The 1,153,433-nt window shown below is 42.4% G+C and overlaps 2 protein-coding genes, 2 non-coding genes and 1 pseudogene across 6 annotated transcripts; 2 read left to right on the forward strand and 3 right to left on the reverse strand.

The window, feature by feature from the left end:
- The first annotated feature begins 261,067 nt into the window (after positions 1–261,067).
- Positions 261,068–261,958, forward strand: TAS2R1 (taste 2 receptor member 1). The gene has a single exon (NM_001046636.1). It carries the CDS (start codon positions 261,068–261,070, stop codon positions 261,956–261,958), a length of 891 nt encoding a protein of 296 aa, NP_001040101.1.
- A 92,352-nt stretch (positions 261,959–354,310) lies between these two features.
- Positions 354,311–354,380, reverse strand: LOC112443040 (small nucleolar RNA SNORD123). The gene has a single exon (XR_003031323.1). It is a non-coding gene; the product is annotated as a small nucleolar RNA SNORD123 (small nucleolar RNA).
- Positions 354,381–357,842: 3,462 nt separating this feature from the next.
- SEMA5A (semaphorin 5A) lies at positions 357,843–926,272 on the forward strand. Of its 3 annotated transcripts, XM_010816848.4 has the most exons (24): positions 357,843–358,357; positions 494,268–494,360; positions 550,670–550,744; positions 559,838–560,032; positions 615,452–615,551; positions 633,395–633,440; positions 718,360–718,422; positions 728,553–728,651; positions 730,583–730,796; positions 752,566–752,851; positions 758,712–758,847; positions 767,800–768,004; positions 806,230–806,437; positions 827,012–827,129; positions 837,259–837,440; positions 845,083–845,226; positions 855,100–855,247; positions 896,945–897,170; positions 900,306–900,524; positions 904,513–904,683; positions 906,701–906,856; positions 909,535–909,582; positions 916,766–916,977; positions 919,528–926,272. In XM_010816848.4, exons 4-24 carry the CDS (start codon positions 559,912–559,914, stop codon positions 919,645–919,647), a joined length of 3,222 nt encoding a protein of 1,073 aa, XP_010815150.2. In that variant the 5' UTR covers positions 357,843–358,357; positions 494,268–494,360; positions 550,670–550,744; positions 559,838–559,911; the 3' UTR covers positions 919,648–926,272. The 3 variants fall into 3 exon arrangements, 2 of the variants coding, with proteins under 2 accessions (XP_010815150.2, XP_002696487.2); XR_009491999.1 differs by lacking the exons at positions 550,670–550,744; positions 919,528–926,272 and adding an exon at positions 910,528–910,674 and having other exon boundaries at positions 916,766–916,911; XM_002696441.7 differs by lacking the exon at positions 550,670–550,744.
- Positions 926,273–1,054,182: 127,910 nt separating this feature from the next.
- Positions 1,054,183–1,054,331, reverse strand: LOC112443048 (uncharacterized; annotated as a pseudogene).
- A 38,056-nt stretch (positions 1,054,332–1,092,387) lies between these two features.
- Positions 1,092,388–1,092,492, reverse strand: LOC112443075 (U6 spliceosomal RNA). The gene has a single exon (XR_003031347.1). It is a non-coding gene; the product is annotated as a U6 spliceosomal RNA (small nuclear RNA).
- Between the last annotated feature and the right edge of the window lie 60,941 nt (positions 1,092,493–1,153,433).

The following is a 1,153,433-nucleotide window of genomic DNA, read 5'->3' on the forward strand; positions in this document are numbered from 1 at the left end:
GTCAGTAGGATATCCCCTTTTCGAGTCACCACGTCTTCACTGCTCCTCATTGGCTTCTGCCCCTGCCTCTTGATTTGACCTGCCTGACTCCTAAAGTCATCTGAATTTTGTAATCAAATGGAGAAGGGAAAGGGTGCCTCAGTTCAGTTCAGTTCAGTCGCTCAGTCGTGTCCAATTCTTTGCGACCCCATGAATTGCAGCATGCCAGGACTCCCTGTCCATCACCAACTCCCAGAGTTCACTCAGACTCACGTCCATGAAGTCGGTGATGCCATCCACCCATCTCATCCTCTGTCGTCCCCTTCTCCTCCTGCCCCCAATCCCTCCCAGCATCAGAGTCTTCCAATGAGTCAACTCTTCGCATGAGGTGGCCAAAGTACTGGAGTTTCAGCTTTAGCATCATTCCTTCCAAAGAACACCCAAGTCTGATCTCCTTTAGAATGGACTGGTTGGATCTCCTTGCAGTCAGAGGGACTCTCAAGAGTCTTCTTCAACACCACAGTTCAAAAGCATCAATTCTTCGACGCTCAGCTTTCTCCACAGTCCAACTCTCACATCCATACATGACCACTGGAAAAACTATAGCCTTGACTAGATGGACCTTTGTTGGCAAAGTAATGTCTCTGTTTTGCTGCTGCCTAAATTTCAAAATGTGTCCCCCTCCATGAAACCTGTGAAAGCATTGCTGCACATAGTAGGTCTCCTTGCCTTTTGGACCTCACAGCATCAGAGAAGAGCCACTTTCCCCATAATAGTGCTTCCCTTAGCATGGGAGGAGATGTTTCGCAATCATTACTGTACAAATGACAATAAACTCAGGTCTGAAGAACAAGGTTCTTCTGCCTTGAATTTGACTGATTTGTCTTGAAGATGGGAAGTTGATGAAATCACGTCAAATGTAAGATCAATGCATCACCTTTAGAAATCCTACCCTTGACTTGTGCTTAGCTGTTCAGTCATGTCTGACTCTTTGTGACCCCATGGATTGTAGCCCACCAAGCTCATCTGTCCATGGGGATTCTCCAGGCAAGAATACTGGAGTGGGTAGTCTCTCCCTTCTCCAGGGGATCATCCCAACCCAGGAATTGAATGCGGGTCTTCTGCATTGCAGGCAGATTCTTTACCACCTGAGCTTACAGAGACTTAGAAATGGAAGAAAAGAAGTTGAGGGAGAGTGGAGATGGCATCTATGCCCAGGTCTTGACTCCAAGTCTGGGACTTTCACTTCTGTATCAAGAAAGTCCTCTAGTGATGTTGAGCTATGTGCCATGGCTTTCCACGTACTATGGCTTTTCATGTGCCATGTTGCTCCTTTGTATGGCATTTTTGGAAAAATTTCCATTGGGTCTTCTGCCCATTTTTTAATTGGATTGTTTGTTTTTTGATGTTGAACTGTAGGGAGTGTTTATGTATTTTGACTATTAAACCCTTATTGGTCATATTTGCAAATGCTTTCTCCCATTCTGTAGGCTGTTTTTCATTTTGATGATGGTTCCATTTATTCATTTTTGCTTTTATTTCTTTTGCCTTAAGAGATTAAAAAATATTGCTATGATGAGATATTGCCTCACATTTGTCAAAATGGCTAGCATCAAAAAGACCACAAGTGACAAATGTTGCCAAGGACGCGAAGGAATGTTGGTGGAAATGAAGTTTTGTGTACAACCTATGTGGAGACAGAATGGAGATTCCTCAAAAACTAAAAGTAGAGCTAACATATGACCCAGTAATTTCACTCATGGGTGCATATCTGAAGAAAACAAAAACACTGATTAGAAAAGATACATGCACTCCAGTGTTCACAGCAATGTTATTTACAACTGCCAAGGTATGGAAGCAACTCATGTTCATTAACAGGTGAATGGATATATATACATCTCTACATACACATGCATTGGAATATTACTCAGTCATAAACAAGAAAACAAATTCTTCAATTTGCAAAGACCTAGAAAATATTGTGCTAGTGAAATAAGTCAGGGAAAAACAAATACTCTATGCTATCACTTATGTGCGGAACCTAAAAAAATTTTAAAAATGAATGTATATAACAATACAAAAACAGACTCACAGATAAAGAGAACAGCCTAAGGAGGTGCAAGATAGGAGTATGGGATTAAGAAATACAAACTACTGTGTACAAAATAGATAAGTTCAACAATATATTGTGAAGTGAAGTGAAAGTTGCTCAGTCAAGTCCGACTCTTCATGACCCCATGGACCACAGCCCACCAGGTTCCTCTGTCCATGGAATTCTCCAGCCAAGAATAGTGGACTGGGTTGCCATTTCTCCAGGGAATCTTTCTAATCCAGGGATCGGACCCAGGTCACCCGCATTGCAGGTATTCTTTACCATCTGAGCCACTAGGAATATTGTACAGCGCAGCAAACTATAGCTGCTTTTTGGTAATAAAGCCCACTTTTGGGGCTTCCCTTGTGGCTCAGCTGCTAAAGAATCTGCCTGCAATGTGGGAGACCCTAGATCAATTCCTGGGTCAGGAAGATCCCCTGGAGAAGGGAAAGGCTACCCATTCCAGTATTATGGCCTAGAGAATTCCATGGACTGTATAGTCCATGGGGTCGCAAAGAGTGGGACACAACTGAGCGACTTTCACTTTCACTTTTGGTAATAACTTTAAATGGTGCATAATCTATAAAATTATTGAATCATTATGTTGTAAACCTGAAAGTAATATAATATTGTAAATCAAAACATATACTTCAATTAAACAAAGAGAATTTTCTAGTGTGAGTTCTTGGAAAAATCCAGCTTAACTTTGACCAAGAAGGAAAGTAATTTAAAAAAAGAAAAGAAAAAATAAAATTGTACTGTTATTATGTCTTGCAGCTTGAAGAAGGTAGCAGAAATGAGATCTCAGTAGGACTTTGAGATTCCACTCTGACCTTGAGGTTCTGACCCAGAGCCTGAAATGGGACCCCAGAGTCTCCCCATGAGAGATGGAGGCTAGGGAGTCAGCAAAGAGAAATAAGTCTAGATTTTTTAGACTTTTATCTAGACTTCTAGATCTTGCAAATTTGTTTAAAGACAACCCCAATGATAGTTTTTCCTGATCAGCCTTATGTTGCCAACATCTTACTTTGCCATATAAAATATTGAAAGCAAAATAAAATAAAACCAGTACCTACTATCTACTAGTTAGTGATAGTATCTAAATGCAAGCTAATACTACTGTCTACTCTCTCTATAATGTTATAAATTAAAGGCCACTTTTTAAGCCAAAAGAAGTAGAATGGGCATAATCTCAAAGTGGGAGCAGTTCCTCTAAAGAAAAATAGTTGACAAATTGATGTTAACAAGATAAGAAAAATGAAGGATATTGTTTAAAATGCTAAATGCAGAGAAACTTTATACAACTTTATGTGGTATATTTTGCCTTTACAACAATTTTTTCAGTTTAGGAAGATATATTTGATGCTGTGAAATAAAGTGACCTTTAACTATCCACCATGTCCCATATGATGCTTTCTGTTTATCACAGTTGATGTTGAAAATTGGATTGGGATGGGGTTTTGATAACATTTCACATATTTGGAATATTTTGTACAATCTGAGAGGAAGATAAAAACAGTCTCTTTTTCCAGTGGCTTATTTCACTATCCCTGTGCAGTGCAGGTAGGAAGCAGGTCAGATGTAAGGTTTGTGTGGGCTCTAAGGAGGTTTTTTGGATTGCCAGTCTGCGGTCCCCTGGGTCCATCACAAAGAATATACCAGAGAAGAACAAGACCTAGATTCCTCCACAGCCAGTCCCTACCATCAGGAAGCTTCTACAAGCCTCTTATCCTTACCCATCAGAGGGCAGACAGAATGAAAACCACAATCACAGAAAACTAACCAAACTGATCACATGGACCACAACCTTGTATAACAATGAAGCTATGAGCCATGCTGTGTAGGGCCACCTAAGACGGAAGGTCATAGTGGACAGTTCAGACAAAACATGATCCACTGGAGAAGGGAATGGCAGACCACTTCAGTATTCTTGTCTTGAGAACCCCATGAACAGTATGAAAATGCAAAAGATGTAACACTGAAAGATGAATTGCTCAAGTCAGTAGGTGCCCAATATGCTACTGGAGAAGAGTGGAGAAATAACTCCAGAAAGAATGGAGAGGCTGAGCCAAAGTGAAAACAACGCCCAGTTGTGGATGTGACTGCTGATGGAAGTAAAGTACAATTCTGTAAAGAACAGTATTGTAAAGGAACCTGGAATGTTAGGTCCATGAATCAAGGTAAACTGGAAATGGTCAAACAGGAGATGGCAAGAGTGAATGTCAACATTTTAGGAATCAGTAAACTAAAACGGACTGGAATGGGTGAATTTAACTCAGATGACCATTATGTCTACTACTGTGGGTCAAGAATCCCTTAGAAGAAATGGAGTAGCCATCATAGTCAACAAAAGAGTCTGAAATGCAGTGCTTGGGTGAAATCTCAAAAATGGCGGAATGGTCTCTGTTAATTTTCAAGGCAAACCATTCAATATCACAGTAATCCAAGTCTGTGCCCCGACCAGTAATGCTGAAGAAGCTGAAGTTGACCTTCTAGAACGAACACCACAAAAAGATGTGCTTTTCATCATAGGTGACTGGAATGCAAAAGTAGAAAATCAAGAGATACCTGAAATAACAGGCAAATTTGGCCTTGGAATACAAAATGAAGCAGGGCAAAGGCTAACAGAGCTTTGCCAAGAGAATGCACTGGTCATAGCAACACCCTCTTCCAACAACACAAGAGATGACTCTACACATAGATTTCACAAGACGGTCAATACCAAAATCCGATTATATTTTTTGCAGCTAAAAATGGAGAAGCTCTATACAGTCAGCAAAAAAAAAAAAAAAAAAGACTGGGAGCTGACTGTGGCTCAGATCATGAACTCCTTATTGCAAAATTCAGGCTTAAATTGAAGAAAGTAAGGAAAGCCACTAGACCACTCAGGTGTGACCTAAATCAAATCCCTTATGATTACAGAGTGAAAATGACAAATAAATTCAAGGGATTAGATGTGATAGACAGAGTGACTGAAGAGCTATGGATGGAGCTTCATGACAATGTACAGCAGGCAGTGATCAAAACCATCCTCCCAAAAAGAAATGCAAAAAGGCAAAATGGTTGTCTAAGGACGTCTTACAAATAGCTGAGCAAGAGGAGCAAGAAGCAAAGGTAAAAGAGGAGAGGAAAGATATACCCATTTGAATTCAGAGTTCCAAAGAATAGCAAGGAGAGATAAGAAAGACTTCCTAAGTGATCAGTGCAAAGAATGGAGAAAAACAATAGAATGGGAAAGACTAGAGATCTGTTCAAGAAAATTAGAGATATCAAGTGAACATTTCACGCAAAGATGGGCTCAATAAAGGACAGAAATGGTATGGACCTAACAGAAGCAGAAAATATTAAGAAGAGGTGGCAAGAATACACAGAAGAACTGTACAAAAAAGATCTTCACGACCCAGATAATCACGATGGTGTGATCATTCACCTAGAGCCAGACATCCTGGAATGCGAAGTCAAGTGGGCCTTAGGAAGAATCACTACAAACAAAGCTCGTGGAGGTGATGGAATTCCAGTTGAGCTATTTCAAATCCTGAAAGATGAGGCTGTGAAAGTGCTGCACTCAATATACCAGCAAATTTGGAAAACCCAGCAGTGGCCACAGAACTGGACAAGGTCAGTTTTCAACCAATCTCAAAGAAAGGCAATATCAAAGAATGTTCAAACTACCACACAATTGCACTCATCTCACATTCTAGCAATGTAATACTCAAAATTCTTCAGCTAGGCTTCAACAGTATGTGAACCGAGAACTTCCAGATACAGCTTGAAGCTGGTTTTACAAAAGGCAGAGGAACCAGAGGTCAAGTTTCCAACATCAGTTGGAGTATAAAAAAGGCAAGAGAATGCCAGAAAATCATCTACTTCTGCTTCATTGACTACACTAAAGCATTTGTGTGACTCACAACCAACTGTAGAAAATTCTTAAAGAAATGGGAATACCAGACCACTTGACCTGCCTCCTGAGAAATCTGTATGCAGGTCAAGAAGCAACAGTTAAACCTGAACATGTAACAGTGGACTGGTTCAAAATCAGGAAAGGTGTACATCAAGGCTGTATATCGTCACCCTGCTATTTAACTTAAATACAGAGTACATCATGTGAAATACCAGGCTGGATGAAGGACAAGCTGGAATCAAGATTGCCAGGAGACATATCAATAACCTCAGATATGCAGATGACACCACCCTTATGGCAGAAAGTGAGGAGAAACTGAAGAGCCTCTTGATGAAAGTGAAAGAAGAGAGTGAAAAAGCTGGCTTAAAATTCAACATTCAGGAAACAAAGGTCATGGCACCGGTTCCATCACATCATGGCAAATAGATGGGGAAACAGTGAAAACAGTGAGAGACTTTATTATTTGGGACTCCAAATCACTGCAGATGGTGACTGCAGTGACAAAATTAAAAGATGCTTGCTCCTTAGAAGAAATGTATGATAAACCTCAGTTCAGTTCAGTCACTCAGTTGTGTCTGACTCTTTGCGACCCCATGAATCGCAGCACGCCAGGCCTCCCTGTCCATCACCAACTCCCGGAGTTCACCCAGACTCATGTCCATCGAGTCAGTGATGCCATCCAGCCATCTCATCCTCTGTCGTCCCCTTCTCCTCTTGCCCCCAATCCCTCCCAGCATCACAGTCTTTTCCAATGAGTCAACCCTTTGCATGAGGTGGCCAAAGTACTGGAGTTTCAGCTTTAGCATCATTCCCTCCAAAGAAATCCCAGGGCTGATTTCCTTCAGAATGGACTGGTTGGATCTCCTTGCAGTCCAAGGGACTCTCAAGAGTCTTCTCCAACACCACAGTTCAAAATCCTCAATTCTTCAATGCTCAGCCTTCTTCACAGTCCAACTCTCACATCCATACATGACCACAGGAAAAACCATAGCCTTGACTAGATGGACCTAGGTTGGCAAAGTAATGTCTCTGCCTTTGAATATGCTATCTAGGTTGGTCATAACTTTCCTTTCAAGGAATAAGCGTCTTTTAATTTCACGGCTGCAGTCACCATCTGCAGTGATTTTGGAGCCCCAAAAAATAAAGTCTGACACTGTTTCCACTGTTTCCCCATCTGTTTCCCATGAAGTGATGGGACCAGATGCCATGATCTTCATTTTCTGAATGTTGAGCTTTAAGCCAACTTTTCCACTCTCCACTTTCACTTTCATCAAGAGGCTTTGAGTTCCTCTTCACTTTCTGCCATAAGTGTGGTGTCATCTGCATATGTGAGGTTATTGATATTTCTCCCGGCCATCTTGATTCCAGCTTGTGTTTCTTCCAGCCCAGTGTTTCTCATGATGTACTCTGCATATAAGTTAAATAAGCAGGGTGATAATATACAGTCTTGACATACTCCTTTTCCTATTTGGAACCAGTCTGTTGTTCCATGTCCAGGTCTAACTGTTGCTTCCTGACCTGCATACAGATTTCTCAAGAGGCAGATCAGGTGGTCTGGTATTCCCATCTCTTTCAGAATTTTCCACAGTTGATTGTGATCCACACAGTCAAAGCCTTTGGCACAGTCAATAAAGCAGAAATAGATGTTTTTCTGGAACTCTCTTGCTTTTTCCATGATCCAGCAGATGTTGGCAATTTGATCTCTGATTCCTCTGCCTTTTCTGAAACCAGCTTGAACATCAGGAAGTTCACGGTTCACGTATTGCTGAAGCGTGGCTTGGAGAATTTTGAGCATTACTTTACTAGCATGTGAGATGAGTGCATTTTTGTGGTAGTTTGAGCATTCTTTGGCATTGCCTTTCTTTGGGATTGGAATGAAAACTGACTTTTCCAGTCCTGTGGCCACTGCTGAGTTTTCCAAATTTGCTGGTATATTGAGTGCAGCACTTTCACAGCATCATCTTTCAGGATTTGAAATAGCTCAACTAGAATTCCATCACCTCCACTAGCTTTGTTCGTAGTGATGCTTTCTAAGGCCCACTTGACTTCACATTCATGATAAACCTAGGCAACGTATTAAAAAGCATAGATATTACTTTGCTGACAGCATTCTGTTTAGTCAAAGCTATGGTTTTCCCGTTAATCATGTATGGATGTGGGAGCTGGACCATAAAAAAGGCTGAGTCCTGAAGAATTGATGCTTTTAAACTGTGGTGTTGGATAAGACTCTTGAGAGTCCCTTGGATTACAAGGAGATCCAACCAGTCAATCCTAAAGGAAATCAGTCCTGAGTATTCAATGGAAGGACTGATGCTGAAGCTGAAGTTCCAGTACTTTGGCCTCCTAATGCAAAGAACTGACTCATTAGAAAAGACTCTATTGCTGGGAAAGATTGAAGACAGGAGGAGAAAGACATGACAGAGGATGAGGTGTTTGGATGGCATCACCAACTCGAAGGAAATGAGTTTGAGCAAGCTCTAGGAGTTGGTGATGGACAGGGAAGCCTGGCGTGCTGCAGTCCACAGGGTCACAAAGAGTTGGACATGACTGTGTGACTGAACTGAACTGATAGATACACATATATATATATAGAAAACTTTATTTGGCTTCCTTGGTTGCACTAGATATAAAGAACCCACCTTCCAACACAGGAGACATAAGTGACATGGATTTGATCTCTGGGTTGGGATGATCCCCTGGATGAGGGCATGGCAACCTACTCCAGTATTCTTGCCTGGAGAATCCCAAGGACAGAGGAGCCTGGTAGGTACAGTCCATGGGATCACAAACAGTCAGACACAGCTGAAGGGACTTAGGATGCATGCACATATAACTTGATTATATAATAAAATCTACACTTTTGAAGTCAGCAATGAGTTGAGATTATTTGCAATAACTTTATTCTTATTGATTTTCTATTTCTGCCCTGAGCATCTATCCATATTAGAGATTTACTTTTTGATCATTGCGTTTGTCTAACAGTAGACAAATTACAAGGCTTCACTTGAATTTCCCATTTCCCAGGATGTATTTATTCTATAGTGGGCAGAGAGCATGTCTTGTGTATGTTAAAAAGCTTAGTGGTAACTCGTGCAGCCACTTATCAATAGAAAATGCTTGACAGTTTTCAAACTGAACAATGGTTATCCTTGGACCGTCCTCCTTTGGGTACGTTTTGAGGCAGAGGAAGAATTTCAGGGGGTACCTTTTCACATGAACAGAGGAAAGTCTGGGGGCAAAACTCCTCCTGTGGACACTATGGGTCTCAGTGAACACGGTTCCCAAGGCATGTCTGAGCAGGTGAAGGAGGACTTGTCTGTAATCGCTCTGGTGAGCTGGGCTGGAGTCTTGTGTCAGTGTGCAGGGATGCAATTGCACCAGGCAGAGTGGATACCATGGCATGATTTGAGAGGTGCCAGAAAGTCATTCTCCACACAAACCTGTGACATTGATGATAGGAAGACTTGAGGTTGATATGAGTGTGGTCAGCTTCTGAAATGGCAGTGGTTCACAATTGTATTGACCACCTAGGAAAGGACATGGTCAACAGATGCTGCCAGAGTGCCTCTCCTCCATCCCCCACTGTGATCATTAAGAATTAATCTGGGGAGGAGCTTTTGCCCTATTGACATCTTTAATTGCTTTCCTGATCGTAATTACCTCCTTTTTAACATTTCTTCTGATCATGCTTTTTCCTCTTATTCCCCTGACGTCTCCTGAAACTTGAATCTGGCTCATGTCACTTGCTCTCATGAAAGGAAGGCCACCTACCAGCATCTCTCCTGAAAGCTAAGAGTAACAGACTTGTCCAGAGCTTTCATCATTCAAACCCATTATCATTCAGCAAAGCTCTAGGAATGCTAGTTATTTTATTTCATTAGATTCTCCTGGTAGTTAGGTTTTTGAATGAACTTATTTAAAGAAAATTAATGCCCTGCATTTTAATTCAGCTTAGTTCCCCTGACATTTTATGTTGTGGTTTTCCACAGGCATAGTGACTTTGACACATCTCTCTCTCCCTGCAGGGTGCATTTAATTTTTGCATCCATTCTGTCTTTATGGAGAACACCCCCCGAGCTTTCAAAATGCAGTTTAAGCATCCTCTCCTCCATTTTCTTGGAGATCTGATCACTTCCCCTTTTGAGGGCTCATCCTATGTCTTGATTTTGGTCTGTGTTCACATTTATCATTCTTTATGGTACTTATTTATTTCTTTGTCTGCCATTCTTTACTACTTTACTAGCCTGTAAAGCCCTTGAAGATTAGTTCCATGTGTCAACTATCTTCACATCCCTAGTGTCTAGCAGAGTGTATATAGTAGATGCTCAATAAAGACTTGCTGTCTGAATCCAGAAATTGCAAGGATTGTGGGCAGAGAGGAGAAACACTATTTGAAGTAAGGATTAAAAAGATTGAGGGTGTGAACCTGTTCATGGGAGGCAGGGAAAAAGTGAAAAGTGTAGGTGAAGAGGAGGTGCTGTGAGGCAAAGCATTTGGTTTGTTTTTATTAGGAAATGTTGGAATCACCCAGCATTTGTGATAACTCTGATTTATCTGAGAGATAAGTAGGCTATTTAACACCCAGTTTTAGAGCCTAAAAGGAAGATCAAAGACAAAGTTATAAATGTGTGAGGCCTCTGTACATAGGAGGTATTTGAAGCTGTAGGTATGGATTAGAGTGTCCAGCTAGAGAAGATATCTTGAGAAGAGAAGAGGGCCCAGGAATCTAAAGGCATGTGCTTGCAAGATTGTCAAAGGAAAAGAGTAAGAAGTAAGCCCAGTGACAAATGAGCAATAAAATACAAGGTGCAGTCATGTTTCCAGAAAGACAGATGGTCAATAGTGTTAGTGCTACTGAACTATCAAATGAGAACCCAAGAAATATCTGGTAGAACAACGAATAAATGGCAGGTTGGGTAAAATAAAGAGTACCTCAAGCTTAATCTATCTGAATCTGGATGATTTTTGTTTCTAACTCAATTGGTCTGTGAAGAGGTCTGAGACAAATGTCAGGGTTTGATGATTCCCTAGAAGGATGTAGGCACATAGTCATACTCATGGTTATGATTAATCGTGGAGAAAAAGGATCCTGGCTACAAGTAGAAAAGGAAAAGGCAAATGTGGTGAAATCTGAAGGAAATTAGGTGCAAGCTTTCACGAGTCTTCTCCCTATGTTCTCCTCTAAGAGTTTTATAGTTTCTGGTCTTATGTTTAGATCTTTAACCCATTTTGAGTTTATTTTTGTGTATGGTGTTAGAAAGTGTTCTAGTTTCATTCTTTTACAAGTGGTTGACCAGTTTTTCCAGCACTACTTGTTAAAGAGATTGTCTTTTCTCCATTGTATATTCTTGCCTCCTTTGTCAAAGATAAGGTGTCCATAGATGCGTGGGTTTATCTCTGGGCTTTCTATTTTGTTCCATTGGTCTATATTTCTGTCTTTGTGCCAGTACCATACTGTCTTGATCACTGTGGCATTGTAGTAGAGCCTGAAGTCAGGCAGGTTTATTCCTCCAGTTCCATTCTTCTTTCTCAAGATTGCTTTGTCTATTCAAGGTTTTTTGTATTTTTATACAAAGTGTGAAATTATTTGTTCTAGCTCTGTGAAAAATACCATTGGTAGCTTGATAGGGATTGCATTGAATCTGTAGATTGCTTTGAGTAGTATACTCATTTTCACTATATTGATTCTTCTGATCCATGAACACAGTATATTTCTCCATCTATTAGTGTCTTCTTTGATTTCTTTCACCAGTGTTTTATAGTTTTCTATATATAGGTCTTTTGTTTCTTTAGGTAGATACATTCCTAAATATTTTATTTTTTTTCATTGCAATGGTGAATAGGATTGTTTCCTTAATTTCTCTTTCTTTTTTCTCATTATTAGTGTATAGGAATGCAAGGGATTTCTGTGTGTTGATTTTATATCCTTCAACTTTACTATATTCATTGATTAGCTCTAGTAATTTTCTGGTGGAGTCTTTAGAGGAGAACATAGGCAAAACACTCTCCGACATAAATCACAGCAGGATCCTCTATGACCCACCTCCCAGAATATTGGAAATAAAAGCACAAATAAACAAATGGGATCTAATTAAAATTAAAAGCTTCTGCACAACAAAGGAAACTCTAAGCAAGGTGAAAAGACAGCTTTCAGAATAGGAGAAAATAATAGCAAATGAAGCAACTGACAAACAATTAATCTCAAAAATATACAAGCAACTCCTACAGCTCAATTCCAGAAAAATAAACGACCCAATCAAAAAATGGGCCAAAAAACTAAATAGACATTTCTCCAAAGAAGACATACAGGTGGCTAACAAACACATGAAAAGATGCTCAACATCACTCATTATCAGAGAAATGCAAATCAAAACCACAATGAGGTACCATTTCATGCCAGTCAGAATGGCTGCGATCCAAAAGTCTACAAGCAATAAATGCTGGAGAAGGTGTGGAGAAAAGGGAACCCTCTTACACTGTTGGTGGGAATGCAAACTAGTACAGCCACTATGGAGAACAGTGTGGAGATTCCTTAAAAACTGGAAATAGAACTGCCATATGACCCAGCAATCCCACTGCTGGGCATACACACCGAGGAAACCAGAATTGAAAGAGACACATGTACCCCAGTGTTCATTGCAGCACTGTTTATAATAGCCAGGACATGGAAGCAACCTAGATGTCCATCAGCAGATGAATGGATAAGAAAGCTGTGGTACATATACACAATGGAGTATTACTCAGAATATATTTGAATCAGTTCTAATGAGGTGGATGAAACTGGAGCCTATTATACAGAGTGAAGTAAGCCAGAAAGAAAAACACTAATACAGTATACTAATGCATATATATGGAATTTAGAAAGATGGTAACGATAACCCTGTATGCGAGACAGCAAAAGAGACACAGATGTATAGAACAGTCTTTTGGACTCTGTGGTGGGTGGGATGATTTGGGAGAATGGCATTGAAACATGTATAATATCATATAAGAAATGAATCGCCAGTCCAGGTTTGATGCAGGATACAGGATGCTTGGGGCTGGTGCACTGGGATGACCCAGAGGGATGGTATGGGGAGGAAGGTGGGAGGGGGGTTCAGGATTGGGAACACGTGTACACCCATGGTAGATTCATGTTGATGTATGGCAAAACCAATACAATATTGTAAAGTAATTAACCTCTAATTAAAATAAATAAATTTAAGTAAAAAAACTAAAATTGGAAAATAACTACAGAAATAAATGACATTTATAAATCAATGAAAATAATAAGAAAAATATGTTAAGAAATTCAAAACAATAAATGAAATGAAGAAATTCTCAGAAACATGTACCATTTCAGATCTGGTTCAAGAAATAGACACCCTGGATATTCAAATAAGTTTTAAAGAAATTGAAATAGTTAAAGACCTTCTCTTTCTATATTCATTAACCCCAGTGGGTTTATAAGTGAATGCTCATAAATTTTTGAAGAACAGTTGATGAATACTTTATATATAATCTTCAAAATATAAATAAATAACAGAAAAATAGTTGAAATCTACCATGCTCGTTTCATTATGTTAATGTAATCTTGATTCTAAAAGCAGGTCAGAATGTTTATAATTATGGACTCACTTTACCTATTTACGTAGATTTGAAAATCCAGTATATGATATTACCAAGTCAAATGAAATAGTGTAATAAAAATCATATAGTATGAAAAAAAATTAAAAATGAGAAAAAAACAGTTTAAATGGTAAATTTTATGTTATGTTTAAAAAAAAAAAAAGAGTCCTCTCCCAATGTATTCACACAAGATGCACTTAATCCCCGCTAGAAACAGGTTATGGCAACACATGTGAAATGTTGGGAACCAAGGAAGCTCTGGTTTATTAATACCCTGGATTTTTGTTTGGGGCTGATCACATTGGTATCCCCTGTCTGACCCATACTCAAATTCCAGACTCCCAGAAAGAAAGCAGATGTTCAGCATAAACCAATAGTTATTACAAAATGTTTAGACACAGTGAGACATTCTTATCAGTTAATGGAAAGAACCCTCCAGAAATCAAGTTCTCAGACTCCAGCCAAGGGCTAACCTTGAATAACTGTCAGACCTCCTATGTTAACTATTTTCCACACAGAGTCCTTGTCTAGAATCCCTTGTCTTGGCGAATTACATTATCACCAATTCTCTTTAGTAAGTCAGAAACGTAAGCATTTCCCAAGCCACTTTCTGAGAGATAAGTAGGCTATTCAACATCAACAGCTTTTGACTGACCGTGTGGTTTTGGATACATGGGGAATAGTGAGAAAAGCTGTTACACATGTGTGTACACATATACAAATATATGTTTGAAGGCTTCAAAGAACTACAAAGACCGTAAGAATTTCTGGGTCTAAGATATAGAAAAAATAAGAAATAAAGAGAGGTGTCTGGCATCTAAGGTTGCTTTTGCTCACAAAGCAAATGCAAAATCAGAAAACAAGTGTGGCATCTGAGAAATTAAGATTCTGAGCAAAGCTTTTGGTAGTGTCATCAGGCTGAAAAGTCAAAAATTATAGTGAAGGATCTTTTAAGAAGAAGCTTTATAATTGCTCCAGGTTTTTGGTTATTATACTAAAGGCCTACACCCTCAGAGTAAGGTGAAAGTGAAAACATCCTATTTTCACAAAGACTGAAAACCAAATCCCAACAAGCTCAATCTTAGACAAGAATAAGATGAAATGCCAGGGGAAACATTCAGTACACTTGGGAGGTGATAACCTTATTCAAATCTTTCAGTTGTCTGTACAATTTTTCATACAGAGTATTTGGTACCCAAATTTTTAAAAAGCCAGGTATACACAAAAGGAAAGACTTGACCCCAAACTAGAGGAAAAAACAGGTAATTTAAGCATACTTATCGGAGAAGGCAATGGCACCCCACTCCAGTACTCTTGCCTGGAAAATCCCATAGATGGAGGAGCCTAGTGGGCTGCAGTCCATGGGGTTGCTAAGAGTCAGACACGACTGAGCGACTTCATTTTCACTTCTCACTTTCATGCACTGGAGAAGGAAATGGCAACCCACTCCAGTGTTCTTGCCTGGAGAATCCCAGGGATGGGGGAGCCTGGCGGGCTACCATCTATGGGGTTGCACAGAGTCGGACACGACTGAAGTGACTTAGCAGCAGCAGCAGCAGCATAAGCAACAAGAAATTGGAGTTATTGTACATGAACACTAAATGTCTATAATTAATATTTCAGTAGAGAATTAGAAGCCATAAGATTTAAATTGAAGTCTTGTAATGGAAAAATAAAAATAAATAAAATCGAAATCTCAATTGAGGAGCATACATCAAGTTTGAGTGAACTGTAAATTATCTGTAGAAAATATCCAGACTAAAGCACAGAAGAAGGAAAGATGATAAAGAAGAGACATATGAGACACAATGAAAAATAAATGTAGTTCCAGAAAAAGAGAAGAAAGAAAATGGACAGAAGCAATATTTGAAGAAATAGTGGTCAAGAATTTTTCAAACTTTGGAAGGACAACACTTCAAAATCTGGGTCTATGAGCCCCAGTGGAATTAATGCAAAGAAAACCAAGCTTTAGACACATCCCTGCACTTTCTGGATACTGAAGACAAAGAGAAATCTTAAAAGCATTCAGAGGTGTTGAAAGGCAGAGGACTTTGAGAAAGCAAAACCGACTACTGACTTCTGAAGGGAAACAATAAGAGTCACAAGACAATTGAGCAATTTCCCCAAAGTGATGAAAGAAAATAACCTGGTGAACCTAGAATTCTTTACTCAGCAAAATATCCTTTAAGAAATTAAGGTGCAATAAAAACACTTTCAAAGAAGCAAAAATTAAGAATACATTCCAGAAACACATGAAAGGAGTTCTTCAGTCAGGAGGAAAATGATCCCCGATGCAGACACAAAATACTGAAAGGAAGCCTATCAGAAAATGGAAATGGAGTTGACTATAAAAGCAACAAAAGTAATATATCAAGGTGTTTAATGATATGTGTTAATTACAACCAGGAGAAGAAAAGCACAAGTTCTGGGAGCTGAGTAAATGGAGTTGAAGGGCAGTCATACACAGGTGGAAGCAGTGATAGATTTCTTCTTCCTGGGCTCAGAAATCATTGTGGTTGGTGACTGAAACCATGAAATAAGAGAATGATTGCTTCTTGCCAGGAAAGCTATGACAAACCTAGACAGTGTTTTAACAAGCAAAGACTTCACTTTGCTGACAAAGGCCCATACAGTCAGGGCTATGGTCTTTCTGGTAGTCATGTACAAATGTGAGAGCTGGACAATAAAGAAGGCGGAGCACTGAAGAACTGATGCTTTTGAACTGTGGTCCTAGAGAAGACTCCCGAAAGTCCCTTGCACAGAAGATCAAACTAGTCCATCTTAAAGGAAATCAACCTTGAATACTCTTTGGAAGGACTGATGCTAAAGCTGAAGCTCCAATACTTTGGCCACCTGACGTGAACAGCTGACTCATTGGAAAAAACCCTGTTGCTGGGAAAGATTGAGGGCAGGAGGAGAAGGGATGACGGAGGATGAGACGGTTGGATGGCATCACTGACTCAATGGACATGAGCTTGAGCAAACTCTGGGAAATGGTGAAGGACAGGGAAGCCTGTCGTACTGCAGTCCATGGGGTCCAAAGAGTCAGACATGACTTGGTGACTGAACAGCAACTCTGCTGACGTGTCACAGCACGTCCCTGGCTGGTGCCCTTGTGGTCACAGCCCAAACTGGCTCCTTGGTAACAGGCAGTTTGTCATCCTTCTCTTCGTACGTAGCAGGGCCCTCCTGGGGGCCTGAGACCGAAGGTTCCTTCTTCTATCTGTGCCCTGTCACTTCCCATCTTTCTTGAATTGCTCGGTTTCTGGTTCAACAAGGAATGCCTTTCTTATTTACCATTATGTTAGTGGGTTAAATCTTTTAAATGTACTGTAAGTAGGTGATGATGTGAAGGCTATAAGGTAAGCATCTTAACCTTCCATAAAGGGAAAGGGAATTTCTGCTGAAGATTTTCATGAGGTGGGGAAAATAAGCTCCATACTGTTTTCCACAGTGGCCACACCAACTTACATTCTCACCAACAGTATGTGAGGGTTCCTTTTCTTGACACTTTTTATTTTTTTGTCTTTTTGGTCATAGCCATTCTAACAGGTGTGAGGTGATACTGTGTTTTTGATTTTCATTGAGCATATTTTCTAGTACCTATTGGCCATCTGCATGTCATCTTTAGAAAAATGTCTACTCAAATCCTCTGCCAAATTTTTAATTGGATTTTGCTGTCATTGAGTTGGATGAGTTCTTTACAAATTTTGGATATTTACCCGTTGTTGAATATAGGGTTTGCAAATATTTTCTCCCATTCAGTAGGTTTCTTTTGAGATCTTTTTATAGTTTTTATTTATTTATACAATTTTTATTTTCTCTAGTTGCGGGGAGCAGAGGCTACTCTCTAGGTGCAGTGTGTGGGCTTTTTATTGCAGTATCTTGGCTTCTCTTGTTGCAGAGCACAGGCTCTTAGAGTGTGTAGGTTGAGTAGTTGTGGCATGTGGGTTGAGTAGTTGTGGCTCTTGGGTTCTAGAGCACAGGCTCAGTAGTTGCAGCACACAGGCTTAGTTGCTCCAAGGCATGTGGAATCTTCCTAGATCAGGGATTAAACTCATGTTTCCTGCATTAGTAGGCAGATTCTTTACCACTGAGCCACCAGGGAAGCCCTCTTTTTTTTGAGATCTTGATTTCAATTAATTTGCATCAATGTTCAGCAGTGGATTGCTGGATTATTTATTTGGTAGTCCTACTTTTAATTTTTAGAGGAACCTCAGTACTGTTTTCCATAGCGGCTGCCCAATTTTGCTTTTAGTGCAATTTTTATAAGCCTCCTTATCCCTTGGAACAGGGAGTTCAGTGACAAAATATACGCAAAGAACTTTTCAGTCTGACACCTTGAAGTGCTCTGTAAGAGTTAACTCTCTTCTTCCCTGTTTTTCTACAGATAAGCTGACAGAGCAAGTTGCCCACAGACTGAAGGTTCTAGCTCTCTGCTTGTGTCAGGCCCGGATCCAACTTAGAGTTTTAATAGCAGCAAAGTTTGGTCTCAACATGCAAACTTTCTCTACTCTTTTAGCTGGGGATGAATGCAGCAAATATAAGACAGTGAGAAATGAGATGAAAAATGGACTCATTTTTTAAACTTAACGTTACTTGTTTTTAGCAAGTAAAATGGACTTGAAGGAGGCCTATTTGCTCCTAATGGATTTGCCAGTCCCTCCTGGTAATCAGATTGCACGCCGCCTGCTCTCCTTTATCATCTGGTAGTCATTTTCGGAGCTAGTGAGACACCACGGGGGACTTGCCTCTGGCAGGCAGTTCTCTGTTTGATTTGCACCATTTGTCCATGTGCATTTTTATGTATTTGAGGAATGCATGTCACATCATCACTGAGCTTGATTCTTTCCATTATGCCTAAGTGTGTGCTAGCTCTGGGGTGAGGACCCCTCATGCCTGGCTGCCCTGGAACGTGGCCCAGCAAGGATGTTGTAGCAAAGCTTCAGACTGCACGAGGGCCAGTGAAGGAGCTGAGATAAGCAGTATTTCCCTGTGCAAGCCCACTGCCTCCCTTTAAGTTCAAGAGGGGAAGAAGGAACCCCTACGTGAGAGTGCAAGATGTGCAATGGTAGCCTGTCTCTTGCCAGATGCACAGTCTTTCTGCTCTGTTCTGAAGCTACACTGGTCCCATCCATTACTGAGAACAAAAGCTTCCTACTGCTACATCTGCAGTCTCATTTTCTTTGTTTGGTGCCAATTGCTTCTGTCTGAGTTGAACTAGGTTAGCCCCAGGCAAAACTTTGGAACAAGTTCATATTCTTCACCACCACAAACCCAAATCATATCTTCCAGCCCTCTGTGAGGATAGCACACCACTTCAGTGGCCAAATACTTCTTTAGCATCTACTCTGTGCCTGTGTTCCAGACCATTGATTGATGTCAGTGATCCAAAGGGAAAAAATCACTACCCTCAGAGAGCTTGGGCTTCCCTGGTGGCTCAGATGGTAAAGTATCTGCCTACAATACAGGAGACCCAGGTTCAGTCACTAGATCGGGAAGATCCCCTGGAGGAAGAAATGGCAACCCACTCTAGTATTCTTGCCTGGAGAATTCCATGGACAGAGGAGCCTGGTGGGCTACAGTTCCTGGGGTGGCAAAGACTCAGACATGACTAACACTTTTCAGAGAGTTTATATCCTGACAGTGACCAGGCCCAAATGGAGGCAAACCAAAAGTTCAAATGAGCAGAGTGGGCGGTCAGGGGAGTACAGGTGGTGTGGGCTGGTGAAGTCTAAAGGGAGAGTGGGATGCGGCTACTTGGAGAAGAACAAACTCCTGCTTTTCTGCCAACATGCAGGAATGTAAACCCTTTGCATCTCAAGAAAAGCTGTAAATCAGAACTTTTAACATGTAAAATCTCTGGTTTCTTAAATATCTGGTTTCTTAAATATTGGTAACTAGCTCAAAATTTTTCAAAATATTATTCTAAATCCCAAACCAGGCAAACAACAAAAAATTCTCAAACAACCAGATTCTATTGATCACAGTCAGTTTGTGACTTCTGCACAAAAGGTTAAGCAATTAAAATGGGCTTCCCTTGTGGCTCAGCTGGTAAAGAATCTGCCTGCAATGTGGGAGACCTGGGTTCGATCCCTGGGTTGGAAAGATCCCCTAGAGAAGGATAAGGCTACCCACTGCACTATTCTGGCCTGGAGAATTCCATAGACTATACAGTCCATGGGGTTGCAAAGAGTCAGACATGAGTGAACGACTTTCACTTCACTTCGCTTCACTTTTAATTTCATGTGACCAACAGATAAGGGAACATAGTGTTAAGAAGCAGCTGCACAGGTCTCCCTCCTGCTGTAGGAGACATAAGTGACCAATGGCCTGCTTCGTTCACTCCCCTTATTATTCACTCATCATTATACCAAGGCCATCGTTTCTGCAGGTTGCAGCCAGCAGATGACTGGGCACGGCTGGACACCAAAGCACAAGGCAGACTCCTCCAATGGGCAACTTTGGCTCAGGGTTGCCCATGGACTTGGCCAAACTGTTCTTCCTGCAGCTGAGGTTCATGCTCCCCAGTCTTTTTTCCTTCCCTCTCTCATCCCAGAGTAGCAGACCTGCATTGTGATCTCAATTTCTCACTGCCTTCTCCTGCTCCCTCTCCCAATACATCCTTTGCACACCGACCCTTCAGCAGACCCAAAGTAACACAGGGACCAGAAGTTCTGATTGAATAGGAGTATCCTTCCTAATCCTGGTTTCTTAGCTTGTTATTTCCTATTGATGTTTTCCTGGCTTGTCATTCGATGTCTCAAAGGTGCCAAGAGCCCGAGAAGATCAACTTGAGGACAAGGGGATCAGCTGGAATTCCAGTAGGCGGGGAGGAGAGTGGACACACAATGATAAGGTTCTGATGGTGGAGGCAACACAGGCTAAGAGGTTAGCGGAGGCAGGTCTGGACAGCGGGCTGCGGTGATGGGTGGTGTCTTTCCTAGCAGAGGGTGGTGAAAGCCTTTCACAGTAACCATCTTTGGAGCTGGATTTCTCAAAAATTCAACTGAGTGTTCGCTTATTTAGTTAAAGAGCAGATAGTTGCGGCATGTGGGATCTAGTTCCTAAACCAGGAATAAAACCCCAGCCCCTACACCGCCAGCCAGATTTAAAAAAAGCACTTAAACCATGGTTTCTTCTTTTTGCATTTCTTCCTTGGATTTCTTTCCTGTCTGGGGGTGTTACACAATGGGATTGCTGAATTAATATTTTATAACAATGCACATGGTACTTTTAGCTCCTTTATATTGACGTTTTCAATCCATTTCTATTTGTTCTGTTTTTCACTGAATCCTGTGAGAGGTAAGTATCATTGTCCTTGCAGAATCATGACTCAGACTTGGATCCATTCACTCTGGTACTCAAGGGCCGTTGTCCAGACGGTGCAAAGACTGTTGTCGATGCATGTTTGCTGACAGTGACTGGAGTAATGTATATTCAATTCTGTGGGAGAAATAACCAGCTACTGAAGTTTCCAATAGGCAGCTTTCATCCAGTTCCTCAGCACTGCTTTGCCTGTAAGTATGTGACTCAGGACAGAATTGTTTTGAAACCAAAACAATGGGCTCTCCCTAGTCAGTTAGTTTCTAACAGATCTGTGACTTGCAGGGAGCAGAATGAAGTAATCAATGGGACACTCTGAGCAAAACCATCTGGGGTCTTATATCAATTTGAAAAAAATGTGCCTTAGAAAGAGTGCTGAATTTTCAGTTCTTAAATGAGGATGAACCCATTCTAAAAGAAAGAAAATGCGATTTGTAAATGAAATACATCCACTGGCGGGCAGAAAGTTCTTGTGGCCTTTTAATCGTGGGGTCGCAAAGAGTCAGACACGACTGAGCGACTGAACTGAACTGAACTTTACTGAAGCTTTTTCTTTCTACAGACTAACATCTCCCACCATTCTGTATCTTTGCTTTTATTTGATCTCTGTCACAGCTTTCTTTCTCGTCTACCTTGTCTAGGTGGTGAATCTGGCTCAGGTTAGAGAGGATTGGAGGTATGTTTTGGGGGCCAAAAGTGGCTTGCCTAAGATTCAGGGTGCTGCTAAGTGGGAGTTTAATAGTCCCTGACAGACAGGAAAAGACCATTATAATGAAAAGGTTCTTGAACTGGTAGGGAATAAGTAAAAAAAAACAAACAAATCATTTAAGAAAAGACTGCTATTGTTCTTGCATCTGACACTTTAAATGCAGCTATTAAACTTGCCTCCTTCTTGGTGACTGGGCCAGGAAAACTAGCAGCTGACACCACTCTGTAAACCCAACTGTGCGAGATATTCTATGGCTTGCGGGCTACCTACTGATTCTTGCTTTCGTTTTTGAAGTCTGAGACTTCCTAGAGACATTTTCTTTCCTCAGTTATGTTTCTTTGTTTTATTGTGAAATACAACACCTACAGAAAGTGCTTTCAATTTATATGAACTGCTGTTTGACGAACGCTTATAAAGCTAATAACCCTATAACGGCTACCTTGTCGAAGACATAAAGACATACCAGGCTCTAAATTTCCTTTCTCAAATCTATTGCTCTCCCAGAGGCTAAACTTTGTCCTGGTAATTTTGATAATAATATCCTTGCTTTTTAAAAGTATTTTTGTCTCTTATAAATGCATCGCTAAACAATAATTATATGCACTATTTTATCCAGAATTTTTAGTTGCTTTCATCTGAAGGTTTATTTCTAATAAACCACGTTGGAAATGAAAGTCATTGCTTTCTTTGTTAAGAATAAGATACAGGGACATCCCTGGTGGTCCGTTGGTTAAGCATCTGCCTGCCAAGGCAGGGGACACACGTTTGATCCCTGATCCAAGAAGATCCCACATGTTGCTCAGCAACTAAGCCTGCAAGCTACAACTCCTGAGCCTTAGTGCAGCAGCTCCTGAAGCCCTGACTCCTAGAGCCTGTGCTCAGCGACAAGAGAAGCCACTGCAATGAGAAGCCCGCACACCGCAGTGAAGAGTAGCCCCCACTCACCGCAACCAGAGAAAGCCTGAGCACACCAAGAAGTCAGAGCGGCCCAAAATATAAAATAAATAAAAATTTAAAAACATATAAACCCAACTCTTTCTATTAAAATAAGCACACAGAAAACCAGAAAACAGGTATTTTTTAAAAAAGGAAAAGTTGCCTTGATACTAGTTAGAATACAGGTCTATTAATATCCTTCAGTACTTCTTAGCCAGGGTTCTGGTAGTCAGGCCCTAACATCTGAAAGCATCCTTTGGATGGAATGTAATAACTTCTGTCTCATGCATCCCATGGGGTACAGCCAGACTCATTATGAAGAGACAATGTGTGAGGATTTGAAAACAAGCCTCTCAACTCCTTTTATATGGGACTGTCACCCCCGGTTGAGTTGGGCTGGATATTTTTCCATAAAGGCGTGAATAGCTCTTTGGAGTAACAAAATCTTACTAAAACTTCAGTTTTGATCATTGAAATTGAACCTCATTTATTTACCTTTCCCTGCTTTTTGTATTTTTATGTTGAATCTAATTTCACAACTTTCCCTATTTGTATCTTAAACTTTGATACTTCCTTTTGGTCCTTTTAATTTGGCAATTAATCAGACTTTCTTTTTTATTTTTTAGATAACTGGTTTCTGATTTTCTTTTTATGTCTGCAGTTCAAGTATGCCCCTAATTCTGTGTCCCTACCTCAAACAGCCTCTATCCCTTATCATAATTCTGGTTGGTGAGCCCCTGATCTCTCTTCTTGAAGAGGAGGATACAGACTGTAATCGGAATGTTGTTTAGTGGGTGTTATAAGTCGGATAGTGCCCTCATCACATTTATATGTTGAAGGCGTCCCTCCCAGTATCTCAGAAGGTGACCTTATTTGGAAACAGGGTTGTTGCAGATGTAACTACTTAAGATGAGATCATACTGAAGCAGGGTGGGTCACTAAGCCAAAATGAGTGCTATCCTTACTGAAAGGGGGCAATTTATGTGCAAAGATGGGCATAAGTGAAGAATGACACATGAACATGAAGACAGAGATCAGGGTGATGTTTCTTTGGCCAAAGACCCCAGAGATTCCAGCCAGTAGATTTCCAAAAGCCATAAGACTGGCACAGTCAGAAGGAGCCAACCCCTCTGACCCCTTGATCGTCAACTTCTAGCCTCCAGAGCTGTGAGACAACAAAGTTCTGTTGTTTAAGTCATTCCAATCTATGTTACTTGGTTACAGCAGCTGTAGGAGACTAAAATGGGAGGTTATGAGTTAGATCAAAGTGAAGGATGATTAAAAATAGGGAGCATCCTTTTAATTTAGATCGATAGGAATCATGCCCTGCCCTCCTCCAGGAGATTGCCCCAACCCAAGGATTGAACCCAGGTCTCCTGTATTGCAGGCAGATTCTTTTTCCAGCTGAGCCAGCAGGGAAGCCCTTAGGAATCAACAGGACCTGGATTTGAAGTTGTTAGAACCTTAGACCTTGTCATCACTCTCATACATGCTTTTTCCTATTGAGACCCTCCATCCTGGTTCACTCTGCCTCAATTCTTCTGCCTCAGATACTCTTACATGCCCTTTCCCACTTTGCCAGGAACCACTGTTATCCAAACAAAGTTGCATTCCTACAGAGGGACCTCTAGTTAGAGGACCTAGGAATCGTCAATGATTTCATGTGTATCTAGGGATAAAACCAATTTTCCATTCTGGGATACCAAAGAACACATGAAATGGGAGAGGCAAAGACAGAACTACTTTGTCCTAACTGCCCTACCATCCCAGGTGCAAAGTGAAAGGATGATTTTTATCCCATATGTTCCAATATCCAAACATTTCTACATTAACTAGCTCAGCTAAAAAAAACTTTGAGACGGTTACCTGGGAGAAGTGTCACGCTCATTCATTGACTGGGAATGATGCCAAGGGGATGAATGAGATATTTCTTTTTCCCATAAGAGGGAAGCCAGAGATAGAAGTGACCAGTTCAAGTCAAGCGAAAGCTGAAAATCGGCATCATTTGTCACCATCGGAGGCTGTACAGGGTTATCAGTGTTGTGGATGGACCTACCAGTCCTCATGGGTTATTTCCTAGCTGTCTCATTTTAAAGAGGATTTATATTTTGGAGTCTTGCTATAGATTACTTCTGAGACAGATGAAAGGAAACAATTTATAATTGTTTAACATGTGTGCACAGGTCAACTTATCCCACCTCCAAATTATCTGCCTTCTTAGGAATCACAGTTCTTTGGAGATTTATAGAAGGCACTGGGTTTCAATCACAGTATTAAATTCAGTGACCTTCAAGGGAAACAGGGAGCAAATTACAGCTTCCTCAACTTGTACATGCCAGGAGTTGGCCATTCATCCTGCCACCAGACAAATGAACATTGTGCTGCCAGAGAGAGTAGAGAATGGAAAAAAAAAAAAAAAGATGGTGGGCAGAGAAGACGAGTTTGGACACACTTATGATTTACAATTAAGTCATCCAGAGATGCTAAAGTCAAACTCCCGGACTAATTCCATCTGAGAAACCTGTGGGTTCTGAATACTTTTGAAGCTTTTGAAATGCAAGTAAGTAAAATTAGTGGTTAATTTCTTCAAGGCTTGTAAACTCTTCCAGAGTCCAGGACTGGACTCAGTATTAAAAATGAACTTGCTTTTTCCTTGCAGAAAAATATTTCGAGCACAACGGTGGTGTGTAGTAGAGATCTATGCTTCCCTCCATTGTTTAACAAACACAGCATTCCAAGCTGTCACAGCGATACAACCCTTCCACACCAGGTATTTAAACTTCTCACTCGTATTCTTTTTCAATGTCTCTGAGCCATGTTCACGATGGATGCTTAATCCCTAGTCAAGTCTCTGTCCGGAGCTGTCTGGAAACAAGGAATGACTTAAAAGGCAGACAGTAGGTAGACCAGAGGAATTTTATCTACAGAGAAGCACCTGACACCCCTAGTGTGACCAGCAAAGCTTGGGATCTTTAAGGCTCCCAGCTTCCACATGTCACAGCACTGAACCAACATTTATAGCCCATTTCTGAGACTGGGCATTGCCCAGGACTTGGACAGCATCAGGGTCCAGCAACCGGGTCACCTGCTGGCTGTTGAACAGTTTTGCCAGATGATCTGCTGTCCATTATGTGACTTCCCCATGCTTCTCTAGCTGTTTGGCACATTTTGCCAATGACTGACTGTGAAGTTCAAGCTGCGCTTCTTGTATCCAAATGAGTCATGGGTACATTAGAGTTTGGAAAGTAAGAGCAAAACCACAAATCCCGGTGGAAGAAATTACTTGTGGAGATCAGAATTAAAGTGCTTCAGAGTTGCATGTAGTGTTATTTGTCAGTTGCAGGCTTTTAAAATGGTAATGTATGCCAAAGGCCACACTGGCTGCTCCCGCCACTGACTGTGTTGTCTAGCCAGCTCAGGCCATCAGACAATTAAGATAAGCCCTGAGTCAATACAGGTTTTCAGCCCGGGTTGGGACATAATTGCCACTAGGTTATCAATAAGGTGGGCATTGAGTGTTTTATTCTTCGCTTGGAACCTATGCTGTTGGAACATGGCTTACAGATGTTGGCTCTGATGGGAGGGGTTTAAGCTTTTATTCACCCTTGTGTGTGGAAGCACAGCAAGCCCCAGAGGGGTGTCTGTCATACTGCTGCCTTGCTGGAAGCCCTAGAAGATTGCTCATGGATTTAGCTGCTGCCTAAAACATGTCTTGAATCTGAACTCCACCTGGAACAAGTGACTCTCTCCCTCCCTGTGGGAGTCAGAAGGAAGTCAGTCAAAGGGAGACAGAATGTTTTCTTTCATCTCTTTCTCACCCTCACTTCCTCCTCCAGGTCTGGGCCCCTTGAATTAATGGTTTCTCAAATTAGAATATGAGGGTAATTCCTTTGCAACATCTCAGGCAACCCAGCAATGGGCGTTCGCTGTTTGGATGGGGTGACACTGCGCAGGAGAGACAAATATTGTATCGGGAGCTCCAAGCCGATGTGCACGCTTGTTTTCCCACACACTTATGTTTGTGCCCATCTGTTTGGGAGGCAGGCCTGCGAGGGTGGCACAAGCCAGTTCCAAGAAGGCTCATTTGCCAATGGAGGAGCTGGTTCAGGCGCGCAGCCGGCAGAACGCAGTGTGCACCAACACTTCTGCCAAGAGTACCTTCTGTTTGGCAACACCGCCCGAACAGGGCAGTGTGCTGCTCTGCAATGGGCAACATCTGCCGACGGGAAGCTGGGGGGCGGGGGTGTGCCCCGAATGATCGACCCCGCTGCAGCCTGGCACTCGGCCCCCTCCAGAACAAGCTCACAGCAAAAACCTCATGCAAGCAAGCCAGGTCGAACATCACTTATTCATTGCGGAAATAGGTATTAAATTCCTGGCGGTGGCTCAGTTGTGTCCGACTTGTGTGACCATGTGGACTGTAGCCCGAGAGGCTACTCTGTCCATGGGATTCTCCAGGCAAGAGTACTGCAGTGGGTTGCCACTTCCTTCTCCAATTAAATGCCTACTGTTTGCAAGTCACTGTGCTAGGCGCTCATGGGTCACATAGATGAATTTGACATGGACCCCAGTTTTCAGAGGCAGACACACATGTCAAGAGCTGGTTGACTTAAGAGGAATGCTATAAACACAGAGACATGTGTACCAAAACCACAGAGATCCACCACTAGAGTCCAGAGAGGGGAAGAGGATGCTTAGCTGTGGGGCTGGGACACTGGTGTGTGGACTGGGACATGCGGTGGGGGAGGATTTGCACCTGTGGTTGGAGTGGGAAGGACTTCTTGAGGAGGAGGGAACTCTAAGTTCAGGCAGGAATGAGGGAGTGTAGCGCCCAGCTGGAGTGTGGAGTGAAAAGAGGAGACATGAAAGAGGAGGTGGAAAGATACTCTGAGGACAAGACACGGGAGACCAAGACACCAGCTTGAGAGTCTGGCCTTGAAAAGCTGGTCAAGACAGACTATACTGCCTGTGGGTGCAGAGAGAGGGGTCAGGGGAGGTGGGAGCTTGGTTAACTAAGAGACCACAGCAAATACGACTCAGGGAGCTCAAACTGGGGCTCTGTGACAACCTTAAGGGGTAGGAATGAGGTGGGAGGTGGGAGGGGGGTTCAAGAGGGAGGGAACATATGTATACCAATGGCTGATTCATGCTGATATATGGCAGAAACCAACACAACACTGTAAAGCAATTATTCTTCAATTAAAAATAAATAAGAAAAAGAGAGACCACAGCAAGAGTGCTGATCCTCAGTCCCTCAGTGATGAGAGCTATGGTAGGGCTTCATCATTTATCACTTAGCCAGCACTTCTTGGACTTCTTGCTACAAGCTCCTTATGTGGACCATGTCATTTTTGGCCTCTCCACATAGGTGGGGAGATAAATCAAGAGACACTTGAAACGAAATTCAATGAAATAAGGGCAAAGCTACAGGAATTCATGTGAAAATCTGGGAATCCAGAGATGGGGGACACAGAAGCAGCCACATGCCTAAAATGTCACCCGTGAAGCAGGAGACAGCATGACCTTCATGGTGTCTCACGTGTGTCCCAGCAGTGTGACTTCAAATTGCATCACTCTTTTGCCTCTGCTTTTTCATTTGTTGTTGTTGTTCAGTCACTCAGTCCTGTCTGACTCCTTGGGACCCCATGGACTGCAGCACGCCAGGATCCTCTGTCCTTCACTATCTCAAGGACAGAGTTTGTTCAAACTCATAATCTGCCTGCAGTGCAGGAGACTTGGGTTCAATTCCTGGGTCAGGAAGATCCCCTGGGGAAGGAAATGGCAACCCACTGTAGTATTCTTGCCTGGAGAATTCCATGGACAGAGGAGTTTGGCAGGTTACAGTCCATTGGGTCGCAAGAGTCAGACACGACTTAGTGACTAAACCACCACCACTATATTCAATGAGTAGGTGATGCCATCCAACCATCTCATCCTCTGTCATCCCTTTCAGTCCTTTTTCCCTCACTATTTCTCAGCATCACAGTCTTCTCCACTGAGTCGGCTCTTCGCATCAGGTGGCCAAAGGATTGGAGCTTCAGCTTCAGCACCAGCTTCAGCCTTTCCAATGAATACTCAGATTGATTTCCCTTAGGATTGACTGGGTTGATCTCCTTGCAGTCCAAGGGACTCTCATGAGTCTTCTTCAACACCACAATTCAAAAGTATCAATCCTTTGGAACTCAGCCTTCTTTATGGTCCAACTCTCACATCCATACATGACTACTGCAAAGACTATAGCTTTCACTGCATGAAATTTTGTCAGCCATGTGATGTCTCTGCTTGTTAATACATTGTCTAGGTTTCTCATAGCTTTTCTTCTAAGGAGGAAGGATCTTAATGTAATAGGTGCCATCACCATTTGCTGTGATTTTGAAGCCCAAGAATCCTCATTTGTAAAATAGCTCCTCTTTTGTATGGTTGTTGTAAAAAATAATTGAGCTAGAGTATGTATAGGGCATAGAAATGTGATTGTCCTCCAGGTTCTGATGAGTAAGTGGTTGTTGTCATTGTGTTATTGTCATTGTGTTGTTGTGGTGGTGGTTGGGGTAGTGATGCAACACACAAACAGGATGGTGTTTCAGTAAGTACTCATTTCTTTCTCTTGGGTCTGAGGGCTGGGGGTGGTTCTGCTGGGATTGACTTGCTTGACTCCGGCTGAGGGTCTGGTTTAAGTCTGATGCCTGCATTTCTGAGGTCCAGACCCCAGGAACACCTCTCATCTGAGACATTACTGCAGAGAGCAGGAACCCTGAGGGCCAGGCCAACCAATGTACGTCACACCCCCTCACATTCCACAACCAAGAGTAACCTCAGTGGGGGAGGGAAAGGCATTCTTTCCATGGAGGTGAAGAGGTGTGTGCATATCTGTGTGTGCATCCTCTGTCGCTCAGTTGTGTACACCTCTGCACCCTCGTGGACTATAGCATACAAGGCTCCTCTGTCCATGGAATTCTTCAGGCAAGAATACTGAAATGGGTAGTGATTTTCTTCTCCAGGGGATCTTCCTGACCCAGGGATCAAAACTGGGTCTACTGCATTGCATATTCTTTACTTCTGAGATATCACTTGAAGGAATAGAAGATGTCTAGTTTGGAGGAAATAACTTATTATGTTGAGTATGTCAAGGCTGTATATTGTCACCGTGCTTATTTAACTTCTATGCAGAGTACATCATGTGAAATGCCGGACTGGATGAAGCACAAGCTAGAATCAAGATTGCCAGGAGAAATATCAATAATTTCAGATATTCAGAGGACATCACCCTTATGCAGAAAGTGAAGAGGATCTAAAGAGCCTCTTGATGAAGGTGAAATAGGAGAGTGAAAAAGCTGGCTTAAAACTCAACACTCAAAAAACTAAAATCATGGCATCTGGTCCTCATCACTTCGTGGCAAAATGATGGGGAAACAATGGAAACAGTGAAAGACTTTATTTCCTTGGGCTCCAAAATCAGTGTAGATGGTGACTGCAGCCATGAAATTAAAAGATGTTTGCTCCTTGGAAGAAAAGCTACGACAAACCTAAACAGTATATTAAAAAGCAGAGGCATTACTTTGCTGGCAAAGATCTGACTAGTCAAAGCTATTGTTTTTCCAGTAGTCATGTGTGGATGTGGAAGTTGGACCATAAAGAAGGCTGAATGCCAAAAAACTATGCTTTTTAGCTGTGGTGTGGAGAAGACTCTTGAGAGTCCCTTGGACGGTAAGGAGATCAAACCAGTCAATCCTAAAGGAAATCAGTCTTGAATATTCATTGAAAGCACTGATGCTGAAGCTGAAACACCAATACTTTGGTCAACTGATGTGAAGAACTGACTCTTTGGAAAAGATCCTGATGCTGGGAAAAATTGAAGGCAGGAGGAGAAGGAGACAACAGAGGATGAAATGATTGGATGGCATCACTGACTCAATGGACATGAGTTTGAGCAAGCTCCGGGGAGTTGGTGAAGAACAGGGAAGCCTGGCATGCTGCAGTCCACAGGGTCACAGTGTCAGACATGACTGAGCGACTGTACAACAACAACAAATATATTGCTAACTTTGGGAGTTCATTTTTGACTAAGAGTTACTATAATCTTTTAATTAGTGGAGGAATATTCATATAGAGGGTTTCCCAGGTGGCTCAGTGGTAGAGTCTGCCTGCAAATGCAAGAGATACAAATTTGATCCCTGGGCTGGGCAGATCCTCTGGAGAAGGTAATGGCTACTCCAGCATTCTTGCCTGGAGAATCCCATGGATGGAGGAGGTTGGCCAGCTACAGTCCATGGGGTTGCAAAGAGTCAGACATGACTTAGCGACTGAGCATGCACACATTCATAAGGGACTTAGAAGTGTTCATAAGCTCTTCGTTGAATTATGCAAAATTTATTGTGTTCCAGAATCACCTGGAGGGCTGGTTAAAACGGATTGTTTTGTCCTGCCCCAGAGCTTCTGATTCTGTAGGTCTTGAGTTGGTGCTCAGGGAAGTGGCACATCAAACAGGTTCCTGGGTGATGCTGCTGTTTCTGGCCCAGGAGCCACACACGGAGAACCACTGGTGTGGAGGATGCTGCTGGTGCCCTGCCCAGATGCCCTCCACCCATCCCCATGTGCTCTGAGCAGAATCACACCACATGGCTGTCTCATCTCTAGGGAGCTCCCCTTGGCTAACTGAGCCCTCTGGGAGGTAAAGCACCCCACCCAACAGGAACCCTGACCACCAAAGCCTTACAGATGGCTGATCCTCCTGTCTCAAGATGGAGCCAACTCTTTCTTGTCACTGATTCTCCAAAAACTTCCCTGTGACATTGACTCAAGCTCACTTCTGACTGACAGCACATAATTGTTAGCATTTTTCCCTTGTTGTCCCCTTTTGTCCCCACTCCCTTTCAGGTGATCTCCCTGAAATCACCCCTTTGGTCAATCACAGGGTCAAGAACTTGTATCTCAGTTCTGCTTCTAGTGAAACTGACGTAAGTCCGATGGTCCAGAGCTGGAGGGCCCCATATAAGGAAATCTGTTTGTATCTTGTTCAGGGATTTAGACATTAGGGGTTGAGGACACAGTTTTATGGAAAAGGAAGTAGACAATCTAAAGAATTTTTGTTGAAAAAGAAGAGCTAACATAGATCTACTTGCCATGTGTAACATTTTATATAAGGTTACACGTGGGGCACAGGAGATATACAGGAGCTTCAGTGGTGGGTCAGGACTAAAGAATCCTACTTACAACTCATGAGACATGGGTTCGCTCCTTAGGTCAGGAAGATCCCCTAGAGGAGGAAATGTCAACCCATTCCAGTATTCTTGCCTGGGAAATCCCATGGACAGAGGATCCTGGTGGGCTACAACCCAAGGGGTTGCAAAAGAGCTGGACACGACTTAATGACTAAAACTACAAAGGAGATGTACAGATGTTTCCTGACAGTTGAAATCAAAAGTCTGAATATGACAAAGTTCCTGGTAATAATGGACAATTTGAGAAGATTGCTGTGAGATAAGATCAACTTGGATTTCAGGTTGAGATTTCTGTGTGTTCTGGGGATGTCTGTTAAGGATTTCCTGTAGATATCTGCAGGAAAGAGGGTGAGCTCTCAGCCTAGGCTACAGCTCTGGGAAACATTTTCATACTTTGTAGTAGATCATGGGAGTTAATGAGGTCACTGAGACTTTGAGTAGCAAAGAACAGATGGCCTGGGGCAGAAATTTCGAGGCTGCCTATGGTTATACCCAAGGGAAAAGCGGACTTCAAAGAAAGTGCAGAGAGAGAATCTTAATGGAATTATAGAAAGGATCAGTGGGGCTGGAAAATGGGAGCTCAATTTTGTTTTCAATGTTAACTTTATTTGACATATGTTGTAATATTGATATGAATTTCTGAGCCCTAGTGTTCATTTCTGTCTTTGTGTGTGTGTGTGTGTGTATGTGTGTGTTTAGTGATTGGTTTGTGTGTGAGCTAAGTCACTTCAATCGTGTATGACCCTTTGTGACCCTCTGGATTGTAGCCCACCAGGCTCCTCTGTCCATGGGATTCTCCAGGCAAGAATAGTGGAGTGGGTTGCCATGTCCTCCTCCAGGGGATCGTTCCAACCTGTGTCTGAATTGGTTGGGATCGAACCTGCGTTTCCTACATTGGCATGTGGGTTCTTTACTACTAGCGCCACCTGGGAAGCCCCAGTGATTGGTTTAGACAAGAGCAAGCATTTTCACCCCCATGCGGCTTCTCACAATGCTAAATAAATATATTCAGAGAAGGTGAGCATTGGACATTTGAGAGAAGATAGGCATGCAGTGATGGGCAGCTGGGGGAAGATTATTTCAAGTGGTATTTATTCTGGCCATTTTATCTTATTCCAAGAGTGGGGAGTGGTGTGTGCCAAAGGCAAATCCATAGAAGCAATCCACTGACACTCCAGTGTCAGAGAGGCACCACGACTCTCTGGTGCCTGACTCTGTGACTCAGCAACATGACTCAAGTTTATCTGACATGCATTGTGTGTGCCTTCCAGACTTGTTTGCTTGTCCCCAAGAGACAGGGTCCTATTGATGGAAATAATGTACAGGTATTGATCAATAGGTGCTCAAAGTTTCAGAACCTTGTGAACTTTTGCATACTGTTACTTTCCCCTAGAAGTTTCCATTTTCTTCATTCAAAGCCCTTTTTTGTTCTCTTCACTGGAAGTCTTCGTGGTTCATATAAATTTCATTTAATTGTATTTATATCTCTCCTCCTTTTTTTTTTTTTTTTTTTGCTCTTTTAAAGTATAGTTGATTGCTCCCATTTTCTAGCTCCTTCCTTGCAGTAATTGGTCCCAGAGTGAAACATTACCTTTAAGCTCATGCTAATATATGAATAACATTTTTTCACTTCTTCTTTCAGATTTTATTTAGCATTTGACATTGCCTCTCTTGTTTTTGTTTGGGTTATTTTTGTTTTTGTTCTTGTTTTTGACTGTTTCCCCAGATTATGCCTCTTTTGTTTCTAGGTTATTTATGACTATGTTATCAACAGTCATTAACTCTGTCAGTAAACCAAATTAAAAAACATTAGAGATTACTGTGTATTTTGGGGATGTCTGTGAAGGCATTACCATAATAACCCATAGCTTTTGGAGGGCATTTTACAAGTGTCTTCTCATTTCATCACTTACTTTTGTCTTTAGTTTAAGCTGCTTTTGCAAACAGCCTTATTTTGCCTGGGCTTCCCAGATGGCGCTAGTGGTAAAGAATCTACCTGCCAATGTAGGAGACACAAGAGACCTGGGGTCTGATTCTTGGGTCAGGAAGACCCCTTAGAGAAGGAAATGGCACCGAACTCCAGTATCCTTGCCTGGGAAATTCCATGGACAGAGGAGCCTGGCGGGCTATTCCATGGGCTTGCAAGAGTCAGACATGACTGAGCACATGCATCTCATCTCTCAATTTTACTTTGGTTTCAGCTTCTATGCTCCCCTTTCTTCTTTTACTCTCCTTATATAATGCTTCACTCTTGTCTGTCACATTTCTGAAGTACTTAAGGCTCAATTTAATTTGAATTAATGCACCATACTTGGTGCCTTACATCTTTTTTGAACTTGACAACTGAGCCACGCTATCTTATCCCTGGAGAGCACTAACATTTCTTCTGCCTTCAGTTAGGAGCTTATGCAGAAACTGATTGCACTTGCAACTCATTTATTCAACAAATATTATTAAATCTTTACTACATACAAAGCACAAGGCCAGGTTCTATGGGGGAGATAAAGCAGAATGAACTGAGATTTTTATTTATTAGCACGTATGAATCTGTCAACAAACCTAGTCGCATAATATCCAGTACAAGCCAAATATGGGATCAAGACTTTATGAAGGGTACAAACTCAATGACAATGGAGTGCTGATAAGAAAAAATTGATGAAATTCATTGAAGGTAATTACTTTTTAGCAATTGATGGAGGAGAAATTTATTCTGTTGATCACTCAAGTCAGCTGAGCCAGATGCACTTACATTTCAACACTGACAGTGATAAGCTGGTAAATGTCCATCAGTGAGTTCTCTGGGGTGGGGGTGGGGGGTAAGTAATTTGTGCCTGTTGTGTGTATACATGGTGTAAATACTTCCAATACAGCTGATTTTAAGCTATCAACCTGATGTTACTGGATGTGAAACTGGAAAAGCATGCACAGAATTGACTCTCCTGAGGCAGTATGAACTGGTTCTATTGCACCAGAATGTAGCCTGGAAATAATTATTAATAGAATATTTTGAGTTGTCTTAAAACTTTCCAATAAGAGTTGACTTATTGGAAAAGATCCTGATGCTGGGAAAGATTGAAGACAAAAGGAGAAGAGGGCAGCAGAGGATGAGATGGTTGGATGGCATCACTGACTCAATGGACATGAGTTTGAGCAAACTCTTGGGGACAGTGATAAACAGGGAAACCTGGTGTGCTCTGGTTCATGGGGTCCCAAAGAGTCAGACATGACTTAAGGACTGGACAATGACAACAAAAACTTTCTAAATTCACCATTGGTTCCCTGTAAGGAACATTAGTAAATAGTTGAAAAAAGAAAAAGAATTGCATGTTTTTATGAATTAGAGTCATGAAGAAAGACATATTTCTACTATATTTGATTTATCACTTTACATCCTCAGAAATATGTGTGCTTAGTTGCTCAGTTGTGTCCGACTCTTTGCAATCCCATGAACTGTAGCCTGTCAGGCTCCTCTGTTCATGGGATTCTCCAGATTAGAGTACTAGAGTGGGTAGCCATTCCCTTCTCCAGGGGGTCTTCCAGACCCAGGGGTCAAACCAGGATGTCCTGCATTGCAGATGGATTCTTTACCATCTAAGCCACCAGTGAAGTATACTGGGCGGAAATAGGGAAAAGAATGAGGCCAGTGGACTTACTATAGGGGCCTTGGGCTTCCAGAAAAATTGATTCAATACTATAATTGCTGATGGCAGGAGTGGGCATTAGGGTTAATTGTTCCCTGCGTATCATTAGATAGTGGTGGTTTAATTGCTAAGTCATGTCTGACTCTTGCAACCCCATGGACTGTAACCCACCAGGCTCCTCTGTTCATGGGATTTGCCAGACAAGAATACTGGACTGGGTGGCCATTTCCTTCTCCAGGGGATCTTCCTGACCCAGGGATCAAACCTGGGTCCTCTGCACTGCAGGCAGATTCTTTACCAACTGAACTATGATTGGCCAATAAAAATGAGTATAATTTATTATTGTGAATTCTAAACATTTTACTATATGTTTAACAGTGGAAACAAGCCAGGGTTTCATGTAAAATGTAAAAGCTGTACTATGAATATCTAATGGCAGTTTATTTTGACTTTTATTTCTGTATCATATACTTTAATGTGATGGCATTCATGGAGAATATAATATTTATGTGCTCATATTTTTTCAGTTGCTGTTACTTCACTTTTACATTTCCAAGCATCCTCACATACTTCAGTTTTTAAGGATTGATGTATATCTGTATGAGTTTAATAATGATAAAGAATCTCAGACATAGAGACAAGCTGACAATGAAGTCCAGTTTGTGTGTGAGGAACAACAAAAAGCCCAGGAAAGCCTGGGATTTAGAGGCACATGTGTTAGCCAGCTGGGGCTGCTATAACAAGATATCATAGGTTGGGTATTTTTGAACAGCAGAAATGTGTTTCTTGCACTTCTGGACACTGGGAAGGCCAAGGTCAAGGTGCCAGCAGATTCAGGTCCTGGTGAGGGCCCTCTTCCTTGTTTGCAGACAGCCACCTCCTTACTGAGTCCCCACAAGGCCTTTCTTTGGTGCATGGATGTGCACAGAGAGACAGATCTCCCTTCATCTTCTTACAAGGGCATTGTATAGTTCTATCATGGGAGCCTGAGCCTTATGACTTAATTTAAAATTAATTGCCTTGAGGTAGAAGATAGAATCCTAGGGACCAGGGAGCCTGGTGGGCTGCTGTCTATGGGGTCGCACAGAGTCAGACATGACTGAAGCGACATAACAGCAGCAGCAGCAGATAGAATGGTAGAAATAAATGAATCAGAGAGGAAAAAAGAAAAACGAATTAAAATAAATAAGGACAATCTCAGAGACCTCTGGGACAATGTTAAATGCCCAATGTTCAAATCATAGGAGTCCCAGAAGAAGAAGACAAAAAGAAAGACCATGAGAAAATACTTGAGGAGATAATAGTTAAAAACTTCCTAAAATGGGGAAGGAAATAATCACCCAAGTCCAAGAAACCCAGAGAGTCCCAAATAGGATAAACCTAAGGCAAAACACCCCAAGACACATATTAATCAAATTAACAAAGATCAAACACAAAGAACAAATATTAAAAGCAGCAAGGGAAAAACAGCGAATAACACATAAGGGAATTCCCATAAGGATAACAGCTGATCTTTCAATAGAAACTCTTCAGGCCAGGAGGGAATGGCAAGACATACTTAAAGTGATGAAAGAAAATAACCTACATCCCAGATTACTGTACCCAGCAAGGATCTCATTTAAATATGAAGGAGAAATCAAAAGCTTTACAGATAAGCAAAAGCCGAGACAATTCAGCACCACCAAACCAGCTCTCCAACAAATGCTAAAGGATATTCTCTAGACAGGAAACAAAAAAAGGGTGTATAAACTCGAACCCAAAACAATAAAGTAAATGGCGATGGGATCATACTTATCAATAATTACCTTAAATGTAAATGGGTTGAATGCCCCAACCAAAAGACAAAGACTGGCTGAATGGATACAAAAACAAGACCCCTATATATGTTGTCTACAAGAGACCCACCTCAAAAAAGGGGACACATACAGACTGAAAGTGACGGGCTGGAAAAAGATATTCCATGCAAATAGAGACCAAAAGAAAGCAGGAGTAGCAATACTCGTATCAGATAAAATAGACTTCAAAACAAAGACTGTGAAAAGAAACAAAGAACACTACATAATGATCAAAGGATCAATCCAAGAAGATATAACAATTATAAATATATATGCACCCAACATAGAAGCACTACAATATGTAAGACAAATGCTAACAAGTATGAAAGGGGAAATTAACAATAACACAATAATAGTGGGAGACTTTAATACCCCACTCACACCTATGGATAGATCAACTAAACAGAAAATTAACAAGGAAACACAAACTTTAAATGATACAACAGACCAGTTAGACCTAATTGATATCTATAGGACATTTCACCCCAAAACAATGAATTTCACCTTTTTTCTCAAGTGCACACGGAACCTTCTTCAGGATAGATCACATCCTGGGCCATAAATCTAGACTTGGTAAATTCAAAAAAATTGAGATCATTCCAAGCATCTTTTCTGACCACAATGCAGTAAGATTAGATCTCAATTACAGGAGAAAAACTATTAAAAATTCCAACATATGGAGGCTGAACAACACACTGCTGAATAACCAACAAATCACAGAAGAAATCAAAAAAGAAATCAAAATATGATAGAAACGAATGAAAATGAAAACACAACAACTCAAAACCTGTGGGACACTGTAAAAGCAGTGCTAAGGGGAAAGTTCATAGCAATACAGGCATACCTCAAGAAACAAGAAAAAAGTCAAATAAATAACCTAACTCTACACCTAAAGCAACTAGAAAAGGAAGAAATGAAGAACCCCAGGGTTAGTAGAAGGAAAGAAATCTCAAAAATTAGGGCAGAAATAAATGCAAAAGAAACAAAAGAGACCATAGCAAAAATCAACAAAGCCAAAAGTTGGTTTTTTGAAAGGATAAATAAAATTGACAAACCATTAGCCAGACTCAACAAGAAACAAAGGGGGAAAAATCAAATCAATAAAATTAGACATGAAAATGGAGAGATCACAACAGACAACACAGAAATACAAAGAATCATAAGAGACTATTATCAACAATTATATGCCAATAAAATGGACAACGTGGAAGAAATGGACAAATTCTTAGAAAAGTACAACTTTCCAAAACTGAACCAGGAAGAAATAGAAAATGTTAACAGACCCATCACAAGCATGGAAATTGAAACTCTAATCAGAAATCTTCCAGCAAACAAAAGCCCAGGTCCAGACGGCTTCACAGCTGAATTCTAGCAAAAATTTAGAGAAGAGCTAACACCTACCCTACTCAAACTTCCAGAAAATTGCAGAGGAAGGTAAACTTCCAAACTCATTCTATGAGGCCACCATCACCCTAATACCAAAACCTGACAAAGATGCCACAAAAAAAGAAAACTACAGGCCAATATCACTGATGAACATAGATGCAAAAATCCTTAACAAAATTCTAGCAATCAGAATCCAACAACACATTAAAAAGATCAAACATTGTGACCAAGTGGGCTTTATTCCAGGGATGCAAGGATTCTTCAATATCTGCAAGTCAATCAACGTAATACACCACATTAACAAATTGAAAAATAAAAGCCATATGATTATCTCAATAGATGCAGAGAAAGCCTTTGACAAAATTCAACATCCATTTATGATAAAAACTCTCCAGAAAGCAGGAATAGAAGGAACATACTTCAACATAATAAAAGCTATATATGATAAACCCACAGCAAACATTATCCTCAATGGTGAGAAATTGAAAGCATTCCCCCTAAAGTCAGGAACAAGACAAGGGTGCCCACTTTCACCACTACTATTCAACATAGTTTTGGAAGTTTTGGTCATGGCAATCAGAGCAGAAAAAGAAATGAAAGGAATCCAAACTGGAAAAGAAGAAGTAAAACTCTCACTGTTTGCAGTTGACATGGTCCTCTACATAGAAAACCCTAAAGACTCTACCAAAAAATTACTAGAGCTAATCAATGAATATAGTAAAGTTGCAGGATATAAAATCAACACACAGAAATCCCTTGCATTCCTATACACTAATTATTAGAAAATAGAAAGAGAAATTAAGGAGACAATTCCATTCACCATTGCAATGAAAAGAATAAAATACTTAGGAATATATATAAAGAAACAAAAGACCTATATATAGAAAACTATACAACACTGGTGAAAGAAATAAAAGAGGACACTAATAGGTGGAGAAATATACCGTGTTCATGGATCGGAAGAATCAATATAGTGAAAATGAGTATACTACCCAAAGCAATTTATAGATTCAATGCAATCCCTATCAAGCTACCAACGGTATTCTTCACAGAGCTAGAACAAATAATTTCACAATTTGTATGGAAATACAAAAAAAAAACTTGAATAGCCAAAGCAATCTTGAGAAGGAAGAATGGAACTGGAGGAATCAACTTGCCTGACTTCAGGCTCTACTACAATGCCACAGTCATCAAGACAGTATGGTATTGGCACAAAGACAGAAATACCAGAAATATAGATCAATGGAACAAAATAGAAAGCCCAGAGATAAACCCATGCACCTATGGACACCTTATCTTTGACAAAGGAGGTAAGAATATACAATGGAGAAAAGACAATCTCTTTAACAAGTGGTGCTGGGAAAACTGGTCAACCACTTGTAAAAGAATGGAACTAGAACACTTTCTAATACTGTACACAAAAATAAACTCAAAATGGATTAACAATCTAAACATAAGACTAGAAACTATAAAACTCCTAGAGGAGACAAGGCAAAACACTCTCCGACATAAATCACAGCAGGATCCTCTATGACCCACCTCCCAGGATATTGGAAATAAAAACAAAAATTAAAAAATGGGACCTAATTAAACTTAAAAGCTTCTGCACAACAAAGGAAACTCTAAGCAAGGTGAAAAGACAGCCTTCAGAATGTGAGAAAATAATAGCAAATGAAGCAACTGACAAAGAACTAATCTCAAAAATATACAAGCAACTCCTGCAGCTCAATTCCAGAAAAATGAACGACCCAATCAAAAAATGGACCAAAGAACTAAACAGACATTTCTCCAAAGAAGATATACAGATGGCTAACAAACACATGAAAAGATGCTCAACATCACTCATTATCAGAAAAATGCAAATCAAAACCACAATGAGGTACCATTTCATGCCAGTCAGAATGGCTGCGATCCAAAAGTCTACAAGCAATAAATGCTGGAGAAGGTGTGGAGAAAAGGGAACCCTCTTACACTGTTGGTGGAAATGCAAACTAGTACAGCCACTATGGAGAACAGTGTGGAGATTCCTTAAAAACTGGAAATAGAACTGCCATATGACCCAGCAATCCCTCTGCTGCGCATACACACTGAGGAAACCAGAATTAAAAGAGACATGTGTACCGTAATGTTCATCGCAGCACTGTTTATAATAGCCAGGACATGGAAGCAACCTAGATGTCCATCAGCAGATGAATGGATAAGAAAGCTGTGGTACATATACATAATGGAGTATTACTCAGCCATAAAAAAGAATACATCTGAATCAGTTCTAATGAGGTGGATGAAACTGGAGCCTACTATACAGAGTGAAGTAAGCCAGAAAGAAAAATACCAATACAGTATACTAAAGCATATACATGGAATTTAGAAACATGGTAACAATAACCCTGTATGCGAGACAGCAAAAGAGACACAGATGTATAGAACAGTCTTTTGGACTCTGTGGGAGATGGTGAGGGTGGGATGATTTGGGAGAATGGCATTGAAACATGTATAATATCACATGTGAAACGAATTGCCAGTCCAGGTTTGATGCAGGATACAGGATGCTTGGGGCTGGTGCACTGGGATGACCCAGAGGGATGGTATGGGGAGGGAGGAGGGAGGGGGATTCAGGATTGGGAACCCGTGTACACCCATGGTGGATTCATGTTGATGTATGGTAAAACCAATACAATATTGTAAAGTAATTAGCCTCCAATTAAAATAAATAAATTTATATTAAAAAATAAAATTAATTGCCTTCCAAAGACCCCACTTCCAAATGCTATCACATTGGAAAATTATGGCTTCAATATATGAATTATTGGGATTGGAAAGGGAAAGAAAGTGAAAATGTTAGTCACTCAGTGGTGTCCAACTCTTTGTGACCCTATGGACTGCAGCATACCAGGCTTCTCTGTCCTTCACCATCTCCCTGAGTTTTTTTTTTTAACTCATGTCCATTGAGTCAGTGGTGCTATCCAACCATCTTATCCTCTGTCACCCCTTTCTCCTCCTGCTTTCAATCTTGCTCAGCATCAGGATCTTTTCCAGTGAATCAGCTCTTTGGCATCAGTGGCCAAAGTATGGCCTTCAGCTTCAGCATCAGTCCTTCCAATGAATATTCAGGGTTGAATTTCTTTAAGATTGACTGGTTTGATCTCCTTGCAGTCCAAGGGACTCTCAAGAGTCTTCTCCAACACCACAGTTCAAAGCATCAATTCTTTAGCACTCAGCCTTCTTTATGGTCCAACTCTCACATCTGTACATGACTGCTGGAAAAAACATAGCTTTTGACTACATGGACCTTTGTCAGCAAAGTGATGTCTCTGCTTTTTAGTAAGCTGTCTAGGTTGGTCATAGCTTTTCTTCCAAGGAGCAAATGTCTTTTAATTTCATGGCTGCAGTCATAGACTGCAATTATTTTGGAGCCCAAGAAAATTAAATATGCCACTGTTTCCATTTTCCCCCATCTATTTGCCATGATATGATGGGACCAGATGCTGTGATCTTAGTTTTCTGAATGCTGAGTTTTAAGCCAGCTTTTTCACTCTCCTATTTCACCTTCATCAAGAGGCTCTTTAGTTCCTCTTTGCTTTCTGCCATTAGGGTGGTATCATCTGTATATCTGAAGTTGATATGTCTCCTGGCAATCTGCTTAGTCATCTCATTTGCTGGTAATCACCATTCATCCACAGTCATCACCCTAAGCGATTGGATTTAGAACCCTTCTTGGAAGATAGAAGCTTTGAAATGGTGAGAAGAATTGCTTCTGGTATGATAAGGAGGTGAAAGTTCCTTTTCCCCTAGAAATGTTGTAACCATTAGTACATCTTACTAAAAATCTATATTAAAATAGCCAGTAATTAAGTACTTAATTGTTAAATATTAGAAAGCAAGACTAATGTTTATAATTTTAGGTTTATAATTCCTGTAACAGACTTTTTTTTTTTTTAACATAAATGTGTTTGTCTTTACAACCTCTGATGAAACTGTCCATTAAACCATCTGCTTTTGAATCTTGTGAAACTCTCAATACCTCTGGTGTGAAGCTTGTGAAGAATTTTGTTCATTCATTCTTTATTGACAGTGCAATTGAGCTTTGAGTCAGTTTGCACTTACGGGGTTCTTCAAACACAATTTCTCATGTTTCAGTATAGAAAAACATCTTCCCCATGTTGAAACTGTCCAGGGTGTTCTGATTACAATTTCAAGGAGCTTCATCATTTCACTGAAAGCTTCTCTTCTTTGTCTCCAGGAAACAAAAACAGAAACAGACTGGATTTTTATTCATTTATGAGATATGCTTGCTTTTATAAAAGACTAAGGTTTGTCTTTAGTGTGCTTCATTGTTTTATAAAACAGGATTTGTTTTATAGCTGATACTATGTATGAATTATTACCTCTTGCTTTTCACCAGGCAGATTGAGTGTCAGAAATCTGGGGAGCTCAGCCTAAATTACTTTCCTTTTTGCCTGTGAGCACTGAGTTCCCACCATCCTTTCTCACCTCAATTCCCTCCCCCTCTGCTGCTGTAGCAAGACCTTATTACCTGGCGTGTCTGTCTCCTTTGATTTCCATAGGCAAGCACAGTGCCCTGGTTCCCCTGGTGCCTATACAACTCAGATGTCATCACAGCAATGATGACACAGGCCTGTCTGATGCTGACTACATCATGGTCCTGAGTTAAGAATTTGAATTTTAAAGCATTATGTCTGCCAACAACAAATTGTCACTTGCCATCTACTGCTGCAAGAATTAAATCATGGGTTGCTGTAGTTTCAACACCTCCTGAAAAGAGTTCAGGGTAGAGATCAGGAAGGGGCACTCTGTGCTTGGCAGGAAAAACTGGCAGGACAGGACTTCAGACAGTTAGATATTTTCAGGAAAAGATTGTATGAGCCCAATTCTTGAATCTCCTTGTATCTAGAAAGCACTAAAAATTTTCATGGTGACATCTGTTCTTTGTGACTAGCAGTAACCCTCATGAGACTAGCAGCAGCCTTCTGCAAAAAAGATGTGCCTGATTGCATGTACTCCCCCTTCACCAAAGTCACATATATACTGACCATCCCCTCCCCTCCCCGCCCCCCGCCCCCTGACCTCTTTGGAGCAGTTTCTCAGAGCTATCTAAGATGCTGTCTCCCAGACTAAAGTCCTCATTTTGCCCATAAATAAAACTTAACTCATGACTCTCATATTATCTATTTCTTTTTCATAGGCTTCTGTAATAAGCACTCCAACCTTAATGTACATATCCAGTTAATCTGAAACCCAAGTCTTCCAACCTTCCCACTCTCATGGCATTTCAGATTGCTGGTTTAGCCCACTGTTGCTGTTTAAATACCTAGCAAAGAAGACACTGAAGGTCAGTTTTCTCAACACGGATCATTTCCAGCTCTGAAGATGACCTTAAGGGACTGAGCTTCCTTCACAATGAGATCATCGCACCTTACTCCCTTCCTAAAACATTCATATCAGAGAATTCTTTTCCCTGGACTTGCTCTGGGTCACCCCAGAGCTGAAAGAGCTGCTCTTTCAGAATGAACTTGTTGTTCAGTATTTAATGCTTTCAGAACTTCTGATTGATTTCATCTTGAGAACTGGGGACATTAAAATCAGAGGCAAATGTCAGTGATGACCCCAAGTTGCTAAGAACAGAAATCTCTGCTTCTCGAGGTGTCACTTCACATTATTTATGCATAACTGGCATACCACAAGTTCTGTTTGCAGCTTTTTCTTTGCATACTTGGGGCTAAAAAATATGGCTGGGAGATGCCTCAGCTGTCATGATGGGTGAGTATCTTTCACTCACCTATAAATACAGTGTTTAGATGAAGCATCTGCATTCAAAAGGACTATTCCAGTCCCCTCTCTAATCTCCCATGCCCTCACATTCTTGTTCCTACACTGGGGATGCTTGTTCCTACTCTGAGTTCTCAGAGTTTGGTTTCTGGGGAAGAAGCAGGAGCCCACCAACATTTCTGAAGAAAGACAAAGATGGAGCAGGGATGCACAATGTGAGTGGGACCAAACAGGGTACCCCAAACTGTCTGGACACTTTTACAGATTCCCAGCCCCCAGCCCCACACTAGAGAACCAGAATTTTTTACACTGTGCCCAAGTGTCTGTGCTCTTTGAAAGCTCCCTAAACTGATTCTTATCCTCATCCTGATTTTATGCTCCTTTCCTAGGACAAATGTCCTGCATGTCACTGATGGACTTGATGGAGATGCTCTCTGATGTAATCAGAAGGAGGAAGCAAGCCTGAGACTTGAAGATATTAGAGAAAAGCAGAAACCATTAGAGAGACAAACACTGTTTTGCTCAACAGTAAGCAGATGGTCTTGTCCTTCTTTCAATACCTATTTATTGTGCACCTACTTTGTGTCGGGTACTTTTCTTGATGCTGGGGACATTGCAATGAAGAGACAAAATCCCTTCTCTTAAGGAGCTTACAAGCAGCCAATCAACTAATCAACCAACCAACCAAGTAGATTGTTAGTGCCACTTTTATCACATAGAATAACAAATCTAGAAACATTCATCCATACATTCTGATTGATAAATTAGGACCAACTCAGCATTGAACTTTATGCTGCATAGTCTAACACCATTAGAATCCATTGTCATGTACATTCCCCAGGTTTCTGCCAATATAAAAGGGCAACATTTGAAATTCTTCATGAGTACAAGTCATTTTCCTCCTGGTCAGACTTTATACCTTTGGAGCATGCTGTGGTCTAACTCCAGCTATGGGTCCAAGGGCACAAGGGGTATCTGGTAAATTTATTTTATGGAAAGGTTATCACTGACTATCAAGAAAAGACAATTTCCTGATTCGACTACTGACTGTTATCTACGTATGTTCAATATGCAGCCAAAGGGCAGCAAAGAATAATTTTTGCAGTTAGAGGCCCTAGCATTGATGATGATATACAAAGGATTCTCAACTGGGAGTAATTTTGTCCCTTCCCCCCACTGGGGGAGGTGGACATAGGGCGATGCCTGGAGATTTTTCTGGTTGTTTCAGCTGAGTGGGGACATGCTATTGGTGTCTAGTGGATAGAAGCCAGGGATGCTGGTCAACACTCTACAATGCATACAACCACCCTTCACAATACAGAATTACCCAGGTCAAGCCAGTCAATCCTAAAGGAATTCAACCCTGAATATTTATTGGAAGGACTGATGCTGTAGTTGAAGCTCCAATACTTTGTCTACCTGATGCAAGGAGCTGACTCATTGGAAAAGCCCTCGATGCTGGGAAAGATTGAGGGCAAGAGGAGAAGGGGACAATAGAGGATGAGATGGTTAGATAGCATCAGTGACTCAATGGATAGGAATTTGAGCAAACTCCAGGAGATAGTGAAGGACAGGGAAGCCTGGTGTGCTGCAGTCCATGGGGTCGCAAAGAGTTGGACACAACTTAGTGACTGAATAACAACAAGTTATCCTGAGATCATGACAAAATTTATTGGAAGGACTGATGGTGAAGCTGAATCTCTAATACTTTTGCCAACTGGTACAAAGAGTCGACTCATTGGGAAAGACCCTGATGCTAGGAAATATTGAAGGCAAAAGAATGCAGTGGCAGAGGATGAGATGGTTAGATAGCATCACCAACTCAATGGACATGAATTTGAGCAAACCTTGGGAGATAACGAAGGACAGGGGAGCCTGGAAGGCTGCAGTCCATGGGATCACAAAGAGTCGGACAGGACTTATCGACTGAACAACAACAACAACAACAAATGGCAATAGTGCTAAGGTTGGGAAACTCAAATATAAAGGGATTGAAAGATGATAGAATTTATTTAATGATGAAACTTCAAACAACATGCAAAAACCTGATTTCACTGGGGCTCTGATGATGAATTTATTACAGATTCAGTGTCAACTAACATTTATTGGGTTTCTCCTGGATGACTTCCTGTACAATTATCCCAGATGCCTTGGGCTCTAGGCATCACAAGCCTTTTTTTTTTTTTAAATAAAGAGGGAACAGGCTCTGAGAGGTTCTTGCCTGATGTCAGAGCATCCCTGAGTGGCAGAGCGGACATTTGAACTCCAGATCTGTGCTTCAGAGGACTGACTCAGCAGGAAACGGCTGTCCTGGTGGCATCATGGGGTCTTTACTTGGCAGGGCTCCTCTTTCATACAGCCCATTGGTCACTTGAGGTCTGGCTGGGTGATGTCATTCATGGCATCAATAGCCTGCTGACAAGTGGCACTGAATTGTTTCCTTTCAAAACTGGTTCTGTTGGTGAATGAATGGGTGACAGCAAGCAATTATTCCTTTCTGTCTTTTGCTTGTGTTCTCTGGTCTTACTCAGAGACACAAAAGAACAGGGTTTCTATAAGCATAAGTGCCAGCGGATGGCTGTGAATGGGTTTGAGCCATGTGACTCGGAGCAAATGCTGAGCAGACCACGTCCAGGTGTTTCTCACAAGAAGCTATGCCTGCTTGTTTCAATTTATGAATGTGGTGACCACGGGGCTCCTCCTGGCCACAGTGGAACAAGGTTCTGGGAGACCATGGGCTTGGGGTGCAGTCTTGGGGCCCCAAACATCACGAATTCCTTCTGCACACGCTTCCCCTTCACTGGCCTGAATACTGCCCACTGCGGCCGTGTACTGGTTCCTCGAAACCTGCAACTGCCCAGGAAAAGGAAACTTTTCATTTCCTTTGCCATTTAAGAGCCTTGCAAAGCTGGGGTAGGTGTTTCCCTGAGCCGCGGGAGCGTCCCTGGAGCAGGCAGGCAATCCATTTCCAACCTATTGCAGGGCAGCTCAGGCATCATAAGAGAGACTTAATCTCTACCGATTAAACATTAAGTGCTTTCTAACATTTAAATGTTAGGCTCGTTTTATGATTGTGAAAGCAGCAGTAAAGCAAGAGGGAGAGAAGTTTACTGCATCTTAACGTGTGTGGCAAATTGAATTTCTATCGACAAGAAGAGCTTCTACCCCAGAAGAGCCCTCCAAGTGCCTGGATGGAGAAAGATGGCCAGAGGTTTGTGAGTTAAAAAAAAAAAAAATCCAGCAATAACATTTATAGAGATGAGGCTGTCAACACTGCCCTTAATACTGCAGGTTAATTTTGACTGCCATCTTTAGGGTACAGAGGGGAGGGATCACCTTCATCCCTGGGGAGTGTCCAAACAGATGAAACTAGACCAATGTCAATATTTGCAGTGGTTGTATTCACTGTGTTTGGTGTTTTTTTTTGTTTTTTGTTTTCCCCTTCACACTATGAGTACTCTTGCCTGGAAAATCCCATGGGTGGAGGAGCCTGGTGGGCTGCAGTCCATGGGGTCGCTAGGAGTCAGACACGACTGAGCAACTTCCCTTTCACTTTTCACTTTCATGCATTGGAGAAGGAAATGGCAACCCACTCCAGTGTTCTTGCCTGGAGAATCCCAGGGATGGGGGAGCCTGGTGGGCTGATGTCTATGGGGTCGCACAGAGTTGGACACGACTGAAGTGACTTAGCAGTAGCAGCATGAATTTTTTAATCCATAAGTGTTAATTAGCATAAAGGACTAGCATATTCTTTAGCATAAAGAATTCTGTACTCTGGGAATGTTTTTGTATCTTTTTGTGTGTATGTGCAGATTTCTTTTCTGGAATTGCACCTGTCTGCCCAAATATGGGGCTTCCCTGGTGGCTCAGTGGTAACGAATCCGCCTGCCAAAGCAGGAGACATGAGTTCAATCCCTGGGTTGGGAAGTTCCCCTGGAGAAGGGCATAGCAACCAACTCCAGTAGTCTTGCCTGGGAAATCCCATGGACAGGGGAGCCTGGCGGGCTACAGTCCATGGGGTTGCAAAGAGTCAGACACAACTGAGTGACTGAGCATATACACACACCAAAAGATGGGACTCACAACATTAGCTGATATTTACTGAAGTTTCTTCGTGGGCAGGGCACTTCTGTTCTGATCACTGTACTCGTGCTAACTCAGGGCTCTCATTCCTCCAAGATGGGTGTTCTGTGCCTCTGTTTTCCAGGAAGAAGGTGGAAAAAAGGGTGTTGAGGATGTGCTGCAAAGCTGGGACTTGATTCAGGAGAGTCTGACTCCCGAGTCTACACTCTGAGCACCTGAAACGAGGTCATAAGCTGCTTGATTCTCTTGATTCTTTTCACACATGTGAAGGGACATTGGGTTGCTATGTAATTTGTGAGCTACAGAGCATGGGACCCAAAAAGTGAAAATGGAGATTAGGGTAGAGGTGGGGTAGCCAACTAATCTCCATACTAAGCCAAGGACTCACTAACCAGTGTCCTGCTCCCAGCATCACTCACTTTAAGATGTTCTCCTCTCCTGATTTACTTGTTTGGGGAGTAAAGGTCTTGCCTGATGCCTCAAAGTCTTCTTTAAGAGGAGTCTAGAGCTTTAAGAACAGGATTGGCTTGAAGGAGCTCAATTACCACTCTCAACGGAAGTGTATGCATCTTATATATTAATTCATTTGCTTAAGCCATTTCAAGCTGTGTATTAAACTTTTCCTCACCTGTCAAAACAGCAATTTCATATGAAGCAACCCTATAGATGGGGCTTCCCAGGTGGCACTAGTGGTAACCCGCCTGCCAAACCAGGAGATATGAGAGACAAGGGTTCAGTCCCTGAGTTGGGAAGATCCCTTGGAAGAAGGCATGGCAACCCACTCCAGTGTTCTTGTTTGGAGAATCCCCATGGATGAAGGAGCCTGGTAGGCTACAGTCCATGGTGTTACACACAGGTAGACACGACTGAAGTGACTTAGCACAGCACATCACAGCAAACCTATGTATGCTTATCTTTGTATTTATAAATTTGTGTGTGCAAATGCAAAGAAAACATCCTTTAATCACATTTGGTGATGTAGTACAATGATTTTTCTTTTGTGACATCCAGATATTTTTCTTCTTTTATAGATGTTTATTCTCAGTCCTCTTCCCCTCTTTTAGGATAGTGATATTCCTTTTTAGCTGATGTTCACTGTCATCCAGGTCTTTTGTAGGTGTACTTATCCATAGACTTTGGTCATCCTTCTATTTTTAATCCTTCTTTGTCATTTTACCTTAAGTTAGCCTTTCTCACAACTTACCAAGAATAGTCTTTTATAGTAGATAATACTCTTAGCAATAGTGTTGAAAATTCTAAAAGAAGTTACATAACATAGGAAAATATTTTTAGAGCCCTTCAATTATTATATTATCAACATTTTGGTTTATATATATTTTCGTTTGTTTTTGAAAGGTTGTTGTTGAATCACGCGAATACACTGGGATTCTTGGCCCCCGGAGGAGAAGAATTCAATCCAGGGCCAGAGACGAGGCTTGATCGCTCAGAGCTTTTGTGTAATAAAGTTTTATTAAAGTATAAAGGAGATAGAGAAAGCTTCTGACATAGGCATCAGAAGGGGGTAGAAAGAGTACCCGCTTGCTAGTGTTAACAATGAAGTTATATAATCCAAAGAATATCTGGAGGTTGTAAAGACCTCATCAGACCTACTCCCATAATTTACATTTTAAGATAACACTGTCCTCAGGCAAGATACATCCTTGTAAAGACCAGGTCTACTCCCATAATTAACATTTTAAGATAACAGAAGGTTGAATCCAAAGACTGTCCTTAGGCAGGATACATTATTGGTACATAATCCTAAGGAATGTGGAGAAAGAAAAAAAGTTTGTCCTTTTTCCTCCTTGAGAATTCCAGACCCTTCTCTCCTTGGGGACCCCTAGACTCCCTATCAACCTGCCTAGGAAATGACTCTCTCATTCCCCCCTTTTCTTTTAGGAGAATTATGTTGCCTAGGGAAAAGGGGCGTTGTTCTCGTTCCATAACTGCTTCGGAGCTGACAAGGGGCGTTGTCCCTAAATTGGTGAGGCAACATATTCTCTTAATCCTCATATTGAGGATATCTGATCCAGGAGCTCCAAATAGTAGTTGGAGGAAGCTACAGCAGTAGCAGGAGTTTGAGCAACCATTTGTAACTTAAAAGCTTTCATGCGGCTAGAAACAATTCCAGTTATACAATTACAGATGCAGGGAGCAAACAGCAAGAACAAAACAACCAGAATTATTGTATCCAAGACTAGTTAACGTCTCCCAAAGTGAGGCAATTGAGGCTTCAGCAGTATCCATGGCCCTAATCATCTTGTTCATGTGGTTAGTAAAATGAGTAACATTCGTGCTCATATCAGGTATATATGTACAGCATTGGGTATGAATAATGGCACAAGTTCCTCCTTGTGCAGCTGTCAGAATATCTAGAGCCAATCTGTTTTGTAAAACCACCTTTCTAATTTGTGCTTGTTCAGCATTAAGAGCTGAAATAGCCTTTTGAGAATCTTGTAATGCCTGTTGAGTAAAACTAATCAAAGCATCCACTCATAACATAACATCTGTAGTTCCCAAAGAAGGAACAAACTCTGCAGCCAAATAATCATACCAATGAAATACAGACCTTGCCCACCGAGTTTTAAGGTGGGGTAAATTAGCAGGCTTTTCTGGAAGCTCTGAAAATATAAAGCCGTGAGTAAAAGCTAGACCCAGGATGCATCTCCCTATCCAACCAGGGGGAAGCCATGCCCATAGGTAAGAGCCACATATCCAATAAGTCCCATTTGGAGCAAGCCAGCACGACTGAGATATCCAGTCCCAATTTGTGCCTGGCCAGACAAAGGGAGAACCTGAACTGGGATTGGAAAACAGGGGAATGATTACATTGCATGTTTCCTGAGACAAAAATCCCAATTGTTTCCAATCATTGTAATTAAGTTGTTGGCTAACTTTTGGGGATGGCTCTGTTTGTTCCCAGCATATAGAGGCAGTAGATATTAAACGTCCTTTTTCAGGAGTTAGCCATATAACCTCGTCCCATATTTGATAAACGTCAGGTAAAAAACCATTAGATCTAGACCTATTTGCCTTATATGTAGCAAAATAGTCATTAAACCGAGACAATGTATAATCAAAATTAAAAGTCACATTATGTCCATAGTTAAAGTACAAAGTGTTGCACCAGTCCATTTTAGGGTTGGTAAATGTCATCAGATGAAGAAGAGGCATCGCATGTGATTGTTGTCGAAGGTATTCACAGACTTGGAGAAAGTCTTTTCCTTGAAGTGGGGATGTCCACCACAAGAAGCCTTCCACTGATGAAGAGGGGAGTGCTCCGCAGACCCAGCAGTTAGACCGATTGTGGAATGTAGCATAGGAGTGAGCCCAGGACAGGAAGACATTGTCTTGAGGATCCAACGGCAGACTCAGAATTTTTGGAGTCAGCAGAAATAGACTCACGTAGATTATCAGACCCATCCGCTGCCCTTTGCTTAACTCTAGAGCTTGGGTCAGAGCCACAAGCTCCGCTAACTGAGCACTGGTTCCCTGGGGGAGAGATTTTGCTTCCAAAACCTATTCAGCAGTCACCACGGCGTAACCTGCTTTACGCTTTCCGTCCCAAACAAAAGAACTGCCATCTGTAAATATTTCCATGTCAGGATTGTCTAATGGGGTATCCTTTAGATCCTCCAGAGCTGCATAGTTTAAAGTTAGGAATTGAGAACAATCGTGATCAGGTGTTTCATTTTCCTTCTCAGGAGGGAAAGTGGCAGGATTTAAATTTCCACAAACTTTAAGCTTAGTTACTGGTTCTTCTAACAACAATGACTGATACTTAAGAAGCCTACTGTCTGTCATCCAAATATTAACCTTAGAATTTAATATTCCACTCACATCATGAGAAGTCAGTACAGTAAGGTTTCATCCATTAATTATTTTTAAAGCTTCAGGTGCTAATAAAGCCACTGCCCCAATTACTCTTAGGCAGTGGGGCCACCCACGTGAAACTACATCTAATTCTCTGCTTAGATAAGCAATAGGTTGCTGGTGAGGCCCTCGGGGTTGTGTCAAAACTCCCAATGCCACACCTTTTCTTTTAGTGACAAACAAATTAAATTCTGGCCCTGTGGGCAAGCTCAGAGCTGGAGCTTAAAAGCCTTTTGAGTTTCTGGAGACCAAACCAGTTTGTCAGTTTGGGCCTGCTGAGTTTCAGCTATAAGTTTATATAAGGGCCGGGCAAGTTCCCCGTAACCCGGAATCCAAATGTGACAGTATCCTGTGATTCCCAAAAATCCTCTCAGTTGTCTTAAAGTCATAGGTAGGGGATGATTTAGTATAGGTTTAATTCTCTCAGGGCCTATGGCCCTAGTCCCTTCTGATATTCTTAGGCCCAGATATCTAACCGATTGTTGACAAAGCTGAGCCTTTTCTCTTGATGCCTTGTAACCACAGCCTGCCAGAAAGTTTAAGAAATCTTCTGAGGCTCACAAACAAGCTTCCTCTGTCTCATCACAGAGCAAAATATCATCTACATGTTGTAACACCACTGCTTCAGAGCTGTTAAAATTTTGTAGATCCCATGACAAACTTTGTCCAAATAAGTGAGGACTGTCATGAAATCCCTGGGGCAAAACTGTCCAGGTTAACTGAGAAGCTGGCTGTGTAGGGTCTTCAAAGGCAAATAGAAATTGACTTTCTTCCACCAAAGGCACTGAATAGAAGGCATCCTTTAAATCAATTACTGAGAAATATTTGGCCCATTCAGGAATTTCAAACAATAGAGTATAAGGATTAGGCACCACGGGGTGTAAAGGAACTACAGCCTCATTTATTATTTGTAAATCTTGAACTAGTCTCCATTTACCATTCGATTTCTTTATACCCAAAATAGGAGTGTTGCAAGGACTGTTACAGGGAATTAATAATCCCTGCTCCTTTAAATTTTCCATGATGGGTTTTAACCCTTCCTTAACTTCAGGTTTCAGTGGATACTGCTTCTTATGTGGATACACATGTGGGTCTTTGAGCTTAACAACTACAGGAATAGCATTTTGTGCTCCACCCAGATTTTCCATCAGCCCATACTCTAGGATTTACATTTTGTTCAACTAAAGGGAGAGAAAGGAAGGGCTCCATATTCATGAAAACAGAGGCATGGACCTTGCTCAGTATATCCCTTCCCAAAAGGGGTGAGGGAGATTCTGGCACGATCAGAAACTCGTGTGAAAACAGCACAGAATCCCAGTTGCAAGATAAAGAATAACTGAAATAATACCTTTGGCTCGTCCAGACAGTCCCATTATGGAAACGGATCGGGAAGAAAGTGGGCCAGGAGCTTCAGTAAGCACAGAGTAAGTTGCCCCAGTATCTAAAAGGAAATCGACGGATTGGACCCCCACAGTTATTAATACCCGGGGTTCCTCAGGTGTAATTAGGACGGGAGCTTGTGTGGGAACCCCCGGGCACCTTCAGTCCTGATTGTCTTGAGAGTCTGACCCCGGAGACCTACGCCTCTGGGGGCAGTCTCTCTTCCAGTGTGGTCCTGGGGGGTGGGGGGCAGCTTAGATGCCTGAGGGCAATCCCGCTTGAGGTGCCCCTCCTTTCCACAGTAATAGCAAGCCCATCCCTTTTCACCTGGGTCCCTCTGGGCATTTTTCTCAGGCTGTTTAAGAATGTTTTTCATAGCCATGGCGAAGGCTTCCTCCTTTTCCTTTGTCTTTTTTTGCCTTTCTTTCTTGTCCTCATATTCCCTACCATAATAGACTGTCTGAGCCAGTTGTAACAGAGTATCTAAAGACTGATTTGGTCCATTCGCCTGTTTTAATAGCTTACAGCGCATATCTGGAGCCGACTGAGTGAGAAATCTATCCTTTAAGATCACTTTTCCCTCTTCACTTTCAGGATCAATCTCAGTGAATCTGCGAAGGGCTTCTCTCAGTCTATCTAGGAATTTACCAGGAGCTTCCTTCTCCTGTTCTATGTCTGCCAATTTGCCATAGTTTAAAGGCTTAGAACGCGCCTGCCTAAGTCCTTCAAGAATACATCTAACAAAATGACTCTGATCCCATCTTCCTTTAGTTGTGTTGTAGTCCCAATCTGGTTCTATAGTTGGGGCCGCCTGATTCCCAGTGGGGAGGGCCACTATCTCGTTCTCCCTCTTCCCTACTGATTCATTACCAAGCCATTCATCTCCATAAGCAACCGCTTTTCCCCAAACTCAAGTCTTTGACTCGGGAGTCAGCGTTTGTCCCAAGATATACATCACATCCTTCCAAGTGAGGTCATAAAGCAGAATAACACCTTTAAAAGCTCTAATATATTTTTCTGGGTCCTCTAAATAGTCTCCCAGATCCTCCTTGATTCTTTGTATTTCTTGATAAGAAAAAGGCTTATTAACTCTCACAGACTGATTATTTCTCCTGGTGGGTGTTTCATAAAGAGGCGACAGCTTGTGTGGCTGTTCCTCAGTCTCTTTGGCTGCTCTATGCATATGATCCCAGGGATAGATTGGAGAAACCTGTTTTTCCTCTTCTCTTTGTCTCCTGTCCTCCATCTCATCTCTTACTTTGATGGTCTGAGTTTCTACTGAAACCAGAGTAGTCTGAAGTCGTACTGAGACAGGAGTTGTTTGGACCTCCATGTGGGCAGTTTGAATCCCAGTTTGGAGTCCCAGGTACGGGGGAGCTGAAGGTTTCATGCCCAAATCTATACCCTTAGGACATAAGTCTGGCATATTTTGCAGAGATAAAAAGGGCAACACATATGCTACTTCTACCCATTTTCCTTGTTCCTTACAGAACTGGTCTAATTGTAGAACAGTATTATACTTAAGAGACCCTCCAACTGGCCACCATTCGCCGTCCTCCAATGGATACCGTGGCCATGCAGTATCACATAGGAAGACCAGGTGTGTCTTCTTTAAGCCCTGGGGATCAAATCTATCCCAGTTTTTCAGGATACAGTTCAAAGGAGTTAGGCTGGAATTGTTAGCTCCCATCTGTAAGAGAGAAAAAAAGCGATCAGTGCCATTTTTCTACCGGAGGCATCCCTCCCTGCTCTAGATGGGGGTATAAACAGACGTTATACCAAAAGCTTTTCCTTCCTGGTCGGACTTAGTCTGTCCCTTACCGACGCAGGTGCAGTCCACGTCCCTCCCGGTTCCACCACTGAGATGGGGTGGGGATGTACCAGGGGTAGACTTGATAGCATCCCTACTTGACGTCCAGCTCTTCACCTTTAACCTTGCTTGCCTCTGATGTCACCCGGGGTGAATCAGAGTAACCTTCCGGAATGCCTCCCAAGCTAAGACTACTGGGGGAAACATTGAGTCACCTGAGTGCCTGTGCATGACCCTGAGTATTTCCTGACCACAATAAGACCGACACGAACATAAAACTGAGATGTTCTTTCCAAGCATCACCACACCAGTATAACAGCCTCCTCTGATCCACTAAGAGCCGGCATTACCAAAGGAAAAAAAAAAAAAAAAAACCCATCGCAGTCCCAATCTGAGTAACCTTTAACCTCAGAGATGTTCTGGGAGCTAGAGCTCCATCTAGCTTCCGAACTTTCGATTCCTAGCGAGGCTAGGTGCTTTCTTGACTACCAATCCAAGTTTGGGACCTAAGCCACAGTACACAGTAACGGTATAGATCACAAGTCCCTTGAAAGTCTATGATCTGATAGATTAGGTTAGTAATTCTAATTCCCAAGGAGTTATGAAATGGTCAAAGAGACCGAAAAGTTTGACTGAGAAAGGAGAGTTCGGTCCACATGCTTTGCCCATTTCTGGTCTGTTCCCAAAGGAGACATTGGGTGCCTCTTGGCATTGGCAGGTCGGTGTAACGCCCTGACAGGTTTCTGCCATAAGCCATATGAGATCACCGTGGAACCACAGAGCAGGGCTCCTTACTTGCTTCACACAGGGCATGCCATTCATTCACACAAGCACATGGTAGAGTTAGTAAAGCACAGCAGAAAACGTATTCGCTAAGAGAACAAAGAACTAAAGCTCTAAGCATCCTTACCTTGTCCTGAAGGATCCCGGACGAGCCCCCAAGATGAAAGGTTGTTGTTGAGTCACGCGAATACACCGGGATTCTTGGCCCCCGGAGGAGAAGAATTCAATCCAGGGCCAGAGACGAGGCTTGATCGCTCAGAGCTTTTGTGTAATAAAGTTTTATTAAAGTATAAAGGAGATAGAGAAAGCTTCTGACATAGGCATCAGAAGGGGGTAGAAAGAGTACCCGCTTGCTAGTGTTAACAATGAGGTTATATAATCCAAAGAATATCTGGAGGTTGTAAAGACCTCATCAGACCTATTCCCATAATTTACATTTTAAGATAACACTGTCCTCAGGCAAGATACATCCTTGTAAAGACCAGGTCTACTCCCATAATTAACATTTTAAGATAACAGAAGGTTGAATCCAAAGACTGTCCTTAGGCAGGATACATTATTGGTATATAATCCTAAGGAATGTGGAGAAAGAAAAAAAGTTTGTCCTTTCTTCCTCCTTGAGAATTCCAGACCCCTCTCTCCTTGGGGACCCCTAGACTCCCTATCAACCTGCCTAGGAAATGACTCTCTCATTTTCAGTTCAGTTCAGTTGCTCAGTCAAGTCCGACTCTTTGTGACCCCATGGACTGTAGCACGCCAGGCCTCCCTGTCCATCACCAGCTCCCAGAGTTTACTGAAACTCATGTCTGCCGAGGACCAGCCCCGGCTGATCCAGGGTATTCGAAGGGGAGACGGCGTCGGCGACCTATTCAAATGGTAATTAGAGATATAAAGAGTAATAGAATGAGGATAGCTCAGTAGGAAAATTCAGTGGAGAAAAGAGGCTGAGTAGCTTGGTTTACGCGGAAAATCAATATAACCCGTGACACCAGGTTAGCTCTGACCACGGAGGCCGCAGGCACCCTCTCGAATAGCGGAAGGTGCCCCACCTTAGACACCTTCTCGAGTGGGTCTTAGAAGCCCAGGCAAATAAGTGGTCACAGAGGATATCCACGCTCCAGATGGAGACTTCAGCCGGAAGTTAAAGGAAAGAATGACATGGGGAGACCAAGCATTGGTGAGCAAGGCCCGTAGCTTTATTTTTAACAGGGGTTTATATACCCTAAGTTACACATAGAGGATAATAGGGGATGCAAAGTCAGCAGTTTTTGATCCTTATCAAAAATCAGGGTTTCTTTCCTGCAAATTTATCGTATACAAATGGTTTAGGTGATTTACATCATCTTCTGGCCAGAAGGCCTACTAACATTTTATGACTCTTGACAAGGACTTATCAACAAAGACTTATTTTCTCTAAGAGTAATTATTTTAAGGTTTGGCGCCATCTTCCAAAGATAAAATTGCATTCCTATAGGGTGGATGTGTAATGGGTTTACAACAAAGGAAAGAATTTATTACCTTAAGGGTCTAAAGTTACTAACACCAAGGCCACTACTTATTTTTTCTACATACCAACTATATTAATTAATACACATTCAAGGATACAATTCAGGGGATGTGGAAACTTGGCAACAAACATTGACTCATCAATGAAATCCTTTACTAGTTTTATTCTGACAGTTTCTAATTCTCTGAGAGGCTCTAAGCTATTTGAATATCTTAAGCTTCCCGTGCCTCTTGAGGCTGGGAGACTGTAAACAATTGTATGCATAGCTGTAGGAGTCCGGGTAAACTTGTCAGGCGAGTTAGAGAGCCATCTGAGGGGTTTGGATTTAAACACTCCTAATTGCCCAGGAACTTTATTAATTGGAGCTGTAAGTTAACTCTTTGACAGAGAGAGCGAGATGGTGGTAGGGGACAGCCCCCAGTAAAGTCAGAGGTGAGAGCACAAAGCAATAAAGTAGGTAGACTCTGGTTTTTTGGGGGGAAAATACTCGAGAATATCCGGGCGGACTCCTGAGGCTTGATCCCGCCTTTGCATATGCTGAGCCTCCTTCCTCATGACCTTCGTCACGAGCGGAATGCCTCACCGGCTCCCTGCACATGTCCATCGAGTCAGTGATGCCATTCAACTATCTCATCCTCTGTCATCCCCTTCTTCTCATGCCTTCAATCTTTCCCAGCATCAGGGTCTTTTCTAATGAGTCAGTTCTTCACATCAGGTGGCCAAAGGGTTGGAGCTTTGCATCAGTCCTTCCAATGAATATTCAGGACTGATTTTCTTTAGGATGGACTGGTTGGATCTCCTTGCAGTCCAAGGGACTCGCAAGAGTCTTCTCCAACACCACAGTTCAAAAGCATCAGTTCTTTGGCACTCAACTTTATTTATACTCCAACTCTCACATCCATACATGACTACTGGAAAAACCATAGCTTTGACTAGTCAGACCTTTGTTGGCAAATATCTCTGCTTTTTAATATGCTGTCTAGGTTGGTCATAGCTTTTCTTCCAAGGAGCAAGCAACTCAGTTTTAATTTCATGGCTGCAGTCACCATCTGCACTGATTTTGGAGCCCCCAAAATAAAGTCAGCCACTGTTTACCCTGTTTCCCCATCTATTTCCCATGAAGTGATGGGACCAGATGCCATGATCTTCGTTTTCTGAATGTTGAGCTTTAAGCCAACTTTTTCACTATCCACTTTCACTTTCATCAAGAGGCTCTTTAGTTCCTCTTCACTTTCTGCCATAAGTGTGGTGTCATCTGCATATCTGAGGTTATTGGTATTTCTCTTGGCAATCTTGATTCCAGCTTGTGCTTCTTCCAGCCCAGCGTTTCTCATGATGTACTCTGCATAGAAGTTAAATAAACAGGGTGACAATATACAGCCTTGAAGTACTCCTTTCCCAATTTGGAACCAGTCTGTTGTTCCATGTCCAGTTCTAACTGTTGCTTCATGACCTGCATACAGATTTCTCAAGAGGCAGGTCAGGTGGTTTGGCATTCCCACCTCTTTAAGAATTTTCCACAGTTTGTTGTGATCCACACAGCCAAAGGATTTGGCATAGTCAATAAAGCAGAAATAGATATTTTTCTGGAACTCTCTTGCTTTTTCAGTGATCCAGCGGATACTGGCAATTTGATCTCTGGTTCCTCTGCGTTTTCTAAATCCAGGTTGAACATCTGGAAGTTCACGGTTCATGTACTGTTGAAGTCTGGCTTGGAGAATTTTGAGCATCACTTTACTAGAGTGTGAGATGACTGCAATTGTGTGGTAGTTTGAGCATTCTTTGGCATTCCCTTTCTTTGGGATTGGTTGAAAACTGACCTTTTCCAGTCCTGTGGCCACTGCTGAGTTTTCCAAATTTGCTGGCATATTGAGTGCAGCACACTCACAGCATACTCTTTTAGGATTTGAAATAGCTCAACTGGAATTCCATCACCTCTACTAGCTTTGTTTGTAGTGATGGTTCCTATGGTCCACTACACTTTGCATTCAGGATGTCTGGCTCTAGGTGAGTGATCATACCATCGTGATTATCTGGGTCTTGAAGATCTCTTGTATGGTTCTTCTGTGTATTCTTGCCACCTCTTCTTAATATCTTCTGCTTCTGTTAGGTCCATACCATTTCTGTCCTTTATCAAGCCCATCTTTGCATGAAATGTTCCCTTGGTATGTCTAATTTTCTTGAAGAGATCTCTAGTCTTTCCCATTCTGTTGTTTTCCTCTATTTCTTTGCTTTGATCGATGAGGAAGGCTTTCTTATCTGTCCTTGCTATTCTTTGGAGCTCTGCATTCAAATGGGTATTTCTTTCCTTCTCTCCTTTGCCTTTCACTTCTCACCTTTTCATAGCTATTTGTAAGGTCTCCTCAGACAACCATTTTGCATTTTTGCATTTCTTTTTCTTGGGGATGGTCTTGATCCTGGCCTCCTGCACAATGTCACGAACCTCCGTCCAAAGTTCTTCAGGCACTGTGTCTATCGGATCTGATCCCTTTAATCTGTTTCTCACTTCCACTGTATAATCAAAAGGGATTTGATTTAGGTCATACCTGAATGGTCTAGTGGTTTTCCATACTTTCTTCAATTTAAGTCTGAATTTGGAAATAAGGAGTTCATGATCTGAACCACAGTCAGCTCCCGGTTTGTTTTAGCTGACTGTATAGAGCTTCTCTATCTTTGGCTGCAAAGAATATAATCAATCTGATTTTGGTATTGACCATCTGGTGATGTCCATGTGTAGAGTCTTCTCTTGTGTTGTTGGAAGAGGGTGTTTGCTATGACCAGTGCATTCTCTTGGAAAAACTTTATTAGCCTTTGCCCTGCTTCATTCTGTACTCCAAGGCCAAATTTGCCTGTTACTCCAGGTGTTTCTTGACTTCCTACTTTTGCATTCCAGTCCCTTAGAATGAAAAGGACACCTTTTTTGGGTGTTAGTTCTAGAAGGTCTTGTAGATCTGCCTAGAACCATTCAACTTCAGCTTCTTCAGCATTACTGGTCAGGGCATAGACTTGGATTACTGCAATATTGAATGGTTTTCCTTGGAAACAAACAGATCATTCTGTCGTTTTTGAGATTGCTTCCAAGTACTGCATTTTGGACTCTTCTGTTGACTATGATGGCTACTCCATATCTTCTAAGGGATTCTTGCCCACAGTGGTAGACATAATGGTCATGTGAATTAAATTCACCCATTTCAGTCCATCTTAGTTCGCTGATTCCTAAAATGTTGATGTTCACTCTTGCCATCTCCTGTTTGACCACTTTCAGTTTGCCTTGGTTCATGGACCTAACATTCCAGGTTCCTATGCAATACTGCTCTTTACAGCATCGGACCTTGCTTCTATCACCAGTTACATCCACAACTGAGTGTTGTTTTTGCTTTGGCTCCATCCCTTCATTCTTTTTGGAGTTATTTCTCCACTGACCTCCAGTAGCATATTGGGCACCTACCGACCTGGGGAGTTCCTCTTTCAGTGTCCTATCTTTTTGCCTTTTCATACTGTTCATGGGGTTCTCAAGGCAAGAATACAGAAGTGGTTTGCCTTTCCCCTCTCCAGTGGACCATGGTTTGTCAGAACTCTCCACCATGACTTGTTGATCTTGGGTGGCCCTACTCGGCCTGGTTCATAGTTTCATTGAGTTAGACAAGGCTGTGGTCCATGTGATCAGATTGGTTCAGTTCAGTTCAGTTCAGTTCAGTTTCTCAGTTGTGTCCGACTCTTTGCGACCCCATGAATTGCAGCACGCCAGGCCTCCCTGTCCATCACCAACTCCCGGAGTTCACTCAGACTCACGTCCATCGAGTCAGTGATGCCATCCAGCCATCTCATCCTCTGTCGTCCCCTTCTCCTCCTGCCCCCAATCCCTCCCAGCATCAGAGTCTTTTCCAGGGAGTCAACTCTTTGCATGAGGTGGCCAAAGTACTGGAGTTTCAGCTTTAGCATCATTCCTTCCAAAGAACACTCAGGGCTGATCTCCTTCAGAATGGGCTGGTTGGATCTCCTTGTAGTCCAAGGGACTTTCAAGAGTCTTCTCCAACACCACAGTTCAAAAGCATCAATTCTTCGGTGCTCAGCCTTCTTCACAGTCCAACTCTCACATCCATACATGACTATTGGAAAAACCATAGCCTTGACTAGACGGACCTTTGTTGGCAAAGTCATGTCTCTGCTTTTGAATATGCTATCTAGGTTGGTCATAACTTTCCTTCCAAGGAATAAGCGTCTTTTAATTTCATGGCTGCAGTCACCATCTGCAGTGATTTTGGAGCCCAGAAAAATACAGTCTGACACTGTTTCCACTGTTTTCCCATCTATTTCCCATGAAGTGATGGGACCAGATGCCATGATCTTCGTTTTCTGAATGTTGAGCTTTAAGCCAACTTTTTCACTCTCCACTTTCACTTTCATCAAGAGGCTTTTTAGGTCCTCTTCACATTCTGCCATAAGTGTGGTGTCATCTGCATATCTGAGGTTATTGATATTTCTCCTGGCAATCTTGATTCCAGCTTGTGCTTCTTCCAGCCCAGCGTTTCTCATGATGTACTCTGCATAGAAGTTAAATAAACAGGGTGACAATATACAGCCTTGATGTACTCCTTTTCCTATTTGGAACCAGTCTGTTGTTCCATGTCCACTTCTAACTGTTGCTTCCTGACCTGCATACAAATTTCTCAAGAGGCAGGTCAGGTGGTCTGGTATTCCAATCTCTTCCAGAATTTTCCACAGTTTGTTGTGATCCACACAGTCAAAGGTGTTGGCATAGTCAATAAAGCAGAAATAGATGTTTTTCAGGAACTCTCTTGCTTTTTCTATGATCCAGTGGATGTTGGCAATTTGATCTCTGGTTCCTCTGCCTTTTCTAAAACCAGCTTGAACATCAGGAAGTTCACAGTTCACGTATTGCTGAAGCCTGGCTTGGAGAATTTTGAGCATTACTTTACTAGCGTGTGAGATCAGTGCAATTGTATGGTAGTTTGAGCATTCTTTGGCATTGCCTTTCTTTGGGATTGGAATGAAAACTAAACTTTTCCAGTCCTGTGGCCACTGCTGAGTTTTCCAAATTTGCTTGCATATTGAGTGCAGCACATTCACAGCATCATCTTTCAGGATTTCAAATAGCTCAACTGGAATTCCATCACCTCCACTAGCTTTGTTCGTAGTGAAGCTTTCTAAGGCCCACTTGACTTCACATTCCAGGATGTCTGGCTCTAGGTGAGTGATCATACCATCGTGATTTTCTTGGTCATGAAGATATTTTTTGTACAGTTCTTCTGTGTATTCTTGCCACCTCTTCTTAATATCTTCTGCTTCTGTTAGGTCCATACCATTTCTGTCCTTTATTGAGCCCATATTTGCATGAAATGTTCCCTTGATATCTCTAATTTTCTTGAAGAGATCTCGAGTCTTTCCCATTCTGTTGTTTTCCTCTATTTCTTTGCATTGATCGCTGAGGAAGGCTTTCTTATCTCTTCTTGCTATTCTTTGTAACTCTGCATTCAGATGCTTATATCTTTCCTTTTCTCTTTTGCTTTTCACTTCTCTTCTTTTCACAGCTATTTGTAAGGCCTCCCCAGACAGCCATTTTGCTTTTTTGCATTTCTTTTCCATGGGGATGGTCTTGATCCCTGTCTCCTGTACAATGTCACGAACCTCATTCCATGGTTCATCAGGCACTCTATCTATCAGATCTAATCCCTTAAATCTATTTCTCACTTCCACTGTATAATCATAAGGGATTTGATTTAGGTCATACCTGAATGGTCTAGTGGTTTTCCCTATTTTCTTCAATTTAAGTCTGAATTTGGCAATAAGGAGCTCACGATCAATGCAACAGTCAACTCCCAGTCTTGTTTTTCTGACTGTATAGAGCTTCTCCATCTTTGGCTGCTAAGAATTTTATCAGTCTGATTTCGGTGTTGACCATCTGGTGATGTCCATGTGTAGAGTTTTTTGTGTTGTTGGAAGAGGGTGTTTGCTATGACCAGTGCATTTTCTTGGGGAAATTCTATTAGTCTTTGCCGTGCTTTATTCTGTATTCCAAGGCCAAATTTGCCTGTTACTCCAGGTGTTTCTTGACTTCTTACTTTTGCATTCCAGTCCCCTATAATGAAAAGGACATCTTTTTTGGGTGTTAGTTCTAAAAGGTCTTGTAGGTCTTCATAGAACCGTTCAACTTCAGCTTCTTCAGTGTTACTGGTTGGGGCATAGACTTGGATTACTGTGATATTGAATGGTTTGCCTTGGAAGTGAACAGAGATCATTCTGTCGTTTTTGAGATTGCATCCTAGTACTGCATTTTGGACTCTTTTGTTGACCATGATGGCTACTCCATTTCTTTTAAGGGATTCCTGCCCACAGTAGTAGATATAATGGTCATCTGAGTTAAATTCACCCATTTCAGTCCATTTCAGTTCGCTGATTCCTAGAATGTCGACGTTCACTCTTGCCATCTCCTGTTTGACCACTTCCAATTTGCCTTGATTTATGGACCTCACATTCCAGGTTCCTATGCTATATTGCTCTTTACAGCATCGGACCTTGCTTCTATTACCAGTCACATCCACAACTGGGTATTGTTTTTGCTTTGGCTCCATCCCTTCATTCTTTTTGGAGTTATTTCTCCACTGACCTCCAGTAGCAAATTGGGCACCTACTGACCTGGGGAGTTCCTCTTTCAGTATCCTATCATTTTGCCTATTCATACTGTTCATGGGGTTCTCAAGGCAAGAATACTGAAGTGGTTTGCCATTCCCTTCTCCAGTGGACCATATTCTGTCAGACATCCCCACCATGACCCGCCCATCTTGGGTGGCCCCACAGGACATGGCCTAGTTTCATTGAGTTAGACAAGGCTGTGGTCCTGGTGTGATTAGATTGACCAGTTTCCTGTGATTATGGTTTCAGTGTGTTTGCGCTCTGATGCCCTCTTGCAACACCTACCGTCTTACTTGGGTTTCTCTTACCTTGCAGCCGCTACTCCTTACCTTGGACGAGGGGTATCTCCTCACCGCCACCCCTCCTGACCTTGAATGTGGAGTAGCTCCTCTAGGCCCTCCTGTGCCTGCGCAGCCATGGCTTCTTGGGCGTGGAGTTGCTCCTCTCGGCCGCCGCCCCTGATCTCGGACACAGGGTAGCTCCTCTTGGCCGCCGCCCCTCGGGCATGGGGTCCTCCTGGCTTCTGCCCCTGACCTCAGACGTGGGGTAGCTCCTCTCAGCTGCGCTTGTGTGCCGTCGCACCTGCCCGCGCTTGTGCGTCGTCACAGTTAGTTTTCTGTGATTGTGGTTTTCAGTCTGTTTTCCCTTTGATGGAGAAGGATGAGAGGCTTATGGAAGCTTCCGGATAGGAGAGACTGACTGAGGGGGAAACTGGTCTTGTTCTGATGGGCAGGGCCATGCTCAGTAAATCTTTAATCCAATTTTCTGTTGATGGGTGGAGCTGTGTTCTCTCCCTGTTATTTACCTGGGACCAAACTACGGTGGAGGTAATGGCGACCTCCTTCGAAAGGTCCCAGGCATGCACTGCCACACTCAATGCCCCTGACCCTGCAGCAGGCCACTGCCGGCCCACGCCTCTGCCAGAGACTCCTGGACACTCACGGGCAAGTCTGGGTCAGTCTCTTGTGAGGTCACTGCTCCTTTCTCCTGGGTCCTGGTGTGCATAAAGTTCTGTTTGTGCCCTCCAAGAGTCTATTTCCCAGTCGTGTGTAAGTTTTGGCAGCTCTATGGTGGGATTAATGGCGACCTCCTCCAAGAGGGCTTATACCACACCCAAGTCTGCTGCGCCCAGAGTCCCTGCCCCTGTGGCAGTCCACTGCTGACTGTACCTCCATAAGAGACACTCAAGCACGTTCTGTCTCAGTCTCTGTGGAGTTTCTGGGTCCTGGTGCATACAAGGTTTGTTGGAGTCCACTGAGCGTCTCTGGCAGGCATGAGGTTTGATTCTAAAGGTGATTTCACCCCTCCTACCATTTTTCTAGGGCTTCTCCTTTGTCCTTGGATGTGGGGTATCTCCTCAAGTCACTCCAGGTTATTTTAATTCATCTTATTTCAAATTTGCCAGCTTGCATAGAGTCACTTGCTTTGTTGACATGTGATGATCTTGTTGGCTCACTTTACTCTGTTCTCATGTAAGTGATGTGTCCCAGAGCGAAAACCTTTGGATTTCGATGATTAACTTTCTCTTCTGCTTCAAGGAATGCATAATCATCATACATACTAGGGTGAGAGAAAAACTACTCTTCCAGAGTGAAACAGCTGTAGGGACAACCTTGGTCAGGAGCAGATGTTGGCAGAATGGTCAGCCTACTGCTTCCTCAAAAGTCTTGGGTTTTGCTTTAATTAAATCCCTTTTAATAAAGTTTCCAAACATTAGTCTATACCTATTTTCAATCATGAGTCTTAGATTATATTTCAGGACAAGCACAGTTGTCTTTTAAAAATGAGTCACCTCCTAGATTGGGCTCAAACTCATCTCTACTCCTTTCCAGTATGTGCATAAGTACAACATGAGAAAGTCTGGAAGTAAAGGAAGGAAAATGATTTCCATTTATCTTACAGAGAACTGGTACAATGCAAAGAGGTCGATATATGCATAGTTTGGGGCTTCCCTGATGACTCAGTTGCTAAAGAATCTGCCTGCAATGCAGGAGTTGCAAGTTTGATTTCTGGGTTGGGAAGATCCACTGGAGAAGGGAAAGGCTACCCACTCCAGTATTCTGGCCTGGATAGGCCATGGGGTCACAAAGAGTCTGACTGAGTGATTTTCACTTTCATTTATCCTTATGTTTAACCAACAACAGGGCTATGAGAATGAGACCCAGAGTAGGGGATCAGGGGATGAGAACCCAGCTTGAAGATGAACTAGACTTGCTAACAGGTCGAGCTATTATTATCATGTACATAAAAGAATAAATGAAAAAGCTGGTCATGGTGCTGATTGGCTATGTGAAACCATGAAGGGCATGTCAGTTCTCTCAGTCTTATTTTCCATTAAAAATGCATCAGAGTTAAACTAAAATAACTCTAACAGTCTCTTAACAACTTAGTGATCCTATGAGCTCTCTAATATGTCAGAATTTTCTTTGGAAAGTTCTTGAAGAAGGACCTTGAGACCTTTTAAGGAAAGAGTAACAAGTATAATTAAAGAGTTGGTAGGTAAGAGCTGTGAATAAAATGTTTAAAAGGTAAAAATTATTTTGTCTTGGCAGAGAGAAGACAAGAGGTTGATAATTTTAAGATAACACAGTAATCTTAGAAAAAAGAAGACTGGCTTGTTTTTCAACCTAGTATGTTATGATTTGAAAAAAATGCAATGTGCTCATTAGAGAGAATTATAAACTCACCAAAGAAGTCACATACACAAAAGCAAAAACATAATTGCATTCTTCAAACTCACCTTTAATCTTTCATTGGATTTTCTTTTAGCATTTTCCTCTGGTTAAAAACATCTAAATAATGTTGCATGTATTCAATTCAGTATCTTGTTATTTTATATTTATATTAAAATGACCTTTTCTAAACATTATTTTTTGTAAACATTTGCATGGCTTCATATTATTCTTTTGTGAGATTATGATACTATTTTTATAGTCATATGATTTTTTTGCTTCTTGTGATAACCCTGTAGGAAACATCTTGCTTAACGTTTAATTCTAGGTTCTCAGTATTTCTCCATAACAAGATATACTCCTGAGCTTCCTGGATCAATGGAAAAGAACAAGTTTGATGTTGTGGAGAATATTGTTAAACTGCCTTTCAGAAAACTTCTATCAAGTTGCATTCCCCAAACCTGTGGGTTTTCCATCTCACCAATGTACTCTCCAGCAGTTATAGTTATGTAATTTTATATCATATTTTAATTATATAATTATGTTATAATTAGAGGCTAATTTGATAGAGAAAACTATTACTTGCTTCAATTTTCTCTCTCTTTCTCTCTCCCATGCACATACATACACACATGAATACTTTTCCATATACTTATTAACAAGGTTTGTTTCTTCTTTTTGTAAATGTCTCTTTATGACCTCTGTCCATTTATTTGTTGATGTCTTAGTGCTTTGGACCAATCACCAGAAACTTAGATTTTCCCAGGGACATGCAAGCATGAGATGATTTTTAAACATCCACCCACGTGCATGGGAATTTATGGAGAAGACTAAAACCTCTGAGTGAATGCAGCCTCAGGAAAAATGCTGCAGCTTAAGCAAGTCACTTGGCTTCTCTATTATCTGTATTCAACTCTGTAAAAGAGGCACCAAATGAGATCATCTCAGTGACCACTAAAATATACTCTTGGGGTAGATGGAGTGAAGAGACCTCGGAGTTGGTGCCTTATTGGTTGGAAATATCAGTGCAAGGTCTCTTTAGCATCACATAGACAGCTCAAGGTCCATTCCAACAAGATTCCAGCAAAGGAATCTTTCAAGAAAGATTCAATAATTTGATACCCAGATGTCTGTTTTTAATCTATCTACCTATCCATCATCTATCCATCTTTTTGCCTACCTTTTCTCTCTCTTTATTCAGGACTCTTTGAGCAAGCCTCATCCTCTTAACACCCACTGCTCCCCCCGGCACAGACAAAGCTGTAGGTGTTCTACACCAGCCCTCGTGGCCTCAGCATTTCTGTCACCATCTCTTCTGAAGCTCCTGCTTCTGCTGGTGTACTGCCACTGGTTTCAACTTAGACTTCAACTATACCTCTCTGTCATGATCTCTGAAAGGTCTTCTGATCTGGGTCTTTCTGGAGGGAAGAGATAGTTCCTGCCACTCCAGCATCTGGTGCCTTGGCTAGGGGTTAGCAGCTCAGGTTTCTGCCTTGCCAACAGGGAGCCTAGGCAGAAATTAGTGGGAGGGGTCACTGTTCTTTCTTGCAACTGAAAGCAGAAAAGGAGATATACCTGGATTCTAATTTCAACAATTACAGTTAATTGGTCACCAAGAGGAGATTTTTATTTTGAATTGCATAAATGATTTTGGAGGATGAGAAACATTTCTGTCTACAACTGTAGAGATAAGATAAAGCCTCAATATCCTGAGACATTCTCAGAAGAATGACTTGGTTGTGTCTGGATCCCTCCATTCTTGTCTTTTTATGTTACCCACTTGCAATGGCATGGCATTTTTTTGTTTGTTTTTAGTAAGAATTATCAGACTTCTAGTTTAATACAGTGACAGCCATTAATGTCTTTGATTATTCAACATTTTTATTTAAGAGCTTTTGCAGAAATTTTAGCCTCGAATTAAACAGTCATTGCTTTGCAGTAATTTTATTTCCCTAGCAGTATGAAACTTTACATTTGCTAGCTTCTCTTTTGACATAAATCCATGTATTTCAAGTTCTCAACACACTTGAGGTTCTTTCTCAATGACTAATTATCACTCCCACTATGCAGAAACACATTTCCTCTGTTTTCGTGACATAGCACTTCTATAATCTTAGCCTCACAGTGAATGTTCCCACAGAGAAGGGTCCATATACAAAATAGATGTAATAAAACTATGCTCTACTAACCTGAAATAATACTAGAGGCTATGTCTTATTTTTGGAGTGTTGTTATTAAGTGTGATGTTTCAAGGTTAATATATCATCTTTCTGATTTACAGCGGTTTGGGAATATGAATATATGATAAAGCATAATTTACTGCATTTAATTAAGAATGGACAGCTGTTTACAATGGTCTGGAATCCAACTGTTATCATTTAGAATGACTTATCTCCCAACCATCTCTACATGACTCTACAAGTTAGACACAGGCTTTTTTTTTTAGCTTCAAGCATAGAATAATGAGGATATGAATCAAATCAGAAAGTTCCAAAGAACACTAACATTTAAGGGATAATGAGAAGAGGAGACTTCAAAGGCCTTGAGAACTTGGTGGCAGGAAAATCAAGGGGTGTGTTCCATGGAAATGAAAAGGAGAATGTGTCCAAAGGAGGCTGAAGCCAAATGCTGCCTAGAGAACAAGCAAGGTTAAGGCTGAAATGTGTTTCTTAATTAAAAAAAGAGTCAAACTGAGTTTTAAGGTCAAAAGTACATGATCACTGAAAAAATATACAAAATGACGTGTAGCTATAAAAAAATCTTGTGCAGGTTTTTAAAAGATGCTAACTTATGTGTTATACATATTAAATGAAAGCTCTGCTAATTAGTAAAGTTAATTTCACAAGGGTAAGAGATAGTCTTACTTCTTATGTTGTTGTTTAATCACTCAGTAGTGTCCAACTCCTTGCGACCTCATGGACTACAGCACAACAGGCTTCTCTGTCCTTCACCATCTCCCAGAGAGGTATTTATGTACACATTTGTAAAAACAGTGGAAGAATAAACAAGAAACCGATGAAATAGTTACCTGTTGAGACATTTCAGTGTCTTCCTTCTTGTATTAACTTTTGAATCATACAAGTATTAGTAATTTTTAAAGCAAATTGAAATAGATATACTTGTATATCAAGTTGGTAACATAACAGAAATAATTTATTTTAATGACAATATATGGTACTAAATGTAAAATTTTAATATCATGAATCTAAAGATAAAAGAGTTATAAAAATTGTAAACTTCATTTCAGTGGTTATATTGAAAGTAAAAGTGAAAGTTGCTCAGTTGTGTCTGACTTTTTGTGACCCTGTAGTCCATGGAATTCTCCAGGCCAGCATACTGAAGTGGGTAGCCTTTCCCATCTCCAGGGGATCTTCCCAACCAGGGATCAAACCGAGGTCTCCCACATCATAGGTGGATATTTTACTGTCTGAGCCACCAGGGAAGCCCAAGAATACTGGAGTGGGTAGCCTATCCCTTCTCCAGCACATCTTCCCTATCCAGGAATCGAATTGGGATCTCCTGCATTGTAGGCAGATTCTTTACCAGCTGAGCTACCAGTAATAATATTAGTATCATCATTTAAAAATTGTCTTGTAACATAAACAGAATTACAGATGTAGAAAACAATCTTATGATTACCAGGGGTAGTGGGGGGGGGGAGGGATAAATTGGGATTGGGATTGCGATTCACACACTATTATATATAAAATAAATAACTAATAAGAACCTACTGTGCAGCACAGGAAACTCTGTTCAATACTCCTTAATGATCTATATGGGAAAAGAGTCTAAACAAGAGTGGCTGTATGTATATGTATAACTGATTTACTGTGCTGTACAGCAGAAGGTAACGCAGCTTTGTAAATCAACTATACTCCAATAAAATTTTTTACAATAAAATTTATTTTATATATGTTATAAGATAAAGCTGAGAACACAGTAATGGTAAAATTAAATTGAAAATATGTTATTTATTCATAAATTTAAAATTACTTTTTCTATTTCTGACCACAGATATGACCTAGAAACAATATCACCTCATTTGTAAGGAGCATCGCTAAAATCAGATCTTGGCCTTTAATACTATTTGCCCCAGAGGGAATCATGGTGTCTTAGATAAATGACTTATTTCAGGCTGGGAAAGGTACCTATTAAGACTGAAACAGCTTTTTATGCCAGAAGTCAAGGAAGATTTTTCAGATTAATTGACAAAAAGACATAGGATTAAGTTAGGAAGTGCTCCCATTGACCAGGCATAACAATTTGAACATGAAAGTGATTTTGGTTGATTTCCATAGTTTGTATGTGAAACTGTGTGGGTTTACAATAATAATTTTTTGGAAAGGGTGGAAAAAATTTGCTTCTTCTATGTAAAGAGCACAGTTACACATATAGAGTACATAAACAGATATTCAGAAAACTTACAGTGCTCAGATTTCAGGGTGGGGGCAACTTGGGGAAATTTCTAATATGTCTAAAGAGAGAATGATGATGATAAATGAAAAAAAGTTGGAAGCACTGTGATATACTTCCAAAGTGCCTCCTCTCAAGAAATGTCAAAGTGTTTTATATTTCTACCAACAGAGGGAGACTTGTTTCCTTTCTATTTTTAAGTCCTCTAATTAAAAAAAAAAAAGAAAAGAAAACAAGCCAAAAACAAAGAAAAACCCCCAAAACCAAAAACTGGAAATCCATCTTTGTTCAAGTCTTTTCTCTTTTTGTAGTGATGCTTTGCAGTTATTTTTTGAAAAATATAAGTTCCATATCTTTCTTGTTCTATTTTTCCAAGTTCAGATATGTTTCGGGGGTGGTAAAGATGCTTTCATTTTGAGAGAGAAGTCCAGTTTTAGCCTACTCATCTCTGTCTATTTCCTACAGCAGCAAAAGCGTTTATCCCTCCTTGCAATTGTAATGTTGTCATGGTACCTTTTTTTTTTTTTTGTCTGTTGTGGTATCTTGAATCTCTTTGCAACCCTACTCAACCATCTCCCATGTATTATCATGCTCTCGTTTTTTCATCCCAGTTCATTTTTGCCTTATGGATATTCTATGTTGCTGCTGCTGCTAAGTCACATCAGTTGTGTCTGACTCTGTGCGACCCCATAGACGGCAGCCCACTAGGCTCCGCTGTCCCTGGGATACTCCAGGCAAGAACACTGGAGTGGGTTGCCATTTCCTTCTCCAATGCATGAAAGTGAAAAGTGAAAGGGAAGTCGCTCAGTCGTGTTTGACTCTTAGCGAGCCCATGGACTGCAGCCCACCAGGCTCCTCCGCCCATGGGATTTTCCAGGCAAGAGTACTGGAGTGGGGTGCCATTGCCTTCTCTGATAGATATTCTATAGATGTTTCCAAATAGCTCGACCTTTCATTCCTTTAAAGTTGTCAAGTCATGGCTGCAAAATTTATCTGTCCAATGCAAAAGGTTCATCTGAGATCTGTGCCTCCATTGATCTTTCAGGTTGAAGTAGTGTTTCCATCGACACTCATCATCACACAACAAAACATCTGTTCCAATAGAGTGCTTGTGAAGAAAGAAGGCAAGTGAGGGTGTTCTTGAATCTTCTCTCTGCCCACTTGTCTGATGAATGGATCGCTCCTTGAATCTACTGTTGGAAGGGGCTGGGGGTGCTGTTGATGTGCAGAGTTCCTGATTGGATTCCCAGTCTCTAAGTCTTTCCCCATGTGTATCTGTTCTCCCTAGAGAGACCCTATCTATGTCGTTTCTTATATTCAGAGTCAGTGAAGTATACAGAAAGCTATAATTCTTGACTTGCACTGCTATGAAGACTCTCTCTACATCTGCCCTCATCTGTAAAGCTTTACCCTTGAGATATCACCAACCAGAAAGCACCAAGATTCTGCTAGCATCTTCCTCCTTACTTCCTGCCAAGTTGTTCCCTGGGATTTGTATTTATGTGTAGATATAGGTTCACAGTGGCAGGAGAGCACAGGAATGTTTATGGGAAGTAAAGCCCACTGACTTGCTAGTGTTTCAAGCTTTTCCTGGGATTATGGGCTAAATCATCAGTGTCTTATTTTTGCATTTTACTTATTTTTTTAATTTGTAATTTGTATTGGCATATAGCCAATTACCAGTGTTGTGATAGTTTCAGGTGAACAGTGAAGGGATTCAGCCGTACATATACATGTATCCATTCTTTCTCAAACTTCCTTCTAATCCAGGCTGCCACATAACATTGAGCAGAGTTCCTGTGCTATACAGTAGGTCCTTGCTGGTTATTCATTTTAAATACAACAGTGTATACATGTCTATCCAAACTTCCTAACTATCCCTTCCCCCCATTCTTTCCCCCAGAAACCATAAGTTCATTCTCACAGATTTAGGGAACAGATATTGGTGTCTTGAACACTGTTTATGGGATGAAAAATGTCTTCTTTTAGTCCTCTTATTTTCAGTTTTAGGATGAATTTGTTTTACAAAGTAGAACTTGAGGTTGCCATGAACTGAAATTATCTGAATCAAATTCTTTGTGCTACCTCTGGTTATTTCCTTGTTTTCAGGGCTGTGAGTTTTTGTGCTTCAAGTATATCTAAGAGAGGAGCTGGAATAAGGCAGACACTGTTTCAAGCTGCAAATGATATGTGATCTTGGTAACCACCATATCTGGTGGTTCCTTATTACTTTATTAAACTGGTGCACTATAGTTGACTGAACGATTTCCTGCTGCTGACCATGTAACATCTTTGCCAATATCTGCTATCATTATGAACAGTCCTACAACGAGTACCTTTGTTCACAAAACTTTTGATAGGCTGTGAACATAGATAGATGTTTCTGATATAGCAGGGATTTCTTCTTGTCCTGTGGTTTCAGTTTCTCCATCTTCTATGGATTTCAGCTCCCATCTTTCAGTGTAGAATAGAGATTCTATCTTCCAGTCTTCCTTTCTAGTGATTTCCTTGCCATGCAATTAAGTCTTAATGCATGGGATATGAGTGGAAGTGAAATGTGCAAACTCCAAAAAGTTTCTTTAAAGGAAAGAGTTATCTGTTTCTTCTTCCTCCTACTTACAAGTGTTCTCTCTGAGATGTGATGACTAGACACCCAATTCCACCCTACACCATGAATTGTATAATGGCAACATGGTATGATGGGAAAAGTGGGGTCATGTCAGTTCTGGGCTCCTTACTGACAACAAATACATTTCTATCTTAAGTATTTTTGGGATGAAATTTTATATCTTATAGTTATATGGAATCCTATAGTATACCTGGGATAACATGAAGGTACTAGGTTTTAAAGAGTGATCAGTAGATATTAGGAGAAAATAGAAATCCTGGAAAGTAAGGTAGGAATATGTCCAATATCAGCTTTATATTAGAGGCTTTTCCCTCAATGATTAGCCTGACTTATAAGATCTGCTTAAATGCACCTCTGGTCAGCATGCCTCATACATCCATGCCTACTGGTTCATTCATTGAAACATGATGGGGCAGATACAACTAGTCCTATTTCTTATAAGACAAAACTAAACTTGTCTACACTGGTACACTTGCTCAGATTGCAGGTTTTTGTACTAAACCCAAAACTTTGAGGGTCAGAATGCCTGAGAATAGAGACCAAGAATCAGTAAACTTTTAATAAATTTACTGATCAATTCTGATGTGCTTTTGCTCAGTTCTTATTTATTTAGAGATTATTGCTGTTTTCCAGTTAATTGTTCTCATCCTATAAAATTAAGCCACATGATATGGATCTAGAAAAACTCATGACTTGATAGTCCCATCTTCGAGGGATGGTGAATTGAAGCATATAAATAGTCCTTTGTTTTAAATACCAAAATCTCAGCACCTTTCCTGACTCAGACTCACTGAGATGTCTTCAAGTCTCCTCGGGCCATCCTTCGACTTCCTTCAGCAGTCCTCATCTAAGGTTACATAAAGGCTGTAATCTTCTTTCCTGTTCCATCACACTGCCTTTTATCTACCTAGAATCACATCTGAGGAACTCTAAAGAAAAGGGGAGGAAACAGTGATGAGGGCTGCAGATGCATTTCAATTAATTTGGGGATGTTTTCCCTAAGTGAGAACTCTCTCTCTCTTTGAATAATACATAACTTTGAAGTCATTAAATCATCGTGTTCCTCCAGGAAGAATAGGCTTGTGAATTGAGAGTCCTTGAACATTTATTTCCTTGTGTTTATAATTTTGGGGTCTCCTGTTAGGGCCGAGTGGTGGGTAAAATCAGCTACAATTATTCTCTTCCCTGTACTCGTGTGTACTTAGTCATATGTGACTCTTTGCGACCCCATGGACTGTAGTCTGCCAGGCTCCTCTGTCCATAGGATTCTCCAGGCAATACTGGAGTGGGTCGCCATATTCTCCTGCAGGGAATCTTCCCAACCAAGGGATCGAACCTGCATCTCTTGCACTGCAGGCAGATTCTTTACCTGCTGAGCCGTCGGAAAAGCCCTTTCTCCTCCCAGTAGTCCACGCCTTACAAGATGACTCCACGGTTCCTCCCATTGAGAGGTGGAGACTATTTTTCCACTGCTGAGCTCTGGGCTGGGCTCGTGATTCATTGATTATAAGAATGTGGACGAAGTAGCCTCTGCTTGTTCAGAGGCTCAGCTCAAGAGGCCTTGTAAGCTTTGCTTGTTCACTTGGAAGCCTGTGTAAACACCCCAAGGCTAGCATGCCAGATGAAGAGGGAGATGTAGACGTCATTCCAATACCTCAGCTCACAGGCAGCCAAACTACCTGACCTGTGGCTGAACGTGGGGCAGAGTGAGACCCACTGATCCTCAGCCCAAATGACTAACCTGCAAGAATCATGAGCTACATAAATGGCTGTCGTTTCAAGCCACTGAATTTGGAGATGGTTAATTTTTCAGCAAAAGCCAGCTGATAGAGGCATCAACATAGGGACAGAATGTGATAAAAGGCTCAGGGTGACTACACTAAAGGCACTTCACTGACAGTCTCTTCTTGACATAGCCAGGGTATCTACCTGTACAGTGCAATTTGATTTTAAAAAGTTCTTTGGTGTGGGTAAGAAGGTTGTGGGTAAGATGGTTGTAGAATTCTACAGCCTCTGCTGGTCGTCTTGAGTAACCTGTGTCTATTTCTCACCATCTACTTTTTTTGGCTGGAAGGAGACACAGTGATTATTGGGGAATGTTCCCAAGTAATTCAATCTCCTCCCCTTCCCCTCCCCTCTTTCTCCTCCTCCTTCTTCCTCTTCTTTTCCTTCTTTTTCTCTTCCTCCTCCTTTTTCAGATGCAATTCACATACAATAAAGTTCATTATTTTACATTGCAATGTTCTGTAGTATATTCACAAGGCTGTGTGCTGTATGTGTTCAGTTGCTAAGTTGTGTCTGACTCTTTGTGACCCCATGGACTGCAGCACACCAGGTTTCCCTGTCCTTCACTATACCCCGGAGCTTGCTCAAACTCATGTCCATCGAGTCGGTGATGCCATCCAACCATCTCATCCTCTGTCATCCCCTTCTCCTCCTGCCCTCAATCTTTCCCAGCATCAGGGTCTTTTCCAACGAGTCAGTTCTTCACATCAGGTGGCCAAAGTATTGGAGCTTCAGCTTTAGCATCAGTCCTTCCAGTGAATATTCAGGGTTGATTTCCTTTAGGATGGACTGGTTTGATCTCCTGCTGTCCAAGGGACTCTCAAGAGTCTCAAGTCCAGCACCACAGTTCAAAAGCACCAATTCTTTGATGCCAGCCTTCTTTATCCATATCAGCCTATCTCACATCCACACATGAACGCTTGCAAAACCATAGCTTTGACTACATGGATCTTTGTCAGCAAAGTGATGTCTTTACTTTTTTAATACTCTGTCTGGGTTTGTCACAAGGTTGTACAGCTATCTAATTCTATAGCATGTCCATGATTTTCAAAAGAAACCCCATGCTCATTACTTCAGTGACTTCTTAAACTTTTCAGTTTGCAGAATTTCCAAGATTATTTTTTTTCTACATTTATTCCTATTGTGCAATCAGGAAATATGTATGTTTGTGAGTCATATAGGGCTTTCAAAAACAGTCAAACTTTTTCAAGAAAAATAGCTGTTTTTTTTTTTCAAATAGAAGAAATGTAAAAATAAAAGCAACACAAAAATTCAAAATAGGCAAATGTGAAATAGAACGTAAAATCTACTCTCACTCCCATCTCCGTGGAGACAACTACTGTTTTCAGTTTAAGGTTTAGGTTTCCAGGAGAAGAGGATGTTTTTATAGATATTAATGTTCATCCACACATTCCTTCAACTTGTGATACATGAATTTGAAAGTAATTTTCATCATATTCAGCTTAGTTTTGTAGACCTCAGAATCTTATTAAAGACTTTGACTCATATAAAGTGCCATATATAGGGAGATATTTTGTAAGTAATGACATTATTAGTAGCTTTGGAAAAATTAAATATAATATTGAAATGTTTTATTATAAAATATTAACTGTACTTTGCAGAAAATTTAGAGACTACAGTAAATAAAATAAATGACTTTTAATCAGTTTCACCCTAAATTGCATGCGTGCTCAGTCATTTCAGTTGTGTCCAACTCTTTGCAACCCCATGAACTGCAGCCTGCCAGACTCCTCTGTCCATAGGATTCTCCAGGCAAGAATACTGGAGTGGGTGGCCATGCCCTTCTCCAGGGGATCTTCCTGACTCAGGGAGGGATCCTGCATCTCCTGTGTTGCAGGCAATTTCTTTACTGCTGAGCCACCAGGGAAACCCTTCATCAACTTGGAGTATTTCATTTAAACATTTATTTTGCACATTTTAATTTCAACTGTAAGAATTGTGATAAGCTTGGTAGAAAGCTATATTTAAAATATATAAATTATCAACTATATTATTATTAAAGTCAGGAACTGCTTTGATGTTTCATGGTTCTCATGTTATGTGTGCATGTACCTCTTACCAAAAGCTTGAACAGGCTGAGAGAACTTGATGATTAGAATGCCTCTATAATAATATTGCTTTTTATCACACCTAATAATGGAATGTTTCTCCCTGAGGTAAATTATTTCTGATAAGTATCTCTGATGAATGGTAGCATAGCAGTACCCAGAAGAATGTCTACAGAAAAAAAGCAATAGATTTTTCAATTTATGCTCATCCATGATTCAAAGGCTGCTGTTATTACAGGGATTTTATATTATGCTTTAATTTTGCTTCATTTCTGATCATTGTTTCATATTTATTCCAGTTTTTAAAACCATATTTTAACCAAAGAATGTTTCACATCTTCATTGTCTTTGTTTGAAAGACGAATCAAAAAATCAATTGTAATTGATTATCCAGCATAGTAGTATGTTATTTTATAGGCAGATTCACATTGAATATTATTTAAAAAAAGAATGTTCCAGATGGAGTCAGTCTTAATAACATAGCCATAATTGATCATGTTGAAAAGGGGAAATAATCAAAACAGAGTGTCTGTGACTGCTGATAAATGATAGATCACAAAGTAATCACTCTTTAATGTAAACTCATAATTTTGTCTTACAATAAAGACATAATCCTTGAGAGAGGAAACTTACATCTTGATAAATTTATCTGTTTTGGCACATAACAGTTAATTCCACAATCACTTCAAAGTGGGTTCCTCTATGTGTTCAGGCTGTTGATAAGCTGAAGCATGCACATATATTTTAAAAAGGATTAAAATGCCCATTTCTGTGATGGTTACATTTCAGGAAAATTAATGGCCTTGAAGAGGGTGACCACTTCTCATATGTGTAATTTCAAAGGAAGAAGAATTACGGAGCCTTGAGGGGAAAAAAAAAAAAATATATAGCTTTGCTTCAGCTTGAGTTTCCTGAAGGGTGAACAATTTTGCAACAAATATAAACCACATTCATTTTGTAGAGTTTACTAGCTAGTTTGCAAATGTAACCTGAAGAGAAGCTAAAAATATATGTGGGCTGTTGAGTATATGTATACTTATACTCGTTTTTGCTAAAGTTCTGTTTTTGACAGGGACCAGAATTCAATCAGTGAACAGCATGGACCCCTCGAGTAGTATTTTTGGTAGCTTGCATATGTACAAAAGGAAATCTCTCTCTAAGGATCTGCAGATCTGTAGAGCTTTCTTTCTCCTTTTTGTGAGACATCTTGGCTTTTCACCATTAATAAAAAATATAGGTTGCATATATATATTTAATTGTACATGGATAAGAAAGAGAGATTGGAGGAGGGTGTGGCAACCCACTCCAGTATTCTTGCCTGGAGAATCCCATGGACAGAGGTGCCTGGCAGGTTACAGTCCACAGGGTCGCACAAAGTCAGACAGGACTGAAGCAACTTAATACACACACAAGAAAGAGAGAAGAGAGAAGGAAAAAGATGAAGAGAAAGAGAAGAGAGAGAGTTCACATACATCAGTTATCAATTTGAGCTCCAGATTTCAGACATGGAGATATTTCTCCCTGCTGACATGTTTCTGATCCATACTCTTCTGGTACATGTGTGCTAAGAAGCTTCAGTTGTGTCTGACTCTTTGCAACCCCGTGGACTGTAGCCCACCAGGCTCCTGTGTTCAGGAGATTCTCCTAGCAAGAATACTTGAGTGGGTTGCCATGCCCTCCTCCAAGGGATCTTTTTGACCTAGGGATCTAACCCGCAGCTCTTATAGCTCCTGCATTGGCAGGCAGATTCTTTACCCACTGCGAACCTGGGAACTTCTGATACTTCCCCTATGTCCCGTAAAGTCTTTGGGTTACACTGTGCAGATTCTCTGGTTGTTACCCCAATCTGCCTTTCGTCTCTCATGTCAAGGAATCTGATGCATGACTTTGATCAGTTATGACCTTCTTTTCCATTCCTTCTTTAAGGGAAGTTTATTTGGAAGGCTTTTAGGAGGCTTAATTACACTTCCTTTTATCCATCTCAAGATAAATAGCATTTCATTTACATCGCCCATGTGTTCACCATTCTGCCGACACGCCAAGCGAGAGGGAGGAGAAACAACTGCATTAAACTGTATATTTCATGCAAAAATTTCAAAACGTCTTGACAGATTGCAGAAATAAATGCTAAACAATAACAGTGTTTACACTCAGTAATGAGATAATTTATTAGTAAATTAGTGGAACTTTGCTTTCTCTGTTTTGCAAATGAGGAAGCAAAGTCATAGAAAGGGTATTTTCTTTTCCCAAGGTCACACAGTGAGGGCCAAGGAAAGAATTTTTCCATATTTTATCTTCTGCTTAGGGCATGGAGCCACTGAAATTTTGTAAGCAACAATGGATCATAGAGAAGGTAAGTGACATCACTGTTGGATAATTCAAGTATATCCATGTTGCCCTTCATTCTAGAATAAAAATGAGTGTAGGACTGAGTCATTAGTTTCCATTTGTAGACAAATGCTTCAGTGATTTTTAATTTTTTCTGGAATATAAAATGGATTTCTTATTTGAACTGTCAGCTTCAAATTGGCACTTGCCATCTTACTTCTACAAGGATTAAATCACATGCTGTTGTAGCTGCTGATTTTCAACAGCCCCTAAAAGGAATACAGGATTGGGAGCAGAAATGAGGCGCTCTGTGCTCTGGGAAAAACCGGCAGGACCGTAGCTAGGTATTTTCAGAGGCCAATTTTATGGCCCCAATACTTGTATCTCGTCATATCTAGAAAAGCGCTAAAGTCCTTTATGGTCCTTAATCTGCTCCTTGTGACTAGCAGAAAGCTTCATGAGACTGCAGGAAACCTCTGGAAAAATCTGTGCTTGATTGCATATAGTCCTTCACCAAAATCACACATATACTGATCTTCCCCTGCCTCTCTGGAGCTGTTTCTCAGCTGTTTCTGTTTCTTGGAGCTATCTGAGGTGCTGTTTCCTGGGCTGCAGTCCTCATTTTGCCCCAAATAAAACCTAACTCACAGCTCTCCTGTCGTGAAATTTTTTCCAAAGTCGACCGAACTTTAATAGGATGTCTACATGAAAAAAAGTCTCAGGAACAATGGAATGCACCGTAGGGAAAACTCTGAAACAACCAGTGTTTGATGTTCAAAATTTTTACTCCAGATATTCCAGCTTAGATAAAAGAACATTCTTGCTATGGAGTTTCCTTAAAGTAAGACAAAGTTGAATTAGCGTCTTGTGCTAGTTTTTTTTTTTTTTTTCTGGCCTTTTCTCTTTTACATCTATTGATTAAGAACAATCAGGCATCTAGGTATCAATTAACATCAAATCTGCATTTTAATGTCGACATTTTCAAAAGGCCAAAAGTGTCCAGCCAAATCCCATTGTCACTGGATTCTATTTTGAGAAGTCCCTTTAATTTCAAAAGGGATTTTACTTCAAAGCAAAATAGGAGAGAAAGGGTGGGTGACTATTTTGGGAAAGTGCTGTACCTGTAATGATGATGGCTGAGTCACATTCGACTGTACCTGGGTTGAAAAGAAAAGAAGCAGCACACAGTGGCAAGCTTGTCTCCCAGAAAGCGCTTTGTACTTGAAAATCAGATCAGAGTGAAGTAAAGGGAATATTGTGGTTGAGGATATAAAAAGAAAAAATCTTGGGAGACATGTTTTGAGTGAATTGCAAATGGAAAGAGAAGAGAGGTTGGCAATGAAAACCAAGTTTGTTGAAGACATCAATGAGATCGGAAGTTTAGGAGGCAAGGATGATAAGTCGTGTCCGACTCTTGCGATCCCATGGATTACAGCCTGCCAGGCTCCTCTGTCCATGGGACTCCCCAGGCAAGAATACTGGAGTGGGTTGCCATTTCCTTCTCCAGGGGATCTTCCCAACCCAGGAATCGAACCTGGGTCTCCTGCATTTCAGGTAGATGATATACCAACTGAGCTATGAGGGAAGACCAAGGATGATATGATGTATGTTAAATTCTATAAATACAAAGGATACTGTATAACAATGATGAGATGCCAAGTGTAATTCGTTGGAAGTCACATGTGAATCCGTTTACAGCTAGCCATGGCCCAAATGCAAGATGTATCCCTTAGCATATAGGTTAAGGCGCTGTAACCAACGTTGTGTGTGAAGGCATTACCTTTGCAGTCTCTGTGTGTGCTCAGCTGCTTCAGTCATGTCCAACTCTGTGAGACCCTACGGCCTGTTGCCTGGCAGGCTCCTCTTTCCATGGGATTCTCCAGGCAAGAATACTGGAGTGGATTGCCATGCCTTTCTCGAGGGAACCTTCCCAACCCAGAGATCTATCCTGTGTCTCCTGCGTCTCTTGCATTTGGCAGGTGAGTTCCTTACCACTAGAGCCACCTGGGAAGTCCTATCTTTCCCCTAAGTTGCTAAATCTCGTCTGCAGTTTTGCACTGGCCAATGTGTATTCAAAAAAAATTTTTTTTAAATAACAAAATAATTCTTTAAAAAAAGTTTCCGCCAAAATACTGTGTGAGTTTGTACTACCCTCAAAATGCCATTAAGAGGAAAATGCACTTGAGAACAAACATCTGTTAGCACATTTGAAGCTGTGACAGCTCTCAGGATTTAGTACTCACTCTTTGGCAAGAACAAGTCTTCAGTTTCTTTAAAGTTGAGCACAAAATGCAGCGAGATGTTTCTCTCTTTCTTTCTCCTCTTCGTTTTTGACTTAAATGCTTAATTGGGAGAATTATGCCCCTTAACTTAGTAATGCATTGACAGAGTTGCAAATTATTTCAGGAGATTTGTAAAGTTAACATGGTGTAAGAAGACACAGCTGGATTGTTCTAGTAAAAGAAATAATTAGTTTTTTCTGGACTGCCGTACATCTCTCCTTATTGATCTCATTGAAGCAAGGTGCTCTGTGGTGTCAGCCACCAGCTGGTATAAAGAGTGGACCCTCTGTCTGATGATGCCTTCAGTTTTGGCTTTCTTAGCAAATCTTTCTGATTCCATGAATGACTGGCTGGGTCTCCTCTACTTGCTAAGTGAACTCTCCTTGGAAAATTATCATATCAGATGACTGGACAGAAGTGGTTATCATCTCTATGTATGACATGAATGGGAGTCCAGGAAGGGAAGCGACTGCATTTTGGAAAATTGAGTTACAGTGGTCTCCCATTTTTTTTTAAAGATCTGGAAAAAATATGAGGTAAGACCAATGGTTTTCCGCCTTTATAGCAAGAAGGTGTTTTTCTGTTTTTGCAAAATTCACCATTACATAACTTTCTAGCCTACTTATACTTAGGGGCCAGGAAAATAAAATTGGGTTTCCCAATATGTCTCATGAAGGGACTTCATCTTTGGCATTTAAAATTATTTCATTTTTTAATTTCAATTTGATTTTATACTGGAGTATAGTTAATTTACAATGTTGAGTTAGTTCAGGTATATAGAAAAGTGATTCAGTTATACATGTACATTCTCCCCACCTTTCCCCTCTGGTAACAATAAGTTTGGTTTTTGTTGTTGTTGTTTTAATTTTTTTACATTTTAAAGATGCATATTGAAAAGTAATCAGAGTACAGTCTCTAACGGGGATGAAATATATGATGAAAGGGCAGTGCAAAAGCAGCTTAGTATGAGAGGCCCTCTTCACATGATTTTGTTGCATAAGTCATCATGGGTAAGCCATCATCTGAGCGGTTCTCAGCAGGAATGGTGTTTTGGTGGGTTTGGAAAGACAAAAGGGAGTGGAAAGCTAATTCTAGAGAGTCTATTAGGGAATCAAAGAGATCTGGAGATGTGGAGTTGGCTAGACCTGCCGCTGCCCTGGGTTCTGTGGTTTTAGCCAGTTGTTTGACTTTTGCATGCTCAGTTTTCTCATTTGTGAAATGGGAGATGTCCTGTCAGATCCTTGAGATCCTGGCATAGCACCTGTGCCCAGCCAGTCCCTGTGTCAGATCACAAGGGCTGTTGTCTTAAGTCACCTCTGTGCCCTGGAGAGCTCTCAGTTGCAACTTAGATGCAGTGGTTTATTTGCAAACATTTACATGAGGGTTTTTCTATTTGACTGAAAGAGAAGGAGGGTAGTTGGGGCCATTAGTGTATGGAGGGGTGGGAGGGATGGAGATTAGGATGGAAATTGGAACAGCCAGGAAGCATCTGGGTCCTACTCAGCCAACATTGTGTTGGTCAGAGAGGAAGATGTGGGCAGAGGGCAGGAGCAGCCCTTCCTGAGAGTCCAGGAGATCCTGAGCAGGGAGGATCCGATGCCCCGTGGGCATAGCACAGAAATGTGCAGGGTTGCCTCTGACCCATACAGTGTTTTTGTTCAACTTAGGTGCCTTGATTCTGATTAGGAGAAGGTGCTCCTCCCCTGAGTAGCTATCATTCTACATGGGGCACTGAGCTTAGCATGCAGAGAAGGAATAGGTTTTTACTTCCTATTATCCCTGACCCCTTGTGCAGTCAACAACCTGTGCAACTGCACATGGAGTTTCTAACATCCTAGGCCACTTGGTGGGGCTACAGTTCTACCTGAGGATTCTCCCCAGTAGGTGGGGTGGACTTTCCTAGTTCTTCACTGAGTATATGGGCACAGGACAATGGTGAGGAGCTTGCAGTCCCTGACCCTTTGAAGAGGCGAGAGCTACCCCAAGGGTAATCTGGCTTGCTCACCTTCATCTGTTATCCCCCAGGCAGGGGGCACCTGGTGAAGGTGAGGCAGCTGTTTTGCCTCAGGCAATGAGGTCTGAGTTGGTGCTGTATGCCCCAGGCTGTTGTCCAAAGTGGGTGACGTGGCAACATGGCCCAACTTGGGAGAGGAAGAGGAACCCCCTTGGGTATGAGTGTACCTGCCTAAGAAGACCCCACACTGGCCCTTGGGTTCAACAGCAGACATCCTCATCTGTGAGCTTCCTTGGTGGCTCAGATGGTAAAGAATCTACCTGAAATACAGGAGACTTGAATTCAATCCCTGGGTTGGGAAGATCCCCTGGAGGAGGAAATGGCAACCCACTCCAGCGTTCTTGCCTGGGAAATCCCATGGACAGAGGAGCTTGATGGGCTACAGTCCATGGGGTCACAAAGAGTTGGTCAGGACTGAGCGAATGACACTCACTTTTTCATCTTCATCTGTGGGACACTAGTGAGAAGGAGGGTCTCTCCTGACTGCTAACAGGGTGAGACTGGAGGAGAGGTTCCCTCAGCCATTCATGTGGTCCTGGGCTTGACTTATATCTGCACAGTCCCCTACTGTATAATCTGAAGTGGGCTTCAAACGTGAGTTGATTATTATGAAGTAAGGACCTAGGCTCTTGAGCTGTAGTGGCTGCTCTTCCTGTTGAAATGTGAGTCATTGGTTAACTAGATCTTAACAGCATAAGAGACAGTCAGTACCTCACAGGCTACTGCCCACTTTACAGTTTGGGAACCTGAGTCCCAGAGCAAATCAGTGCCTTGCTTTCAGTAATGCAGCTAATTGTTGCTAGAATCAAGACTAGGACATAGATGTCTTGCCCACCCCCACCCCCCAATTGTGTTCCTTCTATAACTTCTTTACAAACATTAGAAAAGAAAAATCCTTCCAAGTCTGGTAGAATTTTTTGTAAGAGCCTTATTGAGGTAGCTTCTTCCTTGGTGACTCAGACAGTAAAGAATTTGTCTGCAATGTGGGAGACCTGGGTTCAGTCCCTGGGTCAGGAAGATCTCCTGGAGAAGGGAATGGAAACCCACTCCAGTATTCTTGCTTGGAGAATCCCATGGACAGAGGAGGCCGACAGGCTGCAGTCTGTGGGGTTGCAAAGAGTTGGACACAACTAAGGAACTTTCACTTTATTGAGGTATCATTTATGCACCATAAAATGCACCTGCTTTAAGTGTGCAATTTTGATTTTTAGTAAATTTACAGACTTGCACAATTGTCCCCACATCATTTGCCAGTTGACGGACATTTGAATTGCTTTCAGTTTTGCCTATTATTAATGCTGCTGCTATGAACATCCATACACAACTCTTTGTGTGGACATATCAATACAATCTTAAAGTGAATTTGCAGTGTTTCAAAGAGAGTTCATTTTAATTAATTCTGAAAACAGCAGCCTAACAGCATCTCTCCCCTCCCACTCCTGCTCCTAGTCACAGGGTATTAACACAACTGTAACAGGGAGAAGAGCCAGAAACCCATCCGTGACATCACCAACATCATTAGATCATTGCCAACAACCTTTAATAGGCTCTAATTCTTCCTAATACTTGGGATGGGTAGGAGATACATTTTTTTTTTTCTATAAAGTAGAATTTTTGCTATTAATTCATACTTTCTTTTTTTTCCACTCTAAAATGTTTCCCTCCTTCTCAGGAACAGTGAGAATCTTCATCAGAGAAGGCAATCAGTGTGCAAGCTTTGGGCTGTGTTCTCTTCAAAATCCCCTAAGTGTCACAGGACTAGCATCTGAGACGTACACCCTTCCTTTACCCTCGGTGCTACTGACATTGAATTCTTTGTGGTGAGGGGGTGTCCTGGGTCTTGTTGGGTGTGTTAGCAGTATTGCAGCCCATTACTCATTGCATGCCAGAAGTAAACCTCCCAGGGGTGACAGCAAAGACTCCAACATCCGCTGGGGGGTGGGGTATAATGATTCCACTGGAAGGGGAGGTTAGGGGAGAGCTCGAGACCACCTCCTTCTCTTTCCCTGGAAGGGCTGAGGGTGGGTAAGCCAGCCAAGCCTCTCCCAGCCCCTGGAGGACCCTGGGGGGCGCTGATGGCTCCAAGACAAGGCAGTCTGTAACTGGATCCATGTCACCCCAGAACTTTCGGGACAACACTAGCTTCATTGTGAAGGGAAGCGGTTTGGGCTGGGAGGAGGATGTTGTGGGAAGCAAGTAGATGACAGCATGACAGTCTGGAGGGGAAACAGCGTTTCCTTTGACTCTGATGTGAAGTCAAGTGCTGCTTGAGTCAAAACGGCTGCCCACCAGATGGCCACGTCTGTCACTTAGCAAGGAACTTGTGTTCCGTGTCCCTGCAGAAAGGGCAGAGGGACACTTTGATCTTTTGCAGGAAAAAAAAAAAAGAGCAGTTTTCCACATGAAAGGTTTGCCTTTGCACCTTCAAATGATCCTGCCGACTATGAGGTTAGCTTTTAGGACTTCCCTGATAGCTCAGTTGGTAAAGAATCTGCCCACCATGGGGGAGACCCTGGTTCAGTTCCTGGGTTGGAAAGATTCACTGGAGAAGGGATAGGCTACCCACTCCTGTACTCTTGGGCTTCCCTTATGGCTCAGCTGGTAAAGAATCTGCCCGCAATGCGGGAGACCTGGGTTTGATCCCTGGGTCAGGAAGACCCCCTGGCGAAGGGAAAGGCTACCCACTCCAGTATTCTGGCCTGGAGAATTCCCTGGACTGTATAGTTCATGGGGTCCCAAAGAGTGGGACACGAGTGAGTGACTTTCACTTTCAAATGAGACTTTTAAAAGACTTCCGGGCCACTCCCTTGTTTTGGCTTAGAATGGAGCTGTGAATACTTCCTTAGAAGAGGGGGATTTAGTGTTTTTATTTGTAGGACAAGCTATCATCCCAATTTTCAGGGACTGAGAGGTTTCCCAGGGCGCAGGACTTTCAGGATTGACGCCAGGACAGTTGGTCACCTTGCTTGGAAGAGGGGGAAGACCCTGGCTGGCCCTGTCACCTTAAAGAGCCCTCCCCACGCTGAAGCTGCAGATTCTTCTCATGGAGTATGGGTGTGATTCTTGTGTTCCTGCTGGAGCCCCAGGCAGATGAGTAATGGCTCCGAGCAATGAGTCAGTGTGAAGGGTTTCATCCAGAGTGGAGGGTGATGGACGGCTAGCATCCAGGCGCCTACTGCCTGGTCTTGTCCAAGTCAAGTATTATCTTGTATGCTCAGTCCCTTAGTTATGTGTGACTCTGTGTGCCAGGCTCCTCTGTCCAGGGGATTCTCTAGGCAAGACTACTGGAGTGGGTTGCCATGCCTTGTTCCAGGGGGATCCTCCCAACCCCGGGATTAGCCTGTGCCTCTTGCGTCTCCTGCATTGGTAGGCAGATTCTTTACAAATTATCCTACTGTGTTTGGATACTTAACCCATCCTCTTAAACCATCTTCGATGTCTCCATCAGACACACCCCTCGGTTGACTCTCTTGCTGTCAAGTTGATGCTGAGTCTTGAAGAGCAATCTTGAGGTCCTTGGAAGCCCCTGACATCTCTTTTGGGGCTGATATATCCACCTGCCTGCAGAGCCAGCTCACTGGGGTCCCACGAGATGGACGGAGGGCAAGGTGTTTGGCAGCGGGTGGAGCTGGGACGTGTCTGGAGTGGTGACCTTCACCTTTCTGACTGGGGGGCCCTTAGAGAGCAGGATGGAAGCTATGGATCCTCTCCGTGTAAGTATTCACATATACATACCGTGGAGAAGGGGATGGTGATCCGCTCCAGTATTCTTGCCTGGAGAATTCCATGGACGGAGAAACTGGTGGGCTGTGGTCTATGGAGTTGCAAAGAGTCAGACAGGACTAGGCAACTAACACACACACACACCACAGGTTCAAGGACTCTCCCGACAGCCAGCCATAGCCCCTTGGGTTCAAGGGTCAGGATAAGGAGACCCTGACCCAGAGCTTGGGTTCTGTGAGCTGGGAAGGGTCCCCACGTGAGGGGGGAAGGGTCCCCACATGAGGGAACCCCCAAGAGCATGGGGAAAACCAGAAGGGGAGAAACTTGAAGAGATGCCCTGTTCTGCAAGAAAGTGCTTCTGCGTGGCCCAATGTGCATCCTCTGTGGGGTCGGGGTGACTGGTTAAGCATGAAGGCCTGAAGTGCATATCTACTGAGTCCTGGAGACACTTGCTGAAACACTGTAAGGGATAAGGCAACGAAAGCTTGATGTCAGGGAGCTGAGAATAGGGGGACCCCAGCGTGCTGAGCAGCTGCTCCCTGCCAGATGAGGTGCTGAGCCCTTTCAGTGTTAAAGTGCTTTTATTTTTTGAAGCCATCACTTTTCTTTCCAGCCCTAAGGGGGACAAAATAGTTTTAGCTGTAAAGTTCGAGGACACTTGACAATGATGCTGGTATGGAGTGTATGTGCCTCCAGTTCTCAAGCGGACATAAATAAGAGCCAGATTATACATTACTTCTGGTTGCTGTGTAGAAAACACTGACTGAACAGACAGTGGGCATGCTTTGAGAACCAAAATGCTAGAAATATCATTATTACATTATTATTGAGTGGAAGGTGAAAGGTGGCAACGTAGATACTACTAAGAAATATCATCTTCAATACAGTAGGGGCTTTAACATTTGCTGAATGTTAGGATCACTCTTCAAATGACTATTTAAAAAAAACCAAAACAACTCTACTGATATTTCAAAGCACACTGTGACCCAATTCTGACTCTATTTGAGGTATACAGTAGTTTAGATTTTTTTAAAGGGCATTTTTGTAACCATTTTATCTCAGAAAAAACTACTTAGAATAACTTTGCTTAAATCAGTGCTCATTTTTAAAGTTGAAAATTAATTTTTTCTCAAGCTCCTATGTTAAAATGATAACTTTTTAAACTAATAAATTTAATAATTTTGGTATCAAATAAAGATGACTGCTCATGCTTATGAAGATTTGTTTAAACAAACGGGATTAAACAAATAGGATTCACCTAAACAACCAATCAAACTTAGAAACTTAATTAAGTTTCCTTAAATATTTTAAAACTCTGCTCTTGAAATTTAATATATCTGAAATATTTCATATATTCCACAGGACAGACTTACAACCCAACAAGTAAATTCCTTCTAAGCACTTATCTCATGTTAATATAACAAGTGAATAAATCAAGTTCTATTAAACTATCAAACACTCTTAACAAACATAATCAAATTCTCTTCCTTTCACACTAAAACCACAATTCTATAATCAACTGAAAATTTCAAATCAACCCTCTGGGCCAATATGTCATATGCTGTAATATGCTGAACTCTCATAGATTTTTTTCAACTGATTTAAATGACATGCATTTTTCAAAAATGATGGTAACATAATTCATTCCTAAATTCAATATGCATTCATGCTTGCCTGCTAAGTCGCTTCAGTCGTATCCAACTCTTTGTGACCCTATGGACTATAACCCATCAGGCTCCTCAGTCCATGGGATTCTCCAGGCAAGAATACTTGAGTGGGTTGCCATTTCCTTCTCCAGTGGGTCTTCCCAAGCCAAGGATCGAATCCACGTTTCTTATGTCTTCTGTATTAGCAGGTGGGTTCTTTACCATATATGTGGGTTAGATTAACCTCACGATCTTTTAATTTTTTTTCTTCACCTTTCTGTTTACAAAGTTGCTTAACTGTCCCAAGGGAGCTTACCTATCACTAAGGCTCAGTTCTGGAAAGTGGTTCGGGATCCAGGTTATGTTTGTGGAGTCTGGAGCCAGACGGAGGCTCTGGCACTGTGGCCAGAACCATGGGCTCGTAGGTGATAGGAATTCTCAGAGCATCACTTTTCCTGCCTCATGAGATGGTTCATGCTGTCTCTCTCCCGACTTTTGAAAACTTAGCAACCTAATAATTCACAACTCACAATGCCTTGAGTTAAATGGATAAGACTCTGCACCCTTTAAGGGTTGCATCTGATTTCTTTCTTTCTTTTTTTTTTTAATAATATACTTAATTCCCCCCCGCCCCCCATTAGTTTATTTATTTTTGACTGCACTGGATCTTTGTTGCTGTGCAGGCTTTCTTCAGTTGCAGCGAGCAGGGCTGCTCTCTAGCTGTGGCGTGCAGGGGCTCACTGCAGCAGCTTCTCTTGTTGCAGAGCACTCACGCCAGGGCGAGTGGTCTTCAGTTGCTGCACACAGCCGTAAGCTTCCCCCGGCAGGTGGAATCTTCCTGGACCAGGGGTTGAACCTGTGTCCCCTGCATTGATAGGCAGATTCCCAACCGTCAGAGAAGTCCTGCATCCGGTTTCTCTTCTGTTTGGACCACATTCTGCATCCAAAGCCAAAGGGTTCATCACCTCCAGACTGAGGGCTTGGTGCTGTTCTTAACACAGAGCTGCAGCTAATGCCTACCCCATGGAGGCAGGTAGGGTCCTGGGGCTCATTTTATTGTGTCTCCCAAGGGCTGCTTTCTTCTTACGCCCTCTCAAGATAGCACTCCCCTTTTCCATCTGTCCGTAAGGTTTCCCTCTTTGTGGTATTTGGTTTCCTTTGAAGTGATCAAAGCGTAGTTTTCTCTTTGTTACTTGAGTTGAAAGAACTACCTCTTTACTGATTATCCCTTAACACCATGGGTAGCATGGAGTTGTTTTGAAAACAAAAATTTCCCAACATGAGTGTTTTATCCCCTTTTATCTTCACTTACTTTATGTAACTCTTAATTTCTAGAATATACCTCAACACATACCCTATTTCCCTTGATCCCCTACCATGCCTCCATAAAACCTACAAAGGAAAAAAAAAAAGTGCCTCCATTATTCTGATTAGTGCTTCTTTTTGGGACTTGAGTTGGTTGAATGTGGTCCTTTGCAGCCTCTTAGTTGCCTTCATCCTCAATTTGTAGATGAGCCCAAGGACATTCTCTTTCATGTGTTCTCTTTTATGTTATGTTATCCCTACCAGCATAGAGAAGAGATCTGAGCTTCTTGCTCTTAAATATTTTTTTTTTCTTAACAATTAGACTTTGGATTTTATTTATTTTTGGCTGTGCCACACAGCATCTGAGATCTTAGTTCCCTGACCAGGAACCGGAAGATCCATGGACTCTCTGCCCATGCACTGGGAGCATGGTGTCTTAACTACTGGACAGCCATGAAACTCCCTGGGCTTCTTGCTTTTAACTTTGAGATTGTCTTCATCTTCAAGAGCATGCACTTGGATTTGAGGAAAAATGAACATTTCGATCAGAATTTCACCAATTTAAAGATGAAAAGTGGAAAGGATTACATAGGGGCCTTCATCTTCTTCCTCCCAATGAGACCTATTTTTATCTCCCCAAGTAAAGGTTTGTATATAGATCTTTTTCTTATTACACACACTGCTTTCCCCACGAGATTAATGATCACTGCCACATTTCCTCCTAAGTTGTCAAGAGGGAGTAGTCATTTGGGAGCTTTCCAAAGATGTAGTATTGACACCTGAGCAGAGAATTATGGGATTTCCAACATTCATACTTACTTCTGAATTTTTTATCCTTTTGGAATAAAAAGTCTGTTGTCAGAAGCTTAGGTGCAAATAATTTTTCCTCTTCAAAAGTCTGCTTGGTTGTTGGGAACATTTGTAACCCAACTAAAGATGGTTAGACATTTCAAAGTTAGGATATATGAAGAAAGTCTTCTTGTTCCAGTAATAATGTCATCCACCCAGGTCTTTATATTTAGAGGCTACCAGCTGGAACAGCAAAGAAGGCAAAGAGTACTACTCCAGTACTCTTGCCAGGAAAATCCCATGGATGGAGGAGCCTGGTAGGCTGCAGTCCATGGGGTAGCAAAGAGTCGGACACGACTGAGCAACTTCCCTTTCACTTTTCATTTTCATGCATTGGAGAAGGAAATGGCAACCCACTCCAGTGTTCTTGCCTGGAGAATCCCAGGGATAGGGGAGCCTGGTGGGCTGCCCTCTATGGGGTCGCACAGAGTCGGACACGACTGAAGCGACTTAGCAGCAGCAGCAGCAGCAGCTGGAAAGGATGAGTTCATTATGTATCTATGACCTTGACAACCTAAGAGATTTTAAAATATTGGAAGTTCCCCTCTTCCAATATTGAAGAAATATTGAAGTTCATCTCTTCAAAATTATGGTAATATGAATGTCCATGAAGGTATATACGTATATATGTGCATACATATACATGTACGAGCTTTTCTTACATTACACTGCTTTAATCACATGTGAAAGCAAATACTATCAATTTAATATGTATGCACTCACACATATAGTAAAAAAACAAGCTTAGATTAACTCAGAAAATATCATAATAACACCAAAATAGTTAAATGCTATTCCAAATATTCTTCCCATTAGTGTTTATTTTCTGATGTAATTTTAGATTTCCTTTACACAGAACCAAATGATGCCATCATAATATGGAAACATAATTTGGGAGTAGAAGAAGAAAAACTAAATTCAGACAAAATGTCCTCTCACAAATGTAAAGTGTGGAGATGAAAATCACCAAAAAGTCCTAGTTGTACTTGAAACCAAATCCCAGTGCCTCAAGGAAGTCAGTTTGATTTTAGGTTGTTTACACGACTGAGCGACTTCACTTCACTTCACTTCACCCTCATTCAAATGATGCAAGGCAGGAGGCAATCTCTCTTAACTGTAAATAATCAATAACTCTTTAGAGAGGTAAAATACTCCAAGAATAAGTCTTAAAATGTATACAAAAATAACACACTTTTGTTTCTGTGAAAGTGTTAGTTGCTCAGTCATGTCTGACTCTTTGAGACCCCATGGACTGTAGCCCACCAGCCTCCTCTGTCCATAGGATTCTCTGGCCAAGAATACTAGAGTGGGTTGCCATTCTCTTCTCCAGGGGATCTTCCCGACCAAGGAATCAAACCTGGGTCTCCTGAATTGCAGACAAATTCTTTACTATCTGAGCCACCAGGGAAGCAGCACCTTAATAAGTTTCATCCCATAAAGAGCATCTTTGTAAACTCAGAACCCCAGGAAATGTGGACAGAGGCTGGCAAGTGGCAGTTATCATTTTTAAGCCCATTTAACAGCAGAACAGAGGCTCCAGGAGTCAGCAAATCAAACCTAGGGTGCTTGGTGTGCTACTCAGATCCTAACTCCTGTTGGCTCTCAGCACTATACAACATCTTTCTCTTTCCTGCCCCCTAAATTAGAACATATTTATGCAGCGGACCTGAGAGTGATGGTGAGGATTCCTGTGCTCACAGGAGAGCTAGATGGCTCTGCTCATAGTTCACAAACATCTCCCTACAAAAGTAGACCTTCCATTCCCCACTGCATCAGAAACCCCCACCCTTAGTCACCTAGGAGGTATTTAAAAACTCGGATGCCCCAAACCAAGTGAACCTCTGAGGGTGGAGGCTAGGCATTAGTATTTTTTTTTTTTTAAAAAACATCTCTAGGTGATGTTAATGTGCAGCCGGGGTTGAGATGGGGTTGAGATACCCAATCTGCCCTTGTTATCACACTTCCTCTGATGAATGGAATAACCCTGGGATGTTTCTTCCTCTTATCCCATGTATTGGGGCCCCAGGATGCAGAGAGGAATGGGGAGGGCAGTCCTACTGACCCCATGATCCATGCACATGTGTGTGTGCATGTTCACTCTAGCATAACACACTTCACAACTATGAGGCCACTGCCACTTATAATGTTACTAGTCACACTTTGTTGAGCACAGGATCACCTGCAGATCCTGTTAATGTTCTGAGGCAGTGGGTCTAGGTTGGGATCCAGCAGTTTTGCATTTCTAGTAACAACCAGCTCCCAGGGGACATCCATTGCTCTTCCCCACAGCTGTACTTTGAGGAGCAAGGCTGCAGAGTATTTAAAGACTGATCAGCAAATCTTATTTTACACACACACACAAATACTATATTTCATCTATCATGAGATTTCAATTTTTCCCACAGTTCAATAAAGGTGCAACAGAAATGAATCTTCCAAACGATGATGTCTTGTGCTTGCTGTGGACCAGGAAACCACAGCTGACATTGCCCGGTGTGGGTCCTGGCTTGGTTCTGGTTGTCACGCTGATGATGCTTCAGGGAGTCAGGAGTGTGGCTAATAACTACATAGTTGAGTTTATCTGATGATTAAAATATCTCTGAAAATTACCTATTATTTGATATTCAAAGGAAAATGTATCAAAGACATAAAAAGGCATGAAAATAGAGTAGCAGAGTATAAATATGTTAGCAGAGCAAATATGGCTTTATAGTAGAATGGCCAGTCTCTTATCTCTTGCAAAGTGACTGCCAAAAGCTTAAGGGCAGATTATAATATTGGGTCAAGATAGTCAGTGCCCCTCATGTGTCCCTCCTTCCTGCATCTGCTGGTGGGAGGAGCTGACTTCATACCCAGTCATGTCACACTTGACTATCTGACTACTTTTAGTCAGTGGCATGTGAGCAGGCTCATGGGTGTATTTCTGAACAGAAGACTCAGGAGCCATAACACCATTCTTCTGCTCCTCTTTCGCTCTGGCATGAGAATGGCATGTCCCTGGGAGGGCCATTCCCTCAGCCTGAGAACCTGTGGAGGTAAGCCACAGCCAACCTGAAAGCATGCTGCACCTAGTGAGAACTGAACTTGTGTTGTTGTAAGCCCCTGGGATTTTGGTGGTGGTTGTTACCACAACATTACTTATCCAAAGCTGAATAATAGACAGGGTTAAGAAAAGAAGTTGTTGTTATTCAGTTGCTAAGTCATGTCCAGCTCTTTGTGACCCCATGGACTGCAGCACACCAGGCTCACCTGTGCTCCACTATCTCCTGGATTTTGTTATTCATGTCCATTGAGTTGGTGATGCTATCTAACCAACTCATCCTCTGCTGCCCGCTTCCCCTTTTGCCTTCAATCTTTCCCAGCATCAGGGTCTTTTCCAGTGAGTCAGGTCTTCACTTTAGATGGCCAAAGTACTGGAGCTTCATCTTCAGCATCAGTCCTTCCAAAGAATATTCAGGGTTGATTTTATTTAGACTTGATTGGTTTGATCTCCTTGCTGTCCAAGGGACTCTCAAGAGTCTTCTCCAGCACCACAATTTGAAAGCATCAATTCTAGAAGTAGGTGAAAATCAATTATTACTAAATCTAGACTTTATTTTTTTGGACTCCCAAATCACTGCAGATGGTGATTGCAGCCATGAAATTAAAAGACACTTACTCCTTGGAAGGAAAGTTATGACCAACCTAGATGGCATATTGAAAAGCAGAGACATTACTTTGCCAACAAAGGTCTGTCTAGTCAAGGCTATGGTTTTTCCAGTAGTCATGTATGGATGTGAGAGTTGGACTGTGAAGAAAGCTGAACATTTAAGAATTGATGATTTGAACTGTGGTGTTGGAGAAGACTCTTGAGAGTCTGCAAGGAGATCCAACCAGTCCATTCTGAAGGAGATCAGCCCTGGGATTTCTTTGGAAGGAATGATGCTAAGGCTGAAACTCCAGTACTTTGGCCACCTCATGCAAAGAGTTGACTCATTGGAAAAGACTGTGATGCTGGGAGGGATTGGGGGCAGGAGGAGAAGGGGACGACAGAGGATGAGATGGCTGGATGGCATCACCAACTCGATGGACATGAGTTTGAGTGAATTCCAGGAGTTGGTGATGGACAGGGAGGTCTGGTGTGCTGCAATTCATGGGGTCGCAAAGAGTCGGACATGACTGAGCAACTGAAATGAACTGATGCAGAAGGATTGCATCATGCAGGGCAACCAAAGCAACTGAATGCAGGAGAACTCACCAGATCCCCAAGAATGGAACAAAGGCATTCCAGGTAAGGAGAGAATGGTGTGATCAATTCATGCATCTTATTCACAGAATGTCATTTAGGCATCCTTCTGTAGCTTAATGTACAATTTACTTTTCTCACCTCATTTCAAAATTAAAAGTGTCTTACAATCATGCTGGGGTGCCATGTTTTGTTTGGAAATCTCATCCCATTCGCATGCCGAATCACTTGTGCCCATTTCTCAAGCATTTTGAATTGAAAATCTGTGAAAGGATTTGTTCATATCAAGGCAGTTTAAAGAAGAAAAGGACTATGTGTGTGTATATCCCTCGAATAAGAAATGCCTGGTGCCATTTTTTTAAAAGCAAATGTCAAACTGTCCCTAGAGGGAAGACCTAAGGCCTCTCCTGGTTGTCTTGCTTTTGAAGTCAGTACTTTGTATCCAATGCCCTAGAGGAAGCCCTCCCCACTCACCACATGGTTGATACTCTTTTCTTATTTAGATGAAAGTTCTTCTAAAACAATGGATAAGTTGTCTAGGGGTAAGGGAGGAATCTGGCAAGAGGGTACTGCCTACCAGCTCATTTTCATTGCATTTGCTTCTGAACAGGAAGGGACATTTATCATTATGCAATCATGATACACATAAGAAAACAGATACTCAGGATACACAGGTGCCTGCATCAGTATAAGCTCATGAGTTGTTCGTGCATAGCCCTTACTTATGAGTTGGGGGGAAATAATTAATCTGAGAGCACACTTCTATTTTTTTCTCTTAATTTTGTCTCTATATTTTGAAGAAAATCTATTTCTTGTTTTGAAACACAAAACATTTTTACTTTTCACTCACAATCTCCACTCTGTATTCTTTTCCAAAATACCCTAATAGCTTCTAATGAGTTAAATTGTGGTTCAGCTGAAATCAACCCACAGGCTACATAAGACCACATTTCTCTTTGAGATAAACAAAAGGTGAGGGGAACTATAATTATATTTCCTTTTGGCTTCCTATCTCTTCCTTTATTCCTTTTTTTTTTTTTTTTAAAGAGACAAACATCTTAATAGAAGTGCTTCTACTATCATCTACCTGTTGGAAACTCTTTAAATTCCAAGAAATAACTTTTGAGGATTTTCAGGTCAGAGATAAGGGTCAGCCACTCTTGGTGACTGAGAGCAAAGTAACTGGATGCCGGCGGGGATTAGTTGAGCCGTATTAGGGACGCACAGCGCAAGTGATGGGATATAGTCCATTTGTATAGCCCCAACTGGACTTGCCCAAGGTGATACAGTCCGTCATCCTTAAGCTGCCTACAGGGTGAGGAGCCAGTTGAAGCTCTGAAAACCCGCTGCTGCATTTGGACGTTGCAAACAGACAATCAGAGCATTCAGGCAGAGAACTCCGGCTTAAGCCTGCAAATTTGGATGGGGCACATGTATACCTACTTATCTGTGTGATCCTTCAGCAAGAAACCAGAAAGTCTCTAGTCTCTGCCAGTTCATCAGCAATATGAAGGGGCTGATAGAGATGATCTCTTGACCCCCAGTGAATGCTGACCACCCCATGGTTCTGCTCCATCCTCACCCTGTGAGGCTGTTGACAGCTCTTAGCAAGCTCGCCTTGTGCCCAGCTCTGCAGAATAGCCTGGAGCCTGCCATGGTAAGCTTGATATGCCTAAAGCATCCACTAGCCAAGTGCTGCTGGTCCAATTGCTGTGATTCTGCAAAGTCTGATCCAGAGTGCCTCACGACTGCGAGAAACCCTGGGCAAGAACTTCATCTTTAACAGCACGCGCTGCACTTGGCAGGAGATGTTTGCCCTTGCTTCAGCTCCAGCAGCCTTTGCTCAAGTGCACACAATCTCCAGGGACCTCTCTTTCAGACTTGATGGCTGGTAAGAATTTCTGACAGTGTTTCTTGCGAAGTTGCTGGAAAGGAATAGCCCCGGGGTTGCTTAGCACACAGGAGATGTTCGGTTCTTAATTGTCTGGGAAGATAGTCAAGGAATAAATTACCTGGTTCTGATACTTCTGAAGTGTCACTGCCATTGGGCTACTTCGCTTGGGACAGATGATTGGCAGGTCAGCAAATGTTTGCAGCCGTGTTTCAGGGCATTGCAGTCTCCCCAAGGGAAGGCCTTTCATCTGCAGAACCACTTGTAGAAATTGAGTATCTTATATTTCCATCAGGCTGGAAAAAATATCCTGGCTACTAGGATGCTTTTATGTCTCTTGACTTTTTAAAATTTCAGTTTTATTGATGTATAATTGACATATAAAATTGTATTTAAGTATTTAGCTTGTACATCATGATTTGATACACACACATATATATATATATATATATATATATATGTGTGTGTGTAGTGAAAAGATTCTGCCCTATAATGTTACTTGGCTTTTTATAATAACGAAAAGAGGGAAATGAAGACTCATTTATAAACACCATATAAAATATAAAACACAACTAATTCTTCTATATTACCCTCCTTTTGCATAATGTTCTTTTTTAAGCTTTTGGGTGTGAACATCTACAAAGCAAATTTTCTCTTAAATGTGTATTACCTGTCAAGACTATACATTTCCCAGTATTATACTTGATAGGTACCGGATACATGCTTCCTAATACCCTCCTATTTCCTGACTTCATCTCATAATCATTCCTTGTTGGGCCATTTACTGGCCTAGGTGATGGGAACCTAGGGGAGAATCTCTGCTTTTAGGATGTTCTTGGGTGTCAGGGGCAGAACCTGCATGAAAACAGATCATTAATGCAACACAGTGCGTTCACACCTTGGGGAACCATAGGGAAGTTACACTGATATAGACCAGGGGTTGAATTGTCAGCATTGATTTAAGGAAAGATTCCTGGAACACTGTGAACACTTGTGAAGCACAGAGGAGAGAAATGATGTGGTTTATGTGGAGAAAGTTCAGCTGCAGCAAGAAAGTGTAGGAAGTAATCGGTGAGGCTAAAGAGCAAAGTGTGGGTCAGATCATAGAAGGCTGCATTGGCACGTGAAGGAGGTTATTTCTCATTCTTCATGTTATCTTATTTCACAAACAGCCCTTCTAGTTTTTTAGCAGTTTTAATCCTTTCCATTTCTTAAACTAAAGATTTAATCCCTTAATCTTCTAGGGAGGCAGGTGTCAACTTCTGCTGCACATTAGAGTCACTTGAAGAGCCTTTCTAGAAACTCAGTGCTTAACTTCTTCCAATACCAATTAAGCGGGATGCAGGCATCAGTACTTTTAAAGCCTTATAGGTGGTTACAGTGTTCAGCCTGAGTTGAGAACCACATTACTATCATCTGTTCAAGGAAGGTCAGAAAGGCAGATTCTAAGCAACACTTACTCACCTTTGAAATTCACATCCCTTCCTAATAGCAATGGTATTTCATCATTTTGTGCTTCAAGGTTTACAGCATCTGTCAAAGTCACAGATAATCTTACAGGTAATTAAAGGAATGGAAATTTCAATAGCATCTTCATCAAAAGCTCTCAAATATCTTCTTAGGAAATATACTCCCAGAAATGGCAGACATACACAGCAACTTTAGATCTGGTAAAGTTTCACAGGTCACCACTCTACTCCCCCAATTCAGTGCCTGAAACCCCAGGTTTCTGCCTCTTGTACCACTTTCTAATGACCTACTGGCCCATGGTGCATGAGCTAATGTTTCTGTTCTGCCTTTGAAACTAGACCCTCGAAGTGTAAACACATCTGGCTCCAAAGTCAAGTCATTGATTTTAAATAAGCAAAGGAGAAATGAAACGGTTCTCTGCAGAGCAGCTGTGTCTCAGATTCCCCAAAATTTCAAAACCTTTTGGCCTGCTTTGTTTCTTTGTATACTTTCAGTGGTCACAAAACTTTGGAGGGAGGGTTTGGGAACAACCAAATCTAGATTTTTCTGAGCAAATGAGATCTTCCTGACTCAGAGATCGAACCTGAGTATTCTGCATTGCAGGCAGATTATTTACCATCTGAGCTACCAGGGAAGCCCAAGAATTAGAGAAGGTACATCAAATTTTCTATTTTTTACATAAACAAGACCCTCTCCCGAAGATGCAAATTTACATCATGAGTACCTGTCTTTAAAGGTATGAGCAGAAACCTAGGGGTAAATAGAGGCATATGGAAAGATCCAGGTGTCAACATAGCTCTCCTGGTAGGGGAGTGGGGTGATCGGGGGGAGCTGGGAGGAGAGGGTGGCAGTGGTAAGATCTCATTCAGGTATTGGTATGCGAGCATGGCTTCAAAATGGGATGCATCCATTTTTGTTTCTGTTGAAAAAGATGTAGGTTCTTTAATATGGGAGACTGTTATGGGCTGAACTGTGTCTCCCAGAAAAAAAAAAGATATGCATCAGATTATGACCTTATTTGGAAACAGGGTCATTGCAGATATAATCGATTAAATTGAGATGATGTCATCTGAAGTAGAGAGCCTCCCAGGTGGTACTGGTGGTAAAAAAACCCACTTGTCAATGCAGGAGACGTTAAGAGACATGGGCTTGATCCCTGGGTCGGGAAGATCTGGTGGAGGGCATGGCAACTGACTCTAGTATTCTTGCCTGGAGAATCCCATGGATGGAGGAGCTTGGTGGACTATAGTCCATGGGGTCACAAAGAGTTGGACATGACTGAAGTGACTACGTATGCACACCCATGCATGAACACATCTGGTGTAGAAAGTGAAAGTGTAGTCGCTCAGTCGTGTCCGACTCTTTGCGACCCCATGGACTGTATCCCACCAGGCTCCTCCATCCATGGGATTTTCCAGGCAAGAGTACTGGAGTGGGTTGCCATTTCCTTCTCCAGGAGATCTTCCCAACCCAGGGATCAAACCTGGGTCTACCGCATTGTAGGCAGACGCTTTACCATCTGAGCCACCAGGGAAGTCTGGTGTAGAGTGGGTCCCTAATCCAGTGCGTCCTTATCTGAGGATGGCCATGTGAAGGCAGACCCACAGAGGGAGCACCACATGAATGATGCTGGCAGGACAAAAGAACACTGAGGACCAGCAACCGTCAGAAGCTGGAGGAGGTGAGGAAGGGTTCCCCCCCATCTTGTTAGGGACTTCGGAGGGTGAACAGCTCTGCCCACACCTTGATTTTGGACTTCTGCCCTCCAGAACTGTGAGAGAATAGATTTCTCTTGTTTATAGTCACAGAGTTTGTGGCACTTTGTTAGAGCAACCCTGGAAAATTCATAGAGACACCATTCTTGATTCTGTTTTATAACCTGACCTTTTTCATTTAACAGAATACGGTGAACATCTTTCCGTGTCATTAAAGTTTCTGCTACAATGTCCAAGATGAAATTTTATTTCTAGTCTGGAGGTATGGCCGAATTTTGTGTCCTGTGAATTGACCTCATAAAGTGAACTGTGGGCCTTTCTACTCCAGTTGAACCTACTCTCAAGGGCAGGTTGGGGTTGGGGGAGGGGGTCTTTTCACCGATGCTTACATAGCAGCCGGGCACCCTGCCTTATTCCAACTGCCTGACTGTTGTCATTTCTTCTTTGCCTGTGCTCTGCGCAGGGCACACTCTAGGCCTTGTACCCGGTGCTGGGAATACCTGCACGTGAGGTGTGTCCTGACTTGTGGACTCTTGGGAGACCTGGGCAGAGTGCCAAGGTCCAGGCCTGGCTCAGGAATGCCAGACCTGCTGGAGACCGCAGGGCCTGGCAGGGGTCTGTGTGCACAGACCTGGGGCTACTCATATCCCCTGGCTCGGGATCTCTCTCTTTCCCAGAGGAACCCCTGAACACCAGAAGTAAGTTTCCTGCTGGTCTGGTTAGATAGATGTTCAGAGTCAAAATTATGTTTATTTATAGAAAATTAGGGCTTCCCAGGTGGCTTGGTGGTAAAGAATCTGCCTTGCCAATGCAGGAGACGCAGGAGATGAAGGTTTGATCCCTGGGTCGGGAAGACCCCCTGGAGGAGGAAATGGCAATGCACTGTTGTATTCTTGCCTGAGAATCCCATGGACAGAGGAGCCTGGGAGGTTACAGTCCATGGGGTTGCAAAGAGTTGGACATGACTAAGCACACACGCATACATAGAGAATTAAGAGTGAATGATGGTAGTAGGCTTCTCTATGGTACGAAATGTTGCGTGTTATTGTTCAGTTGCTCAGTTGTGTCCTGTTCTTTGTGACCCCATGGACTGCAGCACTGCAGGACTGCAGCCAGGCTTCCCTGTCCTTCACTGTCTCCTGGAATCTGCTCAAACTCATGTCCATTGAGTTGGTAATGCCGTTTCACCATCTGCTCAAACTCATGTCCATTGAGTTGGTAGTGCCGTTTCGCCGTCTCATCTTCAGTTGCCCTCTTCTCTTGTCCTCAACCTTTCCCAGCATCAAGGTCTTTTCCAATGAGTTGGCTCTTTGCACCAGGTGGCCAAAGGACTGGAGCTTCAGCTTCAGCATCAGTCCTTCCAATGAATATTCAGGGTTGATTTCCTTTAGGATCAACTATTCTGGTCTCCTTGCTGCCTGAGGGACTCTCAAGTGTCTTCTCCAGCACCACAGTTTGAAAGCATCAGTTCTTGGGCACTCAGCCTTTTTTATGGTTCAATTCTCACATCTGTACATGACTACTAGAAAAACCATAGCTTTGACTACAAAGCTTCCCTGGTGGCTCAAACAGTAAAGAGTCTGCCTGCAGTGCAGGAGACCTGGGTTCGATCCCTGAGTTGGGAAGATCCCCTGGAGGAGGAAATGGCAACCCACTCCAGTATCCTTGCGTGGAGAATTCCATGGACAGAGGAGCCTGGTAGGCTCCAGTCCATGGGATTGCAAAGAGTTGGACACAACTGAGCAACTACCACTTCACTTCACTTTGACTGCAGAATGTTCAGTATCATCGTTTATGCTTATTAACTTATTTAAACCTCACCACCTCCTAATGCCCTTGATACTGTCGTTATTCTCATTTTACTGATGTAAAACTGAAGCACAGAGAGGTAAGGCCACCAGCCTGAGGTCACAGAGCTAACAAGAGGAGAAGCTGGGATTTGAAGGCAGACGGCTTGGCTCCCAGAGACTGGACTGTGACCACCAGATGATACACCCAAAGACCCCCGGAACCTTGGGTGCTCAGCAGGTGCCCTTTCTAAACGTGTCATGTTCGTCAACTCCTTAACTGCTCACGATTGCTTCTGACATATGAGCTTGCGAACTGAGACGCATCTTGGCTACTGTATATTTCAAAACATTCTGGCCTTTCTCAGAAGATAATATATCGTTTTGGTGTCCATATTTTAAAGCTCTACAAATAGCCAAGAGGGGGAGAAAAAAAAATGAAATAGAACAGTCTTATTTCTTTAAAAATGTATAAAAGACTTTTATTCTGGAGGGAATCAGACCCAGAAAATTATTCAGGAGTTTGAAGTGTGGTCACTCAAATAGGAGGATTGAGAGGTTCAGGTCAGACACGAGGAAGGATTTCCCATGTGGCAGGGCAAGCCCAAAGGTGATTAAGTAGCACCCAACCCCCAGCCCCAGTGGAGTTCAGGTGGACACAGTCTCAGGCCATCTGGCTCCCCAAGGATGGCTCTCGCTGGGGCGTTCCCCAGGACAGGCAGGCCTTGGCATCAGCTAAGCTCACCACATGCTCTAGGAGTAGCTTCTGTTTCCAGGGTCAGTTGAGCCTGCTGATGTTATTTCCTTTCTTAACAGCTAAGGAGTTACAGGCTTTGCTGGTGTCTTAGTGGTAAAGAATCTGCCTGCAATGCAGGAGACTCAGGTTCCATCCCTCGGTTGGAAAGATCCCCTAGAGAAGGGAATGGCAACCCACTCCAGTATTCTTGCCTGGAGAGTTCCTTGGACAGAGGAGCCTGGTGGGCTACAGCCTGGCACTGGGTCACAAAGAGTTGAACACGACTGAGGGACTAACACACAAAAGGAGCTAAAGCAGAATCATTGAGATGATCTTTCCAGTTGCCTGGATGAGACGATTCAAGTGTGAGAGGAGAGACACAGGTCGTAATCACTAGATTCTTTTAGGTGAAGGGGAGCCAGTCTAGGCAGGCCTTTACAGGCCAGATTTGAAAGTTAATGGAGTTCTCAGAAGCCAGTTGAGGGAGGAGAGGGGAAGGCAGTGGGGCTGCAGCGATCTGATGGAGGCGGGAGGCAAGTCCCCTTGCCACAGGAGCTGAAGGCAAACCATGTAAGCACCGGCTGTTTGTCAGCTCCAGCCACACCCACCCAAGAGCCATGATTCTCTCCTCTTGTTCAGAAGTGTCTCTCCTTCCCAGGTGTCCTCACTCAGAGGAGTTCTCCTGGTTCTGATCGCAGTCTGTCAAATGTTACCAAGGTGGCGCTAGTGGCAAAGAACCTGCCTGCCAGTGCAGGAGACAGAAGAGACGCGGATTCCATCCCTGGGTTGGGAAAATCCCCTGGAGAAGAAAATGGCAACCCACTCCAATATTCTTGCCTAGAGAATCCCACGGACAGAGAAGCGTGGTGGGCTGCAGTCTGTAGGGTCTCAAAGAGTCGGACGTGACTGAAGCGACATAACACATTGTTAAATGTTTGCCCTTTTGCCCCATCTGTTTCCAGAGAACCACCACCCTCCCTTCCCCCAAAAGATGTTTTTTATAAGTAGGAATCCTTTTCCTTGACAATGCAACATTTAGTGCCAGCATTAGAAAGCAAAGGAAATGCTATTGCCTTTAAAAGTGTTTTGAAGTCACTGGCGAGACAGATGCAAATTCTAACACACACACCTTTTAGTCTCTGGTTAACATGCTCATGAGTGATGGAAGATAGGTCCCCGATGGCTGGAGGGGGAGCAGCTGGTAGACTTGGGACTCTAAAGGGATGCCTGGCTGGGTTTGGGAAGCCTCTGTTTGACCTGCTCTGAGTCTCAAATTTTCAGATCAGTTTCAGCAAGATCAGGACTTACTGTGCGGGTGAGACCTCCCCCTCAAGATGTCAACCTGGGAGAAATCAGCTTAATATGAACATCTGTTCATTTTTTTTTCTTAATTGAAGTATAGTTGCTTTACAATGTTGTATTAGTTTCTGCTGTACAATGGACTGAATCAGTTGTACATGTACATTTATCCCCTCTGTTTTGGATTTCCTTCCCATTTAGGTTACCACAGAGCACTGAGAAGACTTCCCTGGGCTGCACAATAGGTTCTCATCAGTTATCTATTTTATACATCTATTTTATACATAGTAGTGTATACATGTCAACCCCAATCTTCCAATTCATCCCACCCTCCTTCCTCCCTTGGTAACTGCAAAGTTTGCTCTTTCACATCTGTGCTTCTATTTCTGCTTTGCAAATAAGTTCCTCTGTACAGATGGGTCAGTAGGTAAAGAATCCACCTGCCAATGCAGGAGCCACAGGACACGCAGGTTTGATCCCTGGGTTGGGAAGATCCCCTGGAGGAGGGCATAGAAACCCACTCCAGTATTCTTGCCATGGACAGAGGAGCCTGGTGGGCCATAGTCCATGGAGTTGCAAAGAGTTGGACATGACTGAACATGCTGCAGTGTGCAATATACGATGTTGAACATCTGGTTCTGAAGGGGAGAGAGCAGAGTGGGGGCACCTGGAAATAGTACTGTGTTGTAAAAGCAGTGCTCATTTCCAGACCTTCCAGAAACAAGCAAAGTCAGGCCCGCTGCACCTGGGCAAGAAGATAATGAGTTTGTGCCCCTCACAGGAACTGGCCTCCCTTTCATCTCTGAAGACCCTCATTAGACGGAGGAGCTCTGCTGTGGTCTGATTGTCTCCCCCTCAAATTCATACATTGAAATCCTACCCCCCAAGTGGTGCTATTAGGAGATGGGCACTTTGGGAGGTGCTCAAGTCATGAGACTGGAGCCTACAGGAATGGAATTAATGCTGTCTAAAAGTGGGGCACCCTTTCCGCCACATGAAGACACAAGGAAAAGTCTTCAACCCGAAAGAGGACCACCCCCCCTCCCACCCAACCACACTGGTGCCCTCATCTCAGACATCCAACCTCCAGAACTGTGAGAAGTAGATTTTGTGACTTATAGTTTTTGTTGTTTGTTGTTCAGTCTCTCAATCGTCTACAACTCTTTGCGACCCTATGGACTGCAGAGCATCAGTCTTCCCTATCCTTCACTATCTTCTGGAGTTTTCTCAAATTCATGTCCATTGAGTCAGTGATGCTATCCAACCATCTCATCCTCTGTCACCCCTTCTCCTCCTGTTTATAGTATGGTTGGTAGTGTATTTTGCTTTACCATCCTCAAGGACTAAGACAAGCTCCCAGCGCCCTGCTAAAAACCCATGTCTACCCTGTTCTGGGGACTGTTTAAGGTGCTTGAATGAGAGGTAAGTCCTGGTCCTCACAGAGCTTTTACTCTAATGCAGGAGAGAGATGAGGCCTGATCACACTAAGATATATTCACAAAATGGCTAGTTCCTTCTGCACATGCTGGGCTTCCTGTGTGCATGTGGGAGGCTTTGTGCAAGGAATAGAAAGGCTACATTCTAGGGGAAAGCTAGACCATACAGGTGAAGCGTAAGCCAGACATAGTGAGGAGGCTGTGAACCCAAGGTAGCATCAAAGCAGGATGAGGACAGTCGGAGCCCTGGGGTGGACAGGTGTGCAGGTGGGAACAATGGGCTCAGGAGGCCATGATGAAAATTGAGATGCAAGTAAAGACTTGAAGGAGGTGGGAGTGAGCATGTGGGTATCTGAGGAAGAGAATCCCAAGCAGAGAGAATGTTCTGGAGTCCAGGTCCTGGTATATGCCTGCTATATTTAAGGGCTTTCCTAATAGCTCTTTCCTAATAGCTTTTCCATGGGCTTTCTAGTCCATGGGGTCACAAAGAGACAGACACAACTGAACGACTTTCACTTTCAGGGGCTGTGTGGTCAGAATGGCCCACACAAAGGGCAGAGCAAAGGGTCTGGTCAGTGAGTGAAAGGGGCAGATCCTGTAGGGCTGGTGGACCATGGTGAGAACTTGGCTTTTGTTCTGAGAGCAAGGTGGAGGTGCAGCGTGGTCCAGAGCAAAGAAAATGCAGTGTTCCAGGTTACACAGGAAGAGGCTCACTCGGGTTGCTGTTGAGATTAGGGAACAAGGGCAGAAGCATTTCAGAGGTGATAACAGCATCCAGATCAAAGGTGACAGCGCTGGGGGCCACGGTGGTCACAGACAAGGCTGTAAGAAAGGGAGAGCCAACAAGGTTCGTTTGGCTTGAGGGGTGTGAACGGGAGGATGACTCAGCGGTTTAAGAATGGTGGGCTGGTAAGATGAAGTTACTACCAACTGAAATGGAGAATTTGGCATTAATGCTCGACTTTGAAGACTGTGTTGGGTCTCCAAGTGGAGATATTGAGCCAGCAAACAGATACACAAGTCTGGGGTTTAGAAAATGGCCTGGCCTAAAAATATGGATTTGGGGTATCATGGCACATGGACGGTTAGTTCTATGTATTCACATGGTTAAGCTATAGTACCCTGTTTTTTAATCAAACACTAATGTAGGTATAACTATGGAGGTATAGACGAGGTTAGATGTAGATTTGGTCAAATCTATTAACCTTATGGAGATTATGCTCAATAGTGCTAAAGGACTTAAGAGCAAAAACTGAAGTTTGCTACAGAAAAAGATATTCTGCCTCAAAACTGCAGCATCAGCTTCTGTACGAGGGTCAAGTAATTTATTTATTTAGTTTTTTGGTAAGATGAGATGATTGATAGCAGGTTTCTATGGTGATGGGGATGACCTCATAGAAAGAAGGGGAGATTGATAATACAGGAGAGCAGGGGGCCTTGCTAGAGCAATGCCTTTATGTAGGACAGAGGGAATGGGATACACAAGGGGTTGAGCCTGGTTGGAATCATGGGTTTCTCTTGAGCAGTGTTTGTCAAACTTGCACCCACAGTGGAATTCCTCAAGGGCTGGTTCAGACGCAGAGTTCTGTGATGTGGCTTGTGAATCTGCATTTCTCACAAGTTCCCAGAGCCCCCGATGCTGCTGGTCCGGGACAATGCTCTGAGAATCACGGACTTCGGTGAGCAGATGCAGGCAGAATATGTGAACACAGATGCTTAGAAGAAGAGAAACTGGTGGAGAGGATCTGAACATCCTCCTAGGATTTCTTTCAATTTCCTAGTGAAGTAGAAGGCCAAGATACTAGCTGAAAGTGAGGGGTAGAGAGAAGGTTTGCAGAAAAACTGGTGAAATGGTCATTCAGGAGAAAAGGGAAAGTGAGTAAAGCAGGGTTGATAGATCATATGCTTGACGTCACTAAGGGTCCACCTTAGTTACTTCATCATGAATTTCAAGTGAGATCGGTCAGCATGTGCTTTTTTCCAGCTACATCCAATTAATAGAAATGGATTTCAGGGTAGTGGTTTTGCCAAGCAATAATGAAAATGCATGAGAGCGAGACAGTCGAAGATGTTGGCAAAGAAAAACTGCAATGATCCAAGGAATGGGAGCCAAGACAGGAGGGGAAGGAAGGAGGAAAAGTGGAGGGGCTGAGGCCACATGGAGAAGAAGAATTCAAGGAACTAAACAAGAGTCCAAAGGCTGGAAGTGTTATCTATGTTGTTCAGTTGCTCAGTTGTGTCCGACTCTTTGTGACCCCATGGGCTGGAGCATGCCAGGCTTCCCTGTCCTTCACTATCTCCCAGAGCTTGCTCAAATTCATGTCTATTGAGCCAGTGATGCCATCCAACTATCTCATCCTGTATTGAAATTTCCAAGAATAAAACAGAAGTGAAGTTGGAAGAGTGACATTGACTTAGGAAATCATATCTGCTAGAAATGAGAGGCCGAGTTGGTAGCCTCATCAGGAGGTCATATAATCTGGGGACATGAGATTCAAAGCTGGGAGCTTTCGGGAAGAGAGAGAAGGATGGTGAGGGTGAGTGCCATGAATACAACACAGCATAGCAATGGCATGGCGGGGAGTGGCCAGGACTAAAGCAGAATAGGACAGTCAAGGCAGGTCCCTCTGAGCAGGGGACATCTGGGCTGGGTCTTGTAGAAGCCAGCCCTGTGGGCTGCAGGTAGACCATTCCAGACAGAGAGAGAGCACAGGCTCCTAGTAAGAATGTAATCAGAGTGTGCAGGAAACACAAGGATGAATAGATGGCATGTTAGATGGGACTGAGCCAGGAGCGTCCTGGTCTGGCAGCAGATGCAGTCAGAGGTGGTGCAGGAGAGAGACCATGCTTGTGGGCCCCGGGAAAGAATGTGGACTTGATTCTAATAAAATGTGGAAACCAGTGCAGGGTGATGTGGGAGCAGGGGAGGGATGCAATCTGTTTATCTCCTGGCTGCTGCCAAGGAAATGGACTGTGAGAGGATGAGAATGGAAGGAGAGAGACCAGTCAGGAGGCCTGGTGAAGACCAGGACTCTGGACGATGGTGCTTCTACGTGTCCCTCAATAATCCCTGGAGGTGGGAAATATTACTTCTCCCATTTTACAACTATGGAATTGGAGGCACAGACTTAACCCAGCTAATGAGGGGCAGAGGAAGGATTCCAACCCTGGTAGTCTGGGTTACCTGAGATTCAGAGGCAGTGTAATGCTACATCTCTTGAGCAAGAGATTTATGGCTCAGACGTAAGATGAAGTAGGAGAGTTCGTGAGAATAGGCAAGGTCAGGATATATTTTTGAGATGGAACAGGCAGGTATGGATTATACTTGAACTTCAGGGTAAACAGAGACATGCAGAATGGCTCTGGATTGAGGTCCAGGCGACTGTGTAGGTAAGTGCTTCCACTGGCCCAGATGGGAAGACATATGAATGGAACAAGTTTGGATCAGATAACAAGTTTTGAATATGATAAGGGATGGGTGCCTTATATAAATTTTTATGGATCTATGGAGTAGGGAGGTGGATACACTCACTGAAGCTGTGGAGAGGTTGGGGCCAGAGAGATGGGTTTGGGTGTCACACATGTGTGGGTGGTGTTGAGATCCACGGAAAGGAAGAAACTGTGGGTAGAAGAGAAGGAAGGTGAGGATTGAGTTTGAGGCTCACCAACCTTAGTGTCAATGGAGGATCACAACAAACTGTGTGTGTGGATCACCACAAATTGTAGAAAATTCTTCGAGAGATGGGAATACCAGACCACCTTACCTGACTCCTGAGAAATCTGTACACAGGTCAAGAAGCACCAATTTGAACAGGACGTGGAACAACAGACTGGTTCCAAATTGGTAAAAGAGTACCTCAAGGTTGTATATTGTCACCCTGTCTATTTGATTCCTATGCAGAGTACATCATGCGAAATGCCAGGCTGGATGAAGCACAAGCTGGAATCAAGATTGCAGGAGAAATGCCAATAAACTCAGATATGCAGATGACACCACCCTTATGGCAGAAAGCAAAGAACTAGAGGGCTTCCTAATGAAAGTGAAAGAGGAGAGTGAAAAAGTTGGCTTAAAACATTCAGAAAACTAAGATCAAGGCATCTGGTCTCATCACTTCATAGCAAATATATGGGGAAATAATGAAAACAGTGAGACTTTATTTTTTTGAGCTCCAACATCACTACAAATGGTGACTGCAGTCACGAAATTAAAAGAAGCTTGCTGCCTGGAAGAAAAGCTATGACCAACCTAGACAGCATATTAAAAAGCAGAGACGTTACTTTGCCAACAAAGGTCCGTCTAGTCAAAGCTATGGTTTTTCTAGTAGTCATGTATGAATGTGATAGTTGGACTGTAAAGAAAGCTGAGTGCTGAAGACTTGATGCTTTTGAAATCTGGTGTTGGAGAAGACTCTTGAAAGTCCCTTGGACAGCAAGGAGATCCAACCAGTCCATCCTAAAGGAAATCAGTCCTGAATATTCAATGGAAGGACTGATGCTGAAGTTGAAACTCCAATACTTTGGCCACCTGATTCAAAGAACTGACTCATTGGAAAAGACCCTGATGCTGGGAGGGATTGGGGACAGGAGGAGAAGGGGATGACAGAGGATGAGATGGTTGGATGGCATCACTGACTCAATGGACATGAGTTTGAGTAAACTCCGGGAGTTGGTGATGGACAGGGAAGCCTGCAATCCATGGGGTTGCAAAGAGTCAGACACGACTGAGCGGCTGAACTGAACTGAACCTTAGTATCAGTGGAGGAGATTTTAGTAAGAGACTAGGGACCAGCAGCCAGGGAGGTGGGAGGAAACCAAGTGAGGATTCTATGGGCTCCTGGCTCTGACCACATGGTAAGTAATCACCCCACCCAGGGACTTGCTAACCTTCCCCCCAACCTCCACCCCCTCCTCCCCCATGCACTTTAACCTCTGCTGGTATTGCATGCTTGTTCAGCTCAGCTCAACTGGTGCTCCGGCTATTGCCTGAATTTGGGAACAGACAAGGAGAGACCCTTGATCTGAATCAGCCCTCCAGGATAGGATTTTCTGGGACAGAAGAGAAACCCAGGCTTGCCCTACCTTGGGAACACCAGTCTGATTTTGTGTTGGGTTGATGGTCGTGTATGGGGCCATGACAGGCTGAAGGATGGATTTGGATCTGTGATCACAGTCTTATCAGGGGTTATGAGACCCATCCAACCAAGGTGGTTCCCAGGATCCTTTAGGGGATTCAGAACCAGCCCGGGTAGGTGTGCAATGTGGGAAATCCTACATCATGGACTGTTTCCTGTTCATTGTTTCACCCCCTGGTGGAAGTTGCTCAGTTGTGTCCGACTCTTTGATACCCCATGGACTGTAGCCCACTTGGGTCCTCTGTCCATGGGATTTTCCAGGCAAGAATACTGGAGTGGGCTGTCATTCCCTTCTCCAGGGAATCTTCCTAACCCAGGGATCAAATCCATGTCTCCTGCATTGCAGGCAGATTCTTTACCATCTGAGCCACCAGGGAAGCCCAATGATCAATAGATGGAGAAAAATGTTCTGACAAAATTCAGTACCCACTTATGATTAAAAAACAAAAACTCTTCAAAAAGTGGATATAGAAGGAACATACCTCAACGTAATAATGGCCATATTCGACAAACCTTCAGCTAACATTATACTCGATGGTGAAATGCTGAAAGCATTTTATCTAAGGCCAGAATGAGACAAGGGTGTCCACTCTCGCCACTTTTATTCAACATAGTTTTGAAAGTCCTAGCTACAGAAATCAGAGAAGAAAAAGAAATAAGAGGAATCCAAATTGGAAAAGAAGTTAAACTGTCACTGCTTGCAGATGACATGATCCCATACATAGAAAATCCTAAAGACACTACCAGAAAACTACTAGAACTCATCAATGAATCTGGTAAAGTTGCAGGTTTCAAAATTAATACACAGAAATCTTTTGCATTTCTATACACTAACACCATAATATTAGTAAGAGATTCAAGAAACAGTTCCACTTAACACTGCATCAAAAAGAATAAAATATCTTAGGAATAAACCTACCTAAGGAAAAAAAGACCTGTACTTTGAAAACTATAAGATGCTGATGAAAGAAGTCAAAGATGTTCCTCCAGCATCTCTGTTTTGTTTCCTAAGGGAATCCTTAAGAAGGAGGCCTGAAGTCTGTCTTAGTCTTGATCATCAGCCAGCTTCAAATGTAAAATAAAAATGGTAAAATTAAAGAGTAGAACATTTTTGATGACTCTTCTACAGTTTACACAGAAACTGATTTTAAATCTAAAGTAAGCATGCATAAACATTTATTTAACATTGCCTGGTGGATCAAATGGTAAAGAATCTGCCTGCAATGCAGGAAACCCCAGTTCAGTCCCTGGGTTGGGAGGATCCCCTGGAGAAGGGAATAGCAATTCACTTCAGTATTCTTGTCTGAAGAATTCCATGGACAGAGGAGCCTGGTGAGATACAGTCCATGGGGTCACAAAGAGTCAGACACAGCTGAGCAACTAACACTTATATTAAAAATATCAAACGCCTACATAGTCAGGATTATGTACGTTTGTTGAAGGTTTTCCACCAGCAAAATAGAAATATTCCATTAGGTTGCTTTTCTAGATGGATGATAAGGATTTGCTCTAAGAAATGCATTACAAGGTCTGTGACTGTTGCTCTATTCCTTTATAAAGCTTGACTATGTTATTTGGAGATGATGAAGAATAAATCTGAAAGGCCAAGTAGCACTCTGGCTACGAATAACTCAGCCATGTGTGATCACAGAGCACCAGACAACAGGAAATGCAGCTCAGATAAAATACTTACAGAATGAAATGGAAAGGTGCTTCTCGTTGTCTTAGGTCACCTTTCTGGTGCATGTGACGCGTTGATGCTTTTGTCTTAGGGTAATCTAGTCTCTGTCCTTCTGGGACTTGAAAATACAGTTTTAATGATGTGCTCTCAATGTATTCCGGGGGCACTTTGTGAGAACTTGCTGTAGAATCAGGTACTGGCTCGTTTGCTCTTGTATTAGGTGTTCCGTTCTTTTCATCTCCGTATGTCTGGCTGTCGGGTTTCTTGCCGTCATATGAAGGGGCTCTTCAAAGCTTTCCAGACCATTTGGCATCCAGTGAAGGAAGGGTTGTTTCCTACCAGGCTCGCTGTCCATGGGATTCTCCAGGGAAGAATACTGGAGTGGGCCACCATTTCCTTCTCCAGGGGATCTTCCTGGCCCAGGAATCGAACCCCAGTACCCTGTATCTGCTGCACTGCAGGTGGATTCTTTACTACTAAGCCCCCAGGGAAGCCCTCTACATTTGGAAGCATCTCCCAAATGGTTGTTGTTCAGTGGCTAAGTCGTGTCTGACTTTGCAACTCCATGGACTGCAGCACGCCAGGCTCCCTGTCCTTAACTATCTCCTGGAGTTTGCTCAAATTCATGCCCATTTAGTCAGTGATGCCATCAGCCCTAAAAATCAACAATGTGGGTGTGATATTCCCATGCTTGTGGAGAAGTAGCAATTGAAATACTGATCTGGAATGGCCTCTTTTTTTTTGATATTTCACTGACTATCTGTATTGTATTTGTGAAGGTTTGACTGGCATTTATTCATACTTGGTACTAGAGTTGTACCTGGCTCTTAACATATATTGTTTTAGTTTAAGTATTCCAGTCAACTCCATCTCAACTTGGGGACATATATAATTATCTGAGATTCATAAAAAAAAAAATAAATTTGTCTGTGTTAATATAAGAATAAGAGATAGTCAAAGTTCAATGCTATTTTAAACCTCGCAATCAGTACTTAATATATTTTTATTTCAATTAATAACTAATAACTTTTTATTAGTATAAATCTACATATGCTTACTATTCCCAATTAGTGCTAGTGGTAAAGAACCTGCCTGTTGATGAAGGAGACGCAAGAATGTGGGTTCAATCCCTGGATTAGGAAGATGCCCAGGAGTAGGAAATGGCAACCCAGTCTAGTATTCTTGCCTGGAAAATTCCACGGGCAGAGGAGCCTGGTGGGCTACAGTTCACGGGGCCACAAAGAGTCAGACACAACTGAACACATGCTCATTATAGAGAAAATTTAGTGGTATGAATGACAAAATTAATATAATTTTCTGCCACCCAGAAACAACAACTCCATTTACATGTTAACTTTTAGGTTTTTTTCTAGATGTATATTTGTGTATGTGTGTTATTTTAACGTATATGTCTTCATACTGTAAATAAAGGTCTTTACATCTACTTTTCATCACTTGATCTTATATTGTGAGCATGTTCCCTATTATTATTTTTTCTCCAGACATGGTTTTTATAAGTAATCTCATGGCTATATCATGATTCATTTATTCTTTCCCTTGCTAGTGGCTGTTCAGGGGGTTGCCCATTTCTTAACTGGATTTTTAAAAGGTGCCATAAACAATTTTATTCATAAATCTTGGTTGAAATCTCTTTTTTTTAAGGTTGGCTTCTAAAACTGAGATCACTGGGTCCTGTGCCATCTGCTCTTGTTTGATACATTGGGAGAAACTGTTTCCCAACAGACCCTTCTCTGAGTTAGGAGGAAGAGGGTGTGAATGACCTGGGGGAAAAAAGTGAAAGCGAAAGTTGCTCTCAGTCGTGTCCAACTCTCTGTGACCCGATGGACAGTCCATGGAATTCTCCAGGCCAGAATACTGGAGTGAGTAGCGTTTCGCTTCTCCAGAGGATCTTCCCAACCTAGGTCTCCTGCACTGCAGGCGGATTCTTTACCAACTGAGCCACAAGGGAAGCCCAACAATACTGGAGTGGGTCACCCATCCCTTCTCCAGTGGATCTTCCAAACCCAGGACTTGAACTGGGGTCTCCTGCATTGCAAGCGGATTCTTTGCTGACTGAGCCACCAAGGAAGTCTAATTCTTCTTAAATTTGCCTTTTCCCTATAAAAAAATTCTTCCTGGTCCCAATTGATAAGCTAATTGACTCTGAGTCTTAGTTTTGTTGAAGGTGTGAATTTTGTCTCTATAGGTAATATATATTTTATTAATATATCTGTATCTAATACCCATATTTAAATAAGATGTTGGGAGCAGCTCAGTAAGCCTAGTCAGAAATTATTTTAATCTTAAAAACCCCAATCCTACCAGGACCCTTTAATCTGAAGGATATTTTCCAAAGTGAGTTTTGATATTTCTATAGAACTAAATGTTTTCCTAAAAAGCAACAAAGAATGTGGGGCAAATATGAGAAGTTCTACCAGGGGAGGAAAAGTAATTGCCATACTTTTAGGAAGATTTCAGATGCATAAATGATTTATAAGCCTTTTCAGAATTAAAGTAAAAAAAATGATGAATTTTGCATTGAAGTTTTCAAAACCTAGCCTTGTCTCTCACAGACTGTCCATCACCCCTTTGCTCCCAGGGCCCCTTCTTATCCTTCTGCATTCTGACTGTTAAAGACATGACCTTTTAATTTATTTTTGAGTAGCATCCCTGTGGAAATCTAGGGAGGATAAAGGCTAGGAGGTCATTTCGATTTTCCTTCCCATCTTTTGTATCTTCTCTTTTATCCTCCCTAAATTGTCAAGTAATTAGATTCTTGCATTATTTTCCTTTTTGAACTTTCTATGAACATTCACTTTTATTTTCCATATTGTTTTACTAGCTAAACAATGCGCCTCTGGATTGGTGAGCAGCACACAACAGTTCATTTGAAATCGTCTGTTTTGTGTTTATTTCCTACTCCTTTGTTCCTGGCGGAGTCCAGTGCGCCATCACTGTGGTTCTGATGGCTCTAATTCTTTGTTGTACCCGGGGCTCCTGGTACTATCCCTCTTCCTGTGATTCCCTTTGTTCTCTGGATTCTCTTTCCTCCCCGCTCTGCCCCCTGGCAGAGCAGGGTTTCAGATGTTGTTGCACAGCTGGTGCGTTTATAGACAATCCTTTCTGATTGTTTCCTTTTCTAGATTTTCAGTGGGATTCATGGAGTCATAGAATGAATGCTGGCATTGCTGTTTTCTCTCAACATAATATTTCTAACACCCCTTTTTTGGTAACTTTCTCAATTCTGCTTCTTCAGTTTATTTCAAATCATACAAAACTAATTCTCCAAAAGGTTCAGCTTAAACAAGGTTTTGATATGGGCCTTTTTGAGGAAGAGCAAAAGTGAATTTATATTTGTGCCTCAGCAGCTACCTTCTATTATCACAAATCCACAGATATTTTTCTCTGGAGTGGCCATGTATAAAGAGGCTTTCTGGAATATTATCTTTTGTTATCTTGGCGTGTGTTTGTAGAAGAGAATTCCACTGAGAAATGGCAATGGACATGTTTTTTCTTTCTTTTTGAGAGGAATTCCCCGAAGAGAATTCTTTCTGTTTCCAATTTAGGTGAAGCTTCTCATCGCAGAGGAAATATTTCCGGCATAAGGTTAGAGACAAGAACTCTTACAAATTGCAAATCATTCCCCATTGCCAGGAGGGTGTTTTGGAAAGAAATACTCTCCCCAAGTGATGCGAAGTTTGTCACCCTTTCCTTTCTGAACTCTAGCAAGTAGGTGTCAAGTCTAAATTTGCTAGCAGCTTTTGTGCTATCTGTTAAAAATGGGGAATGAAAGGGAAAGATTCAGATCATTGCAAACTTTCACATAGAAACCTAATTTGGAAAAGGGAAAGTTCTCTGGACAATGTACCAGCTCTTTGTGGTGACATACTTACATACTTATGAGTATATTAACACAAATAGGCTTTGTTGTGGGTAGGGAAAGATGCATCCCTAATTAAATAATTTAGTTTGAAATGCCATGAAACTTAATGTATTTTTTTTATCCTCTGTGAAACTGATGATACAAACTAGGTTTTAGTTATCATGATAATCCAAGATTGGGGTCCTTTGGCCTTCCAGATATCTCGTCTTGTGGCTTTATGTGTAGAAATTCCTTTGAATAGATGTTTTCCTTTTTAGGGTTCCTTTATCTTGTGGGCTGTGTAGGTGGGTGTGGGAGCAGTGAGAGTGCTGTATAGGCTGGAGACCCAACCTTGGCTGCTTCAGCTTGCTCAGTAAGGATGTGTTGACTGAAAAAAATACACGCAACCTAAAAGTTGAGAGTTATGCTTTATTTGGCAGAAACTTTTAGGACTTCAAGCTAGGCAGGCAGCATCTCAAGTAATCCTAAGAGAACTGTTTTCACTCATACATAAAATAGTCTCCTTCAGACTCTGAGGAGATGAGGGGGAGGAGACAAGTTAAACAAAAAGATTTGCAACAAAGGGCAGGTAGTCCAAACATCAAAAGATCATCGTTAATTAAAGAAAACTTGGTATTTCAAGTTAAGGAGTTTGTGCTTTTCTGTGTATGGAAAGATGCATGAGTCCGGGCTTGCTGAAATATTCTTTTGATATGCACCTCAGCGGTCCTGGACCAGTATCCTGATTTCTCCTCCTGAGTTTCCTCAGGGCAGCTGGTTGTGGTCGATGGCTGCTGCTGCTGCTGCTGCTGCTGCTGCTAAGTCACTTCAGTCGTGTCCGACTCTGTGCGACCCCGATGGCTGCTAGGTGGTAGGTATTCTATCCTTTCTTGAGTTTCCTCAGGGCTCACTGGCTTATGCTGGAGAGCTGTAATCATCGATGAGTATGACATTCTTGTTCACTGATGTGGTGGGAAATATTCCATTTCTCAGGTGGCAGGAATTTAGACAGGCTATTCTACAATTAGCAAGGTGAGGTTTAAGAAAGGGTACCCACATTTTCATCATGGAAGAGGAGGGTGTGGTGCTTTGGAGAAGCCCTCTGGCTCTTCGAGGGCTCTGAGCATTCAGGAAAATGATCATGGATTGTGCAAGGCTCATGAAGACCTATATGCACCAAAGACAGTGCCCCTTAAAGTTCTCCAGGCTCCTACCGCTCCTTCTAGCTCCTCCTCTCCAGGGCAGGTAGCTTCAGGATTTGGAAATTTTGTTAGATTTCAGGATTCTGGAAAACCGTTCAGTGGAGCTCCATAAAAAGCTGGGTAAAGTAGGCTTCATGAACAAAAACTATCTGGAGCCAAACTAAATGTCCAGATGTGATCTGAACATTTATGCCTCATTTTATTGCAGTGATTACTGAACTGTTTAGTAACAGGGTAATAATTACTATTACAGTTCTCGTGTTTGATGACACACGTGCACCATCAGAGAGCAGGCGCAGAGACTCATAACTCACTGAATAACTGAGCCAAGGCGCTAAACATCTATACAAAAGTATTTCAAAAGGCAGATGGAAATTAGAGAAAATCATACGTAGCTCTTGTTTAAACTGAATGCATAAGAAAGAAGAAAACTATCAAAATTATTTTGCAAAGGTATTAGCACAATTGCCTCTATCCTTCTGAACCTTTGAAGTAGCATAAAGATTAAATCTTCCATTTTATCATTTGTATAAAGGAAGGATAAATCCCCATTTTCCTTCATTAAGCCATAGAGTTGTTTTTTTTTTTTCTTTCTGTTACTAAATTATAGCCGTCAAGACCATCTTCTTGATTTAGGTCACTTTCTAGTTAATACCTGACTCTTAACTAGAATCCTTACTCTCATCAAACTCCAAGGAAAATTTGAAATGAATATAAAGTAGTTTTAAAAAAGCTCCAGAAGCTATTCTGTAGATTCTATGGAATCTTTTGCATAGACAATCATGTTATCTACAAATAAAGGTTTTCTTTTTCTTCTTCTTTTCCAACCTGTATAACGTTTATTTATTTTTCTTATTGCACTAGTTAGAATTTCTAGTATGGTGTCTAACAGGACTGGTAAAAGAAGATATCTTTCCCCAGCTTATGAGGAAAGCATCTAACTAAAACCCTTCAAGGTCAACAGAGGCAGAACACTCTTAGACATAAACTGCAGCAAGATTCCGGAGAAGGCGATGGCACCCAACTCCAGTACTCTTGCCTGGAAAATCCCATGGACGGAGGAGCCTGGTAGGCTGCAGTCCATGGGCTCTCGAAGAGTCGGACACGACTGAGCCACTTCACTTTCACTTTTCACTTTCATGCATTGGAGGAGGAAATAGCAACCCACTCCAGTGTTCTTGCCTGGAGAATCCCAGGGATGGAGGAGCCTGGTGGGCTGCCGTCTATGGGGTCGCACAGAGTCGGACACGACTGAAGTGACTTAGCAGCAGCAGCAGCAGCAGCAGCAAGATTCTTTTTGACCCACATCCCAGAGTAATGAAAATAAAAACAGAAATAAATAAATGAGTGCTTCCCTCGTGGCTTAGTGGTAAAGAATCTACCTGCCAATGCAGGAGATGAGAGTTTGATCCTTGGGCTGGGAAGATCCCCCAGAGAAGGAAGTGGTAACCCACTTCAGTATTCTTGCCTGGAGAATCCCATGGACAGAGGAGCCTGGGGTTGCAAAGAGTCAGACACAACTTAGTGACTAAACAACATTTTATATTTATAGAAAGAAACTTTCAACGTTTTGTTAATGCTTATATACTATTATTCCTCATCAAAATCTTCATAATATATAAAAGGTGGGGGTTAAAGTAGTTAATTTTCTTCTTGAATATTCTAAAATGTGCCAATTTAGATTAGCCTTCAGATTTTAAGGGCTTGTAGAATATGCACAAAGTGCATACATGCATGCATGCGTGCTAAGCTGTGTCCAACTTTTTGCAACCCTGTGGACTGTAGCCCACCAGGCTCCTCTGTCCATGGGGATTCTCCAGGCAAGAATACTTGAGTGGGTTGCCATGCCCTCCTCCAGGATCTTCCCAACCCAGGGATTTAATCCACATCTCTTATGTCTCTTGCGTTGGCAGATAGGTTCTTTATCACTAGTGCTGCCTGGGAAGCCAATACAAAATGTACTCAAGAATATTTCAATATATTTATAATCAGTTTGTTTACATTATGACAGCAATACTTTGGACTTGCAGATATTGAAAAAATTATTCTAAGTACACAGAAAAGGCATTTTAGACCAAATTGCTGCTGCTGCTGCTAAGTTGCTTCAGTCGTGTTCGACTCTGTGCATCCCCATAGATAGCAGCCCACCAGGCTCCCCCGTCCCACTGGAGAGGGTTGCCATTTCCTTCTCCAATGCATGAAAGTGAAAAGTGAAAGCGAAGTTGCTGTCATGTCCGACTCTTAGCCACCCCATGGTCTGCAGCCTACCAGGCTTCTCCGTCCATGGGATTCTCCAGGCAAGAGTACTGGAGTGGGTTGCCATTGCCTTATCCTTAGACCAAGTTACTTATTAGTAAAAACAGCACATCAGAAGATTATTAGTTGTGCAAGCACCCCAGGTGAATACAATGCAGTACCCTGCTGACCGTTTACTGAGAACACTACCATTGGCTTTGTATTGGAAAGGCCTTCAGAGGGCATTCATCTTGACCTTTCACTTAATGAATGAGATCCTGGACCTCTAGAGGGGGCAGTGCAGTTAGTCATGGTTTGTGCTGGAAATGGCCCATGATTTCAGCTTCCTTGTATTATACAATGATGTGCTACTCAGGACACTGGTGATCAATGTCCAGCTTGATTATCCAACTAAACTTTGAATGTATTTTAACAATCATAAGTAATGAATAGAAATATACTTACTTTAGAAATTACAAAGAGCATGAAACAGATGTGTTTCATCCACAAGATTAGAAAGTATCACCACTGTCTGCTTTGATGTCAACAAGGTCAGCACCTACTTGGGAAAGCAGTGCAAAATGATGTGGTCCACCAAACCAGCTGAATATTCTAGACACAGATGCTTACATATCAGACTTCACTCATTAATTGAAATTCAGAGCAGTCGCTCAGTCCTGTCTGACTCTGCGACCCCATGGATTGCAGCATGCCAGGCTTCCCTGTCCCTCACCAACTCCCGGAGTTTGCTCAAATTCATGTCCATCCAGGCAGTGATGCCATCCAACCATCTCATCCTCTGTCATCCCCTTCTCCTCCTCCCTTCAATCTTTCTGAGCTTCAGGGTCTTTTCCAGTCAGTTCTTGGCATCAGGTGGACAAACTATTGGAGCTTCAGCTTCAGCATCAGTCCTTGCAATGAATATTCAGGGTTAATTTCGTTTAGAATGGACTGGTTGGATCTCCTTGCAGTCTAAGGGACTCTCAAGGGTCTTCTCCAACACCATAGTTCAACAGCATCAATTCTTTGGCACTCAGCTTTCTTTATGGCCCAACTCTTACATCCATACATGACTACTGGAAAAACCATAGCTTTGACTAAATGGACCTTTGTTGGCAAAGTACTGTCTCTGCTTTTTGATATGCTGTCCTAGGTTGGTCATAGCTTTTCTTCCAAGGAGCAAGCTTCTTTTAATTTCATGGCTGCAGTCACCATCTGCAGTGATTTTAGAGCCCAAGAAAAAAATCTCTCACTGTTTCCCCATCTATTTGCCTTGAAGTAATGGGACCGGATGCCATGATCTTCAGTTTTTTGAATACTGAGTTTTAAGCCAACTTTTCCACTCTCCTCTTTTACTTTCATCAAGAGGCTCTTCAGTTCCTCTTCATTTTCTGCCTTCACAGTGCTGTCATCTTCATACCTGAGGTTATTGATACTTCTCCTGGCAATCTTGATTCCAGCTTGTGCTTCATCCAACCTGACATTTCACATGATGTACTCTGCATAGGAATTAAATAAGCAGGGTGACAAAATACAGCCTTGACGTACTCCTTTCCCAATTTGGAACCAGTTCCTTGTTTCATGTCCGATTCTAACTGTTGCTTCTTGACCTACATGTGGATTTCTCATGAGGCAGGTAAGGTTGTCTGGTATTCCCATCTCTTTAAGAATTTTCTATAGTCTGTTGTGATCCACACGGTCAAAGACTTTGGCATAGTTAATAGAGGAAAATACAGTCTTTCACATGTGCTTATGTTTTTAGGAGAGTTGTGGTTTTATACTTGAAAACTATTATTTACTGACTTGGAGTTCCTGCTGAGATGTTGGGACTCATCTGACAGGTTGTCTTGCTGGAGCAGCTCACCTCTTGGGCTCAGCCTGTGTGTTTTTTGTTTTTCTTGGTTTCCAGTCTGAGTTCCAAATGACTGTGGAACTTTAATATTGTTGATGCTCTATTTTATTTTCTTCTTTTCCCCTGATTTTGTGTTTTGTCTTTGTTTCTGGTTCACACAGGTGGTTCACATAGAACCCAATTTACTTCTCACTGGGGTCAGCAATGATTGAAATCTTGGTTCTATCCCCGATGGCTTATTAATTCCTGTAGATGGAAGATAGTGATCTGCTCTCTCTTGGATGACAGACAATGGAGAATTCATATTCTCAGTCCTTTTTGTTTGTCTATTTTGAACTCTAATCAATTCAGAATTTCTGGGACAGGCAAAAGCTCTTTGAGATGTAGGCCACAGAGTTTTTGTGGGTCTGTGTTTACTTTTGACCTGAGGCTGATATTGTAGAACTGAAGCTGTAGGTTCTCTACATGTCTTCATGAGTATGTGTCTGTGTGTGTGATTGAGAAAGGCATTTCTCAGGAATTTCCCCTATCACCAGAGGATATTAATGAATTAAGTTGTTATGTCACTTAGAGAAGCTCTCTTTTGATTGTTTATAGAGGTAAATATACACTTATATAAATAAAATATTCCTAATGTTTCCCCAGAGTAATGAAATTGAATTTCTAATAATTAACAGAGTTGCCCTTAAAAATATGTTGCTAGATCAGAAACATTTTAAGGATTCGAGATTGCATAATTATGATAGAATTTTGGCAAATTGGACTAGAGTAATTATTACAGTTTTCAAAAGAAATCTATGTTTTTGTCTGATTTATCAGTATTAACTATATATAAGCATGCATGTTATTTTTTAGTTGATTGATTCATGAAGAGAATAGACTGAATTTCCTAAAATTATTCCAGTCTCACGATCAAGTAAGCTAATAATATTCCCACACAAAGTTAAAGATTATGAAAAGTAATTTGCACTCAACTAAATTGAATCATTATTCCAGCAAACTTTTTATATCAGTAGTAATTATGTTTTGTAGTGTGTCAGCTTAAATATAATTTCTAAACTCTTTAGGTAATTTAAAACCTTAAACTAATATTAAATTCAGCTAATTAATGTATAATTCTTGGATGGCTAGATATTTTCTAAGTGATATGGAATCCTGAGATACTAATGTCCAAGTATAATTTGATGCTTCATATTCCTATGCCCTATATCTTTGGGTCATGTTACTGAATGTGTTTGTTTTTGCTACTTAAGGCACAAAAGCAATGAGTGTGACTGTAGAAAGCTGTCTTAAGTATATTCACAAGCTATGTCATTCTGCTAAAAAGCTGCAGAATGACAGACTGTTTTCAATAATATACTCTCTAGTTTTCTCTGTGAAATAGAAAATTTTCACCTTGGTCAGAATTTATAATTAACATTCGTGGTTGAGACTATGCTACAAGCAATGAGAATGGAGAAATGCAAATAAGTGTGTGCCTTTATTTTCTGAGGAAAAAGGTAGTTTTGTTCTCATATGAGTAAGTTCCTTCCAGAATATGAAAGAGCTTGAAAAAGACAATACCGAAAAATAAATTTTATTAGATTTGGTTTATCATAACTGAATCTGAAAAGAAGGCATAAGTTAAAATTTTAGCTAAGTTGGCTCATTTTTGATGGGTTGGTTGGTTTCATTGGTTCACTGACTAATGCCTTTGTTTACAAGATGAAAGAATATTTTTCTAGCTTTTGCAAAATCTGTCTACATAGCAGAGAACCTGTGTCTGCCAGAACAATTTTTTTTTTCTGTGCTTCATGTTAACTTTACTATGTCCTTGATTGTTAAAAAGAAAAACCCCAAAGAACAAAGTTTTCTCACTTGTGCAAGAGTTCATGTTCTTTACGAGTTTATTACCCTTTATGTGTAATTCAAAACACTTTGTTGTCAATTTGATTAAATAGGTCACCATGCAGTTGGTTCTCAGGCACCAATATGCAGTCAAGATCAAGTGCCCAAAATCTCCTCTGACAGCTGGTTTGATTTTTACCTTACCAAGATCGGATCCTCTATTTAGAAAAAACAAAATAAAAACTTTAGGATATCTTTAATACCTAAAAGGATGTTTGAGATTTCACAAAGGCCCCAGAGCAATCTCCAAGATTTATTTTTTACCTTGTAAAATGAGAAACACTAGAAATAATTAAGTTAGTTTAACGTGCTATATATCTCTTAAATTAGCTCAGTGCTATCGCAAGAGCTACATGGGAAAAGTCATCAAATTAGATGAGACATTTAGCCTTCTCTTGAGTTTGTTGAGGACAAATCTATTAATATAAATATTCCAGACAGTATGTGCCTTCTGAGAAGACTCTGGAGGTTTGTCTTACTCTCAGGGACACGTTGATACAATCCTTATGAAACATTTAGGTATTATCCTCTAGTAGGGAGTTTATCCTCTTGCATAATGATTTTATTGATGATAGTAATTGGGGCTTCCCAGGTGGTGCCCTGGCAAAGAATCCATCTGCCAATGCAGGAGACACAAGGGACCCAGGTTTGATTCCTGGATCAGGAATATCCCCAGGAGGAGGAAATGACAACCCACTCCAGTATTCTTGCCTGGAGAATCCCATGGACAATCTATGGGGTCGTAAATAGTCAGACGTGAATGAATGACTGAGCACGATGACAGTAATCACTAAGTGTTTGTCTTCTAAGGTAATCATTGTCTTATTCTGAGGCTGAAGGCTCTACTATAAGGTACAAGTAGTCATTTTTGCCTTCAGACTTAAATCCTGATGGAAAGAATGATAGCAGCTACTTTGATCTATTGACTCTTTCAAGTCAAGGCTCTTGGGTACAGGCTTCTGAACTGACATCACTTAAAGGCTGTCAAATTTTACCACTGGCCTGAGATAGGAGCCCAGGACTCTTAGTCTGAAAGCAGATGACTTCACGGAACAGGTTGACAACCCACGGTTCAGCAGAAGAGACCAAATAAACAGAGGACAGAGATTCTGTTGTGATTAGTTCCTTGGAATTTTTAAAATATGTGGTTCATGTTCTATTTTTTCATGTTTATGTTTAGAAGTCCTTTTTATTTCTGAGTCATCACTAACTGTTCGGTAAACTCTGCTTTCGTAAAGTGAAATAAAATATTTTGAAAAGATATCTGGTTCTCACTCATCCCTCAGAAGTCCCCAATTCTTAATGAGTCTTTTCATGGCATTACAGTTATTTATGTAGATTTTGTGCAAGCCTGGGGCTTCCCTGGTAGCTCAGGTGGTAAAGAATCTGCCTGCAACGCTGGAGACTAGGGTTTGATCCCTGGGTCAGGAAGATCTCCTGGAGAAGGGAATGGCAACCCACTCCAGTACTCTTGCCTGGAAAATCCAATGGACAGAGGAGCCTGCTAGGCTACAGTCTATAGGATTGAAAAGAGATGGATGTGACTAAGCGACTAAGCACTGTACCATAGACTTTGGAATTAACCCACCTGACCAATCCTGTGTCTCATCAACAAAAATTCAAAACCTAAAGTGGAAATTATAGGAAGACAGCACTGGACAAGAATTTAACACTGACATCCTAGCTAAGAATCCCTAAATGAAAGTTGTGTCTTCAAGCACTAAAACAGTGTGTGTTAAATGGGAGGCTAGGGGGCTTCCCTTGTGGCTCAGCTGGTAAAGAATCCGCTTGCAATGCAGGAGACCTGGGTTCAATCCCTGGGTTGGGAAGATCCCCTGGAGAAGTGAAAGGCTACCCACTCCAGTATTCTGGCCTGGAGAATCCCACGGTCAGTCCATGGGGTTGCAAATAGTCGGAAACGACTGAACGACTTTCACTTCACAGAGGCTGTAATACTGAGGACAGAGGCCCTTCGACTGTTTCTTGCCATTGCCAAAAGTTAACCTTGGCTGTCATGACACTAAATATCAAGACACAAGCTCACCTGTCCTAGTGAGACATAGTTCCTCTTTCATGACTGAAGATGTATTCAGCTCCATCCTAAATACACTCTGAAAATGCCAAGATGGAAAGTGTTCCTAACTGAATGCAAAGTGTTGTTTTTTTAAAAAAAGATTGCCAGTCTTTGCTGTATGCCTGTGGGTACTGATCATGCTTTTGAGCCATATTAAGTCTTTTCTGGTTTCATTCGTTTCCTTGGGAAACTACCAACCATAATACTCTGATATCCTAGAATTTCCCAGATTGGTTTCTATGTGCAAATTAAAGTTCGGAGAAATGAAGACTTTGTAAGATTACCTGTAATGTACTGCCAAGTGTTTAATGCACAATTAGTCAAGGACCCAATTAGAATGCAAGTAAAACTGAACCTATGGTTAATTAAAGCAACTGGACAGTGAAGCTGAGAGCTGGTGGTTTAGGTACCTTAGGACATTAGGTTAGAAAACTTGGTCCATTAAGAATGGCTCATAATCATTTTAAAGTTTGTTCTTTGGGTAAGAGTTTGTGCAGAACACTTCAGTTCAGTTCAGTTGCTCAGTCATGTCCGACTCTTTACGACCCCATGGACTGCAGCACGCCAGGCCTCCCTGTCCATCAGCCAACTCCCAGAGTTTACTCAAACTCATGTCCATTGAATTGGTAATGCCATCCAACCATCTCATCCTCTGCTGTCCCCTTCTCCTCCCACCTTCAATCTTTCCCAGTATCAGGGTCTTTTCTAATGAGTCAGTTCTTAGAATCAGGTGGCCAAAGTATTGGAGTTTCAGCTTCAGCATCAGTCCTTCCAATGAATATTCAGGACTGATCTCCTTTAGGATGGGCTGGTTAGATCTCCTGGCAGTCCAAGGGACTCTCAAGGGTCTTCTCCAACACCACAGTTCAAAAGCATCAATTCTTCGGTGCTCAGTTTTCTTTATAGTCCAACTCTCATGTCCATACAAGACTACTAGAAAAACCATAGCTTTGACTAGACGGACCTTTGTTGGCAAAGTAATGTATAAGCTTTTTAATATGCTGTTTAGATTGGTCATAGCTTTTCTTCCAAGGAGCAAACATCTTTTAATTTTGTGGCTTCAGTCACCATCTGCAGTGATTTTGGAGCCCCCCAAAATAAAGTCTGTCACTGTTTTCATTGTTTCTCCACCTATTTGTCATGAAGTGATGGGACTGGATGCCATGATCTTAGTTTTTTGAATGTTGAGTTTTAAGCCAGCTTTTTCACTCTCTTCTTTCACCTTCATCAAGAAGCTCTTAAGTTCTTCTTCCCTTTTTGCCATAAGGGTGTTGTCATCTGCATATCTGAGGTTACTGATATTTCTCCTGGCAGTCTTGATTCCAGCTTGTGCTTCATCCAGCCTGGCATTTCACATGATATACTCTGCATATAAGTTAAATAAGCAGGGTGACAATGTAGCCTTGATCCCCAATTTGTAACCAGTCTACTGTTCCATGTCCAGTTCTAAGTGTTGCTTCTTGAACTGCATACAGATTTCTCAGGAGGCAAGTAAGGTGGTCTGGTATTCACATCTCTTTCAGAATTTTCTACAGTTTGTTGTGAAAGGCTTTAATGTAGTCAGTGAAGCTGAAGTAGATGTTTTTCTGGAATTCTTTTACTTTTTCTGTGCTCCAACAGATGTTGGCAATTTGATCTCTAGTTCCTCTGCCTTTTCTAAATTCAACTTGAACATCTGGAAGTTCTTTGTTCATGTACTATTGAAGCCTGGCTTGGAGAATTTTGAGTATTACTTTGCTAGTGTGTGAGATGAGTGCAATTGTGCAGCAGTGTAAACATTCTTTGGTATTGCCCTTCTTTGGGATTGGAACAAAAGTTAACCTTTTCCAGTCCTAAAGCCACTGCTGAGTTTTCCAACTTTGCTGGCATACTGAGTGCAGCACTTTCACAGCATCATCTTTTAGAATCTGAAATAGCTCAACTGAAATTCCATCACCTCCACTACCTTTGTTAGTAGTGATGCTTCCTAAGGCCCACTTGACTTCACATTCCAGGATGTCTGGCTCTAGGTGAGTGATCACACCATTATGGTTGTCTGGGTCATTAAGATCTTTTTTGTATAGTTCTTTTCTGTGTTCTTGCCATCTTTTCTTAATTCCTTCTGCTTTTGTTAGGTCCATACTGTTCCTGTCCTTTATTGTGTCCATTTTTGCATGAACTGTGGTGTTGGAGGAGACTCTTGAGAGGAGTCAAACCAGTCAATCCTAAAGGAAATCAGTCCTGAATATTCACTGGAAGGACTGATGCTGAAGCTGAAACTCCAATACTTTGGCCACCTGATGCCAAGAACTGATTCCTTGGAAAAGACCCTGATGCTGGGAAAGATTGAAGGCAGGAGGAGAAGGGGACGACAGAAGATGAGATGGTTGGAAGGCATCACCAACTCAATGCACATGAGTTTGAGCAAGCTCCTGGAGTTGATGATGGACGGGGAAGCCTGGTGTGCTGCAGTCCATGGGATTGCAAATAGCTGGACACGACTGAGTGACTGAACTGACTGAACTGACTTGCATGAAGTGTTCCCTTGGTATCTCTAATTTTCTTGAGGAGATCTCTACTCTTTCCATTCTATTGTTTTCCTCTTTTTCTTTGCATTGATCACTTAGGAAGGCTTTCTTATCTCTCCTTGCTATTGTTTGGAACTGGTCCTAAACTTTTTCTTGAGGGGAGAGGGTAAAGGACATTTTGTTGTCTTATGGAACCTGTGAATCCATTCTATAAAAGTAAAATCACACCTCAAATATATTCCAAAATCTGCACAGTTTTAGGAGCTCTCATGATATATCCATCTGCATGCATGCATGTTAAGTTGCTTCAGTTGTGTCCAACTCTTTGTGACCCTGTGGACTGTAGCCCACTGGGCTCCTCTGTCCATGGGATTCTCTAAGCCAGAATACTGCTGTGGGTTGCCATGTCCTTCTCCAGGGGATCTTCCCAACCCAGGGATCGAATCCGAGTCTTTTATGCCTCTTGCATTGGCAGGTGGGTTCTTTAAGAGTAGCACTATCTAGGAAGCCCAATATATCCATCTACCCCAAGTTAAAAGGCTCTTGATGTAGTTGTCTCCATTTACATATAAGAAACCAGACCAGAAGTGCTTAAGGACATCCAACCAGTTACTGGGAGAGCAGGATCTGGGGGCCCCTGACTTACACTTCTCTTGTCATCCTGCATGCCGTGGGCACATCTGTTCAGGACTGGGTACTATGCTTACCTCTGTCTAATAGTGTTAATCAATCAGCAGGCAAAGGATTTCAAATATAGCATTGTATTTCTGCACCTTCTATGGCAGCTGTATAATAGATCTTTTGAAAGCTACTCCACAACATTTTGTATCTGAGGGCACATCCAGTTGATCCTGCAAAAGTCCTGTAATTTGCCTTGCTTGTTCTAAAGAGCTAATGGTTAATCTTCTCTAACCTGGGAGGACACAGCTATCTCCATTTGATTGCCAACTGGGGTTAATTTGGTGATTTGTATTTGATCACTGCTTTTGAAAGTGCTCCAACTGTCTGCAATCACACACAAAAGGAGTTATGATGACATATGTGCTGTTTCTAATGCTCAAAGTGGCAAAGTGACCATTTTCCCTCTAATTATCAGATAAATCATGTTGAATCGATTGCTGGGCCTCTGTGATAGAGACTTCTGGTCTTTACGAAAATTGGGTTCTCCTTTCTCTGGAGTAATTGAGGAGTTAGACTTATAGTTAAGCAAGGATATAACTAATTCTGGTCAATGATTTCAAGTGGACGTGATGTGGGCCATTTTCAGACCAAACCATGCAAAATCTGAGTAATTGAAGAAAGTTTACTAAAGGAGTGAGTTGGATTTCTCAAGTTTATATAAATGTTTTCAAAGGGGGTGGGCTAGGCTTTAAGAAAACAGCAAGGAATTGTGGTACAGTCTGGTCTAGTAACAGTAAGGTGGCATTACCTGGGTTTGGAAAGAGAAGAGGACAGCTATCAGAATGCAGAGAGACAGAGAGAGAGAGAAAAGTCCTCAGGAGAGAGATGCAGCGAGGCCAGCATGATCCCACAGACTGTGAGTGGAGGAATAACACCTGGAACTCACTTAGCTTCTGCTTCTGTGGTCCACCCCATTGTTCAAATGCAATGAGAACCAGAGGGCAAGATCACACAGATCAGACTCTTGTGATTGAATAGCTGGAGAATGCTGGCGAGGGTTTCTGGATGGGCAAAGGGAGCTGTCCAGCACAGAACTGCTCATTCACTCCCATCCCTGCAGTGGACACAATGGAGGAGACACAGTTTCATAGCAGCCTGAAAGGCTAAGCCCTGTACATGGAGGACAGCAGTCCCGGAGGTTTGCTGGCTCCATCAGTAGCTTTGCATGAGCCAGAAATGATCTTGTGTTAAGCCACTGAGATTTCTTTGTTGTACTTGATGAAGACAACTGCTCTGAATAGGCCCTATGCAGGGGAGGAGATTGGATTTTCTTCTCATTCATGTGCAAAGATAATAATACCTTCAAAGCCTGGATGGAGGAGTGAAATGCATCTCCTTGTTTCCTTGTGGACTCACTAAGCTTCCTTATCCTATTCAAGATACCAGAAGGGGATTTTGTTACCAGCTCAATCTAACCTCAAGTCTCCCATGAGTCATGTGGTTTAACATTCCTGGTCATTACTTTTGGTCATTTCAGTATCTGGAATATTATGCTTAAAATATGTACATGTCATACATGATCAGTAATTCAAATTTTTTCCAGGGTCAGCCACAGCACTGTGCCAGGGTCAGTTTTTCAGAGTTATCAGTCACCCTTTTGTCCACTTAAACCTTGTAATTTTTTTGAAAACAGACTTCAGTGCTTGGGTCTATACTCCCAGGTGATGGTCAGGCAGAATCATTCCTCAGTGTTGACACTACATTCTACAAAAGCCTCTCTTGTTGTATTGAGATGGCTGTCTCAACTTAATAATGTGTGAACTCATTCTCCTGTTGCTTTTTAAAAAGTATTGTCATCCCAGTCTTCCAAGAAAAATGCCAGAGATTAGACTGTGGAAATCTTTAAGGGCCATTTGTTGTTGTTCAGTTGCTCAGTCCTGACTGACTCTTTGCAATCCCATGGACTTCAGCATGCGGGGCTTTCCTGTCCTTCACTATCTCCTGGAGTTTGCTCAAACTCATGGCCATTGAGTTGGTGATGACATCCAACCATCTCATCCTCTGTCGTCCACTTCTCCTCCTGCCTTCTATCTTTCCCAGCATCAGGATCTATTATAATGAGTTGGCTCTTCGCATCAGGTGGCCAAAGTATTGGAGCTTCAGTTTCAGCATCAGTCTTTTCAATGAATGTCAGGGTTGATTTGCTTTAGGATAGACTGGTTTGATCTCCTTGCAATCCAAGGGACTCTCAAGAGTCTTCTCCAAAACCACAGTTCAAAAGCATCAGTTCTTCAGTGCTCAGTCTTCTCTATGGTCCAACTCTCACATTCATACATGACTACTGGAAAAACCATAGCTTTGACTAGAGGAACCTTTGTTGGTAAAGTAATGTCTCCATTTTTGAATATGCTGTCTGGGTTTGTCATAGCTTTTCTTCCAAGGAGCAAGCATCTTTTAATTTCATGGCTGCAGTCACCACCTGCAGTGATTTTGGAGCCCAAGAAAATAACGTCTGCCATCGTTTCCATTGTTTCCCCATCTATTTGCCTTGAAGTGATGGGACCAGAAGCCATGATCTTGGTTTTTTGAATGTTGAGTTTTAAGCCAGCTTTTTCACTCTCCTCTTTCACCTTCATCAAGAGGCTATTCAGTCCCTCTTTGCTTTCTGCCATAAGGGTGGTCATCTGAATATCTGAGGCTATTGATATTTCTCCCAGCAATCTCAGTTCCAGCTTGTGCTTCATCCAGCCTGGTGTTTTGCATAATGTACTCTGCAAGGGCCATTATTCTGCCTGCAAGTGTCAAAGTGTTAGTATCTCAGTCATGTCCAGCTCTTTGCTATTCCATGAACTGGGCCCACCAGGCTTTTCTGTCCATGGGGTTCTCCAAGCAAGAATACTGGAGTGGGTTGCCATCCCCCTCTCCAGGAGATCTTCTGGACCCAGGGATCCAACCTGGGTCTCCTGCATCATAGACAGGCTATTTACCATCTGAGCCACCAGGAAAGTGCATTATTCTGCCTCCCATAGACAAAACTTTCTTTCCTCATGGAGCTCATAACCCAGTGACACCATAAGAGACTCAGCAATTTCTTCATATACATTCACACTTGTAATAAGTAATCCTGATTAAGAAGGTTCATTAGCAAGGTTTAATGAACACACTACATTTTGTTTATGAATTTATGGTTCCCAAAGTTGTGCTCTCATTCAACTAAAAAGAGTAGTCAGGCTTCCTCTCTTGTTTCCCATTCCCATCTCATTTTCTATAGAAACTAAATAGTATGCCTTTTAAATTTCATACCTTCTACATATTTAGGGAATGTTGATGACTTCTGAGCCCAGTATAGGACACTGAGAAGGGAGGACTCTGCAAAAGTATGGAAATTCCAAAGATGTAATTAACACAAACTAAAACAGTTTGACAGTCATATCTTACAGAATCTAAGAAAAGTCAAAGGATGTACTTTCAAGGATCCAGGCTTAATAAGTTCAAAGATGGGAAAAAGAAAGCATGTCATGAGCTGGTCTTGGGCAGAGGGGATGGGAAGAAGGCGTAGGAATTTACAGGCAATTTGGATGAAAATGGTCTGGTCTAACATTTTTGTCAAAATATCCAAACAAGAATGATCCAGAATAGTAGGTGATACCAAATTAGATGCATCTGGCTTTAAACTCTGTTATTTAAAAATTGTTTGGGGAAATTATATTCCATTTAGAAAAATATAAAAATGAAAGCACATGTCCTAAACATAAAAATGTGCTAACAAGTTTATGTATTTTTAGATCAGTTCCAAACAGAATATTTTCCCCTCCTCTCCTCCTCATCTCTTGCCCTCAGGAATAATTCACCTGGAAACATCTTTCTAAAGTTCTGTCATGAGAGGGTTTACTTGGTCTAGGGGAGAGAACTTAAGATCCTCTGGAAGCAATGCCAGTTGCATGTCGTGTACAATTTGTGACTGCCTGGGTTCTGTAAGAGATTCATATTATGCAATTTTGTGTTGTATAACCCACATTCATTTATATTTCCACGACTTACTGGTAATGGCACTAATTATGCAGTTGGCAGACAGGAGTGAAGTGACAGTTATGACGATTTTGTCAACAGTAGGGTGTTTGATTGTAAACTGTTTCCATCGAGAAATCCTCCAACTTAATTTATTTTTTCCATATTGCCAGCAGAAAAGAGTAGCACTGCTTGACTCAGACTGTGAAACTTAGAACTCTTCCGACTTTATTAGCATCCAGAAGGGAGTCCTGGGAGAGAGAAGAGCCAAAGGGAGTTGCTTCTGGCACTACTTAACAGTAAAGACAAACGTCATAGTTAGTAAAGATAATCTGGAACTTTTCGCAAGTACAGTCTCCTTTATGAGCTGTCTGGTTGGAGCAAATGGAAAAGAAATGAGCACTGGCATTCTCTGCATCACTTATTGCTTTCCACATGTCAGCAAATTCGAGTTTGCCCTTCTGAATTGTTCCAGACTGAATCATTTTTGTTGTTGTCTAGTCACTAAGTCATATATGTCTCTTGCTGACCCCATGGACTGACACATAAAAGGCTTCCCTTCACCTTTCCTTTCCCTTCACCCAGAGTTTGTTCAGGTTCATGTCCGTTGAGTTGGTGATGCTATCTACCCATCTCATCCTCTGTCATGCCCTTCTTCTTCTGCCCTCAGTCTTTCCCCGCAGCAGGGTCTTTTCCAGATGAGTCAGCTCTTCACATCAGGTGGCCAAAGTATTGGAGCTTCAGCATGAGTCCTTCCAATGAATGTTCAGGGTTGATTTCCTTTAGGAGTGGCTGGTTTAATCTGCTTGCTGTCCAAGGGACTCTCAAGAGTCTTCTCCAGCACCACAGTTTGTAAGCATCAATTCTTGTTAATGCTCATAATGTTGCCTAGTCACTCCTCAAATTTGAATTTACCACTCTCTGCTCTGGCCGTTTATGTCACCAACTTCTCCTTTTCAATCTAATCTAGACATGCATCTCATATTATCTTTTGGGTTTTCTCTTCCCTTGCTAAATAGGGCTTCAGGCTGGTAAAGATTTTCGGCCTTTCTTGTGAATGACGCTAAATTAGGTTCAGCTGAGCCTCACCAAACTGATAACACTACCCAACTCAAATCTTCTCAGCACATGAGGTTGCTAATGCTGTGCATGATGACAGCAGGAAATGGAGTTAAAGTAAGTTTCAGGTATGGAAAAAAAGGGTCCCTGTAGTCAAAGCTATGGTTTTTCCAGTAGTCATGTATGGATGTAAGAGTTGGACCATAAAGAAGTCTGAGTGCCTAAGAATTGATGCTTTCAAACTGTGGTGCTGGAGGAGACTCTTGAGAGACCCTTGGACTGCAAGGAGATCAAACCAGTCAATCCTAAAGGAAATCAACCCTGAATATTCATTGAAAGGACTGATGCTGAAGCTGAAGCCCTAATACTTTGGCCACCTGATGAGAAGAGCCAACTCATTGGAAAAGCCCCTGATGCCAGGAAAGACTGAGGGCAGGAGGAGAAGGGGGCACCAGAGGTGAAGACAGTTGGATGGCATCACTGACTCAATGGACATGGGTTTGAGCAAACCCTGGGAGATAGGGAAGGACAGGGAAGCCTGGCATGCTGCAGTCCATGGGGTTGCAAAGAGTCAGACATGACTTAGCAGCTGAGAAACAAATGGGAAAAAAGAACCAAGAATTTTCTTTTGTTAAGAAAACCAGTAGTAAACCTTGCCTTGTTTTTCACAGATCTTAGCTGTAGAAGTGAGGAGAACTAACAAGTTAGGGACAAATTCAAAGATATTTTTTTCCCATCTGAAATATTTGCCCCTCTAAACTTGGATTTTCCTGTAATTGCATGTAGAAAATATTATGTTAGAGGGATAAAATGACTAAATACTTTGTGGGGAGTCCAGTTGTTTTGCTAAAAACTCAGTATGGGTTTTGCATGATGCTTCGGGAGCAGGTATGCAGACGGAAGTTTACCTCTATGGCAGCCAGCTAATGTTTTCAGGAGGGTGACACCCAGCAAATGAGGGAGACATGTGGATGCTCTGTTTCTATGCCTATTCCTTGGAGCTCATGTGTTAACAAACACTGCGAGATTAACAGCTCTCTTATTTGAAATCTTGTTTGTGCTGTTGTCTGTTACATGACAGGAGAGTGAAAGCCTCATTAACAGTGACATTTCCAGTGTAGAGCAGCCTCACCCACAGGAAGGAAGACATCTGAAAAAAAGAGGAGCTCCTGGAGCCAGAAGCTGCCTTCAAGGGTCAGCTGGCTCGTTTCCCTCCCTCCCGCAGTGTGTTCAAGTCCAGTTCGGGCCAGCCTGTTGCCTGGATGTGGGGCAGAGACCTGCCAGATCCAACGTTTCCTGGATATCTTTGAGCTGGTTAAGAACAGATGAGACACAGCAGGTCCCCCGTCTGCTACACCTGCCAATCGACTCGCAGTTCTGCTTTCCAATATACACAAAATAAAGTCCCTCTTTCTTTATGTAAATCTTTTCTTTGGTAATTTTAACGCATTTCATGTCAACGTCCAACATGAATAACACCCGTCATTCTGGGGAGAATGTGGTGTTTTGCTACAGATCAGGAACTTAGTGGGAATCTGCTGGTGACTTTCAGGCACTGGCCTCCATGGGATGCTTTGGAGAGTTATGGACTGGAAATTCACTGGGACAGGAGATAGGGGATGGGTCACATTTGCCGGCTTCCCATGGGCCTTTGGGAAATCTCAGTTTACCTGGATCTCTATCTCTGGTGGGTCAAATGAGGGGTGTAAGGTAGAGTGAAAGTGAAAGTGTTGAGTCACTCAGTTGTATCCGACTCTTTGTGACCATATGGACTGCAGCCTGCCAGGTCCCTCTGTCCATGGGATTCTCCAGGCAAGAATACTGGAGTGGGTTGCCATTCCCTTCTCCAAGGGACCTTCCCAACCCAGGAATCAAACCTAGGTCTCCTGCATTGCAGGCAGAGTCTTTACCATCTGAGCCACTGGGGAAGCCCTGTGTAAGGTAGACGATCTCTGTAACTCCCTTCTGATGGCAAAGTTGTTTGCATCTGTGGATGCTGAGGGACAGGATGATTGTATTCTCCGCGTCCTCTGGGACACCATGTTAGCAGTGGTTTGTAGAATTTTAGTGGAGGGAAAGATAAAATGATCCTACTCAAGTGGCGGAGGCTGGTTGATGAAGAATGGCATGGAAGAGGAAAAATACCTAATTTCCGTTCAGGATTTAATGAGAGGTTGCTCTGGGGCTAAGCTCTGTTTATAAAAAGGCCCACCTGAGACAGATCGTATTGTTAATAAACGTCTTTGAGTTTCTCGGCTGCCACCAGGAAGCATCAAAAGAACTAATTACTCAGATACTTGTTCAATGGTGCTTATCTAAATAACTTAGGAGCTTTTGAGTGAAAACAATAAAAATGCAAATGATTATGGCGCAGTGTAGCATAATAAAGATATTTTTATAATCAGAAACAAAGGAGTCACAAAGCCAAGAGTGTGGACCCGCTAGTGAGGGTTACCTGCTCGAGTTCTGTCAGATTCAAGGCTTGGGGACCTGTAGTAATGGAGGTATCTTTACTTGTTTCTTAGCTTCCGTCTCTTAATCTGTGTGTGTGTGTGTGTGTGTGCGCGCTCAGTCTCCAAGTCATGTCCAACGCTTTGTGACCCCATAAACTATAGTCCATCAGGCTCCTCTGTCCACAGAATTTTCCAGGCAAGAATATTGGAGTGGGTTGCCATTTCCTTCTCCAGGGGATCTTCCTGACCCAGGGATCAGACCTGTGTCTTCTGCATTAGCAGGTGGATTCTTTACCACTGAGCCACCTGAGAAGCCCATGGCTCTTAACCTGTACCTGCTGTGAAATAATACTCCAAAAGCTGCCCTTGGGTCTTGGAAGGCAACTGCATGACAAATTCCGATGGACATCACAGTGTGCTAAGAAATTCCACAACTGAGGTGGCTGTCATTCTCCAGTGTAAATTTGTCTAACTATATCCCATTAACTTAATAGTTTTGAAATTCTTAGGGTAGTACTTTAGACAGGAAATAATTGTATCATGGGGCTTCCCTGGTGGCTAAATGCTAAAGAATCCATCTGCCAAGGCAGGAGACCTGGGTTCGATCTCTCGGTTGGGAAGATCCCCTGGAGAAGAAAATGGCAACTCACTCCAGTCTTCTTGCCTGGAGAATCCCATGGACAGAGGAGTCTGGTGGGCTACAGTCCATGGGGTTGCAAAGATTTGGACACAACTTAGCAACTAAACAACTGTACCATGGTGCCTCACTAGATTCGCTGAAAAATGATGCATAAAACAGTGCTGTGTAGTAAAGCCCTGAAACTAGAATTGGAAGCTCCAGACTATTTCTGCCTCTGTTACTTATTGACTGGGTCTTTAGCACAAACTGTATAATCTCTTGGGGCTTCATTTTCCCAGCATTTCTATTCACCTACAAATCAGTCCTAAGAAAAAAGTTTGTTGTTGTTGTTCAGTTGCTAAGTTGTGTCCGACCCCTTGTGACCCCAGGGACTGCAGCACTCCGGGCTTCCTGTCCTTCACTGTCTCCCACAGTTTGCTCAAACTCATGTCCATTGAGTCAGTGATGCCATCCAACCATCTCATCCTCTGTCGTCCCCTTCTCCTCCTGCCTTCAATCTTTCCCAGCATCAGGGTCTTTTCCAATGAGTCAGCTCTTCACATCAGGAGCTTCAGCTTCAGCATCAGTGCTTCCAATGAATATTCAGGGTTGATTTCCTTTAGGATGGACTGGCTTGATCTCCTTGCTGTAAAGGGACTTTCAAACTCATTAGATAAGTGAGGAAAATCTTGCATACTAGAACACTCATAATTTATATTAGTGTACTAAAGAACCTGAGTAAATTTGACACAACATTTCCTGAACTTGCTAAACAACGGAACATTTTTGGGTTAAAGTCTATCACTAACGAATGTCCCTGAGGAACATGGGACCAGATGACCTCTGTAATCCTTCCCCACTCCATGAGGAGGTATGTAAGTTGCAATTTCTGCAAATTTGATAAAAGTTACTGAGATATGAATTAAATCCAATAACAAAGTTAACCTGCTTTAAAAAAGACCTTGAATTCTAGAAGGACTCATTTAGTTGCTGTATTTCATGGAAACTAAAATGCCACTGGTTATAAAATGCACCATTATTTTATGTACTTCTAAGGAAAAAAATGCTGCTAGTTAAACTATGACATGGCTTCAGTTATAAGACTCATCCTGATTTAGAGATATCTTAAATTCCCTAAATTCAAGTAGTACTCGTGTATTTAGAATTAGGAGTGCTTTGGCTACTAGGCCTTGAAAGGAGGAGAATGAGAAGGGCATTAGAAAGAGATTTGAAGCATTAAAAGATCTTTATGCTTGAATCTCTCAAATATAATTTTTGCATGAATTACTTTTACCGTAACTCTAAGGAATTGTTGGGAAGCATACTTGCCTTTTACGGACTTAAAACAGCTAAGATGTAACAAGACTGGATGTCACCAAGGATGAGAGTGTGAATCCCAGCACTTTTTTCTGGATGCTATTAATAGTATGGGTTTACTTGACTCACCTTTTTATTGTGACTACTTCAAGAATATCATTATTTATTAATCCTTAGTTTTACTAATTCCATTTTCAAGTGAGTGAATCTGGAATCTAGTTTGGGTTTCCCCTGCCCAATAAACAGACCCTCCTGTGGTTGGTGAGGCAAAGTCTCTCCCCTTCTGAGGACTGTGGACACACCCGACCTGCAGGGGGCAGAGGAGACCTTGAGGAGTGAACTGGACCAGGGGATAGGTCTGACCTCTGTTCACTCTGAGAGCATCCACTTCACCAGACAAAGTGACAGAGGGGAAGGACAACTGGATTTGAATGCCTGGGAGTCAGGGGCTTGTGTTGTGTGTCTGTCTGTGTGAGAGAGAGTGTGTGTGTGTGTGTGTGTGTGCTCAGTCATGTCCAGCTCTTTACGACCTCATGGTCTGTAGCCTGCCAGGCTCCTCTGCACATGGAATTTTCCAGGCAAGAACACTGGACTGGGTTGCTATTTCCTCCTCCAGGGGATCTTCCTGACCCAGGGATTGAACCCACATCTCCTGCCTGTGTCTCCTGCATTGGCATGTGGATTCTTCACCACTTGAGCCACCTGCTCTATAAATAAGCAAACACTGACTAGTGTCTTGGAAGAGGAAGTGCATGGAAGCAAAGGGACCAGGTTCCATTACTGAGAAAAGTAAAGGCGGTCTTCTGTGTTTCTAATTTCCAGTGAACTTTTTCTGGAACCAGGCAGGCACTGAAGAAAATTTGGGGTTTCTTTCAAAACTGAGTTAAAGCAGAAAAATATGAAGATGTGAGACTGGCTTTTCCAGCAGCTTGTCATGGGAATTACTGGCAGGGCTTATCTCTCTAGTGTAAAAAGAAAAAAATTAAACTCAAACCTTAGCATATGTGCACCCAGGGAGAGAGACACCCAGTGGAATATTTGAGGGCTGTCTGAAGGCCCATCTGCACTGAAGCTCATCCTCTGAGCTTCTCCTGCAGCTGACATTTGGTTTATTAGTCATTACCTCGAGTCTGGAAGAGGGCACGGCAACCCACTCCAGTATTTTTGCCTGGAGAATCCCATGGACAGAGGATCCTGGCAGACTATAGTCTATAGGGTCACGAAGAGTTGGACACAGCTGGGTATGAGCACACACGCACTTTGACACAAGACATAAGACAGTAAACATTAGATTTCAAGGCAAAGTATCAGAAAAGGTATGACTATTATTCCCTGTCACCCCCTTAGCATAAATTGGCTCATCTACCAGGGGGTTGGTCATCCCTTGGGTGCATACCTGCTAAGTTGCTTCAGTCATGCCTTACTCTTTATGACCCCACAGACTGTAGCCCACCAGGCTCCTCTGTCCTTGGGATTCTCCAGGCAAGAATACTGGAGTGGGTTGCCATGCCCTCCTCCGGGGAATCTTCCTGATACAGGGATCGAACCTGTATCTCTTATGTCTTGCCTTCTTCATTGGCAGGCAAGTTCTTTACCACTAATGCCATCTGGGAAGCCCTGGTCATCCATTAGTGCCTTGCAGAAACAGAAATTGAGTCAGTTTAAATAACATAACAATCATTGCAGGATTGGCTAGTGACAGAAACCGTCCATGACTTAGACTAAATAAAAGTGATGCTGTTAGAATAACACTGGTTGGCATTTGGGGACCCAAAGTAAGGAATGTGCTTGGGCCTCAAAAAAGTTTAGAGTCAGGAACTTGAACCCTAGGAGACACCTTCTTCTCTGGTCTCCTCTCTCCCTGTCTGCTTGCCCCACTTCCCTGGTTCATTTATTAGAAAACAGGACCACTACCCGGGTGTCACCTCCCCCAGCCCAGGGTTCCCAGAGACTGGCTTCTTATTTCCAACAGGAGCTCCAGCTCTGGTTGGATCATGTCTCAGCCATGGGCTTAGTAATTCTGAGAATGGAATGGTAATAACTCCCTCCAAAATAGTAAGTTTCTATAAAGTAAAATAATATACTACTAAGTCAGACTCTAAAGAGGAAAAAAAAAATCCAATCTTGCCCAGAAGGCAGGGGAGAGACAGAGAGAGGGAGAGAGAGAAGGCAGAATATTGAAATGACTTATCTTCCTTTAATAAGCATGAGGGCAGCTGGAGGGTTGTGGGTCTTCCACCAGGTGAGAAAATCTGGATGAGGTAGACGGCCATATGCATGTTCTTGTGTGGGTCGTCCCAGGCATGCAAACATCAGGACAAAACAGCTAAGGACTCAGTCATGAGGAGGCAGCCCCAGTGCAGAGGGTCTTCTCCACCTTGGAGATGGTCTGAGAGGGGATTGGGAGACTTTGGCTCATAAAGAATGAAGTCAGGAAGGGGAGCAATTGGACTCAAGCAGAGAAAGGCTAATTGAGCCTCTGTCCTTCATAGTTTGGTGTTGCTGTGCTGTGCTCAGCTGTGTCTGACTCCTTGCTAACTTACCCCAGCTAAGTCAACATGGATAACTGATCATTCAGCTGCATGTCCAGTGTCCTGCCTGTTCAGTTTGTCCATAGTGCCATCTGGATGGAACCAGGAAAGGGAATGGCTGCACCTCAACTTCCTGTGCCTATCGTCTCGGGCTGACGACCGGCTCTCTCTCCTACCCTCACCATCACCTCCAGAGGCTGGGTTGCCTGGGGTAAACCAGGGCCTCTGCTTGCTCTCAAGATCATAGGGATAGTGGCTTCTCCAGTTCAACCATTTGCCTATTTGTCAACCATTTGTACGACCCAATCAAAACTTTAGGTCAAAGAAAAAGGTAGAGTTGATGAAACCAACCAAGGTCTGAAAACATATAATGCAAAGAGAGTTCCCCTTCCAACCAGGCCCTCTTGGGACAAGACTTGACAGGAAATAACTCAAGGCTGAAATAAGAGACTGTTCAAGAGAAGTGTACTGTGGGTTTAGTTACGGATCAGGCTGACTTGGTTTGGGTTCCCAGGAGATCTGAGACAAGGGTTTCCACACAAGTACTTTGACAGCTACTCCAAGTAACGGCATGAAGTGGATTTTGCTAGGCACACATGGGAGAAAGGCTGCATCTCCAAGCAAGTTCCCTCTGTGGCCACGTGGAGACAAGCCCACTGGGGGACGGTTTAGAGGGTGCACCTTAAAGTTTCCCACAAGAGGACCAAGGGTACTGGGGTGTTTACCCACCACTCCCAATCCAAGGGACACAAATCCTGGATACTCTGGGTCTGCCCCACAAGACAGCAGATGGGGCTTCTGGTTGACCCTGGAGCAAGATGTGAGCACAGGGGGTATTGACATGGTATTGACATGGGTATTGACGCATGTGCAATTGTGTCTTTCTGTGGCTTCACCCAGGGATGCTACAGGCAAGTCTTTCCAAGATTTGATTCCACTCATACGAGGTACCAAGAGTCAAATTTGTACAGTCAGAAGGTAGGCTGGAGTTGCCAGGGGTAGGGGAGTGGGGAGTGGAGATGGGGTATAGAGAGTTAGCACTCAATGAGGACAGAGTTTCAGCTTAAGAAGGTGAAAAGTTTGGGAGGTGGATGATGGTGAGAGTTGCATGACAATGTGAATGTACTTAGTGCCTCTGGACTGAACAGTTAAATATGGTGAAAATAGGATGTTTTTATATTATGTGACCTTTACCACAATAAAGACATTAGAAATTAATAAAATAAAGTAAACTTAAATTAAAAAGAAGATTGAGGCCTCTCAAGGATGAATTCCAACTTTGCTGTGAGGTGAGGACGAGAAAGAGGGGTGGTAGACAAGGGCACCCCATCAACAGCATCCTATGACTCCTTGGGACAAGGGGTGGGCCATTCGGTGATGCTTTAATATGGACTGTGCATTGAGAACAAGGTGAAGCTAGTTAAGATGCAAACATAAAGCGTTATGAAATAACAGAATTAATTTCTCGCTGGCCTAAATAAAAATCTCCAGCCACAGTACTTAGTTTCTGCAAAAATCCCCTGATCATTAAGGAGTTAAGTTAGGGAAACACTTCCTCAGTGGTTGGGGTGTGGGTTGTGGAAGAGGAGGGTCAGGCTTTCAGCTCAGGTTAGTGTCTCATCTATAAACACCAGATAAAGATATGTCATAAAGATATGTGTATCTTAATGACATGTACATCTCCCAGGATTGCTATAGGAATTACAGGGGATTTTACATGCAAAATACACAGTATGGGACTAGGTAAAGAGTACCATGTGTTATCCCTACAGTAAATGATAGATAATAATTAATTGTATTAATGATTATGATTAATGATAGATAATCATTAATTTCTTTTGTTCAAGCATCGTGGGATTTTTTGTCTTTTGTAAAAATTAACTTTATTGTATCATGTGTCTATATTGCTATGTATTTTTCTCACACCTTGACAATAAAAAAATCTAAAAATTTTCTGCCCAGTTAATAATCTCAGCAAGCATTATTTTGGTTCAGACACAGGGTAATGAATCGAGATAATAGAATCAGTTTGTTTCAGCAAAATTTATTCCAAAAAAAGCAATGAAGGGTGGTGGGTGGGGGGGAGCTTCCACTGCTAACATAAAATATCATAAGATATCAAGTGGTAGACGAAACTTTTGAATAATTTTGTGAGAAAATGATTTCATTAAAATTTAAAATGTCATAATATGCTTTTAACAGGAAAAAAAAAAGCATTACAAGTTTTTGTAGGTTATTTTTTCCCCTTTGCAAGGTGATGATAAGCTGCTTAAACTTTAGATGAAAACCTGAGCTAATTGCTACTTGCAAAATCAAGCAAGCTGGCCTGGGTTTGCCCTGCAGGTGCTATTTCCTGAGTGTAATTCCCTCCTGGTCAGCCTTCCATCCACAAGCCCCAAGTCTCCAATTTTGAGTGGTGAGGTAAGAGCTGCCCTCTGCCAGATTACGAGCTGCGGTGAAATTAAAGGAAAATACTATGGGTTTCTTTCTCCAAAGTCATGTTTGACTATTCTTTAAAGACTTCCCCAGGCCTTCTGTGGGTTCAGATCTGACGACTTAACTGAATCCTGAGTCTTTTCCATTGAGCAGAACCATTGCCTTGCTTGAGTAACTTCACAAATGTTTTCTCTAAAGGGCCAGATAGTAAATGTTTTTGCTCTCTGGGTCATTTGGTCTCTGTCACAAATAGTCAACTCTGCAGTAGTCACACAAAAGCAGCCGAAGACAAAGCCCAAATGAATGGGTGTGATCGAGTTCCAAAAAGCGTTACTCAACCACAGTGGAGATGGGCAGGATTTGGTCTCCTGACTGTAGTGTGCTGACCTTTGAATTATACCATTCGTGAATTCTAGATGCTTCTATCAAGCCATTATTTGGATCTGCGATGGTTATTTCTATCAACCTGGCTGGGCTAGAGCACCCAGTTATTTAATCACACATTAATCTAAGTGCTGCTGTGAAAGGTATTTGGTATGTTTGATATGACATGGCATCTATAGTCCACTGACTGTAAGGAAAGGAGATTATCTCAGTAATGTGGGTGGGCTTCATCCCATCCATTGAAAGCTTTAAAAGGGAAAAACAAAACAAATTATAACCCTGAGCGCTCCTCTAGGAGAAAAAATTTTACCTCAATACTGTGATACCAATCTCTGCCTAAATTTCTAAGCGTTTTTTTTTTTTTTTTCACCCTGAAGATTCATTCTCCTTTACTGTATTATTTTCTTTACCTATTTATTGGTTTACTCAACTATCTACCCATCCATCCACCTAGCTATTCATCCAGCCATTCACCTATCCCTTCTTCCAACAATCTTGTCCATCTCAGTAAGCCAGTCCACGGTTATTAAAACCAGAATCCTTGAAGGCAGGCCAGCCTCCTGTTTTTGCCTCTGAAACATATTTCCTTCCCATCGTTCACCTTATTTCCAGGCTCCATCCTGCTCCGAGCCCCTCTGTGGTCGGCACCTCATCAGCTTACCTGCACAGGTGCAGCACACCTGTGGGTGAAGCACATTAGCTAGCACACCTTTATTGATTTTATGAACCTTATTTACTTTTTTGAATTGAACTGCAGTTGATTTACAGTTTTGTGACGATCTCTGCCGTTCAGCACCTTATTTACTTTGTTTACTTTAGTTCCAAAAGATAATCTCGTGAAGATGAGACATTGCCTCAATTCCCTCTTATACACAGCCAAGATACACATTTCTTCCCTCAGCCTCCCTGCCAGACTCACTGTGAGACTCAAAGAGAAAGCAGTGGTGGAGAACCCAACTTTGTATGAAACAGCCCAAAGTATAATTTTTCTCTTGGGTCTGTCTGAACCTGCTTTTCATGTCACAGTGAGATTTGGAATCCATGTGACCCCAAATCATATTTTTGTCTTTTGAAAAAGTTCATATCTAAAGATAAAGAAGAATAGCAATCACTACCACTATATCCTATAATTTTTATATTCATATATTATGCAGAACACCTTTAAAAAATAAAGATGAGCTGGTATTTATATGTTTGTGTGTGTGTGTGTGTATGTGTGTGTGTGTGCGTGTGTGTGTGTGTGTGTGTGTGTGCTTAGTTGCTCAGTCATGTCTGACTTTTTGCAACCCTTTGGACTGTAGATTGCCAGCTCTTATGTTCATGGGATTCTCCAGGCAAGAATACCGGAGCAGGTTGCCATTTCCTTTTCCAGAGGGTCTTCCTGACCCAAGGATCAAACCTACATCTCCTGCATTGGCAGACCGATTTTTTACCCACTGATCCATCAGGGAAGCCCATTTATGTTTATGAACTCTTAAATTTCCTCTCCTAGAATTTCCTCTTCTGAATTCTTGCCTCCTTTATCTACGTGTCCACCATTGATATATATTCAGCACGGTTTCGTTGCTCAAAATTGAAGGAAAATGTCCATGGGTATCACCATGAAAAGTGAGAAAAAGAAAAAAAAAACATTATCCCCCTCCTCTTTCAGCAGAGGGGTCACGGATCAGCTCACGTATTGGCAGATAACCTTGTTCTTTCAAGTGACTGGTGGAAGATGGTAGTGTTGTCGTTCCTCAGGATAATAAGGAACTGATCATTAATCACTAACCTTTTAAAATAATTTCTTTAAAAGAACTTTTAATGGTAGATTTTAAAACAACATTCCAAGAAATATGTGTACCTACTCGCTTAATACTCTCGTTAAACTCACTCACTCAACTCTAGTTGTCATCAATCTGGTTCAGAAAGGGCCTTTCATGGGCTTTTGGTTTCTTGAAGCTTCTTCATAACTTCCCAGACATTCTCGACAGGGAGAGAAGGGTGATGGTACATCAGTAGGGAATGTTCCTGAGAGTAAGAGATGCCCTAGTTAGGAGCAAAGTGACAACCCAGCTGATCAAGAAGGTGAAAATCAAGACCACTGGAGCATCACCTTCTCCAGGCCGTGGCAGGACCAGGAGGCCAGGCCATTGGGACAGACCCTTACTCTTCAACCACCACCTTGTGATGTCAGAGATGGGGACCTCTTCCTGAGAGCTCTGCCCCTTGAGGACAGAGGGTGAGTCCTTCTTTATTAGACCTCCTTTCCTGCAGTCTGACAGCCACCCACCAAACACACACACACACCCCTGGCAAGTCAGGCCTGTGGGTCCCTCAGACCTACCCTCCGCTCCCCCCAGCTTTATCCCGGAGTGTGGGTTATTGAGGGATTCCTTGGTGGATAAGTGGGTAGAGAATCTGACTCCCAAGAAGGAGACCTGGGTTCAATCTCTGGAAGATCCCCTGGAGAGGAAAATGACAACCTGCTTCAGTATTCCTGCCTGGGAAATCCCAATGGACAGAGGAGCCTGGTGGGCTACAGTCCATGGAGTTGCAAAGGACACCGCTTAGCCATATAAGGCAGGGTGTGAAGGCCAAGCCTGGGGGATAAGGGAGGTGGTAGTGCCTGTGTGGCACAGTGATGCTCAGCTATCCTTCTCCCTGAACCAAGGGGAGCCTGGCCTGGTCTGTGCCCTGCCTTCTGCTTGGATGAAGGGTCCTCTCCTTGTCCTTAACACCAGGTTACAAACCCCCACTGGGCCTCAATTTCTCTTCAGGAACCTTCCTTTTCATTGTCTCAGGAAGCTTCTGGTTTCCTTCAAGAAGCAAGAGTGTTGAGTCTTTCAAACTCCTAGCCCCCAGATCTTGCCACTCAGGCCCGGGAAAGGATGGAAGTTGGCATAAGCTTTACCTTCAGATGTGCCAGCTCCCCTCCGCTTCCAGCCTTCTGGCCGGGGGTCACCTGGGAATGGCCTTCTCTGTTCCTTAGGCTCCTGGGTCCTGGCAGCTCCCAGTTTGTGTTCACTACTTACCTCCACACAGAAAAGGCCACGCTAGCAGGGCAAGCTACCAAAATTTGGAGTAAATTGGTTTTGCGCAAAACAGACTCCTTAGTTGCTATTGTTCAGTTGCTAAGCTGTATCCAACTCTTTGCGACCCCATGGACAGCAGCACACCAGTTTTCCCTGTCTTTCAGCATCTCCCCAAGTTTGCTCAAACTCACGTCCATTGAGTTGGTGATGCCATCCAACCATCCCATCCTGTGTCACCCTCTTCTCCTCTTGCCTTCAATCTTTCCCAGAATCAGGGTCTTTCCTTCACAAGACTCCTTAGAGTCCTGCTCTACTTTCTCCCTTGAATATTTGGAAACACAGCACTCAATGGCATTTTTCAGCAGTAACAGTGTCGGGAAAGATGGCCTATTTTGTTTACAAGAACTTGGATTTCAGGTAGTGAAAATTCCATGTAAACAGAATGTTGTATTGGAATTTTGTTCATTTTCTACATAAAAAATAATTGAATTTTTATTAGAGTACAGTTTTTTTATATTCTTTGCAGCCAAAGATGGAGAAGCTCTATACAGTCAGCAAAAACAAGACCGGAAGCTGACTGTGGCTCAGACCATGAACTCCTTATTGCCAAATTCAGACTTAAATTGAAGAAAGTAGGGAAAACCACTAGACCATTAAGGTATGACCTAAAGCAAATCCCTTATGATTATACAGTGAAAGTGAGAAATAGATTTAAGGTACTAGATCTGATAGATAGAATGCCTGATTAACTATGGATGGAGGTTCATGACATTGCACAGGAGACAGGGATCAAGATCATCCCCATGGAAAAGAAATGCAAAAAAGCAAAATGGCTGTCTGGGGAGGCCTTACAAATAGCTGTGAATAGAAGAGAAGTGAAAAGCAAAGGAGAAAAGGAAAGATGTAAGCATCTGAATGCAGAGTTCCAAAGCATAGCAAGGAGAGATAAGAAAGCCTTCCTCAGCAATCAATGCAAAGAAATAGAGGAAAACAACAGAATGGGAAAGACTAGAGATCTCTTCAAGAAAATTAGAGATACCAAGGGAACATTTCATGCAAAGATGGGCTCGATAAAGGACAGAAATGGTATGGACCTAACAGAAGCAGAAGATACTAAGAAGAGATGGCAAGAATACACAGAAGACCTGTACAAAAAAGATCTTCACGACCCAGATAATCACGATGGTGTGATCACTCACCTAGAGCCAGACGTCCTGGAATGTGAAGTCAAGTGGGCCTTAGAAAGCATCACTATGAACAAAGCTAGTGGAGGTGATGGAATTCCAGTTGAGTTATTTCAAATCATGAAAGATGATGCTATGAAAGTGTTGCACTCAATATGCCAGCAAATTTGGAAAACTCAGCAGTGGCCCCAGGACTGGAAAAGGTCAGTTTTCATTCCAATCCCAAAGAAAGGCAATGCCAAAGAATGCGCAAACTACTGCACAACTGTACTCATCTCACACACTAGCAAAGTAATGCTCAAAATTCTCCAAGCCAGGCTTCAGCAATATGTGAACCGTGAACTTCCTGATGTTCAAGTTGGTTTTAGAAAAGGCAGAGGAACCAGAGATCAAATTGCCAACATCCTCTGGATCATCAAAAAAGCAAGAGAGTTCCAGAAAAACATCTATTTCTGCTTTATTGACTATGCCAAAGCCTTTGACTGTGTGGATCACAATAAACTGCGGGAAATTCTGAAAGAGATGGGAATACCAGACCACCTGACCTGTCTTTTGAGAACCTATATGCAGTTCAGGAAGCAACAGTGAGAACTGGACATGGAACAACAGACTGGTTCCAAATAGGAAATGGAGTACGTCAAGGCTGTATATTGTCACCCTGCTTATTTAACTTCTATGCAGAGTGCATCATGAGAAACACTGGACTGGAAGAAGCACAAGCTGGAATCAAGATGGCCGGGAGAAATATAAATAACCTCAGATATGCAGATGACACCACCCTTATGGCAGAAAGTGAAGAGGAGCTAAAAAGCCTCTTGATGAAAGTGAAAGAGGAGAGTGAAAAAGTTGGCTTAAAGCTCAACATTCAGAAAACTAAGATCATGGCATCTAGTCCCATCACTTCATGGGAAATAGATGGGAAAACAGTGGAAGCAGTGACAGACTTTATTTTTTTGGGCTCCAAAATCACTGCAGATGGTGACTGCAGCCATGAAATTAAAAGATGCTTATTCCTTGGAAGGAAAGTTATGACCAACCTAGATAGCATATTCAAAAGCAGAGACATTACTTTGCCAACAAAGGTCCATCTGGTCAAGGCTATGGTTTTTCCAATAGTCATGTATGGATGTGAGAGTTGGACTGTGAAGAAAGCTGAGTGCTGAGGAATTGATGCTTTTGAACTGTGGTGTTGGAGAAGACTCTTGCGAGTCCCTTGGACTGCAAGGAGATCCAACCAGTCCATTCTAAAGGAGATCAGTCCTGGGTGCTCATTGGAAGTACTGATGGTAAAACTGAAACTCCAATACTTTGGACACCTCATGCGAAGAGTTGACTCATTGGAAAAGACTCTGTTGCTGAGAGGCATTGGGGGCAGGAGGAGAAGTGGACGACAGAGGATGAGATGACTGGATGGCATCACTGACTCGATGGACGTGAGTTTGAGTGAACTCTGGGAGTGGGTGATGGACAGGGAGGCCTGGCATGCTGGGATTCATGGGGTCGCAAAGAGTCGGACATGACTGAGTGACTGAACTGAACTGAACTGATAGTTTCTTTACAATGTTGTTAGTTTCTGCTGTGCAGTAAATTGAATCAGCCGTACGTACAAACATACCCCCTCTTCCTTGGATTTCCTTCCCATTCAGGTCACACAGGGCATTGAGTAGAGTTCCCTGTGCTATACAGTAGGTTCTTATTAGTTATCTGTTTATATATAACAGTGTATATATGTCAATCCCAATATCCCAATTCTTCCCACCCCTCCCTTTCCCTCTTAGTATCCAATATGTTTGTTCTATGCAAATCAATCAATGTGATACACCATTTTAATAAATTGAAGAATAAAAACCATATGATCATCTCAATAGATGCATAAAAAGCTTTTGACAAAATTCAACATATATTTATGATTAAGAACTCTCCAGAAAGTGGGCATAGAGGGAATCTTCCTTATTTTTTAGATGTTTCATTTATGATATCAAGGAAAGCTGTGCCAAAATCAGATCTGATGTAACTTCATGTGTATATTTCAGGTGACACAGCTGTTCATAGCATGGGGGTAGATTTCAATCTGCACTGTCCTGGTGTGCAAAGATGATATTTTTTGTTTTTCTGTAATTTAACATTTGTGACTCCATTGCACTGGGGTGGTGAAAATGTTTGCCAGCTTGGCTTATCTCAACATGTCTGGGGTTGTATTTAAATTCTAGGAGGATTGTAAGAGGAGATAAGAGAGAGCTTATAACACCCAACACTTGAACGTCTAGAGTCCTCAGCATCTCCTCTAATATCTCTGCATCATCCCCCATCTCTGTACTTCTGGTGACCATGTTACATCTGGACCCAGGATTCGTTCAGCCTCTTCCACGCACCCTGGACCAGAGCGACCCCGTGAGGCTGGGTGGGTGACTTCCAGCATCTGCTGTCCTGCATCTCACTGGGGTCTTACAGCAAGGCACCCTCTACGGGGACTTCTACTCTGGGTCCTTGTCGCTGTTGCTATTTAGTCATTCAGTCCTGTCTGACTCTTTGCCTCTCCATAGACTGTGGCTCGCCAGGCTCCTCTGTCCATGGGGTTTCCCAGGCAAGAATGCTGGAGTGAGTTGCTGTTTCCTTCTCCAGGGGATCTTCCTGACCCAGGGAGCGAATCTGTATCGAACCTGGGTCTCCTGCCTTGGCAGGCAGAGTCGTTACCATTGAAACACTGGGCTGCTTGCTTATCCTCTACATGGAGCCAGAAGCAAACCCTCAGCCACTCTGGAATCCTTGTCCTCATGCCTGAGGCTTGGACCACGGGACGAAGAGGTGCCCTGCTTTGCTCAGAGCCTTCCCAGCATCTTGGCTCTCGTTGCTTTTATGATGATTGTTCTCGCTCCAGTCTGGGGATGTTTATTGTTCCCAGGCAGCAAGTTTGGACAAGCTTTTTAACTTGGAACCTAGGTTTGTAAATCCCAAAGCCTTTAGAGGATTTCTGCTATGACCTTACTTCCCTGAGCTCCTGAATTCTGCTCTTTTTGCTTTCCCTAAGAGAGTGAAAGGGTAAAAAGTCCAAGCAAATACAGTAGAGTCATGTCAGTTAATACTGAAATGTTTTATCTGAGACCAAGACTTTCTCTTTTTCATCAGCTCTATTTATTAAATGACCATTTATCGAATGTCTGCTTTCTGATAGAAATGTACTTAGGTCTTATGAGGCATAAGAGTACCTATCTCTTTAAGGTCTAATGATTCAGGAAGGTGATGAAAAAAATGAGCTGCCTCAGGGTGAAAAGCTTGATAACAGGGTGTAGATAAAGCACTTTGATAGCGCTGGTGAGGTCACCAGAGGCTACTGGAGCACCTGCGCTGTTTCTCGGGTATCATTTGGAGCTCAGGAATCGCTGTGTCCAGAATGTGAAATGACTGCTTCGCCACTGATGTGAAGCAATTGGGTCATCCTTTCCGAAATGATGGAGCAAGACGATTTGTAGATCCTATTTTAAACATTGAAAATGTGTCCCTCAGCTGCTCACCATTGACAAGAAAAGCTTCATCCATCGTTGGTACACGAGTGTGGAGACAGGTCTTCTATGGGGAATGGATCACACTGATGAACACTCTCTTACCAAAAGAAAAATTGCTAAATTTTTTTGCTGACCAATTAAGTAAGATACCTTACTGCTTAGCCCCTCTGTTTAGAAGTTCCACTTTTAGATTTGGAAAATCTACAAGAGAGGTCTTACCCAGTGGGCTCTAGGATTCTTTTAACAGGTTGACCCCCTTCTCTGGAGTCCCCCCTCCATCCCTATGAACACCACACTATCAGGTGACTCAGCGACCCAGGAGCCCATGTGGTCCTGGATTGGGTAAAATTAATACTATTAGGATGTCTGTACTACACAAAGTCATCAACAGATTCAATGCAATTCCTATCAAAATTCCAGTGGCACTTTTCACAGAAATACAGTCCTAAATTTTATCAATACTAAATCACACCAGCATATCCAAAATGGATTACCCCCACACAATGCCTCCCTGACTCCAGGGCTTAAGGCGTATCTTCTGGGGATTCTGTAAGTCTGAATTTATTGATCTTATCACTGTTCTGGAAGAATTACATTTCAAACAGTAATTTTCTCCCTAAATTTTTAAGTCTTCCGAGAGAAGTTTCTCCAAACCATATACAATTCTTTGCCCAGCGACTAGCCAGGTGGCTGTGCGTGGTACGCACTGAGGATATGGTGGCCCCAAAGCCATCAGAGAACAAGTGCCTGTAAAACTCCCTCAAGAAAGTGTTGGAGAAATGTGGTCATTCTCATACTCCGCCTGGCTTCATGGTATCAGGAACTTGCCAGGTACTACCTGTGTTCTACACAAAGATATAATTTGTATGTATGGTTTACCAGAACTTGCTGAGTCTTGTCAGGAGAGCTGTTTAAGAACAACACAGAGACTACATTTATAGTCCATCCATGATGTGGCAGAATTTAAATATATATATTTTTTCCTTTAGAAATAAATTTGGGAAAAAATTTCTTTTTGCATATAATTTATTTATATTCTATTTTTTTGGCAAGGAAGATAGAAAATGGCTTAAGAAGATACAATATTTCAACATAAAAAAATTTAGAAATATCTAAGAGAAGCATTTTTCAAAAGCCAAATAAAGGAGAAGGTTCTGAAGCTAAAACAGAGCCAGAAGGAGGGTCTCCTAGCAGGTCAGACAGCCTTAGCCGTAGTAGGGAGTGAGCTGCAGGTTTAGTTCTGGCCCCGATGGGGCTAAAAAGAAGACACAAATGAAATCAGACTCAGAGCTGAATTTCAAAGAGGCATAGACTGGTCAAGAAAGTATCTGCTCTCCTGACACTGAGGGAAGAGCTATTTCTCCCTGAAGTCTTCACAGAGAAGGCTTTCTGCAAAAGGAGGAATGTGATTCTCAGTCACAGGCCTGCCAGAGACAGTCTGAGATGTGCCCCAAGTCCACAGGTCAGAGGTCATGAGGTCATCCCAAAGGGACGAAGGAAAACAGAGGTGGATGCTCTGCCCTATTTCAGTGGCACTCTTCTCAGGGTTACTCTCTTGGGTCACTACGCTTTCTTTCTTTATCTCTGAATCCAATATAGAATCTTTTCAGAGCCTTACTTTTCCCCCCAAATGTGTTTTATTTTTCAAATACAATTGCAAGTGATAACGTTTGCATATAAGCAGGGACTGGGGAATTCCGTCTTTCTCATATGTTCTGTTAAAAAGAGTCACGTGGTCGACGTGCACTTGTTGATGTCCAATGGCTAAGTGGTGTACGACTCTTTGCGACCCCATGGACTGCAGCACTCCAGGCTTCCCTGTCCACTATCTCCCAGAGTTTGCTCAAATTCATGTCCAGTGAGTCGGTGATTTCATCCAATCATCTCATCCTCTGTCGCTCCTTCTCCTCCTGCCCTCAATCTTTCTCTGCATCAGGGTCTTTTCCAATGATTTGGATCTTTGCATTAGATGGCCAAAGTATTGGAGCTTCAAGTTCAAGACCAACGAATATTCAGGTCGATTTCCTTTAGGATTGAATGGTTTGATCTCCATGCTGTCCAAGAGACTCTCAAGAGTCTTCTCCAGCACCACAGTTCGAAAGCATCAATTCTTTGGCACTCAGCCTTCTTTACGGTCCAACTATGTGCACTGCATGTATGTAAAGTAGATAGCTAGTGGGAAGCCGCTGTGTAACACAGGGAGCTCAGCTCAGGGCTCTGTGATGATCTGGGTGGGATGGGGGTTGGGAGGGAGGTACAGGAGAGAGGGGATATATGAACACTTACAGCCAATTCACTTTGCTGTGTAGCAGACACGAACATTGTAAAGCAACTATGTATGCACGCTAAGTTGATTCAGTTGTGTCTGACTCTTGGTGATCCTATGGCTCCTCTGTCCGTGGGATTCTCCAGGCAGGAAAACTGGAATGGGTTGCCATGCCCTCCTCCAGGGGATCTTCCCAACCCAGGGATCAAACCCACATCTCATTATGCTTCCTACACCTCCTCCCAAAAAAGTCAGGTGAAGTGAGGACCCCAGGGCACTGACTTGTAGATGTCTCCATGGAGCTCTAGCCCTGACCTATCTGAGGCCAAGGTGCCTACAGAAGATGAAGAAGGTGGCCGATTTTTGACCCCTGGTCTTCTTCAGTTGTCCTGAAGCCACCTGACACTGATCATACTGAAGGCTGGAATCAGCATGTGTTCCCTGCGGGTGGTCAGGGCATCCCACGCACACATGGATGTCTCTTCACCCTGAGACAGGGAGGGAGAATCTCTGTCCTGCAGATGCCTGCATTTCTTTTCTTTATAAATTGTCTTTCTTTTTAATGACATAAACCCCAAGGATTTTCCTGGGTGTGGCCCTGCTGGAGAACCCTGGGCAGGTTGGTTGGGCTCCACCCCTGGGAGCCCATCAGGTATGATGGATGGGGTCATCCCTGACAAGCGGGGTCATCCCTGACTTGGGGACCAACAGCTGTGAGAGCAGGCAGAGGTCTCCCCAATGTTCTTAGTGAGGCAGCAGAACTTGTTGGGGCACCCCTAGGGGTTGAGAAACCTAGGCCAGGAGAAGGCAAGGGGATGAGGCAGCAGAACTTGGTGGGGCATCCCTAGGGGTCGAGAAACCTAGGCCAGGAGAAAGCAAGGGGCTGAGACAACAGCACATGCTCTGGGACAAAGCCCAGCTCTAAAACAGTGCTTCCCAACTGGGGGTAATCTTGCTGCCCAAGGGACTTTTGTCAGCAGAGAATTTTTGTGGCCGTGACCTCGGGCATCCTACCGGCTTGTACTGGCCAGGGGTGTTGCTCATCATCCTACAAAGCACAGGGCAGCCCCACAAATAAGAATTATCCAGCCCAGAATGTTGGCAGCACAGGGTCAGAAACTCTGCTCCAGAAGGAAGCACAGAGGAAACTGGGCCAGCAAGTGGGGGGCACTTACAGCAGAGACATGCAAAGGACAAAGAGCAAGCCGCAGTGGCAGGAGGGGCCCCAAATATCCAAGTTCTTTTTAAAAAATCTTTTTGTTTTGTATTGGGATATAGCCAATTAACAAACAATGTTGTGACAGTTTCAGGTGAACAGCGAAGGGATCAGCCATCAGAGAAACTGGTACCACACACATATGAACCAATGGTGAGTGAGACTGTTAGTCACTCAGTCCTGTCCAACTCTTTGTGACCCCATGGATTGTAGCCCTCCAGGCTCCTCTGTCCATGGGATTCTCCAGGCAAGAGTACTGGAGTGGGTTGCCACGCTCTCCTCCAGGGGATCTTCCTGATCCAGGCATCAAACCTGCATCTCTTATGTCTCCTGCATTGGCAAACAAGTTCTTTACTAGTGGTGCCACCTACTGATATATAATTTTTTGGGCATATATATATATATATATATATGGAACAATGGTTTCTACCTCTTTGTACAACTTCCATAGTCACTTATGTATAATATCTGTGATGCCTGGCATTTTTATGTCAAAACTAGTTACAATGTTCCAATTGAAATGTACAATTTATAGCATGTCTATTTTTTCTATCATTTCAATACAGTCAGTAAATCTTTCATGTGTAGTAATGGAGTTGGTTTTAACATAATTACATCTTCTCCTGTGCCATACTTATTTACCATGAGCTACTTCTCTCATACAGTCAAAACAAGGAGAAGTATTTGATTTGTATATTTTTGACTGTATTTCACACCTGATTTCTTAGGACCCTTATATATCTCTTTTGAATTGTATTAAACATATAGGAACAGATCAGTTTTTATCCAAAAAAGAGGAGATATATGTATACCTTTAGCTATTCACTTTGCTGTACAGATAAAAACTAACACAACATTGTAGAGCAGCTATACTCCAATAAAAATTTAAAAATAAAAAATATTCAAACTCAGCAGATCCCCAGTGATAGGAGAAAGTGACAAAATCAGAGACTTGACAATGGCAGACTCTCTTGCAAGTGATTTCAGATGCTGCCATTTCCTATCAGAAGTAAGTTGCCTCTTAGAAGATCACATGGAATTACTCAAAGTTCAAAGCCTAGAATGTTTCTCAATTTAGTCTCAATGTTTCTCAGTTTGAAATCACACATTATTTATAATGTCTGTATAGTTTGCAATGATATGTAAGCATTAAACTTTATCTGAAAGTGAAAGTTGCTCAGTCATGTCTGACTCTTTGTGAACTCATGTACCGTACAGTTCATGGAATTCTCTAAGCCAGAATACTAGATTGGGTAGCCTTTCCCTTCTCCAGAGGGTCTTCCCAACCCAGGGATCAAATCCAGGTCTCCTGCAGAGCAGGTAGATTCTTTACCAGCTGAGCCACAAGGGAAGCCATTTATCTAATGACTTCTATTGGGATAGACACAGATTTAGTTCAGACCCACTCTATCTTCCCTGTCTGCATCCTTCCAGTAGAGCTTTGCTACTCACTGTAGTGAATAGTGGGTGATCGTGCTTTACACTGAAGACACAAGTGTGGTAAAGATGCAATCTCTCCTTCGTGAAGTTTAATCACAGTTGGAGGAGACGTGTGGAAATCAGCAATTACCTTACCACAGGATAACTTCTGAGAGAGAGTTGTTCACAGAGCATGGACAAGATTCTTCCAAAAATGCTTCAGTTCAGTTCAGTTTAGTCACTCAGTTGTGCCTGACTCTTTGCAACCCCATGAATCGCAGCACGCCAGGCCTCCCTGTCCATCACCAACTCCCAGAGTTCACTCAGACTTATGTCCATCGAGTCAGTGATGCCATCCAGCCATCTCATCCTCTGTCGTCCCCTTCTCCTCCTGCCCCCAATCCCTCCCAGCATCTGAGTCTTTTCCAATGAGTCAACTCTTCGCATGAGGTGGCCAAAGTACTGGAGTTTCAGCTTTAGCATCATTCCTTCCAAAGAACACCCGGGGCTGATCCTTTAGAATGGACTGGCTGGATCTCCTTGCAGTCCAAGGGACTCTCAAGAGTCTTCTCCAACACCACAGTTCAAAGGCATTAATTCTTCGGCACTCAGCTTTCTTCACACTCCAACTCTCACATCCATACGTGACCACTGGAAAAACCATAGACTTGACTAGATGGAACTTTGTTGGCAAAGTAATGTCTCTGCTTTTGAATATGCTATCTAGGTTGGTCATAACTTTCCTTCCAAGGGGTAAGCGTATTTTAATTTCATGGCTGCAATCACCATCTGGGTTTTAAAGAATGAGCAGAGTTTGCCAAAAAATCAAAAGTGGTGTGTGGTGAGTGAAAGGATAGAGATATTAGATTTTAAGCAGGAAATGTGCAAGAGTTTTAATGCTAGAGAGAGAACAAGTCATTCAAAGATCCCACTGAGAAGGGATTAAGTACAACAATCCATGTACAATACTTACACAGTACTTTGGTCACCTGATGCAAAGAGACAACTCGTTAGAAAAGGCCCTGGTGCTGGGAAATATTGAAGGCAGGAGAAGAAGAGAAGACAGAGGATGAGGTGGTTGGATGGCATCACCGACTGGATGGACATGAGTTTGAACAAGCTCTGGGAGCTGGTGATGGACAGGGAAGCCTGGCGTGCTGCAATCCATGGGGTTGCAAAAAGTTGGACACGACTAATCGACTGAACAACAACACTTAGACACTAAGCACAGTACCTGACAAATAAGACACCTGATAAATGTGGGGTGATGGTTTGGTGTTTATTTGGGATGATGATAATTTTGTTGTTGCTGGTGGTTGTTGTTGGTGGGGATGTTGGTGTCAATTTTGTTGTGATCAGTGGATGCCATGGTGGTCTTGTTGCTGAGAGATATTGTGGGGGTGGTTTTGCTAATTTTGGTGGTGGAGGTGGTCAGGATAGCTTTGTCATTGTTGATTTTGTTGTTGGTGGTGCTTGCGTAGCTTTTGGTGCTGCTGCTGCTGATTTTGTTGTTGCTGATTGTGGTGTTGGTGGTGGCTGTGATGGTGAGTTTAAGGAATTGTCCATGGCAGGAGTGATAATAAGAATGATTAGAGTGGCTAGAGTTGAAGTCAGGCTCACCTCTTTAATTTGACTGTCTTCTGTTCATAAAAAGTGTTTTGTTGGGGCTCTGTAACACAAGGGAAAGATGTGTAATGCAGTTTTGTCCCTCAGAGTCCACAATGACAGCAATGCTCCCCTTGGGAAAAGACCACAATCCCGTAATAATTAGATGCTAAAATACTGGCGCCTTGGAGCTATCGATCTCAGCATCTTTTGACAGAGAAGAGGCACGATCTTCATGGCAACAACAGAGAATCACTGCAACTATCCCCCAAATTTAAAGCTGTCACTCCATCTGCAAGCTGAACTGGCAAACGTGGAACCCCAGGACGGCAGATGGTGGCAAGCTCCCAAATGCCAGTTTGACCCCTGAAATATCTCTGTGCACGCTCTGATTTCCATCCTGCTCTCCCTCACCTCCATCTGCTTGGGAGGCCTGTTGCCCATCTGAGAACTGGGAACATCTTTATTGTGCAGCAGAGGCTCACCGTGGTGGGGGGCTGTGTGGGGCCATCTCACAGCCTGAGTGACCATCTCTGAGCCAGCGGTGTAGGCATGGCTGAGCCAATGGAAATCGGCTAGGGGTCTCATCTGGAATGATAAGGGCAGCCATACTCCAAGCATCCATTCTGCAGCCTTGACATCACTGTGGGCTGTGAATATGCTTGCTCACTCACAATGTGTTTTTGATATCGGAGTGCTAGGTGGTATCTCTCTGTAGTAAGCTTAGGCAGTTGTGTGAGGGATTCAGTTCAGCAGAAGATAGCATAGGCAATATGAAGAAAGAAGACAGGACCATAGGTACTGGGTACCCGGGGAAAGAAGGTCAGAACTTAAAGGCTTGCTTTGCAAATCTGAGGCCAACCCATGACGATGAGTCTTCAGAGTTTTAGTTTTTTCAGTAGAATCCTGCACAACAGCCACAGCTTAAAAGGCAAGTGCGGTGTGTTGGCAAGAAAACCACCCAATGGGTTTCTCTGTGAAAGTGAAAAGCTCTCAGTTGTGTCCAACTCTTTGCGACCCCATGGACTATACAGTCCGTGGCATTCTTCAGGCCAGAATACTGGGCTGGGTAGCCTTTCCCTTCTGCAGGGGATCTTCCCAACCCAGGGATCGAACCCAGGTCTCCTGCTGAGAGCTGCAATTTCAATCTTTGTGCCTCTTGGAGATTAAACCCAAACTTTCTTATAGCGTTTGGTACAATGAAGATATATCAGTTAGCAATTTGTTGCAGAAAAAAATTACACTGGGACTCCCCTGGTGGTCCAGTGGTTAAGAATCTGCCTGCCAATACACGGGATGTGGGTTCAATCCCTGGTTGGGGAACCAAGATCCTACAAGCTGGGGGGCAACCTAGACCACACTCTGCAACTACTGCCCTTGTGCTCTCTAGAGCCTACAGCTCACAACTAGAGGAGCCCTAGAGAAGCCTCGCTCCACATCCAAAGATTCCTGAATGCCTCAACTAGGACCTGATGCAACCACATAAACAACATAGGTAAGACACAGAGATGTGGTGTATACGTAAAAAACGTGTGCTGAATCTACTCCTTGACTGTGGCTTTGGGGGCCTTGGTTCCTTGCTGGTGGTTGGTTAAAGGTCATCATCATTTCCTTGGCCCTTCGGCTCACAAAAGGGCAGCTGTTTCAGCAGAGCAAACAAACCAGAAGAGCCAGAGAGAGAGAAAGGGAAAACAGGGGGGAAATTGGTTTTGTACAGCCAGTCTCAGGAATGCCATTTCACCATCCTTGCTAGACGCTGCTCATTAGAAGCAAGTGATGTCCAGCCCACACACAAGGGGAGGAGACTACACAAAGAGGCTAAAAGCTGTCAAAATTGAGGAACACATCTGTAGTAAATGAGGAAAAAAGAGGGAAAAAAACCCAGTAACACCCAGACTATGATGATAATACTTTTTGTGGAACATTTTTTTTTAAGGTGTTACTTATTCAGTGCCTACTGTGGGTTAGTTAGGACACTATGGGCTTTTAATAGAGTCCTTCATTTCATTCTTACAGAACTCTGTGAGTTTAGGATTGGCTGTATTTTATGGATGAAGAAGTATAGTCTTGAGGCAGTAAGATGACAAAGCTAATTAGCAGGACCAAGGTTGTAACCCAGCCTAACTCCAGAGCCTCTGGCTTTAGCCCCTAGGCTCCACAGCTTCTCCATACTTCTGGTTTTAGGACATACTCCGATAGGCAATTTTCTTCTGGATCATTTTAAAAAATGCATTTGAAAATGTATGTAGCCTTTGTATCAAACATACCATTCTCAGGAGGACCCTCAGGGAGCCACATGGGATTCCACGTTTTGGAAAGCTCCCTTGTTCTTTGCTGGTATATATTGCTCCTTGGTTGTCAGAGAATTTTTGCCAAAGCTTGTTTTATTACTATCGATGTGAGCAAGTTACACATTGGTAGGGAAAACCTCACACTCCGGGTTCTTGCCTAGGACCTCCAGGCAATCAGGGGCAGGGGGAGCAGGGGGAACGGGGAAAAAGGTGGTGGGGGGCAACATACAGAGGTCCCAGTGGAGCCACCCCATCAGGTGTAGGGTCCAGGGCTGCACATACCCAAGGGCACTGGAAATGACAGCAGCAGGAGAAGGGGGGACAGCAGCCCCTCAAGTGCAGTGTGACCAGCCCCTGCAGCTCCCCAGAAATGCAAAAATCTTAGAGAATAGAAGATCTGGCTTTCCATCCCAAAGAAAGAAGGCTTTTTTAAAAAACCCCACATTGGATTTCCTTGGTGCCCCAGTGGTTAAGTATCTGCCTGCCAATGCAGGGACCCAGGTTCAATCTCTAGTCAGGGAAGATTCCACACGCCACGGGTCAGCTTAAGCCTGAGCACCACAACTGTAGAGCCTGTGATCTACAAGAGAAGCCATAGCAATGAGAAGCCCGAGCATTTGCAGCTAGAGAGCAGCCCCTGCTCACTGCAACTAGAGAAAGCCTGCATGCAGCAACCAAATTCCAGTCTAGCCAAAAAAAACCCCAAACCATCCACATAATGGACATTTCAGGTGGACCATTTCTGCCTGCCCACTCCTGACACCTGTACTTACCTATGTCCCCACCAAGAACACTGGTCAGTCCTCTGTGGCCCCTCCCTGGGATACCTGTATGTTTCTGTTGCCATGGTTTCAGTTGCAGCAACCCTCACCAAGAGCCAGTTGAGACAAATGGCTTCATCCTTTTACTTCCAGAGACTTCCAGGTGCCCCCTTCCCTGCGGCCATGCTGCCACTAGTGAGCTCTGGCTGTTCTTAATTCTAAAGGCAGAGCATCCTTCTCAGCCCCTTGACTGAGTTTGGCGCTGTGGTTTTCTTTAGCAAATGGGATATGAGTAGCTAGGACAGTGAGCTGGTTTGGGGCCCAGGGCTGCAGAGACATGACGTATATCTATTTGCTTCCTTGCTTCCTGCCATTGATGTAAGAGCGTGATGTAAGAGCCAACCCATGGCTCCATGGAGGATGAGAAGTATGTGGAGCAGAGGCAGATTAGCCTGCAGCTTAGAGCATAGTCTAAGGGCCTAGATCTGATAGATAGAGTGCCTGATTAACTATGGAATGAGGTTTGTGACATTGTACAGGAGACAGGGATCAAGACCATCCCCATGGAAAAGAAATGCAAAAAAGCAAAATGGCTGTCTGGGGAGGCCTTACAATAGCTGTGAAAAGAAGAGAAGTGAAAAGGAAAGGAGAAAAGGAAAGATATAAACATCTGAATGCAGAGTTCCAAAGAAGAGCAAGAAGAGATAAGAAAGCCTTCTTCAGTGATCAATGCAAAGAAATAGAGGAAAACAACAGAATGGGAAAGACTAGGGATCTCTTCAAGAAAATCAGAGATACCAAAGGAACATTTCATGCAAAGATGGGCTCAATAAAGGACAGAAATGGTATGGACCTAACAGAAGCAGAAGATATTGAGAAGAGATGGCAAGAATACACAGAAGACCTGTACAAAAAAGATCATGACCCAGATAATCAGGATGGTGTGATCACTGACCTAGAGCCAGACATCCTGGAACGTGAAGTCAAGTGGGCCTTAGAAAGCATCATTCAGAACAAAGCTAGTGGAGGTGATGGAATTCCAGTTGAGTTATTTCAAATGGTGAAAGATGATGCTGTGAAAGTGCTGCATTCAATATGCCAGCAAATTTGGAAAACTCAGCAGTGGCCCCAGGACTGGAAAAGGTCAGTTTTCATTCCAATCCCAAAGAAAGGCAATGCCAAAGAATGCTCAAACGACCGCACAATTGCACTCATCTTACATGCTAGGAAAGTAATGCTCAAAATTCTCCAAGCCAGGCTTCAGCAATATGTGAACCGTGAACTTCCTGATGTTCAAGCTGGTTTTAGAAAAGGCAGAGGAACCAGAGATCAAGTTGCCAACATCCGCTGGATCATGGAAAAAGCAAGAGAGTTCCAGTAAAACATCTATTTCTGCTTTATTGACTATGCCAAAGCCTTTGACTGTGTAGATCACAATAAACTGTGGAAAATTCTGAAAGAGATGGGAATACCAAACCACCTGACCTGCCTCTTGAGAAATTTGTATACAGGTCAGGCAGCAACAGTTAGAACTGGACATGGAACAACAGACTGGTTCCAAATAGGAAAAGGAGTTCGTCAAGGCTGTATATTGTCACCCTGTTTATTTAACTTATATGCAGAGTACATCATGAGAAATGCTGGACTGGAAGAAGCACAGACTGGAATCAAGATTGCTGGGAGAGATATCAATAACCTCAGATATGCAGATGACACCACACTTATGGCAGAAAGTGAAGAGGAACTCAAAAGCCTCTTGATGAAAGTGAAAGTGGATAGTGAAAAAGTTGGCTTAAAGCTCAACATTCAGAAAACGAAGATCATGGCATCTGGTCCCATCACTTCATGGGAAATAGATGGGGAAAGAGTGGAAACAGTGTCAGACTTTATTTTTCTGGGCTCCAAAATCACTGCAGATGGTGACTGCAGCCATGAAATTAAAAGACGCTTATTCCTTGAAAGGAAAGTTATGACCAACCTAGACAGCATATTCAAAAGCAGAGATATTACTTTGCCAACAAAGGTTCGTCTAGTCAAGGCTATGGTTTTTCCAGTAGTCATGTATGGATGTGAGAGTTGGACTGTGAAGAAGGCTGAGCACCTAAGAATTGATGCTTTTGAACTGTGGTGTTGGAGAAGACTCTTGAGAGTCCCTTGGACTGCAAGGAGATCCAGCCAGTCCATTCTGAAGGAGATAAGCCCTGGGTGTTCTTTGGAAGCAATGATGCTAAGGCTGAAACTCCAGTACTTTGGCCACCTCATGCCAAGAGTTGACTCATTGGAAAAGACTCTGATGCTGGGAGGGATTGGGGGCAGGAGGAGAAGGGGACGACAGAGGATGAGATGGCTGGATGGCATCACTGATTCAATGGACGTGAGTTTGAGTGAACTCTGGGAGTTGGTGATGAACAGGGAGGCCTGGCGTGCTGCGATTCATGGGGTTGCAAAGAGTCGGACACGACTGAGTGACTGATCTGATCTGATCTGATCTGATCGAGAGCATAGTCAGAAAACCTCCAGCAAGACTTGAGATGCTGCCTCTCAGGCTTGAAGTCCTAAAATTTCATGTTGAATAAGGAGACTCAACAACAAAAAAGAAAGAAGATCTCCACCAAGATCAGCCAAACCCTGCCAACTCTCAGACCTATCATAAGAGTAAATACTTTTTGTTGAATGCTACAGTTGGACTATAAAGAAGGCTGAGGGCCAAAGAACTTATGCTTCTTTTGAACTGTTGTGCTGGAGAAGACTCTTGAGAGTCCCTTGGACAGCAAGGAGATCAAACCAGTCAATCCTAAAGGAAATCAACGCTGAATATTCATTGGGAGGAGGACTGATGCTGAAGTTCTGATACTTTGGCCACCAGATGCAAAGAGCCAACTCATTGAAAAAGACCTGGATGCTGAGAAATCTTGAGGGCGAGAGGAGAAGCAGGCAACAGAGGATGAGATGGCTGGATGGCATCACCGTCTCAATGGATGAGTTTGACCAAACTCTGGGAGAGGGTAAAGGACAGGGAAGCCTGGTGTGCTGCCGTCTATGGGTTCCAAAGAGTTGGACACAACTAAGCGCCTGAACAACAGTGATCGTGTAGTTGTTTGTTACACAGCAAGAGTTAAATGATACAGTAGGTTAACCAGCTTTGAATGATCAGCCATTTTCTGATTATCCAGTTTGTGGTGTTTGGAACCATGAAAATGAAAGCAGAGAGAACATGCTGAGTTAAAAGAGATCCAAACAAAGAATCTTGGGAAACTCTCACATTTAAGAGCTGAGGGGGAAAAGGAAAGAAAATAAGGCTGGAGTGGGGTGATCATAAAGGTGAGAGGGAATAAATAGAGGGAGGTCATGGAAGTAGTGATTTTTAGGAAGTAAGTAAGGGGCTGAAGGAGCCTAATGCTACCCCTAACCCCAGCAAGATAAGGAATTGAAGAGGACTCCCCTTGGATCCCCTGCTCAGGAATACATGGAGGCCTTTACCAGGAGCAGGTGTCAGAGGAGGAGATGGGAGCGAGGCTCAGGAGTAGTGATTCAAGGGGCAGATGAACAGTGAGGGAGTGGAGATGCAGAAGCATGAGACCATCATTGCTTCTGAAGTTTTCTTTGCAAATAATTTCAAATTTATAAAAGTTGCAGGATTACAGTGGAAATGGGTTGTATGATACAGGGGGCTCAAACCCAGTGTTCTGTGACAACCTAGAGGGGTGGGAAAGAGTGGGAGGTGGAAGAGAGATTCAAGAGGGTGTGGATATACATTTACCTATGGCTGATTCACGGAGAAGGCAATGGCACCCCACTCCAGTGTTCTTGCCTGGAGAATCCCAGGGACAGGGGAGCCTGGTTGGCTGCCATCTATGGGGTTGCACAGAGTCGGACACGACTGAAGTGACTTAGCAGCAGCAGCAGCAGCATGGCTGATTCATGTTGATATCTGGCTGAAACCGACACAGTATTGTAAAGCAATTATCCTCCAATTAAAAATAAATAAATTTTTTAAAGGTTGCAAAAATATGAATAGTACAAAGCATCCTTATATCCTTAACCCAAATTCATTTTATTTTACCCATTTGCTTTATCACTTTCTGCATGTGTGTATGTATACACACACACACACACACACACACATGCATGCATAATTTTTTTCTGAACCATTGGAGAAGAAGTTACATATAACCTGGTCCTCTGCTACTAATAAACACTTCAGTGCACATTTTCTAAGAAGAGAGAGATTTCTTTTATCCCTACATAAAACTACTGATTTTACATTATCAATTTACATTTACGTTGATGTCAAACTTATTAACTAATCTAACGTCCGTATTCTAATTTTGTCGGTTACCCAGGTAATAATGTCTTTTGTGATGTTTTCTTCCCCAGTACAGGGTCAAAGGTATTGCCCTCCGTTGTCATGCCTCTTTAACGTTCTTCAGTCTGGAACAGTTCCAAAGCTTTTCTTTATCTTTTACGGCACTGAAGTGTTTGAAGAATACAGCACCCCCTCCACTTTTAAATATTAACAGAACGCTCCTGTTTCTAGGCCGTCTCCCTGTGATTAGGCTGAGGTTCCTTCTCAGCCAGGTTGTTATGGGTGACATGTCCTTCTCAGGTGTCACATCTCAAGGCGCATGGTCTATCTACCTGTTCCACGTGGATAATATTAACTCTGACCACCTGGTCAAGGTGTTGTCTAATTTTTCCACAGACAATTTGCAATTTTCTTTCTTGTAAGAAAGAATCAGTCTGCAGGAGATACTTTAAGACTATCTGGAAAGCCTGCTCCTCAGTGAAATTTTTCTGTTGGTGATGAGGCCACCCATTGGTAGATACTGTCAGACTGTATCGTAACCATGTGGTTGCAAAATGATTTTCCTACTCTACCATCGCTTTATAAGTCAGTCTTCAGCATCCTGCTGTGAATAAGACTTCCCCTCTCCCTCATTCTTTTCTTTTTTTCTTCCTTTCTTTCTTCCTCTCTCTTTCTGTGCTTCAGATATTCAGTTCAGTTGCTCAGTTGTGTCCTACTCTTTGTGACCCCATGGGCTGCTCAAACTCATGTCCATCAAGTTGGTGATGCCATCCAACCATCTCATCCTCTGTCGTCCCCTTCTTCTCCTGCCTTCGATCTTTCCCAGCATCAGGGTCTTTTCTAATGAGTCAGTTCTTTGTATCAGTTTGCAAAAGTACTGAAGCTTCAGCTTCAGAATCAGTCCTCCCAATGAGTATTCAGAACTGATTTCTTTCACAATGGACTGGTTGGATCTCCTTGCAGTCCAAGGGACTCTCAAGAGTCTTCTCCAATACCACAGTTCGAAAGCATCAATTCTTCGGCCTTCAGCTTTCTTTATGGTCCAACTCTCACATCCATAATGACTACTGGAAAAACCATAGCTTTGACTATGTGAACCTTTGCCAGTAATGTCTCTGCTTTTTAATATGCTGTCTAGGTATGTCATAGCTTTTCTTCCAAGGAGCAGGCAGTCTTTAATACCTTCAAGTATTATGCTCATGATTTTCTGTTTTTTTTTTTTTTTTCAAAATAGGTTATAACTCATTACTGTACTTAATTACTTTGGTACTCTATATGAATCTGCCTGAAGTGCAGGAGATGTAGGAGATGCAGGTTTGATCCTGGGTTGGAGAGATTCCCTGGCAACCCACACCAGTATTCCTGCCTGGAAAGTCCCATGGACAAGGGAGTCTGGTGTGTTACAGTCCAAACAGTCATAAAGAGTTGGACAAGACTGATCAACTCAGCACATACACATGGTCCATATTAGGACAATTAGAGCTCCTTCAATTGAGCCCTGTGTCGTAGGACAGACTCCAACTTTTTTTAAACGTGTGTGCTTTCTAGAGAAACAAAACAAAATGTTTCAAGTTCATTTTGTACCTACACTGCCACAGACCTGAAACTACCCTTTTCTGTAAGGAGACCTGGTTGCTGGTAGTGGAAAACAGTGTTAGAGACAAAGATCTGAGCATTAGGTGTGCTCTTTGATACTAGGGTGTCTTTACTTCTTGACTTTTTCAGAGGACAAAACCAATACATAAATGTACATATTTATGTATACATATAAATTCGCATATACACATACACATACATTCATATATTTATGTGCACATAAGCATGCATATACACATACGCAAACACATTTTTGAAAACATGAGTTCACAGTCACACTAATACTTTTAACTCCAGTCCATTCCCATAAGGTTCTTTCTTGACTTCTTGTTTCCCCTATATACATGTCCTTTCTTCCATAGTAAGAACCCTGGCTTCCAAAAATATTAACATATCACTAAATTGCTCAATCCTATAACACATCTAAAATAGTGTCAGAATTGCTTTGTCCATATCACTATGGTAAATAAACCTAATGTTCTATATTTGACTTATTTCACTTTCATGTTGTCTATATTTATTCCTGTTGTCACAAATGATAGAATGTCCTTCCTTTTTTAAGGCTGAATAATATAAATATAGAATACATTTCCTTTATTCATCTATCAGTGAACATGTCAGCTGCGTCCATGTGTTGACTGTTGTGGATAATACTGCGATGAATACGGGCACGGGGTGGTGGTGGTGCGGATGTCTCTTAGAGATCCTGATTGCCTTGGATATACACCCAGAAATGGGATTGCAGCATCATATTTAAGTTCTAGTTTTAGTATTCTGAGAAAATTCCACCTTGTTTTCTATGTGCTCTGCTGTGCTCAGTCGCTCAGTCACGTCCAACTCTTTGTGACCCCATGGACTGTAGCCTGCCAGGCTCCTCTGTCCATGGGACTCTCCAGGCAAGAATACTGGAGTGGGTTGCCATTTCCTCCTCCAGGGGATCTTCCCAACCAAGGAAATGAACCCAGGTTTCCCACATTGCAGGGGAATTCTTTACCAGCTGAGCCACCAGGGAAGCCCTGCTTTCCACAGTACTGCACAAGTTTCAACAGTATCCAAGGGTTCCCTTTTCTCCACATTCTTGCCAATAGTTGTTTTCTTTTGTCTTTCTGATATTCACCATTCTAACAGTTGTTACTTGATACCTTACTGTGGTTTTTATTCTCATTTCTCTGATAATTAGTGATGCCGAGCCCTTTTTTGTATACCTGTTGGCCATTTGTACGTCTTTTTTGGAGAATTATATTTAATTTCTTTACCTGTTTTTTAAATGAGTTATGGGGGGGTTGTGTATTTTTGTTTTGTTTTGTTGCTATTGAGTCATAGGAGCTTTTTATATATTTTGGATATTAAAATTTTGCTAGATATAAGAATTTGCCTGCCAGTGCAAGAGGCACAAGAGATGCAGGTTTGATCCCTGAGTCTGAAGATTCCCTGGAGTACAAAATGGCAAGCCACTCCAGTATTCTTGCCTGGAAAATTCCATGGACAGAAGAGCCTGACGGGCTACAGTCATCGGGGTTGCAAAGAGTCAGACATGACTGAGCGCACACACAGAAGACTTTTACTATACTCAGGTTAGAGGAGAATTTACCTCTGTTTTCTTCTAGTATGTATACAGGTTTATTTTTTTTTAGCACTTAGATACCGTATCTACTGGGAATTAATTTTTATGTATGGTTTGAGGAATAGATCTAATTTTATTTTTTTCCAAATGACTCATCAATTCTCTCAACATCATTTGTTAAAGAGATTATTGTTATACCTGTGATCTGAGATACCTGTTTGCATGTTTTTCTTAACTATGTATGCCGTTCCAGTATTTTTTCTATTCTTGAGCCTTACCACACTATTTTAATTGTGTAGGAATTGTGTTACATTTCAATATCTGATAGGTTTATTCCTCCCCTAGCCTCCTCCAGCCGCTCAGTTCTTCCTTGTTGGTGTTTTCCTAGCTATTCTTTCCTGTTTATTTTCCTAACTCATCTAGCTCCATTAAGAAGCTGCTTAGGATTTTATTGGGATTGCATTACACTTATAAACTGACTTAGGGAGAACTGACATCTGGATAACATTGAGACATCTGAACTGAGAACAAGGGACGTTGTTCTTTCTGTTCAGTTATTTGCAGGACGCATTGCTCCCTGTTATTTCCTTCTTTTCCTTCACAGACTCATCTCTCAGAGGTACTATGCCTTTCTACATAGCAGTGTCTCTCCCACAAATAATGCTTCTTTGAGGCTGTCCTTTCTGGTCCCACCCACTTCCAAGCTCCTTTTCCATAGCAGTGCTATGACTCTCCATCTCCTGACTGGTGTTGAGTAATTTTGTACTTATAATTTCACCTCTTCTTTCTGAAGACCATTTCGTCTATACTTCTTGTAAGCCTTCTATCCCTCCTGCTCTTTTTCACACCTCTTTCCAGTCTCCCTTCTCCATCCACAAGCTCTTAGAAACACAGTGTGAGCAGAGGAGCCCCGGTGGAATTTATTTATTTGGCTGTGCTGGGTGGTAACACGAGTGTTCTGCATGGCGGTGTGCGGGCTTCTGTAGTTGTGGCCCAACCGATTAGTTGTCCCGTAGCACGTGTGATCTTAGTTCCCTGACCAGGGATGGAACTTGTGTTCCTTACACTGGAAGGTGGATTCTTCACCACTGGACCACCAGGCAAGTCATCACTGGAACTTGGGCTTTTTTTTTTGGAAAACTATGGTTTTTCCAGTGGTCATGTATGGATGTGAGAGTTGGACTGTGAAGAAGGCTGAGTGCCGAAGAATTGATGCTTTTGAACTGTGGTGTTGGAGAAGACTCTTGAGAGTCCCTTGGACTGCAAGGAGATGCAACCAGTCCATTCTGAAGGAGATCAGCCCTGGGATTTCTTTGGAAGGAATGATGCTAAAGCTGAAACTCCAGTACTTTGGCCACCTTATGCGAAGAGTTTACTCACTGGAAAAGACTCTGATGCTGGGAGGGATTAGGGGCAGGAGGAGAAGGGGATGACAGAGGATGAGATGGCTGGATGGCATCACCGACTTGATGCATGTGAGTTTGAGTGAACTCCGGGAGTTAGTGATGGACAGGGAGGCCTGGCGTGCTGCCATTCATGGGGTCACAAAGAGTCGGACACGACTGAGCGACTGAACTGAACTGAACTGAACTGAATAATAACATGATAGTATGGTTCACTGTGACCTCTAAACTCTGAGATACACACACAGGGAACAACCTCATTGTTTTCATATAGTTTTCTTGATGCTTTGGTTCATTTTTAGAGAAGATTCACTGTTAGGTGATTACGGATCTAGGTAGATGAAAAGCTTTATTCTTACCTTCACTGCAAAGCTCCTCCCCACTCCCAGCTCAGGGTCCTGCAGTGGGAAAGGGAGACATAGTCTGCTCCATCCCTCCTCTCCTGCCCCTTCCTTATACTCCTCTCTCCAGGACAGTGGAAGGGGAAAACTGAATGGAAGAAAGTGCCTGATGCTGTAATCCAACTGCCCCCTCTCTGTGATTGGTTCCCCAGAGCTGGGACTTCTTTGAGAGATGGCTCAGTGGTCATCTGAAGCCCCATAGAGGTCTCTGCAAAAATATGAGTGAGTTCTATGGGAGACCTTTTGAAATTCTTTGACTTTTGTTCTGATGTTATTCCCACAGCCTCCTGGTGATGACTCAGTAGGCTGCCCAATGGGGTGGTGCTTCCAAAATGCTTGGCTTGGCCAGCATGGGTAGTATCCTTGTCATTCAGGGTGGTCATGAATGATGGTGGTCACACAGGGCCCCAAGAGGGCCCTCTGTCCCTAGCTCTTATACTGCACTGCTTCAGCCAGTCTCTCATCTTCCAAGTTCTCTGGGAGAGAAACAGGAGACGTGTCTGTTGTTGCCTATGACTTCCTACACGAACCCACCCAATTCTAAGAAACACACACCCAGCCCTCCCAGGAGCCACCCTTCTTGTTTCACTCAGCATGCAGGGCATTGGGTCTGATGGGTAGTAAGATGTTGGTCTCTCCCTCCTAAAATATGTATAGTTTCTTCTGATACCTCTTCCTGGGGCTTCCTTTTCCACTCTTTCAAGAGTGCTTCCCTCTCTCCTAGAAGAACAATCCACAGCAATCTCCTCCCTGGTTGGCAAATCTTGTTTGGCTCATCCCATTCAATGAACTCATTTATTCACATATATGTATGTGTGTATGCAGATATTCTTTGAACGTATGTATGGTGTATAGACATATGACATATATATATATATAAGTTGCATACTACACACAGAGTGCATATATCATGCTAGACAGTCAGTTTCATCCCTAGACTGGCTCTTCAGTCTTTTAATAAATCCAGAAGGAATGTGTTAAGCACTTGACTTTGGAACACAAGGGGCTTTCTCACTCTTTGTTTGAAGCTTCAGCCAGAATCCTGAACCAAAGGGAATGGTGTCAACCATATTCTGTTACAAACACTTTCTACCATTTTTGATCAACTGTTGCATGCCAGTCCCTATTCCAAAGATTGAACTAATTTTCATATTGTTCCTGTAAGGTGGTTTTTATTTACCTCCTTTTAGAGTAGGGTACTGGGATTCAGAGAAGCCAAACATCTTGCCCAGGATCACGCATCTGGTGAGGCCAAACCTGGAGCTCCATCTGATTACAGAGCCTGGGTCCTGTTCTTCATCACAGCATCAGATGGTTTGATAGCATCAAATGGGTCTGCTAAACGGAAACAGACTTCATTCTCCTGAAAGTGCTGATTAAAAAGTTCAGTTGGGACATTATGTTTGTTATCATGAACGCTGGTGTGGATAACACCAGGTTCCCTGGAAACCGTGAAGATATTATCTACATCCCATTTACAGACGAAATACCAAGTCAAGGCTGCAGACGACTACCCCTCAGGGAGGAAAGTCAGCCAACCCATCATTAGGGACCAGTTCAAATTTCTGGCTTCTCAGTGAATGCTGATTTTTGACAGAAAGCCACTTGTGCATATGGCATGTTCTGTGTGCAAGGCTCTGTGAGAAAAAGTGAATGTGTGTGCCATTCAAAGAGCAGAGCCAGCCTCACCATTGCTTCTATATGCTGACATGAAGATACTACTCTACTGGCCTTAAGTGAAATCATTTTTAAACAAACAGTTATACTTACAGTAGGGGAGCAAAAGGAATTCTGACTCTGAATTTGTTAATTGTTCTACCCTTTTGTGGACATAAGCCAATGTTTGGTCTTTTGCCGAAATAGATATTTAGCTAAAAAGCATTGGTCAGAAAGATCCATTTCCCCTGTTATTTTAACTCCCTCTCTCCTAACTGTACCTCCCCTCACTGACCTCCCAGCACATTCCCAGCTTTCATGAGCTTTGTACTTCAGTTATTAAATTACAAAAGAAATGGAGCAAAAGGACTGAAATATATTTCTCAGAAATATAGCTGTGCTCGCAATGGGCGTCGCGTGTGAAGTATGTCTCTGAACCCCCTTCTCCTCATCACATTTCAGCAAATAAATCTGACTCTCTGTGGAACAATTTTGGTGTTAGCACAAAGTAATTCAAAACAGTGGGGGGCAGGGGTGACGCATAATTATGACCAGCAGAAGACGCATTTGCAAAAGCTGTGCGTGAAATGATTTAGTTAGGAAAAAAGGCTCTGCCTGAAGCCCAGAAAATCCTTCTGTTTGCTCCTAAATTGTGAAGCTTCGCTCTATTCTATACTGATTTACATGTTAATTCCATAAAACTACTTTTGTCTAAAATCATTCTCTGTTTGTCCTCTTTGGTGATCATGTGTTAGGATTCATCCATTTATATCTTCATTCTCTGGACAGAATAAGAGCCTGTTCCTGGTCTAGTGGCCATGTACAGGAGGTCATTAGAGTCCGATTTGACGTGTGGAGGGAGGGGGTACTGCAAAGTGAGTGTCATCAGCAAGGACCACATGTCCCAGGTGGCTTGGCCATGGGAAGCTTCCTGGGCAAGGTTATGGCTGAGCTGAGCCTTAGAGGAGGAGATGGTGATGGCGGGGCCAGGGAGAGGGTGTCCTGGGTGGAAGCGGTGCTGGGACCAAGGATGTGAAAGGCAGAATCAAGAAGGATGAGGAAGGAATGTGTCTTCCTCAGCTCAGGCTGTCATAATAAAACACCACATACTAGGTGGCTTAAACAACAGAAATGTATTTGTCCACAGTGGTGGACGCTGGGTATTGATGGCCAAGGTGCCATCAGGGTTGGTATCTGATGAGGGCTCTCAGCTTGTGTGGCAGACAGTTGCCTTCTTACTGCCCCTCACAAGGACCCTCCTCTGTGTTCCTGTGGAGGGACAGAGGGAAGAAGGGACAGAGAGACAGAGGCAGAAGTGACTCTTCCTCCTCTTATAAGGACACTCATCCCTTCATGAGGGTCTCACCCTTATGACCTCATGTCATTCTAATTACATCACGAAAGCTCCATCTCAAAAGCCATCACACTAAGGGTTAGTGCTTCAACAGTATGAATTTTGGGAGACACGAATCAGCCAAAAGTGGTGTGTGTATTAGTTAAATATTCCCGAGAAGCAGAACTATATATGTATGAAAGGGAAGAAATAGGATTGGCTCACAGTGTCATGGGGGTTGGCAAGTCCAAATATCTGTTGGACAACCCAGCAGGCAGGAAATTCAGATAAGGTTTGATGTTACAGTCTTGAGTCTGAATTCCACACGGCAGGCCAGGTAGGCTGGATACCTGGGCAGGGTTTCTATATTGTTGTCTTGAGGCCAAATTCCTTCTCATTCCAATTTCCTTCTTTCTGAAAGCATCAGTCTCTGCCCTTAAGTTGTATAAAGCCCAAACACATTATGGAGAACAGTCTTCATTACTCAAAGTCCACCAATGGAAATGTTAAGAACATCTAAAAAAACCTCCATGGCAACATTTAGACTAGTGTTTGACCAAACAAGTGGGTCCCACGGCCTAGCCAAGTTGACACATAAAGCCTCACGGTGGGTGATGCTTCAAGGAGAAGTGAATGTGATGAACCAGTGGTCTTGGGCTGGATTCCAATGAAGCTGGACTGTGCTAATGAACTACCACTGCCCTGCAGACCTGGGCTCATAAACACAGATGTCTAAGGGGACCAGGCAGGGGAGACGTACAAGTGACTTGAGACCTACTTGTATTCTTACACTTCATTTATATATTAAACACATGGGAACATTCTTTTATATGAAGGTGTTCTTCCAGCTGCTTTTTCCACAGAGCCCTTTTGATCTATTTTTCCCCCATTTTGGATAGGACATGGATACACAAGAGTACGTCTCCACCATGCTCCAAATAATGGTACAAGCAGGGATTGTGTGTGTGTACTAAGCTGTTTCAGTTGTGTCCGACTCTGTGCAACCCCATGGACCATAGTCCCCCAGGTTCCTCTGTCCATGGGGTTCTCCAGGCAAGAATACTGGAGTGGGTTGCTATGCACTCCTCCAGGGGATCTTCCCGACCCAGGGATCGAATCCACATCACTTATGTCTCTTGCGTTGTCAGGCGGGTTCTTTACCACTAGTGCCACCTGGGAAGCCCACAAGCAGGGATTTAAAAAAATGGCAACGTCCCTGCCACTGTTGAAGTAGTGATAGTGGAGAACACTCAGTTAATTGGAACTGAATTGAATTTTCAAAGGAAACAGCTGATCCACTGGCTCACCTCCCGGTACTCTATGGACATGTGGCTCTAGTGTGGCCAGATGTTCTACTGTTTTGACATCTCCCAGTTTGAAATATCAGTTCCAAATCTTTAAATCTGTGAATCCAAATTCATCTGCTGGCAAGACTAAGTCATCTGCTCTGAGGCATGGGGACTACTTACAGGTTTTAGACAGGACAATTTCCCCTTAAGTCAATTCATTACCTATCATGGCACAACAAACAGTTCCTCAAATTAGTGGCTCAAAACAGCAAGTGTTTATCGTCTCACAGTCTCTATGGGTCAGGAATAAGGGAACAGCTTACTTGGATGCTCCTGGCTCAGGGCTTGTCATGAGTTGTTAGTCAAGATGTCAGCTAAGGGCTCAACCGAGGATGGAATCCACTTCCAAACCCACCATGAGCTGTTGGCAGGAAGCCTCAGTCCTCACTGTGTGGACCGCTCCATAGAGCTGCTGCGTATCACCAGGACACGGCTCTTGCCCTTCCCAGAGCAAAGGATGAGAGAACTGAAGATGAAGTCACAGCACCTTTTGTAATCTGGCCTCAGAAGTGAAATGCCATCAAGTCTGCCATCTTCTATTGGCCACCCAGACCACCCCTGGAGCAGTGTGGGAGAGACTTCACAGGGTGTGAGTAACAGGATGTGTGAGTCACTGGTGGCCATCTTTAAGTACAGCTACCACATTAAATACTGGGCTAGCATCTATGTAGGAGATAGATTTGAGGTGGGGACCTTTTAGGAGAATACTGAATCAGTAGAATGCTGATGAGGGGAGGGGATATTAGAAATTAGAAAAAAGAAAGAGAAAATCATTGAAACCCTGTGACCAATTAGTCAATAATTCATTTCTAATCAAAAAGGAAGTCTGATGATGGGAACTTCTGGGGAAATTTTTCTGTCCTGATGAAAAAATTGAAGAATGAAAATGCTCCTATTTCTCTGGCTTCTCCATGAATTCTTGTGCCTTTGAATATAACTGTGGAATATGACGCATGGAACTGTTGCAGCCGTTTCGTGACAGTGAGGGGACAAGCGTCATGTTTGAGGTGGTTGAGTGGGAATATGGACAGATTCTGAGTGATATTGCTGAGTCATTAGTCAGTCATAGATCTTGTTATGTTAACAGTAAATGTCTTACGAATTTAAGCCACCATGAGTTTGCCATTCTGTTATGTGCTGCTGAAAGCATTCCCGACATACAAGAGGAGAGAAAAAGGCATTTCCAGCCTTTTTGGTTTAATTACTTGATTGGTTTAAGGCTAGATGAAATAAAAGCTATGCAAAGCTTTGCTTCATAAATAGTGTAGATGATGGTGATGCTAGATAAAATGAAAAAGATGAGAGGGAGCAGGGTCCAGTCTATTGAAATTGACCTGCTTGTGGGACATGCACAGGAGAAAGACCAGCGGGCGATGGTTAAAGGAGAGGCCTGTCTTCATATTCCCGTGTCCATCATGATGCTTACCACATTCTGAGGAAGTCAACAAACAAAAGAAGGGAAGGATGCTGAAAGCTTAAAACTGAGTAGCAGACATGGGACTAAATAACAAAGATCGCTTTGCGACAAAACTTCAGTGTAGATGGTTTGTGACAGGTTCTAGTGAAGCTTTTAATCAATGTGTGTGAAAGTTAGACTGTACAAAAATAGAGACATCACTGTGTATTAAAATGCATTGTTTTAGGAGGATCTGCATTTTCTGTTCCCTCTTTATGTGTATTTCTTTGAATGGTAAGTCTTCTTTGAAGAAAGCAGCGTCTTCATTTTTTTTTTTTTTTTTTGCAGAAGAAAACTATGTCAGAGAGATGAAAATTAAGTGAACAAAATTGAATCTGCCATGTGGCACAGCATCTCAAGGATTCTTATTTGAGAACCGAAAGGAAGTGACAGTCTGCACCCAGGCAGGGTCCGTCATCCGTATTACACGCTTGCTCTCATTTGAGTTGAGTAGCCTGAAAGCCTCAAAGGGCCTGTTGGTCAGTTAATTTCATTTGAAGAATATTCTATGGGATCGTCTTTTTCCCTCTTTGGGCTTTGAAGTTTATTTCCATTTTCTAGGCTACCTTCAACTGATGACATATCCTAGTAGGAGCTTGCACTATAAAGACAGAATATTTACGGCTGAGTCCTTTCTGTTCACTCACTTTCCGTAGACACTAGAGATAGAGTGTCAGATGGAGCCCATCTGACTGAGCTCAGCCAGCAGCTCTGGGTGGAAGCAGCCCCAGGCAGAGAGTCACGTATCTGCAATGAGAAGGAGGGAGTAAATAGTGAGGTTTGGGCCAGTGAGTGTCACAGGGAATCTCAGTGAGGTCTTCACAGCTCTGGTACAATAGCTAATCTGAGTTATTTTGTATCACTGCCCCCCAACAATCAGTGCCCTGGTTCTAGAACATTGCACAGTGCCAAAACCCAGGGAGAGCTGGGCTGAGAGTTCCATGGTGGCTGTTGGAGCATCGCTTAGCCCTTGTAAGTGGTCACTTCGGGTGGTGGGCTCTCTGGTCTTCTAAGCCTGAGGGAGGAGGACCAGACATGCCCCACCCTAGCATCCTCTGGGGGTTCTGGTAGCTCAACCTGGGATTCGGGGTGCAATTAGGAGCTCTAGCTCTTCTCAAACTTCTTCTTCCTCCTCTCCCCAACTCTACCACCAGGTGGGGGGTTCCTTCCCTAGTCTTTTTTCTTTTAACATTTATTTCTTTGGCTCCATCGGGTCTTAGTTGCAGCACATGGACTCTCTCTAGTTGTGGCAGGCAGCCTTAGTTGCGCTATGTCAAGTGGAATCTTAGTTCCCCAACCACGGAGCGAGCCCGAGTCTCCTGAATTAGAAGGTGGATTCTTAACCAGCCTGAGGCAGGAGATAGATGGGCCCTGGGCTGAACAGTTTCCTGCTGAGGAGAGAAACTCCATAAGCAGGATGATGGTAGAAGCTAGGCCCTGTCCAGATAAGAGATAAAAGATCACATATTCCTCATTCTCAAAGTTAAAGAGACCTCCCTGACTACACATGTGCAGAAAGGCTCTTTGGAGCTCAAAAAGGGAAGAGGCGTGACTCCATAGTAAGTGATGTCAACTACCCATAAGCCTCTTTGCTAGAATCCATCTTGGCTAAGAAAGGAGAACACACACATGGGAGGATTCTGAAATAAACCAAATACGGACTCAGAATCAGGCAAATCAAAATGATTGGTCAAAGGACTCCTGGAAGAAATGCCCCATAAAAGTAATTCAAACTGCCACATAGGTGCGACTCAACAACTCTGAGTCTGCCTGTGTGTCTATCCCACATACTGGACTCTTTTCTCTCCTAATAAACACTTGACTTGTTTTACTACTTTCCATCTTTGTGGGAATTCTTTTCTGCAAAACCAAGAAGCCAGAGCCTCGTCACTGACCACTGGTCTAGTGACTAGGATCGGGTGTCCTCACTGCTGGGACTCGACCTCGGTCTCTGGCCAGGAACTGAAGCCCTGCTTCAAGTCTCTGCAGGCCGAGGCCACCTGAGATCAACCGGACCACCAAGGAAGTGTCCCCTTCCCTAGTCTTGAGGAAACCCTTCTCTCAAGGATTTGAATATTTTGTCTCTCTTGGAGACAGGCAAGGAGAATTCTTTGGAATTCTCTCTCAGTTTCAGAGCAGCTGTAAAGGTCTTGGCATCCTTCTGTCCTTTACCCTGTCACACTCCACCCCAGAGGCAATAAATCAGCCAAGTAACTCATAAGGACCTTGCATGGGAAGACTTGGGGAAAGAGAGAAATTAAAGTGAAGGAAAATACCCACACAAGAGAAAAACAGCATCATTTATTGTCTCAAAATATCCCTTTAATATCAGGGTCTGCCTTCACCAGTCCTGCTCAAGGAAGGTTCAAAATTTCACTGCCTTATTCATAAACCAGGCCTTGCCAAACCTGAAGCCTCCTCCCCACCAGAAGCCAGCATGTGGGACTAGCCTTGATGCTCCCTGCTGACTTCATCAGCAGCATGGTGAGTTTTGAGCACACAAATATCCTCTGAGCTCTATTTTTCTGCCTGCCCTCCTCAGCTACTCAAAGATCCTTGAGTCTGCAGGGCTGTACAACCCAACTTCTGTTTTGGTGTCCAGAAGGGGCACCAGTGGTAAAGAACCAACTTGCCAATGCAGGAGACATAAGAGACGTGGGTTCAAGCCCTGGGTTGGGAAGATCCCTTGGAGAAGGACATGGCAACCCAGTTCAATATTCTTGCCTGGAGAATCCCATGGACAGAAGAGCCTGGCGGGCTACAGTCCACAGGGTCGCAAGGAGTCAGACGTGCTAGGGCAGTTGGTCACCCAAGAGCCCTAGGCTCTCCTGGACTCAGGACTAGGTTGACCAAAATGATGATTATGATTTGGCTTATATATGTTTAGATAAAATCAGTAGGAACAGAATTTCAACTTTAGTTTACTTCTCTGAAGAAGAATGCCTTCTTTTCACTAAATAGTAATTAGAAAAGCAATGTGAGCATACTCACAGGAAATAATTCAAACTAAGCAAAAGAGCACAGTGTGAAAACCAGAAGTCATTCTCCATTCCCATCCCCCATCCTTTTGATCTTCTGGCCGTTAGCCCCCAGGGTGCTCTTAAGTTTCTTGATGTTAGTCTATTAACATTCAGTGCATGTAAAAACCTCTTTATACACAGGTATACATGCATTACAAACAATTTCCTCATGATTTCCTTGGGTAGCTCTATTTTTTTTTTTAGTTTTAATTTAATTTTATTTTAAAATTTTACAATATTGTATTAGTTTTGCCAAATATCGAAATGAATCCGCCACAGGTATACATGTGTTCCCCATCCTGGTAACTCTATTTTGAAGTTCCATCCTGAAGGACACTTACGTCTGTGCCTGCCTGCTCTGTCACTAAGTCGTCTCACTCTTTGTGACCCCATGGACTGTAACCCTCAAGTCCTCTGTCCATGGGATTCTTCAGGCAAGAATACTGGGGCAGACTGCCATTTCCTCCTCCAGAGGATCTCCTGTCTCCTTCATTGGCAGATGGATTCTTTACGACTAAGCAGCCCAAGAACACATACACATTTCTTTAAATTAAGGAAAAAAACTATAGTTTTCTTCCCATCAAAAAGCAACATCAAACTGGCCACTTGTAGATATTTAGCCTGTGCTTTGTCTTCTGCTACTATGAACAACCTGTAACGAATACATTTGTAAGCAAATTTGTGCACATGGATCTCTGGGATAAATTGCTGGAAGACAATTGGCAATACCAGCAGATACGTCCGTTGTACATTCTGAGTTTAGAAGCCTGCACAGATACACTGCACCAATTTACTTTTCTGTTAACAATGCATGAGAATGTCTGTTCAAACTCTCTTATCATCTTTGGGTATTATCAAACTTCTTCATCTCCGGCAGTCTGATAGAGGAAAATAATCTATAATTATACTTGCATTATATTAGTCATAAATTAGGCTGAATATCGGTTCACATGTTGGCCTGAATAAACTGATCATGAACTAGCCACTTGCCTGATTTGTGTATGGGGGGCTTTCCAGATGACACTAGTGGTAAAGAACCTGCCTGCCAATGCAGGAGACATAAGAGACACGGGTTCGACCCCTCAGATGGGAAAATCCCCTAGAGAAGGTCATGGCAACCCACTCCATTATTCTTGCCTGGAGAATCCCCATGCACAGAGGAGCCTGGAGGGCAACAGTCCATAGGGTCACAAAGAATTGGACACAACTGAAGCGACTTAGCATGCACATATGTGTTTGTGTGGGTTAATTTTTCATATCCATTTCCTCCCTCATCTATACGTTTCTGCCTCTTAAAAAGATCTATAGTTTTAGGATGATTTTATTGGATTTCTTCAACATGAATTGCCTTTTGCTGTTCTTTGAGGGTATTAACTATTTACATTTGAATACTTAAATCTCACTGTAGCTCATGAACAGTCAGCCTGCAGCTCGTGGGATCTATTTCACTTACCAAATTAGATTTATAATATCTGAGTTTTGTTCTCAGTGGAACTGTTGCTGCAGGAAGTAAATAAAGAACACGGATCAATAAAAAAAAAAGATACTCTAGGGAGGGGTAGCTTTTTGAGGGAAGAAATGGTGATACAGAAAATTGAGATGAACATAACATAAAACAAAAAGCCAAGGAATTCTTAAGCTCATGGGGTCCAACATGAGGATGCGAATCCAAATTTCATCCTAAGCTTTCTAGTTGTAGGAAGACTGCTACACCTGTTTTTGTCCCATAATTTCTTCATCTGTCCATTAGAGTGTCAATTAATATTTCCTGCTTAACTGAAATATAATGTGCATGCTAAGTCACTTCAGTCATGTCTGACTCTTTGCGACCCCATGGACTATAGCCCCCAGGCTCTTCTGTCCGTGGGATTCTCCAGACAAGAATACTGAAGTGGGTTGCTGTTTCCTTCTCCAGGTGATCTTCCCTGACCCAGGGATCAAACCCATATCTCTTATGTCTCCTGCATTGGCTGGTGGGTTCTTTACCACTAGCACCACCTGTGAAGCCCTAAATAGAATGTAGTACACTCAAAAAATTTCTAGACTAGGAATTCAGGGTAAATGACAATTTATATGTTTTTACCACAAACCAGCTTTACAACTTTGACCACTCTAAAACCAGTTTCCATTATTGTCAAGTTGAATCTCTCAGCCCTAAAATCTGGGATCATGTTCTTAGAGCATGAATTTGATCTAGTGGCTAAGACATTCACCTTATAAGAATATGAACACATTTTCTTTCTAATAGTCAGTCATGCCTCATCACCTGCTCGATTGAGCAGCTGTGGGCACAGATGCTGTGTCAGCCAGGCTCTGAGTCCTTACCTAGAAAATGATGGAATTTCCGAGTTTCCCAAAATCTTTTGGCTTTCATGTTCTAAGGACAGTTACATGATTTCTTGGTGGCCACTTGGGCCACAGAAGTGACTTTCTTTGGGGCTTCTCAGGTGGCACTAACGGTAAGGAACCCACCTGCCAATGCAGGAGAACTAAGTGTCTTGGGTTTGATCCTTGGGTTGGGAAGATTCCCGGGAGGAGGGCATGGCAACTTACTTCAGTATTCTTGCCTGGAAAATTCCATGGAGAGGGGAGCCTGGCGAGCTACAGTCCTTGAAGTCACAAAGAGTGGGACACAGCTAAAGCAACTTAGCATTTAGGTTCACCCAGTGACTGGCCATCCTAGCTCACCAAGGACCGATCCACCTCATTCCTCACAGATGCTTCTACCGTGTAGGACGAACTTTTGTGTATTTACCGTTGGATCCCTTCTGCCTGGGTGTCCACCCTCTTGTCTCCATGTTATCCTTATTGCTTCCCGCAAATGGATGCTCTCATACCTGCTCTACAATGTGAGGGCTGCCTGGAGTGACTGCCCTTCTATTGGATGCCCAGGTGGACCAGTCTGATGAGCTCCATGTCACCGCTCTAGACTTATTTATTCATTTTTTCCCCCAGTCATCTCTTTGGAGGATGTTGGTCTGAAAATTGTTAGAGTCTATAACCCTAACTCCAGTACTTTAGCCACCTCATGTGAAGAGTTGAATCACTGGAAAAGACTCTGATGCTGGGAGGGATTGGGGGCAGGAGGAGAAGGGGATGACAGAGGATGAGATGGCTGGATGGCATCACCCACTCAATGGATGTGAGTTTGAGTGAACTCCAGGAGATGGTGATGGACAGGGAGGCCTGGCATGCTGCGATTCATGGGGTCACAAAGAGTCAGACACGACTGAGCGACTGAAATGAACTGAACTGAACTGAATGCCTCTACTGAACATTGTCACATGTAAAGCACCCCAGCCACAGAGCAGACATGGCCCCTGATGGAAAGCCAATGTCTCCTCCCCTCCCCCTCTTTTCCCACCTCCCCTCCCCTCTGCCTCCTCCCCTCCCCTCTGCCTCCTCCCCTCCCCTCTCCCTCCTCCCCTCCCCTCTTTTCCCTCCTCCCCTTCCCCTCTTTTCCCTCCTCCCCTCCCCTCTTTTCCCTCCTCCCCTTCCCCTCTTTTCCCTCCTCCCCTTCCCCTCTTTTCCCTCCTCCCCTCCCCTCTTTTCCCTCCTCCCCTTCCCCTCTTTTCCCTCCTCCCCTTCCCCTCTTTTCCCTCCTCCCCTTCCCCTCTCTCTCCTCCCCTCCCCTCTCCCTCCTCCCTTCTTTTCCCCCTCCTCCTTCTCCTCCCCTCCCTCTTTTCTCCCTCCTCCCCTCCTCCCTCCCTCCCTCCTCCCCCTCCTCCTCTCCTCCTCCTCCTCTTCTTGACATTTTCTCCACCCAATAAAAACTGTCTTCTACCTGCTGACAGAGAGGGGGTACCCTTAATTCTAGTTTTATGAGTATTCTGGCATTAGAGAATCTCTATTTAACTTTCTTCTAAAGAGACCAATCCAGCCTCCAAGCCTATTGTGTATATAAGGCTAGAGACCATCTAGTGGGGTTTAGCTTTGTTTTTATTTTAAGGCAATGATATTAAAGAAGATATTGCTTAACTGGCCCTTTTCGGGGCTTCTCTTACTGTCCCCTCCTTTTCATCTGATTTTATTTTCCCCTCCTTTCTTGAAACTTTCCTTTCTGTTTCCTTTTTTATGTCACTCTTGGCTCCTCAGCTTTTCTCTCTTGTTTATTTCTCCTCTCTCTGACGCCTCCCTCACTTTTGTTGTCTCTCTTCCTCATTCCACCATCCCTTAAAAATCTGCCTTTCTCCAGTACTTCATCCTTCTCTCATCTCTTCTAGCTTGACAGGATCATTCTGGGTGCTCTCATCTAGGTCAAGTTTTTAAATGACCAGTTGAGGTCAATTCTCTATTTCCATGTAACAAATCACTCCCAAACATAGTGGCTTGAAGCAATAATTATTTATTTCATAGTTCTTCTGATTGGCAATTTAAGCTGGGCTCAGCTGGGTGAGCTTCTGTGTGCTTAACAGTTTCTATTTCATGAGTTTTTGTTTCCAAGAACCTACCACATGGCTTTTACCCTAGGCCTATTGGCATTTGGCCAGACGACTCTTTGTTCTGCATTGTAGGATGTGTAGTAGCATCTCTGTTCTCTACCTGTTCGATGCTGGGGGCAGGCCCCCTCTTCAGTGTGACAACCCCTAATCTCTCCAGACGTTGCAAATGTTCCTTGGGGTTAGGATGGGGGAATTGCCCTTGGTTGAGAAGCACTAACCTATTATAGTACCTAGAAGAGTGAGAGCAAGAAATATACACCAAGAAATTGGTGTATATTTAATAAGGAAATGCAGCTTTTTATTTCCACAGACAGAAAGCTGCCAGAAGTATTTGCAAAGACTTTTGATAGGTCCTTACCAGGAGGAGTATGTCAACATTTAAAGGAAAGAGAAAGGAAACAGTCTTGCAGCTAGCTGGCTGACTTGGAGAAAGTTTTCTTGAGATGGGACACCTAAATTTCATTTTGTTCTACATAAATTGACCTTTAAGCAAGTTTTGTCCCCGGCAAGTCATATTCATTTCATTCTAACAGAGACTTTAGTTATATTAAATTTTAAATCAGTCTGCTCTTAAAAAGACTCTCTTTAATTTTTTAGAAATATTTTATCCTGAATGGTAGCAATGTGACTGCAAGAAAGAAGAGCTATTTGTGTAAATTTGATTTGGGAAATGTTTAATAATCTTTCAAGACATTTGGAACATGTGAAAGCCTGTTGTAATAAGAGTTGGAAAAAATTTTTTCCAATATATGAAGAAACAACTTTACAAAAGTATTTGGAGTTAATCCACATACAGGTACACTCCAAAATTAGTATTTGTCAAATTGTTGTTGGTTCTAATTTTCAGCCTTTAAATTTCCTTCAGTTTATGTCAGTCTACTGATCACTGGTTTCTTGCTTCTCAGAGAAACAGCATCGTTTCCTTTTGTCATTGTGCCAGGTCCTAATCATATGCAATATGAATAAGATATTGAGGAGGACTTCTGAAACACCTAATGTCACCCCATCACATTTATTTTTCTTGTCAGAAAAGTAGTTTGCTCTATGCAATAACTCAAAGTTATTCAACCTTATCCTAGAAAAGTTGCTGTTCATCTTGCCAGACATACAAAGAGAAGGAATTTCAGTGAAAGAAGAAATCAGGGGAAAAAAGAGATGAATATCGTTACAAGACTATCTAGGTGATACACATTGCAAATGAAGGAGTGACCTCTTTCAACAAGAATTGCATATGCAGAAATATCATTTGTTTTTACCACTTCTACTTCTGAGAAATTTGTTGGCCAGTGTTGTTCTCCTGTATCAGAAATGCTGAATGGTCCCATAATTCCTTTGAGAAATGTGTTGTAATGCTGGTGTTTTATGTATGGTATGGACTGAATTATGTCCCCTCGTTCACCCAGAATCCACGTGTTGACGTCCTAATCGCCAGTGTTGCAGAATGTGACTATATTTGGAAATAGGGTCTTTAAAGAGATAATTAAGTTAAAATGAGGTGACAGGGGTGTGCCCTAATCCAACAGACCGGTGTCCTTACAAGAAGAAGAAATTAGGATATAGACATGCACAGAGGGATAGCCATGTGAAAACTTAAGGAGAAGACAGCTGTCTACAAGCCAAGGAGGAGGCCCCAGGAGAAACCAACCCAGCTGACATCTTCATCCTAAACTTCTAGCCTCCAGAATTGTGAAAATATAAATTTATGTTGGTGAAGATACTCAGTCTGTTGTACTCTGTTATGGTAGCCTTAGAAAACTCATACACTATATTCTAAGCCTCTTGTTCAGTTGTGTAGTATAGATTCCTTATATTCCTTAGAATGACTCCCCCCACAAACCCAGTCCGTCTTTTTCACTGCTTCCTGATCAACCATTATCGTTTAAATAAGGGCAAAGATTAAGAAGATCATCTCCATGGAAGTGTGTGTGTGTGTGTGTATATATATATATATATATATCTCCTTACATCTACAGCTAATTTGTAACTGAATTCTGCATAGCCTAAGATCACAATTGTCATTATCTGTTACACTGGCCCTAGACATAGACACATATAATGAGTTTCTCGTCTGGAAACCTCATTTTTTCAAAAATTGTGAACTTGATGAATGATTTAATTTCAATGTTAGGAGACATAATCTGGATTCTGAATCAGAGTCATTTTTAAAATCCACTCACTCAGAATCTTGATGAGAAGACAGCAATGAAAAAGATGGGGGGAAATATCTCACTGAGTTGAGAATTTTATGAATTAGTTTCACTTCCCTGGTGGCTCAGACAGTAAAGAATCTACCTGCAATCCAGGAGATCCAGATTCAGTCCATGGGTCAGGAAGATCCCTTGGAGAAGGAAATGGCAAACTACTCCAGTATTCTTGCCTGGAGAATTCCATGGACAGAGGAGCCTGACAGACTACAGTCTGAAGGGTCACAAAGAGTCGGACACCACTGAGAGACTAACACTTCAACTTTCTTTGTTTAAGCAGAGCAAAGCTCTGCTTTTCACACATTGGATTAGATTAAACTCCAGAATTTCTTTGTGGTTTAAAAGATGCTAAAATAATTTATCAGAGAAATGATAGGCTATCTTTCTTGGAAGAATGTTGAAGAAATAGGCTCAATTATTTTCCATCAAAGATGTGTAGTTGCAGTTCTCCCTTGGGTTGATGATGGCACAGAGACCCTGCTAACTTTATGCTGATAAAAGAAAAAAGTGAATTATTAGTTCAAAGATATTATAGGTCTTTTACAAACTCTTTGTAGAGGGCAAAGAAGTAAAGAATTGGAAACAGCATGTCACAATTAAAAGGATAGAGGCTTGTAGAGAGAAGACAGGGGAGGTGGCTAAGGAGCATCAGGGTTCCATCACGTTGCCCACAAGTACGGCCTAACATCAGAGCTCTTGGTTTTCCCATGAGTCATATAGGTCCACAGAGGTAGTATGTTTAGCGACAGACTTGTAGATGCTAGAAAAGACAGTCCCAGAATCCCTGAGATGATGTGAGCTTTGATGATATTTAGAATCTGTGGCTTTTGATGTGAATCTCTGTTATGATATTTGGTAGTGGCTCAAGGCATTTGGTATAAGTAACGAAACAGGATTGTATCGTTTCAACTCATATAAATCTTCCCCAGAGGAATAAACCATCCTTAGAAGTTGGAAAGCTGCATGAGGTACATACTAATAGGAGCATGAAAGCTTTGGAGGGAACCGATCTGTTTCATGGATATTCAGCTTCATCACTTTGACTTTGGTTCACGGAGTTAATTACACCTCTGATTGGATTTACATCGCAGATCATTTAGTATGTTTATACGAACTAGCTGCTTCTAATCATTATGTTTATTCTATAGTTAGAGGCTGACTGTGAGAACAAGTTTATTTTTATGCGTCTTGGTCTATTCTCACTGACTTCATGGTTTGCCTATATCATTTTCTTTTAAATAGCTTGTTGAGATATAGCTGATATACAAAAGCTGCATATATTTAATGTATACAATTTGATGAGTTTAGACATATGCATATAGCCATGACACCATCACCACAATCAAGGTAATAAACATATCCATCACCTCCAAGAATTTCCTCTTCCCTATTTTTTTTTATAGCACTTCCCTGGTGGTTCATAAAGAATCTGCCTGCAATGCAGGAGACCCGGGTTTAATCCCTGGGTCAGGAAGATCCCCTGGAGAAGGAAATGGCAGCCCACTCCAGTATTCTTGACCACCTTGAATCCCATGGACAGAGGAGCCTGACAGGCTACAGTCCATGGGATGGCAAAGGGTTGGACATGACTGAACAACTAACCCTACAACTGTTACTATTTTTTTTTTTTTGGTGATAAGAATACTTAACATTAAATTACTCTCTTAACAAACTTTTAAAGTCTAAAATACAGTATTGTTAACTGTAGGCACTGTTATACCTTAAGGCTGTAGAAATTACTCATCTTGCATACCTGAAAGTTTATACCCAGGAGCAAAAACTTCCTGTTTTCCTCTCCCCCGAGTCCCTGGCAGTCACCATTTTACTTGCTGCTGCTCTGAACTGAATTATTTTAGTTACTACCTATTAGTGATTTCATGCAGGAGTTTTCTTTCTGTGTCTGAATCATTTCACTTAGCACAACATCCTCTGGGTTTATCCATGTTGTCTACTATGACGGGGTTCCCTTATATTTAGATACAGAATAATATGCCAGTGTAAGCATATGTTCTCCATCCATTCTCTTTATCTATGCATTCCTGATGGACACTTGGGTTGTTTCTATATCTTGGCTGTTGTGAATAATGCTGCCTGAGCACAATTTATTCTTTTGTATTCTACCACCTGACATTCCTCTTGAAATCCATCCAGTTGGGTGTTTCACACATGAGGTAAGCTTAGTTTTTAAATAGGAAAGTCTCCCTTATTATAGAACTTGTTTCTTGTAAAAAGAATAACAGGATGTCATTCTATTTTTCACTTTATCTTCTAAAATATGGGCAGCTTCCCAGGTGGTTCAATGGTAAAGAATCCACTTGCCAATGCAAGAGACATAGGAGAGCCAGGTTCCATCCTTGGGTCTGGAAGATGACCTGGAATAGGAAGTGGCAACCCACTCCAGTATTCTTGCCTGGAAAATTCTATGAACATAGGAGCCTGGCAGGCTACAGTCAGTGAGGTTGTAAAGAGTCAGACATGACTGAGCACACACACACACAAACACTCACAATAATATATGGAGGGATAGGACAAACAATCTTCAACGCAAACACCGAGAAAGGACATATACAAAGTCATTTTCTTTGAAAACTTAAAAAAAAAATTACATGCTTTCAAGAAATCTATGATGTCTGGCTGTATTTGCATGGGTTTAGTCACTTAACTTTGGTGTTCACAAGAATTATACTAACTACAGAAGATGGAGTTTCCAGAATATTCTGTGCCTTCATAGGTGTAATTACTAAAAATTGGTTGTAGTTAAAATAAAGTCAGCTGATTTTATTCTCAGGTGTGTTTGTGTTTGTGAGAATATCTACCTCCTTCCTTTTATGCTTTCCTGCACATTTTTAAACTTTGAAAGTCAATGGAAAAACTTGTCTAATGTTTACTAAAAACAAATCAAAATACTACAACTTTAGAGAAAAGGAAACAATTTTTATACCACAAACTAAATAGATTAATCAGGACTTTAGGATTTCAATTTTGATGTCATACTGACAACATTTAAGGGTGGTATACATCTTATTTTATAATATTTCTGTAGCAATCAAAATAAATATTAATTACTCATTTTAAAACTATTGGCACAGACTATCTAAGCTATTTGTATAATCTTAAAATTCTTTCAAGATATTTTGAATCATGTTTTTCAAGTTTCCAAAAAAATTCTACTGGGATTTTGTTTAGAATTCCATTGGACCCACTCACTAAGGAAAATGGATATATTAAAATATTTATCATGCTTTTATCTGATAACGTGTTGCTCCTTTAGCTTTTTTAAAAATTTTATAAAGTATCATTATCTTTCCTTATGAGGTTATTTCTTGATGCTTTATGTTGGAATACGCTAAGAACAAGCTGTCAGAATACTAAGACATATTTCTGGGGCAAAGGCTAAGACTAATTTTTGCCGTCTTTACTGAGTTTTTCCTAATTCTCAGAGGTTTTTAAATTTCTTTTTCTTAGACTTTTAAATCTCCTTTTTTGCGCTTGATAATTGTTGTTGTTGTTTTTCTGTCATTAAGTCATGTCTGACTCTTTGCAACCCCATGAACTGCGGCAGGCTTTCTTGTCCTTCACTATCACCCTGAGTTTGCTGAAACTCATGTGCACTGAGTCAGTGATGCCATCCAGCACTTGATAACATGTGCCATGCTTAGTTGCTCAGTTGTGGCGGACTCTTTGTGACCCACTTGATGATGACTTTGCCTTATTCTTCCTCAGTGAGTTCAGTTCAGTTTAGTCACTCAGTCATGTCTGACTCTTTGTGACCCTATGGATTGCAGCATGCCAGGCTTCCCTGTCCATCACCAATTCCTGGAGCTTGCTCAAACTCAGGCCCATTGAGTTGGTGATGTCATCCAACCATTTCATCCTCTGTCATCCCCTTCTCCTCCTGCCTTCAATCTTTCCCAGCATCAGGATCTTTTCTAATGAGACAGTTCTTTGCATCAGGTGGCCAAAGTATTGGAGTTTCAGCTTCAGCATCAGTCCTGCCAATGAATAGTCAGGATTAATTTCCCTTAAGAATGACTGGTTTGATCTCCTTGGTCCAAGGGACTCTCCAGAGTCTTCTCCAACACCACAGTTCAGAAACATCAATTCTTCTGCACTCAGCTTTCTTTATAGTCCAACTCTCACATCCATACATGACCACTGGAAAAACCATAGCTTTGACTAGATGGACCTTTGTTGGCAAAGTAATGTCTCTGCTTTGCAATATGCTGTCTAGATTGGTCATAAATTTTCTTCCAAGGAGCAAGTGTCTTAATTTCATGACTGCAGTTACCATCTGCAGTGATTTTGGAGCCCAGAAAACAAAGTCTGTTACTGTTCCCATAGTTTCCCCATCTATTTGTCTCGAAGTGATGGGAGCCGATGCCATGATCTTAGTTTTTTGAATGTTGAGTTTTAAGCCAAGTTTTTCTCTTTCTTCTTTCACTTTCATCAAGAGTCTCTTTAGTTCTTCTTCACTTTCTGCCTTAAGGGTGGTGTCATCTGCATATTTGAGGTTATTGATATTTCTCCCGGCAATCTTGATTCCAGCTTGTGCTTCATCCAGTCTGGCATTTTGCATGATAAATTCAAGGGATTAGATCTGATAGACACAGTGCTTGAAGAACTATGGACAGAGGTACATGACATTGTACAGGAGGCAGTGATCAAGACCATCCCCAAGAAAAAAAATGCAGAAAGTCAAAATGGTTGTCTGAGGAGGTCTTACAAAAAGCTGAGAAAAGAAGAGAAGCCAAAGGCAAAGAAGAAAAAGAAAGATACACCTATTTGAATGCAGCGTTCCAAAGAATAGCAAGGAGAGATAAGAAAGCCTTCCTCAGTGATCAATACAAAGAAATAGAGGAAAACAATAGAATGGGAAAGACTAGAGATTTCTTCAAGAAAATTAGAGATATCAATGGGCTCAATAAAGGATAGAAGTGGTATGGACCTAACAGAAGCAGAAGATATTAAGAGATGGCAAGATAACACAGAAGAACTGTACAAAAAAGATGTTCATGACGCAGACAACCATGATGGTGTGATCACTCACCCAGAGTCAGACATCCTGGAAGGCAAAGTCAAATGGGTCTTAGGAAGCATCACTAAAACAAAGCTAGTGCAGGTGATGGAATTCAAGTTGAGCTATTTCAAATCCTTATTCTTCCTAATGGTTATATTTTAATGTTTGTTCCATATCTTATTGCATAAATAAGGCTTTCAGAATTATATAGAATAATAACAGCAATGATTATCTTATTCTTGATTTTAACCAGAATGTGTTAAGTTTTTTAATATTAAATGTAGAAGTTGTTCTGGTTTTCCCTGGTGGCTTGAATGGTAAAGAATTTGCCTGCAATCCAGGAGACCTGGGTTTGATTCCTGGGTCGGGAAGATTCCCTGGAGAAGGAAACATCTACCCACTCCAGTATTCTTGCCTGGAGAATTCCATGGACTGAGGAGCCTTGTGGGTTTAGTTCATGGGATTGCAAAGAGCCAGACATGACTGAACGACTAACATGGTGATTAGCTGCTTTGAGACTTGTCATATTATGACAGTATTATTTGTAGTTACCTGAGCTTTTCTTTTTAAATAGCTGATAGATTTAAAATTCCACGAACTCTTTTTCTTATTGGCAAAAGCAGGATTCTTTATTTTTCATATTGGTTCTCAATGTATAAAATCATATTAACAGATTTCCTAATATTAAACCAGTTTGTGTTAGTGATATCAACTTTCTTTTCTGTGGTGGATACTTTTTTTTTTTAACATATAATTGAATTGTATTTAGCATCCGTATTTCCAAATGGAATTAGATTTGAATTTTCATTTATTTTGTGGTATATTTGTTACACATAGTCTCATAATCTTCTCCTAGCTTAATAAAACGAACTGAATAGCTTTGTTTATTTTTCTATTCTCTAAATAATTTGCATATTACATGGACTACTTTTTTATTTGAAATTTTGAAGCACTCAAGTATAAAATAGATCTAATGATTTTATGGTAGTGTTTTGTTTTATAGAATACATGTGCATGTATTCTATACACATATACACAATATTTTCTTGGAAATAATCTATTTATTACAAAGCAATCAAACTCCGTTGAAGGATTTTATCTGCGGTATTCTTTGTCCAGCTTTATTGAGATGTAATTGACATATGACATGGTATAAATCATGTTGGTTTGATACATTTATATGATTAGCAACATTATCATCAATTGCCAACGTATAATAATCATCATGTCACATAAATATTATTTTATTTTGTGGTGATAGCATGTAAAACCTATTCTCTTAGCAGCTTTCAAGCATATGATACAGTGTTGTTAACTCTAACCATCATGCTGTGTTTTAGATGCCTAGAACTTATTACCCTTGTAACTGGCAGTTTATACCCTTGAGGGAAATCTCCCCATTTATCCCACCCCCATTCTATGGAACCAACATTCTACCTTCTGTTTTTGTGAGCTTGTCTTTTTTAGATTCCACATGTAAGTGATTCATATGGCATGCTGTCTTTCTCTGTCTGTTTAGTTCAATGCCCTCAAGATCCATTCATGGTATCAGAAACGACAGGATTTCTGTTTTTCTTAAGTTTTACTACCTATGGTAGTAGATATAATGATCATCCAAATTAAAATCGCCCATTCTGATCCATTTTAGTTCACTGATTCCTAAGATGTTGATATTCAATCTTGCCATCTCCTGCTTGACCACATCCAACTCGCCTTGATTCATAGACTTAACATTGCAGGTTCCTATGCAATATTGTTCTTTACAGCATCAGACTACTTTCACCACCAGACACATCCACAACTGAACCTCATTTCTGCTTTGGCCCAGCCACGTCGTTCTTGCTGGAGCTATTGCCCTCTGCTCTTCCCCAGTAGCATACTGGACAGTATCCAACCTGGGGGGCTCATCTTCAGGTGTCACTTCTCTTTGCCTTTTCGTACTGTCCATGGGGTTCTCAAAGCAGGAATACTGAAGTGATTTGCCATTTCCTTCTCCAGTGGACCACATTTGGTCAGAACTCTCCACAACAACTCGTCCGTCTTGGGTGGCCCTACACGGCATGGCTCATAGTTTCATTGAGTTAGGCAAGCCCCTTCACCAAGACAAGGCTGTGATTCATGAAGGGGAAAGCAGTAGTTACATAGGCTATTTTAAAATTTTGGTGTGTTTCCAAAGTTGTTTAACCTCCTATTTTCAAAGGTAAGACTAAAATCTCTCCTTTACCTTGACTTTGCCGGGTAATAGAAAAAAATTGCAAAAGTTCTACTCTTCCCTTGCCTTTAGTAATATATCCTGAGGCTTTTAGAATAAATTAGTCATTAAATTATTATTTTTGATCTTGCATTTGCTTTCTTCTGCACTGTCAGCAGCCCACTTGAATCCATCCATTATATAATTACTTTCCTTTCTACCCCATTATTATGGCTCATGACTTATCTTTAGTGTATATTTTATTTAGTCCACTTAAAAGCTTTTCAGGTAATCTCTTCTTACTTCATCCAGTGTATTTTTCACCAAAGCTTTTCTCTTTGTTATTCCCTCCTTGCTGTCTCTCAGAGGCAATGTCTCCTGGCTTTCTACCTGCTTGGTCTCCTCATGCTCTATTTCCTGAAAGTTTTAGTCACTCAGTCATGTCCGACTCTCAGCAATCCTATGGACTGACTGCAGCCCACCAGGCTCCTCTGTCCATGGAATTCTCCAGGGAAGAATACTGGAATGGGTTGCCATTCCCTTCTCCAGGGGGATCTTCCTAACCCAGTGCTTGAACCTGTGTCTCCTGCATTGCAGGCAGATTCTTTACCATCTGAGCCACTTGGGAAGCCCCCATTTCCTGAATCAGGCTCCAGCTGCTATGGTAAATATTTGACTGAGCCAGGGTCCCTGCTGCATCTTCAAGATGGTGTTCCCCCCCTCATCCTGAAGGGCTTTCTCGCAGGTGCTGTTTGGGTATGAGAATCCTGTGGTCATCGTCAGGTGCAGCCATGGAGACCCACAATTGCTCTAAGCTTAGTCTCTGGTTTCCACATGGCCTTATTCTCCATTCCAGCACCCTCACAGCTTTTTATGTAGTAGGAGGGTTCTGCCAATCTTTACAGCTTCACTATCTAGCGTATAGGCTGATCTTGCTCCACCCTTCTTAGATCATTCTGCAGGGAATATGAGAGACCATCCAAACTTTCCCTTGGCCCGGATTTATCTCAAACCAGTTCCATATGCCTTAAGGTTGATGCAAACTTTTTCCAAATGCTGGAAAGAGGCGAGTCACTGTGAGACAGAGGATAATTGATGCACTTTCAAGTTCCCCTGTATCTTCAAAGGTGTTTTATCGAGAAAGGAACTTAGGCTTTCTCAGGGCTACTGTGAGATGGCAAACTGACACAACAATGACGATGTCATTACCAGTTACAGTAACAGCAGCAGTGACAGAATTGACTTTGTTAAGAGCTTGCTTAAGCAGCAACATGAATTGCTCAGTTGCTTTGTTTAATACACACTGTGTAATAGGGCTTCCCAGGTTGCACTAATGGTAAAGAACCCTCCTGCCAATGCAGGAAATGTAAGAGATGTGGGTTTGATCCCTGGGTCGGGAAGATCCCCTGGAGGAGGGCATGACAACCCACTCCAGTATTCTTGCCTGGAGAATCCCATGGACAGAGGAGCCTGGAGGGCTACAGTCCATAGCATCCCAAGGAGTTAGGCAGGACTGAAGGGACTTAGCACTCACGCAGCCTGTGTACTAGATAATACTATCCCCTCTTCTTTACAGATGAGGAAAGGGTCACAGGGAGATGAATCAACCCTCCCCCTCAAGCCACATAGCAGGCAAAAAGTGAAGTAAGCAGGTAATCACATCCAGACAAATTAACTCTAAAATCAACCCTACTGACCATGTATTGGAACTAGAAAAGATCTTATTACTTAGTGTATCCATAGAGCACAAGATTAAAACTCTACAATGTCATGAAATTGAGAAAAGTCCTTTAATTGTGAACTAATGAAGTAATGATAGAAAACTGAAAATTCAGTGAATTCTGGAGAGAGACACTAAAAGGCAAATTTCTGAAAAGACTCCCATAAGGTATTAATGATCAAAATTAACTTAACTAATCAATATGTGAGAAAGAGTTAAAGAGCAATTGTTTTACTGATTTTCAAGTTTTTACACACCAACCTCTCCAGTGCTTATGCTGAAACTAACATAACTTTCTACCAAAACATCATCACTTAAAAAACTGGATTTAAAATTAGGTAATAGAAAAAGATGTAAAATTAAGATCAGGCAACGTAAACTCATTAGGAAGAAACTGGCTATTTTAATATTTTCCTTTTATAGATTTACAGGTGGCAAGAAAAGCTGATATACTTCAAACACTAAATGACACTTATAAAAATGTTGAAAGACAAAATTAATAAAATTTTTATTTTATAAGTAGGTAACACAATCCCCTCTTCTTATTCTTTTTACCTTTATTTTGGAAGAAAATATTAGTTTCAAGGTCTCAGTTTAGTGGCCCTGAAACTAAAGAAGTCACTTTGAGTTCATGTCTTGTTTGATTTGCAACTACTTAGATTTCCTTTGATCTCAACTTAATTTCTTCCATATTCTTGTGAATTGAAACTTGTTTGATTTTGTTTGTTCCACTTGTTACAGATTGTCATCTGCTTTCTTGTTGTCAACAGCTGCAAACATCTTAGACGCTACACTTAAAAGGGTTGATTTTATGATTCATTTGTGTCTTAATTTTGGCAAAGGGGACCCAATTAGTTGTAAATCTTCCCTTGTGAATTATGATGAAGCCATTTCCCTTTGTGGTAAAACTAGGACTGGAATAGCTTTGTTAAAGAGGATACCTCACAGGAGAAAACATTAAAAGCTAGTAATTTCTTTGATGGTAGACTAGGGAATCTTGGAGGTGAGGGTTATTGAGTTATCAGAGCTGGTTTAATTCTATCAAAATGTATTACATTTTAAATTGTTCTAGAACATAAGAACAGGCCATGTTATTTAAACTGCTGTGTGACAGCTAACACTATACACACAGAAAATCCAAATGGACCCAAGTGTTGGTTAACTCCTTTTGGAGAAAAAAAAAAAAAAATTAAAGGCAGTGTAGTAGGCAAACTCAGTTTGGGAACAAAAAGCATTAGAACAGAGATCGTGCTATAACTGAGCAAGGAATACAGGTAAGATAAAATTTAAGAAAAGTATTTGTCTCCTTTATTGTGTTTCTCTATTGAAAAATATTTGAGGAAGCTTTGTAAAATGCCTAAAAAACCAAGTGTTCTAAATAGTCACTGTGCAGTGTATCTATCTGTATTTCTCTGTGTGTGTGTGTGTGTATATATATATACATATATATATATATGTATATATTTAATTTTTATTTTGTGGACTCAAGGCAGACAGCCATCTCCAATTTATCACCAACTTATGAGTGTTTTGTTCAAACCCAGGGGCTTGTCCACTGATGGGGAGCAGCCTTTAAAAGCTTTTCTTCTGGAAATAGTTGGGTGGGGAGTGTTGGCATAGGGAGAAAAATTGCTTTTGAATTCAAGTCCCTATGGACAAGAGAAATGATTTACTCTTCCTTTAACATAGGTTTCACACATCCTCAGTGAATATTACCTTTCTTGATAATTAGTTTTAAAAACAAGTGAGAAAATTAGAGTGAAGGAAAAAAAAAAAAAATGTGGTCACAATGAGGCTTATGGACAAAAAGGAGAGCTACAAAGCCAGCTCTGCATCACACAGAGCAGAACACACTTTGTCATAGAATTCTTGGTGCCATACGATATAAACGCTTGTTCACAAGGGAGACACTCAGCTTTTTTCAGTCCTCTCATAGTTTCGTGGAGACGATGCCCTGTGATGTCATAAGCTACGGGTCCACTTATAGGTGGGCCACAAATTAGACAAAAATGCACTTTGGTTCAGTATCCCTTACAGGAGGCAGATGGCAGCAAATCCAGCTGCTGTTCAGTGTGAGGGTCTGAATCAGTCACCATATGTGACCAGGTTCTTTGATAGTCTGGGTCAATTCAAGAATAAAAGCTTAATATTTAGACTCATTGAGTTTTACATGCACTACGTAGCCCCCATAATTGAGTGTGTGGCTAACAAAAGTCCTGAACTTCAGCAGGTCTGACCCAGTGTCCTCCCCCTACCCGCCCGCCCCTGCTCCTTTTTAAGAACCACCAATCAGGAGGAAGGGTAGTCTGTGCCTCTCATGCAGTCTTATGTTTATTTTTCCTCTGACTTGAGGTGTACTGGTAACCCTTGGATGGAGGCAGGGTCCAAGTATGCTCTGGCTGGTGCCTAGAATACAAGTGTCCTTGACACCAACCAAAGAAGAAACCCAAGCTCTGAGAATTACTGGAGCTGGGCTCAGTGTGACATGGAAGAATCAAGACAAAAGCCCAGGCTCAAGGCCACTGCTCCTCTTCTTGAGGCTGAGAGAATAGCTGAGGACAAAGCCCAGACTGCTTTTTTTTTTTTAATTGAAGTATTAGTTGATTTACAATGCCGTATTAATTATCGCTGTACAGCAAAGTGATTCAGTTGTACACACACACATATATATAATCCATTCTTTATTATATTCTTTTCTGTTCTAGTTTATCGTCAGCAAGGATGGGCGTGCAGTGCTTTCCGGGTACAATTTGGTGGAACACGTGATGTGAAATCTTTAATTAGCACTGAAAAGTGAAAGTGAAGTCGCTCAGTCATGTCTGACTCTTTGCAACCTGGTAGACTGTAGCCTACCAAGCTCCTCCATCCATGGGATTCTCCAGGCAAGAATACTGGAGTGGGTTGCCATTTCCTTCTCCAGGGGATCTTCCTGACTCAGGGATCAAACCCGGGTCTCCCACACTTCAGGCAGACTCCTTACCCTCTGATCCACCAGGGAAGCCCTAATTAGCAGTAATGAGTCTCATTCCTTTCAGACAGGGAGCATCCACCAGGTGGCTGAGGGACCGGTCTTTTGGGAGGGGGCCCTTGAGGAACACCAGTGGCTCTGGTCAGGTGTAGGATGAACAGAAAATAGACACTTGCAGGAACTTTGCTCAGGGTTGGTGGCTGGTGGTTTCAGTTGCTAAGTCGTGTCTGACTCTTGTGACCCCATGGACTGCAGCCCAAAGGCTCCTCTGTCCATGGGATTCTCCAGGCAAGAATACTGGAGTGGGTTTCCATTCCCTTCTCCAGAGGATTTTCCCGACCCAGGAATCAAACCCTGGTCTCTTGCCTTGTAGGCAGATTCTTTGCTGACTGAGCTACAGTTTATCATAGGATACTGAATATAGTTGTCTGTGCTATACAGCAGGGCCTGGGTTTTTGTCCATTCTACACATACTAGTTTGCATCTGCTCACCCCAAACTCCCACTCCACTCCTCTCCAACGCCCTCCCACTGGCAACCACCAGTGTGTTCTCTGAGTCCAAGATTCTGGTCCTGTTTCTTAGATAGGCTCATTTGTGCCTGCTCCAAACCGCAGAGGAAGAATGGCCCATAGGCATCGTCTCTGGCTGTTGTACTGAGGCATTCAAGCTCCAGGTGAAGGGACCATGCGGGCTGCTCTTCACTCCTGTTTAATTCTCCTGGAATGTATCATCTGATCTCTCCATACCTGACTCTCAGCTTAGTTTTTTGGTAGAGACAACTGTGTAGACATTTTTTTTTTTTAATCTATAAATTGAATAAGTCCTATTAGGAGAAACAGAGACTAAGAAAAGACCTTAAATAGAGCACTGAAAGAGAAAGTGAAAGTCGCTCAGTCGTGTCTGACTCTTTGTGACCCCATGGATATATACTGTGTGGAATTCTCCAGGCCAGAATACTGGAGTGGGTAGCCTTTCCCTTCTCCAGGGGATCTTCCCAACCCAGGGATCGAACCCAGGTCCCCCACATTGCAGGCGGATTCTTTACCAGCTGAGCCACAAGGGAAGCCCCAAATAGAGCACTAGAGATCCCATTTTGTTTCACCAAGTAATCATCACCAAAGGGCTCCATCTGTCCATCCTGTTCCCTGATTGGAACATTGTCCCACACCTGCTGACTCTAGAATGTGCTTTTGCTTACCTCTTCCATAGTCATGCCAGCATTACTTTCCATTCCCTTTCTGTAATTACCTGTAAAACATACCAAAGGCACCTTGTTCATCCTTCTGGAATCTTCACAGAAGCTTGGAGGCAGCAAGCTCTGCACACAGAGAAGCATTGACAAGCCTCATTCAATTAAAATGTGTGTGTATTCGTTTCCCAAGGCTGTTGGAACAAAGCTACAACAACTGGGGTTCTTACAGCCACTGTGAGGAAATTATTCTCTCACAGTTCTAGAAACCTAGAGTGAGAAATCAAGACTCAGCAAGATCCCACTCCCCCTGAAGGCTCTAGGAGAGAATCCTTCCTGCCTCTTCCAGGTCCTGGTGGCTCCAGGTGTTCCTTGGCTTGTGGCTGCATCACTCCTGTCTGTGCCTCCACCAACATCAGGTGGCATCTCCTCTGCTTCCTGTGTGTCTGTCTCCTTCTACTTGTCTCTTCCAAAGACATGTGAGAATCTAGGGGCCACCAGCATCTTCCAGGATGAACTCATCTTGAGATCTATAACATAATTACAAATAAGGTCCTGTTCCGGGGCTCCAGAGTTTGGGAAGTGGGCATATCTCTTTAGGGGCCACCATTCAACCCACTGCCATGCACATCACCCTCCCCTCCACAGGACTGGACTATCTCCTGGGTTACACACATTCCTGGGAAGGATGAAGCCTGGTATTACAGGGAGGGGCTTTGGCCTGGTTTTAAAGGATATGAGTTCAGCTATATGGTAGAATGGGTAATGATAAGAATATTGCTTGTTCGTATTTTCATGACTTCCCTTTCATTCCTTGAGTATTGGCACAGAATGGCTTTCTCATGGGGAAAAATCCAATGATGAGGAGGCAAAGGTGTTGGAACTGAAGGCAGTTGCCTCTTCTTTCATGCACTCAGCAACTTCAGCAGGCAGCTCTGCCTTATTCATCTCTTTCTCCACCTTCACTTTAGAATTCAGAAGTAAGACAGTTGGTCAAGGGAGGCATCAACACTTTTAATTGAAAATGAAGTCAGACTTGCTTTTTCTCTCTGATAGAAATTAAGGTTGACTTGATTGGGTTGACAATGACTCATCTGACTAATTAGATAACATGAAGGCTATTTTCCACAGAGTTATGTCCTTAATTTTAACGAGAAGAGATTTAAAGCATCTGATAAGATAAAAGCACTGGAGGGCCACCACTTTGTGTCCATCCAGGGCAGCTCCTTGTGCTAGAGTTTTTGCAAGTATCATCCTTTAAGCTGGATGGCGCAGAAGCTACATGGTCAGACCCCCAGACCTGGACGTTGTATTTTAAACTTATTCTGCAATGATGTAGTTCGCAGAATCTTATTTTCCCAAATGTTTATGAATATATCAACTTAAAGCACTTCTTCAGGAAAGTTATTTGATAACTATTGGCAGAATTTTGGGAGAACATGTATTCTAGAAATTATAAAAACAGTATTAACAGAATAGCAAACTCTTTGACCAGTTAGAAGGGCTCTAATTCTTTACTTTCAACATGAAAAATGTCCTGGTCCTATTATTAAAGATAATTTTTGATGACATATTCATATATAGTTCAGATCCCATAATTTAGACAAATTTCAATGAATTGAGTGAAAATGTTTTAACAAAACTTTTCTATTCCTGTCTACTTACAAACATAGTTTTCAATGTTTGACGTTAAATAAGACTACAATTTATGAGGACTCCTGACTCATTCTCTATGTGAGAATTTAAAAAGACCCCACCCACCACTTTAGGAGATGAATTTGTAAAAATACTGTTTCTTGTGAAAAACATCAAAGTTGATATAATGTAGTTTTAATCAATTATTTAGTGTAATATGAAATGATAATAACAAAAGAATTTTTAATATTTGGAAACTCTACACTGAGGAAATTTTAAATGATAATTTATATATATATATATATATATATATATATATATTTCTATCTATCTATTTTTGTTCCAGAGAAGTATGATAGAGTAACTTATAAAAGACTCTCTAGCCTAAAAAATGTGTTAAACTACAATATAAATCTATGGGGAAAGAGCCCAAGGAGCAAAAAGAATGAAAGAAATTTTCCAACTGTTAAAAAAGAGCTTATTACTATATAGATATATTTAAATGGATGATGGTAGGTGTTAACTCCCTATGGCAATAATTTTCAAACTTGAAAACGCATCAGAATCACCTGGATGGTTTATTAAACACTCCTAGAGTTTCAAACTCAGTAGGTCTGGGATGGAACTTACAAAATTGCATTTCTAACATGTTCCTAGGTAATTCTGATACTGCTGGTCCAAGCATACACTTTGAGAAGGATCTCCCCTATCTCAGGGCTTCCCTGGTGGTTCAGACAGTAAAGAATCTACCTGGAATGTGGGAGACCCAGGTTTGATCCCTGGGTCAGAAAGCTTCCCTGGAGAAAGAAATGGCTACCCACTCCAGTATTCTTGCCTGGAGAATCCCATGGACAGAGGAGCCTGCTGGGCTACAGTCCATAGGTTTGCAAAGAGTCAGACAGGGACTAAGTGACTAACACTTTCACTTTAAGTGTCTGGAGTCCATCAGCTAATTGGATATTTTCACAGGAGAATTTAATTGAGTAAATGGGCAAAAGTATTAAAGGTCACAGGATAGATAGATAGACAAATGATAGACAGGGCCCTAGCCAGGCCAGAGCAGAGCAATGGAGTAGATAAAAGTAAGTAAATGGGCAGAAATCAGTCTTCTGTTGAGAATGGTCTGGGAGCAGCTTGCATGCACCTTAGTTTATTCAAGCTTTTACAGACCCTGTATTCGCAGATGCTGGTGGTGCCCATGTAATGATCGTCAGAGCCATCTTTGCTGAGCACTTTCTCCCAGCACCCAGTCCTAAATGATTGGTGATCAGTACCGAAGCAGCCAGTCCCCAAGCATGAAGCTTATAACATGGGAGAAGCCCTTAACTTCTCTATTTTTTGCCCCGATTTGCCTTCCTGAAGCCACAGTTTTTACGAAGTGGTTACACAGTGGACTTCTGGAACTGGGGGCAATGATAACCTGTGGAACATCTGCTGGGCAAGGGTCTTCACATTCTCAGCATTTCATGGCGGTTGACGTGATTCCCATCATAAAGATTCAGATAATGTGCCTTCCAGAACCCGGGGGACTCACCCCTGGTCCCCAAAGTGTGGGGAGCGGGGCGCCTACCTGACACCAGAGTCTGCCTTCTCTCTCTTCTATCTGCACTGTTCAGCATATATCAGAAATACCTGCATCCACGTGTAAGCGACACCATATGACGTGTAATCTTTAAAAATGGTCCTAATGAACTTATTTGCAAAACAGAATCACAGATATAGAAAACAATGAATTTATTACTACCGAGGAGGAAAGGGGGAAAGGAATAAATTGGGAGATTAGGATTGACACACACACATTACGATACATAAAACAGATAATCAGTAAGAACCTACTGTTTGGCACAGGGAACGGGGCTCAATTCTCTGCAGTGACCTATATGGGAAAAGAAACTAAAAACAAGTGGATACATGTGTGCGTACAGCTAATTCACTTTGCTGTGCAGCAGTAACTAGCCCAGCATTGTAAAACAACTCTACTCCTATAGAAATCAATTTAAAAATCAATACCTGCATTTGGCACACCTACACCCCAGGCTCGTCTCATATTTATTTAGTCAGAATCTCTGAGGGATATTTGAGAATCTCTATTTTTAAACACAATCCTATTCTTTATAATGTAGACTTCCAGAATTCCTCTATTTCTGAAAAAGACACATTTTCATGTAACCACATAAGACTTCATTTAACCTGCCCAAGTGATAAATCAACCCTCCGTCCATGGAAGAATATTGAAGCTTTCTAAAGGTCACTCCATTAATGGTTTAAAGGGGTCCCAGATTTCTATTGATAGCTAATTAATATCACTTAGCATAGTTATCCAAGCATAGGATGAAAAATTATGTCTTTGTTCTGAGGTTTCGGTTACTCAAATCTCGCAGGCATGGGGCAATGCTTAATATGCTGCTGTATTTTGAAATAAGTCTTTGGTTATTTTTTTCTCTGTGCAGGAGTCTGTTCTCCTGTGGCAGTGACTCCGTGAATTTCTTCCAGGGCCTCTTTTGATAGGACCTTGGTATATCCAGCGTCAAGCTACCCATGAAGTTTCCTGTCGATTCTCATTGATGGATGGGCTCATCATTCTGTTCATCAATGCTTCATTCAATTAGAATAAACAGAGCAAATGCTTATTGAAGAAGTACTGCAGGTAAGCCATCTCTGCAGGCACTTCAGAGAGCCATAAAGGAAGATGAGACACCATCTCTGCCTCTTGAAGCTTTAGAGAAAGTGCATGGATGGAGCTGGCAACATGGCAATTTATTGTCATTGGACAACAATTTCTGCCCTGCTCTGTACCTGGCCCTTGGAGATGCTGAGGAGTACGCTGTGGGCGCAGATGACTCTTTGTCAGCTAAAGGGGGTAGACAATGCAGAGTAGAAAAAGAAGCTCCATGTTGGGGTCTTTCGATCTTTAACTGAGCCCAGAGCATGCTTTGCCTGGCACTTCTATTCCCCACCACAGCCCGTCAGTTTCATCAAGCAATTCTCACGGGATTCTCACTGGCAGGAGGATCATAAGATAGAACTGCATACAGTCCTGGGCATATACCCAGAGGAAACCATAATTCAAAAGGATACACTCACCTCAGTGTTCATAACAGCATTATTTATAATAGCCAGTATATAAAAACAACATAAATGTCCATCAATAGATGAATGAATAAAGATGTGTTACATATATATGATACAATAGAATATTACTCAGCCATAAATAGGAACAAAATTGGGTCATTTGTGGAGATGTGGATGGACCTAGAGTCTGTCTTACAGAGTGAAGTGAGTCAGAAAGAGAAAAACAAATATCATATATTAACACATATACAAGGAAATTAGAAAAAGGGTATAGATGATCTAATCTGCAAAGTAGAAATAAAGAAACAGACGTAGAAAACAAATGTATGGATACCAAGGGGGAAACAGAGCGAAGGAAATTGGGAAATTGGGCTTGAGGTGTATACACGATTGCTATGAAGTATAAGCTAATGAAAACTTACTGTAGAGTACAGAGAACTCTACTAAATGGACGGTGGTGAACTGAATGGGAAGGAAGTCAAAAAGGGAGAGGGTATATGTATGTGTATTGTATATGTATGTGTATTGTGTATGTATGACTGGTTCTGGGAAAGATGAAAGGCTAAGGGAGAAGGGGATGGCAGCAGATGAAGTGGTAAGAGACCATCACAGACGCAGTGGACGTGAATCTGAGCAAACTGCGGGAGACAGTGAAGGACAGGGAAGCCTGGCGTGCTGCAGCCCATGAGGTTACAGAGAGTGGAATACAACTTAGCAACTACACAGCAACAACAGGGTTGATTCATTTTGCTGTTTAGAGGAAGCAAAATCAACTTTGTAAAACAACTATACTTTAATAAAAATTTATTTTAAAGAAAGAACTGCATCCAGATGCCATTGTCACCTAAAAGTCAAATCTATCCCAAGTAGGTGAAAACTTCCATGTTTCCCCTTTCACTGGTGGCTCATATTACGTCTGGCAATAGTTTAGTATAAGCAACAAAACCGTGGGTAGAATTCTCTGGGGCCTCTGAATATTTATGCTTTTAAGACTCATTTCCAGTGATGTACTGTAATGTCATAACACACTAACTTCCAATAGATCATTAGATACGCTGGGCTCTGTAAACAGACACACCAAAGCAAGTTCCCTTTTTTCTGTGCTTTTTATTTAAAAGAGATCTTAAGTTAATGACTCCTAATAGAGTCCATCATATATTAGTACATATATTTGGATTATATATTAATAACTCAAGTTATCTTTCTGTTGTCTATCCAGGAAACATTACAATTTGAAAATTTTGTTGAATATTTTGCACATTTAAAACAGGCAAAAGGTAACTAGATACTTTTAAAAACATACCATTTGTCACTTTATTTTTTTAAAGTATGTTAGTCGAAAGAGTAATACAGAATATTATCAAACACAGAAAAACACATGGAAGAAAATAAAAATAATCCAATAAACCACTACCAAGATATAATTACTATTAATATGTAGTTTCATGTTCATAGTAATACATATTTTTTAATGAAATTGGAATTTTATGGTATTGTGCTACTTTAAATTCTGCTTTTAAAAATGTAACATTTTGTTAGAAGTATTTCTCGATAAAAAGCAAATTTTCCCAGGCCTACAGTTTCTAGTGCATGGATGCAATGCTATTTGTCTATTTCACCATATGCTGGACCTCTGGGTAATTCCTTCCCTCCTGTTTTCTCCCTGCCTCCCTTGCTCCCTCCTCCCTCCATCCTTCCCTTCGTCCCGCCTCCCCTCCTTTCTTCTTTCCTTCCTCCCTCCCTCCCTCCCCTCCTTCTCTCTTCTTTCCTCCTACTCTTCTAAATAAAATTACATTGAACATCACCCTGCAGGTCTTGTGCATAATTAATTACATGACGAAGCAAAGTCCCAAGGAATTTCTCAGGATGAATGGCCCCCAGGAGAGAGTTCCCCATCTGGTGATCTAGTCCCTGGGAAATGCCTAGAGACAACAGTCAGGACTGCTGGATCAACATTTTCTTTCCAAGAGTAAGTTTTCTTTTCTTTTTTATTTTTTTTTAAGATTTTTCCCAGTGGCAACAGCTTTGTCTTCCTGATGACACTCTGGCATTCAGGACAGTTATCTGTTTTTGAGGTGCTGATAAATAAAATCTGGGGATTGAAGATTTTAATGAAGAGAAGCATCCCATTACAGTTTAAAAGATATAACCAAAATGGCATTATCTGTGTAAAGTTTGCCACATTACTTCACAATATTTAATTCTGTCTCTAGTACAACACACTATGCTTTTCTTTAAAAATAATTTGTAGAAATAATTAGTCTTCTTCCTTGGCACCATGTAGTGGGAAGTATACTGGAATCTGTCATTTATTGACAGGCATCAGCTCCGCCTACTGGAATGTGTCATTTATTGACAGCTGTCAGCTCCGCCTACTGGTATGCGTCATTTATTGACAGCTGTCAGCTCTGCCTACTGGAATATGTCATTTATTGACAGCTGTCAGCTCCGCCTACTGGAATATGTCATTTATTGACAGCCGTCAGCTCCGCTTACTGGAATCTGTCATTTATTGAGAGCCATCAGCTCTGGCTGGGTGGTTTGCATGGACACTGTACACAGTCCTGCAAAATCTGATGCTAATGCATAACAACATCTCTAATACGCCCAGACTGCAGCCCAGTTGTTAACTATAGAACTAGTCCCAGTGGGCTTGTGTATCCAGTGTGCTTGATTTCCAAGGGATATTTTGTCCAGTTTCATTTTTATAAGTATATTTATGGTATAACATAATACAATCAACTGAGCTATGAGAGAAGTTTCCCTGGTGGCTCAGACGGTAAAGCGTCTGCCTACAATGCGGGAGACATGGGTTCGATCCCTGGGTTGGGAAGATCCCCTGGAGAAAGAAATGGCAACTCACTCCAGTACCCTTACCTGGAAAATCCCATGGACAGAGGAGCCTGTTGGGCTCCATGGAGTCGCAAAGAGTTGGACACGACTGAGCAACTTCACTTTCACTTTCATAATACAACACTGTATAATGTGATACTATAGTAGAAATGACCATAAATACATAAAAGTACCATAAAAATCATATACAATTATTAATTATTATATATTAGCACTTCAAAAGTGTTTTTGCTTGACATATTTTAGTTGAGGTGCTTTCTATGCTTCTATAAAATTGTCTTGTGTGGTCAATTAATCCATTTCAAAGAGCTGAAGTCCACTTTTTTCTTATAATCTCCCCTCTGATTGCTTAAATGGACAAGTGCCCTCTAGGGCTTTCATCAGGAGAGAATAAATATTACCAGCTTGTGTTATCAGCCCCTCTCCCTGTAGATCTGCCTGTGAATTTGACCTTGAGGTCTCTCATACCCTGCTGCAGATCCAGCATGCCTTTGCTGTCCAGACACATGCAAAGGCCTCGTGGACGTGCCCCGAGAATTCACCCTCCACTCAGCAAGTACAACCTGAGCATGTCTGAGCTGCAGAGCCAATTCTGAACCCTCCAAAGTCTCTGTCGTCCGGGGTCTGGATTTTAGCAGAGGAAGGTGGCGGGGGATGTCCTACCAAAACCTCAGACTCCCTCAGTTCAAACTGAATTTGTTTGGGGCTTTTCCCAGACCTGCTCTTCTCTCCTAGTCCCTGTTTCAGTTTAGGGAACCACCCATCACCTCTTCTTATAATCTTGTAACAAAAATGTGCCACACACTTGGCTGGAAGCTGCCAACCTGACAGTAAAGCATATAGACCTTGAGTTGACATTCTGAAAAGATCACAGCAACAGTGGAGGCTGCTGAGGCACGTACATGCAGATCTGTGTTTAGCGGGGAGAAGGGATGAGACAGGAAGCTCCCAGCTCTGCAGTATCAGAGAGCTTTCATTTTACATGTAATCTCCAATCAATTAATCGTGACTGCCTTGAGCTCTGGGTTGAGAAGACTCCATCTAGGTTGAAGCAAAAGACTGCTGTGATCAATTAGTAATGTCTGCCAGGAGCAGCAGCTGGTGGTGCATGGCCATGAATTCTAAGCATTTGCATCCTATATTTCTAACATCAGTTTCTTTCCGCAAGAACCACAGGAAACCACCCCTGGATGTTTGCCTGAGCATCAGAATGGTTTGTTGAGTTGTGTTTAAAGCCCCTTGTGCCTCAGGAGGACTCGGCTCTCCCAGGGAGATTATATCAGTACCAAACCTTCCAAAAATTGTGACTGTCAAACTGCACTGTGTATTTTTAAATGTACATGACTAGTGAGTATCATTGTTTTAATTTTTTTTTTAGGATACCATACACATGGGTCTTAAATCATTGTGTAAAAGGCTTTCCAAAAAGGCTTGGAGGCTTACCGACTATGGTATTCTGCCTGATTAAGGATGATCATAATATGATATTATAATGTTGCATTTTTATAACCCATATTATGGGCTTCCCTAGTGGCTCAGATAGTAAAGAATCCACTTGCAATGCAGGAGACCTGGGTTCAATCCCTGGGTCAGGAAGATCCCCTGGAGAAGGGAATGGCTACCCATTCCAGTAATCTCACCTGGAGAACTCCATGGACAAAGGAGCCTGGTGGTCTATATAGTCCACAGGGTCACAAAGAGTCAGATACAACATATATACCATAATACATATTACCCAAAGAGTTTAGGGGAAAACTCAAATTTTGTGAGTTTATGGTGTAAAAGGCAATGAATAAATATTTCAAATGACACAGCTATGAGCCTTGTTGTTTTGTAGTAGACTACATTCATTGCAGCCATGAAATTAAAAGACGCTTACTCCTTGGAAGGAAATTTATGACCAACCTAGATAGCATATTCAAAAGCAGAGACATTACTTTGCCAACAAAGGTCCATCTAGTCAAGGCTATGGTTTTTCCAGTAGTCATGTATCGATGTGAGAGTTGGACTGTGAAGAAAGCTGAGCCCTGAAGAATTGATGCTTTTGAACTGTGGTGTTGAAGACTCTTGAGAGTCCCTTGGACTGCAAGGAGATCCAACCAGTCCATTCTGAAGCAGATCAGCCCTGGGATTTCTTTGGAAGGAATGATGCTAAAGCTGAAACTCCAGTACTTTGGCCACCTCATGCAAAGAGCTGACTCATTGGAAAAGACTCTGATGTTGGGAGGGGTTGGGGGCAGGAGGAGAAGGGGACAACAGAGTATGAGATGGCTGGATGGCATCACCGACTCGATGCACGTGAGTTTGAGTGAACTCTGGGAATTGGTGATGGACAGGGAGTCCTGGCGTGCTGCAATTCATGGGGTCGCAAAGAGTCGGACACGACTGAGCGACTGAACTGAAGTGAACTGATATTCATGGATCTTTGAACATTCCTGGTCTTCTCAAAACTCAGTTTATTATTGTTGGTTGGTTAGAGCACATCCTTATTTTGAATGGATTAAAGATGCCATTTTATGTCATATTAGGTAATTTTCTGGTCAATAGATGCTGGAAGGTAGCCCCTGGAAGAGTGGAACACAATGGCAGTTCCCAGACCCTTCAGTCTGATGTGGCCAGTGGGGGCTTGACCCTGAACCAGGCCTTTCAGAGTACCCTTGGCTCATCTGGAGACTAGAGGAGACAGTTCAGGTCTAGTCAGGTTTACAGCAGAACTGGCCTGAGGTTTCATCCTAAAGGAGGCAAGATTCCACCAAGTCAAGCCCTTCAGACCTCTGAGTGTCAGCTGGATGATCTTTGCCCTGAGATATTCTTTCAATAATATTCTTCATCTTTTTTATAATTTTATTTATTTTTGGCTGTGCTGGGTACTCAATACTGCAGGGGGTTCTCTCTAGTTGCAGGGAGTGTGGGCTACTCCCTGGTTGTGGGGCATGAGTTTCTCATTGCGGGGGCTTCTCTTGTTGCAGAGCATGGGCTCTAGGCCTGCCGGCTCCATAGTTGCAGCTCCTGGGCTCTAGAGCACAGGCTCATAGCTGTAGCACTCAGGCTCCATTGCTTCATGGCATATGGGATCTTCCTGGACCAGGAATCAAACCTGTGTCTCCTGCATTCTTTACCACTGAGCGAGCAGAGAAGCCCCGCCCTGAGATAATAGCTCATGCATTATATTTCCATTTCCTCTCCCTTAATCCCTGTTTATTCCTTTTTCCCTCTGAATTTTCCACTGTGGGTAGCAGTGTTCACTTCATCAGCATAACCTACTAATTATCCTCTATAAGAGGGAGGGAGCGGTTTTGCTGAGAATTAAAGAGAAGATCCTGAACAAGAAACTCTTGTTTCTGCTCTTTGGACTCTGCCTGGAGAGAAAGCAACACAGATCTGTGCCTCCATGCCTTATGTCTTATAAGAGCAGATCCTCATTCCCCACGGGGAAGCTAGGATAAGCTTTATGTCTGCTTAATTCTGGGTAAGGCATAAAGAAGCTGCCCAGCTGTGGAGCAAAGCCATGATCTCCCAAATCAGCTTCATCAGCAAAAGTAAACTTGATGCTTTGTACATCATCTGCCTGACCCTTTGCCTGTCTGTCAGTTGTTTCTAAATTTTGGCAAGGATAAATGGAGTGTTAGGTATTAACCTATAAAACTTCTATAACTTTCCAATATAGCCTCTCATTTAATGTGTCCTTGAACCAGTCATTAATTTGGTTCTGAATGTCTCAGATACAGTGATAATATGGGAGATAAAGAAAAAAAAACAACTGAAACATGACCCCTGTCCTCAATGAGTTCATAACTTGGCAAAGATACAGACAGTTTAAAAAATTCAGAGAACCACATGCAAAGAGCTTGGGGAGAACTAAATTCTGGACGCTCAAAGCACTTCCAAATATAATATGGCTACAAATCATCTGGAGATCTTGTTAAAATGTAGATTCTGATTTTGTAGGCACAGGATGAGGTGAGATTCTGCATTTTCAATGAGTTCTCATGTGATGCCTATGCTGTTGATCCGTGGACCACACTGAGTTCAGTTCAGTTCAGTCACTCAGTCGTGTCTGACTCTTTGCCACCCCATGGACTGCAGCACCCCAGGCTTCCCTGTCCTTCACCAACTCCTGGAGCTTGCTCAAACTCATGTCCATCAAGTCAGTGATGCCACCCAACCATCTCATCCTCTGTAATCCCCTTCTCCTTCTGCCTCCAATCTTTCCCAGCATCAAGGTCTTTTCTAATGAGTTAGTTCTTCGCATCAGGTGACCAAAGTTGGTCCATGAACCACACTGAGTAGCGAATAGCAAGCTGATAGAATTTATTGCACTCCTTCGGAGCCAAATGGCACAGACAAAGTGCATCCAATCAATTCATTTTGGGAAGGCCAGGGAAGACTTCTCTGGGGAGGGTACAACTACACTGAATCATCAAAGATGAACCATTTGTTAGGAAAAATCTGGGGTAATGGATGCTTTGTTGTCATTCTTTGATGGATAAGTCGTGTCTGACTCTTTGCAACCCAATGGACTGTTGCTCTCCAGGCTCTTCTGTCCGTGGGGTTTTCCAGGCAAGAATACTAGAGTGAGTTGCCATTTCCATCTCCAGGGGATTTTCCCAGCCCAGGGGTTGAACCCACGTCTCCTGCATTGGTAGGTGAATTCTTTACCATTGAGCCACCTGTAAAGGCCAATGGATGCATGGTATCTTTCCAAAGACATGGAATTGTGGAAAGGAGTGACAGTTTTTTGTTGCTATTGTTTTGAGAAGCCATGAGAAGCTCCCACAAGTGTGAATTGGAGTGTGAGTTGGAAAGGGGAAAAAGTAAGGCTTGGAATTCACTGCTAAGGCTGGAATTTGGATTTAATCCTGCAAGTATAATTAGGGATATCAAAGAACCTAAATGGAATTTTCATGATCTAATTAAAATTTTAATATACTTTTTTAGAACAATTTTAGATTTACAGAAATACTGAGAACATATTACAGAAGATTATCATAGATTTCATTCTCAACCTTTCCCTATTATTAACCTCTCACATTAGTACATTGTTTACAATTAATTAACCAACATTATTGGTTGGTATTGCATTATTATTTATTAAAATTCACACTTTATTCACATTTCCTTCATTTGCTCCTAATGTTTTGGTGGTGTTGTTCCAAGATCCTATCCAGGATATCACATCAGATTTAGCTGGCGTGTCTTCTTGGATTTCTCTTGGCTCTGGCTGTTGCTGTGTGTGTGTGTGCATGCTTACTCAGTCGTGGATGGTAGCCCCACCAGGCCCCTCTGTGCATGGAATTTTCAAAGCAAGAATACTAGAATGGGTTGCTGTTTCCAACTCCAAGGGATCTTCCCAACCCAGAGATCGAACCCACATCTTCTGCACTGGCAGGCAGGTTCTTCACCACTGCGCCACCTTTCCTGATGACTTTGCCAGTTTTGAGGAGTACTGGTCAGATATTTTGTAGGGTGTCTCCATATTGGGACTTATTTACAATTTTATGCTGATAAAACTGGGATTCTGGGAGAAAGACCACACGGGGAAAGTGCCATTTTCACCCCATGATATGCAGGGTAGATACCGGGAACATGACTGAGAACTGTTGCTGTTGACCTTGGTCCTCTGGCTGAGGGGTATTTGCCAAGTTTCTCTGCGGGAATGTCACTCTTCCCCCACCGAGCTTTCCATACTGTGCTTTTTGGAAGGTAGTTGCTATCACTATTCACGTGTAAGAATATGAGTTATGCTCCTCCTCCTTGGGAACATAGTATCCACATAGCTACTTGGAAATACTCTGCATGAAAGATTGGTCTTTTCTTCCCGCTTACAAATTTATTCCATCATTTATATCAGTGTGGACTCATGATATTTATTTTATGCTTTGGATTATGTCTGATGCTATCTTATTACTTTGTTGTTCACATTGTCCAGCTTTGTTTATTGGGAGCTCTTCAAGAGGCACCTGTCATATTGACATAACCCATCACATGGGGTTTTCATTTTGGCACCTTCTTATTATCTGGGACTAAAAGATGCTTCAGGCCTATGTGTATTTTCCCTGCCCCACTTCTAGAACCATTTTTCCAAGGATCCCCGATTCCACTTCTAGAACCATTTTTCCAAGGATCCCCGATTCCTTCTGTTGGAAGAATGATATCAGATACCAAGCTGCTAGGGCTATCATTGCTCCTGCGGTGGTGTTTCTTTCTGGCTCTCTCAGCTGATGCAACAAGGAAATAAATGGGTAGATACTAATCTTCAAGTATACTTACATTTATAAATACTCCTGTATGTAACAATTGACATCTGTGTTTGGCTAAACATAAGTTCATACTCGTGTCTCCATCTCTAACACAGTACTACATACATCATTCTAGTCTCCTCCTTGGCTTGCCTATAAATTCTCAGTGGGTTTCCATGCCCTCCTCCAGGGGAGAAGCCTGGTAACTACAGTCCATAGGTTCACAAAGAGTCAGACACAACTGAAGTGACTTAGCATGCAAGCATGCACAGTGAGAAGCCTGCCTTCCACCACTTGCCATTCATTTATTTATTTTTTCAATTCCAGTAATATCAACATTGTTAGCCCACATCCCATGGGAAATAACTTTATCCACTAGAGTACAATGTCTGTGGGCAGTTTCTTTGGCCTTTAGTTTTAGAGGCTCTGCTCATTTCCAGAGTCACTTAGGTCAGCAGCTTTTCCCCTCACCCCTTTTAATGAGGTTATTGGATATCTGAATATTCCAAATGATGTTTTTAATACTCATACACTAAAGTTCGGAGAAGGCAATGGCACCCCACTCCAGTACTCTTGCCTGAAAAATCCCATGGATGGAGGAGCCTGGTAGGCTGCAGTCCATGCTGTCGCAAACAGTCGGACACAACTGTGCGACTTCACTTTCACTTTTCACTTTCCTGCATTGGAGAAGGAAATGGCAACCCACTCCAGTGTTCTTGCCTGGAGAATCCCAGGGACGGGGGAGCCTGGTGGGCTGCCCTCTATGGGGTCGCACAGAGTCGGACATGACTGATGCGACTTAGCAGTAGCAGCAGCAGCACACTAAAGTTCATCGTTTGTAAAATTCTATGGATTTTGAGAAAGGTATAACATCATATGTTCACCATTATATTATCATAAAGAATAGTTTTGTTGTCCTAAAAACCTGCTATATTTCATCCACTTATTTACTTCTCTCCCTTTCTCTGAGCTCCTGGCAACCATTGTTTATTTTATAGTCTTTAGAATTATGCATTTGCCAGAATGTCATAGTTGAAATAATACAATATGATCCTTTTTCAGAGTGGCTTCTTTCATTTATTAACATGCATTTTAAATCGCTGCTTGTTCTTTCTTGGTTTGACAGCACCTTTGCTTTTACTGCTGAATAACACTTCCCTGTATGGACGTACCACAGTTGTCCATTCACCTATTGAAGGAATCTCGGTTGCTTCCAACCTTTGGTGATTATCAGTAAAGTTGCTCTAAATATTCACATACAGGTTTTCGTGTGGGCATAAGTTTTCAAGTCAGTTGGGTAAGTGCCTCAGAGCACAGTTGCTGGATCATATGGCAAGATGATGATTAGCATTTAACTTTGTGAGAAACTGCCAATCTCGTTTCCAAAGTGGCAATATTACTTTGCATTCCCATCAGAGATAAAGGAGAGTTCCTACTGTTCTGCACACTTGCCAGAACTCAGTAGTGTTAGTTTTTGGATTTTGGCTGTTATGATAAACGTGTAGTGATATCTGCCTGGTTTAATTTACACTCCCCTAATGAGAAATGATATTGAGCATCTTTAAAAAGCTTATTTTCCATCCATATATCATCTTTGATGAGGTGTCTGTTCATATCTTTATCCATTTTTTAATTGGTTGTTCCTTCTGTTATAGTTGAGTTTTAAGAGTTCTTTATATATTTCAGATAACAGTTCTTTATCAAATATGTCTTTTGTAAATATTTCCTTCCAATCTGTGACTTGTCTGTTAATGCTCTTAACCATGTCCTTCATAAACCCCAAATTTTAATTATGATAAAGTCTGATTTATCCATTTTTCTCTCATATATTATACTGTTGACATTATATCTGAAACTCCCCTGCTACGCTCAGCATTTTATCCTGTGTTTTCTTTTAGTACGCCCAATTGTACTGGCATCCTGTGTGGAAAACACTATTCTTTCCCTGATAAGTTGCCTTTGCTCCTTTGTAAAAACCCAGTTAATGATATTTGTATGGTCCTATTTCTGGGTCCTCCTTACTGTTCTGTGGTCTGTGTATCCATTCTTTCACTGCTCTACCTTGATTCCTATAGCTTTAGAGTAAGTACTGAAATCAGGTAGGGTCAGCTCTCCAACTTTTTTCTTCTTCAGTATTGTTCTGGACTTTAGCCTTTTCTATGAACTTTGAAATCAATTGGTTTATATCCACTAAACTGGACTGGAAAAGATCAGTTTTCATTCCAATCCCAAAGAAAGGCAATGCCAAAGAATGCTCAAACTACCGCACAATTGCACTCATCTCACACGCTAGTAAAGTAATGCTCAAAGTTCTCCAAGCCAGGCTTCAGCAATATGTGAACCATGAACCTCCTGATGTTCAAGCTGGTTTTAGAAAACGCAGAGGAACCAGAGATCAAATTGCCAACATCTGCTGGATCATGGGAAAAGCAAGAGAGTTCCAGAAAAACATCTATTTCTGCTTTGTTGACTATGCCAAAGCCTTTGACTGTGTGGATCACAATAAACTGTGGAAAATTCTGGAAGAGATGGGAATACCAGACCACCTGACCTGCCTCTTGAGAAACCTATATGCAGGTCAGGAAGCAACAGTTAGAACTGGACATGGAACAACAGACTGGTTCCAAATAGGAAAGGGAGTATGTCAAGGTTGTATATTGTCACCCTGCTTATTTAACTTCTATGCAGAGTACATCATGAGAAACGCTGGACTGGAAGAAGCACAAGCTGGAATTAAGATTGCCAGGAGAAATATCAATAACCTCAGATATGCAGATGACACCACCTTTATGGCAGAAAGTGAAGAGGAACTAAAAAGCCTCTTGATGAGAATGAAAGAGAGTGAAAAAGTTGGCTTAAAGCTCAACATTCAGAAAACGAAGATCATGGCATCTGGTTCCATCACTTCATGGGGAATAGATGGGGAAACAGTGGAAACAGTGTCAGACTTTATTTTTTGGGGCTCCAAAATCACTGCAGATGGTGACTGCAGCCATGAAATTAAAAGATGCTTACTCCTTGGAAGGAAAGTTATGACCAACCTATATAGCATATTCAGAAGCAGAGACATTACTTTGCCAACAAAGTTTCGTCTAGTCAAGGCTATGGTTTTTCCTGTGGTCATGTATGGATGAGAAAGTTGGACTGTGAAGAAGGCTGAGCACCGAAGAATTGATGCTTTTGAACTGTGGTGTTGGAGAAGACTCTTGAGAGTCCCATGGACTGCAAGGAGATCCAACCAGTCCATTCTGAGGAGATCAGCCCTGGGATTTTTTTGGAAGGAATGATGCTAAAGCTGACACTCCAGTACTTTGGCCAGCTCATGCAAAGAGTTGACCCATTGGAAAAGATTCTGATGTTGGGAGGGATTGGGGGCAGGAGGAGAAGGGGATGACAGAGGATGTGATGGCTGGATGGCATCACTGACTCGATGGACGTGAGTCTGAGTGAACTCTGGGAGTTGGTGATGGACAGGGAGTTCTGGCATGCTGCGATTCATGGGGTCGCAAAGAGTCAGACACGACTGAGCGACTGAACTGAACTAAAATAGCTTTCTGGGATTTTGACTGGGAATGTGCTGGGCAGAGAGGCTGGAGGCAAGGGCAAGCCATGAGCAGTTGCTGGGAGCACAAGTTTCAAATGATGATTTTACACTTCCTGTTAGTGTAGACAAATTATAAATTAGATAAAAGCATAAACAAACACATAAGTAAAAAAAGAAAACATAATGCCTACACACTTAAAATTTTCTGTATCTCCTTCCAATCTCTTTTTCCTACATATGTATTTAAATTATTAGTACATTAATTTACTTTTATTAAGCTTAAACTTTTAAAGCAGAGACTATACTCACATCAGTTAAAATGTGGGTTTCCAATTTCTAACATAATGCCAGGTACATGATAGACATGCATTAAATATATATATAGAAAAAAATTGGTTCTAGAAATCAACATTAATGTTTCATGTCTCACAGATTTTTATTTTGGAACATATCAATTAACTACATATAATGACCAATTTTAATCATTTTTTTAAAAAAGTTTGCCTTGAAATTGATGTTTTAATTATTGATAATAGTTATTCTCACTTTGCTTAATTTCATTTGCCTTAAATATTTTCCCATCATTTAATTTTTTAAGCCAAATATTATTTAAGGGCATCTCTTTTTGAATAGCATTTAGTAGAATTTGCTTTGTGATTTTGTGAATCTTTTGTTTTATAACTCACATTTTTATAACAACACATTTATCAACTCACATTTATTATTGTAACTGATATGTTAGTTTTTAGCTTCTGCTTTCTGTGTTTTTGCTTCCTGCTCGTTTTTGTTGTTGTTCTCTCTCATCTGCTGATCTAGATATTGCTTACATTTTTTCACTCTTTAGTGAGTTGAAGATATCAGTACATTTTTATTCTACTATTATTTAGTGTTAAGATTTTACCAATATATTTATACTGTAAATATGTCAACATGCAAATATAATATATAATTTCACTAGGAAAACTCTGCTTTTTTTCCTAAGCATCAGTGCCAAGAAAAGAATAGTTTTTTTTTTTTTCTCTCAATCATCTGAAAAATATCACGTGCTGTTTCACTGATGAAGAATCTTATCCCTGTCAGATATCATCAGTATTAACACGGATATTTTGTTCGACATTAAGAGCAGTTTCCAGAGCTGTGGTCAGCCAGGGACATGGCATTTTAGGGCAGATGCAAGCTTTGTAGATACCTTCATATTATACATCACAGCTGACCATGGAGGACATCTGACGCAATGGCAGCTGAAGAAGTGAAAGTCTAGTCACTAGATTGTGTTCAACTCTTTGCGACCCCGTGGACTGTAGCACCCCAGGCTCCTTTGTCCATGGAATTTTCCAGGCAAGAATACTGGAGTGGGTCACCATTCCCTTTTCCAGGGGATCTTCCTGACCCAGGAATCGAATCTGAGTCTCCTGCATTGCACCCAGATTCTTTACTGTCTGAACTACCAGGGAAGCTGCAGTGTCAGCTATATCACCATAGTTATAACAAGGGTCTTTCAATCACAGGGATTCGTTATGTTGTGATTTTGCTTTCAATCAGAACAGCTGTTTCAATAAACAAAACTCTCTCCAAATCCTTCTTAAAATGAAACTTTTTTAAGAACAGAAAAATATCTTTTTGCAATTATTTTCCTACTTAATAACCTGCCTGGAAATAAGCAACATAAAAAAAAAAAAGTCATGATGTCCCATTTGTATAATTTTCCTGAATCCATTTCAACTCCTCAATTGATTAGTGAGCATCTAATGCATACAAATCATATTCTCTACCCCAAAAGTAGGTTTTGGTACAGATACAGCTTACAGTGTTAGCTGAAAACTAGGGCAGGATTAGATTCACAAGCACTTCAACTTTTAAACAAGTTGTAAACTCTCATGGTGTAATAAAATAAGAAAAATTACTTCTCAACTGCTGTCCTCTTTTGCCTCTTTCTCTCTTGTACATTATGATCATTTCTTTTTATTTATTTAAAATCACTTCTATCATGATTGCCATATGCCAGACAATGTTCTCAGCTTTTACCAATATTAAGTCACTTAATTCTCACAACTCTAGAGGTGGATATTGATATTGCACCCATTCTACAGATGAGGGGACTGAGGATTTGACTTCAGACAGGGCTGCCTACGGTCTGTGATTTTAGACATGACACTCTACCATCTCACCAGCATCCTCAGATTTTACTATTTGTACTTCCACAGCTCAGGTTTAGGTTATGGTGAGATTAAGAAGGAAGAAGGATATAAGTCAAAAAGAATAAAAACAGATTTGGGTTTACAGCCCTGGTCCGTTCCTTACAACCTGTGAAAAATATGGATAGGCAGAATTTTGGACCTATAAACATTCCAGTTCTAATCCCCAGGACAGAAAATGATGAGATACCACAACCTTGGGTATGTTACCATACACAGCAAGAGGACTTTGAAATGTAATTAAGGTTACTTATCAGTTGATCTTAAAATAGATTTTCCTGGATTATCTAGGAGGGTCCAGTGTAATTTCAGGAGGCCTTAAAAGCAGAGGCAGGAGGGGAAACTGAAGTGATGCAAAGTATGAAGTATTCAAAGTATTCAATGTACTGCTGCTGGCATGAAGATGGAGGAGGCTGGGGTCAAGGGAAGGGGGATCTCAGTCCCACAACGACAAGGAACTGACTTCCGCCAACAATGAACATAAGCTTGGAAGCAGATTCTTCCAAAGAGCCTCCAGAAAGAAACACAGCCAACACCTTGACTTTAACCTTGTAGGATTCTGAACAGAGTAACCAGCCCTGCTGGACTTCTGACCAAAGAGCAGTGGAAAAATAAATCAGTGTTTCAGGCTACTTAGTTTGTGGAACTTTGTTAGACAGCAGTAGCATACTGATACAATGAACTCAGACAAGTTCCTGAATCCTGATGAGTTTGTTTCCTCATCCATAAAGAGGGGCTCTTGGTAGCTGTGTTTTTTGAAGAATAAATGAAATCACTTCATGACCATCTGGCATAGCACTTGATATTTAGTAAGATGTCAATAAATATGACTACATTCACAGGTATTAAAACAAAATTGTAAGAGTGAAGGGTGAAACAGAGAAACTGAATGAAAAAAGTGGCACTTTAATCGAACTTTGAGAAATAGGCTGAGTTTTGATAGTTAATTCAGATTGAAATTAAACCAGTGAAGAACTGAGAGGAGAAAACTCTACAGCTTACCCAAGTCTATCGCTCGTTGTGCAGAAGTATGAATTTGCATTTTAATAGAGAGAAGAAAATTAACTGAACTCAGACCGTGGCATCTTTTGAAGGGAACTTTCAATCCTGGAGAGTTAAAATAGAAACAAAACAAATGGGAATTCGTATAGAATATATATGGTGGTTTATAGCCCATATGTTCATACAGCCGACTGTCAGGGGAAGGACCGAAACTGGGCTCATTTTTATTTCAACTCTGTACCATTTGCTCTGTATGTGCAAACAAAGCAAAAATGTTTCCGTGCAAAGCACAGGATGCGTGTTCACATCTGTGATTGACACCTGGTGTATGGGGTGTGACAACAGACGCTTTTCTACGGAACCTGAAGGAAGTCTTGTGAAGTGAAGTCACTGAGATTTTAAACAGTGGTAATTCAGAGATTATGGTTCTGCTGCCTTGTTGGAAAATGCCAAAAAAATTAAAAAAAAAAAAAAGATGCAGGAGAGAAGGAAATCCTGAGTGACATGGAGGGCCTTACTAGGTGCCCAGGATTGCCACAGCAAACCATGTAAACGGGGTGGCTTCCAACCCTGGAGATTTCCTCTCCCGTGGTTCTGAAGGTGAGCTGTCTGAAGTCAGAGTGTTGGCAATATTGGTCTCCTGGTGGCTCCAACGGAGAGTATTTCCTCACCCTTCTCCTGGCTTCTGGTGCAGCCAGCAATCCTTGTAGATACATCACCTCAATCTCTGCTTCCAGCTTTACCTGGCCTCTCCTCTTCCCTTCTGTCTCTTATCATATGCTAGTTGTCGGACTTGGGACCCAGCTGAGCAATGCAGAAGAGATCTCATCTCAGAATCCTCAACTTAATTACACTTGCAAAGACTCTTGATCCAAATACTCAGATTCACAAATCCCAGGGGGTAGGACTTGGAAATATTTTTCTGGAGGGTTGGACATTCAAATGATTGAGTTCAGTTCAGTTCAGTCTCTCAGTCATGTCCAACTCTTTGTGACCCCATGAATTGCAGCACGCCAGGCCTCCCTGTCCATCACTAATCCCCCGGAGTTCACTCAGACTCATGTCCATCAAGTCGGTGATGCCATCCAGCCATCTCATCCTATGTCGTCCCCTTCTCCTCCTGCCCCCAGTCCCTCCCAGCATCAGAGTCTTTTCCAATGAGTCAACTCTTCGCATGAGGTGGCCAAAGTACTGGAGTTTCAGCTTTAGCATCATTCCTTCCAAAGAAATCCCAGGGCTGATCTGCTTCAGAATGGACTGGTTGGATCTCCTTGCAGTCCAAGGGACTCTCAAGAGTCTTCTCCAACACCACAGTTCAAAAGCATCAATTCTTTGGTGCTCAGCTTTCTTCACAGTCCAACTCTCACATCCATACATGACCACAGGAAAAACCATAGCCTTGACTAGACGGACCTTTGTTGGCAAAGTAATGTCTCTGCTTTTCAATATGCTATCTAGGTTGGTCATAACTTTCCTTCCAAGGAGTAAGCGTCTTTTAATTTCATGGCTGCAGTCACCATCTGCAGTGATTTTGGAGCCCCAAAAAATAAAGTCTGACACTGCTTTCACTGTTTCCTCATCTATTCCCCACGAAGTGATGGAACCAGATGCCATGATCTTCGTTTTCTGAATGTTGAGCTTTAAGCCAACTTTTTCACTCTCCTCTTTCACTTTCATCAAGAGGCTTTTGAGTTCCTCTTCACTTTCTGCCATAAGGGTGGTGTCATCTGCATATCTGAGGTTATTGATATTTCTCCCAGCAATCTTGATTCCAGCTTGTGCTTCTTCCAGCCCAGGGTTTCTCATGATGTACTCTGCATAGAAGTTAAATAAGCAGGGTGACAATATACAACCTTGACGTACTCCTTTTCCTATTTGGAACCAGTCTGTTGTTCCATGTCCAGTTCTAACTGTTGCTTCCTGACCTGCATACAGATTTCTCAAGAGGCAGGTCAGGTGGTCCAGTATTCCCATCTCTTCCAGAATTTTCCACAGTTTATTGTGATCCACACAGTCAAAGGCTTTGGCATAGTCAATAAAGCAGAAATAAATGTTTTTCTGGAACTCTTGCTTTTTTGATGATCCAGTGGATGTTGGCAATTTGATCTCTGGTTCCTCTGCCTTTTCTAAAACCAGCTTGAACATCTGGAAAGTCACGGTTCACGTACTGCTGAAGCCTAAGGGGACTATTAGCTAGAGAGTCTATGAGGGGCTTCCCTCGTAACTTAGTCACTGAAGAATCTGCCTGCAAAGCAGAAGACCCAGGTTCAATTCCTGGGTTGGGAAGATCCCCTGGAGAAGGAAATAGCAACCCACTTGCCTGGAGAGTTCCATGAACAGAGAAGTATGCCGAGCTACAATCCATGGGGTCACAAGAGTCAGACAGGACTAGTGACTAACCCACCATTAGGTAAAACATGCTGAGAAATAGCATTTGTTGCTGTTGTTCAGTTGCTAAGCCATGTTTGACTCTTTGCAATCCCCTGGACAGAAGTACTCCAGGCTTCTCTTTCCTTCACCATCTCCTGAAGTTTGCTCAAACTCATGTTCATTGAGTCAGTGACAACAGCCAACCTTCTCATCCTCTGTCATCCCCTTTTCCTCCTGCCTTCAATCTTTCCCAGCATCAGGGTCTTTTCAGATGAGTCAGTTCTTCGCATCAGGTGACCAAAGTATTAGAGTTTCAACTTTAGCATCAGTCCTTCCAGTGGATAATTCAGGACTGATTTCCTTTAGGATTGACTAGCTTGATCTCCTTGCTGTCCAAGGGACTCTCAAGAGTCTTCTCATTTGAAAGCATCAATTCTTCGGCATTCAGCTTTCTTCATACATGCATGCATGCTAAGTTGCTTCAATCATGTCAGACTCTTCACAAACCCATGGACCATAGCCCTCCAGGCTCCTCTGTCCATGGGATTCTCCAGGCAAGAATACTGGAGTGGGTTGCCATACCCTCCTCCAGGGGATCTTCCTGACCCACGGATTGAACCTCCATCTATGTCTCCTGCATTGGCAGGTAGGTTCCTAATGACACATCTTTATGCAAACACCTTCTTAAATAAATGTGGAATTATATGAGAAAAAAAGAAAGCAAGACCCATGTGGCTAATTTATGTCCAATTTAAGTTAAAAAAATCTCTAATTTGGATTTTAGGTAAATATTAGTATAAGTATTGGAGTTTCAGCTTTAGCATCAGTACTTCCAAAGAACACTTAGGACTGATCTCCTTTAGGATGGACTGGTTGGATCTCCTTGCAATCCAAGGGACTCTCAAGAGTCTTCTCCAACACCACAGTTCAAAAGCATCAATTCTTCGGTGCTCAGCTTTCTTCACAGTCCAGTTCTTGCATCCATACATGACCACAGGAAAAACCATAGCCTTGACTAGACGGACCTTTTTTGGTAAAGTAATGTCTCTGCTTTTGAATATGCTATCTAGGTTGGTCATAACTTTCCTTCCAAGGAGTAAGCGTCTTTTAATTTCATGGCTGCAGTCACCATCTGCAGTGATTTTGGAGCCCCCCAAAATAAAGTCTGACACTGTTTCCAGTATAGGCAACCAAAATTCATAAACCTCTCCTCCTACTTCATTACAGACTTGTAAATATTCCAACGTGAAAAATAATTTTAAAATTATTAAGAAAAAATAAAATTAGAAAAATATAAATTATTTTCTATCTTTGTTTCAATGTTTTAAAATAATAACCATTACCTGGGTCTAACAATTCCAACTGGTATCGTGGTGATTCAATATTATTTGTTTTGCCTTTTGTTAATAGCACATATGTTGTTTGTAGAATCATCTTTATTTAGCAAAGTTTGCATGAGAGCACCTAATAGCTTTGTTATGATTTAATATTTGCCATAATGCTTTGTAATGTAGAATTGTATGCAAACATGAATAGTGGAATTTCACTAGCCAAATCAAGTCACATGACAAGATTTAACTTTATGTGGATGATGGACTGACCAGCCCTCAGAAGGAGAAAGAGCCTGAACACCTGTGAACACCTGAATGATCACAGCCTGGAATCCCAACCTTTATGTCCAAAGATATTACAAAATGGCAAAACATCTTTTTAGTCAGATTGGGGAGAAAATCCTTCCAAGTCTGATCAAAGGCAGTTGGGTCTTAACAAGTTAATTCCTTTTACATCATTATTTCTGGAAGAAACAAGAGAGAATTAGTTTTCCTATCAAAATTTCTTACAAAAATGACAAAAATACTACCAATTGTGTTGTTTTTCTTTCTTAACTGATATATAGTTACAGGGTATAATTTCCAGAACACTGAGAGAATTCTGGGTACTTCCAAGTATTTGAGATATGTGTGTGGAACTAAGAGATTGATGGGGTGTGTGTGTGTGTGTGCGCGTGCACGCATATATGTTGTGATGCTTAGTCGCATATACGTTTGCTCATATTTGAGCTCTCCTCTTTTAGGTGCATGATGAAGACTTTGCCTCCCACTCCTCTAAGGTCAGGTGAGACCTTATCACTTACTTTGGACAGTGACTGGTTGAGTGATTCCTGTCAGTCTTGGACAGAAGCATCTCATTTCCTACAAGACTCTTCACTGCTATCTTTCCCTTGGCAAGGAAAACCAACCCAGCGGACTCTGGGTGGAGGAAGAAATCCATCATCTCACATTTCCTCATGAGGAATAATGTGGAGAAGAACCCTATGCAGACCACAACGGACATGCAGCATTAGCGAAAATAAACCTTTCAGGTTCGAGGGTAATGATAGATTATGAAAATAGCCATAAATTCCTCCATCGTGTTTGCAGTGGAATTATTGCCCTTCTCACGAGGGGTACATTTTCTTTCTCTACCCCCCAAAAGACTGGGCTGAGCGTGTGACTTGCTTTGATCAACAGACTGAGAAGTGACCTTGAAAGAATTGCCAGCAAAGGCCTCTTGAGGCCTCGTAACTTCTGCTCAAACTCCCTGCTGCCTTCAGACCACCCCGTGTAGCCAGCGTCCATAGGGAGGGACCGTATTCAGAGAGAGACGTGGCAGATGGCCAGCATCCGCCTCCAGGCATGAGAATGGGCTTGTCCTGGACCATTCAGCCCTGGATGGGCCGCAGAAGACAACCATGAACTACACGGGGGACCCCAGGCAAAACTCACAGGAGAACTGCCTACTGAGCCCAGTCCAAAGCACTGGCCCACAGGACTGCAAGCGAATACAGCTTTGTTGTCTTGGGTCACTAAGTCTGTGTGCCTTGTATGTAGCGACGGATAGCTGATGCAGCTTGAACTAGCTTATCCTGATTAATGTGTGTGTGTGCATGTAGCTATGTACGTGGTGGTCGATGCATGTGTGCTTGGCCCTTGCAGCCCCATGGACTGAAGCCCAATAGGGTCCTCTGTCCATGTACTACTCCAGGCAAGAATACTAGAGTAGGTTGCCTTTTTCTCCTTCAGGGGATCTTCCTGACCCAGAGATCAAACTCATGTCTTCTGTGTCTCCGCATTGGCAGGCAGATTCTTTACCACTGAGCCACCTGGGGAAATAGGTAGTTACGTATATGTATGTAATATAACTGTGTGTATATCATATACACATATAGTATCAATGCATGTATATAGCTGTGTGTGTGTAGTATAAATCTGTGTATACATTTCATATATACACATGTACTGATGTGTATATGTCAAAACAATTTTTAGCAGCAGACTGGGTTAAGAAGGTGATTCAGTTTTTATTTTATTAACTAAGAAATTCGTATGTTCATTGAAATTTCCCTTATTCCTATAAAGATAATCTCAACAGATGGCTAGATTAGAGGGGTCTTAAAATTTGGACTTGAAGAAATTATCCTCTAATAGTGGATTCTTCCGCGGACAAATGATATTAAAACCAGATTGTGAGGTCAGAAGATCTGTGTCTTTGCTTTTCCCTCTTCATGCTGATGCATTCCAGAATACACTATGCAGTCATTGCCAGACGTGATTGAGACCACCTTCAGGGTCAGGAAAGATAGCATCCATTCTCCTTTTGGAGTTCAGTATTACATCAGTCCTAACTGACACTGCTGTGATTAGTCAAGCCATTTGGGCCAAAACGCAGCATGGAAATCCACTGATGCTTTTAATATAAAAAATTAGTAGAAAAATTATAAAGACCTTTCTAAATTATCTCATCTCAGGAAGAGGGTTGCTTTATGAGACTGAACCAGCGTTCATCCTGCTTAGAGTCTTCAGCTGGAAGAAATACGACTGGTTAAAGTGGAAAGGTTTTAACTAAGAAGGAAACTGACGTGAAAACTATGTATTCCTTTTCTATTGCCACCATAACTATTAATGATGGACAGAAACAACACATATTAAAATTACACACATCTATGATCTTCCAGTTCTGGAGGTCAGAAGGCCAATGTGGGTCTCTCGGGGCCACAGTCCAGGAGTTAACTGGTTGAGCCCCACTCTGGAGGCTCTAGGGAAGAACCGTTCCCTTGCTCGTTCAGGTGTTGGCATGCCTCATTTCCTAGAGGTTGTAGGACGAAAGTCCCATTTCCTTCCTGGCTGTCAGCGGGGGCCACCCTTACGTCCTAGAGGCTTCTCTCAGATCTTTGCACACTGCCCGTACCTCTGGATCCTTCTCAAGCTCCCATCTCTCTGATTCACACCCCTCCTGTCCTCTTCTACTTTCAGGAACTCAGGTAATTAGATGAAACTCACTCAGATAATCAGGGTGATTTTCCCACCTCCAGGTATGCCCCGTAACCAAATCCGTAAAGTCTGTTTTGCCGTGTAAGGAGACATATTCAGGGGTTCCAGGGATTAGGATGTGGACATTGTTGCCAAGGGTGGGATATTACACTGCCCTCCACAGCCTACAGAGAGTCATAGAGGTATTAGAGGTGTGGGTTTAAAGGACCTCATGACCATTGGGTCTCACTTCCCAGGCTGGGCAGTTGGGGAATGCATTAGGGGATCTGGGGACCTCAGTGAACGCCAGGGTGTGCTCTGTGCAAGGAAGAATGAAGTCATACGGAGGCCTTGGTTTTTGTCCATTTGTTTAGAAGTATTTCTGACTTTTCCTCAAGTGCCTTTTATCTATTATTAAAAAGCATGTTTAACTACCTCATGGCTCAGACAGTAAAGAATCTGCCTACAATGCAAGATACCTGGGTTCGATCCCTGTATCAGGAGGATCTCCTGGAGAAGGAAATGGCAACCCACTCCAGTATTCCTGCCTGGAGAATCCCACGGACAGAGAAGCCTGGCGGGTTATAATCCATGGGGTCGCAAAGAGTCGGACACGACTGAGTGACTAACACTCTCACTTTTCTCTTCAGGAATTCCTTCATAGATGAACGCTTACTGTTTTCAGTCCCCAGTCTTGAGAGACTTGCTGATGAGCTTGGGGGCTCAGGGTGCATCTGAGTCTTCATTGCGGAGTGAAACCAACCAAACAACTTCGGGCAACCTCCTTTCCTGATGCTGTGGGAACTGATTCTGACTCAGTAAGCACAGGTGATTGGAGAGCGTGAACCAGTTCATTTGGAGCCCGTTGTTTGAATTTTGTTCCCAGGCAGGGTGATACAGAAGGGAATCCAGTAGTAAAATGAAAATATTTTATTGGGCCTAATCCCTTATAAAAACGGTCATGTCGTGTGTCTTCTCATCCAGTAGCTTTGGATGGCTGTGCCATGGAGCCATCGCTAGGTATGTGCCCACGCACCCAGTTCTTAGAGGTCAGATAGGCCTGATGGGGTGGGGGGCGGGTCAAACGATGTCCTGTGGTTCCGTCCACTGGCCACCAGCCTGGTAGCTCTCCAGGGAGAAATGGAAGACCTGGGGCAGGAGGAAAGCAGTGGCAAGCTGCTGGCTGATTGTTCTAAGCAGCGGAAGGTTAAGCCTGTGATTGTTATTCAAAGCAGTATGATTGTCCAGTCTCAGAGGGCAGCTGGTCTAGGTCTTGAGTATTAGACGCAATTGTAGAAGTCCAGCTGGGTCCTGGGCAGCCAATCGCACCCACTGCACTCCCCGTGTCTATAGTGAGAGGGATGCTCTGTTTCCTCCAGGGTGGGTTCAGGGACATCCCTCTGTCCCCCTGAGGTGACCACTGGCCTGGATTCACCTGTCCAGTTGGAGAGTCCAGGGACTGGTTTTTTCGGTTTTCATGGAGATCATCAAACTTGGGCGCTTTGAGCCATGCAGGAAAATTAATACCAAGCAGATTTATTAAATCTGAATTTGCCACAGGGGACAGACTTTGCAGGCGTGAGGATGTAGCCAAGGTAACCTGTTCCGGAAAAACAGATGTAGACAGAGAGCAGAGAGAGCATAAGGGCTTGTGGGACGCTGTCTGTAGCCATAGAGTGTCTTCTGTGACTTCTGAAAATGAGGCTCTAGTGACCAGAAGACTGTGTGGTGCTGTTATGGCGGTTTTACCGCAAATGATACCCCCTTGGTTTCGCATCGCTGTAGGCCCCCAGCAGGCTTGTCAGGGCTTATCGCCTCATTACTTGCCACCACGAAGTGGAAAAAGTAAGTTTTAAAATTGGATTATCAACCAACTTCGCTACCAATTCCTGCTACATCAATAGGAAGTCACTTGGGGTAAATTAATTTGATCCATGGGTAACTCATCCATTATTGACTGTTTACTAGATTTAATTCCAGAACGTAGCTGGTACACTTTGTTGCAACCCTTCCTGTCTGCAGAGCTGAGCAGCGTGTTGGTCTTAGACCAGCAGCACTGGCGCCGCTGGGGAGCTTGAAGGACATGTGCGTTCAGATCAGATCAGATCAGATCAGTCGCTCAGTCGTGTCCGACTCTTTGCGACCCCATGAATCGTAGCACGCCAGGCCTCCCTGTCCATCACCAACTCCCGGAGTTCACTCAGACTCATGTCCATCTAGTCAGTGATGCCATCCAGTCATCTCATCCTCTGTTGTCCCCTTCTCCTCCTGCCCCCAATCCCTCCCAGCATCAGAGTCTTTCCCAAAGAGTCAACTCTTTGCATGAGGTGGCCAAAGTACTGGAGTTTCAGCTTTAGCATCATTCCTTCCAAAGAAATCCCAGGGCTGATCTGCTTCAGAATGGACTGGTTGGATCTCCTTGCACTCCAAGGGACTCTCAAGAGTCTTCTCCAACACCACAGTTCAAAAGCATCAATTCTTCGGCGCTCAGCCTTCTTCACAGTCCAACTCTCACATCCATACATGACCACAGGAAAAACCATAACCTTGACTAGACGAACCTTTGTTGGCAAAGTAATGTCTCTGCTTTTGAATATGCTGTCTAGGTTGGTCATAACTTTCCTTCCAAGGTGTAAGCATCTTTTAATTTCATGCGCGTTACACCACCTACTAAATCTGGCTAAGGACGGAGTCCAGGAAATGATTTTCATGAACCTTTCAAATCATTCTTCTTTGCATTAAATGGCTAAGAGGATGGATTCTAGGGCCAGACTGACTGGGTTTATATTTTGCCATTCTTCTGCAGGCTGGTATCCTTGGCAAATTAACCTCTCTGTGACTCAGGTTTCTCATCTGTGAAATGGGCTCACTCAATGTTCTTACCTCCCAGGGTTGCAGTGGGGGTTAACTGAGTCAGCATAGGTAGAGCACATTCTGAACAGCACCTGGTAAATAAGAAGCACATATTAAGTGTTTGCTATTACTATTGCTTTCCTTCCCAGCAGAATGGGCTTCCCAGATGGTGCTAGTGGTAAAGACCCTACCTGACAAGGCAGGAGACATCAGAGACTCCGGTTCAATCCCTGGATCAGGAAGATCCCCTGGAGGAGGGCATGGCAACCCACCCCAGTATTCTTGCCTGGAGAATCGCCATGGACAGAGAAGCCTGCTGAGCTAAGGTCCACAGGGCCGCAAAGAGTGGGACATGACTGAAGTGACTTAGCATGCAGGCACCGGGTGGATAGAAGAAGCACGTGTCTCACTGGCTCCCATTCTCTGAGAGCTCAGAATCTGATTGGTGGTGAATGAAGGCCAGGTGCCCAGATACATACCAGGAAGAATGTTCTGGCATCACCAAGGCTTGGACCACATCATTTAATGTATCTGACCCTGGTTTCCTCACCACCCCAGGCCTGTTGGTTTTTAAGGTCCACTTTTGTCTTTGAAATTTCATTCTTAAACATCTTCCCAGTCTCTTTTCCTTCTGGGGCCATATCAGACACAGTGTAGGCATGTGTTCAAAGTGATCAGAGCAGAGATGTTTGCAGTAGAAGAAATGAAACTTTTAAGAAGAGCGTGGGTCTCAGTCATCTGCTTTTGATTTCAATCCTGAGAGGCTGAACTTCAAGGTGAAGCCCATCTCTGTAAAGATAACAGAGCTTCCAAAACAAATGGTTAATGTTTTCATTCCTTAAAACTACAGAAATAATGTTAGTTGAAATAAAAATTAGAAACCAAATATGAAAAAGGAAAAAATTCACCCATGATTCCATTGTCTGTAGAAAATAACAATTAATTTTTTAGATGCACAGTTCTGCAGGTTTGTCTGTATATATATTTTAAATTGAAATTAGATTATAATTCTCTTTTTAACTGGCTTTTAAAACTTAACATACTGTGAATGAGTTTTTAACATTAATAATTGTAGGTTATCATATAAGCACTGTTAATTATGAATAATATTTTATTATAACTCACAGCTTATTTAATTACTCCCTTTAGGTGTTTAAATTTTTTCATATTATTACCAATAAGCAATGAAATCTCATGTCCCAATATTCATGGAAATTATCTGATAATTTCCTTAGAACACATTTTTAAATGCTGAATTCCTAGATTCAGCCTTTAACATGCAAAGCATTTTAAGGGCTTATATTAAATGTTGGCAAATTACCTTTCTCCCACAAAATTACACCTGTTTATGCTTTCATCGGTAGTGGGTAAAGTGCCATAATTTAAAATTTTGCCAACATTATTTTGCTTCGTTTTAACCCTTCCCAATTTAAAAAGACACTCACACTCAATGAAGCATTCAAGAAATGTTGATTAAAAACCAGTATGTCCCAGACACTCAGGCTCTAGTATTGTCCTTATAGAACTTATTATCATGACGATTGTCATAAGAAAGATGCACAGCGAGTACGGTGGGGTGAATACTCTGCAAGGGGGCATGTATGGTCCAGTGTTGCAGAGCGGGGCCTTCATCAGAACTGGGAGTCAGGAGCAACTGTCAAAGAAGTGACATCTGAACTGAAGCCTTGAGGACTCATAGGAGTCATACAGGAGGTGCAGGAGATAGGAGTTTGATCCCTGGGTCAGGAAGATCCCCGGAAGAAGGAAATGGCAACCCACTCCAGTATTCTAGCCTGGAGAATTCCATAGACAGAGGAGCCTGGTGGGCTACAGTCCAAAGGGTTGCAAAGAGTCAGACACCACTGAGCGACTGAGCACGCAGACATTGAATTGGGAAATGTTAGTCCTGGAGAAATAATGGAAGCCCAGTGGCAGGAAGAAGCTGGGAAAAGTCAGGGCAAGGCACGCATTTTCTTGATTTATAGACAGGTCAAACATTTTAATACTTATTGGTTATATATGTGTAGCTTTCTCGTGAACTATTTATCATATCTTTTGCTTAAATATCCAAGTTTTGGGTGAATTTTGTTTCTCTAAGAACCTTTACAGAAGCACTTTAACTTTTGGACAATTAAACATTTAAGGTAGTAAATATACTATTACTTCTTTAATAAATTGGCTATAATTTTTATTCATCATTCAGTAAGTTTGTGTATGTGTGTGTGTGTGTGTCTAGCTTTAAGATTCCCTTCTAAAATAAATTATTGGTTCAATCTCATATACATAATGATTTTTTTTTCTGATTGTTACATACCTGACCTGCTTCTTGAGAAATCTGTATGCAGGTCAGGAAGCAAGTTAGAACTGGACATGGAATAACATACTGGTTCCAAATAGGAAAAGGAGTACATCAAGGCTGTGTATTGTCATCCGCTTATTTAACTTACATGCAGAGTACATCATGAGAAATGCTGGGCTGGATGAAGCACAAGTTGGAATCAAGATTGCTGGGAGAAATATTAACAACCTCAGATATGCAGATGACACCACCCTTATGGCAGAAAATGAAGAAGAACTAAAGAGCTCTTGATAAAAGTGAAAGAGGACAGTGAAAAAGTTGGCTTAAAGCTCAACGTTCAGAAAACTAAGATCATGGCATCCAATCCCATCACTTCATCGCAAATGGATGGGGAAACAGTGGAAACAATGGCAGACTTTATTTTTTTGGGCTCCAAAATCACTGCAAATGGTGACTGCGGCCATGAAATTAAAAGATGCTTACTCTTTGGAAGGAAAGTTATGACCAAACTAGACAGCATATTCAAAAGCAGAGACGTTACTTTGCCAACAAAGGTCCATCTAGTCAAGGTTATGGTTTTCCCAGTGGTCATGTATGGATGTAAGAGTTGGATTATAAAGAAAATTGAGTGCAGAAGAATTGATGCTTTTGAACTGTGGTGTTGGAGAAGACTCTTGAGAGTCCCTTGGACTGCAAGGAGATCCAATCAGTCCATCCTAAAGGAAATCAGTCCTGAATATTCATTGGAAGGACTGATGTTGAAGCTGAAACTCCAATACTTTGGCCCACCTGATGTGAAGAGCTGACTCATTTGTAAAGGCCCTGATCCTGGGAAAGATTGAAGGCAGGAGAAGGGAACAACAGAGGATGAGATGGTTGGACGGCATCACCAACTCAATGGATATGAGTCTGAGTAAACTCCGGGAGTTGTGATGGATAGGGAAGCCTGGCGTGCTGCAGTCCATGGGGTCGCAAAGAGTTGGACACGACTGAGCGACTGAACTGAACTGAACTGAACATCTTTTAATACTATGTGTACTTTTTGATTCTGCTGCTGCTGCTGCTAAGTCGCTTCAGTCGTGTCCGATTCTGTGCGACCCTGTAGACGGCAGCCCACCAGGCTCCCCCATCCCTGGGATTCGCCAGGCAAGAACACTGGAGTGGGTTGCCATTTCCTTCTCCAATGCATGAAAGTGAAAAGTGAAAGTGAAGTTGCTCAGTTGTGTCCGACTCTAGTGACCCCACAGACTGCAGCCCACCAGGCTCCTCCGTCCATGGGATTTTCTAGGCAAAAGTACTGGAGTGGGGTGCCGTCGCCTTCTCTGGCTTTTTGATTCTACAGAAGTTTAAATTAAGCAGTTGTATTTGTCAACCTCTCCTTTCAATATTAACCCCTTCTCTACTTAATAATTGTATTAAGAGATAATTGTCATATGATGAAGTTTGCAGTTTGATGAGTTTTGACAAATCGATGTAGCACATAACCACCACTATGGTATGGATGTGGAATATTTTTTGTATTCCAGAAAGTGCCTTCCTGTTCTGTACTAATCATTTTCTCCATGCACCTCGCCCTGACCTCAGACCACCACAGCTCTGGTTTGTAGCACCAGAGCTCATTTTGCTTATTCTAGAACTCAAGTAAATACACTCACAGTGTGCACTCTTTCCACCCAACGTGATGTTTGTGATACTCATCCGTGTGATTGCACGGGCAGGAATTTGCTCCTTTTAATTCTAAACAGTAATCATCGCATGACTGCTTATTTCTATGTGTCTCACTGTCGGTTTTCACTTATCCAAATCTCTCTTGGTGGACATCAATTTCTTTCATGTTTTCAGCTGCTATGAAAAAGCTGCGATGGACAGTCTTTGTACAAGTCTTTCTGGGGTATATGCTCTGTTTCTTTTGGTACTTAAAGAGATAGGAGTGAAATTGCTGGATCACTGACAATGTGCCTAACTTTATAATAAGCTGACAGACTGTCTTCCAGGGTAGTCGTATCATTTTCACGCCCACCAACAAGATACGTTGTTCCACATTTTCACCATTTGTTTCATGTTTAATGAATTTCAATTTCTATGAAAATTCTGAGACAACAGGAATCTAACTTTGTGTCTCCCAGGGGCTTAGCCACTTATCTCAGCAACACTCATCAAATAATCCATAATCTCTCCATTGCTTTAAATACCAAAATGGTTTTATATACATGTTTCTTTTTCTGGACTACCTACTTATTCTCTGGTTTTCTGAAGCCAGTGTTGCCTCATTATCATCACTGTCACTTTGTAACAGGTTTTAATATCTGATAGTGAAAGTCACTCATCTTTGGTCTTCTCTATCCTCATTGTTCCAAAGGGTTTCTTGCTTATATATATATATATATATACACATATACATTTAAGCTTCCTTGAAGTTTTGAACTATTTCCCTAAAAGTTGGAGTTTTGTAAGTCAAGGAGTAATGGAGAGATAGTAAAATTAGGAGATTGTTCCAGTCTTCTGTAATTTTTGCCCAAGGGAATAACTCAAAATATTATTATGACTTTAGCACTCAATTTTTTTTAATGCTCAGTCTCACTAGCAGTCATCTAAATGCAAAATAAAGCCATCATTTTCATCTGTCAGACTGAGGTTAAATCAAAAGAAAAAAGATAATATTTGTCCAGTAGAAGTGAGGATGAATGGAAATAAATATTTTTACACATTGGTGTTTGGAATGTAAGTAAAGTAAGCATTTTGGGAGAATACTTTGGCAACAACAATAAAATTGTTTAAAGTTCATACGTTTTTTGCTGGTAATTCCATTTCTCAAGATTCCCCCTGTGTACCTCTGACTTCTAGCACCTGGTATTATTGGTGCCAGTCTAGTTTTCATCAGTCCCTTCACCTAACTTTGGAATTCTCTTGGAGTTTCTATTTATCCGGTTCCAAATTTCATGGTGATGCGTCACATTGCAGGGCCTTTTCCCATTCATCCCATTTACGATGCAACAGGCCATTTCAGTTTTGGCCATTTTTACAATGGGAAACTTTCTGTAATTTCCCTGATAATTGCCTTTGCTTTGGTTTTCCTATTCTTCTTTCTGGAACTCCTGTAAGATAGAGGTTGGCCACCTTTTCTTTTAATTTTCATTTAATGTTGGAATATAGTTGATGTACAATGTGGCATTAGTTTCAGGTATACAGCGAAGTGGTTTACTTATACATATACATACACATATATCTGGGTTTCCCGGGTGGCTCAGACGGTAAAGAATATGCCTGCAATGCGGGAGACCTGGGTTCGATTCCTGGGTTGGAAAGATTCCCCTGGAGGAGGGCATGGCAACCCCCTCCAGTATTCTTGCCTGGAGAATTCCGTGGACAGAGGAGCCTGGCAGGCTGCAGTCCGTGGGGTCACAAAGAGTCAGACACAACTGAGTGACTTTTACTTCACTAAACATATATCTATCCTTTTTCAGATTCTTTTCCCTTGTAAGCTATTACAGAGTACTGAGTAGAATTCCCTGTGTTCTACAGTAGGTTCCTGTTGATTATCTGTTGTGTATAGCACTGTGTATATGGGTATGATAAAATACTATTTTTAAAAGAAGCTTTAGGTGTTGTTTCTACACAACAAATGTAGGAAGGATTTTTGGTTTTGTTTTGAATTTCACACCAAATTGAACTTCAGGAGCCCTTTTAACTAGAACTTTGGGCACTATGGAAATTCCTATGGAAAGTAATTTTAAAAGTTCTCAATTTCCTGGAATCTATTTTTGGAGGGGAATTTACATTTCTTGTTAATTTGCTTCAGATAAAGGCAAAGACAGTGAAGCCTGGCTGCAGTCCATAGGGCTGCACAAAGTCAGACACGGCCTCGTGACTGAACAACAACGACAAGGTTACAATACTCTCGCACAAACAGAACCGCCAGCTGAGCTGTCAGGCCCACACCTCACTGAGCGTCGCCCACCGATGAAGCAAGTTGTTATCTGGAGGTCCCTGAGTAACCACAAAGCTAACTGCAACCTGACTTCATGCTCAGAAGTCACCATGCAACCTTGAAGCTTGGTTTGGGGTGAAAGAGTGGTTGTGTTTCACATCAAGGAAAGAACAGTGGACTTTGAATATTTAGGAATACTTTTAACTGGGGGACTGATTTCCACAGATAATGAATAAAATTTCAGACAGTAATTGATGCAGTCATATGTTGTTTCTTTTCTTCATATGCGGTGGATATTAAGATCCTAGGAAATCCAAATAGAAAAAAAGAGTTAGTGAGGATGCAGAGAAATCAAAACCCTTGTGCTGGGGGGAATTGGGTGCAGCTGCCATGGAGAACAGTCTGGCAATTCTTCAAAAACTGAAAAATAGAACCAACCATATGATCCAGCAATTCCATTTCTGGGTATATATACCCCCAAAGAATGGAAAGTGAGGACAAGGAAAGATATCTGTACACTCAGGTGTACAGCAGTATTATTCACAATGGCTAAATGGTGGAAGCAACAGAGGAAGAGATAAACAAAATGTGGTCTGTACACACAACAGCCTTAAACAGGAAGACAACTCTGACACATGTTACAATAAGCCTGGAAGAAGACATTCTGCTTTGTGAAATATGCTACTTAAAGAAGACAAATACTACATGATTCCACTCAGATGAAGAACATAGAGACAGAAAGTGGTTGCTAGGGCTGAACCAGGGATGGGAAGTTTAGTGGGTGCAAAGTTTCCGTTTTGCAAGACGAAAAGAGTTGTGACGATGGATGGTGGTGATGGTTGCACAAAAATATGAACATCCTTAGGACCACCAAACTATACACTTAAAAAAGGTTAAGATGATAACTTGTATATTATCTATATTTTAGCACACTTTAAATAAATCCTTTTTTTAGAAGTCAGTAAAACATAAAAAGATCCTAGGAATTCCAGATTCTAAAAAACCTTTCAGGGTCATTGTATTAGTTATGTTAACTGGAAAACAGACAGTCCCCCACATTTGGATGGCTCAATGCAACAAAGGCTTATTCATTACTCATATTTCCACCCATTGTGGGTCTGAAGGGGGCAGACAGCAGTGGGGGTAATCGCCCCATGCAGTCATTCAGGGAACCCCATCTTGGCTTCATGTTACCCCACCTTCCTTTGGCTTTTTGGAGTTCTCTGTATTCAGCCAGGGAAAGAGGGTGAGGATAGCCTTGGGCAGTTTTTACAGGCCAGACCTCAGAGGGCCCCACATCCATCCTGGTCATATTCCACTGGCCTGAACTCCTTCACAGGGAGACCCCTCACCTGAGGGACACTGGGAAATGTAGTCCAGTTGTCTGTCAGAGGAAGCGGGCGAAGGGGAGCAGGAAGGGGTCTCAGACATTCATGGGAACTGCAGGTCTCTGCTACAGACATTGTGCAGGACATAGCAATATGATAAGAAGATCAGGAACAAGCCTAGCTGTCAGAATTTTGTAGGAAAGATATTTCTTATGGGGAACAGAGAGATACTCTGTCTACATGATCTGCCCCACCTCACTGCCTTAGCATGATAATGCAGTCATGTGACTGTACAGATAGTTATTTCAATTAAGCCACATTTTGATATGAAGATCAGTTGCTTCTGCTGACCTTAAAACTTTCTCCTGACAGTCAAGTGGAGTGACTATTCTGCTAGTCACTACTAGGATCAGGGCAGGTTCATAGAAAGGATGGTCCAGAAACTTGATCGGCACCACAGGTACAGATGGGAATATGGAAACTCAGTAACTAGAGAACCCCACTGCTGTGTTCTAGACAAATTTCCCATCTGTAGTGTAAGCTCTGATTGTGATCCATTCCATTTTTGTAATACAAGTGCCTGACTTAAGCAACCCCTTCAAAGAAGGCTGATCGGAATAAACACAATCACAGCCATAGGACTAGATGTAAATCAGATGTAAATCCTCATTCTGAGGCTCCTTTGTTTTAGAGAGACAGGTTGATCTAGATAACTGGTTATTGGGGCTACTTCCCCCACCCCTTTCTGTTCTTTAAATTCCCTCCCTTATCTTTTAAATTCCCCAAAAATAATGAGCCCATGAAACCCTAGACCCCTACCCTCAACCCCAATAAAAGCAGAACCTCAAGCTCATGTGCTTTGTCTCTGTCTCCTTTGACCCTATTATGTGGTCCCAGGTGTATTGTGTGATTTCCAGGTCTTGTAAGTAATTTGTTGTCGTTGTCCAGTCACCAAGTTGTGTCTGACTCTTTGCAACCCCAGGGACTGCAGCATGCCAGGCCTCCCTATCCATCACCATCTCCCAGCGTTTGCCCAAGTTCATGTCCATCGAATGGGTGATGCCATCCAACCATCTCATCCTCTGTCACCCTCTTCTCCTTCTGCCTTCAGTCTTTCCCAACATCAGGGTCTTTTCCAGTGAGTGAGCTGTCTGCATTAGGTGGCCAAAGGATTAGAGCTTCAGCTTGTAAGTAACAAAGCCTCTATTTTTTCAAAGTACCCTGATGGTTGTTGCTGAAGGATGTCTTGCAGTCATAAGAACCACAAGGGCAGATCTTACCCAACGTTGGTCATCAGTCAGCTGAGGCTAGCTTCGTCACCACCCTAGATGGAGCTGAGATGGAGGGGAGTGGATGAGGGCTGAGGGAGGTTGCCGAGCCCCAGCCAGAGCTTCAGTGGAGCCTAAGTTGACTCCTGGCCTCTGGAGTGTTCTTAATTCCCAAACCCTCACCAGGGCTGCTTAAGAAAGACCTGTGTTTGACAATGAGGTACCATCTCACATCAGTCAGAATGGCTGCTATCCAAAAGTCTACAAACAATAAATGCTGGAGAGGGTGAGGAGAAAAGGGAACCCTCTTACACTGTTGGAGGGAATGCAAACTAGTACAGCCACTATGGAGAACAGTGTGGAGATTCCTTAAAAAACTGGACATAGAACTGCCATACGACCCAGCAATCCCACTGCTGGGCATACACACTGAGGAAACCAGAATTAAAAGAGACACATGTACCCCAGTGTTCATCGCAGCACTGTTTACAATAGCCAGGACATGGAATCAACCTAGATGTCCATCGGCAGACAAATGGATAAGAAAGCTATGGTACATATACACAGTGGAGTATTACTCAGCCATTAAAAAGAATACATTTGAATCAGTTCTAATGAGGTGGATGAAACTGGAGCCTATTATACAGCGTGAAGTAACTCAGAAAGATAAACACCAATACAGTATACTAATACATATATATGGAATTTAGAAAGATGGTAACAATGACCCTATACACAAGATAGCAAAAGAGACACAGATGTAAAGAACAGTCTTTTGGACTCTGTGGGAGAAGGAGAGGGTGGGATGATTTGCGAGGGTAGCACTGAAATGTGTATATTATCATATGTGAAGTGGATCGCCAGTCCAGGTTCGATGCATGAGACAGGGTGCTCAGGCCTGGTGCACTGGGATGACCCTGAGGGATGGGAGGGGAGGGAGGTGGGAGGGAGGTTCTGGATGGGGAACACATGTACACCCATGTCGGATTCATGTCAATGTATGGCAAAAACCACTACAATATTGTAAAGTAATTAGCCTCCAATTAAAATAAATAACTAATTTAAAAAAAAGAAAGAAAGACCTGTGTTTGAGGCAGGAGGTAGATACCGCCCCCTCCCAAGAGTAAAGCAATTGGAGATTCATTCTCTATCAATGGAAACTTCAAGAAGAGAATAGCAGAGCAATTAAGGGAGGAGACTGGGCCCTGCCCAGACCTCCTATTTCTCGTTCCCAAAGTCAGAAAACTTCCCTACCACACATGCATAGAAAAGCTCCTTCTAAATCCAAGGGTAGCGATGTCAAGGAATGCTCTACCCATGTGCCTCTTTGGTAGAATCCATCTTGGCTCAGAGATGCCAGTGCACACATGAGGATCCTGAGATATACCTAATGTGGACTGTGAATCAGGCAAATTGAAGTGATTGGCCAAAGGATACCCAGAAGAAATGCCCAATAAAAATAATTCAACCTGACTTGCAGGCACAGCTCGGGGCCTGGCCCTCTGAATCTGCCTGGGAGCCTATCACACGTACTGTAGTATTTTTCCTCTTAATAAATACTTTACTGGCTTCACTACTTTCCGTCTTCATGGAAAATCTTTTCTGCAAAGCCTGAAGGCCAGGACCCTTGTCACTGTCCGCTGGTCTAGAGGCTTGGATCTGGTGCTTCCATGGCCTCGGCGGGTCTCTGGCTGGGAACCCAAGTCCTGGTCTAAGCGATTGCAGGCTGAAGCCACCCGAAGTCATGTCTACACAGAGTTGAGCTATACTCACTCAGATGGAAGGAGCTGTAAATTCACCTGTACTTATACATATATTCACAGAATTTTGGGTTTGTGTCATAAACTTTAAAAACTGGAAATCTTTAATACCTGTAACAGATTTCTCCATTAAGATGAAAAGTCTTCACAAATGTGAATCACTTTCCAGTTTATCTTGTTTATCAGGTCAGAATTTAGCATGTTGGGGGATTTTGAGCAACATGTTATGGAATCACTTCCCATTTTTTTTTCTGGAAATTTTCACTTCCTGTTTCAGAATTGGCTTTCTTTCTCCAAACCAAGACCTTATTCTCTTTCATACCAGTACCTGTATGAATAATTATTTAAAACAGAAGACTCTGCACAGATTTCTGTTAATTAAATTAAATAGCTATGTTGAGGATCAATTCAGAGATGTATGTATGAAACTCAACAAAAACCCATGCAAAACCAGAAGCATAAAGTTGCCATATCCCCAACAAGGTTAATCTGGAGCTTCACAGAGGAACCAGGCAATGCTGTAGAAATGCCTGGATCCATCCACTCTACACAGCCAAGAGTACAGGGGAAACGCACTGCACGCATGCCATTGTCATTTTGCTTTTTCCCGCATTTCATGTCCAGTGTTTCCAGGAGCATACACTGTTGTTGATTTTTTTTCCTTTAAATCCAATTTCTTTCACTTGAAAAAATGGTTCCTATGATGAGGCAGTCATAAATACAGTCCAGCATGTACATAATAAGATGATAATTCTTTAGCTGTGTTATGGCAGGTTTTTTTTTTTTTTTTTCTATCAACTTAGAAAATACAAAATTACTTACAGATGTAACCTTTATTTGTAGGTCTTGGGTAAGGATTGCCTCTGTCTAAAACTCCTTCTTGGAAATCGCTAAATGTCTTTTATACCTCTATCACTAATTTTATTTTTAATATGAAAATTTTCAGCGCCAATCTCAGACTGTACAACTCTTGTCCATTTGGGCTGTAAACTTCTTATAATTAAGTTTGCTTTTTAGTTGCGTATTTATATGTAGACTCTTATACCTGGTTTAAAACAGGCATATTTGTTAAGTATTCTCAGTTTTAGGTAGAAAAAAATGATGCTGATTTTTTTTTAAATGCAGACTTTTCTCCACTCCAGTATTCTTGCCTGGAGAAGTCCATGGACAAGCCCAGTGGGCTACAGTCCGTGGGGTCACAAAGAGCTGGACACGACTAAGTGACTTTCACTTTTTTTCCAAAATGAGGGATGTTGGCTGTTCTGTTGGTCATGAATCTAACTTTAATGAAATTTTCCTTTGCTTGAAGATATTGACACGAGTGGATGCAGTTTGCATATTTTGACCTCTTCAATCACAAAAACAAAACAGATGTAAATGTGGCCCCACTTTTAACACACTTTTGCATAATGCAGAATAGCTCGCTTGAACATGCGTGTGCATGTTTGTGTTTCATTAAAACTCTGTATTTGAGAGAGAACTTGCCTTAGGACATGTGACCACTGACTTTTGATTGAATTATAGGAAACTGGGGAACTGGCAGTTGGAAAATTTACATTCCAGAGAGGTATCAGCCAAGAGCATTTTGGAAAGATACCATGTAGCTTGATTTTCCTTGAGATGCCACAACCTTGGAGTCAGTGAGCTTGTGCACAGAGGTTTTGCAAATACCCCCAACTCTTGTTATCTGTTATACTTCTCTGCTTAACATTTGTTGTTGATGTTGGCCTCCAAAAGAAAATATTGGCAAGTAACTTATTTCAAATGCGTTGTGAACAGTTTTTGTTCATTTGTTTCTTTTAAATTCATTTTATTGAATTATGGATTCATAATGTGTTAATTTCTGCTATACAGCAGAGTGATGCAGTTATATGCATATATATTCTTTTTCATATTCTTTTCCATTATGGTTTATCACAGAATATTGAATATGATTCCCTGGACTAATCAGTCGGACTTTGTTGTTTATACATCCTAGAGGTAACAGTGAATATTCATTACAAGGACTGATGCTGAAGCTGAAGCTGAAGCTCCAATACTTTGGCCCCCTGATGCGAAGAGCTGACTCATTGGGAAAGACGCTGATGCTGGGAAAGACTGACGGCAGGAGGCAACAGAGGCGGAGATGGTTGGATGGCATTATCGACTCAATGGACTTGAGTTTGAGCAAACTCTGGGAGATGGTGAAGGACAGGGAATCCTGGTGTGCATGGGGTCACAAAGAGTCAGATAGGAATTAGTGACTGAACAACAACAATAGGTAACAGTTTATCCATTCTATAGGTAACAGTTTGCATCTGTTAATCCCACATTCCCTGTCTATCCCTCCCCTACCCACCCCCGCCTTGACAACTACAAGGCTGTTCTCTGTCTATGAGTCTGTTTCTACGAACAGTTTTTTGAGTAGATATATTAACTGTTGTTCCAGACATTGCTAATGATGTACATGAATAAATGCATCACACAGTAGGGGCCCAAGAAGTACTTGTTCAATGGACAAATCAATAAGTGCAATGTCAAAGATCTGAGTGTGCAAGATGCTTGGTTGTGCTTTGTAGTTCAGTTGCTAAATCATTTCCTAGGCTTTTCGACCTTGCAGACTGCAACATGCCACGCTCCTCTGTTCTACACTGTCTCCTGGAATTTGCTCAAATTCATGTTCATTGAGTCGGTGATGCTTTCCAACCATCTCATCCTCTGCACCCAACTTCTTTTGCTTTCAATCTTTCCCAGTATCAGGGTATTTTCAAATGAGTCAGTTCTTTTCATCAGGTGGCCAAAGTATTGGAGCTTCAGCTTCAGCATCATCCTTCCAATGAATATTCAAGGTTGATTTCCTTTAGAATTGACAATTTGATCTTGTAATCCAAGGGACTCTCAAGAGTCTTCTTCAGCATCACAATTCAAAAGCATCAATTCTTTTGAATTCATCAAGCCTTCATCATGGGTCAACTCTCACATCCATACATGGCTACTGGAAAAACCACAGCTTTGACTATATGGACCTTTGTTGACAAAGTGATATCTCTGCTTTTCACTATGCTATCTAGCTTTGTCATAGCTTTTCTTCCAAGGGCCAAGGATCTTTTAAATTTCATGGCTACAGTCACCATCTGAAGTGATTCTGGAGCCCAAGAGAATAAAATCTGTCACTGTGATTGGTACATCTGTTAAATGATGCTGCAGACTTAAGTAAGCTTTCAGTTGACACTGCTTTGGTCAAGTCCATTTTTGATGATGACCCTCAGAATTAAAGAGGTGATCGTAGCTCTCTTTTAGCAATGAGAAATTGTGGACCTCACAACAAGCTCAGTATCTGAACCACAAGATAAAAATGTTTTAAGTCAGAGTCTGGAGTGAGCAGTTGGAGAAGGGGTTCCCAGAGGAGAAAAGATGGAGAGGAGGGCCTTCAAGAATGGATTATTGCTGATGCTGCTCCCTCCCTCTACGTGAGTGGATGGCCTTGCTAGGACTGAATTGGTTTTGAGGTCCGAATGTCCGCATAGATGTCACTGGGCACAGATCGTTAGTACAGATTCTTCCTACACGATGCTGCCAGTCTCTAGCAAAAAAAAAAAAAAAAAAAAGGGCAGAGAGATCAAAAGAAATTGAGGTCTTCATTTTAGCAGGACCCTACTCTGCACAGAAGGTGTCATTCCTCACTTCTGGGTCCTCAGTAGTAGTGATTATGGAGACCTAGCGAAGGTAGGTGGCCTCTCTTTCTCACTGGGACCTCCATATAACCTTATAGATTATGTAGTTCTGGCCTCTTCCCATCACACTTGAACCCCCTTGAAATGGTGAGGAATAAAGCAGGTCGTCTCTAGTAGATCTGATAGATTATTTGGGTTGGGGAGGCCACAAAATAAGCTTCATAAATCAGTTTTAAAAGTGGTTGGAAGCTAAAATGTGCTCCTCTGGTAGCTCATCTGGTAAAGAATCCACCTGCAATGCAGGAGACCCCACTTCAATTCCTGGGTCAGGAAGATCCCCCTGGAGAAGGGATAGGCTACCTACTCCAGGATTCTTGGGTTTCCCTGATGTCTCAGACAGTAAAGAATCCACCTGCAATGTGGAAGACCTGGGTTTGATCCCTGAATTGGGAAGATTCCCTGGAGGAGGGCATGGCAACCCACTCCAGTATTCTTGCCTGGAGAATAGCCATGGACAGAGGAGACTGGCAGGCTCCATAGGGTCACAGAGTCTGGCAAGACTGAGTGACTAAGCACAACACAGCACAGAAACTAAAGTGAGGTCTGAATATCTGTTCCTGGCAAACTGGGTCAACAAATGAGATTTGACCTGCGTAAATTAACCGCTCATATAATTAAGATCATGTTTTTCTCTCATGTGTTGTGTTATTCTCTGCTCCTCCCCTGTGCCTTGACACTGTGTATCCATGATCATATTTACGCTCTCTTTCTCCATTTAAGAGCAAAGCATGATGCATTGTGAATATCTCTGAGGACAATTACTTCTGGAGTATGTTTGATCCTTATCCCATTTTTTATAACCAAAATTGCTTTACTCATTATTGCATGAATTCTTAGGAGGAAGTAAATCTTGTAAATCACTGTGTTGTCATAACTAGAGAAAAAAAAAAGGGACACCTAAACCTAACAAAAACCCGACTCCCAATTGCATAATTGTGAGCATTACCCAAATCTCCTCTAACAGTAGAATCTATGATTATCTAAAATGTGTTTCATGTCAGGCAGGAAGAGGAAATTTTAAAAATTGGTATTATCAATTTAACTTTAATAAGACAACATTCAGACTAGTGGGTAATTGAAGAAGGATAGTATTTCATAAAATGAAAATTCTCTATCCACATTTATTATGTATGTAGGGAGTCTCAAATGTACACGGATAAATATTAATGACTACAGAAAATTATAATGAAATGTTGGCTTTGGGTTTCCATTTCTAATGCATTATCTTTGCAATTTATATTGGACCAATTGTACTCCATGAATGGCTGAGGAGCCCTGAGTACCATTGTTGAATGTTCTTTTTTTTTTTTTTTTTCACATTTTGAGAAAAGATTGCAAATCCCTGTGTCTATACTTTGCAGCTCATGTTAGTGGGCTACAGGTACATATATGTGGGGTTTCCACATCTCTCCCTAGAAACATGGTCCGTAGGCATGCCTTGGGAGATCATAGGTACCGTGTCTTATGCGCCAATGTTCCACCCATCAATGGTGGTGGTGGTTTAGTCGCTAAGTCATGTCCGACTCTTGTGACCCCATGGACTATAGCCCGATAGGCTCTTCTCTCCAGGCAAGAATACTGGAGTGGGTTGCCACTTCCTTCTCCAAGGGATCTTCCCGATCCAGGAATCGAACCTGGGTCTCCTGCATTGCAGGTAGATTCTTTACTGACTGACCCATGAAGGAAGCCCTACCAGTGTCCCACCATTATCTATCCCATGAAGGTTTCATCAGCCATAACTAGGTAAAATACACCCACAGCATCCACTCTTCTAGAATACATCTGACTATTTCCCTGAACAAGTTACGGATAATTGCACTTCTTTTCTGGGATTCTACTTTCTCTTTCTTGATAAAATTCTTTTCTGGGATTCTGCTTTCTCCTTCTTGATAAAATAAGAAGTTGGTGAAAAATAGCACTAATATCTTTTGCAGATCTGATGTGACGTGGTTCTGTTTTAATTTTATTGTATTGAATCCAGACAGTCAAGTTAATGTTTTTCTCACTTCCACCATGTCACAGATCTCATCCTTCATCCCTCATTTGTACCACAAATATTCACAAAAGATGGATGCTGGTCAATGGTAGGTAGAAGGAATAACACTCTCTGCCAGAGGAAAAACGTTACAAGGATGACATAATACTAAAGTTTGGCCAGCAATTCTTTTCTATGTAATACACCACATTAACAAATTGAAAAATAAAACCCATATGATTATCTCAATAGATGCAGAGAAAGCCTTTGACAAAATTCAACATCCATTTATGATAAAAGCTCTCCAGAAAGCAGGAATAGAAGGAACATACCTCAACATAATAAAGGCTATATATGACAAATTCACAGCAAACATTATCCTCAATGGTGAAAAATTGAAAGCATTTCCCCTAAAGTCAGGAACAAGACAAGGGTGCCCACTTTCACCACTACTATTCAACATAGTTTTGGAAGTTTTGGCCACAGCAATAAGAGCAGAAAAAGAAATAAAAGGAATCCAGATTGGAAAAGAAAAAGTAAAACTCTCACTGTTTGCAGATGACATGATCCTCTACATAGAAAACCCTAAAGACTCCACCAGAAAATTACTAGAGCTAATCAATGAATATAGTAAAGTTGCAGGATATAAAATAAATGTACAGAAATCCCTTGCATTCCTATACACTAATAATGAGAAAATAGAAAGAGAAATTAAGGAAACAATCCCGTTCACCACCATTGCAACGAAAAGAATAAAATATTTAGGAATATATCTACCTAAAGAAATTAAAGACCTATATATAGAAAACTAAACAACACTGGTGAAAGAAATAAAAGAGGACACTAATAGATGGAGAAATATACCATGTTCATGGATCAGAAGAATCAATATAGTGAAAATGAGTATACTACCCAAAGCAATCTATAGATTCAGTGCAATCCCTATCAAGCTATCAACGGTATTTTTCACAGAGCTAGAACAAATAATTTCACAATTTGTATGGAAATACAAAAAACCTTGAATAGCCAAAGCAATCTTGAGAAAGAAGAATGGAACTGGAGGAATCAACCTGACTGACTTCAGGCTCTACTACAAAGTCACAGTCATCAAGATAGTATGGTACTGGCACAAAGACAGAAATATAGATCAATGGAACAAAATAGAAAGCCCAGGGGTAAACCCATGCACCTATGGACACCTTATCTTTGACAAAGGAGGCAAGAATATACAATGGATTAAAGACAATCTCTTTAACAAGTGGTGCTGGGAAAACACACAAAAATAAACTCAAAATGGATTAAAGATCTAAATATAAGACCAGAAACTATAAAACTCTTAGAGGAGAAACACTCTCCGACATAAATCACAGCAGGATCCTCTATGACCCACCTCCCAGAATATTGGAAATAAAAGCAAAAATAAACAAATGGGATCTAATTAAAATTAAAAGCTTCTGCACAACAAAAGAAACTATAAGAAAGGTGAAAAGACAGCCTTAAGAATGGGAGAAAATAATAGCAAATGAAGCAACTGACAAACAACTAATCTCAAAAATATACAAGCAACTCCTGCAGCTCAATTCCAGAAAAATAAACGACCCAATCAAAAAATGGGCCAAAGAACTAAATAGACATTTCTCCAAAGAAGACATACAGATGGATAACAAGCACATGAAAAGATGCTCAACATCACTCATTATCAGAGAAATGCAAATCAAAACCACAATGAGGTACCATTTCACGCCAGTCAGAATGGCTGCGATCCAAAAGTCTACAAACAATAAATGCTGGAGAGGGTATGGAGAAAAGGGAACCCTCTTACACTGTTGGTGGGAATGCAAACGAGTACAGCCACTGTGGAGAACAGTGTGGAGTTTCCTTAAAAAACTGGAAATAGACCTGCCTTATGATCCAGCAATCCCACTGCTGGGCATACACACTGAGGAAACCAGAATTGAAAGAGACACATGTATCCCAATGTTCACCACAGCACTCTTTATAATAGCCAGGACATGGAAGCAACCTAGATGTCCATCAGCAGATGAATGGATAAGAAAGCTGTGGTACATTTACACAATGGAGTATTACTCAGCCATTAAAAAGAATACATTTGAATCAGTTCTAATGAGGTGGATGAAACTGGAGCCTATTATACAGAGTGAAGTAAGCCAGAAAAAAAAAAAAAACACCAATACAGTATACTAACACATATATATAGAATTTAGAAAGATGGTAATGATATACAGTATACTAACACATATATATAGAATTTAGAAAGATGGTAACGATAACCCTGTATGTGAGACAGCAAAAAAAGACACAGATGTATAGAACAGTCTTTTGGACTCTGTGGGAGAGGGAGAGGGTGTTATGACTTGGGAGAATGGCATTGAAACATGTATAATATCATATAAGAAATGAATCTCCAGTTCAAGTTCGATGCAGGATACAGGATGCTTGGGGCTGGTGCACTAGGATGACCCAGAGTGATGGTATGGGGAGGGAGGTGGGAGGAGGGTTCAGGATTGGGAACGTGTGTTCACCCATGGCAGATTCATGTTGGTGTATGGCAAAACCAATACAATATTGTAAAGTAAAAAAAATAAATAAATAAAGCTGAGACGGTTCATTTTTTTCCCTCATTGTTCTCTCGGCAGATGTTTTTAGAGTATCACTGCATATATCCACACATATATGTCTCTTTTTGGATGCTGGGGGTTGGATAAGAGTCCCCAAACCACATGAGGTGGGAGACCAGGAAACCTGCTCCCAGTTACCAGGGAAAAAAAGCAAGAAACAACCATCTTGGTCTTCTGTAAGTTGACAAAATTATATCTGCAGAATCCTGTTTGGAGGGGGAGAAGGAGAAACAAGCTTTCATGCATGAAAACCCGGAATGCCCTTTCCTACCATCTCATTGTAATTCCTAAGTAAAATCCTTTCTTTGTGGGGCAGGAAAAAGAGTCCCAGGTACGAGGTTAAAAGGGAACCATTCAAGATGGTACCAGGGCAGAAATGATGCTATGGGTTTCGAGACCACACATCCACTATCTTCATCCTTGTGTCCAGTCTGATGAATGCAACCAACATATATATCAAAGCATATTATAAAGTCCACTGAACATCCTTTAGACAAACTATAGCCATTTGGCATACAGTGCCACTGGCAGTCTATACAGCATGGAGTGAATAAAACTTCTAATGTCCATATGCTAACCTCAAGCTTTGCAAACTCTTCCTATATGTGTTTTGTGTGTGTGTACTCAGTAGTATCTGACTCTTTGTGACCCCATGGACTGTAGCCCGCCAGGCTCCTCTGTCTGTGGGATTTCCCAGGCAAGAATACTGGGGTGGGTTGCCATTTCCTACTTCAGAGGATTTTCCTGACCCAGGGATCAAACCTGTGTCTCCTGCATTGGCAGGTAGATTCTTTACCACCGAACCACTAGAAACTCTTCCTATAATACAGAAAAATTCTGAGCTTGTGAGTTTGTGATGAGAAAGAAAGCATTAAATGTATAGAGAAACCCCAGAAAAGAATACCATAACTTTTCTAAACAAATTTCCTATGAACATATTTGAAGAAACTGTGAATCTAGTTGAATACAGCACTCAACTCTAATTTAGAGATCACAGGTTTGGGGTCTAGGAGTATCACTGAATGACTAGCTATAGGAAAGTCACTTCTCTGGCTCCAATTCCTAAATGTAAAAAATGAAAAGCACATTTCTTCTTTTCTATATAGCCTGCAGCTATTATATTATAGTACACCCAGTGTGCGAAAAAACCTAGCTCAAGCTTGCTTCAGCAAAATCTGGAAATGTAAAGGTTCATTTAAATATCAAAGCCAATGGTATATAAGGGCTGACTCTGGGTGCTGACAAGTTCTGAGCACTGGTCTTGCTCTCTCTTCTCTGAGCACTGATGTTGTTGCATAGAATCCATTCTCAGGCAGGTTCAGGTCCCCCCTCATGGTGGCAAGATGGCTGCCAGCAGCTTCTGACAAGCATCCCATCACTGATGGAAAAGCTCATTTTCCCCAGCCAGCTATACAAAAAATTCTGGGATTATTTCTGACTTGGTGAATTTGGACCTTATACTCATCCCTGAACAGATCTCCACTGTTCAGATGTGTGGTTACGTTAACTGTTACACTTAGTCAAGTGTTTCTTCCTCAGTTCAGAAATGAGGACAACCCCAAACAAGAGACACAAACAAGGATGGAGTGTGTGTGTCTGTGGGGCGGCGGGAGTAGGGGGGGGGCAGGGGTTAGTGATTCTTCCAAAGAAAGTCAGGGTAAAGAGGAGGGAATGAATACCAGAAAGGCCAGAAATGGCAGTTGTTCAACCTTCAAGCCTAAACCACTGAAAGACATTTTCACTGTGACAAGCTTTAACATGGGAGGTAGTGATGGTGAATGTTTAAAGACAGACACAGGTAGCAGTTAATATCAGATCTTGGTCCATATTTGGAAATCCTACTTTTAAACGACATGTCTCTGGGCAATTTCCAATCCTCTGTGTACGTCAATTTAATACTCTGTAAAGTGGAGATAATATTGATTTCACACAGTTGTCAAGAAGGCAAATTGATACCATGTCTGTCAATTGTTAAGCATTTTAAGTGCTAAATAACTGGTAAGGATTGTGCCCTTTCCCAAAAGCCTCTGGCCTCAAATTCTTTCATTGTGAATGCTTTCCATTCCCCAAGAAACACATAACTCCCATGCAATTTAAAGCACTCTGGTGCATAGAAAATAAGAGAAGCCTAACAACTTTTTGATAAATCTAGCATAACATGGATAATCAAATTGATCAAATATAGCACTAGAAAAATCTCCAGACCAATCTTCTTTGTGAATAAAAGAGTGATACTTCTAAATTAAACAACACATAGAATCAGCCCTATATAATGAGATTAGGCTCTCCCATGACCGACAGGGTCAATTTCAAAGATGCAAGTGTTAACTCATGTACTTTGTTCCTATCATGCTTATTTCCCCAGAGAGATGGCATTGGAAAGGACAGTTGGGATGATGTGAGTGCTCAAAATAGTTTCTTATCTACAGTGCTCAGACACTCCACTTGCCAACCTCTTTACTACATAATCTTGTCCAACCTCATGGACACTCAAGTAAATTCCAAGTGCATATTTCTAGCCCTTGTGGTTCCCCTCAAACCCCAAATTTATCAGTAACTGTTTAGTAACATTTCTTCCTGGAGCAGGCACCTCTGACCAAAAATAGAGCTCTTTTAACTTTCCTCGAATCTTTTCTTGAAAAATGGCACCATCGCTCACCAGTGGGGTGTGTCAACCACTCTGAAAGTGTTCTTAATTTCTCTCTTTCCCTCACTCCCCCTGCCAAAGCCATCTGAAATTCCTGCTGAGGTTTCAAATCACCAAAGTAATGTCAACAGACATTTCTTTCCACCTTCTTCCACCAAGCTGATTTGGGGAACAGCATCCCTTGCCTAGGGCTTCCCAGATGGTGTTAGTGGTGAAGAACCTGCCTGCCAATGCAGGAGATGTAAGAGACAAAGGTTTGATCGATCCCTGGATCAGGAAGATCCCCTGGAGGAGGGCATGGCAATCTACATGGTGATACATGGCAACTCCAGCATTCTTGTCTGGAGAATCCCACAGACAGAGAATGTTGCAGTCCATAGGGTTGCAAAGAGTCAGACATGACTGAAGTGACTTAGCACTCACACATGCATCCCTTTTCTAATGGACCTCAACAGCCTTCAGACTGGTCTTTCTGCTCCTACTCTAGCTCTTTCCTGACCCACAAGGCTCTCTTCCAGAGTAAAATCTTTTCTTTTCTTTTTTTTCAAGCAGTCAGCATAAATATTTTCGAACGTAGATCTCATTATGAGAAAACCCTTCCCTCCCTGCCAGAACACATTTTGTTGTTGTTGTTCAGTTGCTCAGTCATGTCTGACTCTTTGTGACCCCATGGACTGACTGCAGCATGCCAGGCTTCCCTGTCCTTCTCTGTCTTGCAGAGTTTGCTCAAACTTGGTCATGCTATCTAACCATCTCATCTTCTGCCTACTGCTTCTCCTTTTGCCTTCAGTTTCTGCCTGCATCAGAATCCTTTCCAATGAGTACGCTCTTCACATCAGGTGGCCAAAGTACTGGAGCTTGCTGTCCAAGGGACTCTCAAGAATCTTCTCCAGAACCAGAATTCAAAAGCATCAATTCTCCTCTGACCATGGGATTTCCCAGGAAAGAATACGGAGTGGGTTGCCATTTCCTTCTCCAGGGGGATCTTTCCAACTCAGGGATCAAACCTACATCTCCTGCATTGGCAGGCAGATTCTTTACCACTGAGCCCCCAGGGAAACGCCCACAAACACATAAACTCACATAAACTTTGAACTGGTTTCCCATCACAGTGAGGATGTAACCTAGGCCTTACCATGACCTGAAGCTCTCTCTGACTGGGCCATGCCTGCTCCTCTGTTCTCTCCTTGGGCCCTTTGCTTTGCTCATGTTGTTCCAGGCATGGCAAAGTTTAGATCTTTGTTTTTCCTGAAATACTTCAAGCTCTTTCTTTGATTCAAGGAGGCACTGCTTTCTCCTGCCCTCTCCCCTGGGATGTTCATCTCCTCAGTGTCCATAGATTCCATCTCCTTCAGTTCTCTTTGCAGTTATCACCTCCTCCTGGAGGAGTCTACCTTTCCTGACCACTCTCCCTAAAAGTGCACCTATGTTAACAGAAAGTACTTATTTCTTTAATTGCTCAATTCTCATCTTCCCCACTAAAATGTAATGTCCAAGATGGCAGAGACTTTGTCTGTCTTGCTCATTGCAACACACTTCATGCTTAGACTAGTACTTAGTTCATGATACACAATACGTGTGGAGACACATAGAGAGAAAGGAGGAGAGAGGAAGGGAGAAGGGGGGTGAGAGGCAAGAAAGGATTTGAAATTCCCCAGCTCGATTCAGAGCTGAAGACAAAACTGTGAGAACCAACTCAAGTGATGTAAGTGCCTCCCCTTTCTCATTGTAACTAACAAGGGATACTTGCTTGTAAAGCACTTTGAGTTCTTACATGTAAGACTTAAATTCAATGCATTACATGACTCCATTATTCTATTTGGTACAATGAGAGTAAATTTCACAACACTGAGAAGAGTGAGGAAAAGCACAGAAATATATTACCAGGATAAATAGAACAAAGAAGGGACAAGCATTGGGGAGTGACCTGAATATTAAAGATGAAAATTTTTAGTTGAAAAGATCAACTGTAAATTCAAGTAGAAAGAAGCAAATGAATGGACTGAAAGAATTATTAGTCTGAAAGGGTCTGGAGGTTTTCAACCAAAATGTGAATTTTAGATTGAATAAATTCCACTTGGGCTTGGAATAAATTCCAAGGGCTGAATTATTCTACAGGGAAGATTCAGAAAGGATACCTGCCTTGGTTTTCACAGAGTCTGTATTTTTCTTATTTGAACAATCTTATTAAATATACAATAATGTTGCTACAGATGCACCTTCCTTAAAGCAGGGATTTGTCCCCAGGAATTGTTCGCTTGGTAATGAAGTGGGAAGATCCACTTGGGAAAGGTATTAAAACTATGGCTCACTTTCACGATGGCGCTAATCCCAAAATAAATGTCCTTGGTCTGTTGAAAAGCAGAAAGATGATCATCACAGCCTCCTACCTGGTGAGAAGCTTGCCAATGTCAATCTAACAGAATGTGAAAAAAAAAAATCACACTTTGTTTGGAGGGACTGAGTGATTTGAATATAAATAAGCAACCCTTTCCGCCTGTCAGTTACCTCAAGAATATTTAGTATTGTCTCTTTTAATGACTGCTCATTACCAATGAGTGCCAGTGAGCAGATTTAATCAGGGTAATGTGGGGTAATCATTATGTGAATTTCTCCATATCAGGATTTGTTCTATCTGTTCCGAGCCATTTGTCCATGTAAAACTGTCACCATTCTGAGCTGATGACTGACAGGTGAGGCCAGGCTTGTTCGTTTGTCATCTCAGAGTCAGAAATTCTCCGATGTGTCCTTCTCACTAAAACAAATGGCTTCAAAGACACAAAGCAGTTCTATATTCAGAACCGTTTTCCTCTATTTGGCTTGTTGCGTGGCTCATTAAAATACTTAGCTCACCCTCACTTAACATAAGAGCGCGATCAACATCCATGGTTATCTTGATGGATGTGGTGGAGTCTAAGGTGGGGGGAGATGCTGGACCAGGCAACCCTGGAGGTCTTCCCATCAGTACTGAGATGCAGTCACCTCCAGGGCTGAATGAGTATCAGTTTCTCCACAGCCACAGGAAGGCTGGGTGCCCAGGGCAGACGTCTCTTATTCTGCCATCCTTCGATGGAATCCAGTTCACGTCCCAAGCGAGTTGATGTGCCTTCAACAGTTTTGTGTTTGTTCACTGAAGAGACTGGTGGTGGCAATCATTGAATGAAAAAATAATGTAGCTTAAGCCTCATGAATTTTTATTCTTTACTCCATGGGATTCCAGCACCAGAAGACCTGTTCTACATGAAATAAAGTTTTCTATGAAGAATTACTGCTGCTCCCCAAGCTAGTTCTCACAAAAGTCATCATAGAATATTTGAGACCCAAATACCTCCTCCAGATGCTTGAATTCAAAAGACAAACAAGCATGTTAATAAGTAGAATAGGGCAAAGTTATTTCCTTAAAGGCTTTGGTGTTCCAGGCATTATCTCTGCTAGTTCAAGTGCCATGTAGGAAAAACTATATTGTGATTCTAGACTCAGAACAGAATTTTTTTCTCTCTTTAATGTTACCATGACTTTTTTGTGATACTGAAGTGTGCAGACCATGCTGAAAGGCTCAGGAGGTCAATGTCATGGCTAAACTGGGGCGACAAGGAAGAGGCATGAGCTGGCTTTTCCTCTGACCTGATGCCTTTAGGAACAGAGAGCTGGAAAACAAAAGCTCTCTTTCTGTGACTTTGTAATATTTTTTCCACTTTCCTTTGCTATGAAAACCCTCTGTAATGGAGTTTTGTTCTTGATGCGAGGAGTAGACTCATTGGAGAAAGCCCTGATACTGTGAAGATTGCAAGCAAGAGCAGAAGGGCTCAGCAGAGGATGGGATGGTTGGATAACATCACTGAGTCAATGGACATGAGTTTGAGCAAATTTCGGGAGATAATGAAGGACAGGGAAGCCTGGCATGCTACAGTCCATGGGGTTGCAGAGAGTCGGACACAACTTAGTGACTGAAAGACAACTATCTAAAAAGATTTTACTTTGGTGTTTGCATGCTCAGTCGTATCTGACTCTTTGCAACCCCATGGACTGTAGCCCACCAGACTCCACTGTCCATGGGATTTACCAGGCAAAAATACTGGAGTGGGTAGCCATTTCCTCCTCCAGGGGAAAGTACCATCTGCCAAACAGGGAAAAGGCAAATGCATTCTGGGGATGAGAAGAAAATCCAGACATGCCCTCCCTAGAGCAGAGTCTGCAGGATCCAGGCAAGGACCCAATATTTGCAGGCAGTGACAGGCACAATGATGGAGGTTTGATAGAGAAACCATGGCAGCCGTAGTCTCTTGTTTCACAGGTGGATGCCCTCCCGTTTTCACTTTTCCAGCCTGCAGAATGTGAAATCAGAAAGTTTTTTCTTTTTTTCTCTTTCCACATAGGAGAGAAGAAGGCTTACTCTCATCGTCATGCTTGAATCTGGATCAGTTTTGATAGGGCCCACTCGTGAACTTCCGTGGTGGCTCAGATGATAATGAATCTGCCTGAAGTACAGGAGACGCAGATTTGAGTCCTCAGTGGGGAAGATCATCTGGAGAAGGGAATGGCTACCCATTCCAATATTCTTGCCTGGAGAATTCCATGGACAGAGGAGTCTGGTGGGCTACAGTCCTAGGGTTGCAAAGAGTCAGACATGACTGAGTGACTTTCACTTTCTTTCACTTCAGTCATGAACTGCCTCCCTCGACACCTCATTGAAGATGCTCCTGGCTGTTTCCTACATTGCACTGAAGTTGTGACACAAAGAACAAAGTAGAGATACTGTGTGTCTACATGACGCAGTTCAGTTCAGTTGCTCAGTCTTCCATGGCTTCCCTGTCCATCACCAACTCCCAGAGTTTACTCAAACTCATGTCCACTGAGTCAGTGATGCCATCCCACCATCTCATCCTCTGTCATCCCCTTCTCCTTTTGTCTTCAATCTTTCCAAGCATCAGGGGTTTTCCAATGAGTTAGTTCTTCACATCAGGTGGCCAAAGTATTGGAGCTTCAGTTTCAGCATCAGTCCTTCCAATGAATATTCAGCACTGTTTCCTTTAGGATGGACTGGTTGGTTCTCCTTGCAGTCCAAGGGACTCTCAAGGGTCTTATCCAACACCAAAGTTCAAAAGCATCAGTTCTTCGGCACTCAGCTTTCTTTATAGTCCAACTCTCACATCCATACATGACCACTGGAAAAACTATAGCCTTGACTAGACGGACCTTTGTTGACAAAGTAATGTCTCTGCTTTTTAATATGCTGTGTAGGTTGGTCAGAACTTTCCTTCCAAGCAGTAAGCATCTTTTAATTTCATGGGTGCAATCACCATCTGCAGTCATTTTTGAGCCCAAGAAAATAAAGTCTCTCCTGGTTTCCATTGTTTCCCCATCTATTTGCCATGAAGTGATGGGACCAGATGCCATGATCTTAGTTTTCTGAATGTTGAGTTTTAAGCCAACTTTTTTAAAAAATATAAATTTATTTATTTTAATTGGAGGCAAATTACATTACAATATTGTATTGGTTTTGCCATACATCAACATGAATCCACCACAGGTATACAAGTGTTCCCCCTCCTGAACCATCCTCCCTCCTCCCTCCCCATACCATCCCTCTGGGTTATCCCAGTGCACCAGCCCCAAGCATCCAGTATCATGCATCAAACCTGGACTGGCGATTCATGTCACATATGTTATTATACATGTTTCAATGCCATTCTCCCAAATCATCCCACCCTCGCCCTCTCCCACAGAGTCCAAAAGACTGTTCTATACATCTGTGTCTCTTTTGCTGTCTCGCATACAGGGTTATCGTTACCATCTTTCTAAATTCTATATATATGCGTTAGTATACTGTATTGGTATTTTTCTTTCTGGCTTACTTCACTCTGTATAATAGACTCCAGTTTCATCCACCTCATTAGAACTGATTCAAATGTATTCTTTTTAATGGCTGAGTAATACTCCATTGTGTAAATGTACCACAGCTTTCTTATCCATTCATCTGCTGATGGACATCTAGGTTGCTTCCATGTCCTGGCTATTATAAACAGTGCTGTGATGAACATTGGGGTACACATGTCTCTTTCAATTCTGGTTTCCTCGGTGTGTATTGCTGTGGGATTGCTGTGTCACAAGGCAGTTCTATTTCCAGTTTTTTAAGGAATCTCCACACTGTTCTCCATAGTGGCTGTACTTGTTTGCATTCCCACCAACAGTGTGAGAGGGTTCCCTTTTCTCCACACCCTCTCCAGCATTTGTTGCTTGTAGACTTTTGGATAGCAGGCATTCTGACCGGTGTGAAATGGTACCTCATTGTGGTTTTGATTTGCATTTCTCTGATAATGAGTGATGTTGAGCATCTTTTCATATGTTTGTTAGCCATCTGTATGTCTTCTTTGAAGAAATGTCTATTTAATTCTTTGGCCCATTTTTTGATTGGGTCATTTATTTTTCTGGAATTGAGCTGCAGGAGTTGCTTACATATTTTTGAGATTAGTTGTTTGTCAGTTGCTTCAATTGCTATTATTTTCTCTACATAGAAAACCCTAAAGACTCCACCAGAAAAGTACTAGAGCTAATCAATGAGTATAGTAAAGTTGCAGGATATAAAATCAACACACAGAAATCCCTTGCATTCCTATACACTAATAATGAGAAAATAGAAAGAGAAATTAAGGAAACAATTCCATTCACCATTGCAATGAGAAGAATAAAATATTTAGGAATATATCTACTTAAAGAAACTAAAGACCTATATATATAAAATTATACAACACTGGTGAAAAAAATCAAAGAGGACACTAATAGATGGAGAAATTTACCATGTTCATGGATTGGAAAAATCAATATAGTGAAAATGAGTATACTAGCCAAAGCAAACTATAGATTCAGTACAATCCCTATCAAGCTACCAATGGTATTTTTCACAGAGCTAGAACAAATAATTTCACAGTTTGTATGGAAATACAAAAAACCTTGAATAGCCAAAGCAATCTTGAGAAAGAAGAATGGAAATGGAGGAATCAACCTGCCTGACTTCAGGCTCTACTTCAAAGCCACAGTCATCAAGACAGTATGGTACTGGCACAAAGACAGAAATATAGATCAATGGAACAAAATAGAAAGCCCAGAGATAAATCCATGCACCTATGGACACCTTATCTTTGACAAAGGAGGCAAGAATATACAATGGATTAAAAACAATCTCTTTAACAAGTGGTGCTGGGAAAACTGGTCAACCACTTGTAAAAGAATGAAACTAGAACACTTTCTAACACCATACACAAAAATAAACTCAAAATGGAATAAAGATCTAAATGTAAGACCAGAAACTATAAAACTCCTAGAGGAGACATAGGCAAAACACTCTCCGACATAAATCATAGCAGGATCCTCTATAACCCACCTCCCAGAATACTGGAAATAAAAGCAAAAATACACAAATGGGACCTAATTAAAATTAAAAGCTTCTGCACAACAAAGGAAACTATGAGCAAGGTGAAGACAACCTTCGGAATGGGAGAAAATAATAGCAAATTAAGCCAACTTTTTCACTCTCCTCTTTCACTTTCATCAAGAGGCTCTTTAGTTCTTCTTCACTTTCTGCCATAAGGGTGGTGTCATCTGCATATCTAAGGTTATTGATATTTCTCCCGGCAATCTTGATTCCAGCTTGTGCTTCATCCAGGCCAGCGTTTCTCATAATATACTCTGCGTATAAGTTAAATAAGCAGGGTCACAATATACAGCCTTGACGTACTCCTTTCCTGATTTGGAACCAGTCTCCTGTTCTATGTCCAGTTCTAAGTGTTGCTTCTTGACCTGCATACAGATTTCTCAAAAGGCAGATCAGGTGGTCCAGTATTCCCATCTCTTTCAGAATTTTCCACAGTTTGTTGTGATCCACACAGTCAAAGGCTTTGGCATAGTCAATAAAGCAGAAGTAGATGTTTTTCTGGAACTCTCTTGTTTTTTTGATGATTCAGTAGATGTTGGCAATTTGATCTCTGGTTCTTCTGCCTTTTCTAAATCCAGCTTGAAGTTCATGGTTCACATACTGTTGAAGCCTTATTTGGAGAATTTTGAGCATTACTTTGCTAGTGTGTGAGATGAGTGCAATTGTGCAGTAGTTTGAACATTCTTTGGCATTGCCTTTCTTTGGGATTCGAATGAAAACTGACCTTTTCCAGTCCTGTGGCCACTGCTGAGTTTTCCAAATTTGGAAACAGATACTGCATATTCAGAGAAGAATCATAAGATAACCTAAGTCCCTACTTTCAACATGAAGGATTTCATATGGATTGCCTTCCACCTTTCTAAATTGTGAGCTTCACCCTAAGAGCCTTTTAGGACACCTTCAGGCAAAGTACAACCCATGTCCATAGGGACACATGCTTCAGGGGAGGCTCTGCTGGGTCCACTGTGATTAACTGCTAGGTTGGAAAAGCTTCATTCCACAAAGGCTTAATAGACCACTCTCCACTTTGTGCTCTGGTGATTAATTGCCCAAATAATGAATTTAGTTTTATGTCACATTCTACAAGGTGGCTTGCTCTGCCTTTAGTTTTCAAGTGCCTTGAGGACAGAAACTATTGTATCCACCTTTGTCCCCACAGGAGTAAGACAGTGATGTTCAGTGGAGGGGTGATTTTGGCTCTCAGGGAACACTCAGCAAAGTCCAGAATCATTTTTTGTTGTAGCAGCTTGGGCAGGGGGTGCCCTGCTGGCATCTGATGCTTAGAAGCTGAGAGACTTGCTACACTACCCAGGATGGCACTACCACACCCATCAAATATCCAGCCCTGAATGTCAACAGTATCAAGGTTGAGTGCAACCGCTCACGCAGAATACATTTTAATAATTGCTCATTTACTTTTGCCAAAAATAATCCATTAGAGAGTTAAAACAACAAATCAAATCATGTGCTCTTTTATCATTACATTTCCCCTGGAACAATCAGCTCATGTCATAAAATTCTCACAGTCTTGGAAAACTAATGGAAAAAATTTTGAACCCTTTATTATACTGAAGATGTTTGGTGACTGATGAGAATGGTGCTGAAGGGTTCTCTATTACCTTCCTTTCAGCTTTTGACCTATTGTGTACACGGATGTGTAAGCCTACTTACCTTGCCGTTATAGTTTGTCATGCTCTGTGTTTTATAACATATGATTTATCTCATTACTGTTTTATATTTTAGGTGGCATTAAGTTGTTCAGTAACTGCATAATGAAGAACTGCTACTTAGGAGTCTCACGTTGCTGATTGTACTATGTCATTATACCACAAATGATTTTTTTGTTTGTTTTTAAAAAGAGTTTTCTGTAAAGAATGCCTTGCAAGTATTAAATAGAATCACACCTATAGGCATAACTAAATAATTCATGGTAGAGATGAGGATTGAGAAGCTTCCACTGCTCAGGTACTGGAGAAGACCTTCTCCAGCCCTGGAGGTGTCTGGTTCCACCATTTGCTTATGATGAAGCTGAAAGCCAAATAGACCAGGGAAATGCAAATGCCATCATTAAGAGGCAAATCATTGCTCAAGTATCTCTTTCTTATTTGACTGCCTTGGGACTAAATTGAGGAAACAGTGATAGAAAAAAGTGTCCGCCACATTCCTACCTCATTTTTTTTGTTGTTAAGAGCTGTGTTCTCTAAAGGAATTTTTGTTGAAGGATAAAGAAAACTCAAATAATCCAAACTGTTTGAACATCCATAGCTACATCATTTTTTAAAGTAAGTGATTCTTTTTTTCTTCTCAGAATGCTGGAGTCTCACCTTGTTAGCCACCTTGTTTTGGCAGTGGTACACCTTCTCTTGGGGATTTTAGTAAATGGCATCATTGTGATTGTGAACGGTACTGACTTCATCAAGCAGAGAAAGTTGATCCCGCTGGATCTCCTTGTTTCCTGCTTGGCGATTTCCAGGATGGGAATTCAGCTGGCCTTCTTCTACACTAACCTGGCTCTTCTTTCCTTGATCAAATTCCCTCAATTTACTGAGACGCTTGTAGTTTTCACATTTGTAAATGATTTGGGACTTTGGTTTGCCACCTGGCTCAGTGTCTACTACTGCACCAAGATTGCTACCATCGCTCACCCGCTCTCGTTCTGGTTGAAGATGAAGATCTCCAAGTTGGTTCCTTGGCTGATTCTTGTGTCCCTGCTGTATGCATGTAGTACTTCTGCTATGCATGTCAAATATAAGTGGGTATTTTATGGAGAAGACTTCCTGGGCCTTTTCTTCCCAAATGTAACAACTCACATCAAAGTAACCCCTACCTTACAGTTTGCCTTTCTGTTTGCTGAGTTTGCATTGCCATTGTTCATCTTCCTGATTTCTTCTCTGCCCTTGATATTTTCCTTGGGAAGACATGCCTGGCAGGTGAGAAACACATGGACAGGCCCCAGAAACCCTCACACACGTGCGTACATCAGGGCCTTTCTCTCCATCCTGTCCTTCTTGGCCCTCTATCTCTGCCACTACCTGATCATTGCTTTGATCTTTTTTCAAATTTTTAACCTCAGAAGCTTTCTATTTCTGTTCTGCACCTTCGTGGTTGGTTCATACCACTCCGTCCACTCTATTACTTTAATTTTAGGAAACCCGAAAATGAAACAAAATGCAAAGGCATTGCTCCTCCTCAGAAAGTGAGGTCAGTGAGAGATAACTTTGATGCAGTCAAAGAATCGGCAGTTCGGTGAATTAACAGAAGCTGCTCAGCCTCCCTCAGCCAGACAAAGTTTATTCACAAATTTACGAAGCATCATCTAAAGACTATTTGTTCAACCTGAGATATTTTTGTGGATGCTTTCCTTTTTCAAAGGGTTACACTGATTTTCAAAGCGAAAAATGTATTGCTGGATTACGTCAATGTCAGTATCCCTGCCAGGTGTTACCTCATTGGAGAAGCCTGGGTATGTGGTACAGAGATTTTTCTGTATTATTTCTTACACGCATGCATGCTAAGTCGTTTAAGTCATGTCCAACTCTTTGCAACCCTATGGACTATAGCCCACCAGGCTCCAATGTCCATGGGATTCTCCAGGCAAGAATACTAGAATGGGTTGCCATGCCCTCCTCCAGGGGATCTTCCCTACCCAGAAATCGAATTCACATCTCTTATGTCTCCTATATTGGCAGGCGGGTTCTTTACTGCTAGTGCCATCTGGGAGACGCTTTTAATATTTCTTATGAGTGCTTACAAATCTGCAGTTATCTCAAAATAAAAAGCTTAAAGAAAAAGGGAAGCACCTGCTGGAACTTGTGATGGCAGAAGGGTGCATGAATGTCCTGAGGACCCTGTGTGTCTAATGCTGGTTTTAGATGATTTATCCTGACTGAAAGCATTGATTGCTCGTTCCTTATCTATCTGGATATTATTTCTGCACTTTTTTTTAGAGTCACAGACAACAACCATTTTTTTCTCATCAGATCAGAGAGTAAGCCAAGGACAGGCTGGATTTCTCTGGCCCTGTAAGTAGGTTCACCTACTCCATGCTGCCAAGAACCTAGGTGCCATGGTGACATGATAAAAAGGCAGACAGGTGCAAGAGGAAGAGGAAACAAGGGCTGAACTCTCACTTTCCATTTCACCTAATTGGACACACTGAACAGACAATAGCTTGCAAAGATATTTCATTTTGCACTTGTGTGCTCAGCTTTGGGGCCCTTTCACCTGATGGTGGCAATGTGGAACTCCTACCACACTGAATGTCTTCCCAATGAGGCAGCATCAGTAGGTGGGTGGGCTGGGGCCTTCTCCATCTGCTTGAAGTCACAGATGCGGTTTTGAACTAGCTGATGATGTCAGATGCTAAGATATATGTATATATTCCTAAAACACCTTCAGAACCCTTTTTTTCCCCCCAGTGGAAGCAAAAGATGTTCCTTATTTTGGCCAGCTTTCAGCTTACTTGTAATGATAAAAAATGTGTTAGGTTTGGATTTGCCAGTCATCAACAACATGGATTCAAATGTTGATTTATAAACCTAAGATATATAGATCTCTTTGTACTAAACTGAGGTCTTTGCTTCAGAAGATCCTTGGATGTCGGAAAGCTCTGAGGTTACTCTTGCCTACGGAGGAAGGAGCAAAGCAACAAACTTTGTCTTCTTGGAATTTCCTTCCCCCATGTCCCAGTGGGTGGGAAGGTTTATAGCTAACTGTGTATTCAGGTGGCCAGCTCTGGAAAGAGCTGTTGTGCCCTGGAGATGACAATCACTCCTTCCTTTGGAGGGGACAGTGAGGAATCACATTTTCTGGACATGTCAAGTTCAGATGCCTTCTCCTGGAAATATGGCGAGAAAAGCAGAAGAGATTTCAAATATTTGGGGGGATGGGAAATCTGTAAGTATACAAGTCTCGTGTGATTGTTTTACTCATTCAATTTCATGCAAATCTTGCTTTAATAATGCTGGTTAATGAGATGAATATGAAGGTATGATTGTATGCTTAAAAGTTACCAAGAGTTATAAAAAAAAAAAAAAAACAGATAATGCATGCTAATGTAAACTCTTCCAGAAACAGGTTCTCAGTCTACTTTCCTAGAAATGTTGCCTAGCTCTCACGTTGATGGAGATTGTGAAGGACACTAATTGCCCCATCACCGGTTGAAGCAAAACAGACTCAGTCTTTTGGTTGTTTGGAGCTGCCTTTACGTGGACAAAGTGTTCTAGTCCTGCTCACATCGCATGGGATTAGCCTCTGTCATGGTACGGCATCGTCCTCTACCCAATCCCTGAGATGGGGCTGGACATGGTCACCCCAAGAGCCTTGCTGTGGGAGCACATGCCCATGGGTCAGGCCAGAGGACTGCTGACCACACAGGACAAGGTGCTGTCCACTCTTCCTCCACGTCCTGTGTTTCACCTGCTCAGTCAGTAGCAGAGGAGATGGGCAGCAAGACAGACTCTTACAATGGGGCCAGGGGCAGCAAGAGCATTCCATTCCATCTCAGAGAGAGGTCGGATTAGCACTCCCAAACCAGGAGACACATGTCACCACATTGCCACCCATTCTCCATTCAGAGGTTGACCAGTTCGGTGCCCAAGCTTCAGGGATTCTCCATGGTTTCAGTGACCAGAAGACAGTGACTCCAACCAAGAAGACTAAATCTGTGTGCTTATATCAACAGTTTTCTCAAAATACAAATGTTTTAACAATTTGGATATGAGGAAATAAACGCAACAGTTCTAAAGCTCTCCCAAAGTAAGAATATCTTTTAAATCCTCAGTCACTAATTCAAATGTAGTAACTGCATGTAGTTAGAATAATCCAGACCCAGAAGTGGAAGGAAGACATTAAATTTAATGTGTACTCATCTTCATTAGGGCTTCCCAGGTGGCACCAGTTGTAAAGAATCTGCCTGTTAATAAGGAGATGTAAGAGATGCGGGTTTGATCCCTGGGTTGGGAAGACCCCCTGATGAAGGAAATAGATGGCAACCCACTCCAACATTCTTACCTGGAAAATTTCGTGAACAGAGGAATCTGGCAGGCTACAGTCCGCAGGGTGTCAAAGAGTCAGACACAGGTGACAGATTGACACACACATTTCTTTAGGCTAAGGACCACCCATTCTGCACGCTTTAGACAGTTTCAACATTATGCCCCATTGCATGCTTAAGTACAGCCATTCATGTCAAACTGTGCTGTGATTTTAGGCTTGGGAAACAGGATTTCCGTAGCTTTAGGGCATGTAGACCTACATCTCTTGGGGCAAGAGGAGGGATAGGTAGACATATCCGAGAAAGAAAGAAACTAAACAGATTATCCAAACCAGCATTGGCAATCAGTGGGATAGCAGATGCTGCAGACAGATGGAGCCCATATTGGAGAAAAATCCAAATGGCGGGGGCAGGAGACCCACCTGTTTCAACAGGGTCTTGCTACGGTATGAATTTGGAATCAAGTTAGTGACTGTGTTAGTACCAACGATATCAGCAGTGCATGCGCTTAGTTGCTCAGTCACGTCCGACTCTTTGTGACCCTTTGTACTGTAATCTGCCAGGCTCCTCTGTCCATGGGATTTTTCAAGCAAGAATACTGGAATGGGCAGCCATACCCTTCCCAGGGGATCTTCCCAACCCAGAGAGTGAATTCGCATCTCCTGTGTCTCCTGCATTGCAGGTGGATTCCTTATCCTCTGAGCCACTGGGGAAGCCCCAATGTCCACGGTATATTCCTTTTAAAAGAATTATTCTTTTGCCACCTATTGATTGTCAACTGTCATCTGAAACCTTTATGCCAGGAAAAAGGTAGAGGCTGAGAAAATCGGTCCCAAAGAACTCAGAAGATTAAGCTTTAGGGGAAGAGTCAACATAAATGCAGATCTCACGCTGGCCTTTGCTTCACTGCCCTCTTACATAAGCGAGCATGTTTCTCTGTCTCCTTGTAATTAGACCACTCGATGCAACACTCCATACCTTTGTGAGAAGAAATAGCGATTGCCTTTGACATTTGGCTTCACATTTGTGACATCTGGATCTACTTAATCGTTCTGCTTGGGGGTCAGGTTGGTGATTTTATCCTGTAGTTTAAAACATTCAGATCAACACATCGTGGGTTTCCGTTTTTCTCTCTGGTGCTCTATTTATTTCTATTTTAAATGTTTGTCCACAAGATCATCTGTGTAACTCAGTTTAGAATAAAATTATCTACTGAAACTTCTGAAAACATGTCGGCTTTAAAAGTGAAGACTTAGGGGTGGAAGAAACTGGAAGGTTAGGACTGACATGTATACACCATTGATACTATGTATGAAATTGGTAACTGTTGAGAACTTACTGCTCGCACAGAGAACTCTACTTACTGCACTCTGGTGACCTGGATGGGAAGGAAGTCCAAAAGGGAGGGCATATGTGTATACACTGGGGATTCCCTGGTGGCTTAGAGGCTAAAGCGTCTGCCTGCAGTGCAGGAGACCTGGCTTCCATCCGAGACCCAGGTTTGACCCCTGCGTCAGGAAGATCCCCTGGAGAAGGAAATGGCAACCCACTCCAGTACTCTTGCCTGGAAAGTCCATGGACGGAGGAGCCTGGTGGGCTACAGTCCATGGAGTCACTAACTGAGCAACTGAGTGGACACGACTGAGCGACTTCACTTATGGCTGATTCATCCTGTTGTACAGTAGAAACTAATACAATATTGTAAAGCAATGATAGACCAATAAAAATTGCTGTAAAAAAGAAATAAAAAATAAAAATTATGCCTGAGGATTCATTTTATTTCAATCTCAACATTCCTGAGGAAAACAACACATTTCAACTCTTTCTCAATTGTTGAGGTTGGTGTGAATGTTCTTAAGTGTAATCTTGAGTTTTTGTTAAACAAACTCTCTCCTTTCTACAGATGTGTTTAAGTAATATAATATAAACACAGGCTAATGTGTAACTGGGCACAATTTGAATTTAGAGTATCAAAGTCCCGGTAGCTATACTGGGCTCAGCACTTGGAAAACATCTCTGAATGACCTAGATTCCAGAACCAGTGGGAACACTTCAGATTCTTCTGAAGATAAGCAGATGGAAAAGGATGGGATACAAAGTAAGTGAGCTAAGATACTGTATTACTAAATAGATGGAAGGTCCTCTGGCCATGAGTTCACTCATTTGGACAGCAAATGCTGTGCTTGTGACTGAAGATTGTGAACTTTACTTCACTTGAGGTGGAGTTAGTGGTAAAGAACCCGCCTGCCAGTGCAGGAGACATAAGAGACACAGGTTCGATCCCTGGGTCTGGAAGATCTCCTGGAGAATCCTAGGGACTGTGAAGTCTAGTAGGCTACAGTACATGGTGTCACAAAGAGTTGGACATGACTGAAGCAACAGCATGCACTTCACTTGAAACCCAGGAAACTGGCTTCCAGAAAGCTCTACCAGATATAGTCAAAAAGCTTGGTTTCATGATAAATATTCTCTAGCATACGCATCACTGCACGTCTGCTGTAATACTTGAAATTCTTGAGACAAGGACTTGTGCCTTTGATCACGGAGGCATGATGTCCTTCATAACTGTGGTTGGAGATGGATGTGGTGAATCAGCTCTGTGGGAGGAGAGAGGAAGTCTTGAGCATAATATTCTAGACAGGGAGGCTCAACAGATTTGTGTCATACCTTGTAGAGATCAGAAGCCAGTCCATACGCTGTCCTCCAAAGCCAGTCTCCTGATCTCAGTTCTTGCTAGGACTCTACCTGCTTACCTGAGTCTTTTAAGCCACATCTGTGCAATGCTGTAAGCACAGTACTGAGCTGAGACTCTATTCCTTGATCTATAAAATGGGGATGATAATGATAGATGACATGTACTTAACAGAGTTCCAGGTACATAACTGTAAGCACTAATGAAAGCAACTCCCAAGTAAAGGAAGTGAAAATTGCTCAGTGGTATCTGGCTCTTTGCAAACCCCAGGGACTGTACAGTCCAGGCCAGAATACTGGCGTGGGTAGCTGTTTCCTTCTCCAGGGGACCTTCCCAACCCAGGGATTGAACCAAGGTCTCCCACATTGCAGGTGGATTCTTTACAAGCTGAGCCACCAGGGAAGCCCAAGAATACTGAAGTGGGTAGCTGATCCATTCTCCAGCGGATCTTCCCGACCCAGGAATCAAACCAGGGTCTCTTGTATTGGAGGTGGATTCTTTACCAGCTGAGCTACCACAGAACCCTCACCCCCCCCCCCAAGTAAAGGGGCTGATATAAATATGGTTACCAGAAGTCTCCAACAGCACTGTGGGGGCAAGGGCATTGGTAAGGATCATCCTGAATAACAGAGGGTCATATTACAGGCTGATTTGGATTCTATGAGCTAGGTAAGTTAATGAGCCTGAATCTCACATTTCCCCATCTTTGAAATGGGCACATGGTTCATTCCAGGTCTAATGAGCTATGTTGATGAGCCAGTGGAATCCACACCAGGCTGCTGCCAGTGTTGTTTTTCTGTTGTTGTTAAATCATATGAAACTCCTTAAATGGAATCATTTTTGACCTGCCAAGATGTCAGTTTGGTAAGCTTAGTCCCCAATAACAAACCAAACAATCATAGAGTTTGTAGGAGGACACATTCCAGACAAAGTAAACAGTGTGTGTAGAGGGATCTGGCAGAGAAAAGAAATAAAGACACAGAAAAGTAAAAGAGTTAAAGGAGGAATGAAGGGTGTATCAGACTGCTTTGCTACGGTATCATGGTGGTGGTTTAATTGCTAAGTCGTGTCCAACCCTTTGCTACCCCATGCACTGTAGTCCACCAGGCTCCTCTGTCCATGGAACTTTCCAGGCAAGAATACTAGGGTGAGTTGCCATTTCCTTCTCCAAGGGATCTTTCTGATCCAGAGATCCAAACTGCAACTCCTGTATTTTAGGCAGTCTCCTTCATTGCAGGCGGATTCTTTCACTGCAGAATCACTAGGGATTCCCACTGGGGCCAACAACTCAGTCCTTGAGTCATGAGTTCATTCTCACACACGTTGCCTGACACCTGTGAATTTACAAGAGTCTTGTTGCTACTCCAAATCCCGAAGGAGCAGCACCTATTTGGTTTGGTAAATTTTATGTTATGTATGTGTTACTGCAATAATCAGATTCTACCAGAAAAGGAAAGAGGCAGGGGCTGGGGGGGTGGGGATGGTTTTTTAATTTAATTTTTATTTCATATTGGAATATAGCTGATTTACAATGTTGCATTACTTTCAAGTGTGAAACTGAAAGTCACTCAGTTCAGTTCAGTTCAGTCACTCAGTTGTGGCCAACTTCACGACCCCATGAATCACAGCACCCCAGGCCTCCCTGTCCATCACCAACTCCCAGAGTTCACTCAGACTCATGTCCATCGAGCCAGTGATAATATCCAGCCATCTCATCCTCTGTCGTCCCCTTTTCCTCCTGCCCCCAATCCCTCCTAGCATCAGAGTCTTTTCCAATGAGTCAACTCTTCGCATGAGGTGGCCAAAGTACTGGAGTTTCAGCTTTAGCATCATTCCCTCCAAAGAAATCCCAGGGCTTATCTCCTTCAGAATGGACTGGTTGGATCTCCTTGCAGTCCATGGGACTCTCAAGAGTCTTCTCCAACACCACAGTTCAAAAGCATCAATTCTTTGGTGCTCAGCCTTCTTCACAGTCCAACTCTCACATCCATACATGACCACAGGAAAAACCATAGCCTTGACTAGACAGACCTTTGTTGGCAAAGTAATGTCTCTGTTTTTGAATATGCTGTCTGGTTTGGTCATAACTTTCTTTCCAAGGAGTAAGCGTCTTTTAATTTCATGGCTGCAGTCACCATCTGCAGTGATTTTGGAGCCCAGAAAAATAAAGTCTGACACTGTTTCCACTGTTTCCCCATCTATTTCCCATGAGGTGATCGGACCGGATGTCATAATCTTCATTTTCTGAATGTTGAGCTTTAAGTCAACTTTTTCACTCTCCACTTTCACTTTCATCAAGAGGCTTTTGAGTTCCTCTTCACTTTCTGCCATAAGGGTGGTGTCATCTGCATATCTGAGGTTATTGAGATTTCTGCCGGCAATCTTGATTTCAGCTTGTGTTTCTTCCAGTCCAGAGTTTCTCATGATAAGTTAAATAAGCAGGGTGATAATATACAGCCTTGACGTACTCCTTTTCCTATTTGGAACCAGTCTGTTGTTCCATGTCCAGTTCTAACTGTTGCTTCCTGATCTGTATACAGATTTCTCAAGAGGCAGGTCAGGTGGTCTGGTATTCCCATCTCTTCCAGAATTTTCCACAGTTTATTGTGATCCACACAGTCAAAGGCTTTGGCATAGTCAACAAAGCAGAAATAGATGTTTTTCTGGAACTCTCTTGCTTTTTCCGTGATCCAGTGGATGTTGGCAATTTGATCTCTGGTTCCTCTGCCTTTTCTAAAACCAGCTTGAACATCAGGAAGTTCATGGTTCACGTATTGCTGAAGCCTGGCTTGGAGAATTTTGAGCATTACTTTACTAGCATGTGAGATGAGTGCAATTGTTGTGTCCAACTGTTTGCGACCTCATGGGCTATACAGTTCATGGAATTCTCCAGGCTAGAATACTGGAGTGGGCAGCCTTTCCCTTCTCCAGGGGAATCTTACCAACCCAGGGACCAAACCCAGCTCTCCCACTTTGCAGGTGGATTCTTTACAAGCTGAGCCACAAGGGAAGCCCAAGAATACTGGAGTGGGTAGCCTATCCCTTCTCCAGTGGATCTTCCCAACCCAGGAATTGAACCAAGGTCTCCTGCATTGCAGGTGGATTCTTTACCAACTGAGCTCTGAGGGAAGCCTTTCAAGTGTACAGCAAAGTAATTAAATTATATGTATATCCATCTTTTTCATTTTCTTTTCCCCTATAGGTTATTACAGAACATTGAGTAGAGCTCCCTGTGCTATACAGTAGGTCCTTACTGATTATTTTATATTACAGTAGTGTATATATGGGAGAAGGCAATGGCACCCCACTCCAGTACTCTTGCCTGGAAAATCCCATGGATGGAGGAGCCTGGTAGGCTGCAGTCCATGGGGTCTCTAAGAGTCAGACACGACTTCACTTTCACTTTCACTTTTCACTTTCATGCATTGGAAAAGGAAATGGCAACCCACTTCAGTATTCTTGCCTGGAGAATCCCAGGGACGCTGGAGCCTGGTGGGCTGCCGTCTATGGGGTCACACAGAGTCGGACACAACTGAAGCGACGCAGCAGCAGCAGCAGCAGTGTATATATGTATATCCTGAACTCCCAATGTGTTGTTGTATATGGTTCATGGGCAAAACAAGTCACAGGTAATATTCCATGGTGAATTAATTCACCTGTTGTTCTTGTTCAGTAGCTAAGTCGTGTCCAGCTCTTTGTGACCCCGTGGACTGCAGTATGCCAGGGCACTCTGTCTTCCACTATCTCCTAGAATTTGCTCAAATTCATGTCCATTGAGTAGGTGATGAGTTGGTGAATTAACTCACTGTTAAATCCTAAATCAGCCTTCCCCATTAGAATCAGCTTGCGTTTCAGTGAACAGATAAATATTGCAAACCCAGATACTTTTAGAATCTTAATAGATAATTACCATTCAAACACAAGCTTCTGCTCCTCCAAGTACACAGGCTTTTGCACGCCATTGACCCTAAGAATGTGCAGTGGCTGTTTAGAATAAAGAGAGAAGAATCGAGTCTTCTGATATCATCTTTAAAAAGCTCATCTCGAGGATCAAACCCAAATAAACCTTGTAAAATACTTTCTGTTTTTCCTTTCTTTCTTTCTTTTAATGGGCAGAAAATGCTTGGGGCCAATTGTCAGGGGATGGAAATTCTTACCCCTCAGGATACTGAGGTTGTATTTGACTGTCTGGAGTAGAGAATTTTAAAGGCTACTTCAGTCACTGGTAGCTAATTCGGAGGGAACAAACTGATTGTTCTCTCTGAACAGACATACAGATGACACGCTTCCAGAACCTTCAAAATAAAAACACTTCCCCGGAGAGAACCAGTGTCGATCAACGTGAGCCCTGAAGGGAGTAAGCTGAGAGTGCGTCTTGGGGATCGTTGACCTTGTCCAGTTGTGAGTGTGACCAGAGTTTAGTTCAGCCAGCTCAGCTGGCTGATTCCAGTTTGAAAATGTAGTCCTTGTCTTTCTTTCCCTCCTTTGTGCTCTGTAGCCCTCCAGCTTGCTGCCCCTGCAGATCGCAGCTGCTTCATCATCCCTTCCACCCAGATCTGCTGGAATGTGCTTATCAGTTACAGGCAGAGTGCCACTCCTAAAGCATTCCCCAAGGGATCCCAAGTATGAATAGCTCTCGGTCTCCCTGTTTTTACAGGAAGAGAATGAACGGACCTCTTGTGAAATAACTCTCCAATGTGTTCTCTTCGAGGCTTTAAATCATGCTGGAGAGAACAAAAATAAAATAAAGCAAAGCAGGGAAGACAAGCTGGCTTAGACTAACTGAGAAAGGAGCCTTGGGCCCAGGGACTGAGACTTTTGTTGTTGTTCAGACACTGAGTTGTGTCTGACTCTGCTACCCCATGGACTGTAGCACACCAGCTCCTCTGTCCTCCACTGTCTCCCAGAATTTGGGAGATATTCATGTCCATTAAGTCGGTGATGCTATCTAACCATCTGATCCTCTCCTGCTCCCGTCTTATTTTGCCTTCAACCTTCCCCAGCATCAGGGGCTTTTCCCGTAAGTCGGCTATTCACAACAGATGGTCAAAGTATTGGAGCTTCAGCTTCAGCATCATTCCTTCCAATGAATATATAGGGTTGATTTCCTTTAGGATGGACTGGTCTGGTCTCCTTGCAGTCCAAGAGACTCTCAAGAGTCCTCCAGCATGACAATTCAAAGGCGTCAATTCTTTGGTGGTCAGCCTTCTCTACGGTCCAACTCACACGTCCATACATGATTATTGGAAATAATGTAATAACGACTTACAAATAATAAAGAAGAAAATCATCCTGAATTTGCATCCTAATAAACCAGCCATTTGGATCTGTCCATGTTCCCATTAAATTCTGGGAATCTTATCATCATCATCATGGCAAAGATATATTTTTATAAATTTCATTTCCCTTATTAAGTATTTTCTTGCTGATCACTTTAATGATGACAGAATATCCCCTTGGCTGGCATATAACACAGTGCCTGGAAATGGAGGTAATCAATACATATTTGTTGAAAAGATGAATGAACGTATTTAACTTATGTACATCAAAGGTCCATCTAGTCAAAGCTATGGTTTTTCCCATATGTATGGATGTGGGAGTTGGACTATAAAGAAAGCTGAGTGCCGAAGAATTGCTGCTTTTGAACTGTAGTGTGGGAGAAGACTCTTGAGAGTCCCTTGGACTACAAGGAGATCCAACCAGTCCATCCTAAAGGAAATCAGTCCTCAGCATTCATTGGAAGGACTGATATTGAAGCTGAAACTCCAATATTTTGGCCACCTGATATGAAGAACTGACTCATTGGGAAAGACCCTGATGCTGGGAAAGATTGAGGGAAAGATTGAAGAGGATGACATGGTTGACTGGCATCACCAACTTAATGGATGTGAGTTTGAGTAAACTCCGGGAGTTGGTGTAGGACAGGGAGACCTGGAGTGCCATCCACGAGGTCGCAAAGAGTTGGACACGACTGAGAGACTGAACTGAACATCCTTATTTGGACGCATTGAGTGTACTTCCATTTTTATGACAATAAATAATGTCTAATGGCCCTTATTTTTCCTATTTTTTGTGCAATTTTGTCAGGAAAGGTTCTTAGAAATAGGGTTCCTATGTCAGTGATTATTAAAAACACCAACAAATTCCTTTTTAAGGAGATTGTGGAGATTCACTGGATTGTCAACCATCAATGCACAAAATTGCTAAGTTGTTTATCATTTTCTAATTTCCTAGGTGCAGAGAGAGATTTCCATTGGCAAATCTCTCTTTTTTAAAATAATTACTGAACAGCTTTTGGGCTTCATCTTCATTTTAGAAGCCTTGTCTTATGGTCTGACACAAAACCTGATCAACTTTGAAGGTTTCTCAAGAAACCTTGTTTCCAGTGAGCTGGAGATGTTCAAAGTGAATGCCCAGCACCAGATCTATCCAGCAAAGAGGACAGGTTTGAGTCACTGGATGGTCTCTAACCACCCCCAGCACAGAGCCTGGCCCGTGGTAGCTGTCACTGTGTTCTGTGCTGTCACTTAACTCTTCCAAGGCTGAGGCCAAAGGCTCCGGGCGGCTCCCGGCTGGCAGGGAACGCTTTCAGGCAGGCTGTGTATGGAAGACTGAGGTCCTTACTGACAGTCCTCCCCAAAGCCCTCCTGGGGTTGGAACCACCTAGGGCTTCCCATGAGCTGGTCTGTCTCTACATGGTCACAAAAGTTATGGTGCTAGTGGTTAAGAATTCACCTGCCAAATGCAGGAGATGCTGGAGATGTGAGTTCGAACCCTGGGTTGAAAAGATCCCCTGGAGAAGGAAATGGCAACCCACTCCAGTATTCTTGCCCAGAAAATTCCATGAACATTGGAGCCTGGGGATCCACAGTCCTTGGCCTCACAAAGATTCGGACACGACTGAGTGAGCGACACTACTACACTACACCACGATGTGGACGGTGGTTTCACTTTCACCCTCACTTTCCACATTCAGGAACAGGGCCCTCAGGAATGTTGTTTTCCCAGGATGCTTCAGCCATGAGGACCCAGACTGGGGTGATCTGACTCCACAGCCCCGGCTCAGAGGGCCTGCCCTGCCTTGGGACACCTTGGGCTGGGTGTGAATCCTTCAAAGTCTCACCAGGAATTAAGTTTACCCAGAAGGAAGGTCAAAAGTGTGTTAAATGATTATACTTTTTCTTCTTTAATCTTTTAGAAATTAATATTGAAAAAATAATATTGAATCAATCAAATTAATGAGTCAAATCAATAATTAAAATTGAATCAATAATTATAATCAATAATAATAATCACTTTCAACATGAAAATGACAACGATGGTAATAATGATGGGCACTAATGGTCCTGATTTAGTATTTTAAAAACCTGTTATTGACCTCACTACAAATGAAGGGACTGAGCCTTGGAGATGGAGTGGCTGGTGCAGCCAGGACTGCCATAGTTGTAGTAGTAATAGTGTTAGTTGCTCAGTTGTGTCCAACTCTTTGCAACTCCACAGACTGTGGCCCACCAGGCTCCTCTGTCCATAGGATTCTCCAAGCAAGAAGACTGGAGTAGATTGCCATTCCCTTCTCCAGGGGATCTTCCCAACCTAAGGATCGAACCCAGGTCTCCTGCATTACAGGCAGATTCTTTACCGTCTGAGCTACAGGGAAGGACTCTCATGATGTCTCCTGACTCACCTGCCCGAGAGACAGGACAGTAACTTTGGCCCTAGAGGGGAGCTGAGGGCGGGATGCTCGGCAGTGGGTGTGGTGCACACAGCTATGGACGCTGGAGGAGACGGATGGAGGAGACGGCAAGCAGAAGCCACGTGCACAAGATGGCACAGAGGTCAGCAGAGAGGCTGGTACCTGGGCTCAGGGGAAACCTTGCTTCACAGGAGATGGGGGGCAGGGGAAGGGGCGGTGGGCCATATGTCAATGAACATTTTTATAATTGAAAAGTAATGCATGACTATGTTGCTACTTATGCAATTAAATAATAGAGCTCAGTGCTCTATTAACATCAACTTCCAGAGAAAACTCGGAACTGTGTCCTTTGAACCAGATTCAAATTCTGTCTGTTTTTGTCTTTGTTTCCCCTGGACAGAGTCTCCCTTGTTTCCGGTTTCAAACCACGATTTATGGCCTCTGAGAAACAGCTGTTGTGGCCCAGAGTGAGGACATCGCCGTGGTGTAGGTAGGGGCTTCATCAATTAATGGGTGCAGAATTCAGTGACATTGGGACAGAAGTCTCAAGAGCAAAGTTCTATATGAATTCAGACATCTACACGTCAATAGCCTCTCCTTCTGTTTGTAGTTCCTCTTAAGGAGGACGCTGTCCGTAAAGTTCATGTAAGATCGTCTGATGCTCTGCGTGGGTTTTAGGGAGCAGAGTCCAAATAGGGGTGACAAGGCCAGATGCCCCTCTTACACAGCATCGGCTGCCTGCTTCCGGTCACTGGGGGTGCAGACAAGCCTCTGCAGAGAGTTCAAGGGTGTCTGCACCGTCATTCATTGCTTCTTTAGATGCCTGGAGGGAGAGGTCAAGTTAAGCAGGCAGGCTGTCCAGCCAGCAGTGTTAATGCTCTTCACCTCCTTCCTGAGAAGCCATGTGTGGTCACTCTCAGAGATGGGGACAGCCTTGCTCCCCCAGGAGGGACAATGCCTTATCAGATGGGAGCTCGTGGAGACCTCCCTGCAAACAGTGACCCGGTGATTGCTCTCTGTAGACTCAGGCAAGAGGGAGGGAACATTCACAAGGAATGTTAGTATAACAGCATGGAGCCGCAGTGTAACAGGGTGGCTTTGTTTCATTTTTTTGTTTTTCTCACCAGAATGCTAGTGGGACCAAGACAGACAGCTGGGTTAACATCTGAATATAAGTCTTTACCAACAGACAGAGAAATTGCATTCTGATAGAACTGGGGGTGGGAGAGGTCTTTTAGAGCAGAAACTTAAAGGCAAAAAAAATCACAAATCTGATGACAGAAACGTTTCAAATAACTGTACAGAAAAAAAAAAAAAAACCTCAAAGATAATTACGAGAACATTGAGAAACCATCACAGCTTATACAACAGAATTAATATAAACACAGCAAGAATTCTCAAAAGCAACAAAAAAAGATTAAGTGTGCCCAACAGAATCAGCAAAAGATAAGAAGTGGGTGATTCAACAAAGGTTGGAAAGTACAGGAGAAATTTGCAACCAATATGCAAACTGGACCATCAACTAGATAGAACCACAGTATAGCTGGCAGGTGGACAAAGATGGAAAAGAATGCAGTGGCCAGAGCTGGTGATCCTGGGTGTGGAGGGTGTGGTGTGCAGGCAGGTTTGGAATCAGCATAGAGGTTTTTGAGAGCCATTGGTCAATGTGCCTTGATACTGGAAACTTTGAATACTGTGACCTGGCAATTCCACATCTAGATACTTAGTATCAAGAAACAATAAATACTCCAAACAAAAATTTAGAAAGCTTCATGACATGGTTTTCTATGAAGGCAAATATGTGGAAAACTCTAAATGACCAGAAGAGAATTTAAATAAACCCCAGCTGAGCTCTACAATGAAATATTCTTGGATCTATTACGAATACTTATGTTGACCTACACTTATAGACATGAGGAGGTTTATAAAACAGTAAATGCAAAAAAATTGATTATAAGACAATGTATATGATTTTATGTGAAATATGTTAAGTATGCTTATACAAACTTATACATAAATATATAGAAATATTAGAATGATATAAATCAAAACATTATTCAATATTATTCTCCTTGGACAACAAGGAGATCAAACCAATCAATCTCAAAGGAAATTAACCCTGAATATTCATTGAAAGGACTGATGCTGAAGCTGAAGCTCCAATACTTCGGCCACCTGATGCAAAGAGTTGACTCATTGGAAAAGACTCTGATGCTGGAAAATTTGAGGGCAATAATGGAAGATGAGATGGTTGGATGGCATCACCGATTCAACGTACATGAGCAAACTGTGGAAGATGGTGAAGGACAGGGAAGCCAGGCATGCTGCAGTCCATGGGGTTGCAAAGTCAGATAAGACTTAGTGACTGAACAACAATAATTATTCAGTAGCTATCTCTAAATTTGTGCTTCCCTAATAGCTCAGTTGGTAAAGAATTCACCTGCAATGCAGGAGACCCTGGTTCAATTCCTGGGTTGGGAAGATTAGCTGGGGAAGGGATAGGCTACCCACTCCAGTATTCTTAGACTTGCCTTGTGGCTCAACTGGTAAAGAATCTGCCTGCAATGTGGGAGACCTGGGTTTGATCCCTGGGTTGGGAAGATCCCTGGAGAAGGGAAAGCCTACCCAATCCCATATTCTAGCCTGGAGAATCCCATGGACTGTAAAGTCCATGGGGTCGCAAAGAGTCGACTGAGTGACTTTTACTCACTCATCTCTAGATTTACACATTAGAATGATTTTATTCCTTCTTCTCTTGTCTGTAGCTCCTAAGATTTTCACAAGTAGCATGTAATGTTTATATAACCAACTAATAATAAAAACAAAATAACAAAAATGAAAAGAGGCCCTCTGACAATTGAGCAGCCTTTTCGCTACCTGTTCTGATTCTTGGCACTTGTCCCAGGTGGATATTTCTTCCTGACTTCTCACTCTCTGCCTTGCATCAAAGCTGAGCCTTGGTCTGAATCCCCCAGACTCCCCTGCAACTCTTTCTCTGTCATTTTTATCAGGCCTGTTTACTCCTGCCCAGCTGTTACCCACGGGATCCAGCTCCTTCAGGCTTTTGGTATCACACCAGGAACAAGTTCCCAGAAGCAGAATTGAAAGCAAAGGAGGTCTGTGGACACCTGTGGCTGCTTTAAAATGTGTAAATCTGGTTTATCGGTCTGCTACTCAAAACCCTCTATTGTCTCACCTTCATGTTCAGAATTAAAACCATACTTTCCCTCTCATTTATTTATAAGAGCACATGAACTCTGAGCCCTAGCTTCTCACTGATTTTTCCCTCTCTCTTTACTTTACCTGGTCTGCATGGGACCCAGTGGCCTCTATGCCATTCTAGTTAATGAGTCAAGTCCGTTTCCACCCCAGGGTCTTTGCACTTCCTTCACTCAGCCCAGAAAAATGCACAGTCTGTGCCTCTCTTCCTCACTTATTCAGGTCTCTACTAGAGTGTCACCTTCGTGAAGAAGGCTTTCCTGGCCGTCTAACTGTGAAATGAAAATATCTCCTGCCATATCAATAAACAAGGAAGGTCACAGCCATCAGCGATTTCTGGCCTCCAGATGTGAATGAGGGCTTCCAAAAGTGCCATGCTGCCAGCCCCTACAGACATTGCTGAGGAGCTGGGGGAATGCAAGAAGCAGCCATCTGCCACCCCTTAAGGTGAGCAAGGAAACAGGATTTGACCCCAGATAGCTGAGATGCATATAAAAGGAATGAATTCAGTGAGCCCAGAGGCTTGCATCTTCCCATACATAGAATGCTAAGTTCCTTAACTTGATTCCTGATCTTTGATGTTCACACTGCCTTCTCCCTTTGTTACATTGCATACAGCCTGACTCCCCCTGCTGCCTCCTTGAAGCAGTCTCTCAGAACCGAGGTGCCCTCTCTCAGGCCACAGTCCTCATTTTGCTCCAAATAAAACTTCACTCACAACTCTCAAGTTGTGCATGCTCTTTAGTGAACATAATCTCACACAGAACCTTCTCCATCGTCTTGTTTCCCTGACTTATCTTTATTTTTCCTCAAAGCGCCTCAGACACCCTCTGATGACAAAATATGCCTGAAGTTGTCCCTTGTTTGTTTATTCCTCTTCTGCCTACAACAAAAGCTGCAGGATGGGGACATTTTGGCTTGTTCTTTGCTGTATCAAAAATTTCTAAAAAAAAAAAATTACTAGTTCATATTTATCAGTGGAAAGAAAGAGAGGGAACAATGGTAGAAATTAATGAGCTAGAAGACAAAGAAACAAAATCAGAAAAGCAAAAGCTGTTTTTAGAAAATAGAAAATAAACTACTGACAAAGCAGATTAAACTTCCAGAAAGAGGAAGACACAAAGAAATTATATTAGTGATGACAAAGGAAGCAAAACAGATGAAAAGTTTTAAAAATTGTGAGAGACTCCCCTGGTGGACTTCATGACAATAAATGGAAAAGTGCACTGAAGTGGGGGTGCTGCTTCTTGAAGCCCCTTGAAGGCCACCTGTACACAGTGGGGACAGGACCAGCCCAGGTGCTGTGGGGGTTGAAGCTTACATAGCATATGATGATGACGCTTGAGAAAAATCACACAAATTCATATACTAAAAAGCAAATAGCACAAGCATCGTAACATCCAGAAAAATCATATGACATCGTTATTATTAGTCCTTGCAGTAACGGACTTTCTGCCACACGTCTGCAAGGCTCACTTCTCTGGTTTTTCCCTGCACACTTTTATTGCCTCCTCCTAGGACAATAATTTAGCAATATCATTTTCTGTAGAGAGAACAGAAAGCTAATTCCATTTTTCCTCCAGCAAGGCTTACAGAAATTTGTTTTTTATTATTGATAGTTTGGAAAAGCCTCTCTATGTGCCACGTCTCATAATTGGCAATGTCACAATGGTGACTGTCTGTGCAGTCTCTTGCTCAGCGGGTCCTCCCAGCGGAAATAGGGAGGGATGCAGAGTCAAAGGAAGCTTTGAGGGACCTTGGGTCTTTCCTGGAGGTGGGGGTGTTGTAGCCACACATTCTGGGAAACAAACTCACTCAGAAGGACAATGCAGATAGTGGAGTGCAGTTTATTACACTGGTGGGCCCAAGGCAGAGTCTCCTTTTAGCCAAGGATCCTGACTAGTTTTTGTGAAAACCTTATATACCCTAAGTGTACGTGCCCAAACCCACCTCACTGAATTCCCTGAAACTAGTCTGAACAGAGGAAAGTAAAGATACAATCAAAGTTAACCCACGATTCATATGCCTTAAACCTAGGTAGTTGAGAGTGGACAATTATCAATAGACCGGTCATCATACCCCAATAAGCATAATAGAATGTATGATTCTATTTGGTTACATGGATAATTAGGGTACTTTTTTAGGCAATGGAGAGTCTAGGTACAAGCCCTGGGGCTCTTCCATCTGGAGGGCCTGGTTTTCCAGTTGGTATGCTGTTTCCATAAATACTGGGCATACAGCTCAAAGTCCACAGTCCAGCCCAAGATGGAGTCCTGCTTTCAGGATGGAGCCTGTTCTGTCTGTTTCCCCCTTTAGGGGTGGATGCGGGATCAGGTCAGGGCCTCAGAGTCCACAGCCTTCATCTGCCAGGCTCTCTGGATCAGGACTCCTGCAGTTCCTGCCTCAGTGGCAGGTCTAGCCTCCCAAGCCCTGGTCTGTTTCCCTTCTGAGTCTCCAGGCTACAGCAGGGCTGGTCCACTGCAAGCAGAGGACAGAGCAGCACCTTCAGTTCCCTCTCCTTGAGGTCAAGGGTAGGGCCAGGATGCTCCATGAACCCACAAAGGACTGGGACCACAGGATAGAACACAGTGGCAATTTTTTGTCCTTTCCTATAGCCTCAATGAGTACAGCACAAAGGTGACCCTAGCCTGGGGCAGTGCTCCATGCATCTGGCCAGCAGCTGCTGAGCCTGCACCTCTGGAGGACAGCAAGCTAGTGTAAGCTTCACTCTTTCCATGGCAAGCCCGCTGCTGAGCAGGAGCCAACCTGGGAGAAGGTGGGAATATCTCGAAAGCCTGCAGAGGGGCAGAGGGACTGCTGGGGGGAGGGGGGAGGACTTACTGCCATGATGATGCTTCCCAGCATTCTCCTACTTTATCTCAAGTTCCTGTCCTGGTCCTTCCTCATTTCTGCCAAGTCCTCATACTGGCCATCAATTCCTTCCCACTCCTTGTATCCTAGACAAGAATTCTCACCTTGCTTTTATACCTGACATTTCATTATTTGTTTTCTATATGTTTTATGTCTTTTTTATTCCTCTGTTTCTCTATTACTTCTGTTTTTTTTTTTTTTTCTTATGTCAGATACATATATTCCAGTGTACCATTACAATTCTCTTTTCATTTCTTTAACTATATATATTTGGAGTTATTTTCATGGTAGTTGCCCTGGGGATGATAATTAATGTCTTATTGTGTAATAATCTACATCAGATTATATCAGTTTAATTTCAGTATTCTGCAAAGACTTTGTCCTTATATGACTCCATTTCCTCCCACTCTGGTGCTTTTTTATTGTCACAAATTACATCTTTGTACACTGTATGCCCATCAACACAGATTTATAATTACTTCCTGAAGCTGTTGTCTTTTAAATTAGAAAGGAGGAAAAAAGTTACAAAACAAACACTTGTTTATACTGTCTTTTATACTGACCTATGTTCTTATCTTTATTGATGCTTTTGATTTCTTTATGTGGATTCAAGTTACTGTCCAGTGTCCCTTCATTTCAGCCTGAAAGATTCCCTTTGCTATTTCTTGTAGGGTAGTTCTGTTAAGAGACAAATTATCTCAATTTTTTTAAAATGTGGGATGCTATTTATTTATCCTTTATTTCTGAAGGATAGTTTTGCAGATACAGAATTTATGGTTGATAGTTTTTTCTTTCAGTGCTTTGAATATGTCATGCCCTAGATATACGGTCTCCATGGTTTCTGACGAGTCAGCCATTGTACAAAAGCTGTCCCTTCTCTCTTGCTGCTTTCAAGATTCTCCCTGAGTCTGTGGCTTTTGACAGTTTGATGATGATGTGTATGTGTGGATCTCTTGAGTTTATTTATTCGGAATTCATTGAGCTAATTGGAGGAAGAGATTGTTTTTCATCAAACTTGAGAGGTTTTCAGCCATTATTTATTCAAATATTCTTTCTGTCTCTTCCTTTCTCTCCACTACTTCTGAGACTCCCATTATTCATATGTTGAGACTTTTGCTTGTGCTCTACAGGTCTCTGAGGCTGTGTTCATTTTTCTTTCTGTTTCTCAGAATTGATCATCTCAATGAACTGTTTTCAAGTTCATTTAGTGTTTCTTCTGCCTTTTCGAGTCTACCATTGAGACTGGCCGTGGATTTTTCATATTAGTTATTGTACTTTTCAACTGCAGGGTTTCCATATGATTTTTAATTATTTCCATTTCTTTATAGGTATTCTTTATTTGATGAGATCTCTTATTTTTCTTTTGTTCTTTAGACACATTGGTTTTTTGTTTTTTTTTTTTTTACCACTTTGGTTATATTTGAATACCTTATTTAAAGTTTTTGTCCAGTAAATCAAATGTTTGATCTTCCTCAGAGACAGTCTCTATTGATTGCTTACACATTGTCCACTTGCTATATAGAGACCATGCTTTCCTGTTTATTTGAATGTCCCATAATTTTCTGTAGGAAATCAGAATTTTAAAATAATATAATATAGTAATTCTGAGGGCCTCCAGGGTAGCTCAGTTGATAAAGAATCTGCCTGCAATGCAGGACACCCTGGTTCAATTTCTGGGTCAGGAAGTTCTCCTGGAGAAGGGATAGGCTACCCACTCCAGGATTCTCAGGCTTCCCTGGTGGCTCAGATGGTAAAAATAAAAAAATCCACCCACAATGTGGGAGACTTGGGTTCGATCCCTGAGTTGGGACGATCCCCTGGAGGAGGACATGGCTACCCTCTCCAGTATTCTTGACTGGAGAATCCCCATGGACAGAGGAACTTGGAGGGCTACAGTTCATGGGGTCACAAAGAGTTGGACATGACTGAGCGACTAAGCATGGCACAGCACAGCACAGTAATTCTAAACCTCTCCCCACCTCTGTTCCACCCTGGATTATTGTTATCATTGCTGTTCATCTGGTGACTTTTCTGAACTAATTCTACAAAGTCTGTATCTTCTTCTTATGTGGCCACTGCACTCTCTATTCAGTTAGCTTGGTGGTCTGCTAGTGATTAGACAGAGGTTTCCTTAAAGGCCTGGGCATCAGTACCTCCCAGTTTTTGCAAAGGGGCTGCATATGTGTGTTAAGGAGCTCCTTCAACTCAATGTTGCCTTTGCCTTCCTTTCCTGCTTGCACAGAGCTTCAAGGTCAGCTAAAGCTGAGAGCTTAGAACCTTCACAAAGCTTTCCTGAGTAAGCTCACAGCCCAGGATATATGCACAGTCTTCCTAGATTCCCAGGAATATGTCAGAGCTTTTCTAATCCCCTTCAGATTTCTCTTTCTCCAGCTTTTCCTTTTAAGCTTGTTGCTTAGCCTGGTGTTTGTCAAAACTGTTATCCATCACCTCGGGCAGCTACAAAGTTAAACATGTCTCTATAATTGTTTTCAACAAGCACCCCTTGGGGAGAAGTCTTTTTGCACTGCACAAGCTCTAATTCAAGTCAAATGCAGATAACCCTGCAAGTGAGATCATCCAGGGAACCCTGAGATAGTTTAAACAGTGACAGTTATCTGGGATTGGGTCTTTGCAAAGAGTTCCAGCTCCATTCTGTTACCTCTAGTGGCTGCCAGGTTGCAACAGAAAAACAGGCTTTCATTTTACAAGGTTCTTATAGATCTGGAGACCAGGGAGTGGGACTAGGGCAAGTTGAATGCCAGGACTTCACTGGTAGTCCAGTGGTTAGGACTCCATGTTTTAACTGTGGGGGTGCAGGTTCCATCACTGGTCAGGGAACTAAGATTCCACATGCCCTGTGGTGTGGCAACCCCCTTCCCCCAACAAATGCAATGAAGCTCGTTGGTCTTACTGAGATTTAGCTAGTTGTTCTCTAACAAATGCCCCTCTGATTACACCATGCCTTTGGTTAATTTTCCAGAGTTCTGAAAATATCAAGTCTGACAACATTTACCAGTTGTCTCATTGCTCTTATGGAGAATTTTTGGTTTGGAAAAAAAGAATTTTCTGCCTTTTTCACTGATGTCATTCAACTTTATTTTGATGAATGAAATATCTTAATCATGCTGTTTTTGTATAACCCCAGTCTGACCTGACAGATCTGTTCATGAAGGAATTTGACTGATTCTTGGTACTTATTTGTCCCTCTAGGACCACGTTTCACTGTCCTATAACATGGGTTTAGTTCAGTTCATAACATGGGTGCCCCCTTAAAATGTATATTTATTGATGATTCAAACTAGTGTGTCTAATAGCACCCTTAATATTTGTATAAGGAGGTTTCATAGTGAAATATTATTTCAATATTATGACTTCAAATAAGGTCACAACCAGTTAAGTGAACATCACCTGTGAGCTGGTTCGATGCAAATTCTCAGGCCCTAATCTGATCTATTAAATCATAAACTGGGGGTGGAGCCCAGGTAACTTTTAACAAATAGTGTTTTACTGTTTATTAAAGTTTAAGAAGCGCTGAAAAAGAGAAAAGCTAGATATTTTATACCAATTAAATATTCTAATCACCTGAGTAGTCGTTTATTCCCCTATCTTCACTAAACTGAGTTATGTTAGATGAGTTACTTATTCTCATCTATAGGTTTTAGATCCAAACCTATAAAATGATGGAGTTAATATATAAACAAAGCGATGAGGAGTTCATTTTGTTTTGGTTTTTATATGTTATCTGAATCCCCACTCTTGCTTAGAAGTACGTTCTCTTCTTAATAATTATTTTTTTAAACAGCATAACTTCTATATTGTATTATATCATTAAATGGACTGTACCTTTATTCAATCTAGAAATAATTTTTAAATTTTGTATAGATGCATATATAATTTTTTTCTTTTATAAAATATAAGCTATTTGTTCTCACATCATTTATCATATATTAAAAACCCAAGTGCTTCCAGTTTGGTTTCTGGAGTGTGTTCTGTTTTGCTCATCAATCTGTCTATTCCTGTGCCGGTATTCCCAAACTATATTGTTTTGATTAGGGCAGTTTTAACATATGTTCAAATATCTGGAAAATAGTCCGTTATAATTTCTTTTCTGAACTATTCTCAGAAATGATCAAGTTTATTATTTATATGAAATGGATAGTCAATTTGTCTAATTTAAGAAGCTGGATCAGAATACAAAATCAACTATTAGGATGCCGATCGGAGTTGTATTAATTTCACACACTGATTGGAAACACGCTCACAGCATTCCCATTTGGGGATATGTCATGTCTTCATTTACTGAAGCTTCCTTTTGTGCCCTCTGTAAAATATTAATACTAAAATACATATTCTAAATCTTATAACTGCCTTGAAAATTTACTTCAGTCGTTTTGAAGTGTTTGTAGTTGTCGTGAATGGAATCTTTTCCCATTTCAATTTCTGAATGGTTATTACTAGTACAGAGAAAGACTGTTAGGTTTTTCAAATATTTATGTCCCATATGGTGATATCTTCATATGTTGGTGTTTTAAAAAATTGGCTCTAAGACATCTTCTCTTAGTTAAGACTCCTGAATTTTCTGGATATAGATTCACATTAGCTGCAAAAAGTGATGCTGTTTTCACCTCTTCCCTAATATTTACACCAGTACTTGGTTCTGTCTTATTGCATTAGCAACTGCTGCTGCTGCTTAATCACTTCAGTCGTGTCCGACTGTGTGTGACCCTATGGACTGCAGCCTGCCAGATTCCTCTGTCCATGGGATTTTCCAGGTTGGGTTGCCATGCCCTCCTCCAGAGGATCATCTCCACCCACGGATCAAACCCAGGTCTTCCGCATTGCAGGCAGATTCTTTACGGCTGAGCCACCAGGGAGGCCCATTACATTAACTAATTCTCTTAAATGAGTCTGAATTTTAGTGGGCGATTCTCTGACTGTTCTGTTTCCAAGTGCAGTAGGAGAAAGCATGTAGGATTTTACTATTTAATATTAATGCTTGATAATAATTTCTAGTATCATTTTAAAAATCTTTTTAAAAAGTTTTTGTTATATCTGAGGAACTGTTGTTTTATTTAAAGTATTTAATCACAAAATTTTCTTTTTGATTATATTTTTCTCAGGATATGATGATATAAATTTTTACTCAAATTTGTATTAATATAATTAATAATATTTATAGCTTCCTTAAAGTTGAACCATTTCAGTGAGTCTGGAATAAAACTTTTGTAAAATGGGTATAGAAGAAGATGCCATAAATAAAATTAAAGATGAGTGGGAGGCTTAGAGAAATTATTTTCAATTCAATGCATACAAATTGCATATTATATAACATAAATGTTATGTATTTACAATACATAGATAACATATACGTTGTATATTTTATATATTTAGAATACATAATCTGATGTTATCTCTATTAATAGAAAACAGACAAAGGGTATAAATAGACAAAACAAAGATTAAACAATACAAAGACCAGTAAATATATGAAAATATACTTAATCTCACTAATGATTTTTAAAATGTATATTATAATGAGATGCAGTTTTGCCTTTCAAAATGGCATCATTTAAAAACATTTAAAAAGACTAACAGCATCAAGTGTTAGACCAAAGGTAGGAAAGAGATTTCTTCATGCATCTGTAGTGGGAGTACAAATTAGCATAGTCTTTGAAAATATAATTCATATATTAAATATTTTAATATGTATCTATGATAATTCAGCAATCTTACTGCTAGGAATCTATGCAAAAACTCTACTGGGTGAGTTGGTAAACATAACTATTTCTGTTTTCACTGCTATATTGTATATAACAATTAAAAATAGGAAAATCTCTCCAACTTAAATTGATAGGAAACTCGATAAGCAAATTATGGTGTAGGAGCCAGTACCAGGGAACATGATGGCTGTTGGCAAGAAAGGAGGGGTCTAAGCTAACTGGGATCGTACAATGAGTGTGTACCTTGTTGTTCAGTCATGTCTGACTCTTTGTGACCACGTGTACTGAAGCCCACCAGTCTTCTCTGTCAATGGGATTTCCCAGGCAAGAATCCTGGAGTGGGTTGCCATTTCCTATTCCAGAGAATGAGAATGAGTCCACATCTCCTGCATCTCCACGTTGGCAGGTGCCACCTGAGAAGCCCAGTGTGTACAGTAGACTTCCACTTTCCAATGAAAGTACACTGTTGCTTACATATATATAGATTCTGGGGACATGTTTTTACAGGGCAAGGACAGCCAGGATCAGACGTTAGCAGTTACCAGTAACAATAACTAACTATGGTGGATTCAGCAGAAAAGAGTGGACCAAGGAGCAGGTGATATTCTCGAGACATCTGAGAAATAAGCTCCCCACTTCCAGGAACTGGGTCCCAAACCACGGACATGACAGTGACCGTGGGACCTCTGCTGTCACTAAGCCTGGGATGCTGTGGTGTGCACTGCCTCCTGGCTTGACCAAAGAGGCTGCTGCCCCATGTCCCAGGGCCCTTGTGCTCCAGGCACCAGGTAGGCAAGTGCACAGTCCTGCAGGAGCCAAATGCCTCCACCAAAAGTGGATTCCACTGAAGCCTCTTTTCTCAGGCTGCTCCTTCCCAGAGCAGGGCTTGTATGTGAGAATCAGGATGGTGGGACTTGGAAACATGTGGGGCCCAGTTTCTAAGAGCTGGGACCCCAAGTCCTCTGGGTTCTTCCTTAGGTACGTGAGACTCAAACAGCTAGAATTTCCCAGACATCCCAAGAGTGTTCAAATCTGCTGTGAAGCCAGAAAATGCAACATGTTCAAAAGAGAAAGGATCCTAATTAATCTAGACAGTGGTCATCTCTGGAGGGTAGAATCAGAGGAGCGGCTGAAGCTAGAACTCTGTGACAGAATTCCAGGGATGTCAGTCACATTGGGCTGGAACTTCAACATGGAAACACTTCTTCTGGGTGGAAGGATGTGTGTGTGTGTGAGTGTGTATGTGAGTGTGTGTGTGTGTGAAATATATATATATGCAATGGAGTTATTTTAAATTATTTGTGCCTTTCATTATTTTTCATATTCAAAGCTAAAAATATATTAAATAAGCTATTTGAGATCAGACCTGTCAATCCTAAAAGAAACCAACCCTGAATATTCATTGGAAGGACAGATGCTGAGGCTGACAATACTTTGGCCACCTAATATGAGGAGCCCACCCATTGGAAAAGACCCTGGTGCTGGGAAAAATGGAATGCAAAAGAAGAAAGGGTGGTGAGGATAATATGGTTAGGTAGCATTACCAACTCAATGAATGGGAATTTGAGCAAACTCCCAGAGATAGTGGAGGGCAGAAAAGCCTGGTGTGCTGCAATCCATGATGTCAAGAGTTGGACATGACTTAGGAAGTGAACGACAACAACAAAGGGCCCTTTGAATACTATAACTTTTTGATACTAAAATAAAAATCATGCTTAAAGCATGATAAAATTGAGGATTAAAGCTTTTAATATCTCTATATTTCAGATCACTGTGAGCAAAAAATAACTGGGAGTCTTCAAGTTCAGCAACAGTCTTTGCAAAACACCAGGTCCTGGATGGATTTAAATGGCTTGCATTGGCCAATGAGCGGACATGTGACAGAATCCATTCTGAGATTTCATGCTCTTTCTATTTCTTTTTCTATTTTCTATTTCTTTCTGTTCCAGTGTACTATGGTGATGGCCTGTGAGAACAATGGTGGGACTACATCTTTTCTTAATTCTTTCTAATTATGAAAATCCCCGGTGGCTTCTTACCCCACAAAAGATGGAATTCTGATTCCTTAAAGAGCCCCACACACCTGGCCACAGACTGAGTCTGTCACTTCCCTTGTTATTTCCCTAGCCCCACGGACCTCTTATTTCTGGAGCTTGCCAACTGCATTGTCACCAGAGGTTCTTTGCACAGTCTCTTTTCCTGGAATGTTCCCTCCTCCCCTGACCCCAGGATCTCCACAGTGACCCACTTCTTCATTCCATTCCACTATTGTTGAAAGACCTCCTGCTCAGGGAGGCTTATATAACACTGGATAGAAAGCCCTATTCCCAACCCCATTCTCCAGCCCTCACTTGTATTACAGCAGGGTCACCTAATTCTCTGCTGGAACGTTAGCTCCATGAGGGAGGAGATGGCTATGGTCTGAGTTTTGAGTCTCCATCAAACTCGTCATATTGAAATCCTAACCCTCTGAGATGATGGTAGGAGGTGGGGCCTTTGGGAGGTGCTTAGGTCATGAGGGTGAAGTCCTCAGGAATGGGATTAGTGCCCTTATAAAAGAACCTCCATAGGGATCCCCAGCCCCATTGATTAATACTGTGTGAGGACAGTATTATACAGAAGTATATACAAGAAGTAAATACAGACAGTATATACAAGAAGGAGCCAGCTGTGAACCAGGAGGAGGGCTCTCATCAGAACTTGTTCACGCTGGTGCTTTGATCGTGGACACCCCGGCCTCTGGAACTGTGAGAAATAATCTTTTTTTGTTTATAAGGCACCCAGTCTGTGGTGTTTTCTTACGGCAGCCTGGAGAATGCCCAGTTCACTCCCAGTATCGACCAAGTCGCTACACATCACAGAGCATCAGTAAACAGTGACTGAAGGGCTGACCCGTGGCATTGGTTAAGGTGACCAGCAGCTGGTTTGAAGTATTGAATAGACTTTCTTCCTTTGTAGTTCTTTTGCAGGCTTCTTTCTCCTGAAATCCATTTCCTGTTGAACTACTGTCAACCAAAAACACAGAGGGCTGATTTCAGTACCAGTGAATGACAAACTCTCTTATTCACACCCACCTCTTTCATTGAGCTCCCAGTCCCCATGTCCTCACCCCATTCATGAATTCGCTGAGGACAACCAGCCACGCACCTCATCCTACATGCTCTGAGCATCTTCGCACAGAATTGCTGGTGGCTCCAAATCTTTTTATCAGCCTACTTGGGATCAGCTTGTCCACTGACATTGTGCCAATAGCCCTTAATAGTTCCCAATGATCCTGCTGTTTGGCCTACACTTTTCATTGCAATTCATTTCTGAATGCACCAGTCTTCAGATCAGCAACAAAGAAAGATCCAGACTTCATCTGTTTTATTTTCTCCCAACTGAATCCTTTTTATGAATGTCCATTCAATTTATATGCATTTCAGTATCTGAAAACCATTAATAAATTCAACAGAAAGTGTAATCATAGTTTTCTTACAGAGAAATTGCTCATGGGCTCACAGACCTCTTCCTGACCACACCAAGACTTCTGGCTAAGAAAACACCCTAAACTTTTCCAGCTTTGATTGCAACAAAAATCCCCAAATATTTGTGTTTCTTTGTCTGTGTCCCATGTAACAGAAAATGGTAGGCTGCTCAAAAAAACATATCCTGAGTCACTGTTGGATTATACCACTGTGTCAATATTAGCCCACAGGCTGGCATTCCATCTTGTTTAAAGTGACCTCTTTGATTACAAAATCGAATGTCTTATTGTACCTTCACCTTTTGATGCCATCTGCTACAAGCCTCTGCAGTTCCATCAAGCATGAAAAATAAAGGTGAACTTTGTTTCCATTACTCATACCGCACTAGACACAGGGTGGAACACTGCAGGAGAAATGAGAAACAAGAATCTATGCCACAAAGAATCTGTGGTCAGGGGGATCATGAGTAGAGGTGGATGACACGGTTTATACCAGAGCATCAAGGGGAAGCATTTCTGCAGGACAGAACTTTAAAAAAGAAAGAGAAGGACAGTGCTCGGTTTTCCCTGCCAGTGACAGGAGCACTGAGGTGGAAAATAGGAAACCAGGGAAAACCCATCCATTTGTTGTGGAGTGAATAGTAGGATGAGAAGATGAAGGGACAAAGAAAATGGGATATCTTGTAAGTGGATGGGTTCTACTCTGACAAGCATCTAGGTAAAGGGGAAGGAAAAGACAACCTACCTCTCCATTCTCCTTTAGGAATTCAACAGCTTTTCTAGGGCATACATTGGGCAAAGGGGTGCATGAAACCGATGTCAACCCAGAGGGGGGCAGTAGCCCATCAGGACAAAGCAAGGCAGATTCAGGTGTTGTTCGGCCTTATCATTGGGTGCTATTTGTTTTTATTGTTGTTATTGTTCAGTCTCCAAGTCATGTCCAACTCTTTGCAACCCCATGGACTGCCACATACCAGGTTCCTCTGTCCTTCGCTATCTCCCAGAGTTCACTCAAACTCATGTCCATTGAGTCGGTGATGCTATCTAAGCACTTCCTTCTCTGTTTCCCCCATCTCCTTTTCCCTTCAATCTTCCCCAGCATCAGGGTCTTTTCCAATGAGTCAGCTCTTCATATCAGATGGACAAAGTATTGGAGCTTCAGCTTCAGCATCAGTCATCCAATAAATATTCAGGGTTGATTTTCTTTAGGACTTCCTGCCTTGATCTTGCAGTCCAAGGGACTCTCAGGAGTCTTCTCCAGCACCACAGTTCAAAAGAATCAATCCTTTGATACACAACCTTCTTTATGGTCCAACTCTAACATCTATACACGACTACTGGAAAAACCATAGCTTTAACTATACGGATCTTTGTTGGCAAAATGATGTCTGCTTTTTAATATGCTGTCTAGGTTTGTCATAACTTTCCTTCTAAGGAGCAAGTGTCTTTTAATTTCATAGCTGCAGTCATCATTCACAGTGATTTTGGAACCCAAGAAAATAAAATCTGTCACCACTTTCCCTTTTCTCCCTTCTATTTGCATGAAGTGATGGGACTGGATGCCGTGATCTTAGTTTTTTGAACGTTGAGTTTTAAGCCAGCTTTTTCACTCACCTCTTCCACCCTCATTAAGAGGCTCTTTGGCTCCTCTTTGCTTTCTGCCATAAAAGTGGTATCATCTGCCTATCTGAGGTTGTTATTTTTCCCGGCAATCTTGATTCCAGCTTGTGATTCATCCAGCCCAGCATTTCACATGATGTACTCTGCATAGAAGTTTAAAAAGCATGATGACAATATACACCCTTGATGTACTCCTTTCCCAATTTTGAACAACAGTTCCGTGTCTGGTTATAACTGTTGCTTCCTGACCTTCACATAGGTTTCTCAGGAGACAGGTAAGGTGGTCTGGTATTCCCATCTCTTTAAGAATTTTTCACAGTTTGTTGTTGTTAAGGCAAGGATACTCTGCCTAGGAAAATACTTCAAACACCAACTCTAGTCTGCAACAGTTAGAAGTTCCTGGTGGTGATAATTTTGAGTTCAGAGCTCAGAGTAGTTAACAGCTATTCTTTTGGGACTCTCCTGCATCTGCCCTCTCTTCTTATGCCTAGACCTTACCTGCTGTGGTGGATGCTATTTTTGGTGGTTGATTTGGAAGTCCATCCAGGGCCAGCACTCCCAGCTCCTGGGAGCTTTTGCTGCTAAAGATTCACTGATTTTCCCACTTTTCAGAGCTTCCATACCTGGACTCTGTATTGGTTCTTAGAGAAGCCACAGCAGAGTATCAGAGACTGGGTGACTTAAACAATAGAGATTTATTTCTCATGTTTCTTGTTAAGGCTATAAATCCAAAGTGAAGGTACTGGCAGCATTGGTTTCTTCTGAGGCCTCTCCCCACGACTTGCAGATGGCCACCTTCTTTCTGTGTCCTCACATGGTTTTTCCCATGTCCTAATCTCTCCTTCTTATAGGGACACCAGTAATATTGAATTAAGACTGGTGTGTGTGAGCTCATTTGACCTTAATTACCTCTTCAAAGGCCCCATCTCCAAAAGCAGTCATGTTCTGAGGTCCTAGGAATTAGGATTTTAACACATGAATTTGTAGGAAACACAATTCAGCCCCTGGAAGTCTTTCCTTTCTTTCTGTCTTTCCCCCCTTTTTTCTTTCTCTTTTCTTTCTGTGTTTCTTCCTTTCTTTCAAGAAAATTCTATTTAAAGCTATTTGGGGTCTTGTCATTAACAGCCTCTGAATATTTGACCTCCCTAGAGAGATTCCTGGCTCTTATACCTGCAGCTGGAAGAACTGTTCTAATAATACTCTGACCATTTTCCCCAGAAAGGAGCATCCTTCTCAAAGTCCACTTAAGATGTGGCCAAGGAGGAATGTGACACAGACACTGAAGGGCCCCCCACCCCACCCTAAGAGCAGAGCAGAAGTCAGGGAGGAGAGGATGAGGGAGCCCCTCGAGGTTGCAGAACCAGCAAGTCCAAGAGCTCATTCCATCCCCCTGTTCTCATCCTGTGAAGGGTGATGACACATGCCACCAAGAAGGGACCACCTGTGTTATTACTACTCACTCCTTTCCTGAATGAGAGCCACTGTTGTTCAGTCTCTAAGTTGTGTCCAATTCTTTGTGACCCTTTATATTGCAGCACACCAGGCTTCCCTGTCCTTCACTATCTCCTGGAGTTTGCTCAAACTCATGTCCATTGAGTTAGTGATGTCATCCAACTATCTCATCCTCTGTCATCCCCTTCTCCTGTCTTCAACCTTTCCCAGCAGCAAGGTCTTTTCCAATGAGTTGGCTCTTCACATCAGGTGGCTAATGTATTGGAGCTTCAGCATCAGTCCTTGCAGTGAATAAGTGCTGTAGATGAGTAAAAAGTAGAGACCCAGGACAAACCCATCTCCTGTAGTCTTCCATGGCAGTTCAGCAATTTCTTACATGTTGAAGATAGCATCACAGACTCATTAGGCTGAATATGACCCTCAAAGATGCCGTGTCCTAACTTCTGGTGGAGAAGGCAATGGCACCCCACTCCAATACTCTTGCCTGGAAAATCCCATGGACAGAGGAGCCTGGTAGGCTGCAGTCCATGAGGTCGATAGGAGTCAGACATGACTGAGCGACTTCACTTTCACTTTTCACTTTCATGCATTGGAGAAGGAAATGGCAACCCACTCCAGTGTTCTTGCCTGGAGAATCCCAGGGACGGGGGAGCCTGGTGGGCTGCCGTCTCTGGGGTTGCACAGAGTCGGACACGACTGAAGCGACTTAGCAGCAGCAGCAGCAACTTCTGGTATCTGTGATTATGTTACTTCACCTGACAAAAAGGACTTTGCTGATGTGGTTAAGTTAAGGATTTTACTGGGGAGATTATCTTGGACTATCTAGTGGGCCCAATGTAATCATAGGATTCTTACAAGGGGGATATCGGGATGAGGAGAGTCAAGGAAGACGTGACAATAGAAGCAGAGATCAGAGAGCAGGGACGATGCTGTCCTGCTGGCTTTGAAGACAGAAGAAGGGGCCACAAGCCAAGGACTGCAGGGGTCTCTAGAAGGAAAGGGGCCAAGTCTCCTGTCTGAGCCCCTGATGAAACACAGCTCTACCAAACCCTTGATTTTAGCCCAGTGAGTCTGATTCAGGGCTTCTTAGCTCACAGTGTGAGATAATCCACTTACGTGGCTTTAAGTCATGCTTGTGGTCATTTGTTACAGCAGCCGTGAGAAGCTCATGCAATATGTAAAGGACTGATGCATGTTACAGTGCTTCACTCCAGGAAACTCACGTGAGTTTCTGTCATCCTAGAAATATAGAATCGCACCTCATATTTAAATCTAGAACTGAACTGGCTAGAACTGGGATGATAGGGAAAGGTATCCATCCATCTCAGGATCTTACCAGTACCCTTGAGGATGTAAGTGATGCAGAAAACTTATAAGGGATCTCCTGATGTCAGGCTCTGACAAGAACAGCTGCGATGGTCATCGTTTAAACCCACATTCCAAGCTAACAGTTCAGGGATCATCATGTTATTTGGTAAAGAGCCAGATATTGAATACTCCAGACTTTGTGGTCTCTGACACAACTACTCAACTCTGCTCTGGTAGTGTGAAAGCTGCCGTACATCGAACAGAAGCAAAAGGGACACGGTCACACACCAGCAAAACCCTGTTTACAGAAACAGGCTGCAGCCTGGATATAGTCACAGTCTGCAGACTTTTCCTTGGGATGCTCAAAGGTTGGCAAACTTCCACTCCCTTGTGACAAATCTGGTGACTTGGATCTTCCATGCAAACTCAAAGGGCACAGCTCTTAGGGGTCAGTCTCCAACCCATCAGGTTTTCCAGGGGGCTCAATCATAAAGAATCCACCTGCCAATGCAGGAGATGCGTGTTCAATCCCTGGGAAGATCCCCTGGAGGAGGAAATAGCAACCCACTCCAGTATTCTTGTCTGGAAAATCCCATGGCCTGGTGGGTTAGTCTAAGGTGTTACAAAAGAGTCAGACATGACTTAGCTACTAAATAACAGCAGCAATTTCAAGCCATCACAAAATACCTGAATAGGAGTCCTTCAGCTGAGATGATCCCTTGAGGCCAGGTGTCCCCAGCAGAACTTCTGATCAATACCCTGAGCCCCAGTGATTCCTGCTGTGAGGGTTGGTCCAGTCTCCTGTCCCTGTGCTTTTCCACGTCTCTTCTGCAAGGATCCATCTCTTTTCCTCCCAGACCCCCTTTTTTCATTTGAGAACAGAAACGGAAAGAAGATTCTTTTCCTTCCACAACCACAGGAAAAATATTAACGCTCTGCATCGAGTTGTCCTGCACTTCATATTGTTTATAGCCCGTTGGATGTATGTGCAGACTTCAGCGGATGGCTCAGTAGACCCTAGGTTGTTTTGTTCTATGTGAACATCATTATTCATCCGTCCTTCTGCGCCTTAAAAAGTCACAGATAGCACTGCAGATAAACATCTAGACATCATGCAATGTTATTGAAAACAGTCCAGGTTCTAACGGCCAGCCATGGGAGGCTGGGCGACCAGCTTTCCTTATATAACAGCCCATTAACTAGGTTTATTCCCATCTGGGTGTCCCATTCAGGCTGTCCCTGACCTTTCTGTAGCTGTCTGCTCTCCTCCACAGGTCCTGTGTCTGGTTTAGGACTCCCCTCGGTTCCTGGTCCAGGAATGATTGCATTTGTGGACTTGAACAAAGCTGAAGTGAATAGGCTTATCCTGAGGAGACAAAGTGAGTGTCCTGGGTTTCGGCCACCTGCCTTTCCTTCCGTCAAGTCAAAACAAAACAAGCTCTTCAGGGCTTAGTAAATACACATCTATTCTTTGGCTTCTCAGCTCTCACTAAGCTGATATCACTTTCAGCACTTGGACAAATGTTTCCGATTGCTGAGTGTCGAACTTAATTATATGAAAGAAAATGTTTAATGGGTTCATCTTGAACAAAGTGGTGCACTTAATGGCAATTTTAAGAATATTTTTATTCAACAAAGCTTCTTATGTGAAAGAAGTGAATTTATAGCCTCAGAAGAAAAATTTTAGCAAAGATTATAGAAATGGCAAAGTATGCTATTTTCTTCCCGTTTTGTTCTCTTGCTGTTCAACCTTCCTTCACCCACCCACACTTACTGGAGAAGAGTCTTTTGCCTACTGACAGGCTAGCTTACCTCCCCTGGCAAGAGCTTAGGAATCAACAGGAGGGGAACAAAGTCATCTGGAAATCACAGGTAGGCTAATCATCAAATCGTATTTCTTGACTTTGCATCCAGAAGCAGGGGAAGCACTGTGCCAAGGCAGTATAAGCTGAATGGATGGGAAAACTGCAGAGACCCACAGTGGAGGCAAATTAATCCACTGACTAAGAAAACAAGCCAGCAATTGCTTCTTCTACATGTTGCAAAATGAAAGAGTTCAAAGGGATATGATGTGAGCAGGAGAAGATTTTCTTACATAATATGAGACACTCTGTTTCATTTAACATATCTGGAGAATTTGAAGACTCAGGTGTTTGAAACTGGGAAGGATGAACCATCTTGTTTTCTTTCCCAGTCCTCCAATTTTATATCATTTTTGAAAATGAAATCAGAACAGAGCAGTGTGATGTGTTATGATGACATTGCTGATTAACTTTTGTCAGTTATTCCTTTAACCTAAGAAGACAGATATATGAGAAATAAGTATTGACTGTCCTACAGAAAATACTAGAAGTAACTCTCATGCTTATTTTCATTAAGAAATAGCCCATAGGCTTCACTTCTTCCAGGAATTTAGGAATTGCACTCTGCTGAAGGCATGGATACTCATCAATTTAACATATGTCATCCCAACATTAACTGGACGCTGTAAACAGGAAGGGACACTAGGGATAATGACACTCATTCCTTATAAGGCATCCACCTCGTCCCCTAATAAGGTGACACATCACCTAAGGCGTCCCAATTTAAATAGCACCATTAATCTTTAACTCCAAAGCATCCTTTTTTTCCTGTAAGAATGTGCTCTGTTTTCTTCATAATGTGGGCATCATGGGCAATAAGATACCTTATTTCCATCATATGGGAAGCAGGCAACTTTCTGGAACACTGCTGTACTTGCCTTCATGGAAACAGCCTTTTTTTCTTTTTTTGCCAAAGACAAGTGCAAAATAGTTTGCTCTTTGTTGCAATGTGTGTGCGTGCTCAGTTGCTAAGTCTTGTCCAAACTCTTTACAACCCCATGGACTGTGTAGCGCACCCAGCTTCTCTGTCCATGGGATTCTCCAGGCCAGAATACTGGAGTGGGTAGCCTTTCCCTTCTCCAGGGGATCTTCCTGACCTAGGGATCGAACCCAGGTCTCTTGCATTGCAGGTGGATTCTTCACCATCTGAACCATGAGGGAAGCCCCTTGTTGCAATGTAGATGTCTACAAAGTGTTCCTGAAAAAAAAGTAAAGAATTGTGAGACAAATTTAATAAATCCGAATGCCAATTTAAAATACAGCTTAGTTCCAAGTATGTACTGAAAAGGGAGAAGATGGACAGGAGAGAGGAAGCAAAATGGAAAAATGAGAGAAAGAGAAAGAGAAATCCACGAAATGAAAAGTGGGAATTAAATAGAAGGAGAGAAGCAGGTGTCAGGCCACTCAAACTGCAACAAAAATCCTTTAACAACACAGTTCTGGAGGCTAAGAAGTCCATCCTCCAGGCCCTGGCAGATCTGGTGTCTGGTGAGGTTCTGAGTTCTGAGGCTTCATAGCCAGCCAACTTCTCGCTGCATCCTCACATGAGAGGGAGTTCTGGGTCCTCTTTTATCAGGGCACTAACTCTTTTCATCAGGGCCCCACTGTTATGACCTAATCACTTCCTAAAGACTCCACACCCAAATATCATCACACTGAGAACGAACTTTCAATGTACAAACTCTGGAGAGACACGAGCCTTCGGTCTAGAGCAAGACACAAAGGCAGTGGTGGGAAGTAGGCAAGGCAAGCAGAGAAGAAATGGAGAGAAGCCAGAGCAGGGAGGGAGGAGGAGAGCCGGGGAGCACAGGGAAGGAGTGTAAGGAGAGACAGGGAGAAGGCAGTGGGGCTGTCCTGCCAGGTGCCCTGCTTGCCCTGCCCCCTCCCCCACCCCAGCAGTCATCTTTGGAGTAAGTTACACCAGGCTGTCACAAGGCACCACAACACTGATTTCCACAGAGAGTTTTTATCCAGCGAATATTCACGGTGAATCTTCCTGGGCAGGCTGTGTTCTAGGAGCTGGAATACATCAGTGAGGTTTATATATTTGTGAGGTTCAGTTCAGTTTGATTCAGTCACTCAGTCGTGACTCTTCGTGACCCTGTGGACTGCAGCACGCCAGGCCTCCCTGTACATCACCAACTCCTGGAGTTTACCCCAACTCATGTCCATTGAATTGGTGATGCCATCCAACCATCTCATCCTCTGTCCTTTGTGAGGTTACCCTACTGAAAAGCACGCTTTGTTTTCATTATAAAATTCTAGAGTTTATGTTTTAAAGAAGGATTATTTTACCCCAGATTACTTGAGCCTTTGCATTCATAGGAATGATTAAGGGTTTAAAGCTGTAGTTTAGAACTTTTGAAAAGTCTGCATTTTTGGTATGAATTAAAAGCCTGTTTCATATTTGAAAGCAGCCAGATGTGTTTAGGATTTGATGAGGAGTTTGCATGGGTAGGGGTGGGTAGAGGGAGCTGAGGAATAGGATGAAATTATTTCATGAACCTAAAGGTTACCTTTGAGAAGGCGCTCATTTCATTGTCTTGGCTCTTTTTTTGCCTCTGAAATCAAATCCACATGTCTCCTTTGTCCAATCGAGTCTCAGAAAGCTGAGTTCTTGGCACTGTTATGCAGGAAATTAAGATAACTTTCAGGTTAAATAAAGGAATGAAGTTCAGTTCTTACTTTTGTAACTGCTCTTATCAAAATGTCAAGCTTCTCAATTCTGAAAGGCATCATCCTTGGCATACCCCCCTACTTGTGACGGATGAGATTGCAAGCGAGTTGTTACACAAGGAGCCGTTGCACAGTACATCAACGTAGACACTTTCTCTGATTTAACTGTGTCTGTGGCAGGTCACTCTGAGGCCGTCCCTCTGGGGCTGGTGTAGGGCCAGGGTAACGGTTCTATGGGGAGGATGGAGTCATCCCAGAGACCCCTAGATGGAGCAGAACTTGGGAGAGTGGGACTTCCAAAGGAAAAGCCCTTATGACTACCTGTCTTCATGTTCAAGAAATTATTTTGGTAAAAAGTACTGTTTGATAAAATCATTTGGCAACAGATATTCATTTTCCGTGGGAAGGGAGATTGCTTTGAACTATTAGGCATATTTAATTTTAGTGAGTGGAATTCTGGAACTGGATCGAGGTGATGGTTGGTACAACATTGTGGATGATCTCAATACCACTGAACTGTAGACTTAAAATGGCCAATTCTATGGGATTGACATATACACACTTATTGTTCAGTCATTAAGTCATGTCCTACTCTTTATGACCCCATGGACTGCAGCATGCCAGGCTTCCCTGTCCTTCAATATCTCCCAGAGTTTGCTCAAACTCATGTCCATTGAATCGGTGATGCCATCCAACCATCTCATTCTCTGTTACACCCTTCTCCTTCTGCCCTCAATCTTTCCCAGCATCGGGGTCTTTTCAATACATATGCTACTATATATAAAATAGATAATGAATAAGGACCTACTATATAGCACAGGGAACTCTGTAATGGTCTTTATGGGAAAAGAGTGGATATATGTATATGAATAACTGATCCACTTTGCTGTACACTTGAAACTGACATAGCATTGTAAATCAATTATATGCCAATAAAATAAGTTAAGTAAATAAAATTGTCAATTCTGTGCTGTTGCTGTTGTTAAGTCACTAAGTCGAGTCCATCTCTTTCGTGACCCCATGAACTATATGTAGCCCACCAAGTTCCTCTGTCCATGGGATTTCCCAGACAAGAATACTGGAGTGGGCTGCCATTTCCTTCTCCACAATTCTATGTTACCTATATCTTATCACAGTAAAAAATTAGTTGGTTGAGTTTACTATAAAACAAGTTTCAAGGAATAATTAGGCATCAATATAATAAATCAATGGGAGGAATGAAATGACATTCACTAAATTTGAAACAATGTTCTTACAGGCTCATAATTTAGTATGATTTGATAATAAAGAAAGTTCATAGTGGACATAAATTCTTCTATCCATAGCTTCCGAGTTTGTCTTCAGATGTGGGAATATTAAAACAAAGAAACAAAAGTGACCAAAAAATCCAGAGCTACTCATTTTATCAGGAACTAAGAAGCAAGAAACCAGGCTCCTATGAGATAAATCACACCACTGGGCATATAATCACTTTGTTTAGGAAATACTACATTCAGAGGGAATGATATCTGGTAAGAAAAGCATCTTTTTAATCTTATCAGAAACAGCTCTGCACCTGGCGTTTGGAGCCAGCGTCCTCTCCCTTTATTAGAGGCTGAGCTTCAAAGCCTGAAAGGACTCCGTGTGAGGAGAAGCGAAGCTGTTTACCATCATTTTTCTCCCTTTTCAAGCTGAGCTGTGTGAGTATTGAAAAGTAGCTCTATCAGATCCCCAGGCAGAAAGAGGGTTTCTAGAAAGTGCAAAAACTTACCTTTATGGCAAAATAATTCACCCGATAAAATTAACAACTTATACCGAGCCCCTATCTTTCTGCAGTATACAATTCATTTTTATTTCGTTTTCTTTTAAACTTTATGGAACTGCAGAGACCATGCATATGCTCAGCCAACTTCTCCAGTAAAGAAGAGGTTGACTTATTATTTAAGGATCAAAACCTTAGTACATTTCTAAATTTGATCTCGGGGAAGGGGTGGATCCAGAATTTAAATCAATGGTACTTGTACTTACAGGATCCGAACACCTCACAACCTCCTTAGACACTGAAATGTAGAGTCAGCCCCTTCTAATGTTTAATCTAAGGTGACTCTGCTATTAAATAAACAATTTCTTTTTGTCTCCTCTCTAGGAAGAATGAGGAAATCTATTTACATATTATCAGTCCCTCTACTTAGGGTCTGATGACTATGTCCTTCTGTTCCTTATCAGTAAACTAATAAATATAGAACCTTTCAGATCCCCATAAAGAGATTATCTCTCAACATTTTGATGACATGATCTTTTCTATTTAGGTGTTCTTTAGGGTAATCCATTGAGCAAACAGAACAAAATGTCACTAACATTGCTGATCATGCAGGAGCCCCACTGATCAAGCAGAGTTAATACACATACCATTGTCTGGATGGAATGTTAGTCAATATGACTACAATCGCCCATTGAGGACCAGGATTGATTCTGGTGACCTGGCTGACTCAGGTGGGCCCTCCCCTTCATTACAGAAAGTGCTTCTCTTTCAAAATTACACCTGGAAAGAAAAATGGGTAATGATTACCAGCATCCTTGGTTCCTCCAAAGATCCCTCTATGGGAGAATGGGTCAGCACCCACACTTATTCAGTGCCCGTCTCTGTGGAGGACAGAGCGTCCTTGAAGGGGGTACCATATGACTTGCCTTTGCCAGTGAAATATGAGTGTGTTTGGATGGATGCTTTAAGAGCCAGCCCCTGCTCCCTTTTTCCTCCTCTGAGATGATGAGAGCAGGAAGCCCCTGCAAGCCTGGGTCCCTGAGTGATTTAAGATGAGAAGAGCCTAAAACACAGAGTGCGAGCAAGAAATAGACTTTGTTATCGAGCCATTGAGATTTTTGTACACCATTATCCACTCCATCCTGTCTGATACCTCACCAATCACAGCTAGAATTTTTTTTAATTTAATTTGTATTTTATGTTAAAGTTTAGTTGACTTATAATGCTGTATTAGTTTTCAGTTGTACGGCAAAAGTGATTCAGTTATACATGCACATATATCCATTCTTTTTCAGAATCTTTTTCCATATGGGCTATTATGGAACACTGAGTAGATTTTTCTGTGCTGTATACTAGGTCCTTGTTGATTATCTATTTTATATATAGTAGTGTGTATATGTTAATCCCATACTCCTAGTTTATCCCTCCTCCCTTTGGTAACCACTTTCCCAGTGGCTCAGGAGGTAAAGAATCTGCCTGCAGTGCAGGAGACAGAGGAGATGCAGGTTCAATCCCTGAATCAGGAAGATCCCCTGATGGAGAAAAATGGCAATGCACTCTAGTATTCTTTCCTGAAAAATCCCATGGACAGAGAAGCTTGGTGGGCTACAGTCCAAAGGTTCAAAAAGAATCGGATGTGGCTGAGCGACTACACTTTGGTAACCATTAAGTTTGTTTTCAAAGTCTATGAGTCTGTTTCTGTTTGATAAATACATTTGCATCATTTTTTTAAGATTCCACATATAAGTGATATCATATGATATCTGTCTTTCTTTGTCTGAACAACTGGAAACGTTGATGAGTTTGTCTCCTCAAATTCCCAGTGGAACAGTAGTGATCATCAGTCATGTTCAGATTCAGTTGGTATCAACAGCTCTTTGATACCTGATGCTGGGAAAAAGACCCTGATGTTGGGAAAGACTGAAGGCAGGAGGAGAAGGGGATGACCGAGGATGAGATGGTTGGATGGCATTGCCGACTCGATGGACATGAGTTTCAGCAAGGTGTGGGAGATGGTGAGACAGGAAAGCCTGGCATGCTGCAGTCCATGGGGTTGCAAAGAATCAGACATGACTGAGTGACTAAACTGAACGGAACGGAGTAGCTCTTTGAGATCTATCGAGTCAATAGAATGAAGAACTGGAGTATCTGGGATCCACAGAGTTGACAATACCTACGGATACAAAGCAGCGGATTTGTGGGAAGCAAACAGGGATAAAGAGGTTTAATAGATGTCTCATTTTAGGAGACAATAAAGAAATTGCAAAGCAGAGTGGGACAGAGGGCATCCAAAATTGTCTTGGGTGGGACACAGCTAGAATGCTGCAAGAAGTCCTAGAGCAGAAATGTTGTTCTGAACTCACCGAAATACAATGTGGAACCGCATTAGCCAAGGTTCTCCAGAGAAACAGAAAACGGAACCAAGAGGATACAGATAGAGATTTTTTATTGGAGTATAATTGCTTTACAGTGTTGTGTTAGTTTCTGCTGTACAATGAAGTGAATCAGCCATACATATACACATATCCCGTCTCTCTTGAGTCTCCCTTCCACTCTCTCTTTCCATCCCTCTAGGTCATCACAGAGCCCTGGGCTGAGCTCCCTCTGCTACACAGCAGGCTCCCACTAGCTCTTCAGTTGACACATAGTAGTGTATGTACGTCTACCTTGAACCCTCAGCTCATGCCACCCTCTCCTTCTCCACCCACCTACTGTGTCCACATGTCCAATCTCTGTGCCTGTGTCTCTATTCCTGCCCTGTGAATGTGTACACGTGTACCATTTTACTAGATTCCACATATATGTGTTAGTAGACAGCATTTGTTTCCCCTTTCTGACTTCTCTCTAGGTCCATTCACATCTCTGCAAAGGACCCAATTTCATTCCTTTTGATGGCTGAATAACATTCAATTCTGTATATGTACCACATCTTCTTTACCCACTCATCTGTCCATGGACATTTATAAATAATTAGATCATGTAATTATAAAGGCTGACAAATCCACAATCTGCTATCTGCAATGAAAGCTGGTCCTGTAGCTCCAGTCTGAATCCAAAGGCCGGAGAACCAAGAGAATTGATGGTGTAAGTCCCAGTTTGAGGGCAGGAGAAGACCAATGTCCCAGCCCAAGCCATAAGGCAGAGCATTCTCCCCTCCTCTGCCTTTCTGTTCTATTCAGGACCTCAACAGATGAGATGATGCCCATTCTCACCGCCAAGGGCAGTCTCCATGATTCAGTTTACTATTCGAATGCTAATCTCTTCCAGAAATACAAACAAACTCAGAAATAATGTTAAACTAAAAACCCGAACATCCCAAGACCCAGACAAACTGGCATGTAAAATGAATCATCACAGGGACCTTAGGTCTGGTGTTAATGAAATTGGGTGTGCATGTGTGCATGTATGTCTTCATTCATGCTGCAAATTAGAGGGTAAACTATTAACTGAGGCACAGTATACATCCAGGAATACACACAAATCATAAGGATACAGATCAGTGAGTTTTCACAAAATAAACACACCATGTATCTAGTACACCATGTAACATGAGAATTCCTCTCATGTCTCCTTCCTCCTATTCAAGAGTAATTACTTTCTAGATTTCAAAAACAGATGACTTTTTTATGGTTAAGTAACATTTCATTTTATATATGTATCATGTCTTCTCTATTCATTCATCTATCATTGGACATTTAGGTTGCTTCCATGTCCTGGCTCTCATAAATAGTGTTTCAGTGAACATTGGGGTACACGTGTCCTTTTGAATTATGCTTTTCTCAGAGTATATGCCTAGTAATGGGACTACTGGATCATATGGTAGCTCTATTTTTAGTTTTTAAAGAACCTCCATACTGTACTCCATGGGGGCTGTACCAATTTACTTTCCCACCAACAGTGCAAGTAGGTTCCTTTTCTCCACACCCTCTCCAGCATTGACTGATTGTAGATTCTTTAATGATGGCAATTCTGAGCAGTGACATCTCATTGTAGTTTTGATTTCCATTTCTCTAATAATATGGAAAACTTGGCAGTGGCCACAGGACTGGAAAAAGTCTTCATTCCAATGCCAAAGAAGGGCAATGCCAAAGAATGTTCAAACCTACTGCACAATTACGCTCATTTCACATGCTAGTAAAGTAATGCTCAAAATTCACCAAGCTAGGCTTCAACAATACATGAACCAAGAACTTCCAGATGTTCAAGCTGTATTTAGAAAAGGCAGAGGAACCAGAGATCAAATTGCCTAGATCATACGAAAAGCAAAAGAATTCCAGAAGAACATCTACTTCTGCTTCACTGACCACAGTAAAGCCTTTGACTATGTCAATTCAGTTCAGTTCAGTTGTTCAGTTGCTCAGTCATCTCTGACTCTTTGGGATCCCATGGACTGCAGCATGTCAGGCTTCTCTGTCCATCACCAACTCCTGGAGTTTGCTCAAACTCATGTCCATCGAGTTGCTAATGCCATCCAACCATATCATCCTCTGTCGTCCCCTTCTCTCTGACCATCAATCTTGCTCAGCATCAGGGTCTTTTCCAAGGAGCCAGTTCTTCACATCAGGTGGCTAAAGTATTGGAGTTTCAGCTTTAGCATCAGCCCTTACAATGAATATTCAGGACTTCCAATGAATATCCTTCAGGACTGACTGGTTTGACCTCCTTGTAGTCCAAGGGACTCTTGAGAGTCTTCTCCAACACCACAGTTCAAAAGCATCAGTTTTTCAGTGCTCAATTTTCTTTATGGTCCAACTCTCACATCCATACATGACTACTGGAAAAACCACAGCTCTGACTAGACGGACCTTTGTTGGCAAAGTAATGTCACTGCTTTTCAATATGCTGTCTAGGTTGGGCATAGCTTTTCTTCCAAGGAGCAAGTGACTTTCAATTTCATGGCTACAATCACCTTTTGCAGTGAATTTGGAGCCCCCAAGAATAAAGTCTCTCACTGTTTCCATTGTTTCCCCATCTATTTGCCATGAACTGATGGGACCGGATGCCATGATCTTAGTTTTCTTAATGCTGAGTTCTAAACCAGCTTTTAAACTCTCCTCTTTCACTTTCATTAAGAGGCTCTTTAGTTCTTTGCTTTCTGCTATACGCATGGTGTCATCTGCATATCTGAGGTTATTGATGTTTCTCCTGGCAGTCTTGATTCCAGCTTGTGCTTCATCCTGCCCAGCATTTCACATGATGTACGCTGCATATAAGCTAAATAAGCAGGGTGACAATATATAGCCTTGACATACTCCTTTCCTGATTTGGAACCAGTCTGTAATTTCATGTCCAGTTCTAACTGTTGATTCTTGACCTGCATACAGATTTCTTAGGAGGCAGATAAGTTGGTCTGGCATTTCCATTTCTTTAAGTACCTCCCATTTTTTGACTGTGTGGATCACAACAAACTAAAAGGTTGCTGGTGCAAGTTGTGTGTTATGCCAGGATTCGTGACCTCCAGAGGACAGGATTTCAATCCGGGGTCAGAGATGAGCCTTGACTACTTGGAGAATTTTGTGTAGCAAAATTTTATTAAAGTATAATAGAGATAAGGAAAACTTCTGACATAGACATCAGAAGGGGACAGAAAGAGTGCCTCCTTGGTAGTTTTTTAGCCAGGCATTTTATGTCTGTTAGAAAGCTATTAATCAAATAAGAGAGACACCTCAAGGCTGATGGAGTTTCAGCAGGCCCCTCTCCCACAATAGACAGGATGGCAGGAGGTGTGTTATCCAGCCATAAAACAATTGACAAGAATACTGGTTTGTTGAGCCATTATCAGCCCAAGGTTTGAGAAAATAAAAAAGTTAGTCTTAGGTGGAAGCATTTTGAAGAAAGGCAAATTCGAAAGCAAATACATAGTTTCATTAACATAGCCCAAGAAAAACATTTCCATAAGAAAAAAACACATTGGTTAGCTCAAGTCAGGATCTCTGCCACTTGCACTTTATTTCCTCCTGCCACTTGGGCACCTCTGGCCTTCCTGACTGTTACCTTCTCAAAACTGGAAAATTCTTCAAGAGATGGGAATACCAGACCACCTTACCTGCCTCCTGAGAAACCTGCATGCAGGTCAAGAAGCAACAGTGAGAACCAGACATAAAACAATGAACTGGTTCCAAATTGGGAAAGGAGGACGTCAAGGTTGCATATTGTTACCCTGCTTATTTAACTTACATGCAGAGTACATCATGAGAAATGCTGGGCTGGAACAAATACAAGCTGGAATCAAGATTGCCAAGAGAAATATCAATAACCTCAGATATGCAGATGAAACCACCCTTATGGAAGAAAGCTAAGAGGAACTAAAGAGCTTCTTGATGAAGGTGAAAGAGGAGAGTGAAAAAGTTGGCTTAAAGCTCAACATTCAGAAAACTAAGATCATGGCATCTGGTCCCATCACTTCATGGCAAATAGATGGGGAAACAATGGAAACAGTGACAGATTTTGCTTTCTTGGACTCCAAGATCACTGCAATGGTGACTGCAGCCATGAAATTAAAAGATGCTTGCTCCTTGGAAGAAAAGCTATGCCCAACGTAGACAGCATATTAAAAAGCAGAGACATTACTTTATTATTTTACTGCATGCATTTATATCTGTACTCCATCTGTAATTGATTTCTGGCTTTGGTGTGATGCAGGGATTAGGAATTATTTTTTCCATATGGATATCCAGCTGGAACAGCGCCATCAGTCAAAAAGGCCATCTTTTCTCTTGACTAGCAGTGTCACTTTTGGTCACATTCAGGGTGACTGCCTAAGTGTGGGTCTAGTGTCTAGACTTTCCATTCTGATGCCTTGATCTACTCATCTAACCATGCACTGTATTAACTGCCATAATTTTATAACCACAAAACACACTGCATTTAAAAAAACAGTTATTATTATTATTTGGCTGCACTGTAGTCCTGAATATTCATTGGAAGGACTGATGCGGAAGCTGAAACGCCAATACTTTGGCCACCTGATGGGAAGACCTGACTCATTAGAAAAGACCCTGATACTGGGAAAGATTGAAGGCAGGAAGAGAAGATGGCAGAGTATGAGACGGTTGGATGGCAACACCAACTGGTGTTGGACATGAGTTTGAGCAAGCTCCGGGAGTTGATGATGGACAGAGAAAGAGGAGAGTGAAAAAGTTGGCTTAAAGCTCAACATTCAGAAAATGAAGATCATGGCATCTGGTCCCATCACTTCATGGCAAATAGATGGGGAAACAGTGGAAACAGTGGCTGACTTTATTTTTCTGGGCTCCAAAGTCACTGCAGATGGTGATTGCAGCCATGAAATTAAAAGAAGCTTACTCCTTGGAAGGAAAGTTATGACCAAACTAGACAGCATATTAAAAAGCAGAGACATTACTTTGTCACCAAAGTCCATCTAGTCAAGGCTATCGTTTTTCCAGTAGTCATGTATGGATGTGAGAGTTAGACTATAAATGAAGTTGAATGCTGAAGATGCTTTTGAACTGTGGTGTTGGAGAAGACTCTTGAGAGTCCCTTGGACTGCAAGGAGATCCAACCAGTCCATCCTAAAGGAGATTGGTCCTGGGTGTTCATTGGAAGGACTGATTTTGAAGCTGAAACTCCAATACTTTGACCACCTGATGCAAAGAGCTGACTCATTTGAAAAGACCCTGATGCTGGGAAAGATTGAGGGCAGGAAGAGCAGGGGACAACAGAAGATGAGATGGTTGGATGGCATCACTGACTCAATGGACATGAGTTTGGGTAAATTCCGGAAGTTGGTGATGGACAGAGAGGCCTGGCGTGCTGCAGTCCATGAGGTTGCAAAGAGTCGGACACAACTGAGCAACTAAGCTGAGTTAGGTCCTCACTGCGGTGCATGGGCGTGTTTCTCTGGTTGCGGCACACACTCTTCTCTGGTTGCAGATCACAGGCTCCAGAGTGTTCCAGCTCAGCACTTGCAGCTCACAGACTTCATTGCCCTGCTGCATGTGGTATCTTAGTTCCCTGACCAGAGATTGAACCCACATCACCTGCATTGGAAGGTAGATTTTTAACCACCAGGCCACCAGAGAAGCCCTCATATTGCACTTTTAAGGTGTTTTCTTAACACAAATTCATAAGAAAAGAAGCAGTGGTTCAAATGATATGGATCATATTCTGGAAACTCTTGCCTTATACAGTCGAATGCCTTCCAAAGGTGTCACATCTTCAAATAGTGCACATAATTATTATTTTACTTCTTTGGCCTTAATTTTGCCAAGTTTTAGTTCTTGCATTAAAAAAGATTGCACCCAACTCTCGTGATATTGACAACCACCACTTAGGCCATTACACTTCAGGTGCTGTGCTAACATTTGTCTCAAAAGATCTGCAGGATTGGTTATATGCTTCCCTATATGTTAGGAAACCAAGGCTCTGGAAGGTCACCTGACTCTTTCAAGTCAGGGCAGCAAGTGCCAGAGATGCAAGTCCAGTCTCTAACCCCCTCTCTCCAGAGCAGAGTCCTTCCTTCCCTCACTCTGCTAGTACTTTAACTTGCAAATCTTTCATAACAAGGTAGGTGGAATTGCTTTCTCTTTGTGGGCAGAGGTGTCCGAGTCCCCACTCCTGATGTCTTTAATCCTTATACCCTTCTCAGAAGGAATGACAGTTAACAAGGCTTCTTCCTGGCTGGGGGAACCCTGCATATTTGATCTTTCACCCAAAACAAAGACTGGAGTAATGTCCTTTGCATGGATGCCCCTTCCACAGGGGCCAGTGGTTTACGGAAACTAGTTACGCAGTTTCAGAAAATGTATTAGTGGTTACATTGCCACTCCTCATGCATAGGTGAGAGAGAAAGATGTGTCAGCGCCAGATTTTAAGGGGAAACAGAAGACATGAAGAGGACGGGAGCTGCAAAGACTTCTAGGAGTAACCTTGATGCCCGTGCTGGTTGACCTTGGAGGGAATTCTCAACAGACAGCATTTGAAGAAGGAGGCCAGCAGAATGAGCTGGGAGGTGATGTGTGGGTTTCTCACCTTAGAAACAGGCTTCAAACCAACATGCGGACCAGATTCTTCATCAAACACACATGTGTCTCTTTCTCTCACACACGTGCACCCACAAATCTCTCCCCATTTCTCCCCTACATACTGAAAGGTCAGATCTTTGCCAGTATGCTAAAAGGAATTTGGCAAAAGAAGGCTCCAGTTCCTTCCACAGCCCCTAACCATGTGCCTTGTTCTGAGCTGAGCTGGGGGAGGAGGGAGAAGGATGGAATGGGTGCCTCTCTCACCAGCTGGTTTTTTAAGTTCAGTTCAGTCGCTCAGTTGTGTCCAACTCTGTGAACCCATGGACTGCAGCACAACAGGCCTCCCTGTCCATCACCAACTCCTAGAGCTTGCTCAAACTCATGTCCATCGAGTCAGTGATGCCATCCAACCATCTCATCCTCTGTCCTCCCCTTCTCCTCCTGCCTTCAATCTTTCTCAGGATCAGGGTCTTTTCAAATGAGTCAGTTCTTTCATCAGGTGGCCAAAGGATTGGAGCTTCAGCTTTAGCATCAGCCCTTCCAATGAATATTCAGGACTGTTTTCCTTTAGGATTGACTGGTTGGTTCTCCTTGCTGTTCAAGGGACTCTCAAGAGTCTTCTCCAACATCACAGTTCAAAAGCATCTATTCTTCAGCATTCAGCTTTCTTTATGGTCCAACTCTCACATCCATACAAGACTGCTGGAAAAACTATAGCCTTGACTAGATGGATGTTTGTTGGCAAAGTAATGTCTCTGCTTTTTAATATGCTGTCTAGGTTGGTCATAGCTTTTCTTCCAAGGAGCAAGTGTCTTAATTTCATGGCTGCAGTCACCATCTGCTGTTTTAAGTAATGACCAGGTATTTGAAGGTGTCCCCCAGCAAAATTAATGTCATTTGTAGCAGCAGAGTGTGATGTGTAGCTAGAAATAGGGAAAGAATGGGGCTTAGATCTGGGAAGGACAATATTTGGATAAGAGCAGAACTCAAGGACTCTTCTACTGTATTTATGTGTGATGTGTTTGTGTGTGCTTAATCACTCAGTTGTGTCTGACTCTCTGTGGCTCCATGGACTGTAGCTCGCCAGGCTCCTCTGTCCATGGGGTTTTTCCAGGCAAGAATATTGGAGTGGGTTACCGTTTCCTTCTCCAGGGGATCTTCCTGACCAGGGATCGAACTCACATCTCCTGCCTTGGCAGCCAGATTCTTTACCACTCAGTCACCTGAGACTGAGGATAGTGCTTTTCTCAGAACCACATTGTTAACCCTTGAGTCCCTGAGATATGCCAACCTGCCGCGGGACAGCAAAGAAAGCCAAGGCACCCAGGGGCTCCTCCCGCTCCAAGACAAGGCACCCAGGGGCTCCTCCTGCTCCAAGACAAGGCACCCAGGGGCTCCTCCTGCTCCAAGACAGCAGAGCTCCCATGTTCCTGACACCTGACACCTGACACTCACATCTGCGGATGAGCAAAGGCAGAAGCTGGGGGCTGCTAGGGAGGCTGGCTGTCTAGGGAGCCTGCTGAGTCCTGCATGCCAAACTGAAGCTCCACGAATGCAGGGATGGGTGATGCTCTGATCAAGGGGGCAGAACTAAGCCAAGGGCACAGGAGAATCCCTGCTTCCCTCATACAGGGTCCTGTGTCCCCAGCACCAGCCACGGGTGCTTTTACATTTCCTTTATTTTTTTTTCCACTTATTTTCTAATAATGATTTTATTTTATTATTTCTTCTTTTTATTAAAATATATTTGATTTACAATGTTGTGTTAGTTTCTGGTATACAGCAAAGTGGTTTATATATATATATATATATATATATATATATATCTTCTCAAATTATACTGTATGGTTGATGTTACTAATATAGATATCCTCAAATTATGTAGAATTCATATAGATCTGATATGCCCTGATAAAATGTGGTCAATTATAATTCTAGTTATCATGTTAAAGGGTTACAAGTCATAGCAATGACCAGGCTACATTGTCAATTGCAGTTTAACCAGATTTTAAACATGCCTGGGTTGGGAAGATCTCCTGGAGAAGGGCATGGCAACCCACTCCAGTATTCTTGCCTGGGAAATCCCATGGACAGAGGAGCATGGTGGGCTACAGTCCATGGGGTTGCAAAGAGTCGGACACGATTAAGCAACTTGAGTAGAGTTCCCTGTGCTATAGAGTCAGCCCTTGTTGGATATCTACTTTATATAGAGTAGTGTGTCCATGTTACTTCCATCTTTACATTTTCTTTAAATGTCCACAGGATAAAGATGTTCCTCCAAGCAAGCTGGAAGAGAAAACACAGAGAGACACAGAGGCTCCATCTGGGCTTGATGAGACTTTGAGCTAATTATGGGACTCCAGTTTTTATGTTATTACTTATTTGTTTTACAGAAACTGGAAGGAGGGAGTTCTTGTTTAGGCAAGAACATAAAATCCTGTCTCCTGCCTGGCACATGCCTCCTGCTTCCACTGAGACAACTTCTAAGCAAAAAGAAATAACCTTTTGGATATTTGATGACATTGAAGCCTTGTTGCAGTCTCATGCATTAAGTTCTTTAACCTTCATAGCCCTGAAAGGCAGATATTGTTTCCATTTTGCAGATGAGGAAACTGAGGCTCAGAGGGAGTATTTGCTGATGATTGAAAAAAAAAAAAATGTAGATAGTAAAGGTAAAATTTACTCCAGGTCTGTCCAGCTACAAAGTCAATGATATAAGGTAATATTAATTTTGGTCTCAAATATAATAATGGTCCTCAGGACATAATTTTTGTTAACTCTGTTGTATTTTTATTGAATTGACCCTGTCATGGCTCAGCAGTAAAGAATCCACCTGCCAATGAAGGAGATGCAAGAGATGGGACTTTGAACTGTGAGTCAGGAAGATTCCCTGGATTAGGAAATGGCAAGTCACTCCATTATTCCTGTCTGGAAGATTCCATGGACAGAAGATCCTGGTGGGCTACAGTTAATGGGGTCACAAAAGAGCTGGATACAACTGAGGGACTGAGCACATGTATTTTTACTAACATTTTATGACTTCTTTCACAATTCTGCACGATTCTGTACAATTCTGCACATGGTACTTATCACACTCCTTCACTTATTTTTCACAAGCCTTTTAAAGGGTTGATTTTCCCATTCTGGACATGTAGTATAAGTTTTTAGTGAACCAAAAACTTCTTAGTGGACTTGTTTATTTTGACATGAGTAGTTTTATCTCTGAATTCCATAGTAAAACAGCAACTGACCATCTCACCGTATGTTTCAGTGTGGCAGGAAATCATTCAGAAGGAAAAGAAACAACTCCTTGGGCACATTTGTGTGGCAGACAAGAATGCCTGTCTTGTTCCAGAAATAGATAATCCCGGGTGTTCCTCATTCAGAGCTCCCTCTAGATCTAAGACTTGGCATTGAACTTCCCAGAGCTTTGGTTGAATTCTCTTCGTGCAGAGAAACTTGCTTCCTCATGCCTTGGCTGCAAGTGGCTGTAAATGGGTTTCATATAATTTGAGTCTATCAGAATCCACACAATTCCTCGAGTTTTGAAGCTCCTGCTTCTGCAGTTCCTCAGATGTCTAGAGTGAGGAAGGCATGCCAAGAAAGCATTCCAAATGCATCAGCTACATGAACTATGCTTGGCTGGGTGAGAGGCGTTACCTACGCAGGGAAATTAGGAGAAGCAGTACTCAGAAGGTGAGGAGCTAAGGGTTTTCATGGTAGATTCCACAATTAATACTTCCCATCTTTAAGGGGCAGTTATCACATGGAAGTAGCTAAGCTTTGGAGAAAGTAGCTATAAAACCAAAGACTTTAAGTAACTAGCCTGTGGCCACACAAATCAATGCTAGGAGCTGAGAATAGAAGCCAGCCTTCCGACTTCTTGTCTGAGACTCTATCCATCATCCCTGTCTCCCTGAGACTAAAATACACCCTTCCCTTTAGAAACAAGTGAAACCAGTGTGACCCAGTGGAACTGAGTGTTGTTACTGTAATTGTCATAGCAACAAGATTTAGAGTTCAAAATCTAAGCTTTGGTTTTACATTTTGGGAGGACACTGGGGAGATTGTGGTAAGAAACCTCTCTCCAAATAAATAAATAAAGTTTAATTTTTCTATGACTTGAATCCAAATGCATATATAGAAAGCTTTAGTGTTTGGAGCTTTAGAACTTCCATGTGAGGAAATAGAGTTTTTTTCTCATAGACTTGTTTTTTTTTTTTTGCTGTTTTTCTTTTTTAACAAAATTAGAATCCTATTTTCATTCTATAGTTATCTTTATAGCATTCAAAATTCTTTAGAATACTTGATGAGTCAATATATAATTAGTATATTTTATAGGATTTCAAATAATTTCTGGGGCTTCCCAAATAGCTCAGTGGTAAAGAATCTGCCTGCCAATGTAAGAGACACAGCAGACGCAGGTTCAATCTCTGGGTCGGGAAGATCCCCTGGAGGAGGAAATGGTAACCACTCCGGTATTCTTGCCTGGAGAATCCCATGGACAGAGGAGCCTGGCAGGGTACAGTCTATAGAATGGAAAAGAGAGGAACATGACTGAGCAACTGAGCAAACACACATGAAAAGAATTTCCAGTTGGGAAGTAATTCTAAATATCATCATAATGAATAGGCAAATGTTCTTCACTTATTTTGTTTCTAGGGTTACATGACTGATTTTACAAAATCAAATTATTCCCCAAAAGTAGCCCGTAATGAAAATGCGTTATGTGTTAAGAGGTTATAATTATATGCAGCAGAAATCCCAGTTGCTCCTCAGTTCAGACTCCTCCTTTCTCTAAATTTTTTTTCTAATCTTTTGCAACTAAGCCAAATGACTGCTTACTCACATTAATCAAAGCTAAATATGGCCATTTGTTTTGGTCAAAGAAATGTAAGTCAGAGTGTTTTGTGCAAGTCACAGGAAGTGTCTCTAAAGGGATGAGGACCACTTTCTTCCTCCCTGGACCACGGTGGTGATGGCTGGAGCTGTGGCATCCGGTTGGGATCCTGAGGTCCTGAGACATATGCTGGGGATAGCAGAGGTGTTGGCTGGACAAATTCTGTGTCCTGAAGACTTAGGGGAGCAGGTTCATAGATATTCTTGCTGTTGCCTCTGGACTGCTTTTACAAGGCAAGAAAAGTAACATATCTAATTGGGTTTTCTGTCTCACATAGCAGAACTTAGTCCCAACTGATATAAGTGATGCAAAATGGTATTATTATTATTTGGATTATTCTATCAAAATTTAACTTTCTAGGATCAACAGAGGGAAACAACCCATTTGGTCTTTTCTACTTCTAATTCCTTCCATTCAGATTATAGACAGTGACAAATTTCCCCATACTATGCCTGACATTCACACCAGCCTCTGTCGGGAACATTTCCTCTTGGCATGGGTAAGAGGAATTTGCAGTCCTCTCTGCAGACAGCAAACGGCCTTTGATGACAAGGATGTATTCCTAATAAGCTGGTTGTCCAGAAAGTGTGGGGACGGCCAGCTACTTCATCAAGGTGCAATCTCCAGTCTGTGAAGTGCCCTGAGGAAGGCACCTTGGTACAATTAATTTATGATCATTACTGACCTGGGGTTTAGAACAACCACAGAACAGCCGCCTAATGGGTGTAGGCGACTTGCTGTGAGCACAGGCCTGATGCCCTTGTCTGTTTCATCAGTGACGTGTGCCCAGTGTACATTCCCAGAACGGGGCTGGGGGAAGCCCAGTGCTGGTTAAATAGTCATGTTAACCAGCCCTTTAATAGCTGACTGTTTTGCAGAAATGCAGGCAGCTGTCTTGATCAGATAATTTTCGGAGTAACTTAATACTGCGTTTCTCATACACGTGCTTCATCTTGTGTGTTGAGGCCCGGCTGTGACCTGACCTGGGGCAGAGGGGGCGGTGGCGGCCCAGGTATGGACAACTGTTATTAACCTCTCAGGTGCTCTTTGAGTCAGGATCTCACATGAGTGATGTGGACCGCTGGGCACAGACACGCCGTCCTCCCCCATGCTGAAAGTTCAGATCTGCAGCAAGGCTGGTTTTCACTGTCAGCACAATTTAAGAGGAAGAAATCTAAAGGCAAGTAGCCTTTCAGGTGGTTTTTGGAACAATACGAGTAAGCAGCAAATAGGCAAATATTTGCATTTCTTTCGAAATGTGAAAACTTCTCTGATTTCAGAAAGTTTTTTAGGACACAAAAATCCTTTATCAACAATTCTACTTAAGTATATGATCTCTGCATGAACCTCAATATGCATTTATACCCAATGCTCTAGATGTCAACAATTTAAATGGCAAAATGTGCATTTATATATGTTACAAATACAAATATTAACCTTGTTTATCTTCATTTTATTAGCATTAAGCCATCAACTTAAAAGTGCAGTCTCTAACAACTTTGATTTAAATAGTGAGAGACTGCTATTCTAATTCCGTGATCAGGTTCTCCAATTTTTAAATCTGAAAGATTACTACTAATCTTTCTACTTCATCTTCATTGTGGCTTAAGGGTTTTATGAGAAATATTTACTATCTCTTTTTCAATCCTCAAATGATTATTTAATTGAATCTTCTTCTCTTCCACCTTGTTTTACATGATTTAGCAAGTGAAGTGCTGGTTCTCTCCAAAAGCGCTTGCTCCCAAAATAAGAAGGCCAATTATTTGCTGGTTCCAAACCTACTAAGTTTGGGAAAGTTGCCAAGTTGTGCATTCTTCGCATGTGCTATGTCGTAACCTCAGCACGTTGCAAATCAGATATCCTCATTCAGCTACACCTCTAGGGAATCCGCTCACACATCGTTTTCAATGTGTTTGGTTGTTTCTGCTGACTTATAAATGTTCCGAAGAAAAAGAGTCTGGCTTCTGTAGAAGACAGTTATAAAATGGATAACTAACCAGCGGGGGAGGTTTCTGAATCAGTTTCAAAGAAGAGGACAAAGGGTCAATTGCCAGTCCAGGCTGAAGAATCTTGGTGCCGCAAAATAAGAAGAGCAGAAAGAATTAGAAGGGACAGAGAAAGACCTTGGAGTGAAATGGACTTGGCATTGGAAGCAATGGGAGCATCGAGAAGGTCTGTGATGTCTTGGAAAGGAGGAAGGATAATAGCAAAGTGTAAAGAAAAAATACTTTGGTCAAGCTTACATCTAGTAAGCATTATTCGTTATTTAGGCACACTTCGGTTGTTAGTAAAGCTGTTATTTCTTTTAAATGTGTGCTCTTGTTGGACTGTGCTGCTTTTAACAAGAGCGTCGACTTTGATGGATCCACGTTTTATCTTCTTAATGGGAGGGATTGTGAGTTCTTTGACAGATGACCAGGGAAATCAAACTGGTAGCTTCTTCATTCAGTGATTCAACAAAGTTAATTGAGCAGTATGCATTTTTATATCCATATATTTACCTGTGAGTGATTTCCATCAATAGTCATCTTTGCATTGCTTTGGGTAACTAATACAGTATTTGGTTGCTTTATAAAGATCTGTGAATTGTATCAAGTTTTTGTATGGAAAAAAGTGCAGGTTCATCTATAACCCCCTCTCATTTGAGAAATGCCCACCATTTGGGTTGGCCAGCACGGATGGTGGTTCTCTAAAATGCAGGCTGCATTTGTAGTGTTCCTAATCTCACCTGCCCAAGTTCAAATCTAGACATCATGGTCTATTATTAGCTGTGTGCCTCAGGAAGCTTACTTAATCTCTCTGGGCCTCAGTTTCTTCATCTACAAAATGGGGATAATTCTACACATACATAATAAAGGTGAGACATTGGAACAGTGAAAATGGCAAGTTTCTACCTTTGGGTGTAAAACAAAATGCTTGAAATTACAAAAACATAGGGAACAGAAGGCTATTTCCTCAACTCATGGGAGCATACAACTTAGTATGGCAGCAAGGAAGGATACAAAATTATGAGGAATGGTATCTTTGAATGTATAATGACGTCTATCAGGTTATAGGGAACCTGTGAATGGTGTTCCTATAGCCTGATAGACATCATTATACATTCAAAGATACCATTCCTCATAATTTTGTATCCTTTCTTGCTGTGAATGGTGTTATTAGTTATAGTTTTTTAGACAAAACCTACAGAGGATTTCAGGGACTTCCCTGGTGGCTCAGATAGTAAAGTGTCTGCCTACAGTGTGGGAGACCCGAGTTCAATCCCTGGGTTGGGAAGATCCCCTGAAGAAGGAAATAGCTACCCACTCCAGTATTCTTGCCTGGAAAATCCCATGGACAGAGGAACCTGCTAGGCTATAGTCCATGGGGTCGCAAAGAGTCGGACGACTGAGTGACTTCACTTCACTCACTATGGAGGATTTCAGCTGGGTTTTAAACTACATATCCACAATCTCAATCCTGTATCCACAATTCTAAAATTCAAAATTCTTCAGGAACCATGTTATTCATAACTCATGTGGCTACGAGAAATGACCTAGTAAACTTTTTAGTGAAAACTTGGCCTGAATTGATGTGAGGCTATTTACGATCATGATTACCCACACTGTGACTATTTTTGGATTTCTCTATACTGATATATATGCTATCTTAGTGCAGTGCAAGGAGGGACCCCAAAACTTATGGCTGAAAGCAACAGTCGCCATTTATAGCTTTTTCTTTTTAAAAAATACTTTATTTTTAATTGAAGGATAATTGCTTTACAATGTTGTGTGGGTTTCTGCCATCCATCATAATGAATCAGCCATAGGTATACATATGTCCCCTCCCTCTTAAACCTCCCTCCCACCTCCCACTGCATCCCGCCCATCTAGGTTGTCACAGAGCCCTGGTTCGAGTTCCCTGAGTCGTACAGCAAATGCTCACAGCTAACTATTTTACATATAGTAATGCAACTTTTTCCATCCATCCCACCTTCTCCTCCCCTCATTCCCTGTGTCCATATTTCTGTTCTCTGTGTCCACATCTCCACCACTGTCCTGCAAATAGGTTCATCAGAACCCTCTTTCTAGATTCCATATACATGTGTTAAAATACAATATTTGTTTTCTCATTCTGACTTACTTCAGTCTGTATAATAGGCTCTAGGTTCACCTACCTCATTAGCACCAAATCAAATGCTTCCTTTTACGGCTGAGTAATATTCCGTCATATATATGTACCACAGTTTCTTTATCCACTCATCTGTTGATGGGCATCTAGGTTGCATCCATGTCCTAGCTATCATAAATAGTGCTGCAATGAACATTTGGGTACATGTGTCCTTTTCAATTATGGCTTTCTCGGGGTATATGCCCAGTAGTGGGACTGTTGGGTCATATGGTAGTGTGATTCCTAGCTTTTTAAGGAATCCCCACACGGTCTTCCATTGTGGCTGTATCTGTTTGCACTCCCACTGACCATGTAGGAGGATTCTCTTTTCTCCAGTCTCCCTCCAGCATTTATGTTTGTAGATTTCTTGATAATGGTGATTCTGACCAGTGTCAGGTGAACAGTCGCCATTTATTATCTCTCGTCGTTCTGTGGGTTGATGGGTTTTCAACAGGGTGGTTCTTCTCCTCTACTTGGTGTCAGCTGGGGCCTTGAGCTGAGATAGCTCAGGGCCCCTTCACCACCTTCTCCTTGTGACTCATCTGGGCTTCCTCAGCACAGCAGCTGAATTTTGAGAAGACGAACCCCAAGACGTTTGAAGAAAAGCTGCAGCTTTTGCTCAAGGCTCAGGCTCAGAGTTTGGGGTGTCACTTACAGTGCCTTCTAGTTGCCAAAACCAACTACACTCCAGCCCAGATTCAAGGACAAGGACAGTGGACTATACCTTTCAAGGGACATGCACACATTGGGAGATGGGGATGGACATATACCCACTTTTGCTGTTCAGTCACTAAGTCGTGTCAGACTTGTGGTGATCCCATGAACTGCAGCACACCAGGCTCCTTTGTCCTACACTATCTCCTGCAGTTTGCTTAAATTGATGTCCATCAAGTCAGTGATGCTATCTAACCCTCTCTGTTGTCCCCTTCTCCTCCTGCCCACAAATTTTCCTAGCATCAGAGTCTTTTTCAATGAGTCAGCACTTTACATCATGTGACCAGAGTATTGGAGCTTCAGCTTCAACATCAGTCCTTCCAATGAATATTGAGGGTTGATTCCCTTTCGGATGGACTGGTTGGATTCCCTTGCAGTCCAAGGGACTCTCCAGAGTCTTCTCCAGCACCACAATTCGAAAGCATCAATTCTTCAGCACTCAGCTTTCTTTATGATCAAACTCTCACATCCTTACGGTTTTTCCAGTGGTCATGTGTGGATGTGAGAGTTGGGCCATATACACACTTTTAAAATGGATAACTAATAACAAGCTACTCTATAACACAGGGAACTCTACTCTCTAATGACTGCTGTGGGAAAAGAACCTTAAAAAAGAGTGGGTATATGTATAACTAACTCACTTTGCTGTACAGCAGAAACTAACACAACATTGTAAATCAACTATACTCCAATAAACATTGACTTAAAAGAAGAGAACTGGTAACCACCCTTAATCCACCACGGGATGTTATGTACTCTATGATACAGGTACTCTATACCTTTGTAAAGCCACAGCTCCAGCCCCAGGGACTCTGGGTAGAGATGAGAAGATTCGCACATGCTCCAACTCTGTGCTCTTGGCCCAACCCGTTGCATGCTGATACAGAAGTGTACCAACACCAGGACTGGCATCTTCAAATATTTTTCCCAACAGAATGCTGAATGTGTGAATGTTTCCCTTCACACATGTTTGAGTTAATATCCAAAATGCCTTATCATAAATTTAAATACTTATAAGGTTATAATTTCAAATGTTCTGTCCACACTGGAAACTTAGAGTAAAACCCTAATATTTTCTCCTTTAAATATATTCTATGGAATCTCAATCACAAAGTGATTTGATCTCTACCACCAACTATTTTTAATACTATGGGAACAAACTCTTACAGGAGAACTTTTACTTTATTTCTTTTTCTCATTAAATTTGCATTTCCATTTTACTTCTCTACAATATAAATATGGGTCTATATTTAAATTTAATTTTCTAAAATATCATGTGATACTTTAAATACCCTGCTATACATTTTGAATAATTACTTCTGGATTTAGTTATCATTCCAGTAATTACTATTGCATAATGGAACAAAAATGAAAATGTCTCACAAACTTTGATAATTGTAAGAAAGAACATAAGATTTTATTGAAAAAATGCATCATAAGCAAAATGGGTGATTTTTTTCTTTCTTTTTCTTTTCTTTTTTGTTCTTTTCCTCTTTTAGCTCATATGTCTCTGGGTGAATATTACCTATTGCTGAAATGAAAAATGATTCAGTGTCAATTCTATTCCTATTTTACACTTTTATAAATTTAAGTACTTAGCAAATTCATCCATATAAATAGAAGAAAATTGTTATAACAATGTTGCACAATTCTTTGAACTCTTCCAAGCTACACTGAAGAAATCATATTACAATTTATTATCAAAAATTACTTTTAATGTTCTATGGGCTGATAACTCAATTAAACTCTCCTTTAATTTGGTTGAAAAAAATTGGAAACCAATCTGACTTATTATCAAGTCATTAGTATGGAAAAATTTCCCCTTTTCTTGAGGTGTGCATCTCTGAGACAGCTACTTTGGGAAGATAAAGAAACAGGCAGGGAGTGCTTTTGTTCAATAAATTGACTGTTTGCCCTTTAGAAAGCTAAGGAACTGCTGGGTCCCCTGAGTGAGCACCAGAAGTAGTTGGAGTTGGGGAAGGGGAGAGTGTGGTCTTTGGGGTTGTGAGTCAGGGTTCCCCACCAGGAAAGCCAGCTCAGTTTTTCCACTTTCACAGACAGGACACTGCTTGGAGAATGGCTCCTTGACTGACCAATAAACCAGAGCATTTTGAGAAAATGAACAACACGTTAGAGAGAAGCGTGGAGAATCAGTTAACATGATTTATTTCCCTTTGGAAAATCCTTAACAAATTTACATTAACAATTATAGATAAGTAAATATTTTACACTGGCAGAAGCATGATGGATTCCAAATTCCTTCTGAGGGAATAAGTTGCTGGCATCAGCAGATTTAGTAATTTCATGGTGTCTGAGAAAAGGAGTGTGTGATTCCCATGCCACTAAGTTTGTCCTCAAGCCCAAACCATGAGTATAGACTGAAACTCTCCAAGTGGGCCCAGTCATATTATTAGATGAGCCTCAATTGGCAAGTGCTTATGCAACAGGCTTTGAGAACTGGGATACAAACTATTTGTATGGAAAGATGGAGTCAGATTATGAATAATTCAGTGCCACGTGCAGACGTTATTGCTTGAATTTCAAAATAGAGTTGAAGTAACATTGACATAAGAAGGTCAGTGTTTATAAATGTAAGGAAGAAAAGCATGAAATATGTTACACCACCAGGAGATTGTGGCAGAAAAACCAGCTATAAACCCAAACCTGTGTTCGTTCTTCCACAATATAGATACATATTTGGCAGATGGTTGTCCAACTTAGGACAACTTCAACTCAGCCTTCTATCCAGGTCTGGCCATGAACCACTTCTCTCCAATGAGATATGAGTAGAAGTGAGGTATATCACATTGTCACTGGGGTAATTAGGAAGCAGAGGAGCCCTGTCCACTATCTTTTTGCATTTCTACTGGTTGAAAGGGTTTTTCAGGTGGTTCTGCAGTAAAGAATCCACCTGCCAATGTTGGAAACACAGGAGACATGAGTTCAGTCCCTGGGTCAGGAAGATACCCTGGAGGAGGGCATGGCAACCCACTCTAGTATTCTTGCCTGGAGAATTCCATGGACAGAGGAGTATGGTGGGCTACAGTCCCCAGGGCCACAAAGAGTCAAACATGACTTAGCATCTAAAACAGCTGGTTGAAAACAATGTTTGAGGGGCCCACTACAGCACCAGGAACAGTGGAGCCACAATGTGGAAAGTGGTAGGGCCTTTGATTCACAAGTTAGGGGAAAATTGCCTACTCACCAGGAATTACTCATTGGACAGTAACGCAAGCAAGAAAAAAAAAATTGTTTTAACCCAATTGCAAGGTTTGTTATAGTACTGCGCTAATAAAACAGAGACACAGATTGAAAATATATATAAATCAAAAACCACTTAAGTAAATTAATGGATGGTAGAGTGACATTTTATATTTAAGGAAATGTAGTGTTTAGAATTAAGGACTTCCCTGGTGGCTCAGATGGTTAAGAATCCACCTGCAATGCAGGAGATCCTAGTTCAATCCCTGGGTCAGGAAGATCCCCTGGAGGAGGGCATGGCTATCTACTCCAGTATTCTTGCCTTGAGAATTTCATGGAAAGAGAAGTCTGATGGGCTATAGTCCATGGGGTCAGAGTCGGGCATGACTGAATGACTAACACTATATTTAAGAAAACATAAGGTACATGTGTGGTTATATTTTCCTATTGACTGGGAGAGTCCAAAGTGCCTCTTTTATTGCCAGAACTCCACTCAACCATGTGCATTTTCCTGCAATTAAAAATACTGAAAACTTGCACAAGTAAACTATGGACTTTTTTTTTTTTATCACATTATGGATAATTCTTTGGGAAATATTGTCACTCCAAGATGTGTCAAACAAACGAAAATAGCAGCATGTCACATTATTAAAATGATTCAGAGTTAGCAGCAAAGTCAGAGTGATGGCAGAGAGTGAGACGAACAGTTGTTCTGGCCGTGGCATCTGTTAACTGCACTTGGGTACCATTGCTGCTGGCAATGTGTCGGCATCCACAATTGGCAGAGGAAGAGCCTGCCGGGCCGTAGCCGCCACCCATCCGTCTTCATTCAGCCTCCCTCCTAAAGGCCAAGGTTATTGATGCTCTAACAAGTGCACTGACAGGCTTTATCAAACTTCTGTTTAGAGCCCACTGATCACAGGAGGGCAGCAGATTTGCTGGCAATTTATACAAATGACACTGAATATGTGAGTTTGAATACTGATTTTTCTTAAAAAAGGGATCTGTTGAGTCTTCATATTTTTATCTGGGGTAAAAAAGAGAGGAAAAGGACAAAATACCAGTGTCATTTCTGCTCTAAAATTAACTTATACAAAAGAGGAGAAAAAATAAGTCACATTTGAATCCATTATGGGTGGACATCCCATTCTAAATTTACAGATACCCAGCTAAAAGAGCTTCTGAACTTTGCTTCATCTTTGAAGAGGTCAGTTTTGATAATTTCTGAGAAAAGCACACATGGCACACATTACAGTTATGCAGAGAACACGTTCTAACTGCTAAGTAAGTAAGTAAATAAGTAAAGTCGCTCAGTCATGTCTGACTCTTGGCAACCCCATGGACGGTAGCCTACCAGGTTCCTCTGTTCATGGGGTTTTCCAGGCAAGAGTGCTGAAGTGGGTTGCCATTTCCTTCTCCATCTAATTGCTAGGGTACTCCTAAATTCAAAAACATTAAGACTCTAATAATGTGGTTTAGAAATGGAATATTTCCTGCCATATTGGTAAACAAAAGATCTCACAGTTGTCATTGATTGCAGCCCTCCAGTGTTAACCAGTGAGCCCTGAGGAAACTCAGGAAGGAAAAGAATACCTGCCATCTAGCAGCCATCAGACTGCAGCGACTCCCTATGGTGAGCACCAAGGAAGCTAGGGATGTGAAAACACAGGATACTGGCTGCAGATAGCCGAGGTGTCTATCAGAGGAAAAGTTTCACTGAGCCCAGACTCTTGTGTCCTCCCACACATAGAAAAGCACTAAATTCTTTACCTTGAGATATCTGGTTTTCTTTCATCAACAATAACCCTTTGATGTTCAGACTACCTGCTCTTCATTAAAAATGTTTACATTAACCTGGCTCCCCTTCCCTTGTCTCCTTGCAGCAGTTGTCTCAGCATTACTTTAGATGCTGTTTCCTAGGCTTCTTGCTGTTGTTGTTTAGTCGCTAAGTCATATCCATCTCTTCTGTGGCCTCCTTAGGCTGCTCTGTCCGTGGGATTTTCCAGGCAAGAATACTGGAGCAGGTGGCAATTTCCTTCTGCAGGAGATCTTTCCAACTCAAGGATCAAACCTGGGTCTCCTGCATTGGCAGGCAGGTTCTTTACCAGTGAGCCACCTGGGAAGCCCCTCCTGGGCTTGAAGCCCTAAACATTCTTACTGAATGAAACATAGCCCTCAACTTTTAGGTTGTATGTATGTTTTAAGTCAACATAATGATTATAGGCAAACAATAGTTGAGCAGGGAACATCTTCACTTCAGTCCAGTTTGCAGTTTGTGGTCCAGATGTGTTGTTTACCTGCTGCCAGCCCTTCATCTTCAGATTCTTTAAACTTTAATTGACAAAACCTTTTGGCCACTGCGCGTGATGCTTCATAGGCAGAGAGCATTGCTTTCCTCTCCTTATGGGAATCATCAGCTGAACAAAGAGCTCAGTTGTTCCAGAATCCATCCATCAGTTTTCAGAATTTGCTGTAGAAACTACCCTTGAAACTCTGGCTTATTTTTCACTCACCTTTGTTGTCCTTGGTGGGTCAGTTTCGGGTATCTTCTTTCCTGTCCCAGAGCTGGAGGAATGGCCCCTGGTGGGGACATGCCATGGGCGTGGCTACAGGAGAAGAACCAGAGAGATGGGGCAGACACCCAGAGGCTCTTGGAGGTCTTGCTTAGCCATAGCCTACATAGTGTCAGCTCACACCTGTCAGCCACAGCAAGTCACACAGAAGACTTGGTAGTAGGTGCAGAGGAAGACATTCCTCTATAGTAAGAAGGGGCCGATGGCTGACAACACAAGCTATCCCAGTGTACTCTCTCGATCACCCACCTCAGCACACAACAGACATCACCCTGTTGCGGAGGAAAATATCCACTAGACCCCTTTCAATCAAAGATTCTCCATCAGGTCTCATCTGGAGACACGTGAACAAGAGTAACAACAAAAACAAACAAATACCCAAGAAGTTATCTTAGAAGAAAAAGGATACAGTAATCACTCCATTTGCAAAGAAGTGGGGGCACACGTCAGTCACGTCTGCTCCCCCTGGGGTAGTGTCCTGTGATTCTTGAATTCTTTATTAGAGTTACTGATAGAGTTGCTATGTTGGAATTTTACCATAGTTTCCTCTCAATGCTACTGAAATACACAAGGTTCCTTAGCAAGTGTTTCAACCATCTAAGAAAATCCCTGAGTTTGACTGGGATGTTTCCCCAGCTCTGGCTGAGTAGGGTGTGTAGAATATTTTCTTCTCTTGCTAACCGAAGTGAAGTGTTAGTTGCTCAGCTGCATCTGACTCTTTGAGACCCCATGGACTGTAGCCTGCCAGGCTCCTCTGTCCATGGAGTTCTCCAGGCAAGAATACTGGAGTGGGTTGCGTTCCCTTCTCCAGGGGATCTTCCTGACCCAGCGATCGAGCTGCGGCCTCCTGCATTGCAGGCAGATTCTTTACCATCTGAGCCACAGGTAGGCCTTCTCTTGCTAAGTTATGACCAATCAGAAGCCTGAAGATTGATGTATCATGTATGGCACCCATTTATCTAATCAGGTAACCATATACGTCTGGGCTAAAACTCATGCTCATTTCCAGACAGTGATTAATGAGTTTTTGCTTTTTGTTTTAACATGTTTATGTGTCAACGGTTGGCATGATAATCCTCGGTGTGCCTCCTTCTTCATTCTGTATGAAGACTGAGGTATGGCCTTGTCCTTAATCCACAGAGATGGCTGGAAAAAGGGGAAAAATGAGCCAGGGCAGGGGATGAAAGACTGCAGCCCTTCCTCAGGGCTGGAGCAAATCTGAACTCCAGAATTGGGACCATCCACTGGAGAGACTGACATGTACAGGGTGCTGGTGATGCTGGGTTGGATCAGATGAACTCACTTCATTTCCTCTTCTCCTTTATCCAACTTCATTTTACTCTCTTAGCTTGCTCCAGTAAGCATCCGCGAGAAGGTCCATAAATCAGACTTAATCGTGAATCAGAACCTAAAGACTAAAGAAACGCAGGGGGTTCAGTCCCATGAAGTGTAAGTTGAACTTACCCCGGTGGATCATGTGGGCAGAGATACAGCAGCATGGGGGGATCCTGGAAGAAGCTTTTATTTATTCATTTCTGCAGTGTTGGGTCTTTGCTGTGGGAGGGCTGCTGTCTGGTTGCAGTGCTTGGACTTCTTGTTCCGGGGGCTTCTCCTGATTAGGCGGATGGGCCCTAGAGTGCAAAAACTCCGTCAGTTGCTGCATACGGGCTTAGTTGCCCCTCTGCATGTGGAATCTTCTCAGACCAGGGGTCAAACCTGTGTCCCCTGTATCAACAGGCAGATTCGAAACCCCTGGACCACCAAAGAAGTCCCCTGGAAGGAACACTTCATTTAGCTCTTCCCCCTGGTGGCTCAGATGGTAAAGCATCTGGCTGCAACGTGGGAGACCCGGGTGCTATCCCTGGGTTGGGAAGATCTCCTGGAGAAGGAAATGGCAACCCACTCCAGTACTCTTGCCTGGAAAATCCCATGGATGGAGGAGCCTGGTAGGCTACAGTCCATGGGGTTCCAAGAGTCAGACATGACTGTGCGACTTCACTTCCACTTTTTTTCTATTTCTGAAGCTCAATAAACGTGGACACTAGAAGAAAGATGGATTGACAGGAGACATTTCATCCATTCACCTGAAATGAGATCCAAAGTCTGTGCTTTCCAATTAGACTCAGGTGATGTGTGCTGGTGCTGATGGAACCTGGGAAAAAGATGTTTTCCCTTTAACAGCCCTCCTCTTTCCCACACCCTCCCCCATTATTCCACAAGTACCCTGGTCCCTCCAGACCATCCAGGAGTCTCAGGTTCCCTGGAGGAATAAATTCTCTTACAGCCAATCATGCTCCCACTTTAACAATCAGAGTGAGAGCTGCTTGAGCATCTTGCGTTAAAGTCACACCACCGTGCCTGATGACTGCTTTTGTGAAATCAGCTCTCACAGTACCGCCTGCTCTTCTGCCCAGTAACACTCCAACTTGTGCTGTTTCCGGTTTTCAACTTTAAAGATGACATTCCCACCCTTCCTGGCTTTGTGAGTCTTTCTGCCATCTGGGGCCCAAAGCAGTAAAACGCTGACATGACATTAGTGTTAAATACTGTTCAACCCTTGCAATGTTTACATTTCAAAGCGGACCACAGGGAGAGGCAGGACCAGGCCCCACCAGTGTAATTTAAGACTCTTAAGACTCGTACTCAAGGGGAGACTCGCTGTTCTGGGTCAGGGGCTTTTGCGGGGCTTCCCTGGTGCCTCAGACAGTAAACAATCTGCCTGCAATGCAGGAGACCTGGGTTCGATCCTTGGGTCAGTAAGATCCCCTGGAGAAGGAAATGGCAACCCGCTCCAGTAATCTTGCCTGGAGTATCCCATGGACAGAGGATCCTGGTGGGCCCCAGTCCATGGGGAAGCACAGAGTTGGATATGACTGACCGACTAACACTCTCATTCAGAGCTTTTTATTAGACCCTATATTTATCCATCCATCCACTCATTCAAAAACAAATACCACAGAGCACCAAATATCAGCTTGGTGGTGTTTTCAGAACAAAACAGATGAAAATGTCCTTATGGAGCTTATCTTCTGGTGAAAATATTATTTTACTAATAAAAACGGAAAGTACAGTTTGTTATAAAGTGATGCGTGCCCTGGGGGTGGGGTGAGGATGGAGGAACTAGGTGTGTGCCCGTGTGCTCAGTCGCTCGTGTCTGACCCTCTGTGACCCCATGGCCTGTAGCGACCAGGCTTCTCTGTCCAGGGGATTCTCCAGGCAAGAATACTGGAGTGGGTCGCCATTTCCTACTCCAGGGGATCTTCCTGACCCAGGGATCAAACCCGGGTCTCCTGCATTGGCAGGCAGGTTCTTTAGCTCTGAGCCACCTGGGAAGTGAGTCCACAGTGTATGAGGGGTGTGACATTTTAAATGGACCGATCAGGTGGGCATCACTGAGAAGCTAACATGTGGACAAATGCTTGGAGGAGGTGAGAGCATGGAATAAAAAGTCTGACCATTTTTGATGTGGGGCTGCTGGCAGCTGGCAAGCCCACCACTGCTGTTCCCTCCCCTTCTGCCCCACATGTGGGCAAAGTGTTGGTGCCCTGGGAAGCCCACCCTCACAGCCCTGATCCTGCTGGAAGGGGCTGTACAAGCCGGCAGTCACACAGCCACCGTTGGGTTAATGCTCTGCTGGCCACATCTTGAGATTCTTAATCATTCTTGAACCCGAGGCCCTAAATTTTCATTTGCACCTTATCCTGCAAATGATATTGGTAGTCCTGTCTCCCCCATCTGAATCAGAGCTTGAAGGAGTTCTAATATTAGATTCAAACCTGGCCTTTTCTTATCAAACGTGTCACTTTTTAACTTTTTCGAGATCCTTGTAATGTTAACTTTTGAAAAAACTGTAGATTCACATGCAGTTATAAGAAAATCTCCAAAAAGATACCAGACATGCTTTACTTGGTTTTTTCCTAACTGGTAACATCTTTCATTAAAAGTATCTTTTTTTTTTCCAGTGTGAGGATTGAGCATCTTTTCTGTAACAGCTTTTTGGTTATAATTTTTTTTTTAATTTTTATTTTTTTAACTTTACAATACTGTATTGGTTTTGCCATATATCAACATGCATCCGCCACAGGTATACACGTGTTCCCCATCCTGAACTCCCCTCCCTCCCCGTACCATCCCTCTGGGTCATCCCAGTGCACCTGCTTTCATTGATTCACATGGTTAAATCCAGTGGGCGTTTCTCTGTTTAACTGGCCTCTCAGCAGCATCGATGGAGCAGGAAATGGCAATCCCCTCCAGTATTCTTGCCTGGAAAATTCCATGGACAGAGGGGCCTGTATGCTGCAGTCCATGGGGTCCAAAGAGCTGGACACGACTGATGGACTGATCACACAGCGGCGTGTATGGATTTGATTTCTGTCTTTTCCTGGACCTGGCTTCCAGGACACTGAGCCATCTGGGCTTCCTCCTGTCTCATTGGGCGTTCCGGAGTCCTTTGCTGGTTCCGCCTCCCCCACCTCTGAATTCTGAGTTCTGGGGTTCACTCTGTGCGCTTTGGTCTTCATTCATCCCTGCAACCCTCTTCTTAGCCTGTCCAGTCACATCTGAACTGAAGACTCCCTAACTGATTTCAGACTTGACATCCCCACTGCCTGCCCAGGAATACTTTGTATCATCACTTTGCACCAAGACAATCTCATCCTTTAAACCAAGATTAAAAGCAGTACAATATATTAGAAAGAGGATACAGATTATTTTAAGGAGTAATTGCTTGATTCATTGGCTAATTGTTGCCCAAGAATTGGTAACATCTCTCTGCATTTGTTTCTAGGTTACATTTTATTTTATCCTTTGAAAAAATTCAGGAATAATTTGAGATGCATATTTATTTTACTCCAACATGAACTATGTATTTTAAAATTGGACTTTCTGTTTTTACATTATTTCCAGTCATCTGTAGCCTTTAACATTTGAATTAAAATTTATTTTGAAACACCTAGCAAGTCTAATCAATGTATAAAATGTTGTAAAAGTTTTTTTTTTTTTTCTTTTCAGGCTTATTTCTTTAAACTGAAGGCAGGTGGAAACTGTTCTTTTATATATATGTGTGTGTGTATATATATATATATGAAAGCCCATTTATTTTCTATATATATATATGTATAAGAAAGCCGATTTCAATGTCAATATTCCAACCTGACTCTCTAAGCTGATAGTTTAGATTAGTGGTAAGGCATTATTCTAAAAATACTGATTAAAAACCAACCAAACTGTGCTCCCGTGAAAGTGCCGCTCAGACCCCCTGTAGCTCTGCCCAGCATCACTGCTTATGTGGGGCAGCCAGCTAACGAGAACGTCTAATCAATCAGGAGAAAGATTTTTCCAGTAAATGAGGAACAGATACAACTGAAGTAGGTTAAGCCCGTTGCAAGTGCTTTCTATGAAAGCAAAGAGCTGTTAAATACTGGCACTTTCATCTGGTTGAACCTCACATGTGCGGGCACCTCAGTAGGAAGAGCGATGAAACTGCTGACTAGCAGAGCAACTCAGAAAGAGATGATTCAGAACAAATGAAAACTGAAAAGAAACAGCAGTGGAGACACAGACATAGAGAACAGACTTACGGACATGGGCAAGGGGTGGGGAGGAAGGAGAGGGTGAGATGAATGGAGAGAGCAGCGTGGAAGCCTATACACTGCCATGTGCAAAATAGGGAGCCAATGGAAACTCACTGTGTGACTCAAGGAACTCACACCGGGGCTCTGTGACAACCAAGAGGGTGGGGAGGGATGGGAGGTGGGAGGGACTACAGGAGGGAGGGGACATGTGTACACCTGTGACTGAGTCACGTTGATATGTGGCAGGGATCACACTAATACTGTAACGCAAGCATCCTTCAATTAAAAATAAATCTAAAAAATAAGAACAAGTGAAAAAGAAAGAAAGGAAAAAAAAGAAATGTGAAACAAGAGTCTTCAATAATGAGGAGCAACTCAGGGAGCCCCAGCTGTGAGTGGGGCCTCTCCAAGCCCAGAGCCCACTTGATCCCCAAGGATCATCCTTGCAGTGGGCAGTGACCAGGAAGGGCCAGCCCTGGTCAGAGGAACACAGAGCCGTCCTCCCTGTGAGCACCTCTCCAGACACGTGCAGCAGGGGAAGTGGGAGTGAAATCTCTAGAGGCATGGAAACCCCACTGATCACAACTATATAATCATAATGATAGCTTTTATTGTCCTTTCCACTGACAATGAATATAACCCATGTTCACTGCAAAAAATGGAGAAAATGGAGAAATTCATGATGGGGAAAGCCACAATCACTCATGTGTCTACAGACTTCTAGGTGTCACCAATACTTGTATAAATACAAAATTAGGACTATATATTTTACATATTGCCTTACAACCTGTGTATTTCTCTGTCATTGCATAATTAGGTTGTAAATAACTTTCATAAGAATGTCATAAGCTTTTTTGCATGAGTTGAAATAGGCTTTGAGAAGAAAGTGAGATTCAAATGCACTAGCTATGTAACGGATGAAAAACATGGATTTGCTTATACTTCTTTTGTGATATATTTCAGTTATTTCTTTTTATTGTGTATACTAGTGCTGCAGTGACAATCTCTGTCCCCAACTTTTTTTTGCCTTTTGCATCCTTTATTTTTTTCACTGTGTTAATTTTTTAATAGAAGGATACTTGCTTTAGAGAATTTTGTTGCTTTCTGTCAGACCTCAACACGAATCAGCCAGAGGTATACATATATCCCCTCCCTTTTGAATCTCCCTTCCATCTGCCTCCCCACCCCACCCCTCTAGATTGATTCAGAGCCCCTGTTTGAGTTTCCTGGGCCACACAGCAAATTCCCGTTGGCTATCTACTGTATATATGGTAACACAAGTAACTTTTGTCTCTAACTTTTATAAATCTCTTATTTCTTTAAATTAATTTGGAGGAAAATGGAGTGTTCATTTTAAAAGCTCTTGCTAAATATTTCCCTTCATAACATTTATATACATTTACATGATCATCAGTCAGAAAATAAGAGGGTAAAACATATATTATAATCTTTGTCAATTTGGTAGATGAAAATGATACCTCACTGTCACTTGATTTTTCAGCAAAATTAATATATATGTTTAATATTTATTGGATTGGCCAAAACATTCATTCAAGTTTTTCCATTACATCTCATGGAAAAACCTGAATGAACGTTTTTAGTTTGGTTCAATCATTCAGTCCTGTCCAACTCTTTGCGACCCCATGGACTGCAGCATACCAGACTTCCCTGGCCATCACCAACTCTGGGCAAACTCATGTCCATTGAGTTGGTGATGCCATCCAGCCATCTTATCCTCTGTCATCCCCTTCTCCTCCTGCCTTCACTCTTGCCCTGATGCTGTCATGGTCTTTTTCAAGGAGTCAGTTCTTCGCATCAGGTGGCCAAAGTATTGGAGATTTAGCTTCAGCATCAGTCCCTCCAATGAATATTCAGGACTGATTTCCTTTAGGATTGACTGGTTTGATCTCTTTGCAGTCCAAGGGACTCTCAAGAGTCTTTTCCAACACCACAGTTGAAAAGCATCAGTTCTTCAGTGTTCAGCTTTGTGTATGGTCCAACTCTCACATCCATACATTACTACTGGAAAAACCATAGCCTTGACTGGACAGAACTTTGTTGGCAAAGTAATGTCTCTGCTTTTTAATATGCTGTCTAGGTTGGTCATAGAATTTTGGCCAACCCATTATTTTCTTGCTCCTTTTACGAATTATCCTTTACTCATATTTTATTTGGGAATTTCTTTTTTATGCACTCTATATATTTAGCATCACCTAGATAGATGGTTCAAATCTTGGCAGTATAAAATCCCTTTTGCTTTAGGGACCCAATCAATTACAGGAGCTTAGTGTCCCCCATGCTGATTGCCAGGAATCAGCTCATTGCAAAGCTTTCACTGTGTACTACTTCTGGGAGACCCCCGTGTAGTTCCACCACACGCTAATAAGCCTGTGATAAGCTAATAGCTAGTGACTTGCCATCACTTCCTGCTCTCTGACTGCCTCTGTCCATCTTGGTATGGCTCCCATATGTCCATGTGTACCATCAAAATGCCATATCAGGAAGCCATACAGCTGCCATCAATGATCAGGAATACTCTTAGGAGTAAACAGAGAAACTGTGTTCCCTAGGGTTAGAAAACAGTAGTGCCAATCCTGTAACCTCTGTGGATGGCTGTCCTCAGGATGCAAGAGCTTGCCAGGCTTCAGTGAGAAGATGAGTAGCCTGCAAAGAAGAGCTAGAGCCACTGTCCATATCCAGGAGCATCTGGACCCAGCTCAGGGAGCCAGATGTGCCCTGATACACAAAGACACTAAGCCTTTGTCTGTGACAAATGTTGCAAATATTTTCTTTTTTGTCGTTGTTTTTCAGTCACTAAGCTCTTTCCAATTCTTTGCAACCCCATGGACTGCAGCAAGCCAGGCTTCCCTGTCCTTCAATTCAGATTCATGTCCATTGAGTCGATGCCACACAACCATCTCATCCTCTGTCATTCCCTTCTCCTCCTGCCCTCAATCTTTCCATCATCAGGGTCTTTTCCAATGAGTTAGCTCTTCACATCATGTGGCCAAAGTATTGGAGCTTCACCTTCAGCATCAGTCCTTCCAATGAATATTCAGGGTCGATTTCCTTTAGGATTGAGTGGTTTGATCTCCTTGCAGTCCAGGAGACTCTCAAGAGCCTTTTCCAGCACCACAATTCCAAGGCATCAGTTCTTTGGTGCTCAGACTTCTTTATGACCCAAATCTCACATTCATACATGACTCCTGGAAAAACCATAGCTTTGACTTTATGGACCTTTGTCAGCAAAGTGATGTCTTTGCATTTTAACACACTGTCTAGGTTTGTCATAGCTTTCCTTCCAAGGAGCAAATTCAAATTCATGTCTATCAAGTCGATGATGTTACCCAACCATCTCGTCCTCTGCTGCTGCCTTCTCCTTTGGCCTCCAATCTTTCCCAGCATCAGGGTCTTTTCCAATGAGTCGGCTCTTTGGGTCAGGTGGCCAAAGTATTGTAGCTTTGGCTTCAGCTACAGTCCTTCTAACAAGCGTACTAAGGCTTTGTCTGTGACAAATGTTGCAAATATTTTCTCTCAGTTCTGTTGTAACTTATTTTTTCTTTATTTTAAATTTCTGTTGCAATTTATTGGGTTGAAGCACCTAAATTCTTCTGCCTGAACTGAAATGAGGAGCTGATTTCTTTTTATGGAAGCATGGTCCACTAGGTATTCTGAAACTCCTCCCACTGCAGAACACCAGGAAAGTCTGGATAAAAATAAACCCAACTGCTTCAAAATGCAGAGCTGTGCTCACAACAAAGCAAGGAAACTCCCAAGGGTTAAAAATAAAGAGAGAATAGAAATTCACCTGGTTGTTTTGTGGGCACCAGGGCAGGAAGCAGGTGAGGCTCACCTATCCTGATGAGCAACAGCCAGGGGGAGTAGAGTTCAAGGCCTTAGGGAACGCAGGAGGATGTGAAGACATTTCTTCCCCTTCCTCCCTCCCAAAAGGCCTTGATTGGCTATATCAAGGGAAACTGTAGGAAAGGGAAATCTGAAAGGGAAGGTGAAGCATTCACTCATCAGCAAAGAGATAATCAGTGATTTCTCCTGGGCTCATGGTGAGAAAAACTCTTCTCTTAAAAATAATAACCCTGAGATTTATTTCATGAAGGTTTGGAGTTTGATTTTATTATGCATGAGATCCCCAAAGGAGAAAATTAGCAACAACAGAAACAGCCGCAGTCTGATATCACTCCTGGGATTTCTAAAACTTTCTACAAGGGACATATTTTAATTCAGGACACTCAGGGTTTTCATAGCTAAAGACCCACTGAGCACAAACTCACCATCTAAATTTAAAAAATCACAAAAGAACAATCTATAATACCATGTGCACAAGTCAGCAGAAAATATAGATTCAGAACCTAGAAAAATAGGATACTGAGGACAAAATTAGCATACTTGGGATGACTAATGCCACAAGAGAAAGCAGAAAGTAAGCTCAATATTGTTACAAAAAGACCATGTACATTCTAATAATGAAAACCATGCCTGTTGGAAATAAAAGCTTCAGGGGCAAGTTAAAATAAGGAGTTAAGCCGGATGTATTCAAAATGAGAACTTTGAGCAGTTACTAAACATGTGTTCACTTGATTTAATATCATTTCCCACAGAAGAAGTGCCTGTCCCAGCATCACCCAAGGAGGATGCCTCCTCTCTGGGAACAGAGGGAAGATCAAATTACAGTGGAGGAGGAGATGACCCTAACACTTTACATAAGGAGTTTCCTACAATTCCCTCATTGGCAGTATAGACAATACTCTAGAGAAGAGAGACTTAGAGGTTAAAAAAAAAATTATAGTTGTCCTGCAATTATAGCTATAAACTAATTGCAGGTTGTTTTATAAATATTTATGTTGCACATTAAAAAAGATTCCATAATGTGGCAGAGGCCACTCAAGTTCCACAGTATCAACTTCCTTTCCTTCTCAAGCAATAAAAACCTTGAGTTTTGTCTGGGCACTAAGCCATGCTGAAAAATGAGTTTATTCTTGAGATATAATTCTGAATAATAGGATTGCACAGAAATGATGTGTGAAATCTCCAGGGATGTAGCATCCTCGTTCTGCCTCCTCACGGGTGGTAAGAAATGTTGGGTCATGAAGACCAGAGAATTAACAAGGCGCGATGCGGAGACCAGGAGAAAGGGGCCTGGGGTTGGTAACCTTGTGGAACAGACACAGCAGGTCAGATTGTATGCGAGAAAGAAGTCGACGTCTAAATCGTCCCACGTTTGGATGAATCTATAGAGCAGAATTCTATTCCTGGAAGCGCAAGTTTGCCTTTGTTAGAACCTTAAATTGATGTCATTGTCTTAGAGGAAACATTCTGATAGCAGGTGGCAAAGACACAGATCATGGCGGCAGAAAAGCTAGTGAAGCTTGTGCGCTGATGAGACATCCGGTGACACTGTCTTCTGCAGGATCCCGGTTGCAGAACACATGCTGTCACTGCCATCACCACCATTCAGGGAAATGATCAGAAAATCCAGGATGCCGGTGTGTCCTGGCAGCTGCTTGAGATGTTAGAGAGACCAATTAAGACAAGAGCCATCAGACGTTAAGCAAAACTGGAAGGACCTCAGCTCTGCCATGCCACATTCTGTCTTGAAGAAGACACTCACTTATTTGTAGACAACTGGGTTGACTAAGGGTCCTCCTGGGACTTTGTAAGGCTGATAAATACAGCCTCTACCCCAAACTGAGACCGTGAGCAGAGGCAGCTCAGAGAAGGCTGCAAGGGCAAGAGATCATAGGTTGTTCTCATGCTCCTTAAATAAGGCATTCCTGTTAGGTACCACTAATGGTAAAGAACCTCCCTACCAATGCAGGAGACCTAACAGATATGGGTCCAATCCCTGGCTCGGGAAGATCCCTAGAGGAGGAAATGCCAACCCACTCCAGTATTCTTTCCTGTAGAATGCTACGGGCAGAGGAGGCTGGAGGGCTACAGCCCATAGGATCGCAAAGAGTCGAACGTGACTGAAGCAACTTAGCATGCAGCATGCATGTCAGACAATGGGAGACCAGAATAAGGGAATTTCCTTATGTTGTTTCGTCACTTAGTTGTGTCTGACTCTTTGAGACCCCATGGACTGTAGTCCACAAGGCTCCTCTGTCCATGGGATTCTCTAGGCTAGAATACTGAAGTCGGTTGCCATTTCCTTCTCCAGGGGATCTTCCGGACCCAGGGATCAAACCTGTGTCTCTTGCATTAGCAGGCAGATTCTTAACCAACTGTGCCACCTTGGAAGCTTCTTTCCTTAAGACACCCTCAAAGTAGTCACCATTTATTTGAAAAGATTTTTGGCAGAGCACAGAGGTAAGGAAATAAAAATGCTGAATTTTAAGGTTGAAAAAGGTGTTGTCAAGGCAGTCACAAGACGATCCTGCATACGTAAGTGATCATTGACCCACTGTCAACCTGCTGGGGGCTGGGCTCGCCCCAGCTGGATAGCACAGGCTAAGACACCAGCAAGGCTCTCCCAGGAAACAAAGCCATGGAAGACACGGACCAGGATCTCCTTCCAGAGACCTATGCCCAGTGCGGCCAGACAAAGGGACCAAGGTGCTGACTCCACTACCTGGCCAGGAACTCTTCAGAGGGATTTGCTTACTAGTAACAAACAGCTTTCCTCCCTTATGGCAGAAAGTGAAGAGGAACTAAAGCGTCTCGATGAAGGCAAAAGAGGAGAGTAAAAAAGCTGGCTTAACATGCAACATTCAAAAATCTAAGATAATGGCATCCGGCTCCATCACTTCATGGCAAATAGATGGGGAAGCAACGGAAACAGTGACAGATTTTATTTTCTTGGGCTCCAAAATCACTGCAGATGGTGACTGCATCCATGAAATGAAAAGATGCTTGGTCCTTGGAAGAAAAGCTATGACAAACCTGGACAGCATATTAAAAAGTAGAGACATTACTTTACTGACAAAGGTCCACATAATCAAAGCTATGGTTTTTCCAGTAGTCATGTATGGATGTGAGAGTTGGAACACAAAGAAGGCTGAGTGCCAAAGAACTGATGCTTTTGAACTGTGGTGTTGGAGAAGACTCTTGAGAGTCCTTTGGATTGCAAAAAGATCAAACCAGTCCGTCCTAAAGGAAATCAATCCTGAATACTCATTGGAAGAACTGATGCTGAAGCTCCAACACTTTGGCCTCCTGATGTGAAGAGCCGACTTACTGGAAAAGACCCTGATGCTGGGAAAGATTGAAGGCAGGAGTAGAAGGGGAGGACAGAGGATGAGATGGTTGGATGGCATCATAAACTCAATGGACATGAGTTTGAGCAAGCTCCGGGAGACAGTGAAGGACAGGGAAGCCTGGTGTGCTGCAGTCCATGGGATCAAGAAGAGTCAGACGTGACCGAGCGACTGAACAGCAACAACAAAGAACCAGTAGCTTCTGCTTGCCTTCCATTGAGAGATTTTTTTTCTCATTGAAGTTTTCTGTTTCTACTTTACCATTGCACACTAAATGCAATGGATGGGCAGAAATTTATCTTTTAATTTACACTTGCTAGACTGAGGGGCCCACGCCTGGACCTGGTGGAGGCAGCACATGTTTGGAGGCAAAAGTGAAGTGAAAGAGAAAGTCGCTTAGTCGTGTCTGACTCTTTGTGACCCCATGGACTATACAGTCCACGGAATTCTCCAGGCCAGAATACTAGAGTGGGTAGCCTTTCCCTTCTCCAGGGGATCTTCCCAACCCAGGTCTCCCGCACTGCCGGGATAGAACTCAGGTCTCCCGCACTGCAGGAAGATTCTTTATCAGCTGAGCCACAAGGGAAGCCCAAGAATATTTGGAGGTGAGCACAGTGACAATATGGGATCACCCGCCTAGGGTAGGGGTTGAGTGTATCCTCACATGACAAGATGAATGTGTGTGTGTGCTGAATCACTTCAGTTGTGTTTGACTCTTCACGGCTCCATGGACTGTAGCCCACCAGGCTCCTCTGTCCATGGAGATTCTCCAGGCAAGAATACTGGAGTGGGTTGCTGTGCCCTCCTCCAGGGGATCTTCCCAACCCAGGGATCAAACACACATCTTTTGCATCTCCTGAATTGGTAGGTGGGTTCTTTTACCACTAGCACCACCTGGAAATCCTGAGAAGTTGATTAGACATAGATGTTTGGATGGCCAGAAAGGCCAACAAGGCAAAACTAAGACAAAAAGCAAGAGTCATTGTTGCATCAAGAGTATATAATTCCATACACTATATAGCTTGGCACATGGATCCCCAGAATCAAGATCTGACCTTGTTAAGAAGTTCCAGCCAAGGTCATGTGTATGTGGGCTCCAGGGCATGTCCCCATGGGAAAGAGTATGCCTTCCCTTTCTCTTCCCCTCCTTTGTTTCATAGCTAGATTTTTTGGGTGATGGTTAACCATGCTGGTTCATGAAGACATAGGAAGCCCACCAGGGATGGGCCTGGAGAGGAACCAGGTCCCAAGAGGAATTTAGGAAGCACTGTATCATCGCCCTGACTTTTCCTTTGCCTCCAGTGTTTAAGCCCCTGTTATTTTGGGTCTCTGTCACTGGAACTCAATTAAATCCTCATTACCACACGTGGCTAGGTTCTTTCTTGAATAATTCTTTCATGGTGTTTGTACAATGTGTTGTTGACAGATCCAAGTAAACTATGAAATATCTGAAAATGGAGGACTAAGTTCAAATGGAGAGCCAAACAATCATTATGGACGTGTGTGAGCCTGTGCCTATACACATCCATTGGAAGGTGAAGCAGCGAGCGGTAACTACAGCTCCTTTCCTGTGAGGAATTAATGGGAAGAGTGGAGCACAGGGGCAGGGCAGTGGGGACTGGTTTGTGGGCCAGGAGGCTGAGCATCAGATGTCGCTGTGTCCCCAGCTGGCTCTGTGAATCCGAGAGGGACACATAATCACTCCAGCCCTCAGTGTCTTCGACTGTGCGATGAAGTTCAAGATCAACGATCTCGAAAATCCCTTTTGGCTCTCAAATCTTATCTTGACATTAACAAAGTCATATTAATTTTGCAGTTGCCTAATCTGCAATTATACATTCTCGCCTTCAACTCCATCTGTTTGCCGACCTCGCGAATGGCAGCCATTAAATGGGGAACAAAAATGCTTAGAAGTGAAGTTTGCTGCTTTTGTTATGAAATAAAATGAAAGTGCTGAGCATGTTCTGTCAGTTCAAATGAACATTTGGGTGCAGGAAGACCGTGATGCTTGTGTGCCAAAGACTAGGAGCAATCTCTTCACTCTGCTGCGTTCAGTTGTTTTTCTCCCCCCAGAATTGCTGAGGGGTGGAGAGGGAGAAAGAAAAGTCATGCTTTGAAACCAAAGGAGAAGCTTTTTCCTTTTAATTAAAATATCGGGGTGGCCAAAAAGTTAGTTCGAGTAGGTGCTTAAGCTGTTACGAAAAACTGGAATGAACACACTCCTTTGTGGCCAACACACTATTTCAGAGAACATCTAGATTTCTCACCTGTTTTTCTAAATAAAGGGAACTGGGAGACCCTGATGCCCCTAAGGTTTGGCCAGGGCACTGAAATCTGTAAGTGATTTGCTCCTTGTCATACTTATCTGGCTACTTACCCAGAGGGAGAGTCACCTGGGCAGGTACGCTGTGCTCGAGTTATTTCTAGACAGGTCCAGTCAGCCTCATCCCAGTCTTGGAGCTATAAGATCTGTTGCTGCCTAGATTGCTAATGCCTTTTGTGAAATAAATAACCTACAACTCTTTGGTCTCCAATCTCCAAGGACTACCTTGACAGGCAAAGGCTTCTTATGGAGAATCACAACTCAGAGCAAGCTACATCTTTTGTGACTTGGACAAAACTCAGGACTTGTCTTAAAATGTAGATTTTCCTTAAATTTGCAAAGTGGGCAAAATGAGCTCGTCCACCACACACATGACGTCCTCACACTAGGGCCTGCTATGCTCTGACTTTGAGCAGTTTATCCAAGTCCTCAGGATTTTTGTCACATTCACTAGGGCCTGCTACGCTCTGACTTTGAGCAGTTTATCCAAATCCTTAGGATTTTTGTCACATTAAAAAATTGCTGGCAATAATCTAACGCAGCACTGGACTCACTCATTTTGCTTTCACTCTACAAGAAAATAGTTTCAAACTCCTTGTAACATGAGCCACTATGCTGGGTACTGTGAATACCAAGAAGATAAAATCTGGTTCAGATTTGAAGAGCTGATGTTCCTGAAAACAAAATTCCTGAGAATAAAGACTGCAAGGGGAAGGAGTTGATAGCGGTTTAGTCATAAGAATGGTAAGATTTTACGGCAAATCTGATTTACCCACAGAAGATAACATGAAGGCTGTGTGATGCTAAGATTCCTGTAGGCTATCATTCTCAAGGGGTGGTACCCAGACCCACAGCATCAGTATCACCTGGAAACAGATTAAAGATGCCGTCTTGGACCTCACCCAGGACCTACTGAATAAGACACTTGGAAGGGTGTTGAACACCAGTTTGATTTTTAACAAATTATCCCAATGATTCTGAGGCATGTTCAAATTTGAGCACCCCTGGGATCAACCACCTGGGAGCCAAAGATGGGTCTCCATTTGCTTTTGTAGATGATATGCTGTAATCCAGTTGCTAAATTGTGCCCCACCCTTTGCAACTCGAAGAACTGTCACACACCAGGCTTCCTTGTCCTTCATTACTTCCTGGAGTTTGTTCAAACTCAATGTCCATTGAGTTGGTGATGCCATCCAACCATCTCATCCTCTATTTCCACCCTTCTCCACTTGCTCTCAAATTTCCCAGCATCAGGGTCTTTTCCAACAAGTAGACTCTTCACATCAGGTGGCTGAAGGAATTGGAGCTTCAGCTTCAGCATCAGTCCTTCCAATGAATATTCAGTGTTGACTTTCTTTAGGACTGCCTGGTTTGATCTCCTTGCTGTTCAAGGGACTCTCAAGTGTCTTCTCCAGCACCACAATTCGAAAGCATCAATTCTTTGGTGCTCAGCCTTCTTTATGGTCCACTTCTCACATCAGTACCTGACTTACTGAAAAAAAACCATAACTTTGACTATATGGACCTTTGTTGGCAAAGCAATGTCTCTACTTTTTAATAAGTGTTCAGTTCAGTTCAGTCACTCAGTGGTGTCCGACTCTTTGCGACCCCATGAACCGCAGTACTCCAGGCCTCCCTGTCCATCACCAACTCCCGGAGTCCACCCAAACCCATGTCCATCGAGTCGGTGATGCCATCCAACCATCTCATCCTCTGTCCTGCCCTTCTCCTCCTGCTCTCAATCTTTCCCAGCATCACAGTCTTTTCAAATGAGTCAGTTCTTCATATCATGTGGCCAAAGTACTGGAGTTTCAGCTTCAACATCAGTCCTTCCAATGCACACCCAGGACTGATCTCCTTTAACATGGACTGGTTGGATCTCCTTGCAGTCCAAGGGACTCTCAAGAGTCTTCTCCAACACCACAGTTTGAAAGCATCAATTCTTTAGTGCTCAGCCTTCTTTATAGTCCAACTCTCACATCCATATATGACTACTGGAAAAACCATAGCCTTGACTAGACGGACCTTTGTTGGCAAAGTAATGTCTCTGCTTTTTAATATGTTGTCCAGGTTGGTAATAACTTTTCTTCCAAGGAGCAAGCATCTTTTAATTTCATGGCTGCAATCACCATCTGCAGTGATTTTGGTGCCCAGAAAAATAAAGTCAGCCACTGTTTCCACTGTTTCCCCATCTATTTGCCATGAAGTGATGGGACCGGATGCCATGATCTTAGTTTTCTGAATGTTAAGCTTTAAGCCAACTTTTTCACTCTCCTCTTTCACTTTCATCAAGAGGCTCTTTAGTTCCTCTTCACTTTCTGCCATAAGGGTGGTGTCATCTGTATATCTGAGGTTGTTGATATTTCTCCCGGCAATCTTGACTCCAGCTTGTGATTCCTCCAGCCCAGTGTTTCTCATGATGTACTCTGCATAGAAGTTAAATAAGCAGGGTGACAATATACAGCCTTGACGTACTCCATTTCCTATTTGGAACCAGTCTGTTGTTCCATGTCCAGTTCTAACTGTTGCTTCCTGACCTGCATACAGGTTTCTCAAGAGGCAGGACAGGTGGTCTGGTACTCCCATCTCTTTCAGAATTTTCCACAGTTTATTGTGATCCACACAGTCAAAGGCATAGTCAATAAAGCAGAAATAGATGCTTTTCTGGAACTCTCTTGCTTTTTCGATGATCCAGTAGATGTTGGCAATTTGATCTCTGGTTCCTCTGCCTTTTCTAAAATCAGCTTGAACATCAGGAAGTTCACGGTTAATGTGTTGCTGAAGCCTGGCTTGGAGAATTTTAAGCATTACTTTACTAGCATGTGAGATGAATGTAATTGTGCTGTAGTTTGAGCATTCTTTGGCATTGCCTTTCTTTGGGACTGGAATGAAAACTGACCTTTTCCAGTCCTGTGGCCACTGCTGAGTCTTCCAAATCTGCTGGCATATTGAGTGCAGCACTTTTACAGTGTCATCTTTCAGGATTTGAAATATGTCAACTGGAATTCCATCACCTCCACTAGCTTTGTTCATAGTGATGCTTCCTAAGGCCCAATTGACTTCACATTCCAGGATGTCTGGCTCTAGGTGAGTGATCACACCATGGTGATTATCTGGGTTGTGAAGATCTTTTTTGTACAGTTCTTCTGTGTATTCTTTTCACCTCTTATTAATATCTTCTGCTTCTGTTAGATCCATGCACAAGGCTCTGTGGAACAGAAGAGAAGGCAGGCAATCCTGCCTACTCAGGGGAGCTGCAGGAGCTCGGTGGAGGCTGGCAGGGGTGGTATCATTTTCCAGGAGCAAGGTACCTGCAGGCCATTTCCTACCCACCCTAGAGCCTGACGTGTCTCCCTGTGGTGAGCAGGCATGATATCATCACCTGGGGGGCAGGGAAAGGTGAAATGAATATTATTTCAGCTCATGTGCTTGTGTGATTAAAGAATCATGTCTGTGCTGGTTGAGCTGAGAAGTTAGGCTAGAGGGAGGGTAAACAAGGGTCAGAGGGATCTTGGTGCTACTCAGAGGGGAATCCTGTCTCATTTCATGTCCCTAAGAAGTTGCTTTCACTCATGCACAAAGCTGCAAAATCTGATCCTCATGGAAAAGTATGTATATGTGTTTGTGTGAGAGACAGAGAGAGACAGAGACTGAGAGAGAGAAGACAGAGGCTTCCATAATATAAGCAATCTCTAAAGTAATAATCAAGGCAACAAACATTTTGCAGGATATGTTATAGATGAGCCAAAATATTTTATAGTTGATATTTTAATGATATTTTAATGAATCTTTTGGGCAAGCTGAGCAAATATTAAGAATCTGCTCTGATTATATAAGATTCTAAACAGAAAAACATGTTCTTGATAGAGTTTAGTAGGGAAGGAGTTGCTACACAGGCTGCTCAGTGCAAGAATTCTAGAAGCTTAGGGATGGACAGAAAAACACTCCCAATAGAGGTACTCCAGCCTTTGTTCTACAGGATCACTTCTTCCTCGGGACAATCAGAACCACTCATGCTTTAGAGATAGGTGAGCTTTTGTACTGGCAATAACCCAAGTCAGTACAGATTGTGTTTCAGACTCACCCAGGGAGATTTTTCAAAAATCACAGGTCTGGACTCAGCCCCTAGAGACTTATTCACTGGGTTGATGGTCAGCCTGGGCTTGTGCTTGTTTGCAGACTTCTCGGTTATTTCTCATTAGTCACATGGGTTAAGGGTGGTGATGACCAGTTCTTTCTAGAAGAGATACTGGAGATTAATATCAAATTCCATTGTATATGGTTATTCAGGTTTACTGTGTTGAAACTTGCTTGGGAAGTTTAGTGGAAAAAGGATGGCATTTGGGGGCCAACCATTCTGGGTTCCTCTGGCTATTAGTCTGTGAGTGTCTTCTTAGAAGTTCATTCTCACTGGACCACATTTTCAAACCCTGTAAAATGCAGAAGATGGTGCCCTTTCCTCATGGCTGTTGTCTGCCGACCCGCCTGTGTCACCTTGCCTCATTCACTGAGGACTCCTCTGGGGGATTCAACATCTACACTGATCACACATGTAAGATGCTGACCTTCTGTTCTACGACCCATCTGTCATCCCCCTGCCTTCAACAACCACTAATTTTTCCACCTGGGCTCCCCATTGCCATGGAAACACCATGATGCAATGCATGCCCTCATTCTACTCTTCCCCCACAACTTCTTCTGCTTCCCTTTCAAGGGGACCCCTTGACACGATTCCTTAACTGTATCTTGTCCTCCAGTCCATGGACACCGTGACTTTTGTCTGCACGTCCTCCTTAGTTGGCTCCCATTGCAGGACCATGCTTAAAGCCACTTCCTTGTAAACATCTTCAGTTTTCCTGCTTTTCCCTTTTTCTATTGCTTGGGGAAACTGTTTCCTGGTCAGATCCAATTGTTGGCCTTCCTCATGCCAGTGCCTGAGCTGCTGAACTTTGCAGGACAAAACCCCACTGGCCTGGGGATGGGGTTCCGTTAGGATGCCGACCACCGGCTTCGGTTGTCTTTCAAGGCAGCATGGAGATCCCAGCAAGTGTGTCTTCCTGATTTCCAAGATGCCGATTTCACAGCTTCTCTTTTCTAAACTTCATACCCTCTTTCTCCCCGCAACCCGAACCTGCCATCATACTTCATTAGGAAAACAAAAGTTATCAGAAGGACAGGCCTTCCTGTGTACAACGAAACTTCCACTCCTGCTGTGTCTGCTCTCTCCCTGGACCTCTCTACTATGACAATGCGGAGACAAACTCCGGCTCTCTCCAAACAAATTCTATTGTCTCTTGTCTTTCCAAGACCTTCATTCCTGGGGCTATCTTGTTTCATCTACTGCATAGGCAATTTCTCTCTGGCTATGAAGGTATTTCAATCAATATATAAACACGCTTCGAATGACCCACTTTAAAAAAATAGCCCTCTGTGCTCATCTCTCTCCAGCTGCTACCAGTCCTTTTGTTCCTCTCTAGGACAAAACTGCTCTAATGAGCTCTCTGCCTACTTTCTACACTTCCTTACTTCCCATTAACCTTCTTTATTGAATGATGAAATCTTCTGAGCATACAGAAAAAGATAGTAATCTAATGAACACCCACCCAACCAGCTTTATATAATTTTAACCTTTCTCCTTGGAAGAAAAGTTATGACCAACCTAGACAGCATATTGAAAAGCAGAGACATTACTTTGCCAACAAAGGTCCGTCTAGTCAAGGCTATGGTTTTCCTGTGGTCATGTATGGATGTGAGAATTGGACTGTGAAGAAAGTTGAGTGCTGAAGAATTGATGCTTTTGAACTGTGGTGTTGGGTAAGACTCTTGAGAGTCCCTCGGACTGCAAGGACATCCAACCAGTCCATTCTAAAGGAGATCAGCCCTGGGTGTTCTTTGGAAGGAATGATACTAAAGCTGAAACTCCAGTACTTTGGCCACCTTATGTGAAGAGTTGACTCATTGAAAAAGAGTCTGCTGCTGGGAGGGATTGGGGGCAGGAGGAGAAGGGGATGACAGAGGATGAGATGGCTGGATGGCATCACTGACTTGATGGACATGAGTTTGAGTGAACTCTGGGGGTTGGTGATGGATGGGGAGGCCTGGTGTGCTGTGATTCATGGGGTCGCAAAGCGTCGGATATGACTGAGCGACTGAACTGAACCTTTCTCAATATTTGCCTTGTTTCTTATTTTCTTGAATCTCTGAAAACAGATTCACAGGTAAACACTGTGTCCTGTGTTTATCTTTCCACCATCATGCATTTCATCAGAAGTGTAGTGCTGAGCATTTCTGCTGCTATTATACATACTGTGTATGTATCCATACATTATACAGATATTTGGGGTTTGAATACTTTATATAACCTAGCAGTATGTGGCCTGTTCTCTGCAACTTTGCCAACTGGGCTGCACAGAATGTACGTTTTCAGCTTTATAAGAGTGGCCAAAATGCTTTCCCAAGTGATTGCACCAATTTACACCTCTAAAGTTCCCCTTGTCAACATGTGGTAACAGTTGGTATTGCCAGACTTTTTCATTATTGCCAATCTGATCCGTTTTCCGTGGTGCCATGTTGCTTTAAATAAATTTCCATAATTGTTAAGGAGGTCATTAGTCTACTCTTAGGTTTATTGGTCAGTGAGCTTCCTGTTTCATTTGCACACTTTTCCTTTGCTTCCTCTTTCTCCATTGGATGGTTAGGAGTTAGAGAATATGTATATTCTGTCTACCATCTTTCGTCATTTGTATGAACGGAAAATCCTCCCAGGCTGTGGCTTGCTTTTAAGTTGTATTTTGTCATTCGGAAGTTCCAAACTTTAACGTTGTTTGCGGTATTGACTTTTTTTTTTTCTTTAAGGCTGATATTTGTATCTTATTTTGAAAACTGCCTTCTCTACCCAGAGGTCATATAGATAGATACATGTTTTCCTAAACGTGTTAATGTTTTGTTTCTCAGTTTGGCTTTAATCTACTTTGAAGTTATCGGTATGAATGGCTTGAGGGAAGTATCTGATTCGGTGTTTTTTGCATCAAAGCGGTCAATTGTCTTAAACACACTTGAGCCCTACCTCTGCCCAGGGAGCCCCCTGGTCACAGTCATGGATGGTATATGTTGGGTCTGTTTATGGGCCCTCTGTTTCACTGTTCTCTTGGTCTCTCCCTGTGACAATGCATCAATGCCCTAACTCTTACAACTTTATGAACAGGATTGGTAGTTTACAATCTCACCTGCTATGTTCATTTTTTACATAAATTTCTTAACCACTCCTAAATGTTTGCTCTTGCCTTGGGAGATCCATTGTAAGGTCTACCCAAATTCCATACAGCCAGCCTCATTGGAACTCCACTGTATTTAAGGATAAATTTGGGGAGCATGGACCTTTTGAAACAAATATATCATCTTGAAGATATTATTACTGAATCATTCTACTTATAAATGTGATATAGAATTACTTTATTTAGGACTTCTTTGGGTGCTAAGTCACTTCAGTAGTGTTCGATTCTGTGCGATCCCATGGACTGTAGCCCACCAGGCTCCTGGGTCCATGGGATTCTCCAGGCAAGAATACTGGAGTGGACTGCCATTTCCTTCTCCATAGGACTTCTTTAGGACCCTTAAATTTAGTTTTATAAGTTTTCCACAAAGGTCCAACATATCGTTTGCTGACATTATTCTTAAGTAAAAAATCAATGATTTTGATTATTGTTATCTTTTCTAAATTATATTTTCTCATATTTGCTGCGGGCTTATGGGAACACAATTGATTTGTGTGTTGAGATTCTATCTAGCAATCTTGCAGAACTTTCCTTTCATTCTAATTATTTATCTGCAGATGTTTTTAAGTGGTTTTACTGGAGACACTTGTATGGTCTGCAATTTAAAGTTTGTTCCTCTCTTTTCAACCACTGTTTCTGCATTGAATAGAAGTGTTGATATGTGCACACTTGTCTTGAGCTTCTCTTTCAAGTAAATAGTTCTTTCACAATGAAGCGTCAAGTATTTTGTTAATTTTTTTTGTAGACAGTCTATTAGGTTAGATAAATTCCTTTTCGTTACTAATCTAATAGCTAACAGGTTTTGTGCTTTTTTAAAATGAAAATACATGTTGGATTTTATCAAAGCATATTATGTGGTTACTGAAATTGTTACCCCATCCAAGGTCACTCTACTATCGTCTTTCCTGCCATCCACAGGTGGACATGATTCTGAATAAAGGTCCTTTGGCTTAACAGTCAGGCAAAGGGGCAGGATTCTCTGAGGCAGGTTATTTTTCACCTCATGCGAAGTTGACTCATTGGAAAAGACTCTGATGCTGGGAGGGATTGAGGGCAGGAGGAGAAGGGGACGACAGAGGATGAGATGGCTGGATGGCATCATGGACTCAATGGACGTGAGTTTGAGTGAACTCCGGGAGTTGGTGATGGACAGGGAGGCTTGGTGTGCTGCAATTCATGGGGTCGCAAAGAGTTAGACACGTCTGAGCGACTGAACTGAACTGAACTGATAATAACAAAAGCAATGGAAAGCAAGTCAAAGAAATAGTTCGAGCATGGAGTCAGAATTGGCTTTTCCCGGCAATAAAATGATCATATGGTTTTTCTTTTTTATTTAGTTGCTGCTGTCGCTTCAGTCGTGTCTGACTCTGTGCAACCCCATAGACGGCAGCCCACCAGGCTCTGCCGTCCCTGGGATTCTCCAGGCAAGAACACTGGAGTAGGTTGCCATTTCCTTCTCCAATGCATGAAAGTGAAAAGGGAAAGTGAAGTCGCTCAGTCCTGTCCGACTCTTCACTACCCCAGGGACTGTAGCCTACCAGGCTCCTCCATCCATGGGATTTTCCAGGCAAGAGTACTGGAGTGGGTTGCCATTCCCTTCTCCATTTAGTTGCTGAGGTGATTTATATTAGTATATTTTCTAATGATAAAAATTTCTTGAATTTGGGGGGGTTTGGGCTACAATTTTCATATTCACCAGGATGACTTTCACAGAATGGGGTAAATTATGCCTTGAATATTCAGTAGAGTTCTCCTGTTTGCTCATCTTGTCGAAGTGTGTACTGATTCAGTTTCTTTAATGGTCATAAGTGTTATTGGATTTTCATTTCTTCTTTAGTTTTCTAAAGCCAAATTTCCCTAGTGAGTTATATATCTTTTCAGAGGTTTGTCTGTTTTGTTAATCTTTTATGATTTTTTTAACAGCTTTGGAATTTCCCATTCTCTCCACTGTATCTTTACAGCGTACTTCATTCAAATGTGATATTAATTACATAATTTCCCTTGCTTTGTTCCTTTTCTGGGTTTTTGAGTTAGATATCTAGCTTGTTAATTTCAGTCTTTCTTAGAGTTCTCATCACAAAGAAGTAATTTTTTCTATTTCCTTAATTTTGTATCTGTATGAAATGATGCATGTTTACTAAACTTATTGGGAAAATCTTTTTATGATACAAGTGAAATCATTATGCTGTACCCCTTAAACTTATATAGTGCTGCAGGTCAATTACATCTCAATAAAGTTGGAAAAAAGATTTTTACTACTTCCTTCTTAATATAAATACTTAAGGCTAAATTTCCCTGTAAATATAACTTTAACTAAATCACATTTTATATGTTGAATCTTCATACAACATGTAAGTTTCTCTGATTTCCATTATTCCTTCTTTGTCACATTATTAAAAATATGGCTTAAAGCCAACAAATGTGAGGTTTTCTGAATTCTTTTTTAAATTATTAATTTGTAACCCAGTTATGGTACTAATTATTCAGAATTAATTGAGGCTTGCTTTGTGGCCCCAGACTTAATTTTTGTAATTCTTGGATAAGTGTTTGATATATCCATACCATATCAGAATAACCTTGATAATTGCTTTTCTCAGAATATTTAAATTCATACTATTTTTCCCCTTGTGAATTCATCAATTAGTGAGAGAAATGTGCACTATCAATGACTGGGGATTTGTCAATTTTCCTTACAATTCTGATTTTTACTTTTTATATTTTGAAACTCTTTTGTTAGTTGTATTTCTATTTCCTAATGAACTGAACTTTTTTTTAGATGGTGAATATTTTTACCAAAAAAGATTTTAATCTAAAAATTTGTTTCTAATATTAGTATTTGTAAACTAGCTTTATTCTGACTGACGTTTGTCTGGTGTGTATTTTTCCCCTTGTTGCTATGAGCTTTATGATATAATTAGATTTTATGTATTTACTTAATTTCTTCTAGGTTTTCTCTTGCACAATTTTTTCTTTCCATTTGTCTGATTGACCAAGCTGTCTTTATTTCATCTTTTTTCCTCTTTACTCTTTCAGAAGATGGTGTCTGTGGCTATTCTTTTGCAATTACTATCTTTGATATTTTAACAAGTGTTAACTTCTAAAGTTAAACATTTCTGCTTTTTTCCTGGAATCTCTCTTCCCCCATTTTTTTGTTACTCATTTCTCATCCTTCCAAAGTTAGCCCAAAGGCCACCTCCTCAACGATGCCTGTTCTGACTCTCCAGACTAAATCAGACACCCCTAAACTTGTCTTTCATAGCACTTACCAGGGCTTATGCCAACATACTTGTGAAATCAGTCATTGACCCCTACCTTCCTTAATTCCTGTAAGGGCTGTAATGCCTGAAAAGGTAGGCATTGGCTGTGCTGCTCTCTATTCTCCTCTTAAGGTGCAGCCCAGTGCCAGAACATGCCAGGCAACAAACTACGTTGAAGGCAGGAAGGCAACGGTCGGAGGGAGAGAAGGCGGCGTGGGTGGTGATGCTGAGATGAACCCACAGGGATGCTGACTCTGGGAGAGTCTCACACTTCCGTCAATTAGGAATCCCATTCTCCTGCAAAAACCAGAACAGAGACAATGATGGACAAAAACGGGAAATTCACTTCTTTTTCATGTTATGAAGTCTGGAGGCAGAGGTCCTGGCTTAATAAGGGGGCGCCATCAAGTCAAGAAGGACTCAGGCATTTTTTCTCCTCCACCTCTATTATCCTTGCCAGCTGCATGCTAAGTTGCTTCAGTCATTTTTGATTCTTTGTGACCCTGTGGACTACATCCTGCCAGGCTCCTCTGTCCATGGGATTCTCCAGGCAAGAATACTGGACTGGGTTGCCATTCCTGTCTCCAGGGGATCTTCCTGACCCAGGGGTCAAACTCTGGTCTCCTGCATTACTGATGGATTCTTTATCGTCTGAGCCACCAGGGACACCCTTACTATCCTTAGCTCATGGCTTAGATCCTGAGATTATGAGTCCAAGATGGTAGCTGGAATTTCAACCATTACAATCAAGTTCCAGGCAGGAATCTGGAAGTGGGAGGGAAGGGCAAGAAAGAGCATGCCCAGTTAGTTGTTGCCTCTCTGAGGAAGCCTTTCTTGGAATTTCATGGACTTATATCTTATTCATCATGGCTAAGTGCCATGGTCAAACCTACATGCAAGAAAAAAAATATTTTTTCAAAGCCAGGACGATTGCAACTTAAATATAATTGGGGGGGGTGTCCTGTGTTATTAAGGCTGATGGGAGTGGGGGTGGTGTTTGTAGGTGATCACTGCGGTACAGTGATGTAGGCTAGGGGTGACAGGGAGACCGTAAGAGGGGGGAAGGAAACTGACATTCTCAATTAAGGCAACACCACGGGAACAGAAAGGAGGGTCTGAAATGAGATTTGACAGACGGTGCGACGGGGTTCTTAACAGCGCATCTTCTCACTGCGTTGCTCCAGGAAACACTTTGCCTATTGGTTTAATTTCACTTAGTAGAGAGGCTTTTCACTGAACTCAAGGTCACTATGAGTTGATCTCCCTGGTAAATACTGGAATAAACGAAGACTAATTCGTGTTTCTAAATACATGTAGGATGGGTACTCTCTTGGAAAATGTTTTTCCAAATGTACTTATTTCCTCTCAAAGCTCTATTTCCAAAGACAGATGAATATAGAGGACAATGATTAATAGTACAAACATAATTTTTTTTAAAAAGTATAGTCATTCTTTGTGTATAGATACTCAACATATATGTAAGGTTCAATGTCAGAAAATGACACACAGGAGTGCTTTATCTCCATGTTGCAAACAATTTGCATTTCCTCTAGGTAGTCCCAAAATATTTGAAATTTTGCATTTTTTTCCCTTTCCCCATATGATACTTATAAAAAGATGACTTGAGGTATTTTGAGCACACTGATTTTATTTTAAGGAAACTGGGATGCTAGAAAAATACATATATCTAGACATTTAACCATCAACACCAGGAAAAATACTTTCAGATTTCTAGAATACTTTGTTCTTCTCGACACACAGTTGAAGTAAAAACACATCTTTTATTAATAGGCCCTTATTAAAAGTGAGATTAATTGTGAGATTAATTTTCCTAAATAAAAAATAAGGGAGCATTTCTTACTAAATATGCGCTCGGGTTGCTGTACCCTTGAGTTCTTGCTAAGGTTCTTGGTGGGTAGGATTTAGGCAGGCTGCTCCTTCGAATGTGGCTGTGAGGGGTGGGAAGGTGGTTTTCACCTGTGAAGTGAGCTTAAGAGAGATCACAGGTGAGTCGAGTTCACCTGGATGGAGCAAGGGCCACGTTGCTCTGTGCTGACCTGCACTAAACAACCTGCAGTGGCAAAGCACGTTCCCTTGACCAGACACGGAAAGCTCAGGGCAGTGCCTGGATGCAGCGGGGTGGAAACTGAGACACAGGGAAGGGGCCAGGATGGAGTGTTCAATGCACAGACTGGCAGAGCCCTGGTGCCTACCTGGTGGGCCAGGTCCTCCCATTTAAGGTCCAGGAACCTGCACTTTGTCCCACGCTCATTCTCAGACGTGCCATAACTATTCTTTCTATTCTGTCCTAGTTCTGGAGCGGCTTTTTAAGATAAAGCTGGTCTGCTTACCTCTGCCAGGGGAGTGAGCGTTTCTTGGGTTTAAAAAAAAAGAAAGAAAAAAAAAGCTAAAGATTTTCTGGTGAAGCTCAAGGGATGTGATTAGGAGCTGACGGCTCCCTGAGCTTTCCTTTCTCGGTGATTCAGTCACCTGTAACTGTAATTGTGAGTCTTCCAAATATTTAAAATTGCTGAACAAAAAACAGCACCAGGTAACTTTAGTGATGCATAAAACTCCGTTTTTCTCAATGTTTGGCCATTTTAAGACCAAAAAAAAAAAAAAAACCAAACTTATGGGGTTGATCAGATGATCTAGTTATTTTTTCAATTTCTCAATGCCATGGATCTAAAAGAAGCAAAACGGAGTGAAAAGAGAACACTTGTGGTTGGTGACTGTAACATGTTCCCTATTCATCAGTAGGAAAATCCAGTTATGATGGAAACGTCTAGAACCACAATTTCTATGCTGAGGTGTTTCATGATCTGGATACAATCTCATTGCATTGTTAGGATCACAGACAGCAAGGTTTCCTGTTAAGGTCACTTATAACCCACAGCAGCATGGCAGTCTCCTCTGGGTGATGTTCTCTGCCACCCTCTCCTGGCTCCTTTCAGCTGAGGTGGCAGTTTAACCATGAGGCTGAAATTCAAACACAAGGGAGGAAGGTAAAGACAAGACAAAATCAGTTATTTGTTTCAAATATATAAGAGACTCCTCACATTTCCACCCAGAAACTGAGGTGAATCAGGAAATGGATGGCGTTTTTCAAATCACATGAATCAGCGCCCCAGAATTCATCATTTTCACCAAGTGTTTGGTTGGTCTTTTCATTCACCTAATACAGTTTAAAATCACTGCAGATGGTGATTGCAGCCATGAAATTAAAAGACGCTTACTCCTTGGAAGGAAAGTTATGACCAACCTAGATAGCATATTCAAAAGCAGAGACATTACTTTGCCAACAAAGGTCTGTCTAATCAAGGCTATGGTTTTTCCAGTGGTCAGGTATGGATGTGAGAGTTGGACTGTGAAGAAAGCTGAGTGCCGAAAAATTGATGCTTTTGAACTGTGGTGTTGGAGAAGACTCTTGAGAGTCCCTGGGGCTGCAAGGAAATCCAACCAGTCCATTCTGAAGGAGATCAGCCCTGGGTGTTCATTGGAAGGACTGATGCTAAAGCTGAAACTCCAATACTTTGGCCACTTCATGCAAAGAGTTGACTCATTGGAAAAGACTCTGATGCTGGGAGGGATTGGGGGCAGGAGGAAAAGGGGACGACAGAGGATGAGATGGCTGGATGGCATCACCGACTCGATGGACATGAGTTTGAGTGAACTCCGGGAGTTGGTGATGGACAGGGAGGCCTGGCGTGCTGCAGTTCATGGGGTCGCAAAGAGTTGGACACGACTCAGCAACTGAACTGAACTGAATACAGTTTAGGGAGAGCTTCAATTTTATGTTTAAAAGAAGATAACTAAACACTTTCATTTTGAAATGATTCCCTCTAGTTTTGACTGTGATGAGAAGCAGCTTAATGTCACATGGGCTTCAGCTAAGACTTATCAAAGAAAAAAAAAAACCAAATTCAGAAATTGCATTTGGGAAAAGAACACACCTGTGGATTCTTTTAAATGAGTTTTGTTGTAGAGAGCCTACTTCCGTGCAGGGCCTCAGGTGAATATTTCAGTTGTACCAGTTTCTTTTTCTGTTAATATTTACAAAGGATGTATGTGCCATCAGGTTTGTTTAAGCTCCTGACAAGACTATAGCTCAGAAAAGTTCGAGAACTTTCTCCAAGTTGCAAGGTAAATTATGACTTCAGTTTAGTTCCATTTAGCTTTAAAGGTACATCTGAAATTATTATTTGGTTTCTCCCGTTCCTCATTTTTATTATTCATTTATTTATAATTCATTATCACTAAAAGTACATATTTTAACAACCCTTTGGTGTTGTCTGTAAGTACCTGTCAAATTGACCACCCCCCACCACACACACACACACACACACACACACACACACACACACACACACACGGGCTTCCCTAGTTGCTCAGTCAGTAAAGAATCTGCCTGCCATGCAGGAGACCCGGGTTCAGTTCCTGGACTGGGCAGATCCCCTGAAGAAGGGAATGGCTACCCAGTATTCTTGCCTGGAGGATCCCATGGAGAGCCTGGTGGGCTACAGTCCATGGGGTCTCAAAGAGTCGGAAACAACTGAGTGGATAACACTTCACTCCTTCCACAGACACATAAAGGTACATAATTTATCGAGTTAAATGTTATCGGCCCTCTTTGGGTGATACTTCTTTCTCCCTGCTTAGCCCTCTATGTGCTGAGATTTATTTATTTTTTTAATGCCTTTAACTGTAGTGTTGAGGGGCAAAGGACAAGGAGCAGATAAACACGTCGGATTCTAGTTTCTGTCTCCCTTTGCCCCCGCAGCTGGAGGATCCAAGGTCCACAGAGCCACCCTTGGCTGGTGAGGCTGGGTTCTCCTTCCCCCTCCCTCTGGCCAGGAGCAAAGAAGCCTGGCTTGACCTTGGCCAGCCTCCGCCCTCCCCAGGAAGCACTCCTGGGTCTCCCTGCCACGTTGGCAGGAGAATCGGAATGTTGGGAATGGAGCTGGTGCCCCATGTGCCCAGCACAGAAGGAGACCTGTTAGGCTTTTCCTGAAGGCCCCAGGAGTCCAGCAGCTGCCAGGCACCTGGCTGAGTGCCCCCGGCACAACCCCGGGGCAGAAAGCATCTCAGACACCCGCCCAGCTACTGATATTTCCTCCGGACATCTTAAGGAAATCCGAGTGAGGCCCTGAGTTGTATCTCCAACCGCTCCATCACCGACCCTACAGAGAGACTGGAGATTTGAGGCTGGGCTGGGCTTCCACGGAAACCCGTGGGATTGCTTTCATTTAATTCTTTAATTAAAAAAAAAATTTCTAGAAAATAAAGATAAATGAATGTCAGTTTGTTTTTCTGTTGTCGTCCTCCTAGATCTATGTGGCTACTGCGGGAGCCGTGACACTTCCAGCCAGCCATGGGTTCTTTGTCTTTACAGATGAACGCAGGGGCACAGTTCGCAGCCCATGGGGCCACCTGGCCATTGTCACTGCAGTACAAGGGCCACGGTGGGGCATTCATGAATTTTCTCACCCCGGGGAAGCTTGAAAGCCATGCTCTGAAGCCCAGTTGGAGAGAAAAGGGCCCAGAGAGGCTGTCCCCCACCCCCATCCAGAAAGGTCAGGCGCAGCCCTTCAGCGTTCCCTCCCAAAGTTTTGCAACCAAGTACCAACACACTTTTTTTTTTTCCCCAACAAATTCCAGAGTCTTGAAAGGTATTCTGCTTTTCAACTACGAATCTTTTTCGCCTGAGTACTCGCTCAATAAAGGCGAAAGAACCGTTCGAAGTGCAACAAGTAACATTTGCCCCATAACTGGACGAGAAGACTGTCCATCTGGGACATTATCCTCTCTTAACACGCAGCCCGGCCACTCGGGGATCCCCTGACCTGCCTCCCTGGTTCGCCGGATTTGTCCGCTTCTCTAATTCAACGCTGCAAAAACTGACCCCATCTAGCCGGGAGGCGCACCACCCCTCCCCGACCCCCTCCACACGCTCCTCCAAGAACCCACAGCAACTTCCCTCGGTCTTTGGCGAAGTCTCAAGCGCTGAGCACTCGAGAGGAACAAAATCACACACTCGGAGTCCAGAGGATCCCCGCGGCCCCTGCCCACCCCCACCCCCCATCCCCCGGCCGGATTAGCCGGGGAGTGGGGGCCGCGCACGTACCTGAAACTGAGGTCGCTGGAGTGGACGCGCCACGTCCCGGGGCTCGGCCCGCGCCGCCTGCGGCCCTTTATACCCCCCCCCCCAACCCCAACCCCCAGCAGCCACGTCGGAGCGGTGGGACAGGGGACAGGGGGCGGGGGAGCGACCGAAAGTTGCGAGGCGGGGGAGGGGGGCTCCCTGAAAGTCAACGCTCGGGCGCGCTCGCCCTGGGCGGGCAGGAGTGGGGGCCTCCCCGGAGTCCAGGGGGCGCCCCGGGAGAAGAGGAGGGGGTCCAGTCCCGGGAAGGGGCGGTGTCGGGGGAGGGGCCCGGGAGGTCAGGCGCGGGGTGGGGCGCTCGGGTTTCACCCGCGCCGGGAGGGGCAGGAGGCGGGGCGGAGGCGGGCGGGGAAGGGGGCGGGGCCAACCGGACAGGGGCGGGGTTAGGGGCTGGTTGGGGGCGGGGCGAACCGGCCCCCAGCTCCCCACCCCGGCTCCCCGCGCTGCTCTACTAGCCGGGAAGGCAGCGCCGGCGGCGGCTGCTCTCCTTGCGCTGCCTCCCGCGCGCTTTGCTCCCGCTGCGGGTGGGCTCCGCAGCACCCTGCCGTCCGCGGCCCCGAGCCCAGCGGCGGCCCCCACCACCCTACACCTCCTTTCGGCGGGGGGACGCCCCGGTCTTTGTGGCTCATCCCAAGGGCTCCCCTCTCCCCACTCCACCCGGCGACTTCCCTGCGGAGCTGGCTGGAGCACCCAACTTTGCCTCCTCGTCCGTCGTCCCCGCTGGGCGCGAACCTGCTCACCTCAGGTCCGGCCGTGAGCCCGGGGACGGTGCGCCTTGGGCTCGAGCCGGCGCACCCCCGCTGCAGCCCGGAGCTCAGCGAGTTGGGGGTAACTCTAGGGAAGTGGTGGGGGGCGGCGGCGGCTGCTGCCTGGACTTCCCTCGCGGGCGCTGAAGAAGACCCTCGCAGCCGCTCTTGACCCCCAGGGCGCCGGATGACTGGCATGGGGAACGCGCCTTGCACCTGGTGAGCGACCCCCCCACCCCACCCCGCACCCCGCCCGGTCCCCGCGTGGTCGTAGCTGCAGCCGCGAGCCAGCCGCGTTGAGGGCCAGGACTCGGGGGCGGCAGTTGTCGGCGCGTGGGTCGTGTGGATCTCGGGAAGGTCGCTCTGCAGGCTCGTGGGACACAGTCCGGGGGTTGCACTTGCTGGATCGGACTACCCAATGCGGGGGGGGGGGCACCCACTGTTGAGCAGGTTCGCTGGCTGGAAGTTTGAGTCTCCGCCTTTGCCGAGGTCTGAGCGTGCAGAGGGAAAGAGGGGTAGCTACCCGGTGGGCCCCCGGGCGCGGGGAGAGAGGGCACCCCTCCAAACGCCTCCTTAAGGTGCGCAGCGGAGGTCGCTGCGCGCACCCGGCGCGTGTCCGGGCTCGCGGCGTAAGGAGCTGAGGGCAGGGTCCCGGTGGCCGTCACTTCGCAGTGCCTGCCTGGGGCAAGGTTTTCTGGTCGAGTGACCTGGGCTCTGCGGCGCCCGCGAGAAACCAGGAGGCGGTCGACCCGGGCTTAACTCCTCCGAGCGCTGTTGATAAGCAGGGAGGGAGACCGAGGCTGGCTGCCGCCCCGATCGCCGCGGCCGGGGAGGTGTAGACGCCCCGGGAGCCGCCGGCCCGATGGGCTGGCTGCAACCAGGCCAGTCCCATTCCGCGGGCATCTCTCCCGCCGCCCCACCACTTCGCATCCCCTCCTGGTTCAGGATTTTGGGTTTGAGAGGCGGATCCGGGCGCCGAAGGGAGGATGCGCGGGGGACCCGCGGCCGAAGAGGGGTCTCCCGGGATCGCTCGCCGCCGTGGCGCCCGGTGCCAGGCCTAGCGTGGTCAGATTCCGGCTCCCCGGGCTTTGGCGGGAAGCTCGTTCACCTCCTCGTCCTCCTCTCGCTTTGTACCTGGATGCGGCTGGCTGTTTAGAGTTGGGGTTGAACTTTTCCTGCACTTGCGGCGTCCTGGGGACCCCCGGTAGGGGGCGCCGAGAGCGAGCGCTGGAAGAGGGCCTGAGGATGCTGGCTGGCTAGGAAGGCTTCCTCTGTGCCCGGTGAGTTGGTGGGGTCCGGGTGAGCAAAGCACAGGACCAGGCGGATCTTGCCATCATTTCCTAGAGGCGGAGGGTGGCGCGGTAGGTGATCTGTCGACCAGGGAGGGAGCTGTCAGCCTTGTTAGAAGGGATAGGAAAGGTGGTCAACAGACTCAGGTCCTTTAAATAGAAAGACTCCTTCCAGAGTTAAACGCATCCCTGTAAACTCTTCCTGTTTGTGCGTCTGCCTTCCTCCCCCCGACCTTTGTATTCACCCAGAAAGAAATGGGAATCAGGTGAAGAGAATGTGAGTTATGTTTAATATTGACATGAAGTTCTTCTCCAGGAGCAGATTAGTGAAAACGCCAGGAGTTACAAATGATTGTTACATCATTTTTTTAAAAATTAAGGTTTATGTTGAATCTTGTTTTTAAGAAAAGCAATTGTATGTCACAATCAGCTTATCCGGAAGAGCCCTGATGGCCAAGTGTGCAATCAACAGATATGTTATTAATTACAGAATTAGTCTTTCCTAAGGAGACCCAGAAAGACAAAATCAGACTTTACCAGGGAAGATTTTAACACCTAATTAGGATTGCTAAATTAATTGCTGGTTAATGCCACTTCCATTATTGAAGAGAGGGCAGAGTTTATCCTGCACTATTTTGAGTGACCAGTTCACACTTTCAGTTCAAGCAGATAATAGCTTAACTTGTGTACCATTTAAATAACTTTTCCTCTATGTCTGTGTTTACCCCAGAGGAAACAGGGATTTTGTACACCCAAAGATTTTTTTCCTTGTTTGTCTTAAATGAAAATAGCGATCTGACGTGCAACTGCTTGGGCCACTTGAAACAGATTTCTTTTTCCTTAAGTTTCTTTCTTGCAGAAACTTTGCCATGATATAGCAGCTCATCCATGGTGCTACATTAGTCATGCTAATTCTCTACATACTCATGGAACCCTTGGGGTGATGAGCTGGTACCCGCTTTTACATGCTTTTACATACTTTGCTTAACAGGGAGAAGATGGATGATACTAATCATTTTATGTCTTTTACAAATTGCACTAACTTAATCGGTTGTTTTAATGTCAAGCAGCTGTGAGATTCCTGCTGCGAGCAAAGCCTTTGGTCTCCTGGGTGGTAAAGCTTGTTTTTGTCCAAAAGAAGTTTTGGGGATGTTCAAAACTTGATAAAAATAAACCTGTGCTTTTCACTGCCGGTCTCCTTTTAAAATGATTCTTCTCCATTTCTGGATAGGATGAAACAAAGAAATGTGTAGTGTAGTGGCTGTTACAAGATGTTGGCCAGTGCATGATAAATAGGTGTATATTCCCATAAACTTTTGCTTAAGTTTTAGAGTTTGTAGACCTTCTGAATCCCCAGCCACGGCTTTGCAGCAAGAAATCTTGTTCACATTAGAAGTGTTAAAACCCACAGACTCTTCTATGTGTTATATGCTAATTGCTCAAAATGAGAGATGCCAGCTCCTTGGGACTCTGTCCTTTGCTCCTGATACTAGAGAGAACTGCTTAGCCGAACCATTACATAGTTTTTATTAACTTGGTGATTATTTTTAATGATTCCAAATGTTATTCACATTGTTATTATAAAGTCACTGAAATGGAGGCGTTCCTTCTGAAACACATACCAGAAAGTGGGGGAGGGGAAATTCCCCTCCTTCATTAAATGTCCAGCAGAGGTCTAAAGGAATTCCATTATATAAACAAGTAATCAACTCCAGAGTTAACTAAGAGTAGGATCTAATCCATAAGAAGAGGTTTGGATCACAAATCCTACAGTTTGTGAGACAGAACAAGTTAATTAGTTTATACTATGTCAGAGTCAAGGAATCCATTTTTGGAGTACTCTGTGTACAAGTGTTTGAGCAAAGTTCCACATCCTGCAATAAATCCTCCATAATTCTTGATTCTAAAATTGTACTATATTTGTGTTTTAAAATGCTTCTGAACTTGTTGCTATAGTTACACAGACAAGTTGCTTAGCGTATAATTATAACACCAAGGTGACACATTTTTACATTTGGAGTGAAATAATTTTTAAAAGGTAAGCTACAGTGTCTAACAAATTTCAGTTACACCCAAGTGCAAGCGTGTGTGTGGACCCTTGTCCATTTCTGCCCACCCGCATCTTTGTACATTTATACAGAGAAAGTCAACTCTTTTCTTGAGTCTTAAGATGAGAACAAGTAAGCACTTTGAAGTTGTTTATACTTGTCTTTGTGTACTGTCGTTAACATAGACATTTTCACATATGTTCCTGGCAGCCTTTTAAAATTGAGATGCAGAAGTTTTGTTGAAAATTACTGGTTTTTATCACTCTGTTTGCTGCCTTGTAGAAATGATCAGTCGTAGATAGGTGGCAACCTGAGGTTTCTAATTCCTGCACATATTGGTAGCATCTTAAAGATTAAATTCAACAAGTGAGGAGTGGCTAGCTCGTTGGGAAGCTGTTTGAAGAAGCAGCTTTTGGTGTGCTTGATAAAGATGTCACTGACTTCTGTGATGAATTTATCAGGTACTGGTTATCCAGATTACACAGAATCAGTTTCTAACGGCAAGAAACGAGGAGAAAAATTAAAGCAAACTGGAATATATATAGACAAACTTGTTTTGATTCAGAATTTATACCAAACAGAACAAAGCAAATGAAAACTTGATCCAAGAGAAGGTCCAGTATAACAATTAAGTTATTGTTATGTACTGGTATTGACACAACTAATCTTTTTCATCTAAAGGTTCTAGATCTAGGGGTACTTGGCTCTGAATTTCACAGAGTATTCTGAAGCAACTTCAAAGCCAAGCTATAGGTCCCTGGGGCATGACATTTAAAATAGGATTAGCCCAATGGTGGGCTCAAGGAAACAGAAAATTTTCTCAAAGGAATTGCTGTTGTCTTTTTCTTTACCTTCTTTTATTGTCCAAGATTAATGGCTGTTTGACAAGAGCGAAGTTGAGCACTTTACTTCTCTTTCCTAAGTTTTAAAATGAATTAGTGTGGTACTGTTGCATTTGGAAAAAATGAAATCATTCCATTCTTTACTCTTTTTTTCCCCCTACATACACTCGAATTGGTTTCCTGATTAATATTGAAGAACACTAAATTTTTAAAAGAGTAAATTTTTAGAGGATAATTTCTTTGCTTTCTGGAAGGCCATGAACTCACTAATCTTTATCTTCCCATCTATCATTCTTTACTTGTCACCATCTCTCTGGGAAATCAGCTACCCTAGGGTTCATATAGAATGATGAGGAGGTACATATTGGAACAATTTTATTTTATGTTGCATTTTTATGTCCATTTGCGAGTAGATCACATTACTGCAATAGGTAATTCAATTACAGATATGTATGATAAATAACCAGGAGATGGATGCTATCAGAAGGCAATTCTCCTGGAGAAAATAATACTGTATTTGCTGAAATGTGAAATTAAGTTCTAGGCAAGTGACAGTCAAGATTGAGCATGGCCAAATTGTTCACAGGAAAAAGAGCCTCTTTCAGTCAGTTCAGATTCACCCAACATTTGGCAATGATACATGATATGCCTATGCAAAGAAAAAGCAGAGTCAAAGAAAAGAAAAGAAAGCAATAAGAAAAATTCTGCTAAGCTGTGTCCTGTGAATTGTCTGCAGAAACATAGAATGATTAGTGCCTGGCTGTTAACTTCCCGGAACGGATGTGTTCCTCACCAACTGACCCCCAATACAATTCCTTACAAAGAGCTTCCCTTTCTGTAAAGAAAACTGGAGATGTGACCTGTCTCAGGGAGCTGAACTCAGTCAGCCACCAAGGATGCAGCTGCCTGCTGCCAGGACTTCGCCGGGACCTGGTGCCAAGCAAGCGTCCCGGATGGAGGCCAGGGACATTTATGGCTGGACATGCTGCAGCCAAATGGGCTTTAGCATCACAACTGGCTGCTGTGATTTCCTTTAGCAATTACAGGGCCCAGATTTAGATCTGCTGTAAAACTTTACCGATTGTAAAGCTGAGAACATTGTTTGTGACTGGCACGGCATAAAGCAAACATAATCCCTTGGGATGCTAACCTCCCTTTGTTCAACGGACATTGCCATGAAGCCATTGTTCGTGCCAGTTGACGTGCAAGTCGGGACGGGAGAAGTTGCTTCTGAGACACCCCTCAAGTCAGTTCCTCGGTGTGTGCTAGCTGTGAACTTGACTTTGGGAGACTTAGTTCTGGGAAAGCTGGGAGGAATAGTTACCAGGAGCCTAGGCTCTGATAGATTGCTTGATTAACTGGGCAGGGCACTTAGGATGGCAGCGGAGAGGTCCCCAGGGGACAACACGCCCGCTGGGCTGGAGCAATGTTGGTGGTTCCAGGCCATCTGGTGAGGGGTGGTGAAGGCAGGCCCCAAGTTTGGGCCTGGAGGACAGGTCAAGGGGACAGTCTTGATGCAATGAGAAAAGCAAGCCAGCCGGACTGGCTGCCCGCCAGGTGTGGGTACCATCCTGGCAGGTGGCTGCTGCTAACGTGCAGGAAGAGCCAGGGGGCCTGGGCCCTGCAGCGGGCTGGAATCTGTTCCTGGTTGGGGGGATGAGTGCCTGAGCTCATCCAAGCACCCTGTGTGATCCTGGCCCCGCCGACGTGACTCAGTCCCACCACTGTCTCCTCTTCCTGACCTCAGCCCCTTTGGCCTCTTCATGTTCTCTTCCTTCTGCTCGGAAAGCTCCCCGCCACTCCCCACCCCCCCCGCCCCACCCCCCACAGCTCATGGCTTCCAGATCTGGCCTCTCGGAGGGCTTTCACTCAAGTGTCCCATCTTCAGAAAGGCATCTTCACATCATACTAGTTAGGACACCATCCCTTCCCTCTTTCCTCTCTTCCTCAGCCTCTTTTTCTCTTTGTAGCTTTTTGCTCCAACCCAACATACTGTATTGGCTTAAAGTCTTTAACCAACTTTGGAGCTTCAGAGCAAGACAATACTGCCCCTAGTGAATCTGTGTTTAGAAGAGCGCCTGGCACACAGGCTGCCCTGGGTTCAGGTATGTGGTGAGTGAATGAATGGGAAAATGCTTTTATGTGGTATGTAAACAGTACAGTCTGCGATACAGTGTCCTGGATAAAAGCTATGGGTTAAAACTTTGGGGGCCAACTGTGGAAGCTAAAAACTAGGTGGAGAAAAGTGTTTCGGATACTCCCAAACTGATTTATTGACATCGTCTTGAAATACAGATGTCTTTGTGAGCCAAGGACCGTGAGCTTCATATTTCCTATACAGGGCTGTTTGCCCAGTTGTAAATGCTTGTTCAATGAATCCGTGACCTTGCTGAACTGGGAAATTAGCATAAAACACTTTGTGTGTATTCTAATAGTTTATGTATATTAAAACATAAAAAAGTGTAATTCAGGGCTGTTTATTTACTGAGAATAGCAGCCCTTGCCTCTGCCACCCACAGGCAGAAAAATTCCAGGCACTGTATTGTATCCTCATGACATTTTCACACATTACAGAGACTTTTCGAAATTCCAGAAAAAGTTTAGAACTGTGGAAGCCTTTCTTCTTGTATTGCTGAGATGAGGCCCATGAGCCCTGTCATTTAGTTGGATTTATAGATTTAATAAGCTGAAACAGATGAGTGGATAAACAGAGTGTGGTCCAGCCATACAATGGGCTACTATTCGGCAATCAAATGAATGAACTCTTGATATGGGCCGCACTGAGTGTGAACTTTAAAAGATTATGCTTTGTGAAAGAAGTCAGTCCCCAAAGACCGTGTGTCGTGATTCCTTTTATGTGAAATGTCTAGAACAGGTAAACCTGTGAAGACAGAAAGCAGATCTGAAGTTATCTGGGATTGGGGCTGGGGATTGGAAGAAACTGCTAATGGGCAGCTGGGGTTTTTCAGGGAGATGGAAATATTCTAAAACTGGATAATGGGGACAGGCACACAACATGTGCATTTACTAAAAATCATCGAATTGTACACAAATGGTATGTAATCTATGCCTCAGTGAAGTTGTGTAGTTCCAACTTGCTGCTGCTAAGTCACTTCAGTCGTGTCCGACTCTGTGCGACCTCATAGATGGCAGCCCACCAGCCTGCCCCGCCCCGGGATTCTCCAGGCAAGAACACTTAGCACCGAAGAAATCCAAAACCTCAAAATGCAAGAGGTACATAAGATAGTGACAATAATTTATAATGTTCTGAGTGGTTACAATGTACCAAAACATTTTATCCACTTAAAAGAGAAAAGAGCTCTGGGGCATACTCTCTAAAGAGTTCTTTGAACCACCCATGGCCTAAACAAATCCTGGTGTGTTTCCTGGGAATTGTGTCTGTATTTCCAGGATTTTCACAAAGCCCAGTGCTGATGCCACCGGATGCTGGGTGAGCAGCATCTCTTTGATCCCCAGGCATTTCCTGGGAAGTATATCAGAGCTGTGATCTCTGTCCTGAAAACAAGCAAACCCAGGTTGTTTCCAGATGAGACCCGGAACCAAGTCAAATCAATTAAACTCATCTGACCCCTGGGCCACTCGGTGTTTGCTGCACACCAGTTTCCAGTTGTCTACTGAGGATACTTCTCTTTTGCCAGTTTTAAAAATGTTTATGGTGTTATTTATTATTATTATTTTTGGCTGTACTGGGTTTTCATTGTAGTGCACAGGCTTCTCATTGAGGTGACTTCTCTTGTTGGGGTGTACAGGCTCCGGGCACGTGGGCTTCAGTTCAGTTTAGTCACTCAGTCGTGTCCGACTCTTTGCGACCCCATGGACTGCAGCACACCACGTTGTCCTGTCCATCACCAGCTCCTGGAGCCTACTCAAACCCATGCCCATTGAGTCAGTGATGCCATCCAACCATCTCATCCTCTGTCGTCCCCTTCTCCTCCTGCCTTCAATCTTTCCCAGCATCAGGGTCTTTTCCAGTGAGTCATTCTTCACATCAGGTGGCCAAAGTATTGGCCACAATCACAGGAAACTAATCAAACTGATCAGATGGACCACAGGCTTGTCTGACTCAATGAAACTATGAGCCATGCCGGGTAGGGCCACCCAAGACAGATGGGTCATGGTGGAGAGTTCTGACAAAACGTGATCCACGGGAGTGGCAAACCGCTTCAGTATTCTTGCCTTGAGAACCCCATGAACAGTATGAAAAGGGCTTCAGTAGCTGTGACTCATGGGCCCTAAAGAATGGGCTCAGTAGCTGGGGCTCACGGGCTTAGCTGCTTCCTAACATGTGGAATCCTCCAGGACTGGAGATCTAACCCGTGTCCCCTGCGTTGGCAGGTAGATTCCTTTCCACAGTGCCACCAGGGAAATCCTCTTCTGCTAGTTTTATTGGTACATGGGCATCGCTCTGGGTGGCGGTCGGGGGTGGAGAATCTTGGAAAACACACCATCTCCTGGTCTCATTAGAACTGCAGGGTCTGGAACTCCAGAGTGTGGCTCTGCTCACCGTAGAACACTGCTTTCCTGGGATGGGGCAGAGTGCATGGTACCTGCTTCTGTATCCTTGTTCATCTAGCAGAGCATCTGCTTCTGCTGGTGAGGTTATTCTAACAGCCAGAGCTGGTGGTGGGATGCAGGTTTTTGAATGCTCAGAGCCCAAATAGTTAAACTGGAGAGGGCCCTTTTTCCCCATTAGAAGAGTCATTAGAATCATTTCTGGCTCTTTCCTTTCTGCTTTGACATATTCTGCAGTTAAAGCACAAGCTGAGATTCAGTTATGGGCAGAGGTACATATGAATTGCCTGTAATTTCCTTGCTCTTCGACTATTGTCTCTGGATGGGAGTGTCTTTAGCTCTTTCCTCTTGTTTATGGCAACTTCCATCTGTTTAGTGCCTGAGAATCCTCTCTGCCTCCTGCCTCAGGGCTGGCTTGGCTCTCTCTTGGGCACCTTACCCTCCCCACACCAGTTGGTTTCCACATGGTGACTTTCCGTGGGAGTGTTTACTTTGGCAAAGACGGTCCCGGCTCCAGATACACTGGGCAGGAGATGGGGGCTTTCAGGGCTCATATGCCTCTTTATATTAGTGGTGAAGTATTGCTCTCCAGTCCTGGGATGGTTCGGGCAGGTGTTTGCAAAGAACGTCTAATTTCTTCAGCCCTTGTAGTGGTCATTTGCAGAAACTGAGATGGACAAGAGTTTTAAATATTGACCTCTTACCAGTGTAATTTCTGACTCGCTCATTCTGAGTTTGCCTCCTCCCAAACTGGCAGCCTAACCTACACACAAATTAAGAGTAAAATTTATAAAATGACCATGTTTTCCTGTTACCAACCCTAAATTATTACTCACCCTTGGTAAGTGGTAAGGAGTTCTTTATGAGATTGCATTAATATTTCCTTCTGCTTATTAGGTGGCAAAGGAGTGGGTGACATTTATTTTTTGATGTCACTTTTGGTGGCTTTAATTGGTCAATAAAGTACTGTTTAGGTGGGTACTTTTGGTGGTGGTTTTCTTTCATTTGCAATGAGCTAATGTTCTCCATATTTTAAGGGTAACTAGTTAAGCATTCAATTAAAGAGATCGACTGGTTACATGATGAGAGAAATTTCCATCTTGCCAGGACAGAGACTTAGTTTGGAAACACAAGGAATAAGAAAATGATGCCATTTTTCTCTTGTTTTAAGACCTCCTTTTAGAAGCATTGTTGATTTGTATTGGATCTGAGAACTGGAGTTGATTGTAATTAAAGCAAGATGTAGTGTTACATACAGAATTCTGTGAAGACATTGCCCTAAGTGGGAAAAATGTATTAGACCATTAGTTTTGATGATTTGTTTTATTTTTTCCTAACCATTTCTTTTTCTGAAAAGCATCCAGATGCTAAGATCAAATACTCATTTTGGACAGTCTAGCGTGTACTGGATCCTACCTTTGTTGGGTGGTTGGATGACAGGGAAGAGCCTGGAACGTTCACTTCACAGCCTGGAACGTTGCTACTGCAATCCCTTGTATCTGCTGACACCTCCTCCTGCTGTCCTTGTTCTGAAGTGTAAACTTGAAGGGTTTTTGACAATATGTCAGGGAAAGAAAACTTTAATGTTTGAGCTAGAAGTTAAAGTCGGGCATTTTATTTATTAAGTTTAATATTTCTGGGCTGTAAGTAGAGAAGAGAGATCATGTTTGACGGAGCTGGGGTCCAGGCTACAGATGTTGAAACTTTGCCTGAGGTAAGGTGACCAGATGTCCAATGTGGAAAGGAGCTTGCTGGACAGTGGTTTCTTGTTCTTTCTGATGAATGAAAGAACTGCTGCTCCTCCAGTATCCTCTGATAATCTTTTTATCTGCTCCACCCCCACCCCCCCAATCACAGGGATTCTTCTGCGGTCCCTCCTTATCTTGACCTTTCTGTGGTCAATTTCTCTGCTAACCCAGCTGCCTTTTTAGTAATGCATTTCTCCTTCACCATGAAGTTCTGAGCTGAGCTCGAAACTTCCGATTGGCCCTAAGTTTCTAACAAGGCCCAGCTCACTCTCTGGCCCTCCCCTCCTGTGTTTCAGCCCCTGCCCCAGTGGGAAGGGAGCTGGCCAGGCTTTGTCCAGACAGTGGCAACTTCAGTGCCTGGCTCTAAGCTCTGGGGATTCCGAGCCGCAGCTGGATGACGTAATATCAGAGGTGTCATCGATGGGCATCCCTCGTAGCTCAGTCTGTAAAGAATCTACCTGCCATGCAGGAGACCCGGGTTCGATTCATGGGTTGGCAAGATCCCCTGGAGAAGGAAATGGCAACCCGTGCCAGTATTCTCACCTGGAGAATCCCATGGAGAGAGGAGCCTGGTGGGCTGAAGTCCATGGGGTTGCAAGATTCGGACACGACTTAGCCACTAAACCATCACCACCACCATCATCAATGGACATGCTCTTTTGCTCAACCTTGTTCCTGGGCTGGTTCATGTTGGCTCATGAGGTCAGTCCTTCTCTAGGTCAGTTATAAGTGTGACGGGAATATGGTGGTGATTTAGTTCCCTGCCTTTAGTTTCACGTCTGATGGTGCTCTCGAGCTGGGAAAGGCAGGCATCAGCTTATTAGGCGAGAGAAGCCCTTGTGAGAAGGCAGTGGGGACTTCTCCACCCCTCAGCCTTTCGTCTTGATGGTGGAGGTCGGAAGCCTTGGAGCTATGCTTCTCAAGGTCCTCCCTCCTTTCCACATGGAACTCTCACTTCCTTGGCCCCTGGTCACAAAGTTGGTGCCAGGAAAAGTGGGGATACCAGAACCTAGGTGTTTGAGGCGACAGTCCTTCCCACTCTGCCCGTCTACCCCTACTTCCTTTACAATGTACATCTGAAACCAGTGCAAATGCCTTCTGTGAATGGAATTTGTGTGGTGGTTGGGGGTGGGGCTGGTGGGGTGGAGACAGGAGGGCCCAGGAGCCCCTCACGTCCAAGCAGTGGCTTGTTGGCTGTCAAGGCTTTCCAAGCCGACTCCCAAGTCAGGCCTGGAGCCAAATTTACTTTCCGTCTGTCAGCTGTGATGGAATTCCTAGGTCCTATCCCCAGCTTGTGAAAAGAAATCATTCGGGGAACTGCAAGCTGGCAAGTAAGTATTGCAAAGGTTCATTCACTCGAAAGCTGATGCCTACAAATGTTATTTAACTTTGAACAGTTTCTCTGGGCCCACCTGCTGGGGTTCCATCTCCCTGGAACCTGGTTTGTGTTGGTGCAGAGGAAAGCCCTTGGGGAAGGGCAATGGTGGGCATCTTAGTAGACATGTCCCAGAGATGGTACCGGCCGAAGGACTTTCTGGATGTCTCCACCTTGCTCATCCCTGATCCAGGCATTGTTCAGTAAGGTCCATTTCTTTCGAACTCCATGGAGTAAATAACAGTGCTTGGAATTCAGATGCTGAAACTCTAAAACCCAGTTAGGACTGTAGAGTCAGGTTTCACAGTCGTCAGACCTCCTGTCAATTCAGATACCTTGAAGACACTTTTAAAAAGAGTGTCTGTCCGTGAATTAATTGCTTTTTGAAGGAGGATCAAGAAAGTCAATGCTTTCAACTTGGACCATGGCCACAGGGGAGACCGATTTGCTAACCTGGGGAGGAGTGACACCCCTTACGGCTTTGATTAGGAAGAAGAGCACTTCCCAGTGTCTACAGAGTATTTAAAAAAGACTTCTTTTTCTCATATAATGAAAATAATATCAGAAGATCAAGCACTCCAGGTACAATTTATTGATTTATAATATTCATTTTTCTCTTTCTGACTCACTTTACTCTGTATGACAGTTTCTAGGTCCACCCATACCTTTATAAATGACCTGGTTTCATTTTTTTTTTTTTTTTGTGGCGAGTATTCTGTTGTATATATGTCCCACATCTTCTTTACCCATCTGGTGATGGACATTTAGGTTGCTTCCTTGTCCTGGCTGTTGTGAATAGCACTTCAGTGAATGATGGGGTACATGTGTCTTTTTGAATTATGATTTTTCTCAGGGTACATGCCCAGTCATGGGATTGCTGAATCATATGGCAGCTCTATTTCAGGTTTTGTAAGGAACCTCCATACTGCTGTCCATAGCGGCTATACCAACCTACATTCCCATCAACAGTGTAGGAAGGTTCCCTTTTCTCTACACCTGCTCCAGCATTTATTGTTTGGAGACTTTTTGATGATGGTCATGCTGACCAGTGCAAGGTGATACCTCATATAGGCCCTGAAAAATGAAAGTGAAGTCACTCAGTCATGTCTGACTCTTGGTGACCCCATGGACTGCAGCCTACCAGGTTCCTCCACCCATGGGATTTTCCAGGAAGGAGTACTGGAGTGGGTTGCCGTTTCCTTCTCCAGGGGATCTGCCCAACCTAGGAATCGAACCTGGGTCTCCTGCATTGCAGGCGGATGCTTTACCATCTGAGCCACCAGGGTAGACAATATATGCACTGCTAAGTCGCTTCAGTCGTGTCCGACTCTGTGCAACCCCATAGACGGCAGCCCATCAGGCTCCCCCATCCCTGGGATTCTCCAGGCAAGAACACTGGAGTGGGTTGCCATTTCCTTCTCCAATGCATAAAAGTGAAAAGTGAAAGTGAAGTTGCTCAGTTGTGTCTGACTCTAGCGACCCCATGGACTGCAGCCTACCAGGCCCCTCCGTCCATGGGATTTTCTGGGCAAAAGTACTGGAGTGGGGTGCCACTGCCTTCTCCAATATATGCACTACCATGTGTAAAATAGATAGCTAGTCGGGAGCTTCTGTATAGTGCAGGGAACTGAGCTTGGTGTTTGGCAATGACCTAGAAGGGTAAGATCAAGGGGTGGGAGAGAAGATCAGGAGGGAGGGGACATGTTTACCTATAGCTGATTCACTTCATTTGTTGTATGGCAGAAACTAACACAACATTGTAAAGGAATTATTCTCCTATAGAAAAGAACTATATTAGATTTCTTTGTTCAGGTTTGTAGATGGGAGTAGTATGAGCTTTGGAGTGACTTTGGGAAAGAACAGGCCAGATAAATATGCTTCATTTGATCTCTGGGATCCTGAGTACTTTGGTAATCTTTCAGAAAAAATCGCAGTTTTTCTTCTTGCAGTCAATGACTTGGCTATTTTACATTAAGAGGGAAGACAGTGTCGTGACCTCTCAGCTAGTGAGTGGATTAGAGGGGAGACTCAGCCAGGTGCATGTCTCATGCCATGCTTTTCCTAAGTTTCACCCAGATCTTTGTCCTCTACCAAAATGCTCACCTCCGTTGGTGCGTTGGTTTGGGGTCCACATGATGAAGGGACACAGAATGGAAAAGGTTGCCCAGTCTGCCCCTTGGAGTGGGTCCACTGAGGTTGTGCCCATAAAACGAGGCTATGAGCTCACCCCCAGTGGTCTGTCCCTTAGAGTCTCTTTAACTACTGGTGGTAGTGTGTGGACTTTAATCCAACTTTTGGATCTGTCGCTAAATGCCTTTCAATGGGCTTTTAATTTTTTGTTTTTAGATGAAAAGTGTATGTTCCCAGAAGAACTGGCTTTGGGGCCCAGATTTTCTGCCTGGAGGTTGTTGGAGACAGGGCTAAGTGGGAAGAATAAAAATCGTGATTGGAGGCTTGGCAAAAATCATTGCTGGAGGCTTGACAAAAATCATCATTAGGAGGCCCAGACAAAGGGCACAATTAGTGCGTGGCTGAGGCTGGGCACTGATGTGGGTGGCCCTCAGGGCCAAGTGCCCTTTGTGGTTCTGCAATTGCACTTTTGAGCGAACAACCAGTCTAATTAAGCCATGAAAACTAGTCTAAAGCAGGTTAGGGAAGAATGCCTGCTTGAAGGAGCATGGGAACCCTCATGTTTATCTCTGTTACTCTTCAGGGGAGTGCTACCCTTTCTATTTTCTTTTCTTTTTTCTACTGGGGTATAGTTGATTAACAAGGTGTTAGTTTCAGGTGTACAGCGAAGTACAGTTAAACATATACATGTATCTCTTCTTTTTCAAATTCTTCTTTTCTCATTTAGGTCATTACAGAATACTGAGCAGGGTTCTCTATGCCATAGGGCTTCCCTGGGGACTAGGATGGTAAAGCATCTGCCTGCAATGTGGGAGACCTGGTTTCAATCCCTGGGTTGGGAAGATCCCCTGGAGAAGGGAATGGAGTCCACTCCAGTATTCTTGCCTGGAGAATCCCATGGACGGAGGAGCCTGGTGGCTACAGTCCCTGGGGTCGCAAAGAGTCGGATGTTACTGAGCATGAGATTTTAAAAAGCCCCCTGTGAAGCAGAACATCAGCGCCAGCCAGGTTCATTCCTGTATCTTTCCTCTATGTAGGAAGAAAATGATTTGTAGCCGTATTTCTGTCAAAGAGTTAGGCATAAACTTTAAAGAATTGGTTGAAAGGAAAAGGAATTCATATAAAGACATAACTAGAGGTATACGTGAAACAAAATATGCATGTTTGAAATATTTGACTTTTCTGAGCAATCGGGAGGTTGTTAGCTGTTTCCCTTTCCCACTTCAACTTTCAAATGATTAATGGGATTTGTTTAATTAAATGTTCCACATTTACCTGGAGTGGAGGCCCAGGGAGTGTTCTGAAAATAGTATCAATTGTTTTCTATTGATCTACAATATGCAGTATGGCTTGCTTATCTTGAGAGAAAAGACATTCAGTTTTATATTAATAATCTTTTTCAGATTATTTAACAGTTAGTTCAAAGGTGAAAAATCTATTTAAAACATCCTCTGGACCTCCTGAAAAATTCCCTGTCATGAAATACTCCTTTACTGCATTCCAGAGGAAGAAGCTAGTTTTAAAAAGAGAAGCACACTTCTGTGGCTACCACAGTAGGTTGAAATGTGCCGATGGGTAGCTAGGCTATTTTTAGCAAGTTCCAACATATCCTGTGGTGGCTGATGTCCAATGGTCCAAAATTAGTCATGGGATCTTGGCCACCACAATGTCTGGGACTCAGCCGATCAGCATGCTCAACATCTTTGAATTGTCAGCCTAAAGCTACCACTAGGATTGATTGCTTTGGTCAAACAATACATCATTCTTTGCAGAAAACAAAAGGATTACCTCTCCTAGTGAGCTAAAAGATCAGAAGCCTTGGAATTAAAGGCTAGGCAAGGTAGGTACTGAATAAAATTGGGAACACATTCAGACTTTTGGAAGATGACAGTCTTGGTGATGAAGACAGTGAAATGCCTAACAGGGACATTTTTATTTTATTCTGTTGGTGGGGGCATGAAAAAAAACAGCTGAGTTTTTTTTTCCTCTTCTGCTTTGTTTACATAAAAAGAAGGTCAAAGGAGAAGGTTGTTGGGGACCCTCAAGGCAGAAAAAGCTTGGTCTTTCATCAGTAGAAAAAAGGGGGGATACAGTTACCTTCTGTAAAAGGTCTTTTCTAACACACGGTGCCCCCAATCATTCTAGAGACAGATGACCAATTCACTTTGAAAGAATTGTATTTACGTTTCCCCATGCCTAGAGAAATGCTTCCTTGTTAAATACACACCCAGCATACAATTATCCTTTGCTGTGTTCATTGATTACTTTTTTTCCCAAAGGTTTTTCTGTTTGCTTGTAAAGTAATCCATAGTTGACAGAGGATGGGCTAATTTTTAATAGCTTTATTCTGACAAATCCTTTCTGTTGTCTTAATTTAAACTGACATGGCAAATGGGAGGTGGATTTGATTCCAAGGAAGGGAAATGCACTTGGTTGGAGCACACTGTCTTATATGTTGACTATCGACTGCCTTCTAATTGATATAACCATTCCATAGGATTCCAGAATTTAGAGGACACAGTTGAAACTGTCCACTGCGTCTCTCTGTCTGCAAGCAGGGCCTGTTCTGAACCCTCATGGACAAATCGTGATCTGTTACATTCTTAAAGAGGGAGGTACCTTGGGGCTTCTGTTGTAACTCGGTCCATTGGTTTCACTGTGGTCCAACTCCAGGGGAGCACTGGGTGAAGGGTGACATTTGGTCATCCAGCAAGTGTTTTCCAGAAACTTCTCTCTGTCTGACGCTGGGTCCTGATCTGGGAATACAGTGAGTGTAGGACAGAAGGGTTTCTGTTCTCTTGGTCCTGGTTTTCCAGTTGGGTATTCCTTGCCCTTGCAAGGCTGCCATTTTTCTCTGGTGTTCTTTAAGAAAACTTGCAGGATGCTTCAAATGCTATTAAAACCCTGAGGATTGCCTAGAACCTCTAGCCAGGATTGGGTGACTGTGGGTGCTTGGCGTGGGAACATTTGGAACAGCATGCTCTGGTCTCCACACCCTGGCAGAGCTTCCTTCCTTACGGGCTAGAGGGACCTGAGGGGGTTTGGAAGATGCTCTCCTAACACAAACACCTGGTTGGTACTCATTCCAGGGCCCTGGGGAGGACCCTCCACCTGGGGTGCAGAGGTGCACCCATCATCACACATGTAGCCTGGACACGTGCCTTCTGATGTTCTCTGGGAGCAGAGAGGGCCTGACACCCAAAAATGCCTTCAGGATGACTAAGGGAAAGATGGAACTGCCCATGGTCTTACCTTTAGGACCTTAGGGAAGTCTGCAGGCATCTCTGTGGGATGGCTCAGAGATCTTCCTCATCAGAGCTGGAGGTCGAGTGATTAGCTCTGTGTGTGATTTGGATAAAGGGGTTTATGTCACTGGCTTCAAACGTGGGACAGATTTCTTGGTGGTTTTCTTAGAGACAGAAATCACATAATCCACCTTCATTGCAGGGCTGTCATTTCCAGTGTCTAGTGCGCTCTGCAGTCAGGATAAGAAGGGAACCTGACCTTTCTTGAAATAGAAGAGCCTCAGGATGTGGAGAGGGCAATTGACACTGGAGCAGAGTTAGATAACTAAGCTGCCTAAGACCCACTCCTGCCCAGCCTTCCTGGGGATGCTCGCACCCTCTGCCTGTCTCTCTCTCTGATTTCCTAGCCCCTTAGCATAGCATCCAGGTTTATGCAAACTCCATCAAAGAGGAATCCCAGCCTGTTGGTCAAGATCCCTAGCTAGACAGTGGTCACTGGAGAGCATCAATATCTCTCTTCCACAAGCCTTCTTCCCTGTATCCCAGAAGTTCCCTTTCTCTGAGTCGAGCCATCATCAGTGGTTCTCAGACGTCAGAATGCCAGTGACTATTTAAGTCATTCAGGTTTTGTGCCAGCATGCTCCATCCACCAGTTCTCATTGCAGAGGTGTTTGTGACCCAGGAGAATGAACTCACTCACTTCTATTTTCTTTCTTTTGTCTTTTACAGAACCCTGAAAGAGCAGCACCTTGAGTGGGGATAAATATGGGCCAATATCTCAGAAATAAAAAAAGAGACTATTATAAAGGAGCCCTTTTCTCCCCACCCCCCACCCCAGGATGTTGTTTAAGACTTAAAGAGTTTATCAATGATGTGTGTTGTTTCCTTTTGGATGGTTCCTTTGGATAAAGGTGTTGATTGTAAAATTATCCATCAAATTATATGCAGCTGTGAAAGCCTCCAAACGTAAAAAAATGTGGCTGTTGGTCTAAATGGGAGTATCTGAGCTCTCCTTGGATCACCTATGATGCTGTGTGAACATGACTTTTTATTTACACATGTGGTGGGGACTTCCCTGGTGGTCCAGTGGTTAAGAATTCACCTGCCAGTTCAGGGGACACAGGTTCAATCCCTGGTCTGGGAAGATCCCACATGCCGCAGAGCAACTACTGAACCTGTCTCCTAGAGCCTGTGCTCTGCAACAGGAGAAGCCACCACAATGAGAAGCCGCACACCACAGCTAGACAAAGCCAGAGGGCACCAACGAAGACCCAGTGCAGCCAAAAATAATAAATTAGAAAAAATTCACATAGTCTGTCTTTCATGGTGTAGCCCAACACAGCAAAGAATCACCAACTTGCTTTTGATATAATATCCAGAAACAGTCTCATTTAAGAGAAGCACAAGCTGGAATCAAGATTGCCAGGAGAAATATAAGTAATCTCAGACACGCAGATGACATCACCCTTATGGCAGAAAGTGAAGAGGAACTAAAGAGCCTCTTGATGAAAGTGAAAGAGGAGAGTGAAAAAGTTGGCTTAAAGCTCAACATTCAGAAAACAAAGATCATGGCATCTGGTCCCATCACTTCATGGGAAATAGATGGGGAAAACAGTGGAAACAGTGGACTTTATTTTTGGGGGCTCCAAAATGACTGCAGATGGTGACTGCAGCCATGAAATTAAAAGACACTTGCTCCTTGGAAGAAAAGCTACAACAAACCTAGACAGCATTTTAAAAAGCAGACACTGGGATGACCCAGAGGGATGGTATGGGAAGGGAGGAGGGTGGGGGGTTCAGGATGGGGAACACGTGTACACCCATGGCAGATTCATGTTGATGTATGGTAAAACCAATACAATATTGTAAAGTAATTAGCCTCCAATTAAAATAAATGAATTTATATTAAAAGAAAAAAGCAGAGACATTACTTTGCCAACAAAGGTCCCTCTAGTCAAAGATATGGCTTTTCCAGTAGTCATGTATGAATGTGAGAGTTGGACTATAAAGAAAGCTGAGTGCTGAGGAACTGATGCTTTTGAACTGTGGTGTTGGAGAAGACTCTTGAGAGTCCCTTGGAAAGCAAGGAGATCAAGCCAGGCAGTGCTCAAGGAAATCAGTCTTGAATATTCATTGGAAGGACTGATGCTGAAGCTGAAAGTCCAATACTTTGGCCACCTGATGCAAAGAGCTGACTCTTTGGAAAAGAACCTGATGCTGGGAAAGATTGAGCACAGGAGGAGAAGGGAATGACAGAGGATGAGATTGTTGGATGGCATCACCAACTCAGTGGGCATGAGTTTGGGTAAACTCCTGGAGTTGGTGATGGACAGGGAGGCCTGGCATGCTGTGGTCCATGGGGTCGCAAAGAGTCGGACATGACTGAGTGACTGAACTGAACTCAAGAGAGCTAGAGGATACGGGGGTCCAGAAGAGCAAGTGGGGCTTCTGAGCAAAAGCCCCCAGCATGTCTCTCTGCCCCGCTAATCTTTTGACTTTGCCTTCTCCTCAGAGGTCACACTGGCCACTGAGCCTTTTGGAAACTATGTGGAGTCTGTTTGAACATGACACCTTTTGGGTTTTATGGTGGTTTAGTTTCAGATAACTACTCTGAAGGCCACCCTTCCACATGATCCCAGGGAAAGTATAAAACACTTAAGAGTCTGGGTAGTAAAGTAGCAGAAAGAGAAGTTAGCCACGCATCAGGTTGCCCTGAAAGGACTTTAAAACAATTAAAAAAAATTTTTTTTTGCCCTCACCGAGTAGCATGTGGAATCTTAGCTCCCTAACCAGAGATCAAACTTGTACCCTCACATTGGAAGTGTGGCATCTTCACCCCGGGACTGCAAAGGAAGACCGCCCCCTGCCGCTCCCCCAGAGAAATTTGGTTTCACAATCCCCCTGCCTTGCTTGGTGAAGAACTTTCAACAGAATGAATGAATAACTGAAAGTCAGGTTTAGAGTTACTTGCAAAGGTATCCATGGAATTTTATAAGGATCTGAATACCAAGAGGAGGCTGGGGTTTGAACACGAGTTATCAGTTTAATGTGAAAAAACAGTTCTAACTCCAGGTCAGTAAATACCTTAATCACATTGTCAGAGGCCTATACATCAAAGTCTGAAACGTTCTTGGCATAAAAAGCTTGCATGTTTTATTTTGTTCTAATTGAAGTTTATTACTGGTAGCTTTGGTTCAGTAGCTTCACCATGCAATGGAGGCCTCAGTCCTGAAGCCCTTGGAAGGAAACCGTGTTGCTGGTTGGGGAGCAGGCCGAGGAAGTGGGCCCTCTCAGCTGCCTCCCGGGGCTGGCCAAGTGGCTTCCTGACCTCTCAGCGAGGTGTTGACAAGCCTGGCCACCGGAGAGCACACGTGGGGCTGTTTACCACAGTGATATGGGTGGAGGAGATGTGAGGGAAGGCTGGCACCCCGACTCGGGCAGCTTCGCACCCAAGGCCTGGCCGCTGTCCCTGGATGGATCCTCAGACCGTGATATAGCTGACAGCTGGTTGTGCTTTCAGAACTGGAAGGCAGACTGATGGTGAGAGCCAGAACCGTGTGCATAGAGCTCTACAACAAGCCTCAGAGCTCCAAATAAGCTGCCCTTCTGCCTCTTCCTGGATTTTCTGGAAGCATCAAGACCTGCAAATATAATTGCCATATCTTACAAATTACCTAATGACAACAACAGCAAAAATAAACCCGTGGGATTCCATCAAAGGCTTCTGCACAGCAAAGGAAACCATCAATGCAATGAAACAGACACCTGTGGCATGGGAGGAAATATATTTGCAAATCATATATCTGATGAGGGGATAGTATCCAAAATATATAAAGAACACATGTGACTCAATAGCACAAAGCCAAGTAATCCAACTTAAAAAGTGGATCTGAATAGATGTCTTTCTAAGGAAGACATACAGATGGCCCACGTGAAAAGATGCTCAAGATCACTAAGCATCAGGGAAATACAAATATAAATAAAAATGAGATAATACCTCATATCCATTAAAATAGCTAGTATCAAAATGACAAGAAATAACAAGTGCTGGTGAGGATGTGGAGAAAAGGGAACTCTTGTGTAGGGGATGTATGTAGCCATTATGAGAAACGGTATGGAGAGTCCTCAGAAACTTAAAAATAGAACTATCATGTGATCTCGGTATCCCATTTCTGGGTAGTTATCTGCGGGAAAGGAAAGCCCTAACTTGAAAAGATACCCACACCCCCACATTTATAGCAGCACTGTTTACAGTAGCCAAGACATGGAAACAAGCTAAATGTTCATTGCTGGATGGATGTGTAAAGAAGATGTGGTGTACACACACACATACACGGATATGTTTCAGCCACAAAAAAGGAAATCCTGCCATTCAAGACAACATGGATGGCCCTTGAGGACATTATGCTAAGTGAAATAATTCAGATAAAGATATATACCAAATGATGCACTTATATGTGGATTCTTAAAACAGACGAACGAACATTACAACACCAAAACTCACAGGGATCAGATTGTTGTTTGCCAGAGGTGGGGTATGCGGATGGACAAAACTGGTGAAAAGTTTCACAAGGTACAAACTACTAGTTTTTTAAAGAAAGAAAAACACTGCCTATCATATCATAAAAGCTTTCCAGACCTCTGGAGCTGGGTCTTCCTGAAATTTCCTAGAGGTGCCTGACTCGCAGGTCACATTATGTTTCTGCCTGGGAATTTAGGCAAACAATGTAGTGTTCTTATTTCTGATTCTCGGCTCTCTTACCCTTTTACCTTTCTCAAAAGAAAATTCATTTCATTATGCTTGACATCTATACTTACCATGTATAAAGCAGACAGCTAGTGGGAAACTGCTGTATATAGTGCAGGGAGCTCAGCTTGGTGTTCTGTGAAGACCTAGGCGGGTGGGATGGGGGGAGGAGGGAGGTTCAGGAGGAAGGAGATGTATGTGTGTACATATAGCTGATTGACTTTGTTGTACAGCAGAAACTAATACAGCATTGTAAAGCAACTATACCCCAATAAGTTAAAAAAGAAAATACATTAAATCAATAAACCCATTTGTTTCCATGACCTATTTAGTGAAAATGAAAGTAAAAGTCACTCAGTTGTGTCTGACTCTTTGTGACCCCGTGGATTACACAGTCCGTGGTATTCTCTCGGCCAGAACACTGGAGTGGGTAACCTTTCCCCTGGGTTGGGGATTTTCCCAACTCAGGGATCGAATCCAGGTCTCCCACATTGCAGGCAGATTCTTTAGCAGCTGAGCCACAAGGGAAGCCCAAGAATACTGGCGTAGGTAGCCTATCCCTTCTCCAGCAGATCTTCCTGACCTAGGAATTGAACCGGGGTCTCCTGCATCGCAGGCAGATTCTTTACCAACTGAGCTCTCAGGGAAGCCCTATGACCTATCTGCTGTGTAGCAAATAGTCTGGCCATTTAGTAGTTGAAGACAATACTTGGTTATTCTCTTTCACAGTCCTTTGGGTGGGCTGGGTGTTTCTCCTGGGTCTCTACTACAGTTGTGGTCATGTGGCCACTGGGGCGAGTGGTCCAGCCTCATAAGAGACTTTGCAGAGTGGGATGCTCCAGATGGCTTCACTTGGACACATGGCCTCTCTCGTCTTATAGGAAGGCATGGGTTTCAAGAGGCAGAAAACCCAAGTTTTCAGGGCATTTAGAGGCTGTGCCCAGAATCAAGTATTGAATATTCCCACGGTATTCTAATGCTCAGGGCAAGTCCTAGAGCTTGCCCAGATTCAGGGCGTTGGAGAAATAGCATGCTTGCTGATGGGCAAGTGCCGAGGTTTTTGCAGAAGATGGTGTGTGTGAGGGAGGGTGTGCCAAGACCATCTGTGGAGAAGTACCATCTGCCACTCCACTCCTCATCATGTTCAGTGTATGAGAGCTGACAAAGTACATGCATAATCATTTGCTTAAGTCAATCATCCCCAAATTTGTCTCTGTAAAGACAGGATTGGGAAGCCAGCACACAGTCCTTTAGCAAATATGATATGCAGTGTCCAACTTGCAAATTACAAAATGGGTGATCCTTTTCACGAAAATGGATTTTTTTTTTTACTCCATGAGGAAGATCAGTTACAGGATTCCTTCAAGAATCAAGATCTTCTAAAACTTTTCACTGTCAGTTATGAGATGTAGTTATGAGAGTGGGTTTTGGATGAAGATGGCTGGGTTTGTAACTCAGTTCTGCTGCTAAGGAGCCAAGAGAACTTGAGGGATATACTTAACCCCTCCATGCCTCAGTTTTCTCAAGTCATGTTTGGGTGTGAGATTTAGACCATAAAGAAGGCTGAGTGCCAAAGAATTGATGCTTTTGAATTGTGGTGCTAGAGAAGACTCTTTAGAGTCCCTTGAGTAGCAGGGAGATCAAACCAGTCCATCTTAAAGAAAATCAACTCTGAATATTCATTGGAAGGACTGATGCTAAAGCTGAAGCTCTAATACTTTGGCCACCTAATATGAAAAGCCAACTCATTGGAAAAGACCCTGCTGCTGGGGAAGATTGAAGGCAGAAGGAGAAGGGAGCAGCAGAGGATGAGATGGTTGAATAGCATCACTGACTTGATGGACATGAGTTTGGGCAAGCTCCGGGAGATGGTGAAGGACAGAGAAGCCTGATGTGCTGCAGTCCATGGGGTTGCAAAGAATTGGACACGACTTAGCAGCTGAACAACAACAAAATGATGAGTTGTTCTTACCTCCCAGGGACCTTTGTGAACATTCGTGACTGTTGATGCAGGTAACTTGCCTGCTCTATTGTGATCACTTTTTATCTTAGCAGGTATTACTCTTGTGATGATTCGATGAATAGAAATTCTCTCAACAGGCCATGATGTGGATTAACACCTTCCTCTACTCAACAGCGTGTCGCACTGTGCACTTGGCTCAGCCCCTCTGTTAGGTCAGCTGCACAGGGAGTGCCCACACAGAGCGGAGGAAGGAAGGAAGGAAGGAAGGTGGGAGGAAAAATGAGGAAATGGCCAGTACGAAAATAAAAATGGTTGTAGTGGAAACTGTTGCCGTACTCTTCATCAAAGCAGGTATCTCTGGACCTGAAAAAAAAAAAAAAGGAAAGGTTGGCGATGTCTTAGCCTTTTGCTCTGGTATCTTCTGCTGGCTGCTGCAGATCCTGTCTGACCCTCGTTCAGGCTCTGGAAGGTTCATCTGTGTGGACCATATCACGAAGGCTGGCCAGCTCTCTGCTTCTGCCTGGCCTCCCCTGGTGGGAGCCCTGGGGAAGTGGGGGAAAGGGGGTTTGTACCCCAAGAGGTCTCCATGAGCCAGCTGCAACTTTCCTTCCACCCAAGGCCTCAACGCCATCAGGGACCCCCACATAACCCTTCTGTGGGGGTGGTGGGGTGGGTTCTTGGACTGGGAAATGCTCCCTCCTGCCAGGACAGCAGGCCTGGGGACAGTAGCTGAGCCGGCTGTGACTGGCCCTGACTCTGAACTCTGCCTTGCGTTTCCCTCCCCAGCTTCTCAGGTGGGTGTCACTGCTACCCCAGTACCCCAGGTGGTTGTTGTTTAGTCTTTAAGTCGTGTCCGACTCTTTTGTGACCCCAGAGCCTGTAGCTCACCAGTCTCCTCTGTCTATGGGATTCTCCAGGCAAGAAAACTGAAGTGGGTTCCTGTTTCATTCTCCAGGGGGTCTTCCTGACCCAGAGATCGAACCTGGGTCTCCTGCATTGCAGGCAGATTCTTTACCACTGAGCTGCCAGCGAAGCCTGTATGTGGGTAGTCATCTGTTATCTGTCATCACATGAAGCTCACGTGAAGTCACGTGAAACACTCGGGGTGAAGCAGATCACGTGACCAGAAATATGACTGTGCGTTGATCAGACCCGACTCCTGGCCGCTTAGTCATCGCACTTCACCGGCCCCTGATGGGGCTGGAACCAGGGGCCTGGACTGGCAGCCTGAAGCCCAGTGTCCAGCCACCAGTGGCTCTTGAGAAAGAAATCATCGCTGTTAAGGGTTCGCAGCAATTCCCTTAGAAATCGGGAGCAGTTGTGTTATACATCCAGCTCTCAAAGCTGAAAGATTCTTATTTTCCATTCTGAAGTCTTTGCTGGGCACCAGACAGCTGGTTTATGTAATGAAAGGCACCCCTGTGTGCTGTGAATTAGTTTTGATAAAATCTGTAAACTGTTTTACCCTGGACAGTCCTCATAAATGGGGTCTAAGATACATTTAATTTCAGGCATATAAACATGCAATAGCTGTTTACTTTCTGGCTCATACACACACATCCTACTTGTCTTTCTGGCAGAATCCTCAACTTCAGTGTCTGTTACTACCAGGGTTTAATGTGCTTTTGGGAAAGAGGGCTGTTCTGACTCAGACCGATTTCCCTCTTCCTTTCATCATTTTCATATCTCTGGGGAGCTTTTGGTAGTAAGAACTTGGCAATTCTTTGTGCAGGAGAAATACAGGCTTTAGAGCAGGTCACTGTTGTTGCTCAGTTGCTCAGTTGTGCCTGACTCTTTGCAACCCCATGGACTGCAGCACACCAGGCTCCTCTGTCCGTCTCTATCTCCCAGAGTTTGTTCAAATTCATATCCATTGAGTCGGGGATGCTGTCTAACCATCTCATCCGCTGCTGCCCTGATGCTGGGAACTATTGAAGGCAAAAGGAGAAGAGGGCGGCATAGTGTGAGAGGATAACAGGTCATATTTCAACAGGTCATATTTTGGATGAGATGTGTGGCTTATTAATGAGGAAAAAATTGCTCCTTTTCATTACTTTTTGATTTGATAGCTCAAAGAGGTTCCCAGTTGTTTAAAATGCCCCATAATTCTTGAAAATATAATTACTGCAAACATTGGAATAATTATTCTTCATGATATAATCCAAATAATATAATTTTTGCTCTGGATTCAATTATTTCACATCTATAGGACTTATTTCCCTAACGTAACGTATCATACCTTTGTCCTGCCTCTGTGGATTCCTGCTTAAAGAAAACAGATACTGTTTCTCTATCTGGTGTTCAGGGAATGTTGACATCTCTGAAAACCTTGCCAAACTCGCCTCATGCTGTTTCCACTTCGCCCTAGGGAGGGCTGAGCCGAGACAGTACCTGGAAGCCAGTGGAGGGGCATTTGTGGTTGTCCCAGCGGCCGTGGGTGCCCCGCGCGTTTCGGTTCCTAGAGTCAGCACAGCCATTGTCATCTAGTGATGGCCTCCCTTGAAGCGTCCTTTCCTCTTCCGGTTCAGAATCCGGGTCTTCCTCAAGACCCAGCTCAAGACTGGGCTCTCAGGGAACACGTTTATATTCATCTTACCTGTTTCTAAACTTCTGTCATCCTTGCTGACTCTGCCAGTCGTTTCATCTGTTAGGTTAAGCAAACTTGCCAAAGTTTTCTTCCAAAGGGCCAGTTGGCAAATGCTTTACATTTTGGGGATCACCTGATCTCTATCACGACTGCTTGGTTCTGCTGTTGAAGCATAAAAGCAGCCATTTTGCAGCAGCAAAGGAGTGGGCCTGGCTGGGTTTCAATAAAACTGTATTTATACAAACAGGCTGCATTTCAGTAAAACCATACAGACAGGCTGTGGTTCAGATCTGATCCATGGGCTGCAATTTTTTATCCCTGGCTTAAACCACTTTTTTATAAGTTTGAGCCATTGGCTTCCCCAGTGGCTCAGACGGTTAAGAATCTGCCTGCAGTGTGGGAGACTTGAGTTCGATCCCTAGGTTGGGAAGATCCCCTGGAGAAGGAAATGGCAACCCGCTCCAGTATTCTTGCCTGGGAAATCCCATGGACAGAGGAGCCTGGTGGGCTACAATCCATGGGGTTGAAAAGAGTTGGATATGACTTAACGACTAACACTTAAACCATATGAAATGGCAATTTTTGTAGTTCAAAAAAGGTCAACTATTGGCAATTTCATAGGAGTCCAGCTAATATATTGTATACTTGGTTGTAAATCTCATTATCATTTGAATGTCTCATTTCTACTCCAAATACATCTGGTTCTTTCTCAGCCTCCTGGGTTTTTTCTTTTTTTTTTAGTCTCCGTGGTGTCCAAGTCAAAGCCTGAACTATTTTGGTCATGCAACAAGTACATATTTAGTTCATGACTGATATGCAGAAGCCTAAATTCAAAATGCCTTCACTGGAAGAAAATTGATAACTTATTAGATATTCTTTTGGTTACCCTTAAATTTTTTGTTTATAATTGCTTTAGTAGTGGTTGAAATTTGTTAAGCCTTTATGCTATGATCAAAGGGATTTTCATAATTGTTGTTACTATCTCTTTATTTTCTAGTGTGACCAAACCACGCCTGATGGCTTACAACATGAGAAATCCATTCTCTCACAGATTTGGGGCTGGAAGTCTGAGATCAGATATCAGCAGGCTTGGTTCCTTCTGAGGCTTCAATGGATAATCTGGCTCATGCATCCTTCCTAGCTTCCTGGGCGTGGTTGCTTGCAGTCCTTGCTGTGTCTCAGCTGGTAGACCCATTTCCCTAAGCCCTTCCTCAGTCGTCACGTGGCGTTCACCCTGTGTGTATTCCACTGTCTCTTATGAGGACACCAGTGGTGGAATTAGGGCCCAGCCTCATCCAGAAAGATCTCATTTTTAAAAATAACTTAATTTTTTTATTGGAGTATAGTTGCTTTACAATGTTGTGTTAGTTTTTGCTGTCCAGCAAAATGAATTGTCTGTATGTTTATATATATCCTATTTCTTTTTTAAATTTCCTTTCCATGTAGGTTGCCAAAGAGCACTGAATAGAGTTCCTTGTGCTAGACAGTAAGTTCTCATTATTTATCAATTTTATGTGTTTGTGCATGCTAAGTTGCTTCAGTTCAGTTCAGTTCAGTCCAGTCTCTCAGTCGTGTCCGACTCTTTGCGACCTCATGAATTGCAGCACACTAGGCCTTCCTGTCCATCACCAACTCTCAGAGTTCAGCCAAACTCAGGTCCATTGAGTCGGTGATGCCATCCAGCCATCTCATCCTCTGTTGTTGCCTTCTCTTCCTGCTCCCAATCCCTCACAGCATCAGGGTCTTTTCTAATGAATCAACTCTTCGCATCATGTGGCCAAATTATTGGCGTTTCAGCTTCAGCATCAGTCCTTCCAATGAACACCCAGTACTGATCTCCTTTAGGAGGGACTGGTTGGATCTCCTTGCAGTCCAAGGGACTCTCAAGAGTCTTCTCCAACACCACAGTTCAAAAGCATCAATTCTTTGGGGCTCAGCTTTCTTTCTAGTCCAATTCTCACATCCATACATGACCACAGGAAAAACCATAGCCTTGACTAGACAGACCTTTGTTGGCAAAGTAATGTCTCTGCTTTTTAATATGCTGTCTAGGTTGGTCATAACTTTCCTTCCAAGGAGTAAGTGTCTTTTAATTTCATGGCTGCAGTCACCATCTGCAGTGATTTTGGGGCCCAGAAAAATAAAGTCTGACACTGTGTCCATTGTTTTCCCATCTATTTCCCATGAAGTGATGGGACCAGATGCCATAATATTAGTTTTCTGAATGTTGAGCTTTAAGCCAACTTTTTCACTCTCCACTTTCACTTTCATCAAGAGGCTTTTGAGTTCCTCTTCACTTTCTGCCATAAGGGTGGTGTCATCTGCATATCTGAGGTTATTGATATTTCTCCTGGAAATCTTGATTCCAGCTTGTGCTTCTTCCAGCCCAGCGTTTCTCATGATGTACTCTGCATATAAGTTAAATAGGCAGGGTGACAATATACAGCCTTGACATACTCCTTTTCCTATTTGGAACCAGTCTGTTGTTCCTTGTCCAGTTCTAACTGTTGCTTCCTGACCTGCATATAGGTTTCTCAAGAGGCAGATCAGGTGGTCTGGTATTCCCATCTCTTTCAGAATTTTCCACAGTGTATTGTGATCCACACAGTCAAAGGCTTTGGCATAGTCAATAAAGCAGAAATAGATGTTTTTCTGGAACTCTCTTGCTTTTTCCATGATCCAGCGGATGTTGGCAATTTGATCTCTGGTTCCTCTGCCTTTTCTAAACTTGAACATCAGGAAGTTCACAGTTCACGTATTGCTGAAGCCTGGCTTGGAGAATTTTGAGCATTACTTTACTAGCGTGTGAGATGAGTACAATGGTGCGGTAGTTTAAGCATTCTTTGGCATTGCCTTTCTTTGAGATTGGAGTGAAAACTGACCTTTTCCAGTCCTGTGGCCACTGCTGAGTTTTCCAAATTTGCAGACATACTGAGTGCAGCACTTTCACAGCATCATCTTTCAGGGGCTTCCCTCGTGGCTCAGATGGTAAAGAATCTGCCTGCAATGTGAGAGACCTGGGTTCGATCTCTGGGTCAGGAAGATCCCCTGGAGAAGGTAATGACTACCCACACCAGTATTCTTGCCTGGAGAATTCCATAAACAGAGGCTACAGTCCATGGGATCACTAAGAGTTGGACATGACTGAGCGACTAAGTTGCTTCAGTCGTGTCCAATTCTTTGTGATCCTATGGACTGTAGCCCACTAGGCTCCTCTGTTCATGGGATTAGCTAAGCAAGAATACTGGAGTGGGTTGCCATGCCCTCCTCCAGAGGATCTGCCTGACCCAGGGATCAGACGCACATCTCTTATGTCCTGTGTGTTGGCGGCAAGTTCTTTACCACTAGAGCCACCTGGGATGCCCCTCTGTATTTTGTACATGGTATCAGTAGTGTGTGTATGTCAATCCCAGTCTCCCAGCTCATCCCACCTTCCCTTTCCTGCTTGGTATCCATATGTTTGTTCTCTTCATCTGTATCTTTATTTCTGCTTGGCAACTAAGATCATCTGTATCAATCTTTCTGGATTCCATATTATATGTGTTAATATACGATACTTGTTTTTCTCTGGAAAGACCTCATCTTAATGTAACTGTCTACATCTGCAGACACCTTATTTCTGTATCACATGCCATTTGGAAGCTCTTTGGAGACATGAACGTGGAGGGGCAGTATTCCACTCTCCACCCCAGGATGCCCTCTGTGAGGGAGTGATGTAGGGTTCCTGGTGGTGGAGATGACACCCTGATGGCATCCTGATGTTTGCACTGCCTCAGGTTAACAGAGAATTTTCTGGCTCTTGGGATGGTCCTGAGTTACCCGCCTTGAGCCGCAAATGGAGAGTTCTGTTTTTGAGCACTTAATGAACATTTGCCAATTTTAACTTGTCTGAGAGCTACTTCTTCCAGATCAACTGCTTACAAAAGAGAGAAATCATGCAGGAGACAATTGTGATGCCATAATGATGATTGATAATTGATAATTTGCTGCTGAGACACTGACTCACATCACCTTCCCTTTGGTCCCTCTTTATATCTTTTTATGTTTTTGTGTGATAATATGGAGGTACTAATGGTTTTGATTTCTTAGCTTTTATAAACTATACGTACTATATAGAGTGGTTACAGTTACAACTGAGATTTGAGAAGTATGCTGTGAAATTTTCTCACTTTATCAATGTTTACAGTTCCTGAAATTTCTATGGGAGCCATCAGCATGATTAGGTTTCTCATTACAGAAATTTAAAGCACTTTCTACTAAGGGAGGTGATGATATAAGAGCTCACTGCTCTAATGGGACCACGATAAGATAGGACTCTGGAGATAGAGACAATATTTAAACATTTTAAAAAACCCACCATTGCCAATGTGCCACGTTTAGTTCTCCTCAAATCTCATTGTCCTTTGTGGAGGCTCAGTTTGATCGTTACATAGTTCACTTATGTATGTGTCAGCTTTGATTTTATTTTTCTCTTGACTGGAAGAGTTAGTTCCTGTTTTCTATAAATAAAGGACAGATTTCTTCCGCTTCTTCTTGTTGTTCAGTCGCTAAGTTGAGTCCTGCTCTTTGTGACCTCATGGACTGCAGCACCCCAGGCTTCCTTGTCCTTCACTATCTCCCAGAGTTTGCTCAAATTTTGTCCATTGAGTTGGTGACGCCATCCAACCTTCTCATCCTCTGTGGTCCCCTTCTCTTTATACCCTCAAACTTTCTCAGCCTCAGGGTCTTTTCCAATGAGTTGGCTCTTCGCATCAGGTGGCCAAAGTATTGGAGCTTCAACTTCAGCATCAGTCCTACTAATAAATATTCAGTGTTGATATTCTTTAGGATTGACTGGTTTGACCTCCTTGCAGTCCAAGGGACTCTCAAAAGTCTTCTCCAGCACCACAGTTTGAAAGCATCAGTTCCTTGGCATTCAGCCTCCTTTATGGTCCAACTCTCACATCTGTACATGACTATTGGAAAAACCATAGCTTTGACCATATGGACCTTTGTTGACAAAGTGATGTCTTTGCTTTTTAATACACTGTCTAGGTTCATCATAGCTTTCCTTCCAAGGAGCAAATGGTTTTTAATTCATGTGTGCAGTCACCATCTGGGGTGATTTTGGAGCCCAAGAAAATAAAGTCTGTCATTGCTTCTACCTTTCCCCCTTCTATTTGCCATGAAGAGATGGGACTGGTTGCCATGGTCTTAGTTTTTTGAATGTTGAGTTTTAAGCCAGCTTTTTCACTCTCCTCTTTCATCTTCATCAAGAGGTTCTTTATTTCCTTTTCACTATCTGCTGTTAGAGTGCTATCATCTGCATGTCTGAGGTTGTTGATATTTCTCCTGGCAATCTTGATTCCAGCTTGTAATTCATCCAGCCTGGCATTTCACATGATGTACTCTGCATATAAGTTAAATAAACAGAGTGACAATATATACCCTGGTCATATTCCTTTACCAATTTTGAGCTGTTCAGTTTTGCAAACCAGTCAGTAAGGTTCTAGCTGTCACTTCTTGACCTGAATACAGGTTTCTCAGGAGGCAGGTATGGTGGTGTGGTATTCCCATCTTTTCAAGCACTTTTCAGTTTGTTGTGATCCACACAATCAAAGGCTTTCATCTAGTCAATGAAGCAGAAGTAGTTTTGTTTTTTTGGAATTCCCTTGCTTTCTCTATGATCATCAAAATGTTGGAAGAATGGATCTTCTTTAGATTAGCTTCTAATAGATTTTAAATACTCTTTTATTAGCTGTATAAATCAAATCACCTTGTCATTTACTAATTGCTTTATTTTGTAAAACTGCTTTTATCTTTATTTTACTTAAACTCAAAATATGCATGTGCATATTAGTTTGAAAAAGAAAATTATTACTTTCAATCCATTGTTTAAATAGTGTTAAAAGCAGCTGCATGGTCCTGACTACATAAAAGACTGTGTGAATTCAATTTCAGTGGAAAGCCGATTTGATCAACAACTGTGATCAAGTTTCACAACTAAAATGTACAAGAGAGGCTAAATTATGTTAAGGCTGGTGTTGGAGACCAAATCTAAGAGATTTCACTTTCTCCTAAATATTAATTTCATAGTTATGCTAATCCTCAGAGGCTTAGCTTTTCAGGTTAAAATTGCTCATTTTGGAAGCCCAGAAACGAAAACCATTCAGGAGAGTGAAGCATCACCCCTTTATTCCGCCTTGGCCCCTGTCCTTTCCTCGTTTTCTCTCATACACATCAGCTGGCTACTGCTTAGGCGTGGGATCCTTTAGTACGTTAGCCTGATCTTGCTGTACTCCCTGCAAGTTGTCAGCACCCTTGACTGATCAGTGGACGCAGGCGCTCTGTCTGGCTGTGAGGGTGACAGAGGAGGACGAGGTGAGGTCTCTGAGAAGGTGTAGTCCAGGCAGATCGGGGCCTCTTATACGTAGGAGCTGCCTTGAGCCCATGCTCTGGACCCTAGAGAAGGTGCAGGAAGGACTTGGAGACAGGTCTGACAACAGCACTATTTGAACTTTACCTCTGACCTATGTGAATATCAAGCAGACATTCCTACTGGTGACCTCCTCCTTCAAAGACGCCAGCCCCCCTCCCTGGAGTTATGACAACCATGGAAACATCAGAGGCACCCTGTGGATACATTAGGGAGGCACTGACAGACATTCTTGGTGCAGGGGAGCTTGGAGCCCAGAGAAGGCAAGAAAGTACTTGAGTTGAAGAGTGTTCTCGAAAGACCTCAAGGACTCTTAAGAGGAAAAGAGGTTTTCCTTGTCATTTGTGCCCCAGAGGAAAGAAGTAGGGCCAATGGCGGAGAAATAAGTTAATAATTTAGAATCATAAAGGAACATTTGGCATTGGCTGGCTTGGAGAGTTCAAACAGATTTGATAAACCATTCAGCAAGAACATGCAGAGAGGTGTTAAGTCCTGAGCAATCTGCTCCAAAGTTGGTACAGATCTGTCATTTTTGTTTCAGTTCGTTTCCAGAATCATGATTTCTAGACAGAGAGCCTCTGTATATTTTTTAACAAAATAAACTTTTAAATACATTTTTAGGATCATTTTAGATGTACAGAAGAGTGACAAGATAGTATAGAGTTTCCCTGTACTGTCTAACATTAGAATGTGACATTGGTCACCAGGAAAAAACAGCTCTGATGCATTACTGGATTATTATTACCTAAAGCCGGTACTCTACTCCAACTTCCTCAATTTTCCCCTAAATTGCTTTCTCCTGGGGTCATGTTCCAGAATCCCATCCAGGATCCCGCATTTTCTAGTTATTTGTCATGTCTTCTTAGATTCTCTGTGGCTGTGACAGTTTCCCAGACTTGTCTGTGTTTGTGATCACCTTGACAGCTTTGAGTAGTACTGGTCAGGTAGTTTGTAGACTGTCTCTCAGTTTGGGTTTGTCTGATTTTTTTACTTTCTTCTTTTCTGGGCTACACTGCAGTTTGGGTTTTGAGGGGAGGACCACAGTGGTGACATGTCATCCTTGTGAGTACCAAGGGTCCGGCCATCAGCAGGACTTGTCACTCATGATGTTGACCTTGAGGACCTTGCCGAGATGGTATAAAATATGGGGTAATATATAAATCCAGAGGATCTGGAGGGGCCCAGGGCCCTGAGTGAGCTCTGTCCTGTGGTCCACTTCCTGCTCTCATGTCCTGGACACTTGTGTCTGTCCTTCCCTTTGTGCTCGTCCTGTCTTCTCATGTCAGAGGCCGTCTCAGCATCCCTTCTCAGGCACCTGCTCCCGTCTCAGCCACTTGCCCCCCACCATGCTCCTGTTACCTCCACGAGGCTCATCACCACCAGCATCCTGCGTGGGCTGTATGTCTGCCTGGTGGATGTCTCCTCCCTGGAGGGCAGGCCCTGGAGGCTCATCACCACCAGCATCCTGCGTGGGCTGCATGTCTGCCTGGTGGATGTCTCCTCCCTGGAGGGCAGGCCCTGGAGGCTCATCACCACCAGCATCCTGCGTGGGCTGCATGTCTGCCTGGTGGATGTCTCCTCCCTGGAGGGCAGGCCCTGGAGGGTGAAGGGTGTGCTTCCTTCACTGTACCCTCGGCCCCTGTGACAGTGTCTGGCACATAGTAGGTGCTCAAAAAATATGGGAAGAGTAAACAAGCAAATGAACAGATGATTTGTCAAAAGAACGGTCATAACCTTTAGCTCACACTCCTGTACACCTAAGGTTACAGTTTGGGGTGAATAAAGCCTGAAACGTGGCCATGGTGATGGCCCTTCTCAGGTACCACTGGTAGGGATCACTTGGCTTTTTGCTGCCCACTTTTCTCACCAATGTATATTCTGAGCAGTGTGGGCTTCAGTGATCCTCTTTTTCTCCAGTGCTTTTCTCCATGTAGGTCTGAACTTTGGCTACTGCATGTGTTGTGGCAATATTTGCAGAAGCACACAGTCTAGGAGTATTGAAATGGGCTTCAATCAAGGAAATGCATCAGAATCGATCAGAAACATACACTAACGCAGAAGGAAGAGGGTAATGTAATTGATATGGTCGATCCTGGAATAAACGATGCTTTAGCATGTAATTATCACGTGATAGGAGGCACTGAAGTGCAATCCTATTTACATGTGCATGTGCTCAGTCATAGAGAAGGCAATGGCACCCCACTCCAGTACTCTTGCCTGGAAAATCCCATGGGTGGAGGAGCCTGGTGGGCTGCCATCTATGGGGTCGCACAGAGTCGGACACGACTGAAGCGACTTAGCAGCAGCAGCAGCAGTGCTCAGTCATGTACTTCTCTTTGAGACCCCATGCACTGTAGCCCGCCAGATTCCTCTGTCCATGGGATTCTCCAGGCAAGGATACTGGAGTGGGTTGCCATTTCCTACTCCAGGGGATCTTCCTGACCCAGGGATCGGTCTCCTGCATTGGCAGGCAGATTCTTTACCACTGCGCCACCTGGGAAGCCGACAGCCCTGTTTTCAGGCCAGAAAAACCAGCCCATGGTGGTCTCATCATGGTATTAGCTGTCTTAGGGCTCTGCTGGTTTCAGCACTTATTTGTGTGGATTTTACGATAGTTTGCTGTTTTGGCTTCAGTACATGCACGGTGATTGGAAACCTATCTAAGGCATTTTTCCTCCCACTAAGGCATAGAGCGCTCAGTAACCAGCCTCTCAAAGGCTTCTTTCAGTGTTAATTATGTGGTTAGAGAAAACAAATGAGCAAATTAGAGAATTAGCACCGAATTAAAAGGACGCTAGGATGGCCACAGCAGCTAGTTCAGGTTGCTTTCCCGTTTGGGTGGTGGAAAGCTTTTTCTCACTTTGTGAGTTGAACCCTGAGTTGAACAATGGAAAGTTCAGGGTATTGTTCTATTTTCATGCCACGTAAAAAACAGCTTTAAATTAAAGTTTTTTTTGGCACAATCCATCAAAAGCATTCTAGGCACATAGTAGAATCAAATATTTAATTTTTAAATGTTTTAGAGCTCTTTTTAGATTTCAGTTGAAAATGGGGCACATCACAGCCAAGCAGGCTTTGCAAACCATGTTAGTGTTTATTTGCACACTCTGCCTGTAGGTAATAACACAGTGGTGATTAGCAAAGGCGTGTTTTGCTGAGAAAGGAGGAAAATCAAACACAAACACACAAAAGGAGGCACAAACTCACATAAACATTCTCAGGAGGATGGAACTCAATATCATATTGACATCTTTATAGTATGCCACAGTTCATTCATTGAGCCCAGACAGTGGGAATTCAGAGAGCAGGTGCCCAAAGTCTGCCTTCATTTATCCAGCCCCCAAAATAGTTTCTGCTCTGATGTGGAATGAAAACAGTAAGTGAAGGATAAGCATGTCATTCTGGTCCATAAATGCATCCTTGAGACCCTTGTTTACAATTTTTTAAAACTCCTTTCAGTTGGGATTCATCCTTTTCTCATTTTCTTAGTGGAGTGGCCATTTTCTCCTGGTGAGGATCCGTCAGGCATCAGGCGGTTCACACATTGATTTGAAAAGGGAGAAGGTAATATCTGATCTGAAAGTGAGGAAGAAAGTGCATCAGACAGATAAATGGGAGGATCTATAGAAATCCACAGGGGACCCGCTTATGGAGGTGGAGTTGGATGGATGGGTATCTCCAGGCAGTAGGTAAGTTGACGTTAACATTGAAATGTTCCTTCTTCATTATTGCTGTGTAAATAATGTGTAATTTTAGACTGATCCTTCCATAGGACATCTATAGAGGACCAATTTAGTAAACATATAATGGGCCGGATCCTTGTGATCATTTTTCTTCCTCAGGTGTAGATTAGACACATTAGAAGTTACCGTAATTTCTTTTTTTTTTTTTTTTTATTTTTAATATTTTTTATTTTGTACACTTAATAGGTCAATCACAAGATTCAATTTTTAAACAGCAATCAATAAAATGATGTATTTTTTGATTCAATTGATAAAACACACAATAGCAGAATTTATTTACAGTAGGACAGTCCATTTACAGATGGACTAAAGTGATGGACTAAGTTGAAACTTCTGTATAATTTTCCTAGTCCATGCTATGACAAAATCACTGCACATTTATGAAATGATTCCTTAAAAAATGATACACTTAAACAACTTCTCAATTCTTGAACAACTGAGAATAAACCATTGAAAAACATGTAATATTGGCTCCTTTATCTTTATTTTATTTTATTTTTTTTTCCTCTAATTTTATTTTATTTTTAAACTTTACATAATTGTATTAGTTTTGCCAAATATCAAAATGAATCCGCCACAGGTATACATGTGTTCCCCATCCCGAACCCTCCTCCCTCCTCCCTCCCCATACCATCCCTCTGGGCCGTCCCAGTGCACCAGCCCCAAGCATCCAGCATCATGCATCGAATCTGGACTGGCAACTCGTTTCCTACATGATATTTTACATGTTTCATTGCCATTCTCCCAAATCTTCCCACCCTCTCCCTCTCCCACAGAGTCCATAAGACTGTTCTATACATCAGTGTCTCTTTTGCTGTCTCGTACACCGGGTTATTGTTACCATCTTTCTAAATTCCATATATATGCGTTAGTATACTGTATTTATGTTTTTCCTTCTGGCTTACTTCACTCTGTATAATAGGCTCCAGTTTCATCCACCTCATTAGAACTGATTCAAATGTATTCTTTTTAATGGCTGAGTAATACTCCATTGTGTATATGTACCACAGCTTTCTTATCCATTCATCTGCTGATGGACATCTAGGTTGCTTCCATGTCTTGGCTATTATAAACAGTGCTGCGATGAACATTGGGGTACACGTGTCTCTTTCCCTTCTGGTTTTCTCAGTGTGTATGCCCAGCAGTGGGATTGCTGGATCATAAGGCAGTTCTATTTCCAGTTTTTTAAGGAATCTCCACACTGTTCTCCATAGTGGCTGTACTAGTTTGCATTCCCACCAACAGTGTAAGAGGGTTCCCTTTTCTCCACACCCTCTCCAGCATTTATTATTTGTAGACTTTTGGATCGCAGCCATTCTGACTGGTGTGAAATGGTACCTCATAGTGGTTTTGATTTGCATTTCTCTGATAATGAGTGATGTTGAGCATCTTTTCATGTGTTTGTTAGCCATCTGTATGTCTTTTTTGGAGAAATGTCTATTTAGTTCTTTGGCCCATTTTTTGATTGGGTCGTTTATTTTTCTGGAGTTGAGCTGTAGGAGTTGCTTGTATATTTTTGAGATTAGTTGTTTGTCGGTTGCTTCATTTGCTATTATTTTCTCCCATTCTGAAGGCTGTCTTTTCACCTTGCTAATAGTTTCCTTTGATGTGCAGAAGCTTTTAAGGTTAATTAGGTCCCATTTGTTTATTTTTGCTTTTATTTCCATTATTCTGGGAGGTGGGTCATAGAGGATCCTGCTGTGATATATGTCGGAGAGTGTTTTGCCTATGTTCTCCTCTAGGAGTTTTATAGTATCTGGTCTTACGTTTAGATCTTTAATCCATTTTGAGTTTATTTTTGTGTATGGTGTTAGAAAGTGGTCCAGTTTCATTCTTTTACAAGTGGTTGACCAGATTTCCCAGCACCACTTGTTGAAGAAATTTCTTAAATCTTGAAAATTGGTGAGATGTCATGCTACTTACGTTTAACAGTTAATTCACCTTCAAAACAATATACCTTTCACCTAAAGAATGAGCGAGCTGAATCAGGTAAGGGCCCATTTTAATCTTTAGAATCCATGGAAATCTAGATTTAAACTGAGTCACAGTGGCTCAGAAAGTAAAGAATCTGCCTGTAATGCAGGAGACCCAGGTTCGTTCCCTGGGTTGGGAGGATCCCCTGGAGGAGGGCATGGCAACTCACTCTAGTATTCTTGTTGGGAAATTCCATGGACAGAGAAGCCTGGCAGGCTACAGGCCATAGGGTCACACAGAGTCAAACACAACTGCAGTGACTTAGCCCTGCATGCATGCACACCTAAATAACCCAAGTGTAAAAATACGTAATTCAACAATTCCACAGCAAACCAAACAACCTGTGAAAGTGCTTAAGTAAAACATTTGTGTGACTGTCTTCTGTATGTTGGCCTATCTGGGGAAAATATCCGTGGATTTGCCCACAGTTAATTTTTTGTGAAAGAAATAGAGTTGCTCTGCCTTTTGTAAATTGCAAGTCATTTTGAAGTTTTTGTCTGGTTGCCATAGTTACGGCTGGTGTTTCTCTTTCATGGGATGATGCAAATCATCGCTTGGCTTGACCTCTCTCACCTGTTGTTACCATAAACCCTGACCAGAAAGGGAAAAACTCCTTTGTGTCAGTTTGCTTGCTTTTTGTGTGTTTTGAGCCCGCAAATGTGAGTTGCCGTGCTAACAGGCAATCAGATGGGAGGCAGTCAGTGAGTCAACTCCTTGGTAAGCTGCAGTCCCTCGATTTATTGGTGATAATATTTTCTTCATAATGAGCTGGGAGATAACCTTTGTAAACTTTAATGATGCACAAAAACTGACTGTTTCACTGAATAACTATATTAAAACTCATCCTGTTAGCCAAGGAATTCCAAGACATTGCTGGGCTAGCTTCATTAACTAGAGAAATTAATTACAGACAAAAGTTTAAAAAAGTAAACTGCACGTGACATTATTTGGTCTAGATTGCACTCCTGGTATTTATTCCACTGCTTCACCTTCTCAAAGTTACATACAGAGCGTCTGGGGATTACGTAAAAATGCAGACCCCGGTCCAGAGTTTCGGGATGGGCCTGGGATGATGCATTTCTCACAAGCTCCGGGATAATACTGATGCCACCGGTATTGAGCCCTCAGTCTCAGGAGCCATAATTATGCTATGTCAGTCTCCAGAGCCCTGAAAAGCCTCCCAGTAAATTCTTTTTCCTCCACCACAGACATTTAGTGAACAGACCAGGCAAAATTGTCACTGAATCTCACTGTTCTTTATTTAAGAAAAAAATGTGATTATCCACAGGCATCACACAATTTGTTTTTCCATTGGTGTTTGGTTATTTGAAATGTGACAACACTGATAGATTCTTCTCCCCATCTGTCTAGCTAGACCTTGGAGGTTTTACTTTTTTGTGCTTGATTATTTTTTTTTAATTGTACTATGCCCCCAAAGCCCAAAGTCATGGATATTCCTGTTTTAATGTCATTGAAAAGTAAGCAAATAATCAGGAGCTGACATGACTGACCTTTTTCTCTATTTCCTTATAAAGAAGCTGATGTGGGAATAATAGCAGGCTTTGCTAAGACTGCGGGCTTCTTCTCAGGTCAGTGGTACTTGTGTTGTTCCCATGGGGATATCATGCAGATTTCAGAGTCTAGTGGGGGGTGTGTTCCTTCATCGAGGGTGTCTGTGGATCCGAGCCCCACAGTGCCTTGCAGGGTGTCCCCTGTAATCCACGAGGTACCATTCCAGCGTGGCCCCAGACTGCCTGGTCACTGCTTCTCCAGGTGAGTGGCCAGGGCAGCTAGACCTGCTCCTCAACAGCTGGAGTGTCAAGGGCTTCCCCACTGTGGGCTCCAGGATGCTTTGATGAGGCAGCATCTTTGGGACCAGTCGGTCAACCATTCAGTACATGGAAGATGGTACACTACATCCTGCTTTTTCCCACTGGGTTTTCTTTTTGTCGGGGGAAGACTCTTTGGTTCACACAAAAGTGAAGGCAGTTTTCTGAATTTTTGAAATGTGCATCATGTGGACTATAAGCTGTGTGACTGAGTGTGGGGGAAGATCACTGTGAAAGCCTTTAGACACTGTGGGCAGGAGGGATCTGTTTCTCTAAAGATTCTAAGCAGGTCCTCCCTCTCTCAAGCGGTGCTCCCGAATCCTCACCCATGGAGAACATTCGGGTCTCCTGCCATTAACAAGATAACTCCTGCTCTTCATAAGTGACCCATTAGGCACGTGGTGTGTGTATGCATGCATGTGAGCATGTGTGTATCTCTGTGTATGGTATGCATTTGCACATATATGTGAATTTGCATGTCCATGTGAGTGTATGAGTGCATTTATGCTGCATGAGTGTGTATCTGTGTATCTCTGTTTACAGATATGAGCATATGTATGTATATCTTTGTGTGTGCATGCATGTTTATGTGGTATGTACAATTATTTATGTATGCATGCGGTGTATGTTTTTGTGTGGTGTGTGCATCTGTGTGTATTTGGTGTATTTATGAGTATATGTGTGTACATATGTGTGGTATCTCTGTGTGTCTGTGTGTGTGTATTAATGTGTGTGTCTGGGTGGTGTGTGCATGTGTGTAGGTGTGTGAGTGGGGTGCATGTATGTCTGTGTGTATGAGTGTGTGTGTGTGTGTGATATGTATGTCGTGTGGAGTGTGTATATGTGTATGTGCTGTGTGTTTGTGTCTGTGTGTGAACTTGTGCCTCCTCACAGGCAGGGCTGGAGTTGAGTCCAGCAGGGCCCTCTCTTCAGTGCCTTGCATGATACTTTATACTCAGTAGGTGTATGGAATATTTCTTTGGCTAAATTGAATTGAATGCATAAGTACTGTCTGATGCAATAAAAAGTGATTGTTTTCAGACTGAATTCACAAATCTTCAACAACTCTGGTTAAGAAAGGAGCAAGTGAATTAATAAGAGAGCAGTTTCCTGTCACTGGTTTGTCTATGAGACATCACTCTGCATCTGATGGAGTGATGTCTGAATATTTAGTTATTTATTTTGGATCTCAAATATCCCATGATCATATTCAGATGATTATATTTTTCTCTTATATCCCATAATGGTAATGTTTTTGGGCAGTGGATTTATCGATTACCTAACAGCACAAGCTAATGTTAAATTAATACACCTTTATTTTTTTAACATAAGGCATAGCAATTACTGAATAGGGCCATTTTCTAAATGGGTTTTGACTGCTATTATAAGCATATGATTTGAATATGGGAGCAAAACATTTTGAGCAATCTGACTTGAACTTTCCACATCTGCCAGAATGAAGGAAGCATAGATCCTATCCTGTAATCTTTCTCCAAGAGTTTCATAATATACAGGGTTTGCTGCTGCTGCTGCTAAGTCACTTCAGTTGTGTCCGACTCTGTGCGACCCCAGAGACGGCAGGCCACCAGGCTCCCCCGTCCCTGGGATTCTCCAGGCAAGAACACTGGAGTGGGTTGCCATTTCCTTCTCCAATGCATGAAAGTGAAAAGTGAAAGGGAAGTCGCTCAGTCGTGTCTGACTCTTAGCGACCCCATGGACTGCAGCCCACCAGGCTCCTCCATCCATGGGATTTTCCAGGCAAGAGTACTGGAGTGGGGTGCCATTGCCTTCTCCGATACAGGGTTTAAGTTGGAGTAGAAATGAAACTAATCAAGATTCCAAAAAGCTGATTATTCTGAAGGAATCTTAAGAAGGCATGTATTCATTTGGGAAGATGATTAGGAAATAATTTGGAGGGGAACATTTCATGCAAAGATGGGCTCAATAAAGACAGAAATGGTATGGACCTAACAGAAGCAGAAGATACTAAGAAGAGGTGGCAAGAATACACAGAAGAACTGTACAAAAAAGATCTTCACAACCCAGATAATCATGAAGGTGTGATCACTTCCACTCACCTAGAGCTGGACATCCTGGAATGTGAAGTCAGGTGGGCCTTAGGAAGCATCACTACGAACAAAGCTAGTGGAGGTGATGGAATTCCAGTTGATCTATTTCAAATTCTAAAAGATGATGCTGTGAAACTTCTGCACTCAATATGTCAGCAAATTTGGAAAACTCAGCAGTGGCCACAGGACTGGAAAATGTCAGTTTTCATTCCAATCCAAAAGAAAGGCAATGACAAAGAATGCTCAAACTACTGCACAAATGCACTCATCTCATATGCTAATTCTCAAAATTCTCCAAGCCAGACTTTAGCAATATGTGAACTGTGAACTTCCACATGTTCAAGCTGGTTTTAGAAAAGGCAGAGGAACCAGAGATCAAATTGCCAACATCTGCTGGATCGTCGAAAAAGCAAGAGAGTTCCAGAAAAACATCTGTTTCTGCTTTATTGACTATGCCAAAGCCTTTGACTGTGTGGATCACAATAAACTGTGGAAAATTCTGAAAGAGATGGGAATACCAGACCACCTGACCTGCCTCTTGAGAAACCTGTATACAGGTCAGGAAGCAACAGTTAGAACTGGACATGGAACAACAGACTGGTTCCAAATAGGAAAAGGAGTACATCAAGGCTGTATACTGTCACCCTGCTTATTTTACTTATATGCAGAGTACAGCATGAGAAACACTGGGCTGGAGGAAGCACAAGCTGGAATCAAGATTGCCGGGAGAAATATCAATAACCTCAGACATGCAGATGACACCACCCTTATGGCAGAAAGTGAAGAAGAACTAAAGAGCTTCTTGATTAAAGTGAAAGAGGAGAGTGGAAAAGTTGGCTTAAAGCTCAACATTCAGAAAATGAAGATCATGGCATCTGGTCCCATCACTTCATGGCAAATAGATGGGGAAACAGTGGACACAGTGGCTGACTGTATTTATCTGGGTTTCAAAATCACTGCAGATGGTGATTGCAGCCATGAAATTAAAAGACGCTTACTCCTTGGAAGGAAAGTTATGACCAACCTAGATAGCATATTGAAAAGCAGAGACATTATTTTGCCAACAAAGGTCTGTCTAGTCAAGGCTATGGTTTTTCCAGTGGTTATGTATGGATGTGAGAGTTGGACTATAAAGAAAGCTCCACATAGAAGAATTGATGCTTTTGAACTGTGGTGTTGGAGAAGACTCTTGAGAGTCCCTTGGACTGCAAGGAGATCCAACCAGTCCATTCTAAAGGAGATCAGTCCTGGGTGTTATTTGGAAGGATTGATGCTAAAGCTGAAACTCCAATACTTTGGCCACCTCATGCGAAGAGCTGATTCATTAGAAAAGACCCTGATGCTGGGAGGGATTGGGGGCAGGAGGAGAAGGGGATGACAGAGGATGAGGTGGGTGGATGGCATTACTGACACAATAGACATGAGTTTGGGTGGACTCTGGGAGTTGGCGATGGACAGGGAGGCCAGGCATGCTGCGGTTCATGGGGTCTCAAAGAGTCAGACACGACTGAGCAACTGAACTGAACTGAACTGAATGTAACCCCAGGAATCTTCATAAAGGGGAAGTGGATGGATCTTTGCTACATGGGGAGAGGAGAGGAGGATGTGAAGTTGGAGCATAGAGAGATTTGAAGATGCTTTGCTATTGCTTTAAAGATGGAAGGGGCGACCGGTGCCAAGCTAGAGTGCAGCTCTAGAAGCTGGAAAAGACAAGGAAGAACTGCTGTCTATAGCCTTGATCGTGGCCTTGCCGAGGTCTTGGTTTCACCCCAGGGAAACCCATTTCAGATGTGTGACTGCCAGAAGTGCTAGGGAATAAATTCACATTGTTTTAAGCCACCAAGTTTATCATGATTTTTTCCATAGGAAATTAATATGTCATTTCACTATCTAATTAGGAAGCATTTCTGGCTCAGATGGTAAAGCGTCTGCTTACAATGCGGGAGACCTGGGGTTTGATCCCTGGGTCAGGAAGATTCTCTGGAGAAGGAAATGGCAACCCACTCCAGTACTCTTGCCTGGAAAATCCCATGAATGGAGGAGCATGGTAGGCTACATTTCATGGGGTTGCAAAGAGTTGGATACAACTGAGTAATTTCACTTTTGTCCAAGGGCACTGAGTTTTTGGAAGATAAAATTAATATTCCAATTATAATGATCCTATGTGAAACCATAGTAGGTATAGTGATTGGAATAAGGGGAGAATGAAAGCGCAAAAATTCAGAAGGTGACTCTGGGGTGTAGATTGGGAAAGCTTTGGATGCAGACAGAATGGGTGATTCTTCCGTTTCTTGGCATTTGACGGCGCAGCTGTGTGCTGGGCCACGTGATGGCACAGCTCCGCGCTTCGTCTTGTGCAAGGGGCTGCTCTGCCACACTCGCGCAATCAGAGACGGTGAATTCTGCTGAGCGTGTGAGGCCCCTTTCTTCCCGTTCTTTCCCCTCTTCTTCTCTCTCTGCTCCCTTCAGACACATGTGTTGCCAGTGGCCAATATTTCCCTGGAAGACTACTTATTGATTAACACATTTTAAGAAGAAAAAAAATTTTTAAGTACTTTGATGAAACCCAGAGGATTTGATACCTGGTGGCTCAGATGGTAAAGTATCTGCTTATAATGTGGGAGACCCAGGTTCAATCCCTGGGTCAGGAAGATCCTCTGGAGAAGGATATGGCAACCCACTCCAGTACTCTTGCCGAAAATCCCAAGAACAGAGGAGCCTGGTAGGCTACAGTCCATGGGGTTGCAAAGAGTCGGACATGACTGAGTGACTAAACTTTCAAACTTTGGATGAGATGCAGAGAGGTGGTTCCCTCTGGATTATTTTTCCCCCCATAAGGATAGTCAAGTTCTCCAGCTTAATCACATTATAGGAATGAATCAGTAATGTCCTTAAATTTTACCAAAATACACCTTAACCCCACATACCTGTGATATTTTTTTTTAAGTTCTTCAGATCCATAATTTATTCTCCTAAAATATTCTAGTGGGAGAATTCACATTGACAACCCATAACACACTTTCTTCCTCACTTTGCATATTTTTCTTTTGCATCTTGTTTTGATGAAATAAGGCAGACAGTTTTTCCTCCTTGGACTTGGCTTCGTTTTGCTTTCCGTTTTCATTAACGCTTCTCTTGCTTTGGCACACGGCACTATTTGGTTGATGGCACTCTAGGAAAAATGCTTAATTACTGAAAAACTTTGACTGCAATTCAGGAAGAACATGCAGGGCAGCATATTTGTTCAGGTTAAGTTTATGTGATTTTTCAAAAATAGATAAGAAATAATCTGCTGCTAAGCCAAATGGGCACTTTCATTGAAAGCATTTGGTTGTGAGCAGAGCAGAGAGAGATGGGATCTAACACATGAATTTAAAATACCTTAAATGGAGAAGCAAGATGCATTGCTGTGCTCCTGCTGGCAGCAGACCAGGTTCTTCTTGAGGTCTGTCCCTGGTGCCAGAATACGGTCCACAGCAGCAGAATTGAACATGAGGGTCGAGGTCTAAATCCACTCTCTGTGCATGGAGATTGCTCAGTTACTATGAACACTTAATTTTGAAAGTGAAAGAAAATAAGTCTTGATTCTGAGTTAGAAGACCAGGATTTCTACTGGCCTTCATCACTGCCTACCCACATATCTCTAGATGAGTCCCTTCAAGGCAAGAACCTCTGTTTCTTCATTTGCAAAATAGCAGTATGCATTGTCTGGGAGATATTGAAGGGCAGGGAAGCCTGGTGTGCTTCAACTCATGGGGTGACAGAGTCGGGCACAACTTAGCCACTGAACCACAAAAATATGCCCCTTGCTTCCTACTCCAGATTCTTGGGAATGTCTACAGGCTGCTAAATGTAAACACTTTGTACAGGAGACCTAAGAGTCATGGGTTCAATCACAGGGTGGGGAAGATCCCCTGGAGAAGGGAATGGCAACCCACTCCAGTTATTCTTGCCTGGGGAAATCCCATGGACAGAGGAGCCTGGCAGGCTACAGTCCATGAGTTTGCAAAGATTTGGACATGACTGAAGCAACTTAATACAAAACCTTTGTGAAAGGTAATTTTATGTATTAATAAAAAGAAATGTCATGATGAAGGCGTTTTGAACACGGCTGAAGTAAGAAGGCAGGTCAACTCTGTGTGTACACTTGGGGTGAAAGTGTTAACAATTGAGTCTGCTCCCATGCCGTGAAGCAACAGAGGTGGATCTAGGCTATTTCAGCTCTGCTCTCTTCTGGGTCTGACAGTTGTGACTTCTAACCATTGATGTCAGGAGCCTAATACTGATGAATACTCCCCTGCCTTCATTCATGCCCATACTCATATAAAGGATGCCTCTTGTTTCCCCACTGTTCATCCCTGGCTAAGAGGGAGATGTTTGTGCAAGAAGAACAGAGGGGTGAGATGTCACACTTTGAGGATGGTACTATTTACATTTATGTTATTATTTATCTTAATTTCCCTTTAAATCATTTTTTCCTGGTCTCTACACAGTAATTCAGCTTTGTTTTTAGACTGTATTTTGGGCCTACATACCAAACAACTCAGGCTGGAGCATTTGCAGGTTGGAGGGTCTTTTGAGAGAGTTGGTGCCTTTGATTTCTTCCATCAGGGTGATCGTCTCCAGTGTATCAGAGGTACTTTTTCTTGTATTCACAGAATCTGGGATGAAATTCAGAGAGTTTTCAATGTTGGAGGGTTTTCATTCTTGTGGTTGCCTCCTGAATTATCTAGATGAAAACATTAGACTCTGTTGTAAAAAGGATGTATCTCCTTGACTTAGTGTCAACTGAGAATAGGACAGGGTCTAATTCTGTATCACCACCAATAATGTAGTTTGAGGAACTTCATTCTGTCTCTGTGTTCATGGCATCTCTTTGACGAGATGCACTCTTGCCTAGCTGTGGAAGGACTGTGTTGCATGGTGGGAAATTCAGCTATAAAGTTCATCACCCCAAGAGTTGAGTAATCTATTATAATTACTCATTGTACATGAATTCCATAAGGGTTTGGATGAGCTCATGAATTAAAAAGCTAGTAGTGGCTCCTGAGAGTATTCAGAATATTTCTTTTTTTTTTTCTCATAAACTTTCCTTTCAGAATATTTCTAACCCTGCAGATTGATACCAAGAAAGGCAGGACTTGATACTCATGGCCACAGAATGAGCAATGAAACTTGAATGACTTAACAAGAACTTCTAATTGTGTGTTTGTTGGAATTGGCATTCTAGTTTGAATGGATCAGGATTCTGTTCATTGCAGCAGTTTTTATTTGTTTTTTTGTTTGTGTAATGATTGTCACCAAAAATATTTTCCAAACTTGTTTAACTCAGTTCCTTGGATTGCTGAGATTATACTTTAAAATGTTTCTTTTCTGAAGGAATGGAAAGAGAATCTTAGGTTGAAATTCTTGTTGGGAGGTAAATGGAAAGAGTTCTATTATATACCAATACATATAGAATATTGTTAACTTTGCATTAACTTGGGAAAAGGGTCCAAAATATAAGGTTTTTAAAGAACCTACGGTTTTACTTATTTCAGCCATTAACTGTAAATAGAACAGGATTAACAAAGGATACCTTAAAAATTATCCTTTCACCCAGAGAAGAGGCTTCTTTGCTAACTAAAAATAGTACTATTTTGTGATGATGTATAAATGAGCTCTTACAAAAAACTTGAAAAATCCAGATTATGAAACCTGTTATTTACCTCCCATAGTTTGTGCTTACTAATTTAGGAATAAAACATCACCTTTGAATCATACATAATTACCGTCTTATAGGTTAAAATTTGTCAAATATCAGAGATTTTATGTGATCAGGTTCACTTTAATTCTCCCAACCAAGTAACAAACATTTATTATGTTATTACCACCCACCAGAGTACTGGCAGCCTGTAAGTCCTTGGGGGAACCCTTTGTTGAAAGAATAAACGAGATAGTAAATGAATGGAAGCCTGAATGTGTGAGTCTGTATGAGTTTGGGACTCAGCATTGTGCCAGGAACCATGGGGCTAAAGTGGCATGTCTTCCAGTCTTAGGACTTTTTCTTTCATTTCTGGCTTTTAATTCCAGGTGCCATGAAGTTACTTTTTCCTGTCACCCTGGCCTATCACAGAGGGTCCTTCTGTGGACATCTTTCCTGAAATATCCAATGACCATCCCCATGAGAAATCCACCGCTTCTTCTCTACATTTTTTCCCCCTTCCTCATTTGTATCACTATTTGAAACCATATACTTTAGCTTATATATTGGTTTTCTCTTGTTTTTTTCCAGTAAGGTCCATGATTGAATGCACCTGGTCTTACTAAGTAATATATCTCCAGTTCCCAGAAAAGTGAGTGGTAAATGATGGATACTCAGTAAATAGATAGCAGTATTAAAAAGTAGAAACATCACTTTGCTAACAGAGATTCATCTAGTCCAAGCTATGATTTTTCCAGTAGTCATGTACAGATGTGAGAGTTAGACCATAAAGAAGGCTGATAGTCGAAGAATTGATGCTTTCAAATTGTGGTGCTGGAGAAGACTCTTGAGAATCCCTTGGACTGCAAGGAGATCAAAGCAGTCAATCCTAAAGGAAATCAGCCCTGGGATTTCTTTGGAAGGACTGATGCTGAAGCTGAAGCTCTGATACTTTTGCCACCTGATGCAAAGGAATGATTCACTGGAAAAGATCCTGATGCTGGGAAAGATTGAAGGCAGGAGGAGAAGGGGACAGCAGAGGATGAGATGGTTGGATGGCATCATGATCCAACCATGTCATGTCATGACTCAGTGGAATGAATTTGAGCAAACTCTAGGAGATAGAGGAGGACAGAGGAGCCTGGTGTGCTGCAGTCCATGGGGTCACAGACTTGGACATGACTTAGTGACTAAACAATGAAAATAACAACTCACTATAAATATTTTGTAAGTGAAGGAAGGAATCATTTGAAGAGATACTATCTAGTGAGATGATCTGGTTTGCACATTTTTTCCCCCAGAAACTGAGCTTTAAGATGAGACTCTGAGACTTCTGCAGAATTTAGAATATTAGAATGATAACACCCCTGAGGATGGGCTGAGACCACAGTACTGTAGGGTACCTGGGGCTCTGGAGCCAATATCCTTTCATCCAGCATTTTGCTGTTGTTGTTGAGTGCCCACTAAGTGCCAGGCCATGATTACTTAGTGCATCTTGGACGGAAGGTAAAAGTGGGCTTCCCAAGCCCTGTCCCCACATTCTGTTTCTCATGTCCTCACCCCAGTCATCACCTGCCTCCTCCTTTTAGTAATACAGCTCTGGAGAGCGCTCGTGGGCTTCCCCTTGTGCCCAGTCTGGTGTGCACGTGCATGTGCTAAATCGCTTCAGTCCTGTCCGACTCTGTGATTCCACGGACTGTAGCCCTCCAGGCTCCTCTGTCCATGGGATTCTCTAAACATGAATATTGGAGTGGGTTGCCATGCCCTCCTCCAGGGGATCTTCCTGACCCGGGAATCGAACTGGCATCTCTTACATCTCCTGTGTTGGTAAGAGGGTTCTTTACCACTAGCGCCACCTGGGAAGCCCATTTACTCTGACACCTTGTGCTTGATCTGAATGGGTCAGTGTTGCAGCTTCCTTGGCCTCTCTTCTCTTTCAGAGGCACGGATTTCATTGTCAAGTGTTGTTTTTCCTGCTGGACCCATAAGGGTTCTGATAAGCATCCTCTAGGGTTGTCAGTAGGAGAAGGCGATGGCACCCCACTCCAGTACTCTTGCCTGGAAAATCCCATGGATGGAGGAGCCTGGTGGGCTGCAGTCCATGCGGTCGCAAAGAGTCGGACACGACTGAGGACTTCACTTTCACTTTTGACTTTTATGCATTAGAGAAGGAAATGGCAACCCACTCCAGTGTTCTTGCCTGGAGAATCCCAGGGACGGGGGAGCCTGGTGGGCTGCTGTCTATGGGGTTGCACAGAGTCAGACATGACTGAAGTGACTTAGCAGCAGCAGCAGCAGGGTTGCCAGTGAGACTTTGTCTTGAACTTCTATAATGTCCTTCATTATAATTCACTTTACATTTTCCTTACCTTTAGCCTCTTGCATTTTAAAAGCTACTGAGGGCACAGTAATGGACAAGACAGACAGGGCTCTGGAACCTCACAGAACTGCTATTGTGCCAAAGAGGATGGGAAGTTGCCAAGTAGCTGCATTGAAATGTAAGATGGATTATTGAAGGGAACATAGAGAAGGTTCCAGAGTGTTTAGCAGTGGAGGGGTGGCAGGGAAGGTCTGAAAAAGGAGGCTATTGTGTGGATACCTGTGGGAGGGAGAGGACCTAGGTGGAGCAGTGGGAGACAGAGGGAGCCACCTGTTAAGCTTCAGGGTGCAAGAAAGCTTGGAGCAGCTGAAGACCTGGAAGTGGTTGAGTCTGGCCAGCATGTGGCCCACAGGCAGTGGCGTGCATCTGTGAGATTCTCTAAGCCATCTGTTCTGCAGCATGGAGCATGGATTGGAGGAGGAGGAGACTGGAAGCAGGGAGCCTCTTTACTAGCTCATGTCCAATAAAATGATGGTGTTTATTAGAGAAGTTACAGTGCATGAGAGCGAAGTGGTCCATTTAGTTGGGATACAGGAGGCTCAGCGTGCAGGATTCGGTGACTGGTGGATGTGGTAAGAGGAGGGAACTTCATCATGGGAGATGACACTGGTTTCCTGCTTGATCCTGAGAAGAAGGGCTGCTCAATTCCAAGGTGAGCGACTAGGAAAGGTGTATCAGCTGTTCCTGTTGGTATGGCATGTGGGGAGTGTGGGGGGAAGAATTCCAGTCTTTGACTCTCAAGACTCCCCCGCTTGCAGAGTGACTCATGTCTCTCCAGTTGCTGTTAGAGCCTTATGACCATGTTCTTGATGTGATTCCCGTGCTGTCTTTCTCAAGTTTTCCTTTGTGCTGGAAGAATGGCTTTCCATGGTAGGCATGTCTAGAGTGGAAACTGGGTCCTGCCTGGGTCACTTTATGGAAATGATCACAGTCTGTTTCTTTTCCCCTAAGCCTGAATGAGAATTTATGTCATGGGCTTTTGAGGCACCATATTGCATCAAATGGGCTTCCCTGGTGGCTCAGATGATAAAGAATTCTGCCTGCAATGCAGGACACCCAGGTTCAGTCCCTGGGTTGGGAAGATCCCCTGGAGAAAGAAATGGCAGCCCACTCCAGTATTCTTGCCTGGAGATTTGCATGGACAGAGGAGCCTGGTGGGCTACAGTCCACGCGGTCGCAAAGAGTTGGACACGACTGAGTGACTAACATTGCATCAGATATGGAAGCCAGGGAATAAGGAAAGACCTCAGGAGTGCATCCTGAACAAAGTAATAAGCCTCTGTAACCACGTGTAAACTTATGTAGAAGGCGGGGAAAAGCAAGTTTGACAAGAGAGTCGATTTATTCTGAAGAAGGCGATTAAGGCATGTGTGGGAAACACACAGTGATGGCATCTAGATAAACCATCAGCAAGAAGTCCTACTGCGTCAGATGGCATTTTCTTTCCAAGACTGCTCACATTCCTTCTCTCCAAGGAACTAGTTAACATGTAAATCTGCCCCAGATATTCTGGGATGAATTTAACCTGAAAGTGACTTGCAGATAATGAAGACAAAGATCTGCAGGTCTGGGGCCATGGTAAAAACTCAACCTCTCCAAAGCATGTGCTCCTTTATTATGGCAATAAAACATAATTAGATCTAATTGTCATGGAGTGCAACCACGTAATTTCTATCAGTATTTCATTTCTGGTAAAGCGATACCTCTGCCACCTAACTAATTTCATCTTGTTTAACGAGAGTGGATGTTTTTCTATGAGGAATTGACACCCATTTCATTCTGTTATTGGTTGTAGCCAGCTTTTAACAAATACTCTGTAACTGGTTAATTTTAAAGGGTGTTTTGGCACAAGCTTGTGCTTCAGAGAAGTTGAGGTGGTGGGCTCCCTGTGAGAAATGTGGTGGTCTTGGGATGGCTTGTGGGTGGGAGGCAGGTCTTCAGGGTCATAGTGTGCTCTTGGGAGTTGAAGCTGGTTGTGTTCTGGGACCTCACCTCTGGGATCTGAGTTTCAGGTGGCCGTTGGCCTTGGCTTTTCAGCACTTTGTTGTGGTGGATTTCATCACCTTCTCACTATCTCTACTCACCGTCTTTGCTCTCAAGTTCATAGGGGGCTCAACAAAGCTGCACATGAATTCCCCACCCCCATCAGCTTCTTATCCCTTGTTCTGATGCTCCTGAAGACCCAGGGTCTGTCCTTTTGACCCTGCCCATGAGGATGCACTTCACTGTACATCACTATGGCTTCTTCCTTAAATAGGACCCTCCACAGTCTTGTTTCCAAAAACTGAACCTTATATAAGATTGTCTAATGATAGCTCTTTGCAGCCCAAACCAAAAGTTGAAAAAAAAAAGGCCTTTTATATTGACATTAGGTTAAAAAATAATTTTAGAGTTAAGTGTCAGTTCTATTTAATGAACTTAGAACCTTCAGTATGTATGAATACATTTTATAGCAGTTAAACGGAGACATGAACAAACCAAGAAGTCAGATAATTTTACCAGCTCCTAAGCAATGGTTTGAAGTTAATATGTGTAACCTGCTAAGAGTGTCCCCATTACAGCTAATATAAAATTAAACTTTTACAACTAAATTGGCCCCTGTCTAATGCTGAATCAATCTTTAAATGATTCCAAAAGGAAGCCTGAATTATCTGGTTCCTTCTCTGCTTTCATCTGTCTGCAGCCGTCATGTAAATTATTCTGGGTGGATGTGTTAATTAATTGTACCTGAAAGATTCCCATGAGGTTGAGACCCACCTCCATAGCCCAAGGTGCCTTTGGGGGCATTAATTTCATCTGGCTCTGATCGTGGTGAATGTGGAGAAGAGCTGCTTGCATGACAGTTAATCTACCTGGATACATTTCTCACTGCTCACTTTGAGACTCTTCTTTTCACTGATCCCTGAAATTATAAACCTGGAAGTCAAAAACAATGGAGAAATAACATGCTCCCCACTTATGAGCCTGCACTGTGTCTTCTTGCTGCAGTTAGAAGAGAGATCACAGTCTTAGCTTTAGGAATCTGGTCTTCTCGGGGAAAGACGCCAGCGGAGATGTACTGGGTGCCATGGGCCATGGGCCAATGCTCTGCCTCCCTGGGTCTTCGGACCTCAAGGGCTGGGATCAGCTGGGCGTGGGCACTGACTTTCTGGCAGCTCTAACCTTCTGGAAGAGGGAGATTAAGCAGCTGTCCTCCCAGTGCTTCAGGGGAGTTAACAGACTACAGTAGGCTTAACTGCTTCCATCATGTCATTGGAAAGTTCTGACAACCTGTGGACCTGTCCCCAAGGAAAAGATGAGCCTGCCACCTTTTTTTACAGACCGTTTCTTGTTCCCCCAACAACGAAGCTGTATCTGAGATCTCCCACTAGTAATTAGCGAAAATCACTGATGAAGTGAGGCCATAATTTGAAAGTTTGAGTCATAGACATGTGAAATATAATTAAAAAATTCTACTAAATGGATTTCTTCATTGGGTAAACTAAGCCCAATTGGGCTGTCTGTTGAAATCAAGATGCTTGTGCCTTCCGTGAGCTATTAAGATGAGAGCTGGGTCCAGGAAAGGAGGAGGAAATTGGGCATCGCATCGATGCTGAGTCCCCTCCATGTGAAATTGCTCAGTCATTATTATAGTCATCCTTGATGTTTCTGGAACTCTTTTCCTCCAAGTTATTTCATATTTCTGCCAAGACAGAAGATATATAATGAAGCAAAATTAGGCTTTTAATTCTCCAGCATTCTGAATTTTGTTGCAATATTTGGTCAGGAGAAATAACTGGGTGGTGAATTTTGATTTCTATCAAAAATGCAGTTATTGGGATTCTGCAGATGGTTGGGCATCAGGCTGTTTGCTAGACCAAGCACAGGGGCCTTATGGAAACAGGGCAATATCTGAGCCTTTGGAGGAGGTGACAGACTGAGAAGTGAAGATAGGATGAAAAAAAAAGCCAGTCTCAGCCTTCAGTTGGCACCATGGCATAATCCCCTGATGTCATTGGTAGCAACATGGCATCTCAGCTCAGGACTCACCAATGACAGAGATTCCTGTGGCCTGGCCCTTGACCTGTTTTTATCCTTATTAGCTACTTTCTTTCTTGCACCCGTGATCATCCATATGCACACCCTTATCCCTGAGCTGCCAGGTGGTGTGCTGGCTCCTGCCTCCCTTCAGGAAGGGTTCTGCCCCAGTATCAGCTGCTCTGTGAAAAAGTTGGCTTAAAGCTCAACATTCAGAAAATGAAGATTGTGGCATCTGGTCCCATCACTTCATGGGAAATAGATGGGGAAACAGTGGAAACAGTGTCAGACTTTATTTTTTTGGGCTCCAAAATCACTGCAGATGGTGACTGCAGCCATGAAATTAAAAGACACTTACTCCTTGGAAGGAAAGTTATGACCAACCTAGATAGCATATTCAAAAGCAGAGACATTACTTTGCCAACAAAGGTTCGTCTAGTCAAGGCTTTGGTTTTTCCTGTGGTCATGTATGGATGTGAGTGTTGGACTGTGAAGAAAGCTGAGCGCCGAAGAATTGATGCTTTTGAACTGTGGTGTTGGAGAAGACTCTTGAGAGTCCCTTGGACTGCAAGGAGATCCAACCAGTCCATTCTAAAGGAGATCAGCCCTGGGATTTCTTTGGAAGGAATGATGCTAAAGCTGAAACTCCAGTACTTTGGCCACCTGATGCGAAGAGTTGACTCATTGGAAAAGACTCTGATGCTGGGAGGGATTGGGGGCAGGAGGAGAAGTGGACGACAGAGGATGAGATGGCTGGATGGCATCACTGACTTGATGGAAGCAAGTCTGGGTGAACTCCGGGAGTTGGTGATGGACAGGGAGGCCTGGTGTGCTGCGATTCATGGGGTTGCAAAGAGTTGGACACGACTGAGCAACTGAACTGAACTGAACTGGGGCAGCTCCACTGACCGCTCCATCTGTGGTTCTATCCAGCATCACTGTCTGTCCCTCCTCACATCCTGTCCTTTCTAGCACCTTTCATCACCCGCCATTGCATCATGTATCTATGGATGCAAAAGTTTATTCTCTGTCCCCTCGTGTGCATCCACCTTCTGTGAGAAAGGGGACTTTGTCCTGTTCCCTGTGCCTCTCTGGGGCTGGAAGACATTTCTGGAAAACAGTAGGTGCTCCAACATTTGTAAAATGAGGGAGGACTCTATTTGAAAGAATTCATATTTTTTTAAATGGAAACTATAAAAATATGCATTTGCATTTTCTTGAATTAATAACATTAACATAGAGAAGATTTGCAATTCATAATGTAACCGGTTAACATCATTTAAGAGTCAGATGTGTGTGTACACACTCTCGCTCAGTCACTCAGTCCTGTCCAACTCTTCGTGACCCCATGAACTGTAGCTGCCAGGTTTCTGTATGCAGCAGGTGGTAACGAACCGCCTACCAATGCAGGAGACAGAAGAGACGCGGGTTCCTTCCTGGGTCGGGCAGATCCCCTGGAGCAGTGCATGGCAGCCCACTCCAGTATCCTTGCCTGGAGAATCCCATGGACAGAGGAGCCTGGTGGGCTACAGTCCACGAGGTCGCAAAGAGTCGGACACGACTGAGCACACACACACAGTCCTGCAGGTGGAAGGGATTATAAAAATGTTTTGAATACTCTCTTTCTTCCTCATCTCTTTTTGTTTGTTTAAACACTGGAGAGGCCAGAGGCTGTGCTTCCTGTACTGTCATCTCTATTCCAGGGATGCATGCATTCTCTGTACTGTCATTATTTGGACACATACAGTATGCAAAGCACGGTGCAAGATGATCAAGGAGACGTCCTCTCTGGAGGAAAACTACTCTGAGATCCTGGTTGAATCGGGGCTTAGGATTCCAGCATCCCTTTGGGAAAATGTCCAGGAAATCAGAGAATGAAGCAAGCTCTGTCCACTCCCCAGGCTCTCCTCCCTGTTCTCTCTCCTCCACATTCCCTCTGTATTTCATGACAGAGTCGCCTCTGTTGTCCCAGGCAGCTTGTCCCTGATGGCTGTGAGACTGAGCTTTTTCCTCTCCTTGAAGTTGGGGGCCACAGTGCTGGGGGCCTCCCGCCATGATCTGGGGCTCTGGTGTCGCTGGGAACGTGCCAGGTGACAAGCTCAGCACGTGTTTCCTGGCGCAGGAGGAGGCTGGCTGACCCTCGAGGAAGCCTGTGGAAACTCTGTAAGCTTGAGACGCAGGATGTATCGAGAACCGCTGGGAGGGAGTCCAGGCCAGCTCTCTGCTATTTCTGGCTTGAGGTTTGCTGTCCCTTCTGTCCGCCTGGATGTCATGTGGCTGTCTCAGGTCCTTCAATCATGTGAGCTCAGGAATGTGCAGACAGAGCCGGCATTCTTACTCTGGGCCAGCTGGTGCCTCTGACATGCATGTGTATGGATGAGAATGAATCCTCAGGTGTAAGCACTGGTTAGTCCCTGTTGCAGAGGGCTGGGTGCCTCTGCTTTTATTTGCGTGAGTGCTCACTCAGTCCTGTCTGCCTTTTTGCAACTCCATTGATTCTAACTCTCCAGGCTCCTCTGTGCATGGGATCTCCCTGGCAAGAATACTGGAGTGGGCTGCCACTTCCTCCTCCAGGGGATCCTCCTGACCCAGGGATCAAATCCCAGTCTCTTGCATCTCATGCATTGGCAGGCAGATTCTTTACCACTGGTGTCACTTCTGCTTTTATGGAAGTGCCAGCTAGGTATGGAAATGTTTCCTGGTCTTCACGTTAACAGCTACAGAGCAATAAACTCTGCCCTCCAGGAAGAACCATCCGAGCTGCACCCAGAGACTTGCTCTTTCCCTCAGTTCTTAACTCAGACCCTTCGGATGCCTCTGCCATATTGCCATTGTTATTTTAAAAATGACATCGTTAAGAAATTTTTAATTGGCGCGTAGTCGATGTCCTGTATGTTATATGTGTATAATATATTGATTCATGCTTTTAAAGGCTACATTTCATTTATAGTCATAACACACTGGATCCGTTCCCTGTGTTGTGCAGTATCTTATACACAGTAGTTTGTAACTCTTCTAAGGGTAGAGAGTGAGTTTGCACAAAAGGCTCACAATCAGGTGTTTGTCTGTTTTAGTATCAGTGGTAGCTTTGATTGTTTTCAATATTGTCCTTATGCTATGAAAAAATGCACGTACCTGAGTTCCATCTTATGTATGGGAATTATTACAAAACCATCTACAAATTGAACAGGTTGCCTTTTCTATACCTAGACTCCAGAGCTTTTAAAGTTTCTCCTTTTGTAACAGTTTGCGAAATATTCAGCTGTGTGTTCCTGTAAACCTGACTTAGAGCAGATGAGCCAGCTAAAGTGAAAATGAAAGTGAAAGTCACTCAGTCCTATCCAACTCTTTGCGACCCCATGGACTATACAGTCCATGGACTTCTCCAGGCTAGAATACTGGAGTGGGTAGCCTTTCCCTTCTTCAGGGGATCTTTCCAATCCAGGGATCGAACCCAGGTTTCCTGCATTGTAGGCAGATTTTTTACCAGCTGCACCACCTGGGGAGCCCTACCATTTCCTGGAGAGCTCTTTTTTTTTTTTTTTGCCTATAAATGATCATTTATTAATCTTTTTGGAGGCCTGGGGAAGCTCTTTATAAACAGTTAGGTGCCTAGACTACACCCACACCAATTAAATCCAAGTCTCTGGGGGCCCTGGCAGCAGCATTTTAAAAAAATCTCCCCAGGTGATTCCAAAGCACAGCCCAAGTTGAGAACCACTGTGTAAACATATGTGGATTTTCATTTCTGTAGTGTATTGATTCCAGCAGGTTAGAGATTAAACTGTGTTAGCAACCCTTTTGACACAGTTATATGAAACTGCTAATGTATTTGTGAGTCAAGTGTATTTTAATTGGAGAAAAGCTGTCATAGAATATTGCTAATTAATTTTCTTCCATGGTCTTTGTATGACAGCATTAAAATATCAAGAAAATCATAGTAAGATATTTCAGCTTCACAGAGTGGCTATTAAATAAGTGTCTAGGTTTTTTTCATAAGGACAAGGATAGTTAATTTTTTCACTAGGGGATTAATTTAGCTTGATCTTTAATGAACAGTTTAGCTTCTGAAGATACTGATGAATTAGTCTTATGGAGTAAAGGCCCAGCTTAGAAGGGATGTGTTGGCAAGCTCCAAGAAGTCAGTGAGAGATGCATAAGGGAGAAACTAGATCTGGCAAGATTTCCCTCTTCTGAAACAGATAGCATGGATGGGGCCAGGCACAGACCACAGTCTGGAGTTACATAAGCAGGACTGCCTGAGTTAGCAAATATTTTAGTGTTAGTATATCCCAAGCGTTGCATGGGATCTATTGGGTTGACCAAAATGTTTGTTCAGGTTTTTCTGTCAGAACCTAGATTGCTGATCACCTATCTTTTACTCTAAAGACAATTGAAATATGCATATGTGCTTGTGTGAGTATGTGTGTGTATTCAGTTCAGTTCAGTTCAGTCGCTCAGTTGTGTCCGACTCTTTGCGACCCCATGAATCGCAGCACACCAGGCCTCCCTGTCCATCACCAACTCCCAGAGTTCACTCAGACTCATGTCCATCGAGTCAGTGATGCCATCCAGCCATCTCATCCTCTGTCATCCCCTTCTTCTTCTGCCCCCAATCCCTTCCAGCATCAGAGTCTTTTCCAATGAGTCAACTCTTCGCATGAGGTGGCCAAAGTACTGGAGTTTCAGCTTTAGCATCATTCCTTCCAAAGAAATCCCAGGGCTGATCTCCTTCAGAATGTGTATAAAAGACTATGTGTGTGTATAAAAGACTCTATTAAGTATATATACATTTTTTGTTGTTCAGTCATTCAGTCATGTCTGACTCTTTGCAACCCCATGGACTGCAGCACACCAGGCTTCCCTGTCCTTCACCATCTCCTGGAGCTTGCTCAAACTCATGTCCATTGAGTCAGTGATGCCCTCCAACCATCTCATCCTCTGTCACCCCATTCTGCCTTCAGTCTTTACCAGCATCAGGGTCTTTTCCAATGAATTGACTCTTCACATCAGGTGGCCAGAGTATTGCAGCTTCAGCTTCAGCATCAGTCCTTCCAATGAATACACACAGACACACATAAATATAGACATTCATTCATTCATTCAAGTGGTTTTCTGTTTGGAAACCTGAACGAACTTTTTGGCCAACCCAATAGTTATACTAACAAGACGTTGTTTGTTATTTACCTGAAATGCAAATTAAATTGGGTGTCCTGGATTTTCTCTGGCACTCCATCTTCACAGCATCTCTGTGTGGCATTTTTCCTCCATCCGCTTGGATGAGTACAATACAGTCCCGGAGGTGCAGGGATGATATCTGGACCAATTGGGAGAAAATGAGTGTTCTGAGTAGGGTAACAAGGCAAGCTTTGATTAGAATGCACACACACACGTCAAGTGCCAGCGTGAGTAAAACCTTTGAAAGGTCTGGAGTTTTGCCACACAGCTCTGCACGTGTGTCTTAGGCACAGACGTTTTCTTGTCACTGGGAAAGATGATCGCTTCTGAGGCCTCATGGGGATGACAGCTACCCACTGTCATGATGGGTATGTGGCGACTTTAAGAAGGATGGAGTCTGAAGCGTGTGTTGCGTTTAATAATGCATGATAATAAAACAAGACGGACTGGAGGATTAATCAAAACTTTGTCAACTGGTGCTGAATTGACTCAGTGATTTGCATCGGGCTCTGTGTGGTCGGCCTGTTGACAATAACTTACTCAAAAACAATGGCTTTGGAATTCCTCCTTAATTGCATATGTTGTGCTGTAGGGTGATACACAAGATATTAAAATATGAGTAACAGATGGATGCCGGTAATGGAGCTTCACATCGCATATATTTTCTCCTGATTGTTTTCTATTGACTTATATTCCTATTCCTGTAAAATAGAGCTTTTCTTTTTCAGGACAGCACTGATTTCACCCTTTTTTCCCCTTTCCTACACTTTCTGATCTCTGTTTCTTCTTGTCACCTTCCTGTGGGATAGAAGAGCCTCTGTACCCTGGATTTTGGAGTTTGGTTTTTGTTATTAGTGGGTAGAAGTTGATGATACATAACCAGGTTGAGATACTTGAGTGATTTTCATGTATTGATGACTGTGGTTTTGTTATTTATCTGCCATGGCTGTAGTTCCCTTATCCTTAGTGAGAACAGAAGATTAAAATACTGAAGAATTAAAGTGTCCATTTCTGGACTGTGAGAAAAGAAGTCAGTCCATTTTTTAGACAGCCTAATGTATATAAGGGTTTCCCAGGTGGCTCACTGGTAAAGAATCCACCTGCCAATATAGGAGCCAGAGGAGATGGGGGTTTGATCCTGGGGTCATGAAGATCCCCCGGGGGAAGAAATGGCAACCCTCTCCAGTAATACGTGCTTGGAAAATGCCATGGCCAGAGGAGCCTGGTGGGCTATAGTCCACAGGGTCACAAAAGAGTTGGACACAACTTAGTGGCTAAATAACAGCAACAATTGTACGTAAGGCGTTAACTAATATTCAGAGACAAAGCGGGTGTTTCTCTGACTTTAATAGCTTGCAGTTTAATGGGAGGAGAAGAAAACATATATCCAGATAATTAGATCAATGAGGCATTCTTCCTGTTCCATAGGCAAGCTTTCTTTGTGCCATTACTAATGGTGTAATTCCTGTGATTTTTGCAGTGCGTTCATTGCCAAATACATCCATTCCTTTTGGCATTTGTTGGCTTTTTTAAATATGGGAAAATTAACTCAGGTGGGGATAGAAAGAGAATAAAGAAGCCACCATAAACTAGTTGAGGCTTTTCCTTAAAATCGTTTTTTTGCTTGCTCCATAAAGGTTTGTCAGGCTTTAGGAGTAGTAATGCTTGGTATTCCTGTGAAGTCGCCTGGTGGTGGTGGGCACAGGTAGGGGGCATTGATGATCAATGCTCCCACCTTCCTGGGTCCACCAGGTGGCACCACAGAAACACCAGCATCCTTGCACCCTTGGGAGCCAGTGGGACCTTTCTGCGCTTGTACTTACACCCACTGCTTCGTGTTTACTCATTGGGTTGTGGTATTAGCATAATTGCTGCACACATATCTTGTCATTACGTTCCTTTAGCTTGCAGTAACTAATACATCTGTTTGATAGAGTGAATTCTGTGACTGTTAATCCTATACACAAAACAAATACAGAACAAAAACATAGGCAAACTGCACTACACCCAGCCCAGCTCCAACCATGCTAAACATCACCTTTTGTGTTATGTTTCAGTCTTGAGTCATAATGGCCCCAGGCACGATATGTTTCTTGGGTCAGAGTTGGTTCTTGTCATACTTGGATGGCATACCCGTGGGAATTGAGCAGCTACAGACAATGCCTGTTGAAGATTTTCTGATCTGAGGCTCATCTACTTTACATGCTACTTTGCTCCCTGGTGCCATATTGTGGGCTGAGAAACAGACACTGTGGACCCCTCCTCTCCCTAACGGCCCCACCTCCGAGACAAAATGCCTTTTGTGTTAGAATCCGCCCAGGAGTCTGAGCGGGTTGAAGAATAACCGCGACTCTGCCTTTTAAAACAATGTCATAGCTTCCAGAAATTTGTTTTACAGTTTTAAAATTTATTTCTGAACTAAAATTAAATACGGCAGAGTTCAGTGTAATTTTCTCCAAAGAGCTGGGTGGAGGGTGAACTGAAAGTTGTTTTCCTTTCTGGTGGCATTGCTGTATTTTAGACCTTGCATGTTTATTTATGATAATGATGCTCTCAGCTGGATTGTTGTAATTGTGCTGTGATTCTAGAAACTCTCTTTTGAATATAGGTAACAAACACATCTTTGAGGGCTTCCCTGGTGGCTCAGGTGTTAAAGAACCTGCCTGCAGTGCAGGAGACCCAGATTCAACCCCTGGGTCAGGCAGATCCCCTGGAGAAGGGAATGGCAACCCACTCCAGTATTCTTGCCTGGAAAAGTCCCATGGACAGAGGAGCCTGGTAGACTACAGTCCATGGGGCCACAAAGAGTTGGACACAATGGAGTGACTAACAAATGCTCATACACACACATGCATCTTTGAGTGTGGGCTCTGAATTTCTACTCTGTGGGTAGTGATTGAACCCAATTTCAGGAAATGATTTCTCAGTTCTAGATGAATGGATAAGACATTTCATCAGGGGTAATTTCGGGTAAGTGTTGTAAGATTCCTTGGTTGACAGCAGAGAGCTTGGGAACACCTGAAACCTCTTTCTGAGCATTTCCCATCTGACAGGTTTCAAAGGGAAATGAAAGGACAGAAGCCAAGGCCAAGGCCAGGTACAGGAGAGCTTCCTGCCCCTGTGCCCAGTCCCAGCTTAGTCGCCATCTTCTGTCCTACCCATGCTTCATTTCCTCTCCTAACAGTGGAAACAGTGGCAGACTTTATTTTTCTGGGCTCCAAAATCACTGCAGATGGTGATTGCAGCCATGAAATTAACAGATGCTTACTCCTTGGAAGGAAAGTTATAACCAACCTAGATAGCATATTAAAAAGCAGAGACATTACTTTGCCAACAAAGGTCCAACTAGTCAAGGCTATGGTTTTTCCAGTGGTCATGTATGGATGTGAGAGTTGGACTGTGAAGAAAGCTGAGTGCCGACGAATTGATGCTTTTGAACTGTGGTGTTGGAGAAGACTCTTGAGAGTCCCTTGGACTGCAAGGAGATCCAACCAGTCCATTCTAAAGGAGATCAGTCCTGGGTGTTCTTTGGAAGGAATGATGCTAAAGCTGAAACTCCAGTACTTTGGCCACCTGATGCGAAGAGTTGACTCATTGGAAAAGACTCTGAATCTGGGAGGGCTTGGGGGCAGGAGGAGAAGGGGATGACAGAGGATGAGATGGCTGGATGGCATCACTGACTCGATAGACATGAGTTTGAGTGAACTCTGGGAGCTGGTGATGGACAGGGAGGCCTGGCGTGCTGTGATTCCTGGGGTCGCAAAGAGTCGGACACAACTGAGTGACTGAACTGAACTGAACTGAACTGAACTCGTCATTCCCATCCGAAGCAAGGACATATTTGTTGTTAGAATAGGAACTTGGTCCTCAAGCAACCAAAGCTTCCTTCTTCACCCTTTTCCCTGCAAACTTCTGCCTCAATCTGGACCCCTTCTCTGTTGTGGAAAGGCCAATCTGGGCGAAAGAAAACCCAGCCTATACATATATATATATAAACAGACAAACAAATATCAGAGTGCAGAGGCCAACCAACCTGTAGGTTACCAGTGTCCAGGACTCTCAGGCTTCAGGGCTGATGCCTGGCTTCTCAGGCTGCCATGAGAACAGGGAAGATACTGGTGTTCACCTTAGTTCCTGGGACATGGAGCCAGAGAAAGCTGCTGGCCTGCCCAGCTCTGGAGTGCCTGTTGCTTCCATTTCCTGCCTCCCTCATCTCCTTACCTCTCTGACCCAGTGGAAAAGAAATCCTTTGCTAGAGCTCAGTGACTTGTCTGCTCCCTGGAACACACCTGTTGAAAACACACTTGAACTTGAGCAGATCAGAAAGGATGACTGGGAGGAGCCTGGAGCATCCTAGGACAGCATCTTTCATCTTTGGCAAGCTTCTTTCTTGTCCTGAGTGAAGAGTTGGCCAAGGGACCCATGATAGCCCATTGCACATGTAAGGTGACCATGACTCTCTGATGATAGCAGAATGTGATAAATGGTTCTCCCCAGTTCTGGATAGTCAAAGCTATTCAGCTTTTCCAGTAGTCATGTATGGATGTGAGAGTTGGACCACAAAGAAGGCTGAGCACTGAAGAATTGATGCTTTCAAACTGTGGTGCTGGAGAAGACTCTTGAGAGTCCCTTGGACAGCAAGGAGATCAAACTTATCAATCCTAAAGGAATAGAATCCTGAATATACACTGGACGGACTGATGCTGAAGTTGAAGCTCCAATATTTTGACCACCTGATGTGAAGAACTGACTCACTGGAAAAGGTGCTGATGCTGGGAAAGACTGAAGGCAGGAGGAGAAGGAGGCGCAACAGAGGATGAGATGGTTGGATGGCATCATAAACTCAATGGACATGAGTTTGAGCAAACTCTGGGAGATAATAAAGGACAGGGAAGCCTGGTGTGCTGCAGTTCAGGGGATTACAAAGAGTTGGACATGACTTAGTAACTGAACAACAACAGTAACAAGCTATCTTAGCTACACAAATTTGTGGTAATTTCAATAGAAAAATGTTTTTAGACAATAGAAACATATAAAGGGTGTGGGAATAATCTGCAATTACTCAGTAATTTAAAGATAGGTGTTACTGTTCAGTTGAGGAGAATAAAGGGATGGCTCTTTGAATATTGAGGAGAAGAAAGGGATGCTTCATTGGCTTACCTAGTGGCTCAGATGGTAGAGAATCTGCCTGCAATGCAGGAGACCCAGGTTCGATCTCTGGGTTGGGAAAATGTCCAGGAGAAGGGAATGGCTACTCACTGCAGTATTCTTGCTTGGAGAATTCCATGGATAGAGGGACAGTCCATGGAGCACCCATGGGGTCATGAAGAGTTGGATATGACTGAGTGACTAACACTTTGCTCTTTCATTGACTATTACAGGCTACCTTCATTTGGAGTCTAAATTGTATTAACTTGCAAGTGATTTACAGGGTTAGATGAACTGTGCTGGTGCGGGGAGGGTTCCCTTGGCCTCTGTGCAGTTAACTTGGGATGGTGGCTTTGTGTCCATCACTGTACCCAGCTCTGCCTCCATCACATCCCAGTGGTCCACACACAGAATTGAGTGGTGTCTGTTTCTGAACACCAGCCAGGAGACAAACAAGAGGCCACCGTGGGATGGGAAAGTGGGACGGACATGGAAAGCAGACAGTTTCAGCAAGAAATTAACGAAGGCAAAAGGGCTTCCCTGGTGACTCAGACCGTAGAGTCTGCCTGCAATACAAGAGACCCAGGTTCCATCCCTGGGTTGGGAAGATCCCCTGGAGTAGGAAATGGCAACCCACTCCACTATTCTTGTCTGGGAGAATTCCATGGATAGAGGAGCCTGATGGGCTACAGGCCATGGGCTCACAAAGAATCAGACCCCACTGAAAGACTGACACACACAAGTAAGTAAGGCAAGTCAACCCAGTGGTGAGGGGCAGCGGCTTCACAGAGAGGCTCCTGTTGTCAGCGCTTGTGTCCTGTGGGACTCGGATCAAAACCCTGACTTCTCATATTCTTCTTTGATGAAGTGCGGACAAGAACTTATATTTCCTGCATGAATCTGAACCATGCCCATAGTGCTCAGATGCCTCCTGTCTGGAAGTGCTGGCTGGATATTAGCAGATCCCGTCTTTATTGGTAACCTCCCTTCAGACATTTGCCACCAGAGTAGCTTTTATAGACAAAGGTGCTGGTGGTGATGGTGGGGCAACATACAGAAGTAGCATTGACATCTCCAACAGTCATCTTCAGACTGGTCATCAGTGGTCTGACCAGTGTCATCTTGATTGCTCTAGGTACAGTTCATCTTCAGTTCCAGGTCCATTTGTTCCCTTTTCTTTGTGGCCGGTTCTCAGAATTGTCCTGGGTACTGTCTGGTCATCATGTAGTTAACTTTTCCACCTGGTGTTTTGGTATCTATAAGACAGCTCACAGGATATAGCTCAGAATATTATCTGTAGCCCTTGAGAAAGAACTGAAGGCCTTTTACTGTGCTTAATGACTGCATTACTACTATTATTTGGTCTTCTTTGACTGTTTCCCTCTGTTTCCACATTTTTCACTTCTGTGATTGAACTTATGCTTTGACTTCAGTTTTCCGCAGACAAAAGGCAGGCAGAGGACATGAAGCAAGGGGTCAAGGACCACAGGGTCCTGCTCTGTTTCAGTATGAACAACGATGATGTTTTTCTTGAGAGATTGTTGTTGTTTGGTCACTCAGTCATGTCTGACTTTCTGCAATGCCGTGGACTCTGGCCTGCTAGTCTTCTCTCTCCGTGGGATTCTCCAGGCAAGAACACTGGAGTAGATGGTCATTTGCTTCTCCAGGGGATCTTCCTGGCCTAGGGTTTGAACCTGCATCTCCTGTGTTGGCAACTGGCATTAAATATCCACCAGTCGGTTCCCATTAGGAACTCATCATTTTCCATTAAGTGTGAATGCTGATTGTCTCTGTATCCTGACTGACTAGTTCCAAGTGTTTCAGAGAGAAATACCATGTCCCTGTGAGTCCCTAATACAAGAAGCTAAAAGGAGATAGGAAAATGGTACCATGCAATGTTCTTTTTAATAAAGCGTTGCATTTGGAAGCCCATGCCAGATTAACTAATTTAAAAGACAAATATTGGATTCATGCGCCAGGCTATTTTAGGGCCTTTTTATTCATGCATATTAAAACATAAATGAGCAGTGATTATCTCAGATAGGCTGCTCAGAATATTGTCCTTCCTGGAAACTGGTAGCAGAGGGTGCATGGGCTTTATTGGCTTTAAAAATGTTCTCAGGGACTCATCTGTAAATTAGGAAAATGAATACTTTAAAAAGGGGCTTCTCTGGTGGTGCTCATGGTAAAGAACCTGCCTGGCAATGCAGGAGACAAACTGGGGTTGGATCTTGGGGTTGGGAATATCCCTTGGAGAAGGGAATGGCAACCTACTCCAGTATTCTTGACTGGAGAATCCCATGGAAAGAGGAGGCTAGTGGGATGCCTTCCATAGGGTCGCAAAGAAGCAGACACGACTGAAGCAACTTAGCAGGCATGCATGCATGCACATAGTTAAAAAAAGTGAAGAATCAAAGACGTTCAAAGAATTCAGCCTTCTTCAGGCTAGTTACCAATTGCCTCAAGATAGTGATTTAGGTTGACTACTGGCAAGGAGGAAACTCTGGAAAATAGTGAAGGACAGGCCAGGACCATGGGGTCACACAGAGTCAGATAACTGAACAACAGCAACTGGTGGGGAGGTTGTTGTATTGACTAGGCAGAGCATATGCTTCAAATTGCAATAGCTAGGTTTTGCTTCTTTTAAAAGTGGTCCCATATTGGTGATGTCAGATGGTCCCGCACATGCAGAGAGAGTAATAATAAGACCGCTAGTCTTCTTCTGACCCTAGTGGTGATAGGGAGGAGGTATCTGTCGGCTGTGAAGGAGATGCCAGCAAGCTCACCCCAACCTGGGAAAGGCACCCCCCTGCCCCCACCCCCACTGGAGCTTCTGCAGGTGAGCACACAGCTGTGGTCCTGATGGGAGCAGTTATTTTGTTGTTGTTGAGTTGATAAGTTGTGCCCAACTCTCTGCAACCCCATGGACTGTAGCCCACCAGGCTCCTCTGTCCATGGGATTCTCCAGGCAAGAATACTGGGATGGGTGGCCATGCCCTCCTCCACTGATGTGATGTAAGCAGAATGATGACTGAATGCTTTCCTTTAACTAATGAGACACTTTTCTTCTGCACTTTACAGTGTACACACATGTCCTACTTTTACCCTGAGGATTGAGTCTCAGGCAGGTAAAACCATCAGTAAATCCTCAGAAGAACATTTGTAGCTTGAACTTATACTGTAGCTTTTGAACTGGCATGTTGGAAATTTTAAAATCAGAAATAATGATTCCATTTGAGTCTTCAAGTAACAAATCACATATCTTCTGTGCATTAAATTGAAGAGCAGACATACATTCAGAAATATAAAGAAAATTACCTTTGAAGTTACTTCTTTGTTCTTCTAAGTAGAGCTTAGGGAAGAAGGATAGATTGCCGTACTGGAAGAATGGAGAGTAACACTCAGAGAGACTGATGTATTTACTATCATTCACTGCCCATTTTTAAATGTCAAAATACTTTGCCAAGAACTGCTAAAAAAAAAAAAAAAATAGATGAGTATCCTTTGACTGTCCTGGCTGGTGATGCCCAGTGGGCCTCTCCTCAGCCTTATACAGGCTTCCTGTTGAGCTGTCCCATCCTGGAAGTGACACTGATGGGCTTGTTACTCAACCATGTCAACTCCTTCACTGTGAGCTTAGTCTAGTTCCCTCGTATATTCCAGCATTTGCTACTGGGCCAGACACTTAGTAGGGAATCATTAAGTATGTATTGAATAGTGGAACACATAGATTCTGTTTCTAGACATGGTCCTTACTGCAGGTGAAGGAAGAGTGAGACTTCTTGCTTTAGGAAATCGTGAAGGTCAGGGCAGTAGAAGAGTCCGTAGTGTCAGCTTCTCCCACCCGGAATATTTCTAGCTTTGGCTCATTGACTTGCTGTCCTGTGAGACGGTTTCATGGGGAGTGCTCGTATTTGCTCTTGGGTGAAGCTGTTACTGAGAGACCCTCTCCTTGAACATGCCTGCCTGCTGACTCCTAGTGATGGCGGTTTAATCACTGCCACTGGGTAATGAATTATCTCATCACGACCCCAGTGTACTGGATTAGGACCAAAGGTGTTGCAACCCCATGGTTCAGAAGGAACACAGATTTTTGCTTTACCTGAAATAATGACAGTCTCAAAGGAAATGAAAAAGAATTTCAGCACTTTGAAGTATTCTAGAACTGCTTTGGTTTTGAAGCAGGTTCATGCTTCCCTGGTGGCTCAGATGATAAAGAATCCACTTGCAATACAGGAGACCTGGGTTCGATCCCTGGGTTGGGAAGATCCCTTGGAGAAGGGAAAGGCTACCCGCTCCAGTACTCTGGCCTGGAGAATTCCATGCACAGAGGAGCCTGACAGGCTATAGTCCTTGGAAGAGTCAGACACGACTGAAGGACTTTTATATGCTCATAAGTACAAATATTGTTCTTTTGCTGAAATTCCTAATTTTCATTTTGGAATGAATATTTTTATATACAGTCAGTTCGCAAGAGTTTTTAAGGTAAAAACTGCCCAAACGAGCATTTATTATTATTTCTTAGAGAGGAGAATGGGAATATTTTAAGTAGATACTTTGGGAACCGTAAGTTTTTGTATATGAGCTGATGCAACTCATATTCGGCAGTCTCTAGGACAAAATACTTGTTCAGGAAATAGATCTTGCACAGTGCCTAAGGAGGTTTAAGGAAAGTTTGCAAACTCTAAAGTGTTATGCAAATATTGGGTTGGGGGAGAGAAGGGGAATTGGCAGAAGCTGACTCTGAGAGACCTAGTAATCAGAGAAAATCAGAGGCCTGAGGCATGGAGCAGGGTGATGAGAAGGCTTCTCAGGGGAGCGTGATGAGCAGGCTGGTTGGAGAAGCACTGAATCAGTGTGTCTGCCACATCCATTCTGTTCTGACCAAGGGTCCAGGCTTTGGCAACTTACTTGGGAAGCAGGAAGACTGTACATAATAGCACACCGCTTTCGTTATATACCTTGCCAGTTTTAGAGTGAATATTATATATATGTACTGCCTTGAAGTTCTATTTCTATGGTTGTCTTGAGTCTGAGAGTTAAAAGATTAACTTCTTGATATCCTCTCATCTCTTTCTCAGCGTCCATGAGTAAGCACTTTGAGGCCAGGGACTGTCCTTTACATTTCTTTTATTATTATCCTGTAACACTTGAGCTACTATGCAAAAGGAAGGAGCTCTGTGTATCATTGCTGATTTAATTTGGTTTTATTAAAAGAAGGATAGTTAAATTCAGTCTTTGTGGAGGACATTTGTAAGTACAGATTCAAACAAAAACGTGATCCATTCATTAAAAAAGTATGCTTTTTCTTTTTTATTGACGTATTGTTTTACAGTGGTGTGTTAGTTTTGGCTGTACAGCAAACTGAATCAGCTGTATGTGTATATATATCCCCTCTTTTTTGGATTTCATTCCTTTTTGGGTCACCACAGAGTATTGAGCAAAATTCCCTGTGCTATACAGTAGGTCCTCATTCAGTTCAGTTCAGTTCAGTTGCTCAGTCGTGTCCGACTCTTTGGGACCCCATGGACTGCAGCACGCCAGGCCTCCCTGTCCATCACCAACTCCCGGAGTTCACTCAAACTCGTGTCCGTTGAGTCGGTGATGGCATCCAACCATCTCACCCTCTGTCATCCCCTTCTCCTCCCACCTTTGATCTTTCCCAGCTTCAGGGTCTTTTCAAATGAGTCAGTTCATTATCTGTTAATATTTTATACATAGTATCAATAGTGTATATATGTTAATCCCAATCTCCTAGTCTACCCCTCTCTCCTCTTGGTATCCGTATATTTATTCTCCATGTCTGTGTCTCTATAAAAATGTATTTTTAAACTTTAACTAAAAATAGGCAGAATATTTAGCACACATTAGAAACAGATGCTAATTCTAAGTTTGTGTTGACCCTACATCTGTTACCTTGAACCTCAGTGCACTGAGAGATAAGATCGGAGAATTTGTTGGTTCGCTGCTAGAAAATGTTCATTTCTCTAAAGGTCAGTGCTGAGCTGCTGCTGGCGCGTGTGTCACTTCATGAGGAGCTGGCCTTTTGCTGACGTTCATCCAAGACATCATCCGGTTACACTTTTCATCTTCATTTCCTAAGAGTTACGGACACGGCGGCGTGGGAAGAGGGCCTTGCAAGGACTCAGCACAAGTTTCTGAGAAGAGAAATACAACGATGTGGCCTTAACTTGACACATTTGTAGTTGGGAGGAAAGTAACGTTAATCCCACCATCGAGGACTGTCAGGCCTAATGCGATTTTTCTCTTCTTGTTCCCTTCTTCTGAGGCTTTCAGTTCTGTTTTATAAACAGACTGCACTGACATTCTCCCCAAAGAAATAACTATGTTCATAATTAATTATCAGTTACCACGGCATCATTCTAGAAGAATCTTGCAATAATCAAATGGGGCACATATCATGTGGGTAAGACAGAGGGAAGCTGTTTTGAAAAATGGTAAATTTTTTGAACAAATGTTAGTAGTGGTGATGACAGTATGCCTCTTAACATTTGCTTTATGTGTACACATATTTTATATATAGATATGTTTATACACATGTGTGTGAGAGCTAAGTCACTTCAGTTGTGTCCGACTCTTTGCTACTCCATGGACTGTAGACCACCAGGTTCCTCTGTACGTGAAATTCTCCAACCAGGCAAGAATACTGGAATGGGTTGTCATGCCCTCTTCCAGGGAATCTGCCTGACGCAGGGATCAAAACCCATGTCTCCTGCGGCGCCTGCATAGCAGGCAGACTCTTTATTGTTGAGGCACCATGGAAGCCTGTATTTATGGGCCTCCCCGGGGGTGCTAGCGGTAAAGAACTCCCCTCAATGCAGGAGACCCCAGAGACACAGATTGGATCCTTGGGTTGGGAAGATCCCCTGGAGGAGGGCATGGAAATCCATTCCAGCATTCTTCCCTAGAGAATCCCATGGACAGAGGAGTGGTCTGTAGGGTCACCAAGAGTTGGACATGTCTGAAGTGATTTAGCACACAAGCATATATATATGTAATATATATATATTATATATAGATATATTTATGTGAAAGTCACTCAGTCATGTCTGACTCTTTGTGACCCCATGGTCTATACAGCCCATGGAATTCTCTAGGCCAGAATACTGGAGTGGGTAGCCTTTCCCTTCTCCAGGGGATCTTCCCAACCCAGGGATTGAACCCAGGTCTCCCACATTGCAGGCAGATACTTTACCAGCTGAACCACAAGGGAAGCCCAGATATATTTATACATAGACTTTATATTCAAGCAGTTTTGGGTGAACAGCAGAATTACTTGGAAAGCACAGCAATTTGTCATATATTCCCTCACCCCCTTATATACCTACAACCTCCCCTGCCATCAGCATCCCCTACCAGAGGGGTACGCTTGTTACACCGTGAACCTACCTTAATGCATCATAAACACTTGAAGTCCATGGTTTATGTTAGGGTTCACTCTGGGTTTACTTCCTATGGGTTTGGGCAAATGTGTAATGGTGTGTATCCATCATTGACATACCATGTGGAGTAGTTACTGTGCCTTAACAAATCTTCTGAGCTCCATTGTTCATCCTCCCCTCCTGCTTAACGCCTGGCATCCATGGATCTTCTATCTCCACAGTTTAACCACTTCCACGTTTCATATAGTGAGGCTCACACGGAATGTAGCCTTTGCAAAGTAGATTCTTTCACTTATGCGAGATGCATTTAAATATGTATTTAAGGTTCTTCTGAGTCTTTTTGGTTTGTTAACTCATTTCCTTTTAGCCCTGAATAACATTTCACTGTCTGGATGGATGTTAGTTTATTTATCCAGTCGCCTACTAAGGGGTGTCTTGGTTCCTCCTGTGTTTTGGTTAGGATAGATAAGACAGTCTGCTTTTAAAGGCAGTCTCTTTTATGCTATTTTCTTTTAAGTAAAGCTTTCTGTAAAAATGAAAAGCAAGTAGAATTTGGATGTTGCAGATACCAAGGCGATAGCGAGGAGGAGCCTGGGTATTCAGCGTGCTGAGGACCATTGGGTCATCTGGTGTCTGGTTCCCTTGTGTTCATCTCTTATCCAAACTGCAGTAGGCCTGGCACCTGGTTTTCCTGTTCAGATGGTTAGTGAGGTCTCTTTAGGATTTCCCAAGAATTTAACAGTGTAATGATTGCACAAACACATTATATTATCGAGATGGGCCTTTGAATCTTGGCTTGTAAATCAACTTCCCATTTGTATGAATTTTAGCAAGTTTCTTCATTTTCCTGAGCCTAAGTTTTCTCCTCCAGAAAAGATGTCAGTACTGCCTTCTCGGTGATGTGTACGGAAAGTCTGGTGCACAAGAAGTGGTCAACGCGAGATTGCTGTTCTCCATGGAGAACAGTCTGTGGAGAAAAGTCTTGTCACTTTCCAGCTTATTGTAACATGTACTTCTTATGTTGTTTATTGTCTTTTTTGCACACCATACGAGCAGATCTATTTATCTGACTTATACTTATGGAGCTCCAGTGCCTAGGAAAGTATCTGATACACTTCATAAGTAGCTGTTGAGTGACTACAAGAACTTTCCAAAAGAACTGATGGGACTTTATCAAAGTTGCGCTGTGCCTTTTGTCTATATTCCAGAAAGACTGACCACAGATTCGCCAAGAAAGAGTGCAGATGTCCATAAACTGAGGGCCACTATTGGCAAATCAATTAATTGTATCTGTAGTTTCTTCTCTAATAAATATATTGAATAAAGATCTCAATTTGTGATTGTAGGACTAACCAATTTATCTATCTATAAGAAGTTAGGGTACTTTTGTCCTTTTAACATGTCCATCAAATGTTCTGATGGACAACATATCAGTGACAATAAAATTTTTTTCCTCCCTTTTGTATTTACTTTTGTCTTTCTTTTCATTTTTTCCTTCTAGTTTAAAGTTACTTTTTTGGCAGTGGCAATTTAAAGGTGATCGGATTAAAATGAAACACGAAAGTTGTTAGAAATTTGAACCTGGCTTTAATTAAGAGAAGTTGCCACTGTTTATTTCCTGTTCATAAACTTTTGCAGGGCTTCCCTGGTGCCTCAGTAAAGAGCCTTTTTTTCCCAGTAAAGAGCCTGTCTGCCAATGCAGGAGACTCGGGTTTGATCCCTGGGTTGGGAAGATCCCCTGGAGTAGGAAACGGCAACCCACTGCAGTATTTCTTGCCTGGAAAATTCCATGGACAGATGAGCCTGGCAGGCTATTGTCCATGGAGTCTCAGAGTCAGACATGACTGAGCAGAAGCATGAAACTTTTACTTCCTTAAATGTTTTACCTGTATTTCCATCTGTCCATGTTGTTGAATTGTGTAGACAATCTAGGTTGTTGTTGTTTAGTCACTAAGTCTTGTCTGACTCTTTGAGACTCCATGAACTACAGCCCACCAGGCTTCTCTGTCCTTTGGACTTCCCAGTCAAGAATACTGGAGTGGTTTGCCATTTCTGTCTCCAGGGGATATTCCCGACCCAGGGATTGAAACCACATCACCTGCATTGTCAGGCAGCTTCTTTACCACTGAGCCACCTGGGAAGCCCTGTACAACCTAGGTCTGTTCAGTTCAGTTCAGTTGCTCAGTCATGTCTGACTCTTTGCAATGCCATGAACCACAGCATGCCAGGCCTCCCTGTCCATCACCAACTCCCGGAGTCCACCCAAACCCATGTCCATCGAGTTGGTGATGCCATCCAACCATCTCATCCTCTGCCGTCTCCTTCTCCTCCTGCCCTCAATCTTTCCCAGTATTTCCCACTTTTCAAATGAGTCAGCTCTTCTCATCAGGTGGCCAAAGTATTGGGAGTTTCAGCTTCAAAATCAGTCCTTCCAATGAACACCTAGGACTGATCTCCTTTAGGATGGACTGGTTGGATCTCCTTGCAGTCCAAGGGACTCTCAAGGGTCTTCTCCAACACCACAGTTCAAAAGCATCAATTCTTTGGCACTCAGTTTTCTTTCTAGTCCAATTCTCACATCCATACATGACCACTGGAAAAACCATAGCCTTGACTAGACGGACCTTTGTTGGCAAAGTAATGTCCCTGCTTTTTAATATGCTGTCTAGGTTGGTCATAACTTTCCTTCCAAGGAGCAAGCGTCTTTTAATTTCATGGCTGCAGTCACCATCTGCAGTGATTTTGGAGCCCCCAAAAATAAAGTCTGACACTGTTTCCACTGTTTCCCCATCTATTTGCCATGAAGTGATGGGACCGGATGCCATGATCTTAGTTTTCTGAATGTTGAGCTTTAAGCCAACTTTTTCACTCTCCTCTTTCACTTTCATCAAGAAGCTTTTGAGTTCCTCTTCACTTTCTGCCATAAGGGTGGTGTCATCTGCATATCTGAGGTTACTGATATTTCTCCTGGCAATCTTGATTCCAGCTTGTGCTTCCTCCAGCCCAGCGTTTCTCATGATGTACTCTGCATATAAGATAAATAAGCAGGGTGACAATATACAGCCTTGATGTTCTCCTTTTCCTATTTGGAACCAGTCTGTTGTTCCATGTCCAGTTCTAACTCTTGCTTCCTGACCTGCATACAGGTTTCTCAAGAGGCAGGTCAGGTGGTCTGGTATTCCCATCTCTTTCAGAATTTTCCAGTTTATTGTGATCCACACAGTCAAAGGCTTTGGCATAGTCAATAAAGCAGAAATAGATGTTTTTCTGGAACTTTCTTGCTTTTTTCATGATTCAGTGGATGTTGGCAATTTGATCTCTGGTTCCTCTGCCTTTTCTAAAACCAGCTTGAACATGTGGAAGTTCACGGTTCACATATTGCTGAAGCCTGGCCTGGAGAATTTTAATCATTACTTTACTAGTGTGTAAGATGAGTGCAATTGTGTGGTACATCAGTATAAAAAAAGCCCTAGATGTAGGTAGAGTAGCTACTATGGCCAGATCCTGGGGATGAGCCTCAAGCAAGGTGAGATAGTCCCATTTCTCAGGTTGGGTAAACTGAGGCAAAAGGATGTATGAAGAAGGAGCACCTTCTGTCCAAGGGTGAAGTTGAGGACATCATGAGTGATATGCAGGTCAAGGGAAGTGGATGCTTAAGGAGGGCTGCCTGTGGAGGGTTTGGGCCAGGACACTCCTATTTTCTTTCCTGGGGATCTGGCAGCTGGTCTGCCAGTGCTGGCTTACACGCCACTCCGTGAGGCTGAAGAGGAACACACAGGGTTTCTGCCATAATCTCTTAGTGGGTCCAGGAGAGGACTTTGTGGAAGGGCAGGCGGTGTGTGGCAGTGGGGACAGTGTGAGCCTTTGTGTAAGAAGGACTGACACTTGCCAGGTCTGAGAGATAAGTTGAAAAAAAGAAGTTGTGTTCAAGGCTTGTGTGAGATGGGGGTGATACTCAAGGATGCTTGTGTAGCAACCACAGCCCCACCCCTGCTGCTTGTAAGTCTTCCTAGGCAGGCTCTCCCCATGGAGTGGTGGGAGAGTGGCCACTTTCTCCTGGCAGATGTGGGAATAGACAAGAGCATCTGAGCTTCGAGGGTGCTTATTTTAGCACCAGTTCAACTGGCATGCCGGAGAAGGCAATGGGAACCCACTCCAGTTCTCTTGCCTGGAAAATCACATGGACGGAGGAGCCTGGAAGGCTGTAGTCCATGGAGTCACTAGGAGTCGGACACGACTGAGCGACTTCACTTTCACTTTTCACTTTCATGCATTGGAGAAGGAAATGGATGGCAACCCACTCCAGTATTCTTGCCTGGAGAATCCCAGGGACAGCGGAGCCTGGTGGCCTGCCGTGTATGGGACCGCACAGAGTCGGACACGACTGAAGCGACTTAGAAGCAGCAATTGGCATGCAGTTACCCTCCGCATCAGAGCCTATGTGTACAATAACTGAAAAGAAAGAAAGAAAAGAAAGTGAAGTTGCTAGGTCATGTCTGACTCTTTGCGGTCCCATGGACTGAAGTCCGCCAGGCTCCTCCGTCCATGGAATTCTCCAGGCTAGAACACTGGAGTGGGTTGACATTTCCTTCTACAGGGGAATCTTCCTGACCCAGGGATCGAAACCGGGTCTCCTGCATTGTAGACAGACTCCTTACTGTCTGGGCCACCAGGGGAGTCTCAGTTACTGATTGCCACCCTGAAGGAGGAATACATTTATTTATTTTATTTATTATATATTCACTTTAGTAGTGTTTTTGAAGTAAAATGCTGATGGCCAAAGCATAATTTTAGTGTACCGTTATTTTCACAGTTTTTTTTTCCCCTAATACAGAGAGATTAATGATAGGTCACTCGAAAAAAGACAATGCTCTTCTATTTTTCTATCTTACTGACTTCTCAGAATCTTACTTACAGTCTGCAACATCTGCAATGTCAGGCTGGGGTTGTGCTCAAACAGAAGTTGTGTCAATTTAAATAAGATGTATTGTGCTCGCCTTTTGTTCCCCGCTGCATGAGGCCTTTGGTGAATCCAAATTGGGCCTTTTTAATGTTCTCAGATTGCAGACATGGCTCTTTTTTAGCAAATGAGCAGAAGAAAGTTGGCAATCCTATTTGTTGGGAGCATTTGTTTTGAAGAAATCAGCTCAGACACTTTACATATGTTTGATTATCTCACCTATGCATTCTCACCAAGGAATTCAATTTGTCTGGGGAGCAGATGAGACTTGTTCCTGTCTCTAATGGTGGTTTTCTCATATATTTCATTTCAAATGGCCTGTACCGATTGGCTCACTCATGTATCTTTTCCTTGATCACGTAACGAGGAGAAAAGTGCCAAGGACAGCGTGGAGCCATCGGTGAGGGGAAGTGCTGCCAACTGAAATGCAGCATTACTTAGCTAAAAATTGGGAGTCTTGAGTGGTGCTTGAAGGCAGCGTTTTGAGAGCAGATCCTCACTTGGGTAGCCTCTTAGAAGTTTGTGATGAGTCGTAATGGATGATAATGTTAGAAAAACCACATCCGTCCATGTGCAGAGTTGTTATCGCTGTTCCCATTTGGAGCTGTTCTCATCATCCTGTTAGCGCTACTTCAAGGGCACTTTCATTTCTTAAGTGTTAAATACCTACTTTACTTCTTCATTCGCTTTGAATTATTTGGACCACACTAACTGAAGTGTGGTTTTTCTCAAAATTTCTTATAGTCAGAATGAATATGATACATTCATAACTTAATCCCACGATATCTAGCGCATTCTATCTGCTTGTGGTAAAGTACGTTTACCGCCAGCCCCACTGGGCTCCTGGCTGCTTTCTGAATGGCAGCTTCTTGATCCCTGTACAGCCTTGAGCCCAACAGAGGGCTGGTCTTCTATGAGGGCCCATGGGGATGTGTTTTATGAAAAGGCTGATATTTAGTTCTGTTTTGCACAGTTCTAGTTAGCATCACCGACTCAATGGACATGCATCTGAGCAAATTCCAGGAGATAGAGAAGAACAAGCAAGCCTGGCTCGCTTCACTCCATGAGGTGGAAAAAAGCCAGACATGACTTAGCAACTGAACAGCAACAACAAGTTAGAGTTAGAGAAACGCTTGTATTTTGGACCAAGCATTGCACCTGCCATTTAGGAAGAACCTTTAAATAGATTTTATGAAAAAGCTAACATTTTGTTCTCTTTTGAATAATTTTCGTTAGAGTGAAGGGCTCCCATTGTTGTTAGTTGCATCCTGCATTCAAATCTAGCTTCTTTTTTCTACCTGGGGCAAAGCGCTGAAGGACACTCCTTGGATGCGATGTCTGTCTGTGTCACCTCCCGTTTGGACCTGGGGAAAGCCTGTAAGAATATGGTGTGTGAGCCCCACCAAGGATTTTGGGTTGTTCAAAGAATGCTGATAGTTGTAAAACCGTTAAGCAGTTTTTCACTGGAGCTAAATGCAAAACAAGTAACAACCGGAAAGCAAACTGATCAAACCAAACAAGTAGCAAACATTTTGAGAAGATGCCCAGGAGGAGGGCCTGGCAACCCACTCCAGTATTCTTGCCTGGAGAGTCCCATGGACAGAGGAGCCTGGTGGGTTACAGTCCGTGGGGTCGCGAGGAGTCAGACACGACTGAAACAACTTAGCCGCAGCAGTGAACATTTCAGAAGGTGTTTTTGCGAACAAAGTTATGTTGACTTAAAACCCAATAGAACACAGGAAGAGAGTTCTTACCAAAATTTATTCACTTCAGAAGGAACCTCATAGATTTCTAACACTTACCCCAATTTTTGACCTGATGCTAAATTTTGAATAGATTTAAATATCTTTCTGTTTCCAGAAAAGACTCTATAATGGGCATATTTTATTTGAGGATATAAAAAATATTTGCTGTCAATGCTTGAGATCTGTGGACACGCAAGCAGTGTGTTAGAGAGCTGAATCAGCTTAGGAATTAACTCGAGGACACAACCTTCTGTGGGTGTGTGGCAGGCACATACCACATACAGAGGCTAGTATCAGCGGACACAGGGTTGAGACTAGTCACTGATTTTCCTGACTTGAGAGCAGTAATGAAAAATACGGTCACAAATAGTAGGAATAGTGGCATTGGAATGTGTGTGCTCAGTCACTCAGGCATGTCTGATACTTTGCGGCCCCATGGACTGTTGTCCACAAGGCTCTTCTGTCCATGGGATTTCCCAGGCAAGAATACTGGAGTGGGTTGCCATTTCCTTCTACAGGAGATCTTCCTGACCCAGGGACTGAACTCCTGTCTCTTGCGCCTCGTGCCTTGGCAGGCAGATTCTTTACCGCTGAGCCTCCTGGGAAGCCCCGGTGATAGAGTATGGCAGGTCAAAGTGGACTTGGACAACAAATTTTCCTGTAAAAGGTGGTGCATTTAGCATCTGGAGCTGCTTTCTTTGTAAGTGGAACTTATATATTGTTTAATACTCAGCGGGGCCATCTGGAAGTGGGGCTTTCCAGCTTCATCTCAGTTCACCTGCAGATGGAGATGCCCATCTAGACAGACTGTGTGTTTCCAAAGAGGGAGCAGAGAGAGAGTGATTCAAGCTCAGGTGGGGATGGAGTAGCCTCACAGGTGAACACAGATACAGCACATGTTCCCCATGCTGTGTGTGCTGCGCTAAATCACTTCAGTCATGTCCGACTCTTTGCGACCCCATGGACTGTAGCCCCCAGGTCCTATGTCCACGGGATTCTCCAGGCGAGAATACTGGAGTGGGTTTCTGCGCCCTCCTCCAGGGGATCTTCAGAATCCAGGGATCAAACCTGTATCTCTTATGTCTCCTGCATTGGCAGGTGGGTTCTTTACCACTAGTGCCAGTTGGGAAGCCCTGAAAGAATGTAAGCATTGAGAGAAATGTGGGAGAAGGTAACTCTTCTTTACGCATTGAAGTGGGAAAAGGATACTGGCTTTCCCAGTGTGATTTAATGCTGTATTTTTTTTTTTAATGCTGTATTTTGATGACATTTTAAGCAATGCAATTCTAGAGTAGGAAATGGCAACCCACTCCAGTATTCTTGCCTGGAGACTCCCATGGACAAAGGAGCCTGGCAGGCTGTAGTCCATGGGATTGCAAAGAGTTGGACACAACTGAGCACTGAGCACAAGCAATCCAATTAGATAGAAAAGGAGATAAGAAAATATGAACATTGAAGCAGAGAATGTAAAATTATTCTTCATTATCTTGAGAAACCTATATGCAGGTCAGGAAGCAACAGTTAGAACTGGACATGGAACAACAATTTAGTTCCAAATAGGAAAAGGAGTACGTCAAGGCTGTATATTGTCACTCTGGTTATTTAACTTATATGCAGAGTACATCATAAGAAATGCTGGGCTGGAAGAAGCACAAGCTGGAATTAAGATTGCCAGGAGAAATATCAGTAACCTCAGATATGCAGATGACACCACCCTTATGGCAGAAAGTGAAGAGGAACTAAAGAGCCTCTTGATGAAAGTGAAAGAGGAGAGTGAAAAAGTTGGCTTAAAGCTCAACATTCAGAAAACAAAGATCATGGCATCTGGTCCCATCACTTCATGGCAAATAGATGGGGAAACAGTGTCAGACTTTATTTTTTTGGGCTCCAAAATCACTGCAGATGGTGATTGCAGCCATGAAATTAAAAGATGCTTACTCCTTGGAAGGAAAGTTATGACCAACCTAGATAGCATATTCAAAAGCAGAGACATTACTTTGCCAACAAAGTTTCATCTAGTCAAGGCTATGGTTTTTCCAGTGGTCACGTATGGATGTGAGAGTTGGACTGTGAAGAAAGCTGAGCGCCGAAGAATTGATGCTTTTGAATTGTGGTGTTGGAGAAGACTCTTGAGTCCCTTGGACTGCAAGGAGATCCAAACAGTCCATTCTGAAGGAGATCAGTCCTGGGTGTTCATTGGAAGGACTAATGTTGAAGCTGAAACTCCAGTACTTTGGCCACCTCATGCGAAGAGTTGACTCATTGGAAAGGACTCTGATGCTGGGAGGGCTTGGGGGCAGGAGGAGAAGGGGATGACAGAGGATGAGATGGCTGGATGGCATCATGGACTCGATGGACATGAGTTTGAGTGAACTCCAGGAGTTGGTGATGGACAGGGAGGCCTGGCATGCTGTGGTTCATGGGGTCACAAAGAGTTGGACACTACTGAGCGACTGAACTGAACTGAACTGAATGTTGTGTGTTGGCCCTCAAAACACAAGATAATCAGCTACAAGTTTTTGGAGGAAATGAGTTCAGTCAGGTTACAAATTATGAAATAAATGTGTAAAAGTCAATGATTTTCTATTTACCAGCAATAAATGATGAATATATAACAACATAATGTGACCCCATTCATGATACCAGCACAACTACAGAATAGATAAGAATTAAATGAACGTATAGGACCCACATAGCTCTTTGGTGATTCCTGGTGTTGATGTTGCTTTTCCTGAGGTTCTGGGTCATTAGGTCATCCTGTGAGCCTGGAATCTTCCATCTGTGGTTGCTGTTTGGCTTTCCGTGCTTGCAGTCCATTGACTGAAGATGAAGGGTTTGGGTATACAGCAGGGTTTTTGTTTTCTTGTGCCTCCTGGGTGTCAGCAGTCACTCCGGGTACCTCCCTCTCTCTTTGGTCTAAGTGCTGGGGGACCATCCCAGGAGCAGATGCTTCTGCTGCTTCACCCAGGGTGAGCGTGGTGGGCAGCATTGTTTAGAGGTTCTGAAGGGGGTCCCCCAACTAATCTGCAAGGCCTTCGTTCTCTTGCTTATCACTGCGTGTGTTGCTTCTGACCTTGGAGTAGCCCCAGAGGCACCGTGGTGTTTCCTGGCAGTCTTCTTAGGTCCTATTGGAGATTACGAGTTCCTCTGTTCATATGAGCTGATTTCCTTTCTGTCTCAAGAGTCTGGGCTTGGATGGCGCTTTCTTTTCATCGTTTGGCACTTTCATGATCATTGTCATTTAAGCGCACATGTCCCTTTTGTCATTTCCAGAGTCCCAGAGTGGGAAGAAGAGGCAGGTAGCCAGGATCAGGACTCTGAACTATGCACGGTTTCCCACAGCTTTCCCTGGGTAGGATTGCCAGATAAAACACAGGGTGCCCATTTGAATTTGAGCTTCAGATAAACAATGCGTAATTGTGTTGGTATAAATCTGCCCTGTACTTACCCTAAAAAAAGTATCCACTGTTTATCTGAAATTTACATTTAACCTAAAAAAAACTGTGTGTTGTTTATTTTCTTTTCAATTCCAATTCAGCTGCACATACTGTATTTTTATTTGCTAAATCTGCTGAGCCTACCCACGGGTGTCTGGTGAACAGAAGCTGTACTGACTCTAGAGGAACGTGTGTGATGGAGGGTAGGAGGGGGAAGAGGTAGTGACACATACTTTAGGGAGCTGAAGGAGGGCCCCCTCTAGAGCTCTGGCAGTGCAGTCCCTTTAAATACATTTACTTTGAGAACTGGACCAAATTAAATGGTAGTTGAACCAAGACTGACTTGCTTTCTTAGTCCCATTCTCAAGGGTTCTACCCTCATGACCTAATCAATTTCACCTCCTAACCCCGTCATGTTTGAATTCAGGAGAGACACAAACCTTTTATTTTCTTGGGCTCCAAAATCACTGTGGATGGTGACTGCAACCAGGAAATTAACAGACACTTGCTCCTTGGAAGAAAAACTATGACCAACCTAGACAGCACATTAAAAGGCAGAGACATTACTTTGCTGACAAAGGTCCGTCTAGTCAAGGCTATGGTTTTTCCAGTAGTCATGTATGGATGTGAGAGTTGCACTATAAAAAAGCTGAGCACCGAAGAATTGATGCTTTTAAACTGTGGTGTTGGAGAAGACTCTTGAGAGTCCCTTGGACAGCATATAGATCAAATCAGTCAATCCTAAAAGAAATAGCCCTGAATGTTCACTGGAAGGACTGAGGCTGAAGCTGAAGCTCCAGTAGTTTGGCTAGCTAATTTGAAGAACTTATTTTAAAAGACCCTGATGCTGAGAAAGATTGAGGGGAGGAGAAGAAAGGGGTGACAGAAGATGAGATTGTTGGATGGCATCACCAACTCAATGGACATGAGTTTGAGCAAACCCCAGGAGACAGTGATGCACAGGGAAGCCTGGTGAGCTGCAGTCCTTGGGGTTGCAAAGAGTCAGACAGGACTTAATGACTGAACAGCAACAACAACAACAGCAGCAGCAGCAAATCTTCAGACCCAAGCAAAAATTAAGCATACGAATATTCCAGATAATAATTGTGAATAAATGAATTTCTAACAATGAATATACTGATATAATGATAAATAGCACTTCAAATGGGAGACCCTGTAGTCTCTTGAGTTATTTATACCACTTTGCTTGAAATGTAAAATACTTCTTCTGTTGTTTTATTAAAATGCACTCTTTAATTACAGTTTTTTTTAGTTTCCACTTAGCATCATTAACTTCAAAGATGTTAAATGTTGACTGTGACAGCTAGCTAACTAGCTGTTTGCTTACAGCCTCCTGATAACATGCTAAATAAGAACAAGTGTGTTAAAACAAAGAGATCACATGAGAAATTTTAATATTTTTCTGACTGTGGGAGGCCAATGAAGTAATGTTAATGGATAATTATTATTGAAGTATTTGTCAAATGATTCTAAGAGCTATAAACACAGCTTTCACTTTCATTTATCAGAAGAACATGGAGGACATGCTTTGCCTTAATCTCTGGAAGAAAATTCTTTATAAAATTTCCTATATTTTAATGGTTTCAGGTTCAAAATCTATTTGTTTTTCCTCTACAAAATTTGTGGGTATCAGAAATTCAGTTTCGCCTTTTTTATTTTTCTCAGGGGACAACATTTTGAGTTAATTTTCCCTGGGACCCCTGCATTGCAGAATGATTCTATGAATAAAGAACTAGCTTCCAACGAGTTGTCACATTTAGAGTCATATTATTTTCTGTCTGTTCAATGTCTGTTGGCTGCACTGTCTCCGTTAGGTGGAAAGGAGTGCTTGACCTGGACATTATCTATATCTTTAATAGGTTTTCTATTCTTTGTCTCATCCCTCACAGCTGCTTGCTTTCCCCCTACCCTCTAAATCTTAGAATATTCATTTTTTAAATGCACTCACTGGGGCTTCCCTGGTGGTGTAGCACTTGAGACTGCCTTCCAGTGCAGGGGGTACAGGTTCAATCCTTGATCAGGGAGCTAATATTCCACATGCTTCATAAGCGAAAAACCAGAACATAAAACAGAGGCAATAATGTAACAAATTCAATAAAGATTTTAAAAATGGCCTTTATTGAAAAATTAAAAAAGAAACAAACAAAAAACTGCCCTCATTTTGTGATTTACGCTTTTCAGTCTTTGGGTCTAATTTACTTTTCTCCCCAGCATCTTCTGATATGTAAGAATTTCAGAGCTTGGCTAGTACATACCAGGGCAAGGGGAAACCAGCATATAAAACAGAAATACCATTCAGAATTCTTATTGCAGCGTTTTCAGCTGACTTTATTTAAATGGTTAGTAATCTACTCTCTTGTGCCTATACATTCTTTCTGTTCGGCCACATTTGTTTTTGATACATCATATTAAGTCCATATGAGTGATGTGCAATTTTAAAATGTGCTCTGAGCTTTGTTCGGAATTTTGTAATAGATGGTATATTTGTTGTACTCACATTCATCACCTTCCTTCTGTTTCCCTTATAGTTTGGCTTGTCACTTACTCCAGTAAACAGAACTGAAAACCAGGGCCTGGGTTTCCAGGTAGTTTATGAGGATAAATATATAAATCCTTGCCTTATTGAGAAACTGAGAGAAGAGTGAGAAGGGAGAAAGAGAGGAGGAGGAGATTAGGGAAGTAAATGATAAGGGGGCCAGAAGGGGGAGAACTGGGGAAGAGAGGAGGAGGAGATTAGGGAAGTAAATGATAAGGGGGCCAGAAGGGGGAGAACTGGGGAAGAGAGAGTTGGAGAGATCGAGAGGCATGTGGACAGAGACAGAGAAAGAAAAATGGAGAAGAGATGGAGGGAGCCCCTCAAAGAGAGAGAACAAAGTGAGAGAGAAGGAAAGGAGAGAGAAAGAGGTGATGGAGGGAGAGCTAATGGCAACCAGCAAGTCTCAGAGTAATGAGGTGATAATCTTTGCTCTGTGGGTGCCATCAACAACAAGTCTGGGCATAACTAAAGTGCATCTGAATCCAAATCAGTGCCTTGATAATTTCCCGCCATATTTAATGCAGTAGGGTCACAACAGGAAGAAAATAAACAGCCCTTTGAGGTTTGGATTTAATTTAGTCTGTACTCTTCATGAATTTTTAAATTTCTAAGAATTTCATAATTGCAAATGGAGAAAAGGAAGCTCCATTCAATGTCCTAGAATGCATGATCAGTAAAGCCCAGTTCTGTCAATGTTAAAGGCCCAGATAGAGCAAATCCCCACCCGCGGGAAACAGGTTTCAGGGTCCCTACTTGGTTTCCAATTCCCCTTCAGTTCTTACTTCCTTTGCTCGTGGTGGGCTGCACTGGTCCATCCTCTCACTCCCTGAGAACCTACTGTGTGTGTCTCTTCCCATCCCCGTGTCCAGTGACCTCCTGTGGGTAGCTTGAAGTAGGCCCCAGAGGGAGCATTTACACCATGGAAATTGACAAGTGCTAATGATTGTGATCCCCAGGAAATTAGGAAACACAGACCCACATGCCTCTGGGTGTCCCTTGTTCCTTTCAGTGACCAGTATGTGTATCACTTGTTACTGGGCACCCACAAGAGGCTGTTTCCCCTCCTACCTCCCTCCCACTCAGAATGCTGACCTCTAAGGATGCCCACTCTAGACAGTGAGTATCTTACGGATATCTTGATTTTTCTCTCTTCTTCAATCAAAATTTATTTGCCCCGAGTTCCATTCTTATGGGCTTCCTTGGTGGCTCAGACAGTAAAGAATCTGCCTGCAATGCAGGAGACCCAGATTTGATCCTTGGGTTGGGAAGATTCCCTGGAGAAGGGAATGGCTACCCACTCTGGTATTATTGCCTAGAGAATTCCCTGCCTGGAGAATCCCCTGGACAGAGGAGCCTGGTGGGCTACTGCTCTATATTAGGAGGCCTCTGATTCCCTTGATACAAGGCCCTACCACTGCATGGAATAATTAATAGACTATTGCTTCTAGGTGCCACATTAAAAAACATGACAAAGACCTTATGGGTCTTCTGGAGTCAGACAAACCCATCACTTGAATGGAGGCAATGGGAGGTCTCATCAGCTCTGAGATACACTTCAGTGTCATCCGAATCTACCTGTGTGTACCCCTGACCTTGGACAACACAACCAAAAGCACATTAAAGGACAGAAGAAAATATTTGCGTGAAAGTGAAAGTGTTCATCACTCAGTCCTGTCCGACTCTTTGCAACCCCACGGACTGTAGCCCACCAGGCTCCTCCATCCATGGGATTTTCCAGGCAAGAATACTGGAGTGGGTTGCCATTTCCTTCTCCAGGGGATCTTCCTGATGCAGGGATTGAACCTGGGTCTCCTGCATTACAGGCAGACTCTTTACCATCTGAGACACCGGGAAGTCCCATGTTTGCATAGACCAAGATAATTTGGGGGTCAGTGCAATTTCATGAGAAGCTGAGATCCTATGTTTTGTTTATCAAATCATCAGTTCAGTCTCAGGGAAACAGAAACGTTTGGAGATATGATTTCCATTTTGTGCTTTCGTGAGGGCCATTCGACTGACCCCGTATGTCCGTGAAGGCTAAAATAGATGTCTCTGTGCATTTCAAATCTTTGTCTAGAGGTTTGTAGGGCCATGCTGTTTGTTTAGTCAGTCAGTTCAGTGGCTCAGTTGTGTCTCCCCCATGTGAGGGAGGAGACACATACCTCCCCCAGTGAAGCTCCCAGGTTCCACCCCATCTCTACTGCAGTTTGATACAAAATGGAAACAGACTCACAGACTTAGAAAACAGACTTAAGGTTACCAAAGGGGAAAGGTGGTGATTGTCCTTGTTCAGTTGCTCAGTTGTGTCTGACTCTTTGAGACCCCATGGGCTGCAGCACGCCAGGCTTCCCTGTCCTTCACTAGCACCTGGAGCTTGCTCAGACTCATGTCCATCGAGTCGGTGATGCCATACAACCATCTCATCCTCTGTTGTCCCTTTCTCCTCCTGCCTTTATCAGCATCTTTTCCAAAGAGTCAGTTCTTCTCATCAGGTGGCCAAAATATTGGAGTTTCAGCTTCAGCATCAATCCCTCCAATGAATATTCAGAACTGATTTCTTTTAGGATTGACTGGTTGGATCTCCTTGCAGTCCAAGGGACTCTCAAGAGTCTTCTCCAACACCACAGTTCAAAAGCATCAGTTCATTGGTGCTCAGCTTTCTTTATAGTCCAACTCTCAAGACAAGGATAATGAAGTGGTTTGCCATTCCATTCTCCAGTGGACCATGTTTTGTCAGAACTCTCCACCATGACCCATTCATCTTGGGTGGCCCTACATAGCATGGCTCATAGTTTCATTGAGTTATATAGGGCTGTGGTCCATGTGATCAGTTTGGTTAGTTTTCTGTGATTGTATTTGTTTAGAGAGGAGGGCATCTCCTTATTGGAATCTTGTCAGTGGCCTTCCAGGGAACAACTCATCTGTCTTAGCATCTAACGTTCCTTGTGCCTCTGAGCTTATAGGCACCTCTCCTTATAATTAAATCTGGCCTTTGAACAAGTGAGTGGGACCAAAAAAAAAAAGCAGGGGAGGGAAAAGACAGTGAGAGGGAAAAGAAACTGAAGTATAGACTATAAATAGAGAAAAAGCAACTTACAAAAAAAAAAAAAAAAAAAGGAAGATGAAATTTATAACGGTTTAAGCAGAAATCTCTTGAATTTCCAATGGTTTGTCCCAGTCAACAGAACCATGTTGGTTTAGATAGTCTTTTTAGTGGTGGCATTTCCCCACCCCCCAGTTTGGCCATCACAGCCTATGGAGCTCAGAGATGACTCCTGATTGACAGGACACATTGTGACCTGGACCAAAATAACCCCTTTCCCCGCAAAAGAAGTCTACATCCTATGGTTCCCATTCCCTAAATTGAGGGCAAGGAGTAAACAGAATGGTCCTGCATCTATGACACCTGACATGTGTTTATACCACGTTTTCCAGTCTCAGTGGTTAAGATGGGATCACTCGTCACGAATGGTCATCAACCGTGCTTGTCCAGGTGTCAATGCATCTACATTTTACCTGGTGGGGTCCCTCCCCGCCTTGCCCTGGGCTGAGGATGGAAAGTGAGAAGGGGCTGGGGCGGGAAGGCTGTGGCCCAGGCTTCTGATTTACACGCCTCTCCCACGCCTCTCTGTTCTCTGTGAGGCGGCTAAGTTATGAGTCTGCGGCTCTCCTGTGCTGGTTTTTTTCCCTCCTCCGCAGGCTGGAGGACCACTTATGCCTCACATCTTCCAGCTCGAAAGGCAATGAGCACAGATTTGTGATGTACAATTTTCCTGATTAATTGAAGAATACACAGGGCTTATTCCCACTCACAAGAGCAGGGTTGCCACCAAAAACGAAGCTAATTGGCTAAATAAATAACCTGGAGGTTTTATAGCCTGCAGCCTTTTGCTTTATTGAATTATTAATGCTGTGTCCCCCCTCCAAATCAGCAGTAGCTAATGACTGATTTGCCTGAGGCAGTTAATATTCTCCAATCAGTTGTAAATAGCCCTGATGACTTACTTCACTAACGTCGAGCTTATCTTATTGGCTCGGCTCTCAAAACGGCCCTGAATTCAGGAACGTAGGAAAAATTAAGCAAGTTGTAACATTGCATTAAAAAAAAATAAACAGAGTGAAGTAAGCCAGAAAGAAAAACACCAATACAGTATACTAACGCATATATATGGAATTTAGAAAGATGGTAACAATAACCCTGTATATGAGACAGCAGAAGAGACACTGATGTATAGAACAGTCTTTTGGACTCTGTGGGAGACGGAGAGGGTGGGATGATTTGGGAGAATGGCATTGAAACATGTATAATATCATATATGAAACGAGTCACCAGTCCAGGTTTGATGCACAATACTGGATGCCTGGGGCTGGTGCACTGGGACGACCCAGAGGGATGGTACGGGGAGGGAGGAGGGAGGAGGGTTCAGGATGGGGAACACGTGTATACCTGTGGTGGATTCATGTTGATATATGGCAAAACCAATACAATATTTTAAAGTTAAAAAATAAAATATTAAAAAAAAAAAACATACACACATTTGGCTGATTTCCTTCTGTTTAAAGCAATGGTTCTTAACTGGAGGGCTCATTTTGACTCCCAAGGGACATTTAAATGGCCATGTCTGGAGATGGTTGGAATTGTCACAACTTGGGGTATGTGCACCAGGCGTGTCCAGGTGGAAGCCAGGGATGCTAAGAAAGGCACAGCACAGTTCCTCACGATGCAGAATTATCCAGATCCAGGTGCTTCAGTTTTGTGGTTGAGATTCGTTGGTCTAAACAGATTCTTATGGTATTTTGGTAGCAGCAGTTATATATACTCAGGTACCAGGCTTGGGGACGGTAACAATGTGAGTGGGCATGAACATCGTTGCCCTGCGTGGTCTGTCGGAGCTCCATCCGTGGAGGTGGGCTAGTGGGAGATTAGGCCATGCCTGGCATGACTCTTCACCTAGAGATGGATAGATTGTAGTCAAGATTCTTGGTGGGGATGGAGAGCAGATAGTCCTCTTGTTCTGTATTCCTGTGTGAAGTGAGAAATAATGCCCCAGGAGGGATTTTATAGCTTAACAAGGAAATCCTGTCTCATAGAGCCAACAGTGGCCACTTTGTTTTCTTACTTTATTCAGTTAAAGTTCAGACACTGTACACAGTATTTCTACATGGTTGATGTTGTTGAGGCCCAGGAACGGTGAGCCGTGTGCCCCACTCGCGGCTGACAAGTGGCGGGTCCATGCCCATCCCGCGTCTTTGCTGTGTCTTCTCTTCCAATCCCTTGGGGAGAGAAATGCTGTTATCTTCAAATGACAGCAGGCGTTTTTGTCTTAGTCAAAGTTATGGTAAGGAATGATGAGGGATATATCAGCTGAAATGACATGCATGCAGTTAAAAATGAACCAGGCGTGTTGTCTGGAAGCTTGGGTAAGTTAAGGATGAGTTGAGCCAACTCAGCTCAAGGGGCAGAGCGTAGGTGGTTCGGAGGATTGCAGTCTTGACTCGCACAGCCTCCTGCCCACGGGGCTGTTAGTCTTCCAACATCCCCCTCCAGCGCTTAGTCTCTCGCTTGGCAAGGAGGCGTCGGATCATCTTTATTAGTCAGAAAAGAAATATAAGAGGCAGCGAATAGTATGAAAAGCTGACTAGCCTCAGTCATCATCAAGGATATTTAAACCATCAACTGATTTTCACCTATCAAATTGACAAAAATGTTTTTAAACAATAGAAATCCCAGGGTATGCAAAGGCTGATGTCAACGTAATACACTAGGCTGTTTAGAACATATCTATCAACATTAATGGACCAGGCACTAACACATCTAGGAATGTATCCTGTGTTTATGTTCAACTAATTGTGCAATAGTGGAGGATATTTACTGATCTCTTCTTTTAATGGGAGAAAAACCTAAGTGTCCACAAGAAGGGATATTTATAAGTGGTTTATTAAGTATGGATTCATACCTAGGCTTTAAGAAGATTGGGGCATATCTGTTTTTGCAAAATAGCAATGTATCTATGATATGTTGAGTGAAAGAAATGTTATAAAATCACATGTGTAAATCCTTTTGTGTGCACAAAAATACGTGGCAAGTGAAAGAATATACACCAATCTGTTCTCAGTGGCTACCTCTGTAGGATGAATTGGATTGAGGCGGGGAGAGGCTTTTTCCACTTTATATAATTTTATACTTTTACAAATGAGTACCATATTAGGGCTAGCAGGGTAAAGAACCCACCTGCCAATTCAGGAGACATAAGAGATGCAGGTTTGATTGCTGGCTTGGGAAGATCCCCTGGAGGAGGGCAGGGCAACCCACTCCAGAATTTTTACCTAGGAAATCCCATGGACAGAGGAGCCCATGGGCTACAGTCCATAGGGTCTCAAAGAGTTGGCCGTGACTGAAGTGACTTAGCATGCACCATTTATTAGTGTAAAACAGAAAACCTTTTAAACCAAAAGCACTTATTGAGCACTGCCAGGTACTCTGCTTAACACTGATGGCCACATGTGAACGAAAAACTTTTTTCCTGCTATCAAGTAGCTTCCAGTCAAACTTTACAAAATACTTATTGGCCAAATTAAACCCATTTTCTATTTTTGGGGCCCTTAGTAACTTTGCTGCTCAGGACAGTTAGGTTAAAATAGAAATAGTGTCATTTGGTACTGTGCAAGCGAGTGATATTTTGCATATTTCTGAAATGGTTTTTTGAATCATTATGACATAGGAATTAAATGTTATTTTAAAAGCTGCGTTTTCATCGAAACGTATTCTATGTGTGTCTCAATCAGAAATGCTCACGTTGGAAAGCAGATTATGTAGTGGGCAGTGGGACTGGGATTGCTGAGCAGGATGCATGCATGTCTTTCTTTTTAAAGTGTGTTGTTGTTGCTGTTTAGTTGCTAAGTCATCTCTGATGCTTTTCAACCCTGTGGAATGCAGCATGCTAGGCTCCTCTGTCTTTCATTACATCCCAGAGTTTGCTCAAATTTATGTCCACTGAGTTGGTGATGCCATCCAACCATCTCATCCTCTGTCATCCCCTTCTCCTCCTGCCTTCAATCTTTCTCAGCATCAGGGTCTTTTCCACTGAGTCAGATCTTCCCATCAGGTGACCAGACTACTGGAGCTTCAGCTTCAGCACCAGTCCTTCCAATGAATATTTACGGTTGGTTTCTTTCTTCAGCGATCAATGCAAAGAAATAGAGGAAAACAACAGAATGGGAAAGACTAGGGATCTCTTCAAGAAAATCAGAGATACCAAAGGAACATTTCATGCAAAGATGAGCTCGATAAAGGACAGAAATGGTATGGACCTAACAGAACCAGAAGATATTAAGAAGAGATGGCAAGAATACACAGAAGAACTGTACAAAAAAGATCTTTACGACCCAGATAATCACGATGGTGTGATCACTGACCTAGAGCCAGACATCCTGGAATGTGAAGTCAAGTGGGCCTTAGAAAGCATCACTACGAACAAAGCTAGTGGAGGTGATGGAATTCCAATGGAGCTATTCCAAATCCTGAAAGATGATGCTGTGAAAGTGCTGCACTCAATATGCCAGCAAATTTGGAAAACTCAGCAGTGGCCACAGGACTGGAAAAGGTCAGTTTTCATTCCAATCCCAAAGAAAGGCAATGCCAAAGAATGCTCAAACTACCACACAAGTGCACTCATCTCACACGCTAGTAAAGTAATGCTCAAAATTCTCCAAGACAGGCTTCAGCAATATGTGAACCGTGAAATTCCACATGTTCAAGCTGGCTTTAGAAAAGGCAGAGGAACCAGAGATCAAATTGCCAACATCTGCTGTATCATAGAAAAAGCAAGAGAGTTCCAGAAAAACATCTATCTCTGCTTTATTGACTATGCCAAAGCCTTTGACTGTGTGGATCACAATAAACTGTGGAAAATTCTGAAAGAGATGGGAATACCAGACCACCTGATCTGCCTCTTGAGAAATTTGTATGCAGGTCAGGAAGCAACAGTTAGAACTGGACATGGAACAACAGACTGGTTCCAAATAGGAAAAGGAGTTTGTCAAGGCTGTATATTGTCACCCTGTTTAGTTAACTTATATACAGAGTACATTATGAGAAATGCTGGACTGGAAGAAGCACAAACTGGAAACAAGATTGCCAGGAGAAATATCAATAACCTCAGATATGCAGATGACACCACCTTTGTGGCAGAAAGTGAAGAGGAACTCAAAAGCCTCTTGATGAAAGTGAAAGTGGAGAGTGAAAAAGTTGGCTTAAAGCTCAACATTCAGAAAATGAAGATCATGGCATCCAGTCCCATCACTTCATGGCAAATAGATGGGGAAACAGTGGAAACAGTGTCAGACTTTATTTTTCTGGGCTCCAAAATCACTACAGATGGTGACTGCAACCATGAAATTAAAAGACGCTTACTCCTTGGAAGGAAAGTTATGACCAACCTAGATAGCATATTCAAAAGCAGAGACATTACTTTGCCAACAAAGGTTCGTCTAGTCAAGGCTATGGATTTTCCAGTGGTCATGTATGGATGTGAGAGTTGGACTGTGAAGAAGGCTGAGTGCCGAAGAATTGATGCTTTTGAACTGTGGTGTTGGAGAAGACTCTTGAGAGTCCCCTGGACTGCAAGGAGATCCAACCAGTCCACTCTGAAGGAGATCAGCCCTGGGATTTCTTTGGGAGGAATGATGCTAAAGCTGAAACTCCAGTACTTTGGCCACCTCATGCAAAGAGCTGACTCATTGGAAAAGACTCTGATGCTGGGAGGGATTGAGGGCAGGAGGAGAAGGGGATGACAGAGGATGAGATGGCTGGATGGCATCACTGACTCGATGGACATGAGTCTGGGTGAACTCCAGGAGTTGCTGATGGACAGGGAGGCCTGGCGTGCTGCGATTCATGGGGTCGCAAAGAGTCGGACATGACTGAGCGACTGATCTGATCTGATCTGATCTTTTAGGATGGACTGGTTGAATCTCCTTGCAGTTCAAGGGACTCTGGAGTCTTCTCCAGCACCACAGTTCAAAGGCATCAATTCTTTGGCGCTCAGCCTTCTGTATGGTCCAATTCTCACATCCATACATGACTACTAGAAAAACCATAACTTTGACTATATAGACCTTTGTTAGCAAAGTGATGTCTTTGCTTTTTAATACGCTGTCTATATTTGTCATTAACTTCCTTTGTAGCTCAGTGGTAAAAAATCCACTTGCAGTGTAGGGACACAGGTTTGAACCCTGGATTAGGAAGATCCCCTGGAGAACGGAATGGCAACCCACTCTAGTATTCTTCCCTGGGAAATCTCATGGATAGAGGAGCCTGGCAAGCTACAGTCCATGGGTCACAAAAGAGTTGGATATGACTGAGCGAATAAGCAACAAATGTTTGTAATAGCTTTTCTTCCAAGGAGCAAGCGTTTTTTAATTTCATGACTGCAGTCACCATCCACAATGATTTAGGAGCCCAAGAAAATAAAACCTGTCACTGCCTCCACTTTTTCTTAGTCTACCTGCCATGAAGTGATGGGACTAGATGCCATGATCTTAGTTTTTTGAGTGCTGAATTTTAAAGTCTAATGTTGGACTTTTAAAGTCTAGTTGAGGAAATAGAAAACATAGAAGGAAACAAAGAGTTGAATACATCATAAATATTGAAGTAAAGGATGTGGAGTAAATGGACACACTGGATTTTGACAGGGCTCTTCACAAGAGCCTCTCCATGGAGAGGACATTTGAAAGTAGACAAGAAGAATGAGAAAGAAATCAACTGCATAAGCAGTGGGGAGATTTCCATGTATGAAATCAAGGAGATATAAAAAGATCTCTTATGGACCAGCAATTCCACTCCTGGGCATATGTCTGAAAAAATGAAAATGAGTTCAAAAGCATGTATACACCCAATGTTCATAACAGCATTATTTGCAGTTTCCAAGGTATGGAAGCAACCCAAGTGTCCATCACCAGATAGATGGATAAAGAAGTGCTGTATATACACAACTGAATACTACTCAGCCATAAAATAGAATGAAATTTTGCCATCAGCAGCAACATGGATGGACTCAGAAGGCATTAGGCTGAGTGAATTAGGTCAGAAAAAGGCAAATTACTGTTATGGTGTTCTATCATACGTCATATAAATGACATCACTTATAAGTGAAATCTCAAAGCTACAACAAACTATTGAATAAAACAAAAAGGAAGCAGGTTCATGGACACAGAGAACAAACTAGTCGTTACCAGTGAGAAGAAGGAAAGGGGGGGCAATATAGGGATAGAGGGGAAAGGGTTATAATGAGATTATATGAGATCAAGTGGTGAAACTTTGAAAATTATAAAGCACAGTAGAATTTAAAGAATCTCTCATTCAATTAAAGCGAAGGCATCCAGTGGCCTATGAGAGTTGATGAAGGTGGATTGGTGTGGCCAGGGTGAAGGAAGGACAGGCAGACAGAGGCCAGATGGTGGGTGACAAGTGGCCTTAATGCTGCACGACTGCTGTGCAGAGTGGAGTAGACCTTTGTACCCTGTGTTGGAAACGATCCTGAGATGACAGGCAAAATCCATTTACCTTTGAGGCAGAAGATTAACTCCATGGCGCCTTGCACATGGGTGGGTACTCCTCTCCTAATTACTCAGTGAATGCCTAAACCTCTAAAACCTGTACAGACTCTTACAGATGAAATTTCAGGATGTCCTTGAAACAAAGTGAAGGTGCTTCTCAGATGTGCCTGTTTATTCCTTGGTCTTTTTCAAGCCAGACTCCCGTTTCCTGCTGGGAAGCTCTGTGCTCACCTTTGACTTACATCTGTCACAGCTCAGCTGGTGTCCCCTTGTGTCTGGCTGCTCCCCCTGAACCCCACTAACTGGCAGATGCTTTGGTTTAAGCCTGCCCTCGGGCTCAGCTTTCCTCTGCACACCGCGTTCAAACGGGTGTGCGACTTGAGAGACTCTGACTCAGTAGAAAGTCATTTCTGCTCATGGAGAAATCTGTCAGATCAGATCCAGCCGTGACGGACTGAACTCTTCACCTCTTAGAAGGCCTCTTCATTCTCAACATCTGCAGCTTCTAGTAGTACCTCCTTTATCACATCATCCACCATTTTTCTAGTATGTAAACTCTTTGTCCTAGGTAGATAAATGGATAGATGTAGGTATAGGTTATTGTTTGGAGGCAGCTGACTATAGTAAATGTCTTGCATGCTCCATAACAAGCAGTCGCACCAGCATCTTTGGACTCCTTGGGGTCACTGATGGTGTCACTCTGGTGACCCTGTCTCTTGATTCCTGACCCCCAACTCTGCTATTCCAGCTTCCAGCATCTAGACTCCTGCCCTGCTGATCGGAGCCCAGCCCAGGAGAGCACCTGGGGTCTCCCGTCCTTGGCTGTGGCTTCCCCAGGACCCGTGTGCAGACTCTCACGTGCTTCGTCTGCACCAGCTGGCCACTCACCAGGATCCTTGTGCTGACTCACCCCTGGCCATCCCACCCCTGTCTCCTGACTTGTTTCGTTCTCTCTTCCTTTCATCCTTTCCCCCTCTTTCCTCTTCTTGTCCTTTTTTCCCCTTTCTTCTCTCTTCTCTCCCTTTAACATACTGCACCCTAGCTTTGGCCAAAATTTCAAGGTCGGATCCCCTGGCCCTACTTGGCTGTTTCCTTTGGGTGGGTTCACTTGGTCTTGGCTCCCGAGTCCCCTTGTGTCTGGTCTGATCTGCTGGAGTCAGAACACAGCACAGCACCTGTGCTGGTCTTTACTGGGCTTACTGGTCAGTCAGTGGTCCTCGTTTTTACTACTCGTTGCCATATTCTGTCAATAGGTTGTGCTAATTAAAGCTGTATTATTCAGTATAAACTGCTGCTTGCAAATAGTTTAAGTTCTTTTTTTCAGTTATTTTAAATCATTCACTTGACTAGGTGATCTGGTAGGTCCTTCTCTGCTGATGTTTTTTTTTTTTTTTTAAATAATTTTTCCTGAAGGCACAGACCCCAGCTTCAGCCCGTCCTTAGGAGCCACATGGATGCCTGGTTCTCCATTTTCCTTATCAACATAGATCAGAGTAGACATTCTGGATCAAGTTCAGAGTAACAGCCAAACTCTCGCAAGACCCTTCTGTGCTGATGTGTATCATTCTTGTTAACCATGGCAACAAACAGGAAGAAAACCAAGAAAGAAAATGTAAATTAAAATATGGATCAAATAAATGGCCAGCAGCAAAGAAACAGTTAAATAATGTTGCATAAATAATATGAATATTGTGCAGTTGTTAAAAATCCTGCACTTAAAAGGTTTCACTTTATATACCTGGAAATATATTTTATGTATATCTTTTCAGTAACTATAAATCTTATATAAATGCATGTATTATGTATGCATTACATATATTATTATAATATAAAATAATATAATATTTGTTGTTGTTCAGATTCTTAGCTAAGTTGTGTCTGACTCTTTGCAACCCCATGGACTGCAGCATGCCAGGCTTCCCTGTCCTTCACTATCTCCCTGAGTTTGCTCAAACTCATGTCCATTGAGTCAGTGATAATAATATATATTATAATATACACTATATTATAATAAGTATATTATGTATATTATTATGTATGTATTATATACATACATGTATGTATATATAATACATATATTTCTAAGATAAAAGACTGTTAAAAATACAGCAAAATGATAATAGTGATTATTGTTTGGTGGTCAGATTAAGAAGGATTTTTTCTTTTTTATATTTTTATAAATGTTCTGCAATGAATATATGCAGATCACACAGTGAAGAAAAGGCATATGAAAACATTAAGAATGTATCTGGAAGTGAACAAAAATTATTATTATACAGTTTTTCTCCTCTACTTCACCCCATCATCTCCCAACCCTCCTATCCCCTTTGGGATCTGTTGTTTTAGACTGTTCCTTTGGCACTTGCCCCAGACCGAGATAAGGATTATCTCTATGTCTATAGAAAATACAGGAAAACGTACAGTACAGCCTCAAGAGAGCTGATTCTAGTTTTTGAACACAGAGCAGGAACTTTCCATTTTATATCTTATTCGTGAAGCATAGAGTTGATTCCCACAGTCATGTAATGCTATTAGGAGGTGCCATAGAAGACCAAAAATCAAAACAAAAAACTTGCAGAGCACTGTATGATGTCTTTTCTATGCTCAAAAATGTCAAGAGCAGATATAAGAAAAACAAAAGCAAAAACAAATCCAAACACTGCCAAGCTTTTGGAGAGAAAGCAGAAGGGAAATTACCCCAAAGACAGATGCTTTTAGAAAGCATGACTGGCTGTGTTTTTGAGAGACCAAAGCAAGAGTTTTTATAGCTTTTTTTAAAAAAATTAATAATTGTAGAGTCCCATTCCTAATAATTAAGATTAGATCTTATACTGTAAAGAATATTTTACAGCATTTTACTAAGAGCAACAAGTTGTGACTTTTTCTGCTTTTATGTATTTTTTCCTTCAAGCAAAATTGGAAATAAAAATGTACCACAGAGCATTTAATTTTGAGTAAATGAGTTTCCTTGTAACTGTATCGTTCAGTGAGGTCGTTAATGAATCTGGTTAAAATGAATATACACAGACTTACTGGTTGATGAAACTGTTAGTAGCTACAGTTATTCAACATATTACATGTAACTTGTAAAACTGAGTGATTTGGATAATTTACCAAATCTCTTTTGCTTCTTCTATTCGAACCCCAAACTGGTTGCTTCAACAGCAATCTTTTTGAGTTTTCTGAAGTCAATAGTTAGTTTAGTTAGTTCTAAATCTGGAACTGAAGCTTTTCCTATGTTGCCTGGTGGTTATGGATTGGAGGACAGAGACCACACTACTCTCTCCCTGATACAGAAACCTCTGGAAAGTGGGCTGTGCATACCTAGTTCCAGCAACTCTGTTGTATATCACTGTGCAGCCTCCCCTGAATAGATCTGCCTCTAGGCTCTTGGCTGGGCAGTGCTGCCTGGAGACCCACAGCCCTGCAGGAACCTAAGGAAGCAGCCCCGTTGGCTTTAGACCCTATCACCCATTCAACCTCAAGGGACTTACGTCACCCTTTGTGTCGACTTACAGCTGTGATTGCTAGAGGTGAGGGAATTGTGTTCTCCCATCTCCTGACTTCCAGGGGGTTGTACAGAAGCCATTCCCACTGAGTCCTGGGCAAAGTTCTCACCTCCAGCTTTTCATTGCTCTGAAGCAGCCTTTGACCTCAGTCACCTACCCTCATTGAGAAAGTCCTCAATCAGAATTACTATCATTAATGTTTTGATCAAAAGCTGGGACCATTTTTTCCAATTATTCTGAGCAAGTCTGACAAATTACTCAGAATAGTATCAGCATCAATTTGATGGGTCAAGTTACAGTAACAAAGTACTCTTGAATCTCCATTAGCTAACGTCTGCTTCGTGTTCTGTGTGCATCTGGGGTTGGCAGAGAGTCTGCTCCCCCAGTCCTCACTCTGGGGTGAGGGGCTGGCTAACTTCCAGGGCTGCTGTAACCTAGATTGTTGGTGATCACTGTGATGCAGGAAGGACTATTCATTGGAAGGACTGATGCTGAAGCTGAAGCTCCAGGACTTTGGCCACCTTATGTGAAGAGCTGACTCAATGGAAAAGACCCTGATGCTAGGAAAGATTGAGGGCAGGAGGAGAAAGGGGTGGCAGAGGATGAGATGGTTAGATAGCATCACCAACTCAGTGGATGTGAATTTGAGCAAACTTCGGGAGATAGTGAAGGACAGGGTAGCCTGGCGTGCTGCAGTCCATGGGGTTGCAAAGAGTCAGACATGACTTAGCAACTGATCAACAACAACAACAACAGTGGACCCCTGTCTCCTAAAGGCTTCTACCCGGGGGGATTCTGGTCCCTTCCACTTATATCAGCCAGAGAAATTACACGTCTATCACCTACTTCCAAGAGGTGGAGAGGTAGGAGTCTACCGTGTGCTGAGCGGAGAATGTGAGAAAACAGGTGAACAGCTTTCATGGTTACGTAATACCTGCAGTTAGTGTTTTTCGTTTTTTATGTGTCACGCGTCTTCACCTTGACCTTTGCATGTTATCTTTGCATATTATCTCGTTTACTTCTCACAGCAGATTGGAACTGTGATGATCTTCATTTCACACACAGGCTTACAGAGGGTGTGTAAGAGCCCAAGGCTGCCCAGTGAACTGAGTTAGACTGAGTTGATTAATGGAATCTAATCTTGTCCGTTACCCTGGAGCCATCACCCGTGGCCTGAGGTTGCTGCAGAATCCTCCAGAATCCAGTGTTGAGGCCAACACTGCAGGGATAAGAAACTTGCCATTCCTGGAGCTTCTCTAGCTGTGCCTGCCTGGGTAATGCAGCCCAGGGAAATCCCATCACATTCTGAGGGTAGAGATTGCAGCATGTCAAAGCTAGGTCACGTCTATCGCCTTCTGAGTCAGATACCCGTGTTCCATCCTCATCACCTCATTTGTCGTAGTAGGAATTCTTATTAGAGACCATTTCTTGAGCATTTACCATGCTTTTGGCACTAGGATAATCCCTCTGCATGTACTGTCTCCTTAATTCTTCCTCATTCATTTATAAATGAGGAGTAGCTGGCATGCCCAAAGTCACACATGTTTTAAGTTGCAGAGTTGGTACTAAAACCCACAGTAGTCTGACTCAAAGCTTGCCTTTGAAAGGCTTTGTGCCTTAGGGTTTAATTAAAAGTACTCCATGAGAAAATAACATTGAAATGTGTATATTACTGTGTGTAAAATAGATAGCCAGTGGGAGTTTGATGTATGAATTAGGAAACCCAAAGCTGGTGCTCTGTGACAACCTGGGGAGGTGGGGTGGGGAGGGAGGTGGGAGGGTGGTCCTGCAGGGAGGGGATACATGTCTGCCTGTGGCGGATTCATGTTCATGTACGACAGAGGCCATCACAGTATTGTAAAGTAATTATCTTCCAATTAAGTAAATAACATTTTTTTTAAAGCACTCCACCTACCCAGGGTTCTTACAGAGTGCTCCTTCAATACATACCTCCTGGGGGTTCATTGCAGAATAAAGGGTGCTTTGGATCTAGGATTGAAAACTGTTCTGCCATGAGTACTTGAAGAAGAGGATGGACAATAGCCAGGATCAAAAAGGCTGCTTACACCCCCTACTCAGGGTCCCTTAACTTTCCGAATTAGACGTGGGTGGGATGGACCAGACAGCCAGGCCTGCCATCTTGGCTCCATCATGCCACGTCCAAGTTAGAGAATCTCTGTGAGCCTCATTATTCTCAAGTGTCAAATGGGGACACCTTCCTTGCAAGGGTCTTTTATGTGAATTGTTTTCCATAGTCACTTAATGAATGGTGGTGAATTTGGGGGGAATGAAGAGATGTTCATTTTTCCCCGCTAGGCTGGCAGCCCTCATTAGCCATCCCAAACAGGCATTTTGTCTGTAAAACTGATATTTGCTTTAAATATGGCTTTATGCCAAATGTTCTAGTCATGATTGCAACCCGTTACCACTCTTAAGCCCCACCTCTAGAGGAATTTTAAAGACGTCAGAAAAGCAGGTGAAAGTGGAAATGGATACAACATGCTGGAGAATAGCGTGGTGGTATATATGAAGAGCTTTGAATTTGTGTGAATCCTTTGATTCCGTGATTCATCTTCTACAAATTGCCACTGAGGAAATGATCAGAAATTTTTATGAGAAACGTTTATCTAATATATAATGTTTATCTAATGATAGCACTAATTGGAAGCCACCAAAATAGCCAGTATTGAGGATTGGCTAAAAAATGGATAATACCATTTGATGGATTGTTACGTAGCCATTTATTACATATTTTTGAATAATATTCAAGGATTTGATAAAAGTAAAGTAACCCCCATTTTACCTAACAGAAATGTATTTACATGCATAAAAACTGATAGGTAGAACATGCCCCCAAGTGTTACCAGAGATCATTCATAATCCACCAATAAGAGATCCCTCATTTCTCTTACTTTCTTTTTACTTCTTTGTATTTTCCAAAAATTCTCACAATATAGATAACTATTAAGAAAAATACTATAATTTATTTAAAGGAAGATTGTTAAAAAACAAAAAAAAACACCACTAAACATTGTTCAGCACGTGCATGCTAAGTCTCTTCAGTCGTGTCCAACTCTTTGAGGTTCCAGGCAACAATGCTGTAGTGGGTTGCCATGCCCTCCTGCAGGGGATCTTCCCGACCCAGGGATTGAACCCATGTCTCTTATGCCTCCTGCATTAGCAGGCAACCACTATTGCCACCTGGGAAGCCCAAGCATTATTTAGTACTCATGCCTAAACTTTTCAGGCTGCCAGGGGAAGCAGTAGCACGTAGAGGCCACCGTCAGGGAGGAGGCTGGGTGATGCGAGTCCAGCTCCAGATGAGATTCATCAAAGTCATACATTCTATATCCTGATACTGGGCAAGTCTGCCAGCATCTCAAGTCAGACATTTCTCATTTGGCAAAATTACTGTCATTTACTGTTATTAAAGTTTCAACAAAAAACAATGTCTGCTTCCTTTATTTTAAATAAAATCTAATCACCAGTTCCATTCTGAGTAATGAGAGACTCCTTAGCTGACCCTCCCAGCATGAGTCAGTAGAGCTGGGCAGCATGTTGTTCTGAAGCTGGACTTGGTCATCCGGACTCCAGTGATGCTCACCTTCCTATGACCCTGCGTAGAGCTCCTTACCTCTCTCTGCTACTGCTGCTACTGCTAAGTCGCTTCAGTCATGTCTGACTCTGTGTGACCCCATAGACGGCAGCCCACCAGGCTTCCCCATCCCTGGGATTCTCCAGGCAAGAATACCAGAGTGGGTTGCCATTTCCTTTACCTCTCTCTGCTCTCCCTAAAATGGGAATAATGAATCCTGTTTGCTTCCCCAGCTCAGTGGGGGTGTTGTAAGGATTAGCACGACTTTGTCAGGAAGAGGATTTTGAAGTTTTAGTGCCCCGAATGGTGTGATTACTAATAAACCCGTCACACTTTCATCTGCAGTGTTCCCCTATTTGTAGCATTTGGTAATTCTGCACAAGGAACCAGCCTCCTGCAGGTATGGCGCTGGGCCCACACTGGGCCAGAACGGGCTCAGTCCTGCCTTGGCCGTTCCACCCACCCTAGCCCCCACCTCCAGGCACAGAGCTGCTGGGACCTGCCTCATCTTGCCCTGCCTTCAAGGCTTCTCGGGCTTATTTTCCAAATTCGGTCGAGGTAGAAAGTCTCCTATGCTGACAGTCATCTAGGCTGTGCCAGAAAACAAAGATGCTTTTCCTCCAAGTCTACTTTATGGGCTGCAGAGTTCTGCAGAGTAGCCTGGCCAAGTGTAACCTTGGAATTCTCTAGCGAGTGCCCCAAAGCTACCACCGTGGAAGTGGAAGATCCTCAAAGTCATAATCTGGAATGAAGTTAGCGTCCAGCTGGACTCAGGACAGTTCATGCAGGTCACCTCCCTCTTCCTGGCTCCGGTTTCCTTTTGTTTATATGGCTCATGAGATGAAAAGTGTAGACACACTGTGCCTGGGGAAGAGAGTTGACGTGGGCATTGCTTGTGAGGGTGCCTCGCCTTCTGTCTGCTGGTTCAGTCTCAACAGTGAAACTCCTCTCAGCACGGGGATTGCCAAGCCTCTTTCTCCTTTTTTGCCACATCTGCCCGCTCCTGTGATAAATCAGAAACACACCGATCTGAAAACCCAGGCTCCCTCATGGCCTTGCCTTTGAAGAGTATTTTAGAAATGTCTGTCGGGAACGGATGCCAAGTATTTAATTCTGCGTGGGAAGAGGAAGAATGAGAAAAATCAGCCAACTACTCAGGTGAAACCAATCCCAGATCATTAACTCTGAAATATTTATGATACACATTGAAAATAATAACTTTAGAGTAAACATGAGGACAGATTGTATTAACTTCACGATTCTTCGGTAATTGGATTTCCTTATCTTTCTATATAAATACATTTACCTAGTTTTTGAAACCAGAAATCTCCAAACTAAGTGTTTTTAAAGCACTCTCAGAATCACTCTAAATTTTTTTTTTTTCACTCCCTTTTTCTGTTGTTGTTGTTCCATTGCCAAGTCATGTCTGACTCTTTGAGACCCCGTGGACCGCAGCATGCCAGGCTTCCCTGTCCTTCACCATCTCCTGTAGTTTTCCCAAGTAGTTCATGTCCATTGAATTGGTGATGCCATCCAACCGGGTCATCCTCTGTCTCCCTCTTCTCCTGCCTTCAATCTTTCCCAGCATCAGGGTCTTTTCCAGTGAGTGGGCTGTTTGCATCAGGTGGCCAAACTGCATCAGCCTTAGCATCAGTCCTTCCAGTGAGTATTCAGAGTTGATTTCCTTCAGGATCGACTGGTTTTTTTTATCTTGCAGTCCAAGGGACTCTCAAGAGTCTTCTCCAGCACCACAGTTCGAAAGCATCAATTCTTGGGTGCTCTGTCTTCTTTATGGCCTAGCTCTCACATCTGTACATGACTACTGGAAAGACCATAGCCTTGACTATATGGACCCTTGTCAGAAAAACTGACTCATAGTGAACTCCGTCCCTGAATATTCTAGCCCTTCTTTTCTGTTCTTTTCCTCCATTTTGATAGATTGAGGCTTCATTCTTTTACTGGCCTCATGACTCCTCTTTTTAAATACTTTTAGTGGCTTAATCCTTGTTTGCTGACGATCTCCCAGTGGTAACCAATTACCTCTATATACAGCCACTCAGATCTGGGTACCCCCAGCTCTGAGACCTCACTGAACTCCCATCCCTCTTGATATAAGATAAGAAACAAATTTCCGTATATAAAAGTCCTTCAGTAATGCCAAAGGAAAATTGTACTGAAGAAGTTAGACTTTAGGTCAGGAAGATTTTATGCAAGGATATGGCAGTAGGGGTCAAGACAGCTATATCAGAGGAGAGAGATTGAACTCAATCTTACCAATGTGAAAAGTGGAAGAATTTATAGGCACTGGGGTGAGCTAATGTAAAAGTACTGGAGGGTGCTTGAGGTGGCTGGCTTTTGCCAAGAGGCCACCTGTGTTTGCTAATTGACACCCAGTAGTTAGGCTCCAACCCTCCCCCAGAGACTAGGGGCACCCTATCTTCCTTACTGATCACATTTCAAAAAGATGGCTCCTGGGTCCTTGAGATAAACAACCGTGGGTTGTAAAACTGGCAAGAGCCTGTGAGAAGATTTATATCTCAAAGGGGCAGAGAAAGACTCGACACCTGTAGGTGTTCTAAAGTAAATGTCTTAAGAAAAGAGAAGTCAGGGGCCCAGAGTCAGGAAGAAACGTACCTGAAGTTTAGCTAAGCAGAGGGGGAGCTTGAAGGCCTTCCTGGTCCACAGCGGAGCATCGCTTCACCTGTAACCTCCTCTCCAGACTTCCTGCCTGGAGGAGTTTGGAGGCACTTCCTTGCCTTCTTCCTTCCCTACACGGAAGCCACGTGGAACTTCCAAGTGAAGTTTTGTTTTTGCCTCTCCATGTTACTGCCCTTCTTCATGCTTCCAGAACCTGTTGGGTGTCACCTTGGCACACCAGACAGTGACTAGGACCCAAAATAGGGTAATTAAATATCTTCATGCAGACAGCCCACTGAACTGAAACTGATTATATTAACTTAGCTCCTCGTGGGTGATTGAAACATTCTGTCCTGATGAGTGATGAGTATATTTCACTCACTTGTTTCAAGATTGATACCTGGAGGCTTTGGGGAAAACCAGATTTCAGCTCTTGGAAAAGTGAGTATTTGATGTTAGATTCGGATTTTAACCTGAAAATCAAGGAAATTCACGAATAAGTAGAAAGTTTCCTAGGAATCACTGGGTAACCTGTTAAGATGGAGACTCTGAGGCCCCACCTGTAGAGGTTTGATTGAGTGGGTCTGGGGTGGGCCTGGGACCCTGCATTTGATTGAGTGGGTCTGGGACAAGCCTGGGACCCTGCATTCTGATGTGTCGTTAGTGATGCTGCTGATAAGCTAGAACCCAGCAGTGACTGCATGCCATCCACCCTTTGAGTGCATTCTGGATGATGGAATTGGGGCTCCTAAAACTGATGATGCAATGAGAGATTTGGGGTGATGCTAGGAGGTTTGTGGAAGATGGACCCCCACCCCCACTACTCCACAGAGTCATGGTGCAGCAAACCTTGAGTCATGGGTGGTTGCAGACCAGGAGTGGGACTTGCTGCCAGCATCCCTTTGAACGGAGACCTGAGTCCGCTAGACGTCATGATCTTGTCTGGTGTTGAGGTTACCATGCAGTGAGCAATCATTTGTGGGCACCTGTGGCACATCCCCACCTTTGGTCCCCACTTCCACCTGGAGCAGGCGGTGATGGTCGGCCGGCTTCAGCACTGGGGCTGAGAGAGGATGGCAGTGGCGGCATCGTGTCCTCGGGGCCGGCTCCCCCAATGAGGCTCCCAGCTTCAACCCCATCTCTACTGCAATTTGATACAAAACAGAAACAGACTCACAGACTTAGAGAAAACAGACTTATGGTTACCAAAGGGGAAAGGTGGTGGTTGTCCTTGTTCAGTATCTGGCTCTTGGTGACCCCATGGACTGCAGCCCACCAGGCTCCTGGTGCAACTAACACTTTTACTTCACTTCACACGGAGAAACAATCTGAAAAGCCATATGTGTGTGTATATAAAAACTAAACCACTTGGCTGTACACTTAAAACTAACACAATATTGTAAATCAACTATACTTCAATAAATAAATGGGAATTTGACTAAAGGAACACACACAAAAAACCTCCTAGTTTTTAAAAAACATATCGAATGCTAGAATTTGAAAAATATGAAACGTTGTTAAAGTTATTTTCAGATGATTGAGAAGAAGTACAGGAGTATAGCAAACAATTTAAATGGTAGAAAAATGTAAACAAGATCCCTCTCCCCAGAGACCAGCATGATTAAGTCTCAGGTTTTTCTCCAGAAGTTTCCTAAGCAGATGGAGCTATATGTAGACTCTGAAATGGGAACTGAGGTGTGGTTCTGACTTTGGCTTTTTTTCATGTGACTCTGTCCCAAAGATCACTCCATGGTGGCAGCAGGTAGACTTACCACATCCTCTTCAGTGCCTGCAATCGAAAGGGACACCATCCCATGGATCTCGCCCTGCGATTCTCAGCCAGGGACAGTTTGCTCCCTGTGCTAGTCACTCAGTTGTGTCCAACTCTTTGTGACCCCATGAACTGTAGCCCTCCAGGATCCTCTGTCCATGGGATTCTCCAGGCAAGATTACTGGAGTGGGTTGCCATTCTCTTCTCCAGAAGATCTTCCTGACTCAGGGATTGAAGACTGGTCTGCATTGCAAGCAGAGCTTTTATTGTGTGAGCTACAGGGAAGTTCCTATAGGAACATCTTTCAATGTCTAAGGACAGTTTTGTTTTCACAACTCAGGGGGCAGTGCTGAGTGCCACTGGCCTTTAGAGAGTAGAGACCAGGGATGCTTTTGGTCACCCTGCTTACATGTGTTAGCTACCATGACGGAGAATTAGCTTTAGCTGTCTGCTTCCCAGGTGGCTCAGTGGTAAAGAGTCTGCCAGTGCAGGAGACACAGAAGACTTGGGTTTGATCCCTGGGTTGGGGAGATCCCCTGGAGTAGGAAAATGGCATGAACACAGAACACCTGTTATGTTAGGGCTTCCCAGATGGCTTAGTGGAAAAGAATCTACCTGCCAATGCACCAGAGGCAGGAGATATGGGTCCCATCCGTGGGTCGGGAAGATCCCCTGGAGGAGGAAATGGCAACCGTTCCAGAATTCTTGCCTGGAAAATTACATGGACAGAGAGGAGCCTGGTGGGCTACAGTCCATATGGTTGAAAACACAACTGAGCACACGCATACATGCGTACGCAAATGTCTGTACATCCCGTGTGGAAGAAACCTGCTCTAGCATCACTGATTTTAAGATTCCTCAGGATGTTCCTTCAGAGTGTGGCTTACCAACCAGTAACAACAGCCTAGATAGCATTTCCCCAAAGTCACAAAATATAGCCAGCGAAAACACTTCCGGTGGTGAGGTCCACAGTTGTGTGGGGAACGTGTTCCAGTCTGGGGTTGACTGTTGCATCTGCTGGTTTGGAACGACTCTGGTGGTGTCGCCGCATACTATGTGAATATTAAATGTAACTTGCCATTTCCTATTGCATGGCTCTGCTGGAGGAGAGCTCCCTGCTTGGGGACAGAGGAAGGTAGCATTGGCAGCGGAGGCCTTGGTGGCTTGCAGCACCTGCCAAACCTATAATTTCTCAGGCAAAATGAGAGTACCCATTTTTAGCCCCGGATTTTTGTATGCTTTAGATTCTGGCTGGTTTATTTTTGTCCCAGCTCCACTGTGTTTATTTCATACTCAGGAGAAAGGATGTTTTCTTTATAGAATTATTGCAACTAAGCTTAAGGGAAAAAAAGTAACTAATTTGCTAGGAAAATCATGCTTAATTATTAATAATACTGTCCAAAGCGCTTGTCCTTCCCAGAGGCTACTGATGCCTGTGGCTGTTTAGGCGACACTTTGTATCTGTGTGTGGCTTCTGGACCTCGAGCACCTCTGTCAAGTGCAGTTTCAGCACCAAATCTCCCTTCTCTTTTTAATTGTTTCAGTGAGCTCAATAATGGTTGTGTCAGAAGTCTGCTTTGCACTTGAAGATCCTTTGCCTGTTTTGTTTCAGATCATGTCTTTCCCAAATAAGACTTTTTTGTTTAAAATAAATTGAGTGTTCTCCATATTATGATTCTTTTTGAGAGCTTAGATATAAGTGAAAAGTGAAAGGGAAGCATCGTGTCCGACTCTTTGCGACCGCATGGACTGTAGCCTAGCAGGCTCCTCCATCCATGGGGTTTTCCAGGCAAGACTACTGGAGTGGGGTGCCATTCCCTTCTCCAGGGGATCTTCCCGACCCAGGGATTGAACCCAGGTCATCTGCATTGCAGGCAGATGCCTTACTGTCTGGGCCACCAGGGAAGCCCTTTAGATATAAGGTGCATCCTTATTTTTGGAAGACTTGCTATACATTTAGTTCATGTTCGGGATACAGATACTCCTAGCACTAGAGTGGGGAGGGAGTCAAGTTTGGTCTTTAAGCCAAGATCATATGCAACAACACAACCATCATAATGATGAAAATATATAGGGGACGATAAAGACCTTCGTGTGTGTGTTCTTTTCTTTTCTATTTTTTTAGTTAAAAATTTTTATTGAGGTATTGTTGATTTACAATGTTGTATTAGTTTCTGGTATACAGCAAAGTGATACAGTATTAGATATGTAATGTGTGCACAATATTATATATTTGCTGTTGTTCAGTCTCTCAAGTGTATTATATATAGAGAGATGGATATTCTTTTTTGAATTCTTTCCCTTTATAGATTAGTATAAGATATTAACTATAGTTTCCTGTGTTATAAACTAGGACCTTATGGTTTACTATTTTATATATGGTAATGTGTATCTCTTAATCCCAAACTCCTAATTTGTGCCTCCCTCCTTGCCCCCTTTCCCCTTGGGTAACCATAAGTTCTCTATGTCTGTGAATCCATTTGTTTTGTGAATAAGTTAGTCTATTTATGTCATTTTTTGCGATTCTACAAATAGGTGATATCTTTGACTTCCTTCACTTAGTCTGATGTCCATACTACGTCCATACTCCACGTCCATCCATGTCGCCGCACACGGCATTATTCCATGCTTTTCTTACGGCCGAGAAACATTCCATTGTACGTACGTAGCACCTCCTCTTTATCCATTCATCAGTCAGTGGACACTTACGTTGCTTACATGTTTTGGGTGTTGTCAATAGTGCTGCTATGAATGTTGGGTTCAGAGTTTGCTCTGAATTTATGCCCGAGAGTGGGATTGCTGGATCATATGGTAGCTCTATTTTTAGTTTTTTAAGGAACCTCCAGACGGTTCTCTGTCATGGCTTTACCAACCCAAATTCCCACCAACAGTGTAGGAGGGTGCTCTTTTCTTCACACCCTCTCCAGCATTTATGTTTGTGGACTTTTTGATCATGGCCATTCGGACTAGTGTGAGTTAACTGTACGTGTAGTTATGATTTTCGTTGGAGTTATGATTTTCATTTCTCTAATAATTAGTGATGTGAATCATCTCTTCATCCATATGTCTTCTTTAGAAACGTGTCTATGGAGGTCTTCTGTCCCAGAGCTTTTCGGTTGGTTGTTTGTTTTGCTTTTTGGCCATGCCGCGTGGCTTGTGGGATCTTGGTTCCCTGACCAGGAATTGAACTCAGGCCCAAGGCAATGAAAGTGCTGAGTCCTAATCACTGGACAGCCAGAGAATTCCCTGTGCTAGAGCTTTTAAAATCATTTCTGTTAGGAAATCTCTATGCTAAATGGATGCTAAAGCCTGTTACTAAGAAAATAAGCATTTCCAAAAATGATATAAATTGCATTGAGATTCACTGTTTGGTTTACTTGGCTGTCTTTGGGGTTTGGTCCAAAAAGAGCCATGTGCTACTTGTTCGGCAAGCCTTAAGGGACATCTAAGACAGCAGAGTTAATAACTGAAGTCTTACTCTCTATAAGAATAGCAGCATAGGTAATAGATAACCAAGCAAATTTAAGTCCTAAGGCCACAAATTATCTAAAAAATTTCAAAACAGTATGACAAAGGCTTATCATTTTATAAGTAGATGAGTACATGGCTTTAATATAGTATTTATTTTCATTTGATTGTATTGTAGACTTTCAATGACAGGAGAGGAATGAATTCTATGAAATAAAGAATTCCATAATTTCTGGGAGCTAAAGAATATAAACCTGGGACATTTGGTTCTGTTTCAAATTGGTAAACATGTCAAGATGTGGGAAACATTTCCCACTTTTCATCCCAAATGAAGATGTGAGTGAAAATATCTAACTTTGAGTAAGTAGCAAAATTTTCCTACTTGAATAGCATGTTATATTTTATTCTGTTCAGTTCAGTTGCTCAGTCGTATCCGACTCTTTGTGACCCCATGGACTGCAGCACGCCAGGCTTCCCTGTCCATCACCAACTCCTGGAGCTTACTCAAACTCATGTCCATCTAGTTGGTGATGCCATTCAACCGCCTCATCCTCAGTCTTCCCCTTCTCCTCCTGCCTTCAATCTTTCCCACATCAAGGTCTTTTCGAATGAGTCAATTCTTCACATCAGGTGGCCAAACTATTGGAGTTTCAGCTTCAGCATCAGTCCTTCCAATGAATATTCAGGACTGATTTCCTTTAGGATTGACTAGTTGGATCTCTTTGCTGTCCAAGGGACTCTCAAGTGTTGGACTTCTCCAACACCACAGCTCAAAAGCATCAATTCTTCATCTCTCAGCTTTCTTTATGGTCCAACTTTCACATCCACACATGACTACTGGAAAAACCATAGCTTTGACTAGATGGACCTTTGTTGGCAAAGTAATGTCTCTGCTTTTTAATGGGCTGTCCAAGTTGGTCATAGCTCTTCTTCCAAGGAGCAAGCATCTTTTAAGATGATATTTTATCATATGTACTAAAAGATGATATTTTATTACATGCATTTTATACTCTTTTAACAGAACATAGACAGAAATAATGTATTTAAGCAAAGCAATCATGAGGTTAAATTAACTCATAAACATGCTTAGAAAAATATTTTCATGCATAACTGCTGTGGACTCAGTTATGTATCTGCCAAGATTGTATATTGATGTCCTTATTCCGAATGTGATAGTGTTTGCAGATGGAGCCTTTGGGAGGTAATTAGGATTAGATGAGCTGTAAGGGTGGCCACTCGTGAGGGGTCAGGGCCCTTGTAAGAAGAGACATCATCAAGTTGCTTCTGTCTCTGTACCATCTGAGGCCACAGTACGAAGGCGACCGTCTGTCTTTAAGTTGGAAAGAGGGCCCTCACCAGGGAACTGAATTGGCTGACATGTTGATTTTGGATTTCTAGTTATGACCAACCTAGATAGCATATTCAAAAGCAGAGACATTACTTTACCAACAAAGGTTCGTCTAGTCAAGGCTATGGCTTTTCCTATGGTCATGTATGGATGTGAGAGCTGGACCATAAAGAAGGCTGAGCACTAAAGAATTGATGCTTTTGAACTGTGGTGTTGGAGAAGACTCTTGAGAGTCCCTTGGACTGCAAGGAGATCCAACCAGTCCATTCTAAAGGAGATCAGTCCTGGGTGTTCTTTGGAAGGACTGATGCAAAAGCTGAAACTTCAGTACTTTGGCCACCTCATGAGAAGAGTTGACTCATTGGAAAAGACTCTGATGCTGGGAGGGATTGGGGGCAAGAGGAGAAGGGGACAACAGAGGATGAGATGGCTGGATGGCATCACTGACTCAATAGACGTGAGTCTGAGTGAACTCCGGGAGTTGGTGATGGACAGGGAGGCCTGGTGTGCTGCGATTCATGGGGTCTTAAAGATTCGGACACGACTGAGCGACTGATCTGATCTGATCTGATCTGATCCTCTATAACTATAAGAAACTAATCTTTTTTAATATTTTATTTATTGACTTCCTATTGAAATTAAAGCTAATTTACAATGTTGTATTAATTACTGGTGTACAGCAAAGTGACTCAGTTATACATACATATATATGTGTGTACATTAAAAAATTCTTTTTCATCCTGGTTTATCATAGGATATTGAATATAGTTCTCTGAGCTGTACAGTAGGAACTTGTGGTTTATCAGTCTTATATATAACAGCTTACATCTGCTAACCTCAACCTCTCACTCCATCTCTCTCCCCCTTGGCACCCACCTGTCTGTTCTTCTCGAGGTGTGTGATTCTGTTTCTGTTTAATAGATAGCCTCCTTTGTGTCATATTTTAGATTCCACATATAAATGATATTTTATGGTATTTTTTTTTGACTTCACTTTTGTATGATAATCTCTAGTTGCATCCATATTGCTGCAAATGGCATTATTTCATTGTTTTTATGGCCAAGTAGCATTCCATCGTATTTATGTACCACATCGTTATTCATTCATTTGTCACTGGACATTGATGTGGTTTCCGTGTCTTGGCTATTGTGAATAGAGTTGAACATTGCAGGGCCTGTATCTCTGAATTATAGTTTTGTCTGAATATATGGCCAGGAGTTGGATTGCTGGATCATATGGTAATTCTATTTTTCGTTTTCTATTCTATCTGTTTCAATACATCCTGCAGACTAAATATCCCTCACAAATGTGAAACAGTCTACATGACGCAACTTAGCAATACCTTCCTCATGCTGTTCAGACAATCAGATCCTTTACTTAGACTACTGTTAACATCAATCACAATGTCTTAGAGTGCATTTCAGGAACACATTAAACAAACTATCAGAATTTTGAAAATAAACTTTGAAAGTAGTAGATGTGGCATGTTATGGTAATCATGGGTCATTTTAAAGGTGAACATGGTTACTTTTTCATAGATCAGTTAAAAGTGAACTTGGTTCTCACGGATCCATGGTTGGTAACTAATGGTCAAATGTTGCTGTTGTGATTGTATACAACTTTATTTGTCTTATTAGAGTAAGGTCTTGCTATCTTTAGAATGACTGTGGAGTAGTGATTGGAAAATGAGAGTCAGCTATCCACAGTGCTTGATTTTGTACTGTAGTTAAAAATAATCTTATTAAAATCAGCTAATTAAAAATAAATATTTGTAGTTTATGATAGAGCAGTTCAATTGAATATTGTTCTATGTATGCTTCAGTCCAGTTCAGTTCAGTCGCTCAGTCATGTCTGACTCTTTGCGACCCCATGAACCGCAGCACGCCAGGCCTCCCTGTCCATCACCAACTCCCGGAGTTCACTCAGACGCACGTCCATCGAGTCAGTGATGCCATCCAGCCATCTTATCCTCTGTCGTCACCTTCTCCTCCTGCCCCCAATCCCTCCCAGATTCAGAGTCTTTTCCAATGAGTCAACTCTTCGCATGAGGTGGCCAAAGTACTGGAGTTTCAGCTTTTGCATCATTCCTTCCAAAGAAATCCCAGGGCTGATCTCCTTCAGAATGGACCGGTTGGATCTCCTTGCAGTCCAAGGGACTCTCAAGAGTCTTCTCCAACACCACAGTTCAAAAACATCAGTTCTTCAGTGCTCAGCCTTCTTCACAGTCCAACTCTCACATCCATACATGACCACAGGAAAAATCATAGCCTTGACTAGACGAACCTTTGTTGGTAAAGTAATGTCTCTGCTTTTGAATATGCTATCTAGGTTGGTCATAACTTTCCTTCCAAGGAGCAAGCGTCTTTTAATTTCACGGCTGTGGTCAAAATCTGCAGTGATTTTGGAGCCCAGAAAAATAAAGTCTGACACTGTTTCCACTGTTTCCCCATCTATTTGCCATGAAGTGATGGGACTGGATGCCATGATCTTCGTTTTCTGAATGTTGAGCTTTAGGCCAACTTTTTCACTCTCCACTTTCACTTTCATTAAGAGGCTTTTGAGTTCCTCTTCACTTTCTGCCATAAGGGTGGTGTCATCTGCATATCTGAGGTTATTGATATTTCTCCTGGAAATCTTGATTCCAGCTTGTGCTTCTTCCAGTCCAGCGTTTCTCATAATGTATTCTGCATACAAGTTAAATAAGCAGGGTGACAATATACAGCCTTGACGTACTCCTTTTCCTACTTGGAACCAGTCTGTTGTTCCATGTCCAGTTATAACTGTTGCTTCCTGACCTGCATGCAGATTTCTCAAGAGGCAGGTCAGGTGGTCTGGTATTCCCATCTCTTTCAGAATTTTCCACAGTTTATTGTGATCCACACAGTCAAAGGCTTTGGCATAGTCAATAAAGCAGAAATAGATGTTTTTCTGGAACTCTCTTGCTTTTTCCAGGATTGAGGGGATGTTGGCAATTTGATCTCTGGTTCCTCTGCCTTTTCTAAAATCAGCATGAACATCAGGAAGTTCACAGTTCACATGTTGCTGAAGCCTGGCTTGGAGAATTTTGAGCATTACTTTACTAGCGTGTGAGATGAGTGCAATTGTGTGGTAGTTTAAGCATTCTTTGGCATTGCCTTTCTTTGGGATTGGAATGAAAACTGACCTTTTCCAGTCCTGTGGCCACTGCTGAGTTCTCCAAATTTGCTGGCATATTGAGTGCAGCACTTTCACAGCATCATCTTTCAGGATTTGAAATAGCTCAACTGGAATTCCATCACCTCCACTAGCTTTGTTCATAGTGATGCTTTCTAAGGCCCACTTGACTTCCCATTCCAGGATGTCTGGCTCTAGGTCAGTGATCACACCATCGTGATTATCTGGGTTGTGAAGATCTTTTTTGTACAGTTCTTCTGTGTCTTCTGTTCTTGCCATCTCTTCTTAATATCTTCTGCTTCTGTTAGGTCCATACCATTTCTCTTCTTTATTGAGCCCATTTTTGCATGAAATGTTCCCTTGGTATCTCTAATTTTCTTGAAGAGATCTTTAGTCTTTCCCATTCTGTTGTTTTCCTCTATTTTTTTTGCATTGATCGCTGAAGAAGGCTTTCTTATCTCTTCTTGCTATTCTTTGGAACTCTGCATTCAGATGCTTATATCTTTCCTTTTCTCCTTTGCTTTTCGTTTCTCTTCTTTTCACAGCTATTTGTAAGGCCTCCCCAGAGAGCCATTTTGCTTTTTTGCATTTCTTTTCCATGGGGATGGTCTTTATCCCTGTCTCCTGTACAATGTCATGAACCTCATTCCATAATTCATCAGGCATTCTATCTATCAGATCTAGGCCCTTAAATCTATTTCTCACTTCCACTGTGATTTGATTTAGGTCATACCTGAATGGTCTAGTGGTTTTCCCTACTTCCTTCAATTTAAGTCTGAATTTGGCAGTAAGGAGTTCATGGTCTGAGCCACAGTCAGCTCCTGGTCTTGTTTTTGCTGACTGTATAGAGCTTCTCCATCTTTGGCTGCAAAGAATATAATCAATCTGATTTCGGTGTTGACCATCTAGTGATGTCCATGTGTAGAGTCTTCTCTTGTGTTGTTGGAAGTGGGTGTTTGTTATGACCGATGCATTTTGTTGGCAAAACTCTATTAGTCTTTGCCCTGCTTCATTCTGTATTCCAAAGCCAAATTTGCCTGTTACCCTAGGTGTTTCTTGACTTCTTACTTTTGCATTCCAGTCCCCTATAATGAAAAGGACATATTTTTTGGGTGTTAGTTCTAAAAGGTCTTGTAGGTCTTCATAGAACCGTTCAACTTCAGCTTCTTCAGCGTTACTGGTTGGGGCATAGACTTGGATTACTGTAATATTGAATGGTTTACCTTGGAAACGAACAGAGATCATTCTGTCGTTTTTGAGATTGCATCCAAGTGAACTGCTCTATCATAAACCACAAATATTTATTTTTAATTAGCTGATTTTAATAAGATTATTTTTAACTACAGTACAAAATCAAGCATTGTGGATAGCTGACTCTCATTTTCCAATCACTACTCCACAGTCATTCTAAAGATAGTAAGACCTTACTCTAATAAGACAATAAATAAAGTTGTATACAATCACAACAGCAACATTTGACCATTAGTTACCAACCATGGATCCGTGACAACCAAGTTCACTTTTAACTGACCTGTGAAAAAGCTTATTTTAAATAAAAGTGCTTGTGTCATTCTAATGGTCTATATCATTTATCTACTAGCATATTAAAATAATGTAACAAATTCTTAGCAGCTTGAAAGAACACATCTGTTATCTTATTGTTTCTGGAGTCTGCGTGTTGCTTTCCTGGCTTCTCTGCAATGCTGCCATCAAGGGCAGTTGACCAGTGTTGGGATATCATCTGAACGCTTGCCTGAGGAAGGGTCTGCTTCTTGGTCCATTTCCTAATAGTTCACTTCGCACCAGGGGCTTCCTTCAGCACTAGAGGCTGCCCAGAACTCCCTGCCATATGGGCTTCTCCAGCTCGTCTGTTTGCTCTCTCAAAGCCAGCTAGCGAGACAGAAACTCCAGCAAAGCAGGTGCTGTAATCTAATGTAAGAGTCATGTAATCACTCATATTTTCTTACCTTTCTTGTGTTCTGTTGGTAGAAGCAAGTCACATGTCCCAGCTATCTTCACGCAGGCAGATCTTGCAAGGCAGGTAGCCTGGGAGCTGTCTTAGAGTCTTCCTGAAACTTTCTGGGAGACATTTCCAACTTTTAATGAAAGCAATATAATCATGAGAAATTAAAAAAATAGATATTAACCTTATAATATCATATAAAATGCACTATGTATTTCATCATTGCCTCCAGCATTGATTAGAATTGATTTGTCCATATAGTCAAGGCTGTGGTTTTTCCAGGAGTCATGTATGGATGTGAGAGTTGGTCCATAAAGAGGGCTGAGTGCCGAAGAATTGATGCTTTCAAATTGTGCTGGAGAAAACTCTTGAGAGTCCCTTGGAGTGCAGTGAGATCAAACCAGTCAATTCTAAAGGAAATTAACCTTGAATATTCATTGGAAGGACTGTTGCTGAAGCTGAAGCCCCAGTCCTTTGGCCACCTGATGCGAAGAGCTGACTCATTGAAAAAGACTGATTCTGGGAAAGATTGAAGGCAAAAGGAAAAAGGGGCGGCAGAGGATGAGATGCTTAGATGGCATCACTGACTCAATGCACTTGAATTTAAACAAACTCTGGGAGATAGTGAAGGATAGAGGAGCCTGGCATGCTGCAGTCCATGGGGTCACTAAGAGTCAGTCAGTATAGACTGAACAACAATTGAGTAAAAATGTTTCTTGTCCATATTTTGTTTTTCAAAATAGATGAAATTAAGAGCTTAGTCTTCTAAGACTCCCTGAATCAGTTTTCATCCAACATAGCCTGCCTTCTCCTAAATGAAGCCGAAGGTAGCTTGTGACAGTTTAAAGGATGTCAGTACTGATACTAATCTGATTATAAAATGTGTACCCCTTTGAAGCTCCCTGTTTGAGCCTCTCTGCTTCTTACACCTGCCTGTTAGCTCTCGTATGAAAGTCACTCAGTCATGTCTGACTCTTTGCAACCCCATAGACTGTATAGCCTGCCAGGCTTCTCTGTCTATAGAATCCTCAAGGCAAAAATACTGGAGTGGAGCCATTCCCTTCTCCAGGGAATCTTCCCAACCCAGGGGTCAAACCCAGGTCTCCTGTATTGCTGGTGGATTCTTTACCATCTGAGCCACCAGGAAGCGTCCCCTATGTACTGATGCTCAGACATGGTCCTTGGAGTTGGCACTGCTGTCCATGGAAGACGCTTCTTGTGATATATTTCACAGCAAAATGGACAACCAGCTCTCTGGGGACACTGTGGACATCCTGGAGTCTGCTAGTGCACCCTGGAGCTTATCCTGGAGTCTCAACTTGTGGGCTCATTGTGCAGCCCCAGAGCGGTCCACATCTGCCTTCTAGGGATCGATGGTGATCTGTTACCTGCCTGAATCTACATGCTGGACCACACGTGGATGGGTGTCTGCAGTCTGTGTTTTATTAACTGGCTTGCTTCTGATGGGCCTACACAGTAGAGAGCTGAGTGTCTGAGCAAAGTACATCGTAGGCAAATGCTCCTCCTATTTTCAGGTACATAACGCAGGTTTACAATTTCTACATCATCCTGAAACATTGCAAAAGATCGAAGGATTGATCTGACCAGTTTTAGAAGGGCTTGAAGATATAGAACAAAGCTACTATCACCAGGGAAAAAAACAAGACCTGTATGTCATCAGCTGTCTGGACCTTTCCACGTGGTAATGCCTGTATGCTTGTCCCATTCTCACTTGAAAGGAGAAGCACTGATTTTTAATGTTCCCTTCTTCTTTTGTATTTTATATCAAAAACTTGTCCTATGACCCTTTCAAAACATGTCATCCTTCTATTGAGTTGACCAAAAAGTTCATTTAGGATTTTCTGTAAAATGTTATGGAGAAATCTGAAAGAAGTTTGGCCAACCAAGTATATTAGAGGATATCAGATGGCTGTTTCTTATTTATTTATTTTTTTTCTGGAAAAGTTGCCAGGAGAAAAAAGTGTCATGGTAAAATGTCATGGTAGGCATAGAATGAGTCTTCACAGTTGTAGAACACAGAGGAAGAACAAAATGCCCAGACAGCTAGATTTTCTAGACCTGAAACTGGCCTTAAAGAAACTAATGTAAACATATCACTTCATTTGGTAGATGAAACAGCAAAGCCGAGAAAGGTCAAGTGGTAGACACTGCCTCATAGAACAGATGGACCCTGGCTTTTATAAACAGTGCTGCTATGAACACTGAGGGTACGTGGGTCTTTTTCAATGAACCTATTTGCAGGGAAGGAAAGGAGACACCGAGGTAGAGAGTAGACTTGTGGACACAGTAGGGGAGGGAGAAGGTGGGATGAATGGAGACAGGAACATCAATCAGCACGCGTCCGGATCGGGTACAAGACGGATCAGTGGTGAGAAGCTGCTCTTGTAGCCCAGGGAGTCCAGTCTGGTGCTCTGTGATGACCTGGAGGGGTGGGATGGGGCAACAGGGGGGAAGCTGGGGACGGAGTGGGTGTATACATAATCATGGCTGATTTGTGTTGTTGTATGGCAGAAACCAACACAATATTGTAAAAATGAAAGAAAAAAATGATGAACCCCAATCCTCTAGACTTTTTCCCTTTGTCCTAATGATAGAAATAGTGAGCACCAGCTTTGAGTTAGGAAGCTGGCATGCATAGTTTTGAAAGCTCATGCCCTTCCTTTAACCTGATGCTATTGTATGGGAAACCACTCAGGAAAGTTAAAAAGCAAAACAAAAAGCCACGTTCCTGCTAAGCAGGTAGAAAGTAGTGTCAGCCTTTGAACTTGAGGAGGGTGCCGCTTCTGGTCCATCAGGGAGCCTTTGCCCAACTTTTCTTAAAGCAGATGGAGCAGGTTGTAGATTCAGTCAGGCACAGCCATTCAACCATTATGCATGGTGGTGTCTTTTTATTATTATTGTGTTTTTTTAAAAACAACTCGGAAATTTCTGGGCCACAGTTTGTACTTTCAGGAATTGAACTTAGAAGCAGCAGGTTTTTAGCACAAACAGGGAGACCAATTATTTTCCCAAAGCTCTGAAATAGAGGCATAGTTGGGCTAATTTGTTAGGATTGATTCAGAAAATTTAGGAGGTAACAGTATTAAGACTCTGGAAGCTTTCAGCGTCCTGGGGGCTTTGAGGCATGTTCAAGACGAAGGATGTTTCCATGGGGAGATGAAAGGCCAGTTGGGTCTCTTTGTAGAATAGCCTGAACAGGCTTCTTCTGAGGGTTTCTCTGTTTGATCCTGTTCTCCTTCAGTGAGGCAGGCCTCTCTGTTGTCATTTAAACACCTCATTGAAAGGCAGTTCTAAATGGTTTTAAAAATGAGGTCTGGTGAGGTCCAAAACTCCTTGAAGTTCCCCCAGCGCTGGGTTTTCCCCATGGCTTTGAATCACAGTGTTTATTTTTAAAGCCTTTTGTGGTTCGACCCTTCTGGTTTGTTATTGCAGCTGGACCCACTTAGTCCTCGCCCGGCTCCTCCAGCCTGTTTGTGGTTTGGGGTACCATTTGGCCGCCCTAGGACTGGGCTGAGGGCTCAGGAGGCCAAGACCACGGCCACATCTGTTTTCTGTTAGCTCCCAAAGTCACAGGTGTCCCTAATTGGGCTCTGCTCTCTCACCAGAAATGGCTCTCTTTTCTTCTCCCCTCTCTGTGTTCTCCTTACATTGCCTTGAAAATAGGGGGTTTCATTTTCTTGTTTTGTTATGTTTTGGTCTCGGCTTCCAATTACTCCCTCTTCTTCCCCAGGCAAATCCCGACTCTCACCTTCACCCAGATCCCCAATGCTTGTCTTTACAGAAGGAGTTGTTTTCAGTGGATTGTAGAAGAGAGATTAAACTTCCCAGGAAGGCCTAGTGCGGCCAGGACACGTGTTTTTCTCCCTGGCACAGCCAAGGACAGAGCAGCTCTTTGTTGAGTTGGGTAACAAGGAGCTCAAACCCTGCTGAAAGATGAAGCTGATGAGTGGAAACCTCTTCAGGGAACCCAGAAAGATTTACTTTAATTAGAATTTATGCCCCAGTCTAAGGCCTGCAACTGCCGTCTTCTTGGAAACGAAAAGCTGACTGCTGCTGAAACTGGCAGACCAAGGCTTGGTTCTTTCTACACACCTACTTTGGTTGTCCTCAGATTCTTTTGATCACATTCTTCCCTCAGTGCTTTCTGTGTTTGAGTTTCTCTAGATAATGTGTACATACCCTTCTGACTCACTCACATTCTAGAAGGGTCTTCTGAAAGTTTTAGTCCAATATTGACTATTTCTCTGCTTTTCAGCTCTGAATTTTGGTAGTGCTCAAGCCTTCCTTTCATGTTGCCACTGGATCTTTTTAAAACTCAGTTAACATCTATACGCATGTCCTTATTTTAGCATGTAGTATTTGGAGAGATCAGGGAATTTTTAGAACCAGCTTTGGCTGGAAAGCCAGATGGAATAGTCATTTTAAAAATTCTCACAATTTCTTATTACAAGATTGCTTGATCCCAATTTGAAACCCGTTTCCTGTCCTGGCCCGTTCATGTTGGCACACTGACTCCCAGTCTCAAGGACTAAGCCCACGATACGCTAACTAACCAGGGAACTCCTTGAGAGGTGTGGTTAGTTTGCAATAACCACAGCCTCAGGTATGGGCGAGATATAGTCCTGTCTGAGGCTGGTGAAATAAAAATTCAGGTGTCTGACTCATATCCATAATTCTTAGGTTTGAGTTATTTCTAGGTCATTCTGATTTTCTCTATGAATGCATTTGTGGAATGGACCGACATATTTTTGTGATCATTGTTGAAAGTACCCTTTCTGAACTTGGGAAATGGTATAGGCATCATTTTATTATGAGCCATTTCTGTTACTTTTGGTCTCTTTCTATTGACAATTCCCAGTGTAGAGGTGAAGGTGGGGAAAGATGCTCAGTGTTCTTTTTTTCCCTCATTATAAAAGGAAGTCAATCATTCCAAAAGGTGGTAATTATAATTCTTAATACTGTAATAAAAGGGGAGAGGTGTCTAGAGGCAAAAGCCTGTAAAACCATAAAGAAACAAGCAAGTAATGGCTTTGGGCCTTTTTATTTCATGGCCTTTATGGATCGCCTTGCCTGTTTTGTTTTTTGATGTTAAAGGTCTCAATGTACTTTGTAGCGTGGTGACAGTTGAATTAAGATGGTCATGGACTAGGAGAACAAAACAGAAACTGTACTCTCTGTTCTGTACCAGCTTAACTTTTTCTCCTTTACACGTTGAGCAGCAAGAAAATACTCCCCTGTTTGATATACCACGGATGAGAATATGTCAGAGGGCCAGCATGACGTGTTTGGAAGTTCAAGTTAATAGCCTCGGCTGTCAGGACTCTCTTATCTCAAGTGTAATGAGGCACAATCAACTCTTTAGACTGTAGTCATACCTTAAATCAAGGGAGCAAGGATCACTGTCTGCTGTGGAAGATGGGGATCTGGTTCACATTATGCACTGAGAGCTATGAGGGGCCCTGCCAGCCAAAGCTGGAGCCACCATGCGGCAAGCAAATGACCTTGGCCACCGGCCCGTCATCCCTGGTGCCCTGAATTGTCCAGATGTCTGTTTCTGAGGGGTCTAATTGTCACTCCAGGATGACTTCAGAAAGATTAGTGCCAGACAGCCAGGCACCGGGGTCTCCCACAGTTTGCTGCCAGCACCATGAGTTCTGGGCTCCTTGGAAGCTAGAGGGCTGGTAGTTGGCTTCTTGGGAACAATCAGGTAGCTTGTGTCTCTGGAGTTCCTATTGTCTGACCCCTCATCTCCCTGTCGAGGTGGCCCCTTCTCTGTGTGACATGCTCATGCCGAACTGCCGCCCACCTGCATGTCAGCCAGTGCCTGACATTCCTGAGGACAGCTGGGACTTGGTGAGGGGGGTCAGGCTGTTGCTCGTGACCTTCAATATTTAGTCCATCCTCCTGGAGTATGGGTTTCCCTGATGGCTCAGTAGTATAGAAGAATCAATACAATGCAGGAGACTCGGGTTCAATCTCTGCGTCGAGGAGATCCCTTGGAGGAGGTAATGGGAACCCACTCCAGTATTCTTGCCTAAAAAATCCCATGGACAGAGGAACCTGGCGGGCTACAGTCCATGGGGTTGCAAAGAGTTGGACATGACTGAGCACACAGCACAACTCATGGTACTCACGACATGTAAGTTCATTGGGAACCCTCAATTAATCGGTTTCTAAATCCTTGCTTCTGGGGCACACACAGGGTTAGGTTCCTGTGAGCCTCTGGTCACAAAGTCTTCATCAACTTCTGAATAAAGAACATTTTATTCATATTTCTTTGAAATCACCTTATTTAACATATAATTGATTCCTTACCTTTGAACTTAAAGCCAACAGAACATTTTGCGTTTACAAATAAATGTTAGCCAGTAGGCATAGAATTCGCAAATGCAGAATCTGTAAATGTGGAGTCAAGAAAGAGCAGAGCATTGACTCCATTTTCTTCTTCTTTCATGAATATCAGTTACTATAGGAAAGAAGACATGTCTGCATTTGTCCAACTCCATTTGTACTCTGAATCTTATAGGTACGAAGGAGATGTTTAAGCTCCTCTCAGGAAGCAGGATTCTTTGTGCATCCCTATGTCCTTGGCAGTGGCCATATCACTGGTGGAAAACTTCCCAACCTCTGAAGCAGCTCTCAGACATTCCTGCTTCCTGATGGAATTAGACCTCTTTGGAAGCTTTCCTGCCAGTCCTGACGCCCGTGTTTTTTCTGAACATGAGTGCTTCTGCTTTGACCTGGAGAAGAACAGTGGTGTTAGAGCTTTAGTGATCAACAGCACCCTGAACTAACAAGCTGGGTGAGGTCACACTGGGCATGTCTCCCTAGCAAGTAACAACAGAGGTTAGTTTGCATCTCGTTTCTCTTTGTAAATTTGGCTTCGGGAGAGTTGCCGGGAAGGTAAAGGAAGTTTCCCTTCTGGTTAAGGGATGCGGGCTGATTTCTGGGAGCCCATTGTGATCTTCAAACAGGACTCTGAAGCTTCCTTCTGAAACACAGTGCCAACCTCCATGCCTTGTTGGGAGCCATAGAGGTCCAGGCTGGAATAATTTGGGGGGATGCTCTTCTGCTTGTGGGATCGTGTATCAGCATGTGGGATGGATTGCTGGCTGAGATGCCACAGAGGTTTCTCCCTGAGCACTAACATCTGTTGACAAGCCAAGGACAGTTATGAAATTCCCGCCCAGCATCTTGCTCTGGGAAGTGTGAGGCTCCTCCATTAGCTATGTGTCTGTCACAGCAAATTGAAACCAAGGAGGAGGGGCTCCCTCTGGTGATCTCAGCAGGAATGCAGACCGTCTCCTGAGCAGTGCCAATTCCCCAAGTGAAGGTCCTTGAGGGAGGGATGCTCACGTCATTGTAGCTTCTCTGCCTGTCCTTTCTTTAAAGGTCTGTTGTAGCCATAAGGAGCACAGTAGGGCCTGGAGGGCTGACAGATGGAAAAGATAGTGGTGGGAAAGGTGAAACAGGGAGTCAGGGGAAGAGTGTGTTTCTATTGACAGTTGATCCTTTGATGACAGATGGACTAGGTGTAGGACTGAAACCGTTCAATTATTCAGATTTCTGCTATGATTATTTTCTTCATTCTATGAGGACTTCCCTGGTGGCTCAGGGGTAAATAATCCACCTGGAATGCAGGAGATCCAGGCTCAATCCCTGGGTTGGAAAGATCCCCTGGAGAAGGGCATGGCAACCCACCCCAGTATTGTTGCCTGGAGAATCCCATGGACAGAGGAGGCTGGAGGGCTACAGTCCATGAGGTCACAAAGAGTAGGACACAATTGAATGACGATCACTTTTGCTTTCTTTTCACCATACAGTTCAGATAAAACCAACCTCGTTTTTTGGTGTCCAAGTAACCAACCTCGTTGCTTGGTGTCCACACCTTGTCAGGTGCCTTGTCTGAGAAGCAGACTTCCCGTCTGCCATCCTTGGCCAGGTGAAGACAACAATGATGGGATCATTGGCCTCTCCCAAGGTCCATAGTGGAGGGAAATCATGAGACCTGGGCCTTTCTCATCTCAGGATGGTTATGAACAATTTGCATCTGTTTAGCTTCTGTTAAAACACCCTATGTCCCCCAGAATATGAAACTGCTGCTGCTGCTGCTGTCTTTTCAGTCGTGTCCGACTCTGTGCAACCCCATAGACGGCAGCCCACCAGGCTTCCCCGTCCCTGGGATTCTCCAGGCAAGAACACTGGAGTGGGTTGCCATTTCCTTCTCCAATACAGGAAAGTGAAAAGTGAAGGGGAAGTCACTTAGTCATGTCCGACTCTTTGCGATCCCATGGGCTGCAGCCTACCAGGCTCCTCCATCCATGGGATTTTCCAGGCAAGAGTACTGGAGTGGGGTGCCATTGCCTTCTCCGAATATGAAACTAAGAGAGACCTAATGTGAAGAGGGTGAGGAGTTCATCGAGTAAGGTGGATAAAGACCGTGCCATTACATCAGGTTATGGTTTGACACTTTACTTAGGAGTCTTTGAGACAAGCAGCTATCACCAACATTTCAGGCCACTGTTCTGATTTATAGCTTCTTTTTAACAATATTTGGAAAGGGAGTTTGACTTGAGAAATTGTCAGCAATGCACAGCCTGCCCCGTCTTCCCAGTGCTATCTGAAACATGTGACAAAGTAAACGGCCAGCAGAGCAAGGTGTTTTGTTCTAAGAATAATAACGGGTCTTATCACCTCTCCCCACAATGCTATCAGCTTTCCATGTGATTGAGGGGTTCTGTTTATGGTTTAATTTCCCTAATGTTCACAGTGATGCCTGCATTGATAGGACAGTCCTTAATTAGACCGTAGTTCCTCTGATGAAACATGTGAGGAGAGAGAGAGAGAGAGAGATTTTGCACGAGCACTGTGCTGAGGTGCTGGCTGTCTGCTGGTCCAAGAGAAGGGACCTGATATGACAAGAATGTCTTATTTTAAAACCTGAGCATATAGTTTGCAAAAAAATCCCAAAGCAAAGACAGGTCTGTGTTCTGTTGTCACTTGATTTTATTTTCTGTATCACTGTTGTGTCATCTTCACTGGAGTCATACAGACTTTTCTTTAAAGCTGGATTCGGTTGTTGGGCTTATTACTCTCATGGAATAGCATCACTTCCATAAGCCTGAAAAGTGATTGATGGGAATTGTAAATATGAATGGAGTCAAAAAATGTAACACTGAGATTAAAATGCACATTGTAAATTCAAGCATAAAATGTCCCTAAGAACAGATTGATTTTTCTGGTGCTATGTTGTCAAAGATGCTTTTAAGTTTTCAGCTGGGTAAAGCATGTCATAATTTCATGTTCAAGGTGGCCAGAGCATGTCCATGTTTTCTAAAGATCAAATCAGTCAATATTAAAGGAAATCTGTCCTTAATATTTATTGTAAGGACTGATGCTGAAACTGAAGCTCCAATATTTTGGTCACTTGATGCGAAGAACTGACTCATTAGAATAAGACCCTCACGCTGGGAAAGCTTGAAGGCAGGAGGAGAAGGGGACGACAGAGGATGAGATGGTTGAAAGGCATCACCGACTTGATGGACATGAGTTTGAGCAAGCTCCAGGAGTTGGTGATGGACAGGGAAGCCTGGTGTGCTGCAGTCCACGGGGTCTCAAAGAGTCAGACATGACCAAGTGACTGAACTGAACCTGAATTGACATGGAAAACTAAGAGGGTGAAAGAGAGCTGCTGAAAACTTTCTTACTCTGCAAGGAGATCAAACCAGTCAATCCTAAAGGAAATCAGTCTTGAATATTCATTGGAAGGTCTGATGCTGAAGTTGAAGCTCCAATACTTTGGCCACCTGATGCAAAGAGCTGACTCATTGGAAAAGACCCTGATGCTGGGAAAGATTGAGGGTAAGAGGAGAAGGGGGCGACAGAGGATGAGATGATTGGATGGAATCACTGACTCATTGGACATGAGTTTGGGCAGACTCTAAGAGATAGTGGAGGACAGGGGAGCCTGCTGTGCTGCAGTCCATGGGGTCTCAAAGAGTTGGACAGAACTTAGCCACTGAACAACAACAACATTCTGCAATTAACTGGAGAGAAGGGTCAAACCAGCTGAAGTTCAAGTACATTCAGGACAGTGCCTGGGTGAAGGGGCCTGAAGCTCTGATGATAGAAATGAAGTCCAAGAACTTTGATCTTGTTTTAATTAATCATTGAAGACTTGCTACATAGGAAACATTCCAGTCTAAATGAGCATCATTAGTTCAGAACTTGGAGTAATTTTTCCTTGGCAGTTCAACTGATGGCTGTGGAAAGTGGGTTACCTAAAGGAATTATCAGTATGAACATTCCACGTATAAAGATAATGTTTATATCATTTAAGGAAGGGCATTTTCCTGGCTCTCACTGATGGTCCCTTGTTCGACCTTGTTCTCTTGTCTGGCTTCTGTTCCTGTGAGCAGCTGTCCCTTCGGGGGGTATCTCTGAGCATCTAGAGAGATTTTGGCGGGTGTGGAGGCAACTCCCTCAGGGAGTCTGCAGAAGGACCCTTGTGTATGTTTTAGTCAGTTTAATAGACAAGGACAGAGCCATTTTGGCTTCTTTGCCCTGAGAAGTCTAGGATAAAGTCTGGATTTTACAATTGCTTGAACAGGATGTAAAAAAGGGGGACTCAGATCTGTATGAGTAGCATCAGAAAGGTGTCTCCTTCTAAAGAAAGGTGGAAGGAGGACTTTATTTTGAGCAGAGATGGGATCAAGGCATTCCTCAAGCCTCTGGTCCAGGAAGGCGTGACTCCCTTCCCACAGGACTTTCTCTCCCGCACAGTTACCACCCACCAACTCCTACCTGGGCACCTGCTCGACGCCTGGCAACAGACCTGGAGGACAGCATCTCAGTCCCCCCAAGGTTTGATTTGCTCTGTTTTTCTGGATGATTTTGACTGATACCAGATTGGATAATGTGATGTTAAGAGGGAAAAGTGTCTCCAGAAGCTGACTTTAGGATTATGCCCTCTGGGTCCACGGGTCCATTATCATTTACACAAACTTGGAAGTAGAGTGGAGGAAACCTCATGAAATGTTTGCCTGGGCTCTGGGACTCAGAGTTGAATAGGACAGAATGATAGCCCTTGATAGAGGAAGCAGACAAATTCCAGAGGGTGATATGAGATAACTGGAGGCAGGCACTGGGTGTCCTGCTCACAGAGAACAGGGGACTACATCCCATGGGGACACATGTGGATTTCAGAGAGCCTGGCGGGATGCAGCAACAGCGCTTAGAACGACTGGCTTGAGTGATGAGGTCAAGCCAACAAGATAGAATTGGAAAGGGTGAGAAATACAGAGGTCTGGATTTAGATTCATAAATATACTTCATAGGTACCACAAGGAGGGCAGGTACTGTCTCAGCAGCTAGTAAAATCAAAAGAAAAAAAAAAAAAAAAAACCAATGCCCATGGTCAGTTTCATACTTACCGTCCAATAGAGGAGGGGTTTGTCTTGAGATTTTATGAAAGTGAAAGTGAAGTCGCTCAGTCATGTCTGACACTTTTTGACCCCATGGACAGTAGCCTACCAAGCTCCGCCATCCATGGGATTTTCCAGGCAAGAATACTGGAGTGGGCTGCCATTTCCTTCTCCAGGGGATCTTCCTGACCCAGGGATCGAACCCAGGTCTCCTGCAATGCAGACAGACGCTTTACCTTCTGAGCCACCAGGAAAAGGAAACCCAAACCCAGCCCATGGTTGGGACAGAGAAAAGGGACAGGGGAATAGCCACGGGGTGGTTTGTATGTGTCAGGCATGGCCTGGATCATGCTCTCTGTGCTGGCAGAGCTTGTCAGTGGAAAATAACGGAATACAATTTTGTAAAATACCATCTGCCTTTTAAACTGGTCTTGTTTTCTTTATGCTTCGTCCAGCGAAGCAGGGCTTGTATTGAATGCAGTGAGGAGTGATGGATTGTGTCTTCTTTAATCATCAGTAAGCTCAGAAATTTCCCGATTATTCAGCATCCCTCCCCCAGGTCTGATAGTTTGGTTCATGATGGTCAAGGATGAGGAAAGGGATATAGGTAGAAGGGGGCCCTTAAGTCAAGGTCCTGGGTTGACATTTCGAAGGGTGCCTGTTGCAGAGAGAATGGAGGAAGCATCTTTGATTCATACAAAAAGGGTGTCTTTTTACAGCAGGTTTGCATCAGGACACGCCCGACCTTCTGGTTATGTTTAGCAAGTCCGATTTGATCAGATCTTGTCCTTGCTGGAGGCTGCAGGATGGGCAGAAAGGCTTCATGACTAATCGAAGGCAGCTGACACGGTTGTTTTTAAACGTTAGTGAAACTGCGTTGGTTCTTCCTGGGGAGGAAGTTTCAGTACAGTTCGTGCTGAAACGGGTGGCATGACTCATTGCCAAACGCAAAGAAAAGAAAATCTTTTTATTCCCCCACATGTGTACACACTCTAAACACAGCCGGGTTTACAGGAAGGTAAGACACCATCTGGTTCAATGCGTAGTAGCCTATTTCTTATTTTTATCACTGATTTATACTGAGAGGATGACAAATAGAACAGAAGTAGGTTTTGGGTTATACAACACACCCAGCGATTCATATGGTGTTAAGCCTGCTGTTGTCTCAAAAGCAAGAAACAAATGCATCTCTGAGAAACTTCACCTGTTGCCGGAACAAAGAGACGAGTCTTGGAGCCCACCTTTGACCGTGGAAGACCCGATAGGTCACTGGGACTGATTTCAACAGGTTTTAAACGCCCATTTATTCTTCATGCCTTTGGAGAAATGAAAGGATTTCACTGCACTTTCTGGGTTTAAGCCAAAAAACAAGGGCATAATTTCACTTTTAATTCAAAACACAATTTGTCCCAGATCACTGTTATCTCATGTAAAACAGCAGCATTAAAGTCTGGACACATATTAATAAAATAAATGAAGGTATTGAGAAGCTAGAACTGACACAGCCCAGCATGCATATTGAATTGGCTTGTGTGGGTTTGTTCTAATCCGATTGGGACATCTTTCCATTTCTCTACTGAATTGGTGAGAGAGCATCCTTTGTAGCTAGAGACTTCTAAAAAGCTTCTATCTGTTCGTTTTTTCAGAAGATAGTTTTCTGAGTGATTTATCCCATTGCCATTTCACTAACAATTCGCTGTGATTTTCACAGTCTGCCGTCTTTCCAGGCACAAATCCCGTCTTCTCCTTCATGCACATGCTTGAGACCTTTGCCTTAGTTCAGCTTCCTCCTGGGAAGGTTTTGGGGCCAGTTGTGAATTTAATCTGTGATAAACAGTGCCCTCTTCCTAAGGAATGACCAAAGAGCTAGTTTAAGAACCCAAACCTATCCCTGTTTGCTTTAATGGGAAGTAACAGCAATAGTTTAATTTTTTAGCCTTAAATCTTGATCTTAGAATTGAATCTCAAATTTCAATCTCGAGTTGGATCTTGAGTCCCTTTTGTGTGTGCGAGCGACTGCTTACAGGGCAAGTCTTGTTGAATGTGTTGTTCTGAATAAATAGGAATTGAGAGACCACATTTTTCCGAAAGCCTCAGACATCCTTCTCTTTCTGGGTCCTGAGATTCTAGTCTACAAAGGACAGATCAATTTAGCTGTCAAAATGAAAGCCGAGAGGCCAATTGCCCATGCAAATTAAACACTTGTGCAAGCGCTTCAAAATTGCCTGCCTGAAAAGTGAGGCTGCCCTTTGAAAATTTGGCACATGGTGGCAGAAAGAAGAAAGTAGCCCCTATTCAGGGACATTGGCGTCCTTAGAGAGCTGATCTTAGAAACTGCTCATTTTGAGCAGTCGCTTAGTTTTGGGCAACATTTTTGCTTGAATAAGGATGTCATTTTTGCCCTCTCTTTCCCTTTCTTCCCATGCCTCCTGGAAGCTCAGAACACATCTCATCATCAGGTGTAGGAACAGAGGCATAGGAAGTGTTTTTTTATGCTGGCTTTGTTTCAGTTACTGAGGCAGTGTATTTGTTCTAGGGTCAGCAGTTCCTACCAGCTTTAAATACTCACCAAAGGATGATCTACTGGAAGCCAAAATGAAAACCAGTCAGGTTTCTTTTTTCCCAAATGTTGTTAGGATTAGTCAACACTTTGAGAAATGAAATATCCAATTTCCGCCTTCTGTCTTCTGTAGGTCTCAGCTGTGTCTAATATTTGTAAACCATCACATTCCACCGTGACAACTATCTGATGGACAGAGGAGCCTCGTGGTGGATCCGGGTGTGAAGGCTCTGACAGGATGCTTATATCGGTTTCTTGTGCATCTTACTCCTTGGGTGTCACTTTCAGAAGTGCCTTCTCTTCTGTTCCAGGAGGTAGGGTTTACCTCTGCTGGTCTCAGGGCTAGATGATTGTGTCATGAAATAACCAAGACGTGAGGTCCTGTGTTCCCACCTGAGGACCCACTGTCCTTGAAGCTTCAGCCATTGCTAGGGCTGAAGGTCTCCCGGTGTTCCTACTCTGGCCCAAAGACAGCCAGAGATTTAAAGAAGCAAAACTGTGACGTTCGTTACTTGTCTTTTCTAAATGTAGGTGAGATAATTATGAAAGAGGTTTTTTTTACTAAATGGTCTTGATCAAGAAATGGCATTATTTGTACGAAAACAAATTGGCTGGTTACTAAAGAAATTGTTTCTGATTTGGGGGAAGCCAGAGGGTGAATTCCTTGAGGACAGGACCCTTCCACATGACTAGGGAGTTGCGTGTGTCCCTCAACTTTGATGCAGCAAAGTGTCTGATTGGCCGTGTAGAGTGATGTGGGAAGTAAGGCAGAGCATCTATTTGCTCCTCAGTCTCCCACCCAGCACCCATTCTCTGGTTTCCTTCCTTGTTTTCCTCGACAAACTTGAGCACCAGGCCAGCTTCCCGTCTGTGATCCTCTCTGCCCTCTGGTCCTGCTTCCCAGTCTTAGCAGAGCTGCTTTCAGCTTCCAGGCCTTGACTCGTTCATTCGATAGTAGTACCTCCCTTTCGTCCCATTTCACAGCATTTGGTGAATTGTGTAGCAGACAAATCTTGTGTGAGCTCTGGAGAACAGAATCTTGCTTTATCTACTAACCACCCGCCATGCAAGGCCAGAGCGGGACGCTGTGTGTGGTGGTTCGGGATGTCTCTCAATGAAGCTGTGAAATTCTCGGAACTTGGGAATCCCTAGCCCAGCCGCTTACAGGTTTTCTGAGCTTGCACCTGTGGTGCTTCTTTCCATGACTCTGCTAAACATCCTTACGACACCAGGCGGTCCTGCCCATTGCCACCTTATTTCCTGTAATTTTACTGTGGTTACTCTGGTGCTATTTCTAAATGGAGCTCTTTAGATTGGCCTGAAATTTTAATTTCTCTCTTGTATCTTTAGGATACAAAACCACTGCTCGGCTGACCTTTTGGTTCTAGGAAAACATTTCAATCCACCTTTTTTTCCTCACTCTAAGCCACATGGGGAAGTTTGCATATTTTAGCAGAAAATCGTGTTCTCAAGGGTGTGCTCCTATATGCTCAGTTGCTCAGTTGTGTCCGACTCTTTGCAACCCAATGGACTGTACCCCACCAGACTCCTCTGTCCATGGAATTTTCCAGGTAAGAATGCCGGAGTGGGTTGCCATTTCCTTCTCTAGGCGGTTCTTCCAGGTCCAGGAATTGAACCCGAATCTCCTACGTTGACAATAGATTCTTTACCACTGAGCCATCTGGGAGGCTTCTGATGGATACTTAGTGCTAATTGATGTTTAAATTGTACACATGTACTTTAATTTAGAGATGATTTTATGAACTTGTGAAGGTGGCTACAGGTACCACTTCTAGGATAGGTTTCTTCTTTGTGAATCAGAGTGTAACAGGGGTCACCCTGCACGTGTGCTCACATTGGCAGCTTTTTCCATGGCCAGGCCCTAATTAAGAATCATGAGGCAGAGCACTTAGGAGCTGTTTCTACTATAGTTGATTTTCAGCTAAAGGAAAATATGGAATTGAGTCAAATGGAGACATTTGTGTTTTAATAAAACATAAGCAATTTCTTATTTAATGAGTCATTATAATAAATAACCACTTAAAAATACTCCAACTTCAGTCTGAAATGACCCTCTGAGACTTTGTAGCTTCTTTACCTTTGGAATTGTTTCTCAGTTTTCTAGAAAATACGTCAGTGAGTTAGTTTATACATCAACTAATTTATGACCTCACTGAGGGAGGAGAGCCCAGCATCCAGGCCTACAGGGGCTGATATTGGTGACTTTAGCTTAGCCTATTCAAGGTCACTGCTTTGTTGCTGTGGTTTCCAAGCCTGCGCCTACACTGCTCGGCACACGTGGGTGTCCTGTAGGATGGTGTATATTCCTTTACAGCAGCAGTCCTCAACCTTTTCATCACCAAGGACTGGTTTCATGGAAGACAGTTTTTCCATGGACCAGGGGTGGAGGGGGATGGTTTTGGGATGATTCAAGCACAGTCAGGTTCGTGCTCCTACGAGAATCTAATGCCACTGCTGATATGACAGGAGGCAGAACTCAGACAGTAATGCAAGTGATGGAGAGCCGCTGTAAATATAGATGAAACTTCATGTACTCACCTCCTGTTCTGCAGCCTGGTTCAATATTGGTCCATGGCACAGGGGTTGAGGACTCCTGCTTTAGAGGGTGGCACACCTATCCAGACAAGGGTTGACCCTCCAGAGTAGGAGGTCCTGATGGTGTCTGTTTGGCTATCATGGGCTAGAGTGGTAAAATGTCTTTTTCACTGTTGATGTAACTGCAAGCATAGTTAAAACCTTTCAGGGCGTGTGTCCCGAATCCTGATATTGGAACTAGTTTATTGTTTAGATTTCAGATTCTAAAGGGCATTCTATTGTCCCCCAAGACTGTGTGAACTCTGTCTGGGCATTCTGTCCCTTGAGTGTTGCCTTTTCACAAGGAAGGGCCTCGCTTTTAGGTCTGAGGTTGAGCCTGGCACGTCTGGCTGTCCAGGATGCAGGCTGTCCCCACCTGGATTCAGCAGGAAAGTTCACCTCCTGCAGTATTTGTTGTGTGGTCCTGTCAACAATTCTGGATTCTTTCAATGTCCTATTTGGCCTCCATCATTTTTGCCTTTTAAGAGGATAGCTGTTCTCTGTAGGTGTGACCCTTAGATGTCTTAGCTAAGGGGCTACATCAGCTAATTTATGATCTCACTGAGGGAGGATGGGAGAACTCAGCCTTCAGACCTAATTATCACTCTCTCATTTTTAACTTAATTCTGACACATGGGAATCTTTAAGAATTGCTGGACATTCATGGCAGTAACCAGTGGGCCTATCCAACTGTATCAGTTAAATTTTGATTAAGAGATAACCAAATGGAAAAAAATTTTTGTACTAACTGTAAAATAGATCAAGAGAGGAAGTTACTGTATTCAAGTTGTTTAGTCAAGAAGTCCCAGCTAACACATTTGTTGCCCCACCCAAAGGAGATATTACTGGTGTTGTGAGAAAGGAATTGGCCACTCCTAGGAATTTTTCCTGGGCCGAGTATGCCTTCTTACCTTGGGGAGAGCTCCCTTCCTCCCTTTTTGGCCTTGAAGATTTACAGCTGCCTCTCCTCCTTTCCAAAGGATGAAGTCACAGACTTTCAAAGGCTCAGCTGGGACCTCAGGGGGTCAGTGATGCCGCAGTGCAGGAGTGCACCTGGGCTGTGGATGCCTTCCGGGGCAATTCTGAATATTTTACTTTGGATTGCCCCCTCCCTTCCCATGAAGATGCCTAATGGAGGCAGAGAGCCTCATGGAAAGACATTGTCACCTAGCCATTGTCCTCTGGCCTCTGAACCTCAGGACTTTCAAATGGCATTTCAACAGATAGAAAATTATATAAATTTCCAGATGCTGTAATCCAGTTGTCCTTCTGCAGGCAGATGGCCTTTAGATAATCACTAAGTAGACGGTATGGGAATCATTGCATAGGGGGACAGCCAGAATGTTTCAGAATGTTCTGGAAGCTTCTTCTCCCCCTGTTCTTGTCATCATTCTCAGCTGCTGCCCAAGCGTTCATGCTGGGATAGGCATGTTCAGTCACTCAGTCATGTCTGACTCCTTGCCCCCCCGTGGACTGTAGCCCACCAGCCTCCTCTGTTCATGGAATTTTCCAGGCAAGAATACTGGAATGGGTTGCTATTCACTACTGCAGGGGATCTTCCCTACTCAGGAATCGAACCTTCGTCTTTTGTGTCTCCTGCATTGGCAGGCGGATTCTTTACCACTTTGCCACCTGGGAAACCCTGGGATAGGCAACCTCAGTGTGTTTGAGGTTTATGGCAGCCAGAAGCTATGGACTGTGTGAGTAGAAGGAAACTTGGACAACAGGACAAGCACGAGCCCCAAAATGTAGTAGCTGAAGTAGGAGACATCCTTAACTAGTAATGGAGAAATTTCTTTTTTGAATAAGAAATGGAAAGTAACGCATTTCTTTAATTTCTGTTGTACATGGTTCTGCGGAAGCTCGTGCTTCGCAGTCATCTTTCATCACATATGTGTTAAGCTTTTAGGATTTTCTTTAAATTTGTTTTAGTAATGTGAATTATTTTTATGGTTTACAATTTCCTTTAGAAAAAAGCTTCATATTTTGCATCAAATAAATTAATATGTAAATAAAAACACAAGTTCTGAATCTAGTATAGTTTATTGTATACCTTCTGACTTCATCTCCTCTTTTTGAAATGCATTACTTAAGGTACTATGCATTTCCAAAAACAGAATGAAAGACCCATCATAAAATGGGCAAATTCACACAATTGGAATTTGATGCTCAAACTACTTAAGGTAACTTAAACAGGTGTGCAATGGTCCTTTTGGTTGTTTTATGAGATTTATTTTCCTGTATTAATGATATCTGAATTTTTGTTTCTCCTTTTCTGAGGAAAGGAGCCCATTGGTATGGGATAAAAGGCTAGGGCTGTCACGTTGTGATTTCCAAGTTGCTCTGTGCTAAGCCTTACATTGTCAATGCAGCTGGTTGTGCAGGGGATTCATGGAACTTTCTAGAATCGATCAGCAATGACCATGGCCGCTTTTCAAATGGGTTAATATAATCTCTGTTTTTCCCCCCTTGTCTTTCCTGAAGCATTGGTGTGTGAGAGTTGCTGAACCACCCGAGTGGCTGTGGATCCTTCGTGTGATACATGGTCGAGGACACGCTCCACCCCTTTCCTCCTTGGTAAGTTGGACACTCAAATGGGAAATGAAGAAGCCAATGATTTCATAGATTGAGAATCATGATGGATGTGAGCATCACTTATCTCAGCTGTCCAGAAAGGCAGTGAAAGAATGAGCAGGCTTCCAGAGAGAAACTGAAAGCACAGAGAAGTGAAGCAATGGACTCAAGAGCTTACCAGTGATCAGAGGCAGGGCTGTAATGTGAACTCATGTTCTTAACCTTAATCCAGTACTACCTCTTAGCACTAAACATGCCTCCTGAGAATAAGGACAGACACGATTTTATTCTGTTCTGGAAATACTTAGATCTTCAAAGCTCATGTTAAATAACAAGAAATCAATTTTTTGAACAGCAGGCTATACCAGGAGATAGTAAACTTTTTCTGAAACGGGTGAGAGAGGAAACATTTCAGGATTCGTTGGCCATGTCATCTCTATCATGTCATCATCATCATTATTTTGTATCAGCTCAGCTCTGTGTTATAGCCTAAAGCAGCCACAGATGATATATATAAATTTACAAATACAGACGTCAAGCTGAGCTGGACTTGTTCCACATGACTGTAGTTTATTGAACCTTGGTCTACACGCAGTGCTCCAAGATCCCAGTGTAGAGAGTGAGAGTGTTTTAGTGGCCAGTAGGTATGAGTCCCTTAACAAAATTTATCTTGGATGCTCAGTAGTTAATCATAAGCCACTTTGAACAGTCTACTGTAACTGCAAAAATCTACTTCTTGGCTGCATTTGGTGTTCAGTGCTTATCACAGTCAGTATGCCCTGAGTGTATTAGTCGGAGTCCAAACACCTAGACTACAGCTTCGCTCCAGAAGGGCCTGATCAAGATGGTACTAGTAATCAATGTCTAGCTCATTTACCCGGAGAAGGCAATGGCACCCCACTCCAGTACTCTTGCCTGGAAAATCCCAGGGATGGAGGAGCCTGGTAGGCTGCAGTCCATGGGTCACTAAGGGTCGGTTACACTGAGCGACTTCACTTTCCCTTTTCACTTTCACGCATTGGAGAAGGAAATGGCAACCCACTCCAGTGTTCTTGCCTGGAGAATCCCAGGGACGGGAGAGCCTGGTGGGCTGCCGTCTATGGGGTTGCAAAGAGTCGGACACGACTGAAGCAACTTAGCAGCAGCAGCAGCAGCAACAGCTCATTTACCAAATAAGCTCAGACAGCGTTTCCTATTTTGGTCTACATATAATTTCTAAACGGGACATTTTTATTTGGTAGCCGTATACCTGTTGCTGTGCTTCCCAGGTGGCTCAGTGGTAAGGAATCCTCTTCCCAGTGCAGGAGACACAGGAGACCTGGGTTCAGTTCCTGGTCGGGAAGGTCCTCTGGAATAGAATTGGCACCCCACTGTGCCTGGAAATTTCCATGTTCAGAGGAGCCTGGCAGGTCACAGTCCATGGGGTGGGAAAGAGTCGGATACGACTGAGTGACTGAGCATACATGCTGCTACGTACATACTCCTAACATGTATACCTTATACATATTAGGGCAATCATGCAATTATCTTGGGGGCTCTCTTATAATTACATTGTACAGAAGTATTCTGGTATCAAATCTTCACCTTTTATTCTGAACAAAAGCAGATGTTTACAAGACAAGTGTGAACAAGATTGACATACTTAAATCATGGGGTAATATGGCAACCCTCTTTGCCACATACATCAGATGCGGTGGGGTTTCGATTTTTTAAAATTTTTTCTTGTGAAAGGATATATCTGACAGTTCAAGGCCTGCTAGACTCTCTACCTTACTGCTTATCATCTAACAAGAAGGATAAAGGAAAAACAGTTAATTTGTGTTTCCTGAAGGAGTTTAAGTGGGGACCTGTTCTAGTTGTTCATTCCTTCATTCACAGAAGTAAGTAATTGTAGCAAGCATGTGAGCCTGATGTTGTATAATTTTTGAGGATATACATTTTTCCAGAGCCACTGGTCTCTCGGTACTTCTACAAGTAATGGAAAAGTGTTCTTCACTTTAATAGCAATGATATGAAAAGTAAAATTTAGATTATAAAAGTATTGGAGAGCTAGGTGTGGTACCTTATTAATCGGAAAAATCAGGTTGCAAAATAATATACTTAATATAATCGCATTCATCTTAAAAACACACTCATACTATTTCTGCATCCAAGTGCCTGTGTGTTACAAAGTCTGTTAGATCACACCTTGATATATACCAGACTCTAAACAGGTCATCTCTGGGGTCGAGGTGTTGGCCCTTTATGAACCAAATGTGTATGTGTGTGTGTGTGTGTGTGTGTGTGCATGTGTGCTTATATGCACACGCTCAGTCCTGTCTGACTCTTTGCAACCCATGGATTCTAGCCCTCCAGGTTCCTCTGTCCATGGAATTTTCTAGGTAAGAATACTGGGGTGGGTTGCCATTTCCTTCTCCAGGGGATCTTCCCCCAGCCCAGGGGCCAAACCCATGTTTTTTGCAACCCCTGCATTGGCAGGCTAGTTCTTTACCAGCTGAGCTACTGGGGGAGATTATAAACCATATAGTCACGATCTAAAACTTTCTGAAGAATGTTGTATTTTTGCAGCTCAAAAATATGAAAAGAAGATTAAAGTAGAGAAAGCTGATTATGGAAATTATGTAAAAGAAGGGGAATATTCACCCACAGTGCCTCCGTCAAAGACAGTCACTGTTGTCATTTAATACAGTCTTTTGTGAGTGTTGTACAGAGTGGGAACACCACTAGACGTAAAATTAACATGCTGCTTTTTCACTTCTTATAATGTATATTTTTTATGCTATATACAAATGATAATGACATATCAGAGTCTGACACGACTGAGCGACTGAACTGAACTGAATAGCATATCATGTAATTGAAAATATATTGTTAATATATTTTATTTGAATGAATCATAATAGTCTATCATGCATATGTAATTTACTGCATATTTTTTAAAAATTGGGGTATAGTTGCTTTAGAATGTTGTATTAGTTTCTGCTGTACAGTGAGGTGAATCAGCCATATGTACACACGTGTCCCCTCCCTCTTGGACCCCCTCCTCTCACCATCTAGGTCATCACAGAGCACTGGGCTGAGCTGCTGTGTTGTGCAGAGGCTTCCCACAGCGATTTTCCATGTGCTAGTGTAAATGTCAGTACTAGCATCATAGCTCATCCCACCCACCTTCCCCGACTGTGTCCACATCTTCATTCTCTAAGTCTGTGTTTCTTTTACTGCCCTGCAGATACGTTCATTGGTTCCATTTTTCTAGATTCCACATACTTGCATTAACATACGATGTTTGTTTTTCTCTTTCTGACTTCTTTGCTGGAGATATGTATTATTTTCAGGTAACAAAAATCACAGACAGTGTGAAAGGATCATGACAAGGGGAGTGTAGCAGACTCCTGAACCCCACTGCTACTGGCTGTTGTTTGCTTTTACAGCCCACACTCACTACCTTGTGAAGAGTAGAAATTTGGAGCATAAGGTAGACGCTTCATAAACAATAGCAGCTATTATTATGAAGGTTTTCTTTTAATTGAAGATGAATTCATTATGCCAGAATAGCTGTAGTTGATTTACTCTTTCAGAGTCAGTGCATTTTAATAAGATTGTCAGTCGGCTTTGCAGAAGTATTCGAGATATTTTTATTTCACTAAAAATATGTTACAGAATTTGTTTTGCTAAAGCTTTAATATCATCATCATCATTAATTTTTTAAATCAATTCGATAGTTTTGCCTCCTTTTATATACTCTATTGTTTACTCATTATATTATTTGGTAGGTTTTTAAATTTTTTGTGTGATAGCTGTTTTTTGAGAAGGGGAGAAGAGCAGGAAAGAAAGAAAGTAGAGGAGAGGAAGGGAACTTACTTGTGAAAGAATCATTAGTTCTTGTTTTATACTCATTTAGCTGTTGAGATTCCATGTTCTTTTAACAGATACTTGCAGAATTTATTTTTAAGAATATTAACCCTTTGTTGTCTTTCTCCCTGGTATATTAGCTTGTTAACTTTATCCTTTTAAATTCAAAGTTTATTTTAGTATCACCAGATAGTTCCTTCATATTTATTTCAATCAGTGCTTAGAAACTTAATACATTTTTTTCCTTTGCTTTCTTCTGATATTATTAAAAATAATCAACTCTTTCATTCAGGGAAGTGTTCACTTATGTAAGAATAGCTATCTCTTATTTTGTAATTCTTCCCATAGTTTTATTCTGCCTCTCTTTTAACTCCCTGACAAAAATTATCCCACACATTTAATCTGAGGAGTATGTTCAGACAATCAGAATATTTGTAGGAATGAGAGATCTCAAGGAAATATTGCTTCATCCTACAAATAGAGATCAGGTTTACAGCCAGACAACTGGAATTCTTTCATTCTTTAACTTTCCTTTTTTAGCTTGGGGAAGGGTAACTTTGGCCTTTTATCTATTTTTTTAAACAACAGTATTTCCTATCTTTTTATTCAGTAGAACTTAACTCATTATGTTGAGCATTATTAAGTCATATGTTAGCATTTTTCCTCTAGTTTCATTTTTGGATGTAACTTTTGATTTTCACCAAAATAGTCTGTGGTGTGTCTGAAAGACCAAGGCAGGACTGGTGGAATCTTGTATGTATTGGTTGATGTCTTCGCTTGTTTAGAGTACTCACCTAAAATATTAATTAATTGTTAATTATCATGTGCTTACGAGGACGGTTTCATAATTGTGTAAGTTCCAAAAAATAGAGAATTAGCTAGATTTCGGTTTCGAGATGGAGATGGAGTTGAACCCCAGTTGGAAATGTTGAACCCCAGTTCAAGTCTCCATGTTTCCTTAGTTTTCCACATTTCTTGGCTGGTAAATCCTGAGTTCTGCTGTCAGTGTTTCAGTTGGGGCTGCTGTGCTGAGAGGAATTCCATTTTATGGTATTTGCAGCACATCTCTATGTATATTATTGACACAAGGTACATCCCTTGTTTAAACATGCTGAGTGCTTGCCTTTGGGGATCAAGATTCAGCCTGTCAGTCTCAATAATGGCTGGAATACTAAAGCCGTGGCCTCCGCATCTCATTATCCGTGCCCATTGTCCAGGCAGCGATCTGGAAAGGCCCCGTGCAGATCTGATCTGTTTTGTCATATCCTGATCCACGTAAGTCAGCTTCACTGATGGCAGAGCTGTGTGTTTCCACTGTTCAGGGTCGAAGGCATCAGAATGGGGAAACCCTGCTTTCTCTCCTGTTCTCTTCCCTGTTGGGATTTTGGCCTTTGAAACTTGTTTGTTTGGGTGAGCTTCTGCACGTTATGTTATTGTCGCGGCTCTGTGACTACTATAAATGTTTGTGAGTCACAAATGTGTGATGAAGTTCAGAATCCTTTTCTCCCTGGGAATGGACCATGTGTTCTGTTCATTCTCAGGCACCCATTAGAGGGGCTGATATCTGTGTATGGGGTTAATTGCTTGGGTTTGAAGGTTTACATGTGCCTGTGAGTACACTGCCCCTTGATTAAACTGTGTGTGAGATCTTTTCTGGCAGAACTCTCTTAAGGGCATAAAAATGACCCTGTGTTTGGATTTTTGGATTTCATGGACTTAAGATTTTCCTGCTTGTGGTCTGCAGATCACAGTACTGGAGAGGCTTCCATAGCTGCAGGGTCGCAAAGCTAATCAGCTCATGTTTTCTCCACTGGAGCCTTTCATGTGGTTTGCATGAGTGTTTGTGTCTCTTTTAGCCTCCCAGGCCACAAAGGGAGCAGAGTCATTTTGTTTCGTTTGCTTTTGCCTCAAGCTTGGGCAGTAACCACTCTTGGTTAAACCAAAGCCAAGGTTGGAAAGACGGTCAGTAGATTCTGGGAAGTAAATACCATCATACTTTCATATAATAGTGTCTAAAAATAGTGAACAGATCTTCCATTTCCAGTGCTGAGGAATTAGGTGGGTGCATCCAAGCTGTTTATCGTTGTTGAGAATTTTTTTTTTTTTGGTAGGGGGCGGGAGATGACTGCCTTGCTCGCAGCTCAGTGATCATATACCTTTGAGAACGGTTCTTCCTGTTTCCACAGAAAGTCACCTCCTTTCTACAGTGATTGTTTGAAGGTGAGGCACCTGTGCAATTTGGCCAATCACACGACCCACCCGTTGGCCACTCTGATTGATTCTTCTTGAGACCAAGACTCCAACTTGGGCATGAATATCCCATTCTTTCTTTCCTACTCTAAGACAGTACTTAAACAGTTTTTCCCTTTCTCTCCTGCATCATCAGTTTTATTTTCCCCTCTCTGATGGATCTTTCCAATAGGAAAGCAAACATCTACCATTAAAAAAAAAAGTGACCTGTTGATCTGAATTTCCACTCCAACTATGAGCCCATTCTCTTCTTCTCTTTACAGAAAAACTGCTTGAAAGCATTTGTTTGTATTTATTATCCTTAATTCCTGTGTTTCCACTTCCTTTTGAACCCACTTGGACCACTGAGTCCTTCCATCAGTCCTGCCTCTTTAAGATTACCTGTCACCACCATGTTACCAAATCCAGGGGTTGATGTTGTCAGCATCACCCCTGCAGTCAGGGTCAGCAGCGTTCCTACAGTGTAATCCATCCCTCTCAGCTCCTTGAAGCATTTGCTCCATCTGGTTTCAGGACACTGCCGTTCTCTGGAGTGACTCCCACATCTCTGGCCATTTAGCTCAACTGCCTGACTCCCTGTCCTACAGCCATTGGAGTCTTGTGGGGTCCTGCAGTGCCTTGACCTTCCCTTCTTCCCTGACCATCCCCACCATTTGTATAGTTTCTGCTGTCCCCAAAATGTAAGCTCCATGAGGTCAGGGATTTTTGCCAATTTTGATCACTGCTCCATCTTCAGGCATAGAGAATGACCTGAGACATAAAAGCTGCCAATAATTATTTGTTGGATGGATGGCTGGATGATTTTCAAAACTAGGTCAGAGAAACCTAATTTTAGTTTGGGCACAGAACTGGAAGTACATGAGATTGTCTGTAAGAGGAAGGAATGGGCTTATTCAACCTCTGTATCCAACCAAAGTTTAGGGTATTTGGTGTAATTTTCCCAGCAGGTGGGTACATGTTCATTAAGTCTCAGTTCATATGTCACCTCTTCTACCAAGCCTTATCGTCCTTATTCATGGCCAGATAAATGATGCAGCACCGCCACATTCCTAGGCCTGTCCCCATAATGGCAGTTTAAAAATTGGGCTCATTATACTGTTCCCTGTAGACATGTAGTCCTTTCCTTTTCAGACCAGGAAGCCCTTGACTTGATTGTGTTTATTTTCCTAATCCTTAACACACAATAAGCACTGAATATGTACATGTTATTTAGTGAAGTGATTCTGACTGAAATTTTTTAGAACATGATTTAATAATCCTTAAGAGTGTGATAATGGTGTGCTCCTCTGGCCTTCTGATCATGCTCTGTTTGATTTAAGATGTTTATTTCATGATTTTACAATAATTAAATAGATTTGCGGTAGCCATTATAGACTGCCCCCAAATTGTCCAGCTGTGGCCATTTACCGTTTCCACAAATAATTTTTGCTGTTTCTGTATAAGGGTACCTCATTCATAGTGCATCTTAGAGAGGAAAGAGTGCACGAGCCTCTCTAAGTGTGTTTCTCGCTCAGAGTGGTCTGTGAGTTGTGAGCATACCTGAAAGGGGCGTGGGCAGTAGTCTGTCAGCACATAGTCCACGACCACACTGTAAGATCAGAAGGCAGTTCCTTCCTGCCTTTAACATTTCTAACACAGAGTACTTGGACCCACTGCCAAGGTCACAGTGGAATCTCATCAGTTTCATCTTCAAGAAGTACGTATCATTAAATGTAAGAATGGCACTGTGCAGCATGGCTGAGCCAAGCTCAGAACCCTGAAGTTGTGTTTCCTGTGAGGTAGTTACCAGGGATGTACATGCTCAAAATCAGCCCTGTGTGCCTCACAGAGTCCCTGCCACGCTGGGACCATAAACCTCTGGGTCAGTAGAATAGTCTGTCTATAGACAGATGGATAGAGAGATAGGTATATTCATAGATATATGCAGGCTTCCCTGGTGGCTCAGTGGTAGAGAATCCGCCCGCCCATGAAGTAGACGTGGGTTCAATCCCTGGGCTGGGAAAATCCCCCTGAGGAGGAAATGGCCACCATCCAGCATTCTTGCCTGGAAAATCCCATGAACAGAGGAGCCTGGCAGGCTGCAGTCCATATGGGATCACAAACAGTCGGACACAACTTAGCGGCTAAACATCACCACCGTCACCACCACCACCATTCATAGATATATGGGTTTGTAGATAGAGATACAGATGAAATAAACGTAAATATGCATATAGACAGAGAAAGCACTAGCACTGAGATCATGAAAGTCACTGAAGCAGGAGTAGCCAGTGAAAGAAGTGTCACTGAAACATTGAACCAAATGGACTTCCTGGTGGTCCAGTGGCCTTAAGGCTCCATGCTCCCAATGCAGGGGGCCTGGGTTCGATCCCTGATCAGAGAACACATACCATATGCCTCAGCTAAGACCTGGTGAAGCCAAATAAGTAAATAAAAATAAGTATTTAAAAATAAAACTGTGTACTAAAGCCCAGCTTTTTGGCTTAATTATAAGTTTCTGGTAAATTGACTGATAGCTACTGAATGATCCACAACCATGAAGTGCCTTTTAGATAAATAATCTTTCATTGACTCGGGGCTACAAGTATGTGCATATTCCTTGTTGCTGTTGTTTGATCACTAAGTCGTGTATGACTCTTTGCCATCCCATTTTCTGTAGCCCGCCAGGCTCTTCTGTTCATGGGGTTTCCCAGGCAAGAATACTGGAGTGGGTTGCCATTTCCTTCTCCAGGGGATCTTCCTGACCCAGGAATCAAACCTGCATCTCCTGAATTGCAGGTGGATTCTTTCCCACTGAGGCACCAGGGAAGCCCTACACATATGTATACACAAAAATGTTTTTCACTGAAAGTTGCAGACAGCTGGCCACCATTTTTATCACTCATCCCTGAACACAGATGCAAGTTCTGAGCTATGAACAGCAGTAGGATGCATCCACAGGCCAGGCACACAGTAGGACCCAAAGATGAAGGAACATCAGTGAAGTAATGAGTGACCACATGTTGCCCATATAAGTGCTCATTCTGAAATATCTTCACTGAAGCAAGCGTATTTTTAGTAGGCAAATCTAACTAAATCCCAACTAACTATGACTTCTTTTTTTGATTTCCCCTGCTAAATTTGATAAGCCGTTGTATGCTAGATTGATCATTCCACTGCCATGGTTCTAGGAGCTGATCACATTTGTTGCAGCTTTCTATTTTTTTCACTTTTGCATCACCAACTCGATGGACATGAGTGTGAGCAAGCTCTGAGAGTTGGTGATGGACAGGAAAGCCTGGCTTGTTGCAGTTCATGTGGCTGCAAAGAGTCAGACACGACTGATCCACTGAACTGACTGATCCTCTTCTCTGTTGCTGCTGCTGCTAAGTCGTGTCAGTCATGTCCAACTGTGTGTGACCCCATAGATGGCAGCCCCTCAGGCTCCCCCATCCCTGGTATTCTCCAGGCAAGAACACTGGAGTGGGTTGCCATTTCCTTCTCCAATGCATGAAAGTGAAAAGTGAAAGTGAAGTCACTCAGTCGTGTCCGACTCGTCGCAACCCATGGACTGCAGCCTACCAGTCTCCTCTTTCCATGGGATTTTCCAAGCAAGAGTACTGGAGTGGGCTGCCATTGCCTTCTCTGGATGCTCTTCTCAGATTAGTCCATAATCCAGATGTAATAGGGATTTTGTCAAGTTCTTAGAAATTTTTTTTCTGGGATGTTATATTAATAGCAAGAATAAGAAAAATGAATTGTGGTGGTCTGACTTTTGTTCTGTGGTTATAACGTTAAGTATTATGTATATTCTAACTTTGACGGTTATTTTCTGGTTCAAGTTATGTCTTTATGGAAGAGGATTTACAGAGTCATTGCAAAAAGTTGGACATGACTGAATGACTCACACTTTACTTTTTTGTTTTCTTAAGCAAATTCTGGCTGGTCAGGTATACCTACAACTAATATTTCTAAGCACAGGTTCATGGTTTGTGAATGTGTTCTTGATTTAGAATAGGTTCTTCTTTTTATCTGAGCGCAGCTCAGATCTCCTTAGTTGAAAGCAAGGAGTGTAAATATTCTGGGTCACCTCCACCTGCCTGTAGGTTTGGGTCTGAAGGACTTGGATCTGTTCACCAGTGGAAGTCATTAAACAGCCCCTTGTAATGTGGCAATGATAATAGACTTTGGATAGAGGTTGTTAACATTTCTTCTTTTGGAACTTTTTATAAACCACTGATAATAACAGCTTAGTAATAATTAATATTAGTGGCTCAAGTTACTTGAGCACACCGTACATCCCAGGCACTGGTGTAACTGCTTTATTTATATCATGTCATCTTCTCAGCAGCCATACAAAGCAGGTCCTAACATTATCCCCAGTTTAGTGATGAGTAAACCAAAACATGGATAGTTAAGAAATTTGCCAGCATAATTCAGAGGTTACCCACATGCCAGCCTCAGTGGATGATATATAACTTCTGAATTCAGATTCAAGATGTGTTTCACCCCCTTTATCTTTTAAAGGTCACCAAGGGAATTCCAGGGCAGAACATTCCTTATCCTAAATGTTATTGCAAAATAAAGCTGCTATAGGTTTCTGCAAACAGTGTCTTGGTTTTATTTCCCTGAGCCAGCAAGTATGTTGAGGGTTGGAACCCACTTTCAGTGTGTAATTTCCTTGTAGAAAACACATGATTGGTGGTTAATCTCAAGCAAAGTCCCTCGTGGACGAACATCTGTATAAACACACGGTACCTCTGAAGCATCTCTTCCTGGACACGCGAGTCATCAAGGACTAGCAGGCATCCCGATTCATGTCAGATTAGAAATTGTGTTTCTATTATCGTTGTAACAGACTAACCACTTTTCTTGAAAATTGTGAAGAAAGTGACAGGGAAGAGATCACCTATGTCCAGCTGTCCCCTCTCTTTATTAATTTTTTAATTATTTTTTAAAATTTATTTATTATTTTATTTTATTTTTTAACTTTACAATATTGTATTGGTTTTGCCATATATCAACATGAATTCACAATACACGTGTTCCCCATCCTGAACCCTCCTCCCTCCTCCCTCCCCTTACCATCCCTCTGGGTCTTCCCAGTACACCAGCCCCAAGCATCCATTATCGTTCATCGAACCTGTACTGGCGACTCATTTCATATATGATATTATACATGTTTCAATGCCACTCTCCCAAATCATCTCACCGTCTCCCTCTCCCACAGAGTCCAAAAGACTGTTCTATACATCAGTGTCTCTTTTGCTGTCTCGTATACAGGTGTCTCCTCTCTTTAAATAGATATTTACTGAGTACATACAAGGTAGGAGCCTCTTATGTATTGGAAATATATTGACAAACAAGAAGGCTCCCAGTTCTCATGAAGCAGATGTTTTAGGAGATAGTTAGATTATAAACAATTATTGCATCACACCTGATGTGAAGAGCCCACTCATTGGAAGAGACCCTGATGCTGAGAAAGATTGCAGACAATTGGAGAAGAGGGTGGCAGAGCATGAGATGGTTGGATAGCATCCCCGACTCAAGGGACATGAATTTGAGCATACTCGAGGAGACAGTGAAGGACAGGGAAGCCTGGTGTGCTGCAGTTCATGGGGTCGCAAAGAGTTGGACACGATTTAGTGACTGAACAACAACAAATAGAAAAGTAACGGATAGTGGTAAGGACGATGCAGAACTTGCAGATAGGGTCGTGTGGTAGGCAGTGAAGAGGGGGCAACTTTGGGCACTCGTGTGTGTAGTGTGGAAGGGGAGAGTGGTGTGACTTCAGATCAAGAGATGGGCAAGACTTAGAGTGTGTAGGTCTCTGTGATAGGACAGGAAACCTGGTTATTTATAATGGGCACTGGGAAGCCTTTGCTGAAACAGTGGTGGTGCAGGATTTGTTTGCATTTTTAAATTGTCGTTTAAATTTTCATGGTTGCCATTAGGGAAGTGGATGATTGGATAGCAAGAGGGGAGGGAGGAAGACCGATTAGAAGGCCATCACAGGTGACCGGATGAGGCATGATGGTGGTACTGACTAGGGTGTTGGTGGAGGTGGAGGAAACCAGATGGATTTGGCATATTTTTAGAAGCAAGGTGAGTGATACTCTGATGGCTTGGCCACTAGGGGAGAGGGGAAGAAAAACTAAGAGTCCTGTTTAGCTTTGGGCTTGAATGAGTTGGTGGATGGACCATAGAGTGAGACAGAAATTCTGCATAAGTGTAGGTTTTGGAAGGAAGAGCAAGAAGTCTCCTAGGACCATGTACATTTTGAGCTGAAACCTTTCATTTCTCACTCAGTTGGACAGAATAGGCAGTCATGTATGTGAGTCTGGATATTTGGGAATGACTGGGGCTAAAGATCAGTGTTTCAGAGTCACCTCTGTATTTGACAGTAAAGTCCAAGGACTCTCCCCCAGGAGAGACCAGAGAGAGGAAAAGAGCACCTTGGACATGACTGTGGGTGCTGGAACGTTTGAGTAGGGTGTGAGCATCTGTTGGAGAGTGCTTCATAACATTCCGCTTGATATAGTAGTGCTTTTGTATTTCAGAAGTGATGGAAAAAGTGACAAGAAGTCCCAAAGGTCATTCTTGCCTTGAGGGATTTCATTCAACATATGGTTTGTGTATGTGCACATGCTCAGCCACGTCCCTCTCTTTGCGACCTCATGGACTTTCGCCTGCCAGGCTCCTCTGTCTGGTAAATTTTCCAGGCAAGAATCCTGGAGTGGGTTTTCATTTCCTTCCCCAAGGGATCTTCTCCACCCAGGAATCGAACCTGCGTCTCCTGTGTCTTCTGCATTGGCAAACAGATTCTTTACCACTGAGCCACCTGGGAATCCTTCATTCAACATGTTAGCAGCAAAATTCTCCTCTGTTGTAATAGAAAATGCCATTCTGGTTATGGAAAATGGGATCATATTCTTACAAAAGTATAGTATTCCCTCCATGTCTGTAGGGGATTGGTTCTGGGACCTCCTGGAGACCAAAATCCAAGGATGCTCAGATTCTTTTCAGGAAGTCCTCGACATGCAAACCGTTAAGTTGTGAACTTTCAAATACATTGTGTGTCCAATCATGTAAGTTATTTCATATGTCTGGTGTAATTTTTGAGGTACTGTATTGTAAGATTAAAAATGTTCTCTTTATTTTTTGTGTTTGTTTTTCAATGTATTATTTAAGTGAAAAGCATTATAAACCTATTGTAGTACAGCACTGTACTGTATAGCCAGTTGTGTTAGTTGGGTACCTAGGCTAACTTTGTTGGACTTATGAAAAAATTGAACTCACGAACTCGGTCTTGGAATGGACTTCGTTCATATGTAGGGGACTTACTGTATATTAAGTGGTGGAGTACCATAGTCGGTCCTTGGTTTCTCTAAGTTGATCTGTGGTTGGTTGAGTTGCAGATGCAGAAACTGGGGATGTGAGGGATGACTGTATGTGAAGCAATATGATTAATTTTCAGCATTCATTTTGCTTTTTTTCTTTCAATCAGCAGTTCTACTGTTTCAGTTAACTCACTGTTTCTCAAAAGCAGTCTCTTCCCAGTTGAGTCTTAGAAGGCACTGGGCAAGGTATTTTTAACAATCCACCCATTTTGCTTTGGGCTTTCCTTGTGGCTCAGCTGGTAAAGAATCTGCCTGCTATGCAGGAGACCTGGGTTCGATTCCTGGGTCGGGAAGATGCCCTGGAGAAGGAAATGGCAACCCACTCCAGTATTCTTGCCTGGAGAATCCCATGGACAGAGGAGCCTGGTGGGCTACTGTTCACGGGGTCGCAAGGGTCAGACATGACTGAGGGACTTTCACTTCGCCTCAGTTTTCTTTCTTACCGACATGCTACTTTCTGGCATTAAAATTTTGCACTGCTGTTTCCTCTTCCCTCACTGTGTTCATTTAATTACTATAATTACATATATATTTCCAGGAAACTTGAGCTAGTGAAAGTTCAGTATTTAAGAGATCTGGGGAATGCTTCTGCCAATGCATTTCTCAATGTCAGTTCTGGCAGCCGTCTGCATCCTTGTTGATTGAACGAATCTCTATGAATGTTTGCAATGTGCTAGGTAAGAGACGGTGACATGCTGTTAATAATAATGTAGCGGACAATGATGAGGGCCAGAGAGCCCACAGTGTTTGATTCCCTGCAAGGATTCTTCTAATTAACCCCACTTGCTTTGTTAATAGCTTTCATAAGAGGATCAGAGATATAAAGCTCAGGATGTCACCAGAATGTTATCAGTGGTTTAGAACTTGATTTCTATCAAGGAGAAGTGCATTTGGCCAATTAACGTAAACTTAAGGACTCTCATTTCTCCTAGAAACTGAAAATAACATTCAGCGCTGGCCATTAAGATTCCCTGAGACAGTTGTATTCTGCTTTAAGCCAGGATACAGAGCTGTATGTTGGAAAGTAATGGGTTTGAGCATCTAGAATCCGTAGAGCGACTTGTGAAAAGGACACACATAATTTGTAAGGCATAGTGATCAAGCACTTGTTAAAACAGATGAGCTGAACTAAAGAATGTCATTTTCCCCCCAGTGAGTCATTTCATAGGTAAAATGCCAACATAGAAAGTAGTTTATAAATCATCCAGAAGATCTTATTTTTCTTTAAGGAAAAACTTTATTGAGGTAAGATTGATCTGTAAGAAGTTAAACGTACTTTATGCATGGATCTTAATGAATTTGGGGATAACAGTACAGCTGTGAAACCATCATTGCCATCAAGACTGTCACTGCCCAAAGTTTCCTCTTGTCTACTTTGTTCTTATTAATTTTTTTAAAATTAGTTTTTATTGGAGTATAGTTGAGTTACGATGTTGTGTTAGATTCGGGTGTATAGCAAAGGGAATCAGTTATACATATATGCATGTCTACTGTTTTTGAGATTCCTTTCCCTTATAGGTCATCACAGAGTATTGAGTAGAGTTTCATGCTATACAGTGGGTCCTTATCAGTCATCTGTTTAATCTGTAGTAATATGTATATGTCCTTCCCAATTATTCTGGTAAAATACTTAACCTAAGATCAACCCTTTTAGCAAATTTAAGCTTGCAATATGGTCTTGTTATTATCAATAGACTCCATGATGTAAAATATATCTCATTTTTAAAATTCACCTTATTTCTAGAGATTGGGGCTCATCTCTCAAGAATGCCATTTGAACAAGTCAGTCTGGGGGTTATTAGTCAACCTTCAGCACCCTCAGTTTCAAGGATTCTGAATTTTAAAGTTATGTGACTTCTCTTCTCTGATGTATGGTTGTGTCTCTTCTTCCCTTTCTAAAATTTATTTTTATTTTAAAAAGTTCTACAGTGCTTTACAGTTTTCAAAAGCATCACACACGTAGTAGCGTGTGATTCCATAATAACCCTTGTTTAAATCCCCTGCCCCTGTACTGCTCCTTCCCCCGGCCACTCCCCACCAGTAACCACTAGTTTGTTCTCTACGTCTGTGAGTCTGCGGCTTTTTGTGTTATTCACTAGTTGGTTGTAATTTTTAGATTCCACGTGTGGGTGACATCAGGCAGTATTTGTCTTTATCTGACTTATAAGTGTCTCTTCTTAACTGAATGATGTGAATGAAGCTCACTGAGGACAGTAAAATATGAAACTGGGATTTGCCTGGACTGATCAGGGCTTTGAATGATTGCTGGAAGACTGAGACTCAGAGATCACATCACTTGGAATTATATTATCACTTTGCAGTGGATCTAGCCTGTCACATTAGGTTACTGAGGTGAGAGGCGATTCCATTATCCTTTTTAAGACTAGTTTTATTGAACCATTTGGGGATTAGAAAAACTCCATAGCATCTTTAATGTTGATACCAGTGTCAGTCTGATAAAAATTGGGCAAGATTCAAAACCCCAAGAACACTGAAAGATGCTCACGAGAATCAGGTAAAATGATAAATATATTTTTCTCACTCTTTACCACCTAACAATTTTGAGCTTCCTGATGCTAGAGACAGTTTCTCAACTAAGCATATCATGTATTTATTCTGGTAAAAAAAAAAAATCCACTTTGCACAGCACAGAGTAGTATTTGTAGCTGAAAAGTCCCAAACAATCTGCCCAGATTCAAGAATTACGGAGAGTGCTGCATTTAGTAACATCTACCCAGGGGTCAGGAAGGACCAGCCACGTTGTCAACTGTGTGGGTCATCATGTTCTTCTCAACCAGGGAGGGGGAAAATGACGTTTGTGCTAAGGGTGAAGAATGCATTTTTGGACATGTAGTTTTATTTATACTGGATCCTTTCCAAGTTTATGTTCAGTGGGTTTTTGAGTCTTAATTTTAGCAGTGGCAGGCTGGGAATTTTCTGCTGATTTCCTCCTCGTTTTTTGGTGGCAGAAGGGCTAGAATGTAATTTGGCTGTCATTTAAAAAACAATCTGTGCCACAGACAATGTATACAATCTAACAAGTTGAGTATCAGATACAGACAATATTTGTAATGCATATGATGCACCTATGGTTAGTATCTCTATGTACAAGTAGCTATATACTGATAAGAAAAATTCAAGCAGCCCACAGGGAAATGGGCAAAGATATGAGTAGATAGTTCACATATGAGTAACTTCTGCTGTCCAGTAAGTAGATGACATAATGTTCCATCTACTTCAACTCTCAAAGGAACACAGAACACTGCTGGTGGTAAGGACGCTAATGAAAGAGGACTCTCACCCATTCCTGGTGGAAAAGTGAATTGCTTGTATTTGGGGGAAAGCAGTCTGACTTCCCATTAAAAATATATGTAGTTTTTGACCCAGCATTACCACTTCTGGGAATATAGAGTATAAAAATAAAAACACAATATTTCTCTTTCTCTGTCTGATTTCAACCTGGATGGGAGGGGAATTTGGGGGATAATGGATACATGTGTATGTATGGCTGAGTTGCTTTGCTGTGCACCTGAAACTTTGCTATGCTTCTAAAACTTTATCACAGTATTGTTAATTGGCTATTTTGTTGTTCAGTCGCTCAGTCGTGTCCAACTCTTTGTGACCCTCTGGGCTGCAGCACGCCAGGCTTCCCTGTCCATCACCAACTCTCAGAGTTTGTTCAAACTCATGTCCATTGAGTCAGTTATGCCATCCAACCATCTCATCCTCTGTCATGCCCTTCTCCTGCCTTCAATCTTTCCCAGCATCAGGGTCTTTTCAAATGAGTCAGTTCTTCACATCTGGTGGCCAAATTATCACAGCTTCAGCTTCAGCATCAGTCCTTCTAATGCGTATTCAGGGTTGATTTCCTTTAGGATTCACTGGTTTGATCTCCTTTCAGTCTAAGGAATTCTCAAGAGTCTTCTGCAACACCACAGTTCCAAAGCATCAATTGTTTAATGTTCAGCCTTCTTTATGGTCCAGCTCTCACATCCATACATGACTACTGGAAAAACCATAGCTTTGACTATGTGGAACTTTGTTGGCCAAGTAATGTCTATTTTTTAATACACTGTCCAGGTTTGTTATAGCTTTTCTTCCAAGGAGCAAGCGTCTTTTAATTTCATGGCTGTAGTCCCATCTGCAGTGATTTTGGAGCCCAAGAAAATGAAGTCTCTCACTGTTTCCATTGTTTCCCCATCTATTTGCCATGAAGTGATGGGACCAGATGCCATGATCTTTGTTTTTGGAATGTTGAGTTTTAAGCCAGCTTTTTCACTCTCCTCTTTCACCTTTATCAAGAGGCTCTTTAGTTCCTCTTTGCTTTCTGCCATAAGGGTGGTGTCATCTACATATCTGACGTTATTGATATTTCTCCTGGCAATCTTGATTCCAGCTTGTGCTTCATCCATCCCAGCATTTCACATGATGTACTCTGCATATAAGTTAAATAAGCAGTGTGACAATATACAGCCTTGACATACGCCTTTCCTGATTTGGAACCAGTCCGTTGTTCCATGTTCAGTTCTAACTGTTGCTTCTTCAGTTGCGTACAAGTTTCACAGGAGGCAGATAAGGTCATCTGTTTTTCTGATCTCTTAAGAATTTCCCACAGTTTGTTGTGATCTACATGGTCAAAGGCTTTCGTGTAGTCAATGAAGCCAAAGTACATTTTTTTCTGGAATTCTCTTGCTTTTTCTATGATCCAGCAGATGTTGGAAACATCAATTGGTTATACTCCAATATGAAATAGAATGTTTGAAACAGTAAAAGCACAAGCATACATATATAAGGGTATGTGTATTAGGTGTTTATTGTAGCATTGTTTTCAGTGCTCTCCTCCCTGTGACAAACTATAAATACGACCCCAAATGTTGAATATATATCAGTAGATTTTAGATTATGTATCAAATTATACGAATGCCTCGGATATGATGCAGCCATTTATAAAAACTAATTTAAATCACTCTTGGTTAACTTGGAGAGATTTGCATAATCTGTGAGGAAGGTAGATCTCATTTCATAAAGCAGAAAGACCCTCATCCCCCAAGTCTGTGTACCTGTGTTGCTGAGTGATACGTGAACATGGGGACAGATCCCGAGTCCGTCATCACCTGGTCCCTGATGACCCTCAGCTCACAGGTCCAGGTTTATCTTGTGATCGTGATTCGACACCACCTCCGTCTGGTTCCTAAATGAGGCACATAGTCTGGCCAAGATGTGTTCTATTTTTCCATTTGTTGTTGTTTGGTCGCTAAGTTGTATCCAGCTTTTGCAACTCCATGAATGTAGCCCTCCAGGCTCCTCTATCCTTGGGATTCTCCAGGCAAGAATACTGGAGGGGTTTGCCATTTCCTTCTCCAGAGGATCTTCTTGACCCAGGGATTGAATCTGTGTCTCCCCACTGTAGGTGGATTCTTTACCACTGAGCTTCTGGGGAACCCATTTTTCCTTTCCTTTGTTGTAAATGGTTGAGATGCTCCTTAGCCACCTGAACTCCTCTCTGCAATAGGAAATGTCAAGTAGAATAAACCCTGTCACTCATCCATGTCAACATCAGGAGCATAGTTAGGACAAGTTTACTGCTTTCTGTGGATGAAGACATAGATATCAGAGTTCCCTATCTTCTGGATCTTTCCATTTAATGTGCTCTCAGTATTTCTCATCCGGAGAGGGAAGGTATCACATGCAGACAGTAAAAGAATGCTCTTGTTGGACACCAGGGATTTCGAGCAAACAACAAGGCTTTGACTGGAGTCACGAGAGGGTGTCTGATCATTGTGGGCTGAAGCCAAATGCTGCTCTTACTGAGGCAAAGTTAAACTGGTTCAGTCATGTCTGACTCTTTGCGACGCTGTGGACTGTAGCCTGCCAGGTCCCTCTGTCCATGGAATCCTCCAGGCAAGGATACTGGAGTGGGTTGCCATTTCCACACTGAGACAAAGAGTCTGGAAGTGGAGTCTGTGCCCTGATTTTGCTCCATCTTTCATGTAAAAGATGTTATAGACTGAGTGGTGGTGTCCCTCTGAAGTTCAAATGTTAACTTTCTGATCCCCAGTGTGATGATGTCAGGAGTGCGGCATTTGAGAAGTGATTGCATCGTGAGGATGGACCCTCAGGAATGGGATTAGTGCCCTTAGAGGAGCACAGGAGATTGCTTCCCCCTCCCTGCTTCTTTTCCCATCTGCCGCTTTTACTGTGAGTGTGAGAGTGCAGCAGAAGACTGGCCTATGAACCAGGAAGAGGGTTCTTGCCAGACACCAAATCTGCTAGCATCCTGGATTTGGACTTCTAGACTCCAAAACTGTGAAAATAGATCTTTACTCCTAAAGCCACCCAGTCTTTAAAAATAAAGTAAAACAACAAACCCACCCATTCTATGGTAATTTGTTGTAGCAGTCCTAGCCCACTGACATTGGAGGGATTTAATAAATGCTAAAATGAATTTATCTAACAGAATGACTGATAGGCAAAGAATGTGTGGATCTGAGGGTCTGTGGACTTCTTCACAGCACAGAAGTGAAGAAAAATGTCTCCAGAGACAGAAATGCAGTTATGGAGTCAGATGGGTTGAACCTTTATAATTCTCCTTGTTCCCGACAAATAGGAATTTGTCTATTCCTATTTAGCAGGTTATAGGTAGTGCCAAGGAATAGCTGGGATCAAATGATATGGGTACTTGAGAAGAAAAATGCACAAACTGAGATCCCATCCAGGACTTAAATAAATGTAGATTTATGTGAGAGGTGAAAAAATGTTTTGGCAAAGCAGATGGTGTACAGAAGTAGAAATGATAAGTATACTCTGCATATGCAGTCCAATGGAATCAAATATTTGATTAGAAGCTGAAGTTTATGACATTAACAAAGTATTCTTTGAAAAACAATTGTTCATGAATTGTGTCCAGCTGGTTTTTTATTATTCTAGTGTAACTTCTTTGGGGGTAAAATCATAAAAGCAGCAGCGTTTTAATATAGCAGAGAGTTGAACTCTTTCTATAAATTGCTTCTCTTATTTTTTACATGGCAAAATAAAGAGAGGACCTGTATAGGATATAAAAGATAATTAGAAAGCTGTCCAATGACTGGAAAAGTCTTCCGACTTTAGCAGCTGAGAAAAGTTCCCGTGGTATGGAGTTCCCAGGTCTGTAACTGACAGCTTGCAAGCTATGGAGAATAGTGGTTATATGCAGGGGATAAGGAACTTTCCTCGTGGTTCAGGAACTGTGAGCAAATGGTAATGCTTTCATCGCAATCATCTAAGGAGGAGGGGTTCTGATCATTATGTCTGGTACTGGTCTTTTCTCCCTACAGGGCATAATGCTCTCTAAATTGCAGTTCCCCCGCCCACCCCTCTCCCCAGTCTGGGAGCAGTTTCTCAATCTTGACACTGTTTGGAGGTGGATATTTTCTTTCTTGGGGGCCTTTCTCGTACATTATGGGAAATATATCAGCACCCCCAGCTTCAGTTGACTATATGCCAGGAGCGTCCCCGACTGTGACAGCCCAAATTGTCTCCAGACATGCCCACTGTTCCCAGGCAGAGGGGCTAAAATCACCCTTGATTTGGACCTATTGGCCTGAATGCACTCTCTCAAATTAAAAACAGGACAGCTATGAGTCTTGAAAACATTGTGTGTCTTCTTTGTATAGCCGTACATCTGTGAAGGCCAGGGCTTGGACTCGATACATCGCGATTTTCATGTTGTCTTTGACAGGTTTCCTGACCTTGTGCTGACGGCTTCCATCCCCTGCATGGGTGAGACAGCCCTGCAGTGGGAGGGAGGCAGGCAGGACCCATAGTTCCAGGGTCTGCTCTCCCCTCCCTGGGGACTCTGCGGGGGCCTGCCTGGATCTCATTGCTGGGCAGTGTGGGGCCAAGTCTTATGATGCATAATGACTCGGGGGCTTATTCTGTAATTACCAGTGATCACAAATGGGCTAGAGTGGACCAAGTCGGCCACAGTTAACCCCTACCTTTCCTGACTGCTCACATCTGCAAATCTCAACACTCTCTCCCTTCATTTATGGATTTTAGAGTGAAAGGGTAGAACAAATATGATTCAACCACCTGGCTGAAGTTTGAAGTACTTCAGAGTGAGTTTTTTCTAAGAGTTTTGAGAGTTAATCTATGGTCTGGTGACCCCTTACCATCGTTTCATTTGCCTCCCTTGTTTTAACTGACAACCGCCCAAAAGAATGCAATGATCAGAGTAAAATGTAAAACTGGAAAGATCAAGAGAGATCTTTTGATGGTACCCCTAAGACCCATGGACTGACGCTGAAACTGAAGCTCTAGTACTTTGGCCGCCTGATGTGAAGGGCCAACTCATTGGAAAAGACCTTGATGCTGAGAAAGATTGAGGGTAGGAGGAGAAGGGGATAAGAGAGGATGAGATGGTTGGATGGCGTTATTGACTCAATGGATATGAGTTTGAGCAAACTCTGGGAGATAGTAAAGGACAGGGAAGCCTGGAGTGCTACAGTCCAAGGGGTTGCAAAGAGTCTGACATGACTGAGTAACTAAACAACAACTAAGACCCATGGATTTTATGGAGTTGGGACAGGGTGAAGCTGTCTTGGGAGAATGCAAATTTTTAAAAACTTTATTATTGTTTTGCTCAACTTTTTCAACCGTGTTACCAAGAACGTTGTCTAGTCATGGAAAATGTCACAGCCTGTCTTTGCACTAAATCACAGACCCAATGCTGACCCCAGTGCTGCAGAGCATCATGCAGATTTTGGAAACTCTTTGCAATAGAGTGAAGCCATAAAGCAGTGAGTGCCTTATAACGATGCAGGCAGTGGTTATTGTGATTTGATAGGTGTTCAGCATGGCCTCTGTGACATACATTTTCCATTTTATTTAAAGGAAAATTCCACCCAATTTGCTGGGACCCACCATCTGGAAGCACTTTTTCTCTGTACTGCCTTTTGACACCTTGCCAATTGAAAGAAAAGAAAAAAGAGGATGAAAAATTATAAAAATACTGATTTTAAAGGAATGTTAAAAGAAATGCTAATTTTTCATCTTCTAACACAGGCACTAAGTTTAAGTAAGTTCCTTTAAGTCCTCTTTGGTATTCCTCCTCTGATGTGTGTGACAGTGTTTAGATTCCTCTCCTTCTCTTGCTGACATTTTGCATCTGCAGGGCCCAGGATATCTCACAGGTGTCTGTGTTCAGTGGTCATCTTTACTTTACTAGGCGGGAGAGCTCCATCTTACCACCGAGGAGTCCTAGGCACTAAGTGATCAAGCTCCTCTGACCCTTGCAGCTGCTTCTGCACGGGCCAAAGAGCTGTTTTTTGTTTTTTGTTTTTTTTCCCTTCTTTAATGAAATTTTGCTTAAAGAAAACAGTTTCCTGAAACTGCATCTTAAAAGTAAATACTGGTTGTAAGCAGTTATTGGAGAAGGCAATGGCACCCTACTCCAGTACTCTTGCCTGGAAAATCCCATGGACGGAGGAGCCTGGTGGGCTGCAGTCCATGGGGTCGAGAAGAGTTGGACACGACTGAGCGACTTCACTTTCACTTTTCACGTTCATGCATTGGAGAAGGAAATGGCAACCCACTCCAGTGTTCTTGCTTTGAGAATCCCAGGGACGGGGGAGCCTAGTGGGCTGCTGTCTATGGGGTCGCACAGAGTCAGACACAACTGAAGTGACTTACAGTGAGCAGTTATTGGATATTTATGTTTTTATGTACTTATTTAACAAATTGTTGAATTTATTTAAGCAGAGTCGTTACATGCTTGGAAAATCTGCCAGAAGGCTTCTCAACATGCCATGTGATTTCTAGTGATCTGAAATGATATAACATTCATTAAACAGTTTTATAGGAAATCTCATATTTACAGAAGACCTGCAATGTGTCAGGCATGGTAGTAGAAGTTTTCTGTATGTTTCGTCAGTCATGATAAAAGTCAGTCATAAAACCCTGAATGGTAGAGGGTTTTATTCCCATTTAATAGATAAAACTGAGACATGGAGGTTTTAATTTCCCTAGTGTAGAATCATGAAAGTAGATTCATTCTGAGATCTTCTAACTTAAAAACCTTTGATCTGATTTTGGGAAATATTCTCCTTTCACTTGTGACTGATAACCTGTGTTGGGTATTTTCTTCTCATCAGTATATGGGAAGGTTTTGCTAAGGTTTCTGCATGACTTTTTTGTATCATTTGTGTGAAACTTTCTAGTAAAGATTGTGGCCAATTTTTTTGTTATGATTAGTAGACTGTAAAAGCATCATTCATATTTCCATCTTAATATTTATGCAGAATTCATGATACTTAGAGCACTGAATGTAAATTTACACTATCAAATCTAGTCAGAGGGACTTTTTTATTTTATGCCTATTTGAAGAGAATATATTGTCTAGGCAGCAGCAAAAACTGGAGAAAAGCTCTCATTTTAGATGAAAGTAATTTTTTTCTTACTCACAGGGAGCTGTGAGATCTTGAACACAACTGAGTAGAGTTTTCCATATCTTATGCTTCATTTACTATAAATTAAATTAATGCTGTAAAATGGTATTCTTTAAAGTCTCAAATATTATTGTAATGAAATATGCTTACAATAAAGTCTATTTGTGCATATAATATGTGTTTTCCTAAAATAATTAAGTAGTAAATTTTTAATTCACAGTGACAAGAGAATTGGGCATCCTTTTAGTTAAACAAAAAATACAGTAGATGGTAATTTTGAATCAGATGCTACTAGATAGGAAAAAAAAAGAGATGCTGTCTCTTAATGTCTTGGACAAGTTTTACTTTATAAAGTTGAGTTTTACTTTACCTATTTGGGGACACATCTTGCTTGTCTTCAGTGAAATTCATTTAAAGGGGAAGTAATAAAGTGTAGGGCTTCCCTGGTGGCTCAGTGGTAAAGAATCTGCCTGCCAAGGCAGGAGACGCGGGTTTTGTTCCTGGGTCAGGAAGATTCCCTGAGAAGGAAATGGCCACCCACTACAGTATTTTTTGCCTGGGAAATCCCATGGACAGAGGAGCCTGGCGGGCTACAGTCCTTAGGGTCAAAAAGAGCTGGACATGACTGAAGCGACTTATCACACACACGTGTAGCTAATCTCCTCTATAGTCTCATCTGTGCTTTCACATTTGCTCTCATAGGCGGTATATGTTTACATGATGCCCTTCTCCTTCCCTGGAGGACTGTACTAATGATTTAAAAAGAGTTTTTTACCCACTCTCCAGTCATTGGATAATTTTATTTGTCATTCCCCTGGGGGTGTTGCCTGCCATTCTCAAAGTTCTTTTGATTCGGATTCCGAGTTGCCCAACACCTCGCTGCCTGACCTCATGACTCTTAGGTGGGGATGCAGATTTTGTTTTACCTCCTGCCACAGATAATTCCACTATATTTCACGTGGTGGATTATATGGGATGGTAGACACTGTGGATGAAATACCAGAGACTGCTGCTGGAAGGATGGGTATATGAATACAGTGCTTTGGTCATGAAATGTCCTTATACAGAAAAAATATTAACAATGGGGACTGTTAAGTTTTGAAAATGATAGTAACATGGTAGAGGAATCAATAAAATCAGGTCATAGTTCCTTGCTTTATATGACACTTAATGTGAAAATTTAAGGAATGTTCTTAGTCAGTCAAGATAGCCATTCCAAAGGTAAGTCATTTTCATATAGGATAATCTGGGGAGTGGCTGATTGTATTTCATTTTCATAGACATAGTTCTCTAGCTTAATTGGAATAGGCAACAAAAATAAAGAAAGACAAAGCAATCCATGACAAGATTGAATTTCCACCCCATATTTACTGGGATAGGACACTTCCTTCTTGAAGGAGATGGTCTTTTAATTTCAGGGACCACCTTGCATGGGTTTGACTAAGACCCTGTGTTTCATTATAAATAAAGTTCTAGTCACAGGGCCCCCCATGTGTTGCATTGGTAAAGAATCTGCCTACCAATGCAGGAGATGCAGGAGACTCTGGTTTGATCCCTGGGTCAGGAAGATCCCCTGGAGGAGGAAGTGGCAACCCACTCCACTATTCGTGCCTGGGAAATCCCTTGAACAGAGAGGAGTCTGGTGGGCTATAGTCCATGGAGTCTCAAACAATCAGACATGATTGAGCAGCTGAACAGGCACATACAATATTATTTGAGCTTTTCTCCTTTAAGTTATAATATGTAGCATTTTCTAATCATAGTTGCATATTTAGTGTAAGTCTTTCAACTTGTTGCGTGCTAGATTATTTCATTTCATTCTTCCTCTGTTCCTTCCTTGTGATAGTTGGAGGCACAGTTTAGTTCTCTGAGTTGGGGATGAGCCATCTTTCTGGCAGTGGGTGGAATGTGGTAATGATGTGACTTGCCTATCAGTCTGTGGGTGACTTAAGGGAAGTGCCCAGTTTATTGTAGTCGGGGATTAGTAAACATGAGACTTTATTTTTTTGGGGGCTCCAAAATCACTGCAGATGGTGACTGTAGCCATGAAATTAAAAGACTCTTGCTCCTTGGAAGAAAGTTTTGACCAACCTAGACAGCATATTAAAAAGCAGAGACATTACTTTGCCAACAAAGTTCTGTCTAGTCAAAGCTGTGGTTTTTCCAGTGGTCATGTATGGATGTGAGAGTTGGACTATAAAGAAAGCTGAGCCCCGAAGAACTGACACTTTTGAACTGTGGTATTGGAGAAGACTCTTGACAGTCCCTTGGACTGCAAGGAGATCCAACAAACCCATACTAAAGGAAATCAGTTTTGAATATCGGGAGGACTGATGCTGAAGATGAAGCTGCGATAATTTGGCCACCTGATGTGAAGAACTGACTCATTTGAAAAGACCCTGATGCTGGGAAACATTGAAGGCAGGAGGAGAAGGGGACAGCAGAGGATGAGATGGTTGGATGACATCATTGACTCAATGCACTTGAGTTTGAGTAGACTCCGGGAGTTGGTGATGGACAGGGGGGCCTGGCCTGCTGCAGTCCATGGGGTCACAAAGATTTGGACATGACTGAGCAACTGAACTGAACTGAACTGAAACGTGAGAACGGGAACTTTTATCAGGGTGCTGGTAGGGTTGCACTTTTCATTTTCACTTGATGTTTGTTGGATATGGGATAGAGATGCTTGGCTCCTGCAGTGGATGAAATCAGAGGATAACCATGAGCCTCCCAGGTGGCTCAGATAGTAAAGAACCCACCTGCAATGCCGGAAACCCAGGTTTGATCCCTGGGTGGGGAAGATCCCCTGGAGGGGAATGGCTAACCACTCCAGTATTCTTGCCTTGAGAATTCCATGGACACAGGAGCCTGGCAGGCTACAGTCCGTGGGATCACTAAGAGTCGGATACTACTGAGTGACCAACACTTACTAATGGCGTAGACAAGGCACAGAGTACAAATGGATGACCAAGATTCGTCTCTTACTTGACTGCTCTAATCCAGGGGCTGAACTAAGTGTCCAATTAAAATTGATTAAACTCCAGAGCTCCACGGGATAGTCAGCAGCATAGCAGAGAACATGCCAGAGACATGCTACTTTATTTCTTCCCTTCCAGTGTGCAGCCCTTTGACCCTGTTTTTTTGGCTGGGCTGGAACAGCTAACTTCAGTGTGCGTGAAACTTGAGAATAATTTTTGGAGAGGTGCTATGAGCTATTTTGTTTATGGTTACCCAGTGTATACTGTTTTCAAAGTATCACAGGATAAAACAAGAAATGACTTTTATGAAGGAAGAAAAAAAAAAGAAGTCCAGATGGAAATTGTCATTTGCTATATGCCGAAATAAATGTACTGAGTAGGTACAGAACACTCTATTGTGGAAATGTAAGCAGCTTGTATGCCTTTTCATTGTTTTCCTTACTTGCAGATTGTTTTATTTACTTATATATAATCTGAGAAAAGAGTAGCCTGGATCCTTTGCAAGATTAAAGACCAATGAAATGGAAATCCTCATCCTGGGGTGATTGGCAGCTGACTTTCCTAGGAAACCAGACATGAAAACAGCTGCTGGGAAATGGAACAAAATGCTTTGAAAAGGTGGATAAAGAAAGGCCATCCATCTCTGGAGCCCATGTAATGTCAGAAAAATATTTATTAGTTGCACATACGATATTTCTAGTAAGAACTTAATATCTCACTGGAGTTCTTTATTATTATTTTTTACATTCTTAAAAAATAGACTGACACCACCATAGGATTTCTTTTGTCCTCTTATAGGTATAGATAGATGCTTATCTCTTATTTATACACTTTCCTTTCTTTAATAAAAACAAATGAAAGAGGCTGGAAAATAAGACCTCTAGCACTAACTTTTAATGACCAGTTTCTAAAAATGAAAATTTCTTATAGTAAAATAAAAGCTATAAGGTTTTGTTTTCTATTGAATTATTATTTTTACAGGAAGATACACAATATTTTTAATTAAGATTGCATCATGTCTCATATAGGAAAGAAAACCTCTAAGTAAAGCATGTAGGATCACACTTCATCTCAGGAAAAAACCAGAGAGCAGTGGGGAGGTCTTCCTCATTTGTTAAAACCACAGTGTTTGTGGAAGTCTTTTGTTTCCACCTGGAGGCTTTGGTTTGAGCAGCTGCATGAATGAAGGATGGTGCCATCCTGGATCTGAGGCCATCTCAGGCCTCAGTCTGAGGCACTTTTGCTCCGTGGCCAGGTGTGTTGCATCATTTCTCAACACCTCCTCCAGGGCAGGGGGGAGGAGTAGTTTTCTGCAGGGGAGGAACTTAGTCATGGAAAGGTGTAAGATGTGAAGGTCTCAAGGTCAACCCTTAAATCAATTACGGGCTGTTGCCCAGGAGCCTCTGTCTCCTCCACACCCAGGTAAGGGACTCTTCCAGGTGTGGAGTGGGCAGGAGAACTTTGGGCTGGGAGTGTGCACTGGATATTGATGGGTGGACAGACAGACAGAGGACCTAGGTTTTAGTTCTTGCTCAGCCATAAACTCAGACCCCCAAAGTCTTTGTTACAGTTTCTCCCTGGCTAACTCTGCTGGTGACTTGGTGGCCCAGCTTTGCCTGCAAAGGGCTTTGGACCCGAATAGATGAGAGGGCCAGCCCAGATCCTAGATTTTTCACTAGAATACTTGACCCCGAAGACTTAGAGAAGAAGACATGTTTGGGTGAGTGGTTATCTTTGCCTTTTCTGCTGAATTGTTTTCACGTGTCTGTAGTCACGTCTCCAAACTGATCGATGATAAAGTGCACTTTTATGGATCTGTTGATTAGCCAGGGTACCCAGGGATAATTGAAGGGCGACTGGTTGGCACCAGGACACCTCTGTTCTAGTTTCAGCTCTGTTGTCAACTAGCTCTGTGGTTCTCTGGCCAAAGACTTTCCCTCTAGGGGCCTCAGTTTTCATATCTGTGAAAAGAGAAGGTTGAAGTAAAATCAATGGTTTCTAAACTGTTTAAATTGACCCCAGATTTCCTCCAGAGTGCTCTGTGGTGTGGGGTTGAGTCTCTTGAAAATAGGGTTCTGTTGTTAGAAAAAATTGAAAAGCAGCAGGTCAAAGGTTTTTACAGTTCTGTATGTACCTATGACACTTATGTAGGAAGTGTTACTTATACATTTATGAAAAGTATACATATTAAATAAAGTATGACATAAAATTAGCTTTGGCACTATCTTCATTTAGAGTGGCTCCAAAGTGGAGTGGTTTAGAATCCCTAGAGAGACTGCTTCCTGAGTTTGAGTCTCAGCTCTGCCATTTACTGTGACCTTAGGCATGTGTTTTAGTGCCTCAATTTCCTCACCAGTGAAAAGATGACGGTAACTTTCGGCAATGACAGTGTTGGTGTGGAGTCACTCTGATGGGGGATGTTGATGATGGGAAGGCTGTGCACGTGTGATCTCAAGGAGCATAAGGGAAATTCTTGTGTCTTTTTCTCAATTTTGCTGTGAAACTAAAGCTGTTTTAAGAATATGAGTTAATATATTAATTATAATTAATATATGTAGAATTAATATAAAGTTTATTAATTTAAAAAGAAGATAATGCTGATAGTCATGGTTTCATTGAGTTGTTATGGGGCAAGATCATGATAACTGTAGAATATTAAGAACAGTGCCTGGCATCTATTAAGTACTTTTTAAGAGTTAAATAAGTGAGTGCTCATCCACTAGAAAACTTGTTTTGTAACATGGAGAGAATTTCTGCAATTCATTGAACAGTTTTAGTCTTTTCTGCGTCCAGTGTCTTTTCACTTTGGCTTCATAGGTTGGTAAGCTAACCGTTTGTATGGAGTGGATGTTGTAGGTCAAGAGAACAACTTGAGCCAGTTTTGGAAGTGTACAAGTTCCAGAAGTGGAAAAGTCTAGTGTAGGTAAGAAGTGTGGGAAGCTGGGAAAATTGAGCGTGCTTCTGTCCAAGAAGAGGGTTGCTTGTGCTGGAGCCCAATGCAGAGTCATAGGATTCCTTGCTGTAGAAATGATACCTTCCAGCTAATGGTAGTGCTGATCAAGGTGGTCGTGGTGATGATGGTCACAGTGCTGATGCTGACGGGGGTGGTGATGGCGAGGGGGACGTGTTCTTGGTGGTGATGTTAGTGGTGGCGGTGGTGATGATGGTGGCGGTGGTGATGATAGTAGTGGTGGGGGTGCTGGTGGTGCTGGTGCTGGTGGTGGGGGTGCGGGTGGTGGGGATGGTGTTGGTGGCGGTTGCTGTGGTAGTGGCAGTAGTGAAGGTGATGATGGCGGCGGCGGTGGTGATGGTGGTGGGACAGGACAGAAGACTCAGTTCCTCTTTATCTTACATCACCGTGGTGCTGTCCCTGTGCAGAGCTTAAAAGCATCTGGAAATTCCATGCCAATTGCTAAGGAAAGGCTCAGGCAAAAGCACTGCTTAGCTGCAGAGAGAGAAGAGAAGAAAGTGGGGGGTAGTCAGTAAACTGTCTTTATTCTTTTTCTTCACGGCTGACCCCTGTGAAGGGCGTGGAGCCTCTTCCACAGGTGCATACTTGACTTGTAATTCCATTACCATCTGCGGAGCAAAACCAAAGTTGTCAAGTAGCTGAGGGATCAAAGTCCACTTCCTTTGGACATTCAGAGTTTTTGTTCATGTTTTTGCAGTGGATTATATGTAGGCTTTGCTTACAAATTTTGACAGTATTCATTTCATTTACCAAACTATTCTATCCCTGTTACTGTGGTAACAAGCACATTTATCTGGCTTCCATTATGTAACTATTTTGTGAAACCCACGTTTCATTGTGGTGAAATTGTGTGTTGTAGGGACTCAGGAAACAGTTTTGATTAATATGTGTAGCGCATTCTATTTACAGGATCCTACTGGCATAGTAAGTAGACAAGAAAATTGAAGTATGAAGAAAAGATGGAAATGTTCCCTTTTTATGTTTAGTTCTTTTGTTCTGTCATAACTCAGACACTTCTTTGAAATTATAACTTTGTATATAGCAGTGATTCTCAGGGGGAGGGAGGGTGAATTGCACCTCCACTCACCTGCCCAAACCAGGGATGTTTGTCAATATCTAAAGATATTTGGGGCTTCCCTGGTGGCTCAATGATAAAGAATCTGCCTGCCAATGCAGGAGATGCAGCTTCCATCCCTGGGTTGGGAAGATCCCCTGAAAAAGAAATGGCAACCCACTCCAGCATTCTTGCCTAGAAAGTTCCATGGACAGAGGAGCCTGTTAAGCTAGAGTCCATGGGGTCACAAAAAAGCTGGACATGACTGAGCAACTAAACAACAACACCAGTAAGAGACATTTTGATTGTCAAGATTATTATCTTATTGTTGTTCAGTTGCTCAGTTGTGTCCAACTCTCTGACCCCATGGACTGCAGCACGCCAGGCTTCCTTGTCCTTCACTATCTCCCAGAGCTTGCTCAAACTCATGTCCATTGAGTCAGTGATGCCAGCCACCCTTCTCATCCTCTGTCATTCCTTTCTTCCCTTGCCTTCAAATCTCTCGCAGCATCAGGGTCTTTGTTGAGTCAGCTCTTCCTATCAGGTTGTCAAAGTATTGGAGCTTCAGTTTCAGCATCAGTCCTTCCGATGAATACTCAGGACTGATTTCCTTTCAGATGGATTGGTTTGCGCTCCCTGCTGTCCAAGGACTCTCAAAAGTCTTCTCTAACACCACAGTTCAGAAGCATCAGTTCTTTGGTGTTCAGCCTTCTTTATGGTCCAACTCCCACATCCATACATGACAGCTGGAAAAACCAGAGCTTTGAGTATTCAGACCTTGTCAGCAAAGTAACATCTTTTCTTACTCTTACTTTTATTACCTTGAGCTCCTGGCATCTCCGTGGTGAAGGTGAGCAGTACTGCTAAACACCCTCCAGTGCTCAGACAGCACCTCCAGAACCCCACCCCCATCCAAATGCCAGTAATACTGAGATTAAAAAACTCTGGTATGCAATGTTTATTCTATGAAAACTTTGATAGACCCGTATTTTTCATTCTAGAATATCTTCTTTTCCATTTTCCAAATTTTATGACAATGAACACCTAATCTTTACTTAAAGACCTGTTTGGAATCTGTGTACCATAAAAAGTTTTCTTCCATTTGACTAATTTCTTTATATCTTGTCTGTCTGTCCTCTAGATATGAGGACACTCATAGCTAACACTATCTAACACTTAAACAATTCCGGTTTAAGTGTTAACCCTATAAATATTTTCTTTATGCTTTTTCAAATGATATTTTTTTATCAATTCTTAGTAGTCAAATTATGCATATGTTTATTCTCCCCAAATTTGGTTTTAAGCTCTGGTGTAAAGTTCTTTGAATTGTTTGCAAAATGTACTGCTATATAGTCTCTACATGTCCAACACATATTTAATGTTTAAATTTGGTGCCTTAAGCATCTGTATAAATCAAAATATTATTTTTTAAAATTGTATTCATTTATTTTTGGCTGCACTGGGTCTTCATTGCTGCACAGGCTTTTCTCTAGTTGCAGCAAATGGGGGCCACTCTTCATTGCAGTGCATGGGCTCCTCATTATGGTGGCTTCTCTGGTGGAGTATGAGCTCTAGGGTGCAAGGGCTTAATAGCTGCAGCTCACAGATTTCCGAAGTTGTGGCTTATGGGCTTAGTTGCTCCTTGGCATGTGGGATCTTCTGGACGAGGGATCAAACCATGCCCCCTATGATGGCAGGCGGACTCTTCACCACTGAGCCACCAGCGAAACCCAACATATTACTTTTGATATCTATAATTCCTTTCATTGAAAACAAACAAAAAAATAAGTGTTTCTCCTTTTACCCCCAAAGGAGAAGTATTTTAAAGTCTCACTGGATTTGGACATCAACTGAATATAATTTGGTTCTTATCTGAGGATATATTTTTAGCTTCCTACTTTTAGAGGCTTCATTATTATATTTATTTTTAATAAATCTAGGGTAGAGTCTTTATGAGACTATTCTCACTGGACAACCTTTTTAAAACCCATGTTATGCTCTCTTTTTGATATTATAAATAGGTATCCATGACTTTGCTAAACTTAATGATGAGGAAGCAATTGACATCAGGAAGACGTATCTATATGGACAATTCCTGCTTGAGACAGAGATGATTTGATAGTGTCATTTTAATTATGTTCTGTTAGTTTGATTTCTAACAAATTCTTTTTCCCATATCCATTTATCTGACTAGTTAAACCAGGGGACATGTCTTAGCTCCTTGATGGGGAATTAGAAACTCAGTCTTAATATTTTCCTGATGAGTAAAGAGAGACCCCAGGAGTTCACCATTTTTGGTCATTTCTGCTGGCCTATTGGTTCCTGTGGGCTTTTTTGGTGGCTCAGATGATAAAGAATCTGACTGCAATGCAGGAGACCTGGGTTCAATCCCTGGGTTGGGACGATCCCCTGGAGGAGGGCATGGCAGCCGACTCCAGTATTCTTGCCTGGAGGATTCCATGGACAGTGGAGACTGGTGGGCTGTGGTCCATGGGGTCACAGGTCAGACATGACTGGGCATCATGGGTTCCCGTCTCCTGCTGGCCTGTCATGTGAGCATGTAAGTTGCAGACAGTGTGTGATTACAGGAGCTGCATCGGGGCCCCTCTGACAGACATTGTCTGTCCACACGCCTCCCAGTTGATCTGTTCAACAGTAAGGAGTGATGGGTGATATGGAAGAGAATCTAGAATATTCAGAGCCCCCTTGTTAAAGGCCATGCAAACTAATTCATGATTACTGACCCTTAGCTGGGCAGCAGGCACCCTGGTGACCTCTTGTACATATTAGCTCATTTGAGTGAGTGAAGTCGCTCAGTCGTGTCTGACTCTTTGAGACCCCATGAACTGTAGCCCCCCCAGGCTCCTCTGTCCATGGAATTGTCTAGGCAAGAGTACTGGAGTGGGTTTCCATGTCCTTCTCCAGGAGATGTTCCCGACCCAGGGATTGAACCCAGGTCTCCCGCATTGCAGGCAGATGCTTCACCGTCTGAGCCACCAGGGAAGCCCTTGCAATTGCCCAGTGAGGTGAGCATGGATATCCTTATTTTGCCTTACAGAGCTGGCATAACTGAGGTTCTGTGTTTGGTTCAGGGCTGCCCAGCTCCAGCACTGTATTCTCACTGTGTCTCTCCAGTAGAACTTCATTGGCTTTATACATTATATATCATTCTACTTAATGAGAATGAAGGGCAGTGATCAGGTTTGGAAGGAATACTTTCCTGGGCCTTCAGACACTCACCTTTAAATATGACTTAAAATGTCCATGGGGTTGCAAGAGTTGGACCCGAGTTAGTGACTATACTACCACCACGATGGCTTAAAATTAAGAAAGGTGCTGTCGTATAAATGGAAGGGCTGACCTGCCTTGAGTTAGAAACATCATGGCCCCTGGATAATAGGGAAAGTTTTTATGAGAGCACACAGGATGGTTCACAATGTCGGATTCCTGCAGAAACTTGGGTCTCTGTTGAGACCGTTTATCTGGGAAGCCATTTTTAAGTGTTACTTAAATTCTCTGAAGGGACCGAAATGCCATAACAAGCAGGGCATTGAGAACACCATGCTTTTTTTCTGACGTGTGCAAACAGAGCCTCCAAGGATGTTCCTGAGTTGGCTGCCTGGGCCTGTTGTTTCAGGGTGGGAAAAAACAATGAACATCTTGATTAGCCTTCTGTAACCCTAGAAGTTGCGTCCAAAACACATGGCTCCTTATTAAATCAGGGAGAGAACATGCCCGAGAACTAGTTCCTTTCTTTTCACCCTTTCTCTGGGTGGCTGGATAATCCCTTCTGGAATCTAATACCTGTTGGAAAGAGGGAGAGGGTGAAGCAAGGTCATCGCTTGTTGGTTTACAGTGGGGATGCCAGTATCCCCCTTCCCTGAGTCAACCATCAGAGGTCACCTGAGAGGGTCCCCCTGCAAGGCCTCAGTGTTTGTCCATTCATTTGTGGTGATTTTCACTCTGTGATCTCAAGAACCAGCTATGAGAGGTTAGTCTAATCATGAGTTCTTCCTAATAGGGGGAAGTTATTTGTCTTGAAATTTTGTGCCAGTGGGACACGGAAACGATCCTTTATCAGAGGAAACTCTAATCACTCATCACTGCAAATACACATTTCAAGATGATTTGATTAAATATGGAATCTAGTGATACAGTGTTGGAGATTTCGGGCTGTTACTAAATCTTATAAGTGGTTTAGCTTTGGCTTAGAAATTTGTCACTCGTATTAGAAAGTAATGGGTACCTACGCTACAATTTTAGTCCTGTTTTTCTCATATGTGTGTGGGTGGGTGTGTGTGTATATGTGTGTGTATACATATGGCCCCTGGATGATAAGGAAGATTTTTGTGAGAGCATGCAGGATGGCCTGCAATGTGGGATTCCTGCAGAATCTTGGATCTTTGGTGAGACTGTTTCTCTGTGAAGCCATTTCTAAGTATTACTCAAATTCTCTGAAGGGACCAAAATGCAGTAACAAGCAGGGCATAGAGAACCTACTTTGTTTCCTGATGTGTGCAAACAGAGTCTCACAAGTATATATATATATATATATATATATATATATACATACACACACACACACAAACACACACACACACAAACACTATATACACAAACAGTATATATACACAAATGCTATTTTTGATTGGAGAATCCCATGGACAGAGGAGCCTGGTGGGCTACAGTCCATGGAGGTGACAAAGAATCAGATACAACTGAGCAAATAACACTTTCACTTTTATATATATATATGTTGTTATTGTTCAGTAATTCAGTCATGTCTGACTCTTTTTGACCCCATGAACTATGCCAGGATTTCTTGTCCTTCACCATCTCCCAGAGCTGGCTCAAATTCATGTTCATTGAGTCATTGATGCCATCCAACCATCTCATCCTCCTTCGTTCCCTTCTCCTGCCTTCAGTCTTTCCTGGCATCAGGGTCTTTGACAATGAGTCAGCTCTTTACATCAGGTGGCCAAAGTATTGGAGCTTCAGCATCAGTCTTTCCAATGAATATTCAGGACTGATTTCCTTTAGGATTAACTGGTTTGATCTCCTTGCAATCCAAGGGACTCTCAAGAGTCTTGTCCAATACCACAGTTCAAAAGCATCAATTCTTTGGCGCTCAGCCTTCGTTATGGTCCAACTCTCACATCCATACATGACTACTGGAAAAACCATAGCTTTGACTGTACAGACCTTTGTTGACAAAGTAATGACTCTGCTTTTTAATATGCTGTCTAAGTTGGTCATAGCTTTTCTTCCAAGGAGCAAGCGTCTTTTAATTTCATGATTGCAGTCACCATCCTCAGAGATTTTGGAGCCCAAGAAAATAAAGGCTGTCACTGTTTCCATTGTTTCCCCACCTATTTGCCATGAAGTGATGAGACCAGATGCCATGATCTTCATTTTTTGAATGTTGAGTTTTAAGCCAGCTTTTTCACTCTCCTCTCTCTATCAGATAGTTTAGACAGATCTGATTTCCTTTAGGATTGACTGTTTTGATCTCCTTGCAGTCCAAGGGACTCTCAAGAATCTTCCCCTATATCACAGTTCAAAAGCGTCAATTCTTTGGTGCTCAGCTTTCTTTATATTTATGACTTTGATTAGAAGAAAAAAAATTCATTGATGTTCCTGCTTAGTTTAACCTCGTGACAGGCAGCTAAATGAAAACATGTATCACCATGGTTAAGGGAAATACGACCACCCTGGGTTTCATGGTTGAGGAAATTAACATAAAGGCCATATACATGTCTTCTAAGGAGTATTCACAGTAAGACACAGAACCTGTCTTAGAACTTGGATGTAAATGCCATGTACCACTTTTACTGTGTTTCCAATAGCAGAGAGGAGAGCTGTGTGTGTAAAGTTTCTGTTACTCTTTTCTCTCATCCTTTTCTTCTGTTTTATTAAGTTGTTTGTTTCAAAAGCTTAAGCCTCTGAGCACTAATAGGGAACACTCAGTGAAAAAGATTGACCCATTTTTCAACAGAGTATGATATGGCTTGAAATGAGGTGTTCCCATTTTCATTACAATGTGACAGCAGATGTGTGTTAATCATTGCATGCTAGTCAGGGTGAGATGATGCATGTAAAGAATTCAATATTATAATCTTCACAGCAACCCACAGGGGAAAGTACAGTTAATATCCACATTTTATAATGAGGCAGTTGAGCTTTAGAGAGGTTGCATAACTTGCCCAGAGTCACTCAGCCAGCACGGGGCAGGAACTGGAAGCCTGATCCAGAAGCTAGGCTTACCAGTCATGCCTGCACCTCTTCATTTATCTCATAAACACTGTCTGGGTCTAAATAGTGTTTGGTATCTAAGTTCTCTATTGTGATAAAAAAAAAAAGAGGTCCACTAATAAGACGATCTCTGCCCGTGGCCTGTTGCGGTATGCATGAAGAATTATATCCCTTTGCAAGTGGAAGGATAAAGGCTATATGCAGTGGCTTCTGAGTGCAAGGTTGAAGGAAGATCTCATTCTTGTGGGGGAAGAGAGTGGGTGAATCACCACACTTTTGCAGATACATCTGTGGTTGGTCTTCACAGGATAGGAGGAGTTGTAGATGGAAAGTTGTGGTTGGAAGAAAGTGTTCTAAGCATAAAGAGGGAAAGGGATGTGTAGGTATGAACATGCTAGTGTCTCAAGAATGCTAAATCACGTGTGGTGCCTGGTGGAGGGTGAGACAGGAGTTTGGAGTAAGATAGTGTTGTGTCTTGCCAGCCATGCTCAGGGACTGTCCACAGGATCAAGTGCAGAGGGTTGGGACAGGCGTGTTTAAGCCATGTTGAGAATGTTGTTGTTGTTCAGTCGCTAAGTTGTGTCCAACTCTTTGTGACCCCATGGACTGCAGCGCACCAGACTTCCCCGTCCTTCACTATTTCCTGGAGTTTGCTCAAATTCACGTCCATGAGTCAGTGATGCTATCTAACCATCTCATCTGCAGCTGCTGCCTTCTGTTTTTGCCTTCAGTATTTCCCAGCATCAGGGTCTTTTTCTAAGGAGTCAGTTCTTCACATCAGGTGGCCAGACTGTTGGATCTTCAGCTTCAGCATCAGTCCTTCCAACGAATATTTAGGGTTGGCTTCCTTTTGGATTGACTGGTTTGATCTCCTTGCAGTCCAGTGGACTCTCAAGACTCTTCTTCAGCACCACAATTCGAAAGCATCAGTTCTTCAGTGTTCAGCCTTCTTTATGGATGGAAGAAAAAGAGAAAACCAGTCATGATTCAACCAGAACAGTGGCTGGGGCAGGGAGAGAAGGGCATTCAACGTGGACCATCAATACATGCCTGATGTTGTTTTGGGAACATTAAAAGCATGAGCTTATCTGTTCCCCACACAAACCATGACAATTCAAGGCCCTAGTGTTTTAGATGAGAAAAGAAAGTTGGCCAAGGTTAGGAAACTTCCAGTGTTCTCAAGCTAGAAGTTAGAATGAATTCAAACTCATAGCTGTCTGATTCCAGAAGTTGTTGGAGAGACCTGTGGAATAATTCAATTTGCATGGTGGAATTGGAGATAAAGCTGTAGCATCTCTTCTGAAACTGAGGGTGAGGTTGAAACATGCCACTTCTAAAAATTCCAGAGAAGTGTTGACAGATGAGATAAGATATCAGAGTCCTTTGTTGCTGTGTGATTGTATGTTTACATGGAACTAATTAGTCCTTGGCTGTGAGCAAAGTCACTTTATTTATTAAGTGTAAGATTGGGGGTGTTTTGTGGCTCCTTCTTCATGAGTCTTGACATTCAGTGAAAAGAGTGGACCAAAAGAGATGGATTGAGACAGCTGAGTCCGTGTGTGTGTGTGTGTGTGTGTGTGTGTGTGTTAGTTGCTCAGTCATGTTGGACTCTCTGTCACTCCATGGACTGAAGCTCACCAGGCTCCTCTGTCTATGGTATTCTCCAGGCAAGAATACTGGAGTGGATAGTCATTCCCTTCCCCGGGGGATCTTCCTAACCTAGGGATTGAACCCGAGTCTCTCACATTGCAGGCAGATTGTTTGCCATGTGAGTCACCAGGGATGCCCACGTTTTAAGCATGTGGGTTACCCCAAATAAAGATAACGATTTTCCTAGCTGTAGACCGGTGCGGAGGACTGTCTGGCAGTCCATATGTGGGGCCTGCTTGAACTGGAGCAGGCCTGCCTTTAATTTATCAGGGCTGCTGAAGGCAGTGCTGGCCTGCTCAGAGGCAGAGTTCTAGAGGGAATGGTTACAGGAAAAGAAGCAGCTGTGTGTTAGGGCTGAGTTGTGCTTAGCTAACAACCCTGGGCTCCTCGTCCTTGGAATTTCTTCAAAAAACTCTTTTGCAGGGTGGATCCTGTCCTGAAAATCCCCCCATGGGTTAAGAATCTTGCTCGGTGGTCCAGGAATTGATTTATAAAGATACACTGGCTAGAGATTTATAGAGGATTGTGATTAGGGGAAAACAAAACTCGTTTATGGTCTGCAATGCTAATTTGACCATCACAGCACTCATTACCTCCTGCTGTGGGGACAGTGGAGCAGGCGGGTGAGACTGATGTTTAAAGGCTGAGAAGCGGACCAGGGACTGCTGATTCGAGCCATCATGCAAGTGTTGGGTGACAGAGGCTTCACCGAACTGTGGTCCTTAGGGGAGTTCTCAGACCCCACAGGAGCAAACATTCTTTTCGGCTGACATGGAGCACTAGATTCTTAGTCTTCTAAGCATTATGTAAACACGGTTTAAGTGACATGTCCAGGTACGTGGACACAGTATTTGCAGATGCCACCAGCCACCTTTATGCCCATTAGTTCTTCCATTTATTCTCCTTTTTGGAGAAAGAGCAATCCGGGAAAAACCCACCTTAGCTCTCTGACTGAACTGCTTTCACTTTGGAAACACAATGGGAAAAGAATAGGAAGTTCTATTAAAATATGTTTGGGTGAAGGAAGCATGGGCATGGTCTCTGCGGATTGTCCAGGCGTGTGCACGACACACTGGGGATGTCAGCTTGGAGCCAGGCCTACGCTAATACTACTAGTAAGTAATAGAATATAAGTAATATAAATGAGGAGGTAATTTCTGATGATGGATAATATAAATTATAAAGTAATTTATTACTATAAATAGTGAGAGATATTTAAATTTTTTGCAGAGTTAGTTGTTTTGTGACTATGTAGGTGGCAGCAAGCTATCTGGATAATCAGTGCATTTCAACCTAAAAATGTGCTTTGGGTTCAAACTGTTGAGCAACAATGTCAAGTTCAGACTAGGTTTTGTATAGCTCTTTTACTTTTTTATTTACCATAACTCATCTACCAATGCTTCGCATGTATGTCAGCATAAGGGGAACCTAGCGGATGAAAAGCTCCATATATAAAGAGCTCTCTTCTTACTTTTGGGGTCCCCACCATAACTGCTGGGGTGTCTCAGGTGACTCTGTGGTAAAGCATATCCCTGCCAATGCAGGAGATGCGAGTTCGATCCCTGGGTTGGGAAGATCCCCTGGAATGGGAAATGGTAATCCATTCAGTATTCTTGCCTGGAAAATTCCATGGACAGAAGAACCTGGTGGGCTACAGTCCATGGGGTCGCAGAGAGTTCAACACGACTGAGCGCCCAGCCTGTGGGGCATTCCATATTTTCTTTTTCCAGTCAACTATGTTCTAAAGGAGATCAGCCCTGGGATTTCTTTGGAAGGAATGATGCTAAAGCTGAAACTCCAGTACTGTGCCCACCTCATGCAAAGAGTTGACTCATTGGAAAAGACTCTGATGCTGGGAGGGATTGGGGGCAAGAGGAGAAGGGGACGACAAAGAATGAGATGGCTGGATGGCATCACTGACTTGATGGACATGAGTCTGAGTGAACTCCGAGAGTTGGTGATGGACAGGGAGGCCTGGCGTGTTGCGATTCATGGGGTCGAAAAGAGTCGGACACGACTGAGTGACTGATCTGATCTGATGTGATAGACTTTCAGATTGTCTCCTCATTTGGGACTGTTACGTATGGTTCTCTTATCACCATTCATGTACACGTTTTGGTGTAGATTATGGTACAATTTTTCTTAGGCACATACCCAGCAGTGGAAATGTTGACTCACTGGCATTCATTTTTACAGAGAGACAAATAGTTGAGCTGTTGTTGTTCATTGTTCAGTCTCTAAGTTGGGTCTGACTCTTTGTGACCCCATGGACTGCAGCACGCCAGGCTTCCCTGTTTTTTGCCGTCTCCCAGAGTTTGCTCAAACTCATGTCCATTGAGTCGGGGATGCCATCCTGCCATCTCATCCTCTTCTCGTTTTGCCTTCAATCTTTCCCAGTATCAAGATCTTTTCTGATGAGTCAGCCTTTTGCATCAAGTGGCCAAAGTATTGGAGCTTCAGCTTCAGCACCAGTCCTTCCAATGAATATTCAAGGTTGATTTCCTTTAGGATGGACTGGTTTGCTCTCCCGTCTGTCCAAGAGACTTCTCAAGTCTTCTCCAGCACCATAATTGAAAAGCATCAATCCTTAGATGCTTAGTCTTCTTTATGTTCCAGCTTTCACCTCCATACATGACTTCCGGAAAAATACTTTAGTACCATATCCTATTTGAAATGTAATACACACTTTACACATTTTTAAATGTGAGGCTTTCTGCAGTGGGGTCTGTTATTACTGTGGCTGCAAAATGATCAGCCTACCTAAAGCAGTAAATCAGACCACTGGCGACACAGAATTGTATGGTGTGTTTTCAGTCAAACCCATGTGATTCAGGTTCTGGCACCAGTCCTTTCTAGACTGCTGATAACCTGCAGCCAGAAGACTGAGTTCTCTGAGTCATAGTATCTTGACTGGATAAAACTCAGGTCAGTGATCTGCAGCTCTCATAGTTTTCTCCAACGATTTTCTTGTCATTACATGCAGAAAGTGGTAACATTTTGTGGGTTTGTTTGGTAGCTTTTCAGTCTCCAAGTTGTGTCTGACTCTTAGAGTGGCAACTTTTCGCCTGGAGGCTGAAGCGATTGGTCCCTGGCACACCTGGATTGCAGCACCCGACTCCAGTACTCTTACCTGGAAAATCCCATGAACGGAGGAGCCTGGTGGGCTGCCATTGCACAGAGTCGGACACGACTGAAGCGACTTAGCAGCAGCAGCAGCATCTTAAGTCAACTGGGCTCCTTGGCTCTGCCTCTCAGCTGCTAGGAAATTGTTTTCTCAACGTGTCTGCACTTTTGCCTTTTCCTATAACCTCTTGTGTTCTTATCTCCGAGAATCACCATTAACCACGAGAGAAAAATATTGGACAATAAGCTTTTGAAGGGTTATGGTCTTGCTGTATTTTATTTTCAGTATGGCATGTGGGAGAGACTCACAAGATGAATGAAGAGTCTGGCGATGTGGTCTTACACTCTAGCTCTGAATCCCATTTAGGAAGTTATGTATGAGCGCCACGAGCACCCTTCACGTGATCTCCCGTTTGATGCCGCACTACTGTCATAGCTTTCCTAGGCCTCGGAGCATCATCCTGTTTTTCTTGCTTTGTTTTTTCTATGCTGGCTTCGGCTCAGATGGTAAAGAATCCACCAGGAGAGAGACCTGGGTTTGATCCCTGAGTTGGGAAGATCCCCTGCAGAAGGGAATAGCTACCCACTCCAGTATTCTTGCCTGGAGAATTCCACGGACAGAGGAGCCTGGCAAGCTACAGTCCATGGAGTCACAAAGAGTCAGACACGACTGAGTGACTGGAATTTGCATCCAATTTACTGGCCGACTCAGAGCCCAGGCTCCCAGCGTTTGTATGTTTACATGTCAGTATGAGACCATCTGTGTGTGTGCACGCACATGGCTTGCATTTGTGGGTGTGCTGTGTGTGTGTACTTGTTTATATTGCCTGGAACAGAGTTTAGTTTGCTGCCCATACACTTAATATTGTATCTTCAGTATTTCTCATGTCCTTAAAATTTCTCTTAAAAACAATAGCCTCTCTTTCTGATGTTCTGTATTATATTTACATAGAACCATTTCCGTTTCTCTAAACGGAAGTTTCCATATCATGGTTGTAATTAATGTATTATAATCAGACTGGAAGGAATATACCTCGATGTGAATATGTGGTGACTTATCTGAGCAGTGTCTTCAGGGAAGGTCCTTCAGATGAAAGCACCAAGACAAAGCATATGAATACTTTCAAGTCCCTTAAAATGTTTCTGGGGGAATTCCTTTGTGTTCCAGTGGTTGGGACTTGACTCTTTCACTGCTGAGGGTTCGGGTTCAGTCCCTGGTGGGGGACCTATTAATAAGAACCTATAACCCACACAGCATGGCCAAAAAATAAATTAAATGTGTCTTTTAAAAAATTTTCTCTCTGTGTATGTGTGCTGGTGTATCAAAGAAAATAGTTTTTTTTTCAAGTGGTTATAGCTACTGCCAAGTGCCTCATTATTTGTTTTTCAAAAAGACAATCATTAAACAATACTGGATAGTGCAAGGTGGAAACAAACTTTTCTTTCAGGCTTCTTAAATAGGTAACTTTCTTCTGGGCGTGCGTGCTAAGTCACTTCAGTTGTGTCCAGCTCTTTGTGACCCTTTGGATTGTAGCCTACCAGGCTCCTCTGTCCATGGGATTCTCCAGGCAAGAATACTGGAGTGGGTTGCCATGCTGTCTTCCAGGGCATCTTCCTGACCTAGGGATCGAACCCACATCTCTTATGTCTCCTGCATTTGCAGGGAGGGTCTTGACCATTAGCGCCATCTGGGAAGCCCAAGCTTTCTTCCATAACTTGCCTCATTCCCTGAAATGTTATCTCCTTGGGCAGTGAGCTGCTGTTTGTGGTCCTGCAGCTGTAATCAGAGAGAACTGTTTGAATTTTCCGGAATAGCGAAATTAACCATAACATTTTGCTGCGCCTACGTATGGTGTTACAGAAAGCACATCACTTTCATGTAGGCATTCAACCAGAAACACAGTCTACTGCTTATCGACAAAACAAACAGGTGTGCTAACTTTCCTGGGTGATTTCACAGTGGGTGCTATTTACCAAGCTAAAGGGGCAACTTTGAGGACAAAACACAGGAATGCCATGTCAAATTTGGAAAACATTTGTCAAGCCTGTGGGCCTGATCATTTCTTTTCTGTCTAAGCAGAGGGCTTTGCATATTACACCTTATTGTCTGGGCTAATAAGACCAATCCCATCTTCTTAGGTTCGAGTGAAGGTTTCCTTTTTCCCCCGGGTAAAATGAGTATAGTAAGGAAAAGCCTTGGAGGTCCCAGTTGCAGAAATGTCTGTCACTGACTCAGTTTACACCTGCATGTACTGTATTTTTATCATAAGTGTTTTTCACCTGATTTTATTTTATTTTATTTTACATTTTAAATTTTATTTTATTTTTAAACTTTACATAATTGTATTAGTTTTGCCAAATATCAAAATGAATCCGCCACAGGTATACATGTGTTCCCCATCCTGAATGAGAATAGTAGGAGTTTCCTGTTGTGTTTGGAAAATTCTTATGGGAAGTTGGCATCTGCTCAGTCAATATTTTTACCTTCTCATCATCCTCTCTTTAAACTTGCCTTGCTTCTGTCCTGCCCTCAGCTCCTGTTCTCCCATCGTTTTGTATCCCTTATACCCAGTGAGTCAGCCTGAACTGAATCTACAGATGGAACTTAGCCCCAGTCTCATTAGCAAATCCAGAAAACTAATCTCACCCTGCTCACTTATCTTAAAACTAAATATTAATATTTTGTACTTACTCTAAGTTACAAACTAAGTCAATGCTTGTTGAAAATTCAAACAATACAGAAGAATAGTCTCATCTCTTTAGAGTCTGTATATATGCATTAATATACGATATTTGTTTTGCTGTTTCTGAGTTACTTCACTCTGTATAATAGGCTCAGGTCCATCCATCTCATTAGAACTGACTTACAGGACAACAGTGGAGATGCAGACATGGAGAACAGACTTGTGAACACATGGGGGAAAGAGAGGGTGGGATGAACTGAGAGAGTAACTTGGAAAAACACCCATTATCATATCTAATAGATAACCAGTGGGAATTTGCTGTATGACACAGGGAACTCAAACCTGGTACTCTGTGATAACCTGGAGGGGTGGAATGGAGTAAGAGGTGGGAACAAGGTTTAAGAGGGAGAGGATATGTGTATCAGTTCAGTTCAGTTCAGTCGCTCAGTCGTATCCGACTTTGCGACCCCATGAATCACAGCATGCCAGGCCTCCCTGTCCATCACCAACTCCCAGAGTTCACTCAGACTCACGTCCATTGAGTCAGTGATGCCATCCAGCCATCTCATCCTCTGTCGTCCCCTTCTCCTCCTGCCCCCAACCCCTCCCAGCATCAGAGTCTTTTCCAATGAGTCAACTCTTCGCATGAGGTGGCCAAAGTACTGGAGTTTCAGCTTCAGCATCATTCCCTCCAAAGAAATCCCAGGGCTGATCTCCTTCAGAATGGACTGGTTGGATCTCCTTGCAGTCCGAGGGACTCTCAAGAGTCTTCTCCAACACCACAGTTCAAAAGCATCAATTCTTAGGTGTTCAGTCTTCTTCACAGTCCAACTCTCACATCCATACATGACCACAGGAAAAACCATAGCCTTGACTAGACGAACATTTGTTGGAAAAGTAACGTCTCTGCTTTTCAATATGCTATCTAGGTTGGTCATAACTTTCCTTCCAAGGAGTAAGCGTATTTTAATTTCATGGCTGCCGTCACCATACACAGTGATTTTGGAGCCCAGAAAAATAAAGTCTGACACTGTTTCCACTGTTTGCCCATCTATTTCCCATGAAGTGATGGGACCAGATGCCATGATCTTCGTTTTCTGAATGTTGAGCTTTAAGCCAACTTTTTCACTCTCCTCTTTCACTTTCATCAAGATGCTTTTTAGTTCCTCTTCACTTTCTGCCATAAGGGTGGTGTCATCTGCATATCTGAGGTTACTGATATTTCTCCCAGCAATCTTGATTCCAGCTTGTGTTTCTTCCAGTCCAGCGTTTCTCATGATATACTCTGCATATAATTTAAATAAACAGGGTGATAATATACAGCCTTGACGTACTCCTTTTCCTATTTGGACCCAGTCTGTTGTTCCATGTCCAGTTCTAACTGTTGCTTCCTGACCTACATACAGATTTCTCAAGAGGCAGGTCAGGTGGTCTGGTATTCCCATCTCTTTCAGAATTTTCCACAGTTTATTGTGATCCACAGAGTCAAAGGCTTTGGCATAGTCAATAAAGCAGAAATAGATGTTTTTTCTGGAACTCTCTTGCTTTTTCCATGATCCAGAGGATGTTGGCAACTTGATCTCTGGTTCCTCTGCCTTTTCTAAAACCAGCTTGAGTATCAGGAAGTTCACGGTTCACGTATTGCTGAAGCCTGGCTTGGAGAATTTTGAGCATTACTTTACTAGCATGGAGATGGGATATGTGTATACCTATGGCTAATTCATGCTGATGCGTGTCAGAAACCAGCACAATCTCGTAAAGCAATTATCCTCCAATTAAAAAGAAATAAATTACAAAATATAGACAAATATAAATTACCCTCCACTTCTTAGGAGTAATCAAAGTTTTCTTTCACCCAGAAACATACAAGCATAAAAATCATCTGGCTTATTTCAGTCAAGAATGGAATCCTACTCCTTTTTTTCTCTGTATAGATAAGTAAATGTCTACACTTTATTTTTTCAGCATCATTATTGGATTTTTGTGTCTGTGTGTAGAGTTTTGCTACTTTGGTTTTACAGGCTGTGTACTATTTAATAGTATGGATGTGCCATGATTTATTTGATTTCGTTATAAAAGTAACTTTGGTCTTTTCACTTCTAGCAGATAAATGTGTTTGCTACCCCCATTCTCAGAAAATTCTACCCTGAGGTTTTTCTTCTATTTCTCCGACAAAATGTGATCATTCTAGCTCGTTTATACAATTCCCAGGCTTCCAAAACTCATCTGTTCCTCAGCCTCCTCTTATATTAGCTGGATATCCTTTCCACTGTTTGTAAGTGATTGGTTGTTCCTTTCCTTCAACAAAGATTAGGTCATGTCTAAGTGCAAAAAATACATGTTTGGGGCTTTGAGGGGCTATGTGGGCATCCCTGATGGCTCAGTTGGTAAAGAATCTACCTGCAATGCAGGAGGCCCTGGTTCAATTCCTGGGTTGGGAAGATCCCCTGGAGAAGGGATGGGCTATCCACTCCAGACTTCTTGGGCTTCCCTGGTGGCTCAGCTGGTTAAGCATCTACCTGCAATGCAGGAGACCTGGGTTCGATGCCTGAGTTGGGGAGATCCCATGGAGAAGGGAAAGGCCACCCAGTCCAGTATTTTGACCTGGAGAATTCCATGGACTTGACAGCCCATGGGGTCTCTAAAGAGTCAGACATGACTGAGCGACTTTCACTTTCACTTTGAGGGGCTGTAGTGTTGTGTGTGGCACAAGGTCTCATGGGTGGCCCTGCCACACAGCAGAAGAAGCCAGATTATAAGCTGAGCTGAGCTGATGGCCATGCAGACAGTTGCTTCCCAAGGAGGCCTGGTGGAGGGCCCTTGCTTCTCGCTGGGGAAATGGTAATGGACATAGGGGAACTCGTGAGTGATATGGACCTCAGAGGAGGCATGGGGTTCTAACAGAGACACAGAAGAGACCGTTTCTGTCCATGCAGAGGGTAGAAGTGGAAAAGCAGGGAAGTGGATGGGGCTGAAGAGGATTAGTGGGTCTAATTATTCAAGTGGCTTGATCATGGGGAGGCGATGAAGTAGTGAAATTCCTCCACTGTTCTCTCAATGTTTCCTAACTTCCACATTAGCACCACTGTGAAGTTTCTGTTTACACTGCCTTCCTTGTTTTTAAAACACATTTTTCATGTCTTATTCACATTTTTAAGCTGTTTTACAGCATATTTCTACAATTCTTATTATCTTTTTGTAATTGTATAATTGATTTACAGTATTGTGCTTAAATATTGTTTTAACAAATTCAAATTATCCTTTAATTTTATATATTTTTTAATAGATATAAGTCACTTCAGTTGTGTCCGACTTTTTGCAACCCTACAGATTGTAGCCCGCCAGGCTCCTCTGTCCATGGGATTCTCCAGACAAGAATATTGGAGTGGGTAGCCATTCCCTTTTCCAGGGGATCTTCCTGACTCAGGGATCGGACCTGCATTGGCAAGGTGGTTCTTTACCACGAGTGCCACCTGGGAATCTCAAATATTGGTTTACTGTATTGTATATTATTCTTGACGTTTTCTCTCACCATGATGTTTCTAATATTTGTTTACATTGCATGCAGCTGGTGCCCATCCATTTTCCCCATGATATAACATACCATAAGCTTTCCCATTCTCTCAGTGGACACCTCTGTTATTTCTTGTTTTTTGCTATTATGAAAAATGCTGCTGTGAATGTTCTTTTACACGCTTCCTGGGGAGATGTGGAATTTTCCTAAGGCCGAGGCCGCCCACCATCACAGTTCTTTTTAAACCATGAACTGATTTTATCATCCCTTTGTAGGAAGACACTAATTTGGTAGCTGGAGGGTTTTTTTTTTTTTTTACCCTGCAAATTTTAAGAAGTGTTTTAAAAATAACCCTTATTTGTTTATTAAAACTTTTTGCTGCTTCTTATTTGCTAGGGAGTTATCTATGCTCTTTCAAATTAACTCCTGTGATCTTAAGCCATGGCTTTTTTCTCCATTTGACAGATAATGGATCCTGAGGCATAAGGGTATTGTTAGAGCTAAGTGAAACCCAGGCAGTCTAGGTCCAGAGTCTGTGTGCCTAAGCATCTCTGAATTGCTACCTATCTCAAGCCAACAGTGGTGGGCAGGTGGGTCACTGGGACTTGGAGGCTGAGGGGGACCATAGGTACTTCTTGCTTTTCTCCTGGCACGAGCAAGCAAGCAGGCATCCTGCAATTCTGTTGAAGTGTCGCAGTTGAAGAGTGTTCGTTGTGTTGTGTGTGTGTGCTCAGTGGCTCAGCTGTGTCTGACTCTTTGTAACCCCATGGACTGTAGATCACCAGGTTCCTCTGTCCATGGAGTTTCCCAGGCAAGAATACTGGAGTGGGTTGCCGTTTCCATCTCCAGGAGATCTCCCTGGACCAGGGATTGAACCAATGTCTCCTGAGCCTCCTGCACTGGCAGGCAAAGTCTTTACCACTAGCGCCACCTGGGAATGGCTTGCCAACTTGATGCAATCTGTCACTGCTTTTCCTGGATTTGAATTTAGGAATTCTTCTTATTGTGTTTCCATTAACACATCCACTGTCACATCTTTTTTAATATTTAGAAAATGTAGAATTTAAAACACTTGGGGATTACTTTAAACCACGGAGACCTTTATTGTAATGTCCTCAATGACCTTTCCATATTTCAGGCTAATGAAGTGAAGAATAAAACACCATATGTTCACAGCACATCTGCATGCCCCAGCATTGTATAACGCGCTATTTGCTCCATGCTTTTGTGCCATCTAATTCACGGGCTTTGCTGACTTCTTCTGCTGAAATCTCACCTAATAGACTGATTGCTTGTGAGGAAACTTGTAGTTTTCCATAGAAATGCTTCTGAAACTTATGATAAGCACCACTCAGAGACATTGGCAGAAAGCATTCAAGCCTTGACAGTGATTTTTTTTTCCATCACTTAGCTGAAGGCTGTCTTGGTTTCTTTCCTTTCTAGGACCTTGTCAGTCAGTCGATAATATTTAATATCATACTTTCTTCTGGACCCTGGGAACATCCACTGAGCGTGACCGAGGCTCAGTCCTCCAGCTCTGATATTCTTATGGATTAAGCAGGCCATAAACACATACATCAGTGGAGTGGTTTCATGTAATTTTAAGTGGCTTAAGAAGAGAACAGGGCAGAATCTGCTAGACAGTGAGAGGCCATGTCAGCCTGCCAGGTTGGGACTCATTTCTGAGGAGGTGAGGTTGAAAGAAGCCTGAGGCATGAGAATGGTTTGAAACAACCTGGAGAAATGACCTCTGGACCTAAGGAGTGGCAAGTGGCATCTGAAAGCTGATGAGCTCAGTGGGCAAAAATACCACAGAGATGAGTGTGTGCCTGTGTGTACCTGGGTGTGTGTGCATGGGTGTGTGTGATCTCAGAATGGTGCCTAAGAGTGCTGGGGAAGGTGCAGAAGTGGGTGGGGTCAGTCCTTTAAAAACATGCAGATATTTTATTATAATTATTCCTTTTGTCCATCTTTATTGAGGTACAATTGATAAATAAAAATTGCATATATTTACAGCATACAGTGGGGCTTCCCAGCTGGTGCTAGTGGTAAAGAACCCACCTTCCAGGGCAGGAAGCTTAAGAGGTACCGGTTCGATCCTGGAGAAGGGCATGGCAACCCACTCCAGTATTCTTACTGGAAAAATCCCACGGATACAAGAACCTGGTGGGCCATAGTCCATAGGATCAATAAGAGTCAGACTCGACTGAAGCAACTTAGCACAGCACATAACACAACACACAAAGGGATTTTTGTTTTTGTTTTCTTAAAGAGCAAATAGGATGGAAATTTTTTGGACGATTATCTAAACAATTTTATGAAACTTTGTAACTTTGATAACAACACCTAAAAGCCTAAAAAAAGTAATACGCAATTTTACTTACAGAATAGGATCAAAAATCACAAGTGACGTAAGATCTTAATGAAGCAAGTGAATCAGTTATCTTAAAATGACCTAACTGGGAAGGAAATCTAAAAAAACAGGGAATATATATATATATACATAGAGAGAGAGAGAGAGAGCTGACTCACTTTCCTGTACATTCAGTTCAATTCAGTTCAGTCACTCAGTCATGTGTGACTCTTTGCGACCCCATGAATCGCAGCACGCCAGGCCTCCCTGTCCATCACCAACTTCCGGAGTTCACTCAAACTTATGTCCATCGAGTCCATGATGCCATCCAGCCATCTCATCCTCTGTCATCCCCTTCTCCTGCCCCCAACCCCTCCCAGCATCAGAGTCTTTTCCAATGAGTCAACTCTTCGCATGAGGTGGCCAAAGTACTGGAGTTTCAGCTTTAGCATTGTTCCTTTCAAAGAAATCCCAGGGCTGATCTCCTTCAGAATGGACTGGTTGGATCTCCTTGCAGTCCAAGGGACTCTCAAAGAGTCTTCTCCAACACCACAGTTCAAAAGAATCAATTCTTCAGCGCTCAGCTTTCTTCACAGTCCAACTCTCGCATCCATATATGACCACTGGAAAAACCATAGCCTTGACTAATGGACCTTTGTTGGCAAAGTAATGTCTCTGCTTTTCAATATGCTATCTGCTGCTGCTGCTGCTGCTAAGTCACTTCATTCGTGTCCGACTCTGTGCGACTCCACAGACGGCAGCCTACAAGGCTCTGCTGTCCCTGGGATTCTCCAGGCAAGAACAGTGGAGTGGGTTGCCATTTCCTTCTCCAATGCGTGAAAGTGAAAAGTGAAAGTGAGGTCGGTTGGTCATAACTTTTCTTCCAAGGAGTAAGCATCTTTTAATTTCATGGCTGCAGTCACCATCTGCAGTGATTAACAAAACAATATAAAGCAACTATACTCCAATAAAAGTTTTAAAAAATGACCAAATAAAATGATTTCATTATATTTGGGCTTGTAATACAAAGGCCCTCCAATATCAGGAATTCGTATAAACATACCATATCATTAGGTCAGTGCGATGTGATGTGTTGATGTATATACACACACTGTGAAATGATTGTCACAGTCAAGCTGCTGAACACACCCACCCTTCGTCTGTCACCTGCGTGTGCCCGTGTAATGAGGATGTTTAAGATCTAATCTGTTAGTGCATGTCAAGCACACAGTGTGTATTGTTGACCAGGTCACCATGCTGTCCATTAAATGTCTAGAACATTTTCATCCCATGTAACTGAGCCTTTGTCCTCCTTCCGGTTTCTCCCACTCCCCAACTGCTGGCAGCCAGTTCTACTCTCTGCTTCTATGAGTTTGACATTTTCAGTCTCTTTATAAAGATTACTCTGGCCGCAGTGTAGATAATAGACTTCTGTGGAGGGAGTTCAAGAGAGAAAAGCCTTAAGACTCTGATGAGAGAGGGTCTGCTGGGTGCAGGTGGGAGAAGAAACAGCTTCACATGGGATTGCAGCCTTTGAGGGGAGAGGGGGCCAGGCATGTGATCCATTGTTGTTATTGTTCAGCCACTGTCGTGTCCCACTCTTTTGCGACCCCCTGGACTCCTTGCAGCACACTAGGCTCCCCTGTCCTTCACTGTCTTCTGGTGTTTGCTCAAATTAATGTCTGTTGAGTCGGTGATTCTATCTAACCACCTTATCCTCTGCCCCTCTTCTCCTTTTGCCTTCAGTCTTTTGCAGCATCAAGGTCTTTTCCAATGAGTCAGCTGTTTGCACCAGGTGGCCAGAGTCTGGAGCTTCAGCATCAGTGTGAAGTGTGAGCCATAGGATAGGGTTTGTTGATGGGTCAGAGTATCACATGGGGAAATTAGAGACACCAAAATGACTCTGGTTATGACGGGGAGGACTCAGGGAGGAAGCAGATTTGGGGGACAGTGGCAGCTAGGGGTGTGTTAGGTCCTTGTTTGATTGGAGGTAATTCTTTGCACTCAAGCAGGAATGAAGAGAAGATGGAAGTTGCAGTTTCAGGGTCAAGGTGGAGCTGAGACATCAATTGATATTCCCCACCTGATGGTTGCTCTTCCACATCTTGGGCTCCCAGGAGGATGTGTAGACGGTGGGAAGAGAATGACAGAAGATTGCTAAAGCCATCTCATAGTTGTGCTCAGGCTGGTGCATGTTCATCACTGGCTGGGTTAAATTCTGGTCCAGGAGATCTCTGACTTCAGGGTCGCTGAATGATGGTGCCAGTTAGCAAAATTTCTATCTGCAAGGAAACACATATTCAAGCCCAATACGAAGTCAGTTGGTAGAAATAGAGCACCTGCTTATTTTTTCAGCCAGATGATACATGTGTCTAGCAGGGCTCCAATCTCTAGTCAATAAATGCTTATTGTATACACAGGGGTAGTATCTTCAGTGTAGTGAGATGACCATGGATTTGGAACCAGGGATGCACCTGTTAACATTGTTAGCTCTTCTGTTTATCTGCAGGACCTCCTTGAGTCTTGTCTCTATATCTGTAGAATATGAAAGACGGCTAATGCTTATTTTATAGGCTTGTTTCAGGAAAACAAGAAGTGTATTGATGCTGTACGTAACCACATAACCTTCTGTGCAGTTTCTTAGATTTTATCACTCTGATGGTGGAATCTTTGATTTTGATATTATATGTCTCAGTGTTATTTTCTTGTGATGAGAACTTTTACAGTTTGGCCTCTTGTGTGCTCAGTCACTCAGTCCTGTCCAACTCTTTTCAAACCCGTGGACTATAGCCTGCTGGGCTCCTCTGACCATGGAATATTTCAAGCAAGAATACTGGAGTGGGTTGCCATTTCCTCCTCCAGGGGATCTTCCCAAACTAAGGATCAAACATGAGTCTCCTGCATCTCTTGCATTAATAGGCAGATGCTTTTCCACAGTGCCACCTGGGAAGCCTCATTCGCTCTTTTAGCAAATTGCAAAGATGCAATGCAATATTAACTACAGTTATTACTTATTTTAGTAAGGATTGCTTATTCTTGTTTTTGAATAACTGCCCCCAAATAGTAATTAGTACTCATGAGGTTTGTCTTTTTTGTTCTTAGACCAAAGAGTGTGACAGATTTGAATCCAACGAAAAAGCTTTGACATGTTGGTCCATTGGACTTAATGTGCCTGCATGCTAAGTCGTGTCTGACTCTTTGTGACCCCGTGAACTGTAGCCCACCAGGCTCCTCTGTCTGTGGAATTTTCCAGGCAAGAGTACTGGAGTGGGTTGCCTTGCCCTTCTGCAGGGGATCTTGCCAACCCAGGGATCAAACCCAGGTCTCCTGCATTGCAGGCAGTTTCTTTACCATCTGAGCCACTGGGGAAGTCCCATTGGACCTAATAGGTATCATTAGATGTCACACACAGGGCCATTCCCAACTGAAATCTGAAAACACCAATCAGCGGCCTTTTCACGAAACCCAAATTGTTAGTAGTCTATTATATGTAAATTTATCTGTTACAATCTCCTGCATGTGTGCTCAGTTACGTCTGACTCTTAATGACCCCATGGACTATAGCCCACCAGGCTTTTCTGTCGATGGAATTTCCCAGGCTAGAATACTGGAGTGGGTTGCCGTTCCCTCTTTCAGGGGATCTTCCCAACCCAGGGATTGAACCCTTGTCTCCTGGAAGTCTCCTACATTGCAGGCAGATTCTTTACTGCTGAGCCACTGGGGAAGCCCCAGATTTATCTGATGCTATTTCAAGTTATTTGTATTTTCACCCTACAACAATGAATTTGATGAATTTACTTCTGCTGTGAGTTGTAATTTCTTCCTTTTTCATCCTATGATTTTTTTCCAAGCGGTTGCAGCGAATTATGGTGCGCTAGAATAACTTATGCAAACCCCTCAGGGGTCACAGACTTCCGTTATATCTTCCATGTGCTTTCATGTTTCCAGGCCCAGGGAGACTTCCTCTTTTTAGCTGGTCTGCCTATAGTAATCCCTTCATCCCTTTGACCATTAATTGGAAAATTATGACATTTAGAAAGGACATTTCTCAAAACCGTGGGAATCCTTGTATTTGGACCAGATGTTAAGAGAATTTTAATAGAGGAATAAAACATCTGTGACAGGGACTAGCAGAGTTATAGAAGGAAAGGGAACAAGAACTGCATTTTAATGGCAGCATCAATATTGATAAGAAGGTAGAGAGGCATGTGTGAGCGTGCGCTGTTTCTGTCCACTGACTCATTTCTCATGAGATAATTTTTTTTTTGCATACATTGTACCTTCTGTATTGTCCAGAGGCTAAGATTGTCACAGCCTTATTTTCGAATGAAGCACGTACACGGGTAATTGTAATTCAGGGTGACAAATAGAAATGAGTATTGATGTGTAGGGGCCCCATGGGGGTAGAGGAAAGTGGGAAAGAATCAGAGAAAGTTGTTACTCAGAGATGAAGCTTAAAAACTGGAACTGGAGGCAAGAAAATCTGTCAAAAAATGGCTAATATTGTAGAGGAGAGAAATAGAGAGGGTGTTTAGGGTAGGGAGGGGTTGTTGCTGTTAAGTTGTTCAGTCGTGTCCGATTCTTTGCCACCCGAGGGACTGCAGCATGCCAGGCTCCTCTGTCCATCACCATCTCCCGGAGTTTGCTCAAACTCATGTCCATTGAGTCAGTGATGCCACCCAACCATCTCGTCTTCTGTCGTCCCCTTCTCTTCCCATCTTCAATCTTTCCCAGCATCAGGGTCTTTTCCAGTGGGCTGGGGGAGAGTTGTCAGAACACAGTGACAAAATGACAGAGGAGCTTTGGGAAGATGAAGGAGGGGAGACAAGGTGAGTCCTTGGATTATGAGTTGAATGTCAGAGTAGATGGGGAGCAGCGATAAGAGAAAGTAGACATAAAGGATACAGTTGGTAAGGCAGACAAGGAAGTCACCCTCAGATGGGGTCCTTCTGTCTGATTTACGTGAAGAGGTCTATTTTTGGAAGAAGTCTATTTTGATTTATAGATCTGGATTATGTATGGAGGTCTCACAGAGCATTATAGACTTGGAAGTCACCCACTTTTAGGAGCTATATCAAGTCATTGAGTTTGAAGAGATGGGCCACTGAGAGTGTGTAGACTGAGAAGAAATGAATGTTCAGGAGAGGCTGAGTTACACCTTCATTTAAAGGGAAGAGTGGGGAATAAGGGTTCTGAATGCAGTAGAGCACTGGGAGATTGGCATGGTTAGGGAAGCCAGGGAGGAGAGGGTTTGGGGAGACATTTAAGAGCAGAGGTCATGAGCACAGTTGCTATGGTGATAGATGCCCATGGCATAAGCTCATCAGCCTTGGCAATCACAAGGTGGTCAGTGATGCTGAGCAGAGTAGAGATGTTGGAGAGCATTCTTTTCTTCCTGCCACTGTTGCGTGCTTTGCATGTCACCATCGACATCGCACCTTCTGGTTGACGAGAGACAAAGTGGCGCTCCGCCTCCTGCCTATCTTACCTAAAAATGAACAGGGGCTATGAATAGTAATTGTCACACTACGAGAGTCACTTATAAAGTGATTATTTTGTTCTGCCCATAAGAGTTTCCTGCCTTGAGGGAACTTCTCTGGATAAATCCCTTAGTAATTGTAAATATATTAATAGTTACGTTGTCTTGTGGGACCATTACTTTTTTTTTTCTTTTTTAGAAAGAGTTCCTGTTGGTGTAGCTAGCACAGAAGTACATTGAATGAACGTTCACTTAGTTTTAAAACCTGCTGACAGATAAAATTAATATTGCCTTTGTGTAAATAATAATTTTATCTAATGGACTTCATTTATTTTTATGATCCCTCCAGGCGATCTGGAACTAAACAAGGAGAAAAAGGCAAAAGTCTAATAACAATTCCCTTTGAAGAGAGATATAAAATAAGGTCAGTGGAGCCGAACCATTATTGAAATGTATAAAATAGTTTAATGTTTGCTTTTCCCCATTTTATACCATGAGGTCATTTTATACAGCCATAAAATTCCATCTCATCTCAGATATGGTGAAAATCTGTGAGTAAGAAAGTCAGTTTCTTGCTCAGCTACCTGAAGGTGCCATGCAGAAGGGGTTCCGTATTTGAGGGCGGTCAGGGTTTTCATTAAGACATTCCTAAAAATGTTGCACTAATTCATTTGTGTACAACCTCTTTTGGCTGAAATTTGGCAGTCATGGTACATGGGTTAAAACAATGTAAAGAGGATTCAATTTTTATAAAAATGTACCTAAAAATTGAAGATGCAATATGCCTGGTGAACATCCTGATTTCCTTTATAGACTCAGTACCGTAATAAGAAAACTTTAATTTTGCTTTATTTCCCAAAGAATACAATGTTTGGTTATTGTTTTTGGAGAAGAATAGAGGAATCTATTTTCTTGGACACTTTGCATTAAGTTTATTGTTTTATTGCTTCTTCACTTAATGGCATTTCCTCCTCAGTACCTAGAATGTCTGATGTTATGAGGAAAGACCCCAAATTCATTCAACAGGTTCCTTCCAGCCCTGAATACACCCAATGGGCTTGGATGGCCCCTGACCTTTATTCCCCCTTCTTGAACTTGAACCCTTTAGAAGTCACAGCTTCTTCCTCCATTCAGAGGGATTCCTCCTTTTCCTGTGGCTCATAAGATTTGCTCTTACTTCTAGGATAACTGGGTATTTATCAAAAGGTGGATTTTGAGTTGCTTTGATTACTCACACCTGTGAGCTGGAAGTGCCCAGACTGTGCCCTCTTCACTTTGCGCCTGTGTCACAGGGCTCTCCCTTGCCCACAGGTGTCATCCTTCAATGACTGGCTGGATTAGTGACGACCCCTGTTTCCAGACCATGGGTTCATCTGTTATGCTTTAGTCTCGAGACAGAACTGTGTTTCTGGGTGTGATTTGAGTCATTTGAACTTGTGGCCCTGTGTGTGGTCTCCCCAGTGTGAGCAGGAAGGTAGGGGCACCAGGCAAAGGGCCAGGGGGTTTTGCTCCTGTTTGAACGTGGCCTGCCACTGTTTGCTCCTTCTTACCTTAACCTGTAAGATCTGTTCAGTCCATCTGAGCTTTTGCTTTCTCTGCTGCAAAGTGATGAGATGACTTCAAGTGTCCCTTCCATCTCTCAAATTCATGAGTTTTTGAGACACTTCCCATATCCCGTGTGCCAAGGGACTGAATAAACCGCCTGATGAGGGTGCTTGCTCTGTGGCGAGAGGTGGGTGAGCTCTCCATGATAAATAAGACATCAGTTATGTGGTTTCTGATTCATTCAGACAGCCAGTTCAGCTTGTTGGAACGTCTAACTTGGGGCTGTCACTATTGCTCAGCCCATAGCTTGTTTGTGATAAAAAAAGAGAGAAGTCAAAATTTAGAAACCTAGAAGGTTATGACTTTCCATAGACCCCTTGATGAGTAGGTAGAGACTGTTCATGATTCATCAGGGTTTACCGCAGGGGATCTGCCACCTTGGCCGGAGTAGGTGGCTGCTGTGTGTACAGAAGGTGGAGGCCAGCCCTGACCGTGGGTAGTGGGAGCCTCAGGACACATGTGGGGCCGAGGCATCAGTGGATATGCAGATGCTTGTGCAAGGCTTCCCGGAAGGACCGTGGCTGGGTTGCTGGAGGGGCCAAAGGGAAGCCTTGGTGCTGGCAGCGGTGGCGGTGGAATTGGGAGGAGATGCGTCGTTGGTGAAAGGGCAAGGGGTTGTCTTGGGAAAGCAGCGGGAAGATCTTGCGAGGGTTTCAGTGGGGCTGGGCTGTTTACCTGGCAGCTGCTGATGGTGCAACAGCCTCCAGGATGCCACGTTTGGCTGTGCCAGGGTGTGCAGGTGTAAGGCTCTGTGGTCTGTTCCAAGGGTAGGCTGGTTCCTTCAGTGGTTCTGCTGCTTTTGCTTTGGGCTGGGGCTTTAGTCCCTGGGGGAGCGGCTCACCTGATCCCATGGAGGAGGGCCACGAGATGCTTGGAAAGATGAGGGTAACACAGACCTTTCGGAAGAGCTGGCCATCCCCGTCTTCCAAACGCTGTCATGTTTCCGATGGTACCAAAGACCATAACTTTTTACAATTAAGATGCACATGCAGAGCGTCTTCCCGAGGGTCGTTGTGCTCCTGCGAGGGTGGAGCTCAGCCTGCTGGTCCTCTCCAAGCCTCTCATTCGTCAGTTCTCTCACCTGGCTTCATCCTCTCAGAGATGGTGGTCCTGAAGCCATCAGGTAGGAGCTGGGCTGGCAGGGTTTCCACAGGCTCTCAACACCAGTGAACCTGGCTACTTCTAACCTAAGACTCAGAAGAAAACCAGCCGCTGCTGAAAAGAGGTACATGAAGCTTATTTTGGATCTGTTTTTACTAATAACTAGTGAGACTTTTGTTCCCGAAGCAAAACTTCTTGTGTAGCTTTCATTCTTTTGATTTTTCTTCTGACAGCAGTAATTTTTTTTTTTTTTACTAAAAGCAACAGTTATTTTCTGTTCCCCAAAGCCTATTCATTTGCAGTGTGGGTGTGAATGGGAAATGTTATTTATTGCACAAACACACATATACAGAGTTTTGCTTCTTTAGATCGAGCTTATAGAGGGCTCCTCCCTCCCGCATCAGGAAACTGAAAAGAAGGCTTGAGGCATTTTGAAGAAGCTGCAACGAAAATGATTTGATTGCACAGCCCAAACAGGCTCTCTGTAATAAATCTTCCTATTGACAAAATCACTTGCTTAGTATCAACTCACCAAACATACTTTTAATTTTCCAGAGATAATAGGATGGAATTCGAACAACTTTTCCTGAAATTGATCCTTTGAAAATTCTTTCCTCATGTATTTCCCCAATGGAGCTAAATAGTTATATTTAAAGTGACTTTCATTTTTCTTGAAATTTTCCGGAAATGATTCAATACAAATTCACTTGGATGATTTTATAAGCATATTTTGAAGTAATCTTTCTTTTTTTTTTTTCGTTTCACACATGATATTGTACATGTTTCAATGCCATTCTCCCAAATCTCCCCACCCTCTCCCTCTCCCACAGAGCCTCTTTCAAGTGATGATAGATTTGGGAGAGGTGTTTTGACACATTCAAATCAGAGATTATCAACCAGGACAATTTGATAAAGTCTGGAGGCAATTTTCAATGGCTCAGATAGTGGGACGCTACTGGTTACTGGGTGGTAGTGGGTAGAGAGAGGCCAGGGGTGGTGCCAAATGCACAGAACAGCTCCCAGAACAAAGAACTGCCTGGATCTAAATATCAGTATGTCCGAGAAGGAGCACTGAACTTGCTGACATAAAGATGCTTCTCCCCACCCCATGGTAGTCCACTAAGAAGCAAAAGTCCAGGATGGAAGGACCTGATGTTTATATCTGAGCCCACTTATAGTAAAAGGCCATTCAAGGAGTTAGTTTTGATGGTAGGATGCTCAGAAAACCCTGATCTAAATGACGACTCTGCATGTCCCTCCCTGGCACCTTACCAGGATGACTGTTTATAGTGCCTTTATTTTAGGGAAAAAAAGGTAACATGTTATAGTCTGAAAATTATAAACTTCTAAAAATCACCTGTTCTCATTAAATGTGCTTCCCTTAGCCTAACACGGCAAACCTGTAATTTCATCTCCTCCCCATCAAACCACGGGTCTCTCCCATTTTAGCTGCTCTTTTCACTTGACACGGCATTTCCTTCTCTAATCATCACTTCCAAAATCCCAGGGAGGGGACGGATCGGGCATTTGTGTTATTTTTCTTCACCTTTCCTTCGGGAGGCAGCGACGTCAGGACTGAGACAGGAATGCATGGCTGTCGTGAACGTGAGACAGTCGCAGTTGGCGGTTGTCTGTGTGGCTTGTTCCACATAACAGAGTGGGTTCTGGGTTGCCTTGGATCTGATACACGAAAAGCGATCTGCAAGAGAAAGAATTTGCTTTTAGCCTTAAGGGGACGTGAGCTCAGTCTCAGAGGTCGAGGTGGCCGTGTTCCCATCCATCTCCGTGATGGATGCTGTTCAGAGGGAGTTGGTGTGTCTGAGATACAGCTCTGGGCGCCTGGTGGGTGCTGGGCGTGGATGTCAGTGCTTGCTGTCCTGCCTGTCACAAAGCCAGCTAGCGCTTGTTGAGCTACAGTGTTACTTTCATTAGCTTTCCTATATATTTTTTTAATCATCACCATTTTTTTTTGATGTGGGGCAGTGATAATCTAGCTGCAACCTTTCCCGAGAGGGTTGGTAAGGGTGCTCTGCATCTCCTTGCTCTGAACAGAACAGAATTACATCCGAACACCTCTGACAGGTGTTATTCTTTTTAAAAATTTAATTTCTTATTTTATATTGGAGTAGAGTTGGGTAAAGAATCTGCCTGCCAATGCAGGTGACGTGGGTTCGATCCCTGGTTGGAAAGATGCTCTGAAGAAGGAAATGGCAACCCACTCCAGTATTCTTGCCTGGAGAATTCCTTGGACAGAGGAGCCTGGAGGGCTAGTCCGTGGGGTTGCAAAAGAGTCTGACACAACCTAGTGACTAAACAAACAACAGCAAAGGATGGATTTATAATGTTGTGTTAGTTTCATGTGCATAACACAGTAATTTATTTCTAGATATACATACATTCATTCTTTTTCAGATTCTTTTCCCATGTAAGTTATTACAGAATATCGAGTAGAGTTTGCTGTGCTGTACAGTAAGCAGGTCCTTTTTGATTATCTGTTTTATATATAATAGTGTCTTTGTGTTAATCCCAAACTCCTATTAAGATACGTCATTTGGTGAAACGTCATAAGCCTCAGGTCACAGGGACCCCAGGATTCCCTGTGGGTCCCTGTATTCACCTCTAAGCTGGCATTCTAGAGGAGTCTCCAGTTTTGCAGACTGTGACCCCACTTCCAAGGGTGAAATTAATCATACTTTTAATTTTATAATCCACTATAACCATGCTTTTAATTTTATAATCCCTTTGATTCTTTTCATAACCACCTTTTCTGCTGCTGCTGCTGCTAAGTCGCTTCAGTTGAGTCTGACTCTGTGCGACCCCATAGACGGCAGCCCACCAGGATCCCCCGTCCCTGGGATTCTCCAGGCAAGAACACCGGAGTGGGTTGCCATTTCCTTCTCCAATGCATGAAAGTGAAAAGTGAAAGTGAAGTCGCTCAGTCATGTCCGACTCTTCGCGACTCCATGGACTGCAGCCCACCAGGCTCCTCCGTCCATGGGATTTTCCAGGCAAGAGCACTGGAGTGGGGTGCCATCGCCTTCTTGGAACCACCCTCTCTACTGGAACCATAATCCTTTGGCACCTCTGTTTTTCTGGGTCTTATTCTACCTCTCCTTCTTGAATCTACATTCTCATCTCTGCGCCCCACTCCTCAGTGACTGGGACTCCATTGTCCATGACAATGTGCTGTCTCTGGGCAGGGGCCATGGCCCACTGGATGGAGGTGCCTCTGGACCCCAGTTTTTCTCTGCATTCCTTCCTCCACCTTTCTTGCTCACAGACTCTCCCTCCCATGGACACCATTCTCTTGCCTCTTCATGATTTGCAGCCCCTTCATCTGTTTCTCTGTCTAATTTGCACATTTCTAACCCCGGGAACATTGAGTCAACAGGAATCAGAAGGTGGAGACTGTGAAAGACGACGTACCCTCCACTTCATGCTTTCTCCATCTTTATATCTCATATATTGAGATATCATCTCTGTCTCATCACTATCTTGGTATCTTACTGTATATTTATGAACACACCCCCTTTTTAAAGATGAAGCCCCTTTCTTCCTTTCATAACCACCCTCTCTTTGCTCCCCTGATGGCTTAACTGGTAAAGAATCTGCCTGCAATGTGGGAGACCTGGGTTCGATCCCTGGGTTTGGAAGATCCCCTGGAGAAGGGACAGGCTACCCACTCCAGTATTCTTCGGCTTCCCCTGTGGCTCAGCTGGTAAAGAATTCGCTTGCAGTGCAGGAGATCTGGGTTCAATCGCTGGGTTGGGAAGATCCGCTGGAGAAGGTAATGGCTTCACTCCAGTATTCTGGCCTGGAGAATCCCATGGACTGTACAGTCCCTTACCATATATTCATGAACACACCCTGTTTTGAAAGATGAAACCCTTTTCTTCTTTTTCACAAGCACCTCCTCTTCTGGAACCTTAGTCCTTTGTCACCTGTTTTTCTGGGTCTTATACTACCTCTCCCTCTAAAATCTGCATTCTCTTCTCCACTCCCCACTCCTCAGAAAAGGAGACATACTTAATGATCATTTTTTTCTGTATCCTAAAATTTTCAGAACTTTGATCTCTTAGTGCTTATCTGACTTCATCGAATTTTCTGGGGTCACCTAACATTCAAGGTACCACACATATCCTGTCCCTCTTTTGCTTCATCCGTTTCCTTCTTGGCTCCTTGCGTCATGGATTCTGTCTCCTGTTTTTCTGAAACTGACTCCAAAATTGACCACTGACTGTTCTTTGACTAAATACAGCCAGCGGCCTTCACTCTGCCTCATCAGGGTACAGCTGATGAGGTCTCTTTTAAAGTGTGTTATATCTGTCCTCCCAGCAGCTTAATTTGGCCCCCGTGGTGCTATATTTGTGAGATGCTCTGTGTTTCTTCTGTTATTTTTGTGTGGTTACTTTTCTTTAACAACTTCTAAATAAATACTTCTCTTTAGCCAATTTTTCCCCGTCTCATGTTTCATGAGTCTGAACCACACCCATGATTTTAACCATTCTAAATATTATATGCTGTCTCTGATTCTTTTTTTTTTTTTTTTTCTTTTCTGAGCATCCGCCATGGATTTTCCACAGTCTGCTGCATTTCCTTGAATGTTCTCTTAGCATCTTAAACCCAACACGCACCAAACCAAATGATCATATCCTCCTCTAAAACGTCTTCTGTTGTTTTTCATATTTGGAAAAAAAAAACGGCCTCACTGTCCTCAAAGGGACTTACATCCTTTGAGTCTGTCTGTGCTTTTTGCTTTCTGTTCCTCCACATTTAACAGATTGGAACAATGGTCATTTATGAGGAAGTTGAGCCAGGCTCCACTAACTGATGCCTGTGCCCTTGGGATACTTACTGGAGTCACTCAGTGGGTTTCATTCACGTGTCAGGCATCTTGGTGGGGCTGACCGGGAACCCGGACTATGTGGGAGATGATGCTAGGAGGACCTGTATGTGGTCTCTCTGGCTTGGCGGTTTCAGGGGCATTAAACTTCTGACCCCGTGTCTCAGTGCCCCAGAGGATGTGATCAAAGAGACAGGAAGTGGAAACTGCCAGTCTTTAAGGGTGAGAGCTTGGAAGCTGGGGTGTCATCACTTCTATTATATTCCGCCAAGCAGAGCAGTCAGAGAGCCAACCCAGATTCAGGGTTGCAGGGAAGGGACGCAGATCCAGCTTTCAGTGGGAGGCAGGTTGAAGAATCTATGACATCTTTAATTTTCTGGACTTCCCCTTACCCATTACATGGCGTGTTTACTGGGTTTGCCTTAATTTCTGTTGACACTGAAGCCCCCTGAAATCACAGATCCACTTATTCCTCTTCTGGACAATTGCCATAGCTTCAATTTAACTTCTCCACTTTTATGCTCTTTTTTATCCAATTTCCTGTGTGCACTCTGGAGAGAATGATCTTGTTAACATTACTTCTAATGTTAATATACTGTGGTAGGTTATTGTTATGAAAATAGAGACATCAGAACTTAGTATCATTCACCTTCCAAATCTTAACCCAACCTGCTCTCTAAGCTGCTTCTCCCTTCTCCCCTCTACATCCTCTGGGGTCCAGATCGAGTACAGTAAACTGTTCCCAGCACGTATAGCCTGATCCTTCCTCTTACCCCATCCAGTGCGTCTTTTCATCCTCTTCTGGATTACTTCCGGAAATCTCTGTCTGTTGAAATCCTCTTTATCCTCTACAATTAAACTCAAATATGAAGTCCTCCTTGGGCCCATCCTTGATTCCCCTAAATAGCAGCGTGCTCTCTCCCCTAACTCTCACAGCACCCCAGCTTCTTTTTATGGTTTTCCAACAGCTTGGATTATCGTTATTTTTATAAGCCTATCTTATTTTAAAGCTTATTAATCTTTTAAATTATGCATGCTCTTTAAAGTCTCTCAGCTCCCAGCGCAGTAATTTCATTTCACCCAGTAGGTGCTCCGCTTAGGTTTTATTTGATTCACACTTGAGCGCTAGCCAGAAAGTTTGCAGCCAGGTCACCAGTAAGTTTCAAAGGATAAACTCACTCACTGTGGATGAGTTTTAAGAGCTGGGGGCATGATGTTAATCAGGTTATTAGGAAAGGGCAATGCTCATGGCCCTATTTAATAGGGGCTTTTATATTTTGAAAAGGGAAGGGGAGGAATTCAGAGGGCTTCCACATACAGGTCTGTGTATGCACAGGGAGGTAAGAATGGTGTTCCAAGGGAAAAACCAAATGATGATCAAAAGTCTTAAAGTGCATTGTTCAGGGGTGACGATGACAACTCGACAGAGCTTAAGCGTGAATATTTTCCCTTTTATAATGGATGGGTTATCTCATAAAGTCATTGGGAGGAACAGAGGTCTGGATTCAGATATATATATATATATATATATATATATATATATGTATATATATAAATGCTAAGTCGCTTCAGTTGTGTCCAACTCTGTGACTCCATGGACTGTAGCCCACCAGGCACCTCCGTCCATGGGATGCTCCAGGCAAGAATACTGGAGTGGGTTGCTATTTCCTTCTCCAGGGGATCTTCCCAACCCAGGGATGGAAGCCGTGTCTCTTATGTCTCCTGCTTTGACAGGTGGGTTCTTTACCACTAGCACCACCCGGGAAGCCTGTGTGTATATATATATATATATATATATATATATATATATATATACATTTCTGAAATATCTTCCAGAAAAAGGGATGTTTTTCTAAGTACTCCAAGTCTCTCTCTTTTTTTAACTAGAGTGCTGAGGCTTTACCAAAAGGCCAACTACTGAAAACCTGAGCCCATGTTCATGAACTTGTTCTCTTCTGTGTGTTTTAGGCACTTTCCACACATGACGGGACCACGAGCTTCTGGTTAGACAAGTGCCCGGAGCTGACGGTCTCCTGCCCATCATGAAGGGACCCTGCGTCATCGCGTGGCTGTTCTCAAGCCTGGGGTGGTGGAGACTCGCCCAGCTAGAGACAGATGCATCTCTGTGCCAGAGAGCAGAGCACCCAGTCATTTCCTATAAAGGTGAGAGTCAGGCACGCTTGCATTGCAAAGGCACCGTTGAAGTGCAAGTCTCATGCTTAGGATAGCAGCAGTTATCACTCTGTTATTCTGTGACTTTAGTTTAAAATCAGAGCAAAAATACGAAATCCCCCATCGCGAATATTTTGTATTTTGAAACTGAGAAGAATTCAAGCTCAGAATTATCACAGATAGAAAATCCCATCGTTGAGGCCACGTTTACTTGACAGGTGCTGTCAGCCCCCTAGGCATGTGAACCAGGGGAGAAAAATGTGGCCCATAGAAATAACAACATACCAAGCAAAACAAAAAATTCTTCACTCCAGCATTTCTCAACAAAGCCCGAGTCCTTTCACACAGCGTATGCCTTTGTCTTTACCTGGCATTGCATGGCAGACAGAATTCTTTTGCTGTCTCAAATATCTCCACAGATCTGCAGGGTCAACTGATTACTATGTGTACATGTTCTTTTATTATTTAATTCATCAAAAGTTTTTAGAGTTCTTTACCCCTCCACACTGATAGGCATTCAAGATGAAAAGTAAACTAGTCTTTGTGTCTGTCTTCAAGGAAATCACACTTATATCATGAAGCCAAGTATGATCAGACATTGTATTTTAATAATTCATCCACTAGTTTTCTATTTTTTACTATTTTGTAACTTTTGTATCACAAAAATTTTGAAATACATACAAAATTAGAATCTGTTCTAAAGTCTAAGGAACACTCAACCCTTGGATTTATTCATTCATGGCCCGTCTTTTTTCTTTTAAATCCCCACCCATGCTCCACCCACATTCACCAAATTATTTTGAAACAAATTCAAGAAATCATATAATTTTGTCATGACAGTTCAGTTCTTGAATATCAAAGATGAGGAATTCATATTACCGTTATCACACCAGAACAATCAAAAGCCCAAACATAAACCAATGCCATAAAACTAGCAAGCGTCACGGGAGTGCTGTGAGACCCCTGATGGCCTCAGGAGTGCTCGCTCCCTGCTTTGTTAACGGTTGTGTTGAGGCAGGAATGGAATGCTGTTCATACACTGCGGCTGGTTGGTGTATCTCTTGAGTCTCCTCGTCTCTCGCTGTGTTGTGTTGTTTTTGTTGCTCCACTTGCAAGTTCATTTTTAAAGAAACCTAAGTTCACTGTCCTGGAGAGTTTCCACAGTGCTTCCCATTGGTGTCATTGAGATGTTCTTCTGTCCCCAGTGTTTCTATAAACTAGGAGTGATAATGAGAGGCCACTCGGATTCAGGTATGCAGCTTTTTGTCTCTACTGTGTCAAGGATGGTGCCCTGTCCTTCACTGGGCTATGAAATAATCAGTCACTGATGATCATTCATTCATTCATTCATCTAAATCTGCTGACTCATTCATGGGTGCAAAACTAGGAGTCTTACCTTTTCCTACTCTTCCTTCACTTAATGGCTAAGTTACTTGTACATAAAGTAACTTTCACTCCTTAACTATTTGAATTTCCTAAGGGTGCATCTGACATAGGAAAGGCAGAGTGGATGCTTATTTTTCTTTCCTGTGCCATTTTTTATACAGTCCAATTAGTTGGTTCTCTAACATTATCCAAAGGGGACAAATAAAATGTTCTGTTTGCTTTTTTTAGAGTTATTTTTAATATATGGATTTCAATATTTGATATATTTCAATTAATTGCAGCGTTTATTCTTGTAGATGGTGCAATGATCACATTTCAAGCTTAGGGGCGGGGACGCTCTTGAGGTTGCCTCCTGAGTTTTTCTGAGACAACTCGAGTGGCCTTTGATGGCTTCATTATTCTCTGGGATAACAAGGTGCCTTTCACTCCTCTTATCCATTTCCTTCCATTGACCTGAGAAGCAGTCATTTTTATGTGATTGGAGCATAGGAGTGGCCAAAGAGAGGTCTTGTCAGTGTGCAGAGCTAAGGAAAGCGTTCTCCACAGCACACTTTGGTTCTGGGTGCTTCTAGTTCATCTCGAGGACTCTAGGGATCTCTTCTGGACCTCTTCCATCCTATGTCTCTGTCTTTCTCTGCTGTGCACAGACTCCTGTCTCTGCAGGTCAATGTAATTATTCCTCTGTCTTTTCCTGCAATACACACTCAGTTGTTTCAGAATAATGGCTGTGTGCAACTCTAGTCCTTGTTGACTACAGAAAACCCTTTCGTGTGATTTTTCTTTTATAGTCATCAGGGTGTGAATTGCACTAGATAATCGAAGCAAAATTACTGCTTTGAAATTGAAGGAATTTCAGTTTGTATGGTTGGGCCATCAACTCGAAACATAGTTAATTTCACTTTTGGTTTTTGAGATTTTTCAAAATTGACATAATTCTGTAATATTTTAAAGCCCAATTAAAGAGGGTGTTTGGAGAAACTGACTTCACTCTGTTTTCCTTACCTTGTTCCTCCTTTCTCCTTTTAGCTCACCTTTTACTTAGAGTTTATGATTTTTGTTTCTTTTTTAATATAAATAAAATTCCACACACACACATATACATGTACAAATATATTCATACCCTCTTTTCTTAAAAAGTAGCATGTATACAAAAAATTCTCTCTATCGAGCATTTTTTCACATCAGGATATGCCCTGGAGTCCATGCCTCAGTAACATGGATTTATGTCACTTCTCATAGTCACATGGCTCTCATCTATGGAATGAGCTCCAGTCTATTCAACAACTCCTTACTGGGGGACGTGATCATGTATAGTGTTACAATGCACAGTACCTCCTGGAATAGTCTTTTGGTATTTTTTGCAAGTGTGCTATTGGTAGAGATGCCTGGAATTGGGATTGCTGGGTCAAAGGGTGAATGCACCTGTGGTTTTGCTAGGTCTTGCCTGATTCCCTTTCATGAGGGTTGTGCCATCTTACATTCTCCTTGCTCTTGGTATGAGTGTTTGTTTCCTACCAACCTTTCCAGCGGAGCACACTGTTAGGCTTTGGCTTTTGGGACAACCCCAGAGTTCATCAAAGTCTTCCCAGGTGGCTCAGTGGTAAAGAACCTGCTTACCAACGCAAGAGACATGGCTTCAGTCCCTGGGTCGGGAAGATCCCCTGGAGGAGGAAATGGCAATCCACTCCAGTATTCTGCCTGGAAAATTCCACGGACAGAGAAGCATAGCAGAGACTACAGTCCACAGGGTCACAATAAGTCAGATGTGACTGAGCTACTGAGTACACGTGCGTGCATAGTGCATCAGTGGCAGTCAGCATACTTTCAAACTACATTTTTAAAAGGACGTGTGGACACAGTCGGGGAGAGAGGGTAGGAAGAATTGAGGAAACAACATTGACATATATACTCTTCACGCATGCTAAATTGCTTCAGTCGTGTCAGACTCTGTGTGCTGCCCCCACCTCAGGCCCTTATGTCCATGGGATACCAAGAGCAGATTGCTATGCCCTCTTCCAGGGCACCTTCCTGACCCAGGGATTGAACCTGCCTGCCATCTCCTGCATTGGGAGGCAGGTTCTTTACCACTAGTGCCACCTGGGAAGCCCTGTATACTCATGTGTGAAATAGGTAAGTAGTGGTAAGCTGCATTATAACAGGGAGCCCAGCCTGGTGTCTTGTGATGACCTAGAGGGGTGGGATGGGAGGGGTGAAGCAAGCTCAAAAGGGTGGGATATGTGTGTGTATATGTAGATATCTACATATACACATGTAGATATATGCATTTACACATACATACGTATATATAATTATGACTCATTCGCATTATTGTATGGCAAAAACCATCATACTGTAAAGCAATTATCCTCCAATTAATCAATCAATTAAAAAACATTTGGAGTGGATATTCAGGTGCCTATTATGTACCGGAGTCTGTGCTAAATATCAAGGAGACAGAGGTAAAAAACACAGTTCCTGTTAAGGGTTTAGAATGTCTTAAGGAATACAGACCGAAAGGGCCGTTGTGTAATGTTCTATTAAGGGTCCTCACAGAGATGTCTTTGCCATGTGCGTGGGAGTCCAGGGAAAAGCTGTCTGAACCAGCAGCCTGGGCTGCAGAGGAGTGCTTGAGCAGAGGAGTGGCTGAGGACGCTTTCTAGGATGCTGCAGGACCAGAGCTGAGTCCCAGATGACTGTGAGAATGTGTTTACGAGTCTCACGCAGGGAGCCCAGTAGGTTTTGGCAAGTGACAAGACCAGTGAGCCATGAAATCTGTTTAGATCATGGAGAGGAGGTGGAGGAAGATGAGACTTAGAGGGAAGATTTAATAATGTAGGGCCTCAGAAGGCATCTCTGGAAGGCCCCCTCTGTCTGCAAAGGCTCAGCATGGAAGGTGGAGAACGGGCAGTGGAAAGAGCCTACCCTGGGGCTGCTGCTGTGACCAAAGGGAGCCATGAAGAGGGCAGGAGGGCCTGAGCTGTGGGATGGGTAGCAGAATATGAAGAACTGGGTGGATTCTGGAAATCTACAGAAGAGGTTGTTGATGTTTTCAAGGAGGGACCAGGAGTGCGAGCCCCAAGTTCTTGGCTGTTGATTCCAGATGGAGTAAAGAAGGGAAGTCTAAAATGGTGAGACGAGGTTGAGAAATCTGAGTTCCTAACTGCCATCAGATGGAATTAACGAGCTGAGAGCTGGAGTCATGGGTACCAGGGAAGGAGAGGTTTTTCAAGAGGGAAGTGGCCATCAGAGTATCTGGGCCAGAAGGTAGGGTGACAGACTCACCCTGATTTCCCCCAGGCTCTTTTGGGGTGAGCGCTGAAAGCTCCTAGAGACATCGGGAAGGTCCGCTGGGGGAGGGCATGGCCACCCACTCTTGACTGGAGAATCCCATGGACACAGGAGCCTGGTGGGCTGTGGTCCATAGCATCATAAAGAGTTGAACACGACTGAAATGACTTAGCACCTGCACTGAAAACTCTACTGTATTTTCAGAAAACTGGAACAGATGGCTACCCTCCTAGAAACTGTCAGCAATGGTGTATTCATTTCCCAGTGTTGCTGTAACCAGATACTATAAACTAGATGATTTAAAACAACAACAGCGTGGTCTCTTATAGTTCTGGAGGCTGGAAGTCCAAAAACAAGATGTCAGCAGAGCTGTGCTCTCTTTGAAGGCTCCAGGGAAGACTTCTTCTTTTCCACATCCTAGCTTCTGGTGCTTGTCAGCAATCTCCTGTGTTCTTTGGCTTGTGGACTCATCACTGCAGTCTCTGAGTCTGTAGTCACATGGCATTTTCTCTGTGTAGATGTTTTTGTCTTCTCTTCTTTTTATAAAAATAGGAGCCCTGTTGAATTTAGGGCCCACCCTAACCCAGCATGACTAAATCTGAATTAATTACATCAAGATTGTATGTCCAAATAAAATCATAATCATCACAGGTTCATGAGGTTACGACTTCAGCATATCTTTTGGGTGGACATATTCAGTTCAATTCAGTTGTTCAGGCACGTCCAACTCTTTCTGACCCCATGGACTACAGCACACGAGGCTTTCCTGTCCATCACCAACTCCCAGAGCTTGCTCAAACTCATATCCATCAAGTCGGTGATGCCATCCAACCACCTCATCCTCTGCCATCCCCTTCTCCTCCTGCCTTCAATCTTTCCCCCATCAGGGTCTTTACAAGTGAGTCAGTTCTTCACGTCAGGTGGCCAAAGTATTGGAATTTCAGCTTCAGCATCAGCATCGGCATCAGTCCTTCCTATGAATATTCAGGACTGATTTCCTTGAGGATTGACTGGTTGGATCTCCTTGCAGTCCAAGGGACTCTCAAGAGTCTTCTCCAACACCACAGTTCAAAAGCATCAGTTCTTCGGTGCTCAGCTTTCTTTATAGTCCAACTCTCACATCCATATATGACTACTGGAATAATCATAGCTTTGACTAGACAGACATTTGTTGGCAAAATAATATCTCTGCTTTTTAATATGCTGTCTAAGTTGGTCATAGCTTTTCTTCCAAGGAGCAAGCATCTTTTAATTTCATAGTTGCAGTCACCATCTGCAGTGATTTTGGAGCAAAAAAAAAAAAAAAAAAGTAAAGTCAGTCACTGTTTCCATTGTTTCCCCATCTATTTGCCATGAAGTGATGGGACCGGATGCTATGCTCTTAGTTTTCTGAATCTTGAGTTTTAAGCCAGCTTTTTCACTCTCCTCTTTCACTTTCATCAGGAGGCTCTTTAGTTCCTCTTCGCTTTCTGCCATAAGGGTGGTGTCATGTGTGGTGTCACCTACAGGACATATTCAGCCTTTAGCAAACGACATTTATCAGTGCAGCTTCAGAGCAGTGATGGGGATGAAACTACATGGTAATGAACAGAGGGATGTGTGTGAGTTGAAGGAATAGATATAAAAATAGAGAATTATTGTTTCAAGTAGGCAGGGACATGAGGATAGGGAATAGCTTTTAAGAGAGCATTACTTAATCCTCTTTAAATGGTGATGGGGAAGAGAGAAAAGACAGGGGGAGGGAATTGACTAGGCAGAGCCCCCAGGGCTGTAGGAGGGGACAGGATACGGGGCACAGGTGAGGGATTAGCTCCCAGGAAGCAGACCCAACCCCCAGGGAGCCCAGGGGAGGGAGACCGGGGGACCCAGGATGCAGGGCAGTCAGCAGGAGGGGGTTGCCTAGGACTCCATCTTCCCTAAGGAGGAGCAGGCAGGCCTTGGGCCAGGAGGATGGGGCTTTAGGAAGGAAGTGCCATTCTTAAGACAGGATAAGACTGTTGATCAAGAACAGACACAGAAGATTCCCCATGACTGTTCAGAGCCCAGTCGGTCCTTGAAATGGCTCCTTTTATAGCTGAGCAGGTGGCCACAGCTATGTCCCCTAAACACTTCTCTGTGCTCTCTACAAACAGTCTGAGAGAGTATAACAAAGCATGGATGAGAGAGCAATAAAGGCAGGACTGGGTCACCTTGATACTTAAGATCTTGATATTTGGGGTATATTTCAAATTTCACCATTTAGTTTTATACATTGGGGTCATTTTGCACGAGATTCTACTCAAGAAGAGTCTACAGGAACATTTCATTACAGCTAAGCACGTTTCATCAACGTCTTGATTCGATTTTCCTAGCTGAGCAGAAGATGCTGGCAGGATCTTGGTAAAATATTTGCCACTCCAGGCTCCTCTTCTCTTGTGGAGTTCATTGCTTAAGAAGCCCTAACAGCTTGCTGTGTCTGCACGGTTGCTCCCTTGACTGCATGGTCTAGAATATTTACCCCGATCATGCAGTGGCTGCTAAAACACCCTGACACACGACAGACGCTTCACACTTACGTCCTTGTTGATTGCTTAAATATCTGTTCCACTAAAGAGGGGGAAAATAGTGACCCTTCAAGACAACATGTTTCTCAGCATGCTTACTGAGTCTCATAACCATCTTCCAAATGAGTTTTAAATGTTTAATGTCCACTTAAGGGGATAGTGCCACATTCTGCTTTTGTTTGTTTATTGATTAAAGTTTACCCAGCAGGCTGGCTGTTTAGAGAGCCTGAGCCAGTTATAGGAATTAGAGCAGTTTCACAGGATGCATAGGGAAAAACCCCCGCTGGAGTGAGCCATGCTGGACTCATGCTTACTTGGACTTGCAACTTTAATGTTATGACTAATTTGGAGGCCTATCTTCAGTGTCTTAGCTGACAGCACTTAGTATTTTTTTTTAAATTTTATTTGAAGTGTAGTTGATTTACAAGATTGTGTTAATTTTGGCTATACCACAGAGTGTTTCAGTTATGCGTATATACATACATTCCTCTTCATATTCTTTTCCATTATGGTTTATTACAGGCTGTTGAATATAATTCCCTGTGCTCTACAGTACCTTGCTGTTTATCCATTTTATATGTGATAGTTGACATCTGCTGCTGCTGCTAAGTCGCTTCAGTCATGTCTGACTCTGTGCAACCCCATAGACGGCAGCCCACCAGGCTCCCCCATCCCTGGGATTCTCCAGGCAAGAACACTGGAGTGGGTTGCCATTTCCTTCTCCAATGCATGAAAGTAAAAAGTGAAAGTGAAGTTGCTCAGTCATGTCCGACTCTTGGCGACCTCATGGACAGCAGCCTGCCAGGCTCCTCTGTCCATGGATTTTCCAGGCAAGAGTACTAGAATGGGGTGCCATTGCCTTCTCCGAGTTGACATCTGCTACCCACAAATTCCCAACCTGTCCAATCCCTCCCCTCCCCGCCCCCTTGGGAACTGCAGTGTCTGTTCTCTGTGAGTCTGTTTCCGTTTCATCAATAAATGTTCATTTGTGTTGTATTTTAGATTCTACGTATAAGTGGTATCATATGGCATTTGTCTTTCTCTTTCTGACTGACTTTGCTTAGTTTGATCATCTCTAGGTTCATCCATGTTTTTGCCATGTATGATGGCTCCATACCTGTCTCAGGACTCCATACCTATCTCTCGGCCTCATGAACATCCCAGGACCATAGACATGTTCCACGAGGCTCCTTTTTCTCTCTGGGTTTTGGCTGTCTGGTGTCTAATGCCCCAGACAGGCATACAGTTTCATGATCCTGGCTGGATTCTATCTCTTCTCTTAGGATCTAGGATGCTCATTACCACACAAGGGGCCGTTGCAGGTAATTTCCAGAGTCCCTGTCAGATTTCAGAGTCTTTAAGCATGTAAACCTTGATTAAAATTGCCTCCAGTATTTCTCCCTGTTCTCCTAATCTTATACTTGCCATTTGACCTTTATGAGTTATAATTGTGCATAATTGCATGACAGTGGCCCACTTTCTCCAAGGAAGAATTGGGAAAATTTATTTTAATTAAAATAGATTGCATAAAATTCATTTTAATATTTTCATGTGAATCTAATTAAAATATAGCAAGATACCACTTAGCATTGAAAATTGTCTTGAACTCAGTGCTTTTGTTTGTGAAAATAAAAATTTACATAAATCAATTGTGATTCTCTTTAGTTTCATAGCAGGTTATGAGTTATCCTCCTTTGAGTTTACTTATGGAGGAGAAATGTTTCCTATAGACCTCTATTATAAAAAGTCCTTTGACCTATCAGTAATTTAACTCATGTTATCATGCAAATGACTGAATATTTCTCATAGTGTAATCGCAAAGTCACATGGAGAAAATATTTGAACCTATTTGCAAGTGAAGCAACTAAGGTATACACGCACTGCTTGTTTTATGCATTGCTGCTGTTCAGTCGCTAAGTCCTGTCTAACTCTGCGACTCCGTGGACTCAGGACACCCTCAGGCACCCCTGTCCACTGTCTCCCAGAGTTTGCTCAAATTCATGCCCACTGAGTTGGTGATGTCATTCAACCATCTCATCTTCTGCTGTTCCCTTCTCCTCCTGCTGTCAACCTTTCCCAGCATCAGCGTCTTTTCTAATAAGTTGACTCTTCTCATCAGGTGGCCAAAGTATGGGAGCTCCAGCTTCAGCATCATCCTTCCAATGACTATTCAGGGTTTTACACATTTAAGAACTGCATTTGCTAATACATTTTTTACTCTAAAGTGTGTTGTTAGTTTGCTCTCTGAAAAAATGGAATATTAAAAAATGTCACTTTTCAACTCTATAACTTAGGTATGTAATGATCATTCATGAGTGCATAGAGGTGTTAGAAAATGCAGTCATTATAAAACCATTTTGCATTATTCTTTGGGTGAAATTGCTCCAATACCTAGCTTCTACTTTCATACTGTTATTGATCTTTGACTGATGAAAGCTTTTGAGGGTCTCTGTTATATGTTTTTTTATAAACAGTGATTAAGTTCTGATGAAAATAATTTGAGTTTTGAGAATGATCAATAACTTTTGTATTACTTTTGTGTTCTAGGGCCACTAATGAAATAATGTGTAAGACATCTATATTTTATCTTGAGATAACCAATTTTTGATTGATTTTTCTTAGTGGGGAAATAGTTTTTATTACTCTAAGATTGCAAATGTAAAACTTTATAAGTTAAGTAGTTCAGTGGGATTGCATTAAATTTGGGGATAAGATTTTGTGAAGTTATTATCAGGACTCTAATTTAAAATAGTCATTTCGTTTAGCCTCAAAGATTATGTTTTATTTTATTTTTGTTCAAGCATGTTATAGGCTTTCTAAGCCTTAAGTGGGCAATTGATCCATTTCTCACAGTGAAGGTAGATAAAAATCTTATCCTTATTTTACCTATGAAAAACAGTTGGAGATTAAATGTAGAGTGGACAAATTTTTAATTAAGCAATATTTTTCTTGGATTTATAACTCCCTGTCATCTTCTAATATCAAGGCAAAGTAAGCATCCATGCTCACATTTGAGGAGACCCAGATTCTGCCTACTTCTGCAGACAACAGTGCTGAAATTTTTCTGTATTCATATAATAAAGACTACACCAAGGTTTCCAAATCTTATTTAGTTTGTGTACTAACCTAATCAGCATCTTAACCTTTTATTTTCCTGAAGCTTTTTAAAGAGGAGTTTGTTTGTTTGTTTTTAATTGCGATATAGTTGCTTTACGATGTTGTGTTTATCTCTGTTGTTAAATGAAGTGCGTCAGCTGTATGTACACATATAACCCCTCCCTCTTGGACCTCCTCTCCACCCCGTCTCGCTCCTCTAGGTCACCACAGAGCCCCAGGCGGCACTCCTTGTGCTATATAGCAGGTTCCCACTAGCTAGCTATCTTACGCATAGCAGCGCGCAGAGGTCAATCCCAGTCTCCCTTCATCCCAGCCCCGCCCCATGTCCAGACATCCATTCCCTACATCTGTGTCTCTTTTCCTACCAGCGGAGTTATTTTTTAATTTCTCTTTTACGTTTCCACTTCCAGCCTGTGAGTCAGGGATGGACTTCAGAAAACCTAAGCACATGCATCAGATGGTTCAATGGTTCAATGTCCACCTGCTCTAATCAGCAGCAGGTGACAATGTATGCTAACACGCCCAAGGGGATAGATCCCTCCAGTCTGCAAGATGGCAACGTTGTCCTAATGCTCTCTGACCATTCCCGCCTTGAAAGCCCCTCTGGCCTTTGTGTTAGGCAGACTGCACACCCTATTAAATAAAATCAGTGAAACGAGACCCTGATGCCCTGAATGCCTGGGCTGGCAGAGGGCTCCTGGCAGCTCTCAGAACGTGATTAACGACTGTCATCCTCATTTGTATTTTTGTGCCCTGGGTCCCCTCGCCTCATCACACAGAGTGCTTTAGCTTCTGCTTGTTTGAAGATAAAAGCAGAGGTCCAGTTTATGAATTATGCAATCAGTCTTTACTGAGTGCATATGATGTGCTAGACATGTTTCCACCATGAGGTTTCCCCAGTAAACAGAATGGTGGAAATCTCAGAGTTTACATTATGTTAGGGGAGACAGACAATAATAAGATGATACAATATAGACCTGCTGGTTCATATGGTAAAGAATCTGTAACTCGGGAGACCCAAGTTTGATCCCTGGGTCCCCTGGGAAGATCCCCTGAAGAAGGGAATAGCAACCCACTCCAGTATTCTTGCCTGGAGAATCCCATGGACAGAGGAGCCTGGCAGGCTACACTCCATGGGGTTGCAAAGAGTCGGACAGGACTGAATGACTAACATACACACACACACACACACACACACACAATATAAACCAGTCTGTGTAGTACTATGGGCTGAGTAAAAACATAAAGTAAGGAATGGGTTAAGTAGATCTTGCAATTTACACTAGGGTAACCAGGTGTGCCTGGAATTTACCTGTTGGCTCCAGCCCCATACCTGCCCCTTAAATTTCACCTTGTACAACTGATGAGGGAGTCAGTGAAATTCCTCGGGCTCCTGACTCAGCCAGGTTCCTGTTAGAATGTGTGATGGGGACGAACCAGCTGTTGCTGGGGAGGCTGCTGCAGGAAGATGGAGAATCACGTTCATGCCTCCGCAGGGTGGCTGAGGACTGGAGTGATTCTGAGTCCTCAGCCAGGGAGCAGGCGGCCACAGCTTGAGTCATAGCTGCTGGAGAAGGGCACAGCAGCAGAAACAGGCGTGTGGGTCCAGCCCAGCTTGCTAGCAGCTGCTCATCTCTGTGTCATGCATTCTTTCTCTTAGCTCTCCCAGGCTGCATCCTTCATTCTTGTACCTTATCTTCCTATATCTGTACGACCAACTCTCTATGTTACGTGTTGTCTGAGCTACCTAGGGTGGTTTCTGTCTTCCTATTGACTGTGGCTCGTATAGAATAACCTGTTGAGTCAAGACTTAAAGGTAGGGAGCAAGTGACAGGGATAATGGAGGAGATTGTTCCAGCAAGAGGGAAGAAGAAATTCACAGGCCCTGGGGTGGGAGGGTACTTGGCAGGTGTGACTAAGAGCAGGGAGGCCAGTGTGACTAGAATGGAAGGAGGGATGGAGATGAGATTAGAAGGATAATGGGGGGAAAAGGTCCTGTAGGGCCTTTAAGAGTTCGACCTTTATTTTGAGTGAAGTGAGGAGTCGGGCTTCCCAGGTAGCGCTAGTGGTAAAGAACCCACCTGCCAATGCCGGAGACGTAAGAGACTCTGGTTAGATCTCTGGGTCAGGAAGATCTCCTGGAGGAGCGCACGGCAACCCACTCCAGTATTCTTGCCTGGAGAATCCCATGAACATAGGAGCCTGGTGGGCGACAGTCCATGGGGTCACAAAGAGTCAGACACGACTGAAGTGACTTAGCACACATGCAGGCACGAGGAGCCACTGGAAGGCCTTGAGCAGAGGAATGGGGTAGTGAGGACCAAATATGACTTAAAGTGTCACCCTGGCTGCTGTGCTGAGGACAGACTGCATTGCAAGTGAGTGCGTGGGGCAGGACAGAGGGAGCATTTTGGGAGCTGGAGGGTGATCCAGGCTGGGGATGGTGGTAGCTTGGATGAAAGTGTTGGCAGCAGTCCCCAGGGAGTGGTGGCCACATTCTGGCTAGAGTGTGTTTGGCTGTCATGTCCAAAGTGTTTCCTTTTAAGTTGTATATATGAGAGAAAGAGAAAGACAAGCCTGACTCTTGAGTTTTTGGCTTGGGCAGTTGGGCAGGGTGAAAGTGGTATTTACTAACATGGGAAAGATTTTAAGAGTGTCGCCCTTGGAAGGAGTTTCAGAGGCTCAATTTTGGACATTTGAAGTGTGAGATGATTGTTTAGCATCCAAGTGAAAATGTCAAGTAGTCAGTTGCATATACAAGTTTGGAGTTCTGGGGAGCAATTTTTGAAGATTCAACAAAGCATAGCAATTTGGGAACTAGCAGTGAGGAAGGGACAACAAATCTGAATATTTAGTCTTTATGAATTTTATCTGGATTTTAATGTTTCTCACTGTATAATGCAAAAGTATGTTGAGAAGTTATAATTTGGGAGTTACAGGGAAAATTTCAAATCATTGTGTGGATAGTTCCACCCAGATTCAAACATTTTCTGAATTAAAATAATAGACTAAAATAAAGCATGATTCATTTAAAGTTAGGACTCACCTGAATGCTTTTATTTCTTACTTCCAAAGAGTCAGCCCTACTTTAAAAAAGCATATTTACAAAAGAAAAGCTTAAGCATGGAAACCATACACTTTCCATTTCATAGTGGGGGAAAATATCTTAGCTGATAAATCCATGGATTAATTAATCAATTAATCCAAGGAATAAATACATAACAACATTTTGGGGACTATAAATGCAAACCAATGAAAAATATATGAATGTTTGAATTCTTTCAAGATAGAGTTTTTAACCATAATAACTAATACTAATTTTGAAAATTGTTATGAATCAACAGAGAGCTTCTGTCTTCTATGCTTCTTATTTGACCAAGATTTGGTAAACATGATTTTTAAGTTGAAAAATGATATAGGGGACTTTACTATCTGGTCATGATGAGAAAAAGGGGTTTGATTTACCTTCATGATTTAAACAAGAAAACCAGACAAAATGTTAACAAGTACAGTTTTCAGACAGTGGACAACAGGCAGAGGATGGAGTAGGATTATTTCTTAGGGAAAGTAAATAAACGAGATGGGTCCTATGATTGCCTCAGCTCGCTGAAAGTAGTTTCTAAGACTTAGCACAGTGATGGAGAATCCAAACATAGATCAGCATAAAGTAAGTCTCAATATATTAAAAAGGATTAAAATCATGGCTGTGTAATCAATGAGCACATCAGAGTCAAACTAAAAATCAGTAGCAGAATGGTATATAGAAAATTATGTTGGAATTTAAGCAATATATTTCTAAATGGCTCATAGATCAGATAGAAAATCCAAGGGGAATTCTGAAATATGGCAATAAAAGCCCAACTTATCCAAATTTATTGTATATGATTAAAGCAGAGCTTGGTAGAGGGAGATTTAGATCATTATTTGCTTATATTAGGGATGGATAAAGTCTACAAAAAATAAAATTAAACTTATAGTAAACAGAAGAAAGAAGAAAATGGAGATGACTATAAATCATTATGAGTGAAAATAAAAAAATAATGAAGATCAATGAAATTAAAACTTAGTTCTTTAACAACACCAGTAATGTCAATAAGCCTCTAACTAGATTGATAGGAACAAGAGAGAGATATGTTCATTAATATTAAGAATGAATGAGGAGATATCAGTACTGAACCTACAGTTTAAAAAAAGCAATAGCAATGAATTTGACAGCTTAGATGAAATGGGTAAATTCTTTGAAGATAAGCAGTCTATTCAAGTTCACTTAAGAAAAGTCAGATAAACTAAATTCTGTTTCCATTAAAGGAATGGAATGGAGGGCACGGGAAAGAATTTACTGCAAATATTTCATGAGAAATATTTTATGTCACAATTGAGGCAGTGGTGATAGAGTTTATACATTTGTTAAAGGTCATTGAATTTAAAACGCTAAATGTTACTGTGCCTAAATTATATCTTATTGTTGTTCAGTCGTTAAGTCGTGTCTGACTCTTTGCAACCCCATGACTACACTATGCCAGGCTCCCTGTCCTTCACTGTCTCCAGGAGTTTTCTCAAATTTATGTCCATTGAATCAGCGATGCGATCTAACCATTTCATTCTCTGCTGTCCCCTTCTTCTCTTGCCCTCAACCTTTCCCAGCATAAGTGTCTTTTCCAGTGAGTCAGCTCTTTGCATCAGGCAGCCAAAGTTTGGGAGTTTCAGTTTCAGCATCAGTCCTTCCAATAAATATTCAGGGTTGATTTTCTTTAGGATTGAATGGTTTGTCTCTTTGTCTTATTTTACTTTTTAATTGTTTAAATTTTTATTATTTTTATTTAATTAATTTATTTTAATTGGGGGATAATTACTTTATAATATTGTGATGGTTTTTGCTGCACATCAATATGAATCAGCCATGGGTGCACATATGTCCCCTGAACACCCCACCTGCCTCCCTCCCCACCCCATCCCACTGGGTTGTCCCAGAGCATCAGCTTTGAGTGCCCTACTTCATGCATTGAACTTGTATTGGTTGTCTATTTTGCATATGGTAATATACATATTTCAGTGCTATTCTCTCGAATCATCCCACCCTCGCCTTCTCCCACAGAGTCCAAAAGTCTGTTCTTTACATCTGTGTCTCTTGCTGCCTTGCATATAGGATAGTCATTACCATCTTTCTAAATTCCATATATATATGTTAATATACAGTATTGGTGTTTCTCTTTCTAACTTACTTTACTCTCTATAGGCTTCCCTCATAACTAAATTGATAAAGAATCTGCCTGCATTGCAGGAGACCTGGGTTTGATCCCTGAGTTGAGAAGATCCTCTGGAGAAGGAAGTGGCAAGCGCTTCCAGTATTCTTGCCTGGAGAATCTCATGGACAGAGGAGCCTGGCAGGCTGCAGTCTATGGGGTTGCAAGAGTCAGACACAGCTTAGTGACTAAACCACCAACACTCTATTTAATAGGCTCCAGTTTCCTCATTAGAACTGACTCCAATGCATTCCTTTTTATAGCTGAGTAATACTCCATTGTGTATATGTACCACAACTTCCTTCTCCCTCATCTGCTGATGGCCATCTAGGTTGCTTCCCTGGAAGCAGTGTTCATTCAGTGCTGCAATGAACATTGGGGTATGTGTGTCTCTTTCAATTTGGTTTCCTCAGTGTGTGTGCCTAGCAGTGGGATTACTGGTTCATATGGTAGTTCTATTTCCAGTTTTTTAGGGACTTTCCACTGTTTTCCATACTGGCTGTACCAGTTTGCAGTCCTATCAACAGTGTCAGAGGATGCCCTTTTATCCACACCCTCTCCAGCATTTGTTTGTGGACTTTTTGATGGTGGCCGTTCTGACTGGTGTGAGATGATACAGTACTGTTTGTTTTGATTTGCGTTTCTCTGATGGTGAATGATACTGAGCATCTTTTCGTGTGTTTATCAGCCATCTGTATGTCTTCTTTGGAGAAATGTCTGTTTAGTTCTGTTGCCCACTTTTTGATTAGGACTGACTGGTTTGATCTCCTTGCTGTCCAAGGGACTCTCAAGAGTCTTCTCCCGCACCACAGTTCAAAAGCATCAGTTCTTCTGCGCTCAATCCTCTTTGCTTGTGCAACTGAAAGAATGAATTTTTAAATTTATTTAATTTTAATTCCCTAAAATTAAAGTATGAATAGTCATCTATTCCTGGTGACTGCCATGTTGGATAGCACAGATATGGACCTTTGGCTTCTAGGACTACATAATAAACACTGGCATAGGCTGCCATTCTTGAGAGGCTACGCAAAGACACTTGTATCCTGGCATCTTCTCAGAGTCAGTTTTTTGGAAAGCATCCTGGTTCATGTTTTAAGAAAACTGGGCTAGGAAAAGAAAGCAGTGTAGTTGTTATAATTCTGCTGTGGACTGTGTCTCTGGTGAAAAGGAAATCCCTTGTTGCCTTTCCTTTTGATCTCAATTTCTGTAAATGGAAAATCCGTATATTGGATTATTCTATCAAAGGCCTCACCACAGTGATGATTCGATTGCTCTTCAAACTAGGGTAATGAGGTAGTCCAGACAATATTGGGACATTTATTATCTCTCTTTTTATAATATTTATTTATTTATTTATGGCTGTGTTGGGTCTTTGTTGCTTGCCGCATGGACATTTCTCTAGTAGCAGAGAATGGGGGCCACTCTCCAACTGTGGTGTGTGGGCCTCCCATAGCGGTGGCTTCTCTTGTTGAGGGCCACTGCCTTCAGGACACGTGGGCTCAATAGCTGTGCCTCCTGGGCTCTAGAGCACAGGCTCGGTAGCTGTGGCACATGGGTTTAGCTGCCCTGTGGCATGTGGGATCCGCCTTGACCAAGGATCGAACCCATGTCACCCTCTCTGGCATGAGGATTCTTTACCACTAAACCACTAGGAAAGCTCCATTCCTTATCTCTTTCAGAAACTCTATCCAGTCTTATTCTTCAAATAATAATAATATAAAATTCTATAAGAGCAAACTAGAATTTGAGATTTCTATTGACATTGTTGATACTGACATTTTTATCACAAATGTTTAGTAGGGAAAATGAATGTATTTCATATATATACAATGGTTTGACCTTTCAATTTTTCACACATTTCCTCAATTAATTAACATATTGAAGTGGAATCATATTTCACTTTAGACTAAGCACTTTTTCTATCTAGAAACAAACAACTCAGAGATGAAATAGTGTATATTTAAAGTCACTAATGCAGTGAAATTTGAAAACTCATACTCTTAAAGCTCACTGGCTATTAAGCTTACAACATCAATTAAAAATATCTTGGCTTCAAGTAACAGACAGCTGACCTAATAGTGGTTTAAATTGTAAGTATATTTATTGCTCTTTAACTCAACTTAAAGAATTAGGGATCCAAGCTCAAAGACCAAAGTTCTGTCATTTTGTTCCGTCATCATCATGGAATTGGCCTTTACTTTTTGTTTTTATTTCATGTTTGGATGGTTCTTGGCAGCGTTCAGAGGCAGGCAACAGCAGGAGAATGGGGGATAACCAACTTTTTGACTCATCTGTTTCGTATCAGAAATCAACAACAAATGCAAAATCTTTCATGGGAGCCATGTGCAGAATTGTTTATATGCAAGTGGCCAGAGCCATGTCACATGGCAGCCTCAAGTTGTAAAGAGAAAGGAAGTGCCTGGAAAAATGGAATGGGAAAAGTCATGAATTAATCCCTGAGTCTAGTAGGCCTGGGAGTGTGGTGAGATGAGGAAGTCACCTTGGATGCATATTTAAGAGGCACCAAAAAATTCAGAAATTAAGACAAGCTAATGCAGTATTTTGGAGAAGGCAATGGCGCCCCACTCCAGTACTCTTGCCTGGAATATCCCATGGATGGCGGAGGCTGGTAGGCTGCAGTCCATGGGGTCGCTAAGAATTGGACACGACTGAGCGACTTCCCTTTGACTTTTCACTTTCACGCATTGGAGAAGGAAATGGCAATCCACTCCAGTGTTCTTGCCTGGAGAATCCCAGGGACAGGGGAGCCTGGTGGGCTTCCGTCTATGGGGTCGCACAGAATCGGACATGACTGAAGCGACTTAGCAGCAGCAGCAGCAGCAGCAATGCAGTATTTAAAACTCAATATGTATGACAAAAAAATCCATGATGAATAAACTGTTCAGATTTTAAATAGTCAAGATCAGTACAGTCTCCTTCCAGACTCTGTGGAGATCCAACATCTTTATTTAAAATATTGAAAAAAATATTGAAAGTTTATTCTTCATGAGCTTTTTTGTGTTAATTTACACATTTAAAAGGGGCTTCCCAGGTGGTGCTAGTGGTAAAGAACCTGCCTGCCAATGCAGCAGGCATAAGAGATGCAGGTTTGATCCCTGGGTCGGGAAGGTCCCCTACAGGAGGACATGGCCACCCACTCCAGTATTCTTGCCTGGGGAATCCTATGGACAGAGGAGCCTGGAGGGCTACAGTCCAGGGGGTCACAAAGAGGTGGACATGGCTGAAGGGACTTATTAGCATGCATGCACATCTTTGAAAATACTGCATTAAAGTATTATCTTGATTGCTGAGTATTTTGGCACCCTCTTAAATTTCACCCTCTAGGTGAGGAGCTCACTTGCTCCTCTTGTCCCACCTCTTGCTGCTCTAAAATATTGGGTTCCATTAGCAAGGAGGAACACGGGCAGCTTACAGCGTTTGCCTCCAGAGCTTTGTCGTCAGTTCCTATGCATCTGTCCCATGAGTAAATCCTTATATAAGCTTCATGGAATATTTTATATTCTAAAACCCTGGTTGATAAACAACGTGTGTACCCTCTCTTGTATTTATTTCTGAACAGGGAGCAGTACTCACTTCTCTTTCTGATTGAAGCCTGGACTAGACATTCTCTTGATAGATAACAGAAAAATTCCCCCAGCAGACTGTTTCCAACCAAATCTGAGATACTGTGAAGTAGAGCAAGAATTTCTCTCTCTCTCTCTGTTTTTTTTTTTTTCTCATACTTTAAGAGAAATATTCTTGAATGACTTGAGACTTCAAGGATGATTCATGAAAAGGTTGAGAGAACAGAAAGCTGTGTTGGTGCTTTTTCGTGTCTCTTGAAGTGGACAGTAGGAATCTGACTATCTTTGAATGACTAACCATGTTTTCAAAGACCTCATGAGTCTTGGCAATTACAATTATTCAGTGTGAAAGGTGGTAAAAAAGAATTCACCCTTCCTGCTTCCCAGGTGGCTCAGTGGTAGGGAATATTTCTGCCAGTTCAGGAGATGCAGGAGACACGGGTTTGATTCCTGGATGGGGAGGATCTCCTGGAGGAGGAAACAGCAACCCACTCCGGTATTCTTGCCTGGAGCATCCTATCGACAGAGGAGACAAGTGGGCTCCAGTCCATGGGATCTCAAAAAAAGCCAGATAGGACCTAAAGATGTGTGTGCCTATGTAGACACACAAATAATATTAATCTCACTCCATCTTTGGTGTGATTAACTCTTAGGTGATACTGATAAGCTTTATCTGAAATCCCCTAAGCCTTTTTTCCCCTCAAGGAGCAAGATAAAAGAAAGACATCCATCTTTCATTGGGAAAGCTTTAACATTCTATCAGGTTTTTCCTTATAAATACAAGTAACCCTCCTACGATGATAATTTCATAGAAGAATATTTCATCTAGACCTGTGAAGCCTGTCTAATATAGATGTGTAGTAGGAATTTCATGCAAGGCTATAAAAGAAGTTTGTGTTAGGGTCAAATGTATTATTCACACCATTTATAAGACATAAATTCTTCAGTCTCAAAGGTGTCTGCACAAAATTGCTCAGTGTCTTCTCTGATTTAATTCAGCTTTGAAAGCTCTTGAGGGCAATGTTTGGAATTTAGGGGGAGAAGAGGGAAGAACATATGGAAATAATACGTTTACATAGTTGGTTGTTAAAGATGCCTGCTATGAGAAAATTTAAAGTACACAGCAGTGAAAGAACAAGTAGGAAGATTATAATGAGCTTGGCATGTGTTTACCATTACTGTTCTTGTTTAAGACTTCCCCTTCTCCCTGAGCCAAACCTGAACACCAGTGGTTGTTTAAGCAACCAATGAAATACTGTGTTTTTCCCGGCTACATTCTGCTTCACACCCTGCCTATTTCCATGTGCTTATTTTTTTTCTGGTCACTTGAAATGCCTTTTTATTTTATTTTACTTTGTTTTTTTTTGGTTCAGCCATCCCACTGCATGCATTAAAAATTGTTTTCCTTGCGACTGAGCAACCGACCCACTGCAGGTCTGTAGCTCTTGGCGAGGACCATATAGCTGCTGCCTAGCAGGGAGGCGGAGGTGAGAGTATGGTTAGATAATATTCCATCTGTGACATGTTTTGTAATTGTCAAATGCACTGGATTTCTTCTACCTCTGTACCTATGTGAAGCCTCCGTTGATATCGCCAAGAATTTCACACTCCATGTGAGAGAAAGATGTCTCCCAAAGGATGTGTAATTCTGTTATGTAGCAACAGCTTTTGTGACGACTTTAAGCCAAGCAAAAACATTTGCTGGAGCTAGAGCCACTTTCCAGACAATCCCACCGGGTGACCTTTGAGAACTTCTCTCATCCCAGCAATTTGCTTTTGACCTGTTCTGCCCTGCGTCATCGTAGTGACCTCCCTCTTCTACTGCGGTAGGTGGGGGTAACGACTAGCTGTCCTTAGGTCCAGAACCGGCACAGGACTGAATCTGGCTACTGCTGTTTATTTTTATCATCTGTAGAGCATGAAGGGACCAGTGAGCTCCTAGAGGACAGCAACTGTCTTCAGAGGGAGTAAAACAGAAATGAAGCTATCGGCACTTGGCAGTGATTTCCTAGGTGCTATATTTGTTCATGTGTAGATTAGAAGGACTCGTGCCTTTTATAGTCTGAGACCCGATTCCTCTGGCCAGATAACCACACAGACAGTGAAGGACGTAACTGGATTATAAGGTCTCATGAAAAATCCTATGCTAATGAAATGTACTATGGAGTTCTGAGATCTTTAATGAGTGGGTTTCCCAACCATATTAAAAGAGATAAAAATGCAAAACAAACAAAAATAAATCAGATTCATTCACAAATCACGTGCCTACATGACCAGGAAGTCACTGAGGGATCCTTTTGAGTACTCCCATTCAGCTGAGGTGCTGAATGTTTTCTGGGCAGCCGTGATTTCTTCTCTAAGCATTTACAGATGGTTTTGCACATCAAAATTAAGATTTCAGCAACTATACTTCAATAAAAAAAATAAATAAAATGGGAAAAAAACCCTAAAACAGAATTTTGTAAAATAAACAACAGAAAATACCTCAAAGATCATTGCCTATTTAAAAAAATACTCAGCAAGTGAAGTTTTAAAAAAAATGAATGACTTTCTAGCACATATCAGTTTCATACACACATATCATTTTGACCAGACTGGTGGCTGAAATAAAAAAGACTTATAAAACTGTTAAAAAAAAGATTAAGATTTGAGTTTGAGATGAAAATTTTCCTACTTTAACGTCACCTCCTAACCACTGAATTCATTTAACATTTGGTGTTTATGGGGGACCATAGAATGTGTGTGGGCTGAGCCCCAAAGCATGCGGCCCAGAGATTAATTTTGTGTTCCCTTGGGTTTTTATGTTCTGTTTTGGAGGGGGATATAATTAATGGTTAAATGAGATTTACCTTAGTAATTTAAACTCTATTTAAAAAGCAGATGTTAAATAAAAAGTAGGGACTTAAAATTGTATAGCTCTTCCCTGCAGATTTAAAGTGTGAATATTTATCAGCATGAAAATGTTAGAAATAATTATCTCTGTTCATTTTGGGGTAATAGTCTTAGTTCCTGAGAAATTATGTGAAAACATAAAGAAGACAGGTCTTATTTAAGATTTCCAGCAAAACAGTAAACTGGGTTGACGGGAGAGATCCCTCACCTTAGTATAATGGTATTAAAAAATACAGAGGTGCTCCAAAAGCAAAGAAAGGAAAGTCTTGGCAAACAGGTATCAAACATAAGAGTCAGGTCTGGAATCCTCAGTAGGAATCCAGGTTGAAAGGCCTTAGAAGCTGGGGTTTTAAACCATGCTTAGGGATGCGTGTGGTGGGCTTCCTGATGGACAGGAGGAATAGAAACTCAGCCTCCTCTGTAAAGTTAATACAAGCCACAAGTGGAAGTTCAAAAGAAGTAACCTCTTAGGAAGCAGGGGGAGGGACGCTGGCTGTGGGTGTAACAGGCTCTTGAAGGAGAAATTCAAGCACCACACCTGCTTTATGGGAATCCCTGGTAAAGAATGGACCTGCCATGCAGGACAATAAAGAGACAAGGGTTCGATCCCTGGGTCGGGAAGATCCCCTGGAGGAGGGCATGGCAACCCACTCCAGTATTCTTGCCTGGAGAATCCCATGCACAGAGGAGCCTGGTGGGCTACAGTCAATGGGGTCACAAAGAGTTGGACATGGTAAAAACGACTTAGCATGTAGCATGTATTGTAGATGCAAACCTATGCTATCCTTGTGAGGAAGGAGCCTCAAACGGAGACATTGGCAGTTAAAGTGAAAGTGAAAAAGTGAAGTCGCTCAGTCGTGTCCGACGCTTTGCGATCCCATGGACTGCAGCCTACCAGGCTCCTCTGTCCATGGGATTTTCCAGGCAAGAACACTGGTGTGGGTTGCCATTTCCTTCTCCAATGCATGGAAGTGAAAAGTGAAAGTGAAGTCGCTCAGTCGTGTCCGACTCTTCGAGACCCCATGGACTGCAGCCCACCAGGCTCCTCCATCCATGGGATTTTCAAGGCAAGAGTACTGGAGTGGGGTGCCATTGGCAGTTAAGAGAACACCAGATCTCGGACTCTGAGACCGCCCCCTAGTGTTCTGCTCTCTAGACATGCCTTCACCTTTCTTGGATCCTGGGTTTCTGCAGGACTCACTCTTGCTGAGGGTGAAAGTGAGGTGGAAGTGAAAGTCACTCAGTCACGTCCGACTCTTTGTGACCCCATGGACTGTACGGCCCATGGAATTCTCCAGGCCAGAATACTGGAGTGGGTAACCTTTCCCTTCTCCAGGGGATCTTCCCAACCCAGATCTCCAACAGTGCAGGAGGATTCTTCACCAGCTGAGCCACCAGGGAAGCCCAAAAATACTGGAGTGGGTAGGCTATCCCTTCTCCATTGGATCTTCCCAACCCAGGAATAAAACCAGGGTCTCCTGCATTGCAGGTGGATTCTTTACCAACTGAGCTATCAGGGCAGCCCACTCTTGCTGAAGATGAGCTTAAACAATACATAACACTGAGACCATAAATAACCCCAAGAGAGTCAGAAGACAGGCAGTGCAGAAGAAACATCTCCTTGACCCATATAATAAATAACTCCTGACAGATTTTAAGGTATATAAGAGATACATAAGTAGAATCAGAATGTCCAGAGCATAAAGCCAGAGCATGGATACGACAGAAAACAGATGTAGCAAAGAAGAGTGTCGTGAATTGGAAAAAGAATCTCTGAAGAGACCTGTGCAAATGTAGTACATAGAGAAGGATAGATTAATCTATATTTGAATTCAGAGTTGGGGAGTCATTCAAAGATTTATCCAGAAATTATAACACGGAATAAATATATGACTCAGTCATCAGTTAGTTCAGTTGCTCAGTTGTGTCCAACTCTTTGTGACCCCATGGACTGCAGCACACCAGGCTACATTATAGGAAAAAAAAGTCTCTATAGTCTAATTTTCATCCCTTTCCCTCCTTTCTCTTTAAAAAGAGCCATATATGTATTTTCAATAAGGAAAGTATGTGATTCTGCACAGACTTGGGTTTTAGAGAGTGAGCTTTCTGTTTTATTCATTATTGTACCCCAAACAAAAACTTCACAGATGGTGGAGAGAATGACTTCATGTTTAATTATTTGCTTTCAAAAAGCTTACTTTCTCCAGTAGGATGAAGAAGATAAAAAATAGATGTTTAAAACATAAATCTTAGACTGAGAAAATGATAAAATAAAAAATATTCATCGTTTTGTGTCTTGCTCTTCTTTGCCTTTTAGTTCTTAGAATTCTAGTTTCCGTAGACGAACAATGTAGATAATAATATCTGCTTCAGGATTTTTCAAGAGTCATGAATGTATATTGTAAAATAACTGTCTTTTTGCTCGGCTTACTGTGCAATCAGTATGTACTGTTATGGGTGTTATTATTTTCATGGCAATTTTATTATATTTATCACCTGAAATAAAGTTTCTCAAGAGTGTGTTCTAAGGCTTCGTTTCTTTTGGTAGCTATTGTCTTGTTATAAAGATCAAGTTTAGTGTAGTTGTTTAGTTGCTAAGTGGTATCCAACTCTTTGCAGCCCCATGGACTGTAGCCTGTCAGGCAGGCTCCTTTGTCCATGGGATTTCCCAGGCAGGAATACTGGAATATGTTGCCATTTCTTCTCCAGGGATTGAATCCGTATCACCTGCATTGGCATGCAGATTCTTTACCACTGAGCCACCAGGGAAGCCCCAAAGAGCAAGGTATGGGATTATTAAAAAAAAAAAAAATATATATATATATATATATATGGGGAATACTGTTGAGATAGTTCTTTCCTGGGTCTCTGTCTCTTAATCTAACCTCTCATTATAGTTTCCTTTATTTTCTTAATATACATATTTTGAAAAACACCTTTATTTAGTTTTAGCCTACTAAAATGTTGTATCTTGGGAATTCCCTGGCAGGCCAGTGGTTGACTCCGCGTTTCCACTGCAGGGGGATCAGCTCCATCCTTGGCTGGGGAATAAGATCCTGCAAGTTGTGCAGCCAAGAACGGAAATTTTGTCTCTTTTGAAATATATTCAGTCTGTCAAATTTCTTAAAATCTCGCTCACTGTATTCTCTGAGGGTTGCTAACAGAATCAAAACCCCATCCCTGTAGATACCACCCTAGACATTATCTTCAAGGGTTTGTTCCCATGCTTGATGCTAACTTCTGATCAGACGGGATACGATACCCACTACAGTGGCGGGGAGAGGGGCGGACTTCCCTGGTGGCTCAGATGATCAAGAATCCACCTGCAATGTGGGAAACCTGGGTTTGATCCTTCTATCGGGAAGGTCCCCCTGGAGAAGAAAATGGCAACCCACCCCAGAATTCTTGCCTGGAGAATCCGATGGACAGAGGAGCCTGGCGGGCCGCAGTCCATGGGGTCACAAAGAGTTGGGCACAACTGAGCGACTTTCCCTCCCTCCCTCACAGAGGGGGACAGTGGCTCATTTGGGGAGCATGTCATTAAACTGCCTGAAGCGTGTAAAGGCCATTGCCGAGAGATGATGTCATAGCTGAAATTCTTGTTTATCTTGAACTTAAAAACTCAACAAGAATAATCTCCTGTTATTTGCCTATCATATGAAGAGAACAAAAATTCTAAAATCTGTTCTCTGTTATTGTCCTGTTAGAACAAGAATTCTAAAATCTGTTACTGTCCTGTGATAGACCTCAGGGCGATCAATCCCAAAAGCTTGTCAGAGGAATAACTTTCTTATCACAGTCTTGCATTCCAGATCATTCTGCCTCCTCCACCCTAGTGGTTCATACGAAACTGGGTGGATGTTTTGCCCTCCAAGTGTAACTTTTTCCATGGTTTTAATTTTTTTCCCTCGCCCTCAAGAAAGTGACTGACTTACGCTAACGTGGGTGTTTCAGTGCTCAACAAGCCAGCACCATGTGTTGTCACATGTAGACGGAGCAAGCTGGAACTGATGAATTTCTGAATTTTTTAAAGCAAAGGGCAAAACTGGTGTACACAAATCATTATTACAATCAAGAAAGTTCTGGCGTGTCCTCTCTGAGAGCAAGGAATCATTTTGGATTCCATGCATGTCAACTTGTCATCAGTTCAGCTTTGATCTAAATTGATATTTGGAACTTCCCTCTCTGGCCACTTCATTATTGAGGCATGTTGCAAAGGGAATCTATTGTAGGGAAGCACTGCTGATAATCATGGCAGGTGATGAAGAGCACGGAGAACAGTAGTCTCGAATTCTGACAATGCCTTGCAACCCAACAGCTAGTATTTATTGAGTCTTTTATGTACAACATGGTTTTTAGTCTTACAGTTCTATAACATGGCAATGTCTGTACCCTTTTATCTAGCCCAGGAAGCAGGCTAAGAGAAGTGAAGGAACTTGCCCACAAACCCATGGTGCATATACAACTGAGCAGGGACCCTGGCCAATGGGGATGCAAAGGTCAGGCTCTAAAATTCTGCAGTCCTTAGCCTTGGTGGGAAGGGACTTGTTCCATGCTGCTGCAACCTTATATGCCTGTCTTGGTTTGTGTGTGTGTCTAGGGAAGGGTTGGTTTGGGGTTCCCCTGAGGACCTGGTTGTTTGGGGACCCATGCTCCCTCTTAGTCGAAATGTGTATGCTCCCCTTCCTCAGGTTAACAGAAGTTTCTCATCACCCTGCTGACAGCCAGATTTACAAGGGACTCTCAACCTGTGCTTTGCTGAAAAATTTTTTAGCAAGCCGGGGTGGGGTAGGGGGAGAATGGGGGGAAGAGATAGTTAAGAAGTTGGGATGGCCATGTACACACAGCTATATTTAAAAATGGATCACCAACAAGGACCTGCTGTCTAGCACAGAGAACTCTGCGTGACGTGGCAGACCGGAGGGGAGGGGCTTGGGGGAGAATGGATACATGCCTGTGTGTGGCTTTGTCCCTTTGCTGTGCACCTGAAAATATCACAACGTCATTCGTCGGCTGAACTCCAATACAAAACAAAAAGGGCTTTAGAAATGTTTAAGGCAAGAATATTTCATTATGTATCTCGTGCCTAAATAAGGGACTGCTTTGATAGATTCCTGGGGTCTTTATTATACTTTAGAGGGACAGCCCATGCATCTAGAGCTGAAAGAACTTGTCTATATCCACAGCTTTGTCTTCTATTCCAGACTGACTGTTTGCATCACAGAGCGGCTACTTAAGGACTTGTATTCATTTATTCGTGTTTGTGTTCATTCACTCACTTATTCACTGGACCAGCATCCACTCATTCATTACATACACTTTCCTCCAGTGGATGGCTGCTTTGTGCCAGCCTTTGTGTTAGGCACTGGGAATACAGGAAGCGGGGGGACAGTTGTGAGCTGAACACCGGGTCACGGGTTCTGATGGGGCAAAGTTTGTATCATGTGTGCCTGTGGGAGGCGTCTTTCCTCTTGTCTTGGGAGACTCAGGGAGGCTTTCCCGAGGAGCTGCCATCACAGCTGGCACCTGCAAACAGGTAACAGAGCTCCAGGTGAGGAAAGGGAGGTGAGGTCCGGAGAGACACTGGACCCCAAAAGTGTTTGAAACAGCTAGATCCAGGGTGCACCTTGGATGGCAGAGGGGATGAGTGGGAGAAGACCCAGGTCAGTCTCATCTAAGGCTGTTGATGCGGGGTCACAGGCAGAGGAAACTGCAGGACCAGAGCACCGAAGGAGCAACTCTCAGCACAGCCATGGGAGCCATGGCCGGAAGCAAGGCCATGACAGGGAGAACAAAAGATATGCACTGAAGAAGTGGGAGCAATGGGATTTGGTGCGGGGGTGCGGGTGGAGGCTGCGGGTGATCACTGCAGTGTATTTCAGGGTAATTGACTGCCTTCAGTTTAATTAAAACCTGACGATTTAGATTTTAAAACCTAAAACCTACATTTTCAGTTGAGTTTCAGCACTGGAAAAGGCATTCTCATAATTCTTGTCTCCATAACATTAGTTAAATAACTTTGGTCTAAGATGTGGCCTAGAAGTGTTTCTATAAATATTCATTGATATTAATATTATATTATGAGACATGGAGATAAAGAATGTTTGCCTTATAAATTTGTTTTAATTTTTATTGAAGTGTAGTTGATCTACAAGGTTGTGTTAGCTTCTGCTGTACAGCAAAGTGAATCATATACATTTATATATACATATACTCACTCATTTTTAGATTCTTCCCTGGTGGCTCAGATGGTACAGAGTCTGCCTGCACTGCCGGAGACCTGGGTTCGATTCCTGGGTCAGGAAGATCCCCTGGAGAAGGAAATGGCAACCCACTCCAGTATTCTTGCCTGGAGAATCCCATGGACAGAGGAGCCTGGTGGGCTACAGTCCACGGGGTCACAAAGAGTCAGACAGGACTGCGGGACTTCACTTCACTTCCATATAGTTCCTTGCAGTGTTGAGTAGAGTTCTCCCTGCTATTCAGTAGGTCCTTATTAGTCATCTATCTTATGTATCAGCTGTTGTTGCTGTTGTTGTTTTAGTATCTTAAGTTGTGTCTGACCCTTTTGGGACCCCATGGACTGTAGCCCAGCAGGCTCCTCTGTCCATGGGCTTCTCCAGGCAAGAATACTGGAATGGGGTTGCCATTTCCTTCTCTAGGAGATCTTCCTGACCCAGGGATCGAACCTGGGTCTCCTGCACCAGCAGGTGGATTCTCTACCGTCTGAGCCACCAGTAGCGTGTGTGTGTCAGCCCCATCTCCCTGTCCATCCCTCCTTCCCTTTCCCCCTTGGAAACCATGAGTTTGTTTTCTGTGTCGGTGACCCTATTGCTGTTTTGTAAATAAATTCATTTGATTCACTTTTTTTTAGATTCCCCACATAAACGATATCTTATGATGTCTGTCTTTCTCTGTCCGACTTCACTTAGGATGATACGTGTCCATCCATGTTGGTGCAAATGGTGTTATTATGGATTTATAAATCAGATTCGGATGTCCCTCTCATCTTCACACTGGGCTTCAGATGACTTCTCTCTGTGTCTCCTTTAGTACAAGTACTGACACAGTCAGAGGAGAGGTTTCACTGGGGCTTTTTGTCTTTGTGTCACCAATTCAGTGGTGGCTCCTTGGGTCATAGTACCACTCTCTCCTAATCCTCTTAATAGACTCAACATGTGAAAAGAGACATATTTATTCCTAGCATTTATAGAGATAATGTCAGGATCCCTTATGCTTGGGCATCTTTAATGCAGTAGTGTTTACGTTTTGGGAAGAATAAAAATAGAAATGTTTATAACTGGTGGGGAAATTTAGAAAAGAACTAATGCAGGCTGAAATCATCGGCTTGGTCGGTCCCGCTTGTGAAAACAATTCTGGCTAATTATAGCCCTTTCAGAAGGACAGCGTCATTATACTGACCATATGCAATTAACTTGACTTCTCTTTCTCTCTCCATGAAAGTAGAATGTTCTACAGTTTCCTCCTAACATTTTCCCAAGCAAAGACTACTTTTTTTTTTTTTTTTTAATGGACACAGTCCAGCATTGGTCTTTTCTTCAGGAGTTCTAAAATCTCTGTATGGCATTAAATTTAATAGGTCCAGTATATCAAAGATAGAATTATAATTATGAAAAGTCAGTTAAAAGGAGGGTGAATAGGAGAATGAAATGAGATTTTTAATGACTTGCCAGCAGTTGTAATTAATGAGATGCAGATTTGACCACGCATGTGACCTTCAGGTAGGAAACGGACGAAGCCTGGTGTGAACGGGCCCAGGAAGGGGGAACGTTTTTCAGTAGAAAAAAGACGGTGCGTCTTGCCAGTTTCTGATGCCCCTTCTTTCAGGGTGTTTTTTTCTTGAAGTCAGGCTCATTGGTGAGGACAGGAGGCAAGTTGATGATTATTTCAAATGCGTGGTGCATCCGTGCAAGAGACAAAGCGGGCTGGGCGATGGAGCCCCTGGAAGAGGTTTGGTAGCTGAACAGGGGCTTTGGTAACCGATGGGCCACTTGCCATCTTGCTCAAAGTGGGAAGCAGCTTTTCGTGACAATGTTAATTCGTGAGTCTGATCCACTCCAGTATCTCTTTTACACAGTGAGTTTCTTTGAAAGCTTGTTGCAAACACAGAGAGAATAAAGCTTGCTGGCTTCCATGCCCAAGGCTCAACTTCCTCGCACACCAAGTGGGTTCCTGAGGCTATAAAAATTGTTTTTGCCTGATTAAACTTAGATCCCTTTGAACTCTGTGGGGGTTCTTTTCCTCTTGCACTTTCTTGTAACTGTGCAAAAAAAAATTTTTTTTTTGGTCTCATTTGGAATCCAAAGAGCCTTCAAGTCAGCCCACCCCACCTCCTTCATCCTCTCCTGAAAGCATAAAAATTTGTAGTTGCTATAACATCTGTTATATTCCATACCCCGAGGCTAAGACAGGCAGAACTAAACTTTCTTCACACACACACACACACGTGCGTGCACACACATGCACACAAAGACACAGGATGGGTTGACTGGAAGGCAGAAACAAATCAGAACAAAGTCTAGTAACTGGTTCAAAAAGAATGAGAGTTACCCATCTTATTACCACCTAAACAGTTTCTGTCTTTCAAGGGGGCCCATGGAGGGCAATGCATCTTCAGGGAGGCTGGGAACCTACCTGGACCTGTAAGCCTTCACTTCTGGAGAAAAGGGAGGAGGCAAGTTGGAATTTATATTTATGGCGCTAGAAACAGCATCTAATTAAGAGGTGCTTAAAAGCACATGTGTGTGACTTTGTTCTGTATTTTCCAAGTCTCCTGTAAATGTGTTGGCATATTTTCATAATTTAGGAAATAAAAAAGAGAAAAAAATAAAGCATCAGAGAAAGAAGAAGCACATATGTAGATAATGGCTTATTGGTTTCAGGGAGGGGGTTTAAGTGGTCAAATGAATTGCGAAATAAACAGAGTCATGGTGGTGAGATTTGAAACTCTACAGTGAACGACAGGAGTTGGAGATGACCGTGGGCGGGGGGCCCAGCAGGACCCTGTGAATTCCTTCATTCATTCTTGTCTGCATCTGTTTGTCCCTTTGATCAACATTCTACAAGTTGTTTTGCTGACTTTCAGTGTGGAGACCTGCTTGCTTCTTGTTCTGACTTGCTTCCTTGAATATCCCTGTTGAGAACCATATCAAATACCACATCTGTGTTCATTTCTCTCTCTTAAGTTCAGCCACCCCGATCTTCAGCACAGCCCTGTGCCTGCCCACTTGTATGGATACAGGGATTTTTAGAGGAAATCTCTACTTAGATTTCCAGACTCCAAAATAAACCCATTTTATTTCTGGTGTCTCCTATTTCAGAATTGCTCCCCATCGACTGAGTTGCTCTCAGGGAAAACTTGGGTATCAGCCTTAATTCCTCACATTTCCTTCTTTCCCCAGTCAGCTCGAAGCCCTTCTTCATTCACCCTTTCCCTCTGGCTCCTCTGGACTGCTGAGACACAGCCTACTTGTATTCTAAATCCCTTGGCATCCTCCTTCATATTGTAAACATCAGTTCAGTTCAGTTCAGTCGCTCAGTCGTGTCCGACTCTTTGCGACCCCATGAATTGCAGCACGCCAGGCCTCCCTGTCCATCAGCAACTCCCAGAGTTCACTCAGACTCACGTCCATCGAGTCAGTGATGCCATCCAGCCATCTCATCCTCTGTCGTCCCCTTCTCCTCCTGCCACCAACCCCTCCCAGCATCAGAGTCTTTTCCAGTGAGTCAACTCTTCATATGAGGTGGCCAAAGTACTGGAGTTGAAATTAAACGACGCTTACTGTAACCATAGACACCTTTAAAAGTGCAAAGTTGGGACTTCCCTAATGGTCCAGTGGTTAGGTCTTTGCATGTCCAGTGCCTCCACTGCAGGGGGTGCAGGTTCGATCCCCGGGGATCAAACAAAGCTGGGGAACTTAGTTCTAACTAACTTAGTCCCCAAGTAACTTAGCTGGGGAATTAAGATCTCACATGCTGTGCCCCACGGGGTGGGTTGGAAGCAAAGTAGCTCCCGCTTCTCCCTCCATCCTCACCCCCTTCCCTCACACCTTGGCTTCCTTGGGCCATAGGGGTTGGCAAGCCACAAGCCCCAGCCAGGTCTGGTCCACCTCCAGTGATGTGAATGTCCTTTTATTGGAACCTAGTTGCACTCACTCACTTGTACTTGTCTTTATTGATAAGAGTCGAGTTGCGTAGCTGTGACAGAGACCACATGGCCTGCAAAGCCTAAATATTCTCTGGCCCTTTATAGCAAGAATTTCCCCATCACTCCTGTAGAATTTGATTGAAACTTGTCACCTTGCCCTGCAGGGTCTCTGTGTGAACTGGCCCCGCCTCCCTCAGGTCTCTCCCGGCCTCAGCTCTCAGGACACGCCTGCCTTGGCTGTGGTGCCCACTGACCCCTGGCCCATGCCCGCCTCGGGGCCTCTCACAAGACAGCTCCCTCTCCTGGAGTCCTCTTCTGCCAGCTCTCTGTGACTTCTTTGTCATTCAGGTCTCAGCCTGGGTTTTTTTTTTTTTTTTTAACATTTTATTTTGCTTTGGACTAAGCTCCAATACTTTGGCCACCTGATGAAACAGCTAACTCATTGGAAAAGATCCTGATGCTGGGAGAGATTGAGGGCAGGAGGAGAAGGAGGTGACAGAGGAAGAGATGGTTGGATGGCATCACCGATTTAATAGACATGACCTTGGGCACAGTTCGGGAGATGGTGAAGGACTGGGGAGCCGGGCATGCTACTGTCCATGGGGTCGCAAAGAGTAGATCCTGACTTAGTGACTGCACAACAACACAGCTGACTGACGATGTTGTGATCGTTTCAGGTGGATGGCAAAGGGACTCAGCCACACGTATAGGTGTTTCCACTCTCCCCCAAGGCCCCCTCCATGCCGGCCGCCACACAGCATCGAGCACGGTTCCCTGTGCCGTACGGGAGGTCCTTAGTCATCATCCATGTAAAATGTAGCAGCATGTACATGTCAGGTCTCAGCTTAGATGTCAGCTCAGCAAAGTGGCCTTCCCTCTGAACTCTGCATAATGGAGCTCCAAGCTGCACCCTAAAAATCATCCTTTTAAATTACATCCTAGCACTTATTATTAATGTTTCTGATTCTGACCTCCACACTAGCATGTATGTCTAATGAGAGGGAGACCCGCTCTGTCTGTTATCCTTTGGTGTCTCCAGTTCCTAGAACAGGGCCAGGTGCTGAGGTGCTAAGTGTCTGCCAGATGGAAGCTGCTGTGTGCCTGGGGATGAACGGTCCAGGGAGGAAAGTTGAACAGGATGGAGCAAGGGAGCAGGGTTGACCACAAGGAACACTGTGAAAACCGGGCAAAGAGTGGGGAGGAAGGGGTTCTGAAATGATTGGAGATACATCAGAAAATGAGAGTGAGCTTATCAAGGAAAAAAAAAAAATCTGTGTCTCTATCCTGCCCTGGAAATAGGTTCATCTGTATCATTTTTCTAGATTCCACATATATGTGTTAGCATATGATCTTTGTCCCTTTTCTGTTTCTGACTTACGGGGAGGTGGGATGAATTGGGTGATTAGGACTGACATGTATACACCACCATGTGTAGATAGACAGCTAGTGGGGAGCTGCTTTATAGCATGTGGAGCTCAGCTCCATGCCCTTGATGACCTAGAGGGGTCAGATGCGGGGAGGGGAAGGGAAGCTCAGGAGGGAGGGCACATATGCATACACATAACTGACTTACCTTGTCCTATGGCAGAAACTAACACAACATTTTAAAGTGATTGTAGTCCAATAAAAAATTAAGACAAGTTTGGAAAGGTGACTGTGACACTGGATTCACAGCTCCGTCCGAGGAACGCAGAGCTCCAGCTCCAGGTTTGCCCACACTGGCTTGGTTGCCTGCTGGCAATGAGAACTGCCCTTAGAAAAGCGTATGGTTCCTGTCAGGTTAGTGGCAGAAGTGAAAACAACCACAGCATCACCAACATAAACCGAGTGGACGAAACAAAGGGAAAGAGAGCATTTATCCTCCCTGATTTCCTCTGACTGTGCAGGGCTCGTGAACCGTTCTGTGGAGGTGGGTGATTTGAGGGTGCAGACTGCCGAGTTCTCTGGGGGACCCCGGGCCAGGCTGAAACCCACCTATGCTGGAAATAAAAACCAGCAAATGTCAGCTTTTGTTTTGCATTTAAAACTTTTTTTTTTCAGTCTAACATCTTGAGTGTTTGACTTGGGGCCGCTGGTCCCAAAGTAAGCCTAAGAGTGAGGCCTGTAAGTTTTCTGGAACTGTAGATAACATCAGCTAATAGGCCATGCTAGGAATTGCAAAAGGTTTATTTATCTTATGGAGGAAGTGGAAGTACAGTAATTAGCTGGAGTTTTGAAGTGATTTTGTGTGACTGTGCATGGAACACTCAGCTTTTGTCCATGAGGAGAATAATGATCTTCTGTGTGCCATTTTTGCTTTAGTTGAAACATATTAATGGATAAATGAAACTAATAGAATAAAATATTCTGGAAATGCTATTACTCATGGATGCTAACTGTTATAGAGCAAATGGTGTAGGGTAGTTGATTACTCCAGATTTCTCATCATTAAAATACGGCATTTGAGTAGAGATATCTAGAGATTCTTTCTTACTTAAAGGTTGTGTATTATCATTGTGTCTGTTGTTAAAGAATTATACTTAGTGTGTTTAATTATCTGTAGTACTTATTTATGGAGTTCTTATTAGTTTATGATCTTCCAGGGCAGAGCTTGGAATGTTGATATAAAAGAGTAAGTAATAAATATCTTCCCTGGTGGCTCAGTGATAAAGAATTCACCAGCTAATGCAGGAGATGCAGGTTTCATCCCTGAGTCAGAAAAATCTGTGGAGAAGGAAATGTCAATCCACTCCAGTATTCTTGCCTGGAGAATGCCACAGACAGAGGGGCCTGGTGGGCTATAGTCTAAGGGGTAGCAAAGAGTCACACATGACTGAGAGCGAGAAGATATTCACACAGTAAATATCTTAGACCTTCAGTTCAGTTCAGTTCAGTCACTCAGTCGTGTCTGACTCTGCGACCCCATGGACTGCAGCATGCCAGGCTTCCCTGTCCATCAGCAACTCCCAGAGCTTGCTCAAACTCATGTCCATCGAATCGGTGATACCATCCAACCATCTCATCCTCTGTCATCCCCTTCTCCTCCTGCCTTCAATATTTCCCTGCATCAGAATCTTTTCCAGTGAGTCAGTTCTTCAAATCAGGTGGCCAAGATATTGGAGTTTCAGCTTCAGCGTCAGTCCTTCCAATGAATAATCAGGACTAATTTCCTTGAGGATTGACTGGTTTGATCTCCTTGCAGTCAAAGGGGCTTGAAGAGTCTTCTCTAACACCACAGCTCAAAAGCATCAATTTTTTGGTGCTCAGCTTTCTTTATTGTCCAACTCTCACATCCATACATGACCACTGGAAAAACCATAGCCTTGACTAGAAGGACCTTTGTCTGCAAAGTAATGTCTTTGCTTTTTAATATGCTATCTAGGTTGGTCACAGCTTTTCTTCCAAGGAGCAAGCATCTTTTAATTTAATGGCTGCAGTCACCATCTGCAGTGCTTTTGGAGCCTAAGAAAATAGAGTATCTCACTGCTTCCATTGTTTCCCCATCCATTTGCCATGAAGTGATGGGACCAGATGCCATGATCTTCGTCCTTTGAATGCTGAGTTTTAAGCCATCTTTTTCACTCTCCTCTTTCACTTTCATCAAGAGGCTCTTTAGTTCCTCTTCACTTTCTGCCATAAGGGTGGTATCATCTACATATCTGAGGTTATTGATATTTCTCCCAGCAGTCTTAATTCCAACTTGTGCTTCATCCAGCCCAGCAGTTCATATGATGTACTCTGCATGTAAGTTATAAGTTAAATAGCTTATATGAATTCTTTTAAGTTAAAGATGAGAGTAGAAGGACATGCACCTATCTTCTCCTGTGGGAACTCCAAAATTGCAACTCACTGCTGAACAACCATTGGCAGGAGAAGGTTGGGTCCCACCAAAAAAAGATACCATGTGTCCAAGAGCAAAGGAGAAGCCCTAGCAAGATAGTAGGAGGCGGAAAATCACATTTAGAGTCAAACCCCATACCTGCCAGAGATGCTTGGAGGGCTCAAACAAAATCTTGTGCACACGAGGACCCAGAGACCCCACAGAGACTGAGCCAGACCTGGGTTTGAGTGTCTCCTGCAGAGGTCCTTGTCAGCAGTGGCCTGCTGCAGGGGCAGGGGCTCTGGGTGCAGCTCATTACAGAACTTACACAGGACTGGGGAAACAGACTCTTGGAGGGCACAAACAAAACCATGTGTGCACCAGGACCCAGGAGAAAGGAGCAGTGACCACACAAGAGACTGACCCAGACTTGCCTGTGAGTGTCCAGGAGTCTCTGGCGGAGGCGTGGGTCGACGATGGACTGCTGCAGGGTTGGGGACACTGAGTGCATCAGTGCATGCACAGAACGTTTTGAAGGAGGTCGCCATTATCTTCCTAGACCTTGGCAGTCTGTATTCAGCTTGGCCAGTGTAGCCCAAATGCTGCCCTAGAATATATGTAAATGTATGCTGTGTTTCATAAAATCTTTACAAAATAATCAATGGGTCCAGGGTGGTGCATGACTCATCATTTTGCTGATCCCTGTTATAGACCCTGTGCCTGCATGAGTGCTAAGTCACTTCAGTCGTGTTCAACTTTTTGTGACCCCCTGTACCGTCATCCGCCAACCTCCTCTGTCCATGGGATTCTCTAGGCAAGAATACTGGAATGGGTAGCCATTCCCTTCTCCAGGAAATCTTTCCGACCCAGGGCTCGAACCTGGGTCTCCAGCATTGCAGACGAATTCTTTACTGTCTGAGCCATCAGGGAAGCCCATTCTAGAGCCTAGGTACCAACAAATTTTACTCTGTAAATAGTAACAGTAGCATTTTAAGATAAATGCACAACATTATTTGCATATGAACTTATTCATATATAAAACAAGTAAAAGAATGGTACAGTATAATTCATTTGTGCCTCTGAAACATTATCACCAGCCAAGCAGTATTATACAGGTGATATCTAGTGAGCCAGAGGAACAGAGAATGGTTAGTGAGGGTTTTTAAGGAAGGATTCAGGTAGATTCTGGGGTTGTACTGGGCATTAAAATGCTCAGCTTTATATTCAGTGTGGTTATCATTTTCAAATGCATATTCATTTGAGGCCTGTTGTGCTACTTACTAGAACACAAATATTAGTAAATTTGCACCCTACTCGTAAGTGGCTTCCAGGCTGTTTTATTTGCTAGGCATCAAGGAATCGTTCAGAAAAGGTTGAGTCACGTTAGCAAAGTGGGGAAATGAGAGTGAGCTCAGCGAAGAGCTGGTTGTGGTGCAACCGGGTGTGTGTGTGGCGGGGGTTTTGGGGAAAAACGGAAAAGAAGTGAAGGGCAGGTGTGTTTGAGAGGGGCTGACAGCCAGCAAAGGCAGTTCACTGTGGCCCATGGAAACTCATAGACAGATAATGCCAATGCATGCAGAGGGCAGGCTTGCCCCTTGACACTGGACGACCTTCCAAAGGCTGTTGGTGGAAGTTCACAGGGACATCATCAACTAAGAATGTGTCCTCCAAACGTGTGTGGGAATTCCTGACTCTGAATCTGACTTTCTCTCTTCTTTTCCTCCCTTCTGAAAGATCCCTCTTTCAAAATGCAAAACAGTTGCATTTTGGCTTTCTTTATTTTATATTGATGTTAATTATTGAATAGGACAATGAAAACTCTAATGGAATGTCAGCTCATTTTTGTTAATCTATTATCTTGTTGGTTTCTCTGGAAAAATCCAAGATCGAAGTCTCTAAGCACAGAGGTTTTTGTAGTAGGTTGGGAAACAAAAAATAAAGACAAAACAAAACAAAAACCAGGGCAGGGAGCTGTAAAATATATCAAGAAAATCACAGTGAAATGTACTGATTATACCTGTACCTGTTTTCAGCCATAGCATAATCACAACTCAGATAAAGAATTTTGTGAGCTTGATCCTAAGAATGAATTGCCCCTCTGGAAATGCTGTAGACTGGCCACCCAAGATTTTTACCTATTGAAAGAAACTGGGATCTCTTTTTAGATGAGCATGTTAAATAATCCTCTGATAAAGTGAGAGACTGATTTCTGTGTATTTCTGACTCACCTAAACCGATCTGTCTGTATTCGAATAATACCTTTCTAGGAATATTTATATGAGTTTTATTATTTTATTTATTGTGAATATCATCACAAGGAGGTAACCTCTCAGTTAGGGGTCCCCAAAATGACCCTTGGTTTAATGATTTCACTAGGAAGATTCACAGAACTCAATAAAGTTATTATAGTTATTGGGTTAGCCAAAAAGTTCTTTTGGGTTTTTCTGTGTCATCTTACAGAAAATCCTGAATGAACTTTTTGGCCAACTCAATATGATTTATTACAATAAAAAAGGATACACTTAAAAATTAGCAAAGGTAGAAGGTACATAGAACACAGTCCAGGAGAAGCCAGGTACAAGATTTTTGTCTTCTCGCAGTAGAATCCTCTGGACAACACTCAATCTCTTAGCAAGATGTGTGACAAAAATGCACGAAGTAGTGCCAACCAGAGAATCTCACTTGAGCTTTGGTGTCCTGGGGACATTTATGACTCAGTCAGTAGGCATGGATCACGCATGTGGCTGATCTTAGCTATTTAGTTTCCAGTCCCCGTGGAGGTCAGACTGATACACCGCGGTCAAAGGTCTCCACCATCAATCAAGGCTCTCAGGTATACTGAGTCACCCAGATCAGGCAGGTTATGCCAAGGTCTTAGAGACTATCTCCCAGGAACTGGTCAAGGGTCAGACTATTCTTCAGAAAATGCAAGCTTCGAATGCCCCAGACCTGCGGAGTCAACCTGTTACTGAAAAACCTCTCAATGGATTAGTAGATTCCTGGCAAAGGGTGTTACTTTTTCAGTTGGTTTTGAATGGTTCTTTGAGTGTTTCTAAATTTGGCAGGGCTCTTACACCCTGAGCAGGTAGAATGTGATTTACGTGAAAGTGAATATAGTTCTAAGTGGCAGCAAAGCTGGTGTCAGGTATGTTGCCTGATCCTCAGGGTTGTCAAAAGATTTGATAAAGTCGTCCTCATAGTAAAATTGTGAGATGGATTAAAACCCAGCTCAGAAGGTAAAGAACCTGCCTGCAATGTGGGACGCCTGGGTTGGATCCTTGGGTCAGGATGATCCCCTGGAATACAGAATGGCAGCCCACTCCAGTATTCTTGCCTGGAGACTTCCATGGACCCAGGAGCCTGGCAGTCTACAGTCCTTGGGGTGGAGAGGAGTCAGACACGACTGAGCAACTTAACACTTGACTACCTAGCATGGTGATGGTGGGAACTGATAATTCTTGAGATCCTCCCATGCTTTAGGTACTCTGCGGGCTGCGTCCTGGGAATTAATTTACATATTCTTCTCAACCCAAACTATTCTGTTACTTCCCTGTTTTACAGTTAGTTTAACGGGGGTTGGGGGCGGGAAAAAAAAGCAACTAGTGGTAGCCTCACAGTACTACTGATAAAAACTTTTGCATCTGAGATTCAAACCCAAGTCAACCAAAGTCCAAGAACCATGTTACTTTCATTAATGATTAGGTGGCCAGAGCCAGTCTCTGATTCAGTTGCAGTGTTAGTGCCATTTGGTTCTGAGAAGATCCAAAACTTCCTTTCCAGCAATGGAGGTAATAGAAAAATAACTCTACCTTACCATGGAGGCTGTTTTTCTAATACCTTGGATGTGTATTGTCCAATAATTAGCCACGTTTGGCTACCAAGCAGTTGAAATGTGGTTAGTCTAAACTGAGACAAGCAGTAGATAGTGCAAGATACACACTGACTTTCGGACACTTAGAACATACATATGAAATGAAAATATCTCCCAAATTTTTATTTTGATAATATGTTGAAATGATATCGTGGCTATATGATTAAATAAACTGTATTGTTGAAACTTAATTTTATCTGCTTCCTAACATTTTTTAATGTCACTACTGGAAAATTTAACATTACATGTGTAGGTTGCTATATATTTTCATTGGACAGTGCTGCCTTGGGGCATTTATTATCACACTTCCCATGGGAGCTGCAAGCATTTCTCTCTTTCGGCATAACTATCTTGTGTAGACATCTCACAGTTTACACTGAATCATAAATGTCTTGAGGGCAGAGATCTCTCTAATGTGGAACTTTGCATCTAAGCCTGTATATACCTACAGTATGTTCCTCAGTGTAGACAGTACTCAAGAAGTACTAGTTGACTACATAAATACAGAATATTCTTTAGAAGATTATTTTATGCAAGAATATTCTTATTGTTGAGAAGAAAATGGCAGCCCACTCCACTTTTCTTGCCTGGGAAATCCCATGGACAGAAGAGCCTAGCAGGTTTTACTCCATGGGGTTGCAAAGAGTTGGACCTGACTTAGTGACTAAACAACAGCAATTCTTATTATTATACATGTGTACTAAGTCCCTTCAGTCGTGTCTGACTGTTTGCAACCCCATGGACTGTAGCCCACCAGACTCTCTGTCCATGGAATTCTCTAGGCAAGAATACTAGAGTGGGTTGCCTTGCCCTTCTTCGGGGATCTTCCCAACTCAGGGATCAAACCTATGTCTCTTAGGTCTCCTGAACTGGCAGGCAGGTCCTTTACCACTAATACCACCTAGGAAGCCCACCTTACTATTATTATACATATCCTCATAATCCTTAACTGTAAAGTTCCTAGAAAAAGCTGGGTCTGTCTTGGACATCAACCTAGTTCTAATGAACAGATAGAATCAGTGCTTGCTCAGAGAGCACCCTGGGACTTTTTCAAATGTCTTCAAGCGAGGAGACTTCCTGGCCCATCCCTGCCTTGTCTCCTGAGTTGTTAGAACTTGGCTTCTTCCCCTGAATCCTGCGGTCTGTGGAGGCAGAGGTTTAGATGAGAACACGTGCTTTTTCCAAATAGCAAGGAGCCTGAGAAGAAACTGAACATGAATTGTCAGCGAGTGATATTAACTTCAGGAAATGATTTGTTTTCTTAAAGCCAAAGTCTGTCAATGCCTGAATATGTGGCAGAACAAAGTGTAAGAGCATTTTAAAACCAAACACCCTAAGATTCTGAGAAATTCCTGAGGCTGTTTTCTGCAATCTCTGTAGTTTCCCAGTGGCAAGTGGCTTTATTTGTACCTGTCAGACTTCTGGTCATGACTGCTGACACGTCAGCGCATGGCTGACTCGCAGAGAGCCTGTTGAATAGAAATTGTTCATTGTTACACTTTTCATCATATTAAGATCATTTGTAATTCTAAAGTTGTAAATCTGAAGGAAATTACTTTTGAATGTCCTCTGGCGCAACATTAAGATTTTGCAATTAGATTTTATAGCCTACAGTCATATGTTGCAGGTCACAAGGCAAAATTAAGACCTTCTGCACCCGGAAAGCTTCCTGTGGATGAAGCAGGGTGTTTATAAGCCAAGCCAAGTTCAGGGCGGGACAGTCTCAGCACAAACCTCGCAGCCAGAAAGACAAAGGCAGTCACAGTCCAAGAATTTGAGGGTCTCGCTTAGTTTACATATGAATTTACATAATCTTGTAGCTAAAAAAAAAATCTGCCTTGATGGATGGATGAATAGAAATTGCTTCTTGTGTGAGGTATCCAGCAGTAAAACCTGCCCCTGATTAGCTTGGTTCTTATTCTGAACTCACCAGCATTTATTGCTTCAGATGGTTCAGTGAAACAGGAGGTTTCCAGATCTTAAAAGTCCTAAACAAAAGAGAAGGCAATGCCCCCTGCCAGGCGGATTATGAACCTAGCTTACTGACAGCTTTCTAGAAGCTTCTCTTCGTACCTTGCCAGATGTGTCTCAGGGGACCCTTGAACAACTCAAGAATTTGTGGGCGCAGAGAAGCCTGGCTCTCACCTAGCATTGACATTGGATCCTGAAACTGAATAAGTGTTTTGGCCAGAAAATCATGCAAATGAATGAAAAGTAGGGAACGCGGTGGATATCACAAATCCTACCCTTCATTAAACAAGGAAGTACATTTTATTTGGTTATGGAATGGTAGTTAACCCCACTGAAATTTTGTTTCCTAAGATTTTTCTTAAAATAGATACTCAGGATAAATATCAAACTCATTTAATTAGTTCCCTGTTACCCTGCAATACCCTGATGTGAAGAGCTGATTCATTAGAAAAGACTCTGATGCTGGGAAAGATTGACGGCAGGAGAAGTGGGTAACAGAGGATGAGATGGTTGGATGGCATCACCAACTCGATGGACATGAGTTTGAGCAAGCTCTGGGAGATGGTGAAGGACAGGGAAGCCTGGCATGCTGCAGTCCATGGGGGTCACAAAGAGTCAGATACAACTGAACGACTGAACAAGAACAGCATACCCTGCAATTATCTAACTCTGAGCAATGCTGTCTCTGTAAGTCATACCAGAAGTCCATCTAGAAGTGAGGTACGCCCTCAGCAAACTCTGGCCAGCGTTTATCTAACAGCCACCCCCGGATGCTGGTGGTCTGCTTCTGCCCTTCCTGGAGCAATGCATTCTTTCCTATAATTTAACTGGTCTGTGGTTATTATTTAATATCTATTTATGTTGTGACTATCTCTTGTACATGGATTCCAGGCTATAAAACATAGCCTAATTTGAGACTTGTGGTTTTCGAATTGTGTTTAACGACACCCAAATCAGAACAGTTAAAGAAAAGTAAACTATCGTAGCTTTTTAGTTTCTTAGAAATCTACCAAGCAGGCTGTGCAAGGTGAAGGAGTGGACTTTAGAAGAAACTAATTCCAGAGCACAGATATTTTGCATGACTTGCACTTTGTAGATTTTTTTCTATCATGAACCAGTTATTATGTCATTGCAAAGAAACATATGAAGAGACTTGATAGAATACCAGACTCAAGGCGCACAGATATGCAGCTGAAAGCAAAAAGAATCTAGCAAAACAATATTAACATTTTAAAATGCTGTGTTTTATCAATTTACATTCCTACCAATAGTGCAAGAGGGTTCCCTTTTCTCCATACCCTTTCCAGCATTTATTGTTTGTAGATTTTTTTTTTAATGATGGCCATACTGACTGATCTGAGGTGATACCTTATTGCAGTTTAATTTGCATTTCTCTAATATTTAGTGATGTTGAGCATCTTTTCATGTGTTTGTTGGCCATCTGTATGTCTTCTTTGGAGAAATGTCTGTTTAGGTCTTCTGCCCACTTTCTGATTGTTTTTTTGATCCTGAGTTGCATGAGATAATTGGCATATATACACTATTGATACTATGCATAACATAGGTAACTAATGAGAGCCTGCTGTACAGCACAGAAAACTACTCTGTGCTCTGTGGTGACCTGAATGGGAAGGAAATCCAAAAAGAGGGGATATATGTATCTGCACGGCTGATTCATTTTGCTGTGCAGTGGAAAGAACACAACACTGTAAAGCAACTACACTCCAATAAAAATTAATTTTAAAAAGTTTAATAAATTGCATTGTACCTGTGGCGGATTCATTTTGATATTTGGAAAAACAAATACAATTATGTAAAGTTTAAAAATAAAATAAAATTAAAAAAAATTAAAAATAAATAAATAAATTGCATTGCATGCATACTCATTTGTGTCCAACTCTTTGCATCCCTATGGACTGTAGCTCTCCAGGCCCCTCTGTCCACAGGATTTTCTAGGCGAGACTACTGGAGTGGGTTGCCATTTCATCCTCTAGGGGATCTCCAGACCCAGTGATCTAACCCATATCTACTGTGACTCTTGGGTTGGCAGGTGGATTCTTTACTACTGAGACACCTGGGAAACCTCAACAAATAAATACAAATAAAATTTAAAAAATTGCTGTCTTTTATGTGTTTAGTTCAGTTCAGTTCAGTCGCTCAGTTGTGTCCAACTGTTTGTGACCCCATGAATCGCAGCACGCCAGGCCTCCCTGTGCATCACCAACTCCCGGAGTTCACCCAGACTCACGTCCATCAAGTCAGTGATGCCATCCAGCCATCTCATCCTCTGTCATCCCCTTCTCCTCCTGCCCCCAATCCCTCCCAGCATCAGAGTCTTTTCCAATGAGTCAACTCTTCACATGAGGTACCCAAAGTACTGGAGTTTCAGCTTTAGCATCATTCCTTCCAAAGAAATCCCAGGGCTGATCTCCTTTAGAATGGACTGGTTGGATCTCCTTGCAGTCCAAGGGACTCTCAGGAGTCTTCTCCAACACCACAGTTCAAAAGCATCAATTCTTGGGCGCTCAGCCTTCTTCACAGTCCAACTCTCACATCCATACATGACCACTGGAAAAACCATAGCTTTGACTAGACGAACCTTTGTTGGCAAAGTAATGTCTCTGCTTTTGAATATGCTATCTAGGTTGGTCATAACTTTCCTTCCAAGGAGTAAGCGTCTTTTAATTTCATGGCTGCAGTCACCATCTGCAGTGATTTTGGAGCCTCCAAAAATAAAGTCTGACACTGTTTCCACTGTTTCCCCATCTATTTCCCATGAAGTGATGGGACCAGATACCATGATCTTCGTTTTCTGAATGTTGAGCGTTAAGCCAACTTTTCACTCTCCACTTTCACTTTCATCAAGAGGCTTTTGAGTTCCTCTTCACTTTCTGCCATAAGGGTGGTGTCATCTGCATATCTGAGGTTATTGATATTTCTCCCGGCAATCTTGATTCCAGCTTGTGTTTCTTCCAGTCCAGCATTTAGTGTAAATAAAAGATACTTTGTCTTTTTTCAAAAAATTGGATGTTTTTCTTTTACTGATATAAAATATTTTAATTTATCTAATAGGATATTATTGAATATTTTGGTTTTATTTTTTTTAGAAAAGTTTGCGTCAATGGAACACTTTGGTTGCTTCCTATAGCAAGATCTTGAAACCATTAGTTTCTTCACTGTGGTATTCAGTGTGTAGTATACATGTGTGTATGTGTATATATTTTTATACCTCTTCATATATACTTATGCAAATACATATGTGCACACACTTATGTGTATATATGAATGAACTTATGGATGCCTGTATCTAGATATAAATACGTACAGCTATATATATGTATCTGTATCTAGATATATATGTAAATATATATTGATTATATATGCATTATATATCTGTGTACATATATATGCATGATAGACATATGGAAATACACATTCACATGAATCTGCTAATACGTGTTTGAATATAAAATATATATCTAAATCTGCTGCTGCTAAGTTGCTTCAGTTATGTCTGACTCTGTGTGACCCCATAGATGGCAGCCCACCAGGCTCCGCCATCCCTGGGATTCTCCAGGCAAGAACACTGGAGTGTGTTGTCATTTCCCTCTCCAATGCATGAAAGTGAAGTCACTCAGTCGTGTCCGACTCTTCCCAACTCCATGGACTACAGCCCACCAGGCTCCTCCGTCCATGGAATTTCTCAGGCAAGAGTACTGGAGTGGGGTGCCATTGCTTTCTCCTACCTAAATCTAGACATTGATATTTTGGCCCCTTAAAATGTGACTATTTGGAAAGCTTTATGTGCTCACATAAGCCCATGGTTTTCCAGTGCATGGTTTTCCATTTGGATGTCCTTCTGTTGTGATGGAGAAGAATATGTATATATGTATTTGTAAAGGAGACACAGGACTTGGTGTTTCCACTTGGCCACTCATTGGCTGTTACTCTGGAATCATGTTACTTCTTTGCCCTGAGTTTTATCAAGTATAAAATAAGGGCAGTATGAATTGTAGGACAGTCAATATCATGTCCTACTATAATTACTTTGATTCTGGGTCATAGTTATTTTTAAAATAATTGAGGTCTATACATGGGAGAAACAAAACTAACTGGACATTTCCCAGCCTTTCTACAAAGATAAAGTAAAGCATAGCATGTTTGCACGTGTAAGTTAGCTGCTGTAACCATTACCTGCCTTGGAAATACCATGATGAAGGAGATACATGTTGCACTGTTGGGATCTTCTTCCCCTGGACACCTGGTTACTGTGGGGGTGCTGGCTTTTTTCTGCTTTCTTCTGGGACCTTCCATGATCCTCTGCCCTGCCTGCCAGGCAGCCTGCACTGGATCCTTCACATCCCCATCAGAAGACCACCACCAATTCCCTCCTTTCCAACTTTTCTCTCTTTTGGTGGGTGGTGACCATGTTTCCACTAAATTAATCCACTCAGATAGATTACTAGGTGCTAAGGATTAATGTACTTTATATGCGTTCTTTGGAAAATTGATTTTTAATTTGGACCTTATGGAAATATTACCTTAGTCTGTCTTAGGTTTAAACTCCAATTAAACTCCTTCCCACTGTGTTGCATTTGGCAAGACGTTTTATTTGTCAAAATCTCAAAGATTTTTATTTAAAAAATTATTTCTACCACAATGATTATAGCCTTATAGGATTATGAACACTAAATGTAATAAAAAGCTTTTAACATGTAAAAGCATCTAGGATAGTTCAAACACGGAAAATATAGATAGTTTAAAAAAAAGTATAAATAAGAGACATCAGTTATTCTGATTCACAAACATTTATGGTTGTGAATTTGCATGTTTCCTCCCAGATGACAGGTTTGTTTTTTTTTTTTGATCTGCTGCTGAACAACCACATGAGACTTGGGGGCTGAAATCTACGATAATCACTTGAAGAATTTCAGACAGGACTCAGGTCTCAAAAGCCTGAGTGTATCTTATTCAGGGAGAAGAGGGTGAACCAGGGCTTGGAGCTGCCATCAAACTGGTCCCTGAAGTGATAGTTCTGCGTTGCCTTCTTCTGAATGATTGTTTGGTGAAACAGGCCTGGAAAGGCAAATAAGAAAGGGGTTGGAGAAAAATGGAGACAGAGGAGTAAACAGCCCAGACCTGCCATGCTGTTCTTCTAGGGCTTTTTAAAATTCCACTCCTCTGTTTTCCAATCATATTTTGAGCTCAGATTGCATTTGATAGAATGGTTCATGTAATGCATTGAAGCTGAAAATGAAGTCGATGGCAGGGTGACGCAGGCCAACTTCAGAGAGGAATAGGTGCCTTTGAGGTAGGATGGCTCTTTCACAGCCTGGGAGAAGGTCAGACAGGGAGAGTCTCCACACGCTAAGCTCAGAGTCCGCCCTGCCTTTTGCCCCGCTGGTCCTGCCCAGACATGTGCCCTTTGAGGAAGGTGAGGACCTCGCTCCTGCACATTTGAGACAGTGTCCTAAACCCCCATATCAGAGTCGAGGGGCTTAGTCTGCTGAGAAATCGAAACCATGGCTTCCGCCCTGCCTTTCAATCCAGAATGTTCTTTATCCTGTAAAGCAGTAAATAGTTGGTGACATTTTCTCTCCCCCTGCCTTATTTACATCACAACCCTTGAATCATAAAACCTCAAGGTGGCACTAGTGGTAAAGGATCTGCCTGCCAATGCAGGAGACACAAGAGACAGGGGTTCGATGCCTGGGTGGGAAGATCTCCTGGAGAAGGAAATGGTAACCAGCTCCAGTATTCTTGGGTGGCAAAATCCATGGACAGAGGAGCCTGGTGGGCTAGAGTCCATGGGGCTGCAAAGAATAGGACACGACTGAGCATGCAGCACAGGGAAAATGGTGAATGCTTTTTCCTGTAGATCTTAACATACAGATCATCATTATTAGTAATGACAACAGTAAATACAATTAGGGTGACGTGAAGTGAAAGTCGCTCAGTCGTGTCCAACTCTTTGTGACCCCATGAACTATACAGTCCATGGATTTCTCCAGGCCAGAATACTGGTGTGGGTACCCTTTCCCTTCTCCATGGACTTCTCCAGGCCAGAATATTGGTGTGGGTACCCTTTCCCTTCTCCAGGGGATCTTCTCAACCCAGGGATTGAACCCAGGTCTCCTGCCTTGCAGGCAGATTCTTTACCAGCTGAGCCACAAGGGAAGCCCAAGAATACTGGAGTGTGTAGCCTATCGCTTCTCCAGTGGATCTTCCTGTTGCAGGTATTGGAACCAGGGTCTCCTACATTGCAGGTGGATTCCTTACCAGCTGTGCTATCAGGGAAGCCCAACAATAAGTGTAGTATTTATTAAACATAGTGGGGGCAGTTTTCACTTAATAGCGTAAAGCAATGGGAGAGCTTCCCAACCCAGGTGTAGAACCTGGGTCTCCTGCATTGCAGGCAGATTCTTTACCTTTTGAGCCACCAGGAAGCCCAAAGCAATGGTGATACACTCATTTTCAAAGTGCAGAGGTCTTTGCTTTTTCTTTCTTCCTGTTATTTTCCACATGCGTCACATAGGAAGCTACATTCCAGGTGCACTGTAGTTTGAGTCGAGTGTGGGGCTAAAAACCATAGCTGCAACACTAGAAGCTGAACAGCACTCGTGTTGATCTCAGCAAGACTCGGTTTGCTCACCTGTAATAGGGTGGGTGGAGAAATACAAGACTTAATACATGCGAAGTGCATAGAATAGCACCTAGCAGGTGGCGTATACTATGTAAATGTTAGCCCCTTTTGTTAGCTACTTTACCAGTCATCATGTTATTAGCAGTACTAGATATAGTATAAAACCAACATATAACTTGTTAGAATTGGAAACAGTAGGCCTTGATTTGCTCTTTTCATTTCAGGATATGTATGTTGCTACCTGTGCCTTTCAACAATTTTTAGCCACCATCCCCCAGACCCATCCAGTTTAGCCTGTGACTCAGTTTCCAATATGGTTTCAAGTTTCCCAAAGAAGTTTTACCATCCTGCTTTCCTAGTTGCTTAATTGACTAAGGTTTGAAGGAATGAAGACTGAAACTCAGGCTACCCAGAGCCACTCTCCTTCTCAGTGCTTGCCCACAAATCAGCTTGATCTGCAGACTGCAGACAGTCTAATCTGAAGCCTTCAGCCCATGGAGGAGCCAGGGGTCTGATATTTGGACTGATTGTCAGGTTTTGGACAAGGGCTGTTCTTCAACAGCAGAGTCTCCTGTGATTCTTACTTATCAGGCTCTAAAAGGCTTTGTTAACATACAGCCATCAGTAACTTGGACAACTTTAGAACTTTTGGTTTAAAAAAAAATTAACTTTTACTCCTTTTTCTTTTCCCTTTTTTTTTTTGGTGGGGATGGGGTGGTGATGAGGATGCCAACAAAGGTTCATCTGGTCAAGGCTGTGGTTTTTCCAGTGTCATGTACAGATGTGAGAGCTGGACCAGAAAGAAGGCTGAGCACCGGAAGATCGATGCTTTTGAACTGTGGTATTGGAGAAGACTCTTGAGAGTCCCTTGGACTGCAAGGAGATCCAACCAGTCCATCCTAAAGGAGATCAGTCCTGAGTGTTCATTGGAAGGACTGATGCAGAAGCTGAAGCTCCAATTCTTTGGCCACCTGATGCAAAGAGTTGACTCATTGGAAAAGACCCTAATGCTGGGAAAGATTGAAGACGGGAGAAGAAGGGGACAGAGGATGAAATGGTTGGATGACATCACCGACTTGCTGGATATGAGTTTGAGCAAGCTCCGGGAGTTGGTAATGGACAGGGAGGCCTGGTGTGCTGCAGTCCATGGGGTTGCAAAGAGCTGGACATGACTGAGTGACCTCAGATATGCAGATGACACCACCCTTATGGCAGAAAGTAAAGAGGAACTAAAAAACCTCTTGAGGAAAGTGAAAGTGGAGAGTGAAAAAGTTGGCTTAAAGCTCAACATTCAGAAAACAAAGATCATGGCATCTGGTCCCATCACTTCATGGGAAATAGATGGGGAAACAGTGGAAACAGTGTCAGACTTTATTTTTGGAGGCTCCAAAATCACCACAGATGGTGACTGCAGCCATGAAATTAAAAGATGCTTACTCCTTGGGAGGAAAGTTATGACCAACCTAGACAACATATTCAAAAGCAGAGATATTACTTTGCCAACAAAGGTCCGTCTAGTCAAGGCTATGGTTTTTCCTGTGGTCATGTATGGATGTGAGAGTTGGACTGTGAAGAAGGCTGAGCGTCCAAGAATTGATGCTTTTGAACTGTGGTGTTGGGTAAGACTCTTGAGAGTCCCTTGGACTGCAAGGAGATCCAACCAGTCCATTCTGAAGGAGATCAGTTCTGGGTGTTCTTTGGAAGGAATGATGCTAAAGCTGAAACTCCAGTACTTTGGGCACCTCATGTGAAGAGTTGACTCATTGGAAAAGACTCTGATGCTGGGAGGGATTGGGGGCAGGAGGAGAAGGGGACGACAGAGGATGAGATGGCTGGATGGCATCACTGACTCGATGGACATAAGTCTGAGTGAACTCTGGGAGTTGGTGGTGGACAGGGAGGCCTGGCATGCTTCGATTCCTGAGGTCGCAAAGAGTCGGACACGACTGAGTGACTGAACTGAACTGAACTGAGTGACTGAAGTGACTAACTGAGGAATGAGGAAAGACACACTTGGACAGAGTTAAAGTAGGGAATTTATGTCTGCCAATTGTTTAGACCAAATTTAGTAATACTGGTACATGTTCATGAAAGGAATCATTTTTTGAAGCTGGCTACTTTTAAAAATTGAATCAGTATACTTCTGCTAGACTGTTTTTTGAACTATATGTGGGTGCCCATATAGTATTAAGAGAAGGCAAATATGAATCATCACAGCTAATTCTGCAGCAGAAAGTCACTGCCAGAGGCCATATTTCAACAATCATGTTTGTGTAATGAATGAATTAGCTAAGATGATTAATATCAAATATTAAAAAATATGTAAAATATTCAATTTGTGTTTATAGATTTTTATGGCACTACTTGACTTTCAAACAGTGGTCACATTGGCTGTGATATTTAAGTTCCATTTCATCCTGTGGGTCTTTCAGCAAGATCAGAAGAAAGGGATGGTGCAGGGGGGAAGCTCATTATTTGGGGAAGTGAGATACGTTAAGAAAGTTGGTGTTCCTGCGGGTGATGTCTCCCCCGGCGTCCACGTTCTGTGTGCCGCCCTCATTACCTCGCTCTCCTTGGCCTTTCTTTGGTATCCAGTGAGCTTGTTCACCACCGCCTGCCCTGGTGATCTCTCCTCCCCTACCTGACTTGACTTTGTTCTCTCATACCTCTTCTTATGCATCCATAACTCTTCATTTTCTGTGTCCTTAGAAAGCAGCATTGATGAATTTTTCATGTTACTGTGAAAATCCATTATTGTGGTAAACTCTGCTAGTAGATTTTCTGATGTCATGTCTCCAGAATAAACCCTATACCATATGAATTTGTGTGTGTGTGTGTGTCCATATCTCTGTGTGCCATATGCTAATCCAAGTATTTCCTTAGGAATATGTTCAGCCCAGTTCTTAAATGAGAGTTGACCATGCTTTTCATTTCTTCATAATGCCCGTTCAACCTCAGTATCAAATTTATCAAGATCATTATAGCCTCCTAACTGCAGAGAGAAGAGAAGCTTTATCTCTTTGTTTAATCTCCAAAATAATTTGTATGAAATTGGTCTTATAGGTTCCTTAAGCAGTTGGCAATACTTGCTTGTAAAACCAAGCCTGCAGCTCTTTTTAACAAATTGCACTTTGGAGTTTATTATTTGGGTGTTTGAAACTGTAATCACAAAAGATTATAAAGGAAATGTGTTTTTAAATATTTTTTTAAATGCAAAGAGTATGCATATTCATATAGGAAGAGGTGAAGGGACCTGGCAACATTGGAGATAAGAGATGATAAAAGAAGTAATCTAGGGAAGGGATTGAAGAAAAAGCAATGGTGTTGAAATAAAGTTGGAGGGACTGGTCTTTGTAAAGGAGGATGGAACACCATGATTCTGATTTCATAGAGGAAGTTGAAAGGGTGGGTATTGATGCAGGCATTTTTTTCAGCTGGAGAGATGGACTGGGGCAGGAACCCATCAAGGCCCTCCTGGCAACCAGTAGAGTAGAAGGCCATGCCTTATGCAAATTCAAGATATTCCGACCTGGAAGAACACACAGGGAAATCAGAAAACAAGGGAATGTATGTATTGTCCACCTTTGATCCAATGTTAACTGTAAAAATATACAGTTTTAATGGGTGAGTTCATTAGACATTTAAACAAGGTGAATTGAATAATATTGAAAGAATGCTATGATGTGAACTCATTTTCCCCTCTTGACATGGTCCTTTTTATTTACTTGAGGTTACTTTAGGAAGTAATGTAAGCTCTTTCCTGTTTCAGCATAGGTACTGAAGCCTGAAATATGTCTCTTCATCATATTCCTTTGGCTACTGTCTTCTGATTCTTCTCAGTGAAAAGAAAGGTGAATATGTGATAGACCAGTTGACTGATTTTCTTCCCCCATCTTTTCATAGCTTTCTCTCCATTTATGTTGCTCATGTTTCCCCTCCTGGGACAGAAGAGTCGGCTCTTGGCCTTCTGCTCTCCCCTCACACCACATAGTCACCCTCAGTGCCTTGGATGTGGCATGTATGCCCAGCTTTGGCAGCTGTGAGTTTGGGAGGATGAAGCCTTAGACCTGCTCTCAGGACCGTAGTCCTGGCAGGACTTCCTTGTCCTGGGTTTTCTATCTGTAGGATGAGCCTCTGGAACTAAAACAACTGTTTGGACACTTCTAGGTCTTAGAGATGCTTACCAATGACTGGCTCTGAAGTCAGTGTCACTGGAAATTTTTCATGAGTGACATTCTACATGGTTGTCCCTGAAGCAATGATCTTTCTCTAAAACCAGTCTTACCCTGGACATCTATGTCTCACTCATCATATTCTCCTCTTCATTGAATCTCAGAACTGTCTTTCTTTTCATTAACTCATTCCCTTTGACCTCTTCAATTAGTTATCTGGCCAACCAGACTCTCGCATCACATCCTCGCTGAATTTCACAGCCAATGCCTAAATCGAATCATTTTTAGTTTGTAAAGTTGATATTCTTGCCCCCATTCGGTCCTCTTTTCTGCCTGTCGATGCCCCTTTTGTATTCCTAAGATATGTGCTTTGTGTGTCAAGTGCCTGCTTGCAACCCTCTCAGCTATCACAGGTGAGGCCAACTCGCATGAGGTGGCCAAAGTACTGGAGTTTCAGCTTTAGCATCACACCTTCCAAAGAGCACCCAGGGCTGATCTCCTTTATTTTTTTTATTTTTTTAATGTCTATTTTCTTTTTTTAATTTTAATTGGAGGCTAATTACTTTACAATATTGTATTGGTTTTGCCATACATCAACATGAATCCACCACGGGTGTACACGTGTTCCCAATCCTGAACCCCCCTTCCACCTCCCTCCCTATACCGTCCCTCTGGGTCATCCCAGTGTACCAGCCCCAAGCATCCTGTATCCTGCATCTGATCTCCTTTAGAATGGACTGCTTGGATCTCCTTGCAGTCCAAGGGACTCTCAGGAGTCTTCTCCAATACCACAGTTCAAAAGCATCAATTCTTTGGCGCTCAGCCTTCTTCACAGTCCAACTCTCACATCCATACATGACCACAGGAAAAACCATAGCCTTGACTAGATGAACCTTTGTTGGCAAAGTAATGTCTCTGCTTTTGAATATGCTATCTAGGTTGGTCATAACTTTCCTTCCAAGGAGTAAGCGTCTTTTAATTTCATGGGTGAAATCACCATCTGCAGTGATTTTGGAGCCTCCAAAAATAAAGTCTGACACTGTTTCCACTGTTTCCCCATCTCTTTCCCATGAAGTGATGGGACCAGATGCCATGATCTTCGTTTTCTGAATGTTGAGCTTTAAGCCAACTTTTTCACTCTCCTCTTTCACTTTCATCAAGAGGCTTTTTAGTTCCTCTTCACTTTCTGCCATAAGGGTGGTGTCATCTGCATATCTGAGGTTATTGCTATTTCTCCCAGAAATCTTGATTACAGCTTGTGCTTCTTCCAGCCCAGCGTTTTTCATGATGTACCTTGCATAGAAGTTAAATAAGCAGGGTGACAATATACTGCCTTGACATACTCCTTAAAAACTCCTAAAACAGACTATTTATTGACAGCTTTTTATAGCTCTAGGACCTTGTACTTATTTTGCTTCAAATAAGTATTTTTAAATAATTGACTTGCCTATAAAATGAAAAATCTTATATAAAATACTAAAAAGGATCAAGATACAGTATACATTAAAATTTCAAAAACTAAATAGAGATTTCTGCATAACTCCACCTTGGTTTGCTTTAAGTAGACTAGAACTTTCAGTTCATTTCATTGCCCCCTGCCACCCCCTGCCAATAACTGATATTAGAGAAATGCTATATTTGTTTCACAAAACGATCCCTTGAAAATAATCTACCTCCTTCATGTCAACAAAGGCCTTTCTACGGGACATGTCTAGGGACAGGGGCATATTTCCGTATTAGATCTGTTTTAGCATCTGTTTTTGTGGAATGAGATAATTTCTGTGCAGCACAGTTTTTTCTCAAACCAATAGCTGTGTCGATTTGCCTGTTTTCATGCCCCTGTTTCATCAGAGTGAAACCACTCAGAATATTAAAGCCAAGGAAAAAGACAATCAGATCCAGTGGTTAATTGTCAAGGAGAATGATCAGGTTCCGCACAACTGGCAGGCAAGTCCCCGAAGGCTTTTTTGGTGAAAGAAACCAGCTAATGAAAGTTGCAAAAACGGCTCAGAAAGCCGAGTTCTTGCCCTTTTCCAGTACTGTCATGTTATAATAATTCTAGGCTGGAGGTCGCTTCATAGGAGTTAACAGAGCTTGTAAAAAAAAAAAAAAAAAACAGTCTGTAAGGAGTGGCTGTTTTCTGATTTTCCATAGGAAAAAATTTAAATGAGGTCAGGAGTTACAGTGAATTTCTCATCCAGAAAGGACTGAATGCGTTTAACTAATCACGGGGCTTGCATAGAAACTCACAGGCCTGGGAAATGGAATGTCCACGTCGGAAGAAGGCAAATAGTGCTCCTGTGTTTGTCCTGGTTCCAGATGGGACTGTTGTGATTTCTCTACTTCTGTGGCCCCCACCCACCAGGCTGCACAGGAAGTGGCCTTGTTTGTGTTCGGTATTCCTCTCATGAGCCCTGTGAGTGTTGTGTTATCATCTGCCCGGCCCAGATCCTGTGGGAACACGCACGTCTGGCTTGTAAATCACAGCCCAGCCTTGGCGTCTTGCTCCCTTTTTATTGGGTGGCTGTCCTCTGTGTTTTACACGTTCTCAGTATGGATTTTGTGACATCCTGACGGAAACGTCCAGTGGCCTCCAAGCCATCCATCAGGGGACCTTCAAATCCTCTCTGAAATGTAATGTTTGCTATCTCATGTGCATTCTCTGTGGGTCCCCGGAGGGGGTAAAAAAATTATTCATTTTTATCTTCTTATTTATTTATTTTTCCTATTTAGAAATTGGCCCCTGGTTGCGGGAGTTCAGAGCGAAGAATGCTGTGGATTTCTCGCAGTTAACATTTGATCCAGGACAGAAAGAACTTGTTGTAGGAGCAAGGTGAGAGATCTGACATTTTGCCCTTGCAGATATTTTCGACTTCATTTTACATCTCTGCAGTTACGTGAGCATCCCTGCTGGAGCTGATGAGTGCTAAGTAATAGTTCATCTCAGAATGAAGTTTCATGTAAGAGTGTCATGAACATGCTACTTCTTTTTTTTTTTTTGAACATGCTACTTCTAATAGGAGGACTGCTACTCTTTATACCCATGTGCTGGGAGCTGTTCTAACATGACTTATTTCAGTATTTTTTTCCTCCTATGACGCCTGAGAGGTAGGTATTATCACCATCCCTGTGTCAGAGATGAGGAAATTGAGGCAGAATTGGATAATATGTTACCCCGCAGACAAATTTTTATGTCTAATAACAAATGGTCCCCGCTTTCAGACCCAGACAGTTTGCTCCAAACAGCATGTTCTTATTTCTCAATTCAGCACAGTTCTTGAGAACAGGAGACCTTGATGTCCATTCCCACATCTGTTGCTATCTTTCTTTGTGACCTCTGTTATGCTGTTTGCCAGTCAATTGAGCATTCAAGGGAGTTGCTGTTGTTCATTTCTTTTAAAGAGCCCATGTTTCTGAGTCCAGGTCAATGCCTGACCTTCCAGTTGGGCGGTGTGGCCACTGGAACCCAATCAGAACAGATCTAGTCTTGTGTTCCTGACATTCGCCATGACTTCCTCAGAAAACGTGCATCCTCCATGACTTCAAATCACCTATCCTGCCAGTATGTTTTAAGACTGGTGGAGATAAAATATTTTCTATTCATCTCTTAGGAGAAATGATGTAATAACGTGAAGAGGTAATTTGTGGATTTGAACTCTTCTGGCAGCCAAGGAAAGTACTATGGGCAGAAGAGTGAGTGCACGTTATCTTCTTTGGCCAAATTTACTAGATGATGAAACATACCTTTCATAGCAAGAGAGGCTGTGGAATTTCTACCTGAGTGAAGCTAAATCTGGCTTAGGCTCTGAGCACCCTGGACGGACACTGAACATTTTCTAGAATCACTACATTTGCTCTCAGATGTTAAGAAGACCTTGTGCATCCACTTAACACTTGTAGACTTGAGATGTATGGTTGTCGCTTAAGTGAATAGACAGAGTTGGCTTAGTTCCTGGCACTTAGTGGGTCATTGGCATCTCTTTCAGTGTTTATTGAATGGACAGTGGATTTGGGAGGGCTTACTTGGGGCTTTTACTGCCTTTAGGCCACTGGGACTGCAATAGGGGTTTCTGATGCTGACTTTCATCAAATTCCATCATTGGGAGCCTTGGCCATACAGTGCAGGCCTCTGGAATTTCTCTTCCTTTTGCATACCATGGCCAAAGTCATCTTTTACAAATACCCATCTCAGTCACTCCTCCTGGAGCACTTACAACTTGTTTGCCTTCATGTAGGTTGCAGAAATACTGTTCAATCCAGGGATCATCTGTTAGCTCTTTGGTGTGGCCTGTCGGAACTTCTGGCTTGTGGTCCTGCACGCCAGAGAGACACACACATCATTTTTATTCTTACATAGTTCAGGCATGTGGAATTATTTATGTTGCCCACAACTAGAAAATGTTCATTCTCTTGCCTCTGGGACTTGATACCCTTTTGTGCTTTCCTGGAATATTAGCCTGCCACCCACCACCATTCCAGGTCATCCATTGGGTGAACCCCTGCTCCTTGCAGGGATCTGGCTGGGCCTGAGCTGCCATGTTCCCTGCCCTGCATGGTTCTGCTAGCACACCTGCCACCAGCCTTCCTTACTGCCCTTACTGTATTACTGCTTGTCATGTTTCAACTCTCCCCTTCCCCGTTGTCAGATAGTGAAGTACTGCGTGGTAGAGGATGTGTCTGTCTTTTTTCCCCTAAGCTTTAAACTTCTTATATTGAGGTACAGCTGTTTAGAGCTTCCCTGGTGGCTCAGACGGTAAAGCGTCTGCCTGCAATACGGGAGACCCAGGTTCAATCTCTGGGTCAGGAAGATCCCCTGGAGAAGGAAATGGCAACCCACTCCAGTACTCTAGCCTGGAAAATTCCATGGACAGAGGAGCCTCGCAGGCTACAGTCCATGGGGTCGCAAAGAGTCGGACACAACTGAGCCAACTAATTAATTAATTATTATAGCTGGTTAATAATGTTGTGATAGATTCAGGTGAATAGCGAAGGCACTCAGCCATTCATGTACAGGTATCCATTCTCCCCCAAACTCCCCTCGCATCCAGACTGGCATGTGATACTGAGCAGAGTTCCGTGTGCTATACAGGAAGTCTTTGTCGGTTACCCACTTTAAACAGCAGTGTGCTCATGACCTGATGTGTCTTTTCTTTGTTTCTCTAAGATGTAGCACAGTTTCTCTTTGGCTAGAAGTTCCAAAATTTCTGTTAATTCGTTGTCTATATTTCCAGGATTTGACTTGTATATGTGCCCCTCTGCATTTGGTAGGACACTTAGGAAAAGAGAGTGGGGTTGTAGCTCATTTATTTGGATGCCTACATTTGGGCAAGGATACAATGAGCAGCAGTCTCTAAACCACAGAGTTAATCCTTAGGGCAAAGGGACTCTCACCCTCAGCCAAGGGGAAGAGGTTCCTGGCTGGGGAAGCAGGTGCAAATATGACCCCAACCGGTGTTGCAGGGTCCTGCACCTCTCATTCCACCCCAACTGACTTTGGAAATAGTGTTCCTGTGAACTTGGCTGAAAAGACTCTCCATTGTTTCTGGAGGTCCTTCACGCTACAGGGACAGGGCTGCGTCACATACCTGCCGACACTCTGCAGGTGGTAGGCTTTTGGTCAAGGACACAGATTCTCCTAATGGGGATGTGAGGAGCCCCTGAGAAAACTAAGATTTGAAAGAGACATCACCATCGTTCTGTCCTGGCTTCAGACAACACCTGAGAATTGTTCCCGGGGAACTCCTGTTCCTGATAGTCTCCATCCCACTATGGGTGGAGGGATCGATCCCATTATTGCTTGAGCTCTCCATCAGGGCCTGCCTGAAGGTTTCCTACTCAGTGTCCTTGAAAATCTCCATTCTGACCTTTGAGGTCTCTATCCTAGAGTTTCTCAAGATCTCCATCCATCTCCCCTCAACACAGTCCCAGCCCAGATGAGGGAGGGATTGGACTACCCACTGAGTCACCCTGGCGTATACTATGGCGTAATGACCAGGAGCAATAGCATTGCCAGACTTAGCACATAGAAGTCCCACATGCGCAGTTAAACTTGAATTGCAGATGAGCACCCCTAGGAGCATGGGCTGTATTTTCTATTCTAGAGCAGGATATAATGCATCATGATTACTCGATGGGAAAGAGGGAGTAGGTAGACTTGCTTAACTGTGTGACCTTGAGCCCATTTGAGAGTCTAATTTTCTTCTCTTTAAAATTGATATATTTATTTCTATCCCTTTCAGCTGTTGTGAGGATTAGGTGAAATAATCCAGGAAAAGTGATTGTCACAGAAACAGGCATCCTGTAAGCCCACAGTGGTGGGGAAGCTGTGTGGGTATGTGTGGGCTTTGGCATATGTGTGCATCTGCATTTCGGGCAGATATCACTGTGTGTGGAGAATAGCAATTTTACCTAAGATACACATGGTGAGATTAGGCTCAGAAAGTTTAAGTGGGCATGTGAGCCAGTTATAAAATTTAAAAATAACCCAGCCCTCAGATTCCTGTTTGGGAGGGCTTGATCTAGCAAAAAAGGTTTAGGTAGCAGGTGTATATTTCAGAAATCTTTAGTTGTTTGAATACGTAAGTGGTGAAAAACTACAATGATAGTCTTTTTATTTTTTTCATAATTAGTACTAGGCATTGTAAAGCCATTGGTGGTTTATTGGGTGGTTATTATTATTAATTATTATTGTTGGGTTGTTTCACTTTATACCAGTGGTACTTTATGTTCCTGAAACTGAATTCAGTTAAACGTTCTTTGCGTTCCTTGCAAAAAATTCTCTTGTTTGCAAAACAAAAACAAAAAGGAAAACAAGCAAAATCAATTAAAAAACTACTTCTCTTTAGTGATTTGTGGCCTAGTGGTACCAGAGGTAGTTGCATCTGAATTCATGCATTTTCTGGAAGGATCCTTAAATTTATCATTTCCAAGATGCACATTATCTTTCATATTATTTTAAAAGCATTGATACTCATATCCTATTTTACCCATGCCTCTTTAAAAATTAATAATGTTTGTATTTTCAGTGATGAGATTCAGGTACTTTCATTTTAGAGAAAGTAGAAAATACTGTAAAGCATAAAGAAAAAACACAATTTCAGAAATAATCAGTTAGCCTTTTCAGTTATTTCCCCACAGTATTTCATTTCTATTTGTTTATATGTTGGGACAATATTTTATGGATGGTTTGTATATGTTTTGCTAAAAAAGACCTACTAAAACCAGTTTCCATTGTGTGTGTGTGTGTGTGTATTCCTATATTTGTGTGTACATATACATGGGCTTCCCAGGTGGCACTAGTGGTAAAGAACCCACTGCCACTGCAGGAGACTTAAGGGACGCAGGTTCGATCCCTGGGTCAGGAAGATCCCCTGGAGAAGGACATGGCGACCCACTCCAGCATTGCCTGGAGAATTCCATGAACAGAGAGGAGCCTTGCAGGCTACAGTCTATGGGGTTGCAAGGAGTTGGACGTGACTGAAGCGACTTAGCACACGTGCACATATACATACATATACGTATATATGTGTATATGTGTGTGTGAAAATTTCAAATGAAAGGCTACGTTAGAGGCTTAGAGGTTTTTGCATGGATAATTATAAAAGTAATGATAATAATTCACAGTAATAATATTTCACAAAGTTGGTTCAATTTCCAGTTTCACTGTGTATAGGATTGTAATAGTAGATCAAAGTGAGAGTAACGACATTTTCTTCTCCCAATGAATCTGTCTTTAGTGTTTCGGGTTAGTGTATGGATGGATAGTGATTCTGTGTTGAATTCAAGTGTTATTCCAAGTGGCAACTAACTTGATCTACGCACCAAAAGGTGTTTGACAATAATTAGAGTGTTTACAAATTAGCCATATTTTTGTAAAGTGTAAAGCCATACAATAAATGGTAAGAAAAAAAGAGTTTTTTCATCGTCAGAGAGAAGATTAGCGTCTTTCAGCTTTTGTTTGTTTCTTGGTCTTTCATTCATTTTCTTCCTATAACTTGTTTTCTGATTATCTTCCTCTTCTCTAATAAGCTTCAGTGTAATAGAAACCTATCACTAAAGAGCACAGTCTTGCAATCTGTGATATTTTGGTAAGAACACTCATCTCTGAGCTCTTACACAAGCACTTGTGAGTCCAGGAGGCCCACACCTGCCAGTGATTGAGAGGACGGCTTTGAAGCCCATAGACCCGATACTAGGTCAGGTGAAAAATCATAACTGATGACAAACATAAGATTTATGTATGTCTTGGAAAATTTTTAATTTCATTTCTAAAATTTTAAAATTGCATCACACAGTGGGAACTTCATAAAAATATTAATTGAAAGGCTAATGGGGTTGCATGGGTTTCCTTGCCCACCTGATTCAACATGGGTACCAGCCGAGAGTTGTGAATGTGCATTGTATAGAGTCCTCTGACTTACCATTATGATCAATGGACTAGTTCCATATATTGAAAGATATTTCTGTACCTATCTGTGTGAAAAATAGTACAGATTTCAAATCAGCATGTTTTCTACCAAAAACAAAGCTAAAATCTACCTGCTTTCAAGGCAGAGCTTGGGCTTTCTTACCGTCACAGAAAACTGGTCTTGAAACATTTGTGTATTATTTTAGACCATTGTTTTGCCCATGATTTGAATCTACAAAGACAAAAATAAAAAAAAAAAAGATTAACTTGCTTTTTGTTATGCTGGTACTGAATTTGCTTTAAGTGTTCCAAGCATACAGTGTCATAAGATCACATTAAATGAATGGGCAGGCATCTACTCAGTGTAAATGTCTCCTTTCAAAACGATTTTGCTGTTGATTCGAAACAAGTGGAGCTAAATTTTGAAGTGGTGTGTCACCTTTGAAATTTGACCAATATAATGCTCTCCTTTTTTGATGGCTATAATTCCTATTTTTCTTTCAAAGTTTACCTTGGAGTTAATCTGTTGGAAGCAGTCTATAATTAAAAGAAAACCTGGAGACTTTTATGAGATCAGCAGTTCTCCTTCCAGTAGCCACAACTTCTTTCCATTTTCCAGTTTATACAATTAAAGGTAACTCATGCTGAGTGGAGTAAAATTAGCAATTAGGAGTGAATCCAAAAAGCAGTAAACGCCCATTGTGCAAAGAAATCCCTGGTAATGATGATGTTGACATAGTATTTATATTAATTATGACTTCCTATCACCAGGAAGACAGCTGGTGATGAACGGAGGGATAGAGCTTTCATTCCTGCTCTTCATTTTTATCCCACCCCAGCGGGATTTTTTTTTTAACTGTATTTTAAGATTTAAATATTTCCTTTTTCCTGTTGGCTCTTGCTACATAGGTGTGTTTTCCTCTTAAGATTCTCTTTGCTTATCTTCCTTCTTCTCGCCTTTCTTTCAACAGACCTGTTTGATTAATTAACCTACTCCATGTTTTTTTTTTTTTTTAAATCTGTTATTTTTCTTCTTGCTTTGTTACATTTTTTCCAGTATTTACCAAACATCCGTGTACCTAAATATCACTTGAGATAGTCATTCAAAATGAAATTTCCTCTGCCCCTTCTCCCAGCTCATCTGAACCAGGGGCCTGGAGTGTGGTCCCAGAATGTGAGCTTTTAACAGACAGCTAGTCTGCAGACACTCCTGTGGGAAGGACCATCCAACCATTGTGCTCCTTTTGCTGTTTTATTAAAAAAACAAACAAAAAAATCTCTGCATTTTTCTTTCTGCTGGAGGTAGGGCAAAGAAGAATAAACCTAGCAGAATAGTTCCTTATTTAGTTAATATACTCTTCCCATTTCCCATATTCCCTGAATGATAAAAATTAACCAGCCTTTGAGTGTATGTGTGTGTTACAAGTCTTGAGTGTTGAGAGTTTTCTCTTAGTCAGTCCCACATGGGTTCCATCAGAATTTATTAGTTCACATTGTTGCTCTTCATTCATCGAATATTTATAGAACCTACTTTGTGCCAAGAAGTATCTCAGGCAAGGGGAAATGAAGATGCAGCAGAGTGTCTACCTGGTAAAGACTTTAGATCCTAGGGCATAGGTTGGCAAGCTAAGGTCCTTGGGTTGGCCTCTTACTTTTGTAAATAAAGTTTTATTGGCATACAGCCACACCCATTCATTTGCACATCGCTTATGGCTGCTTTCCAGCTTTCACTGAAGAGATGAGTAGTTTCCACAGGGCCACAAAGGTGAAGTGTTTGCTAATTAGCCCATGAAGTATTTTCCTGACTCCTGGCCTGATGAGTATGGGGAACAGGAATGGTTATGTTCTCCAGGGAGGTCTGAATAAAGAGGCTTGAAAACACCAAGAGGAAAGAAAGGTGAAATGGGTGTACTGAGAAGTTGCTTTTTCAGTTGGCCTTAAAGGTCTTCCAGAGGATCATAGAACAGGGAACTCACATGCTGAGGAGGCTGACAGGAGCTCACCTTGACTGGACCTGTTAGTGACTGAGAGGAGGGGTAGGCATAGGTGAGGCTGGGGCTTTAGATTATGGAGGAGTGGGGATTTCATCCTGTAAACCTGTGTTTTCAATTGCGGCAGTCAGTAGGATGACCGGTCTGAGAAAGCTCTCAAGAATGCTGATAGCCAGGCCTCTCCTCAGAACATTTGAATTAGACTTTCTAAAAGTAATATTGGAATTTTGATTTAATCAAGCTTCTGGTAATCTGCTGGCCTGGCAGACTTGGCAGAACTATGCTAAAGACTGTAGGAGCTCAGGATATTTCTAAAGCTGCATATTTATAAGTTCTTATTTGTACTAGAAAGATTCTTCCACTATACTGTGTGCAGAATGCACTAGAGTTTGGAGGTACAGACGGGGATCTGAGTCAAGTGACAGTAGAGAGAATTTAAACTTAGTCAGTGATAGTGCAAATGGAGATAAGTCAGATTTGAGACATCTTTGAGTTGATGGTGATTGACGGCCAATCGTAATAGGTGGCTGAGAACAAGGATCTAAGATAAGATTTGGGATTGTGGTTTGAAACTGTGGCTTGTTGTAATACCGTCAGCTGGAATTGAGCATTTGAGAAATGAATTAGAGTTCTTCTATTATGTGAGATATTTGAAAAAGATCTCAGGTTTTACTAACTCTGAGATAACCCAGAAAAGTAGTATATATGGAGATAATTTGAAGAGTGAATATTCCTAGGAAAGCATAGGTTAGAGGAATCATAAAATAATACAGTTGGTAGTTTTTCAAGGAAAAATGATCTCTATTAATTGAAAAACGGAAAGGAACAAATCAAATACCCAGTGGACCAGAAAAGCAGAAGTCATGAGTTAAATTTAGAGCAATAAATCATGATCTTTAATCTTCAAAGCACTTAGAAATTTGCACATAATGTTTAGAACATAATAAAATTTAAATTGGGCTTACCTGGTGGCTCCATTGGTAAAGAATCCATCAGCAATGCGGGAGAGCTGAGTTCAATTCCTGGATTGGGAAGACCCCCTGGAGGAAGGCATGAGAGCCCACTCCAGTATTCTTTCCTGGAGTATCCTCATGGACAGAGGAGCCTAGTGGGCTATGGTCCATGGGGTCGCAAAGAGTCAGACATGACTGAGAGACCAGGAACAAAATTTAAACTACTAATATTTTGTTGACAGTATTGATTAATAACTTTGTCCCTAAATATGCTTATGGGAAAAAGATTTTCCTGATTTCATATCTCTGGAATTTACTAACCACTGAAAATCCATCTCTGTTATTTGATTCTACTTGCAAAATAGTAAGAGGTTTCCATCTACTTCTGTGCCTTTTAATATTGGTATTTAAATATATAAGAGTACTATTAATGTGGTTTAATTTTGGTTTTGATGCATTCTTTAGAACTTTTTTAATAGTAATCAAGACTTTCAATGGGTTTGAAATGGACTTTTTTAGGATAGGTAATGAGATAAACCAGTATAATTTTGGGAGAGTGAGTACTAGACACATATGGTATTATAACAATATAATAATAATAGTTAAATCAGAATTACTTATAATATATAATAATATATAATATAATATATAATATATAACTTATAATATAATATAATATAATTACTTATAATATATAATCGAAAGTACATGTATTTATTATTTTTCAAAGAGTGTTGGAAAAATTCTGACTGAAGAGGTAGCTCATAATATGATGGTATTATACATTTGTCACCATATTGCAAAATATATTAGCAAAGTGAAAAAAAGTCAGATCACAGTTTTTTTAAAAACTGTGATCTAAATGTGATCCCACTATTTATAAATTGGTAATATTAAAGCTGAATTAGACTCCCAAAACTTATGAGAAAAGTACATTGAAAAGATATTTTTGGAGTGGTTAAAGTAACAGAATATAAAAGCTCCTGAAATTTGTTTAGAATCAATCAGCATAATGAAAATCTTAGGAATAGCAATTATAGATAGGTTGGTGAACTATGTGAGTTGGTTATGCTGAAATCAAATCTTCATATTCTTAAAATTTTGATGTAATTGAAATATTAAATATTTACATGTAGATAATTAAAATAACTTTCTGAAAACACTTTGTGCTTTAAGAGATATAGATACTACTTTTCTTTAGCTTCAAAGTCACACATTTATTATATTTTAATCTTTAAGTCTGTCTCTGCAACTATAAATCCAGGTGTCATGTAAGAAGTCACAGCATCAGCCTCTAAGCCAGTGGAATATTGACAAGAGTTAGGATGGAATCGTGCATTAGTGGGAAATCACAGAACAGGTGAAGCCGACTTAGGTATAGGTGAGACTAGCTTCACTCTCAGATTTACCCAAACGGTCCCAGTTTATGTGTAGTGGGTATTTTGTTTTCAGGTTGTTTTATCATCAGCAGTGGTCTGAACTTTAATAGACAGCAAACATGGTGATGCTAGTGGTAAAGAACCCGCCAGCCAGTGCAGAAGATGTAAGAGATGCGGCTTCGATCCCTGGGCCGAGATCTTCTGGAGGAGGGCATAGCAGCGCACTCCAATATTCTTGCCTGGAGAATCCCATGGACGGGGAGCCTGGTGGGCTTCAGTCCATGGTGTCACACAGAGTAGGACACGACTGAAGCGACTTAGCACGCACGTGTACTTTTCTATCACTGTTGTTTAAACTGTTTTTTTTTATATATAATTTCCTTGCTTTTCTGTAAGTAAATCAAGATTTGCTTGATTTTCATAGCGCTAAGTACAAGTCTACCTTTCTTAATTATTCAGTCTTCTGCTCCTCAGTTATAAGCCAGCCTCTAACCTAAATGCTCAATAAGAACCTGAAATTATTTCCTTTGATTTTATAACTATATTCATCAGAGACCAATTGAGTTATTCTAAGCGAATGTCATTTTAAAACACCTGTGTCTTTCATAATTAATGGAGGTCAGAGTTAAGTTTTATGGTGTCTCTAGATAAAATGAATCATTTAGTTAATATGCTCATGAAGGCTCAACCTTTTCTTTAATGCTGGCTGAATTTTATTACTTTACATGAAGACACAAATGAACTTCGTCTATTAAGGCCCTGGCTGCTCCCTCAGAGAATATATTGTTGTGCTTAGTGATTTGTTTCTAATAGGCCACTGGGGTATGTGATGGGAGGTGGGAATGAGTTATTCATTCCTATAATCCGTCAGAAAGAAATACACTCTGGTCAAGAGGGAGACCATACACTCAGACATGTAGTGGGGGAAGGATGGAGGAGCTTAGGAACTGTCAGTCTGTGTCTGTCAAATTCGATGGCTTTGTGATTTGAATTATTCAGTTTACTGGGTCTATGTATTCCTCATCTATCACTCTCAGAAGTAATACAGTTATTACATTTGAATGCACATGTCAAATTTTATTCCATACCTTTGATAAAGAGTAAGTTCAAACCAAGGGAAAAAATCCCATAGTTTTATTGTCTACGGCTGTAAAATTGAACCTTTACAGCCTTGTTAAACCCTTGCTTTGTACTTCTGTAATGAGAGGTGGGACATGGCAATAGAGACCAGCTCCCCTAAGCTATGTAACTAATATGCTCTTAGAATTCAATCTCTTAACCTCCTGCAGCACTGCCTTCTCCCTGCAGAATGACGATATTCCTCATTACTACCTATTTACATCGAGGGGTGTTAGGAAGATTAATGAGGCCACTTAAATGCTTTGGGTTGCTCAAAGCACTGCCCGAATAGAGAATCTGACCTTATGTGAAACATTTGGTTAGTATTCCCTGCTGGCTGGGAGCCAGAAGCATTATTCCTTCTTGCTGGAAACGTTGGTAGCCTTTCTCTTGAACCTCACATACATTGTTTTCCCTTCTCTGCATGCTCTCAGTTGTGAGATAAAGTGATTGCCTCTTCCATAAAGCCCTGGAGAGCAGCCTCTTGCAGGGGACCATAGATCTTACTTTAGTGCCTGAGTGACCCAACATCTGGGAGTATCCATTTTTATATTCCCTTTAGAAGATTTTCTTTCTTTTTGTAACCTTTAACTTCATAGGTCATTCACCTGAACTGTGATGGATCAAGCTGTCATAGGAGATTTCTGGTCCCTCATGTTGCTAGCTGTACTGGAATTTTCCCAACAGCAGAGAAACACACTTGGAATTATACTTGGAACCAAATAGTTTGATGAAAGTGTTTTGAGAATGGTAGACTCCACACTATGTTTTTGTCAGAGTCAGGTTCCAGGGAGGTGATTAGGGAATTCCACACATTTTTCATGTATATTTCATCTTTTACAATTTTAAAAAAAATTGTTGAAAATCAAGATAGATAAAGTGAACACTAAAATGTATAATACCATGTATTTCTAATATGGAAAGGTCTAGCAAGGCATTAAATTGTCCATGGGTTTCTGTAGACATCGTCATGTATTAAACAAATATTTGAAAACATTTGCCAACTCTTTCTCACAAAAATCAAACAAGTTAAAAAAAAAAAGGCAACAAAAATGCAACCAGCCAACCAACACAAAAAGAGACCATAATTAAGACTTTGAGGCTATTCAAAATTATAGATAATTCTGATAATGCCAAATTAAAAAATGTTCAAATCAACTTAGTCAACTGACTTTATGATTAACAGGTATTACATATAAGTAAACTGTTGAATACATTTTCTTACCTCTTTTGTATGCTGAAATTTCATTTAAGATTATTGAAGTATGGTATTCAGTTGCAGATAATAAAAATACACCTGAAAAGTGTTAGGAATTTATTGAACTATGTCATAATAACAATTATTTCATTAGATGGGCATATGATTATCCAACTCTGTTGCTCATGTTTTATCTCTAAAAAAGGTCACAATCTTTTAGGAATCTGTGTTAAGCAAATTGACAGATTGTATAGTTTTGCTCTCTCATTTCACAAAGGATGGAACTGGGGCACTCTTAAAATAAGTATGGTTAGGCAGTTTCAGGAATAATTCATGTGAAATTAAGAGGGAGACGAGTCACCATGTAATGAGTTATACCTGTGAGATTAACATTTTCTCTTAATGGGGAGACATATGTCCCAGGCAGATCACAGTCCCAGAGGTGAAACTCATTTACCTACAACTGAAAGCGTGTCACGAGTAGTGCCAAGACTGGAATTATCTCAGAAACATTTGTAAATGTACCTGTGGATGAACAATGAGGACATGGAATAACTGTACTGTAAGAATGACTCCTCTGTATGTGCGTGTTTGCTGTCAGTTAAATTGGAAAGAGGACACTGCATGACTGATTGGTGAGGCTGTTTGGCACAAAGGCGTTCAGTTCAGTTCAGTTGCTCAGTCGTGTCCGACTCTTTGCAACCCCATGAATTGCCGCACGCCGGGCCTCCCTGTCCATCACCAACTCCTGGAGTTCACCCAAACTCATGTCCATCAAGTCAGTGATGCCATCCAGGCATCTCATCCTCTGTCATCCCCTTTGCTCCTGCCCCCAATCCCTCCCAGCATCAGAGTCTTTTCCAGTGAGTCAACTCTTCACATGAGGTGGCCAAAGTACTGGAGTTAAGCTTTAGCATTTTTCCCTCCAAAGAACACTCAGGATTGATCTCCTTCAGAATGGACTGGTTGGATCTCCTTGCAGTCCAAGGGACTCTCAGGAGTCTTCTCCAATACCACAGTTCAAAAGCATCAGGGTGACAATATACAGCCTTGATGTACTCCTTTTCCTATTTGGAACCAGTCTGTTGTTCCATGTCCAGTTCTAACTGTTGCTTCCTGACCTGCATACAGGTTTCTCAAGAGGCAGGTCAGGTGGTCTGGTATTCCCATCTCTTTCAGAATTTTCCACAGTTTATTGTGATCCACACAGTCAAAAGCTTTGGCATAGTCAATAAAGCAGAAATAGATGTTTTTCTGGAGGGACAGCAAAGTGAGGAGTCCTGTTTCTAATCATAGGTGTTTCTCTGAATCCTAATAATCTTGGATAAATCACACTGCACCCCTTACTTTGCAGAAATGTCCAGAAAAAAATCGAGGGGGTATATATTCTCTAATGACAACCCAGCTCCACCATTCTTGGACTTTATGATTTTTTTTTTTTAGGTCAAAACTGCAGATTCATGTTGATGTATGGAAAAACCAATACAATATTGTAAAGTAATTAGCCTCTAATTAAAATAAATAAATTTAAATTAGAAAAAAAAAAAACTTGAGAATTGGTTAAAAAAAAATCACTATTTGCGTCTTGTAACCCAGAAAATATCAAAGGAAAAGTTCAGATTTTTGGTGCTTTACTTCATTAAGGTTTGAGGCATGGTGATACTAATGATGGTGATGGTATCTCATACTTTCCTAGTAAGTCTGCCCCTCTTCTCTGTCCTCTCTTTTCACCTGTGCCATACTGATTGATTACTGATGAGATGCTTGTGAGGGCACCATAGTTCTCAGTTATCTCGGGAAGGAAGAGCAAATGGTTGAAATCCACTGGTAAGCCCGTTGAACACTGCTGAGACGTGCAGCAGACGTGGCCAGTGGAGCTGGATTTGACTGCAGAGATGCAGACTGAGAGTGTGCCGTGTTTGCCATCATCGATCAATGTCTTCCTACCTTGGTCCATTTGAGCTGCTATTAATGAAACACCGCAGACTGGGTAGCTTATCAATAACAGAGATTTATGTCTCACAGTTCTGGGGGTTGGCAGTCCAAGATCAGTATACCAGCCCTGTGGGGATCTTGTAAGGGTCCTCTTCTAGTTTGCAGACAGCTGACTTTTCACTATGTCCTCACATGGTGGAAGGGGGAGGCAGCTCTCTGGAGCTGCTTTGGTCAGGGCACTAATCCCATCCATGAGGGCCCCACCCTCATGACCAAATCTCCCCACCTCTTAGTACCATCACCTTTGAGGGCTGGATTTCAACGTATGAATTTTGGGGAGACACACACATTCAGACCATAACATTTCCCCCATGAACAACACCTGAAACGGCACCCGGGGTTTTCAGAGAGAACACTTACACGTCCTTCAACCCTCACCACGAGGAGAAAGACGACCGTGAACTTTACTGTCCAGTTTTCCTATTCATCGCTCTACGGAGCATCACGGACACCACCACCCTCTTTCCTCAATGGTATGACGCCTTCCAGCTCTTCCTTAGTGTATGAACGGCCTTTCTAGAAAGTTCTCAGAGACAACCCTGTAGTGTGGGTGCCCATCCTTGTATGTGTGTATGTGTGTGGGACAGAGGAGGAAAAGAAAGAGAGAGAGAAAGAGGTGGCCTTGCAATATCATCAAAGCTCTCAGGAAATTCACTGAGGAAGAATACAAATGGCTTCTTTATTGGGAACATTTGCAGGAAAAAAAATTTTTTTTTCTTAAAAGAGCCAGTGAGCTTGAAAGAGTGTGACCACTGGGTCCCAGAACAATGACCAGATAAACAATGTTGTCTTCTTTTCCAAAAGCCCAGTGGTGCCACCACCATCCCCCACTGACAACAATCCCATCACCAGAACACAGAGATAATCGCACCTGCCTATGCTGAAACCTGCCTTTGCTGGAAGGCAGAAATGCTCTTTCCTTCTCCATACAATGGAGAAAATGCTGAGAATTTCAACGTGTCTGGAAATGTTAATATTTTCCATAAACTACCTAGAAGGAGTTACTGGTAATTAAGTGCTGCTCAGACACCATTCTGTTTCCCTTTGATTTAAACCTCAAAGCAATATCAGCAAGTAGATCGGACTATTATCTCCAAGTTATAGATGAAGAGTTGGAAGCACAGCGTGCCCAACTTCCCTCCCCATGTAGTTTGGTGACAGAACTTTGGCCTTTGCACAAGTATCCTCGGCAACACTGTGTCCTGTCCTGGAGGGGCAGTGACTTCTGGCGACTTCCTGCATCCAGAAAGCCATGACGAACCCAGCCTGGGGGTGGGGAACCCTGGTGCTCACAAGGGGCTGTGAGTGCGTCATGGCCAGTAACCGCCTCTGGTGCCTCTTGTAAGCCCCTCATCTGAAGGATTCATCTCTGGGTAGGTAAGAAAGTGAAAGTAAAGTCAGTAACTCATGTCCGACTCTTTGGGACCGCAAAGACTGTAGCCTACCAGGCTCCTCCATCCATGGGACTTTCCAGGCAAGAGTACTGGGGTGGGTTGCCACTTCCTTCTCCAGGGGATCTTCCTGACCCAGGGATCAAACCTGGGTCTCCTGCATTGCAGGCAGACGCTTTACCGTCTGAAACACCAGGGATGCCCTGGGTAGGTATAGATTTCTAATTTCTCCTAGAAGCACTGTTTCACATCAGGTGAGACCTTGGCAGCTCTTTGTGTACTAGCCAGACTTCAGTGGTGCCTCCCTTGGCAGCCTGACTACACTCCTCCATTCCTGCACTGAATTCATCTTCCTTTCCCTGCAGGAAGATGTTTTCTGTTGGAGATCTTGCCTGTCCATGGTGCTGGACTAGGTAGAAGTAGTCCAGCTTCCACATTCCCTCTTCAAAGGCATCCTCAGTTCTGTGTAGTAATAGTGTTAGTCGTTCAGTTGTATCCAACTCTTTGCAATCCCATGAACTGTAGTCCACCAGGCTCCTCTCTCCATGGAATTCTCCAGGCAAGAATACTGGAGTGGGTTGCCATTCCCTTCTCCAGAGGATCTTCCTGACCCAGTGATTACACCCAGGTCTCCTGCACTGCAGGCAGATTCTTTACTAGCTGAGCCACCAGGGAAGTCTTCTGTAGACAGCTATGATTTGACTGTAAGAAAAGAGATGGGGAGTGTTCCCTCAATGACTCTGTGGTGGAGGTGCCATGTATTATGCACTTTATTGAGCTGGCCAAAATGGAGAAACCTGAATAAATTTTTTGGCCACCTCCATATTTCAGGGGCTGAATTGGAGGCACTGAATGACCATAGTGAGCATGCCATTGTAGTGATGGGAGAAGCGATTTTCAACATACAGGGTGGCGGCAGCTTTCCCGTGGAGCGGGGACACACTGTGAGAAACCTGAGTGCCCCAGGGGCAGGGGCTGGTCCTCCTGAGACCACCCAGAAAGTGGACTAAGTCCCCTTCTTCCCCCAGCAGTGTCCACCTACCTGTTTCTGGAGCTGGAACCTTCCCTGTTGTTTGTGCCTGGCATCTGCATCCCCACCATAGGGATGTTTCTTGGTTCTCTCAGGGCTGTGCCCATGGCCTGTTGTGTCTGTCCGTCGTCACCTCTTTTGGGACAGCGTGCTCACTTCGAACATCTGCCTACCTCCACAAGAGAGTGAAAATCATTTACATTTGTTTCTTGCTCGTGTTGGGAGAATTGGTATTTTCTTAGTATTTTCTTACCTTTGACTGTCCCACTATAACAGTATCCTCAGCTTCTCGGAGATCCCTCCCTGCACACATGCATTCTTAAGGTCTGCTCTCCACTCTGTGTCAATTTCTCCCTGCCATCACAGTTCACCCCTGGGCTGACTTTCCCGTCCATCCATCTCTGGGGTGCTGCTTCTGCTGCCCCAGCTTCTCATCTGCATGATGTTAAGATGTTCTTTCATGACTTAAGTTGGAGACCAATCCATTGTTTCTAAATGCTGCAGCAATATGATCCAAAGTCTTATGCGGCCATATCTCCATTTTCCCCTTTGCTCTGCTGATATCTCTTGCATATTTCATTGTTCTTCCTCTTTATTGTTGAAAGCTGATCATTTCCTTTTCTCTGATTCCCTGTTTCATGCTTAGGCAGCCAGAGCGGACCCTTTCAAACCCTTAATGGCAGATAGACAAGCTCATGCTTCTGAAATTATCACTCACAGAATCCCTCTCCAAAGAGGTAGAGAGCTATAATACTCAGACCATTGGTGAATTCAAAACCTGGATGTATTTTAATTATAAAACATGGTGAATACAGGTGACCTATCAGGATGAAGACTCACGAAGAGTGGTTTTGTATAGTCTTGCTGAACTTAAACTTAGTTTCAGAATTGAATACCCACGTCCTTTCGTCTGAATGGAATTCCATGAATTCAGAGAGCTTGTTAGTAATTTAGACTTACCTTAGTTTCTACCTCCTTATTCCTTAGCTTTCTCGCCAATCTCAAATGTGTGTTTCTGTTGACTTATTGAATGTCTCTTTGAAATCTGAGTTCCAAGGAAAACTGTTACAGTCTTAGCAGGAGATTGCTTTGGAAGCCAAAAATTGTTGTTTCTGTTTTGTTTTTTTTTTTTACTTGTTCTCATATTGTTTTATGAACTGCAATATTTTTAAATCTATTAAAAATGAAACTGTTCTCTTTCTGTATTTTGTAGAAACTACCTCTTCAGGTTACAGCTGGAGGATTTGTCTCTGATCCAGGTAGGTGCAATTTATTTTTCTTGAGCTTTTGTTTTCCATCTTAATTAGCTCTGTGTTTAAGGGGATGAAGACAGATGTACGTGAAGGCGTAAGTCAAGTCAGAGGAGGTGTTCCTTTCCTCAGAAGGTCAGATGTACGTGAAGGCGTAAGTCAAGTCAGAGGAGGTGTTCCTTTCCTCAGAAGGTCAGGCCACGGACCTCTTGGTTGACCTATTAGATAGGAGTCCTCGCCTGCTTTAATTCCCAACCAGCCCTCTTCCTTCTGAGCAGCCTCTTTTCCTTTCATGGAATCATCCTGACTTACTCTACATCAAATGAGAGCTAATTCAAGGGATATTATTTCCTCAATGTAAGGGAATGACCTTTCCCCCCTAGTTAATCATTGATTATTCAGTTTGATTCATCCAGCCATCATATTATCAAAATTAGCTCCCTTAGAAAAACATGTCTGTTTCTTCTTTATTATTTGCAATTAAAAATATTTAAGTATATGGCTTAAAACCACATATGATGAAGAATTAGTGGTGATAGATAAAAATGCAGTTTACCTACTTTCTTTCTTTTTTTTTTTTGTGGTTTGGAGGAGGAACCTGAAATGCTTAAGTCTGAACAGTGTATATTTTAGGGGCAGATCTGAATCATAAAGACCCTTTCAGTCTTTAGCAGTCTCTTGGAGAAGGATAGGGTTGTGGCATAAATATCTCCTCTACCAAGATTCTGGAACTCCCCGTGAAGCACAGAACCCTTGGGCTGTATATAGTTGGGAAAAATTCTTTAACCACCCTCATGTACTGGAGTTCTAAGAAGTGATTGGCAAGAAATTCATGTTATTTTCTTCTCTTTGTGCTGCTGGTATTTGTGAACATTCAGGAAACTTTAGAGTTAGGATTTAATATGAGATTTAAGTTTTATTTACCAGTACCTTAACATAAGCCAACCCCTACAAGAAAACTAATATCGGTAAACACTTTAAAGACCCATAGAGCCGGGTTTGTTATCTAGTTTCATGACTCCCAGCAATTGTAGACTTCTTCATCTGGAGAATAGCTACAAAACAATACCCATTGTCATTGCTGGAATTAAATAAAGCAGTGCATGCACAAGGGGTAAGGCATAGTCATTTTGTAACAAATGTTAATTGCTATTGTTTTTTGAAAGTGATGACAATAAATAATAACTTTTAAAATCATTTCATCACAGTGGACAATGAATCATCTCTCTACTGCAATTTGATGTATAACTAAAATCTTTGAGTTGATCATTAATGAAATTATGAATGTATTAATAAGAAATCAGAATGATCAGCAGTTTAACCAAAATAGTATATGATTTTAAATCATCTTTTATAAAATATGTACATTATTCAATAGATAGGGTTATTCTCATTTTGATTCTCATGGTATAATGTATTATTTGGCATGTTGTATGTGCTGAAAAAGTGAAATGTGTAGATCTGTGTGTGTACAGATATATATGTTTCCGTTTATATATTTGTTGATTTCCTAGTTCCCTAGCACCCTTGGCTAAGAAGGTCTAGAAGTATTGTCATTCCAACAGCAATGAACACACTGAACAATACCTAGTACTTGGTTTCTAAATATAATATCCATTAAGAAGAGACAGGGCTTCTTAGAGAAGTAACTGATTATAGAATTTTGGCAGAGAAAGTCCCAGGTAAGCCTGGAAGACTTTCTTGTTTCAGAAATTAAAGGATTATTCAAAGAATGATGAGAGCAGGTCAGAAGGATCTAAGAGCCAGCTTGATGTAGACTCACTGAAGAAATCTGGGACAGTTTGATTATTAAAATAACGATAGAATCAGATTATAGCACACTGAATTAACTAAGAATCCATGAGTAAATACTAACATAAAAATACACAAATGAGTAAACAAATGAGACAAAGGGACTGCTTATCCTCATGCTAAAATACCAACTAAGAAATAGTGAATGAATGATTTAATCAGGAAATTATCATTTGGCAATGATCACATGAAAAACTTGATTCAGGCAAAAATGATCAATGGATGCTAAATTTATAAAGGCTTTGATGGTGACCAAGATATCTGTATAGTCTCAAAGTCTTTACCTATAGAATGCTTATTAATTATAAGAGGAAAACTTGTGACTTGATCCTGAAGAGGCCTGGTCACTACTCTGATAACCAGCTAGTGAAGGTGCTTTCCCTAGTAATGGGACACAGAGTTAGTGTAAGCCTCCTGATTGCTGCTGCTGCTGCTGCTACGTCATTTCAGTCGTGTCCGACTCTGTGCGACCCCATAGACGGCAGCCCACCAGGGTCCCCCGTCCCTGGGATTCTCCAGGCAAGAACACTGGAGTGGGCTGCCATTTCCTTCTCCAATGCATGAAAGTGAAAAGTGAAAGTGAAGTCGCTCAGTCATGTCTGACTCTTTGCGACCCCATGGACTGCAGCCTACCAGGCTCCTCCGTCCATGGGATTTTCCAGGCAAGAGTACTAGAGTGGGGTGTCATCACCTTCTCCGAAGCTTCCTGATTAGATGCACGGAAAAGGCCACAGCAAGATTTCCATATTACATTCAAAAATTATAACCAGCTTCATCACGAGGGACTGTCACACAAACCAAACATGAAGTCCATTCTACAGAATGCTGATCTCTACTCTTCAAAAATCACCATCACCAAGGCACAATGAGCAAGAAGAGCTATTCCATCCTAAAGAGAAAAAATACATATGTCACACAAATGAAACACCTGATTAAAATTGCATCGTGGAGCAGGAAATACATTTTTTCTTGCTATAAAGGACAGTACTGGGACAACTGGTGAAATTTTAATGTCTGGGTAGAAGATGGTAGGAATGTATTAATATTAATGTCCTGACTTTGATAACTGTAATGTGGTTATGAAGGAGAATGTCTTTGTTCTTTGGACAAACCTTCTGAGATAAGTAAGGGTGAAGTTTCATTTCTGAAACGTATTCTGATTTAAAAAATTACCATATGTGTCTATATATTACATTACTGTTGCTTAGACACTAAGTTGTGTCCAACTCTTCTGCTACCCCATAGACTGAAGTCCGCCAAGTTCCTCTGCCCATGAGATTCTCCAGGCAAGAATGCTGGAGTGGGTTGCCATTTCCTCCTCCAGGGGAATCTTCCCAACCCAGGGGTTGAACCCATGTCTCCTGCATTGGCAGGCAGATTCTTTACCACTGAGTTACCACAGAAGCCCATATATAGTGTATATACATGTATGTGTTTCTGTCTATATATGTTCACACATACATGCATGCATGTAGAGAAAAAGAATCATAAAACAAATGTGATAAAACATCAATGGGTAAGCTCTAGAAATCTTGGTGAAAGATTTATGAGAGTCCATTGGGCATTTCTTACAAAAAAAATCCACATAATTTTGAAAGAAATAATGCAAAAAATAAGGAGACGCATTTGTCGTTACCATGTGTATGATGTTATTTTAGGGACAAGGGAACTAACTGTACTTTCCCCATTTTTGCTTCTCATTGTCATGACTGAGTTTTGGTGGAAATCAGGTTGAGGTTATTGATGAAATAAGCATTTTTATAGAGGTTTGGAAAATTCATCAGCGTCACCACCTGGCAAGAGAGAGCACGGTCTGCTGACACAGGGTCCGGCAGGAAGGCAGGGACTTCCTTTGTGGAGGCTTTGACGACACAGCCCTCATCACAGATGTCAGACATGGCATTGTGGTCAGTACACACGGTGACCCTCCTCTCTCACGTTCTGTGGGTGTATATGGTGCTCAGCTTACTGCAGCTTGGAGGCTTCTCTCTGGAAATTTTCACGCAGACTTTTTTTCTTACATGTCTGCAGTTAAGTTGTCCTTTTGATTTCTATGAATATTTTATTTCAACTTAAATGACTATTTCCAAGCGTAACAATGGGCTTCCCTGGTTGGCTCAGTGGTGGAGAATCCACCTGCCAATGCAGGAGACATGGGTTAGATCCCTGGGCTGAAAGATCCCCTGGAGAAGGAAATGACAACTCACTCCAGTTTCTTGCCTGGAGAATCCCATGGACAGAGGAGCCTGGTGGGTTACAGTCCATGGGCTTGCAAAAAGTTGGAGACAACTGAGGGACTAAAAAACAACAAGGGTAACAAAAAAGACTTGGCACGCTGATGAAGAAAGAGTTATAATGCCCAGGAGAGACACAATGTGATCCTCATGGACAGTGTAAGGTTATCTGATGGTCACACTGAAACAAGTAATATGAAGCACTATTTTTAATTGAGGTGTAGTTGTAGAATATATGTCAAGTGAACAACATATTGATACACAGCTCACAATTTTTAAAGGTTATATTCCATTTATAGTTATTATAAAATACTGAATATATTACCTGTGTTGTACAATATGTCTTTGTAGCTTATTTATTTTAAACATAGTAGTCGGTACCTCTGAATCCCTTTGGGGGGAAATTATTTTTAATAATATATTTTACTTAACTCATTATATCCCAAATATTAACATTTGAACATGCAGTGATTACAAAAAATAATGAGCTACATTTCTTTATTTTAATTGTATTAAGTCTTCAAACTCTGGTATGTGTTTCCCTCCTAGAGAATATATGGATTTGAAATAGCCACCACACAAGAATGGAAAAGCTCTTTCTGCCCAGTTGGACTGTGCCCTTTGAGATCACAAGGAGCAGTAGCATTTACGACTTCCATGCCTTCAGTTATGTTATAGAAATAGTATTTCCTCCAGGAACCACCTGGATTAATTGAATATTTTAGGCTATAAATTTTCTCCTTTCCTCTCTCTTCAAGAAAATAATTGCTTGAATGCTTGAATTAAGAAAATAATTGCTTAAATGTGAGAAAATGAGGGAACAGAGCCCAGAAAGGAAAAGCAATTTGCAAAAACAATGGAGAGCATCAGGGCTGAGAATCAGTGACATTCCTTATTTAACACTAGGCAAAGCTTCATTTGATCTGGCTCCTCCCTGCCTGATAGGCGGGTCCACTTCTGGTTGGCAGATGTCTTGGGATGTTTCCTTGGGTCTTGGAATTACAGGTTGCTGAAAACTTCCCAGACTGGGGGCCACTTCCCAACTCTCAGCATCTACTCAGGTCCTCTTTCTCGTGAACAATTTTAATCCCTTCTCAGTCTAGAAGATGCCAACCCTTGGGTCTCACTGTAACTGTCACCTCTTTGTAACCCACCTTGAGTCTGTTTGGGCTGATACTCCTGGAATGTGTTTCATAACCTCAGCTTTTATTCTTGATGATTTCCTCTTGTCTCAGATTGAAATTCTGTCTGTGTTCTGTGGAGCATTTGATTTCTTTGTGTCTTCAGGATTATATGAAAGTCGATCATTATATGTAGTCATCTGGCAGGTGATAGACTGGAGACGAATGTCTGTGAAAGTCTGCATCCCTTGATACTTGATAATATATTCACTCTGCAACTTTTTAAGACTTTATCATTAACAGGACATGGGGGAACTTCATATTTTTGTCCTTAAATTCAAGAGAAGGAAAGTAATGACATCCAGGGACTAGAGAAGTGCAGAATGCCTGCTGAAAGTCATGCTGAAATGCACATGTTCATGCTCCCACCCTACAGGAAAATTCTAGGACAGTATAATTAATTCCTGACTCCGACCCATTCCTTTATTTTTACGTGCCAGCCACCTGGCTGCTCCATCTTACTCTGCACTTTTCTTCTTCCCCAAATTCTTCTGCTTAAATGCTGTTTTCAGATCAGTAATGAGAAAGCAGACATTGAACAAGGTTCCTTTCTTGAATTTCTATCTAGTGATTTTCACAGAGTTCCAGAGCCTCCCTCTGAATTCCTGATCCCTGAACTCAATGCGCTCATGTGTGTTCTGCAGCCAGCAGTTTCCAGCCCCCCCACCCCACCACAGTAGCACTGTGAACACCCTTGGTGCATCCTCCCATCTCCCCTTCCCCACACCAGGGTGGTCCACACACAATGACTAGCTGGTCCCAGCACAGTGACTTGACGGTCCAAACTTTCGTTGTTTAATGAGGGTTCCCGCTCTTGTTCCTGCCCAAGGGGTGAGGGATGGGTTGAAGATGCAATGCTGGTACATTCCCAGAAATCAGAGCCTGTTATCCATCCACCATGGTCGGGCTTCATGGTTCAGCTTGTGGAAATGTGTGGAAATCCACAAGTGAGAAAAATGGACTTTTGTAAAGTGGCGTCAGGATGAGAGAATGAACTGTGAGGTCAGGCTGCCTGATAAGCCTGATCCTGACTGCAGTCTGGAACTGGCATCAGCAGAACCTGAATCAGAGTTCTTTTTCCCCTTTTCTCTCTAACAAAGTCAAGACACCACTAGTGGGGTTTCTAAAGCAGCCAAAGTTTGAGCAAGGATTGGGTTGGGACTCAATTACTATTACTCCCAGTGAACATTATCTGTTTGAGGTAAATCTCTTAGCATCACTGCAAAAATATTCACCTATAAATATACCATGAGCTAGAGTGGCTGTATCTGGAATATTTGTTGTGATTTTCAAATATGCATATCTTAAAGTATCAAAGCGAAAGACCCAGAGGAAACAAAATCTGTTTTTCATCAATGACTGGAGAATCAGATATTCATGTGACATCATTTATAAGGTCTTTCTGCCAGCAGCCTGTGATAAATCTCCTTGCAGCTCACCGTGTGCTGAAATGTAGCCTTTGCATCTTGGAAACCAGTCATGTTCAGGCACAGGGATGGAGGGCATGGAATTTCCCATCAGGCGTCTCTCCTACTTCTTGTCATAATAACAGATCCAACTCTTCAGCATCACTTTTTATTTCTTGCCTTGATCACAGCAGTTATTTTCTAAGAACAAAGCTTTGTGGAAAATGTAAAAACACAGCTGGCCTCAAGAGGAATTGACGGCGTTTGCCCATCTGGGGTTGTGCCTGGGATGGCCCGAGGTAGATGTGCATTGAGCAACCTCCTATGAACACTGAGAGACCGCAGCTCGTTTAACCTCGATGTCTTCCTAACGTACTTTGGGGAAATAGCTCAAAATCCATTTTTGTATTGCTTTGTTACTGAGGGAAAGGAATTCACAGCCTGTTTCTCACTCAAAACTGCTGGAATAAGCACAAAAAATTGAAATCTGTGTTCCAATTTGCCACCTGCCTCGCTCTGGTTTCTAAATTGAAAACTATTAAGTCTCTGACGACCTGGTCAATATTGGTAGAGAATTCGCTCCAAAGTTAAGGTAAATGTTAACTTTGTTTCTTGTATATTTAGGTTTGGGGAATTGCGTTTCAACTCCAGTCAATTTCTAAGCCAGTATTTCTCAATTAGGGGCAGTTTTACTGCTGGGAACATCAGGTTGTTACCACTGGAGGGGAAAGTGCTAGTGGCATCTAGTGGGTTAAGACCAGAGATGCTGCTAAACTTTCTGCAGTGCGCAGGACAGCCCCTCGCTGCTCAACCAAGAATGCTCTGGCTCTAACTGCTAATAGCACCGAGGCTGGAAACTCTAGGTTAAGTGATCACTGCCTTGGCTTCTGTGTGTTTTGAGGAAGCCACTTTTCAAGTCTGCAATGTTAACATTATTGGATTAAATCTAGAAGATCAGTGCTTGGGGAATTTTCCTCTTCAGAGTCTTTCATATATTTAACCAAACACATGCATGAGCCCTTGGTGGCATTTCTAAAGAAGCTGCTGTGGTTCTTGGGTTTAAATTGCTTCCTTTTATTAATATGAAATTAAATTTAAAAACAAATTGAGTCAATTTATAATATCAAAACCCTCTCTGATGGGTCATAACAATTTGATACAACTACCCTCTGTTGGAATTCTTCTGTATAATTTAAAGAACGATGTTTTAATTAATAATTTAGAATAACTATTCAAGTAAGATATTCACATTGATCGATGTTTTCAGTCTTGTCTTGTATTTATATTGGAAGACTGGTCTCCCGTGTGGGCCCTAAAAATCGTGATTCTAAATTTTCTTTCTTTTCTGCCTTCCTTTGTCAAATATGTTCTTAAAATCATACTGCTGTAGAAGTGACTGGGATTTTAGTGATTAAAGCGCTTAGAGATCTTTATGATAAATTTTGACAGTTCTGAAAATGAAGACTTGCCGATAGTGGTTAGGGTTTTATGGGAACATGGCCATGCCCATTTATTTGCATTGTCCAGCTCATGATTATCCTTAATAAATCTTATTGACACACAAACACACCCACTCATTTGGATGTTTTCTATGGCTTCTAGATCAACTGGGTTGACCAGTTGTATCAGATACTGTCTAGGCTACAAAGCTAAAGTATTTATTATCTGATCCATTAAAGAAGTTTGTCACCTATTATGGTACCAAACAGGTGGTACAGATGAAGATATCCGTTAAGTGTTTCCTAAATGAGTGAGTGAACACAGTATGATGTACTGTTGTTCTTTGTTTTTGCTTTTTTTTCCCCCCAGACATTGTGCAGTTGATGTGTTTATTTTGACTTCTTGGCCAATAATTTTCATGGTCCTCCCTAGACTGTGACCTGTAGATTCGCAACCCCAAGTGTCTCCATTTGTCCCCAGATTCTTGTCTCTTCCTTCCACTCCCTTGGTAAACGTTTCCCATCAAGAGATGTTTTATCTACCCATTTATCCAAACACTTTACTCTCCTTTTCTCATAAGTTCCTGGAGGATTTATAGTTTCTGGTGTGTATTTTGTATAAAGTGAAGTGAAATCACTCAGTCGTGTCTGACTCTCTGAGACCCCATGGGATTCTCTAGAATACTGGAGTGGGTAGCCTTTACCTTCTCCAGGAATATTCCCAACCCAGGGATCAAACCGAGGTCTTTCGCATTGCAGGCAGATTCTTTACCAGTCAATAAGGACTAAGGTTTTACTAGTTTCACAGAAAAGAGTCACATTGAGTTCATGCTATTAACAAACAGCTAGTGTATAAGCTCCTAGTGTATAAACACAAATCAGAAGTTTCTTACTTACGTGATGACTGTCCAGGGCAGCAGCTGTGGGGACTCTGTTCTCTGCTGCCATCCAGGAGCCCAGGGGCTTCTGCTTGTGGTACCTTCAGGGCAGAAAAGGTGGAGGATGTTGCAGAGAAGATCTGCATGGCCCATGCCAGGATGTGGCATGCCCCCTTCTGCCCAGTGGCCACTACGTCACACAGCCTCAACCAACTTCAAGGAGGCTGGGATTATAATTTATCCATGTTCCCAGAAAGAAGCCAAAAACTGAGACCTTCGGACATTGCCAGGCATTAGCATTTTCTCCCAGAAGGTGCTAGGAAAACAAGATTAGCACCTAGGACTATGCTTCACTGATACTGTTTTCTGCCCCTACCCCCCACCATTCCAGCCATTCTGATTTTCTACTGTACACACAGATTTATCCGTGCCTCCAACATTTCTGTAACTAACAAAGCAGGGATATGTTGAACCAACCATTTAAACTCTTCAGACCTCAATTTTATTGATGGTGCATTTGGAGAAGAGAGCTGGGGAGAAGAGTAGGCTGGATCGTCCCTGCAGTCCCTTTCAGCATTAAAATCTTAACGTGTGCCATCCTGGTGCTGATTCTTCCTTCTGTCACTGCTTAAGTGACTCCCGGATTCCTCCTTCTTTAAAGAAAACTTGCCTGTAATGGGAAACCTGGCACTGTTCTTATTTGATGTTACCTTAATGACTTAATGTCATGAGTTAATGATGATAACCACAGCAGCAGGAATAGCAGACCATGTTCACTGTGCCTTTCCTCCGTACTCAGCTCTTCACATGCATCATCAGCTCAGTTTTGTTTTCCCAGTACCACTATGGTGTAGTAGATATTATTGTCAGTATTTTGCCAAGGAAGAGTTGAATCTTGGAGAGTTTATGTGGTTTAGCTAGGATGACCCAGCTGGTATATACCAGAAATACCGTTTGGATCTGGGTACATTGGGCTCCAGGCTTCTGAGGTAGCTCAGTAGATAAAGAACCCATCAGCAGTTCAAGAGTTGTAGGAAATGTGGGTTTGATCCCTGGGTCAGGAAGATCCTCTGGAGGAGGACATAGCAACCCACTCCAGTATTTTTGCCTGGAGAATTCCATGGACAGAGGAGCCTGGTGGGCTACAGTCCATGAGGTCAGAGAGCCGGACACAAGTGAAGTGACTGAGCATGCGTGCATGCACATTGGGTGCCCAGATGACCGTCTCTTAATCACTGAAACACTATCGTACTCATTACAATGTGAGTAATGTTGCACCACCTGTGGGTGACCACTGGCCTACAGTAGACATAATTGTTCATTTATAATTATAATTTTTACGTGGATTTAAGCCGAGTTCCCTGAAAGTCTGAGACAAGGATCCATATGCCTGTGCTTTATTGAGGTTATGTTCTCAGCACTTGGAGGGATGAGGTATATGGCAGATAAAGAGACAAGACAAGCCTTTGCTCTCAGCTGGGGTCCAGCATCAGCCTGATTCCAGGGGAATTCCAAAGTATGGATGAAATCTCAGTGTGTCCCCTTTGAAGCAAGGGTTTGATGATTTATACAACTACCACCTTGTCCTTCAGTCTTTAGCAACAGGTTTTTAAGTTGGGTCAGGCGGGTGGTGGAGGTTAATCTCCTGACAGAGTGGCTCTCATCAGCCGAAAGCAGTTCTCCAGAGATGTGGGTAGCCTGAGTCAGAAGCTGTCAACACTGCCAGCAGCCAGAGGAAGGTTCTCTGGCCTATGAGGAGAGCTGGAGGAGGTGCTAGAGCACTAAGTGTAGAATGCATCACTCGGTATTTTAGGTATCTTACTTCAGCTTCTTCTGATGTTCTAGACCCTGACTATACTGACACTGGTCTCCATCACCAAGGAAGCAAAATTTTTTTATATCCCTGAAAAAAATGTAGTACATACTTGATTATTGAATGCATTCTGTTGTGTTGTACATGCCGTGCTTTTTAATAATTCTCATATCCACTTCCAAATTTATGTTTCACTTGCAGCCTCAAAAACTAAATTGAAGATGCATGAATATTTTTCTTAGTCATGTGGATCATTTAGTTTCATGAAATGAGGTCAGGAAGTTTATGTAAGTCAATAGCAAACACTGTCTGGCAATCACAGGCTGCAGACAAATGGATGGGCCCATTTTGTTTATCTAAAATGCATTTCTATTTCTATTTCAGAAGTGGCCCCAGTACCTGACATAGCTATTGAATGATAAGCATGCTCAGAATTCTCTGACCTGCTTTCTTTTTCCTAATTTTGAGTGTATCTCCCAAAAAGCTGACCCAAACAGATAAACTAAAGTACCAGGAAAAGCCTTTGTTTCAAATTTAAGTAATGAGTTTTTTATTTAGGTGAGAGATTATACATTCTGGAAGCTGAAGTCTCTTAGTTTCCTAGGAGCCAAAGAAAAATAGCAAGGGAGAATGGTAGATGAAAAAATGTGTCACTTTGGCCCACCATTTTTTGGATTGAATGGACTCAAATTCTTGGTGATTCTTTCACATGTGAGTGATTTGTCATCCTGAATTTGTTCAGTAACTGGGATGAAGTTGAGAAAGTAGCTGTGGATTGAGCTGTAATGGGCTCTACCTTGATTTAATATATGCCCATCAAACTCTCATTTTGCTGCTCTCACATAGAGTCTATATTTTAGAGTCTATATAATACTTCTTCATTAGGTTACAATATTTAATCTATTTGCAGCATTTCTTACTAACCTGGAGACTACTCATCCTCTTTCAAAGTATAGAATATGATATCTGTTAAGATTTTATGTGGGCTGATTGTACAGTTTAACGCTTGAGGTTCAACCCTACTGAACCCTATTCATGTTTTGGGAGTAGTCACTCATTGATTACGTTTTCCAGAAGGGAGAGAGGCAAGTTGCCCTATTATAATTCCTATTAGAAGCAGTCTATTTAATGAGAAAATGAGTATAACTATGTACGGAATGTGTTAATATTTACAGGGCAAAGATCTTCTAAAGTCTTTTGCTGAAAAATTTTAATTATCATTTTAATAAAGGAATATTGAACTCAAAAGTAGTCTTAAAGTATAGCCACCCGTTTCTGGTTTAAGAAGGTAGAGAGAACCCATGTAGTGATCTTCCATCCTTCAAAACATAGCATTTAAATGAAGGTAAAAGTACATAAATTCATAAATTCAAAGAATTCTAGAAATGCAAGCTTTTTTCGAGAAAGAAAATTTTGGAAATTTGGAAAAATATAAGAACAGAGAAAACTGCAGTACAAAACATGATAAAAACTAATTTCTTCAGATGAATCAGTAATAATCCAAGGTATATAAGATAGTAAAGAAATTGCAAATATTATAAACAGTGAAAATCAAGAAAATATTGTAGGTATTCAGTGAGAAATAAGACTGAACACTCAGGATCATTTCAGGCCTTTTCTGGCATATGACCTTGAGAGTGTAAGATGTGTATTTTTAATGTTACAAGCCTGCAAGAACTAGTAAAATGAGAGCGAAGATAAAACTATCAGAGTTTAGGAAGAGGCAAGCCTCTGGTAGATGAGTACTGCTCAGAAAGAGAAACCAGCAGATATTTTAGCAAACAGAAGTGTAGTCACAAATTAGAGACCTAACAGACCAAGTGGACTTTAAAATAAAGACTATTACAATAGACAAAGAAGGACACAATGTAATGATCAAGGGATCAGTTCAAGAAAAAGATATATCAATTGCAAATATATATGTGCCCAGTATAGGAGCACCATGATATATAAGGCAATGTTAACAAACATAAAAGGAGACGTTGACAGTTAACACAATTAACACAATAATAGTGGGGGACTTTAACATCCCACTTACATCAATGGGCAGGTCATTTAGACAGAAGATCAAGAGAAAGCATAGACCTTAAATGACACATTAGACCAGATGGACTTAATTGATATTTATAGAGCATTCCATCTAAAAGCAGCAGAATACTCATTCTTTTCAAGTGCATCTGGAACATTCTCCAGGATAGATCACATGCTGGGCCTCAGTAAATTTAAGAAAATTGAAATCACATCAAAATTCCTTTTCCAGCACATTGCTACAGGGTACAAATCAACCACACACACACACACACACACACAAAGATGCAAACAATACAAACATGAAGTCTACACTTAACAACACTTAACAAACATGAAGTCTACATGCTACTTAACAAGCAATGGATCACTGAAGAATAGGTTATGAGATAAAAGCACTCATGAATAGGATTAGTCACCTTATAAATGAGACCCCAGAGAGATCCCTTTCCTCTTCTATCATGTGAGGTTACAATACCATCTATGAACCAGGAATCTTGCCTTCACTGAACACCTAATCTGCCAGCACCTTATCTTGGACTTCTCAGCTTGTAGAACTGTGAGAAATAGATTCCTGTTCTTTATAAGCACCCAGTCATTGATATTTTGTTATACTAGTCCAAGCTGAGAAAAGAGGTAACCATTGTTACCTCCAAGAAGAATAAAATTGTTTTGAGAAGCATATCTTACTCCATGGCACGTCTGCGAATGTGTGTGAGTACACGTCTGTGATGCTGTCGTGGTCATGAATATGTAAACATTGGGTATCAAAACAGAATTATAAAAAACCCACAATGAGGAAGGGGAGATGGAAGGATGTGTGTGTGTAGATGGGGGAGAGGGATAAGTTGGGGAAAAAAGGCACTAAATGATATTTTTAGCTGAAGCAATCAAAACAGCAATGAAACCATATTATTTTGAGATTTGGAGATAAATGCCAAAATAGACCAGTGAAACAGCTGGAAGTTCTTCTGTAAAACAAATAGTTTATCAACCACAAAATAGAGGGCTTTCTTCAGGATTCTGTGCTAAGCCTGGTGGATGTCTTTATAAATTAAGTACTTGTTTAACTTTAGTTTAAAAAAAATAACATAAGGAAAGATACTCTATCCATAAAGCATGAAAAGGCTGCCATGGAAAAGAAAAAACCATTATCAAGAAAGAATTCAGAGAATTAAAAATATAATGTCTCATATATACAATTCATCAAAAATATATTAAAAAGTCCCATAAAAATGCCTTTAAGAAGAAAGTAGGTATTTTTATCTAAGTCACAAGATTAATAACAGTTGGAAAGTAATTATATGATGATTGTTTTTATCAAAAGGAAAAGCAGAAATGCTGTTAGAAATTTGATAGGAAAACAAAGATCACATCAGTCGCTCAATAGTGTCCGACTCTTTGCGATCCCATGAATCGCAGCATACCAGGCCTCCCTGTCCATCACCAACTCCCAGAGTTGACTCAGACTCACGTCCATCAAGTCAGTGATGCCATCCAGCCATCTCATCCTCTGTCGTCCCCTTCTCCTCCTGCCCCCAATCCCTCCCAGCATCAGGGTCTTTTCCAGTGAATCAACTCTTCTCATGAGGTGGCCAAAGTACTGGAGTTTCAGCTTTAGCATCATTCCTTCCAAAGAAATCCCAGGGCTGATCTCCTTCAGAACGGACTGGTTGGATCTCCTTGCCATCCAAGGGACTCAAGAGTCTTCTCCAACACCACAGTTCAAAAGCATCAATTCTTTGGCGTTCAGCTTTCTTCACAGTCCAACTCTCACATCCATACATGACCACAGGAAAAACCATAGCCTTGTTACAAGAATGTACTCCAGATATAAAACATACTTTTTGAAAGTGGGATATAAGCAAAATTTAAAAATGAATAAAACATATAACAAATATAAACATAAAACAAATATAAAACATTTAAAAATATAAAACAATTTTTTCTAAAAACAGGAATATATATATACCAAATAAAATCAAATAAGATTTTTAGTATGAAGAACTGAAAGCAACAAATATGGATGTACATAAGACTGCAGTCTTTATTTGGGTGTAATTTCTAGGATTTATTTTAATTAATGGCATGATCAATTTCAATATTTATCTTTCCCCAAAAAGTGATTTATCTTTTATGAATGGGATTTTTGCTTGATAAATGATCATCATCTGTCTTCTGTATTTCTTTGAGAATCAAGCTAAAAACAAGCTTAGATTTTAAAGTTGGATCCATTTCAAAATATTTTTATAGGATTTGTTAAAATTTATAATTGTGAAGAACAACTTTTTAAAAACTTGTTTCTTCTGATTATTAAATAGCTGATCCAAGTTTTACTACTTGGAAAAATAAATATGTTCTGTAAAGAACTATATGGTTAAAAAATAGACAGAAACCTTAATGACCTCATCACAAACATGTTTACAACATTTTTTTCTAAATATATTCCTTTTAGGAATATTTTAGCAGTTTACATGTATGGTGAAGAAATATGAAATTTAGACATTCCTTCAATTTGATTTCAAATTATTTTTCTGCTTTATATTGAGTTTATATGTTGCATCTGAAATAAATTAACTAGTACTCATCTGTATGTGGTGGGTGATTTGGATTCTCCTTTTTGTTCTTTACTGTAATTTTCATAATTGTATGCCATATATATATATATATATATATATATATATATATATATACATACACACATTATTTCTAGTATCATCAAAAGCTAATAAATTTAAAGAGACTCTTGAAGGAAGAGAAATCTGATTTCAACACTTCTTTCCATATTGTAGTTAGTTTCCTGTTGTTTGTTGTTTAGTTGCCAAGTTGTGTCTGACTCTTTTGTGACCCTGTGGGCTGTAGCCCACCACGATCCTTTCTCCATGGGGTTTCCCAGGCAAGAAAACTGGAGGGGGTTGCCATTTCCTTCTCCAGGGGATCTTCCCCACCCAGGGATCAAACCCATGTCTCCTGCATTGGCAGGTGGATTCTTTTTTTTTTTTTTTTAAACTTTACATATTGTATTAGTTTTGCCAAATATCGAAATGAATCCGCCACAGGTATACATTTGTTCCCCATCCTGAACCCTCCTCCCTCCTCCCTCCCCATACCATCCCTCTGGGTCGTCCCAGTGCACTAGCCCCAAGCATCCAGTATCTTGCATCGAACCTGGACTGGCAACTCGTTTCATACATGATATTATACATGTCTCAATGCCATTCTCCCAAATCTTCCCACCCTCTCCCTCTCCAACAGAGTCCATAAGACTGTTCTATACATCAGTGTCTCTTTTGCTGTCTCGTATACAGGGTTATTGTGACCATCTTTCTAAATTCCATATATATGCGTTAGTATACTGTATTGGTGTTTTTCTTTCTGGCTTACTTCACTCTGTATAATAGGCTCCAGTTTCATCCACCTCATTAGAACTGATTCAAATGTATTCTTTTTAATGGCTGAGTAATACTCCATTGTGTATATGTACCATAGCTTTCTTATCCATTCATCTGCTGATGGGCATCTAGGTTGCTTCCATGTCCTGGCTATTATAAACAGTGCTGTGATGAACACTGGGGTACATGTGTCTCTTTCCCTTCTGGTTTCCTCAGTGTGTATGCCCAGCAGTGGGATTGCTGGATCATAAGGCAGTTCTATTTCCAGTTTTTTAAGAAATCTCCACACTGTTCTCCATAGTTACTGTACTAGTTTGGGTGTGGAGAAAAGGGAACCCTCTTACACTGTTGGTGGATTCTTTACTACTTAGCCAGTTAGATTCTTGGTGGACGGCATGGCTACCCACTCCAGTATTCTTACCTGGAGAACCCATGGACAGAGGAGCCTCATGGGCTATAGTCCATGGGTTCACAAAGAGTTGGACAGCACACAGCACATCTGTTCCTCTCAGCATAAACTTAGCAGGAGAGTCAGAGAAGAAATGCTGAGAGAATGGGTAAGTGTCTTCTTTCCCACCCTCAATAAGCTTCCCTCCAGGGCTGGCACATGATTTCAGATTTCTCACCTGGGCACCAGCTACTTCTGCCTCACTTCTAAAGCTTTGTCTTTGTCTAGATGCTAGCTGATGTCACTGTCACAGCAGCTGGGCTGTCTGTGGTCCGGGATGGTGCCCTGATGACCATTGCAAATCTGCTCTGAGAAACAGCCCAGGGCATAAAAATGAGAGTGAAATTAAATGCTGTTTCTACCACTATCTGTTTCTTAGTCTGACCAAACACCAGGTTTGAGATTCCATTTGACTACTTTGGTGGTTCAAATACATGCAGTGGACCCTGGAACAATATGGGTTTGAAATGTACAGGTTCACTTACGTGTGGGTTCTTTTCTTCAGTAAATATGTGCGGCAGTACTACATGATTGAATCCGAGGATACAGAAGCATGGATACAGAGGGTCAACTGTAAAGTTATCTCATGATTTTTGACTACACAGGAGTCTGTGCTTCACCCCTCACATTGTTGAAGAGTTCATGCTAATGACTTCCTAGTATCTTGAGAATTAACATCAGGAGGGTTAACTAAAGAGCTCACATTTTCACCCATACGGGTCATCTGTCACTGTCTTGTTTGTTTATTTTTCTTCTGGGATTATCAGAACCTACTCTCTGTGATTCTGGCAGTATTGCCAGTGACATGGTGTGGCAGGTTGAAAAACGGCCCCCTCAGAAGATCCCTATGACCTAATCTTTGAAACCTGTGAATGTTAACTGATTGTGACCAAAAAAAATGCAGTAAAATTAGAAATCTTGAAATGGGTAGGTTACCTTGAATTATATGGATAAGCCATAAATAATAAATCAATTCTTAATATTCATTGGAAGGATAGTTGCTGAAGCTCCAATATTTTGGACACATGATGTGAAGAGCAGACTCACTGGAAAAGACCCTGATGCTGGGAAAGATTAGAGGCAAAAGGAGAAGTGGGCAGCAGAGGATGAGATGTTTAGCTAGCATCACTGAATGAATGGACATGAATTTGAGCAAACTCTGAGAGATAGTGCAAGACAGAGGAACCAAGTGTGATGCAGTCCATGGGGTCACAGAGTCAGATATGATTTAGTGACTGAACCACCACAACAACAAAGCCTTAAATGCATTCATAACTGTCCTTTGAAGAGTGAGGCGAAAGGATATTTGACACACACCTGCAGAGAAGAAATTCATATGGAGGTAGAGCAGAGGGAGACTGGAAGAGGTTGGCCTTGAAGACTGATGTGGCCAATCTTTTGACTTAGACTAGTCGGTGAGATTTTATCACTTGTCACAGTGATAGTGACAAGTTCTAAGGGCTTGGTTAAAATGATTTTAATTTTATCTGATGTTAACGTTAAAACTTCTCAAGGTAGATTATAATGCCAGTGTATACTTAATTGAGACTCCTGAGGCTTATGAATTTACTGCCTATAATTTGTCTATGCTTTGAGAAAAGAGACTCTCTTTAGAGCACTGGGTCTAAAGTGTGATTTGGGTCACAAAGTGTGATTTGGTTCTGTTTGTAATAAACATTACCATTGTTTGAGGGAGCCAATTAGCTCTGAGAAACACACTTGGCTCATAAATGCAGATCTCAAAGAACTCATTTGAAAGTCACATTTAAACCAGGTGTGTGTGTGTGTGTGTGTGTATGTTAGTTGCTCAGTCATGACTCTTTGCAATCTCATGAACTATAGCCCACCAGGCTCCTCTGCCCTTGGGGATTCTCCAGATAAGAGTACTGGAGTGGGTTGCCATTTCCTTCTCTAGGGGATCTTCCTGACCCAGGGATCAAACCCAGGTCTCCTGCATTGCAGGCAGACTTTTTACCATCTGAGCCACCAGGGAAGCCCTAAATCCAGGTATTTCTATCCTTTAGAAAGAACACAAGTTAAATCTGAACCAACTATAAGGAAAGCTGAGTGCTAAAGAATTGATGCTTTTGAACTGTGGTGTTGGAGAAGACTCTTGAGAGTCCCTTGGAATGCAAGGAGATCCAACCAGTCCATCCTAAAGGAAATCAGTCCTGAATATTCATTGGAAGACTGATGCTGAAGCTGAAACTCCAATACTTTAGCCACCTGATGTGAAGACCTGACTCACTGGAAAAGGCCCTGTGCTGGAAAGATTGAAGGCTGGAGGAGAGGGGCCGAAGAGGATGAGATGGCTGGATGGCATCACGGATGCAATGGACATAAGTTTGAGCAAGTTTTGGAAGTTGGTGATGGACAGGGAGGCCTGGCGTGCTGCAGTCCATGGGGTTGCAGAGTCGGACATGACTGAGCGACTGAACTGAACTGACTGATCCTTTGTGTGGTTTATTCATTTCCTAAGGCTGCTGTAACAAATTACCACAGATTTAGTGGATTAAAACATGAGCTATTTGTTCCCTCACAGTCCTGGAGGCCAGTAGTCTGAAATCCAGATGCCAGCAGGACCATACTCTCCCCGGAGCTCTGGGGATGATCCTTCCTGCCTCTTCTTGCTTCTGGTGGCTCCAGGTGTTCCTGGGCTTGTTGGCACATCACTCCAGTCTCTCCCTCATCTTCATATGGTCCTCTCCGTGAGTCAGAGTGACAAATCTCCCTCGCCTTTCCGGTATAAGGATACCTGTCATTGGATTAAGGATCCATCAGATAATCTAGAGTGATCTCATCTTGAGATCCCTTAACTAGATTTGCAAAATCATTTCTCCAAATAAGGTCACATTCGCAGCTTCTAGGTAGTCATATGTCTTTTGCGAGACCACCATTCAACCCAGTGTGGATGGTGTTCAAGGGGGCTTCAGAAGACATCTTGAGTTTCTTTATTTTTGTTTCAAAGAGATCCCACCCATCCATGGTTCTCTGAGGCTTCTTCTCTGGCTGTAGCTGCAAAAACTTTTTAAAAAAGACTCTTCCTTTTTTCCCCCTATCTCAGGATTTCTTTTTTTTTTTTTAATTTTATTTTATTTTTAAACTTTACAATATTGTATTGGTTTTGCCAAATATAGAAATGAATCCGCCACAGATATACATGTGTTCCCCATCCTGAACCCTCCTCCCTCCTCCCTCCCCATACCATCCCTCTGGGTCGTCCCAGTGCACCAGCCCCAAGCATCCAGTATTGTGCATCGAACCTGGACTGGCGACTCGTTTCATATATGATATTATACGTATTTCAATGCCATTCTACCAAATCATCCCACTCTCTCCTTCTCCCACAGAGTCCAAAAGACTGTTCTATACATCAGTGTCTCTTTTGCTGTTTCGTATACAGGGTTATTGTTACCATATTTCTAAATTCCATATATATGCGTTAGTATACTGTATTGGTGTTTTTCTTTCTGGCTTACTTCACTCTGTATAATAGGCTCCAGTTTCATCCACCTCATTAGAACTGATTCAAATGTATTCTTTTTAATGGCTGAGTAATACTCCATTGTGTGTATGTACCACAGCTCTCTTATCCATTCATCTGCTGATGGGCATCTAGGTTGCTTCCATGTCCTGGCTATTATAAACAGTGCTGCGATGAACATTGGGGTACACATGTCATCAAATGCCTCCATACCTACACTGAAACCAAGCACCACACAAGGGCCAACAAGTTCCAGGGCAAGACATATCTCAGGATTTCTTAGCCTCAGCATTCTTGACATTTAGATCAGATGATTCTCTGGGGTGGGGGTGATCTGTCCTGTGCCCAGTAGGATGTGGGATGGAGGCGGCAGCCTGAGTTTTGTGCCCTCGATACCAGTGGCACCTTGCCTTCCGGTTGCAACACCAAAACTGTCCCCAGATGTCGCCAAATACCCCCTGGGGGTGGGGGAGGCAAAGTCATTCCCATTTGAGAAGATACTCTGTCTCCATATCCCTGGATGATGATGATAAATGTTTTCAACAGAAAGGTGAATAGATAAGAGAACAGGAAATTGGAGGGCTCAGAGGCAAATGTCAGTTCTGCTTTTCCTGTTCTTGAAGTGGAGGGAATGGATCTTCTCTAGCGAAACAAACGGACTATGGAAACCTGCCCTCCCGACCCTTTTCTGGCGTGGTCATACCTTGCAGGTACAAGGAGGTCAGTGGCGGCAGAGAGCTTATTTGTCCTTAACACCCCTCCCACTGATATCCTGGAGGACGGCTCTGAAGATGGTCATGACTGGGCTTGCTCTGCGACCCCACCAGATGCTAGATGGTCTCCCCACACCCCCGGGCAGCTATGGAAGCTCAGCATCCCCAAACGCCTTTGGATACAGTAGCGGGGAATCGAGAGGATGGGATTGCAGCTTTTTTCTGTTTATCTTCTGTTTCAGTACCATAATATAGCAGGGTTAAAGCCTTGGGAGCTTACAGTTCTTGAGCTGGGGTCCTGAAGGGTTTCAGGAGCACTCCTCCTGCTGTATTTCAGCTGCATTAGGACATCATGGTCCAGCCGCATAAGGGAAAAAGGAAATGTGAAGCATAGCGCTTCCCTGCTACTTGGAATAATCACTGTCCAGGGTTTCTTGTAAATATTGTTTGATTCTTTAAAGTTCAAATAGGAGGGCAGAGAAAGGTGTTACACATCGGGGGCTGCCTTCCCAAAACCTGTTCAGATGACAGGTGTTGATAAATGATGAAATCCTGCCTAAGGCTGTGCCTAAGGAGATGCTTAAAGTTGGCATCTAAGCCCCACTCTGCCAGGATGGATTGGGTTGCTGGAGACACTCTTCTTCCCAGTTCCCCCTGCACTGCCCTCCGTCTCTGGTCCATCAGTCAGTGCCCAGCCTGAGAGAGGGAGCTGATAAAAATGCAAAGTCAGCTCCAAGAAAGTCCCCAGGACAAGATGTACATCAATGAATCATTCCCAGCTTTCCAGCTTCCGGCACGTTGACCTGATCTCCAGCTCGACTCAGACCTCCCCCCTGTGTCTCCAGGTGCTGTTCTCCTGTTCAGACCCTATACTTCTGTCTGTGTGTGCTCAATCGCTCAGTCATGTCTGATGCTTTGTGACCCTTTGGACTGTAGCCCACCAGGTTCCTCTGTGCCTGGAATTTCCTAGGCAAGAATACTGGAATGGGTTGCCATTTCCTCCTCCAGGATCTTCCTGACCCGGGGATGGAACCAGCATCTCTTGGATCTCCTGCATTAGTAGGTGGATTCTTTACCACTGCTTCACCTGGGCAGCTATTATTTTAATTGTCCCATCCATGCCAACAGTTTCTTCATAACACTCCTGTTGCTGTTCTAATTTGCTCTCCTCCAGCCCATCAGAACTAGACTAGATGGACAGGTGATCTCCAAGGGCCTGTTCAGCTCTGAGATTCTGAATGTTGCATGTGTCAGTTGCTTTGGCTCCTCCTTCAGAAGAGTTAAGCTCACCATCAATGTTTAATTAATATTGAGGGTGCAGCAAATACAGCTCACACTGTGCCTTTAATGGCCAGTTGATTGTGAGCTTGGTTTATCAAGCCTGTCCAAATGGCTAACTGAAGAGATCCCAAGCTCCTAACAGCTCCATCAAGCAAGTATTTACTTAGGCTGATGGCCTCCATTCAACAGTGGGCAGAGCCAAAGACTTGGAGTGTTCATTGCTAAAATGTTATGATAATGGTTTGGAAATCGTACAATGGGACCATTTTGAAGTGTTTGAATCTTACCATGCTTTTTCACTAAAGATGTCACTCTGTATATTTGCCTGCATGTGCCTGTTGATTTCTGTCCAACTCTTTGTGACTCCATGGGCTGTAGCTCTCCAGGCTTCTCTGTCTATGGAATTTTTCAGTCAAGAATATTGGAGTGGGTAACCATTCCTTTCTCCAAGACATCTTCCCAACCCAGGGATCAAACCCAATTCTTCTGAATTGGCAGGTGGATTCTTTACCACTGAGCCAACCGGGAAGCCCTTATATATTTAAAGTTGTGAAAGGATCAGCTACTACCACAATCTTGAAAAAGGAAGCTTCATCACAGATATTTTCCTTTAAAAACCTGGTTGAAAATTCTATGCCAAACAGAGAACAAAATTCATATTTAATATCCTTTGGAAAGTGAAATCATTACAGCAATAGAAAATTAAACTGTGTAAATATTTGTTATTATTTATATATTTTTGGTTGTTTGAGAGAACTGGTCAAAAAACCTTTCAAAGAAAAGACTGGATCACGACGCTCTGATTCTAACCATCTGTGTTAGCCTTCTAGGAATGCTGTAACAGAGTGACACAAACTGAGTGGCTTCAAGCAGCAGAAATATATTCCCTCACAGGTCCTGAGGCCAAAACTCTGAAACCAAGGTGTCAGCAGGGCCGTGCTCTCTCTGAAGGTGCCAGGGGAAGGTCCTTTTTTCGCCTCTTCCAGCTTCGGGTGTTTTCCACCAGTCCTTGGCATCCTGGCTTGTAAATGCAGACCCTAGTCTCATGGCCACCTTCTCCCTATTTGTTGTCACATCAGCTTCACTCTGTATTTATTTGTCTCAGTGTCCAAATTTCTCCTTTTCTAAAGGACATTAGGTCATACTGGATTAGAGCCCCTCCTAATGAAAGTGAAAAGTGAAAGTTGCTCAGTCCTGTCCAATGCTTTGTGGCCCCATGGACTGTAGCCCACAAGGCTCCTCTGTCCATGGGATTCTTCAGGCAAGAACACTGGAGTGGGTTGCCATTCCTTTCTCTAGGGGTTCTCTATGACCCAGGGACAGAACCTGGGTCTCCCCTCATCTAACTCGGTAACCTCTAGAAAAACGTTATTTCCTGTTGACATCACATTCTGAGGTATTAGAAATTAGGATTTCAACCTGTCATTTACGGGAGGGATGCAATTCAAACTTTAACACTGTCAATATCATTTTCAATAATCAAAGAACATTCTGATCACCTAAGTTCATATCTATGTATTTAATTCTGCACACATGTGTGAGCAAGTAAATCAACACCCCCCTTCTTCCACCCTCTGTGGAATAGTTTAGTTGATGGTATGAAATTTAGAAAAAAAAAAGTATTTTTTGTTAAGTTGAATTTATCAATTTTCAACATTTGGCTGATAATTAATTTTTTTTGGAGAGGATACTTAACTTACAATGTGTGCTAATTTCTGCTGCAGCAAAGTGACTCAGTTACGCCACCTTGCTTCCCATCTTTTTCCTCAACCCTTTTTTGTTTCCTCCTAATGAAGCACCCACTTTCCCTGATGGTGCAGTGGTAAAGAACCCGCCCACCAATACATGAGAGAGAGGAGAGGTGGGTTTGATCCCTGGGTCGGGAAGATCCCCTAGAGGAGGGCATGGCAACCCACTCTCGTATTCTTGCCTGGGAAATCCCATGGACAGAGGACCCTGGTGGGCTATAGTCCATGGGGCTGCAAAAGAGTTGGACAAAGAGATTAAACAACAAAATTGATCATCCAGGGATGCTGGCTGTCTTCTCTGAAATTTAACTGTTGTTCTCTGCCCATCATGAATCACTTCCTTTGTCTTATCTTCCAGAGGGAGATGCTGAAGCTTCTGCTGTAACTCAGTGAAAGCTCCTTGAGGAAAGGAGAGTGCCTTTACACCTTTTTTTTAGCCCATACAATTTTGAGCATGGTGACTGACATACCGAATGTACTCTGTCTTTCCCTCCCCTTTCCTCTTTTCTCTGCCCAATACTGGTGCTTTCCATACTAATCCTGAAATTTAAAAATTATAAGATATTGCAAAGGTATTGGGAGAAGGCAATGGCACCCCACTCCAGTACTGTTGCCTGGAAAATCCCATGGATGGAGGAGCCTGGTAGGCTGCAGTCCATGGGGTCGCTAAGAGTCAGACAACTGAGCGACTTCACTTTCACTTTCCACTTTCATGCACTGGAGAAGGAAATGGCAACTCACTCCAGTGTTCTTGCCTGGAGAATCCCATGGACGGAGAAGCCTGGTAGGCTGCAGTCCATGGGGTCGCACAGAGTCGGACACGACTGAAGCGACTTAGCAGCAGCAGCAGCAACAAAGGTATTATTTCCTAAGTTAGTTCTGAAATTTAAAAGTCATCAAGTATTCCATCTGACCAGGTTACTTTCTATATGATGTTTTACATTTACATTTTTTTTTTCAATTTTATTTTATTTTTAAACTTTACATAATTGTATTAGTTTTGCCAAATATCAAAATGAATCCACCACAGGTATACATGTGTTCCCCATCCTGAACCCTCCTCCCTCCTCCCTCCCCCATACCATCCTCTGGGTGGTCCCAGTGCACTAGCCCCAAGTTTTGGAGACTTTCTAAAATGCTTATTTCCTTTTCTAATTAGAAAAAACAAGTTACCAAATTAATCTTGAGCACCAAAGCTATAAAATGTAAAAATAAAAAATTTCAGGCATTATAAAAATCTGACCAAGCACATAATAATATGATGCCTTTTGGCAACTTAGTATAAAATGGAATTACACATAACCATAAATGTAAATATGTTCCCTGAGTCACAAAGAATGTATAATATATTTACCTTGGTAAATAGAGATTTTACATTGATGGTTTTTTTATTAGCCTTGAGTGTGTGAAAAAGAGTATAGTTCTAATAATAGGTGACTCCCCCCACCCCCGCAACCAGGAAATCATAATAGCCTTTTTCATTTGAAGCATGATTGAAGCAAATATATGTGATCTTAAACTCATTGCTCTTAAGTTTACTTTTTATAAAAAAAGAAAATGAATGATCCAGGAGCAGTAAACTTGAGTAGATAATATATGCTTGAAGTAAATTGAAAATGAGAATAGGGTGATTCAAACAAAACTTTTGAGTGTACATGCCATGTATGCAATAAGTAAATTGCTAATGAAATTATTTAATGTCTTACTGTAATATTTTTGTCTCCTTATAAATTTCAGGATTTTTTCTTAATTAGCTCATAAGTCAGATTTGAAGCCCTAATTTTTTTTTTTTTCCCACAGCATTGGAAGTGGGATTGAACTCTGCCAGAAAAGGCAGATTCATTGTTAATAAGTACCTTTGTGGAAAGTTGCCATTTTTCACAAAGAACATCTAGGTCTCTGTTTTCATGGAACATGTGTATTTCATAGTTATAGAAAATGTCACATCCTCTATATGCAGCCTGATGCTTGGAGAGCCCTGTATAAATACATCATGTTTAAGCTTTTGTAGAAAGAAAACTGTTTTACCAGTTTCTGACAAATTCCAGTTTATCATAGCAGTTTAAATATAGCCAATATATATGAAGAGTCATAGGTCAGCCTCTAAGACATGATAAGCTTATAAATGGAGGTATAGATAGTATATTAATTACACATTTCACTCACTGATAACCTTTTCCTGACCTTCTAAAATGACTGTTTTTGTTTTATACCATATTCCTTTCCTCATGTGGGATTCAATTCTGTATTTCCTTGTTCCCATTACACACCCCCTTTTAAATTAACATGGCAGCATTTGAACTTTTAAGTCCTTAATTATCATTCACCACATAAAAATGCCCTTTAGCTGATAAGTAATAATCTGTTTGCTCTGCTGGTTGATCACAGATTTATTTGACAAATAGAAGCTGTATTTTCTGCTCATTCTACCTAAGACTGTTGAGTGCTATTTGGATGAGGACAGTTATTTCTAGTCAGATTTTCAGAGATATGTTATTGTTCAGTCAGTAAGTTGTGTCTGATTCTTTGTGACCCCACGAACTGCAGCACACCAGGCTTCCCTGTCCTTTACTCCCTCCCAGAGCTTGCTCAAACTTGTGTCCATTGAGTCAGTGATGCCATCCAACCATCTCATCCTCTGTCACCCCCTTCTCTTCCTGCTCTCAATCTTTCCCAGCATCAAGATGTACAATGTCATTTTCTGAAGATATTTAGCAATAGAAGAAATTTAATTTCCTGAATCTTACTTATATAATGGTGATCTTAGCCTATATATATATATATATATATATATATATGTATATATCCATCTGTGTGCTAAGAACTCAGCATGTATTGAATCTGATAGCCACCATCTTTATTGTGACTTTGCATTCAAGGAAAATGTGTCCGTATCACATCTGTAACCTTGGTGGACTCCAGATTCGATCTCCGACCTGCTGGCTGTAGCATACGTTTGCAACCTTCTAACATAAATTCTGAAGAGCAGGATGGGGAAGACAGTGACCCCTCTTCCTCCCCTCGTCACTGTTCATCCCTTTCCCATTTAACTTCCACATACCACCTCCATGAACCACTGGAAAATTCCATCAAGTCTACCATCCAAGCTCTTACTGGGAAATTATTTGGTCTCTTATCTCTCTCTTTGTTCACTTAATTCCAGCTCACAAAGGTTCATTTATTTCTGTGCAATGCCTTTTCCACTAGAATGCGTGTTTCAAATGCGAGTTAGGACAAGAGGCTTAATGATTTTTTAACACAGTAGTTCTCAAATCTGTTAGATCATCAGATTCTCTTAGCTGGACTTTTAAAGGTGGAAATCCCCAAATCCCTCCCATGTCTAGTGAATAAGCATGGAGAGTCATTGGAATTCCTGCCTTAACAGGAACTTTGAGAAAGGAAAGCAAAGATGTCAGTCAAGCTTTGTGGGAGTGGATCCAAGCACGGGCTCTGAAAATAGTCCCTCTAAGCCTAGAACTGCTGGAGATCTGTCAGGAGAGTGGAATTACAGAGGCTGGAGGTTGGATGGGTTGAGGAAATGGAGGGTGGGACGTTCTGCTTTGACATTAGTGAACTTGGGTTCCCTGGCCGTCCAGTGGACCTTTGAAAAGGCAGTTTAAAGTCTTAGTGGGTGTAAAGATGGAGGAGGAAAACAGCACATGAAAGTGAGAGAGGGAAAATGAATGAGCGGATGAATGAATGAATGATGAACCAGGTAGATCTTGGAGTGGGGCTAGATTGTTGGCTCACGAGGAAGCCAGTTCCGCCTTGCATCCTCATTGTAGAGGAAGAGGCCGTGGTCTGCTCTGTGGATGAGGTGTTAGGACTCCAGTATCCATGGACTAAGCAAATATCAGGTACAGGGTTTGGAGCTCTGAGGGGTTAAGCAGGTAAGCTGGTCTGTGGATCTGTGAAGAGAGTTTTGCCAAGGTGTCTAGACAGCATCAAGTATTGGGATATGCCAGGCAGAGAGTTTGGCACTTAATAACAGGACGGAGGCATGATGTTAGTCCTTGTGTGAGTAGCAGCAGGAGGAATCCAGGAGAGAATGGAGGGATGGGTTTCAGCGTCTGTCTCATGGGGTCTGGCAGGACTGTGACTTTCTGAGCCCAAGGCAAGGATCACTGCCCAGTTTGTGGGCAACTTGCTGATGTGATGGAGAATGTCTCATGGGTGTGTCTGGTTCCCCAAAGGGATGCGGGTTGCATGTGCTGAGGCTTATTCCAGGTGTCATACCTCCAAAGAGTCATGCCTCTCCCAGCTCTCAAAGGTTGAACAGCGACAGTGGAGCTGAACCGGATGATGGTTAGGTGGTCGCTGCGTCGGAGATGTGTGGTGACCAGCCCACGTGCCATCTTTTGAAGACAAGATTTGGGGATAATCCACTGCTCTGTCTGATCTGAGTTTCTACCCCCCGTTTCATTTTCTTGTCTCTCTTCTCCCTTCAATTATATGATTAATTAAAAGCCAACATTTTTTTCCCAACCACTTACACCTCTGTTGGCAGGTGAAAAGGGATATCAGGTGATAAGTTAGAGGGGGTGAAATATATAGACTGTGATTTGCAGAAAAAGAAACCACTTACTCTTCATTTCTTTTGAGAGAAAAGTATAGAGATAGCACCTTAATTGATACAGAGGTAACATAGACATCAATAACATTCATCTTTTTATAGACTTCTGTACCTTAATATCAAGTACTAATTTGAGTTAGCAGTTTCTTAATTCTGAATTCCAGGTATCACATGGCTAAATTAGGAATATGGCAGAGAAAGAGTTGATCTAAATAAATCTAAATTTGGAGGAGAAGGTGAGAAAAAACTAAAAATAAAGAAGTTAGATGAGCAAATGCTACAGGAGAGGAAGACACAGAAGAAAAATGCTACAGGTGTAACCTGTGACAAACTGAGGTCAAGAACAGTGTAGAATTGAATGATATGTCACACTAGTAAAGTACTGCTCAAAATTCTCCAAGCCAGGCTTCAGCAGTATGTGAACCACGAACTTCCTGATGTTCAAGCTGGTTTTAGAAAAGGCAGAGGAACCAGAGATCAAATTGCCAACATCCGCTGGATCATGGAAAAAGCAAGAGAGTTCCAGAAAAACATCTATTTCTGCTTTATTGACTATGCCAAAGCCTTTGACTGTGTGGATCACAATAAACTGTGGAAAATTCTGAAAGAGATGGGAATACCAGACCACCTGACCTGCTTCTTGAGAAACCTATATGCAGGTCAGGAAGCAACAGTTAGAACTGGACATGGAACAACAGACTGGTTCCAAATAGGAAAAGGAGTTCGTCAAGGCTGTATATTGTCACCCTGCTTATTTAACTTATATGCAGAGTACATCATGAGAAATGCTGGACTGGAAGAAACACAAACTGGAATCAAGATTGCCAGGAGAAATATCAATAACCTCAGATATGCAGATGACACCACCCTTATGGCAGAAAGTGAAGAGGAACTCAAAAGCCTCTTGATGAAAGTGAAAGAGGAGAGTGAAAAAGTTGGCTTAAAGCTCAACATTCAGAAAACGAAGATCATGGCATCTGGTCCCATCACTTCATGGGAAATAGATGGGGAAACAGTGGAAACAGTGTCTGACTTTATTTTTCTGGGCTCCAAAATCACTGCAGATGGTGACTACAGCCATGAAATTAAAAGACACTTGCTCTTTGGAAGGAAAGTTATGACCAACCTAGATAGCATATTCAAAAGCAGAGACATTACTTTGTGAACAAAGGTTCATCTAGTCAAGGCTATGGTTTTTCCTGTGGTCATGTATGGATGTGAGAGTTGGACTGTGAAGAAGGCTGAGCGCTGAAGAAATGATGCTTTTGAACTGTGGTGTTGGAGAAGACTCTTGAGCATCCCTTGTACTGCAAGAAGATCCAACCAGTCCATTCTGAAGGAGATCAGCCCTGGGATTTCTTTGGAAGGAATGATGCTAAAGCTGAAAGTCCAGTACTTTGGCCACCTCATGTGAAGAGTTGACTCATTGGAAAAGACTCTGATGCTGGGAGAGATTGGGGGCAGGAGGAGAAGGGGACGACAGAGGATGAGATGGCTGGATGGCATCACTGACCCGATGGACGTGAGTCTGAGTGAACTCCAGGAGTTGGTGATGAACAGGGAGGCCTGGCGTGCTGCGATTCATGGGGTCTCAAAGAGTCGGACACAACTGAGCGACTGATCTGATCTGATTAGATTTATTACTGTTATTGCAGAAAAGCAGCAGTTGCCCATATAGTGAATATAAAACAGCTGGCTGTCAGCACTGCACCTTCAAAAATTCAAGTCTGTGTTTCTCTTGTAATAACTTTCTCTTGCAGTTTAAAAGTTGAGAGTTATTTTTCATATGCCTCTTAGTACAGGGATGGACAGGATGACTTCATAAATCCTTAAGAAGTCAAAGACCTTGAATGAAGACTTTTTTTTACAAGGAAGCAATTATCTGGACTGCTTTGAATCTCTCATTTCAGATCTTCCAAGAATAGAAATTACGAGGTCAATAGGGTTGACAAATAGATATAAGGTGCTGACTATTTGCACTGTGTTCTGTCAGTGAAGAAAGGCACAAGGGAACTCAGCAGAAGCTTCTGTTGTATTTAACAAGATAAGATTTGTGCTCCTAAAGACTCAATGGTAATAGTGACAGTGCTGTCCCAGGTCCTTTGTGATTAAGCGCTGGCGTGTGACAGCAGACTGACCAGGGGAACTTGGAGCAGGAAGACGGGATCACTGATCACACCAGAAGGTCAGGGAAGGGCAGCTCAGGGCACAGCTCAAATCACGTTTCATACCAGAGTTTCTTGCCTATTGGTGTCTTGGGCTGGATAATCCTTTTTCATGGCAGGGGTGTAGGGTGGGAGGCTATCTAAGCATGTTAGTGCCCTTCCTCCCAAACAATGACAATCAAAATGTCCCCAGACAATTCCATGGAGCCAAAGGGGGTCAAAATAGCACCCTGATTGAGAGCCACTGGTCGATACTAACACCCGTTGCTTAGGTTTTAAACTTTCCCACATATGAGCAGTTAAATATTATATTACTTAGGATACTGAAATAGATATAGTTTTCATGCTAGTTTTTGTTTAACAAAGTACATAAAAATTATTTAAACTTACAAGCAATTCTATTTCATCTTCCCATAAATTCAGCAAAGTTTAGTTAGTAGCCTTTTCATCTACAACTTTCACGTTAATAACTAGAAGGCAGTAAATAGGAGTTTTTGAAAATGCTTTCTGAGTTTGTCCTGTCTCTGTGTGTGGACAAATTGCTTAAACTCACTGTGTCTCAGCTTCCTCTTGGGACTAATCCTCATGCCTTCCTGCAGACTTTTATGGTGAGTGTGGCTAACACTGTGGGAGCTGCCTGGCTCATCAGGAACCCTGAATGGGTGTCATTGTTATTTTCCTGTTTTAATCACGAACTTCACAAATTGAGTGTGTTCTAGTAACAGCTGTATTTTAAGATCAAGACCATAAAGGGGCTGGGAAACACAGAATTTATTTGTCAATTTCTGGCTATAGGCATTTGCTAAGGGAGAAGGGGTCTTACATATTTGCATATGTGTCAAATCACCTTGCTTTTAATGTTTGATATCTGCTTAATATCATAGTAATCCAAGTCTATGCCCCAATCAGTAACGCTGAAGAAGCTGAAGTTGAATGGGTCTGTGAAGACCTACAAGACCTTTTAGAACTAACACCCAAAAAAGATGTCCTTTTCATTATAGGGGACTGAAATGCAAAAGTAGGAAGTCAAGAAACACCTGGAGTAATAGGCAAATTAGGCCTTGGAATACAGAATAAATCAGGGCAAAGGCTAATAGAGTTTTGCATGAGAATGCACTGGTCATAGCCAACACCCTCTTCCAACAACACAAGAGAAGACTCTACACATGGACATCACCAGATGGTCAACACCGAAATCAGACTGATTATATTCTTTGCAGCCAAAGATGGAGAAACTCTATACAGTCAACAAAAACAAGACCGGGACCTGACTGTGGCTCAGATTGTGAGCTCCTTATTGCCAAATTCAGACATAAATTGAAGAAAGTAGGGAAAACCATTAGATCATTCAGGTATGACCTAAAGCAAATCCCTTATGATTATACAGTGGAAGTGAGAAATAGATTTAAGGGACTAGATCTGATAGATTGAATGCCTGATGAACTATGAACTGAGGTTTGTGACATTCTACAGGAGACATGGATCAAGATCATTCCCATGGAAAAGAAATGCAAAAAAGAAAAATGGCTGTCTGGGGAGGCCTTACAAATAGCTGTGAAAAGAAGAGAAGCGAAAAGCAAAGGAGAAAAGGAAAGATATAAGCATCTGAATGTAGAGTTCCAAAGAATAGCAAGGGGAGATAAGAAAGCCTCCTCAGCAATCAATGCAAAGAAATAGAGGAAAACAACAGAATGGGGAAGACTAGAGATCTTGTCAAGAAAATTAGAGATACCAAGGGAATATTTCATGCAAAGATGGGCTCAATAAAGGACAAAAATGGTATGGACCTAACAGAAGCAGAAGATATTAAGAAGAGGTGGCAAGAATACACAGAAGAACTGTACAAAAAAGATCTTCATGACCCAGATAATCACGATGGTGTGATCACTGACCTAGAGCCAGACATCCTGGAATGTGAAGTCAAGTGGGCCTTAGAAAGCATCACTATGAACAAAGCTAGTGGAGGTGATGGAATTCTAGTTGAGCTATTTCAAATCCTGAAAGATGATGCTGTGAAAGTGCTGCACTCAATATGCCAGCAAATTTGGAAAACTCAGCAGTGGCCACAGGACTGGAAAAGGTCAGTTTTCATTCCAATCCCAAAGAAAGGCAATGCCAAAGAATGCTCAAACTACCGCACAATTGCACTCATCTCACACGCTAGTAAAGTAATGCTCAAAATTCTCCAAGCCAGGCTTCAGCAATATGTGAACTGTGATCAGAGTTCAAGCTGGTTTTAGAAGAGGCAGAGGAACCAGAGATCAAAGTGCTAACATCCGCTGGATCATGGAAAAAGCAAGAGAGTTCCAGAAAAACATCTATTTCTGCTTTATTGACTATGCCAAAGCCTTTGACTGTGTGATCACAATAAACTGTGGAAAATTCTGAAAGAGATGGGAATACCAGACCACCTGACTTGCCTCTTGAGAAACCTATATGCAGGTCAGGAAGCAACAGTTAGAACTGGACATGGAACAACAGACTGGTTCCAAATGGGAAAAGGAGTATGTCAAGGCTGTATATTGTCACCCTGCTTATTTAACTTATATGCAGAGTATGTCATGAGAAACGCTGGGCTGGAAGAAACACAAGCTGGAATCAAGATTGCTGGGAGAAATATCAGTAACCTCAGATAAGCAGATGACACCACCCTTATGGCAGAAAGTGAAGAGGAACTCAAAAGCCTCTTGATGAAAGTGAAGGAGAAGAGTGAAAAAGTTGGCTTAAAGCTCAACATTCAGAAAACGAAGATCATGGCATCTGGTCCTATCACTTCATGGGAAATAGATGGGGAAACAGTGGAAACAGTGTCAGACTTTATTTTTGGGGGCTCCAAAATCACTGCAGGTGGTGATTGCAGCCATGAAATTAAAAGACGCTTACTCCTTGGAAGAAAAGTTATGACCAATCTCGATAGCATATTGAAAAGCAGAGACATTACTTTGTCAACAAAGCTCCATCTAGTCAAGGCTATGGTTTTTCCTGTGGTCATGTATGGATGTGAGAGTTGGACTGTCAAGAAAGCTGAGCGCTGAAGAAATGATGCTTTTGAACTGTGGTGTTGGAGAAGACTCTTGAGAGTCCCTTGGACTGCAAGGAGATCCAACCAGTCCATTCTGAAGGAGATCAATCCTGAGTGTTCTTTGGAGGGAAAAATGCTAAAGCTGAAACTCCAGTACTTTGGCCACCTCATGCGAAGAGTTGACTCACTGGAAAAGACTCTGATGCTGGGAGGGATTGGGGGCAGGAGAAGGCGACGACAGAGGATGAGATGGCTGGATGACATCACTGACTTGATGGACGTGAGTTTGAGTGAACTCCAGGAGTTGGTGATGGACAGCGAGGCCTGGTGTGCTGTGATTCATGGGGTCTCGAAGAGTGGGACACGACTGAGCAACTGAACTGAACTGAAGTGCTGGGAAAAACTGAAGGCAGGAGGAGAAGGGGATGACAGAGGATGAGATGTTTGGATGGCATCACTGACTCCATGGACATGAGTCTGAGTAAACTCCAGGAGTTGGTGATGGACAGGGTGGCCTGGCGTGCTGCAGTCCATGGGGTCGCAAAGAGTTGGACACGACTGAGCGACTGAACTGAACTGAAGTGCCACTACTGTCCCTGCCCCAGTTCTGGTTCTGTTCAGCTGGGCAAGGGGAGCCAGGGTGGATGGTCAGATGGGCATTTTGGGCTTGACATGCCCACCTGTGAGGATCAGGGCAGTGTCCCTTCAAGAGCTGAAGTTGTGGTAGAGCGGTTACTCCTTGCTTCCACTGGCTACTGATTGCTGCCTGAGCCCACACCACAACTTAGTGTTTCAAAACAACTGTTTCATTTTGCTCACAGTTTTGTGAATCAGGCAATTCTGAAAACCTTAGTTGGGGAGTTGATGTGTGACCAGCATAGCTTCAAATGGAGGCAGCTGGAGCCAGAAGTTCCTTTTACAATCAGGTTGCTGCAACTGCTGCTAAGTCGCTTCAGTCGTGTCCAACTCTTAGTGACCCTGTGGATTGCAGCCCGCCAGGCTCTCTGTCCATGGGATTTTCCAGGCAGGAGTACTGGAGTGGCGTGCCATTGCCTTCTCAGTCAAGCAGGTTGATCAGCCACTATGTCTGCATTTCTTTGCTTCTTGGGTCACCCCTCTCCTTCTCTCCTCCCCGCCTCCTCTTTCTTCCTCTTCTCTTTCTCTCCCTGCCCTTCTTCTCCTCCTCTGCCTTCCTGTTCTTCTTCATTTTCTCCCTTCCCTCCCCTCCCCTTCTCCCTCCTTCTTTGTCCTCCACTTTCTCACCCTTCCCATCTCACTCAGCCACCATCATCTCATCCCTGGGGGTCTCTCCCTCTGCTCTCAGGACAATCCTGTGTCTTACCTGGCTGCTGGCTTCACGAGGCAGGAAGCTGAGTGATGGAGCCAGCCAGGGCTGAGCAGGGAGCTGGCAGGGTCAGGGCACCTCTGTCCTGTTCTGTTGGTCGAACAGTCACAGGCCTTGGGATGCTGAGAGGTGGAGAACTAGACTCAGTTCTGGGCGGGGGGTCTGCAGCTCAGGTTGCAGAACAACTTGTTTTGGGGAGGGGAGCACTCTGGAGCCATCCAAGGGGCTCACACTCTGCCCTTCCTGAATTCCTTTAAGTCTTGGGTCCCGGGATTCCACCTCCCATGGATTCTGACCCCCAGGGACCAAGGATCTTGATTTTTAACAAACACCTGAGTTGAGTCTGATGTAGGGAGTCTAGACTTGAATGCTAGTGATATCAAAAATCATGGGAAAAAGTACTCAAATTTATTTCTACTATTTTTATGTAAAACTCAGCAACGTGACCTTTACTAATATTAATATACAAGTCTGTGCTGTGCCTTCACTTTTTCAACCTGTCAGTTGCCAACAGAAGTCAAGGTCAATTTCTGGGGTCCCTGCGGAAACTGTGGGCAAATGGGGAAGGATTTTGGTTTACAAGTGCCAGTAAAGTGGATTTTTGTATCATGTTATCTATGTGGTAGGATCTTCATAATGTTTTGTAATGAAGTGTGGAGGGACCATTACTTTATTCTGTAGAGAAGTACCATTAGTATTTAGTGGCAACAGACTTTTAAAATTGTCATATTAATATGTTAAAAAGTAATTAAACTTAGCATATATATATACATATATATGAAGTGTGTCTATCTATCATCTACATATCTGTCCATTCATCTATGTATCTCCCCATCTATCTATTCATTCTTTCTAAGAGAAGAGGTCCAAATTTGCTGAACTTCCTGTGACTTTTAATAGTGTGATAAATACGTGCTTTGGGGAAAAAATATGATCTTCATTTTAAGAATGATTGAAACAAAGTCTATTTTTTAAAAAACTAATACAATGGAAAAGTCTTTTTTTAATCAAATGCTTTAATTCTATCTATCCTTACATGAATTTGTGGTTGAAAATGAAAATATCACCACAATAATGGCCTTATCCATACTGGATATTTGGAAATGTAGAAAATTATTTTCTAAGCATTCTTATCTGCACTTTTAATTTTACTGTAAAACTTCCCACTGGAGGATTTCAGTGTGTTTTTTGCTCATTTTAAACTCCTTATGAGTTTTCAAGCAAGAGATTTTGACATCAGTAAAGTTGGAAATATTCTAGGAAAGTTTCAACAAAAAATCAGCTAATCAGAAGATTGGTTTGAAAGAAGTCAAAATTTAGTAAGAATGCTCAAAGGGGCAGTTGGATTTACATGTCTGTTTGAGATGTATACTTTGGTTCTAACAATTTTAAACTGAAAGTCAAAATAAACTGAATGTGAAAACAATCTCTAAACAAAATTTTGAATCACTGTATCATAAATCTTTATTCCAAGATTTTAAAAAACTTGTTCAATTAAAATATAAAATAACTTTATTCTATTTTCTATATTTATTTCTATATATATGTCTAATTTATTTCTGTATTTCTTTATTGTATATTTATGTAATTCTTTTGAAGTATAATGAAAATTTACATATATGTATGCGTAGTTCTATGTGTGTAATATATAAATGATGAAATATACATTCAATTCAGTCACTCAGTCATGTTCCACTCTTTGTGACCCCATGGACTGCAGCATGCCAGACCTCCCTGTCCATCACCAACTCCCGGAGTTTGCTCAAACTCATGTCCATCGTGTCGGTAATGCTATCCAACCACCTCATCCTCTGTTGTCCCCTCCTCCTCCCGCCTTAAATCTTTGCCAGCATCGGGTCTTTTCTAAGAAGTCATTTCTTTGCATCAGGTGGCCAAAGCATTGGAGCTTCAGCTTTAGCATCAGTCCTTCCAATGAATATTCAGGACTGATTTCCTTTAGGATTGATTGCTTTGATCTCCTTGCAGTCCAAGAGACTCTCAAGAGTCTTCTCCAACACCACAGTTCAAAAGCATCAGTTCTTCAGTGCTCAGCTTTCTTTATGGTCCAGTTCTCACATCCATACATGACTACTGGAAAAAACATAGCTTTGACTAGACAGACCGTTGTTGGCAAAGTAATTTCTCTGCTTTTTAATATGCTGTCTAGGTTGGTCATTACTTTTCTTCCAAGAAGGTTGGTCACAGCTTTTCTTCCAAGGAGCAAGTGTCTTAATTTCATGGCTGTAGTCACCATCTGCAGTGATTTTGGAGCTCAATGAAATATACATTGGTAGAGAAGAAATCGGAGAAGGCAATGGCACCCCACTCAAGTACTCTTGCTTGGAAAATCCCATAGATGGAGGAGCCTGATGGGCTACAGTCCATGGGGTCGCTAAGAGTTGGACACGACTGAGTGACTTCACTTTCACTTTTCACTTTCATGCATTAGAGAAGGAAATGGCAACCCACTCCAGTGTTCTTGCCTGGAGAATCCCAGGGACAGGGGAGCCTGGTGGGCTGCCGTCTATGGGGTCACACAGAGTCAGACATGACTGAAGCAACTTAGTAGCAGCAGCAGCAGAGAGGAAATGCCAAAAGTCTTACTGATGAGAATGAACAAAACATTTTAGGAAATACTAATAGAGTCATATTAAAAGATACTTTGTGAACACCACATACTGGTCTCCAGTAAGCTTAAACAATTGATTATAATATTAATGCATATAATATTCTCTCTCCAGCAAAAAGCTGTTTAATTTAAAATTATTTTTTAGATGACAAAATCTTTGTTTGAAATGTCCTCTGCTTTCTTATTTGTTTTGTCATTTCTACCTTTTTCAAATATCACATGATATTAAGTAGCTGTAGTTTAAAACTTTTAAATTCCCTTTCCAGGTTGGTTGTAATCTTATCAAGACTACTTTTTGGTTCCAGCCATTTCATCGTGGAATGAGTTTTTGGTAAAATTGTTTTTAAGTTTAATGGTGGTAAAAAGCATCACTTTTATTCTTGATTTTAGAAATGGCATTTCATTTGTGATACTATATTTGCTAGAAACACAACCACCACTGAGAATGGCTTCATATTTATTTTCTCCTGTTTCATCAGCCTTGAAAGGACATGCGTCTTCTCTGGTGCCTCCCGGTACACTTTTCCCTTCTCCATGGGGCCCTGCTTCAGGGACCACCTCTCTACTCCTGTGCCTTCAAGTTTCTGATTGGTTAGAATGGGGCCAGTGGAGAAGTCACACAAAACTTTGGTGGAAAAGTCAGGGAGGCCAGGGTTATCGTCCACATAAGATCACCTCAGGCTGGCTGTGGTTCTAGACCAAAGGCCAGCTCTCCGAGGACTCAGATCACAGAGCTCTGTACCACCTGGCTCTCTCTTTATGTTCCCAGTCTTCTCTGATTTTGTCTGTCTGACCCCCTGGTAGCCACTGGAGACTCTTCTATTGCCTTCTACCTGCTCACATTTTAATTTATAGTCCTTTTATTAAGCTTCCTCAAATTATCTTATGATGTCACATATTTCTTATAGGAACTTTGATTTATAAAATATCCTATAAAGGTATTTTTTTTTTATTTTAGAGTTTGGAAGTATTGTAACAGCATATGTAATATAGTAGATATGCCACTGTTTTAAATTTGTCTTATATTTGTTGCTTGTTCTCTCTGTCCATCAATGGTTTTGCAGAGAGACAGATTTTAAGAATTTACATTTTCAATTGAGTTTGGTTGAATATGATGGCATTTAAGTTTTTTAAGTTAGGAGTGGAGGAGAAAAGAACTTTAAAGTGCTTTGCCATATTTGACCAGAATAAGAGTTTGCTCCGGAGAAGGCGATGGCACCCCACTCCAGTACTCTTGCCTGGAAAATCCCACGGACGGAGGAGCCTGGTAGGCTTCAGTCCATGGGGTCGCTAAGAGTTGGATACGACTGAGCAGGCTTCCTTTCACTTTTTCACTTTCATACACTGGAGAAGGAAATGGCAATCCACTCCAGTGTTCCTGCCTGGAGAACCCCAGGGGCATGGGAGAGCCTGGTGGGCTGACATCTATGGGGTCACACAGAGTCGGACACGACTGAAGTGACTTAGCAGTAGCAGTAGCAAAAGTTTGCTCATTTTTTTTTTTCTGTAAAGGATCAGATAATGAGTTTTGAAGTTTTTGCAGGCCATGTGATCTCTGTTACAACTAATCAGCTTTTCCATTTGTGTTACAAAACCAGGCACAGGCAGTATGTAAATGAATAGAAATGGTTGTATAAATAAAACTTTATTGATAACAATAGGTAGTAAGCCAGATTGGCCTGCTTGCTATGGTTTGCTAGTTTCTGTACTAGGAACACAGTGTTGGGAAATGGATATAATTTATTTCAAAAGCATAGAATTTTTGAAGCTATATAAATTATAAATCTTCACAATGGATGAAATTATACAATCTTTGCCATTTAAATTATCATTTAAATTCTATTTAAGGATAACTTCTAGTTATAGTTGTCTGAAAATAATTATAGGATATAAAGAAATACTTGGCTATAAAAACTACATATTTATGAAGAGAACTTGAGTGTCTAGTCTGTTTGAATTGAATAATATTTAGTGCATTGTGTGAAGCCTAAAAATAGCACTTGATACTTTTGCTGACTCTGAGACCACTTAACAGATATTTAATTAACCATAGCAAGTGTGGATACAGATGGCATTTTTCAGATCATGCTGATATTTGAGTTAAATATAAAAATGAATGTCCTTATTCATTTTCTGCATGGGTGCATGTGTGTTTGTGCATGCGTGCACTAATGTATTAGTTCCTGGTCTTCAGCACTGCTGATCACTCTGGAGTGTGTGCTGTCCCCTCCATTGCATAGGGTGCACGCAGAACAAAAGCAGTGGGCTGAAATGGGTTTGCATGTTTTGACTGCAGCTAAAGAAAGAAAACGGAGAAGGAAATGGAAACCCACTCCCGTATTCTTGCCTGAGAAACCCCATGGACAGAGAAGCCTGGTGGGCTACAGTCCACTGGGTCACAAAAGAGTCAGGCATGACTCAGTGATTAAACAACAATAAAAAAGCAGGGGAATGTGTGCAAATATTGAAGTCAATGAGTTGCCAGGGTGTGGGAGGGCCTGGGCCCAGACAGATCACAAGAGACTCGCATGTACCTCATCACAGATTGTTTCCATCTCTGCTGACTGGCTTTACTTCAGATATTGGCAGACGTCAATATTAATTGTGTGTGTGTGTGTGTGTGTGAGAGAGAGAGAGAGAGGAGAGAGATAGGAGGTTGAATATGAACATTTGAATAAATGTTTAATAAATGGGGATTGAAGGTGGAGGACTAAGGAATATCTTATTTGTAGTGGAATGGGTTAACTGTCCATGCCTGGTCCAGTCAGCTGTGACCAGGAAGCAGATTGCACCTGTCTTTTGGGCTCACTCTTTGAAGGGGTATTTCCCTGGCACTGGACTTGGTGAGCTGAGAAAACCACCAGTATCTGTCTGGTTGCCCAAAGCAGTATGTGAGAATTTCAAATCAGGCTGTAAGGAAGGATGCTGACTCTTTTTAACATATAGTACTGGGAGGTAGAGAAGAGATTGGGAATGGGCATCAGAGTATATGAAAAAGAAAGCTATCAATCGAATGGTAGGAAGAAACTAATCATATATATATATGATTTTATATATATATATATATATATATATATATGCTGCCAAGTCGCTTCAGTCGTGTCCAACTCTGTGCCACCCCATAGACGGCAGCCCGTCAAGCTCCTCTGTCCCTGGGATTCTCCAGGCAGGAATACTGGAGTGGGTTGCCAGTTCCTTCTCCAATACATGCATGCATGCTAAGTCGCTTCAGTCACGTCTGACTCTGTGCGACCCCCACGGACAGCAGCCCACCAGGCTCCTCTGTCCATGGAATTCTCCAGGCAAGAATACTGGAGTGGGTTGCCATTTCCTTCTCCATATGTGTATATATATACATGTACATATAATTATATATATATATAATTGTATATTATATGTATATATAATTTAAATAGCTCTTAATAGTTGTAACTATTAGAAAATTTGATTTCATGCTGATCCAATCAGATAAGGGTAAGCCACCTACATGTAACACACAGGTACATTTTCAAATGTAGCTTCGTGGGACACCTCTTTGTAATTTCTTTTTAATATAATGTTACAAATAGAATTGAATTGCCTTTATTTAGCATCTGTATTTGATCAAGAAGCTGGAATAAATCTCTAGTATATTCTTGGGAGCTTCCTACAAAGAGATGAAAACCATTTGGTGCAGCTCTCTAGAAAAGCTTGGCCTCCCAAGTTCGTACCTCCTGCTTCAGTTTCCGTGGGCACATCCCTATGTTTGGATAGTATTTCTTTCACTCCCCATGAACAGAGCGTCAGGGTCACGTTCATCCCAGGGTACCACCTCCAATGGGGGAGAAGGTAGATCCCTGTGGGGCTGTGCTCCTCCCCTGTGCACCCGAGATGAGCCCTTCATGCCTCAGAGGGCATCCCTTGCCCACTCAGGACCGCCGTTTGGCAGAGAAATGGATCTGGCAACCGGAAACAGCTGTTCTGGAAACCTGTGAGCTGATGTTTCAGGTCGGCCTAGAGAAGAACCAGGCCTGGCTGCTTTTGACTCTCATGAATCATGGCTTTAATGGGGCGACCACAGTTTGAGTTAAACGATGTGTTTAATTTGGACGTTAGTATGTTGAGAGACTTAGGAGTTCCTTGTTAATCCCCTGTTTCTTTGGAGAGGAAGAGCTTAAGGCATTTTTGGCCTTTCACGCCAACTCACACAGGCCGCTAGCTTGGCTGGCTTTCAGCTTAATGACTGATACTCAGGATCCCCTCCAAGATGAGTTGCAGTCTCCAGCCCTACACGATGGAAGGAGATTAGCTGCATCCTGAAATGCAGGCACTTAGTGGGCAGGATTATTGTCTAACAAATTGTTGTTGTTCCATGGTTCAGTCCTGTCCAGTGCTTTGTGACCCCATGGACTGCAGCACACCAGCACTTCCCTGTCCCTCACCATCTCCCAGAATTTGCTCAATCTTATCTATGAGCCACAGTTAAGAAAATATTTATCCTCCATGCCCCAGCCCCAAACTAGAATTCTATTTTAATTAGTAGGCCTATGTCTTTAAAATTTACTCAATTATTATTGCTATAGTTTGAATTGCATTGATTTTTAAAGCTGTAGATCTGTTTTCCCCCCTTGTTACATAAGTACCTGCATAATATAGGAGATTTTGCCTCTTGGCCCACAAAGCCTAAAATACTTACTGTTGAGCCTTTATAGCAGTTGGTAACAAGAGATGCTCAAAATTCTTACTAGAGTGGGAGGCTTCTTCGACAGTGGATGGAAGGCTAAGGAGGCCTGTGATGAGGTATAAGTGCTTCTAATTAAAAGGAGGGGGTTTGGGAACTCTTGGGGGCATGAGGAATTTAGCGCAGAACTGTAGATGTTTCTTCCTGCCTTCCTCTCCTTTGGTGTTATTATTAGAATAGAATTATTAGAGAATGTGAGCTGTCCTGCTGGGCTGGCTGCCCCAGACTGACAAGACTATCTAGCTGGCCAAGGGGGAGCCCTCTCCCCTTCCTGAGGCTAGGCTGTGAGGAGTGACCCCTCCCTCCCCCAGTGCTGGAGCAGAACTATAATTGAAGCAATGTGTGGTGCATTGGCACAAGGAGAGCTATTTATTAAAGCATATCCGTTCTGCAGCGGTAGACTGCTTCCAGCTGAAAACTGCAAGAACAAGGAGGGAGGCTGTTCTTCCTTTCACATAAAAGTCCCCTAGGTTCACACTAGCCCGTGATGGGGAGTCTGTTCCATTTGTGATTTTCTCAAAATGTGACCCTAAGAAAGAGTTCTTGAGTTAGAAAATAAAGGAAAATCATCCCATCACTAGCAATTGTTAGTAATAATTGATAAATTGTGTCTAATTTGAGCCAATCCGATCCGTCATAAAAAAAAGAATGGAAATCATTGATTTGGGCATTCACTTGCTAACTCCCATAGGGCCGCTTTCTCTACATAATTCATTCAGTATGTGTCTACATTGATACTTTTCAAGCAGGCAAATCCAGGTCTGAGTTTGCATTATGAAAATGAAGGTCTTTGGCTTTCTTCTTGTCACAATCCGTTTCTTTCAGAATCCTATATTAGCTCCCATTTTACGGTGTAGTGAAATTGATTACGCTGCTAGGTGTTCGTTACAGCATGCTTTCATGTGGAATTGCAGTGTTCAGTCAGGAAAACGCTTTGATACAAAAATCGTCATATACATACTTTTAATAAAACTATGGATTGTTTACATTAAGATGCATAATAATTAACTCCATGCACCTACGTTCTGTGGTAGATACTTTGACGATGAAAGTGAGGTGAAGTCTGGGCACTCTTTGAGGTGGTAAGGAGCTGGGGGAACCACCTGGGGGCCGTCACTGGAGAGAGAGGGGTATACCTAAGGTAACAGTGAGCATATTCAGGGCAGTCACAACTTACTAATTTGCCTGTGTTGGGGAATTCAGTTAAAGATGAGTTGGCAAGTGTAAACTGGCAATGCAGCCAGTTTTCGCAGGGAAGGAGTATGCTGGAGAAAAGCTCAGGTGGCTCCCAGCATTCTATTTTGTCCTTTTATACAGTTCATGAGGTTCTCACAGCAAGTACACTGGGGTGGTTTGCCATTCCCTCCTCCCGCAGATCACATTTTCTCAGAACTCTGCACTAGGACTCATCCATCTTGGGTGGCCCTACATGGCATGGCTCATAGCTTCACTGCCTTACAGAAGCCCTTCTCCATGACAGGACAGTGATCCTTGAAGTGGATGGCTGGATGACATCACTGATGCAATGGACGTGAACTTTGGAAAACTTCGGGAGATGGTGAGGAACAGGAAGGCCTGGCATGATGTAGTTCAGATCAGATCAGATCAGATCAGTCGCTCAGTCATGTCCGACTCTGCGACCCCATGAATCGCAGCACGCCAGGCCTCCCTGTCCATCACCAACTCCTGGAGTTCACTCAGACTCACGTCCATCGAGTCAGTGATGCCATCCAGCCATCTCATCCTCTGTCGTCCCCTTCTCCTCCTGCCCCCAATCCCTCCCAGCATCAGAGTCTTTTCCAGTGGGTCAACTCTTCACATGAGGTGGCCAAAGTACTGGAGTTTCAGCTTTAGCATCATTCCTTCCAATGAACACCCAGGACTGATCGCCTTTAGGAATGGACTGGTTGGATCTCCTTGCAGTCCAAGGGACTCTCAAGAGTCTTCTCCAACACCACAGTTCAAAAGCATCAATTCTTCGGCACTCAGCCTTCTTCACAGTCCAACTCTCATATCCATACATGACCACTGGAAAAACCATAGCCTTGACTAGACGGACCTTTGTTGGCAAAGTAATGTCTCTGCTTTTGAACATGCTATCTAGGTTGGTCATAACTTTCCTCCCAAGGAGTAAGCGTCTTTTAGTTTCATGGCTGCAGTCACCATCTGCAGTGATTTTGGAGCCCAGAAAAATAAAGTCTGACACTGTTTCCACATCTATTTCCCATGAAGTGATGGGACCGGATGCCATGATCTTCGTTTTCTGAATGTTGAGCTTTAAGCCAACTTTTTCACTCTCCTCCTTCACTTTCATCAAGAGGCTTTTGAGTTCCTCTTCACTTTCTGCCATAAGGGTGGTGTCATCTGCGTATCTGAGGTTATTGATATTTCTCCCGGCAATCTTGATTCCAGCTTGTGTTTCTTCCAGTCCAGCGTTTCTCATGATGTACTCTGCACATAGGTTAAATAAACAGGGTGATGTAGTTCATGGGGTCGCAAAGAATTGGATACAACTAGGTGATTGAACAACCACAACAACCTGTCATTCTGCCCCCTGGTGGACAAGTGGAGCATTGTTACTATCTCAGGATTCACTTTCATGAGTTCCTTGGTAGCTCAGATGGTAAAGAATCTGCCTGCAATGTAGGAGACCTAGGTTTGATCCTTGGGTCATCCCCTGGAGTAGCAAATGGCAACCCACTCCAATATTCTTGCCTTGAAAATTCCATGGACAGAGGAGCCTGGTAGGCTATAGTCCATGGGACTGCAAAGAGTCAGACATGACTGAGCAACTAACACACTTCCATGATCAGGTCACCTTGTGTGGTAAAGGGATTTTGCATATGTTATTAACACTGATGAGTAGAGTGTAAGTCAATCAAAAAGAGACATTATCCTAGTGGACTTGAGCTAACTATATAAGCCCTTAAGAGGGACTCCAAAATAGTGCCAGAGGCTCTGCTGTTGACCTTGAAGAAGCAAACTTCCATGTCATGGAGAGAGCCACTCGGCGAAGATTCATAAGCAGCTCCTAGGAGCAGAGAGTCTCAGTCCCACAACCACAGGAACTGAACTTTGCCACAGTCATTGAATTTGAAAGAGGATCCTGAGCCTTAAGCAGGATCTTGGTGCCAGCTGACACTTCGACTACAGGCTGGTGAGATCATAAGCAGAGCTAAGCCACATCTGGATGTCTAACCCTCAAGAACCATGAACTGTTAAGTGGGTATTGCTTTAAGCCTCCAAGTTTATGACAGCTTGTTAGAAAGCAATAGAAAACTAAAACACGAGTGCATACATTTTCTATTGCTTTCCCTATTTAATAACAAGTTGTCATAAACTTAGTGGCTTAAAACAATGTAAATTTTTCATCTTACCCTTCTTGGATGTCAGAAGTTCAAAATGGGTAAAACCAAGGTCTTGACATGGCTGTGTTCCTTCTGGAGGCTGTAGGAGATAGTCTTTTTCCTTTCCATTTCTAGCTTCTAAAGGATGCCTGCATTCCATGGCTCCTGGTCCTCTTCATCTTTAAAAGCAGTGATGTTATCACTCTGGCCTCCGCTCTATCCATTATATCTCTTTTCCTGTCTCCAATGCTCCTGCATCCTTCTTTCACTTATAAGGACTGTTGTGGTAATATTGGGCTCACTAGATAATCAGACATAATCTCCCCAGTTCAGGGTCAACTGATTAGCAACCTAATTCTGTCTGCAGCCTAACCCTGCCCCCTTTGCTATGTAATCTAATATATTCTCAGGTTCCAAAGATTAGGACATATGCATCTTTATTCTGCCTACTATTGGGAATTCAAGTTTTATGTTGGGCAGTGGGAATGCATATGTGTGACAGAGTGGAATATGTATTTCAAAAAGACCATTCCAGTGGAATGGCAGGGAGCCCAGTTGGGAATTTGTTTGTCTGTCTGGCCAGGTTATGACTGCCAGAAAGCAGGTAATGCCTCAGTGTACCCATGGTGCTTGAGATTACACTAGTTCTAGAAATACTAGTCAATTAATTTAGTGGATTTAACTATAGATAAATGTTGTGTAGTATAGATTTTCCTTAAGTCCATTTCACAAGGAAGGAGAGTGTGTCATTTTGTACATGTGTGTCCCTTTGATTGAAAGTTGTGGGAACTTGCAGTTACTCCATTTCTAGTCACTGCCTTTAGGGTATCTTGGGTCCCCTTCACTTGACTTACTGAAAACTCCAGGGACAAATCCATGATTCAGTGTCCACAGGCCTCACTGTTTATTCTGACCTCTTGTTCCAACCTGAATTTTCTCTTTGCTTCATTTTTCTTTCTGTACTTTCCTCTATTGGTTCGGTCTTCATTATTTTATTTGTATTCATTATTTTTTTTAAAGTGTGTTTGACATTAATCTATTTGCTCCAGTTAATGAACCTTGTTTGAACTGAATTCTGATGATCTTGTGGTTGAGTGGGAAAAAAAATGAGACATGAGCCATCACTCAATTTTCTTAAGAGACTCCAGTATTCTGAGAGGTTAGGTGACCTGAAAAATGTCAAACAGCTGTCTTCGTACCTCTCAGGGACACCGGAATTTCTTGATCTCTTTTAATCAGGTTTCTTGGCTCTATTAACCTTACTGTTGAGAAATAGTTGTAAGAATTCAGTATTTCTCAATATCTCTCCATAGCCTTGTCAACCAATGCATCAGTTTAAAAAAATCAATAAATAATATGGGTATGAAGTTTACTTTTCCTATGAATTAGGGTTCCTCAACTTTGCTGCAGTAGATATTTTGGGTGGATAACTCTGCATTATGCGACTGTCCTAAGCTCCTAAGCCTTCGTTATGTGATGCTTAACAACATCCCTGACCTCCACCCACTGATGCCAGCATAACCCCCCAGCCCCTGTCCAGTTTAATAACCAAAAACAACTCCAGCCATTGCCAAATGTCCCTTGGTGGGGGGAGCGGCAAATTCATCCCCAGTTGAGACCATTGGGAAAACGTATTTGACTAGGAGCTGTTGGCTGGATTAAATTAGGTGTTTGAATGAGGTGTTTTAATTCCAGTAGAGCAGCATTCTGTGCTAGAGGGGAAATGAAAATTTTATTCTAATAGAAGTAAATAGGCCATTATCAAAGTATCATAATTGTCTGTGGCTTTTTTATTTTGTTAGTTTTACTAAATCTACATGATAAAGATAGATTCAAAGATCATTAAATGTTAGAGATTAAATTGTGAGGATAATCCATATTTATGCAGTAATAGTAATATATTTGATGTTCTCATCTATAAAATGGGGATGAGGGCACCTGCCTCCTAGGGTTATTTTGAAGTTGATATAAGGCTTACAAAGTGGCTTTCATTTTGCCTAGAAGCTCTCAATACATGTTAACTAATATTATCAGTAAGGAATCAGGTTAACGAAGAGACTCTTTAAATTATGTAAACACAGACAACACCCACATATAATTATATCTTTATTTTTAAAAACACTCTATAATTCCTAATATCTTCTTCCTCAGTGGAAATTGAAGATAAAACACAGTTGCATCCCCTTGTCTTGGAGAAATCTCCTCTGTATCAGACTAAAGTGAGTCCTGGTTGATGGTATCCTGTGGTTCATTGAGGGCCAAGCCAGGAGAACTCAGGCAGACCCGAGGAAGTGTTTCAGAGCGAAGGTTGCCTATATGACCAGCCAGGACTTGTTCCTGTCCTCTTACACTTTCTCCTCTGGCCAGAGTTTCAAAACATGGTCTTTACTTTTCCAGGTTGACTTATGAAGTCTTACTGCTCACGTGTCTGGGAATGTACTTCTGCATACTTCAGTAAAGTTATTGTGTTTGGGTGTAGAGTCCCCCAGCTTCCATGGTTCTGCAGGAGAATTCATAGGACTCCACAGGCCATCACGTTCACAGCTGTGGTTTCTTATGGTGGAGGATACACAGCCAAGTCCAAGAAAGGAAAAGACCCCAGGGGAAAGTCCAGGGCAAACTAGGGATGAGCTACGACAGTCCTCTTCCAGGGGAGCCACACAGGATGGACTTCATTTGTGACAGAACCAGAAACATTTGTGACAGCAACACCTGTGAAGCGCTGTCCACCAGGGAAGTTCACTGAACTCAATGCATGGGAGTCATGAGGGCTGGTCACATAGGCACCCTCTGCCTGGGACCTACTAAACTTCCAGACTCCTTGAAGGAAAGCGTGTTTCAGCATAAACCATCTCATTATAGAAACAGTTTAGGCCCAGTCAACCATTCTTAGAGAAGGATAGAAACCCTTCTGAAATCCAGCCTCCCAGATACTGGCTGAAGGCCACTGTTGCAAGCAGGTCCTTCTGGGGATCATGGTCTCATGTGTGCTAAACAGACTCCTTTCTGTACGGTTATTCAAAGGGAAGTGGAGTTCATTGTCATGAGGAATTTAATTTAATAGCGCTGGATCCCTGAGCCAGAAGAGACCCTTAGAACCACCCCTTACTTTGTGCTGGTATAGATTTGTTATTTTTTAATGCTGCGTATGTAAAAGAAGTAGAAAATACATGTTGAGAGATTCTATACACATTTATAGAAACCTTAAGATCATGTTTCATCATATGGAATCTTGTATTTTATATTTTATGCTTCTTTTGTTGGTATTAGATGAATAATTGTATGTAGCATATTTGCTTTCTTTTTTAGTGGAAATATAAAGGTATTTTCATGGATATTACCTCCTTTGAACTCTCTATCACTGATTTTGGTAACTAAAGCATTTTCTTCCCGTATTTCTAGGTGAACAAACTAGCTTAGGTTAGACAATTTGCTCAAAGTTGTATAGCTAATTAAAAAAAACAGTCCTTGTAACGTAGAATTCCACTCAATGTTATGTGGCAGCCTGAATGGGAGGGGAGATTGGGGGATAATGAATATATGTATATGTATGAGTCCCTTCGCTGTTCAACTGAAACTGTCTGAACATTGTTAATCGGCTATACTCCAATACAAAACAAAAAGGTTTAAAAAAAGTCCCCATGTTCCTCTATGAACTCCGCAGCTTTCTCTAGTGTCTTGTTACTGACTCAGTTAAGAGTCCCACCTGCAACAGAGTAGGTTGTTATTAGCATTAATATTTATTTGTATTGCTTTCATGCGTACTGAAGCGAGTATTAAACTTTCCCTTCTATGTCATGCAGCTGGCTAGCCCCTTTCCTCCAACGGCTAACAAAGTGTCTCCACGTGGGGACGGGGATTCCATTCTAGGCAGCCTGTTGCCAGTGAGGACTTTAGGTGGTCCCACGGCATAACAGATTTGAGACATGAGGTTCTCAACTCTTCACCTGATGGTTTTTTTCTCAGTACAATTCCCTCCCCACCTGACTTTGTGTGATGAGTCCAAGGGATGCATTTTGGGTAGTTCCTTTAGTCTAATGATCTGATCTTACAGTCTAGAGGGAGAAAAAAAATGTGCTTTTGCTTAGCTTCTCAGAAGATAATTATATGATGCAGTGTATACCTTACTAGCTTATTTATCATGAAATTGTCATTGTTTCTAAAACAAATTGAAATATACCTACTTCAAAAATAATTTAGTATGTTTAAAACAGATATAAATATAATTTATCCCCAAATTATTAAGCAATTACAAATCAAACGGTTGGTGCTGATTATCTATATACAAGGTAGCATTTTAAAAATTTATGATAAATTGCAGCAATCTGTTGAAGTGTTGAGGGTGATTATTTATAAAGTGTGATGTAAATGAAATTTGCCACAGTGGAAGGAAAATAAATTCCTTATTAACATGCAATTATCTCTTTCCCTCACTTCTAGCATTAATATGCCCTACCACTACATCAACTCTTACTGCTCAGGGATGATAATATTTACTAAGGTGGCATTTTTAGTTCCATCATCATCACAATTTTTTAAATCCCAGGTCAATGCCATCACCTTACACACAAATTCTGAACTTTAATGCAAAAATGACAAGTAATAAGCTTTATATTTCTTTCTCGGAGAGTTCCATGACCTCATTTTCTGTGTTTGCCTCAATGAATGGGTGGTCTTATCATTTTTATTGAATCAGCTTTCCAGAAGAAATTGTTGTATACATCCTCCCCACACAGAAAATGTTTTGCAAGTTCATTCTCTAGATTTCCAACTTTGTCTGTCTCAGTAATTTTATCAGTGACTCAGATTAGGATTTAAAGGCTGTGCTAAAAATATTTGTGTAGTCTCAAATGAATAAGTTGATTGACAGTTTTAGGGTCCGTGGGTGTTTAATAGATGAAATCTTCCAAAATAATATTTTCAAGGGCAAATATTAAGCTGTACAATTGAAGCTAAACCCACCACCAATTAAAAAAAAAACAAGAACCAACCATGTTAATCAAGAATGGGAAATACCAGAGATTTTTCAGGAAACACAAATCAACAGAATTTACATGGCTCTTAAAAAAAAAAAAAAAGCAGTCATGTTTGTCAGTAATCAGTGTACAGTATTATGATATGGAATGTGTAACCTTAGCTTTTTCCCAACAAATCCTATCATGTATGAGGAATCATACATGTTTTTGGATGCCATACCATTTAAAAATCTTTTACACTTAGACAAAAGTAAAGAGAATAGTATTATGAAACTATGCATTAAGCAGTCAGTTAAACAATTTATCCACGTATTTTGCAAATCTCATTTCATCTATTTCCTTACCCACTTATTTCCATCCACCACTTCTTGTTGTTTAGCTGCTAAATCATGTCTGACTCCTCTGTGACCCCATGGACTGTGGCCCATTAAGCTCCTCTGCCCATGGGGTTTCCCAGGCAAGAATACTGGAGCCAGTTGCCATTTCTTTCTCCCAAGGGATCATCCCGACCCAGGGATCAAACATGTATCTACTGCCACTGAACCACCTGGGAATCCCACATCCACCCCGAGCCACAAATTATTCTGAAGCAGACCTCAGACAACATGTCATATCATCTTCCAACATTTTAGTTGAATTCAATACTTTGAAGTTACAGTCAGAAAGTAGAGAGAGGAAAGAGAGCAGAATAATGAGAGAAATCAGATACCATATTATCCGAGAAATTGGAAGAACTTGAGTATAGTTGTCTAGAGAGGAGAAGACTCTGGAGGACGATTTAGGAGTCCATAAACAAGAAAGGGACAATAATGTGGAAGAAGGTTAAGAATTTACCTTTGTGTCTCCAGGGCGTAGAACCAGAACTAATGGGTAAAAGCTATGGGGTGATGGATGTCAGCTCAGTTAAAGAAAGAACTTTCTACAGCCAAGTGGGCTGAAGATTCGATGGCCTGTCACAAGAAATTGATGTTTTGAACCAATAGGATTTATCAAGTGGACAGAGCAACAGCTTAGCAGCGTGATATAGAGGGGCAGGGAGGTGGGATTTAGAAGAGATTTGAAGTCATCTAGCTCTCTCCAAACCCAAGATCCTATGAAGTATCACTGTTGGATTCTCAGCTCATCCTTATGAGGTCAGAATCTAGTATTTTCTGAATATGAAAGCCAGGAAAGAGCTTTTCCCTACTGCTTATAGTATGGGCACATAGGGTGGTGGAAAGACCCTAGTGCCTTGAGCCAGCAAACTAGCAGCTCACCTTGATCCTGCCACTTGCTCACTGGGCTTAATGAGATATTTACCCTCAACCAGAACCTCAGCCTCCTAATCTATAAAGTGGGCTTTTTGAGGAGTTTTCTGAGACTTTAACAAGGGACCATCGTTTAAGTCTCTTTCTTATATTTTGTACTCAATTGGCTGCTTGATATTTAGTGTTTAAACTTACTGTTCAAATGTTCGGAGCCTCTCAAATCTTCCATGTTAATATTGCTTTGATATGGTGGGAATTGTGTTAATTCATTCAGTAGTGTGATCTGAGGATACAATGATCGCTACACAGGGTCCCTTCAGAGGGAGGCTAGAAACTGCCTTCTTTGCCCCGATGGTGAAAGAGATTCCCTACCCATTGAGGTTATGAGGGTGGCTGAACACAGGTGGTGGGCCGGTGGTGGGCATTTTGCAACGAATAGAATCGTCTTCATCACTCTCAGAGAAAGAAGGGCATTTTCAGTTTAACCATGCCCATGTCCTTCTGTCGAAAGAGAGTAGTTGCAATAATTTCATTGCTATAATCATCCTACATTTTTTTTTCTCACAGGGTGGGAAGAGATTGCTTTAAAGATAAAATATTGTTTCCTAGTACTGTCTTAAGGGATCTGATGAAAGTTTCCACTGTAGCCTAAAATTACATTAAATAAAAGGGCTTATTCAACCAAGCATTGCATCATTACATTGACAGAGACTTTGTGACCATGAAATAGTCATTCATGGAGCCCTGGCCCTCTAGAGATTGTCACAAATAACAAGGTATCCCCCAAATTATATGTTTCTGTTCACCCTCTTTATTAACAGTATTTATGAGTAGAGGCTTGCCAATAGATTCTATTTATAAGATACCTAGAAAGTACAGAAACCCCCTCATGCTTTGGAGTGTGCCCCTGTGAGCTCTGACATTCTGCTATCTGAAACATCACAACACAAAACTGTGGACAAGACTGTTCTCTACTTGCACACATCAACCTGTGTCCAGAGACTTGAAGGATCCATTGTTTTCTCAGATGCCCTCAGGGCAGAGGTAAAGCCAGCAATATTCAGAGTTTACACAGTGAGAAACGGAGCTCTGATGTCCTTTGCTCACCAGCAGGTTGGGGAATGTAAGATAAGTGGCTTTCTTGGTGATGGTGGGAGAAACTGTGGGAGAGGCTTGGAAGGAGGGGTTGCTGCGGGGCCAGGAATGTTAAAACTTAGCAATTCCTCTTTGGTCTTCCTCCACAAAGCACTGCCCTTCTCCTTCACACATTTTTGAGATTCATGAAATCACTGCATGCCAGCAGAGTGCCTCACATTCCCTGCGAGCGCGTGGTGGGGAGCAGACCAGTGCTCCCTGCTCCTGTGTCTGGAGCCCAGACTTTCAGTGTGGAAGGTCAGAGGAAGCTGAGAGGACCGGTACCAGGACTTGGTTTAGCCTCTCCCTGGAGGTGATGAGTGTTTTCATTGCCACCTTTTGCCCTGATGGGGAAGGTGATCCCCTGCTACCGGGGTTAGGAAGATGACTGAACGCAGGGCACCCACCCGGGACAGAGGAGGTGATCACAGTGTGTGAGTCACCAGTACTCACAGCCGGGGTGGGAGGACACGGGCTACCAGGAAGGGCCACCAGGGGAACAGAGTGGGCAACCGGGGGCTGTGGGATGCAGACTTCGTAGGATCAAAGGGCAGAGTGCCCCTGGCTCCCACGAGAGCATGTGATGGGAACACATCCTCATCATGTGGCTGTGTGAATAACCACATGGGATGGCTGTGACCCAGGGATTAGCAGGAGCAGGGCCTCATCCTGTGACAAGGAGAGTCGTTTGGCTAAGGGACCTCATCCATGGGAGCAGAGCAGGAAGGAAACTTGCAGTCACACCATTCAAGACCCTTTAGGTTTCCCCTAGATTTGGAGGCTGGAGAAGGCAATGGCAGCCCACTCCAGTACTCTTGCCTGGAAACTCCCATGGATGGAGGAGCCTTGTGGGCTGCAATCCATGGGGTCGCTAAGAGTCAGACACAACTGAGCGACTTCGTTTTCACGTTTCACTTTCATGCACTGGAGAAGGAAATGACAACCCACTCCAGTCTTCTTGCCTGGAGAATCCCAGGGACGGGGGAGCCTGGTGGGCTGCAGAGTCGGACACGACTGAAGCCACTTAGCAGCAGCAGATTTGGAGGCAGCACACAGAGGTAGACCTTCATTTCAGGACTTCCGTTACTTTGCTTGAAACTAAAAAAAGGAAAAAAAAGGCACTTCTTGGCAGTCCCGGTGGACCACTCACTCACTGTTTCACTCAATTCGTATATTACTACTCTTCCCCTACTTTTCTATTCCTAAATATTAAAGTGTGTATACATTACGGTGAGAGTCCCAAGAGTCAGATTAGAAGGAATTTTAGATCAAAGACATTCTTATTCACCTTTCAGGGGCTCCAAGTAAGGGATAAATGTCTTTGTAGATAAAGACACTTGATTCTCGGCCACAGGCCACCCTCCCTCGCTTCACTTCCTTCCATCCTCAAGGCAGCAAATGTTGGAAACATCACAGGTTAGGCAGCCATGGAGGTTCTTGGTTAAAGAGCTGTTGTTGTTATTGAAAAGGAAGGTAGCTTGTTTGTCCTCAAGTAGGTTATACGAAAAGAATCTGCCTGCAGTGTGGGAGACCTGGGTTCAGTCCCTGGGTCGGGAAGATCCCCTGGAGGAGGGCATGGCAACCCACTCCAGTATTCTTGCCTGGTAGACCCCCTGGACAGGGGAGCCTGGTGGGCTACAGTCCATGGGGTCACAAAGACATGACTGAGTGACTAAGCACAGCACAGCACAGGTTACACAAAATCAGAAAACTACACATGTGCTTCTTTTTTGAGTTTCCATCTCTGTCTTCAGGGTCCACTGATGAAACACTGAACGTTACTCTCAGGTGAAGTCAGAGGGAGTGTGTAAATGTGAGGGTGTCCCACTGCTGATCAACGTGAAATCTCAAAACTGAGGACCAGAGGATAGTTTCTACTCAAGTCATTTCATTTGACATCAGTTTTTAACTTGCAGGCAGGCATGCATGCATGCTAAGTCACTTCCGTCGTATCCAACTCTGTGCGACCCTATGGATGGCAGCCCACCAGGCTCCTCTGTCCCTGGGATTCTCCAGGCAAGAATACTGGAGTGGATTGCCATTTTCTTCTCCAATGCATGTATTTAACTTTCTTCCTTATAAAACAGTGGCCACATTTTAACTTCAGATACTTATTCTAGTACCTTGCTCTTGAATTTGCTTTGAACATTACTTTTTTTAAAATTATGTTTTTTCTTGGAGGCTAGGTGGTTTAATGCTTTCCAACTCCCTTTTCCTCTTTATCACTGTCAGCTTCCAATTCACCCCTTTCCCCTCTACTTCCTTCCTGGCTTCTCTTCCCTCCTTTCTTGGCCCTGGTTCTTTCTATCATCTTTATCCTCAGGCACAAGTCCTGTTCCTCTTAGCTTATAGGAGTGTGTTGGGCAAATGTGAAATGTTCTTAAATAGGAAATAATAGACTTAAACTAAAACTTAAGTGATCTATTTCGAGTGTATGTTTTATTCTCTTCCAAACTTACAACTAATTCCCCAAAATAGGCTTGAAGTTTGTTTACATCTTTCATTACTGGCCCATATTTCCTAAAAAGAAACTAGGCACACAGCCACCATTTGAGAGTTTCCAATCCTAAAATTAGTTTAAAGACAACAAAAGTGGACTTACAAGCGAAATTCATCTCTTGCCAGTCTCTGCAGGGGAGGTGGGGAGAGATGAGGTGAGTGCTTGTTTGAGAAAAGAGAAATGACCACAGCTCTTGAAGTTGTTTTAGCAGTGTTTGTGCACAGTAAAAAAAAAAAAAAAAAAAAACAGACACCCAAGTGAATGAGGGGAAACCCAGGCTAAGAGGGACATCTTTTAGAGCAGCTCATGGTTAAAAACCCAAGTGTTATTAATAAGAATAACTTGATTTTTCCCATGTAAGCATGATGAGAATCTAGGACATGTCATAGGAATTAAAGACCGTGTTCTCGTATGTTTCACAAGAAGCTAAACTCTAGTCACACATAAAGGTTAAATGGCAGGATGCACGTGTTCTAGTGACTTCAATGACCCTGGAGGACAGGGTGCAAAAGCAGGGACAGTTTTATTCCTTTTATTGTCTGACCTGTGGCTACTCACAACACTTCTGACATCAAATGAGGGGTGTTTTCCTTAGATCAACAGTTCTGCTACTCTCTTGACACCAACTGGGTATCCTACAATTCAGTTCCTACAGCTAACTTCCTGGAGTTCACCAGACCCAACAGGTGAAGGACTCAGTGCCAATCAACTGATTGTGTTGCAGAAAGTCCAGATTATCATCTGTATTCTGACCAATTGGCTATAAATCGGGCTTCCCACCTCCCCCTCCTCAGATTCAATAGTATGCTACAGCAGCTCACAAAACTCAAGGAATCACTTTATCTTTATTCATTTACCAGTTTATTACAAAGGATGAAACTCAGACAGCCAAATGAAAGAGAGGTGCATATCTAGGTAATAATTGGGTGGAGGTATACATGAAAGAGCGTCCATGGTCTTTCTCAACTCACATTCCTCCCAGCATCTTAAAGTGTTCACCAACCTCAACCAGGAAACTTTCTGAACCCCATCACTTAGGTATTTGGGGAAGGTTTCATTATATCAGCATGGATGGATGAATACATCTTTGGGTGTTGATTTAACTCAGTCTCTAGCCCCTCTCCCCTTCCAGCAGGAAAGACTGTAAGTTCCAGTCCTATGATCATAGAGCTACTGCCCCTTGGGCATCAGGCTACATCCTGAAGCCCTCAGTTCAGTTCAGTTGCTCAGTCATGTCCGACTCTTTGTGACCTCATGGACTGCCACATGCCAGGTTTCCCTGTCCATCACCAACTCCCAGAGCTTGCTCAAACTCATGTCCATCGAGTTGGTGATGCCATCCAACTATCTCATCCTCAGTCGTCCCCTTCTCCTCCCACATTCAATCTTTCCCAGCATTAGGGTCTTTTCCAATGAGTCAGTTCTTTGCATCAGGTGGCCAAAGTATTGGAGCTTCAGCTTCAGCATCAGTCCTTCCAATGAACACCCAGGACTGATCTCCTTTAGGATGGACTGGTTGGATCTTTTTGAGGTCCAAGGGACTCTCAAGAGTCTTCTCCAACACCACAGTTCAAAAGCATCAATTCTTTAGTGCTCAGCCTTCTTTATGGTCCAGCTCTCACATCCATATGTGTGTGTGTGTGTGTGTGTGTTATTTGCTCAGTCGTGTTCAACCCTTAACCCATGGACCCATGAGGCTCCTCTGTCCATGGGATTTCCAGGCAAGAATACTGGAGTGGGTTGCCATTTTCTCCTTCAGGGGATCCATACATGGAAAAGCCATAGCTTTGACTAAATGAACCTTTGTTGGCAAAATAGTGTATGTGCTTGAAGCCACCATAGTGGTCATCAAGAGTCACCTCATTAGCATAAACTTAGGAGTGACTGAAAGTAGCTTCTTAATGAACAGCAAAAGATATTCCTGTCACTTGGGGAAATTCCAAGGGTTTTAGAAATGTCTCAGGAGCTGAGGGTGAGAAGGACAGGACAAAGATCAAATACACATTTCTCCTTGTATCACACACTGATAGCTAATTTTTATAAATGCCTCAAGGCATTGCGCTGTTTGTTGCAGTTCTCTCCAAATGTTGCAAGAAGCAAGTATAAATATTCTGAATAGATTTTTGGGGGGGCAGACAGCTTTATTTTTTTTCTACTGACTGAATAGATTTAGCTTTTCAAATCATTTTGAATTCCTTAAGCATTTACTTGAAATTTTATTTTCACATCTCCCTCAAAGCAAAGGACAATTTCTTGTCAACACACATGGAAAGATGTGTTACTATAACCTTTTAAGAAAAGCAAGCTGTTGCCTGGTAGCTGTGTGCACATATCCCTCCCACGATAGCTGTATTCCAAGTTAAAGAGAGATAGCTGAAGGATTAGAGGTGGATTCACACGGATGCTTCTTTAAATTATTAAATTCTCCTAGTTTAATTAAGGCTCTGTATTAAATGCCATTCTTAAGTTCTTGTGGAAATCATGAACTCCTTCATCAACGACATCTTCGAGTGCATCGCTGGTGAGGCATCGCGCCTGGCGCATTACAACAAGCGCTGGACTATCACATCCAGGGAGATCCAGACCGCCCTGTGCTTGCTGCTACCTGGGGAGCTGGCCAAGCACGCCGTGTCCGAGGGCACTAAGGCTGTCAACAAGTATACCAGCTCCAAGTAAATATAATATGCCTAGCCACTGTTAACAGAGAAGGCAATGGCACTCCACTCCAGTACTCTTGCCTGGAAAATCCCATGGACGGAAGGCCTGGTGGGCCATGGGGTCGCTAAGAGTCAGACACGACTGAGCGACTTCACTTTCACTTTCACTTTAAGTTCTTGTTAGTACTAACTGAACTTGAATCTGCTAGCCTGACTCACAGTAACCCAGTCTATTTTTAAAATTTCTATTATTTTTTTTTATTATGAAAGTATTTTACAGGAGACTTAGAAAATACAGAATTAGGTTATATATAATTTTATTGTTTATTACACTTATTTTTAAATAGAAAAAGTTTTTAGTTGGAGTTTCAATATCAAACTCTTAAAAAATAATAAAATGAATACTCAGAGAAATGGAAGGATGTGGTAGACTTGAAAAGCACTGTGAACCAATTCAACAAAGTGAAGATTTATACAATTTTTACCCAACAGTATGATATAAATTCTGTTCAAGTTTCCATAGACTATAAACCAGGAGATACTGAAACTTATCAAGGGACATTACACAAGGTGCAAAAATTTCATGGTCTAAACATATTGAAATCATACAGAGTCTGTTCCCTTAATCACTGTGGAATTATGTTAGAAATCAACATCAAAAGGTCAATCTATTGACACCAGGTGGTGGTGAAGGAAAGTACAGTGTTTATCACAGGGCGTCAAATGAGAACAGGCAGCTGATGCTCAAAAGATCTGAACTCCTTGATGGTTTTCTGGGGAGGGTTTTTAAAGGCAACGTTTGGGGTGAGGGTTGCAGTTCTTGGACCTTCTTCTCGCTGGTTACTGGCGCGATAACAGGGTCATGTTTCTGGAATCTTAGTCATTCTTCTGACTGCAGCCAGTTTGACTCTACATGTCTGAGGTCAGTGTGCCGCCACCCTCCTCTACCTGGATGAAGGGCTTAGTTTCTGCAGAACGAGTCCAAGATATGCATCACATGGTTGTATACAGCCCGTGAGGAGGAACTAAATGTACGAAAACCAGCTCCAAAGATTCTGCACCACCATGAAAGTTTTTGAGGCACGAATCCTCTGGGAAGGGGTCAGAGTCTTTGTCAACTTCGACTGAGTGCAGACTTTTTTCTGATTGGTCAGTGGTGAGGTAATAGGGCGGTGCTCTGGGGATCTTGTCCTCAGCCTGAAATTACCTTCCTCCATCTGGGTGGGGGTCTTAGTGCCTGCAGAGGAACTCCAAGGTGTTGCAAGGAGAAATTATAATCAGTTTTTTGTTTTGTTTTGTTTTGTTTTTTTTAGAGTCGTACAGAGTCTGGGTCCCTAATATAAACCACACATTTTGAGTTGGAACTGTCTCTTTTGATGAACATTTTTAGGTGTGACATAGAAGCTTTTATTTCATTTGGTTTGCCTTCAAGTGAAATTTGATTTGGTATGAAGAAAGATTATATATGTATTATACATAGTCTCCCAGATATGCTGAGCTTTACTTTTTCCCCATATAATAATGTAGTAGTAGTACGTGTACCAAGAATCCTATTGGAAGCAAAAGGTGAGCTGAATTTTGTTCATCAAACATTCTGAATGTCACGTGACAGGTGGCTATGAAAAAATAATAGAAATGACTGCTAAGAAGTGTTCTCTGTGTTTTGTTTTGTACTTTTGTTTTTTTTACCTTGCAAAGGAGTTATGTTCTGGATTGTTTCCAGATGCAAAACTCTTTAAGGCCAGGTGGTAACAGCCACCACTCTGGTTATGTGACAATGGACAGTATATCTATAAGGATGAGAATGAGCTTGCCAATGCCTGATGAAGACAGGAGATCCCAGGCCAGACTACTACTGACGTACTTTGCCCTTGAGTTTGTAGAGAGCTCCCATATTCATCTCTTCATACCTTACAACAATCCTGTGAAACAAGAAAAACAGAGATTACTCTTCCCATTATACAAAAGTTCAGCATGCTTTGCCCAGACTTGACACTCATTTTACACCAATGGTCTTAAAGTTAAGTTCACCTGATAACAAATGTTAATAAGGTTATTTTGCCTTAAAATTGTTACCTTTTGTTCAGAAAGTTTCTAAAGGCAAAATCGTTGTGCCTTCTTGTAACCCTAGATTTTTTCTTTCAATATTTTATTTTCGGGATGTCATATGTGGCAAGCAGACTTCTAAGTGTGGGGAGTAAAGGAGCAAGCCAGAACGAAGGACTTTCTTCTCTTAGAAGTTGGATAATAGTTGGACTCCATACTTAAGAAAAGTATTAGAGAGTGAAATGCAGTGATACAATGGGCAATGTCTCTGGGTCTCCTGTAGATAGGTGGTTGGAAAAAGCCCACCCTTACAAAGTCAGGTTTGAGCTTATGTCTGAAAGATGTGGAGTCAGGCAGAGGTGAGGGAAAGAGGTTCTGGAAAGAGAGACCAACAGATCCAAAGGACCAGAACAGACCTTGGTGGGCCAAAGGAATATAAAGAAGTTACTGGTTCCTATTAGTCAAGGGGCAGAGGGATGGTATCAAGTAATCAGGGAAACAGATGGTGGTAAAATCTCACAAGGTTTTCTGAACAAGGCTGAGGACGCTGGCTATTATTTTAAGGACAATATCAAGCCACCAGAAGATATTCAACTAATTTTCACATTGAAAAACATACTTTTGTTGAAGTGTAGATAAATGGTTGTCGTTTAATTGCTAAGTCATGTGCATCTCTTTGTGATCCCATGGACTGTTAGCATGACAGGTTTCCCTGTCCTTCATTATCTCCCAGAGTTTGATCAAACTCATGCCCATTGTGTCAGTGATGCCATCCAACCATTTCATCCTCTTCCACCTCTTTCTCCTTTTGCCTTCAATATTTCACAGCATCAGAGTCTTTTCCACTGAGTTGACTCTTCACATCAGGTGGCCAGAGTATTGGAGCTTCAGCTTCAGCAGCAGTACTTCCAAAGAGTATTCAGGGTTGGGTGGATTGAGATCTTTTTCTGCTTGTCACAGTCAATTGGATTTGTTGGTGGCTTAGAAGTTCGCAATGAGGAAATGAGAGGAATCCAGGATGCTTCATATACTTTTTACCCAAGCGACTGGCTGGGTGGTGATGGGGAAAACCTGAGGGGAGGGGAAGCAAGTTGAGACACACTGAAGAAGACCAGACATGGTGATTTGGATGCATTCAGCTGGAGACCCTTTTTGATTATTCCAGGGGATATATTCCGAGAGTTAAAAATATGAATCGTTGATAGCAATGGAAAAGAATGGAGGGACTGTGTATTAGTGGCTTTTATCATCATGGGACCAGATCATAGTCCCCAGGAAGGAAAGGTTGAGAGGAAAGACAAGAGCCCCAGACAGATGGCAGAGGCAGGCCAGCATTTGGAGGGAACACAGAGGAGGAAGAATTGCTAGAGGAGGCTGAGAAGGAGCAGCTAGCGAGTGGAGAAGAAAACCTGAAGAGCGTGAGCTGTAGAACATGGGGAGAAGGCGGCTCTTGCAGGAAGGAGAGGTCGATTTGCTAATGCTTTTGAGAAATCATTAGCAAAACGCCTAGATAACCAGATGCTGTGCTGGGTGCTTCACTCTATTGTCCGGGACAACAAACTGTGCTCAATTCTCTTGACCTTAATGTCACTGTGCTGCAGGTGTGAGTCTTTGTGTTCCACTGAATCATCTCACACTCTGAACATACAAGGGTTTTGATTTATCCTTACTTATAACAGTAATATGACCAGCAACTGAGCATGGACCCTGCATGTTAACCAGCATGTAGAATGTCGATTTATGATTGTGTGAGCCGTTGTGACTTCTTATTCCATTCCCTTCCCAGAAAAGAACAAAAGCCAAATCAAAATGTCTGAGCCACTCTTAAATCACTGTATCCCCTTAGTTCCCAAGCAAAGACAATTTAAGTCTTGAAATAAATTTTTTTTTCCCTTTACCTCCAATCTAGCTTCTTTCTGGAACAATGGAGTACTTTTTCATACCACCAGCACCATTTGATAAAGAACTAGCATACCAGTGCAGGAGACATTAGAGGCATGGGTTTTATCCCTGGGTCTGGAAAATCCCCTGGAGAAGGAAATGCCAACCCACTCTTGTATTCTTGCCTGGGAAATACCATGGACAGAGGAGCCTGGCAAGCTACAGTCCATGGAGTCGCAAAGAGTCGGACATGACTAAAGCAACTTAGCACACATATACCTCAAGCTGACCTCAGGGAACAGACTTGAAACTTTCTGTCCAGAGCACTTAAGGCCTTTGGAAGTTTCTGTCTCCATTAATAAAGCCTGTACTGATATTGGGTTGGCCAAAAAGTTCAGTTGGGTTTTTCCTAAGATGGTAGGAAAAAAACAAAATCAACTTTTTGCCAATCCAACACCGTCTACTCATTTCTATCGCTGATTCTGTCTTATTCAGTTCAGTTCAGTCACTCAGTCGTGTCCGACTCTTTGGGACCGCATGAATCACAGCACGCCAGGCCTCCCTGTCCATCACCAACTTCCAGAGCTTGCTCAAACTCATGTCCACTGAGTCAGTGATGCCATCCAACCATCTAGTCCTCTGTCGTCCCCTTCTCTTCCTGCCTTCAATCTTTCCCAACATCAGGGTCTTTTCAAATGAGTCAGTTCTCTGCATCAGTTGGCCAAAATATTGGAGTTTCACACTTCTTGAATTTGGCTTCTTTGCTTTATCCTCCATGGGCTTAAAATAGGTAATGTTCTCTTATGAATTATTTTCTATTTGCTCATGTGTTCAATCCTTTTCCCCCAGTCCACTTCTGGACTGTTTATCCAATGCTACTTGAAACCTAGCTCCTTCCATGTTTCCTGACCTTGGGCGGGTGTTTGTAATGCTCTATGGCTCAGTTTCCCCTGACTCATACTGAGATGCATGTCTTAATATAGGTAAACTAGTGTATGATTTTTATACTAAATCCTTTCAATATAGGCATTCCTGTTTTCAAACCACAGCATATAAGAAGCTTCATGGTCTGACCTTTTCTCTCTTCCCATCATCAAAGCCTGCTGGTCTCCTCAGCATCTCCCAGGGCCTTCACTCATAGAGCATTCTTGCAGTTTCCTAGACAGGAGATGCCTTTTCTCTTCTCACGGACCTTATGCATGCTGTTGCCTCTTTCCAGGGAGCAACCGCTCCTTTCATTTATTGGAAGAGCCTCCACGTTTCCTCCAGCCCTGCTCAGACGGAAGCCTGGCTAAGCATCTTAGTGTGACTCATCATCACCTCTACCCAAGGTGTTCCTTTCTGCATGCTTGCCTGTGTATACTTTTACTTCCCACATTGTATTACAATCACACCTTTTCTGTCACCTCTCCTGGGCTCAGAATTCCTAAAATGCAGGAGGGTTTGGAAAGGAGCCCAACTGTATCCCAGATTCTGTCGCAGAGTAGAAGCTCAGAAAATGAAACAAAGTTTGCAAGTTGTAAACTGAGTTGTGTGGAAATATGACTAGTTAGTTAGCATTGCCTGTTTTGTTTTTTCTTCGGCACTGAGCCAATTATAAAGGATTGAGGGTAACACACGGTTTCTATTCATGTTTCCGGTTTTGTGAGTTCATCAACATTTAACACGGCTGAGCCTCAGAGACAGTTGTTAGGCATCAGGAGAGAAAGTTCACTTAGCCATTTTAGAACGATTATGCAATGATAATTTTGATTCTCACTAATATTATGGCAACATAGAAGCTATTTTCCTAAAGTTAAAAGTTTCTGTCCCTGAGACTCATCATTGTTTAAAGGAAAAGCAAGAATTGGCAGATATTCCCTAGGGAGGACATTTTCTAGAAATGCCAAGGGTTGGATGTCTAGAAAAGGTGACATTCTGAGGTTTTGTAGGCCACGTTTGGACTCGCCACATCCATTTTTTTAAATAGATTCAATTAAAATTGGGTAATTAAGCATTGTATATTGGTCAAATCACTCTGATTGTATATTAGCATGAACACAAATCTAACTAATTACAAATGACATTTGTCAAACCACCATAGAAGGTAAACCAATCAAAATGATTGTAAATAGACTGGGAATGTCTTTGAATATGCAAAGAAAAATGATGAACGCGCTTGGCTGGAGATAGTTCTCAAAACCAGAAATCATTTCTAAATTAAAAGGCAATTAAATGTCTCATAATTACTATTTGGATGTATGTGCATGTGGCTTGATTTTCTCAGCTACAATAATCCTAAGAAAATAATTAAGAGACCTAATTATCCATCATCATAATCCATTAAGCCTGTTGCCCTTGGGTGAGAGTACATATAGATGTGTATGGGAAAAAGTGATCCTATTTGGAAAAACAAGCAAGAAAAAAGTAAGAAAAAACAGCTTCTCTTAATTGTTCAGCCTAATCAGACCTGTAGGCCTCAGGAAATGAGGAGGATAACTCTAAGAGCATCACTTGTTTTAGAGACATTAGAGCTCTTTTAGGGTATGATTGGGCTGGTTGTTGCTCAGTGGCTAAGTCATGTCCAACTCTTTGCAACCCCATGAACTGCAGCACACCAGGCTTCCATGTCCATCACTATCTCTTAGAGCTTGCTCAAATTCATGTCCATTGAGTTGGTGATGCTATCCAACCATCTTATCCTCTGCTGCCCCCTTCTCTTGCCTTCAATCACAGCATCAGGATCTTTTCCAGTGAGTCGACTGCATCAGGTGGCCAGAGTATTGGAACTTCAGCTTCAGCAACAATCCTTTTAATGAACATTCAGAAAATACTAAATTGAAAAGTAGTGCTTTTTTACAGCCTGTGTAATTGCTTCCAGAGCATGGTTGGTTTCTCTCTGTAATGCTGGCACTGTTGACAGCTTGAGGACCATTTAGGAAGACTCAGGAGGGCTCTGTTGGATCATAGAAAAAGCAAGAGAATTCCAGAAAAGCATCTGCTTCATTGACTATGCTAAAGCCTTTGACTGCATGGATCATAACAAAATGGAAAATTCTTCAAGAGATAGTAACACCTTACCTGCCTCCTGAAAAATCTGTATGCGGGTCAAGAAGCAACAGTTAGAACCAGACATGGAAAAACAGACTGGTTCCAAATTGGGAAAGGAGTATGTCAAGGCTGTGTATTGTCACCCTGCTTATTTAACTTACATGCAGAGTATATCATGCAAAATGCTGGGCTGCAAGAAGCACAAGCTGGAATCAAGATTGCCGGGAGAAATATCAATAACCTCACATATGCAAATGACACCACCCTTATTGCAGAAAGTGAAGAGGAACTCAAAAGCCTCTTGATGAAAGTGAAAGAGGAGAGTGAAAAAGTTGGCTTAAAGCTCAACATTCAGAAAACGAAGATCATGGCATCCGATCCCATCACTTCATGGCAAATAGATGGGGAAACAGTGTCAGACTTTATTTTCTTGGGCTCCAAAATCACTGCAGATGGTGACTGCAGCCATGAAATTAAAAGATGCTTGCTCCTTGGAAGAAAAGCTATGACAAACTTAGACAGCATATTAAAAAGCAGAGAGATTACTTTGCCAAAAAAGATCCGTCTAATCAAAGCTATGGTTTTTCCAGTCATCATGTATGGATGTGAGACTTGCACCATAAAGAAAGCTGAGTGCCGAACAATTGATGCTTTTTAACTGTGGTGTTGGAGAAGACTCTTGAGAGTCTCTTGGACTGCAAGGAGATCCAACCAGTCAGTCCTAAAGGAAATCAGTTCTGATGAAGCTGAAGCTCCAATACTTTGGCCACCTGATGCGAAGAACTGACTCCTTAGAAAAGACCCTGAAGCTGGGAAAGATTGAAGGCAGAAGGAGAAGGGGACAACAGAGGATGAGATGGTTGGATGGCATCACTGTCTCAATGGACTTGAGTTTGAGTCAGCTCCATGAGTTGGTGATGGACAGGGAAGCCTGGCATGCTGCAGTCCATGAGGTCACAAAGAGTTGGACACAACTGAGTGACTGAACTGCACTGAAGGGCTGGGTCCTTTGGTAAGAGGACAGCAAGTGGAAACTTGAGACTCTGGACCCAGGGAAGAGTCACATTCTAGGAGAGACCAGTTAGGCTGGCTCCCAGCAAGTTTAAGAACCCAGCAGTGCCCCGGGCCCCATGGTACCGCCTCATTTTCTTTCTCAGGTTTGATATGGCTTCTTCAATGGTCCTGCACACTCCTGTGGGCTTCCCTGCTCTGTGCTGAAGGAGGAGGAGGTTGCCCCCCATATTCTATGTGAGAAGGTGGGGACCCATCTTTTGCTGCACTGAGAACTTGGAACCTTACACTCTCACGCTGGAATTCTGTGTTTTCCTGGCTGTGCCCCTGTAATGGATGGGTCTGTCATACCCTGTTCAGGACAGTGAGGGGTTGGTTGACCTGGGTGCTTATCAGCTTCCATGATATTTCTGTGGGAGAGCTTTTACTTTATTCCCTTAAATTCAACATGTAAATTCACTTTGGGGATATAACCTGGTGGGAATTACCTGTATGTAGTTTAATCATGTTTCCCTAGCTGTTCGCTGCCAGAAGATGGGATTATATACACACTTACCCACTCATGTATGTGCTACACCTTCCCTTTGCTATCATTTCAAGTGAGTTTGGTAATTCAGCAGAATTGCAGAGTGATGGACTGTTCTCAATTAAATTTACCCCTGCATTCTCCGTGCCTTTTCAGAGCACCAATGGGAAGGTTTTGGGGGTGCTTGCCAACATGTTCAAATGAATGAACGTGCCCAGTATGGAATCAGCACTGAATCTATTAATGGTTTTATCAAAAGTTCAGTAAAGACAAAGTGAACAGGCATCACCTCTTCAGCCAAATTGTTTTCTTAATTTTTTTTTCCTGTAAAAGTCACATGATATGAAGCACATTATTTTAACCACATGTGACTATACAGTCCAGCGACACTGAGCACCACTTGGTTGTGCAACTCTCACCATCATCTGTCTCCCAGATTCCTCACCTTTCACCTGAACTGAAACTCGGTCCCCATGAAACACCACCTCTCCTCCCTCCCCTCTACCCTGCAAGCCCTGGCATCAACCAATGTAATTCAACCAAATCATTTTATGTTCCATTTCCCCCCAAGAGTCTTTTTGCTTTTTTATTATGAAGAGAACATGATGCATTTCATCTCCTCTGACAAGCTGAAAGCAAGTGAACGCCATCTTTGCGTAGGACTCTGGGGAGCAGGAAGGAGCCAGGAATCTGGGAGGTCCCAGAGCCCACACACTAGAAGCGGGGGCCATAGCACACAGGCTGACATCAGAGAGGCTGAAGCCAGGTGGCCTGAGTTCAAATCCCAGGTCATCTGCTGAGCAGCTTGGCAATCTTGGGGAAGTTATTTACCTTTCTAGCAGCTGTCTAGGATGGATTTAATGCTAGTAGCTGCTTCGTGTGGCTGTTGGTGAAGACAAAATTTGTAGCGATGGGCGGAAGGACACCAGACATCATCCCCAGCAGGAATCGAGAATGTTTTCCCTGGTATGTCTTTCTGACGTCTATTTTAGGGGTGCTTTACTGCCGCATACTATCTAGTTTCTGGTTTCTGCGCCCCTATTGCTCCTCTGCTTGTCAGCTATGCTTGGAACAATGTGTCAACTCCAGATTGACTGACAGCTTTCTGCATATTATGTTCGTCTGTTGGATCTGGTTGAACTCACTACACTGATTCAAAAGGCAGGCAGTAATAAATTCAGAGTCAAAACTTCAAAAGTCACAGTCAGACCCAAAGTGTTCCCTAAAAATGGCATTAAATTTCCTCTGTTAATGTTAAGAATGACAGTAATTGAACCCCTGTACCTGAAACTCCAGCCTGAATTCTGAATTTGGCTTATTTAGAAGCGAGTAGATATTCATTTTTAATAGCATGTTCTTTCTCAGAAATTTCCACATAGGTGAAAATCTAAAAGGAATGTGCCTAACCAATGTGAAAAGCTTCATTCTTTCTACGGTATTTTCGTTATTTTTTTCCACTTAAAAATCTCAACTTTGTGAGCTTTGTTAGATTATGTTTTTCCTCATTTTTAATTCCCATTTATGTCACATTTCTTTTATATTATCCTATTTGCTTGTCTCAGGACATAGAATTCCAAGCACACAAGTCATTACTGTGTGACTTTGAAAAAGAAGTTCTTTTACTGAACTGCCTTCAGTGTTAGTGATATCTTTCACCTGATGAATATGGTTTGCTTCTTTGCTTTATTGTGGTGTTTTCTTGAGTTAGTTTCAAAAACCCAGAATATTGTTACCAATGAGCCAAAATACTTTTGTTTCAAGAGTGTGATGATCAGAACATATGAATTTGTTTTTTTGCCAACTCCTCTGCTGTTTTTGATAGTAGATGGATCATCCCATTATATTTTCCTGCAAACCGCATGGCAAAGGTAGCTTAATTTTTCTGAAGTTGCCTATGCAGTGAGAGAAGGCAGTCCAGAATTGTGCCCAGTGCTTAGTTCCCACCCAGCCAGAGGAGTGGGCATGATATGTTTCATCTTAAAGGTTGGGCAGACTTGAGCTGCTGATGGGTGATCAGTTGTCTGGCCAGGTGGGCGAGTGCCTCCCTCCCAGGCATCTCCTTTTTAAGCTGGCCGTGCTTGTCCCACTGCGAGGTGGCTGGGCACTCATCCCTTCTTTATCCACTGGCCCTGTGTGTTTCAGGCCCTCAGCATCTGCTGGTTGCCTGAAGTGCCCTCTGTGTCTGTCTCCTATTCATCTGCTACACTCCTTTCCAGGCTCCCAGAGAGAGCTTTCTCAGTTATTGACCTCACCATGCCAACATCTGGGTTAACATCGTATCGGTGGCTTTTTGTAATTTGGAGGGAAAAAAATTGAGCTCCTTGGCATGGTTTGTGAGCCCTATCTTGAGCTACACACCAACCCAGAAAGCCACATTCCTCTCTATTCCCCACCCCAGTGACCTAGGTCCTCACACAGACACACTTTCTTCCCATTCTAGGCCTTTGTAATGGCCGATTCATTCTCCTTTCGTGACTACCCACCCTCCACTGCCAGTTCCCTCACCATTAAGCTCAAGCCTTGCTGCCCTGAGAAATTCCCTTGATTCGTCCCTAAGCCAGGTCTCTTCCGTGCCCCCAAACCACTGCAAGCATCCCCCGGGCAGCATTTGCAAAGCAGGGTCTGCCTGTGTCCTCTCTGCAGGGACCAACTCAGATGTCCAACACAAGCACACAGATGAATTTGTTCACCTGATGATGTTAAAATCATGTGTGTGTTTGCATGTGACTAATTCATGTGCATTATGCCTGTATTCATGTTTCCTGTGGTTGCTGTGACAAATTGACATAAACTTGGTGACTTGTAGCAATAGAAATGTATTTTCTCACAGTTGTAGAGGTCAGGAGTCTGAAATGATTTTTATGGGGCTAAAATTAAATCTCCCAGGCTGTGCTCTCTCCGGAGGTTCAGGGGAGAATCACTTCTTTGCCATTTCTAGATGCTGCTGGCAGCGTGCCTCCAGTCCCGGCCTCGCGGCCACATTGCCTGTTCCCGGATCTGTGTTACGTTTCCCTCTACCTCTCTCATAAGGAAGCATATGACTGTATTTAGGGCCCACTTGAATAATACAGGGTAATTTCCTCATCTCAAGATCCTTAATTTAATCACATCTGTAAAGTTCTTTTTTGCCCTACAAGGTAGCACTCATTGGTTCCAGGGAATAGTGTGTGAATATCTTTTGTGGGGGGCCATTATTCAAATCCACCAACCATGCTCTACCTCTATATACACACAAAATAGTGTTTCTGGATGCTACTCAGCGCCATAGAGATAGAAATCAAATTCCTTCACACAAAATTAGGTAAAGTTGCAACACTTGGCAATTAGTTGCCAATTTGGCTAATTATATAGGTAAAGACCAACTAAGAATGGATGGAAAGGGGTGAGGGGAAACAGTGATGTTTATTTCAATCTATTGTAAAACTGTAACAACAATATCGATTTTCAATCAAAATATCTTCAGTTCAGTTCAGTTCAGTTCAGTCGCTCAGTCGTGTCTGACTCTTTGCGACCCCATGAATTGCAGCACGCCAGGCCTCCCTGTCCATCACCAATTCCCGGAGTTCACTCAAACTCATGTCCATTGAGTCAGTGATGCCATCCAGCCATCTCATCTTCTGTTGTCCCCTTCTCCTCCTGCCCCCAATCCCTCCCAGCATCAGAGACTTTTCCAATGAGTCAACTCTTCCCGTGAGGTGGCCAAAGTATTGGAGCTTCAGCTTTAGCATCAGTCCTTCCAATGAACACCCAGGACTGGTTGGATAGTCCTTGCAGTCCAAGAGACTCTCAAGAGTCTTCTCCAACACCACAGTTCAAAAGCATCAATTCTTCGGCACTCAGCCTTCTTCACAGTCCAACTCTCACATCCATACATGACCACTGGAAGAACCATAGCCTTGACTAGATGGACCTTTGTTGGCAAAGTAATGTCTCTGCTTTTCAACATGCCATCTAGGTTGGTCATAACTTTCCTTCCAAGGAGTAAGCATCTTTTAATTTCATGGCTGCAATCACCATCTGCAGTGATTTTGGAGCCCCAAAAAATAAAGTCTGACACTGTTTCCGCTGTTTCCCCATCTATTTCCCATGAAGTGATGGGCCCAGATGCCATGATCTTAGTTTTCTGAATGCTGAGCTTTAAGCCAACTTTTCTACTGTCCTCTTTCACTTTCTCTTCACTTTCTGCCATAAGGGTGGTGTCATCTGCATATCTGAGGTTACTGATATTTCTCCCGGCAATCTTGATTCCAGCTTGTGTTTCTTCCAGCCCAGGGTTTCTCATGATGTATTCTGCTGCTGCTGCTGCTAAGTTGCTTCAGTTGTGTCCGACTCTGTGTGACCCCATTGACGGCAGCCCACCAGGCTCCTCCGTCCCTGGGATTCTCCAGGCAAGAAGACAGGAGTAGGTTGCCATTTCCTTCTCCAATGCATAAAAGTTAAAAGTAAAAGTGAAGTCGCTCAGTCATGTCTGACTCTTAGTGACCCCATGGACTGCAGCCTACCAGGCTCCTCTGCCCATGGGATTTTCCAGGCAAGAGTACTGGAGGGGGGGCCATTGCCTTCTCCGCATGATATACTCTGCATAGAAGTTAAATAAGCAGGGTGACAATATACAGCCTTGACGTACTCCTTTTCCTATTTGGAACCAGCCTCTTGTTCATGTCCAGTTATAACTGTTGCTTCCTGACCTGCATATAGTTTTCTTAAGAGGCAGGTCAGGTGGTCTTGTATTCCCATGTCTTTAAGAATTTTCAACAGTTTATTGTGATCCACACAGTCAAAGGCTTTGGCATAGTCAATAAAGCAGAAATAGATGTTTTTCTGGAACTCTCTTGCTTTTTCCATGATCCAGCAGATGTTGGCAATTTAATCTCTGGTTCCTCTGCCTTTTCTAAAACCAGCTTGGACATCTGGAAGTTCACAGTTCACTTATTGCTGAAGCCTGGCTTGGAGAATTTTGAGCATTATTTTACTAGCGTATGAGATTAGTGCAATTGTGCAGTAGTTTGAGCATTCTTTGGCATTGCCTTTCTTTGGGATTGGAATGAAAACTGACCTTTTCCAGTCCTGTGGCCACTGCTGAGTTTTCCAAATTTGCTGGCATATTGAGTGCAGCAGTTTCACAGCATCATCTTCCAGGATTTGAAATAGCTCCACTAGAATCCCATCACCTCCACTAGCTTTGTTCATAGTGATGCTTTCTAAGGCCCACTTGACTTCACATTCCAGGATGTCTGGCTCTAGGTGAGTGATCACACCTTCGTAATTATCTTGGTTGTGAAGATCTTTTTTATACAGTTCTTCTGTGTATTCTTGCCTCCTCTTCTTAATATCTTCTACTTCTGTTAGGGCCATACCATTTCTGTCCTTTATTGAGCCCATCTTTGCATGAAATGTTCCCTTGGTATCTCTAATTTTCTTAAAGAGATCTCTAGTCTTTCCCATTCTGTTGTTTTCCTCTATTTCTTTGCACTGATCGCTGAGGAAGGCTTTTTTTATCTCTCCTTGCTAGTCTTTGGAACTCTACATTCAGATGCTTATATCTTTCCTTTTCTCCTTTGCTTTTCATTTCTCTTCTTTTCACAGCTATTTGTAAGGCCTCCCCAGACAGCCATTTTGCTTTTTTGCGTTTCTTTTCCATGGGGATGGTCTTGATCCCTATCTCCTTTAGAATGTCAGGAACCTCCGTCCATAGTTCATAAGGCACTCTATCAGATCTTGTCCCTTAAATCTATTTCTCACTTCCACTGTATAATCATAAGGAATTTGATTTAGGTCATACCTGAATGGTCTAGTGGTTTTCCCTACTTTCTTCAATTTAAGTCTGAATTTGGCAGTCGGGAGTTCATGATCTGAGCCACAGTCAGCTCCCGGTCTTGTTCTTTCTGACTGTATAGAGCTTCTCCATCTTTGGCTGTAAAGAATATAATCAATCTGATCTTAGACATTGCATATATCACAGAACCACCAGTTCTCATTCTCATACTTGAAACGCTTTCAGACTTGTTTACAAGGTAGAGTTCTTTCTCATCAAAGATTGAGTAATAGTTATAATATTCCCTTGGCACATAAATAAACTGATTATACTATAGAAAAGAGACAAGTTCATAATGAAATAAATGGTGAAAACACATTCCTGTTGAATGCTAAATTATTTGCTGGCTTTAGTAAGTTCAAGCAGGTATTCATAAAATTATGAGCTTCAGTAACTGGGAAATGAATATATCGATAATGCTCATTTAGTTCTCTTTTAACATTGTGATATTATAAATAATATTTCTTGAACAGAAATTACACATCCTGTTACACATTTTATGTAAAATAAGAGAGAAATGTAACTGCCCCAATATATATCAGAAAACAAATTTAATGTTTGTTTCTCTTAGCTGCAAACTAAAATTTATGAAACTAAGGCTGAATAAGAGTCCTAAAACGGATTTTCCATATATTTTGTGATCTGACAAATAGATCAATATGTTTTGCAGTTGAAATAAATTCAATCTTTGTAGTGGTAGGGTGCATCTCAGGAAGCAATAACGTGAACAATAAATAAATTCTGAGTGGTTCAGTGAGTATAGAATAATTCCCCAGTAAGCATCCATAATCTGGGCTTTTTAAGTACTTCAGTGAATTCTAGTGCACACATTCTAACTTAGAACCATGGAGAAAAGGAGTCGAGTACAACGTATTATTTGTTTTTGTGAAGTTAGTTTCAGAAAAAAATAGAAAATATTGATGGAAAAAGTAGAAACAAACATGCATGTATTTACATTTATGCTGAGTGTTATGGTCACAGTTTCTCTAGAATGCATTCATTACTATATAGCCAGAATATACAGTAATAGGACCGAAACTGATGAACCCAATAAAAGTGACTTTATGCTTTAAGCAAGAGAAACCGAATATATAGGATCAAAAATAAATCTTGAAAACACACACAAAATATTTTTTTGACCTCAGCAGAATACAACTAAGTTAAACAAAGAATCTCTCTCTCTTCGCATTCATGCTATGGTTGCTAGAGTATTTTTCTATATCTCATGTTGCCTCAAAATTAATACCTTGGCCCTTCATATTGCTTCTTCACTGTGAGATGGGATCCCTTCTAAACTCCTTCACTGTGATATGCAGTCTCTTTGAAACTCGTTAACTGCATTCCTAAATGAAGTCTTGTTCTATGGCTGGGAAACTCATTCCTGTAGTGGGGCCAGAATTGTTTCTGTTATTTTCCCCAAGGATCTGAAATGTGACTGTCAGTAGTCAAGCGCTCTGTGTAAGCAGGCTTTGGTCAAAGCCCTAGTACAAATTTAGCCTTGTGGAGACATTTCCAGGACAACATTCTTTATGCAGAGTTGCTTATCCTTCCAGTTGACTGAGGTCCAACAGAGCATTCCGTGTCAATTTGCTGCCTTTTTTGAAAAAAAAAAAAAAACATTTTTGCAAGACCTCTTGTCATTGCTCTGTGAAGTCTTCAAGTTGTGTTAAGAAGCTCACCTTGGTCTGATATTTCTCATGACTACATAATCAATTTATTCCTTTCAGGGTACTTCTTTGCATGAATAGAATAAATGTTACATCAGCTAGAATGCCTACTTTTAATTTGATTGTGTTATATCTGTTTCATTTCTAATGAATGTCACCATTTTTGTTGAACATTACAAATATCATGATGTTTGAATTGCCCCATCTGTGTGATGGAAGATGTAATCGTATGCTTGAGAATATGGCATTTGAAGCAATACTTTTCAGGCATTTGGGATATATGCAGTTAAGGAGCTGGTCCTTGAGAAGTCAGTCCACTCTGAAGTCAACATTTTTATCCCATGCTTGATTTACTTTGTATTGGATTCTTTATATACAAATACTTCAGCAAGTTTATATATAAAAATAGTCATTTCTCCATAATTACAATTTTACCCCTACATTTAGGCTGATGAATTGGACAGTATGCCATTTTTCAAACCAATCTCTCTTGGATCCATGAAAATAACTTCTTTGAAACCAAGAGCAGCTGTGCTTGCTAGCTTACCTTCCAGCAACATTTTCACTGATGGCAACATTTTGGAAATATAAAAGTTGTTTGATGCCTCAGTGTCTGACAGTCATAATTCTAAATATTCTACCAGATTTTATAATGTCCTTGATATTGACCTCGTTCCTAATCAGCAAAATCATCTAGAGAGGGCTCATTCATGTTCAGGAGTAGAATGGGGTTATTAGAACTCACCTTCCATTGCATTTTCTCCAAATTCTATCTAATTCCAAGCATTTTGTTTAAGATTTTTTTGGTTGTGGACTATTTTTAAAGTCTTTATTGAGTTTGTTACAATATTCCTTCGGTTTCATGTTTTGGTTTTTTGGCTGAGAGGCATGTGGGATCTTAGTTCCCTGACAGGGATTGAACCCACACCTCCTGCATTGGAAGACAAAGCCTTAACCACTGGACCACCAGGCAAGTCCCTCCACACTTTACATTGCTCATCAAAGATGCTTGGTTCCTTAGAACCAAATATGCTTCCTAGAGTCCCAGAATTCTAGAGGTGCTAAGGGATTTTAGGCATTGCATATATTTTAATTCTATTAATAAAAAATTAATTCTATTAATAAAAAATTCTATTAATAAAAAATTAGGTACATTGATGTATACCATATATAAAAATTTAAGGCATTGGCAACCCTCAGTGACATAAATTTTATTGCTATGATTACCCAGATAAGCTGGTTTATTGTACAGCAGGGAATAAACTGTCTGCTGTCATTTGAGATTTTACTCCAAATTAACTGATTCAAAGGTGAACTTATTTAATACTACTTAATTGGTATGAATCAGTATTATTTCAGTAATCAAAACAAAACATTGAACTGATTGAATACTGAGTGTGTTATGACTCAGGGTCACTTGAAGTCACCTTTTTTTTTAATGATTTAATGCTATCATCTTGATTATATTTATAACGTGAATTTAGTAAATACCACTTTTGTATTCTTTTATATGAGATCATTTGAAAAGACCCTGATGCTGGGAAAGATTGAGGGCAGGAGGAGAATGGGATGACAGAGGATGAGATGGTTGGATGGCATCACCAACTCGATGGACATGAGTTTGGGTAAACTCCAGGAGTTGGTGATGCACTGGGAGGCCTGGCATGCTGCAGTCCATGGGGTCGCAGAGAGTCAGACACGACTGAGTGACTGAATTGAACTGAACTGATAGATTATAGGGCTTCCCTGATGGCTCAGAGGTAAAGAATCTGCCTCCCAATGCAGGAGATGCAGGTTCTATCCCTAGCTTGAGAAGATCCCCTGGAGAAGGAAATAAATGACAACCCACTCCAGGATTCTTGCCTGGAGAATCCCATGGACAGAGGAGCCTGACAGCAGGCTATAATCCATGGGGTCACAGAGTTGGATGAGACTTAGTGACTAAACAACAACATGTGAGATTTTACATAAGACTTGACTTAAGGAGGTGAAAGCACACACACACACACACACACACACACACATGCACAAATGCAGAAGAAATGTAGACATCTGTACTCTAGTGCAGGGGTCCCCAACTCTTGGGCTAAGGACCAGTACCTGTCCGTGGTCTGTTAGCAACTCGACCACACAGCAGATCATAAGTGAGTGGTGGGTGAGCAAGCAAAGCTCCATCTGTATTTGTGGCTGCTCCCCATATCACTCACGTTACCACCTAAGCTCTGCTTCCTGTCAGGTCAGTGGCAGCATAGTAAATGGATGTGCTGGAATGAACCCCTAACTGTCCCCCACCCCAGTCTGCAGAAAATGATCTACCATGAAGCCAGCCCCTGCTGCTTAAAAGCCTGGGGACCCTGGTCTGGTGGATTCTGCACTCACCTTGATGTGTCTCTTCCCAGTGTCAGGGGAGGGTTTGGAAGAAACACTGTTGTGGTGCATGGGCCACAGGTGCGCAGGGTATGGTACCAAAGCCTCACGTGTCCCTTCCACTTGGGGGGCACCATCAGCTGCTTCCAGGTTGCACGCATAGAGCTTTCTCAGCCTACTCATGTATGCAGAAGGTGGGCTCTTGAACAAACTTCTTGTGTGTGAAGCAGTGTTCCAGGTGCTGAGGACATAGAAGTGAACTGAGAGGATGAGATGCCTACCCAAGTGGGAGTCACCTTCCAGGGGGGCTGAGAACACCTGTTGCTGTTTCCATGCATGACCATACAGGCCCCACGAGGAGGTAACCCTTGAGCAGAGATGAGCCAGAGGCATAGGCATTAGCCAGGAGGGTGTCCCAGAAAGTGGGACGAGCTGGTACACAAGCCACAGGAAACACATCTGCCTTGTCTGAGGATCATCACAGGATATGAGGGTGATAGGGGCCAGGAAAGCAGAGAGAAGGTAAGTGGCTCGATCTGGTAGACCCTTCCAGATGGCTTTAACTTTTACTCCAGGTAAATGAAGGACCCCTGGAAGGCTGTGGCAGAGGGGGGATGGGATCTCAACATCCGTTTTAAAAGCACAAAATCATTGTTGTCTCAAGAGCAGACTGTTCTGATATTCGAGATGTGTTGTTGTTGTTGTTCATTCGCTCAGTTGTGCCCAACTCTTTGTGACCCCATGGACTGCAGCATGCCAGGCTTCCCTGTCCTTCACCAGTATTCCAGAGTTTGCTCAAACACATGCCCATCAAGTCAGTGATGCCAACCAACCATCTCGTCCTCTGTCGCCCCCTTCTCCTCCTGCCCTCAATCTTGCCTAGTATCAGAGTCTTTTTCCAGTGAGTTGGTTCTTTGCATTAAGTGGCCAAAGTATTGGCGCTTCAGCATCCATCCTTCCAATGAATATTCAGGGTTGATTTCCTTTAGGATTGACTAGTTTGATCTCCTTGCAGTTCAAGGGACTCTCAAGAGTCTTCTCCAGCACTACAGTTTGAAAGCATCAGTTCTTCAGTTCTCAGCCTTGTTTGTAGTCCAACTCTCACATCCACACATGACTACTGGAAAAACCATAGCTTTGACTAGACAGACCTTTGTTGGCAAAGTGACTACTCTGCTCTTTAATACCCTGGCTAGGTTAATCATAGCTTTTCTTCCAAGGAGCAAGTGTCTTTTAATTTCATGGCTGCAGTCACGATCTGCAGTGATTTTGGAGCCCAAGAAAATAAGATGTGTAATGTCACAAAATCAACCTCAGTTTTTATATCATACCCTGGCTATGCAGTTGTAACTGTAGAGTTTCATTAGATGAATCATGCCTCCTTTAAAATCAATGCTAGGACCGTGAGTGGGCCCAGAGGCTTAAAAAATGAATGCATTCCATGACAGAGCAATCGATGACTTGTATGATTAATTAATGTTTGCTGAATGGCTACAGCTCCAAATTTAGGTGTACACACATTTCTAGCTTTAAGTGTACAGTTGTTTGGTTTTTTCCTTTTTTTTTTTTTTTTTTTAAATTATGGGCTTTCATGGTGGCTTAGATAGTAAAGAATCTGCCTGCAATTCGGGAGACCTGGGTTCGGTCCCTCGGTTGGGAAGATCCCTTGGAGAAGGGAAAGGTTACCCACTCTACTATTCTTGCCTGGAGAATCCCATGGCCAGAGGAACCTAGCAGGCTACAGTCCATGGGGTTGCAAAGTCAGACACAACTGAGCGGCTTTCACTTCACTTCACTTTCTAAATTAAGGGAAAAAAGAAAACCCTGATAGGCAGTAATGAAGGTCAGTTGTGGTCAATGACTAAATTGTGTCCAACTCTTTGCAATCCCATGGACTGTAGCCTGTCCACCAAGCTCCTCTGTCCTTGGGATTTCTCAAGCAAGAACGCTGAAGTGGATTAAAATTTCCTCCTCCAATGAAGGTCAGTTACTTTGACAATTTCAAAGTGAAGGGAGAGTGGATTAGAGCCCAGACTTCCTCCAAGCTACCAAATTTGAATCCTGGTGTCCCACTTACTCTCTTTGTGGTTTTGCAAAGTGCCTTAACCACTGTCCTCATCCAGAATATAACCTTAATGGTATTTTCCAATCTATAAAATTATAGAGAGGCATATATGTGAGATAAATGTATAGAAAGCATGTAGCACTGTGATTAGTGTGTAACCAAAGTTTCTGAACTGTGGTGTTGGAGAAGACTCTTGAGAGTCCCTTGGACTGCAAGGAGATCCAACCAGTCCACCCTAAAGGAGATCAGTCCTAAGTGTTCGCTGTAAGGACTGATGTTGAAGCTGAGGCTCCAATACTTTGGCCACCTGATGCAAAGAGCTGACTCTTTGGAAAAGACCCTGATGCTGGAAAGATTGAAGGCGGGAGGAGAAGGGGACGATGGAGGATGAAATGGTTGGATGGCATCACCGACTCGAGTTTGAGTCATCTCCGGGAGCTGGTGATGGACAGGGTGGCCTGGCTTGCTGTGGTCCATGGGGTTGCAAAGAGTCAGACACGACTGAGCAACTGAACTGAACTGACTGAAAGTTTTATAAACTGTTATCCATGCTTTGGTAAGATCTGGCTAATATGCAGCAGAACAGTGTCCCTCATTAACATGCTGTCAGTTGTCGGTTTCAGGGCTTCTTATGTCGTGATGTCAGGCTGTCTGTGCTGTGAGGAATGGGGTCCCTCCAAAATTCATCCTCAACTCGATTCTCAGAATGTGACCTTTTTAGCAAACAGAGTGTTTGCAGGTGTAATTCGTTAAGATAATGGATTGAATGGGCCCTAATTCGAATACCAATGTTTTCTTAAGAAGTGCATTTGGACAGAGACACACGGGGAAGGACTGTATGACGACAGGTGCAAGGACTAGAGTGATGCTTCCAGGAGCCAACGAAGGTCAGGGATGGCCAGCAGTCACCAGAGGCGGGGGAGCCCACAAAGAGGCAATCTGGCTGATTTCTGACCTACCCCCTGGGAACTGTGAGAAAATAGATTTGTATTGTTTAAAGCCACCCAGTTTGCGGTGCTCTGTTACATCAGCCCTAGGAATCTCATATGTTGTCTGCTCAATTAAGAACAGCCCTGAATTTAAAAAGCCCAATTATAAAACAAAAGCCCCAGTGAGCATTTGACAAATTGGGAGCTCCACTGGCCAGTGATCAAAGGAAGTTTGACTTGGTATTATTTTGTGGAAGAAAATCTTGGGCTTTGATAAATAAGGATTTAAACAATCATTATAACACGCTTGTACGGGACTCTCTGAGGTTCAGATGTTTCTCTAATGTTGGATGACTTCAGTTTTGTAAGAATCAAAAAACAGTAGTTAGAAAATATGATGAACGTCCCCTTCCAATTCTCTGATTTGGAAACCGCCAGTAAGAATAAAGTGGGCTTGCCTACCTTTGCCATAGACGTAAACGTAGGTGTACAGCCAATTGACTCTAAGAGTGAATGAATACACTTAATATCCACTGAGGAGTAGAGACACGGAGGCAGACTGGACAAATCCTTTCAAAGTGACTCAGCCCTTTTCCGCTTTATGTCTTGCAGTGCACACCTTAACATCTCAAGGGTCCCCAGTCTCCTCATTCAGGGATCAAACCCAGGCCCCCTGCAATGGAAGTGCAGAGTCCTAACCACTGAACTGCCAGGGAATTCCCAACTGCCACTTGTTTTGAACCTATCAAGTGTGACCCCTAAAATAATTATCGAAGCTGCCTTTGCCCAAGGATAACTAGATTGATGCTTGACTCAGGTCGCATAAAAATCACAACTGTTTCGAGTTCCAACTCGTTTGCATTTTGCTTCTCTTCTGAACACATACAATCTCACAGTCCCTGGCAATTTGTTTATAATCATCATGACAATTTAACATTCTCCAGCATTTCAGAGAAATCCATGACATAGTAATATGAATGCAAACATATTTTTAAAAAAGCCCTCAGGTGGTTGTTAATTTTTGGCACTGTGTAATTAAACTAGTTTTTTTTTTCATGTTATCTTTTGCCAGTATCTAATTAGCAAAGCCATCTGCTGAAAGAGTGTTGGCCCATCTGCCTAGAATGTTGTTCTCTTCATTTTTATGAAAAGTATCTGCCTTGGCTGGTCCCTGTCTAATTAACTTCTCTGTCTGCAGAATGTGATAATACACAGCTTTGTTTATATACTTCCACGAACTGTGGATTTATATGTATGTAACTCGTCCATAAAAGGAGCCAATCTTTTTTTTCTTTCTCACGTCCTATTTACTTCAGAGATCACAGTTCTGTGTATCCTAACCTGAACATGTGTGTGTATGTGTGCATGACAGGGAACAGTGTACTGTATCACGAAACAGTAAATGCTTTGACACACACAGGATTTCTGCAGGTATAACGTGATTTTTGGTAAACCTGCTCTCTCTGAAAGTTCTGTCACTTCCTGAAAGTTAAAGATGTTGTGAGTTTCAGTGTACCACTGGATTCTGAGATGAACATGCTTCTGTAACAGCGAAAATGACTTTGGATGCATTCTCAGATTTAGCCTGATGCTGTCTAGGCTGACAGAAGTCACTTACATTTTATTGTAAATTAATGTCTGTGTGAATATTATCTCTGTGTGTGTGTTTCCTTATTTCGCTCGTTATCTATTGGTGTCTTGTCCTTGGTCGGTAGTTAATGAATATTAAATGAGAGAGTGGTAAATGTGTGTGCATAAAACAGCACTTCTGTACGTTGTTAAATAGCACAGATAGTATTTCTAACTATTTACAGTTGTGTCACAAACTGGAATCTTTCTGTCTTTTAGGCTGTAGATATTTCAAACTCATTGCCTTTGGATATCCAGGTAACCATATTATCACTGCAGCATGTCTGCTGTTGAAAAATATAATGAAGACTAAATACAGAATAGAGCCAAACATTAAGATATCTTTTCTCTGCCACGTCTTATGCGACAGAAAAAGACAAGAGATGACAGAAATTAAAGAAGTAAAAGAAACAGAGACGGAAAATATGATCACAAGTGTTGCATTGAGGTCTGAAATGTAGAATGTCTTAGCCTTTGTGGTGACTGTCATAAAGACAGGTTTGCATGGGTAGAAAGTGTCTTAAAATGCAAGTCAACCAGAAAGATGGCTTCGTAAATCATAGTGGAATTTGTTCCAAAATTATGAAAGAATTTCATTCTGCACAATAAATCTTATTGAATAAAGAAAAGTTGTGACCAGGCTAAAACATAATCTACTTCAAGCAGAATAACTGAGAAACTTTGAAAAAATCTGATACTGGAGAGTCCCACTGAAATTCAGATTTCTCCCCAGTGAAAGTGTCTTTATCCATTGCTGCCACCTGGTCGTATAGGTAAAGTCTAGTTTGCTGAATGAACAAAAAATAAGGGGCTCATCTGGAACACCCAATTTTAGGCCAATCCGGAAAAGATACATTTCCCTACTCCATTCTTTTTCGAATTCTGGGATATCCAATCACATGTGTTCAACTGTACAAAAGATAGTTCAGCTCTCTTCTTAATATAATTTCCCTTTATCCTGTCTTCTAGTCAGGGTGAAAGTGAATCAAGAGAATAGCTACATAATCACAGTATTTAATTCTGGATTTGAATATTATTGGAAACTTGATATACTGTAATAAAAATGCCACAGGAAAGCAATTTTGCTACTTTTAATAACCGTCTTCAGAAAAATCTGTCAGTTTTTTTCCGTTTTCTGTTGGTCTAATAAACTTACGTGAACAATTGCTCTTCCTGGGTAAACTGGATAAGGTAGTGATATATGCTCAAGAACTGTCACAGTTTTTTTTCCTATCACTATCCCCTTTCAATCCTTGGCCAGTGTTTATCTTGAAAATGCAAAGGCTACTTGGATGTTAGGCAAACATGGGAAGCTGATTGTTTGCCATTTCAGCAGAAGGATTTGAATTTTGATGGCATTTGATAAATATTCTTCCGGTAGCTCCGGCACTAACTGCTTCTTTCAGCTCTTAAGTTTACTGAAGAGCGCAGTACTGTTGAACCTTCAACAAATTCACTAGACCAGTGAGAGCCACTAGGAATGCCCCATTATCGAAAACAGTTCACTGAATAATTTGCCCAGCAATTATGCAACAGAAATTCCTCTTTGTGATATATAACTAAGTCCCCTTGATGATATAAAATCCAAGTTGTATCGGGGCCTACTTTGCTAAAGACTGTATCATACTGTGGGCTTGCCTGGTGCCTCTAGTGGTGAAGAACCTGCTTGCCAGTGCAGGAGACACAAGTTTGACCCTGGGTTGGGAAGATCCCCTGAAGAAGGAAATGGCAACCTACTTCAGTATTCTTGCCTGTGAAATATCAGGGACAGAAGGAGTCTGGAGGGCTATAGTCTATGGAGTCACAAAAGAGTCATATAACTTAGGGATTAAGAACAACTGTAATATCATAGTGAAGTAAGGGTGAAGGCGGGGCTTCCCTGGTGGCTCAGATGGTGAAGAATCTACCTGCAGTGCAGGAGACCCAGGTTTGATCCTTGGGTCAGGAATATCCCCTGGAGAAGGGAACGGCAACTCACTCCAGTATTCTTGGCTGGAGAATCCCATGGACACAGTCCATGGGGTGGCAAAGACTCAGACATGACTGAGCAACTAAACACATAGACATGCCCTCACCTTAGGAAGTGTGAAGACATGGGTGTCTTTATTTCAACGAAAACAACAGGATGAGCTTTTATACAGAGGTCTGCTAAAGGGACACTCCACTCAGAACTGCAGCAATGCACTTGTTTTATCTGTGCTTCCTGGAGATACATAATTATGCAACTGTATGTGAAGCTCTTGTCTCTTCTCTGAGGTGTCACCACTTCTCATAGAAGGATCTGTCTCTCTAGTGTGAAACTCAAGTCATTTGTTTGCATTAGATGCTAATTAGCTCTAACCTTCTTGGTGCCATTAAGCATTATGAACAGGAAAACATCACAGGAAGAAAGAACCAATTCTCTCATCAGATGTTGACACGGACAGAAATCTCTAAGTCTGCGCAGGGGAAAACAGTTGTAATATTGTTTCTGTTTGAAAGGCCCTGAAGTGGTTCTCTCTAGAACACTTTTCTTGTGGATTCATATTTGATAAGCAAGATAAGATTTGGAAAATGTGGTGTTTTATGTTTTAATGTCTTATGTAACATTCTTTGGAGAACAGTAGATGTTAGATAATGGTGTTGATATGACTTTTGTTATTTTCCTCAGTTTAGAAGAGTTAGGAAAAAAAAAAAACACATTCTTTTTAGAACTAAGAGTGAAGCCTTTATTCTCTTGCATAATATTTAACATTAGAATTTTTTCACTTAGTTTATTATGTAGCAGTAATCCAAGCTAAAAACACATTGTCCCTCACCTCAATTTTTTTTTTTCTGGTAATGATTCATCTGGTTCTTCAGAACTCTTGAATTCTTCAGAAATCCAACTGTAACAGGAAAATAGGATAAAATTGTGATGACAGACAGACAGAATAAAGGAAACATTTTGGCCCTATGAAAGTGCACATTCCATAAAACAGTAGAAAATATAAATACTGCAGACGCTTAAATCTGTTCAAAATATGATTCCCAGTCTCAACATACCAGCCGTTAAAGCTTGCAGGCATCATTTCTCCTGTGAAGTAAGTGTACATTATGTTGACTAATCACAGGTCCACTTGTGAGTTAGCATCAGATGTCAAAGGATGCATGTCAAATTGATCAGCGTGAGTTAGATCTAGAAAGTGAGGGAAGAAATTTAGAAGCTGTAGCTCTCAGTATTTAGTGGGAGCTAATGAGAGTATGGAAATTAGTGGCTTTGGGAGGAAGTAGTAGCTGGGCTTTGCATGAGCTGCTTATTTTATTGACTATTCATCATCTATATGTGTGTTTGGGGAGTAGGGATACATGCAGTCAACCTCGCTTCATTATCTATTAATATTGATAAATGACAGACTATTCAAATAAGATGTACACATCTAAATGAGGATTTAGATCAGTTTGTTTCAAGGCTTCTGTTCTCAGCATCTTCAGAATCTATTCTGTGATGCACTGAAGTGAATGTTTCTGTCATCAGTGTGTCAGAGTCACCAACTCATAGCATGTGCCTGTCTTATGGTGACGCTTGAAATATCACATTATTGCTGCATGAATGAAAATACTGAGTCCTTTAAAATGCTTCCCTTTGAAAGCTCAGTATAAGCCCACATGACAGGAAGACATGCATTTTGTGTACACTTTGTTAGTATGAAAATGTTAGGTGCCGTGGCCTCTCTGTGTTACCTCTTCTGGGTACTGATGCCTTATTATTTATTTTCCTTTTATTCAGTCAAAGTCCTAATAGTTGCTGTCATGTTGGTGTTTCCTACAGGCTGCGGAATGGGAGTGTGATGAAGCAACCAAGAAGGCCTGTTACAGCAAAGGCAAGTCCCAGGTAAGGAGGACGCTGTTATGGGTGTGTCATCACTGACCTGGAGGCCGGTATATAGAACATTTCAATATGAAGGTTATTCCTGATTATGATGCCATGGAAACTGGAAAATGAAGCAAGGTTCAAAATATACACGCAGGAAATTCTCAAGGTTCTACCGTTCAAAAGTAAGATGAACAATAATCAGTTGTTAGGATTCAGAATATAGCAGATCTAATTTGCCCTCCCAATCATTAGAATGAGACATGAAATTAATTGATTATGATGTTATTTAGAAAAATATGGACCTGAATTTTGAAAATACTATTTTAATTCCCCCTAATCATTGCTATGGGCTTCCTGGATGGCTCAGTGGTTCAAAGAATCTGCCTGCAATACAAGAGATACAGGTTTGATCTCTGGGTTGGAAAGGTTCCCTGGAGGAGCAAATGGCAACCCATTCCATTATTCTTGCCTGGAAAATTCCACAGACAGTGGAGTCTGGGAGGCTACGGTCCTTGGAGTCACAAAGAGTTGGACACAACTGAGCAAATGAGCACAGCACAGCAATCATATCTTGCAGCTCACTCCAGGAAGTGATTATATAATAAATCTAATTATTAGATCAAAAGTTTTAATAATGCATCTTAACATATCTTTAAAATATGTTTAACATATTTTAAAATATAGAGCCTTCCCTAGTAGCTCAGATAGTAAAGCATCTGCCTGCAATGCAAGAGACATTGGTTTGATCCTTGGGTTGGGAAGATCCCCTGGAGAAGGGAATGGCAACCCACTCCAGTTTTCTTGCCTGGAGAATCCCAGGCACAGAGTAGCCTGGCGGGGTATAGTCCAAGGGGTTGCAAAGAGTCAGACATGACTGAGTGACTAACACACACATCTTTAAAATGAGCTCTCTCTCTCTGTCTGTCTCCGAATGAATATCTACATCCTTAAGTTCCCAAGGAAAGATTATTGCTAAGGTTGGAGATACATTTCTTGAATTCCTGTGCACATCACAGGTCTTGCTGTTCAGTCACTCTGTCATGACCCCACAGACCACAGCATGCCAGGCTTCCCTGTCCTTCACTATCTCCCGGAGTTTGCCTGAACTCATGTCCATTGAGTCGGTGATGCCATCCAACCGTCTCATCCTCTGTCGTCCCCTTCTCCTCCTGCCTCCAATCTTGCCCAGCATCAGGGTCTTTTCTAAAGAGTTGGCTCTTTGCCTCAAGTGGCCAAAGTAGTGGAATTTCAGCTTCAGCATCAGACCTTCTAATGAATATTCAGGGTTGATTTCCTTGAGGATTGACTGGTTTGATCTCCTTGCTGTCCAAGGGACTCTCAAGAGTCTTCTCCAGCACCACAGTTCAAAAACATTAATTCTTCAATCTACCTTCACACAACTGGTCGGCTCAGTAAGAGGTCTGAGTCCTTTTTTCAAGGAATTTTATATTTCAAGAATATTACACTGGATCATCCTGAAGGAATTCTTCTGCAGCTGGTCCATAAGCTCATGATGTTTCATTCTGTTGAAAGAAAGTGAAGTTGCTCAGCCGTGTCCAACTCTTTGCAACCCCATGGACTGTAGCCTGCCAGGTTCCTCTGTCTGTGGGATTTCCCAGGCAAGAGTACTGGAGTGGGTTGCCATTCCCCTCTCCAGGGGATCTTCCTGACCCAGGGATCGAACCCGGCTCTCCAGCATTGCAGGCAGACTCCTTACCATTTGAACCACCAGGGATCATTCTGTTAGTGATCATCTTACTTTATTGGAATGTGGGCCTTTCTGATGTGAATCACACTTGGGGTTACAGAAGAAGCAGACACACAGCGGCAGAGAGGGCTTCCTGTGCAAAGTGTGGTCCCAAGGCCAAGAGCTTGGGGGATATACAGCAAATGAAGAGAGGGCGCTGGTGAAGTATCCTCACACCACCTGTGTTTGTCCAAGACTGTTCTATTCTTTATTTTATCCAGTTTCATCCCCTGTTTCTTTGCCTTTTAAATCAGCAGTTCTGAGAGACATACACGGAGGCAGGTCTCAGCACACTTAGTCATTCAGTTTCCCAAAACTGAGGAAAGAGCTAGAAACAAGGAAGAGGAGGAAGAAAATGCCATCCTAGCTAGAGAAACACTTGGAGACATTAATAAAAAAGCAAAAGTTGCTGAAGGCTATTTACTGAAAGTTATTTAACCTCAAAAATTCCTCTGAGATAAGTCATCAGAGACACAGATGATTTAAAGGTAGCACCAAGTTCCAAAGGATCAGAATAGCGTCTCTTAAAATTCCCCCCAAAATAAATGAATCAGAACATATTAAATTTTTTTACCTCTATAAGAAATACAGTGGAATTTGTATACATTATGTATAAAGATTTTGAAAAGGGGCTTCCTATATGCTTTTCCTCTCCGCCCTCTAACACTTACGTGTTCAATGGGTGGATTCCTGCACTTTTGCTCCTTGTTCCTTGGCACACAAGGAATTCTTCAAGGAAGACCCTCTGGACTGAGCAGTGAAAAGGGTGGAATCAGATCAGCTTGGGTGTGAGGCCTGGAAACACGACTTTCTTCCTTCTAGTAAGATCCACTGATGGGAAACGCTGACTGCTCTGGCCAAGGTTCTCAGGCCAATGCTGTCCTTTTGTCTGGTGACACTGGTGACCCCAGGGCCCTTGGGCTTTTTTCTCCCTCTTCAGTTCAGTTCAGTCACTCAGTCGTGTACAACTCTTTGCAACCCCATGGACTGCAGCACGCCAGGCCTCCCTGTCCATCACCAACTCCCGAAGCTTACCCAAACTCATGTCCATTGAGTCAGTGATGCCATCCAACTGTCTCATCCTCTGTCATCCCCTTCTCCTGCCTTCAACCTTTCCCAGCATCAGGGTCTTTTTAAATGAGTCAGCTCTTCACATTGGGTGGCCAAAGTATTGGAGCTTCAGTTTCAACATCAGTCCTTCCAATGAACACTCAGGACTGATTTCCTTTAGGATGGACTGGTTGGATCTCCTTGCAGTCCAAGGGACTCTCAAGAGTCTTCTCCAACACCACAGTTCAAAAGCATCAGTTCTTCGGTGCTCAGCTTTCTTTGTGGTCCAGCTCTCACACCCATATGTAACTACTGGAAAAACCTTTCACTTGTCCTCTTTTCCCTCTTTATTGTCTTGTCTTCATCTTCCTCTAGGACTTTGGATCTTTCTCCTCCTCTTCCTGCTTGCTGGGGCTATGATACACCCATGAGCAGCACTAGTCAGTTTTGGGAAACCTAGCCAAAAATCCTATTGACACCTGCCTGTCCTAAGGCTTGTCTGAGAATATGTGTAGTTGGTAGCCCTGGGTCTAGGGGTGGCTGTGCCCTCTTCCACCTCTAGAGCTCCATCCTAACCCTTCCCCACCTCCTTGCTATCATTCTACCCTCCCTCCCTCACCCATCTCCCTGGACTTGTGTGTCCCCTGTCGGTGGGCATTCTTGCCTCACCTGTCCCACAATACCCTCCATCTCCAGCATACACCACTGCATCGCTTCTCAGTAGCTGTCTGTATTTCCTGGTCAGTCTGCATGTTAATTACCCAGCCCCCCAACTCCTCAACTGGGAGCTGGGCCAGTGGATTCATGTTGATCCCAGCCTGTGGTGGCTGTTCAACTTCACTCCACTATGGAGTGAACAAACGCAGGACCCTTCATCTGGGCTCTGCTCTCAGCATTCCTGATGTTGGGGCTGAATCAGTCCCCGCTGTGAAGTCTGTCCTGTTATTGGTGCATGTTTAATAGGGTCTTGGCCTCTATGTGCTGGATGCTGGTAATTCCTCTCACCCATCAGGACAACCAAAAATAACCAAAAATGTCTCCAGACATTGCCAGACTATGACTCGGTTGAAAATTCTGGCTGTAATTACCCAAGATGGGAAATATATTGACAACTTTTACATTGTCTGTGTTAGATTTTACTCTCCCTAAGAGTCCTTTCGTATTTCATATCAATCTTACTTATGTATTCATTTCATGGACTTTAAAAAAATCACAGTTAATCCTCTTTGTCTCTGTGGACTTCAGTCTCCTACGTGTTACAGGAGAATATTCGGTTACTTAATGTAGCTAAGATTCCTCCTGCTAATAGTTTATGAGTCTTTAATTTTAAAACAATCTTGTGGTAACCTTATACTAGTAGATTATTACTCTTCGGGGTGCAGAGTCGCTTCTACTGAATCAAAATTGGCCCATATTTTGCCTTAAGCTGTGATCATTGGTTGTTTGGTGCTTAGAAATTAAGCAAGTAAAAGCCAGAGAACACACTGCAAAGACCGTCTTTCATGCTCATTAGGAGTATACTTTTGATTCACAGAAGGAGTGAATCATTATTATACGTAATTGAGGCTTGCTGATACACAGAAAGAAAACGAGCAAAACAAACGTTTTCAAAGGAAATCATACCTTTACGTTCCACATGTTTCTGGTTTTAATCGGCTAAGAACAATGGCAAAGCTCAGTAATTAGAAACTGATTCAAACTGCGTTTGTGGATGGAGGTTTTTTTTTTTTTTTAAGATGACTATAAGACAGATGAAGATGAGTTTCAAAGTGCCAACACTGTGGGAAAGAGAAACTACATGTTCTTTTAGGCTGCATGAAGTATGCTGATAAACTCACAGACGAGTTTTGAGCAACCTGAGCTTGGTTGTAATAGAATTCGGTTTTGTAGCAGAACTGTGTGCGGTGAAGTTCCCTGGCACGAAATGACAGAATTAGGAAGCGGAGAACCTAGACCATGCTGCTGGGCTGGTCCAAGGGCAGGGAGAGCAGAGGGACCTCCCGGGCTCTTCCTTTTTTTCCCATGAGTTCCTTTCTCTTATTTAGCCTCCCAGTTGCTTTCTTAAAGACCTGAGCCCTGCTCTTGGAACCCAGAAGGGGAGGAAATAACCCACTCCCCAGGGCTAGTCTCTGAATTCTAAGGTCACACACCCCTAGTTTCCCTGTGCTGACGCTTTCAGAGCCCAGATCAGAAAACGCTTCCATCGAGTTCCTTTGACTAAAATATAACATCTATTTGGGGGAGTGCAGTGGAATTTGGATTTTCTTAGTCGCCCAGGGCTTAGAAATAGGAATTCAATTATCTTTTGGTTGGTGCTATAGTAATATGAAAATTTTACACACAGATTGACAGTTTCCCCTCTCCCTGAAATAAAAAAGAATAAGGCAAAATGTGACATCTCAAAAATGAGAAAAATGCCAGCCATTTTGAGTGAACTCATTTTTCCTACCCTAAGGGAAAAAAAAAGAAAGTGGTCTGTGCGTCTCCACATAATGCATTTTACTGTAGCAACAGGAATGTGGAGTATGGGTGAGGGGGCTGTGGCTGTGGGGGTCGTACCATCCATGCCCACTCTGTTCCCTGGGTAGAACATTCCTCCCCGGACTGTAGGGGTGGGAAGAGAGAGGACGCATTTCCTCAAGATTCCCGGTGCTTGGGATCAGCCTGAGCATCATTTCATGTGCAGCCCTTTAAAGTGACCATTTAGGGACTCGGGGTCAAGAAAATATCGCCAGATCTTTGATTTGGGCCTGTTTAGCAGAGAAGGGTGGGTGGAGACTGCCAGTTCTTCGTGAGCTTTGAATTCGGTCCCACTTAAACTTTTCCAGCTCCCTTGGGAGAAAGGGGGTGACTTGGCCTGAAAGGATCTTAAACATTCCATCTACGAGAAAGGGAGGGTGAACTCTTATGTTGTTTGTGGGTTCAAAACAGTTTTCTAATAAAATCTGTTGTTGTTCATTATTTTTGAAACCCCATTATAGAATCTGGCTTCTAGAACTATTTAAATGTGTTTGACACAAATATTATTTTAAACGTAAATAGTCAGTTCACTTGTAATCCAACAAGAGCTCTTTGTCTGCTTGGGGTCATTATGTCTAAACCAAAGTCCTTCCCACCGTGACCTTTAACAGCTTTACAAAGGAAACACAGCCGATTATTAAGGGAATAAAAGAGTTCCTTTATGCATGTATTATACTTTATAATTTTTGAAAGCTTCTTGTTTGTGATCTCATCTCAGTATTTTAAACACCAAGTTCCTAGAATGATTCTGCTGGTCAGTGGGAGAGTTTGGATTAGAATCCAGTGTTCTGTGCATTGTTCTCCTGCTGAATCCTATAGTTCTGCTTCCTGGTTGTCAGATTCTGCTCCTAAACAGGTTAACTCCAGAGAAGAAAAAGGAACCACCATCCTGCCTGGGAACCTGGTGATGTAGGGGGTAAACAACACTTTCATCCAAAGTGCCAATATTTAGAAACCTGTGAGTTAATCAGTGAAGGTGGTACTCTACAGTACTGCTTTTATTCTGTACTCTTTATTCTTAATTGTTCCAAGCATGGAAGATTCTTTCAGATTGGATGCTAACAACCTGTGCAGGTCACACACACCAAGTTTTGGTTTATAAATACATCAAAAACAACTTTTTTTTTTTTTTTTTAATGCGAAACTGGGGAAAATCTAAGCAAAACAGAATGTAAAAAAAGAAAAAACAAAGAAATGGAGGAGCTGACTAGGGACACGTGGGCACACACTGCCCTTCCCAGCCAGCAGTGCCTTCCGGGACGAGCGGGTATTCTCAAGGGGCCTGACTACCAGAACATACTTTTTACTAATTGAGATAATTTGGTATCTTCTCTCATATATTTTTCCAAGATTTTTTTTTTGTGTGTGGGTAACTGGTTGGATGACTTGTCCCTCTGCTCTGACATGTGTCAGCATCTGAATTATCACATCCCCAGCCATCTTTCTGGTTCTCCATCAAGTCTGTGATGGACCTTCAAGACGGTTTTGACCCGCAGCCTTCTTTACACTTTGTCTTTCTTTGGGGAGATGAAGATAAATACCACATGTGGTATCTTGATTGTTTCTCTTCCCATAATGAGAGACCATTGCTTTTCTTCAGTGCGTCTGTAGGACTCAGCCATGAGACCACCTCTTTCAACAGGAATGATTCTCTTCTAATAACTCAGCCTTGCCCCCAAGTTCACTGTGATGTGACTGTCTCTAGCTTATTTCTACCTGCGTCAGTCTCCTGCTTAGGAAAACCAACAAAATGTTTCTCTTACATTTTGACCCAATTCTTAAAAGAGGTCTAAAAGCAGCAGCACAAACAAACAAACTCCCACCCCTAAAAGTCTCTGCGCCGTTTGTAATCTTCTCTCATTCATTGTTACAGCATCACCCCTGGGTCTGTTCTGTCCGCTCCGGCCATCCAGAGCACTCTGAGCCCTGTGTTCCCCGAGATGTCTCTCTGGAGCCCCCTCATTTATGCGGTTAGGGCTGGTGTTCCCACCATGGCCGTGATCCTGTCTCTGTGCCCCTCTGCTTTCCACAGCTGCACACCCTCCTCTGTGTTCTCGGAGCCAAAGCTCCCAGAGCCTGGGAAAGGAGACCGATGCGCCTTTTTGAAGTCTGGTTTTGTTCTTTCTCTTTAGAACTCGTCTTCCCTTTCCCCAGCTATAAAAACAAAGCAGAGCAGAACAAAACAAGCCTCCGCATCTGATGTACCTTTTTCAGTTCAGTTCAGTCCCTCAGTCGTGTCTGACTCTTTGTGACCCCATGGACCGCAGCACGCCAGGCCTCCCTGTCCATCACCAACTCCCGGAGTTTGCTCAAACTCGTGTCCATTGAGTCGGTGATGCCATCCAACCATCTCATCCTCTGTTATGCAGTTTGTTTTTAATGTATTTATTTATTTTAATTGGAGGATAATTGCTTTACAATATTGTGATGATTTCTGCCATGCATCAGTATAAATCAGCCACAGGCGTACATGTGTCCCCTCCCTCCTGAACCTCCCCTGCCACCTCCCTCCCCATCCTATCCCTAAGGCTGTCACCGAGCACCAGCTTTTGTCTTCTGTTTACACTCATTTCTGAATTCTTCTAATAGTTAACGTCCATCTTTTATTCTCTCCTTTTTTTCCTCAAAGTACTTCAGATTAGCAGCCAATGCTAATTGGTTACTATTATTGTTAATAGTAGTATTAGGTTGGAGTAGGAAATGGCAACCCACTCCGGTATTGTTGCCTGGAAAAGTCTATGGACAGAGGAGCCTGGCGGGCTACAGTCTATGGGGTTGCAAAGAGTTGCCACAACTGAGCAGCTGAGCACAAACAAGGGCCCACCTTAATCCAGGTTGATCTCATCTCAAAATCCACAATCGCCCTGGAGAAGGAAATGGCAACCCACTCCAGTACTGGAAAATCCCATGGAAGGAGAAGCCTGGTAGGCCACAGGCCATGGGGTCCAAAAGAGTCGAACACGCCTGAGCGACTTCACTTTCACTTTCAGTAATATTAGGTAAATTATCTACCTTTGCTATTTCACTTTATGTTTAGAAAGCAAACTCAAGTGTTTTAGCTCATCTTACATCCACAGCTAGGCCATGCTGCAGGCTGCGTTCCGGCAGACCAATGTTTCTGGGAGACTGAGGTTCTGTTTCATTGAAGAGAGCATCTCTGCGCCATTTAATCCAGATCCTCCTGACTGGGGAAGCCTGTGAGTCAGACCAGTGTGTCGGCATGCAGCGTCTTCTAGGTCCCGGTGTCCGGTCAGTCCCCACGTCCTGTCCATTTGCTGGAGCCTGGCTTTGCCCTCTCACACGTTGCACAGTGGTCCAGGCACAGAATGAGGAGGGACGAATTATGGACGTGGTTTCCTTACCTGTCTGCAGTCTCCTGCCTTCGCTTGCATCCACATGGCTTCCTGATTGGTCCTTCAGTAACAAACATCAGATCAGGTCAAAACCACATGCAGTGAAAATATAAACTGGCCCCTTCACGTTCTGAATAAAAAGTATGCTCACACTCACTGGCCAGACACACCTGGTCCCTGCCTGGCATCCCAGCTCGTGCGGTGCCTCCTCTGTTCCCAGTGAAAGCACCCTGCTTTCTCCAGCACAGTCCATTCTTCATTTTGAAAATGTGTTTTCCCTCCTTCTCTCGAAAAAATCCTGCAAGTGCCAAATCCTACTCTTCCTTTGACACTGACCTTAGGTGTCACCTCCTCCAGGAAGCCTTCCTGTACCTCCTCCCTTCCCCTCCCCTCCCCTCTAGAATTAGCACTATGCTGTTCTCCTGTGCTTCCTTAATAGAGCGTGTGGACAACTCCATGTATTTTAATTTTGTGTCAAGGGCCTCCATGCAGGCTTCCCTGGTGGCTCAGATGGTAAAGAGTCTGCCTGCAATGCAAGAGACCTGGGTTTGATCCCTGGGTATGGAAGATCCCCTGGAGAAGGGAATAGCAACCCACTCCAGTATTCTTGCCTGGGGAATTCCATAGACCAAGGAGCCTGGTGGACTACAGTACCTGGGGTCACAAAGAGCTGGACACGACTGAGCAAATTCCACACACAAAGGCCTAGATTGTGATTTCTTCCACAGTCTCTACCATAGAGTATCTCATCAGTAAATTCTTGCTGGCTGAATGAATAGCTTTGTAGCTGAATGTTCCTGTACTACTTTGACCATGCCCCAGATATATATGTATGTTTTGCAACCATAAAAAATATTCACTCCCTTAGCATGGGCTTTCATCCCTCATTGTTTACTTGTTATAGTTGTATTTTATTTTTCATGAAAAAAATCAAAACTGTTTACAGATTCTTGCCGTACACAAAGCAGTTTAAGAACTTCATCTAAAACTCGCTTTGGTTGTAATCAGAGCTTCACTTGTGACTCTCGTCTTTGGAGAGCATTCACCATGGTTTTTGAAGCTCCTGGGCAAGTTTCCTAAACTGCTGTTTCATGAGACACTCTAATAGTTTCCTTTATTTATTTTCCTACCATACGTCAAAGGCAATTTAGAGTTTGCACTGTTATCAGATACAACACAAAATGAAACCACATTCATCAAAAGAAGACACATGCTTTGAGATTTTAACTGAACATGTATTAATCTTCACAAATATCCTCTGTTGAGCAAGTGTACAGACGAAGGTAAACTATTTAAGATTTTTGTTGTTATTTTTTTGTCAGTATCTGAGAGGAGGTGGTATGTTGGGTTAGTAGTGGTCCATTAACTTTTAATTTATTAAACAGACGAGACATCTTCGTATTCACCTTCCTCTTGAGCTCAGGCCTCTTAATCCCTTTTCTCGTGTTTTTTTGTTGTTGTTTGCCTTTGTTTTTCAGGAGGAATGTCAGAACTACATTCGGGTACTGTTGGTGGGTGGTGACCGGTTATTCACGTGTGGGACCAATGCTTTCACGCCTGTCTGCACGAACCGCACGGTATGGCTGCATGTGGAATTTTGATAGATTTTAATGCCAGGAAAACCCAAACAGCCTATTAAAACACCACTTTTAAAATGTATTGCTGTTCTCCAAGGAGTTGCATTTTAATTCAAAGCATGTTTTGTCAAACTGAATAAAGACTTGATGTATTTTTTTATTACACGTTATGTAATAAGCTTGTTTAATTAAATTTAAATATTCTTTCAAGCTATTTCTACCAGCTTTTTTCTCAACAGTGACCCTAAAGATAATCCTAAACATATTCTTTTTTTCTTACCCTGCTTCATTGCAGAGATAGTGTTAAGTATTAAAATGACTTAAAATCACAATCCAAACAAAGAAAATGCAATTTAGAAATTGGATAAGAAGCATGTTGAAAAATTAAAGCAACCTTGGAGAAGGAAATGGCAACCCACTCCAGTGTTCTTGCCTGGAGAATCCCAGGGATGGGGGAGCCTGGTGGGCTGCCGTCTATGGGGTCACACAGAGTTGGACGTGACTGAAGCGGCTTAGCAGCAGCAGCAGCAACAAAGAAATGGAACCCTAGGGAAAATAAAGTTATTAGCGACCCTCTTTCTCTTTCTTTTAACCCGTCATTATGAACAGGGTACTTTTCTGTATCCAGGTCTCATTCCTATAGAATTGCAGGGTTCTCAGAGCACACATGTAATCTTCCTAATTTGGGATATTCATTTGCTTTTCCTCAGGGAACAAGAAATGATAAAGAAATATCATTATATTAATTTCCTGGTTACACAATTTCTCTCAAAGGCTGAATTAATCTTCCTCTTTTACTATTCATTATTTTCAAGTTAACATTCAGTTATTGGAAATAAAGAGAGGAGGATGATGATGATAAGAAGTGATGCTCACAGAGACAGCCCTAGGTATTGTGGCCTGTCCTACACACCTTACAACAACCCAGTCACTTCACCCTCACATCTACCCGGCCTGGTGGTTATCCTTTGGGTCATCGTTTTGTAAAAGAAGACTCTAAGGTTTAAAGAATTTAAGTAGCTTACCTGGGTCTACAAGCGTGATAAGGGCTTCCCTCGTAACTCAGATGGTAACGAATCTGCCTGCAGTGGGGGAGACCCGGGTTCAATCCCTGGGTTGGGAAGATCCGATGGAGAAGGAAATGGCAACCCACCCTAGTATTCTTGCTTAGAGAATCCCATGGACAGAGGAGCCTGGCGGGCTACAGTCCATGGGGTCGCAAAGAGTTGGATATGACTGAGTGACTAAGCACACACGTGTAAAAAGCAGGCGGGGTATCTGAGCAGCTGCCTGACCCCTGTGCTCTCTTAGCTCTCAGGTGAGAGCAGAGAAGAATAGAGTGGAGATCCCCTCCTCCAGCCACCCAGAGGACTTTTCTCATTCAGTGATGGTTCAGCTTCTCAAATGCAGGAGTCCTACGGGTGGACTGCAGATCACTAAGTTGCCTCTTGGAACACTAAGATCTAAAGCCTTGGAAATTTGAGCTCCATGGTTGCTAAATGTCCACCCATCCTTACCCATGAAGACACTCTGGGCTAGTCACACCACTTTAATCCACTTTTGTGGATAAACCTGTACCTAACTTCTATAAACAGTGAAGTTGAGTTTTGTAATGTAAGTGGGCAAACTTGCATTGCCTTGTGTGTTATAAATATAAGTCATAAATGATAGTCTTACTCTGTCTTTGGTGAGTATCCAACAGCCTGGGGTTCATTCTCACGGGATGATGAGAGATTGATTGCCAGATTCTCTGATGGTCCCCACAGCATATTATTCTCATCGAATATGTGGATGTCTGGCCCATGCTATGAGCCCCAGAGAGTTTATTGTATGTGCTTCATTTGCAAGTCGGGCAGATCTGATCCATTAACAGTATTAAAGGGGTTTCATGGGGGGGATCACTGACTTTTCTCTCTTGTCCTCACTTCTAGTTGAGTAACCTGACGGAGATCCATGACCAGATCAGCGGCATGGCACGCTGCCCCTACAGCCCCCAGCACAACTCCACAGCCCTGCTCACAGCCGGCGGGGAGCTTTATGCTGCCACGGCCATGGATTTCCCGGGACGCGATCCCGCCATTTACCGAAGCCTGGGCATCTTGCCCCCGCTCCGCACCGCACAGTACAACTCCAAGTGGCTCAACGGTGAGTCTTACCCTCCCACCCGGCTTCCCATCTCACTGGTCTCTGATGCCCTCTTCCTTGGTGCTCAGAAGCAAGCTGTCACAGTTTTCAAAATAAAATGATTTCCTCCTTTTCTAAAGGAATCAAAATGTAATTTGTTTTGTTCTTGGATGTAGAAAGCCATCAGAGGGCTCATTTCCAATTAGGAAGAGAAACGATCCTCTCAACACTGTAGGACATGGTTAACGTAGAGCTAATGCTGATACAAGCGTTCCTCAAACTTAAGCTGCTTTCTCATGTTATTGTTTGAAGTTCAGGAAATCTGATGTCATGTCACTTATGTCTGTAGACTCATGTGCATTCTTTCTTGACTTCTTCACTGTATCCCTAAAAAGTGAAGTTTCTAGCATTGCATGACATTTTCAGAGAACTGTGTAAAAGAATGTGTTTGGCTATGCTGCTGCTGCTGCTAAGTCGCTTCAGTCGTGTCCGACTCTGTGCAACCCCAGAAACGGCAGCCCACCAGGCTCCCCCGTCCCTGGGATTCTCCAGGCAAGAACACTGGAGTTGGTTGCCATTTCCTTCTCTAATGCATGAAAGTGAAAAGTCAAAGTGAAGTCGCTCAGTCGTGTCTGACTCTTAGCGACCTCATGGACTGCAGCCTATCAGGGTCCTCTGTCCATGGGATTTTCCAGGCAAGAGTACTGGAGTGGGTTGCCATTAGCTTGACAATGTTTTTAATTAAATTTTTTATTTTATATTGGAGTGTAGCTGATTTACAATGTTGAGTTAGCTTCAGGTATAGAAGAAAGTAATTCAGTTACACATATACATATATCCATTTTTTTTCAGATTCTTTTCCCATATGGTTTATTACAGGATACTGACTAGAGTTCCCTGTGCTATACAGTAGGTCCTAGTTGAGTATCTAGTTTACAGATGTGTGTGTGTGTGTGTGTGTGTGTGTGCTCAGTTGCTCAGTCTTGTATGACTCCTTGCTACCCCATGGACTGTATGTAGCCCTCCAGGCTTCTCTGTCCATAGCATTTGCCAGGAAAGAACCCTGGAGTGGGTAGCTATTTCCTTCTCCAGGGGATCTTCCCATCCCAGGGATTGAACCCTGGTCTCCTGCACTGTAGGCAGATTCTGAAATGAGTGGCCATATCCTCTTTCAGGGGATTTTATAGATAGTAGTGTCTGTATGTTAATCCCAAACTCCTAATTTATCCCTCCTTCTACCTTTCTCCTTTGGTAACCATAAATTTGTTTTCGAAGTCTGTGAGTCTGTTTCTGTTTTGGGAATAAGTTCATTTATATAATTTTTTTTTTTTTTTTAGATTCCACAGGTAAGGTAACCAAATTTTTTTTTAAAGGTATCAAGTCTTAAAGCCAGGAGGTCAGGGTAGGTGTCATTGGAGTTGCTCACTTCAGTGGCTCGGGAATTAATAAGCCCCCAAGTCCTGTCACCGCTGTCTCTGCCACCCACGGTCTGTCAGGTTGGTCCACAGGCTGGCTGTGCTTATAGGTGCAAATTCACAACTACAGTTCCAGGTACTGCACTCAGATATCACGATATCCAGGGGAGAACCACATCCCTTGTGTCCTTTTTTAAAGACATAAGAAACTGCCAGATTTCCTTCAGTCCTGGGCTAGAACTTGGTCACTTGCTCACTAAACGAGGGGAAAGTGATTCCAGCATCCCAAATTGAAGTTAAAGTTGGCCATGTACTGAGACGTGCCAGCTGAAATCCAACCCTCTGAATATGCGTGCACTCATGTGTGAATATGGTGAAACACATACATGCACACACACTAGCAAACACGATGTTGTGTGTAGATATATGCACCATATGTAATCCATTCCCTCAAGCCTTTGTGTGATGGTTTGCATAAAGATGAGCTCTTATAATTGTCCTTATAACGTTTACTGTTCTGAGCTTTCACGTTCTACAAAGTTGTACTGACTTCCACCAATAAAAGCTCATGATGTAGATTAAAGTTTCTAGACCTCAGCACTACTGGTGTTCAGGGCCAGATAATTCTTTGCTGGGGCGGGTGGGGGGTTGTCCTGGTTATTGTAGGATGGTCAGCTACATCCCTGGCTTATACCACTTAGATACATTAGCATGACCCACCCCCTGCAGCGTGACAACAAAACATTTGTTCAGAAACTTGCAAATATTCCTCAGGAAAAATATTGCCTGTTATTGAGAAATTTTGGTTTAGAATGATCATGTATGCTATTTAGGTGTATGGGGGTTCCCCAGTGGTCTGGTGGGTAAATCATTAAATCTGCCTGCAATGCAGGAGACTGGGGTTCAATCCCTGGGTCAGGACAATCCCCTGGAGAAGTAAATGGCAACCCACTCCAATATTCTTGCCTGGAGAATCCCATGGACAGAGGAGCCTGGTGGCTTACAATCCAAAGGGTTGCAAAGAGTTGGACATGATTGAGAAACTAAGCATAGCACAGGTACATATATAACATGAGCATTTTGTAAAATAATACAATCAAACCAGCCATCACAGTTTGCCTTTAAAATACTCCTTTTTAGACAAAAGCATATCCTCACCCAGTTTCTTCAGCAAATAGAATGGCTCCATGTGCTTCCAAAGGGCAACGTGAATTGCTTTCCCAAACTGAAGCAGTAACCAGCTTCCCTGTATTAACACTATTTCTGTTGAACTGGTTTCAGCTGAACCTTGACTCTACAGATGGTCTTCTTTCTGCTCTACACATCCATCTGTGTAGCTTAAAGTTCTTTCTTTTCGTTTGTTGATTTTTCCTGTCCAAGTAAAATTCCAGTTAAAAATCAAAATGAGTTCTTCCGCAACCACAAATATTGCATTTAGACTTTGCTGCAAGCAAAGTAAAAAGTAATTAGGAGCACAGTGTCTTTCTTTTCCCAGAAGTGACACCCTGAAGAATATCTTGGAAAAATCATTCAAATTATAGCATGAGTTATAAGCACGGTTTCTTTGTATGTATTTCTAGGCGGATCAGGAACTCCGATTCTGCTAACACTCTGGGTGGAATCTCTTCCATCTGAGAGTCAGGTGAGGGCCTAAGTAAGGACAGTCACTGTAGGCATGCGTGTCCTAAATCATAGATGACGCTATAAAACTATGGACATTGCAAATCGGCCCAAATAAATATAGTGAAGCCGCCGCTTGGCTCGCAGGGTCATCATAGCCCCCATGGCACTGAATGGCCTGCCTTCCTCAGAGAGTGATGCCCTTCCCCACTGGGAGGCCCCCACTTCTGGGCAGAGAGCCCTGAGGGCCCCAGGCTGCTGTGTGTGCGGTGGTCATTCTCTCTCTGAGTTCTCTTGGGGCGCTTTGTTCTGCTGAACTCTGAGATATCGTTTCTACCTCTGGTTGGCTCTGGTTTTCTGCTCTGATTGCTCCTCCACCCAGCATGGATTCCGGTCTCTGACCCCCAGTTAGCTCTGCATCCATGGCCCCGCGGAGCCTGGACATTTATTCTCACTGACCTAGCTGGAGTCCACACTTGGCATCTGTTTGCACTTAGACCCGACGCTCTGTCTCTTTTCTTTCTGCCAAGTGCTGGAGTAATTTTCTTCCTTTACTGGAAGTTATTGCCTTACCTATCATCCCTTCTTTTTTGCCATATCCTTAACTTTCTCACACTCTGATGATAATTGCTTGTGCACGTGCTCTGCGGCTTCAGTTGTGTCCAACTCTTTGCAACCCTATTGTGTGATATTAGTGACTTAGCAGCAGCAGCAGCAGGGACTCATTAAATGATGCTCTTATGTTCTAAGTTTTCAACTGATGGAGGATTAGGCACAGGGGTTAATAAATGACCATTAGAGAGCTGGATTTGTTTGTGATAGAGCTGAGCAAATGTACTGGAAACTCTCAGAGCTGGTACCTTAAGCAGATGCAGACCATGAGCTGCTGAATGAAGAGGAGCAGGCTTCCATGTGGGGTTGGCAGGCAGCTTCCACAGCATCAGGCTCCCATCTGGGGAAATAAAAACCCAACGTTTTAATTGAAGATGCAGTTTCCATAAACTCATTCAAAGGAAGTACAATCACAAGGTGTATCACTTGCAGATCCCAGAACCCAGGCACCAGGAGCTGGGAAAGGGCAGCCCTCCACCCCAGGTCACCCCAGGAGCCAGAAAGCAGGGTAACACGCACATGTGAACTGACAGAGTCCTTTGGGCAGAGGTCATTTAAAATGATCACAGAGCCCTTTTCTTGGGCTCAGTGATCATTTTAAAAGGTAAGTGATGGAGACTTTGGAGGTGGAAATACCTGCCAGTCAATCAGTACTCACCCCTCAGGGAGCTGAATTGTCTCAGTTCTCAATTTCCTCATCTGCCAACTGGAGATAACTAGTCACTGGACCTGGAAGTTCTGATAATAAAATTAGACCATGTAGAGAAGGCAGTGGCACCCCACTCCAGTACTCTTGCCTGGAAAATCCCATGGGTGGAGGAGCCTGGTGGTTTGCAGTCCATGGGGTCGCTAAGAGTCAGACACGACTGAGCGACTTCACTTTGACTTTTCACTTTCATGCATTGGAGAAGGAAATGGCAACCCACTCCAGTGTTCTTGCCTGGAGAATCCCAGGGACAGGGGAGCCTGGTGGGCTGCCGTCTATGGGGTCGCACAGAGTCGGACCCGACTGAAGCGACTTAGCAGCAGTGGCAGCATCAGAGATAATAAATATTAGTAGCAAATAGCTGATTATAAATAGATGTAATGACTATGAACTCCCCAATGCCTGATTCAATATCTGACTTTAGAGCCAGAGAGTAAATACTTGTTGGCTGAGTGCACCTGGGGCTGTGGTTCCTGATTGCTGACACCTACCAGCCTCCTGTCTCCTGTCTCTCCTGACTCTGACCATCTGCCTCTGAGCTTTCCCTGCTCCTCTCTGGGCTGGCCTCTCCTGGCCGTCCTGTCTTGCTGCAGCCACATCCAAGTCCCCCAGGTACATTCCTGTCACTGCCCAATCCGTGGTACCCCCAGGGGTCAACAAGACCCAAGGTCCCTGGGAGGCCATCACTCAGCTAACAGCTGCTCACATATTATGATAGGCAGAGCTCTGGTCTTTGTTTTGGACATTTTCACACTTTTTTTTTTTTTTGGCTAACATTTCTCTGTTGAGGAAGGGAAATTTTATCAGCAGGGGAGGTGTGGAGGCTGGTACCTCTGAACCATGGTCAGCAGAATTTCTGATTTCAGATCCACTGTTGTGATTAAATTCTCTGTAGGATAATTTGCCTGTCCACAGAGGGAGTATCTTTCCATGACTGGATTAATTAAGTCATAGAGGGGACATGCATAGGGTGACCAGTACAGCAGTCACATACATTTTTCATTTGCCTCTGCCAGTCCTGTGCCAGGCGTCTTCCTTCTCAGCCTCCTGCCAAGCAACAGCCGGATACCAACCAACTCCATCTCCTCAGGCCACACCGTCAGTGGCAGTTCGGACCGTGGGGGTGTTTGTTTCATTTCTTTCCTAGCATTGCTGGAACAAAGTACCACAGACTGGGTAGCTTAAAACAGAAATGTGTCTTCTGAGAGTTATGAGGGTGAGAAGTCCCAGACCAAGTTGTTGGCAGCCCATACTCTTTATGAAGACTCCGGGGAGGACCCTTCCCCACCTCTTTAGTTCTCAGCTTCCCTCGGCTTGTGGCAGCATCACTCCAGGCTTTGCCTCTGTTTATGTGGCTTCGCCCCATGGCCCCGTGTCCTCATTTGGCCGTCTTCATTTCTTCATATGAGAACACCAATCGTATTGGATGTGAAAGTGAAAGCCACTCAGTCGTGCCAGACTCTTTGCAACCCCGTGGACCATACAGTCCATGGAATTCTCCAGGCCAGAATCCTGGAGTGGGTAGCCTTTCCCTTCTCCAGGAGATCTTCCCCAACCCAGGGATCAAACCCAGGTCTCCAGCATTGCAGGCAGATTCTTCACCAGCTGAGCCACAAGAGAAACCCAAGAATACTGGAGTGGGTAGCCTTTCCCTTCTCCAGTGGATCTTCCTGACCCAGGGATCGAACCAGGGTCTCCTGCGTTGCAGGTGGATTCTTTACCAACTGAGCTATCAGGGAAGTCTATTGGATTAGGGGCCTACCTCATTCCAGTATGGCTTCACCTGTACTAATTATATCAGTCATGACCTTATTTCCAAATAAGATCACATTTATAGATACCAGCATATCTTTGGGCGGAGCTGGGGGTAGGGAGGAGAAGGCAATGGCACCCCACTCCAGTACTCTCGCCTGGAAAATCCCATGGGCAGAGAAGCCTGGTAGGCTGTAGTCCATGGGGTCGCTAAGAGTCGGACACGACTGAGCGACTTCACTTTCACTTTTCACTTTCATGCATTGGAGAAAGAAATGGCAACCCACTCCAGTGTTCTTGCCTGGAGAATCCCAGGGATGGGGGAGCCTGGTGGGCTGCCGTCTATGGGGTCGCACAGAGTCAGACACGACTGAAGCGACTTAGCAGCAGCAGCAGTGGGGGCGGAGGGGGGGATACAATGCAACCCCTAACAGTGCCCTAAACAGGAAATATTCAAATGTTGAAATCTTAAACTTTGGCGTTCCATTTTCCAGTGACACTCTATTTCTGTGCGGCCACTAAACCCTCTGGGCACTCAGTGCCCCCATTTCAGCAGTATCCTCCTCACTCTTGGCAAACAACGTTGCCTTCTTGTTCCCAATGGGCATCAGAAGTCATCGAGGAGGGCTCAGGGGACAGTCCTCTTTGCCCAGGGCCGAGCTGGCCTGCACCTCTCTCCTCCTTCCATGCTCCAGAGCACTGGTGAGGAGAGTCTGTCCACTTAAGCCTCTGCTTTATCCGCTGTGCGTCTGTCCTCCAGCCTACGTCTCTGGGGAAGGAGTCCCTCTCTCCTAGGCAGCATTCTGATGTGGATTTCATCTCGCATATTCTCTCTCTGAATTATTCCCTCAATGGGCTGTAGAGAAACCCTGGCAACAATGAGCACTCACCCTCAGGTCAAGAGAAGTGCAAAGGATGCTCTTCAGGATGTGGGAACATGTAGAGAGAACATGAAAAGTCATGACCCTTCAGTGACCCCAGTCTCTGTGCTTCAGGGGCCCTCTTCTAGGCAAAGGGTGGCATCAAGATGACCAGGGTGATGTCCTGCCAGCCTACAGAAAGCCCTTATGAAGGACCTGTGAAGCCTCTGATCTTCCCCATTGTTCTTGTTCAGTCACTCAGTCATGTCTGACTCTTTGTGACCCATGGACTGCAGCCCGCCAGGCTTCCGGGTCCTTCACTATCTCCTGGAGCTTGCTCTAACTCATGTCCATTGAGTCGCTGATGCATCCAACCATCTCATCCTCTCCTGTCCCCTTCTCCTCCTGCCTTCAGTCTTTCCCAGCATCAGAGTCTCTTCCAGTGAGTTGGTTCTTCATATCAAAGGACTGCAGCTTCAGCATCAGTCCTTCCAGTGACTATTCAGGGCTGATTTCCTTTAGGATGGACTGGTTGGATCTCCTTGCTGCCCCTCCCAGAGACCCAGCATCCCTTCCTGGTATAGTTTCAACAACCTGCACTGAGCAAGCTAAGTGCCCTGAGTCTAATACCAGAGTTCCAGGCAGGAGTCTTATGTCTTCTGACACCACCAACACTAAGAGTTTCCCCAATGGGTAGCCTCCCACCTGCACCTTTGCAAGACCTGCGTGGTGGCCGCGCCATCGGCTGTCAGCAGGGGCTGACGAAGAGAGGAGAGCAAGGCTGACTGTGGCACCTTCCTGGAGTTTCCTCTTTCCTCCCTGTGTCATCTGGCTTTTCCTGCTCTTCAGCCCTGAGTCCTCTCCTCTGCACACACGCCTTCTAGGTGCCCTTTCAGGAGGAGCATGCAACTCCCTGCATGCGACTGCCCTCCTCAATGGACTCCTTCCCACACACTGTTTACACTGTTCTGACTTCCCCTGAGTTTTGCCTTTTCCCTAATTCCTATTATTCTGTAGCTCCAGTCAGTTGTAGTTTCCCTGAGAATTGGTGGGTCCCTTTCATTCCTTCCCCATGGTCGATGTTCAGGATTGTATTCACCCCACAACACTGGAGTTCGTGGTCCTTCTCCTGCTCAAGACCCTCTTGAGTCCCCGTTTCAGCTGCAGAGAAGGTGGAGACGCCATTGGCCAGCCTCCACTGCCTGACTGTCCTCCTCCTGCCCACCCCTTGCTCCTTCTGCTTTAACCTCTTATATGCTGCACTCTGGCCCTGGCCCTTCCTCTCTGCCAGGGATCAGCATTGTCTGTGAAGGGCCAGAGAGGAAATACTTTATCGTTTGCATCCATATGGCCTTTATTGCAGCTTTTCAATGCTGCCATTGAAGCATGAGAGCAGACATGGCCGTTGTGTACATCTATGCTGTATGACTGCAGCCATGAAATTAAAAGACGTTTACTCCTTGGAAGGAAAGCTATGACCAACCTAGACCATATATTAAAAAGCAGAGACATTACTTTGACAACAAAGGTCCATCTAGTAAAGGCTATGGTTTTTCCAGTGGTCATGTATGGATGTGAGAATTGGACTATAAAGAAAGCTGAACACTGAAGAATTGATGCTTTTGAACTGTGGGTGTTGGAGAAGACTCCTGAGAGTCCCTTGGAATGCAAGGAGATCCAACCAGTCCATCCTAAAGGAGATCAGTCCTGAGTGTTCACTGTTAAGGACTGATGTTGAAGCTGAGACTCCAATACTTTGGCCACCTGATGCGAAGAGCTGACTCATTTGAAAAGATCCTGATTCTGGGAAAGATTGAGGGCAGGAGGAGAAGGGGACGACAGAGGATGAGATAGGTGAATAGCATCACCGACTCAGTGGACATGTGTTTGGTTAGGCTCCGGCAGTTGGTGATGGATAAGGAGGCCTGGCGTGCTGTGGTTCATGGGGTCGCAAATAGTCAGACACGACTGAGCAACTGAACTGAACTGAACACTGTATGCTCACAAAACTTTATTTATAACCAGTGGGTAGGTCTAGGCTGCGGTCTATAGGGTGCTGACCCCTGTACTATCTGGAGAACTCTTTGCCTCAGACAGTCCATGTGGGCAATGGCTTTATTTCTATCTAGTCTTTGCTCTGATGTGCCTTCTCAATGGGACCTTGGCCCTGACCATCTTATTTGACATGACCCCCCTGCTTCATCTGGGGCTTCTCTGGTGGCTCAGATGGTAAAGAATCAGCCTGCACTGCAGGAGACCTGGGTTTGATCCCTGGGCCAAGAAGATCCCCTGGAGAAGGGAATGGCTGCCCACTCCAGTATTTTTGCCTGGAGAAACCCATGGACAGAGCCTGGCGGGCTACAGTCCAGGGGTCCTAAAGTGTCAGACAAGACTGAGTGATTAATGCTTTCACCTTCCCTCCTCCATCCAGCCCTCTTGATTCCCTTAGCTGTGTTCAACTTTGATCCTCCTTTAGTACTTGTCTCCTGTCCTCTGCTGGAATGAAGCTTCTCCAGTGGCCATTCTTATTTCCTTTGGCCACTGATGTATCCCAGATCTTTCAGCGTTAATGGGCTCATAGGAAGCACCCAATACATCACTTTTAAATAAATGAGTTAGTAGATTAGTAGTTTACATCTTTGTTTCCTCATCCATGAGTGTATGAATTCCTTGAGGGCAGCATTTAGATGGGATCAATTTTTGTGCACTCAGCATTTCATGTACTGCCTGAAATACAGTTGAGACTCCATCCATATTTGTTGAATGAGTTGGAGATAGCACATTTCATAAGCAGCAGAAATATGAATTTTGTTGTTAACAAAGGGAACATGTCATTGTTAGTTGTAACCCAGAATTTAAAACATAGAGATTTGTATATTTGAAATGGATGCAGGTCCGGACATTTAAAGAATCTTCCTTTACCACCTATTTCAACTCCCACTTTTAGCCATTATGTATTTCATCAGTTATCAAAGGCAGCATGATCGATTGGATAATGTTCTGGCAGAATTTGAAGCATTGAGTTATATGTTTGGTCGTATAAGTTTCAAAATCAGATTTTTCTCTCTGTGCCAAAATCACTCTTAAAGCAAATTTATGTGTTTAGTGCATTAAAATACTAGTCGTTAATAACCCTTATTAAATGATTACTGTAAAGCAGGATAATAAATGTTTCATAGTCGATGCTTAAAATAGAGAAGCTGTAAAACTTGCCTTTAAGAAACTGGTAATCAAATCGGGGAAATAGTCAACCCATGAAAGGGGGGGAAATAGCATATCCAAATTAATGTTGTACAAATTGAGTTTGTGGGTTCTGAGGGAACTGCTTGCTTGCACATGGACTGAAACCTCGGAGAGAACGTGAAAAAAGAATCCATCAGTGAGCTTTATGAACTCAACATGAACATCTCCCAGGGCATAATCTCACTGGGATGTAGCACCCTGCTTCTTTTCTTTCTTGGAGACAGCATCTATCTCTCTCTTGGGTTCTCCCACAATTTCTGCAGCTCCCCCATTCTCTGAGAGTCCAGCCTTGACCTCACTGTGAAGGAAAACACACTTGAAATCCATAGAGTCGTTTTTATGAGCTATTGTGTTTCTAGTTTAGAAAACTGTTTCTGTAACCATCACAAGCTCTCCTGGTTTGAAATACTTTATTGATGTTACCCACATTTAAATAGACTCTTTGAGGTCTTTAAAATACAATGATTAACCTCCTACTAATTAAAGATAATTTACTTGGAGAGAGAAAAATCCCTTCTGTGCTTAACTCTAAGGGGGAGTTGTTTCTGCTTATCATGAAGACAGGTGCTTTGTGGAGCTTGGCACTTCTTCCCGGGAGCAGACACCACTTCTTGGGGATGCAGACGTGGCTGGGATAGGGTGATCCTGTTGGGTTCCATCCTGGGGACAGTGAGATCACTTTTGGCACAATCTACAGACTGCAAGGAGATCCAACCAGTCCATTCTGAAGGAGATCAGCCCTGGGATTTCTTTGGAAGAAATTATACTAAAGCTGAAACCAGTACTTTGGCCACCTCATGCAAAGAGTTGACTCATTGGAAAAGACTCTGATGCTGGGAGGGATTGGGGGCAGGAGGAGAAGGGGACGACAGAGGATGAGATGCCTGGATGACATCACTGACTCGATGGACATGAGTCTGAGTGAACTCCGGGAGTTGGTGATGGACAGGGAGGCCTGGCGTGCTGCAATTCATGGGGTCGAAAAGAGTCGGACATGACTGAGCGATTGATCTGATCTGATCTGATAGAGTGCAGTCATCAAAGGTGTAAATCTTCTGAGTTAGGCTCTCCCTGTACAGACGAGATTTGCTAAAGCGGAAAATTCATGAGTAGAACCAGAGTTCACAGAACAAGCAAAGCAAAGACAAGTAGGGCCTGAACATGGAGTCTGTTTGTTTTAGGAGATCTGTAGTGTTTATCAAGGAAAATAAGCTCGGTAAAACCCAGAACAAAAGACATTGATGTATATAGTCTGAAGCCTAGTTTTGTCATTTTATCAGACAGCATCTGGGCAAATGCTTAAAAGGGGTGTCCTTATGAACAATGGACCCTGTTCAGCAGTGCAGCTGAAAGACTAAACCCTGACCACTGACTCAAGAAGTTTAAACTTGTTAAGGTGATGGCACGTGGACTTAGAGCTTGGGAGCAAAGTCATGTGACATGAGACACAGCATGACCAAATGCCATTTTCTAGTTTTCAGGCTTAATCAAGCCAATCAGAAGGCATTGTGGGCAGATGGTCTACCTTGAGGGGGATGGATGTATCTTGGAAATAGTGTTGTAAATCAATTCTGATTATCTTTATAAAGTCAGAAAAGAGTTTAAATAAATGGCCTCCCTGCATATCATCTGCCTGTCTGTGTACCTGCTGGAGTCTCTGATACATCCAATTATTATTCCATGCACAAGGAGTGGTGACGCTGACTGTTTATAACTTGCCAGGTAGATGGGAGGCTCCATTTATGTGTCTTCTGGAAATCTCTGCACAACACCCCCCACCACAAGGGAGATGGCACTGTCTCCATTTAGAGATGAGCAAGCTGGGTCAGAGGAATCAGCCTCCTGAACCAGGGCCTCATGGCTGATGCATGTGTAAGCTAGTAATTGAAGACAGATCCTCCTCCTTCTGTAGGCTCCCAGCCTCCCCTTTGGATAATTGACTTCTTGGGAAACACGACCATCATGAGCTGCCCCCATCTCTCTCCAGATGTCCAGATTTTTATGCACAAGCTGCCATGGTAGAGCGATATGGAGACAGTGGACATGGTGGCTGGTGTTTTCTGGATTGGTGAAAACTTGAGAAAGGAGGTAGAATGAGCTGGGGTTATTAAACCCAAGGCAGAAAAGTCTGTATGATTATTTAGCACACCCCTTTATGCATGCAGAAGTCTGGTAGGTGACAGGAAGGAACCAATTGTTGTGGTTGCTGCTGCTGCTACTGCTGCTGCTAAGTCACTTCAGTCATGTCCAACCCTGTGCGACCCCATAGACGGCAGCCCACCAGGCTCCCCCGTCCCTGGGATTCTCCAGGCAAGAACACTGGAGCGGGTTGCCATTTCTTCTCCAATGCATAAAAGTGAAAGTGAAAGTGAAGTCGCTCAGTTGTGTCTGACTTTTAGCGACCCCATGGACTGCAGCCCACCAGGCTCCTCCGTCCATAGGATTTTCCAGGCAAGAGTACTGGAGTGGGGTGCCATTGCCTTCTCTGATTCTTGTGATACTCTCTAAAAATAGTGGTGTGTTCTGTCTTGGTCCTTGAGCACTGAGTTCCTGAAAGTCGGGCAATCACAGAATCCCTTCAGGCGAATGTTGCAGGGTCTCTACTTGGCAATAAGGCATTTTTTCACCAAACTCAAGTTTGGCCACTTGCCCCTAAAGAATCCAATCCTGAGAGAGACAGGTGTTGAGTGAAAGGAAAGATAGCTTTATCGAGGAAGTCAGCAGTCCTGGGGAGAAGGTGGACTCATGTCCCAAAGAACCAACTCTCCACTCCCCGTGTCTTGCTTGGAGATTTTATAGGAAAAAGAGGAGGAGAAGGTTGCCGTGTATATGGTCAGCTCAAGGACCTTCTGCTGACTGGTGGGTGTTGAGGTAAGCTGTAGTCAACATCATTGACCTTCTGGTTCCAACCAGTCTGGGGTCTCTGTGCTTGTGGCCAGCATACAGTTAACTTCTCCCATTTGGCAGGGGTTTCAGCATCTGCAAGACAGCTCAGAGGATATATCTGAGAATATTATCTCTAGCCCTGGAAGAGGAACTAAAGGTCTTTGACTTTGCCTTAATGTCATGTATGGATGTGAGAGTTGGACTGTGAAGAAAGCTGAGCACTGAAGAATGGATGCTTTTGAACTGTGGTGTTGGAGAAGACTCTTGAAAGTCCCTTGGACTGCAAGGAGATCCAACCAGTCCATTCTGAAGGAGATCAGCCTTGAGATTTCTTTGGAAGGAATGATGCTAAAGATGAAACTCCAGTACTTTGGCCACCTCATGCGAAGAGTTGACTCATTGGAAAAGACTCTGATGCTGGGAGGGATTAGGGGCAGGAGGAGAAGGGTACGACAGAGGATGAGATGGCTGGATGGCATCACTGACTCGATGGATATGAGTCTGAGTGAACTCTGGGAGTTGGTGATGGACAGGGAGGCCTGGCATGCTGCAATTCATGGGGTCGCAAAGAGTCGGACACGACTGAGTGACTGATCTGATCTGATAAATATGAATATATGTAAATGATGATCTATAGTTTGATGATTAGCAACCAAGTGATAGGCACATGGCAGGCATCACCCTTGACTTTTCACAATGATACTGTTCTTGTTGTTCAGGGTGCTAAGTCATGTCCAACAAAATAATACTAAGTATCAGGTATTGTTATCACCATTCTAAGGGGCTTCCCAGGTGGCTCAGTGGGTAAAGAATCTTCCTGCAATGCAGGAGATGTAGGCAGACGAGAGTTTGATCCCCAGGTTGGGAAGATCCCTGGAGGAGGGCATGGCAACCCACTCCAGTATTCTTGCCTGGAGAATCCCATGGACAGAGGAGCCTGGTGGGCTACAGGCCAGAGGGTCACAAGGAATCAGACACGACTGAAGCGACTGAGCACACATTCTAAATGGGGGAAACTGAGAACTTGTGCTGTTACATAATCTGGCCAATTCTTACTGCCAGTAGGTGGAAGTATTGAGCCATGTATACATACACCTCAATCCTATACATATGCATGTAACACACTCAAAACATACACACACAAACATGTATATCTATCCATCTATCTGTATCTACTGATCTATCGATCCATCTACCTAGTCTTTTCCTAGAAATCTTAAGGAAAGAATTTTAGTATGTCAATGTCTTTTAAACCACTTTTTACTTAATTAAATTTTAGTTTAATTATCCAATCTTAATAAACACATAGATGAAGTTAGCTTTACTTTGGAACCCTCTGCTGCACATTTCCATGTAGCTGTGATAGGGAAACAATCTTCAAAAGAAAGAGAGGACCAGAAAATCTAGGAATATGCACAGAAATGATTTAGGTGGTAACTGATATCAAAAAATTATAGAACTGAAACCTCTGTCTCACTGAATATCATGTCTAAATATTGTTTCCATTAGCTCCTTTATTTTTGTGAAATGGCTGGCTATTTTAAGAACTCAACCTGGCTTTATTTATGTTTCTCAAAGTCTGATCACCTTTAATATATGCATGTTTGATTACTCATTTTCATTATGTGAAGTTCTACTTGTTGTTGTTCAGTCACTAAGTTGTGTCCGACTCTTTGCGGCCCCATGGACTTCAGCATGCCTGGCTCCTCTTTCTCCCACTATCTCTGGGAATTTGCTCAAATCAATGTCCATTGAGTCAGCAATGCTATCTAACCATCTCCCTCTGTCATCCCCTTCTCCTCTTGCCCTCAATCTTTCCCAGCATCAGGGTCTTTTCCAATGAGTCAACTCTGCATCAGGTGGCCAAAGTATTGGAGCTTCAGCCTCAGCATCAGTCTTTCCAATGAATATTCAGAATTGATTTCCTTAGAGTTGAGTGGCTTGATCTCCCTGCATCCAAGGGACTCTCAAGAGTCTTCTCCAGCATCACAATTCAAAAACATCAATTTTTCAGAAGGTCTACTAAATACAAATTATTCACAAGGAAAGCAAAAGGAAATCATGAAATAAAAATTGTAGCCTTCATTTATTGGGAGGGTATTTTGTATCAGCCTTTTTCTTTCCTAGGCTGAATAGTTGTTCAGGATGAAGGAACATTCTGGATGTCAGTTGTTCAGCCCAGGGTTTTAAGCCTGCTAGATATTTTCTAGTCTGCCTTTCCCTTTGATTGCAAAAAAATTAAAACTTTGATAGATTTTTATTCTCGTAAGATTTTTATAGAGTTGGAAAATCAGAATTCCTCCCTATCTTTAATGTCCATTCTCATCGGTTTAGACAAATATTTCTATATCAAGAGCCTCTCAGTGGTCCAGTCAGTCATTAGATTGGACCACTGAGCCTGGTGCCCCTCCAGACTGGTGCAATATGCTATGGAGCAGAGAAAAGACCAAGTGGAAGGATCCATCTGGCAGTTTAGAGTTTGGTTGTACATGGTCAGAAACCCCTCAAAAATATTGATGCTTTTGCCCTTCTTACAACTCGTTTATTTATATTGCTGGGTCCCTACTCAGTGTTCACATCTTCATGGCCACTATTATGTCAGTAAATGTACAAAATAAAAGTGCTTATATCATGAAACATAATTCCTCTTTTAACAAATTTGGAGAATACTCTGTAATCTGTTACTCGATATGTTTTACAAACATGAGGGGGAAAAACAGCTTCTCCATGCATATATTTGATAATAAGCTGACAAATACTTGTGTCTGTTTTTATTCTGAATTAGCAAAACTACTATTCATTTGTAGCTTGATAATGATGACGAATAAAAGACCTGTCTTTCATGCACCCACATTCACTGTAGACAGGAAGGCCACTGACTGATTTCTCACTTGTTCAGTTCACTCAGGAGTGAAAGATACTAGCTTATGGTGAATCACATTTTAACAAGAGACAGGACTTAAATAATGGAAGGGAAACAATATGCATTTTATTATACCGCCAGGTGAGATTCAAGTACTGCCTACCTCCAGATTTCTATCTATAAAGGCAACAGCTCCTTGGCTTTCTATTTAACAGCTATCACTGCTTTTCCACTATTTTGGCAAAGGAACAGGATGTTGGCTGAGTTTTAAAAGGCTCTGGAACTTCCTGATATGACAGCAGGTCACCCATCAGAACCCATCATCCCCCTGAAGGGATATGAGGCTGCAGGATGTGTTTCCAACTGTAGCTTAGCTCCTTCACTAAAATATCTGTAAGATGTGGTGGGTTAGAGAAACACATGACAACGTTGTTGTTTTTGTCATTCAGTTGCTAAGTCATGTCTGACTCTCTGCAGCCCCACAAACTGTAGCCCACCAGGCTCCTCTGTCCTCCACTATCTCCCCAGGTTTGCTCAAGTTCATGTCCAGTACTGCATTCCAGGTACAAATTCTTCCCTTGTTTTCCCAGTAGGAAAGAAATCTATTTGCACATTTCTATATAAAAAGCTCTATGTCACCCTATCATAAAATGGGTTAGAGTGGTGTGGAGAGACATCGGAGGTTCTCCAGGGAAAGAGGAACCCATGGGCAAGTCTGCTAGGCCTGACTCAGTACTCCTCTTTTATGAGAAATCTGGGTGAGACTGTTCAGTGGGGTGGACGATGAGCATGGATAGATGCTCTCATGATCCCTGGTGCATGCGCCCGTGCTCTGGTGGACGTCACTGGAAGCATCTTCTCCAGAATTGAGGCAAATGCTTCCCACGCTATTCTTGTTTAATGAGCTCTGGGATTCTTGACTCCTTCCTCCAACTTTTCTTTCTGTGGCATCCTTGATGTCTCTGATAGCTGCAGAGTAAAGATTTATCGGAGCATCCCTCTTCCCCTCTGGTCTGTTCTCAGACCCTCCTCGTCTTGGTCCTGAGTAAAACCCAGCCACCACTGTGGTTTCTGAAACATTGCCTGGAGTTCCAAGACCTGTTCTTCAATGTTGTTGAAGTAACTGTTCTCTCGCAGCCCGTTATGTTTTCAGTGAAGTGTAATGGTCCATGTATAGGCTTTGTGGTCAGACCATCTAGACTCAGGACATAACCTCCTCTTGGATGCTGGTTGTGTGAACTTGGTCGGGTTCCTCTGGGCTGTAGTGTCTTCATCTATGAAACTGGATGGGTAACACAAGCATTTCCTTCTATGATTCCTGGGAGTTTCCTGAGCTTCTGAAAGAGAAGCAGCTAGCCTGGAGCTTTTTACAAGAGTTTAGCACTCAATAGAGATTTTAGAGTTTTTAATTTCAATAGAGATTGGGCTTCCCTGGTGGCTCAGATGGTAAAGAATCTCCTTCAATTCAGGAGGCCTGGGTTTGAGCCCTGGGTTGGGAAGATCCCCTGGAGAAGGGAAAGGCTACCCACTCCAGTATTCTGGCCTGGAGAATTCCATGGACTGTATAGTCCACTGGGTTGCAAAGAGTTGAACACAACTGAGTGACTTTCACTTCACTTCGGAGATTTTTTAAATTACAGACCAACTTTGAGCCGGAAGACACCAAGGCAGATCTTTTTTATGTTCTCAGCTCCTTGATTTCCTGCTCAAGGCTTCCTGGATCCTACAGATATTTCCTATGTGGTTTTCATGCTGTGTCTCCCTGAGTTACTGGCAGAAGTAGGTAGTCGTGAGGGTGCTTGATAAAGCTTGTGGACTCTGTCTCACGCCTCATCCACCCATGCTGGGAGCTATAGCTAGACACACCTACGTCTTCCTTCCATTTCTTCATTTTCCATAAGGTCTGTTGGTGATGAAGGTGGTTTTTTGTTTGTCTTCATTTCACTGAGCAAACTGCAGTCTGGTTATATGAGCCTGGGTGCAGAACCCGCTCTGCAGAGATTTAACCTTCTCTTCAGAATTAGGCATACAGGTGAATATTATCTTTAGAAACTCAATAGAGTCTTATAAATTGTTTCATATATTTGCTTTAGGGGGTCTGCTTCAGTGAGTAATTCTTCTTGGGAGACAGTGAACACGGATTCTAAACTCCCCAACTATTATGCTTTTCTTTTCAAAAACACATTCCAGGGTATTAAAGCAGACTGTACAGTAAATATGTCTGACTTCCATCTCATATGTTTTAATGCAAGCTAGGGTGTTTTTTACAATATCTGTTTCGAGTTAAAGCAAGTGATCAGCCACTATGTTTAACAGTTGATAAATTAAAATCAATTCTTATTGAAATCTCTATTTTTAATACTTTAGTACACATAAAACTATTTAAGAACAATATCATGAGCTAAAGAGAGAAGCACATGACATATACAATGTATAGTAGAATATTTTTACATTTTTAGAATGTGAGAAAGTGAGGGTGTTAGTTGTTTAGTCGTTTCCAACCCTGCGACCCATGGACTGTAGCCCAATTCCTCTGTCTGTGGAATTCTCCAGGCCAGAATCCTGGAGTGGGTTGCCATTCTCTTCTCCAGGGGATCTTCCCAACCCAGGGATCCAGCCCCAGGCTATGGCATTGCAGGTAGATTCTTTACCCTCTGAGCCACCAGGGAAGCTGTGAAGTTGAATGAATTTGAAACATTTTGTGATGACATCAACTCTTGATTGAAATTCAGTCGAATTTGGTTGAAAGCTGGTAGCACCTTTCAGGACAGAATAGTACTCAGCACCCTCTTCATGTCAGTCTTGGAATCAGCGTCTGTTTTTCAGATCCTGAGTGAGTGAGTGAGTGAAGTCGCTCAGTCGTGTCCGACTCTTTGCGGCCCCATGAACTGTAGCCTACCAGGTTCCTCCATCCATGGGATTTTCCAGGCAAGAATACTGGAGTGGGTTGCCATTTCCTTCTCCAGGAGATCTTCCCAATCCAGGGATTGAACCTGGGTCTCCCGCATTATAGACAGATGCTTTACCGTCTGAGCCACCAGGGAAGTCCTATTTCAGATCTTAGGTGAGCCCAAACCAGGCCTAATGCTTAACATTAATGGATCATCTTGTAGCCAAATCTATTTTTAGTTGCCCTGCTGATAACATGTCTGTTGGTACAACATGATTGGATCTGACAAAGCACAAGGCCAATTGAATTGTCCTCCAAAGCCAATTGTCCCTGAAATATGCCCTGTGGATACAGTTGTGTGTATTTTTCCATTAATTTTGAAGGATATTTTCCTATTATCTTAATTGCACCATAAATTAAGGCACTTGCTGATTGAGTAGAAAACTCTCAGCAACGGAGAAAAGCATAAGAATCAAACCTGGTTATTAGAGTTTTTAAAAGATAAGTGTTAGGGCACAGCTGTGTCTGACAGCCGCTTCCCACCTAGTGCTAGTGGTAAAGAATCTGCCTGCCAGTGCAGGAGACTTAAGAGACGTTGGTTCGATCCCTGGGTTGGGAAGATCCTCTGCAGAAGAAAATGGCAACCTGCTCCAGTATTCTAGCCTGAGAAATCCTTGGACAGAAGAGCCTGGCTTGCTACAGTCCATGGGGTTGCACAGAGTCAGACACGACTGAGGTGACTTAGCATGTCATGGCATGGTGTCTGAAATGGTATCATCTTTATTATCAATAGACTCAAACAGCAAGTCATGAAGATAATGCTTTCAGTGCTGTATACAAAGTTCTGTTGACAATCTATAATAAATTCCTAAATGCCTAATGAGTGTGGTGATTAAGTAAAGGTTTGCAATAATTTGTCATTTCTAAGTCCATAATTTTGATCTAATCATGAGATCAGAAAGGCAGTGACTCCATCTCAATACTCTCTCCTTCTCTAAATGAATTCCCCAGAAATAAGAAAGTAAGAATTATCACATTTTGTAGTCATCATAGTAACAGGAATGGCTAAAGCTGATTCAGGACACTAACCTTATAGTTTCAGTTTCCACAAATGAAAAACATTTTTAAAGTCCTTACTGAAAGCACATAATTTATGCCAAAGTCATACTCGAGTATGTAAGTAAAATCAAAGAATATTGTTTTCTTCTACACAAAGTGAAAGGGAAGTCGCTCAGTCGTGTCCCACTCTTTGTGACTCCATGGACTGCAGCCTACCAGGCTTCTCCGTCTATGGGGTTTTCCAAGCAAGAGTACTGTAGTGCGGTGCCATTGCCTTCTACACAAACATGATATTAATGCAATACCTCCATATTCTGAGTCACATTTCATGTTTTTAGTATTTTTCTCCCACTTTTTTCCCCAAATTCATATAGCTTTTATTATGGTATATTATAGTAATTGTTCTATTTTATTATTATTGCTGAGAATCTCTGTGTCTAATTTTTTTCTTTCTTTTTTTTTTAACCTTTATTGTTTTACAATAGGTCCTTGTTGGCCATCTATTTTAAATATAGCCTCATGTACATGTCAGTCCCAAACTCCCAATCAGTCCCTCCCCTAACCCTTCCCTTCCAATAACCATAAGTTCATTCTCTAAGTCTGTGAGTCTGTTTCTGTTCTGTAAATAAGTTCGTCTCCCACTGTTTCTGAAGGTTATTAAGCATATACAAATAAAGTACTGTCTCTGGCTTTAAAGTGTGTTGCAAAGTTTTGCTGCTGATTTTTGATGGTATTAATGTTATGTACCTATCGAAAAGTTGTGTGTGTGTTAGTCACTCAGTCATGCCGAACTCTTTGTGACCCCATGGACTGAACCTTCCAGGCTCCTCTGTCCATGGGTTTTCCCAAGCAAGAACACTGGAGTAGGTTGCTATTTCCTACTCCAGGAGATCTTCCCAACCCAGGGATCAAACCTGGGTTTCCTACATTGCAGGCAGATTCTTTACTATCTGAACCATCAGGGAAGCCTCATTATGTACCTAAGTGCTATATTAACTCGGGATGCTTATGTGTGGAATCACACTGGCTATTTCCTGTCACTTAGAACTCATGTGAGCTTCCCTAGTGGCTCAGACAGTAAAGAATCCCCTGCCAATGCAGGAGACCTGAGTTTGACCCCTGGGCTGGGAAGATACCCTGAAGAAGGAAATGGCAACCCACTCCAGTATTCTTGCCTGGAGCATCCCATGGACAGAGGAGCCTGGTGGGCCGCAGTCCATGGAGTTGCAAAGAGTCAGACACGACTCAACAGCTAAACAGCAGAACTCACGCACCAGGTTCCACCAGTGGTGTAGATCATTACGGTGCTCTTTGGGCCTTGTGTTCCTTCTATAAGAACACAGTGTTAGCCACACAAAATCAAGTCTCCTTGGAATAAATACTGAGCAGGCAAGATACAAAGGAGTAGCTTGTGGATGTTTAGGCTTTTCTTCTCTCTTGCTTTTATTTTAATCATCTTTTTATTTTACATTGGAACATAGTTTTGAGGATTCCCTCATGGCTCAGTAGGTAAAGAAATTACCTGCAATGGACCACCTGTAATGCAGGGGACTCTGATTCAATCCCTGAGTCCAGAGCCTCCTCTCGAGAAGTGTATGGCAACCCATTCCAGCATTATCTGGGAAATCCCTTGGACAGAGGAGCTTGGTGGGTGATAGTTCATGGGGGCTGTGAAGAGTCAGACACAACTGAGCCGCCAAACCACCACCACCATGGTTGATTTACAGTACTATGTTAGTTTCGGGTGTACAGCAAAATGATTCAGTGACACACGTGTCTCTTTCTTTTTCACATTCTTCCCCCGGTTAGGTTGTCACATAATGTTGAGCAGTTTGCTGTGCTGTCCAGTGGGCTGAGCCTTTTCTTCTTTCCTGTTGTTTCTAGAACCAAACTTCGTGTCCTCTTACGACATCGGAAATTTCACCTACTTCTTCTTCCGAGAAAATGCCGTGGAGCACGACTGTGGGAAGACCGTGTTCTCCCGAGCTGCCCGCGTGTGTAAGAACGACATCGGGGGCCGCTTCCTGCTGGAGGACACGTGGACCACGTTCATGAAGGCTCGCCTCAACTGCTCCCGCCCGGGTGAGGTGCCTTTCTACTACCATGAACTCCAGGGCACCTTCTTCCTGCCCGAGCTGGATCTGATCTACGGCATCTTCACCACCAATGTGTACGTAACTGCAAATCGTTCTTGCCCTGCTCTTCCGCTCCTTGTGAATGATTCTACTGTTCTCTGCCCTTTGAGCTTTGCAAGTTGCTTTAACAGAGATGTTTCTTCTTTCTCTGGGCTAACAGCCAAAAAAAAAAATTTGAGTATGAATTCAGTGCTACTGAAAGGGATGTGATTTCTGAGATGGGTCTTAGGAATATAAAGCTGCTCAGAAAGTTTTGCTCTATCCTTCTGTTATGGTAGCTTCAAATTATTCTCTGTAAATTTTTCCTTCTGATTTACTAGTGTGTTCTGGGCATGTTCTGAAATGCTAGAATATATTAGATGTCTTTTTTTTTTTAAATTTATTTTTAACTGGTGGTTAATTGCTTTACATTGTGTTGGTTTCTTCTGCTGTGCCACAACATGAATCAGCCAGTTATATATGTGTCCCCTCCCTCCCCATCTTACCGCTCTGGGTCTTCTTTTTTTACCCTATACATAAGTCATGCATCTTTGCATAATGAAACCAGTGTTGTCTGGAGAATCTGATCTTTGTGATAACATAACTTTTAACTGAACTGCACATATAGGAAGAGCACATAAGTAGGCTTACCCTATTTTATTAGATGAATAACTTAGACATTTCTAAAAGAATGATTCTACTTTTAAAGTATTTTGGGGAAAAAATATAGTGTTTTATTTCTTGCGGGGAGATACTCTTCCTTGAGAACTGACACTATTTGGACTAAGTACAGGATGTACAGTTTCCTGACTCGCATTCACTCTGGTGGAGTGTGGTGGGACCCCACACTTAATTCCCTTCCTTAGCTGAGGTGCTCAGACTCCATGAGATGAAACCCACCACAAGGAATTACAGAGACTCAAGCTCCACTTTCCTCCACCTTCGCAGTGGGCATGATGGTTCTGCAGGGTGATTTCTGCTTTGCATCACCTTTGAAACCTCTCATCTGGTGACCTAATGGTTTGGACAAAAGCCAGATATCTGTGTCCAGGGTAAAGGAGCAGAGTCAGGATGAGTTGAGAATGCCAATCATGGAGGTGCGATGGCCAAGTGTATGGGTCTGTCCCAGATCACGAGACCAAGAGATTGGTCACTGGGACAGTCGGTCAGTCTATGATGTCTCATTAGCTTCCCAAGTCTTGTTGACTTCTGTTTTCGTGTCCTCTGCATCCAAATGGTGCATGCTCAGTCACTCAGTAGTGTCTGACTTTTTGCGACCCCATGGACTGTAGTCATGAATGCAGGCTCCTCTGTCCCTGGGATTTTCCAGGCAAGAATACTGGAGTGACTTGCCCCTTCTTCCTCCAGGGGATTTTCCTGACCCAGGAATCAAACCCAGGTCTCCTGTGTCTCCTGCATTGGCAGTGGGATTCTTTACCACTGAACCACTTGGAAAGGCTGCCCATGAATTGCATTTCTGAAGAATCACGTCATCTGCATCTTACTTCCTTGTTACTCTTCCCTCCCGTTTTTCCTGCTGAGCTTAAGTGTTAACATTTGCTTTCAAACAAGTTTGTTCCTGAGGAGTCTTCTGTCTGATGTAAAGTTAGAAAAACAAGACTAAAATGGATGACTTGCTACTCACCCCCACCCCACCAGGACCATCTTTGTTGTAAATCTGGTTTTCAACCCCAGAGGTTATTTTCTCTCCTTGATAAGTTTCTTTGGGGGAAAAAAAAATCAATGTATAGCTTCTGAAGTTGATTTGCTTTCCAAAACCTTATTTAAGAAATAGTGTAAGCTGCACAAGATGAATGTTCACTGGCTCTGTTAACATCAATTTTACACACAATGGAGCTTGGCTTACCGAGACGTTCATTCCCCTGGCTGCGGGCAAAAGGGAACAATTTAAAAAGTGGTGGAAGTTCTGTGTCTGGGCCATTCCAGGAGGGTGAGTGGTCTATTTAGATACTTGCAAAGATAGGTTTCAGACTATTCCAGAATATTTGCTTAGTGTTGAAGATGCTCATCATGTTGGAAATCTGATACAGAGACCTTATACTAACAGGAAGAGAATCACTAGACCTTCCACATCTCTCTCCAGTACTTATTCTCAGTAGGTCTTGGGAACTGCTTTCTGACCTATCTGTTGCAAATCCCGGCAGACGTCTCACCTCTGCTCCCTCTCCTGTCTCAGCCTTGCTCTTACTCCCTCAGGAGATGACTGCATTCTTCGCAAGACATACTCGAAATGGAGAGAAAATGACAGTTTGAGGTACCGGTTGTGTCCTGTCTCTGAACCGATGGCTAAAACTGCCCTAGCTGAGCTTTCCAGTGCTTAGGCTCATAGGTTTGTTTGGTCTCCAGTACTGGGGAATAGGGATAAAGTTCAGTGTTCCAACTCATTCTGTCCCTAGTTGTTCAGTTTCTAAGTCATGTCTGGCTCTCTGTGAGCCCATAGACTGCAACACACCAGGCTTCCCTGTCCTTCACCATCTCCCAGAGTTTGTTCAAACTCATGTCTGTTGAGTTGGCAATGTCATTCAACCTTCTCATCCTCTGTCGCCCCCGTCTCATTCTGCTGTTAATCTTTCCCAGCATCAGGGTCTTTTTTAATGAGTCGACTCTTTGCATCAGGTGGCCAAAGTATTGGCGCTTCAACTTCAGCACCAGTCCTTCCAATGAATATTCCTGAATATTCAGGAATATCATTCAGTCCTTCCTGAATATTCATTCAGGGTTGATTTCCTATAGGATGGACTGGTGGGATCTCCTTGCTGTCCAAGGAGCTCTCAAGAGTCTTCTCCAGCTAGAGCTCAGTGATTTTCTCAACCCTGGGGCATGGATTGGGCTGCAGGAAATAGTACATTCCTGCAACAGAGTCTCTGAAGAGATTTGCCTGGTTTTTTTCTTCCCCTGGAATCTAAAAATGCTGGCTTTCAGATAATGTAGTTGTGGGAGTAGGGGAGGGTTAACGTTTTGATTTTTCTTCTTTTGTTAAGAGACAAGGAGCTAAAAGGAACGCCTCTACTTTTCTTCTAGTGGCTTCCAGCAGATTCTAAGTTCCCCTATTGTTGGGCTCACCTGGGGGGAGGGAGGGGGTGCAGCCACTCTTACATGCCTAGGCTCTGAACAGGGAAAGAAATGAAACAGAACATTAGATACAGCAGTATTATCCATGACAGAGGCCAGCTTGCAACATGTGGTTGAAGGTCTATTAGCCACATGGATATATCATTGTAGACCCCAGCTTTCAGCAGACTTTTCCACAAGGTCATGGTAGACCAGACCTGGGCTGACCACCACTGCCTGCAGGGACCAACGGGGGAAGGTGAGTGTGCAATTCTGGCTGGCAGACCCATCCCAGGAAGAGTGGGTGAAGAGCTGCCGGGGGGTGGTCACTCGGGCCCTTCCTCCTCACCCTTCTCAGTTTGCAGCAAGTTAAACGATAGAGGAAAGGCAGGAAAGTGCATGTGTGTGTGTGTGTGTGTGTGTGCGTTGTATGCACAGAACACATAACCTGTACCAATGGGGCTCTGCTTTCCAGGAGGTGGGAAGAAGTGTCTACCAACACGTGTCAGGGATACTCAGAATGACAGCCCCTGGGGCATTCAGTTTGACATCAGAGACCCCACCCAGTGCCCTTCAGAGTGAGTGAGTGCAGTGAACTGGGAAATGGATGCAGGCAGGTGGGGGATAAGTGTCTTCCCTTCCCAAGAAAGAGCCATAGCAATGGGGTCAAAGGCAGGAGCACCAGGGCCCCCTGCAGTTCAGTTCAGTTCAGTCGCTCAGTCGTGTCTGACTCTTTGTGACCCCATGAACTGCAGCACACCAGGCCTCCCTGTCCATCACCAATTCCTGGAGTTCACTCAGACTCACGTCCATTGAGTCAGCGATGCCATCCAGCCATCTCATCCTCTGTCGTCCCCTTCTCCTCCTGCCCCCAATCCCTCCCAGCATCAGAGTCTTTTCCAATGAGTCAACTCTTCGCATGAGGTGGCCAAAGTACTGGAGTTTCAGCTTTAGCATCAGTCCTTCCAAAGAAATCCCAGGGCTGATCTCCTTCAGAATGGACTGGTTGGATCTCCTTGCAGTCCAAGGGACTCTCAAGAGTCTTCTCCAACACCACAGTTCAAAAGCATCAATTCTGCGCTCAGCCTTCTTCACAGTCCAACTCTCGCATCCATACGTGACCACAGGAAAAACCATAGCCTTGACTAGATGAACCTTTGTTGGCAAAGTAATGTCTCTTCTTTTGAATATGCTATCTAGGTTGGTTCTGGTTTCTTTCCCCTCAGCCTGTGATGTGGACTCAGGCACCTCCCTGTACCTTTGTCCGTATGTCTGTGAAGTCAGGCTGGCCTCAGGAACTAGAGTTTCCCTGTGATCAACAAGAAGGTCCCTGTCAGGCACTTAGCAGAGGGCTTGGAGAAGTGAGCCCCTCGCTGTCGCTGTGCCAGGACCGAGGAGTGGTCACCTGGTCCCCGGGTGGTATCCCTCCTGGGGGTCCGGCTGCCGTCCTCATTCTAACATACTTGTCTTGTTCTTGCTGAAGTCCACTCACACGTCCAAAGGCTAATTCTACCTTAGACATTTTTGACTTATCTTCTTGTTTTCCAAGGGTAATATGCAAAGAGTAAAATTAGTAATGAGTTCACATTTATTGTTTATCATTTTATCCGCCAGAAGTGGGGGTGAGTCTTCCCTCCAGACTCTCTTCTCTGGGGCTTCCAGAGGGAACAGGTATACCTGCTCTCAAGCCTCCAACCTTCCATGGGGTGTCTTTTGTTACTCTCCACACAGAGCTGTCACCAAGAATTCAAAATTTCCATTTTGGTGCCAACCTACCTGGAGGTTCAGTCCAACTCCCCCATTTAGTAGCTGGGTGATTTGGAGCAGTTGTCTCAACCTCATTTGGTCAGTGAATGTCCCCTCCCTTAAGAAGCTTAGATGAGTTGGAGTTTGTAGATATCTACCACCTATTTGTGTTTTTCAGATGAACCAAGGATAAAGTAGACATTCACATTTTATAGTTTCTTGCTTTTTCTTTGCCTTAGGAAATACAGTTGATAAGTAGACATACTATTGGCTAATAGCATAAACATGAAATTTTAAAACCATAGCTGAGCTCATAATGTAGATTTACTTAACCAAAAAAAAAAATATTGCTTTTTTCCACTTAATAAAAGGGCCTTGGACTCCGAGAGCCTCGCATTGACAGCCTTCAGTCCTGCAAAGACTGAATTCTGAATTAAAGCTTCAAGAGGTCCTATGTCAGTGCTCTGCCAAATATTTGTCTTTGACCCTTTGAATTTAAAATACTTTTCACATATACATGTACATATACGCGAAGGATCTCTAACAGGCACTTGTTGCAAAATGCTTTCAGTTGTTTATTTTTAAAAGATGACAAATACTCACAACTATTTGGGGCTTTTACAGACAGAAGCAGCAGCAGCTCACCCCACTGCCAGCTAAAGTGCCCAGATTAGAGTGTGGGGAGAGAACCTTGCCAGGTGATGGGAGGCCCATGCCCTGGAGGAAGAACTCTGTTTCCTCCAGGAATTTTATTTATTTTTTTTTTCCTCCAGGAATTTTAAAGGTATAACATACAGCTCCTCAAAAGCTTCTATCATTTCTGCCCCAGCTGGGTGCGGACTCCATCCTGTCCGTGGGATTACAAGCATCATAACTGCTAAATACTGTTGTTTCTAGAATGAAATGTTGGAGGAAAAAAAAACCCAGAGGAGCACCATCACTGCTTCAGCCTCATCTGTAGGGTGTTTATTCCTGCTGATCTTGAGTGTTCCCCTAGAAGGTGTTTCCTGGGCACCAAGAATCTGTTGTGGGGAGCAGAGCTCACCTTCGAGGGTGCTCTCTGACCCGTCTTCTCCTCTTTCTTCCTCACCTCCCCAGGAACAGCATCGCTGCCTCGGCCGTGTGCATCTTCAACCTCAGCGCCATCTCTCAGGCCTTTAACGGGCCCTTCAAGTACCAGGAGAACTCTCGGTCCGCCTGGCTGCCGTATCCCAACCCCAACCCCAACTTCCAGGTAATTCCGGGGACAAAGGACCACTCCTTCAGTCATTCCCGCTGCTCACCCAGATAGCAGGCAGAAACCTTGTGCAGACAGACAGGCTGGGGCCACTGAAACCCTGGTACTCGCACAGTGCAGCTGTGAGCTGCCCCACCCCCAACCCCCTGTGGGACAGTCCCTCACTCAGCTTGTCTCATGTAAATAGACCACGGCCTTTTGTGTCCTGAGGCGCCCGGCCTTCAAAGGGTCTTTTGTCAGCTGGGACGCCTGAGCTTGGACTGCAAAAGGCCAGCACAATGCAGCAGGTTGGGAATCCAGCTTCAATTAGTACTAATGATGGTGGGCTCTGTGTCCCCAGGAGCTCTGACTCCTAATGAATGATGCTGTAATGAACGTGGTCCAGGACACAGAGCAGTGGGGATGCACAAACAGAATTGAGCTCTAATTGGGTATGCAGTGAGATTTCCTGTTGGGGTGAATGGGATGTGATGGGGCGGCTGTGGAGAAAACAGGAGCAGATGGAGGCCATTTGTGTATAAGGCACCAAATGCCGCGTGTTCAAGCTGTCAGGGGCTCTGACATCATCTGCTGTCATCTACCCATGTTGAGAGGGAGCTGAAACCAAAAGGGATGAAAGCCTCTACTGTTTAGTCGGTCAGCAGGTGTGTTAGTCAGCTCTGGCTGCTGTAACAAAATGCCACAGACTGGAAATTTCTTTTCTCACAATTCTGGAGCCTAAAGTCCATGATCAAGGTTCTGGCCCATTCAGTTTCTAGAGTGTACTCCCTTCCTAGTTTGTAGATGGCCAGCTTCTCACCATGTCCTCATGTGGCTTTTCCTAGGTGAGCATGAAGTGACACTAACCCTATGAGATCAGGGCCCCACCCTTATGACCTCATTTAACCTCAGTCACTTCCTTAGCGGCTCCAGCTCCTAATACAGCCACTTTGAGGGTTAGGATTTCAACATATGAATTTTAGGGAGACTCAGACATTCATGCGTACCAGCAGATTTCCCTGGAGCTCCTTTCTTCTGAGAAGAACTGTCTTAGGATCTTCACCATCATCATCGTGGGTGTAATTTTTAGGAATGCCAAGTTCCAGACACTGGGCTCAATGCTTCTATGTATCTTGCCGCCTTCTGGCAACTGTGCGATGATTGGTAACAGCTCCCTCTGACAGAGAAGGGTGTTGAGCCTCAGAGTATGTCATCAGGACAAGGATACGGGCCCCTTAGTGGCTGAGCTGGGCTCTCAGGCCCAGTCCTCAGATTCAGAGCCTCAACCTCTTCCAACCAGAGGAACTTTAGTCTTCATAACTAGTCAGTGTTAGACTCAAGTTGTATATTCAGACCTCCAAATTCTGGTTGGTTTGTCAACCCAACACATAAAACCTCTGGCTTTTGAGAAAACTGAGAATGTGGAAAAGTTCAATTATTTTACATTTTACTTGTACTTTGACAAGAATCATTCAATTCTAATTGTTTTGAAATTTTTTTATAAAGATCATGACACTGAGAATAGAGATGGGCTTACATGTCCACTTTACCATTCACTGCTTTACTTGGGAAAATGATATAGCATCCCATAACAAGGTGGACTGGAGAAGGCAATGGCAACCCACTCCAGTACTCTTGCCTGGAAAATCCCATGGGCGGAGGAGCCTGGCAGGCCGAAGTCCATGGGGTCGCTAAGAGTTGGACATGACTGAGGAACTTCACATTCACTTTTCACTTTCATGCATTGAAGAAGGCCATGGCAACCCACTCCAGTGTCCTTGCATGGAGAATCCCAGGGATGGGGGAGCCTGGTGGGCTGCCATCTATGGAGTTGCACAGAGTCTGGCAGGACTGAAGCAACTTAGCAGCAGCAGCAACAGCAACAGGGGGGACTATTTAAGGGTTATTTGTTTGTATCGACTTTGTCATATTTTCTCATCTCAGCAGCTCTGTAAAGTGGGTGTCATTAGCCCCACTTGTAAGTCAGGAAACTGAATGATCAAGTTTATAGTTGTTATTCAAGTCTCCCTACTAAGAAAGTTCAGTACTAGACAAAGAAATGCAGGCAAGCAAACAGTTTAGTGGGAACCAGACATGAAGTCGTCAGGTTTCCTGATGACATACATGATTTATGTAATTAGTAACTGAACACGGACTCCCTGTGCCTCATTGTTGAGTCTCTGCATTTAAATCCCACCCATATCCCTGGATCTTGGGGTGATGTAGCTGTTTAAGAAGGCCCTCTGGAAAACCATGAAGGTGAAATATATCATTTCCTTTCAGAAAGTCCATGGTAAAATCCTAAAGTTTAAAAAAATTTTCAAAGATGCTCACGGTATTTTAGGGTTCTTTTAATGTCTTGATATTTCAACTGCACGTGTCTTCACAGTGAACAGTGACTTAATAAACTCTGTGATGCCTTACCACCTCTGGGCAGTGGATAGCTTTTAGCCCCTTTGTCTGGATACATTTGTAGCACAAAGCAAATCCCCTCATTTCCTGAGGCCACAGGCATCTGGTTTTATAATGCCAGTGTCACACTAAAGGGCTTACTCATGTTTATGAGATGAAGTCGGGCCGTGTGGTGTAATGAATGAAGCCTGCAGAACGTGGTGTGCATTTCAGGCAGGGAGCCTACTCCACTGAGCTTGTCTTCCTTGGGTGGTATTTAAGATTTGCATAGGACTAAAGTTTAGATTATGGTGATTCTTTGCATAAGTCCTGATATACATGAGTATCGAATATTTTCTTTTGGTTTACCATGTTTGATAACCATGCTAACTTAAGGCAACCTGACTGACTTTTAAGGAACCACACACACTGTTATGGGGGGGTAGGGTCCATCCACTAACTGTGTATAAAGGGCCTTATATTTGCAAAAACCAATGGTTACATGCAGTTAGATATTTTAAATTATTGTTTGCCTACTAAGATTTGGAATTTTATGCAGTGCATATGTACTAGAAGGCTTCCTTGGTAGCTCAGACAGTAAAGAATCCACCTGCATTGCAGGAGACGGGTTTGATACCTGGGTTGGGAACATCCCCTGGAGAAGGGGATGGCAACCCACTCTGGTATTATTGTCTGGAGAACCCTATGGACAGAGAAGCTGGACCGGCTACAGTCCATGGGGTGACAGAGAGTTAGACACCACTGAGCAACTAAGCACGAGTGTACTAGAAATAGCTAATTAATTAGAAGATCAGATACATGACTCAGATTCAAGAAGAATGGGGTAGGCTGCACAATGCCTAATTTTGCAAGATTTGATACAAAATTCTCTATTGAAGATAGTAACAAAATGTAACACTATTAATTTTTATCAGTTGCAATCTAGAAACCACTGCAGGTGGTGCTATGAAAGTCGTCCCTGTTAGAGCTGCTGTCCCCAAAGCCATGTAGACTCTGGGCCTCACTAGGAAAAGCTTCAGTCACTTACAGAAAACATTGTCCAGACCCAGTGGTACAGCTGCACTGGGACAGACTCTAGAAATTTCTGTGCAGTTTTGATTACTAGCAACCAAATTGATGGAGCCGAAATGGATAACAGACCCTCAAAAGTGGTCGAGCAGATGAGCAGGCCACTGCTGGAGGACCAGATGATGGGACCTGGCCAAGTCATCAGCATCCTTCAGTACTCCATAGGCGTTTGCAACAAAACAGGAGGAAGGGTACCATCAAAGTCAAGCACTCTCCACGTGTGCCTCGGTGATCGTGGACGTACCTACCAAGGGCCGGCAGGCTAGGGCTAGGATGGATCTGTCATCCTTGGAAAAAATAAACAAGAATGCAAATATTATTGTTATAAGAATTAGTAGAAGTATAGATGTATTACTCTCAGAGGTGTTAGCAAGACAAAGATTATGGATTGTAAGCCGCAGGAGGACGATGGCTGTGTTTTTACTATTTTTAATGTTTTCCTCTTGCTCAGAGTCCCTGGGGTGTTAGGCCAACACTGTAGGAGCCCCATGTGTAAGGCATGGTGAGAGAATTTGCAGCCTGTTAGAGAGCTGGGTGGATTACTTATGATCCAATAAATATATGGTATAAATTTAAATAGAATTCAAAATATTTGAAAAAGAATCCTCGGGTGAGATTTTCATTATAAGTTGGCTAGAAAACCAAGACACTGTATAGTTTCAACCAGTTCTTGGCTAATGATACTGCTGATCGATTCCAACCTCTGCCTTTTTCCCTCCTCACCACAAAGCAGCTTTTTTTCCTCCAACACCAAGCCAGATGTCCAACAATTCAACTCAATTCTGACACTGTTTACCCAGAGATAGCATCAGATCTCATGGTTGATAGACTTGGTCCTGCAAGACTCTCCCCTTGACCCTCGCTTCCAACACCAGTCTCCAGTCCAGGTTGTCACTCTTGCTTCCGACCTGGGCTATAGGTGGATCCCCTCCTTAGGTTTGTTAATCATCTAGAGAGGCTCATAGAACTCAAACATTTTACTTGTGAGAGCGTCGTTGTTGTTCAATCACTAAGTCATGTCCAACTCTTTGTGACTTCATGGACTGCAGCACACCAAGCTCACCTGTCCTTCTCCATCTCCTGGACTTTGCTCAAATTCGTGTCCATTGAGCCAATGATGCCATCCAACCGTTTCATCCTCTGCCGCCCCCTTCTTCTCCTACCTTCAATCTATCCCAGCATCAGGGTCTTTTCCAATGAGTTGGCTCCTCCCATCAGACGGTCAAAACATTGGAGCTTCAGTGTCAGTCCTTCCAATGAATATTCAGGATTGATTTCCTTTAGGATTGACTGGTTGGTCTCCTTGCAGTCCAAGGGACTCACAAGAGTCTTCTTCAACACCACAGTTTGAAAGCATCAATTCTTCAGCACTCAGCCTTCTTTATGGTCCAACTCTCAGGTCTATACATGACTACTGGAAAAACCGTAGCTTTGACTATATGGACCTTTATCTGCAAGTGATATCTCCACTTGTTAATACATTGTCTAGATTTGTCATAGCTTTCCCTCCAAGAAGCAGGCATCTTTTGGTTTCAGGCAATCACTGTCTGCAGTGATTTGGGAGTCCAAGAAAATAAGCTTTCTTGTAAAGGACATAGCTCAGGAACATTCAGATGGAAGAGGTGCACAGGGAGAGTAGGGAAAGGTTTGAGTAAAGAGCATGGAGCTCTTTCTGAGCTGAGCATGCTTGCTGAATCTCCATGTGGTCACCAACCTGGAGGGTCTGAACGCTCCATCCTTTGGGGCTTTATGAGTGTTTTTCACTTAAGCAGGTTGATTAAATCATCTGGCCATTGGTGATGGATTCAACCTCCAGTATCTTTCTCCTTCCTGGAGTTCAGCGCAGTGGGACCAAAAGTTCCAACCCTCTGACCACAGGGATGGCAGCTCTGGCAGGCAGCATTCCCACCCTTCAGTGAGGTCCAGAGGTCACCTCAGTAACTTAACAAAAGACGCCTTTATTGTTCTCTTCACTTAGGAAGTGTCAGGGGTTTTAGGAGCTCTGTGACAGAACAGGGATGAAAACTAACTATATGTTTCTTATTACAAATCGCAGTATCACAGTGACAATTCAGGTTGCAGCCTAGGGTTAGGGTAGCCATCATGAAAAAGACAGGTGGCAGTGGGGGGTTCCATTCTGCAGCCCCAGCACCGCCCACCGCCCCCCCCCCCCCGCCCCCAGGTCTTGGAGTCTCCCAGGTCCCCAGACTCCTCAAGAGCAGCCAGAGGTCCTCAATTTCATATTATGCCTCCCGGGTTTTATGATGTCAATTTTAAAAGCACTGTGTGGAGAAAACAAAACCTGGATGGAAAACTCCATCCCCCAGGCAGACTGCTCCTTGTCTCCTGTGACTTAAGAATTGCTGCTGATTTCAGGAAGAGAAAACAGCCAGACCTGGCCACTGTCAGAACTAGAACTCGCCTGGACAGACTTCAGACCGTTTTGTGACACTGTTGTTAACGGGCAATGTCTCTGCCCTCCACGTGTCATTGTTAAATACGGTAATTATATAAAATCCCCTGGCTCTGCACCCCCTGCCCCAGCACAACTGCTGTGTGTTCACTCGTTGATTCCTTCCTCCCTTCACTTATTCATTCCTTCCCTCTGGCCCCTGCAGCTCAATGGACCATAGAATTGCTGCCCTGCTGTGAGGCAGACCCATGGACCATTTATACCATTGTTTGAATGGCTTCTCTGTGCCAGGCGCACGGCCTGGCTCCTTGGCGTTTACAAGCCTCACAGCAGCCCTCTGAAGGGAGCAGAAGTGTTTTTGAACCACTTTATAGATAAAGAGACAAGGACTGCGAGGCAGGGACTCACCTGAGGCAGTGTGGTCCCTGGGCCACAGAACTGACCCTTCACCTTCACCCGACCCTCCCACCACCTGGTACCAGGGGAACCCCTGCAAAGATGCAGCATTTAAACTAAGCTTTGGACTGGTCTTGGCATCCATTTTGCTCCAAGATTCTTTAAATATACCATCAGCCTATCCTTTGGGGGCATGTAGGCTATTTTATCAAGTGCTACAAAAATATCCTCAATTTTTCACAAGCCATTTCCATCATCTACTTTTGCACCTCTAACCTATTATAAAACCACGTATTAGAAACGACATGTTATAAAGGTTGTTTTTCAGATGGAATGGACAAGGAAATTCATTTCCATCAACCCTGCCTCTATGAAGTTCTGCCGGGGATCAGCCTTTATTGGACCTAGGATTTAAAGTTTATGAAAGAAATGAGAAATCGTGGTGATAATTTTCTGATTCTGTATGCTGCCCTGGGAAAGCTTGGCTTGCTTTCCGCCCCTCTTTTAACCTCGTCCCTGTCCAAAACCATCCTCCACGACACTTGCCAGCCTTTGCACAGTGCAGCTCTGAATTTAATTCTCCGCAGTTTCCAGGCTTGGATTTTTTTTTTTCCCTGCTTTAGTCCCAGAGTCCTCTGCATGGTATTTCTACCTGAAAAGTCCACTTCCTTCCTTCCTGTTTCCTTCTGGTTTCTTCCTTTTCTCTCTCTTCATCTCCTTCCTCTCTCACATCCCTTTAGTTCCTTATGCCCCCCTGTTCTTAAAAATTCATCATTGTCAGGGAGGAAGAAAGTTTCCTCTGCCCTTCTAGCTTCTTCCAACCAGTCCAGGAATTAAATTGGCATGAGACAGGTTAACACGAGAAAATCCAGCACAAGTTTAATAACACATACACAGGAGAGGGACCCAGGAAAACTGAGTAACTCCCCCTAATGGCAGAAACCCTCACCTTAAATACCATCTTCAGCTAAAGATAAAAGAGCATGTTGCTGGTACTGGTTTGAGACTTCAAAGAGGAGGAAGGCAATTGACCTGCACATAGAAAAGCAAATGTTTGGTAAACAAGAGTTTGCTGGGCCTGCAGAGACTGTTGGACACAGAGTGGGCTCTGGTCTCTGGGCCCTGCTGAGTTTTCCCCACTGCAGTCTGCCCTTATTCAGTGCAGACATCTCTGGAAATAGCTCTATTCCAGGAACAGGCCATCTATCTAAATTTTGTAAGCGTTTAGGGGAAGGTCACAGTTTCTTCTCGAGTCCTTTGGGCCTCCGGTATTTTCCGCTCTGAAAATCGTTCACATGCCAGAGAGATGTTTGGGGTGGCAAGCTTTGCTGCCCTGCACCATGTTTTTATTCGATGCTTGACTCTAACCAGAGTTTTTGTTTCTTTTGGCTTGGGTTAGATAATAAGCACATGATAATAAGGCAGAGTGTTTCGTTCGTGGAATTCTCCAGGCAGCAGTACTGGAGTGGGTAGCCGTTCCCTCCTCCAGGGGATCTTCCCGACCCAGGGATCAAACCTAGGTCTCCCACACTGCAGGCAGATTCTTTACCATCAGAGCCACCAGGGAAGCCCAGATAATAAGGGCACAATAATACGGCTAACGTAGTGTTGTGTAGCTTATGTGAAAGACAGCAGAACAGTATTGCATAGTTTACAGATTAAAATGACCTAAATCTATCTCTGTAGAATCCATGTCTTGCTTATAGACCTGCCATCCCAAAGAAAGCTAGTAAATCTGCGTCATGCATTTGATGGCTGAATTTTCCACCTGGGAATCTGATGTGTCTGGCAGACTGGACAGTGTGCATTTAGCCAGACAACTCCCTAGGGGACTCTAGAGGTGATGAGGAGATGTTATGCATATGCTATTCAAATTAGCAGTGACTCCTACTTCATGTTTTTTTAAACTTCTGATCATTGATTTATTTTTACTTTTTATTTTATATTGGAGTATAGTTGATTTACAGTGTTGTAATAGTCTCAGTTATACGGCAAAGGGATTCAGCTATACAACGCAAGGCAATGTGTTTGCATGCTCAGTCATATCCAACTCTTTGTGACCCCGTGGGGCTCCTCTGTCCATGCGATTTCCCAGGCCACAATACTGGAATGGGCTGCCATTTCCTTCTGTAGGGTATCTTCCTGACCCAGGGATCGAACCTGAGGCAGACCACTGAGATACCAGGGAAGCCTGCTCAGTTATTCTTATACATCGATCTATTCTTTTAAAATTCTTCTGCCATTTAGGTTGTTAAGCAGATTTCCCTCTGGTCTACAGTAGGTCCTTGTTGGTTATCCATTCTAAGTATAGCAGGATATACATGTCGATTCCCAACCCCAAGCTATCCCCTCCTCACCCTTCCCCTGGTAACCATAGTTACCCCCTGGTAACCATAAGTTCCTTCTCTAAGTCTGTGGGTCTGTTTCTGCTTTGTTGATGTCACTTCATTTTGTTCTGATCATTCATTTAGGATGAGAGTTGAGAAGACTCCCCAAATACGATGAGCTCAGATCTAAACTGGGAGAGACACCAAGAATGGGGGCAGTAAGGGGACTGGAGAAGGGGGCACATTGGCACCGGCAGATGTTCAGATTGCCAGTCGCCCCCCAAGCCAGGCTGGCTGGAGCGGCCCTGGGTGTGCAGGTGGCCGGGCCTGGTAACAGCCTCTCTCCCTCTGCAGTGTGGCACCGTGGACCAGGGTGTGTACATGAACCTCACGGAGAGGAACCTGCAGGACGCGCAGAAGTTCATCCTGATGCACGAAGTGGTGCAGCCGGTGAGCCCCGTGCCCGCCTTCATGGAGGACAGCAGCCGCTTCTCCCACGTGGCCGTGGATGTGGTGCAGGCCCGGGACGCCCTCGTCCACGTCATCTACCTGGCCACAGGTAGGAGCCCGCCCTCCTCTGCTGAGTGTTCTGTCGGCTTCTGATTTCGTGTGTGACCTCGGTGCCATGCTTTGGGCCTGCCTTCTTTCCTCCAAGCATCAAAGTGCTGTCTTATCTTCATCACCCTTTTTGAAGTAATTTAATCATCTGTTTTCAGTCTATTAGTTATAACTCTAATTGGAAAAGCAGTTCCTAATTTCTCTCTTTTTAATTTTATTGAAGTATAGCATCAATTTTAGCTGTATAGCAAAGTGATTCACTTATGCGTGCATCTGTGTATTATTCTTTTTCGTATTCTTTTCCATCATGGTTTATGACGGGATATTGAATGTAGTTCCCGGTGCTCTACAGCAGGACCTTGTTGTTTATCCATCCTGTATCTACTAGTTTGCATCTGTTAATCCCAAACTCCTAGTCCTTCCTTCCCCTATTCTCCTTACAACTATGTCTGTTTTCTATGTGAGCCCATTTCCGTCTTGTAAATTCTGTTTCATTTCATTTGTGTTATGTTTTAGATTCCACCTAACTCTCTGTCTGTGTCTGTGTTAGTTGCTTAGTTGTGTCTAACTCTTTGTGATCTCATGGACTGTAGCTCATCAGGTTCCTCTGTCCATGGGATTCTCCAGCCAAGAATACTGGAGTGGGTTGCCATTTCCTTCTCCAGGGGATCTTCATGACCCAGGGATCAAACCCCAGTCCCCTGCATTGCAGGCAGATTCTTTAACATCTGAGCTATAAGGGGAGGCCTATAAGTGATATCATATGGTATTTGTCTTTCTCTGTCTGACCTACTTTGCTTAGTATGGTCATTTCTAGGTCCATTCTGGTTTGGGGTTCTAATTCCAATCATGATAGATGACAAGCCATTCAGTAAATACGTCCTCTAGAGACTAACTTTTCTTTTCTACAGACCTGGTTTTCTTGCTTTTGATATAATCTACTGCTTATCGATAAATTCATTCATAGTAGAGCAAGATGTTACTAATGCCAATCACAGGATGGGCGCTGGGAGAAGACGCCATACATAGAACTCTTCTGTAGTTTCCATGACACACTAGTCAGGTTGTTTGTTAAACTCAAGGGGAAGTGGGGATTGCCGTGGATGAAGGCCCCTTCCAGCAGGGAAATGGCCATGAATACAGAAAGAGCCCTGCTCCCGACCTTGCTCAGGGCCTAAGGGCAGACATGCAGAGTTCTCCTAGCAGCTGGATACATGGATAGTATTTAATTTGTTTAGACTAGGTGGGTGATTCTAACTTTAGGGACTCTTAAATTATAAATTTCATGTCTCAAACAGGTTCTGGGTCTTTTCATTTATCTCTTCTAGCACTGCTGAATACATTTTGAAGGTGATATCTTCTTTTGCAAGTTTTAATTCAGAATACAATTTAGCTTTAAAAGGATGTCATTTGAAATGATCCAGCAGATAGCTTTCTTCTTTATTTTCAAGGCATTGAAACGTACAAATGGAATATTAGAAGGAATATCCAAAAATGCCAGCCTGTTTTAACTAAACCTGCTAAGAGCTGAACCATTTCTGACAAGTAGGGATGTCAAAGATGGCAGAATTGGACTTTTAGAATTCAGAAGGCTGATGTTTATGTGGGCTTTTATTTATAGCGTGGATGGGCCTCCCAGGCGGCACTAGTGGTAAAGAACTCACCTGCCAATGCAGACGAATCAGAAAAGCAAGGTTTGATCCCTGGGTTGGGAAGATCCCCTAGAGAAGGGCATGGCGACCCACTCCAGTATTCTTGCCTGGAGAATCCCACAGACAGAGGAGCCTGGCGGGCTACAGCCCATAGAGTTGCCAGGAGTCAGACATGATTGAAGCGACTTAGCATGCACATAGCCAATAGATGACATCAAGGCAAACCTTGGATACATTTGATGGTAGAGCTGATACTGAGCAGACATGGCAGGACCTTACTGTCCATATGCTGTACATCATCCAGACATTAAGAAGGACTCAGCTGATACAGGGCTTCCCTGGTAGCTCACCTGCAATGCAGGAGACCGAGGTTCGATTCCTGGGTCGGGGAGATCTGCTGGAGAAGGGATAGTCTCCCCAGTCCAGTATTCTTGGGCTTCCCTTGTGGCTCAGCTGGTGAAGAATCCACCTGCAATTCGGAAGACCTGGGTTCAGTCCCTGGGTTGGGAAGATCCCTAGAGGAGGGCATGGCAACCCACTCTAATGTTCTTTCCTGGAGAATCCCCATGGACAGAGGAGCCTGGTGGGCTACAGTCCATGGGGTCACCAAGAGTCAGACATGACTGAGGGACTAAGCACAGCACAGCTGATACAGCATTGGTATAATTACCATTCACAGCCAGTGAATATGAAGCTGAACTACTTCCTAACTCGCTAGTAGGGTCAGTTGGGTATTTTGGGTTTAGCAATCAGATTTGGTAATTTTTCTTCCTTTACCTGGGGTTTACTTGAATAAGCACAAATTGGAGAAACCCTGCCCATGGTCATTTGAAAGTTGGTTACTTCTATTTCTCAGTACTATCTAAAAATCAAAGTGAAATAGGCCTTTGTTAATTGTGCAGCTCATGGTGCTTCTTGCAGCTCGAATGATATTGTCCCTGCTGGCCAGCACTACACTGAGACCAACAGCTTTTCCTGTACACCTTCTGGGGCTGAATCTTTGCTACTCCCATCTTTGTCTTATCCAAAATCTAGCCAGGGTGAGACACATTCTCTGGCTCATGACTGTGAGGATATTTTGCAGATCTTCTCAGAACAGGAGGCAACATGGCCATGTTGCCTTTAGAATATTTAAGAGTGGCGTTTTATGAATGACTGAGTCTTATAACCAAACAGCTGCTGAGTTCCTCTCTCCAAGGACAGAATGAGCATCATGTTGACCATCCGTGGATTCTGGGCATCTTGATTTTGGGAACCCCCGTCTTTTCGGGCCTGTGTCCTCCCTCTGTGACATGCCTTTGCTAGCTCTGTGTATCTTCCTGCCCCTCATGTGAGGCTATCTTTCTTGCTCTTAGCTATGGCTGTTCTCATTCTCTTTTCCAACCCTGCAAATACCATTCCGTTTCAGAGCTTCTACTGTCCTCTCTAGGAAGAAATGTATTGCTTTTTCTGACTGGGCCTCAATTCCAATATCTACAGATTTGCTCCTCCAACATGCTGTCACTCTTGTTAAAATGTGTGTATGTGCTCAGGTGCTCAGTCATGTCTGACTCTTTGTGACCCCATAGACTGTAGCCCACCAGGGTCCTCTGTAGCCCACCAGGCTCCTCTGTCCATGGGACTTTCCAGGCAAGAATACTGGAGTGGGTTGCCATTTCCATCTCCAGGGGAATCTTCCTGACTCAGGGATCGAACCTGGGTCTCCTGCATTAGCAGGTGGATTCTTTACCACTGAGCCACCTGGGAAGCCCCTTGTTCAGGTACCACATTCTATAATGCTGAGCCCTCTGCCACCTCTGCTAACCATTTATTTTATTTTTTCCATGACTGTTTATTCCCTTAATTCAAGCCCTTATTTCTGGGGCGCTGTTTTGGAATACTCTTTGTTCAGTGAGGGCATGGATAAGACTCACCTGGAGGACAGGTGAAATGCAGGTTCCTGAGCCCAACCACATGAGATCTTGATTCAGTACAGAGATGGGGGTGTTTTTACTAGGTTCCCAGGTCAACTCAATGCCAGGCATTTCTGGTCCATACTTAAGAAGTGCCCTTCTACAGGAAATAGTGATGATTACTGACTTAGACTCGCTTCTCTATAATGAATGTACTTTGCTTATCTCTGTGCTTGGGCTCTGATAACATTGAGATTGATTTCTAATTGTTCATGATGCAGATATAAAATCTGTTACTTGATGTGAACATTACAGACATTTTCACAGCTCATCTCACTTGCTGGTATTATTTGCTAATCAGGGGAGCTACCAGGGCTTCCCTTATAGCACAGTTGGTAAAGAATCTGCCTGCAGTGCAGGAGACCCCAGTTTGATTCCCGCATCAGGAAGATCCACTGGAGAAGGGATAGGCTACCCACTCCAGTATTCTTGGGTTTCCCCTGTGGCTCAGCTGGTAAAGAATCTGCCTGCAATGCAGGAGACCTAAGTTTGATCCCTGGGTTGGGAAGATCCCCTGGAGAAGGGAAAGGCCACCCACTTCAGTATTCTGGCCTGGAGAATTCCATGGACTGCATAGTCCTTGGGGTCACATTGTGTCCCATGGGGACACGACTGAGCGACTTTCACTTTTAGTAAAGCAGATGTGACTTGACTTGAAAGAAAATGTTTTAAAATGAATCAAGCTAATACAGAATGATTAAAATATACCAGGCTAGGAAATAGAAATCATATTGATAGGACTTGGTGGTCTGGGCTGGACAGGCAAAGATACCTGGAATGACTTCCCTGAGATAAAGGAAGAATAGAGTCTGTACATTTCAAATTACATCATTCTTGAGCAATATTAACTCAGAATAAATGAACACTGAATGTAGTCAGGTTAAGATTTTAAATTACAATAATAAAGAAATATTCAGGTGCTCAGGAGAAAAAAAAATCTACAAGTGGAAAAATAAAGGTGGTTCTAGAATACTCTCTGACTGCATAAATCTGTGAAATGTAGTCTGAAATATTCTGAGAAAAAGAAAATATGAATCAAGAGTATTATATTCAATTAGAAATGAAGAAAACAGACAGACATTCCTCAAAATGAAAATCTCAAGCAATAGAATAAACACCAGGAGTGTCTTCTACAAGCACAAAACAAGACTAATTACTGGCTGGATTCAGCCAAACAAATTATGGAGGAGTTTTGAAAAGAAAAAAAGAAAAATAAAGCAAAACAATGGAGCACTTAAGACTAGATTTCAAGTAAAGCAATATATGTAAAAATTGGAAGAAAGTTGAATGTGACTCAAGAGTTTTCATTCTAGGCTAATCTTTCCTTCAAAGATAAAGGTACATAGAAAATTTAGGAATATAGCATCTATGGTTTCTTACTTTTGAAACAGAAAACTGTGTTTTGTAGTCAAAGAAGAAAATTAGAACAGAAATGTCAGGAAAGAAGTCATAGAAAAGGGATGGCTGGTGAGCTAAGGATGTGTTTTCATTTTGGATGAAAGAAAAATTAGGGAGTCCTATAGAACATGAGGACTTCCCTGGTGGCTCAGCGGTAGAGAGTCCAAATTCAGCCAATGGAGGAGACACAGGTTCAGTCCCTGGGTCGGGCAGATCCTCTGGAGAAAGATATAGGAACTCACTCCAGTACTCTAGCCTGGGAAATCCCATGGACAGAGAAGCCTGGTGGGCTACAGTCCATGGGGTCACAGAGTCAGACATCATTTAAAAACTAAACCACAATAGAACATGAAGGCCTCTGCGAGTTGATGGAACACCCTGTGCACAGAAAACTTAGAGAAGGGCCGTGAGGGTCCATCACTGGGGATGGTGACTGCAGCCATGAAATTAAAAGACGCTTACTCCTTGGAAGAAAAGCTACGACCAACCTAGACAGCATATAAAAAGCAGAGACGTTACTTTGCCAACAAAGGTCCGTCTAGTCAACGTTATGGTTTTTCCAGTGGTCATGTATGGATGTGAGAGTTGGACTATAAAGAAAGCAGAGCACTGAAGAATTGATGCTTTTGAACTGTGGTGTTGGAGAAGACTCTTGAGAGTCCCTGGACTACAAGGAGATCCACCAGTCCATCTTAAAAGAAATCAGTCCTGAATGTACTTTGGAAGGACTGATGTTGAAGCTGAAACTCCAATACTTTGGCCACCTGATGCAAAGAGCTGACTAATTGGTAAAGACCCTGATGCTGGGAAAGATTGAAGGCAGGAGGAGAAGGGGATGATGGAGGATGAGACGGTTGGATGGCATTGCCGACTCGATGGACATGAGTTTGAGTAAACTCTGGGAGTTGGTGATGGACAGGGAAGCCTGGCGTGCTGTAGTCCATGGGGTCACAAAGAGTCGGACATGACTGAGTGACTGATCTGAACTGAACTAAGCCGTCCTCAGATTTTCTTGGGCTTCCTTTCCCTGGATCCTCAGCCATTTGCTCCATCCCAGGTGCCACCTGGGCTGATAGATGCCTGGGTAAGACGATGTGCTTTTTCCCACTGATGCTGATCAGCTTGTGGCCAGGCCCTCCTGCCACTTCTGGACATGGATGGGACATCACACTGCTTGCCTGGAATGTGGATTCTCAAGCAGATGCTAAACAATCTGGGAGACGCAACCTGAAAGTTCAGGGGAATGAACTTCCAGTAAGGTGAACGTTGATGGACAAGAGGCATGATATGGAAAGGAACCACTAATAAATTTCCTTTCTCTTTTTTTCCTCCAATGGCCAGTGGGTTCTTCACATAACCAAGCAGATGTCTCAGCGTACAGGGGTGGCCCACAGTGACCCCTCACTTGGCATTAACCCCTACCTTTCCTGCTCAAACTTGTCCCTCACTCACACGTCCTGGGGTTGCACCCCTAATAATGCATCAGCTCTTAATTCTTGCTTCATGTTCAGCTTTCTAGGCAATCACACTAAGGAAGAATTCACCTAACCATGTAGAGTTGCCTGACTGTAAACAAAGGCAGGGATAGATGATATAGGCTCAATAGACCAGATTAAGACTTTAATCTGAGTACAACAATAATAATACAACAAAACTTTGTAAAAAGAGGAAATTATATGCATCAATAGATGTTTTCAAAATCATTGAGTAAGTTGGACTAGTGTCCATAGTACCTGAAGAAGGGATTGGAGAGCAGTAGCAAGGGCAGAAACAGGATAGAACTTATTTTTTACAACATCAGTATGATTTTAAGGCACGACCTGCTGGTTATATAAGAACAAACAGGCAGTGTAGTGACATGTCATTCAGTGAAATTGTGTAATGAAGACTAGTCTGCGGTCAAGGCTGTTTCAGTCATAAACAAGATGGGTGTGGTGGCCTTGGCCGGCAGACAGGCAGTGGCGGTGTAGACTGAAGCATGTGCTCTCAGCCGGGCTATACAGCTCCCAAGGAAGCAAACATCAGTTCTTAAGAGGCAAAACCCTTATTTTGATGTGTAAGGAACAGACAGGGGGAGAAGGGGACAACAGAGGACTAGATGGTCGGATGGAATCACTGACTCGATGGGCATGAGTTTGAATAAGCTCCAGGAGTTGGTGATGGACAGGGAGGCCTGGCGTGCTGTGGTCCATGGGGTCGCAAAGAGTCAGACACGACTGAGCGACTGAACTGAACGGATGATACATGCACCACATAAACAAATACACTATCTTTAGTAAAAATTTCATGGACATGAGGACAATTACAGAAAAAGAAGTAAGATAGTCTCCTTGCCAGAGTGATCATTTTAAAAAGTTTGAGAAACATTGCTGTTGGGTGTTTTCATGGAGGGAACAGAAGTAAATAGATTCAGTGTATGTTATGTTCCGGAGGTATGTTTGGGTGAGGTAAGGGGTCATATCAAAGAGTGTCTTAATTTTCTTGCGAGGCGGCAGTTGAAGCTGACAATCTTTTGACAGCGTTTTCTGAGAAGGGAAGAAGTTGAAGCTTTGGTGTCAAACTCCCTGAGTAAACAAAAGGGACTTTCTGTCCTCAAGAAGCCTATCTTTCAGAAACAGATACAAACAATAAAACAAATAGCTACATTAAGTGTTAGATGGGGAAAAAATAAAGCAATAAGAAGGAATGGAGGAGGGGAAGGTTTCAGTGTCCCTTCTAAGGGTAATGCGTGAGATCCATCATGTATAATGATTTCCAAGAGGGAAAAAAAAACTGGAATTCTACTTTCCAGAACTCCAGTTTGGGGAAATAAGTGAGTTTGAATATTTTCAGTAGAGACTAGACCCCTTGAATGCGGGTTTCATAAAGTTGCTAACCCCTGCTGGGAATCATCTCCCTGAGAAGGAAAATGGAGCTGCAGAAAGAGTCACTAAATGGGTGACATTCTGATGCTCACGTGGGGCTGGGGTCAAACCAACCAGAGGGAAGAGAAAGGAGATTCCCCGGTGCAGATGGGAGACCAGACTCACGAGTCCACGTGGCTTTTCCACAAGGACCATGGAGAAAATATAACCAATGATTCCATTCTGTTTTCCCTCTTTTCTTTTCCAAATAGATTTTTAATACAAAACAGGCATTTTTTTTTTAATTGTCACTTGCTATTAACAATGCTTAAAATCCAGAAATCAGCAATATTTCCAAAATGAATTCACAGAGAAAAAACAAAGAAATAAAAAATGTTCCAGAAACTTCTGTAATGATCATCACCTAGCTCAACCCCGCTCTTGACTTATTTCCCTGAATATAGTTTCTTCCAGAACCTAATTATCCAGTTTTTCAGCTCCCTTTCTAAAGAGAGGAAGACAAGACTGCTGAGTAAGGAGGGGCCTCAATATTCCCTGGGACTAAAGTACACAGGACTTAAGACCCCAGGCAGATCTTTTCAAGCACCAAAATTTAAGTAATACATTTAATGCTGCCATTACTAACAATTATCTCCCTTAATATTTATAAGGAATTTGAAACTACTTAAGTTTCACAGGCAAGCATCAATCTGTGAAAATCCTATGTTGAAAAGATTTTTTACAGTCACTCCAAATTCTCTCCCTCTCAGTGGAAGCTGGAAATCCCAATCTAATCCAGGTTTGCTCTGTATGTGCCCATTTATGTAAGGGCTTCCTCTAGGCTGAAAGGGAGCATTACGTCATTTGAGTGCTTGATAAAATTTAATGAATTTTCAGTTTAATGATAAAATACCTGTAGTGAATAGCAATAATGTAGGAAAATGCCAGTTTCCTGGTGTCACGGGCTCAGTTGTGTTCCCTGCAAAACGGGCTCAGAATGTGAACTTATCTGGAAAGAGTCCTTGCAGATGTCATTGTGATGTCTTGTGTGCTGCGCTCAGTCGTGTCCGACTCTTTGCAACTCCATAGTCTGTGGCCCACCAGACTCCTCTGTCCATGGGATTCTCCAGGCAAGAATGTTGGGGTGGGTTGCCATTCCCTTCTCCAGGGATCTTCCTGATCCAGGGATCGACGCTGGGTCTCCTGCATTGCAGGCAGATTCTACCACTGAGCTACCTGGGAAGTCCTATACCGGAGTAGGGTGGACTCATAATCCAACGTGACTGGCATTCTTATAAGAAGAGGAGAAAGACACACACGGGAGAATGGCATGTGACAAATTAGCAGAGATTGGAGTGATGTGACTGAGCCAGGGAACACCAGTGATGGACACCCAGCACCAAAGGCTGGGGAGATACCAGGAAGGATTTTATTCTGAGTCTCCAGGGAGCGTGGCCCTGCCAATACCTTGATTTCAGACTTCTGGGCTCCAGAATAGCGGGATGAGAAATTTCTGCTGCTGTAAGCCACTTAGAATGCGATATTCTATTGTAGCTGCCCCAGGACACTAATTCACCTGGGTATACTTTTCCACTTTGCACCTGATATTGCAGCCAAATTTTAAGTGCTAGCCTCTCCCCTGACATTCCTCAAATGTCCTGAATGCGATGAACAAAATTAGTGTTTTAGTATTACTTTATGTCAGGTCCAATTAAAATGAACAGTCTACTGTTGAATACAATTTAATGTATGCCAAACCACTTAAAATGGTATAACAACTTTACTAATTATAAGAACATTACTGCTTGCTTTTTAATGTGTTTTGTTTTTAAACATGTTTTCTGAATAATTTTTGTACTTTAGGCCTAGTTCCCCAACCGCAAAATAATCTGAATTATATGCTAATTAGTAAATATCACAATTTAGTCCAAATTGATGCAATCCACTTCTGTCTTTATGGGAGACCCAATTTTCATTTTTTCTCTGCTTTCTCTCTCCTACCTTTCTTTGGTTCTGACCCATGTAAGTCTTTCATTCTTTCTCTTTCATATTTCACGAGATCAGTTTTGATTGAAAGTTGCCCCAGGAAGTAAATTGTTACAGTCGGTGGACAGCACAAACTGTTTCTCTTTACCTCATCTTTTCATATAGATCCTGTCTGGTGCACATTTTTGGTGTAACTCCTTTAGAAATCAGGACAGATACTGGAGGTTAACGATGATAGTTCTCCCATTCCCAGTCTTGCTGTTCTCCTATTTATACAAAACTCTTGAAGCCTATTATTGTTTCTGTGTGACATGACATCATAACTCCAAAGAGGTTTTAGGAATACCCACCAAATATCCCAGGTTTCCTTGTTCTGTGAATCAGAGAGCTCCACTTCTGCAGAGAAATATTCAAACCACTTGCTCTGCAAACTTCATAAGGCAAGTCTAACGTAGATCACCAGTTATTAGAATGCATAATTTAAGGTATGTTTTTTGTAGATACCTTTATCCTGGAAATTCCATTATGAGAAGACTCACTTCTCTGCTAATTTGATTATGAACCTGCAAGTTTTATTATAAAAGGATTTCTGTAGCTGATCTTAAAAACAAACATTCCCAGAGGTAATAGGACTCCCAATTAAATGGCTACACCATCCTCATTCATTTTGTCATCTGGAGCTAAATACATTGTACAGTTATTACCAACACTTGTTAATGGCTCCTATTTATAGAAACTTGGTTAAAAGGGTTTTTGTCCAAATATATATTGTTACAAGGGATTTTATCTAAATCCTATATATGGGGTCACAAAGAGTCATACACTACTTAATGACTGAACAACAACAAATGTATATAAGGGCTTCCCTGGTGGCTCAGCGGTCAGAGTCTGCCTGCAATGCAGGGGACATGGGTTCCATCCCTGGGTCAGGAAGATCCCTTGGAGGAGGGCACCAACCCAGTCCAGTATTCTTGCTTGGAGAATCCCATGGACAGAGGAGCCCAGCCAGCTACAGTCCACAGGGTTGCAGAGAGTCGGACATGACTAAAACAAATGAGCAATCACATACGTATATAATATCTTATATATGCATATTAATATATATATATATATATATAATCTTAGCAGTTTAATACGAAATACATGTATTATCTTACAGCTTCCGTGGGTCAGGAGACTGGGCTTGGCTGGGTTTTCTGCTCAGGCTCTCACCAGGCTGTGTCAAGATGTGAGGTAGGGCTGTAGTCTCCTCTGAAGGCTGGACTGGTGAAGAATCCACATATGGGTTCATTCAGGTTGCTGGCAAAAGTCAGGTCCTTCTGGCTGTGTGACTGGGGTCCCCAGGGTTTTGATGGCTCTTGGCAGAAACCATCTCATGTCCTGCAGGCGGCCTGCAGCTGCTCCCCACCCAGTCTTTTCCATCCACCTGCAAAGAGCCATCTTCTCAGGAAAGGTCCTATCTTTTAAGGGTTTTCACCTGATCAGACCAGGCCCACAAAAGATAATCCCATTCTAACCCCAAATCAACTTATTTGGGATCTTAATCACATCTGCAGAATCCCTTTGCTGTTGCCATACAAGGTCAGCTAATCACAGGAGTGATATATCATCATCAAAGCTTGGACCACTCAAGGAGAGGCACATATATATAATACATGTAATTGTGGGGCCACCTCAGAAATTTGGGGGCTTCTCGAGGAGGAGAAGGGGACGACAGAGGATGAGATGGCTGGATGGCATCACTGACTCGATGGACGTGAGTCTCAGTGAACTCCAGGAGTTGGTGATGGACAGGGAGACCTGGCGTGCTGCGATTCATGGGGTCTCAAAGAGTCGGACACGACTGAGCGACTGATCTGATCTGATCTGATCTGATGGCTCAGCTGGTAAGGAATCTGCCTGCAATGCAGGAGACCCCAGTTCGATTCCTAGGTTGGAAAGATCCCCTGGAGAAGGGATAGGCTACCCTCTCCAGTATTCCTGCCTGGAGAATCCCCATGGAAGAGGAGCCTGGTAGGCTACAGTCCATGGGGTTGCAAAGAGTTGGACATGATGGAGCGACTAAGCACTTAAAAATTTTCTGCTGTAGGAAGTTTCTTGAAGCCTCCACCCACACCTGCTACCCACTCCTACCAAACAAACAGATAAAAAAGCCTCTTAATGTACGTTTCGATTTTGAAAATTTAAAACTAAGTACAAAATGTTTCCAGTCCTGCAGTTATTAGGGCCGTTCATATTTAAAAGGCAAAAACCTGTGGCTCTAGTCTGGGCTGGCCCAGTTACATCGATTATTTGTTCTCCACCTGGTTGTCTAGCCCGGACTAAAGTGCTCATAGCAGAATGAAGTCATTTTTCATTGGCTCCGATGCTCCATGAGCTAATGTCTGCACTGGGAAAAAAAAATCAATAATGTAGAAGTGGAAGTCTGGGGGAAAATGCCGTGTATTTATGGCATTTCACAGATAATTCCCTCACAAGCTAAAAACAAATAAACAAAATATCTTACAACATTAAAAATGCAAGGGCCATCCCCATGTCTGCCTTCTCTCTCTCTCCTTCCTTTCTCTGGACTGTGACCTTGAGGAGCGGTGCTTTCCTGACTGTGGGGATGAACACATAGCCTGTCAGGAACATTTTTCTGACATCACCCTACAGGTAGGGAGGGGACTGCACAAATCTCCCAGGGGTTGCTTCCTCTCTGACACCCAGGTATTCCAGGACCACTGGGGAGCTGTCTGGATTCCCACAGTAAGAAATTGTCCAATACTCAGTTGGCATGGACCTCTGTGAACACACAGAATCAGAATGAGGCTTTGTCATTCATTAGGAAATGCAAGAATCCACCTCCCAATGCAGGAGATGCAGGTTCCATCTCTGGGTCAGGAAGATCCCCTGAAGAAGGAAACAGCAACTTACTCCAGTATTCTTGCCTGGGAAATCCCATGGACAAAGGAGCATGGTGGGCTACAGTGCATGGGGTTGCAGAGTCGGACACGACTTATTAACTAAACAATAACACCAAGAGAGTGCAAGGGACAGACTCAGGACTCCCTCACCCTGCATGTTGCTGATGGGCAATAAAATAATTGTAATATTGCTGTCAACTGGCCCACCGTCATCATTCTCTAACCCATTAAATCAGAAAGCAAGATTCTTCTTAGTACCATAAAATCTGGAATAATTTGATTCTGTTTATGAAGTGTTAACAAATTGAATCTTTGCACTAGAAAAACTCAGATTTCACTCTTGCCCTGTGAAAGGAATGTTGTCCCTGGAGCAAATGTTTCTAAAATGATTTCATCTCAACACAGGACGTGGTAACATAGGCTTTGCAAAGTGTTGGGTTGCTTGGGCCACAGTGGACCCGCATCTGACGTCTAGCAGCAAATTATATCTAGGATTGTTTACATCTTGGCTTTAACCATCTGCCTTTTTCATTCCTTGTCTAAGCACTTTCTGCCATCCTTGCTGGCTTGTATATATGATCCTTACCTAACAATAATGACCAACCGTTACTGAGCAGATTTAGGCCATGACCTCCAGGTAATTAAATTCTAAAGCCGACAGCAGTGCACACAGAAGGGCCAGGAAGGTATAAGTGCAGTCTTCACTGCATGATGAAATATCATTAGCAATGACATTACATGCGGCCTTTTTTTCCAGAAGTTGTTACACAGCAGAGTGACTGGAGGAAAAAACTCCCTATCATTTCTTTGCAAATAAACCTTTGCAGAAGAGATGGGGGTAAAGAAATCCCTTAGCACAGAAGGAAGAGGTTTGACAGACCTGGTAAGAGAGTGCCAAGGTGTAGTGGGTGACGTGCACCTATTAATACTGTAGTTTCCACCTGGAGCCCATTAGAGGAAGTGGTGAATTAACCCAGGTGGGAGGAATTAATCCGCCAGGATGCCTGCAGAAAATTGTAATTGGTGTAAACAGCTTGATGGTAGTGTGATTATCGACAGGGCACATCTATAAATCTGCGCGGGTGTGGGAAACCGTATTTGTCTTTTGCAGAGATGTCAACATCAAAATTTCTTTTAACTTGTTTCTTGCAAAAAAAAATTGCCTAATCCTACAGTGTGATTAAAAACCCATCCAATTATTTGTTGGTTTATGATATTTTCACCTACTTTTCCTTACTGAAATATTGAAATAGTCAAATCGATGTTTCCTGAACAGAATATTTTATGGTCTTTAAACAGAATTCTCTTTCCAAAAAGATGCTGCAGAGGTTCTTGTCAAGGAACCATACAATTCTCATAGTATTAAGAACAAGATAATGTTTTAAGGCAATGCCCCTCTGAGCAATGCTGTTCCTACTTGGTCCTATCTGATTTACATGTTGGGTAAATAAGTATTTCCTCGGAGATGCTGAAGGCATGACTTTTGCTAATGAGACCTTGTAGTATATGGAGAATCAAGGCAGCCCAAACTTACCTCCTAAATTCAAGAATATCTGAAATTATAATTATATATGTACGAAGTTGCTCCCATAGATGAAAAAGAAATGAACACTGAAGTTGATCCCAATTGTGCATTGGCTGATAGTAAAAGCCAAATCAGTGCTGAATGAATGGACAGATGAAACCAAGGAGTCATCTGTCTATCTGTCCAGCCAGCCATCCTTGCAGTCATCCAGCTCATTGTCATTATGTTAACTAAACCCAAATGTGAAAGAAAGAAGAAAAAAACTCTGAGCTTTTTCACCATTTAAGAGCATTCAATGCAAATTAACTAACTTTTTGACCAAGTGAATAATTATCATCACTTTTTGGATTTCTGAAGGCTACAAAAGCTTAACTCTGTATGAAGCTATTAAAGCATTTTGAGATTAAAACAATGTTCAGAGGGCAGTTCTTGTTATCTATTTTTAGTCTAATCTTGCACTCCAACTGAGTACAATGAAACTGATTAAATATGTAATTTTTTATTTGAAGAATTAAACTTGAGTAGAGAGAAAGGACAAGAAAATTTGCTCAAGATAGATGATTGCTTTCTTTAACAAGAAAATATGTGTTAAGCATTATCATGTGAGGCTAAAATATTGAGAATTATCTAAAATTACTACAAGTTCCTTATTAGAATCTTAAGTCAAGAACAGTAGAAGTTGGTTTTTACACCAAGAACAATATGAGGTTTTATGACCCTTAATTTCCATGTATTTGTGTTGAGAAATGGAATGTGAAAGTCACTCAGTCGTGTCTGACTCTTTGCGACCCCACAGCCTGTACAGTCCGTGGAATTCTCCAGGCCAGAATAATGGAGTGGGTAGCTGTTCCTTTCTCCAGGGCATCTTCCCAACCCAAGGATCAAACCCAGGTCTCCCACACTGCAGGCGGATTCTTTACCAGCTGAGCCACAAGGGAAGCCCAAGAATACTAGAGTGGGTAGCCTATCCCTTCTCCAGGGTATCTTCCTGACCCAGGAATCGAACCAGGGTCTCCTGCATTGCAGGCGGATTCTTTACCAACTGAGCTACCATGTTTCCTGCCATATCAGTAAACAAGGATATCACAATCATCAATGATTTCAGTCTTCCAAATGTGAAGTTCTGAGCTGTCAGGACACCCAGGAAGGAGAGGAATACTTGCCCTCCGGGAGTCATCAGGCTGCAGCCACTCCCTAGAGTGAGCACTGAGGAACTCAGGATGTGAAAAAACCCAGGATACTGGCCCCAGATAGCTGAGATGCGTATGAAAGGATTGATTTCAGTGAGCCCAGACTCTTGAATCTTCCCATTCTTAGAAAAGAACTAAATTCCTTACCTTGAAATGTCTGGTTTTCTTTAATTCACAAAATACTTTGGATGTTCAGACTGCCTGCCCTTTGTTGCAAATTTCTATGTAACCTGACTCCTCGCTGCCATCCCCAGCATTCTCAGAGCAGTTCTCTCAGGGTTATTGAAATGCTGTCTCCCAGGCATGAAGTCCTAACAAGTCCCACAGAATAAAACATAACTCTCAACTTTTAGGGTGTGACAATTTTTGTCGACAGCGTTAATGATAAAAATGTCAGTAATTGTCTAACTATTCAAAATATAAAAAAAAAAGATCCTCACTTATAGTATTTAGAGTGATATTAAAATCTAATTCTCATTGTAGGCATTTCATGTAGATACTCATTGATATACTCAATTAATTTTTAAAATCTGAGCTTGACCGTAGCAAAAGAACACTGGTTCAAAGTGAAAGCCCTATCTGCAGAGATGTTGACTTGTCCTTGGTAAACTGGTTATTTCAAAGGCCATCTTCACAACACACTATTGCTCTGAGTTCAACTATATATATATAAATAAATTATAAATTATACTGCTTACAAAATATTGGCATTTTCTGTTTAAATTGTGGGCAGCATTAATTTCTCACCACACAGACCGGATAACGGTCAGTTGTCTTGATCTTCATTGAATTGCTGACTTGGGAAGAGCCACCTGCAGCTTGTCTTCAGGACCTTCTAACTTTCAGGGTTGGGGTTCCTTAACCTGCACCTCTGGGTTCCTCAGGTTCTGGAGCCTCCCTGCCTTGAGCTCCAGGTATGCCAGGAGGCCACTGGCCCAGTGAAGCTCATCTTGCCCTGGCTCGGCTCTGACTTATCATCCAGTTCAGTGACTTGACATCCTATCTCATGGCCTGTGATCCAGTCTTCTCTCCAGTGTCCGGGTTGTGTCCTATCTTCTCTGGCATATCCCTATCCCAGGAATCAGGGCCATTCCTGTGCCCTGCAGTTGGTGCCCACTCCCTCTTGCTCCATCTCCAGACACCCTCCTGTTTCCTTCTCCGTTCAGTCTCCTGCTGTATGACTTGGACCCTCACTTTGGCCTTCATGGTTGGAGGATGTACAGCTAGTATTGAGACCCAGCTGCCCCTTAGCCATTTAAATCCTAGTTAGGGAAAACCAGTGAATTTTGTTAGGACTCATTGGCATCCATGAAAGGTTCAAGAGACACGTGGGAAATGAGCCTTGAGGCCAACAGGCTGAGGGCCCTGGGCTCTGCATCCTTAGTGTGGGGCCTGTGTAGTGGCTGAACATCCCAGCTCTTCATCTCAGTAATGAGCCACGATGCAGAGCTGTTTTGTGCACACAAACATTTAATAACACATATCACACCTGCACAGTGGAAACCCACTGGGGCTTTCCTATCCCTTGAGTCTTTGGTTCTTATTTCAGACTCCCAATTTCATGGCCTTGGAAGTCCTCAGCTCTCTCCACGATTTCCACTAATGAATTCTGAGCTTATGCTCAGGAAGTCCTGTGTACTCTCAGGCAGACCGTGCTTCTCACGCTGTCAGACACACACTCAGCTCCCTCACCAGATTGTGTTTAAAAAAGAGCAAGGCCCGGCAAGCCTTGAGTGAGTTTACAGACAACGCTGTGAGAAGTTGATGGTCATGGGGAAGTTTTACTGGCAGCTTCTGGCCATCTCCCAGCCTCCCCTCTCCCACCCTTGATCTTTCACTCTTCCTCTCCAACCCTTATCTCCCGTGGAACCTTCTTCCCTTGACCCGTGCCCCGCCCCCTGCCCACATCCAGATCTAGAGCCTGGATAACAGGAAAGTGTGTAAGCTCGCATCTCAAGCTCAGTCCAGGGCACTCCCCAAAGAATAACTGGTTCTGTCCCAGAGGAATGTTAGGGAATAGCAGTGCATATATTAATCACTTACTTACTACATACTTGTAAACTGCATACTAATTATTACTTACTACATACTTATGATGCCTTTTGTTTTTAATACTCGCTTTTAATGCAATATATTTGCCTCTAAATCAGCTTCCTATCGTGTAACTGCATGTGTGTAATGGCCTGGGGTGCATGTGGTATTTCCTGGTGGTGTTAGTGGTAAAGAACCTGGCTGCCAATGTGGGAAACATAAGAGACACAAGTTCAATCCCTGGGTCGAGAAGATCCCCTGGAGGAGGACATGTCAACCCACTCCAGTATTCTTGCCTGGAGAATCCCGTGGACAGAGGAGCCTGGCAGACTACAGTCCATAGGGTCACAAAGAGTCAGACACGACTGAAGCGAAATAGCATGCACACACACATGTGGTATAAGAGATAGGTCTGCCCATCTGCCTAAAGTGGTAAATTTGCCAAGGTCAAGAATTACATTCTATATAGTAGTTTTCCATTTTTAAGAAGTTTTTTGAGGGGAAGGGTTAATTGTAGACTACTATTTTAGATAGATATTTTAGGTGTAAAGAATAATAACATGGTCAAATCAGTTTCCCTGAGAGCTCAGTTGGTAAAGAATCTGCCTGCAATGCAGGAGATGCCAGTTAGATTCCTGGGTTAGGAAGATCTGCTGGAGAAGGGATAGGCTACCCACTTCAGTATTCTTGGGCTTCCCTGGTGGCTCAGCTGGTAAAGAATCTGCCCACAATCCGGGAGATCTGGGTTTGATCCCTGGGTTGGGAAGATCCCTTGGAGAAGGGAAAGGCTATCCACTCCATTATTCTGGCCTGGAGAATTCCACAGACTGTATAGTCCATGGGGTCACAAAGAGTTGGACCCAATTGAGCCACTTTCACTTTCTTTGACTTTCACTTTCAAATCAGTTTACCCTCCAGCCAAGTCACACAGCAGAACTGCACCAGTGTTCTGGGGGCCTCCCTCTTTACCCCACCTCAAGCCATGAACTCTTCCCCAAGTATCCACAGTCCTGAGTTTTGTTTTTATTATTGCCTTCCTTTCTTTGATAATTTCACTATATTTTATTCCCGAGATGGCATTGCTTAGTTTCATATGGTTTGAACTTTCAGTAAGTGTGTTTATGTATATTCTCCTAAGACTGTCTTTTTAAAATTTTGTTCAGCATTTTTTTAAATTAATGATTCATCCATGTTTGTGCACATAACTAAAATCCCTTCGTCTTTGCCACTCTGCAGTTTTCCAGTTTGCCTAAACTGAAGGTAATATTGAGGATTGATATTTGGGTGGCTTCCAGTCTTCTGTTGTTGTAAGTGGTGCTGCTCTTGGGTTGGCCAAAAGGTTTGTTTGGGTTTTTCCAATGTGTCACCCTTGTAAGGAACAGTTAATCCTACACATCTATGAGCCGGAGTCCCCCATCCTCCCCACTTTGATTGGACACCCCTCCCCAACTTGCCCTACTTTCCTTTTCTGCCTGGTGAATGCTTGCTCATCTTTCAAGGTCCAGTTGAAGAGTGTAGGCTTCCCCTTCCCCACCCTCTCCTCAAAGACTGGTTAAGGATTTCTTCCTGTACATCTAGGGGCACAGAGACTTGGGAACAATGGTCTGGCTTGGGAGGGTCAGAAAGTGGATGGAAGCTGGCTCTTGAAAGACAGGGGGATGCTTTCCTAGTGGAGAACGTTTGGAAAAACCTTCCTAGAAGAAGACCCTGGATATAGAAAACCTGCAGATATAGAAAGGCATGCACTGTTCCAAAGGTGAAAAAAACTGCATTCACTGGCGTTAAATGCAGAGAGGCAGGAAAGTGAAAGAAAATGTTAGTTGCTCAGTCATGTCTGACACTTTGCAACCCCGGACTGTAGCCCACCAGGCTCCTCCATCCATGGAATTCTCCAGGTAAGATTACTAGAGTGGGTTGCCATGCCCTCCTCCAAGGGATCTTTCTGACTCAGGGATCAAACCTGGGTCTCCTGCATTGCAGGCAGATTCTTTATCATCTGAGCCACCAGGGAAGCCCTGAGAGAAAAGATCAAATGAAAACATTGAATAATTGAAAAATTTATCCTAATGAATGGAAAGGGATTTAGATGCATGAACAGATTTGCACCAAAGGGGAGATAACAGTGCAGTTTGGGGATACTGAGTTCCAGTTTCCTGGGGTAGGTCTGATGGTCGGTTAGAAGTCCTTTTTTAAAGAGAAAGGTTTGGGTCAGTAATGGAGGGCTCAGATTGGCTTTGACTCCATAGGAATGGGTGAGATCATGCCTGAAAAAAGCTTGTGAAAAGTCCAGCTACTCAACAGCTGGGACTATCAGCCACTAGTTCGTAATTAGTGCAATGCAGTGATTCAGAAAAACGACAAAATAATTGTCTTACTCCATTGAATAGAGAGCTCTTTTTTTCCCCCTCTAAATTAATGTTGCACAAGTACAAAAGTGCTTTGCATAGATCTGTTCAGCCACCTCAGTTCATACCTAATGGGATCAGAGGCAGGACTGATTTTACCACTGGGGGTGAGAGGGTCGTTTAGACTCCGTGTTCCTGCCTGGTGACTGTCAATGAAGAGCTGGCAACCTGGCCAACTGGGTCGTTGTTTGGTAATTTAGATACAATAAATCTAAGGCAAGTAATTACCTTCTAGAAACTTGAATCGCCACCTTAGCAGAATGATGGGAGAAAGAAGCTGTGGGGTAGGATGGGAGCTTAGAAAAGATACCCAGAGGACTCTATTAATTGCACGTTCACTTCCAATGGAATATGGTTTTTATTCACAGGATGCTCCAGTGGTAAATTTCCTGTAAGCATCAGCTTATGATGTAGAGTACTTAGAGGAATGTTTTGTTTCATTTTGGTTTTCAGAAAGGCAGTGGAGGTTGTTAAAAAAAAAAAAAAAAAAAACCATCATCTATTCCTCTCTTTTATGTGAGGCCAGTACTGACAGATGTAGGGTGCTTGTTCATTTTAGACAAAACTTGAGGAGGGCTTATAATCTATAAGCTAAAAATAACAATAAAGTAATAACAGTGAATTATTATATAACATACCCTGCCTGCCAGGCACTGTCCAAGACTTCTGTGTAGATAAGCTCCCTACGTGGCCCCTGGTCTGTGAGCTGGGTCCCAGGGTGTAGGAGACACAGAGGTGAGTGAGCTGGAGACAGGAGCCTAACCTGGGCCCTCAGGCTTCAGGGTCCACACACTGGACCAGGTGCTCTGCTTGAGCACCTACTGGGTGTCAGGCACAGACACTGGTGAGTCCCCAGTGAATAGGTCAGACTATGTCCACCAACAAAGACTGCCTGGAATTTACATGCTGAGGGTGACAATATCTATATATCTGTATCTATATATCTATATCTATATCTATATATATATTTTTTTGCCCAGACCGTGTGGCTTGCAGGATTTTAGTTCCCTAACCAGGGATGACGGAGAAGGCAATGGCACCCTACTCCAGTACTCCTGCCTGGAAAATCCCATGGACGGAGGAGCCTGGTAGGCAGCAGTCCATGGGGTCGCTGAGGGTCGGACACGACTGAGCGACTTCACTTTCACTTTTCACTTTCATGCATTGGAGAAGGAAATGGCAACCCACTCCAGTGTTCTTGCCTGGAGAATCCCAGGGATGGCAGAGCCTGGTGGGCTGCCATCTATGGGTCACACAGAGTCGGACACGACTGAAGCGACTTAGCAGCAGCAGCAACCAGGGGTGAAACTCAGACCACAGCAGTGAAAGTGCCATAGTCCTAACCACTGGACAGCCAGGAAACTCCCTCGATACGGTTTAAAGTAATACTTTGCGATAAAAGAATGTTACATATAATTTATGACTGGGATGGCTAAGCTGGCTTACATGTCCTTTTTATTTTTATTTTTTTGAGAAAAAATAAGCCATTAGTTGAATCTGATAAACTGAGTTAATTAAAATCTCCTTTTCAGGCATACACCAGCCAAGAAAGCCTGTTTTTGTTTTTTTTTTTTTTTCCTCCTAATTCCCCTTCACTATATAAATGTGATACTGAGCTCCCAGTGCCAAGACCAATTTAATTCATTTGCTCAATTATGGGTTAAAAGAAAGACCTTTGGAAACATATTCGCTGTCTGCTACTTGGGACTAACAACCAGCTGAATTGATGAACTTTGTATAATGATCTGTTGCCATGGCAACATGCTGCCCAGTGAGTGGAAGAGGGCACTTCGTCATTACCTCACAGATAGTGCTCCGAACAGCAACAGATGCAAGTACAAAGGGCTTCCTTTTAGTCTGCAGTCACTCTGGGTCGATGAGATAAACAATAAAAATGTCTCTTGGATACAGCAGCAGAGAATCAGAGTCAAATGCACAATTGGAAATAAAGCAATTTTGCTTCCCTGATTAGTGGCCTTGGTGTCTGCACTGAATCTCCAGCCCCATCACAGACGACCATCATCAGGATGGCCACCTAACTGGCTCACACGTTGAATTTCTGTACTGGATTCAGCACACGGCAAGTTGAACATCCCTTTAAAATACAGCAGAACTTAGAAAAGTAGTTAAAGGAGAATGGAATCAAGATTTAAAAGATTTAACCATCCAAGACTTTGCAATAATACTGCATTTTTGTCATACAGTTCCCTGGAATATTTGTCTCTTTGTTTCATGGTGTGACTTCTTTCCTTTCTTAAAACAAAAATTTATATGTGTAGAGTATGCTACAGGTCCACCCTCCTAAGTGTTTTATTGAAACTTAGAGGAGATATATATTTATTCTGTGTTTTGGAAGTGCTTCTGGCTGCTATACTCAAAAAGAATTTTTAATTTCTCTGAACCTTTCTTTGTTGTTTAGGGTTCTCAAGTTCATTAGACTTGAAGCTGCTATAAACATGAGACATGATGTTGTTGTTTAGTTATTAAGTCATGTCCAACTCTGTGACTCAGTGGACTGTAGCCCACCAGGCTCTTCTGTCCGTGGGATTCTCCAGGCAAGAATACTGGAGTGGGTTGCCATTTCCTTCTCCAGGGGATCTTCCTGACCCAGGAAACAAACCTATGTTTCCATGTCTCCTGCATTGACAGGCAGATTCTTTACCACTGAGCCTCCTGGAAAGCCCAAAACATAAGACATGACTTTCCCTTCAAATATTGTTTTATTGTTGAAGTTTTAATGAATTGCAGAAGGCTGTCTGATTATATATAAGTATGAAAAATAAAAATATTTTTATTTATAGCAGTAGTAAATGTTATACTCAGCTGATCATATTTTTTTCCTTTCCTATTTCTTCCTTCTTCCTTTCTGCTGTCCCTCTTTCAAAAAAAAAAATTCATGAACTTTTGAAATTTCTGTGATAATCCTCCAAAAAGAAATTCATTATAGTCAATGACCTTTTCCTTAAATACTGGAAAAGCTTTTTCCTGAGGATTCATTTAGTTCTAATTGTCTCCCAAAGATCACTAGGGTCATTAACATAAAGGTTGTGAGCAGGGCTTCAGCTATTTGAATTATTTTATAATGTTTATCAAAGTGCATCAGTTTTTCAGAATACTACATGTTCTGTGTCATTTCTTGCTGCTTTTCTAGCCCAGGATCATATGTATAGGGGATTAAATTAAACATATGACAATATTTGATAACACCATACTATTACTAATATGAGTCATGTTGTAAACCATACAAGGTAAAAAGAAAATTGTCTAACATAGTTTAAAATGTCTTTGCATTAGAATTTGAGTCATAATAGCTTAGGGAAATGTGGAAAAATAATTTTCAACCTAGTTTTGAAATTGCTTTCAGCACATTATTTGGGTGACAAAATCTTCCTACTCTAGACATGGAGTCCATCTGCTAGTCTTCTCAAACTGCCTTAACAAAGATAATGGAGTACTGCAGATTGGGAGATATAACCACAGAAGTCTACTTCTCATGGCTCTGGAGGCTAGACGTTTGAGATTAAGGTGTTGGCAGGGTTTATTTCTTCAGAGGCCTCTCCCCTTGGCTTGTAGTCAAGTATCTTCCAGATGTATCCTCCCATGTGGATGCAGAAGTCTGCATCTTAATTCCTCTTCTTAAAGAACACCAGACACACGAGATTGGGCTTCCAGCTGTCTCTAGTGGTTAAGAATCTACTTGCCAGGGCAGGAGATGTAAGAAAAGCTGGTTCCATCTGGAAGAGGACATGGCCACCCACTCCAGTATTCTTGCCTGGAGAATCCCATGGACAGAAGAGCCTGGCAGGCTGCAGTCCATGGGGTCACAAAGAGTTGGACTCGACTGAATGACTTAGCATGCACACAGCATGCACGTTAGACTTAGGAATCACACATATGATTCATTTTACATTAATTATCTCTTTAAGAGCCCTTTCTTAGGACTTCAACTGGTGGTCTGGTGGTTAAGAATCTGCCTTGCAAGGCAGGGGTCACAGTTTGATCCCTGGTTGGGGAACTAAGATCCTACATTCTTGGAGTAGCTAAGCCCTCATACCACAACTAGAGAGTTTGTGTGTAGCAATGAAACATCCCACAGGACACAGCAAAGATCCTACATGAGGCAACTGGGACCCGATGCAGCGAAATAAATAGTTTAAAAAAAAAAACAAACCCTTTTCCAAATATTCTGAGGTATTAGGAATTAAGACTTAAACATAAGAATATTCAAGGGATACAATCCAGCCCAAAATAACCCATATTTTATGTATGGTATCAGTTCAGTCACTCAGTCATGTCCAAATCTTTGCGATCCCATGGACTGCAGCAAGCCAGGTTTCCTTGTCCATCACCAACTCCCGGAGCTTGCTAAAACTCATGTCCGTTGAGTCGGTGATGTCATCCAACCATCTCATCCTCTCTTGTCTCCTTCTCCTCCTGCCTTCAATCTTTCCCAGAATCAGAGTCTTTTCCAATGAGTCAGTTCTTCCCATCAGGTGGCCAAAGTGTTGGAGCTTCAGCTTCAGCATCAATCCTTCTAATGAATATTTAGAACTGATTTCCTTTAGGCTGGACTGGTTGGATCTCCTTGCAGTCCAAGGGACTCTCAAGAGCCTTCTCCAACACCACAGTTCAAAAGCATAAATTCTTAGGTGCTCAGCTTTCTTTATGGTCCAACTCTTACATCCATACGTGACTACTGGAAAAACCATAGCTTTGACTAGATGGACCTTTGTTGGCAAAGTAACGTCTCTGCTTTTTAATATGCTGCTTGGCTTGTGGCTCAGCTGGTAAAGAGTCCGCCTGAAATGTGGGAGACCTGGGTTCGATCCCTGGTTTGGGAAGATCCCCTGGAAAAGGGAAACACTTCTCATGCCAGTATTCTGGCCTGGAGAATTCCATGGACTGTATAGTCCATGGGGTTGCTAAGAATCAGACACAACTGAGTGACTTTCAGTCAATTACTTACTGGGTTTGTCATAGCTTTTCTTCCAAGGAGCAAGTGTCCTTTAATTGCATGGCTGCAGTGATTTTGGGGCCCAAGAGAATAAAGTCTGTCACTGTTTCTATTGTTAACTCTATTTGCCATAAAGTGATGGGACAGGATGCTGCAATCTTCGTTTTTTGAATGTTGAGTTTTAAGCCAGCTTTTTCACTCTCCTCTTTCACTTTCATCAAGAAGCTCTTTAGTTCCTCTTCACTTTCTGCCATTAGGGTGGTGTCATCTGCATATTATACGATATACTTCACAGCAAATGAGAGATTTCTGTATTTGACCATCCCTATCAAGATGCAGAATAGGATATTGTTTAAACTATTGAATTGATGCTAATTAGGAAGCTGAACTTTGAAATTTAGAAAAGACCTGCTCTTTTCTTCCAGAGTAAAAAATATAGTTAATTTTCAACCACTTATAACTGAATTATGTGTATTAGAGTTTATATTACACAGAGCTTACATTACATAAAGAAATTAGTGGTTTAAAAATCATACCTTTATTATAAAATATTTTGTTTAAACCAACATTTTATATCCTTAAACCTTCTTTAAAAAAATAACTGAAATAGAATACCCTAGTCATTTTTCTTTTCTTTTCTTCCCCCTTTAGCCACACTGCATGCAGGGTCTTAGTTCCCCGACCAAGAATTAAACCCGTACTCACTGCTGTGGAAGCACTGAGTCTTAACCTCTGAACCACCAGGGAAGTCCTTAGGCAATATTTCTGTCAGTTTATTCTCTTGTTTGCTTCCTGAGCTCATGGAAATGAGAGTCTCTAGCCTGGTATAGAAGTTAGATCTATCCTGGGCTTGGCACCATTTACACATTGGTTGTTTGTGCAGGGAATTCTGTGATAAGCATGTCCACGAATCATAGCTTAATCCGTATCTTGAATAATAACTGCTGCTTAATACCCTTAGTATCAGACTACCTAATCTTTTGACATGGAGGCCTGGTGTGCTGTGGTTCACGGGGTGGCAAAGAGTTGGACACGACTGAGCGATTGAACTGAACTGAACTGAACTGAATCTTTTGAGAAACTTGTCAGCTATAGTATTCTGGATTCACCATTGTAAGGATTGCATATTATAGTTTCCATACTTTCAAAATGAAAAGACCATCAAAAATTTAGAAACAAGCACTTGATTGATACACAGAGGACCTACATTTAAATTCTAGAATCTGACCTTAGGGACTCAGTTTTTCTGGGTTTTGCTTTTCTTACCTACAAAATGCAAAATATTGTTGTAGGTCCTTTCCAACTTGAATACCCTATGACTATCTGAAATTTTAGCTTAGAAAACATAGTGATGGTAGATGATTTGCCTTTAGGGTGGCCAGACCAATGGAATTTCTTGTATTCTCCCTCAAGGATTTACCTTGGTTTTACAAAACTGACTGAATAAGAAAACAAGGGATTCTATAGTTTTCTGTCCATCAAGTTTTACATCTGCTCTTCTTTCTTTGTTAGCATATATTTTTGTATAAATATATCAGTGGCTTTTTCTTATTTACACTAGCTTTAATATGTTGATTATTCAGGCTGTGGGTGATGAAAAGTCATGTCGCCCTCACCATTTCTATTTGGGATGGCAGTAAGGGTCATTGGTTTTCTCAGAAAGATAATAAAAAAGATTCACTCCAGAAGTGTAGGGAAAAGCTTGCATATGTGTGCTAAATTACTTCAGTTGTGTCTGACTCTTTGCGACCCTGGGGACTGAAGCCCACCAGGCTCCTCTGTCCATGGGATTCTTCAGGCCAGAATAGGTTGCCATGCCCTCCTCCAGAGGGTCTTCCCAACCCAAGGATCCAACTCATGTCTCCTGAGGTTCCTGCATTGCAGGTGGATTCTTTACCACTGAGCCACTGAGGAAGGCCAGACATAAGACTAACCTCTAATTAAAGGAAAACTCTACAAAACATAAAAGCAAAAACAGAAAGAATCTTCTTTCAGTTCAGTTCAGTTCAGTCGCTCAGTCATGTCCAATTCTTTACAACCCCATGGACTGCAGCACGCCAGGCCTCCCTGTCCATCACCAACTCCCAGAGTTGACTCAAACTCATACCCATTTACTTTCACTTTTCACTTTCATGCACTGGAGAAGGAAATGGCAACCCACTCCAGTGTTCTTGCCTGGAGAATCCCAGGGACGGGAGCCTGGTGGGCTGCTGTCTATGGGGTCACACAGAGACGGACACGACTGACGTGACTTAGCAGCAGCAGCAGCATATCCATTGAGTCAGTGATGCCATCCAACCATCTCATCCTCTGTCGTCCCCTTCTCCTCCTGCCTTCAATCTTTCCCAGCATCAGAGTCTTTTCAAATGAGTCAGTTCTTCCCATCAGTTGGCCAAAGTATACATTGGGGTAAATCAAAATAAGTAATTAAATTCAACTCACCTGCTAATCTTTTTTTAAATGTGGCTACTTAAAAAAAATTAATTACATGGATTGTTCTATATTTCCATTGAATGATGCTGGTCTGGACTTACTCTGTGAGCTTCCACCTCCAGGCATCCATGCTCGATGGTTTGTTGGGGATTCTAGGCATCATTGCTTCCTTGGGTCCCACATGCCAGTCACTTTGTTCCCATGAAATGTTTTAGGAATGTGTCCTGGCAGCTTTCGTGACTACCACATTCTACTCTCACTGAAATCAATTTTTTATTTTTTTCTGCAGAAAAACACATGCATGTTTGTTTACTTGGTTTTGTTCTCGATTCTCATATTGTTCCTCTAAGGTTATTTGGCAGCTTATTAGCTGTAGGAGCTGCACAGATTTTCCTGTGGGTTGGAGGTTGTGGACCACACTTCAGTGTCTCATGGATCATTTCCTGTGGTTGGAATTGGGTGAGGGTTGGGGATATGTAAGGATTTCTCATGCCCTTTTCAAGTAGCACTCCAGTCTTCTGATAAGTATTATGTAAATATTTCTTCCCCAGCAGTCACTTTTAAAACGGATTTCTTGCTGTGTCACGTGTCAATGTTCTAACTTAGAAAACCATCTCATTTATGATTTTTGCTTTTTCCTTTGGTCATTTTCCTAATGGCTCAGAATGGCTCAACTTCAATTGAGGTTGAAACGATTATCTCTCTTATTGCGATAATCCAATTTTGCCTGTGTTTTCCACTTGCTATCAGCTGCGCCTCTGGTCTTCCATGACTTTGTTAGTCACCAGTAAAAATCAATATTAGGAATTATTGGGACCTGCAGTCTGATGCTGTGTGCCCAGGAGGGTTCTCATATCACTGGTGAGCACTTCCCTGAAGCCCTTCATTTGTTCAAGGTCGGTCTGGTGAGGATACCTTCCTTGCTCGGTTCTTGTTTGTGGGGCAGAGGGCTGGGGGCAGGGGTCCTTTGCTCTTATTCCCAGAAATACTGCCCTTTAAGTGTGCATACAACTTCTGTTCATCCACAGACAGGTGTTTGATCTGGCTCAGTGTGCCTCCCTCTTTAATAGATGGTGTAAGGGCATACAGCTGTCACTCACTCTGTTTGCCTGTCTATGCCTGGGTTGTGGTACCCAGGGAAGGGATGTCATCCTGATGGTGAGGAGAGTCTGGTGCTTTCTGAAGCTGATGCCCCTGCATGTCGTCCATGTGGGCGGCTTCCAATGGATCAGGAGATTGCCTGCCTTCTTGCTGCCTCCCAACTGGTTATGTTTCATGACTTGTGGAAGACTTCATGGAATAAAAACAGTATTGCAAACAATCTCAACAAAACTGCCCTTTCCTAGGTGTCACTCACACTAGCTTTTTATTTAATGCTGCTTTGGGGCCCTTTGTTGCATTTATCTCATTCATTAGCATTGACTTGAACTTCCATTTTATGTCTGACTTCTTTATAGGACTCTGAAAGACCAGTTCATAGGAAATATATATCAGATCTTCTATTCTTGGAAACTCAGTTTTCTCATCCCTCAAGTGAGAATACTCATTCACATATTTTTTACATTCTCATCAGCTTGCTGTGATAATCAAATGAGATGTGGATATAATGAGGTTTTATTTATATAATAAAATACAGGATGCCTACTTTAATTTGAACTTCAGATAAACCATGAATAGCATTGAATTGGACATACTAATACTAAAAAATGTTAATGGTTTAGCTAAAATTCAAATTTAAGTGGGCATCCTTTCTTTAGTCTGCCCACTCCCTAGAACATAAGCATGCTTCCTGTTCTGCTGAAATTAGCAAATATAAGTTCTGCAGTACATTATGTACATTTTCATGTAATTACAGCTATTCATGTCTTTCAAATAACAACCATACTATTAACTTCCATCAGTCTTAAAAATCTTGCAGCAGCTCTATCTCCTTCATAATGAATAGCTGTAGTTTTTCAATTTGAGCGTGAAACTGTAAATATATGACTCTGAAATTTGTTTCCATAACATAATTAGTAGTTCATATTTTCACAAAAAGGTGAATTATTATGAGAATTTGGGCCAAAACAGTGTCACCCTATTGTCCTGCTCTCGGCACCGATTCTTCACTTTCTCTGAACCACTTTCTCCTCATTGTCTCTCTGGGGAAGTGATCTGTGATTGACAGGAAGTGCCAATTTTCTCTTTTCTTTCTGATCTCAAAACGGTAAAGACTGATGGAGATGCTTTTCTGTATTTCTAGCTTTTTTTTTTTTTACCTTCAGCTGACTTTGATTAGAGTATTGAGTTTCAGGAGTATGAAAGGTGTGTATGGTTATATTTTTCTGCGGCAAATTTTTAGAGCTGGTATTTTCTCAGCTGAAACCAATTAAAATGATTTTCTTCACTCCTGTTTAGTTTATGATGCTTTCAGAGGAAATATTTTGGAAATGGTGGAGGATTATTTCTTGTTTCACCTTCACACTGACTGATATCATATTTCTTACTAAAAGTTGTGATTCGACAGCATTAATCAGGAGTCTTTTTGGCAAATGTGCAAGTGACATGACATCCCTGTAACGTTTGCCTTCTGTCCCTGCCTTTCTGTCTCTCTACTTTCCTTCCTTGCCTAACTCACTTGTTCAGTCTCTCATCCATCGCGTGTTCAGTAATCTGCACAGGCCACGGTAATGGCCACTCTGCAGACATCAGAGAACAACACTGACAGCGTCTGCCCTCTTGGAGCCTCATCGTGTCAAGCGTAGACGCCATGAAACAAGTAAATCAGTCATTAAACCCTGGAAATATTATAACACAAAATAACAAAAAACACAAGCACCCTGAGGGTCCTCCACAGTCACCCTAGTGCCAAAAGAGCAGGGAGCTCCACGAGGCGCCTCACGTGACGGATGCTCAGGGTGAAGATGACCCGGCAGAGGTATAGAGGGTGATGAGGATTAAAAAATACTCACTATGTAAAAACTGAGAGGCATGTCTTACTCAGTGGGAGTTTTTAGGACTTCAAGCCAGGAAGCCAGCATCTCAAATAACCCGAGAGAACTGCTTAGAGGAGGGGAGAGGAGAGGCCATGTTATATAGAAGTCTTGCAAACAAAGGGCAGATAGTCTGAATGTCAAATGTATTTTTTTTTTTTTTTATAAATTAAAGAAAACGAGGTATCCCAAGTTTAAGGAATTTAGCACTTTTCTATGTATGGGAAGACGAAGAGTCTGGGCTCACTGAAATCATCTCTTTGATATGCACCTCAGCATTTTCACTTCCTCAGCTTCCTTTCCTCTCAACTCACCCCGGGGAGTGGCTACAGGCTAGATGGTAGGTTTTCTTCTTCCGGAGTTCCCTCAGGGCTGCAATCACTGATGATGGTGGTGTCCTTGTTTACTGATACGGCAGGCAATATTCTCAGTAGGCAAGCACCTAAATCGACACTACGGTGCCATTCTCTAAAGTGCTGAGTCCTATAGCTTTGTTAGATCCCTGGATCGAACACATCCCTGGATTTGTTAGTCAGCTGGAAAGTAGATACAAGGTATGCAGAAATATACACCAAGAAATTTTGGTCAATGATGGTTAGTTCATTTAAATCAAATTTTTAAAGATCTTTTAAAATTTGTTTTTCCTGCACAGTTGCTTAAGAATCCAAAGTGTGTATGAGCATATGGATGTTTGCATGATTATTGATTTGGTTTCACAGAGTAATCTGTCAGCAAAATAAATAGTAATCAACCAGTCGTCTTCGTTCACCTGTTGAATAGGATTTAGTTCTCTCACCCTTGGCTCCTGTGAAAATAGTGTGTTATTGTTGTTCAGTTGCTAAGTCATGTCCGGCTTTTTGAGACCCCATGGATCTGCAGCACACCAGGCTTCCCTGTCCTTTGCTGTCTCCCAGAGTTTGCTCATGGATAAGGCAATGGCAACCCACTCCAGTACTCTTGCCTGGAAAATCCCACAGACGGAGGAGCCTGGTGGGCTGCAGTCCATGGAGTCGCTAAGAGTCAGACACAACTGAGCGACTTCACTTTCACTTTTCACTTTCATGCATTGGAGGAGGAAATGGGAACCCACTCCAGTGTTCTTGCCTGGAGAATCCCAGGGAAGGTGGGGCCTGGTGGGCTGCCGTCTCTGGGGTCGCACAGAGTCGGACACGACTGAAGCGACTTAGCAACAGCAGCAGCAGAGTTTGCTCAAACTTATGTCCATTGAGTCAGTGATGTCTTTCAACTCTCTCATCCTCTCTCGGCCCCTTCTCCTCCTGTCTTTAGTCTTTCTCAGCATCAGGGTCTTTTCCAGTGAGTTGGCTCCTCGCATCAAGTGGACAAAGTAGAGTTTCATCCTCAGCTCTTCCAACGAATACGCATGGTTGCTTTCCTCTAGGATTGACTGCCTTGATCTCCTTGCTATCCAAGGGACTCTGAAGAGTCTTCTCCAGCACCACAGTTTGAAAGCATCAATTTTTCAGTGCTGGTAATAGTCAAAACATGACAGTTATTCAGCTGGACTCCCGCCTATTCTGCTGCTCCCCAACTATACTTCTGCATTGCTCTAAAATGTTCAATTTTATCTCAAGAGTCTTTTTTAAAATGTTTATTGGAGTATAGTTGATTTGCAGTGTTGTGTTAGCTTCAGGTATACAGCAAACTGAATCAGTTGTACATATACATGTATCCACTCTTAGATTCTTTCCCCATGTGGACCATTACAGAGTATTGAGTAGAGTTCCCTGTGCTATATAGCAGGTTCTTACTAGTTATCTATTTTATTCATCAGATCAGATCAGTCCCTCAGTCGTGTCTGACTCTTTGCGGCCCCATGTATCGCAGCACCCCAGGCCTCCCTGTCCATCACCAAATCCCGGAGTTCACTCAGACTCATGTCCATTGAGTCAGTGATGTCATCCAGCCATCTCATTCTCTGTTGTCCCCTTCTCCTCTTGCCCCCAATCCCTCCCAGCATCAGAGTCTTTTGCAATGAGTCAACTCTTTGCATGAAGTGACCAAAGTACTGGAGTTTCAGCTTTAGCATCATTCCTTCCAAAGAAATCCCAGGGCCGATCTCCTTCAGAATGGACTGGTTGGATCTCCTTGCAGCCCAAGGGACTCTCAAGAGTCTTCTCCAACACCACAGTTCAAAAGCATCAATTCTTCAGCGATCAGCCTTCTTCACAGGCCAACTCTCACATCCATACATGACCACAGGAAAAACCATAGCCTTGACTAGACGAAACTTTGTTGGCAAAGTAATGTCTCTGCTTTTCAATATGCTATCTAGGTTGGTCATAACTTTCCTTCCAAGGAGTAAGCGTCTTTTAATTTCGTGGCTGCAGTCACCATCTGCAGTGATTTTGGAGCCCAGAAAATAAAGTCTGACACTGTTTCCACTGTTTCCGCATCTATTTCCCATGAAGTGATAGGACCAGATGCCATGATCTGTGTTTTGTGAATGTTGAGCTTTAAGCCAACTTTTTCACTCTCCACTTTCACCTTCATCAAGAGGCTTTTGAGTTCCTCTTCACTTTCTGCCATAAGGATGGTGTCATCTGCATAGCTGAGGTTATTGATATTTTCCTGGCAATCTTATTCCAGTTTGTGTTTCTTCCAGTCCAGCGTTTCTCATGATGTACTCTGCATATAAGTTAAATAAACAGGGTGACAATATACAGCCTTGATGTACTCCTTTTCCTATTTGGAACAAGTCTGTTGTTCCATGTCCAGTTCTAACTGTTGCTTCCTGGCCTGCATACAAATTTCTCAAGAGGCAGATCAAGTGGTCTGGTATTCCCATCTCTTTCAGAATTTTCCACAGTTTATTGTGATCCACACAGTCAAAGGCTTTGGTGTAGTCAATAAAGCAAAAATAGATGTTTTTCTGGAGCTCCTGTTGGGGGCCAGAGTGAGGTACTCCGCCCGTGACAAAGGTCATGAGGAAGGAGGCTCGACATACGCAAAGGCGGGATCGAGCCTCAGGAGTCCCCCTGGAACTCCTCGAGCATCTACCCCCATAACCAGAGCCTGCCTACTTTACTACTTTGTGCTCACCTACACCTCTGACTTTACGGGGGGCTGTCCCCCACCACCTCTTTTGGAGAAGGAGTTAACTTAGAGCTCCAGTTTATAATAATTCCTGGGCGTGATAAGAGTGTTTTAACCTACAAACTCCTCTGAAGGTTCTCTAGCCTGCCTGACAGGCTCGTCCGGCCACATGTGATTGCTCACAGCCTCCCAACCGTGAGAGGCACAAGATGCTTTAAACCCTCTAAAAACGGGTTCTTTAGAGAAGTTAGAAAACTATTAGTATAAGTATAACGGGCTGATTAGAAATTGTATTGGTGAAGGGTTTTTCATTTGTTGAGCCAATGTTTGTTGCTAAGTCTCCACATCCCCTGCCCTTACACACATTAATGAATATATAGAAGAAATAAGTATTAACCTTTGATATTAATCACGTTAGACCTTAGGCTAAGTAAATTCTTTCCTTAGCTAAAACCCACTACACCCTCACCCTGTAGGAATGTAACTTTACTTGGGTGGCGTCTGTTTTGAGAATAATCAGCCCTGGAGAAATAAGTGTCCTGATTGACTGACCGCTGTCACAAGGAGAGGGTCGTAAATTGTCAGCAGGCCCCCCCTGGCCAGAAGATGATGTAACACCCCTAAGACCTCTGTATACATTTGTGTGAAGCACCTGACTTTAATAAAAGTCAGGACTGCTGTCCCCACGTGACTTTTGTATAACATCTCAGTGTATAAAAACAGACTCTGGAAAATAAAGAATTGGGATCAGTTTCTCGAAATACTGGTCTCCCCATGTCGCTCTCTCTCTCACTCTGGTTGAGTCTCCATCTGGAGCGCGGAACCCACCATGCTTACTAATTATGCCTGGGCTTCTAAGATCCGACCGGGGAGGCCTCAGTGTCTCCTCTCCTTCGGGAGAACGGAAGGACGCCTGCGGCCTACGTAAGTGGTGCAAACTTCTTGTCTTGAAGTTTTATTGGTCTCCCGCGTAAACCAAGCTACTCAGCCTCTTTTCTCCACTGAATTTTCCTACTGAGCTATCCTTATTCTATTACTCTTTATATCTTTAATTAATACCTAATGGAAGCTATCGTATCCTGATCCTCGCCTATGCCGTCTCTCCTTCGAATACCCTGGATCAGCTTGCTTTTTCTATGATCCAGCGGATGTTGGCAATTTGATCTCTGGTTCCTCTGCCTTTTCTAAAACCAGCTTGAACATCAGGAAGTTCACGGTTCACATATTGCTGAAGCCTGGCTTGGAGAATTTTGAGCATTACTTTACTTGCATGTGAGTTGAGTGCAATTGTGCGGTAGTTTGAGCATTCTTTGGCATTGCCTTTCTTTGGGATTGGAATGAAAACTGACCTTTTCCAGTCCTGTGGCCACTGCTGAGTTTTCCAAATTTGCTGGCATATTGAATGCAGCACTTTCACAGCATCATCTTTCAGGATTTGGGATAGCTCAACTGGAATTCCATCACCTCCACTAGCTTTGTTTGTAGTGATGCTTTCTAAGGCCCACTTGACTTCACATTCCAGGATGTCTGGCTCTAGGTCAGTGATCACACCATCCTGATTATCTGGGTCATGAAGATCTTTTTTGTACAGTTCTTCTATGTATTCTTACCATCTCTTCTTAATATCTTCTGCTTCTGTTAGGTCCATACCATTTCTGTCCTTTATCGAGCCCATCTTTGCATGAAATGTTCCTTTGGTATCTCTAGTTTTCATGAAGAGATCTCTAGTCTTTCCCATTCTGTTGTTTTCCTCTATTTCTTTGCATTGATCACTGAAGAAGGCTTTCTTATCTCTTCTTGCTATTCTTTGGAACTCTGCATTCAGATGCTTATATCTTTCCTTTTCTCCTTTGCTTTTCATTTCTCTTCTTTTCACAGCTATTTGTAAGGCCTCCCCAGACAGCCATTTTGCTTTTTTGCATTTCTTTTCCATGGGGATGGTCTTGATCCCTGTCTCCTGTACAATGTCACGAGCCTCATTCCATAGCTCATCAGGCACTCTATCTATCAGATTTAGGCCCTTAAATCTATTTCTCACTTCCACTGTATAATCATAAGGGATTTGATTTAGGTCATACCTGAATGGTCTAGTGGTTTTCCCTACTTTCTTCAATTTAAGTCTGAATTTGGCAATAAGGAGTTCATGGTCTGAGCCACAGTCAGCTCCTGGTCTTGTTTTTGCTGACTGTATAGAGCTTCTCCATCTTTGGCTGCAAAGAATATAATCAGTCTGATTTCGGTGTTGACCATCTGGTGATGTCCATGTGTAGAGTCTTCTCTTGTGTTGTTGGAAGAGGGTGTTTGTTATGACCAGTGCATTTTCTTGGCAAAACTCTATTAGTCTTTGCCCTGCTTCATTCCGTATTCCAAGGCCAAATTTGCCTGTTACTTCAGGTGTTTCTTGACTTCCTACTTTTGCATTCCAGTCCCCTATAATGAAAATAGTAGTGTATATATTCCCAGGTGGCACTAGAGATAAAGAACCCATCTGGCAATGCAGGAGATGTAAGAGATGCAGGTTTGATCCCTGGGTCGAGAAGATCCCCAGAAGAAGGACATGGCAACTGACTGTATTATTCTTGCCTGGAGAATTGCATGAACAGAGGAGCCTAGTGGGCTACAGTCCATAGAGCCCCAAAGAATTGGACCCAACTAAAGCACCCTAGCAGGCACACATGCACACACACACATGGGCACTCTATATTCCCAAGAGTCTTACTTAAGCCTCATCAGAGCCTTGCTGTTCACTGTATAGTGGCAGGCCTGGCTCTTATCTTTAGTGTCAAACCTTGTTTGATTGTCAGGGTTTCCTGAAGGGCAGCAGGGGCTCCCTGCCTGTCGCTGGTCCACAGGAAGCCTGGCAGTTCCATCTGCCGGTGGATGCTGAAGTCAGCTTCCGTGAAGCTCCCACTTTGTTTGCACCACTGCCCTGATGCTCTGCTCAACTTTGTTCCGTTGCGTCATACAGGCAGGAAGACCTGAACCTCACTGGGTTGAACTTCCCACCAGCTGGGAACTGAGGTCTCCAAGTCAAAATTAGATTGACTTATATAATAAATACATACAGATTTTCTTCCACACTGAAGTCAGATTATTTATTAAAATGCTGCCTTGCTACATCATCTGCCCCCCGATCTCTCCATCCCCATACTTTGCTGTGTGTTCACAAACACACTCTTCCCTTAAACACAAGTGTGTGTATGCATGTTAAGTCACTTCAGTCATGTCTGACTCTTTGCAACCCTATGCACTGTAGCCCGCCAGGGTCCTCTGTCCATGGGATTCTCCTTATTTTCAATCTTCCCAGCATCCATAGCAATTCTATTTGTGCTTGAGCTTTCTCAAAATTTACATGTTTAACCAACTAACCTAAAATAAAATTGAGCAATGATTTAATGATACTGAATATATTATTATATGCAAAATTAAATAGACTATTACATACATAATACTTATAACAGTTCATAATCAATGAATGATCACTGGAGATGTTTCAGATACATATTCCTTAATGAACTCAGGATAACATATATCCACTTCATACATCCTCCATCTGTAAAGACTCTCCTAGGAATGGAAAACTGGAAAAGGTAATTTCTGTCCAAATCTTCTGAGATTAGCAGATTGATCAGAGGCCTTGAAGCCAAAGGTTGTGGATTCCACTTCCTCTTTAAGAAGACTTCGTAGCCTCATCTGTGTTGATAGAGTGAGAACTGTGATGTTTTGAACCTAAGTTCCCTTGGGTTTTCTTCAGCCAGGGTGATCTGAGGAGCTTGCCAGCTGCTCTCAGAGGTGCTTCAGGAGGGTTGGATCCATGCCCTGGATTGGCAGACTGGCTAGAGGGGGTGGGGTTTCACGTCCATGCACCACAGACAACATCCTATGTTTCAAGTCTGTGTCCCGACCTGGGGGTTTGATGGTGCCGTGCCCCTTACTGGCTGGGAGGACCCTCCTCCGTGTCCCTCAAGCCGCTCCGGGGGATCTGTGTGGTTCACGTGACCCCGGCCCTCTTGTCCTGGGGCAGCACTTAAGACCAAAATGCGTGTAAACACGTGATGAGCAGAAAATATGGAGGAGGGAGGGGGATGGGTCGAAATGGATGTTCAGTAGGATGGGAAAGAAGAATCCATGGAGCTGAGACCCAGGAGAGCATCCCAGAGAACAAGTCTGAGAGAGGGAGTGTGTGTGTGTCTAGATGCAGACACAGAGACGGAAGATACTTTCAGGACAGGAAGGAAGCAGAAGCCTCCTTGGCCGCCTGCATATCTGCAGCTGTCTGTCAGGTGGGGTCCACTGTGTTGGGCAGCAGAGTCAGGTCCTCTGTCTGATACCGAGAATCCAGCCCCTCTCACCTGGTGTTCTCCATGGGATGGTGCAAAGCCGGCTGCTTTGGACCACGGTAAGCTCTGATGTGGGCTTCCCTGGTGGCTCAGACGGTAAAGCATCTGTCTGCAGTGCAGGAGACCAGGGTTCGATCCCTGCGTTGGGAATATCCCTTGGAGAAGGGACTGACAACCCACTCCAGTACTCTTGCCTGGAAAATCCCATGGACGGAGGATCCTGGTGGGATACACTCCACAGGGTCGCAAAGAGTTGGACATGACTAAGCGACTTCACTTTCTTTTTTTCTTTCAAGCTCTGCCATGCTCTGGGTCTCTGGACCTGTGTGGGAACCAGGCAGCTGGTAGCCAAGTGGTCCTCATCCCGGTTTTATTTCTCTTGTGCTGAGAGCTGTCAAAATACTGGTGCCTGGTCCCACGTCCAGTGTGGCTCACTGAACACCTCCAGGGTGGGTCTCCTGGCATTTGTCCAAGCTCCTCAGATGCCCCTATGTGCAGCCCACCTGGAGAAGCCTGGTGGCTTAGCTGGTGAGTGATGGTGAGACTGCTGACCTCACTTTTCTGCTTTCCCTGTTGCCTCCCCAGATTATGGCACCATTAAGAAGGTGCGGGCGCCCCTGACCCAGACCTCTGGCGGCTGTGTGCTGGAAGAGATGGAGCTCTTCCCTGAGAGGCGACCCGAGCCCGTCAGGAGCCTGCGGATCCTGCACAGCCAGAGCGTCCTGTTCGCGGGCCTGCGAGAGCACGTGGCCAAGATCCCGCTGAAGAGGTGCCAGTTCTACCGCTCACGCAGGTAGGGCAGCCCCAGGGGAGGGGGGTCCATCCCACGTGCTGGCACCCCCTGTAGACACCCCACCCAGGGAGAGGGTTCAGGAGCCCCGAGGATGGATGGGGACCAGAGCATCCTTGTGTGTCCTGCATCCCAGGATGCAGATTTCTGATACACGCCAGCTTGCTATGCCAACCATAATACATCAGCATCCCTGGAAGAAGAACCCCTGTATGACATCTGTAAGCAGATGTTAGGATTGAAGTGAATTGTTCAGTGAGTTTGGAGAAGGAAATGGCAACCCACTCCAGTATTCTTGCGTGGAGAATCCTGTGGAGAGAGGAGCCTGGCGGGCTGCAGTCCAAAGGGTCACAGAGTCAGACATGACTGAAATGACTGAGCACGCCCGCAGCACGGAATGATAATGCTGATATTTGGTCTTCCTGAATTAATCTGGCACAAGTTTTATATATATATATATATATATATATATATATATATATATTGACCTGGTCACTAAAGTATTTTAAACCTCTCTTTCTTGTCTATGTGTGTTGTGTGTTCAGTTGCTTAGTTGTCTCTGACTCTTTGCAACCCCATGGACTGTAGCCCACCAGTCTCCTCTGTCCCTTGGGAATACTGGAGTGGGTTGCCATTCTCTCCTATAGGGGATCTTCCCAACCCAGGGATCAAAACCCACATCTCCCATGGCTCCTACATTGGCAGGTGGATTCTTTACCACTGAGCCACCTAGCAAGCCCGCCTTTCTTATCTAACACATACTAATTGCTGTAGAATCTAACTGAATAATATATATTGTGCAAGATTTAAAGCACTCTGCAAAGTCAGTATTCTTACATAGAAAAAGATTCTTATATTTAATGACAATCATGACAGTATTGCTTTATAGATGGTTTTAGACAGCACAGTATATAATAAAATTCCTCTTTTGGTATCAGAGTGTTGAGAAACAAATAACATTAGGGCCCTCCCAACTAATAACAATGCTCTTGTGATTGCTGAAAACAAATAGTGATATTGATTAACGACTATCTTTTATGTAACAGCTTTTCCCTAAATGTAACCAATGGCTGCTTGTAGTTTGTTCTGCTTTGTGTTTCCCGCAGTGCTGGCCCAGGGCAGAAATTGTTCTGGCCCAGTTCTTGATGGCTCAGTGGTTGACCGGGAAGGCTGGGGTCTTGCCTGTGGGAGTGTCACAAGTTCAGTGAACCTGAAAGGTCACCAGTCTTCCAGCTCCAGGCCAGGAAGCTCTGGGGATGTGACAGAGGACATCACACAAGAAGTCAGACCCGAGCCAAACACAGGTGTTCCTGCTGCCAGAATGGATGTTAGCACCTTGCAAAAAGTTTTAGCTGCTCAGTTGTGTCCGACTGTTTGTGACTAATGGACTATAGCCCTCCAGGCTCCTCTGTCCATAGAATTCTTAGGCAAGAATAACGGAGTGAGTTGCCATTTCCTTCTGCAGGGGATTTTCCCAACCCAGGGGTCTAACCCAGGTCTCCTGCGTTGCAGGCAGAGCAGGAGGCAATTCCCCTTTGCTCTGGCGCTCTGTTAGCTCAGCAACGTGTAGATGCCGCTTAGGCAACTAGATCCTGAATCAGGTCAAGCAAGGCAGGCATCGTCTGCACGCCTCTCATCTCCTAGGCAACTGCACTTGCAGCTCAGTCATGAATCCACAGGCACCAGCAGCCTCCAGGCACAGCTGCCCAGGAGGAGTTGACAGTCTCCCCTGTTCCTTTCAGGAGAATAAGCCTCTTGTCTGTCTGTAGCAGGCTTCTGGGAGGACAGAATTTTACAGTTCTATCCAGAGCTGAATCTGCCTGCTGTTTTCTTGTCCACTTGCTCAGGGAAAAGCAGTGAGAGATGATATTTATTGTAAACTGATAGACTGTGATCCTCTGTGTACTCACAACAGACTGGGTTAGTTTGTATTCGACCCTTAAATGCTCCATTTGAGGAAAGAAAATCTAAAGATTTCAACCCAAGAGTTTCTCTGAATTTCTTCCAAAGTTTTTTGTCATCTTCCTCTCATAGAAAGACAAGAAATCCTCTCTTAACATTCCCGGGAGAAAAAAAAGAATCAATTTTTAAGGAACTGATAGCTACATGACCAGACTTTTATAAATTATGGAGAAAGATAGTGTGTTTTTTCTAGACAAAAGCAATTTTAATTTTCAAGAAATATGCCTAAAGAAACACTCTGTAGGGGAATAGGATACTAATTGTTAAATATACTATTTTTTTAAAAAATAAATTTATTTATTTTTAACTGAAGGAGAATTGCTTTGCAGTATTGTGTTGGTTATGGCCAAACATCAACATGAATCAGCCATAGTTATACCTATGTCCCCTCACTCTTATTTTTTTCTTTTTTTTAATTTTTATTTTACATTGGACGATAATTTGTTGACAATGTTGTGTTAGTTTTAGGTGTACAACAAAGCAATTCAGCTATACATATATTTATTTTTTTCAAGTATTTTCCTATTTAGGTTATTACAGAATATTGAGCAGAGTTCCCTGTGCTATACAGTTTATCCTGTTGGTTATCTATTTTAAAGATAGTAGTGTGTATATTGGAGAAGGCAATGGCACCCCACTCCAGTACTCTTGCCTGGAAAATCCCACGGACGGAGAAGCCTGGTGGGCTGCAGTCCATGGGGTCATTAAGAGTCGGACACAACTGAGCGACTTCACTTTCACTTTTCACTTTCATGCATTGGAGAAGGAAATGGCAACCCACTCCAGTGTTCTTGCCTGGAGAATCCCAGGGACGGGGGAGCCTGGTGGGCTGCTGTCTATGGGGTCGCACAGAGGACACGACTGAAGCGACTTAGCAGCAGCAGCAGCAGTGTGTATATGTCAGTCCCAAACTCCCAACTTATCCCCTCAACCACCTTTCCCCTTTGGTAACCACAAGTTTGTTTTCTAAGTCTGTGAATCTGTTTCTGTTTTGTAAATAAGTTCACTTGTATAATTTTTGTTGAATTCCACATATAAGCAACACTATGACATTTGTCTTTCTCTGCCTGACATTTCACTTAGTATGGTAATCTCTCCATCCATCTTGTTGTAAATGGCATTTCATTTGTGTTAATGTGAAAGTGAAAGTAAAAGTCGTGCAGTCGTGTCCAGCTGTTTTCGATCCCATGGACAGTAGCCAGCCAGGCTCCTCTGTCCATGGAATTCTCCAGCAGAAATATTGGAGTGGGTAGCCATTTCCTTCTCCAGGGGATCTTCCCAGGAGATCGAACCCAGGTCGCCCACATTGCAGGCAGATTCTTTACCATCTGAGCCACCATTTCATTTGTTTTAGTGGTTGAGTGATATCCCATTTTATATATGTCCCACGTGTTCTTTATCTATTTTTCTGTCAATGAACATTTAGATTACGTCTCTGACATTGCTATTGTAAACAGCGCTGCAGTGAGTATGTGCGTGCATATTTTCGAGCCATGATTTTCTCTGAAAATATGCCCGGGAGTGGAATTGCTGGACCATACAGAGCTCCATTTTTAGTTTTAAGGAAGCTCCACACTGCTTTCCACAGTGGCAGCACCAATTTACATTCCCACGAGCAGTTTAGGAGAATTCCCTTTTCTTCATACCTTTTCCAACATTTATTGTTTATAGACTTTTTGATGATGGTATTTCTGACTCGTGTGAGGTGTTATTTTAGTTTTGATTTTTATTTCTCTCATAGTTAGCAGTGTTGAACATTTTTCATGTGCCTTTTGGCCATCTGTGTGTCTTCTTTGGGTAAATATATATTTATGTCTTCTGCCCATTTTTTAACTGGGTTGTTCGTGTTTTCTTTATGTTGAGTTTCATGAGCTATTTGTAAATTTTGGAGATTAATCCTCTGTGGGTTACTTTGTTTGCAAACATTCTCTCCCATTCTGAGGGTTGTCTTTTCATTTTGTTTATGGTTTCCTTGGCTGTGCAAAAGCTTTTGAATTTCATTAGGTCCCATTTGTTTTAATTTTCCTTTTTATTTCCATTTTTGTAGGAGATGGATCAAAAAAGATATTGCTGCAATTTATGTCAGAGTGTTCTGCCTGTGTTTTCCCTCTAAGAATTTTATAGGATAGTCTTCCATTTAGATCTTTAATCTATTTTAAGTTAATTTTTGGATATGGTATTAGAACAGGTGTCCCCACCTTTTTTGGCACCAGACACCAGTTTGGTGGGAGACGACTTTTCCGCAGATGAGAATGCAGGTGGTGTCAGGGTAATTCAAGCCCACTACATTTATTGTGCGCTTATTTCTATGACTACACCTCAGATCATCAGGTATTAGATCCTGGAGGTTGAGTGCTCCTGTGTTAGACAATGTTCTAATTTCGTTCTTTTACATGTAGCTGTCTGGTTTTCCTAGCACCACTTATTGAAGAGACTGTCTTTTCTCCATTGTATTGTCTTGCCGCCTTTGTTATAGATTAATTGCCCACAGGTGTGTGGGCTCATTTCCAGGCTTTCTGACTTGTTCCATTGATCCATATGTACATTGTTTGTGCCAGTGCCATACTCTTTGGATGACCATAACTTTGTAGTATAGCCTGATGTCAGGGAGCCTGATTCCTGCAGCTCTGATTTTCTTCCTCAGTATTGCTTTGCTTATTTAGGGTTTTTTGTGTCTCTGTACAAATTTTTAAATATTTTGTTCTAGGTCTATAACAAATGCCATTGGTAATTTGATAGGGACTGCTTCCCAGGTGGTCCTAGTGGTGGAGAACCAGCCTGCCAGTGCAGGAGACACAGGAGACAGGGGTTCAGTCCCTGGGTGGAGAAGATCCCCCAGAGGAGGACATGGCAATCTGCTCCAGTATCCTTGCCGGGAGAATCCCATGGCCAGAGGAGCCTGGGCAGCTATAGCCCATAGGGACAAAGAGACGTACAAGACTGCAGTGACTTAGCACATGTTGAGTCTGTAGATTGCCTTGGGTAGTATAGTCATTTTGACAATATTGACTCTTCCAATCTAAGAGCATGGTATATCTTTCCATCTGTTTGTGTTATGTTTGATTTCTTTCATCTTGTCTTATGGCTTTGGAGTACGGGTTTTTGCCTCCTTTGGTAGGTTTATTCCTAGGCTAGGTCTTTTATCCTTTTTGCTGTGAAGGTAAATGAGATTGTTTCTTTAATTTCTCTTTCTGATCTTTTATTGCAGGATACAAACTTAATACACAGAAATCTATTGCATTTTTCTTTACACTAACAATATTAATTATGCTTTTATAATAGAATAAGTAATTTTGTTATCAGAAAATCAATTTTATGAGTAAATTTTGAAGTGTTTAAGAAGAGAAATTGAGCTTAACTAAATTACTTATCTCCTTCAGAATTATACTCACATTGTTCATTTTGTTAATATCTGTTTCTCAGAGGCAAGGCAGTTTGATATCTGATGCAATGCTTAGAAATTATAATGCCTGATACAATTTTCCAAGATTCTTCTATGTCTGCCACTATGCTGGATCTTATCCCCACTTTCCTTAATCACAGCACCCTGACAGTAAAGTCAAACAACATCTCCAATTTTCAGATAAAGAAATGGTAGCTGGGATTTCTGGTGCCCTGCCCGAGGTCACATAGCTCTTGCATTCGAAACCCAGGTTCGGAGCTGAACTCTCTTGCCCCCAAGGCCCAGACTTTATTTTTGGTTCTCTCTGTTCCTCCTGGTACAAAGAATATGTCATGCTCAGTCATCCGATTTCAGCAGGGATGGACCATTTGATGGCATTTTCCATGGAGTTGCTGAGAGCTAGAATTAGTACCAGGACAGGCTGAACTCAGTCTATTGACAAGTACCCCCAGCTTCCTCCCATTAGTCCTTTCTTTATTATGACTGCCACCAGGCTGGGTTAAGGAGACCAAAAGGAGGTTTTATACTGCTGGGCTACTGTAAAATGAGTCTTTATCCTCCAGCTGTTCTAGAGGTGACCCTGGACCCAGGAGAGGCCAAAATAATGTGCACGCCTGTGCCATCCATGCTGTGCACACATTGTAACTTGGGGCCAACGGCATGATGTTTTTAACTTCCCATAACTGTTTTCCTCAGAACGTTATTTTGAAAGAACAATATCTTAAAAATATATTTTGGTCAAGTTTGACCTCAAAAAAATGAGCAGAAAGATCTTGTTTTAATTTTAGTCTTTTTTTTTTTTTTCTGCACAACCCATTTAAGAAATAGCATGGAAAAATGATGCAAATAATAAAGCAGCTGATCAGAATGGGTGATGACTTCTGAGGATGTAGAGTGGGAGAGAAAGGTTACTTTTCCTGTGTGCCCTTCATACTCCAAGACTTATTTACCACACACATGTGTTAGTTTCATGAAATGAATCATATTTGCTGAATTCTAAGGAACATGTGTGTTTAGGAAGAGCTGGATGTGGGTACAGCCTGTGAAGGGCTTCCCTGGTGGTGCTAGTGGTAAACAATCCGCCTGCCAGTGCAGGAAACTTAAGAGACGAGGGTTCAACCTGTGAGTCAGGAAGACCCCCTAGAGGAGGGTAAGGCAACCCTCTCCAGTGTTCTTGCCTGGAGAATCTCATGGACAGAGGAGCCTGGTGGGTTATGGCCCGCTGGGTCTCAAAGAGTCAGACAGGACTGAAGCAACTTAGCACATATGCACAGCCTGTGAAATGGAGTGTAGGTAAGCTGATGTCATCCTCACATGAGGCTGGTGCACAGTCAGGGGCTCCCAGCATGAAAGTGGTTCAAGGTCTTCATAGGGATGCACAGGATGAAGCAGCCAAGAATAGCCATTAACTTAATTCCTGCTGATACAAATACCAAGGTAAAGTCATAACCAGCCACTTGCAAAAGAAGAGACTGGCCAAGGATTGATAGTGTTCTCATCTCCCTGCTTTAGGAAGAAAGGAATGACCACAGGACTCAGACTATAACCATCACATCCAGGAATCAAGCTGTTATCCCCTGCCTCCCACCTCCAAGGAAATTGTGTGACCTTCCAGTTAATTCAGCTGAATGAAACTCCCCAGGTCTAAAGAAAAGAAACCCTGGGGAAGTGGAGTGGTAGGGCTTTTGACTTAGACTTTAAAGTCATTTTAAGGTTGTGCATTAATTAGATCAGTGGGTTGGCACATGTCCTCTGTAAAGAACTGGATAGAAGATGCTTCAGGCTTCCCAGGCTGTAGGGTCTCTGTTGCCACTTCTCTACTCCATCCTTGCAGCATGGAAGCAGCCTCAGATCATAATGAGTGGGTGTGGTTGTATGTCAGCAAGGCACACAGATTCATCAGGCAGAGAAACAATTTACTTTTAGAGTCAGATAGTTCAGTATTTACATAGACAATGAAAGTAAGAACAGAAAATGTATCAGCTACCCAAGTTCCTTGGGCTTCCCTGGTTGTCTCAGCAGGTAAAAAAGCCACCTGCCAATGCGGGAGACATAGGAGATGTGGGTTTGATCCCTGAGTCAGGAAGATTCTCTGAAATAAAGGAAATGGCAACCCACTCTAGTATTCTTGCCTGGGAAATCCCATGGACAGAGGAGCCTGGTTATCTAAAGCTCATGGAGTCACAGAGTCGGACACGACTTAATAACTGAGCTGCCAGGCAACAGCAATCCAGGGCCCTTATCCCACAGATGACACCAAAACAAAACAACCCAGGGTCCTTATCTCACAGCTGATAACCCACAGAAGAACTTGGGCCCCACATGGCTGAGGAACTGGGTACGTGCTACAGTTTTATGCCTCCAACTGTACTCTAGTAGGGGTGAGAGTAGAGGGCAGAAACCCTTATGCCTCATTAGAACTCGGGAGGCAATGAGAAACTATCTCATCAAACCCTGCCTGGAGCACAGCGAGGTGGAAGGAAAGCAGCTTTGTAGCAGGCGCTCATAATCCTCGCATGTGCATGATTGGAGCATCTCGGGGCACTCCACCTAAGCTTAGGTCAGCTGTGGTTAAGCTTTGCCTGACATGGAGATGTGACAGTCACCAGGATACTGGGGCCAAGAATCTGCCTCCCCTGTGTTTCAGTGAGACATCAGGGAGTAGGCTGGATTAGGACCACGGGCTGTCATTTGCTGATTCCTGACTTAGATTATTGTCATATATGCCTTTCGAATGAACCAACGTGCCTTGCATCATTATATACACTAACATTTAAAATTGGGTGTTAAATTACATCCATTAAGTATTAAATTACATAATTTAACTCTAAACCCAGTTAATATTTTCTACTCTTCAGACACTCATCAAGTTTTTATTTTTTATTTGACACCCACCACAATTATGAGCTAAGATAAACCTATTAGGCTGTAGAGTCAACATTTCACAGATAAGGAATTGGATCGGAATCAGAGAGAGATTGTATAAGACTCATCAGTCACAGAACAGAAACTGGAATTCTGAGTATGGGCTGCCAGGGGAGGCTTCCTTCTGCCCTTGAGAACATGAACTCCAAAGGCTGGCACTGTCTTTCTAGGCTCCCTGTAGCCTTCAGCATGTGCCTGGCCAGAGACAGGCTCAGTAAATACTTATCAAATTAACAAATGGATACTCTGCCTCTCTCCTTTCTACTATTTTTCTTCATGACCTTAAAAAGAAAAAAAAAACCCTCAATTCTTGAGAAACTGTAAAGCTTTCTTTAAAGAAAAGTATGCATGCATGAGTGATAAGCTGCTTCAGTTGTGTCTGACTCTGAGCCACACTATGGACTGTAGTCCAGCAGCCTCTGCTATCCATGGGATTCTCCTGACCCATGGGATCAAATCCACGTCTTACATCTCCTGCATTGTTAGACAGGTTCTTTACCACTAGCACCACCTGGAAAGTCCACAGAAAAGTGTAGCAGTGATGTAAAACATTACCCAAAGGACTGGAAGCCCTTAGTCCTTAGGTATTTGTTTTATTTTTGCCTTGTTATAAAAAAACTATTTGGAGAGAGAAGAAAAGCTGAGAACTGGAAGAACCCCAGCCTATATATAACATAAGAGACATCTCTTTTAAATTTTGCTTATACAACTGGAGGGAAAGAGGAAACCATTAAGAAAAAACTTTAACTCCCTTTTTAAATGGATGTCTAGTTATTCCATTCAAATAACTACATTTCAAATTCTAGTTAGCCTGTAATTAAAAAAACATTAACACCTCATGAAGACGATTAATATCAAAATTAAGTTACTGCAGGATGTGTATTATTTGAAAGAACAAAGTTTTAAGAGGTGGAGTTAATAATTGGCACCTTTATTAATGAAATATTCTCTAAAAAAATCATTTGCCTGATGAGACAAGCACAGTAAATAGAGAGAAATTGCAGAATCCCCAAAAAGTCCCCCAGTAAGACAAACTTAACCACTCAGTTATGAATCATATAAACATCAAAAGGATGTTTTGACAAGTACCCATTTTACAAAATAAATATTCTCCCTTTATTTTATTTTTTTAATTTAAATTTATTTTAATTGGAGGCTAATTACTTTACAATATTGTATTAGTTTTGCAATACATCAACATGAATCCTCCATGGGTGTACACGTGCTCCCCATCCTGAACCCCCTCCCACCTCCCTCCCCGTACCATCCCTCTGGGTCATCCCAGTGCACCAGCCCCAAGCATCCTGTATCCTGCATCGAACCTGGACTGGCGATTCATTTCTTATATGATATACGTGTTTCAATGCCATTCTCGCAAATCATCCCACCCTCTCCTTCTCCCACGGAGTCCAAAAGACTGTTCTATACATCTGTGTCTCTTTTGCTGTCTCAAAAAACTTGCTGCTGTTACAGTTGCTAAGTCGTGTCCAACTCTTTGGGACCCTATGGACTGAAGCACGCCAGGCTTCCCTGTCCTTCAGTCTCCTGGAGTTTGCTCAAGCTCATGTCCATCAAGTTGGTGATGCCACTCAACCATCTCGTCCTCTGTCATCCCCTTCTCCTCATGCCTTCCATCTTTCCCAGCATCAGAGTCTTTTCCAATGAGTTGGCTCTTTGCATCAGGTGGCTAAAGGATTGGAGCTTCAGCTTCCGCATCAGTGCTTCCAATGAATATTCAGGACTGATTTCCTTTAGGATGGACTGGTTTGATCTCCCTCCTGTCCAAGAGACTCTCAAGAGTCTTCTAAATCTCAGTGTCTTGAGCTTTTATTGGCACTGGCTTTGGTGTAGCCTCTACAGACTGTGGGATTTCCTTAGTTAATTCACTCATAGTATATTTATTGAACCTCGAGGGTACCAACCACCAAGCTAGGTTCTGTGTATATGATGACAGATGACACATCCTTACCCTGTCTTCCTGGGCTCAGAATCTAATAAGAAATTCTGACATAAATAAAATCTCCCAAATATCTCTTCTGGACTCAAACCAGAGGACCTTGGACTTACTTTAGACTTTATCCCAAAATTGATTTATCATTAAAGTGTGATCCTAGACTCCACTACGACCTAATCTCCAAGCCTGCTGTTCCTTTCCAGTTATTTTTTAAGCTATGTCTGAATCACAACCAGTGCTCTAATCTTAAATTTCCAATAGTAAGGGAATTAATACCAAGTTATGTATACTGACTTGGTGGAGTATTCCCTCAGTGGATTATTCTTAAATCATTAAATGGTAACTATGAAGACATGTATATGATACGATCTTAACTGAAAAAAATAAGCTGACATCATGTGTTTGCCGTCATTAACACTGTTTAGAAAATAGAACGAAAAGTATATATGTCCACATGATATTTATAACTGTAAAATACATGCCAACATGCTGATTACAACCCTGTAAGAGTGGGTTGGAGGTGGGCCTGAACTGGAACACAGTGTCTTCCGGCAAAGTCATTAAGTCACACACCCAAGGCAGGGTGGATAAGGAACAGACAAAGCATGCATAGAACATGAACATGGATGAATTAAACCAGTAAATTAAGAAATATGTCATACTACTCTTCAGTAGTATTCAGGGGAAATGGGATTTATGTGAAGTAGGACGCTTACAATTTGGGAGGAATTCTCTATTCTAAAAGGAATTCTCTGTTCTAAGGAAAAGAATGTCAAATACTAACAAAAAAAAATTCTCGAGTTAATCATAGAATCTTAGAAGGTCTCATGAAGTGAGGGAGTTCAGTGTGCAGTAGGATCATGGTACATCCACCTTTGACAATGATGTAGACATATATTTGATCCAGGTAGAAAATGAAAGCAAAGAAAACATATGAGTGTCATCTTGCAGAGATGCTATGGGCTACCCCCACAACCTTAGAATTATGAGTACACTTTTTTCCTTCTCTTTTGCCAAATGTGTTAAAGTAATCATATTGTCATTACAATGGAGAATAAGTTTCTAAGAACAAGAAACTGCAAAGAATTTTCCACAAGTCAAATCCGCTAGTACAAGTTCTTAGCTTTCCTTAGTCACCCAATAGTTTTGGGGTTTCACTCTCTGGTTGGTTTCCTAAATGAGTATGTTACTGTCTTATAAGTGGCAGTCTGGGTTCCAAATAGTCATCTTGGATAGAGTTTTAAAATCAGTGTAATTACCAACCCTTTGTACCTCATTCGTATTGAGAGGCACAACTAAAGGATTCACACTGCAAGGTTTCATTATTTACTGTCCACTCCACTGGCCTCCTGTTTTTGAGCTTGCAGATTGAAAGCTATGTAACGAACTCTATTCCACCACTCCTTCAAACTGGGGTGCTGGAGAAGACTTCTGAAAGTCCCTTGGACAGCAGGGAGATCAAACCAGTCAATTTTAAGGGAAATCAACCCTGAATATTCATTGGAAGGACTGATGCTGAAGCTGAAGCTCCAGTATTTTGGTGTGAACAGCCGACTCATTGGAAAAGTCCCTGATGCTAGAAAAGATTGAGGGCAGAAGGAGAAGAGGGCATCAGAGGATGAGAAGGCTGGATGGCATCACTGATGTAATGGGCATGAACTTGGGCAAACTTCGGGAGAGGGTGAGGGACAGGGAGGCCAGGCGTGCTGCAGTCTATGGGGTCGCAAAGAGTCAGACATGACTGGGTGACTGAACAACAACAGTGCTCTATGGGTAAGTTTGGGCTGCAGCAAGCTTATAGGCAACACCGGATTTTTGCATCTGAGTTATTCTCAACAGAAACACCTTGGCTTTTATTCCCTGAGTCCCCGTAAGATTGTATTTGCAGCCTGGTCCAATGAATTAGTGATTCTTAAGGAAGTCATCATCCCTCTGTCAGCACAAAGCAGCTCCCATATGGAAAGACCATGAGCTCTGGATGCAGGTGGATCTGGATAAGACTTTAGCTTGATGTGTGATTGTGAGCAAGTGACTCAGTGTGTTAAGTGTTAGTCGCTGAGTCATGTCTGACTCTTGCGACCCCATGGACTGTAGCCCACCAGCCTCCTCTGTCCATGGCATTCTCTAGGCAAGAATACAGGAATGGAATTCTGTTCCCTTCTCTCGGGGATCTCCCCAATCCAAGGATCGAACTCAGGTCTTCTGCATTGCAGGCAGATTCTTTACCATCTTAGCCACCAGGAAAACAAAAAGACAGAGACCATATAATGGGTCTGACAAATAAAAAGAATTCAGTATGAGATGCTCCTCTCCTTTCCTGCCTGAGTATTATATTCAGTTCACCTAGGTCCTGAGGAGCCGGGGCTGCTGTTATACACGTGTTTTGCCTTCTTTGTCCAGATAAGCTTCACTTGCCTCTGGACCAAACAGAGGGCACACTGAGCTGTCAGGAATTTGTTCTTGCACCTTTAAACAACTTCACATTGTCTGAGATGTAGGGGACCCATCAGGCTAGATTCTGCTCCTTGCATTCAGTTATTTACCTAGCTCTAGTCTGTTTGAGCAAAGGGATTTTCTACCACGACCACACTCTGTTTGTAGGTGAGTGATGTCAGCATGGTCCCCTCCAATAGGGAGGTGCATCTGCCAGTGGAAATTCAGTAATCCCCTGTTTCGGGTGAGTGGGTACCTGTCTTTACAAGAGGGGCTGAGGTTCAGACACCGATGGAGGCTGACTGGTGCCAGGTGTGAGGAAGGTCAAGTGCTTATCTTTGGTGCTGTCACCAGGCCTTCCCAGTGGTTGGGGAGGGTAACAGAGAATCCAGAGGCAACATGGGCACCATACTTGCCTCCACTATTCTGCTGAGATGGGTGGATGTCCTTCCTGGGATGGACTGTGCTAACACCTTGGCTCAAGCCTCATTCACTCAGTCATGGGCAAACTATTGAGTGAATTGTAAGAAGCCAACATAATATTTCCCTCCCCACTCTGGACTTACTTTCCTATAGGGTTTTGTGTAAAAATTAAAATATGTGACTTGACACTTACATTCTTCAGGTGCTACTGTTGACCCTTTGACCCCTCCTGTGTCCTCTGATTCTGCCCACTAAACCCTCATGCACAGAAGGATTTCTCTTGATTAAACATGAGGGGGGCAAAAAGTAATTGTGTCTGCATTGTTTTCCTTGATTAGCCAGGCAGAAGAGGGGATTGGAACCTGTAGTTACCTCTTTTGTACAGAGTAGAGAGGATAGGATACCAAAGTGTAGACTTTTCCCTGAAAGAAGACTCCAGTGATGCTCTTCTTTTTCTCCTGGCGCAGGACGCAGCATTTTCCGGTCACTTGGAAATTCCTTCAACAGCCCTGAGCTGGGAAGGGCCCATGTTTGCCCTCTGGGCCCCTTTTGTCCCTAAGTACAAAACTGGATAGCCCGCCTTCCCTGGAGAGCTTCACTTTCAAAGGGCAGAATGACCTTTCCAGAAAATCATTGTGTTTGGACAAGAGAAAAGTCCCCAATGACTGAGGTCCACCCAGAGGCCAAGATAAACAGCTCAGTAATCTATGTGGGAAAACTGGATAAAACAGGACTCTCTGTATCACATCAGAAACCAAAATTGATCACAACTGCTCAATTTCCAGGAAGCATTTTTGCTTTGCTTATTTCAGACCCCCCACTTTTTTCACTATTTGTTTAAACTATTAATTTTCCCATAATGCCTCACTGCAAAATTTATATCAGTCTAGCTCAGTTTTAAAACAAATTTTCAGGAAAACCTGAGTGTTCTATCTCCCTACTAAGATTTTAACTAAAAACCATTTGCTTACTATTTCCAGCAGTGCAAATCAGTTATTTGAACTTGATGATAAAAGCAAATTGAAATGTGAAAAATCCTCATTTTATTTAATCAATGTAATTTAATGATAAGCCAATAATGAATAGTTTTTAATATATTGAATGTTAGTGACTAATTGATATTCTAGTTCATTAACTTTCTCTACAAATCATAGCCTTCAAAATGCTGTGCATCATGAGTGTGGACACATATTTTTATTGATAATTATGTCTTCTGTTTACTTGGCATGTGTCCTAACTTTTAAAAAAATGCTGTTTCAAATGTACTTGTATCTCGGTTCTTCTTGGGAATTACAAATTAATCTTCTAGTAGATGTCATATACATCCAATACACCACAGACAAATTCCTCATGCTTAAGCAAAGCACCATTTTAATTGCATCACTACGCTTCTCTGGAATCTTGAGGAAACTTCAGCCCATCCAAGCTGCTTGGCTTACCTCCCTGATCATGCCATGGGCATGTGACTCCATGTTGTCCTTCCCAGGGCCATAATGACCAGGGATGTTCTTCTTACTCAGCTAATCCCCAGCTTCATTCAAAGGCCAACTTCCTGGAACTCATCTGGGCCACAGCTCTCTCTGACTCCAGTAGCTCCGGTTGTCTGGACGTCTTACTTAACAGTCATCAACTCTGGTGTCAAGCAACGATCATGACCATGGTCTTCCTCCCTCACTGGGCTGCAAGTTCATTCCTGGTTCTTGTGCCTTCAAACCACGGCACTGTGCAAGCATATGCAGGTAGTTAAAAAGTCATTATAAATCGACCCAAATGTGTAGCTGAAATACCTAAAGGAACACATCCTGGTGTGACACATGCCCTTATTAAATAAAGACCCCAAGGTATTCACAGAGTTAGTATTTTTGGAATACAATGTTTTCAGATGCTCTCAAAAATCAACCGCATATATTAATTTGTAATTATGTTTAGAGGTTAAGGATGAAGGGGCTTCCCAGGTGGCACCAGTGGTAAAGAATCCGCCTGCCAGTGCAAGAGAACAAGAGACACGATTTCAATCCCTAGGTTAGGAAGATCCCCTGGAGTAGGCAATGGCAACCCACTCCACTATTCTTGCCTAGAAAATTCTATGGACAGAGGAGTCTGCCAGGCTATGTAGTTCATGGGGTTGCAAAGAGTTGGACACAACTGAGGATGCATGCATGCATTAAGTAGAACAACTATGTACATCACATCTCAAAATACTTTGTTCTGTTTGGTTGCTTTTTTTTTTCTTAACTACATGATGTATTTAATCCTCAGAACAACCCAGTGAGGTGAGCATTATCATTCCAGTTTTATAGAAGAGGAAACAGGGGGAAAACAATATGCTCCAATTAGATTTACCAGTTGAGGAGTTTGCGGATGTCTTAGAATGCATTTTTCAGAAAGTGAAAGTGTTAGTTGCTCAGTTGTGTCCATCTCTTTAGGACCTAATAGATTTTAAATCACCAGGCTCCTCTGTCCATGGGATTCTCCAGGCAAGTGTTGGAGTGGGTATCATTTCCTCCTCCAGGGGGTCTTCCCACCCTGGGAATCCAACCTAGGCCTCCTGCATTGAAGGCAGTTTCTTTACCATCTGAGCCAGGAGGGAAGCCCTTCTTCAAAAGGGTTACTGTCTCATTGGAATGTCTCCATCTTATTTTTAGTAGTGTAACGCTTTTAATGCAGCTCAAAGTAAAAACAGATTCTGAAGTATATGGTGACTTAGTGATTAAGAATAAGGCACCTGAGATTGTCTTAGAAATTAAGGCACTATCATTCATGAACAGATAAATTATTCTCTCTCTCACTATCATCCTCATGATAATACAAATAAATAGCGATATTTGACATGTGATTGATTCTTGCGTAGAATTTGGGAAACACCTTAAAGATGCATGCAGCATTTACAAGGAAACCTAAGTCCTTAGGGAGGGAGGCTGGAGCGCTCAGCAGATTCTACACACCAAGCTTCTTCCAAAACCCCGCATCCGTTTATTGGGTGTTCCTTTAGACCCTCAAGCTCTCTCCCAGCTGGTTTTGCTGCCTCATTCTGATCTCCCTGCTAAAATGTTCTATTTTCCCTGAAAAGTATCATGTCGATCACTCTAGTCATCTTATTGGCCCCATCTTAAATGCCTCTCTCTGCATACTTCCTCATCCCCTTTTCATTTTTTTTTTTTTTTTTTTTACTTTGCAACTGGCTGTTGTTGTAGTTGTTTCAAGTTTATTTCCTTCACTAAGAAGTGAGTTCTTTGGTACACTGACTGACTCTTTTGTTTGCCTGGTACACCCATCACTTTCAAGGTCAGTTCACAGCAGGTGCTAAGCATGTGATGAAGAAATGAATGATGGGAACACTTCTGATGTTCCATGTTTCATGAATAAATTTTGTTGATACAGCAAAAATTCTTAATATCAAAAATAAGTTGACATAATGGCAGTTAGTGTGATGGAAACAAGCCAGATGAAGTCATCGATACTTAATCTAATACACAAGAGGATGATATTCAGTATTTAGCACCAGCTTTCCAGATATACAGTAGAAAGATTTTGATGAATATGCCTTTTTTTTCTATTACTTAACAAATAGCATAATTGTAAACTTTAAAAAGTAAAGGAAGAGTTTATATAAATTTTAATTTAGATAAATTTCCTGTAAAAAGGAAAGTAGTTTATCCTTCTAGAATTAAGGCCTACCTCTAAAAATATAAATTTGCTCTAAAATACGCTTTTCAATAAATGTGTTTTCAAATTAAATCTTGGATTCTGACCAACATTTTTTTCTGAATTCATATACTTTCAGACGCCAGAGCAATAAGTCAGCTGAAAATAATCTAAAGTTCTTAACAAAATAAGAGAAAAAAACATTATTGAAAAGATTCATCACAGAAAGAAACACATTTTCATGGCGGAATAAAGAAAAGCCACTTCCACAATGGCTGCATTGGTAGGGAGTCTGTGATTTCGACACGACCTCCTTCAGAGACCCACCTTCCAAAAATAAGAAGTCATTACTAGTTTTCCTTAAGGTGTTATTTAGAATATTGGTAGAGATCATTAGAATGTTCCTTGTGGTATGAAATACTTACTGTGAGGAAAACATGTTTATATATAAATGGTATTTTTAATGAATGGGCTCTTATGATTATAGAGAAGTTTTAGTGTTTTAAGTGTCATTTTAAGAAACTGCAAAACCATCAGTGGTATCAGAAGAAAGTGATGTTACTATAAGCTGCTTTTCGTATAAAGCAGCTTAACTATTCCTTGTAACCCTGTGGCATTGCTTCAGTTCTACTGGCAACTTTGCAAGGGGAAGTCTCAGGCAAAATTAGGGGCTTGGTGAAATTTCCTTCTTTTTGGAAGGTGAAGTTTGTCTCATGGTCATGTTGCTTTAATTAAAAAAAAAAAAAAAAAGCATGAAATCAAATCCAGGCTTCTCGAATAATTCTCGAAGCCCTTTTTTCCCACCGATGGGAAAACAGAATCAAACACGTAGTAGATCCCGCCATGTGATGTACGCTGAGCATCCGGCAGGGATGTTTCAGTAGGAGTAGGGGCTGGGCCTGCCTGACCCAGTCAGCACACTGCGATCAGAGAAGGTGAAACTTAAGAACAAGATGGCAAGCAGCCAACCAGGCTTTCCCAAGTAAGGTACCTCTTAAGCTGCAGGCAATCAAATAACTTTCTTGCCTTGCTTCTTAACTCAAAGTGTTGGTCGTTCAGTTGTGTCCTACTCTTTGCGACCCCATGGACTGTAACCTGCCAGGGTCCTCTGTCCATGGAATTCTCCCATCAAGAAGACTGGAGTGGGCAGCCATTCCCTTCTCCAGGGGATCTTTCTGACCCAGGGAGCAAAACCAGGTCTCCAGCCTTGTAGGCAGATTCTTTTCCTCTGAGCCACCAGGGAATCTTCCCTATAAAAACTGCTTCTTAGCTCCTTTGCTCAAAGAAACTCTTGAGTGGTTTAATTTTGTTGCTGCTCTTGTTCAGTCACTCAGTTGTGTCCTGCTGTTTGTAACCCATGGACTGTAGCCCGCCAGGCTCCTCTGTGCATGGAATTTCCCAGGCAAGAATACTTGAATGGGTTGCCATTTCCTGTTCTAGGGAATCTTCCCAACCCAGAGATTGAACCTGTGTCTCCTCCACAGGCAGGCATGTTGTTTACCACTGAGCCACCAGGGAAGTCCCCCGAAAAGTTTAAAAGGCCTCAGTTTATCTTTTAACAGCTACAGGGCACTTATCAAAAAGCCCCAGTGAGGTTATGGGAAGGTAACTGTTTGACACTCCTTTCCACCCCAGCCTGGTCCTGCAGTGAGAACCACCAGTTTTAACCCTTTGAACTTTGGCTGGTTAATAAGCAGTAATTACATAGTAACTTAACCAGCCATATTTTCCTCTATTGCTTGATTTATTGCCTTTGGATTATCATCCCCAACTGTGGAACTTGGACTTCTCCTTTGTCTTTGTCTCCATTCTATTCTTTGATTATTCTTTTCCCTTTTAAAATGAGACTAAGTGGAGTAGCTAATGGGGGTAGTGTATTTAAAGCTTTTATGAGGTTTAAATGAGGAGATAGAGGTCAAGTTTCTAGAACAGCACTCTATTCAAGGTTAGCATATTTGATTTGTTAATAAGGGGTTTTTAATATCATTAATATTAATGACATTATTATTTAGACTACCTCCCTGGCCCCATGTTTGATGATTAAGAATTTGTAGTCCTGCTCTCAGCGAACTGGTAGCTCGATAGCATCTTCAGTCTCTTATTGTTGTTGTCGCTCAGTTGCTATGTTGTGCTCAACTCTTTGAGACGCCATGGACTGCAGCCTGCTGGACTTCCCTGTCCTTCACCATCTCCTGGAGCTTGCTCAAACTCATGTCCATTGAGTCAGTGATGTCATCTAACCATCTCATCCTCTGTCGTCCCCTTCTCTTCCCGCCTTCAATCTGTCCCAGATTCAGGGTCTTTTCTAATGAGTTGGCTCTTCGCATCAGGTGGCTGAAGTGTTGGAGGTGGCCATAGTCTCTTGTGAGCTCTGTCCTAACTTGGTAGACCTTGTCACTCCCAGGCTGTATTCGCTGCCTTTGCTCACTACCGTGTCCTTCGTCCCTGACCTCCTGGCTCTTAAGAGAAAGTGTCCAATGGGCTGCTTGTCTGTGGGAGCATTTTCTATACCATTCTGGCCCTCTCACTGTCCTCTGTCTGCTTCCTCCCTCCCCACATCTCCTGGATTTTTTAATTTTTATTTTGGGCCACACCCCATGGCTTATAGGATCTTAGTTCCCCTGCCAGGACCAAATCTGTGCCTCCTGTTCTGGAAGCACAGAACCCTAACCACTGGGCTTCCAGGGAATTCCCAGCCTTCTATTGTATCTGTTGCTGTTGTTGTTGGCCAGAAATCTTTATCTAATCATTCCTATTTTGTATATAAACTCTTTCACTGAGACAGAGTTAGAATAAAGTATCTACTGTCTACAGTATTTATGATACAGTATATTGAATATTATAGACAGGGCTATACTAAACCACTATTAAATGGAAAATTTTAATACATTTTTAAAGTCTGCTACTCAAAAGGAAGACTTATTTATTTTATTATATTTGAACCAGTCGTGTTACAGGTTTGGGTGTGTATTTGTTTGTCCTTGGGCAAATTTTAGAAATTTTCAGTGTCTCTTTTTTCTTATCAGTAACAACCTTCCTCATTAGAAGTCTTCCCTGGTGGCTCAGAGGTTAAAGCATCTACCTTCAGTGTGGGAGACCTGGGTTCAATCCCTGGGTCGGGAAGATCCCCTGGAGAAGGAAATGGCAACCCACTCCAGTATTCTTGCCTGGAGAATCCCATGGATGGAGGAGCCTGGTAGGCTGCAGACCATGGGGTCGCAAAGAGTCAGACACGACTGAGCGACTTCACTTTCACTTCCTCATTAGAGTTGTTTAAATGGTTAAATTATGCAATAATCTTATAGATCACAGTCTGTTTAACTAATAATATCTGTCATTAAGTGGGTGAGGATGACGTAGTGATGATGGTGGTGGTAGTGATAATGATTATGATGATAAATAAAGCGAAAATATTAATACCTTCCTATAAAAGCTGTTAGTGTATCAATGATGTAATAATTTTACTTATCACAAATAATGCCTATTATTCATGGGATGATGTTGGTTGTGGTGGCGGTGGAGGTGGTAACTAGTATTCTTGAGCAAAAGTCTGACTTTAGATCATTCATAACACCTAAAGTCACCATGTTAGCACCGATAGTCATTTTCTATATCTTAGAAAAAAATAGATGTTTCAACTAAAATTAATTTGTTTAATTTTAATTAGATACTTACTGGTGTATGCAGTTAGCTATGTTCTCTAACGTGCAGACGGAAGCTTTTGTTTCACATAACTAGCTCCTACATCAAGTCCTAAGGGTTAACTCTTAGCTTACCTCTTTTGTTCTAGATTAACCTACCTTTCTGATGACACTTTGGTGTGTGTTTTCAGTGCCTGCATTGGGGCCCAGGACCCGTACTGTGGCTGGGACCTGGTGATGAAGAAATGCACGAGCCTGGAGGAGAGCCTGAGCATGACGCAGTGGGAGCAGAGCATCGCGACCTGTCCTGTGAGTGTCCGGGTCCCCAGCTCTGGAAGCACCGTCCCCGGGACCTCAGCGGTCCTAACCCACGGTCCTAACCCACCCTTCTGTGGCATACATTCCTTTTTCTATGAGAACCTTCCTCATAAATCTGGTCTGTGCTTTCTTAACTCATTCAGCTCTTCCTGCACCAAGCCACACAGGATGCTGCCATGACTTGCTGTCCACTTTGAAAAGAAATATCTTAAGAGAAGTGGCTTTGCTGGTGGCTCAAGAATCTGCCTGCCAGCACTATTTACAATAGCTAGGACATGGAAGCAACCTAGATGTCCATCAACAGATGAACGGATAAAGAAGCTGTGGTACATATATATCATGGAGTATTACTCAGCCATAAAAAGGAATGCATTTGAGTCAGTTCTAATGAGGTGAATGAACCTAGAGCCTATTATACAGAGTAAAGCAAGTGAAGCAAGCAAAAAGAGAAAAACAATTATCATATATTAACACATACATAAGAAATCTAGAGGACTTCCCTGTAGCTCAAACGGTTAAGAATCTGTCTGCAATGCAAGAGACCCGGGTTCAATCTCTGCATTGGGAAGACCTTCTAGAGAAGGGAATGGCAATCCTCTCCGGTATTCTTGCCTGGTGAATCCCATAGACAGAGGAGCCTGGTGGGCTACAGTCCGTGGGGCATAAAAAGTCAGACACGACTGAGTGAATAACACTACTATTATGGAATCTAAAAGATGGTTCTGATGAACCTGTTTGCAGGGAAGCAGTGGAAATGCAGTCCTAGGGAACAGACTTGTGGACACAGTCAGGGGAAGGAGAGGGTGGGGCGAGCTGATGGAGTAGCATGGAAACATATACATTTCCATATGGAAAATCCTTAGCCAGTGGGAATTTGCTGTACGACCCAGGGAGCCCAAACTCGGTTCTCTGTGACAACCTAGAGGGGTGGGATGGGCTGGAAAGTGGGAGGGAGGTTCAAGAGGGAGGGGACATCTGTATACCTGTGGCTGATTCATGGGGATGTGTGGCAAAAACCAACACAACATTGTAAAGCAATTATCCTCCAATTAAATATACCTAAATTTCAGGGGAAAAAAAAGAGAAAATAATCCACCCGCTAATGCAGGAGACATAGGAGATGAGAGTTTGATCCCTGGGTCAGGAAGAATCCCTGGCGCAGGAGAAGGCAACCCACTCCAGTATTCTTGCCTGGAAAATTCCACAAACAGGGGAGACTCGCAGGCTACAGTCCATGGGATTGCAAAGAGCTGGACATGACTGAACACACACACACACACACACACACACACACACACACGTATGATCTTAAGAGAAAATAGAGCTGGTTTGCAAGTGGGATCTAACATCTGTGAATTCTTGGATTTTTTTGTCTCCAGAGTTTGGTGTGGACTATTTTGCCCTTTGTAGCACTAATATCAATAAAATAGTATCTTCCACACCCATCCATATCTCCTGGGAGCTATAATTCCAGAAGCGGGGAAACAGAGCTTTTAAACAAACTAAAGGATAGTGTGATGGAACCCCATGTGGCACAGTGTCTTCTCTACTGAGCAGGGTCAGGGAATTCCTGGGAGAAGCAGCCTAAAGTGCATTCCCCCAGGGAACCCTGCGGAATGTGAGAAGCTCCAGTCCATTTACAGTCAGACTCTGAACCCAAGGACGCACATTCCACTCTTGCCTTCGCCGTTGTGTTGATCTGGGTCCTCACTTGCACGATCCGGCCTTTCTTCTCCTTTGTCTTCAGAGCTGTCAGTTAAGTCATCCCAAGTTCTACTTTTTCTGTCCTTGGAGAATATGAGCAACAACTATTAACTTCAGCACATTTAGGATTTAGGTACGTCCCTTGGCCATCACCTCACTGCCCCTGTGCATTCTTATCAGCCCTGGCCTTTCTCACCCTGCAAGACAGATGAGAAAGGAGGGACACCGTCCCTTATGCTAAATCCGTGATGGTCCTTCTGTTCCAAACAGCCGGAGACATTGGAACAGTCTGTCCATTTCCTATCAAGGAAGCTGCTTTTTGCATTATCTAAGCATGTGTCACAAAGGCTGTCCTTCAGTTTGTAAGTGAGACAAGCAGGCAGAGTGACTGGAGGAAGGTAAGGTGATTAAACCGGGGTCATTCCCCAACTGTTGGCACGAAGTGTAGGCTTTTCCCTCTAAAGGAGGGTGCCTCACCGCATCCAGGCTCTCAGCAAAGCCATGAAGGGGGTGGGCTGAGCTGCCAGTCCTTTTTGTTCTTTAGCTCCGGATCTCTGAATTTAGGGGCCAACACATCTGCAGTGTCTTGTCTTTGAAACCGGTTCAAACATGCCACTGTCTGTGTGAAGTCCTTTCTTCTGTCTGAACCACACTGTACAAGCACAGGGGTATCCCCTTTAAATTCTTTGCAGCTAAAGACAACACAAAGTGTGCTATGTGACATGCAGCTTTAAAAGTTCAGACATTCACTTTAGAAGAATCAGCGCATTTTCTCGCAGAAGTTTGACCTTACTGTTTTAATGCTTAAAAGGGGGGCAGAAGGTAACAGCAGTTCTTCTTAAGCAATAAAGTCATGGTCCAGGGCTCAAGGGTGTTTCAGTGGCTATCTGCGACATGCTTAATTACATAATGCGAAATACACACTCGCCACTTAGTTAGTAACAAGTACACTTGTATGTTTCTATGGTCAGAAAATGAAGGTGACCGGATATTTAACAAGCGACCGGAGGGTTATCACTAAAGTTGCTTCTTTCTGCTGAGAGGACAGCTTCTGATACAAACTCAGGAAAGGTCAGGGGGTGATGTGGACCTACCCTGGTTTCAGAGCTGCCCCTCCACCAACTCTTTTCAGAAAATGTGGCTGAGATGTGATCTCTGCTTCACTGTCCCTAAAACACACTTAAGAAGGTTTCCCCCCCACCCCTGATTTGAGGTGATTTCATTACACACAACCATCTCTTCCATCTCATCCAATATAATTGGTTATTTACCAAGATACACTTTTGATAAGAATATGCAAAGCATCCAACAACAGACAATAAATTGTATCACTTTGAGCAAAGCTAAGGAAAGAAAAAAAGTGTATTTTTCTGATTTATGTACGTTGCCAGGCAGAATTTGGGAAATCCTATATTACCCAACTCTTGTTTTAATTAATTATACATATCTTTCGAAAAATCTCTTAGAAAGAAATGAGCTAAATGAAATGATTAGCATTGATGTAGATCAGGCTTAGAGAAGTATTTTTAAAAGCAATTAAAATGTAATTTATATTATTATTTTTAATTTTTGACTGAAATGAAAGAAAAGTTTGACTTTATGGACCAGAGTAAAGACAGAGACCTATTTTCCACTCAAAGTTCCCTATTTAAAAATGTTTATGGATTTCCCTTATCCAGGAGACAGGACACTAGTTAATTGACATATTGATTAATGTTCTTTTTGCTTATATTATTGTAATGTAAGCATTTTACTCAGTATAAGAGATTTCAAATACTAAAGTTAGATCTAAACTTATATACCTAGAGTGATTCAAGTAATATATATGTCCTAACTTGCAGTGTTGCTTAGCAAGGGTGAATGTGAAAGTGTTAGTCACTCAGTTGTGTCTGAATCTTTACTGCTGCATGGATTGCAGCCCTCCAGGTTCCTCTGTCCCTGGAATTCTCCAGGCAAGAGTACTGGAGTGGGTAGCCATTCCCTTCTCCAGGGGATCTTCCTGACGCAGGGATCAAACGAGTCTCCTGCATTGGCAGGCAGATTCTTTAATCTGAGCTACCAAGGAAATCCACCTGGGCTTGATTTATGTGTGAATGTCATCCACACTCTGTGTGGTGTGTATGTGCATGCTAAGTCACTTCAGTCGTGTCTAACTCTTTGCGATCCTATGGACTGTAGCCTGCCAGTCTCTTCTGTCCGTGGGGTTCACCAAGCAAGAATACTGTCTGGACACGTGGTTATTAGCACACTATGTCATACAATGAGTCTCTTTTTCAAAATACATGCTGCAGTGACTAACAAAATAAAGTATACCAAATAAGCACGTAAATGTATTAAAATAACAGATTCTTCCCTGGCTACTGTGTAATTAACATCTTTGAGTGAAAGGAGACATTAGCAATGATTAAGCCTAGAGCTCTTTATTTAGACATCAGACACCATAAACCACAGACTAAAAATTTTACACAGGATTCTGAAACTACATTGGGAAATAAATCTGGACTTAAGTCCAAAACTTCTGAGATTCTCCCTTTTCTGCAGATCAGTGCCCTTCCCAGCTGGCAGCATCTCCCAAAGCAGTGGCTGATCGGTAGACTAAGTGATTGGTGACCCACTTGTCATCCACATGTTATGTTCAGATAGCCAGACAGGTATTACCGAAATCTACTGTGAAAGAAGGAAAAGGGAATTAAGGTTATGTAGGACTCTGTTTCTAAGAAAACACTGAAGTGTCCTTAAGGTTAGAGTTTGCTGTTATTCAGTCACTAAGTTGTCCTACTCTTTGCAATCCCATGGACTGCAGCACACTAGGCTTCCCTGTCCTTCTCTATCTCCTGGAGCTTCCTCAAACTCACGTTCATTGGGTCAGTGATGCCATCCAAGCATCTCATCCTCTGCCACCTCCTTCCCCTCCTGCCCTCAGTCTTTCCCAGCATCAGGTGGCCAAAGTATTGGAGCTTCAGCTTCAGCATCTGTCCTCAGTCCTTCCAAAGAATATTCAGGGTTGATTTCTTTTAGGATGTACTGGTTCGATCTCCTTGCAGCCCAAGGGAGGATCAAGAGTCTTCTCCAACACCACAGTCTGAAGTATGGTCAGAGTAGGAGTTGCATTTTTTTTTTTTTTATCCTGGTGGGACAGTAGGTTACAGGGAACTTAGAAACGGGGATGTTTGCTCTCAGGAAATATCTGCCTTCGTCCCTTCACTCATTTGTGTAGGATCCCATGAATCACTCAGAATCCAGAGGATCAGGCAGGTTTCTCCTCTCCCTTTTGACCGCATCTTATAGAAAGAGCCAGGTGTGGCAAGTGGGTATAAAGCCTTGGGTGTGGATAAGAAAGGACAGAGTCATCATTGTGGCAGCTGGAGACGAGCAACCAGCCAGGTCAGAGGAAATGGAAACAGTTAATGCTGAACTTCCTGGTGGCTCAGTCAGTAAAGAATCTGCCTGCAATGTAGCAGACCTGGGTTCAGTCCCTGGGTCAGGAAGATCCTCTGGAGAAGAAAATGACAACCCACTCCAGTATTCTTGCCTAGAGAATTCCATGGACAGAGGAGCCTGGTGGGCTACAGTCCATGGGGTCGCAAAGAGTTGGACACAACTTAGCAACTAAACCTCTTGCCTGTTGTATTTGGAGGCATGACAGTGCAGAGATAAAACTGACTTGGATATATATGTATTTTTAATATTTATTTATTTGGCTATGCTGGATCTTAGTTGCAAGTTATGGGATCTAGTTCCCTGACCACGGATCAAACCTAGGGCCCCTGCATTGGGAGCTTGGATTCTTAGCCACCAGACCACAGGAAAGTCGCCTGGATTTTCACAAAATATGGTTTCGCCTTTGTTTTGAAACTGTGACACACAAGTACAGTTCGTTTTACAAGTTACTCATGTTAGTTGCTAAGTCGTGTCTGACTCCGCTCAGTCATGTCACAGTTTGTTTGCTCCAAAGGAATTAATTCTCTCCTCCATGGAGTTCTGCTCCCCCCATGTGGATGACGAGTCTTGAATCCCCCAGAATCAACCAGGGCAGGAACTTGTGAGCAAGATGGTGGGAGCAGCAGACAGCAGAGGATAAAGCGAAGCATGTAACTTACATGTAACCTCATCTCTTCGTTTATCGTATTTTCTAAGAAACGCACAGTTTCCCCATGTTAAATTCAGGAGGTTTGGACTCTATGCCTTCTGTCCATTTGCAAAGGGGAAATTCCTTCTGCGGGCTGGGTGATCTGAAGTCTGGGTCCCGTGAGTCTCAAATCTTGGGACTCACTACCTCCTGGGAAGATCCCCTTGTCAGATTTGAGCTGACATGATGTGGTTCCACCTGCCCTGGACTAGGCTCCATGGGTCAAGGAACCATCAAGGGCCCTCCCTTAGGGCTCTCAGCATCCCACGTCACAGAGCATCCACATCATAGGGCATCCACACACCCCTCCCACCCTCTGTTCTGACCCTTCTAGAAGCTGAAGCTTCTAGCTCAGGTCTCAGTTTTGCTTCCTCTGGGCCACCTCCTCCCATCCCAGGGACAGCAGCCTGGTGCCCACACATGTGGCAGTATCCTTCCCCTTTGTCATCACTCAGGCTGCCCTCTGCCTCCACAGCCCCAGCAGACCCCTTTGCCCAGACGCCCCATCATCACCATCCCTCCAGACCCCACCAGCTTGCTGGAAGCCCCCCATCTCCTCGTTCACACCCCCTACTCTGAGCTGTATCATTGGATTTATTTGCAGTAATTATTATGGGTCCAGCTCCTCCATGCCGGCTCATAAACTCTGGGAGGATGGACACAATACGGATTTGACTGGGATGTGCTTAACAACTAGGACATATCTGGTTGCTTAATAGGTACTCTTTTAATTTGTAAACTAAATGTCAGTTTGAAATGACTTTTTTAGACCAAGCCAGATCTTAAATAAAACTAGTTGACCAATCTTTCAATGTTTTAAGGAACATAAAAATGCAAGAGTTGTACATGTGTGAGTTTTAACTTCAGTTCTTTTTTTCATTTTATGTTTTCTTTTTTCAATTAATTTTTACTGGAGTATAGTGTTAGCTTCCAGTGTACAATGAAGTGAATCAGATATACATATATATATATATATATATATATATATATATATATATACATTCATTTTTCGGATTCTTTTCCAATATAGATCATCACAAACTACTGAGCGGAGTTCCCTGTGCTATAAAATAGGTCCTTATAAGTTATCTTTTTTATATTATTAGTGTGTCTATATCAACCCCAATCTCCCAATTTATCCCTCCCCCACGTCCCCTCCCCCTCTAAACATAAGTATGTTTTCTGCGTCTGTGACTCTGCGTCTATTTTGTAAATAGGTTCATTTGTGCCATTATTTTTTAAGATTCCACATATAAGTGACATCACGAGAAAGGGACAGAAGAAAAGAAAGAGGAGAAGGAGGGAAAGGGGAGTATGCAAATGTCTTGTCACTCAGGGATGGCAGGACCTTCTACTCACGTGAGAAACCCAGAGAACAAGAAGAATTGGATATTCAGTCAGTCAGTCAGTTCAGTCGCTCAGTTGTGTCCGACTCTCTGCAGCCCCATGGACTGCGGCACGCCAGGCCTCCCTGTCCATCACCAACTCCCAGAGTCTACTCAAACTCATGTCCACTGTGTCGGTGATGCCATCCAACCATCTCATCCTCTGTCATCCCCTTCTCCTCCCACCTTCAATCTTTCTCAGCATCAGGGTCTTTTCCAGTGAGTCAGCTCTTTGAATCAGGTGGCCAAAGTATTAGAGTTTCAGCTTCAGCATCTTTCCTTCCAGTGAATATTCAGGACTGATTTCCTTCAGAATTGACTGGTTGGATCTCCTTGCAGTCCAAGGGACTCTCAAGAGTCTTCTCCAACAGCATAATTCAAAAGGATCGATTCTTCAGCGCTCAGCTTTCTTTATAGTCCAACTCTCACATCCATACATGACTACTAAAAAAAAATAGCTTTGACTAGATGGACCTTTGTTGGTAAAGTACTGTCTCTCCTTTTTAATATGTTATCTAGGTTGGTCATAACTTTTCTTCCAAGGAGAAAGCATCTATTAATTTCATTGCTGCAGTCACCATCTGCAGTGATTTTTAGAGCCCCCCCAAATAAAAATGTCTATCACTCTTTCCATTGTTTCCCCACCTATTTGCCATGAAGTGATGGGACCCGATACCATAATCTTAGTTTTCTGAATGTTGAGTTTTAAGCCAACTTTTTCACTCTCCTCTTTAACTTTCATCAAGGGGCTCTTTAGTTCTTCTTTGCTTTCTGCCATAAGGAAGGGTGGTGTCATCTGTATATTTGAGGTTATTGATATTTCTCCTGGCAATCTTGATTCCAGCTTGTGCTTCGTCCAGCCCAGCATTTCACATGATATACTCTGCATATAAGTTAAATAAACAGGGTGATAATATACAGTCTTGATGTACCCCTTTCCCAATTAGTAACCAGCCTGTTTTTTCAGTTCTAACTGTTGCTTCCTGACCTGCATACAAATTTCTCAAGAGGCAGGTCAGGTGCTCTGGTATTCCCATCTCTTTCAGAATTTTCCAAAGTTTGTTGTGATCCACAGTCAAAGGCTTTGGGATAGTCAGTAAAGCAGAAGTAGATATTTTTCTGGAACTCTCTTGCTTTTTCCATGATCCAGCGGATGTTGGCAATTTGATCTTGGTTCCACTGCCTTTTCTAAATCCAGCTTGAACATCTGAAAGTTCACGGTTCATGTACTGTTGAAGCCTGGCTTGGAGAATTTTGAGCATTACTTTGCTAGCGTGTGAGATGAGGGCAATTGTGAGGTAGTTTGACATTCTTTGGCATTGCCTTTCTTTGGGATTGGAATGAAAATTGACCTTTTCCAGTCCTGTGGCCACTGCTGAGTTTTCCAGATTTGCTGGCATATTGAGTGCAGCACTTTCACAGCATCATCTTTAAGGATTTGAAATAACTCAACTGGAATTCCATCACCTTCACTAGCTTTGTTTGTACTGATGCTTCCTAAGGCCAACTTGAGTTCACATTCCAGGATGTCTGACTATAGGTGAGTGATCACACCATCATGATCATCTGGGTCATGAAGATCTTTTTTATACAGTTCTTCTGTGTATTCTTGCCACCTCTTCTTAATATCTTCTGCTTCTGTTAGGTCCCTACCATTTCTGTCCTTATTGTGCTCATCTTTGCATGAAAGTTTCCCTTGGTATTTAATTAGAGTAATGCTAATTTTCTTGACGAGATCTCTAGTCTTTCCCATTCTATTGTTTTCCTCTATTTCTTTGCACTGATCACTGAGGAAGGCTTTCTTATCTCTCCTTGCTATTCTTTGGAACTCTGCATTCAGATGAATATATTTTTCCTTTTCTCCTTTGCCTTTAGCTTCAATAGCTACAGCCTATTCTGTTCCATTCTGTTCTGGCATGTTTAGAAGAGGAGAGAGGATGTCCTTTATTCTTGATTCCTAAAAGTGAAAGTGAAGTCACTCAGTCATATCTGACTCTTTGCGACCCCATGGACTGTAGCCTACCAGACTCCTCCATCCATGGGATTTTCCAGGCAAGAGTACTGCAGTGGGTTGCCATTTCCTTCTCCAGGGGATCTTCCTGACCCAGAGATCAAACCCAGGTCTCCTACATTGTAGGCAGATGCTTTTCTATCTAAGCCACAGGAAAGTCCTAAATTTGATTCCTAAAATTTTACTTAAACTTATACTTACTCATAATAAGTTTTACATGGCTTCCTCACAAATAAAAGATTTTTTTTTTTTATGAAAAACAACAGCAACAAGAAGAACTAGACTTTTGGATTCTGTGGGAGAAGGCAAGGGTGGGATGATTTGAGAGAATAGCATTGTCATATGTATATTATCATATGTGAAATAGATCGCCAGTCCAGGTTCGATGCATGAGCCAGGGCACTCAGGGCTGGTGCACTGGGATGACCCAAAGGGATAGGATGGGGAGGGAGGTTGGGAGAGGAGTTTAGGATGGGGAACACATGTACACCCATGGCTGATTCATGTCAATGTATGGCAAAACCCACTACAATACTGTAAAGTAATTAGCCTCCAATTAACATAAATAAATTAAAAAAAAGAACTAGAGTAGACAACCCTGCCATGGTTTGACTGACAGGTAATTAGCACCTTCCCCTCCCCCTCCTCCTTCCGTCTGTTCCCTCCTCCCCTCCACCTCCTTCCTCCCCCTCCTCTCCTCCACTTCATCCTTGTCTCCACCCGTGGCCTCTACTGCTTTCCTTCGAAATACTTCCCCTTCCTCTCTTTTTGATTGCAATATGAGATATTCCAAAGAAGCTCTGATGGTCTTGTGGGAGATCTCATTTTTTTCTCTTATTATGTTTGCAGCCTTAACCCTTTCTGACATCCTTGCCTATGTCTGCTTCCTAGGTGAGGAATCTCACTGTGGATGGGCACTTTGGCGCGTGGTCTCCGTGGACGCCCTGCACCCACATGGACGGCAGCGCCGTGGGATCCTGCCTCTGTCGCACCCGCTCCTGCGACAGCCCGGCCCCCCAGTGTGGTGGCTGGCAGTGCCAGGGCCCCCGCATGGAGATCGCGAACTGCTCCAGGTGCGTCCCTCCTGACACTTGGGCTTAAACGCAAGTGTAAACCCAGCTTGTCCAGGCGTTTGGGAAATCACTTCCGATAAATGCCTCCCCTATTCAAGAGAAAGGTCACAAAAAGATAGAGAGGTTGACCACTTAAAAATGACATGATCTGTGGGGGGAGATTTTAAATTAAAAACCTAATTTGCAATACACTTATATACCTATGCATCCTGTATGTAGATGTGTTATAACTGAATCGCTGTGCTATATAACTAAAACTAACATGATATTGTAAATCAGCTATAACTCAATTTAAAAAATTAAAAATCAGATTCTAAGCCTCTTTATGTTCATTGTTAGACTGGGAAAAGTGTTTTGAGTATGCAAAATGTTAGAATAAAGAAAAGCATACAGTTTCTGAATGTTAAATTAGACTCTGCCCATCAATTTTTTAAATGTGAAGGTGACTATCAAATCTCTGTGGTATTTAAATTCCATTCACACATTCAAATAGTGATGTAACAGAAATGTCTGCAACATTTGAAGCTTTTGGTGAAAAGAGAATTCAGTGACAACTTGCAAGTATATGAAGGGTATCTAGTTTACCACCATTCTTTTAGAGGGCAGGTGAGTAGCTTGCTATGGAGACAGAACATCCAAAAACCACATTGTCCAAGTATAAACATTGTGATTGGCAGCTGGCCCATTGCAGGTACCTGTGTGGACATGGGAGCTTTAGTTGTTACCCTAGACCAGTCCTTTACAGATTCAGGAATATCGACTCTAGGGGCCATTTCTGAAACTACCAAAGCTATCCTACCCTGATGCTTACACTCAGAGGACCTTGCTTCTTAAAATGCATATTTCAATATCTTGATGCTCCGTCATGTCTGACTCTTTGTGACCCAAGGGACTGAAGCCCACCAGGCTCCTCTGACCATGGGATTTTCCAGGCAAGAATACTGGAGTGGGCTGCCATTTCCCTCTTCAGGGGATTTTCCTGACTCAGGAATCAAACCCACATCTCCTGCTTTGGCAGATAGATTCTTTACCACTGTGCCATCTGGGAAGCCCCTCTAAAAGTGCATATGGCTTTCCAAATCCACATGAGAGTGTCACTTACTGGTATATGAGCTATTAGCGATAATTTTTGGTTGACGACTTAAGGGGGATCCAAGAATGCATGAGTTGATACACTGTGCCTGCATCTCTGTCCTTGCCTGACTCGGGGATCGTGTCTCTCATGGTAACGGAAGAGAATGCTCAGCTGCCAGGAGCATCCTGTCTGCTTGATGCGGACCTCTCATGAGTGCACATTTCAGTGTGCCCGAGGGATAGGAAGCTAGGATTCCATCATTGGCAAAAACAGGCCATGATGCAGTTTTATGGGTGTCACCAGATTTGATCTTCATCCTTATGAACCACCTCACTGCAGGGTCAAGAGGGAGGAACCATAGCACTCACTTACTTCTATCCACTGGAAGCCCCTGGTGCTGTCAAAGGAAAGAGACAGTGGTGAGAAGCCAAGTGAACAAGGCCAGTTCGCAGCAAATATTTGGTTTTCTAGCAGCAAGGGCTTATTAGTTTACATATTCCTTTGAAGTTATCTGCCAAAACTATGGTAATCTGACATCAGAAATTGTTTTTAATGCCCTTTATCAGTTGATAACTTGTTTATGTTGGCCTCACTCAGTTTTGTTGGAAGCAGAAAAGTGGAAACCACCTAACTTGCAAACTGATTTTTTTTTTTTTGGCACAGTCACTGATGTCAAGTACTTCCTCAATTAGTGCAAAGTACATCAGAAAGCCTTTACAAAGACTGATCTAATGACTCTAAGTTAAACCCCTTCTTCATTTATCTTTGTTATTGTTTAACTTAATATACTCAGAAAGTGTTGGGGAATTCAAAATATTGCTAATTCAATACATTTGGCAAATATAATATCTTTGATTAAATGCTCTTATATCACATCATTTAAATTTGTCATTATCTTGGAGCTACAGATTAAGGGCATTCAATTTATGGAAATAAATCCACAGTATAAGGTAATTAGCTAAGCCAGACTCTATTATCAAACTGGGGCCAAGTCAGACTTTCTATCAATCATGAAAATCTGGTTTAATTTTATAATTAAAGTGAACACATGAATGTCTACACCCCTTCTGAATTCTAATTCTTTGGGAAGGAGGAAGGAACGGAGAGAGACAGAACTCGAACTAGCTCAGTAGTAAGGTAGAATGTCAAGGAAGGCTTGGAGCTTTGACAGAGTTTTTGTCATCTAAATAAGTCTGCAGCTTCCAATGCTGGCTCCGTATACCTTTTTTAATGGGACTTTTTTTCTAGGAGCAAAACCTGCGTCCGTCCTGGTTGGTCAGGACGACCACTCTGACAGTGAGATTGTGTGCAGAAGTATGGAGAGGGTTCTGAGCATCTCCAGGGGGGATGAGGGGAAGGCAGGAAGCTGGGTGTGCTGTGCTGTAGGCCCCATAAAGACCGCAGCTGTTCACAAGGGGAGCTCTGTAGCGGCAGAACCCTTGACGGTGTTAGATTCTCTCACCTGAGAGTTATAACCGCCGATACCCTCACCAGCTGGAGAAAGGCAGACAGACCCCAGAGTCTACCACTATGTTCTCTGACAGAAGCCAAGTCCTTACCCAGAAAGCTCTGCGCTGCGTTCCGAGCGGGCTTCCCAGGTGGCGCCAGTAGTAAAGAACCTGCCTGCTAGTACTGGAGACGTGAGAGACACAGGTTCAATCCCTGGGTGGGGAAGATGCCCTGGAGGAGGGCATGGCAACCCACTCCAGTGTTCTTGCCTAGAGACTCCCCATGGGCAGAGGATCCTGGCGGGCTACAGTCCATGGGGTCACAGAGAGGCAGAGAGGGCTGAAATAACTTAGCAGGAATGCTCAGAACAGCTGAAGGGAAGCGCAGCTAATATCCGCTGCTGAGTAACCTGGAGGAGGCTCACACGGTGTCAGCCTTGAGTAGGTTTTCTGTCATCTGTGTATTGTTTTGTTGTTGGCTCATTTTTTTTTTTTACAACCATAGTCACTTTTCTCCTCCCTTCCCTGCACCATGTATAGTGCTGTGGCCACAGTAATATGTTCCTTTTTTAAAAAAAACTGGAGTATAGTTGCTTTACAGTGTTATATTAGTTTCTACTGTACAACAAAGTGTATTAGTTATACGTGTATGGATATCTTCTCGTTTTTGGATTTCCTTCCCATTTAGGTCACCACAGAGCATCAAGTAGAGTCCCCTGTGCTATACAGTAGGTTCTCATTAGTCATCTGTTTTATACAGAGTATCACCGGGTTTGATTCCTCGGTTGAGAATATCCTCTGGAGTAAGAAATGGCAACCCACTCAAGTATTCTTGCCTGGAAAATCCCCTGGACAGAAGAGCCTCCTGGGTTATAATCAAAGCATTCGTAAGGAGTCAGACATGATTGAGCATCACAGATATATACACAAGATCAGCAGTGTGCACATGTCAGTCCCAGTCTCCCAATCAATATGTTATATTTTAAACAAACACCAGGACACTTGAAACTAACACAATATTGTGAATCATCCATACTGCAATAAAAAAGACATAAAAAATTTAAAAAGCAAGAAGCACCGGGAAAGCTTCTCAGATCAGTGTCCACACTCACCCTCCTCACTTATTGTAGGACTTATTTTTCCTAAGTGTTATCTTCTTTCCAAAAGCCAATTTAGAGTGCAGAGACCTCTGTGCAAGTGGTCTGTGACATCACTCACACTGACAATCGTGTTGGGGGACCACGCTGTATGGCAACCCAGGGCCTGAGGACACTGCCTGCCCAAGAAGGGAAGGGCGGTCAGATAAGGAAAGGCAGGCTGCAAGGGCAGATTTTGCCCTCTCTTCACCATCTCCATAGGCCAGCTCAGATGCTCCACACAGTCAAAAAGGAGCCCATGAAGGCTGCAGAGATTAGACTGTTTGCATTATTTCAGAAAACAAGAGCATCTCAACATTGCGTGTTGCATTATTTCTATAAAACTAAGGTGGTTTCCACTGATGCCTGGCAGAAACTTCATAAAAGCTGTAGAACTGTTATTGTTGGAAGGCTACAGTCAATGAGTAGTACTCTATTTTATATTGTTTAATGGAAAAAAGGACTATCACAGACATTCTTGTGACTTTATTGATGCCTGCTCAGCTCTGGCTCTAGTTTTGGAATGCCGTTCACTAAAAGGAGCTGTGATACAATTAGTGGTTATTTTAAGACTAAAAATCAAATATTAGTAAACAAACCTGCTTCAGTGATGTTTTAAATGCATTAAGTGGATTGTTTTCAACTGACTTAATAAAAAAAATGATCCATCTGCTGATATATGCTGACTTAATGCTACTCTGGGCTTCCTTGGTGGCCCTGTTGGTAAAGAATCTGCCAGCAATGCAGGAGACCCGGGTTCTATTCCTGGGTCAGGAAGATACCCTGGAGGAGGGCATGGCAACCCACTCCAGTCTTCCTGCCTGGAGAATCCCATGGACAGAGGAGCCTGGTGGGCTACAGGCCATGGGGTCACAGAGTCAGATGCAACTGAGTGACTAACACTCTCACTTTCAATGCTGCTTCTTTGGTTGCCTGCTGCTATGGCTGCCTCTAAAGAGCACTTTGAGGTATGCAAACCCAGCACCATAAAATAGTCATGTATGTGGACAATGCAGTCATTAATCTCCTAACGTACTATATTCCTATGATTTAAAATACCTACTGCCCTGTATACAACAGGTTCCATAGATTGAGAGTAGATTACATCATAAGGTGTCATGTTTGTTAAAAGATTTAGGCGATTAAGAATTTCCAAGCAATTTTGGGAGCAGTATTTCTTGCATTATCTAAATATTTTTTATATAAAAGAAGCTTAAAATTTTTCTTTTTATTTATGTTGAAATTTTACTTATGTTTATTTCTATTTTTATGTTTATTTTATTTATGTTTTCATTTTATTTATGTTGAAATTACATTACTTGTATACTTTTTAAAATTGTGTGAGGAATGACATGTAAGATACTAATTGTAGAAACAGCTTCAGAAATCTGTCTTATTTTGTGTTATTTTGGTTAAATTATTATGAAGCAGCTTTGTTATATCATACATTGAGGTATCACTTTATTTTGATTTTGATTATTTTTAAGTTTCAGAAAATAAAGTAGGGAAATATGAAATATGCTAAGAATTTTCTCAGAGGAGCTTTCATTTGAAATTGTGTTAGAAATTATGTATGTAGTGTGCTGTTTATACCTTGAGCTTCAATGGTATAGCTGTGCACCTGCATGCTTTTAAAGGAATGTATAAAGTAAAATAAGAATTATTTCACTGGAAATATAAATACCATAGATAAGAGTAACAGTATTTAGAAATGCATATGTGAATAGAGAAATAGAGAAACAATTCTACATGCAGTTAACTATATGGGAGTTTGGACTCTGGTTTTAACATATATTTTATTAATAATACTTAAATTTTAAAAAATTCCTATAGTTTATTTTTAAATAGCAGGGATAAAATACTAAGGGAGATATTTAAATTATAAATATTCTACAAACAGACATTTTAAGGAAAAAAAATACAATGTTAAACAAAAATTTTTCTCTGGCTGTTACTAGCAGCTTATTGTATAACCCACTTTTATAAAAGTGTTTTTTATTTTATATTTTAATATATCTGCCTTATTTTATACATGTTAAAGTAACATAAATAAAGATATACACAACTGGCACTTCCTATTTATACGCTAGTAAAGTAATGCTTAAAATTCTCCAAGCCAGGCTTCAGCAATATGTGAACCGTGAACTTCCTGATGTTCAAGCTGGTTTTAGAAAAGGCAGAGGAACCAGAGATCAAATTGTCAACATCCGCTGGATCATGAAAAAAGCAAGAGAGTTCCAGAAAAACATCTATTTCTGCTTTATTGACTATGCCAAAGCCTTTGACTGTGTGGATCACAATAAATTGTGGAAAATTCTGAAAGACATGGGAATATCAGACCACCTGATCTGCCTCTTGAGAAATTTGTATGCAGGTCAGGAAGCAACAGTTAGAACTGGACATGGAACAATAGACTGGTTCCAAATAGGAAAAGGAATATGTCAAGGCTGTATATTGTCACCCTGTTTATTTAACTTATATGCAGAGACACTGGACTGGAAGAAACACAAACTGGAATCAAGATTGCCGGGAGAAATATCAATAACCTCAGATATGCAGATGACACCACTCTTATGGCAGAAAGTGAAGAGGAACTCAAAAGCCTCTTGATGAAGGTGAAAGTGGAGACTGAAAAAGTTGGCTTAAAGCTCAACATTCAGAAAACGAAGATCATGGCATCCGGTCCCATCACTTCATGGGAAACAGATGGGGAAACAGTGGAAACAGTGTCAGACTTTATTTTTGGAGGCTCCAAAATCACTGCAGATGGTGACTGCAGCCATGAAATTAAAAAACGCTTACTCCTTGGAAGGAAAGTTATGACCAACCTAGATAACATATTCAAAAGCAGAGACATTACTTTGCCAACAAAGGTCCATCTAGTCAAGGCTATGGTTTTTCCTGTGGTCATGTATGGATGTGAGAGTTGGACTGTGAAGAAGGCTGAGCGCTGGAGAATTGATGCTTTTGAACTGTGGTGTTGGAGAAGACTCTTGAGAGTCCCTTGGACTGCAAGGAGATCCAACCAGTCCATTCTGAAGGAGATCAGCCCTAGGATTTCTTTGGAAGGAATGATGCTAAAGCTGAAAGTCCAGTACTTTGGCCACCTCATGTGAAGAGTTGACTCATTGGAAAAGACTCTGGTGCTGGGAGGGATTAGGGGCAAGAGGAGAAGGGGACGACAGAGGATGAGATGACTGGATGGCATGACTGACTCAATGGACAGGAGTCTAAGTGAACTCCGGGAGTTGGTGATGGACAGGGAGGCCTGGCGTGCTGTGATTCATGGGGTCGCAAAGAGTCGGACACAACTGAGCGACTGATCTGATCTGATTATAGTCTATATCTTTGTCAGATTATTAGAGAATAGCCAAGAATCTGAATTTAAAATATCCTTTCTTTATTTTTAATAAAGCTTGTTTTATAACTTTGGACATTATGGTACTCTTTATCAACACGAATGCCATCAAGAGAGTTACTGATTGTCACTGCCATTAATAGATTTTAAAGGAAACATTTAGATGATTATTTGATTCAATGTGCCCTTTTCCTAGATTATAACTGATACAGTACAAATCAAATAAAATTATAAAGGCCAAAGGTTCAGGGATGCATCTCTAATTGCTTGTCAAAAAACAAAAATGGCATTATTTTTCATTAGCTTAACGTTTTCACCATTAAGCTTTCTTGTTTCTAATTAGCCCGTTTTTAAGTTATTTGCAAGTACATGTAAAACTTGACTCTCAAGTTTTCTTTTTTGACTCGAAAATCAGGTTCGGGGGCGGGGACAGATTTCATAGTAGCTGTGGTTCCCGAGACAGTACATTTCATTGATTCCCAGGCCTCCTTGCTCCCATAGCCTTCGTAGCCCGCGGTCAGTGGTCCCCGTGGGGGGAACCCCCGTGCGAGCTTGGGGGCGGGTGCAGATAGAAGTTGGGCCTCAGGCAAGTTGACCCCAGTGACCCTGTTGCTTCTTCCCCCAGGAACGGAGGCTGGACCCCCTGGACCTCGTGGTCTCCCTGCAGCACCACGTGTGGGATCGGCTTCCAGGTGCGGCAGCGGTCCTGCAGCAACCCCACCCCGCGGCACGGGGGCCGGGTGTGCGTCGGGCAGAACCGCGAGGAGAGGTGGGTACCTACCCTCTGCGCCTCCGGGTTGCCACCCTCCTGCTTCCTGTCATCCCGGTGCGGTCGGTTTCCCTGCGGTTTCAGTTTCTGGATCCAGCTCAGCTTGTCTGTGGCATCCTTTTCTGTTGAGCTGAATGACCTCTTTTCTTTCATCCGTTAATTTCGACCAAAGCTTGGGGTGGACAGCATCACTGGTGGGGGCACCATGGAGCCTGCAGGGTTCACTCAGCCCAGCGGCTCTTGAGGGATGAGAGACACGGGGACAGCGGGCATCTCTTTGCTGGGCTCCCCAGAGACGAAGCAAGTGAGTCTGCTGGGGAGTGACTGCTCTTATTAAAATTCTGCTAGACTGGTCTCACACCTCCAGTTCCAAATAGGGCCTGAGCTGGTCCTGGGTCCAGATGGTGTTGATCAGAAGAGGTAAGTTTTCCATCACGACTGAGTTAAGCACTGGCACCAGGTGAGAGCCATAGTGAGTATTTTGGCTATAATTACAACTACACACTTGTCTATTAACAGGACCCCTCAGTGAACCTGCAGGACAACCCAGAGGGAGGGTTCCTTTTCCATGTGTATTTTAAGCTTTCAGCACGTCCATGGGACATTTCAGTTCAGTCTTGCATTTAACAACTTGTTGCTCTTTGTAGACTCAAACATTTGGTTTTGGCCTTATAAATCTGCAGTTGTGATAACTGGCTCTTCCTTCCATATTTAAAGTACACCCTCGTTTATGGTTTTGGGAGAAAATCCAGGTAGGTGAATTCCACGTCACCTTTGTGAGTCTTAACTCTCCACACTCACATCAGTTTATGTTCTTGGTCCATGAGAAGCAAATTGGCTTTCAGTACTTTTTAATTAAATTGTATCCTGTGAAATGACTTCAGTGGGTGCCTCGTAAAAATACCTATGCAGTTATTGGCTTATGTGATTAATATTTATATAGACAAAGCCAACAGGCTTAGTGGGTAGGTAATTCTCCATCAGATATTTATTACAACCTGAAATTAACTGGAGAGAATCGTTTTCTTCTCTCTTCATTGTGTTCCTAAATCACCAATTAAGATTGCATTCTTTTGACTCAGAGAAAAATGAAGGATGATTTTTACAAGGCAAAGTTGGTTGTTTTTGAAGTAGTACCCTGTGACAGTCTAACACAAGCCTGTCATTTCCAATCTGACACCAGTTGATAAGTGGGAAAGTCGATTATGGGAAAGATGTCTTCCAGCATTAGAAGGTTTTAAATTGGCTAGAAGTTTTAAATGCTGCATGTTGTCACATAATAGAGCCCATTCAGGTAAAGTGACCTCTATCCACCCCTAGAATCACAGCACCTCCACAAACCTCACACCTGTTATCACCTTTCCCAAGCTGAGCACACAGGAAGGAAGAAGCTGGTTAATTGTGTGGTTAACATCTATATATGTTCTGTATCCATTTACAAGTGCTCATAAAGCTTCATTTTCAGAAAAAGATCAGGATGGTTAATGTGTTTGAGGAACTTTCGTTTAAAGTGTTCTTATTTTACAGAAGAAACACTTTTGGACTAGATGAGTATTTGCTTGAGGAGGGAACTTGAACTAAGTAATAGACATGTGGATGATAAGAACAGGGCCTGTATCCCCAGGGAATCTCCCTTTGAAACAGCCTTTCTTAGGGGGTGATTGAGAAGTTAATGAAAGCTAGAAAAAACAAATGCATGGCATCTCTTTCTTGGCAAAGAACTCTTGGCACTAAGAACTCTTTCTTGGCACTAAGAACTCTTCACTAGCAAAGAGTTCTTAGTGTCTTTGTCAGGTTATGTGGGAAGTCTCTCTACCTAAGTAATATAAAGAAATACCATCCTAATTTTGACAAAAGACATATTTGAGAACTGAACTTAAGATTAAAGGAGACCCTGATCTTCATGGGAAGGTATGATAGAACAAGGGCTAGACATATACACTCATTAATAAGGTCACATCATGCTTATTTAAACACCATCAAACCTAAAAATGAGATACGATGAGATGAGATGGTTGCATGGAATCACTGATGCAATGGGCATGAACTTGGGCAAGCTCTGGGAGATGGTGAGGGACAGGAAAGCCTGGCATCCTGCAGTCCATGGGGTCACAAAGAGTCAGACAGACACAACTTGGTAACTGAACAACAACAAACCTAAAAAACTCCTGAGTGGCCACAAATGAATAAATTGACTCTCCCGGTAAGGTCCCTAAATTAATGCTAAGTGACTTTTTATTTGTGATCAAATCTCCAATATGTGAAAAATTCAGTGAGAACATTATTGCAACAGAAATCTCAAAAATGTTCACATTGATTTTTGTCTAAATAATGGATAAAGAAAATATCCAATTTCTGTTCTAGATGTACTTTAAAAGGCATGGGCATTTGTTTATCTGTTCCAAAATTTTTGGAAAATTATTTTCTTGAGTAGTAAAAACTGAGTAGAAGTATTGATTCCCAGAGAGGCTGCCCCCAAGGATGAAGCAGTGGACCCGTGTAAATATTATTGAAATGCGAATATCCTTGTCTGTATTCACTTTCTCCTGCTGTGTAACAACAGTTCTGCAAACTTACTGACTTAAAACAACACACAGTTATCACCTCTCAGTGGACTAGGAGTTCCGTTATGATTCACCTGGGTTCTCTGCTCGGCCAGAGCTGTGGTCTCATCTGAGGCTCACCTGGGGAAGGATTTACTTCCAAGTTCATATGGTTGTTATTGGCATTCATTTCCATCAAACTGGGTACCTTGGTTGCTCACTCATTGTCAGTCTGAAACTGTCCTCAGTTTTTTGACAAACAAGCCTTCCCAATGTGGTCACTTGCTTCCTCAAATCCAGCAAGGAAGAGAATCTCCTTGCAAAATGAACATTACTGTCTTATGCAATATCATCACAAAGGTGACATATCCACACCTTGCCATAGTTTATTGGTTAGAAGAAAGTCACAGACCTAGTGCTCAATCAAGAGGAAAGATATGTACATCATACACAAACGTATGCACTGCAAAGGATGTGCACATCAAGAGGCAGGAATCGTTGGGCTCAACGTAGAGTTTATCTGCCATCAATGATGACCTGTCCTTATCACATACAACATCCAATTCACCCCATCTCCAGTTTCCTCCCAGTTTTATACCATTCAGTCATTTCCCCAAATCTGGAAGCTTATTCAAATCAGACTCAAAGTGAATGAGTCTCCCTGGGTGTAGTTCATTTCAGCCTGTCCATCTTAAAGTGTGAGGCAAGTTATCTGGCCACCAACACACTCAGCGGACACATGGTGGGGCAGGCAGAGGATAATAGCTATGGTTACTTCTGTTCAAAAAGGGGGAAATGGAAGGTACAAAGAAATTTCCGTAAAAATTCTGAGATCTATGCAGATAAGTGTATGGAGTTGCTTGATGAAGTTGCAAAGCTTGGGGGTGATTCTCCACAGTTCTTAGCTCTGCTCTCATGTCTGTTTCCTGCTTGACCCTTCCTTTTCCATGAAAGGTAGCATGTGCCTGCAGCTGGTTAGTTTAATGAGCCTGCTTCCTGCCAGTGGAAGTTTGGGTTTCCAACAGCCTCATTTCATTTGTACTTTCTCCATATATTCAGTCTCAGCTGGTGATCTTTTTGCTGAAGTCAACTTCAGAAGCCTGCCATGAATTTCCTTGGGCTTTGCTCCACTAAACAGTCTACACCCACAGATCTTTCTGAGACAGGCCTTCTCTAGCTGGGGCTTCTGCTAAGACAGCTGAGGGACAACACCCTCCAGCTTTCTTGTGATTGAGAAGATCTGTGACTCTTGCTCTTTAACTTCTGAAAGGACTCCTTGTGGGACTGAACACTACTCTGATCTTTTGATGCTCCTGAGGTTTTAACAAAAGGTTGTACAGTCACAACTTCAGTTTTTTACTCTTTGCCAGCCATTCCTAGTGGTGCTCAGAAGCTGCCTCTTCATTTTAGTAACTTTTGCCATCAGGAGAGGCCAAGAATTTCCTTTCTGTTTAATATTATTTCCCTCAATTTCTTTTTCTGCTGCCCCAATGGCTCAGTGGTAAAGGATCCACCTGCAATGCAGGAAACATAGAAGACATGGGTTTGATCCCTGATTTATAAAGATCTCCTGGAGAGGGGAATGGCAACCCACTCCAGTATTCTTGCCTTGGACACTACTGAAGAGACTGAAGATGCGTGTACATATATATGTACACACACACACACACATTTGTAACATAAAGGGAAGGGAAGTCGCTCAGTCGTGTCTGAATATTTGCGATACCATGGGCTGTGGCCTACCAGGCTCCTCCGTCCATGGAATTTTCCAGGCAAGAATACCGGAGTGAGTTTCCATTTCCTCCATCTCCAGGGGATCTTCCCGACCCAGCGATCAAACTTGGGTCTCCCGCATTGCAGGCAGACACTTTACCATCTGAGCTACCAGGGAAGCCTGTAACATAAAATTGTCATTTAACCATTTTTAAGAGTTTGACTTAGGAATATTATTACATTTAACTATTGAGCAACCATAACACCATTTCCAAAACTTCTGCATCCCCCAAAACAAGAACTCTGGAACCAATAGTTGATAAATCTGCCTAATAGAAGATTTAAGTAAGTATTGAGTAAGTAGAATCATATAATCTTTTCTAGTTTGTATCTCACTTATTTCACTTAGCATATCATTTACAAAGTTCATCTTGTAGCATGTATCAGAACTTCATTGCATTTCAGGCTGAATAATATTCTTCTGTAATATTATACTAACAGTTTATTCAAAGGGATTAATTTTCTCTACCATGATTCTCAAAATTCTACTTGCTTCTACTCAGTTTCTAGTCCTGAAGCCTCTCTGATATTTTTAGATCCTTCTTAAAGTAGCTCCATGTGTCTAAGTATCAAGATCTGTTCTAGTTGTCATTCATAAAAATATTACTGCAGACTTAGCTGCCTAAAACACCACGTGCTTTATTGGCTCACAGTGTCTCTGGGGTCGTGGCCTGGACGGAGCTTAGCTGGACCCTTTGCTTCAGCATCACTCAAGGGTGCACCAAGGTATAGACTGGCCATAGTCTCATTTGAGGCTCCTTTGGCAAGGGGAGGGGTCTGCTTCCTAGATTTCTCCTGTGTTGTTGGACTGAAGCTGTTTTCCAGAAACTACTCTAAACTCCTTGCCTCTGGGACTTTCACATCTGATTGCTTACTTCTTCAGAGCCAGCAAGACGAAGGAACTTCTTGAAAGAAGGATAATACGGGTTAGGTAGCATATCATGGAAATGACAATCTGTCATCTTTGCCATATTCTGTTGATTAGAAGCAAGTCACAGGTCCCACCCACACAGAGTGGGAAGGAATTACACAAGATGTGAATTCCAGGAAGTGAGGCTCATGGAGACCACGCTAGCGTCTTTCAGTTGTGTTATCAAAGTAAAGAGACCCAGCCACCAATCGGGGATTATGATATGATTTTTCTGTCTGCACAGGCAAGTTTGCTTAATCCCATGATGAGCCAAAGTGATGCTCTTTGCAAATCATTATCACTACTCTTTCCTAATGGATCCCTTAGCTTCTTCTTGGGGAAAAAATAATATTGTGGAGAACTCAATACTTGTACAGTTTCTCTGGTGCCACAGAAGATTCCATTCTCCCAGTGTGGCCCAGAAAAGCAATGATCACCTAAGAGTAAATCAAGGAGAAAACAGTTCTCACAGGGCTCTGATTGGCTCAGGCTAACAGGTTTCGTGAGAAACCAACATGGGTGGAACCAGAACAGAACACAATTTGTAGCGTGAAGAAATAGGACAAGGGAAAATGATACAGTTTTGAAAATCTAGTCCATGCAGGATTATGAAAGATAGTTCTCTTCACAGAGATTAGGTCTGTGGGAAAATGGATAATTTATGGAGAAATAGCGCCAGGCTATTAATTCATTCTGAAATGCAAAATGAGAATGAGCAGTCATGGGAAAAATGAAAATCTTAATTTTTAATGCATCGTGAAATGCATCTGTGACCATCGGTGCTCTAAGAGGCTGGGGCTCCGAGAGAGCCAATAAGATTTCAGAACTGTTCAGCTTGTCCTTTGGTAAAAGCCAGCCATGTATAAAGGACTCAGTAATGAAGAGCAAATGGCTGATATATTGTGTATCTATTTTATCCGTAAATTAATAAAAATCCTTGCACACCCAGAGTCACCGAGGTAACTAAGTTTGTGTGTGCTCAGTCGCTATGTCTGACTCTTCACGACCCTGCGGTCTGCAGCCTGCCAGGCTCCTCTGTCCATGGGATTGTCCAGGCAAGAATGCTGGAGTGGGTTAGACGCCCACTGTTGTTCATGACCAAGTCTGTAATTTAAGAAGAGACACGTCTCTCTGGCACGTGTTTGTTGGGTGACGGAGTAAGAAAGGCAGAGGGCCAGTGCTCTCTTGACACTGCAGAGAATCCAGAGCTAGGAGCTTGTAAGGGCTCAGCATCTGAGCAGACTCCCCCAAGGTGAATTTTTGAGTGAAACCTAGACATAAATGACAGACTAGCCCGGCAGTGTCTAGTGCTCTCTGACTTCTCTTGCAGAGGACACCAGTTACATTATCTGGTGTGCCTTTTGTCATAGAACTACTATAGAAGAAGAAAGAGAAGAAAAGCACATTGTTGACCACCTAAAAATGCAGCCAGGGGTATAATTTATAACATGGATAGAAAGTTCTAGGCTACACACAGTTATCAGGTTCTCCTGTGGCAGACTTTCAGCTGTAATAAACGTAATAAACATCATGCTCAGAGGGGAGCATGATGTAGACAGAGATGAGAAAGGATATGTGCATTCTGATTTACTTTCCTTTTGGTAAGTGGTAGCTCCACTGCTATGCTTTTTATTAAAAAGTCAAGGGTTTTATGAGTACTATAAATAAGATTTTCCTTTGCCCTCTCTACTCTTAATGTGGGTTTGTTTTTGGTTTAGAAAGCTGAAGTTAGTGTTAAGGAGTTGAGGAATTCCAGACCCTTTACATGTCGGCAACATCACTTTGGAAACTGGGGATGGTCTTCTGTCCACATTGAGAAAGGTTCCGCATGGATATTTTTAATTTACTGCTAAGAATTCTGATGTTTTGAGTATTCTTGACTTACTTCTTCCAAACACCTTCTTAAAACAAATGGCAGTTTCCTAGTAGAACAATCATTGCACTGACATGGATGTTAATAGTCACTGAGGAGTCAGGATGCTTTGCTTTACGTCTTGTAACTGCACATTTGCAAAGGTCTGGCGCTTTTCATCTATTATATCCTCAGTTTTGTTTTCAAGGTCATACTCTGTTAATTAGAAGCCTCCTTCCCCTTCCCTCCCGCATGTAAGACTGTCCGGAGTCCTGAGCTGTGAGACTCAGGACCCTGGAAGACTGTCTTATGAAGAAGAGCGAGAACTCTTTAGTTTCACTGCCTACTCTTTCATGAGAAGATTTAGAGGCGAAACCGTTTTCCCAATTAGTCCCCGACTCCTGTGAAATATCAGCCCTCTCTCCCTAGAAGTAAGCACGCCACCCACTTTCATTGGAGAGGCTGACTTTAGACTCTACAACACAGCTGCCATCTTATTCCCCCTCTACCAGAGATGTCCCATGGATGTCGCTTCCTGTTTCTTGCCATCACCATCGTTATTTGTCCAACTTGGGGGTCTCTGCCTCAGATTGTTGCAAACACGCCCTTTTGGCTGGCATCTGCTCCATCAGCTCCTCCTAATCCACCTTTGGGAACTCAGCACCACCTCCATGCAAGCATGGAGAACTCTGCTCCTCTCAGGGGCTCCAGTACCATCAGGATGAGGCACCAACTCCTGCAGCCAAGTCTTCACTCCAACTCTGACGGTACTCGTTTTTTCTCTGGAGCTTGAGATTTCCTTGGTTCCTTGAAAATAAAGCTCAAGTTCCTCCACTCTGTCTGTATAAAGACAGATCATTCCACTCTCCTCTACTTTTTCTATTCACTTCTCTGCAAGCACTTTTTAACCACAGTCTTCCCATTCCTGTTGTTCAGTTGCTAGGTCATGTCCAACTCTTTGTGACCCCATGGAGGGCACCCTGGTTCCCCTGTCATTCACTATCTCCTGGAGTTTGCTCAGATTCATGTCCATTGAGTCGGTGATGCTATCTAACCATCCTTTACCGCCTTCTTCTCCTTTTGCCTTCAATCTTTCCCAACATCAGGATCTTATCCAGTGAGTCAGCTCTTTGCATCAGGTGGCCAAAAGTATTATAGCTTCAGCTATAGCATCAGTCCTTCAAGTGAATACTCAGGGTCAATTTTCTTTAGGATGGGCTGGTTTGATCTCCTTGCAATCCAAGGGACTCTCAACAGTCTTCTCCAGCACAATTCGAAAGCATCAGTTCTTCAGTGCTCATCCTTCTTTCTGGTCCAGCTCTCACATCCCTACATGACTACTGGGAAGACCCACTCCTGCTTTCCATTCTTTTCCAGAACTCCCAGTGATGCTCTCTGTGCTTCATCCTGTGGACTCCCTTCAGCTTGGCCTGACTTTTTGCTTTTCATGCTTGTATATATTCCTGCATCTACCATATTCATTAAATGTCCTTCATTTGATGGAAAAACAGTTGAGTCATATCAGCATTTGCTGTCAGGAAACTATGCTGCCCAAACTACCTTTCTTACTTTTCTGGAAATCAGCTCCTTACCTCTGTTTTTTGCTCATTACAACAGTGTTTCTCTTACTATGGAGAACAGTATGGAGGTTCCTTAAAAATAGATAAACAACAAGGACCTATTATATAGCACAGAGAATTAAATTCTATATCTTGTAATAAAGTATAATGGGAAAGAATCTGAAATGAATATATATATATATATATATATATATATATATATAAACACTGCTATACACCAGAAACTAACACAACATTGTAAATTAACTATATTTCAGTTAAAAAGTCTGTTCTGTCCTGCACACCCTGGGCTTGTGTCTGTTTCCCTTAGTGCAACTCAGGTTGGACACACCTGAGATAGGGAAGCTCCCTTGATGAAGAGGAATAGCATCTTCTTACCTGTGAGCCCTAAACCCGTGCATTGTCAGCTTGTTTCCTTCTTATTCTTTGCTTTTCTCACTTCATTTTATCTCACTTGTAGTATGAAAGACTGAGGAGAAATTTGACATATCTAAGCCTAAGGATGGCTTTGTATATTTGGCTAAGAATCGGTAATATGAATATACACACAGACGCATAGTCGGTCACTAACACAAACAGACTGGTTGTCAACAGTAATTCACCTCTTTTTGGATAACAGGTGCTCATCGAAATTAAGGTTGTGGGACATCATTCTGGGAGAGTCTACAAATAAATTTAAAAATACAGTAACCTAGGCAGTGTGTGGCTGGAAGCTTCATACTAAAATTGGACTAACTTTTCTATAAGGTATGTTACTAGGATTACAGGCCTTACTTGATTCAAGGATGAGAAATGAATCCCAAACACAATTTGCTGACTTTGTATTCATAACCTACTTTATCTTTCAGTGTTTATGTTTCGAAGATAAATGCCCTACTTAGGTATTTTGTGTGTGTTCTCGTTTTTCCGAGCGTCTGTTTGAAGGGCTCTGTTTGTTTGTTTCTCCTCTAATTGGCTGCACAGGAAGCTCCATCCTGCATCGTGAGTCTAGCATCTTGCGTTGTCTCCCGCACATCCCATTGTCTGTGCTCACACAGCATGGCCAGCGCCGCATCCGCCTCTTTCCCTGCGCGACCACTCGGAACACTGAAGCGCCCCTCCACGCGGAGCATGCGCATGGGTTCAACATCCAGTGCAGGGACGGAGAGTGGACAGGCCCGCGGCCTCACGTTACGCTAAATGGATGCTTTTCCCCTCTTGGTTTCCCCGTTACAGATACTGCAATGAGCACCTGCTGTGCCCGCCACACGTCTTCTGGACAGGATGGGGACCCTGGGAACGGTGCACAGCCCAGTGTGGGGGTGGCATTCAAGCTCGCCGCAGAACCTGCGAGAACGGGCCTGACTGTGCAGGCTGTAACGTGGTGAGTAGTCCTCATCCCCAGCCCGCCGTCTAGAGCTGGGAGACCAGAGTCATCCAACACTGGGTGCTCTGCAAACACTGAATGCTACACTCACAAAAGATGTTTTGCAAACACAGGTGCTCTGCAGAGACTAGGTGGTCTCACTGACTAGATACACAACAAACAGGAGCTTCTCAGTAGACACTTGATGTTCTGCAAACCTAAAATGCTCTGGAAACTTGATGTGCTGGAAACTTGATACTGTGCTTCTAGTGCCTATTCAGGTAGTAGATGCTGTGAATCATGTCTTTCTGGCCAAGGAGAATGTCTGGAGGAAATACTTGGAATTAAGAGTATCCTGAAGGCTGATTGGAGGAAATCTTCCCATATGGGATAAGCTGCCCCAGGAGTTTTCCAGTTCTTGTCTCTGAGCTAGTACAAAAACTTCAGCCTGCTTAACTCTGGATGCTATATTTGGTTTGGGAAATGGGATAAAATCATCAAACTGAGCCCACACTAAGTTGTTAATGTAGCATGTGGACAAACCTTAGACACTGAAGATTCACCAACTTTATGGGGCCGTTATCAGAGCACATTTGGTGCCAATTTTAAGGGCATCAAAGACAACTTATGGTTTTCTTTGTCTTATGCCTCAGTGGGTCCTATTTCTCCTAACACTTTGGTCTGTCAGAATTCCACTTGTGCGAAGGTCTGATGTTGCTCTTCCTGTGCCATCTGTCAGAATGATTGAGCATCTAAGTCTGTGGGGCTTTGGCTTCACTTGCTTGCCCCCAGGGCAAACATTGCAGAGTGACTGTAGAGACAGTAGGGATGCCTTGGTGGGGAGGTTCAGCATGAGAAGGTCTGGTTGGGCATGCTTCCTTGCTGATCTTCCAGTTGGTCTTTGCAGTAATTTTGTAACCTTGGCTCATGACACATAGAAGGTTTTTGTGCTGCTGTACAGTTTGTTTTAGTGAGACCTAAAAACCACACAGTTCAGATAGTCTTGGGAAATTTGGAGAGGGGAAGAGGGTTATGAGATGCTTTGTCAGATATTATACCCAACCCAAGGAGATTTTGTTATTGGGATTTGCAATTAGATTTGTTCCCCTTTGCACTGGCAAAGATATTGCAGTAGCTTTAGCAGAATCTATTACTGATTATAGAAGCACTTCTTTCCAGGTCAGCCTGAACTAACTCAACCATGGAATATCTTAGTGTTCAGTTTGCTGTTACTGCTGCTAAGTCGCTTCAGTCGTGTCCGACTCTGTGCGACCCCAGAGATGGCAGCCCACCAGGCTCCCCCGTCCCTGGGATTCTCCAGGGAAGAACACTGGAGTGGGTTGCCATTTCCTTCTCTAATGCATGAAAGTGAAAAGTGAAAGTGAAGTCGCTCAGTCGTGTCTGACTCTTAGCGACCCCATGGACTGCAGCCTACCAGGCTCCTCTGTCCATAGGATTTTCCAGGCAAGAGTACTGGAGTGGGGTGCCATTGCCATCTCTGAGTGTTCAGTTTAGGATGATGTAATTATTGATAATTCAGATACTGAGATTTAAAATTATTTATGAAAATGTGACAGGTAAATCTGTGATCATTTAGAAGGTCTAGGAAACCGTTCAAATGTGGTAGGTTTGTCCTTTCTAAAATATGTCAGTCCTGATCCAGATGGTTTGGCGTCTATCACTCGGGTCTCCACTCTCAAGTCAAAATTTGTTTCCTCTGCTGGTAAACCATAGGGACGGATGACCTGAGTGGAATTGCACTTTAGTTTGTAAACTTTGCACTACAAAGAACTCATAAACCATTTCAAGTCATTAATTTTCTTATTGCAAACTTACTTAAATTATTACATATAAAAAATTTAATGAAAGAAAAGTGTAGCCTGTCTCCTGTGCAGTCACTGGACTGTGTGTGTGTGTCTGTGTGTGTGTGTCGAGATACATTGGAATTAATGTGTAATTGAATGTCTTCCTAAATGATGTTTTCGTTTTTTTGTTGTTAAATTTGCAGAATTTGGTTTATGGAAACTGTAACATCAGTTTTCAAATTTAGAGGAATATCAGGAGCCATTTAAGGCGAGTTAGTGGATAAGTTTTGGAGGTATTTAGTCTAGTTTCCTTTTTCTTCCCCTCCGTAGTTAAACTACTGGCCGTGTAATTCTCTCAGTAAGAGATGGTCATGGAAAAGACTCTGATGCTGGGAGGGACTGGGGGCAGGAGGAAAAGGGGACGACAGAGGATGAGATGGCTGGATGGCATCACCGACTCAATGGACGTGAGTTTGAGTGAATTCTGGGAGATGGTGATGGACAGGGAGGCCTGGCATGCTGCGATTCATGGGGTCTCAAAGAGTCGGACACGACTAAGCGACTGAACTGAACAAAACTGAACTGAAGAGATGGTCAGTCAAGAATCCTCATTGAGAACCATTAGTTTTTTTCTGTGAATCTCAGCTCTTAAAGTTCTAAATGTTGGTATCTCTTCACAATCCTGATTTTATATTTTTTTATTGTTGTTAAATATGAAGAAGTGGGCTTGCTGGGATCGGATGGTAGTTTTAGTTTTTATTGTTTGAGGAATCTCTGTGGTATTTCGCATAGTGGCTGCACCATTTTGCATCCCCATCTATAGCATGCAAGGGTTTCAATTTCTTTATATCCAAAAGAATTGAAACCAAGATCTTTAAAAGCTCTCTGAAGCACTATTCACAGTAGGCAGGATGTAGAAGCAACCTAAATGTCCATCTACAGATGACAGGATAAAGAACAGGATATACATAAAATGGAATAGCATTTAGCCTTTAAAAAGGAGGAAATTCTGTCATATGGAACAACATGGACCTTGAGGACATTATGCTAAGTGAAACTGTCCATTCACAGGAAGACAAATAGCATGTGATTCCACTTATAAGGAGGTATCTGAAACAGTCAGATACTTGGGATCAAAGACTGCAGCGGTGTTTGCCAGGGGCTGGGTGGAGAGGGAGATGGGAAGATAAAGTTTTAGTTAAGCAAGATGGACAAGTTCTAGAGGTATGCTACAACACTGTGCCTACGATCAACAATACAGTACTGAACACTTAAAAATCTGTAAGAGGGTCGCTCACATGTTAAATCTTTATCATGTTTACCATGATAAAATAGCATAATAAAAAACAAAGATAAAAGTAAGTTCCAGATGTCAAAGGCTTGGGGGCCCCGAGCCTTGGGTTGTTTGGGGAGCTCACTGACACATGCAGAGGGAGGGCCTGGCTCTTTTGCAGCCAGTTAATTTTGTGACCCCGAGGTCTGCCCACTGTCCTCTGGGCCTCTGTCTCAAAGCTAGCTAGAGGCCATGTGTGCTGGCCCTGAAATCACTGATGCTCTGATCCTGATACCCCTTTCCTGGACCCTGGGGACACATGTGTCCTTCCCTGGTGGCTGAATCCTCTGATGAGTTTGGAATGAGATACAACAGGACACTTAATGGACAAACTCCTCCCACTTCTAAGTAAGCCGCTCTAGAACCCATATGAGCCCTGGGTCCCACTTCTAAGTAAGCTGCTCTAGAACCCGTATGAGCGCTGGGTTCCGCGGCTAAGTAAGCCGCTCTAGAACCCATATAAGTTGCTCTAGAACCCAAATGATCCCTGGGTCCCACTTCTAAGTAAGCTGCTCTAGAACTCATATGAGTGCTACATATGAGCAAAGGGTCCTGCTTCTGAGTAAGCTGCTCTAGAACCCGTATAAGCTGCTCTAGAATCCATATGAGCACTGGATCCCACTTCTGAGTAAGCTGCTCTAGAACCCGTATAAGCTGCTCTAGAATCCATATGAGCGCTGGGTCCCACTTCTGCGTAAGCTGCTCTAGCCACTCTGGAACTTGTATGAGCACCGGGCCCTGCTTCTGAGTAAGCTGCTGTAGAACCCATATGAGTGCTGGGTTTCTCTGGTCCTTGCTGCTCTTCCACAGCTCCCTTCACACCTGTGGGCTCCCAGAGCATGTGGGGAAGGCACAGGTGACAGGTGAGGAAGCTGGTGTCACACCCCAGCTCTGCCTGTAAGTACGCAGGGTGCTTGGGGCCCTGTTCCATGTCTCCAGTCAGCATCGTTGAATGCAATCCCCTGGCTGTCTGGGAGGATGCACAGAATGTATGAGACATATGTTTATATATCATTGCTCAGTAACAAACCCAACAAGGCAAACTGAAATAGAAAATGTCACCATCATTATTGAAGCTTCCCAGGTGGCGCTAGTGGTAAAGAATCTACCTGCAATGCCAGAGACCACGGTTCAGTCCCTGGGTCAATCACTGGAGGGGGAAATGGCAGTCCAGTCCAGTATTCTTCCCTGGAGAATTCCATGGACAGTGGAGCCTGGTGGGCTACAGTTCATGGGGCCACAAAGAGGCGAACATGACTGAGGATCCACCCACTGTCATCATTATTGGCATCAAGTCATAGTCTTGGGGACACATCTTCTATTCTTGAATAATATACCATTAGCAACTCACATTTTATGTTTTTCTATTTAAAATTACTTGTATATTCATATTTGTATAATTTATAATTTGTATTTGTATAAATATAGAAATTTATATTAAATGTAAGTTATTTATGTTACATGAGGTTGGCACATGTGTTCAGTTGCTCAGTCATGTCCAGATCTTTGCGACTCCAGGGACTGTAGCCCACCAGACTCCTCTGTCCGTAGGATTCTCCAGGCAAGATTACTGGAGTGGGTTGCCATTTCCTTTTCCAGGGGATCTTTCCAACCCAGAGATCAAATCCTGGTCTCCTGCATTGCAGGCGGATTGTGTATCAACTAAGCTACCAGGGAAGCCCAAGGTTGACATATGGGTTTCACTTTTAACCTCTTTCAATAATAGCTGATAACCATAATGATGCTTGTTAGATCAAGTCTTACAAATCCTAACTTACTGCATAATGTCACACAAATTATTGAAATGAGGTGATGATTAGACATACTCGAGTTGTTATCTAGTCAGGTTATGATAGACTGAAATCCTGTGTCATTTAACAAAGCTCTCATAGTAAACCTGGATAGCAGTAGTAAAAATAAAAGTCACTCAGTCGTGTCCGACTCTTTGTGACCCAATGGACTGAGTAGTCCATGGAATTCTCCAGGCCAGAATACTGGAGTGGTAGCCTTTCCCTTCTCCAGGGGATCTTCCCAACCCAGGGATCGAACCCAGGTCTCCTGCATTGCAGGCGGATTCTTGACCAGCTGAGCCACAAGGGAAACCCACAAGGGACAGCAGTAGAAACCAGGGGAAACGATGCTCTTTACTGAGCACCTGCTGAGAGCTGGATGCAGTCTATCGGCCTCTTGTTCTATGCAACCACTCTGTAAATGTGACTCAACTACACCAGTGCTTATGGATGAAGCCTAGTGAGACAACCCAGGGGTTAAACTGCCCGAGGGTACTGTGCCTGTCCCTAGAGGAGGAGGGCAGAAGTGTCTCCATTCTAGTATCTCCTCCTCTTCTACTTGCAGGAAGATGGGCTGAGAGAAAATCAGTGTCTGTTCCAGGTCTCCTGCCGGGATTTAAGCCTAGATCACAGCAGTGCCTTGGAACTGTGAGGATATAGTTATATTACTTAATTAGATCATTTTAGAATAGGCACTTTGGGCTCAATTATATTTGGCATATTTTTACTTCATTTCTAACCTTGTTTTTCTTGTTGTTCAGTTTCTCAGCCGTGTCTGACTTTGCAACCCTATGGACTGCAGCATGCCAGGCTTCCCTGTCCTTCACCATCTCCCAGAGCTTGCTCAAACTCATGTCCATTGAGTTGGTGATGCCATCCAACAATCTTGTCCTCTGTCATCCCCTTCTTCTCCTGCCTTCAATCTTTCCCAGCATCACGGTTTTTAAGTCAGCTCTTCACAACAGGTAGCCAAAGTATTGGAGCTTCAGCTTCAGCATCAGTCCTTCCAGTGAATATTCAGGACTGATTCCCTTTAGGATGGACTGGTTTGATCTCCTTGCAGTCCAAGGGACTCTCAAGAGTCTTCTCCAACACCACAGTTCAAAAGCATCAATTCTTCGGCACTCAGCTTTCTTTATAGTCCAACTCTCACATCCATACATGACTACTGGGAAAACCATAGCTTTGATTATATGGACCTTTGGCAGAGTAATGCCTCTGCTTTTTAATATGCTGTCTAGGTTGGTCATAGCTTTTCTTCCAAGGATCAAGTGTCTTTTAATTTCATGGCTGCAATCACCATCTGCAGTGATTTTGGAAAATAAAGCCTGTCACTGTTTCCATTGTTTCCCCATCTATTTGCCATGGGACAGGATGCCATAATCATTTTTTGAATGTTGAGTTATAAGCCAGCTTTTTCACTCTCCTCTTTCACTTTCATCAAGAGGCTCTTTAGTTATTCACTTTCTTCCATAAGGGTGGTATTATCTGCATATCTGAAGTTATTGATATTTCTCTCAGCAATCTTGATTCCAGCTTGTGCTTCATCCAGCCCATCATTTTGCATGATGTACTCTGCATAGAAGTTATATAAGCAGAGTCGCAATATACAGCCTTGACGTACTCCTTTCCCAATTTGGAACCAGTCTGTTGTTCCATGTTCGGTTCTAACTTGCTTACTGACCTATGTACAGATTTCTCAGGAGGCAGGTCAGGTGGTCTGGTATTCCCATCTGTTTCAGAATTTTCCACTGTTTGTTGTGATCCACAAAGTCAAGGGCTTTAGTGTAGTCAATGAAGCAGAAGTATATGTTTTATCTAGAATTTTTTTGCTTTTTCTATGATCCAGCAGATGTTGACAGTTTGATCTCTCTATCCTCTGCCTTTTCTAAATCCAGTTTGAACATCTGGAAGTTCTCAGTTCATGTACCGTTCAAGTGTAATGTGGTGAATTTTGAGCATTACTGTACTAGCGTGTGAGATGAGTGCAATTATGCGGTAGTTTGCACATTCTTTGGCATTGTCATTCTTTGGGATTGGAATGAAAACTGACCTTTTCCAGTCCTGTGGCCACTGCTGAGTTTTCCAGATTTGCTGGCATATTGAGTGCAGCACTTTCACAGCATCATCTTTTAGGATTTGAAATAGCTCAACTGGAATTCCGTCACCTCTGCTAGCTTTGTTTTTCCTGATGCTTCCTAAGGCCCACTTGACTTCCCACTCCAAGATATTTGGCTCTAGGTGAGTGATCACACCAATAACCATCAAGGTAATCATTACATTAAGTTTTACAAATCATAACTTACTGCGTAATATCAAATGAAATGTTGGAACTATAACCAAGCAACCTGGAGTTTTATTTAGGTGTGTTATGATAGACTGAAATTCTGTGTTCCCTAATCAAATAATTCAGTTTTATTGAGCTCCTACTGGGTGTGATGCATTGTTCTGTTCTCACTGTGTCCCTTCTAGGCAGTTTTCATTAGTACCTCCATGGGAAGATGGGGAAACTCAACTTGAGAAAGATTAATGAACTTGGCCAGTACCCTGCTGTAGTGGGTAACTGGGCCAGCATTTGAGAACTGGTTCTTTGGGTACAAATAGAATACACTGATGCAACTGCCTTTGCACATTTTTTGCTTAATGTTAAATGATAAGACCTTATTTTTCTTTACTCTTATGAAGTACAAATTGTACCTCAAAAAAAAAGAAGACCTTTTTTTTTTTTTTTGTCTTTCCATAACCCTCCCCTAGTTCATTAGCTTCCTTGATGTCCATAATATTGCAGTCATATCCTTTCGCCAGCCCCCAGGATGAGAGTTCCATGTAGAGATTCTCATGAGCATGGAAATGAATGGAAGGTGAACTCATAACCCAAATCTTACTTCTCTGTTTTGGCTGAAAATTGCAACATACAAAAGGAAGAAAGACAGGGCTTCCATGGTAGTGCAGTGGATAAGAATCAGCCTACCAATGCAAGAGACATAGGTTTGATCCCTGGTCCAGGATCATCCTACCTGTTTCCTACCTGTTGGTAAGCAACTAAGCCCATGCACCACAGCTACTGAGCCTGAGCCCTAGATCCCACCAGCTGCAACTACTGAAGCCCGTGCGCCCAGAACCTGCGCTCTGCAGCAAGAGGAGCTCCTGCCATAAGGAGCCCACACATTGCAATGAAGAGCAGCCGCCACTCACTGCAAGTAGAGAAAGCCTGAGGGCAACAGCAAGGACCCAGCAGAGGCAAAATCAATACATAAGTTTCTTTAAAAACACCAAGGAAGGCATAAAATATTACAGTATATATAGAGTTGCTTCTTAAATTCATGTAATTCCGAATTCCCTCAAAGGTTTAGCAGAAGAATAAAGCTAAAGACAGTGTCACATACACTAAGATAATTCAAAAACAAAAACAGTCTTAGTCCTGCCAGCACTATATTTATTACTGAAATATCACACCCAGTGTAAAGCAGTTGACAAAAGCCATGATTTCAGATATCAGCAGGGAGTAGAGGAGGGAGATCTATTTTCTAGATACAAAAGAACTGGACCACAGAAGGCCCTGAAAGGTCAGGAATAAAGACATCAAAATCAATACAAGCTGTCAAAAGGGCTTCTGGGAGGGTTAATCAGAGTTGATATAACACATTGGAAATTGTTTGAATCGAGTAATGGCACCTGTATAGTTAAAGCTATGGTTTTTCCAGTAGTCATGTACGAATGTGAGTTGGACCACAAAGAAGACTGAGCGCTGAAGAATTGATACTTTCGAATAGTAGTGGTGGAGAAGACGCTTGCAAGTCTCTTGGACTGCAAGAAGGTCAAACCAGTCAATCCTAAAGAAAGTCAATCCTGAATATTCACTGGACAGACTGATGCTGAAAGTGAAGCTTCAATACTTTGGCCATCTGATGCAAAGATCCGACTCACTGGAAAAGACCCTAAGGCTGGGAAAAATTGAGGGTAAGAATAGAAGGGGGTGACAGAGGATAAGATGGTTAGATAGTATCACTGATTCAGTGGACATTAGTCTGAACAAACTTTGGGAGATAATGAAGGACAGAGAAGCCCGGTGTGCTGAAGTACATGGAGTGGCACAGAGTTGGATCAACTTAGTGACTGAACAACAAATGTCATCGTGGATACATTTAGAAACAAGTAAGACCTGGCAATTGGCAGTTTAAATAGATTGCACTGTATGAAAATAATAACAATATTACAAAATAACTGGGTTTTGTGTAGCACATTGGATTTCTCAAAATACTTTGGGAAAGGTTATCTCATATGTTCCTGATTTTCCAAATAAGAAAATCACGGCTCAGGGAAAATCATTTGTGTACGCAAAACCCCGAAGTTGACAGAGTAAGACCTTGGGTGCAGGTCTTCTCGCCTTAAGATGCTAGAAAGTCCAGGATGCTGTGGCCTCCTCAGAAGATACTGGGGTAAGAACTAATCATTCTACAGGAGGTAGTAACCCCACCCACAAATTAACAACCACAAGTTAATAACCCCATCCACAAAGTAATAACCCTGCCCACGAAGCTGGATTAATTTCCTTTTATATTGATAAAGTTATTTTTAGTCCACCCGCGCCCCCTGTGCCCGACAATTTTTTTAGTGCTAAAATACCTTTCCTTGTGGCTCAGAAGGTAAGGAATCTACTTGCAGTGTTGGAGACCTGGGTTCGATCCCTGGGTTGGAAAGATCCCCTGGAGAAGGGAAAGGCTACCCACTCCAGTATTCTGGCCTGGAGAATTCCATGGACAGAGGAGCCTGTCAGGCTACAGTCCAGGGGCTCACAAAGAGTCAGAAACGACTGAGCAACTTTCACTGCTTTCAAAATATCTTTAAGAGGTGACACTGGTAATAAAGAATCTGCCTACCATTGCAGGAGATGCAAGATACATGGTTTCAATTCCTGGGTTGGGAAGATCCTCTGGAGAAGGAAATGGCAACCCACTCCAGTATTCTTGCTTGGAGAATCCCATGGACAGAGGAGCCTGGTGGGCTACTGTCCGTGGGGTCGCAAAGAGTCAGACACGGCTGAGCACGCACACATTCTACCACACATCCCTTCAAGAGAATAACGACCTCCTTGCAGGGGCACCCACTTCTCCTCAGATGGGGCAGCTCGCACCTCCTTTCTGCAGAAAATAGGAAGGACACCTTAGCTGGGAGAGAATGAAGTTTTTAAACCTGAAAAGTAGTCTGCGTCCTGGTGTGTGTCGGCCAGTTTCCTTTGCACTCCTGTTTCGCATTTCCTCACTTGGAAAGGTGATTTTCTAGGGCTGCGTGGTCCTGCTGTGGAGAACAGGAACTTTCCTCTGAGGAGGGGCAAGCACGTTTTCTCTTGGGCCTGTTGTTTTTGTTTGCTTTTGTTATCGTTTGGACGATGTAAGCCCAGCATATGCTAGACAGAGGCGCTTGCATGTTGCCAGTTTACACTAAGCTGTGTTGTTCAAAGGGTTATTATTTCACTTCTACCAAAATCCACTTCTGCACGTTTGTCTATTTCCCCAGCAATACCTTGAAGGCTCGGTCACAAACGCTGGCCCGCCATCTGTGCTGCTTACTCGGGCTTTTCACTGAGCTGCAGGAAGCTCCTGTCTAGTCTCTCAGCAATGTCTGATTCGTTTGCAACCCCATGGACTGTAGCCCGCCCGGCTCTTCTGTCCATGGGATTTCCAAGGCAAGAATACTGGAGTGGGTTGACATTTCTTCCTACAGAACATCTTTTCAATCCAGGGATCGAACCCCAGTCTCCTGTGTCTCCTGCACTGTCAGGCAGATTCTTTACCACTGAGCCACCAGGGAAGCCTGAAAGCTCTGCTTACGTTAATAAGTCAGTCAGTGGCCCTTCTGGGTTAAATACAACTAGCTTTATCCATTGTTTATGAAGATCAGATCAGATCAGTCGCTCAGTCGTGTCCGACTCTTTGGGACCCCATGAATTGCAGCACGCCAGGCCTCCCTGTCCATCACCAACTCCCGGAGTTCATTCAGACTCATGTCCATCGAGTCGGTGATGCCATCCAGCCATCTCATCCTCTGTTGTCCCCTTCTCCTCCTGCCCCCAATCCCTCCCAGCATCAGAGTCTTTTCCAATGAGTCAACTCTCGCATGAGGTGGCCAAACTACTGGAGTTTCAGCTTTAGCATCATTCCTTCCAAAGAAATCCCAGGGCTGATCTCCTTCAGAATGGACTGGTTGGATCTCCTTGCAGTCCCTTTTCATAATTCTAAAAAGGCTGTTCTCTGAAATACAATTTAATAAAATTAAGTGCAAATCAAATAGTTGATACTTACTCAATGGAAACATTGAAAATTTTTTATAAATAAAAATAATATATGTACATTTCATCACCATCACTTGCCCACTGCACTGTGCTTGTAAAATGCTTTCACTTGTACTTCTACGTATTATTCTGTGAGGGGAATGATGGATCTCTCTAGCTGAAACTAGATATTACACCTTCCTAAGCATGGGAATGCAAAATTGGCTTTGTTTTGTTATTTGAGATCTCAGTGAAAAGCTTGCATATATGAAAGATTGTCAGCTTAAAAATGCCAGAATTTGTTGAAAGAGGCTTGAATATTTTTAAAAAGTTAATATCAGTACATGCAGTCAAGTGGTACAGCAGATAACTGAAAACATGTAAGCATTCTGAAATTTAGAACTGGAAGTGTGGCCATCAAGTCTAAGAATGATGTACGATGCAGATGGAAAGAAAAGAAAATGATGGATTACAGGACTTAATCCATCAAAAGCCTGCCTCTAGAACATATGAATTATGCTACCATCTCTGGAAACTAATTGATATGGAGATCTGGACTAGTTCACAAAAGTGTTTTCGTTACAGTGTTGGAAGAGGCTATTGCCCAGATTTCTTTGGCTTTACAGAAAATTGGGGTTGTTTCTGCCTATAACAATTCAAATAGAGTGATTGCAACATTAATTGAAAAAGAAACACTTTGCTGAAGATTTTCTGTTGTAAAAATGACTTTAGTGACACATACACACACACACAGGCTCTTTCTTTACAGGTTGCTAATACATTCCATGATAAAGATTTTCCAATACCTGATTTTAAAATACCTGAAATTAACTTATGGAAACAGAAACAGTATTCTCAGCCATAACAATTGCCACTCAATGACCATGAGTTTAAAAATCTTTTGTAGACCTACACAAATACACAGTACACAAATAAGAAACATATTCTAAAGATGTTAGTAAATACTCAACTAGAGGAATCGAACCCGTGCCGCCTGCAATGGAAGCGTGGAGTTTAAACCACTGGACCACCAAGCATGTCCCCCAGGCTCCTGTTTCAAATGATGCCAGAGTTTTAACTGCTGCAAATGAGTAATGAAATGTGACTTTGTAAATTTAAAGCCTTAGTAGAAGTTCCTATAACAACAGTCAGGGAATATTCTTTTCCAAATGCATCTTCAGTCTTTGATCATTGGCCTGCTGACACTTTTGGTTAATCATGGATTATGCGTAGGTGCTTTATTTGACTTGATGTCTCTGCCACACTGGGCATTTATTTCTAGTTAATTACTGTAGCTCACCTTGTTTCCTTGTAGTCGCACCAGGCGCTTGCCACTGCAATTAAAGAGAATGGTCTCTTGGCGTCTGAACAGGCTTTGATTGTTCCTAGTTTTTAAAAAAGCAATTTAGCTGTCCCATCAAATTGGCCTCTAAATGATGCTGTCATTTGGAGATGAGGACTTCCTGTCCTCTGTATGCAGTTCGTAAGGAGGATGTGCTGTTGCCTTAGGGTCCTTCCCTCTCCCTGTGTTGTTCACAATGTACTTTAGTACCAGTGTTGATTTAGCACGAGTAGTGTGTTGTAGAAATAGTTCACACGTATACTAGGGCAACCAAAGAGTTTTAACACAAGTTTTGGTCATATTGATACTTGTCATTTGGCTTTACTGGTGGCAAACAGTTTTCCCTTTTAGGGGAAGTAACATAAGTGTTTAATTATATCAACAGTATGATTTAATTGGTGTTTTGCCTAAGATTTGCATTTCCCCTTTTTTTTTATTATTTCATCTGAATGCCTCCAATGGAATTATTGAACATGTATAATTTCAGTTGTTAGAACAATGTGCATACATAATAATTTTCAAAGCAACTTGTAATTAAGTAAAGAAGGAACTAACAGATGTTGGAACATGAAAAAAATGGTTTTAAAACATTAAATATTTTTCCCAGATGCCATGGTTTCTTTCTTCCCAAGTGTTATCCTTTTATTAATCCTTGAATTTTCGAAGAACAAGAGCCTAGCTCAGAACTCTTCAATGTGAATACAAGCAAGAGGCTGCTGCTACATTTTGATTTTTTTGGTTAATATTTCTGAGTAGAAATGCAAGGTTCTATTTAGAAGCCTTCAACGTTGGGCAGAAAAAATTTTTTAAAGCTGAACGGTTTTGCTCTGTGGTCTGAGGATGTGCTGAAATCGCACACGTTCTTAGAACAGTTGTCTGTTCATTTTACTACTTGGCATTTTTTTTTTTCCAAGATCCCTTTGATTTGCAGAATCTCACGAGGTTCTGGTTTGAAAGAAGTAGTTGCAGGAAAGGCTATTGAAGACGGAGTTGGCTTGCACTGTGTCACGTTCTTGCGTTATTATATAAGCCAAGCTGCGTGAGAAAGCGGAATCCTCCACATTAGTATTTGGCATCTTGCTTCTATCATGATGGGGAAGGTTTTCCACATCTGTTCCAGTCTATCCTAGTCCCGTGAAATTGCCCAGTTTGCAGCTATTAAAAAGCAGTCTTCCAAGGAACCCGAGTGTCATCATGCTGGGAGAAAGAAACGGCAGTGGCTAAAAAAAGGAAGCTGTGGAATCTACCTTATAAAATCATTCAGGCTCCCTCAAAGCATGTGAGCCGTCGCCTCTCAAAGAGAGAGACAAAAATAGCAGGGGCAAATGGATGGAATCCAGATCTTAGGAGGAGCCCTCTGATGTTAGCCTGGCGGTTATGAAGCTGATTAATTGATTTCCTTCTCTTATCTTCTTGTCACGGCTAATAGCTTTTAGGGATAAGCTCTGACATCCGAAAGCGAAGGGTGGAAGGGAGCTTGACCTGTTACATGAGTCATCTTTGATAATTCATTTCTCAAACATTTGGTGTGATCTCATATGTAATTGTTAATTTCTAAACAGTTTCACATGCAAAAGAAAAGAAGGCTCTCAGTGACTTGAGTTATGGATCCATGTCTTCCATTCTATCCTCCATAGACTTTTCAGATCTTTTCATCTGTATATCTAGTCAACCAAAAATGTCAGACATGTGCTGTGTGTAAAGAACTGTAGGAGGTACTGTGGAAGATGAAGATACGCAGTGCATACAAGAAAACTATCCATGGGAGAAAACATAAATCTAATGGGCAGATTATAAGGAAGAAGTGAGGCATGCCAGAAAGCAATGAGGTCAGAGGAGGGGGCTGTTACTTCTGACTGGATGGGTCCATGGCCCCAGAGGTGTGGCCAGGGTTTGGCCAGGTTGAAGTGGGAATGAGAGCTTCCCTGTAAAAGTAGCATAAAGGAAGTCTGTGGATCAGAGGGGTGGGGAACACCCTGGGAGCCACTGTTGCTGTTGAGATCGCTAAGTGCATCCGACTCTTTGCGACCCCATGGACTGCAGCATGCCAGGCTTCCCTGTCCTCAGCGTCACTGGCGTAGCCTGAGGTTGTTGTCAAGGAATATGAAGTGAAGTCGCTTAGTCGTGTCCAACTCTCTGCGACCCTGTGGGCTGTAGCCTACCAGGCTCCTCCGTCCACAGGATTTCCCAGGCTAGAATACTGGAGTGGGTTGCCATTACCTCCTCCAGGGGATCCTCCCAACCGGGAATCAAACCCGAGTCTCCCGCATTGTAGGCAGATGCTTTACCATCTAGGCCACCAGGGAAGTCATCAAGGAATATGGCAAGATGCAATATGGAAAACAAGGTGTTTCAATTCCTGAAAGGCCTTGAACATTAGGCTGAGGTGTGGCATAGCCATTTAACTCTCACTCACTCTCTATTGCAGCTATGTAACTGGGGCTACTATAACTTTGTTGTTGTTGTTGTTGTTTTTAACTTTTTGGCCACACCTCACAGCCCTAGGAAAATTTTCTTGTGTTAATATTTCCACAGTATAACTCCATGAGTGATTTCAAACATATAAGCTACATCCTGGTTTCAGTTATTTTTCTTGATAGACACACCCCGCCCCCAACAACCAAAAGCATCCTGATTTTACTACCTAAAAGAAAGTATCTAATTGTCAACATGAACATAACATTTTGAAAGTAGATCTGTGTAGGTGCAGAGTCCTTATTCTAAAATCTGCTATTTTCCCACCATCATAATTTCAACTTTCATAGGTACTTCTAAACCAAAAAAAAAACCCATAAAAACATAAAGTCAGTGTTGCCCCCAAATATGTCATGTAAACTTGGGTTTAGTCCAATTTCAAAGGGGAAAGTTCCATCACATTAATATGAGATAAATTAATTTCTTTGTACACATGGTTTAAATTCCCTTGGGTGATGCTTTTATTTCTATTTATTTATTTGTCTTCATTGGGTCTTAGTTGTGGCCTACAGGGTCTTTGTTGCATCGTGAAGAATACTTTTTTGTGCCAGATGGATTCTCACTGTGGCCCTTGAGCTCAGTGGTTGCAGTACACGGGCTTAGTTACTCTGAGACATGTGGGATCTTAGTTCTTTGACCAAGGTCGAAGCCATGTCCCTTGCATTTCAAGGTGGATTATTAACCACTGGACAACCAGGGAAGTTTCTTTTAAACTTATTAATACCCCAAAAAGATGATAGTTTTAAGATTTTTAGGAAATGGCAACCCTCTCCAGTTGCCTGGAGAATCCCATGGACAGAGGAGCCTGGCAGGCTATAGTCCATAGGGTCACAAGGAGTCAGACACGACTAAGGTAACTTAGCACAAAGTCTAGGACAATATCTGTCTTATTTGGGATTGTATCCTCAGTACCTAGCAGAATGTATAGCAGTGAATAAATGAAACTAGTTATTAATTTTATGTATTAATCTGTTAAAGATGATGGCAATTTGGATGAAGTGATTATACTAGTGCATTATATTGGTTTTGTCTAGTCTTTGTTTCTTTCTTACAGTTTCTTATGAAGGAACGTATTTTGTGATCAGTCTTCTTCACCCAGACTCTTCATACCCCGATGGAACTAGTTTTTGTTCACATTTAATTTTTCTTTCCATGGTATTCGCTTATGAACTTTTCATTTCTTGTTCATATTCTTAAAGTATTTCAAATTCTTTCTAATTAACTTTACAAGGCTGCTCCAAACAAATGAAATTCTGCACTGAAAACCAGCATGCCTGCAGTAAAAGCGTGTGAAGTTCATTAAAATTGGTTTTGATATTAGATTAGACTTGGCGGTGACCTTCCAAGACCTTATCAGACCCCCATAGGCAAGACTTGAGTACATATAACTAATGCAGAGCTCCCAATTAGAAAAGAAGATGTGAATTTAATATTTTAAAGCTGCACGGATTCCAGGATTTGAGCTCTCCTTTGTAAATAAGAAATTAGATGTAATGGCCCTGAGCCCTTTGCAGACCATCAGCCTGCCTATTAGTCAAACATTGTCTTATCTCCTTGGTGCATTTCATGAGCGCAGCCAACGTGGAGTCCAGCTCTGTTCCCTTGACAGTGAGTCTTGAAGAGCCATGAGTGTGAACCACAGCCAGGGATGCAGGCTGGGTGGGATGTGAATCTGGGTAGGTGGCTGTCCTTAACACTGAGGAGCTCTCAGCCTAGGAGGAGAGATACTAATACTAACGACCCCATAACATCAGCTTCTGGTAGACAGTGCTGTATTGGAGATAAGCTACATGTGTCCAAAAGTTGGGAGGAGTCAGGCTGGTAGTTTTAAGCCCCCTCTATATGGGATGGGTTTTTCTGGACAAGCCCCACCTCACTATTTTAGCAGAAGTCAGTTCAGTTCAGTTGCTCAGTCGTGTCTGACTCTTTGCGACCCCATGGACTGCAGCATGCCAGGCCTCCCTGTCCATCACCAACTCCTGGAGTCTACTCAAACACATCTCCATGAGTCGGTGATGCCATCCAACCTTTTCATCCTCTGTCGTTCCCTTCTCCTGCCTTCAATCTTTCCCAGCATCAGGGTCTTTTCAAATGAGTCAGTTCTTCACATCAGGTGGCCAAAGGACTGGAGTTTTTGCTTCAGTATCAGTCCTTCCAATGAACACCCAGGACTGATCTCCTTTAGAATGGACTGGTTGGATCTCCTTGCAGTCCAAGGGACTCTCAAGACTCATCTCCAACACTACAATTCAAAATCATCAATTCTTCCATGCTCAACTTTCCTTATAGTCCAATTTTCACATCCATACATGACCACTGGAAAAACCATAGCCTTGACGAGATAGACCTTTGTTGGCAAAGTAATGTCTCTGCTTTTGAATATGCTGTCTAGGTTGGTCATAACTTGCCTTCCAAGGAGCAAGTGTCTTACTTTCATGGCTGCAGTCACCATCTGCAGCGATTTTGGAGCCCCCAAAAATAAAGTCTGACACTGTTTCCACTGTTTCCCCATCTATTTGCCATGAAGCGATGGGACCAGATGCCACGATCTTAGTTTCTGAATGTTGAGCTTTAAAGCAACTTTTTCACTCTCCTCTTTCATCAAGAGGCTCTTTATCTCTTCTTCACTTTCTGCCATAAGGGTGGTGTCATCTGCATCTGAGGTTATTGATATTTCTTCCGGCAATCTTGATTCCAGCTTGTGCTTCATCCAGCCCTGCGTTACTCATGATGTACTCTGCATATAAGTTAAATAAGCAGGGTGAAAATATACAGCCTTGATGTTCCCAGCCCTGCGTTACTCATGATGTACTCTGCATATAAGTTAAATAAGCAGGGTGACAATATACAGCCTTGATGTTCTCCTTTTATTTTAGTGGTACTGAGAGTTAGACATGAAACAGGAGGCTAGTGGGAAGCTGCTGGCCATCACAGGGGGCCCAGCTCAGTGCTCTGTGACGACCTAGAGGGATGGGATAGCCAGGGGGGGAGGGAGGTCCAAGAGGGCGGGGACACATGTATACACATAGGGACTCACTGTTGTACAGGAGAAAGGAAGGCAACATTGTAAAGCAATTATCCTCCAATAAAAAGATACAAATGGTGTCCCCCCCATTGCTTTGCTCTAGCAAACCAACTGTCAGAGATTGACTGAGGTGCTGACATTTCCCTGACGATGTGTGTGTGTGTGGGGGGGGTGGCTTGCCTCTAGCACCCTCCCAGTGCTTTCTGAAGAGCTTCCCGCTGATTACCCGGCTGAACAGAGACTGGCCTGTGCACCTCCAGTGCGTTTATCATGTTTTTCCACGCACTGCAAATCTTGAAACAGACGAGTCCTTTAGCCTGTAAAGCCATTAAACTGGAATCGCAAATACTTCTGGCCCACTGGAATTAATTTTGTATTTTGTAAAACCCGATACCTTGGACTGCTGAGGTGTCACTCCACGTGCGTGTTCTTCGTGAGGGTTTGACACCCTTTTTCTTGGGAGCACGTGTCTTAAATGATGTCATATTTCTTGTGCTCTCTGTCTTGTCTGTCACACTTGGCCCTCACAGATTATAATATTCTTAGAGGAGACCCAGGACTCAAAATGAGGAACCTGACCGGAGGAAATCCCACTTTGTCCTGATGCAAACTGTCAATTATTAGAATTCTGACTATTCTCTTACCTGAATCTTGTCAAAAAATAATTAGTGGAAATGGTAACTTTTTCCCCCAGAAGTCATTGCTCCTTATTCTTTAACAGAAGTTGCAGTTTCCCTTGTTGCTTTTAGGCTGATATTTGTGTAGGGGAAGCCTCCGAGTAGAAGCAGCTGTGAGTTTATTACACATTTATCGGGTTTTGCCTCATTTGAAAGGAATCTGAATTAAGTTTCAGCATTTGTCCTCAAGTTAAAAAAAGATGAGGGACTAGTGTTATCAAAGACAGGTTTACAAGCTGGCACTTTGTGGGTGTTTTATTTACATCTCAGTGGAAGACAGAACTGTGCTCGTCTGAGTTTTAGGTTGTTAGTCATATCCTTGTAACTGTACCAGGCTGAAATCATGGGTGAGCCTGATTTCCAGAAAGCTGAGTGATGCTTTTTTTATGGTGCACTCCACTAGAGAGGGGCGGTATCCCAGGAGGCTTGGGGACACCTTGCTGTGAACACCATGAGATTCCAAGAACCCAAGTGCAGATGCCCTGCCTCTGGGGCTCAGCCCTATATCCTCAGCACCTTCTGGATACCTGGAGCAAAGTAGCTGCTCAGTAAACTGTGTGAAAGTTCCTGGTAAAATTCAAATGAAGGAAGAATCATCACAAATTTAAACCAGCAGCAGAGATCACACATTCCCTCATGAAGTCCCCGAACAATCCTTATTTTTCAAGAAGAGTCAGGTCTTCATCATTTTAAGTTGCATTTGTATCTTTCTCCCTTACTTAAATGTTTGTGTGCCTTTCTTGTGGCAGCATCACTGTGAAGGGGAGCATATGAGAAGTCAGAGCCAGTGTTGCTAGCTCATAGAGATGGCAGCAGGGATTCTGAGCAGTTGAGAAGTTGGGATCCTTTGTTTCAAAGTGAGAAGCTCTTCCAGCAAGTTCTCCCAAGATAAGGTATCCAGCAGTTGAGCTGCAGGAAGGGGGACCCCTTCCAGGGCCCGAGAGTGGGCTCTTGTCTAACATTGGAAAGAGACTTCACTGGGAAGGGGCACCCAGTGGAGAGCAATAGGGTGAGGGAGCCCAGGAGGACTGCTCTGCCACGTGGCTCGTGCTCTCGGGTTTTATGGTGATGGGATTAGTTTCCGGGTTGTCCTTGGCCAAGCATCCTGACTCAGGGTCCTTCCTGGTGGCACACGCATTGCTCAGCCAAGGTGGATGCCAGCGAGGAGGATTCCGGGAGGTGGTCCAACAAGTAGCATCTCCTTTAGATGTTTTTCTGACTTCTGGTGGGTGGTGGCTTATTAATTCCGTGTTACTAGGACCTCCTTTCATAAAATAACTCACACAAATGGTTACTGTGGTGCCTGGGCAGGGTGGGTGATTTCAGTCAGCATGTTACCCCTAACCGTTGAGTTCCTTGGTAAATGCCTTTGGCCTTGAGGGTTAGGAATGGGTGAGCCCCAGAGCCACTGCTCACCTATAAGGTACCTTTTTGTGAAGTAGTACCTGTTTCCCCTCCTGAGGGTCCTAACACCACAAGCTCAGAGCTCAGCAGGCAGCCAGCATGTTTTTATGCCCTTTCCTCCGAGGACAGACAGCCCTTCTGCCAACACTCATGGTTTAGGAAAACAGTCAGGCTGAATTTCAGCCCTCACAATTCCCTCTGCCAGGGGCTTCTTCTGTGCAGTGTACATACTGTACAACCTTATACAATGTTAATTCATCGGACTTTTATGTATAAATATAAATTATACATAGATAAATAATTGCATTTCACTTATATGTTCATATTTATGACATTTATAATGATCAAGTAGAGAACCTTGTAAATAATAAATTTGACATTAGTAAGATTTGAAAAGAAAAACAATGTTAGAGTTATCCCAATGCAGAACAAATGTTTGATAAATTTTAACATTCGTAATAGTTTTTTTAAAAGTCAACAAACAAAGCATGGATGGGAGCTGTTTTAACCTTATGAGGATACCTTCTAAAATGATACAGCAAACACCATCGTACATAGTGGTGAAAGGTTAGATGCTTTTCAATTGAATTCAAAGACAAGCCATGGATTCCTGCCAGCACTGCTAATGTTCAGTATTGTTCTGGACCTCATGGTCAATTCAACACAAGAAGGCAAAGAAATAATACTTGTTAGGTCAAGAATGGGAGTGATTTTTCCCAAGGAATGCTTCCAGCTCACTTACCGTGCCTTACTAGTTAATAACCAGTCAATAGCTGTAGGGTAACATTCATTTATTGTGTATGGCTAATGGTGCCATGTTGAGCCTGGGCAGGTGGCATTGGGATCATAGCAAGTGCCCAACTGGACCACTCCTGGCCCCAACCCACTTGAACTATGGCCACTTGATCTTTGTGTATTCTCTGTTGATTGAAAGGTTATTCAGTGCTTTTAAAGATTTTGAGGACCATTGAGGAAAAGCTGTCAAAGCACAGGTGCGAAGGCTGGTTTTCTGATGCATGGACCCCATTAGTGACATGTTTGTCAGAGGAAGGGCCAGGGGGTCTTCTGCTCTTTGATAGGTAGCAAGTGTCCAGTGTGGGGCTGAAAATTCTTCTCCTTTGTGACAGGAGCAAGTGTCCAGTGCCAAGCTAGAAATGGAGCACGAAAACCAGGTAGCCCGTGTCTTCAAAATGAAAGGAGACAGGTCCTTTGGCAACGCATCTTTGTCTGTTGTCTTCTGGGTGCTATGATGGCATGAAGGAGGGGGTGGTATTTGCAGGTAAATGTAGGAGAGTCCCATATTACAGGAAAGACAGTGGCAACAAAGATAGAGAGGCCTGAAGCCACAGCATGCCTTCACGGGTCCCTAAGACAGTGCCACCTGGTTCAAATACAGGGTGTGGGATGGGAGGGGAGGAGCCAGTGCAGTGGATCTCATTTTCTGAATCTGGAAAGTTGAGTACTTTGGGTTTTGTTCTACTGGTCACCCCAGCTTCTCAGGTGGCTCAGTGGTAAAGAATATACCTGCCAATACAGGAGACACGGGTTCGATTCCTGGGTCAGGCAGATCGCCTGGAGGAGAGCGTAGCAACCCACTCCAGTATTCTTGCCTGGGAAATCCCGTGGACGCAGGAGCCTGGTGGGCTACAGCCCATGGGGTCACAAAGAGTCAGACACGACTGAAGCAATTTAGCACACATGCACGCAGGATGACTACAGACATCCAAATTTTCTCTTATAACGTGACAGAAGAAAATTTAGTTTTCTTCTTTTAGATTATTCCTCGGTGTTAGAGGTTGTTTGGCTTTATTATACCATGAAAGAACGTAGCAGTCAGGAGAGTGAGATGTGAGGGTTTTTTTCAAACAAGAGTTTACACAGGCAGGCAGGAATGATACCAGCAGCTAGAAGCCTGCTACTGCTAAGTCACTTCAGTCGTGTCCGACTCTGTGTGACCCCATAGATGGCAGCCCACTAGGCTCCCCCGTCCCTGGGATTCTCCAGGCAAGAACACTGGAGTGGGTTGCCATTTCCTTCTCCAACGCATGAAAGTGAAAAGTGAAAGTGAAGTCACTCAGTGGTGTCCGACCCTCAGCGACCCCATGGACTGCAGCCTTCCAGGCTCCTCCGTCTATGGGATTTTCCACTGGAGTGGGGTGCCATTGCCTTCTCCGCTAGAAGCCTAATTATATGTTAATATATATAATACACAGTTATATATAAAATATATATATATATAATTTAACAAAATTATCATAAAAGTCATATTCAAGGCAGCTCCATGGGAAGAGAGTTTGAATGGTGGGGTGGCAGCCTCAAAAAACCCTGGCTAATTAGTGTTAATTGCATTTCTGTGACCCCATGTTGTTGCGGTTATTTAGTTGCTATGTGCGAGCGTGTTAAGTCGCTTCATCCTTTATTTTTCTTATTCCATATACTTTTATTTGTAGGAAAATTAAGCAATTTAGAGCTACTTCAGTCAGATTTTGGTAGGGCAGGGCTTTTTATTCAGCCACCTTATGAATTTCTTTGCCTAAATTAGTAGAAATTGAAGCATGAATTCAAGCAGTTGATAGTCTTGCTTAAATTTTACATTTCTTAGAAAAGAAAAAAATGAATTTCAAAATCATTCACAGAGCAACTGTGAATTCTACAGAACTTAGTACAGAATTCTCAATATTTTAATGGGACATTTTTTATTGTCCTGAAAGATAGCTTTCCATAAGAAACCCAAGAAACACTCCCCCTTTATTAAAGGAACCTTCTAGAACAAGAGATTTGTAGCCACATTTATTAGTTCTGTAATCTTCATATGGGGGTTTCCCAGGTGGCTCAGTGGTAAAGAATCCCTTGCCAATGCTGGAGTCGGGACAATTCCCTGGAGAAGGGAAAGGCTACCCACTCTGGTATTTCTGCCTGGAGAATTCCGTGGACAAAGTAGCCTTGCGGGCAGTCCATAGGTCACAGAGTCGGACATGACTGAGCGACTAACACTTTTACTTTTACAAAATCTAAAGAATGTATAGCACGTGTGCTAAGTCACTTCAGTCATGTCTGACTCTTTGCAACCCTATGGACTGTAGCCTGCCAGGCTCCTCTATCCATGGGATTCTCTAGGCAAGAATACTGGAGTGGGTAGCCATTCCCTTCTCCAGGGGATCTTCCTGACCCAGGGATCAAACCCTCGTCTCTTATGTCTCCTGCGTTGGCAGGCGGATTCTTTACCACTAGTGCAGCCCGGGAAGCCCATGTATAGCATTGGTTCAGTTGCTCAGTCCTGTCATGATAAATAAATATCTTTGCCAAAAATATGGATTTGGTACAAGTTTATCAACTTAATAATTTAATCACCATATTGTATATTAAAGATGTATAGATTTTCAAATTATATTTAACTAGATGAAAATCCGTAATGCAGATCAGTCCTCAAAAGTTCATTTGGACAATTATTTTTTATCACAAACTTCTATAGCCATATGTTAAGTGTATTAAAGGCCAGAACTGTTTAGCTTACAAGTTTGGGGTTAACCTCGTGAATATCCTAATTCTACTACAGTCCTCACTGATAGGAAAAGAACGACATCATTGCTGGTGGCCATTGTCAGACTGGGTTTAGGAAGCAGGTGTGTTCAAAGGTTTTTCTGTCCAGCCTTGTGGCACAGACTCCAGTGCTCGCCAGGCCTGGCTGTTCTCTTTGATACGTGCTCCAAGCAGTTGAATGGGCCATTGTCCAGAATATCCCATTAAGGAGGGGAGAAAGAGGACCCTGAGAAGTGGGTGCACAGGACCTCCCGTACAGTGTGTGCACACACGCTGTTGCTCAGGCGTGTCTGACCTTTTGCCCTTCCCTGGACTATAACTTATCAGGCTCTCCCATCCACAGGATTTCCCAGGCAAGAATGTTGGAGTGGGTTGCCATTTTCTATGCCAGGGCATCTTCCCCACCCAGGGATCAAACCCACGTCTCCTGTGTCTCCGGCATTGGCAGGTGGATGCTTTAGTGCTGAGCCATCTGGGAAGCCCCTGCGGTGGCCAAAAACTCAGTTTACAGAAAAAAATATAAGCAGACATGAGAAATATGTTTAGGCTATGACAAAAGAACAACAACCACACATTAATAGTATTGTCAGCAATAAGTAAATTTAATTGTAACTCCAAGACATCAATAAGCCGTTAAACTATTATTAGGAATAAATTCTTAGGAATAAATCCATCAAGAGCAGTCTTAGACACATATTGTGTTATGATGTTGTCGGTTCATTTAGACAGAATGAATATTCACTATTGTGATCGTTTATTTGAGAAAAATGTTAGGGAAGCCGTTATTTATTTATATTACCGCATGGAGACTGTGATTTTACCAAGAAAGCGCAATGCCTTTTTCCTAGAGTTGAAATGCGTCTCCTTTGCTGCGAGATTGGTGGTCTCTTGTTGCTGTAGCTCCCGGCTTTGAGAGGAAAGTTAGTAGAATAATGATGTTCCCAGGGTACCACCCAGGCCTTGGAATGATGCTTGGCCATCAGTTGTGACCAGTCCTGGGCAGGCTACCCTCTCACTTTCCTCTTTTCACCAAACCTACTGCTGGAACCCTGTGCATACATTTATAAAACTGGGGCAAAACAAATTTTATCTTTAAGAAAAAATATGAACACATACCCAGCACTTTTGACAACTTATATTTTAACCTGTGGGCTTCCCTGGTGGCTCAGTGGTAGAGTCCCCCTGAAAAGCAGGAGATCCTAGTTTGATCCCTGGGTTGGGGAGATCCCCTGAGAAGGAAATGGCAACCCACTTCAGTATTCTTTCCTGGAAAATCCCATGGACAGAGAAGCCTGGCAGGCTATAGTCCATGGAGTCTCAGAAAGTCAGACATGACTTCATAGCAAAACAGCAGCATTTTAACCTGTTGGCCGTTTATTTTCTGTAATCAAAACTTTAAACTTTTTTAAGGTGGATGAGAGTGCACTGGGGTTTTCTTTTGCTTTGTATTAGCAGTGACTTTGTACAACAACATAATCATTGGTACAGAGCTTAAGGAAAAACATATCCTTGAGCAAGATGAGTTGCTTTGTTGTGTAATCATTAGCTCTGGGCTTAAAGAAAAAAATGTTTTATGTGACTAAGATGCAGGAATGCAGGGGAAAAAAAGTTTGTCCTTTTCTCCTCCTGGAGGTCCCTGATCTCCTTATCAACCTACCTAAGAATTAACTCTTTCAGCATCTTGCATAACAAATGGTCTCCAACACTAATTATTGGGCTAAGTATGGATGGAGGAGCAGATGAATTGATGGGTAACAAGATACTTCTATTTTCATGACTATGTTTATCACTGAAAATGCTATTTGGACAATATTACTTTGACATTTAATTTCAAAAACACAGTTGTTTAAATTTAGGTATTTAGGACATTGTCCATAATGTCTGACAGGAAATACTCATGAGGTAATAGAGACCTAGTTAATCTGAATTATAAGCAGAAAGTCATTTAAAGAACCTTATTTGAGGACCATAATTTCCTAGAATAAATTGGCCAAAAAAAGAGCAAAAAAAAAGTTGGTTACTTGTGCTTTAAATTATAAGCAAAGGTATTGATAAAATATACATGTTTTTCATTTCCCAGACCCATTAAATGATAGAATCTGAGCTTAGAGAACTAAAAAAAATACACAAAGTTCCAGATATTTCCACACTGGTGAAAGGAAATGACTGAAGAACTTGGATCTTAGTGAAAGTTCCAAATGCATCATTCATGTTGTAGGAATTTTAGGTTAAATAAATGTTCCTACTACTCTCTTTTAGGACATGACATCTTAACTAACTGTTTAAGGAATTTGAACTTATTAAAAGCCAGTTTCATATAAACTCAGATAACAAATTTCAGAGGTAATTATCTACTGGATGATCACATTACGGAGGGAGTGAAATGATAATACATGTAAACTTGGATGCAAGTCAAATTTAAACATATTTTGCCAGTTAGGTAAATCCGTTCTCGTGTGTGTAACTCTGCTGGGATCTTTATGGGTTGCTGCGACCATCTACAGTTTCTTGGACAGAGGGTGATTTCTCAAGATTGCTAGTGACCAACTTTGAAGAAACCCTAATATTTTCGTGTTCCGCATCCCATCTTCATTTCCAGGCTTCTGTGCAGACCAGAGATGCTCCATGTACCAGGATCTTTGCTAATCTCTGTGAACACCTTATCTTGTTAACACTCCTCAGTCATTATGATGTATTCCTTTATATGCAGGAAGAGAAGTCTGAGGTGCTAGGTTAAGGTTAAGACCATGTGGGAATACCTGGTTATTATATGGGGCCATGAACTTGGAAGTGAATGAAGTGCCTCCTGCATAGCAAGCAGATTCTTTACTACTGAGCCACTAGGGAAGCTATATATATATATATATATATATATATATATATATATATGAATTCCCCTTGCTCTATATCAGAAACTAACAGCACGTTGTAAACCAACTATACTTAAAAAAAAAAAAAAAAAACTGTATCTTTTAAATCCTGGTTAATTTTGGCAGAAGACAGGTGACTTCCACACAACTTCAAAACTCTGGGGATACACCCCTATCTCCAGTTCTGAATCAGTGAAGTTGATTATGGAATCAGTCATTTGAGGAGAAGTCTGCTCTCTCCTTTCGAGAACTCCTTTGATTGCAGGTAGCATCCTCTCTGACTGCATGTGCTAAGACGCCCTCTACCCAGTTCTGCTTCCTGAATACCTCTGAGAAAAAAAGCTGCCAGTTCAGCTTTGGTCCGTCCTGGCTTAATGAAACCCGTTTAACTTTGTTGAACCTGGAGCTTTTCTGTACCAACAGCAGATGCTTTTCCCAGTAGTGCCATGAGCATCCCACAGAGACACATTTTAGGAAAAGCTCTTTCATGGAGGGAATGGGGCTTCATCTTAAATTCTGTTCAAGACCTTAAAGCAAAAGCGTTTACCTAACATGTTTACTCAAACACAATAAACTGAAATCTACAGCTTTAATGGAACTGATGAGTTTGAAATATAATTTGATGATCACCACATGTCTATTCTGTCATTATTCTATGAAACTGAATTCAAAAAAATTAACTCTGGATGTTAATAAAACAAATTGTAACAACCAACCCCAACGTGATAGATAACATGCAGATTCTCATTAACACCTTGAATTTCCTATGTAATATTAATGACAAGTAATGGTCATTTTTTTTCTTTGAAATTCCTAATTTATCCCTCCCCTAACCCTGTTCCCTTTTGATAACCATAAATTGGTTTTCTATGTCTATGAGTCTGTTTCTGTTTTGTAAATGAGTTCATTTGTATCTTGCAAGTAATACTTCCACATGCAAGTAATACCGTATGTTAATTGTCTTTCTTTCTCTGATTTACTTCACTTATATGATAATCTCTAGGTCCATCCATGTTGCTGCAAATGGCATTATTTTTTTATTGATAAATAGTATTCCATTGTACATATGCATATTGGTGTATATGAATATTGATGTGTATGTGTGTATATGTACATGCATACATACCACACTCTTTATCCACTCATCTATATCATTCATGCTATACGATCCAGAAATCCCTTCCTGAGCATATATCTGGAGAAAAATCTATTTGAAGAGATACATGCACCCATGTGTTAACAGCTCTATTTACGATAACCAAGGCTCAGAGACAACCTGAAAGTCCATCGACAGATGAGTGATTTTACAGATTTTCTTTTAACTTTTAACTAAAACTTTCTTATAAGAGAATATCGGAGGACTCTCATAGCAGGGACAATGAGGTTTCTGTGAAGGAAAGTTCATTGCCACTAGGCGACCAGAATAAGGGGTAAAGGAGGCAGCAGATAAGACAATCCAGCTTAATTTGAATCATCTACTAAGTTGAATCCCTGGACTGTTGAAAGGAAATCAGGATCATGGAATAGATTCCCTTTTATATATAAATACCAAATAAATAAATATTTACATAGGAATGTATTTGTTTTCTGGGGCTTCCCAGGTGGCTCAGTGACAAAGAATCTGTCTGCCAGTACAGGAGAGGCAAGAGATGTACGTTCAATCCTTGGGTTGGGAAGATTGCTTTGAGTAGGAAATGACAACCCACTCCAGTATTCTTGCCTGGAAAATCCCATGGATAGAGGAGCCTGGCAGGCTACAGTCCATGGGGTCACAAAGAGTCAGACATGACTGAGTGACTGAACATGCACATATTGGTTTTCTATTGCTATGTAATCAGTCAGTTGAGTTCAGTCGTTCTGTCATCTCTGACTCTTTGCAGCCCCATGCGCTGCAGCACACCAGGCTTCCCTGTCCATTGCCAACTCCCGGAGTTTATTCAAACTCATGTCCATCAAGTCAGTGATGCCATCCAACCATCTCATCCTCTGTCATCCCCTTCTCCTGCCTTCAGTCTTTCCCAGCATCAGGGTCTTTTCCAGTGAGTCAGTTTGCATCAGGTGGCCAAAGTATTGGAGTTTCAGCTTCAGCATCAGTCCTTCCAATGAATATTCAGGACTGATTTCCTTTAGGACAGACTGGTTTGCTCTCCTTGCAATCCAAGGGACTCTCAAGAGTCTTCTCTAATACCACAGTTCAAAAGCATCAATTCTTTGGTGCTCAGCTTTCTTTATAGTCCAACTCTCACATCCACACATGACCACTGGAAAAAACATAATCAGCACAAACTTAGTGGCTTAAAACATCATGCATTTATGGTTTCCCAGATCTGTGGTTCAGATGCCTGGACCCAGTGGAAGCAGTTCTTCTGCTCAGTGTTTCACAGGCTGGAATCAAGGTGTTGACCAGAGCTGCAAACTTCTCTGAGGCTCATGATCCTCTTAGGAACCCTGTGGTTGTTGGCAGAACTCAGGTCCTTAAAGTCTGGGAACTGAGGGTCTCAGTTTCTTCTGACTGTGGGTAGGAGGATATTGTCCTTTCCTGTGGGCTGCCCCCAGGTCCTGGCCACGTGATCCACTCACAGCGGGGCACTAACCTTCGCAAAACCAACAGGAGCCTCTCTCTTTGGTCCCCTGTGGGGAGGTCTCAGATAAGGAGGAGCCTCACTGTGCTGTCAGCTTCAGAAGTCCATCCACACTCGCAGGGAGGGGACTACACAGGGCGTGATATCCAGGTGGTGGGGCTTTTGAGGGTATCTGAGAATTCTGCCCACCACAGTCTGCAGGTGGATCCTTAATGTCAGAGCTCCCTTAAGATCACAGCTGTGCCATAAGCAGGGAGTTAGGGGACAGGTGACTAATGGCAAACAGACCAGCTGCTGCCTGGGACCAAAGAGGACCACTCAGCCCTCCATCCCTGACGAAAGGCAGAAGAACCTGATATCTTTTAAATATGTCTTTCGGAATTTTGCCAATTGAATAAACAAATAGAAGATATTACAACTCTGTTTTAATCTAAGTTTCTTTAGCTGCAAAAGCAGAATAAAGAAAAAAACAAAAGTATCCAAATTATCTAAAAGAAGACAATGGTATTAAGTTATTTTGCAGTCAGTGGTCAAGTAGAAAAGAGTTACATATATTTATAAGCAGCATCTGACTCCCATTTATTTTTAGTACATTTCTCAAAAGCTCAGAACCATTTGTTATAGGGATTTATATGTGTGTATGTGTGTGTGTGTGTGTGTGTGTGTGTATATATATATATATAAAATAAATGTTTATGTATCCAACACAGACTAATAACCACAGGTTGGTAAAATACTAACAGTTGCCTAGGCTGCTAAGTAACAGCTTTTAATATTAATACAATACACTTATTTTTTTAAACTAGGGTTTACCCAAACCATGAGTATGGTTTTAACCTGTGTCTTCATGACTTACGGGCTTCCCTGATAGCTCAGTTGGTAAAGAATCCGCCTGCAGTGCAGGAGACCTGGGTTCAATCCCTGAATTTGGGAAGATCTCCTGGAGAAGGAAAAGGCTACCCACTCCAGTATTCTTGCCTGGAGAATTCCATGGATGTTGCAGAAGTCCATGGGGTTGCAGAGTCAGACACGACTAAGCAACTTTCACTTTCATGACTTACAACCATTCCCTTACTCCTTTTTTTTAAGAAGTAGAGCCACTTCAGTGCACACAAGTGTGACTCTATGAATATATCCATAACATCCACATCTTATGTTTATAGGGAAGATTTCTTTCCTTTAATCATGTTTTTCTATTGTATATGTATGGTGAGATTCACACACACACACACGGTCATATTCTAGTAAGAAAGCAGATGATTTGCTTTTCTTACTTAAAAGAATCCAGGGCAACTACCATCATGTATTACTGTAAAAGCAATGCCCCATGAGTTCGTCATAAACTTAAATAACAGAGCCTCATTTTGGTTTGTGTTATTTACTCTGGTTCTTCCAAAATTCCTCTAAGAACTCTTAAAATATGTACAAATACTCTGAAGCAAGTATATTACAGTGAAGCATTTTTTCCTTTAAAAATGGAGGAATGGCAGTAATGGGTGGACTTTTTTGCTCAAGGTCACCCATTTCCATCATCCGTCTGAGAAGGAAACACTCTTCCTAATGACAGCCTCTCACTCCTAACTAAAAGTGGTTTCTCCTCTTGTTGCAAGGTGTTTGCCTAAAAAAAAAAAAAAAAAAGTCAGAATTCTTGATGTTCACTCTCAGAGACTAAGAATTTAAGGGCTTGATAGTGAAAGAATAAAGCAAATAAATGGATCTTCTCATGTGAGATGTAAGTTTATAGTGGACCACAAATCACAGCCCCTAGGATAAAAGAGATTTCCAGCAACAGCACTCATTTCCTTATTCTCTGGGGCTTTCTACAGTGTTATAAACAGGAATGCCTAAAATTATGTGTGAGGAAGAAAGCCAGCTACCTTTTTATAGATACACACACGTATATAATCTAACAAAACACACAGGCACACACATCTCTTTTTTAGTGCAAAGGCACAGGAATATTTTGCTGCTTTTCTGCACCTGGAAAAATGCAGGTTGACTGCTTGCTGAAAGTAAATGCACCCATTTGAAAGTCCCCGAGACGTTGATCTCAATCTGTTCCCCCTTTGGAGCCAGCGGTACTGCCAGTGCTTCACTCAAATGGAAGGAAGCTGTTTCAACCCCAGGATTTACCCTCAAAAAGCTTGCAGGCTTGGGGGACCCCTAGGAAAAAATGATCAAAGACTTATGAACGTGGCATAAGAGGGGAGTGTGGCTGCTCAGAGGAGGTCTGCTGAAGTGCAGGCAGTTATTGTAATAGAACAGTGGGATTTTTTTTAAGTTAATTTATTTATTTTAATTGGAGGCTAACTACTTTACAATATTGTAGTGGCTTTCGCTATACATTGACGCAAATCTGCCATGGGTGTACACATGTCCCTTATCCTCAACCCCTCCCCCCCACCTCCCTCCCCTGGGGTAGGGACTGTTTTTTTTAACATTTTAACAATACTTTTTAAATTTTTATTTATTTTATTTATTTATTTTAATTAGAGGCTAATTACTTTACAATATTGTATTGGTTTTGCCATACATCAACATGATATATGTAGTCGTGGCCGAGGGGTTAAGGCGATGGACTAGAACAACACTTTTTTTAATGGAGTATAATTGCTTTGCAATGTCATGCTAGTTTCTGCTGTACAGCAGAGTGAATCAGCTCCAGGCATCCATATATCCCTTTCCTCTCATGCCTCCCTCCCCTCACCATCCCACCCGTCTCGGTCATCAGTGAGTACCAAGCTGAGCTCCTTGTGCCATAGAGCAGGTTCTCACTAGTGATCTACTGCAAGGAGATCCAACCAGTCCATCCTCAAGGAGATCAGTCCTGGGTGTTCATTGGAAGGACTGATGCTGAAGCTGAAACTCCAGTACTTTGGCCACCTCATGCGAAGAGTTGACTCATTGGAAAAGACCCTGAGGCTGGGAGGAATTGGGGGCAGGAGGAGAAGGGGATGACAGAGGATGAGATGGCTGGATGGCATCACTGACTCAGTGGACGTGAGTTTGAGTGAACTCGGGGAGTTGGTGATGGACAGGGAGGCCTGGCGTGCTGTGATTCATGGGGTCGCAAAGAGTCGGACACGACTGAGCTACAGAACTGAAAGTGTCAAATCTGCTTTTCCAGTTCTTCCAACCCTCCCGTTCTCCTCTGTGTCTACAAGTCCATTCTCTGCCTCTTCATCTCTATTCCTGCCCTGTAAATAGGTTCACGAATACCGTTTTTCTAGATTCCACATCTATGAGTTAATATATTAATACAATATTTGTTTTGTTTTTTTTCCCTTTCTGACTTACTTCACTCTGTATGACAGTCTCTAGGTCCAGTCACAACTGCAAATGACCTAATTTCATCTTTTTTTATGGCTGAGCAGTTTTCCATTATATATATATATATATATATATATATATATATATACACACATATATATATATATATGTATATATATGTATCACATCTTCTTTACCTATTTATCTGTCAGTGGACATCTATGTTGCAAACATGTCCTGGCTATTGTAAATAGTTTTATTATAATAAATTGTAAATAGAAAAGCATGTCCTGGCAATGAACATTGGTATACCCATGTTGCCTTTTTTAATTATGAGTTTGTGCTTGCTGGGTCATATGGTATTTCTATCTTTAGTTTTTTAAGGGCTTTCCATACTCTTCTCCATAGTGGTTCTATCAATGGATTTTATACTTAAAAATATTCACTCTTTTTGTTCCAATATTGCTTTTACATTTTAAAGAATATTTCTATGTTATGTCAGGGGGCCATTTATGACTCATAATAGTAATGGAAATAAATCAGGAATATTCTTTAAAATCTCTAACTCATCCTCCTCTTTTCAGTCTGGCTGTTGGTCACGTTTATGTTGTTCAGTCACTCAGTCGTGTCTGATATCAAATCTTTCCCTTTCTATGAACCATATTCAATTGTGTATTGTTGTTTAGTTGGTAAGTTGTATTCCACTCTTTTGCAACACTATGGACTGTAGCCCTCCCAGCTCCGTTGTCCATGGGATTTCCCAGGCAAGAATACTGGAGTGGGTTACCATTTCCTTCTCCAGGAGATCTCCCAACCCAGGGATCAAACCTGAATCTCCTGCCTCTCCTGCATCGGCAGGTGGGTACCACTGAGCCACCTGGGAAGCCCTCAAATGTATGTACTGAATATTTATTTTGGGTCAGCAGACTAAATCAAAAGCAAGACGGTGGATATCCAAAATGTGTTTGTTAAGTGCTTTGAGATCATCTTGTATAACCTCTCCCTTGACATTTTTTGGATGCGTTCTGCTATAGGCTGAATTCTTGTGCCCTGCCTCTGCCCTCCCCCACCCCAATCCGTGTGTTGAAGACCTAATGCTGAAGATGATGGTATTAGGAGATGGAGCCTTCAGGACATGATTAGACTATAAGAGTGGAGCCCCCATGAGTGGGATTCGTGTCCTTATGAAAGAGGCCCCAGAGATACAAGGATATCTGTAACTGAGAAGAGGACCCTCACCTGGCCGTGCAGACAGACACCCAGCTTCCAGAATGGTGGGAAATAAATTCCTGTGGTTTACAAACCTCCCAGTCTCTGGGAGGACTGAGACATGTTCTAGGATTTGCTGAGGATTGTTCTATCAGAAGATTATTCTAGCATTAAGTTAGAAGGTGGGCATCCCAGGTGGCACTAGTGGTAAAAAACTGCCCGCCAGTGCAGGAGATTCAGGAGATGTGGGTTCAAATCCTAAATCCTGAATCAGGAAGATCCCCTGGAGAAGGAAATGGCAACCCACACCAGTATTCTTGCCTGGAAAATTCCATGGACAGAGGAGCCTGGCAGTCTACAGTCCGTGGGGCTGCAAAGAGTCAGACATGACTGAGCACAAGTTCACACAGAAGTTAGAAGGTGGCCTTTGGGCTGAGTTCTCCTTCTACCAAGCCATCTTGCAGCACACAAACTTCTCCAAACCCCAAGGAAGATAATAACTCCTTCGTGTTCAAAGACCCCCATCAGCATGGAAATGCACTGCAGCTAAAGAAACTGACAGCAAAAGAGACACTGATGTATAGATCAGGCTTATGGACTCTGTGGGAGAGGGAGAGGGTGGGGAGATTTGGGAGAATGGCATTGAAACATGTATAATATCATGTATGAAACGGGTCGCCAGTCCAGGTTCGATGCGCGATACTGGATGCTTGGAGCTGGTGCACTGGGACGACCCAGAGGGAGGGTATGGGGAGGGAGGAGGGAGGAGGGTTCAGGATGGGGAACACAGGTATACCTGTGGCGGATTCATTTCGATATTTGGCAAAAGTAATACAATATTGTAAAGTTTAAAAATAAAATTAAAAATAAAATAAAAAAAAGAAACTGTAAGAGAAATAAGATTATAAAAGCATGCAGTTCATTCATGTGTACATAGTGGCTATAACAAGCAGTTGCTACACTGGCTGATTGTATGATAGAAAATAACGTTTTTCAGGCATAAGTGATGACGGGCAAAATTGGGCTTGATGATGCACATGGGTATCCCAATGTTCATTGCCAGGACATGTAAGCAACATAGATGTCCACTGGGCTAGATGACTTACAATGTTGTGTTAGTTTCTGCTGTACAACAATGTGAATTAGCTATATGTAGACATATGTCCCCTCTCACTGGGACCCCCCTCCTGCCTCCTATCCCACCCTGCTAGGTCAGCACAGAGCACAGAGCTGAGCTCCCTGTGCTAGACAACAGCTTCCCACAGCTTAGATTTACTTTTTAGCTTGTTGATATGGTGAGTTGCATGGATCCAATTTTAAATGTTAATGCAAACTTACACCCCTGACATAATTCCTACCTATGAAATATTAGCCTTTGTGTATAGTTGAGAATTTTGTTTCTTAAAACCCTGTTAAGCACTTTTGTATCTCAGCTAATGGGGAATATTCACTTGTAAGTTTGTTTCCTTCTAATGTCTTTATCTGGTTTTTATATCAAATTAGAGTTGACGTTGTGTACAGTTGACTTTATATCTCGTCTTTGTATCTTCCATGTTTCTACTTAATATATTAGTTTCTTCTAGCTCCTTGAACATATGCAATACAGTTATAATAACAGTTTTAAATATCAGCCACAGATATTAAAAAATAGAATCACAAATTCTGTCACGTATGTCATTTCTGTGCCAATTTCAGGTTGACTTACGTTTCTTCTCATAATAGGTTCTGTTATTTGCTTTTATTATTTTTTCAGAAGCTTCTTTGCATATCTGGTAATTTTAGACCAGATGTAAGATATTGTGACCTTTTCCTTGTTCATCAGATAATACTGAATTCCCCCAAATATGCTAGACCTCTCCTTTGGGACAAGATCAAGTTATGTGCAATTAGTTTGATCTTTTTGGTTTTTGCTTATAAGCTTTGTTAGTTGAGATCGGAACAGAGTTCAGTCTGGAGTGATTTTTCTGCAGTGTGGAGACAAGACCCTTCTTGGTACCCTAACTGATGCTAGGAGAGTTACGGAGTTTTTCAGAATGGCTCTTAGGAGCGAGCACTATTCCCAACCTCATGTCCGTGACAAGTACTGCTCTCTCTGATCTTTTCAGATGGGTCTTTCGCCACCAATGTGCAGTTTCTTCATACATGTTTGTGGGTTTCTGCTGTTCTAAATACTTGAGGGAGAAGCTGTGCATAACCAGAATTTGCTTGTCTTGTAGGCCTCTCCTTTGGAGAACTCCAGCACCTTTGGGTTCCTCCAGTTTCCAGCTCTGTCTCCCTGAACACTAGCCTGTGCCTGCCCTGGGTTTTTCCTTCCTCCACCACCACCTAGAAACCTTCTTAGGGTTGTAGGCTTGGTCAGTTGTGGGACTCACTTCATGTTTCCCAAAATTGGCAACCAGTATCCTTCTTCGCTTGATGTCCAATGTCTTAAGACCTGTTGTTTTATGTATTTTAAGTTATTTTTGGTGAAAGAGTTAATCCTATTTCTGTTACGTCATCTTGGTTGGACACAGAAGTGATTCTGCAGCATTATAACTTTGGATACACTGTCTCCCTTTCCTTCTCTTCCTTGCTGTGACCTCTAAATTAACTTCCAGGATTCCCTGTCAATCTTGGCTCTGTTTCCACAAGCTCCTGGGGTCACAGATATGCTTCTGTGCATGTGCTTTGGTGCTTTGGACCTTTGAAAGCACAATTGCATTCCTTTCTTGTTTCTCTTATGCAGAATGGCTTTCTGTTTCTGTGTGTGACATGCTAAGTTACTGAAAGAAAACTTGATAAATGCATGTAGAAAGCATGAGTGTTCCATGATGAGACGATATTTATATATTCAGTTATTGATGAAATCACTTTAAGGGTAATTTTCTTATTTTGTGCCAAACATGTGGTATCAATTTTTTTTTCTTGGATTGTCACCATCTCTCTATTTTACTTTCAACCTGTGGAATATAAGATACCTTCATTTTCTCAGTGGAAAAGTCAATAACAAAATAGAGCACCCCCACTTGACCATCTAATTTTTTCCCAAATTTATACAAATTCCACCAGAACGGACTTTCTTGTGAATCAATCAGTATGATTTGTCCATTCACCAAAAATAATATTGTTGGCCTTAAGATTGATAGTGTAAAATAAATATGACAAATGTCTTGCTCTTGACAAATTTCCAGTCTATTAATGAAGGCTGAATTATACATATACAATTAAATGTCAGTGAAATACATGCTTTAATTCTATGAAACAGGCCTGACGTGCCATGGCCTGAATTAGAAAAAAAGATGATGAAGATGGGGAGGAGAGAATGAACCCAGGAGGCTATATATATGTGTGTGTGTGTGTACATATATATATATGTGTGTGTGTGTGTGTGTGTGTGTGTGTGTGTGTGTAGGACTTGGCCCAGAGGTGAGGGGGAACAGGAAGTGCCACCCAGGTCTCTGGATCAAACTTTAAGTGCCCGGTTGTGTTCCTGTTGACTGGGACAGAGAGGACACAGACAACACACTGGAAGAACTGCTGAAAATTGCTGTAGTAATCGTGCGTCTTTTGTTCTTTTTGTCTTTATTTTTATTTTTTCCAGCTTTATTGAGATTTAACTGACACATAACATTGTGTATATATTTAAAGTGTACAATGTGTTGATTTGATGCATTTATAAATTGCAGAATGGTCACCAGCATAGCATTAGTTAGTCTGCACCTCCGTCCTGTCACGTAATCACCATTTCTTTGCTATGGTGAGAACACTGAAGACCTGCTCTGTTAGCATCATTCAAGTGCGTGATACAGTATTATTAGCTATAATCATCAAGCGGTACATCAGATCCCAAACCTACTAATCTTATAAGTGGACATTTGTACCCTTTGACCAATATTTCCCCATTTCCCCCAACCAGGAAGTTCCTTGGTAACTTCCACGGTACTTTGTGTGTCTCTGAGTTTGTCATTTTTAGATTCCATGTATAAGTGAGATCATGCAGAATGTCTTTCTCTACCTCTCTTATTTCACTTAGCGTAATGCCCTCAAGGTCCAATCAAGTTATTCAAATGTGAGGATTTCCTTCTTTCTCGTGGCTGAATAGTATTTGTGTGTGTGTGTGTGTGTGTGGACATCTTTATCCATTAACTTGTTATTAGACACCTAGGTTTCCATATCTTGGCTAATGTGAATAATGCTGCAATGGACACGGGAGTGTAGATATCTCTATGAGATCCTGACTTTAATTCCTTTGGATATATAGCAGCAATATCAATATAGAGATTGATTTAGTTGCAATTATTATCTTAGCTTTTCCATGAGAATATTAAGAATCCTATGTGGCAGGTAATAACACTTATTTCCCTGAAATCACTTTTAAAACAAATTCTTTCTTTAACATTAAATGTAATGTTGTTCCACGTCCATTCAAATTTGGACTTGTTTGGATTGTCACGGTCTCTCCATTTTACTTATAGTGTCAATTCTTCGGAAAATTGGAGCTCACGGACACAGTGAAGCCATACAACGACTCACCATTGAATTGAGTCACTTTATAATTTTGGTTATTAATATAAAACAGGTCAGTCATACCATTTCTCAGGATTTAATAAATTTGATATTTTAAATGAATGCATCATCATCAGATCTTAACAAGCAGTTGAAAGGAGAGGTCCCGAAACTCTGTTGGGTTTTGAGCAGTGATGAGTTAATGGGAGACAAGGAGACACAGTTTGCTATCAGAGGTTCAGGTCTAATGGCTCCGAACTGTTCTTCTTCACCGTCGAGTTGTGCCCACCTCTGGGATGATTTCACCCCCACTCCCTGCTGAGCCTGTTAGCAGTACACGGAGGCAAACTCAGGTTTTAAAATATGTTCTCTACTCATCTGTTTCAAAACCAAAGCTTCGTCTCCATAGAAGAGGTGAAATTTCTGGTGCAAGGAAACTCAGAATTATTGGACTTTATACGTTTTTTTTTCTTGAGACACGGGATCTTAGGTTTGCGGGTGATGCCAAATGTGTTAATGCTAAGAGCAGGGGTCCATGAGCAGCATGTGCTTTAAGTCCATTTTGGCAAGGAGCCCGTGGGCACTTGCCCAGCCAGGCTGGCACAGAGTGAGGAAAGGAATGCACATGGAATTTCAGTCTGGGGCTGGCAGTAGCCCACACTGTGGGCCTGGATGGTTGGAGACAAGGTCGAAGGCATTCCTATCCCGTGGTCTCCATTTCAAGTGAAAAAGGCACAAACATGTTCTGTCTAGTACTTCACACGATTAGGTTTATTTCACCCATTAGAGCTTTTTTTTTTTTTTTTTCATTTAAAAAGCAGCATCCAAAAGATGCCATAATAAAAGATGCTATAAGCAAAGGAAATGAAGTCATCTCTCTTCCAGTGTGTGTTTCTGTGGAGATGGGGGCCATCCATGTGGGATGGGGAAGGGATGCAGTAGATATTAAAGTAGGAAAGCAGTGATTACATATTTTCTGTTAAAAGCCTGCAAATCACAAAATGAAGAACCTTTGATTATGGTTCTTTGTATAAAATTTTAAAAGATGGACACTGAGTAGAGAAAACTAATTAAATAATTAGAATTGTGACAAAATAAACATTTAAATAGGCTTCCAGTTAAAGCTTCTGGCCTGAATGCACATGGCTACTTTCTGCCCTACCAGACTTCATTTATACAGTATTACTAATACTTTATTTTCAAAGCATACACCAGGCAACACAGTTCTTACTGTGTCCAAATATCTGATGAGGAGGGGGTACGAATGCATGACAAGTTCATAGAGACTAGAAAACCATCCCCACAAAACAGGAGAGCCCTTGCCTCGGGCCGGGAAGGAACTGGCCACAAGACAGAAATTAATCAGTTTTCCACAACAGTCACCTATGGGTAGTGTTCATCTAGCAACGAGTGTAAACACTGGATTTTGATCTAAGCAAAAGTTCAGCGTGACTGCATTGAGATGACAGGAGGTGAGAAAGCTGCATCAATGTTGGAGTCATGGAATGAGAAAGAAAGAAAGTGAAGTCACTCAGTCGGGTATGACTCTTTGAGACCCCATGAATGGTAGCCTACCACGCTCCTCCATCCATGGGATTTTCCAGGCAAGAGTACTGGAGTGGGCTGCCATTTCCTTCTCTAATGCAGAGTGAGGGTAAGGAATAAAAATTGAAATCCTTTTCCCATGGTACATGGTTAATAGATGATGCCTGTTACTGGAAAATTCTCGTTGTTAGCTCTAAGGGATAAACATCTAAATATTCAACTGAAAGAGATGGAGGAAAGGACAGAATTTTTGTTGTTCTTGAGTCGCTAAGTCGTGTCTTTTTGTGACCCTATGTACTGCAGCACTCCAGGCTTCCCTGTCCTTTACTATCTCCCAGAGTTTGCTCAAACTCATATACATTGAGTCAGTGATGCCATCCAGCCATCTCATACTCTGTCATCCCCTTCTCCTCCTGCCTTCAATCTTTCCCAGGATCAGGGTCTTTTCCAGTGAGTCAGCTCTTCACAAAGTATTGGAAATTCAGCTTCAGCATCTGTCCTTCGAGTGAATATTCAGGACTGATTTCCTTTAGGATGGACTGGCTGGATCTTCTTGCAGTCCAAGGGAGTCTTAAGAGTCTCTCCAACACCGCAGTTCAAAAGCATCAATTCTTCAGCTCTCAGCTTTCTTTATAGTCCAACTCTGACATCCATACATGACTAGTGGAAAAACCATAGCTTTGACTAGATGGACCTTTGTTAGCAGTTATGTCTCTGCTTTTTAATATACTGTCTAGGTTAGTCATAGCTTTTCTTCCAAGGAGCAAACACTCTTTAATTTCAGATGGCTGCAGTCACCATCTGCAGTGATTTGGGAGCCTAAGAAATTTAAATCTGTCGCTGTTTCCATTGTTTCCCCATCTATTTGCTATGACATGATGGGCCTGGATGCCATGTTTATTATGAAAAATTTACTATCTCTCATAATAAATGTTAGAAAGCTACTTTACTCCCATTTGATATGTATTTTTAAAATTAATAAAATTGTTTTAAAAATGTGGCCATCATTGAGTGTGTTGCATGTTGTAGGTCTTCTCTCTAATGAAACATCCTTTGCTGTCAAAAGGAGGACTTGGGATCTAGTGCTGTGTTCAAGGTCAAACTCTGCACCCCTTAGGTTTGGTCTTGTTTTTGGAGACATAGTGCTTAAAGTTCTTGTCAAATAATTAGACCTAGACGTATGGTCCTAAACTGCACCACCCACAGCTGCATGGCCCACTTGCCTGGGTCCTCCCACCTTTGCTTGTTGGAGGAGGCACCTGGCAGTGAGGAAAGGGAGCTGAGACTGAGAAAAACCATTACCTTGTGGAAATTTCTTATAGACTAAAAGTTATCATGTATTGTGTTATCAACTGGATAGCTACCTTTCTAACACTTTGAATCTGTGATCCAGAGCTTAAGCTATTCATAAATCTCAAATCAAACACATTATCATCCTAAAAACAAATATATTGGTTCCATCATTTTAATTAACTATAATCTTAAAAAACAAAAACAGCTAAACCTATCAGAATAAACAGCATTTTCAGTGATTATTAAGTGAAAGGAAGATGATTTGGGGGATCACCATTTTTGTTGCTGTGCTCAGTCGCTTCAGTTGTGTCTGACCCTGTGTGACCCTGTGGATTGTAGCCCGCCAGACCTCTCTTGCCATGGCATTCTCTAGGCAAGAATACTGGAGTGGGTTGCCGTTTCCTTCTCCAGGGGATCTTCCCGACCAAGGGATCGAACCCACACCTCTTATGTCTCATGCATTGGCATACAAGTTCTTTATTATGAGCACTGCCTGGGAAGCCCTTTCACCATCTTTATTCGCTTTCAGTAAATGTAATTATAGGTACCATTTTTATTCGCATACAATAACATTTATTGTCTCATTCTCATTGTTGATGGGGAAACTGTGCATATTCCTTTGCAGTTAACTTCTCTTAAATGCCTAATTTGACCCAAAAAATGTGCTTTTAACTTTGTAGAGTGGCTGTTGGGTCTCAGGACCTGAAGTTTAAAGAATCCTGTCTTTCACCTAAGGAAGGAAGCACTAGGCTCTGTTTCTGCAGTATGATAAGTGCATGTCATGCATTTTCTCTCCCAGGAGTACCAGCCTTGTAACACCAACCCATGCCCTGAGCTGAAAAAGACCACGCCCTGGACTCCCTGGACGCCCGTCAACATCTCTGACAATGGGGGTCACTACGAGCAGCGATTTCGGTACACGTGCAAAGCCCGTCTGCCTGATCCAAACTTGCTGGAAGTGGGAAGACAGAGAATTGAGATGCGGTACTGCTCTAGTGATGGAACCAGTGGCTGCTCCACCGACGGTGAGTCAGCGACTCCATAGGGACTGACCTGCTTCCAGGGACAGGCATTCTGTCTCCTCTCCAAGTTCATAGAATCGTTGGGGGGGGGGTGGATTTTTCCTGTTCATTATGGCTTAGCCATGTTTATAACAATGATCTCTCTACATCAGAACTGACTTTATAGCGAACTGGTGGGAAAGACTCTTACTATAAGTATTCAGTTGCATGTTGGGGTGGTTCCCTGACTCCGTCCCTCAAAATAGCACCATATTTATAATGAGTTCAGAAAAGTTTATGGGAGATTCATTTAGTATCAGAATATATACTGAAGAAACCTCTGCATTCTTCCATCACCACTTTTATTCACACACAATTATATATATTTATCATTGTTGATGTCAGAGACTGTACAGATCCCTTTGCAGTTGGCACTGAAATTTAACCTGCAAATAAAGCTTTTCCTTTTTTTACTCCCCAAATGGGACAAAGACAAAGGAAGTGCATATCTGTGTTTATATCTATGAAAGAATCTTTCTGCTAAAAAAGGCAGTATGTGAGAATCCTCTAATACTCTTTGAAACTGCTTTGCCCCTTATAATTGTATAAATCCCTTCAATGCCGTATGACTTATGTAGGGAGAGCACTAAGGTAGATGGGATGATCCACTCTCTGCCGGGTTCTGCCACTGAATGGTCACCTCCCGCCACTAATGCCACTCCTGCCTGTACCCAGCGGGCAACTCACTAGCTCCCTCTGGGGCTCAGGTGTCTCAACTACAGAAAAGGAAGTGAGGTTGGCCATCCCAAAGAGATTCATTTCTGCTTCTGTCTTCATCTCTCCTCTAATGCTCATCTGATTTAAGAAAATCAGTGCAATGTTAAAAAGAAAATAAGATGGTTCTTGAAGCAAGATGATGAGAACAGTAGAGTCATATCTTACACTGGGCCTGCTTGAACATTTCTTACACTTTTTCGTTTACGATTCTGTTATTCTCCCAATGTGACTGTGGTAGAGAATACACAGTCACCATCAACATCATTTATAGGTTCAGAGTGATTGGCCTTGACGGACCACAGAGCTGATGAGTCACCATGTTGGGCTTGCCGTGGGTGGGATAAGCTTATGGAGGCGCCATGAGTCTGCTCCTGCTTTGTCACAGGGCTGCACTCACAAGGAGCGGCTCTGAGTGAGGGTCACCAGCTACCTGTAGGTCTCAGATCTCCATTCCTCCTCCTGGAGCTGCCAGCCTGGATGCTTTGGGGCTCAAAAGTTGCCCTCAAGAGCCACTCCCAGTCATATTTCCACTGACATTAACTGTCTCCTGACCTCACACCATTCTGTTCCCTGTAGTTCAGCAGCTATACAAGTTGTTCATTGTTTCTTGGTGGGGAAGGGGGCGGGAAGTCTACCATAGTGAAGTATTTTATTTGAATAAGTATACACTTTAAGTCAAATGAATAAAAACTACCTACCTAAAAAATCAAGCAACATGATATGCATTCTGATTCATTATAAAATCCTACTTTAGTGAGAAAGAAAGATAGGTGATGGAATACCAAGAAATAGATAACTGAAGACCCATTTTAGATATCTACATACCACAAGGGATGGTCTTATGATCTCAAGGTAGGGTTCTGAAATAAAATACAAAATGTGCAATTTAATATGAATTTCAGATATTTTTCAAAAATTACTTTAAGTATGTTCTATGTGCTTCCCTGGTGGCTCAGATGGTAAAGAATTTGTCTGCCATGCATAAGACCTGGGTTTGATCCCTGGGTTGGGAAGATCCCCTGGAGAAAGGAATGGCAACCCACTCCAGTATTCTTGCCTGGAGAAGTCCATGGACAGAGGAGCCTGGTGAGCTATAGTCCATGGGATTGCAAAGACTTGGACATGACTGAGCAACTAACACACACATGTTCCATGTGTCTTTTTTAAGATAGGTATATCCCATGCACTTAGATACATATTTATACTAAAATATTATTTGTTATTTATCTGAAACTAATATTTAACTGGGCTTCCTGTATTTTATTCACTAAATCTGGCAACCCTGTCTTCAATTCAGTCATGTATTCCTTTATTTCAGAGCAGGCTGTGAACTTAATTCTTATGACATCAAAGACGAAAAAGAGAAAATGAATGACATTGTTTCTTTATTCTCTTTTCTGAACATATATTTTTTTAATCCTTCCTTTCTCATATATATATAAAACCAACATTAACATTCATTTTTAATGATAGTAATACAAGCTAAGGAAAATTTTGATATCCATTTTAAAAAGACATCTTACCTTTCCTCTAAAAGTATATTGTGGGCATAGTTTTAAAAATACTTCATCCTTCTGTGTCTTAGTGGCTTCAGGTTCTAATTACCAGCCACCCGTCTTGGTATTGATACCCTGAGAATACAGAATTGGACTTGTTTGGCTCCTATCACACAAAACAAGGCTAAACTGTGTGTTCTGTATTGATTAACCACAAAGGATTAACCATCAGAGAAATAGGTTTCTCATCCATTTTCTCTGAAGAGCACCCCACGTAGGTTTCTGAGCCACAGATTTTAAGTAAGCAACCAAGAAGCCTAGAACCATCCGTACTTGTCTGCCTCCTCACACCCAGAACCTCATGGCATACTTTGAGAGTTTTTTGTTAAAACCCATGTCACCCTGCTTCCATTTGAGAAAATGACTGAGTATTTCTTAATATTTTAAGGCAGTAGACATGTTCATCAAAATAATCACAAATTGCACAAGGACAATTTGTTGCAGAATTCCCAATGGAAGTGAGAAGGCTGTATTTTCTTTGAAAGAAGTTTCTCAGAACAATAAGTGATCTATTACCAAAAAAAAAAAAAAGAACTCTGTTATTGTACAAGGACTTTGCCACATTCACAAATCGAGGTCTTATTTGCACTATTATTTAATAGCAACTGTGGAGATAGAAGACTTGAATTATAGGAGATTATCAGGCAAACTGCAATTTTATTTTTATTTCGTTTTTTGCTTCTGCAGTGTAAAAATTGTTCCATGGATACTTGAGAATGTAGTTGCAGAGGCAGAGCAGAGAGTGGCTGCAGAATGAGAGTTAGTTTGAACTCTGGTTACTCTAAGAGCTCCTGACTAAATCACACTTGGGCCATTTCCTTGGCAGGCCTGTCGGGCGATTTCCTGCGGGCAGGGAGATACTCCGCCCACACCGTTAACGGGGCGTGGTCGGCCTGGACGTCGTGGTCACAGTGCAGCCGAGACTGCAGCCGGGGCATCCGGAACCGGAAGCGTGTCTGCAACAACCCGGAGCCCAAGTTCGGGGGCATGCCTTGCCTGGGCCCGTCCCTGGAATACCAGGAATGCAACATCTTGCCCTGCCCAGGTGAGCAGGTCCCGAAATCTGGAAAAACTGAAACATCAAGGTCTTGGAAGACCTTCTCATCCGTCTTCCCTGGCTTTATGTTTGAGGTATAACTTGTGATAGATAAGTGGATACAGACACAGGTGTGGATGGAGGTGTAGATACAAAAATTGTGGACTTCCCAGGTGGTTCTAGTGGTAAAGAACCCACCTGCCAATGCAGGAGACATAAGAGATGCTTATTAATCCCAGGGTCAGTAAGAGCCTCTGGAGGAGGTCATGGAAACCCACTCCAGTGTTCTTGTCTGGAGAATCCCATAGACAGAGGAGCCTGGTGGGCTACAGTCCATAGGGTTACAAGAGTAGGACACAACTGAAGTGACATCGCATGCACACACACACACACACACATAGATATAGGTGTAAACATAGACACAGATGTAGATAGAGATATAGGTGTAGCTATAGATACAGATTTCCTTGGAGGAAGGCATGGCAACCCACTCCAGTATTCTTCCTGGAAAATCCCATGGACAGAGGAGCCTGGCGGGCTACAGTCCATGGGGTCTCAAGAGTCAGACATGACTGAAGTGGCTTAGCACAGCACAGCATAGACATAGGTTAGATACATAGACGTTGATGTGGAAGTAGATGCAGGTGTAGACACAGACATAGATGTAAGTATACATATCAGTTTAGATACATGGATGTAGAGATGATCTTCCAACTTCCTTGCTATAAAGACATATATAACCTAGACCAGATTATGTTCATCTGTTTCTGCTGCTGTTAAAGAAACCAGAACATACTCAGAGCCCCTCTGAGGGATGGTGGGCCCAGGCACTGCACCTCAGGAGAAGCGGGCTGGGTTTCGTTGTCTGGAGAGACATGTCCTGTCTTTGACATGGGAGGCTGGCCCCTCCCAGCCTGTGATGGGCCCAACCCCCCAGAACTGGCCTCCCTTCATACCGCAGAGCCTTCACCAGAGTGACAGTTAACAGGGCTAGCCCCCATGGGGCCTGCCAAGCCCGCCCCCAGGTGCCCTCAGCTGACAGGTGTCCACCTCCTCCTGAGTCCAGTCTTCTAAACGTGTAGCGCCTCTCAGGCAGGCCCACTGGAGGTGCGCTGTCAGAGTCTCCTCCCTGAGTCCACGAGTTCCTGCACAAGCGCAGGGTCAATAAATGAGCTGCAAGGGCCCCACGCAGGGTGTTGCGCACTGACACAGCTCCAAAGGCTCTCTGTCGTCTTTGATGCTCTGACCATCTCTGCCTTCTTCCTGCCCTGGCTCTGAGTGCAGCTGTGTCACTTTGATCGCTTCGTCTGGCCTTCCCATGTCAGAGCAGCTTTCATTTAACCCCATGCTGCATGGCCATCCTGCGCGCTGGGCTCTGGGGTTTTGTATCCTGCCTTCGACTTTGTCAGAGTGACCTCCCAAGGAGGGTGACCATCTCACTCTTGACCATGCCCTCAGCTCCCAGTGAGCCTGGCACACGCTCCAAATAGCTCCAGTGATGGTTGTTGAAGGATATGAAAATAAGCAGTTTGTTACTTGATCTTCCTTTTTTTTAATTCATTCAGTTCTTCAGCAGACATTTTTGATAACCCACTCTGCATTATTTACTCAATATAAAAAGGCTCGGGCTTTCCTGGTAGCTCAGCTGGTAAAGAATGCCCCAGCAATGCAGGAGACCTGGATTTGATCCCTGGGTCGGGAAGATCCCCTGGAGGAGGGATGGGCTACCCACTCCAGTCTTCTTGGGCTTTCCTGGTGGCTCAGACAGTAAAGAATCGCCCTGCAGTGCAGGAGGCCTCAGTTGCATCCCTGGGTTGGCAAGATCCCCTGGAGGAGAGCATGGTAACCCACTCCAGTATTCTTGCCTGGAAAATCCCCATGGACAGAGGAACCTGGCAGGCTACAACCCATGGAGTCGCAAAGAGTCGGACACGACTGAGGGGCTAATCACAGCACAGCACAGAGAAAGACTCAGTGACCTGGTCCAGGTTGGAAAGGAACTTAAGAATTTAGTGAGGAGGCATCCTGTGAACAATGACAGCCTAGTAGGTCACCAGCTGTTCCGTTGATGACAAGACGTGGTGGCTACCTCAGCCAGGGACCCACTGAGCTGGAATCAGGGCAGCTGTACCGAGCAGGCTGCCCCTGGGCTGAGTCCTCAGGGCCACATGCGAGTAGGCCATATAGACAAGCAGGGGTGAGAAATAAGGGGTCGTGCTAAGTATGGTGCACAGGGTTTTTAAAGGCACAGAAGCCTGCATCTGTAGCATCTTTTTCAGTTGGTTAAAAAAATTTTTTTCCTGGATTCCTTAAGCCAGGAACTGGCTTGCAACAGTACTTAGACAGCATCTGTTAGATGGACAGATGGATGGATGATGAGCGAATTGTGGGCGGATGATGGATGGATGGATGATGAGAAGATGGTGGGCGGATAGTTGGGTGGGTGAATAAACATGTACATTAAACTTAATATACAGTCCCTAGCTTTGTAGTGGGGGCTCCTAGTCATGTTCCTGCTCCTCCCGCTACTTTGCACTTCCTAGACTATCTCTGCCTAAATTTCTCCAGCCTCAGGAGATTCTTCCCTCCAAACTACCCAGCTTTCTTGGCTGAGCCATGCTGAGGGGCTGGGAAAGGTCATGTCTTTCCCACAGTCCCAGTGTGGAGAGTCAAAGGGCTCTTCCTCCCACGGGGGGCCAAGAGGGAACCCGAGGGGCCACATGATTAGATTAGCATCTGTGCTGTAAAGAGAGGCCGGGAGGCAGCATGAGAAAGTCAGGACCCCTCGCCCACGCCACCTCCCCGGACTCCAGACACAAGCCCTGGCTGCCATCGGCAGAATGTGCAGACTCCTGCAGATTCTTGGGTGCTGCCCAGGCCCTCAGGTGCTAGGCTGGGGTCCGTCTCAGATACGTCCCATCATTGTGACCTAGTGGCTGCTTTTATTTTTGTGGATCTGCTGGTCAAGCCAACACTGTGTATACATAACCTTGTTGTATTGCAATAGCTCTTTTGAAAGCCAAGATTCCCTAGAGGGCTGTGAAAACATTCAGAGTGGCCCTCTTACTTTCCACTTGGGAGGGTACAAGTTCAGGGGCTAAGTGGGGCAAATGCTGATTCTCTCTCCCGCCTCCTAGAAAATTCCTACCACAACACGCAGGGATTGAAACAGCTCGTATCTTTGCATGCTGAGCTGCTCAGCCGGCTATGGGCTATTTTTGCCTCAACTAGGACTCTTCCCTTTCTATGAATTTACTCCTCCTCCATCCTCTTGGGTCCACAAAGGGGCGGTGTATTTTATTTTAAAATGAGTTTTCTCATTATGGGCTTCCTTGGTGGCTCAGGGGTAATCCACCTGCCAGTTCAGGAGATGTGGCTTTGATCCCTGGGTTGAGAAGATCCCCCAGAGAAAGAAACGGCAACCCATTCCAGTATTCTTGCCTGGGAAATCCCATGGACAGAGGAGCCTGGCGGGCTACAGTCCATGGGGTCAGACATGACTTAGCCACTAAATAACCACAGTGTTCTGTCTATAACATATATTAGGCGCCTGTGGTGTGCTAAGAACACTTATTGCTTCTCTGTCCGTGAAATCCTGAAGTCCACACTTTGTTCAGTAAACTGCAAGGAACACAAAGGGAGCCTAAGACTTTGGTTTTGTCCTGTGTGGTTGGCAGCAGTGAGCGGTAGCTGGAGCTTCACCTGAACAGCTACAGAACCAGGTTCATGGTCAGCCCCAGAGGCTGGATTTTGTTCTACAGACATACACGCATTCCTCAATCATCCTTACGCTTGCATGTTCCATGCTTAGAAGTATTTCCTGGAAGAATTGAGAGGAACTGAGGAAGCATGGGGAGGAATGTGGGAGACCCCATATGCCCTCCTGTGATGGTCCATGGTGTGCCCGACGCGTTCCCGCGGTGCAGACCCTGGGCAGCCCCACCAGCTCGGTCAGATGTGGGTTTCAGAAGTGCTGTGGTTTTCTGCCCCTTCCCAGTGGATGGCATGTGGTCTTGCTGGTCCTCCTGGTCCACGTGCTCGGCAACGTGTGGAGGGGGACACTACATGAGGACACGCTCGTGCACAAACCCAGCCCCCGCCTACGGAGGTGACATCTGCCTGGGACTGCACACAGAGGAGGCGCTCTGCAACACGCAGCCCTGCCCCGGTAAGCAGCCCCTCCCTGCCCAGCGCAGAGGACAGGGCGATTTTGGCCTTCCCCTTGGTAAAGACTGCCCTCAATGCAGGAGATCCCGGTTCGATCCCTGGGTCAGGAAGATCTGCTGGAGAAGGGAGAGGCTACCCACTCCAGTTTTCTTGGGCTTCCCTTGTGGCTCAGCAGGAATCCGCCTGCAGTGCGGGAGACCTGGGTTAGATCCCTGGGTTGGGAAGATCCCCTGGAGAAGGGAACTCCAGTATTCTGGCCTGGAGAATTCCATGGACTATACAGTCCATGGGGTGCAAAGAGTCGGACACGACTGAGCGGCTTTCACTTTCACTTTTCGCTCTGTTGGCGGAATGGTGAAATTGACAGAAGTGTGTCTCAGGAAGACTAAAAGAGGGGACACAGCGGTGCCACAGTGTTGCCCGTGAAGTGACTTCATAACACGTTGTTCTGCTAATACGATGGACTCATTCTCACCATGCCACGGTTGCAGAACTAGCAACAGAAACTGGTGATGACCAAGCATTCTTATAGTATTGAAGCTGGTAATGGGTACTGAGGGGCTTCCCCTCTGGCTCAAGTGGTAAAGAATCCACCTGCCAGTGCAGGAGATGTGGGTTCAATCCCTGGGTCGGGAAGATCCCTGGAGAAGGAAATGGCACCCACTCAAATATTCTTGCCTGGGAAATCCCATGGATGGAGGAGCTTGGCAGGCTACAGACCATAAGGTCACAAAGAGTCATACATGACTGAGTGACTGAGCAGGCAGGCAAGGAATGCGAACTGACATTTTGTTGCTGAGAATCAGGGTGGGAATCAGAGAGCCTTTATGGAGTGGCTTCACAGGAATCCCCCCAGGGCCGTAGGCGTGGGTTCCGGGCTCCAAGGCTGGGCGGCCGAGGTGCCCAGGGGACACCCTGCAGAGCCTTCCCCATCCAAGAGTAGTTCACTTTTCTAACATAGAGGGACCACTTGGAGTGAAAATGAGACACTCTCCTCTGAATCTGACTTAAACTTTGAAACACACTAATGTGTGTGTATGTGTGTGTGTGTGTGTTTTTAACTAGCTCCAGAATATTTTCCATGCAGGTTTCCTGTATATTGAGAAGTGTTTAGAAACTGTGTCCTCAGTCAGTCCAAAAGCAGTTACTTTACACATTTCTCAGGAAATACTGTACCCTTTACAATCAATCAAAACACAAGTTTGGTTTCCAGATTTTCCCTGAACTGCAAAGAGGATACTTATATTTAAAAAGGAAGAAAAAACCAAAGTGTGTAGAAAAAAGGAAGAAAAAAGCAAAGTGTGTACTAACAATATTTTATATTATTAATATTTCAGAAATATTATTGAGAGTTCATTTTTTTTAAACTCCTCACTTAAAATGTGTATTAATCCTCTCTTTTCACACATCTATGTACCCGGGCGAATTTAACAAATCCTAGGGAATCTCCTCCTCTGGGGTAAAGTGACCTTAGCTGGCTCATCTTTTGACCTTGACCCAGACTTGTTCATGGATCTTTGGTGCTTCAGGCACAGTAAACACGGGATAGAACGAATTCTACCTCAAGTGCCGCCTGCCAGTGGTGTACTGACTCTGCAGGGCTGTTTTCATAACAGAAAAGAAAGTATTAGTATGTGTAGTAGCTTGAACCCCCTTCAGCAGCCAAGACTTTCTCAGTTCTCTTGCCTGGGTGCTGAGACCTGTAGAAATTCTCCAGGGACGTATGTGAGTGTGAATGATCCTGCAGGATAGTGTCTAACATTACTTTAGAGCATTAAAATAATGTGTGTTTTAGAAAGTGTATTCTAAGCACATTATTTCTAATCAAAGGTATATGAGTTCTTTGATTCATGCTCCAGTGTATTTTATTTACTGAACTTGGTCATGAGATATGAGTCTATCTTATTTGTAAACTATAAATATCGTATGCAAACTCAATGTCGGTAAGCTGCCAGGCTTCCAGGTTGGTGGATGTTAATGGTCTTGTTGCCGCATCTCGTCTCCTCCGGCCCCTGCAGAGAGCTGGTCGGAGTGGTCAGAGTGGTCAGAGTGTGACGTGGCTGGAGTCCAGGTCCGTGTCCGCCAGTGCGTCCTTCTGTTCCCCGTGGGCAGCCAGTGTTCCGGAAACACCACAGAAAGCCGGCCCTGCATTTTTGATTCCAACTTCATTCCAGGTAAGGGGGCAGAGATGCTTATTAGTGTGAACAAAATCACTTCTAATGTTTCAGGAGGAAATGATTCATGGGTAGGAGTTTTAACTGATCTTTGAGGTTCTGTTTGGTAAAACAAGAGATCATTCAATCAGTTCTTATGGTTTCAAGGTGGTTATGAATTTGTGGGAGTTCCCAGGTGGTGTAGTGGTAAAGAACCTATCTGCCAATGCAAGAGATATAAGAGATGCAGGTTCTATCCCCGGGTCGGGAAGATCCCCTGGAGGAGGGCATGGCAACCCACTCCACTTTTCTTGCCTGGCGAATCCCATGGACAGATGAGCCTGGCAAGCTACAGTCCACAGGGTTGCAAAGAGTAGGACACAGCTGAAGTGATGTAGCATGCACACACACATAGATATAGATGTAGACGTAGATATGGATGTAGGCGTAGATGTAGATATGGATGCAGGTGTAGACATAGATGTGGATACAGGTGTAGATGCAGATGCATGCATGCATATAGAGTAGACATAGATATAGATGTAGACATAGATATAGATGTGAGAGTTGGATGTAAGATACAGATGTATAGATAGGGTGTAGACATAGATGGGACTTCCCAGGTGATGCCAGTGGTAAAGAACCTGCCTGTCAATGCAGGAAACATAAGAAGTGGTAAAGAACCCACTCCAGTACTCTTGCCTGGAAAATCCCATGGGCGGAGGAGCCTGGTAGGCTGCGGTCCATGGGGTCGCTGAGTCGGTCCGACTCTTCAAGACCCCATGGACCATAGCCTACCAGGCTCCTCCACCCATGGGATTTTCCAGGCAAGAGTACTCCAGTGCATGAAAGTGAAAAGTGAAAATGAAGTTGCTCAGTCGTGTCCGACTCTTAGCGACCCCATGGACCACAGCCTACCAGGCTCTTCCATCCATGGGATTTTCCAGGCAAGAGTACAGGAGTGGGGTGCATTGCCTTCTCCAGAAGCGACTTAGCAGCAGGAGACGTAAGAGATGCTGATTAATCCCTGGATCTGGAAGGTCCTCTGGAGGGCATGGCGTAGATATAGACAGAGATACAGGTGTAGACACAGATGCAGGTATAGACATAGATACAGGCATAAACATAGATGTAGACATAGATACAGATGTAGATAGAGGTATAGGTGTAGATATAGATACAGGTTTCCCTGGAGGAGGGCGTGGCAACCCACTTCACTGTTCTTGCCTGGAGAATCCCATGGACAGAGGAGCACAGTGGGCTACAGTCCTTGGGGTCGCAAAGAGACAAAACCGAAGCAACTTAGCAGGCATGCACACATGCATGGATTTGTGGGTAATGCAGTTGGAGACTTGAATTTAGGCCATGAGTTTTAAGATTTTTTAAGCACAATATCTTCTACAATTTATTGACTATAACACAGTTTGTTCAAAAAATGAAAATAGATTGTTTTTTTTTTAAATATTAGATTAAATGCTTTGGCCATGCTGTGCATATTTGTTTGCACAGAGAAAAAAGGACCGTTCTTTTCATGTAATCTTAGTATATTTGGGAAAATGGAAACCGATCCTTATTCTCGTCTTAGAGAAGAGGTTGGCTGGCCCTTCGGCTACAGTCCTTTCCATGTGAAATCAATGTTTGGTTAATAGTGATAGCTTATCACCCATCACATGCTCACCCAGGCACCGGCTGTTGTTCAGTCACTCAACTGTCTGATTCTTTGCGACCCCATGGACCGCAGTACAGTGGGCCCCCCTGTCCTCCACTGTCTTCCAGAGTTCACCCAAGTTCATGTCCATTGAGGTGGTGATACCATCTAAACACCAAACCAAAAGGCATGGGCTAGATACTTACAAAATATTTCACATATTTCTACCATGTCCCTTAGGACTCTGACATGGACCAAAAGCAGAGAGTAACCTCTTAAAAGGTTGCAATAGAGAATACCTTGTTTTCCCCTAAAGGAAAATGTAGTCGTGTTTTAGAGAAAGTTACCTTAGGCCTCCTAAGGCACCTCAATCTTCCACCGTCTAGAACTGCAGGAGTGTTTATTATTGCTTCCTTTTCAACCATAGACATATTTTTAATTCTTGCTATTGAATGAAAAATCAGGAGCATTTCTGGACTCCTGAAATGGTGTGTATCCTTGGGAGTTAAACATTTAGGTGGATCTCTCCTTTTATTGGCATCCTACTTGTGGGTTTCACATAAGCATGGAAGACAGCATGAATGAGCTCTGAGTAGGAAAATTATTTGTTGAGGCAATTTCTTTTGAGCTCTAGTGGAACGGTCTCCTCCCCAGGGAATGTGACAACACTGGTTTTGATGAGACAAAAGATCTGAGGCAGAAACCAGGGAGGCAGATGCTGCAGTGTTCCACAGCGAGCAGAATACATTGTAACAGAAAATCTGCACAAACTCCACCCTTGTTTTGAAACAAGTGCCCTGATTTCACTCTGGGAGACCATAGTATTCTCTGTTGCTGTAATGAATCTCACTCCTTTGCAATCAAGATGACCTTGACCAGATGCATCTCAGGTTGGCTAAAACAAACAAATAATTGTGTTTTTAAAAAAAATTGATTACGCTTTTCGAAACATTGACTCACATAAAACTCAAAATCATTAGACACTTTGTAAATGAATCATTAATGTGATCTTCCTTCCCTTCATACATTGTGATTGAATCTTTTTTTCCAGAAGTGTCTGTGGCCAGATCCAGCAGCATAGAAGAGAAAAGATGTGGGGGTGAGTTCTGTTTTTTAATTAATTCCTAGTGCATTTCTGATATTTTCCAGTTGTTTCTAATCTCATATGTTTCATGTGATGTTTCTGCTATTGACCAAGAAAAACAGATTAGAGGAACTCCTCGATCTAAACACATTTTATTTTGGCAGTGAAAATGCAAAGGAGTCCATATTTGATGTCTGCATCAGTGATTCTTACATTGGGTCCTTAGATCAGCAGCATCAGTATCATGTGGGAACTTGATAGAAATGCAGGTTTTCAGGCCCCTTTCAATCTACAGAATCAGAACCTCACTGAGAGGGGTCCGGCTCTGCGGTTTAATAAGCCCCTCAGGTGTTTTTGGTGGATGTAAGCTGTATGATCCAGTGATTCTGGTATTAGCTACAGTTAGATTTCCCACGAGTAAAACAGAATGCAACCATTTTGTTTATATTTATAGTGTAAATCCATGACAGCCAGCCTCAGATCTCCAAAAGGCTGAAGCAATAAAATGATACAGTTTTATTATGGGCGAAAGGTTAGACATGTCTCTAGAGATATTTTTCAAACTTCCAGCAACCCTGAATGACAGAAATCGCATTCCTTGGGTCAAATCCATGATGCTTTTGGACTTTCCCGTCTAGTTCTATCCTGTCTGGACTGGAGGGGCTGGCTGTCCACTGATCAGAGTCCAGCCGCTGTCCAGCTGCTGTGTGGAGCCAGTACCCAAACACAGGACCAGTGTCTTCCTGTGTGTACGTGCTGACCAGTCCTAGCATAATCTATTCCAGCTGGGAGTCCCAGACAGCTCAGGTCAAAGGTCTTGGGTCTCTCACACTCAGAAAGAAGCTGGATTTTCAGAGGTGTGTTTTGGGGATGTACTTGCGTTATTAAATACACTGATAAAGTCTGTCTACACTGTTACATTCTGTTTACTCAGCCATCTGTTAATCCATTTGTTTTCAGTCGTGTTTACTGAGCACCCACTCTGTTCCAGTTTTGTGAGGGGTGCGTACAGTGGGGACTCGAATAGCTCCAACTCATCTGGAAAGAAATGACATATCCCAGGAGAGCCCTGTGCCTGAGAAGGGTGAAGTCTCAAGTCTGATGTGGGTCAGTTCACTGAGTTCACAGACTAGCGACCACTGCCTTGGGATCTGGGCTTCCCCAGTGACTCAGCGGTAGAGAAGCCTCTTGTAATGCAGGAGACACAGGAGACTGGGGTTCGATCCCTGGGTTAGGAAGAGCCCCTGGAGGAGGGCATGGCAACCCACTCCAGTATTCTTGCCTGGAGAATCCCATGGACAGAGGAGCCTGGCGGGCTACAGTCCATAGGGTTGCAAAGAGTCAAACATGACTGAAGCAACTGAGCACGCACACACCTTGGGATCCAGCTGCAAGATGAATGTGGGTTGGTTCACAGAAGAATAATTGGCACCTTAGTATTTTTGGATCAGTCACTATATGCTCAACACTGTATCAGATGACAGGAGGTTTCCTATTTCATCCCTGCAAAGTTTGTTCCTGTGGGTGCCGCAGCCCACAGTTCTTTTTGTAAAACCCTTGGCAATAGAGAAGGATTCGGAAATCAGCGTTTTTCAGGGTATAGACGGCTGATACTGGGCATATACAGTATGACATCCCCGAGGATCTGGGGACCACACTCCATAGTAACCAGTCTCTTTAAAGACCTTGCCATGGAATATGGGTGAAGGGAAGCAGCTAATGAATGCTCCTCCTGGCATTTCTGGTCAGTTCTGCAGCAAACGGTCAGGTCGGCTCAGGTCGGGCTTCACTGCCAGATGAGTGGTGAAAAATCATTTGTGTTCAGAGACTGGTTTTGGGAATTGTAGAGAAGGCATAGCAGCCAGAGCTTTTATCTGCATTTTATAAACAGAGAGACGGTCAGAGAGAAGAGGTTCACAGGAAGTCGAAGTGGAGCTGGGTCTAGATCCAGACGGTGGGATCCCAGTGTGAGTGTTAAGCCCGGAGCACCTTGGGTTTCCAAGATGGCTCAGTGATAAAGAATCTGCCTGCCAAAGCAGGAGATGTCAGTTCAATCCCTGGGTCAGGAAGATCCCCTAGAGAAGGAATTGGCAACCCACTGCAATAATCTTGCCTGAGAAATTTCTTGGGCAGAGGAGCCTGATGGGTTATAGTCTGTGCAGTCACAAAGAGTCAGACATGACTTAGCAACTAAATGACAATCACCACAAGACAAGAGTCCTGGTGCTGAGTGTCCCACGGGAAGGTGTCTGGGGTCTGCAGCCATAGCATCTCTGTCCAGGCAGCACTCTTAGACAATACCCAGGGTCCCCAGAGTGGCAGAGATTATAGAGAGTGTCCCCATCCTGAGGGATTTCAAGGCAGAATCTGGGTGCAGCCAGCTGATGCTTCTGCAGCATGACTGACCCTGCAGGTGTAACACAAATTCACAAGCCACTTTCCTCAGCTGGCCTTCTCAGGGTAAGATATGGGAGTCCTGCCAAGACCTTGAACATCCAGGAGGACATGACACAGAAGGCCCTTTTGTCTCTCTTACTCTCTTTAGTCGCTCAGTCGTGTCCGACTCTTGCAACCCCATGGACTGTAGCCTCTGTGGAGGGGGTTGCCATTTCCTTCTCCAGGGGATCTTCCCAACCCAGGAATCGAACCTGGGTCTCCTGCATTGCAAGCAGATTCTTTACCAACTGAGCTAGGAGGGACAGAAGGCCCACTTCCATCCTAAGACTCAGCATTTGTGTGTTTGAGCCAGTTCTGCCATATGCTGCACCAAATCAAACCTCAAGGTGCTATTGATTCAGTCATAGAAACTTTAATCACAGTCTTCAAAACTCATTGTTTTGGTCTTAGGCTGCTGACACTGGCACAGCAGAGCAGGTGGGTAAGTGGTCATGTGTGCAGGCGTGCTCCAGATGGTCAGTCGTGTCTGACTCTTTGTGACTCTGTGGACTCTAGCCCTCCAGGCTCCTCTGTCCATGGGATTTCCCAGGCAAGAATAGTGGGGGAGATTACCATTCCCTTCTCCAAGGGATCTTCCTGACCCAGGGATTGAATCCGAGTCTCCTGCATTACAGGCCAATTCTTTACAGTCTGAGCCCCCGGGGAAGCCCTGTGGGTAAGAGGTCAGATGGGGCTAATTGTAGGTGACAAGTAAAAAGCGTTACCTAGCAAGGAGTTTTGAGGATGTTGAGGGGACTTCACAGATAACTTTTTTCAGCTTATTGAAAAATCAGTCAAACTTTACACAGATAATTGACCAGTTGAGCCCACTGGGTAATTGGTCTCTGTTCCAAATTTACTGAACCAAAACAATAGCAAAAAAGCATATTCAAAGCAAAGTGCCACACTAAGCAGATTCAAGAGATTTAATAGGAACAATTTTTCACTTACACAGAAAAAAATGTAGGCCTCTTGAAAGGTTCTGACTTTGAGAGCTATTTTTAGTTGCATGAGACCCAGAGACTATACAATCATCCTAGGGATGTCAGCTGGCCCAGCCTTCCCCAGGCACCTGCAGGAATGATTCACTTGACTAATGACAAAGTATCTGCATATGGAGAGAGTCATACATCTTCCCCTGTTATAATATAATATGTTACTACTACAGCAGAAGTACTTTTATAAATTTTAAAGTACTGTATTGCCAAAAAAAGAAAAAGCTAACCATCATCTGAGGCTTTGGCAAGTCATAATTTTTTGCAATAGTAACATCAAAGATCACTGATCACAGATTACCATAACAGATTCTAACAGTAATAAAAAAAAAAGTTTGAACTATTGCAAAAATTGCTAAAATGTGACACAGAGACACGTGGTGAGCAAATGCTGCTGGAAAAATGGTGCCAATGGACTTGCTAGACAGACAGTCCCCACCAGTCTTCCATGTGTGAAAAGCACAGAATCTGCAGCTGTGCTCTGTCTGCACCATCAGAACCCAGAGCGGCTGTGCCGTGTGTGCTCCCCTCTCACCCTCACTGGCCTTTGTTTACAAGCCGCTGCGTATTTAAGGCTCACCTCCAACCTCTTGTCTGTGTCTTGCCTGTTGTATGGGTCTTGTTCTCTGAATATGCCCACAGGAAGGGCTCCTGTGAACAGTGTTCTCCAAGTTGTGACACTGAGACAACAGATTATTCTCCTTATACTTGAAAGTCAGTTTTGCTGGATATAAAGAATAAAATACCTAGGAATAAATGTACATAAGAAGGCAAAAGATCCATACTCAGAAAACTGTAAGACACTAGTAAAAGACAAACAAATGACACGAACAGATGGAGAGATGTACCATGTTCTTAAATTGGAAAAATCAATATTGTGAAAATGACTATTGTTACCTAAAGGAAACTACAGATTCAGTGAAATCCCTATCAAATTACTAATGGCATTTTTCACAGAATTATAACCAAATTATTTTACAATTTATATGAAAACACAGAAGACCCCAACTAGCCAAAGCAAGTTTGAAAAAGAAAAATAGAGCTGGAGGAATCAGGAGCCCTGACTTCAGGCTATATTACAAAGCTACAGTAATCAGTACAGTATGGTACTGGCACAAAAACAAAACTATAGCTCAATGGATTAGGATAGAAAACCCAGAGAAAAACACCCGCTTCTACAGTGACCTAATCTGTGACAGAGGAGACAAGGATATACAATGGAAAAAAGACAGTCTCTTCAATGAGTGGTGCTGGGACAACTGGACAGCACGCATAAAAGAATGAAGTTAGAACACTCCCTAACACCTACACAAAAACAAACTCAAAATGGATTGAAGACGTAAACGTAAGACTGGACGCTCTGAAACTATTGGAGGAAAATATAGGCAGCAGAAGTGCTTTTATCCCCACATGGCCTTGACCCTGGAGGGTCTAAATGGCTATAAAGCATTGAGAAATGTCAACAAGTGTGGAGTCCACGCTTGCTTACCTTGAGGGTGGCTTTAGGGTTAGAGTAGAAGCTTCTAATGGTTGCTAGTAGAATGGCCCTTACATACTTAATTCTACTGTCCCAGATTCAGCCCTAAAGGCTTTAGACAAAATCAGAAAACGCCACAGATTTATTTATTCCTTTCACTTTGTTAAACCAGTGACCAAATAATCAAGAAGTGAAAAATTGAGGTGGATGTCAGGGAATGGGTGGTACTGTGGAATGTTCTAGTATCATCCTCCTGGATTATCCAGCCTCAGGTGCTGAAGGCACTGGAGGCCTCTATTAGGAATCATCAGTTTAGAATTTCAGTGGGAGTGGCAGTACATTGGTTATAGCTCACAGAGGACAGAGGAAGAGGCTGCCTTTCTACACCATCTTCATCTACCTTGGGGTGCAAATCCAGTTCCTAGGGCCCTAGAGCCCCAGAATATGGTGTCCAGGAGCAGCAAAGGGGCACAGCTTAGAGGGAGAAGCTTAGAGGGTTTAGAGATGGGTGAAGGATGCTCCACCTGTGCTCTGGATTCCAGGTGAGGCAAAGGCAGCCCTCAGAGTCCTTGGGAAGGAGCCCAGGTGATTAAAGAACAAATATGCCAGGACCTGCTGGGTACAGGGAACAGACTCACAGGTCTTCTCTCCCTGGGGACCTCCCCATGTGGCCCAGTCTTCTCGTCCGGCATCCACAGTGGTACCCAGCAGGCATCTTCAGTGGTCCCATTTGAGTGCAGAGTGGGCAGTGAGAGAGAGGAAGGGTGACACTTGGCATCTGGTGATGCATGAAGGGGACATCTGGGAGGAAAGCTAGAGCCTCAGAAGTGCCCTGTGCAATGGAGACACAAGGCCAGTAACCCTCAGGCAACTGGTGAGCTGTACATTGCCAAGACAGCAGAAAAGCATTGAGGTCATATTTTGCTTTACCTGAATTTCAGTAATTTCAGCTTCATGGGCACAGCTCAGATGTCATCTTTATTTCCTAAAAGGCTTAAAATTTTGATTGTCGAGTGTTTTACCAACACACAGTGAATATCTTATTTTTTATTTTGTTGTTCTTTCTCAGACATTAAGCAGGCCTTGCTATGCCACTTTGATACCACTCAAACCAATCCTATATTAGAGACATAAGGCCCTATCAGTTCATTTTTTCAATATTTTGTATTTATAACTCAAAATAACTTGAAATGTTATTAAGTAGGAAAAAAACACTGTATAAAAGAGGGTCATTTCATGACCATTAAAAGATCATATTTCTTTGATACAAATCCTTTGTTTCTTTGGAGTAAAGCATTTTACTTATAAGGTCTCCAAAATACAAAGTGAGTGAAAAAAATGGTACCTGGGTGACATTTACAACAGACACACACAGCATGTGAGTGTGCCTTGTGTCTCCAAAACATAGTACAGAAATGGTGACAGTCGTTTCCTCTTGGAAATTAAAAAAAGTAAAAAGACTTATTCTTGTCTACCCTTATGCACTTTCTAATGTTATACAATATGTGCATATTCATATTCCAAAAATGTAGTGGAAACATTAAGAATGATGCAATCAGAGCACAGTTTTAAACAATATGAAGCGATAAAGGAGAGGGGAAGTGGTCAGGCTTGCAGGTGAGTGGGGATGGGAAGCAGTGAGATGCATCCTCGCTTTGTTCCCGGGACACAGACAGGCTGTGTGCTGGGGCCCTCAGTCCCTTCAGGAGCATGGAAAACGTGCTCCCTAGGAACCCCAGGAACCACAGATCATGCTGCACTTGAGACAGAAGGACTTTCTTGTTCAAGCCTTTAAAGAGAAAAAATGTCTCTGCTAGGGTGTGTGGGGACGTCCAAAAGACTGGTTATAATCCATAAAAGCATTGACATAAACTACACTGGTCAATGCGGAGAAGTGTTTTGGTAGCAGTGACATTTTATATTATTAAAGATTTTTTTTTCATGGTCCACATTAAAAAAAAGGCTTTATTGAATTTGTTATGATACTGTTTCTGTCTTGTATCTTGTTTCTGTTTTTTTTTTTTGGTGGGGGGCGGGCAACAAGACACGTAGGATCTTAGCTCCCTGACCAGGGATCAAACCCACACCGCCCCCCTTAGAAGGCAGAGTCTTAACTGCAAACCACTGGGGACGTCCCTGGGACACTTCAAAGAAGGGTCTGATGATTTCCTGGTTTTGGAAGGAATGTGGTGCTTTCCCCTTGCATCCTTCTCTTTTCCTCTGAGCCCACTGTGCTGGGGAGGAGTGTGTCCCTTTCCCGGTGGCCTCACTGTGGCTCTTGTCTCCCCAGAGTTCAACTTGTTCCACATGATTGCCGTGGGGCTCAGCAGCTCCATCCTAGGCTGCCTTCTCACGCTGCTCGTCTACACCTACTGCCAGCGGTACCAGCAACAATCCCACGACGCCACCGTCATCCACCCTGTCGCACCCGCCCCTCTCAACACCAGCATAACCAACCACATTAACAAACTGGACAAGTACGACTCGGTGGAGGCCATCAAGGTAAGGATCGGCAGCCACTGCTGTGGCCAGGTATGCCAAGGAGGCAGGTGTTATCCTGGGGGCTGTCGGCAAAACTCAGTGGTGGTGATTCAGGTCATGGGGTGAGGGGCAAGGTGAATGACGTCTCTTATTTTTTCCGTTAATTTTTATTTGACATATTGAAAGAGAGTTGATTAGCAGTGTTGTGTTAATTTCAGGTGCACAGCAAAGTGATTCTGTTACATGTACATTTGGTTTCTGATTCTTTCCCATTATAGGTTGTTACAAGATATTGACTATGTTCCCCTGTGCTGCTTCCATGGTGGCTCAGACGGTAAAATCGTCTGTCTGCAGTGCTGGAGACCCGGGTTCAATCCCTGGGTCGGGAAGATCCCCTGGAGAAGGAAATGGCAACCCACTCCAGTACTCTTGCCTGGAAAATTCCATGGACGGAGGAACCTCACAGGCTACAGTCCATGGGGTCTCAAAGAGTCTGACTTTGCTTTCACTTTTCACTTTGCTTTCACAAGATATTGAATATATTTCCCTGTGCTGCACAGTAAATCCTTGCTGTTTAGTTTGTGTATGATGATATATATCTATTAATCCCATACTCCTAATTTATCCCATGCCCACCTTTCCCATTTGAAACCATAAGTTTATTTTCTATGTTTCTGCTTTGTAAATAAGTTCATTTGTATTATTTTTTAGATTCCACATATAATTGATATCATACGATATTTGTCTTTGTCCGGCGTACTTCACTTAGTATGATCCTGTCTACGTCTGTCCATGTTGCTGCAAATGCCATCATTTCATTAAGCTACCTGAATTTTGACATTCCTGTGAAGTTCATGGTTCCCCTTAATAGTCCTTAGGGAGTATGTTGATGCCCTGTCTCTCTGCTGTGATGGTTTCATTCAAAATCCAGTTTCTTTCCCACATGGAAAACGGAGTTTCTTCAGCCCTCACAGCTTCAGCTAGTTGGAGGCTCTTATGTCCCAGGATCTGCAGGGGCCTCTCTCATTCCTCTCATCACCATGGGGCCCCCACATGCATAGAGACAGAGCTGGATTCCAGCAGCCATCAGCACGTTATACTGATCCATGATAGAGCCAGGAAATGAAGCCCCAAGAATTAATAACACACCCCACACACCTTCTCAGAACCAAGCCCCCAGAGGAGGAGGAACATGTGTTCCCAGGAGCAAGAATCTTCAAGGAGAAACCTCCAGTAGCCAAGAAGGGAGCCCTTCTCCGTGTGATCCCAACCCATCAGCTCACCTGTGATCAGTTGCTTCAAGCATCTGAAGATCATTTAGCTGGTCTCCTCTTCTCACTGAAGATCCAGGAGCCACTTAATCTGAAATCTTGCTGCTCTGAAGGCAAAGTACCGCTGTCCAGGCTCTAATGAGTCTTTCTAGGACTTTCTTATGACTCCTTGGCCAGATAAATCCTGGATGTTTGGGCTCTGCCACCTACCTAACATCTTTTATTTTGAGCCTCTCATAATTTACCCTCTACTTGGGATAGTTCAACAAAAGTACGGGTATGTAAAGTGAAGTGAAAATTGCTCAGTCATGTCTGGCTGTTTGCAACTCCATGGACTGTAGCCAGCCAGGCCCCTCTGTCCATGGGATTCTTCAGGCAAGAATACTGGAGTGGTAAGCCATTCCCTTCTTCAGGGGATCTTCTGACCCAGGGATTGAACCTGGGTCTCCTGCATTGCAGGCAGATTCTTTATCATCTCAGCCACCAGGGAGGCCCCAGAGTATGGGTAACTATTCTCTTAGTGAGAAGGAGCTTTTGTGTCAGAAATGGCTGCAGTAGAAACCACCACCACCACAGTCACCTTCCCACAAGTGTAGAAAATGAGAAATTAAGAATCTCATGCATTTATGTAAATGTGTTCCTTCAAAATCTTTTATCAATGTACCATGACAATCCAAAAGCTGCTTATACAGCTACTCAGTTACAAGTGGTAATACTCAAAGTGCTCGTGAATTTGAAATCACTAGAGTCTTAGGTTTCCTTGAGGTTTCAATTTAGGTGTTCTAACTCTTGGAAATTTTCAGACTAAAGTTCAAAAGTAGACTTTCTGAGTAAAGCTCAAAAATAATCTGGACTGAAAAATCTACCGACCTCATCCTAGTTATGAGGCAAGTCCTCAACGAGGAAAATGATGTGCAGAAGCGTGTAAGTGAGAAAAGACATTTGAAAACAATGAAGGCTTAGGGGAGAGCTCACATACACACACAGCAGATTTTTGAACAACACTGCCCTTCTTGGGTCCACTTATTTGCAGATTTTTTCAGTATTACTACCGTACTCCACGATAGGAAGTTGGTTGGATCCAGGTGCAGCACTGTGGGTCCAGGCAGACCTCAGACGTGGAAGAACCACACGTATGGAGGGTGGACATAACTTATATTCAGATTTTCAGCTTCGAGGAGGGTCGGTGCCCCGAACACCTGTGTTGTTCCAGGGTCAACTATAATCGTCTCCTGTTATATTCTCTTTCTGAAATACTGCTTACTGAGTACTCGTAAATCTTCTATCTTATATTTTACAGGCGTTTAACAAAAACAACTTGATCCTAGAGGAAAGAAACAAATACTTCAACCCACATCTCACCGGGAAGACCTATTCTAACGCCTACTTTACAGATCTCAATAACTATGATGAGTACTAAGAGCTCTTCTATTTTTGGCTTCATGTAATTCCCCCAGTTCCTTAAGGCCTGTGCTCCGTGACTGCCCATGTCTCCAAGCCTTCAGAGATGGAGTCTGGATACATCTCAAGTGCATTTCAAGCCACTAGTGTCCCATTGCTGCCGAAGAGAAACGTTCTCAAAAGCAACAAAAATCTAAACATGACTGTGAAAATCTGGTCTGCAATTCTTGATGATTGTCTTTAATGAGCCATGGTGTGCAGTTTTATTTTGTTTTTATTATGTTCAGTCCACTTTTCGAATAAGTTGGTTGCTTTTTTTGAGCTTTTTCATAACTGTACCACCCACATTGGAAGCAGTCTTTAGAAATATGAACAATCTTCTTGACTCTGAGCATAAATCTTAATGGTGATTTAATTCAAGAAAGCAGGCACTTTATATGAGAGCCTCCCCACCTCCACATGCTTTATAGTATTGATAAAATGGAGAATGTGAATGTGGCCATGCAAGGACTCACCATTGTGGTGATCTCCATCTTCTCATTCTGGATGGTCCTGTGTGTGTTTGGACTTGGAACGCTTCTCTCCTGAGGACGCCCGGGGATTCAGCCTGGCTGGCATCTGTGGAGGTGCAGGTACGCGATGTGAGGTCTCCACCCTCAGCCTTGCTGCCATTGCTGTGGTGTTCCCAGGGGAAGTGAGTGTAAAGAACAGAGGGACAGACGGGATGAAGGGCGAATGTGTTCTGCAGCTTGCCGGGAAGCTCGCCTTATTCTGCCTTGTGGATTTCATGGCAGTTCAGGGAGCTCTTTGCCACGCGGTCAAGGGAGCCTGCCTGTCTGGGCCATAGTAACATTCTAAAGAACCACTCTGTAAAATAACCACTTGTTTAGCATTTGTATAATAGATTGTGCACCTGCCCTCTCTCTGCAAAGAAAAATTTTGAGCATTCATGATGCCAATTGAAGAAAGTATTGAAAGAACTGAAATATAATTGAAAACAACTTTTTTTTTTCATGCTACAGAAGGCATTGGATGAACTGACACTTAATGAAAAGCAACTTTCTATTTTCCATCTCCCTGATAGAACTAACGTATGGACACCAGCCCCTACTAAGAGCATTAACGATGTGTAAAGCTGGCTTTCTGCAGCGTGTTGCTGTGCATACTGAAGTGCTCCCCAAGTTCCAAGCTGTCATTTGCTGCCTCCAGGTCAGGTCAGGAGGTGGTATTTAGCTTGGGTGCCTTTTGTTTTTTTATCTCAGTGCTGCCTTCCCACCCACCTACTCCCATCTCTCCCTGCATGGGGCAACAACATTTCAGAAGAAGTACCCTGAGAAATCAGGGTATCTGGAAGTTAAGGCTTTCATTGATCCCTGTGGTTCTGAGCTTCAATCATTCATAAGCATTTCAGAGTTATGATACTGTTCAGTGTGGTCCCCAGAAGGAAAAAAAAAGGATAAATTACTCACAAAAGAAAGATACATAATATATGGCAGTTGGTTGAATAATTTTTGAAAGTAACAAGAAGATTGAAACTATCCATTGGATGCCTCTGGGTGTCATGATAAAGGCCTGGATGGACATTAAAACATACTCTTATTGATCAATGAACCTTCAGATCTGTGAAAATCTACAGTATGGGCATCGAGGGACACATGTATGTTTTAGCATACATGTATTCACCCTTTCCTATCTAAAGAAATTCGAAATTTTTATGCTTCGTAATGAATGTTGTTGAGTTCAAAACATTCTCATGTACCCAAATTTTCTGAAATGGCTCTACTAAAATAAAATCTAAATTGCAGCTGGGCTCTGGGAGGTCTGATAGATTTCAAGTGAATGATGTTCTGGGTCTTCCCAGTGGGGAGTTCATGCTGTGTCTCCCATATTCCCTTGAATGCTGTGTGAGATTGCTCTGTCTGAAGTCCACACTTGGTTTTCTAATTGTCCTTGGGTTGTGTTTTCCTTGGTTGCTTCACCCTGTCTCATCACTGTTCTGGAAGACAGATGTCCGCATCGTGAAGCACATTTAACAGTTTTATGAATTCCAACCCCCACAATGTTTTCTAAGCTTAAAAGATCATTCTCTTTCCCCTAGGATGGACGATACTGACATTTCAAATAAAAAAAGCATCACTGGACTTGATGGGAAATGTTCTCTAAATGACTTCAAAGTTGGTCATTAATTAGTCTCACACACTAAGGAAAGCACCCTCCCCCGCAACAGGCTTTTCATGTTGTTGATCGCATAAAGCTTTATGATGATCACCGCAAAGAAATTCATTCGTTTTTGTTCTCTGGCATTCTATTCAAAACAAAAATGTTCTGCTCTCTCTCTCCTCTCTCTCTCCCCTTCCCTCCCATCCCTTCCTCCCTCCATCCCTCCCTCTTACTTAATAGAATATGGATTGGTTTTGAAATAGTTTTAGCTATAATCTAAGAATTTTAACCAGCCATGGAATAACTTTTGTTTTCCCGTTACCATAGGGCTACTGCTCACGTGTCTGCCTCCCCTCTGTACCCTTCATTAAGCCCCTACGTGGTGGCTTTCATGGTAAAGCCTCTCACTTCTGCTGGAGACTTCCAACAGCAGCTCTTTGTAAGGGGGATGGTAGAGATTCCTGCCAACACCTGTCACATTTTAAATTTCTGTGTAACTTCTTCATTATCCAACCTCCTTCCTTTCTTTTTCTATCTTTTTCTTTCTTTCATTCTTCCTTTCCTTTTGTCTTTTTTTTTTTTTCTGAAACAGGCAGCACAAATAAAAACTAATAACAGTTTAATTTCTAGGGTTGCTTCTAGATATAGTTGAAGTTTGGCTGGTTCTCATTAGGAAACGGGCTTCAGTCTCACACTGAAATTCTTTGGAATCTGATTCCCAGTGTTGGGTGCTTTGTCTAGATTAGACTAGTCACTGGCTAACACCAACCCGCACTGCCCCAGGCTCCCTGCTCACAGCATAGCAGGTGGCCTCTCAGAGTAGCTCTGCAGATGATGGCTCTGATCACACTGAGGGATTTGTCTCCCTGGACGACCTCAACTCTGGATTCTGGAGACGCAGACTCAGGCTGTGCTGCATGAAGACCCAGGTTCCCTGGACTCGGGCTTTTTCTTCCCCGATTGCCTGACTTGCTCTAGGCCTGTTTCTGTGCTGGTGCCCCTGGGACTTACCGGGGGATCTGAACCTTCCTGCTCTTTCAGGGACGTGTCACTAAGCCTGTCGATTCCGACTAGAATTGGCAGTAATCCTGGGGAAAAAGATGGCTCCCTGTGTGTATGGAGGGTGGACAGAGAGCCTAAAGGAACTGAGAGGGGTAAGTGGTGAGCAGATGTGAGGGCTCCTATGTGGAGAAGGCTCTGTGCCCAGGGATGGTCAGCCCACGGGGTCAGTGAGAGCCAGGGGTCTGGCCCCTTGACTCATGAGTGATGTCAAAGAGAAAGGAAGTGAATTTGGGAGAAAGTGGTCTTGTGAAGAAGGGACTCTGGTCCCTCGCAGCCCAGGGCTGTGGATGATCCCAGGTGGAGACTGTGATCATCTCACACAGTCCTGTGTGTGATCCCTGCATCTTCCGGGATCAACTGCCCAGAGTGCAGATGAAGGTGCCTCTGTTTCCTCATTTATCTGAAAAGGGTGAATTCATGGGCATCAAAGCCTGTGTGGTCAGAGTTCGCACAGGAATCCTTCAGAATTTAGAGAGTTAGTGAGTCAGATGCCTTCAGAGTTACGGACAAATTTTCAGCCCAGGGGCTTCCTGAAAGGATGTGTTAGTGCAACTGCAAATCAAAGGAGATTTTTATTTTTTTTTTAATGTACAAAGTCTGCGCTCAGTTAGTCATTTTGTGTAAACACTCCCTTAATGCACATTGGAGGTGCAGCCGTGATGGTGTTTGCATTTACAAATATCCTGATGTTCCTTTTTGACATTTATGAATATTTCTCCAGCACTGTCAAACCACTTTCAGCATTGACTTTGCCCCAAGGTCATCAACTTTCTTTAGCCCTAGGATGTCTTTTATATTTCAGTGGAATTTTCTTGTGTGTGGCATTTCGTGATAACTACACCGAATTCAGTCTTTCTATTTTCACAAGGTGACTCTGGGGCATCTATCCAGAGGCAACAAGTATCAGGGGTGAATGCCGTGCACGGAGTCTGCCTCTAGGCATATGTTCTCCATGTGGCAGGGCTGCACATAAATCCCACAACTCCAATAATCATTGTCTGTGAAGGCAGGGAATTAAACAGAAACAAACAAACACACTTAAATCTATTCATATTCAAACTGTTTTCCTGCTCTTATTTTTAAGCCGACACAAAATGGAGTTCACAGATCTCATTGGCTATGCCCAGCATATTCATTTCGTCTACTGTCTCTTATTTCATGGTAATTTATGTTGACATGGTGATTCGTGTTGACAGGCTTTACCAAGATTGAATACTTCTGATTACCTACCTTTTTAACTATTGTCAGACGCTAGAAAGCTTCTCTGATCAATGAGTGTGAAGTGGGACAACACAGTAACATTCATTTTGGCCCGAGAAATGTACAAAAGGGAATGCCAAATATTTCACAGCAAATTGCCATCTAAGATAAAATATACGGAGACCAGTGGCCATAGTGGAATTTATTTGTTATTCTTTCCTATTGTCATTAATAATAATTGATTTAAATATATCGTAACTCTACAAATACAGAACCAATGCATTCTATCTATTTTGATAACCTGATAAAACACAAAATAATATATTGCTTTCATCCTTGCTTGTTTTTTCTTTTGAAATTGAAAAGTAATGAGCAAGATATAAAGTTGGACTATTGGCAGAGATTTTTATCAAAATGACTATTCCATTCTGTTTTTTATGGATTTATGTTAAAGATGCATTATAGATATTTTTGGAGCAGATGGATCAAAGTGGGAGTTTTGTAATGGTCATATATTGCATCATCAAAAATTTAGTACATGTTTCATAAGCATTAGGAATGGAGACCTTTTCTCTTTTGAAAATATGTGTTCACATTGCAAAATGTCTAACAGCATTATCAGAACCAAAATCAGAGCCTGACATGAATGTACTATTCCCAATGAAAGTTGTCTCGTGTAGTATTTTTAAAAGATTGTATTAGTCCTGCCTAAGAAAAACAAAACGTTCAAGCTTCTTACCCACTGTATGTGTGTGTGTGTGCACTTGGTTGATCATTTATGTGTGACCTTCCATGACCCTGTGGACTATATAGCCCACCAGAATCCTCTGTCCTTGGAATTTCCTAGGCAAGAATATTGGAGTGGGTTGCCATTTCCTTCTCCAGCGGATTTTCCTTCCTATATCTCTTGTGTCTCATCTCCTGCATTACCAGGCAGATTCTTTACCGCCGCACCACCTGGGAAGCCCCTTATTACCCATTACCCAAAACCATTTCTCATTCCACCAAACTTGCTTCACGTTGTTGACATGACAACAGTAGCTAGTCAAAGGTATCGTAACACCTGAAAGGAGAAAAATTGAAATGGAAAATCACTGTATGGCATTTCTTAAACAAACATGTTGGATGGGCAACAAAATTCATTCCAGCTCTTCCATATCAGTCAGAAATCTGAGGCCAGCCAATCAAAGATGATTCTGTTCTTTCTCAGCTTTTTGGCAACTTAATGCCAAAAATGGCCCAAATGTTAGATGTTTAAAATGGTCCCCACATTAGATAAATACAAGCTGGAAAGCAAAATCTGGATTCCAGAAGACCCAAACTATCATCACTAAGAAAGAGCCTTGTTAGTAAGTGCAGGTAGTTTAATTTCCTGTAAAAAGTCGCCAGTGCCTTGTTTCAGATGATGGTTTATCATTTTATCTGGATATTTGTTCAAAGCAGAAGACTGATTGGCTGTACTCTAATGAAAATCACTCATATGCCTCTTTGATCTCAGGAAAAGAACAAGAAGCACAGCATCGTCAGGTGTGAATTCTGCCCCCACTGGGGCTGTGGTGCCGGAGTGGGGTGGCATGATGTATTCAGAATTTAGGTGAGCCCAGCCTTCCAGAAACTGTCATCACTTTAATTTTACATCTTTCAAAAATACTTGAGAGTTTGTTCTGTAGAAGGAATGTCAATGGGATGCCTGTAGAAGTTAAAGGATCTTGTTACTGGCCCTCTTCAGTTAAGTCTCTATAGCTACAGGAAAATCAGATGGAAGCTGGTGATGCTTGGCAGATCTGGTGAGTGGAGTGACAACCACATAGAATACTGCCCACTGTTTGTTTGAAGTCAGTGTCAAAACTGCTTCATAAGTTCACAAAGTTTTCTTCCTTAATTTGAATCAGGTGTTTTCTCTGTTAAATTTGATTCATTCTCTCCCCTCAACCCATACTGTGACTGTTGACCAAAATCAAACTTGAATTTCTGCACTTTGAAAGAAAGCACAGTAGGAACCTTCAACACAAGCCCCTACATACACCACCAAAATTCTACACTGTTTGCAAAGAAAGTGCACAAAATTGGTCCAATGTAAGATTCTTCAAAAGTATGTAATTAAAATTGTGTGTTATGCCATTCACAACTTTTGAATATGTTATGAAATGTTAAATGCCTCATTCCTTGTTAATTTGCTGTTGCTGTTTTTGTGATACAAAATAAACTTATTTGGGATTGTTTTTCTTTTTTTTATTGAAATTTCTTGGAAGTCATGTTGAGCCTTTGGTAAACTTACAGAAAGTTACTGATCTTGAAATTCATGTGTAAGAGACAATATATATTTATCATAATGGACCCTTTTTAGAATGAGGTAGCACTGTCTGCCCTTCACTGGAGTGAGAAAAATGGAACTTCAGTTGTCTTGTTGGAATACTTGTGGATTTCTGGACATTCCCCTCATGACCGTTGGGTGTATATACTACACTTCTTTTCATTCCTTACATTATACTTTCAAGGTTTCATTGGAAACCTGGTTGCTAGAAATGTGCAATCCAGATTTCCAGTGATCTTCACTTTCATCTTTTCTGTTCATCAGTTCACTGGTTTTGAAAAGAGTCCAGCATGACTGAAGTGACTCAGCATGCACACAATTTTAGAAAAAGGAAACGGCAACCCACCCCAGTATTCTCACCTGGAGAATCCCATGGGCATAGGAACCTGGTGGGCTACCATACATTGGGTTGCAAAGAGTAGGATAAGACTGAAGCAACTTAACACACGCACCCGATTCACTGTTCTTAACTGCTTGCTGGAGAGCTGTTCAGGTCTAAATCTAAGAAAGTTGTCCAAGACACCAGATAATGCTGTTTTCAAAATCAGTTTAAAATACCGGCTGTGCAGCGCAGGTAGGGAGCCCATTGCCCGCTGCCCTGGATTAGTGATGGATGTTCAGGGGCGAAGAGGACAGGGGTCATGCAGCCAGTCAGCAGACACCAACTCCTGCCAGCTCCCAGCCTCAACACTGAGGAAAACAAGCATGTCTACAAGGTAAAATGAGTTGGTACCCCAGAAGTGCAAGTGTCCTGCTCACTCACTGCTCTTGGCGGATTGCCAAGTGCTAGAACCCAAACCTTTGCATCTTTTATAAACAACTCATGAAGGATGATCCCCGGGTCCTGCCAACATTCCCCCAATTTTCCTTCCACAGCAGCCCCCTCCTCATCTCTATCTGCCAACATTTGTGGGAAAAAATAAGAGAATCCTGATATGTACAGTAAAAGTTGTATTATATTTTTTGTACTTAGGTTTTTATGTAAACAGTTTGTCTCATTCCATTGTAAGTTAGCCTTGAAATAAACCCTACTGTTTAGGAAACAATTTAGTGGCATTTTTCTTTGTGGAGCCTCAGTGGCCCCTTTGTCTCCAGATGTGCTGAGGTGTGATCACCACTTAAAGCGTTTCACTGGAGGGAGACTGCAGACAACTTCTGGGGGAAACGCCACAACACGCTCCTGAGTGTGTTGCCATGGCCTTTGTGTGGAGGCCAAGACAGGGCTAACCAGTCTCCTGATGATTCTGTGATGTGGTAAACAACTTTTACAGATATCTCAGTGGGCAACAAGAAATGCGTCCCGAGGAAAATCAATCAGGTTTTTAATTTACAAGGAGTTGATATCCTGTATTGGCAATGATCAATTTATTTTTCTATGAAGCTCATGTTCTCTACAGCACATCAAATTCCACTCTTTCTTGCATAAGATAAGGTTTTTCTATAGTGAACACTAACAATTAGTAAGCCCGAACATAGCTAGAAGATGCCTGAAAGTCATATTTCAGTATTCATGATCCCATTAAATCGCTCTCTCTCTCTCCATAGGATGAGATGGTTGGATAGGATCACTGGTTCAAGGAATATGAAATTGGGCAAACTCTGGAAGGTTGTGAGGGACGGGGAAGCCTGGTGTGATGCAGTCCATGGGGTCACAAAGAGTCAGACATGACTTGGCCACTGAACAGCTTTCTTTCTCTCTCTCTCTCTCTCTCTATATATATATATATATATACACGCATATATATGTTGTCAGTTGGTTTAGTTACTAAGTCATGTCAGACTCTTTGCAACCCCATGGACTATAGCCTTCTAGGCTCCTCTGTCCATGGGATTTCCCCACCAAATGTACTGGAGTGGGTTACCATTTCCTTCTCCAAGGGATCTTCCTGACCCAGGATGGAATCCAAGTCTCTTGGATCATAGGAAGATTTTGTCCTAACTGAGCTATATATACATATTATATATATATGGACACTCATTCATTCAACATTCAGAAAACAGAAACTCATTCAAAGAAAACTAAGATCACCTATGGTCACCTTACCTTTGACAAAGGAGGCAAGAATATACAATGGAGAAAAGACCATCTCTATAACAAGTGGTGTTGGGAAAACTGGCCAACCACTTGTAAAAGAATGAAACTAGAACACTTTCTAACACCATACACAAAAATAAATTCAAAATGAATCAAAGATCTAAATGTAAGACCAGAAACTATAAAAACTCCTAGAGGAAAACATAGTCAAAACACTCTCTGACATAAATCATAGCAGGATCCTCTATGACCCACCTCTCAGAGAAATGGAAATAAAAGCAAAAATAAAGAAATGGGACCTAATTAAACTTGAAAGCTTTTGCACAGCGAAGGAAACTATAAGCAAGGTGAAAAGACAGCCTTCAGAATGGGAGAAAATAATAGCAAATGAGGCAACTGATAAAGAATTAATCTCAAAAATATACAAGCAACTCTTTCAGCTGAATTCCAGAAAAATAAGCGACCCAATCAAAAAATGGGCCAAAGAACTAAACAGATATTTCTCCAAAGAAGACATACAGATGGCTAACAAACACATGAAAAGATGCTCAACATCACTCATCATCAGAGAAATGCAAATCAAAACCACAATGAGGTACCAACACACACCGGTCAGAATGGCTGCTATCAAAAAGTCAACAAACAATAAATGCTGGAGAGGGTGTGGAAAAAAAGGAACCCTCTTACATTTTGGTGGGAATGCAAACTAGTGTATCCACTATAGAGAACAGTGTGGAGATTCCTTTAAAAACTGGACATAGCACTGCCATACAGCCCAGCAACCCCACTCCTGGGCATACACACTGAGGAAACCAGAATTGAAAGAGACACATGTACTCCGATGTTCATCGCAGCACTGTTTACAATAGCCAGGACATGGAAGCAACCTAGATGTCCATCGACAGACGAATGGATAAGAAAGCTGTGGTACATATACACAATGGAATATTACTCAGCTATTAAAAAGAAAGCATTTGAATCAGTTCTAATGAGGTGGATGAAACTGGAGCCTATTATACAGAGCAAAGTAAGTCAGAAAGAAAAACACCAATATAGTATATTAACACATATATATGGAATTTAGAAAGATGGTAATGATAACCCTATATACAAGACAGCAAAAGAGACACAGACGTAAAGAACAGACTTTTGGACTTTGTGGAAGAAGGCGAGGGTGGATGATTTGAGAGAATAGCATCAAAACATGTATATTACCATATGTGAAATAGATCACCAGTCCAGGTTCGATGCATGAGACAGGGTGCTCAGGGCTGGTGCACTGGGATGACCCTGAGGGATGGGATGGGGAGGGACGTGGGAGGGGGCTTCAGGATGGGGGACACATGTACACCCATGGCTGATTCATGTCAATGTATGGCAAAAACCACTACAATATTTTAAAGTAATTAGCCTCCAATTAAAAAAATACACACCACTACATATAAAACAGATAAATAACAAGAATTTAGTGTATAGCACATGGACTTATATTTAATATCTTATAATAACCTATAATGGAAAGTAATCTGAATAAGAGTGTGTATGTATATAAATATGTATATTTATATAAATCTGAATCACTTTGCTCTACACCTAAAATTAACACAGTATTGTAAATCAACTACAGTTCAATTTTTAAAAAAAATCCCAGCACAATAAACTTTTCTGGGCCAAAATAGAAAAAACAAATCATAAATCTGTTGGGTCTATGTGTAATAGTTACATAAAATCATCCATTTATGGGGCCCATTGTTAGCTTCATTAGCTGCTATCTGCTTTATCAGCTTACTGGACTTGTTGGTTCAGTCTGGAAACAAAATTCCACTGATGACGCTGCTGCTGCTGCTAAAGTAAAGCAATTAAAACAAAAGGCAAGAATATAGAAAGGCATGGCTAACTGAAGACAACACTCATAATACACTGTTAATAAAGTATTTTCCCAAATCATAAGTTTTTCCAGTTATCTCTGTCCATGTTCTGAAAGTAAGTCTGCAGCCGAATTTCCTAGTAGAATACTAATTTCAGGTCTTCAGTAAATCCTACTGCACAATGCTTTAATTTAAAAGTATCCATTTTCATACCATATTTTGTGGACAAGTCAACCATATTTTTGGTATGTAAAAAAATACATAATCATTTACCAATTGTTAAAAAAACGGACTAATAAATTTTGGATAAAGTTTAAAAAATAAAAGAAAACTAAGATCAGAAGACTCATTTAACATTCAGAAAACTAAGATCATGGCATCCGGTCGCATCACTTCATGGCAAATAGATGGGGAACAATGGAAGCAGTGAGAGACTTTATTTCTTTTGGGCTTCAAAATCTCTGCAGATGGTGACTGTAGCCATGAAATTAAAAGACACTTGTTCCTTGGAAAGAAAGTTATGACCAACCTAGACAGCATATTAAAAAGCATAGACATTACTTTACCAACAAAGATCCATCTTGTCAAGGCTATGGTTTTTCCAGTAGTCGTGTATGGATGTGAGAGTTGGACTATAAAGAAAGCTGAGCACTAAAGAATGCTTTTGAACTGTGCTGCTGGAGAAGACTCTTGAGAATCCCTTGGACTGAGAAGGGATCCAACCAGTTAATCCTAAAGGAAATCAGTCCTGAATATTCATTGGAAGGACTGATGTTGAAGCTGAAACTCCAATACTTTGGCCACCTTATGCGAAGAACTGACTCACTGGAAAAGACCCTGATGCTGGGAAAAGTTGAAGGCAGGAGGAGAAGGGGACGACAGAGGATGAGATGGTTAGATAGTATCACCAACTCAATGGACATGAGTTTGAGCAAGTTCCAGGAGTTGGTGATGGATAGGCAAGCCTGGCGTGCTGCGGTCCATGGGGTCGCAAAAAGATGGGCATGACTGATTGACTGAATTGAACTGATGCACACTCATATATATATATATATAAACATATATTGTATGCTGCTGCTGCTGCTGCTAAGTCTCTTCAGTCGTGTCCAACTCTGTGTGACCCCATAGACAGCAGCCACTGGGCTCCTCCATCCCTGGGATTATCCAGGCAAGAACATTGGAATGGGTTGCCATTTCCTTCTCCAATGCATGCATGCAAGCTAAGTCAGTTCAGTCGTGTCTGACTCTGTGCTACACTATGGACAGCAGTTCACCAGGCTCCTCCGTCCACAGGATTCTCTAGGCAAGAAGATTGGAGTGGGTTGCCACCTCTTTCTCCATATATGTGTATAATTCCCCATATATAATTTTCAATTGACCATAAAGCTCATTTAATATGGAAGCAAAAAATAACAAAATATACAAAAATATAAACTAATGAAGCATGCTGTAATGATTAACTAACTTTAACTCCAACTAATGAAATATAAATCTGTCTTTACCCAGATGTTTCAGGCTGACTTGCACAGTTTATAGACTTCTCTTCGATTGTAAGGTTGGGGGTATTTTAATGCTAAAAGTGCAGAAGAATTTCCTGCAGCTTCTTGGGGAGATTTGTCTTTTCATGATTTAGCAGGTTGACAATCCAAGAGATTATCAACTTTGGCTGCATATTGATATTATCTGGGGAGCTGTGTTTTAAACATCACCCAGACCCCATTCCAGACCATTTGAGTTTGGATACTTCCTGAGTATCTGTATTATATCTTAAAACACCACCAAAGACACTACATTTGACTGTTAGAAAGTGAGTGGAATAAATGTTGCACTAGTTTTCTTCCTTGTGATTTTTTTTTCAGAATCTTTATATTTACAGTGATATATTATAATAGGGGGCTACTCTGCTGGCTCAGCTTACAATAAAGAACCTGCCTGCCAATGCAGGAGATACAAGAGATGCAGGCTTGATCGCTGTGTCAGGAAGATGCCCTGGAGAAGGAAATGGCAAACCACTCCAAAATTCTTGCCTAGAAACTCCCATGGACAGAAGAGCCTGGCAGGCTACAGTCTATGGGGTTGCAGAGTCAAACGCAACTGAACACACACACACACACACACACCCACCCACCCACACCACACTCATTCTAATGTTTAAACATTCTCATCTAATATTCATGTATCCACTTCCTCTTTTTTGAATCTACTTCATTTATTCTTAAAAAGTAAAATTAACATATGATTTAAAATCCCTCTCTGGATGTATTTGAAATACACAATGTAAATTTCAATTTAAAGTGTATCCTCGAGCCCAGCTTATGAAAAATAACAGGAATGATTGAATGTATTGACTGCACAATTGTAGGAAATTAATGTAAGAAGAAATTGTCCTTAAAATAACACTTGAAACTATATTATTTTCTGGAATTATACTTGTTTATATTTGGTTTACTTCTTTACAGGAGTTTGCTTATAAAATCAAACAGGAATGTCAGAAATGGCTTTTCTCTCATTAATCGACTTGGCGTACATTTTTCTTGGGAGTATTCGAAGCTCTCACCTCACCCCTGTGATCACAGTCAGAACCAGAACTGAAAGCAACAAGAACACGTTTGATAAACATCTGATGGTGCGGGGTAGTGCGGAGCTCCTAAGACCAGCTACTAAAAAATAACAGAGGAAACCCTGTTATTTTTCAAAAGGTAACCCTTGGTGAAATGATCCCTGGTACAAACCTCCGAAACTGCAAAAGTTCATCTTCAGTTTGAAAAACCACTATTAATGTTTGGAAAATGAGTCTCACCTTAGAATACAGAGAAAAGTTTGCTGGACGAAGGTTTTCCAGTCTTCATGTATGTGAGCTCCGTGATATTTGTCAGGTACTTTCCATGGCCTTTGCCAGAAGGTCAATTCTTCATCCCAGTGGTGGTTCTGAAAGCAGCTCTTTGTTCCCTTTCCTGTTTGCCCTTTTTTGCTCCCCTCTAATCTTAAAAGAATCTAATTATGGGAATGAGATCACTAAGCAACTGAAACTAACTCCTGATTTATGCTGTCCTGCATGCACGCCATGCCTTATCTAACCTGTTGATTCTTTTCCTACATTAAAAAGACTAGCTCTCTGCCCCCGTACCCCTCTAAGCAATCCTGCAGACAGATCACATGGACAGGATAATATCTGAAGAGAGAGTCCGTCAGTCTGCACACAATGGAGACAGAACCCACCCTCTTCCCCCAGTGCCTCACTGAGATCTACCCCTCTTCTCCCATTTTTTTTTTTCCCTTTGAAAACTGTCATGTGCCGGGGACCAGCCCCGGCTGATCCAGGGTATTCAAAGGAGAGACGGCGTCGGCGAGGGTCAGGATACGATAGCTTCAATTAGGTATTAATTAAAGATATAAAGAGTAATAGAATAAGGATAGCTCAGTAGGAAAATTCAGTGGAGAAAAGAGGCTGAGTAGCTTGGTTTACGCGGGAGACCAATAAAACTTCAAGACAAGAAGTTTGCACCACTTACGTAGGCCGCAGGCGTCCTTCCGTTCTCCCGAAGGAGAGGAGACACTGAGGCCTCCCCGGTCGGATCTTAGAAGCCCAGGCATAATTAGTAAGCATGGTGGGTTCCGCGCTCCAGATGGAGACTCAGCCAGAGGGAGAGAGAGACATGGGGAGACCAGTATTTTGAGAAACTGATCCCAATTCTTTATTTTCCATGGTCTACTTTTATACACTGAGATGTTATGCAAAAGTCACGTGGGGTCAGCAGTCCTGACTTTTATCAAAGTCAGGTGCTTCATACAAATGTATACAGAGGTCTTAGGGGTGTTACATCATCTTCTGGCCAGGGGGGCCTGCTGACAATTTACGACCCTCTCCTTGTGACAGCGGTCAGTCAATCAGGACACTTATTTCTCCAGGGCTGATTATTCTCAAAACAGACGCCACCCAAATAAAGTTACATTCCTACAGGGTGAGGGTGTAGTGGGTTTTAGTTAAGGAAAGAATTTACTTAGCCTAAGGTCTAACGTGATTAATATCAAAGGTTAATTCTATATATTCATTAATGTGTGTAAGGGCAGGGGATATGGAGACTTAGCAACAAACATTGGCTCAACAAATGAAAAACCCTTCACCAATACAATTTCTAATTAGCCCACTATACTTATAGTTTTCTAACTTCTCTAAAGAACCTGTTTTTAGAGGGTTTAAAGCATCTCGTGCCTCTCACGGTTAGGAGGCTGTGAGCAATCACATGTGGCTGGACGAGCCTGTCAGGCAGGCTAGAGAACCTTCAGAGGAGTTTGTAGGTTAAAACACTCTTGTCACACCCAAGAGTTTTTATTGACTGGAGCTCTAGGTTAACTCCTTCTCCGAAAGAGGTGGTGGGGGACAGCCCCCCGTAAAGTCAGAGGTGTAGGTGAGCACAAAGTAGTAAAGTAGGCAGGCTCTGGTTATGGGGGTAGATGCTCGAGGAGTTCCAGGGGGACTCCTGAGGCTCGATCCCGCCTTTGCGTATGTCGAGCCTCCTTCCTCATGACCTTTGCCATGGGCGGAGTACCTCACTCTGGCCCCCAACATCTCCCCCTTTTTTATTTCTTAAAACAACCAGATGCAGCTCAGTCGCGAGCTTCCGAATGCTCTGCCGAAGAATCCTGACAATACAAGGAAGAGTGATTATGAGAAGTAGAATTAGAGACTAGGGATATTAGACAGAATATTTTTTCCAGAAATAAAGTTAGAGAAGGTGTGAAAAAAGTCATTAGCTGCTCCAGTGGCGGTAAAATCCAGTCGAGAGTGTTCCAAGGTCTGTATTTGATTATGAAGTTTCCCTAAGTCCAGGCCAATATCAGAACTGTTCCAAACACCTGAGATATGATTTTTAATCTTTTCCCATTCATAATCTGTCTCGTTTACATTCAAAGATGTCACGCATATCCACCTGTAATCAGCGTGGCACGTCAAAACCATCTTCACCTTTAAAGCCTGTAACTCAATCCCAATATGCATAATTGCTTCTTCTAAGGCGTCTACTCTTCATCTCTAATTTCCTATCTATAGCTTCCTGTGTTGCTAGAGTTAAAGAAACAATTTTAGACATGGTATCAACATATTGGGCAGTATGCACTTGTTGAGTCAATGATATTGCTGCCGCAGTAACAGAAGTAATTGTTGCTATCAAAGCTGATATTCCTAGGATAAGCAAGACCACAAACCATCGCGATCGCATTAAATCCTGCAGTTGTTGTAACACAGTAAGACCATAGCTATCATATAGGCACCATAAGATAGGATGGGCATTGTTAACACCACAAAGGAGCAAACATTACATTGAGGGTTTAAATAAGATGAAAGCATACATTGTTCACAAGTCACTACGTTAGGTCCACCTGAATAATTCATGCCTACATTAAGTTTGTTGGAGTCATTAGTAAAAGGAAAACATAAGGCAAGGGTGGATAAGCTAAAACAGAATAAGTAGAATTATTTTCTGGTTGGAGTTCACGCTGCAGCTGCCCTGTCAGTCTCGCCGGGATCTCGATGTCTATCTTGTCTCCCCTGCTGGCCGGCGCCGCGCTGGTCTGGACGGCACTTTGCGGGTGCGCTCTCCTCTCTGGCCCTCACTTGCTGCACAAACTTCTTTGCTCTAGGTCGTGGGGGTGCAGCGAGGAGGGTGCGGGGCGAGCGAGTGCGCGCAGCGAACCTGACCTGTCTGGAACCCAAATTGGTGAATCTGCATCCTGTGGAAAAATACAAGCACATCCTCGACCGCTAGTTAATAATGGGTCAGGACCCTTCCATTGTCCTGAGAGAAGGTCCTTCCATTTGACTAACGGTTTTGCATTTAATTGCTCCAGGCACCAATGACGAAGCATTGCAGTAGTTCCAGCCTAAACGGCATTTAAAATATTTATTACAAAAAGAGCAAGTTGCAAGATTTGATGGGGAGAGCTATACCTAAACTCCCCTTCTTTTAATTTTTGAATTTGAAGCTTTAATGTTTGATGTGCTCTTTCCACAATGGCTTGTCCCCGGGGATTATAAGGGATGCCTGTATTGTGTTTAATTTGAAACTGTAAACAAAATTCCTGAAAAGACTTAGAAATGTAAGCAGGAGCATTGTCAGTTTTCAGAGCTTTTGGTAGGCCCAAATATGAAAAACAAGTAAAGAGATGTTGTATAACATCTTTAACTGCCTCTCCGGTACGAGACATTGCAATAAGCACATGAGAAAAGATATCTATAGTTACATGAACAAAGAAAAGTTTTCCAAATGAAGAGATATGAGTTACATCCATTTACCAGAGTATGTTAGGTTTGAGACCGCGAGGGTTAACTCCCATAGAAACAGTGGGGCAGTGTAAGCAAGAGCGCACAATCTCTCTAGTAGTTTCTCTGGGAATTTGGAATTGATATCTTAAAGCAGTAGTGTATTGATGAAGTGAGTGAGAGGCTCTGGCCTCCTCAATCACAGTAGCCACTATATTTCTGGTTAAGTCAGCCAAATCATTAAAGGCATTTAAAGGGCCGGGCAATCCGGAATGAGCCCGAATGTGTCCAATGAAAAATATTTTATTTCTTTTCCAAATTTGTTGCTGTAATTTAGTTAACAAATGAAATATGGTAGTTTTATTTTTAGACAAAAACCACAGTTTCAATGTGTGGAAACAACCTGACAATATACTGAGAATCAGAATAAAGGTTAAATTCCTCATCTCCAAACACAGCAAAAGCCTCTATGCTGTTTGAAGTTTCCCATGTTTCTAAAACCTTTTGGTGATTTTTAGTAACTATGGAGGCTTTACCGTCTGCTGACCCATCAGTAAAAACTATTTGAGCATTTGGAATAGGAGATTGTCAAACATTAGAAGAGCACCAAGTTGTTCTTTATTATATGGAATTACAATTTCTGATGGCTCTTTAACCAAATAATTCAATGCTCCACTTTTTTCCTTTTAATATCAACGTAGCTATCAATCCTGGATAAGAAGCCGCTACCTTTTTAGCTTGGGCGGGGAGATGGACCCATTCTAGGGGGCCGTTTTGCCATAAAACCAATTTTTTGTCTGGCTACCACAATTACACCTATGGGGGTTTTATGGTAAAAGAATTGTCAAGCAGTTGTCAATTTAATTTTTAAAATTTTTAAAATTTACATTTTAACAGCATAAATTTTGGGATATGTTAATTTAGGTCTAATGTTTAGTTTAAGTCTCTATATAAATTTAAATAATAAATGCATAATCTCCTTATCTCATTTTGGTATACAGATATATCTAAATGCAAAATGTATTTATATATGTATTTATACATGGCAACAAGTATAAACTTATTGACATAATCAATATACTTGAATTAATCTTTATAATTAATATGTTAATTAATATATATTACAGCAATACAACACGTACACAGCTAATACCAGCCAACACAAACCAATGTACTGCAATAATACATGTCACACACATACAATTATACAGTATATAGAACATATATCATCACAGCACATCAAACCATACCAAGTAATATCAGCCACACACATTATACTACTGCAATATATATTTGATTATACAGTATATATATAATATGCATATACAGTATACATACTAATTTATATACAGATTAATTAAGTATAGATCCATAAATAGAATTAGGTATATCTCTATTATATTTTATTTATACCCATACCTAATTAGGCGAACTGCAATTAGGCAAATATATTTATATTATGTATTTATAATAATATATATAGTATTATTAATTGTACCGCCTGTTGATAAATAAGAAATTGAGAAAACCCTTCTCTGAGTATCTCCTATTTGAGACAGCATGTCCCTCCCCCATAGGGTAAAGGGGAGCGTAGGAACTACGTAGGGTTGGAAAGTTCCACAGGTATCTTCAAACTGCCAATCTAACATTTTTGAACTTTTAACTACTGTGGGGGCTTGAGGGCAAATGAAACAAAATTTGACCCCTGAAATCTATCAGGGCAACTTGCCAATCATCACTATTTTGTAAAAGACTTGCAGTTGATCCTTATTGAGTGAAATTATTATATTTGCTACTTATTTTCTAAAAAGTTCCACACTTCCTTTTTTCCTCCTTTTATAATTAATTGTGCCACCAAGCTGGGATAAGATAAAACTACTTTTCTTGGGGTCACTGGTAGATGGAACCAATGGGCCTTTTTGTCACAAGCATCCTGTAGGTGTATGTTTTATGGCAAGAATAATTTAATCTCATCTTTTGGTAATATTAATCCTAATTAACTGACCATTTAAAGTCTCATACACTTCAACAAGAGCTAACTCTGTCTCATTAGTCAACTTTCTCTTAGAACTGGAATTAGGATCAATTTTTAAGCAATCAAATAAAGGCTTTAAATCTGCAGTAGTCAGTTTTAAATGAGGGCGTATCCAATTAATGTCCCCTAATAATTTTTGGAAATCATTTAAAGTTAGTAAACAATCTCTCCACAGCTTCAAAGGGGCATTATCAGTTTTTAAAACTTTTGGCACACCTAAATATGAGAAGCAAGTAAAGAGGTGTTGCACAACATGTTTATAAGCTTCTCCAGTTAGTTTTGTAAACCAAATCTGGTCTATAGCTTTTTAGATGACAAGTAACCATCTAATCTTTGCTTGAATACTTCCAGCAACAGGGAACTCACTACTCTTCAAGGTTTTAAACTCTCCCTCACCTTTTTTTTTCCTACAGCATTCTCACCCCGCATATCACTTTCTCTAATCCCACCAACTCATTTTCAGTATTATACGTGGGCCAGGAACTAGGCCAGTCTTTCCCAGCAATGTTAAGAGACGTCTGTTCTTGTGTCTAATAGCCCTGACATTTTATTTTCTTGAATTAAAAGATCTTTTAAAGGCCTTGGAGCTGTAATTTCCTGCACCCAAAAGGCTAGATCACTAAATCCAAATGCTCTGTGGCTCCTAGCCTGAGAAGTCAAGGTTTTTTCCTGTCTGATAGCTGTGTTACTCTTTGACCTTTATTAATTTGCACAGTTTTAGTAGGCGGTGAGAACAAAACTTTAATTTCTCAATATAATCAGAATCTACTACACCATGCACCACCGAAATTTTCTTTTTCTTTTTTTTTCTTTCTTCTTTCATTTATTTATTTATTTATTTATTTTTTAAGAAAGCGAGCTACGCCCTAGCACAAGTCCTACAATGCCCTCAGGTAGGGGGCCAGCCACTCCCGTTGGAATTGGAGTAACCTCGTCAAGGGTTAATATTGTTGCTAAATCCCCTTACCATTGGGCTTTTCTCTTAGCCTGGGTGAGACCCCCCTGAGGGGGTTTTCTCCAAGGAGCAGGCTCTGCATATTGTGCATGCAGTCTGTTTTAAAAGCTCCACTGTTTAAAAAACTTTTTATCTTTTTCAGGCTTAGGCAACACTTTGAGAGGCTTTGGGGGCAAAGTGGGGAACTCTTGGGCCCTGGAAGGCGCAAACGGAGGCGGTGGCTATCGCCCCAAATCAGAAAGTGGTGGATAAGTTTTTTTAAAAGTTTGCGCAGAGGGGGAGGTAGCTCGCCAGGGCGTCTGGCCACAGTGTCCTGTAAGTCCTCTCCTCTCTCCTCTGCTGATTTTTTCTTCCTTCTTCTCTTTAAATCTTTCTCAAGTTTTCTTTCCCTCACTCTATCTTTTTTCCTTCCTCTTCTCTTCTCTTTTACTTTCTATCATTTCCTTCTTGTTTCCCTCTTTCATTCTCCCTTCTTCCTTCTTACTACCTTCTCTTTCTTTCGTTTCTTTTCCTTTACCCTCTTTCTCTCTAACTTTTTCTTTCCTCCTCCCTCTCTTTCTCTCTGTATCTCTTTTTCTAACTTCCTTTTTCCCTTTTTCTATCTTGCTGCATTCCCTGATTCCTTCCTCCTCCGTTCCTCTCTCCTTTTCACTCTTTAGTTCTTTTTCTATCTTTAGATCTTTCTCTATTTTCTTTCCTTTTTTCTTTTTCACTTTTTCCTTTTTTCTTTTTATTTTTCTCTCTCTCTCTTTTTTTTTTTTGCTTGGGTGAAGCCCCCCTGAGGGGGTTTTTCTGCAAGGAGTAGGCTCTGTATATTGTGTATTTTTTTTTTTTAATCTTTTTCAACCTTAGGCAATGCTCTGGGAGGCTTTGGATGTAAACTGGGGAATTTTTAGGCCCTGGGAGGTGCAAGCGGAGGTGGAGTAGTCGCCTTAAATCAGAAATTGTTGGATAAATTTTTAAAGGTTTGTGTAGAGGGGGAGGGGGCTCGCCAGGGCACCCGGCCGCAGCGTCCTGTAAGCCCTCTCACTCCTCGGGAGGTAGAGCACAGTGTCCCTCCTCTTCCTTGTCAATGGCAGAAAATATGATCTGCGCAGAAGGTGGAGACCCACTACCATCCACCGCTATAGCCTCTCCCATAGGTCATCCCACAGCCTCATGATGAGGATCCAGAACATTTTTAATCATATTTATAGGATAAGTGTTTAGTTGTTTTTTCACCTTCACCCAAGTATCTAAATTAACAGTAGCTTCTTTAACAGTTTCAGATTACTTGTATAAAGAGTTGCCATTCTTAGTTTCAGTGTTATCCATGTCAGAAAGTTAAGTATAGTAAAAGATTTTGCTTTAAGCTATCAAAAGATCAGGCTTTTCTTTGGCCTTTTAACTTCAGAAACCATTTTTTCTCTCTAACTCTAACTCTTTAACACTTTCAACACTTCCCACTCCTCTCGCCCTGTCTATCCTACAGGGGGGTCCGCGGCACCCTTGAGTGGGGTCCTAGCCGTCCCGAACATTGGAAGAACAATAGGGCTGATGGCCCAGATTGTTCCGGGGGGAGGAACAGTAGGCTGATGGCTCAAACTGTTCCGAGGGAGGAGCAGTAGGGCTGGTGACCCAAACTGCTCCGTGGGGGAACAAGAGGGCTGCTGACCCAGTTGTTCCGAGAACGGGGAGCAATAGAGCTGATGGCTCTGATTGCTTTGGGGAGCTTACCTTCGAAAGTCCCTGTCTCGGGCGCCACCTGCCGGGGACCAGCCCCGGCTGATCCAGGGTATTCGAAGGAGAGACGGCGTCGGCGAGGGTCAGGATACGATAGCTTCAATTAGGTATTAATTAAAGATATAAAGAGTAATAGAATAAGGATAGCTCAGTAGGAAAATTCAGTGGAGAAAAGAGGCTGAGTAGCTTGGTTTACGCGGGAGACCAATAAAACTTCAAGACAAGAAGTTTGCACCACTTACGTAGGCCGCAGGCGTCCTTCCGTTCTCCCGAAGGAGAGGAGACACTGAGGCCTCCCCGGTCGGATCTTAGAAGCCCAGGCATAATTAGTAAGCATGGTGGGTTCCGCGCTCCAGATGGAGACTCAGCCAGAGGGAGAGAGAGACATGGGGAGACCAGTATTTTGAGAAACTGATCCCAATTCTTTATTTTCCATGGTCTACTTTTATACACTGAGATGTTATGCAAAAGTCACGTGGGGTCAGCAGTCCTGACTTTTATCAAAGTCAGGTGCTTCATACAAATGTATACAGAGGTCTTAGGGGTGTTACATCATCTTCTGGCCAGGGGGGCCTGCTGACAATTTACGACCCTCTCCTTGTGACAGCGGTCAGTCAATCAGGACACTTATTTCTCCAGGGCTGATTATTCTCAAAACAGACGCCACCCAAATAAAGTTACATTCCTACAGGGTGAGGGTGTAGTGGGTTTTAGTTAAGGAAAGAATTTACTTAGCCTAAGGTCTAACGTGATTAATATCAAAGGTTAATTCTATATATTCATTAATGTGTGTAAGGGCAGGGGATATGGAGACTTAGCAACAAACATTGGCTCAACAAATGAAAAACCCTTCACCAATACAATTTCTAATTAGCCCACTATACTTATAGTTTTCTAACTTCTCTAAAGAACCTGTTTTTAGAGGGTTTAAAGCATCTCGTGCCTCTCACGGTTAGGAGGCTGTGAGCAATCACATGTGGCTGGACGAGCCTGTCAGGCAGGCTAGAGAACCTTCAGAGGAGTTTGTAGGTTAAAACACTCTTGTCACACCCAAGAGTTTTTATTGACTGGAGCTCTAGGTTAACTCCTTCTCCGAAAGAGGTGGTGGGGGACAGCCCCCCGTAAAGTCAGAGGTGTAGGTGAGCACAAAGTAGTAAAGTAGGCAGGCTCTGGTTATGGGGGTAGATGCTCGAGGAGTTCCAGGGGGACTCCTGAGGCTCGATCCCGCCTTTGCGTATGTCGAGCCTCCTTCCTCATGACCTTTGCCATGGGCGGAGTACCTCACTCTGGCCCCCAACAGTCATGGCCAAGCAGAATCTTTGGAGCTGGTCTCTGGATACGAGTCCACCTTCCCCCCAGATTGCCTGGTTTTCTTTTCTTTTTTTTTAATTTCTTATTTATTGTATCACAGCTACTTGCTACCTGTAAATTTCTTTTTGTTGTTCTTTTTTTAATTGGAGGCTAATTACTTTACAATATTGTATTGGTTTTGCCATACATGGACATGAATCAGCCATGGGTGTACACGTGTTCCCCATCCTGAACCCCCCTCCCGCCTCCCTCCCCACCCCATCCTTCAGGGTCATCCCAGTGCACCAGCCCTGAGCACCCTGTCTCATGCATCGAACCTGGACTGGCGATCTTGATGAAAGCACTTTTCCTTTCTATGACACCGGCCTCTCAAATGGTTGGCCAGTGAGCAGTGAGCAGCTGACCTGGGTTTGGTTACAGGTTCATGGATCATCTTTCCTGAAGCCAGCCACTCCCACACTCAAGTGCTGTGCAGAGCCCTGTCTATGGGTCTCTTTTTTGTCAGGGTCTGTCCCTCTGTCACCTCAGCCCTGCTGTACTTCCTTTTTCCTGATGTGAAAGTGTTAGTTGCTCAGTCGTGTCCAACTCTGCAACCCCATGAACTGTGGCCCATCGAGCTCCTCTGTCCATGGGATTCTCCAGGCAAGAATACTGGAGTGAGTTGCCATTTCCTTCTCCAGGGGATCTTCCCAACCCGGGGATTGAACCCAGATCTGCATTGCAGGCAGATCCTTCACCATCTGAACCACCAGGGAAGCCCTGTTTCCTGATAGTAGATACCCTTTACAAGAGTTACAGTTGTGCCCCTTCTGAGGCTGGCATCCCCTGGTAGCCAGGCCTCATGGTCCCTGACAGAAGCCTGGTGGGGGCAGCAACAAGGCGTCAGGACATGCCCATCAGGAGGAGAGGTGGGCAGTTGGCCAGTGGGTGCGTTCACGTGCACACACTCACAGATCGGCACTGCAGCTGGAAAGTCCCCGTCCTGAACCTAGGAGGCGCTCGCATTTCCTGAACGGACAAGGGGACACACATTTGCTCAAGTACCTGTGACAGCTGCCACGCTTCCCTTCTGAACTTGGAGAAACACTTGCCATGGGCTTCCAATCACTCTAGCCTAACCCTTTGTGGCACATGCATTGTGTAGCACATACTCAGGATAGATCCCACTTTAAAGCACCTGAAGCTTATCTAATTTGGTGTCTTTGAGAGAAGAGGAATATGTGATTCACACTATGAAGTATGAAAATCAGTGTTTATTCAGACTTAGAAAATAAATCTCTACAAACGAAAAAAAAATTAAATTATGGGAGAAACTACATATATAATAATTCAAAAAAAATAACAGATTGTGTGTCTTAACTACCAGACAAAAACTATACTATTGCAAAAATAGAAGATAATTATTAAACCAGGCTGATTTATCTTTATCAATAACACCGTGTTGTATGTAGCCATATGTGGAATTAGTTTCTGTCAAAATTTGGAACACTTATTTCAACTTTTATTCTCATATAAGCTAAGAGACAAGGATGATTACTTATGTAGAGCAGCTGATGGCCTTGTGTTTCCAAATCTTCTTTCCCCTCCACCATTCCCAGACTTGTGCACTGCAGGACAGCCCCTCTGAAGCCACATCTTCGTGTCAACACAGGGGTGATATGACAGACAGGTTAAGTGCTGCCGTATTGACAGCAAGATGCCTGCAGTAACGTCACTTTACAGAGAGGTGATCACATACCACTTACATGCTCTTCCTGAAGCCCAACTGAATGTATCCCCATCTCAGTTTCTGCATAGAACCTCCCAGAATCGTCTACAGCCATTCCAACCCCACCCAGTACAAGGGGCAATGTGTGGGGAGGGGAATCAGAATGGAAATAGAAAAGAGTCTGGGGACTTCCCTGGCGGTCCAGTGGTTAAGACTTCGCCTCCCAATGCAGGGGATTTGGGTTCAATCCCTGATCAAGGAGCTGAGATCCCACATGCCTGGTGGTTATAAAATGAAAGTATAAAACAGAGGCAAATTCAATAGAGACTTCTTAAAAAAACATTAAAAAATTAAAAGGAAGGAATCTGACCTGTGGTTGAATTCTCCACCTGATCACATTTTAGAAAATCACTCAGACTTTAAAGCCTCACAAGACACACACAAGTGAGGGGACGAAGCATGTGCTCCAACACCTCCGTGTACTCCATCTCTGGGCCACTAGGCACCAGGTCTGGGTTGGAAGATGGGAAAAGGTGTTGACAAGACAGCTGCGTCTTTGGCTCCCTGACGACAGGGAGCTGGTGCTGGGCTGGCTTCCAACAAAGGCTCTACCCTTATGGCTGTGACCTTGGGACTGATCACTGGTCTGTGTCTCAGTTTCTCATCTGTAAACGGAGATAACAAGAGCATCCACCTAAATATACCTCGTCTTATTGCATTCCATAGTTTTGCATTTTATTACAAACTGAAGGTGTGCGGCAACCCTGCATAGAGCAAGTCTATTGGTGTCGTATTTCCAATAGCATTTGTTCACTTGCTGCCTTTGTGTCACATTTGGCGTTTCTCAACAATATTTCAAAGGCTTCCCTGGTGGCTCAAATGGTCAAGAGTCTGCTTGTAATGCAGGAGACCTGAGTTCAATCCCTAAGTCCGGAAGATCCCCTGGAGAAGGAAATGGCAACCCACTCCAGTATTCTTGACTGGAAAATCCCATGGATGAAGGAGCATACAGTCCATGGGTTACAGTCCATGGGGTTGTGAAGAGTCAGACACAACTGAGCAATTAACACACACCACCAGCAAAAAGATTACTAAAAGCATGGGTGATGGTTAACATTTTTTAGCTATAAAGTATTTTTTGATTCAATATTAGGGTAATCCAAGTCTATGCCCCAACCACTTATTCCAAAGAAGCTGAAGTTGAATGTTTCTACGATGACCTACAAGATCTTCTAGAACACCAAAAAAAGATGTCCTTTTCATCACAGGGGACTGGAATGCAAAAGCAGGAAGTCAAAAGAGATACCTGGAGTAACAGGCAAGTTTGGCCTTGGAGTACAAAATGAAGCAGGGCAAAGGCTAACAGAGTTTTGCCAAGAGAATGCACTGGTCATAGCAAACATCCTCTTCCAACAGCGCAAGAGACGACTCTACACGTGGACATCATCAGATAGTCAACACCGAAATCAGATTGATTATATTCTTTGCAGCCAAAGAAGGAGAACCTCTGAACAGTTAGCAAAAACAAGACCTGGAGCTGACTGTGGCTCAGATCATGAATTCCTTATTGCCAAGTTCAGACTTAAATTGAAAAAAGTAGGGAAAACCACTAGACTGTTCAGGTATGACCTAAATCAAATCCTTTATGATTATACAGTGGAAGAGACAAATAGATTCAAGGGATTAGATCTGATAGACAGAGTGGGTGAAGAACTATGGACAGAGGTTCATGACACTGTACAGGAGGCAGTGATCAAAACCATCCCTAAGATAAAGAAATGCAAAAAAGCAAAATGCAAAAAAGGCCTCCTGTCTGCAGAGGCCTTACAAATAGCTGTGAAAAGAAGAGAAGTGAAAAGCAAAGGAGAAAAAGAAAGATGTAAGCATCTGAATGCAGAGTTCCAAAGAATAGCAAGAAGAGATAAGAAAGCCTTCTTCAGTGATCAATGCAAAGAAATAGAGGAAAACAACAGAATGGGAAAGACTAGAGATCTCTTCAAGAAAATTAGAGATACCAAGGGAACATTTCATGCGAAGATGGGCACAATGAAGGACAGAAATGGTATGGACCTAACAGAAGCAGAAGATATTAAGACAAGGTGGCAAGAATACACAGAAGAACTATACAAAAAAGATCTTCATGAACCAGATAACCACTATGGTGTGATCACTCACCAAAACCAGACATCCTGGAGTTTGAAGTCAAGTGGACCTTAGGAAGAATCACTACGAACAAAGCTAGTGGAGGTGATGGAATTCCAGCTGAGCTATTTCAAATCCTAAAATATGATGCTGTGAAAGTGCTGCACTCAATATGCCAGCTAATTTAAAAAACTCGGCAGTGTCTGCAGGACTGGAAAAGGTCAGTTTTCATTCCAATCCCAAAGAAAGGCAATGCCAAAGAATGCTCAAGCTACCACATGATTGCACTCATCTCACACGAAAGCAAAGTAATGCTCAAAATTCCCCAAGCCAGGCTTCAGCAGTATGTGAACCGAGAACTTCCAGATGTTCAAGCTGGATTTAGAAAAGGCAGAGGAACAAGAGATCAAGTTGCCAACATCCGCTGGATCATAGAAAAAGCAAGAGATTTCCAGAAAAACATTTACTTCTGCTTTATTGAATACGCCAAAACCTTTGACTGTGTGGATCACAACAAACTGTGGAGATATCTTAAAGAGATGGGAATAGCAGACCACCTTTCCTGCCTCCTGAGAAATCTGTATGCAGGTGAAGAAGCAACAATTTAGAACTGGACATGGGAAAATAGACTGGTTCCAAATTGGGAAAGGGGTACATCAAGGCTGTATATTGTCACCCTGTTTATTTAACTTATACACAGAGTACATCATGTGAAATGCTGGGCTGCATGAAGCACAAGCTGGAATCAATACTTCCCGGAGAAATATCAATAACCTTAGATATGCAGATGACACCACCCTTATGGCAAAAAGCAAAGAGAAACTAAAGTGCCTCTTGGAAAGAGGAGAGTGAAAAAGCTGGCTTAAAACTTAATATTCAAAAAACGAAGATCATAGTACCTGGTCCCATCACTTCATGGCAAATAGATGGGGAAACAGTGGAAACAGTGAAAAACTTTGTTTTATTGGGCTCCAAAATCATTGTAGATGGTGACTGCAGCCATGAAATTAAAAGATGTTTGCTCCTTGGAAGAGAAGCTATGACAAACCTAGACAGCATATTAAAAAGCAGAGATATTACTTTGCTGTCAAAGGTCCATCCAGTCAAAGCTATGGTTTTTCCACTAGTCATGTATGGATGTGAGAGTTGAACTAAAAAGAAAGCTGAGTGCCAAAGAATTGATGCTTTCAAATTGTGGTGCTGGAGAAGACCCTTGAGAGTCCCTTGGAATGCAAGAATTTTGAACCAGTCAATCCTACAGAAATCAGTCCTGAATATTCTTTGGAAGGACTGATGCTCAGGCTGAAGCTCCAATACTTTGGCCATCTGATGCAAAGAACTGACTCATTAGAAAAGGCCCTGATGGTGGGAAAGATTGAAGGCAGGAGAAGGGGATGACAGAGGATGAGGTGGTTGCACGGCATCACTGAAGCAATGGACATGAGTTTGAGTGAGCTCTGGGAATTGGTGATGGACAGAGAGGCCTGGCGTGCTGTAGTCCATGGGGTAGCAAACAGTCAGACACACCTGAGCGACTGAGCGGAACTGCTTTTTCAATTAAGGTAGACATTTTTTTAGACACAATGCTCTCACACACTTAATAGACTGTAGTACAGTAGACACATAACTTTTACATGCACTGAGAAACCAGAGGAAGAAAGAAAAATCACGTGACTGGCTTTATTTCAATATTCACCGTATTCCAGTGGTCTGGAATCGAATCCACACTATCTCCAAGGTCTGCCTATACTGAAAGGTCCTTTAGATGATTCATCTAAAGGATGAATCTTTAGATTCATCTATCTTAACTCATAGCAAAGGGCCTGGCCACATACAAGGTGCTGAACAAGTATGCCTTTGCTGTTATTCCTTTTATCGTGAATGGAAGAACAATGTGAACAATATTTAAACATGATCCTTTATTGAACACTCCTTGTGAAAACTGGGATGTTAGTCAATTAAAAAAAGAAAAAAACAAGCAAACAAACTCCACAACACTTTAAGAGAGGAAATGTGCTTTCAGGTCAAGTGATTATCAGAACAGACACGTATAAATGTAGTTTTTCCAGGTGCCACATATATGTGTTAATATACAATATTTGTTTTTCTCTCTGTGACTCACTTCACTCTGTATGACAGTCTCTAGGTCCATCTACATCTCTAAAAATGACCTAATTTCATTCCTTTTTTATGGCTACATAATATACATATTTCATCTTCCTTAGAAATACAGACACATATGTAGTGGACAAACATATAAACACTAAAAGGAGAAAGGAAGTGGTGGGAGGAATTGGGAGACTGGGCCTGGCATGCATATATATATATACATGTATATATACTATTGATTGGAGAAGGCAATGGCACCCCACTCCAGTACTCTTGCCTTGAAAATCCCATGGACAGAGGAGCCTGGTGCGCTGCAGTCCATGGGGTCGCTGAGGGTCGGACACGACTGAGCAACTTCACTTTCACTTTCATGCACTGGAGAAGGAAAAGGCAACCCACTCCAGTGTTCTTGCCTGGAGAATCCCAGGGACAGGGGAGCCTAGTGGGCTGCCATCTATGGGGTCACACAGAGTTGGACACCACTGAAGTGACTTAGCAGCATACTATTGATACTATGCATAAAAAGGATAACTCGTGAGAACCTACTGACTAGCTTGGAGAGCTCTCCTCAGTGCTCTGTGTTGACCTAAACAGGAAGGATATCCAAAAAAGAGGGGATCTATGTACACATATGGGAGAAGGCAATGGCACCCCACTCCAGTACTCTTGCCTGGAAAATCCCATGGACGGAGGAGCCTGGTAGGCTGCAGTCCATGGGGTCGCTGGGAGTTGGACACGACTGAGCGACTTCACTTTCACTTTTCACTTTCATGCATTGGAGAAGGCAATGGCAACCCACTCCAGTGTTCTTGCCTGGAGAATCCCAAGGACAGCGGGGCCTGGTGGGCTGCTGTCTATGGGGTCGCACAGAGTCGGACACGACTGAAAAGACTTAGCAGCAGCAGCAGTATGTACACATACAGCTGATTCACATTGCTGTACACTGGGAACTAACACAACACTGTAGAGTAACTATACTCCCATAAAAATTTAAAAACTAAAAGGAACAGCTATGCGTCCATTGCAAGGAAAGAGGGAATCAAGCTGGTCCGATATGTATTTTGGGGACTATTCCAGGGCCTGCAAAACAGAGGCAAGTAATGATTATCCATGATAGAGGTGCTGATGGGGAGGAACACTTAGACCCTCAATGGCTCTGTTCTGTAGAGCAGCCTGTATCCTCTCCTTACCATGTAATGGAAGGACTGGCTCAGACAGGCGATATTCTTACAGCTCTCAGGAATGAAGGGTTTCTGTGTGTTTATGGCAACATTCTCATAATTAGTATGCATCATGTAAACAGAGAATGTGAGATATTTGAGTTTGTTCAAGACTTACGGTAAAAGATTGGGCTTCCCTGGTGGCTCTGTGGGGAAGAATCTGTCTGCCGATGCAAGAAACACGGGTTCGATCCCTGGCCCAGGAAGATCCCACATGCTGTGGAGCAATTAAGCCCGAGCATCACGACTATGGTGCCTGTGTTCCAGAGCCTGAGAGCCGCAACTACTGAGTCCACGTGCTGCAACTGCTGACGTCTGAGCACCCTGGAGCCTGTGCTCCACACCGGAGGCCACACTGCAACTAGAGAAAAGCCCACACAGCAACAAAAACCCAGCAGAGTCAATACATAAATAAAATTATTTAAAAAATTATGGAAAAGACAGATTTTCTGTGCTTAGTAGTTGAGGTTTCTAGGTACCTTGGGCTCCTTGACCTTGAGATAACCAGAGAAAGCAACAAGTTTTTAAAAGGCAGGTGCTTTTTCCCGTTTTATTTGTTTCCATCCTGTTTTTCTTTTTGTCAAGAGGGATGATGATGGGAAGCCCTGAGGGGTGAAAACAAGAAAAATCCAACCTCTGAACTTTGCTTCTGAAAATGGAGACCAGTGTCATCATGACTCCACAAGGGCCCGCTTGAGAACTAGAGAAAAACCTGCTGGGGGAAACATGCTTTATGACCTGGATATTTAACATTCTCTCTTTTGATCTTTGGGTTTGATTTTTCGCTGCTCCATATTTTTCAAAAGTTTTGTGGAAATTGGGATTTGGAGAAGTTGTAAAACATACCAAAATTCAGACAGCGTGGGTCCTGGAATTTCCCCGAAGTATTTCCCTGGGTGCAGGGGGCTGTAGGTAAGAAGAAATATATGAGCAAGGAGAGTCAGCTGCGGGGTGGGGGCGGGGGAGGGGGGGCTTGCCAGGTGGCTCAGTGGTAAAGAATCTGCCTGCAAAGTAGGAGAACCTGGATTTGATTCCTGGGTCGGGAAGATCCCCTGGAGAAGGGGCTGGCAACCCAGTCCAGTATTCTTGCCTGGGAAACCCCATGGACAGAGGAGCCTGTTGGGGTAGAGTCCATGGAGTCGCAAAGAGTCAGACACAACTTGGCGACTAAACAACAAGAAAGTTGTCTGGAATGGAACCTTGCAAGTTGCATCCACAGCAGGATTCTGAAGCTATTTGCTGGAGTCTTACCTGCACATACTCATATAAATATCAAGTAGCCTTGGACAAATTCTGGTGTTTGAGAGCAGTGGAAAAAGAAAAGTTTGTAGAAAGCAAATGTGAACATGTCTTTTTTAGCTGTGGTGATTCAGTCTAACAGGAGAGACACCTACGAAGCAATCAAAAGTCCAGACATTTGAAAGCACGTGACTGCTCACTGCCCTGACCACATTGTCCCCGAGGACAGAGCCAGATTCAGACCCAGTCTGATGACCTAGTGCAGCGCCCGCTTTGAGTGGCAGAGCACTTGTCCAATCTGGCCCAGGCATCTGATGGAGGGGACCTTGTCATGTGAGGACCAGGGCCTGAGATTCTTTGAAAGGAGGTGGGAGAACCCACCACAGCTGGTTGCAGGAGATCAGTGTAGGAAATAGGGTAAAACCCCAATCCTGTGTAAAGGAAAGGGCTGAGTGGTTGCTTTGATTGGGACAGAATAGCATTTTTGAAATGACTTAGTTTGCGTTTCTTCTCCCAGTCACTCTGTTTGTTTCTTTTCTTTGTCTCCTCTGCCTTTTGAACTTGGGCTGGGCTGTGGTTCCTGTTGTTCCAGCCAAGGTGTGAATGAGCAGCAAGTGACCAGAAGCAGTCAGGTCCTCCTTACGCCCAATGTGACCAGGTGACACAGAAGTCCCTGCACTCTCCTGGTGTAGACGGAGAACTACGGGGCCCAGACCTGCCGTGGTGAGAAATGATGTTCAGTTGCTCAGTCGTGTCCTACTCTTTGCAACCCCATGGACCGCAGCACGCCAGGCCTCCCTGTCCATCACCAACTCCCCGAGTTTGCTCAAACTCATGTCCATTGACTCGGTGATGCCGTCCAAACATCTCATTCTCTGTCATCCCCTTTTCCTGCCTTCAATCTTTCCCAGCATCAGGGTCTTTTCCAATGAGTTGGCTCTGAAGGAATCCTTGGGCCTAGAAAAGAAAACAACAGTCTCAAATGCCCTTGCTGAATCATCTAACTTTGGGGAAAACAAAACCAAACTGATGCTCCAGGGTGGTTGAATCTACCTGGGACTTATCACCCCCTGCCCAGGGGACTTATCACCACCTGCCCAAAACCTCCCACCCCCTGTTCAACTACAAATGCCATCTCAGCTACAGATTACCCAAAACGTCCCACCTGACTAACGTTTCTCTTTTCACTTTCACAAACCTCCCTTTAAATATGAAGCCTCCCTGATCCCTCTAGCTCTCAGCCTGGTTGCTAGGCTGACTGTCGCCCCTCCTTGCCTGAATAAAGGTAACCTACCTATGGTGAGGTCGTCTCTCCTTCTTTTCTGCCTCGGCCTGAACTATACCTTACAGGCTCTTCACATCAGATGGCCAAGGTATTAGAGCTTCAGTTTCAGCAGCAGTCCTTCCAATGAGTATTCACGGTTGATTTCCTTCAGGATTGACTCGTTTGATCTCTTTGCTGTCCAAGCAAATGTCAACCTACTTACAGCAGCTGAATCTAAATACAAACCTACTCCTTCATAGATGCAGGAACCTACTATGAGGAACCTACTTCCTCATAGGAAGATGCCTCCTTGCAAAGGCAAATCTTTGTCTAAAATTGCAGAAAATGGGAGTCTGTGAAGCTGAGACAACTCTGTTGGTTCCTGGTTAGCCAGCCCACTCTGTGGGGTCTTCTTGGGGCAGGACCAGGTAAAGAGCTGTCCAGAGTGGAAGGGATGAGTCTACTGTGCATGGCCCGGGTGCCTGGAAGGGGAAGAGGCCTCAGGCTCTGCGGGGAAGTTGTCTGCACCAGGAAGGAGGAAGGGAGACTCCTGAGAGCCTGGGCACGTGGCACTTTCCCCAAAGGCAGGGACAGAGCAGAGGATGGGCAGTTGTGATGACCAGCAGAGCACAGAGTATTGGTCGTGGAGGGAGGTAAGGAAGCTTGGGTCAGGGTGCACTGAGGCCTGGAGGAAAGAAAAGAGTTCGACACGACGGAGCATTTCTGTGGAACAAGGTGAGAGGAGGGGGGACAAGTTAGATCTGGAGGAGCCCCCACAAAGGGCTCTGGAAACCATCAAAGACAAGCAGCTCTTACTCCCCTGGAGGAGTGGCCTTAATTTCTTTTCTATTAAATTTCTTTCTTTTTAAAATAAAATGTGTGCAAAACACAATTGCATAGAACAGTTAACAGTAGAGCTGGGTGAGGCATGGAGACACTTGTTAATCCCAGGCTATTCCCCATGCCTGGGGCTGCTTCAGTTCAGTTCAGTTCAGTCACTTAGTCCTGTCCGACTCTTTGTGACCCCATGGACTACAGCACGCCAGGCCTCCCTGTCCATCACCAACTCCCGGAGTTTACTCAGACTTATTCCATGGAGTCAGTGATGCCATCCAACCGTCTCATCCTCTGTCGTCCCCTTCTCCTCTCACCTTCAGTGGCTAGTACTGTCCAAACCCCCAACCACAGGCTGCTCTGGAAAGAACAGTGCCCAGAAGTCATCACTGGGAAGATGGTCCTTGCATAGACCTGGAGGCAATAAACGCAGCACAACCAGGTGAAAAGTGCTTTGTGATCTAGAGTCATCGCTGGGAGGATGGTCCTTCCATAGACCTGGAGGCAGTAAACACAGCACAACTAGATGAGCTCTGTTACCTGGATTAAGAGAAAGAAGGAGAGATGATGGGTGTGTTGGCAGCAGGAAAGGCCCGCATGGCAGAGACTGGGCTTTTGATGAGAATGGGCCCTCTGTCCTTGGCAGTCACCAAAGGTCAGATTCCCAGACCTGAGACCAGGATGCAGGGTGAGCTCTCCATGCTTAGAAAATAGCCAACTGTCCTATTTTTCTCAAAATGCACCACTGTGAACTTGACAGTGTGGTCAGGCTCTTTTCTGGAAGCTTTTCAGAAAACGAGTTTCAACAGTGTAATAAAATTAAACTGGGGCCTAGGTAACAACAGATCCTATTGTTGAACAGTCTACATTTGGGTCCTTTGTGAGACAATGAGATGTTACCCAGCCCAGGTGAAAATGCCCTTTGAATCCGTCTCTAGTATCTGAGGGGTGGAAGCTCCCTCACTTTGCCCAGTTTAATGTGGCTAATGGAAAGAAAAGGATTAGATGCTCAGAGACAAAGGGCAGGAAGGGATTAGGGAAAATACCCAGGCATGTCTCAGGCCTACATCTCTACTGCCAAAACAGGGCATTGTTATTTACAAAACGCTGACAGCCTGAAACAAAAGCGAGTTAACTCCTGTAGATCACAAATGAGAGAATATGCCCAATGTTTGCCTTGTTTTGAGAGGACAGTCATTGCATTTGCTCCATTACATTGGCTCTTCCCTTTAATGATTATACATGTTTTGAAGAGGGAAGTAATTTCTCCTGGAAAAGTTGGTCTGGTCTGTATTGCTTCTCGTATCACTTGTAAATTACTGTGACCAGGGTTCAACAAGTCTCCTATTTCTAAGCTGCCTGCTCTGCACATATTCAAAGAGTGTGTTCTAGGGAAATAAAATACATTTACAGAAATAGCAGCGATACTTAAGGGGTTCCCATCCAGAAAAGCTCTATCGTAAATGCTTAGCATCCCTTAAGGTAAAGGTTTTGGTAAAACAGAAGATTGTGCAAAGTAGGCTTGAGGTGATAGGCATGCTTGTAAGAGATGTAGGGGCACAATGAAACCACGTGATGTTAAAGGGAATCCAGTCCCATCACTTCAAGGCAAATAGATGAGAGAAAAATGGAAACAGTGACATTTTATTTTCTTGGACTCCAACATCACTGCAGACGGGGACTGCAGCCATGGATTAAAAGACGCTTGCTTCTTGGAAGAACAGCTGTGACAAACCTGGACAGTGTATTAAAAAGCAAAGACATCACTTTGCCTACAAATATCCCTATAGGCAAAAGTATGGTTTTCCGATGGTTCTGCACAAAGGTGAGAAGTGAGCCATAAAGAAGGCTGAGCACCGAAGAACTGAGGCTTTGGCACAGTTGCAAAGCTTCAGTGTTGGAGAAGACTCCTGAGAGTCCCTTGACAGCAAGGAGATCAAACCAGTCAATCCTACAGAAAATCAACCCTGGATATTCTTTGAAAGGATTGATGCTGAACCTGAAGCTCCAATACTTTTTTTTTGCTGTTTCAAATGTTTATTGTGTAAACAAGAAATAAACTCATAATCATAAAATTTGAAAAAAGTAAAAATTTAAGAAAGACTAGTGAAAAATTTCCTTTATACTCGTCTCTACAAACTGTTCAGCTCCTAATCCCTCCACCTCCCCACGCAAACCTCAGCAAAGCAAGTAACTACTGTTACTTCTTCTGTCATTTATACACACACACACACACACACACACACATGAATGAGTGCTAAGTTGTGAAGCTCCAATACTTTGGCCACGAGATGTTAAAAGCAGACTCACTGGAAAAGACCCTGATACTGGGAAAGATTGCGGGCAGGAGGAGAAGGGGATAACAGAGGTTGAGATGATTGGATGGCATCGTTGACACAATGGACACGATTTTGAGCAAATTCTAGGAGACAGTGAAGGACAGGGAAGCCTGGTGTGCTGCAATCCATGGACTCACAAAGAGTCGTACAAGACTGAGAGACTGAAAAAGAACAATAGGGTCAGAAACTGGGAAGTCAGTTCCACCCAGGGGGTTAAGGATGAATACCCTGTGCTCACTACTGAGGAATCCCAGGCCTTTGTCGAGCTGGGATTCTGACCTGTTGTTGGAAGAGAGTAGCCCATGACAATGAAGAAACCACAGGCTGCGTGATGTGCAAAAATCTTCTGTAGAAATAAATGTTGAAAGTTAGCCTAAAACGATAAAATTTCTGCTCATATGCACTCTGACAAATTTATAAGCAAATCTTGAAAAGGTCAAGGCAATCAAAATAACATAATTGATCATCAGAACAGGTCCCAACACTATACAGAAATAAAAAAGTTCAACATTAAACCACACAAATTTTCAATTTCCAGCATCCATTAACCAAATACCAAGCATGCAAAGAAGAAACTATGACACTAATATTTGCATGCAAAATCCATAGCTGCTTTGTTCATGGCAGCAAAATGGTAAAAACAGCCCAAATGTCCAGCAACTGGTGAATGATAAATTGTGGTATATTCATAAAATGGAATTCTGCTTAGTAATGAAATGGAATAAACTGCTGATACACACCAACATAAATGAACTCAAGAGCATGATATTAAGTGGAACAAGCCATACACACAAAAACATTACGTGAACTATGAGTCCATTGATGTGAAATTCTAGTAAAGCCAAAAAATCATAGTAACAGAAAACAGATTTTACTTTTATTGAAGTATAGTTGATTTACAATATTATATTTGTTCCAGGTGTACAGCATAATGATTCAATATTTTTACAGATCATGCTCCATTAAAACTTATGACAAAATCATGGCTATAATTTCCTGTGCGGTACAATATATCCCTGTTGCTTCAGAAAACAGATTTGGGGTTGTCTGGGGCAGGAGTGGGAAAGGAGTACATTCTCTGCCAGTGAGCCTGAGAGACATTTTAGGGGTGATACAAATGACCATTTGGCTAGAAGAGCTTCACAGGGGACTCAGATGGTAAAGAATCCACCTGCCAATGCAGGAGATGGGGAGCTTCAATCCCTGGGTCAGGAAGATCCCCTGGAGAGGGAAATGGCAACCCACTCCAGTATTCTTGCCTGGAAAATCCCATGGACAGAGGAGCCTGGCAGGCTACAGTCCATGGAGTCTTAAAGACACAACTTAGCAACTAAACAGCAATAACATGGCTAGAAGAATGTATATATTTGTAAACAATTATCAAAGTTTACCCTTATATTTTATTTTGTGTATTTTACATATTTCAGTAATGCTGATGAAAAAATAATTTAGTCTAGAAAAAGATAAAATTTTGTGAACCTAAATGTAAAGTCTCATTGTGAATTCTCCACATCTGGGAGCAATGTGTTTCCCTAAAATATATCCCACATAAGGTAAGGAAAGAATATGACCACATAAGAGAAGATTCTTGAGAGATATTCAGACACTGCCATCAAGTGATGACCATTCAGGGTATTTCTAGTTTGGGGCTACTTTAAATCTTATAAAAAGTTATGAAAACAAATATGCTTAAGATGTTGGAAAAAATAAGAGAAAGATTAGAATTTGTAAGGCAAGAATAAGGCATGACTCACAAAGGAAATGGAAATTTAGAAATTCATCAAAATCCTGAAAAAAAAACTATAATCATTGAAAAATATCTCAGAAGAAGGGTAAATGGTGAATTAGATGTTACAGATGGAAAGACAGTAATTGGAAGTTAAAACTCAAGAATTAAGACAAAATGATCCACAGATATGAAATACAAAATAGAAGTTAAAAGTCAAGACAAAAACAATGAGAAACTTAATTTAAAACAAGGTACAGGTTTCATCTAAAGCTGAAGTAGAGAAGAGAGAAATATGTGTGTGGTAACTGACCTAGAGCCAGACATCCTGGAATGTGAAGTCAAATGGGCCTTAGAAAGCATCACTATGAACAAAGCTAGTGGAGGTGATGGAATTTCAGTTGAGCTATTCCAAATCCTGAAAGATGATGCTGTGAAAGTGCTGCACTCAATATGCCAGCAAATTTGGAAAACTCAGCAGTGGCCACAGGACTGGAAAAGGTCAGTTTTCATTCCAATCCCAAAGAAAGGCAATGCCAAAGAATGCTCAAACGACGGCACAATTGTACTCATCTCACACGCAGTAAAGTAATGTTCAAAATTCTCCAAGCCAGGTTCAGCAATATGTGAACTGTGAACTTCCTGATGTTCAAGCTGGTTTTAGAAAAGGCAGAGGAACCAGATATCAAATTGCCAACATTCACTGAATCATGGAAAAAGCAAGACAGTTCCAGAAAAGCATCTATTTCTGCTTTATTGACTATGCCAAAGCCTTTGACTGTGTGGATCACAATAAATTGTGGAAAATTCTGAAAGAGATGGGAATACCAGACCACCTGACCTGCCTCTTGAGAAATTTGTATGCAGGTCAGGAAGCAACAGTTAGAACTGGACATGGGACAACAGACTGGTTCCAAATAGGAAAAGGAGTTCATCAAGGCTGTATATTGTCACCCTGTTTATTTAACTTCTATGCCGAGTACATCATGAGAAACGCTGGACTAGAAGAAACACAAGCTGGAATCAAGATTGCCGGGAGAAATATGAATAACCTCAGATATGCAGATGACACCACCCTTATGGTAGAAAGTGAAGAGGAACTCAAAAGCCTCTTGATGAAAGTGAGAGTGAAAAATTTGGCTTAAAGCTCAACATTCATAAAATGAAGATCATGGCATGCGGTCCCATCACTTCATGGGAAATAGATGGGGAAACAGTGGAAACAGTGTCAGACTTTATTTTTCTGGGCTCCAAAATCACTACAGATGGTGACTGCAGCCATGAAATTAAAAGACGCTTACTCCTTGGAAGGAAAGTTATGACCAACCTAGACAGCATATTGAAAAGCAGAGACATTACTTTGCCAACAAAGGTTCGTCTAGTCAAGGCTATGGTTTTTCCTGTGGTCATGTGTGGATGTGAGAGTTGGACTGTGAAGAAGGCTGAGCACCGAAGAATTGATGCTTTTGAACTGTGGTGTTGGAGAAGACTCTTGAGAGTCCCTTGGACTGCAAGGAGATCCAACCAGTCCATTCTGAAGGAGATCAGTCCTGGGATTTTTTTGGAAGGAATGATGCTAAAGCTGAAACTCCAGTACTTTGGCCACCTCATGAGAAGAGTTGACTCATTGGAAAAGACTCTGATGCTGGGAGGGATTGGGGGCAGGAGGAGAAGGGGATGACAGAGGATGAGATGGCTGGATGGCATCACTGACTCGATGGATGTGAGTCTGGGTGAACTCTGGGAGTTGGTGATGGACAGGGAGGCCTGGCGTGCTGTGATTCATGGGGTCGCAAAGAGTCAGACACGACTGAGCGACTGATCTGATCTGATCTGATCTGAAGGTGCTTCAGTTGTGTCTGACTCTTTGTGACCCCATGGACTGTAGCCAAGCAAGCTCCTCTGTCCAGGGGATTAGTCAGGAAAGAATACTGAGCGGGTTGCCATGCCCTCCTCCCGGGGATCTTCCTGACACAGGGACTGAACCCACGTCTCTTAGGTCTCTGCATTGGCAGGCAGACTCTTTACCACTAGCGCCACCTGGGAACCCCAGAAAAATACAGTAGGAAGCACTGCTGGGAATCTGGCTTAGACTTAATGCAGTGGATTGAAGTAAAAGTACTAGACACTCAGGGAAAGAAAAGAGGAAAAGATTACGGGGAAAATATCCAAGACACATCTCAATTTCCCAGCATTCTATAAATCAACAAAACAAATGACATATTCTGGAACAACAGTTGGTCAGAGGGCTTACTGTCCACCAAAGATCAGTGTTCCCTCATTGTAGGTAGAGCTGCTCCTTGGAGGGGGCCATGCAGAGCGGGGATGCATTTCCCTATCCTAGGGTCTTTAGGTGAATCAGGTGAGGATTCTGACCAATGGGCTGTGAGTCCAAGAAAAGGATACCCATCATTTCCAGACTCTGTTCTGACTGGAGGTGCCCCCCAGGCCTTGGAAGCTGTGTGCCGGATAAGGCCTTGGCACTGCTGCTGGGGACCCCCAAAAGAGTCAGGCTAGTTGAGATTCCTTCATATTGCTGCTTTATCAATAGTTCATTCCTTGCCAACAAGCTCTTACAGTGTCTGAGCCATTTTCCCATTTGAAATCTTTCCCTTTGATCAGTTGCTGCTGCTAAGTCGCTTCAGTCGTGTCCAACTCTGTGTGACCCCAGAGAAGGCGCCCACCAGGCTCCGCAGTCCCTGGGATTCTCCAGGCTAGAACACTGGAGTGGGTTGCCATTTCCTTCTCCAATGCATGAAAGTGAAAAGTGAAAGTTAAGTCACTCAGTCGTGTCCGACTCTAGGGATCCCATGGACTGCAGCCTAGCAGGCTCCTCCGTCCATGGGATTTTCCAGGCAAGAGTACTGGAGTGGGGCACCATTGCCTTCTCTGTTTGATCAGTTAGCTTACACTAAATGTCACCAAGACACGGTTGCAGGAACCAGTACTGGAGAAACCAAGCACCGCGCTCGGAGAGTTGGAGAACTCAGGTTTACTACACTGGCGGGCCCTGAGGACTTAAGCTCTGAGCCCCGAACAAGGAGGTTACAGAGTTCTTATAGACAGACTATAGTGCGCAACACTAACTGCTAAGGCTGGTTTAAACGGAGGGGTTTCGCGCACAGGAACAGGGGTCAGCATGGGGAGGGGAAGGCCTGACCTTTACCCAGACAGGCATGATTAAGCAGTTTTGCAGGAGCCTGGCGATTGCAAAGAGTAGGACAAGGGTGAATGAGATAAGCTCTAGTTCCTACTATTGTAAGTCCCTACTTTCTGAGACTACATGACTTATGTGATCCAGACTTTGCAAGGCGCAAGCTGAGTTACAGAGGCAGAACGAGCAGAAGGTTATATAAAATTTTAACGTTTCCTCTTCAACAGCATGTAACAGGTTTCTACCATTCTATACAAATAAGCTTCCTCTTTCAGGCATTTTATCCCTTTAATCTTTTACAAAGATAATTGTAATATTTCTCAAGACTTTTTGTTCAGTCAGTTCCTTCTGCTATATCATTAGAGATAAATGATGTAAAAATGGCTCTTATTCGCAAGAAAATCTTGAACTAATACCATGTATGTTTTCCTGCACTTTCCCAAAATAACCAAAGAATTCACTAGAAAATATATGTTATTTCTTAAAAAGACAGAGATTCTGTGTTATGGCTTTGAAATACTCAGGGTCACAGAGCCTAGAAAGAATTTCAGTACATTTAATGTCAAGCCTCTCTGAAAAGTCATTGTTGGGTTCATGGAAAGTATGCATTGATGAGAAATGGAAAACATAAGGTCCCAGCATTCTCTAAGAAGATAAGATACATTAGGTACTTTCAAGGAGAAAAATCTTCTGAAGACGGAAGCCATGATTTGAGGTTTCAGAAACTTCAGTCACCAACCTTTACAGAGGCTAATACATCTCATCATATTCCCACTTGCCATTGTCTATGAAGGCATCATGGCACCTACTTGTATGTCTCATTGCACTTCAACCTGGAAAGATACAAATGATTCTAAGTCACAGATTTAAGGGAGGAGAAGGTTCTGACACCTATATGCATAATAGAAGCGTACTAAAATGATGACAACGTTAAGGCAATAATAGCAACATTTATGACATTCATTCAGCAGTCATACTAAAATGTGCCTGAGTAAATATGAACATATTGAGAAGTACATTTGACAGAGGGTTGGACTGCAAGGAAACCACACCAGTCAGTCATAAAGGAAATAAACTCAATATTCTTTGGAAGGACTGATGCTGAAGCTGAAGCTCCAATACTTTGGTCATTTGATGCAAAGAACTGACTCTTTAGAAAAGATCCTCATGCTCGGAAAGTTGAAGGCAGGAGGAGAAGAGGGCAACAGAGGATGAGTTATTTAAAAAGCACCACCAATTCAGTGGATTTCAATTTGCACAAACTCTAAGAGATAGTGGAGGACAGAGGAAGCGGGCGTGATGCAGTCCATGGGGTCGCAGAGTCAGACATGACTGAGCAACTGAACAATGACAACAGCAAATTTTGAAGAAAGATCGTCATACTTGCAATCAGATTCAGCCTCATTCCTTAATCAATTATTGTAATATATGCATGCCAAACAGTACAGCTTCTCCAGAGAAAAATTGATCATTGTCTCATAAATTTTATATGTGTGTGTGTGTGTGTGTTACGTATATGACCTAGTGATTGCACTCCTCCAGAGGTTAATTGTATATTCACACAAATACTTGTGCGTGAATGTTTGGACTGCATGCTTGCTCAGTCATGTCTGACTCTGCGACCCCATGGACTGTAGCCCGCCAGACTCCTCTGTCAGTGGGATTTTCGAGGCAAGTATACTGGAGTGGGTTACCAGTTCTTTCTCCGGGGATCTTCCCAATCTAGGGATCAAACCCATATCTCCTGGATTGGCAGGCAGATTCTTTAGCACTGTGCCACTGGCACAGGAATGTTTATAGAACCTCTATTCAGAGTGTTTCTACTCTTCTTATCAAGGGGTCTTTGCCTTCCAGGAACTCCAAGTGTTATCTGTACTCCAGACAGGAAGAAGTAAGAGAGCAAGGGAAGAGTGGTCCTGCTGTGGAGCAGAACAAAGCTCCTAAGAACTTCGGGAAGATAGCCATGCCATCTCATTCGGTTAAGCCATCAGGAGGGAGAGGTTGGAAAGTGTCCTTCTTTACCTGGTACACTGCAATTCTAAACAAAGGAAAGATTCTCTTGAGAAGAAAGGCAGGGTTGTGAATGTGTGGATTAAAAAGCAGTATCTGCCATATACACTTGTCATCTGGAGATGACTGCTGTCACTTAATGTTCCTTTTATTGGAAACAATGTGAGAAAGATTCCTCCTGTCAATGCAGGAGACGCAAGAGACATGGGTTCCACTCCAGGAAGATCACCTGGAGTAGGAAATGGCCACCCACTCCAGTCTTCTTGCCTGGGAAATTCCATGGACAGAGAAGCCTGGTGGGCTACAGTCCATGGGGTCATAAAGAGTTGTACATGACTGGGCAACTGAGCAGGCATGCACAGGAATATTTTTATAAGTACAGGCAATATTATTCAACCCATTTTTCCTGTCTTAACATTGTACAGTAATTTGTTCCAGGAAACAAGCTGCTTGCTTCTCAATCATATTAAATGGCTCCTTCATTCATCCCTCTGTCAGGAATGTACAGTCTCTGTCTGCGGGATGTTAGGTGGTTTCCAAGTGTTCCAAGTCATCACAACAAGGCTGTGATGACTATCTTTGTAAATATATCTTGGGATATTTCTTGTAAATGAAATTACTGAGTCAAAGTTAGGCACGGATTTGAGGCTTTTGATTTGATTATGAAATTGCCCTTTAGAAAAGCTTTTATATTTCTATCCTGTTTCCAAGTACCTTCGCTAGGTATAAGGGGGTTATGTTTTAAATTAAAGAGGTCACTAATCTTTGGTGACCTCTTTTTGAAATTGTGAGGGGTGCTAAGAGGATGCAGAACCTTAATTAGGAGACGCTGAGGTCCATTTGTATGAAAGGCATGTTGCTGTTGTTCAGTCGCTCAGTCATGTCCGACTTTGTGACATTATGGATCGCAGCACGCCAGGCTTCCCTGTCCTTCATTTATCTTCCGGAGCTTGCTCAAACTCACGTCTATTGAGTTGGTGCTGCTGTCTAACCATCTCATCCTCTGTTGTCCCCTTCTCCTCCTGTCTTCAATCTTTCCCAGCATCAGGGGCTTTTCCAATGAGTCAGCTCTTCACATCAGGTTGGGCAAAGGATTGGAGCTTCAAGCCATCTCAACTGGAAGATGACAGAAACTGTACCTGGGACAGAGAAGTATCGCATAAAATAATTATGTAGTTTGCAGTCTTTGGGTTACCAGCTCCCTACCATGTTAGTGATGGAGCATCGCCAGTTTTTTGCCCTAAGGACTTCTTCCACTCTAGTGATTTTTGGAAGACCTTATACGGTTCACAGCTTCCCCATGTACCCCCACACATAATCCTATACCCTTTTCCTCCTCTCTTGGCAACCCTGCCCTCTATTGTCCCACAAACTCTGCCCGAAAAGCCCCTCTGTTGTCTCAGTCTTCTAAAGGACTCTAAACAGTCCAGGCAGGTCTTGGCGCTGCTGGGCCTTCAGGCTGCAGGCTGATGGGGGCAGAGGCTGGGAGGAAGGAGGGTCTCCCCCAAGTAGGTGCTTTATTTTGCGACTCTAGACACAAGGTCAGCGGCTCAACATTCCAAGTGACCAAGTTCTTTAGGCTGGTCAGTGGTCTGGAGCATTTGAATCCTCTTTGTTTGGGAGTTTTAAATCTGCTCCAGGGACTTCAGTGAGCAGGTGCCCCTTGCCCTTGAAACTTTTCTTCTTCTCATTTTAGTCTCTCCTCCTCAAAATGTCCCCTCTCTCCTCCCATTTTCAAAATCAAACCCTTTGGATGTGAATGGAATGAAACAATCCTACTGAGGGGCTGAGAGGGGCCTTGACTTCAGGCGCATTGGCTTTTATGCCTCCAGGAATTCCTTAGGTACCCTGGGCAAGGACTCAGACCAATGAGTTTGCTTGGCACAGAAGCAAAGTTAAACATGGTGAACTTGCAATGGACAGAATTGATTTTAAATAAAAGAAGGGAGGTGGCCAGGGTTGCTATTTCACGTTGAAGCTCTCTGGAGGTGTAATAAATCCCAGTGAATAGCAAGCAGCAATGGTGAGATGCAAAGTGCAGCTGGATGGTTAAGAGATGGAGTTCCCTCCCCCTCCCCTTCTTCCTTTCTTCTTTTTACTAGTGTTGTGATTTTGACAATTTTACTTAACATCTGTGAATCTCCATTTCCCTATCCTAGAAGATGAAGATGAAAGTATAACTTGAGTCATAATGTCATGGACTTCCTTGGTGGCTCAGCAGTAAAGAATCTGCCTGCAATGCAGGTGACTCGGGTTCGATCCCTGGGTCGGGAATATCCCCTGGAGAAAAAAATGGCAACCCACTCCAGTATTCTTGCCTGGAGAATCCCATGGAGAAAGGAGCCTGGAGGGTGACAGTCCATGGGGTCACAAAAGAGTTCGATGTTACTTGGTGACTAAACCAGTCAATATGATGTCATTAGTGGTGTTCAGTTCAGTTCAGTCACTCAGTCATGTCTGACTCTTTGCGACCCCATGAATTGCAGCACACCAGGCCTCCCTGTCCATCACCGTCTCCTGGAGTTCACTCAGACTCACGTCCATCGAGTTGGTGATGTCATCCAGCCATCCCATCCTCTGTCATCCCCTTTTCCTCCTGCCCCCAATCCCTCCCAGCATCAGAGTCTTTTCCAATGAGTCAACTCTTCGCATGAGGTGGCCAAAGTATTGGAGTTTCAGCTTTAGCATCATTCCTTCCAAAGAACACCCAGGGCTGATCTCCTTCAGAATGGACTGGTTGAATCTCCTTGCAGTCCAAGAGACTCTCAAGAGTCTTCTCCAACACCACAGTTCAAAAGCATCAATTCTTTGGCACTCAGCTTTCTTCACAGTCCAACTCTCACATCCACACATGACCACTGGAAAAACCATAGCCTTGACTAGATGGACCTTTTTTGGCAAAGTAATGTCTCTGCTTTTGAATATGCTATCTAGATTGGTCATAACTTTCCTTCCAAGGAATAAGCGTCTTTTAATTTCATGGCTGCAATCACCATCTGCCGTGATTTTGGAGCCCCCCAAAATAAAGTCTGACACTGTTTCCCCATCTATTTCCCATGAAGTGATGGGACCAGATCCCATGATCTTCGTTTTCTGAATGTTGAGCTTTAAGCCAACTTTTTCACTCTCTTCTTTTACTTTCATCAAGAGGCTTTTGAGTTCCTCTTCATTTTCTGCCATAAGGGTGGTGTCATCTGCATATCTGAGGTTATTCATATTTCTCCCGGCAATCTTGATTCCAACTTGTGTTTCTTCCAGTCCAGCATTTCTCATGATGTACTCTGCATAGAAGTTAAATAAGCAGGGTGACAATATGCAGCCTTGACGTACTCCTTTTCCTATTTGGAACCAGTCTGTTGTTCCATGTCCAGTTCTAACTGTTGCTTCCTGACCTGCATATAGGTTTCTCAAGAGGCAGGTCAGGTGGTCTGGTATTCAGTGAGGATTAAATGAGTTCATTTAAAAAGAGACCTGGATTTCCTAGATGTTAGCTATCATTTCTTCTGCCAATTAATACTCACTGATGGTTACAATGGACTGAGCTTTGTGTTGTGTTTTTTTGGAGGAAGTGTTTTGGTAAGAAAGCCACTTCAGCTTGTGCATGAGAAGGACTCCAGAGACACACTCAGAGGGAGGGGTTTGGAATTCTCTGGGAGAGACGCAGGAAGGGAAAGGGGAGCCTGAGACCCAGTCGGTGACAGCAGAGTTCAGCTGGAAAAATCTTCCGGAGCTGGACGTGAGGGAAAGGGACTTAGATTCTTAAATTGTTTGTTTAAGGAATTTACTAGAAAACCACTGCTTCAGTCTTAGTTGGATTCAGAGACACAGGTCGAAATGTGTTTGGTGACCAGTGAATGTTTTCGCTTTGGGCTCCGCGTTGAGTCAGCGGAGCATGTTGCCAGCCTGGGATCAAAGGGCAAACAGAGTAGAGACAGGATTTAGGGGAAAATGGGAAGCCTGGACGGAGAAGGCAATTGCACCCCACTCCAGTACTCTTGCCTGGAAAATCCCATGGATGGAGGAGCCTGGTAGTCTGCAGTCCATGGGGTCGCTAAGAGTCAGATACAACTGAGCGACTTCACTCTCACTTTTCACTTTCATGCATTGGAGAAGGAAATGGCAACTCACTCCAGTGTTCTTGCCTGGAGAATCCCAGGGACGGGGGAGCCTGGTGGGCTGCCGTCTATGGGGTCGCATAGAGTCGGACACGACTGAAGTGACTTAGCAGCAGCAGCAGCAGCAGCAGCAGGAAGCCTGGATTTCTCCATGACAGATAGATTTCATTAGGGTGCTGCCTCTGATTGAGGACACTTGAGAGTCAGGAATGCAGTGTTCTGAGAGCTCTGTGAAATCAGCCTTACGAAAAAAAAATAAGATTGTTACAGAAGGAAACACAACGCTAGCAGCATGTCTGAAAGAACTGGGTTCTTCTGCAGTTATAATTCCCCCACCAAACAAAAAATCTTTTCCTAATATTAAATAATATCAAACAGTTTTATTGTGCCAATAGATCATACATGTATTCAATCACCAAACCTCTCGTATACACACTTTATGCCAGGTATCCTGTCAAGTGCTGGGAGACCCTGATTAATACGACAGTGCCTCTGTTCACCTTGAGGCCACACTGAGCAGCTCTTCAGGGGAGAAGCAATATAATGTGGTCAGTATACAGGCCTCGTGGAAAGCTGATGTTCGTGTTGCCCTTGGAAGGGGAGAAGGGTTCTGCCAGAAGTGAAGAGCAGCACAGCTAGCCGGCCAGGTCTTCTCCGCTTACTCCTGAAGACCCGTTCTCCTCCCATCTCCACTGTTCTGAGCCTTTACTTACAGCTTCAGTTGGTTCCTTTGTCCTCCAGCTCCCATCTGAACTTGTGGAATAAGTGGTTCTAGGAGCAGATCACAGCTTGGGAGGAGAAGAAATCTTGGATATTTACTCCTGGCTCCCTGCCTACTGGACCAGGGGTGGACAGTAACTGTGGTCTTTCACTAAAGGGTGTTGCTTCCTATGGGTGACTCTTTTCAGTAGCTTCAGCTCTCTTTGGGTTCTGGAAACATCTCTCTCCCCTCGACACGCACCTAAGGTTCGTCATACTTGTGCACGTGCCTGTTCAGTCACTCAGTCCTGTCCGACTCTTGCAACCTCTCGGACTATAGCCCGCCAGGCTCCTCCAGGGGATTTTTAAGGCAAGAATCCTGGAGTGGGTTGCCATTCCTCCTCCAGGGGATCTTCCTGACCCAGGGGTTGAACCCAAGTCTCTTGCATTAGCAAGCAGATTCCTTACCGCTGAGCCATCTGGGAAGCCCCTGGTCACAGTCTTACAGTTTCTAAATTTGGGGTGGTATAAAGTCGTTTTGGTTTGCTTTAACCTTGTTCATATCATTAACAATATCGTATTTGAGTGCCTTTTTTCTTGCTGGGAGGGCTTCCCTGGTAGCTCAGACAGTAAAGCGTCTGCCTACAATGCGGGAGACCCAGGTTTGATCCCTGGGTCGGGAAGATCCCCTGGAGAAGGAAATGGCAACCCACTCCAGTACTCTTGCTTGGAAAATCCGATGGACTGAGGAGCCTGGTAGGCTACAGTCCATGGGGTCGCAAAGAGTTGGACACGACTGAGCGACTTCACTTCACTTCACTTTCTTCCTGGGAAACCTACAGATACAGCAAGTATTGGGTTGGCCAAAAATTTCACTCTTTAGTTCAAATTTTTTTCCATGAGATGTTATGGAAAAACCTGAATGAACATTTTGACCAACCCAATACATATCATGTCTCTGAAATATACAATTTACACACAGTAGAGGTGGTTGGTTTTCTCAGAGAGGCATGGCCTGTGATGACATTAATCATAAAGTCCCAATCATGCTTAGCTTTGCACTTGATATCAAGCATAATTTGGGTCTCAAAAAAAGTAAACCTGGAATAAACTAGGGATTTTTTAATGTAATGTCTTTTTACTTCTATTCAAACTCTGCATTTTCTATTCTGTCTACAGCTTTAAGAATAACTTATCCTCAATTTTTAATTAGCCAAACTGTTGTGATAGAGTTTGAGGGAAGACTATATTTAAGCATATTCTCTAAGGAGTAATGCAATTTAAAAACAGCTCATTAGCTACAAGAATGTTAACTAGGATATTAAAGGAACATTTGAAATTATTAAGTGATTTTACTATCTCTTAAATTATGCCAATACAGAAGAGCCAATGCATTTGTTCCTATATCACATAATCAGTTATTATGAATCACTTAAAGATCAGGGAAAACTGATCATTATTAAAATTGATATTAACTTCGAGTAACATTTGAGGAAATGTTTTAATGATCATATTGCTTTTACTGACAAGAAATACTGCATTAGTAGGTTTCAGTTTGTACACCATATGAATGATTCTTAATCCTTCCATACTATGGGAAAAATGAAATTTTATGTGCTTTCTATTGTGAGATCATCTCTTTTGAATTCTGCATTTTTACATTATGAAAGCTGCTATGGCTCTGCAAACAACACATGGGTTAAAATCAAGGAGTGCTTAAACCAAATTGTTGGATGATTCTTCCTTGACTTCTTACTCCCTTTCTTTGTAAAATATAGTTTTCTGATCTGCAGAAGTTTGAATAAGTTGTTGTTTAGTCACTAAGTTTTATCTGACTCTTTTGTGACCCCATGGACTGTGGCCCACAATCCCACTGTAGCCCATGGGATTTCCCAGGCAAGAATACTGGAGTGGAGTTTCCTTCTCCAGGGGATCTTCCAGACCCAGGGATCAAACCCAGGTCTCCTGTTTGGCAGGTGGATGCTTTACCGCTGAATCACCAGGGAAGTCCTTTGAATAAGTTATCCATCTATAATTTGTGTGTATTGGGAGAATAAGAAGGGGATGTATGGGTGTTGTGTATTCTCATCAGATTCAAAAAGAGATAGTTATTCTAGGAAAATGTCTGGGACCTATTGCACTTTGTGCTCAGTCCTGTCCAACTCTTTTGACATTTCCATGCCACAATCCTGGAGTGGGTTGCCATTTCCTTCTTCAGAAGATCTTTCTGACACAAGGATCGAACCTGTATCTCCTGAATTGGCAGGTGGGTTCTTTACCACTAGTGTGACCTGGGAAACCCCATGTGCAATCATCATCTTGTATGTAAGTTTGATTGTTTTCTCTCATTCATATAAATTCAGACAAAGGTGTATACACAAGTGTAGAGGTTAGATAAGTTCTGAACTCACAAAGTAAGATGCAGACTTCAGAGCAAGACAAGATGTCAGAAGGGACTAGTGGCTGACAGGCTACTGACCTGAACATTTGCGGAAGGTAGGACTGTTCTGAGAAACGTCTGTTTTCTTGTTTCTCTTAAGGGAAACAGGCAAATGCTTCTGAACTTTCTGTAATAAAGTTGATGTCTTTTATTTTTTTCTTTTAAACAGCCAAAGCTTTTCCTTTGGGGAAGTTTGAAAGATTTGATGGAATGTAGTAACAGTAGTGTGAGTCGTTCTGTCATATCTGACTCTTTGCCAGCCCCTGGACTGTAGCCCATCAGGTTCCTCTGTCCATGTAATTCTCCAGGCAAGAATATTGGAGTGGGTTGCTGGAGTCTTCCCCACCCAGGAATCAAACCAGGGTCTCCTGTATTGTAGGCAGATTCTTTACCAACTGAACTATGTGGGAAGCCCTTGATGGAATGTTGCTGCTGTTGCTAAGTCGCTTCAGTCGTGTCCGACTCTGCGCGACCCCATAGACGGCAGCCCACCACACTCCCCCGTCCCTGGGATTCTCCAGGCAAGAACACTGGAGTGGGTTGCCATTTCCTTCTCCAATGCATGAAAGTGAAAAGTGAAAGTGAAGTCGCTCAGTTGTGTCCGACTCCTTGCGACCCCATGGACTGCAGCCTACCAGTCTCCTCTGTCCATGGGATTTTCCAAGCAAGAGTACTGGAGTGGGGTGCCATCGCCTTCTCCATTGATGGAATGTATCCACCATCAAATGATGGAATGTACCCACCATTTCATTTGTTCAGGCTTCCCTAGTCGCACAGGTGGTAAAGAATCTGCCTGCAATGCATGAAAACCTGGGTTTTATCCCTGGATTGGGAAGACGCCCTGGTGAAAGGAATGGCTACCCACTCCAGTAGTCATGCCTTGAGAATCCCATGGACAGAGGAGCCTGACTGGTTACAGTCCATTGGGTCACAAAGAGTCAGACATGACTGAGTGACTAACACTTCACTTTCATCCACCAGCGTGCAGACATGTACTTTATGTTGCTGTTCAATCATTCGGATGTGTCCAACTGTGACCCCATGGACTGTCACTCGCCAGGCTTCCCTGTCCAAAACTATCTCCCAGAGCTTGCTCAAACTCATGATTATTGAGTAGATGATGCCATCCAATGATCTTATCCTCTGTTGTCCCCTTCTCCTCCCGCCCTCAATCTTTCCCAGCATCAGGGTCTTTTCCATTAAGTCAGTTCTTTGCATCAGGTGGCCAAAGTATTGGAGTTTCAGCTTCAGCATCAGTCATTCCAATGCACATTCAGGGTTGATTTCCTTTAGGATGAACTGGTTGGATCTCCTTGCAGTTCAAGGGACTCTCAAGAAGTCTTCTCCAACACCACAGTGTGAAAACATCAATTCCTCAGCGCTCAGCTTTCTTTATGGTCCAACTCTCACATCCATACATGACTACAGGAAAAACCATAGCTTTGAGTAGATGGACCCTTCTTGGTAAAGTGATGTCTCTGATTTTGAATATGCTATCTAGGTTTTTCATAGCTTTTCTTCCAAGGAATAATCGTCTTTTAATTTCATGGCTGAAGTCACTGTCTGCAGTGATTTTGGAGCCCAAGAAAATTAAGTCTGCCACTGTTTCCATTGCTTCCCCATCTATTTGCCATGAAGTGATGGGACCAGGTGCCATGATCTTCCTTTTCTGAATGTTGAGTTTTAAGCCAACTTTTTCACTTTCCTCTTTCACCTCATCAATAGGCTCTTTGGTTCCTCTTCACTTTCTGCCATTAAGGTGGTGATATCTGCATATCTGAGGTTATTGATATTTCTACCAGCAATCTTGATTCTAGCTTGATCTTCAATCAGCCTGGCATTTCTCATGATGTACTCTGCATATAAGTTAATACGGTGACAATATACTGCCTGGACATATTCCTTTCCCTATTTTGAACCAGTCCATTGTTCCATGTCTGGTTCTAAAGTATTGCCTCTTGACCTGCATACAGATTTCTCAGCAGGCAGGTAAGGTGGTCTGGTATTCCCATCTCTTTAAGAATTTTCCCACAGTTTGTTGTGATTCACACAGCAAAGGCTTTAGCTTAGTCAATGAAACAGAAGTGGATGTTTTTCTGGAATTTCTCTCGCTTTTTCTATGATCCCACACACGTTGGCAATTTGATCTCTGGTTCCTCTGCCTTTTCTAAAACCAGCTTGAACATCTGGAAGTTCTCAGTTCACATTTTGTTGAAGACTGGCTTGGATAATTTTGAGCATCACTTTGCTAGTGTGTGAAATGGGTGCAATTGTGAAGTAGTTTGCATATCCTTTGTCATTGGCTTTCCTTAGGATTGGAATGAAAACTGACATTTTCCACTCATGTAGCCCTTGCTGACTTTTCCAAATTTTCTGGCATATTGAGTGCAGCACTTCCACAGCTTTCACATTTTAGGATTTGAAATAGCTCAACTGGAATTCCATCACCTCCACTAGCTTTGTTCATAGCGATGCTTCCTAAAGCCCACTTGACTTCACACTCCAGGATGTCTGGCTCTAGGTGAGTGATCACACCATCATGGTTATCTGGGTCATTAAGACCTTTTTTGTACAGTTCTTCTGTGTATTCTTGCCACCTCTTCTTAATATCTTCTGCTTCTGTTAGGGAAGAAAGTAGGGAGAACCATTAGGCCATTCAGGAATAACCTACATCAAATTCCTTATGTGTTTTATAATCCCTTGTATTAATTTTCTACATATTTGAAAAAAACAACTATTTTGCTATTAAAAACTACCATTATCAATGTGATTTTTTTTTCAGATTTGCAAAGAAGTTGGCCACCACCCAAAGAAGTTGAACTTTTTTACATGCCAAAGTCAAAGAAAGCTATGCTTGTAGGAAGAATCTGTCCAAGCAGGTCAGGGAATTGATTTCATATGGGTTTCTGAGAAGTGGGTAATTAAGAGACTGGTGGGCTTTGACAGGTAGAAATGTGTAAGCATTTGTTTTATCATCTGGGTAATCCATACGTAAATGCTAGCATAGCGTGTATATGCTGGTGACTGGCTTGGTGTCAAAACAGTGGTTGCTAACACATTTATGCTGCCATTAGGTGCACTTTTAGGAGTGTGGCTTGTCTCTGGTTTCTTGTGCTCAGTCATTCAGTCGTGTCAAACTCTTTGTGTTTCTGTAAACTGTAGCCCATTGGACACATTTGTCCATGGGATTTCCCAGGCAACAAAGGGAATTGATAGCCATTTCCTCCTCCAGGGGGTCTTCCTGATCCAGGGATCAAACTCACATTTCCTTCACTGGCAGGTGGATACTTTACCTCTGAGCCACCTGGGAAGCTCACCTGTCACTGACTGACTGGCTTTAAAAGTGATGTCACGGAGCTTACTTTTATTTAATCCATCAGACATGATTAATGCGGGTTCTTTGTCGTTTCTTGTTATGGTCACAGGACCGCCCACGTTTTTCTGAAAGTCAGGGAACTCTTCTTCAAAATCTGCTTTTTTGATCATCCTTTATCCAAAGTTTCAGCCCAAAGTGATGACTGTCTTCAATGTTGAATTTTCACATATAGTTTGATTTATAGTTTGTGTGTCTGATTTAGAGTCTGAGATCTCATTTATACTTGTGACTCAATATTTCATTCTGTATATGTCTTTGAGTCTTTATTGGATAATTTGATGTAACATAGCATTTCTTATTCTCTATTTTTATAATCCTAAATGCTTTGATCTTCTGTCATTTTACAGTAATATATATGATTTCAGAAGTTGGAGTCTCTTTGAGGATTTGATTTGTAGTATTATTACAGGAGAAACATCGTGAACAATCATTAAAGAGAAAATATGTTGAGGATCAGATCAAATCAATGATAATGGTGAATTGTGGTTTTTATATAAGTAAAATCATAGTCACTCTGTCTTGGATCTTTATCAGTCTACCACTTGTTAAGGTTAATTAATGATTAGAATATCCTTGATAAAGATGTATATTTGAAGCATTAATTGTAGTTATGGCCATTTTTGAGTTTTTCTAAAAACTGGAAAGGTATAATATGTCTGACAATTCTTAAATTGTTTGTCTTAGCAATAGATTGTGAAATCTGAATTTTAAAGCGTGGGGTGGAGTTTGTCTATAATACAACAATAGACTTAGGCAAGTTTTTAGTATTATTAAAGTCAAAAATTTAAAATATGAACTGGTAAAAATATTGCCAAAAGAAGGATGACCAAAAATATGACCAAAAGTATGCAAAAGGAGAATGAAATGGCAACCCACTCCAGTATTCTTGCCTGGAGAATTCCATGGACAGAGGAGCCTGGCAGGCTACAGTCCATGGACTAGCAAAGAGTTGGACATGACTGAGCGACTAACACCATACAAAGGGAAATGTGACTATCAGTGGCTCCAAAGATGTCCAGAAATCTTGTCCTTATGGTCTTGTGCAGAAGCTGCTGATTTCATAAACTGCTTGTTCTGAGAATCATATATCATCACTCAGCTTCCATGGACCATCTGCTTCCAGAATTCCTTGGAGAATGATAGTTTGAGATCTCCAATTGCTGTGATTTTTCCATTTTTTTGTCATTTGAGAAGGGGTGAAGAAGCATTTAAAGATTGCTTTCTTGCAATTTCATCACTATCACTGTGGTCATGAGACAGGGTACAGTCATTCCCAGTGATATGGGAAGACAGGCTTTCTTTGATATCTGTTTTATAACCTCAAACCATCTAGTTTTTGTCACTTAGGGGCTGATGATTGGTGAAGAAAAATATCTTGTGCAATTTCATGATCGGACTGAGAATACTGAGTTCTTCTGCAATATTGAACTGTATCAGCTGTAAAGTGTAGGAAGTGAGCACTGGTGATGTATTTTTCTGTAATCTAGGCCTGCCAGTGACCACCCCAGAGAAGGAAAATATATACATTCCTGTGAGCTGTTAAAACTGAAGTTAGGATCTTAGGCCCTGAGATTTCAAAGGTGTCTGCTAGTTTAAATAATTTTAGTTTCAATATTCTATTTTGCTTCCAGGGCTTCCATGGTGGCTCAGACAGTAAAGAATCTGCTTGCAATGCAGATTGCAGATGGAACCTGGGTTCCATCCCTGGGTTGGGAAGATCCCTTGGAGAAAGTAGTGGCTACCCACCCCAGTATTCCTGCCTAGAGAATTCCATGGACAGAGGAGCCTGGTGGGCTACAGTCCATGGGGTCAAAAAGAGTTAGACACCATTGAGCATGGAGGCTTGCAGGTTATGAGGGCAGAGGACAGAGAATCTTATGAGGGCAGAGAATTTTGCAATTGAGAAAGCCTTAACTAAATCACAAATAAGTTTCCCAATAAAATATGTTTTTCATCATTGTAGGTTGTTATAACTCTCTAACTAGAAAACACAAAATAATATTCTCTTTAAAATTCACTGTGAGTACTAAGGCTTTAAAATAAAAGGAAGGATTATTTCAACATCTCTAAGAAAATAATTGTATTGTGACTAGTCCATATCTACAGCACATAGAGGAAGACACTCATCTAACATCCACTTGGAAAAGCTCGAAAGATCTTTTTAAATTATGATTTAATCAGTGTTCCATCTTTACAGTTTCCCCCTGAATTTATCTTTCTGTTCTTTAGAAGTCCTTTAGTCAGAACAGAGAGTCTAGTATGAAGGTGTGCCAAATTTTCCCCTCTAGCTTACTTTTTTTCCTTTTCACTGTGGGCCTCTACCCTTATGAGGGTAGGTTTGGGGGATAGTATCTAGAGGTCAAGTCATTCTTATATTTTGGGCCATGTTCACAGGGGTGCCTCAAGAATTTAAGAACACTCTTTTTTCCATAGCATCCTGGAATTAAGAACTATTCCAAAAGCTGTGAGGGTATATATTTACCATTTTAAATTTTTATTATATTTTGTTGGAATGCAATAATGTGTTAGTTTCTGCTGTGCAACATTGTAAATCAGCCATATATATACATACATATGCTAAATCACTTCAGTCGTGTCTGACTCTGTGCTACCCCATAGACAGCAGCCCACCAGGCTCCCCCATCCCTGGGATTCTCCAGGCAAGAACACTGGAGTGGGTTGCCATTTCCTTCTCCAATATAGGCACATATATCCCCTCCCTATTGAGCCTCCCTACCTCCCACCCTCCCATCCCACCGCTCTAGGTCATCACAGAGCACCAAGCTAAGCTCCCTGTGCTATATAGCAGCTTCCCACTAGCTAGCAATTTTATACATAGTAATGTATATAAAAATTATTTTTACCATTCATCACAATGGGTAGGATGTCAGAAAGAAGAGATGGATGCATGCATGCATGGATATGTACAGATAGATAACTTGTTCACATTTAATTTAAATGAAATAAAAACCTTTCACCTCTTATAACAAAGTGAAAGTGAAAGGCGTTCAGTCATGTTCGACTCTTTGCGATCCCATGGACTGTAGCCTGCCAGGCTCCTCTGTCCGTGGGATTTTCCAGGCAAGAATACTGGAGTGGGTTGCATTTCCTTCTCCAGGGGATCTTCCTGACCTAGGGATCGAACCCAGGTCTCTAGCACTGCAGACAGACGCTTTACTGTCTGAGCCACCAGGGAAGCATACAACCAAAACACTGTCAAAAAATGCATTCACTGGTCTATTCCAGAAACTATTTGATCCCTCAGTTCGCGCTGCTTTGGGACACACTCCACTCTTTTGCATGATATAAGAATAAATCTGAGGACCTTGGCATTGATAAATTATCTGGAGAAGAATAGAAGTCCTGGGGTGTTGTTTGCCTTTGTTTCCTCATCCACAAGCTTCTCCATCACAGGAAACTGGCTGCACACATCTTGTTTTAACACTCTGCCTAGATAGGTTCATCCTTTACAGTCACACGACTCTTGGGCATCTGATAGAACTCAAGATGACCTGTGTTTATCTCTAAGCTTTCTAAGGAACAAAGTGCCACAGCTTGCATTGGCTTTGGAGATAGTCTGGTCACAGCCCCATCACTCCACCCCAGAGGAAACTGAGGCAGGAGGAAACCATGACTTTCCCGGTCCCAGGTCTCACTGGGGGTAGTCAGGGCTGGGACTAACTCTTCTCACATCCAGTGTCCTGGGATGATGTCTCCTGCGTGTGCGTCCATCCGAACACCTGTTGTAGCAGCCTCTGTGGGAGGGTCTAACGCAAGCAGCCTCCCTCCCATCAGGGCCCCTCAGCCCGCACCCTTGTTCAGCCAGGCAGAGGACATGCAGCACTCTGAGACTCATGAAACAACAGACACGCGTTTGTCAGATCCGTGCACGGCACGGTCCTCACTCTTATCTAGCTGCCTGCAGACAAGACTGATCTTCCAGCTGGATTAAACAGATGTATCAACACACCTGTCTTCTTAGGTCATGGGCAAGGTCGTGGAGATTTGCTGCACTTGGTATGGGTTTGGGATAATAGACAGAACCAGGAGTGCTGAAGCAGAGATGCCATTAATAAAGGCCAGTAGACTGAGCCAAGTGTATTTTATCAAAAAAGCAGAGAATAAATCTGTGGAGCACAATTGTATATTGTGATAAGTAAAACTAACAGCATTTTTTCCATGTTCTGGAAAAAAATACACAACGGAGCTGTTCACAGGCTGCTACTGTCCAGCTGATGATGGAGATGAGGATTAAACCATCTGTGAGGATCCTGAAACTAATTCTTCCACATTCAAGAAGCCCCTGTGTAGAAGGGACCTCAGGGGAAATGGTGACGGGGGGGTATTTGGGATTGGCGGTGATCACAGACTCTGCCCTCCAGAGACTCACACTTTATTCTTTATGTAATAACACCAGGGAGACATCAATAAGTTCCAAAAGAGTGGTTAAAAAGTGATAGCTTAGTTCAGAGGAGGGGTAGCCAGCTTCCCACTGGGATGTGTAGAAGGAAAGAGGAGAGATCATTTCTTCATGTCTTTTGACTTTGCCAAAGTATTTAGTATGAGTAGCTTATTAGAAAAAGCTGACTTATTAGAAGGGGCTAACCTTGTGCTCTCTGCAACTCAAGGAGGAAGAAAGTTTCGACTATGCATTCCAGTTTCAAACATGAGGTCATCTCATGTCTAGAAAGTCATTGCTTCACTCAAATGTAGCCACTCCTCATTGGTAAATGAGGATCTCAAAAGAAATCTTGTGTGAGACTGTGAATTAGAATACTTTGAAATAAATGAACATTGAATTCTTAAAATTAGGGAGTATGGTTTAATAGATTTAAGAGATTTAAAGATTTTAAAATCTTATACTGGATTTTAAAACAACATCTTGAATTTGGCTTCTTTCATCATTAACCGTAAGCAATCTTTTCCCCAAGCTTTGCCCGTCTCCACCCCATTTCCATTATAGATGCCCATCGTGTTAGATGCAAAGACTAACATGGCTACAGAATTTAGAAAATGGGAGAATTAACTGAAGAACAGACACAAGGCTACTTTAGCCTTCAGATTATTTTCTCTCTTTTATATCTCTTTTTTTGTCTCTTTTATACTCTGTATTTTTATGAATGCAAGTATTTTCATCTTATCATGTCTTTCTCATCTAATGTGTCTAATGTAAGACACAGCAGGTCTTCTCTAAAAGCTAGATTTAAAATTGATAAAAGTAATAAGTATGTGACTCAATCAGTTAATAGAATATGTTTCCACTTTAATAACAGACCATTCAATGTGTTGAAATCCTGTTATGAGGATTCCAACTCCACATATTTGAGCTTTACTGAACTCGTAGGCAAAGGATTGGTTACAGCTGCTCTAACTCAGCTCACGGCTAGCACAGGGGACTGAATGGCCCATGATGTGCTGAGTAGCAGACAGTGGCCTCTGTTGGTAAATAAGGTGGCAGGTCATCATTATAGTTTAAGCATCTAGATTTTTCCTATAGCTGAAGGAAAATGAAAAAGGAGAGAAGAAAACAAATCTAAAAATATAAAAGGTGGGAGAAAAGTTGAGTTTGACTCTCAGGAGGGTAGAACTTCATAACTATGAACTGGGTAACTGATGGGAAGAACACTTGTGTCCACATGGAAAATATAATCATTCGCAGTAGGAAGGACACTGTTAGGCATTAGAGAAAACTTATTTGGGGGAATTAAATGTCCAGGTTTCATTAACACCAAGGGCATCTTGACTCTCACTCCATCTTCATCACCCTGATTAGACACCCCAGGTGTTCAGCCAGATCTTATTTTATATCACCATCTCTAGTAAATTAAGATACAGTGAAATTCAGTTGTCTACAGTAGAACCCATGTGAACTATAATTTCAGCACAGCACTGGAATTTACTCCCTGAAGTCTGCTCTGAAAGAGTCTGTGTCTCACATTACAGTCTATGGAAAAGCATAATTGGTGTGAGTGACAACATCAAATCCTTGTGATATGTGAAGTCAGTGGATTTGAGAGAAATCGAAAGAAAATACTAAAAAGATCCAGCCATGAGTAGCATCTGACAAGTAACCACAGTAATTGCTCTTTGCGTTACTATTTAGATGACTGCATTGACAATATTGACTTCAGGAAAAATTGCGAAATGACTCCAAAAACAGTCATTTATTCAGAGAATAGTGGAGGTGATGGAATTCCAGTTGAGCTGTTTCAAATCCTAAAAGATGATGCTGTGAAAGTGCTGCACTCAGTATGCTGGCAAATTTGGAAAACTCAGCAATGGCCACAGGACTGGAAAAGGTCAGTTTTCATTACAATCCCAGAGAAAGGCAATGCCAAAGAATGCTCAAACTACCGCACAATTGCACTCATCTCACACGCAGTAAAGTAATGCTCAAAATTCTCCAAGCCAGGCTTCAGCAATACATGAACTGTGAACTTCCAAATGTTCAACCTGGTTTTAGAAAAGGCAGAGGAACCAGAGGTCAGATTGCCAACATGCGCTGGATCATCAAAAAAGCAAGAGAGTTCCAGAAAAACATCTATTTCTGCTTATATTGACCATGCCAAAGCCTTTGACTGTGTGGATCACAATACACTGTGGAAAATTCTGAAAGAGATGGGAATACCAGACTGCCTGACCTGCCTCTTGAGAAACCTACATGCAGGTCAGGAAGCAACAGTTAGAACTGGACATGGAACAACAGACTGGTTCCAAATAGGAAAAGGAGTATGTCAAGGCTGTATATTGTCATCCTGCTTAATAAACTTATATGCAGAGTACATCATAAGAAACGCTGGGCTGGAAGAAGCACAAGCTGGAATCAAGATTGCCGGGAGAAATATCAATAACCTCAGATATGCAGATGACACCACCCTTATGGCAGAAAGTGAAGAGGAACTAAAAAGCCTCTTGATGAAAGTGAAAGAGGAGAGTGAAAAAGTTGGCTTAAAGCTCAACATTCAGAAAACGAAGATCATGGCATCTGGTCTCATCACTTCATGGCAAATATATGGGGAAACAGTGGAAACAGTGTCAGACTTTATTTTTCTGGGCTCCAAAATCACTGCAGATGGTGACTGCAGCCATGAAATTAAAAGATGCTTACTCCTTGGAAGGAAAATTATGACCAACCTAGATAGCATATTGAAAAGCAGAGACAGTACTTTGTCAAAAAAGGTCCATCTAGTCAAGGCTATGGTTTTTCCAGTGGTCAGGTATGGATGTGAGAGTTGGACTGTGAAGAAAGCTGAGTGCCAAAAAATTGATGCTTTTGAACTGTGGTGTTGGAGAAGACTCTGGAGAGTCCCATGGACTGCAAGGAGATCCAACCAGTCCATTCTAAAGGAGATCAGTCCTGGGTGTTCTTTGGAAGAAATGATGCTGAAGCTGAAACTCCAGTACTTTGGCGACCTCATGCGAAGAGTTGACTCATTGGAAAAGACTCTGATGCTGGGAGGCATTAGGGGCAGGAAGGAAAGGGGACGACAGAGGATGGGACGGCTGGATGGCATCACCAACTCAATGGACGTGAGTTTGAGTGAACTCCGGGAGTTGGTGATGGACAGGGAGGCCTGGCGTGCTGCGATTCATGAATTCACTAAGAGTCGGACACGACTGAGCAACTGAACTGAACTGAAATTATATATAAACAGCTAAATTATGAATGGTTACTAAAGCTAGGTAACAGATACCCTAAAACTCAACAGGACAAAGCAAACATTCCTTATGATCAGAGATTCTGTGGGTCTGCAACTTAAACAGGTAACCTCAGAGACCAATGGTCTCTACCCCACAGCATCCATGTCCTCATGTGGAAGGCCCAGAAGTTAGAGTCATCTGAGGATTCATTCTCTCAGTGTTGGCTGCATGATGCTGGCTTTGAGCTGGGGGCCTGGAATTTGACTGCAGGTAAAATTCTTTGTGTGGGGCAGCTTGGACTTCCTTACAATATGGCAGGTGGGTTCACAGGGCATGTTCAACTTCTGCTTATGAGAAAAAACCCCTCAGACTTAGACCTCACTTAATATAGGAAGTCATTTTATGGTCAGCAACAAGGGGGCTGAGCTCAATTGCTGTTTCTCTGAGCAAATTAAATGTGAGCCTGCACTTGTTGTCGCTCAGTCGTGTCCTGCTCTTTGTGACCCCCTGGGTTGCAGCGCGCCAGGCTTCCCTGTCCATCACTATCTCCCAGACTTTGCTCAGATTCATATCCATTGAGTTGGTGATGCTATCTAACCATTTGATCCTCTGCCACTCTCTTCTCTTTTTGCCTTCAATCTTTCCCAGCATCAGGGTCTTCACATCACATGACCAAAGTACTGGAGCTTCAGCATCAGTCCTTCCAATGAATATTCAGGGTTGATTTCCTTTAGGATTGACTGGTTTGATCTCTTTGCTGTCCAAGGGACTCTCAAGAGTCTTCTCCAGCACCACAGTTCAAAAGCACTCAGCCTTCAATTAGCACTCAGCCTTCTTTATGGTCCAACTCTCACATCCACACATGACTATTGGAAAAACCATAGCTTTGACTATATGGACCTTTGTCAGCAAAGTTAATATGCTTTTTAATATACTGTCTAGGTTTGTCATAGGTTTCATTTCAGGGAACAAATATCTTTTAATTTCATGGCTGCAGTCACAACCCACAGTGGTTTTGGAGCCTAAGAAAATAAAATTTGTCACTGCTTCCACTTTTCCCCATCTATTTACCATGAAGTGATGGAACTGTATGCCATGATGTTAGTTTTTTGAATATTGAGTTTTAAGCTAGTTTTTTCACCCTGTTCTTTCATCCTTATACAAAGGTTCTTTTATTCCTCATCACTTTCTGCCATTAGAGTGGTATCATCTGCATATCTGAGTCTTCACTGATTTCTTCTAATTCTAGAATATGTAGAGGTCTAAATATTTGGCTTCTCTCTGTAGATATATCCAAGGATACATTACCTTAAGTATACCTGTGGCGGATTCATTTTGATATTTGGCAAAACTAATACAATATTAGTAAAGTTTAAAAATAAAATAAAATTAAATTAAAAAACATTTTTAACCTATAGTGGAGTGTATGTATGCATGCTTCTACTTTTTCTTTCTTAGTGGCTGGAAGAGTTCTTTGGGAATATTCTGCTCTTTTGACTAGAAATCTAATCTTATTAGAAATAATGATTCACTTTTGGAATGGAGAGGCAAGGAAACTTTGAAGAGAACCTGAAAAATATCCTCAAGGGTTGATTAAATTGTCAAGGTAATTTCTTCCTCCTGTTGTTATATGAATATATGTACAGATTAAAGGACTAGAAGATTCAGTAATACTTTATTAGCAAAACTCTTTTATTGAGTAAATTGAAGAATGGCATTATTAATGTTTGAAAGTGTTGGCAAATTCATGTTTGCGACTTCTCAAGTGGCACAGTGGTAAAGAATCTGCCTGCTAATGCAGGAGACACAAAACACATAGATTTGATTTCTGTTTTTGGAAGATCCCCTGGCATAGGAAATGACAACCCAACCCAGTATTCTTGCCTGAAATATTCCATGGACAGAGGAGCCTGGCGAGCTATGTCCATGGTAGTCACAAAGAGTGAGACACAACTGAGAGACAGAACTTCAGTTCAGTCGCTCAGTCGTGTCCGACTCTTTGCGACCCCATGAATCGCAGCACGCCAGGCCTCCCTGTCCATCACCATCTCCCGGAGTTCACTCAAACTCACATTCATCGAGTCGGTGATGCCATCCAACCATCTCATCCTCTGTCGTCCCCTTTTCCTCCTGCCCCCAATCCCTCCCAGCATCAGAGTCTTTTCCAATGAGTCAACTCTTCGCATGAGGTGGCCAAAGTACTGGAGTTTCAGCTTTAGTATCATTCCTTCCAAAGAAATCCCAGGGCTGATCTCCTTTAGAATGGACTGGTTGGATCTCCTTGCAGTCCAAGGGACTCTCAAGGGACAGAACTTACACACACCCAATTGATTTTTAGGTTTTGGATATTGGATATTTAATAGCACAATGGTGCAGATGAAAGATTTGGGCTTCTTTGCAGCCCATAAATGAGAAGTAATAATAGCCCACTGTATCATAAATATTAATCCACATGTTCATTCTAAAAACTTATGTTCTTTTCACTTTTATGCGTAGGTTAATAAAATAGCCACATATACACATATAAACACTTCCCATTACATATTCAATCTCTTTAGAGCAAATGAAAAACCAGGTTATTTTAGTGTCTACATTGCATTTGCAGTTTAGTTGAATTCCGTTTTAATAGTTATAGCCAATTAGTGAAGGCTAAATATCATGAGTCAAGTTTCAAGAAAGAGAAGACAAACTGAGAAGTAGCAAGAACCTCATGTTAATAGGCAAAATGTTTATTTTTAATTTGGGGGAAACTAATTTATACTAGATCACAATGAATTTTGCCAAAAGAAGTAAGTAAAAAGTAATGACCCATTCTGGTCAGTTGTTGTCTTTGCTCTCAGCAGTGAACAAAGCAGCAGGAGGAGAGCAAGTAAAAGACTAAAAGCAAGTAACATCTAAATGACTCTGGAATAGAGCGCATTCCATGCAGTATAACCTTGTATAATTCCAAATGACCTTTAATGGGCTCGTTGTCACGTGAATGAATGATTAATAGATACAGCATGAATGAAGGGGAGTAATGCCCAGAAGCCAGCCTAGTTATTGCAAAAGTTAAACAGGTATCATTTTGTTTTTTTCAATGTTTAGTTTTACTTAACTTCTTATAATGAGGGGTAGAGGAATAACATGTTAGGAAAATCAACCAAAGGAATTCTTTTATCAGAAGTGATAACAATAATAATGTATTTATCAGTTGATTAAAACTCCAAGCCAAGTGATAAATAATTTCCAAGACAGAATTGGTAAGTATAGATTGAGGGCAGAGAACTTCTCTATCATGTTCACTAATGTACTTGCATCTCCCAGGATGATTCTTGGTACCTAATAGTCCTGTTAAAAAATTACATTTAATGTGCTAATCAATTGATTTGTGGAAGGATGCTGAAATGCAGTATCCTTCACTGTTAGAAGGATACTAACAGTACCTTGGAAGAGAAGCTATCACAAACCTAGACCTCATATTCAAAAGCAGAGATGTTACTTGGCTGACAAAGGTCCGTCTAGTCAAAGTTATGGTTTTTCCAGTAGTCATGCATGGAGGTGAGAGTTGGACTATAAAGAAAGCTGAGCACAAAAGAATTGATGCTTTTGAACTGTGGTGTTGGAGAAGACTCTTCAGAGTCCCTTGGACTCAAGGAGTTCAAACTCCTTTAAGAGTTCATCCTAAAGGAAATCATTTCTGAATATTCATTGGAAGGACTGATGTTGAAGCTGAAACTCCAGTACTTTGGCCACCTGATGTGAAGAACTGACTCATTTGAAAAGACCCTGATGCTGGGAAAGATTGAAGGCAGGAGGAGAAGGGGACGTCAGAGGATGAGATGGTTGGATGGCATCACCGACTCAATGGACATGATTTTGAGCAAGCTCTGGGAGTTGGCGATGGACAGGGAGGCCTGGCATGTTGCAGTCCATGGGGTTGCAAAGAGTCAGACACAGCTAAATGACTGAAATGAACTGAACTAAACTGATACTAACAAGCTGTTTAGCTTTGTAAACTTATTGAGTTTTCTGGGACTGGTTTCCAACAGATGAAAAGAGATCAGATGACCCCTAGGCACTTTTAAGTTCTTATGGAGTAAAATTAACGAAGCAACTAGAAAATCTGGCCTAGAGGTAAATGGAGCCATGATACAATCTTTGACAGGGATAGGTTACCTCCTCTGCTCGCTGTTACACAGCATGGCAAATGAGCAGCAGAATCACCAAAGCTTGGAAAAATTGTTCATCAGCATCTCCCTACATGTCATATAACTTCAAAGTTAAAGCAAACTCACCAAACTAGGAAAACAAAACTGCTTTCCCTCCTCTTTCCACTGTTTCAGTCTCAGGCTATCCTTGTCCATCACTCTAATAATAAAGGATAAAGTTAACTGCTGAGGGCTTGAGGTATGGACCATTGAACAGTGGAACTGGGAAAATAAAACGAGTGTACTGTGAGCACTTCGTGGCAGAAGGCTCTGCCTAGTTGTATGTGCCAGAAAGCCCAGTAGTTATGGCTGTGTGCTTTGTTTGTTTTCATTTTTTTCTTTTAATTCATCAATATTTTAGAAGAGAAGGAGGTCTCCAATTATTGCCTTTTCTCTCTTGAGTATGCATTCACATGTTCTCCTTTGTAGTCTGGTAATTTTGGATTGTATCTTGGGTGTGACTGAGACATCATAAAATTCTGATGTTCTGAATGTTCAGAATTCAGAATCTTGACATGTTCCTCTAAAAAGTCCTGATTTAGTTTCTTTGTTTTATTTAACTCAAACTCCCTACCCTGTCTTCATAGAAATGGCAGTAGCTAAGGTCTCAGTGCAGGTCCTTTCTCCTGAGATGAACTTAGCTTAGTTTACACGTAGGACTACATACACGTAGTAGGACTACATACACATAGTAGGACTACAGCGTCGGTCAGACATGTGGGCGGCTTATGCACAGAATCTGGGGCTCTTGCACTGGGTTGTGTTAGTTGCTCAGTCGTTTCCTGACTCTTTGCGACCCCACAGACTGCAGCCACCTTGCTCCTCTGTCCTTAGAACTCTCCAGGCAAGAATACTGGAGTGAGTTGCCATTTCCTTCTTCAAGGTATCTTCCCAACCCAGGGATCAAACCTGGGTCTCCTACTTGGCAGGCAGATTCTTTACCGTCTGAGCCACCAGGGAAACCCCAATATCAGGATTTCCTTTCTCTCTTTCTAGCTTCCGTATTTACTTTGAACTCTGTCATTTCATTTCTCAAGTCAATAAGACCTGGTGTTTCTATCTGGGTCTTAGACATCCAGCATGGCCCTGATTGAAGCCTGGCTCAGCTACAAGCTGGAAGAATGGGAACTCATAGAGTCCTCTTCTCTTATTTCGGAGAAGTCAATGGCACTCCACTCTAGTACTCTTGCCTGGAAAACCACATGGAGGGAGGAGCCTGGTAGGCTGCAGTCCACCGGGGTTGTGAAGAGTTGGACATGACTGAGTGACTTTATTTTCAATTTTCACTTTCATGCATTGGAGAAGGAAATGGCAACCCACTCCAGTGTTCTTGCCTAGAGAATCCCAGGGACGGGAGAGCCTGGTGGGCTGCTGTCTATAGGGTTGCACAGAGTCAGACACGACTGAAGCGACTTAGCAGCAACAGCAGCTTCTCTTACTGGTGTTTCTACTAAGTGTCCCTGGGTCTCTTGACCATTCACAAGCTGATTAGCTAAGATGTGAATTGAAGCAACTAGTTTTCCTGTATGTCAACTAAGTACACAGGGCCTACACTTTTTCTATCTCAGTGATTTTTTTTAAAATTAGCACCTCTTACCAAAATGCTGTTCACTTTATCTCTTAACTCTTTATACCCCTCACTCACATGCTTAACGAGTGGAACACTTGGAATTAAAGATGAGTTGAAGCTGGCTGCTGCTAAGTTGCTTCAGTCCTGTCCGACTCTGTGCAACTCCCTGGTGGACTGCAGCCCACCAGGCTCCTCTGTCCACGGGATTCTCCAGGCAAGGAGTACTGGAGTGGGTTGCCATTGCCTTCTCCCACAAGCTACAGAATGAGCCTCTAATCTTTTTCATTCCACACTGGGTCACTTCTGAGAGTTAAGGAATGTTATTAAAAGATAACCAATATAAATGGCAATGTCTTTGATAATTGTACCTATTAGGCTTATTTCTAGTTCTCCACTGTATTAGTTTCCACAGTTGCCACAACCAAGGATGGACCACAACCTGAGTGGCTTTAAAACAACAGAAATTTATTGTCTCAAAGTTTTGGAGGCTAGAAGTCTGAATTTAAGGTGTTGGCAGGGACATGTTCTCTCTGAAAACTGTAGGGTGATCCTCCTTTGCCTCTTCCCAGATTTGGTTGTTTTCTGGGATTCCGGCACTCCTTGAATTGTAAACGCTTCAATCCAATCCTCCAGCTTCACAGGACACTGTCCCTGCATCCCAGCCTTCACATGGACATCTTCTGATACAATCCTCTCTCTTTTTATGTCTCCTTTTTCCATTTACAATAGAAAATTGATGTAAAATCAATGTCAACACAAGGTTCTGCTGCGGTAAGGAACAGACAACCAAAGGCAGCTAAAGTAAAAGTCCAGCGTTCTCAGGATGACAGCTGGGCATTCACCCCAGGGAACAGGGGGCCCTCCCCAGAGGACAGGACCAAGAGAGAAGCAGTTGGAAGCAAGATGGAACCAACAGAAGCATGGGATCACTGGACCAGGTGGAAAACACCACTGAGAAGTATTTGCAGAAAGTGGGTTTGAAGAACTGGTGAGGGTTACATAGAAATCTATGGAAGTGAAAGAGCAGAATAGCTATTAATTATAGGAAAAATAACTCTATATTTAAAGAAAGGGGAACCAGGCATATATACTCCAAAATTCATTGCAACACTATTTACAATAGCCAGGACATGGAAGCAACCTAGATGTCCATCGATGGATGAATGGATAAAGAAATTGTGGTACATATGTATAATGCAATATTACTTAGCCAGATAGAGGAACAGAGGTGAATGAACCTAGAGCATGTCATACAGAGTGAAATATGTCAAAAAGAGAAAAGTAAATATCATATACTAACACATATATATGGAGTTTAGAAAACTGGTACCAATGAACCTGTTTGCAGGGCAGGAATAAAGATGCAGACGTAGAAAACAGACTTAGTGTACAGAGCCGGGAACAGAGGTGGTGGGATGAACTGAGAGAGTAGCACTGAAAGAAACACGTTACAATATGTCAAACAGCCAGTGGGAAGCTGCTGTGTAACGCAGGGAGCTCAACCAGCCCCATGCTCTGTGACAACCTAGATGTATGGGATGGGGCCGGGGGCGGGAGTGAGGTTCGCCTGGTAGAGGCATATGGATACTTATGGCTGATTCATGTGATTGTGTGGGAGAAACCAATACAACATTGAAAAGCAATTATCCTCTAATTAAAAACTTTTAAAAATCATTGAAAAGGCAAAGGGAGCCTAATCAAACTACACCACTTAGCTAAGCAGAAAACAATAGTTACTGGTCATAGTAACGCAAGCTTGCAATCTGATGTCACCAACAGTTTGGCATAAAAGTTATGCAAGGAGAGGGGGGAAGAAGCATGTATACTGGAAGTCTAAGAACCAAATCCCGATTTCCATAACAGAAAATAATAAAGTCTAACACTGGTAAGTCAGAGCAAAAATAATAAAAATGAAAAAATAAAAATTACTCCTTTCAAAACAGGATTCTGAAAGGTAGCTACTTTATTATCATTAAAGTGCCCCAGTGATCATGATAAATCCCAATTGCTAGCTTACATTTATATTGTGCCTTAATAGACTCCAACGCTGGTAAATACATTTCCCAGTCATTTTAAATTCATTACCAGGATATTCTACAGCTTAAACAAAGATGAATTACAGAAGCTTTGAACCTTATCTTTCTCAGTAAACATGCTACAGAATAGATTCAAATGCTCAAGTAGTTTGCATGAGTGGACCTTTCGTTTTGGCATCCCTAGTTTTTCCATTTACTACAACTGCAGGTTGTTCACATCAGGTAGGAACAAAAGGCTTTAATCTCTGAAAAACTGAGAAGTCTATACGAACAACAGCATTCAACAGTGCATCTATTTAGAGTATTAGAGTGAGTGAGTGAAGTCACTCAGTCATGTCCGACTCTTTGCGACCCCATGGACTGTAGCTACCAGGCTCCTCTGTCCATGGGATTTTCCAGGCAATAGTCCTGGAGTGGGTTGCCATTTCCTTCTCCAATTTAGAGTATTAAAGTGGCCCAATTTATATTCCACTACTGCTCAGTGTAGTAGTCCTCAGTATAAAAGTGTAATTTTATTACTTCATTCCCCTAGTTTGCCTTTTCAATCTTGTAAAAGTATATCCATTTACAACCTACTTATTTGGTGCATTCACAGTTGTACCTCAAAGTCTGAATCTTCTTCACTATTTGTGCTTTTAGCCAAGTATTAAATAAGCACTTTTCTCATTTGATTTTATTGCTGACCTCAAACATAGAGTCATAAAACCCTGGCCCACTAGGGCAATCTCAGTTGTGGAGTGCTTTCCTTTGATCAGTCTAGAGTGAATTACAAAAGTGGATTTGAATGCCTGTGGTAGTGTGTGTGTGTGTGTGTGTGTGTGTGTAGATACAGTCTCTTCATCTTGTATTTTTATTTATGTATTTGATGTAGCATTGACTTAGGGCTTCTCTGGTGGCTCAGTGGTAAAGAAACCACCTGCAATGTAGGAGACACAGGTTCAATCCTTGTGTCAGGAAGATCCCTGGAGAAGGAAATGGCAACCTACTCCAGTATTCTTGCCTGGGAAATCCCATGGACAGAGGAACCTGGTGGGCTATGGTCCATGGGGTCACAAAAGAGTCAGACATGACTTAGCAACTAAACAACAACAAGCGTTGATTTATATCACAAATTCCATACCTTCAGTGCTTTACTTCTAACTTTGCACACCCTACGCGGTGTTCACCACCACCGTTTCATTCTCCGTCCGTCACCATACATTGACCAGCTTTACTCTTTTCCCCCTTTCCTCCTCCGTCTCCCTATGTGTTCTTTTTTTGTTTGGTTTGTTCATCTATTTGTTTTTCCGTGTGTTTGTTTATTGGTTTTTTCCTAGTCCACACGTGAGTGAAGTCTCATGGCCTTTGTCTCTCCCCCTGACTTACTTCACTTAGCCCAATGCCCTCAAGGTCCACCGGTGCTGTTGCAAATAGCAGCATTTCATGTTTCCTGGCTGAGTAGCATCTCATTTTATATACATTCTGCATCTTCTTTATCCCAGAAATAAACCCACACACATATAGACAATTTATGACAAAAGAGCGAAAAGAACAGTCAGTGCTGAAAGACCAGCCTCTTAATCAATAAATGGTGTTGGGAAAACTGGAAAGCCACATGTAAAAAAAGAGAAAAGAAACTAGACCATTATCTCAGACGATACACCAAGACTGACTCAAAAGGGATTTGACTTGAACATAAGAAACCATAAAACTCCTGGAAGACAGCGTAGGCAGTGCACTCTGACGTGAATCTTAGCAATATCTTTCTAGATCTGTCTCCTCAGGCAAGGAAAACAAAACAAAAAAATAAGCAAATGGGATTACATCAAACTAAAAAGCTTCTGCGCAGTGAGGGAAACCATCAACAGAACCAAAAGACAGCCTACCAGATGGGTGAAGATGTGTGCAAGTGTGTCTTCGTATTTTCAGAGAAATTACACATTCAGGTTACCTGCCTGGCCCTGTGGACACTGAGTTTAAGCGCCTGCTACAATAGTAGATTGAAACATTTTGGAGCAAAGATCCCCACTCAGTTGGAGGATTTTCTGCAACTACGCAAGTCATGCCTCCAAGCAGAGGTGGAATTAGTGACCTTTGTTTCAAGATCCTTCTTAGTTTAAATCCCAGGAGGGATTGAAGAAATCTGGGAGGCAGGGTGCGCAGAGGCGCAGAGCTTGGCTCTGGGCTCAACTGGACCCTGATCACTGCCCTCACCACTCACTCCGTGTATTTTGGACACTTTACATGAGCTGTTGAAAACTCAGATCCTTTCTCTGCAAAATCAGAAATTGTGATGGTGTTATTACTGGGTTCAGTTGCAGGTGAAATTGCATATACATAGTAGTAGTCCCTCGATATTACCAATAAAATAGCAAAAATAACCATATTACTGGTTTATTAGATAAAATATAAGAAGAATTAAGATGAGTAAGTAATTAAGGTCCCAGAAAGCAAAGTTCCAAATAGAGTTATATTAATACCGCGCAATTTATGTTTTCTATTTTGTTTAATTTTATTATGATTATACTGAAAACCTCTTCCAAAATCTTTTTTTTTTTTTTCTTTCTCCAGAGATGATTGTCCTAGTCAATTGTTGACGAGACTTAGGTCTGGTTACATCTTTAGCTTACTGGCTTGCGGTGCTGGCTAACTTTCCAGTGGATTTGTGTTTCTCTTCTAAGACCTCAGGGTCAGACTTGCTAAGCTGCTGTCTGAGAAGGGGCCACAGGAGGGAAAAATGACTTTTGCAGCAGACAGGCCCTATCTGCTGCCTCCCCTCTGATCTTTCAGGCTTGTGATAATAGCTGGAATAAATTGGTTCCATCTTCTTGAATAAATTCCATACAAAGCTCCACAGATTTCTGGACTGAGTCCCTTTTGATTGTGAAAGCGGGTACAAATGGATTCTTTTTAATTCATTCCAGTACTTGTATGTGTTAAATTTTACTGTCTATGCCTAGGTTTTTGGCTGGTTTTCCTCATTTTTTTTTTTTAATGAAAAAAAAAAAAGAGTATCTTTTTTTATGCTTTAGCAATCTCTTGGATCCTATGTGCTTTTCCAAAGATAATCCTTGGAGACTCTACAACTATATCTTTATAGCCACAGTTGTTCACAGACTCACACATAAAAATTCACTGGGGGCTCACTGAGGTTCCTCAAGTGTCACGTTTAAAGGAAACCCCCATTCACACACTTGAGATGATGCCCTCGCGTAATTCTGTCCATTCTGAATGTGGCTATTTTTACCTTTATCACAGCCATCTTCCAACTCAAAAACAATCTGTGTGACCCCTGACTAGCCACATGACTCCCCACCTTGGGAAAGAAGGTCAAAGATCAAAGTGCTTATCATGTCAGATCAGATCAGATCAGTTGCTCAGTCATGTCCGACTCTTTGCGACCCCATGAACCGCAGCACGCCAGGCCTCCCTGTCCATCACCAACTCCCAGAGTTCACTCAGACTCATGTCCATCGAGTCAGTGATGCCATCCAGCCATCTCATCCTCTGTCGTCCCCTTCTCCTCCTGCCCCCAATCCCTCCCAGCATCACAGTCTTTTCCAATGAGTCAACTCTTCGCATGAGGTCGCCAAAGTACTGGAGTTTCAGCTTTAGCATCATTCCCTCCAAAGAAATCCCAGGGCTGATCTCCTTCAGAATGGACTGGTTGGATCTCCTTGCAGTCCAAGGGACTCTCAAGAGTCTTCTCCAACACCACAGTTCAAAAGCATCAATTCTTTGGTGCTCAGCCTTCTTCACAGTCCAACTCTCACATCCATACATGACCACAGGAAAAACCATAGCCCTGACTAGACGGACCTTTGTTGGCAAAGTAATGTCTCTGCTTTTCAATATGCTATCTAGGTTGGTCATAACTTTCCTTCCAAGGAGTAAGCATCTTTTAATTTCATGGCTGCAGTCACCATCTACAGTGATTTTGGAGCCCAGAAAAATAAAGTCTGACACTGTTTCCACTGTTTCCCCATATATTTCCCACGAAGTGGTGGGACCAGATGCCATGATCTTCGTTTTCTGAATGTTGAGCTTTAAGCCAACTTTTTCACTCTCCACTTCCACTTTCATCAAGAGGCTTTTGAGTTCCTCTTCACTTTCTGCCATAAGGGTGGTGTCATCTGCATATCTGAGGTTATTCATATTTCTCCCAGCAATCTTGATTCCAGTTTGTGTTTCTTCCAGTCCAGCGTTTCTCATGATGTACTCTGCATAGAAGTTAAATAAACGGGGTGACAACATACAGCCTTGATGAACTCCTTTTCCTATTTGGAACCAGTCTGTTGTTCCATGTCCAGTTCTAACTATTGCTTCCTGACCTGCATACAAATTTCTCAAGAGGCAGGTCAGGTGGTCTGGTATTCCCATCTCTTTCAGAATTTTCCACAATTTATTGTGATCCACACAGTCAAAGGCTTTGGCATAGTCAATAAAGCAGAAATAGATGTTTTTCTGGAACTCTCTTGTTTTTTCTATGATCCAGCGGATGTTGGCAATTTGATCTCTGGTTCCTCTGCCTTTTCTAAAACCAGCTTGAACATCAGGAAGTTCACAGTTCACATATTGCTGAAGCATATCATGTAATCTAGTACATAAACCTTTTCTCCTTCTTGGAGCCCAAAGGAAAGCAAGAGAAAACAAAACAAATTATTAAACGTTCTTTTAATAATTGGTTTGAATAGTGTCAATTTAAGATTGATAATTTTCTGCCAGTGATTTAAATGGTTCTTAATAATCTGCTACAGAACTAGGCAGAAGTAGAAACAAAACAGACTGTAAATTAGCTGTTACTTTTGGATTTGGGAGGTGCTAAGTGGTAGCAGAGGCTGGTCAATGGGAGAGAATGCCCTGCTCAGAAAGAGAAGTTATGGGACCTGCTGAACTGAGACGATTAAGAGGAATTTAAACATTCCCTTATTTAGCCAGATTTAAAATTCTGGGATGCAAGGACAATCATTTTGGAAAATAGTTGAGGAATAAAGAACTCCACATATATTTCTAGATGTATAAATTCACTTGTCCTCAATTTATGCTACTGAATTACTTTATGAAGAATAAATGTGGCTTTGTGCATATGGAATACAGTCAGATCAGATCAGTCGCTCAGTTGTGTCCGACTCTTTGCGACCCCATGAATCGCAGCACGCCAGGCCTCCCTATCCATCACCAACTCCTGGAGTTCATTCAGACTCATGTCCATCAAGTCAGTATGGTCAATATATATCATATAATCAGATAGTTTTCTTGGAAACATGGCCAATGAGTTCTAGAAATTATAAAGATTTAAAAATGAATATTTTAAAGAGAGAATAAATTGGTTGATTTTAATGTGACTGCATGAAAAAAGCATACTGAGAAAAGAGAGTTTATTTTCACAGAGGGCTAGAAATGAGGCAGAGGGTTTTGCAGTGGGCTAAGTGAGAAGGAAAATGCTTCCTTCAGGATGCTGTTGTCATAGTAGTGGTTGGAGATGACATAGATGACCTCTGACCCTCATATGAGGACCACCATAGGGAAGAAGGTAATGGGAATCATCACAGATCAAAACCTGACTTATTCTCCTGATGCAAAACAGTTTAACGGGATCTGAGCATACCAACTATTCTACTGAGAACCTCAATTTTCTTTTTTTGGCAAAGAACCCCAAAATGAGGAGCTATGAAGAGAAAGTGAGAAGATTCATATTCTATATAAAAAGAGTACAAGTCCATTTTTCTAAACCATGACTTCAAAATTGCACACACAGGCCCTTTCAGGGACAGTCCTCTCATGACCAGAAACTGCGTGTTGGTGTATTTGTGAATGTTTTAATTTTTTGTGACTTGTTGTCCCCACCACCACCCCCAACAGGGGATGCCTCGTGTATGCTGAAGGGAGAGCCCTCAGAAGGAAATGTGTATAGTGGTTATTATTTGTCAACTGGGGAAGAAAAGATGCTTATTAAGTGTAGTTGAAAAGATTCTACCCCAACAGAAACCCAACTCACAGTAGCCTGATGTAAACTGAGAATTTAATGGCTCCCAGAGCGGAGATCCAGTTCAGGCATGGCTGGATGAAGAGGTTCTAACCTGATCAGCAGGCACCTGCATTTCTTCATTTCTCCTCTCCCCTGCCTTTTGGATGGGCATGTACACACACGTGTGCACAGGTGCACACACACACACACCACACAAAGGAATTTTTATGCATCCTATTGGTTCTGTTTCTCTGAAGAACTGTGAATAATACAGAGCTGTAGACAAGAGGGTGTGGATCAGCAGGAGATCTGCCTCATCCATGGTACACGTGTACCATGGGGTTTCCACAAGGCTTAGGTGAGACCCTACAGATGAAGACCCAGAATAGCACCTGCTGCAGGGTCAGTAACAAAAAAAAAAAAAAAAATGGAACTTAGTTCCCAGCACATTCAGATAAATTCTTGCATTTATATAACCATCACTGGCCTTCCTGGGGTCATCAGTGTCCTGTGGAAGAATTAGACACTATTCTGATTTCAGAGCTTCAGGAAAGTACACTCTGTCCTGATGAACATGGTATCAAGGGGAATAGTGACATGGTATCTGAAGCCCCATGCAGGAGTGAGCCTTCATTGTGGTTACGTCATTCTCCCTCTCCTGGAGAGACCCTGCTCTCCAGGGTCAGCCCCTGCCTTTCTCCCACCCACTATCCTCCCAGGACACCCAGCACTAGCAGCCTCAGCAGCTGCACTAGAGCCTTCTCCAGGGGCTCATCTGACCATCCCGTGAGCACTGCCACTCACTAGTCAGACAGGGTTTGATGACTCCCTACTGGATCACAGCTCCCTCTTCTCAGACCACAAATAGATGAGTCTACGAATCTCTAAGGCATAACTATATAATTGTATAGATATATCCTAACCATAGCAGGAGCTGTAGAAGACACTGTATTTAGTCCACCCACACTTATTACCACTCTTCTTCCATTTCTAAGGAAACAGTTTTTTAAAAATATATTTATTGATTTATTTGGCTGCACTGGTTCTTAGTTGTATCATGTGGGATCTAGTTCCCAGACCAGGGATCAAATCCAGGCTCCCCACATTGGGAGCACAGTCTTAGCCACTGGACCACCAGGGAAGCCCCCTAAGGAAACTCTTTATGTTGGTTGGGCAGCCATGTGTCCAGCTGAAAATCTCAGTTTTCCAGGCTGCCTTCTAGCTAGTGGTGCCCATGTGACACACAGTTCTGCCCAATAAGAAATTGTGGGTGGGGTTTCTGGAGAAGCTGCTTTTTTCTTAATAAAAAGTATCAGACTCAGCTGGCACATTCTTTTTGCCCTTTTCCCCTTTCTCTTTTGCTACCTGAAATAGAAATGTGATGCCTAGAGGCACAGCAACCATTCTGTGAACATGAGGATGAAAGTCATTCATTAAGGGTCTCAGAACAGGAAGGGAGGAGGAATTTGGTTCAGAGGTTCAGTTTGGAGATGCTCTTTCCATTCAGAATGCTTACCTCTAGCTTTCTGGTGCCTATGGAAAAAATGGAATGAGTTTACCACTTTATTCAATTTTATATCACTTGCAGTTGAAAGAAACTGTGATATAAGTTACATAGGATGAGGAAAAGTAGAATGCCAGACATCTTAACAATCATCTTGGAAAACGACAACTAAATGTGACCACAGGCACTTAGTGGAAGATAAAATAGGAAGAAACACAGAACTTGATAAATATAGTCATTTTCTACTCATTTACCCTCTAACTTACCCCAGTTACATTTAACCTTTCATACTTCGATATTTTACACACACATTCATCCATATATTCATCTTATTTTAAATCTCCAAAATAGTCTCAACATGTTTTACTGGTCATTTTGGCTACAAGATTGGTAAAAAGGAAAGAGATGTTGGGAGAAAATGTAAAATTTTCTTCAAAATCTAAGAAGTAACGATGCGCCAAAATTAGGAAGACTGAGCATTCTTAGTCATTATCTTTACTGTCACGTGGTTAGACTGCATGACTTTCTATTTTGTCCTCTTAACAGAAAATTGCAAGGATCAGTGAACATTCATAATTGAGGCATGAAATGAAGGCCATTTTTACCTGAATTATCTATTTTGGCAATTATCATCTTTGACAGCCACTGCATGATGACAAAATTTCTTCCTCAATTTGATCTTAGATAATCAGACTTCATGAGAAGAAATATGAATTGATCAGTATGAATATACACTGTTATAAATGTTTAATAGCTTAACTCATCAACCAAATCCTTTATCACTGTTCTGTGTGCTACAATCCTGTAGGAACTAATCAGAGTGGCTTCTGTATGCGAAAGAGCTAAGCACTTTTTACCATTCCAAAGGCAACACGAATCAGACATGAATGCTCTTTTGCCAGTTTGGCCTTTCCTTTTTAACTCTAAGAATTATGTGCGGGGCTTGAGAGGGTAGAACGTAGAGCTGCATTGTGGCGGAATATATTTCTCTGTTTTACCCTTGGAATTGCAATCGCAAACCAATGTTCTGGGGATTTGAAACAAATATTTCATCCCCCGCCCCACAAATTGCAGGTGGCATTCGCCTCACTGAAACAAGCTCTCTTGGCAGATCATAATTGCAAACATAAGCTTAGATGTCTTGATTGCTCATACTGGGTTTTCTCTTTCCATCTTCTGGTACAGAAAGGAGTCTCAGGTACTTACGTGATTTCTGATTCTCCAAGATGCTTTCTTCCTCCAAACACCCAGTGTCCAATCAGTGGAATTCCCTTCCTCTCCGGGAGTCTCTGAAACCCTGTGTATGGGGGCCTGCATCAGGGGCAGACCCAGAGGATGGGGGCATTTACTTGTCGTCTGGAGAGCCGCGAGCCCTGGTGTGTGTCAGGCCAGGGCCATGTGCCGGTGAGCAGGGACTGAGCCACGGACTGTGAGAGGGTGGAGCCTTGGCCCTAGATGGGACGTGAGGGAATGCGGGTACCAGCAGGCAGGTCCAACCCTGCCTTAGCAGAGCTCCAGGTGAGACCTGTCAGCCAGGAGGCTGAGGGACTGGGATTGGGCCTGATGGATTTGTGATCACTGCCAACGCCTGGAGAGCCCGGGATAAAGGGAAGGCCAGGCTGAGGCCTGCCTCTCGCCCGCTAATAAAACATGCAGTGAGTGCGGTGAGTGGTCATATGTGGAGGGTGGTCACATCAGTGCTTTTAGGCTCTAAGGATCATTGGCTGGCTTCTTAGCTATCGTTAAAATTCTGACCTGGAATCAGAGGTGCCCGGAGTAGAAGTATTTTCTGTGGCTCTGGGATGCTCTGTTGCTCAGTTCTATATGGGAATATGATGCCTTCTGGGACATTTGGGCTGGAATGTTGGATGAAAGACAGATTTTTCTCAGCCTGAATTGAGTGGGGGTGGAGCCAGGACTTCTAGGAAAATCCGAAGGCAAGTCAGAGCGAATTGGGGTCTGTACGTCCTTTAGGGGAGGACTTGGAGGGGAAAAGATCTCGTCTGAAAAAGGGTCCATCTGGGCATGGAGGGCTTTCAACCAGGTACTGAGGTGCTTACATTCCATCTTTCCAGGGTAGATTCACTGAATTATTAGTATCTTTATTTTTTTTATATAATGAAAGATTCTTTCAATTCTACAGTGCTTTACAATTTACAAAAGTTTCACACATGTAATTTCATATAATCCCACAATAATACCTTTTTTCCTACCTCTATATTGCTCCTTCCCCTTATTTCTCCCCATTGATAAACACTAAAGACTGCCTGTGTGCTGTCATGTCCAATTCTTTGTGACCCCATGGACTATAGCCTGCCTCTGTCCATGGAATTCTCCAGGCAAGAATACTGGAGTGGGTTGCCATTGCCTTCTCTGACTCAGGGATCAAACCCAGGTCTCCCATATTGCAGGCAGATTCTTCACTGTCTGAGCCACCTAAATTACTTTCTAAATCTGTGAGTCTAGAGGCAACCTAAGTAAATGTCCACCAACAGATGAATGGATAACAGTGTGGTATATATACATATATACTGAACTACTACTCAGCCTTAAAAAAGAATGGAGTTTCGCCACTTGCAGCAGCATGGATGCACTTGGAAGACACTAGGCTAAGTGAAATAAGTCAGGCAAAGATGTGCTGTGTGGTTTCACTTATATACGGACTCTGAAAAGCATAACTAGTAAATAAAACAAACAAAAAAGAATTATTATTATCTTGCAAAGTTCGGAAAGGAATGAATACTTTCTATGGTATCCTAAACCTACTCTTATTCTTTGGAATATGTGGAGAATGACAGTGCCAAAGTCAAGGCCTGGGGAGACTTACCAGCTCACTCTGTGCAACTGAGCTTGGGGGGAATCTTTGCAGGTACCAAGTCTGGAAAGGTTGGATGCATCTTCCAGCAAAGGGTGGAGAGCTGGGATGAGAGCAGCCCAGGGAACCACATGGTATCAATCTGAGAAGAGCTGAAAACCATCTCTTGCTTAATCCAGATTTCTGCATATTATTGTTTTTTAGGACTTAGACTATATATTTGTAAAGAAAGAGTGAAAGTCGCTCAGTCGTGTCCGACTCTTTGTGACCCCATGAACTAAAGTCCATGGAATTTTCCAGGCCAGAATACTGGAGTGGGTAGTCTTTCCCTTCTCCAGGGGATCTTCCCAACCCAGAGATCAAACCCAGGTCTCCCACACTGCAGGCGGATTCTTTCCCAGCTGAGTCACAAGGGAAGCCCAAGAATACTGGAGTTTGTAGCCTATCCCTTCTCCAGCAGATCTTCCCGACCCAGGGATCAAACTGGTGTCTCCTGCACTGCATGTGGATTCTTTACCAACTGAGCTATCAGGGAAGCCCCTTTTTTTGGATGCGAGCAAAGAAAGATACCCCATGTCCAAGGGCAGAGGAGAACCCGTAGCAAAATGGGAGGAGGGGCAAAATCGCAATTAGAATCAAACCCCATGCCCACCAGAGACACTCGGAGGGCTCAAACAAAAGCTTGTGCACACCTGGACCCAGCAGAAAGGAGCAGTGACCCTACGAAAGACTGGCCCAGAATTGCCCGTGAGTGTCCAGGAGTCTCTGGCGGAGGCGTGGGTCGGTGGTGGCCTGCTGCAGGGTCAGGGGCCCTGAGTGTGGCAGTGCATGCATGGGACCTTCTGAAGGAGGTCACCATTATCTTCGTTACCTCCACCATAGTCTGAATTCAGGTCAAACAACAGGAGGGAACACAGCCCAGCCCATCAACAGAAACTTGGATTAAAGTTTTACTGAGCATGGCCCTGCCCATCAGAACATGACCTAGTTTCCCCCACAGTCAGTCTCTCCCATCAGGAAGCTTCCATCAGCCTCTTACCCTTATCTATCAAAGGGCAGACAGATTGAAAACCACAATCACAGAAAACTAATCAAACTGATCACCTACTACAGCCTTGTCTAACTCAGTGAACCCATGAGTCATGCTGTGTAGGGCCACCCAAGATGGATGGAGAGTTCTGACAACATGCAGTCCGCTGGAGAAGGGAATGGCCGACCACTTCAGTATTCTTGCCCTGAGAACCCTAAGAACAGTATGAAAAGGCAAAAAAATAGGACAATGAAAGATGAGCTCTCTGCGTGGGTAGGTGCCCAATCTGCTACTGGAGAAGAGTGTACCCACCCCCACCCCCCGTCATCTATTATTGCCCACTACTCAGCCCAGGAGGAAGAGCCGAGAGACATTCATCAAAATGACAGATACACCCAAGGGGCGAGATTAGAAGCACCTCTCAGTTCACTATAAAGTCAGACTACAATCTTCTTGGCTTGAAGACTCGCTAAAATCAATAACTCCGAGCTTCATTAAAAAGCAATATAGTGTTTGTTCTAGAATGAACTAGTAATACACTCAAGGTTCTTCTTCAATCTGAGAAAGACATAATTCATTGGCCCTATTACTGTCTACTCAGCCCCAAAGTTGGGTCTACCATGGTGCTGATATTTTATTAATGACAGTTTGTGATTTGTGATTTTCTACCGGATCCTCAGATAATTTAATTTGATTGTATTAAATATATATACATATATATACACACACATAATATATAGCAGACAAAATATAGTTTGGGTGTATCCTATAGATGAAAAACTTATTCAAAAGAATCATATCAAGTTTTAAGGTGTTTGCAAACCAATAAGAAATAGATAGTAAAAGGAAATCAGATAAAATGCAAACCCCTCCAAGGGTCAATATACAAGGGCCAAGAGCTATGTGAAGAAAGATTCTAGTCTTATTGAAATTCAAAAACATGAAATACCATTTCTCACTCATCACATTTGCCAAGACAAAAAAATGAAAATATTCCAATGTTGTCAAATCCAGCCTTCTCATGCACTTCCAGTAGAATTATAAACGAATACAGCATTCTCAGAGATACTCGCCTAAGTATTTCAAAAGCCTTAGCAATGTGCCTGGCATTTGTTTGTCTGTGAAACACAGCAGGATTCCATGCTGAGTAGCTGGTGAACCAGAAAGGCCGTGTGTCTTCCCATCTCCATGGTGTTCCTTCCTAGATTGCTGGCTCCAACGACTGTGTAGAACATGGGGCCACAGGGAAAGGAGCACCGAGTGTGGGGCGGGAGGAGGTACGAAGCATTCGTTGGTCCAGCCACACAGAGTCACTAGGGCCTTTATACACAGTAGTCCGAACTCCATACTGGGAGAAATGAGAGCCTTGATGGAGTTGGAGAGTCGTGGTGAAGAAGGGCAGAGAACGAATGAGGTAAATTTTCAGTAAGTTTTTGGTGGAAAATGAGGGGAATGGGGGTAACTGGAGGAATATATAGAGCCAAGGGCATTTTTTAAAGATAGGAGATTCTTGATCATGTTATTTATCTATATTAAAGGACAGCTGATTTGCAATATTGTGCTAATTTCTGCTGTACAGCAAAGTTATTCAGTTATGATTCAGTTGTACATGTGTGTATACATTCTTTTGAAATACTCTTTTTCATCATGTTGTTTAACATGGGATATTGAATATAGGCTTCTGTGCTAAACAGTAGGATCTTGCTGTTTATCCATGCTGTATTTTAATAGTTTCCATCAGCTAATCCCAACCTCCTTCTCCGTGACTGTACTGTATTTAACACGCTATGTGTCTTGAGACTATGCTATGCTATGCTAAGTCACTTCAGTCGTGTCCGACTCTGTGCGACCCCATAGACGGCAGCCCACCAGGCTCCCCCGTCCCTGGGATTCTCCAGGCAAGAACACTGGAGTGGGTTGCCATTTCCTTCTCCAATGCATGAAAGTGAAAAGGGAAAGTGAAGTCGCTCAGTCCTGTCTAACTCTTTTCGACCCCATGAACTGCAGCCCACCAGGCTCCTCCTTCCATGGGATTTTCCAAGCAAGAGTACTGGAGTGGGGTGCCATTGAGACTATAGCAGATACTAAATAAAAGTTAACAGTTATTTGTAACTTAATCATCAGTAATGCTGCCGCAACCAGGGGAAGGTTCAATCCCTGGTTGAGACACCATTACTTCTTTAAAACTGGAGTATACTTGATTTACAATGTTGTGTTCTTGAGCGTTTCCAAATACTGACGAGGAGATAAAAAGGTGAGGTTGAATATAGAGCAGAAAGAAGATAATTGCTAGATCAGGACTGCTGAGAATTGAGAGGGGGGCTATGTGGATGAGTCCACTGGGTATCTGGTGCAAGAGCTGGCTAAATTCAGGAGCACCTTCTCCCAAGGACACAAGGGGAGAAAAAAGTTGAACAAAGTGAAAGCAATTGTGTGGAATTAGTGCTAAAAATCTGATATATAGTAGTCAATGGTTTAATTTCCAAAGATGTTAGAAAGAAGAGTTCCTGTATAAGTGAGATTTAGGAGAAGGGAAATGTTTGGAAATAAGCCATAGAGAATGTGAAACTTAATTAGCTATAGTTTAAAGACTCAAATACATTGGATAAGAATACATTCTTATTCCATTCTGGGATGTTTACTTTAATCTAAAGATACCTTCTTCTTCACATTCGCCATCTACACTGTAAAACAAACTATGTAAGTTCACAGAGTTTGAGTAATGACTTTGAAGATAGAAAGCAAATCTGCTCAGAATATGATATAGCTTCTGTGTCTATTGATTATGCCTATTCCCATATACTATTTCTATAGGGATCTGGTAGAGTCTGATTTCTATCCTGACTCATAAAGCCCAGGGATTTCATAAGACAAATAGATAAGAGATCACAAAATGAACAGAAGACTGAAATGCACAATCATATTGTTCAGGCCCTAATTTTGATTTGGAGGAAAAGCTTTTCAGTCATTTTGATTCCACATCATTCCATACTAAAAAGTAGCAGAGAGAAAGATATTGACAAGAATAAAGAAAAGTTAACTTTAGATACTTTGGCCACCTGATGCAAAGAGCTGAATCATTGGGAAAGATCCTAATGCTAAGAAAGATTGAGGGCAGGAGGGGAAGGGGGCGACAGAGGATGAGATGGCCTTAATCATATTTTCCCTCAATTTTAGTCTATTTGCTTTTGACTTGTCTTTTGGCTTAATTATCCTTTCTTTAGCTCTCAATATCCTGTTATCAAACAATCTTAATTACACTTAGAGCATATTTAATTTTATATTTTCCATTAGATTTACTTCTATTGCTTAAATTTCCTTATTGATGATCTCCATTTGCCATCTAACTTCGTGATCACATTTGTACATGTGTGTACAATTTAAAGTTTGTGTCTGATAAAATTAACTAAAATGTCTGAATTCCCCATGGGTCTGGGTCTGTTTTTTTTTTGCTTGTTTTCTATCACTTGGTCTTATATCCTGGTGTGTTGAGTGATTTTCAAATTTAATGTCAAAACGTACATTTAAAAACTTGTAACAATCATTTGTTATGACAAATGATAAAGTTTGTTATCATCCTTAGAGATTTATTTTTACTTCTGACAAGCAGATCATTCATCACTAAGCACTAAATGCCCCTTGAGGTTTTGTGAACTAAAAGTTTGGAACCAGTAGCTCAGAACAAATCATAAATTGAAATTGACCAGGGATTAATTAATAAGAGGCTGAATTCATTATTCTTAAATAAATTTATTATTATTCTTAAAGAGTTGGTGCATTTCACTTTGTTCTTACAGCATGTAGACCTTCAGGATTTCCTGGGTTAAACACCAGGCATTCTCTTCTTGCTGAGACCCGAACTCCCTTTTCCGTCTCTCTAATGCTTTGAGACTTCTGGAAATCCTGCTCAACTTCCTCACCTCTCAACTCTGTCTGTCTGATTGGTTTCTGAACCAGTGGGAATTACTCTTCTAATTTACAAAAGTTTGAGGGAAAAAAAATTGTGTTTCATGGTGAATATGCTTCTCTGCACTTCTTTTATCTCTGGGATCCTGGCTTCTCCTATCTTGCTGCTGCTGCTAAGTCGCTTCAGTCGTGTCCGACTCTGTGCGACCCCATAGATGGCAGCCCACCAGGCTCCCCCATCCCTGGGATTCTCCAGGCAAGAACACTGGAGTGGGTTGCCATTTCCTTCTCCAATGCATGAAAGTGAAAAGGGAAAGTGAAGTCGCTCAGCCGTGTCCGACTCTAGCGACCCCATGGACTGCAGCCTACCAGGCTCCTCCGTCCATGGGGTTTTCTAGGCAAAAGTACTGGAGTGGGGTGCCATTGCCTTCTCCTCTTCTATCTTGGCAGTTCTTCAACGCCTTCAAACAGATAATTCCCTTTTATTGTTTCAGTGTTTCTAGCAGTTCTTGGTGGGACGGTTGGAGTGCAACAAAGTAATCTACAAACATCAGAAGAATGCAAACCCACTAATAACTTGTTAGAAACCTAGCTAAGCCAACACAAAGTAATATAATGAAAGTAGGCACTTATTATTTAGATAAATTTTTGATTTTCATGTACCTTTATCCTTAAACCAATAGAATTTACATAACCCCCTCTCTCAAAGTACTGTGAGCCAGTGGACTGTAAGGAGCAGCAATGAGGTTCAGGTTTCTAGACAGACCAGAGCATCTTGGCTTGAATCTCTCTCCCTCATATTCAAGCTTCAAGGTCTTTGGGCAATGGCACAACACTCCTGTCTGTTATTTTTCATCTGTGAAATAGAGCCAAAAACCAGTCTGCCTTACAGCACTGCCATGTGGATAAAATAACAGTGAGAGACTGATATGAAGTCTATATCAACTTTCTAGAACTGTGCAAAGAGGGTTTATAACTTTCATTTGTATTTTTAACAGATTTTTCTCTTTAGGAGAAGACAAACTACACACACTGTCTTGTTATAATAATGACGTTCAATATAGAGGACAGAACTCTGAAGAGAAACAAACTTAGATTTATTTCCTGGGTAATTTAATATTATCTATGGAACCAAGCCAACGCAACATGCCCTAGTGTTTGAAATTACATGGAATTTAAGGGCTCAGAGGGAAGATAAATGCTTTTGGCATCACTGATCCTAAGCAAGTGGCTTAGAGTTCACTGCTGGTACTGCTTCCCAGGTGGTGCTCATGGTAAAGGACCCATTTGCCAGTGCGGGAGACTGGTAAGAGACACGGGTTCTATCTCTGGGCAAAGAAGGTTCTGCGGAGAAGGGCATGGCAACCCACTCCAGTGTTCTTGCCTGGAGAATCACATGAACAGAGGAGCCTGGCAGACTACAGTCCAGGGGATTGCAAAGAGCTGGACATGACTGAAGACATTTAGGACACACGCATGCATGACCAAACTGAAACATCTAAGAGAAGCAGAGATAATTTATTCTCCAATTCTTTCTTTGCCAAAATTCCCCCTCCTGGAGGGCGAGGTGTCACAACCAAGTCATGAACTGAAGCTCTTGGGAATTTAGAAATCTTCCTCCCTGTATGATCAGGGGGCTTCTTGAGATTCCTGCTGTGCCAGAAACCAGTAAGCTCCATGAAGTTGATCCTTAATTATTTACTGCTTTGGGCACAATTCAAAATCTCAAGACTTATGAAGCTGGTATAAAACTTGATCGCTGTTGCTGCTATCGATGTATTGGTATTTCATGTGAATTGGCAGATAGGCAGCATCTTCAGTGGTAGCAAATAGCAGGTGTTGTTCTCCTGTTATTGATGCCATAGAGCAAACTGTACATTACTTTTATGAGTCCCTGGCTGAATGAAAGATGCATTACAGAAAGAATTATTCACTAGATATGAGGAAAAAGGAAGGAGTATATTGAAATATTTGCTCTGAGAATCGGCAAGAGGGTGAATATTTTCAGACAGCTTAAGCACCTCGTGTGAAAGAACTTACTCCACATTCCTGCCCTGCCCCGCTCCCCAGAAGGGAGAGCCAAGAGTGCAGGCAAAGCTGGGGGGGGAGGACCACTGAGTCCTTGTTAATAATGCAGAGAAGGTCGTCAGCTTAACTGTGGTGATGACTAAAACCTGAAGACGTTTATCTCAGATGCTAGCTGGCTGGCCAGTTGATTGTAAAATTGCATGTTGATTTATGTGTGTGATTTATGTATCTATAGTGAAACGTCCCTTTTCCTCACTCCATTCCTTGGCAAACCAGTCATAATGCTGTTATTATTGTATCAAAATTACATAGAAATATCGCCCTAAGTACATCTATTTTTAAAATGGTTGGGAAAACCTGCCATATCTTGTAATGTTCTTGCTACAAAAGCAAGTTTTTAAAAAAGACAATAGGATAAAAATACAAATAGAAGTGTGAGTAATCCAGTTGCTGAATGCTTAATATATTGAAAAACTTAACAGAAATATGTTTCTATAAAAATATATGTTGGGAAACGAGAAAAAAATGGAAGTGGCAAATGAATATGTATGGTAATACTTCTGAAGTATAATCACGGAAACTTATAATGGTAAAAATCATTACTATAGAATTATGATAGTAAACATTCAATTTTGTAATAGATGAAACAAGGATATGAGTAAAATAATTGCCAAGTATCACTCAGCATCACCCAGTACTTTAATTGCTTTTTGACAAGTTACTAGAATATCTCCTTTTTTTTTATGAGAAAAATAGTGAGTTGTGTAACATCTTAAATTGTATTTGCAAATAATTTTCCAAAGCCATGAGTCAAACAAAGCCTTCTTTCTGGAAGATGCATGCTACCCCCTCCTACTAACACTGTTGCCTTTCGCCACACAGGGAGATGGCAATGCAGCCTGGCTCTTAAAACCTAAGCAAACCTACCTGACCATCCCGACCACAAGATACAGCCCAGCTCCACCCATCTCCTTCCCTTCCCCCGGGTCCAGTCTTCCCACCTCTCATCCCAGTGCACAGGGGGCTGTTTCCTAAGGTTCACTCCATTTCAGGGCATTCTTGTCAGGACTCAGCATCTACATCCATTGCTCTAACAGCCCTGTAAGGTACTGGTGTACTCCAACATTAAAAACAAGGAAACTGGCGGTTGGCCCCACGTGTTCAAGTCACAGAACGGCTTTGGGCAGAGCCAGGACTCAGACGTAGGTACCTGTTATCACAGCATTAGAGCTTTCATCTGCCATGATGCCTGTGTCTCACTGAGTCCCCGCATGACTCGGTGAGAACTGGTTTTCTTCAGGCAGACTTTAGAGTGCACTGCTTCAGCCATATTTGTGTTAAAGGGGCTCCATATTACTGATAAAAGTACTGGTTTTACCCCCTCACTAAAGTGCTGGATTGAAGTGAGAAAATTGTTTCTCTTTTGGTAGGCCTGACCACGATTCATGTCCCACTGACCCTCTTCAGTTTCCCTGAAACGGTTCATTACCTCGGTTTTCCAATTATATTTCCTTCTTATTGTTTCAGAACCACTTTATACTCTCAGAGAATTAAGGAGTGTTCCAAATGAGCTTTTGTTTATGAGTTTTCCATCTGTTGATATAGCACACAAGTCAGATTGTTAATATGACCATCAAAGTCATAAGAAACGTTTTAAAAGTATCAGGAAGCTATCTAGTTCACAGTAGCTGACATAAGTTTTCCAAAATTCTAATTTGCACTTGAAAGCTCAAATTTTGTCATTGGAAACAGGTTTTGTCAGCTGTTTTCTTTGAAGAAAATGCCTCACTTTATTCATTTTTAAGAGAGTATCTGCCAAATATCTATATTTGAAAAGCCATGGTTGGTCTGTCAGTTACTTTTTCAGATATAAAAGGTGTTCTGTGGAAAAATAGCTAGTGTTGTTTGTAACTGAAATAATCACACAATCAGTTTTTCTTGAGATAACCATTACATCCCACTTTAACACCCAAAATATTTTTTTAAAAGGAGGTATACTAAAGGGTTGACATTTAATAATAATAATTTTTACTGCTTCATCTAGGACATTCTTAAGTATAACCCTTTTTGAAATAAAATGCGTTGATTTTGTTTTATGGGAGTGTGTAGTAGGGAGGACGACCATGCTTGCTGGTACAGTTTCCTGCCACGACTCTGATTCACCTGCCAGAAGTTTTAACCACCACTGCTTCTGCATCAATAGCAAAAACATCAACATTCTTTTCTGAGATAAAGCAGGAGTTTAAAAGTTATTCAATAGTTCAAATATTTCAACACCACTTCAGGTTTGTGTTAAATATTCACGCACTGGCTTCTACTGTACAGCAAAACGAATCACCCATGCGAATACATATATCCCCGCCCTTTTGGGTAAAGCGACTGTGCTGTCACTGTTCAGTTGCTCAGTCGTGTCTGACCCTTTGTGATCCCGTGGACTGCAGCACTCCAGGCTTCCCTGTTCACTATTTCCCAGGTTTGCTCAGATTCATGTCCAGTGAGTTGGTGATGTCATCCAACCATCTCATCCTCTGTCGTCCCCTTCTCCTCCCGCCTTCAATCCTTCCCAGCATCAGGGTCTTTTCCAGTGAGTCAGCTCTTCACATCAGGTGGCCAAAGGATTGGACCTTCAGCTTCAGTATCAGTCCTTCTAATGAATATTCAGGACTGATTTCCTTTAGGATTGACTGGTTTGATCTCCTTGCAGTCCAAGGGACTCTCAAGAGTCTTCTCCAACACCACAGTTCAAAAGCATCAATTCTTTGACACTCAGCCTTCCTTATGGTCCAACTGTCACATCCATACCTAACTACTGGAGAAACCATAGCTTGGACTAGACAGACCTTTGTCAGCAAAGTAGTGTCTCTGTTTTTTAATACACTGTCTAGGTTTTTCATAGCTTTTCTTCCAAGGTGCAAGCGTCTTTTAATTTCATGGCTTCAGTCACTGTCCACAGTGACAAAAAAAAGTAATTTTAAAAAACTTAAAAAAATAAGATGTTGAGAAAAAAAAAATCCAGGTACTGGGAAGTCTTTTTTAAACTACTATTTGGCGTTCCTATTGGACCAGTGTAGCAAGTCCTCTCACATCTAGAAGTTTAGTTATGTGTAAGGCAAAGTGCAATTCTGTCACTTAGATATTGACTCAGTCTTTGTGTTTGTAGCAAAATCTGTGAATCAACAAGTTACTGAATCCTGGGAAAGCAACACTGGATCATGCTGCATTTGTACCCAGCAGGCGTTCAGCCGTGGGTGTCTCAGCTGCTCTGTGGTCCCCCAGACAATACAACGCAGAGATTTACCCTAGAGGACGCTTCCTGGCTTTCTCATTTCTGGTGTGAAACTCTTTAACAGTCTGTGTGTCTTAAAGAGCTATGCTTCATATAGTCATTCTTTTTTCTTTAGTCTTTGAATGATTAGTCTCAAAATGATGCCTGTCACCCTAATGTTTTTCAAAATGTTCTATTACATAAGATTCAATATAGTTAATTGTTAACGTCGATGAAGACAGGAAAAATTGTCTTCATCACCTTTTAGTTTTCATATATAGTTTTACCCAGTTTCTTTGGAGTAGAGTCTTTTCTCTCATGATTCGGAGAACTCTGACATGGCAGTCTGATTTATGAAGCATTTTAAAATATAGACAGTGCCAGTATAGTTTGAAAAAGTATTATAATACATTCATAGGCCAATGATAAAAGCTCAAAACAAGAAAAATGTAAATAATCTCATATTTTAAAATTACACATTGTCAAATTCTAAAATAAGCAACAATATAAATAAAAATTTTAAATTTAGAAATATTTCCTATAAAATATGAAAATGTATTGCAAAAGAAGCAAAATATTGCATTTACCTCTTATTAGTGTTTCTGCAGTGGCACCCCACTCCAGTACTCTTGCCTGGAAAATCCCATGGATGGAGGAGCCTGGTAGGCTGGAGTCCATGGGGTCACTAAGAGTTAGACACGGCTGAGCGACTTCACTTTCACGTTTCACTTTCATGCATTGGAGCAGGAAATGGCAACCCACTCCAGTGTTCTTGCCTGGAGAATCCCAGGGACGGGGAAGCCTGGTGGGCTGCCATCTATGGGGTCACACAGAGTCGGACATGACTGAAGCGACTTAGCAGCAGCAGCAGCTTATGATTAAGGAAAATTTTCAACTATAAAATAGCTATCTATTGATTAATACTGAGCTTGAAAATTTAGCAGAAGATATAACTGGATGTAAGAGTATTGAGAACAAGTGAGTTAATTTTTGAAAATGCACGTATTTATATTTGTATACTAAATATGAAAAAAAAAAGTCGCTCAGTTGTGTCTGACTCTTTGCAACCCCATGGACTGAAGCCAGCCAGGCTCTGTCCGTGAGATCTCCAAAGCAAGAATACTGAAGTGCATTGCCATTCCCGAAGGCATGTTTGAAAATAACATTCATGACCCAAACCAGCCATGTATTTTTGTACATATACAAGGACTACATTTAATTTAGAACTGCATTTAATTTACTTTCCCAACCAACACTCATCTGCCTCACACAGGAGCATTGCATGACCCACACTAAAAAACATTTATAAGCTTCTGCTTCAATAACCATTGACCCTGCTGAAAGTATGATGCAATATGAGTAAGACAGGGCATCATGTGAGCCTGGCAGGCCACAGGCCACAGGGTCGCTAAGAGTTGGACACAACTTAGTGACTAAGCATGCTGAGCTGAGCTGAGGACATCACATGTTGGTCTGATTCTGGGATCTGGTGGGGTGCAGCTGAGGAAGCCCTCAACTTCATTTGATGATCTAGTCCCATTTAATTTCTTCTCCTCCCGTGTCATTTTTCTCTATTCATTAAACTCACACTATATCACTTTCCAGGTTGCTTGGAATAACTGAGACTCTTTAACACACGTGTAGTGTCTACCAAGAAACACTCACTTTGCAGAAAATTCTTCCTAGATGGCAGGGGTGTCCTGCCAATCATCACCGTGATTTTTGATCCCATTGTATTAAGTCAAATCTCAAGCTCGCTGCTCTTCCTTGTTGCTGAGTCCTGCTATTCTTTCATTGGTAAATCCTGAAGATTAAATGAAACACTCATGTAAAAGCCTCAGCATGATACCTGGAACATGGCAGAAATGCACTTTTAATGCACAGTGATGACCTCTTTTTTCTGCTAATGCAAGTTTACTGCCCTCATATCGCCATGGAGTCAGCACGATCTCTTCATGTTTTCTACAGAAGACATTACATCTGTTATGTGTCATGTTGCTGCCCTGAATTACCTGCATCTGATCTTTGTTACCTGGTATCAGACACCTTAGATTATTAATACTATTTAAGTATATCAACTTCAATGTCACACATCCTACTACACTGCATTCAAAATTTATATTAAGTTAGAAGTGCCACCTCTCCAAAATCACAGTACTAACTCACTCAAAAGATTTTTTAAAAAACATTTATGTTATATTATCCAAATTGTCTAGTTCTTTTTTTATACATTTATGACAAATGTTCCCAAAGAAAGCAACTGAAATGCATTTAAATTAAGAATTCAATTGTAAATGTTTAATAATAATATATGGATGAGATCATTACTTGCCAATTTTGATCTGTAAACCATTCTGAGGCAGAGTATCAACCTCAGTCCAGATTCTGATTGCATCTTACTAAACCAGGACTTCTGAATTGGCTAAGATACAAATCATTATATTCTTGGTCTAAAAGACTTGCGTTGCTGCTAACAAATGCATGCTCTGTAGAAGAAAATTTCAACTTGAAAATAACTTTTCCTCTAATAGTATCCTCTTTTGCAACATCCAAAATAAATTTAGTTGTTTTATGATACATGTTGAAATGAATATCATTAAATTGACCAATTTTCTGTTCCATTTTCTGTAGTTTCAGATTCACTAAATGAGTATTTCTTTTGTTCCTTTCCAACAATGCATAAGAATCTGTGCAGTAAAGATCTACCCTCATACCAGCCAAGAGACGTTTTGGCAAAGGCTACGGCAGCCATATGGTGGAGGAGGCAGCATTTTACTAGGTGAATGGTTTGATTGAGAGGCATTTCATCAAGCCTTCCCCTCCAGTGGGCCACCTGTCAGTTCATTCTGAGTCTCAGGGGAGGGGTATTCCCCAGGTGGTTCTGAATCCATGGTTGGCTCCAAGTTACTGAGGAGAAAAATGAAAGATTCCTTGACAGGAAGAAAGGAAAAGAAAAATTTTTTTAACTCTACAAAAGAGATATTATCCCCAAGCACAAGCTTTGTGAATCTACAGAGCAATTTCCCTGCCACCCTGCCCTTCTGCCTCTCACATCCAGGGGACTGGGTGCCTGGAAGTGGATGGGTCCCCTCCTTTGCCAGGGAGATACAAGGTCTTCCAGAAGATCTAGTTCGTTCCTAGGCAACCAGAAACAGCATGCACTGTCTGTGTGACTATAAGAACATTACTTATCCCTCCCGACTTCTTTTTTAGACTTAAAAAAAATATTGTTTTTAATGGACTGTAAATAGTTTACAATGTTGCATTAGTTTCTGCTGTTCAACAAAGTTTATCAGCCATAAGTTACATATATTGCTTCCTTCTTGGAACTCCCTCCCATGTGTCGTGATATAGATGGGCCTAGAGACCATATTCAAAAGCAGAGACAGTACTTTGCCAGCAAAGGTCCATCTAGTCCAGGCTATGGTTTTTCCTGTGGTCACGTATGGATGTGAGAGTTGGACTGTGAAGAAAGCTGAGCACCGAAGAATTGATGCTTTTGAACTGTGGTGTTGGAGAAGACTCTTGAGAGTCCCTTGGACTGCAAGGAGATCCAACCAGTCCATTCTGAAGGAGATCAGCCCTGGGATTTCTTTGGAGGGAATGATGCTGAAGCTGAAACTCCAGTACTTTGGCCACCTCATGCGAAGAGTTGACTCATTGGAAAAGACTCTGATGCTGGGAGGGATTGGGGGCAGGAGGAGAAGGGGACGACAGAGGATGAAATGGCTGGATGGCATCCCTGACTCAATGGACGTGAGTCTGAGTGAACTCTGGGAGTTGGTGATGGACAGGGAGGCCTGGCGTGCTGTGGTTCATGGGGTCGCAAAGAGTCGGACATGACTGAGCGACTGATCTGATCTGATCTGAGAGTCTATCATGGACCTAGAGTCTATCATGGAGAAGGCGATGGCACCCCACTCCAGTACTCTTGTCTGGAAAATCCCATGGACGGAGGAGCCTGGTAGGCTGCAGTCCATGGGGTCGCAAAGAGTCAGACACGACTGAGCAACTTCCCTTTCACTTTTCACTTTCATGCATTGGAGAAGGAAATGGCAACCCACTCCAGTGTTCTTGGCTGGAGAATCCCAGAGACGGGGGAGCCTCGTGGGCTGCCGTCTATGGGGTCGCAGAGTCGGACATGACTGAAGCGACTTAGCAGCAGCAGCAGCATAGTCTATCATACAAATTGAAGGGGGTCAGAGACAGAATCAGAGAAGGCAACGGCACCCCACTCCAGTACTCTTGCCTGGAAAATCCCATGGATGGAGGAGCCTGGTAGGCTGGGTCCATGGGGTCGAGAAGCGTCAGACACGACTGAACGACTTCACTTTCACTTTTCACTTTTATGCATTGGAGAAGGATATGGGAACCCACTCCAGTGTTCTTGCCTGGAGAATCCCAGGGACGAGGGAGCCTGGTGGGCTGCCGTCTATGGGGTCACACAGAGTCGGACACGACCGAAGTGACTTAGCAGCAGCAGTAGCAGAGAAAGAATAACAAATTTTGTACATTAACGCATATACGTGGGATCTAGGGGAAAAAATGGTACAGGTGAACCTATTTCCAGGGCAGGAATAGAGACACAGACATAGAGAACAGACATACGGACATAGAGGGGAACGGGGAGGGTGGGCTGAACTGGGAGTGTAGGGTTGACATATATATACTACTGTTTGTGTGGTAGATCGCTAGGGAGCACAGGGAGTTCAGCTCGGGGCTCTGTGATGACTAACTTCTTCATGGGAGGAAGGATCAGCTCACTCAGTCCTGTTGGGGAAGTTTAATGGGAACGTGGAAATGTCTGGTGATTTCAGCTCTTTCCATTTCCTCCCTTGATCCTCTGCCTCATTTTCTGCTGCCTCCGTTGGGAGAGATGGCAAGTGCCTGTCTTTCACTCTCTCAACAAACCTGGGGAAGGGCATCTTTAATGGTGCTCCATGTGCTTTGTCCTACTCAGAAGAAAGCGTTTAGGCAAAACATGGAAACTGGAAGTTTTTTCATGGCAGATTCAGTCTGGCAGGCTACAGTCCTTGGGGTTGCTAAGAGTCGGACATGACTAAGTGACTTCACTTTACTTTCCTTCACCTTTTGACACCTCCTCTGCTAGGATAGAGGATTCTGTGCAGCCCAGCTGCTTGCACATCAGAGATTGTGTGTCTAGGGAGGCACAGAGGGAAGAAAACCCAGATCCAGGATTCACAAGACACTGCCTGTGAATTCTCCTCTAATCCTTACCACCATGCTATGACTGCAAGGAGATCAAACCAATGCATCCTAAAGGAACTCCATCCTGAGTGTTCACTGGAAGGACTGATACTGAAGCTGAAGCTCCAATACTTTGGCCACCTGATATGAAGAGCTGATTCATTAGAAAAGACCCTGATGCTGGGAAAGAGTGAAGGCAGGAGGAGAAGGGGATGACAGAGGACAAGATGGTGGATGGCATCACTGACTTGATGGACGTGAGTTTGAGCAAGGCCTGGGAGTTGGTGATGGACAGGGAGGCCTGGCGTGCTGCAGTCCATGGAGTTACAAAGAGTCAGATATGACTGAGTGACTGAACAACAACAACCATGCTATGAAGGACGGTACTGTGATCCCCATGCCATAGATGAAGCCACATAAGTTTGGGGAGTTAAATGGCTCTCAATCTCTGCAGTAACTTCACCCTACTTCAGGGAAAATAGACGGCATCTGAGCAGCAGAAAAACACGAGCAGCACTGCTTATCTGTGGGTTTCCCCGTCTCCTGCCTCATGGGCACTGTCACAGCAGGTAAATCAACAGAAGCGCATAATTATGGTGCTCCTGTCATCCTAGCATGGCACGGAGGAAGTCTTGCTGAACACAGCGAGCTGGATGCGATAAGAAGGGTTAAAATCTGGAATCATGTGTGATCTTTTCAGTTGTAAACACCGTTGAATCACTCTGTTCTAGAAGCCTCTGTCATTTCTTGATGGTTTCCCTGAGAGTCTAGATATTAATGTATATGGCTGTGTGCTTTATTCCTACCCAAACCCACACAGATCACATTTGACTCGTTAATGATTGATTTAAGGAGATTGGAAAGGAAAAAGCCACACTTCATCCCACTATCTTGTTTGATTTAAATGTGAATTCCAAAAGGCCAGAACTCGACTAACATAGCAACGCCTTGCTCTGTGCAACTTTGAGCAGCTGACACCCTGAAAACCTATCCCCCAGGCAATTTTTAATTTAAAAACATTGTGGGAAGTTCAGCTTCCTGATAGACCTTTGTGCTTCTCTAGTTGGTCAAAGCTCTCACGCATTTTTCATGTAAATTATTCAATCTGAACTCTCAGTAAATACACTTGATAGCAAGGGCAGCTGTTTTATTTGTGTTGCATTAAGTAAAGACAATAAGGCTCTTGAAAGGAAATGTCTTTTTCTAGGGTCATGCGGCCAATAATTTTTCAAGCTGGATTTAAGTACTGGTTAATATTTTTTTTTCTACTAAAGTATGATGTATAGATTAGGTAATGTAATTAAAATTAAGAGTAATCTGTTTGCTTTTTAATTATTATGTTTCTTAGTTCCCTAGAGGAATCATGTCACTAAATCAAATATAAACTAAAAGAAACCAAGTTGTACCGCATGAACTATAGAAAGGATAATGTAGCGTTTTCAGCTTCCACTGTTTTTGGAAACCTATTTGCTGTCAGCGGCGGACAGTTGGGGGATCTCTCTTGGACCAGAAAGTCTGCTCTGCGTCCGGCTTCCCCGAGAGCCTTGGAACGAGTCATCTGATGACGTGCTCCCCTAGTGGACAATCCTTGTCATTGCACGAGGTAGTCAGCACACGCCACCTGCAGGACTCTGTCCAAAGTGCTTCAGGTGTGCTCATCATTTGCTTCTCGCAACAAATTCATGACCCAAGTACAGTGTCACTTCATTTTTCGAGACAGGGGTATAAGACTTCTCAAGATTATGGAACTTACAAGTCGCAAGAGTAGTGAGGGAAACAGTTTTAATTCAGGTGTTCTAGACCCCCAGCCACCCGTTTAACTTTAGTGCTACCTGGACTTGCCTTCACAATCAGATGGACACTAGGCCTGTCCAATGAGATGGACTAGAGGCAGACCCAGTACAATGAGACGGTTGCGGTGGGCGGGAGAGGACCTCAGGGGAGAGCAGGTGGAAAACTGAGCTGCTGAGGTGTGGAGAGGACAAGTGAGCAGAGAGTGTGCGACCGAGGGAGAAGAAACAGGACAGAAACCAGGCTGGAGGCGGTAACCCCCAGTGACTGGAAGATGATAGAGCTGATTCTGGAAAGAGCAGATGATTGATTAGGAGAAAAGCTGAAGGCAAGGTAGAAATCAAACTGAAGCCAAACAGAGAACACATTGGAGCCCTAGACCAAGCAGATGTTAGTTTTTGAAGCTTGTGAGTAGAGAAGGCGGTGAACACAAATAGCAATTGCGTACCTGCTGTGAGATGGCCATGGTACTGGGTATTCTAATATCTCATTTAAATCTCATAAATCTTAAGATTGGTAAGTTGATCTGCATTTTACAGAACAGAAAACTGAGGCTAGGAATGTAGTGTATTTTGAGCCACTTTGTTGTTTGATTCCCTGCACTGCTGGAAGTTTAGAGATTTCATCTGTAACTTTGTGAAGTTGTGTATTAGTTCAATAACTTCATTAAAAATTTGACCAAATGAGAATCGACAGATAGGGAAGCAGAATTTTAAACACATTTTTCAATGAATTTTGCTGGTATGCAATTTGAAACAGGCCTATATAAATGCCAAGTTCTTTCATTTCCTCTTACTTCTGTAGGGGAGTTCTTCTGGCCAGCCTCCAAATGGAATGCATTTAAATCACAGCTACTGGCTGACTGTTAATAGTGATTCAAGGGAAGGGACTGGAGACCCAAATTTTATTCTAGAATTAATCCAAAGTTGTCTGAAAACTTACCTTCCTGTAATGAATCAGATCAAGATGAAAGCATGATAAATTTAACTATAATTGACTTTGTGTGGGCATTCCCATTCATTCATCAAGTCCCATGGAATAATGTTTCTTATATACTTGAGTGTGAAGACTGAGGAAGGACCAAGACATGGATAATTACAAGGCAAATTGATCTCTGGGAAAAGGTCTCTAGCTTAAACTTCCCAGACTTAATCCACTAGGCCATTCTCTTTATCACTGTACACATACTTAGATAAGACCTGGTTCTCTGGGCTTGGAAGCTCTAAAGGAGAAACCCTGTCCTAATTGCTTAGTAAGGAAGTAGGAAGGCTCTGGGGAATGCCTCCCTGGAAGGTTGGGGTGTCTCTGGCTTTGCTGCTGATGGATGTCCTGACTCAGTAGAGCTTCGGGGCCCCAGGCTTTCTGTCTCTCCAGACTCTGGTACATAGCACAGCTTCTGCCAGGACTCATTTCCTGAAAGTGGGATCTCTAGGACCTGGGGCTCCAGGATTTCCTCATTTATATCTGGAGATGGAAAAGACTTCTCCTGGGCATTCCCCAGAAGACTGACAGTAGCGTCTTCCGAAACTGGTGGCAAACCTCTATTTGTACTTCATTGGTCCAGAGGGTGCCATGTTTCCACTCCTGATCCAAATATTGGCAATAAAGATGGATTGATTGACATGAACTATTCAGGATCGCATCTGCAAATGAGGGTGAGAGACAGAATTAATATTTTTTATAGATTTGGAACAAAATCAGGGCAATGGAAGGAGCTGTATTTAGTGAGAGATTTTTCACACTTTGTTTTATTTCTGTAAGCTTGATTTCCTTAGATTTTAAAAATATGTATAATAGTTGATTTAAAATATTTTTCATTATCTGGGTTTCCCAGAGGATGGATTCTATTGATTGCTGTTTCTCTGTGTGAATGGGTAATATTCTATAACATTTTTTTTAAGTTAAAAATAAGACATTTCAAATATTTTGGCACTCTAGAAATCCATTTCTCACCCCACTCCAAGGTTTTTTGTTGCTATGTGTGTAGCGGTTTGTTTGTTTAGTGACTTTTTAAAATCAATTTCTGTAAAGTCTGTATCTTTGAGGTATCTACTTGATTAGTTTAGTGATCAGCTAGAGATTGTAAAGAGATTTCTCTAATTTCCTAGGACCTCTGGTTCTTCCAAGGGATACCAATCAAACCAGATAATGATGCCTATTTGGGAATGAGGCTGTGAAAGGTTTCCAGTCCTGTGCGACTCCCTCTGCTCTGGGAAGTTGGGCTGTTATTTTCCAGGGCTGTGGAGCTGGGCAGCAGGAGATGTGACTAGATGAATTGAAATGCTGCAAAGCTCACTGTTCTTACTGAGCTTTAGCTCTTTTTCTTGACTAAATGTGCGCCAGTTTGCTGCCAGCTATTAGTTGATTTTCAGAGATTTGAAAAAGTTGATTCTGACAACAGTTGCCAATTTTTTCATTGCTTTTATGGAGAGGCAGATGTGAGGAAGTCTTCCACCCTGCCACGCTTGCAGACATAACCCCCTCTGATTTTATGCCTCTGTTTCTTCACACATGCCATGCTCTTGCATGCATCCAAAAGGAACAGTGAAACTGAACTAACTAGTAAAAGGGGTAAAGAGACTTTTAGGGAACACAAGATGAGAGATGCAAACAGTAACCACTGAATCTGGGACTAAGGGAAGTATCAAAGGGAATCATTTAGTTGGAAGAACCCACCTACACAACATCCAGAGCTGAGACTCAGACCTTGTTGGAAAGGATGCATACCTCACCCACTCTCTCCTTTTGCCAATAACTTGCCCATAAAATAAAAATGGAAAGAAGGGAAAAACCAAATTTATATCTACAAATAGTATAAATATATATCAAATGTGAGGAAATATTTCCCTGAGGCTGGGAAAGATTGAAGGCAAAAGGAGAAGGGGGCATCAGAGGAGGTGAGGGCTAGATAGCATCACCAACTCAGTACACATGAATCTGAGCAAAATGCAGGAGATAGTGGAGGACAGGGAAGCCTGGTGTGCTCCATCCAGGGGGGTTGCAAAGAGTCAGACACAACTCAGGGACTGAACAAAATGGGAAATGTGCAAATATATGATAATCCTCATTTGAAAAATTGGTCACAGGACTGTAATTGATTATCTCTGGCTTTTTCCTTCCACAAGCATTTCACGTTTCTCCTCAGCCATCCCCTGGAGAAGGGAAAGGCTACCCACTCCAGTATTCTGGCCTGGAGAATTCCATGGAGTGTATAGTCCAAGGGGTTGCAAAGAGTTGGACACAACTGAGTGACTTTCACTTTCACATAAACTGGTCAGGGGTCCTCAGCCGGTAGAGTGATTCAAGCTTTCATTCCTGTATAGTGCTGATACTCAGGAGTTCTGTTATTTTGATTACTGTACTTTTCCATTAATTTTTACTCTTGGGCATGGACAGTTAAGCATTAAACCAAAGCATCCCTTTGGGCTCTAGAGACAGTCTTCCCTGTCTGCTCTTGTGCGGGGCTCAAGATGATATCTTGATGATATCAAGATGATTATCCTGATGATAATAAAGATCAATCATTCTCCTCAGGGAAGTAGCCCTTTTCTTTCTGTTGGTTCAGTGGCATAAGAAAGCCAATATGTCAGAATTGGGTATCTCATTTTCCATTACAGTGAGCTATTGCTGTATGCCTTCATGCAAACATCACCCTTTGGAAATAAGACCCCCAAACCAGGAGAGCTCAATGCATCTGGAACAGAAAGCAAAACTTTTGTGAGTTGCTTGTTGCTGCTGCTGCTGCTGCTAAGTCACTTCAGTTATGTCTGACTCTGTGCAACCCCATAGATGGCAGCCCACCAGGCTCCTCCGTCCCTGGGATTCTCCAGGCAATAATACTGGAGTGGGTTGCCATTTCCTTCTCCAGCGCATGCATGCACACTAAGTTGCTTCAGTCATGTCCAACTCTGTGTGACCCTATGGACAGCAGCGCACCAGGCTCCTCTGTCCACAGGATTCTCTAGGCAAGAATACTGGAGTGGGTTGGCATTTTCTTCTCCCAAGTTGCTTGTTAGGGATAATATTAAGAGAAGATGTATCAACTTTTAACCCTTGATCCTCAGGCTCATGCTATCTGGCTATGGGGGAGAAAGCAGCATATAATGATCTCTGATTCAAAGAATAAAGTGTACCTACAACACAGAACACCACTCTGTTTCTGGGTATTGTGTTACTGCTGCTATAACAGTTCCCAGTAAGCCCTTCTACCCTTCGTTCTGACGACTGCTTCCAGGTGGGTGAAAGTGTGATAACAACTGTCCTGTCCTTGGATATAAGCCCCTTGCAGTGCTTGCTGCTGTGAAGGGAGTTCCTGGTCAAAATCATTGCTGTGTGGAAACCATGATAATAGATATTAGGAGTATACAGATGGTGGTGCAAGCAAGGCAAATTCATATCCAGAATGTGTCTATTCCAGTGAGATGTTTGCATAGCTAGGCATTTATAGATAATTTTTGTAAATATGGAGATAAATACTCTTTAATCTGTTTTCCCGATGAACATTGTTCATGAATGTGTTCCATGGAACAGTCTGCTAGGTATTCCTCCCCATCATGCTAAGTGACTCCACAGCTTCCATGTCATGAAAGTAAAATCCCAATTTGTGTGAAGTTAGGTAATTTCCATGGAGAAGGCAATGGCACCCCACTGCAGTACTCTTGCCTGGAAAATCCCATGGATGGAGGAACCTGGTAGGCTGCAGTCCATGGGGTCGCTAGGAGTTGGACACTACAGAGCGACTTCATTTTCACTTTTCACTTTCATGCATTGGATAAGGAAATGGCAACCCACTCCAGTGTTCCTGCCTGGAGAATCCCAGGGATGGGGGGCCTGGTGGGCTGCCATCTATGGGGTCGCAGAGAGTCGGACATGACTGAAACGACTTAGCAGCAGCAGGTCATTTCCAAGAGTCATTATTACAAACAAGACTGAGACGACTATTTTCATAAGTATCCCTTAAGAACATTGGCTAAAAAAAATGCTCAACCTAAAAGTTGAGAGTTATGTTTTATTAGGGGCAACTTTTAGGTCTTCAAATTTTTAGAGAGTCAGCATCTCAAGTAATCCTGAGAAAACTGGTTTGAAGAGCAGGGGTGTAGGAAGCCAGGATATATAGGAGCTTTACAACAAAGAGCAGGTGGTCTGCACATCAAAAGGTCATTGTTAATTAAAGAAAACCAGATATCTCAAGTTAAGGAATTTAGCTCCTTTTCTATGTATGGGAAGATGCAAGTGTCTGGGATTACTGAAACTATTCTTTGCAAATGTACCTCAGCTGTCTGGGGCCAGTTTCCTGTACTTTCTCATCCTGAGTTTTCTAGGGGCTCACCATAGGGAGTGGCTGCAGTCTGATGGTTGCTAGATGGCAGGTATTCTTTCCATCCTGAGTTCCCTCAGGGCTCATCAGCTCAGCAACAGAGGTGACTGCAATTCCTGATTACTGTGACAATCTTTGTTTACTGATACGCCAGGAAATAGTTAATTTCTCGATATTTCCCCTAAAAAACGTTACTGGACCAAAGTCAGGCATTTATTTGAGGGAGGCTTTTTATTTGATTGCTAAATTTCTTTCTGTGATGGTTATCCTGATACATATTTCCACCTTATTTCCGGGTACCTTCACTAGTTCTAGGAGAATCATCTTTCCCCCCACCCCCCCAATTTTAGTCAGTTTCAGGAGTGGAATCTTTCTGGAATTAAGAACAGGAATGTATTTAATTAAAAGAAAGTGAAGCCTGCTGTATAAATGGTATAAACCACATCAACCAAGAGATCATGGGAACTGTTCCTGGGAACAGTGACATGGCTATGAGAAATGATGATGTGATCAGTAGCAATTGCACTGATAAATCCTTTCTGTGTTGGTGATGGAGTACTAATCCTTACCCCCATGAGTCCTCCAGTTATTTCTGGAAATTCTTAGAGGTTCATGTCCCCACGTGTCCCCATGAACACACAAGGCTGCCCCTTTGTCCTCCTCTCTGTGGAAGTTCTCATGCGCTCACGAGTTCTGACAACAAAGTGCCTGGAGGACCCCCTTGCTGCCCCAGCTTCATGAGAACACTGAATACCCACGGCAGGTCTCTGAGCATCCAGACATCTAGGCAGGTTGTGGTGAGCAGAGGCTAAGAGGGAGAGGGATTTGCCCTGGAACTCAGAGGAGACCTTAAATGACAGAGGGGAAAGAAAGTTCTCCAAGTGGGACAGTAATACTGTAGCTACCAGTTTTTCAATTGTTACCTGTTTACTGTGCAGACTCATTTGTAAACCAGGCTTGAAACTTTACATTCTCAGTCAACCAATCATAAGGAATTCCCCTAAGAAGCTGTAGGAATGAACTGAGGAAAAGGAAACAATGTAACAGAATGATATAGATTCTGAGCCACCTGCTCCTGGAACAAAACTGTTGTGAACATTTGTTGCAGAAAATCATAGCAACTCATTAATGAAAATGATGTAGAATACTCTGAAGTCTTGAAAAGAAAGAAGCCAAAAATCTCCACATCAATGAAAAAGTGAGTTAAAGTAAATCTTCTTTGAAAGCTAATTATCCAAATAAATTCAACTATTAAGATAAAAACAGTACATTTGTGAATGGAAGGAAGGAAATCTATACTCCCTTCAGGATGTGGAACCGGTTCTTTCCTTCTGTGCTGTCACTGGTGCTGGCAACTCATGTGACCTGGGACACTTGCAGGGAGGTTGGTTCTCCCTCAGGGGAGAAGGACTGTTATGGATCAGAGGACGGCAGTGCAATTAAATATGAAATGCTCATCTCTTTGCACAGGCTTCTCAGGCAGAACCTGCCCTTCAGCACCAGGTCACAGAAGAAAAACTTCATCTCAATATCCTCCTAGTTCAGAGAATCAGCAGCATCACAACACCAGCAACAATCATCCTGGTAGACAGTCAAACTCAAGCACCAGGCTAGGAAAAAATACAATTTCATAAAGATTAAAATTGGAAAAATATACAGGGAGACAAAGAAAAAATGTAGAGAAACTCAGCATAGAGAAACTCAACATAGAGAATTTCTATCTTTTCTTCTTTCCAAAGGGTTATGATTTTATTGGAGAAGCAAAGTGATGTAGTCAAGCTCTGTCCTTTGTAATACAGGCTATCAAGAAGAGGAACTAAAAAATCTCTTAATAAAGGTGAAGGAAGAGAGTGAAAAAGCTGGCTTAAAATTCAACATTCAAAAAACTAAGGTTATGGCATGTGGCCACATCACTTCATGGCAAATAGAAGGGGGAAAAGTAGAAACAGAGACAGATTTTATTTTCTTGGGCTCCAAAATCACTGCAGATGGTGACTGCAGCCATGAAATTAAAAGACACTTACTCCTTGGAAGGAAAGCTGTGAAAAACCTAAACAGCATATTAAAACACAGAGACATCACTTTACTGACAAAGATCTGTGTAGTCAAAGCTGTGATTTTTCCAGTAGTCATGTACAGATGTGAGAGTTGGACCATAAAGAAACCTGAGCACTGAAGAACTGATGCCTTCAAACACTGGTGCTGGAGAAGACTCTTGAGAGTCCCTTGGGCTGCAAGAAGATCAAACCAGTCCATCCTAAAGGAAATAAGTCCTGAATATTCATTGGAGGGACTGATGCTGAAGCTGAAGCTCCAATCCTTTGGCCATCTGATATAAAGAGCTGACTCACTAGAAAAGACCATGATGATAGGAAAGATTGAAGGCAAAAGGAGAAGGGAGTGGCCAAGAATGAGATAATTAGATAGCATCACAAGCTCAATGGAAATGAATCTGAGAAAACTCTGGGAGGCAGTGGAGGATGCAGGAGCTTGTCGTGATGTAGTCCATGAAGTTGCAAAGAGTTCGACCTGACTTAGAGACTGAACAACAAGAACAGCAAATCCAGAAGCTGAATGTTTGATATCTCCAGTTCAGGAAGTTCTTGGAAGTATCCCAGTTTTCTGTGCAGATGGTGCAGAATAAGTGCTGAAATCTTCCAGGGAAGGGCCGTTCAGATCCTCCCTTGAATAGCTTTTCAAGGATTACATCTTGTGACCCCACTTTGGTTTCCTTGCTCTGCTTGTGGCTGGTATAGGAACTGCATCTGAATTCTCCTACGGTTAAGAGTTTCAATTTTTGTAGATGGCCTGAGATGCATGTAACTATTGATTACACTTATATATATTACATTATCTCCAGATTTTTAAGTCATGGAAATACTATCCAGCTGGTTTTCTCATTAGTCTTATATAATTAGCCATCTGTGTTTTTGTTCCTTTTTATTGCTATTTAATCTTCCCAGCGATGAATTTGTTATGTGTTCCCCCCATCTTGGTAAAGATAATATCTAAGGATTTAAAGTACATGAAATTGTATTTAGGATCCCTATTACCAATGTCATTGTTTGTCTATAAGTTAAGGTAACTGTGTATTTAACACAACTGACTTTTCTCAAGTCCTCAACTTCAAATGCTGTGTGTATGCTATTAATATGTCAATCATGTTGTTCTAGGACAGAAAGCACTTGATGTTCTAAAATATCATTCAGAGTCCATTAGCTCAAAGTTCACAGTACTTAGGCATGCTGTGCAGAACATAACCTTTAAAAGCTTCTGTGAAAAAAAAGAAGGTCCTGAAAAAATAATAATGCAAATAAAGAACATTTTCTCCAAGTTAATAATGACATCATACAAATATTCCTGGCCTTGCTTTAGTAGTATCTCAGATTCCAACATGGAAGTGTAACATGAAATAGAATGTAAGTGCCTGATAATGATGTCAAAAACTTGACCTCTGTGCACTGGTGCTGAATCAAATCTTGCAGAAAGAGTTTTGGGTGAAGTAGAAAAGAATAGCTTTGTTGCTTTGCCAGGTTTATAGCAACAGTTCAAGGTCAGGTTTGCTGATAATATATAGGGTGAGTGCAAGGCCTGCACTGTTTTAATCTGATCTCAGGTTTTCTCTTGATGAACTTCTCTGGTTCCTTTAATCTGGCCTCAGGTTGTCTTCCCTGGAATGAAGAATTTTAACTCCATTTGTTGGGGCGTTTGGCTCTGTAAAGAGCTCAGAGATATTGCTATGTGCTCCCTTGAGATGGAACTATCGCTTCTTGTCTCCCCCTCCCTTGTCTCTGTATCCTCTCCCTTCTTTGATTAACGGCTGCTCACATCTACCCTTTGGAACTTAAGGAAGATCACGAAGGCTACATTCTATTCCCTACAAGCAAGAAATGGAGGACACAGAAATGCTTCTCTGACCAACAGCCCTGCAGGGTCTTGCTCGGTTTCAATAGGGACAAAAAACAAATGTTTCCAATAATTTATCATATTCTAGGCATTTTGCTAGGTCTTGGAAATGCAATGATGAATATCATGGTGTCCTTAATTTTGAAGAGATCATATTCTAGAAGGAAAAATGTATTTTGTATTCACTTATGATAAGAAAGGGTTTCCCTGGTGGTTCACTGATAAAGAATCTGCCTGCCAGTGTAGGAGACTCAATCTTTGGGTCAGGAAGCTCCCTTGGAGAAGGAAATGGCTACCCACTCCAGTATTTTTTCCTGGGAAATCCCATGGGAAAAAGAGCCTGGATGGCTATAGTCCATGGGGTTGCAAAGAAGTTGGACATGACTTAGCAACTAAGAAACGTCAAAAGTTTTAAGAAAATCTATAGTAGGAATGTTAATAAAGTGCTGCTAAGCTGCTAAGTCGCTTCAGTTGTGCATGACTCTGTGTGACCCCATAGACGGCAGCCCATCAGGCTCCACCGCACCTGGGATTTTCCAGGCAAGAACACTGGAGTGGGTTGCCATTTCCTTCTCCAAATAATAAAGTGCTACATTTATGTAAAGAAATATATGGATTAAAATGGATATATGGAGAAATGATGGATAAAAAGACCTCACAAGAGATACTTGGATTGGGTCTCTAAAAATAGCTAAAGATTTAAAAGGAACACCAGAAGATATTACTTAAAGGTTTCTTAGACAGAAGGGTGTATGTAGACGTGCATGGCGTGCTCAGATGAAGGTAAGATATTGTGAGGGCAAGCAGGAGAGGACACATGCAGAGAACAGAGAAAGAAAGCCTATGAATACAGGGTTCAGTTACTGGTAATATTGCTTGGTTGGAAGCTCCAAAATAATTTTAAGATTCCCCATTTTATACTCTGCATTTAATAAAGAGCCACCTTAGCATTTTAGGCAGAAGGGCAATGTCTCCAGTTTCACTTTGGTGATAAATATCTGGCAGCTGTTTGGAGGTGGACAGGAAGCAAACACAGTGGCCTGGAAGAGGTGATCAGGTTCGAAACCCACCTGGGGAGGAGTGAAGATGGAAAGATGCAAGAGAGGTTTTGGAGGTAGAGGGATTGGGGGGCAAGATGGGGGGAAGAATGATTGAAGACTTCAGTGTTACAACTTGAAAAGCTGAGTGGTGAGTAAGAAGGATATTTGCAGATAAGGAGAGACCTGGGTGTCTTTGGGAAATGATAAGCTTTAGGTGCTGGAGGAAAGTCAGAGTCAGGAGATGAACTGGGGTACCAATTGTCCATCCTTATCACCAGTTGCTATAGCCACCATCTGAAGCTGCGTGAGGATACCCAGGAAAGGATTAAATCAGGAACCTGGAGAGTCAGGGGTAGGGCTTGGGAGAGAGCCTTTGAGTGAGGGGCCAGCCACAGCAGTGAAGCCTCAGCAAAAGTCCCAAACAAATCCAGAGAGGACTCAAACAATGAGGAGGGAAGTGAGGTCATGACGGAATTAAAGGTTTTGATGTCATGGCTGAAGGAGATGGGGAATCGTGAGGACTGAAATAATATTTTTTTAACTTATGTTAGGGCTTCCCAGGTGGCTCAGATGGTAAAGTGTCTGCCTGCAATGCGGGAGACCCAGGTTCAATCCCTGGGTCAGGAAGATCCCCTGGAGAAGGAAATGGCAGCCCACTCCAGTACTCTTGCCTGGAAAATTCCGTGGATGGAGGAGCCTGGTAGGCTACAGTCTATGGGGTCACAAAGAGCTGGACACAACTGAGTGACTTCACTTTTCTTTTCTCAGAGATCAAAGGAAATAGCTGAACATGGAGGAGACATGGAAGCCAGGTGGCTGTGCGATGAGTTCTTCACAAAGGATGATGAAGTCTCACCTTTGAAACAGTGGCTTAAATGGCTTGGGTATGAATGCAAAGGGAGGTGAAGCCAGATGGGAATCCAGGATCAGAAATGCTTCGAAAAGTAGACAGGCCAAAGAAAATAGTATGGAGAGAGATCAAGAGAAAATTGCTTTTGATATAGGAAATAGGGATTTTAATAACCCTGGTTCCGCTCTAAGCAAGGGAGGTCATGGTAATAGACAGATCTGAGTAGATAGATTCCCTAGGAATTCATAAAAGAGTGCTGGGGGTGCCAGGCAGAGGACACGGAATAGGGAAAGCCTCCAGGCCATGCCTTTTCTGACATGTCAGAGGAAGTCCTTTAGCAATGGTGGTCACGGGATGGGGCCTGTAGCAAGGCATGGGGTGCATTCATAGTGGAGTGGCTGGAGGAAGTGTCTGATGAGCTTGGAGGGTAATCATAGATCCTAAAATGCCTTCAATATTTGACTTTTAGAAAAAGTAAGGACACTGAGGGACTTTGAAGTTTTTTTTATGATTTTTATTATAAGAAGGATATTCTGACAGTGTTAAGTTGACAGTGCTTAGGGATTCTCAGAGAGCTGGAAGAGAAGAGGAAGAGATGGATTAATAGATGAATAAAGGAGATCGGCTCTCATCAATGTGGGTGGATCTCATCTAATCCCTCGAAGGACACAAACAGAACAAAAATGTGGAGGAGGGACTTTCTCTGGTGGTCCAGTGGTAGCAAATCTGCCTTGCAATGCAGGGAATGTGGGTTAGATCCCTGGTCAAGGAACTAAGATCCCGTGGATCTATACCGTGGAGCGACTAAGCCTGTGGACCACTACTGAGCCCACGCACCGCAAGTCGACAGTCCATGCGCTGCAGCAAAAAGACCCTGTGTGACACAGGGAAGATCTGATGTGCTGCAGCCAAGACTAGATGCAGCCAAGTGAACAAATAGACAGCATTAAAATAGATAACAAATAAGGACCTAGCTGAATAGAAAACAAAAATGGTGGAGGAAGGATTAATCTCTCTCCTCTTGAGCTAGGATGTCAATTTTGCCCTGCCCTTGGAATCAGCAGAACTCTTGGTTTCATACACACACACACACTCACACACACTCACACACACTCACACTCAAACTCACACTCACACTTCTCAAACCTTTGGCCTCAGACTGAATTACACCCCTGGTTTCTTTGTTCTTCAGGCTGTCTATGGCATATTTTGGCATATCTTATCCTCCACAATCACATAAGTCAATTCTCATAAAAAAAAAATCTCCTCTTACATATCTATGTTTCCTGTTTGTTATGTTACTCTGGAGACCTCTGATTTATAAAGAGAGTAGTCAGAAAGCAGGAACAACAGGGAGGTTCAGGTGAGGGATGAAAGAGATTCAAACTAGGCAATGATGCTGATAAATAAGAGGGGGTGGCGATGAGAGATGCTTAGGAGGAAGAAGCCACAACTATGGTGATTACTCTGGAGTTATGGTGGTTCCAGTGCCTAACTGTGGTGAATTATTTAATTTGGAATTATAATAACATTGATACAGTGTTGAAAATTTACTTAAAATAATGAAAATATTCTTGTTTTGTCTACCTATTACTACATAATAAACCAAATAAACCAATAAACCAATAAACTCCAAAACTTAAAATAAAAAATTGGGTAGAACCCATGTGAAGTGCTGAAGCCAGGAGAGCAGTTAACTGTATCTTGTCTTCTAATCAGTGTAGGGCAGAAAAGGGTTGGGGGTTGCTGGTCATGTTTATCTCCAGCTGGGTTTTGGTTTCCTAGGACGTTCATTCTGTGAAAATTCATTGATGGGAACACTTGAGCAATTTTTGTATATTGCATTCCAACAAAACAGCTATTAAAAAATAATTGTTGCGTATGTTCTAAAATTTCTGTTCACACACCCTAATAAGAAAATTGGTTAATTGTATCCTCACTAAGAACTCTCTCTAATTAGGAAATATTAGCCTCTATTCCCTTTTCTCAACATAAATATTCACCACCTATTGAATTTTGGACTTCCCAGGTGGCACAGGTGGTAAAGAACCTGCCGGCCAATGTAGGAGACGTGTCATCCCCTGAGACACAGGGAAGATCCCCTGGAGTGAGAAAGGGCACCCCACTCCAGTAATCTTGCCTGGAGAATCCCATGGACAGAGGAGCTTCGCGGGCTACAGTCCACGAGGTCACAAAGAGTTGGACACGACTGAGGGACCAAGCACACTTATTAAATTTTGCTTATAACTTTTTCCTAAAAGTGGAAATTATTTTATGCTAAAGGTAAGTCTTTCTAGCAGATTACTTTTGAATCATCTCCTCTAATCATATTGGATATTTTGAGGTTCAAAGCAAGCATTCTCTGGTAGAGTACCTTATGGCATTAATAGTCTCGAAACTTATTTCAAACAATACTTAAGTGTCTGTGGTAGAGATAGCTTCCTGGTCACCAAGGACTCATGTATCTCTTCCATAATGTAGCTATTTTTGCTGACCCCTTTTTATCTGAATGGGGTCACTGACTTCTAGTAAATTGGATGTGGGCTGATGTAATTTATGTTCTTCCAGCTCTGACCCTTACAGACATCCAGACAGACCATCCAATCCCTCTGTCCTCCCATCAGCTGGGAGGTCATCAATGCAGGTGGCCTGGGGACCCATGCGTCTCACATGGCTGAGCTTCTGTTGGCATGGGCTCTGGAATGCCTGCACAAAGCGGAGCACATCCATTGTACTTTACAGGAGCATGAGATCAGTTTTCTTGCTGAGTCACTGGGATTTCAGGTTCATCTATTCTTCCTCTGAATATTTTGCTTGTCTTACTTGAAATGGTTGTAAATTGCTTGCATGGAATATTTTATCCTGTCTCCTTGAAGAACTTTTGGTTTATACAGCCCAGTACTCCCACACTCTACACTAGGCCAGTTAAACAATCTGTCCCTGAGTCAGTCATTCCATCTGCAGTAATATTCATATTTATCTAATTAGTCAGAAGTCCTTTATTATCTTGCCTTGTAAGGGGAACAAATAAACCCACTTGTGCGGATAGAGCCTCAGGGGGGTTTCAGATTTCAGTCTTCCTTAATTTGCTGCTACTTTGTGTATTTCTTTTTTTTATTATTTAATTGGAGAAAAAATTGCTTTACAATGCTGTGTTGATTTCTGGCATATGACAACATGAGTCAGTCATAACTTTACGTACATACCTCTTCTCTCTTGAGCCTGCCTCCCCTCCCCTCTTCCCATCCATCTAGGTCTTCATAGAGCACCAGGCCAGGCATATTTCTTTTGAATATAATAGGATCAGTTATGGGCTTCCCTGGTGGCTCACTTGGTAAAGAATCTACCTGCAATGCTGACGATCCAGGTTCTATCCCTGGATGGGGAAGATCCCCTGCAGAAGGGAATGGCAACCCACTCCTGTATTCTTGCCTGGAGAATTCCATGGACAGAGGAGCCTGGTGGTCTATGGTCCATGGGGTCAATAAGAGTAGGACACAGCTGAGTGACTAGCACACACACACACACACACACACACACACACACAGAGCATCAGTTAAAGGTAGACAGTTGATGGGCATCAATTTTCAGGGAACTAGCCTCCATGTGGTTCCATGATCCAGGGTGATCCTGTTGATTAAACACCTGCCAGCACATACAACGGGCACACGGGACGCCTGTGTTAAATGATGTCTGCTGCTGTGGGAGAGTCTGTGGCTGCCGTAACAAAGACTGCAGGGCGCTCCAGGAGGCAAGCTGCTTGAAAAGTCAGAGAGTCATTGCTATGCCTTTCAGCAGATCTCCACACCTGAGTGGTGGGTCCTTTTATGAATGGGAGATAATTTTATTTCCCTTATTGTTATATTGGATCCCGTGTGAACACTGAGCTGTGTGATAAAACAAACCCTGCCTTTCCTGATCCCAATTTGTTTTAGACCTATCTGAAAGAAGAAACATTCCTACAGGACAGTTCCGACGTTTAATTTTGTATTTTCTCTCATCAACATATCACAATTGAGTTCAGTTCAGTCACTCAGTCTTGTCCGACTCTTTGTGACCCCATGGACTGCAGCATGCTAGGCCTCCCTGTCCATCACCAACTCCCAGATCTTACTCAAACGCATGTGCACTGAGTTGGTGATGCCATCCAACCATCTCATCCTCTGTCGTCCTCTCTTCCTCCCACCTTCAATCTTTCCCAGCATCAGGGTCTTGTCCAATAAATCGGTTCTTCACATCAGGTGGCCAAAGTATTGCAGCTTCAGCTTCAGTCCTTCCAATGAATGTTCAGGACTGATTTCCTTTAGGATGGACTGGTTTGATCTCCTTGCTGTCCAAAGGACTCTCAAGAGTCTTCTCCAACATCACAGTTCAAAAGCATCAATTCTTCAGCACTCAGCTTTTATAGTTCAACTCTCATATGCATACATGACTGCTGGAAAAGCCATAGCTTTTACTAGGCAGAATTTTGTCAGCAAAGTAATGTCTTCGCTTTTTAATATGCTGTCTAGGTTTAATTTAATGGCTGCAGTCAGCATATGAAGTGATTTTGGAGCCCCCCAAAATAAAGTCTCTCACTGTTTCCATTGTTTCCCCATCTATTTGCCATGAAGTTATGGGACCTGTTGCCATGATCTTAGTTTTCTGAATGTTGAGTTTTAAGCCAACTTTTTCACTCTCCTCTTTCACTTTCAACAAGCAGCTCTTTAATTATTCTTCATTTCCTGCCATAAGGGTGGTGTTATCTGCATATCTGAGGTTATTGATATTTCTCCCGGCAATCTTGATTCCAGCCTGTGCTTCATCCAGCCCAGCATTTCTCATGATGTACTCTGCATATAAGTTAAATAATCAGGGTGACAATATACAGCCTTGATGTACTCCTTTCCTGATTTAGAACCAGTCTGTTGTTCCATGTCCAGTTCTCACTGTTGTTTCTTGACCTGAGTACAGATTTCTCAAGAGGCAGGTCAGGTGGTCTGGTATTCCCATCTGTTTATGAATTTTCCACAGTTAGTTGTGAAATAAAGTTTGATGGAAGTACAGTCCAATGCTGTTAAGAGCAATATTGCATAGGAACCTGGAATGTGAGGTCCATAAATCAAGGCAAATGGGAAGTGCTCAGACAGGAGACCACATAGTGAACACTGACATTTTAGGAATTAGCGAACTACAATAAACTGGAATGGGGAATGTAACTCAGATGACCAGTATATCTACTACTGTGGGCAAGAATCCCTTAGAAGAAATGGAGTAGCCACCATAGTCAACAAAAGAGTCCAAAATGCAGTGCTTGGTTGCAATCTCAAAAACAACAGAATGATCTCTGTTCGTTTCCAAGGCAAAACATTCAATATCACCGTAATTCAAGTCTACGGAGAAGAAAATGGCACCCTACTCCAGTGTTCTTGCCTAGAAAATCCCATGTGCAGAGGAGCCTGGTAGACTGCAGGCCATGGGTCGCTAAGAGTCGGACACGACTGAGTGACTGAACTGAACTGAATATTTGGTTTTGCTTTTCTTTTTTTTTTCATTTTTAAGTAGAGTTAAAATTTTACAAATTTTATTGATTTAACTAGATTCTAAAATCTAGCTTTTGGTTCTACCATTTTTGTCTACTGGCTCTGCTTTCTGTTTCCTTGTTTCCACTCTTTATTTTTTACTTCAGTATTTTGTGCTTCCCTGATATCTCAGCTGGTAAAGACTCTATTTGCACTGCAGGATACACCATTTTGATTCCTGGGTCAGGAAGATCCACTGGAGAAGGGATAGGCTACCCATGCCAACATTCTTGGACTTCCCTGGTGGTTCAAGTTGTAAAGAATCCACCTGCAATGTGGGGTACCTGGGTTTGATCCCTGGGTTGGGAAGATCCCCTGGAGAAGGGAATGGCTACCCACTCCAGTATTCTGGCCTGGAGAATTCTATGGACTGTATAGTCCATGGGGTCACAAAGAGTCGGACATACTGAGCGATTTTCACTTTCACTTTTTTCATACTTATTTTGTTTCAATTTGCTCTTTTACTGTCTTCTTAAGGTGAAATTTAAATAATTGAAGGTGTCATTGATTGTCAACTTTTTACTTTTAATGTACCTTCTGATATTGTTAGGTTTATGTGTACTAATGTACTTCCTATTTGAATCTGTCAACTAATAATTGGCACTTGCCACCTACTTCTACAAGGATTAAATCATGTGCTGCAGCAGCTGCTGACCTTAAAAAGCCCCCAAAAGCAGTTAAGGGTGGAGAGCAGAAATGAGGCACTCTGTGCTCGGTGAATATTTGACAGGATAGGTTTTCAGATAGTTAGATCTTTTCAGGAGCTCATTTTATGAGCCCTGATCCTTGTGTTTCCCCATATCCAGAAAAGCACTAAAATCCTTTACGGTGACAACTGTTCCTTGTGACTAGCCAAGGTTCACGAGACTAGTAGAAACCTTCTGGAAAAGTATGTGCTTGCTTGCATATTTTCTCCCTTCACTGAAATCACATATATACTGACCTTTCCCCCTTGCCTCTTTGGAGCAGTTTCTCAGCGTTATCTGAGGCACTGTCTTCCAGGCTACAGTCTTCATTTTGCCCCAAATAAAATATAACCTGCAACTCTCACATTGCATATATTTTTAAACTTGACATATTGCATATTAATGTTTCATTTTTTTGCTTTTCCTTATTTTTTTTGAGAGTGATTTTTAATACTTGATTTTTGTCTTCAATTTTGGAATATTTACTGAATCTGGTTCATTTATTTATTTTTAACAATTGCTCTAAGATTTACAATTTACATATATTGTCATGGACTACTTCTAAATTATGCCATTTCAAGTACAGTGTGAGAGCTATGCAGTACTTATGTTCATTTCCTTCATTCCAGTCTAAATGCTAGCGGTTTTACACACTTTACCTCTACATATGTTATTAACTTCAAAACATATTGTTTTTATTTTTCATTTAAACAAGTGGTTTTCGAAGAACAGCCTAAGGTCTCCTGTGGTCCATAAGATCCTTTCAGATCACCCATGAGTTTAAAATCATTTTCATGATGATGAAACAGTGTTTGCTTTCTAAATTTTTACTCTGTCATAAAAAATAATTTTCCAATTGCTGTATTATGTATTATATTACAACAAAATGAATGAAAAATCAGATATTATACTTTAGCTGTCTTTATTTAAGTATAAAAGAGATTTGAAAAATAAAAAATAATGTCTTTTGGAAGATGTAGTTATTTTTTCTTATTTGTTGTTGTTCAGTCATGCACTCCTGTCTGACTGTGACCCCATGGACTATAGCACACCAGGCTTCCCTGTCCTTCACCATCTCCTGGAGCTTGCTCAAACTTGTGTCCATTGAGTTCGTGATGCCATCCAACCATCTTGTCCTCTGTCATCCCCTTTTCCTGCCTTCAATCTTTATTTTTTTAATGAAACATTTTTTATTTTATAGTGGAGCATATTTGATGACCAATGCTGTGTTAGTTTCAGGTGTACAACAAACTGATTCCGTTATATATAAACATGTATTTTGCATGGTTAATTATTAATACTTTCAAGCAAGTTAATAAGCAAATATTTAAAATATTTATTGATGAAGATATGTTCTTATTTTAGTTTCTTATATGACAAAGTATTGGTAGATATTACAATATTTTCTGTGGTCCTCAATAATTTTTAAGACTGTAAAGTTCATCTGAAATAAAACATTTTATCTCAGAATTGATTCCTTAAAATTTTTCAGAATTGACTATTGAAACTAAAAAGGACCCTATGGGAGCCTCCAAGGTACAAATCCTTTTAATGTTCTCATTTCTTGTTTCTAGAAAAAAAGCTTCAGCCTCCTAAAAGTTCCCTGAATATCAAAGGACAGATTCAAACAGTTGCTGATTAGAAAAGTTAGGAAGTGCAGAAACAAAGCAGAAGCAATGGTAAACCAATAATGCAGAATCTTGGTTCCTCCTCAAGGAATATACATAACAATACCTTGGAGGTTTTTTTTTTTTTGCTGAAACTTTGGCATCACTGACTCGATGGACGTGAGTCTGAGTGAACTCCAGGAGTTGGTGATGGACAGGGAGGCCTGGCGTGCTGCGATTCATGGGGTCGCAAAGAGTCAGACACGACTGAGCGACTGATCTGATCTGATCTGATCTGAAGGGCTCCCCTGGTGGCCCCCAGTGTCTCAGATGGTAAAGAATCTTCTTGCAAAGCAGGAGACTTGGGTTTGATCCCTGGGTTGGAAAGATCCCCTGGAGCAGGGATTGCAACCCACTCCAGTATTCTTGCCTGGAGAATCCCCATGGACAAAGGAGCCTGGTGGGGTACAGTCCACGGGATCACAAGGAGTCAGACACGACAGAGCACCTGCCAGGCTCCTCTGTCTGTGGGATTCCCCAGGCAAGAATACTAGAATGGGTTGCCATGCCCTCCTCCAGGGGATCTTCTGAATCCATGGATTGAACCTGCATCTCTCATGCCTAACCTGTGTTGGCAGGCAGGTTCTTTTTCAGGCTGAGCACAGGAGTCCTGGAGCAACTTCCTATAATCTCACCACCAATCATAAACTCTGCAAACAGTGGAAGATAACAAAGACTGACGCCTCCTGAAATGATGAACTACAATTAATTCCCCCTTTGAAAACGCTCATGGTTCAGTAGAATCTTGGGGAGTTGGTTCTTACACTTGAGTCCACCTTCTCCCCAGGTTGCCAGCCTCCTGAATAAGGCAACGTTTCCATTCCTACCAACATTCTTCTCTCAGGTGCTGGCTTTCAAGTGGTGAGCAGCCAAATCTGAGTTCAGGAACACAAATTCTCTTTAAAATAAATATTTAAAAATCTCTTATTTGCCAACGTATTTATCGTTTCCAGTGCTCTTCATTACTTACGTAGATGCATGTTTCCACGAAGTATTACTACTCTTCAACCTGAAGACATTTCTTTAACAGAGTTTATAGACAAGGTCTGTTTGCAAAGAAAAAAGTTGTCTCTATTTTTGTTTGATTAAGCAACCCTTCGTTTTGCCTTGAGGAGGAAATTTTAGCTAGATATGTTTCTAGACGGTCATCTCCCCTCTAGTAATTCATGATATTCATTGTGTCACGCTCCCCTAGTTCTCTTCAAGTAGCTAGGAAAGGTTACCTGAGAAGGTTAAAGTGAACTGCATGTTAAGAAAAAAAGGCAGTTGAAATAAGAAGATTGACAGAAGTATTAACTCTGCATTTAATTCAGTTTTAAAACTGCCCTTTTCACCCATTCATGTTCCATCGTGAAAAGCTAAAGTATTTCATATTGAGTTGCATTATGAAGTTTATAATTTTCATCTAACCTCAAATCTTTAAAATCTTTGCTCACTAATTCAAAGATATTTTTTCAGTTGAATTAAAATTTTTACCTTTGGTCAATAGTATCACACGTTTTTGAGAAAAATATAAAAAAGCAGTTGGATGACCTTTCCAGTCACCCCCCTCCACCATGCTCAGCACTTATTCTGCTAAAGTGATATCAGAAAGCCTTCCTAGAAAATGACAGCTCTTTACAGAATGTCACATTATTATTATATAGTTGGCATTTGAACACAGGTATTTTCTTTAAGACTTTAAAAGAGACTGATGTTTTCTCCTTAGATACTTACAACGTTGGCCCTATTCAATGCAAACTACAGAACTTTCAGAAGAAAAAAAGCACAAATCCGTGTGTCAAAACAGGAGGAGTGGCACCAGTGATTACCATCAAATACTAGCCCCAGATTTTGAGAAACAGTGAATAAAACGCTTTTAAAATAAATGAATATTTAATAAACTTTATACATGCACTGTGCTGCTAAGTCACTTCAGTCGTGTCCGACTCTGTGCGACCCCATAGACGGCAGCCCACCAGGCTCCCCTGTCCCTGGGATTCTCCAGGCACGAACAGTGGGTTGCCATTTCCTTCTCCAATGCATGAAAGTGAAAAGTGAAAGTGAAGTCGCTCAGTCGTGTCCGACTCTTAGCGACCCCATGGACTGCAGCCTACCAGGCTCCTCCATCCATGGGATTTTCCAGGCAAGAGTTCTGGAGTTGGGTGCCATTGCCTTCTCTGTACATGTACTGTACTAGTAGCTTAAGGCTCTACTATTAGAGGAAGCAATGCTTTGAAGGGGAGGTGGATTGCTGAGGCATCCACTTCAAGGCACTCATGTTGAAAAAATACATTGCCTCAGTTCAGTTCAGTTCAGTCATTCAGTCATGTCTGACTCTGCTACCCCATGGGCTGCAGCACGCCAGGCCTCCCCGTCCATCTCCAACTCCCAGAGTTTACTCAAACTCATGTCCATTGAGTCATCAATGCCATCTAACCATCTCATCCTCTGCCGTCCCCTTCTCCTCCAGCCTTCAATCTTTTCCAGCATCAGGATCTTTTCAAATGAGTCAGTTCTTTGCATCAGGTGGCCAATATTTCAGCTTCAGCATCAGTCCTTCCAATGAATATTCATGACTGATTTCCCTGCTATTCAACTAAAAAAGGAGTCAACTATCATGTTCCACCTATGACGTTCTCCTTTTAGGAAGCCCTGTGTGACCTGCTTGCTTGCTTTATTTACTTTCTCTGGGCTTTAATTTTTACTCTTAGATTAAAATCCACCATTGAAGAGTGAACCTGTAAAATCCTAGTCACCCCGCCCTTGATTCCAATAAAGGCAGGAGCTGAGATCTCCCCGTCCCCACTTCACTGTGTGACTGTAGGTGTGCTGTGTACCCTGTAGGACTTGTGAGTAGGAAGTTTGCTATTTGAAGCTTTCCTGGTGCTTGTTGCTGAGGAGCAACTTACAGTAATAGCAAGATGTACAAGGGCTGGTGCAGCCATGACATCGGCTCTGACGGGGAAATACCTGTGGGGACAGCCACAGGTAGTAAGTGCCCAGGTGAGTGCCCAGTCATTCCTAGCAGAAAGCATCATTGTCATAGGCTGAGACTGACCCAGAAGCTCACTGCAGGCTCTGCTGTCTGGACAGATGCACTTAACCGAGTGCACAGACATCCCAGTCCTACAGGGCTTCTCGCCACTCAAGAATCTCCACCTTGAACTCCTGCCTGCACCCCTAGGCCTTCTCCCTGCCTTAATCCAAGTCCTACTCGGTCTTTAGGGCTCAACCTAAAGTCCTTATCCTCTGTGAAACCTTCCAGTAGACTCAGAGGGAATCGACGCTCCTTTCTCTGCATCACAAGGATAACTTTATATCAGTTTAGCAGCATCTTAGTGGGTGGCTGACTTGTTTGTGCTCCTCTGGAACTGTGCCAAGGGGTTGCTTTCAGATTCTGCTAATGAACCAAGTCTCTTTGCCTGATGTGCAGCAAGACAAACAGAGAACACAGAGGTTCACAGCTAAGAAAGAGTTTATTTACAATGCAGCCAAGTGAGGACATGGGAGGGCCAAGTCTCAGATCTGCCTCCCCAGAGGTGAGGGGCCTGGGATGTTTATGGGGTAAGCATGTTGATCCCAAGTTTGGGGAAAGGTTATTGGAGGTGGGGAAGAGGGGAGGCAGCCAGAGTTTTGCACAGGTGCGTGTCAGTTACATGCCTGTGCATGTTCAAAATGTAAATTCATAGCGTGACCTGAGGGGAGAGTTTTTGAGTCCTCTGATGTCAAGAAGCCATTCGTCAGACACCTGCATAGGCCTCGTTTTAGGGTCGGTGGTCCCAACCAGACCTAGCCATCTGACACGGGGCAGGAGCTGACTCCAATTCCTGTAAAACAACTGGGCTGCATGAAGCTGGGAAGGTATGTGATTAAAGAGAAAAAAAGAAAAAAGAAGCTTAACCAATGAAGGTAGTATATGAGCAAAGGACTTTTAACAAGCTGTTCCCACTTCTGTTGCTAAGACAGGGTTAAGAATCCCACTAGCTCTCAGCTTCTGGTAACTCTAGGGGACACGCTTCCAATCCCACTAGTTCTTGCTGCAGGTAGAACGTGGGATTTCCTGGGAAATCTTATGAGCCGAGAGGCAGAAGAGCACATGGACCCCTGAACTCTCACCATTTCACACCTCGTCTGCCCCAGCCAGTGACATACCTGCCAGTGTAGAGCGTCCCTGTCTTCTGTTGATTCACCTTTAGCGTCTGGGAGAAAGGGACACTTGTGTGACTGTCACCAATGGACGGTTCCTGGTTTGAGAACTTCCTTTCTAGGAAGGGCGAGCAGTGGCTGGTATCAGCCTACTTGTCTGTTGAAATAACACTGACTTGGTAAGTTTCCTGTCTGCTGAACCCCCAAAGATGTGAAAGTGAGACTGGTAGTCGCTCAGTTGTGTCTGACTGCAACTCCAAGGACTGTAATCTGCCAGCCTCCACTGTCCATGGAATTCTCCAGGGAAGAATACAGAGTGGGTAGCCATTCCCTTCTCCAAGGGACCTTCCCAACCCAAGGATGGAACCCAAGTCTCCCACATTGCAGGCAGATTCTTTACTCTTTACCCAGGCCCCCAAAGAAACAAGAATATAAATCTCAAGGGCCACCCAGATTTGCTACCTTGAAAACCAAGTGTTGGCCTTGTTCATTTTTATATCCTCAGTTCTAGCACTGATGCACACAGTAAATACTCATGATGAACTGGTGGACATCAGTATCCAAAAGTCATTACATTCTGCTGCTACATTCTCTGGACAGGAGATCTCTGCATGCAAAACAGTACATAAGCTATCATTTGAGGGCTGCAAGAAACCTCTAACATAGCTTTCATCAGAATGTTCCAACACATTCCCGTTTGAATAACCGCTCAGTAGATAGAGTCATCAGGTCACCCACCACAGGGGTGAGACCCCACCATCAGCTGTCCTCGGGGTGAGAACTAGCCCTGGCACTTCAGCCTTCCATGTCTGACCAGTATCCCCTCGTTGGCTCCCCCAGCCCCTCTGTATTGCACATTATTGTCTCAAACTTAACAGCCTCAGTGCTTGCCATCCGTTATTTTATGTTGAATTCATTCCTGAAAGCTTTGGGAATATCCAACATAGATGATTTTTCTTCAGCTAGACCATGTATTTCCACAAAGCAAGCACACACTACTGAGTGTGTTGAAAAACAGAGATGCACTTCCAACTATCAGACAAGTTATGGACCTGCTTTGACTCTGGCAGGTAACAGTATTTTAGCATCTTCAGCACAGGAAGGAGAACAGTTTTGCTGTACAGTTTTGTGCTGCTGCTGTTGTTATTCTAAAATTCAAGAGCTGTTTTCTATTTCACTGCCTTATGTTGGAATGCATGAATGAAGAACAAAGATACAAGGAAATGTGTTTTATAGTGACAGGAACACAGGGCAAAGTACATGGGAGACTTCAAACTCAAATTAGCTCATCACAGTATCAGTCAGGAGGAGAGCCTGAATTCCACCTTCACAGCCAGTGATTTATTCATTGCAATATCTGAGATTTGGCAAATAAATCATTGATATTTAATTAGGAATAATTCCTTCTGTCTCCATCTTAGTTTACTTATCTCTTTTGTATTTTCACAGCCTCAGGTGGAAGTTCCTTTTAGAGAACAAAGTTCTCCATTAGTAATATGTCTTCATTAGCAAACAGCTGTGCTAAACGAACCTTGATATTTCAATTTTTCATGTAATTTTGTGCATATGATCTCAGCTGAATGCCATCTACCCAGTTCATTGCCACAAGTGTAAGCTAATAATATTTCAGGTATGAAATGTTAAACACAATCAGATTAAATCTCAAAAAGGGAAATTTACTTCCTCTGAAGCTTCTCTTACAAATTCTGTAGCATTTGATGTCCAAATCATCAAGTATTAAATTGCAAAAAAGCTCCTGCTGCTTCACTGGTGGCTGTCACTTAGAGTCAAAATTCTTAAATTTTCAGCTTCAGAATCAGAAATCTCTGGATCACACTAACCTCTCCAAGTTACACTGGCCAAATCCAAGAAATCGACAAATGAAGTAATAAACATGTTATCGGGCTTCCCAGGTGGTGCTAAGGGTAAAGAACCCTCCTGCCAGTGCAGGAGACATGAGATACTTGGGTTTGATCCCTGGGTCGGGAAAATCTCCTGGAGGAGGGCGTGGCAACCCATTCCAGTATTCTTGCCTGGATAATCCCACAGATAGAAGAGCCTAGCAGGCTACAGTCCATATGGTCACAGAGTCAGACATGACTGAAGAGTCTTAGCACACACCTAGTTACCATACATGAAAAATGGTCTCTTTTTTGGTAAGTTAGAGAGGTTACTCCATTAGGATCAACATGATCATTACACATTTGACTAAGTCATTCTCAGTGGGGCAGCAAGAATTTAAAAAGTCCTCAAGAAGCTTTCAGAAGTTGAGATATATTGTATCAATTAGAAAAAAATAAATGTGCTACAGTAACAAATATCCCTAACGTCTCAGTGGTCTAATAGTTAAGGTTTGTCTCTGGTTTTCACAATGTGGACTGGAAAAGATGTTTTGCCCCAGGATTATTATTCCATCATCACACTAACAAAGCTTCCTCTCAGCTCAAGTTGCCATCATGAATGGGGGCATGATAAATCATGCCTTGGTTGTTGAAGTTTTTGCTCTGCGGTCATGTATTTCGCCTCCATTCACTCTTCAATGGCCAAGACAACTCAAGTGCCAGCTCGCTTTTGAACAGAGAAGTGAAGTTCTGGCTTGACATGTGCAAAAGAAAGTGGAAAAGACACCTGTTTGTAAACATCTCTAATGCCTGCGACACAGTTAAGCTGTTGGTAGAAATGCAGGTTGAGAGGGAACTTTTTGGTAACACAGTTTAACCCCTTCAGTTCACAAGTTGAAAAACCATGATTGGTGGAGGCTGACTTTAGGTGTCAGCCCTCAGCTGGCCTCAAGTTTCCTGGTGAAGTCATTCATTCTTGGGTCTGTAACATAAAGTTACAGGAACAGAAAGGGTATTAGGACTCTATATTTAACATCCCATCAAGCCCAGACAACTTTGTGCTTATTGATAGCTAATTGGAACCCTGGACAGTATATGTGAACAGAGTTGCCTTATCATTATTATTTTTTTAATCAGTCTTCAGACCAAGACTCAGAAGAGAAAAAGAATCTTTCAAACAGTGTTGCCTGAGACCCAATCCCCACCTGACATGATCATCAGGGATATATAATTCTAGCTGAACATTTTTATCATTCCAACATCCACACCTAACCACAGAATAAACAAAACTTAATCTCCAGGTGGGGCACTGGTACAGGAATAGTTTATTCCAGTAAGAATTTTAATTGTGTAGATTCCCAAACTGGCTTTGTGTTGTGTCCACCCATGGGCCCCAGGCGAAATGCAACAGTTGCCCTTAATTGTCACAGGTGCGCCACAAGGGAGAGGTGGGTGAGAGTCCTGGTACCTGAGCCCCACGCTCGCTGGCTTCAGGGGTCACACGTATCAGCGCTCTTGGCTCACGTGCATTCCTCTCCAGAACTGAACAATAGTGGTCTTCCTTGGTTGACAAACTGAAAAGAAAGCATTGCTTTTGAAATACATTTTTCCTGTAATGTTATTTACCCTTTTATAAACAAAAAGCTTAAACTACTCAAACAGATAAGGCTGCTCTCATAAAAGTTCTCTGAGTGTGCTAATGGTTCCCAAGGACTACCTTCAAAACAGACCTTCAAAGGCAAAATCAAAATATTGGGCGTTTGTTCAAACTGATCAGTTACTGCTGTGACCTCTTCTAGGCTAAAGTCCAAATGAAAAAATGAAAAAGTGCAGGGCAGAGCCTCTGTCCAGGCATGACAGAGCGAGGCTCGCTGACCTCAATTACCATCTGACTATGCCATTATCTCTAACGAGTCAGTGGCTGCCCAGGTTCAGACAAGCCAGCGGCCGTCAGGCAGCCACTTCTTTCCATGCCGATAACACCATATATCAGGCTCCATGAAACTGCTGTCTCTTAAATGCCAGGAAGGGTTGAGCACCTGGACACCAGTGTCACTGGGATGGGGGCCAGTGGCAACAGATGGAACAAGGTCCTACGCTGCCAGCTCGATTGAGACCAGTGACCCTTGGGCAGCAGGGAAAGCTGCAGGTGAGCTGGAGTCAGAAGTTGGTGTCTGTGCAGGGAGAATCTACACACTCAGGGGTGTGGTTCCCGCGTCAGCTTTGTCACCCAAAAGATGAGGGGTCATGACCTCTGAAGAGGGTGGACAAGGTTGTCCCTGGCTGCCCTGGGCTCTTGGCCTTCAGTTGGAACACTAAAACTTTTCCTGGGATGTTCTTGGTGTCCGGGACGTCTCTGGTCATTCTTGAATCAGACTTCAACAGGGGCTTTGGGGAGAACAGATAGATTATAAGACAAATCCATGCCATGAGTTTGAGTTCTGTGGTTGATGCTCTTTCTTCAAAGTCATGGCATGTGAAGCAAAGAAAATGCCATGTTAGGAATTTGGGGGTGCCCTGATCCATCTTTAGAGCCTTGGGTGGGGTCAGATGACAGGGAATAAATAAAGAGAAGTGAAGGAAGGTGAGGTCTCCCCCTGTTACCCTTGCAGACGAGCAACATCCTGTGCAGCCTCCATCCCAGTGAGAAGAGGAGATGGCAGGGCCTGGGAAGTAAACAAAAGGGAGGGGAGGGTGGGGGTAAAGAATGAAAAATGTGGGAATGGATCAGCAAGGGAACTGAGGGAGGGAATGAACAGAGGGACACTAGGTGGGACGAGTTGGGATGGGGCGGGTTGGGAGGGACTGCTGGGACCAGGGAGGGGGCACTTGAGCATGAAAAGCAAGTTCAGAGCCCCAGATTGGAGGATTGCAGGATAAACTCTGTTCTCTTGCCACTTAGACCTGCAAAGAGTTGACCTTTGGAAAAAATGGGGAGAAGACACTCAGATCATACGTCTGTTGAATGATGTGGTCTTTTTGTTAGAACCAATTACAATTTGAGCTCGGTCTACTTATTTGGCACCCACTACTCCTATTCACATGCCCTGAAATTCCAAGCCAAGCTAAAAACTGATGTGAAGTGAAGTGAAAAGTGAAGTCGCTCAGTGGTGTCCAACTCTTTCAACCCCATGGACTGTAGCCCACCAAGCTCCTCCATCTATGGAATTTTCCAGGTGAGAATACTGGAGTGGGTTGCCATTTCCTTCTCCAGGGGATCTTCCCGATGATTTCTATTAAAGTGATGAAAATCTGAAACAAGGACAACACCAAATGCCGGTGAGGGTGTGCAGCAACAGAAACTCTCATTCATTGCTGGTGGGAGGGCAAAATGGTCCAGTCACCTTGGAAGACAGATTGCTGGTTTCATATAGCACTAAATGTCCTTTTACCTTATGATCCAGCAACATCTTCCTTGGTATTTACCCAAATCAGCTGAAATCTTATACCTATAAAAACACCCACACACGATGTTCATAGCATCTTTATCCATAATTGCCCCAAACTGGAAATAGTCACTATACCCTTAAGTAGGTGAATGAATAAACTGTGGCAATCAGACAAATGAATGTTATTGAGCACTTAAAAGAAACAAGATATTAAGAAGAGACACGGTGGAAACTTAAATGCATATTACCCCATGAAAGAAACCAATCTGAAAAGGTTATATACTGTTAGATTCCAACCATATGACATTCTGAAAAAGGCAAAATTATGAAGACAAGTAATAAGCAATGGTTGTCAGGTACTGAAGGACGGGTGATGAATACCCAGAGCACAGAGGATTTTTAGGGCAGTGAAACTCTTCTCTATGATGCTATAATGATGAACATGTGTTTAAATCCATAGAATGTACAGCACCATGAGTGGATCCTAATGTGAATCATGGTGATAATGACCTGTCAGTGCAGAGTCATCTGTTATAACAAATGGACCACTCTGGGGGAGGATGTTGATGATGGGAAAGCTGTCATATATGAGGCCAGGAGGTATATGGGAAATTTCTGTACATTTTCTTGATGTTGCTTTGGACTTAAAAGTGCTCTAAAAACTAAAATAAGTTTAAAACATTTGTGATTTTTTTAATGAGCCATGAGACTTTTTCTGGTACAACTTTATTTTGTCTGGCCTTGTTGCTGTTGCTGTTCAGCCCCTAAGTCATGCCCTACTCTTTGTGATCCCATGGACTGCAGCACACCAGGCTTCACTATCCTTCACTGTCTCCTGGAGTTTGCTCAAACTCATGTCCATTGAGTTGGTGATGCCATCAAACCCTCTCACCCTCTGTTGTTCCCTTCTCCTCCTGCCCTCAATCTTTCCCAGCATCAGGGTGTTTTCCAGTGAGTTGACTCCGGTGATCAAAGGATTGGAGCTTCAGCTTCAGCATCAGTCCTTTCACAGTTTGAAAGCATCAGTTATCTGGTGCTCAGCCTTAATTACATGGCTGCAGTCCCCAGCCACAGTGATTTTGGAGCCCAACAAAATAAAATCTGTCACTGTTTCTACTTTTTTCTCCATCTATTTGACAAGTGATAGGACTGGATGCCATGATCTTAGTTTTTTGAATGTTGAGTTTTAAGCCAGCTTTTTCATGCTCCTCTTTCACCTTCTTCAAGAGGCTCTTTAGTTTCTCTTTGCTTTCTGCCATTAGACTGGTATCATCTGCATATCTGGACTTTCTTGGTGGTTCAGATGGTAAAGACTCTGCCTGCAATGCAAGAGACCTGGGTTCGATCCCTGGGTCAGGACAAATTCCCTGGAGAAGTAAATGGCAACCCAATCCAGTATTCTTGCCTGGAGAATCCCATGGACAGAGAAGCCTGGCAGGCTACAGTCCATAGGGTTGCAAAGAGTTGAACATGACTGAACGACCAACACACACATCTGATATCTGAGGGTGCTGATATTTCTCCCGGCACTATCAATTTACTATGCATATTATTATGTGAGGCTTCACCCTTTAAAAAAGTTCTGGGCCCCTCCATGAAATGAACTTCTAGAGCAGCCTATTTGTACCAGCCTTGTGACATGTATTCAGATGATCTTGCATTTGCATCAACCATTCATATCTAGATCACATCTTATTTTAATTCAGGAATATGTTCTACTTTTTACTCCTAGCTATTATCAGGAGTGTGGTTTGTAGGACTAAAAGATCTACTGCTATAGAAGTTATTCAATTTGCCTGTATTCAACTATAAGGGAGGCCAGCTTCTGATCCCTGGTGCTAACTTCTAAACAAATAACTGAATGTGTGTTGCTTCCCCGTCATTGGGTGATCCTCTGTCCAGCTCCTTGCCAAAGCCCTCACTCAGTGATACTCAGTCCCCCTATTAGGTCACCAGCATTCTCATAATTACACTACCTTTTCTTTTGCAGTAACTCTTTCTCAAGAAAGATCTAGCAAGCTTATTCATACTAAACTGTAATTGGCCAGTTGACTGATAAATCATCCCATAATCTGGGATTAAAGTGATATTTCCAAGTAAAAGGAGCTAAGAACCTTAAATCATTAATTTTCAAAATGGGACTCACATATGTCAGGACAGGAAGCTGCAAGATAAAGATGAGAAACTTCAAAGTAAAATTAATTTTCCTTGAAGGCGGGTTATACAAAATATTACTTCTCTGAAAAAGATAAATGTAATAAGTGGTACATGGTAAAAATTCACACAGTATTTACAGGTGAAACATGGGGGTTCAGTCTGAATCTCATTTTATCTAAAGGTACACTTCAGAGTGCAGTTGTTTAGATGGTAAAGAATCTGACTGACAATGCAGGAGACTCGGGTCATGAAGATCCCCTGGAGAAGAGAATGGCAACCCACTCCAGTATTCTTGCCTGGAAAATCCCATGGATGGAGGAACCTGGTGGGCTACAATCCATGGGGTCACAAAGAGTCTGATATGATTGAGTGACTAACACTTTCACTTTCAAAGCTATACTTTCCCCCTGATATTTCAGTGGTCTCATTATTTTCTCTGCCCTGAGATTTAGGTCGAGAGGAAGATTTTAAGAAGTGTTGCTGTAAGACAGAGAAATTGCTTCCTTGCAGAACCTGATTCTTGAAGAGTCAGGTTAAGAGCATATGTTTTAACAGGTAAGATGAAAATGGAGATTCTGAGTAACATTGGGTCATAAACAGTCAACCTTATCCTCACAGGGAACACTGAGATGTGCAAGAATCACTCTTGACTAATGACTGTGCTATGACAGCACACAGGAGGGAAAGATTAATTTTTTGCAAACCCTGGAAGAAATCAGGACCACCTTCCAGAAGCTCTATGTTTTAGGGTTCAAGGTGTCTCCTCGTGGCTGTTACAGTCGAATAATAATCCTGCCTGCAAGGAAACAGGTGTTTGAAGGAGAAATCTTGATTAATGACAGCATCCGGAAAAGTCTGTGGCATCACATCAACTGTGCCTTTGCCAAAATGGAGATGAGATGCATCTGGTGAGTCACCACAGCTTAAAAACCGAGGGAAAAACAGGGACACGTGGTGGTTTAGTGCTAGCAAGTGCTTCCTATAAATAGGCAGGCGAAAAATAAAGGAGTCAGAAGAAAGCTTCACTTCACTGCTGCAGGTTCCTCCTCTTGTGTTGCCTTCTGGGAAAGGTACGAGAGAAGAACAGAATGTTGGCTAACCTTCTACAGCAGGTTTTTACAATATTCCAGCTCGGAGTGCGTTGGTTTCCTATATGTGTCTGTTTTAGTTGCATCAGTTGTGTTTGACTCTTTGCAACCCCATGGACTGTAGCCCACCAGGCTCCTCTGTCCATGGAATTCTCCAGGCAGGAATACAGGAGTAAGTTGCCATTCCCTTCTCCAGGAGATCTTCCCAACCCAGGGATCGAACCTGGGTATCCCAGAATTGCAGCCAAATTCTTTCCAATCTAAGTCACCCTTACTCTAAAGCTTCCATGTAGGATCCTTTAGATATCTGTGCTGCCATTCCAGCTGTGAGGGCACCCTTCTCCTTTGAAGGGGTTCAGGCAGCAAGACCCTGAAAGGTGATGGATTTACACTCTAGCTTCTAATTGCCTTCAGTCTCTGTGACTTTTAACATATAGTATTCTGCTTGATTTTCTGACCCATCAAGAAGCTGATTCTCATGAGAGAACAGTTGTCTAAGCAGAAGAGAACTCATGGATTTTTCTCCATTCAGGGCCCAACTGTGGTGTGGAGAAGACTCTTGAGAGCCCCTTAAAGAGTCCCCAAGGAGATCAAACCAGTCAATCCTAAAGGAAATCAACTCTGAATATTCAGTGACAGGATTGATGCTGAAGCTGAAGCTCCAATACTGATAGGAAGAGCCAACTCATAGGAAGAGACCCTGATGCTGGGAAAGACTGAGGGCAGAAGGAGAAGGGGGTGACAGAGGATGAGGTGGTTGGACGGCACCACCGACTCAGCGGACGTGCAAAAGGCAAAGGCAAGGCACTCGCTCAGTCGTGTCCGACTCTTTGACCCCGTGGACTGTAGCCCACCAGGCTCCTCTGTCGTGGGATTCTCCAGGCAAGAGTGCAGGAGTGGGTTGCCATTTCCTTCTCCAGGAGATCTTCCCAACCCAGGGATCGAACCTGGGTCCCCTGCATTGCAGGCAGATGCTTTACCGTCTGTCAGAGCAAACTCTGGGAGATAGTGAAGGACAGGGAAGCCTGGCGTGCTGCAGTCGTTTTGGTGGCAAAGAGTCAGACATGACTGAGAGACTAAGCAACAACAGCAGGGCCCAAGACAGGCCTGCTCCATATCCAACATTTGCTGAAGTGAATCTAGACTCCATCCTTAAAAAAGCATTTTGCTAATAGTCATGCAATAGTCTCCACTACCCATGATCATTTCCTGTTGCAAATTCTGGGGCAGACAAAACTGAGAGACTCCTTAGCCCCCAGGAGCCTGGTTGGCAGTTCTGTATGGGATAGAGGGGGCGGCATCCACAGGAAATGATCACAAGAGGGGTCCTTCCACTTGCTTGGGTGCAGGGAAAGCTAGAAGATGCAGGAAGAACTGGACTCAAGAGTTTCTGAGCTGTCTTACTTGTTCTGCCCCAAAGCATCCCTGTGGTATAGTTAAAGGCATGGGGAAGCAGGAATGGAATGGGATGTGAGGTTTAGAGTTCAGAGTAACCCATGGAAATGACTATTCTTCAGAGTTGTTTGAATGAGGGAGCTAAGATCAGGGGGTTGCTAGCAACAGGTGATGTTTCTGTATCCAGTAAAGATGAAATCAAGATTGCCGGGAGAAATATCAATAACCTCAGATATGCAGATGACACCACCCTTATGGCAGAAAGCAAAGAAGAACTAAAGAGCTTCTTGTTAAAAGTGAAAGAGGAGAGTGAAAAGGTTGGCTTAAAACTCAACATTCAGAAAACTAAGATCATGGCATCAGGTCCCATCACTTCATGGCAAATAGATGGGGAAACAGTGGAAATAGTGACAGACTTTATTTTGGGGGGCCTCCAAAGTCACTGCAGATGGTGATTGCAGCCATGAAATTAAAAGAGGCTTGCTCCTTGGAAGATAAGTTATGACCAAACTAGACAGCATATTAAAAAGCTTTTTACTTTTTAATTTAATTTACTTTGCCAACAAAGGTGCATCTAGTCAAAGCTATGGTTTTTCCCAGTAGTCATGTATGGATGTGAGAGTTGGACTATAAAGAAGGCTGAGCACCAAAGAATTGATGCTTTTGAACTGTGGTGTTGGAGAAGACTCATGAGAGTCCCTTGGACTGCAAGGAGATCCAACCAGTTCATCCTAAAGGAAATGAGTTCAGAATATTCATTGGAAGGACTGATAGCGAAGCTGAAACTCCAATACTTTGGCCACTTGATGCAAAGAACTGACTCATTGGAAAAGACACTGATTCTGGGAATGATTGAAGCCAGGAGGAGAAGGGGACAACAGAGGATGAGATGGTTGGATGGCATCACCAACTCAATGGACATGCGTTTGAGTAAACTCCGGGAGTTGGTGATGGACAGGGAGGCCTGGCGTGCTGCAGTCCATGGGGTCGCAAAGAGTCAGACAAGACTGAGCAACTGAACTGACTGAACTGAAAGAAGGTGTTGGCGTTTCCAGGACTCCCAACTAGGTGTGAACCCCATCCTGCATCTGAAAAGGAAAAGGAACTGAAGGGGTGAGGAGGAAGCTAGGAGACTGCGTGGACTGAGGAGCCTGATCACGTGGCTTGTGCAGCCAGCAGCTTACAAGTAGGATCAGCTCATCTTAGAGTCTTAAGACGTTCACGTCTTCCCTGAAAACTGCAGGTAAAGGCCCCCAAAGCAGCTGTTTTTCCAGGTTAATAATGGGGTAGGAATGAATTAAAAACATTTGAGTTTGGAGGTTGGCTAGAAGATGCAGAATTCCATTTCCTAAGTCCTACTGGATGAAGGGAGATACATCAACTGTAAAGTTTTGTTGCCATGAAAAATCACAACACTTAAACTTTTTCTCAAGTTATTTTCTTGGGGACACTTGGCAATCTGTGGAGGGGATGGTCGTGCTCTTGGTTCAGGGCAGAGGACTCTGTAAGAGAAAGACACCAGCAGAGAGTGTAGGCTGTAGGGACGGACTTCATGGGGACCCCATCTTGAAGGAGGCTGCTTTTCTCCACGAGGCATTTGCTGAGTGTTGGGATGGCAAGGAAAGGTAAGCAGCAGGACTGCCTCCTCTTGGTGTCCAGGAAATCAAGTCCCCCTAGAGCAAGGGTCTGCAGCTACAGAAGAGCAGAGCCCACAGGCTCCAGATGATGGAGACCAGAGGAAGACTGGGTGTCACTAAAGCCGCTACCAGGTGGGACCCTCTCCAGTTCCTCACTGAACTGAAATCAGTTTCTCATCACACCTGCTTTACAGAAGAGGGATACTCGTCTCTGGGAAAACAAACAAAAACAACTCATAAATCCCAGAGCCTATAGTATTTTCTACAAAACTGACAACAAATAATGTTACCAGACATCGTATATTGCTATAAATTATTATTAATTCCCCTGGTAGATCTATGGTGAATCCAGTGGGTTTTGTTGATGTTGTTGCTTTTATTTATTTATTTTTTTTGTTGAAAATTACAAGTATGTTCTCAGTTGTCTATGTAAATGCAAAGGATGGAGAATACAAAATTACCTTGAATAAGATTCACCAGCTTCCACATCTTAGGATAAAGCTATGTAAGGGATGTTTGATGAAATTCAGCATCATTTGTGATTTAAAAAAATTATCAAGTAAAGAAGAAATAAAAAATGCATTTTATTACCTGATAAAGATCAGCTATCAGAGACCTGCAGCAAATGCAGTGCTTTTTAGAGATACTTAAATAGCTGGGAAAGACTGAAGGCAAAAGGAGAAGAAGGTGGCAGAGATTAGATGGTTAGATAGCATCACCAACTCAACGGACATGAATTTGAGCAAACTCTGGGAAACAGTGAAGGACAGGGAAGCCGGGTGTGCTGTCTCAGAGTCAGAGTTGCAAAGAGTCAGACACGGCTTATCAACTGAACAACAACAAATAGCTATTCTATTAAGCAAAGGAGCAAGACAAAGTCATTTTCTCTTCCCTTATTATTCAATGAGTGTTCAGTGCAGGTACACCTTCTGCACAACGATGCACGGAAGATTCTCTCAATTCAGGTATATGAGGAAAACAAGTGAGTGCTATGGGAGTTGCGAAGAAAAAAAAGACAGCTTTTTTCTTTTTTTTTTTTACTGTAGATGCATGGTCTACACAGACAATTTGCTGGGAAGGTACTACATCAATCAGATTAGAATGAATTATGCTGCAGAACACCCAGATTCAGAAGTCTAACAGAGGAAGCCTTCTTTCTTGCTGACTCGGTGTCCACTGTGTCTCCAGACTGACTGCCCTTCACATCCCCTTGTAACAACCTTCCTGCCGACAGAGACCCCGCTGTCCTGCAGCCTCCATGTGTCACCGGAGGCATCCTTCTTTGTGGTGAGTTTGCTATAGGATCGGAAGGGGAATGGGATACTGATTTTTAAATGCTGACATCTAGAAATCATAAACATAATTTTTGCAGACATCTTGCTGATCAAATCAAGACACCTGTCCACATCTAACCTCAAGGTGGGGGTAGTTTAATCCTTCCAAGGATCTAGAGGAGAGAATGAAAGTATGAGTAAATAGAAAAAAGTCTACTACAATCACCTAGAAATAAAACAATGAAGAAGATGGACATAACATATGGAGAAAACTGTGAAATATTATTTGAAAAAAAAATAATGTAATGGAATACTATGGGAATAATCAAAGCAAAATATTAATTTTATCTAAAATAATGTATAAATTTAATAAATTCTAATCAAACTCCTAAGATTTTAAAAATTAAATTGGATGAGCTAAGCATATATTTCTTGAAGAATTCTCATTTAAAATATCTTTTAGTATTTCTTTTTTATAAACAAATGATTGATAAAATAATGCAATATACAATAAAGCTAATTTTTAAATTTCTGTGAAAGAATAAAAACTTAAGAATTGATGAAGGAAAAAATGGAGTAGTAATGATTGACTTAATCAAGATAACATGATTTGTCATAAAATAATAATTACACCATTTTTAAGTTTTCTTCATGGAAGATAAATAAGTTTAAATAATGGGGAAACAAGAAATAGAAATATGAATATGAGACCTAGTAAAAGCAGATATATTGGGGGAAATGAGAAAAAATTGTTTTTTTTTTTTCTTAGAAATGTAACTGAACAAGTGGAGAAATATACTAAATTTTAGATAAACATGTAAATGTGAAAGCAACATTTGAAATGTTTAGATAAACATATAAAATATCTGTGGTCTTGTAATACAGAATAATTTTTATACAGGAGACAAAAGGCTATGTAAAGAAAAGACTGACTGCATTAAAATGTAAAACTTCTGTATGAATTCTATGTGACATTAAACCTTATAAAAGTCAAAACAGAGTAGAAGAAAATACTTATATTGTTTATTGCAAAAGATTGTTATTCAGGATATATGATATCATTACAAATCAATAAAATAAGGCAAAGCTTCTTGTTAGAGAAGAATATCAAAGGATGCAAGCAAAGAAATCAAGGTAGAACACAAAAGCCTTAATTAAACATGAAATGATTTGCAATTGCACTAATAATGAAAACAGATTCAACAATAGATGATAGTCTCTTGCAAAGAGATTCTAGCTTCAATGTAGACCAATAAGAAGTAAGAATTATGATTTACTATTAGTGATTATATAAATAAGCATAAGGGGCTTCCAGGTGGCACAGTGGTAAAAAAGCCACCTGCCAATGCAGGAGATGCAAGAGATGCCGACTCAGTCCCTGGGTCAAGAAGATCCCCTGGAGAAGGAAATGGCAACCCACTCCAGCATTTCTGCCTGGAGAATTCCATGGACAGAGGAGCCTGGAGTGCTACAGTCCATGGGGTTGCAAAGAGCTGGGCACAGCTGAGTCACTGAGCACACAAGCAAATAAACTTAAACACTTCGGGGAATTACTTAGTTTCATGCAAAAGAAGAAGGTGTATTTGTTTCATGATCCCACAATTTCATTTTTATGCAGAGACCAAAGATAAAATGAATCACACATTTACAAAGATATATGTACATGCATGTTAAAAGTAGTCTTACTTTAAATAACTTTTAATCAAAGATTCTGATGATAAAGGGAACAGAAAAACACAAAAAAGTGTAAAACATCAAATATTTGTGAGCTATTAGGGGAAGCTACTGAAGCGACTTAATGGGAAATTTGAACAAAGTGAATACTATACAGCTATAAGGATGTACTGCTGCTGCAGCTAAGTCGATTCAGTCGTGTCCGACTCTGTGCGACCCCATAGACCGCAGCCCACCAGGCTTCCCCGTCCCTGGGATTCTCCAGGCAAGAACACTGGAGTGGGTTGCCATTTCCTTCTCCAATGCATGAAAGTGAAAAGTGAAAGTGAAGTCGCTCAGTCGTGTCTGACTCTTAGCGACCCCATGGACTGCAGCCCACCAGGGTCCCTCGTCCCTGGGATTCTCCAGGCAAGAACACTGGAGTGGGTTGTACTAAGATTTTGCTAATAGTAATAATAGTGCTGCATTCTTATCTGTGAAAGATTCTTGATTGAAGAATTTACAGGTAAAATGACATGATGTCAGGGATTTGCATTGTACTTTAACAGGAAGTTAGAGAGTACAAATTAAATAAGACTGACCAACTAATGATTTCTAACTGCTAGCAACAGCCAACAATTATGTGTGTATGCATCCATATGTATTAATATATGTGAATATGTGAATGAATATATAACTGTATATTTCACTGTTTAGGTGAAAAATATGTGTGTGTGTACACACACGTGCATTTTATTTTATTTATTTTTTTTTTTCACGCTCAGGAGAAAACGCTGCGTCTCTTCCTCGTGGTTTCGGGTGCTCTACACGATCAGAGAAACTTCTCTAGTAACGAACTATAGAAATATCCCTGAAAGTATAGTCTTCACACGTGCATTTTAAATACTCTTTATTTGTGGCAGTATCTTCATCGACACTCACAAAACACACATATTATCTACGTATTTATCCATCTACCTATCCATATGGATGCTTTACTGAAGAAAAGATAAAACTTAATAATAGTAACATTGTATGTATGAAATTACCAGTATAAATATATTGCTGGTGGGAAAGTAAATTCATGCAATTATTCTAAGATATTATTTAACAGTAATCAAGAGTTTAAAAATCATTATCGTTTTGAATTTAGTAATCCTACTCTATGCATTTATGATGGAGAATTAATTAGAAGTCATGTCAAGTTTTATGCAGAATGTTTTTGATTATACTACTATTAATAGATTAAAGATAAAAATAATTACTGTTCATTAGAAAAAGATTGACATAAATTACGTGATGTCTGTGCTCAGTCACTCAGTCGTGTCTGACTCTTTGTGACCCCTTGAACTCTAGTGCCCTGGGCTCCTCTGTCCATGAGATTTTCTAGGCAAGAATACTGAAAAGGGTTGCCATTTCCTTCTCTAAAATTATGCGATGACAGGCACTAAAATGTCTCTTTAGTGGCGTAAGAGAAGATTTACATAAATGGAAACACATTATCCTTTTGAAGGAGGTGATTCAATAATCTCACTATGTATATTACTTTGAACTGTTCTGTGTGACTAACAAAATTCCAAAGTGTAAGTAGTGGAATATACTTTAAAATGATAAGTTATTCTAAAACTATAATACATAAGTACATATATTATCTAAGGTATCAGAAAGATAAATTAACTTGGCTACAGTAACAAGTGACACCCACATCTCACTGATTAGAACAACAAATGTTTATTCTTCGCTCAGATCATTATAGATTCTTGCTTTGCATGATTGTAACTTTCATGCTAAAGTCAGCTTGCTGAGACTTCAACTTTCTAGAACAGTCTTAGATAACAAACCAGAGAAAAAAGAATATCAGATGAAGGGCACACTGATGCTTTTTTTCCCCCTCTTGATTTGATACTAATTTTCGTTATTTAATTTTTATTTATCTACTTATTTTGGCTGCATTGGGGCATGTGGGATCTTAGTTCCCTAACCAGGAATAGAACCTGCACTCCCTGCATTGGAAGCACAGAGTCTTAACCCTAATTTTTACTTTTCGTTTGGCACACTGACTCATACTAATGTCTGGAATTGTCGTGTCAGTTTCAATCTCGTTTGATTGATCAAAGCAAGTAATATTGCTGTGGGTCAGCTCAGAATATCCAGGAAGAATAATTCTCCTGAGGAAGGGCAATGGTAACTGCTGCACAATTTTAGTCTGCAGAAAGATGAACGGAGGAGCTAAACCTCCTAGACAGAAAATAAGTAACTTATTTAGAGCAAAAATATATGCATATATAATGTCACCTAACAATATTTATGTTTATACAAATATGAATGAAAATATCAAATATAAATATTTATACATGAATTATATGTTATGCATAACATATCAAACATATACAGAATCATATTTATATATTTTTTTATATATAACATACTATGCAACTTATATATAATTAAAATATAAATTGCTAAGTCACTTTAGTCGTGTCCGACTCTGTGCGACCCCATAGATGGCAGCCCACCAGGCTCCCCCGTCCCTGGGATTCTCCAGGCAAGAACACTGGAGTGGGTTGCCATTTCCTTCTCCAATACATGAAAGTGAAAAGTGAAAGTGAAGTCGCTCAGTCGTGTCTGACTCTCAGTGACCCCATGGACTGCAGCCCACTAGGCTCCTCTGCCCATGGGATTTTCCAGGCAAGACTACTGGAGTGGGGTGCCATTGCCTTCTCCAAAATATAAATTAAATGCCTAAATTTTATAGGTTAAGTATATTTATATAAATATTTAAATTATAATTATTTATAATGATATTGTGTATTAATACACTCTATATTATAATATTTATATCATAAACCACAATATATTATATGACATATAATACAAAGTAATACATACCATGTATATTCATTATATTATGTATTGTGTTATTTTGCATATTAAACATTTATTATAATATTTATCATTAAATATATAAATTAGTAAATATCTGTTATTTTAAAATAAATGTATAAATATTGAATTTATCCAATCTGAAGAACAGAGATAACTAGAATGAAAAAGAATGAGAAAAAAAGAAACCCAGTGAATAGCTTAAGGGAACTTATAGATAATATTGAATTATCCCGTGTCCATGTAATTGTTCCTCAGGAAAAAGAAATATGTAAAATTGGAGTAGAAAAAATATTTGAAGACATAATTGCTAAAACCTTTCAATATCTGCAGAAAAAATGTGTTTACATATGCAAGAATCTCAGTAGGACACAAGCAAAGTAAGTATTAAAAGACTCATACTACACATACCATAGTCAAAATGCTATGAACCAAAATCAAAAAAGAAAACCAAAGAAACTTGGGAGCAGCCAGAGTGGGGAGAAAAGAAGAAACATTACGAAAAGGCATTTAAAGATAAGAATTACTGCTGATTTTACAGATATATTATACTTTTAAAGTACTAAATATTAAAAAATAAAAATGTATCAGCCAAAAGTATCCTCCAAAGCTGAGAGGAAATCAGGATAGCTTCATGTTAACAGAAGCTGAGACAATCTGCACAGCAGGAAATGCTGAGTAGGGTCAGTCCTTCAGGCTGAAGGTCCTGAGACCAGTTGGAAAACTTGATCATTTACTGTGGGCACAGTAAATGATAAACGGATGATTAACTATAAAAAGTGTGTTCTTTTATCTTTATTTAATTTACTAGAAACCTAACTTTTGAAGGAACACTATAGAGTAGGATTTACGATATATTTAGAGGTAAATGATGTGACAGAAACAGCATTTGTTCATAATCCTAGGAGGTGGGTACTTTATTATCCCTTTTTCACAGAAGGAAGAACAGGAACACCCTGGGTTAAATGGTTTACTTAAAAATCACACAGCAGATAAGAAGGGCAGAGATGAGAATCTGACATACAACCTTGCACTATTTATTACTTTTATCACCGCTCTCATTTATTAGTGATTTATGGCAACTGCGTGATTAAACCCTCACATTATATTCATATGGTAAACACAAAACTGTCAACAGATTAAATGTTACTTAGGGCATTTAATATAATATTTCAGTTGGTTATATTTCTATAGCATTATCTATGGAAAGGAGTGATACTTGTCTTCTGTTTCATTAAATGTTTTCAATCCTTCAGACCTCTTCAAAATTCACTAAGATTTCACTGTAATGTCTATTCCAGCTTGAATTTCATCCTCAGAAGCCACTCAAGCAAAGAAAATCCTATAAGCCATGGAAGTCTTTGATGTGAAATATATATCTACTTTTGCAAATCATAGGCAGTTATTCCTCATGATAATAACTCACTGGACCAAACAAACAGGAAAAGGAACATTTGCTTCTAAGTATATCATTAGCGGCTTTATGGCAGTCAGTGACCAATTCATATTATAAGAAATATAGAAAACGACTCTTTAATTCATAATATCTACATCCAAAGAAGAGCTTAAAGGTATTACATAAATCCAAGTCCTTAGACAATTTTTAAATACGTATCTTTGAAAGTGGAACCTTTTTAGATTTAAGGAGAACTTGGAGTGTGTACAGAGATTCCATATGCCTCACACCATTTCTCCTATTATTTATGTCTCACATTAGTGTATTACATTTGTTACACAATAAACCAATGTTGATACATTACAAGTCTATAGTTTATTCAGATTTCCTGAAGTTTTACCTAATGTTCCCTTTTGATTCTGGGATACACTGAACCAATCACATCGCAATTATTAACAAGTCCTCTCTTCTTAAGGCTCTGGCTTGGCTATGACAGTTACTCAGACTTTCCTTGCTTTTGTTGACCTTGACAGTCCCGAGGAGCATTGATCCCTTACACTGTAGGATTCCCCTCTGTTAGGCTGAGTCTGATATGTTTCCCACCCTGGGGTTTTTAGTTTTGAGAGGAAGACCATAGAAATAAAGTGCGGTTTTCCTCACATCATGTCGAAGGTACATACTGTCAACATGACTAATCACTAAGGCTGTTGCTGCTGCTGCTGCTGCTGCTAAGTCGCTTCAGTCGTGTCCGACTCTGTGCGACCCCAGAGACGGCAGCCCACCAGGCTCCCCCATTCCTGGGATTCTCCAGGCAAGAACACTGGAGTGGGTTGCCATTTCCTTCTCCAATGCCTGAAAGTGAAAAGTGAAAGGGAAGTCGCTCAGTTGTGTCCGATTCTTAGCGACCCCATGGACTGCAGCCTACCAGGCTCCTCTGTCCATGGGATTTTCCAGGCAAGAGTACTGGAGTGGGGTGCCATTGCCTTCTCTGACTAAGGGTGTTAGCTTTGATCAATTGACTGAAGTACTTTTGTCAAGCTTCTTTACCATGAAGTTACTCTTTTTACCCCTTTCAGGGTTATACTTTTAGAAAGCAGCTGCTATATGCAGCCCACACATAAGTCATGGGAAGATACACTTTACTTCTTTGATGGGGGGGGTGAGTCTTTTAAACATTTGGCTCTTCTGGATTTCTGGAGAATGAAAATTTGCTGGGCAAATTCGAACAAGCAAAAACACATGGAAGAAATAATTTATATGTAATAAAATTACACACATATATGGGCTTCTCTGATAGCTCAGTTGGTAAGGAATCCACCTGCAATGCAGGAGACTCCAGTTTGATTCCTGGGTCGGGAAGATCTGCTGGAGAAGGGGTAGGCTACCCACTTCAGTGTTCTTGGGCTTCTCTTGTGGCTCAACTGGTAAAGAATCCGCCTGCAATGTGGGAGACCTGGGTTCAATCCCTGGAGAAGGGAAGATTCCCTGGAGAAGGGAAAGGCTACCTACTCCAGTGTTCTGGCCTGGAGAATTCCATGGACTATACAGGAAAGAGTCGGACAGAACTGAACAACTTTCAGTTTCACTTTCACATGGGCTTCTCAGGTAGCACTAGTGATAAAGAATCCATTTGTTCAGTGCAGGAGATGCAAAACACTCAGATTTGATCACTGGATTAAGAAGATCCCCTAGAGGAGGAAATGGGATCTTACTCCAGGATTCTTGCCTGGAGAATCCTATGGACAGAGGGGGTTGGTGGGCTACAGTCCATGGTGTCACAAAGAGCTGGACATGACTGAACATCTGAGCCTAGCATGTAAAATATAAATCAATACCTACTACTTCATCCAATTTAAAAACATCTGCTTTTTAAAAGGCAATATTCAATTCAGTTCAGTCACTGAGTCATGTCCAACTCTTTGAGATCCCATGGACTGCATCACGCCAGGCTTCCCTGTTCATCAACAACTCCCGGAGCTTGCTCAAACTCATGTCCATTGAGTTGGTGATGCCATCCAACCATCTCATTCTCTTTCATCCCCTTCTCCTCTTGCCCCCAATCCCTCCCAGCATCAGAGTCTTTTCCAATGAGTCAACTCTTCACATGAGGTGGCCAAAGTACTGGAGTTTCAGCTTTAGCATCATTCCTTCCAAAGAAATCCCAGGGCTGATCTCCTTCAGAATGGACTGGTTGGATCTCCTTGCAGTCCAAGGGACTCTCAAGAGTCTTCTCCAACACCACAGTTCAAAAGCATCAATTCTTCGGTGCTCAGCCGTTTCATCAAGAGACTCTTTATCTCCTCTTTGCTTTCTGCCAGAAGGGTGGTGTCATCTGTGTATCCGCAATTATTGATATTTCTCCCAATATTAAAAGCACTAAAACAGACACTAAAGAAGATTGGAAGAAAATATATACAAGTCACATATTTCCTTCTCCAGGAGATCTTCCCATCCCAGGGTTTGAACCCGTGTCTCTTTGGTTTCCTGTATTGTCCGGCAGATCCTTAATTGCTGAGCCACCAGCGAAGCCCATTAGTGAACAAAGAAAGGCAAATTAAAACCATACTGAAATGCACTACACACCAATTAGAATGGCTAAAAATTTAGCCCACAAAACAGTGTTGTTCGCGATGCAGAGTAACTGGAGCTCTCATATACTCCTGAGGGACACATAGACTGGCACAACCGTTTGAAAGAGAGCTAGCGTTCACCTATCATGTATCTTGGGATTCCCTGTTGCTCAGTGGTAAAGAATCCACCTGCAACGTAGGAGACCCTTGTTCAATTCTGGGTTGAAAAGATACCCTGCAGAAGGGATAGGCTTCCCACTCCAGTATTCTTGGGCTTCTCTGATGCCTCAGATGGTAAAGAATCTGTCTCCAATGCGGGAGACCTGGTTTTGATCCCTGGGTTGGGAAGATCCCCTGGAGGAGGGCATGGAAACCCACTCCAGTATGCTTGCCTGGAGAAACCCCACAGAAAGAGGAGCCTCTTGGGCTACAGTTCAAGGGGTCACAAAGCACAGGACATGACTGAGTGAATAAGCACAGCACAGCACATCATGTATCCTGGGGCTTCCTGGTGGCTAGGTTGCAAAGATCTGCCTGCAACGCAGGAGAAGAGGGTTTGATCCCTGGAGAAGGAAAGGGTAACCCATTCCAGTATTCTTGTCTGGGAAGTCCCATAGACAAATGGAGACTGGCAGGCTATGGTCAGCCAAAAACTGGAAACAAATGATATGTCTATGAACATCTACTTCCAGATGTTCAAGCTGGTTTTAGAAAAGGCAGAGGAACCAGAGGTCAGATTGCCAACATCTGTTGTATCATTGAAAAAGCAAGAGAGTTCCAGAAAAACATCTATTTCTGCTTTATTGACGATGCCAAAGCCTTTGACTGTGTGGATCACAATAAACTGTGGAAAATTCTGAAAGAGATGGGAATACCAGACCACCTGACCTGCCTCTTGAGAAACCTGTATGCAGGTCAGGAAGCAACAGTTAGAACTAGACATGGAACAATAGACTGGTTCCAAATAGGAAAAGGAGTATGTCAAGGCTGTATATTTTCACCCTGCTTATTTAACTTCTATGCAGAGTAGAAACGCTGGGCTGGATGAATCTCAAGCTGGAAACCGTATTGCTGGGAGAAATATAGACAACCTCAGATATGGAGATGACACCACCCTTATGGCAGAAAATGAAAAAGAACTAAAGAGTCTCTTGATGAATGTGAAAGAGGAGAGTGAAAAAGTTGGCCGAAAGCTCAACATTCAGAAAACTTAGATTATGGCATCTGGTTCCATCACTTCATGGCAAATAGATGGGGATGGAAACAGTGTCAGACTTTATTTTTCTGGGCTCCCAAATCACTGCAGATGCTGACGGCAGCCATGAAATTAAAAGACACTTACTCCTTGGCAGGAAATTTATGACCAGCCTAGATAGCATATTAAAAACCTGAGACATTACTTTGCCAACAAAGATTTGTCTAGTCAAGGCTATGGTTTTTCCAGTAGTCATGTATGGATGTGAAAGTTGAACTATAAAGAAAGCTGAGTGCTGAAGAATTGATGCTTCTGAACTGTGGTGTTGGAGAAGACTCTTGAGAGTCCCTTGGACTGCAAGGAGATCCAACCAGTCCATCCTAGAGGAGATCAGTCCTGAGTGTTCATTGGAAGGACTGATGTTGAAGCTGAAACTCCAATACTTTGGCCACCTGATGTGAAGAGCTGACTCATTTGAAAATACCCTAATGCTGGAAAAGATTGAAGGCAGGAGGAGAAGGGGATGACAGAGGATGAGATGGTTGGATGGTATCAACAACTCAAAGGACGTGAGTTTGGGTAAACTCCAGGAGTTGGTGATGGACAGGGAGGCCTGGGGTGCTGCAGTTCCAGGGATCACAAAGAGTCAGACACTACTAAGAGACTGAACTGAACTGATGAACAGGTGAATGACTAAACAAAGTTTAGTATTAAATACATCTATACCGTAAAATATTGGGAATATTACTCAAAAATTAAAGAGGATGGTGCTGTAGTGATACATACAACATTAATAAATCATAAACTACCATGATTGAAAGAAGTATATTCTCTCTGTGTGTAATTGTCTATCATCTACTTATATGTAATTATAGAAAATTCAGAAAGTAGATTGGTGCATGTCTGGGGATGGGGGGCAGACACTGAAAGGAGGAAGAAATTTCAGAAGGGCTCGAGGATTCCTTAGAGTTGATGAATATGTTCACCATCTTGACTGTGGTAATAGTTATGCTTTTTGCACATATTTTATGGTTTCTATTTATGGCTTACTGTATGTCAATCATACCTCAATAAATCCTTTTTAAAGCTCCAGCACATATATACTTTAAAATGCAAAAGTAAGTCATCTTTCTTTAACTTTTTCCCTATAGTATAGTTTTCATGCATTAAAATATCTCTATGATGGATTCGTAATGAAATCCAGAGTTGATTGCTTGAATTGCTCACAAATATTTTGTTAGTTTTTTTCCCTTTATCTCTCAAGTTTAACTTTCAATTAGTCTTAATTTACGATGGATCCCTAATTGTTCAGTGTCCTGTTCAGTGAATCACAGGGTTTAATCTAGTGAAACCTGCAGATGTTACGTTTTGCTTTGTCATCACTCATGATAATTGACTATTGTTAGTGGCAATCTATTAAACAATGGGCCATTATCAAAAGTCTTTGGTTATAACAGTTTCTTTAATGTAGTGACTAAAAGTTAAAATTCCCACACTAGAAATCCACATCCATAAGTGGAATCGCATAAAAGAAACAGCTCATTTCAAAATATTTTATATAGTTTGTAATAAAGATTTATACTCCCATGCCTTAACAGTAAGCTTGGACACTGGAAAAATGATTAAATAAGACTAGTCTCAGGTGAAACTATGGCAATGACTGATTCTCAAACTTTCCTGAATATATTGACTACTCTGAATTGTTTGGGTAGCATGAACTCTCCTCACTTTATTTGAATTTCCCAACTCACAGATTTAGGTTACAATTTAATCTAGTATGTCTGATTGATATGTTATAATTTTGACAATGTTCTTTCCTGAATAACACTAATGAAAGAGAAAATTAAAAACTACGCACTCAGTCATTTGCATTTTTAAGAAGCATCAATTTTTTTATATCGACTCAACTTTATAATAGTTTTAGATTTCAAAAAAGTTGTAAAAGTAGTTTGGAGAGTTCTACATACTTTATATTCTTTCCTCTATAGATTTTTCTTTATTGAAGTGCAGTTGATTTAGAACATTACCATTAGTTTTCAGTATGACATAGTGTCTGGATGGTCTATAGAATACACTCCATTTGAAGTTGTTACATAATGCTGGCTATATTCCCTGTGCTATAAAATGTATCCTTCTATCTTTGTAACTTATTTTATACATAGTGGTTTGTAACTTTTAATCCACTAAACCTAGTTTTCCCTCCCCTCCATCCCTCTCTCGACTGGTAACCACTTATTGATGCCCTATATCTGTGAGTATGTTTCTGTTTTGTTACCTATTTATTTATATTTTTAAATATTATATATATATATATACACACACATTATTTGTTTTATTTTTTGGATTCTACGTGTAAATGACAGCATGGATTATTTGTCTGCCCCTAAATGAATACTTTCCCTTAGCATATACCTTCCAGGTTCATCCATGTTTGCAAAAGGCAAAATTTCATTCTTTTCTTTATGGCTGAGTAATGTGCAATTGCATGTGTGTGTGTGTGTGTGTGTGTGTGTGTATGTGTGTGCATGTGTGAGTGTGTGTATCTCACATCTTGTTTGTAAATTCATCTGTTGATGGACACTTAAGCTGCTTCCTGATCTTGGCTATCATAAATAATACAGCCATAAAACGGGTGCATGTAGATGTGTTTAGGTTTTTTAATCCTTCAATCACTCAATGTTTCTTGATTTGGATTATTTAGTCTGTTGACACTAAAAGGGATTATTGATAGCATGCATTTACGGAATTGCCATTTTGCTGCTTTTTTGCGGGGGGAGTTTTGTTTTGTTTCTTAGTTATTCTTAGTTCTTTTCTTCTCTTAACGTCTTGCTTTGTGATTTGTCGATTTTCTTTAGTGCTATGCTGGAGTTCGGTTCTGGAAAGTTTTTGTGTTATGTATTGTAGGTTTTTCATTTGTGGTCACCACAGGGTTCGTATGTGTTGACCTGTAACTATGTCTACTTATTTTAAACTTACAATCATTTAAATTCAAACACTTTCTAAAGTACATTTTTTTACTCCCTGCCTCTACGTTTTGTGTTTTTGATGTCACATTTTATATCTTCATGTCTCAGCCTTAAGGGTTTATTTATTGCAATTATACTTAGTTTCATAATTCTTGTCTTTTAATCACACTGGCTTTGTAGGTGGTTGGTCCACATCCTTCACATGTCCTTCACTATTGGAATTTTTCCTTTCCTATGAATTCTTCCTTCTCACGTGTTTTCTTTTCCCCTTAAAGAAAGCACTTTAGCGTTTTTAGTGAAACCACTTTAGCATGTGTGGGCTCTCTGGGTAGCAGAGCCCTTCTTCCAGACTGCAGGTTGTGTTCAGTGAGAGCTGCTCTGCGTGTGGCTGCACCTCCTCGTGCCTGTGGGGGAGTCTGGAGCTCAGGCTCCTCTCCCTTCACCATCTCTCCTCCCACCCTCCCCCGTCAGCATCTTGTATTCTGTGGAGTATTTGTCACAACCAGTGATCCAGTCTTGATCACCAGTGCCAATTGAACTGTATATTTTATTATACTTTATTTGGATTATCTTAGCTGTACCCTATTCTCCTTTTTCTGTTCCAGGAGTTCATCCAGGATAAAACACTGGATTCATTTATCATTTCTTCTTATAAAACAAGCTCTTGATACTTTTGAGACAAACTTCCTCCCTGAATTCAAAACATTGTCCTGGATTGGTTCAGTGGAAGTACACTAGTCAGGAGATTTGCAATGCAAATATCTGGTTACTTTATTATGCTAGTATGTTACTATAATAATAGTTTGTACAGAATCATGAAATCTTAGAGACTGTATAAGAAATCACCCAGTCTAATGCCCATCCCAAATCATACATGTGAAATATGTTGCTCCATCTATATTCAACATATTAGTCCATGTACTGTATTCTAAAGCATCACAAAACAGACAGCTTTTCCCTTCCAACCACAGATCCCTTTAAACCTGTGATGTTGCGCCCTGAAATTCTTCTCTAACCTCTGCTATGAGTGGACTGTCTCCCGCAGTAACTGGCCCACTCTCTTGAGGCTTCCAGACCCATTCTGATGTCCTGTTGATCCTCTTCTGGGTACTGTAGTTGTTACAAATCCTCTTTCATATGGCAGAGTTGTGCTCCAGGTACATTCTAATTTCACCTCTTCAACTCATGTCTCTACAAGAACCTACATTTATGCTTAGAACAAAGGATGTAGATCCCAATAGGGAATTTCTCAGCACTTATACTGAGTTTATTAGACACATTCAGGTTCATAGCCAAGATACTATGATGAACAGTTTCATAGTCTTTCTTAGAAATAGCTTACTGAAACTCTGACAATTAATCTTGTTTTAAAACCCTGAGTGCATTTTTCAATGCAGTAATGAACTTTATATATCGTCAACTAAATTCACGTGCAAAGAGAAATCATATGTGAAAATAAAGATCAATCAAATGAGAAAATCAAAAGCTACTTATACAGAGCTTGCCAGAGTAAGGGAGTCAGTTACCATCACTTGCATTTCAGCAGAGACTCGAAGGCAGGCAGATGAATGGGGAATTCTATTTTGGAAAACCAAGAGACAGGGTTTGGTGCGCTCTGATTGGAATTTGTTGGTGTAGGGAGGCTGGAGGTGAGCTAACTAGAACTGAGGTCTCCAATGTGATTGCTTAGGAGTACATTGGTTACAGGTTACTCTGGTTAGTCCTAGATTAAAAGTGGGGATAAAAATTAGGGAGGCTGCCAGTTGTTAACCAAGTCCTGGTTCTTTCTGACCAATCATTATAAGGATTATTGATGAGGTTCCAGGATTATTCACGAAAGATAGTAATCTGACTTCCTACAAGTTTGACACAGAAAGCAAGCTGGCTTCCTGGGCCCTTTATGTGGATAATGGTTTGGTTTCCTGGGCCGGTCACTGAAAACTGTGGATCAGGGTTCTATTTTCATACACAGTCTAACACTGTCCATTTGTATACTCAATCTCTCACACAATTGATTCCCAAAAATCTTTTTGTGCCCTTTTAGAATTATGCTCATACGAATAATGGAGATTTGTCTGGCTCCCTAGTGACACCCAGATGCTGAGGTGATCCGCACGACATCACTCACAATCTGTGATTCTTCAAGGTTTGGTCTGTGCTGCAATATTTCATAAAAGATATGGGTATCAGCTTAGATTGCATTTGGCTTTCAAATCAAATGAAATATTGTGTTTGGTGGTACACAGATAAGTCTACAAAATAACAAATTTAAATGTATTTCTGCTCTGGGAAATATTCAGTGAACTGGAAAAAAAAAGCAATACATAATGTAGTCAGTTTTAAAATAGGTCTTGTTATATGGCTTCTCTGGTCCTTTCAGCAGAGCACACATTTGTTTTCTGTATGATAAATCAAATTAACACAAAAACATGGACTTCGGTCTCCTCCAGCTGTGAGAAGGCAAGGCTTGATGGACAGAACATCTAAGACAGTCAAACAGAAGATGCATAAAAGTGAATTGCCGTCAGAGTAAACACACAGGAGATAATAAATATTTATTTAAAAGTCACATTTCTGTCTTTTTAATGAGAAATGACTGTGGGGTCCTTCCTTCCCCAGCTGGGACCATAGAAGCATAACCTTGTTGGAGTCAGTAATTATTTGTTTACACTCTTCTCCTGCGATTGAACCCGAACTCCTCAGAGGCAGAAACCTCTTTTTGTTTTCGTTGTTGTTGCTGCTGGTTTTGCTGTCATTTATCCCTTTCCACACACTTCCAATCCCTCTTCTGCAGAAACAAAGGAGAATTTCTGATTCACGGAAGGTGCTGGTAAATGTTTGTTCAGCAAATAGGTGCGGAGAAATGAATGGATGAACAACTTTTTTTCTTTCTCAGGCTTGTTCAAAATGCCAGGAAAGCATTTTGCATTCCAGGGCTGTTTTGCCCTTGATATACCCTTGTTGAGAATTTTATGTATTTAATACTTCAGATATTTATTTAACACTAAATTCAAGAAATGATAATGGTTGAAATATGATACCCAAATTGAAACATGAGTGTATATGTCTCATTAGGGCTTGTTACTGACCTTTGTCCATGAGTAATTTATCAGTGAGGGTTTAAACAGGACAAAGGGAATCATTTTGTCTATTTAAAACCACTACAATTTGTAATTAGCCTCCAATTAAAATAAATAAATTAATTTACAAAAAAAAGAGGAGATGTAAACAATGCTGTTTATACATGTGACGGGGAAATTGAGAGTCCGAACGAGCCTGTGAGGCCACCCAGGCCTGGGCCACACACGACGGGACTCCATTCCCCTGCAGATTGGAGGCTCAGAGGAAGGAGGCAGTGTCCAGAGCCCAGGGCTGGGGTCCCCCAGTGGCAAGGCTAGGGCAGAATCCTGTCTGGATCCACAGAGGACACTCAGCTGCTGACAAAGTCTCCAGCAATGACAGATTTCTCCCTTCCCTTCTCCCTCCCATTTCCCTCTAGAGCCTCGTATTGTCAGGATCCCACCAGAGCAAAGCTATCTTGGGAGAACGAGAGACATAGTCTGCTTGGGCTTCCCCAGTGGTAAAGAATCTGCCTACCAATGCAAGAGATGAGGTTTGATTCCTGGGTCAGGAAGACTCCCTGGAGGAGGAAATGGCAACTCGCTCCAGTGTTCTTGCCTGGCAAATCCCCTGGACAGAGGAGCCTGGCAGGCTACAGTCCATGGGGTTGCAAAAGAGCCGGACATGACTGAACAACTGAGCGTACATACACAGATACACTAGAAAGTAGGGAGGAGAAGGATGGAGAAAGCAATAAAGACCAATAGGTCCAGAAGTAGGACCTGTTGGAGATGGTGGTGGTAATGGTGACTGTCTCCGAGTCCATTCCCAGATAGTTGGTTGTGATCAAGTTATGAACTCATTTGAAGAAATCCATTCTGGTGGGAGTTTCCTGACCTAATAATCAGAAAAGATTGATTCAAACTCTCTTTCAGAAACTGGGGACATCTGAACACATCCCCCAGATCTCTCCAAATTTCCATCAAGGTCTACATTTCCTTGTCTTTGTTGTCAACATATTACCTCTGTGAACTTGATTATCTCTTGTCTGTTTTAAGATGGTCCTTACTTAATGCCCTGGTGTCCTTCCAGTAGTCATGTATGGATGTGAGAGTTGGACTGTAAAGAAAGCTGAGCACTGAAGAATTTATGCTTTTGAACTGTGGTGTTGGAGAAGACTCTTGAGAGTCCCTTGGACTGCAAGGAGATCCAACCAGTTCACCCTAAAGGAGATCAGTCCTGTGTGTTCACTGGAAGGACTGATGCTTGAGCTGAAACTCCAATATTTTGGCCACCTAATGCGAAGAGCTGACTAATTTGAAAAGAGCCTGATGCTGAGAAAGATTGAGGTCAGGAGGAGAAGGGGATGACAGAGGATGAGGTGGTTGGATGGTATCACCGACTCAATGGACATGAGTTTGAGTGAACTCCGGGAGTTGGTGATGGACAGGGAAGCCTGATGTGGTGCAGTCCACGGGGTCGCAAAGAGTCAGACACCACTGAGCAACTGAACTGAATTGAACTGAATCCTTCCAGACCCAAGAAATAATCCCTTCTGCTTTTTTCTCTCTGCCAAAGGCAATTGCTAAATTTGGCCAGAATTCTCTCCTGAAACACTGGGAGGGCTCAATCCTGCATGAATTGAAACATACAATGACTGTGTCTCCTTTCAGTTATCTTGACACTGACATCTCTCCCTAACTCTTCTTTACCAAATGTAATCCTAGCTTATTATTTTACCCACTCTTTTCTCTTCTTCCCTACTCCTGTGTTAATCCCTCACTCTTTGTCCTGGAAAGTAACTGGACATTCACAGTTCTTGTTTATGTCAAGCATTTAACTCACCCTAGCTTCCATCCATAAACTCAGCTTTACAACCACCTCATAGCATTCTGTAGATTAATAAGAACTCCTCTGTTATAGCCCCTTCCCCATGGAAAACAGAAGTGATTTTAAACAATTAATAAAATGTTATTAACAAAACTGCCCCGGACCCACAAGTTGTAGAGGAGAAGTAGAGTGTGTTTAGGGATAGAAAATGAGATTTGGTTTTAGAATTTTAAATTTCAACTGCCTTAGGACATTTTCATGAAACTGTTCTGTATGCAGCTTGGAGATGTGTATTTAAGCATCAGAAAAAAGTCAAAATGCTGAAAGATGTTTAAAAGTTGTCAGTGGTAGCTAAAGACATAGGGATGGATAGTGTGATCTGTAAATGATGCAGAGATGGAGAAGAAATTTGGCCTCATACTGGACTTCTGAGTAACACTGGGAAAGGGGAGAGAGTGGAGGAGGAGGGGAAGTTGTGAGACATGAGCTATGAAGAAATGTTGTCTGTAAAGATCTCAGAAGAAGACAATGCTTGTGGAAGACCAAAAAGCCCCCAGAAGATATTTTAGCAGCCAATTTAAAAAATACCCTTTATATGAAAAAAAAAACAAAAACCCAACATTGAATGTGATGTGCAAGTTATAGGTCACTGTTGACCTTGGCAAATGCAATTTCCAGAAAATAACAAATAAATTGATTTTAAGGAAATAGCAGAGTTTGGGACTTGGCCAATGAATGAGAGTTAAGGAAGTAAGTACAGTGGTGCTAGATGGTTCTTTATTTAGTTTTTTCTTTTATTACTTTTTTATATCTTTTGGTCATGCCACATGGGATGGGGGTCTTAGCTCCTTGACCAGGGATTGAACCCTCAGCCCCTCCTTTGGCAGCATGAAGTCTTAACCAATGAGTCACAAGAGAAGTCCCTAGATGGTTCTTTCTAGGGGTTTGGAAGAAAAGGGAATGATAGAGATAGGTTAGCTGCATGAGAGGAAGACATGATGAGAAGACTGAGGAAATATTTCTTTCAGAGATAATGACTAACAGACACTTGTTGTTGCTCAGTCACTCAGTCGTGTCCCACTTTTGTGACCCTATGGACTGCAGCACTCCAGACTTCCCTGTCCTTCACCATCTCCTGGAGCTTGCTCAAACTCACATCCATTGACTCAGTGAGGCCACCCAATCATCTTGTCCTCTGTCGTCCCCTTCTCCTCCTGCCTTCAATCTTTCCCTGCACCAGGATCTTTTCTAATGAGCAACTCTTTGCATCAGGTATTGGAGCTTCAATTTCAGCATCAGTCCTTCCAATGAATATTCAGGACTGATTTCCTTTAGGATTGACTGGTTGGATCTCCTTGCAGTCCAAGGGACTCTCAAGAATCTTCACCAACACCACAGTTCAAAAGCATCAATTCTTTGGCACTCAGCCTTCTTTATGGTCCAACTCTCACATTCCTGCGTGACTACTGGAAAAACCATAGCTTTGACTAGATGGACCTTGGCATGGACCTTGGCAATGAAATGTCTCTGCTTTTTATATGCTGTCTAGGTTTGTCATAACTTTTCTTCAAAGGAGTAAACGTCTTTTAATTTCATGGTTGCAGTCACCCATCTGCAGTGATTTTTGGAGACACTACTGTGTGTTCTGACACGACTGTGTGCAGTGGACACTAATGTATGCTAAAGGAAAGGTGCAACCAGAGGGGAGAAAGACATGATGGAATTCATGCTTCATTGTGCAAAGGAAAATAAAGTCGTAAGTGCTAGGAGAAGAACTGACCCTCATCAGGAGGCAATGCCATTCTCATTGTCTATGAGGATCCCATGCAGAAATAGCTGGGATGCAAGGTCTTTAAAACCTCAGGTAGTTGACTCCTACTTCTGCAAGGATCTGAAGATGAGCAGGGAAAATCAAGCAAATATATAATTTATCGCTTTATTCCTTGATCTAGGATCATAGCATGGAACACTTGTACCCGGTGGACCAGTCTGGACTGAGTGTGAAACTTGTCCTGCTGTGATGAAGCCATGAAATGTAGGCTGTACCTGAGCTCATAGCTTTCACGGGGAGACGAATTCTCTCACCCATCCTGGCAGATAACAGGGACCACTTGAGGCTTCCGGTGAGGAGAGTTTATTGAAAAGAAACAGAGAAGACTTTTGACACAGACATCAGAAGGAGGTGAAAGAGAATACCTGGATCGTTAACTTGAGCAGAACATTGTATGTTTTGATTAGTTACTAGCAATGGATCAGAAGACTATCTCAAGGTTGTAAAAGTTCTCCTAGAAGCTCTCCCACACACAACATACATCTTGAGATAACATAGGTACAAGATTAGCCAGAAGGAAAGGGTTCCTGTTAAGAAGAAGAAAGGTGTCCTCAAGCAGGATACTTTGTTGTTACATAATCATTAGCACAGGACCTAAGGAAAAATATGTCCTCAGGGAAGATACATTTTTGCTCTATAGTCATTAACACAGAGCCTAAGGAAAAATATATTCTTGAGCAAGATAGATTGTTGTTTATAGGCAAAGAATGTATACCTCCTTCTTAAGGGGCCTTGGAATCCTTGCCAACTTGCCTAAAGTTAACTCTATCAGGTATTAGTTGCACAAACTTGGTTCTGAACAGTACAGGATAACAAAATGAATAGCAAAAACACTTGCCTCTAGCATCTTTCACACATCTATTTACCCGCCTCCATTTCATCCTCCATAGATGTGCACTTCAGTAGGGAGGATAATGAGATACTTACTTTCTCAAGTCTTATGTAGCTGGTCAAAGACTCACATCCACCCCCCACACTTCCGGATTCTTTCCTGTCCATTCTAAAGTTTCAGGTGTTGGTCTTGTGCAGATGTAGCCTGCTTTAGCTGATAACTGAACATATAAAAACCCAAAGACTGTTCAAGTTGGCCAGCCCAAGAGAAAAGGGTTGACTATGACATGAGGAAGGAGGAAGTACAGCATGCAAAAGAAGAAAAATCAAAGGGGAAGAAGGTCCCAAGAAGAAAGATTCTCAAAGGGATGTGCCAAGTGGATTTCACAGTTTTATCTATTCATTTTAAAATTTACTTTATTATTCATGTTTTCTGGCATGTGGGATCTTAGGTCCCTGGCCCAGGGATCGAACACATGCTCCCTGCATAGGGAGGGCAGAGTCTTAACCACTGGGCCACCAGGGAAGTTTCAGGTTCTACAGTTTTAATCTTTATGCTGACAGCTCTACTGATTGCACCGTTATGTCACAACAGTGACCTTGACTTTGAATCTTATCCTGGTTATTCTAGATGAAGAAGTCAGTGTGGCACTAGGAACAGTGAATGGGAACTGAGAGAAGAGAGTCATGAGGTAAACTTTTATCCTGTTCATTCATTCTTAATCGATTGCAGCAATGCTTATTCAAGACACAGTATGTGCTTATCCTTGGCCTGGTACTGAGAATACTCATGAAATAATTGGCTCTGTGTTCTGGCACAGGGTCCAGTCTGATGGCAGAGGCAGTTAAAAATTAATTTATAACAAAATGTGAAGTATTAAGGTAATGGCTTGACTGTATGTATTTACAGACTTCCCAGGTGGTGCTAGTGGTAAAGAATGTGCCCGCCAGTGTAGGAGACGTAAGAGCCACAGGTTCATTCCCTGGGTTGCAAAGATCCCCTGGAGGAAGGAATGGCAACCCACTCCAGTATTCTTGCCTGGAGAATCCCATGGACAGAGGAGCCTGGTGGGCTACAGTCCATGGGGTCACAAAGAATTGGACATGACTTAGCATGTACCCACACATATGTGCTTACTCCAGCCTTGGGAGGTCAAGGATGGCTTTCCTGAGAAAGCCACGTCTAATAAGAGGACTGATAAACCCACAAAGGTGAAAAGCCAGTACAGTTTAATCAGGCCAGCAGAGGAGAGCAGGGTGCAGGTGAGAGAACGTAAAGGTCCAGAGGATGGGCACTGGGGACCTGACTCAGTCTAAAGAAAGGAGGGCTGGAGCCCAGACTGTAGAAGCAGCTGTGTTAAGCAGAGGCTCGACTTTGTCTTGGGGCAAAGGGATGTCCTTGAATTGATCTGCATGCTTAGATGAGTCTCTCTCGGTCAGCTGGGGTAGAGATTGAAGGAAACAGATTAGTTACCAGATACCTATTCAGGAGGACAGGTGAGAGGGCATTCACCAAGGTAGTGTCTAAGAAAGTACAGAAAGGTAAACACATTTCAGCCATATTAAGAAGGTAAAATTAACAGAGGGACTCTGGGGAGAGAAAACTTGGTGTCTTAGTCCATTCAGATGCTATAATAAAAATGCCATGTACTGGGTAGCCAGAGCAACAGAAATTTATTTCTCACAGTTTGAAGATGGGGAAGTCCAAAGATGAAGACACTGGCAGATTTGGTGTGTGATGAGGGCTGCTTCCTGGTTTGTAGATGGCCATCTCTCTGAGTTGTCTTGTGGCAGAAAGCCACGTATTCTCTGGGGGAACAGGGAGTTCTCTGGAGTCTCTCTTATGAGGACACTAATCCCATTTAGAGGACTCCACAGTCAGGACCTAATCACTTCTCAAACGCCCCACCCCCTACTCCATCAGTTCAGTTCAGTTCAGTTCCGTCACTCAGTTGTGTCTGACTCTTTGCGACCCCATGGACTGCAACACGCCAGGCCTCCCTATCCATCACCAACTCCCACAGCTTACTCAAACTCATGTCCATTGAGTCAGTGATGCCATCCAACCATCTCATCCTCTATCATTCCCTTCTCCTCCTGCCTTCAATTTTTCCCAGCATCAGGGTCTTTTCAAATGAGTCAGTTCTTCACATCAGATAGCCAAAGTTTTGGAGTTTCAGCTTCAGCATCCGTCCTTCCAATGAATATTCAGGACTGATTTCCTTTAGGATGGACTGGTTGGATCTTCTTGCAGTCCAAGGGACTCTCAAGAGTCTTCTCCAACACCACAGTTCAAAAGCATCACACAGGGGATTAGACTTCAGCATAGCAATTTTGGAGAGACAAACATTCAGTCTGTAGCATCTGGCTACAACTTAGTTGCATTTGCAAGCATTTGATTGAAAAGACACCGTTATCCATGTACAGGATATGTTGATTTCTATCAAAATGAATGCAGAAAGATTAAGTGGAGTGGCACTGTGGTATAACTGTAACCAGTCAGATGTTAACATATGAATAAACATCAAGAACACCATGATTGACTAAATATACATTTGGCTCAGAGTGGCAATTTTTATATTAACTCACATTTATGAAGCATCTGCTAAGTGTTTCACATAGCTGATCTCCCATTCCTGAATCTACATAATGAACTGTGCCTTCATTTACATATGAAGAGATGAAATCCGGTGAGAATCAGGAAGCTTGCCCACCTAGGGTGGCTGGTCTGAGTCAAGGTCAGGGGTGTCTCACCCCAGAGAATCAACTTAACCTTGAGTCTTCATCCCAAGAGGGGTGCTCATTTGTGTGATTCCCGGCTTCTCCTCATGGCGCCCAGGGAAGAGCTGAGGCCAGTGGGGACCCCTGGAAGTGCGAGCTGGGCGACACAGGCTGCCCTGCCCTTCCTCTCTGGGGGCACTTGCCTGACCCAGCGAGTCTGCCTGCAGGTGCTGCCTTTGGCTTGAGTGGAGTGGGGAGGCTGGCCTGTTCCCAGGTTCACTGAGCCTCTTCCCACTCCAGAATCCGGTGTCTCCTGCTAGCGTTTATCAGGTCGGGTGATGATGCTTCATGAGACATCTGCTCATTGACTCCCTGGCAGATGCGGAGCCCCGGTGGGGCCAGGCAGGGGAGCTCAGGGGCATAGAGGTTGTATTGGACGATTGATCTCCTCATCACCCACTCCCTGTTGTGAGGAGACTGAACAGTCTCTGCCAGGACCATGTCCTCGTGTATTCTCACTCCTGTGAGTGAGGCTGGAGTCACACACCAGCGTGTCCTCTGAGGACACGCGGACAGCTCAGGTGCCAAAGCCAAGTGCCTTAGCTTTCACTGGTGGATATTCTGTCTCAACTTTGCCTGAATCTATTGAATTCCTTTCAAAACATTAAGGGCAATTTGCAGAACATTTTTACAAATGCTATTGGAAATAAATGCTATGAAATCAAGACATCAATGTACAGTATTTGCTCAAGGCAGGTTTCCCCATATTTAATGTTTCCTCTGTGTCATTTTATTCTCAGTCTTCCTTTTTATGTAACCTTCAATGCTGTAATTTTCTCTTTGCAGAAAGCCGTTGCCTTCACTAAGCAATGCATGAGAAGAAATTGAATTCAATTTATTTTGCTCTGAATTTCTTATGTTAGAAATTTTCCATGGCAAATGAGCTGAAATCAGCCTTTTATTTTGAACAGAAATTGCAAGCTGTTGTTTAAAAAAGAATTTACTTTTTAAAAAAGGTAGAACATAATGAGTCCAGGTAATGTGGTGACCTGAATTTCAGTGTTTTGTTTAGAAGCTTGGACAGATATGATCAGAAGTTTGCTCCTGTGACAAATTATTAGAACAACAAAAAAATCATTCAGGCTTTTAAGTGTTTTTGTTTATTTTCTCTGTGACCTGAGAAAAGCTGAAGGTCGCCCTTGAAATGCAGCTGGACTGGGTGCTTTTTCATTTAGTTGTTTTGGAATGAATGTTTCTGAAGCATCAGGTATTTTTTAGCATCTAGCCCTTGCTTTGCAACCATGCATTCACTGTGAGGCCACAGTGGAGTATGTTTCTTAGAAATCAACCCATTTTGTAATTTGAAAGTTACATGTTTGACTGTAGTAAATATGTATTCAAAAGGTTTATGCCCTTAAAAATAATGTGGATTCCTCTAAAGATAGATAAAATGGAAACTATAATCATTTGAGTTTTCCCCTATTAATTCACATTGTCCCTAGTAACAATCGTAGCGTTTAGGTTGAGAGAGAAGGTACTACGTTATGTAAAAGCCCTAAAATAGTTCACTGTACTATAGGAGGGAAAGCATAGTAGAGGAGAGGAAGATCTGTTTCATGTTTATTGAACAGTTTCATTTCCTAGTGAAATTGTCTTTAAAAGTTTTGCTAGGAACTTCCCTGGTTGTCCAGTGGTGAAGACTCAGCTCTTCCAAAGCAGGAAGCACAAGCTAGATCTCTGCTTTGGGAATTAAGACCCCCACATCCTGCACAGTGTGCCAAAGAAAAATAAGCTTTACTTTTAACTTAGAAAATAATTGATAATCATTAAAACAAAAAATGACAAGAACAACAATCAAAAAACAGCAGAAAGAAGAAAGTAATGAATTATCAGAAGTTGAAATATTCAATACAGATAAAAATTCAGTGACCTTTATTTCATAGCTTTAATATGCATACTTCATATATACATATGCTATATATAATATTTTACATATAGTGTAAATACAAGTTATGTGTGCATGTGTGGTAGGAGACATATGTATGAAGCCAATATGAGGCATAAATCCTTACCAATATACTTGAACAATATATTTAAGTATTAAGTAATTCCAAATAGTTTAAATTCAAAATTCTAATTTTATCTCAAAAAATCAGATAGTTCTATGGGGATAATTCTTAAATTTTCTGTATTATTTGAAAACAGTACCTAAGATAGAAAAACTAATGGCCCCAGAGAGATGTCCGGTTTCCAATCTTTGAAACCTGTGAATTTTTTCCATTATATCTTGTTCATATGGCTCAGAGTTGTATTTCTTTTGCTTATCTCATGCTCTTGGGTTTTATAATATGTCTGTAATTACACAATGAGAATAATGTTTCCCTGTTATCTGTCATATAGAGCTATAAATATTGAAAATGTTGATCAGGTTTTAAAGAAAGTTATCCTGTTTGCAAAGAAACAATAAGGGTGCATCTTATAAAATCCTGTGGCCACCTGATGCAAAGTGCTGACTCATTAGGAAAGACCTTGATACTGGGAAAGACTGAAGGCAGGAGGAGAAGTGGACGACAGAGGATGAAATGGTTAGATGGCATCACTGATTCAACGGAAGGATTTTGAGCAAGCTCTGGGAGGTGGTGAAGGGCAGGGAAGCCTGGCCTGCTGCAGTCCATGTGGGTCACAAAGAGTTGGGCACAACTGAGCAACTGAACGACAATGACAACACCAAAGCTAAAAATGAAATTTATTTAATACAGAGCAGGCTTCCCTGGGGGCTCAGCAGTAAACAATCTGCCTCAATGCAAAAGCCTCAAAAGACACTGGTTCAATCCCTGAGTTGCGAAGATCCCCTGGAGGAGGGCATGGCAACCCACTCCAGTATTCTTATCTGGAGCATCCCATGGACAGAGGACCCAGGTGGGCCACAGTCCACTGGGTCGCAAAAAGTCAGACATGACAGAAGCGACTTAGCAGGCAGGCAGGCAATACAAACCATAGTCACATTCTCTTTTTATTTGATTTTGAAAAAGTCTACTCTGCCCAGTAATTTTAGGGATTTCAATTTAGCTTTAAAAATTTGGATGTATTTACTCAATGAATTTTAGAATACTGTATTAGTTTTGGAAAACTGTAAGAAATGCTTTGTTCATGAGTACATTCCTATGTAAAACTAATGGCTTCTCCTGTGTATGCTTTTAATAATGAAAGAAATATGCTTTTTTTTTTTTTAAAAGAGGGCATTTACCAGATCTAATTAAATTTCTGGACCTTATGATGCAGTGGGTCTTCTGGATTATCCAGACAGGCACGGTCAGATCACGTGAGCCCACAGAAGCAGAGAACTTTTTTCAGCTGAGGCAGAATAGAATGTCCAAGAGATTGGAAGCCTGAGAGGGATTTGACATTGACTTTGAAGATGCAGGCTATCACAAGTCAAGGAATTCAGATGTCCTCTAGAAGCTAAGAATGACCTCCAGGCAGAAGCTAGCAAAATGGGGACCTCGATGCAGCCACCACCTGGTACTGAATTCTGCCAACAGCCATCAAGAGCCTAGGAGAGGATGCTCCACAGCCTCCAGCAAGGAGCACAGCTCTGCTGACACCTTGACTTCAGTCGTGAGAGGGCAGGAGCAAGAACATCTGCCAAGCTGCCTGGATTTTCATCCTACAGAATTGTCAGATAATAAATTTGCTGTTTTAAGCCTCTATGTTTGTAGTAATTTGTCATGGCAGCAACTGTAAAATGAATTCAGTACCTGTATTTATTTTATTCTTTATATCTTTCAAAGCAAATGGAACATCCAGGCAGTGTGGTTTACTTTCTACTAAGCAATCTTACATTCTTGATTAAACCATGCGCCGCAAGAAGGTATGTCTGGGAGCAGCAAAGTTGCCTCACCGGCCACAGTTTCTCTGGTATACTCCCACAAGCTGCAAATTCAGCTACTTATTTCAGGACATGGAAAGCCCATATCAAGTTGTCCAAAATAATATGGAGACCCATGAATACAAAACTAAAATGATTTTGGTACACTTATGACAATATGAGAAATATTCTTATTTTTCAGTTCAGTTCAGTTGCTCAGTCATGTCTGACTCTTTGCGACCCCATGGACTATAGCATGCCAGGCCTCCCTGTCCATCACCAACTCCCAGAGTTTATTCAAACTCATGTCCATTGAGTTGGTGATGCCATCCAACCATCTCATCCTCTGTCGTCCCCTTCTCCTCTCACCTTCAATCTTTCCCAACATCAGGGAGTTTTCAAATGAGTCAACTCTGCATCAGGTGGCCAAAGTATTGAAGTTTCAGCTTCAACATCAGTCCTTCCAACGAACATTCAAGACTTATCTCCTTTAGAATGGACTGGTTGGATCTCCTTGCAGTCCAAGAGACTCTCAAGAGTCTTCTCCAACACCACAGTTCAAAAGCATCAATTCTTCTGCTCAGCTTTCTTTATAGTCCAACTCTCACATCCATATGTGACCACTGGAAAATCCTTATTTTTGGATGCAGCCTTTTTTAGTGTCCAGTTCTAGGAGTTTAATATCTAACTCAAAATAGATTGCTTTGCTTTTCTTCAGTGTGTCTCTGCTCTTAACGTCTAAACTGATACATGCATATGAATGCAATCTTTCTTCTTTGCTTCATGTACCTAAGCCCTGTATTGATAAAGTAACATAGTACAGTGCTTGCATTTTCCATACACTTCCCCCCACTAAAAAAAAATCTTTTCAACTATGCCAAGAGGTACATTTTAAAATTTGTCCCTGGCATTCACTAAAAGCACTTCACTTCTTTTAAACTCCATGGCTCCCAAATATACCACTTTGGAAGTCTGACTTTCTTTTCCTTTAACCTAAACATCACTTTGACCTTTAAGCTTCAGTATCTCCTCAGAACCAACAACCTGGCTTCTCGTCAATGAGTAATAGATGAAAGGAGCTTAAAGCTGAGGCACTCGTATCCAGCTTCACTGAAGGAGATGCCTTTCTCAGTAGATGCAAGGCCTGGTCACCATACAGCAATACGTACAGGAGTTTTCATCATCTCAATAGAGTGACCTGGTAGTGAAAACTACTCTAGTGCTAAGTGTCGAATAATGATTTTGTCACCCTTGTTTCTCTCTCAATCCTGTGTAGCACATGCCTAACCGTGGGGACCACTGGGGTGCCCTCTGAGACTGAAGGAAACCAGAGCATGTCCACAGATACTGGTGTAGACAGATTAAGACAGGCCCAGCACAGGTGACCCAAATCATTTTCCAGAATGTCACTACTGTGTGAAACTTCAGTCTTCCCCCACTTCTTCAATCAAGAGGTTTTAAAAATCCTTTGGGTCTCTATTTTATGTCAGTAAGGAGAGCTCAGGCAAGAGTCCCTGCCTCAGGTGCTGCTCTTCTCGGAAATGAAAATATCTTGGCTTCTTAACATGTTAGAAATGATACAGAAATGTCTTTCTCAGCATTAGCAGGACTTTTCTTTGGCTCTGGGTTGAACCTTAAAACCATGGAGGTCATAAAAATGAAAACCCATAAAGAAACAAATCAGAAGGAATATTCTTCCAGTGGTTTAGTCGCTAAGTCGTGTCCAACTCTTTTGTGACGCCATGGACTGTAGCCCTCGGGGGTTCCTTTGTCTATGGAATTCTCCAGGCAAGAATACTGGAGTGGGTTGCCATTTCCTCCTCCAGAGGATCTTCTCCACCTAGGGACTGAACCTGAATCTCCTCCATTTACAGACAGATTCTTTTACCATTGAGCCACCAGGGAAGCCCCTATTTTTCTAGTAGGATCAGCTATATCAATATGTATGACACTTATACCCATATGAACAGATAAAGGGAAGACATTATTTGCATTTTCAGAAAAGAAAAAGCAGTGATAACAGAGTGGGGTCACATTCTCTGGGAACACTGAGACTCTGATCACCTCTGCTTTTTCTTTATGTAGGTCATCTCCTGACACCATGGCTGCAGTGGCCACCATATGCAGCTGCAGAATGGACCCAAGACCAAGGTCAGGGGAAGGCTGAAATGTCTCTACCCCTGTTCGCCTGGAGCTGATGTTCAGCATCACCAACATAGAAACTCCCTCGTATGGAGGAGGGACCACTGACAGCTCTTAGTTTGTGCTTCAAAATCTGTAGTAAATATAGACTTTTCTAATGGGATCTTTGATACCCTGAGAATAAGGCAAGTTTTCTCAAATTATTATTAAATATATCTATATCGATTTTAATATTTCAGAATCAGAATCACACATCAAGTTGTAGAAGCTGAAGACAAAGCCTTGGGTCTTGATTCCCGGCCCCAGGATCTCATCCATGGGACGTTCCACCAGTCTGTTATTTTTCTTTGCTCTCGTGTCTTTGCCTTCTTTCTCAGGGAATGCATTTCCCTCTTCTGGAGATGTCCTGGATTGAAAAAAGTTGTTTTGGGAGTTGAGACCTGACAACACTTGTTTTCTCAGAGAGATTTGACCGAAGAGGAGGCTGTGATGGAGGTTTCCCTTTGCTCCCCACAGCCCTTCAACACCTGTGAGAGGAAGACTTTCCCCTGAAGGGGAGGGACGTTCTGTCTGCAAGGGAAGCTAGTGCAGCCGCATCCCGCGGTTAGGACTTTCCAATAAACTCTCAGTGCCCAATTATAGGCGTTCCTTCAGGGCAATGCAGAAACGCAAATCCATAAATTCTTCCAGCTTCTGCTCATTTTGTCACATAAGTTGCTTCAACAGGTGTATAGAAGCAGAATCTAAAATGAATGGACCTTTTCAAGATCATTTCTTTTTGAAAATTACTGCCCAGAAGTGATCAGTATCATATGTTCTGAAAGCATGAAGGGAAGACAGGCTGAAAACAGACAGAAGCAGGAGACCAGGCCTGCCCAAGGGAATGATGGGCTTTCTCTCCATTGATGCTGCCAGCCTACACCTAGACTGAGAGCTGCCCAAGGTGAAGGGGCCGATGGGCCAGGACAAGAATGTGCACTGGGGCACTGTATCTAGAGGGGTCCCAGTTTTCATCTTACAGGGTTTCCACACCACTTTTCCAGGCTCCCTGGGCCTGTGGTTCAGCAAGATGTGTGTGCACGAATTAGGGGAAATGCCAGGGTCCATGTTTTCCCTGGAAAGTGCTTAAGACTCTCTCCATGTCCCTTCTCACCACATTTCCCCAATCCTACAGAACACACCAGCACACAGCCCTTTCACACACACCTTCTCTCATTCACTGACTCACAGACACACAAATACATTCGCATACTCTCATACACACTCATACTCATTAATGTACTCACAACTACAACCTCAGTTCACTCACAGTTCACTCACATCCACAAACACAAAACACCCACACTCACAAACTCCTTTACACTCATGCACGCTCTCTTACGTTCATCATGCACTCAACAATACCCATGTGCTCACAATCACATTTTTAAGCATAGAGTACAAACACACATATTATCACAGGCATTTTCCACCCCACCTCTCTCTCTCTCACACCTGCCCCCACGCACAGCCCCCATTACACACACACACACACACACACACACACATACACACATGTTCTGCAGATTCACCAGCCTTGGGTCTCAGCCCAGCTGGTATGGGACCCGCCCTGTCAGACATGGTTGGACGTGGAAGGAGGCTGAGACCCCCCTTCTCTTCTTGGCCCCACGGTCCCTGAGTGCCCCTTCCTCTGGTTCAGGAGCAGCAAGAGCTGCAGACCACGTGCCCCCTCTGCACGGCTCCACACCAGAGCTGAGACAGGCGTTTGCTGGGACACCCGGGCATGAGAGGCTGGTGTGATTCAATCTCCTGTCAGCCTTCAGCTTTAAGCTTCATGGATCCTGCCCAGGAAAGAAAAATGCTGTGCGGTTGGGAGCACAGCCCTCCCTCCAGGTCCTCTGAAAAGAGTCCCGTTCTTGGAGAAACGCTGTCATTTCAGCCGACAGAGGGAAAAGCCAGGCACAGGGCCCGGGAAGCCGAGGTCTTCAGGAATGAGGTGCCCTGCCGTCAGGACCCCACGCTGCCCCCTTGGGGCAGTCAGGGCACGTCTCCAGCCTCCCCTCATCCTTGCCTTTCCCCTCACAGGTCCCTGTGGGGTGGGGGGCTGCAGAGCCAGCCCCTTGCTCCTCCCGGTTTACTGGCCTATGGTTGTCAGCTCTGGCCTGACAGGAGCACTCTGGTTGTCCTTGACATCCGAGTCCTCTCCCCCATGGTCTGATAACTGCTTAGTGTTGCCCTTCTCTGTGAAGTGGGGTCTCTCTCTAGACCTTTGCCCAGGGATTTGAGTGACAGTCACCCTGAGCTCACACAGAGGAACTAGTGGAAAAGAAAGAAAAAAACAGCAGAGGGCAGCTTAAACTCTAGAGGTCAAAGCAAAAGCAACACAGGGCAAAAGCCATGAGGGTTAAGAGGTGGATACACATGTTCAAGTGGCTGCCTTGAGGGAGTTGGCCACAGTTCATCACGAGAAGCTCTTCTGTTGGAATTGTCGGTGGGTGTTATGATAACACACCCTGATGCGGTGTATCCCATGTAAAATCAGCAACTGACTGAAGGCCCTGTGGGGTTGGCATCCTTTGTTTCAACAAATAGGACAGCATTTCCAACTAAAAGAAATTGAAGAACACCATCACCAGCTGGGAAATTTTGAGAAGATTCAACCCTCAGAACCTCACTTGTTCTCATCTGTGTAGCTCACAGAGTTCTGAGATAATGAAACGTAATATCGGACATGACTGTGGCTGTGGGAAAATCACATCTTGTGTGGAGCGTTTGTCACATTTTTATTACAGTCTCAGATTTGGGGGTATCATTTAGACATCTTCCTTTCTGAGTTGAGTCCTATCATTGTCTCAGGGTTTAATGACCTCTCAGAAGCGTGCCAAAGCAGGTGGTAGGACTTTAATCTGTCCTGCTCATATGAGGAGCTCCTATTTCACTGACCTCCCACAAGCTGCCCTGAGGGACACCTGGGGACTCTCCTCCTGAATCACAGGTGCCTTGTGGGTGTGGGCTCTCTGACAGCCATGGACCCAAATGATGTCTGATTGTGAGTGTCAGTCAGAGGTCTTCCTTTTTTCTAATAAACCTTAAGCATTAATTACCTTTAATATATCAATGAATGTAATCAAAGATATTGTGCTTCTATCCCTTCATGACTGTGGGGCTGCTTGAGGACCCAGGCTATACGGTATCACCTCTGTTATCATGACTTTCGGGCACAGATCAGGCTTTAACGACACATATGGAATAAGTGAATGATGAAGGAATGGAGTCAACACTAATCTGCTTATGCTTTATGGTCATTCATGGTGTCATCTAAATGCCACAGAAGGTCAGAGATCTGCTGGTTCAAAGCCTGTGTTTTGTCTTAAGGAGGATGAACTCCAAATGGACAGAGTTGGCAACACAGCTGTAAAACTACAAGGTTATAGACACAAGTCCTAAAGCCCCCAGGGCAGGGCTCTCCTGCCACTGCATTCTTCTGTTAACCCTGGGAATCTGGGGAGACTTACTAAACATGAAATAAGGAGAAAAAGCACCTGGATTGTGAACCAACCAGGAACAGTGCCGAGTGTGTTCCCTAAGAGTCTCGCACGGCTGCTGTGAACGGTCCTTGTGTTGACTCAGTCAACTCAGAGCCAGACTTACATTTGTTCCTGAGGCTTCTGTGTCCTGAGAGGTGGGGTTGTGCCTGAATGTGCATTCTCACTACCATTTCACTAACGTGTTTGGGGCCCCTGGGTGAGGCATGAGGGTGACTGGACCCTGAAGGCATTAGGACCCCACACACCCTTCCCTGGAGGTGACGCAGAGCTCCCTTGCCCAACACAAGAGGACTCTGTGAGTAATGAGCAATGAGCCCCGTTGCTGCCCTGCCCTGCCTCTGGCTGCTCTCCTGTCCCCCAGGTGGAGATGAGCTGCTCACCTCGAATATCCACACCTGTCTGTTAAACTGCTCCAAGACGCAGTCAGTTTATAAACATCACTCTCTCCAGACTTCTAGAAGTGGGAACAGACAAAAAGCTTAAATACAGGGCACATGCATAGCCTGACAACTTTGCGTCTGCAAATCCACGTTGAGTCCCATCCCCTGAAAACCGGTCCATAGACCAGCCGTCCGCACGTGCCTGTACCTTCTGTGTATGCACAGCATCCTTCTTGTCCTGGTGCTTGTTGCTGTGTCTCCCTGGGTCTCCAGTGGTCCAGCAGGTGGCAAAGTTGCTCTCCTCTACAGACACAGACTTCACTGGCGACGTTTGGGCTGGGTGGGTCTCTCCATGGCTGAGACTACCCCCAATCCCCGAGCATTTAAGCCCTCCTTGTTTGGGGGCCTCGGGCTTTGCTGGCTTTTCTCCAGAATTTGGAATCACTCCTGGTGCTCACGGAGATTCTCCTTCCACAGATTCCAATCACATGGGCATTTTTCTTTCCTGGCTTAAACTCTCATGAGGGGTTGCAGCCTCCACGCTTCTGTACTGCTGAAGACAAACCAATTTGTCACGAGGTTGTTCTTGGGCTCCAAAATCACTGTGGATGGTGACTGCAGCCATAAAATTAAAAGATGCTTGCTCCTTGGGAAAAAAAAAAAAAAAACCTAGACAGCATATTAAAAAGCAGAGACTTCACTTTGCTGACAGAAGTCCTTCTAGTCAAAGCTGTGGTTTTTCCAGTGGCTATGGATGGATGGTCAGTTGAATCATAAGAACAGCTGAACACTGAAGAATTGATGCTTTTGAACTGTGGTGCTGCAGAAGACTCTTGAGAATCCCTTGGACAGAAAGGAGATCAAACCAGTGATTCCCAAAGGAAATCAACCCCAAAGGAAAGCAGTCATCAGGAGGGACGATGCTGAAGCTGAAGCTCCAATCCTTTGGCACCTGATGTGAAGAGGTGACTCACTGGAGAAGACCCTGATGCTGGGAAAGATTGAAGGCAGGAGGAGAAGGGGACGACAGAGGATGAGATGGTGGGATGGCATCACCGACTCAATGGACATGAGTTTGAGCAACTCCGGGAGAGGGTGAAGGACAGGGAAGCCTGGGGTGCTGCAGTCCATGGTGTCGCAAAGAGTCAGGTACGACTGAGCAACTGAACAACAAGTTAAAAAAGATGGTACTTTTAAAGTATTTTTGGAATTTTTTTTCTTTAAATTGAGATTCAACTTCTGTAATCATGAGGATTTAGATAGCTACTGAGTACAACACAAAAGCCCTGGGGCTTTGGGGGTTTCTGGAGTGATTCTCGTGTCCATTAACCTCTGAAGGATGAAGAAAATGAGGAGAAACAGATCCATCCATTGCAGATAATTTGTACCAGGCAGCACACGTTACAGCATCTTGACACGACATCCTCCTGATGGATGATAGAGGCAAGTGACATTTCTGGTTTACAGATAAATCAGTTACCAGCTTCCTTGACTGCTGGGACTATTCAAGAATCTGAAGGATTCTAATCACTGGGCTGGTCCCTCATTTCCTGGCAGTAAATAGCCATTCCTGACACTTTCATCAAGTAAACTTAACCTATGGACTCCAAGAGATATTCCCGTTATTTAATCCTTTTGTGAGAGCAAGAAATAGCAATGTTCAGTACCTGTCTTACTCTCTGTTTCCTCCCAAAATATTAAGAAATATTAAATGGTAATAAATGAGTTTCCTCTTTAGTTAAACTGGCTTCCTCTGTGGAATCTGCTCAGTAAGATATCACAGCACGGATCTACTGTGTAGCATGCATCCCTTTCCTTCAAAAGAACTGGGCTGAAAAGCTGTACTTCCTTAATCATCACATCTTCTTTGCTCCACTAGCCTCCAGTAGATGAAAGGCAATCAAACCAGTCCATCCTACATGAAATCAACCCTGAATATTCATTGGAAGGACTGATGCTGAAGCTGAAGCTCCAATAATTCTGCCACCTGATGCAAAGAACTAACTCACTGGAAAAGAGCCTGATGCTGGGGAAGATTGAAGACAGGAGGAGAAGGGGGCAACAGAGGATGAGATGGTTGGATGGCATCACTGACTCAGTGGGCATGAGTTTGAGTAAATTCTGAGAGAGAGTGAAGGACAGGGAAGCCTGGCATGCTGCAGTTCACGGGTTGCAATGAGTCAAACACAAGCTAGTGATTGAACAACAAGCTAGTTTATCAGATGGCCTTGATGAACCATGCCTGCTGGTGTTCATCCCCCTTGGGTAGCCTTCTCTCGCATTAGTTCAAGCTGACCCTGTGTAACCAAGAGAATGCAGTGTTAGTGATGCTGATTCCTGAGACTAAGTTACAAGAAACCTAAATGACACTATGAAACTTCTGCATATTTCCTCACATCACCTGCTCTGGTGTAATTCAGGTGCCATGCATGATGCTTGAACTCTTGAAACCACTGTACATGCAAGGATTCCAAGATTGTTTAACAAATGGAAAGAGATGCTTGGTCTACCCCCAACTTTTCCACCCATTTTGCATCCAGCACCAATGGCAGGCATGTAGTGAAGAAGACTTCAGACATCTCCAGACTCAGCCCTGACCTCCCTCAGTGGATGGGGACCCTAAGATGCAGAGGCTCAGATGACTCATCAATTGCCACAACTGTGAGAGATAGCAAACAATTGTTTTAATCCAGTTAGTTGTTACTCTGCAATAGATACCCAGAACTTCATAATTGATTGACCAGGGGAAATATACATCTGAGGATTCACAGAATTGCCTTGAGTTTGGTTCGGTGAAAGAACCAACTGAGTTCATCCACACAACTCCCATCCTTTTAGTAAATGGCCTATACTAAAATGTAGTAAATGGCTTTTTAGTAAATGGTCTATATTAAAATTAGTAGTTTTGGCAACTGATTTATCCATCTATCTATCTATATATAGTACAATTTCTAAAGTGACCTATAACACAATATGATCTTTGCAGCTGTCATATAGACTTCTTTGAAATCTTGATATTCTGAAAGGCATTGAAAACAGAACACAGATACTCTATTTGGTGCAGAATTTGTTGAATACTCTGTTTGAATTTTCTGTTGGCCTCTTGCAAGTTGTGTTGTCTTATAAATTCAGAGCTGTTCTTTGCCTCTTTGGAGAGTGTAAAACCATTTCTTGAAGAGTTTCTACAGAATGCTACTTTTAGTCAAGTTCATATGACTCATATACAAGGGAAAAAGGCTGTTTTGAGACTCTCATCTTAGAATCATAGCATTTAATGCCCAAAAGAAACATGGAAATAGTCCAATCCAACAACACAAGCACACTTGATCCTCTAATCCATTTTGTGTACTCTAAGGGGAATGTTCTTTTAGATTCTGAAGTAAATTTAATCATGCCTTGCCCTTAATAAAAACTTCCAATGGTTTTTCTCAGTGCTTGTAGGATAAAAAGTACAAAGTCCTTAATACATGCATGATATCTCTGCATGGTTCCATAACATATCTATTATTAAATAAAAACATTGGACCAATTCCATATTCTAATGGAAAAAACATCTGACAGCCTACAAAAATAATTGTAGATGAATTAAAAATGCAAATATAATGAAATTCTCTCATCTCTCCCATTTTCTCTTTCATGTTTGCTTTCTGATTTTAGCCAGTAATTTTTCAGAGTAGAAATAAAACCCATTTTACTGATGGGCTCTATTTTCCCAAGAGGGCTGGCTCACTTTCTATTACATGTAGAACTTTTCCTTATGCTACATCCCACATGTGTTTAATTGGGTGCCTTTTGCATGATGTTGATGGTTTTTTCACCAAAGACTGAGACATTGGATGTGCAGGCCCACTGAATTCTCATTATTCTTGTCCATGCATCAGTAACTCACATTCATGGAAAGCTGGTATCAGACTTGGATGGGGTCCATGGGGGACGTCAGTGTAGAAAAGAAATGTTCTTATGATTCATCTCATCCAGAAAGTAGTGAAAGAGAGGCTTTGATATCTCAGAAAAATTACTGTATTTTGTTGCCTAAGGTAGTTACCTTCATGCCAAAGTGACTCCTTAAAGCTTAAAAGGTTGACATTTGTTGCTCATGGAGTTTAATGAGAGAGTAGCATTGCCACACTTCAGGCAATGCTGCACCCTGACTGTCATATCTGATGCTTTTAATCATCCTTCACCCCTTGTCAAGGTCCATTTCTCTCATGCTAGCTTCTGTTTCAAACACCCCTGGGAATCCTGGCAGATATTTCACTTTGGTGGACTTGCTGGGTTGAGGTCCTCACTTTTTCTCATCATCACTGGAGCAAACTCAATGCAGAGATCTGCTCATGCCCAAGTGTGATATGGCGGCATGGTGGGAGCCTGACCATTATGTTCCCCACCCAGCTCCCGGTGCAGAATCCACAGCCTCACACAGTTTAATGTAAATGTTTCACAACAAAACTGAGCATCAAACAGGAGTTTCACAAGACTGAATTACTAAGAACATGCCATCAGCATTGACCTGCATGGAGAAAGTGGATGTTTAAAAATTTTGAACAGTGCACAGCACTTTGATTTAAAACCCTCATCTCTCTTTGCTTCTGATTTTTGATCTCTTCATCTTCTGTTTGATTCTGAGAACCTGCACTGGCATCTCTGCTCCTTCTTAGAGGAGGTGATGACTCCTGGCTGGTGCTCTGTACACACCTGACTGCCAGGAGATAAGGCACACAGGGTGGCTCCCTCCACGTGGGTGTTCATAGATGTCCTCAGTGGAACCTGAGGAAAAAGGCTGTTTTGAGACTCTCGTCTTAGAATCATAGCATTTAATACCCAAATGAAACATGGAAAGAGTCCAGTCCAACAACACAAGCATACCTGATCCTCTAATCCATTTTGTATGCTTTTCACCTTAATAACCATGGAACAAAGGCATAACCCTTCATTCATTTCGGCTGAGAACTAATCATGTCAAATTTCTCTTGATGTTATTTCCTCAACCAATTTTACTCAACTCCTACTGTAGCTCTGTGAATCAGGACTGTAATCTGGGTTTATAGTATTAAAATCACTGCAGATGGTGACTGCAGCCATGAAATTAAAAGATGTTTCCTCCTTGAAAGAAAAGTTATGACCAACCTAGACAGCATATTCAAAAGCAGAGATATTACTTTATCAACAAAGGTCCGTCTAGTCAAAGCTGTGGTTTTTCCAGTAGTCATGTATAGATGTGAGAGTTGGACTACAAAGAAAGCTGAGTGCCAAAGAATTGATGCTTTTGAACTATGGTGTTGGAGAAGACTCTTGAGAGTCTCTTGGACAACAAGGAGATCACACCAGTTCATCCTATAGGAAATCAGTCCTGAATATTCATTGGAAGAACTGATGCTGAAGCCACCTGATGCAAAAAACTGATTCATTGGAAAAAACCGTGATGCTGGGAAAGATTGAAGGAGGAGAAGGGGACAACAGAGGATGAGATGGCTGGGTGGCATCACCGACTTGATGGACATGAGTTTGAGTAAACTCCGGGAGTTGGTGATGGACAGGGAGGCCTGGTGTGCTGCGATTCATGGGGTCGCAAAGAGTTGGACATGACCGAGTGACTGAACTGAACTGAACTGACTGAAACAGCAGCAGGAAAACAGGGTGGGCTTTGCTAACAAATAAGTCTATGTGGATTTAACAGAAGCAGTAGGTAGTTCCTAAATTTACTATACCTTACCTGTCTGTGTTAGCACATCTTGGAGGGGAGTCTCTATAAATCTGCTATAGGGAGATACTCTTGTATTATTTTAAAGTACCATTTAACTTGGGTTTCTTGAGAGTTGCTTCTCTCACCTCATATCTTTGGGTTTAACATGGGTAGTCTGGGGAAGCATCTGCTGTCAGTGATAGGGGTGGAGCTCTCATAATTTCATAATTCACATGAGTCAGGACTTCCTTCGGGACACAGTGGTAAAGAATCTACCTGCTAATGCAGGAGACACAAGAGACGTAGGTTCGATATTTAGGTCAGGAAGATCCCCTGGAGGAAGAAATGGTAACCTGCTCCAGTATTCTTGCCTGGGAATTTCCATGGATGGAGGAAACTGGTGGGCTGCCGTCCACGGGATCCCAAAGAGTCAGGCATGACTGATTGAGTACGCACACACATGACCAAGGTTATATTTGTCTTCGTGTGTTTTGGGGACATATCTATTCCACAGAACTTTCTTTTCCTGATCCATGGGTGCTAGCTAATCAGACTGGTAAGACAGATTGGTAAGACATCTATACTGGCAACTTCAGATTGGTAAGACATCTATGAATTGTAATCTGACGTGAGGTGTTCACAAGCCATTTATTACTAGTTAGGGTGGCTTAATGATGCCTCACTGTTTATTTTGCATCAAAGTAGGTGGACTGTTATCTTTGGAACCTAGCCTCTGTCGCTTGCATTCTAAGACTCCTTCATGAGAGGATAATAAAGGGTTTGTGTGGAACCCAGCACGGACTCTGATGGTGTCAGAAAATAGATAGGGCTGGAGTTTCATCGATTAAAGTCTTCTCTGAACATCCACTATGCCCCGGGAGACAGAGATGGAAAACTCAGACCCTGTGCTCTAGGAGTTCACTGCCCAGTGGTACGGAACAATGGAGATGCAGTGTGATAATTACTAATAGCCACTATGACAGTGACTGAGCAGACTTTCATATAGAACCCCCAGCCCACTCCAGGGAGGGTCAGCAAGGTGTCTTGGAGAAAGTGAGACCTGAACTTGGTGTTGGGAAACAATAGGGATAAACTAAGCGAACCAAACAGAAAGGAATGAGCCAAATTGAGCTGCGGAGAAAGGTGCATAGGGGCTGCATGGACTTCTGGTGACTCAGATGGTAAAGAATCCACGTGCAACATAGGAGACCTGGGTTTGATCCTTGGGTCGGGAAAATCCCTTGGAGAAGGAAATGTCTACCCACTCCAATATTCTTGCCTGGAGAGTTGCATAGACAGAGGAGCCTGGCGGGCTACAGCCCATGGGGTCACAACTGGGACTATCACTTTCACTTTCACTTTCACTTTCATAGGGATCAAATAACACCTTAGCAACAGTCAGGGAAGCAAAAAACGACCATACCTTGGAAATGGTGAAACATAAAAGATTTGTCGTTTGTGCTTATGGGGTAAGAGATACATTTTCATTCCACCCCAAGCTTATCTCAGTAATCCAATCTCAGGAAGGCCTTACACTTATTCACTCCTTTCCTCCAGACTGCTGCTTCCAGGCACCCAAGAAATAGAATTTTATTTCCTTAGGGCCAAAAGGAAATCTTTGGCTTCTAAAGGGCAGTTCCGATACATCTCTCAATCCTCATTATGTAAATATTTGAAAGTTTTAGTCACTCGGTCATGTCCGACTCCTTGCAACCCCATGGACTGTATAGTCCACCAGGACTCTCTGTCCATGGAGTTCTCCAGGCAAGAGTACTGGAGTGGGTTGCCATTTCCTTCTCCAGGGGATCTGAAAGAAGAGTCTACAGAGAGAGGTCACTGTGGTTTAGAAAAGGCATTGATTCAGCACTTTCTTCCATTTCTGATTCCAGCCGGGTCCTGCTGCTAGCTCATGGAGGGCATTCTCTACCAAACAAATAATTTCTTCCTTGTTTCCGAGAAGGAGAGATTTGGATCATATTGTGTATCTAGGCATCTTTCTGTCCTCCTTGTGCATCTAAGCCAATGTTTGTCTGTTTTTTTAAAATGTGGAGCACTTCTAGAATTTGCATGTCATCTTCACTTAGAGGAAATGCTAATTCTTTGTATCATTTCAGCTTTAGTGTACATGCTTCTGAAGCAAGCACTCTAAGCCAATGTTTTTGACTGCTAATGTTTTCCTCTAAATTTTCCCTTTTCAGGTAAATGTCAGGACCTGTAATTACCATGGGAAAAATCCATTTACTGGTTCTAACTCTATGCCCACTATTATTATTATTGCTATGCCCTCCTCCAGGGGATCTTCCCAACTCAGGGAATGAACCTGTGTCTCTTATGTCTCCTGCACTGGCAAATTTGCTAAACTAATGGAGACTCTGGTAAAACTCAGTGAATATAATTTTATCAGTTGAAATTTTAATGTTACCAAATAGGTCAAATCAAGAGGTCATATGTAGGCATAAATGACCTTTCGATTAGGCCTTAGTTGAGCCGGGTCCCTGAGAAGGTGAATGTGATTGTGGCCTGGCTAGAGGCCGTGCTTTCTCCCTCGTTGCTCCAGGTGCTTAAAGCTATTTATCTTGGATGGCCGGCATGTGCTAGTCCCACAGCACAGAGTGTTTCAGCATTTTCGTCAGCATTTTCTAAGCTCCTGCAACGCTAGTGTCATAAATTCCAGCTCTTATTTCTTTTGTGTGAACTTGTGATTAGGAAGTCAACATCTCCCCTTTTTAAAAAGCAAAGAAAGAGTCTGCAAAGAGGTATAATTAAGAATGGTCAGGTGGTCACATGAAATACATCTGCCAGAAGCAAAACTGCCCAAATTGCAGATCCATGAATGGTCAGAATTCCCACAGGTGACATTCTAGAACATTCAGTGCCATGTGTCTCAATAAAATTTGACTCTCTCTGATGGGTCCATTTTTTTCTTGCAAAGAATTAGGGTGTTTGAGTAACACTGTGTGACCTTTGGAGGAAGGTAGGATAGGGACACAGGAGTGAAAGAGCAGGCAGCTCACCAGACCCAATTGAGTTTTAATCGTGTTTCATCTTAGTACATTGTGTGTCAGTGTGAACCTACCTAAAGCCTTTCTGGAAGCACATTCTGCATGGATCAATCAAATGCATGTCAATCAGCAAGTGAAGTTGCTACTCTCTGTGTCTTGTTTGAACCTGATATTTTTGTGATATGAACTATTTAAATTAATGACTGAAGTGTAAATAACTTCAAACTATCCTCAGGAAAAAGCATATATAAATAGGAAACATTCAAATTGTGTGAACAATTAGTTCTGTAATTAATCAGTGGGGGAAAATAACTCAGGATGAGTTTTCTAGATTGGTAAAAAACTCAGCTGCAAAGCAGGAGACGGAGGAGATGCAGGTTCTGTTCCTGGCTTGGGAAGATCCCTTGGAAGAGAACAGGGCAACCCACTCCAGTATTCTTGCCTGGGAAATCCCATGGACAGAGGAGCCTGGCAGGCTATAGTCCACTGGGTCTCAAAGAGTGGGACATGACTTAGTGACTAAGCACTGAAACACGTATAAATGATAACTCCTGAAAAAGTACATATTGGAGATCCAAAGAAATATTTGGTACAGTAGTACATGATTTTCTACAGAACCTTTTTTAACTACAAAGCGATTTTAGTTTACCGAAGGCAATGACAACCCACTCCACTACTCTTGCCTGGAAAATCCCATGGACAGAAGAGCCTGGTAGGCTGCAGTCCATGGGGTCGCTAGGAGTCAGGCACGACTGAGCGAATTCACTTTCACGCATTGGAGAAGGAAATGGCAACCCACTCCAGTGTTCTTGCCTGGAGAATCCCAGGGACGGGGGAGCCTGCTGGGCTGCCGTCTATGGGGTCGCACAGAGTCGGACATGACTGAAGTGACTTAGCAGCAGCAGCAGCAGCAGCAGCAGCAGCAGCAGTATATTTTGAAGTCCTATTGTTAGTAAGACATTATATCTTCAATCAAAATGAAAATAATATTAAATGCAGGCAGGTATCTTAATAAAAGTCTTGATATACATAAAGAAACTTCAATTTTTCTATTGAATATTAAACAGTATTTCTATATTTTGTAGTCATTTCATGAAAGAGCAGCAAAAGCAGAATGATAATTTTATGTTTTATATGCTTTAGTGAAACAATGTTGTGGAGTATAAAATTTTGCAGTTTTAATAATAAAAGAAATTTGTACCCTGAAAGTTTTATATTATGATTGAGAAGTGATCTAATAACTACTTTTTCCTCTTAATTTTATTTATTTACTTGAACTTTTAATTTTGTATTGGGGTACAGCTGATGAACAATGCTATGATAGTTTCAGGTAAACAGTGGAGGGACTCAGCCATATACAAACATGCATCCATTCTCCCCCAAGCCCCTCTCACATCCAGGCTGTCCCAGAACAGTGAGCAGAGTTCCATACAGTAGGTCCTTGTTAGTTATCCATCTTAAATATAGCAGTGTGTCCATGTCCTTCCCAAACTTTCTAACTATGCCCTCCCCTCGCCAACTGTAAATCGGTTCTCTGTGAGTTTCTTTCTGTCTTGTAAGTTCATTTCTATAATTGCTTTCAAATTCCACACATAAGGGATGTCATATGACATATCTCCTTCTCTGTCTGACTTACTTCACTGAGCATGACAATCTCTCGGTCCGTCCACGTTGTGGTAAATGGCATTGTGTCATTTGTTTTCATGGATAAGTAATATTCAACTGTATAAATGTAAAACATCTTTAGCCATTCCTCTTGTCGATGGACATTTAGGCTGCTTCTATGTTAATTTTAGAAAAAGCTTTAAGTCAATTCACTTTTAGATTTCTCAGTGTTTTCATATTTTAAAAAGTCTTTATTTTTCTGGATGATGCAAACAAATACCTTAAGGCATCATTTCATATTTATTCACTATATGAAGGATCAAATGGAGGAGCTTGAATAGAAATCATTAATCGTGTATAGTTGGTTACACAGTTCAGTTCAGTTCAGTCCAGTCATTCAGTCATGTCTGACTCTTTGCGACCCCATGAATCCCAGCATGCCAGGCTGCCTTGTCCATCACCAACTCCCGGAGTTTACTCAAACTCATGTCCATCGAGTTGGTGATGCCATCCAACCATCTCATCCTCTGTCATCCCCTTCTCCTCCTGCCCCCAATCCCTCCCAGCATCCGAGTTTGCCAGTGAGTCAACTCTTCACATGAGGTCGCCAAAGTATTGGAGTTTCAGCTTCAGCATCAGTCCTTCCAATGAACACCCAGCACTGATCTCCTTCAGAATGGACTGGTTGGATCTCTTTGCAGTCCAAGGGACTCTCAAGAGTCTTCTCCAACACCACGGTTCAAAAGCATCAATTCTTTGGCGTTCAGCTTTCTTCACAGTCCAACTCTCATATCCATACATGACCACAGGAAAAACCATAGCCTTGACTAGACGGACCTTTGTTGGCAAAGTAATGTCTCTGCTTTTGAATATGCTATCTAGGTTGGTCATAACTTTCCTTCCAAGGAGGAAGTGTCTTTTAATTTCATGGCTGCAATCACCATCTGCAGTGATTTTGGAGCCCAGAAAAATAAAGTCTGATACTGTTTCCACTATTTCCCCATCTATTTCCCATGAAGTGATGGGACCAGATGCCATGATCTTCGTTTTCTGAATGTTGAACTTTAAGCCAACTTTTTCACTCTCCACTTTCACTTTCATTAAGAAGCTTTTCAGTTCCTCTTCACTTTCTGCCATAAGGGTGGTATCATCTGCATATCTGAGGTTATTGATATTTCTCCCAGCAATCTTGATTCCAGCTTGTGCTTCTTCCAGCCCAGCCTTTCTCATGATGTACTCTGCATAGAAGTTAAATAAGCAGAGTGACAATATACAGCCTTGATGTGCTCCTTTTCCTATTTGGAACCAGTCTGTTGTTCCATGTCCAGTTCTAACTGTAGCTTCCTGACCTGCATATAGGTTTCTCAAGAGGCAGATCAGGTGGTCTGGTATTCCCATCTCTTTCAGAATTTTCCACAGTTTATTGTGATCCACACAGTCAAAGGCTTTGGCATAGTCAATAAAGCAGAAATAGATGTTTTTCTGGAACTCTCTTGCTTTTTCCATGATCCAGTGGATGTTGGCAATTTGATCTCTGGTTCCTCTGCCTTTTCTAAAACCAGCTTAAACATCTGGAAGTTCATGGTTCACATATTGCTGAAGTCTGGCTTGGAGAATTTTGAGCATTACTTTACTAGCGTGTGAGATGAGTGCAACTGTGCGGTAGTTGGAGCAACTGGATATAGTTGACATCAATTGACTACTTCCTCCAATAACCGCAGAAGACCCATCTGGCTAGAATTTATAGGACTGAGAATCAGAGAGGAAAAAGAACTGTAGAGAGAAAGAAATCTGGAGGTTTTCAAAGGGTCTTGATCTGCAGATGTTCACAGAGTTTGTTTCACAGAATACTCAGGAGTGTGTATGTGTAAGGAAGTCCTCAAGTCTGGGGGAGGAAACAACCAAAAGTATCGGAATAGCATGTGTTGCCATGACCAGATTTCAAAATCTCCTAATTCACAGGGATTCAATTATGCTCAAAGGGTCCTGCCTTCATAGCGAGGAAACTTAAGTCTACACTGAGCACTGCCTTGGTGGTGGGCTGTAGTCACTCAGTTGTGTCTGACTCTTGCGACCTCATGGACTGTTAACCTGCCAGGCTCCTGTGTCCGTGGGAATAATAGGGACCATGAATAGAAGTAATCGGGACCGTGAATTCAGGAGTACTGCTCTTGGGAAAGAATTAAAAATCTTTTCTCTGGTTTTCTTGAGAGGTAGTGATTGATAGAAAACAATTCAGAAGTTCCTGGGGAAGCTTCCCTGACCCAGGGGGATAGAACCCATGTCTCCCGCATTGCAGGCAGATTCTTTACCATCTTAGCCACCAGGGAAGCTCAGTGATAGAAGACAATTCAGGAATTATGAGACTAAGAGGGAAGACATCTTTGAAGTGGATGTTCCAGGAAAGTTAATTTTCACTGGAAATCACTACTGTGTGAGTAGAAAAGTCTGGGTGTTAAGAGTGAAGGCTGGGTTTAAAAAGCCAGGCTGTCTGGGTTCATCCGTGGCTCACGCTTGTCCTACCACCTTGGGCAAGTTTCTTTGCTATTTGATGCTTTGATTTCCTTGCATGTAAAACAGCAATGACTGAGTCACTTATTGCATAGTTATTGGAGGAATACAATGAGATTATGTTTATTCTCTTGTATGAGGTCTCCAGGCATCTTAGTTTTACTCTGCTGGAAGGAATAAGGACTGTGCTCAATCACATCTGACTCTTTGTGACCTCAGGGACTATAGTCCAACAGGCGCCTCTGTCTGTGGAATTTCCCTGGTAAGAATACTGGCATTTCCTCCTCCAGGGGATCTTCCCCACCCAGGGACTGAACCCACACCTCTTGCATCTCCTGCATTGGCAGGCAGATTCTTTACCACTGCACCTCCTGGGAAGCCCAGTTATTCTATATTAAATATTCAAAAATTTATTGTTATTTTAAACATGTTCTGTCAAAAAAAATCAAATATCAGATTTGTCCAGGATTATCTGGAATTAAGTTTCTGATATGCATATATAAATATATATTTATTATCCATATTTATCAGAAAAACAATAACCAAGGTATAATAGATACCTCTACTTGATGAAGTTTGTCAGTAATTATCAATATTGTATGCACATTATGATTAGGGAAAATTTTTTAGAAAATGTTTATGCTTGAGCCCCATTTTCAGAAGTTCTTAGTAGATTGGAAACCTGGGAGAAACTGGCAGGTTGAGAAGCACAGATTTATCTGAGTCAAGATTTCGCAAAGCCTCAGAAACAACATAGTGAATATTGCATGTCATGAATTCTTTTAAAGAAAAATATTTTATGTAAATAGTTATTAGCTACAGTATGCCACACATTATTTCTCTGAGATAAAATGTATTTACATTTTTTTATAATTTGAAAGTCAAAAGAATTTGTCATCTTTCTAAAAAATACAAACCATTTACTTTATATATATATATACACACATGATATTTCCAAGTATTAATTCAGTTCATTTGCTCAGTCATGTCCGACTCTTTGTGGCCCCATGGACTGCAGCATGCCAGGCTTCCCTGTCCATCACCAACTCCCGGAGCTTGCTCAAACTCATGTCCATCAACTCAGTGATGCCATCCAACCATCTCATCCTCTGTCGTCTCCTTCTCCTGCCTTCAATCTTTCTTAGCATAAGGGTCTTTTTCAATGAGTCAGTTCTTCACATCAGGTGGCCAAAGTATGGGAGTTTTACCTTCAGCATCAGTCCTTCCAATGAATATTCAGGACTGATTTCCTTTAGAATGTGGACAAATCAGAGAGTTGTTACATTCAAATTCCATCGACTAAACGTGTCACAGGATAGAAGAATGGTTATTATTATATCAATGCAGAAACACTATGATAATGTACAGACTTATTTCCAAAAACTTCCTGAAGAGGACTGAAAATAGTGTGTGTTATTTCTGGATAGTGCAAAAAATACACTTCTTTTTGTATTCTGCATGGTAATAGTTTTTATAACCATGAATTTTATTATCATAAAGCACTTTAGGAATCAGTGAAGAACAAAACAATTAGGAATGTTTTAAACTTTTAATCATGTATTAAATTAATTTTCTATGTGATTGCTTGTGCAAAATGAGGAATTCAATGGAAAAAAGTTATTTCAAGTTGAAATAAATAAAATTGTTTCTTTTTTTAATTTGTCTTTTCTTCAATTTATACTTACCTTCATTCCTGATACAATTGCCATCCTTTTTTTTCCAGCAGTAGTCCCTCACTCTATGTGCTTTTAAAGAGTGCAGATCCATTTTCCAAAAAAGAACATACTTGGAATGATCACTATGTTTTTTTCAGAAGTAAATTTAGATAAACAGAAAGTCAATTCTGCTCACAAGGTTATCATCGCACCCTGTGCAACTTTGTTATTAGGGAATTAATCAATTTGCTCTTCCTTTATGATCCTTCTTGAAGCAAATTCTTTTTAATACCCTTAGCGGTAAAATATTCTTTTTTTTTTCCTAAAAAGTAAACCACCATAAGGATTTCTTCTTCAGGTAATAGCAGAGTAGCTCATATTGGACTAACTCCTCATCAGATAATATTAAATAATTGAGAAACAAACAGACAAACAAAACAAGTCCAAAGGAACTAAAAAGCACCCACAGCAGGTAGGAGGAAAGTTGTCATGGCAAAAGATGCCCACACTGTGTAACTTGCCCAGGTTGTGGCTCGGTGCCTGGTGGCAGGCCCTGGATGTTCCCACATGCAGTGGCTAAATTTCTGGTAAATATCAGAAGTTTTACTGGATTCAGAATCAGAGTGAAATAGGGAGAGACCACAGCAGTTGGAATGTGATGGAGAAAATTCTATGGAAAATAAAGCCAAAGGAGGGGAACAAATTCTGTCCAATCTGTCCAGATTATTGGCTTTCCCCTTAACCATGCTTCTATAGAACAGGCTCCAAGTAACCCAGAAAGTGTTAATTGACTCGACGTATGTGAGCTTCTGACAACTGTAGGGAAGACAGAATTTGGAGGCTGAGTTCAGATGAGATAAAAATGAAAGGAAAAAAACCAAATACTATAGCATTGTATCTGGAATTTATGTGATATGAATATATAATACACATGATACTATAGTATAAAACTTTAGGCATGGTAAATGGAAACTTCTTACTATTTCTATATATTTATATTTTATAAGTGGTGCAATATTAATTCTAATTAGGTTGTGAAGAATCAAAGATACATGCTGTAATCCCCAAAACAGTTACTACCAAGTATATTGCAAAGATGTATGGGGGAAAAAGCAGTGGATACCCATAACTGTGGATCAGGTACCCCAATGTAAAGCCTAAAACTATAAAATTTCTAGAAGAAAATCTTGATGACCTTGGGGTAAAAGTTTTAATATAGAACACAATATGGAAGAATCATAAAAGAAAGAAGGGATTGCAAATTAAAGTCACATTGAAATAATACTGAATACTTAGAAGAATTACCTCTTTTCCTCCTCAGGAAAAAAGAAAAAAGACTAAACTAATGCTGGCATCTTTGCATTATCAATCAGTCAGTCAGTTCAGTCGCTCAGTCGTGTCCGACTCTTTGAGACCCCATGAATCGCAGCACACCAAGCCTCCCTGTCCACCACCAACTCCCGGAGTTCACTCAGACTCACGTCCTTCGAGTCAGTGATGCCATCCAGCCATCTCATCCTCTGTCGTCCCCTTCTCCTCCTGCCCTCAACCCCTCCCAGCATCACAGTCTTTTCCAATGAGTCAACTCTTCACATGAGGTGCCCAAAGTACTGGAGTTTCAGCTTTAGCATCATTCCTTTTGTATAATTGTTTTGGGGATTACAGTGTATATCTTTGATTCTTCACAGTCTAATTAGAATTAATATTGTACTACTTATAAAATATTAATATCTAGAAACAGTAAGTTTCCATTTACCATGCCCCAATTTTTATACTTTGGTAGTCATGTGTATTATATATTCATATCACATAAATTCCAAAATATAGTTCACCTCAACATATGTGAGATGAAAAATTATTTTTTGGAAAAAAATTTTCAGTTGGATTAATCATAGATGATAAGCCCACTGATGTCTTAAAGTTCCAATACTTCTGTTCTGGGATATTTCTTCCATTAGTATTAATACCCTGGAAAATAGGAGAAACAAGGTATGGACCACAGAGAATCAGCTAAGTATGAGGTTTCAAAAAATACTTTTTCATTTTATCTTATGTATGTTGAGGTGAAATATATTTTAAATTAAATGGTATCAGTATTAATAGGTTTTTGCTACATAACAAGGCATTCTTCTTCATTTATTCTCAGAAACTAGAGGCTCGTTATACCTCATTTGTGTATGAGTAACAGATACACATAATTTAGGATTCACAAAATATAAAAGGATATACAATGAAGTGTGATTTGTTACAGTTACCTTTTATGGATATGATCTCTTTACTGAGAATATTCAGGTTGCCTCCCATGCTTTGTATTACAAGCACTGTTTCACTGAGACTCTTTGTAAATATACCATTTTACATGTGTGCAAGAAGATTGACAGAATGTTAGATACAGAATTGATAAAGGCTGTATGCACTTACAATCCTGACATGTACCTTCAAATTACCTTCCGTAGAGGTTGTACCAATTTGCATTCTGATGAGCAATGTATGAAAGACTGGCTTAATTTGGAAAAAACAACAACAACACTTTTTTTGATCTTCCACAGCAAGATTTTTAGTTATTCTCCACTGCAGGCAGATTGCAGCAACCTCGATCTGGGTAGTGACAACTTCCACCTCCTGTAGTGTATATGGAGATGCTGTGGGGATACTTTGAGCCAATCCCGAAGTGACAGTTTTGAAATTCTTGAATACATCCTATGATTCAAGGCCCTGTGCCCCCACCATCATGGTATTGGGGAGTTTTCCCTGGCCTGTTATTATCTCAGCTGTAAGCTGAAATCTGAACCTTTTTGCAGGAGACCCATGCACACTGAAGTGTGAGTGGAGTATAAACAAAAGAAGGTCAGAGAACGTTGACCTAGGACAGTAGTCTCTGTTGTCAACGCCTGGAGAGGGTTTTATTTGACACAATTTGGGGAGGGGGTGATGTGGGTTATGCTGGTAGCATCTACTGTATAGAGGCCAAGATGCTGCTAAACATCCTACAGGGTAGCACCTCAAAACAAAGAGTGATCTAGCCCCAAATGACAACAGTTCCAGGTTGAGAAGTCCTGGCACACACACACACACACACACACACACACACGCACACACACACACACACACACACACACATACACACACAAACAGTGTTAAAAGTGGTGCTTCACAAAGAAGGAACTAGAGTTGCTACCAATGGTTGGAGATTAAGAGTAAGGAAAGTGAACTTTGGCTTCTCCTTTTTTACAGTATATACTTCCATTTGTTGCAAAAGATTAATAAATGGCACAGTGTCATCTTACTTCCAAACGTAATGCATACCATACTCCCAAATCCACATGATAATTTTGAGTCAAGTGAAAAAAAGTTATTAGTACATATCGTAGTCACCAAGTATTTTTTCTGCATAATTAACTGTTAAAGGCATAAACAATTTAATTATGAATACATTTCCCCATCACAGTGAGTTGTACAAATTTTGAAATTTCTTTTGGCTAACAGCTTGATATTTACTTTTCTTCATAGTTTTGAGGGTTTATTTCCCAGTTTCAGTAGGTCAGGATACTCTCCTGTTTAGTCTTTAATTATCATCATATCTGCAGACTGAGTTGCTAAGGTAACAAGATAAAGACTCCAACAGGGGAAAGGTGAAGACCGAGTTGATTCTGTTTTGTTGCCAATACAGTGAGAGCTGAATTAACCTTGAAAAATAAAGCAGAGCTTCAACAGATCAGTCCTGGGTCTGTTTTACATATTTACACAAAGGGCATAAAGAATGACTGCAAATACCCTTCCCCTATATTGTAAGACACTATCCAGAATGGTGCTTCCCACACTTCAAGCAAAGATCATGGTCCCTCAGTAATCTCTTCCAGGTCCTGTCTTATGTTTGTCTCCTGAGATTAGCAACACAGACAGCTTCGAATCCACCTGCCATGTGGGAGACCTGAGCTCAATCCCTGGGATGGGAAGACCCTCTGGAGAAAGAAATGGCAACCCACTCCACTATTTTTGCCTGGGAAATCCCATGGACAGAGGAGCCTGGTGGGCTATAATCCATGAGGCTGCAAGAGTTGGATATGACTGAGCGACTAAAGCACCACCATTTAAAAAAAAGTCTGAAAATGTTGCACAGTATATGATTTCATGAAATGAAATTCTGGAAAGGTCAAACTATGGAGACAGTAATGAGATCAATGGATGCAGAGTTTAAGGGTTGGAGATGAGGTAAAGATAAGAAGAGCACAGAGGACGTTTAGGTCAGAGAAAATATTTTGTGCAATATTATAATGATGGATACATATCATAAATTTGCTCAAACCTATAGAATGCAAAACAAGAAAGTAAAACATGAACACTGGGTAATTATGATGTGTCAACATAGTTTCATTAGCTGTAACAAATGTTTTATGCTGGAGAGGATGTTGTTAATGGGAGGGGGTGGTTATGAGTATGTGAGGATGGGTATATTTGGGGAATCTCTGTCCTTTCCCCTAGTTTTACCTTGAATTTTATACTGCTCTAAAAAGTGTCCTAATTTTAAAAAGTCATAATAGAACTAGGCCCAAACAAAAGCAAATTATGATTTGAGAAATGGTGAAAATAAATTGATAAGAAAAAAAATAAAAACTTACTGAGGTGATGGATATGTTCGTTAGCTTGATTGTGTTGATCATTTCTCACTGTATACATATACCAAAAATCAGGTTGTATATCTTTAGTGAAAGTTGCTTAGTCATGTCTGACTATACAGTCCATGGAGTTCTCCAGGCCAGAATATTGGAGTGGGTAACTGTTCCCTTCTCCCGGGGATCTTCCCAACCCAGGAATCGAACCCAGGTCTCCCACATTGTAGGTGGATTCTTTACCAGCTGAGCCACCAGGAAAGCCCAAGAACACTGGAGTGGGTAGCCTATCCCTTCTCCAGTGGATCTTCCTGATCCAGGTACTGAACCAGGTTCTCCTGAATAACAGGTAGATTCTTTACCAACTGAGCTACCAGGGAAGTGCTGTATGTCTTAAATATATACAATTCCTATGTGTTAATTATACCTCAACAAATCTGAAAAATTACCAAAAATATATGTCCTTTAAAGTTCTTCAGTGAAGATTGACTGATGGTGAAATTTTTCAGTTTTTGATGACCTGAAATAAAATGACCTTCATTAATGAAGTGATGTTGCTCCATATACACTTTTAGGATGAGATCTATTTTCCCTAGCACTCTGGGGACATAGTTTTCTGTCTTTTATTTTCACGCCTGAGTAGCCATTCCTTATATTATTTCATTAAATCATTCTTCTATTCTCTTTTTGTCCTAAGAATGTTCTCCATTTTTCCTTTTGTTTGTATTTTTTACCATAGTATGAAAACATACATTTTTTGTTAAAAAATCATTTTTAAGCAATCCCCATTAATTATGTCACAGATTATTGGTAGAGGCTGTGATTCCTGGTAGATTGATGTAGTCTATCCTTGTGAAAAATTCTCAGCCATTTTCTGTTTGAAAATTGCTTCTCTGATGTTGTTTTCTTTCTTCCTGGTATCCTGATTATTCACATGTGAGACTTTTCTAATCTCCTCCATGGATTTTCACCTCTTGTGACCCAGGGTGTTTTCTAAAGGTGGTGCAAAATGTTCTCCTATGATGTGACCTTGACATTCAGCTTGTCTGGTAGTGGGATGTATGTATGCTCCATCCTTTTGAAGTGGGCTGGATCTTTCTGACTGTCTCATCCAACAGAGAATAGTAGATGTGATGCTGGCTGACTTCTAAGGCGAGGTCATAACAAAGGCACACTCCTTCAGAACACTAGCTCTCAGAACCGACCCACCACAACTTGAGGAACCCAAATATGTCCTCTCATATTGTGGGGTGCACAGATAAAACCACATGTGTAGAAGTCATATGGAATTATTCTGTCAGCCCAATTTGAGTACAAGTTGATAGCCAGTATTGCCCACCAACCATTTAAGTCAAGATGCCCCCAGATGATTTCAGCCACCAGCTAAAGCCACACCAGTTTTGAGTCTTCCTAGGTGGATGAATGTGGTCATAAGGCATGAACCTCCAATTATTAGATAAAAATGATTAATGTAGTTAACACTGCTATATGTTATATATGAAATTTGTTGAGTCAATCCTAAATGTCCTCATTGCAAGGAAAACATTTGTTTCTTTTTCTTTTAATTTTATGTCTATATGAGATGGTAAATGTTCACTAAACTATCGTGATCATCATTTCAACATGCGTGTAAGTCAAATCATTGGGCTGTATACCTTAAACTTATACAGTATTATATATCATTTATATCTTAATAAAGCTGGAAGAAAAAATTAGTGTATTTTTTTCAATTCATTCAAAATCTAATTGTGAAGTATTCAATTTGCCATATTGTTAGGAGTATAAGTCCAAGGAAATCATTAATTATAGATGTAGATGTAGAGATAATCATAGTTATGTACAGGTATATTTCATACAAAACCTCAAACGTGAGTGTCATTTAGTATGGCTTTCATCTTTACATGAACAAAGAACATGTAGGATTTTCAAATGCACTTAGCAATGACAAATTAGAGTTCAATAGTTTGTCCATGTAGATTAGAAAAGAATAAGCATTTTAATCAATACAAAGGGCAGAAGGCTAACAGTTTGAAAGTCCATAAATTAGAAATTTGATATCAGCATTACTCTTTAATGAGTTCTGATTCCTTTCTCATGAATTTCTAATTGTACTTTTAAGATAAGTTTAATTGGATAATAAAAAATGGATTATAAAACTTGCTTCAAATGTTCCTCTAGTTCATAGTTTAGAACAAACACCTTAGAGTTGGGAAGTTATCGATGATTATCTGCCTCACACAGAAGCATTAGATAAATCTCTTAAATTATTCATATATTTTACAAGTAAAGTGTTAACTCTGCATCTTAGTATGTAAGATATTAAATGGTCCTTTAACATTTCAATACTATGGGAGATTAGAGGCCTTAGTACTGCTGCTTTGGGATATGTTCACTCTGTTATTATTTAAAATACTGTTCTGTCCATTACCTGTAGTTCTGAAAAGTTTGGGATGTTTTCTACCCAAGATAATAAGTAATAAATCCTGGATTTCATAGTTAGATTTCTTTAGCCCGTCTCAGCTTCTCAGAACCACTTACAAAGGAGAATTATATTGCACTTGTATTTAAAGATTGCATACAACTTCTAGGATAAATTCGAAGATGGAATTCAAGCTGTAAGAACTAAATCCTTTCCTTCAAGAAATCACCAATAAAACTAGTTTCCTTTTTTTTTTTTTTAAGATACAAAACATAGAAGAGTGAAAAAGCTGGCTTAAAACTCAACATTAAAAAAACGAAGATCATGACATCCAGTCCTATCACTTCATGGCAAATAGATGGAGAAGCAAAGGAAACCATGACAGATTTTATTATCTTGGGCTCCAAAATCACTGCAGATGGTGACTGCAGCCATGAAATTAAATGATAATTGCTCCTTGGAAGAAAAGCTATGACAAACCTAGACAGCATATTAAAAAGCAGAGACATTACTTTGCCAACAAAGGTAATTCTAGTCAAAGCTAATATTTTTCCAGTAGTCATGTAAGGATGCGAGCTTTGGACCATAAAGAAGGCTGAGCACTGAAAAACTGGTGCTTTTGAACTGGTTCTGGAGAAGACTCTTGAGAGTCCCTTGGACTGCAAGGAGATCCAACCAGTCAAACCTAAAGGAGATCAGTCCTGAATATTCATTGGAAGGACTGATGTTTAAGCTCCAATACTTTGGCCACCTGATGTGAAGAACTGACTCACTGGAAAAGACCCTGATGCTGGGAAAGATTGAGGGCAGGAGAAGAAGGGGATGACAGAGGACTAGATGGTTGGATCACATCACTGACTCAGTGGACATGAGTTTGAGCAAAACACCAGGAAACAGTGAAGGAAAGTGCAGCCTGGCGTCCTGCAGTCTGTGGGGTCACAGAGAGTTTGACACGACTGAGCAACTGAACAACAACGAAACACGGGAGAGGCCACAATAGCTGTGGGGTTTAGAATCTGGAAGGAGATGCTGAAGACAGACCTGGGTCATCTGAGGCCTCCAGGTGGTGCTGTGATTTTGAGGAGAGCGTATGTACTCTAGAGTGGTGTAGAGAAAGCCTGGAAACCTCAGTTTGCTCAGTTTATATGGCAGATTCTTCAAAGGCCTAGGAAACGGTGCAATCGAGTATCTCAGGGCATGGGATCAACAGGCTAAAATTAGGAAAGTGAAAGGAAATGTTTTGATAAATAGTATTCTATAAAAAAAAGTCTTCTCAGGTGGCTTATTGGTAAGTAATTCACCTGTCAATACAGGAGGCACAGGTGATGCAAGTTCAAAACCTGTGTCAGGAAGATCTCCTGGAGGAGGAAACAGCAACCCATTCCAGTATTCTTGCCGAGAAATTCTCATGGACAGAGGAGCCTGGCAGGCTACAGTCCCTGGGTCACAGAGAGTTGGATGGGACTGAGCACGCTCTCTCTCTCTCTCTCTCTCTCTCTCTCTCACACACACACACACATCCTATAAAATACTCCCATGCCAAGCTTCACCATTTTAAGAGAAAAAAATGACTTCTGAAGTCAAAGAACAGATGAGAGAGACACAGGATAATATAAATATATAAGAAATGCCATATTGATTTGCTGCTGTTGTTAAAAACAGACATAAAGAAATGTGTTCATGTAAGGAAAGAATTAAACAATGATCTGGTGAAAATCTGCTTGTGATGTGGGAGACCCCGGTTTGATTCCTGGGTTGGGAGGATGATCCCCTGGAGGAGGGCATGGCAACCCACTCCAGTATTCTTTCCTGGAGAATCCCCATGGACAGAGGAGCCTGGTGGGGTTGCAAAGAGTCAGACATGACTGAGCAACTAAGCACACACACTGGTTCCATGAAGAGACTTAATTATCTGCATGAATCCACATGGAAATTGATCACACAAAGAAGTCACAAAGGAAATCATTATTTCATTGCTGCTACTCACTTTTACTCACCAGGATATAGGTACAAATAGAGAAAACATTTTTAAAAATTCAAAGTGCAATCATGCTAATGTGAGAAAAATTCAATGAAAACATTTTCAGATTTTAATCAATAGAGACAGAAGGCTTTAAATGTTATTATTTTTCTTTCAGTGCCTAAAAAACCACATTGGTTTAAATATTAATAACTGAAAGGAGTTAAGTTTTTTTTCCATAAGTTTTCCAAATAACATTTATTGCTGGCTTGAAGGTTGCTAGAGAAATTTTAGACCAAAAGCCATTTTCTTGTGATTAAGAACAAAAGTTTAGCATGAAAATGACTCCTCAAACATAGCTGATTGTATTTTATAGATCTTTCATGCATTTGAGTGGCAAAATGCAGACAAAAAATTAAACCAGAAACAGTAAAGGAAGAAAATGGACAATTTTATTATAAGATGAATGTTTTCTAATTCTAACATAGAAGTTAAGATTTGCTTGTTGGCACATTTAAACTCATTTCTACCTTTATGTTCCAGAAGTGACATATACATTTCTCTGATAATAAATAATAAATTCCAATCAACTGAAAAATTAACAGTCTCTTATGTGCAATGTTCCCAGGTGATTAGTGTCCCTGTTTCTTCATATTCTTTAATAATATGATTTTTCTCAGTGATATTACATATGGAACTAGCAGGGGCCTAGTATCATATTTGATTGCATAAATGTACAAAATGTTTTTATCAGTTTCTTGTCGGAAGGCATATCAGTCAGTTCAGTTGCTCGGTCATGTCCAACTCTTTGTGACCCCATGGATTGCAGCATGCTGGGCTTCCCTGTCCATTGCCAACTCCCAGGGCTTGCTCAAAATCATGTCCATCAAGTTGGTGATACCACCCAGTCATCTTTCCCTCTGTTTTCCCTGTTTTTAATTTTTGCTGTGCATCAGAGCAAAAGTTATTGCAATGAAATAATTTTGGAGCAAATCTGAGTACTTTTTCTATTTGGTGACTAGAAGTATAATTTTTGAGTCAAGGGGTAGGTGCATTTTTATATTGTATTAATATTCATCTTATAATGTTTGTCTCACTTGCTGCCTCGACCTTACCAAAACCCTCCGGAAGTAAGCATTATAGTGGTCTCAGTGTGTGTGGAGGGGGGGGCGTGGGTCAGATGAAACAAACAAATTAAAAAAGGGAAGCCAGTCAGAAGTCACAAAACTCATTCTAAAGAAAGTGTAATGCATTTAGTAAATTGAAGCACTTTCTATATGGGTGAAGCCCAGAGGAAACAAGGGGCACTGTGGTAAGGGGTGAGGCTGGAAAAGATAAAAGGGTTGAGCAGATTGCAGATTCCTTCTTGCAACATCATAATAGTGGACTTCACTCTGAAGTCTAAGGGGAGACTTTGCAGGATTCTGTACTGCAAGGGACATGATCAAATGTGTGCTTCGGGAATATCACCATGACAACAGTGTGAACAGCATTTGGATGGGTAGCAGTGAATGCAAGGAGTCTGCTGCCATGAGAATTTATGAGGGATGTAAATTAACTACAGGAGAAGGGGACTGAGAATTGGACAGACCTAAGGAATTTTATTTCTAAAGAGGAGAACGGGATGACAGAGGATGAGATGGTTGGATGGCATCATTGACTCAAAGGACACGAGTTTGAGCAAACTCAGGGAGATAGTGATGGACAGAGAAGCCTGGTGGTGCTACAGTTCTTGGGGGCACAAAGAGTTGGACATGACTTAGCAACTGAACAACAGTGACAACAAGGAATTTCAGAGGGAACACCTACCAACACCAGATTACATCTGTTAGAGGAAAAGACCTACGCTATGAATTCGTGGAACGCATTGGTTGTCCAGTTGCTCAGTCATGACAGGTTCTTTGGGGGACCCCATGGACTGCAGCATGCCAGGCTTCCCTGTCCTTCACTATTTCCTGGAGTTTGTTCAAACTCATGTTCATTGAGTCAATGATGTCATCCAAACATCTCATCCTCTGTTGCCCCCTTATCCTGCTGCCCTCAATCTAAAACACATAAATGGATATAAATTAAGGTGATTTCAAGACTCTGAGCTTTGGGTGGTTTACTGCACAGCAGTGAAACCTGAGATTTTAGAATTGCTACAAAATGGGCCAGATTAGCTCACTCTTCCGCTCCTGTTGTCATGCAGAACAAAGCACTTAGGTTAACAGTTTCGCCAGCAGCTACGGAGGAGGAAGAAAAGAATTCCTATGTGAGGAAGACAACTGAAACCAAGGATGGAGGAAGAGATGCCAAGTGCATAGAACAGATGCTGTTCATCTAGTGAAGAGCTGGAAACAAAGAGGCTTGAGGACCAAGTCTTATACCCCACCAGTGCTTAAGTGGTGGAGGCAAAACCCTGGAATAAAATAGAGGAGATACAATGAATGGGCTCAGAGAATGAGGTTCCGAGGTTGGTTAGCAAGCAGAGAGGAAAGTGTTAGTCTTTTAGTCATGTCCAGCTCCTTATGACACCATGAGCTGCAGCCCACCAGGATCTTCTGCCCATGGAATTCTCCAGGCAAGAATACATAAGTGGGTCACCATTTCCCCCTCCAGGGGATCTTTGCAACCCAGGGATTGAACCCAGGTTTCCTGCATTGCATGCTGATTCTTTACCCTCTGAGCCACTGTGGAAGTCTGGGCTCAGAGAACACAGATCCTGAAAGAGAAAAAGAGAGCATTGGTTCCTTAGATTGTGTAGAGCAGTATGTCTGCATCAGGACAGGGCTGTGACTCATTCCTTTCCTATTGCTCCATAGTAAGAATACGTTAAAAAGAGAAGTGAGAAGATGGAGATGGTACTCATACTTGCTGCTGCTGCTGCTAAGTAGCTTCAGTCGTGTCTGACTCTGTGAGACCCCATAGATGGCAGACCACCAGGCTCCCCTGTCACTGGGATTCTCCAGGCAAGAACAATGGGGTGGGTTGCCATTTCCCTCTCCAGTGCATGAAAGTGAAAAGTGAAAGTGAAGCTCAGTTGTGTCTGACTCTTAGTGACCCCATGGACTGCAGCCTACCAGGCTCCTCCGTCCATGGGATTTATAAATTTATATTAAAAAAAAAAAGAGTATTGGAGTGGGGTGCCATTGCCTTCTCCAACTCATACTTGAATACAGCCTAAATTCCTAATGTACCATCAGTAACTTGGTGGACCGAGTGGAATCAAATGCTGTTCCCTAAAGAATTGTGCCCATAAAATCTGAAAAACATCATCTAGGGCATCTTTAGTATATAAAAAAAACCCTTTATTTTCAGGCTCTGTGCACACCCTAAAATGTAGTAAACAATAAAAATGACTTCAATAAATTGCTTAGCTCAAAAGTGAGAGAAACACTGGGGCCCAGGACTGCTGGAGAACTCAAGGTGAATCCCTAGCAGCTTAAGGTAATACAGGTACTGAAAGAGGGGGGCATATAGATCTAAACGTATATCCTACAGAGACAGAGTTTCCATGGGATGGGAGTTTCCTCACCTTGACATGACGCAAGAAGGGGAAATAGAGCTGACTTTGGCACAGAACCAGGATTCTTTTGATGCTGCTAGTTTAAATATGTAAGGAAAATGACCCAGGACTGTCAAAAGAGGTTACTTTTTTCCTGTGCCCCCAGAGTAAGAGAGCTGATACCCTCTGAAAGTTTAAGCATCATGAAGGCAGGGTATTTGCCTCTTTGGTTCATTACTATAACCATCACCGGGAGCAGTGTCTCATATATCGTTGGTGCCTAGTTAATAGTTGTTGAAATATGGACAATTATATGTTGAGTTCTTGAACTGTCACATCAGGGTGTGAAGTTTGAGTCTGCATTATCTACATGGGTCAGCAATCCCAACCTGAGACAGTTCAGTTCAGTTCAGTCACTCAGTCATGTCTGACTCTTTGCAACCCCATGGACTGCAGCATGCCAGGCCTCCCTGTCCTTCACCAACTTTACTCAAGCTCATTAGTCAGTGATGCCATCCAACCATCTTATCCTCTGTCATCCCCTTCTCCTCCTGCCTTCAATCTTTCCCAACATCATGGTCTTTTCCAATGAATCAGTTCTTCACATCAGGTGGCCAAAATATTGGAGCTTCAGCTTCAGCATCAGTCCTTCCAATTAACATTCAGAACTAATTTCTTTTAGGATTGACTGGTTTGATCTCCTTGCAGTCCAAGGGACTCTCAAGAGTCTTCTCTAACAGCACAGTTCAAAAGCATCAATTCTTTGGTGCTCAGCTTTCTTTATAGTCCAACTCTCACATTCATACATGACTACTGGAAAAACCACCGCTTTGACTAGATAGACCTGTGTGGGCAAAGTCTTTACAAAATGGCCTGGACTGATGAAACCAGAAACTTGAAAAGAATCAAGGTAGAACCTGTCTGACCTGTTCACTTCCATGGGCACACCCTAGTAAAATTCTTCACCACTAAAACCGCATAAAGAATGTAAGGAAAGAGATGTAATTTGGGACAGAAGACCTGAACCACAATATGTTCCTTTGGGGAAAATTGTTAGGTTTTGTGTTGTATAAACTAGTTTAAAAGCCAATAAGTATCAATAAATGGGCAGTGAAAGGCAAAGATAGTAAACTTGGGACTGGATGAGGAAATGTAGTCATAGAAAGTAAGGGCATGAAATTTGTATGAGGGTTATGGACAATCTGCAACAGAAGAGAAAAGAGCAGAAAGAAAGTAATTACTAACTGGCCACACGGGAAAATGAGAATGGTCTTGCTTCGTGGCTCCTATTTTTGTTGTTGTTAGTGAGAAGTAAGAGTCTTCTTTGAGAGTTAGTTAAGAGGGGAAATCTGGTAATTCTATTACCAGTCATTCAACATGACTGGCACTTCCTATTTATTACCTCTAATCCTTACAGCAACCTTGCAGGATAGATGTTATTACCTCTATTTCATAAGTGAAGGATCTCAAGATCTTAGAAGCTCTGGTATTTATTTAGCCAGGTCAGATAAAGAGTGGAGGTAGAATTCAAATACTTATTCTTGTCAATGAATTCTTCTGTCCCCTTGGCACTCACTTTGGAGAGGAGCAGCGGGTGGAAATAATCATCACAGGAGGAAGAGAAAAGAGCCCGATGGGATACACAGTATCCGTGGTGAAGCTCTGGTGGGCCCATCAATTAAAGACCACTTTGCAGTAGCTCCATCTATATGATTCTGAATTCCTCTCCACCCACCCAGACCCTGCCTTGGGTTGCTCAGCTCCTAGGGAAAGGTGGCAGATGAGATTCGGTTGAGAAATCACGGTCAGGGTTTTGGATAAAAGTTGAAGCGGAAAGGCAAGGGAAAAGGACTCACCAGTTTTGGTAAGGGCACTGAGTGTGCTGCTTTGTGAAGGTCAGCAACGACTCTGTCACCACTATTGCAGAACTGACGGGGTGCACACCACGCCGCAGTTACATAAATCAAGGGAACGATCTGTTTATATTTTGTTCTATCATCCTAAATTTCCAGATATATTGTTAAAATGACAACATTGGAAAAAAAAGTTACATTTTTTGCATAACTGAAAGTCAACAAAATAGTAAAACAGTGGAAATCAGCTACCATTGCCTACATCTAAGTATTCTATTAGTAGATTGTTTGGACATTGTTTGGATAAGTGATAACCTGAACACAAAATTACTATGCTTTCATAGTCAAGATTTTCACACCAATTTTGTGTGACACAAATTCACTTTTTATTGTATTGATATTCATAATCTAAAAGACTAAAAGTAAAATTAATTGTATTTGAAGTATGCAGAGTTGAATTTATTTTCCTCAAACATCTGAATTAAAGGAAATGTGAAGAAGTTAAGCATTAAGAATTACATATTAAGATTAGAAGGGAATATGAGCATAGTTATTGAACATCTTTTATGTCAAATTATTTAATGATGCCAAATTTTTATTTAAATTTAAAGACAATTTAATTAAATGGTAGGAAATATTTTAAATAATTAAACCATTTCCTATTCTAGCATTCTATATCCATTTAATTACATAATACAAACAGCTTGCAATTAGAGTCTACACATTTGTTTTAGACTCTACACATTCAAGATTATTTTAGGCCAAATGTACTTAAGATTTAAAACTAGTTTTCAAAATGTCCTTCAACCATCACATGGAAAGTGTAATAACATGCCAATTTATGAATGCCCTCTGTGAAAACTCAAGGCTCCTTATTGCATTTATTCTGAGTCCAAATCCCTTGCTTGACCTACTGGGCTCTGCAGGTCTTATTTTATCTACCTCTCCAGAATCATCTCACATCGCTACACACCCTCACTTCTACCCACTTTATGTTTCTTCTTATGCTTCATGTGACTCTTGTCCACTACTCTGCCATCAAGTCCAGCACAACTATCCATTAAGAAAAGTAAGTCTATGAATTCTTCAGGTATGTAATGAGCCCCAGTGGTACCAGGAATGCAGAGATGGAGCTTGGACACTAGAATACTGGAGTTTGCCTCCTGGTGGAGCAGATAGAAAGGCTAGTGGAGTGGATGAGTCTCAGAGGCTTGTGGAATGTGAGGTGGGCACCTTAAGTGGGTTCCTTCTGGCAAAATCTACTTGAGGGAATGCCCACGAGCAGCAGGTCATGGAGGAGTCAGTTGGGGTTTGCCAACAAAAGGAGGAAAGCACAATTGGGAGGTCAATGGGTCATCTGTTGGGGGTTGGGGCAAAGACAGTAGAGAGGTGATCTTATTCATCATTGGGCTTCTAGAATCTTTCTGATGATATCTCTATAACAGTGGGAGCTGAATGGCAGTATGGACTCCCCCAGGTCCCTGATTATATAACCTTAACAGCCCTTAAGGCTAATGGGCTTCCCTTTACAGTTTCATTTCATGTCTCATAAATTTTTGTGAACATGCATTCTGCTTTTTAAGCATTCCCAAGAATGTGTTATTTCAACTAAAAATGATGATCTTAACTTGTAAATTTAAGTGTCTAATGTTTTCCACAAAATTTTGAGATAAATCAGTGCTCCAGCATAGTAAACCATGTTTATCCTGAGACTGCTGACCACTTGATTATTTTCTTGGGCTTGGATCCCAGTTGGGTGCCAATGTTTTCAGTACCCACCTTTTCCTTTCTCCTCCATCACCACCCAAACTCTGGCAACATGCTAATTGTATGTACCAACTGGGGTGTGAGTGCAGCAGAATCAATTTGATAAATGGTTTGTTATTCTGACTGAACTAACTCTTCACTTTCCATGGCCAAGTAAAGGAATATCTATTTAAATTACTTCTTAATTCTACAATAAAACAGATACTGCAGCCTATCTGCAAATATGCTCCTGTTTTTCCAATCAGACCCCTACCTTTGAGAAGGAAATCCCCACAGATGAAGAGGAGAGAAGTCTAATCTTCTTTTGATGAAGCAGGCGCAGTAATCTCCATGCAGAGCCCAACAGGAAAAACGGCCGTGATTCATGGAGGGTGATGCACTTAGTGACAATTTTTAACAATACATGACAAATCAGGTTGCAAATCCTGAGACAATGCTTCTACATCCAAAGCAGAAGGAAAATATTAGGTATCTCACAGTACCTAGCTGCCAGTGGTCACAGCGGTATTTTGATTCAAAGATTATGAAAATTACTCATTACTGCCTACTCAAGTGATACAGTGAAGAGAAATGAGACACTTGGATGACTCTTGAGTATCTTTTGGGCTCTTTCTTCCAGCATTCATTTATTTAAAAAAATCAAAACCTTCAAAACCTTTGTTGAATATCTGCTTTATGCCAAGTGTGAGGTACTAGGGAATTAATCTGTTTAAATAATATTTGAATTTCTAGGTGTTGGGCACTGTCTGACTTGATCAAAGTGAACAGAGCCACTTTCCATGGACCTTATTTACATTTGGGAGAGGCAGCTTATATACAACAAACAAATTAACAAGAATAATGCCTGTAATTATAGTAACAGTAAGAGTGCCGATAGAGTTATGTGATGGAGAGGGGACAGACAAAATTTCTCTGAAGAGTGACATTTAAACTGCATTTGAGTGACAGGAAGGACTCAGTTACAAAGAGATCAAGGAGGGATAATGGTTATTCCCAAGGTTCTACACATGGGCTCTTTGGGGAGGCTGAGGACCAAAAAGAAGACTTTTGTGCCGGATTGCAGTGGGTGAAGTGGGGAGAGGTGTGGCTGGAGAGTGAAGAAACGGTGGAACCAGACCTGCAGATCCTCCGTGAGCCAGAGTCTGACATTTACCCTGAATCTGATAAGTATTCATTAGGAGATTTGTAAACAGCAAAGTGATAGGATCAGATTTGCATTTTTAAAAGATCATGAGTGGTGCATGGACAACGGAATATGGAATGTAGGAGGGAAAGAACGGATGCTCAGGCGAAGATGATGATCACGTGAAAAGTGGCCGCAGAAGTGGGGCGACGTGGAAGGACTCAGGGTGTATATGTATTGGAAACAGTGTCAACTGGAACTCGTCCTGGATAAATTGGGGGAATGAGGAGGGAGGGAAAGTGAAATCAACAAGAACTCCCCACTTTTGCTTGACTTCAGCCCTACCCTCGGCCCTGCACACACAGATACCTCCTTCTTCCGTTAGCTGCTAATACCAAAAATTCAGTTGCCCTGGCCGACACTTCAGTCATCCTTATTTCTTCTCTTTCCTGCACGTCTCATATCTAGCAGCTCTGCATGAAAAATGTTCAGTCATCCATCCACTTCTTCTGACATTTCAAGTGCTAATTGTGTGGTCCAGACCAATATCATGTGGCTCCTGGCTCTCCTTTATAGCATCCTAGAATCTTTCTGCTCCTCTCTGCTTGCCTTCCTCCAACGCATTGTCAACACAAGAAGAAGGATTACCTTCTTAAAATGTAAATGAAGAATGACAGGCCACTATAATTTTATATTACAAGTTGAACCAAAACCAACTTCTTTGCAAGGTCTGAAAAGGTTCACAATATCACGCCTCCATCAACCTTCATGAAAATTTGAATGTCATCCTCCTGCTTGTCATTACCTGTCAGAAGTGTTTGTCCTTTTCTGTCTTAAATCCTCCCAAGGTTTTCCTGCCTTCAGGCTTTTTCACTTGTATTCCTTCCAATGGAACTTCCCTGGTGGCTCAGATGGTAAAGTGTCTACCTACAATGCAGGAGACCTAGGTTCGATCCCTGGGTCAGGAAGATACCCTGGAGAAGGAAATGGCAACCCATGCCAGTATTCTTGCCTAGAAAGATCCCACGGATGGAGGAGCTACAGTCCATGGGATCACAAAGAGTCGGACATGACTGGCTGGCTTCAGGTCACTTCATTCCAGTGAGATACTCTTGCACCAAATATCCACAGTATGTCTTCTTTCATGACTCGTATTACAACTCAAATTCTCTACTCTCTCATTCAGTTCAGTTCAATTGCTCAGTCGTGTCTGATCTCCACAACCCCATGGACTGCAGCACACAAGGCTTCCCTGTCCATCATCAACTCCTGGGGCTTGCTCAAACTCATGTCCATTGAGTCAGTGATGCCATCCAACCATCTCATCCTCTGTCATCCCCTTCTCCTCCCGCCTTCAATCTTTCCCAGCATCAGGGTCTTTTCCGATGAGTCAGTTCCTCACAACAGGTGGCCAAAGTATTGGAGTTTCAGCTTCAACATCAGTCCTTCCAATGAATATTCAGGATTGATCTCCTTTAGGATGGATTGCTTGAATCTCCTTGCATTCCAAGGGACTCTCAAGAGACTTCTACAACAGCACAGTTCAAAAGCATCAATTCTTCAGCACTCAGACTTCTTTATAGTCCAACTCTCACATCCATACTTGACAACTGGATTCCATCCCCTCCATTAGCTTTTTTCATAGTGACCCTTAAGCCCACTTGACTTCGCATTACACTCAAGGTGAGTGAGCAAAGCATCGTGGTTATCTGAGTCATGAAGTTCTTTTTTATATACTCCTTCTGTGTATTCTTGTCACCTCTTCTTACTATCTTCTGCATCTATTGCTGCTAAGTCGCTTCAGTCATGTCCAACTCTGTGACCCCATAAACAGCAGCCCACCAGGCTCCACCATCCCTGGGATTCTCCAGGCACGAATACTGAAGTGGGTTGCCATTACCTTCTCCTTCTGCTTCTGTTAGGTCTATACAATTTCTGTTCTATATTTGCCTATCTTTGCATGAAATATTCCCTTGGTATATCTAATTTTCTTGAAGAGATCTCTAGTCTTTCCCATTCTACTTTTTTCCTCTATTTCTTTAAATTGATCACTGAGGAAGGCTTTCTTATTTCTCCTTTCTATTCTTTGAAACTCTGCATTCAAATGGGTAGAGCTTTCCTTTTCTCCTTTGCCTTTCACTTCTCTTCTTTTCTCAGCTATTTCTAAGGCCTCCTCAGGCAACCATTTTGTCTTTTTGCATTTCTTCTCCTTGGGGATGGTCTTGATCACTGCCTCCTATACAGTGTCACAAACCTCTGTCCATAGTTCTTCAGGCACTCTGTCTATTAGATCTAATCCCTTGAATCTATTCATCACTTCCACTATATAATCATAAGGGATTTGATTTAGATCATACCTGAATGGTCTAGTGATTTTCCCTGCTTTCTTCAATTTAAGTCTGAATTTGGCAATAAGTAGTTCAAGATCTGAGCCACAGTCAGCTCCTGATCTTGTTTTTGCTAACTGTCTAGAGATTCTCTATCTTTGGCTTCAAATAATATAATCAATTTTATTTCAGTAGTGACCATCTGGTGATGTCCATGTGTAGAGTCTTCTCTTGTGTTGTTGGAAGAGGATGTTTGCTATGACCAGTGTGTTCTTTTGGCAAAACTCTGTTAGCCTTTGCCCTGCTTCATTTTGTATTCCAAGGCCAAATTTGCCTGTTACTCCAGGTATCTCTTGACTTCCTACTTTTACATTCCAGTCCCCTATAATGAAAAGGACATCTTTTCTGGGTGTTAGTTCTAGAGGTCTTGTAGGTCTTCATAGAACCATTCAACTTCAGCTTCCTCAGCATTACAGGTTGGGGCATTGACTTGGATTACTATGATATTGAATGGTTTACCTTGGAAACAGAGATCATTCTGTTCTTTTTGAGATTCCACCCAAGTACGGCATTTTGGACTCCTGTTGACTGTGAGGCCTACTTAATTTCTTTTAAAGGATTCTTGCCCTCAGTAGTAGACATAATGATCATCTGAATTAAATTCACCTATTCCAGTCCATTTTAGTTCACTGATTCCTAAAATGTTGATGTTCACTCTTGCCATCTCCTGTTTGACCACTTCCAATTTACCTTGATTCATGGACCTAACATTCCAGGTTCTTAAGCAATATTGTTCTTTGTGGCATCGGACTTTACTTCCATCAGCAGTCACATCCACAACAGGGTATTGTTTTCACTTTGGCTCTGTCTCTTCATTCTTTCTGTAGTTATTCCTCAAGTCTTCTCCAGTAGTATTTTGGGCATCTATAGACCTGAGGAGTTCATCTTTCAGTGTCACATCTTTATGCTTTTCATACTGTTCATGGGGTTCTCAAGGCAAGAATACTGAAGTGGTTTGCCATTCCCTTCTCCAATGGACCACATTTTGTCAGAACTCTCCAGCATGACCTGTCCATCTTAGGTGGCCTTACATGGCATGGCTCATAGTTTCATTGAGTTAAACAAGGCTGTGGTCCATGTGATCGGTTTGATTAGCTTTCTGTGACTGTGGTTTTCAGTCTGTCTGCCCTCTGTTGGATAAGGATAAGAGGCTTATGGAAGCTTCCTGATGGAAGAGACTGACTGTGGGGAAACTGGGTCTTGTTGTGATGGGTGGAGCTGTGCTCAGTAAATCTTTAACCCAATTTTCTGTTGATGGGAGGGGCTGTGTTCCCTCCCTGTTGCTTGACCTGAGACCAAACTATGGTGAAGGCAAGATGGTGGAGTAGAAGGATGTGCACTCATCTTCTCCTGCAAGAACTCCAAAATTACAACTTGCTGCTGAACAACCATCAACAGGAGAAAGTTGGATTCAGCCAAAAAAAGACACCCCATGTCCAAGGATAAAGGATAAGCCCCCGCAAGATGGTAGGAGGGACAAAATCATGTTTAGAATCAAACCCCATACCTGCCAGAGATGCTCAGAGGGCTCAAACAAAACCTTGGTTGTACCAGGACCAAGAGACCCCACAGAGACTGAGCCAGACCTGCCTTTGAGTGTTTGAGTGTTATCTCCTGCAGAGGTATGGGTCAGCAGTGGCCTGCCACAGGGACAGGGTCTCTGGATGCAGCAGACCTGGGTCACATAACTTGTGGCATAAGCCCTCTTGGAGGAGGTCACCATTAATCGCACCATAGAGCCGCTGAACAGGTGACCCACAAGCTGCAGAACAATTATATCAAATAAATTCTCACATTGTTAAGAAAATTCTAGGCCCACAACAGATTTCATAACCTGGGAATCTGGCAAAGGAACTGAGAACCCCCAGGGAGTTTGAGTTTGGAGGCCAGTGGGATTTGATTATAGAACTTGCACAGGACTGGGGAAACAGACTCCTGGAGGGCACAAACAAAATTTTGTGCACACCAGGACCCAGGAGAAAGGAGTAGTGACCCCACAAGAGACTGACCTAGACTTGCCTATGAGTGTCCAGGAGTCTCTGGCGGAGGTGTGGGTCAGCTATGGACTGCTGCAGGGTTGGGGGCACTGAGTGCGGCAGTGAGTGCACGGGACATTTTGAAGGAGGTTGCCACTCTGTCAAGGAGCTTCCCAAATAACCCAGTGGAAATATTTTCCTCTGTCTTTACATATTCTGATTGCTGATGGGAGGCGACTCTTAGGGCCCCTATTCTTTGCTCTAAGAAGGAGCTGATCTCTATTAACTTTCCCATTAATAACTCTATGCATAGTGTTGCAATACATGGATAGTATCCCTTAAATGATCAGAGGGATTTAATCACTTTTATCTGGGATGGTGACTTCCCTGGGCTGTGGGTTTGATTCTTGGCCAGGGATCTAATATCCCACATGATTTTTGACCAAAGAACCAAAACATAAAGCAGAAGCAATATTGTAACAGATTCAATAAAGTTTTTTAAAAGGGACTACATTAAAAAGAAATCTAAAAAATAAAAATAAAAAATAAAAACACAAAATGATGAGGGCTTAAAGAGGTAACAAAATACACCTAGAAAGAAGTGGTGACTAAGAGCCATCTGCAATCTGGTGATAGGAATGACTTAGGGAGGAAGAGGAGGGAAAAAAGTGAAAATTAATACCAGTTTCTAAACTAAGAGACTCGAAAATATCATTTGGAGAAAGGAGTTGGAGAAATAAAAATTTTTTAAAAATTGTGCAATTTGCCTCTAACACACAGCCCATCTCTTCTTCTTGAGTAATAATTCAGGAAAAGATAGTTGAGAAGACCAAGAGTTCCTAGCAGTTGAATTAAAGCCCTGGTGCCTAACTTGTGAAATATAGTTTCCTGATCTTATCTAATCTTGAGCTGATAAACTAAGTCCTTTAATGTAGATTTTATTCCTCCATAGATATTGCAGGGTGATGACTGTTCTTATTTTATTTTGTTTTTTTCTTGGCAGCTTGACTATCATGTGTTGGACATGAATGAAATGACCAAGGTTGTACTTCAGGAGTAATGGGACACCTTCATCAGGGTTTTCCAGATGGGTGGTAGAGGGGCTTAGACTCTGGGGTCAGAGGCATTGTGGTTTGGGTTCTGCCCTGTCCACTCTTAGCTGAGTGATAGAAGTGTTGCTTAGCCTCACAAAACCTTAGCTTATCTGTGGTCAGAGGCAGATGATAAAGCTCCTTCTCAGGACTGGGGTGAGAGTTTGATGAGGGATCATACTCAAAGAGCCTTTCACTTCTGGTACATTGTTGTTGCTCAGTCGCTCAGTCGTGTCCAACTCTTTGCGATCCCATGGACTACAATATGCCAGGCTTCCCTGTCTTTCACCATCTGCTGGAATTTACTCAAACTCACGTCCATTAAGTCGGTGATAAGAACTAATTTAATGCCAGATTCCCTTTCCTTTTGGGGAAACCCTACCTCCTAGTTACTCCAGGCCATGGATTGCCAGAAGATTGCTGACATTTCCTCACCTCCCTACTACATTCTTCACAACCACAGTGCAAATGGGTGGACCCCTCTCTTTGGAACACACGGCACCTGACATTCATCAGGAGCTTGGAGGTGCTGGGTGCCAACATCATGGACAGGTGAGTGCTGACATTGCATCCTGGTCCTTCTGTGAGCCTCATGTGGATCCTGGCAGGGCAGGCTCATCTTTTGTCCTGTGGAACTGGATTCCATGTCTGGTTGTTATACACTGGCCTCTTTATCAACCTTTGCTCAGCGTGAACTGCAGAGTGTAGTAACGACTCTCTTACACTGTATGTCAGGAACTCTCTGCTGGGTATTAGTGCCCTTGCAAAGTCTGTTTTGTTTTCTGCAGTTGGCAGATGTAGGGGCATTAACTGCCTCTCATAGCTCCTCTGAAAGGATTGGGCATGTGTCTGGTAGAGGCTTCCTTTGGGAGAAGCCCCAACTGGAGCCTGTAGCATCTGTATCCTTGCTCCCTTGGGGGACAGAGCTGACCTCATGATGGCCTTCACTCTCCCCACTCCCCAACAGCCTGATGAGATTTAAGCAGTTTGCCCTTCATGGCATCTCTACCTAGGCTGAGTTTCCGAGAATTCTGATTCCAATCAAGATGTGCAAATTGCCCTTTTTGTTTTTTAAAGGTGGAATTTTAGCTGAAGCTCTCAATGGATTCCTTTGTTCGGTGGTTCTTTTTTGATGACTTCCAGTGACTGGGAGTGAGTGGCAGTTTGCAGACTGATTATTTGGATGTTTTTAATAAGTTTTCATCACATGTGATTTACTTTTCATGCTGGTGTGAAACCTCTGGTTATTAAACTTCTGCAAATTAGCCTAGATAATGCATCAGTCGCGTAAAAAGAAAAATCATGGGCTTCAGAATCAGTCACAACAATGGCTAATTAACTCTGTGTTCATGTTCTGAATAGAAGTTGTGAAGTTACAAGTCTCAGGAGACTCAGCCAGCAGTTATGGTTCATGGCATCATCACTTTGGATTTTTTCTCTTTCTCTAAGTCATCAGGCTAACAGTAGCTCAGACAGCACCTGCTAATAGAAGGAGATGCACTGGGCTTCCCTTGGGCTGGTCCAGAGGCCACCTGCTGTGCTCCTGCTGGGGATGCTCTGGGGAGGTGTGTTGGGCCCAATAAGCTCCAGACCAGATGCTCAGTGTCAGAGAATGATCGATGTGCAAATCAATGATAAATTAGCGAGAGGAGCTCATGCTTCACAGCCCTCTGATTTTGATGTTCTGCTTGGGACCACTGCAGCAGGCAGTGCTTCCAAATTAAGCAAAAGGAAAACCTCCCTCACGCACACAGTGCAACATGTTTTCTGTTCTCCAGGCAGTTTCTGAACAAGGTCCAGAGACATTCAGCATAGCTTGGTAGGAGAAGAGAGACATCTTAAAGACATTGTCATGCTTCCTCTCTCTTCTGCCATTGAGTCTAACAAACTCAATGGATTGGGGTGACTTTATTATTCTTTTTGCTTCAATGAACATGCATGTGTGCATACTAAGTTGCTTCAGTTGTGTCTGACTCGTTGTGAACCCATGGACTGTAGCCCTCCAGGCTCCCTGTCCATGAGATTCTCCAAGCAAGAATACTGGAGTGGGTTGCCATTCCCTTCTCCAAGGGATCTTCCCAACCCAGGGATCAAAGCCATGTCTCTTATGTCTCCTTCTTTGGCAGGTAGGTTCTTTACCATTAGCACCACCTGGGAAACCCTCAGTGAACATGTCTTATCTATTACTTTATTACTTTATAGTAACCTATTATAACAGAAAACAAAGTCAAAGTAATGGGAAATATGGAAACTTTCCTTGTATTTAACATTTCCCAAGTTCTAGTACATTTATAGGGGGGATAGAATATGATTGTGGGGAAGGAATCTGTAGAAAACACATGAAATGGACTTTGGCAACTCCCTAAATTAATAGCGTCAAAGTGATTAAACAGCCACATAGACTCACTAGCCAAGGTCAGAAACATCCTTTCTCACCATTCTGCAGGAGGACCACCCGGAGGGTTCCCAGGCAAAGAAAAATCCCCTCTACTCCCCCTACCCAACTGAATCACTAACAGAACTGCTTTGCTTATAGATCAGGAAAAACGCATGAAGTTCACAACCTACTCAACTTTTCCAGAAATAATTTGCTCAAATCTGCCAAAAACAATAAAATAGACACAGAGGAGAGTGACTTCTGGTTCAGTTTAATGGATAGAAGCAGTGCTCTGGCTGAGCACCTTAATGTGTCAACCCCTGCTGGCCCCCAACCCACATACTGCCCCTCCAGAAAAACCAAGGGGCAGCCCCCAGATGATGTCATCAGGACCATGTGAACTTCAGGGGAAAAGAGAATGTGCAGGACACTCTTCACTGCTTCCTCCTGGTAACTCTTTCCTCTCCCAGCCCTGGAGGCTGCAGACACGGACATAGCATCACGGACAGAGAATCATGGAGAGATTAAACCTCATACAGGAGGCATGTTGGCTGCAATTGTTCACAATCCCAATCCTCGCTTTGTTTTCTCATTTCAAATGGGGGGCTACGATGGTGGATTTAAATGTTGATTTAATGTTTAAGTCTGGGATTTCCCTGGTGGTTCAGTGGTTAAGACTCTGCACTTCCACTACAGGGGACACAGGTTCCATCCCTGGTTGGGGAACTAAGAACCAACATCCTGCATACTGCTCAGTGAAGTAAAAAAAAAAAATTTAAGATTAAAAAAAATCAAGTCATATAAAGTGACTAAGGCATAGAAAGTAGTATTTCTGCATCCCATATGTAAGATTTTAATGCTTAACAGAGGGGTGAGTTCCTACTGTTTTCTAACAAGATTATTAGGTTTATCTAGTCTCTGACTGAGTTCCAAAATAAATTTAAATAGTGTTCAGAGAAACAGGGGTTTCTCAGGTGGTGCTAGTGGTAAAGAACCCAGCTGCCAATGCAGGAGATGTAAGAGACTCAAGTTTATTTATTTATTTATTTTTTAATTTTTACCGGCGCCCTCGTCGCCGTCGTCGTCCGCCAGGGGGAGGGGGCTGTCAGGGGCCAGCGGGCTCCCGGCCGCGGCGCTCTCTGGGCCCCGAGCCGCCGGGCTCCGCGCCCCTCCGCGCCGCGCCCCCTCAGCACTGGCCAGCTCCCACCCCCGACATCACGCGCCTGAGACTCAAGTTTAATCCCTAGGTCAGGAAGATCCTCTGGAGGAGGGGATGGCAACCCACTCCAGCATTCTTGCCTGGGAAATCCCATGGACAGGAGAGCCTGACGGGCTCACAGGGTTGCAAAGAACCAGGCACAACTGAAGTGACTTAGCAATCATGCACACAGAGAAACAGATGTGTGTGACCCACTGCATGTCATTGAGAAAGCAAGCTTTTGAGACACACAGATCTGAGTTATAATCGTAGCCTTGTCTGTTACATTTGAATGACTAAGCACAGAATTAATAATTTTATTCCTCTGTAAAAAATGAAAATATTCAGTATTGAGATTGCAAGTTTGTGGTGAGGATTAAGTGTAATTATCCAAGTGAAGTGTTTTGCACAGTGCCTGGTAAATACCAAGATTGCTAATGTCAGTAACTTTAGAGAATTTTTTCAGTCATTTCATGAAGTAAAAACAACACCAGGTGTTACTTTGCACCAAATAAGCATGCTGCATTTCTTCAAACACCAAGGGCAGCTATTTCATCTCAGTAAGGGACTCTGAAGAAAGCTGAGTGCCGAAGAATTGATGCTTTTGAACTGTGGTGTTGGAGAAGACTCTTGAGAGTCCCTTGGACTGCAAGGAGATCCAACCAGTCCATTCTGAAGGAGATCAGCCCTGGGATTTCTTTGGAAGGAATGATGCTGAAGCTGAAACTCCAGTACCTTGGCCACCTCATGTGAAGAGTTGACTCATTGGAAAAGACTCTGATGCTGGGAGGGATTGGGGGCAGGAGGAGAAGGGGAAGACAGAGGATGGCTGGATGGCATCCCTGACTTGATGGAGGTAACTTTGAGTGAACTCCGGGAGTTGGTGATGGACAGGGAGGCCTGGCGTGCTGCAATTCATGGGGTCGCAAAGAGTCAGACATGACTGAGTGACTGAACTGAACTGAACTGAAGGGACTCCATGCCTTTGAAAGCCGGCTTCACGACTACTAGCAATTTTGTTACCAAGTCCAGGCTTGCTCTGCTCATTATACCACAGGCCAATAAATCCAAGAGATCCAAAGTATGGAGACCAGGTGTTGAGGAAGGAATACACTTTATTCGGAAAGCCGAGAATGTGGCAGAATGATGTCCCCAAATAGCCATTTTATGGGGTCTGCACATCAGGTTCTTTTATTGAACAGGGTTGGGGGATTGGTGAGGAAGCAAGCAAAGTGAATTTAATCTTGCAAATATCTCCTAGAATCTCAAGCCTCGGGGTGTGTGCGTGCTAAGTCACTTCAGTGTCTGACTCTTTGAGACCCTGTGTACTGTAGCCAGCCAGGTTCCTCTGTCCATAGGATTTCCCAGGCAAGAATACTAGAGTGGGTTGTCATTTCCTTCTCCAGAGCCTCTTACTGATCCAGGGATCAAACTCGTGTCTCTTATGTCTCCTGCATTGGCAGGCATGTTCTTTACCACTTAGTACCAGTAGAGGAGGAGGAGGGGATGTGTCAATCGGGGAGGGGATGTGTCAGTTTCTTCCTTTCTGTGGTGGTCCACAGGTAGACAGAATCCTGAACAAAAGCAGGTGGCTTAACATCCAGGCAGAGGGGCAGAGTTACCTGAGGCAGGCCATTAGGTATAAACAGTATCCTGTGAGTGAACAACAGCGACTGAGAAGCAAAGGTTAAAGTGTGACTGGCCAAAATTTTGGCCTTCTTTGCCCACCCAAGCTGAATGAAAAATACAAAGACAGAATTCGGAGGAAACAGAAAGGTGGCTTTAATTCTCAACCAGCAGAGAGGGGGACCAGTAGGCTCAAACCTCAAGAACTGTGCCCCAGATGAGGGATTGTAGTCAACGGTCAGTGATGAGAAACAAAGGTGTTAGGATCTTATTTTCTCCTGAAGAGGAAAAGCTAAAATTTTACATAACCTCCTGCTCTTCCTGACTCTGTAACTCAGCTTGCTCCTTGCAAAGTCTGGATCACGTAGGTTACATAGGCTCAGAAAATGGGGTCTTACAATACTAGGGAATAGAGCTTATCTCACTCACCCTTGTCCTGCTCTTTGCCCGGCCCCTGCAAACCTGCTTAATCATGCCTACGCATGTAAAGGTCAGGCACCCTCCTCCCCATCTTGACCACTGTTCCTGCGCGTGAAACCCTTTAGTTTTAACCAGCCTATTAACAGCTAGTGTTGCCCACTATCGTCAGTCTATAAAAACTCTGTAACCCCTTTGTTTGGGGCTCTGAGCTTTGAATGTTAACTCCTCTGGGCCCACTAGAGTAATAAACCTGAATTCTCAAACTCTCCTTGTTTGGTGCTTGGTTTCTTGATTACTGGTTTCTGCAACACTTCCTCTTGCACTGTTTCAAAAACAGTCATAGGCTGTTGTCTATAATCCAGAAATTGAGTCTGGCAGTCTGGTGGCTCTGTGACCTTCTTCCTGATATGCAAAAAGAGAAGAACTACAGGACAAGATGGTTGGATGACATTGCCAACTCAATGAACATGAATTTAAGCGAGTTCTGGGAGATGGTGAAGGACAGGGAAGCCTGGCCTATTGCAGTCCACAGGGTGGCAGAGTCAGACATGACTGAGCGACTCAACAACAACAAGGGGAAGAGTGTTGTAAAGGTGAGCACTAGATACAGGATGCATTTGGCATAGAGTCAAAGGATAATTCATTGGAAGGACTGAAGCTGAAGCTCCAATAGTTTGGCCACTTGATGCAAACACCTTATTCATTGGAAAAGACCCTGATGGTGAGAAAGATTGAAGGCATGAGAAGTGGGTGACAGAAGATGAGATAGTTGGATGACATCACTGACTCATTGGACAAGAGTCTGAGTAAACTCCCGGAGACAGTGAAGGACAAGGAAGCCTGGCGTGCTGTAATCCACGGGGTCACAAAGAGTCGGACTGAACAAAAGCAAAAACAATATCAAAGGATAACATGTGCATAATGTAGCACATGAAAAGTTAGGGAGCAGAAAAGCAAACTTGTTACAGATTATAGATTAGAAATAGTTGAAGTTAAAGCTAGGAATATTCTGGCCTGCTCACTGTTCTCTTTATCTTCTTCTCAAGAAAGGGAAAGAAAATCTCATTCCTCTTGTTTTCTTTTCACTGCAACAGAAGTAACAGATCCAACATGGAGTCAGAATTGGCTCTTTCCTAAAACAGTCTGAAGCTCTTTTCAGCTCTTTCAGTTTTCAAGAAACACATGGTGAAGAGTTCGTTCAATATTAATTAGATCTCCTATACAGGAGTCAGGATCCTACTAAGGCAAACCTTCAAATAGGTACAGGCTAAGTCACTTCAGTCATGTCTGACTCTTTGTGACCTTATGGACTGTAGCCTGCCAGGCTCCTCTGTCTGTGGGATTGTCCAGGCAAGAATACTGGAGTGGGTTGCCATGCCCTCCTCCACAAATACATTTTCTGCTAAAATGTTGGAAAACATTTCTGGGAAGTGAAAATCTTCCTTTAAACAAAAACTATTAGAACTCAGTTCACAGAGTCACAAAGAGTAGAACACAACCTGAGCATGTAATGAATTATAATAATCAATTTGGGCTTCCCTAATGGCTCGAACCATATAGAATCTGCCTGCAATGCAGGAGATGCAAGAGACACAGGTTCAATTCTTGGGTCAGGAAGACCTCCAGGAGGAGGAAATGGTAACCAACTCCAGTATCTTGCCTGTAGAATTCTATGGACAGAGGGACCGGGTGGGCTACAGTCCATGGGGTCTCAAGTGTCGGACATGACTGAACACATGATAGATTATTGTCAGAACTGAAATAAGTTTTAGAAGTCAGCTTTTAAAGGCTTATGTTTTAATTAGAATACAGTAAAATGTACTCTTTTGGGAATATGTTTATGAGTTTTGACAAATGCATAGTGTAATTGTGGTAGGAAGAGGGAGGCCCCCCTACAGGGCCCCAAGAGCGGGCTCTTGTCTAACACTCAGAAAAGAATTGTCCGAGGAGACACGTGCTGACAAAGCAAGAGATTTTATTGGGAAAGGAGACCCGCGTGGAGAGCAGTAGGGTAAGGGAACCCAGGAGAACTGCTCTGCCGCATGGCTCGCAATGTCGGGTTTTATGGTGATGGGTTTAGTTTCCAGGTGGTCTTTGGCCAATCATTCTAATTCAGAGTCTTTCCTGGTGGTGCACGCATCACTCAGCCAAGATGGATGCTAGCGAGAGGGATTCTGGGAATTGGACAGACACGCGGTGTCTCCTTTCGACGTTTCCTGGACTCTTCCGGTTGGTGGTGGCTTATTAATTTAGTATTCCTTATCAGGATCTCCTGTCAAAAAACAACTCATGCAAATGGTTACTATGGTGCCTGGCCAGGGTGGGCAGTTTCAATCAGTGTGCTTCCCCTAACATAATTACCATGAAAGTTTCTAGTGGGATAATCCCCAAAGGCAAATCCCTAATAAATGGCATATGAGACATTTTATTGATGGATGATCTTCCTCTCAATATTAATGTTTCCTATTATTTATCCAGAAGAAAAGAAAACAAGATGATTCGTGATGATTTTGCGAAAGAGGAGAGGATAAGAAAGCAGACACATTAGTAGCATCCTTAGAACTACAAATCCTTGCAATGTTTTCAGTGGTTGCAAATACTTGAATATGGAATATGCAGAGCACATTGTTCCAAGTGCCAAGCCTTTGGTCCCCAAATTCCCAACAGCCAGGTCCTCCAGCCACAGAATAAATGAATATAATGAGGCCACATGGAGCTCATTTAGCCAATGCCACCTGAGGCACAGATCCCATCTCTTCACACACTGTTCAGACTTTGATTGAAGAGCCTTGGATACACTTCCTCAAAGAGTAACCAAGCCTTGGATATACTTCTCAAAGAGTAACCAATTCAATTCTGATCAGCTCAAAATTTCCAAAAGCTGACCTTCTTGCAAATTCCTCCAGTAGTTTTCAGGTTTGTCTTTGGAATCAGAGTAGTCTGCCCTAACCTTTCATACACTGAATATTTCCAGTCTCTTTTGTCGTTGTTGTTACTCAGTCATACAGTTGTGTCCAGCTCTTTGTGACCCCACGGACTACAGCATGCCAGGCCTGCCTGTCCCTTAACAACTCCCGAAGGTTGCCCAATTTCATGTCTATTGCATCAGTGTGCCATCCAGGCATCTCATCCTCTGACACCCTCTTCTTCTTCTGCCCTCAATCTTTCCCAGCATCGGGGACTTTTCCAACGAATCAGCTCTTCACATCAGGTAACCAAAATACTGGAGCTTCAGCATCGGTCCTTCCAATGAGAATTCAGAGTTGATTTTCATTAAGACTGACTGGTTTGACCTCCTTGCTGTCCAAGGGACTCTCAAGCATCTTCTACAGCACCACAGTTTGAAGTCTCTTTTATTTCATATTATATGAGATCAGCCATACATTTTTCAACTGCAAGAAGAAGATATGAGGAGGGCTAAATGATATTTGTATTCACTCATAGATTGAATTTAAAAACAGGAACCCTGTGTATCAGGAACCTAAATCTTTTAAAACAGGTGGCAAACATGCTACTCTTGGCTTGGAAGGAGACTCTTGTTTTTATTTTACTAAGAAGTAAGTATGCTGTCTGTCACTATCTCCCAAAGATCTTTGCTATACAAGCTTCCATAGAAAGAATAAAGTTATTTATAACATGTGTTCACATGACTCTCAGAAATTGGAAAATGCATGGGGGATTGTCTCCCAACACTTTGGTTTAATTCTCATGCCAAAATGGATTTAAACTGATCAAATGACATGTATTTATTTACTCAACCTCCAAGTAGCATTTTTTTTTTTTTGCTTTAGTCATATTCTGTTTTTTCTGTTCACATCTCAGAGAATTGAGAGTAAAAATATGAAATATTTTATTTGCATTAAAAGCATAAAGATTCGTGCTTTCTCAATACCAGTTAGATTTTATTGTTCAATTTTAGTACAATATTTTATTTTTCAATGTTGGTATTAACAGGTTTTGATTTTAGTATTCAGAAGAGTGGGTAAAGCAAGGCATTTATTCTGGACTCCAAGAAGAGGTAAATTGCTTAGTATTTCTGGATTATACGTCAAAGTTCTGGAAACAAGGGTGACATAGATGTGTATAGAACAGATATCCCAAACTTGATTAATGTTTTTCTTTAAAGTTGAAATAAGACAGCAACAACATGCAGTCCCACTTTGCAAAATACTAACTGAAGTACCAGGTCTTATTCTATGAAACTATCCTTCAACACAGATTATAAATTCAAAACAATACACACACACAAAAACCCCAGGACACTCAATGAGATAAAAACACAACATGATAAAGATTTTATAGAATTCTTGTATCTGAGAAGATGCCTTGGGTCCACAGGAACATATGAGTCACTATGATACTGATTTATAATAAATATGTTTTTAATCTTTGTCCCTATTCCTGGCACAGAGCTCCTAAAATCCTTGGAATTTGTATTTATAAGAAATACCTTTCAACCACAGCTGGGTTTATGTCAATGAGATGACTTTTGGAAAACACTTTAAGATGGTTACTGAGGAATCAACCATGTGATTGGAGGATTGGAATTTTCAGCCCCTCTCCCTTGACCTCCAGAAACAGAAAATGGTCTAGAGATTTATTTGGTCATACTTACATAATGAAACCTCCATAAAGACACAAAAGGATGGGATTCAGAGAGCTTCCAGGTTGGGGAACACATGGATGTTCCTGTAGAATGGGACACTTGGAGAAGTGGGGGCTCCACAGGCTTCCCCGATATCTTGCCCTGTGTGTCTCTTCCATCTGGCTGTTCCTGAGTTAAGCCCTTTTATAATAAATTTATAACCTCAGAAGTAAAATATTTCTCTGAATATTCCCAGTTCTGTGAGTTTCTCTAGCACATTAACTGAACCATGGATAAGACTGTGGGGACCTCCAAATAGTTGGTCAGAAGTCCAGATAACAACCTGGCCTTCCGATCAGGGATTGATGTGGAGATCAGTCTTGTAGGACTGAACCCTTGAAATGAACCATGGAATCTGATACTGTCTTCAGGTAGATCGTGTCAGAATTGAGTCATAGGATATCCAGCTGGTGAGAAGAGTTGCGTCATGTGGAGGGAAAACCGACACATCAGAACTCAATGCAGAATTATAGTCAGAATGTGAGAAGGTCTAGAGAGTGTTACTCATTTTTTGCCTGACTCTTTGCAACCCCATAGACTGTAGCCCTCCAGGCTCCTCTGTCCATGGGATTCTCCAGGCAAGACTACTGGAGTGGGTTGCCATTTCTTTCTCCAGGGGATCTTCCCAACCCAGGGGCTGAACCTGGGTATTCTGCATTGCAGGCAGATTCTTTACCACACCAGGGAAGCCCAGTGGTAAAGAATTTTAGCCATAACTTGAGAAGGCCTAGAAAAAAAGGAGTTCAAAAGTATTTCTTAAATAAACTGTGGAGTAATCTTGACTATACCAAAAACTAATTTGTATAGCCTTTAACGGATAGATTGCCTCTTTAATGTAGAGAAAAGTATAATAGAAGGAAGGTTGCGAACAGCACATTAAACTTTAAATCAGTACGTCTCACACTGTGCATTCTGATTCTGGCCTACTCATTTGCACGAGCCCAAATCTGAGCATATTGTTTTTATTGTTTTAAAAGAAATGCCACTCAAAAATAGAAATCAAAGAACTGACTCAAGGGAATCACTCAGCATCCTGCCACTCAGATCCTTTTGTTACTGAGATCACAGGATGAATGGGTGATGAAAGTTTTTAGAATTTCAAAATTATCATTCTGCAATAGCAAATAACTCACATTCTAGGCAAAATATGGGTTATCTGAAGTTGTTTTATTTCAAAATATCTCCAGCTCATTCCATTAACGTTTGCTTCCCAGTGGTAGTTGGCAAAGATTCTGATCAGCGCTTCTCTGTGCAGGGTGAAAATGAGGTGTTGCTAAGTTTCACACAGCAAGGGAGGGATGAGACGATGATTGAATTAGTTCTCCATCACCCACCCATGGCCCAGGGCCTGCCTGAGAGTCTCCAGAAGTCTGAACATTCTCAGAATGTCATGTATGAAGTTAGGGAAATTAATTATCCATTTATACCTCTCAGCCTCTGTATTCTAAGCTCAGAGAGGAAACCTGTTGTGATCCATTTACCTTGGGAATGAATGTTCCTCCCAATCCTGTCCTGGTTGTCATGGTATCCAGAGCTCATGGCAGCATCCGGATAGGCAGTATTCTGCTCTGTTTTCCCCAAATGCTGCACTTGGGACAAAGTAATAGCTTATTTTCTGACTGACACCTGGAAACCTATTTATGATTTATTCTCCCACAACTCATCTTCTGCAAGAGCCTGTCATTATTGACAGGGTGGTATTTGCCTTAGATACCTCAAGTGACTCACTCCAGCTACATCCTCCTAGGGACCCCCTAGGGCCCAGGTTATTACACGCCATTTTTCTTTGAGGGCCTTTTAACCCACACTATATTGGAAATGTAAATAATCCTCCAAAGGACACTGACATCTCTTTTGAGAGCTTCTTCAGAGCTCAGAAATTGGGGGAATAATCCAGAGGAAAAAAAATTTCCTGTGGAATTTGATTTCCAGCCCAGGTTTCAGTCTACAGGTTCTGTCAATTATTCAGCATCTACTGAGCTTCTACCATGTGAATAAAACTAGTAGGAAGGTCTGTGATCATTCCTTATCATCCATGCATCATTAAGTTCTGGATGAGCTTCCCTGGTAGCTCAGTGTTAGTAAAGAATCCATCTGCAAAGCATGAGACCCGGATTCCATCACTGAGTCAATAAGACCCCCTAGAGAAAACAGTGGCAGCCCATTCTAGTATTCTTGTCTGGAGAATTCCATGGACAGAGGAGCCCGGCAGGCTACAGTCCATGCATGCGTGCTGCATGGTAAGTTCCTTCAGTTATGTCCAGCTCTTTGCAACCCTATGGCCTATAGCCTTATGGCCTATAGTCCAGCTCCTCTGTTGGATTTTCCAGGCAAGAATACTAGAGTGGGTTGCCATCTCCTCCTCCTGCAGGTCTTCGTGACCAGGGAGTGAACCTACATCTCCTACAATGCAGGCAGATTCTTTGCTGCTGAGCCATCAGGGAAGCCCTTGTTGTGGTGTAATTGATTCACAATAAACTATACGTATTTAAAGCACACAAGTCAGTTAACCTGATGTACATATACACTTGCAAAAGCAACCACAACCAAAGTGGTAACATAGCCATTACTTCCAAAAGTTGTCTCCTTCTCCTTCTTGTGTTTAGCTTTTGTTTTATTTTTATTGTGGTAACAGTCAATGTGAGATCTACTTTCCTTATAGCAAGAAAAAAAAGAAAAAAAGAAAAAAAATTTTCAATGCACAGTATTGTTGAACAGGCACAATATCGTATATCAAGTCTCCAGACTTTATTCATCTTATGTAAGATAGCATTAATTGAATCACTATGATAATTTGTTTAATATGTTCACCAATCTGTGAAAAAAGCAGAACCAATACCACTCACTCACCTACTAACCTGAACTGTTGTCTTATGTTATGACCCAGGAAACCCTGAGTCACCAACTAAGGATGGAGAGGGGCTGAAACTGAAAGGAGGCTGATAGACAAAACCAATTAGATACTGGCTGATAATTACACTTCACAGGTGGCTCAGCGGTAAAGAATCATCTGCCAATGCAGGAGACGTGCGTTTGATTCCTGGGTCAGAAAGATTCCCTGGAGAAGGAAATGGCAACCCATTCCAGTATTCCTGCTTGGGGAAATCCCATGGACAAATGAGCCAGGCAGGCTACAGTCGATGGGGTGGACTGTAGGTTACCCAGGAAACCCTGAGTCACCAACTAAGGATGGAGTGGGGCTGAAACTGAAAGGAGGCTGATAGTTAGACAAAATCATTTAGATATTGGCTGATAATTAGACTCAATCTCTCTCTCACACACACACACACATACACACACACGCGTCTTTGTCATTTGAGGTTGGGAAGACATCCCCAGTGTTGGTCTGTCAGTGAACACAGGCTGAGCCACCCTGGAGTAGCCTACTTGAGGGCATGCATGTCCTTATGGCACCAGACCTGCAAGTGGGGAACCCAGTTACACTCCCTGTCTATCTGCCTGAGCACCAAGATCAGCAGGGGGAAATTATCTTATTGTCTTTATGCTGGTAATGAATAAACAATCACAGCTCTGTAGATACACGGATGTCAATATCCGTCGTACAATTCAACAACTTCCTGATTGAGATCACACATTGATACATACAACTGAGTGAACCAAAAACGTGTGGTTTGCAGCTAACGGGAAATAATAACAGAAAGCAAAAAAATAGGAAATTACTCTTCTGAAAGCATCTCCACAAAAGTAAATTACTTAACTTTATGATGTTCCATATTCCTTTCTTTCATCCCGTCTCTGTCCCTAACCCCCTGATTTGCTGTTTTTTTTTTTTTTTTTCCAGTCACTTGAAGACTAATTTCTTTCCATATAAAGAGCTAGCAAATTTGGAGAGTTTAATATCCACCCCAGGATTTTGCTTTCTCTTCTGTTATCTTTCCAGCAGCTTGAGACAGAATCTCCCTCTGAAGTCATTTAGGCAGCTGGCCCCATCAGTTTCCTTCTTACCATCTGCAGTCAAGACCCTCATCTCATTCGAATACAGCAGCACAAGTAATACCCATTGATGAAACAGTTCCTCCCTTCAGCATATGGTGAGCTCTTCTTCATTATCAAGGGATGCTTCCAAACTCTTCTTGGAACAAATTTCTCTTCATGTTTCCTGAACTAAATAGTACTATAGTTCTCTCCCTAAGTAAACCATGTACCACTACAACGATGTTTCCAGACAGTATGAGGCATTTTCCCTGATGTTTCTCATTTGCAGTTAGTGTCTACATATTCTACAGGATCATTAAATATTCTCATTCCATTTCGTGGTCTTTTCAGAAGTGATTTCCCAATCACTTCTCAGAATTCGATACTGGGACCTGAAACAGACATCCTCATGTATACCTACTCCTAAAATGCTACGGTTTCTTCAGTAGCCATGTACAGATGTGAGAGTTGAACCATAAAGAAGGCTGACCACCAAAGAATTGATGCTTTCAAACTGTGGCCCTGGAGAAGACTCTTGAGAGTCCCTTGAACTGCAAGGAGGTCAAAGCAGTCAATCCTAAAGAAATCAACCCTGAGTATTCATTGGAAGGACACTTGCTGAAGCTGAATCTCTAAACTTTGGCCACCAGATTTGAAGAGCCAACTCACTGGAAAAGACTGTGACACTGGGAAAGACTGAAGGCAAAAGGAGAAAGGGATGACAGAGGATGAGATGGTTAGATAGCATCACCCTTTCAATGGACATGAATTTGAGCAAACTCTGGCAGATAGCGGAGGACAGAGGAGTCTGGCATTCTGCAGTCCATGGGGTCTCAAAGAGTTGGGCATGACATAGCAGGTGAACAAGAACAATGACCACACACTGATCCCTCCTGGTTCAGCACGCCACAAAGAAGACCCCTCATGGGGTTATCAGCCCTTCTGGTGCAATTCCCTGAGACATGGGCACTTCTCTACAGGTGCACTAGAAGAAACCCCTGGGAAAAGAGAAGGAGCAACAAGAATTAGATATATTGTGAATGCTCACTGTTGCACATGGTGAATTCTCTGAGTGTGTTGCATGCTCAGTTGTGTCCAACTCTTTGCAACCCCATGGACTGTGGCCTGCTATACTCCTCTGCCCATAGAATTTTCCAGTCAAGAATCCTAGAGTGGGTTGCCATCTCTTCCTTCAGGGATCTTCCCAACACAGTGATTGAACCTGCATCTCCTGCATCCCCTGCATTGGCAGGTGGATATACATATATATTTTTTTTTACCACTGAGTCTTCTGGGAAGCCCAGTGAATTCTTTATGGTTATGTTAAACAGAACAGTATTTCAGAGAGGAAATACTTAACTTTAAGGAAACGCCAATGAAAGGTCAACACAAGAGCACATTCCATCAATCCATGCAGTTATTCTAATATTAAAATAAATGATGTAATGGGTGTACTGACTTTACAAGAGCACTTCTCCACAGAAGCACTGACTTGGGCACAAGAATTGCTTTGGGTTCGCCTGACTTCATTGCATTGATGATACAAACCTTTCAAGTACATCATCAACTCCTTGTATCCTCTTCCTAGAATGGGTAGCAGGCAACCCCAGCTCCATGTCTCTGCCTTCCTTCCCTCCTTTGTGTTTGCTAGACTCTCCAAGGCAAGTAATTAATCATCACCCAGTCTTTTCCTCATTTGTAAAATAGGAAAAACAATAAATTCAGTCTTATGAGAATTTAATTAGATAGTTTATTGAAAATACATATGGAAGATTGATAATCATAAACTCAATAATTTTAATTTGTATTTTCTTTTATTTGGTGTCTTCCTCATCCTCTTATTTTCTTCTCAGTCTTTAAAATTTATTTTCCCTTGCCTATGGCTCCCCTCTGGTTCCCCTCCACCTCCCTCCACCTCTACATCATTCTCTCTCCCCAGGTTTCTTTCTTTCCTTAGGACTCTACTCTATCAGCCATTTGAAATTCACATACTGATAAGAGCATTTTAGCACTGCTAAATTTGAATATTGAGACCATCATTCTAATTTTGGAGTAGAAACTAGGAAGGTACACATGTAAAGTTAAACCCTAGAGCTACTGATAGAGCTATTTGCATTCTAAGGGGAGGGGGAAAGACAGCTTTCTTCTGCAATACAAAGCAGTAAAGAAAAGGCTTCCCAGTGTTGGCTGTACATCAAAATTGATAGACAGTGTTTGGAAAACCTTTTGTCCAGTACACACCAGAGTAAAGAGAGTCTCTCGGTGAAGGGTCCAAGAGGAGGTAGATATACCGGAAAAGTCAACATATAGCTATTACCATCATATAGCTATTGACCATATCACAGATGGTCAATACTGCAATCAGATTGATTATATTCTTTGCAGCCAAAGATGGAGAACCTCTATACAGTCAGCAAAAACAAGACCAGGAGCTGACTATGGCTCAGATCATGAAATTCTTACTGCAAAATTCAGACTTAAATTGAAGGTAAGGAAAATCACTAAACCATTCAGGTATGACCTAAATCAAATCCCTTATGACTATACAGTGGAAGTGACAAATAGATTCAAGGGATTAGATCTGCTACAGTGCCTGATGAACTATGGACAGAGGTTCGTGACATTGTATGGGAGGCAGTGATGAAGACCATTCCCAAGGAAAAGAAATGCAAAAAGGCAAAATGGTTGTCTGAGGAAGCCTTGGAAATAGCTGAGAAAAGAAGAGAAACTAAAGGCAAAAAAGAAAAGGAAAAATATACTCATTTGAATGAAGAGTGCCAAAGAATAGCAAGGAGAGATGAGAAAGCCTTCCTCAGTGATCAGTGCAAAGAGATAGAGGAAAACGATAGAATGGGAAAGTCTAGAGATCTCTTCAAGAAAATTAGAGATACCAAGGGAATATTTCATGCAAAGATAGGCACAATAAAGGACAGAAATGATATGGACCTAAAAGAAGCAGAAGATATTAAAAAGAGGTGGAAAGCAGACATAGAAGAACTATACAAAAAATATCTTTATGAACCAGATAACCACAATGGTATGATCACTCACCTAGAGCCAGACATCCTGGAATTTGAAGTCAAGTGGGCCTTAGGAAACATCACTATGAACAAAGCTAATGGAGGTGATGGGATTCCAGTTGAGCTCTTTCAAATCCTAAAAGATGATGCTGCGAAAGTGTTGCACTCAACATGCCAGCAAATTTGGAAAACTTAGCAGTGGCCACAGGACTGGAAAGGTCAATTTTCATTCCAATCCCAAAGGAAGGCAATGTCAAAGAATGTTCAAACTACCACACAATTGCACTCATATCACACACTAGCAAACTAATGCTCAAAATTCTCCAAGCCAGACTTCAACAGTACGTGAACCATGAACTTTCAAATGTTCAAGCTGGATTTACAAAAGGCAAAGGGACCAGAGATCAGATTGCTAACATCTGTTTGATCATCAAGAAAGCAAGAGAGTTCCAGTAAAACATCTACCTCTGGTTTCTTGACTATGCCAAAGCCTTTGACTGTGTGGATCACAATAAACTGTGGAAAATTCCAAAAGAGATGGGAATACCAGACCACCTGACCTGCCTCTTGAGAAATCTGTATTCAGGTCAAGAAGCAACTGTTAGAAGTGGACATGGAACAACAGATTGGTTCCAAATTGGGAAAGGAGTACCTAAAGGCTGTATATTGTCACACTGCTTATTTAACTTTTATGCAGAATACATCATGTGAAATGCCAGGTTGGATGAAGCACAAGCTGGAATCAAGATTGCCAAGAGAAGTATTAATAACATCAGATATGCAGATGACACCACACTTATGGCATAAAGCAAAGAACTAAAGAGGCTCTTGATGAAAGTTAAAGAGGAAAGTGAAAAAGTTGGCTTAAAACTCAACATTCAGAAAAATAAGATCATGGGAATGAGATCTGGTCCCATCACTTCATGGCAAATAGATGGGGAAACAGTGGAAACAGTGAGAGTCTTTGTTTTTTGGGGCTCTAAAATCACGGCAGATAGTGATTACAGCCGTGAAATTAAAAGACAATTGCTCCTTGGAATAAAAGCTATGACCAACTTAGACAGCATATTAAAAAGCAGAGACATTACTTTACCAACAAAGGTGTGTCTAGTCAAAGATAATGTTTTTCCAGTAGTCATGTGTGGATGTGAGATTTGGATTATAAAGAAAGCTGAGCACTGAAGAATTGATGCTTTTGCACTGTGGTGTTGGAGAAGACTCTTGAGAGTTCCTTGGACTGCAAGGACATCAAACCAGTCAATCCTAAAGGGAATCAGTCCTGAATATTCATTTGAAGGACTGATGCTGAAGCTGAAGCACCAATACCTTGGCCACCTGATGCAAAGAATTGACTCATTGGAAAAGACCCTGATGCTGGGAAAGATTGAAGGCAGGAGGAGAAAGAGATGACAGAGGATGAGATGGTTGGATGGCATCACTGACTGGATGGACATGAGTTTGAGCAAGCTCCAGGAGTTGGTGATGGACAGGGAAGGCTGGCATGCTGTAGACCATGGGGTCACAAAGAGTTGGCTATGACTGAGCTTAACAACATAAACCAGCTTCAAACTATTTATAAGATTGTAAGCAAATTTGAAAAACTCAGCAGTGGCCACAGGACTGGAAAAGGTCAGTTTTCATTCCAATCCCAAAGAAAGGCAATGCCAAAGAATGCTCAAACTACCACACAATTATACTCATCTCACATGCTAGTAAAGTAATGCTCAAAATTCTCCAAGCCAGGCTTCAGCAATACATGAACCGTGAACTTCCAGATGTTCAAGCTGGTTTTAGAAAAGGCAGAAGAACCAGAGATCAAATTGCCAACTTCTGCTGGATCATCGAAAAAGCAAGAATTCCAGAAAAACATCTATTTCTGTTTTATTGACTATGCCAAAGCCTTTGACTGTGTGGATCATAATAAACTGTGGAAAATTCTGAAAGAGATGGGAATACCAGACCACCTGATCTGCCTCTTGAGAAACCTATATGCAGGTCAGGAAGCAACAGTTAGAACGGGACATGAAACAACAGACTGGTTCCAAATAGGAAAAGGAGTACGTCAAGGCTGTATATTGTCACCCTGCTTATTTAACATCTATGCAGAGCACATCATGAGAAATGCTGGGCTAGAAGAAGCACAAGCTGGAATCAAGATTGCCGGGAGAAATATCAATAACCTCAGATATACAGATGACACCACCCTTGTGGCAGAAAGTGAGGAGGAACTAAAGAGCCTCTTGATGAAAGTGAAAGAAGAGAGTGAAAAAGTTGGCTTAAAGCTCAACATTTAGAAAACAAAGATCATGGCATCTGGTCCCATCACTTCATGGGAAATAGATGGGGAAACAGTAGAAACAGTGTCAGACTTTATTTTTGGGGGCTCCAAAATCACTGCAGTTGGTGACTGCAGCCATGAAATTAAAAGATGTTTACTCCTTGGAAGGAAAGTTATGACCAACCTAGATAGCATATTCAAAAGCAGAGACATTACTTTGCCAACAAAGGTCCGTCTAGTCAAGGCTATGGTTTTTCCTGTGGTCATGTATGGATGTGAGAGTTGGACTGTGAAGAAAGCTGAGTGCTGAAGAATTGATGCTTTTGAACTGCGGTGTTGGAGAAGACTCTTGAGAGTCCCTTGGACTGCAAGGAGATACAACCAGTCCATCCTAAAGGAGATCAGTCCTGGGTGTTCTTTGGAGGGAATGATGCTAAAGCTGAAACTCCAGTACTTTGGCTACCTCATGCGAAGAGTTGACTCATTGGAAAAGACTCTGATGCTGGGAGGGATTGGGGGCAGGAGGAGAAGGGGACGACAGAGGATGAGATGGCTGGATGGCATCACCAACTTGATGGATGTGAGTTTGAGTGAACTCCGGGAGATGGTGATGGACAGGAATATCCATCCCCTCGGACACGACTGAGTGACTGAACTGAACTGAACTGAAGAAAGACTTATGATTCTCATGCAGATTAGAATTTGGAAAACACTAATTTAAAGTGACACTTTGTAGAACACCTTCTATAAATGATCATGTGATTTAACACACTTAAGTATTATGAAATAAGCTGTTACTATTTTTAAATGATAAACTGTTTGATGCTTGGAAAGATTGAGGGCAGGATGAGTAGGGGGCAGCAGAGGATGAAATCGTTGGATGGCAACACTGACTTAATGAACCTGAATTTGAGCAAACTCCAGGAGATAATGAAGGTCAGGGGAATCAAGAGTGTGTTAGTTCATGGGATTGCAAAGAGATGGACAAGACTTAGTGACTCAACAACAACAGTAAAGTTTCAAAGATAGTATAGAGATTTTCTGTATACTGCAACTCTACTTTGCATATTCCTAACATTGCATTCAGTTCAGTTCAGTTGCTCAGTCTTGTCCTACTTTTTGTGATCCCATGGATTGCAGCACACCAGGCTTCCCTGTCCATCACCAACTCCTGGAGCTTGCTCAAACTCACGTCCATCCATTCAGTGATGCCATTCAGCCATCTCAACCTGTTGTCCCCTTCTTCTCCTGCCTTCAATATTTCCCAGAATCAGGGTCTTTTCCAGTGAGTCAGTTCTTCACATCAGGTGGCCAAGGTATTGGAGCTTCAGCTTCAGCATCAGTCCTTCCAATGAATATTTAGGACTGATTCCCTTTTAAATTTACTGGTTGGTGCTCCTTGCAATCCAAGGGACTCTCAAGAGTCTTCTCCAACACCACAGTTCAAAAGCATCAATTCTTCAGTGCTCAGCTTCTTCATAGTCCAACTCTCACATCCATACATGACTACTGGAAAAACATTATCTTTGACTAGACAGACCTTCATTGGTAAAGTAATGTCTCTGCTTTTTAATATGCTATCTAGATTGGTCGTAACTTTTCTTCCAAGGAGGAAGCGTCTTTTGATTTCATGGCTGCAATCACCATCTGCAGTGATTTTGGAGCCCAAGAAAATAAGGTCTGTCACTGTTTCCATTGTTTCTCCATCTATTTGCCATGGAGTGATGGGACCGGATGCCGTGATCTTAGTTTTTTGAATACTGCATATGTTAGTACAATACATTCATCCCAACTAATAAACCAACACTAATAGGTTATTCTTCATTCAGTTTGTTTCTTGCAGTTGTTTCCATTTATTTTGGCTTTTTCTTAGTTTTTATCCAATGTCTTTTCTGTCCCAGGATTCCATCAAGCATACCACATTACAATTAGCCATCATATTTCATATCGTTTCTTGGTTGTGACAGTTTCTGGGAATTTCTGGGTTTTTTGATGACCTTGGCAATGCTCAGTAGCACTGGTCCAGTAGAGTATCCCACAGTTTGGGTTTGTCAGACATTTTTGTGTGTGTGTGTATGTGTGATTAGACAGAGTTTATGGATTATTGAAACAAAGATTCACAGAGGAAAAAAGCCATTCTCATCATATATCAAGGTCATATAATGTCAATATGATCTGTGGCTGTTGGTGACCTTATTCAACTGGCTGAGCTAGAGTTTGTCAGATTTCTTTTCTGTAAAGTTACTCTTTTATCTCCTCTTTCCCTCCTGTAGTCTTTGAAGGTCACTATGTGAAGCTCACATCTAAGGAGTGGGGAGTAAACTCCACTTGAAGGAAGGCAGAGAATCAAAATAATTGATTTGGATTTTTCCTGCATATGAAACTTTTCTCTTTCCCCTATTCGTTTATTTTTCAGTCATTTATTTCCTTTAATCCATACTCATGGATATTATTTGGGTTATAATCTATTACTTCTTTATTAATTTTGTTGCCCAGATTGTTCAAGCTTTGATTATTGGTTATTTCAGTTGGCTCCTGTGTCAAGTTGACTGTGTGTTTTCTCTTCTATTCTTTTCTTTTTTCCTTTGAGCACTTGGTTTATGGCACCACAAGATGTGCCTCTTCTCAGAGATGTCTTTTATTTACTTTCTTCCTGTATTTTCAGTTTGGGCCTGTAGTTTCCAAGAATACAGCAGATATCATACATCATTGAAAAGATTCCTCAAGGAATGGATGTGCATGGCATCTACAAATGTCAGTGGATAGCAGCAACAGAAGAAAAAAATATCAAAAAAAAAAAAAAAGGAACAAATGTAATAACTCAAAGAGTACCACAGAATGGAATGCCTCAGCCTGGCACTCAAAGGTCCTTAAATTGCTTTTGCATCATGAATTATTCAGTATGTGTTGTCTGTCTGAACATCTCTGAGGCTCCCAGGCTTAAGATGTCTGATAGCTTCTACTAAAAACCCATGCATACATGCACACATTCATTTAATGAAAAAGGAAAATGATGAAAAATTTTGGAAAAGTAACCGTTAGAAATTTGTAACAGAAAAATGTATTTTTTGGGGAGAATAATATGTCTATATTGAACAACCTATTCACTATGCATGCCAGAGTTACAAACTCTTATCAGATAATATGACAATGCCTGAAATCTGGCAAGAATATTAGAGTGGTAGCCATTCCCTTCTCCAGGGGATCTTCCCAACCCAGGGATCAAACCCGGGTTTCCTGCACTGCAGGTGGATTCTTTACCGTCTGGGCCACCAGGGAAGCCCTGAAATCTCTAACACTCTACACATAAGATTTGCTGTTCGATGAAAGGGTAGCATGTACCCCAGTGTCTACTTACTTTGTATCTTAAAATGCATTTTTCTAAGTTAACCTTTAGCTGAAGGTGAAGTCAGATAAGAAAACATATTCTATTGAGGCCAAGCTCAAAGTCCATGAAGTCTAATGCACTGCACAGTACTCATGATCTCTCTGGATGAACTAAACATAACTTATAAAGCAAAATTCCTAGGATCCTATGAGAAAATGCAGTTTAGGAAATACATGTGACACATTTTAAATCACAAATCATGGCCCATCTTATGTATTCTGTAATTTATGAAAGTATATATACTTATGCAAATTTGTCAGATATCCTTTAATATTTAAGTTTTCTTCTTTCAAAAAATTTAAATATCATTCCAACTTAGCTCAGTACATTCACTTTGTGCATATTATACAAGAGTTTCATACTATGACTATCAAGATTATTAGATTAATCATGTGACTAGTATTTAATAGTCAAGTGGTATGGCAAGTAATTAAACATTTTATTTTAATAAATAAAACATTGTTTTTGATGATTTTGTCCCTAAATAAATCGAGCTCATTATCTTACCTTTACATTTTAACCTCAGGGGAAATTAAAAAGTTGACAATGTGAGGTGACTGCTTTTGCTTTTAACCTTGGTAGAGCTGTGTGTCCACCAGTCAGCACATTGACGAGCTGACAACGTCTCTGTAGGCTGAGAGGCAGGACTTTCTTTTCTTTGATAAATTACTTAACTTGCTCTTTTCTCTGTCCTGTCACAGAAACTTGTTTCTTTTGTCCTTTGGAAAAAAAATATTTAAACTTTGTTCTTTTTCTCTTATCTTTACCTCAGGAATATTTAATGTGCAAGAGCACAGTGTTACAATTAGCTGGGTGGAAAGGGCATTGGGAAAGTCAGAATAAAGAGAGGAAAAAGGAGACAGAGAGGAGAAGGTAGGAGAGGGAGAGACAGACAGAAGGATTTCTATTTACTCTAAACAGATTGTTAATAATGGTGTTAGAGATCAGTGCACTAATAAATAACAAATCATAGACTTCCTAATGAAAAACACCAAGCTTTTAAAATAAGGCTTAAGCTTTCAAGACATAGGATACATCCTCTGCCTTTAATAGCAATCTCTGCAGCTAGAAACCAATGACAATACGCATTTTAATAATGAGACAAATTGTTTCTATTAGTATTAGAAGCATATTCTCCTTGGCAAGTCTAACAGCAAAGATAGAATGTACAAGATTTTTAATGTTTCTGTTCATGTGGGTCTTTTTCTTTGATCACACTCTTCTAGAAACCAAAGAGTAAAGAATCTATACTTTAGAAATATGATTTGAGTCTTGTTTGCAAAGGAAGGGAGATGAAAGGAAATACCATGCTCTTAGAAAGCAGCGTTCAAGGCTCTGTGGGTAAAATAAAATACGGTGCAATTTGTGGGATGGTGATGAGTGGAAATGACAGTAGAGTTTGTAACACGCTCACTTTCATGTCGATTCTCCAACCTGGCAGGAACAAGCTGATGAAGAGTCTGAGAAGAATTGTAGGGATTGTATTTACCACTTACCTGAGAATAAGCAGTTATTAGAACATGAAAACTATCAGAAATATCTGATAAAAAAAAAAAACAGAATTGAGAATATGCAAAATGACTCCCTAAACCCATATGTATGTAGGAACATCCTCTTGTGTTTGTGTAAATTTGCACATGTATGTACAAGTAGATACTTTTAATTACACTGTTAGTAGGAGTTTAGTCGCTATGTCACATCTGACTCTTGAGACCCTTTGGACTGTAGCCCACCAGGCTCCTCTGTCCATGGGATTCTCAAGGCAAGAATCCTGGAGTGGGTTCCCATTTCCTTCTCCAGTGGATCTTCCCAACCCAGGAATCGAGCCCAGATCTCCTGCATTGCAGGCAGATTCTTTACCAACTGAGCTATGAGGGAAGCCCAATTACACTGCTACAGACAGAAAACATCACAATTGTGAAAGTGGTAAACAGTGGTTTCTCTCAGGAGAGGGCATTGAATGTGATGCTTTTTTTTCCCCCCTATGTGTTCTATATTTTAAAATTGTATATCATATAACAATACTGTTTCTATAAATGACAAAGTAGAATTGTATTGTTTTCTTTGCTTTTTCATTGATTCATTTACTTGTAATTTCAGGCACATGAATAACAGCACCATTCAAATACAAACTAGGAAGTGTGACTGATTATTTAAAGTTAAAATTGAATTAAGAAATGGGACATCCTTTTAAATTGACCTGTCAGCAGGTTATCAAGGATGATTCTCTTTGATTATAAGCTGTGAGGATGAAAATGATCTGGTATATTTAATTTTAAAGTCTTAACAATGATAACCACTGAAAGCTTCAATTAAACTGGTTTGGAACCATAATACATTCATTGAAAAATTAAAGCATATTATGGCATTAGCTCTGTATTTGAGAAGGTACAGTAGCAATGTGTTATGGATAACAAAGTGTTTCTAGAAGAGGCATATTGAACCAAGCCCTCCATCAAATAGAAGCAGTAATTGGCATCTTTGGGTAACAATGTTTATTTTTTGGTCAGTTAGCTGTTAGTGTAAAAACATCCCACACACCTGGAAAGCCAAATTGCTTCTTCAATTTGTGTAAACTGTTTTGAATTTAATCTTTTGCAATGAAATTACAGTGAACTTTTAAATGAAGATAACACATTTTTTAAAACTCAGATTTAAAAAGTCCACTATCATAAAATTAACTTCCTACTTAATGTCTCATGCTAAAAATAATCTGAATGGAATCTGGCTGTGAAATTGCAGAAATGTAACAGCAAAACTTAATTATTTAGGTTGTTGAACTAGTATTAACCAAAAAAAAATTCAGTATCTCTAAACTAAATGATAACTAATAAAAAATCACTTCCAGGCACTGATTTGTGATCACTGAGTGTCTCTTCTGCAAGTTTATGTAAATAACTAACTTCTAATAGGGTCTAATGGGGTTTCTCCCAATTTTTGAATATATAATAAAGGTCTAAATTCCAGATATTGTGTCTAAAACACTCACAAGTGCATATTACTAGGGTGAGAGTATAGCAAGTGAAGCAACAGTTTTAACTAATCTGACAGAATCTTGATGTTTTCTGGAATCTCTGACTAGTGAACAGAACAGAAAGTTCAGATGAACTTCCCTTACCTCTTCATTCCAAACTCTTTATCTAACTATGAACCAGTTCCCCGTCCTCTATGACCTGGAAATTTTCCATTTGCAAAATAAGTTGAGAAAGAAAATAAACTATTTAGAGTTGGAATATATAGGAGCTAAAAGATTATAGAGAAGAGACAAAGGTGAAATTATCTTTTCATTATTATTTAGCAAGCATTTAGGAGATTATGAGTTAAGGTTAGTATATAAGATGCTCTTGAACTGTGGTGTCGGAGAACATTCTCAAGAGTCCCTTGGACAGGAAGGAGATCAAACCAGTGATTCTTAAAGGAAATCAGCCCTGAATAGTCACTGGAAGGACTGATGCTGAAGCTGAAGCTCCAATGCTTTGGACACCTGATGCCAAGAGCCGACTCATTGGAAAAGACCCTGATGCTGGGAAAGACTGAGGGCAGGAGGAGAAGGGGACAATAGAGGGTGGCTGATTTGAGCAAGCTCTGGGGGATGGTGAAGGACAGGGAAGCTTGGCATGCTGTGGTCTATGGGGTCATAAAGTCAGAGACTCAAAGAGTTGTACACGACTGAGCAACTGAACAACAATAACAGAAATGTATTTTACTGATCCACCTAAAAATATATTAAAGGCTAGCAAAAGAGACACTGATGTATAGAACAGTCTTTTGGACTCTGTGGGAGAGGGAGAGGGAGAGGGTGGGATTATTTGGGAGAATAGCATTGAAACATGTATAATATCATATATGAAACGAGTCGCCAGTCCAGGTTCTATGCACAATACTGGATGCTTGGGGCTTGTGCACTAGGACGACCCAGAGGGATGGTATGGGGAGGGAGGAGGAAGGAGGGTTCAGGATGGGGAACACGTGTATACCTGTGGTGGATTCATGTTGATATATGGCAAAACCAATACAATATTGTAAAGTTAAAAAATAAAATAAAAATTAAAAAAAAATAAAGGCTAGTTGCTTTTCAGATAAGATGGAAATATATATATCAGGGTTAGGGATGTTTATTCAGTGTCCTTCTAGAATTTTTACAGAAATATCTAATTTAGTCCACATACAAACTTCATGCAATGGATATAATTTTCACCATTTTGCAGGCAAGAAAACAAGATGGGAGAAGCCAAGATGCTTGGCCAACATCACACAACTCATGAGAGATTCATCAGAATCAGAACTGTGTTTCTATAACTGACATTAAATGGTGCTTTTCTATTGCACCTCAGGGAATGAAATCCAAACCCTTGAGAGGATAAATGGTTGCCTTCCAGTCTCAGTTACTCTGTTAAAACTGTTGTATCATTTGCTTTTATCTCAATGATCAGTTAAAGGTTTTGCTTTGGCTTCATATTGGCTGGCTGTGCATCAACACCTCTCCCACTAAGCCAGTTGGCACAGGAGAAGGTTCCACGGCAATAAATGCTTTCCCAGCTTGGCTTTGAGCTTCAGAAATATATTACAAAGGCTTTAAACTAATATTTTCTAAAGTACATTTGAAGAACAGATTTATAATTACACACATTAATGAGAGACAGAAAGAGTCCTACGTTTATGATGCAGTTGTTAAGTATTTTCATTGTGTGCATGGACAGTTGATCCTTTGAAGCACTGATGCCTTACCAGAGAATCAGTTTACCTTTTTGCCTAAAACTCTCTTCTTCATAAGCCGTTCAAACTTTGACATCTCCTTTCTTCTCAAAACACTATACTTTTAGGCTTCTCTGAGACCTAATATCTTGGTTTTCCCTTGTTCTTACTGGTCAGTTCTTAAGAGGCTGCTCTGCTGGTTCCAAGCCCATGGTGAAACCTTTATGTGTTTGGGTCACCCAGAGTTCAGATCTTGGTGTTCTCCCTCTTAGGAAATAACAGGCTATCTGTTGTGAACTGAATGTGTACCTCTGAAATCCATATGTTGAAATCTTAAACTCCAATGTCATAATTTTAGCAGGTGGGGCCTTTGGGAAGTAATTAGATCATGAAGTTGGTGTCATAATTTTAGCAGGTGGGGCCTTTGGGAAGTAATTAGATCATGAAGTTGGTGTCCCTGTGATGGTATTATAAATATAAAGTATAAGTCACTTAGTCATGTATGACTCTGAGACCCCAGGGACTGTAGCCTGCCAGGCTCCTCTGTCCATGGAATTCTCCTGGCAAGAATACTGGAGTGGATAGCCATTCTCTTCTCCAGGGGATCTTCCCTACCCAGGGATTGAACCTGGGTCTTCCCCACTACAGGCAGATTCTTTACTGTCTGATTCACTATAGTTAGGTGATGGGATTAGAGAAGACATGGGAGCTTGCTTTCTCTCTGCTCTCCTATCCATGTAAAACAAAATGAGAGGACAGCTATTGTAACAAGGTAAAGAGCTCCCACAGATGCTGGTGCCCTCATCTTGGAACCCCATCGTCAGAACTGTAAGAAATAAATGCTTGCTGTTTAAGCCACACAGTCTGATATTTTATTATAGTAGCCTGAACTAAGACAATATCCAATGACATTAACTGTGTGATATTATCCATTAACTCTGTGGGCATCAAATTCTGTCTCCATATTGGTGACTTTTACATGTCAATCTCCAGCCTTGACTGCTTCTGTGAGCCCCAGACTAAATAGTGGCTGCTCTCCACCATCTGCACTGGAATGTCTTGTTGACAAACAGATCAGGCTATAAATGGCTGTGGGAGGCAGTCACATGAGATCAGAATGAAACAAATATGAAAGCTTGATTGTATTAACTTTCATTTAATAAACACGTGACTAGTAGGAAGACTGGGGAGCAAAACACAACTAGAGAATTAATTTGGTAGGTAAGATTGGGAATCTAGACCGAGATAGCTCAAGTTGTTGTTTTTCAGTCACCAAATTGTGTCCCACTCTTTGTATCCCCATAATTGAGGAACTAACACTTATACTTTATACTTATAATCCCATCATAGGGATGCCTACTGTATGACCTAATTAATTCCCAGAGGCCTCAGCTCCTAAAATTATGGAGGTCTGCAGCATGCCAGGCCTCTGTGTCCTTCATTACTTTTCAGAGTTTGTTCAGACTCATGTCTGTTGAGTCAGTGATGTCATCCAACCATCTCATCCTCTGTTGCCCCCTTCTCCTCCTGCCTTCAATCTTTCCCAGCATCAGGGTCCTTTCCAATGAGTTGGCTCTTCTCATCAGGTGGCCAAAATATTGAAGCTTCAGCTTCAGCATCAATCCTGCTAATGGGTATTCAGGTTGATTTCCTTTAGGATTGACTGGTTTGATCCCCCTGCAGTCCAAGGGACTCTCAAGAGTTTTCTCCAGCACCTCAGTTTGAAAGCTTCAGTTCTTTGGTGCTCAGCCTTCGTTATGGTCCCACTCTCACATCCATACATGCCTACTGGAAAGAGCATAGCCTTCATTATATGGACCTTTTTGGCAAAATGATGTCTTTGCTTTTTAATACACTGCCTACATTTGTCATAGATTTCCTTCCAAGAAGCCCTGGGCTTCTAAGTTCATGGCTGCTGTCAGCATCCGCAGTGATTGTAGAGCCCAAGAAGAGGAAATCAGTTGCTGCTTCCATGTTTTCCTCTTCTATTTACCATGAAGTGATGGGACTGCTTATCTTAATTTTTTTGAATATTGAGTTTTAAGCCTGCTTTTTCACTCTCCTCTTTCACCTTCACCAAAAGGCCCTTTGGTTCCTCTTGCTGCTGCGTCACTTTAGTCGTGTCCGACTCTGTGTGACCTCATGGACGGCAGCCCACCAGGCTTCCGTCCCTGGGATTCTCCAGGCAAGAACACTGGAGTGGGTTGCCATTTCCTTCTCCAATGCATGAAAGTGAAAAGTGAAAGTGAAATTGCTCAGTCGCGTCCGACTCTAGCGACCCCATGGACTGCAGCCTTCCAGGCTTCTCCATCCAAAAGGGCAAAAAGATAGCTGAAGAGGAGAGGTAAATACTGGCTAATGAGAATGATGCCACATCTGAAGGCCTATAACTCGGGACATTACAAACTTCATGTTCCTAGGAATAGCTTTAAGTCAGCAAGGCTATTTTTGCTGTATTTAATGCAAGCAATTAACCTGGTAGTGCATTTGAAATTTTAGTTCCAGCAGAGTTTTCACTATAGTTAAAATGATTCAGTGCACCTTGGTACATAAAAAAGCATTTTTAAAAAATTCTGTGCATAAAAGAAAAAATTCTTGTTTTTAACCATCTTTTTCTTAGCAGCAAATTAGAAATTGAGCCATTATAATATTTTCTCCATCAGCTAGGAGAAACAGGCATTTTTCTAAAGTTATTGCTAGCTAAATATCCTTTTGGAGGGTTTCCCTGGTCATCCAGTGGTTAAGACTGTGCCTTCTGTGAAATGAAAATATCTCCCGACATATTAATAAACAAGGAATGTCACAGCCTTTAGCAATTTCTGGCCTCCAAATGTGAATGAGGGCTCCCAAAACAGATCCAGTGGATGCTGCTGCCCCCCACAGTTTGTGGAGAAGCTAAGGGAATGCAAGAAGCTGGGTGAACAAGGAAACAAGATTGGCCCCAGATAGCTGAGGTGCATTAGAATGGAGTGAATTCAGTGAGCCCATAGGCTTGCATCTTCCTATACAGAGAATGTTAAATTCCTTGATACCTGAGCTTTGATGTTCAGACTGCCTGCACCCTTTGTTGTAAACTTCATATAGATCGACTTCTCCCCTCCCCTTCCCCTGCCTCCTTGGAGTCATTTTCTCAGAGCTACTGTCTCCCAGGCTCAAGGGTCCTAAACATTTTCATCAAATAAAAGAACACTTTACTTTCAGGTTGTGAATAAATTTTTTATTAGACTCTTCCAAAGCAGGGGATGTGGGATGATCCCTGGTCAGGGAGGTAAGATCCCACATGCCTCATGGCCTAAAAACCAGAACATAAAACAGAAATAATATTGTAACAAATTCAATAAAGACTTTAAAAACAGTCCCCATCAGAAAATCTTGAAAAAAAAAGCAAGAACAGTTTTGGATTACTGGTTTCTTCACCATTCCTTCCCCAGTTCCTTTCATTTTCCTGTGATAAATATAAATATAAGAGTGATAAATTGATGTAATTTTTGATAGTCCTCAAAAAAAAGGCAAAGTAATTATTTAGGAACAAAGTTTATAACAGGATATTTGAGTGTAAATTTTGACATGATCAGTTAATGCATGTTTCTTTGAAAAATGTGTGGAGGGTGTAAAAACATCAAAATTGAGCCTTCAAATATTATATCAGCTCTTAGGTGTAGCAGAAGTCTAAAGGAATACAAAACAGTCACACTCCACTTTTGACTACATGTACTAGCCATCATGGAATCTACAAAACATTTATAGAATGTATACACATAAACACCTGCTGTCTACTCCTGATTCCACACTAATTAGAAACACAACAGATGACCTAGGGTGTCTGATGTCAGAGCACCAGACATCAGCTGTGTCAAGGAAAAGGGATTCATGCTTGGTTGGTGGGATGCTGACCCTCAAGAATTCAAATGATCAACAATACACAAGGAAACATGCTGGGAAATGACTGTCTAATTACAAAATGTCTGTGCCGTCTGCAAGTGAACTGATTCAGCTCACCATAACTGGAGTTCCTGGGTGGACGAGGGTCAGTGGCTGTCATGGGAAAGAATCCAG

This window comes from Bos taurus, chromosome 20, assembly GCF_002263795.3.
Source record: "Bos taurus isolate L1 Dominette 01449 registration number 42190680 breed Hereford chromosome 20, ARS-UCD2.0, whole genome shotgun sequence".
NCBI classification, from domain to species: Eukaryota; Metazoa; Chordata; class Mammalia; order Artiodactyla; family Bovidae; genus Bos; species Bos taurus.

Coding starts and splice junctions, on each gene's coding strand:
- TAS2R1 (NM_001046636.1), top strand. CDS start 261,068: ATGCTGGAGTCTCACCTTGTTAGCCACCTTGTTTTGGCAGTGGTACAC.
- SEMA5A (XM_010816848.4), top strand. CDS start 559,912: ATGAAGGGACCCTGCGTCATCGCGTGGCTGTTCTCAAGCCTGGGGTGG. Junction 730,797..752,565: donor CAACTCCAAGTGGCTCAACG/GTGAGTCTTACC, acceptor TGTTGTTTCTAG/AACCAAACTTCGTGTCCTCT. Junction 837,441..845,082: donor GAGATCGCGAACTGCTCCAG/GTGCGTCCCTCC, acceptor TTCTTCCCCCAG/GAACGGAGGCTGGACCCCCT.